General features: G+C 45.7%; 1 protein-coding gene across 2 annotated transcripts; it reads right to left on the bottom strand.

Moving 5' to 3' along the window:
• Positions 1-212,055: 212,055 nt before the first annotated feature.
• Positions 212,056-1,140,113, bottom strand: SPMAP2L (sperm microtubule associated protein 2 like). Of its 2 annotated transcripts, XR_013607593.1 has the most exons (14): positions 1,140,019-1,140,113; positions 969,099-969,268; positions 744,643-744,831; positions 699,746-699,937; positions 697,461-697,517; positions 570,592-570,622; positions 553,396-553,452; positions 540,952-541,077; positions 503,102-503,224; positions 418,769-418,865; positions 329,262-329,393; positions 325,492-325,667; positions 280,847-280,992; positions 212,056-212,157 (listed from the first exon to the last, which is right to left on the bottom strand). XR_013607593.1 is itself a non-coding variant. In XM_078677574.1 (13 exons), the coding sequence occupies exons 2-13, from the start codon at positions 969,244-969,246 to the stop codon at positions 226,021-226,023; spliced, it is 1,443 nt and encodes a 480-aa protein (XP_078533700.1). In that variant the 5' UTR covers positions 969,247-969,268; positions 1,140,019-1,140,113; the 3' UTR covers positions 226,010-226,020. The 2 variants fall into 2 exon arrangements, 1 of the variants encoding a protein (XP_078533700.1); XM_078677574.1 differs by lacking the exons at positions 212,056-212,157; positions 280,847-280,992 and adding an exon at positions 226,010-226,135.
• Positions 1,140,114-1,153,433: the final 13,320 nt, after the last annotated feature.

Genomic DNA, 1,153,433 nt, shown 5'->3' with positions numbered 1-1,153,433 from the left:
GAACAACAGGGCCAGTGTCCATGGCAGGTGGCACAGCAAGTACATGAGAGGCTGCACAGGGGATACTGCAAACACAGCAGAGCAACAGGGCCAGTGTCCATGGCACAGGGAAGAGTATAAAACACAGCAGAGCAACAGGGCCAGTGTCCATGGCAGGTGGCATAGCAAGTACATGAGAGGCTGCACAGGGGAGACTGTAACGCAGCAGAGCAACAGGGCCAGCAGAGCAACAGGGCCAGTGTCCATGGTACAGGGGAGAGTCTAACACAGGAGAGCAACGGGGCCAGTGTCCATGGCAGGTGGCACAGCAAGTACATGAGAGGCTGCACAGGGGAGACTGCAAACACAGCAGAGCAACAGGGCCAGTGTCCATGGCAGGTGGCATAGCAAGTACATGAGAGGCTGCACAAGGGAGACTGCAACACAGCAGAGCAACAGGGCCAGTGTCCATGGCAGGTGGCACAGCAAGTACATGAGAGGCTGCACAGGGGAGACTGCAACACAGCAGAGCAACAGGGCCAGTGTCCATGGCAGAGGGGAGAATACAACACAGCAGAGCAACAGGGCCAGTGTCCATGGCAGGTGGCACAGCAAGTACATGGGAGGCTGCACTGGGAATAGGCCAACACAGCAGAGCAACAGGGACAGTGGGCATGGTAGGGTGCAGAGTCAGGACATGAGAAGCTGCACAGGCAAGGCCAGAACAGCAGTGAATGACAAGGCCAGTGGGCATGGCAGGGTACAGAGTCAGGACATGAGAAGCTGCACAGTGAGTGTGTTTGACTGAACCCTTCCATGGCCAGCAACACACCCAGGTTGTAAACAATGAGCAGGACTAGCACACCTGTATGAGAGACAGGTGTATGAGGGGGACTACTACTCACTTGTGGCTGCCAGGCGGACTTGGAGCTGGCTGTGTGTCCGGGACAGCAGGACCACTTGACTGGGGAGACAGAGGCCCAGGTGATGTAGGGCTATCAGTGGCTTGGCAAGCTGGAGGGCTGTTTGGACCAGGTGGTGTAGTGGCATGTGGAGGTGGAGTCATGCAGACCTGTGACACAGTATGGGGTGGAGAGGTTTGAGGGGTACCCTTACACTTCTTGGGAATTCGAAATGAGGATCCTATACTGGGGGTCAATGGGAACTGGTGATGACATTACAGACACACACACCAACAGTCCTACATCAGGTACAGACACTGGCACTCCCTCTGGTGACGTGCTGGATCCTGCGTAACACTTTGTCTGACTACGCCTCTGGACCACCTTCCCCTGTTTGCCAGGTGTACCCCCTACAGTGCCATCCTTTGCCTGTTTACCAGGGGTAGCCCCTACAGTGCCCTCCCTCACCTGCTTCACTGGGCTTGGAATTGGAGTTGATGTGGCGGGGGAATGTGTCCCTGAGCCCTTCCTAGGTGTACCCTTGCCATACATCACCTCCTCAGTGTGCATAGACACTGCACGCCTAGCTCTGCGTGAAGTTTTAGGGCCTGGAGAGTCCTTCGCTGGTGATACCTCTGAGGCATGGAAGCCTGATGCCTGCTTCCTTGCTTTTTCGGCCTTGCTCTTCCCTGACGGGCTCTTGTCTTTGCATTCAGGGCTGGCTCTGCTCTTCTGTGGGGATGGTGTCTGTGGGCGGGACAGCTTGGGTTGTTTCTGCTGGGTGCTTCTGGTGCTGCATCGTGACTGTGATCCATGGGAACCGTGGTCACTATCATCTGATGTGGCCACTGACTGGGAGATGGACAAAGGCACTGGAGCAGGAATGGGACTATGTGCCTGTTGAAGGTTAGACGTCATTGTGGACGACTAAGCCTGGACTGTACAGTGTAGCCCACCCACGTCAGAGTGAATGCCCTCCACGTAGGCAACCACCTGGCCGAACTTTTTGTCATGGTCACTGAAGGCATTGAGCAAGGCTGTCTGGCCCACACAAAGCTGGCGCAGGAGCTCTAGAGACTCAGCACTGAGGGCAGCAGGGGGGACAGGTGCAGGCTTAGCAGTGCCAGGTGTGAATCTAACTCGTCACCTCTTACTGACACGGACAAGGGCAGCACCAGAGAAGTGGATGGGAGGCTGGCCACTGGCCGCTGTGTGGTAGAGGATGATGCAAAGTTCCCATTCCCTGTGCTTGCCAACATGGATGCATCACCGCTGGTATCAGATGATGTAGTACTTTGTGTCTCAGGCACGGATTCCTCCTGCATACTCTGGTCCCCCTCAGATGCGCTGGTGGGCTCTGTGTCACTGACCTCTGGTGCGGCTGTGGTGCTACTCTCGCCACCACTGGTTACCGGCTCCTGTTCCTCTGTGTCCACTGGCGATTCTGCATGAGAGAGAGGTTGTGTTAGTGCCATCATCAGGACAAAGCAATCCAATCAATGCAGTACAGGAGATGCCCAAATCAACATGGTGACCACCACACCCTGCAATCACACTGCAGCTACACGCTACATAGACCACAACAGTGCCTGTAACTCTGAATATCTGCCATGACTGAGCCATGCTGAGGCCACACAGCAAAACACCTTGCCCGTGGATGAAGTGTACCAGACACACAACTTGCTCTTCCCACACCTAGGAATATGATGTGGGGACAACACTTAATACCACTGACAGACCTTGAGGGAACAGGAGGGGAAAACACACACACCTATTAGGACATGGCAGTCCACAATGGCAAGTAGGCCATACCAAACACCATGTGGTACTCTGGGGCACATTGTTGTCAGATGTGTGTGCCTCACCGATCATGGTGCATGCAAAGTAGGCATACATGAAGTCACGCTCAGATAGTGTACACTGCTGTTCACCCCCTGATTGATTCCCCATACTATCCCAATGCTGAATGACCATGTAGATCCTAACACATCTAGCTAAGGGAAGGCACAGCAGGGAAGATCACCTTTGTAAGGCCAGTTTGGGCCAATGCATGACACGGGCACCCATCCCAGCAGTCACTCATATGACACAGCAAGGCCCCACCCCACGAACATCACATGGGCCACCGCTGCCACAGGCCCTGTACACATGCATCCGATCCCAGCCAAAGTCACCCTCCCTAAATACTCACCCCTGCCTTGCTGCTGATGCTCCTTCAGACGTGCATCCAGCTCAGGATGAGTCACTGCCAATATGCGGCCCATCAGTGGTGTCATGTTGCGCCATGCCAAACGCCCAGTGCGTGGTAGCAGCCCCAATGTCATCATCAATACTTTATTCGGTATCAAGAGAAACAACACCATAAACGCACAGCTTAAAAACAGTTCATATAAATACATTCTTACATATTCCCTTCTGTTATATTACAATATAATACAAACTTAAAAACTATTTATAACTGTGTAATTCACACATTCCCTCTGGTATTCCTGAGACGCATTGCCACTCTTAAAAGGTTAACAGTACAGTATAAGGTTAAAATCTCAGAGGAGAGTTTCAAATACAATAAAGCCACTTTAGCCTGTCTAAACCCTGCTTTTAAAAAAAGTCTTTTTAAAAAGTGCTTCTTGGGGTGCATGTAATACGGGCAGAGCAGTACAAAATGAAGGGTGTCCCGCGGAGATCGTTGATCGCAGCCGCAGGGACCTTTCTGCTCCACCATTTTAGTAAAACCTGCTGGCACCGCGAGACTATGATGTAAGGAATTCAACCTATAACGCGTCATGATCACTATGAATAAGATGCAAATAAGGTTCAATGCCCAGGCAGGATTTGATCAGGATATGCCTTCTAACTACAAGTTTTTTTTATCTCCTGATCTTCCCTGCTAATACCCAATGATTTCAAAAGCTCCCCCTTGACCATAACCTTGTCCTTGGCCAACTATTTCAAAGGGTGAGTAAAGAATTCCGGGCAACCGAGGCTCTCAAAGGATTCCCTAACATGTTTAAGCCATGGAATATTCATCCCTTCATCACGTGCCATGCAATCCTTTATAGTTTCTCTTGTCAGGGTGACCTCTGGCTTTGTCCAGATTTTGACCCAGCAGCTAACAGGTTTTAGTTGTATCCTGTCTTCAATATAGGCAGCGCCCAATTCCTCATGTACAATGAAGCCCGGGGTACTTTGTGGCACTTCCAATAATCTTCTGGAAAATGTATTCTCCTCAATATGAAGAGGCTTAGCGTCCACAAAGCCCCAAACTTCACTGCCATAGAGTACTTTAGCAGAACATATTGAATTGTAAAGATTCAGGATCTGATCAGGAGACCAGCGACCCAATCTATTCGCATAGTTCATGATCGCACCCATGCTTCTAATTAGGGTGCGACATTTTTCCTCAATCAAAGGTTTAAAATTAAGTCTAGAGTCGACTAGTATCCCCAAATAGGAAAAAGACTGGACTTTTTCTATGGAATGTGCCATGATCGTGTATTTATATTTCTTTGTGGGCACCTTCCCTACCTCCATTATATATGATTTAGCAAGATTTGCTGACAGGTCCAGCCTCTCCATAAAATAGACAAAGCCATCGAACAATACTTGAAGGGCCCGGGGGGTTCGAGCCAGCAATACTGCATCATCTGCATACAGCAGAACCTGAACCCCCCCTAATACCTATCCTTGGCGAGTCCACTCCCAGCACGGCCAACGCTTTCTCCAAACCATTAATGTACAGGCTAAATAGGAAGGGTGCCAATATACAACCCTGTCTAACGCCCCTTGTATAAGGGAACTGGTGAATCATGCTGCCCTCCTCGTTATACCTGACCTGGGCTACGGTGTTCATGTGCAGGGATCTCAAGATGTTTACTAGGCCCAGGTCCACTCCCAGGTCCTCCATGAGTTCCCACAGTTTTTTCCGATTCACCCGGTCAAATGCCGCAGTCAGGTCCATGAAGGCCAAGTACACCGTCTCTTGACTAGCGACAGTGTACTTGGCCGTCAGGAGATATAGGTTAAGAATTTGGTCCGTTGTGGAGCGTCTAATCCTGAACCCGTAATGCGTATCGGTGATGATCTTATGTTCTTCTGCACAGTCTAATAGACGGTTAAGTATGGCCCGACCGATAACTTTCATGGACACATCGATAAGCGAGATAGGTCGATAACAAGACGGTCTCTCCCTATCTCCCTTTTTAAAGATTGGTACAATTATTGCTGATGACCAGGATTCAAGCATGCCCGTACTTACTGCAGCAATTATCACCGTGGTCAATATAGGAACCCACAAATCAACTTGAGCTAAAAAGTAAAACAGGCCCGGGTGGACCCCGTCTGGACTCGGCGCTTTATTTCTAGTCAGTCCCTCCACACCCGCCTTGATTTCATTCAGCGTAAAAGTTATATGCTCTTCTCTTCCTAGCCCCTCTTTAGTTCCCAAACAATCCTCCTGGATACTAAAATTATATAGGCCATTAAAATACTCGAACCATGATTCCGCCAGGATATGATTTACAATCTTGGGCTTATCCCTATCTTGGAAGCATGGCTCGGTAATGACCTTCCAGAATGCCGTCATATTTTTGGTTTACGCTGCTTCCCTCAGGTTCTTCCAGGCCTGCTATTGCAGGGAAGTTTTGCGGTGCTTAACAGCCTCTTTATATAAACCTTGACACTCTGTAACCCTACTTTTATCCCTGGGACAGATTTTCAGTGCCAGTTTCAACTCTCTCAGGGCCTTGGAACAGGCCTGATCAACCACCCATGTTCCACCGGACCTTTTTTTCCAGGTTTGTCCCTGAGGAGTTTGTCAATATGCTTTGTAACCCCTTCATAGGCCTTAACTAAATCAGCCCCTTTTACTTCCGGGTTCAGACACCTCCATACCTGTTGATCTTTATCCGCAATTAATGCTTCATAAAAGATGTCGACGTACATTTTGGACCATCTCAGCCTTCTCCCTTGATCAACCGCTATAAACTCCCCAATTGCACCCCTCTTATCCTGGGTTCTAGGCATATTGGCAAAATATCTATGACTGAGTCGCAGCCTCTGCCTTTAAAAGTTAGGTGCTCCCACCCAGAATCCCCTCCTTTCAATAGATCCATGGTGTGTTGGAGAGCAAAAATTCCCGGCACCTTATTGAGTTCTTTTCCCTCCGTAGTGTGCCCTAGGTGGGGGCCCTTTTCTCGTGAGCAAGAAGACCAGTCACATTTCACATTTGGACAAAGGTGACAATTAAAGTCTCCTGTGAGAACCCACTGGTACATACGTCCCTCTTGATCAGCCTCCCCCGCCAGCCTTTTTTCACGTTCTTTAAATCTAATCAGTGGGGACCCTGCTGATATCGCATTATAGAAGTTCACGAAAAATATGTTCTGGCCCCTCATACATAATTTTAACCCCTGTAGAACATTAGAATCCCAGCTCAGGTCTTCCCATGTCCCTTTAAGTTTTAGGTCCACATACGTCACCAACCCTCTCTTGGCTCTTCCCGCCACCCCTTTCTGTGCCGGAACAAAAAACATTTTAAATCCTTCCAGGGTAAGCTGGTCTCTATTCCATTCCCAGGTTTCTTGTAAAGAAATAACCTGGGAGTTTTTTTATGTAAGCCAACCAGTCATTATTTGTTAGTTTGGTTGAGATCCCCGCAATATTTCAAGATATAACTTTTATAATACCATAGCCTATACTGACTGTGCTGAGCACAGTCTGACCACCTGTGGTGGCGACTGGACTTGTAACATCTGCACTTTCTCATTTTTATGACGGCTATCCTGGACTTTCTCGGGGGGGAGCAGAAGTTAGTACACTATCTGGCATTACTAAAGGGCCTCCAGCTGGGTACCTACGTGGAGCAATTGCCTCGGTAGCGCCACCCCCAAGGCAAGGGCTCCGTTTGCGTCAATCAACCTCTTCCAGGCCCTGGCTATTTGCAAGTGGGGCATAACGATTTTTCATAAGTGGCAAGGGCCCTGTTCCAGTACTGCCACCATGCTCCTGCCAGTCAGCCTCTCTAGAAGATCTTGTCCTAGGGTCCAGATAAAAAAAAACAACTGTAACAGTTGAATGGATGAGCCACTCTCCCTCCGGAAGCCGCCCCTAGATTGGGCCAGAAGATCCTGTACCAGCCCCTGGAATCTAAGATTTAAGATCACTGTATCTCCTTGAAAACACTTCCTACTACGGCCTATCCAAGACACCCTTCTTGCCATTAAGATGTGCCTATAGTGCTCAAGATTGAATTGTGCGTTTTTACTTAGCCAATGGGCTGCCTTATTAATTAGCATTTGGGGTGTTTCTTTATGAATTTCAGTTAGGGCAGGGACCCCTGTCAACACTATTGTGTATGGACTGGCTGCCGGCAGTAGGTCCAAAACGGGCAAGTCCCCCATGCTCCTGGCATACTCTCCCCCATGGGCACGACGGGTTTCGGTGCGCCGGCACCGTCCCCCATCCCCCCCTGTGCCCTTGTACTTCTCAGCTGACTTAGAGGTTGCACTGTCTGCCCTTCCTTCCTTTGGGTCAGGGCTCTCTCCTCCCCTCTATTTTTCCCATCTTTGTCGGACCCCATAGGCCCAGCTCGTGGGTTATCCCTGTGATCGGCAATCCTTTCTCTCTTCTGTAAGTCCAGCTGTTATGCACCCCCCCAACCCTCACAACATCGGGACACCCTATCTTGCACTTCTATAGGTTTGGGCGTGGCTATGCTAAGTGAACCCCTCTGCAGTTCCAACAATAGGGTCACTTTCTCTTCGATCGCAGTAATCTTCATATGGAGCGGGGCTAGTTGACTATTGCGGAATGCTTCAAGCCTAAACCATAATGCTGAGTATGCCCCATCACCTATTTCCATTCCTCTACATTTGATGCAGTGAGAAGGACCCGCCACCTCCTACGTGCCTTTCATCCTACCCTCCTTTGATGACTCCTTCTTGTTCCCTTTACTATTGACCGTATTGCGCCCCCCTTGCTCCCCCCTCGTGGGCATTTGGCTGTAGCTGTTGGAACACTTACAGGTACACCTTCCCTGCTGATCGTGTGTTTATCTAAAAGCGCCTTTCTAGACCGGGTTACCACCTCCACAATTTCCCTTTGTGCTGGTTCACAAATCTCTAGTGCTTCAAGCTGCGCCAACCCCTCTTCATCCGCTCCCTCCCCCCGTGATGGAGAAATGTCTACATACATGGGTCGACCCTCCTCCCCTATATGTATTGGCTCTAGGTCTAAACTCCCCTTGGGCGCCGAGACAATAGCTAACGTGTCAGCAACAGCGGTCACCGTCACACTCTGAGGCAAGTTCTCACTGTCTGGGGGTTTCAGGCTTGCTCCCTTCGGTGCCCCAACCTTAACTATAGCCCCCATAGAGGATCTTTTCTGTGCCATAATCAAGTCCAAGGAGAGTCTTTTTTCAGCTGAGCGGATTTCTTGGTCCAGAGCCGATTCTGCTCTAACGAAAAAGGCATCAAGTGTCCCTTTTAGACTCCCTCCCCCATTATCTGGCTTATTCCTCTCTTTATTCATCGCGGGGGCACTGTTCAACAGCCAGTCAAGAACAGCCGAAAACCACCCTCCTTACTGAGTTCACAGTACTATATGTCTGATCAACAATCTCTGCGGGTACTGTAAATCTCGCTTGTGTGTGCTGTATGCGAGTTGCCGTGCTCTAGAGCCCGCAAATCAACCACAGGGCAATGGGATAACAGCCGTGCCCAATAATCCTCACCTCCAATCCAGTGAACACAGTAACAATGAAGTTGTGGGGTGAAACAAGCGATGTTGGGGCCCTGGCCCAGCCCTGCCTCCTCTTGGCTACGGCGGGCTTAGACAGGCCCTCCCTTGGCACGGGCTTGGCCCGGCACGCGACGGCGCGCGTCCCGCGAAGCGGATGGTGCGAGCAGCTTTGAAGGTGAGTTGGTGGAGGGGCTTAGCACACCCTCGCGGTTCTGATGGCTCCTGCGACCGGTAGTCCGGCAGCAGAGACCCCCCGTAGGCGATGCGTCTCCCGTGAAGTGGGAGGCGCGAGCAGCTTTAAAGGCGAGTTGGAGGAGGGGCTTAGCACACCCTCGCGGTCCTGATGGCTCCTGGGACCGGTAGTGCGGCAGCAGAGTCCCCCCGTAGGCGATGCCTCTCCCTCTCCCGTGAAGCGGGAGGCGCGAGCAGCTTTGAAGGCGAGTTGGAGGAGGGGCTTAGCACACCCTTGTGGTCCTGATGGCTCCTGGGACCGGTAGTGCAGCAGCAGAGGCCCCCAGTAGGCGATGCATCTCCTGGGAAGCGGGAGGCGCGAGCAGCTTTGAAGGCGAGTTGGAGGAGGGGCTTAGCACACCCTCACGGTCCTGATGGCTCCTGGGACCGGTAGTGCGGCAGCAGAGACCCCCGTAGGCGATGCGTCTCCCGCGAAGCGGGAGGCGCGGGCAGCTTTGAAGGTGAGTTGGAGGAGGGGCTTAGCACACCCTCGCGGTCCTGATGGCTCCTGGGACCGGTAGTGCGGTAGCAGAGTCCCCCCGTAGGCGATGTTTTACTCATCCACGCGCTGCTACAGCGAGTTTATAGTGCATTGTTGTGCACAGCCATAGTTACTTAAACAGCAACACGACATCCACTATAATGATGAAGGTTACGACTTGTGACCCTGAGTTTAAAACTATCTTGGAAAGCCCCAATGTCATCTCTGACACGTTCTTTGCCAGCCGCCTGATGTCGCCCCACCTCTTGTGGCAGAGGGTGCTTCGTCGGTTGGATACCTCCAGGGCTCGCACCTTTGCTGCAATGGCCCTCCACACGGCCTCACGCTGGTGTACCTTGAGCTGCAGGCTTGGGAGAAAAGAAGGGGAAATGATCAGTGACACAGTGTCATGTACCGACATCTATCAGTACAGTAGCAAGACACAGACTCATTATGAATTGTAATCTTCCTCATCCCAAACTGGGGTACACCTCACAAGGGCACTCTGCATGGGCCAAACAGATGTGATTGCATGCATTTATGAGGGCGTACAGGGTCCCTGATAATCTCACACACATGCAAGATGACTGCACTGAACCCCCTCAGTGGCTTGCACACATCTCCAGTCCTATCCATGTCTGGAAACTACATACATCACATATCTACCTGTGTCTGTGTGTAGAATCACTGTGAGGCAGCAATTCAATGAGCATGTCCTGTGAACATATGTGTATTTAATGTGTGTGGCATCTGGGCACATGGACTCACCAACAAAATAGCCATCTACACAAGTGTGGTTGTGTGCAATTATACAGGGCTGAGTAGGTGCATTTCCTTATTTCAGAGTGAATGAACAAGAGTAAAGACCCAGTAAGTGCAGTGATGTCATCTCGTCTTGGAGGGTGAGCACTGGGCATAGTTTCTGGGTTCACACTGAGTCGGACAACAGGGGCACACAAAGACACTCACCCAAGCAATTACTGTCCTGGCACCTGCATGTCCATCATTCTGTGACTCTGTATGACTAACAATGTAACACACTCCACTCAGACATACAACTGCAGGTAGGGTAAACTGTGACATTGGGACACACACACTCCCTCGCCCTGGAGACAGCATGTTTGTCAGTGTATGACACAACCCCACACCCTCAGACATATAGTGCAGCAGTACAACTACATGTCTGACCCCCCATGCCCTACACCTCCCTTTACGATGACTTACCACAACATTGGGGGCACCATACAGCCTTGGGTACTGTGCCAGCACCACGTCCACAAAGACCTCCAGCTCCTCGCTTGTGAATGGACTGGCACGGATCTTCTCTGTCCTTGCCATCCCTGTGTACATGGAACACCTGTGGTGGAAGTGGGTGGTGAGGGGTCCCAGGCAGCCGGCTCTGTAGGCAGCAGCAGGAGAGGGTCCCAGGCAGCAGGCTATGGAGGCAGCAGCAGGAGAGGGTCCCAGGCAGCAACAGGAGAGGGTCCCAGGCAGCAGGCTCTGTAGGCAGCAGCAGGAGAGGGTCCCAGGCAGCAACAGGAGAGGGTCCCAGGCAGCAGGCTCTGTAGGCAGCAGCAGGAGAGGGTCCCAGGCAGCAGGCTCTGTGAGCAGTGGAAATGTGAGGCTCACTCCCACAGATTTATAGCCCCCTGGGGTCGTTTCTTAGGTGCCAAGCTGCAACAATTAGTTGCCCAGGTCGGCATCTTTCAAAAGCATCCAATGACCGCCTCTGCGGTGGCGGAGCACGCCTTCCGCGATTTTCAAAACTGCTTCATGGCACCGCAATCATCGCTCCCATTGGCTGTAGGCAATGCTCCATGGTGGTGATGCACCGCAGGGGCCCGGGGTGCGCTACCGTGATGGTGGATCTTTCAAACCCATCCAATGACCGCATCCGCGGTGGCAGAGCACCCCTTCCAAGATTTTCAAAACTGCTTCATGCCACCGCAATCATCGCTCCCATTGGCTGTAGGTAAATCCCCATGGCGGTGACACACCGCCGGGGCCAGGCGGTAGCTACCGCGATTTGGGTGGCGGAGTATGCACACCGCCATCTGGGCATGTATCAATTGTGTGACGTACATTGGTCTGTGGTCCCTGCCATGTCAATTATGCATTTGATGGTTGATGATGCGTGACAGTGTTGAAGTGGACTCAACAATCTGTAACCAATCAATGTGTTGTGGGTCATTGCTGACCTTGGCAAGGCTTGTCTCACTGTATGGTGTTTTTACTTACTTGTGCTTTTATATCTGCTGATGCATGCAACTGACAGTTCGCCGCCTACTGTGATCATTGTGTTGTGGATGTGTGCTAAGTTTACATGATGCATTGAGGTGTGACAAGTACAGCAGATTAGTATGATACAGTCATGCTCATTTTACATACATTGGCTGGATGGTACGCAACAAGGTGAGCACATGTGAAATGTGGGGTTCAGTATGTATGCATTCACATTGACCTATGTGTTGTTTGCTGCACTTGTGTATGGTAAATAGAGAGGTGTGCCCTCTGTGTGTCTCAAATGTCCACCCATGTAACCTAGTGTGTCACGCATTTCTCATGGCAGTCTTTGTTTTTCTGCAACATCCTTAACGGGATGTGCTGTGGCCATTTCACGATGGTTGTCATTGACATGTGTCCATTTTCATCTCAACTAGGAGGAGGCCTAATCTCGTACGTCATTTGACACTGCTGGAGGACATGGAGGATGTTGCGATCATTCGCAAATTCCGCCTCGACAGACCGACCCTAAAGACCCTTTGTGATCTGTTGGAGCCCCACCTGCAGCCTCCTCACCACTACCCAACAGCTTTCACACCAACATACAAAGTAATGGCAGCCCTCCATATTTTTGCAACTGGTTACTTCCAGGAGACCGTGGCCAGCGCTGCAGGGATGTCGCAACCCATGTTCAGCCTGGTGCTGAGGGATGTTCTTGCAGCTATGATGATCTATAAGGATAGATACATACATTTCCCCAGTGGAGCAGAATTGGCCGTGGTGAAGGGAGATTTCTATCCCTTTGGGCACATCCCCCATGTTGTTGGTGGCATCGATTGCACCCATGTCGGTCTGGTGCCACCACAGTCGAGTGAGCGAATTTTTCGGAATCGAAAACATTATCACTCAATCAATGTGCAAGTGGTGTGTCTTGCGGACATGACCATATCGCATGTGTGTGCCAGATTCCCCGGCTCGGTCCAAGACTCGTACATCCCGAGGAACAGCATTGTGCCCCGAATTATGGCAAATCTGCTTCCCGAGCGTGCTTGGATTGTGGGTGAGTATGCCTAGTGATATGGCGTGCTGTGTGTGTGACCTGCTGCCCTCTGCCTGTGCAACATTGCAATGTGTGTTTGTAGTTCCTAGGTGACTGCATATCCCAGCCGCCAATGGCTGCTGAGCCCACTAAGTAATCCCAGGACCCCGGCTGACATCAGGTACAATGAGGCACATGGCAGGACCCGTCATGTCATTGAGCGGACTTTTGGTCTGCTCATGTCAAGATTCCGCTGCCTTGACAGGACTGGAGGTGCACTGTCATACTCGCCTGGGAAGGTCTGCAAGATCGTTGTGGCATGCTGTATGCTCCACAACATGGCCATTCACAAGGGAATTACCCTGCTCCTGGGTGATGGTGAGGAACCAAGGCCCCCGCTTGCTCAGGGACCTGAGTCCAGTGATGAGGTCAGTGGAGAGGAGAAAGGAGTTGACATGCATCAACAGCTCATCACCCGCTACTTCACTTGAAGGTGGGTGACGAGGTACAACTTGTGCATTTAGTGGTGTGGTTGCTGGTGTCGTGAAGGGATATGTGCGCATGGTACAGACAGGCACATGTAGAGTCACCTGTCTGTGGAAATGTGGCAGTGACATTTCACCTATGAACGTATATGGAACTCTGTTGCTGTTTGTTGTCGCTAGTTGGCAAAGCGCAGGGATGCTCTAGGGCAGAGGTCTTCAAACTTTTGGATGCCGAGACCCCCTTGTAAAACCTTTTTAGGCGTAAGGACCCCCTTCCGACAAAAGTTTCTAGAAACTGGTACTCCTCATCATCAACAACTATTGACAACTATAAATGCGCCTGTTAGACCTTATCACATCCATCCATCCATTATTCATCCACCCACACTTTCACACATCCATCCATCCTTCATCCATCCACCCTTTTATCCTTCCATCCATACATCCATCCTCCCTTTCATCCTTCCATACATCCTTCCATCCTTTACCCATCCACCCTTCCATCCATCCATCCATCCATCCACCCATCATTCATCCATCCACCCTTTCATCCATACATCCGTCCTTCATCCACCCACCCTTTCATCCATCCATCCACCCATCATTCATCCCCACCTTTTCACACATCAATTCATGCATCATTCATCCATTCAACCTTTTATCCATCCATACATCCTTCCTTCATCCATCCACCCTTTCATCCATCCATCCATCCATCCATCCATCCTTCATCCATCCACCCTTTCATCCTTACATCCATCTGCCCTTTCATCCATCCATCCATCCACCCTTTCATCCTTCCATCCATACATCCATCCTCCCTTTCATCCTTCCATACATCCATCCATCCTTTACCCATCCACCCTTCCATCCATCCACCCATCATTCATCCATCCACCCTTTCATCCATACATCCATCCTTCATCCACCCACCCTTTCATCCATCCACCCATCATTCATCCCCACCTTTTCACACATCCATTCATGCATCATTCATCCATTCAACCTTTTATCCATCCATACATCCTTCCTTCATCCATCCACCCTTCATCCATCCATCCTTCATCCATCCACCCTTTCATCCTTACATCCATCTGCCCTCCACCCACCCTTTCATCCATCCATCCACCCATCATTCATCCCCATCTTTTCACACATCCATTCATGCATCATTCATCCATTCAACCTTTTATCATCCATACATCCATCCTTCGTCCATCCACCCTTTCATCCTTCCATCCATCCATACATCCATCCACCCTTTCATCCATACATCCACCCTTTCATCCATCCATCCACCCATCATTCATCCCCACCTTTTCACACATCCATTCACACATCATTCATCCATTCAACCTTTTATCCATCCATACATCCTTCCTTCATCCATCCACCCTTTCATCCATCCATCCTTCATCCATCCACCCTTTCATCCTTACATCCATCTGCCCTTTCATCCATCCATCCATCCACCCTTTCATCCTTCCATCCATACATACATCCTTCATCCATCCACCCTTTCATCCATCCACTACTTGGTCCATGCAAGGAGAACATGAATAAAACAAATAGCAAATTTCATGTTAATGACTAATAGCAACAGACATAGGCAAGTATTGTGCTCAAACCATAAAGTAGGAAGCAAATGCACACCGTTTGCATTTTAATCCAGAGTTAGTCTTTCCAAAATCACTCTAACCCAGAGGTTTTATACAGCTCTTAGCAGGAGGCACATTAACGTACTCAAATATCTTCCCATAATGTGTGTACTAACTTGCAGAACGCGGCTATTAGCCATGAGTTTTTACCTGTCCACTTGTGCCAGCAGCGCTGAACTGGAGGTGGCTCCCAGGCGCTATACATCATTATCAAGGGCAGTTGTGTGTAAAATCAGGCTGTTTACTTTTATGTTAATCGCTGCAGGATGTTTGTTTTCCTTATTCAGTATCACTTTCGAGTCTCATTCCAGGCACACTGACCTACAGCCCGGCAGTCCCGTCTACCTGCTTGCTTATCTTGTATTTCCCCCGTAGGCCCCCTCCTCTTCCCCAGAGATGCTCTGCCTGAACTGCTAATAAATGTGCTGCACCGCTTGCACTTTTCCAGCCTCTGGAACTCCAGCTTTTAAACTGCAAGAAAAAAGCTGCCTCTGATTAGAAAGCCCTGTCTGCAGCATGATGCCCTCCACCCCCTGGTATTACCATTATTATTGTGTATCAGTCCATATTAGTTTCCAAACTGTGTGCTTGGTGCACATCTTTTCGCGGCGCCCCTGGCTACTTTCAATGGCGCACTGGGGTGACCTACAGCCTCCTCCCCGAGCCACCCCACCCCACTCCCCCCTCGTGTATGTGAGCCCGGCTGAAACAGCTTGGACACACACAAAGCCACACCAGAGTACTTCACAGGTCTTTAGAAGACCTTTTACTTGTTAATGAGGCTTTGTTGTTTTTCACGCCTCGGTCCAAATTAGGCCTCCGCCGTGCGCACCCTCAATCAGCCCGACGCCCTTAAGGCAAACTGTCAATCTGCGACCCCCTTCCCAGGACTCCACGACCCCCCTGGGGGTCGCGCCCCACAGATTGAAGACCTCTGCTCTAGGGTAACCGGGCGCTATACAAAAACGATTTAATAATAATAATAATAACTTGTTGCACATTGTGTTGTCTGCCTGTTGACTTATGTAGATGGTTGGTGTAGTGTTATGTCTGTGATGCCACACTCACGCCAGTGACTGTTGTTCTGTTGTGTCTCCCTAGGTGCCTCAAAATTATCCAGGCCTACGTACTGAACATCTTTTGGTTACATTATGGACATTTAAACACTATAATTATTGCACTAAAGACAAAGCTGCACCAATTGAAGTGTGTACAGTATTTTATTTACAAAGTTGACATGTGAGGGGTGCGGGCAGATTTACATGAAGGTGGTGATGGAGCAGTGAGTTGACAGTCATGGTAAATTAGACGTAAGAGTAGACACCACATGGATGTGGTGACCCAATCCAACAGACAGGTGCCATTGACAAAGCAGTGTGGGGAAGGACAGTCCAAACAGTCAGTGCAGTGGGGAAGAGGGTTGCCATCAGGGCTGGCGCTTTGCCTCCAGAGACTTCCAGGCTCTTCTTTGGATGTCCCCTTGGTCGCTTGGCTGGGTGGGACCCTGCTGCATGGCCAGCGGCGTCTGAGGAATCACTCCTCTCTGTGGCCGCAGGGGAGGATGGTGCCCTGTAATCCTGCAGCACAACAGAGGGGGCGGAGGTGTTGTTTGGGATGCAGGCCTGTCCCTCATTAACGCACTTGCTGGCCCATGATGTCCACCATTTGTCCAAGGCAGGTGTCGATGGACCTCTTCAGCAGGATGAGCTCACGTAATGATTCGTCAGACCGGCCACTTTGTCCCTGGACCTGTACGTAGGCCCGATGACTCTGGTGAAGTGGCCCAGGGATGGTGCGCCAACCTCCCGAGGTCTGGGGGTGACCCTGGCCCTCCCCCCTGCCCTGCTGCCATGGACCTGTTGCCTCACCACTTTGGGTCCCCGCACACTCTCCCTGCCGTCCACAGTTGTTGGTGTAGGCTGGTCATCCCTTAGGACAGGGAGGGTGCTGCAGGTGGCACTGGAGGTGGTGGCGGCGGTGGCGGCACAGGCCGTATCTGCAGGGGTCTGCTGTGCAGTTGTTGTTGCAGCAGACCTGGTGGTGGGAAGGATGGGGTCCTGGGACCTGTTGCTCCCTGGCACACCAGATGGGCCGGCCTAGAGCTCATCATCCAGAGTATCCTGGAAGTCTACATCCGAGAGTCCATGTACCGGGGGTGGAGACTGGCTCTGCTGGTCGTTGTTGTTGTCCTCAGGAGTGAGTTTTTCGTCAACTGTGGATAAGATGGGGAATGGTCAGTGTTGGGCACTGTGAAAGTATTCTGTTAGCTGCATTTCATCTACTGTCTGTACACTACACAATTGAGTGAATTTCACTATTTTCATTAACTGCAATACTGTGCCTCATTACTTGATGCAGAGGTACATCAATTACTCGTACATGTCAGGTATCAATGTATTGCATGCAATTGGTGCTGTGTGTAGTGAGGCAGGTCTCCCACCCACAAACAGCCAGCCCAGTGAAGTTGGCTACCTACTTGTAAGTTTGTTTGGTGAACAATGCAATGGCTTCCAAGTGCTCCTGGGTGGGGGAGGGCTCTATTCTGTTCATGTATGGGACAGGGGCATAGTGGGAGTAGGAGTGCAGGCCTCCCTCCCCCAACAGGCCTCCCCAGCAAGATGGCTACCTACCTGTTAGTTTGTTTGGTGGACAATGCAATGGCTTCCAGGGGCTCCTGGGAGGGAGGGGGTGCTCCATGCTGCAGGTGTGTAGGACAGGGGGCATAGTGGGTGTAGGAGTGCAGGCCTCCCTCCCACCAACAGGCCTCACAAGCAAGATGGCTACCTACCTGTGAGTTTGTTTGGTGTACTGCAATGGCCTCCAGGTGCTCCTGGGAGGGAGGGAGTGCTCTATCCTGCTCAGCTGTGGGCTGGGAGCCTCGCAGGGCTCAACAAATATGCCCCCACGAGCCTCTCTGGGCTCGCACGTGAAATGCCGCCTTTTAGAGCCTTTCAGGCTCGTAAACAAAAATGCCCGGTCTGAGCCTCGCAGGCTCTGAAGAACAAAGGCCCCCTGAGCTTCTTTGGAGTCCCTCGTGGACTTGAGACAAAAATGCAGCAATCAAGAGCCTCCGGGTGGGGGGGAGCGGCCCGCTGCCAGCTGGGGCTGCTCGACCCTCCCCTGTGCCTGCAGATCATTGGGGTCCCTCGTGGAGGGACCCGGAAGACAGAGGAGACCCTAGAGCCCTCATGGCTCTAAGAACAAATGCGCCCGTTTTGCTGGAGTCCCCCTCCTGGGGACTCAAGAAGACAATGGCCCCCGGAGCCCTCGGAGCTTTGCAACAACTGCGGAAGGAGGGGGCGGGCACCGGCAATGTGCCCCGACGTCCCTCCTCTCTTTAGCACAGCCCCGGGGCCCCCCTCACCAGGACCTGGCGCGGGGGCTTCCTCACCTCTCGCTGGACTCTGCAGGTGACCCTAGTACGCCTCGAGCGTACTCTTCTTAGTGAGGCGCTGCTGCCCCCTGTATGCCTCCAGCGCCCCTTAACAGAGCTTGAATGCGGGCCTTAGTACACCTCCAGCGTACTCTTCTTTGTGCCTCAGTACGCCTCGTAGCGTACTCTGCATGGGGGCCCGGTACGCTTTGGTACGCTTCTAGCGTACGGAGCATACTCCGGTGTACGCTTGTGGGCTGGTGCGATTTTGTACGCTTCTAGCATATGAAGTGTACGGCGGCCCAATGCGATTTGGTACGCTTCTAGCGTACGCGGCGTACGGCGGCCCAGTGAGGTGTGGGCACCCTCGAGGCCGCAATCCAGAGGGCAATGCCGGGTGGGCACCGGCCTCCAGCAAACAAAGCGCACCCAAGCGCTATTAAAGGCAAATCCAGCGCTCCCAGCGCTAGAGGGGAAAGTAAAGCGCTCCCAGCGCTAGGGCCCAGATAAAGCGTTTCCAGGCGCTTGAGGGCAGTAAGTCCAGCCAAAAGTCCTTCCAGCTAATGCAACAAGATGGGGGGGGCAAGGCTGGGCCCAGGGGCCAGCTCACTGGTCCCTCCAGGCAGGAAGGTGCTCCCAAGTGGCGGTCCTCCTGGCGCCCAGCAACAGCAGCATCCCCCCTCAGATAGGATCCTGGAAGAGAACAAATTGCAAGGGGACACAGCCCCTTTTTATACATCAAATCCCTTTGTCTCAGGGTGCAGGGTGGGGGAGAAACCAGTCCCAGCTGGTTTTGGAGTACTTTGTTTTCCCCAGCCACCCTTTCCATTCACCAGGCAAGCTAGGGTCATCAGTCGCACCAGAGAGGGCGGAGCCAGCATTGTGTGGGGAAAGCCCAGCCCTATTCAGGTCCCAGGTGCACCACTCCCTCACATCACACATGCTAATCTCAACACTCACCACCGGGCAGACCCATCATGACTCATTGAGACTGGCACCCCAGCCAGCTCCAGCCAATCACACGCCAGCACATTCACTGCACAGATAGGCACACTTCTAGAAGTGGCACTTCCATACTAGACACATACACGCCGCATACATCATCACGCAGCATTCAATCACACGAGTCCGCACATACCAGACTCAAGCCTGCACACCCCACGCATCAGGAACTACCAGGGACACATACATTCCCCATGCATTCCTATGGGAGGGCAGGCCTATCTCACCACACGCACTCAGAGTGCGCACGCACTTTCCACTGGGACACAGTGAAAGTGCGCAGAAAACAAAAATCACCATCACCAGGTCACCATTAAAAGCAAAAAGTTCAGGGGTGAACCTGCCAGAAGGGCTAAGTCCAACACAACCCCCTTCCAGCCAAAACGCAGGGTAGACCAATCACCACCGTGATGGACTTCCCTGCTTGTGGCGATAGAACACGGATGCGGGCCCGCAACTGCAGGGACAGCCTCCTGTTCTACGCCACGGTGAACCCATGGGGTTACTTCTAACACCACTGTCTGGACCAACTGGGCTACCCCACTTGTACTCCCAAGCTGTCCGCGGCCAGGACCAGGCCCTAGGCCACCCAGGTGCCACTGGTCCCTGCCTATTCACAGAGCGGGGATAGTAACCCCTGGCACATAGTAGCCATTCTCCACTCTTCCTGTCTGCAAGACAGGGCTAGACTGCCACTGGTTCTCCAGCCTAGGGTCTACACCCTCAGGCGGACCAGGAGTCTCAGGGGAGGCTCTCCTCCCCCTACCTCTTCTCCTAGGGTTCCTCCTCCTCCGGGGGGAGGTACACCTAGAACGCCATTCCAACCCAGGGTTTAACCCCTCAGGTTGCACCGGGGTCAGAGGTGGACTCTCCCACCCTCTGCACCCCCTTCCAGAGTCCTGCTCCCTACTAACTGGGGCAGTACTTCTGGAAGAAGAACCGGTCAGGACACTGATTACAGTCGTCCTTCCCTCCAGGTCAGGCGGATCCTGAACCTGGCCTTCCAACCTCTGGTCTAGAACCTTTGGTGGAATAATTGCCTGGCCCTCCAGGGCTTCTGGGGATTTACACACCATCCCCCTGAGGCTAACAAATGACACATATGTTGTGTGACTGTCTGTCTGGCGCAGATCTCCCGTCCCCTGTCCACCTGACAGTGTGCGAAGATCCCCCAGAACAGAAGTGGCGTCACCATGGTCACTACATGGGAACCTCGCCCAACTGGGTAGTCCCTGACCCACTGGTTCTTCCACTGGGGAACTCATCCCCCAATCACTCCTCACACTGGACTCCTGTACCCTCCCTACCGAAGCGGTACTGCCAGACTCTAGAACCACAGGAGCTCTGTTTACAGACGCTCCAGGTCCTCTACTCACTAGGAGATCTTCCTCAAATGGAGTAACAGGATAGCCTAGGTCCCCAACCTGGTGTTCCCTACAGAAACCATCCAAGTCCTAAGGCAGGGCTTTGTGCGTCTGGGGACCCTCGGTCACCTACTTACTCCTGCTCCACTGAGCCAGGCAGTAAGCCCCTACACCCTCCTCGCTATCCTGTGACCTATCTGGGCTACACTGAGCCTGTTCCACCACGCTGGGCTGGAAGATACCTGAACCACTACTTTTGGAATCACTCCCTAATGACTCTAGAGAACCTCTAGCACTTTCCCAGCGGTCTGCTTCACTTGCAAGCTCCCAAGGATCCATGGTTTCACACCTCAACAAGTGCTGGCGCAACTCCGGCCAACAACGACTGAGCATTTGCTCCTTGAGAATAAGATCAAACAGTTTGTCAATATCAGGTCCCGTGGGAACCTCTAACTACTCAATCAATGCACACTGACAGCCCCCTGTAAACTCCTCCCAAGACTGGTGAGACAGTTTCCTACTGTCCCTGAACTTCAACCTATACTCCTCTTCTGGGGAAACAGGTACCATACTCTGGGAACTGGGAGTGGGACTTCTTGCACTAAAGCCTATATAGCTGCCACCACTGGACTCAACCCTCCCTGGGGAGTCCAGAAAATTAAAATTGCGCTATGGGGACAATCTACCCTCCTGAGCTAATCCCTCTCTGGTAAAGGCCCTCTCAGCCTCCGCCATCCTCTCTTGCACACCCAGCTGCGCTATCTCCTTGGCATGCTCTAACCTGAGCTTCTCCAAAGCCAGCTGGTGCTCCCTCTCTTCCCTCCTATCTTCCAACTCCTCTGGGGACAGGGACCGGGTAAGGGATGGGGCGCTGCCCCCTACACTGGACCCAGCAAGGGACTCCCTATCTATGGGGTCCTCGCTCTCTACTGGCGCCCATGTACTGTCATCGTCTCCCTCCTCTTCTGAATCCTCAGGGCTCCCCACAGACCCACCACCCTCATGTTGTGAGGCCCAGGCCCTTTCCTCACTGCGCTCAAGATCCCATTGATCCTTTTGACATTGGACCAGGAGATCCTTAAGTACGTAACCGTATGACTCACCCCTCCCTAGGTCTCTCTCTTCACAGAACCTTACCAGCTCCCATGTACTGTATGTACCTAGATCATTGAAATCAAAAGCAGGCTCCATTTTGGCGGACGTTCTTGAGAAAAGATTACACAGGGAACCTAGGGGTCTGAGCTTAACACAGGAGTACACACAATTCACAAAGGTATTCAGCAAGTTCCCTATTCCAGAAAACTCACACTCACTTGTCCAGTGCAACACGATTCATCCACACACAACCCCCCCTCAGACTGGTAAGGCAGTTTCTACCACCCCTAATTCCTCAACCTGACCACATGTGACACAGGTACCAACTCTGGGCGCAGGGCGGGGAACAAATGTACTGGACACAATTACACAATGATACCTTTAGGAGAAGAAATATGGAACTTCAAAAAAACAATAATCCCCAAAATGTGATTCATCTAAAATGCAGAGTTTTGTGGTGCAGCCAGCTGCTACTGTGGTACAGCGCAAACACAAATCCGGATCCCTTCTGCTGCCAGCCAATGTTAGAAATGGGATTTCCGGCTGGCCAAGGCTTGCGCCAAAGTCAGTCAGAGACCACCATTCCCACATCAGGGCAAGGGAGTTACACGCCAAGATAACCCCTGCTCACCCCCTTGGTAACGTAGCACGAGCAGTAAGGCTAAACTCGGAGGCAATGTGAGTTAAGTGTTTGCGCGCGCACCCAGCAACAACACCAAAGGCCCACCACAAAGGAAACTCCACACAAGGTTATATAAAAATAGCCTTTGTATTGTACCAAAACACATTAGATAAAACACACACTTTACAATGTGCCAACAGGCACGGGCAGAATTTACAGGGGATATGTACAAGACAGGGCCACATGGACCACTGTCAGGAATATGCACTTTCAGACTTAGCACTTGGTAGAATTAGCACTTGTAGGAATAATAATTACTTTAGCACAAAATAGAACACAAAGCACACAACCAGTAATCACTGGTAACCGGTAAGTACCACCTACGCAACCCTAACCACCTTAGGAAAATGTCACGCAGGGAACTAGGACCTCACTAGCAACTCTTGAACTAGGAGAAAAACAACCACCTAAGTATCACCATACATTTAGGGGGATAGACACATTACACACGATGCATCAAAACACATTCAGAGGTGTAGGGAAGGAAAACACATGATGCATAAACAACACATTCAGAGGTGTAGGAACAAGGCACATGACGCATAAAAACCCATTCAGAGGTGCAGCACAGGAGAACACATGTTGTATAACCAACACATTCAGAGGTGTAAGAACAAGGCACATGACGCATAAAAACACATTCAGAGGTGCAGCACAGGAGAACACAATTGCGCAAAACTTACATAAGCCACCACCTGTGGCAGTCCCTAGGCCAACTGGCCTTGTTGGGGCTAGGACGCCCTGTGTCCTAATGTCAGGGGCCTAAACGTAGCAGCTGCCCACTAAGTGCTGGGCAGCTGTGAAGACAATGATGGGTCAACGCTGGAGCCTCGCAGGCTCTGGCCAAAGCACTAGTGTCCCCCAAGAGCCTCGTGGCTCTAAACAAACAGAATGGCACTCCAGAGCCTCTCTGGGGCTCTAAAACAACTGTGGGCTGGGAGCCTCGCAGGGCTCAACAAATATGCCCCCACGAGCCTCTCTGGGCTCGCACACAAAATGCCGCCTTTTGGAGCCTCTCAGGCTCGTAAACAAATATGCCCGGTCTGAGCCTCGCAGGCTCTGAAGAACAAAGGCCCCCCTGAGCTTCTTTGGAGTCCCTCGTGGACTCGAGACAAAAATACGGCAATCAAGAGCCTACGGGTGGGGGGGGAGCGGCCCGCTGCCAGCTGGGGCTGCTCGACCCTCCCCTGTGCCTGCAGATCATTGGGGTCCCTCGTGGAGGGACCCGGAAGACAGAGGAGACCCTAGAGCCCTCATGGCTCTAAGAACAAATGCGCCCGTTTTGCTGGAGTCCCCCTCCTGGGGACTCAAGAAGACAATGGCCCCCGGAGCCCTCGGAGCTTTGCAACAACTGCGGAAGGAGGGGGCGGGCACCGGCAATGTGCCCCGACGTCCCTCCTCTCTTTAGCACAGCCCCGGGGCCCCCCTCACCAGGACCTGGCGCGGGGGCTTCCTCACCTCTCGCTGGACTCTGCAGGTGACCCTAGTACGCCTCGAGCGTACTCTTCTTAGTGAGGCGCTGCTGCCCCCTGTATGCCTCCAGCGCCCCTTAACAGAGCTTGAATGCGGGCCTTAGTACACCTCCAGCGTACTCTTCTTTGTGCCTCAGTACGCCTCGTAGCGTACTCTGCATGGGGGCCCGGTACGCTTTGGTACGCTTCTAGCGTACGGAGCATACTCCGGTGTACGCTTGTGGGCTGGTGCGATTTTGTACGCTTCTAGCATATGAAGTGTACGGCGGCCCAATGCGATTTGGTACGCTTCTAGCGTACGCGGCGTACGGCGGCCCAGTGAGGTGTGGGCACCCTCGAGGCCGCAATCCAGAGGGCAATGCCGGGTGGGCACCGGCCTCCAGCAAACAAAGCGCACCCAAGCGCTATTAAAGGCAAATCCAGCGCTCCCAGCGCTAGAGGGGAAAGTAAAGCGCTCCCAGCGCTAGGGCCCAGATAAAGCGTTTCCAGGCGCTTGAGGGCAGTAAGTCCAGCCAAAAGTCCTTCCAGCTAATGCAACAAGATGGGGGGGGCAAGGCTGGGCCCAGGGGCCAGCTCACTGGTCCCTCCAGGCAGGAAGGTGCTCCCAAGTGGCGGTCCTCCTGGCGCCCAGCAACAGCAGCATCCCCCCTCAGATAGGATCCTGGAAGAGAACAAATTGCAAGGGGACACAGCCCCTTTTTATACATCAAATCCCTTTGTCTCAGGGTGCAGGGTGGGGGAGAAACCAGTCCCAGCTGGTTTTGGAGTACTTTGTTTTCCCCAGCCACCCTTTCCATTCACCAGGCAAGCTAGGGTCATCAGTCGCACCAGAGAGGGCGGAGCCAGCATTGTGTGGGGAAAGCCCAGCCCTATTCAGGTCCCAGGTGCACCACTCCCTCACATCACACATGCTAATCTCAACACTCACCACCGGGCAGACCCATCATGACTCATTGAGACTGGCACCCCAGCCAGCTCCAGCCAATCACACGCCAGCACATTCACTGCACAGATAGGCACACTTCTAGAAGTGGCACTTCCATACTAGACACATACACGCCGCATACATCATCACGCAGCATTCAATCACACGAGTCCGCACATACCAGACTCAAGCCTGCACACCCCACGCATCAGGAACTACCAGGGACACATACATTCCCCATGCATTCCTATGGGAGGGCAGGCCTATCTCACCACACGCACTCAGAGTGCGCACGCACTTTCCACTGGGACACAGTGAAAGTGCGCAGAAAACAAAAATCACCATCACCAGGTCACCATTAAAAGCAAAAAGTTCAGGGGTGAACCTGCCAGAAGGGCTAAGTCCAACACAACCCCCTTCCAGCCAAAACGCAGGGTAGACCAATCACCACCGTGATGGACTTCCCTGCTTGTGGCGATAGAACACGGATGCGGGCCCGCAACTGCAGGGACAGCCTCCTGTTCTACGCCACGGTGAACCCATGGGGTTACTTCTAACACCACTGTCTGGACCAACTGGGCTACCCCACTTGTACTCCCAAGCTGTCCGCGGCCAGGACCAGGCCCTAGGCCACCCAGGTGCCACTGGTCCCTGCCTATTCACAGAGCGGGGATAGTAACCCCTGGCACATAGTAGCCATTCTCCACTCTTCCTGTCTGCAAGACAGGGCTAGACTGCCACTGGTTCTCCAGCCTAGGGTCTACACCCTCAGGCGGACCAGGAGTCTCAGGGGAGGCTCTCCTCCCCCTACCTCTTCTCCTAGGGTTCCTCCTCCTCCGGGGGGAGGTACACCTAGAACGCCATTCCAACCCAGGGTTTAACCCCTCAGGTTGCACCGGGGTCAGAGGTGGACTCTCCCACCCTCTGCACCCCCTTCCAGAGTCCTGCTCCCTACTAACTGGGGCAGTACTTCTGGAAGAAGAACCGGTCAGGACACTGATTACAGTCGTCCTTCCCTCCAGGTCAGGCGGATCCTGAACCTGGCCTTCCAACCTCTGGTCTAGAACCTTTGGTGGAATAATTGCCTGGCCCTCCAGGGCTTCTGGGGATTTACACACCATCCCCCTGAGGCTAACAAATGACACATATGTTGTGTGACTGTCTGTCTGGCGCAGATCTCCCGTCCCCTGTCCACCTGACAGTGTGCGAAGATCCCCCAGAACAGAAGTGGCGTCACCATGGTCACTACATGGGAACCTCGCCCAACTGGGTAGTCCCTGACCCACTGGTTCTTCCACTGGGGAACTCATCCCCCAATCACTCCTCACACTGGACTCCTGTACCCTCCCTACCGAAGCGGTACTGCCAGACTCTAGAACCACAGGAGCTCTGTTTACAGACGCTCCAGGTCCTCTACTCACTAGGAGATCTTCCTCAAATGGAGTAACAGGATAGCCTAGGTCCCCAACCTGGTGTTCCCTACAGAAACCATCCAAGTCCTAAGGCAGGGCTTTGTGCGTCTGGGGACCCTCGGTCACCTACTTACTCCTGCTCCACTGAGCCAGGCAGTAAGCCCCTACACCCTCCTCGCTATCCTGTGACCTATCTGGGCTACACTGAGCCTGTTCCACCACGCTGGGCTGGAAGATACCTGAACCACTACTTTTGGAATCACTCCCTAATGACTCTAGAGAACCTCTAGCACTTTCCCAGCGGTCTGCTTCACTTGCAAGCTCCCAAGGATCCATGGTTTCACACCTCAACAAGTGCTGGCGCAACTCCGGCCAACAACGACTGAGCATTTGCTCCTTGAGAATAAGATCAAACAGTTTGTCAATATCAGGTCCCGTGGGAACCTCTAACTACTCAATCAATGCACACTGACAGCCCCCTGTAAACTCCTCCCAAGACTGGTGAGACAGTTTCCTACTGTCCCTGAACTTCAACCTATACTCCTCTTCTGGGGAAACAGGTACCATACTCTGGGAACTGGGAGTGGGACTTCTTGCACTAATGCCTATATAGCTGCCACCACTGGACTCAACCCTCCCTGGGGAGTCCAGAAAATTAAAATTGCGCTCAGGGGACAATCTACCCTCCTGAGCTAATCCCTCTCTGGTAAAGGCCCTCTCAGCCTCCGCCATCCTCTCTTGCACACCCAGCTGCGCTATCTCCTTGGCATGCTCTAACCTGAGCTTCTCCAAAGCCAGCTGGTGCTCCCTCTCTTCCCTCCTATCTTCCAACTCCTCTGGGGACAGGGACCGGGTAAGGGATGGGGCGCTGCCCCCTACACTGGACCCAGCAAGGGACTCCCTATCTATGGGGTCCTCGCTCTCTACTGGCGCCCATGTACTGTCATCGTCTCCCTCCTCTTCTGAATCCTCAGGGCTCCCCACAGACCCACCACCCTCATGTTGTGAGGCCCAGGCCCTTTCCTCACTGCGCTCAAGATCCCATTGATCCTTTTGACATTGGACCAGGAGATCCTTAAGTACGTAACCGTATGACTCACCCCTCCCTAGGTCTCTCTCTTCACAGAACCTTACCAGCTCCCATGTACTGTATGTACCTAGATCATTGAAATCAAAAGCAGGCTCCATTTTGGCGGACGTTCTTGAGAAAAGATTACACAGGGAACCTAGGGGTCTGAGCTTAACACAGGAGTACACACAATTCACAAAGGTATTCAGCAAGTTCCCTATTCCAGAAAACTCACACTCACTTGTCCAGTGCAACACGATTCATCCACACACAACCCCCCCTCAGACTGGTAAGGCAGTTTCTACCACCCCTAATTCCTCAACCTGACCACATGTGACACAGGTACCAACTCTGGGCGCAGGGCGGGGAACAAATGTACTGGACACAATTACACAATGATACCTTTAGGAGAAGAAATATGGAACTTCAAAAAAACAATAATCCCCAAAATGTGATTCATCTAAAATGCAGAGTTTTGTGGTGCAGCCAGCTGCTACTGTGGTACAGCGCAAACACAAATCCGGATCCCTTCTGCTGCCAGCCAATGTTAGAAATGGGATTTCCGGCTGGCCAAGGCTTGCGCCAAAGTCAGTCAGAGACCACCATTCCCACATCAGGGCAAGGGAGTTACACGCCAAGATAACCCCTGCTCACCCCCTTGGTAACGTAGCACGAGCAGTAAGGCTAAACTCGGAGGCAATGTGAGTTAAGTGTTTGCGCGCGCACCCAGCAACAACACCAAAGGCCCACCACAAAGGAAACTCCACACAAGGTTATATAAAAATAGCCTTTGTATTGTACCAAAACACATTAGATAAAACACACACTTTACAATGTGCCAACAGGCACGGGCAGAATTTACAGGGGATATGTACAAGACAGGGCCACATGGACCACTGTCAGGAATATGCACTTTCAGACTTAGCACTTGGTAGAATTAGCACTTGTAGGAATAATAATTACTTTAGCACAAAATAGAACACAAAGCACACAACCAGTAATCACTGGTAACCGGTAAGTACCACCTACGCAACCCTAACCACCTTAGGAAAATGTCACGCAGGGAACTAGGACCTCACTAGCAACTCTTGAACTAGGAGAAAAACAACCACCTAAGTATCACCATACATTTAGGGGGATAGACACATTACACACGATGCATCAAAACACATTCAGAGGTGTAGGGAAGGAAAACACATGATGCATAAACAACACATTCAGAGGTGTAGGAACAAGGCACATGACGCATAAAAACCCATTCAGAGGTGCAGCACAGGAGAACACATGTTGTATAACCAACACATTCAGAGGTGTAAGAACAAGGCACATGACGCATAAAAACACATTCAGAGGTGCAGCACAGGAGAACACAATTGCGCAAAACTTACATAAGCCACCACCTGTGGCAGTCCCTAGGCCAACTGGCCTTGTTGGGGCTAGGACGCCCTGTGTCCTAATGTCAGGGGCCTAAACGTAGCAGCTGCCCACTAAGTGCTGGGCAGCTGTGAAGACAATGATGGGTCAACGCTGGAGCCTCGCAGGCTCTGGCCAAAGCACTAGTGTCCCCCAAGAGCCTCGTGGCTCTAAACAAACAGAATGGCACTCCAGAGCCTCTCTGGGGCTCTAAAACAACTGTGGGCTGGGAGCCTCGCAGGGCTCAACAAATATGCCCCCACGAGCCTCTCTGGGCTCGCACACAAAATGCCGCCTTTTGGAGCCTCTCAGGCTCGTAAACAAATATGCCCGGTCTGAGCCTCGCAGGCTCTGAAGAACAAAGGCCCCCCTGAGCTTCTTTGGAGTCCCTCGTGGACTCGAGACAAAAATACGGCAATCAAGAGCCTACGGGTGGGGGGGGAGCGGCCCGCTGCCAGCTGGGGCTGCTTGACCCTCCCCTGTGCCTGCAGATCATTGAGGTCCCTCGTGGAGGGACTCGGAAGACAGAGGAGACCCTAGAGCCCTCGTGGCTCTAAGAACAAATGCGCCCGTTTTGCTGGAGTCCCCCTCCTGGGGACTCAAGAAGACAATGGCCCCCAGGGCCCTCGGGGACTTTGCAACAACTGCGGAAGGAGGGGGGCAGGCACTGGCAATGTGCCCCGATGCCCCCCTCTCTTTAGCACAGCCCCGGGGCCCCAGTCACCAGGACCTGGCACGGGGGCTTCCTCTCCTCTCGCTGGACTCTGCAGGCGGCCCTAGTACGCCTCGAGCGTACTCTTCTTAGTGAGGCGCTGCTGCCCCCTGTACGCCTCCAGTGCACCCTTAACAGAGCTTGAATGCAGGCCTAAGTACGCCTCCAGCGTACTCCTCTTTGTGCCTCAGTACGCCTCGTAGCGTACTCTGCGTGGGGGCCCGGTGCGCTTTGGTACGCTTCTAGCGTACGGAGCGTACTCCGTTGTACGCTTGTGGGCTGGTGTGATTTTGTATGCTTCTAGCGTATGAAGTGTACGGCGGCCCAATGCGATTTGGTGGGCACCCTCGAGGCCGCAATCCAGCGGGCAATGCCGGGTGGGCACCGGCCTCCAGCAAACAAAGCGCTCCCAAGCGCTATAAAGGCAAATCCAGCGCTCCCAGCGCTAGAGGGGAAAGTAAAGCGCTCCCAGCGCTAGGGCCCAGATAAAGCGCTTCCAGGTGCTTGAGGGCAGTAAGTCCAGGCAAAAGTCCTTCCAGGTAATGCAGCAAGATGGGGGGGGCAAGGCTGGGCCCAGGGGCCAGCTCACTGGTCCCTCCAGGCAGGAAGGTGGTCCCAAGTGGCGGTCCTCCTGGCGCCCAGCAACAGCTGCAGCCCCCCTCAGATAGGATCCTGGAAGAGAACAAATTGCAAGGGGACACATCCCCTTTTTATACATCAAATCCCTTTGTCTCAGGGTGCAGAGTGGGGGAAAAACCAGTCGCAGCTGGTTTTGGAGTACTTTGTTTTCCCCAGCCACCCTTTCCATTCACCAGGCAGGCTAGGGTCATCAGTCGCACCACAGGGTGCGGAGCCAGCATTGTGTGGGGAAAGCCCAGCCCTATTCAGGTCCCAGGTGCACCACTCCCTCACATCACACATGCAAATCACAACACTCACCACCGGGCAGACCCATCATGACTCATGGAGCCTGGCACCCCAGCCAGCTCCAGCCAATCACACGCCAGCACATTCACTGCACAGATAGGCACACTTCTAGAAGTGGCACTTCCATACTAGACACATACACGCCGCATACATCATTGAGCAGCATTCAATCAGACGAGTCTGCACATACCAGACTCGAGCCTGCACACCCCACGCATCAGGAACTACCAGGGACACATACATTCCCCATGCATTCCTATGGGAGGGCAGGCCTATCTCACCACAAGCACTCAGAGTGCGCATGCACTTTCCACTGGGACACAGTGAAAGTGCGCAGAAACCAAAAATCACCATCACCAGGTCACCATTAAAAGCAAAAAGTTCAGGGGTGAACCTGCCAGAAGGGCCAAGTCCAACAAATGGCTTCCAGCGCCTCCTGGGAGGGAGAGAATGCTCTATCCTGCTCAGGTGTGGGACAGGGGGCATGGTGGGAGTAGGAGTGCAGGCTTCCCTCCCCCAAACAGGCCTCACAAGCAAGATGGCTACCTACCTGTGAGGTTAGGGTGGACAATGCAATGGCTTCCAGGGGATCCTGGGAGGGAATGGGTGCTCCATGCTGCACAGGTGTGGACAGGGGGCATGGTGGTAGTAGAAGTGCAGGCCTCCCTCCCCAAACAGGCCTCAAAAGCAAGATGGCTACCTACCTGTGAGGTGAGGGTGGACAATGCAATTGTTTACAGGGGCTACTGGGAGGGAGGGGGTGCTCCATGCTGCAGGGGTATGGGACAGGGGACATGGTAGGAGTAGGAGTACAGGCCTCCCTCCCCCAAACACGACTCACAATCACAATGGCTACCTACCTGTGAGATGAGGGTTGACAATGCAATGGCTTCCAGGGGCTCCTGGAAGGGAGGGGGTGCTCCATGCTGCAGGGGTGTGGGACAGGGGGCATGGTAGGAGTAGGAGTACAGGTCTCCCTTCCCCAAACAGGCATCACAAGCAAGATGGCGACCTACCTCTAAGTTTGTTTGGTGTACTGCAATGGCTTCCAGGTGCTCCTGTGAGGGAGGGAGTGTTCTATCCTGCTCAGGTGTGGGACAGGAGGCATGGTGGGAGTAGGAGTACGGCCTCCCTCCCCCAAACAGGCCTCCCCAGCAAGATGGCTACCTACCTGTTAGTTTGTTTGGTGGATATTGCAATGGCTTCCAAGTGCTCCTGGGAGGGAGGGAGTGCTCCATGCTGCAGGGGTGTGGGACAGGGGACATGAAATGAACATGACTGTCTCATACTCATCTGCTGTACCTGTCACACCTCAATGCATCATGTAAACTTGGCACACATCCACAACACAATGATCACAGTATTGGCGAACTGTCAGTTGTGTGCATGAGCAGATATAAAAGCACAAGTAAGATACAACACCATACAGTGAGACAAGCCTTGCCAAGGTCAACAATGACACACAACACATTGATTGGTTACACATTGTTGAGTCCACTTCAACACTGTCACGCATCATCAACCATCAAATGCATAATTGACATGGCAGGGATCACAGACCAATGTACGTCACACATAGCCAATCATGGCACATGCGTCTACCTGTGGATTATATGGAATAATGGCATTGTGTGCTCGGCGATGTGCCCTTAACCATGTTGCCGCTGTGTACTGTTGAAGTGTTCAAGATGGACATTGCCATTGCATGTGCCCCAAATCGCGGTAGCTACCGCCTGGCCCCGGTGGTGTGACACCAGCACCACCCACTTCACAAGTGCGATAGTCATTGGCATGGAGATATGCCCAAATGGCCGTGGGCATGCTCCACCACCCAAATTGCGCAGCTACCGCCTGGCCCTGGCGGTGTGACACCAGCACCACCCCTTTCACAAGTGCAGTAGACATTGGCATCGAGATATGGGTTGATGGCGGTGGGCATGCTCCGCCACCCAAATCGCGGTAGCTACCGCCTGGTCCCGGTGGTGTGACACCAGCACCACACCCTTCATAACTGCGGTAGTAATTGGCATGGAGACATGGGTAGATGGCGGTGGGCATGCTCCACCACCCAAATAGCGGTAGCTACTGCCTGGCCCTGGTGGTGTGACACCAGCATCACCCCCTTCACAAGTGCGGTAGTCATTGGCATGCATACATGCCCAAATGGTGGTGGGCATGCTCCGCCACCCAAATCGCAGTAGCTACGACCTGACTCCGGTGGTGTGACACCAGCACCACCCCCTTCACAAGTGTGGTAGACTTTAGCATGGAGACATGGGTAGATGGCGTTGGGCATGCTCCGCCACCCAAATCGCGGTAGCTACCGCCTGGCCCCGGTGGTGTGACACCAGCACCACCCCCTTCACAAGTGCAGTAGTCATTGGCAGGGATACATGCCCAAATGGCGGTGGGCCTGCTCCGCCACCCAAATCGCGGTAGCTACGGCCTGGCCTTGGCAGTCTGATACCAGCACCACCCCCTTCACAAGAGCGGTAGACATTGGCATGGAGACATGGGTAGATGGCGATGGGCATGCTCTGCCACCCAAATCACGGTAGCTACCGCCTGGCCCCGGTGGTGTGACACCAGCACCACCCCCTTCTTAAGTGCGGTAGTCATTGGCATGGAGACTTGGGTAAATGGCGGTGAGCTAACATGTGGAGATTTAAAATGTGGTACAGTGGAAACTGAAGAATAATGATAAAAAACAAGGATAACAAAATTTGAAGAACGCAAATGAATGAATAAAATTCATGAAACAAGAGAACAAGAATTTTTGTTTGAAATTTATTGAAAACTTTATTGGTCATACAAAGGAGTGCCCCAAAGGGGGTTGCAACCAAGACATTTGGAAGCACTCATAAATATTTGCTTACAAGACGTTACTATTGGACGGAAACATCACCCCTGGGAGCAACCTAAAAACACATAAAATTCCCATCTGAAACTGGAAACTTTAATAAAAGGAAATAGGATATACACTAATTTCTAAAAAAAAACAGGTTGTGCGCAAGCAATTCTTAAATGATCAAAATCGAATATCCGCCCAAGCAAGCAACACGCTATGTCATCATATGATGAAATTACAAAAACCACTGACCGAAGGGCAGAAACATATGCTTTTACGGAAGATGCAGCAACTAGGATATATGCGTTAATTCAAGAAGAAACATCTCAGGCATCTATGAACAGATCAAACGAGCAAAATATAAAACAATTAATATACTTATCCAAAAGAGAAATAAACCAACGTCTACACGCTAGCACGTTAATTAAATATCACCGGGCACAAAGGATACCTCGTAGATACGTATCGCACTAAACCCATCATTGTGCAAGAATGCAAAAAGATTTCAAGAACGATGATATGCCATCCTAAAAAGGGCTCATTGGACCTTATTTTATTAATTGTGGAAGAGTTATCTAACATTTTAGAGGAGTTGTCTAAGGAAATTGTGGAGGTTACGAATGAACTCACAGACATGATGTCAGCAGAGGAGTGGTCGAAGGTCTTGGAAGATATTAATACCCAAATTTCTAAACATTCTCAAGAAGTAAATGAACGTAAAATACGTAAATATAAGAGGGACACCCTGGACTACAGGTTGGGGGAGATTTATACTTGGGCAGAAGTTTATGCCCAAAAACGAAGAAATCTTCCTTATACCCAAAACACCAATACGTCATCATCGAGCAGTGAGAAGACAGAACGACCACAACGGAAAACTCCTTAAGAAAGCAGACTTGGTCATAGTTACATAGCCCCACAGGCTACTACTGAAATACAACAACAATCAACCTCTGGACAGCCTTTTTTAGAGGGAGGTCAAAGCGGAATAGAAGAACCAGGAGGGGCAAAAGACAAGGAAAAGAAACATCCAAATACCAGGAGTACCAAGAAAAAAACAGTGAAAGAAATGTAATCATTAATATATCGGATTATGAGTTAACACCCCAAGAGTCAAACATACTACAGAAGGGAATATCTTTCGTATCAACTACTGACAGCAACTTACTGGAACTTGACATAGACTTTTTCAAACGAATGCAAAAACTACGGTTAAGAAATTTCTTTGACAATGTTGTACAACCACAGAAGCTAAGTGAAGAGGAAGACGAACTCCAAGGCCTAAGGGGCTGAAGCTCATATATGGCTCCCATGAGCCACAAGACTGTAGACCTTTTTGAAAATTTAGTTAAACAAGAATTGAGTTCAATAAAGTTCAAGACGACATACAAGAAAAACATCACACGCAAAGACTGGAATACATTGACGAAACTGGCCAATAATCCAGATATAGTATTTCAAAAAGCAGATAAAGGGAGAGCACTGGTAATACTCAATAAGACACATTATGAGAAGAAAGTAAGTGAACACACCATGGAGAACAATGTATACATGAAACTGGACGGTAATCCCACCAAAGAATTTATTAAAATATTGAGAGAAATTGTGGATAAGGCCATGACATGGGGATAATGAAAGAAAAAACAAGATCTTTTTTATTGACACAGAACCCTAGGAGTCCGGTACTATACATGGTGCCCAAAATTCACAAAAGCATCACGGATTCACTGTTTAGACCTATTGTTTCCACGTGTGGAAGCATTCATGAGCACATAGGCCAATTCATAGATAAATACCTTCAGCCATGAGCCACAAGACTGTAGACCTTTTTGAAAATTTAGTTAAACAAGAATTGAGTTCAATAAAGTTCAAGACGACATACAAGAAAAACATCACACGCAAAGACTGGAATACATTGACGAAACTGGCCAATAATCCAGATATAGTATTTCAAAAAGCAGATAAAGGGAGAGCACTGGTAATACTCAATAAGACACATTATGAGAAGAAAGTAAGTGAACACACCATGGAGAACAATGTATACATGAAACTGGACGGTAATCCCACCAAAGAATTTATTAAAATATTGAGAGAAATTGTGGATAAGGCCATGACATGGGGATAATGAAAGAAAAAACAAGATCTTTTTTATTGACACAGAACCCTAGGAGTCCGGTACTATACATGGTGCCCAAAATTCACAAAAGCATCACGGATTCACTGTTTAGACCTATTGTTTCCACGTGTGGAAGCATTCATGAGCACATAGGCCAATTCATAGATAAATACCTTCAGCCAAGTGTCAAGAGAATGTCATCATACACAAAGATACCACCGATTTCATTTTGAAGCTTCAGAAAATAAAATGGACAACTGATGACAACATCATACTGTGTACAGCGGATGTCAAATCCCTATACACATCAATCCCCCATCAAATGGGATTAGAAGCAGTAGAGCACACATTACTGAACACTGATTTAGAGACCACAATGCAAGTGTTCACCATGGAACTAGTACACTTTTCGCTTTATCACAGCTATTTTAAATGGAAGGAGGAATGGTTCCTCCAACTCAGTGGTACATCAATGGGGAATTGTATGCCGCCCTCGTATGCCAACCTTGTGATGGAGAGATTTGAGTAGGAGTACATTCTATCTAATCAGGATTGGAAACCGCACATCGTAATGTACCAACATTACATTGACGATATTTTCATGTTGTGGAAAGGCAACAAAGAAGAGGCAAAGACCGCTATCCAGACTTGGAACACGTTCAATGAACATCTTCAGTTCACTAGCGAAATTTCAGAAACACAAATAACATTTTTGGACTTATTAATACTCAAAACAGAGAAAGGATTGGAAACAGACATTTTTCGAAAAACAACAGACAGAAATAATATTTTACATTACCTCAGTCATCATCAACAATTACTCAAAACACATCTACCAACATCACAAATGCTCAGAATCAGAAGAATAGTTTCGGATAATGACAAGGTAAATCTCAGGACAAGCGAAATGGCACAAAGATTCAGCGAAAGAGGGTATCCTCCATCAATAATCACAAGAGCAACAGCTAGATGTCAATCTATCACACGCAATACAGCTTTAACCACCAGTGCAAAAAAAAGAAACCACCAGAATGGTGGTAGTAACAACATTTTCAACATCCAGTAAAATCTTCAAGAAAATAATAAATAAACATTGGCCCATGTTAACCATGGAGCCAGATTTCAACAATGTATTTTCTCAACCCCCACTATTTGCCTATAAGAGATATAGAAACATTGGATACATTCTCAAAAAAAGGATTCACACAAACGGTCATACACAGGGACCATGCCTTGTTTGAATTACCAAAACTGTCATAACATTATCCGTGGAACTATTAATCATCACCCAATGAAGGGCCACAAAATTAAGTAACATGTAACTGCCACTTGTGTAACTGCAAATGTTATTTACCTGTTAAAATGCCCATGTGGCAAGGTTTATGTGGGTAAGACTGAAAGAAAAGTTTGTTTGAGAATTAATAAACACAAATCTAATATAAGAACTAAGAATATCAAGTCAACAGTGGCAACACATTTTGAAGAACTGAAGCACAACATTTCATAACTGAGATTTTTGATCCTGGAAGTAATCGAAAAAGTGGAAGGCAGAGACAACAACAAACACCTCTTGAGAAGAGAAAACTTTTGGATATACAACTTGCAAGCAATGAGACCTTATGGTCTAAATGAACGTATTGAATTTGCTTGTTACTTGTGAATACCTTGTGGGTAATTTTGCTCTAGAGATCTAATACACCGTGCCTTTTTAAGAAAATAGTCGTTATTGTAAATAACTTTATTGAACATGCTTTTTTTGTAAACTCATTGACTTATATTTGTGCAGGAAACATATATATAACGTGTACATTGATTCATATAAATTTTTCTAAACATTAGGGAGATTTAATATCTATTACATCATGTCCCCTACTCCTCAAAACATTTCGCACACTTGTTCACATAAGCCCGTTCTTTGTAGTTCTTTAAGCCGGTCACATGCATAATTGTAGTTCTGCACGCATGCAGAGGTCCGTCATTTATGTCACCTCTAGTCTATCTATACGTAAAACGCTAAGCACGCTAAACCCAACCCACCATTGAACGCGGAAGCGAGCAACTGGCAAAGAGAAGTTACTTGGATGAACGGTTACCAAGTAAGTGAAAAATTGTATGCGAAGCGCTTTTCTTTATCGAGAGCGAGTAATAGTAAACAAACGCTATGGCCAGTTAAACATAACGAACTGACTACGTGGCAGGACCACGGGTTGGTGGTACTTGACTAAAAGCATAACAATGGACATGCTCTAAATCAAATTGTCACTATTTTGTTTTGGAAATCCACTAAACAACGGGTATGTGAACCGCTAGTAGAATACACTAATTCTTTTTTGCACAGATTTTTCGCCGCATCACATCAAAATAACGTGAGTAGAGTTGGTTTTCATTTCATATGCGTACCGCATGTTTCACAACATCACCATTAATATTCACCATTAAAACACACCAAGCTGCATGAACTCACATAGAATCAATGTGATTAAAAAGGCTAAGTTAAATGTTCAGTATGTCCTGGTATTTTAATGCATTTTCGATATCATTTTTGTAGACTGTACTCCCTGATGTAGAGCTCGAAATGCATTGGAGAACAAAATAAAACTAACATGTGGAGATTTAACATGTGGTACAGTGGAAACTGAAGAATAATGATAAAAAAAAGGATAAAAAAAATTTGAAGAAAGCAAATGAATGAATAAAATTCATGAAACAAGAGAACAAGAATTTTTGTTTGAAATGTATTGAAAACTTTATTGGTCATACAAAGGAGTGCCCCAAAGGGGGTTGCAACCAAGACATTTGGAAGCACTCATAAATATTTGGTGAGCATGCTCCGCCACCCAAATTGCGGTAGCTACCGCCTGCCGCGGTGGTGTGACACCAGCACCACCCCCTTCACAAGTGCGGTAGTCATTCGTATGGATACATGCCCAAATGGCGGTGGGCATGCTCCACCACCCAAATCGTGGTAGCTACTGCCTGGCCCCGGCGGTGTGTCACCGCCATGGGGCATTGCCTACAGCCAATGGGAGCGATGATTGCGGTGGCATGAAGCAGTTTTGAAAATTGCGGAAGGCGTGCTCCGCCACCGCGGATGGGGTCATTGGATGGGTTAGAAAGATGCACAATCGCGGTAGCCCCTGTGGCAGGAATACATGCCCAAATGGCGGTGGGCATGCTCCGCCACCCAAATTGCGGTCGCTACCGCCTGGCCCCGGCAGTGTGATACCAGCACCACCCCCTTCACAAGTGCGGTAGACATTGGCATGGAGACATGGGTAGATGGCGATGGGCATGCTGTGCCACCCAAATAGCGGTAGCTACCACCTGGCCTCGGTGGTGTGACACCAGCACCACCCCCTTCACAAGTACGGTAGTCATTGGCATGGATACATATGATGGTGAGCATGCTCCGCCACCCAAATCGTGGTAGATACTGCCTGGCCCCGGCGGTGTGTTACCGACATGGGGCATTGCCTACAGCCAATGGGAGCGATGATTGCGGTGGCATGAAGCAGTTTTGAAAATTGTGGAAGGCGTGCTCCGCCACCGCGGATGCGGTCATTGGATGGGTTTGAAAGATGCACCATCGCAGTAGTGCACCCCGGGCCCCTGCGGTGCATCACCGCCATGGAGCATTGCCTACAGCCAATGGGAGCGATGATTACGGTGGCATGAAGTAGTTTCGAAAACCGCTGAAGGCGTGCTCCGCCACCGCGGAGGGGGTCATTGGATGCTTTTGAAAGAGGCAGACCTGGACAACCAATTGGTGCAGCTTGGCACCTAAGAAACGACAAATACAAAAGAGTAACTGTGGGTCTAGGCAGAACAAAGCCCTAAAGTATGTCTCGTGTGTTATAAACCCTCACCTAAGTTAACCAACCTGAACTGCCCATTCCATCATCGTCGTGGAGTTTTCCTCTTTTGTTACATTCATTTCTCTGTTAACAGAGCGGTGCCCCTAGTACCCGAGCTGTAGCCAGGTGAGGAGAAGCACGTTCCTCTCGCACCCAAGGTGAGCGGGAGGAGGAATAACTAAAATGTCTAAATGATTTATATATGAGCCGTGACGTGTGAATGGCTGCATGTGAGATTACGGTACTAATTTCTGCTATTATCTCTACCCTTGTATGTCTCTGTTTTCGGTTGTTTCCGGATGTCTCTTGCACTTGGATGACAACCTTCTACACAGGAGGAGTGAGAGGAAGAATTAGGTGATATCTTTCTCTTATTTTCGCTTTTCACTCTCACATATATATTTTTTGAAACAGTAGCAAAGTTCTGATTGGTCCTGATGAAGCAGTAGATACCTTTTGGGATCACTAATCTGCAGAAACATGTCGACCTATACTGAGAACCACACTACACAAAAAAAGCGCAGACCGCAACAGCCTGCTCGACTACCGGAGCCACCATCCCAAAGCCCTACGGGAAAACCTACCATATGGGCAGTTCCTACGGATCAGAAGGAACTGCTCTACCATTCAGGACTACAAGACCGAGGTGGAGCGCCTTGAAAAAAAAAACAAAAAAAACTTGAGGGGCAGACACTATCCCGTCAAGACAGTAGCAAAAGCGCGGAAAAGGGTGAAAAACAACAATAGACAAGCCCTACTGGAGGAAAAAGTAAGGGAAGAAAATCAGTCTCTCACCTGTGTAACCACTTTCACACCTCTATCGAATAAAGTGAAGAACGTAATCAGGCGGAACTGGAAAATTCTGAACAGCGACACACTCGAGTTGGCGCCACCACGCTTTGCCTTTAAAAGGACCACCAACCTCCGTGATACCCTAGTCCATACCCGCCCCCGCGAAAGGATCAGAACCAATGTAGACACCACACTCTGGAACTTACCACGAGTTACGGGGCACTACCCCTGTGGGAACTGTCACGCATGCTCCACAACAAAACCCACCAAAACACTACACCTGGGCAATTTCACATGGGAACAACGCACCCACACTAATTGTAACTCAAGAAACTGCGTTTACCTCATTACTTGCCCCTGCGACCTGAAATATGTCGGAATGACATCACAGCAGATTAAGACTCGCATCAGCGAGCATAAGAGCACGATCAGACGAGGAAGGACAGCGACCAAACGGACTAATCACTTCCTGGAACGTAAACATGACTGCGATGACATGATGTGGACAGTCCTAGAATCTAAAGCAAGTTGGGACCCACGGGCATTACTGCGCCAGGAACAGCGATGGGTGTTCCGCCTCAAGACACATGAACAAGGCCTGAATGATGATATACCCTGGGCGGAACTATGAGTGGTGCCCGCCCAGGCCTCTCTGCAACATGGCCCAAACTGAGTGAATATCCATACACCCACCTATCACATGGGTTGGTCCTCTAACGTTAACAGGAGGAACTGTGCACTCTCCATCACTCACTGCCAACATATATAATGCACAATTACAATCGATACAACCATACCACAACCTGTGATGCTACTTAACATGCTGGCCCAACTAACGTGTATTTCACTGTTGCCCATACATTGACTGACTCCCCCGGTTCAGTAGCTGCTATTTCCCATACTCCGAGCACGGCAACTAATGCGCATGCTCTATCATGCACTCACTTGCCCGGTGCATGCTGTCACCGTACACTGCTTCCTCGCGCATGCGCAGACCTTACAGCGCATACCAGGAAGTGAAGTGCACCACGCCCTACGCTTTGTGATCGGCAGCGTTCTTGTAGAGGGACGACCACTCGGCATTTCAAGGCAGCCGCTGGAAGGGGTAGGTGCGGAAGCAAGAGCATTCCGAAATAACCGTGAGTACCTTCTTCCCTTTAGGGGAACACGAGCACACGATAAATTTATCTCTAGCCACACATGGGGCTCTGACTTATGCTGATTATACTCCGCCTCCCTCTCTCCCTAGTATTTCCGGATACTCACACGACCAGCGCAGCATAGCCTCAGGCACCTGGCCTGGAATAGAGGGTGAGCATGCGAGAATGTAAGAATCAGCGAGTGGGCAATGACTATTTTACTCACGGCACACTAGTGTCCGAGTTTATACGTTAGTTGCACACATCGTGCTGGGCAGTACACGTGTACCGGCACCGCCCGGGTACCGGAGATCCTCAAATGCGACTGACTGCTGTTCCGGGTTTATCATGCCGGACACGCGATTTTAAGGCACGATTGTGTTACGTGGCACCTTAAGAACCATGGCCGTGGATATGCTGGACGACACGGGCGCCGTCGTAGGTGGATAAAGTAGGACATGCTTCTCTCTGAGACGCGATCCCTTCTGCCCTACTTTGATCGACGCTTGTGTCTATCCTCAACACACGACTTTGGCTCGCATTGACGATCCTTGAAGTCATTGAATGTTACGACTGTCAATATTGTCTAACATTGTTTATATGTCTGTGTGCAATAACGGTGACTCTTGACCCGGTCCCATTATCCAGGGACCTCACATCACGAGTCTTTCACCGTCTTCTTGCCTTCTTCTTTTTTGTCTTATTCCCCCCCTTTAGGCACATACATCAGCATCTACCTACGGAGATCCTGTTGCACACCCTAAGATTTACTCTAGGACACCGCACCATTAGTGACAAAACGACTAATGGACATCCTTCTGTATGTGTACCCTCCCCATTTTAATTAGAGGTGCTTTTCACTTTTTAGGTCCTGAAGAAACGTCACCGATCTGTCTGACACATAGGCGTGAAACATGTCGACCTTTTGACTTGTCACATAGGCACATTGTAACCTCACGTGACACACTAACCTGTTGGTTTTTATTATACCAAGGACACCACATTAATAATAGTATCCCAGTTTGGATGCCCTTAGGTATTTTTAACTCACTAGCACGCACCTTTCTATTCAAAAGAAACACTCCCATCTACAAACTCAGCCCTTACACCTGCATGCACCATACGGCGTTTTCTCTTTAAAAGATCTCCGCCAAAGAGACCCGGGGACCCGTCGGACATTGCAGCGCCGGTCTGACGAGGAGCAAAAATAGCCCGATGATGAAGCATGACATCCTTCGGGGTGTGTGAGGGCGAAAGAGAGGCAAGATTTGATCTTCCCCTTCGGGAGTGTATCCTTGAGACCGGGGAACAGTATCTACCTCTTTTCACTCCTCTCCTTCCGACTTTTCTCTACCCTTTACTCTCTTTCTTCCTGTATCTATACAGTGGGTGACATTCATGCACCCTCTGGTCATGGAACTGTGTCCTTTTTTGATATAACGAGTCATTCAGGAGCACGGACACTGGACCTCATCAAGCTCCCGTTCCCCTCCTTTCCCATTGTTGACCCCGACCTATACACCCAGCCAGTAGTTAGTTGTTGAATCCACTGGCTCTTTGCACTAATCATGTTTTTACTTTTGGAAGTGTACGAGAATAGAATAAAGTGAATTTTGCGTCCACTCTCCAATTTTAACTGAGCACTCTTTCTCACTTATCTTTCTTTATGCACTGTTTCTAGTAACCACATCCTGCCTACCCAACATCTTAGCGGGTCCTACTCACTTCACGATCAGATTCAGGGGAAGTGGTCACAACGAGGACTCTCCACTCTGTGTAGTGGTCCAAATGATGGAATGGGCGGTACAGGTTGGTTAACTTATGGCAACCTGACACGCTGTGCAGATGTCCTGTTGCATACCACACTGAAATATTGGATGCACTAAGGTGAGGGTTTATAACACACGAGACATACTTAAGGGCTTTGTTCTACCTAGACCCACAGTTACTCTTTTGTATTTGCATGTTCTGTTTCAGGGGGCTGTAACTGTTGTGGGGTCTTTAAATATTCCCTCAGACCCTCTCCATTGTTTGTTCTTTTACCTAAGAAACGACCCCATGGGTTTCTAAATCTGTGGGAGTGAGCCTCACATGTCCACTGCTCACAGAGCCTGCTGCCTGGGACCCTCGCCTGCTGCTCCCTATAGAGCCTGCTGCCTGGGACCCTCTCTTGCTACTGCCTACAGAGCCTGCTGCGTGGGACCCTCTCCTGCTGCTGCCTACAGAGCCTGCTGCCCGGGACCCTCTCCTGCCTTGCCTACAGAGACTGCTGCCTGGGACCCTCTCCTGCTGCTGCCTACAGAGTCTGCTGCCTGGGACCCCTCACCTCCCACTTCCACCACAAGTGTTCCATGTTCACAGGGATGGAAAGGACAGAGAAGATCCGTGCCAGTCCATTTACAAGCCATAAGTCATCGTAAAGGGAGGTGTAGGGCAGGGGGGGGTCAGACATGTAGTTGTGCTGCTGCAGTATATGCCTGAGGGTGTGGGGTTGTGTCATACACTGACTAAGATGCTGTCTCCAGGGCGAGGAGTGTGTGTCCCCCAATGTCACAGTTTACCCCACCTGCAGTTGTATGTCTGAGTGGAGTGTGTGTGTCTATTAGTAAACTTGTTATTTTTTCAATTTTCACATCACTCGTAGTTATGGTTGCAGTAGCTGCTTTACAACTTAGGTCCTGAAGAAAGCCGGGGCAATGTCCCATGGGCTGAAACATGTCGACCGTCTGCACAGCGCCACATGGTAGCCTTTCTACCAGGCGTGTTTTTAACCTTTGACACACAGATTTCTTTATGTACGCTCTTCCAGAATCAGTGTAGTCAATTTTATCTATCACCATCACCTGAGCACTGCATATTATCTAGTCCACTCTATGGTAAACATCATGGCTAGATTTCTGACATCCATTTTCCACACCGGCACTATTGTGGTTCTGAAAAATATGGATCCGTAATAGTACCGGACTCGAGAATAAAAACTTCGTCGAAATAGGACGAATTTGGTATCAAAAAACCGAGAATGACGAGTACATCAAGTACATGTATTTTTCGGCATATTCGAGTGACGATTTCACCTCGAAATCGTCATTTACCTTCTAAACCCTTAGCTGCATGTTGCCCTCTACATAGGCCTTAATCCAGTCGAATTTGATTCCACAAGGACACATACTCCTTAATCGACTTCTTCCTGACCCCAGTACAAGTTAGAACCATCGCCCCAGGCCGAGCTCGTTAGGTCAGTTCCCTCCCAGTGGCCGAGCAAGATAGCATCTAGGCCCAACCGGCCATAAAGCCATTTCAGCGCGCACACCTGCCATATCTCGCTCACATCTTTCTCCACTCCTTTTCCTCACTTATTTTATGATGGGGAGGTGACCGTTTTTATTAGGGGTCCAGCGATATCTGATGAAATGTTGGGCCTTGCGGGATGATTTGTTATGAGCAGCACGACGTGAAATATGTACATGTCATCATGACTCTGCTTTTCTTTTGTAAACAGTAACCATAAATGAAATACCACGAATGCAAGGAATGTTTTGCCCAAGGGTGAAAATTGTGTATAAGAAGAGAAACCTAACCTTGTGAAAGTGTACAGTCTCCTGAATATACTTGTATCGTACTTCTAGGACCCTGTCACCTTGGTTGCAGCCAATAAACGAATCTTTGACTTCACCTGGAAGACTCTGAAGTTTCTGTAGGTCTGACTCAGGAGAACCCGAGGTCTCTGGTGTGTTGATCCCCTGGCACCGCTGGGTTACCGGTTCGGTACCGGTTCTTAAAAACCCAGTACCTCATTTGGCGCCCAGCGTTTGGGGCGATCCCAGTGGTACCAATCAAGCCTGAAGATCGTGAGGAGCTTCGTGTGAAAATTCCGGAGGAGGGCCCACCACCTCATCGACCCCTGCATGTCGACGTGGTCCGAAGGTCTTTACTGCGAGGTTCCCCGCTTCCCGACGGCTACAAGGACTGCTGCCCTGGCTATCGCCCTGATGTTGGACCCTTGAAATTTTCGGTAGAGCGAAACGCTGAGACGAGTCTTCTGGTGAAGCCATCGATATTTTCAGTTAAGTATAAGTGGAGCGTCTCCCAGTCCTTAGTTGGACTTACTTTGTGGTATCTTGGAGATACATAAAGGTTTTTTATTGGTTCTTGCAAGCACCATAACCGAAGGACTCGTGTATTCACGAGAAATATCGTAATCGATAAATCCTTTGAAGTTTTGGAACTAGACTAGAGAGTGAGGATGCCTAGTCTTAGACTCGGGAATTGGTTTTGACCTGGTAGTAATAATAGGGACTCCCGATTGGAGGACTCGTGTCCGGTTCCTCCAGTTGGAACTCCGACTTACGAGCTGTACGTTAAACATGGGGTAGGCCCCATCGTTTACAACGAGGTATGGATTAAATACACTAGGAAAGATGGTGTTTTAAAATGGCCCCAATATGGTAGCTTTGATTCTGAAATTTTAGACAACCTTGAAGTTAAGCTCTTCAAAAAGAAAGCCCGGCCGGCGATGTTTGATTCTTTCCGCATATGGCGCAAAGAAGCCAAACAAAAAGAAATTAAATTAGCTAAGAAAAATAAGAGAGAAGGGGGACTTTCAGTAATGCAAGCTGCCGTGCAGTTTAAAGATAATGAGGAAGAGCAGATAAATGAGCAATTGCACAGGCAACGTAAAATGGCAATAGATAAATGTTATCCAGTTTTTCCGTCTCTTCAGCAAGGGACAGAAAAAGAGCGTGAAAAAGACCAATTAATGTCGCAATTGTTAACTTCGCCACCCCCCTATGCGCAGAATGCTACAGCACCCCCGCAACCTTTTGTTGCACAAGCTGCGCCTCTGGCTCTTTCACAGCACTCACCAGCTGTTCTTCAGCTGGCTCCTACTTCTTCGGTGCAGCCTCCTCCAGGCCCACCGACCACTTCTGCTTCATCTATGTCTTCTACGATTTTGCCTACTGTACTTTCTACAACTCCTAATGCCCCTTCTATGATTTTGCCTAGTACCACATCCATTATTCCTCATACCTCTTCTGCCATCTCTGCACCCGCCTCATCTCACCCCGTTCTTTCATCTGTTTGTTCTTCCGTTTCACCTTCCCTTCGGCAGAAAATGGCCAGCACTGTTACTAATCTTCTTTTACCGCTTTTCGGGTCGCCTGCTACGACCCCTAACATAGGAAGAAGACAGTTGCGAAGTCAACTGCCCGATTATCAAGAGAGAGATTTCCTGAATAGTTTAGCTCGGAAATGGGTCATGGACACTGCAAAATATGATTTACAGTCTGTCATGGAAGTTTTTCCTCAATGGGAAACAGCGACACAGAGATATGTGTTCGAACAGATGTGTGTTTTTCTTTGCGAGGATTTAGAAGACAATGATCAGGATTGCCTCCCACAAGAAATGTGTCGTATAAGGTTTAAGTTTAGTCTGGGTATGATTGTAGGTCCCGATGTAGAAAAAGCAGTTGAAATGCTATTATCATATCGAAGTAAGGGAAGTAGTTCTGGGTCACCATCGGAATCCAGTGCATCTAGTAGGAAAAAGGCACGACAATACCCTATGAGAGAAGTTCCCCCACAATGGAGAGAGGGTGACGCGACAGCTGTCCCACCTGTCCTGCCCCACTTTCACCGCGTATGGGTACATGTTCCATGGAAGCGAGCTGAAGTTTTAGCACTCAAACAAACACTACCAGATCCGCGTAAAAATCCTGCAGGGTACTATAAAGAATTGTCGCAAACTGCTGGATCATGTATAATGAATTTGGCCGATATCGATATGTTATTCGGGAACGTTGTTCCACAGCCTTTATGGGGAAAAATTCGTCATGTAGATCATGACCAGGAATTAGGTGACACGTGGGCTAATATTACTGCTGCAGATGCACGACAAGTTGGTGGTGCCAAGCCTGAGCCTCTGATAGCGGAACTACCTGGTAGAATAGTAGATTACATGAAAACAATAATGCCTGCAATACGCGTAAATTGGGATAAGTTATCTGCATGCAAGCAAAAGAAAGAAGAAACTGTTTCAGATTTCTTCACCAGATTTGAAGAAACATTCATTGACCACAGCGGTCAAGATATGACCACAGAAGGTGGTCAGAGATTGTTTGTCGATAAATTTGTCCACAATCTGCTTCCAGATTTGTGTAGGAAATTGAAAGATTCGGAAAGTTCTTGGGCAGTCTCATCTTCAGCCCAGATATTAGCTACCGCACAGTACTACGAGAATAGAGACAAGGATGAGAAAGATAAAGTAGAAAAGAAAACTAGAGAACTCAAAACGAAGGTTTTACTACAGCAAGCCTATCCGCCACGTGGTGGTGGTAATAAAAATAATAATGGTCAGAATAACTACCAGAACACTTTTCAGCAGCCTCAGAGAAACTTGCAGAGATTCGATTACAATCAAAACCGCGTAGGTCCCAACCAGTGTTTATACTGCAAACAAGAGGGTCATTACAAATATGACTGTCCTGCCCTACCACAACGTGCGAATGGAATTTCTGGCGTAAGAGGTCGTGGTAGTCAGCAAGCGCCTAGAGGTAGAGGGCGTGGAAACGCCCCTCAGGACGCACGTCCCCTTCCACCACAAAACTCTATGAACAGGTTTGACCAGCAAAATAACGTATCTGACAGGACAGCTCAATACTACGTTGACGAGTATTACACAGAAAATGAGCAGTGGGAGAGTAATGATTGCTAGGACAGCCTAAGACAAGGAGAGGGAGTTGTTTCAGTTCCAGTAGATCAGAGTGGACCTTACGTTGAGGTGATTACATCGGGTGTGTCAGAACCTTTTCTGTTGGATACTGGTGCTACAAAGAGTTCTATTATGCACTCCAAACTCCCTGGTGCACCTTTGTCTGGCGAAATGAACGTTTCCATAGGTTTTTCTGGCGCCCCGGTTAGAAATCCGATTTCTGACCCTTTATCTCTTTCTGTTGGTCCTTGTGAATTCGAAGCACCCCTTATTTTGACAACAGGTTGTGGTGAAAATTTGCTAGGATTAGATTTGCTAAAAAGATTGTATGCGACTTTGTACTGTTCTCCCTCAGGAGTACAACTGACTTTAGGCAAGAAAGTGGTTTCTCCCATGTATTTGTCGAGAAATACGCTTCCAGCAGAATTGGCACTCCTTCCGGATATTCTTTGGGCTACTGGTCCGAATGATGTAGGTCTTTTAGAAATTCCACCATATGTTGTAACATTAAAGTCGAATGTCAAAATGCCACGAATTCCCCAATACAGAATATCCAATGAGGGCGAAAAAGCTTTGCTAGCGATTGTTTACGAGTTAATTGAGAAAGACGTAATTGAAGAAACACGAGGCAATGTTTGCAATAGTCCTGTTCTGCCTGTTTTAAAACGAACTGACCCTTCCCAGCCACCTGTGTATAGATTCGTGATTGATCTTAGGGAAGTAAATAAGATAGTGGTGCCACAATTCCCAGTTGTCCCCGACATTACAACATTATTGACTATGATTCCAGCCTCTGCATCCTGGTGTTCGGTGATTGACCTGAAGAATGCTTTCTTCAGTATCCCGATTGCTGAGGAAAGCAGGGATATTTTTTCCTTTAGCTTAGGTGGTCGCAGTTTCCGCTTTAAACGCGCTCCTCAAGGCTACTGTGAAAGCCCCTCAATATACAGTCAAGCTCTGAAAAGTCAGCTTGACGCAATGGTTTTGCCCAAAGGTTCCACTCTCGTACAGTACGTGGACGATTTGCTCATAGCCGCGGATACTGAGAAAATATGTAAAATGGCCACGTTGGCACTACTGCGTCATCTATGTGATCTACATCACAAGGTGTCACTTTCCAAGCTCCAATATTGCCGACAAGAAGTGACCTACTTAGGTCATCTCTTATCGAAGGAGGGAAGGAAACTGACCCCAGAAAGAATTCAGGCAATAGCAAAATTAAATGTGCCAAGAACGCAGAGAGAAGTACGCGCTTTCTTGGGCATTACATCGTACTGTAGACAGTGGATTCCAAATTTTTCGTTATTAGCCAAACCCTTATTGGCACTAACGTGTACAAATACACCCAATCCCATTCCTTGGTCTGATGAGTGTCAGAAAAGTTTTCTTGAATTACGCACAGCATTATGTTCGGCCCCTGTGTTAGGTAACCCCAACTACAGTAAACCTTTCACATTATATGTCCACGAGAAGGAGGGTTGTGCATTGTCCGTGCTGACTCAGTTATACGGAGATAGACAACGGCCATGCGCCTATTTTTCGTCAACTTTGGATCCGGTAGCACGAGCATTGCCAAGTTGTTTAAGGGCCACAGCAGCAGCAGCTGTTTCTATTCGACAGTCTGCAGGTCTAGTAATGAATAATACACTAATCGTGATGGTCCCGCATGCAGTAGACACATTGTTAAATAGGACCAAGACACAGCACTTAACTAGTGCTCGACTGTCCAGTTATGAATTGACGCTACTAGCAAGCCATGTGCACATCAAAAGGTGCAGTACCCTGAACATAGGCACCTTGTTACCAATTGCTGAGGAATCGGATGCTTCAGAACAGCACGATTGTTTCCTCAGAACGGAGGAAGAGACGAAAGGGAGAGTTGACCTATTCGATACTCCTCTCGCCGAATGTGATGGTACATTATGGGTGGATGGTTCATGCTTTAAACTCCCAAATGGTAACGTGACTACAGCATATGCTGTCACAACTTTGCACACAATCGTTGAAACTGCGCGAATACCACACGGTTCAGCTCAAGCCGCTGAACTCGTGGCATTAACAAGAGCATGTGTGTTATCCAAAGGAATGAGAGTGACTGTCTATACCGACAGTCAGTATGCTTTTGGAGTGGCTCACAGTTTTGGACGATTGTGGAGAGAACGTGGGTTCCTGACTTCGCATGGAGCTAAGATTCAGCATGGTCAGTTGGTGAATGAGCTTCTTGAATCACTGACGTTGCCCCTGAAAGTAGCGATCGTAAAATGTAGTGCACACAAGAAAGTGATTGATGATGTTGGTCGTGGAAATGCAATTGCTGACGAAACTGCTAAGGAAACGGCAAAGAATATGATGAGCCGAATGTATGTTGCGAACCCAGAAAGATGGACTGGTGATGTTGGAATATGTGAAGACACGATAGAAAGTGTGAAGTCCATCCAAGCTGAGGCCACGGAGAAAGAGTTAAGCATGTGGAGAGAAAGTACAGGGAGAATGGATGCAAATGGTTGTTGGATTGAATCGACAGAGCAACAGAGATGGTTGTTACCCGATGCATATGTGCCTGCAGTGGTTACAATGGCTCATGGGATGGCCCATATCAGCGCGAAAGGGATTTGCGAGTTGTTGGCCTCAGTGTGGAAGAATTCAGGGATTCCCAAGTGTGCAGAGAATATCGTCAAGAATTGCATGGTATGCCTGAAGCACAATCCTGGTAGGGGAACCCCAACTCCAGCTGGTCATTTTGCACCTCCTACGTATCCGTTCGAGGTTTTGCAGCTAGATTTCATACACATGGAGAGGTGCAACAACTTAAAATATGTGCTCGTGGTTGTTTGCGCCTTCTCAAGGTGGGTAGAAGCCTATCCCCTAAGGGACAATACTGCCTTGTCCACAGCGAAAGCCCTTGTGAAAGAGTTCTTCCCCAGATTCGGAATGCCTAGAATGGTCTGGTCGGACAACGGAAGTGAATTTGTGGGTTGTGTGATGAAACGAGTGTGTGAAGGGCTAGGCATTAGTCAGAAGTTCCACGCTGCAAATCACCCCCAATCAGCTGGATTAGTGGAATGTTACAATGGCACGCTTAAACTTAAATTGGCCAAAATCCAAGCGAGCACAGGTCTTAAATGGCCTGACGCTCTACCCTTAGCACTCCTATCCACCAGAATGACTGTGCATTCGCGAATGAAACTCAGCCCCTATGAAATAATCTTTGGTCGGCCAGCCAACATATGGGGAGTGCCTAGGCCCACGAAGTTTAGCGAGCTGCAACACCCCATTTTGCTCGACTATCTGTATGAATTGACGGCTAAATTGCGTGTTTTATATCAACAGGTCCACAACACCTTGCCTCCGATCTCTGAGACACCAGGTCACTCCATTGACCCTGGCTCCTGGGTGTTGGTCAAGAATTTCCAGAGGACAAGAAACGACCAGCCCAGATGGACCGGACCTCACCTCGTCCTCCTGTCTACAAGGTCGACCGTTAAAGTGGAGGGGAAGGCCAATTGGGTCCACGGGATCCATTGTAAGAAGATACCCTTCCCTCTGCCACATGACCAATGGGTCCGGACAGGAGGCACTGACTCAGAGCGCACAACTAATGAACGTGTAAAGGAAGCTAAACGTGATTGTGACAGTGAGAACATTTTTCAAGAAACTACGCCGCCATCAGGACAATTGAACTCTGTGGAACCTGAGCTACTATTTCCGGACCAGACAATAACCGGGAAAAGACGCTATAATTTACGACCGAGAAAAACAGACTAAAGTAAAAGTGATTTATTTTATGATCCGAGAGAAAAACCTGTGGACTAATAAAAAAAATAAGTTTTTTTCCCAAAATGCTATTTTTGAAAGTACAGATTCTCCCATCTAGGTAACTTGCTTATTTTTGTTTTTTCGAACCGCCATCCGGGTTCCGCTGCTAGGGTCGCGGTTGATTAAAGACTTTTGGGTGCAGCTGACAACAATAGGTTGCTGGTTCCAGTTGGTCGAAGGGAGCCACCCTAGACTGACGGAAGCATCCCTTAGCAGAAACAACCTACCGCCGCGGGCAGCACCTTAGAGAGGATGGAGTTTCCTGATGTGGAGAGAACTGCCAAACAAATGAACTTTAAGCAGAGACTTTTGAAAGCAATGAGAAAGAAAATTTTTATAATAATGTGTATTTTTATGCTATTTAGCGTAATGGTGTTTTTAATAAGCTATGTTCTATTCTCTTTTCATGTGACATTCACGCCCACTACATCACCCATACCTCCCCCTACTGTTTCCTCTCATTCTTTCCACTCTTTGCCTGACCACGAATCAAAAAGGAGATTAGAGTTCATTAATAACTCCTTCGTTCAGCTATTACACCAACACCAACTTGTAATGAACACAACCAACTGTTGGGTGTGTGGTCTCATGCCCCACACCACGGATAGAGGTATCCCCTAGTTGGTCCTGCCATTTAGTCGCAATGGGTCGGTATGGGCATATAGAACAATGTTCATATATGCACGAGAAATCCAACCCCTACGTTCGGTAAAAGACAACCTCAAGACTAGCGCCCTAGTCAAGGGTATAGTTGACATGATCAAGGTAGTAACTTCTTACGAAGATACCCCGGATGATGAGATACTTGCATATTTAGGTTGGAATGTGACCGGATATGGCACTACAGTAAGTGAGAAACAGCAAGCCAAGAGATCGTCCCCAATCTGGATCGTACCCCATCAAGGTCACCTGTGTCTGCAAGGTATTGGTAGGAATCCCAGAGCTCAGCTAGGGAAGAGTGTCTGTACAGAAACGTACGTTTTTGGATCTCAGACTTCCCCTGCCTTTTTAGCCGCAAAGGGTACTTATTTTATCTGCCATGATAGAGCCTATACATGGTTGCCCCCTGACTTCTCGGGCTCATGTTTTGTTTCATTCCCGTTACCTCCCACCTACACAGCAGCGGCGGATTACCATCGGACAAGGGTAGTTAGAGGTGTTTTGAGTAAAGAAGACACTGCGGGTCAAGAATTTGGTGACTTTGCAATGGGTGTTCTGCCGTTCTGGGGAGCCATGGTTAACAGCAGAAACATAAGGCAATTGACAAGGGTAGTTGAATCCACCGTGATTGAAACTGCTGGTGCCCTTAGTAACCTGACTGCTGAGCTCCAGTCGGATCGACTGATGACCCTTCAGAACCGGGTCGCTTTGGATGTAATACTTGCGGACCGGGGTGGGGTATGCAAATTGATCCAGTCCAGTTGTTGCATTTTCATTCCAGATAATGCTCCAACAGTGTACGGGGCCATCTCCAAACTACATAAGATTTCCGAATATATTCATGTGGATAAAGGAGATTGGTCGTTAATGGGATGGTTCTGGGAACTAATATCTGCCTGGGGATGGAGAATTCTGATGGTCATTGGGATGGTCTTAGCCATTCTTTTCCTGTTCTGTCTATGTATACAGTGTGCTCCTGCAATATGTGGCCTCTGTGCTACATCATGTGTAAGGAAGCCTGTGTCAAGACATGAACTCAGCACTAGAATGATGTTGCAGCAACATCTCAATGACTTTAGGAATATAGATCTGGACTCAGATTAACATGAGGATAGATTAATTGCCTATGTAAGGGCAAAAGGAGGGTCTGTGGTTCTGAAAAATATGGATCCGTAGTAGTACCGGACTCCAGAATAAAAACTTCGTCGAAATAGGACGAATTTGGTATCAAAAAACCGAGAATGACGAGTACATCAAGTACATGTATTTTTCGGCATATTCGAGTGACGATTTCACCTCGAAATCGTCATTTACCTTCTAAACCCTTAGCTGCATGTTGCCCTCTACATAGGCCTTAATCCAGTCGAATTTGATTCCACAAGGACACATACTCCTTAATCGACTTCTTCCTGACCCCAGTACAAGTTAGAACCATCGCCCCAGGCCGAGCTCGTTAGGTCAGTTCCCTCCCAGTGGCCGAGCAAGATAGCATCTAGGCCCAACCGGCCATAAAGCCATTTCAGCGCGCACACCTGCCATATCTCGCTCACATCTTTCTCCACTCCTTTTCCTCACTTATTTTATGATGGGGAGGTGACCGTTTTTATTAGGGGTCCAGCGATATCTGATGAAATGTTGGGCCTTGCCGGATGGTTTGTTATGAGCAGCACGACGTGAAATATGTACATGTCATCATGACTCTGCTTTTCTTTTGTAAACAGTAACCATAAATGAAATACCACGAATGCAAGGAATGTTTTGCCCAAGGGTGAAAATTGTGTATAAGAAGAGAAACCTAACCTTGTGAAAGTGTACAGTCTCCTGAATATACTTGTATCGTACTTCTAGGACCCTGTCACCTTGGTTGCAGCCAATAAACGAATCTTTGACTTCACCTGGAAGACTCTGAAGTTTCTGTAGGTCTGACTCAGGAGAACCCGAGGTCTCTGGTGTGTTGATCCCCTGGCACCGCTGGGTTACCGGTTCGGTACCGGTTCTTAAAAAACCCAGTACCTCACTATATGGTCGGACGTGGTATGGATTGATCAGTAATTCCCACGTGACACTAATTCCACCACGAGGGTGGTCTGATGGGAACTATTCTAGTTTTGTGTTACCAATATCTTTCAACAGCATTGGCTCACTTACACATCCCACTGTTTCTTAGTCACAGGTATAGGTGCACACCATCTCCAGACCTGTTCTGCTCTTTTGTGTGTTTTCTACATTGATAACAGGGGAGTGAGTAGTCAGGTCGTTAAATATTCCCCTTGACCCTCCACACACCGTTTGTATTTATTAGTTAGAGCAACTTTTTAGTTGCGGGTCTATTCAAATGGATGCGAACACTGTTTGTTTGCACCTTAAAAAGCTCACCCAACTTAATTGTGTGTGTTACCCTTCTGTCCACCTAGTCATTGCCACACTTCCCCCCCCATAATGACATTAGATGATAGTAATATCAATTTCATTCTTCATTAACATGCGAAGATACTCTATCACATCAACTGTGTAAATATGATAATCCTTCATGGAGTAGAAATGCTTTTCTAACTATCACTGTTCTCATTTCGTGCTCTCCTCTCTATGAGGTCTGGATGTTGATATAATGCCATTGGTAGATTTTACACCTAGAGCGCAGCAAATATATTTTATCCACCATGTACCTAGCACTATCCTCACTGTGACCGTATTCATGGTGAAAATGCACATCACTCCGATGTTGCATGCATTAAACTAGATGGTAGGATCACAGTGTTTTTAATTGTCACAGGGTACAATTGATGGTTCTCCAAGCGGGATACATACGCTATAAACATTGGTCTACCAGTTTTTTCACTTATTCTTAGCCTTGTCTAACGCCATAGGTCGGGCGCATGCCTAAGGGAACAGTGTCTCCCGGCGAACTTCTGCGTGCTAATTCAGGGGCAGCCACAAATTTGAATATAGAATAACATCCTGTCAGGAGGCGAATAATGTTACAGGTGCATCAGAGACCAGCATAGAAACCCCTTTAACAGACGATGCAATATGTTTAAAATATAAGTTAAATCATTGCTTTTGTTCTTAACCATTGGCGCATGCGCGAAGGAGTAGTGTTCTCTCCTCGCGCCGGTCCCGACAGTTGTGTTATGCCCCGTTCGCCCTACCATCCACCGTTTGTCGGTTACTTAAGGGTGATGGGCGTCCTTTCAAACACCTCCACTTCCGCTTGACTCGTGGACAGGGGCACCGACGAACAGGTGATTATCATATTGAACTCTCCTTATCTCAGCCAGCTTCTACCGATGAGAGTTTTCGCTGACTTAACAAGATTAACAGCAGCCTGGATGGTCCTCACTCTCGACATGACTGTGCTGTTAAAATGGGACTTTTTTGTTTTTTGTTCTATATTTCTTGAGATTGCAGGGGCCCTTTACTGTGGGCCGCCCTGTTGATCACCTTTGGGCTTATTAGCTCCTCCCACTTATGTCATTTAGACTTAGTTTTACAATAAGCGTCTAGTTTATGCAATTGAATGAGGAGCTAAGGAATTGTCAATAAACCCTTATAGGTCCGGATTATGTCTTGTGACATGAGGTATGTCGCATTGGATGTGTCATATGGGATGTTGTGTGGGGGCTTTGGCTTGGTTTGACAGTTGGGCACCTATCACACGTTCGTTGGGTTATGTTTGTAGAGCAATTGGCTTGGGCATAGTAGAGTAGTGTGCTGACTATGTCCTTTTTCTACACAACAGAGCGGGGCCTCATACTCCCGAGCGGTTGCCGGGTGAGGTGAGGTCTTCACCCACACAAGGCTGGGTGAGTATCACTGGGAGGAAATGCCTCTAGGTGATTAAGCTATTATGCTTTTTTCCATATATGCAGAATGTCAAGTATTCATGCAGGTGTGCTCGTTCTGTACTGTCTCTCTGTATTCAGGTGGATGTGTTTGTGTAATTTAGTGTTGTTTTACAATAATTTTTGTTTGTTGATAGGAAGAAGACAAGCTTCTCCCCCGCCAGTGGACGTCTAAGCATTAAAGTTCCTGGTAGATATGTATCTGTCTATTAGTAAACTTGTTATTTTTTCAATTTTCACATCACTCGTAGTTATGGTTGCAGTAGCTGCTTTACAACTTAGGTCCTGAAGAAAGCCGGGGCAATGTCCCATGGGCTGAAACATGTCGACCGTCTGCACAGCGCCACATGGTAGCCTTTCTACCAGGCGTGTTTTTAACCTTTGACACACAGATTTCTTTATGTACGCTCTTCCAGAATCAGTGTAGTCAATTTTATCTATCACCATCACCTGAGCACTGCATATTATCTAGTCCACTCTATGGTAAACATCATGGCTAGATTTCTGACATCCATTTTCCACACCGGCACTATATGGTCGGACGTGGTATGGATTGATCAGCAATTCCCACGTGACGCTAATTCCACCACGAGGGTGGTCTGATGGGAACTATTCTAGTTTTGTGTTACCAATATCTTTCAACAGCATTGGCTCACTTACACATCCCACTGTTTCTTAGTCACAGGTATAGGTGCACACCATCTCCAGACCTGTTCTGCTCTTTTGTGTGTTTTCTACGTTTTCTGAGTGGAGTGTGTTACATTGTCAGCCATACAGAGCCACAGGATGTTGGACATGCAGGTGCCAGGACAGTAATTGCTCGGGTGATTATCTCTGTGTGCCCCTGTTGTCCGACTCAGTGTGAAGCCAGAGACTATGCCCAGTGCCCACCCTCCAAGGCGAGATGACATCACTGCACTTACTGGGTCCTTACTCTTGTTCATTAACACTGAAATAAAGATATGCACCATCTCAGCCCTGTATAATTGCACGCGACCACACTTGTGTAGATGGCTATTTTGTTGGTGAGTCTATGTGTCCCGATGCCACACACATTACATACACCTATGTTCACAGGACATGCTCATTGAATGCTGCCCAGTCATGCACACAGTGATTCTACACCCAGACACAAGTAGATATGTGATGTATGTAGTGGCCAGACATGCATAGGACTGGAGACTGAGTGTTTGTGGCCCTCCTGAGGCGGAAGCCGGGAGGTTGTGTTGCTCTGTTTGAAATTTTACCTTTAAACTGTTTTTAAATTGTTTGCTTGCGCAATACGGCGTTTTCTTAAACTTACTCGCAACATCTCCAAAATTGCTTGATTGAATAAGCTTTACCGCTGACTCCTTCCCCCTCCTCCCCGCTGACCTGGGCCAATCCCAGCCGAGTATCGACGCTGTGGAGTTGGTCCCAGGCACAGACTTGCGGCGGCCATATTGTGTGTGGCTCCAATCTTCGCACTCTAGTTGCGCATAAAAGGGGACGTCCATGTCTCCGCGCAGCGGACGCGCTCAGGGGCCCCACCGGACCTGTGCCGGAGTCGTGCCAGAGTCATGCCCGTCCGCGGCCGGACGGGCCCAGGGGCTAGGGATACTGCCACTCTCCTCAATTATTCTCCCACTGCCCTCAGGAACCTACAATCCGCACACTGCGTCCTTTCTCAAGTAAGCCGAGAACGTGCCTCCTCATGCGGCATTGTGCGTAATACTTCCCCCCCACGTCCCAGCTGCAAGCCCCCAGCCTGCCCTAGCACTACTGAGACGCACATTAGTGTATTATATTTAAATACACGTTCATTTGTAAAGCACCAGGCCGACCTTTTCCTCCTTCTTCTTGGTGAAAGACCTGATATCCTCCTACTCACTGAGACTTAGCTGACTGACGACTCTCTCCCGGACATCTTGGCAGCACTGCCCCCGATTATTACATGCTTAACATGAACCGACCCTCTGGTCGGGCTGGTGGTGGGGTGGCAGCTGTCATCCGAAAGGAGTTCAAATTCATTTCCACCTCCTCTCTTACCCTCGCTGATGTGGACAACCTCATCATTAGCCTGGAGACCGGAGAGGGAGCTCTCACTCTCATTGTTCTCTGCCGCCCCCCCATCCCATGCCTCTGTTCCCCACTGCCTTTAGCGAACAGCTAGCCAACTTAATCACTTCCTCTGCTCGAGTCGCTGTCCTCGGCAACTAACTATTGGTACAACGACTGCGACGCTGGCCCTCATGAGCTGAGCTGTTTGAAGTTCTCACCAGCCTCAACTTGACCCAACTTGTCACATCTCCCACTCACATCAAGGGCCACATACGAGATCATATCTGGACCCACAACCTTATGCTCTCCTGCCCCGTGATCACACCCTGCATCTGGCCGGATCATTATATGATCGACACTGTGATCACTGTCAGGGGTCGGGTAAAGACCCCCCTCTTATAGGCGGGGCTGCCCGTAAATGGAGCGCACTTGACTCTCAAGGTTTTCTTTCGTTTTTGGCCGATACCCGTCCCCAGCCGCACTCCGCCGCGACTGTTCATATACTGGAGGAAGATGTCTCTGGTTGGATCACCAAGGCCAGAGACCAATTTGCCCCCCTCTCAAGATTCCCTTGCTCCAGGCACAGTAAATCACACAGGTGGTTTAACTCCACTCTGAAAATTCAGCAACTTGAATTACGTCAGATGGAACGTAGGTGGAGACGTAATTACTCGCCCACCGATAGAGAGTTATACGTCACTGCACGAAAAATATATAAAAGGGCAATTCTGACAGCAAAATCCCTACATGTCTCTGAAAGGATCCTCACCGCTCCTAATAAATACAAGGAGATCTTTACAGTCATGCGCGCGCTCACGTCCGACGCCAGAACCCTCCCCTCTCAGACCCCCACCCAGGAGTCCTGCGACGCCTTAAACAGTTTCTTCATCGATAAGATCACTAAGATTAAGAATACTATTCCCTCTGTCCTTCCTGCCGCCATACCAGTTCCCTTCCCTGAAAACCCACTTTCATTTCTAAGCTTTCATACCCTTGGCTCTAACACTCTAGCCAAACTCGCTGCCCGAGTCAAGTGGGGCTCGCCCAATGACTGCTGTCCTCCCTCCGTGTTTCAGGATATCTGCCTGGCTTTGTCGGACTGTATCCTACCCCTGTTAAACACCTCCCTCGAGACAGGCACGGTTCCCAACTCTTTCAAGGAGGCAGTCTTGGTGCCTTTGCTAAAAAAACCTGGTGCCGATCCTGAGGACCTTGCCAACTATCGGCCTATTTCTCTCTTGCCTTACCTATCCAAAATTTTGGAGGCACATGTCACCAGCTGCCTCTCTCAATTTATCGAGTGCTCCAACTACCTCGAACCTAACCAAGCCGGTTTTAGACCAGCCCACTCTACCGAGGCTGTGATCCTGGCAGTCATGGATTCATTAAGGGGCAATGCCGACAAAGGGGTACCTCAAGCGCTCGTCTTATTAGATCTGTCAGCAGCGTTCAACACGGTGGACCATAACATCCTTCTCCACCGTGTCGAGCAGGCCGGCATCCAAGGCCTGGCCTCTGCCTGGCTCAAATATTTCTTATCGGGCAGATCTCAAGCGGTCCGCTTAGGCCCTTTCACGGCCGCCAAGGTGCCATCTACTTGTGGAGTGCCTCAGGGATCCTCCCAGTCCCCTCTGCTTTTTAACCTCTACCTTCAACCACTCATTTACTCCCTGAAGAGGTGGGATATCCTCGTCTTCAATTATGCAGACGATCTGCAAATCATCTTCCCTCTCAACACCCCAAATGCAGCCATTGACTGTCAAGCGGAGATGCTACACATCCAACAATGGATGAACCTCAACCAGCTCAAGCTGAACCCGGGGAAAACAGAACTAATTCTCCCAAACAACAGCTCCACTTACTGGGGCCCACAGTTCTGGCCAGTGGAATTCGGCTCCCCACCTGCTCCATCTAAGTCAGCAAAAAGCCTTGGGGTCATTATCGACACTGAGCTCTCCCTCAAGCCTCAGGTGGGTGCGGTAGTGTCATCATTCATGTTTCAGCTCAGAAAAATCAGGAAAGTCTCCCACCTTCTTACACTTGAGGCTCTGATACAAGTCCTGATTGCCCTGGTACTGTCCCGCCTGGATTTTTCAAACTCTCTGTACCATGGCCTACCAAAATTCCTTCTACATAGGCTCCAAATGGTACAGAACCAGGCGGCCAGGTTGGCCTACAAGACCCCGAAGTGGCAGTCTGCGAAGCCATTACTTCGCAAACTCCATTGGCTACCGGTTGAACGGAGGGCGGCATTTAAGATCGGCTGCCTGGCATTCAAAGCTGTCTCTGGGACCTCTCCCGCTTTTCTTAAATCCCTGGTCACCCGTTACCTTCCGGCACGTAACCTGCGGTCCTCTATCACCAGCTCTTAGCTATCCCCCAGTTAAACTTAAAAAATTCGGTGGCAGCAGATTTGCTCACCTAGCCCCCACCCTTTGGAATCCTTTGCCTCTCCCGCTCAAATTTTCTAAATCCCTTCTGGAGTTTAGAAGACTTCTGAAAACTTTTCTTTTCACACAGTCCGACTAGATCCCCGTGCCTACACCCCTCAGCATTCAATCAGCGCCAGGAAACTTATGGTGACAGAGCGCTATATAAAATCCCCTTAAGATAAGATAAGATAAGAGATGTGTGCAAGCCACTGAGGGAGTTAAGTGCAGTCATCCTGCATGTGTTGGAGATTATCAGGGACCTTGTACGCCCTCATAAATGCATGCAATCACATCTGTTTGGCCCATGCAGGGTGCCCTTGTGAGGTGTACCCCAGTTTGGGATGGAGGGAGATTACAATTGGTAATGAGTCTGTGTCTTGCTACTGTACTGATAGATGTTGGTACATGACACTGTGTCACTGATCATTTCCCCTTCTTTTCTCCCATGCCTGCAGCTCAAGGTACACCAGCGTAAGGCCGTGGGAGAGCCATTGTAGCAAAGGTGCGAGCCCTGAGGGTATCCAACCGTTGACGCACCCACTGCCACAAGATGTGGGACGACATCAGCCGGCTGGCAAAGAACATGGCAGAGATGATATTGGGGCTCCTACCACGCACTGGGAGTTTGTAACGGCGCAACATTACACCACTGATGGGCCGCATATTGGCAGTGACTCATCCTGAGCTGGATGCACATCTGAAGGAGCATCGGCAGCAAGGCAGGGGTGAGTATTTAGGGAGGGTGACTTTGGCTGGGAGCAGATGCATGTGTACAGGGCCTGTGGCAGCGGTGGCCCATGTGATGTTCGTGGGGTGGTGCAGTGCTCTGTCATGTGAGTGGCTGCTGGGATGGCTGCCTGTGTCATGCTTTGGCTCAAACTGGCCTTACCAAGGTGATCCTTCCTGCTGTGCTTTCCCATAGCCAGATGTGTTAGGATCTACATGGTCATTCAGCATTGGGATAGTGTGGGGTATCTATTAGGAGGTGAACAGCAGTGTACACTATTTTAGTGTTACTTCATGTATGCCTACTTTGCATGCACCATGATCGGTGAGGCACACACATCTGACAACAATGTGCCTCAGAGTACCACATGGTGTTTGGTATGGCCTACTTGCCATTGCGGACTATCATGTCCTAATACGTGTGTGTGTGTTGTCCCCTCATGTTCCCTCAATGTCTGTCAGTGGTATTAAGTGTTGTCCCCACATCATGTCCCTAGGTGTGGGCAGAGCAAGTTGTGTGTCCGGTACACTTCGTCCATGGGCAGGGTGTTGTGCTGTGTGGCCTCAACATGGCTCAGTCATGGCAGATATTCAGGGTTACAGGCACTGTTGTGGTCTATATAGTGTGTTGCTGCAATGTGATTGCAGGGTGGGGTGGTCACCATGCTGATTTGGGCATCTCCTGTACTGCATTGATTGGATTGCTTTGTCCTGATGATGACACTAACACAACACTGCATTTCTCTCTCATGTAGAATCGCCAGTGGACACGGAGGAACAGGAGCCGGTAACCAGTCGTGGCGAGAGTAGCACTACAGCTGCACCAGAGGCCAGTGACACAGAGCCCACCGGCGCATCTGAGAGGGACTGGAGTATGCTGGAGAAATGCGTGCCTGAGACACAAAGTACTACATCATCTGATGCCAGCAGTGATGCATCCATGTTGGCAGGCACAGGGAATGGGGACTCTGCATCATCCTCTACCACACAGCGGCCAGTGGCCAGCCTCCCATCCTCTTCCTCTGGTGCCGCCCGTGTCCGTGTCAATAAGAGGGGACGAGTTAGATTCACACCTGGCACTGCTAAGCCTGCACCTGTCCCCCCTGCCTCCCTCCGTGCTGAGTCGGTAGAGCTCCTGCGCCAGCTTTGTGTGGGCCAGACAGCCCTGCTCAATGCCTTCAATGACCATGACAAAAACCTAGGCCAGGTGGTTGCCTAAATGGAGGGCATACATTCTGATTTGGGTGGGCTACAGCGTACAGTCCAGGCTTTGTCGTCCACAGTGAAGTCTGCCCTTCAACAGGCACATAGTCCCATTCCTGCGCCAGTGCCTTTGTCCACCCCCCAGTCAGTGGCCACATCGAATGATAGTGACCACGGTTCCCATGGGTCACAGTCACGATACAGCACAAGAAGCACCCAGCAAAAACAACCCAAGCGGTCCCGCCCACAGACACCATCCCCACAGAAGAGCAGAGCCAGCCCAGAATGCAAAGAAAAGAGCACGTCAGGGAAGAGCAAGGCCGAAAAAGCAAGGAAGCAGGCATCAGGATCCCATGCCTCAGATACATCACCAGCGAAGGTTTCTCCAAGCCCTAAAACTTCACGCAGAGCTAGGTGTGCAGTCTCTATGCCCACTGAGGAGGTGTTGTATGGCAAGGGTACACCTAGGAAGGGCTCAGGGCCACATAACCCAGCCACATCACTCCAATTCCAATCCCAGTGAAACAGGTGAAGGAGGGCACTCTAGGGGCTACCCCTGGCAAGCAGGCAAAGGAGGGCACTGTAGGGGGTACATCTGGCAAACAGGGGAAGGTGGTCCAGATGCGTAGCCAGACAAAGCGTTCCGCAGGATCCAGCAGTCACCAGAGGGAGTGCCAGTGTCTGCACCTGGTGCAGGACTGTTGATGTGTGTGCCTGTTGTGTCATCACCAGTTCCCATTGACCCAAGTACAGGGAAGGCATTTCTAATTCCCAAGAAGTGGAAGGGCACCCCTCAAACCTCTCCCACCCACACTGTGTCACAGGTCTGCATGACTCCACCTCCACATGCCACTACACCACCTGGTTCAAACAGTCCTCCAGCTTGCCAAGTCACTGTTAGCCCTATATCACCTGGGCCTCTGTCTCCCCAGTCAAGTGGTCCTGCTGTCCCGGACACACAGCCAGCTCCAAGTCTGCCTGACAGCCACGAGTGAGTGGTAGTCCCCTCATACACCTGTCTCTCATACAGGTGTGCTAGTCCTGCCCATTGTTTACAACCTGGGTGTGTCGCTGGCCAAGGAAGGTAACAGTAAAACACACTCACTGTGCAGCTTCTCATGTCCTGACTCTGCACTTCACCCTGGCCACTGGCCTTGTCATTCACTGCTGTTCTGGCCTTGCCTGTGCAGCTTCTCATTTCCTGCCTCTGCACCCTGCCATGCCCACTGGCCTTGTGATTCACTGCTGTTCTGGCCTTGCCTGTGCAGCTTCTCATGTCTTGACTCTGCACCCTGCCATGCCCACTGGCCTTATCATTCACTGCTGTTCTGGCCTTGCCTGTGCAGCTTTTCATGTCCTGACTCTGCACTTCTCCCTGGCCTCTGGCCTTGTGATTCACTGTTGTTCTGACCTTGCCTGTGCAGCTTCTCATGTCCTGACTCTGTACTTCTCCCTGGCCACTGGCCTTGTCATTCACTGCTGTTCTGGCCTTGCCTGTGCAGCTTCTCATGTCCTGACTCTGCACCCTGCCATGCCCACTGACCCTGTTGGTCTCTCCCCTGTGCCATGGACACTGGCCCTGTTGCTCTACTGTGTTGCAGTCTCCCCTGTGCAGCCTCTCATGTACTTGCTGTGCCACCTGCCATGGACACTGGCCCTGTTGCTCTGCTGTGTTGTACTCTCCTCTGTGCCATGGACACTGGCCCTGTTGCTCTGCTGTGTTGCAGTCTCCCCTGTGCAGCCTCTCATGTACTTGCTGTGCCACCTGCCATGGGCACTGGCCCTGTTACTCTGCTGTGTTGGACTCTCCCCTGTGCCATGGACACTGGCCCTGTTGCTCTGCTGTGTTGCAGTCTCCCTGTGCAGCCTCTCATGTACTTGCTGTGCCACCTGCCATTGGTACTGGCCCTGTTGCTCTGCTGTGTTTCAGTCTCCCCTGTGCAGCCTCTCATGTACTTTCTGTGCCACCTGCCATGGACACTGGCCCTGTTGCTCTGCTGTGTTGCAGTCTCCCCTGTGCAGCCTCTCATGTACTTGCTGTGCCACCTGCTATGGACACTGGACCTGTTGCTCTGCTGTGTTGTACTCTCCCCTGTGCCATGGACACTGGCCCTGTTGCTCTGCTGTGTTGCAGTCTCCCCTGTGCAGCCTCTCATGTACTTGCTGTGCCACCTGCCATTGGTACTGGCCCTGTTGCTCTGCTGTGTTTCAGTCTCCCATGTGCAGCCTCTCATGTACTTTCTGTGCCACCTGCCATGGACACTGGCCCTGTTGCTCTGCTGTGTTGCAGTCTCCCCTGTGCAGCCTCTCATGTACTTGCTATGCCATCTGCCATGGACACTGGCCTTCCTGTTTGGAGTGTGCCCGTGCAGATTATCTTTCATATGATCAGCATGTTGTGCCTTGCTCTTGTCTACTGTTCTACTGTCACATCTGTGCAATATACGAATAAAGACAGTTACTCTTGTTGTCTGTTTTGTCAGTGTCCTTGCTGATTAAAGTTATTTTGGTGTGTGCATTTGGTTGTCTGTGCCCCATGTTCTATATGATACTTCAATATTGTCAAGCTCTTTGCCCGCATCACATTTTTAAACTGGGGTGACAGGGTCTTCAGGCCATTCAGACACTGATACTATGGTTATCTGTGATGGCTCTTTTACCTGTCATGCAGTTCTCTTTTTAGTGGTTTGCTATTGTTGGCTACATTGTTCACATGTCAAGTTGGGGTACACTGCCAGCTCAGGGTGTGATGCTGTGCACAGGTATGCATGCAGGCTGGGCAATGTCATGATGTATATGTGTTATTCCTTTATGTGTGCCCAGCTGTGTATGTTTATGTTCATCTTGTGTTGACCCTTAGTCCTGGTCCCATGGCCTACATGAGATGTGTGCTCTTGGGTAGTCAAGTGGCGTGCTGTGTGAAGATTGTGACTTTGTAGTGGCTGTGGATGTGTGTGTGCCCCTGGATTGTGAAGGACACACATGTGTCACCCAGGAGTCGTGTGCCTGTTGTTTGGATTGTTGTGCCCTGTGGATATGTGTGGGTGCCCCTGGATTGTGAAAGACACACATGTGTCACCCAGGAGTTGTGTGCCTGTTGTTTGGATTGTTGTGCCCTGTAGATATGTGTGAGTTGTCTGTTGTGCACTGTGCAGTGTGTTGGTGTGTCCATGCTGTTCTGTCTGACTCATCCTTGTTGTTTTGGTCACTTATGAGTGTGCAAAGTGTGTGACTTGCACATCAGTGTTCTGTTTGTTTGTTCATCAATGTGTCTTGAGTGTGTTTGTGTAGACTGTGTAGCCCTGCTGCTCCACACTGCCATTGTGGTTGTGTTTCGGATACATTTGATGCACATGGTGCCTTTTATCCTCCTGTACGGCATGGTGTGTATGGTGTAATTGACAAATTATGTGTGTAAGTAACCTGCACTCACTTTTGAATCTTAGTGATGCCAATGAATCGATCAATGTATTCAAAAAAGTATGCTGCGTTGCAGTCCCCACGCTAGCCTGGTTAGCCTCTCCCAGGATACAGTTGAATGAAAATATTTCAAACAGACACTGCTTGAATATGAGGACGCACTGTTCACCAATCCTGTAAGGTATGCAATCAATAATATTTACTCAACTTTACAAATATAAATGTTTGATCCCTGACTTGTAACTTAATACACTTTTCTCAAGTACAAACTGTTCTTAAAACAGAAAGAAATGTACATTGCAGAAAAACACAAAAAGCAAAGAATTGCAATTTCATTCGCAACAAATGTCTCCCAGAAAGAAAAACACTGTAATGCACTCGTCTTTGCAAATTGATGCGATGCAGGTTTATTTTCTCAGATGCATTCAATTCTTAAATCTTCAGAGCGAATATTTTCAAACAGTCACCACTCCCAATGCATTTCGGTGCTTAACACCTTCGTCGGGGGAATGCTGTAAAAATGTACAAATCTTACATGTTTCTAATTCTTATCAATTTTGACAATAGTAACATCAATCTATGTGCTATTATCCGTGTTAACTAAAAGAACCAAACTTAAGAGCGTTTTTAAGGTTAAGAAACCACCGTCCTAATACCAGCAGTATACGAATCAATGAAATATGTACATCCTATCAACACTCATCAAAAGTTACTTAATAAGCATATGTGCAAATCACGCAAAAAGTGCAAAAAGTGCAAGGTTCCTAACCCACATTTTCGTATCTGATTGTATTAAAAACCACACCCAGTGCTGAAACAAACACCACCTCACGCCGTGTAAAAGCCCTATGTAGTATAAAACACTCACCGGCAACGCTGTTCATAATCCCTGTCTTCCACATAATTATGTCGACACGACAAGCTCTAAACCATAACAATAGTAAACACCCATCAGTTTCCAAATCTTTCAAAATCAAGCCATTCCCGAACCATGAAACATTCACTCGAAATACCTGCCAATAAACTCTTCTGTTGTCTTCGTATCCTCAAAATAAGTGTGGCCCAGTTCATTCTGTGGACCAAAACACCGTGATTATTACGCTATACTTCCTAATCTCAAGGTATCACACCCCGGGTGTGGTGTAATGCCATCCCCTATGTGTGCCACTTCTGCCTACCCATTGTGGTTCTGCACTCCCTCTATTTTTGTATGGTACACCCCTTACATGTCTACTACTGACATGCAAGTCAGTTCACTTTGAGGTCAGCTGTCCCCTTGGTTTACATGTGTGTGTGCCTCTCCATCACTTCATTTGTGAAAATGTGCTTTGAGGTGCAGTTCTTGGGCCAAGAGTGATGTTCCACTCTGGACATTGCCCCAATGGTTTATGTGTGCTGTTCTTGTGCTATTAATGAGTCAGGATTGCTCATGTGCACTTCAGCTGTGTGTGCTGCCCAGTGCTCTGGTCAAGATGATTGTGCTCTTGTATCCCAGAGTGGTGCATCTGTTGTTGTTGTGTTGGCTGTAATATTGCTTCATTTTTTATGGGTGTGCTGTTGTGTTTGTGCTGTGCTGATTAGGGTTGTGTGTGCTGAATTGTGTCAGTCATGTCTGTGTGTGACTGTTCTGCTTGTTGTGCATACACTGCTTGTTGTGCCTACAGTGCTGTGTGGATGTGGCCTTGGCATTGCCTGGTGTGCATCCCCTGATGTTCTATGGAGTTTGTTAATTTTTGCTTTCATGTGCATCTGTGGTTGGTTTCATGTGGCAGTGTAGTTCTGTGCTGGTGCACTTCTTGTGTGATTTGAGGTATGTTGTGTGTGTTTTGTTCCTGAGTGATGAGGTTGTGCACTCCTGTTGTGTCTGTGCTCCCATTGCCTTTCCACAGATTGGCTGACAGGGTATGTCTGTTTCTGATGTGGTTCTGGGTGTGTTCCTGTATTGTTAGTGTGTTGCTTTTGAGCAGGCATCTGTTCAGGCATACCTGTGTGTGTGTTCTGTTTGTGGCTACACCCAGGGTGTGTGTTTGTTTGTGTGTGTATGTGCTGGCAAGTATTGGCAGCCTTCAGTGTGTGTGGCACTGGTGTTGTGTGTTACTTGTCAGCCACTCCTGCAGTGGCTGTCTCCCTGGTTGTTTATTATGTGGTGCAGGGTGTGTATTGGGCTTGCTTGCTGCTGTGCTTGTTGGTGGGCATGGGGGTGCACAGGATATGCACCTGGCCTGTGACTTGATGGGGTGTGTTGATGTGTGGTTGGAGGGGGTGTGTCCTTGTGGTCTCTGTGCCCTGCCCATGCCATGGACTGACCCAGCCTTCTGCATGTGCGCATGTGTTGACCGCTGCGCTGACATGAACGGGACCGGGACGTTGCTGCATGTTCACGGTCGATGTGTGTCCAGGATGCAGCGGGGTGACATGGTGGCAGGTGGGTCATGTGTGGGTGCCCTTGTGGATGTGTTTTTGCCCCCAGCAGGGTGTCTGTTGTGGTTTTGGACCCTGTGTCAGCCCGTGTGTTGTGTGTTGTATTTGTGTATTTGCGTACCTGCGGCGGCCCATGAGATGATAGTGCTGTAGCAGGTACAGCACCAGAAACACATGTAGAGCTGGGTCCATGGCGGTCGTGACCGGGTGGTGTGGACCGGGTCTCTGCTATCGCGCTCCCCTGTCGAGTTTCCGCCGTCTCTGGTTGGGCAGTGTCTCCGCTGCGGTGCGGCTGCTTGTTTGGGCCATCCTGGGCCGCTCGCAGGCGGGAAAAGGCGTTTTCCACCCCACCAGCACTGCAGTGGTACCACCGCCTGACATCCTAATGGACCCTCTAGTGTTTTTGGGATATTCAGTTAGGTAGCAGACAATGTATTCTCCAAAAGAAGGGAATCTTCACATTTGTGAATTGAACTGGAAGGTGCATAATATCTATTAATGTTTGTGCCTTGCTCACCAAATTCAAATCTTTTACTGCTGACCTGAAAATGTGAAATCTCTAGCCTGTTATGTGACTTGCTCACCAGCCATTAATATTTTTATTGTTATGTTTGACTATCACAGAGAGTCGTTAGCATGAACACCAGATTCCAAATCCTGACATGGGAAACCTGAGAGACAAAAGTTGTTTCACACTGTTGCTAACTGATAAATGCATTCCAAGCCATCCTGAAAAGGCTCCCAGAGAGCCTGTCAGCCTGGGATGGAGATCAGAGACCACAGCTTTGAGTGTGGAGACAAAGGAAAGCTGTATAGAGAGGTGTGGTAGGGTGATCGGAGGCCAAGTATTATTTTTTTATATTAGGGCAGTAGAAAGATCTGAAGAGACGGTTGTGGTGGGTGGCAAAGTACCAGGCTTATCAATGAGTTGGGCAATTGTTTTTATATCAGTGTTAATATATGCATCATAGACAACTCAAGCTTCCATCTAATTTTTTTTTATCCTCCCTGAGATCCCTGGGTGCAAAATTTGGCAGTTGTTTGAAATGCTTGCTTATCATAAATGTTACATTGATCAATGAGCGATTTCAAGAGATCTTATTGAATAATCCACTTTTGCATTTATTTGTGGATTCAGCAAATCATTAGACCATAAATATCATTCAGCTAATAGGAATTAAACAACATGTAAAGGAAGATGGCCCTTTGTGGTTCAACATTAAACTTGAGGAAAAGTGATCTTTATAGCTAAATCATTTTGGGGAAAATATTCAATTGATGATGGCACAGTCTGGCAATAACTTTCTGTTGTAAGGTGCACTTGAAATTCCTATGGTCTTGCAAAAGAGTATTATGTTAAAATGTCTGGTTAAAGTATTATTAGCCGGAATACGTTAGAAAAGGTCCAAATAGAGATAATTGAAAACCCTGCGTCACTGGACCCCATAACACAAAGTATAGATTCACTAAGAGGTCATCCATGTTACATGTCATCCGGGCGCACAGGGACCACAAACCTTTGAATCTTCACTTGGGACTCAGGACTTGTGTTTTTCAGGTAAGAAGAGAACACTCTGATGCCAGCCAAAGGTCAAGGACCTGGATGGGCACCTCTTGGGGATCAGCGCTCACTCGAACAGAGGACAGTACCAGGGCTCAGGCAGGTACAAGCAGTTCCATTGGGTGCTGGTCTACTTGACAGTTGCCTGGAGGCCCCTGGAAGCTTGTTTTTCCCCTGTAGCTCAAACAGGAGGTCAGTTCACTGACTCTTGAAATCACTACTGTTGAGACCGAGATCAAGTCACGCAGGTCCCATGTTCCTTCTTCCGATAGCAGGGCAGTCTTTTCCTGAATATTCCACAATCCCAGCAGTGTTCTGATGAGAGGTTTTGAAGGTGCCACTTTTATCCTGTGTGCCAGACTGCGGGTGAGGCATGTCCCCTTTCTCTAAACTTCCCTCTTTCCTGTGTTTGGCTCTAAACTGTCTAGGGTAACAAAGGGTAGACATGCCTAATTAAGAGCTGCATTTGTCAGTGGCACAGCTGGCAACCCTTAGAAGTCAAGAAGGGGTGGGCAACCCCCAAGGCTATGTTTTGAAGCTCAGGAAGGCTGAGCACAACTTTTCATGACATCAGACCCAAGGCCCTTTTTACCCCATATCTGGAAGGGATCAGTATCTAAATATCGAGGGACCGAATATCGACTTACCAAAATATCGACTCCGAAATATATTGAGGGTCAGAATATCGAATGCCTATCTACAAACAGGTAAGTACTAAAATATCGACCCCAAAATATAGAAAGTTAAAATATAGTTAACTAAAATTTTGAATTTTTTTAATGTATTAAAAATACTATAAATGTAATTAAATAATAAAAACAATTAAATAAAACATAGTTAAAATAATGTAAAAAAGCTTAAAATGTAAAAATAATAAATACAATCTAAAAAAAATGTAAAAATATATATTTACCTAATAGTATTATAAAATAATTATTAATCTTAATTATAAAATATTTAGAACATTCTTAAACATATATTCACATATATATATTTATATATATAAATAAACAAATTATTTAAATATAAAAAAAATATAATATTTAAAATAATTATAGTAAAAAAATGTATGTTAATTAATAATGAGTGCATCAGTAGTGAAAGCGTTGGATAGCGTAGAGATAAAAATGAATATTCCCACCCCAGTGAGTGCAACAGTGGGGAAAGCGTTGGGTAGCGTAGGGGTAAAAATTACTATTCCCACTCCAATGAGTGCAACAGTAGGGAAAGCGTTGGATAGCGTAGGGGTAAAAATTACTATTCCCACTCCAGTAAGTGCAACAGTAGGGAAAGCGTTGGATAGCGTAGGGGTAAAAATTACTATTCCCACTCCAGTGAGTGCAACAGTAGGGAAAGCGTTGGATAGCCAGGGGTAAACATTACTATTCCCACTCCATAGAATGCAACAGTAGGGAAAGCGTTGGATAGCGGGGGGTAAAAATTACTATTCCCACTCCAAACAATGCAACAGTAGGGAAAGCGTTGGATAGTGGGGCGAGGGGAAAAATTACTATTCTCACGCGAGAGAGTGCAACAGTAGGGAAAGCGTTGGATAGCCTAGGGGTAAAAATTACTATTCCCACTCGAGAGAGTGCAACAGTAGGGAAAGCGTTGGATAGCGTAGTGGTAAAAATTACTATTCCCACTCCAAAGAGTGCAACAGTAGGGAAAGCGTTGGATAGTGTAGGGGTAAAAATTACTATTCCCACTTCAGAGAGTGCAACAGTAGGGAAAGAAATTATTTAATATTAAAATAAGATAAAATTAATTATCAATACCAATGAAAAAATTATTAAAAATAATTACCAATTCATAAAAAATAATTACCAATTAAAAATATGATTACCAATTAATTAAAATTAATTACCAATTAATAATTAATTATCAATTAATTATCAATACATGTAAATAAAAATAAATATTTACTTTATTACAATTAAATTACTTCCCACCCTATTCCCCTATAAACCCACAACCTGCTCCAAATAATAAATAATACAATTAACATAATTATCAATTAATCAATTAATGACAATTATTTACCAATGAATAAAAAGTAATTACCGATTAATTTAAATTAATTACCAATTAATAATTAATTATCTATTTATTAATGGTCAATACATATAAATAAAAATGTATATTTAATTTACTATAATTAAATTACTTCCCACCCTATTCCTCTATAAACCGACAACCCGCTCCTATTAATAAAAAATACAATTAACATAATTATCAATTAATCAACTAATAAAAATGAATTACCAATTAATAAAAAATAATTACCAATTAATAATTATTTATAAATAAATTAATTATCAATACATATAAATAAAAATTAATATTTAATTTACTAGAATGAAATTACTTCCCACCCTATTCCCCTAAAAACCCACAACCCGCTACGGAATTAAATTACACAAAAATTACTTTAAAAAAAAAATACATTAAAAAAATAATACATAATTTTAAATTATATACTACCATACATAACACAAAAAAAATCGATATTATGGAAATCTATATTATAAAATTAGATATTATGGCAATCTATATGATAAAATTAGATATTGTGGAAATTGATATTTCCTACCACAATTTCGATATTCTATCCTATCTATATTTCGATAATTCGATATTCTGTCCTTTCAATATTTTTTCTCGATATTTTGGGCAGTCGATATTTTCGAATCGATATTTAGGGTGTTCACCATCTGGGAGTAATACACAAAACGCCACAGGAGAGACATTCACAGTCATGTGATCCTTGACCTTTGCAGTAAGGCACATTTGTTTAATGCAGGAAAATGCACACTTTCTAAAATTGGCTTTTTCAGAATAACAACTTAAAATTTGGTTTTACCATTAAAGAGTATTTCAAATTATAATTTATTTGAGTGGAAACAGTGTTTCTTTCGCTGGTCCTAAATTGAAGTTGTGACGTAACTAGGTAACCCAGTGTTAGTCTATGGGAGAGCTAGCTTTACAACATTGAAAACTGCCTTTAGGATTTTTTCAATGTCTGTTCATATGAAACTGAAATAAACATGGCCTACTTTTTAAATACAATGCATCCTGCCCTATGAGCCTTTAGGGCCTGCCTTAGGGGGTGACGTATAAGTCTTAAACAGGAAGGTTTAGGCTTAGCAAAAGGTTTGTTTTGGCTGGTGGAAACAGCAGTTTAAAACTGCACTACAGATATCAGTGGCAGGCCTGAGGCATGTTTTGCAGTGCTTCTTCAGTGAGGGGGAGGATGGCACAATGAGTTCAACAGCCCACTAGTAGCATTTCATTTCAAGGACCTGGGTATATTTAGTCCCATTAACTAGGGTCTTACAAGTAAAGTAAATGTAACCAATCAATCGAAGGCTAATTTTACACTGTTTTCAAGGGAGAGCACAATCACTTTACCACTGATTAGCAGGAGAAAACGTGCACAGAGTAAAAGCCAACAAAAGCAGGTTCGGAAAATGAATTAAAAAATCTGGGGTGACCTTGCATAAAGGGCCATGTTGAACACCACCTCATTCTGTTCCTGGTCATAACATCTAGAACTTTTATTACCGGATCACTGAATATTAAAATTACAGCAGGTTGTAAGGCTGACCAACATATATGAAACACTCACCATTGACATTGATTAGATGCAAATATACTTCATAAGCATCTATTCATTTTTCTCTTTGATAGGTATACAAGCCCAGCCCTAATGTAAACATTCATTAGACATCTCTAGATGGTGAATAGTTTTAAACAAAGCACAAGTAATCCATCTTCCATTACACCACAACCTGTATGTTTTCCTCTTGTACAGTACCCCTACACAGGTTCATAACTTGTATGTAAACCTGAGAGCCCTCAAAGGGAAGACTCACATGAACAGACAGGAGGAAGAGCAGAGTTTAATAACTAACCTCCAGCCCAACAGAGCAGCAAAAAACTAAATGTATCAGAAAACCTAAATGTGCACATAATCAAAGCAAAAATGATGTATTGTGGACAATAAATCACAATAAATATTTTTTCATTAAACAACATTAACTCTGAACCACTAAGGGGATGTTTGACAATAAAAGAATTTCACATTAGGTAAGGCATACCATTGCAGTCTTCAGCCTCTAACACTTAAGACACTTTACACTCAATTAACACATTTCTAGGTATTTTGAAAATACAAAAGAAAACGTAATCAATCACAAAAGAAAATTAAACAAGAATCATAACCTTTTTATAAAGTGAGAAATCATCTAAACTGCGACATTGTGCACAAATATCTGTGGGTTCTTAATTGAAAGCTGAGAAAGAAGAGGATCAGAGAAACGCACATGTTTGGCGTAGAAACCATTACAGATAACAATAAAGCTATGTACTCTAGAGGTGTGTTTGTGAATGTTTGTATCTTGATAATTCACGTTGTTTACCGAGAAATAGGTCCAGTTATTTTGCAACACTTCTAATTGAATTACCAGGAAAGACATGTATGGTACATTGAAATGAATTGAGTGTATGTTCATTCGTGAAAAGTGAACCTGCATAATTTTCTTACAGATGGGCTATAAACTCAGGAAACTCTCATTAGCATACCTCATATCTAAAACATTTCCATCTGTACCATTAAAGAAATGTAATAGAGTTTCTTTAATCCTGTAACCCACAGCCTGAATTCTCTCCCCCAGAACCATAAAAAGATCCCCTGGGGGCGTGTCTAGGAGCGTCAAGAGTGCTCTGGACCCTTCCGTCATCCGCTCCAAAATCCACAACCATCGGTATGTATATTTATGCCTCAAAGGCTATAAATGAACTGCGAATGCGGCGCCACTAACCTGAAATACCTGAAATTTCCATACCACCCATCCTTCGCAGTCTGGAGCCTCCCGCTGCCATGGCACACCATCTTCCCATCTCTAAATCTCACTGAGGGCCTTCTGTGGAGCACGGCACATAACCTGGGCTGGAGTTGGCGGGTGCCTGAGGCCCGGCACATTAGCCCTGGTGGTCATCGGAAGCCACCCATACCACCTCAAATTGGCCCTGCTGCCGAACCCCGGGGCAAATTGGGAGCCGCTGAGGAGGCCTGAAACCCGCAACAGCCTCATTGCAGGAACTCTGGACCTTCTGTTTCCCGGGTCTGAGTCCGCTTGGCCTGTGGACAGAGTCTCCGAGCCCAGCTTCCAGACACCTTAGTCCCTTGCCCCCCTGAGTGACCGGGCGAGCTCAGATCTAGCGCGAGACTGACTCGTTCACCTGGACACTGTGCTGCGTTCTTCCTGACCCAACCGGAGCTGCCATGGAGAGTGAGGCAGTCCGTGCCCTGGGCCGCAGGGTGGATGCCTGTACAGACCCGACTGATGAAGCCAGAGCAGCTGGGGGAGTGTCGGCAGTGAGTCTTACATGTCCCTGAGGCCCTGCACCATGTAATCTGAGGGTAATCCCTGATCCGGCACCGAGCACAGAATGCCTCTCCACCCGCCTGGCCCCGCGCTCCCCAGGCGCCCCTTCTCTCCCAACCAAATTGGAAGCTGGAGCGGACTGCTCAACTCTGCCTGTTCCCCCTTCATCACTGACGCACCAGTGACGGTGAAGTCTGCCGGACGGTGAGGGCGAAGAGGCGCCCTTTGTGAACCCTGGACACGAGCGGCGGGGCCGACCCTTCCACTTAGAGACGCAACCACGGCTCCGACCTGCTCTTGGGCCTGGTGACTCCCAAGGAGGCAGCCACTGAGAAGTAACGTCAGAGACACAGCAAACGCCCTGAGAACCTGTAATGTGACTGTTCCCCCACAAGCAACTAGCCCGTCACATTGAAAGGACCAGGCAGACCGGGACCCGGTGGGTGCCGCTGGTGCCAGACGTACGCTGAACAGGCTTGAAGTAGAGATCACCCGGGCGGACAAAGAGGTGATCTGGGGACAATCAAAATGGGGTGGAGAGACTGCGAAGCATCCCTGCTGCTTTGCTGTGACTGGCCTGCCCTTGACTCCTGAGAGACACCTTCTGACCTTGACTCCATGCGGCAGACCCCGCTATTCCTTGGAACTCATCCTGGCAGCCTGGCTGCTACCAACCTGCAACCGGAGGAAACCTGGCCCACGATTCGGGCCCCTGTGGTCCAATTTTTCTATATAACCACTAATACCTCCTTTGCTGCAGCCAGTTGACCCTCAGAGAGCTTGGTCACAGATGGCGTGACCCCCCTCATATAACTTTGGGTGGGGCACCGTCGGTGGTGGACAGCGGCCAGGTGGCCGGGCCCTACCCCCGTTCCACATCACCCACTGGAGCGGGATGGTGGCTCTCCTCTGACCCCCGCTTGCACCCTACACTGGGACACACTACCAAGCAGTGGGACCAAGACACCAACTGACATCCACAATGAGGAAAGATCAGGCCCACAAACCAGACCAAAATGGACCAATACACCACAAGTGAAACAGGCCCAATTGAAGGGGCACCAGGGGCTCATTCCTCCCTGGGGTCGACCTCGCTGTAATCCTGCAAGGTATCAGCACATTCCAGGCCTCAGTGGAAAACAAAATCGGAGAGGTCTGGGTGGAAATGGCCCTTATTTGCCAAGACCTGCGTAACGCCACAGCTCGTATCTCAGAAGCGGAATCCCGCATCTCCACAGCCAAAGACGATATCCGTCAACTGCAGGAACAAGTGACCCATTTACGTACTCAAACTAAGGATCTGCACAGAAGGGCTGAAGACACGTAGAATTGGTCATGGTGCAATAACATGCGCTTGGTGGAATTCCCACAAGGGGCCGAACAAGACCCGGAGGCAACCTTCCTTGATAACTGGCTGACATCATGGATGCCCTGAGACGCTCTGTCAACATGGTACGCTATTGGGCAGGCCCATCAATCTCTGGCGCCTAAACCACCTCCCAGTGCCCCACACTACCCCATCATTGCCCGAGTCCTGAATTTTAGGGACAGAGATGCTATTCTAAGTGTGGCCTGGGCCCAAGGCCCGCTGAAATTCCTCAACCATGTTATAATGATCTTCCCAGACTACACTAAGGAAATCCAGGCTCAATGGCGCTCCTTCACAGAGCTCAAACAGAAACTCCGCAACCTTGACCTTTAATACAGACTTCTCGTTCTAGCTTGATTCCGAGTTGTGCTCCAAAATAAAAAGCACTTTTTTGAGTCTCCACAATCAGCCTGGACCTAGCTAACCGAAGAACCACCCACCAGGGTCTGCTCCACATCCTCGCCTGGATCGTCGAGATCGCAGGCAACGGATCCTCCATCTCCTAAGCCAAGTAGGAGGCGCACACAGTCCCATAGAGGCTGTAAAGTGTGCAAGGAGACTTCCGAATTGCCAATGCAATTGCCCAGAGGCCTGATGCCACCACCAGCCTGGCTGGCTCACTTCTGACTCAGGGCAGGTCTGCGGATGAATTATCCACCGCAGTCCTTCCAAGACCCTGGATCCGGCGCTCACAGACTCGGACCTCTCCAGAAGCCCTGTGATTTGAGATACCGCCGCCTGTGTGAGATGCAACTGAGGGGTTTCAACGAGAAGAGACAAGAGAAACTTTTCTCATGGAGTCACAGCTCCTAGAATCACCTGCCAATGCTAACACTATATCATATATTGTGGAGGGGTCCACCACGTAGTTCCCAGCTACATGTTTTAGTTTATCCTAACCAGTTATGTTTTCCATTGCAGGGCGATAGATGCTTCCGTTCCAGAAGTACAGGGTGAGGGGGGTAGGGAGGAGAGGCTTAGTACTGTTGTCCTCTGTCAAGTTTCATGTTGGGACTAGCCAAGGTTTCTTCCTCTCTTTTTCATTGTTTGCAGCATTTTGACACCTGCTCCTCATGTAAGCAACTGTGCCCTCCAGTAAAAATACATCAGTCACTTGAGGACTTCACGCCCCATGTCCCATCCACTCCACACACCAGTTATGATGCGACCTTCTCTTAAGGGTAAACCACTCCAAACTTTGTCCTGGAATGTGAATGGACTGCTGGACCGTATTAAATGGACAGCTGTCCTTAAGTATTCCCAAAGACATGCCCCGACATACTTCTCCTTCAGGAGACCCACCTCCCGGAAACTCAATGCCCTTTCCTTGTGAGATATGGCTTCGATAGGGTGTGGATTTGAGCAAGGGTCATAGGAGGTTGCAATCCTACCACGACAAGGCCTTCCTTTCACGCTCAGCCGCATTACCACAAATCCACAAGGTCGAATTGGCACCCTATCAGAGTCGCTGGAAGAGAACACCCTCAATTTGGTTTCCACATACAGTTCACCAGCTACACTCACCTCCTTCTTGCACCACCTTACTGACATTGTTACTGCCCTACTCGCAGGCCAGACGGGGATAGGGGGAGACTATAATACAATGATGAAACCACGACTGGTACACCCACTCCTGCTAGGATAGCAAATGCGGAAAAAATGGTTGACTGGGCAGTTGCCCTGGGCTTGTGCGATGTCTGAAGAATCTGGAACCCCCGGAGCTCCCAGTATACTCATACTTCAGTGGTGCACCGCACACACTCACAAATTGACATGATCCTTATGCCTGCCTCTGAGTGTCAGAGAGTAGCAATCACTGCCGTTCTCCCCGGGGAATCTCGGACCACTCAGCCCGGCTTCTGCGCTTAGGTGAAACCCCTGATACACCTTGGCCAATATGGCGACTAAATGCCTGGTTCCTGCAAGACAAGGAGGTCAAGGAAGAAATAGGGGAAGAGTTGCTCAAGTACTTTCTCACCAATTTGGGATTAGTCTACTCCCGAGCACCCTCTGGGAGGCCAGTAAAGACACCATCTGGGGCATAGCTAGCGGCCAAGTCCAGGCGCTATGGCTGGCTCAAACCAACCAACAAGCCTTATTGAGGTCCAAGCAGTATGGCTCAAAACAGCCCCAAATGAGCGCCCAAGCGATGTGCATGACAGGCAGCTCGCAGCCATACATGAAGAGATCAAAAATATTTCCATAGAATCGGCCAAAATGTTGTGGCGTTCCTCTGTAGCCCGAGCAAAGGACTGGGTGACAAAAATAGAAGGCTACTACATAGCCTGGTCTCATATCCCCTGGCTAATCGGATAATCCCTGAAATCCGTGACCCCTTTGAGGCCATCAAACGCACATCACCTGCTATCGCACAAACATTTGCAGAGTATTATGTCAGTTTATACTCCGCTAGCAAGCCCGATGCATCCCTCCCCAACATAATTAACCAAGCAAAAACTCAGTTTCCCTGCTTCGCGGACTTCGAGGTGGCAGACTTACATCTTCCTTTCACCCCGGAATAAGAACACAACGCCATCTCTTCACTGAAAGCTGGGAAAACGCCAGGGCCGGACGGTTTCCCACAGGAGTGTTATGCGGCATACCAAGATTTACTGGTTCCCCACCTTGTGGAATTATACCGACAGGTGGCCGAAGCCGGGCCTTCCCCCTGAGACAGACGTGGCGACCATTGCAGTGATCCCTAAAACCCAACCGCCATCACCGTCTTGCCCGGACTACCGTCCCATCTCTTTAATCAACACTGAAGTGAAGATATATGCCACAATACTGGCCCCGCGTCTCCGCCCACTCCTGAGCAGATTAGTCCATCCAGACCAATGTGGCTTCATGCCAGCATGCAGTATGAGGCACTCTCTGAAGCGCCTCCACCTGGCCCTGGCTCACCGTCGATGTCTTACTCCTTATCTTACACTCCTCCTTGTCGATTTTGAAAAAGCGTTCAACACGGTCGATTGGCTCTAGCTGGGGCAGGTTTTGAAGATGATGTGCCTGGGTCTGCGATTCCGGCGCCTCGTTCATGTCCTCTACTCTAACCCAAGAGCCAGAGTGCTCACCAATGGAGCCTTATCAGAGGTGTTTCCCATTCAAAGAGGCACGAGACAGGGCTGCTCCATCTCTCCTCTCCTATTTGCTTTGACAATGGAACCCCTGGCATGTCTCATTCGGTCAGATGATCTGATTAACGGCTGGACCTGGGACATTCACCACATCGACAAAATTGCCTTATATGCGGGTGATGTCCTGCTTTTCCTGGCAGACCCAGCCAACTCCCTCCCTAGATGTCTCCAGACCCTCTGCACCTTTGAGAAGGTCTCAGGACTCCAGCTTAACCCGGCAAAATCGACCCTAGGTCCCCTCCACCTGTCCAGGGAGTGCTTCAACTGGCAAGCATCTATCCTCATTAGGCGACAATCCTTCAAATATCTGGGGATCTGGATTGCTCTGCTCCCTGAACTGGAATGGGAACTAAATGTTACCCCGCTAGTTAACAAAATCAAAGAGGATCTCAAATGCTGGCTAACCGTACCACTCAACCCACTGGGGAGAATGGCTCTGTTTAAAATGATGGTCCTTCCATGCTTCCTCTACATTATCCAGAAGACCTCCCTTCACTTCCCGAGTAGCTGGTTTAAGGAAATAGATGGTGTGGCCACGAGATTCCTGGGTGGGGGGTGTTGGATACCGCCCTTTGATGGCGATATGGGCATGACTGATCTTCACCTCTCCTACATAGCCACCCAGCTTTTGGTTCTCCACGACTGGTTTAATGGGGGTTGGTACGATCCGGCCTACAAAACAGAGCTCATGAACCTAGAATTCCCTCAGATCCAGGCGATCCTATACGGAAGCCCAATACCCATAGCAATGCCGTTGATCACTAGGGCAGTACTGATAGCATGGGAGATGGCATTAAGACACACACATTAGGACAAAAAACTAAGCCAACAGACACCTCTCTGGCAAGGAAGATGGCTGGGAGAAGTGACCACATTTGCAGGTTTCAAACTCTGGGAATATATCGGCTATTCGCTACTGGGCTATGTCTGATCGGCGATCACATTAGGACGTTTCAGGACCTGCAGGTATGATACACCCTTCATACCTCGCAATTTTACAAGTACCTGCAGCTATGTCATGCCCTCAGCACACACATTTCAAATGGCACAAAACTCCCCGAGTTCAGCCCACTAGAAGTTCAGGACATGATGGGAAACCTGGGGAATGGTGGGGTGTCCTGAATATACCAAACCCTAATTAATAATAGTCCGGCAACCCTTGACCCACTCAGGACGCGCTGGGAGGGATAGGTATGCCCCCTGGATGAAGAAGACTGGTTTGATGCCCTTATGGCTCCCAAGACCTTCACAACTTTAGCCAGACTCCACCTCATTCAATTAAACTATCTACACACCGCTTATCTCACCCCAGAATGTCTTTATATTTATTTATTTATTTATTATAGAGTTTTGTATAGCGCAAACAAGACCCGTGGGTATCAGAGCGCTTAACATAGAGTAGGTGAAAGCATAACATATATATTAACAGTTATAAGAATCACAGATATGATGTAGATGAAATGTAATCATTCTTGACACATGCGCATTATATGGCGGTACTGCACTCCTCTCCAGGATGCACGCACTGTGGTCATGAACCGGCAGAGTTTTATCACCTGCTCTGGACTTGCCCACATCTAGCCCCATAATGGACTGCAATAGAATCCGAGCTCACACATATCCTGGGCGGGCAGGTTCCTCATGACCTCATACAACTCATTTTAGGAGTGCTGAATGGCCTAGATGGGTCCCGATCCAACAAACTGTTCCTGGGACAGCCACTGCAGTGGCCAAACATGACATTGCCGCTGCATGGGCTCAGACTAAGCCCAGAGTGTATCCAAATGGTGCCGGCGGGTGGATTGGTGTGCCATACAGGAAAAACTCTTATTTGAGGCGCTGGGATGTCCCAATAAATACTATAGGATATGGGGCAAGTGTACCAGCCTACTAAATTGACTTAAAGGGTAACCTTCTGATGTGCACAATTGTCAATGTACACGTCATAGACGTTAAACGAGGTACTCCTTGAATTCCAATATACCTTGTGATGTTGTGTAATATCAATCAAATGTGTCATGCTGCTATTTGTTTATGCAAAAATCAATAAAATTGTTTATAAAAAAATTCACAATATACTTAAGTCATACCCCTGTCCCTATACCTTATTCTCCAATTTGTTAAACTCGCTTCCCTAAACCCATTAACCCTACACCCAAAACTGGCAATACCTGTACTGCATATGAAACAATATTAAACCGTATCCTCTGTAACTGTCATAACCATAACTCCTAACCCTTTAAATCCTTAACACTATACCCACAACCCTTAATACTTAAACCTGTACCTCACCACCTTAACTGTTATACTCTTAACCTAAAACGACACAGTTTAACCCCATACCATCACATATATTCCCCTAATGCATAATCCCTTAACTTTAACGTAAAGTCTCATCTTTTGACCCGAGTATGTGTGTAAGTGTGCATGGATTCTGAAAATACATAGGCCTTCGGAGGTAGAACAATGTCTAAATTCTAATTTAGTTAAATATTAACATAATGATTGAGAGTCAAAATGTAACAGAAGGCCCATCCCATCATATTCAACGTGTATTATAGTCTATAGCACTTGTAATATGGCAGAAGAAGAACCTGTCCGGTTTCCCATCCACCATACTCTAAATAACACCCTCAGTCAAGCTATCTAATGCATAAATGTACTTACCAGTGGTAGTAGTATTAAAGCTCACTAATAAATGTCAGAATTTAAAGAAAATGCAGTTCTCACAAGCTAACACAGCTCCAACCTCCAGGTCTCCAAGGAAAGTGACCACAGTGTCTAGGCCTAGAACTCTCATCCTCAGTGTCCTAGGCAACATCAATAGAGCCATTATGACACTGCCAGCAACCATCTGCGTGTTATGGTTCTATTTCTGCTACCTGTCAATGTCAGATGATGTCACAGAATCTGTACAGGGTGGAAGACTGAGTTAAGAATCCTGGTGTGTGGGAAATTCCAATAAACAGAAGCAGGATTATCTTTAAATAAAATGCAGAAGAGTTCATAGTTCCTCCATAAGGGACTGCCCAAAAGCTTTCCAATCCAGTTAAAGCTTTGTTCCAGTCACACAGTGTCACAGAAATCACATCTGCATATTCTCTCTGTCATGGGAGCCAAGCTATACCTGTCTGAGGAGCCTTAAGTAGGGCAAAACCAGTCCTGGGTTGTTTGTGTTTTGGTACAGGGAGAACCTTGCCTGTTCCAGTTGGAGCAGAGTCAAGACTGATTTTCATATGGCTGGGTCCCAATTGAGGTGGCATGCTATGGAAAATAATTATGGATTGGCATGCATCCCGAGTCATTACCACTGGATGAGATTAATTCAAACATTCCATCCATCACTTTTCTATACACTTTACTGAAAAAGCAGACACTGTTTTTTTTACCATGTTCATCATGAGAAGGGTTTCCTAATTTCCAGACATATTTCTGGGCAATTCTTGCGGGGAACTTGTATTAGTTTCCAATGTTTCAAACATCTAAATACCAGTAGCTATCAATTTGTACACTTTGTGTGTTATCATTTTGGTCCACTCTTTTCTGGTGCTTACAGGGACTGTTTCTTTTCTCATGAATTACTTTCGATAGCAACATTGCATGAGATGTATTACAGAGTGGTGGTAGACACTCTGTAGTTATAGTTAGGATACCCAGAGTTAGGTACTTCTCAGATATTTGAGCATTAATAAAGGTATGCCTTTTTGATGATTCCCCACGAACCCTTGCAGACCTATTGCTTTTTCTACATTGGCAGATGATGCAAAGTTTCATGTTCATTGGTCAAGGGTGTGCAAAGAAATCAGAGGGTCCAAAAGCACGTTTCTTCCTGAAACATTCCTTTTTAATACACTTTTGACTTGTGTGTAGGTAATAAGGGAATGCATTTTAAAAGTTATAAGGCATTTAAACCTAGTGATATTTGAGGCCGTGAAACACAGCTGAATTTCACAGTAATTTTGCGGTACTTACCAATGACAAGGCAGTATATGATTGCATGATGGCTGCCTTTGTCAATGTAAGAGGCAGCCATGTTGTCTTACCCACACTTTGGCTGAGTTATGGGTAATCTACTACCAGTTTAACAAAATGGTACTAGGTAGTGCAAATTATCTATAAGTTTCTGGATATGGGGGCGTGGCCACGACGCTGCCGAGCATGGACGCCTGAGCCCTGAGCTCCGGGTCGGTCTCGGAGATTATCATGTTGAGAGACCCCCCCGGCGGCGCCACCACCCGGGCTTGATCTCTGGGGGTCGCGGGACGCCCTAGCGCCGATCGGGAGTGCGCTGGGTCCCGTGGTTGCAGGGGACTGAGCTCCGCGGTGGGAACTGCGGAGGCGGCTGCCGGCCATTTTGCCTGGGCCTACGACTCGCGGCCGATCCCCAGCCTAGATTTCTGTGGGGCCGCCGGAGATTGACATGCTGCAGGAGGCCGGAGGCCGGCGCTGGCGGGCGCCCTGACCCCGAGTGCGGGTGGTCACCCCCTGGGAGCCCGACAGCCAGGATCCGACGGACCAGGCACCGGAGCGGGGAGTGCCGTGACGCTGGTGCTGTGGAGAGGTTTGGAGCGAGCGCCGGGAGCAGAGGCGCACCTGCGGCGTCATCGGCGGGGCGCCGCTGGCCTGGTGCCCGGGGGGCCGATTCAGCTGTGGAGCTGTTGGTCAATGGCGGCATTGTGACTGGCCTGGTGGCCGCTAGGATTATGGGGGCCTGGGTTTGCCTGGAGGGGCCCCTCGTGACCCGCGACGGACCCTAGCGGCAGCGACCCTGACACTGCAGATTCCTTGGGGCGGCCATTTGGCCATGGGGGGAGCCTGGGCCCACTCTGCTCCCATACTGGACCTTTGCATTGGGAATTGCCGGCAGGGAGAGCCCGGGAGCGGCGTGGGATTGTTGGTGGCTTTGGCTGTTGGCTGCGGGGACCCGGAGCGGAGGGAGTCCCATTGGGGGTAGCGGGAGCCGAGATCTGGCTGTGCCTGCTGGCTGCCCTCCCCCCTTTCTCTTCCCTTCACCGTGCTGAACCCTGCCTTCCCGTCAGGCTTGCCGGCGGGCTAACGACTTTGGCCCTCTTTGAAGAACACGTTGGGGTGGCCCTGCAGTGTTTGGCATCAACGCGGTTGCCGGCTGGCCTCCATGGGGAAGCCACGAAAGGGGGCGGGCGCGGCGCCGCCGGACCAGGTTGAGGACTCCCTTGACGCCCTTGACCAGCAGCAGTCGGGCGATCGGGCGGCTGGGCTGCAGCAGCAACAGATGGACCAAATTCTTAAAGCCATAGGGGACACGAGGGAGGCGCTGCACCAGGACATCGCCCAGGTCTCCACGAGCCTTGGCCTTTTGAAGGCGGACCATGGCAAGCTTGCGGACCGTGTCAAGGCCGCTGAACTGGCGATAGAGACTCTGGAACCGGCCCAGAAGGCATCGGACGTCGCACTGGAGGACTTAACTCGTAGGGTGCAGCAGTTGGAACGGAGAGCGGCTGACGCAGAAGGGCGCAACAGACGCAACAATATCCGCGTGGTGGGCCTACCCGAAAATATTGAGGGGGACGACATGGTTGCATACCTGGAGAACTGGCTGCGGGAAGTAGTGGTCCCTGAGGGCTTGACGCACTTCTACACCTTGGAAAGGGCTCACAGGGTCCCGGCACGTCCCCTAGCCCCGGGTCGACCTCCCCGGCCGGTGATAGCTCGGCTGCTCCACTTTAGGGACCGGGACCTTATACTGCGGCAGGCCAGACTGGCTGGTCCTTACAAGGTGGATAACGCATCTGTGTCGATCTTTCCAGACTACTCCCAGGAGGTCCAGCGCAGCCGTTTTTCCTTCGTCGCCGTCAAGAGAGCTCTCCGAGATGAGGGGGTGCAATACTCTCTGCTGTTTCCGGCCCGCCTGAAGGTGCTGGTGGATGGAGTGGCGACGTTCTGTGATTCCCCGGACGACGCTTGGCAATGGTTGGAGCGGTATCGAGCGGGCAAGGATGGCTCGGGTGCCTGGACGGGGAACGCTGAGGCCTGGCCGAGACCACGCAGGAGCAGGCGTAATCGGAGGAGAGAACAGGGCAGGAGGTCCCCCTCGGCCTCACAGACTGCGCAGGAGAGGAGAGATGCCCTACGGGCGGTGTCGGACATCTCCGGAGCAGCGCCTGAGACTCAGGTGGTGCACTCGTGCTCCAGATTGGGATCGGATGAGGCGGAACCGGGAGGCTCGGATGAGGCTTCGGACAAGGAAACAGGGGGGCTGCCTCAGATCACGCCGCAGACAGCTGATGGCCTACTGGATGAGTGACTACGGGACGCTGAGTAATGGACAGTAAGGGGGTCTGCTGGCCCAGTGGGGTGGACGCATTATAGGCGGATGGGGCCTTGCTCTCCGGGCGGATTGAAACTGTGGCTGTGCTCTGCCCCCTGTGGGGGGTGCTGGGTCCTGGGCCCTGTTGGTGGGGGGTGGTGCTGCCGGGGGAGGGTGGGGGAGGTCTACTCTTAGCCGGGATCGACCTCTCCTGGTGGGACGGGTTTTGGCAGTCCGGCAGGCTGGTGGGTGGTCACCTCCTCGATCTCACGTAATCTGTGATTCTCTGGTATTTACCAGAGTTTCCCTCGTACTCGGGGGTTGGGTTTGGATGGGTGACAACTGTTTGATGCCTGTTCTGGGGGTGGGTGGGATGGGAGTTGGTTGGGGATGTTTTGGGATTGTTGTGTTTCTGGGTATTGTCAGTGTGCCGATGAGACTGTGGGGGATTGGACTCTGCTATGTGCCCATTGAAGGCGGCTAGATTGGAACTGAAGTGCATTACCTGGAATGTGCGGGGGCTCAACTCCATGAGGAAGAGGTATAAAGTGCATGCCTATTTAGTCCGGAGGGGGGTCCAGGTGGCTTTCTTACAGGAGACGCACTTAACTTTAGCAGAAGGGCAGGCGCTGCAGCGGCGTTGGAGAGGGCAACTCTTCTATACTACTTACTCTGCGCATGCAAGGGGGGTGCTAATTTGGGTGCGAGCGAGTGTCCCCTTTCAGCCATTGACCACTAGAGTGGATCCGGATGGGAGGTTTGTGGCAGTGTTGGGGAGGCTAGATGGCCGGGATGTTGCGTTTTGCTGTGTGTACGCCCCTAACTTTGATCAGGCTGCGTTTCTATCTGGGTTGTCAAGCCGTCTGCCGGATGTGCTCGCGAGCATGGTGTACATGGGAGGGGATTTTAACTCGGTGGCAGATGTTGAGATGGACCGTTCTCACCCGCCGCTTGCTCAGTCGGTGGTGTGTAGAGTGGCCAAGGCTCGGAGGGACTGGCAGGACCGCTGGAGACTCCAGGACGCGTGGCGGACGTGTCACCCCACGGATAGGGATTATTCGTTCTACTCGGTACCGCATGATTTGCATGTGCGTCTCGACACTTTCCTCTGCTCAAGTGGGGCTCAGGAGCTTACGCATGATTGCGAGTACCTGGCGCGGACCATATCGGACCATAACCCTTGCCTGCTCACGGTCTTCTGGACCAGGCAGCGACAGCCGGTTCCCACATGGCGGCTGAACCCGCTGACGCTGGAGGACCCGGTTTTCCACGCTGAACTGCAGGACTGCATTGAGCGTTACTTCCTTGAGAACTCGGGAACTGCGTCCACTCGAGCAATTGAGTGGGACACCTTCAAGGTGGTGGTGCGGGGCGCGTGCCTCTCGTCCTCGTCGGGGGTTCGCCGGACGTTGCTGGCTGATGTCACGCGGGAGGAGACCGCTCTGCGGCAGGCGGAGCGGGACAGCCGTGAGGCGGGCGGCAATAGAGAAGAAGTGCTAGAGGCTCGAGAGCGGGTGGCCACCCAGGTGGAGAGGCTCCGCTGCCATGACTACCGGTAATACATGGTCCGAGCGCATGCGGAACGGGATCGGGTCGGCTCGCTGCTGGCATGGTTGGCTAATCCTGACACTAGGAGCACGCCGATTTTGTCACTGGCTTCTTCGGCTGGGGGCATGGTCCATTCGCAGCTGGAGATTAACACTCAGTTCCGGGATTATTATGCAGAACTTTATCGGAGCCGGATGGCGGCGTGCCCTGCGGCACTGGATGCCTTTCTTGAAGAGGCTCAGCTGCCGCGGCTTGATCCAGAGCAGGGAGCCTCACTTGGGGCGGCTATTACACAGGGGGAGATTAGGGCGGCGATTAAGCATATGGCCAGGAAGAAAACGCCAGGGGGGGACGGCCTCCCGGTGGAGTTTTATGCGGCATATGTGGATCTCCTGGCACCTCGCCTACACCAGCTCTATGGGGAAGCCTGGGAGCAAGGTAAACTGCCGGCGTCGGCGCGTGAGGCGATTGTAATCCCGCTGTTGAAAAAGGGCGGCCTCCCCACGGCTAGAGCGGCGTATCGTCCGCTATCGATGCTCACGGTGCACTACAAGGTGTTGAGCAGGATCTTAGCGACAAGGCTGACTGCCCATATGTGCTCGCTGGTACACCCGGACCAGTCGGGCTTTATCCCCACTAGGAACACCTCGACGTGCATACGGCCTCTGATAAGGGTCATGGATGTTGAGGGGGAGGGCCCCGCAGGGGCGGCCGTGCTGTCGGTGGACATTGAAAAGGCATTCAACAGTGTGGAATGGCCTTATTTGTTCTGCGTGCTCCTTCGGTTCGGGTTGAGGGATGGCTTTGTCCGTTGGACGAGGTTGCTATATGAGTCGGCTACTGCTAGGGTCCGAACGGGCCGCACCATCTCCGCGGCATGCTTGGTCGGTCGGGGCACCAGACAGGGTTGCTCCTTATCTCCGCTCCTTTTCGCTTTGGCGATTGAGCCGCTGGTGGCGCGGGCCCGGCAGGGTCGGTCCTTTGACGGGGTACTGTCCCGCGGCGACTTGCATTATATCTCCTTGTATGCCGACGACCTCTTGTTATTCCTGCCAGATGTAGATGCGTCCGTGACGGGGGCACGGGCCTTGCTTCAGGAATTCGGGACCCTGTCGGGCCTTCGGGTTAATTGGTCTAAGACCTGCCTCTTCCCCTTGACTTCCCGCTGCGCTCAGCCCGAGGTGCTGGATGGCCTGCGCTGGGAACCGGATTGTCTGCAGTACCTCGGAGTCCATATATATCACACCCATTCGCTCCTTTACGAGGGGAATGTGGGTAGGGCCATGAGGGGCATTAGAGGTAGCATGAGGTTTTGGTGCGTCCTTCCGTTATCTGTGGCAGGGCGGATAGCTTTGTTGAAAATGGTGGTCTTACCGCGACTACTTTATTTTTTCCGCACGCTACCGGTGTGGATCCCACCCTCTTTCTTCCGAACTTTGCGGTCCGTGGTGATAGGCTTTATTTGGGGTACTGGCAGGCGACGCGTTGCCCTGAATACTTTACTTAGGTCCCGAGAGGAGGGCGGCATAGCCGTGCGGGACTTCGAATGGTATTATTTGACTGCTCAACTTCAGTGGCTCACGCAGGCGGTGGTGCGGGAATTTAGAGGACCGGACGGACCGCAGGGTCGGATTGTGCAGCGCCATGTTCTGTCCTTTATTGTGCTCCAACAGGAGCTTCGCTTAGAGCAGCTGACTCTTGAAGAGCGTACCCTTCGCAGGTGTTGGCTGCGTAGCCACAGGCGGGTGGGGTGTCGTGCACCATATGCACTGGAGATACCCTTGGGTATGTGTACTGTCATCCCGCATGGCGGGGATTGGTCGGCGCTTGCCTGCTGGGAGGACCTCGGGGTTCACATGCTTGGGGATTTATACCGGGATGGTGCCTTGATGCCGTTCGGTGTCCTGCAGGAGACCTTCGATCTGCCGAGGGGTGACTTCCTGTTACATGCGGCTTTGGTTACTGGGATTCAGAGGCGCTGGAAGATGAGGTTGGCGGAACCTCCCACGTCACTGGGCTGCCAGTATGTTGTGATGGCGGCTGGCACCTATAAGGCCATCACATGCCTGTACAGGAGGCTGGCGCTGGCTGATCCTCCCCCCCTTGACGGACTGCGGGAGCGCTGGGAAGCTGACTTTGGTCGACAGATACCGGAGACGACCTGGCCTCAACTGGTACGCAGGGCCTGGAAGGGCACCCGTAATGTTCGGTTTCAATTGGTTCAGTATTATACACTCCATAGGGCGTACTGGACTCCTGCCCGAATCCGACGGATCTTCGGAGGTACACAATAGTTATGTCCGCGCTACGCTGCGGAGGATGCTGACTTTCAGCATATGTTCTGGTCGTGCACAGGGCTTGGCACATATTGGATTGATGTATGCGCTTGCCTGAACGCGGTTACGGGCCGTCAGGTTGATGCAGACGCGGGAGCGTGCCTGCTACTCTGGTTTCCCCATACCCCTGCCACCAAAATTACTAGCAAATTCTATGATTTGGGGTTCATACTGGCTAAGAGGGAACTTACTCTACATTGGAAGTCTAGAGGGGGGCCTAACTTTCTGAGGTGGCGGAGGTGCTTCCTGCAATGGGCTACGTGCGAAGGCTCTCTCAGACTGCAATTAGCTAGGCGTACGGCCGCCGACAAGGCACTAGATACTGCCAGGGCATGGAGCGCGCTTGTGACGGATTTGCAGTCACTTTTGGAGGCTGATGAGGGCGGAGAGGCTGGTGAACCGGCGACTCCGGAAGGGGGCGCGGGGCGAGGGGAGGTGGAGGTGGGTGAGGTGGAGGCGGGGAGTTAGACAGTGCACCGGGTGTGCGGATGGGATAGATTACGTGGGTCTCATGAGCCCGGAGATGGAGTGGAGGTCTTAAGCAACATTGGCTCCTGCCTGGCCTTACCTGCGGATCAGTGCCCTGAGGGGAGCGCCTTCCGTCGATTATTGGATGGGTTTAACAAACCGTAATGAGGGGAGGGAGACACACTGACATGGGGGGGTGGGGGTAGAGGGGGAGGCGGGATGTTTTGGATAGGGACTGTTGCTGGGGATGGTAAGGAAGTGATATGATTGTGTGTGCTCTGTGCGGACTGTTATGTGACCCGGGATTGTTTGATGTGTGCACAAAATCAATAAAAAGTTTATAAAAAAAAAAAAAGTTTCTGGATATTTAAAAAATAAATCACAGAGTACTGAGGTACCATCTTGGAAGTACAGTGGAACTTGAAAGAAATTACAAACAAATAAATGTGCACAAAATTTAAAAATACACTGTACACCACTATATTTTACAGAGTGTTCTGAACCGGTTCTGCAATTTAAAAAAATGTTTTACTTTAAAAAATAATTATCATTAGGCATTGCAATACTACTTATAAAGTGCTGCACTACAGATTTTTTTTTTAACTGAAAGAAAAATCCTGTGCATTCTTTAATCTGACATGTTTATTTTTTTATTTTTCTGGTGAGTACCATGGTACTTTGTAGGTATTACTGTGACATTCCATAAACTTTTTTTTTTTAAAGTATAGAAAAAATTAATACATTTTCCTACTGTAGGAAGGTGGGTTTCTCTACACTTCCTTGCATGAAAGAAAGACTAGGGAGACTCTCCCAGGTTTGGCTTATTCTCCTGGCCTTTGGGCTGGTGGAGGCTTGAGTAAGAAGCTGAGTTTATGTTGCAGTAACTCTCCCACTTGTTTCCAGATTTCTGATGCACTTTGACTTGATATGACCTGGGTCATTTCCAATCAGGTCTCCAGGGCCTGTGTTCTTTCCCAAAACGGTACCTTTGTACCCCCAATTGGCACCTCTCTGGCCAAATGTAAGTCCCTTGTTAAAGGTACCGTGGGAACTAAGGTCACTATGACCAGGAAAGACTTTGAGGGGCTGCAGCACATATTGTTCCACCCTGTGTACCTTAACACATACACACTGCCATTGCAGGCTGCGTGTTTTGGTGCAGAGGAAAGTGAAGAGACGACATGGCACACATTCCTGTGTTCTATGCCTGCAACCCACTTCCTATGGAATAGGTCAGACACCCCTCTAGCTGGGTGCACTATAACACTGATGAGGGTAAAGTTGCATGAGCACTGTACCCCTACAGTGTCTAAGTCCATTCTTAGACATTGTAAGTGCAGTATACTCATAAAGAGTATATGGTCTGGGAGTTTTTCATTACAAACGCCACAGCACCATAATGGCTTTACTGAATTCTGGGAAGTTTGGTAACAAACTTTATAGCATAAAAACCTACAATGATGACATGGTGGGATTTATTATACCATGTACTCAGAGGGTGTTAGAAAGGCGATCCCTGGGGCGGCAGAAGATGTCTGACTGACCACCCCTAGACCCACCTCTCCTTCGGGAGATGGCCGAGCGCTTGTCGAGAGGCCTCCTGGGAGAGGTCCCTCTCCTAGAATCGTAACAGCAGAGCAATCACACCACTACAAAGGTACACCACACCAAAGGATTATTTCTTATCAACAATAAAGATTGGTTCTCTCAGCAATATGTACAAGCGGATTGAGGGATCCTTAAAGTCTCGGTACTGGGGGGAAAGGGGTAGCGGGACAGTCTTAGTACCAGCCTGGTACGGGGATACCCTACGCACAGCTCTCAATCCTCGAGCCGGGGGTTTCCGCAAAGACGAGCCGCGGCAGCGCCAGCAGGGCTCCGAAGATGGTTTCAGCAAGGTCGGGCCGCGGCAGCGCCAGCAGGACTCCGAAGATGGTTTCAGCGAGGTTGGGCGGCGGCAGCGCCAGCAGGACTCCAAAGATGGTTTCAGCAAGGTTGGGCCGCGGCAGCGCCAGCAGGACTCCACAGGTGGTTTTAGCGAGGTTGGGCCGCGGCAGCGCCAGCAGGACTCCAAAGGTGGTTTCAGCGAGGTTGGGCCGCGGCAGCGCCAGCAGGACTCCAAAGATGGTTTCAGCGAGGTTGGGCCGCGGCAGCGCCAGCAGGACTCCAAAGATGGTTTCAGCGAGGTTGGGCCGCGGCAGCACCAGCAGGACTCCAAAGATAGTTTCAGGGTTCAGAGCAGTGAGTTCTTCTCAGGGTCAGCCGCGACAGCGTCAGCAGGGCTCTCGACTCCAGGATACAACTGCCGACTCATTCCAGAGCTGCCCCAGATATAGGTCTGGAATCCTTTGATGTCCGGACCCTCGCGCTTGGGGGTTCGAGGGGCCGGGATGAAGGTGTCCAGACACCCAGCAGGGGGGTAGAGCCAGTGCCCAGGAAGTCCGGAGGGTGATCGAAACCAGGTGTCCGGGGACGGCTGGAGGGCCATCGAAACTCTCCTCCTCCTTGATGCATCGAGTGGCCGTTTTACCCCCTGGGCGGATCTTGGTGCCTCGATGTCGGGGCTTCGCTGGGGCCGCGGCCGAGGTCGGGCCGAGGCCACGTGGTCAGGACGTGGGAGGCCCAAGATGGAGTCGGGCCTGAGATGGCGGACCAGGTTAGGGGCCAGGCCAGCAGAGTAGGGCGAGTAGGGGTCGCCGTGTTATTATTATTATTATTATGTTTCTTATATAGCGCCTGAATCGACCCCCGAAGGGGTATCTCCGCGCTTGCCTTGGGAACCCGTCCTGGCTTTTCCCTGTGAGATAGCCCCTACAGGGCATCCCCAAGGTGAAAGCCAGGCATCCCGCCGCAGGGGGGCCGTTGTGGAGATTAAGCAAGCTTAATGCCCAGAGTTGCAGAGTGTGAACCCATGATTAGGTCAGGCACCGAAGCGAGAATTATCGAGTCCATGGACATTTGAGCTCAAGACCCTGCCGCGTCGGGAATTGAACCCTGGTCCCGGGTCTGACCTCTGCTTCAGGGTCTGCCTGCTCTAACCAGTGAGCCACACTTCTCCACAGGGGGGGAGAGCCGGGGGTCGCCAGGAGTGGCGGATCTCATTGAGGGTTGGAGAGGGAGGTTCGTCGAGGAGGCCAGGGGTCGTAGCTGTCCAGGGCCCGCCATGCGGGGAAGAGCGGGACCACGCCACGAGGCCGGGTCCAACAGAGGGCATCTTAGTAAACACCAACCTCCCACCACAAGACATGTTTCTGGACCCCTGGGGTGGGAGCCTTCGATCACTGAGCCCAGAAACAAAGCCTTTCCTGGGCAGAGTTGGTCACACCTCCCCCAGGTCAAGAAGAGCCATTTGTGGCAGGAGAGCTTTACAGGCCTAGTCACGTTTGTACCATGACCCAAGCCTATTCTGCTATCAGGAGCAGGCCCCCTTCCAGTCTCCCCTCCTTTTCAGTAGGAAGACAGGCGGGAAAAACTAGAACAGTCCAAAGGTGTGCCCACCTATGTCAACTCCACCCCTCAGGTGGGGGAGTTGAAGTGAAGCCCACTCTTCAGTTCCCGCCATCTTGTAGATGGCAGGTATTCTCCAATCAGGATCAGGGATTGTGCCCACTCCCACACATGCAGTGAGCACACCAAGGGTGTAGTCACCCTAAGGTCAGTAGCTCATTGGATACTGACTTCGAGATCCCTAAAATGCCCCCGAAATACAGTATTTAGGGGCAGCAATGAACCAAGAAGACAGATTCACCCAACCTACAAAGAAGAAGGACGAAAGAAGACACCCAGCAGAGGAGCCTGCAGAGAAGAACTGACTTGGCTCCAGCTCTACCGGCCCGTCTGCAGTTTCCAGAAAACATGTGCAAAAAATCGCCTTGTCCTGCAGCCAGAGACCCCCAGAACCTCTGGGTGGACGGACTGCCTTCAACAAAGATCGTATCGCCTGTGAACAGCAGCTCTGTTCAACAGAATCACCAAGGAAAGACTCTGAGCCTGACTCCTGGAACGATCACTGCACCCGACGCCTATGGCGCAAGTCTGAGTGGCCGACTGGCCCCAGCAAGGTCCCCCAGCACTCCAAAGTCCGAGTCCTCCATGGTTTGACCCCTCCAGGGCTCCCTGACATCACCTGCAGACTCTGTACAGAGTCCCCCAACCACGAGAGCCCCAGTAAGGTGAAATTAGACCTCAAAAGGCACCCCTACATCCACCTGGCCCTGCACCCTGGAGAAGAGAACCTGAGGTACACCTACATCCCATAGTCTTCCAACTTACCTGCTCAACTGTTAGTTCATCCCGGAATGCTTCCTGCACCAATATTACAGCCAAAATTCAGAATTGGCAACTCCCATTGAAAACGACAGAGCTCCAGACCCCAAAACAGCACCCTTCACCCTGCCACCTCTATGCCGCTGTGGTTGCACTTTGTGTGCTAACTCGTGTCCCCCTTTGACCTGAGCTTAAGTCCAGGAGCTTTGATCCCACAACCTTTTTGCCTTCTCGTGAGCAGCCATCAAATGGAGGCCCCCCTATCACCCATTGGATATCATTCAGCCTCATCACTCTGTACCCAGCCGCCTTAGAGCTGCTCAGGGGACTTTGAGAGTTCATCCTTGACCCTGTAGGAACCCTGGCTCTAACCCCAAAAAAACAACTCTCAACCGTAAGTACTTACCTCGAAACAGATAACATTGTTTACTCCCATAAGAATGCATTGGCTGCTTTCTTGTGAAAATTGTTGTGTGTTGAGTTGTTTTGTATGAAACCCTAGGAGACTTTATATGTACAAAAACTGATATACTTACCTTTTCTCTAGGAAATATCCCAGTGTGACATCTAGGCATATCATACTGATCAAAAAAAGTAACTTGGAAAGTAATCTGAAAAGTAATATGCAAAGTAATCTAAAAAGTAACTGAATAGTAAGCCCAATTGTTTTATGAATAAGTGACTTACCTGTAACCAATCCAATTGCATTCAACTGTATTCAAACTGTATTTGCCTGTATTATTCTTGCAACATATTATCACACATACCTGTACCAGGCCTGGCTTGGTTCTAGAAAATAAAATACAATAAAATAATATTTGTATACAAACAAAGTGGTCTGAGCTCAGTCTTTGAGTGTGTGGCATAATTTCTTGCCTGAGTGGGTACAATAAACGTATACAACTACCCTCTGATAAAGCCTTACTGCTCGCCCACACTACCACAAATAGAGTAAGGTATTATCTACTTTAGCCTCTGCCTTCCTTTGGGGATCCACTGGACTCTGTACACACTATACCTTACTTTGGTATAGTATATACAGACCAAGCGTCCTTCATTGGTGGATCAGTGGTGGGGTCTACATCTTTGCATTTGTTTGACTGACTTGGTCAACAGCTGATCACACAACAGATTTGGACTCACTTCTGAGGAGTATAGGTTTAGATTCAGGAGGGCTCAGAAAATCCAGAGTCAGCCCTGGGTGGAATTTGTAGACTACTCAATGAAAACACAAGGTGGCTGGTTGACTGTAAGTAAAGTGCAAGAATATGATGGTCTTTAAAATTTGTTTATGAACGAACACATATTAAGTAATTGCATTGATGAAAAGTTGCATCACTATGTGGTAGACCTAGGTTCAATGTGTCCCCAAGAATTGGAAAAGAAGGCAAACCACCAGGTCAAGACATGGGTGACTAAGACGTCTACTGGGAGTGACCAAAAGAAAGGGGTAAAAAAATCTTCCCCCATCTATTGGTGAAAGGAATCCCAGCCACTGCCCTGAGACACCCGCATCAGTCACATTGTGTTGCATGACAGGTTGGTACTCTCAAACCAGTATGTCCCAGGGAAAACAAAAAGAGTAAGGGCTATGCTGTTATGTGGCGTTTTAGGCTCCAAGTGAATTCTCCCTATTTATGCCCTTATATAGGTATAATTCACACTGCCCTAATATAGGCATAGAAATCATTCCCTTATTTAGACGTAGCCCATGCAGACCAAATACAGGCATGGCTACTTCCACCCGTACCAAACGTCACAAACAATTTCTTGGAAAATCGGCTTAAGCTGTTAGGAAACTTCCCCTTGCTAGAATATTGATCTGTCCAAGAACTCATGTACTTTGCAAAGAACTACTATTCCCTAGGGGTACTTTCCTGACGTTATCATGCCTGACTTTACGTGAAACTAAAAACCTTCAAGGTATAAATATGCCTTCACTTGCTCTAGCAAGACACGGTGGTTCGGAGCAGTTCGACTATCTACTTGCCTGACGCAGCTCGCTACAGCAAGTGCCGAAGGAGGCCGACCCTCCAGCTGAAGCACTGATCGAGAAGCTGTCCTTTCTCTCACTGAGAATCCAGCTCCAGTGTTTCCAAGCTCCCCTTGCGGGGTGTTGGGAAATTGAGTCCCGGGACAGAGATACCAGACCTCTTTCATTCTAAACTAAGGTATGGAGCTGATTAGAACCTAAGAGAAATTTTGGACAGATTCTTGGCAAAGAAAACTAAACCTAAGCTACACAATACTTACTTCTTACCTCGTACTAGACTTAGGTTAGGCGACACCGGGGTAGGCGTATCTTAGAAACACCAGTTGAGTATTTTTAGTCATTGTTAATTATGTATTTATTTTTATATGGCTTAGAAACCATACAATACTCTAACAGTATTATTTTATAATATTGTTCTCGCTGTACGCATTATACTTTGCAGCCTGCACTACGATTGTAGCAGTTCATTTCTTGTGCTTGAGAAAGATGACTGTTCAATTAATCCTTTTATTAAAAAACGCCTGTCTCTCTATTTCTCTGCACCTCTGTAAAACGAAGCATGCTCGATTGACTGAGTGAAATACTTATCTATTGTTTCCGCGACTCTAGAGATATATTTCTTATTCTTGGGAAACAAAGTTGTCATGTTTATGCGGTTGTCAGAAACTAATCCCTTCTTGTGAATTCGAGAAAGTTTCTAGTGACCTCTGAGCTAGCTGGCACTCACTATTAAGTTTAATATATTCAATAGAGACCTCTAGTCAACCTCAGTTCTATGTCTAATATATAGGATATATTATTCCAATGTGCATTGCCTATTGGGAATATACCCCCAGATTCATCAAAGTCCCGTTTTGCGAGTCCTTAATAGCGATTATTAAGGAATAGCTATTAAAGACTCGCAAAACGGTATTCATGTAGAAATCGCAATAATGATAGCGATTTCTACTCCCTCCTTATTTGCGATTCCTAAATTGCTAATCGCAAATAAGGAATGGCTTTCCCATTCATTCCTATGAGCCTAAAGGCCCATAGGAATGAATAGGGAGTCATTCCTTATTTGCGATTAGCAATTAGCGAATCGCAAATAAGGAAGCGATTTCAAGGGTGCCAGGGTGTCCAAAGGACACCCTGTAGCACCCCTGAAATGCTCATGTACCCTGGTGTTGCGCACACACATGTCCAAAGGACATGTGTGTGTGTGTAACATACAACTTAGAAAAATGCACAAAAGTGCATTTTTCTACGTTTTCGCTATTTACCACGAAGTCAGGCTTCGCGGTAAATAGCACCCCCAGATTGCGAAATCGCAATTTTTTAATGGTTCATGAATTGCATTTAAGGAATCTCTAATTGCAATTATTCGCAAATATGCGATTTCTAGAAATGCGATTTTTGCATTTGGGATGATGAATCCCAAATGCAAAAATAGCGCTCGCAAAGGGCCAGATTCTCAGAATCTGGCCCTTTGCGAGCCGTTTTCGGCTTGATAAATCTGGTCGATAGGAACTACCCTAGAATGCCTGGGGAGGTCACTGTTAGGCCTGTAGCTGTAGTGCCCCTAGAAATAGCTGGCCCCTTAGTTGGAGAAAGGTGGTAGTCAATAAAGACCTCCCCATGATTGTCTCCTTGGGAATGACCACTCAGAGGTTGGAGAGAGCCAAAGTGAGTTACTGGTCCAGAGCCAGAGCTCATCCAAGAAACCTGGGGAGGGGGGCTGAACTTGTAGTTAGAGCAGATAAGCCCCAAAAGAAAAAACAGTGTATGGAAGTTGGGCAACTGATAGCCACAGTTCCAGTAGGTCAAGGAGATTCTATATTAGTAAGTGAGAACTCCAAAATTGGCACTGGTGAAGTTTTCCCTAGCCCACAAAAAGACCTGACTAGTCAGGCAACTGTCCAGCCTGAGTTGGTGGCTCCTCAGCTGGCAGAACAGAGGTTGGAAGAAGGGTGTTCACTACAACTTTTAGTGGCCCCTACCCTAAAACGTAAAACCCAAGGGGATGATGGATGGAGTGTTGAACATTGCAAGCACTCACCCCCAGTTAACTGATCTAGGTTTAATCCATCATCATTCTTAAGCTCACTCCGCCACCCCAGTTCAGACATGGCCATATACAAATCAGTCTGACATTGTGCCTCATGAGAACAGTCCAGCCCGAACTGCCAAGCCATGCCTTCCCTGGACTGGAAACAAGCATCCTGGGATGGGCGGGTGCAGTAAAGCCATGAAAATTATATGGTCTGGGAGTTTGTCATTACGAACACCACAGCACCATAATGGCTTTACTGAATTCTGAGAAGTTTGGTAGCAAACCTCTCAGCATCATAGACCCACACTGATGCCAGTGTGGGATTTTTTATAGCATGCATTCAGAGGGCATTTTAGAGATGTCCCCTGAAAAATGACCAGCCTTTGGGAGGTTCCCTGTCTGATAAACACCAGCCTTCCACCACAAGCCATGTTTCTGGACCCCTGGGGTGTGAGCCTTCGATCCGTGAGCCCAGAAACAAAGCCTTTCCTCAGTGAAGGTGGTCACACCTATCCCAGGTCAGGAAGGCCTATCTGTGGCTGGGAAGCTTCAAAGGCCTTGCCGCCTTTGTAACACAACTCCCAGCCTCTCCTGCTATAAGGAGCAGGCCCCCCTCCTGTCTCCCCACCTTTTCAGTGGGAAGACAGGCGGGAAAATGAGAACAGCCCCAGAAGGTGTGCCCATCGATTCCTACTCCACCCCTCAGGTGAGGGAGGTGCTGTGAAGCCCACTCTTCAGTGCCTGTCATCTTGCAGATGGCAGGCACTCTCCGATCAGGATTATGGATTGTGCCTGGCATCACGCCCCACACGGGGTGAACACACCAAGGGTGTAGTTACTCCAAGGTCAGTAGCCCATCGGCTACTGACCTCAGGACCCCTAAAATGCCTCTGAAATACAGTATGTAGGGGGCAGCCATAAAACAAGAAGACAGATTCCAAGAGCCTACGAAGAAGAAGGGTGAAAGAAGACACCTGCATAGGAGACTGCAGAGAAGTCCTGAGTTGGCCCAACCCTACCAGCCTTTCTGCAGTTTAAAGAGATTCTGTGCAAACATCACCTTGTCCTATAGCCTGCGACCTCCAGAACCCCTGGGAGGACAGACTGCCTTCAACAAAGACTGGATCTCTTGTGAACAGCAGCTCTGTTTAACAGTTTCACCAAAGAAAGACTCAGAGCCTGCTGAGGACAAAGGAACCCAACTCCTGAAACCCCCACTGCCCCAAAGCCTACAGCCTGACTCCAAGCGGCCCATTGGTCCCAGTGAGGTCCCCCAGCACTCCAGAGTCTGAGTCTACCATGGGTTGACCTTTCCAGGACTCCCCGATGTCACCTGCAGACTCTGCATGGAGACCCTCAACCGCGAGTACCCCGGTAAGGTGAAAACCGACCTCACAAGTCACCCCTGCATCGTGCCTCCCTGGGCCCTGGAGAAGAGAACCCAAGGTGCACCTACGTCCCCTGTCCCTCCACCGTACCTGCCCAGCTGTTTGTTCATCCCAAAAGACTTCCTGGACCAAGCTTGCAGACAAAATGCAAAACCAGCAACTCCCTCTGAAAACAACAAGGCACCCTCAGCCAAAACAGCACCCTGCTCCCAGCCGTCCTTGTGCAGCTGTGGTTGCACTTTGTGTGCTAACTCGGATCCCCCTTTGCCCCGAGCCTGAGCCCAGGATCTTTGCTCCCACAACATTGTGGCCTGCTCGTGAGCAGCCACCAACCGTAAGCCCCCTGTCCCCTATTGGATAACATTGGGCCCCAGCTCTCTGCACCCAGCCGCCCTAGTGCTGCTGAGGGCGGTTTGAGAGTGCATCCTAGACCCTAGGAGGAACCCGGGCACTAACCCCAGAAAACCAACTCCCAAGCCTAAGTACTTACCTCGAAACCGATAACATTGTTTTCTCCAATAGGACTGCATTGACTGCTTACTTGTGAAAATTGTTCCAAGTGTGGAGTAGGATTCTATGAACCCTAAGCAACTGCATATGTACAAAAACTGAATTACTTACATTTTCTCTAGGAAATGTCCTAGTGTGATATGTAGGCATATAGCACTCAGCAGAAAAAGTAACTTGAAAAGTAATCTGAAATGTAACATACAAAGCAATCTAAAAAGTAACTGAAAAGTAATTCCAATTGTTTTATGAACAAGTGACTTACCTGTAACCAACCCAATTGCATTCAAAAGCATTCAAACTGTATTTACCTGCATTATTCTAGCAAAGTATTATCACACTTACCTGTACCAGACCTGGCTTAGTTCTAGAAAATAAAATACAACAAAATAATATTTCTATGCAAACAAATTGCTCTGAGTTCAGTCTTTGAGTGTGTGACATCATTTTGTTGCCTGAGAGTGTACAATAAAGGCTTATCAATATCCTCATATAAAGCCTTACTGCTCGTCCACACTACCACAAATAGAGAGTAAGGTATTATCTACTTTATGGTCTGCCTCCCTTTGTGGATCCACTGGACTCTGTGCACACTTTACTTTACTTTCGTATAGTATATTCAGATCCAGCTTCCTACACCTACTCATTGCCACTTTAATAAAGTAGAAATAGGTAGGGATCATCAATAAAACCTTCAACTTGCCCATATCTAAAGCCATAACTTAGAACACAGCCAAAGTGTGGTGAAAACTACATGGTAACACCAGAAAACTATATTCATGTCATAACCTATTTTCCTGCATTATTTCTTCTACATCCGTTCGACTCTCACATTACGTCTCTTTGGAATACATTCCACTACACCACACATCACTCCACTCTACGCCAGTATGCTCTATTCCACTCTTGTTTACCCCAATCAACTCAATGCTATTCAACTCTATGCCACTCTAGTATATGACACCCAACTCTGTGCCTTTTCAATCTATGCCACTTCACTCTCCCTTATCCATTCTATGCCACTTGACTCTAAACCACTCTACACCACTTCACTCTATGTTATTCCACTCTGTGCCTCTCCACTCTGTGCTGCTGCACTTCATGCCAGTCCACAGTAACTGTAACTCTCATCTTTACAGTGCATTGCTTATACCCTTTCTTATTACATCACTTATACTATATGAAATCATAGCTTTCATAAAAACAGTAAAAACATCTCAAATAGGATAATTTGTGAGAACACCGTGCATCTTAAAGCTGCATGAGATAGTATTGTATTTTGACTAGTGAGTTGACAGCACTGTATTTAGAGGTTCCTGAGTTATGGAATTTGAAGCTGGTGAGTAAGTTATATATTTAGGACATAACTATAACTTCAGAATTTCTGATATTTGTGTAGTTTAGGTTTGATTTGTATAGAAACAATAACTAGAGTTTTTTCAACTCTAATTTAGGACCTGATTTAGAACTCGGTGGACTGAGTACTCCGTCTCAATGGATGACGGATATTCTGTCCGCCATAATCTGAATCCCAAGGGATATGGGCCATCAGTTTTTACCTTTTAAGGCATTTGAGATGCAGTAGTTGCATTAGAAATGTGCATCAAGAGGGAACGTTGTATTGTCGCTCACAAAATTCATATTGAGCTGCATCATCATGACAAAGTCAATCAAGTGTACATCACACTGAGGTGCCTGAGGAAGATTAACAGAAATACAACAGCAACTGACAATTGGCTCTGCAAAATCAATTTCATGCATTGGAAATCCTAAATGAGTGAGAGGCAAAACACGTTTTTTTTTTGGTAAGTAAAAAAAATATTTGGTTTTGAGAAGATGATCGATGCAGAGGGTGCTGAGTGTGGACAGCAAGACAACCTGTACATTTGTTGTAAATATTTGCAAAGGGAAGAATAAAGTAATGCTAGGGATTGTCTAGAGTGTGGCCGGATAACAGCTATTACTTTTTGGAGGGAGGTGATATATGTATGGTCAGAGGTTAAGGAAATATGTTTCAAGACACCAAATGTAACACAAGGAAAGGCGCTGAGGGAGGTGAGATTACAGTGCGTATGGCTCTCCCATGACTCCTCTAACCCTGCACAAATGGTAAAACCAGGGACATATGATTTAGGTGTTCCATACATAACATACACAACAAACATAAAAGTGTAGATTGGTGTCAGTGAATAACATCAATACTTTCCACCTGAGGGTTCTGTGAAGCATCACAAATAACTCAAGCTTCAATCTCATTGTCTTTTTGATGTCACTCAGGATCTCAGGAAGCAAACCGTCTAGACACTTGTGTGAAACGCTTGCTAGTCATAAATGTTTCATTGCTCAGTGAGAAACTGTAAAGAATCTAATTGAGTAATTGTCATTAACATTTAGTTGTGCACTAAATGAAACATTTGACCATAAATATAATTCAGCGAATAGGAGCAAAAACACATGCAAAAGATGATGTCCCTTAGTGGTTCAAGTTAAACTGGGAGAGCAGTGACATTCACAGATAACCGATCTTGAACCTTGGGAAAATATAAAATTGGCGGTAGCTCAATGTGGCAATACATTTGTGTTGGAAGGTGCACATCAAATTGCCTTGTGTCATCTCTTGTCAAACCGTGTTATGTAAAAAAATATGCTTGGTGTAATGAGGAGTGGCAGGTAGCAAATACTTTGAGTGGTTGTAACTGCAATGGGCTGTGACAAGAATATGTAAGCTGTAGGCTCAAATCTGGTGATTTTGGGATATACCTAAGCACTGTTTTTTAGAAAGACTGGATTTGTTAAGGTGCTAAGGCAGCATGTATTCACATAGTCAGAGTAGATGATCTCAAGTACTGATCTCTCAAAGGGTCACGTCACAAAGGTTCTTGCAGCACAGTCAGCAGGGGTGATAGCACAGTGGGAGTAAGCACTGATTTCTCAGAGGATCACAGCTTGTAGGAAGGTAGGATCCTTCTGCATGGGTACCCCCTCTCTTTGCTTGGTGCTAAGTGGGTTTTTGACTAGTCTGACTGGGATCCTGCTAATCAGGTCTGCAGTCCATCGTCTTTCTCCTTAAACTGTTGTGTTATGTACTTAGGAACACCCCAAATTGGATACTGGGGTACCCTTGTCAGTCCTTAGTATATGGTACCCATGGACCCAGGGCATAGGTGCCACAGAGGACTCCCAAGGACTGCAGCATGTATTATGCCACCCATGAGAGACCATTCAAAATAGAACTGCAGGCCTGCCATTGCAGCCTATGTAAAGAGGTGCATGCACCACTTACGAAAGATAACGGTTTACCATATTTAAGGGTCACTGCACTTAAAACCTATAAGTCGCCCTGATAGCAGGCTTTTGCAATCCTGAGAGCAGGGTGCGTGGTTCCAAGTGAGAGGGTACCCCTGCATGAGCAGGGCACCCCTGCAGCCTACAGAGTCCATTCTCCCGGGTTGTCAGTGAAGCAGCCATATACTAATACAGAGGGGCATTGCGTGACCGCCCAATGACCATCTCAAAAACGGCTGCAATCAACCCTATCATGTTTGGTGTCAAACATGTTGGAATCATATCCCCACAGCATTACGGGTGGGGGAGGTTTGATTCTACCCACGGGAGAGCCCTCCGTTAGGCTCTCAGTATTCCCGATGTCAGCCTTCTAGTCCCGGACAGCACAAAATGGTTGCTGCCGACCAGAGACACATTTCTCCCCTCCTTCTGCTGAGTCAAGCTTGAGCAGGGGAAGGCAGGACAATAGGCATCCTGTCACAGTGAGGTGTGACCACCTCCTAGACAGGAATTAGTGTAATTGGGCTGGGTGGGGCCCTTGCCAGCTCCTGAAAGTCTGCATGAGGGGCACATTTGGAGTCCCTGTGCATAGTCCAGTTCAAACCAGTCATAGGAGCTGTTGGCTCCTGCTCTGGTGGGAAACTGGACAAAGGACATGGGAGTAACCTCCCCCCTGTTCTGACCCTCCCCTGGTCCCCTGATTCTTCTCAATCCTTTCCTTAGGGTACTTAAGAGCTTACCTGGGTGTAGGTCCCTAGATTCGTCGTGGACCAGATTCAGAACTGAAACTACTACACTTCTACTGTCTGGGCTCTCTGAACTTCGCTGGACTTTGTTTGGGCCTGGCTTCATATCCCTTTGAGTCTGCTGCCTTGTCTGTGCCTGTGCACCTTACAGAATCCATGCAGGGCCTGTGGAGCATTTAAGACACCTGAAGATAAACTCCCTTGTGGTGAAGGAGTCACTCCCCGGCATTCACAGGCACCGCAACACTGCTGACCGGTCTGCTGATCCCAAGCTCCTATGGACTCTGAAGGGTTCAACAACACAGTACATGCCCCTCGCAGCCTGAGCTGCCCTCTCACTCAGTTTGGGGCCAGAATCCCTGGTGGGGGCTGCGATACCCAAACCCCTGTGCACTGCGTACTTTTGAAAGTGCAAATGCTTATTGGCAATTCTGCAGAAAGTGCATTGGGCTCCAAGTAGCCCCAGCTTCTGGCAACCTCTGCTGCAAAGATCTTCATCCACATCACACCATGTGCTCAGTAGCCTGTTGTTTTGTAAAGCTGCAAGAGGTCCTCCTGCGACTCCAGTGTCTTCGACCTGTGGGTCCTATGGAGGGTCAACTATGTCTTCTTTTGGCTTCCCTGATTGCTCAAGGCTTACCCGGACTCCCCTGCTTGTGGTGAGCCTCCTGGAGCTTGCTGGTCCTCTTCCTGCAACTACTTGTCTCCCTGTGTGGGTTGCTTTTGCCAAGGCTTGTTGGTGCTACTGCCGGACACCGACACCTCAGCACTCGACATCCTTCATGGGATAGCTCGTATCTGACTACTGGTCAGCATCGCTTGGTCGCCAACGCTGGAGAGTCAAGGTCATCGACATCTATCATGAAGCACCGGACATCAGTGGGCATTCGTCTACCGAGCCTCTGGTCCATCTCAAGTAACCCAGACTCTGTCCCCTCTTCTTTCAGGTACTCTTCATCAAGAATCCATGTTTGGATTTCCACGGACACTTTCTCCTCTTCCAGCAGTGGCACTTTCCTGAGGCCCTCCATTGGGTTCGACTGTGGTTTTTGACGCCACATCACACCTATGCACCCGGCTTCCCTCGGATAGGTAACTTTGGTACTACAGTATCCACGGGTGGGGTGGCTCTCCAACCTCCTGTCTTCCTTGGGATTTCCTCAGGGTCCACTCGGAAGGGTTCATAATCTTTAAAAATCCAACCGCAACTTACATGTAGAGTTGTACGGCACCTGCGATCGTGTTCTCACATTGCACGCGCCCTCCGTGGGGTCCCTGTCTACTTACCTTGGGTGGTTCCTTGGGTCCCCAGCAATTCTACGTCCTCTTGGCATTGTCCTGACTCGAGTTGTGGGGCGCGATTCACAGAACTAAGATAAGACAAAATCCTAAACTTACTACCATTTTGGTATTCACAGAAGGCACTTACCTCCAGATTCATCAAAGTCCCGTTTTGCGACTCCTTAATAGCGATTATTAAGGAATCGCTATTAAAGACTCGCAAAACGGGATTCATGTAGAAATCGCAATAATTATAGCGATTTCTAATGCCTCCTTATTTGCAATACGCTAATTGCGAATCGCAAATAAGGAATGGCTTTCCCATTCATACCATGAATGGGGAGTCATTCCTTATTTGCGATTAGCAATTAGCGAATCGCAAATAAGGAAGCGATTTCAAGCGTGCCAGGGTGTCCAAAGGACACCCTGTAGCACCCCTGAAATGCTCATGTACACTGGTGTTGCGCACACACATGTCCAAAGGACATGTGTGTGTGTAACATACAACTTAGAAAAATGCACTAAAGTGCATTTTTCTAAGTTTTCGCTATTTATCACGAAGTCAGACTTCGCTGTAAATAGTGGCCCCAGATTGCGAATTCGCAATTTTTAAATGGTTCATGAATTGCATTTAAGAAATCTCTAATTGAGATTCCTTAAATGCAATTATTTGCAAATTTGCGATTTCTATAAATGCGATTTTTGCATTTGGGATGATGAATCCCAAATGCAAAAATAGCGCTCGCAAAGGGCCAGATTTTTAGAATATGGCCCTTTGCGAGCCGTTTTCGGCTTGATGAATCTGGCTGTTACTCATTTTCGTATTCACAGAAGGCACTTACTCATCAATGAGTAAGTGCCTTCTGTGAATACCAAAATGAGTAAGTGCCTTCTGTGAATTCCAAAATGAGTAAATGGTAGTAAGTTTAGGATTTTGTCTAAAGTTAGTTCCGTGAATCGGGCCCGTGGTTCTTATACCACTTTTTAGGTCTCGCCTACGCAGCCCACATGCGCTCCATAGGAGACCTTTAGTGATCGATTAAGTTTTGGCCCCAAAAACGTGCTCGCGCCCTCCGTGGGGTCCCTGTCTACTTACCTTGGGTGGTTCTTGGGTCCCCAGCAATTCTACGTCCTCTTGGCATTGTCCTGACTCGAGTTGTTGGGCGCGATTCACAGAACTAAGTTAAGACAAAATCCTAAACTTACTACCATTTTGGTATTCACATAAGGCACTTACCCCCAGATTCATCAAAGTCCCGTTTTGCGAGTCCTTAATAGCGATTATTAAGGAATCGCTATTAAAGACTCGCAAAATGGGATTCATGTAGAAATGGCAATAATTATAGCGATTTCTACTGCCTCCTTATTTGCGATTCGCTAATTGCTAATCGCAAATAAGGAATGGCTTTCCCATTCATTCCTTATTTGCGAATAGCAATTAGCGAATCGCAAATAAGGAAGCGATTTCAAGCGTGCCAGGGTGTCCAAAGGACACCCTGTAGCACCCCTGAAATGCTCATGTACACTGGTGTTGCGCACACACATGTCCAAAGGACATGTGTGTGTGTGTAACATACAACTCAAGTTTTCGCTATTTACCACAAAGTCAGACTTCGCGGTAAATAGCGGCCCCAGATTGCGAATTCGCAATTTTTAAATGGTTCATGAATTACATTTAAGGAATCTCTAATTGAGATTCCTTAAATGCAATTATTCGCAAATTTGCGATTTCTACAAATGCGATTTTTGCATTTGGGATGATGAATCCCAAATGCAAAAATAGCGCTCGCAAAGGGCCAGATTCTCAGAATATGGCCCTTTGCGAGCCGTTTTCGGCTTGATGAATCTGGCTGTTACTCATTTTCGTATTCACAGAAGGCACTTACAGCTAGATTCATGAAAGGAAATTGCGCTCGCAATAGCTGTGAATTCGCAATTCCGCTCGCAATTTGAAGGGAAGGAATTCAAGAAACCCAAACAACCAAAATAGCGGATTTGCTATTCAAAAATAGCGAATTCGCTATTAAATTCGCAGAATCCTGGAGGATGGGCATTAGCGAATCGGAAATTGCGAGGACCCATGGATTCTGCGAATTTAATAGCGAATTAGCAAAAATGCCATTCATGAAAATTCGCTAAAAGCGAAAAACGTGATAATCGCTATTTGCGAGGCGCAATTTAAGAACTCAAATCAGGTGGTAACCAGTACTGACATTTTTTTTTTTCAAACAACTGTTAGGTCACTCCCAACAGGTGCAGGGCTGATGAAACACATTTAAGGACATGCAGCTGGAGCCTGGTGATTCCCACAATGCCTGGACTTTACATGCTGGTGAGGCGGCGTAGGCTGCAGCGAGCTGCACGCAACAGACGGAGGATACAGGAGCGGATATTCCGCCAGCAGGTCACCCTTCTGGGCCAAACCAGGGAGCAAATCTATGCCAAGTACCGCCTAAGTGGCCCAATGATCATCAAGCTGATCCAGGACCTAGACCCCCTGCTGCAGCATTCAACAAGGAGAACCAATGCCGTTCCCACCCATGTACAGGTATTGTGCAGCCTGCACCTACTGGCCTCCGGAAGCTTCCAGGGGATAGTTGCTGTTGCTGGGGGTATATCCCAGCCCACCATGTCCCGCTGCCTAAGGAGTTTCCTGGATGCAATGCTGACCCGGCTACACCACTACATTTCATTCCCCACCACCCAACAGGACCTAAATGAGACCAAGCTCAAATTCTATAACATTGCACAATTTCCGCATGTTATTGGATGCATTGACTGTACCCATATCCACATCTGCCCACCAGCACAAACGGAATACATGTACCGCAATCGCAAGTCCTACCACTCCCTCAATATCCAGATGGTGTGCAACGCAAAGAATTACATCACGGACATAGTGGCACAATATCCGGGCAGCACACATGACTCCTTCATCTTCCGGCACAGCGGCATTCACACACGACTGGCAAGGGGAGACTTTGGCGAAGGACACCTACTGGGTAAGTACACATGTCCCCAAATACTACACTTTGAGCATGTATCTGTGCAGATTAGGCACTCACCCTCTGCTCATTACCCGCAGGTGACAGCGCCTACGGTCTACGTGAGTACCTCCTCACCCCATACCTCAACCCTGCCACACCACAGCAACGGCGTTACAATGCTGCACACATACGGACAAGAAATTGCATAGAGAGGACATTTGGCCTATTGAAGAGACGTTTCCGCATACTGCACAAGACTGGTGGGGGCCATCAAATACACACCTGAGGTCTGCTGCCGCATCGTGGCCGTGTGTGCAATACTCCACAACATTGCTACCAAGCGCAGGATACCAGTGGAGATATCTGGCAGTGAGTCTGAAGGTGACAACCGGCCGCCTCCACATGTACGTCATGCACGCGGAGAAAATCCTGCTGAGGGACACAGGCGCTGCAACGACATCACTATTAACTGTTTCTAGTGCACCCATTCCCCTATCACAACACTGCACCCATGCATGACTAATGTAATAATGACATGAGTGTGAATCATCTTTGACCATTATTCTTTATTGTTTATGCACAATAAATTGGCCTTTAATCATTGAACTGTCTGATGGAGAGAGTATTGCTCCATACCTCCCCATGCTGGGGTAGGGGGTTAGCAGGGGTTGACTGCATGGCCTCCCTCAGAGTGTGTGAGTCCTTACGGTCGGTGACGACGAGACGCCCCAAGTCGTCTCTCTGCATCCTGAGGGACGGTGTTGGCCCCAGTTGCTGATGTTGCCCTGCTGCTGCGGCGACGTGCAGGCATCGTTGGCAAGGATGCACTGCTGTTGGTTGACGCAGCCTCACTTGCGTCGTCCGCCCCCTCTGGTTCTTCATGGCCAGTGGCCTGGCGGCCGAGCACTGCTGCGGTGAGTAGGTCTAGTGACCTTGCCACATCCTGGCAACACTGCACCATCTGGGCCTGCATGGCGAGTGACCTTCGTGTCAGCTGTGATGTAGCATTACCTACTACATGATTGGACCTAGTGTAGGCCAATAGGCGGGACAGTAGTTGGCGGTGGCGTCGGCGGGTCATGTCCTGCTGGGCTACAAGCAGCTGGTTGTTTTCACGGACTGCAGCGGTCATCTGGGCTATGTGTTGGCCGTTCGCCTGCATCTGTGTGAGCATTGCTGCCATGTGACGCGCCTGTGTGCGATGCACCGCCAGCATGCGGCGTTCGATGACCAGGCCTGGATCTGGTGTTTCAAGTGCCCTGCCGGTGCCTGCTGGACCCTGGCGCTGCTGGCGCCTCAGTGCGCTGGTGTGTGACCTGGCACCAACTGTGCGCCTCGTCTGCCTCCGGGGTGGTGGTGGTGGAGCCTGTACCACTGCTGTGGCTGTTTGCTGGGGTCTTGGCTGCACGGCTGTGGCTGCAGGGCTGGCCCTGTCCGCACGGGGTGGTGGTGATGGTGGTGGGAGCACTGCTGGTGGCTGTGATGGGCCGGGTAGTTGGGAGGACTGGCCCTCACCCTGAGTGTCCTCCTGGCTCTCGGCGATGAGCAGCGCCTCGCTGTCTGTGCTGGCTTGCTCACCTGCACCTGTAATGTGAAAGGGTGCATGATTAAAGTCATGTATCTTGCTCATGCAATGTTGATACATGCATGCAGCCTTGCTTTCCCTGACTGGCTTTTGGATTTACTTTGCATTGACTGCTCTGGCAGTGTTGGGCTAACTGCGGGTACATGATTACACTACAACTTCCACAATGCAATGGGGCTTTTTTGGTGAGCATGGGCTGCATTGTTGGGGATGTCATGTTGCTAGCTCAGGACTTAAGGGCATTGTTGGGGGACTGGGTCGCAGTCGCATGGCACTTACCTTCAGGTTGTTGGCTGGGTCGAGATGAGTCCAGCTGAAGGACCCCCACGCAGGCTTCAGGCACAATGGTGTCCTCAATCAGGTCCTCCAATGGGGTGTTCGGTGTGGCTACAGGTTCCCCTCCACTGGTGGCCAGTCGCTCCCCAAGCCTCTCAGCAATCCGCTCCTTAGAACGACCTCTCAGGTCGTACCAGCGCTTTTTTAGTTTGTCAATTGTGCGCTGGGTCACACCAACAGAATTGACCTTCGCGCGGATGCGCTGCCAGATCCTGCGCTTCTCTGTCTCTGGCACCCCCTGGGAGTCTTTTCCAAAGAGCCGGGCATAATCCTTGCAGACCCCCTCAATTAGGTGCTCCAGCTCTAATTCTGAAAACTTAATTTTCCTCTTTCTCTCCTGCCCACTGCTCCCTGCTGCATCCTAGGACATGTTGGCAAACTTTTTCAGGCTGGGGTGCTGCACAGTGTTGGTTTTGGTGCTCCTCAGTTTCCTGCTGCCACTCCCTGGCTCTGTGTTCTGCTTGTGGGTGTGGTGAGCCTACTTCCTGGTTGTGATGTCATCAGTGGGCTCGAAATGCGACTTCCCGTTTTTGCGATCTCGCAGTTAGCGAGATCGCAAATAGCGAATTCGCAATTTTAACATCAAAAATTACCGAATCTGCGATTCTTTAGCGATTGCGGCAAGATTGCGATCATTTGCGAATCACAGTTTTTTTTTTTCACAACAAAATTTTATTTTATTTGATTGAGCTGAGCAGAGTGAAAGAAGTGGTTCCCCACAATCTGGAGAGCTCCACCAGTCATTGTAATACAGTTTACATTGTCATAGCTGACCCAATTTAGAGTAGAATAAACCAATAAAAGCAGCCCCCTCCCCTACCCCTGCCCCACCAACTCCCAACGCCCAACTGCCCCACTACCCGCCCCTTATCCCTCCCTAACCCCATGCACGTGCAGTAGAAACTCAGTTGTATCCGTTCGTAGTGTGACAGGCATGGCACAGTTCACAGGCCCGCAAGGCACCCCAACTTATACCTCTTCCTCATATTCCACAGGGGGATCCAAAGGCAACTCCCTATAGTCCGCCCATCTCTTCCAGATCTTGAAGTGTTTACGGGGGCAGCCTCTCGCCTCAAACACAGGTCGCTCCAGCCCCATATAATAGTCCAGGCCGGCCTTCCATACACACAGGGGAGGGGCTCGGTCTCCCTTCCACGCTCGGGCTAGGTCCCGTTTGGCAACTACCAGCCCCAAGAGCAATAGGTGGCGTTTGTATAAGTTCCCACCAACTCCCTCGAGTATGTGGAGTAGCCCTAAGCGGTGAGTGCGTGGGAGGTCCCATCCCAAAACTTCAGATAGGCAACTCCATACACCCCTCCAGAATCCAATCAGTCTAGGACATGACCACACCGTATGCATTAGCGTACCCACAGCAGCGCCACACCGCAGACATTCCGGCGAACCAATCAGTCCAGCCTTCCAAAGCCGCTCCCGGGTATAATAAGACCTATGAAGGTACTTGAACTGGATCAATCTAAGCCGCATTGCTATTGCGGTCGCGAATCGCAGTTTTTGATCGCATTTGTACATGAATTGCATTCTGCGCTTATCAAACTGCGATTCGCAAATTTTCGCATTTTGCTAATCGCAGATTGGTACCTTCATGAATCTATGTGCTACTCATCAATGAGTAAGTGCCTTCTGTGAATACCAAAATGAGTAAGTGCCTTCTGTGAATTCCAAAATGAGTAAATGGTAGTAAGTTTAGGATTTTGTCTTAAGTTAGTTCCGTGAATCGGGCCCGTGGTTCTTATACCACTTTTTAGGTCTCGCCTACGCAGCCCACATGCGCTCCATAGGAGACCTTTAGTGATCGATTAAGTTTTGGCCCCAAAAACGTGCACGTGTTGCATTGCTTTCAATGGCAACGCTTGCACGTTTGGCGATTCCCTTGCGGGAGCAAGCTTTGAAACCATCTGTTTGTAATTAACAGATGTTTTCAAAGCTCGCTCCCACAAAGGAAACAGGCACAGGCCCCCTCCTCTCTCTCCTTCCCCAGCTGCCTCCTCCTCTCCTCGTCAGCGCGAGGTGCGCGTGCTTATTTTTTCTTCTTTTTTTCTACAACGTGCCCGTTTCCCTTCCCATCGCACATTTCTCCACAGCTCGCTTCCACTTATAGTGTCCTATAAATTAAATTGTACCGCCAAGAAGCGGGGCTTTGAGGCGATGCACTGAATGAAAACCCTCTTCGGTGGCTCCGCGGATGGAGCGCAGGGGTTAACGCACTGCCAGCCCCGTGAAGTGGTTGCGGTCGCCGCCATCTGCCCCTCCGCCCTCCCGCCCTTCCTCCCTCCCGCAGTCCGGGCCGCGCGAATCCCCTCTGACGACTGTGCATGAAGGTCTCCCGGACTGTGGGAGGGAGGACCGGCGGGCGGGCGGAGGGCCGGGTGCTCTGTTCACTGGCGCCCCTGCACCAGGAGCAGTTGGCAAGCAGGGCACTTGTAGCAGTAAAATGACACCATGCTTCTCCTCCATTTTCTAATGAAATCCGCCGAGTGGGAGAGCAACAGGAGTTGGAAGCGCCTTTCCTTGGAGAACTTCGCTGTAAGTTCAGGCTCCAGTAACTTTTTTTTTTTTGTGCAGCTTTTAATGTTTTCTGTCGTGTAGAAATGTCGGCGAGAGATTCGCCAAGAATGCTTAAGACAGCTCAGTTGCAGAAGAAACTGTTCTGGATGGGCGGAGGTGTGCCAGGCATGATGCAGCAGAGAAAGTTTGTGAGTAAACACTTCTATGGTGTTTGGGAGAAAAATTAGCCCCGATTGCGGGCGACGATGGGTGAAAGTATTCAAGTCTATTTTCCACCTTGTTCATCTGCTTCAGCAGCTAAAGGGGTCCAATTCTATTTATTTCTTCTTTTTAATGTTTTATTTATTATTCCTGTCGCCATCCCGAAGTTGCCAGATCAGGCATCCAAGTCTGCTCTGTAAATAGACCTTTTCTTTTTTTGTTTGTTAGTGGTTGCACAATAATAGGCTTGATTGGCGAGGTCAGAGCAGTGACAGGGTTGAGGGAGGGCTGATCGGTAACAGTTAAAGCTAGGAACACGTCTCCAGCGGGCTGTGCAGTAAGGGAGCGCTTCTGCTCGGGAGGAAGGGGAGGAGGGATGCTGAGGTTTGCATGGTGGGGCGGAGGAGAACGATGGTTGCCCTCTCCTTAGTGTCCAGTAAGGCGCTGGAGGTGAGGGCCTATAAGGGAAGGGGACCATCTGAGCCAGTCAAGCCTGAAGCATAAGGGCTGTACTGATAGTGGCCCATTATACCAAGGTGGGGGAACACAGGCTGGCATTTTGGAGCAGAAGACAATACTATCCCTTATTGGGCCTCTGCCACTTCACTGTCTGCAACGGAGCCCCACCATTCTCATTTTGCCCTACAGCATTACAGCCTGCTGCCGGGGGCTATACCAGCTGGTAAGGCCCTCTCTCCCAGTTATAGACCCAAACCACAAGCGAGGGCCTTCAACGAGGGCAAGAGCCTTTACCGATTAGTGTGCCCTGACGGATAAGGGCTACAATACTACTGGAACATTTCACGGTCTGAGGGTAGAAAGTTTTAAATTACACAGGCGGAAACAGAACAAAAAACATTGGAATGTTTGCGCATTGGGGGCCCATATCCTCCATTATTGGCCCTTCCCCTCGCCGCATGCCATCGTCCTTATATAAAAGATCTGAAAATGTGTATGTGCCTGTAAAAGTTATTATAACGCTATAAAATGGTAATCAGATGAGTTACCTGACATTAACCGTCATTTCATTAGAAGCGCTTTGTTCACAAGATTTGAAAATAAAGTTGCTCTTATACTTCCGTGTTGTGGGTCTGACTCCCTCCCCTGCTTGGCACCGACCACCCACCAAGGGTTAATTGCGCAGATCGAATTGACGTCAAGGTTTCCCAACCCGTCCGTGTCACACTTGCATGCTGCTGTCTGTCTGTCTCTTTGCAGCCTTTTTCCACTCTCCGTGTCATCCTTAAATGACCTAGCCACGCGCCTGGCCTGGAAATAACAGAGGCACTCCCAGTTTAGTGCGCTGACTCTCACCAGGGCCCACTAGCCTCTCGGAGGGAAGGGCCCGCATGTTGGGAAACCCCAATATCCGAGTAGGCACATCTGCGAGACACTGCACCTAGAAGGCTCGTGGGCAGGCGCCCTCTCCCTAAATGTCTCTCTTAGGCTTTGGTGAAGAGTCAGAAAGTGAAATGCAGACACCAGCTCTGAAATGGGGTGCATGTGAAGGTGAGGCCTAGCACTGGAAGTCTGCAGGCCGGCTATCTTTGTGGGATTTGGGTGAGAGATGCTATGTGGAGAGGCTTGGGTTCCTTAGATACTCTATGGCTGTGGCCTTTTAAGTGCAGAAAACAAGCAAAATATAAGGCGGTCAGAGAAAAGCTATTATTGAATGCATTATGTTTAAAATGTGCCTTTTGGTCTTGGAATATCATCCGTGATCTTAAATAGGCAACATTATTGTATTTTTGTCCTTGCCGAAATTTGCTTTCCTTTTGCTCACAACACTAAAATAACAAGCTTGGACATAGCCAATAGGTCTCGCCTTTGGGACCTTGTAAGTGTTTAACCATGCAACAGTCAATGTAGTTGCTCCAACGACTTTGTGCTGCATAACTAAATACTTATAAGGTTCCAAAAGCGAGACCTATTGGCTATGCCAATGCTTGTTTAGTATATGGTTTGGTCCCCCCTGTGGCCCACTGTCTATTTGTGCTATTTCCTGTGATTTCTTTGCTATAGTATTGTGTGCTTTGTGTATATCTCCGTGTGTGGTTCTTTTTCATTTAATCTATACTATAAGATTACATTCTGGTGAAACAAGCTGCTTTACACTTCTTCAAGACTAAGCTTGAAGGCTGCTCTCCACCGCTACCACTTGGATAGCTTTCTAAGGTTGTCTGAGACCTCCTCAATCACCATAAGGGTTGTCTGGACTGGTGCAGTGGACAGCATATACCAGGCCAGCCTCCCACACAGCTCACAGAAAGAAGTGATGGAGTACTCATCATTCATAATTGTAGTTCACAAGTTTGCTGCGCGATGATCATTCAGACGACTAGGGACCCGTTATTCAGAGTATTAACATCAATTGCTCGTATAAATTCTGACATTTTATTTGAACATTTTGTTTGAATATTTGTATATTTATCTGTATTAATCCTACATTATAAGACATGTTATTTGTTTTCAGGAATGATGTGCACTGTTAACCAATGTTGGTGTCTGTGTTGTGGATTTTATATGTTTTAGTCATGCTGCTTATAGTAAAAACCCTCATCAGAATCTATATGCCAAAACTGACATACATTTGGAGGGGAAATGTTTCCTTGACTATTCTAGTTAACTTTCACGGCATGTGAAGTAATAAGTCAAAGAACACACCTCACTCACATGTAGTTCAGACTCACAATATCCATGATGAAGTAAATCTCAGTTTCTCTCTAGCTAAAACAGCCTTAACCGTCTCTCTCCATCTATCCAAGGAAAGTGACCACTGCATGGAAAGTGACCTAGAACACTTGAGGCTTCCGGATCTCAATCTGGAAGCCTCAGCCTCCGTGTTCTAGACTCCAGTAATGGAGGCATTGTGACATCATTAGCAATTCCAGGCTTGTTTTATTTCTATCTCTGCAGCCTGGTAATGCTTGATGATGTCACTGACACATCATCAGGAATGGTTGGAAGATTTGCCGTAAGATACCTAGTGTTTTTGGGATGTTCAGATAGGTAGCAGAAAGTGTATACTCCAAAAGAAGGGAATCTTCACTTCTGTGAATTGAAATGGAAGGTGCATAATATCCATGAATGTTTGTGCCTTGCTCTCCAGATTCAAACATTTTACTACTGACCTGAAAATGTGAAATCTCTAGGCTGTTATGTGATTTGCTCACCATTAATATTTTTATGTTATGTTTGACTATCACAGACAGTCATTAGTATGAATATCAGAATCCAAATCCTGTTATTGCTATGACATGGGAAACCTGAGAGACAAAAGTTGTTTAACACTGTTGCAAACTGATAAATGCATTCCAAGCCATCCTGACAAGGCTCCCAGAGAGCCTGCCAGCCTGGGATGGAGATCAGAGAGCACAGCTTTGAGTGTGGAGACAAAGAAAAGCTGTATAGAGAGGCGTGGTAGGGTGGTCGGAGGCCAGGTATTATTTTTTTATATTAGGCAGTAGAAAGATTTGAAGAGAGGTGGGGTGGGAGGCAAAGTACCAGGCTTATCAGTGAGTTGGGCAATGGTTTTTATATCAGTATTATGAGATGCATCATAGACAACTCAAGCTTCCATCTAATTTTTTATTTTATCCTTCCTGGGATCCCTGGGTGCAAAATGTGGCAGTTGTGTGAAATGCTTGCTTATCATAAATGTTACATTGATTAATGAGAGATTTCAAGAGATCTTATTGAATAATCCACTTTAGCATTTATTTGTGGATTCCGCAAATCATTAGACCATAAATATTATTCAGCTAATACGAATTAAACAACATGTAAAGAAAGATAGCCCTTTGTAGTTCAACTTCAACTTAAAGAAAAGTGTCCTTTATAGCTAAATTTTGGGGAAAATATACAATTGATGATGGCACAGTGTGGCAATAACTTTCTGTTGCAAGGTGCACATGAAATTCCTATGGTCTTGCAAAAGAGTATTTTGTTAAAATGTCTGGTCAAAGCATTATTAGCGGGAATAAGTTAGAAAAGGTCCAAATAGAGATCATTGAAAACCCTGCGTCACTGGACCCATGCCACAAAGTATAGATTCACTATAAGGTCATCCATGTGACATGTCATCCAGGTGCACAGGGACCAAACACTTTAGAATCTTCACTTTGGACTCAGGACTTGTGGTTTCCAGGCAAGAAGAGAACAGCGCTCACTCCAGCAAAGGTCAGCACCAGGGCTCAGGCAGGTAGAAGCAGTTCCATTTGGTGCTGGTCAGCTTGACAGTAGCTGGTAGTAGACTGGAAGCTTGTTTTTCCCTGTAGCTCAAACAGGAGGTCAGTCAACTGACCCTTGAAATCACTTCTGCTGAGCCTGAGATCAAGTCTTCCGATAGCAGGGCAGTCCTTTCCTGAATCTTCCACAGGCCCAGCAGTGTTCTGATGAGAGGTTTTGAAGGTATCACTTTTATCCTGTGTGCCAGCCTGCGGGTGAGGTATGTCCCCTTTGTCTAAACTTTCCTCTGTCCTGTGTTTGTCTCTAAACTGTCTTGGGTAACAAAGGGTAGACATGCCTAGTTAAGAGCTGCATTTGTCAGTGGCACAGCAGGCAACCCATAGAAGTCAGGAAGGGGTGGGCAAGCCCCAAGGCTATGTTTTGAAGCTCAGAAAGGCTGAGCACAACTTTCCATGACATCGGACCCAAGGCCCTTTTGACCCCATATCTGGAGTTAATACACAAAACACCACAGGAGAGACATACACAGTCATGTGAACCTGGACCTTTGCAGTAAGGCACATTTGTTTAATGCAGGAAAATGCACACTTTTCAAAATTGGCTTTTTCAGAATAACAACGTAAAATTTGGTTTTATTAATAAAGAGTATTTCCAATGGGGGGGGCTTGGCTTGCTAGCCATGAGCATGGACGTGTGCTGCTAGAGCTCCGGTGCTGATCGGGGCACAATCCTGCCGAATTTGCCTTGGGGGCCCCTGGGGGGACTAATTGGAAGATCGGAGGCGAGCCTCCTTCCCCTGCCTCCCTTGCAGCCGCCGAGAGAGCGGAGAAACGGCCTGTAACGCCAAGCTAGAAGCGTTGTGGCCCTCGGCGAAAGTGGGACGTGGGACGCCGGGACCCACAGTGCGAGGTGCAGCCACCCAGCATACGACTGACGTCACCAGAAATGCAGAGGGGCTCCCGGCCGAGACCGCACGAAGGACAGTGAAGGGCCCGGGGCGCAACTGGGGATCGTCGGAGGACCCCCAGAGGTAACCGGGTGTAGAGGGGGGGACGGAATAGGCACCACTTCTGGGGCAGCCGGACTGCGAGGCACCCGGGAGGCTCCGGCCGCGCATGGGCAGCTGCTGTGTGGAGCTGCGGCATCGGCGTACTGCCACCCCCCTGGATCTGGGTTCTTTATTAGCCTCCAGCGCCACATGGACACCGGAAGCGCTACCTGGTGAGGGGCTGATCACTGAGCCTGCACGCGGGCCTGGGAGGACCCGGTTCGCCCCATGGAGAGAGGCGACGCATGGGGGGAGATCGGATATTGCTGAACACAGACGAGGGACGCCGCTGGAAGGTGGTCTCACCCTCATCCCCCCCTTCATATATCCATAGGCGGCGTGCAGGAAGTGGTTCACTGCGGCCGCGCACTCCTGAGGTGGACTGCGGGGGAGGCTGTGCTCGAGGCCGACATATCAGCTGAGACGCCCCCCCTGCCCTGTGGGTGACTGGACTGGGGACCCCCACCCGGACTCTATCCTGCGAGGTGCCGCTGAGGTGGAACTTATCCGGGGGGCTGGACACGGCAAGTTGTGCAGGGCCCACCACTGAAGAATACACATAGCGCTAAGCATTGGAGACCGAGATTACCGCGCCAATGGTCCGTAAGGGGGTGAAGCAGTCAGAGAACCCCGGAGGACCGCCGACGGCCACCACAATGCCACCGGCTGCCGAAGATGGGGCGCCGCAACAGCCTGGGACGGAGCGCCAAGTGGAGGGACCTCACATGGATAAGCTGGACATTATCCTGAAAGAAATTAGGGATTCCAGAGCGGTTTTGGAACAACAGATTGGCACCCTGACGACGAACTTGTCCCTCCTAAGGGTGGACCATGGCAAACTGGCGGACAGGGTCAAGGAACAGGGCATATCTCTTGGCGATATCACACCAACGGTGGCGGAACATACGACCTCCATACGACAACTCCAGACTCAGATGGCCACTCTTTTGGACCGGGTGGAGGACGCAGAAGGCCGTAACCGCCGGAACAACATCCGCGTTATAGGCCTTCCGGAGAGAAGTGAGGGCCCTCAGGTGGCGGATTTCATGGAGCAATGGTTTCAAGATCATATAGCGGAGGATGGCTTCTCCCCACACTTCTGCGTGGAAAGGGCGCACAGGATCCCGACGGGCAGACCAGATCCCGGACGACCCCCACGCCCGTTGATAGTGTGGATTTTGAACTACCGAGATAGGGATGTTCTGCTGCAAAAGGCCCGTGAAAAGTCCCTTATCCAGTACGAGAACCACAAAATCTCCCTTTATCCGGACTACACCAACATGGTACAAAAACATCGTTCTTCCTTCCTGGACGTGAAGAAGAAACTACAAACCGCCAACCTCAAGTACGCATTGCTTTTCTCGGCCCGCTTGAAAATCATACACGACAGGAAAACGTACTTTTTCAAGAGTCCTGCAGATGCTGAGGAATGGTTGGAGGTGATGGGTATAGACAGAAGCCAGGGACCCTCGCAGGAATCGGATGTCGGGCGACTGAGAAGGCCTCGAGACGGGAGTGGACCGGAGGCCCCCAAACCACGACGGCATGGAAGGAGCCGAGGCCCGTCAAAGACGCAACAAAAGGAGAAACAACGGGACGCTCTGGAGGTGGCAGGGTCGTTTAGGGAGGACTCCCAGAAGATACTGACAGACTCAGACAGCACGGTCCACTCGGACTCGGACCACAGTGTACTGCTGTTCCCCAATGTCACGCCCGGTACTGCTGATGACGTGATGGACAATTGTGGAGGGGAAGACCAGGCTGGCGGCAGCTGAATGGCCCAAGAAACGTATAGTATTCCCTGCTAATCTTGGTTAACTATTGTATTATTGTTGCTGATGGCTTTGAGGAGGGAGGCAGGGGTAACAAATGTGGGGACCACTGTTAATTGTAGACTTTATTCTGTTGTTCTACTGATATGGTCGAACCACGTGTAAGGTGTAGCTGAAACACGGGCGACTTGAGCTTTCGATTCCCCTTTGACTATTGGTAACATGGCCCCACGACGGCAGCCGTAGAGCTGGTGGAGCTCGCTGGGCTGCAGGTGCAGATAACAATGGCGCTCGACCATCCCCCCCAATGGCGAACGCACAGGATTCTTATTCCTATTACACTTTGTTACATTGTTGGGCTCAGCTTGGTTTTTAGGCTGCGCCGTTAGAGTTCTTTTTTGTTTTTTGGGGTGGGGAGGGTAGTTTCCTGGTGGCGATCATGCGGGATTCGACCCGGTAGGCGGTTGCAGGTGCATGTCAGGTACACATATGAATATGGCTGATGCGGTGGGGAAATATAACATCACGACCTGGAATGTGAGAGGGCTGGGGGCGAACCAGAAGCGACACAGAATATACGCATTCCTACTGCGTCACCACACGCAGATCGCGTTTATACAAGAATCCCACCTCACGGCCTCTTAAGCTATCAAAATGCGGAAGAAATGGAGGGGTACAATTCTGACCACAACCTATTCCGCCTTCTCTAGGGGGGCGACAATTTGGATTAGACACGGCACACCCTTTCTTGAAGCAGACAGGAGAGTAGATGACCAGGGACGGTATATCTTAGTGAAGGGTACACTAGATAATACACCTGTGGTACTTGGATGTGTGTATGCTCCGAATTATGATCAAGACAAATTCTTACAGAAAGTGGGTCTGGCGCTAGCGGACTGGACGGACACTCCCTGGATATTAGGGGGGGACTGGAATACGATCATGGATATCGACAGGGATAGGTCACACCCTCCTCTGCAAATGGCAGGGGTCTCCAAATTGACGGACTTGTTTTGCATTTGCAAAAAACACAGTTGATGGACAGAATGTAGAACAATGTCATACATTCACCCCAGTACAAGGATCTGGGCCTAAATCCATCGTTTTTTTGCACTCCACACCACCCTGGGTTAGACACTGGCTATATGCAAATCAGCTCTGACCCTGTGCCTCATGGGAACAGTCCAGTCCGAACTACCAAGCCATGTCTTTCCCAGACCGGAATCAAGCATCCAAGGACCAGTTTTTGGGTATCAGCCTTCATTCAGCCTGGATAGCTTGACTCCAGTGGTGTGGAGAGCCTGGGACTCACGTCTGAGCATACCCAGCCCACTCTGGGTGAAAATTGCAAAAAACACAGTTGATGGACAGAATGTAGAACAATGTCATACATTCACCCCAGTACAAGGATCTGGGCCTTAATCCATCGTTTTTTTGCACTCCACACCACCCTGGGTTAGACACTGGCTATATGCAAATCAGCTCTGACCCTGTGCCTCATGGGAACAGTCCAGTCCGAACTACCAAGCCATGTCTTTCCCAGACCGGAATCAAGCATCCAAGGACCGGTTTCTGGCTATCAGCCTTCATTCAGCCTGGATAGCTTGACTCCAGTGGTGTGGAGAGCCTGGGACTCACGTCTGAGCATACCCAGCCCACTCTGGGTGAAAATTGCAAAAAACACAGTTGATGGACAGAATGTAGAACAAAGTCATACATTCACCCCAGTACAAGGATCTGGGCCTTAATCCATCGTTTTTTTGCACTCCACACCACCCTGGGTTAGACACTGGCTATATGCAAATCAGCTCTGACCCTGTGCCTCATGGGAACAGTCCAGTCCGAACTACCAAGCCATGTCTTTCCCAGACCGGAATCAAGCATCCAAGGACCGGTTTCTGGCTATCAGCCTTCATTCAGCCTGGATAGCTTGACTCCAGTGGTGTGGAGAGCCTGGGACTCACGTCTGAGCATACCCAGCCGACTCGGAGTGAAAATTGCAAAAAACACAGTTGATGGACAGAATGTAGAACAATGTCATACATTCACCCCAGTACAAGGATCTGGGCCTAAATCCATCGGTTTTTTGCACTCCACACCACCCTGGGTTAGACACTGGCTATATGCAAATCAGCTCTGACCCTGTGCCTCTTGGGAACAGTCCAGTCCGAACTACCAAGCCATGTCTTTCCCAGACCGGAATCAAGCATCCAAGGACCGGTTTCTGGCTATCAGCCTTCATTCAGCCTGGATAGCTTGACTCCAGTGGTGTGGAGAGCCTGGGACTCACGTCTGAGCATACCTAGCCCACTCGGGGTGAAAATTGCAAAAAATACAGTTGATGGACAGAATGTAGAACAATGTCATACATTCACCCCAGTACGAGGATCTGGGCCTAAATCCATCGTTTTTTTGCACTCCACACCACCCTGGGTTAGACACTGACTATATGCAAATCAGCTCTGACCCTGTGCCTCATGGGAACAGTCCAGTCCGAACTACCAAGCCATGTCTTTCCCAGACCGGAATCAAGCATCCAAGGACCGGTTTCTGGCTATCAGCCTTCATTCAGCCTGGATAGCTTGACTCCAGTGGTGTGGAGAGCCTGGGACTCACGTCTGAGCATACCCAGCCCACTCGGGGTGAAAATTGCAAAAAACACAGTTGATGGACAGAATGTAGAACAATGTCATACTTTCACCCCAGTACAAGGATCTGGGCCTAAATCCATCGTTTTTTTGCACTCCACACCACCCTGGGTTAGACACTGGCTATATGCAAATCAGCTCTGACCCTGTGCCTCATGGGAACAGTCCAGTCCGAACTACCAAGCCATGTCTTTCCCAGACCGGAATCAAGCATCCAAGGACCGGTTTCTGGCTATCAGCCTTCATTCAGCCTGGATAGCTTGACTCCAGTGGTGTGGAGAGCCTGGGACTCACGTCTGAGCATACCCAGCCCACTCGGGGTGAAAATTGCAAAAAATCCAGTTGATGGACAGAATGTAGAACAATGTCATACATTCACCCCAGTACAAGGATCTGGGCCTAAATCCATCGTTTTTTTGCACTCCACACCACCCTGGGTTAGACACTGGCTATATGCAAATCAGCTCTGACCCTGTGCCTCATGGGAACAGTCCAGTCCGAACTACCAAGCCATGTCTTTCCCACACCGGAATCAAGCATCCAAGGACCGGTTTCTGGCTATCAGCCTTCATTCAGCCTGGATAGCTTGACTCCAGTGGTGTGGAGAGCCTGGGACTCACGTCTGAGCATACCCACTTGGGCGACTGGCTGGGGCCTGAGGGACGCCTGGAGGGCCTCCCACCCAGAGAGCAGAGAATACTCCCATTACTCGTACACACATGCTCTTCACACTAGGATTGACAGGTTTCTATGCTCTGAGGGCCTGATTGCTAAGATTGATAGCCCTGAATACCTAGCAAAAACCTTCTCTGACTATAGACCCCTGACGATCACCATTCTTTGGGGCAGAGTTCCGACCCCGGTTCCCACCTGGCGACTAGATCCACTTCTATTGGAGGACGGGCCTTTTAGAACGTCCCTGTCTGAGACGTTGGATAAATACTTTTTAGAGAACTGGGATACCGCCTCCTCGAATTTGGTGGTCTTGGACGCCATGAAGGCAGTAGTTCGGGGGTCGTCGATCGGACAGTTAGTGGGTGCCCGACAAGAAACCCTTAGGAAGTTGCAGGATATAGAAGATAGATTGAAGGCCTTGGAAAGTGAGGTGGGGCTAGACCCTAATAAACGTGATGATCTACGGCTGGTGAACATAGAACATGCTGACACGCTTGAGAAACTGCGAGTCATAGATCATAGGGAGTATCTGCGCCGACAACACGCCGAGGCAGACAGATCAGGAGCATTGCTGGCTCGCTTGGTACGGGAGCACCCAGACATCCCGGTGATAACTAGGATCCGTACGCGAGATGGGCGTATAGTGGGTACGCAAACGGACATTAACCGTGCATTTTATGACCACTTGACTGCTTTATACGCTTAGCCGGAAGTAGTTGACACTGACCAGATCGCAGCCTTTTTGACTGACCTCCCTTTCCCTGTCCTGACTGCGCTGCCCAAAAAAATCTCGAAGGTCCCATAACACAACAGGAAATCCGGACGGCTATGAAATCGTTGAACCGCAAAAAGACGCCGGGCATGGATGGGCTCCCAGTGGAGTTCTACGTGACATACTTGGACATATTGGTGCCGATATTGGAGAGAGTGTACCGAGTGGCATTGACAGAAGGCCGTCTGCCTGATTCCACGATGCAGGCATTGGTTGTCTCCCTGCCAAAACCCGGGAGGGACAGTCTGGACTTAGCGAATTATAGACCACTGTCCATGCTAGCAACGGAATATAAAATCCTCAGTAAAGCGATAGCTCAGCGACTGCAGCAGTACCTCCCAACTCTGGTTCACAGAGACCAGTGTGGGTTCCTGCCGGGCAGAAGCACCTCTATGAACATACGTCGGCTGCATGCACTTATGGCGTCTGCTCCACATGACCTGCCTAAGGCGGGTTGCATAGCCTTAGATCTCCACCAGGCCTTTGATTCCCTAACCTGGTCGTTCATGTTCTCGACCTTGGAGAAGTTCGGATTCCCGGCCTCTCTCCTGGCATGGATCAGATTGCTCTATACCGCTCCCACTGCTAGGGCGCGAACGGGGTGGCATATTTCGGATAAATACACAATTCATCGTGGCACTCGACAAGGATGCCCATTGTCTCCGCTGTTATTCGTGCTGGCTCTGGAACCCTTGGCCATTGCCCTAAGGGCCGCGATGGAGCAAAGGGGCATACCAAGTGGTGGCACTCTGCACCTACCTGTCCATTTACTAGGACGATATCCTGTTGTTCCTCAGGGATCTGGAGGCAGATCACGCCCCCATATATGACATCTTTGAGAGATTCTCTGCAATCTCGGGCCTAACTATAAACCCTGAGAAGTCCACTGGCTTCTATTTCAGAGTCACTCCAGATCCTGGTGTACTATGGTTCGGCACCAATGCTCTCCCGATAGCTCCTGACACGTTCAAATACCTGGGGATTCAGGTCTACAGACAGCAGGAAGATCAGATAGAAGGTAACATCAAGAAAGCCATAGCAAAACTACGAGCTTTTGTAGGGTTTTGGACGACGCTACCCTTATCCGTTATGGGCAGAATTGCGATCTCCAAAATGGTAATGCTCCCCAGACTATTATATTTCTTTGTTAACATTCCAGTGTTCTTACCACAATCTATCTTTGACGTTCTTAATTCTCTGTTAACCACCATGATTTGGGGGGCGGGAAGGCGACCGATAGGGCTGCGTAAGCTACAGCTGGGGACCAGAGCAGGTGGGATGGGAGCTGCAGATTTCCGGGGATACTATTATGCTGGCCAGCTCCAATGGCTTTCCTACTGGATAGCAGGACGGAACCTCCACGGAATAGGGTACACGACCGACAGATTGAGGCGCGGGGAGCTACATGCCCTGCTCCTTCCCGGGAGCCGCATTCCAGCGGAATGTCACCCACTTCTCCACACGGCGCTGAAGATCTGGCGGAAGACTCTAGCATATACGACCTCGGCGGTGACATATGCGCCCAACATTCCGTTACTGGGCATCTCGACGCCGCAGGGTAGGCTTACGGACAGAGTGATAAGACCGTGGTCGGAGTCGGGCGTAGAGGTGGTGGGCGACTTTTTTGGCGATGACCATCTCCTCACCCATGATGCCTTCTTACAGGCCACGGGAGCCCCCCCTAGAATGGAGTTACTGCACGCCACAGTCATACACTACATACAACACAGATGGGTGCCTCAACGCCTACAGCCCCCACAACATCAACTGGTACACTTAATGTATCTTATGGGACTGGGAGGGCATCTGGTACAATGGTTGTATACAGGAGTTAGGGCCCACGCTGCGGTGTCACTCACTGCCCTCCAGCATGTTTGGGCACAAGATACAGACCGGGCCATCTCAGATACAGAATGGACCACAATATTGGAGCATCCCAGGCGAGTCTCCCGAAATGTTCGGTTCAGATTTATACAAGGGATGGTCCTGCACAGAGCATACCTGACCCCCACTCGACTACATAAAATTTTCCCGAATTCTTCCCATACCTGCCCACGCTGTGATGAGGATGAGGCCGGGCTCATTTACATGCTATGGTCTTGCCCGCGACTCCGAGGATACTGGTTGGAGGTGTGCCGGACGCTGAGGACAGTCAAGACCCTCACGGTGGAGAGGAGGCACAGTACTGCCTCTTGGGGTTGCGCAGAAGGCCCAAAGCACTGAAGGCCCAACTGAAATTACTAGATATGGCACTGCTGCTAGCAATTCGAACGATTACCATGAGGTGGAAATCACGTAGACCGCCTGGGGCACACCTCTGGCACTCAGAAGTACTTAAGTGGGGGCGAGCGGAGGGGGTGATACTTAGGAGGGAAGAATCAAGTGGCCTTAGGAGTTCCCTATCTCCTTGGAATGGGAGACTATGCTCATTACGATGGAAGGAGAAGACCGAACACAAACAGGGGACAATGGACAGGATGATTAGATAGGAGCAGTCCCACCCCGTCTGTCACACAACAGTATGCCCTGGCCCCACTCACATTCACCCGCGTTAACTATTACCATATGTCATTAAGCCCCATGAGACGGTACATATTAGCACCTATGCTTACCGGGAAGGGACCCACTTTCAACTTTCCTTTCAGACGATTGCCACTAATGGACGGCCAGGAGACGACTCGTTTCAGGATGAGAGAGGGTGGGGGAGGCGGGTGGACGGGGGGTTGTTTGTTTGATGATATCACATTACCTCGTGAAGTGAATATCGTGACATTATGAGACAAATGTTTATGTAACATTGTGAGGTGTTATATGGATATCACTGTTATAAGAGATAGACGTTTGAGTTGGGGTGAAAATATAAAACCCGGCTGTAGCACTAGGAATATTTGATGTACTGTTATATTCGATGACAAAACAGCTATGAATAAAGTTTAAAAAAAAAAAAGAGTATTTCCAATTATAATGTATTTGAGTGGAAACAGTGTTTCTTTCTCTGGTCCCAAATTGAAGGTGTGGCGTAACAAGGTAACCCAGTGTTAGGCTGTGGGAGAGCTAGCTTTGCAACAATGAAAACTGCTTTTAGGATTGTTTCATTGTCTGGGCATGTGAAACTGAAATAAACATGGCTTCTTTTTAAATACAATGCATACAATGCACCCTCCCAAATGAGCCTTTAGGGCCTGCCTTAGGGGGTGACGAATAAGTCTTAAACAGGAAGGTTTGGGCTTAGCAAAATGTTTGTTTTGGCTAGCGGAAACAGCAGTTGAAAACGGCACTACAGATTGCAGTGGCAGGTCTGAGCCATGTTTTGCAGCGCTTCTTCAATTAGGGGGAGGAGGGCACAATGAGTTCTGCAGCCCACTAGTAGCATTTAATTTCCAAGACCTGGGTATATTAAGTCCCATTAACTAGGGTCTTACAAGTAAAATAAAAGTAACCAGCAATTGAAGGCCAATTTTACACTATTTTCAAGGGAGAGCACAATCACTTTACCAGTGATTAGCAGGAGAAAAATTGCACAGAGTACTAAAAGCCAAAAAAGACAGGTTCAGCAAATAAATGATAAAATCTGGGGTGACCTTTCATAAAGGGCCAGGTTGAACACCACCTCATTCTGTTGCTGGTCACAACATCTAGAACTTTTATTACTGGATCATTGAATATTAAAATTTCACCAGGTCGAAAGGCTGACAAACATATATGAAACAATCACCATTGACATTGATTAGATGCAAATATGCCTCATAAGCATCTATTCATTTTTCTCTTTGATAGGTATACACACCCAGCCCGAATGTAAACATTCATTATATATCTCTAGATGGTGAATAGTTTGAAACAGAGCACAAGTAAACCTTCTTCCATTACACCACAGCCTGTATGTTTTCCTCTTGTACGGTACCACTACCCAGGTTCATAACTTGCATGTAAACCTGAGAGCCCTCAAGCGCAAGACTCACATGAACAGACAGGAGGAAGAGCAGAGTTAAACAGCTACACCTCCAGCCCAACAGAGCAGCAAAAAACTAAATGTATCAGAAAACCTAAATGTGCACACAAGCAGAGCAAAAATAGAGATGCTTATAGAATTTTGTGGACAATAAATCATAAAAAAAATGTTTTTATTAAAAAGCATTAACTCTGAACCACTAAGGGAATGTTTGACGATAAAATAATTTCGCAAATTAGGTAAGGCATACCATTTACAGTCTTCAGCCTCTAACATTTAAGACACTTCACACTCAATTAACACATTCCTAGATGTTTTTAAAATACAAAACATAATCAATCACAAAAGAAAATACGAAGTGAGAAATCACCTAAACTGCGACATTCAGCACAAATATCTTTGAGTACTCAATTGTAAGCTGAGAAAGAAGAGGATCAGTGAGACGCACATGTTGGGCGTAGAAACTATTATAGATAACAATAAAGCTATGTACTCTAGAGGTGTGTTTGTGAGTGTTTGTATCTTGATAATTGACGTTGTTTACCGAGAAAAAGGTCCAGTTATTTTGTAACACTTCTAATTGAATTACTGAGAAAGTCATGTATGGTACATTGAAATGGATTGAGTGCAATGTTACTCGTGGAAAGTGAACCTGCATATTTTTCTTACAGATGGGCTATAAACTCACGAATCACTCATTAGCATTCCTCATATCTAAAACATTTCCATCTGTATCATTAAAGAAATTTAATAGAGGAGTTTCTTTAATCGTGTAACTAATCCTGGGCGTAGTGTGCGTAGTGGGGCTACGCGAAGCTACGCAAAGTGGGCGAGAAACTACGACCACCTGCGCACTTCACGTAGCCCCACTACGCGCCGCATGCCCCCCTCCCCTACATGCCTAATTTAATTAAATGGGCAAAGAAAAATAAATAAAATACACTTACCTTGTCCGCAGCGTCCCGGGGCTCCCTCTGCTCGTTCACGGCACCGTCTACTAATCAATGCGCATGTGCGGCCGAGGGAGCCCCGGGACGCCGTGGACAAGGTAAGTGTATTTTATTTATTTTTTGTGCCCATTTAATTAAATTAGGTATGTTCGGGAGGGCGGGCGGGAGGTGGGTGGCGGGCAACTTCGCTACGCCCAAGGAGTGGGCGTAGTGTTGCCTGCTTCGCCTACTTTGCAAAGGGCGAAGTAGGCAACACTACGCCCACTTAGTGGGCGTAGTGAAGTTGCCCGACAAGAGTTACTTGTAACCCACAACCAAAATCCTCTCCCCTATAACCTTGAAAAGATCCCCTGGGGGGCATGGCTAGGAACGACAAGATGGCAGTCACACTCTAAGAGTGTTCTGGACCCCTCAGTCATCCGCTCCATAATCCATCAGCAGGTATATTTATGCCTCAAAGGCTACAAATGAACTGTGAATGCAGCGCCACTAACCTGAAGTGCCTGAAATTTCCATACCACCTATGCTTTGCAGTCCGGAGCCTCTCGGTGCTGAGGTCTTGGTGGAGGCCCGCAGCCGTGGCACACCATCTTCCCATCTCTAAATCTCGCTGAGGGCCTTCAGTGGAGAACGGCACACAACAAGGGCCAGAGGTGGTGGTTGCCTGAGACCTGGCATATTAGCCCTGGTGGTCATCGGAAGCCACCCACACCACCTCAAATTGGCCCTGCTACCGAACCCCAGGCATATTGGGAGCCGCTGAGGAAGCCTGAAACCTGCAACAGCCTAATCGCGGGAACTCTGGACCTTCTGTTCCCTGGGTCTGAGTCTGCGTGACTGTGGACGGAGTCTCCGAGGCCAGCTTCCAGACACCTTCGCCGCTTGCCCCCCTGAGTGACAGGGCGAGCTTGGACCTGGCGGGAGCCCGACCCCGTCACCTGGACACTGTGTTGCGGTCTTCCTGACCCAACCAGAGCTGCCATGGAGAGTGAGGCGGTCTGAGCCCTGGGCCGCAGGGCGGATGCCTGTACAGACCCGACTGATGAAGCCAGAGCAGCTTGGGGAGTGTCGGTGGCCCATGTAATCCCTAATCCAGCACTGAGCGCAGAAGAGCCGCTCCACCCACCTGGCTACGCGCTCCCCAAGGGCGTCCCTTCCCCCCCACGAATTGGAAGCTGGAGCAGGCTGCACAACTCTGCCTGTTCTGCCTTTATCACTGACGGTGAAGCCTGCCGGGCGGTGAGGCCTAAGAGCCGCCCTTCGTGAACCTTGGACATGAGTGGCGGAGTCCCACCTTCTGCTCAGAGATGCAACCACGGCTCTGACCTGCCCTGGGCCTGGTGACTCCCAAGGAGGCAGCCACCAAGAAGTAACGGACAGAGACACAGGAAACCTGTACTGTGACTTTTCCTACACAAGCAACTAGCCCGTCGCATTGAAAGGACCGCGCAGATCAGGACCCGGTGGGTGCCGCTGGTGCTGGACGTACGCCGAACAGCCTTGAAGTGGAGATCACCCGGGCAGACAGAAGAGGTGAGCTGGGTCCTGGGGACAATCATAATGGGGTGGAGAGACTGCGAAGCACCCCTGCTGCCTTGCTGCGCCTGGCTGGCCCTTGACTCCTGAAAGGCCCCTTCTGACCTTCACTTCATGCGGCAGACCCCGCTATTCCTTGGATCTCATCCTGGGGGCCCGACTGCTACCAACCTGAAACCTGTCCCACGATTCGGGCCCAGGTGGTCCAATTTACCTATCCAACCTCTAATACCTGCTTTGCTGCAGCCAGTTGACCCTCAGAGAGCCAAGTCACAGACGTTATGACCCCCGTCCTATACCTTCAGGTGGGGCACTGTTGGTGGTGGACAGCGGCCAGGTGGCCAGGCCTTATCTCCGTTCCACATCATGCACTGGAGCGGGATGGTGGCTCTCCTCTCACCCCGCTTGCTCCCTACCCTGGGGCACACTACCAAGCGGTCAGACCCAGACACCAACTGACATCCACAATAGGGAAAGATCAGGCCCAAGACCAAAATGGACCAATACACCACAAGTGAAACAGGCCCAATTGAAGGGGCACCCGAGGCTCATCCCTCCCTGGGGTCGACCTCGCTGCAATCCTGCAAGCTATCAGCACATTCCAGGCCTCAGTGGAAAACAAAATCGGAGAGGTCCGGGTGGATATGGCCCTTATTTGCCAAGACCTGCGTAACGCCACCGTTCGTATCTCAGAAGCGGAATCCCGCATTTCCACAGCCGAAGTCGATACCCATCAACTGCAGGAACAAGTGACCCATTTACTTACTCAAACTAAGGAACTGCACAGAAGGGCCGTAGATGCGTAGAATTGGTCATGGCGCAATAACATGCGCTTGGTGGGATTCCTGCAAGAGACCGAACAAGACCAGACGGCAACCTTCCTTGAGAACTGGCTGACATCATGGATGCCCTGAGATGCTCTGTCAACATGGTTCGCTATCGGACAGGCCCATCAATCTCTGGCACCTAAACCACCGCCGGCGCCCCACACCACCCCGTCATTGCCCGATTCCTGAATCTTAGGGACAGAGGCGCTATTCTAAGTGTGGCCCGGGCCCTGTGTGCCCTGAAATTCCACAACCATGTTATAATGATCTTCCCAGACTACATAGCCTGGTCTCATATCCCCTGGCTAATCGGATAATCCCTGAAATCGGTGACTCCTCTGGAGCCATCAAACGCACATAACCCGCTATTGCACATACATTTGCAGATTGTTATGCCAGTTTATACCCCGCTCGCAAGCCCGATGCATCCCTCCCCGACATAATTAACCAAGCAAAAACTCAGTTCCCCTACCTCGCGGACTTCGAGGCGGCAGACTTAGATCTTCCCTTCACCCCGGAAGAAGTACAGAACGCCATCTCTTCGCTGAAAGCGGGAAAAACACTGGGGCTGGATGGTTTTCCGGGGCCGGACGGTTATGCGGCATACCGAGATGTACAGGTTCCCCACCTTGTGGAATTATACCGAAGGTGGCCGAAGCCGGGTCCTTCCCCCCTGAGGCAGACGTGGCGACCATTGTAGTGATTCCTAAAACCCAACCGCCATCACGCCGGACTACTGCCCCATCTCTTTAATCAACACTGAAGTGAAGATATATGCCACAATACTGGCCCGCGTCTCCGCCCACTCCCGAGCAGATTAGTCCATCCAGACCAATGTGGCTTCATGCCAGCATGCAGTAAGAGGCACTGTCTGAGGCTCCTCCACCTGGCCCTGGCTCACCGTCGATGTCTTACTCCTTATCTTACACTCCTCCTTGTTGATTTTGAAAAAGCCTTCAACACGGGTGATTGGCTCTATCTGGAGGAGGTTTTAAAGATGATGTGCCTGGGTCCACGATTCCGGTGCCTCGTTCATGTCCTCTACTCTAACCCTAGAGCCAGAGTGCTCACCAATGTAGCCTTATCAGAGGTGTTCCCCATTAAAAGAGGCACGAGACAGGGTTGCTCCCTCTCTCCTCTCCTATTTGCTTTGACAATGGAACCCCTGGCATGTCTCATTCGGTCAGATGGTATAAAGAAAATCAAAGAACCCTGCCCCACTAATTTAGATACGGTCCTTCTAGAGGATACTTAAATTCAAAATTCGGGTGATCCTTGACAGTATCAAAGCCAAACGGACATATTTTTTATTCAATTTATTTTATTATATTTCATTTTAGAACAGATACATTTTTAACATGATTTGTGTATAAAAAGGTGTGTCCTTTTTGTATTCAACATGATTCATTTTAGACACTGGACACATCTAGAAAAGGTTAAAACAACACAGTAGGTGTTTGTGGTAGTCCCACACACTCAACGTACATCAATCTCACTAAACATTTATACTGACTCCACTAATCGATATAAAACTCATTCATTCAAGCATATATACAGTATTACATCAAGGGTACGTCAATGCCTTGGGGCGCAATACAGTTGGAAAATAATTGCGTCACTAAACGAAGGAAGCTGGGCAGGCTAGAGATGGGTGTAATCATCAAATTCAAGATGTTATACTGCCACACGCTTGAAATACGCCAACGCGCGTTTCAGTGTCGGGCCAATTTATGGCCACACCTTCATCAGGGCGAAGAGGTACCGTAGAGATGGGGACAACAACACTGTGAATACAAAAACATTTTTTACTACATTATAACTCATGCATAAGACAAATCTCACAACATGGTGAATTCAACAATGTGCCATGATCTCCTTTTGACTACTTTTTGTATCTTTATAACCATTGTGCGTATTTATTGGCTTTGATAGCTCAAGTCACTCCATAACTAATAAGGATTTCATAGAAGTTACACACAACAACCAACAGCCGAGGAGAAGGGGGAACAAAAGAGATTTTTTCAGAGACTGTCACATATACCATTTAGTCGCATACGCATAGTTAGTTCATCTGAGACCTTGCTGTTACAACACTAGCACAAGCTGTTCAAATTAAGTGGGCTATCATTGGGAAACATAAACGTTCTCGACCCATCTGGTCGGTTTGGGAATCATGGGGGGCAGAGGGATAATCAATTGGGAAAAGTCTCAAAATTAAGAGACATGCAAAAGGAACAGGGTAATTCGCCTTCTAAATAGTAGGGCTAACTAATCACTTTCTCAATTTTTGTGGCGTTTCAAGCTAAATCAGCAGACATCCGTGAATGTCTCGCCACTTACCCAACTCCTGTGAGGGTTCTCGCCGTAGTGGGGAAAAGATAAAAATGACCGCGGCTATGATCCCATAGCACCCTTGTTTTATCACTCCCACTTAGGTATTATACGAATGAAGGCGACTTTCAATCATCCTGGGACACAAAAAACAAAACGATAAGAAAACAAATAAGACAAATAAAAGAAAGGAAAGAGGGGAGATGAAAGGGGAGCAAACACACATTATATTTTTTTAATAGATCTATGTATATCAAAAAATGTCAACTAACTGTTTCTTAGGGATCTTGGATAATGTCCACCCTCACCCCATTGATGGTCAGAGGAGATAACATCAGATGTTTTTAAGTTCCTCTTTTATGCATAAAGGCTCCTTAGGAGATTAGGAGATATAGGCGGAGGTCATCATCCAAATGGTTAAAGCGATGGGACCTCTAATATTGGAAAAAGCAGAGGTTTGAGATTTTTCTCAGCTTGGTTTTGGTATATCTAATGGGAAACTCTGCACTCCCTCCCAGTCCGGATCCAAGTTAGATGCATAAAAGTGACTAAAGACCATTTATTTCTCTCCTTTAGGCTTTCAAAATTACAGGCACCTAGATGCGGATCATTTCTCCCTTTAGGGTTAGAATATACTGCGAATACAATCGTAGGTCATTCCTCCCCTTAATGATTAACACTTAGGACAACCCGCAAGAAAGAGGTCAAGCAGGCTCATTTTCACGCGTGACCTGCTCTATTTAAAAGGAGCTGACTGGCTCTTCAAATATATATATGGGTTCTACCTTAATCCGTTCGAAGTCCCGCTGGGTTTCAAATTAGTCGAGTACTGTTTATGAAGAAGTAGGAAGTAGATTTCCAGGGTACAGCTTTAGGTCAACTTCTGGTAAAAACAGGGAAAAAGTGACCTTTCCTTAGTCGATGGGGTTTAAATAGGTGTGCAGTCAAAAGTTACAACTTACTGGGTAGTTTGAAAATTTGAGGCTCACAGTCTATCTGGGGCAGCAGCGCCGCGCTTACCTTCTGCCGAAGCCCCTTTCGGGGAGTATGATACAAGAAAGAATTCCGTCCCAACTTCAAGGATTCGAAGGTACAGCCTCAGGGGGTGATAGCTAATGGATGGACGCCGACAGGGCTGCGAAAAGGGGAAAACCACTGGGATGGACAATTACAGGGGAAGGAAAAAACCGCGGCAAGAGGAGAGAAGATTAACAATTATCCTCAATGCGATCTCCCCCCAACCACCGGCGGCTGAGTCGCGTACAGCAGGGAAGCTTACCAGGATCAAAGACGTAATAGAGTCTTGTCGTGCACTCCACAGTTCGTTCTGCCACAACGTAGGGGCCTGATAATTGGTGTCTCTTATATATCTGCGAGGGAATCAGAGGTCACTGATTAAACGCCGGTGAGGCGCGAAGAATCTAGAGAGGAGACTAGACGTCCTTGAAAGAAAGTTTCAATTGCGGGCGCCATCTTGCGCAGGGCTCATATTTCCTCAGAGGTGTTTCTACGGCAATGGCCATCTTCGTAAGTTGGTTATCGAGACCTCTAGAGTCATGTTTTGCTTTAGTGATAGGAAATAAATAGGGGCATCTTCAGCTTAGTGCCTAGAATGGAAAACATTGTTTTAGAAAAAACGTGAGGAAAAACATTTTTTTTATATATATATATATATATATATATATATATATATATATATATATATGAAAGAAAACCATCCAGAATCCATACAAAAAGTATCGCAATAGTAGGCGTTAGTTAAGGAGAGGGGATGTAGGGGTCCGAATCTTCTGGTAGGGGATCAGACGGATACTATGACGTCACCCTAAAGGATAGGATACAGGAGGAGATGTCGCGGAAGACAGGCTAAACACATGGGGACATTTTTTACAGTAGGCGCACCAGGGGTCCAAGGATGATGAAGGTCACAGTATCGCATTGGACCAGGGGCATTCCTCATTGATGACCTGATCAAAGGCTGGATCTGGGACATTCACCACATCGACAAAATTGTCTTATATGCGGACGATGTCCTGCTTTTCCTTGCAGACCCAGCCAACTCCAGCCCTAGATGTCTCCAGACCCTCTGCACCTTCGAGAAGGTCTCAGGACTCCCGCTTAACCTGGCAAAATCGACCCTAGTGCCCCTCCACTCCTCCAGGGAGTGCTTCGACTGGCAAGCGTCTATCCCCATTAGGCGACAATCCTTCAAATGTCTGGGGATCTGGATTGCTCTGCTCCCCAAACTGGAATGGGCACTAAACATTACCCCGCTGGTTAAAAAAATCAAAGAGGATCTCAAATGCTGTAAACACTGCCACTCAACCCACTGGGGAGAGTGGGTCTGTGTAAAATGATGGTCCTTCCATGCTTCCTCTATATTATCCAGAACACCTCCCTTCACTTCCTGCGTAGCTGGTTTAAGGAAATAGATGGTGTGGCCACGAGATTCCTGTGGATGGGGTGTTGGATCCCACCCTTTGCTGGCGGTATGGGCATGACTGATCGTCACCTCTACTACATAGCCACCCAGCTTTTGGTTCTCCACGACTGGTTTACTGGGGTTTGGTACGATACAGCCTACAAATCAGAGCTCATGAACCTAGAATTCCCTCAGATCCATGCGTTCCTATAGGGAAGCCCAATACCCATAGCAATGCCATTGATCACTAGGGCAGTCCTGATAGCTTGGCGCACAGCATTAAGTCACACACATTAGGACAAAAAAATCTAAGCCAACAGACACCTCTCTGGCAAGGAAGATGGCTGGGAGAAGTGACTGCACTTGCGGGTTTCAAACTGGGACTATATCGGCATTTCACTACTGGGTGATGTCTGGGTGGGCGATCACATTAGGACGTTCCGGGACCTGCAGGGACGATACACCCTTCATACCTAGCAATTTTACAGGTACCTGCAGCTATGTCACACCCTAAGCACACACATTTCAAAAGGCACAAAACTCCCCGAGTTCAGCCCACTAGAAGTTCAGGTCATGATGGGAAACCTAGGGAAGGGTGGGGTGTCCCGAATATACCGAACCCTAATTATTAATAGTCCAGCAACGCTTGACCACTCAGGACCTGCTGGGAGGGATGGGTGGGCCCCCTGGAGGAAGAAGACTGGTGCGATGCCCTTATGGCTCCCAAGACCATCACAACTTCAGCCAGACTCCGCCTCATTTAATTATACTATCTACACACCGATTATCTCACCCCAGAACGTCTTTATAAGGCGGGCCTGCACTCCTCTCCAGGATGCACGCACTGTGGTCATGAACCGGCAGACTTTTATCACATGATCTGCACTTGCCCACGTCTAGCCCCATAATGGACTGCAATAGAATCCGAGCTCACACATATCCTGTCCTGGCAGGTTCCTCATGACAAAACCACACAAGGAAACTACTGGTCTACAACAGAAGGCATTATAAGGCAAATAGGGGAGTCCCTGTCAGCATAACTATCTGTACTAGGTTTGGAAGAAATCCCATCAGCCCACCAGGTGGCAGAACATCATCATCTGGGATTAGTTGAAACTGGCATTCATGGCACAGCCCACCTAGCAAAATGGGGAGCTGTACCGGACCATAATACCAGTGATGTATCAGGCCACACCTAATTTCAAATTTAGTGGTGCTGAGAAATATTTTGCAGTGCTATAAACCTAAACAGAAAAAATAAAGGTGCAGTTTAAAATTGGCTACCATGTCAGCTGGAACTACTTTAATGTGCACTATCACAGTGTCAAATATAAAAACAGCGTGTGGATAGCTTGACAAAATAACTATCACTAGATGGTTAGACAGGTCTACATGTTTCAGCCATTAAGGTTATTCTAAACCATAGGCTTTCTTCAGGACCACAAATTTACACTACTCCAAATGTGACGAAAAAACGGTGTTGTGTGACAAACAATAAGTCAAGAATGGTTGGTGTGGTACATCCTACCATGTGCCGTAAAATGATCCGTATTACGTGTTTTTCACAAGATTCTTAAATCCTTTCCTAAAAAGAGAAACAAAACAGAGTAGTGAAAATTCAAGACAACAGACTCTCCCACTCTTGCTAAACAAAACATATCTATATTATGTTTTACACATAGATTTCATGAAAAAATTTACCAGCAAATTGCTTCTCAGTCGTAGATATAACATTTCAAAACTCACGCAACATTTCATGGGAGCACTCCTCACCTCTCCTGGCAACTGCTCAGGGAATGAGGCCCCGCCTTGTTTGTGGGTAAAAGAGGTCAAGAGACAGTATAAATATCCCTGTCTCACTTTCCCCACATGCTCAATGCTTAAAAACGTTGTTATTAAATTGGTGCAAAAGGCAACTCGTGAACAAGAAACCCCCCTCAGATGTAGGTGCCAATGGTATAATCAGAGAATTGCAACCTGAAGGAAAAGGCACACACCAGATCATGTTTAAACACAAAGTAGGGGCTTAGTATTTAACAAAAGTCTGGGGTCCCCTTGTTTTGAATTATAAATCTGTAGTTCATAGTAGATTTATATTGTACCAGCTGGCTTGAGACTTAAGTGATGACTATATAGTCCCCCTCCATCACGGACCTAATGTTCCTGCAATCACCATAAGCCAGCCCCGCATATAAAAGAGCAGAGTGTACGGTCAGCGATATAGAAATTCGAGCTCAGCATCATAACCTACCGTTCACCTGTCCGTCGGTACCTCTGGCTGCTCCTAAGCCAAAGGGGAGGTAACCGACAGGACAGGAAGGGCGCTTATATCTAGTACCTGTGTATCCGGCCGGCAGCAAGCAGCGCGGGATGTTGTCTCCGGTTACTTCAAAAGCGTCCTACCGCGAACCACAGACGCATGCGCAAACGTGGTGCGCGAGCACGCTGGTACGTCTGGTGACCGGGGAACCTGGGAATTGTAGTTCAACTCAGTCGCCGTATCAGAATACTGACAGCGTGAACGAATTAATTTAATTTACGGTACTTTAATGGATGTCATGCTTTTGAAAGTGGATGGATATATAAAGACAGATGTTGGTAATAATACTATTAATGAACGCAAGGCAGAAGAGCCTCCTATAGATGCCATTAGAATCGCAAATTATGCAGAAATCGTTTGATATAACATATTCATCTTTTAATTTTATTTTCTGCAGAATAAAGATTCTATTAAACTGACTGCTCATAGGACCAAATTCTGGTAATGGTGTTTAACACAAAGCAGTTCAATTTACAATGTATAACTCATACCTGATTACTTAAAAATCATTAGTGGACATATAATGTTAGAAAAACTGACAATATTAGATATGAATCCATCTATATCGATATTTGGATCTATCAAAAAGAGGAACACAGTTTGGCTGACACATCTCTACCACTATAGACCAAATGGGGTATGCCTAATAAATCGTGTAAAATGGCAACCCAGATCTTACAGTAGAAAAGATCAATCTATCGTGTATGACATCTATCAATAGTGATGTTAAAATCTTGTCATAGGTATCTTACCACAGATCCTTGGTGGTATTACCAATCATATTGAAAAAGAGAGAGGTGGCTCAGTCTATCCCAGGGGGCTGAGCCTAGTCTAAGGAAAGCAAAGAAAGGTTCCCCTGGACTTTCATATCCAATTGTAATGTTCACTCACAACTGATTCTGCATTACACATCCACTCTCCCTTGAAGTCACAATATATTCCCCCTTCTGGCATAGATCTATATCAAACTAGAAAGTAGTGCTAATATATATTTATTCTCATTTTAAAAAGAACAAAAAGCAATAAAAACAAATATTTGATTGTATCAATACAAAATATTAAAAAGATCAGTTCCTACACAATTGTATATGGAGGACACTAGTCCATTAAAAACATCGAAAAGACTTATTTTATAAAAAAAACTGTGACACAACATATTATAGACAATTCATAAAACCAAAGTACAAGACTCTAAGGCCAACAACAACCCGATAATAACGTTAAGTTGTAGCCAGACTATTGATCCAAAGCTGATATATTTCAAGGTAATTTCGGCAAACACTTTTTCTTTTTTGTCCTGGAAAACCCTTCAGCTGTGGATTCTTTACAAGTGCGTCGATGCGTTTCGGTGGTATTTATACTTATTGCCCAACCACCTTCTTCAGGACTAGCATAAATGCGTACAGGGTCTAATGGTCCAATTTTGCAAATCATTAGTCTAAATAAGAAAAGACACATATCAGACTTATCTCCATAAATTATACATACATAAACAGTACATATTCCTATGTTGCGTAGAGATACATTAACCTTTCTCTGATCACGTTACACTGTATTAGTTACCTTCCTCATTTTTTCCCTCACCCAGATGTCATACTCTCAAGTTTATAATTTTATTTTAGCACTACCTTCCATTCTGGAGGTCATGAGTTTTTACAATCACCTCCCCCTTGGAGTCCTCCCTTCTTAAAAAATAGTCCTCCCCATATAGGTTGCCCCACTTCATCCTTACATGCTCATTCATCCACAGGCACTCTAGTGTTATAGGATTTCATCTACTAACCGTGGAGTAGGCTAATTTCTGGTGGTGTATCCATATCTTACGTTCAGTTCTGATACAAGAAGTTCCCCCAGTAGTCGGAGCTAGAATAATATGAGAAGGTAAAGGCCTTGTTAGTTTCTATAGCAATATTTTAGAGACCTTATCAGCCGTTACCTGCACTACAGCTATCTTACCTTCCGTATAAGAGTTGCTTATTCCTCTTGTTCTCTCATATGGGACGTTTCGTTAGAGGCTAAAATACATGATTCCCTGCATGGTGATATATAGATGGATTTTAATATTCAGTTGGATACCTCTCTGTAATTTTGTATATTGGAGAGATTTTACACTTGGGCTTACCTTGGTATTGGTGTGTATTTATTGAAGAATTGTACGTAAATTCCTTTTTTCTTTTTGATTGGGGTCCACTAGCACTCCACTGCTTCTGATGCGCTTTCTTATGGGTCATGCGCCAAGGTTCCCCAGTGTTGATTCTTAATGGAATCTATTCGGGTCATAAAACAAGGGTCTATTTAAACCAAAGTTAATACACTCCTATGCTTTTTCTACTTCGTTTAGTGCAAGGGTGATCTACATCTTTCACTCGTCGATCAATGCTTTATTTACTTAAAGCAGAGGTTCACGTAAGGTTTGCTCCTATTCACAAGCCTGTTATCCCAGGTATTCCACACCCGTATTGTCATTTTTACACGTCCGCTCCTGTGCGGGAGGTTTTCATGTCAGACAGATTCGCTTTAAGTTCAATTCTTTCACTGCCCTCTCCACATTGTCATTAAAATAATCCCTGGGGTTTCCTGAGTGTATCAATGTGGGCCCTACTCTCTCATCGCCCCTACGTTTTTATTAAAAAGAAGAGATCTCTGCGAATAATAACGGACCGCACCCGGTCTCCCTTTCAAATCCCCGCTCACCTTCCACGCGACTTGATGTTTGGCGTTATCTGTGTAAACAGGTGCCATTGCGGTAATCCTTCTTTTAATGGATAGTCCGCGTCTAAACAGCATGTGACGTAATAACGTCCCTAGGTGCGCTGCGCATGTCTCGCGGCCATCTTAGGTGTGTTTTACTATTCGGCCTGTGTGGAATATTGTATCCATCACAAAAGTTTTTTTATTAACAATGAAATAAACAGTTACCTTAAATCAATATCGGTTACCCGCAATATTTCAAATGGGACTATTATTGTTTATTACGGTTTACCCTAATTCGATGTCAATACCCCACAATTATTGAACTCCAATATTGTATCCATCGTCAAGTATTTTTTAACAATGAAATAAACGGATACCTTTATTCAATATCAGCGATGATTGAGATGGAACTATTGTTATTTATTACACTTCACCCTGATTCAGTGTCACTTCCCCGCAATAATTAAAATGTACTTATTATTATTTATTATTTATTGCAGTTAAAGACTCACATCCCATTTGACTCATTTCCTAGAACGTGGGATAATTGCATAAAGTATTGCTATGTCACATTCATTATTATAACCTACTAAAACTACACTTTCGCCATACCCTTTATATTAGTGCTTAGACCTATGGCTGGATGCTAATTGTACCTGCTAAGAGGGGAAACATCACTTACAACAAAACCTTTACAACGCACTACCATTACAACGCAATCTATTACAACGCATTGCGCTGGGGGGCGCTCTAGGATAGGGAATAGGTTAATTTACTATCCAATAACCTTCCCTAGTGTCCACGGGGACTGGAGTTGGAATAGTAAATTAAACTATTCACTATCCAACACCCAAAAGCGCTATGCGTTGTAATGGTATGCGATGTAAAAACCGCGTTGTAAAGGCATGCGATGTAAATGCATGCGTTGTAACGTCATACATCCGCTAAGAGTACTTGATGCCACAATGTTGTCATTGATGTCCCGTTAGCATTCATGGAAAAATTCCCTATTCTATATTACATTAAACCTGTAGTATACTCTTAGTCTTGTATATTCTATTTCAACATCACCTTTTCTGGTTCAATTTCCCAGATAGGTAGTGTGGGACATCATAATCCCAAAAGTGTACTGCCAGGATCCCTATGTATCCCTTCAAGTGTTTAGGTTGTAATAATATTCTCCCAATCTTCTCTGCTATTAAGTCCATTTTTAATCGTGTCAAACCTAACCATATACCACTGTTCCTGCTGTTTCCTTCGTTGTACACTATTGCCTAACCTTCTTTGTTCTTTCATTTTCTCTAAAATCACCCATCTCATTTCGTTGGCTTTATGGCCCTTTTCTCTCCAATGGTTGACTAAAGGTGGATTTTCTTTGCTGGTGTTTATGGCAGATCTTTGTTCACATATCCTTTGCCTCAATTCTCTTCCTGTTCCTCCTACATAGCCGTGGCCACATGGACAAAGGATAAGATATATAATGTTTTTACTTCTGCAGTTGTTGTGGGTCTTTATGTCATGTTTGACTGAATTGAGGGTTATACTTTTAGTGGTAATGCAGAGATCACAAATTCTGCAATTGCAGCATCTGTGATTTCCTATTGTCTTGTCCCCATAGAGAGTTTGTTGGTGTTCTCCTGCATATTCTCTATACGTATACATTAGTGATCTACGCAAATTTGTATTTTTATTGTATGCAAACATGGGTTTGGGTAATTTATTGATCTCTCCTTCATTTAATACTTTCAAATTATGGTTAATAATATTTTTAACCTTATTGCTAATGTTAGAGAATTGGCTGACCTTTACTATCTTCTCTTCCTTTCCCTGTGATTGTTTGCCTTCTAGTAGGGATTCTCTATTGTAAAATCTAGCTCTCTTGAATGAGTGGTTGATAAGTCTCTTGGCATAACCTCTCTTTCTGAATTTTTCTTTAGTTTTCTCCGAATGTTTGTAGAAATCTTCTAGGGAAGTACAATTTCTTCGCAAACGAAGAAACTCCCCAAAGGGGATATTATCCTTTTGGCTCCTGGGGTGATAACTACTATAATGTAGTAAGGTGTTCCTATCTGTTTCCTTAGTGAATAGTTCTACTGCCAAACGTCCGTTGTCCTGTTTGATGCTGATGTCCAAAAAGTTTACTTTGCTATTACTGTATTCACCTGTAAACTTTAGATTCTTATCTCCCAGATTAATCCATTCTAAAATTTCAGTAAGTGCTTCTTCAGGGCCCGTCCATATGAAAAATATATCATCTATGAAACGTGCCCAACTTCTTATATTTTCAAAGAATGGACTTATTTCATTATATATGAGATGCTCCTCAAAAGAGCTGACATATATACAGGCTAGACTCGGTGCGCAAGTTGCATTCATGCTGGTCCCTTTGCGCTGTACATATAGGTCCTGTTTGAATAGAAAAATATTGTTCAACAGGACCTTCGATACACAGTCTAGGATGAAGCTCTTCTCTGCTCCCACTTTCTCTGTCTCTTCTAGGGTATTTCTAATGACGTCGATTGTATCTATTTGGGGAATATTCGTATACAGCGCCTCGATATCGAGGGTCACCATATATTCGTTGTTTTCATTAAACTGTATACCTTCAATCTTGGTGATCATGTCAGTGGTATCTTTAATGTAGGATTTCTGTTTCTGCACTATTGGTTTGAGTAATCTATCTACATACTGACTCAGGGGTTCTAAAAATGATTCAATGGATGTCACTATAGGCCTAAGGGGTGGGTTGTCTAGGTTTTTACGGACTTTAGGTAGTCCATAGAATGCTGGAATTTTAAAATTTTGGGTATTTAAAAACTTAAATTCTTCTACCGTAATCACCTCATTATTTCTCGCTGTCTGTAGCATGATTAATACTTTACTTTTCAACAGGTCAAGTCTGGATTGTTTGACTTTATGGTAATGTTCCTCATTGGAGAGGAGGCTCATCACTCTTTCATCGTAATCGCTAGTGTCAAAGACTACTACCCCCCTCCCTTGTCTGCTAGTTTTATAGTAATAGTGCAGTCTTTGGAGAGGGAGTCAATGGCTTCTTTGTGAGGTTTGGACATATTTTGTGATTGGAAGTGATTCTCTGTTAAAAGGTGTCCTACCTCCATTTTTACCATGGCTTCAAAAATTTCAATATTCTTTCCCACCATACCTAAGCGTGGGGTGAATGTGGATCAAGCTCGTAGCCCAGAGTCAGCCTGTGTTTCCCTTTCTGGTTTATTTTCAAAAAAGTGTCTCAATCTTACTTTCCTAAAAAAGGCTCTTAAATCTTTTTCCATCTGGAATTTATTAATTTTAGTGGTTGGAACAAAGTTATAACCCATTCCCAGTACTTCCTCCTCTATTTGACTCAATTGCCTATGTGATAGATTGATTACGGGGTTATCTTTCATGGCCTTTCTTACTTTGAGTACCTTTTGTTTCTCGTGCTCGCATATTCCTGAGGAAGAGGGTTTCTCTGGTATTCCTGTTCCTGTGGTTCTCTTGTAGTTTGATTATTTTAATGACAATGTGGAGAGGGCCGTGAAAGAATTGAACTTAAAGCGAATCTGTCTGACATGAAAACCGCCCGCACAGGAGCGGACGTGTAAAAATGACAATACAGGTGTGGAATACCTGGGATAACAGGCTTGCGAATAGGAGCAAACCTTATGTGAACCTCTGCTTTAAGTAAATAAAGCATTGATCGACGAGTGAAAGATGTAGAGCACCCTTGCACTAAACAAAGTAGAAAAAGCGTAGGAGTGTATTAACTTTGGTTTAAATAGACCCTTGTTTTATGACCAAAATAGATTCCATTGAGAATCAACACTGGGGAACCTTGGCGCATGACCCATGAGAAAGCGCATCAGAAGCTGTGGGGTGCTAGTGGACGCCAATCAAAAAGAAAAAAGGAATTTAAGTACAATTGTTCAATAAATCCACACCATTACCAAGTGGAAAATCTCTCCAATATACAAAATTACAGAGAGGTATCCAACTGAACATTAAAATCCATCTATATATCACAATGCAGGGAATCATGTATTTTATCCTCTAATGAAAAGCCCCATATGAGAGAGCAAGAGGAATAAGCAACTCTTATACTGAAGGTAAGATATCTGTAGTGCAAGTAACGACTGATAAGGTCTCTAAAATATTGATATAGAAACTAACAAGGCCTTTACCGTCTCATATTATTCTAGCTCCGACTAGTGGGGGAACATCTTGTATCAGAACTGAACCTAAGATATGGATACACCACCAGAAATTAGCCTACTCCACGGTTAGTGGATGAAATCCTATAACACTAGAGTGCCTGTGGATGAATGAGCATGTAAGGATGAAGTGGGACAACCTATATGGGGAGGACTATTTTTCAAGAAGGGAGGACTCCAAGGGAGAGGTGATTGTAAAAACTCATGACCTCCAGAATGGAAGGTAGTGCTAAATTAAAATTATAAACTTGAGAGTATGACATCTGGGTGAGATAAAAAATGAGGAAGGTAACTAATACAGTGTAACGTGAACAGAGAAAGGTTAATGTATCTATAGGCAACATAGGAATATGTTCTGTTTATGCATGTATAATTTATGGAGATAAGTCTGATATGGTTATATGTCTAAACAACTACTGCCTAAACCACGACTTCCTGAACCACGAAAGCTTTTCAATGAGCTATCCTAAACCACTACTTTTTTTTCGAACGACTTTTTAAACCACAAAAAGAATCACCTCGTCACTGGCCAATAGATGACAGTATTGTAATAACAATACTTCAACAACATTTTTTTTTAATTGATCATTACCCATTTCTTTGATAATTTATTCTTCGTTTTTTTTATATATAGTCATACTTTTTTATACCTCACAAACTTCAAATTATTTTCAGCTGCAGCCCTTCACATTGGTTTTGTGACACCTCTCCTTATTTCATCCTTTTTAACAACGTGTTAAAGCTGAGCTGGCTGCTGATTAAACCACGGAGTCAGGGGTCATAGCTTCAGCCCTTAATTCTGTAAACTTCAATGCTGACAGCCCAAAATCTTTCAAGACGGATTTCCTATTGCAGATCCTTTTAATCACGTCTGCCTGATGTTTTTATAGCAAGTTTTTATGATGTTTAAAAGTGAAGTCTGGCACCCGTTTGAACTAAATTTTTCTGTTCCTTTACGGCGGATATCTCGCACTCCAGGGAGCAATCAAGGTAACTTTCCTTTGTTGTCTTTTCTGTCAGGATCTTTAATACACAGAGATGACTTCCTTTTGACTTAAAGTCGTGCGTGGTTAGCTTCGGGCAGAGATGAGTGACATAACACTCCAACACTGCCCAATCAAAGTGTAGTTGAGGGGTAGGGGGCGGAGAGAAGTGATGGACTTCACATACCTCCCGGAAGTATGATTCTTCGTTGTAAAGGACGTTATTGAAAAGTCGTGGTTCAGGACTTTGTGGTTCAGGACTTCGTGGAATGTGAATCTTCGTTGTTAAGAGTTTGTTGTTTAGGTAAGCCGTTGTTTAAACTTCGTTGTTTAGGATGTTTCCCATCTGATATGTGTCTTTTCTTATTTAGACTAACGATTTGCAAAATTGGACCATTAGACCCTGTACCTATTAATGCTAGTCCTGAAGAAGGTGGTTGGGCAATAAGTATAAATACCACCGAAACGCGTCAAGGCACTTGTAAAGAATCCACCGCTGAAGGGTTTTTCAGGACAAAAAAGAAAAAGTGTTTGCCGAAATTACCTTGAAATATATCAGCTTTGGATCAATAGTCTGGCTACAACTTAACGTTATTATCGGGTTGTTGTTGGCCTTAGGGTCTTGTACTTTGGTTTTATGAATTGTCTATAATATGTTGTGTCACTGTTTTTTTATAAAATAAGTATTTTTGATGTTTTTAATGGACTACTGTCCTCCATATACAATTGTGTAGGAACTGATCTTTTTAATATTTTGTATTGATACAATCAAATATTTGTTTTTATTGCTTTTTGTTCTTTTTAAAATGAGAATAAATATATTTTAGCACTACTTTCTAGTTTGGTTATAGATCTATGCCAGAAAGAGGAATAATTTGTGACTTCAAGGGAGAGTGGATGTGTGATGCAGAATCAATTGTCAGTGAACATTACAATTGGATGTGAATTTCTATCTACCATTTGAAAGTCGAGGGGTATTACCAATCAGCCTCTGGCTTCAGAGGGTAGCGTAGAAGGCCCATACATAACCTGAACAATAAAGGATCTCTGCTACCAAACGTGCGGAAAAACAGATGTTGCTAAGACCATCTAAGCAACGTGTAGCAAAGGTGATCATATAGTGACCCAAGGATCAATCTATCGTGTATGACATCTTTCATTAGTGATGTTAATATCTTGTCATAGATGTCTTACCACAGAGATCTTGGTGGTATTACCAATCAACCTCTGGCCTCAGAGGGTAGCATAGAGGGCCCATACATAACCTGAACATCAAAGGATCTCTGCTACCGATCATGCGGATAAACAGATGTTGCTAAGACCATCTAAGCAACGTGTAGCATAGGTGATCATATAGTGACCCAAGGAATATCGTCATTCAATCCCTGACTATCACATTTCAGCTTGAAAATCCATTTTTGTTCTTTTACAAAGAGATACTTCGCCATATCACTGACATGTGGAGGAATGAAAGGCTGTTCCAAGACAACCCATTGCATGTCTTCTGCCTTATGTTTTGAACTCAGGAAATGGGTAGTCAGGCGTGTTGCTTGTTTGTTGCACCTAATGGTGCTTTTGTGCTCATTGATTCTTAATTTAACTTTCCGAGTCCTCATGCCAATATATTTTAATAGACTCGGACATGTGATCATGTAAATGACTCTTTCACTATTGCAATTAGTGTGTTTCCTGAGGAGCCAGGGTCTGCCTGTCCCTATATCTACAGAAAAAGTTTTTTGTGTCTGGGAGCATCCTGTGCATGAACCGCACGGATAGTGTCCTTGGACTCCAGGAAGATCCCACAGGGTGTTAACTGGCTCTGGTGCTCGTTGTCTCGGTCTAGTGTGAACTAGACTGTCCCGTGAACTTGTCCCCCTCTTAAAGGAAAACAGTGGTGTGGGAATTGTCTCACTGGACACATTCAGAATTCTCCAATGTTTCCGCACGGACTTCTGAACTTGGCTGGATAGGGTACTAAATGTATTTACAAAAGTTAATCTACCCAAAGGTGGTTTCTCAAATGGTGCCTCCAAGAAGGCATCTTGATCATTATTTGCTGCCCTCTTACATGCCTTCCGCACTAGATGTTTAGGATAGTCACGCTGTCTAAGTTTGATAGATAGATCTTTAGCACAAGTCACAAAGTCCTGCCTCTCAGAACAGTTTCTGCATACTCGCAAAAATTGGCCAACCAGCAAATTTTCTCGAAGAGATTTTGGATGATGGCTATCAAAGGTAAGTAGAGAATTTCTTGCCATCGGTTTTCTGTACAGTTTGCTCCCTAATTTACCACCCGTTGGAAAAATCAGGATGTCCAAAAAGGGCAGTTCAGATTGGCTATTTTCCACTGTAAAATTCAAATAGCTGTTCTTACTGTTAAGCCAAATTTGGAAGTCAAGGATAGCTTGGGCAGTACCTTGCCAGATGACCAGAATGTCATCTATATATCTCTTCCACAGCAACACCTGATGGAAAAATGGGTTGCTGTGGTTGAGAACACAATCTTTTTCAAATAGATGGACATACAGATTGGCTAAACTCGGCACAAAAACGCTGCCCATTGAAGTACCTGAGATTTGCAGGAAGATGATCTCTTCAAATTTGAAGAAGTTCTCAGTCATTGCCAGCCTTGCACACTCCATGATGAAATTCACTGGTGTGATACTGTCTAGGTTGCTAGCCTCCAAAAGGCCTCTGACAGTCTCCAAAGTCTCTTCCTGCGGGATACAAGTGTATAGTGATTCAACATCGAAAATGACAAGATAGTAAGTCTCGATGTTGAAATCAATATCAGGAAGTAGTCTCAGGACATCTTTGGTGTCCTGAAGATAGGTAGGCATAGTTTTGACCAAAGGCCTGAGAAAATGGTCCACAAAAGTGGATAGTGGTTCTAATAAAGAACCAATGCCAGAGATGATGGGACGGCCAGGGGGAGGTCTCTGTATCTTGTGAATCTTAGGCAAGACATAGAAATATGGCATTACTGAGTGTTTTGTAACAAGAAATTGAGCTTCCTTCGCAGTAAACCATCCTTCTATACTTGCCTCCTCCACTAAGTGAGATATCTCTACAGCCAACCTAGGTGTGGGATCTATTGTCAATGAACGATAAGATTTAATATCGCCTAACTGTCTAAGACACTCTGCCCGGTAGGTGTCCGTGTCTAAGATCACCGTAGCTCCCCCTTTGTCGGCGGGTTTTATTGTTATGGTGGTATCTTTCGACAGAGTGTCCACAGCTGTCATCTCTCTGTTGGACAAGTTTTGGAATCTACAATGTTTGGACGCACTCACAACCGTCACATCGTGAGCAACAGCCTTTTCGAAAACACCTACTTCTGGTGGTATTTGGTGGGCAAGAGGGGTGAAGGTCGAGGGTGTCTTCAACCCAGTGTTTTGATCCACCTCTATTGCTCCTCCCTCTTTTTCTTTAGTTTTAAAGAAAAAGTGAAGGAGAATTTCCGAAAAAATCTTTCAAGCTCACAGCGTAACTGAAAGGGATCTCCATTGTTAGTGGGGACGAACCCCAGACCTTTATTAAGAACCTGTTTTTCAACCTCTGTTAAGGTGTGTGAACTGAGGTTAACTATTAAGTCCTCCCGTCCGAGCTCGGCCCTGCTTGTTGTTGCTGACCCCGCCTGCTCCGTGTTTTCGGGAACGTTGACTCTGTCTCCCAGTGTACCTGAGGTTGTGCTCTCCTCCTGCCTCTGTTACGTCCACAAGCGGTACAAAAGGGGGTGGTGATGGACGGAGCATCTGAATCAATCAAACACTCACACCCAGTCAAAAGATCTGGGTTTAATCCATCACCGTTCTTACAACATTGAAAACTGCCTCTAGGATGTTTTCTTTGTCCAGGCATGTAAAACTGAAATAAACATGGCCTCCTTTTTAAATACAATGCACACTGCCCTATGACCCTTTCGGGTCGGACTTAGGGGTGACTTATAAGTATTAAGCAGGAAGGTGTAGGCTTGGCAAAAGTTTTGCTGGGGGTAGACAGCAGTTTAAAACTGCACTACAGATTTCAGTGGGAGGCCTGGGATATGTTTTGCAGCTCTTCTTCAGTGGGGGGGGGGGGGTCACAAAAAGTGCTACAGCTCACTAGTGGTACAAAAGGGGGTACCGCTTTTGGCCGCCATAAGTGTGGCAGGGTATGCTCAGATGTGAGCCCCTTGCTCACTTTGCCACTGGATTCAAGGTCAGACTGATTTGCATATAGCCATGTCTGAACTGGGGTGGCAGAGGGGGCTAAAGAACGGTGATGGATTAAACCCAGATCTTTTGACTGGGTGTGAGTGTTTGATTGGTTCAGATGCTCCGTCCATTACCACCCCCTTTTGTACCGCTTTTGGCCGCCATAAGTGTGGCAGGCTATGCTCAGACGTGAGTCCCTTGCTCACTTTGCCACTGGATTCAAGCAAGCCGGGCTGAAGACAGCTGCAATGCCGGAAACCGGTCCTCGGAAGCTTGTTTCCGGTCCAGGGAAGGCATGGCTTGGCAGTTCAGGCTGGACTGTTCCCATGAGGCACAGGGTCAGACTGATTTGCATATAGCTATGTCTGAACTGGGGTGGCAGAGTGGGCTAAAGAACGGTGATGGATTAAACCCAGATCTTTTGACTGGGTGTGAGTGTTTGATTGGTTCAGATGCTCCGTCCATTACCACCCCCTTTTGTACCGCTTTTGGCCGCCATAAGTGTGGCAGGGTATGCTCAGACGTGAGTCCCTTGCTCACTTTGCCGCTGGATTCAAGCAAGCCGGGCTGAAGACGGCTGCAATGCCAGAAACCGGTCCTTGGAAGCTTGTTTCCGGTCCAGCGAAGGCATGGCTTGGCAGTTCAGGCTGGACTGTTCCCATGAGGCACAGGGTCAGACTGATTTGCATATAGCCATGTCTGAACTGGGGTGGCAGAGTGGGCTAAAGAACGGTGATGGATTAAACCCAGATCTTTTGACTGGGTGTGAGTGTTTGATTGGTTCAGATGCTCCGTCCATTACCACCCCCTTTTGTACCGCTTTTGGCCGCCATAAGTGTGGCAGGGTATGCTCAGACGTGAGTCCCTTGCTCACTTTGCCACTGGATTCAAGCAAGCCGGGCTGAAGATGGCTGCAATGCCAGAAACCGGTCCTCGGAAGCTTGTTTCCGGTCCAGGGAAGGTATGGCTTGGCAGTTCAGGCTGGACTGTTCCCATGATTCACAGGGTCAGACTGATTTGCATATAGCCATGTCTGAACTGGGGTGGCAGAGTGGGCTAAAGAACGGTGATGGATTAAACCCAGATCTTTTGACTGGGTGTGAGTGTTTGATTGGTTCAGATGCTCCGTCCATTACCACTCCCTTTTGTACCGCTTTTGGTCGTCATAAGTGTGGCAGGGTATGCTCAGACATGAGTCCTTTGCTCACTTTGCCACTGGATTCAAGCAAGCCGGGCTGAAGACGGCTGCAATGCCAGAAACCGGTCCTCGGAAGCTTGTTTCCGGTCCAGAGAAGGCATGGCTTGGCAGTTCAGGCTGGACTGTTCCCATGAGGCACAGGGTCAGAATGATTTGCATATAGCCATGTCTGAACTGGGGTGGCAGAGTGGGCTAAAGAACGGTGATGGATTAAACCCAGATCTTTTGACTGGGTGTGAGTGTTTGATTGGTTCAGATGCTCCGTCCATTACCACCCTCTTTTGTACCGCTTTTGGCCGCCATAAGTGTGGCAGGGTATGCTCAGACGTGAGTTCCTTGCTCACTTTGCCACTGGATTCAAGCAAGCCGGGCTGAAGACGGCTGCAATGCCAGAAACCGGTCCTCGGAAGCTTGTTTCCCGTCCAGGGAAGGCATGGCTTGGCAGTTCAGGCTGGACTGTTCCCATGAGGCACAGGGTCAGACTGATTTGCATATAGCCATGTCTGAACTGGGGTGGTAGAGTGGGCTAAAGAACGGTGATGGATTAAACCCAGATCTTTTGACTGAGTGTAAGTGTTTGATTGGTTCAGATGCTCCGTCCATTACCACCCCCTTTTGTACCGCTTTTGGCCACCATAAATGTGGCAGGGTATGCTCAGACGTGAGTCCCTTGCTCACTTTGCCACTGGATTCAAGCAAGCCGGGCTGAAGACGGCTGCAATGCCAGAAACCGGTCCTCGGAAGCTTGTTTCCGGTCCAGGGAAGGTATGGCTTGGCAGTTCAGGCTGGACTGTTCCCATGATTCACAGGGTCAGACTGATTTGCATATAGCCATGTCTGAACTGGGGTGGCAGAGTGGGCTAAAGAACGGTGATGGATTAAACCCAGATCTTTTGACTGGGTGTGAGTGTTTGATTGGTTCAGATGCTCCGTCCATTACCACCCCCTTTTGTACCGCTTTTGGCCGCCATAAATGTGGCAGGGTATGCTCAGACGTGAGTCCCTTGCTCACTTTGCCACTGGATTCAAGCAAGCGGGGCTGAAGACGGCTGCAATGCCAGAAACCGGTCCTCGGAAGCTTGTTTCCGGTCCAGGGAAGGCATGGCTTGGCAGTTCAGGCTAGACTGTTCCCATGAGGCACAGGGTCAGACTGATTTGCATATAGCCATGTCTGAACTGGGGTGGCAGAGTGGGCTAAAGAACGGTGATGGATTAAACCCAGATCTTTTGACTGGGTGTGAGTGTTTGATTGGTTCAGATGCTCCGTCCATTACCACTCCCTTTTGTACCGCTTTTGGTCGTCATAAGTGTGGCAGGGTATGCTCAGACATGAGTCCTTTGCTCACTTTGCCACTGGATTCAAGCAAGCCGGGCTGAAGACGGCTGCAATGCCAGAAACCGGTCCTCGGAAGCTTGTTTCCGGTCCAGAGAAGGTATGGCTTGGCAGTTCAGGCTGGACTGTTCCCATGATTCACAGGGTCAGACTGATTTGCATATAGCCATGTCTGAACTGGGGTGGCAGAGTGGGCTAAAGAACGGTGATGGATTAAACCCAGATCTTTTGACTGGGTGTGAGTGTTTGATTGGTTCAGATGCTCCGTCCATTACCACTCCCTTTTGTACCGCTTTTGGTCGTCATAAGTGTGGCAGGGTATGCTCAGACATGAGTCCTTTGCTCACTTTGCCACTGGATTCAAGCAAGCCGGGCTGAAGACGGCTGCAATGCCAGAAACCGGTCCTCGGAAGCTTGTTTCCGGTCCAGAGAAGGCATGGCTTGGCAGTTCAGGCTGGACTGTTCCCATGAGGCACAGGGTCAGAATGATTTGCATATAGCCATGTCTGAACTGGGGTGGCAGAGTGGGCTAAAGAACGGTGATGGATTAAACCCAGATCTTTTGACTGGGTGTGAGTGTTTGATTGGTTCAGATGCTCCGTCCATTACCACCCTCTTTTGTACCGCTTTTGGCCGCCATAAGTGTGGCAGGGTATGCTCAGACGTGAGTTCCTTGCTCACTTTGCCACTGGATTCAAGCAAGCCGGGCTGAAGACGGCTGCAATGCCAGAAACCGGTCCTCGGAAGCTTGTTTCCGGTCCAGGGAAGGCATGGCTTGGCAGTTCAGGCTGGACTGTTCCCATGAGGCACAGGGTCAGACTGATTTGCATATAGCCATGTCTGAACTGGGGTGGTAGAGTGGGCTAAAGAACGGTGATGGATTAAACCCAGATCTTTTGACTGAGTGTAAGTGTTTGATTGGTTCAGATGCTCCGTCCATTACCACCCCCTTTTGTACCGCTTTTGGCCACCATAAATGTGGCAGGGTATGCTCAGACGTGAGTCCCTTGCTCACTTTGCCACTGGATTCAAGCAAGCCGGGCTGAAGACGGCTGCAATGCCAGAAACCGGTCCTCGGAAGCTTGTTTCCGGTCCAGGGAAGGTATGGCTTGGCAGTTCAGGCTGGACTGTTCCCATGATTCACAGGGTCAGACTGATTTGCATATAGCCATGTCTGAACTGGGGTGGCAGAGTGGGCTAAAGAACGGTGATGGATTAAACCCAGATCTTTTGACTGGGTGTGAGTGTTTGATTGGTTCAGATGCTCCGTCCATTACCACCCCCTTTTGTACCGCTTTTGGCCGCCATAAATGTGGCAGGGTATGCTCAGACGTGAGTCCCTTGCTCACTTTGCCACTGGATTCAAGCAAGCCGGGCTGAAGACGGCTGCAATGCCAGAAACCGGTCCTCGGAAGCTTGTTTCCGGTCCAGGGAAGGCATGGCTTGGCAGTTCAGGCTAGACTGTTCCCATGAGGCACAGGGTCAGACTGATTTGCATATAGCCATGTCTGAACTGGGGTGGCAGAGTGGGCTAAAGAACGGTGATGGATTAAACCCAGATCTTTTGACTGGGTGTGAGTGTTTGATTGGTTCAGATGCTCCGTCCATTACCACTCCCTTTTGTACCGCTTTTGGTCGTCATAAGTGTGGCAGGGTATGCTCAGACATGAGTCCTTTGCTCACTTTGCCACTGGATTCAAGCAAGCCGGGCTGAAGACGGCTGCAATGCCAGAAACCGGTCCTCGGAATCTTGTTTCCGGTCCAGAGAAGGCATGGCTTGGCAGTTCAGGCTGGACTGTTCCCATGAGGCACAGGGTCAGAATGATTTGCATATAGCCATGTCTGAACTGGGGTGGCAGAGTGGGCTAAAGAACGGTGATGGATTAAACCCAGATCTTTTGACTGGGTGTGAGTGTTTGATTGGTTCAGATGCTCCGTCCATTACCACCCTCTTTTGTACCGCTTTTGGCCGCCATAAGTGTGGCAGGGTATGCTCAGACGTGAGTTCCTTGCTCACTTTGCCACTGGATTCAAGCAAGCCGGGCTGAAGACGGCTGCAATGCCAGAAACCGGTCCTCGGAAGCTTGTTTCCGGTCCAGGGAAGGCATGGCTTGGCAGTTCAGGCTGGACTGTTCCCATGAGGCACAGGGTCAGACTGATTTGCATATAGCCATGTCTGAACTGGGGTGGTAGAGTGGGCTAAAGAACGGTGATGGATTAAACCCAGATCTTTTGACTGAGTGTGAGTGTTTGATTGGTTCAGATGCTCCGTCCATTACCACCCCCTTTTGTACCGCTTTTGGCCACCATAAATGTGGCAGGGTATGCTCAGACGTGAGTCCCTTGCTCACTTTGCCACTGGATTCAAGCAAGCCGGGCTGAAGACGGCTGCAATGCCAGAAACCGGTCCTCGGAAGCTTGTTTCCGGTCCAGGGAAGGCATGGCTTGGCAGTTCAGGCTGGACTGTTCCCATGAGGCACAGGGTCAGACTGATTTGCATATAGCCATGTCTGAACTGAGGTGGCAGAGTGGAATAAAGAACGGTGATGGATTAAACCCAGATCTTTTGACTGAGTGTGAGTGTTTGATTGGTTCAGATGCTCCGTCCATTACCACCCCCTTTTGTACCGCTTTTGGCCGCCATAAATGTGGCAGGGTATGCTCAGACGTGAGTCCCTTGCTCACTTTGCCACTGGATTCAAGCAAGCCGGGCTGAAGACGGCTGCAATGCCAGAAACCGGTCCTCGGAAGCTTGTTTCCGGTCCAGGGAAGGCATGGCTTGGCAGTTCAGGTTAGACTGTTCCCATTAGGCACAGGGTCAGACTGATTTGCATATAGCCATATCTGAACTGGGGTGGCAGAGTGGGCTAAAGAACGGTGATGTATTAAACCCAGATCTTTTGACTGGGTGTGAGTGTTTGATTGGTTCAGATGCTCCGTCCATTACCACCCTCTTTTGTACCGCTTTTGGCCGCCATAAGTGTGGCAGGGTATGCTCAGACGTGAGTCCCTTGCTCACTTTGCCACTGGATTCAAGCAAGCCGGGCTGAAGACAGCTGCAATGCCGGAAACCGGTCCTCGGAAGCTTGTTTCCGGTCCAGGGAAGGCATGGCTTGGCAGTTCAGGCTGGACTGTTCCCATGAGGCACAGGGTCAGACTGATTTGCATATAGCCATGTCTGAACTGGGGTGGCAGAGTGGGCTAAAGAACGGTGATGGATTAAACCCAGATCTTTTGACTGGGTGTGAGTGTTTGATTGGTTCAGATGCTCCGTCCATTACCACCCCCTTTTGTACCGCTTTTGGCCGCCATAAGTGTGGCAGGGTATGCTCAGACATGAGTCCCTTGCTCACTTTGCCACTGGATTCAAGCAAGCCGGGCTGAAGACGGCTGCAATGCCAGAAACCGGTCCTTGGAAGCTTGTTTCCGGTCCAGCGAAGGCATGGCTTGGCAGTTCAGGCTGGACTGTTCCCATGAGGCACAGGGTCAGACTGATTTGCATATAGCCATGTCTGAACTGGGGTGGCAGAGTGGGCTAAAGAACGGTGATGGATTAAACCCAGATCTTTTGACTGGGTGTGAGTGTTTGATTGGTTCAGATGCTCCGTCCATTACCACCCCCTTTTGTACCGCTTTTGGCCGCCTTAAGTGTGGCAGGGTATGCTCAGACGTGAGTCCCTTGCTCACTTTGCCACTGGATTCAAGCAAGCCGGGCTGAAGACGGCTGCAATGCCAGAACCGGTCCTCGGAAGCTTGTTTCCGGTCCAGGGAAGGTATGGCTTGGCAGTTCAGGCTGGACTGTTCCCATGATGCACAGGGTCAGACTGATTTGCATATAGCCATGTCTGAACTGGGGTGGCAGAGTGGGCTAAAGAACGGTGATGGATTAAACCCAGATCCTTTGACTGGGTGTGAGTGTTTGATTGGTTCAGATGCTCCGTCCATTACCACCCCCTTTTGTACCGCTTTTGGCCGCCATAAATGTGGCAGGGTATGCTCAGACGTGAGTCCCTTGCTCACTTTGCCACTGGATTCAAGCAAGCCGGGCTGAAGACGGCTGCAATGCCAGAAACCGGTCCTCGGAAGCTTGTTTCCGGTCCAGGGAAGGCATGGCTTGGCAGTTCAGGCTAGACTGTTCCCATGAGGCACAGGGTCAGACTGATTTGCATATAGCCATGTCTGAACTGGGGTGGCAGAGTGGGCTAAAGAACGGTGATGGATTAAACCCAGATCTTTTGACTGGGTGTGAGTGTTTGATTGGTTCAGATGCTCCGTCCATTACCACTCCCTTTTGTACCGCTTTTGGTCGTCATAAGTGTGGCAGGGTATGCTCAGACGTGAGTCCTTTGCTCACTTTGCCACTGGATTCAAGCAAGCCGGGCTGAAGACGGCTGCAATGCCAGAAACCGGTCCTCGGAAGCTTGTTTCCGGTCCAGCGAAGGCATGGCTTGGCAGTTCAGGCTGGACTGTTCCCATGAGGCACAGGGTCAGAATGATTTGCATATAGCCATGTCTGAACTGGGGTGGCAGAGTGGGCTAAAGAACGGTGATGGATTAAACCCAGATCTTTTGACTGGGTGTGAGTGTTTGATTGGTTCAGATGCTCCGTCCATTACCACCCTCTTTTGTACCGCTTTTGGCCGCCATAAGTGTGGCAGGGTATGCTCAGACGTGAGTCCCTTGCTCACTTTGCCACTGGATTCAAGCAAGCCGGGCTGAAGACGGCTGCAATGCCAGAAACCGGTCCTCGGAAGCTTGTTTCCGGTCCAGGGAAGGCATGGCTTGGCAGTTCAGGCTGGACTGTTCCCATGAGGCACAGGGTCAGACTGATTTGCATATAGCCATGTCTGAACTGGGGTGGCAGAATGGGCTAAAGAACGGTGATTGATTAAACCCAGATCTTTTGACTAGGTGTGAGTGTTTGATTGGTTCAGATGCTCCGTCCATTACCCCCCCCTTTTGTACCGCTTTTGGCCGCCATAAGTGTGGCAGGGTATGCTCAGACGTGAGTCCCTTGCTCACTTTGCCACTGGATTCAAGCAAGCCGGGCTGAAGACGGCTGCAATGCCAGAAACCGGTCCTCGGAAGCTTGTTTCCGGTCCAGGGAAGGCATGGCTTGGCAGTTCAGGCTGGACTGTTCCCATGAGGCACAGGGTCAGACTGATTTGCATATAGCCATGTCTGAACTGGGGTGGTAGAGTGGGCTAAAGAACGGTGATGGATTAAACCCAGATCTTTTGACTGAGTGTGAGTGTTTGATTGGTTCAGATGCTCCGTCCATTACCACCCCCTTTTGTACCGCTTTTGGTCGTCATAAGTGTGGCAGGGTATGCTCAGACGTGAGTCCTTTGCTCACTTTGCCACTGGATTCAAGCAAGCCGGGCTGAATACGGCTGCAATGCCAGAAACCAGTCCTCGGAAGCTTGTTTCCGGTCCAGCGCAGGCATGGCTTGGCAGTTCAGGCTGGACTGTTCCCATGAGGCACAGGGTCAGACTGATTTGCATATAGCATGTCTGAACTGGGGTGGCAGAGTGGGCTAAAGAACGGTGATGGATTAAACCCATGTCTTTTGACTGGGTGTGAGTGTTAGATTGGTTCAGATGCTCCCGTCCATTACCACCCCCTTTTGCATCGCTTTTGGCCGCCATAAGTGTGGCAGGGTACGCTCTGACGTGAGTCCCTTGCTTACTTTGCCACTGGATTCAAGCAAGCCGGGCTGAAGACGGCTGCAATGCCAGAAACCAGTCCTCGGAAGCTTGTTTCCGATCCTGGGAAGGCATGGCTTGGCAGTTCAGGCTGGACTGTTCCCATGAGGCACAGGGTCAGACTGATTTGCATATAGCCATGTCTGAACTGGGGTGGCAGAGTGGGCTAAAGAACGGTGATGGATTAAACCCAGATCTTTTGACTGGGTGTGAGTGTTTGATTGGTTCAGATGCTCCGTCCATTACCACCCCCTTTTGTACCGCTTTTGGCCGCCATAAATGTGGCAGGGTATGCTCAGACGTGAGTCCCTTGCTCACTTTGCCACTGGATTCAAGCAAGCCGGGCTGAAGACGGCTGCAATGCCAGAAACCGGTCCTCGGAAGCTTGTTTCCGGTCCAGGGAAGGCATGGCTTGGCAGTTCAGGCTAGACTGTTCCCATTAGGCACAGGGTCAGACTGATTTGCATATAGCCATGTCTGAACTAGGGTGGCAGAGTGGGCTAAAGAACGGTGATGGATTAAACCCAGATCTTTTGACTGGGTGTGAGTGTTTGATTGGTTCAGATGCTCCGTCCATTACCACCCCCTTTTGTACCGGTTTTGGTCGTCATAAGTGTGGCAGGGTATGCTCAGATGTGAGTCCTTTGCTCACTTTGCCACTGGATTCAAGCAAGCCGGGCTGAATAGGGCTGCAATGCCAGAAACCAGTCCTCGGAAGCTTGTTTCCGGTCCAGCGAAGGCATGGCTTGGCAGTTCAGGCTGGACTGTTCCCATGAGGCACAGGGTCAGACTGATTTGCATATAGCCATGTCTGAACTGGGGTGGCAGAGTGGGCTAAAGAACGGTGATGGATTAAACCCATGTGTTTTGACTGGGTGTGAGTGTTTGATTGGTTCAGATGCTCCGTCCATTACCACCCCCTTTTGTACCGCTTTTGGCCGCCATAAGTGTGGCAGGGTACGCTCAGACGTGAGTCCCTTGCTCACTTTGCCACTGGATTCAAGCAAGCCGGGCTGAAGGTGGCTGCAATGCCAGAAACCGGTCCTAGGAAGCTTGTTTCCGGTCCAGGGAAGGCATGGCTTGGCAGTTCGGGCTGGGCTGTTCCTATGAGGCACAGGGTCAGACTGATTTGCATACGGTCATGTCTGAACTGGGGTGGCAGAGTGGGCTAAAGAACGGTGATGGATTAAACCCAGATCTGTTGGCTGGGTGTGAGTGTTTGATTGGTTCAGATGCTCCGTCCATCACCACCCCCTTTTGTACCACTTTGTTCGCCATAAGTTGGCAGGGTATGCTCAGACGTGAGTCCCTTGCTCACTTTGCCACTGGATTCAAGCAAGCCTGGCTGAAGACGGCTGGAATGCCAGAAACCGGTCCTAGGAAGCTTGTTTCCGATCCAGGGAAGGCATGGTGAGGTTACGTGGTTTTCAGCTTCGCTTCGTATTCAGCCGCCATTTTGTGCTTAGCCGCCATTTTGTGTTGCCTCACTCAGGCAGCACGGCTAACGCGGTAAATATGGTGTTTTTGCCTTTTCAGCTGCTACGTGTCCTTCCCGTTAAAGAATAACCCTTGTCCATGATTGTATAACCGATGTCAGGGTCTGGCCGAGTTCGTAAAGCCATGTCTAGACTGATTAATCCATGTCTTACTCCACTGTTTGGGTCCCGCCATTCTTCTCTGCTTTATCTTGTTTAAATGGCCTTCTCCATTCTCTTCGTGTGTTCTCTTGTTACATAGCCCTTCCTTTGAAGCATTCTACACATGTTTTGCCACCTGCAAATTAAATTACGGGCACTAGTGTTGATTAACTTGAGGGGAGGAGAGCACACGGGGTCTGAAAGGAAGGTGTGTTTTAGACATCCGATAGCTTGTTTTCAAACTATTCCGATTTTTCAGTTTTGTGTGTATTGGGAGTTGTCATTGTAAACTTGTTCTGTATAATAGACTGTACGCTACGGAATGAAGTAGCAGTCTCTTGAGAACCTACCCGATTGGTACTTCTTAGACCACTGTGCTTAGCTGCAGCTAATAAACTTGTCATTCTACGCCTAACAGAGTGTCTCGTGTCTCTGTCTGTCAAGGCAGGTGAACCCGGAGATCTTAGGCGTGCCCTGCGCCGCTTGGCCCATAAGGTCAGGTTCTCCAATTGGCGGCCCAACGTGTGGGCGACTTCGGTAGTAGTTTTGCCCGAAGGTTGTGAGGAGCTTCGCAAGAAAATTCCGGAGGATTTCGCGAACCACGTGAGCGACCCCTGCATGTCGAAGTGGACCGAAGGTCTTTTGAAGCGCGGCTACTCCTTCCCGACGGCTGCTGACGACTGCTGCCCTGACTGTCGCCCTGCCTTGGCCCTCTGGTGATGATTGGTATCGCGAGACGTTAGACAGACATTTGTTGGCGTGAGAAGAACACTTAGTTAAGTATTCGTGGGTAGCGCCCACTCTTTGTTTTTGTTTTTGTTATTCGATTTGCGCGCTCACCGAAGCCAAGGGGTAAGTACGTTTGTGCTGTGACTATATTGTCTAAACCCCCCCTTGACGTTTGTAAGGAAGTCCAGTTCGTTACGAAATGCCTGGATTTAGTAACTTTAGGAAATTTTGTTGTTTTGGTTGTTCTAGGGATTCCCGGCTAGAGGATTCTTGTCCGATTCCTCCAGTTGGAACTCCCACTTACGAGCTCTACTCAAAGCATGGTCTGGGTCCTATTGTTTTTAATGAAACATGGATCCGATACACAAAGAAAGATGGTGTCCTACAGTGGCCACAAAATGGTTCTTTTGAGTCTGATATACTAGATAATTTGGAAGCAATTCTTTTTAAGAGAAAAGCCCGGCCGGCAATGTTTGACTCTTTCTGCCTTTGGCGTAAGGAAGCCAATCAGAAAGAAATTAAGCATCGCATGGCAATAGATAGATGTTTTCCTGTGTTACCTACCGCACCAAAGAGTAAAAAACCCGACAAAGATTCTTTTATGTCCCATCTGTTGTCGTTACCTCCACCTTATGTGTTAGGTGCTAATGCACCACCATTACAACCTGCTGCTAATCCAGCTGTTTTGGTTCCTGCACAATTGCCTATTCCTGTGATTCCGCCTACGCCCCCTTTGCCAGCGACTTCTGTACCTCAATCTTCTGTGCCTCAGTCTCCTTTACCTGTCATTTCTTTCGCTGCGGATTCTTCTTCTGTTTTACAGAATACGTTGTCTCCTGTTTTAGTGTCAGATTCCCCTACAGCTCGCCAACGTTTAGTCGACACTGTTTCAGGTCTTTTGTCACCTTTTCTTGGGCCTCTTTACTTTTCTCCTGTGTCGTCTCGAAGACAATCCCGTAGTCAGATTCCAGATTTGGAAGAACGGACTAAGTTAGATTTTCTTGCTCCTAATTGGATTGTGAGTAGTGTACAGTATAGTGTGCGTGATATTTTAGATACTGTCCTTCAATGGAACGCGCCTACACAGAGATACGTTTTCAATGTTATGTGTAATATCCGTATTAAAGGATGGGGAGATGTGGATTTGGATTCACCTCCTCCGGATTTATTCGAAGTACAGGATCAATTTGATAAGGGACTTATTGTGGGTCCTGCTGTAGAGCACGCTATTAAAAAGCTTGTTACTTTCCGAACCGCCTTTTACTCTCAAAATTCTCTTGAGCCTGATCCTACAGTTCGCCGTAAAATGGCACAATATCCTATGCGAGAGGTTCCTCCAATATGGAGAGATGAGGTTCCTCAAGCAGGTGCTAATCCGCCTATTCCAGCTCATTTTCAGCGTATATGGGTACATGATCCTTGGAAAAGATCAGAAGTATTGGCACTTAAACAGTCTTTAGCGGACCCTCGTAAGAATCCTGCTGGGTATTATAAAGAGTTGTCCCAGACTGTTGATGCCTGCATTATGAATTTGGCAGATATTGATTTACTTATGGGAAATATAGTCCCACAAGCGATACGGACCAGGATTCGTAAACAAGATCATGATCAAGCTTTAGGCGGTAATTGGGCTGCTATTTTAGCCACAGATGCAGGACAGATAGGTGGTGCCAAACCCGATGATTTAATTACGGAATTACCTGGTAAAATAATAGATCTCATGAAAATGATGATGCCCGCGGTACGTGTTAACTGGGATAAGTTAGCAGCGTGCAAACAGAAGACTGATGAAAGTGTCTCTGATTTCTTTACTCGCTTCGAGGAGACTTTCATTGACCATAGTGGTCAAGATATGAGTACTGAAGGTGGACAGCGATTGTTCGTAGATAAATTTGTCTTTAATTTACTTCCAGAATTATCACATAAATTGAAACAATCAGAGAGTTCATGGGCCGTTTCTTCAACTGCCCAGATATTATCTACTGCTCAATATTATGAGAATAGGGATAAGGAAGATAAGGAGAAAGTGGAGAAAAAGACTAAGGAATTAAAAACGAAGGTCTTTCTGCAACAGGCTTATCCTCCTCGTTCTGCTCAGCCCCAATTTCAACAGCCTCCACAGTTCCAGAAGTTGTTGCAGAAACCGGTATCCTCAGCTCCGCGAGTTCCGTTGGGTCCTAATCAATGCGCCTATTGCAAAGAAGAAGGGCATTTTAAGAATGCTTGTCCGATTTTATTGCAGCGTTATGGTGAATAGTTAGCACCACGGGGTCGTGGTGATTCTCGATCTATGTCTAGGGGTCGGGGACGTGGTGTGTCGACTCAGGAACAACGTCCCTCTCCCCCTAAGGAGTCTACGAATTATTTTGATCAACGGAATTATCAGTCCGCACAATATTACAATGATGACTATTGTTTCGATAGTGAGAATGCTGATTTTCATACTAGCTAGGACAGTCATAGACAAAGTAAGGGAGTCGTATCAGTTCCAGTGGATCAGGAAGGACCTTATGTTAATGTTGTAGCATTAGGTGTTACAGAACCACTTCTTTTGGATCCTGGTGCAATGAGAAGTTCCATAATGCATTCCAAACTCCCTGGGGCACCTTTGTCTGGCTTAACAAATGTTTCCGTAGGATTCTCTAGCGCCCCAGTTACTAATCCGGTTTCTTGTCCTTTGCCTATTTCTATTGGTCCGTATGATTTGGAAGCTCCGCTTCTTTTAACAACGGGTTGTGGAGAGAATTTATTGGGTTTGGACTTATTAAAATGCTTGCATGCCACGCTGTATTGTTCACCCTCTGGTGTACATCTCACTTTGGGTGATAAATTGACTTCTCCGATGTATGTATCTAAAGAACAGCTGCCACTTGAACTGCGTTCACTTCCTGCTACACTTTGGGCTACGGGTCCGAATGATGTTGGTCTGTTGCAAATTCCACCTTATGTGATTACTGTTAAGCCTGACGTTAAGTTGTCACGTGTTCCTCAATACAAAATATCCAACGATGGTGAGAGAGCTTTGTATGCTATTGTTCATGACTTGGTTCAGAAGGATGTGGTCGAAGAGACTAGAGGAAATGTTTGCAATAGCCCTGTTTTGCCTATTCTTAAGCGTACTGATCCCTCTCAGCCACCTGGTTATCGTTTTGTAATTGATCTTCGAGAGGTCAACAAAATTGTTGTCCCTCAGTTTCCTGTTGTACCGGACATCACTGCTTTGCTCACTATGATTCCTGCTTCAGCAGCTTGGTTTTCGGTTATTGATCTAAAAAATGCTTTCTTTAGCATTCCTATTAATGAGGAGAGTAGAGATCTCTTTGGCTTCTCTCTCGGAGGCCGAAGCTTCCGGGTATTGTGAAAGTCCTTCAATATACAGTCAAACTTTGAAATCGCAGCTTGACACCTTTTCTTTGCCCTCGGGTGCTACTCTTATCCAATACGTAGATGATTTGTTAGTGGCTGCTGATTCGGAAGATGTCTGTAGAACTGCGACTGTGTCGCTTTTACAACATTTGTCTGATTTACACCATAAAGTATCACCTTCTAAGTTGCAATATTGTCGCCAAGAGGTTACCTATTTAGGTCATCTCTTGTCAAAGGAGGGAAGGCGATTGACCCCACAACGTATTCATGCAATTGCACGGATGGCAGCAGGCAGCACGGCTAACGCGGTAAATATGGTGTTTTTGCCTTTTCAGCTGCTACGTGTCCTTCCCTTTAAAGAATAACCCTCGTCCATGATTGTGAAACCGATGTCAGGGTCTGGCCGAGTTTGTAAAGCCATGTCTAGACTGATTAATCCATGTCTTACTCCACTGTTTGGGTCCCACCATACTTCTCTGCTTTATCTTGTTTAAATGGCCTTCACCATTCTCTTTGTGTGTTCTCTTGTTACATAGCCCTTCCTTTGAAGCATTCTACACATGTTTTGCCACCTGCAAATTAAATTAAGGGCACTAGTGTTGATTAACTTGAGGGGAGGAGAGCACACGGCGTCTGAAAGGAAGGTGTGTTTTAGACATCCGATAGCTTGTTTTCAAACTATTCCTATTTGTCAGTTTTGTGTGTATTGGGAGTTGTCATTGTAAACTTGTTCTATATAATAGACTGTACGCTACGGAATGAAGTAGCAGTCTCTTGAGAACCTACCCGATTGGTACTTCTTAGACCTAATAAACTTGTCATTCTACGCCTAACAGAGTGTCTCGTGTCTCTGTCTGTCAAGGCAGGTGAACCCGGAGATCTTAGGTGTGCCCTGCGCCGCTTGGCCCATAAGGTCAGGTTCTCCAATGGCTTGGCAGTTCGGACTGGACTGTTCCCATGAGGCACAGGGTCAGACTGATTTGCATATGGCCATGTCTGAACTGGGGTGGCAGAGTGGGCTAAAGAACGGTGATGGATTAAACCCAGATCTGTTGACTGGGTGTGAGTGTTTGATTGGTTCAGATGCTCCGTCCATCACCACGCCCTTTTGTACCGCTTTGTTCGCCATAAGTTGGCAGGGTATGCTCAGACGTGAGTCCCTTGCTCACTTTGCCACTGGATTCAAGCAAGCCTGGCCGAAGACGGCTGGAATGCCAGAAACCGGTCCTAGGAAGCTTGTTTCCAGTCCAGGGAAGGCATGGCTTGGCAGTTCGGGCTGGACTGTTCCCATGAGGCACAGGGTCAGACTGATTTGCATATGGCCATGTCTGAACTGGGGTGGCAGAGTGGGCTAAAGAACGGTGATGGATTAAACCCAGATCTGTTGACTGGGTGTGAGTGTTTGATTGGTTCAGATGCTCCGTCCATCACCACCCCCTTTTGTACCGCTTTATCAATGTAAGAGGCAGCCATGTTTTTTTTGTATTAAAATTATTATTTTTTTTAAATCCTATTCTGCCTCAGACCACATTTGACAGAAAGTAGGATGTCACTACCATAACTCGGTTTCAGGAGACGTAGTCACTTGGATTGGAGGGGCCCGAGGGTCAATGCCTGCCGGTATATGACAATCCCACAAAAAGTCGCATACCCATTTCCTAGAAAAGGGGTGGTCTAACTCTCTTCTGATGGAGGATGCCCAATGACTGTTGGTCCAGGCCTGTATACGATAGAACCCAAACCCGACCCAGTCTGAGAGTATCCAATGAGGCATAATCATAGGACCAAAGATGATGTTTTTAAAATCAAAACATAACCAACATAAGCTCCCGAAAATGTTTCCCAAACCCGAAAAAACTAGCCACAAGATGAGACCATTTAAGCAAACCCTCCCATATTACTTTACTCTTGCTGTTCTGTAATCTACCCAGATCTATCTTAGAGATATTATATAATTAGGATAACCATTCTGAGTGTGTTGGGGGTGTGACCTCTGCCCATCTCCTACAGATCTCTCTCCTAGCTAACAAGATTGAATAAAAAAGAAACTCCCTTGCGGGGCCTAAAACTTCACTAGTTATGCCAAAGATGATTAAGGGGAGAGAGATTTGGACTGGGGTGCCTATAATGTTGGCTAGAGTTGCCACTACACTCTCCCAGAATGCTGTTATCACTGGACATTCTTTAAACATATGTATATCCGTGGAATTTACCAAATCACATTTCTTGCAACTGACTGGGGTGCCTTTTGCCATTTTTGAAAGTCTAGCTGGAGATAAGTAGGCCCTATGTGTAGTAAAGTAGTGGTTCCTCCTCAATCAGGCTGGTTTTGCAATAGAAAAAAGTGTCTGAAAAGAAGTCTTCCACACATCCTCCCAAAACTTGTCTGGCATAGAGGCTCCCCACAATTCTTCTGCCAGTTTAAAATCTCCATCAATAGTTTCCACTATGGACCAATAGAAAAAAGAAATGTCTTTCCCCCAACAGGCCTTGAAACCAATTGATCTTCAAGAGTGTTTCCTATGCCTATCGGATTTTTAAGATTCTGTGACCAACTCAGCAGCTGTACGTACTTAAACCTGGACATACCCTCCTCCAGCATGTTATGAAAATACTCCCAGAGTAGAAGGGTCCCTTCAGAAGCTAGACCCTTCCATGTTAATAACCCGGCTATTCCAAGTGGTATTGCTAATTTATCCTTCAGGCATTCCGGGACCCCCGTAGAGTCCCAGAAAGGAGCTAGGCTGGAGTAAATGTTGAGGCCGGTACGCTGCTTAATTCTGAGCCATATCCGGGCAGCGGCCAGAAGAATTTTCAACCTGATCTTTTAGAAGTACGTTTGGTCACCAAATTTAAAGAGGAAACACTAAAGCGGCAGTCCCACCCCCTTCAGCATGGCCGAAAACATAGTACCTCTTTCTGAATCATCTGGGGATTTTAACGACATCCTGCAGTGCGATAATTAAAAGGCCCAGGCATAGTACTTAAGGTCAGGGAGCGTAAGGCCGCCCTTCTCCCTTCTGCGGCTTAGCTTCGTCCACGCTACCTTTGTAGAGTTTATATGCCCAGGCAAATGAGTTAATAGCTTGTTGTAATTTGTCTATTGCCTGTTTTTTAAAGTGCAAGGGAATAGTGTTAAAAAGGAAGGTAATTTTCAGTAGTATAATTATTTCAATCAGATTCATTCTACCAAAAATAGTCAGGGGGAGATGTGCCCAAGACTTTATGAGCTTCTGGCAATCCCTATTAATATTTGCAATATTAGTCCCCGCTATCTTATCTACGTTCTGTACAATCCTTACAACTAAATATCTCATGTCACCCTTGGTCTGGTACCCGCTCCCCGGCAAATTCCATGTCATGATCTCTGTTTTCTCTGCATTCACCTCGTAGCCAGAAACCCACCCGAAGTCTTGTGCCAACCTAACCTGGGAAGGACACCTCCAGCTCTGATGACAAGATCCAAACTTAAATGACGAAATGCTCAATTCATCCCTCAGACGCTGAGCAAAAGGCTCAATATACAAATCAAAAAGGGGCAGGGAGTGTGGGGAGCCATGTCTGGTTCCCCTTGTAATCATGGGCATCCTCAGAAATGTTTCCAGGGGGGGGCACATTTTTAACTTCATCACCACCCCCTTGCACCCTTCTCCCCTCTGCCTTGCACCCTTCTCGCCCTCACCCTTGCACCCTTCTCCCCCTCCCCCTTGCACCCTTCTCCACCTGCGCCTTGTACCCTTTTCTACCTTGCACCATTCTCCCCTCTGCCTTGCTCCATTATCCCCTCTGCCTTGTACACTTCTCCTCTCTGCCTTGCACCCTTATCCCCTCAGCCTTGCACCCTTCTTCTCTTTGCCTTGCAACCTTCTCCTCTCTGCCTGGTACCCTTCTTCCCTTCCGCCTTGCAACCTTCTCCCCTCTGCCTTGCACCCTTCTCCCCTCTGCCTTGCACCCTTCTCCCACCTCTGCCTTGCACCCTTCTCCCCTCTGCCTTGCACCCTTCTCGCCCTCCTACCTTGCACCTTCTCCGCCTTGCACCCTTCTCCCCCTCTGCCTTGAACCCTTCTCCCCCTCTGCCTCGCCCCCTTCTTCCCATCCGCCTTACACCCATCTCCCCCTCTGCCTTGTACCCTTCTCCACCTTGAACCCATATCCCCCTTTGCCTTGCACCCTTCTCTGCCTTGCACCCTTCTCCCCCTTGCCCTCTTCTCCCCTCTGCCTTGCACCCTTCTTGCCCTCCCCCTTGTACCCTTCTCCACCTCCGTCTTCCACCCTTTTCTACCTTGCACCATTCTCCCCTCTGCCTTGCTCCATTCTCCCCTCTGTCTTGTACCCTTCTCCTCTCTGCCTTGCAGCCTTCATCCCTCTGCCTTGCACCCTTTTCCCCTCTGCCTTTCACCAATCTCCCCTCTGCTTGGCACTGTTCTCCCCTCTGCCTTGCACCCTTATCCCCTCAGCCTTGCACCCTTCTCCTCTTTGCCTTGCAACCTTCTCCTCTCTGCCTGGTACCCTTCTTCCCCTCCGACTTGCACCCTTCTCCCCTCTGCCTTGCACCCTTCTCCCCCTCTGCCTTGCACCCTTCTCCCCTCTGCCTTGCACCCTTCTCCCCTCTGCCTTGCACCATTCTCCCCTCTGTCTTGCACCCTTCTCCACTCTGCCTTGCACCCTTCTCCTCTCTGCCTTGCACCCTTCTTCTCTCTGCCTTCACCCTTCTCCCCTCTGCCTTGAACCCTTCTCCTCTCTGCCTTGCACCCTTCTCCTCTCTGCCTTGCACCCTTCTCACCCTCAGCCTTGCACCCTTCTCCCATCTGCCCTGCACCCTTCTCGCCCTTCCCCTTATACCCTTCTCTACCTCTGTCTTGCACCCTTTTCTACCTTGCACCATTCTCCCCTCTGCCTTGCACCAGTCTCCCCTCTGCCTTGCACCCTTCTCCGCTCTGCCTTGCACCCTTCTCCCCTCTGCCTTGCACCATTCTCCACTCTGCCTTACACCATTCTCCCCTCTGCCTTGCACCCTTCTCCCCTCTGCCTTGCACCCTTCTACTCTCTGCCTTGCACCCTTCTCCCCTCTGCCTTGCACCCTTGTCCCCTTGACCTTGCACCCTTCTCCCCTCTGCCTTGCACCCTTCTCCCCCTCTGCCTTGCACCCTTCTCCCCCTCTGCCTTGCACCCTTCTCTCTGCCTTGCACCCTTCTCTCTGCCTTGAACCCTTCTCCCCCTCCGCCTTGCACGCTTCTCTACCTTGCACCCTTCTCCTCTCTGCCTTGCACCCTTCTCGACCTCGGCCTTGCACCCTCCTGCCCTCTGCCTTGCACCCTTCTCGCCCTCACCCTTCTACCCTTCTCCACATCTGCCTTGCACCCTTCTCCCCTCTGCCTTGCACCATTCTCCCCTCTGTCTTGCACCCTTCTCCACTCTGCCTTGCACCCTTCTCCTCTCTGCCTTGCACCCTTCTTCTCTCTGCCTTCACCCTTCTCCCCTCTGCCTTGAACCCTTCTCCTCTCTGCCTTGCACCCTTCTCCTCTCTGCCTTGCACCCTTCTCACCCTCAGCCTTGCACCCTTCTCCCATCTGCCCTGCACCCTTCTCGCCCTTCCCCTTATACCCTTCTCTACCTCTGTCTTGCACCCTTTTCTACCTTGCACCATTCTCCCCTCTGCCTTGCACCAGTCTCCCCTCTGCCTTGCACCCTTCTCCGCTCTGCCTTGCACCCTTCTCCCCTCTGCCTTGCACCATTCTCCACTCTGCCTTACACCATTCTCCCCTCTGCCTTGCACCCTTCTCCCCTCTGCCTTGCACCCTTCTACTCTCTGCCTTGCACCCTTCTCCCCTCTGCCTTGCACCCTTGTCCCCTTGACCTTGCACCCTTCTCCCCTCTGCCTTGCACCCTTCTCCCCCTCTGCCTTGCACCCTTCTCCCCCTCTGCCTTGCACCCTTCTCTCTGCCTTGCACCCTTCTCTCTGCCTTGAACCCTTCTCCCCCTCCGCCTTGCACGCTTCTCTACCTTGCACCCTTCTCCTCTCTGCCTTGCACCCTTCTCGACCTCGGCCTTGCACCCTCCTGCCCTCTGCCTTGCACCCTTCTCGCCCTCACCCTTCTACCCTTCTCCACATCTGCCTTGCACCCTTTTCTACCTTGCACCATTCTCCCCTCTGCCTTGCACCATTCTCCCCTCTGCCTTGCACCCTTCTCCCCTCTGCCTTGCACCCTTCTCCTCTCTGCCTTGCACCCTTCTCGCCCTCAGCCTTGCACCCTCCTCCCCTCTACCTTGCACCATTCTCCCCTCTGCCTTGCACCATTCTCCCCTCTGCCTTGCACCCTTCTCCCCTCTGCCTTGCACCCTTCTTCTCTCTGCCTTGCACCCTTCTCCCCTCTGCCTTGAACCCTTCTCCTCTCTGCCTTGCACCCTTCTCCTCTCTGCCTTGCACCCTTCTCGCCCTCAGCCTTGCACCCTTCTCCCATCTGCCTTGCACCCTTCTCGCCCTTCCCCTTATACTCTTCTCTACCTCTGTCTTGCACCCTTTTCTACCTTGCACCATTCTCCCCTCTGCCTTGCACCAGTCTCCCCTCTGCCTTGCACCCTTCTCCGCTCTGCCTTGCACCCTTCTCCACTTTGCCTTGCACCATTCTCCCCTCTGCCTTGCACCCTTCTCCCCTCTGCCTTGCACCCTTCTCCCCTCTGCCTTGCACCCTTCTACTCTCTGCCTTGCACCCTTCTCTCCTCTGCCTAGCACCCTTCTCCCCTCTGCCTTGCACCCTTCTCCCCCTCAGCCTTGCACCCTTCTCCTCTCTGCCTTGCACCTTCCTCCTCTCTGCCTTGTACCCTTCTCCCCTCTGCCTTGCACCCTTCTCCCCTCTGCCTTGCACCCTTCACTCCCTTCCCCTTGCACCATTCTCCCCCTCCTCTTGCCCTCTTCTCCCCTCTGCCTTGCACCCTTCTCACCCTCCCCCTTGCAACCTTCTCCCACTCCCCCTTGTACCCTTCTCCACCTCCGCCTTGCACCCTTTTCTACCTTGCATCATTATCCCCTCTGCCTTGCACCATTTCCCCCTCTGCCTTGCACCCTTCTCCCCTCTGCCTTGCACCCTTCTCCCCTCTGCCTTGCACCATTCTCCCCTCTGCCTCGCACCTTTCTCCCCTCTACCTTGAACCCTTCTCCCCTCTGCCTTGCACCCTTCTCTCTGCCTTGCACCCTTCTCCTCTCTGCCTTGAACCCTTCTCCCCTCCCCTTGCACCCTTCTCCCCCTCTGCCTTGCACGCTTCTCTACCTTGCACCCTTCTCCTCTCTGCCTTGCACCCTTCTCGCCCTCAGCCTTGCACCCTCCTGCCCTCTGCCTTGTACCCTTCTCGCCCTCCTTCTTCTACCCTTCTCCACATCTGCCTTGCACCCTTTTCTACCTTGCACCATTCTCCCCTCTGCCTTGCACCATTCTCCCCTCTGTCTTGCATCCTTCTCCCCTCTGCTTTGCACCCTTATCCCATCTGCCTTGCACCATTTTCCCCTCTGCCTTGCACCATTCTCCCCTCTGCCTTGCACCCATCTCCCCTCTGCCTCGCACCCTTCTCCCCTCTGCCTTGCACCCTTCTCCTCTATGCCTTGCATCCTTCTCCCCTCTGTCCTGCACCCTTCTCCTCTCTGCCTTGCACCCTTCTCCTCTCTGCCTTGCACCCTTCTCCCCTCTGCCTTGCACCCTTCTCCTATCTGCCTTGCACCCCTCTCCTATCTGCCTTGCACCCTTTTCCTCTCTGCCTTGCACCCTTCTCCCCGCTGCCTTGCACCCTATTCCTCTCTGCCTTGCACCTTTCTCCCCTTTGCTTGCACCCTTCTCCTATCTGCCTTTCACCCTTTTCCCCTCTGCCTTGCACCCTTCTCGTCCTCCCCCTGGCACCCTTCTTGCCCTACGCCTTGCACCTTTCTCTACCTTGCACCTTTCTCCTCTCTGCCTTGCACCCTTCTCCTCTCTGCCTTGCACCCTTGTCTCTGCCTTGAACCCTTCTCTCCTCCCCCTTGCAACCTTCTCCCCTTCCGCCTTGCACCCTTCTCTACCTTGCAACCTTCTCCTCTCTGCCTTGCACCCTTCTCCTCTCTGCCTTGTACCCTTCTCCTCTCTGCCTTGAAACCTTCTTCACGCCCCCTTGTGCCCTTCTCCCCCTCCGCCTTGCACCCTTCTCTACCTTGCACCCTTCTCCACCCTCTGCCTTGCACCCTTCTCCTTTCTGCCTTGCACCCTTCTCCCCTCCGCCTTGTACCCTTCTCCTCCTCTGCCTTGCACCCTTCTCCCCCTCCGCCTTACACCCTTCTCCACCGTGAACCCATATCCCCCTTTGCCTTGCACCCTTCTCTGCCTTGCCCCTTTCTCCCCTCTGCCTTGCACCCTTCTCGCCCTCCCCCTTGCACCCTTCTCCCCCTTGTACCCTTCTCCACCTGCGCCTTGCACCCTTTTCTACCTTGCACCATTCTCCCCTCTGCCTTGCACCATTCTCACCTCTGCCTTGCAACATTCTCCCCTCTGCCTTGCACCATTCTCCCCTCTGCCTTGCACCCTTTTCCCCTCTGCCTTGCACCCTTCTCCCCCTCTGCCTTGCACCCTTCTCCTTTCTGCCTTGCACCCTTCTCCCCTCCGCCTTGTACCCTTCTCCTCCTCTGCCTTGCACCCTTCTCCCCCTCTGCCTTGCACCCTTCTCCACCTTGAACCCATATCTCCCTTTGCCTTGCACCCTTCTCTGCCTTGCCCCTTTCTCCCCTCTGCCTTGCACCCTTCTCGCCCTCCCCCTTGCACCCTTCTCCCCCTTGTACCCTTCTCCACCTGCGCCTTGCACCCTTTTCTACCTTGCACCATTCTCCCCTCTGCCTTGCACCATTCTCACCTCTGCCTTGCAACATTCTCCCCTCTGCCTTGCACCATTCTCCCCTCTGCCTTGCACCCTTTTCCCCTCTGCCTTGCACCCTTTTCCCCTCTGCCTTGCACCCTTCCCCCCTCTGCCTTGCACCCTTCTCCTCTCTGCCTTGAACCCTTATCCCCTCCCCCTTGCACTCTTCTCCCCCTCTGCCTTGCACGCTTCTCTATCTTACCCTCTTCTCCTCTCTGCCTTGCACTCTTCTCCCCTCTGCCTTGCACCCTTCTCCCCTCTGCTTTGCACCCTTTTCCCCCTCCGCCTTGCACACTTCTCTACCTTACACACTTCTCCTCTCTGCCTTTCACCCTTCTCCTCTCTGCCTTGCAACCTTCTCCTCTCTGCCTTGCACCCTTCTCCTCTCTGCCTTGAACCCGTCTCCCCTCCCCCTTGCACCCTTCTGCCCCTCTGCCTTGCACCCTTCTCTACCTTGCACCCTTCTTCTTTCTGCCTTGCACCCTTCTCCTCTCTTCCTTGCACGCTTCTCCCCTTGGCCCCTTTCTCCCCTTTGCCTTGCACCCTTCTCACCCTTCCCTTTGCACCCTTCTCCCCCTCCACCTTGTACCCTTCTCCACCTCCGCCTTGCACCCTTTTCTACCTTTCTCCATTCTCCCCTCTACCTTGCACCATTCTCCCCTCTGCCTTGCACCATTCTCCCCTCTGCCTTGCACCATTCTCCCCTCCCCTTTGCATCCTTCTCCCCCCTCCTCCCTGCACCCTTCTCTACCGTGCACCCTTCTCCTCTCTGCGTTGCACCCTTCTCCTCTCTGCCTTGCACCCTTGTCCCCTCTGCCTTGTACCCTTCTCCCCTCTGCCTTGCACCTTTCTCCACTCTGCCTTGCACCCTTCTCCCCTCTGCCTTGTACCCTTCTCCCCTCTTCGTTGCACCCTTCTCCCCTCTGCCTTGCACCCTTGTCCCCTATGCTTTGCACTCTTCTCCCCTCCCCGTTGCACCATTCTCCCCTCTGCCTTGCACCCTTCTCCCCTCCGCCTTGTACCCTTCTCCCCTCCGCCTTGCACCCTTCTCTACCTTGCACCTTTCTCCTCTCTGCCTTGCACCCTTCTCCCCTCTGGCTTGCACCCTTCTCTACCTTGCACCCTACTCCTCTCTGCCTTGCACCCTTCTCCCCTCTGCCTTGTACAATTTTCCCCTCTGCCTTGCACCCTTCTCCCCTCTGCCTTGCACCCTTCTTCCCTCCGCCTTGCACCCTTCTCCCCTTCTCTTTGCACACGTCTCCTCTCTGCCTTGCACCCTTTTCCTCTCTACCTTGCACCCTTCCCCTCTCTACCTTGCATCATTCTCCTCTCTGCCTTGCGCCCTTTTCCCCTCTGCCTTGCACCCTTCTCGGCCCGGGCCACCCCCTTGCATCCTTCCCACTCAATGGAGGGGGCTGCCACCTGGAAAAAATGGCATCATTTCTAAGCATGATGGACTAGGGCTGCCCCTAACTGGGCCCACACCGGACGCACTGGCAATCCAGGGGGGCAAGTGCCCCCCTTGCTCCCCCCTGCGGACATCCATGCTTGTAATCTTAAAAGGATTAGTCATTTTCCCGCTAACTAGGAATCTTGCAGTAGGGTCTTGATATATAAGCCGTATAGCACAACAGAATTTCTCTCCTAAGTTAAACCTTTCCATCACTGCTGTTAAATATATCCAGTTGACCCTGTCGAACGCCTTAGTGGCATCCAACGTCATTGCTGCCAGGGGTAAAGAGAAGGTTGAAGCCAGGTCAATTGCACCTATAAAATCATGAGTTAGGTCAGAGAAGTGTCTGCCCCTTACAAAACCATTTTGGTCTTGGTGTAACATACTATCTGCTACTGCTCCCAACCTATCTGCCAAAATCCTTGTGAATATTTTATAGTCTGCATTCTGGAGGGAAATAGGTCTATAGGACCCACAACTTGCCAGATTCTTTCCTGCTTTCAGAATTATTGAAATGGTAGCTTGACCCCATGAAACAGTGGGTCTAGTACCCTCAGATAGTTTATTATTAAAGAGAACCGTCATAATGGATATTATTGCCTCTCCCAGAGCTCTATACAATTCCGCTGGGAGCCCCTCGGGCCCAGCAGCCTTACTCCCCTTGCAGGCGGCAATGGCCTTCCTAACATCCTGCTGGGATATGTCCTGTTCCAAATTTTCTCGCTGGGAGGATTTTAAGGAGGCTAACGTGCATTTCCCTAACCCTTCATTCGCATAAGCTTTATCCACCTCATTATCTTCCTTGTATAATGCAAAAAAGCCTCTCCAATTTCAATTGATACTGAAGAGGAGTTGTCCTCACTATCAATCAGTTTTATTAATTTGCGTGTCCTATCTGACTTAACCTTCCATGCCAGTATTCTGCTGGCTCCTTCTCCGTATTCAAAATGGGCCACCTTACTGGCTTCCCATCTTTTTGTGATCCTGAGCTGAATGGTGGTATCAAGCTGGTCTTTCAGGGTTTGTAATTCTGACGTGTTCCTGTCGCTTCTCAGTATCGATCTCCCTATTCAACCTAACCTCAACTCCCTTCATAGCAGACTTTGTGTCACCTCTACTCTATATTGCCTATTCTTATGACATGCCCTACTTGTGACTATACCCCTCAAGAAGGCCTTCCGGGCGTCCCATACCATTGAAATCTTGGCAGAGCCGATATTCAACTTAAAGAAACATTCTGTTTCTTGAGACAGGTGTTTAACCTTAGAATCCTCTAAAAGTGATACACGGTCAAATGTCCATCTCCGTAAATATTCCCCCCTGCTAAACATAAGACCATCCAAACCGCTGCGTGATCAGACAGGTGAGGTGTCAGGTAACCTATATTATTGATCTTCCCCCTAAGATCATGACTCGCCAGGATATAATTAATCCTTAAATTATGGCCATACTTGTTATTATAAAAGGACACACCTAACTGGACGCCCGACCTTACCCTCCTTACTTCACACAAACCCGTCTGTGTCATCCTGGTTTGAAGATATGTCTGTGATTTGGACAATACATTCGCACTACCATTAGATGATTTATCTAACAAGGGATCTAAAACTATATTGAAGTCACCCGCCATAATCATGGGTTCTGGGAATTCCAACCGATTTGAGAAAAGGGATTTCAGGGAAGAGGGATCATCCTGGTTGGGACCGTCGTAGCCTATTACTGTAAGAAAGGAACCTTGAACTGATAGTTTTACAATAAACCACCTACCTCCCGGGTCAGTCATTGATTCTAAAACATGAGCATTGGCTTGCTTTTTGACCAGAATGGCTACCCCTCTGATGTTGGCACTCTGATTAGTGCAAATTAGATGTTGCACCCATTTTAGTTTACTAAAGATCTCAACCAATTCTCCTCTTAAAGGTGCGTTTCTTGCAGTATAATAATCTGTGCGGGAGAATCCCTGAGCTACTGCAAAATCTTTGCTCTCCTTGTCTTCACTCGTAGGCCATCAATGTTCCAAGATAAAAACTGAATAACGGTCATGGCGGTCTGAACAACAGGGACTGAGGTCCAAACAACAGAGACTTAAATGCACAAAGGTGACAGGCCCAGACCAAGGGTGACCATTGCAAATAAATGCGGCTAAAAGGCGAATAAGAAAAATGTTTCTTCTTTTTTCCCTGAATGCTCCCCACCATGTGCCCCCCTCAACCACCCCTTACCCACCCCACCCATGGAGCACCCTACCTCTATTTATCTGGACAGATAGTCCAGCTTCTGCCTACCGAGGTAGCCATATTGTTTTACCCACACTTTGGCTGAGTTCTGGGTAATCTACTACCAGTTTAATAAAATGGTACTAGGTAGGGCAAATTATAAGTTTCTGGATATTTAAAAAAAAATAATCACAGAGTACTAATGTACCATCTTGGATGTATAGTGGAACTTGAAAGAAATTACAAACAAATATGTAAAAAATTGAAAAATACACTGTACTACACTATCTTTTACAACCAGAGTGTTCTGAACTGGTTATGCAATTTAAAAAAATGTTTTACTTTAAAAAAGAATAATAATTCAGCATTGCAATACTACTTATAAAGTGCTGCACTACTGATTTTTTTAAAACTGTGTATGAAAAATCCTGTGTATTCTTTAATTTGACATATTTATTTTTTTATTTTTCCGGTAAGTACCATGGTACTTTGTAGGTATAATTACTGTGGCACTCTGTAAACTTTTTTTTTTTAAGTATTGAAAAAATGAATACCTTTTCCTACTGTAGGAAGGTGAGTTTCTCTACTCTTCCTTGCCTGAAAGAAAGACTAGGAAGACTCTCCCAGTTTTGGCTGAGTCTTCTGGCCTTTGAGCTGGTGGAGGCTTGTGTAAGAAGCTGGGTTTCTGTTGCAGTAACCCTCCCACTTGTTGCCAGATTTCTGATGTACTTTGACTTGATGTGCCCTGGGTCACTGTCGATCAGGTTCCCAAAACTGTACCTTTGTACCCCCAATTGGCACCTCACCGGCCAAATGTAACTCCCTTGTTAAAGGTACCATGGGTACTAAGGCCACTATGACCAGGAAATACCTCGATGGGCTGCAGCACATATTGTGCCACCCTTAGAGGTCCTGTAACTTAACACACACACACACTGCCATTGCAGGCTGCATGTTTTGGTGCAGAGGAAAGTGAAGAGTTGACATGGCACACATTCCTGTGTTCCATGCCAGCAACCCACTGCCTATGGTATAGGTCAGACACCCCTCTAGCTGGGTGCACTATAACACTGGTGAGGATACAGTTGCATGAGCAATGTACTCCTACAGTGTCTAAGTCCATTCTTAGACATTGTAAGTGCAGCAAAGTCATAAAGAGTATATGGTCTGTGTTAGAAATGGGATTTCCAGTTGGCTGAGGCTTGCGCCAAAGCCAGACAGAAACCACCACTCTAGTCAGGGCAAGGGAGTTACATGCCAAAGATTATCCCTGCTCACCCTCTAGGCAACGTGGCGCGAGCAGTAAGGGGCAATGTAGGTTAAGTGTTTGCGCACGCACCCCCAGCAACAACATCCAAGGCCCACCACAAAGGAAACTCCACACAAGGTTATATATAAAAATAGCCTTTGTATTATACCCAACACATTAGATGAAAAACACACTTTACAATGTGCCAGAGGCACGGGCAGAATTTACAGGGTATGTATGTACAGGACAGGGCTACATGAACCACTGTCAGGAATAAGCACTTTTAGAACTAGAATACTTGTTAGAAATAGCACTTAGATCATAGAACAATAATAACTGTAGGACAAAATAGAAAATAGAGCACACAACGAGTAACCACTGGTTAGAGGTAAGTACCACCTACGCAATCCTAACCACCGTAGGAAAATATCACGCAGGGAACCATTAGCATCACCTATGGTAGGAAAAACAACCTCCTAAGCATTACAATACATTCAGCGGTATAGGCACAAAGACATTATACATGGTGCAGCAATGACATTAGGCAGGTAAATCACCATTGCGCAAACATCAAATAAGGCCAGAAACATGTACCCCACGCAAGGGCTACAACACCAGAACTGCCCTAGGCCAACTTGGCCTCTCAGGGGCTAGGACGCCCTGTGTCCACAATGTCAGGGCTGGGCTGCGCAGGCAGCCAAAATAGATTGCGCAAGGGTTCCTGGGGGCCTAAACGAAGCAGCTGCCCACTAAGTGCTGGGCAGCTGGGGATCTCTTCTGGGCTCTTAGAAACAACCAATGGGGCCAGAACAACATGGGAGCCTCGTGGGCTCGAGGAAGAAACAACTGGGCCCTTAGGAGCTTCGGGGGCTCCAGAAACCAAATGCCCCCTTTCACGTTGGAGCCTCCCGGGCTCGAAATACAAAACTGCCCCCAGGAGCCTTCTAGGCTCTAAAATAACAATGCTGGCCCGGGAGCCTTCTAGGCCCTCAATACAAAAATGTCCCCTTCTTTGGAGTCCCGCTCGGGGGACTCGGGGGGGGGAGTAACAGTGCAGGGCAGAGGGGGAGCGGCCCACTGCCAACCGGGACCGCTCTACCCTCACAGATACTGCCTCCAAGACAAGAGAGCACCACTGGGGGGGGGGGGGGCGGGCACTGGCAATGTGCCTGACGCCCCCATCTCTTCAATGTAGCACCAGAGCTCTACTCACCGGGTCTGCCGTTACGAACTCCACATCACCATAATGGCTTTACTGAATTCTGGGAAGTTTGGTAGCAAGCTTCATAGCATAAAAACCTACACAGATGCCAGTGTGGGATTTATTTTTATTCCATGTACTCAGAGGGCATCTTAGTAAACACCAGTCTCTGAACACGAGACATGTTTCAGGACCCCTGGGGTGGGAGCCTTGGATCCCTGAGCCCAGAAACAAAGCCCTTCCTGTGCAGAGGTGGTCACACCTTCCCCAGGTCAAGAAGAGCCATTCGGGGCAGGGGAGTTTTAAAGGCCTAGTCGCCTTTGTAACATGACCCCCAGCCTATTCTACTATCAGAAACAGGCCCCCTTCCAGTCTCCCCTCCTTTTCGGCAGGAAGACAGGTGGGAAAAATTAGAACAGTCCAGAAGGTGTGCCCACCTATGTCAACTCCACCCCTCAGGTGGGGGAGTTGAAGTGAAGCCCACTCTTCAGTTCCTGTCATCTTGCAGATGGTAGGCATTCTCCAATCCGGATCAGGGATTGTGCCCACTCCCCCACATGCAGTGTGCACACCCAGGGTGTAGTCACCCTAAGGTCAGTAGATCATTGGATACTGACTTCGAGATCCCTAAAATGCCCCTGACATACAGTATTTAGGGGCAGCCATGAACCAAGAAGACAGATTCCCCCAACCTACAAAGAAGAAGGACGAAAGAAGACGCCCAGCAGAGGAGACTGCAGAGAAGAACTGCCTTGGCTCCAGCCCTACCGGCCCGTCTGCAGTTTCCAGAAAACATGTGCAAAAAATCGCCTTGTCCTGCAGCCAACGACCCCCAGAACCCCTAGGTGGACTGACTGCCTTCAACAAAGACTGAAATCCATGTGAACAGCAGCTCTGTTTAACAGAATCACCAAAGAAAGACTCTGAGCCTGACTCCTGGAACCACCACTTCACTCGACGCCTATGGCCCAAGTCTGAGTGGCCCACTGGCCCCAAAAAGGTCCCCCAGCACTCCAAAGTTCGAGACCACCACGGGTCGACCCCTCCAGGGCTCCCCGACGTCACCTGCACACTCTGTACGGAGACCCCCCCCAACCGCGAGAGCCGCTGTAAGGTGAAATCGGATCTCAAAAGACACCTCTACATCCACCTGGCCCTGCACCCTGGAGAAGAGAACCTAAGTTGCACCTACGTCCCATAGTCCTCCAACTTACCTGCTCAACTATTGGTTCATCCCGGAAGACTTCCTGCTTGATATTGCAGCCAAAATCCAAAATCGGCAACTCCCATTGAAAACGACAGAGCACCAGACGCCAAAGCAGCACCCAGCACCCTGCCGCCCCTGTGCCGCTGTGGTTGCACTTTGTGTGCTAACTCATATCCCCCGTTGCCATGAGCTTAAGTCCAGGAGCTTTAATTCCACAACCTTTTGGCCTTCTTGTGAGCAGCCACCAAACGGAGGCCCCCTATCACCCATTGGATAACATTCGGCCTCATCACTCTGTACCCAGCCGCCCTAGTGCTGCTCAGGGTACTTTGAGAGTGCATCCTTGACCCAGTGGGAACCCCTGGATCTAACCCCAAAAAAACAACTCTCAACCCTTAGAACTTACCTCAAAACTGATAACATTGTTTACTCCCATAAGAATGCATTTACTGCTTTCTTGTGAAAATGGTTATGTGTATTGAGTTGGTATGTATGAAACCCTAAGAAACTTTATATGTACAAAAACGGATTTACTTACCTTTTCTCTAGGAAATATCCCAGTGTGATATCCAGGCACATGACACTGAGCATAAAAAGTAACTTGAAAAGTTATCTGAAAAGTAATATACAAAGTAATCTAAAAAGTAACTGAAAAGTAAATCCAATTGTTTTATGAGTAAGTGACTTACCTGTAACAAATCCAATTGCATTCAACTGTATTCAAACTGTATTTGCCTGCATTATTCTTGCAACGTATTATCCCACATACCTGTACCAGGCCTGACTTGGATCTAGAAAATAAAATACAAATAAATAATATTTTTATACAAACAAAGTGGTCGGAGTTCAGTCTTTGAGTGTGTGGAATCATTTCTTGTCTGAGTGGGTACAATAAATGCATACAACTACCCTCTGATAAAGCCTTACTGCTCGCTCACGCTACCACAAATAGAGAGTAAAGTATTATCTACTTTAACCTCTGCCTACCTTTGGGGATCCACTGGACTCTGTGCACAATATACCTTACTTTGGTATAGTACATACAGACCTGGCTTCCTTCATTGGTGGATCAAAGGTGGGGCAGCCATGTTTAAAAAAAAAAATGTTAATCCTGTTCTGCCTCAGACCGCATTTGACAGAAAGTAGGATGTCAATACCATAACTCTGTTTCAGGAGATGTAGGCACTTGGATTGGGGGGGCCCGGGGGGACAATGCCCGCCTGCCGTTATATGACAATGCCACAAAAAGTCGCCTACCCCTTTCCTAGAAAAGGGGTGGTCTCATTCTCTACTGATGGAGGATGCCCAATGACTGTTGGTCCAGGCCCATATACGATAGACACTTGATGGCCCAACAGGACCCGACCCAGTCTGAGAGTATCCAATGAGGCATAATCATAGGATCAAAGATGGTGTTTTTAAACTCAAAACATAACCAACACGAGCACCCAAATGTTTTTTTCCTGCCCCGAAAAAACTAGCTACAAAATGACTAACGCTGAGACCATTTAAGCAAACCCTCCAATATTACTTTCCTCTTGCTGTTCTGTAATCTACCCAGATCTATCTAAGAGATCTTATATAACGAGGATAACCATTCTGAGTGTGTCGGCGGTGTGACCTCTGCCCATCTCCTACAGATCTCTCTCCTAGCTAACAAGATTGAATAAAAAAGAAACTCCCTTGCGGGGCCTAAAACTTCACTAGTTATGCCAAAGATGATTAAGGCGAGAGATTTGACCTGGGGTGCCTATAATGTCGGCTAGAGTTGCCACTACACTCTCCCAGAATTCTGTTATCACTGGACATTCTTTAAACATATGTATATCCATGGCATTTAACAAATCACATTTCTTGCACCTGACTGGGGGCCTTTTGCTATTTTTGAAAGTCTAGCTGGAGATAAATAGGCCCTATGTGAAGTAAAGTAGTGGTTCCTCCTCAACCAGGCAGGTTTTACAATAAAAAAAAGTGTCTGAAAAGAAGTCTGCCACACATCCTCCAAACACTCATCTGGCATAGAGGCTCCCCACAATTCTTCTGCCAGTTTAAAATCTCCATCAATAGCTTCCACTATGGACCAATAGAAAAAATAAACGCCTTTCCCCCCAACAGGCCTTGAAACCAATTGATCCTCAAGAGTGTTTCCTATGCCTATCAGATTTTTAAGATTCTGTGACCAACTCAGCAGCTGTACGTACTTAAACCAGGACATACCCTCCTCCAGCATGTTATGAAAATACTCCCAGGGTAGAAGGGACCCTACAGAAGCCAGATCCTTCCATCTTAATAACCCTGCTGTTCTAAGCGGTATTGCTAATTTATCCTTCAGGCATTCCGGGACCCCCGGAGAGTCCCAGAAAGGAGCTAGGCTGGAGTAATAGTTAAGGCCAGTACGCTGCTTAATTCTGGGCAATATACGGGCAGCGGCCAAAAGAACTTTCAACCCGATCTTCTTGAAGTAGTTTTGGTCACCAAATTTAAAGAGGAAACCCTCAAGCGGCAGTCCCACCCCCTTCAGCATGGCAGGAAAACAGAATACCTCTTTCTGAATCATCTGGGGATTTTAACAACATCCTGGAATGCGTTAATTGAAAGGCCCAGACATAGTACTGAAGGTCGGGGAGAGTATGGCTGCCCTTCTCCTTTTGCACTTTAGCTTCATCCACGCTACCCTGTATGACATATTTATTGACCTACAGCATTCTATAACTTGATTTTCCAGACCGCTCTTGTTAGCTAAGGTGGATACTGTCTGATCCTCGATGCACCTCTGTGCTGCAATGAGGATAATTATATCTGAGTCAGGAAATGTTCACGCTCACTGTTACCATAGGTGTCTATGTGAAAAGATAGCATTAAAAAACATTTTCTGATTTGACCTCTGCAAGGTGACCTTTAGAGGTAACCATTTGAGAAAAGAGTGTTTTACTAAAAGTGTGCTCCGTCCCTTTACATTGCTGAATATGCTCAGCTGAGCACTGAGCAGTGATTTAATATACCCATGATTAATTTACGAGCTCGGAGATCAAATGCCAAAATGCCTTGAACACAGGGCACTGTATGCCCCACACTCACTCACCGCCAATATGTATACTATAACCACATTGTTAATTGATTGAGCTGTCAGTCACTGAGTTGACCTCACGTCATGTGACTCACCCTGCCCAGGCTATGTTTTTGCCGGCTGAGAACCTCACAGTCCTGAAGGCTGTGATGTCATCAGCTCGGCAAAGACCTAGCTGCAAGCAGTAGGGTCCACCCCCTGATGGCGTGGAGGTAAAGTTAGCCCCGGGCGTTTTGAATACAAGTCCGGGATCACTAACCCTCCACGTTAATCAGAGAGAGTGTGGAGCTTGTCACCACACCCTTTCCCAACTCGTTACAGGGAGTGGGTGGGACCCCTCCCTGTGATGAGTTGGGAAAGGGTGTGGCAAGTGGGAAGCAGGAATTGAGTCTGTGCACACTCGACCACGTCAGGCATCCCGCGCATGAGTCTGAGTGACTGTGGCAGTTGGTGTTCGGACTCAAGTGCATTTTTGACTGTGTGATAAGGTAAGACTTGCCGTTCCCAGGTCGGCCCCATCTTGCTTTGGGTCCCATTCCAATTTCCAAACACCTCTTCGTTTCGACGTCCACTCCTGCCCTTTGCCCGTCGTCTCTTCTGCCTTTCTCCCTTTGTATTTGCAGTGCTTCCCACTTTCCATGCCGTTTGTCCAGTCCCTGGCCTTGCCCCTGTTTGTCATGCCTCCGTCCTGTGTCTGCCCCTCCATCTGTTCCATCTGGTTTTCATGAGAGGGTGGCAGGCAGGTCTTTTCACAACACCCAGGTTGGCGACGTGTCACGTTTATTTTCATGTGTTTGTAATGTATTCTCTTGCAGTTTTATATAGTGCACTCCCATTAAGCAACATTCACAATTAGTGTTCGTCAATTTATGAGCGATGTTAGGTGAGGCAATGAATGTTTGTGTAGAATAAACCCAACATGGCATCCCCAAAAATTTAATTAAAAGTGGTGATGGCACTGTCTTGCATACAACCTGGCCTGGAGGAGGAATGGCTTCAAGTCTGTGTGACCCCACCTACCTCAAGGTCCAAACAGCAAAAACAACAGTTGATGGACAGAATGCAGAACAATGTCATACATTCACCCCAGTACAGAGATCTGGACCTAAATCCATTGTTTTTTCCCACTCCACACCACCCCAGTTCAGACGTGGCCCTATAAAAATCAGCCTTGGCCCTGTGCCTCATGGGAACAGTCCAGCCCGAACAGCCAAGCCATGTCTTTCCTGGACCGGAATCAAGCATCTTAGGACCGGTTTCTGGCTTTCAGCCGTCATCAGCCAGGATAGCTTGACTCTAGTGGCGTGGAGAGCACGGGACTCACGTCTGAGCATACCCGTCCCACTCGGGGTGACAAATGCAAAAACAACAGTTGATGGACAGAATGCAGAACAATGTCATACATTCACCCCAGTACAGAGATATGGGCCTACATCCATTTTTTTTGCACTCCACACCACCCCAGTTCAGACATGGCCCTATGCAAATCAGCCTTGACCCTGTGCCTCATGGAAACAGTCCAGCCAGAACTGCCAAGCCATGTCTTCCCTGGACCGGAATCAAGCATCCTAGGACTGGTTTCTGGCTATCAACCGTCTTCAGCCAGGATAGCTTGACTCCAGTGGTGTGGAGAGCACTGGACTCACGTCTGAGCATACCCGTCCCACTCGGGGTGACGAATTCAAAAACAACAGTTGATGGACAGAATGCAGAACAATGTCATACATTCACCCCAGTACAGAGATCTGGGCCTAAATACATCTTGTTTTGCACTCCACACCACCCCAGTTCAGACATGGCTTGGGCTGTGACTCATGTGAACAGTCCAGCCCGAAGTGCCAAGCCATGTCTTCCCTGGACCGGAATCAAGCATCCTAGGACCGGTTTCTGGCTATCAGCCAGGATAGCTTGACTCCAGTGGTGTGGAGAGCACGGGACTCACGTCTGAGCATACCCGTCCCACTCAGGGTAACAAATGCAAAAACAACAGTTTATGAACAGAATGCAGGTGAATGTTTTGCCATTGTGCAACATTCCGTTCATCATTTTGTGTATTTTGCTGTTGTTGGACTTGGCCCTTATGACAGGTTCACCCCTAAACTTTTTTGCTTTTAATGGTGACCTGGTGACGGTGATTTTTGGTTCCTGCGCACTTTCACTGTGTCCCAGTGGAAAGTGTGTGCGCACTCTGAGTGCATGTGGTGAGTTAGGCCTTCCCTCCCATAGGAATGCATGGGGAATGTATGTGTCCCTGGTAGTTCCTGATGCGTGGGGTGTACATGCTCGAGTCTGGTATGTGCGGACTCGTGTGATTGAATGCTGCGAAATGATGTATGCGGTGTGTATGTGTCTAGTGTGGAAGTGCCACTTCTAGACATGGCTGTGCGTGTGCTGTAAAGATGCTGGCGTATGATTGGCTGGGGCTGGCTGGTGAGCCTGGCTCCAGGAGTCTGGATGGGTCTGCCCGGTGGTGAGTGTGGAGATTAGCATGCTGATGGCTGGGGAGGAGTGCACCTGGGTCCTGAACAGGGCTGGGCTTTCCCCACACAATGTTGGCTCCGCCCCCTGTGGTGCGTCTAACGACCCTAACCCTGCCAGTGAATAGAGCACATCAAGGGTGCTCCCAGACCAGCTGCAACTGGTTCTTCCCCCACCCTACCCACAGACAAAGGAATTTACAGTATAAGAAGGGGCTGTGTCCCCTTACAATTTGTTCTCTTCCAGGATCGTTTTGCTGAGGGGGGCTGCTGTTGCTGGGCGCCAGGAGGACCGCCACTGGTGACTGCCTGGAGGCCCAGTGAGCTGGCTCCCGGCCCAGCCTTGCCCCCTCTGCCTGCTGTAATTCTTGGAGGACTTTTGCTGTACTTGTGGGCCTCTAAGCGACTGGGAGCGCTTTATTTGCTATTCTAGCGCCTGGGAGAGCTTTTCTTTGCACCTATAGCACCTGGAAGCGCTGCATCGTCTCTAAGTCCCTGGGAGCGCTTTCCCCTCGCAGCCAGTGCCCACCCGGCATTTTTCCCCGCAAGTTGGTCTGTGCCAAGCGGCGCGGGTGCCACCCTGCTCATTGCCGCACTTTTCACAGCCGGTGCCCACCCTGCATTGCCCCAGAGATTGCCGCACCCTGGACGGGAGCTCACCCCGTTTATTAGTCAACTCGAGGGAGCCTACCCCTCGGTTGAGTCAGCCCCCGTCTGCCGTGCCTGAGAAGGGCCGCCGCGCTGCCCGCGACGACCCGGAAGTGGTCGGCCGGCCGGCCAATTGCTGCGTGGCCAAGAAAGGACCGCACCGGCAGAAGCCGCCTGCCGTCCGGAGAGAGCCCCGAGGAGCGGGCGCCCTCAGAGGAGTGGTCAGCTGGCGAGCGGGACTCCTGCAGTGAGGGAGCCCCCCTGCCCCCATCCGGAGGAGTCCTGCCGCCGCATGAGGAAACGTCCCCGAGGAAGCAGCCCGGTGAGTATCATCGGACTGGGGGGAGCTGCGGGCAGGTTCAGAGTGCCGGGAGGAGGCACAGTTGTCGGTAGAGCCCCGTGGGCTTTGGAGGGGGCCATTGTCGCTTGAGTCCAAGAGGGACTCTAACGAAGAGGCTCCAGGTGGCGCATTGTTTCTCTAGAGCCCATGGGAGGCTCCTGGCAGTTGGTTCTTTGAGTCCCCAGGCGGGGGACTCCAAAGTTACCGAGCCCAGAGAGGCTCCAGGCATCCATTCGTTTTCGAGCCTAGGAGAGGCTCAGGGGGCCATCTCAGTGATCTCGAGCCCCAGAGGGAGGCTCCAACGACTCCGCATATGGTTGTAGAGCCACAGAGGCTCTAGGGGGCATCACTTTGGCTCAGAGCCGGGGAGGCTCCAAGGGGACAGTAGATTTGGCCAGGGCTTGCGAGGCTCCAGCGGTGGCCCATCATTGTCTACACAGCTGCCCAGCACTTCGTGGGCAGCTGCCACGTTTAGGCCCCCCTGACTTTGGGACACAGGGCGTCCTAGCCCCCACAAGGCCAGTTGGCCTATGGACAGTCACAGGTGGTGGCTTATGTGAATTCTGCGCTATTGTGTTTTTCCTGCACCTCTGAATGTGTTTTGATGCATCATGTGCCTTGTCCTTACACCGCTGAATGTATGTTTATGCATCATGTGTTAAATGTTCCTATGCTTATACTCCTAAATGTATGGTGATACTTAGGTGGTTGTTTTTCTCCTAGTACAGGTGTTGCTGGTGAGGTCCTAGTTCCCTGCACAATATTCTCCCAAGGTGGTTAGGGGTGCGTAGGTGGTACTTACCTGGTACCAGTAGTTACTGGTTGTCTGCTAAAGTGATGTATACTCTATGTTCTAAGTGATATTCTAATTGCTAGTTCTAAAAGTGTCTATTCCTGACAGTGGTCCAGGTGGCCCTGTCTTGTACATATCCCCTGTAAATTCTGCCCGTGCCTGTTGGCACATTGTAAAGTGTGTGTTTTTATCTAATGTGTTTTGGTGTAATGCAAAGGCTATTTTTATATATAACCTTGTGTGGAGTTTCCTTTGTGGTGGGCCTTGGGTGTTGTTGCTGGGGGTGCGTGCGCAAACACTTAACTCACATTGCCTCCAGGTTTAGCCTTACTGCTCGTGCTACGTTACCAAGGGGGTGAGCAGGGGTTATCTTGGCGTGTAACTCCCTTGCCCCGACGTGGAAGTGGTGGTCTCTGACTGACTTTGGCGCAAGCCCTGGCCAGCCGGGGATCCCATTTCTAACATTGGCTGGCAGCGGAAAGGATAAGGATTTGTGTTTGCGCTGTACCACAGTAGCAGCTGGCCGCACTACAAAACTGTGTTTCTTGTGCACTGAGAGTTAGGTGTCACTAGCTCTGGGTGGTTTTCTATCTATTTACCAGAGGGTGGGATCCAGTGGTAGCAGCGTAATAGTGTCCAGTATATTTGTTCCCTGCCCTGCGCCCAGAGTCTGGTACCTGTGCCACGTGTGGTCAGGTTGAGAAATCAGGGGTGGTAGAAACTGCCTTACTAGTCCGAGGAGGGGTTGTGTGTGGATGAATGGTGTGTGGCACTAGACAAGTGAGTGTGAGTTCTCTGGGATACGGAGCTCACTGAATTTTTTTGTAAATGTTGTACTCTTGCTTCAGCTCTGATAGTTAAGTCCCCTGTGTTGCACGTGTCTGTGAGCGTCCGCCCAGATGGAGTCTGCTTTTAATGTCTGGGGTCTGTTTATGCATGAGTTGAGAGAGTTTTGCGAAGAGAGAGACATTGCAGTGAATGAGTCAGACACCCAGTCCCAACTTAGGGGTAACCTAATCCAATGGCAGAAGGATGACTGGGAGCTGAGCACAGTGAGGAGAGGGCCCGGGTCTCACACCATGAGGGTGGTGGGTCTGAGGGGAGCCTTGAAGAGTCTGAAGAGGAGGAAGAAAATGAGAGTACAGGGCAGCCAGCAGATAGTGAGGACCCCATAGATAGGGAGTCCCTTGCTGGGTCCAGTGTAGGAGGCAGGGCCTCATCCCTTTTCCTGTCCCCAGAGGAGTGGGAAGATAGGAGGAGAGAAAGGGAGCACCAGCTGGCTTTAGAAAAGCTCAGGTTAGAGCATGCCCAGGCTATGGCACAGCTGGGTGTTAGAAAGCAACAGCTAGAGACTCAGAGGATCTTAGCGCAGGAGAGGATAGAGGAGACTGAGAGGGCCTTCACCAGAGAGAACTTACCTCTGGAGGGTAGACTATCCCCTGCGCGCAGTTTTAATTTCCTGGACTCCCCAGGGCGGGTTGAGTCTAGTGGTGGCAACTATATAGAGCCCAGTGCGAGCAGTCCCACTCCCAGTTCCCAGAGTATGGTACCTGTTTCCCCAGAGGAGGAGTTAAGGTTGAAATTCAGGGGCAGTAGGAAACTGTCTCACCAGTCTTGGGAAGATTTTGAGGATGAATGTTGTGGGACACTGTTTGATTGGGTACAGGTTCACACTGACTCTGATTTTGACAAACTGTTTGATCTGATTGTCAAAGAGCACCTGCTCAGTTGTTGTTCACCAGGGTTGTGCCAACACCTGTTGGAATGTGGGTTTACTGATCCAGAGCTCCTTGCAGAGGAAGCAGAGCGCTTGAAAGGGCTAGGGGTTCTCTAGAGTCATTAGGGAGTGACTCCAAAAGTAGTGGTTCAGGTATCTTCCAGCCCAGCGTGGTGGAAGAGGCTCAGTGTAGCCCAGCTAGGTCCCAGGATAGCGAAGAGGGTGTAGGGGCTTACTGCCTGGCTCAGTGGAGCAAGAGTAAGAGGGTGACCGAGGGTCCCCAGACGCACGAAGCCCTGCCTCACGACTTGGATAGTTTCTTTAGGGAACACCAAGTTGGGGACCTAGGCTGTCCTGTTAGTCCATTTGAGGAAGATCTCCTAGTGAGTAGAGGACCTGGAGCGTCTGTAAACATAGCTCCTGTGGTTCTAGAGTCTGGCAGAACAGCTCCGGTAGGAAGGGTACAGCAGTGCAGCGTGAGGAGTGAGTGGGGGATGAGTTCCCCAGTGGAAGAACCAGTGGGTCAGGGACTACCCAGTTGGGCTAGGATCCCGTGTAGTGACCATGGTGACACCACTTCTGTTCTGGGGGATATTCACGCACTGTCAGGTGGACAGGGGACGGGAGATCTGCGCCAGACAGACAGTAACACGACACATGGGTCATGTGTCAGCCTCAGGGGGATGGCGTGTGAATCCCCAGAAGTCCTGGAGTGCCAGGCACTTATTCCACCAAAGGCTTTAGATCAGAGGTTGGGAGGCCAGGTTCAGGATCCGCCTGACCTGGAGGTAAGGACGACTGTAATCAGTGTCCTGACCGGTTCTTCTTCCAGAGGTACCGCCCCAGTTGGTAGGGAGCAGGACTCTGGAAGGGGGTGCAGAGGGTGGGAGAGCCCACCTCTGACCCCGGTGCAACCTGAGGGGTTAAACCCTGGGTTGGAATGGCGTTCTAGGTGTACCCCTCGCCGGAGGAGGAGGAACCCTAGAAGTGGTAGGGGGAGGAGAGCCTTCCCTGAGACTCCTGGTCCGCCTGAGGGTGTAGACCCTAGGCTGGAGAACCAGTGGCAGTCTAGCCCTGTCTTATAGACAGGAAGAGTGGACAATGGCTACTATGTGCCTGGGGTTACTACCCCCCACTCTGTGAATAGGCAAGGACCAGTGGCACCTGGGTGGCCCAGGGCCTGGTCCTCGCCGCGGACGGCTTGGGAGTACCAGTGGGGTAGCCCAGTTGGTCCAGACAGTGTTTTGAGAAAGAATCCCATGGGTTCACCGTGGCGTAGAACCGGAGGGTGTCCCTGCAGTTGCGGGCCCGCGTCCGTGTTCTATCGCCCAAAGCAAGGAAGTCCATCACGGTGGTGATTGGTCTACCCTGCGTTTTGGCTGGAAGGGGGTTGTGTTGGACTTGGCCCTTCTGGCAGGTTCACCCCTAAACTTTTTTGCTTTCAGAACGAAAATGACGATTTCGAGGTGAAATTGTCACTCGAGTATGTTGACAATGCTTGTACATGGTGTACTCGTCATTCTCGGTCTTTTGATACTAAATTCGTCATGTTACGATAAAGTTTTATTCTCGAGTCTGAATTATTACACGAGTTCAGAATTTTCAGAACCACAAACCCTCCTTTTGCCCTTACATAGGCTATTAATGGTGACCTGGTGACGGTGATTTTTGGTTCCTGCGCACTTTCACTGTGTCCCAGTGGAAAGTGCGTGCGCACTCTGAGTGCATGTGATGAGTTAGGCCTGCCCTCCCATAGGAATGCATGGGGAATGTATGTGTCCCTGGTAGTTCCTGATGCGTGGGGTGTACAGGCTCGAGTCTGGTATGTGCGGACTCGTGTGATTGAATGCTGCGAAATGATGTATGCGGCGTGTCATTGAGATGTTGCTGTAACATCATTCTAGTACTTAGTTCATCACTTGATACAGGCTTCCTTACACATGATGTAACACAGAGGCCACATATTGCAGGAGCACACTGTATGCACAGACAGAACAGGAAAAGAATTGCTAAGACCATCCCAATGACCATCAGAATTTTCCAGCCCCAGGCGGATATCAGTTCCCAGAACCATCCCATTAATGACCAATCTCCTTTGTCCACATGAATAGATTCGGAAATCTTATGTAGTTTGGAGATGGCCTGGTACACCGTTGGAGCGTTATCTGGGATGAAAACACAGCAACTCGATTGGATCAATCTGCATACCCCACCTCGGTCGGCAGATGAAATAAGTACCCTTAGCTGCTGAAAACGCGGGGGAAGTCTGAGACCCAAAAACATACGTTTCAGTACAGACACTCTTCTCTAACTGAGCTCTGGGATTCTTGCCAGTACCTTGCAGACACAGGTGACCCTGATGGGGTACAATCCAAATCGGGGAGGATCTCTTAGCTTGCTGTTTCTCACTTAGAGTAGCTTCATATCCGGTCACGTTCCAATTTATATATGCAAATATCTCATTGTCCGGGGTATTTTCATAAGAGATTTCTCCCTTAATCATGTCAACTATACCTTTGACTAGGGTGCTAGTCTTGGGGTTGTCTTTTACAGAACGAAGGGGTTGGACTTCACGTGCATATATGAACATTGTTCTGTATGCCCACACAGAACCATTGTGGCTGAATGGCAGGACCAGATAAGGGATACCTTTATCCGTTGTGTGAGGCATAAGACCACACACCCAGCAGTTAGTCGTGTTCATTACAAGTTGGTGTTGGTGCAACAGCTGAACAAAGGAGTTATTAATGAACTCCAATCTCCTATTGGATTCATGGTCAGGAAGAGGGTGGAAAGAATGAGAGGAAACAGTAGGAGGAGGTATGGGTGATGCAGTGGGTGCAAATGTTACACGAAAAGAGAATAAAACGTAACTTATTAAAAATATCATCACACTGAATAACATACAAATGCACAATATTAAAAAGCTTTTCTATGTCATTACTTTACATAATTTGCGTTTAAAGTTCGTTGGTTTGGCAGGTCTCTCCATCTCGGAAAACTCCATCCTCTCTAAAGTGCTGCCCGCGACGGGAGGTTGATTCTGCTAAGAAATGCTTCCGTCAGTCTAGGGCAACTCCCTTGGACCAACCAGAACTGCCGACCTAACGTCGTCAGCTGCACCACGAAGACTTTAAGCAATCGCGGCCCTAGCAGCGGAACCCGGATGGCGGTTCGAAAAACAAAAATAAGCAAGTTTTCTTCAGATGGGAGAGCTGCACTTAAAAAATAGTACTTGGAAGGGAAGAAGAAATATCTTTTATTTGTCCATAGGTCTCGGTCTCAAATTGTAACGTTCTCTTCCGGGTACTGTTTGATCCTGGAACAAGAGTTCAGGCTCTGTAGTGTTCAATCGCTTGGATGGTGGCACAGCCTCGTGCAAGATGTTCTCGCTTTCACGTTCAGGGTTAGTTCCTTTTACACGTGCATCATTGAAAGGGATGACACGTGGCACGGTTTTAGGTTCTGGGTCAGCGACAACCTTCTGGACCCACTGGTCATATGGCAGAGGTGAAGAGATTCTTTTGCAGTGGACCCCGTGGATCCAGTTGGCCTTCCCCTCCTCTCGAACAGCCGATCTCGTGGAAAGAAGGACGAGGTGCGGTCCGGTCCACCTGGGCTGGTCGTTCTTAGTTCTCTGGAAGTTTTTAACAAGGACCCAGGAGCCAGGGTCGATGGAGTGACCTGGAGTCTCAGAGACCGGAGGCAGGGTGTCGTGGACCTGTTGCTGCAAAACACGCAATTTAGCCGTCAATTCATACAGATAATCAAGCAAAACAGGGTGTTTGAGTTCGCTGAACTTAGTGGGTCTAGGCACTCCCCATATGTTGGCCGGGCAGCCGAAAACGATTTCATAGGGGCTAAGTTTCACTCGTGAATGCACAGTCATTCTGGTGGACAGGAGTGCTAGGGGTAGAGCATCAGGCCATTTAAGACCTGTGCTCGCTTGGATTTTGGCCAGTTTAAGTTTTAAAGTGCCGTTGTAGCATTCTACTAATCCAGCTGATTGGGGGTGATTTGCAGCGTGGAACTTCTGCCGAATACCTAGCCCTTCACACACTCTCTTCATCACACGACCCACAAATTCACTTCCATTATCAGACCAGACCATTCTAGGCATTCCAAACCTGGGGAAGTACTCTTTCACAAGGGCTTTTGCTGTGGACAAGGCAGTGTTGTCTTTTAGGGGATAGGCTTCTACCCATCTTGAGAAGGCACAAACAACAACGAGTATGTATTTTAAATTGTTGCACCTCTCCATGTGAATGAAATCTAGCTGCAAAACCTCGAACAGATACGTAGGAGGTGCAAAATGACCAGCTGGAGTTGGGGTTCCCCTACCAGGATTGTGCTTCAGACATACCATGCAATTCTTGACGACATTCTCTGCACACTTGGGAATTCCTGAATTTTGCCATACTGGAGCCAACAACTCGCAAATCCCTTTTACTCTGACATGAGCCATTCCATGAGCCATTGTAACCACTGCAAGGACATATGCATCGGGTAACAACCATCTCTGATGCTCTGATAATTCAATCCAGCAACCATTTGCATCCATTCTACCCGTACTTTCTCTCCACGTGCTCAACTCTTTCTCTGTGGCCTCAGCTTGGATGGACTTCACACTCTCTATCGTGTCTTCACACATCCCAACATCACCAGTCCATCTTGCAGGGCCTGCAACATACATTCGGCTCATCACATTCCTTGCAGTCTCTTTCGCGATTTCGTCAGCAAATGCATTTCCACGACCAACATCATCAGTCACCTTCTTGTGAGCACTACATTTCACAGTCGCCACTTGCAGAGGCATGGTCAGTGATTCAAGAAGCTCATTCACCAACTGACCATGCTGAATCTTAGCTCCATGCGAAGTCAGGAACCCACGTTCTCTCCACAGTCGTCCAAAACTATGAGCCACACCAAATGCATACTGACTGTCGGTATAGACAGTTACTTTCATTCCTTTCGACAACACGCATGCTCTTGTAAGTGCAATTAATTCTGCTGCCTGAGCTGAATTATGTGGGACACGTGCAGCTTCAACAATTGTATGCAAAGTCGTAACAGCATATGCTGCAGTCGTGTCACCATTCGGGAGCTTGAAGCATGAACCATCCACCCATAATGTACCATCACATTCAGCAAGAGGAGTGTCATAAAGATCAACTCTTCATTTCGTCTCTTCTTCTGTTCTAAGAAAACAATCATGCTGTTCTGAAGCGTCTGATTCCTCTACAATTGGCAACAATGTAGCTAGGTTTAAAGTGTTGCACCTTTTTATGTGTACATGACTCGCTAACAATGTTAATTCGTAACCCGACAATCGAGCACTAGTTAAGTGCTGTGTCTTGGTTCTATTTAACAACGTGTCTACTGCATGTGGGACCATCACGACTAGGATATTATTCATTACTAGACCAGCAGACTGTCGAATAGAAACAGCTGCTGCCGCTGTGGCTCTTAAACAACTTGGCAATGCTCTAGCCACTGGATCCAAAGTCGACGAAAAATATGCACATGGACGCTGTTTGTCCCCAAATAACTGAGTCAGAACTGACAATGCACAACCTCCTTTTTCATGGACATATAATGTAAAGGGCTTACTGTAGTTGGGGGTACCTAACACAGGAGCCGAACATAATGCTGTGCGCAATTCAGAAAAACTTTTCTGACACTCTTCAGACCAAGGAATAGGATTGGGTGTATCTTTACACGTTAATGCCACCAAAGGTTTGGCTAATAACGAAAATTTTGGAATCCACTGTCTACAGTACGATGTAATGCCCAAGAAAGCACGCACTTCTCTCTGCCTTTTTTGGCACACTCAATTTCGCTATTGACTGAATTCTCTCTGGGGTCAGTTTCCTTCCCTCCTTTGATAAGAGGTGACCTAGGTAGGTCACTTCTTGTCGGCAGTATTGCAGTTTGGAAAGTGACACCTTGTGATGTAAATCACACAGATGGCGCAACAATGACATCGTTGCTTTCTTACAAATTTCCTCAGTATCTGCAGCAATAAGCAAATCATCGACGTACTGTATAAGAGTAGCACCTTCAGGTAAAACACTTGTATCAAGCTGTGTTTTTAGAGCTTGACTATATATTGATGGACTTTCACAGTAGCCCTGAGGAGCGCGTTTAAAGCGGAAGCTGCGACCTCCTAAACTGAAGGAAAAAATATCCCTGCTCTCCTCAGCAATCGGGATGCTGAATAAAGCATTCTTCAGGTCAATCACCGAAAACCAAGTGGCAGAAGCTGGAATCATAGTCAATAATGTAGTAATGTCGGGGACAACTGGAAATTGTGGCACAACTATTTTATTCACCTCTCTGAGATCAATCACAAATCTGTACACAGGTGGCTGAGAGGGATCAGTTCGTTTTAAAACAGGCAGAACAGGACTATTGCAAACGTTGCCTCGTGTTTCTTCAATCACATCTTTTCCAATCAATTCGTAAACGATCGCTAGCAAAGCTTTTTCTCCTTCACTAGAGATTCTATATTGGGGAATTCGTGGCATTTGAACATTGGCTTTCAATGTTACAACATATGGTGGTATTTCTAAAAGACCCACATCATTAGGACCAGCAGCCCATAAAATATCTGGAAGAAACGACAATTCTGCTGGAAGTTTATCCCTTGACAGATACATGGGAGAAACCACTTTCTTACCTAAAGTAAGTTGTACTTCTGAAGGAGAACAGTACAAAGTCGCATACAATCTTTTTAATAAATCCAATCCTAGCAAGTTTTCACCACAACCTGTTGTTAGAATAAGGGGTGCTTCGAATTCGCAAGGACCAACAGAAAGAGACAAAGGGTCAGAAATCGGATTTCTAACTGGGGCGCCAGAAAAACCTACAGAAACGTTCATTTCGCCAGACAAAGGTGCGCCAGGGAGTTTGGAGTGCATAATAGAACTCTTTGTAGCACCAGTATCCAACAGAAAAGGCTCTGACACACCTGATGTAATCACCTCAACGTAAGGTCCACTCTGATCTACTGGAACTGAAACAACTCCCTCTCTTTGTCTATGGCTGTCCTAGCAATCATTACCTTCCAAATACTCATCTTCTGTATAATAATCATCAACATAGTATTGAGCTGTCCTGTCAGATGCGTTGTTCTGCTGATCGAACCTATTCATAGAATTTTGGGGTGGAAGGGGACGTGCGTTCTGGGGGACGTTTCCACGTCCTCTACCTCTAGGCGCTTGCTGAACACCACGACCTCTTACACTAGAACCACCATTTGCACGCTGTAACAAAATAGGACAACTATACTTGAAATGACCCTCTTCTTTACAATACGAACACTGGTTGGGGCCTACAGGGACACGTGGCTGAGTGTACTCGACTCTTTGCGAGTTCCTCTGATACTGTTGAGGCTGCTGAAAATTATTCTGATAGTTATTCTGACCACTATTGTTTTGACCACTACCACCACGTGGCGGATATGCTTGCTGTAACAAAACCTTAGTTTTCAACTCCTTGGTTTTCTTTTCTGCTCTATCTTTCTCGTCCTTGTCTCTATTTTCGTAATATTGTGCAGTAGCCAATATCTGGGCTGAAGATGAAACAGCCCAAGAACTTTCTGAATCCTTTAACTTTTTACACAATTCCGGAAGTAGATTGTGCACAAATTTATCGACGAACAATCTCTGACCACCTTCTGTGGTCATATCTTGACCGCTGTGGTCGACAAATGTTTCTTCAAACCTGGTGAAGAAATCTGAGACCGTCTCATCTTTCTTCTGCTTACATGCAGACAACTTATCCCAATTTACACGTATTGCAGGCTTTATCGTTTTCATGTAATCAACTATTTTACCAGGAAGTTCTGCTATTAAAGGCTCAGGTTTAGCACCACCAACTTGTCGGGCATCTGCAGCAGCAATATTAGCCCATGAGTCACCTAATTCCTGATCATGATCTGTATGACGAATCTTACCCCATAAAGGCTGTGGAACAACATTCCCAAATAACATATCGATATCCGCTAAATTCATTATACATGATCCTGCAGTCTGTGACAACTCTTTGTAATACCCCGCAGGATTTTTCCGCGGATCAGGTAATGTCTGTTTAAGGGCTAAAACTTCAGCTCGCTTCCATGGGACATGTACCCATACACGCTGAAAGTGTGGCAAAATGGGGGGGTCAACAGTTGTGTCGCCCTCTCTCCATTGTGGGGGAACTTCTCTCATGGGGTATTGTCGCGCCTTTTTCCTACTACATGCACCAGGCTCGGATTGTGACCCAGAACTGCTCCCCTTACTCCGATATGATAACAATATTTCAACTGCTCTCTCGACATCGGGACCTACAATCATACCCTCTCCAAACTTGAACCGTACACGACACAACTCTTGCGGGTTGCATTCCAGATCATTGTCTTCCAAATCCTCACAAAGGAAAACACACATTTGTTCAAAAACATATCTCTGAGTCGGTGCTTCCCATTGACGGAAGACTTTCATGACGGACTCTACATCATACTTTACAGTATCCATAACCCATTTACGCGCTAAACGATTCAATAAATCTCTCTCTTGGTAGTCAGGCAGTCGACTTCGCAACTGTCTTCGTTCCATGTTAGGGGTCATAGTAGGCGACCGGAAAAGAGGTGAGAAAAGGTTAGTAACAGTGTTGGCCATTTTCTGCCGAACGGAAGGTGAAACTGAAGGAAGAACGGGTGGAAAAACGGGGTGAGATAGGGCAGGGGCAGAGACAATAGCAGAGGAAGCATCAGGAGAAATAGAAGGTGTACTAGGCAAAGTCGTAGAAAGCACAGGTGAAACAGATGTGATCGGTGGGCCTTGAGGAGGCTGCACCATAGGGACAGGAGCCAGCTGAAGAACAGCTGGTGGGAGCTGTGGAGGAACAGGAGGCACAGGTTGCACAACTAAAGGTTGCGGAGGTGCAGTGGCATTTTGCGCATAGGGGGGTGGCGAACTTAATAAATGCGACATTAACGGATCTTTTTCACGCTCTTTTGCTGCCTCTTGCTGAAGAGACGGCAACACTGGATAGCATTTATCTATTGCCATTTTACGTTGCCTGTGCAACTGCTCACTCATCTGCTCTTCTTCATTGTCTTTAAACTGCATAGCAGCTTGCATTACTGAAATACCCCTTTCTCTCTTATTTTTCTTCTCTAATTTAATTTCCTTTTGTTTGGCCTCTTTACGCCATAGGCGAAAAGAGTCGAACATCGCCGGCCGGGCTTTCTTTTTGAAAAGTTTAACTTTGAGGTTATCTAGGATTTCAGTATCAAAGCTACCATATTGGGGCCATTTTAAAACACCATCTTTTCTGGTGTATTTGATCCATACTTCATTGTATGTGATGGGGCCTACTCCGTGTTTGACATATAACTCGTAGGTTGGAGTTCCAACCGGAGGAACCGGACATGAGTCCTCCAATCGGGAGTCCCTATTATTAAAACCAAGACAAAACAAATTTCCAAGTCTAAGACCAGGCATCTTCGCTCTCTAGTCTAGCTCCAAACTTCAAAGGATTATCGATTACGATATTTCTCGTGAATACACGAGTCCTTTGGCTTTGGCGCTTGCAAGCTCCAAATCAAAGCCAACTAAGGACTGGGAGACGCTCCACTTATACTTAACTGAGATATCGATGACGTCACCAGAAGACTCGTCTTAGTGTTTCGCTCTACCAAACTTCAAGGGTCCAAATCAGGGCGATAGCCAGGGCCGCAGTCCTTCGTAGCCGTCGGGAAGCGGGGAACCTCGCAGCAAAGACCTTCGGACCACGTCGACATGCAGGGGTCGATGAAGTGGTTGGCCGTCCTCCGGAATTTTCACACGAAGCTCCTCACGAACCTCTGGCTGGGCTGGTACCGCTGGAATCTCCCCAAACGTTGGGCGCCAGCTGAGGTACTGGGTTTTTAAGAACCGGCACAGAACCGGCAACCCAGCGGTGTCAGGGTACACCCAGAGACCTCGAGTCCTTCCTGATTCAGACCACAGAAACTCAGAGTCTTCTAGGTGAAGTCAAGGATCGATTTTATTGGCTGCAACCAAGGTAACAAGTGTCCTAGAAGTACAACACACGGGAAGTATATTCTCAGGAGACTGCTCAAATTTACAAAGTCAGGCTTCTCCTTTTATACAAATGTTTAAGCTTCAGGCAAACATTCTTGGTTTTACAGTAGATCATTGACATATTTTTAATACAAAGAAAAGAGCAGAGTCATGATGACGTGTCCATATTTCACTTTGTGCTGCCTACAACAAATCACCCGGCAAGGCCCAACCTTTCATCAGATATCGGTGGACCCCCAATAAAAACGGGCACCTCCCCATCATAAAGCAAGTGAGAAAAATGAGCAGGGAAAGATGTGAGCAAGATTCGGCAGGGTGTGTGTGCGTTAAGAAGGTTTTATGGCTTGTTGAGCCTTGATACTATCTTGTTCGGCCACTGGAGAGGAACTGACCTAACAGGTTTGGCCTGGGGCAATGGTTCCAACTTGCGCAGGTCATAGGAAAGTCGATTAAGGTGTACGTGTCCTTTTGGAATTGAATCTGGCTGGATTAAGGCCTATGTAAAGGGCAACTCACAAAATGGCTGCCATACATAAAATGGAAGCCAAGGGTTCAGAACGAAAATGACGATTTCGAGGTGAAATTGTCACTCAAGTATGTTGACAATGCTTGTACATGGTGTACTCGTCATTCTCGGTCTTTTGATACTAAATTCGTCATGTTACGATAAAGTTTTATTCTCGAGTCTGAATTATTACACAAGTTCAGAATTTTCAGAACCACACCTTTTGCTGAGGGGGGCTGCTGTTGCTGGGCGCCAGGAGGATCACCACTGGTGACTGCCTCCCTGCCTGGAGGCCCAGTGAGCTGGCTCTCGGCCCAGCCTTGCCCCCCCCCTGCTTGCTGTAATTCTTGGAGGACTTTTGCTGTACTTGTGGGCCTCTAAGCGACTGGGAGCGCTTTATTTGCTATTCTTGCGCCTGGGAGCGCTTTTCTTTGCACCTATAGCGCCTGGAAGCGCTGCATCGTCTCTAAGCCCCTGGGAGCGCTTTCCCCTCGCAGCCGGTGCCCACCCGGCATTTTTCCCCGCAAGTTGGTCTGTGCCAAGCGGCGCGGGTGCCACCCCGCTCATTGCCGCACTTTTCACAGCCGGTGCCCACCCGGCATTGCCCCAGAGATTGCCGCACCCTGGACAGGAGCTCACCCCGTTTATTAGTCAACTCGAGGGAGCCTACCCCTCGGTTGAGTCAGCCTCTGCTTGCCGTGCCTGAGAAGGGCCGCCGCACTGTCCACGACAACCCGGAAGTGGTCGGCCGGCCGGCCAATTGCTGCGCGGCCTGGCCGGAAGTCCCGCCCACGCCCCGGCAACCAAGAAAGGACCTCACCGGGAGAAGCCGCCTGCCTTCCGGAGAGAGCCCCGAGGAGCGGGCGCCCTCAGAGGAGTGATCAGCTGGCAAGCGGGACTCCTGCAGTGAGGGAGCCCCCCTGCCCCCATCCGGAGGAGTCCTGCCGCCGCACGAGGAAACATCCCAGAGGAAGCAGCCCGGTGAGTGTCATCGGGCTGGGGGGAGCTGCGGGCAGGTTCAGAGTGCCGGGAGGAGGCACAGTTGTCAGTAGAGCCCCGTGGGCTTTGGAGGGGGCCATTGTCGCTTGAGTCCAAGAGGGACTCCAACGAAGAGGCTCCAGGTGGCGCATTGTTTCTCTAGAGCCCACGGGAGGCTCCTGGCAGTTGGTTCTTCGAGTCCCCAGGCGGGGGACTCCAAAGTTACCGAGCCCAGAGGGGCTCCAGGCATCCATTCGTTTTCAAGCCTAGGAGAGGCTCAGGGGGCCATCTCAGTGATCTCAAGCCCCAGAGGGAGGCTCCAACGACTCTGAATATGGTTGTAGAGCCACAGAGGCTCTAGGGGGCATCACTTTGGCTCAGAGGGGAGGCTCCAAGGGGACAGTAGATTTGGCCAGGGCTTGCGAGGCTCCAGCGGTGGCCCATCATTGTCTACACAGCTGCCCAGCACTACGTGGGCAGCTGCCACGTTTAGGCCCCCCCTGACTTTGGGACACAGGGCGTCCTAGCCACCACAAGGCCAGTTGGCCTATGGACAGTCACAGGTGGTGGCTTATGTGAATTCTGCGCTATTGTGTTTTTCCTGCACCTCTGAATGTGTTGTGATGCATCATGTGCCTTGTCCTTACACCGCTGAATGTATGTTTATGCATCATGTGTTAAATGTTCCTATGCTTATACCCCTAAATGTATGGTGATACTTATGTGGTTGTTTTTCTCCTAGTCGGGTGTTGCTAGTGAGGTCCTAGTTCCCTGCGCAATATTTTCCTAAGGTGGTTAGGGTTGCGTAGGTGGTACTTACCTGGTACCAGTAGTTACTGGTTGTGTGCTAAAGTGATGTATACTCTATGTTCTAAGTGATATTCTAATTGCTAGTTCTAAAAGTGTCTATTCCTGACAGTGGTCCAGGTGGCCCTGTTTTGTACATATCTCCTGTAAATTCTACCCGTGCTTGTTGGCACATTGTAAAGTGTGTGTTTTTATCTAATGTGTTTTGGTGTAATACAAAGGCTATTTTTATATATAACCTTGTGTGGGGTTTCTTTTGTGGTGGGCCTTGGGTGTTGTTGCTGGGGGTGCGTGCGCAAACACTTAACTCACATTGCCTCCAAGTTTAGCCTTACTGCTCGTGCTACGTTAACAAGGGGGTGAGCAGGGGTTATCTTGGTGTGTAACTCCCTTGCCCTGACGTGGAAGTGGTGGTCTCTGACTGACTTTGGCGCAAGCCCTGGCCAGCCGGGAATCCCATTTCTAACAGCTGTTCACCCTATGTGGGAAGGGTATGCCACTGGAGTCAAGCTATCCTGGCTGAAGACGGCTGATAGCCAGAAACCAGTCCTAGTATGCTTGATTCCGGTCCAGGGAAGACATGGCTTGGCAGTTCGGTCTGGACTGTTCGCATGAGGCACAGGGTCAAGACTGATTTGCATATGGCCATGTCTGAACTGGGGTGGCTTGGTGAGCAAAATAACGATGGATTAAACCCAGATCTGTGACTGGGGGTGAATGTTTTGCCATTGTGCAACATCCCGTTCATCATCTTGTGTATTTTGCTGTTCACCCTATGTGGGAAGGGTATGCCCACACGTGGGTCCCGTGCTCACTAAGCCACTGGAGTCAAGCTATCCTGGCTGAAGTCGGCTGATAGCCAGAAACCGGTCCGAGGATGCTTGATTCCGGTCCAGGGAAGACATGGCTTGGCAGTTCGGTCTGGATTGTTCCCATGAGGCACAGGGTCAAGACTGATTTGCATATGGCCATGTCTGAACTGGGGTGGCTTGGTGAGCAAAATAACGATGGATTAAACCGAGATCTGTGACTGGGGGTAAATGTTTTGCCATTGTGCAACATTCTGTCCATCATCTTGTGTATTTCAAGGTCCAAACCATCATGTGAATGTGGGTGAATATTTGTCCGAGAATACATTTCCTAATCCATTTGCCCAGGTCCGGGCATGAGGCAGCATTTCAATACCTTCAGTCGAGATCGCGCTATATAAAGCTGCAAAAAACAACAGGGAAATGGCTACTGGCCTACCCATTTAAATTAAGTCAAGAAACGCACTGTCTGTTTTTGTCCATTTTCTTTCATTTGTTCTATGAACTAATTTTTGCTGCCATTTCACTGTCATTTCCATTTGTTCGGTGCCTTTCTCCTTTCCCTCTGTCTCTGTCCTTGCCTTATTTCTGACCTGCGTTCCACCTTTAGTTCTTGGCATTTTACATTGTTTATTTCTGCAATCTCCTTGTTGTTTTTGCCTTTTCACTGTCATTTCCATATGTTTTCTTTTTTTCTTTTTTTTTTAGTGTTTTGTATAGCGCAAACAAGACCCCTTCTCTGTTTTCTCTCTTTCTTACCCTTATTGCCTCATTTCTGACCTTTTTTCAACAATCCCCGACAGTAGCTTCACCTCTAGTCCAGCTGTGCCTTATGCCTTCTCTGCCACTTTTATGCAATCCATTTCTGACATTTTCTTTCTCATCTAGCTACTTGCATATTTTCCGACTTTTTTCTCCTGTCCTCTCTCTCAACTTCACCCTGCTTTGCTCCTTACTAACGTCGTGTAACAAACAGAACCCCATCATGTTTTTATTGGATGTAAATGTTTGTGGATGTGCGGTGCATCATTTTTTCAGCAATTAGCACAAATATTAAAATGTGAATGGAAAGAGAATTGTTCACCATCCCCTCTGGTGCTCTGGCCAATAGTGATATCTTATGATTGTCAACATCGTCTTAGCATTAAATAGAGAGTCCAAGCTGGACAAAGGCTCCTGCCTACCGAAAGAAAACAATGTCAGCCCGTATAGATCATACATAGCAAGTAACCACAAGAACAAATTACGTGGGGAAGCAGACAAAACAAATTTAAGTAAATGAGAGAAAATGAAAGAGCAGAGGACATGGGAAGCACGGAAAAAGGAAATAACACCAAATATGTTGTGTTAGATGCACAGCGTAAAGTTTAGAAAGAGAAATGAGAGAGGGGACGGTGGGACAGAGGAATCGCAACAGGATGTGAGTTTCAAAGGCATCACCCACGAAGTTTTACGCCCACTACACCCAAGTAAACGACAAGAGAATGTGAGCTTTTCTGTCTTGTTGTTGGGTATATCTATGTGTAAAAGTTTGTGGGTGATGCACAATTATTTGAAGTGGGCTCTGGGACCAATAGGCAGCTATTGAGGTATTATTAACACAGGAGTGATGTGATCACATTTTTATTTGTCTTCCAGGCATGAAGTAAGCTCTGGCGTATGACATTTCTCCATATGGTGCATTCACAACATGATGTGCTGGCAAACAAATGTGTGATGTGTACATGCCTTATGTGCAGAAGACAGACATACACATGCTCAGACCAAGCAGATGTGCAAGAAGTGCAGACACACGCACTCACGAACACGCACATTGTACGTCCAAAACAGACAAACACAGAGGAAGGGCACACACACAGAGCAGACACACCCACAGGAGAGACATGCACACTTCAGATATACATACCTAACGGCAGTCAGACAGACACCCACACATACATAACCGATACACCTACACAATACACACGTTTCTCATTCATGCAGTGCAGTCTCAGGCTGCAGAACAGTATTTAGCTTCTGCTGTAATAGGAGACCCTAATCCTGTCCTGCCGCTCCTGTCATATAGGCATTTTACTCTGTTGAGCCATCTTGAATGCCACTTTATCTCACGTAGGCACTGGCTCTGTAGATAGATCCAACCTATTTATGCAACATTATTAAGATTAATTGTGGTTTATTGCAATTTAGAACGGGAATGAGTCCTTGGAACTGACGATAGTTTGAGGGGTGGCAGTGGCCTGTTTCTGTTTAGCACAGTGGCTTCCGAAAGTCTTGAAAATGCACTATTTGCCCACTCATTTTTCAAAATTTTCTCTGGGGGATAACCCCCCCGAACCCTCCTTGGTCGTTCGGGCTCGCTCGCCGCGGTGTACTCCACCACTAATTGTACGCTCATCACTTTCAAATGTCATCAGCCGCCACTGCCTTAATGTAATATAAAAGAATTATGAAAAAAATACAACACGGAAGCATGTCAAATATGGAGAATAGGTCATATTTGCAAGGTGCAACCAATTTGTGATGGCCCTAACTATTCACCCATTGGGAAACACCCCTGGCACCTGTAACATTGATTTATAGAGAATGATTGGTACAAATTGTTGCTCCTGCTCAGCTGCATTGTCATTTACATTTTAAAATACATTCTCTACAGTCTTGTTGCCTTTCTATTTTTTCTACACCAGTTTTTTTTTTTAAAGTTTTTTTTCTCCAAGGTCTTTATAACTAAAGGTCATATTTTTGTAATCTTTTATCTTGCTACCCTCAAGGAGTCTGTTTAGGCCACACCTCCAGGTTTAGACACAAATTACGGAGTGTTAGAAAACACACTGCTAGAAGCTGGAGTTCCCAAAATCAAACAAGGAACATGTACGATACTGTTATTTGAGGTTATCGATGCATTTGCCTCCAGAGCGGGCGGGTTTGAAGATGTTGCTTAATAAATTGGCGCGCTTCTCTGAAACGGAGGGATGTTTATTGGTAGGTTAAAACCAATATTCTTGAAGTATAGCCCTCCTTGGGACATGTGTTGGAGTTGTCAGGATGCAGAGAGTTACCCGGGTGCCCTAAAAAAGAAAGACAGTGTGAAAAGAAAAAAGAAAAAGACACCTAGGTTAAGGCAGACCCACTCGTAAGGGGGAAGAACAAGTCTTGTCTCCTGTTGCCCTCACACACCCCGAAGTGTGTCATGCTTCATCATTATGCATTTGCTCCTCGTAGGCCGGCACTGCAATCCCCTACAGGTCCCCCGAAGTGTCCCTTTATCGGAGATCTTTTAAAAGACCAGCAGTTCGGGCTGGACTGTTCCCACAAGGAACAGGGTCAAGACTGATTTGCCAATGGCTAGGTCCAAACTGGGTTGGTGTGGTGAGCAAAAGAATATTGGATTAAACCCAGATCTTTGTGACTGGGGGTGAATGTTTGCATTGTCCAGCATTCCGTCCATCAACTGTTTCTTTTGCATATGTCGCCCTAAGTGGGAAGGGTATGCCCAGACGTGGGTCCCGTGCTCACTACACCACTGGTTTCAAGCTAGCCTGGCTGAAGAAGGGTGATGCCCTGAAACCGGTCCCAGGATGCTTGTTTCTGGTCTAGGGAGGACCTGGCTTGGCAGTTCAGGCTGGACTTTCCCACAAGGAACAGGGTCAAGACTGATTTGCATATGGCTGGGTCCAAACTGGGGTGGGGTGGTGAGCAAAAGAATGATGGATTAAACCCAGATCTTTGTGACTGGGGGTGAATGTTTGCATTGTCCAGCATTCCGTCCATCAACTGTTTCTTTTGCATATGTTGTCCTAAGTGGAAAGGGTATGCCCAGATGTGGGTCCTGTGCTCACTACACCACTGGATTCAAGCTAGCCTGGCTGAAGAAGGGTGATGCCCTGAAACCGGTCCCAGGATGCTTGTTTCCGGTCCAGGGGGGGCCTGGCTTGGCAGTTCGGGCTGGACTGTTCCCACAAGTAACAGGGTCAAGACTGATTTGCATATGGCTGGGTCCAACCTGGGGTGGTGTGTTGAGCAAAAGAATGATGGATTAAACCCAGATCTTTGTGACTGGCGGTGAATGTTTGCATTGTCCAGCATTCCGTCCATCAACTGTTTCTTTTGCATATGTCTCCCTAAGTGGGAAGGGTATGCCCAGGCGTGGTTACCATGCTCACGACACCACTGGACTCAAGCTAGCCTGGCTGAAGAAGGGTGATGCCTTGAAACCGGTCCCAGGATGCTTGTTTCCGGTCCAGGCAGGACCTGGCTTGGCAGTTCGGGCTGGACTGTTCCCTCAAGGAACAGGGTCAAGACAGATTTGCATATGGCTGGGTCCAAACTGGGGTGGCGTGGTGAGCAAAAGAATGATGGATTAAACCCAGATCTTTGTGACTGGGGGTGAATGTTTGCATTGTCCAGCATTCGGTCCATCAACTGTTTCTTTTGCATATGTCGCCCTATGTGGGAAGGGTATGCCCAGACATGGATCCCGTGCCCCCTACACCACTGGATTCAAGCTAGCCTGGCTGAAGAAGGGTGATGCCCTGAAACTGGTCTAAGGATGCTTGTTTCCGGTCCAGGGAGGACCTGGCTTGGCAGTTCGGGCTGGACTGTTCCCACAAGGAACAGGGTCAAGGCTGATTTGCATATGGTTGGGTCCAAACTGGGGTGGTGTGGTGAGCAAAAGAATGATGGATTAATCCCAGAACTTTGTGACTGGGGGTGAATGTTTGCATTATCCAGCATTCCGTCCATCAACTGTTCCTTTTGCCGATGATGAAGCATGACACTCTTCGGGGTGTGTGAGGGCAACCGGAGGCAAGACTTGTTCTTCCCCCTTACGAGTGGGTCTGCCTTAACCTAGGTGTCTTTTTCTTTTTTCTTTTCACACTTTCTTTCTTTTTTAGGGCATATTGGTAACTTTTGTACCCTGCCTTAGGAACGGTGTCCTTTTTGGTATTATGTTATATTTGAGGAGCATGAACACTGGACCATAACTGGCTCCTTGGTCCCCTCTCTCTTGTTTGGTACAGGATGCAGAGGGTGACATATGTTGATTAAACTGATGAGTGCTCTTCTGACTCCAATAACCAGTTTTGGTGCATAAGCCTGTTTCCATACTGTATTTTACCATAGGCTATTTTAAACATAAACCTATTCTGTAGCTTTTTTATGGTTGTAAGTTATGGGATGATGCCCGCTGTAAATCATTCAAAGTCAGGTGACACTGTTCCTTAAGTAACTATGCATGACTACAATAGCTCAGAGAAGTGAAGATCACCTGCAAATAAACAGGATATTGCCAAGCATCCCATTCTCAGGTTCTCGAAAATCATGTTGAAGAACAGCAAGAATCCACTACAAGTATATGGATGGATGCTGGATGACTGAAAGCAAATGTAAATATTTTTCTATAGAATACATGGAATGGACTACACGAGAGTTGCCAGTAAAATTAAAATTGCCCGCTCCATCCCCCATCAAACCTTAAAACTAATAGCACCAAGAGCCCAAAGTAAGCAGGCTACATCAACCCACCCCCCCCAGAAAAGTTCCCTTCACCTTTCTAATCCTTTCTTCAATCATCTATCACCATCTAACATTTCCCATACTTCTTTCATAATTCTAGCCATCATTCCTTTCAATATTAAGTCCATCCATCCTTTATTCCCCTTTTCATTCATCCATTTACTCATTCATTCATCCATGCATTCATCAATCTTTTCATTTTCCTTTCATCCAGCTACCTTTATGTCAATAATTGTCTCACTCATCCATCCTTTCACCTTACAATCCACTCACCGACCTACCCACCCATCAAGCCACCCACCTACCAATCTGCTTTCTTCCTTTCATCCACCGGTTCATCCATTCAACCATTTATCCCTCCATTCACCCACCCACCCATTCATACCCCCTCTCTCTCTCTTCCGTCCGTCCATTCTACCATCTATTCTTAAATTTTTCCATCATTCTTTTACTCCATCTATCCTTTAATCATTTGGTCATCCATACATCCCTGCGCCCATTTTTTGGCCGTACTATCGTCTCTTTCCCTTTCCCTGTTTGCCTCCTTTCACTCTTACTTCCATTCATCTTCTTCTACCTTTCTTCCTTTCCCACTCGGTTCTTCCTCTTTCTTTAACATTGCCGTCATTCCTTTTTTCTCTTCATTTCACCCAGCCTTCCAAACTGTATCCTGTCTCCCCTCCTTCTTTTCCCCTATTTACTAATCTTCCTTTGTTAGTATGGCTCATATGGCAACACTTGTCCGTCCCAGGCCCTTGGTCTATAACGTGGGATTTGCCAACAGTGTTATTTATGAGATTGTTCCACAGACAGAAGAGGCTCAAAAGAATTAATTAACATTTAAGTGAGACCAGATTACCAGCTGATGAGGCCCAGAGGCAAGTTCCCCCGCTCAAGCTGCTAGAGTGGTGGTGGGTTCGCTGTGCCTCTAATGGACTATACCAGTGGTTCCCAAACATTTGACTCCTGAGGACCCCCATTGAGTCACCACTGGAAGCCGGGGACCCCCAAGCAATTTGTATGAGTTAAATTTCAAACATTAAAACAGTAATTAAAAAAAATACACGTGTGCACTCAAAACAAATACTCAAAGTACTAAGGATTTTGGGGCCAGATGTACGACCATTTCATTTAGCGCCTCGCAATTGGCGACACATTGCGAGTGGTAAATTGCGAGTCGCTAAATGAAATGTACAACAGTGTGTTTAACACTGTTTGGGATTCCCAATGGGGTCGCAAATTGTGAGGTTCATCAATATTAATGAGCCTCTCGCAATTTGCGAGGCCATTGGGAATGCCAGCCCTCCCAGCGATGGTGGCCTGCTGGGCTCTGCAGGCCACCATGTCTCGGACTACTTTTAAATAAAGCAGTTTAAAAAAAAAATGCAGCCTGTTTACCATGCAGTTACAAAAAAAAGAAAATGAAACGTTTTCGTTTCATTTTCTGAGGGCAGGTAGAGGTCCCTGGGACCACTGCCTGACCTTAAAAAATAATTGTGCATGCATGTGCAAAGGGGAAGGGGTCCCCTGGGGACCCCTTCCCATTTGCGAATGCATTACCATCTACTTGAAGTAGGTATTAATTGTGACTGTTTTGCGACCGCAAAACATTTGTACATGGTTTTGAGACTCGCTATCTGGAAGGGAATGCCCCTTCCAAATAGCAAGTTGCAAAACCTATTTAGAGAGTCGCAAACAAATTGCGACTCGCGACATAGGCTATGTACATGGCCCAATAGGTTTTTGCATGCGCAAACGGGTTCGCGAACCCGTTCGCGCATATAAAAACAGATCGTACATCTGGCCCTTAGTATTTTATATTGAAGTAATAGCCCATCTGTCACATGTATTTAATTTGTTTTGTAGCATCTCTCATACCATTGTAGGATGTCAGAGTACTTTACATCACACACATATAGAGACATTGAATCATACATGTAAATCAGTGTGTATATAAAATGTTTAAAGAGTGCTTGGTCTGGAAAAGCACAAACTCAGGATTCAGAGCATAACACAGTGGCTAGCATTGACTTTAACATTAAAAATGTATTTCCACCCAAAAATATCTTTTTAGCAGCATCAGGATAATGACTAACTGGGACAAAATATAAGTTACTAACTGGTACCATGCAGTTTGCAAGCAGCTCTTTGATGAAGTTTATAGGTCCCTCTGCTAAGTTACGATTGTCACTTATGAAGTGCACAGTAACAAAAGAATATCTGTGACAAAAGCAGTAACCACGAACCTAGGCACATAAAATGCTGCTTTGTAAGATGCATGTTACACATTCTTTGCAGTAGGCACATTAACCCTCTGTGCTACATTAGTTGAATCAAAACTGCCACTGAACAAAACTCTCCTTGCTCTCCAGCAGGTACATTAATCACTGGCATTCTCTTGACACTTTTATTGTTGCTGGAAAGCTGCTAATTATACAAGAAATGTTTCTGTGCTTTTAAAACTGTTGCCTACGGACCCCCTGGGAATGTATCACGGACCCCTGGGGGTCTGCGGACCACAGTTTGGGAAACACTGGACTATACTATGGAAGCATGGATGAGCTTGGAAAAGTATTATAAATGTTATTAATATGACGTAGAATAGTGAGGCCCTCTTTATGCCTGGTCTCTTGATTCCGATGGACTTGGTAATGGCAGTTTGGCGGGCCCACTGGAATTATGGGGCAGATTTACAAGCCCCATGCGCCACTTTTGCGTCACTTTTCCCGTGTTTAAAATGACAACGCAAAAGTGGCGCAAGGGCCTTGTAAATCTACCCCTATGAGTTCAGCAAAAGCGCTGCAGTCAAGTGGTATTCCACCAAGGGACTGGACTAAGCTTCAACAAAACCAAGTCTCCGGGTGGCATGCTGTGGAAAAACGTGGAAATGTACACTGTAAATCCTATTACCGCACGTTAATTCCCCCGAAACTGAGAATTCTTTTAATTTTCTCTGCCCTAAAATTACCAGGACACGTGACAAAACTAAATGTGGGGCACTAAAATTACCAGAACACGTGACAAAACTAAATGTGGGGCAGATAAATATTAAGGACCAATCCTAGTATGGGTCTAAATGTCCTGAGCGCTATTCCACCAATGGCTGACAAAGTATTAAAGGAGTTCATGCAAAAAACAACAGAGAGCACCACAAACTTTATTAAAAAGCAGAACTGTGCACTTCCAAAGCAAGACATTATTGACGAGTGATGGGTTTCGACAACGTCTCAAGCCGTGAGGAGCACAACGCCTTCTTGGCTGCTTTCTTTACGATGAAGGCATCTGGATTGTACTGGGCAGTATTCATTGGCACCCTAGGAGCAAAGAGTCAAGTTTCAAGTTCAAGTTTAACTTTATTCGGTTAGTTTAAAACCATCAAAGTGCATGACACAAAACATAGCAATTCAAAGCACAGTGCATAAATACATAAATATAGTTCAATCCGATTATAATGCTTTTTTTAAAATTGCGCTAAGACATCATATGGCAAGATCATCCCTCCGCACAGTCCCTAGTAAGAGAAACCAAATTAAGCACTCCAGCCCAGAATAGCCTGTCCTGGGAGTTAAATAAATATCTAAGATAAAAGTTAGCCAAATCAGAACTTAACCATTGTCGCACGATGATGAAATAAAATACTAACTAGATAACTTGGTTTAAAACAGAGTCCACACTATGGTTCAGTGATAGCCTATTCCTACGCCTGATTGCGCCTATTATGTAACTTGCAACCCCAAAACACACAGCTTGTGACGCCAGCATTTGCAAGTATGCCAGAGCTGGCCTGACTTGTTCAAAATTATGACCTCTTAGAAGGGGGATGATAAATTTCCTGCGTAGTGAGTCATAATAAGCACAGAAAAATATCAAGTGGAGGGTGTTCTGTTCAGAGAAGATGTCACATGAACAGGGACTTAACAACCCTTCTTTAAGGAAGCCTTCCGGAAATGCTAGGAGCCAGGGAACCATATTATGCTTAAATCTTATTAAAACAAATAGATGGTAAGGTTTGTTTATATAAGATAAATATGGTTGCAACTGTCTACCTAGGCTCAGCATGACAAAACTTCCCACAGTAGGTTTTACTAGTTCCCTATCCTCCCTTATCAACATAGATCTGTCCAAAAACTGCCGCTTCAAATCTCTGATGGCTGACTTACTCAGAGCTCTAGGAATAAGTCAGGACATCCAAGAATTTCCATCTAGGTCTTAATATAACGGACCCATGGTATGTCTAACCCCTTATCTAGGGAAATACAGTCTTGGATGATCAGCTGATTAAGATTAGGTGTAGGTTGAGCCCAAATTCTCAGCCAACACAATAGAGTGGCGACCGCAATCTGATCGGAAATAAAACCTGTCCCTAGGTCCTCATGGATCTTAAAGACTGTGGTAGAGGCCGGGACCGACAGCAATCTGCGGAAAAAAGTATTTTCGACTGCCTGGATTTCTTGACTCTCTGTATATCGCCAGATCTCGCTCCCATAGGTCACCATTGGGAGGCACTCGGCATTATAAATCTTCATGAGGGCCGGGAGTGGTTTAGAGCCAATTCTAAAATAGCCCCTGATGCTCTAACTAATGTGTTCTTTTTGTGTGTGCGCTGCGTTGGCCACAAACGCCTGTCATCAAAAAGAACCTCTAAATATGGGAAAGCGGGGACTTTTATTAATTCCATATCCTTGCAATAGAATTTGACCTTCCTTGCCTTTCCTGAACCAATGGACATGGAATGTGACTTTTTAAAATTGGTAATCGGGTCCAGGGACTCCATAAAATCTAAAAATAATTTTAAAGCGTTTGCAGCCCCCTAGAAGTCCTTGCCAGCAGAACCGCATCATCAGCGTAAAGGATTTCGGGGATCATTTTTGTGCCAGCTGTTGGGATGTCTTTACAACAGGAAGTCAGGGCGACCCCATGTTTGTTAATATAGAGTGTAAACAGCAGGGTGGCTAAAATGAACCCCTGTCAGACCCCTCTTTTGACAGCCCAGGAATTAGTTAGGCTGCCATCTTCATTTTAGCGCACTGCCGCTGTGGTATTTTTCATGGATGGTCGCCAAAAAGGAGATCAGGTCCACATTTAATCCTATATTTTGGAAGGTCGCCCAAAGCTTTGATCTGGTAACAAGGTCAAAAGCCGAGATTAAGTCCATAAAGGCCAAATGGAGATTCCCGTGCTTTACGACTGTGTACTTCCCTATCACCAAATGAAGATTAAGACATTGGCCCTGTGTTCCTTTTCCTTGCCTAAAGCCGTATTGAAGATCGGACACAACGTTGTTTTGGTCAAACCACTCTGTTAGGCGAGCAAGAACGACTTTCCCCATAATTTTACCCGCGGAGTCCAGAAGTGAAATAGGCCTGTAACAGGCCGGATCATCTCTGTCTCCCTTCTTAAAGATCGGTATAATAACCACTTTGGCCCAACATGAGGGAAAGCCAGACTGGGTGGCTGCGTTAAAAACATGAGTTAAAATGTTTTCCCATAACTTAGGATCTGCTCTATAGAGATCGTCCGGCACTCCATCAGGGCTCGGGGCTTTCCCCCTTTACGTTGACATAATCGCCTCAGTGACTTCATCCAAAGTAAATAACAAAGGGTGCGAAACACAACCGCTGCCAACTGGCCAAAGAGGGGATCCATTACTCACATCACTATAGGCACCCCCAAAGTGTTGGACCCACCTCTCAGCCGAGATGTGACAGTCTTTAACGGAATTAGATGATTCATCAAATATAGGACTGTTCACCACACTCCAGAACACTATCTTGACTAAGCTCTTCCCATGCCATCTCTCTTAGCTGCTTTTTCCGTCTTTTCACTGCGCTTTAAATACCCGCCTAGCATTCTTGACCCTATCGGCTACCCTAGGTTTTCCATTAAGCTCCTTTATGAGTCCTTTATCGGTGCTCATACAAGTTTCATCAAACCATTTTTTATGTTTTAGGGGCCTTGGTCTGCAGGATACCGTCAAGTTTGCCGCTGCTTGCCTTGTAATTTGGTCAAACGCACCAATAACTAAATATTAGGTGAGCATGAGTCTATTAGCTTTGCTTTATATGACAATTTAAGGTTAATTAGGAGCAAGATGGTATGGCATATTTGCCAAACGATAACAACCCATCCAAAAAATAAGCTTCTTTAGCCTCCCATGTTTCCTGGAGGGCTATAATATGATGATTGGCGAGGAAGAATTCCTAATTAGTATACCCCCTTTTGGCCCTTAGGCCAGCTATGTTCCATGATAATACTTTTATGCAGCCTCCCTCAGTTGGCCTCCAGGTAGGATTAAGGTTGGTAATGCCAAGTAAAGTGGGCCGGGGCTCCAAAAGGGGAGGAATACTTAAAGTCAAAGGACTAGTCGTAGGGACAAGTATTTCTTCCTCCATCGTTTCCTCTAGATTCAATGAATCCACTGAGACTATGTTGGTAACAGGTAGTCATTCTTGGGTGTCTAGATCAGACAAAGCCACAAACCTATTTGAGACCAGAATATGGGGAGCTATCTCCTTCGGGGTTCTCAGTGGGGGCTTATAAAAATAACCAAGTGGCAAGGCCCAGATAGAAGTGGCAGATAATGGGCACAAGTCCTGCGCCCTTAGGATTGTTTGAACAACCGCGGGGCTTCGGAAGTTAACAATAACACAATCGGCCTCCTATATTCTTTAGCGATTGCCCCACCCACCCAACTCTGCGCACCATTATGATATTATTACTCATGGCTACCCTAAAGCCTTTATGCCTGGATAGCCAGTCTACAGTTTTGATTCACAATTGGGTCCAGGATTCAGGTTGGTCAGATCTAAGCAAGGGAACAACAGCCAAGACCATAACATAAGGACAAGCCGCCGGTGACAAATCTAGGATGTCCCGTGAGGGCTTAGTAATCACAGGGTTTGATATGATAGAACCGTCTCCATGTTGATTACTAGGATTCAGGATTGGGTTATCATGTTCAACCATTAATAGTCTCTGAGGGCCCTCTGACATAGGCAGATTCTGTGTGCCTATACGGGGAACATTCGCCTGCCCACCCAACGCTTGCCCTCCTGTGGTCAGATGCTGGATGTCCCCCCTGATCCCGGTGGCAGACAAGGTGGTCGCGACCTTGCCGTGCGCGCATTGCCAGTAAGATTTTTTCCTACCCCATGGGCCACATCCCTAATGCAGTCACCAACAAGGCCACTGCTTCTTGGCAATGAGGTCGCCACAGATCCCATGCCTCCCCCCGGTAGTGCCATGAGCCCCGGTTACCTCCGAGCTACCCAACACTTGAGCGCCTTTTAAGAGGTGAGACAATTTTTTTTCGATCGCCCCTAGTTTGTTCCAAAGTGGTGCTAGGAGAACAGTAATTAGAGTCTCCAAGCATTTTCAGTGATCTGGATCGCCTCCATTTTCTACCAACGTGGGGGAAACAGGATTAACAGTAGGAGGCGAACCATTGTTGGGTTTTGGGGAATGGTTCTCACGTGACCCTGGGACTTGGAGTATAAGTTTGACTTTGGCCTTAGCCCTCAATGCTAGGCCACACCTTGTGCGTTTTGCGGATGGTTCCTTGTTCCCTCCCTCGTTGTTAGTACCCAACCCAGATTTAGATGAACATGCCACACTTTCCCTTTCTTTAACAGTTCTTTCAGATCTAGTGGCTCGGTCACCTTGAGCTGCCCGGGGCGTATTCAAGATAAGGCAGGGGCAACGGGGAAGTCTAAGTTCTGCACAGAGGGAGATCACACCAAATCCCCATGAGCACTCAACCTTGGGTTTTGATTGGGTTCCACAATACTTAGGTTGTCCATCTCTACAGCCCCTAAATCACAAGTAAGATCTTTTCCAGATATGCCAGCCGTACGGCTCCTAATGACTCCGTACTTAAGCGAGTCATAGCTTGCGGGACAACCACAGTGGATTTAACCATAATTATAGCCCCCAGGGATGATCTTTTTTGTTCCACATATGACCCCAAAGAAATTCTTTTCTCTGTATGCTGGATTTCATGCTGTAGGACAGATTCAGCCCTTGATAAAAACGCGTCCAGCGTACCCCCCACTCCCCCCCACCCTCTGTCCAGTAATTTTACGTTTAGTGGTCATTAAAAAACACAAAAGATAACTTCACAGTCAATCAGAAATGAAATCAGAAAACAGTCTTAACATACTTAAAAGGGGGGTGGCCCAGCCTCAGACGGGCCCACCCTTGGTGGAGAGGCAGCGCTTTAAGCGCGATCACCACACCTCCCCCTCACTTGCGGCAGCTGCGCTTGGACAAGTGCACCCTGGGACCTATAGGCTTTGATCCTTGCAACGGGAAAGTTCTGATTAAAAGCCGATGTTAAGTTTCCCCGCAGAGCAGCCCTCCAGCAGGTCGTTGGCCCAGCAGTAAAAAAGCAGCAAAAGGCTTCCCCACAGTGGCAACAGCAACAGGCAAGTTCAAGTAAGCTGAGTCTCCCACGCCGTGGGGGGAGAGGCAGCGCTTTAAGCATGCTCACCATGCCACCCCTCACTCGCAAAGAGAAATTTACTCACACCTCCATTCATTTGGGATCGGAAATCCGATCAAGGAAAAAGATAGACTAAATTAATTGTGTCTGTCTTGGCAATAGTTATTTGCCTCTTTTATTTTGATTTATTTCATGGGGAAGAAATTGTTTTTTGATAGGCCAAATTAGGAACACATTATCAACTAAACAAAATGTCACATTGATGTAAAACAAAATCTGCACAAAAATCAATTGTTACATATTATGCATAAATTACCACAAAAATTAACAATACATTTAAACACATAGAGAATTCTCAAAAAATTCAATGCATAAATACATTCAAAATCATCAAGCATGTCAAAAAGAGCTGTTTCTATACACACTATTTACATGTATGTATATTCAATTGCATTGCTTTACGCATTAAATCAGAAAGTACAAGAGAAAAAAATTCCTGATTTCTCAAAAGCAACAAATCCTGATATATTAAGTGGGTAAAGCATTAATCTTCACATAGCCGACGCGTTTCGAGTTCTGGCCTGCCAATTACCAACTCTCATCAGGGCAGCTTTAATCCTGTCTGTGACAACTATTTTTGACAAAAAGAAAAAGAAATACAGTCGTTTTAAAATAGCTTCTGAGAGGCCCCTGTTAACTGACTTAACCACCACTTCGATATGTAGCCACATACCTGTGTACTAACAGTATGAAGTTCTGGCGTTTGATTATTCGCCCACGGAGTGCTTTCCCAGTCTGCAACAAAGTATCAAATCCCTATTAGAGTCACACTGTCAAGCTTTTAAATCATGCCGACATCTAACGTGAAAAGAAGGAGATTGTCTTACGTGAATGACACTGGAATCATTCCCGGTGTGGCACAGTTCTTTATTTCTGCAAGAATTAAAAGCTATTTTTACTACTCTGTTCGGTTGTTCTGTGAACCAAAGATGGAAAATAAACGGGACCATTACTCACTCGATGGTCGCTGTTTGTTTGCAAGATGATATCGGTCTCTATTTGTTCCAAATATTTTGAACGGAAAACTATGAAAGAAAGAGAGACGGGCTAAAATTATTTCTGTTTCCCAAGGCTTGTATCCCAAAGCCAACTTTCTCTGAAGGCCTTAGTGGGCCACTTACCAAATTCCGCTAAAGGCGCATGGCATTAATTGGAGTCTGTTGCTCACTGAATTGTTCGCAAACAAACAGACCCAAGCAGTTCGAAAATGTAGTTCCAGGTCAATGAGTCACGTGACACCTCTATTCGTCAAATGGGGAGAGGCCACATGCCAATTGAATTCTGGACCTTGTATTTCCAAGGCGAACATTTCAAACCACTGTGACTGAAGTTAATCTTTTAATGATAGTTTTGAAAACAGGATTACATTTTATTCACTTCGCTCATGCAATTGAGCCCCTTATTGATACTGTCAAACTTCATAATTAGGTACGCTTCCTTGCGTAATAGCGCACTTTCAATATTGGGGGACCGATGTTTAGGATCTATTGCAGCCAGTACTGTCCACTCAAAATCATTTTCGGAATGGTTGGCAGATACAAAATGCTCCACCATCGGGGCAGTTAGAAACCTGCGCCTTAGGCGTGATCTGTGTTGTGTGATTCTCATATTGATTTGTTAGCATGTTTTGCCAATGTATACCTTGTTGCATCTGCAAAGCACTGCGTAAACAACATTTTTGGTTTTGCAGTTGGTAAAACTGTCATGCCTCCATTTGATGTTGTTGTATTCAAATACATTTCCCTCCAATGTTGAAGAGCAAGCAACGCAGCACCCACATTTGTGGTGCCCACATATTGGTTTCAAATTCCACTGTGTGATTAAATCACTTTTTGGTTTTGGAACATAGCTGTCAGCTCTTATCAGCTGTTGTCCTATACTGAGGTTTTTCTTCATAGCGAAGATGGGTTTGGGCATAGGGTATTCCAGATTTTCCAGCAGATGCCAATTTTTTAAGATGATTTGCCTAAACTTGTTTGTATGTGAACCATAGATTGTCACACAAACAAGTTTCTCCAACTCCAGCTTTTATTTTTTCTGTAACAAGCTTTCTCTGGGGGTGAATCTCGCTCTCTTCTTAGAGTGCCTAAGCAATTTTTTCGGATAACCCCTCTTTGTCATTTACTCACAGAATGAATTAGCGTGAGTATCGAATTCTGCCAGCTCGGTGCAGTGTCTTCTTATCCTTAACAGTTGCCCGTACAGAAGATTTTCCTTCAGGCACTGGGGATGTGAACTCCTATAATGGAGGATAGTGTTTCTGTCCATCTCTTTTTTGTACAATGTTGTGCTCAATATTCCTGCTACCGGGATTATTGATACGTCCAGAAATGTCATCTTTAATTTACTAGACTGCATTGAGAACTTAATATCAATGTGTCTTGTGTTGATCCAATCGACAAAGCAGTCCAACTCTGTCTGGCTCCCCTGCAACAGGAGCCAGACATCGTCGATATACCTCAACCATTGGAACAAGTTGTTAATAAAAGGATTATTGTTATGGATGAACCTTTCCTCGTATTGGGCCATAAACAATACGGCCATCTCCGGCGCATAAGGGCACCCCATAGCGGTGCCCTTTACTTGTACAAAAAATTCATCCTCGAACTTGAAATAATGCTTCTCAGTGAGATGCTTAGGCACTCTAAGAAGAGAGCGAGATTCACCCCCAGAGAAAGCTTGTTACAGAAAAAATAAAAGCTGGAGTTGGAGAAACTTGTTTGTGTGACAACCTATGGTTCACATACAAACAAGTTTAGGCAAATCATCTTAAAAAATTGGCATCTGCTGGAAAATCTGGAATACCCTATGCCCAAACCCATCTTCGCTATGAAGAAAAACCTCAGTATAGGACAACAGCTGATAAAAGCTGACAGCTATGTTCCAAAACCAAAAAGTGATTTAATCACACAGTGGAATTTGAAACCAATATGTGGGCACCACAAATGTGGGTGCTGCGTTGCTTGCTCTTCAACATTGGGGGGAAATGTATTTGAATACAACAACATCAAATGGAGGCATGACAGTTTTACCAACTGCAAAACCAAAAATGTTGTTTACGCAGTGCTTTGCAGATGCAACAAGGTATACATTGGCAAAACATGCCAACAAATCAATATGAGAATCACACAACACAGATCATGCCTAAGGCGCAGGGTTCTAACTGCTCCGATGGTGGAGCATTTTGTATCTGCCAACCATTCCGAAAATGATTTTGAGTGGACAGTACTGGCTGCAATAGATCCTAAACATCGGTCCCCCAATATTGAAAGTGCGCTATTACGCAAGGAAGCGTACCTAATTATGAAGTTTGACAGTATCAACAAGGGGATCAATTGCATGAGGGAAGTGAATAGAATTCAATCCTGTTTTCAAAACTATCATTAAAAGATTAACTTCAGTCACAGTGGTTTGAAATGTTCGCCTGGGAAATACAAGGTCCAGAATTCAATTGGCATGTGGCCCCTCCCCATTTGACGAATAGAGGTGTCACGTGACTCACTGACCTGGAACTACATTTTCGAACTGCTTGGGTCCGTTTGTTTGCGAAAAATTCAGTGAGCAACAGACTCCAATTAACACCATGCGCCTTTAGCGGAATTTGGTAAGTGACCCACTAAGGCCTTCAGAGAAAGTTGGCTTTGGGATACAAGCCTTGGGAAACAGAACTAATTTTAGCCCGTCTCTCTTTCTTTCATAGTTTTCCGTTCAAAATATTTGGAACAAATAGAGACCGATATCATCTTGCAAACAAACAGCGACCATCGAGTGAGTAATGGTCCCGTTTATTTTCCATCTTTGGTTCACAGAACAACCGAACAGAGTAGTAAAAATAGCTTTTAATTCTTGCAGAAATAAAGAACTGTGCCACACCGGAAATGATTACAGTGTCATTCCCGTAAGACAATCTCCTTCTTTTCACGTTAGATGTCGGCATAATTTAAAAGCTTGACAGTGTGACTCTAATAGGGATTTGATACTTTGTTGCAGACTGGGAAAGCACTCCGTGGGCGAATAATCAAACGCCAGAACTTCATACTGTTAGTACACAGGTATGTGGCTACATATCGAAGTGGTGGTTAAGTCAGTTTACAGGGGCCTCTCAGAAGCTATTTTAAAACGACTGTATTTCTTTTTCTTTTTGTCAAAAATAGTTGTCACAGACAGGATTAAAGCTGCCCTGATGAGAGTTTGGTAATTGGCAGGCCAGAACTCGAAACGCGTCGGCTATGTGAAGATTAATGCTTTACCCACTTAATATATCAGGATTTGTTGCTTTTTTGAAATCAGGAATTTTTTTCTCTTGTACTTTCTGATTTAATGCTTAAAGCAATGCAATTGAATATACATACATGTAAATAGTGTGTATAGAAACAGCTCTTTTTGACATGCTTGATGATTTTGAATGTATTTATGCATTGAATTTTTTGAGAATTCTTTGTGTTTAAATGTATTGTTAATTTTTGTGGTAATTTATGCATAATATGTAACAATTGATTTTTGTGCAGATTTTGTTTACATCAATGTGACATTTTGTTCAGTTGATAATGTGTTCCTAATTTGGCCTATCAAAAAACAATTTCTTCCCCATGAAATAAATCAAAATAAAAGAGGCAAATAACTATTGCCAAGACAGACACAATTAATTTAGTCTATCTTTTTCCTTGATCGGATTTCCGATCCCAAGTGAATGGAGGTGTGAGTAAATTTCTCTTTGAATTGATTCAGTGGTCCTACCCCCCTCCTTCCCAATCGGACCAAACCCCTTCCTTTTTGCTAAATCCCCCTCACTCGCGGCAGCTGCGCTTGGATAAGTGCACCCTGGGACCTGTAGGCTTTGATCCTTGCGGCGGGACAGTTCTGGTTAAAAGCCGATGTTTTAAAAAATATATATATTTATCAACTTTTCATTGAGCATACAACGTATACATAGCATGGTCATATCTTTCCCACATATATCAATAGAAAAGCATTCAATGAACTTCAACATAACAAAGCCAAAAGTCACATTGATCCATGTGTGAGTTGGAGCACCATACATAATATGAAGTAAAAGAGACGGCAACAATTTGTAATACCTCAAAGCGCCATCAATCCATGATATAATAACAGCATCCGAGCATCATATGTAGTCCCACCCTCATAGTCCGTATCTACAGTTCACTCCCAGAGTTTAATTCACTGTTAGTCAGCAGGTATTCCCGCAGAGGGGCCCAGATGTCTTTAGGCCGGGATGAAGGCAGAAGTTCTTCAGCATATGTCTCCAACCGGTCCATACAATACACCATGTCTTTCAACCAACCGTCCGCTTTAGAGCACATTCGACTATCCCATGTGAAGAGTATGCGCCTCTTCGCTAAGAGTAAGGCTAGCTGCACAAACTTCTCTACCATGCCTTTAAGCTGAGGAGTGTGTCCCAGGACGCATAGCGAAGGGACATTCTGGAAGGTTAAACCTGTCATGTCGGTGAGAAGGGATAGCACCTTTTCCCAGTAGCTGGGAACCTGCCTGCATTGCCACGCTAGATGAATAAACCGGCAGGTTCAGCCCCGCATCGTCTACAGCCACCTGTCTCCCTGAGACCTATCTTCCACAGTTTGTGGGGAGTGTGGTATATTTGATGTAGAAATTTAAGGTGAATAATGCGGAGGTTACTATTGGAAGTTAAGCGACCTGTTACAGAGCATATTTTCATCCAGTCCACCTCTGTGATGGGGGGTCTATCTCAGTGTTCCAGCGTATCAGACTGGTATCAGTGCTGTTCGTGGTGTCTTTTTGCACGGCTCTATACAATTTGGTGACGATCTTTCTCGTTGAGGCTGTTATTATCAACTGTAAGGCCGACAGTGTCTCTGGTTCTGCCGGGAAACTAGTGTAGTGTTCCTTAATCGCCCGTCTCAACCGATAGCAAGTGAATTGGAATAGAAGTGTAGGGTTGCGTATGTAAGATAAATCATCCCCTGTTATTTATGTGCCCTCAGGAAACAAGTCCCTCATGTGTTCGATGCCTGCCTCGCGAAGCGCCAGCACAGAACCCCTATCTTGTGCCACCGACAGTGCGGCATGTCCCTCAATGGGCAACGCAAGTGCATATAAGGCGTGTTTTTGAGCGCGGTGACCAAGTGCCCGCCATGCAGATGTCGTGACATCTAGTGTATTGATCTCTGCTCGTGGAGTGTGCCTGTGCGTATGCGTGATGATACCTCGCAGAGGCGTAGGTTGGGCGTCTCCTTCCTCCACTGCGACGTGCGTTATAAATTCATGTGGTTTGTACCAGTAGTAGGCATACTGTGCCTGACAGCATAGATAGTACACGTACAGGTCCGGTGCTTTGAACCCACCTCTCTCGTAGGGTAGCGACAATGTACGCCAACTTATTCTTGGTTGTTTGGTGCCCCATACGAGTCGTAACAACTGAGTTTGTACAGTTTGAAAAAAATGTTTCGTTAGTGGAACTGGGACATTGCAGAACAAGTATAAAAATTTGGGTAAAACTACCATCTTTATAATGGAAATCCGGTCCACCAGAGACAATGGTAGACACAAATATCTGTCTACTTGTGTGACTAGTGCCGCATACGCCGCACCGTAATTTTCCGTGATGACCTCTCCAGGATCTCTATGTATCCACACCCCTAAGTATTTTACAAGGTCAGCGGACCAAACTAGCGGGTATTCAACTACAGGAGGCATGGTCATTGCAGTCAGCGGGATGATTACGGACTTGGCCCAGTTTATGTGGCGACCAGAGAATAGGCTGAACTTGACATACTCACGGAGGACAGGGGACAAATACTGTTGTGGTTCGCGGATATAGAGGACCATGTCATCCGCGTACAGCGAGATTCCCACCGCTCTGTTGTTGAAGTTGAGAGGCGCCGCTCTGTGTACCTGCCGGATCTTACATGCCAGGGGTTCTAGCACGATGGCGAACAAGAGCGGAGAGAGGGGTCAGCCCTGTCGCGTACCCCGCTCAATGTCAAATGGCTCTGAAGTGTCACCTCCTACTCGAACCCTCGCTGAAGGCTCAGTATACAACAGCTGAATCCAGCGTATAAAAATTGGAGGGAAACCCATCCTACGCAGTATCCGTATCATGTACCGCCATTCTATGGAATCGAATGCCTTCGCGGCGTCTAGTAGTACTGCAACAGCTGGCAACTCTGGATTCAGGACATGTAACATGGCACCAATAGTGTGCAGGTTGAGGGATGTAGACATGTCAGGGATGAACCCAGCCTGATCTGGGAGCACCAATAGTGGCATTAGAGGCAGCAGCTTTGTGGCAAGTATCTTCGCCAGTATCTTGGCATCTAAGTTAATGAGAGATAGAGGCCTATATGATTCGCAGTACTCGGGGGTTTATCCTTTTTCAAAAGAGTGATAATCATTGCCTGCCGCAAGGAAGGTGGTAGACGGCCAGTCTCGTACGCTTCCGCGTACATTTCTAACAAGTGAGGAGCAAGGAGATCAGCGTGTGCCTTATAAAATTCCACGGCTTTTCCGCACTATAGCAGTTTTAATGACGTCAGCGTATGTCGGGTCTAATAGTGCCTCTGCTCGGAAACGCCACGTGAAAGGCTTCTGAGGATTGAGGGGAATGGTTAGAGTGAGGAAAACAGGATTGTGGTCCGATAGCGTTCTCTGGAGATTACGGACAGTTGTAACCCACTCGTTCGCCCCTTCACTTAGTATAGCCACTAGTCCAATCTGGACCAGCTATTGCTCGCCGGCGTGATATGTGTGCCTGCTAGTACCCCTATGTGCCTTTTTCGCCAAGCGTCCACCAATCCGAATTCCAACATGCCATTCTGAACACAATGAGCGACCTTGACCATCCTGGCGCCCTGTGGATTAAATTTATCTAGCTTTATCTAGCTTGGGATCTAGGTGTGTGTTGAGGTCCCCCCCATATGATTGCTGTATCGGGCCAAGTACGCAGTACGCTAAACATGTTCAAATAGTCAGCCGTGTCATCCACAACCGGACCGTAAAAGCTAATGATCGTCACTAGTACATTTCCTAGCTTCCCAAGAAAAAGCTGATGTTAAGTGTCCCGCACAGCAGCCCTCCAGCAGGTCGTTGGCCCCAGCAGTAAAAAAGCGGCAAAAGGCTCCCCTGCAGTGGCGACAGCAACAGGCAAGTTCAGGTAAGCAGACTCTCCAACGCCGCGGGGGAGAGGCAGCGCTTTAAGCGCGATCACCACGCCTCCCCCTCACACGCGGCAGCTGCGCTTGGACAAGTGCACCCTGGGACCTGTAGGCTTTGAGCCTTGCGGCGGGACAGTTCCGGTTAACAGCCAATGATAAGTGTCCAGGCACAGCAGCCCTCCTGCAGGTCGTTGGCCCCAGCAGTAAAAAAGCAGCAAAAGGCTCCCCCACAGTGGCAACAGCAACAGGCAAGTTCAGGTAAGCAGAGTCTCCTCTTTCCGCACGTTAATTCCCCCGAAACTGGAAAGTCTTTTAATTTCCTCTGCCCTAAAATTACCAGTACACGTGACAAAACTAAATGTGTGGGTGATAAATATTAAGGACCACTCCTAATAAGGGTCTAAATGTCCTTGGCGCTATTCCACCAATGGCTGCCAAAGTATTAAAGGAGTTCATGCAAAAAACAACAGAGAGCGCCACAAACTTTATTAAAAAGCAGAACTGGGCACTTCCAAAGCAAGACATTATTAACGACTGATGGGTTTCGACAACGTCTCATTCCATGAGGAGCACAACGCCTTCTTGGCTGCTTCCTTTACAATGAAGGCATCTGGATTGTACTGGGCAGTATTCATGGGAACCCTAGGAGCAAAGAGTCAAAATAAATACTTTATAATCATCAGAAAATATTGCCCTAAAGAAAATGATGTCATGCCTTAATGCAAATGAAACTTTCATTCTCAACTAAGCATTCTAGATAAAATGAAGAGTAGGGCTGTATGTCACCGGGACACTCCATTTTTAGTCTTTTGCTTTAACGGAACAAATCAGTGCATTTTGGGGGATTTAGTCTTGATTCACTTGAATGAATTGAACAAGCACTACTGAAAAGGATTTGCAGAAGGAAATATCAAAACTGTTTATCTATGTCCTTGTGACATGGCATCATCGGGCGACCCTAAGTTAACAGGAAAGGTTCATGTCTGGGACATTCCTGGATAATATTACTTGTACTGAATTATTTGATTCTAAGTGTGTTCTGTTTATTCACATCATCCATCTGAAACATACCAGAATAACTGACCAAACGATAACAGAGGACCAGGAGCCACAAATGAAAGCAAGACATGTGAAGCAACAAAGACCCCGACAAGCAGGGTTGTCTGCTCCGGCTTAATCAAGGGAGCATTTTCATGTTTGAAGAAGCATCTTAAGTTACCTGCCTGAACAAGTGAACATCCTGTCAAGTTTGAACTGCAAGTCCTGCCATACCACTGTTTCCAATGTACTCCTCACAATAATATTAGATGTGGCAGAATACACAACTGGTGCATGCGCCCCTCCTACGTCACATCTACACAGCATAGCGACGCACAGCTTATGCCAATGTTGATCTGCAGCAGTCGAGGATAAAGAGGTGTTAGGTGAAGCTTGCAAGGAACATGGTAACAAATGAGAGTCTGGTGATTACCAACGCAAAAAACAGCACAGTGAGAGCTCACATCGCTCTTCAGCGTAACTCCATCTTCGCACTGAGATTCATACAGGATCCTACTATTTGACGGTCATCCATTGGTTTAGCAGGAGTGCTCGAGGCTCCATTAAGCTCTCTCCATCTTGCCAATGTATTCACTGCAGTCATGTCTTAACTTTAAAGAAAAGAACTACATGTCCCATAAAGCCTGCAGCGTTCCACACAGGATGGAAAGTTCACAAGAGTCACTCGCAGTCTGTAAGAGGCAGTCTGCTAATCTCCTTAGCCTCTAGCTGCTGGAGTCATGTGTCCAGTGCAGGCCCATTGTCGTTTCCCTATGTTGGTGTCAGCACGTTGCAAACTGCTTTACCCATGTTACTATACATACGTCTTTTGCTTTGTGCCACACTGTACTTTCACGCAGAACTTGCCATTGTTTTCGCGTTCTGTTCTTTCCTGGGATTTTGTTTGCAGACCATAGACATGGTCAAACAAGAATGCCCCTTGTTATTTTGTTCTGGTCAGGCCTTAGCACCTAGACAAAAAACACAAATGCAGCAGTTGTTTGGGAACACATACGTTTTCATAAAGCTATTGCAGAGAATAGGTAACAAGACACTTGGAGAGGGTTCTTTCCAGGGAAGAGATCGTGACAGCACTTGAGATGTAGAACTTTCATCTGAGCATGATAAGGTAGGGGATCTGCAACAAACACCAGAGACCTTCTGATGTATAATCATTTTGCTTCTGTAGAAGAGGAGGGGATTAGGCAACCCTGTCTTGTATAATGACACCTCCTTTTATGATTTATAGACTACTTACTATGTTGACCATTTTTGTGTTGGGCATCTTACTGATTGTGGCACGCATACTGGAGAATAGAGCACACTAGTAAAAAGAAACAGTTTAAACTTTTTATGTGTCTCTGTCAGATCTTATTGTGGACTAGTACAAGTGTGAGAGCGAAAGGCTGTGTCCTGCAACCGCGATTCCTGAGAGAAACGCGGGTGTTAAGTTCTTTTTTTTTTTCGTCCTCATACATGCCACTAGTAAGTGTTAACTCTAGATGAGCTTACTCCAGGCCACTGACACTCACCAACCTATCCTGCCCTTATGTTTGTGGATAGCCATTGGAGCTCGCCCAGAGGTAGGTCAATTCCAATCCGACTCCCATTCCCGATGTTACTTGCCACTTTGGGAGGATAGGACCATTTAACCTCTGGCATAATCATTGGACTTATGGATATCATTCATTTCTCACACCAAACATTTAATGCAGACCACAATTTAATAGAGTTTACCCCACCACACAACAAGTCTAAGCGGCTTACTGCCATAATATTTCTTAAACAGTCTGCAAACTTTGGAGGGTTTTCCGATTTCCACTCCTTGCAAATCTCCCTCCTGGCAATGACAACTACGTAAAAAATAAACTGTGAAATGCAAGTTTTTATATCATAATCTTGTGGAAGACCAAATAAAGCTAATCTAGGACTATAAATTATTGGTATTAACAACACTTCTTCAAGAAACCCACACACCTGCCTCCAGTAATTAGCTATTTCTGGGCATTCGACAAACATATGGCCATCGTCTGCTGCTGGAAATTTGCATCTTGGGCATAGGTATTCTTCCGTTGCAATTTTAGAAAGTTTCGCAGGTGTCCAATATCCCCTATGTGACGTAAACAAGTGGTTTCTTCTCAAATTTGAGGGTTTTATGATTTTTTGAGACAGAGTAAAAGAATCCATCCAGACTTTTAGCAGGTCACCTTCAATCTGTACTGTGGAATTATCCCATATCTTAATAATTTCAGCCTCTAGGTTGTCTCTGGTTCCTACTAGAGTCCTATACCACAAAGCAACCTCGCCTTTCCATCCCTTCTCTCTGCTAATTGATTCGAAAATTGGACTCTCCTTCTCCTTGGACCAGTTCTGATTTCCCCACCAGGCAGATAACTGATAAAATTTAAATCTAGTCATAGTGCCTCCTGTTAAATTTGATAGGGATTCCCAACTTAGTAAGGTAGCGTTATTACTCAATTCCCCCCATTTCGTGAGACCTGCTGTTTTCAACGGAAGAGCGAGTTGGTCCTGTAAGCATTCCGGAGTACCAGGGGAATCCCAAATTGGGGCCTGGGAGTGGTAATATGGGATGTCTAAAATCCTGCGTATTGATTGCCAGTTATCTAAGGCTGTCCGTAGAAGCTTCAAACGAATTTTCTTAAAAAACTTCTGATCTCCAAATTTATAGAGAAAAAAATCTGTGCCATGTGTTAGGTCTGATGTCATTGCCCGAAAAAGTTTACCATGCGACGAAGAGTCCAATTTGTTAGCTAAGAGTCTGAAGTTCTTAAACTGAAAGGCATAACAGTAAAAAAGTAAATTCGGAAGTGCCAGGCCCCCCAGTTTCAGCCCCCTCCTCAACTTCCTCCAGGCTATTCTTGGAGATTTAGTGGCCCATATAAACAAACCAATCCTCCCTTGCAAGTTAGAGATATCTTTTTTGTCAAATTTTAAGGGGATAGAATTAAATAGGAAGGAGACCTTTGGCAATATTATCATTTTAATTAGATTAACTCTACCATAGATGTTAAGAGGCAAAGAGTTCCATCTAGTCAAGAGCTTCCTAACTTCCTTGATAACCATTGACCAGCTAGTTTTGGGTACTTCTTCCAAATTGTGTGTAAGATAAATCCCTAAGTATCAGATTTTTAGTTTTGCTTCTGGGATCAGAATCGGGTTATTCCAACTCATTATGTCCGTTTTATCTTTGTTAATACTGTATCCCGACACTGTGCCAAAGTTTTCAGCCAATTCAAATAGCCTGGGGATAGCCTCTGTGGGATTAGATGTATAGAGAAGGAGGTCATCTGCATAAAGGGCTGTCTTAATCATCAGGTCTCCCATTATAAACGGTTTAATCCTTGGATCCTGTCTCAGGGAACAGACAAAGGGCTCAATATAGATATCGAAAAAAAGAGGGGACAGGGGGCAACCCTGCCTCGTTCCCCTAGAAATGTTCAGCCATTCAGACAAACTATCGTTAACTAGAACTTTGGCCCGAGGGCTCCTATATAATCTTTCAATCCCTTTAATGAATGTATCTGGGAATCCGAATTTTATCATAGTCTTCCATAGGAATTGCCAGTTAACTTGGTCAAATGCCTTTGCGGCATCGATAGCCACTATAGTAAGTGGCATCTCCTTTTCGATTGCTATGTCTATCGCTCCAATTACTTGAAATGTCAGTTCATTCAGTTGACGGCCAGGAATAAACCCCCTTTGGTCAGGGTGAATGATAGACTTGATGATTTTGGCTAACCTAGACGCAAGTATACCGGAGTAGATTTTTAGGTCTGAATTTAAAAGAGAGATGGGTCGATAAGACTCTATTTTTTTGGGATCTTTATTTGGTTTAACTATAAGGGAGATTGTGGCCTCTGACCACGAGGCTGGGGTACTTTCCCCCTGTAAGAATATTTTATTGAAGAGTCTCAGTAGTGTAGCTATCACTTCTTCTAAATTATCTTTATAGACCTCGGTCGGCAATCCATCAGGACCGGGGGCCTTATTTCTAACCATTTTTTTCAGCTGAGACCTTACTTCTCCCTCGGTGATCTCAGTGGCTAAGAAAGTTCTATCTAAATCACTCAATTGGGGAAGATCTCTCAAAGCCCACCAAGTTTCTAACTCATTCAACCCTTGTGTATTCTTTTCCTGATAAAGTTACTCCATAAAGTCTCTAGCCTCTTCCTTTATCTCTATACGGGTGTTATGTTCTGGGGTGTCTAATGACTTGTTCCTCTGTGAGTGAGTAGGACGGCAAGTGAGATAATATAGCTAGTCGTTCCCGGGCTCATGGGAACTCAGGTGGTAGGATGACTCTGTCACTGCCTACTAAGGTTCTATGATCCCAAGAATAGTTCTGTTATTCCACAGAATCCCTGTGCCATGGCGTCACCAATGTTTGGTCTGGTACTTATTCACAGGACCCCTGAGTTGCGCTTGTGCTTGTCGACATTACCCTTGCACCGTTTTCCGGAGACGTCCATGGTGGGAGGGCTTTGCCTCCTCAGTTTGTAGTGATCACCTATTGCTGTGGGGTTTTCAAGCTTGAATTCTAAAAGGTTTATGACCCATTTTTAGTGCTACCATTGTAATCCCTTTCATTGGCTTAATTGCTCAACCGGTTGTGATTCCAGCTCATTGCCGTACTGCGGATACCCAACATTTGTTGCAGCATGGAGTCCCCAATGGGGGGTCTTCGGTTGTTTTTTGTAGTCAAGGTGGATCCTGCATACCGTTTAGAAGTGTTTTACTCCTGGGTTACGTTTCCTGCTGTGGATGCGAATGACAATTATTTCCGTACTTATACAGTTGCCACTGTTCTGGCAGCTTATCGCCCATTTGCAGTTGTTGAAGTTCCTCTTCTGGCCTTGGAGCACCAGATTTGGTTTAATGGCAGCCTACCCCTTCCTATTGCTACTGTTCGAATGGGCACTTTAAGTATTGACGGGACCACTCAGGTGGTTTTACTCCATACCCTAAATATATTAACACCAATTTGGCGGAGGTACATTTGTTGGATGCTCAGGTAGTCCCTCTTTATAGACGCCTGATCCACTTTGTTGCCCGGCCCTTTCTCGCAACTCCACCTAGTGCTGCACCGCCTGTGCAGGCTGGGCAAGGTGCGAGCTGGTTATAAGTCCTGTTATCATTAATTCCATGATGGGCGAACGTCCTCAGAATCGTGAGAACTTTCCATTTTGGACTGCTCAGAAAATTGATCAGCTTGATGCTGTTTTTCCTCTCACGGGTCTCATTGAGAAACAAAGGATCCTTACTATGTGCTTGCCTAGTGGTCTGATTCCCCCCTAGGCCAACTTCAACACCTGGGGGACGGTGTTTGCCTCAGTGTACACTTTGCTATGGCACCCCCTTGACGAGGGTTCTCCCGAGCATTCTCAAACAGAGAACGAACATGGGGCAGGTCCTGCCCTGGATTTGGGGATGAAATTAATGGGTATTTTTCAGGTAGTCTCCGAAATTACTCTATTTAATATTAAAAGTGAAGCAGCGTTCTTAATGGTTCAATGCCTTTCCGCGATCGCTGACAATGACCGGGAACATGAGTTGCCGATTATTATTGCTGAAGTTCTTCAGTCACAATAATTTTGGGGTTTGACCTTCTAATCAGTCTCAAGGTATGCCTCATCCTGAGAAGGAGTGTCACCCTGTCTTTCCTAAAAAGATATGGGACAAATCTAAGCAGCAACCCAAGGTCTCGTGGTGGGTCACCGCCACCTGATGCTTCTAAACGTAGATATGATTTACGTGATCGCTCTATAATTAAAACTCCAGAGAGCTCCCAGGTTCCTGATCCTCATTCTCCTCATTCCTTTCAGGAATCATCTGATCAACCTTTCTGGCTGTCCTTTTTCTTGGTTATAAATTGACAAATGAGGGTAGGGCTCGAGCGTCCCATTTCTTGGAGGAGGAATGTGCACAGTTGCAACCTCCAACCACCCTTAAGAAACTCCAATCTCTGCTTGGTTTTCTGAACTTTGTATTTACTTCCTGGCTATGCTCAGTGTATTAAACCTTTTTATACTTTGATACACCCGTCAGCTTCCTCCTGGCTTCCGGAACATACCGTGGTGCACCACGCTTTACAATTGGATTTGCTTGCTATGAAATACTTACAGACTAGATTAAATACAAAAATGTGGTCATCCGAATTCTGCCAAGTGAGATCAGCTTAATTTATGTGACATTTAATGAGGCAGACAGTCCCAATTGCTTATAAATCGCATTTGTATACTCCTGCAGAACTGCGTTTCTCTTTTACTGAAAACATTCTGACTTCTGTGCAGATGGCCATACTTAAAGAACGCCCCCTTGCTCAAGGTAAACTTATTTTTGTTGTTTCGCCTGTGCAGGCCTCAGAGGTGGTCACAAAAGCTAGTGTTCCAAATTCTAGAGCTCTGCATCCTCATTGGATTCAATGGGTAACGTCCTTAACATCGATTGAAGTTAGCTTTGTTTTTTACCCTTCCTTGCAAACGCAAGAGTTTCTTCAGTATGAACATGTCCAACCTCTGCCTTCTTCTGTTCCTCCTCTTATTCAATACAAATGTATCATCTATACTGATAATTTGGCACAACCGGCCATTGGTTCCAGACAAGCTTACCCTGCACCTTGCTCTATTGTGGTAAGTTCAATGAAAGATGGAGTTTTTCACTTTACCTTGGCTCATACCCAGTCCCTTGGGAACTACCAGGCCCAGCTGGTAGAATTGAGGGCTCTCCTTCTAGCTCTTGAATATGCTGATCCTAAATTATCCACCCTTGTAGTGTGTGATTCTTGTTTTTGTGTTCAGTTTTTTTATGACACTTAGTTTTCTTTAGAAACAAAATGATTTTTGGGATTCTAAATGTAGTACAATAAAGCATAAAATGCTTTGGGTTTAAGTGGCCGCTCTTAAAGAACGACTGCCATTTACACATGTTGTACATACTTTGGTCCATCAGAGTGCGGGAGCGCACGCTGTTGGGAATTTGATGGCTGATGAAGCAGCCAAATCTGCAGTAGCCACAGTTAAAGTAGCCGCAGTTAAATGCTCTATGACTAAAATTGATGATTACATTTTAGCAGCCATCAACGCAACTCGGGATTGTACTCCCTTTCCTCAGGGATTTGCTTTTTAATATACTTACCAGTTGAGTACTGACAAAGTTCCATTTGTGTCCATTCCTAAGGTTGGTGAGAGTCTGATTCCCAAACGTTATCGCAGACAATCTTTGATAGTGCCCGCGCATGAAGGTATCGCTTCTGCACATGCTGGATTGGCTGCCACTGTTTCTCTTTCACATCAACATTATTGGTGGTGTGGTTTATACCAACAGACGTGCCCCGATATGTTCTTTGTTGTGACTATTGCCAACAAATTAAAAGTTCTACTGTGTCGTGACCTACTCAGACATATCTTTTTATTTTCAATCAGCCATTTTGGTGCATTTATCTTCATCATTGCAGTTCTCTTATATCCGATAATGCTTTCAAATATATTATGGTGGTAGTGAATTCTTGCACAAGGTTCCTCTTGGTCTGTCCACAGCTCTCGACTGACGCGTGCATTATTATAAAAGAGTTGCATGTCTTTGTCAGGACATATGCCTGTGTCACTTTCAATTCAGACCAGGGTCTGGCTTTCACCTCTAAGGCGTACAGTGATTCGATGACATCAATGGGGGTGCAGGAACATTTCTCGTCTCCATATAGGCCGGATGGCAATGCTGGTGTGGAGTGGATGAACCGTGACTTAAAGCAATCTTTAACAGTAAAGGTATTAGGTACGGGCCGTGATTGGTTTACTCATCTTTATGGGGTTCAACGTGCTCTTTATAACCTCCCTCGAAGATGTCTGGGTGGGCGTCTCCTGTACGAAATACTCTTTGGCATCAAGATGTTTGTTAAAGACCTTGATGGTCTAGACAATGTAGTGGCTGCCACAACCATTGACGTAGATACCACTGTGCTGTCTTACAGGATCCACAAAAGTGTTGTGAAACTCTGGCTAAAACCCATTTGCCTTTGGCTCAGCCTTCTAAGGCAGCTTTTTTGATTCCTGTTTCCAGCTGGCTTCCTAAAGTTGGAGATCTGGTTTGTGAAAAGGTGGTGATTAATAAAGAATTTCAGTCCCTCCTTCCATGCTCCTGTTCCAGTGCTTGGTCTTCAGGGTATCCGAAATGTGGTTTTACCTCCAGTGCCTGGATAAAAAGAAAATTGCTTTGTTTCGATGGAACATGTCAAGGTACACCATGTGGCCAATACTCAATGCCTCTGGGTGCCCAAGAGAGGATATTCCTTTTTTTTTTTTTTTACTTTTTATTTGCAGGATAGAATTGCATAGAATTATACAGTACATTCTGGTCGCATAAGTTGCGGTGTAATGAAATTTTTTCACGGTACTGTATATGCTTATGTAATATTTTGTTTTCTTAATTTTCTTTTGTTGCATTCCCAACTCAACCCACCCAACTCCCCCCACCCAAGTCCCTCCCCAGGCCCTCATATGTAGTCAGATCAGTTGTTATATCTACATGGCGGTACTTCTCGCGACTGTCTTTCATTTAGTCTGGATAGTTGTCGTAGCATCTTTCAGAACATACAAAGCACATTCCAAATACATTTAGTCTACCTCTATGTAGAGTGCACCCGTGCCAACCCCTAAGCTATTCCATCCGGGACGGCTGCGTGCTCGGGGAGTCTGACCATGTATCATCCCACAACAATCATCACTTCTCAGTTGGCCACAGACAATGACTCAGACTCCTCCTCCCCACCAATCATTTCAAAGGACAACATCATGGCATTCCATTCTAACGATATAGGAGTCTTTCTTAGGCCTTTACGCTTCTCTAGCTGTAGTGCCAACCCCTCTGCCTTACCCCATCGCACCACTTCCGTCCTCCATACATCAGTGTCAGGTGGCCTACTCGACTTCCACCTCATGGTAATAGTACGCTTAGCTAGCAGTAGTGCAAGGTCAGCAAACCGTGTGGCTACACTTTTCTTCCTCTCCGGAGGCCCTAGGCCCAGTAAGCTAAATACTATGATGTCATATGGCCTATTAGGGGCTACCCTGCGCAGTTCATTGTGTATTGTCTTCCAGTAATATCCTATTTTCGGGCAATCCCACAACATGTGTACTAGCCTCGCATCTTCTAAGCCACACCGGGGGCATGAGTCAGGTGTGTCCGGGAACATCACATGTAGACGGTGTGGTGTGAGGTATGCACGGTGCAGAATCATGAGTTGGATGAACTTAAATTTCGGATTCCGCGATACTTTCTTGGGGAATTTAAGGATACGTTCCCATTCCTTCTCTCGAAACTCCCGTCCCACGTCCCTTTCCCATGTTTCTCTCAGTGGCAGTAGCGATATCGCTCTCCCGGCACGTATACCATTCGTGATCCACTTTGTTAAATGACTACCCGATCCCATCAGGTACTGCATAGTGAGTAATGTGTTTATACCTGGTTCATCACCGTCTGGCGACCAAGTCTGTGTGAGGTATCGGCGCACCCCTGCATGTAGCAGGAACGATCCCCCAGGAGTGCGGTGTGCCCCGCGGAAATCTTCAAAGGTCATCAGAACACCCCCGCCGAACAAGTCACCTACCTGCGACACACCCGCGTCAGCCCATACTGCGAGCTCCCGAGTGGATAACAGTCTCGTACCCAGTGGGATCCCCAGCAGTGGTATAGTTGGAGCATAGCAGGAGGCAGAGGAGGTGTACCGTACAGCCCTTCTCCAGCAGGTAATGGCGATCTTGAGTAGGGGAGGAGACTGCCCGGGGATCACAGCTTTTGGGAGCAACAGAGTGTGTATGACACCCTTCTCCCTGTCAGTTTCAGTCATATCTATTTCATGCAGGTTGCGACCGGCAATCCAATAAGCCAGCCACTGCAGCTGGCATGCATAATAATATGCCAATAAATCCGGGACTCCCATCCCGCCTTCCGCTGTAGGTAGCTGCAGCTTGGCCAGGCCAATACGGCGTCTACCCCGCCCCCATACCAGCTCCGTCAACATTGTGTTCAAGGCCCGAAACATAACAGCTGGCACCAAGAAGGGTAAATTCGTGAAGTAGTAAAGGAGCCTGGGGAGTACCACCATCTTAGCGATGGCCACCCTGCCCGCCACTGACAAAGGTAGCGTGGTCCAAAATTGCACCTGCGCTTTCAGCGCTGTTACGGCTCTGCCCAGGTTGCCGTCAAGCATGTCTTTTGCTTCTCTATAAATCTGTATCCCTAGGTAACGGAAGGTCGTCTCGGCCATCTCAAAGTTATAGGGGGGAAAAGACAAGGGGTCACGCGCCTCAAGAGCAGCGAAACTGTACCCGTACGACTTAGACTCGCTGATCGTAAGGCCCGAGAGTGCGCTAAAGGCCCTGAACATACCCGGGATGGGATCTAGATCCCCCTGTAGGTCTCTCAAGTAAAGGACAATATCATCTGCGTAAGCCGACACCACATGGGTCGTTCCGCCTCTCCTGATTCCCTTGTGTTGCGCTTTTTGTCGAGGTTTGCACAGCAACGGTTCTAGCGCTAGTATGAACAATAAGGGGGATAGCGGGCAGCCTTGCCTGGTTCCCTTCACTATGTCCAGTTGTGGCGATATACATCTATTTGTGCGGACCCGAGCCGTAGGGCGGGTGTATAATAATCGGACCCAAGCAATGAAATCAGCTGGGATTCCAAACCTCTCAAGTGCCGCGAACATATAATCCCACCGGAGTGAGTCGAATGCCTGACGTAAATCCAGGGAGATGCAGCCCTCAGCTGCAGTGGGTGAATGCTCATGGAGCATAAGTTGGCTGAGCCTCCTCAGGTTCATCGCCGTGCTCCTGCCAGGCACAAAACCACATTGGTCTGGGTGGACTAGTCTCGGGATATGCTGAGCTAGTCTCGTCGCTAATACCTTGCTCAGGATCTTGTGATCGGTATTCAACAAGGACAAAGGCCTATAGTTAGCTAGGTATAGACTATCCCTACCCGGTTTAGGCAGTGAAACAATTAGGGCCTGTAGTGTGGTCTGCGGCAGTCCTTGTGCTTTCTTCGCTTCGTTGAGCACCACGTGCAGGCGTGGAGCCAACAGGTCTATATACGCCCCATAAAACTCCGCTGGCAGACCGTCGGTGCCAGGGGTCTTATTCCTCGGGAGAGCTCGCATAGCCTGTCGTATCTCTGCGATCGTGATGGGTTGTGCTAGTCCCTCACTCTGTGCCCCCTCCAGGCGCGGTATCTCAAGCCCAGTCATAAACTCCTCGAACGCGTCTTCCGACATACGTCGGTGCGGTCCATTCAATGTTCCATAGTATTCCCGAAAGGCAGTGTTTATATCAAATTGTGTCGTGGCCAGCGTCCCAGTCTGGTCCCTAACCTCTAATATGGGAGTGGGAGCAGGGGCGTCTCTTATCAATCGAGCCAATAGGGGCCCTGATTTCTCTGCGTGCATATGTTGTTTGCAAGTGTATTCTTTGTAATCCAGGACACGAAGTTCCTCCAATATCTCAGCGTGTTGAATGTGGGCCTCCTGTAGCGGTGTAAAGGGCAGATTCGTACCCGCCGCCTCTCTCTCCAACATGGCCAGTCGGCCCTCTACCTCACTAAGTCTCTCCATCACCATGCGCCTCATGCCCGTTCTTATGTTCATTGCCTCCCCCCTGATGGATACCTTAAAGGCATCCCACTCAATTTGTCGTGTACTAGCCGTGCCAGTATTTATACGGAAATATTGTGTGATTGCGTCTGCAAGGGTTGCCTTAAAGACAGTATCCTCAAGTAAGACCGGGGACATGCACCATGTTGGTATAGGCGTGGGAATTCTGCCCCACTGTACCGTGACCTCCACTGGATTGTGGTCTGAGAAGGTCTTACCCATGTGCTCCGACGCAGTCACCGCATCCAGCAATGTCGTGGTGCAAAACATATGGTCTATTCTTGTGTGTAATTTATGGGGAGGGGACAAAAGGTATACTCTTTATCCAGTGGGTGCATGCGCCTCCAAATGTCAGCCAGGTCCCATCCCACTGCCCACTGTGAGAGTGCATCCGCCTGTCTCCTACAGTCAGTAGCCTGTAATGGTGGGTGTGACCTATCTAGAGTTATATCTAGTACTGCATTAAAGTCCCCTCCAATTATCCATGTGCATTCCGACCAGTCTGCTATCACCCTATTAAGCGCAGCTAGAAATTCCAACTGGCCTGTATTCGGCGCATACACGCATCCAAACACCACAGGGGAACCATCCAGCAATCCTCTGACTAGCACATACCTGCCCTCTGGGTCTAGCCTCTCCTCCACCAATTTAAAAGGAACCGAGTTCCTAAACCATATAGCCGCCCCTCTGGAGAACACAGAGTAAGTAGTAGCAAACAGTTGCCCCCTCCACTTCTTTAGCAATTTCGTACTTTCGTCCTTGTTCAAGTGTGTTTCCTGTAAGCATGCCACAGCGACACGCCGCCTGTTGAGTTGTGCTAACACCCGGTGTCTCTTATGGATCGAGCCCATGCCCCGCACATTCCAGGTGCACACTTTGTATTCGCTAAGAGTGCCCATGGTAATCTGCTACAGACATAAACAGCAGTTCCCGCCCTGTTCCAAGTATATATACGAAGCAAGTCATGAGTGCCAGAAAAACAAGTAATCCCCAAACATAAAGGTCCCCACTCAAAAAAACATGAGGTCCAAACACAGGCACCCAACCGGGGTGACAAACAGACTGAACCATTGCTGCGCCCTGGGGGTGTGGTCCCGCTCTTCCTTGCCTGGAACCCGCCGAAGTCATTACAGCGCGCCCTGGCAAGTATTCATACCCCCAGCCCCATCCGTCCCACCCAAGGGCCTACATATAACCTGTACATTACCAGTCGGAGTCTTCTAGAGTCACGTTCAGAGTTCATTTGCCTCTTGTGCAGTTATTTTCGGGAAAAGTTACAAGCTATCCGCAGAGCCCGACACCTCAGTTCGGGCGTCAGAGGCACTATCCAGGGCCGGCTCGCCTCTGGCGTTGTGGGCAGCCAACGCAGCCTCCATCAGCCGTGCCCCCTCCTGGGTCCTCCTCATCTCAATCCTCAAATCGCAATGGCGCCTTTTCCCGTGCCACTCTCAGTACTATGTCTCTATCTTTATAATTCAGCAAACGTGCTATTAGAGGTCGCGGTGGCGCCCCCGGCCGCGGTGGTCGAGCCGGTATCCTGTGCGCCCTCTCCACACTATACAGGGGTGTGAGTTCCTGTGGTCCCACAATTTTCCTCAGCCAGTCTTCGACAAACTGCCTTGGGTTCCTCCCCTCACTGCGCTCCGGAATACCCAAGATTCGCACATTATTGCGGCATGCCCTCCCTTCCGCATCGTCCATCCTCTCCCAAATTAGCTTCAGCTGCTTCTCCATGTTTTCCATTTTCGTGGAGTGCTCTGTCTGTTGTGGTATGAGGTCATCTAGCGCTATCTTGTGTTCCGTGACTCTCTCCGCAAGCTTGTTATGATCAGCACGCAATAACGACATACCAGTTGCCATGTTGTCCATTCGTGTTTCGAGCGCCTCTCTGGAAGCCCTGATCTCAGTCAGGATGAGGTCCAGTTTAGCCTCTTGGGAGTCCTTGCCCGTTGGAGGCACCATTTCTACATTCGAGGAGGCCAGCGGGTCCTCAGAGCCAGTAGACTGTAGCACCAGACCGGCACCTCTCTCGGGCATCTTGGTCCTGGTTCTGCCCATAATTCTCGCTGCCAGTTTGGCGGTGTTTATTCATCCCGGGTGATCCCGTTCCAGCCCACCGGAATTGTCGTAGATGCCACACGCTCCCTAGGTCCAGCTGTTAGTGGCTCGTGGTCCCGCGTGTGGATGGGCGCAGCGTCGCGCTGGTTGTCCGTTCCGGGCCCACCTCGGGTATCTCTCAGATCCGGCCAGGGGTCCGCCACTCAGGGAGCAGGGCCCAGCCACCCGCCACATAGGAAGGCTCCGTGTGTAGTATCCTCCCCACCTCCGATATATGCTATGTAATCCTCTCCGCCACTTCGCCGTCGCCTCAGGGTCATAGACAGGAGGAGTCGCCCTCACCTGCAGTGGAACCACCAGCCGTAGTGGGCAGCGGTGGCAGTACTCAGCCCAGCGCCCGTGTGAACCAGCGTTAGCGGCCGGTCTCCCTCTCTAGTTCCAGTGTCCGTCGGGGCAACCGCCCCCTAGCGCCAACAGCGCCCTCAGCACTCTCAGGGTATATGCCGCCTCAGTTCGCACCTCCAAGAAACCTCTCAGTGACCACAACGTAATGGCGTCGTCCTGCTTGCAGTCAGTAGGGTCGCCCCAGCGCCACAATGTCAAGGTCACGGCTTGGTATTCTGGCAGTCACCAGACTATGCCGCGTGCAGTCCAGTGGTGCGCCCGGTGGAGTTACACGCACACACACTATGCCTGTCCTACGCGGCCTGCCAACGCAGATCGGCTCATTCGCTGTAGTGCCTCATGGACAATGGCGTCAGCAGCGCCCAGTGAAGCCCCGGAAGGGTCCTGAGACGTCGTGCCAGGTGCGTAACGAGATGCCAGGGATCCAGGCTATTGGGTGCTCCGGCGTATGTGGTTTCTTCTCTTCTCCGCCACCCACTGCATTAGCCTCCCCAGTAGGGCTCACCTCGCGTTGCCTTTCACGCTACCGGACACCGCGGCTCTTTCTGCGTCACCAGGCCCCTCCAAACTCGGGCACTTCAAACGCTGTTCGCTGAGCCCTGGTGTTAAATTGCAGCAGTAAATGTCATATGGCGGTACAAGGCTCCAAATGTGCGTCTTTGTACGGCAGGAGTGCCCCGGCATAGGCGACTTTCCCTTCACTCCGCTGCCCTCCATGTCGCCGTCCCGGTAGGGCTCACTCCGCTCGGCCGTTCTCGGTACGGGAGACCGCGGCTGCGTGTCTGGCGGTAGGCCTCATACACCTCGGGAGCTCCGACTGCCCGTGTGAAATCTTGCAGGACTTAAGGCTCCGACTGTGCGCTCTAGGGTCCCTCACTTGTCATCGGACCTGGGTGGGACGCAGGGGCCGTCTGGGGTACAGGATATACAGCTTGTGTTACCGGGCAGAGGACGGAGCTAACTCAAGAAGCGTCCGCCATGCTCGGCTCTCGGCCACGCCCCCCCAAGACAGGATATTCCTTTACAGACTGCGAGCTCCATTCCTACTGATTCTCCCCGGCAGCCGGAGGGGCATGTCGAGTTTCAGTTGACCTGGTACCTGTTTTGCCTTCTTTACACTCCACTATGGAACCCTCGAGGACCCTTCAGGAGTGCAATCCTCAGGTCTACATCTAGAATCCCAGCCTTCATCATTCCAGCTGAGTTCTTCTGGATACTATATTGATCAACATAATTTTTCTTCAGACAGTTTTTCATTGTCATCGCAGATCTGTGTTATCATCTCCTGCTGAAAATGCACTTATCTGGTTCCATCTTAGATTTATATTTGGATTGTGTTTTCCATAGTATTTCTTTTCATGTGGATTGGATTTGTGGCTGTTTATTTCTTTTTGATGAATGGCCAATATCTCCCAGAACATTCTGTTGCAGAACTTGATGATGGGGTTTTAGCCCACATTCTTCCTTGTATACAATGAAAAGAGACCAGTCCCTTGTTAACATTTCAGGGGTCCCAATCACTGATGGAATTGTATGGGATAAAGTACCATTCGATGTATTTGGTCCAACAGAGACCCTACAAATACCATATGTATTCAGTTTTTCCATGGCTGATGTGATAGTGCCCGGGTTGCAATCGGATGATTGGGATGTTGATGCTGTAAATTCTATATTTTCTGAATTACAATATTACACTGTCTTTGACACTGAGGATTTATATTTGAATTCAGATATGTCAATTTATTCTGTTATCCACATTATGGACAACATTTTTTGCATAGAGCTAATGGACATCTTTCCCAATTTAATTATACTCAATGGGGACATTGCCCAATTCCATCCCAGGGTAGTTCCTATACACAAAAGATGAAATACACGTATTTTACCAGTTATAACCTTCCAGACCCAGCATCATACCATTTTAAGTTGGTTCCCACTCTTTAGAACAAATATTTGCTTACTCATACCAAGATAATATATGCATCTCTGTTTATGGACAATTTAGCCCTGAAAGGATATGATTACTGGAAGGACAATATTGACTTGAAATCAGTATGAGGCACTAAATCCTGGCAAGTCCAAGGTACAGAATCTTTATTCCATGCTTGTCAGATACTTATGTAAATTATCTTTCTTAATAACACAGTCCAACAGACTACTTGTCTTGGGTTGGCTAAGATTAAAGAACTGAATACTCCCACTATCCCATCTTTGGCCCTTTTTAATAACTAGCAATCTTATACAAATTATACGGAAGACCAACTTAATTGTATGATACAAAATGGTTCATTTAATTCTTCTATGACAGCTCTGACTAGGTGGAAATTATTGCCTTTGAACATGAATGTTTCTCATTCTCGTTTCATGAACATTACTTCTGGGTTCAGATTAAATCGACCTGATCCACATTATTCACAAACACTGGTACTACTTATTTCATAGGTAAACTATATAAACAATGGCTAAAATATTCCACATTGTCTGCTGTGAAACAACCTCTTTCTCTCCTATATGAAGATATAAACGTATCTGATTTTCATTTGGGTCCAAAGTCCCCACGTTCAAAACAATTGTTTCATGCTGCATATAATGAACTTTGGAAACTGTTGCAACTGGAAGCTGCAGTAGGTTTATGACAAATTGATCAAGATAATTTAAATAAAGTACTTTCTGTTGTCAACAACAGTGTCATCTCGTATTTATAGTTCAGATAAAATTGTATCATCTGTAATTGCTATTTTACAGAATGAAATGTCTACCTTGTATCATGATCAGAATAAACTTAGATCAGTTATGCAATTTGGTTGGACACTTCAAGCACTTAAGAATGGGCACATTCCTTGGCATTATCTTAATTGTAGCACATTGTTTTTACCATTTAATTACTACATAAACAGCAATCAATGGCTGAAAGATACTAGTTACACCATGCTATACATAGAGAAGCATGAACAACTTCCCTTCACTGTAGCTGAAACTCATTCTGCGGTATGGTTAATAAACAAGGTTATCTCACTGCCCATCTTGATGTTCCAGTTCACTGCCTGCATGAAACACTTCCTGGTAGGCAGATATGAATCTCGTGGGAGCGGCTACATGCATGAATTACATGAATTATGGTCCCTACCCTTTACATATCATTGTAAACAAGCAGGGAGAGAATTGTTTCTAACAGGCAATGGATGTGACTTTACTGCTGGTCATTCAGCTGTGTGTCAACAAGCAAAAATTCAAGGCACCTGCAATGTTTCTGCCCCCAATCTAGCTTGCGATTTGAAAAGATCTCCTGTTCCCATAGTAATTCCCACTCTCACACTGCTTTTGAATGGCAGTTATCTCGTTCTTAATAATCAGGACGGTTGCGGTCTGTGGGCGGGAATCAAATAAGTGGTGTCTGTTTCCCAGTTAGTTACTTGTTGCAGCAACGTCCTGTTTTCCCCTCCACATGGGAGTGTAAATTGTTCATTATGGCCTTCTATTCCAACCTTGGAAACAGATTTCAACATTCTAAGTAGACTCAAAGCATTATTGTTTCAACAAGAAGTGGCTGTCCCTTCGGCATGTGAGACCTTCGAATTGCAGGTGGTGAGAACGTCTAGTGAAATACAGTCATTGTTAAAAACAAATCTCCCTCTTCATTTTGGGGAATCAATACATCAAATATTTAATGCGTCTGATACCACTGGCCTGGCACACTTTTGTTTAACTTGTGGGCTCTGACCTTGTGACATTTCAAAATATTTTTGGAGTATTCCTAGCTTTTATACATTCTAATTTTTTCAGCGTATTCGGTGGGTTCCCCCTGATGCTCATCTTAATTTGCGGCATCATCGTGCTACTCCTTCTATTCCACAATGGGCGCTACATTTGTGGTCCTTCCCGGTCAGGCATTGTTGCAACTGTCCCGTGAGCGAATACTACAACTTTTTGGCATGGTACCCTCAGACGCTCTGGATACCTAATTTCCTCTAACCTACCGCTCTGCTTACTTCACTTGTGTGCAACTTGTGTTCCATTGCATCCAGTGCACCTTTCAAGGGGCCCTGGATGTCTGCCTGGCTACTCCATCTCATGCTGCTCTGGATTTCCAACTGTTAATGGGTCCCTTAGTGGCCCAAAACAAGGACTGTTCCTTGGGTATGTGGCTTGTATACAGCCTCGCGTAGTGGCTAGTGGCCTGGAGGTGATCCCTGCGCAAATGCGCTGTGTCTTCTCGATCTCAGTTTCATCTAAATCACCACAGGTTGTCCTTTCATAATCTTGTCAACAACTGGATATGGTATGTTTGTTTCTTTGACTTGCTCAACTGGATGGTGGACACCTCTAATTTGGAAGGTTCAGGTTTCTTACTGGAATCCTTGTCTTTTCACTTGGCATCCTACATTCTGGGTCCCAGTGATATGCTGTAATTGGATACATTTTTCACTGAAAAATCCCTTTTTTTCAATTTGACCATAGTCTCTATAGGAGACACTGACTACATAGTTTATGTTCGCTTTGGTTCTGCTTGTCACCTGATTTCTGTCATCATTTTGGTGCTACCATCCTGACCAAGGGGAGGGTGTCGTATCCAGTGCAGGCCCGTTGTCATTTTCCCTATGTTGGCATGAGCACTTTGCAGACTTCCTTCTGCTTTGCGCATGTAACTATACAAACATATTTTGCTTTGTGCCACACTGTACTTTCACAGGGAAGAGATTGTGACAGCACTTGAGATGTTGAACTTTCATCAGTGCATACTAAGGTATGGGGTTTGCAGCAACCGAGAGACCTTCTGATGTATAATCATTTTGCTTCTGTAGAAGGGGAGGGGGTTAGGCAACCCTGTCTTGTATAATGACACCTCCTTTTATGATGTATAGATTACTTACTATTCTGACTGTATTTGTGTTGGGCATCTTCTTACTTATTGTGGCATGTATACTGCACATTAGAGAACAATAATTAAAATAAACATTCAAAACTTTTCTTGTGTCTCTGTCAGATCTTATTGTGGTTTAGTATGAGTGTAAGAGTGAAAGGATGTGTCCTGCAACCACGATTTCTGAGAGAGTCTGGAGTGTTATGTTCTGGGGTGTCTAATCACTTGTTCCACTGTGAGTGAGTAGGAGGGCAAGTGAAACACCAGCTAGTCGGTCCCAGGCTCATAGGTACTCAGGTAGTAGGATGACTCAGTCCCTGCCTACTAAGGTTCTATGATCCCAAGCATAGTTGTGTGACTCCACAGAATCCCTTCAACACAGGCAGCCTCAAATAAGTGCCCAATATCAAACTCATGCTTAGGCTGCTGCTTGTTAAAGGCCCAGTTTACTGAATATGCGCTTATTTGACAAGCGCCACCATGTGTGCCTGTTTCCCAGGTGATGCTTTTTTACTTTTAAATCCATGTAAGGTGCCTTTTTAGCTCCCACTGGACACTTTCTGGATTTCCCGTCTCATCTTTTACTCACAATTGGGGAGAAGTGTCTTTCTCTATTATCTGTATATGCTTCTGTGTCAGTTGTTTCATTGTTGCTTTAGCTTATTATACAGGGCATGGACCCCCTCACAATTTAGCTTAACTGTGGAGAACCTTGTGCATTTTTTCTGTCTGTATTTAAGGCTTTACTGACCATTGACAACATTATTACCATTTTGTAATCATAATTGTTACATTTCTGATTACTAAAATTAGTAATTTGATGTTTTTTTAAATAATAGAAGAACACAAGCATTTTGATAAGAATTAAGAACTAGGTTATATAGTCGATGAAGCGGAATTAATTCAGAGAAATTCATTTCTGAACAATTCAATGTCTCAGCCAATTCAGATGGCCATGATCATTGCTCAAAAAGTTGCTTTTGACTTTAGTAACTCTGTGGCTAAGGTCATTTCTGATAAATTGACCCTTTCTACTGGTAGTAGCAGGGCTTTGTCAAATCATTGCATTCCTAATGACACTGGGAAAGTGTAACCCTGGGAAGGAACTCACTGAGGACTTCTAAGGGTGGTAAATGCAGTACAAAACTTAATAATATGGTTCTCTCTCAATATTTCCAGATGCAATGGATTTACAACTCAGCCAGCATTGAAATTTATGGTTCTCAACCACAAAAGATTGTTGATCGTAGGTCAACCTTAGTAACTTCTCACCTGGAAGAAGAAGCTAAGTTTACTGGGAGATCCCATTTGGTGTTGCAAAGGTCATGCTCAAATGAGGGTCATGATAATGATGATTTTTACGATCTGACAATAATATTCAAAATGCTGCTGATGAGGTGACGTATCAGGATGTGACCCACGATGTTAATTATTCTGTTTTGCCTGATGTGCCTAAGAGATAAAATGTGTCCGATGTTTCACTTTCTGAAGATGTTGATAAGGTAGCAGTGCCTGTTATTTTGGATTCCAATGGTCAACTTATGTTTGATCTCTGTCTGTTACAACATCCTGATTCTTTTGAATGGGCCTAATCATATGGTGCAGTATGGCAGACACTGATTTAGGTATATTTGTATAAAATCTTTGATGCTCATACTGCTATTAGTGCAACAGCCCTCAAAGCGGTGTGGACTGGAGGACATACTCAGATGAGTTGATTGGTCCAGCGTCCCTACTTTGAGGACTTTTTATTGCAAGTTGGTATCTCAAGCCTTTAAGACAGTGGTCAATTAATTTTAAACACGTATAACAAAGCGTCCAGCTTTGCCATATAAATACAGATTTTCCTAGCTTTCACTTTCGACAGCTTTATTCCACAATTTACAGTCCTAAAAGCATTTACAAAAATACAGAAAATATTGTACGCATAAAACAGCTGTTCAAGGAGAAGCATCATTTAAATAGATAATAAAAAGAAGGGCAGCTCCGATGTCCTTATTTATACAATTCATTAGTAAAAACTAAAAAGTAAATACGCACCCCAAGACAGACCCCCTAGGGGGGCTCTTAGTTTTGTGTCTAAGGTATACTGGATTACTTACATAAAAAAGGTAAAAAAAACTCCTTAAAGAGTTTCATCATACAATTAAAATATATACAAGACACACCACATTCAAAAATACAAAAAGCAATTCACACGACCTTCTTACACTTAATATTTTATGGGGTATAGGCATTAATACTTTCTATCAGGACCCACCCTGCTCAGCAATGAGCCGGTTAATTCCGAGCGTTTTGATAATTAAACACGCTCTAAGATATCAGGCTAGCCCTCAATACCCACGCCCACCCTAAGAATTTAGCCATGGCTATTGCCAAGGGCTGCGATGTATCAGTCTGCAAGTTGCGCTCAGCTTCAGCTGCCCATCTGGTGCCTAGTAGCTTACAAATTGGAACCAACCAGACCCGACACGGGGCAGTGTAGGCCGCACAGACGAAGAGGAAATGGGACAAGGATTCGTTACAAGACCCGCAGCCCGGGCAGGTGGTTACTCCATTAGTGGACCATTTTACAGTAAGTGATCTCACTGGTAGTGAGCCCACCCTAAACTGAAAATACAATTTATGGTCCAATGGTTTTGTGATTAGATCCAAATAAGGTTCCAGCATCGGACAGTCTTTATGTTCCAGGAATCGGCTTGTGAGGGTGAGACTCACTTTGCCTAATATTATTCTCCCAGACCCATTCCCAATACTTGGCCTTCAGCACCTCCTTAGTAGGAAAGATTGAGTTTGCGGGATCCACCCACATCCAAGCCGAGCCTATAGCGGATAAAAGGTCTCTGACCGCCCAAAGCCATTTAATACGATGTGTAACATCAGCCCTTATTAGTTCGAGGAAGCCTTTCGCATAGCCTGGGAGCTCTGGTGTAGACCAGAGTCTCCTCCAATAGAGGATGAGACGAAGTTTGGCTACTGCTGCGATCGGTTTCATCCCTAGTTCGATTTGTAGGGGGCTGGTAGGAGTGCTCTGTGGCAGTCTAGTAATTTTCCTCAGAAACCTGTTTTCCGAAGTAGTTAGAGTTGCAAGATTTTCACATCCCAAAAGTTTGGAGCCATATAAGGCTGAGCTAACGGCATTCAATTTATACATTTCCAAAACAGGGCTTAAGGGCTTAGTGTATGATAAATTATGCTCTTGGTACAAGATCCCTGTTATTTGTCTGTGTTTGAGGGAAGCTAGTTCCACCTGGTGATCCCACCTCATATTATTTTGGAAGTTCATCCCTAAGTAGGTGAACTCGTTCACCAGATCCAATGGCCTATCATTCATACAAATGCCCCCTTGAAGGTCTTATGGGAATTAAATGCCATTAGCATTGTCTTTGACACGTTGATCTCCAAACTCCGCTGCGAGCAAAAGCCCTCAAAGGTTTTGAGAGCCCTCTGGAGTCCTCTAGGGGTCTTGGACAAGATCAACGTGTCATCAGTAAACATCAGTATAGGCACTTTATCACCTGCTAGTGTAGGGGCGTCAGACGGCATTGCACTCATATAATCAACTATTCCATTAATATATAGTGAGAATAGCGTAGGAGCCATGACGCAGCCTTGCCTCCCACCTCTTTCTACTGGGAACAATTCAGTAACCTCTCCTTGCCCGCCCAACCTAATTTGCGCGCTATTGCCCTTGTGTAATCTAATAATCAGAGTCAAGAGCTCAGGAGGGAGTCCTAGCTCTCGTAAGGTTAGCCATAGCTTTCTGCGCGGGACAAGATCAAATGCTGCCCTGATATCTACAAAGGCGGCATACAGGCTACCCTTGCCCAGAGTCACAATCTTCCAGTGTATCAAAACAAATCAAAACACCTGGTCGATTGTGCTAAGTGACGCGCGAAATCCTGCTTGCAGGGGTGACAAGACATCAAACTCCTCAATCCATTCCTGCACCCTGTTAGGCACAAGCCTCCCAATTATTTTCTGGAGACAATCAATTAGGCTAATAGGCCTATAGTTCCCTGGGCTTGATTTGTCCCCCTTCTTGTAAACAGGGATAATCTCGGCTTTCTTCCAAGAGTCAGGTATGGGGGCTCCCTGCACAATGGCATTAGACAGTAACAGGATGTACCTGCACCATCTTTCTTTATCATATAAAAAAATATCCCTTGGTATGCCATTCGGTCCTGGTGCCTTTCGGGCTAATACAGATTTGAGGTGCAGTGTATACCTCTGTCTTGGTAAATGTATTATGCTGATAGAGGGCACACAAGATTTCCCTCTCTCCAATTAGTGGGATTGAGGCATATTGGGGTTTGAAATAGTTCACCCAGTCGGTTTGGGAGACATGATTTTGGGGACGGACTGCCTGGCCCCCGTTGGACCATTTATAAACGTTCCAAAAATGTTTGGGATTTTTCATGGCACAGGCGTCCTTTAGCTCCTGCCATCTGTTGTCACTGTTACCCGAACACCAAAAACTTCTTGAGACATGATCCCTCTTAATTAATCTTGCTCACTATTTTTCAACTGGAATCCCCAACGCAAAACCCTAGCTAAACCTTGAATGTAAGAGCGTATTAAGCCAAATTCCAGCCTAATAGCAGCCGTTGGAACCAAAGATCAGAGGCCTATTCATCTCCTGAGGCGCAGCCGGGAGAACGTTTTTGTCACAATTGAACTTTCGTTTTTTAAAAATTGTGTGCTTATTCTTTAAGTTTTTAACTGTGCCGCCCACCCTCGGCTTTTGTGTTGTTGCTTGATCCCCTCAGGCTATTGCCAACGCCCACATTTTGCTTGCCACGCCCCCCGCCGAAGGCACTTAACAGCGCTGACAACGAGCGCTTGCCAGAGGCTTCTACACCTCCTGAGGCGCAGCCGGGAGAACGCTTTTGCTAAAACTGACCTTTTGCTTTTAAAAATTGTGTGCTTATTTGTTTTTAACTGTGGTGTCCTCGCTGGGCATTTGTTTGCTGGCCGATCCCCGAAGGCCATAGGCCACGCCCCCTCCCGCTAGCCACGCCCCCAACCGAAGGCATTTAACCACGCTGAGTGCAAGCGTCTGCCAGAGGTTATACTATCTCCTGAGGCACAGCCGGGAGAACGCCATTACTCGTTTTTAACCTTTTTGCTTGTAAAATTGTTTCAGTACTCACTGATTTACTTGGCTCTGGGCACTTGTTTCCTTTGATCCCTATACTCTGGGCACTCCCGCGCAGCTGAATCGAGCGCTGCTGCGGGCCACCACCCTTTCGCCGACATCCCCCAGAGGCCACAGGCCACGCCCACCACCTACAGGCCACGCCCCTTCCGTTCATCCCCTCCATAAACAATGTGTTTCCCCCGGTCGCGCAGCGGACGGGCGCAGCGGCCAAAGGCAAGCCCGTCTGCGCCCGTCCGCGACCGGCAGGGACCAGGGGCCATGGACCCTGCCCTTTCCTTACCCTATACCCCAGCTCAACTCCTGTCCTTTAACAACGGTCAGCACATTGACCCTCTTCTGCTTCAGCGCATTATCGCTCTGGACATCTTATCCCCATTAGTTCCACCACCTTTACTCACGTCATCTTCCCCCTTGTCCCAGTCTTGTCCCATTCTGGTTCCTCCTCCCCTCTCCTCTTCTAGCATGGCCACTGCCTACCTGCTCAATACGAGATCTGCGAGTAGAGACATCAGCAGGAGATCTTCAATTTATTGGACACTGACACCCCTGATTTTCTCTTCCTTACGGAAACTTGGTTCTCTGCTGATTCCCTTCCTGATCTTCTCTCCGCCCTCCCCGACTCTTACTATGCCCTTCGGGTGGATTTTCCTCACACATTCACTCCCCCACCCATATTCACGGTCATGTCTTGGACCAAATTTGGTCAGCGAATTGTCCCATTCCTCCCCCCATCGTCCTTCCCTGCACCTGGTCTGATCATTCACTGATTTCTTTTTCCATTGAGCTCGGAACGCAAGAGAGGCCCCCCCTACCTAAAAACATCTTGGCCCGAAATTGGAACCGGGTGGACCTTGACTCTCTGTGTGTCTCTCTTGCTTCCTCTGGCCCTGACCTAAGCAACCTCCCTATTGACCATCAAATAGACGTCGTAAATCACTGGCTGTCTTCTTCCTGTGATTTAGTCGCCCCCCTCAGGAAAGTCAAGACGTGTCGCCCCCATGACGCTCAAAAATGGTTTTCAGACGAGCTCAAAATCCTCAAACTGGACCTTAGACGCTCCGAACGTCATTGGAGGCGTAAATACTGCCCTGTTTTGCGAGCTAAATACAAAACGCTTTTGGCGAGCTACAAAAAAGCCATATTGCGAGCCAAAACCATCTACTTCTCGGAAAGAATATCCCTTTCAGCCAATGAACCTAAGGAGATCTTCTCTATAGTTCGCAATCTTGTTGCATCCGACAGAGCCAATCTGAACATTATCCCTTCCCAAGACCTTTGCCTTTCTCTTAACGACTTCTTCCTGGAGAAGATTGCCAAGATCAAATCAAATATTCCCTTTGTCTCTCCGTCCCCTCCTTTTTCTCCCCCCTCTCTGTCCTCTATTTCTCTTAACCAGTTTCCCCCTATCTCCTTGGATGTGTTCTTGGCTCTACTCCAGAAGGTGAAGTCTGGTTCCCCTGCCGACTGTGCGCCAGCCCGCTTTTTGAAAGTACTTTTCACCCATTGCCCTGACCCTCCTCTTTCTCTTCTTAATTTTTCCATTTCCTCTGGTTCTGTCCCCAAGTACTTTAAATCCGCTATAGTTCGTCCTATTTTAAAAAAAACCTGGTCTAGACCCTTCCCTCCCCTCTAACTTTAGGCCTATCTCCCTTCTCACCTACCTCCGAAAGATCCTGGAGAGCTACATCACTTCTTGTCTCTCTTCCTACATCGAGGACAACCACCTCCTGGCCTCCCACCAAGCGGGCTTCCGACCGGCTCACTCCACCGAGTCAGTTGTTCTGTCCGTCTTGGACGAGCTAAAGAGTAAGGCAGATTCTAACTTGCCCCAAGCCCTGGTGCTCCTCGATCTGTCCGCTGCGTTTGACACGGTCGACCATGCCATCCTTCTTGACCGTGTCGGCGCAGCGGGCGTTCGGGGCACTGCCCTCTCTTGGCTCGCCTCCTTTCTTAAAGATCGAACTCAGGCGGTTCATCTTTCCTGCTACTCCGCCCCCTCCCGCTTGGTCCCCTGTGGTCCCCTCTTCTTTTCAACCTTTATATCCGTCCTCTTATTCTTTCCCATCTTGATATGGGTGTCTCCGTGTACAACTACGCGGATGACCTCCAGCTTGTTTTTGATCTTTCCTCTCCCATGCACTCCCCACCCAAATTCCACTCCACCCTGGTCTTTATTTCAGACTGGATGAATCGGAACCAACTGAAGCTTAATCTGGACAAGACGGAGCTGGTCCTGACTGGCTCTTCCCCCTCCCCTTGGTCGACTGCCTTTTTGCCTTCCATCTCTGGCCCCCCACCTTTACCAGCGGCCTCGGCAAAGACCTTGGGCATTAGAGTCAGTCGGGACCTCTCTATGCATGCCCAGATCAGCTGGGTTGTCTCCTCCTGTTTTCTTTCTCTCCGAATCATCCGAAAGGTGTCCCGCTTCTTTTCTTCTGACGCCCTTAAGCTCATTATCTTGGCCATGATTCTTTCCCGTCTCGATTACGGGAACAGCCTGTACGTGTGCATTCCAGAGTATGCACTTCGCCGCCTACAGGCTGTTCAGAATCAGGCCGCCCGCCTTATCCTTCACCTCCCAAAATCTTCCCACATTACCCCCGTTCTGAAAACACTTCATTGGCTCCCCATCTCTCAGAGATCCCTCTTTAAGATGGGCTGTCTGGTTTTCATGGCTCGAGCCCGCATCGGCCCAGCCTTTATTAACTCTCTCATCACTCCCTATACTCCCAACAGTTCCCTCCGCTCCTCTAATCAGTTCCTCTCCAATGTACCTCGGTTCGGTAGATCCCAAACCGGAGGCACCAGATTCTCTGTTTTGGGTCCCTCTTTTTGGAACAGTCTCCCTCTACCAATCAGATCCATCACTGTTTATTCCCAATTCCGTAAGGCCCTAAAAACCCATTTGTTCTCTATTGCTTACTCCTGCTAAACAGTTCTGGCTTCCCCTATCTCCCTCAGTTTTTTTCACCTCTAGCGCCAGGAAGCCGCTTGGTCACAGTGCGCTTTATTAAGAACCTTTTCATTTCATTTCAAAGTATTAAAATTACACAATTTGCGTAATATCGACCTTCGATTCTGTCCGAGAAATTACAATCTTTAACAGGGATGGATTCAATGGCATAAAGCAGCGTTAATGGAATTTTTACTTTAAAAACCACTGATACATGTAGAAAATGCCTTCTACCCATAGCATTATAAAAAATACGCAAACCGTTGGCGTGTGATACTGCTTTAGATGCGCTGTGTTCAATATGGAATTTGTTCTTTGTGCTACCTGCCATTAGTTTCCCTAAATAAGGATATAAGTTTACAACCTCCAGTTTTTTAGAACCTATGTGGCAATTGAAATTACCTAATTATCTATATTTCTTACATTTCATTACTAAAATGTTACTTTTCGAAACATTTATTTTCAAGAAGTGATCACCTGTATGTTCCTGCAAGGAAATCAGCTTTCTGTTCAACCCAATAGGGGTTAAGTCCATTAGTACAATATCATCTGCGTAAAGGAGGCAAGCAAATGACCGGTTACTTATCCTTGGGGCGTCACCCTCGGCACAATTAAAACAATCAGGTAAATCAGCTATAAATAGAGAAAACAGCAGCGGCGATAACAAGCAACCTTGTTTCAGGCCATTTTCAGTAGGAATAGCTTCAGATAGACCTTGATTTCCAACCATTAGTATCTTGCACCAAGTTTGTGAATGTAGTGCAATGATTAGAGATAACAGAGGATGGGGCACGCCCATTTTTTGCAATTTTCTCCATAATAAAGGGTGATCTATCTTATCAAATGCCGCTTGAGAAATCTATAAACGCCATACATACATTTGAGTTGCGGATAATTGTATATTTCTCCTCTATTAATTTTAGCATAAAGATGTTATCTAAGGTGGAATGATTTTTCCTCAAACATGCTTGCACTAAAGGAAGAACCTTTTTCTCCTCCACCCATTCCGTAAGATGATCAAGAATGCTACGGGCGAAGATGTTTCCCGCAGCATCTAATAGGGCTATTTGCCAGTAGTTACCAGGGTGTGTTCTAGAACCCTTTTTATATAAAGGGACTAGAATTCTTCCGGACCAAGATGGAGGAGTCTTTCCCTGGGAGTAACACTGATTAAACAGGGGAGTTAGATAGGTAGCCCACATAAGTGGTTCTTTCTTAATTACTGTCATGGGGATTTCATCTGGACCCATTGCTCCAGAGGATCTCATTTTTGTGATTGCTCTGACTACATCATTAATTGCGTATACATAGTTAGATTCAGAAGTTATAAGTTAACTAGATGCCACAAGGGCTGAGTTAGTAGAATTAAGATTAGCAGAGTACAGTTCTAATAAATGAACTTTCTAATCCTCTTCTGTAATGGGGATAGGAAGCGAATTCACTCTTGTGCCACAGCAATCGGCAATTATTTCCCAATATCTTTTGGCATGATTTTTTGATGCAGCCTCTTTTAATTGCACCCATACTCCATCTTCTTTTAATCGTCTTAAAGAGCGTTTTTTCCTTTGTCCCTTCCTCTTGAGTAAATTTAATAAATTACTTTGTTCAAGAGAAAAACTCAAAAACTGGGCTCTGACTAGTTTATTTATTTCCCTATTTAATTTTAATAATGGATTGAAATGTGATCTTTGTTTAGTTGAAGCTTGCGGTAATTTACAAGATTTGGCCAAGGCACCTATATTGTGGGAATAAACTTCAAATAAATCCAATTGAAAAGGATCACACTCACCCATCAATAGTTGCTGTCGGTCACTTAATTAGAAACGTTAAGCCTGCTTTTAATTTAGTGGTAGCTTGAGAATTCCAGTAAATTCTACCATTAGAAACGTTAATCCCAACTATACTGCCTTTGAAGTTCCAGGGATCTACCCTAGCGCAACTAAATTCAAATTTAAAGCAAATCAACACATTATCACTAAGAGCATTTCCCATGACCTCCATATTTCTAAGTTTACAGAAAAAATCTGCCGAAGTAATTAAATAGTCTATGACAGATCTCCCGGATGGCGCCTTATGAGTATAATTTGCTGGAATATCCTTTTCTAGCCTCCCATTAACAATTATGAGATCTAGGCTTCTCAAACCTTCAAGTAATTGGGTTCCTCTCTTGTCAGTCCTGCATTGAGTCAGGAATTGAGCCTTAGGGATATTTAGGGCCTCATTTTTTTCAGAATTAGCAAATATCTTTATACTGGAAGATGAGACTTTGGCATTCAAATCTCCCACTAATATAAGGGACCTACAGTTTTCCCTCTTCAAAGTAGAGGAAATAAAAGCAAATAAATCATTCAATAGGAAGGAATAAGATCTATCATGGGGGAGATATGCATTTACGATCAGCAAAGAATCCAGATTGCCTTGGTCATACTTGTGGTTTAGCTTAATTGCTTGAGTTAGGTTGGAGGCATGGTGAATTTCTTTATATGACCAATTGAGGCTTGTGCTTAACAAAACGGTAATACCTCCTTTAGCGTGACCTCTATTCACTGGAAACGCAGGCCGGCTTAGTACTATATAATCTTCAGTGAACCAATTCTTTGTGATCCACGTCTCTTGGAGACAAATAATATCGGCATGCTGCTCTTTTAAAAATAAATGTTTGTTATTACTGGTACTTAAGCCAGGAGCGTTCCAGGATAACACACTAATATCCTTGCTAAGAAGGATTCCTACCTTTTAGGCTTAGGGATCTATTTGCGTTAAGTGTACCTGCTAGCCAGCTCCATTTCTTATTGTCCTCCTCTACGGGGAGCACGTGCTCAGTATTTTTCTCTATGTGTAGGGAAACCCTCCTACCTTCTTTACCGATAACGACCTGTAATGTACTTTCTCTCTCTAACAAAGGTTTAACCCTATTGGAGGATTCTAAATCAATGTTAGGCAGCTTACGTTCTGTAACTTGGTTTAAAGCATGCTCCTCGTCTGGGAGTAAAACATCAATGCCGCTAGATCGTAATTTATCGCTATGTGCCAAAATCAAATATGAAATAGCTTTGGATTTGAATGTTACTCTTGCACCCCTGAAGTTATTATTATATTTTTGGATCTCAACCAAGGCGATGTCATTGCTCTCATTCAATTGAAGACCTGGAATTACAGCAAAGCACCCCAGCAAAAAGGACCTATTCATATGTAGTTCAAGGTCAAAAACGAATGAAAAAAACAAAATATTAGGGGCGAGATGTTGCGTGGTATCAGCAAAACTAGTCACCTCAGTAAAATTTTCGTGTGGGTTATAAATTACATCATTACCTAAGGAAGAGACAAATAGAGAAGCTTTGGGATTCAGAATATTCTGGACAGTAGGGGAAACATTTAAGTCTGTCAACAGTGCTTCTTGTAGCGGTTCATTAGGTACCCTTAAATGTTGAAGAGAGGAACAATGAGCCAATTGGCTACTTCCAGAATGGCCATCCTCCGCCTTCAAAACATTTTAATCCAGTTTTATGGACATTTTTTGAGTAGGATTGGGATCAAAGCGAATCCGTTTTGTCCTTTTTTTGCTAATCCTTCTGCGTTTTTCTCTTCATGTGTTGTTCTTCTTTTTTTCACAATCAATATTACATACATTCATAGTGGCCATTTCTTGGACAGAGGAACATCCAACTTTCAAATCTAACTCTGTCGGTTGCTTACAAGACTTTTTGATTGTTTTGAGAAAAATGGGGAACATCTTTCGGGATATACTTGTATTTATTTTTTCTGAGGTAACTTGTGGACAAGACAACGGTGCAGCCATTGTAACTAAAGGCTCAGAAACAAAATATTGCTGCTAGAAGGATAGGTGTAAATTATCTACGGGATCCAAGTTTTCTTTCCCTTTGATTTTATTTTTCCTCCTAAGGAATGGCTTCCCAACCTTAGGCCAAAGTCCCGGCTTTTACCATTTGAGGAAGTGGCAAATACAATAGAGTTTGACTTGACTAAGTTATCCTCTATAAGTGGAGGAATAGATGATCTCTTCCCTATATTGGGGATGATAGAGGGAGATTTGCCAGCTTTGTTTGGCAAACATTTTTGTTCATAGGCTATAAACTTTGTCAAGGACAAAACAGAGTACAAAATAAGGTTGGCGTTACTTACTGATCTTTCCAAAAAAGCTAGAATAGAAGACAGCACTCTTTCCAGACAAAATAGTCATTCCGACATGGGTATTTTTGACTCTGGATTGCTGATTGAGGGAAAACAGCTCGGGGACAAAACAGGAGTTAGGGAGCCCCGTGAGTCTATTGAGCCCGATTCACTAGGTGTACTGCTGAACAGACGTATTTTGGCTGGGCAATGCTTAACAGAAAGAGAAGTAGCAGGAATAATTATCCTAGACGATTCCAGGTTAGAAACTTGGGACAGCTTAGGGGACTTATCTAACCTGATATCAGGAAGAGTAAAGTCTTCTAAAATATGTTCACCCGCATCTGAAACCGGGCGAAAAGCCCCTTCGGCTTCAACAATTCCTTTCGATAGAGAGTGAATAGTTAAATTAGCCAGCAAGGAATCACCCTCCCCAAATTCTAAGGGCTTAAGATCTATAGGCCGTGGCCCCCTGTTTTCAGACAGTAAATTAGTGGTTACTTCTGGGAGAGGTTTTCTAATGGAATCTTTGGCTCCTACGTGATCTACGAGATCTTGTTGAAGAGATCCCTGCATCTCTGCTGATATAAGGCTTATTCCTTTTTTTTGAAAAAAGGATGGAATGGTATTAAAACTCTTCAAAATGTTTATTTGCAGTGAATTATTCCTTGAAGGATTAGCTTTGGTTTTTTTACATGCCCTAGAGTATACCAGTCCACCAGAGCACAATTTATTTGCAGTCATTACTTAGAGCTGGAAAATAAAAGAGCTGTAGGCAAGCCGACCACTTAGAGAGGTAAAAATCCAATGTGCCAGACCATAGGTGCACCGCTCATGCAACACCAAAGACCGGACGCAGGATTTCCACTCTCCAACTCGCAGGCTCGCCAAAAAACACGGAATCAGCACAGAGCCAATACTGACAATATACACAATCACTGTGGCAGGTGGAATTGATGAGATCGTTAGTTTGCTAGGGATATTGATTTAGGACAAGTTCCAACAGCGCTGAAGATGTGGGCTATGCAGACCAGCAAGTTCAACAAGTTCAACAAGTTCAACTCAGTTTATACGATTTTATGGGGGGACAGGAGTTGGTTCTGCAATTGGTTGGGTTATACGATTAGTAGGAAGGTGGGGGTAGGTAGGGGGTAGATGGAAAGTGGCCGCTGTGGTCAGGCGGGTGGGCCGCTGTTTCGATTGATTTTTTTGGCTCCCGGCTCCGTTGCTCCGCTGCAAAGGGCCCACACAACTACAGCAGCCTCGGGCGGCCCTACATCCCTCACGGCAGCAAGGAAACGTCAGCCAGCAACAGGGAACCGGGAACCGGCAGAAAGCCTCACAGTCCCAATCCAGCCGATCGGCAACGACGACAACAGGGAGTTCAACTGTAATCCATCTGTTTGTCACTAAGTACGCAAAAAAAATCAACGAGTGCTCCTCAAGAGCCACCTGGACTCTCAACCTTTTCCCTCTAGTTCCCCTGACATATATGTTGTATATGTCTATTGTTAGATGGTCTCGCGTGGACAGTCTAATAGCCTGTATGTCTTCGCTCTGTGATGATAGAACCTGGATGTCAACCTCAAGCTCCTGACGTACCCATATAGTTAAGCCCCCGAGGGCCTCCCTTTAGCTCCCTTAGTTGCCACTACAAAATAGTTCAAGTATCCAACCTTGAACTGGGGTAATACAGCCCAGGTCTCTTGTAAGAGGCATATATCATATGCCTCAATGAATACATTCCACTCTTGGGAACCCATCTTCGTACTAAGGCCTGCAATGTTCCAGCTCATAATTCTTTTTTCGGATGAAGGTTGATCTAGGGACTGGGGCATTGCATCTATTTGTACTGGAAAGGCAACCATTTCTGGAACACCTGCCGCTTGAGAAGATGAAACCTGCACCTTCTTAGCAATCGGTGCCCGCTTAACAAATGTATCCTTAGTTGATGTGATACTAGGCGCAATAGATACACTAAGTGCCTCTCTTGGCCCTAGTCAATTGTTGTTCTCAAGTGTGGAATCTCCCTGCGGTCTGGGTGGTCTCTGTGTGGCCCTAGTATCATAGCCGGGTGGAGAACGTCTGAATTTATTTTTTGAATTCTCTGGGGGGCTAGTGCGAAACTCTAGCTTAAAGAGATTCTCAACAAGATCTATACTTTTCAATGTAAGTTCGATACAATCATAAGGGTGGCCAGAGGAGGAAATCCTATGTGCAGCTAATATGTCGTCTCTCATTATTGAACGACAACCTCTAACATGCCTGATCCAACGGATAGCTTTGTTAGTTAAAGAGTCCCTATTCTCAATGCTTCCATTGGGATCACATTTTTGGACATTTACCATATGAATTTTAAAAGGATTAGGTAGATTAGGTGCATACTCTCTGTTAGGCCCCAAACCAGGTCCTTTGTTCGATGAGCCCCCAAAAGGTAGAGCTTTGCGACCAGGGGGCGGGTTATTCACAATGCCCATTAATAGTCTGCGTAAGGAGGTACTATTATTAACAGCAGTGGAGGATTGGCGCCTTGCTACTGTGGGGGTTGGCTTGCCTAAACTTTTCTTATCTATGGCTAGATTGTGAGTTAGATTTGCCCCTCTTGCTACTTCATTGCCAACGAAGCCCATAGTAGCCGGGAGGGCCGCCAAATCTTTGTAAATTAAACTTGTAGATGGTACTGAGTCGCTGGCACACTGGGGACCACCCATTCCCTGTGGCTCTACCTCAGATGCCACAAATTTAACCATAGATAGTTTCTCCTCTAAGGTACCCTTCATAGCCCGCACCTCGGTTCTCAGCGCAGTGACTTCTTGACACATAGTGTGCCATTCTAGATGTGAAACTGGGGTGTTAGATTGACTGTGTGGGGTTGGGGACAATTGTATTTGTTCACGCCTTGGTGGATCCTCTTCATCTCTATTCTGTCCTTGCAAGTCACCGAGTGGTTGGAATCTATTTGTACAAATAACTATTGGATCTACATGGGCTACATATTCATCACCTAGAGGAGGCTCCCCATTTTCATTTGCAGTCAGTAAACAAGCATTAAGATCCTGCATCCTCTTAGTTGTATTAGGTATTTGTTTCTTCCCTGATTTACAAAACATATCAGGAATGGTATGTTTTCCATTCCCTTTTAGGCTAGAATTAGTGCTGCTATTAGCGTGTTTTAGGGGAGATGACTCTAAGATGACCTCACATTCATTAATAAGGGTATCTATTCGGTCCATGACACAATTATTAACGGCAATTTTCCGTTGTTTTTTTGCCTTCTTCCTAGTGTCACGTCTGACCCCTCCCTCACTTCCCTCCCCACTCTCCTCCAAAGTCTTCCTTTTCCCCATTTGGGTGAAAATACAGATATTCCAATAATATCTAAACGGGGAATAGGTAAGACGCCCTATCAATTCTACTTATTCTTGGCCCTAGATGCTTAAAAGAAAACACAGAGCAAATGCTTAGAGTGGGTTATTTAGGTAGTGAAGGGTATAACAATGTTCAATGTCTGATAGAAGAGCAGATAGACGAAAGTTTGTGAGACCCAAGGCGAGCTCAAAACAGACAAAAGGCAATCCTCCAGCAAGACAATACCTTAAGCTTCACCAGTCAACATAGGTCCGCTCCGAGCCGCGGGGGGAAAGGGAAATGGCCCAGCCCTGCCAGATCCTGTCAGTGACAGGCAGGGACGGGCCCGCCCAAACGTGTCACGCGCTGTGGGAAGCCTGTTGCAGTTTTAAGCGCCTCCTGCCGCTGTGTAACGACGCGGCTGGCTGACGCACCCGGGGACTCGGGGTAATGGAGTCCGGTCGCAGTGTTTCAGCGTAGCAGTCCCCCACGACCTGGATGGTGGCCACAAGGCAAGATGGCAGGCACACAGGAAACAGCAGGTGAGATCGGGAACCCGAGCTGCGGGAAGCCTGTTGCAGTTTTAGGCGCCTCCTGGCGCTGTGTAACGACGCGGCTGGCGCCCCCCCGGGACTCTGGGTAATGGAGTCCGGGCGCGGTGTTTCAGCGTAGCAGTCCCCCACGGACTGGATGGTGGCAACAAGGCAAGACGGCAGGTACACAGGAAACATCACATGAGATCGGGAACCCGCACTGTGGGAAGCCTGTTGCAGTTTTAAGCACCTAATGGCGCTGTGTTTCGGCGTGGCAGTCCCCCACGGACTGGATGGTGGCAGCAAGGAAAGACCGCAGGCACACAGGAAACAGCAGGTGAGATCGGAATTTTCCTAGCGTATGCAGCCAGGGGAAAGTCCTGATTTTATTAAAGACACTTAGATAAATATTATCCCTCCACTATGTGCTAGTATTCCTTGATGTGTTTCCCTACCATGTTTAAGTGCACTATTCTGTAAATTTTCTTTTCATTTTCCAGTTCCTGTGTACAATGCTACATGGTCTTTACAAATTGAGAACGATTTAAAATTAACCATACTTAACCCTAGGCAAGAAGATGGAAATCCATCCTGGAATGATGAATTTTAAGTTATATTTTTATGCTGGGTTTCCTATTATTAGTTTTCTTTTTCATGGACAATAAATGGTCTGTCTATAATAAAAATAGACCAAGATCTGCAAACAATATCTTCAGTTCCACGCACATCCCACTCGTCTGTGTTACCCAAATACATAAGCTACCTTTAGTCTTTAACAATTCTCCGAAAGGTGGTGCCAGCGAAAGCTGTAGTAATGGGGAAAACAAGTTAGTTAATGTTTTATTTTGTTATCCTCTTGAATAACATTATCTTCTACTATACTCAGTCCCCAAATAGGACAAACCAGTTTTGTAGTTTTATTAATCCAAGATAATTCATTCAACGGGGTGAACCGTTCAGGTATTTAAAGAAGTTAAATCTGATCTTTTTATATTAAACACTTTACTCTAACTGAGTTCAAAGTGAATTAAAAAGTTGATTTATGGAACTCAGTGTTGGGGAGAGGAGTTGGCCTAACGGCTAGGGCGCTCGACCTCGGAGCTGGGGATCTGGGTTCGAGTCTCGGTAACGACGCCAAAAACCTCCTGTGATTCTGGGCAAATCACTTAATCTCCCCGTGCCTAAAATGAAAGTGTGCTCTCATGTAACGTAACTGGAAAATATGTAAAGCGCTCTGATACCTGATTCGGTTCGGGTCTAGTTCGCGCTATATAAAACTCTGCAAAAAAAAAAGTGTTTCACTGAATCTAAGCTCTCAAAGTCCAGAAAAACAACGCAGTTGAAGGTTTCATACCTCGGTCGATTTGTCCATATAGCGTCCATCCTGAGATTCTGTATCAGAGACAAAGGTTTTAAAGTGCTCAAAATCCACAAATGGTGTCACAACTCTACGAAAGAAATCCTTTGCGACTCATTTTTTATCATTGTACAAACTGATGTTTTTATACCATTTTGATGTACTTGTTCACTCTTGTTTAAAATGCATTCCTTTTTATCAGTGATTACAGTATTGTAAAGATTTTAATTATTCACACAATAAACCACATTGTCGACTTGCCGGTGAGTGACAATGATAACGAAAGGGTGTCACAACTCTACATCAAAAGTTCAGAGTCTAGAAAAAACACAATTCAAGGTTTCATACATATCCAGGTTGTTACAGTTAACATTGATCCCTTAATTCTGGCCCTGAGACAGAGATTTTTTAATTGCTCATAATCCATAAGTGGTGTACATCAACACGCCATGGTCAAATGTGTCATAGTCATTTTAAAAAGTGTCACATTCAATTTAATATATGCCATATCGATTCCAATAGATGTTGAATTCAGTTCAAAGCTTCTCATACTATTTAAGTATGGGCCATATTCATTTTAATGCAAGGCAAATTAATTTCAACTGCAATCATATTCAGTTCAGTTTTGGTGATATTCATTTTAACACTAGTCATATTTATTTTAACTTATCTTATATTCATTTGAACACGAGTCAGTCATTTGAACATGGCTTGTAATAATTGCTGTATGTCTGACATTCATTTCATGCATGTCACAGTAACTCTAAAGTGGCAAATTCAATTTAGTATGCACCATATTCATCCCAAAGTGGGCCATATTAATTTCAACACCAGTCAATTTCATTTCAATAAGGGTTATATTCAGTTGAGTTCTTGTTTTATTCTTTTCAGCAACAGCCAATTTCCTTTCAACATAATTGCTATACAGCTTGGTGTACTTTTATCCAATTTAGAGTGTATGTTATTCCTATTGTTCACTAGGTGGTAGTATATTCATTCTGACATTTTACATTAATTCTGGTGTGTCGCAAATGTATTGTGCAGAACTCTATGCATTTAGGAGGTGTACTATACGGGAATCTGTAATTTTGCTGTCAATTGCTTACCATATTCTTACCCCATCCTCAGGGTTTTGCTAGCCTCTGTGTACTATGTCACGATCCAAAAGCGTTAACAACTAACCATTTTCATTTGATATTTTTATACCCAATTAATCCATAGACAACAATTAACCTATCAGTGTTCACAAAACAGGTAATTGGAGTGTTTCAAACAATGGTAATATCACATTGTATTTTAAAAGATAAATTGTTTAGTTGGCATTACTAAAACTTTCTCACACTCATGGATTTGAAAACAGCGAGGTCTGTATTGTAAAGAAAAGGTTAGAACAGAAAGGATGAGGTCCCAGCACCTCCTACTGAACTTTACTAATAGATCTCTCAAAGAATACCAATTTTCAACCAAGTTATACGAAATTGAAGTGAAAGAACAAATGTATTTTAATAAAGCTCAAATAATTTACAGAAACCCTTTGTTCTAGATTAAGACAAACACATTTTAGAGAAAAACTAACAGGCCTAGTTCATTATTTAAACCTGCCTGTTCCATGGTCTGCAGAAGTAAAATATATTTACATTCTTCCGATCTTAAAACATTTTCTCTGTCCACGCGACGTGCCTCAAGCAGGATGTGTTCCAGACCTAAAAAGTCCACTGGCAATATCATTATGCTTTCCAAAAATATCTGCTAACACTGCATATTTAAAATCATTATTTTCAATGGCACGAAAATGATCAGCGATCCTAATTTTTAAATGATGGACTGTACTCCCTACATATAGTTTGGAGCATGTACATTTAATCACATAGACAACAAATTTTGTTAGGCAATTAATTAGTGCATTTTTAAGATTTTGTTTTTCAACTTGCCTCATTGTCAAAATGTTTTAATGTTTTTGAGCAAAATTTATAGCATTTGCAGTGGCCACAAGTAAAAAATCCTTTTGCTAAGGGCAGTCACCAAGAAATACCAGTATTTCTAGGATTTGCAATAAAAAAGTGTGATTTTGTGAGTAGATCACTAGGATTTGGCACTTTACTGTAAGTAATCTGCGGTGTTTTAGGAATGACCAAAGATGTATTTTGAGATAATAAAGTCCAATGTTTGGCTATTATTTTTCTAACCAGCCAGTGGCTCATCGAATATTTGATAATCAGTCTAAGATTATTAGACTCAATAATTTTTGCACTTTATTCAGATACTCGGAAAGCATTGAATCTGGATCAAGGGCTAAAGTTCTAGATTTAGCCTGTAATAGTACACCATGTTTATACCTTCGTCCTACTCATTTTTGTGTGATTTTATCACATTGCGAAATAAATAAATGCAGAGTACTGAAATTACTCCTACTTCATGCAGATTCACCAAAAGGGGATACTTTTGATAAATGAGCGGGATCCCACAAACTTGCGTGTAGTAGGGCATTTGCACCTGTTGTCTTATGATGCTTGGTGGTCACCAGATGCTCCTCAAGTACTTTTACGGTAATATCAAGTAAGACAATTTAATTCTGGCTTAATTTCAGAATAAGTCTAATGTTGGTAGGATTATTGTTAAGGAACTTAACATAATCAAACAAGGTCTCCTGATCACCTTTCCAAACAATGAAAATACCATCAATGAATCTCAGCCAGAGACAGACATATTGCCTGTAGTTAAAGTAATTTGATTGCCAAGCATGTTCTTCCTCCTTCCAATCAATCATAACACAAGGTTACGATGGTGCATCCCACTACTGTCACTCACTTCTGCAAGAAATATTTACCAGTGAAAATGAAATAAGTGTGCTCAAAAACAAATTTAATAATTTTTATCACAAATTAGGAATCTTTCAATAGTGACCTGTTCTTTTTGAAATCTAAAGTTGGGTCCTGGGGCGTGGCTTCGGCGGCGATGTAAACGGACGCAACTTGGGCGGGCTCCGTCGCCCCGCTGCCTTAATAAGCATCTAAAAGCATTCCTCGGGGGCCCCATCGATGTCCCTGACCCCCGCGAGGCTCCTGAGTGGGTAGAGACACGTTTGGTGGCCGCTCCCGGGCGGGGGTTGCTGTGAGGAGTGACTACAGGCTTGTAGACCCGGCTGTCGGAGCATCGCATCGCGGCCATCTTCCCGCTGCGTCCCGGCCTCGCTTTCTTGGCGGGCGGCGCTCTGAGCGAGGGGACCCTTGGCGACAGGCCGGACACACCGAGACAGAATCCGGCTGGGGTTGGCGATCGCGGGCCCTGCAAGCGGCAGAAGTGGAGCCGCCATAGACGGAGTGTCCACGGTCCAGAGAAGTGCTCCCATCCTGGCCGCAGACCCTCCGAGAGGACCCCGGCTCTAGAGCGGCGGCGGGGCCGCATCGGAGGTGCAGCGGACCCCGATCGCGCGCCTGTGGAGTCCCTGACGCTGGTGGGGCTGCCCTGGAGATCCACGCCAGGCGGATCCTTGCAACCGGCGGACCCTTGCTGCCAGGCGCCGGGGTGGTGCCTCGAACTACGGCGCTGCAGATTGGCGCGCTGGAGGAGCCGCCCGCCATCTTGTCTACCAGGCCGGGTGCCTGCCTGCTGACCTGTCTCTCCTTGCCGGCGTCTGTGTCCGGGGCGCCCGATCCAGCGGACGGTGGGAAGCACCGGTGTGTGTTCGGCGGAGGCGGCCCTGCGGGATCAACTGAGCGGGCCCTGGACCCTGACCCCCCCAGCACTTGAGCTGTCCCTCATATACTGGACATAAAGGCGCTCGCTAGCCAAGAGCAGAGAGAGCGTGTGGCCTGCACTGCTGGCGGAGACCTCCTTGAGGCCTGAGGCGGGGGCGTGCGCCCCCTACGAACAGTGAGTACCTCTCCATCTATTAGAGGGTCCTGGAGCCCGACTGCCTCTCGGGGGGAACGTCTGTGGGGCCGCTGTCCGCTGGGGGGCTACCCTGGTGGACTGCGTCCGGAGGACCCTTGCTGCCCCGCCGCTTGAAGTCGTGGAAGCGCCCTGAACTCCTGCACGGGGGGTTGGTGCACTGGAAGAGCGGCCCGCCATCTTGTCCTCCAGGGCGGGGGCCTGCCTGCCTTTTTGCCTCTCCACACTGGCGTCAGGGTCTGGGGCGCTCATCCCGGCGGGCTGTGGGGAATATCGGAGGGCACCCGTCGGCGGCGGCCCTGCAGGAGCATCGGAGCGGACCTTGGCCCCCGACCCCTGGCACCTGATCTACCCCTCGAGCACTTACTGCTGCCTGGCTGGCCATAGGGACGGTCTGGGCACCCCTCTGCTCACTCGCTGACCGGTGCCGAGTGAGCGTGTGGCCTGCGTCCCTCCCCTTGCTGGTGGGGGATCCACGAGTGGCTGACTGACCGGCCTGCGCTATCTACTGGAGAACACACCCCCTGCGGCCTGGAAGCCCGACCTGGGGCAGGATCGAGAGACCCCCTGAAACTGTGAGTAACCCCCCTTCTCTCGGAGGGACCGGAGATTCAGCTAAGGAGGGCGGCGGAGGTGGGAAGTGACCCGCACATCGGCCACCTCTGGGAGGCGCAGCCGCTGACCACTGAGATCACCCTGCGACTCCCTGGAGAAAGGCGGCTTGCGTGTCCCATCGTCTGGGAGACAGAGGATGGCGTGGGAGAAGGCACTTGCCACGAGAGAGGTTGTTCGGTGGGGCCCTGCCCTTCTGCCACGCTTCTACAGCACCAGGGGGGTGCTGCACTACAGACAGTGAGCGACGTGTTGGGTGGCTGGGTGCCACGCTCACGACGAACCATGACTCGCGGGAGAGGAGGCAAGACAGCTCAGACGACGGCTTCACAGGGCACCTCGGTGGTGGCCATGTGGGGCAAGGCAGGAGCAACGGCATCGGCTGAAGAAGTGCCACCAACGGCCGCCAAATCCCCGCCGGTGACGCAGGCCTTCATGTCCTCTTTCATGGCGGACCTGAAGTCTGAAATAGGGTCCCTAAGATCGGAGGTGCAGTCATGCGTCAAAGAACTGCGCACGGACGTGACAGAGCTGGGGGACAGAGTCGACGGTCTCGAGAAACTGGTGGACACACGCACTGAAGACTTAGAACAACTGTGGCAGAGAGTAGCAACCCTGGAGGACCAGAATATCGAACTCCAGATTAAGCAGGAGGACCTCGAAAATAGGGGACGCCGCAACAATCTCCGCATCCGGGGTGTGCCACTCGGAGAAGAAGGGACGGACACCATGGCCTACGCGGCACGGCTCCTGCACGAGGTGAGGGGCGACAAGGAGGCCCCCCTACTGCTTCTGGACCGGGCTCATCGAATCTTCGGAGTGGGAGGCAAGTCGGGCCTCCATCCGGACATCATCACTCGAGTGCACTATTTCACAGAAAAGGAAGCCATCTTGAAAGCGGCAAGGGACAAGCAGGACCTGCGGTATGGCGCCCACAAGATCCAAATATTCCAGGACTTGGCCCCTAACACGTTGCACAGATGGAAGGTCTTTCGCCCGGTGACCGAGAAACTGAGGGCTCTTGAGATCCCCTACCAGTGGGGACATCCCTTTGCTCTCATCTTTCGCTGTGAAGGTAAACGCAAAGTCATCCGCTCTTATAACGAGGCGGCGCAGCTGCTCAAGCTCTCGGAACCCCCGGAACGCAGTCCCGCTCGCAGCAACCGCCCGGAGAGGCCCCCGGCCCGGCCAGAGTGGACCACAGTGAATCGACGCCGCCGATCCCCCCCGATGGATGCAGGCTCCATGTCTCAGGCAAAGCAGGACATCATAGAACATATCCGCTCCCTTGAGCACGACTGCGAGGATCAAACCCTGGAGCCCCGCACTCCGTGATTGCCCACGCTCTCATCATTGCTCTGCACCTCTGGGGTGCACCGACAAGGCGCGGTGGATGGCCACTCAGAGACATCGATGGGACAGTGATTATCCTAGTCAAGAATGGTGCACAGCTATTCTCCCGTAGACGCCACTGACGGCTGCTATTGGCGGCCGAGTGGCCCGGGTAAGGTGTCTCACGGGTTGAGGCCTAACATTGCTGAACCGCCTACAATGGTAAGACTCTCCCTACACTACCTCCACGCTACCTGCCCCCGAATCAACCCCGAGCAGCGGGGTCGACGGACCTCGGGGTACCTGAGACTCATCTCTCTGACAAGGAAACCCCCCACTTTGTCCCCTAGGAAGTGACATTCCTGAGTACATCCGAACCCTCGGGTAGAGGATGCCCGGAACCTGGGACATTGTACTACGGCCACGTTGGCCTGTTGTGGTTCTATACTTCTTCTATGTTTTCCCCCTACTTGCCTGCTCTATTCTTCCTACTTCTTGCACGACCTTTCCCTTCACCTGGCTTTCATTCCAGTTGCGTGCTGTGGTGACCTGGGGGCTGCAGGGGGTGCTTTCGCGTTTGCGGTGGGTGGGGGAGGAGCACCCCCCTTGCCTGATGGGGTGGGAGATGCTGAGTGTAGAGGCGGCCCTCTTCCCCTTAGTAATATGGCGATGACTATCCCCGCGCCTCTCAAACTCTTGACCCTTAATGTCAAAGGACTTAACTCCCCCAACAAGTGGAACCAGGTGTGGCGCTACCTCCTACAGCACTCCCCTGACATTGTCTTTCTTCAGGAGACGCATCTCCTGAGGGGAGACACTGGACGCATGGCACACCCCAGGTACCCCACACAGTTCTGGGCATCAGCTGACACTAAAACGGCGGGGGTGGCTATCCTCTGTAGAGCTGGCATTAGACGGGGATCCACCAAGCCCTACAAGAGTGGTGACGGACGCTTCCTCCGGGCCACGGTACAGATGGGAGGAACACAGTACACCCTTGGCAATGTATATGCACCTAACCAGTCGCAAGATAAGTTTCTTCAGACACTTTTACGGGAACAGTTTCAGTCTGGTGCGGCGCGCACAATCCTAGGCGGGGACTTCAATTTAGTGTGGGATCCTGGAGTTGACCGTGGGGACGCAGCCTTTAGCGGTGTGGGTGCAATGTCGGCCACGCTGAAGGACCAGATTACGGACTTAGGGCTAGTGGATGCGTGGAGATATCACAACCCTGGAATCCGTGACTATACCTTCTACTCGCATTCCCACCGAACGTACTCGCGCATTGACTACCTATTCACATCTCTTGACCTGGCGCGGGACACACTGAAGGTCACCATCTCCGATATCTCGATCTCGGATCACGCACACGTGGAACTGCTGATGCAGGACCCGATGACATGCGCCCCTCGAGAACGACGCTGGACTCTTCCGCCGAGCATCCTTCGAGACCCGGAAGACGTTGACAGCATTCGGGAAGCCATAGACTCGTATTTCGCCCTCAACGACATTCCGGAGACGCCATTTCAGGTGGTGTGGGATGCCTTTAAGGCCACCATACGGGGGCACATTACCTCCCTGGCGATTGCGAGGAGAAGAGCGGCATATAAGCTGGAGGCTGAATTGGCAAGCGAGATCAAACAGGCGGAGGCACAGGACAGAGAGAGGCCCTCGCTGGCATCCAGAAGGACGCTGGCCAATCTCAGGGGACAGCTTCGCCTCATACGCACTAACAAGGCCGAACATTCCCTTCTTGCGTTGAAACAAAAATACTACGAAGGGGGGATAAAGTGGGGAGACAGCTGGCGGGACGGCTGAGGGCACGGGCAGCCAGAGCTCATATCGCTACAATACGGCATCATGATGGCACATGTGCTGTCACTGAGCGAGCCAAACAGGACGCCTTTGTGGCCTACTATACTTCCCTATACGCGGAGGAACCTACATCGGCGGAGGCGCGGGCGTCCGTCCTCGCTGACTTTGAGGGGACCCCCCTGTCGCCACCCCAAACAGCGGAATTGGAAGAGCCCATTCTAGAAGATGAGATTTCTTTGGCTCTCAAAGACCTCCCCGTGGGGAAAACCCCGGGACCTGATGGCTTGCCGCTATCCTTCTATCGGGTCTTCCAAACCCAGCTTCGCCCTCAGCTGCTGAGACTATACAGCTCCTTCTCGGACTTGGTGGGGCCGTCCTCCGACATGGGAATGGCGGAGATCGCGCTAATACCAAAGCCAGGGAAAGACCCTGCGCTATGTGCCTCCTATCGGCCCATCGCCCTCTTAAACACCGACCTGAAAATTTACACCAAGATCCTGGCCAAAAGACTAGACCCATACATGCCGGGGTTGGTGAACCCGGATCAAGTGGGGTTCATCCGAGATCGACAGGGGGACGACAACGTGCGCAGACTGGCCCACCTGGTGGGCAAGGCGCGACACTGGGATATCCCCGCGTGCCTTCTCTCGCTCGATGCAGAGAAGGCTTTCGACCGGGTGGACTGGTCCTTCTTAAAGGAGGTCCTCCGGAAGATGGGCCTTGGCCCCAAAATGATAGCGAGCGTCAGGATCAAGGTAAATGGCCAGCTAACACCACCACTGGCGATCCACCGAGGCACGCGGCAGGGATGCCCGCTCTCGCCGCTCCTGTTTGCCCTGGCAGTAGAACCCCTAGCGGCACTGATCAGACGGGACCCCAGAATACATGGCATAGCCCTCGGGGGGAGGGTCAATAAGGTGGCGCTCTTCGCGGACGACCTGATCCTCCCTCTCTCACACCCTCGAACGTCTCTGCCGGCAGTCCACGACGTCCTCTGCCTCTACGAACGGGCGTCGGGCCTCAAAATTAACCATACTAAGTCTTGGGCGCTCAACCTCACTGTGTCTACTGAGGACGTCCTTTACCTAAAAGAGGCTGTGCCCTACCAATGGGCGGAGAGCCACATTCGTTATTTGGGCCTCACCCTTACTCCGCATTTGGACTCCTGGTCCTCGGTGAACTGGACGGAATGCCGCAAAGCAGTGCTGGAGGATCTTAGGAAGTGGAAACCTCTGATGATATCCTGGTTGGGGCGTCTCAACGCAGTCAAGATGTCGATCCTCCCTCGCATCCTATATGTGTTCCAAAGCCTGCCCACCCCTATTCCCCTGCACTGTATTCGGAGCCTCCAGCGCGAGATCACATCCTTTATCTGGGGAGGGAAGCGCCCCCGGTTCTCACAAAAGGTCCTCATGGAGCCAAGGGACAGAGGGGGTCTGGCGTGCCCCAACTTGGTGCACTACTACTGGGCGGCACATCTCCGCTTCGTGGTGGAATGGGGTGCACGCGAAAGTGATAAACACTGGTTTCATATGGACCGAGCGGTCACGGGCCGTACCATATGGGACCTGCCCTGGCTCCCGCGGACGGCACGATCCAGAAGTGCATACCTTGCAGTCCCCACGAAAACGGTGCTGGATATCTGGGATAGCATAGCAGTGACAAGAGGTTTGACCTCGTTCCCGTCCCCGCACACCCCGATAGCTGGGAACCCGCAGTTCCCCCCGGCCCACCGGACTCGGGCGTTTGACAAATGGACTCAAGGGGACTGTAGAGTAGCTGGGGATCTCTTCCTTGAGGGCATGCCTAAAACTTGGAAGGACTGCAGGGAGGAATTCCGGGTGCCGCCACAAGCTAGCCTTCAACATATACAGCTACGCCACTGGACCACCAGCGACGAAATGTATCAGGCAGCTACTCGGGCGTACACGCCCTTTGAGAAGCTGGCGCGTTCTCTCGGGGGCCTGAAGAAGCTGATCTCCCAAATCTATAGCATACTGCAGCACCCTACATTGGCGCCAGCGCATCCCTATCAGAGGAATTGGCATTCAACATCGGGCACAGACATTGGCCCCTCTCAGTGGAGCAGATTATGGCGGGATATACCCAAGGTATATCGCAGCATCCCACAGAGGGAAAATGCCTACAAGCTACTTACACAGTGGTACTACACCTCTCTTCGCCTTAGCCAGATGTTCCCCAACGCTTCCCCGATGTGCTGGAGGTGTAAATCTGCGACTGGTGACGTTGTGCATATTTGGTGGACGTGTCCGACCCTTGCTGTTTTCTGGAAGGAGGTGCTTAGCCATATCAAGGGGGTACTGGGGTTCCCTCTGCCCGAAGATGTGAACACGATCCTGCTTGGCATACACCCTGCTGCGCTCAAGGCGCTTACCCGCGGCGATTGGATCCTCACGCTCCATATGCTGGGTGCCGCCAAGCAGCTCATTGCATTGTACTGGAAGCCAGTGTTGACGCCACCCATAGCTTCTTGGTTTGTGCGCCTTTGGCAGGTCCTTGCGATGGAGCTCCTAACAGCGCGGCTGCAGGCGCAGGATACGCGCTTCAAGGTGGTATGGGAACCTTTAGTGCGACATCTCTGCTCTATAGAATATGCGCGATACATGCCCACAAGGCTCCGCACTCTGCACCTCTTCGAAGACGCGCTTGTCCCTAGAGGCCCGGCTGCGTCCCTGACTTCCATGCGCAACGCAATTGCGTCTACAGACACACACGCCCCCGCACCAGCTGTCCTCCGCCATACCGCCCGTGCCTGACATTCTGCCTCCCCCCCCTCCATGTCCCCACCTAGGACTCTCTGTCTTTCCTACTCTCTTTCTTCCTACTTGCCACTATGGCACTTGTTTCTCTCAGAGACGGTTACGCCCCGTTGGGCAGTCAGAGACAGACGGGCCATCTGCCCTTTACATATCCTACTCACCACTGCAGATAACCTCCTGCCTGCCGCAAACGCTTTGACACTGTATCTGCAAGCCGTGCGGCCGGCCCTTCTGAGAGGGTTGTAGGCAAGGCGCTGTGTTAAAGTTTGTACTCCCGGCCGCTCTGCCGCCGCACTCAAACATTGCATCTTACGCGGCCGGCCTCGATACGAGGTTGTAGGCTCATCGCTGTGTTTAAAAAATAAAACAGACTTGAATATAAAGTTGGGTCCTTTTTGCAATTGTACATATGTATTTTTTCCTAATAATTGTCCATTGACTTCCGTAATATAGTCAATAGTATTTAGGATGACTATGGGGCTGATTATGGTGGCGGTTGGACGAGTGTCTGTCCGCCTTCGTTTCGGGATCAAGACCGCCCGAGAAGTAGGCGGAAGTCCCTTTTTGCATTGAGACTTGTGCTGCGTCCTGCAAAAGGGTTGCAGCACAAGACTCAATGGGTCTGGTCTGATCTGGGACAATGATATATGTTTGATGAGTCTAAATGTTACCTCACTTTAGTCTTCAATTAGGCATTCGGATGGTCTAAGAGATCAGAAATATCTCTGCACCGTGTGTGATTCACCATGTGGTACCTGGCACAGGGTGCATGGATGTTTTGGGGGCACCAAGGGCCCGCTTGCCCTTTCAGTAGGGCACAGAGCGACCAGATGTCCGTCCTTCTAGCTCAGCCATCTGGTTGCGCCATTCCCTGTGGCCATCTGGTCGCGCACAATGCGTTCCAATGGGGCAACCAGATGGCCGGGCTACCCTGGAAATCCTGACGAGGGCTCATTTGCCTCCCATATCCCGGCCAGGGCTCCAGGAATTCAGGCGTGTTCGCGCCTTGGGTCCCCTCCGTCACCCGGTGTGCACGGATTACAAGAGAGGAGCTCCAGGCCCCATAGCAGAGTCCCAGGGGGGACAGGGGCCCTGCTAGGGGCCCTCAAACTTGCTTTCTATCTGCCTTTTCATGGCTGGCAGTCCACCCTGAAAAAGCAGAGGGAAAGGGACATCTAATCCCGACGGCGGGTATTGCGCAGGCACCACCACCAATCAGTGATTATCTTTCTGACTGCCGCCCTGACATAATCTCCGATCCTGTCAGAGGCAGCAGTCCTACTCTCTCCCCCCCGCTTGCAGCGCTCTGACCGCTGGCCTGGGGATCCGACGTTTGGACGGCGACTCTGGATGTCAAGCGGACTGCCACTGATGGCCTGTCAGTGGCAGTCGGTACGGCAATGCAATTGGGCCCTATATTACCACCTTTATCAGCTTTTTTAATTGTCACCTCCTTCGTTTGTTGTATTCGTTTAAGAATTGCCCATTCCTGGCAAGTGCAATTTGAACTTTTATTCTTTTTAAATTCATTTTTACCAAATTTCTATTCACAATCCATTAAAACAGGATGTTCAAAAGATTCAATCGACCAAAATTCCCTTGATTCAGGACACAAATTGACTTTTTGGGTTAGTAGCTGTGTCATTATTTAAATCAGATGCAAACTGAGCAAAAATAAAATTTGCATTATTGGACAGTGATGTCATGCAATGTCATCAATATCATTTTTAGACAAAGAGCTAGGCATACTAGAGAACTCCAGTTTATCACAGAGATCCACCTTGCTCGTCAAATTATAGTATTTGTTCAATTTTGACTTTCTCATGAATTTGAAGAGCTGAATCCTAAAGTCAATGTAGGCAAATTCACTTAAAGGTGCAACACTGGGACCTTTATTCAAAAGATGAAGTTCACAATTTAGAAAAGTCATGATCAGATACATTTACTACTAATGATTTTGCTATACAGCTTCCGACGGAACCTTGCGGTTTGAATGAGTCAATGTTTTGTTCTTCCACTCATCCTCCTTTTCTCTTTCTTTTATTTCTCCTAGTTTTTTCTTTCACTTGGTTTACAAGATGACTCTGATTTGATGAAGCCACATCCTTCTACCTCTGGTTCCTCTGTGGGAGGGCTGTTTCCTAAAAAAAATCTGTATACATACCGCTTCCTGACCTAGAGGGTTTTGTTTCAAGATAACCTGAATTGTTCCCTGTTGATAAATCCTCCCAATATTTTCTCTGTCTTCCATTTGTTTTACTTTGACTTCTTGACTGTAAGACCTTTCAGTCTTAGGATGGTGTTCCCAAAACCTTTTGCCGGCTTACCTCCACTTTTTGCTGGATTTGTGGCTATAGGACTCTGTGCACTTTACCACTGCTAGCCAGTGCTAAAGTGCTTGTGCTCACACTGCTCACTCCCCTAAACATATACCCATTTGTCATATATTAATTACTTACAAGTCCCTTATAGAGTGTTATAACTTATACCAGAGCCTGTAAATTAAATGCTGCCAGTGGGCCTCCAGCACTTATTGTGCCACCTGCTTAAGTAGGCCTCCTACACATGTCCCAGGCATGCCACTGCAGCTTGGATGCAGTGTCCTATTGCCATGTCGACTTAGCATTTAAACCTCCTTGCCAAACCTTAAACTCTCCTTTTATTACATATAAGTAATTTTCATGTAATGTAATTGTAATTTTTAAAGAGCGCAAATACCTGTGGGTGTCTTGGAGCTAGGAGTCAAAACAGCCATCTAGAACAAGCAACCAGAGGCATAACTTATTTAGAAGATTAGGATAAAGGAAACAACCAAGATTTAAGCTGTTTCCGAAAACTTAAAAGATTCAATTGAGTTTTAAGATACAATTGCATTTTGTTCCACAACTGACAGGTATAATACACAAAGCTATGGCCATCCCAGGAAGCTTTGTATATCCTGGGGACCAGTACTAAACAAGATGCAGCAGATCTGAGATTTCTTTTAGGTTGAGACCACCTAATTTTTCCTCCCAGACGATTCGGTCTGGACCCATACATAAGAGCTATACAGAGTGCTTTAAAAGCCACCTTTTGTTCACAGGGAGCCAATGAAGATATTTTAAAGTAATTGACACTGACACAAATGTATGAAGCTTCATCAGAATGTAAGCAGCTGCATTATGCAGTGTCGGCAGCTTTCTAAATGCCGATTGTCACATGCCCATATACAGGGCATTGCAGTAGTCAATCCTGGCCAGGACGAGGGCGATGACTACAGTTTTTCTGACGATAAAAAGGGATAAAAGGCAACACCTTCTTCAATAATCTAAGTATAAGGAAGCAAGAGGGCACCACTTTGTTGATTTGCTCCTTAAAATAAAGATCAGCATCAAAAATCACCCCAAGATTTGTTACTCTAGTCACTGGCTCTGGGGTAGAACCAAGAGTTTGTGGCCACCATGAGTGACACCAAAAAGCGGACTCTTTTCCAAAAGTAAATACCTCCATTTTATCGCAGTTAAATTTTAGACAATTTGTAGCCAGTTCACTGACACAACAATGTAAAAAATATCGATTAAAAAATATAGACAACAAAAATATTGGCTCCTATACTTAAACAGGTAAGTACAAAAATATCGACAAAAAATATTGATGTAAAAAATATCAACTTTTATATAAATATGAAATCAAATAATATATATTAAATATTAAGTTACATTTTAACAAAATGAAATAAATGTAATATACATTTTAATACAATATAACAAATAAACGTAATAAAAAAGATAAACACACACAAATAATTATTTATACATATTTATTTATTTTAAAACAATTAGTAAACTATTATTTTTAATTTATGTTAAAATATTAAATTATATAAAAAATAAAAACATATATCCATGATTGTAAATATAAAAAAAATCTGTAATAAATTAAAACATAAAATTTTAAAAGATTTAGATTTAAATTTCAAATAACTTTTTCCACTCCAGTGAGTGCAACAGTAGGGAACGTGTTTGATAGCGGAGAGGTAAAATTTACTATTCCAACTCTAATAAGTGCAACAGTTGGGAAAGTGTTGGATAAGGGAGGGGTCAAAATTACTATTCCCACTCCAGTAAGTGCAACAGTAGGGAATATTTTGGATAGCGAAGGGGTAAAAATGATTATTCCCCACTCCACTGAGTGCAACAGTAGGGAAAGTGTTGGATAGCGAAGAGGCAAAAATTACTATTCCCACTCCAAAGGGTGCAACCGTAGGGAAAGTGTTGGAGAGCGGAGGGGTAAAGCTTACTATTCTCACTCATCTGAGTGCAACAATAGGATAAGTGTTGGATAGCGGAGGGGTAAAATGTACTATTCCCACTCCGGTGAATGTAACAGTAGGAAAAGTGTTGGATAGCGGAGGGGTTAAAATTACTAGTCCCACTCTAGTAAGTGGAACAGTAGGGAAACTGTTGGATAGCGAAGGGGTAAAAATTACTATTCCAACTCCAGTGAGTGCAACAGTAAGTAAAGTGTTGGATAGCAGAGGGGTAACATTCACTATTCCAACTCCAGTGAGTGCAACAGTAGGGAAAGTGTTGGATAGCAATTGGGCCAAAATGTACTATTCCCACTCCAGTGAGTGCAACAGTAGGGAAAGTGTTGGATACCGGAGAGGCAACAATTACTATTCCCACTCCAGTGAGTGTAACAGTAGGGAAAGTGTTGGATAGCGGAGAGGCACAAATTACTATTCACACTCCAACAGTTAAAAATATATATATATATATACTAGCGGCCCATACCAACGTTGTCCGGGTATGAAATAGAATGTGTGTAATGTGTGTATTCCGATACAGTAATTCGCGTGTTCCCCCGCTTGAGGCCCAGCTGTAGCCCTGGTTGATGTTAGCAGGCGCATGTCCCCCCGCTTGAGGCCCAGCTGCAGCCCTGGTTCATGTTAGCAGGCGCATGTAATTAGTGTAGTGATCCGCCGCCTGAGCCCGGCTACAGCCCTGGCTGATGTTAGCAGGTGCGTGTAATTTGGTTTAATGTGATAGTTCAGTAACAGCGCGCATGAGAGGCTGCAGTAATTGTCCCCGCAGACACGCTCAGTCGCGTGTGCCCCCGCTTGAGGGCCAGCGGCGACCGTCTAACAATTAGAATTGTGTGAGTCTTGAATGATTGTTTCCCGCTGTTCTTATTTTTTTATGACCCACACCGACGCTCTTCGGCCCGAGTGCTTTTCAGACGCACCTAGGCCAAGGCACACACTGCATTCCGCACCCCCAGTATGTGTGAGACAATGGGCAGTCCCCCAAGGGAGTCTTGCGAATGGTTACTTACCACGCTTCGAGGTGAACGCCTTTGTGACGCCCCAGCACACGGCCACAGCAGACGATCTGATTAATGTGCGACCCAGATGGCATGAAGTGTGGAACGTAGCACACGCCCCCAGCGTGCCCCTTGATGTGGCGCAATTGCGTAATTGGCGCTTCACATAGCATGAAGGGCGGACACACACCCACAGCGTTTGTCACGGCCCCAGAGTTTCACGGCCCTAGCGTGCCCCTTGATGTGGCGCAATTACGACTCACATGGCATGAAGGGCGGAACGTACCACACGCCCCCAATGTTTGTCATGCCCCCAGCACACGCCCCCAGCAGAACGCAGACACGCCCACAAGGGACTTCTTTGCTGGCACGGTTCTTTTAAATGTATATGGTGGCCGTCTGCATAGCCTATGTCCTTCTGCTGCAACTGCCCTTTCCAACGCTGTAATGGGTGTTGTGATTGGTGCTGTGGTTACAGAGATTACTCGCCTCAAGGGTTTGGGCTCTCTCTTTATAAGATTAGTGTATGGATATTATAAATAAAAAGAAATTAGAAAAATATATAAATACTATTGAAAACATAAAAAATATACTAAATATATAAAAAGAAAACATATTATGATATTAATTACATATAACATATACCTACACATATTATATAAAATAAATAAATAAAATGTAAATACAATTATTTTAATCTAGAAAATACTTACAAACAAAAACATTAATTAATGCATACATGTATTTATTTTATTTCCTACCCTATAACACAACACCAATAACACACTTCAACATTTAAAAAAAAATACTTCCATAACTAACATAATTAATAATCGATTAAAAACATCATTAATAAAAAGAAACCTTTGTTAACTACACATACTTTAACACTATAATGTCCAAAACACACATCTAAATTAAGAACTGGCAACATCAAATTCTCTGTATACAGTCTCAACATTATGTTTAAAAAAGTCTGCCAGCCTGTCACAGAATTCCTAGCTAGAGGGGTGACTATAAGTCACTCCTAAGGTAGGCCCTAGGTAGGCCAGAGGTCAGGGTGATGTATAATGAAAAGGGTAGACATGCATCATTTAAGTTTTACATGTCCTGGTAGTGAAAAACCCCTATATTTGTTTTTCACTACTGAGAAGGTTACCCCTTCCATGAAATAACATTTGATAAGCTGTAATTTCTAATTGAGAATAGGTAGATAGATCATGTTTGGTAACTATGAAATTGTAATGAAAAGCATTTTTGATGGTAAAGTCAGATTCATTAACATTTTGAATTAGCCGCTTTTAGAAAGTTTGCATTTTCATGCCCTTAGCCTTTTTGTGCCTGTATCTTGGGTCACGTGACTGGGTGTAACTGGCTGTTAGCCTTTGTGAATTCCTCCCAGACAGTTGCACAATAGAGGGCTTAAGGGTGACTGAATAGGCCATCTACTGGCAGGATGGGGAGGTGTAGCTGAGCACAACCTCACCTACGCATGTAATGCTTCTGCTCTGCCTCCACACAAAGGACTTAAACCTGTATTGTCACTGCAGCCAGCTTGGAGCCAGGGCAGGGGAGTCAGGAGATTTCATGCGCTTCAAATAACCTTTTTAGAAGCTTCTCCCACCTACCATAATTGCACTGAGTATCAAAATGGGACCTTTAGACCCACTCTTCAGTTCACTATGAACCTGCGGAAGGACTCTCAGAGGACTGACTGCTGCTGTGACCCTATGTGACTCTGCCAGACTGCTGCCGTACCTGGAAAGACTGCTTTACTGCAGGGAGCCTGCCTTGAAACCTCAGAGGCAAGTCCTGCTGTTGAGCCCTGCATCTACACCTGCACCTAGGACTATGAGAAGTGACTCCAAGGGCTGGTTTGCTGGTTTCCTGTTCAGAGCCACAGAGACATAACAGACTCACACGATCTTGAACACACACCTGGACCCAGCCTGAGTGCGTGAGTCCTGAACCCCCAAGAGTTGTCCTACCAGTCCTGGCCACGTTGGTTGTGGTGCTAAATGTGTGCAGATGGCCATTTTCCAAAACTGAAGACTTCCACAAAATTTGGCCAAAAAGTGCTCTGGGAACCAGGAGGGTAGCGGGACTAACCTGCTTGCCTATCCGCCAGAAGTTCATTGCGGGTTGGATTGACTTTGCATCTTCTCTCCCAAAGGAGTATCCGACCTCATGGAACTGTCTTTGGCTACAGCATTCTGCTCCGTCCCGCTGAAGATTTTCGACTTCCATTTCAGCAACTAAGTTCAAACACAGAAATCTTCACTGCAGTTTTAACCCATGGTCATTTAACAGCAAAGCTCCCACCCCGTACACCTCCTGCAGCCTTGCCCCGTTGACCTTTACCTTCTCAGACATTTTACTTTAAGAAATGTTCTAAGTCCGAAGGTAAACGCTGACCGGGGCCAATCCATTTCTTGTATCCAAAATGTGTTCCATTGCAGTCTGCCTTAACTTTTGACTTTGACCCAGACTCTCACTACTAGATATCCCCAGTTGATGCTTGGATCTTTTAGCCACTATTTTGAACCTTAAACTTAAAAAAATTCATAGCTTTGGTTCTACTGATTGGATTTTTGCGGTTTTGGTGTAAAATCATTTATTAGAATTCACTCAATTTTTCCAAATTGGTTTGAGATTTTTCTTGTTTTGTGTTTTCACTTTATTACTGTTTGTGTGCTACATAAATACTTTACACATTGGGGCCTCTACATTTGGTTTGTGTTGTGTTTGCACCACGCAACATGGTACATGCACAAAGCAAACCTCAAGTTAGATTTATGAAGCTATTCAAGGACACTTTGCATGGTCCTGAATGGCTCCATAATTGTGGAATAAAGCAAAGCAGCGCACATTTCTGCATTGCCTTTCTCTGTACAAGGGAGACATACCATGGCTGTTACCTCGCAACTCCCAAGGTTTTTGAAGCACTCCTAGATTTACCAGAACTGGTAGACGTGGGAATGCGCCAAAAAGATACAGCTTCTCACGAGAGGTGTAACCAAAAGAAACATCTTTATTTCTCCTTGTTGCTTCCTATTTCAATGTGTGCTGCATTCTGCGCAAATAGGTCCCATTGCCTCTAAGTTAAGTCTGACTACTTTTTGTGCCAAGCTACCCAGGGTTAAACACAGGTTAATTTAGTGAGTTTTTGTGGTTCACTCTGCAAGGGATTGTGGTGCTTGCTCGACCAGGGCTCACACACCAGTCAACTATCAACCCGATTTCTCACATTGATGTAAAGGTAAAGACATGTTACTATGACTGACTCTGATAGATGAATTTTTCATTATATTTTGAACACTAAACATTTTATGGGACATGTAATTCTTTTCTTTATGTGCGAAAACCTAACTGCTATGATTAAAAACATAAAATGGAGAGACCACAATTTTTCACTCTGTGGGGGTCTTTACGATGGCGGAAGGACCGCCATCGCCAGCCATGCTGTGGCGGTCTTTTCGCCATTGGACCGTGAATTTCCCCCACCACATTACGATGGCGGGGGGGATCCAGACTGCGACTGTGGCGGGTGAAAAGACCGTCCGCCACAGGCAATCGAACAGATTGCCTAGCGGAGCGGTCTGCATGCATTAAATGGTGGCGGGGCCTAATAGGCACCGTCCACCATATTATGATGCAGGCTGTGAGACAGCATTTACATGACAGTGACACCAACATGAAAAGGCTGGTGGAGATCCTGTTCGGGGGCCCCTTTATGGCCCCCAATGGGGGGGGGGTGCCTGCTACATAGTGTACTGTAATGCACAACATCCATTTTCAACATTGCAGCTGGTGCTGCTGTTAGCAGCACCCGCCGCAATGTTAAAAATGCAAGAAGCGACTGCCATGGTGGTAGTCGCATCCTAATGTGCTGTGCAGAACCGCCACATGTATTGCGGATGGTCCCGGACACCACCACAAAGCGGGCGAACTCCAGTACGTCCGCCATCGTAATCAGCCCCTGTGTCTCTAATAAATTAAGAAGTTTTCTTGCTTTAAAATCTAAGAAAATCTGGAATACGAAAATAATCTATTTAATGCCTGGTACCTCCTGTTGTTGTATGACCCACATAGCAATGTTTGCAGAGGGTTTGAACAGCACTTTGCAGCGTGGATGATTTACAGCAACAGGAAGGTGGGCGCAGCATTGATTTCGTAGCTCAAGCAGAAAGGGATTGCAAATAAAAAAAATTACTTTTGTTTCAAGCCTGTTTCCACAGACAAAACATACAATTATGTTTGGAGGTGCTGAAGTAGGTCAAAATTAACAGGGAAAATAATGAAAATGGAACTAACTGTATTTGGTCCCGATGAAGAAAAGCTATCAGTGGGTTGAAAAGCTGTGTGTGTACTTGCTGTCTGCCTGTGTTCATTTAACCTTCAATTTCATGTTATTTTTTCTTCATGTAACTTTTCCAGCCAGCATTCTACTTCATTCAAAATTCACTTCATGTAATATTCAATTAAGAACAACAGTGGATGCTGCACTTTGCTTAATAAGCACACATCCCTCTAGAGCATGGTCACTCACAAACTTTCTCTCGGGGGCCAAATTTAAATTGTGGTTTGTGTCCGAGGGCCGCACCAATGGGGACGGGGTCAGTGGGGGTGGGGCTAGAGCAACAACAAAACTGTGACCATGAGGTTGAACACAGGTTCCTGCAGCGGACACCTTCGTCCACTGAGCCACCAGACCCGGCATACACACATCTCTCTCTCTCTCTCTTTCCCTCTCTCCCTCTCTATCTCCCTCTCTCTCTCCCTCTCTATCCCTCTCTCAACCTCTTTCTCCCTCTCTCCCTCCCTCTCTCCCTCCTTCTTTCCCTATGTCTCCCTCTGTCTCACTCAGACTGTCTCACTCCCTCTCACTCCCTCTCTCTCCCTGACTCTCTCTGTCTCACTCACTCTGACTGTATCACTCCCTCTCTCTCTCTCTGTCTCCCTCTCTCCCTCTCTCCCTCTCTCTGTTTCGCTCTCTGCCTGTCTCCCTCTCTCTCTTCATGTCTCCCTCTCTCTCCTTCCCTCTCCCTCTCTGTTTCCCTCTCTCTCCTTCCCTCTCCCTCACTCTGTCTCCCTCACTCTGTCTCCCTCATTCTGTCTCCCTCCTCACTCTGTCTCCCTCCTCACTCTGTTGCCCTCCTCCCTCTGTCGCCCTCCCTCCTCCCTCACTCTGTCTGTCAACCTCCTCTCTCCCTCCTCCCTCTTTCTGTCACCCTCCTCCCTTCCTCTGCCTGTCCCCCTCCTCCCTCCCTCCTCCCTCTATCTGTTGCCTTCCTCCCTCCTCCCTCCCTCTGTCGGTCACCCTCTGTCTCCCTCCCTCTCCCTCCCTCTCCCTTTCTCTGTCTATCTCCCTCTCACTTTCTCTGTCTCCCTCCCTCTCCCGTTCTGTCTCCCTCCCTCTCCCTTTCTCTGTCTCCCGCCCTCTACCTCTCTTTGTCTCCCTCTGTCTGTCTCCCTCTCTTTGTCTCCCTCTGTCTGTCTCCCTCTCTTTGTCTCCCTCCCTTTGTATCCCATCCTCTGTCTCCCTCCTCCCTCTGCCTCCCTCCTCCCTCTGTCTGTCGCCCTCTCTCTGTCTCCATCTGTCTGTCTCCCTCCCTCTATTTGTCTCCATCTGTCTGTCTCCTTCCCTGTCTCCCTCTGTCACCCTCTCTCTCCCTCTGTCTCCCTCCCTCCCTCTGTCTGTCACCCTCCCTATGTCTGTCTCCATCTGTCTCCCACCCTCTGTCTGTCTCCCTTTGTCTGTCTTCCTCTCTCTGTCTCCCTTTCCCTCCATTCCTTGCTCTCCCTCTGTCTGCCTCCCTTTCCCTCCTTCCTTTCTTTTCCTCCCTCGCTCTCCCTCTGTCTGCCTCCCTTTCCATCCCTCCCTCGCTCTCCCTCTGTCTGCCTCCCTTTCCCTCCCTCCCTCGTTCTCCCTCTGTCTGCCTCCCTTTCCCTCCCTCCTTTCCTTCCCTCCCTCGCTCTTCCTCTGTCTGCCTCCCTTTCCCTCCCTCCCTCGCTCTCACTCCCTCGCTCTCTGTCCCACTCCCTTTCCCTCCCTTCCTTTCTCTCCCTCTGTCTGCCTCCCTTTCCCTCCCTTCCTCACTCTCCCTCTGTCTGCCTCCCTTTCCCTCCCTGCCTCGTTCTCCCTCTGTCTGCCTCCCTTTCCCTCCCTCCTTTTCCTCTCTCCCTCGCTTTCCCTCCCTCCTTTCCCTCCCTTTCCCTCCTCGCCCTTTCCTTCCTCCCTGGCTCTCCCTCTGTCTGCCTCCCTTTCCCTCTCTCCCTCGCTCTCCCTCCCTCTCCCTCCCTTTCCTTCCCTCGCTCTCTGTCCCACTCCCTTTCCCTCCCTTCCTTGCTCTCCCTCTGTCTGCCTCCCTTTCCCTCCTTCCCTCGCTCTCCCTCTGTCTGCCTCCCTTTCCCTCCCTCCCTCGTTCTCCCTCTGTCTGCCTCCCTATCCCTCCCCGCCCTTTCCCTCCCACCCTCGCTCTCCCTCTGTCTGCCTCCCTTTCCCTCTCTCCCTCACTCTGTCTCCCTCATTCTGTCTCCCTCCTCACTCTGTCTCCCTCCTCACTCTGTCACCCTCCTCACTCTGTTGCCCCCTCCCTCTGTCACCCTCCCTCCTCCCTCTCTCTGTCTGTCAACCTCCTCTCTCCTTCCTCCCTCCCTCTGTCCGTCACCCTCCTCCCTCCCTCTGTCTGTCACCCTCCTCCCTCCCTCCTCCCTCCCTCTGCCTGTCACCCTCCTCCCTTCCTCCCTCCCTCCTCCCTCTATCTGTCACCTTCCTCCCCCCTCCTCCCTCCCTCTGTCTGTCACCCTCTGTCTCCCTCCCTCTCCCTTTCTCTGTCTTCCTCCCTCTCCCTTCCTCTCCCTTTCTCTCTCTACCTCCCTCTCCCTTTCTCTGTCTCCCTCCCTCTCCCTTTCTCAGTCTCCCTCCCTCTCCCTCTCTTTGTCTCCCTCCCTCTCCCATTCTCTGTCTCCCTCCCTCTCCCTCTGTTTGTCTCCCTCTGTCTGTCTCCCTCTGTCTTCCTCTCTTTGTCTCCCTCTGTCTGTCTCCCTCTCTTTGTCTCCCTCTCTTTGTCTCCCATCCTCTGTCCCCCTCCTCCCTCTGCCTCCTCCTCCCTCTGTCTGTCGCCCTCTCTCTGTCTCCATCTGTCTGTCTCCCTCTCTCTGTTTGTCTCCCTCTGTCTGTCTCCTTCCCTGTCTCCTCTGTCACCCTCTCTCTCCCTCTGTCTGTCTGTCTCCCTCCCTCTGTCTCCACCTGTCTCCCTCCCTCCCTCTGTCTCCCTCTCTCTGTCTCCCTTTCCCTCCCTCCCTTGCTCTCCCTTTGTCTGTCTCCCTTTCTCTGTCTCCCTCTCTCTGTCTCCCTTTCCCTCCCTCCCTTGCTCTCCCTCTGTCTGCCTCCCTTTTCCTCCTTCCTTTCTTTTCCTCCCTCGCTCTCCCTCTGTCTGCCTCCCTTTCCCTCCCTCCCTCGCTCTCCCTCTGTCTGCTCCCTCTGTCTCCCTCTGTCTGTCTCCCTCTCTTTGTCTCCATCTGTCTGTCTCCCTCCCTCTGTTTGTCTCCCTCTGTCTGTCTCCCTCCCAGTCTCCCTCTGTCACCATCTCTCTCCCTCTGTCTATCTCCCTCCCTCTGTCTGTCTCCGTCTGTCTCCCTCCCTCCCTCCCTCTGTTTCCTTCCCTCCCTCTGTCTGTCTCTGTCTGTCTCCCTCCCTCTGTCTGTCTCCCTCCCCCTTTGTCTGTCTCCCTTTCTTTGTCTCCCTCTCTCTGTCTCCCTTTCCCTCCCTTCCTTGCTCTCCCTCTGTCTGCCTCCCTTGCCCTCCTTCCTTTGCTTCCCTCCCTCGCTTTCCCTCTGTCTACCTGTCTTTTTCTCCCTCCCTCGCTCTCCCTCTGTCTGCCTCCCTTTCCCTCCCTCCCTCGTTCTCCCTCTGTCTGCCTCCCTATCCCTCCCCGCCCTTTCCCTCCCACCCTCGCTCTCCCTCTGTCTGCCTCCCTTTCCCTCTCTCCCTCACTCTGTCTCCCTCATTCTGTCTCCCTCCTCACTCTGTCTCCCTCCTCACTCTGTCACCCTCCTCACTCTGTTGCCCCCTCCCTCTGTCACCCTCCCTCCTCCCTCTCTCTGTCTGTCAACCTCCTCTCTCCTTCCTCCCTCCCTCTGTCCGTCACCCTCCTCCCTCCCTCTGTCTGTCACCCTCCTCCCTCCCTCCTCCCTCCCTCTGCCTGTCACCCTCCTCCCTTCCTCCCTCCCTCCTCCCTCTATCTGTCACCTTCCTCCCCCCTCCTCCCTCCCTCTGTCTTTCACCCTCTGTCTCCCTCCCTCTCCCTTTCTCTGTCTTCCTCCCTCTCCCTTCCTCTCCCTTTCTCTCTCTACCTCCCTCTCCCTTTCTCTGTCTCCCTCCCTCTCCCTTTCTCAGTCTCCCTCCCTCTCCCTCTCTTTGTCTCCCTCCCTCTCCCATTCTCTGTCTCCCTCCCTCTCCCTCTGTTTGTCTCCCTCTGTCTGTCTCCCTCTGTCTTCCTCTCTTTGTCTCCCTCTGTCTGTCTCCCTCTCTTTGTCTCCCTCTCTTTGTCTCCCATCCTCTGTCCCCCTCCTCCCTCTGCCTCCTCCTCCCTCTGTCTGTCGCCCTCTCTCTGTCTCCATCTGTCTGTCTCCCTCCCTCTGTTTGTCTCCCTCTGTCTGTCTCCTTCCCTGTCTCCTCTGTCACCCTCTCTCTCCCTCTGTCTGTCTGTCTCCCTCCCTCTGTCTGTCTCCACCTGTCTCCCTCCCTCCCTCCCTCTGTCTCCCTCTCTCTGTCTCCCTTTCCCTCCCTCCCTTGCTCTCCCTTTGTCTGTCTCCCTTTCTCTGTCTCCCTCTCTCTGTCTCCCTTTCCCTCCCTCCCTTGCTCTCCCTCTGTCTGCCTCCCTTTCCCTCCTTCCTTTCTTTTCCTCCCTCGCTCTCCCTCTGTCTGCCTCCCTTTCCCTCCCTCCCTCGCTCTCCCTCTGTCTGCTCCCTCTGTCTCCCTCTGTCTGTCTCCCTCTCTTTGTCTCCATCTGTCTGTCTCCCTCCCTCTGTTTGTCTCCCTCTGTCTGTCTCCCTCCCAGTCTCCCTCTGTCACCATCTCTCTCCCTCTGTCTATCTCCCTCCCTCTGTCTGTCTCCGTCTGTCTCCCTCCCTCCCTCCCTCTGTTTCCTTCCCTCCCTCTGTCTGTCTCTGTCTGTCTCCCTCCCTCTGTCTGTCTCCCTCCCCCTTTGTCTGTCTCCCTTTCTTTGTCTCCCTCTCTCTGTCTCCCTTTCCCTCCCTTCCTTGCTCTCCCTCTGTCTGCCTCCCTTGCCCTCCTTCCTTTGCTTCCCTCCCTCGCTTTCCCTCTGTCTACCTGTCTTTTTCTCCCTCCCTCGCTCTCCCTCTGTCTGCCTCCCTTTCCCTCCCTCCCTCGCTCTCCCTCTGTCTGCCTCCCTTTCCCTCCCTCCTTTCCTTCCCTCCCTCGCTCTTCCTCTGTCTGCCTCCTTTTCCCTCCCTCCTTTCCCTCCCTCCCTTGCTCACCCTCTGTCTGCCTCCCTTTCCCTCCCTCGCTCTCCCTCCCTCTCCCTCCCTCCCTCTCCCTCCCTTTCACTCCCTCGCTCTCTGTCCTACTTCCTTTCCCTCCCTTCCTTGCTCTCCCTCTGTCTGCCTCCCTTTCCCTCCCTTTCACTCCCTCGCTCTCCCTCTGTCTGCCTCCCTTTCCCTCCCTCCCTTGCTCTCCCTCTGTCTGCCTCCCTTTCCCTCCCTTCTTTCCCTCCCTCCCTCGCTCTCCCTACCTCCTTTCTCTCCCTCTCCCTCCTCGCCCCTCCCTCCCTCCTTCGCTCTCCCTCTGTCTGCCTCCTTTTCCCTCTCTCCCTCGCTCTGCCTCCCTCTTCCTCCCTTTCCCTCCCTCGCACTCCCTTCCCCTCCCTGTCTCCCTCCCTCCACCTCCCTCCCTCTCCCTGCCTCCCTTTCCCTCCCTCCCTTGCTCTCCCTCTGTCTGCCTCCCTTTCCCTCCCTCCCTCCCTCTCCCTTTCTCTGTCTCCCTCCCTCTCCCTTACTCTGTCTCCCTCCCTCTCCCTTTCTTCATCTCCCTCCCTCTCCCTTTCTCTGTCTCCCTCCCTCCCTCTCCCTCTCCCCCTCTTTGTCTCCCTCTGTCTGCTCCCTCTGTCTCCCTCTCTTTGTCTCCCTCTGTCTGCCTCCCTCGCTTTGTCTCCATCTGTCTGTCTCCCTCCCTCTGTTTGTCTCCCTCTGTCTGTCTCCCTTCCAGTCTCCCTCTGTCACCATCTCTCTCCCTCTGTCTGTCTCCCTCCCTCTGTCTGTCTCCGTCTGTCTCCATCCCCCGTCCCTCTGTTTCCTTCCCTCCCTCTGTCTGTCTCTGTCTGTCTCCCTCCCTCTGTCTGTCTCCCTCCCCCTTTGTCTGTCTCCCTTTCTTTGTCTCCCTCTCTCTGTCTCCCTTTCCCTCCCTTCCTTGCTCTCCCTCTGTCTGCTTCCCTTGCCCTCCTTCCTTTGCTTCCCTCCCTCGCTTTCCCTCTGTCTACCTGTCTTTTTCTCCCTCCCTCGCTCTCCCTCTGTCTGCCTCCCTTTCCCTCCCTCCCTCGTTCTCCCTCTGTCTGCCTCACTTTCCCTCCCTCCCTCCTACGCTCTCCCTCCCTTTCCCTCCCTCTCTCTCCCCTGCCCTTTCCCTCCCTCCCTCACTCTCCCTCTGTCTGCTTCCCTTTCCCTCCCTCCCTCGCTCTGCCTCCCTCTTCCTCCCTTTCTCTCCCTCGCTCTCTCTCCCCTCCCTCCCTGTCTCCCTCCCTCCACCTTCCTCCCCCTCCCTCTGTCTGCCTCCCTTTCCCTCCCTCCTTTCCCTCCCTCCCTCCCTCGCTCTCCCTCTGTCTGCCTCCCTTTCCCTCCCTCCCTCGCTCTCCCTCTGTCTGCCTCCCTTTCCCTCCCTCACTCGCTCTCCCTCTCTCTGCCTCCCTTTCCCTCCCTCCCTCACTCTCCCTCTGTCTGCCTCCCTTGCTCTCCCTCGCTCTCCCTCCCTTTCCTTCCCACCCACGCTTTCCCTCCCTCTCCCTCCCTTTCCCTCCCTCCCTCGCTCTCCCTCTGTCTGCCTCCCTTCCTCACTCTCCCTCTCTCTCCCTCCCCCTCCTCCCTCACTCTCCCTCTGTCTGCCACCCTTTCCTTCCCTCCTTTGCTCTCCCTCTCTCTGCCTCTCTTTCCCTCCCTCGCTCTCCTTTCCCTCCCTCCCTTTCTCTCCCTCTGTCTGTGTCTGCATCCCTTTCCCTCCCTCCCTCGCTCTCCCTCTGTCTGTCTCCCTTTCCGTCCCTCCCTCGCTTTCACTCACTCACCCTCGCTCTCCCTCCCTTTCCCTCACTGTCCCTCCCTTTCACTCCCTCCCTTTTACTCCCTCCCTCGCTCTCCCTCTGTCTCCCTCCCTTTCCATTCCTCCCTATGTCTCCCTCCCTCTACCTACCACTGTCACCCTCTTCATCTCACCCTGCCTGTGTGTGCCTGGGCTGAGACAGCTTCCGGGCACACACACACACACACACACATCCGCCCCGAGCACTTCACAGGTCTTTAAAAGACCATTTGTATGTTAACCCCAGCCATGCTCATGACGAGCTGGGCTGAAGTGCGCTGCTGGGAAGTATCAGAAGCACCGATCTGGCGGGCTTCACGCATTTTAAGCGTGTTCCCCCGGAAGTGCTTGGTGAAGACGTTGTGGTGGAGGACTAGACCGGGACACCACTTCCGGCCGGAAGTGAGTATCCCGATGCCTGCATGCGTCCTGTGGCGCCCGGGACAGAGGAAAGCCGCCACACGACACATTGTAACCTAGATATAGGGCTCTATGTACTAGGACTAGGGTGACCAACTGGGATTGGTGCAAATTCAGGATTGTGAGTGTAAACATTCAGGACAAAGGGTCAACAATAAGGACAAAATTTCAGGACAGAAGGTCGAAATTCAGCACAGAAATTTGGGACAAAACATACGTTTTACAGACATATCAGGGGAGGTTGCACAATAGTATACAAGTAAGTAAATAGACAACCAAAATAAGTACAAGTCAAAATAAATTTATATTAGGTTGAGACAATCATGCACTTCACATTTTTTCAGTATGCACACAGCTTTGAGCAACTGTGCAGGTATATTTGTGGTATTTCATATGATTGGATTGACCAGTCTGATATTTTGTTTTCAGTTCATGGTCCTGAGGAGGCATGTTTGGTGAGAGAAGAGGTCGGGAGGGTGGAATTTTTTTACTGGCATCTCATATCTGAATGCCATTGCGAGATGTAAGGCAGCATGCATAGAATGCAGCTAATTGGACCCTGCAGTGCTGGACTAGAGTGCAGTCCTCCGAGTGACCAACTTTGTGTCAGATCGCTTCAGGTATTCCATGTCTGTTCAGCAGGTGATGCCTGGTTTAGGGCTTGGAACACTACTGAGTGATGGATAAGACCCATAGCAGACAGGTCTTGTATATGAGTAAGAGCATTAAGCAGGAAAAATGAGTTATTAACCAGCCTGTGTTAGCTATAATTTGATGCAGCCTACTACGTGTTATCATACTATTGTGGGCCAGAAAGGTTAGATAATTGACATTGTTATATTATACCCTGGCTAGCCACATATCAACCCTAATTATTTTGCATGTATATGGGAAATATATACTGATTAGGCTGTTTCATTTCAGTGAGCTGTAAACTGCAGAGTCTCACTAATGCACAGAATTGTGCTACAGACTAGAAACTGTATTTATTGTTTAGGCATTATTGTAGGTCAGAAGGAGGCACTGTCTTCCACAATCAGAACATTTTCCATTGAAATGAGAGTAAAATGCCAACATGCAGTTTTACTGATAAAACTATACAGCGCACCAACAATAATGTGTGGAATGTAGTTTCAGCAAATATGTATCATTTGAACATAACCAAGTAAAGTGTCTTGACTGTTTTGACCCTATTAAATCTCTGTTTCCAGCACATTTCTGAATTACAAACAAGTGGTTAATTTGTGGTTTTCTAACTGCTGATATGTTTTGAAACTTTTGTGCAGTTCATGTACAGGTATTTAAAAATTGATGTGTGTCACAAAAAAATACCACCACATCAAGACTGTCAACTAGTCCACTTTACTATTCTGTCTTTGACTGCAAAGTTAGAGAACAGTCAGGTAGGCTTTTCATGAGTGGTGCATGAGCGTTCCTATGCATCTCGATGTAAATCCATTTTTACAGAGACTAGTAAACAATGGTTTGTGCCAAAATAGTGTGCCTATCTGAGGTAGGTGTAACGAGGAAAAATATCTTTACAAAGAGGAAATAACTGCAAAGGATAGGTTTTCCATTCTGCACAAAAAACTTACTTGACTACAATGCTTTGCCACTAAGCAGCCACAAGTGCCCCCTTTGGGAATACGGTTCTGTTGTGTTCTTTCCATTTCAGGCATCATAGCGCAGAATGTCACTTGCTGTACTGTGTTGTATGAAATGTTAGTAAAATATACCCATTATAAATGTGGCACAGGTTTTCAAACATACATTTTGTCTTGGGCATTGTGCGATGCTCCGCTGCCTTTTTGGCTAGGTTCAAACTACATAAATCACACAATGGAAGAAAAATTCCTAGGCAGTTACTACAGTTCAATTACATTAATCTATTATTAGCATGACATGGGGGATAACCCAGACTCAGTGCAAAAGATCAACAACTATTTAAAACATGTAGAATTCTTTCTTTATTTAGATTTATCTAAAAATTGAGGCATAATAAAAAACGAAGAAAAACCAAGGAAATTACAAAACAGTGCATTATACACCAGGTACAATGTATTCACCTTAAGTAACGATTGGTGGGCACTTGATCCAGAATAATGTTAATTGAACATAAACATATAAATATAATACATCAACATACATATAATGGATACAGACAATTATAAAGTAAGACTGATATAACGTGGCTGGGTGATGAAAGTTCTCAACGCGCGTTTCGGCACTGGACGTGCCTTCATCAGGAGGGCCACAATAGTATATCGATAAAGTGATCTCTCTATGCTCCATTTCACCTCTCTTTAACTTTGGACTTTTTGCCCTGCCATAGCGGACTCCCATTGGCTGTCCAATGGACATACAGATCCGTAACCGACGCCCCATGTTTTTGTGATCTTGAACACCGAGATTGGGTGAGTTGTGTACCGCTCCCAGCATCCACTTGAATTCGGAACAAAACCAGTCAGGAACCATCTTGGCTTATGTATCTTTAAATTCTTACAGGTTCACTTTAGAGAGTGTGTCTTCCTCCACTAACCTCCTACACAACCCCCGAAAATACATAAACATCTTTCGGACCCCCCATTTTGCCCGATTGTGTCCACGCTAGGCTCTATCACGGAACCACTTTATAGATATACTGACAATGGCTGAACCCATACATTTCTAAGATTCCTTCATACATCAAGGACACCAGAAATATGATCACTATGGTAGAAGATCTTCAATTTAATCCGAACCTTGACACCCTAGTGACTCTAGACATAGAGTCATTGTATAGCAACATCCCATAGCAGGAATCCCTATCTGCAGTGTGCTGGTTTATCGACAACTACCAAATTCCATGTCCTAAAATATTCCTTTTGCAATGCTTAAAGATTGTTTTTACAGAAAATAAGTTCGAGTTTGGCAGCCACCTATATAAACAAACCAGAGGAGTAAGCATGGGTGCTACAGTAGCACCCTGGGTGGCCAATATATACATGGCCCTATTTAAAACAGAAATTCATCCACAATGAAATTGCTCCCTTCTATGAATCAGTGAAACACTGGTCCCGCTATACTGACAACATTTTCTTCATATAGTCAGACACCGCTGACAACCTTGAAGAATTTTTACTATGGCTAAATGCAATTGATGTGAATCTTAAATTCACTAGTTTTACACAAACACAAGGGAACCCGAAAGGTATGCCAAAAGGGACCTTGGGCAGTAATATATTCTATAAGACAGTGGTCCCTATTAATGGAAACAATGGTCTGTAAAGACAATGATCATACACTTGATAGGTGAAATGATTTTTGTCCAGCCGGACAAGAAATGTATTTTCAATTAATTTAGAAGAATACTTTGAAAAAATGGGAGAACCATTTAGCGTCAAGCGGGGCACAGCCGTGACCCTTACAGTACAGGACAAGACAACAAAGAACTGGTGGCTAACAAGGCAAAGCAAAAGTTGCATCTGTATACTTTTAGTCAGTTGTTACAGATTTTAAATTCCATTACATCACACCACTGCAATTATTAATATTTCAGTCATATATTGCATTTGGGGGTTCAGAGGTCGACGACGTTTCGATGCCGTATTCTAATCTAGGGCATCATCATCAGGACAAGGAATGACACACCAAATCCTCCGGGAGAACGATTTACACGCCGCCAACACTATCGGTGGTAATGCCCTCTGATCAAACTATTGGTGACAATACTAATACACTAGAGAGCGGTCTTCTCCCAATTTTCAATCTCACTGAACATAATCTATCCAGTGATGAAATCTCACTTTTAAGTAGAGGACTCTCCTTTGTCCCTACAATACGCCCTAATTTTCAGGACGTTCAAACAGAACTCTTACGCTTTTTCAGGAAGATCAGGCTAAAAAGTTTTTTCATTCTCAATCCCGCTTTACCTAAATCTTCCAACACCCCTTTCAAGCCCCCATCAAAATTTAGTCCCTCAGCCGGTATGATTCCACCGGAGATACTTACCTTTGAAAGACTTGTTCTCAAAGACCTAATGACACTTGAAAACAAGAGATCCTTCATACCCTATAACATCTCTCTTGATGAAAAAAAGCTATCACCTCCCTCAAAAATAACCAGTCCTTGGTTATAAAACCCGCGGACAAAGGGGGAGGCATTGTAATCCAAGACGTTGAAATCTACAAAGACGAAATACTACGTCAACTTAACAACAGGGAACACTACTGTAAACTGCCTCGTAACCCCACCAGGGAAATTCAAGAATTGATTAACAAAGTTACCACAGAAGCCTGTGAATTAGGCTTCCTGTCCAAAAAAGAGTACGAGTTTCTCAATGTAAAAACACCCAGGACTCCCGTAATTTACTGCCTACCCAAAGTCCACAAAAATCCACTTTCTCCTCCAGGTAGCCCCATCGTTTCGGGCTGTGGCTCTGTCCTAGAGCCACTTGGCCACAATATACATTTTTTTATTAAACCATTTGTTCCGGATACAATTTGTTACATCAGAGACAGTATGGCAATGATAAATCTAATACAAGACTACCCGTTTGATCCCACATCCACCACTATGTGCACGCTGGATGTGGAGTCATTATACACTAATATTCTACAATTTGAATCCCTGCGTGTCATTGAAAGGGTTCTTGAAACACGCACGCGCCCCCACAATGTTCCATCCATGTTTATCCTCCAGCTACTAGAAATTTGTCTGACCAAAAACTTTTTTCTCTTTGACGGACAATTCTATGGCCAGGTTAGGGGTACCTCCATGGGAGCTATTTTTGCCCCAAACCTGGCCATTCTGTACATGGACCACCTAGAAACCAACATTATTCTAGATGCGTCGAATCCTTTTCTCAATGGCATCTCCCTTTGGAAAAGATATATCGACGACATCTTTCTAGTCTGGAACGAATCCTCAGACAACTTCACGAATTTCCAACATTGGCTGAACAACAACAGCTGTGGGCTTAAATATACTATGTCCTCCAACAAAGATTCCATTCCTTTTTTGGATTTAGAAATTAAACATACAGAAAGACGCCTTACCACCTCATTACATCGCAAACCTACGGAGCGTAATACTCTGTTAGAATACACCAGCAATCACCCACGAGCACTACGGAATTCCCTCCCATTTTCCCAGTTTTTACGTATTAGACGTAATTGCTATTTTAAGGAGGATTATTTTGCTGAGGCCAAGGTCCTCAGCAAAAAACTCAGAGACAGGGGCTACCCGCGTAAATTAGTGCGTCGATCCTTGAAAAGGGCATGGTACTGTCCAAGAGAAACCCTTCTAGAGCCCAGACAAAAAACAGACCATCAGAAAAAGTGTGCTTAAACACTGGCCGGTGGTGAATGCCGGCCTACTGACAATGGAGCGGCCAATGTTCACCTTTAAAAGGGCAAAAAACATCAAAGATCATTTGGTAAGGGCATCTCTTCCCAAACAACCATTGAAAAGTACTATATATGATACATGGAACCTTCCACCTCTAACGGGCCATAAAAAATTTGGTAATTGTGTCTGCTGTGACTCGACAATTGAAGGCCAATATTTTGAATATAGTACCATGAAGTATGCTCGCAAATATTTCTCCAATTGTAATTCTTCCAACTTGGTCTATGCTATCTTATGCCCTTGCATGCTTATCTATATAGGACAAACAAGCCAAAAGGTGAAACTGATAATAGGACAACATCGCAGCAGGATCAGATGCCAAACACCAAACGCACCCCTCGTGGAGCATTTTGCAAGAATGGGCCACAATGAAAAAGACCTCACCTGGACAGTGGTGACAACCATTAAACCACCCCCAAGAGGGGTAGACATTGGACATTTGCTTAACAAAGAGGAACTCCGTTGGATTTTGAAATGTGACAGTATTAGAAATGGCCTTAATCTGTGATCTGTATATTGTATTCCATTTTAATCACTGGTGCCGTTTTATGCACTAAAATCACGGGCACTTGCACCACGATCCTTAACTACACCACTGTAAAATGGCCGCCATGTTCACCAGTAATCTGGAACATGTTTTACTCTGTGGAGTCCCTTCTCCATTTCCACGAACCACGAGGCTTATCAGCCCCCATGGAAGCCCAGTGACTCATTCATCCGTCGCCACTGCTGCTACGCTCTGAAAGGTGCACAAGTAAGTCCTACTCCCTGCCCTGAATAGCTACCGGCTACGAGATTGTTTATCTCACCACGCCCATTCAAATAACTTAACCAAATTCCCTTCCCGGTTTTTTTCCCTCCTAGATACAGCCATTGAGCCGTTTTCTATCCGAGCTACTGCGCTCCTTCCTTATCTGAACGGACATATGTCCATCCTGCCGCCTTAACTACGTACTGGTAAATAGAAGGACTTATTTCCTCACTTCCCGTTTGAAATGCCCACTGTGGTTGAATGTCGGCAACACCCTTTTTTTACTTCTTTCCTTTTAGATAATACAACCGTCCATCGAGACGTCTCATATAACGTAGTACCCATGAAGAAATAATTCACATAGGTTCTTCATTGTCTCCGAGCATGCCCTTCACCCGCCGCCGATTTCTTTATGATTTGCATGCCTCAATCAGTCCACAATACGGAGATCCCATCGCCACGAATCACCTCTAGTGTCAATCTGCACAAAATGCCTGCAATTTTGTGTTCTACTTGTCTCCGAGCATACCTTTCACCCGCCGCCGATTTTCTATAATCTGCATGCCGCAATTAATCAACAATACGGGGACTATACCCTCACGAATTATGTCTAGGGTCAATCTGCACAATATGTCTGCAAAATAATTGATTCCCATCACGAGAAATTGGCCTTTGGGCTGCTGATTGATACCATATGTGCAGCAAGCTCACCCTTATCTTCACTCTTCACGGCCCTCTCGAATCCATGTGGCCTGATATTATCAATTTTAAAGTTCACTCGCCGGCTTTCACCTTTTTTCCGCACTTCACATTATACTTGTTATCTCACAGAGTTTATGAAATTTCGTAATTCTATGCCTAAAGATGATATATATCCATTTTTATTCTCCCCCTTTTTTCCCCAATTATGTATGTATTTGTCTTATGTTTAGTACTGTGACTAGAGGCATAGTGTAACTAATGGTTTAGACAACAATTGTCATTCCTTGTCCTGATGATGATGCCCTAGATTAGAATACGGCATCGAAACGTCGTCGACCTCTGAACCCCCAAATGCAATATATGACTGAAATATTAATAATTGCAGTGGTGTGATGTAATGGAATTTAAAATCTGTAACAACTGACTAAAAGTATACAGATCCAACTTTTGCTTTGCCTTGTTGGCCACCAGTTCTTTGTTGTCTTGTCCTGTACTGTAAGGGTCACGGCTGTGCCCCGCTTGACACTAAATGGTTCTCCCATTTTCTCAAAGTATTCTTCTAAATTAATTGAAAATACATTTCTTGTCCGGCTGGACAAAAATCATTTCACCTATCAAGTGTATGATCATTGTCTTTACAGACCATTGTTTCCATTAATAGGGACCACTGTCTTATAGAATAACTTAAATTCACTAGCCATACTAGTAAACATCAAGTCGAATTCTTAGACATCCTGATAAGGCGGAATGACAATCAAGTAAAGGTGAACTTATTCATTAAACCTACGAGTAGAAACACTCTACTTCACTTTGAAAGTTACCACCCAAGAACCCAGAAACAGAGTATCCCATTCGGACAGTTTCTTAGATTAAGACGTAACTGTACAAATCTTGCTGACTATGATATACAAGCAGCCCCCATGAAACAGACATTTCTGGAGAGAGGGTACCCCCACAGACTGGTGCGAGAGGCATTCAAACGAGCGAGATGTTATGACAGGGATTCACTACTTCGATCCAAGACCCCTAATAATAAAAAAGATGAACTAGTATATGTCACTAAACACTCAACCATGAACAACCAGGTAAGACAGATAATTAATGCAAACTGGCACATACTGAACAGTGACCAACATGGTCATAATAAACCAGAAAAACCTCTCTTCCCACACAGGCGAAACAAAAATATCAAAGACCTCATAGTGCACTCTCGTTTTGATATCAAAGCACCTTTTGTCCAAACAACCATTGATGGAAATGCCCCTTCTTGGGCACCTACAAATGTCTACATTCCCAATGTAAGGCATGTGTGGGTGCCATTGAAGGACAGTCCTACATTCACAATGAGTATCTGATTCAATCTAAAATCATGTGCAACTGCAAAACCAGTAATGTAATCTATCTCATAATTTGCCCCTGTAACCTTGGTTATGTAGGTGAAACCTCTAGAGCTGTGGCCACCAGACTTACCGAACATCGGTCAGCCACTCGAAAATGTCAAATGGAATGCACCCATGGTCAAACATTAGATTGAGTTCAAACATTCCCCCAACGACATAAAATGGTACATCTTAGAGAAAATCCAGAATGCCAATGAGTCTAGCAGTGAAAATATAAGGAAAAAACGTGAGGTATTCTGGATTTTCAGTTTTAATACTTATAAACAAGGATTAAATATTGACTTACCCTGGGGAACTGCCATCTTATTTAATGCATGAAGATAGCATGATGGGAATATTCTTGTTCCCACATCAATTTGTCTAGGTATGCATTCCATCAGATAGTTTTGCTATGACCTCTGCCTTGCTAAAGGAATAATGCTAGCTACTGATTGCTAGCCATATTCCCTATACAAATAGAGGTAACTTCCAGCCTAAGCCCGCCAGCATCTCTTGAGAATACACTTTATGCCCCTCCTATATTCTGAGTCCTTGGTTACTGACCACCAGCATCTGAGTGTTATATAACAACTCAGATCTCTCTCTTAACATCATGCATTTTTCATTGGGATTGAAACTGTTCGGCTACTATTAGCCTCTACGATCGGCTTCACTAAGCATTACGACAATTGGATCACTAGGTTGACATCTTTGTCTTTATAGTTAATAGGCAGGACTTCTATTTACAGTGTATTCACAGTGACCCCTTGCGTGCGGTCTTACTTTTAGTATACACGCATGGTTAGAGAAACATAGTCTGCCTTCCCTGTCTATAGACACATAGCTGCAGACCCTCATGTGATCTGGGGAGAGGGTACTTAAACGCCGCATCGACATGAACACAGATTCCCGGTTACGGCGTCTATCTTCAGCGAGCCCAACAAGCAACCACAGGTAAGCTAGCTTCGCAACGCAAGGCCATTCCATCTACTGGGTCAGTTTAAGCTAACCAGTTTGCAGCAACACAGTGCTATCATACCCAGCAGCCTCCTAATACGCGACTTTCTAATTCACATTTATTACTCCTCTATCTTTTCAGAACGACTGTGTTCCAAACCTGCCTTTATCTTTGATGTATAGCGTGTTCATATATATACATTATCTGGAGAACGATCTGCGTTCAGAAGCGATTACTCACAGCCCACTATTAGGTAAGCATGCATTTCCGAGCGCTTTCACTCTGTTCTCCCCATTTCATTATATGTTTCCATAAACCTATTTAACTTAGCCCATGTGCTACAGAGACATCAACTAAAGGTTGATATTATTTTTTTTTAATCCGTATGGTGCATCTCCCATATAGCGCCCGCGCCGGTAATCCAGGCCGGTAACTTCAGCCCTTCAGCGTGCACAGTGCCAACCCACAAGATTGAAGTCCTTAACATTGCAGACATTAAGGTAATAAAACATCCTTGGGATCTCTCTATGCTCCATTTCACCTCTCTTTAACATTGGGCTATTTGCCCCGCCATAGCGGACTCCCATTGGCTGTCCAACGGACATACCGATCCGTAACCGACGCCTCATGTTTTTGTAATCTTGAACACCGAGATTGAGTGAGTTGTGTACCGCTCCCAGCATCCACTCGTATTCGGGACAAACCAGTCATGTACCATCTTGGCTTGTGTATCTTTAAATTCTTACAGGTTCACTTTAGAGAGTGTGACTTCCTGCACTAACCTCCTAACCTCCTACACAACCCCCGTGATATCGCCCATAATTAATTCACACTTGATGGCCATCCAGCACCGTGCATGTGAGCACGCATCTGTCGTAGCAGGATAGGCTACTCATGTTAAAGTCTCTCACATATACAATAGGTATTCTTCCTTTTCGGGTTTAATTTCATCTTGATATAGCAGCAAACCAAAAAGAGACCTTCTGACCCATATAGTTCATTTCTAACTATATATTCTCTGGATTATTTTATCGGTCCACTTGAAGTTATTCAGATTTGTTAGATTACTTCAGATAGCACCCTCAGTTCATCTATTTATCAACAAGCTGTATATATCATCCATAGATCTTCCATTTTTTAAATAACATTGCTTAACCTTTGATATTTAGGTCCGGTGCTGTGGATATCGCCACAACATACCGCCCCTGTTTACCTTCTCGTTTTAGAAGCAATTTTGCTCCTAAAAACCATCTACCTTCTGTAAGTTTTAGCATTTTCCCTTTTTGTAACGTTTTGTCCTAGTGGTGGTCACCATTCTAAGTCTACTTATCTTACTTCATGCTTCACATGCAATTATTTGTAAATACACTAAAGGTGATGTGGACTTCTACTTACTTAATCTAACTTGATCTATTCTGGTGATGGCCTATACTGTCCGTAACACATCTCAGTTCTTCTTTTATAGTCTCCTTTGGCAACTTTGAGTAAACCAATCTCACCCACAAATTGTTGTGCTCAGTGCAATAATGTATGCATATAATTGTTTGTATGAATTCATAGTTTGACAGACCTATATCTATACATATTAGTTTGATCAATTTATAGGATATACTATACTAGGCCCTATATCTATACATATTATTTTGATCAATTTATAGGATATACTATTGTGGGCCTCCTGATGAAGGCACGTCCAGTGTCGAAACGCGCGTTGAGAACTTTCACCACCCAGCCACGTTATATCAGTCTTACTTTATAATTGTCTGTATCCATTATATGTATGTCGATGTATTATATTAAATGTTTATGTTCAATTAACATTATTCTGGATCAAGTGCTCACCAAACGTTACTTATTGTGAATACGTTGTACCTGATGTATAATGCACTTATTTGTATTTTCCTTGGTTTGTCTTCGTTTTTTATTATCCCTCAATTTTTAGATCAATCTAAATAAAGAAAGAATTCTACATGTTTTAAATAGTTGTTGATTGTTTGCACTGTGTCTGGGTTATCCCCCATGTCATGCTAATAATAGATTAATGTAATTTGAACTGTAGTAACTGCCTAGGAATTTTTCTTCCATTGTAGTATTACCCTGTCCTAGGAGTTCTAGAATATAAACAGGGGGTCCTTGATATTTACATGGTCAAACTACATAAATAACATATACATACATACAGTTATAAAATAACAGTTTCTAAGGAAAAAAGGCCACTTTTCAAAGAATGAGGGAGAAATGTATCCAAGGCTCCCTGTCGCTGAAAAGCCTTAGGTGGGGAATTTTGGGACACTGCCTTGCTGTGTCCCAAAATGATCCTTCTCCAAAAAGTTGTCACCAACATGAAAAGTTTGGAAAGCTGTGCTTTAAACTAATGGAGCTTCTCGCAGGGGAACAGCATAGCTTCCTGAAATCCCGATAATTACGGACAAAAGGGCTCCCGTAAAAGGACTATAGATTTGAAATAAATTTGATCTTTGATCGGTAATCAGTGTAGGATGCATAGGACTGCAGAGGTATGAGCTGATCTTTGGCTTTTGAGACAAGAAATACAGCCGCATTTTGCGAAATTCGTACTTGTTGCAATAGGACTTGCAGCACGGCCAAATAAATGCCATGTCATAGTCCAGACGGGACTGCATTAGTCAGTTATAACTAGGGGATGAATATTTTCTTTTAATACAAACAAGTTCTTTAAATGTTTAGGTTGCCATAACACAAGTTTCAGCTATGCTCGCTAGATTTGAATCAATAGTAATCCTCAAGTTTCTCACTGAGTATGCAATTCAGGCCGTGTTCCAATTTCAGGAGCCAGTACGGCATATTAAACTTTTGTGGACTGTTGAGAACTAACAGGAGTTCAGTGTTTGTTAGATTTAACTTTAGAAAATTAACTGACATCTGATTTCTCGTGTACTATAAGACGTGCAATTTCCTGATTCGGCAAGGAGTCCTGGCGTAAAACGTTTTCCAATCCAAACACTAACTGTGAGTCAACAGTGTGCATGTAAACAATCTGCCCCCAACTCAGGGAAAGCTAGTATCGGTGGGCATAAATAAATATCAAATAATAGCGGAGATGACATTGCAGCCTGAGGTGTGCACTATTTAAGAATTGTGGGTTTAGAAGACAACGGGTCATTTGTTACAGTTTATGTTCTTTCATTAAGAGACTAATGGACCCATTTCAGGGCTGTGCCACTAATTCCTGTTTCCATTAATAGGTAGGTTAGTATTATCTGATTGATGGTGTCAAAGGGATCGGGCAAATCTAGCATGACAAAGGCACAGACCTCACCCTTCACATCTCTCCTAAGATCATTGACACCACCACCATCTCCGCACTACGCTCAGGTCTAAACCCAGCTTGATATAGATCCAATAGATTTCAGCAATAGTCAATAGAACCTTTTCTGAATGACTTTTCTCAAAAACGATCGGAAAGAGACAGGTCTATTAAGATCTAAATTAGGAATTTTCAATAGGGGTTTTACTGCAGCTTGTTTACAAGCAAAAGCAACTTTTCTATTCATCAAACATCAGTTGAATATAGGAAATCTAATCTCAGGAGCCAGAGAAATCATGGCCTTGAATATTTTTAATGGTATTGAGCCATTAGGTGATTTCGACTATCATACGGTGGAAAGAATCTCTGTGAGAGAAGTTGAAGAAATAACTTCAAATCATTTTAATTGCTGAATAATTCTGACCTTTTTGCCTCCCGGCATTTTTTCCCCGATTTCCTAACAGGTGTCCATAGGGATGTTAAGCATGGCTGGACTGGCCGTAGCGGGCACTGAGCGTTTTCCAGGTGGGCCGGAAGTGTAGAGGCCGGGTTTCAAGTGGCGGGCCGGTTTTGTTACTGGGAGCGGGTTTTCGGCACCCTGTAACAAAACCGGCAGCAGTGCTAAAACGGAAGGAGTGCTGCTTCTTGCTAGTATCTCCCCCTCCCAGAATTGCCAGGGCTGGTTTGTGTTCCCAGTCTGACCCTGATGTTCAGGGAGAACATGACATTGTGCTATGAATATTAGCTATTAACATATCAAAGTATGAGATAATCTGGTTACACCAAGCCTCAGACACTGGAAAGGGGTTAACTGTGATAGTGCTTGTTGGAGTTTATCTATAACTCTACAGAGTTCTTTAGCCAGATTGGACACCTTCCTGATTATATCTGAGAACTCTCTTTTTTAAATTGCCATCTTTTCTTTGTAAAGTTTAGCATATTCTTTGTAATTTACTTTTGGCTGCCTCCTCATATATGCTTTGCAGTTTCCTATCATGTTAGCATAACATCAATTACAACCTGGCTGGTTCTGGAGTGAACCACTGATTTTTTTGGGAGGACTTTTTGAAAGTATTTTATTGGTTCACGTCAGAATAGAGACAGCTAAGATTTTTAAGAACTGTCTACAAAAAAAATCCAACAATTTATCTGGTTTGTTTCAGTTTTTTACCAGAGGATCCAAGTTGTTTCAACTCTTCAGCACAGAAACAAAAAATTCTAAATTACGGTTCCTCCAGTCTCCGAGTTTAATATCATGGCTTTTATTTGTATGTTTTGTTGACAGATTAATTAGAAGTCTAAAAGGAATGGCATTATGATTTCTCCAGATAACTGCACGTGGGTCTTGTACCGTTAATGAGCTGTCAGAAGAAAAAACTGGGTCTTGTAAAATGACCAGCTTTGTGTGTTGGCTTGCCATTCAAGAGTTCTAGACCAAAAGTATTGATATTTCTATTAAAACATTTGGCGATGCACACAGTCTGATCAGGCCATAGACAAAAATCACCTAGGTTTGGTAAATTGTTTTGCTGTAAGGTTATTATGCCAATCTCCTCTATAGTTTTTCAGTTTCAGTTCAAAATACACTTTATTCGATTTGATTAAAATCATAAAAGCCACTATAAACACAGTAATATTTACAATTTAAAAAAGTAGTACATACAGATCTTCAGATTGTGCAACACATTTAACAGTCATGATTAACCGGAAAGTAATGTCGGCATTCAGGTAACAACGTTCCCCTTTTTAAGCCTTGACTTGGTTCTAAATGCAGCAACTAAAAAGCTAGCCACAGTGTATGTAATGAAAGTACTGCCTAAAGACTGTAAATACAGCAGGGCAGGCCTGACTTGTGTAAAACCAGCTTCCTTTAAAACAGGTACTAAATACTTATTTCTTGGCTCCCTGAAAATGCTGCAAAACATTATAAAGTGCAACGTGTCCTGCGTTGAGAAATCATCACATTTACATGGGGCTCCTGATTCTGGCATGCTCCAATGCTGGAAGCAGCCCAGCACGTAAGGAATTTGGTTAAATCTGAATTTAATAAGGAGATGTCTATGTAATGGATTGGTAACAAAGGTAAGGTAAGGCTCTGTGGATGGGGAGGATAGCAGCATGTAGTGTGATCTTACTGATGTTTTTGTCAGCTCTAATTCCTCCCGAGCCAGCCTTGCATTCTCCATAAAGTGTTTTTTGACCCATTTAATATCCTCAACCCTGATAAAAGATGGCAAGTTAAATAAACCTGGGCGTCCAAGTTTTTCGAACGCCAGGCGTACATATTCTAACCAGGGCATTTTTTTCCTTTGGTCAAGAGACATGACATCCTTCACAATAACGTGATTAAGAGATAATTCCTCATTAAGCCATAACTTTACCAGCACGTTAAAGGAGCCAATCTCAGTTTGTCTAGAATATAATCTAGACCCAGCTCTGCATGCATTGAGAAAGTGGGGGTGGATTGGGGAACGGAAAGTAGTTGACGAAGGAATTTATTTTCTGCCCTTTGTAAAAGATCATTGGACAAATACCCCATAGAGGGGCGCCATATGTAGCTATAGCAATACATTTTGCATTGTATATTTTTAAAATGGCCTCCATGGGTCTTCCTCCCAGCCTGTTCGCAAACTCCACTAGGGCTGAGGCGGCTCTAGTCATGGCCAGCTTTTTTAGCTTAATCTGTGGGCCCCAGGTGCCCTTCTCATCAAACGTTATGCCCAGGTAAGGGAACGATGTTACCTGGGACACAACCTCTCCTTTACAGTACAGGGGCATAGCTTTATGCTTCTTACGGGCCACCACCATGGTATGAGACTTCTTGGTGTTGATCTTGAGATTTAACTAATCCATAAAATTACCAAATTAGTCTAACAAGCGTTGGAGACCCACCCCGGTGCGGGCTATCAGGACAGCATCGTCCGCATATAGGAGAGCAGGTATTTTCCTCTCTCCTACACGCGGAACATCCCCCTCCACGGCCAACAGGTGTTTCTCAAGCCCGTTTATATAGATCGTAAAGAGGAGAGGGGCCAGGATGCAACCCTGCCATACCCCTCTCTCCGATCTAAAACAAGTGGTGCACCTACCCTCTTTTGTCACTCTCATTTTGGCAAACAAGTCCTGATGTAGGAAGGCTATAAAATTCAACAAAGAGCCATCCACCCCCATCTCCAGCATAACTGGCCACAGTTTTGCCCTATTGACCATATCAAAAGCCGAGGAGAGGTCCATGAATGCGAGAAACAAAGACCCCTCCTTGGCAACCGTATACTTGGAGATCAGTATATCAAGAGTAAGGGATAGGTTCTGAAGGAGGGACATAAGCTAAAATAAATGTCAAGTTGGAATGATTGTATTTCATTTCAAAACATAGTGATTCTACTTTGGCTTCTAGAACTTGTATTTCAGTAGAAAGTTTAAAGGTTTTACGGAGGAGTAGAGCCACCCTTCCTTTGCATGCACTCCGTCTGTCTGATATCACAATGTGATAGTCCTAAGGAACTAATTCATCTATAGGGCACTGGAGGATTCTGGGAGCAAAGTCTCAGTTAGACATTAAAGATCTAGGTCATGGTCCATGCTCAAGTGTCTGATAAAATGTCAATGAGGGATTGCTGATCACACACTACAAAGCATTGCCTTGAGACATGTGGCATTCTTTTGGGATACATCGTTACTACTCTCTTCTATCGTATAATAACTGCGCTGTCCTTCCTTCTTTAATCTGACCACTGTATCTTGCTAAGAGGGTGATTATTTAGGTCCAGCTATGGTAATTCAATGCTGGAATATGTTTTAGGCTCATTGCTTGCTATAAATCCTGTATCCGAAGTGAGTGAAACAGAGTTTGTGGCTGCTTGTTGTGTTTGGGTGAGGCTGGTCGCATGCCATGTTTGGGTGCGGGTAGACAGATGGGTTTGCCTCTGGTGAACTGTCGGTATGCCCACCCGGCTTACTCCCTACATAGATGCAGTGCAACATCCAATTTTTTTGTCTTAGATGCTAGAATGCATGAACTGGCCTTTTCAAAACTACTGCCACACTAAAAATAGTAAAACAAATTCCTTATAACAAACAGGTTTTCCGGGTCCAAGATGGCGGAGTGAGGATCGACGCCAGCAGCTCGCCCGGAGCCTCCTCTCTAAACCTTCCACAGGGTGATGTGATGTGATAGCCACGAAAAACCACGAAAGAAGGAAAGAGCGGAAGAAATAAATAATAACAAATAAGAAGAATTGGAGCTGACACCTACGTAAGGGAGCCGAGCGCCGGGAGGAAAACCAGCGAAGCCAAACCTGTGCCGATGCTCTCTCTCACCGCCGCAGCTGAGCTTCTTCGGCGGACGATTCACGGTCTGCTCAGCGGCTCTGGGCTCAGCTCATCGGGGCTTGGACACCTGAGCCATCTGAGACGGCAGGCTTCGAGTCTCTGGAGACGGAGAAGAATGTCTCCGAAGAACCCCCCCAGAGTCACGAGGAATAGCAAAAACACTACGGGCAAGCCGGCGCCTCCTCCTTCCTTACCCGCGCAGGCACCGCTTTAACCAAGCTCGTCGAGCTCGACAACAGTCGCGCTTGCTGCTCCTATGACCTCACTGAATCCGGGCATGTCAGGGAATACCCCTCGAGAGGTGCCTGCTATCGCTATTCCAGCTGTCATCTCAACCGCGTTAAATGCCTCAATTACCAGCAAGGAAGGGGAGAAAAAGAAGAAAATGAAACTTGCTGTCCTTGCAGAGCCTGCAGAGGCGATTGAAGTCTCAAGCATGACGGGAGGACAACAACAAAAAGACGGCAGCAACGTAAAGCAGGTACTGAAAAAATCTAACTTCTCTTTAGTAATGAGTGGGAAGACCGGGCAAATGGGGAAGGCATCTGATAAAACCACCATTGAAGATAATGCCAAAGATAATATCTCTAGCCCATCTAGCCCATGTACAGACACTCCAAACATAACCGGTGAGATAGACATTGAGTTAACTGATTTAACTGACTCTGTAATTAACACCGATTTAGGAACTATGGCTTTGGATTCTACAGTAGCATCAGCCGAAGGCGGGCTAGTGGGAGACTTTGCAAAAGAGCTGACAGATTTAACTGAACAAAGCTCTTTTGAGGATTGTGATGTTGAAACTAAAGATGAGCAAGGGGAGAAGGGGAATAATGTTGCTATAGCTACTAAAATAAAAGTAAAGAAAGGAAGCAAACAAAGAAACAAATTAAAGGCAAAAAAGAAAAAAGGAATCAAACCTAGCTTATTGACAGACAACCCTGCAATAAAAAACAGCCAGATCCCGACCAAAACTTTACAGGACAAAAGCCCGCTGATAAGATGGATGGTGGCAAAAGGGCTAGTAAAAAATATGACACAAAGACTATCAGGAGCAAGCCCAACAGAACTATCCTCTAATAAAGTAGCACAAAGGATGACTAGCGACGCTAACAATGGGGAAAATGGTCCCCCAACTACCTCACCACAACTATCTGATATATCAGCCAACAATGCAACTGATAACCTGTCTGGACAAATGCCAACATCAATGCTGCAGGTGCTGCAAGATCCTATCACAGATACTCCAGCAACAGAGGGTGAGGGGCCTGAATTACAAAAGCTTCTTTTAGCCACATCAGATACAAATACAGCAATGAATGCTGCTCCCCCCACTTCCTCTGTGAACTCTTCTTATGAACTCTTATCTCCTCGCAATACCTTGGTAAATAATAGCCATACTATTGCTCCTGAAGAGGAATCAAATTCACAAGATTCAACCGATGCCTCCCCACTGGATATAATACTTCAGCTATTAAGCAACCAACGGGCTGAAGCTCAGGAGCACTACCTACAGCTGAGAGAAGACAATAACAAGGTACAGGCAACCTTAGAAGAACTGACTGGAAAGTTTGGAGGCGTCTCACAGGATATCGTGGAACTACAACAAAGAGTTGCCGATGTGGAATAAATAAGCGCTAAAGCTGCATCCTCATCCAACAAACATGGAACTCAGATTGTGACCCTACAACAAAAAGTGGAAGATTTGGAAAACAGACAGAGACGCTCAAATTTAAGAATTTTTGGCATACCGGAGGGAAGGGAAGGATCTGATCCGAGGGCTTACTTAGTGGGGCTACTTCAGAAAGCTTTCCCCGATTTAGCGGATTGGGATTGGGACTCACAAATCCAGAGAGCACACCGCCTTCCTCTAGTACAGAGAAACAGGGGGGGCCCGTTTCCACGTCCCTTCTTAGCTTTTTTCGGCAATTTTCTGCTTCGCCAGGCTATCTGGCAGAGAGCCCGTCCTAATACTCCGGTAACCATAGGTGAGATCTCGATTTTTGTCCGCTCTGACCTTAGTAAGGACACTATGGATAGACGGTGGCTGCTACGCAAGATGATAGATCCAATTAAATCAAGCGGCGCCCAAGTCTTTCTCCAAGAACCAGCACGCTTAAAGGTAATAAAAGGGGGCCGCACCTATTTTTTTACAGATACAAAAGAAGCAGAAGCATATCTGGTCAACACCACAGCTGGCTCAAGCAAGACTAACTCTTCAAATTAAGAACTAAGAACTAAGAACTAAGAACTAACATAAACTGAGACATTGTAAAAAGAATCTGAATTCTCTATCAAGAACCTATCCACAAACAAACTTAGCTTTAATGGTTTAATGGTTTAACGGTTTAACTAGTTAATCTTACTTTTGGCTACGTATATTATAATTTGCTATACTAATACTAATATCAGAATCATTTCTTCTTAATTGGACTTATGGATCTATGGATCACTTAAGGGAAGAGAGGGAGGGGGCTCCGGTGTCGACCTGCCAACCAGCTGCCCATCCAGCGGCAGCAGATGCGGAGGGGTGGCTCTACTCCGGCTGGGGTGAGAGCTAGGGGGGAGGGGGGTGGTGGGAGAGTGCTCTCCGCACTTTGGGGTGTTGAGGGTGGGGGAGGTAAAAATAAAGAAAACAGTTTGCAGGCTGAGACGGGGGACTTAAATAATGAAACCGGAATTTTTTTGTACATTAAACACAATCATAGAACGCAATACATGAGTTTAAGCTACCACTATGGACAACATAAGATAAACTTTGAACGTAAAACTTTAATTCTGTCTTTTTTTTTGCTTTTTAAAAACAGCTTTATAGATGTATGAAATAAAATGCCTTGCCTGGAACGTTGCCGGGCTAAACAGCAAAAATAAACGAACTCTGATAAAAGAAGAACTAAAAGTACACAACTCTCATATTGTTCTTCTGTCTGAAACACATATCGCAGGGAAAGATAGAAAACTTCTTAACCATCTAGGATACGATGTTATTATCAGCTCAACCTATGGCCAATCTGTTAGGGGAGTTGCTATACTTAAAGATAAACGGTTCAAAGCTGAGACAATACAAACATTTTGTGATAAAAATGGCAGATGGGCTATTGCTCAGATACGTTTTGAGAATGCTATCTATGTCTTATGCGTGGTATATGGATGCAACATAGATGACCCTACTATATTTGATGAATTGAATATTAAGCTACTAGGTTGGACTGGAGAACTCATTATTATGGGTGATTTTAACTGCATCATGGATTACAGAATAGATACTACTAGATCTGGGGGATATCAAAGAATGCATAAGACAAGGGCTTCTATTAATGACATCTGTCGTATCCATAATCTGAAAGATGCTTGGCGAAATTTATATGCTAGTAAGCCAGGATATACTTATTACTCTGCACCCCACAAATTAGGCTCAAGGCTCGACATGGCATTTATAGGCGACAATTTATTGAATACAAGCTCTTTGTTCTTATGCCCACGTATTTCCTCAGACCATAACGCTATAATTCTATCATTTAAAACAGCACATATTAGAACTACCCCTAGGCCTTACTCTTTCCCAAGACATTTAATATCGGATACAGAATATATAATAGAGTTAAAATTACACCTTACAGAATTCATAAGTATAAACTTGAACTCAGCATCACCAGCAATAGTATGGGATGCTTGTAAATCTAGCATCAGAGGCTACACCCAAGCTTACGTGATTAGACAAAACATAGAACTAAAAAAAAAGAACGACACTTTGATATCAAACATAAGTACCCAAGAGGAACTACTGTCATCATCTCTTCAATCTAACTCGCCATTGAGCACAGAAATAGGACTTAAACTCACGTCACTGAAAAACGAAGTAAAATCTAAATTTATCAAAAAAAGTATAAATAGCCTACATAAATTTAAAATGAATCAATATGAAGGTGGGGATAAAATTGGGAAAATCCTGGCCTATAAAACCGCTGAAGATAGAGCAAATGCCACAATTACAAATATACGGGGGAGAGGGAATAAACTTTATAATAAACCCCAAGACATCTTAGATCAATTTGCTGACTACTATAAGAATTTATACACTCCGGAAACGATCCCCAGCATAGATGACATACAGAAATACATTGAAAAACACATCACAGACACTCAAAATATTATAGAGATAGACTCGCTATCTGACGAGATAACAATGCTGGAATTACATCAAGCCATTGCTTCATTGCCCTCAGGAAAAGCAGCAGGGGAAGACACTATACAACTAGAAATATATAAAGTATGTCTAAAAGAACTTGAGCAACTCTTGCTAAAAGTAATTCAATCTGTAGGCCCTGAAGGGAAAGCACCACAATCTTGGAATAGGGCTAAAATAATATTTTTTCCAAAGAAGGACAAACCGAAGGAAGAAAGAAGGTCTTATCGCCCCATCTCGCTGATAAACACAGATGCGAAAATCTTTGCCAAAATTCTAGCTCTAAGACTGGCTCCCATCATGCCCATGATTATCCATCCACAGCAACATGGCTTCATCACTGGGAGAGACACCACCATACATGTTAACACGGCCATTACAGCATTTGATGTTGCAGAGACGGATGCCACCCCACTCGGCATGATCCTGTTAGATGCTGAAAAAGCTTTTGACCGAGTGGGGTGGGATTTTTTATGGTGCATACTGTCTAAATTAGGATTTGGTGGGGAATTTCTGAAATGTATTAAGGCACTGTATGACAAACCAACTGCTTTTACTAGCTATGGGGGGCTGGTATCTTCAGATTTCAGGATCTTACGAGGAACTCGACAGGGCTGTCCTCTCTCACCTCTATTATTTGCACTCTCTTTGGAACCCTTTTTGTTAGCCCTCCAATCTCAAACCCAGATAATACCCTTTAAATCAGGACATCAAGAATTAAAAATAACAGCATACGCTGACGACATAGCGGTTTACACGGAAGATGTTGTAGAGGCTCAAAAAGGAATCATTTTAGAAGCTGAAAAATACGGCAAGGTAGCGGGCTATAAACTAAATTTACAAAAAACGCAAATAATAGTCAACTATGCCCCACCTGTGATAGTGCCCGAGATATGCAAAGTAGCCACCTATCTGGGAATAAGAATAACAGCTAAAGTACAAGACATCAATAAAATAAACTATGATGAATTACTTAAATCCACTAGCGTTTTATTAAAAAAGTGGCATAGGCTACCTTTGAATATAATTGGCAGAATAAATTTGATAAAAATTAAGGTATTACCTAAATATGTATATCTATTTCGCTCTATACCATTAGCATTAAATAATCATTTTTTTAAGAAACTGGATGGTATACCTAGCAGTTTTATATGGGGGTATAAAAAGGCAAGAAGATCACTAAATCTCATGAAGAACGACATACATGATGGCGGGCTTAATTTCCCGGACTTTAAATTATACTTTTGGTCTGCCTTCATCAATCGTATACGCTCTTTACTCAATGAAGGAAGGGCTTTATTCTTTCATTATTTTATGCTAAAATCTGATTCAAACTTATTTTTATATAGAACTAACGATCCTAATTACTTCAAAAGAGTTAAATTTAAGACAGCTAGAGATATAACAAAGATATGGGGCAATATTCTTTCTTTTTGTGATACTAATTTTTTTCACTCTGAGCTACCACTTTGGGGAAACCCTGGTCTCCCAAATATCTTCAATGATAACACAGTCCATGGATGGTCCAGATTAGGTATTATTACTCTAGGAGATTTATACAACACTCAGGGTTTCATGGATTTTAACACTCTTAAGCAACTATACAATTTATCTGAAAATATGAGATACAAATATTTACAGATACATGACTATCTGATCAACAAAAAACAAATTCTGAAAGCTCCTGAGCGGGATATCTGGACCTGCCTACACTCATCCAAAAATAAATCTGTCATAAGTGAGACATATAGAACCCTCACTGCTATCAAACCCAATGACTGCAGTAAGCTTGCTGATAAATGGAGTAGAGTATTGGGAATAAATATAACTCCTAAACAGATAACAAGCTCCTTTATGAATATCAACAAACGAGTACGATCATCCAGCTTAAGACTTCAACAATTTAGAACAACATGCATGCTATATTATACCCCTGAAAGAATCTCTAAATGGTCTTCCAACAATACTTTTAGCGACCGCACTAAATGTCCTAAATGTTTTACTGAAGCAGCAGATCTGGTACATATGCTGTTTTCATGCCCGAATTTGAAAACTTTTTGGGGTGAAATTGAAAAAGTTTTGAACATGAAGCAGATCCAGATACCTGCGCTAACAGCTGCGTCTGTCTTATTAGATACTTACTCAGCCCCACTCCCACAAGCTGCCTTGATCACGATATTAATATCCTGTGCTAAACTAACTCTGGCTAGAGCTTGGGTCAGTCCAGAAACACCTAAGATCTGGGACTGGTGGGCATTAGTAACCGAAATACACTCAATGGAGCTCGCTTTGGCAAACATTAGGGGCATAAAGGCAATGAAAAAATATGAAAAAAACTGGGGAACTTTCATGGAACGCTGATGGTATACTCATGAAAAGACTATGTTATTTGATAAGCATTACGGTGCTCTGAGATTGTTAACATGATATTGCTCCTCTCTACATCTGTATCTGCCCTTATCTCTTCTTCTCTCGCTTGTCTTTTCTTTCTTTTTTTTTCCCTTTTCCGATCACAGCACTGATTTGATTTTGTATTCGTTCTATATGATACCCACCATATATATGTATTGTGTTTTATGTACAATTATTACTTTTTCTTGGATTTGCTGTTTACTGTTTGTTGTTCTCTCCGTCAGCCTGCTAACAATAAAAAAAAAAAATTAAAAAAAAAGAGCCACCCTTCCTTTGCATGCACTCCGTCTGTCTGATATCACAATGTGATAGTCCTAAGGAACTAATTCATCTATAGGGCACTGGAGGATTCTGGGAGCAAAGTCTCAGTTAGACATTAAAGATCTAGGTCATGGTCCATGCTCAAGTGTCTGATAAAATGTCAATGAGGGATTGCTGATCACACACTACAAAGCATTGCCTTGAGACATGTGGCATTCTTTTGGGATACATCGTTACTACTCTCTTCTATCGTATAATAACTGCGCTGTCCTTCCTTTTTTAATCTGACCACTGTATCTTGCTAAGAGGGTGATTATTTAGGTCCAGCTATGGTAATTCAATGCTGGAATATGTTTTAGGCTCATTGCTTGCTATAAATCCTGTATCCGAAGTGAGTGAAACAGAGTTTGTGGCTGCTTGTTGTGTTTGGGTGAGGCTGGTCGCATGCCATGTTTGGGTGCGGGTAGACAGATGGGTTTGCCTCTGGTGAACTGTCGGTATGCCCACCCGGCTTACTCCCTACATAGATGCAGTGCAACATCCAATTTTTTTGTCTTAGATGCTAGAATGCATGAACTGGCCTTTTCAAAACTACTGCCACACTAAAAATAGTAAAACAAATTCCTTATAACAAACAGATTAAAGGCTCACTGAATCCTAAGGTTACCAAAAAAGACTTCCAACTAGTCTCATAATCACAACATCACTGGCTCAATCATCAGCAATTAAAGTCTAGATAAAATAAAAATTCTAAATTTCATTTAAATACAGTTGGCAACAGCGAAATTCAAGTAAAATATGTGCAAAATGTGTGAAAATGGCAGAAAAGCACATCATATGGTCGCATAATCAAATCTTACCGGGAGGGTGATGCAGCAGCATCCATTTTATGTTGTTTTTCCTGTTAGAGGTAAGAGAGTGTGCTTCGGCCTTTACAAAATGGCTGCCACTCTAAAAATTGTAAAACAACTTCTCATGTCTGTAGAATCCTTCCCAGCCTGGGCACTCAAAAATTGATACGTTACACACAGAGCTTGGTACTACGTCTTATTCCTTTGCATGTAACTGCGAACTCCACATTCTAAACATTCATTGAAATGAGTGTTCTTGGGACATCGATGCTTGTCAGCATATACCTTCATCCTTTGCTTATTGCACAAGTCTGTTTGATGAAGTTCACCATCTGTTGTAGATCTTCTGTTGGTCCTTTGTGATAATTTGGTCATCTTCACTTTCCCTACAATCAGGGCAGCAGGACTTTCACCTATCGTTGAATGAGGAGTCAACCGGTAAGCCCGAAGAGCAGCACGGAGAGCTGATTTCAAGATCAAGCTTCTCCAATGTAGCACACTGGATGGTCTTTTAAGGGTGTTCGTAAAGCGTTCAAAGACGCCATTTGCTTGAATTTAAAGAGGTGTGCTTTTCTGATGCTTCACATTGAGATGGTTAAGAAAGTCTCTGAAATCTCAGCTGTTGAAAGGTGGGCCACTGAATTACAAAAGAAATCTCAGGCAATTATATTTAAAATAAGGTAGAGGGCACATAAGAAGACAAACAGCGAAAGTCTTATTTCCTACAAAAATGGAAAAATCCTTTTAATCTTTTAAATAACAATGTCATTGTGTCTCTCTGAATAATTATTTGCTGAACAAGTTTACAATATATTAATAAAATATACAGTCATCAGACATACTAATAATCATACATACCCATGCATACATCCACTTCACAAACCCCTCATTATCAATATGCTACAGAAATACATTATGATTGTACATTATATATTTGTATCACGCAATCAACAATATGTTTTAATTAACTAATGCAACAAAAGTCTGTACATATTTGTGGCCGAAAAACGGAATTCTTTATATCTATAGTTTTTTAAAACTATAGATATAAAGAATTCCATTTTTTGGCCACAAATATGACTGTAATGTATGTTATTAATATATTGTAAACTTTTACTACAAATAATTATTCATAAAGACACAGTGACATTGCCATTTAAAAGTTAAAAAGGGCTTTGCTATTATTGTATCAAATAAACTGTTTAGCTGTTTTTCTTTATACGTGCCCTCCACCTTATTTTATATATAATTGCCAAAGATTTCTCTTGTAATTCATTGATATTATCCCTGCCTTGAGCGAATCAACTACTTGCAGGAGAACCCTTTTTTCCTCTAATGAAAGGTGGGCCACTTTAGATTTGCAGGAACACGCCATGTTGCAAATACCAGCATCTGAAAGGGGAGGAGATCGAATCAAAATCCTCCAACAAAAAGAATCGAAACACATTCTTACGTTCAGAACTTTGGACCCAAGAGGATTGAACCAGAACGAAGAACTCTATGTGCATTTGTAAATAAAACTATTAAAGACTGAAAGTTTGGAATCAGGCTCACCACAGAACGACAAAATAAAATTAATAATGAAGTACATAAGCTCACTGGAGAGCCAAAAAACACATAGACATTGAACTTTGGACATTGAAAGAATAATAAAACACCGCCAATGCAGTGAACAATAATTGATGCTCACTAGAGAGCCATAATTGTAAAAAATCATTGCTACAAATCATCACTGTAAAGAAATGCTTACGTTGAAATAGTTTTTTAAAATGCACTTATTTCACATTGAGCACGAGCACTGAAACAAAGCTAAAAAAGCTGTAGAAATATCACAAACTACACAGACCACAATGCACTTGCTAATATTACAGGAAGTCACCTCGTGCTAAAAATAAAAGAAGACCGTGATCAAGCCTTGTGTGAAGGTGAAACGAGTTGGGACTTGGCTAATTTGTCTAAAATAAAGTCGCTGTAATCTACAAACAGAATACGAGTGAGTGCGTTCTTAATTTTCCAAGAAACTTGGAATCCTTTGTTAATATTTAGCGGCTGGATCCTGCCGAAAAGAAACGCACTGCGCGGAAGGTGGAGCACCGGCATCAAGATAGATCAAACACTGGGTGAATTTTGATACAAAGACGCGAGGCAGCCGTCGCGAGAATAGATACATACTAACCGATTAACAGACTGCGGGAAAGTGAAAGCAGTTGAAGCAGGCAAAACATGCTCCAGGAATCCTGAAATAACTACCGAAGTGGAAACGGCGGAAGAATCCTACCGGAGGGCAGGGAGCCACTCCGTCACACGGAAACGGGGTAAGAGCGATTACAATTGCCGAACGCTAAGCATATACATTAAGCGTCTGTAGAAACTCGGGAAACAAAGGTATTAAAAGCGATAAAAAGCACTCTCAGGCGAAGATCATAGCAACAATTTACATCACCTTTCAAAAACGCTCTACGATCAAAAATAAATTACATAAACCAGGTCACAGAGAGTGTACCGGCTAATAAAAATAGTGAATAGGAAATAAGGAGGGAGTATAAGACATTGCACGTTGAAACGCATTCTGAGACTCGTGTTCCAACGGCGCATCATCAAGTAAAATTAAAGAGACATAATATTTGCCATGGAGGAGAGAGAAGCTAAACGCAAAGCAGAAATGGCGGATTAATTCACAACAACAATCAAACCTCGAATTGAAAGGGGCCAAATAACAACATCTAGCAGTAACAAAGATAAACTAAGACATTGGGAAATACTATCAAAAAAAGAAATAAATAAATGGTGGGAGCTATTGACCCTGCAAAAATATGTAGAGGCTAAAAGAATACCAAGGGGCCTCCGCCTCACACTAATACCAAGCCACCAGGACACCAGTGGGGAACTTCTGAAGGAATGGGGGGAACATCTATTAGACTCCTCAACATGTCTTATGATCATTCTCATCAAGCATATTGACAAAGTACTAAAAGAAATAAGAAAAGAACTAAACAGTGTGGAAGAAGAAATAGAGAAATTAATTCTAACTGAGGTACAAAAAAAACTGAAGTCTGACATCCTAAAAAAATTGGATAAACACAAAGAGAGAGTAAAACAAAGGAAACAATTCAAATTTCAAAGGGATAAAGCGGACATCAAGGAAGGAAGAATTTTTATATTTGGAAAACAATATGAAGTGAGGAAAAATAAGAAACAGAGTGAGACAACCACTCAGGAAACATCCAGCTTTGATTCTTTATCAAGTACTGACATAAGTGGAACACAAGACAATATACAGCAAACCAAAACCACTGAGATGAGAATAAAGACCAATTTTTTTAACAGAAATGAGAATGGCTTTGGAGCAACAAAATATAAACAAATGGTCAAAATGAGGCAGAGGCAGGGGATGAAACAGAAGAAAACCAGACGAGGCTAGATAGGCCAGGGAAGAAGCAAAGACAGACACATGGTCAAGAGAGAGGTTGAGACAGCCTCGGAAATAGACATACAAGTTCAAAACTCACAAGAACTGAATATAATCAACCTGTCCTCCAGAATCATGACACCCACAGAAAATGAAACACTCAAGAAAGGTCTGAAATTCTGCCCCACCTCACATCTGAATATAGCAGAAACAAGAATGACTTGTATAATTACACAAAAAAGCTAAAATTAGCCACAATATATGCAGAAAAACCAGAAACCAACATCCCGAATACCACCATGAATGAAATGAATCAGTTACTGGCAGAAGATGCAGAGAGTCTAAAAACACTGATGATAATGGGCACAACATCCTATTCCTAAGAAGAGCAAGCAATTCTAGAATTGGAAGATACAGTTCCCAGAGATGGAGCAAATGAGAGTGGTCTGAAATTAAAATCTAAATTTTGCCCTAACTTACCACCAGGGAATAAGATAGACCTCTTCCATGAAGCGGTAGTGGATGAACTATACAAAATGAAATTAAATACAGGAAGAAACAACTTGACTATTAAACAAAGAGAGACATTGAAGAACCTGCAAAGTGACAAAACAATTAAAATCGAACCAGCGGACAAAGGGGGCAATATTGTCATCCTCAATAAAAAGGAGTATATAGAAGAAGCCAAACGCCAACTTCTGGATGTAGAATGTTATCAACTACTGAACAAAGATCCAAGAAAAGAATTACAAAATGAGATAATGAAATATCTTAAGGATTGGCAACAAAAGGGCTTAATAGATGATGAGGAATATCGGTACTTGGATAAGAAACATCCGACCATACCTACTTTTTATTGGCTCCCTAAAATACACAAAAATCGGGACAAACCACCGGGCAGGCCTATAGTCTCGGCAAATAAGTCCACATTGGAACAAACATCAAATTATATTGACCACTTTCTAGATCCACTCGTAAAAGACCTCAATTCCTATCTACAGGATACAACAGACCTTTTAAGAAAATTAGAGAAAGTAACATGGGCTGCAACATACAAACTAATAACCATGGATGTGCTATCACTATATACCAACATAGAACACTCCATAGGTATGAATGCCTGCAAACACTACTTGGGAAAACGTAACATCAAATACAAGGAACATAACACCATGCTGAATGAGATGATCTCATTATGTTTAAACAACAAGATCTTCTTATTCAATAAACAGATGTATAAACAGATAAGAGGCTGTACGATGGGATTTTCATTCTCTCCCAACTATGCCAACCTTACGATGGGGTGGTTCGAGCAAAAACTGGCATGGCACACTGAAAACTATGAATGGGGAGAAAAGACCATACTATGACTTAGATTCAAAGATGACCTGCTGTTCATCTGGGACGGGACTGAGGAGGACTTCGAGAAATACTTTGAGAAATTGAACAACACTCCAACGAAATTGAAGTTCACATTTGCAATCAGTTCAGAAAGAGTAACATTTTTGGACACCGAAATATATATCGAAAACAACTCCATACAGACAACATTACACAGAGAGAGCACTGCTACAAATGCAACTCTACTGGAGAGAGCTTTCACGATGAGAATCTAAAGTGGAGCATCCCATATGGGGAATTTTTGAGACTCAAAAGGAACTGCTTAAATGAAGAAGAATTTCTCAAAAACAGTAAACAAGCCAGTAATCGATTCCTCACTCGAAAGTACCCCCAAAAAGTTGTGACAAAGTGTCTAAACAGAGTCATGAACCAAGATCAGAAAACAATCCTGCAAAAGAAGAAAAAGGATGAAAAAAACGATAATAAGATCAGACTCATAACGACATAAAAAACTAACTAACATCATTAGAAAATATTGGGGAATACTAAAAATGGATCAGACCATGGCAGAACTAATAGGGGATCATCCAAACATCACGTTCCGGCAAGCCAAAAACATAGGTGATGAAATCGTTCATAGTCACTTCAAAGAAACTCCAAACAAAACATGGCTCCAGAGTAAAGGCTTCTGGCCCTGCAAACAGTGCAAGGTCTGCAAGATTGCGACTCCAACAAAGGAAATTAAAATCAACAAAGGCATGAAATGGAAAATAAGGCAACATCTTACGTGCAAGAGCTCACATGTAATCTACATTATAGAATGTCCACGCCAAAAAAGATATATAGGAAGCACGATCTTTGAAGTGAAGAAACGTATCTTGGAGCATGTCCGAGCCACAAGCCATGAAGATCGTACAAACGCAGTGGCCAAACACATGGAGAAATACCATGATGGAAATGGGAAACCTTGAAATATTGTGCACTTGAACAAATACCAGCATCTGAAAGGGGAGGAGATTGAATCAAAATCCTCCGACAAAAAGAATCGAAACACATTCTCACATTCAGAACTTTGGAACCAAGAGGATTGAACCAGAACGAAGAACTCTATGTGCATTTGTAAATAAAACTAATAAAGATTGAAAGTTTGAAATCAGGCTCACCACAGAACGACAAAATAAAATTAATAATGAAGTACATAAGCTCACTGGAGAGCCAAAAAACACATAGACATTGAACTTTGGACATTGAAAGAATAATACAACACCGCCAATGCAGTGAACAATAATTGATGCTCACTAGAGAGCCATAGTGGTAAAAAATCATTGCTACAAATCATCACTGTAAAGAAATGCTTACGTTGAAACAGTTTTTTAAAATGCACTTATTTCACATTGAGCACGAGCATTGAAACGAAGCTAGAATAGCTGTAGAAATGTCATTAACTACACAGATCACAATGCACTTGATAATATTACCGGAAGTCACCTTGTGCTAAAAAAAAAAAAAGAAGTCCAGCTGTCAGGGTTCCTTATCCCGTGATCAAGCCTTGTGTGAAGATGAAACACATTGGGACTTGGCTAATTTGTCTAAAATAAAGCCGCTGTAATCTACAAACAGAACACGAGTGAGTGCGTTCTTAATTTTCCAAGCAACTTGGAATCGTTTGTTAATATTTATCGGCTGGATCCTGCCAAAAAGAAACACACCGCGGGGAAGGTGGAGCGCCGGCGTCAAGATGGATCAAACACTGGGTGAGAATTGCAAAAATGCCATCTAACTTTGTGATGATTCTTTCTTGAGTGATCAATGAGAGAACTTCTACCAATGGAAAATGGAGCATTCATCAATAACCACCATCAGGTGATGTCCATTATCAAAGGACCAAAGAAATTAATAGTGATTCTCTTCCAAACATATTTTGGTAAATCTGACATGTTCAAGGTATGTTGAGTGGGTTTGGGAGATGAGCAATTGCACAGGCTTTCAACTCGCTCATCAAGATGAGGAAACCAAGCTCGGTCTTGGAGAGCTTGTTTTGTGGCAACAATTCCATGTTGACCTTCATGGACCACTTCAATTACTGATTGTCACAGACTATCAGGTATGACAATTCTCGAACCTGGTAAGACAATATCTTCTTGAGTAATGGAAGGTTCATCTTTCATATTTTTGAACTTCTGATATTTGCTGTCGTGTGATAGGTTGGATGTGCTGCTTTCAGGATTGATGTGCAATAACGTCTTTCAGTATCAAAATGTCACTATCATTGCTCGTTGCAGTACTGATTCAATTCTAGAAGGTATCTTGGCTTTTGGATTGCCAAAGATGGTAAGCAATGCTTGATGATCTGTTACAAGAGTGAAAGGTTTTCCATGTAAGAATATGTGGAAATGTTCACAAGCCCACACCACTGCTAAACTTTCTTTCTAAGGGTGTGAATAGGCACATTACAATTGTGACAAACTTCTGCTTGCTTATGACACAATATGCCTTTGAGCATTTGGGTGTCCACTATGTTGGGCAAGGACCATGCCTAACCCAACTTAGATCAAAATAGGCCATTTCAGTGGTGTTCTCAATTGCATGCTTGATTTTCCTAAAACTTTGTTCATATTCGTGTGACCAGTAAAATGAAACATTTTTTTTGTTAAGTCTCTTAAGAGAGCACTTACAGTGGCAAAGCCGCTTATTTACCTGTAACTGTAACTGGTCAGTCAAGAAATGAACATAACATGGTTACATCTTATGGGGGATTGATGGCTGACAAAGCTTGTACTTTAGCTGGATCCGGCATCATGCCTCCATCAGTAAAGATAAGGCCAAAGAACCCGGGTTTTGTGGAACCCACATTTCTCAGCCTTCAAAGTTAAACCTGCATTACCAAGTAAACGACATACATGTAAGATCTTTATAATGTTCCTTTTGTCTAGCCCGAAAATCAATATATCATCACTGTAACTGAAAGCATTCCTGATGGGTTGTATGACACATCGAATTACATCTTGAAAAGGTTCTGCAGCTGATGACACACCAAAACCTAATCGTTTATATCTGAACATACCAATATGGGTAGAAAAGGTGGTAATGTCCTTGTAATTTTCTTTGAGTTCCACTTGATGAGATCCTATGTTCAGATCAAGGTGAGAGAAGACTTTTGCACCATTTAGCTGTGTGATCTTGTCTGCAATGCGTGGACCAGGATGTTGTTCTCTTTGAATTTCTTTGTTAGCTTGACTCCTATCAACACAGATGCGTGATGTCCTTTTTGGTAACTACCACAATGGGCGAAACCCACGGAGTTGGTCCAAGAGATCGCTCAATGATATCATTCTTTAGTAATGTGTCAAGATCTTTCTCAACAGCTCCTTGTAGATGAAATGTAGTTTGTCTATGTCTTTGAGCAGCAGTAGAACCGTCCTCGTTGATACGCAGTTGCACTTTCATGATCTTAAGGCTTCTTAATCCATGAAACAAATACGGGAACTGACTTATTATCATTAATGTTGTAGTTCACCTATAACAGTCTCATATCAACAGCAGTATTGAAACGGAGTAAACAGACACTTGACACAGTACCTTTAGGTATATGTATGGGGGCTTGTACTTTTGTCTTGTTGTGTCTAATGATTACTATGACTGAACCTTGACTCTTTATTGGCGTCCATGCAGCTCATGTATACACTTTAGTTTTTGACAGTGTGATACAGGGCATTGTATTTCTCTGCAGGCATAATGTTTATTGATGCATCCCTGTCAAAAATAAAATGTATGGGGCAACCATTTTCTTTTCGTGTAATTTCCAGACAATTTTTGAATGACTTTTGTGATTTTACTCATTGACTTTTCTTTGACTGGTATCCTTCTCTGCATGCAACCAGTCTAACATGCGCATGTTTTTCGAAGGTAAACATCAACATCACACATTCGTCTTCCTGATTGTTGCTTGACAATGAAACTGAAGAACTCATGGACGAAGATTTAGACAGCGATCTACTTTGTTTTGCCTCTGCTGATGTTGTCGCTTGGCCTTGTAGGTGTACATAGAATGTTGTATCTGGAAACGTTCAGGCGTCCATTTTATTTTATCATGATTCGCTTAGCTTTTCCTTTCTCTTGCAAAGTGTTACAAAATGGTTCTCCTTCCCACAGGGCGCAGGGCAGCGTCAGGGGCGATCGAGTACGGTCGATCGAGTACGGGGACCGTGTAGAATGCCACACGGCCCCCGTACTCGATCGACAGACGAGTTACTGCTGATTGAATCAGAATCCCTATACCCACCCCCGATGCCGCCCTACCTGGCTGCCTAGACGTGCTATCATGATGTGACACTGACATCTGAGACGCCTACTTCTGACAGCACCTACAAAATCACACAACCCCGTCCTGAAGACGATCCCGAGTCACGAGGATTGAAACGTCGTCGACAACACAGCGCAATACATGGCGCAGCTCCTACAGTTGCTTATTTGAAGTGCAAACCATAACAATCGTACTCTTTGAATCACCCTTGAGTCACATTGTTTATCTGTTCCCACTGTATATATTGTACGCACTTTCACTTCTTGCGCCGTCCACGCTGTCCACAATTGTCACTTGCGTCGCCAACTATGTCACTCGCACATACCGAGCACCAAGTGAAATATGGGTTGTTGTTTTTTGATTCATTTCATACAGTGCTGCTACAACTGTATTCCCCAATTTGTTTTTGTATTATATGATGCAAATGCACATACACTGTAAAATGACTTCAGTCTCCTTATTTCTGCACTAGTAATGCTTTTGGCATACATGCTTAACTGTCTCTACAATAATACCTGTTGGGATATTGTTTGTTTATTCTACCATGTGACAGGCAGCAGCAATGAGGGCTTCATTTAAAAGAACAATGAGGTATGTCTACTGGTACCTGCAACATATATTTCTCATTTGTGAGGGAAACTTGCACTGCTACTGCTTGCAGTGTCCACCTCGTGACGTATGCCTTGCATATTTTCTCACATTTTGCATTATGCTTGGTATGTGAAATTCCCAAAAATACTCAACGCAGCAATTTTGCATAATTTCAAGTCTGTGTGGGTTAAAATCCTATTACATCAGCATCATAACCACCAAAATGATCAGAGCGCAAGTAGCTGTTGTTCACGGCACTTGTGTTTATGCTCTGTTCTTTTGGTGCAAAATACATTGGATGTGAGGACACGTTTAGCACAAAAATATCGAACTAAAAGCCAGATTTGCATTTTGCAAATGTTAGTGTCGTTTTACCAACATTTCACATGATTATGCAAAAGGAAACTACACAAATTTCGCAAGCCCCTCTATTATCATGTACATTTTAATGCCCTCTGCTAATATGAGGTGGACTTTGCACTGACAATTTACAGGGTCAATTGATCAGTCTGACTTTCTGCATTCGAAAAAAAGGAAAATGGAAAACAATTTCTCCCTTGGAAAAGGCAAGAAGAACAAGGACATTACACTAAAATAGATAATACGTTTTCCTGGAACCAAGATTGAAAACATGATTGAATGCATTGCTTACCTGGATCAGTGAGAATTATCATTCTGGCACCCTTTCTTATTTTAATAAGTAGAGACCATCGTTATTGGGATGCTAGTAAAAGAGGGAATCTGAGCACGGTGCCCAGTTGCCATTTGTGTGCTCCTCGTTCAGCTTAACTAGTGAAGTCAACACCTTAAGCTATCCCAAAACACACAACTATAAAGGCAGAGTTGTTTCTGCCTCTTTCTTGTGAAACATACCTTTTGACTGGTTGCGCTAGCTCCACAGTCCTCGGTGTTGCTATCGCTCGTGCAGTTCTCCTTGACACGTGCCAAATACTGCTTCGACCTGGCTGGCATTCTGTTGAAAAATGTTTGGGTTTCGCCAACTCTTCCATTCTTGGGGTTGCCACCGCACACCTGGCCATCTTCGAAATCTGTGTAAGTGAGAAAGAGGAGAGTAGTTGGTGGGAGTCCTTAAAACACCATAATATGTATGGAAAGTGAATTAGTCAATGGAAATCGAGAGGGTGGGTTGCCAATGTAAAATAGACGAGGAGTGACAAATGGCAGGGTCCATTCGTAACCCCCTCAGATAGCATAATACAAAGCACACCTGGCACAAAATGTTGTACAAACAAGTGAAAACTATTTTTAAAAATACTCTTCTTGCACAAAGACAAATCCATAATTACCTCCCGCCTAAAGAGCATGCCCAATATGAGTCTCCATTCTAGAGCAGTAAGGATTACATTTTTGATTCATCCGTGCATAGATCATACAAATCAAAGAGAAGGTGAGAAAACAGGAGAATTTATTGTGGTTTATAATCATTAATTTATTTTCAAGACATTTGACATAAATCTATAAAAACAATGGTCTATTTCAAATCATTTTTTCAATTTATAGCTAGATTGAGTTAAATAAGCCGCTAATGCAAACAAAGCAACTTATACTTTTCATAAAGAAAACTAAAATATATATTCAAAAATAGCTTGATTCACTGAGTTCATTTGGTAAAACAAAATTTCAAATATATAGCAGTATATAACACTTATGATACAACATAGGCTTAATGCAAGAAACATTTTTTGCTTTGAAATAAGAAACTGACTAAAACTCTTGAAACAGAACAAATTACTTGAGTGTTAGCATCTGCCTTTCATATCCGCAGCGCTATCTAATTGTGCTTGATTCCTAAAAAACAACATAGGGGATCATAAATACTAAAAGAAAAATAGATGCTCCTCATTTTCTTTGGCGAGATTGCACACCGGGCAAAAGTTTGACTTGAGTTTCTTCTAAACATAACACTAATGGGTATAAACAGCATGCAGGAGAATGGCAAACCTACATTTTATATACAAAACGTATGGTAAATGGTAGTTAATATAGTCCCAAAAATTCTCACATATTACATGTTATGTTTAATCTGCAAAGCACACTATCACCAGTTAGGGTATCCTGATGCTTAGCAGGTGTGTGTGCCTAGACCTGCCCATAGTAGATTGGTTAATTGAAAACCCAGATCTTCAACTTCTTGTGGAATTCAAGAACAGAGGAGGAGCTTTGATGTGGAGTGGAAGGTTGGTCCACATTTTAGGAGAGGTGTTAGCTTCAGTGGGGGCTGGTGACATTTGAAAGTGGTGAGGCGTAACATAATTGTAGTACTGCACTGTGGCGAGCGAGCGTAGCGAGTGAGCCGAACAACCTAGAGAGGGTTCAGGGGGGTTCTCCCCCGAGAAAATTTTGAAAAAAGAGTGGACAAATGGTGCATTTTCAAGCAAATGGTGCATTTTTCAAGCAAATGGTGCATCTTTCTTTTTTAGTGCAATTTTTCATTTTTCAATCAAATGGTGCATTTTCAAGACTTGTCCAGAATAACAGGAGACTGCGGCCAGACTCAACCTGGACCCATGGATCCGCATGTCAGAGAGATGCAAAGATGCCAAGACAGAACTAACCCATATTCCACAAAATCGCCAATGTACTATTTGTAGGGAGATGCTTGGTGGTCCAAATGGAGTGGTACAGAACCGTATTCCTAGGGACTCCAGTGGCAAACCCCACACCTTCTCACAGGAGCTAGAACTCCATGCCTATGGCCCAATGGCATCGCAAGAACTGACATCACAGGGCATATGTCCTCAAAGAGGTCTTACAAACCGACAAGTTTGAAGCTAGAAAAATCGTAGATGAGATATCCCCTAAGCAAACAGCACAGTTCTGTAGGTCCAACTATCCTCTGGGTCATACAGATCCACAAATTCCACAGCCAGTTTGCCCACTTCCCTGTTTCCCTTACAATCAGTCTCCGCCCTGTGAAACATCAGAAACATTCCAGACTTCTGCCCAGGGAAGGTGGGGATGTGCAGGTCAGGTTGGGGTAGCGAGAGGAAGGTGAATGGGGAATAACAGCACAAGGCAAACAATGCTCACTCAGTGAAAAGAGTGAATGACTCTCGCGCCAGCTCTATTTCAACTGGGAGACAGCCGGAATGGTGAATAACAACAGTAAAGCAATGCTCATGAAATAGGGAAGAAATACAAATGGGCAATAACTGTACCAATGGGAGCTCAGATCTTGATCTCCTCTGCAAGGGAGAAGCTTAAGCTGGTGAGTGAGTAGATATGGAGATGCCAGTAGCAGGCGACATGCGTCAACAGCAGGTGAGTTGAGAGGTGAGTCTTCACTCACCAAAGGAATAGGTGAAAACTCTTCCCAAATGGTCAACATATTTGCAGTATTATTCCAAAACACAGCAATGAATAAATACCTAGTTTGTACAGCGGAAGCACCCACTCGGACTGATCATCCTGGCGCTGAAGACCAGTCATTTGCAGCAGAAAGGTACAACAAGAGGGGAGAAGAGCATGACAAGAATAAGGGATACATGTATACACTTAAATTTTAAATAAGTTATTTATTGTAGTGTCTGTGCTTCCGTGTTACAGACAGGCCACAGCTTGTTTGCCGCTGCGTGATTAAATGTAAATGTAGTGCTTATATAGCGCACGTACCATCCCCGAAGGGGTCTCAAGGCGCTGTACACATACCGCTGTGGAACCCTTCTTGGTCTTTCCCTGTGAAGTTCCCACTCCTGGGCATCCCCAAGGTGAGGCCAGGCATCCTAGCGCTGTTGGGGCCATTGTGGGCTATTGCCCAGAGTTGCAGAGTGGGACCCATGATTAGAATAGGCACTGAGGCGAGAATGATCAGGTCCGGGGAAATTGAGCCCAAGACCCGCCGAGGCGGGAAATGAACCCTGGTCCGGGCCGACCTCTGCATCAGGGTCTGCCGCTCTAACCATTGAGCCACACTTCACATGCTTACCTCCCCTATAGAATGTTCATAGAGCAGAACCCAATCTGAAACCTGCCTACACGACGTGCAGTCACTGCCACCTCCACACCAGTCCCCACTTTAAGAGGTTAAATGTAAGTTTGTATGTATTTAAAAAAAGGAGAAAAAAAACAGAAAGGCAGGCATCTGTCAGTGCAGCAGCTGTAGCTGCCAGTTCAATGGTCAAAGACGGTTACCTACACAAGAGCAGGGCTCAGGGAAACACCTGTGTGCACACACACACTCACTGCCTCTTCTGGGCACACACAGCACCAGCAGGCAACAACTACACAGCGTGGAGGCAGCAACCGTGAGGCAGGCCCTGTCATCAGCACAGCCATTCCAACCAGGCTCCTGCAACGGGCACTTCCCACACCTCGTATTTCAAATTGCTAAAAGAAAAAGCGGGCAACATCTGTTTCTAACTCACTGAATTACTCATGTTTTAGCCTTTTTCTATGGCTTTCCCAACAATAAATGTAGGTAAGGTTCACCTGCCAGGATTTTTCAGGGGAAATAGGGAAGGTGCGAGTATTATCACACAACTCGAAATTTCGATCCCTGAAGTAAACACAAACTGAATGAAAGCAGAAGTATTTGTTGTCTTTTGAAGGAAAAATAAGGTGTCCCGCATGCAAATTATGTTAAAATATCTTTTAAAGCATAAGTGAATATAGTGGTACTTTACTGGTCGAATCGGCAATTCTGTTTTCTCTAACGGGAAGCACAGTGCTGCCTTCCTAGATTTGGGATTTGACAGGCAATGCGCTCCTTCAGGCGTCCTTGCTTGGATGGCGGATGCTTTACTACGGACTGGCTCCTTGAGAAAAGGAAAAAAAACATTTCAGACAACTATTAGACAATACTGGAAAGCTAAAAATACAATAATAAAAAACATTTCTTACACTCCTGCCCTATAACAAATTAAAACGGAGCATGAACATTCAAATTTAAGAAAGAAATAATCGTTTTTTCTTCTGCCTGTCATGTTTAAATATGACTTCAGGGACCCTCGTGGAAGCTGGAAGCTGTGTGCACGCCCTACCTGGTCTAGGATCGTTCTCCTGTGACCCTGCGAGTTCTGCATCTGGGGAACAACAGAGCGCCTCGCCGGACCCGCTTTGCGGGTCCCGCAGCGTCTTGCCTGTGGAATTGCTGACTGACTTGGAACCAGTGGAGAGGAGCGCGGGGCAGGTGACAGCGTCAGCGGGGCTGCGAGCTTAAAGGCCGGGACTCCAGTGTCCAGGAGTCCCTGCGCGCCCGATTGCAGACACCTGGGCTGCTCTCCCCGCTGGCCACGCCCCCCCGCCAACGGAGTAAAAACCCGTCCTTGTCTCCTGTTCTTTGGGACCCTCGTGGAAGCTGGAAGCTGTGTGCACGCCCTACCTGGTCTAGGATCGTTCTCCTGTGACCCTGCGAGTTCTGCATCTGGGGAACAACACAGCGCCTCGCCGGACCCGCTTTGCGGGTCCCGCAGCGTCTTGCCTGTGGAATTGCTGACTGACTTGGAACCAGTGGAGAGGAGCGCGGGGCAGGTGACAGCGTCAGCGGGGCTGCAAGCTTAAAGGCCGGGACTCCAGTGTCCAGGAGTCCCTGCGCGCCCGATTGCAGACACCTGGGCTGCTCTCCCCGCTGGCCTGGCCCCCCCGCCAACGGAGTAAAAACCCGTCCTTGTCTCCTGTTCTTTGGGACCCTCGTGGAAGCTGGAAGCTGTGTGCACGCCCTACCTGGTCTAGGATCGTTCTCCTGTGACCCTGCGAGTTCTGCATCTGGGGAACAACACAGCGACTCGCCGGACCCGCTTTGCGGGTCCCGCAGCGTCTTGCCTGTGGAATTGCTGACTGACTTGGAACCAGTGGAGAGGAGCGCGGGGCAGGTGACAGCGTCAGCGGGGCTGCGAGCTTAAAGGCCGGGACTCCAGTGTCCAGGAGTCCCTGCGCGCCCGATTGCAGACACCTGGGCTGCTCTCCCCGCTGGCCACGCCCACCCGCCTATTAGCCTATGAGCTCGTTGTCTTTGTGTTCAAAGGTGACCAGTGCTACCGCTTCGCGGGAGCGCGCCGGGAGAAGCCCGGGACAAGGGCGGGACCGTCATAGGCCGGAGTAGGCTGGGTTGGGTCTACCCTCTTTAGCTTGTGTCTTGAACTTTGGTTTCTATTCCGGCTAAATTTCTTTTATTGTTGTACCTATTTTGGTTAGTTATGCCTTCTCCGGCTAGGGAGGGCACCCCCATGAAGCCGGGAGGGGTAAAAAACAGGACTCTAGATAACTATTTCCCCCGGACTGTGGGAGAAGGGGATAAAGAAAGCACCTTGAATAAGCTCAGGGCAGAGCGCAGGCGCTCTATAGAAAATTTGAAGATGAGGCCCCTCGGAGATAACTCTATGCCACTTAGTGAGGAGCCAACCTCGCTGGATGATGTTCCACTACTGCTGAGGGACTGTACCAATAACCCGACTGACCCAACCATCAATTTAACCCCCTCTAATAGACAAAGTAGTGAGACTATTGACTTAATCTCCCAGCCCCCACTGGCCACTAAAGCCAGGAAAGCTAAACCCAAGCAAACATCTGTGCAAGGGGTACATGGGCCCCCACCGAATAAACGCAGGAGGAAATCGAGGGGCGTTCAAGGAAAATTGAAACCAAAAATCCCCCACTCTGATTTCGGGAGGACAAGAAAACCTCCCCAACCCTCGGAGAGGTTATTGGAAGAGGAACACTTAATACCCCCCGAAAAGGTTACTACTGTTACCGACTTGATAGATACCACGGCAAATAAGGCTACCAATGGCGCCCTTACTGTTGTTCCGCTAGGAAATCTTGAATTTTTGCTCAGGTCTCTACTATTGCCAATTTGCGAGAGCATCAAAAAGGTGGAGATTAGACTCACCATTTTGGAGGCTACATTAAATAGTATGAAATCCTCGACTGGCCCCCTGGGCAGATCTTCTGAGAGTATTTCCTCTTCCATGGCCCCTCAGAAACCCCTTATTAGGGCAGTTAGTCTAGCCCCCTCTGAGGTCACTACTGTTGCCCCCCCTCCACAACCTCCCATGATTAATTCAGTCCCAGCCCACCCGCCTAATCCTAATAGGCCATCTTCACCTGCGGGTCCAGCTCCCCCAATACAAACTATTGGTAGTACCGCTCCTCTACTCCCAATGAAGCCCCCCCCCAGGCCACGTAGGCCCAATCTCCCCCCAGAGGCAAACGATTTCATGGTGGTCATGGCTGGTGTTCCCCCACTTGAAGTGGGTGAAGTTGAGAACTTTTGCTCATTAAAAAGTAGGGTAATCAAATGGTTGAATGTGAACAGACCACTCCCGGTACACTTCAATAATGAAATCATCATGGTGAGAAGGGTGCCTTGGGTGGGCAAAACAAACAAATCTATAATCGGGGATTGCATACTGGTGAGTTTTAGAGACGCTGGGGCCGTTATGCACATATGCCAAGGGAAGAACAGATCATTGGAATCAACAATTCAGACCCTCCATGTGTCCTTCTTTTTCCCTCCTATTCCAATGTACCCCAATCAAACCCCAATGCACCCCAATCTAACCGTTGACAACTGGACGAGGGTCGCCCGGAGGGGCAGACATTATGATTTTAATGCCCGGCCAGTTTCTCTTCGCCCGGAGTTACCCTTCCATAGTCTCAATAGATTTAGTTGCCTGAATGGACTTGAGGGGGTTGATTGACATTTGGGCAGACACACCCACAGAATGGGAACTGTATCCCCAGGAGCAGTAAAAACAAGGGACTCTATAAAAACAGTAGACTCTCCATTGGAATTGGAGCAGCAAAGCCCCCTGGTACAACAAACCTCACCTAGTAGGGTTGGGAGGACTGAGGCAGATGTGCCCATGATTATAGCCGCTGAACCCACAGGGGGAAGAAACGGGCTGGAAACGGGTCGGGTGGAGACTGTGGAACAAATTGAGCCCAATGGGGGAATAGAGCAGGTCAATGAGGCACTGAGAATCATTTCCTGGAATATAGCAGGTTTGGCAGCTAAATTCAACAACAAAGAGTGGCGTACTTACATTAGCAAATTTCACGTAATTAGCCTACAGGAGACATGGGCCCTTGATAACAGTAACCTTCATATGCAGGGGTATAAATGTTTCTTTGTCCCGGCGCAAAAAACGAGTTCGGGGAGAGCCATGGGAGGACTATCCATTTATGTAGATTTAAACCTCCCAGGCAGTTGGTCTACCCCAGACTGGAACTCCCATGCCATACAAGCAGTAAGGTTCACCGGGAAGGGTTTAAGATTCACTGCCTTTAATATTTACAACAATGGGGCAGGGGGAGACCATACCTTATTTGTAGGGGAGTTGGAAGACAGACTAGGTCAGGAACTTATAGTTCAGAAAAAGGGGCAGGCACCTGCTCTGCTGGTCATGGGAGACTTTAATTGTCACCTATGCTCGGCTCAGGTCCCAATAGACGCTGAATGGTCCCATTGCCCCGTGGAGAATGGACCGCATTTCTCCCACACGCCGGTTGGGTCAGCTTTTAGTAAGCTTAGGCTTAACTACGATTTAGAGCACACTATCAATATGATGGGTGTGCAGAGGGATGGCACCCTCCCACCTACATTTAAGGGCAGAGGATGTTCATCTATTATTGATTATATCTTGGTCTCCAGACTTTTAATAAACAGAGTCATTAGTGCAGGGATTGAATGGAGCAGTTTTAGTGATCACAACCCCCTTGTCCTGGGGTTGTTGTATCATACGGGCTCAAAAGGTAGACACCAAGGTATAATTATGGAGAAGGTAACAGACCAGGGTAGGAGATTAAGGTGGTCCAAAATAGACGGGGAAAGCTTTTATAAATCCCTGTTGGACTCTGGTAAATCCGCCATTGATGATTGTTTAGACATGGATGTTCAGGGCTTGAGGTTACTTGAAGCATTTGACCAGATCGCTGACCTTATAGACGGTCTACTAAAAACCAGCATGCCCATAAGGAACTCCTGTAACCCACGATGGTTCGACAGAGACTGCTCAAAGGCCTTGAGGGAGCTCAAAAGCAGCCTTAAAAATAAACCAAGGGACTCCCTACAAATCATGGTGTGTAGGAACAAATACAAGAGGGAGATTAAGAGGAGGAAATTAGCCCTACAGGGAGAAGCGTGGGCAGACCTCAGAGAAGCGGGGGAAAAAAGGGACATGTCAGGGTTCTGGAGAATTATTAATCAACCTACTTTCCAGGAAAACAACACCCCTGAGATAGGATCCAACATTCTCCCAGAACAGTGGGTTTCTCACTACAAGGGACTGTATAACTACGAGCTAGAAAGCAGTGAAGAGCAGCCCGAGATTTTACACCAGGGCCCTGCAGTAGAGTTTACCATCAAGGAGATCACGGCAGGAATAGAGGGATTGACAAAGAATAAAGCCCCTGGTCCTGACGGAATCCCCCCTGATTTGTTTTTGAGTTGTGTAGAACTCTGGGCTCCCATAATGACCAGGGTTATAAATACTGCCATCACTAATGGCTTGCAACCGTCCTGGTCTAAGGCCATAATCGTCCCTATTTTTAAGAAGGGCAACAGGGATGACCCTAAATGTTATCGCCCGATTTCCCTGATTGATGTCTCTGCCAAACTTCTGGGAAGGGCGATCCTTAATAGACTGTCTGAGTGGACCGAAGGAAATAACATCTTCTCGGACACTCAATATGGATTTAGGACGGGGAGGTCCACCAGTGATCAATGCCTGAACCTCTATATGCTGACAGCCAAATACACCATGGCCAGCAATGAAGCCATCTATATGGGGTTCATGGATTTGGCAGCGGCATTCGATCATGTTAATAGGGAGAAACTTTGGGTCATGATGTCCCTCATGGGGATAGAGGGTGGCCTAATTAATATCCTAAGGGAACTTCACAGTGATACCTCTGCTAGGGTCCGTTTTAACAGGGAGGGGGGGTTGACCGACTCATTTCCTTGTAAGAGTGGGGTTCGGCAAGGTTGTATCCTTGCCCCTTTTCTATTCTCCCTCTATATAAACAACTTGGAGCAGTTCTTGTTAAATTTAAAAACAGATTTCCCAAGGGTGGGGACGCGTCACATCCCGGTTCTGCTCTATGCAGATGATGCGGTCCTACTTGCACGTACGCCTAGGAGCTTACAGATTTTGATTGACGGATTTGTCAAATTTATGGGCTCCTTAGACCTTTTTGTTAATTTGGGCAAATCATATGTGCTGCTGGCTGGTAACAAACCCTGCACCAAATTTATGTACACGATAGGTAACCACAAAATAGAAGAGGTCAAAACATTTCCCTATCTAGGTGTAATTTTTGACGGGGCTTTACAATTTAATTCACTAGTTGAGGAGCGTTGTAGCAAAATTATTGCTACTAATGGGGCAATAGCAAGCTATGGTAGGAGGGTAGGTAGATGGAGCCCTGAACAGGTGATGAACCTGTATAGCTCCATATGCTGCTCCAAAGTGACCTATGGGGCAGAGGTATGGGGCTTTGTTAACATTGTAAAAATTCAGCGGGAGGAAAATAAATACCTAAAAACCATCCTGAGGGTACCCCCAAGTACGGCGGGCTTTATAGCACATAGGGAACTAGGGAGGCCTTACCTAGAAGATTTGGTAAAACTTAGGCCAATAGTGGCCTGGTTAAAAATTTGGGTCAATCCTGATGCGTCTCTAAGCAGAGAAATTTTAAACGATTGCTTAGAAAGGGATAAATGCATGAGAATACCATGGCTCAATTATGTAAAGAGTACCTTAGAGGCCCTTGGCTACAGGAACCTTTTCACTAACCCGGCAGCAATTGTAGCCCAGCATAAGACGTTAGTAAAAAAAGCTTTTCTTGAGCAAAAAGCACAACAGAGAGCTGAGGCTGAAGGGCTCAAAAAAACAGTGAGGGCTCACGACCTGGCCAAGAGCGTCGAGGGTATGGAGCCATATCTGTACCTCATGCACAACGCTCAGGATAGATTTTTGATGTGCCGCTTTAGATTAAATTTACTTCCCTATCTATTGGCATCACCAGCAGGGTTCTCAACAACATTTGAGCAGAAGGCGGCTGCGACAATAGGTCTCCGCAGGATTCCCTTCATTTTGTTCTACTCTGCCCTTTCTTCACCATGCCTAGGCGCAGATTTCTAGTGAAAATTTTAAAACAAGCCAATTTGGAACATGCTAACGAGGCCCTAATTTACCTACAGAAAGCATCTGACCCGTTAACACTATGTTGTATAATGAACTTTATCAAAGTGGCGGTCCGTTTAAGGGTAACCAGAGGAGATGAATGATGTTTTAAAAACTGTTATTAATTGTTTTAAAAAGTGTCATAACCCTTTTTTCCCTTTTTTATAATATGTAAACAATAATTATTGTAATTGGGATCTTGAAAATGATTTAATGAAATTTTACTTATGTATAATGTTTGTGCTTTTATGGTGATTTTTTAATCATCGAATAAAGAACCCTTGAACTGAACTGACTTCACGGTGACATGTGAAAAGAATGCCTTCATGCTACTGCCTTTCTGGTGCAACCTGAGCAGTAATTTTACTGTAGCTCATTATGACAGCACAAAAGGTGAAAATGAGGGAAATGTATGACTCATAATTAAAAGAAAGATGTTTTAAAAGTCAGATAAATCGAACTAGCCATTCATGGTCATGTGATCTTATGGCAATAGTTCTCTTCCACAGTGGAGTGCAATGTGCCAGTTCTGTTCCCCCAACAGCTGCCATGCTTCGATTCTGCTTTCACAGCCAAGAATATGTCGGTTCCAGTGGAGCAAGCACCTGGGTCCATTACCAATGTACAAGGCAAAGGACAGGGCCGGACTGGCCATAGCGGGCACTGGGCAATCCCCCGGTGCGCCACACAAGTATGGGCCGGTTTTGGGCCACTGGGGGCCCTTTTTATTACAGGGCCGCTTTTGCAGCATAGCTGCAAAATCGGCCCTGTACCAAAAACGGGCCCGGCAAAGATTTCGGTGGCACCCCCAACCCCCCGAGTGGGGAGGGGGGGCCGGCCCACCACTTTGCCAGGGCCAGTCGTGGTTCCAGTCCGGTCCTGGCACAGGAGCAAGGTAGAAGGCTTTGATGTATCTGAGTCTTAGAACAGGAGACAAGTCAGCTAGCCCTTCGAGTCACTCTGGGTTTAGTGATGGATGTCCAATCTTTACCCAATTATAGAGAGCAGTAGGCAGCAGGGCAGCAAGGTAGCAGCCTTCTAGAGCAACATTCCAGCAGAATGGCACTACTTAAGCACAACAGTTCTTCTTCTTGGCAGAGTTGGTTCAGGTCCAGAAGTGTACAGAGCTGGTAGGGTCAGAGATCCAGTATTTATAGCCAGTTGTGCCTTTGAAGTTGGTGTGACTTCAAAGAAGGGTCTTTGAAGTGTGTAGAGGTCCTTTCTCCCTGGATCCAGACTCACTACAGCGTATTCAGGCCTTTGTGTGTGGATAGGATACAACCTATTCAGGGGTAAGTGTGTACCCAGCTCCTTCCACCCGTCCTTCCAGGAAGATGCATGAAGTTACACCTAGGTCCCCTTCCTTTGTGTGTGGCTGTCTAAAGGGAATACACAAAGTCCAGCTGTCACCCAGCGGAGCCAGTGATTAGAGACAGGAGGACAATACCAAATCGCTAAGAGCAGGAAAATGCCTAACTTTCTAAAAGTATTAACAACCACAGGAGACACCCGTAGTCCCAGTCGAGGCCTGGGTAATACTTGCAACATATGACAATGTCTCAACGAGAATCAATAAGGGGAAGAAAGTTAAGAAATACCCTAATTATACACCAGAAATTAAATAACAGCAAACAGTCCAAGAACACAGGTAAATGCATTTACAATATCAGCAAAGAAGTACAGAAAAGATTTAACAAATCAAAATGCAGAATGAAACATGTTATTTACGTTGTGTACTAAATGTGAGAGTGAACACTTTGTGCTCATGAAAACGTAATAAACGGCGCAAGTGAAGCTAGTGAGAAAAATACAAAAATGGACACAGCGTTTTCAACAAAAATCCAAATTAAATTATACATGAATTAGTACAATTCGGAGATAATTTTGTAAAATAATGTATCATTCAAAATCCAAATTTAGTTTGTGCGACTCGACGCATTTCAAACTTCATGACTGGAGGTCATAATCAGGACATAAACAACAGAACTTTGGATGATCACTGCCTAATGAGTGAAAGGAAAGTAGAGAATGAAATACAGAATTAAGCAGGTACTACCAAAATTTGAGGGCTAATGAGTACAAGTACCAAGAAGATCACATAGGTATCTGTAGATATAGAAAAGACAAAAGGAAAGCATTGGCCACTATTCTTAATTTAGACAGCCCTTAATGGAAGGGTTGAACTGAGGAGGCACTTACATGAAACAGCAACGCAGTCGGCATGCACAAGCTACATTTGGATTTTGAATTATAACATGATTTTACAAAAATATCTCATAATTGTACTAATTCATACATAATTTCATTTGAATTTTCTGTGTAATACGCTGTAGCATTTTTGTATTTTTCTCCCTTGTGCCATTATTCTGTTTTCATGAGCAAAAGGTGTTCATCCCCACATTTAGGGGCAGATTAGGATGGCGGACGGACCTGCGTCCGTCCGCCACCCCAGAGGTGGAGGGACCGTCCGCAGAGGCAGTGGCGGTCCCTCCGTGCAAATTAAGATGTGACCGCCACCCTGGTGGTCACATCCTGTATTTTTAACATTGCGGCGTGTGCTGCTTTAAGCAGCACCCGCCGCAATGTTAAAAATGCATGTATTACATTTACATGCACAAAGTGGCAGGCACCGCGCGTTGCCTGCCGCTTTGTGCATGTAAATGTTGGGGGGGTACCATAGGTACCCCCATGTGCACCCCCCACCCCCCCGACACCCTGGGGGCCCACAACGGGCCCCAAAAGCCAAAGTCCACATGCTTTTCCACGGCGGAAAAGCCGCCGCGGAAAAGCATGTCTCCGTGAACATCCTAATTTGGCTGACGGTGTCTTGCAAACACCGTCACCAAATAGCCCTCCCCACCCCGCGGATCAGCGGCGGACAGACCTGCCATCCGTCGCTGGTCCAACCGCAATCCCACCGCCATCCTAATCTGGCGGTGGGTGTTGTATGTGGCTGCGGCGGTTAATCCGCATCCTCCAGACCGGCGGTCGCTTCTGCCGGCCCAGGGGATGCGGATTAACTGCCATCCTAATCGGCCCCTTAGTACTCAACCTAAATAGAATGGCTGATTCTGCATTTTTGATTTGTTAAATCCTAGCTGTACTTCTTTGCTGATATTATAAATGCACCTAACCATGTTCTTGCGACTCTTTGCTGTTATTTAATTTATGTTGTATAATTATGTTATTTCTTAAATTACTTCCCCTCATTGATTATCATTGAGACATTGTTGTATGTTGCTAACTTTCTAAAAATGGCATTTCTCAGAGTAGTAACAACAAATCCAACCATACCATTAAAGGGAATTTGTCTTTACCATTCCACAGGTGCTAAACATGATGGTATATATATATATATATATATATATATATATATATATATATATATACCTTCTCCCAATTAGGAATTACAGCTTTTTAAATGTAGGAAGGAATCCTCAATGTTAACCTGTGAGAGGGGAATGCTTCTCAGTAGTGAATAACAAATTTGGGAGTTTTTCACTACCACGAAGCACGTCCCACCTTTTAGTTACATTGCACCCTGCCTTATGGGCAGCCTGTGGCCTAACTTAGGGGTGACTTATAAGTAATAAAATCATAATTTAGAACTTGGCAAGGGATTTTAAATGCCAAGTCAACATGGCAGTGTAAACTGTACACACTGGCCCTGAAATGGCAGGCCTGAGACATATTTACAGGCTACTTGAGTGGGTGGCAAAAGCAGTGCTACAGTCTCACTGGTAGTTTTGGAGAACAAGGGTACCCCATATAATAGAACCTGGGGTTGCAGACTATGTAAAAGAAAACAGAGGTTCTGGGGTGGCCTAAAAAGGTCCAAGAAAGAATAGCAGACAATAAATTGTTAACAAATTAATTGTGGGAGCAAAAATGTAGGGTAGCATGTGGAAAAATATTTAATCCATATTTCCAACAAGTAAACATGCTTTTCAGGTGCTCATATAAGTGAAAAATAGTGCCTACAGTGACATGGGTGAATACAGTGAACAGTCACATTGAAACAAGGGGTTATCCACAGAGATTTATACAGTGAAGAGGGGGATTTTCCTTGATAGGGTCGACGACGTTTCGATCTTTATTTACAAATTTTTGCTCTCACAATTAATTTTTGAACAATTTATTGTCTGCTATTCTTTCTTGGACCTTTTTAGGCCACCCCAGAACCTCTGTTTTCTTTTACACAGTCTCACTGGTAGCATCTAATTTACAGAACCTTCACACATGCAGTTCACTTTACTAGGGACTTATAAGTAAATTAAATGTGCTGATTGTGGATAGATCAATCAAACCAAGTTTAGGGAAGAGAGCACATGCACTTTATCACTAATTAGCAAGGGTAAAAGCGTTTTAAGGCCAACAAAAACAAATCAGCAAAAATATGAAGCTAAGAGGCAAACCGTTTGGGAAAGACCACCCTACGATCAGGTCTAACACTGTTACATAACACAAAGGGGGCTACAAGGTGTAGGATTCACTTGTCATCCATACTGGTAGGCATTTTTTAAAAGTGCTTGGTCCAGGAAAGCACAAACTGGGGATTCAGAACGTAACACATTGGGTAGGGTCGACTTTACTAATAAGAATTTATTTCTACCCAAACAAACCCTTTTTAGCAAATTTAGGATAATGAAGAACTGGAGAAAAAATATAACTTTCTAACCTAGATTACAATTGTAACTTATGAACAGCATAGTAACAAAAGGATTTCTGTGACAAAAGCAGTAACACTGAGCTTTACACATAAAGTACTGTTCTGTGTACACACTCTTTGCGGCCGGCGTATTAAACCTTTGCCCTACTATATATGAGTTAAAACTGCAACTAGACAAAACTCAAATCAGCAGGTACATTAATCACCAGAGTTATCTTGCCACTTTTCTTGTTGTTAGAAAACTCTTGGCTATACATGGCACTCTGCAGTGCTTTTAAAACTGCTGCACTGCTAAAAAAAAAAGGCCACCAGTAACAAAAGCACCCCCCCACACCCTTCCAGCCTCCTGGGGAAACGGCTGATGCCCGGTACGGCCAGTCCGGCCTTGATTGTGGTATGCTAATACTTGAGAAGTGTATCCATATAAGTAGAGGTGTAAGTTTCTGCATCCACAGTGGATTGTCGCACAGCTTCTACTACCTCAGTAGGAACTGGGCATTTGTTGGACAACATAAACGTTACAATGGTGGCAGACTGATTCCATACACACTGTTGGGATATGTTGGCCTACAGTTCTGCTAGCTCACAATGCCACCATAAGTACCCCTAAACCTAAGAGGGTGATAAATTGATTGGGCAACCTCAGAACATGACAACCATGGACGGACGCACTGCTCAGCTGCTCGCCCTGCTCCTGCTGCTGGGGGCCCAGCCCGCCCCGGCTTGCTGAGAGTCGTAAGCAGGTATTTTCAGCGCACTAAATGTAAATGTAAATGTGCTGGATTTGTAGAGCGCACGGCTGCCCGTGAGCGTCCCGGCGCTTGCTTAGGGAACCCGTCCTGGTATTCCCCTGTGCGAAACCCCGGCAGGGTGTCCACAAGGTGAAAGCCAGGCATCCCGCCACGAGGGGCCGTAGTGGAGATTAAGCAAGCTATTGCCCAGAGTCGCAGAGTGTGACCCCGTGAGTTGAGTAGGCACCAGAGGGAGAATTGTCGAGTCCGTGGAATTTTTGAGCCCGAGACCCGCCGAGGCGGGGAATCGAACCCTGGTCCACGGTTGATCTCAGCTTCCGGGTCTGCCGCCTCTAACCACTGAGCCACACTTCTCCACTCTACACTACCAAGGAAACTTACATGAATCTCGGCTTTGTTCACAGCATTCTCCGTTCAAACAAACACACTCTTCTGCTTGACTTGACATGTCGGCCCACCAGAAATGCGGTCAAGTTCTCTTCTCTTGTGCCTTAATTCCGGATCTTATCACTTACATCTTAAGCAGAGTGCACCATTAAATATATAACAGTGACGCTAAAGTTGTTCCAATGCCATCAGTCACAGCATTCCGGTGTTCAAGAAACTCCAGCTGCACTCCTCATTAACCCCAAACTGTGATCACCTGCACTTACCTCTTTCCACTCTGAGCACCACAGGATTCATCTCAAGTGGAAACTTGCTTAACCGATAACGAGAGGATTGCTACAGGTGAAAACCTTGCAGCAGGTTACCATTATTTTAAGTACGCTTTGCTATCGTTTGACCAGCTACTGCTAGCACCTACATCTGTTTCCAAAAGGGTTGCCTTAAATCGGATGGCCTGGTTCACAGAGACATTCCTGGGGGTGCAAAGAGCCATTTAACCAAGCTTGTCCATTACTACAAACCCACTAGACATCTTCAGGCATTCGTGACAGATCTTTTTGTGATACCTAAGCCTCGCTGGAGAGGACTGGATACTGTCAGTAGAGGAACCTAAGTACTCCAGTGCGACTCCACAGCCTCTTGGGCCTATTATTCATGCGTCTTTCTTCCAAAGACGTATCGTTGTTTTTGACCCATCTCACTCCAAGCTAGTCAAATTACCATGGTGGCAGGTGCCTTCAGGGGTTGAACATTGCAAAACATGGCAACCCCTGTATTCTCCCTTACTGGAGCTCACTTCCCTCAACTTCAAGCACTACAAGACTTCAGTGACAGCACTAGATGTATATAAATGTAAGGGTAAATTCAGGGCTTTAAGTGGGGCGGGTCTTACTAGTGCTGAGCACGGGCAGTTATTTAAAGGGGGCCTCGAAACGGGTCTCTATCAGGCTCTGTTTTGTGCCTTAGTACTTTTTTTTTTAGGACTGCAGTGACAGCAGACTGCTGTCACTGCAGTCCTAAAAAAAGGGCCGCCTGTACCAGGGCACAAAACAGAGCCCGATAGAGACACGTTATAAGACAGCAGGCACATCGATGTGCGCATTTTCACACTGCTCACTTCTCACTAGTGGAGAAGTTATGGCATGATGTCATGCCAGGAGAGCATTCTAAGGGAAGGAAAATCCTTTAAAGAGGCATTTCTTCTCTGGATTTCCCTTCTCTTTTTGAAACTCAGATGCAGCAACATTGTTGTGGTGTCACCAGGGCTTTAAGTGGAAGCTTTTTCAATATTATATACAAGCCATAGTTGCTGCTTATTTATCCTATACAACTAACAACCATTGACAAAGCCAATAGTGCTGACTTGTTGTAGGTATGATGTTACTTGTTGTCTCATATATCTGGATACAATGACAGAAACAGCAAAATACTAGTCGGTGGCACACTATGCTAACCACAGATTTTTTGCGTACATTTTTGTAAGTTACGCCCTTAATTCCATTAGCCATGCCCCTTTGAGAGACCCCCCAGGCAGACTATATATTGCTAGAAAAGTGCTCCTAGTAGTGCATTAGTTGCAGCCCCACATGCACACTCGTACTCCTCTATCAGAAATGAGGATTCCACACTGTTTTTGTAGATGATAATACTTCCTGTTTTAGTATTCATGATTTCAAAGAATTTTCTTTTTCATTCAGTGATTTATTTATTTAAGTGCTTATATAGCGCCGGACTCGACCCCCGAAGGGGTATCTCCGCGCTTGCGTTGCCATATATGCCTAAATTCAATCTTGGGGTGAACAAAGGAAGTTACGCTGTCAGGAATAAGTGTGTTTTTTTTTTTTTTTTTTTTTTTTTTTTTTTTTTGAAAACCTTTATTGAGTCTTCACAAATCAGTACACAGCACGTCGCCTACAACCCAACCGGGCCGGCCGCTAGCATTGCGTGTGGGCAATAAGTATGCAGTAACACAGTACATGCTGTCATAAGGACTGAAGGATAAAGCACCAAAAGGAAATTGTGAAGAAGGAGTAGCGAATGGTCCTTGCCAAATTATGAGGTTTTCGTTTTATGGTTAACACCTAAAAAAGGAAGACAAACATTCAAACTTCGGGAAATCACGTTGCCATCGACACAGGAAACTGAATGCCATTCAGGTGGAAATGCGCCCCTGAGTCCAGTCAGATTGCGCCTTTCACAGTTTGGTAACTACCGTGGCCATTGCCCCATCCCGTTATAACGCCCCCACCCAGTGCAGCCCCTCCTCCCCCCATCATGCCCTCCCCTCTCAGTCACTCATCATCATCCGACTCCAGTGCGTCCCCTTCAGGGAGTGGCTCACAAATCTTACCTCGGTAAACATTCCATGGGGACCAAATTTTGTTCCACTTGGCCGGGCACCCCCTGGATAAATACACCGCCCGCTCCGTGACCATGGTCCTATCCATATTCACACACCATTGGGAGGCCTTCGGCAGATCCGCCACCCCCCAGCGCTGCGCGATGTCCCTCTTCGCCATCATCATACCAATCGTCACCCAGAGGCGACCATGTCGGGACAGGTCAGTTGGTTCCCACACATTAAGAAGACAGCGACGTGGTTCAGGAAGCACGGAGACCTCTAGGACCTGTGAGACGGTGCGCATGACCCGACACCAGTACGTTTGTATAAGGGAGCAGTCCCAGAGCGTATGGAGTAGTGTGCCCTCCTCCCCGCAGCCGCGCAAGCAGAAGGGGTCAGGGGCGCGCTGTATGCGATGAAGCAATGTCCTGGTGTAGTATGCCCTGTGCAGAACCTTGAGTTGGATGAGTCTCATTCTAGAGGACACGCCCGCCTCTTTAGGGGATGCCAGTGCCCCGTTCCATTCGTGTTCATCCAGCTCCCCCACGTCTTGCTCCCATTTTCCCCTAAGAGGCACCAGCGGGTCTGGGGAATTATTCAGGAGTTTCCGGTAGGTAAGGGAGGTGGCCTTCTCCACCATATAGTCAGTTAGGAGGCGATCCTCCAGCGGGGACGACTCCGGGAGGGTTGACCCCACCGGAATAACCGCCAGCAGAGCATGACGCACTTGAACATACCGATAGGTTTCATGTGGTCCCATTTCGTAGAGTTCCTTCAGGCGGTCAAACGTGATGACAGCCCCATGGTCCCACATGTCTCCCACTGTTGAGATGCCTATGTCATCCCAGCGGGAGAACCCCTTGCTGGTCCGAAGGTTGCCCAGAACACGGGAATCCCAAAGCGGGGTGAGCTTAGTGATAGTATCTTTCCAGCCCAGCGCAGCGGTGGCTGCGTGCCAGACGGAAACTGTAATCTTAGTGGGCCCCCTCAACAACCTGAGCTTACGCTTGTCATAGAGCGGGGCCAGCAGGGTACCCGCCCCTAGCTGGGCCCGGTCCGCCTGAAATGCAGGGTCCGATTGTGGTGCATGCAGCCATTGATTAATCGGCCTAAGCTGAGCCGCCCAATAATAAAGTTGAAGGTTAGGGAGTGCGATGCCACCCTCGTACCAACCTTTACAGAGCTTGGCGTGAGCTATCCGTGCCGGGCGATTGTGCCATAGTAGACTAGTGACCACTGCCGCCACCCTCTTGAAGTACCTGGGGGGCACTGCAAAGGGGGTGTTGTCCAGAATATACAGAAAGCGGGGCAGGGATTTCATCTTAAAGAGGGCCGCTTTTCCCAACATCGTTAGCGGTAATCCTGCCCAGAAGCTCGCATCTCGCCTAAGGCGGTCCAGCGGCGGCTCCAAGTTCAACTTTTCAAATTCCGTCGGGTCCTTCGTAACATGAACACCAAGATACTTAAAGGACGTGCCGGCCAACCGCAAGGGGCAGTCAAAGCCAACCGAGAGTGGGCCGCCCGCCAGGGTGTATAGTTCAGATTTAGTCCAATTAATTGTGTAGCCCGACACCTCCCCATGGGCATTGCAGACATCTAAAAGAGCCGGGATGCCATGGTCAGGATCCGTCAGGTATACAAGCATATCATCCGCGTAGAGCGAAATGCGGTCCTCCCAGCCCTCCCTCCATCGAATCCCCTTGAGCAAGGGGGTGGTCCTAATGCGGATCGCCAAGGGTTCTAGCGACAGTGCAAAAAGTAGGGGGGACAGAGGACAGCCCTGCCGAGTGCCGCGTTTGAGCGGAAAGGAGCGCGAAATGTGGCCATTCGCCACAACATGCGCTACCGGCATAGTGTACAGCAGTTTAATCCAGGAAATGAAAACAGGGCCGAAACCCATGTATTGGAGAACCTCGAAGAGATAGGCCCATTCAACCATGTCGAAGGCCATCTTGGCATCGAGGGCCAAGATGGCCGCTGGTTCGTCGAGGGCCTCCGCCTTGGCCAACACCCCATGCACCCGTCGTAGATTGAGCGAGGTGTTCCTGTGGGGCATGAATCCGGACTGATCCGGGTGAATTAGATCTGAGAGGTGGGGCAGGAGACGATTTGCCAGCAGTTTCGCCAAGATTTTACTTTCAGCGTTGAGTAAGGAGATAGGACGGTATGAGGAGCAGTCCTCCGGAGGTTTGCCAGGCTTAGGGATAGCCACTATCGTGGCCGTTCGTTGGTCCAACGGGAGTATCCCCGCCGTACGACACTCCTCATACATTCGAAGCAGGAATGGGCTAAGAACAGCAGAGCGGTCCTGGAACCACTCAATTGGAATGCCGTTTGGTCCGAGCGCCTTGCCCGTATGTAGGGCCCCAACGGCGATCCGCAGTTCGTCAGCAGTGAAAGGCGTCTCAAGCTCAGCCGCCGTCTCGGGCAACAGCGCCGGGATGGGCAGATCATACAGTGCGCTTTGGGCCGCTATGGCCGTGACGTCCCGCTCCGAGGTGTAGACTTTCTCGAAGTGGGCAGCTAGCTCTTCTACTATCCGAGCTGGGTCCGTGTGAATATTCCCCAGGTCATCCCTGACCTGTTGGATCCCTTTGGCACTCCCGCCTCTCTTGTCTAGCCAGGCCAGCATTTTCCCTGCTTTGTCCCCCAGATCATACACTCTGTTTCGTGTGTCAGTGATGTGATCTTGGGCAATGTGTCGAGCATGGTCAGTATAGAGACGCTGGGCCAGCGTGAGTGCATGTAGTGTGTCGTCAGTGGGGCCCGTTTCATGGGCTGCGGTTGCGTCGCGCAGTCGTATCTCGAGCGTCGAGTGGTCCGCCGCCCGTTCTCGCCTATACGAGGTTACGGAGCTAATGGCTTGCCCCCTCAGGACAGTCTTATAGGCCTCCCATAGCACCTCAGCCGAGGCTGCGGTAGGCTCGTTCTCCATAAAGTAATGTGTTGTGGCGGTCTGTAGTGCTTTCCGGACCTTCGGCACCTTAAGATATGAGGCATGCATCGGGAAGACACGGTGGCGTGAGCGTGGTCGTGAAGTAATGGTGAGAGTCAGTGGGGAGTGATCCGAAATGCCCCTAGGGTGAATGAGCACCTCTTCCACGCGCTGCAACCCATCCCCGAGCGCCAGAAAGTGGTCAATGCGGGACAGACTATTGTGGATGGTGGAATGGAAGGTGTACTGTCGTAATGTAGGGTGGACGTGCCGCCATATGTCCACCAGCCCCAACGCCTCAATGAACCTTTGAAATCTGGAGGGACCCCCGGGGAGAGCGGGTGCGGGGAACCTGTCGAGTAGTGGATCGGCAGGGGAATTAAAGTCCCCGCCCAACAAGGTGTCACCCTCGGGGAGGGACAGTAGGAAATCGCCCAGGGCAGGCAGCATCACAGAGTGTAAGGACGGCGGGATGTACACTGATACTATTGTCAGGGGGCGCCCCTCCCATTGACCACTCACTGCCGCAAAACAGCCCTGCGAGTCGGTCTTTGTGCAAATGGTGATAAAAGTTGAGGATTTTCTGAGCAGGATACCCGTGCCCCGGGACCCAGTGGAGAATTCGGAGTGGACCAACATCGAGTACCCCCGCCTGTCCAGGGCCTTGGTGGCAGTACCCATTAGATGGGTCTCTTGAAGGAGTATGAGGTCAGGTTTATGTCGTTTGACCTCGGACAGAACAAGGCCTCGCTTCACTTTATCACCCAATCCACGCACGTTCCATGCCAGAAGCTTGAGGGAGGAGCCGCCCAATTGTGTCTCACCCGCCTGCATCATGTTACGCCGCTCACCCATCACCATCGAAACTCAGGGGCCTGAACCCGAAGCACACAGCCCACCCACCCAGCACCGTTCCAGTAAACAGCACAGTACATTCTACATTGTTCATACGATAGCATGAATTCCCGTAAAACCAAACAAGTCCCCCTCCCAACACCCCCCACCCTGCCTCCCTGCCAAACGGACTCAAAACTGCCCGCCACCCCAACTTAGCAGAGCGCTTAACCCTTAGCTGAAACAGAGTACTTGCACGTCGGGGGAGAGTGTCCCCCAAAGCAGGCGGTCCCATTGTGGCCCTCAGGCGTCCGAGCCAGCGTCCATTAGCGGCTCAGTAGAGAAACTGCGGGAGTAGAGTTCAGGAGTAACTCGATAGTCCCTTGTGGTATCCTCATTTGCCGCCAGCCGCTCCCAATTGGTCTCGCGGTGGTGATCCAGTCTCGCCGGTCCTTGAAGGGGAGCGGGAGCCCCGCCGGCCTGTCCCCCCCGATCTGTTGCGTCGACGGTTAGAGGTGCGGTCCACTGTGCGCCAGCCATCCAGCCATTCCCTGGCAGTCTCTGCAGAATCGAAAAACCAGACCTTCTTATCCGCTACCACTCGTAGCCGGGCCGGAAACAGCATGGAGTACGGCAGTTCTTGGTCGCGAAGCGACTTTTTAACTTCGAGGAAAGTCCTCCTCTTGCGGGTGACCTCCGCCGTGTAGTCGGGGAAAAATGAAATCCTTGAATTCTGGATTTGGATGGGCGGCGCCACCCTAGCGGCCTGGAGGACTGCATCGCGGTCTCGAAAGTTGAAGAGTCTCGCCAGGATGGGGCGCGGAGCTGCACCCGGGGTGGGCGTCCCGCCCGGGACCCGATGGGCCCGTTCTACTGTGAAGAAGTTTGACAGTCCCTTCGGGGCCAGTTTGGTCTTAATAAGGTCTTCAACATACAGGTCCATGGCCCCCCTCGTTTCAGACTCCGGGACCCCCAAAATACGGACGTTGTTGCGTCTGGAACGCCCCTCCTGGTTGTCCAGCTTACTTTTCAAAAGTTTATTGTCCGCCCGCAGCCTCTCCATTTCCACCTGCAGGTCCGAAACGTCTTCTATCAAAGATTTGGTCACTACCTCCACCTGTTTCACCCTCTCGCTCATTTTCTGGAGGTCGGCTCTGATCAGGGTAACCTCCGTCGCGGTCGAACCCACCGTGGCCTGCACCTGCTCCAGTGTCCGTAGCACGTCGTCCAGCGTGGCCTTTTTTGCACCGTCATTGTCAGAACCCTTCCCCAATGATTTGCGTTGCTCAGATTGCGTGGCCGACTGGCCCTCATAGGCATATTTCCCGAGCTTCGCCTGGGCAGCAAGCTGTCGCTTTCCCGTCCCCGCCATTGCTGGCCAGTGAGACAAAGTCCAAGCTGGAACGGGCCAGAGGTCCGTCGCCGTTCACGGGGGGGAAATTAGGGAATGCAGGGGGGGGGTTCAATACTCGTGGGATGACAACGTCCGTTGGTACCATGCAGGTGTCGCCGGCCGCCGCGGAGCCTTGGCGGCCCCGGCCGGTTCAGCAAAACGGCGTCTGGTGCCGCGCAGGACCTCCGGTCCGCGCCGAGCGCAGCCAAGGGGCACAGATGCCCAGCGTCACAGTGTATTCCACGGGAGGGGCAAAGCAGCCGGCGGGGAAGGATCGCCAGCCAAAGGTGTCGGGCGATGGCGTCGTCGGCCACTTCCGGATGGATGCGCCGGGGAGGATGAACTTCCGCCCGGCCTCAGGATTCACTTGACACCGATGCTCGCCTCGTGTCACCAGGCCCGCCTCGCCCAGGGGACGGAGTTGAAGTTTCGCCCCGAAATCGGGGTCCAGGCACTCCCAAATTGTATGCGCCGGTGCCGCTCGGTCACCGCACCCAGAACACCTTCTTCGGACTGAGTAGTACGCGGATTGGCATGCGGATTGATGTGGGAAGCCGCCTTGCTACGGGAGCCTCTCTAGGTTGCTGCCGCCATCATCGGCTGCTAGCCACGCCCCCCAATAAGTGTGTTTTAAGAGATTTCCGAAAAGCCAGATGGTTGATGTTTTGCCTCAGCGCAAGAGGGAGTGTATTCCATAGGGTGGGGCCCTTGTAGGACAGTGCTCGGCGCCCTGTCTTGCCTTCCTAATATGGGGAATCTGTAGCAGTAATTGATTGCTGGAGCGAAGGAGTCCAGGCTTGTAAACACTGAACTTTTCAGTCAGGTATTTAGGGCCCGAGACAAAAAGGCTTTTATGAATTACACAACAAATTTTTAACTTCACCCGTTGACGAATGGGCAGCCAGTGTAATCTCTCCAAAAGGGGGCGTTAGGGAGTTCTAGCCGGGGCATTGAGGATCAGTCTTGCCGCAGTATTTTGTACTACTTGTAGTCTGCTCAGCTGATCTTCATTGGCAGAAATAAAAAGACCATTGCAATAATCCAGCCGACTGATCACAAGAGTCTGGACAAGAGTCTTCCTATAGCTATCTGGCAGAAACGGAAATACGCGTTTCAGGAGTCCAATGACCCGTAGACAGGACCCAGACACTTGATTAGCATGCTCTCTTAGCAACAGTGCCTGGTCCAGATTTGATTGCTCAAACATCATTACTGAAGCATACTCCAATGCATTTCGGGCATGTGGACCGCCCTTCTTCAGGCAGCAGTACTGGAAAATGAATAATGGAACATGATGTGATCTAATGCAATAACTGACAAAATATAACGCATGTGTCCATGTCATAATGTGGTTATGTGGTGCTCAATAATCGTGTCCAGTGAAACCAAACCTCTGTGTTCAGTGAGTAAATGCTGTGTGATGCTCAGTGCTACCTTATAACCAATAGTGTCCACCAAATAAAACGAACAAAGAATATTAGGGGATGCACTTACATGACGTCGGCTGACGAATTATAAGCAATCTGTATTAAAACAACACAAACATCAAACGTTAAACCTCACGTTTACACCTTACTACGGGCGCAATGCCGATAGTGTCTAACTCCGTTGATAAACTAACCTGTAGATGTCATAATCCTATTCTTCGGGGACGCAAATCTCCCGATTCGTTTCCTACAACCGGCACGCCGAACGCGTTTCCGTGTTTAATACTGTTCGCGTTGTGATTGGTTAGTATTGCGATCATGTGACAAGCTACATCATTGTTAAAATGAAAAAAAGACTATCCGACGTCAGACATTGACAGGAACAAAAGATGTTAAATCTACTAATTCACCCATCGTAACACGAAGAAAACTATATGCTCCAAAAATGATGACGAGTTAGAAAACTATTGAATGAAAAAATAAGAAAAATTGGATATGTACCCTACCCACTGAAGTCTAGTGGGGTGTGCGTGTGATTGTGTGTGCTGTGACAGAAACATGTCAGTCATGGTCGAATTACAATATATGTTGTAAGATGGTGTTAACTACAGAAGTCCAGCGTGATACCAAGGAAATATGAGTCATTACATGCAAATTCATTATAAATAACATGACAGTTCAATACGGTCATTAAGACCATTCAGTTTGTGTGAACCCAATCTCTGAATCCATACATTTTCTCTCTGTAATAAGTGCTTTGTGTTGTCTCTTCCTTCTCTGTTTTCGACACACTCCAAAACCAAGAACTTAAGTTGAGATATGTTATGATGTTCTTCACTGAAGTGCACTGCAATTGTAGATTTCATATTCTTAGTGCGAATATTTGACTTGTGTTCTGTCAATCTCACTTTAATTCTTCTTTCAGTTTTGCGAACATACACTTTCCCACAGGGACACTTTAGGAGATATATTACGTTTGCCGTATCACAGGTTGCATTTACTCTAAGTTTAATTTCATGTCCCTTCATCGGGTGGTTAATCTTGTTGCCCTTGATGATATTATTGCAGCTTCCACAGTTTAAACAAGCTCTCGTTCCCTTGTAGACCTCCCTTGGAGGTGGTTTTTGTTTTAACATTTCTCCCATGTTCCGACCTCGTGTGTACGCAAACGACGGTGGTTTGGAAAAGATTGAATTAAAGTCTGGTTCCAGATCAAGTATCGACCAATGTCTCGTGATGATCTTTCTAAATTTATCACTGAGTGTTGAGTACTTAGATACTGCCACAATTCTTGTTTCCTCTTTTCTTTTCTTAGTTTTCAACAATTCTTTTCTCTCAATTTTCTCCACACGTTTTCTACATTCCTCAATAACTTCTTCAGGATAACCTCTATTCAAAAATCTTATCCCCATTTCTTTTATCCCGAATTCAGCTTTCGTTTCATTTGATGTGATTCTTTTGACTCTAGTCATTTTGGAGAAAGGTAAATGTCGTTTGAGACTGGTTTGGTTAAAGCTTGAAAAGTGCAGCATATTATTCCTGTCCGTGGGCTTTCTGTATATGTCAGTTTCAATCGATGTTTCTGTTAAAGTGACCTCCACATCCAAGAATGTTACCTGTTCATCTGATATCTCCCAAGTTAGTTGTATGCGTTCATCAGCTTTGTTAAGTTCAGTTAAAGCTATCTCCAACTTCTCTTTCGTGCTCTTCCAAATGATGAAGATATCATCAATATATCTGACGATTAGTTTTAGATTGTCTCGCCATTCTGTCTTCGTTAAAATGTTGGATTCCTCATACTCTTTCATAAAAATGTTCATTTTCCAGTACTGCTCCCTGAAGAACGGCGGTCCACATGCCCGAAATGCATTGGAGTATGCTTCAGTAATGATGTTTGAGCAATCAAATCACTGAATGAAAAAGAAAATTCTTTGAAATCACGAATAATAAAACAATAAGTATTATCATCTACAAAAACAGTGTGGAATCCTCATTTCTGATAGAGGAGTACGAGTGTGCCTGTGGGGATGCAACTAATGCACTATTAGGAGCACCTTTCTAGTCATTTACCGACGTCCATGGACGGAGGACGCCACCCATAGAGCACCTGGAACATTTTATAAACTAAAATCACAGTATTGAAAGAACAAGGCTGTGCACCCGTCTCACTACAATTACAGACTATATATTGCGACTTCACCCGGTCTCGACGCGGACAATATGCTCACTGGCAGAAGAATATCTTCATTTTGTCATTGATCAAGCACGACCACCTGCTGTCCCATTGGACACCATCATAGAAGCCACTGCCAAAAGGACACCACACTCCAGAACATCATGCAGCGCATCTGCACGAGCTTGTGGAGACACCTGGAGAACACACCGAGTGATGACACCGTCAATATGCAAGAACTTGTGTTGTTCCAACATGTCAAAGATGATCTCACGATCATTGCAAATGGACTGCTGCTAAGAGATAGCAGAATCGTCATTCCTCAACAACTGAGACAAGGAACTGTCAATTTAGCGCATGAAGGGCACAGAGGCGTGGTGGTTACGAAGAAAACATTAAGGGACCGAGTCTGGTTCCCATCTCTTGACCACATGGTAGAAGCCACACTCCAAGACTGTCCTCTATGCCACCTGGTAAGTCATGAAGAATCACACTCCCCACTTCAAATGTCTGACCTCCCGGACAGTGTGTGGCAATAAGTGGCTATTGACTTTTTCGTACCACTGAAGTCCGGGAAATACATCATCGTCATGAGGGATGAATACTCTAGATTTCCTATTGCGCAACAAGTCTCATCTACAAGAACAGCCACTGTCATACCTGTGATCGACAAAGCATTTGTTGCATCGGGAATCCACACAGTAGTGAAAACGGACAATGGGCCACCATTTAATGGGCATGAGTTTGCAGAGTTCGCGAATCACCTGAACTTCAGACACAGAAAGATCACTCCCATGTGGCCACAAGCCAAAGGGATGGTCGAAAGATTCCTGGCCACCATAAAGAAAGCGATACAACAAGCCGAACTGACCCATCGTGACATCCAATCAGCACTCAATGAAATATTACGAGCGTACAGGACCACGCCACACAGCACCACCAATAGGTGCCCGGCTACTCTGATGCTTGGAAGAACACCACGCACCAGAATACCAACTGCAGAGGTTGTCATGCGGTCCAGATCCCCGACCTAAGATCATGAGACACTAGTGAGTCTCAATAGGACAAAGAAGGCGAAAATGAAAGTGCATGCGGATAATCATTGACACGCCAAGGCATCTGACATTCAAGAAAGAGATTGGGTGTTGGTCAGACAAGAACAAAAGACCAAGGCTGACAGTCGTTACTGAGCCCAACCACTACAAGTGACAAGGTTGAAGGAAACTATGATTACAGATGCCTCTGATACCAAGAGAACAACAAGAAATGTGTCATACTTCAAGAAATGCAATCCTGCAGTGTACACCCAAAAGGAAGAACCAGAAGGGGACACGGATGAATCAAGCCGAGAAGTTGAAAATCAAGACGAATTCCAACCCGTGGCATACCCAAGCGAGCTGAGAGAGGGGTGCCTTTCTCGCTGACCACAGAGGATTATCAGGTGACCTACCCAGCTCATCGAAGAACTCTGAGCATATAAACATGGAACACTCAAAATAAAAAGGGGGGATGTAGTGTCACTGTGCCTGACCTGGCATGTGACGTCAGGGCCAGACATGGCAGAAAGCGGAAGGGAGGGGCCTGAGGAAAGGAAGGGCAGATAAGGTCTAAGATGTAAAAGAAATGAAGAGGAGTGTACCCCTGGCTGCTGTTGTCTCCTTTTTACATGCATGACACGAAAGGGTCTAGTGGGACTTCCATACCAACCACCTCCAACACTTCCCTAGCTTTCTTTGTTAAAAATTCCTGAATGCTAGGGCACTCCCATAGAAGGTGATAAAAGGATCTCTCTGACCCACATGCCCTGTGACAACTCGCACTTTCACACCTCCCCATTCTGTACGGCACTGGCCTAGGGTAGTACACTCTATGCAGCACCTTGAGTTGTATGAGCCGGAATTTGGCCAGAATCACCACCTCCCTTGGGTCCAGGGGCACTTCCACCCATTGATCCTCATCTATAGTGCCAACATCTTGTTCCCATGTCTACCTAAGTGAGTTCATGGGGTTTGGGGTATTATTGATTATCTTTCTATAGAAGAGGAATATTGTCTTCACGTATCTGCTCTGTCAATACCCTGTCCTCTAATGGGGTGGCCTCTACTATTGTTTCTCCTTTCCTGATGTGTTTTCCTCAGTGCATATCCTAATCGCATGAATGGCTCAAATCGTTTTCTTAGATGAGCATCACAATAATAATCTAATGATAAATAATATCAAATAATTCTTATTTTGTGATATGATTTATCTGATAAGGGTCTCAAGTTATCATCTGAATCCCTGAAGATAGTGCAGACACATTATTAGGGAAGCAAAAAAGAGTTTGATAATAGTATGGTTATTTCTCCAGAGTACTCATGAGTTACAACACCAATGAATATTTAAGACCAATTTGGAAATTGTATAATGGTCACATTACCGAAGGTTTTCCTGAAAGATCTGACTTTCCATAAGGAACACAGTGGATTGTTGGTTTGTCAATAGGTGCATTGGATTCTTTGTTTCACAGTAACAGTTACTGTTATAGAGGTGCCACAGTCAGCCACTTACAGGCTGCACAGTAGATGTAAATCATTGGAATGTACAAAAAGATACGAAAGGTAGAAGTCAACTAAGCCTGACTTGGAGATTTATGTCTAAGGATGTGAAACTTGCAACAACTTCCTGCACCACTAAGTCAATGGGACACTGTTGCCATGGATTTACTAACCTATTTACCCGTGGATCAAAGATTAACAATTACAATTAACAATTAACAATTACAGGGAAGAAACCGATTCATTAACTCCCTCCTTTCCACAACATGCGTACAGTAATTCAGTTGTCGAAGGTCTTTGTGAATAGTATTTTTTTTGTCCTGGTTTACCTACTATTAGTTAGATCACGAATGGATCTCAGTTTAAGTCTAAAAGCCTTCATGCTTTGTTTCGTGTGGATATGCATATTGCGACTATCACCGCAAAGCGACATAAGAAAGTATGAATAAATGTGTTGAGCCATAATTATGATGTCTTTGTTCCTTGCCTTAAATTGATTGTGTGTCTTTGCTAACATGGGCAGAGTTGACACATACCAGATTTAGCATTCAGCTCAAGACATTACCTCACCAGAACTAACTACATTTCTACATTTCTGAAGGCCTCATCACAAATTAGTACTTATGCAGGTTGTGTGATGTCCCTCATTCTAGTTTGCTCAGATTCAGGAAATGTTCCTTGCTAATACCTCCTCTTCAGTAATTTAAATATTGATAAAAATAAGCACTCTATTTCTGAAATATGCACAATTAAAAGGTCTTCTCCTTATCTTTTTCAAATTGATGAGAAGTAAAAAACATGGAGGCTGTGGACACCAGGGGCTGTATATGAAGTCCCCTCGAGTTGCAACCAGCATGTGTACCTGCTAGTGCTGTTTCTTTTGTTATACAGATTACACGATCTCAAGGGAGTGGGCTAATATTTGCATGAGGCATAGCAACTTGTAAATGATGAGATGCCTTGTCTTTATGCTCATAATGATGAAGGTGCAGAGGCAACGAGTCATGAGGCGCACTCATTTTGTGCCAAAAAGAGGTGGCACACAGTTAGTACGCCACTGAGGGTAACCTTAAAAGGATGAAAGGGAACTCCCGGAAATTATCAGGTGTCCCCCTGCTGATGGGTGGAGTCATTCACTGCCCCCGTTATAGAAAGATCTCTTCCCACTTTGGAAGTCAGGCTGATTGCCACCGGCACAGTGAAAGGTGGACAAATGGTCAGTCCTCATTTCACTAATGCTCTGTTGATTCAAAGAGAATATTTGCTATGATATGGTGCACTGTCCCAGTCTGCGCCTGGCGCACAGACTAAAGTGTGCAGCATGGTGCAGAGTGGGACAGTGCGCAATGTTCATTAAGCAAGAATTGGTTATAAGATTGCATTTCTTACACATGAATCAATCAAGTAATAAACTCAAACTCGCAGGAGATCAATGATAAACAAGAAGCAGAAATCCTCTCGTTCAAGAAAACCCTAAAACCAAGAAAAACAAAACATCAGAGAAAGCATTCTCATGCCTATCCCAGATTGTAGAACTTTATCCAGGACTACATATCATGGAATCCTCACCTTCTTGCTTCAAGGAAAGACTTAAAAAACTCCTTTTTTTCATTTTCCTGATTCACTGGAATTTTAAATCCTCTCAGTTTCTCTTTTTATTATACTCCATGATTCACTTGTTACATAACCCTTTTCCTACACTTTATTGCCAGTAAAACTCTCTGTTGCCTGAAGGCTAGGCCTTGGCTATTATTTTATACTTTAAATAAAGAAATAAACAAAGAAACAGACAAGAAAATACTGTCAAGGACAGCCTCCAATAGCAAGGGACTACCATCATATATTTGGCATGGTTTCAAATTCTTATCACCTCAGATGGCAATTAGGTTGCCTGGGCACATTATCTCTTTGCTCCTCAGAAGTGATCAATATTTGGGACCCCTTATGCTGTGTTTTCCCTTTTTTTTGTGATACCTGTCAAAATCTGATCTCTGGAATAATAATCTCTGACCTCTACGATAATTGTCGGCAAGCCTTTTCTTCCTCTTGTTGTCACTTGCTTCAGTCCCATTGTCTGACAGTGTCAAACTGAAATCTTTCTGTGACAAAGCAAATTGTTGCTCCATCCATCCTTTATGAAGCCTTCTAAGTTTTTCTTTAGGGATGGGTGGTAAACTCTGCTCCTCTGGCGGAGTTTGTAGAGTTTTCCCCACTCTTCGCTCTGCTTGGAGCACGGAGGTCCGTACAAACTCCGCCAGCTGTTGACTGGTAGAGTTTTTCTCAAGTGTGGCTCAGCAACGTTAACTTTGCAAGGAAGAATGAGAAAAAACGATCTCTAGACTGCCTCCCTGTGTGATTTGTTAACGCAGGTGGAGAGGGAGGTCGCTACCACTTGCATTGAGAATGCTGCCACCCCTGTTGCAAAAGATGTCACTAGAGTAGAAAATCTACCAGAGCGGCAGAAAGAAGAAGCACCCTTTGGCACACCACGTGGTGCTGTTCACGCTGATTTTACACAGTGGGATGAGCCCCCGGCTCTAAAAATCAACATGAGCAGCATAACAGACCGGAATTCCGCCGCTCGCGGATCTTCATGGATGTTTTTAGGTAACACCATGGATTTCCACGGAGTAAAACTCTACAAGTTCCACCCACCCCTCGTTCTCTTGATATCCCTCACTTCAGATTGAGGTGGAAATCCTAAAATATGCAAATCGGCTGCTCTTATTTGGGTTTCTAAGTACTCCATCCTCCCTCCATGCTTGTAATAATCTTAGGTTGTGTATTGCGGCTTTTAGGTTTTTTGGAAAACTACTGGTCAAAGATCTGTGTGGATGAGAGCTATCTATGCTGGAATGCCATGTCGGATTGAAGTCTTCCATTAAAATGATGTCTCCCTCTGCGAACCCACCTAGGACTTCTAGTAGAGAGAGAAGGAAGGGACCTTGATTGGTGTTTGGAGCATAGACTGAGATGAAAGTGCATAATTTCCCCTTGAGACATCCCTTAACCATTACCCACCACCTTTCTTGTCTGTCTTGTAGCTTTTTGACTGAAAGTTTACATCGGCATGTGTTAGAACTGGGGGTCTCTAGTTGGCAATGGTATACACCTTAGAAGCAAGGGTCCCTATTTGGTCTAAGTCAGGGAAAGGGGATTTGCTCCCCTGTAGGATCCAGGGCATCCCCCTCATGGTCGGCCTCCTCCTGGACCGTGGGAACAATGGGGGCCGGTTTCCGACACCCCCTACCTCTTCTCTTTAAGGCAGGTTTCTGGGCCATACTTTCAGGCTCCAGGATCTCTTGAATACCCTTAGCTGCCATAGACCTAGTGGTCACACATGCCCACTCGGGTAGATCCAACATCTCCAAATGAGCCTTCTTCTCTACCTTCGCCCAAGGGGAGATGTCTAAATCATTGCCCAACAGACAATCCACCGGCATGGCTGGCCTCACAGCTAATTGAAGAGTACCAGAGACCCCCCCACTCAAAGGGTACTTGCTCTGTGAGTTGTTCGCTGCAACTACAGGGATGAATGCATGAGGGATAACCTGCTCCTTGGACACCAACCGGCAACTGACAGCTGTCAAACTAGCCCCAGTGTCCCTCAGAGCCTCCACTCTATGGCCATTGATGGTCACCCACTGCCTGTACTTTTTAGGGTTATCAGGCAGCTGAGTCTTAGTCTCAAAGTCCCCTAATGAGACAAGGGACATTTCTGCGGGACCCCACCCAACTTGGGCACCCATCTCCTCCCCTACCAGGGCTGCACTGGCCATCTGACGCGGTGGTGCACAGGGTGGCACATACTGACTCTTTTGGGGACTCTGGGGATCATATCAACGGTGTCCCACTTGCGTACACTGGAAGCATGTAGCAGGCCCCCTGTGAACAGGTTTACCTGTCGGGGCTCTGACTTTTTCTTAGGGTGAGGCTGGGAACCTTTCCCTTGGTTCCCTTGGGAATTACTTTGGGACCATTTCTGGAACTCCTTCTGTTTACCCTTGTCCCCCCACACTTCTGCTGGGGACCCTGCCCACCTTTGGCGGAGTCTCCCACATGACCCTTGTGGACCCTGGTACTGACCCAGCGGTCAGCCTCCTCAGCAAGCTTCCTAGGGTTATTCAACTTGCTATCAATAAGGTGATGGCTTAGCTCTGGAAAACAATTAGCAGACAAATGCTCCTTTGCAATCAAATCATAGAGCGCTTCAAAAGTATCCACTTTGCTATCCTTCACCCAACCATCCATAGCTCTGCAAAAGAATGATACATATTCTACCCAAGTAGTTCCCTCCAGCTTCTTACAATTTCTGAACCTCTGTCTATAGAGTTCTGGGGTCAAACCATACCTTGTCATCAGGGCTTCCTTCATGTGGGCATAAGACATCTTATTCTCACTGGGTAGGTCCAGCAAAGTATCCCTCCTCTCACTCACAAAGCAGTCCCACAACCCAGCTCCACAATCCTTCTCAGGGACCCGTTGGGCCAACATTGCTATCTCCTAGGCTACAAACCACTGCCCAATATCTTCATGCTTATGGAAATCTCTGATGACATCCTTGGTAATATATACCCTCCCTCCTGAAGGCTTAGATGGTGCGCTGCCACCAGAGGGATTGATCTCTAAGCCCTTTGCCTTGACCTCTAACTCCCTCAACATCCTCTCATGCTCCATTCTCATTCTCTCTCTCTCCAAGGACAATCTGTTATTCTCTAATTCCCTCTGACCCTCCATCTTAAGCTTAGACATCTCCAGCTTCTGTGCCCTGTTTGTCTCCCTGTCTTCTAACTCTCTGGGGGACAGGTCTTTGGAAGAGGTACTACTGCCAGGTGGGGACGGTACCTCTCCCCTGGCTGGAAACACTGGACCATCCAGTTGCCCATCTGCATCCCCAGCTGGCTCCACCACCAACTCAGGGGCATTTCTTGCTTCTAGCCAGGCCCTCAGCGCCATTTGATAGTAATCCTTTTTGGAAATGCCTGGTGTAGCAACTTTCAATTTCTTGCAGAGATGCTTGAGCTGTTTCAAAGTGTAGGTTTCCAACCTCTCTTCCTCAAAATCTAGAACTATAGATGCAACAGATGCTGGTCTACTCATGGCAGTAAGAATTGGTAGTTCTCAGGAAAAATAACAGTCCAAGGAAAAAAAATTCTACCATAAACAATTATGTGGTCGCGTTGGTCTGCATCACTAGTAGTGTACACCAATTACTGTATATGAGTCACAAATGCAGGTCAAAATCCTCACCGCTGACAACCAATGTCAGAACTGTGGGTCTCTAGTTGGCAATGGTATACACCTTTGACCAAATAGGGACCCTTGCTTCTAAGTCAGGGAAAGGGGATTATACTACTGGATAACCCCTGCTCACCCCCTTGGTAGCTTGGCACGAGCAGACAGGCTTATCTCAGAGGCAGTGTGTTAAGCATTTGTGAATACATACAGTAATACAGTGAAAACACTACAGATGGACACCACACAGGTTTTATAAAAATAAGTATTCTTTATATAGACTCATCACAAGACCACAAACAACAAAAATCCACAATACTGTAATCAATAAGAACTCTTCAAGATGGTAGAAATGGTTAAAAAATAGGTTAGTCACTTAACAATAGTCTTAAGCAACAAATAACCCCAACTGGAGTTATTACGACGTCAAGGTCGCGATGATGTCGGTCGATGCGGCACAGTAGCAGGCGTCGGGCCTACGTCGCAAGTCGGAGCAGCGCTCACGGCTATGGCAGGCTTCCTATGTTGTTCGCTGGCATCGATGTGGCACGGTGGCCGGCTGCGGGTCTACGTTGCCGGTGAGAGCAGCGTTCATGGTTTCGGTGCCGATGACGGCGTCACTCGCTGGCATAGGTGTTGCAAAATTCCTTCTGTAGCAGCTAGAACAGCAAGTTCCAGATGCAGGCAAACAGAAGGGGGTGAAGTCTGGTATCCCTGAGACTTCGGTCAGGAGGCAAGCTCAAATCAAGCCTTCGGAGTAATATTCTGCAAGATGATGAAAGTTCTTTAAAAGTTCCTTCTCCTTTCCTTGGCAATGAAGAGACCACTGCAGGCCAACCCAGCAAACAGCACACTGGTAGAGGGGCAGTCCAAACTCCTGCAGCTTCCTTGGTTCTTCTCCTTGGCAAAAGGTTTGTCTTGTTCCCAGAAGTGATCTAAAGTATTGGCGTCTGAGTCCCCATATTTATACTCAAATTCTCTTTGTTCTCTGAAGCCAGAGAGGCCTCTGCCTAGTCCAAAACAGTACTGGTCAGTCCTGGAGCAATTTGTTGACAAGACTCCTTCTTTCCTTTCATAGTGTAGGCCAGTGACCTCAGACACATCACAAGAGGTGGAGCCAGCATTTTGGAGGGAAGGCACAGCCCTATTCAGGTTCCAGGTGCAAATCCTCCCACCCATCGACATGCAGATCTCTCTATTCAGCCCTGTGCTGACTCACCCTGTCTCCTGGAATCCCCCAGCCCCTGTCACTCAAACTCCAGACAATGAATACACGGATCACTGACATAACCTCGACAGACCGAATATCGACTGGACAAAATATCGATGATAAATTATCGACTACAAAATTATCGATTGCCTATACTTAAACAACAAACCACAAAAATATCGAAACCACAATATCGACTAAAAAAAATAACGACTACAACAATATCGACTAACAACATTATCGATTTCTAAAACATCGATTATCACATATATAAATGAAAAACAGTCAAAATATCGAATACAAAAATATAGATACCAAATTGATCGATTTTTTACAATTCGAAATTACTACATCCTTGAATAAATCACTTTATTATCTTAAAATTTAGTCATACGATTCATAATTATTCAGAAATTGTTTATATAAATCGATAAAATATACTATATATTTTCCTAACATTTATAACACAAAATAAATACAAACATACATTTTATAATACATAAACAATGTTCCGAACAACTAAACATGTCTTACTGCAAATTATATATATTCCTCCACTTTACAAATATAAAGATAACATTACCTATACTAAATAAGGCCTTACACATTCAATAAACGTTAATTGGCGTCACCCATATAAGGAAAGTAATTAGCATAACAGGTAAAAAAATTCAAATCCACAAATAAAAACAGACTATCAATTTAAACAACCAATCCTATTTCTGAAACAATTAGACTAATACTATATAAACAAGATTACAGCAAACTAAAAATGCAGCCTAAATCTCCTAACTAAAGGAAGACGAAACTCTGCAGGATTTCTGAAAGAAAACTTATTGACTTCAACATAAAGACAGCTACACCTATCTAAAGTAAGTACTACTACATTATTAGCCATCGAAAATGTAACTCTCAAACTTCACACCTATATTTAAAAGCCAAATACCTAAAATATATGTGTTTTTATTTACTATTTATCCTACAGACAAAAAGAAAATACAGAAGACCTACACAACACCTGGACATCAAAAGTTAAATATAAATAAGTAAGTATATAATTGAAATGTAAATTCGACATTTAATAGATAGGTAACTAAATAGAAACTAGCTAAAAACCTCTAGCTAAATATCATAAATAGTAATAAAATATTTGTACACATTTTCTCAACTTCCACAGGCACAAAAATATATACACAGAAAATAACAGTTTGAAGAACATCAACACCTGAAAAGAACTACTTGAAATCATCAAAAGAATTACAGGTAAATCAAAAATGTATTAAACTGTATTATTAGAATACAACATTATTTTATCAAAAAATGTAATGACATTCTCTTTTAATTACCTCCTAGCACTACAATACAATCATGACTGAAGGAGCTAAATTCATTTATTCACAAAAAGGGAAAATGCTTCTTTGTTACATGGGATATGTCTACACTCAAGAGAAACAAAAAGATTTGAAAGTGTTTTGGAAGTGTACGAAATATTATGCCAACAAATGTTATGGTAGAGCTATAACTCAGGAAACTACTGTTACTTATACTAAGGAACATAATCACCCACCCAATGTAACAGAAATAGAGATTAGATAAATGCTAGATATCCTTAAAGAAGCTAGTACTAGAACTGATCAACCAACAACTGCTATTCTGAAACACCATTTAAGTGTACTTCCCCAACATGCTTTCTAGCCAATTACCATCTATTGAATCTCTTAAAAGAACTGTAGCTAGACAAAAAAGAGCAACGTGCACTACTCCTCCCACACCAAAAACTTTTGAAGAAGTGCAAATTCCCCCTGAACTCTCTGTAACTCACAATAAAGATAATTTTCTACTCTATGACAACAAATCTAAAGATAAAAGAATTTTACTGTTTGCCACAGCAAACAACATAACTAAACGTACCCAATGCCAAACTTGGATGATGGACGGTACTTTTTCTGTATGCCCCAAACCTTTTTATCAATTATACACTATCCATGGTCATTTCCAAAATGCAAATATTCCATTCCTTTATGCCCTTCTACCAAACAAACAGCAAGCTACCTATCAAGAAATACTAACTGTAGTCAATCAACATACTAACAACTATTTTCCACAAAAAATTATCATTGACTTTGAAAAAGCAATGATAAACAGCATCCTTAAAACATACCCACACACAGCAATACAAGATTGCTATTATCATTTTAATCAATGTATCTGGCGACATCTACAAAAATCTACCTTGAGTATCCAATACGCCACTGATAGCACATTTGCTTATCAAATAAAAAAACTCATCGCCCTAGCCTATGTTCCACTGACAGATGTAACTGAGCACTATAACTTATTAATAGACAACCCTACTATAAAAGAAACGAAGAAAGACTAAGCCCTATGCTTGACTACTTCGAAGACACATGGGTAGGAAGGCTACACAGATCAGGCCATAGAAGACAACCCAAATACCAAATAGCTTGGTGGAATGTCTACCTTAGCACACTAAATAAGGAAGCAAAAACAAACAATGCAGTTGAAGGATGGCACAATACCTTCCAAGCAACTACAGGCCGAGGAACGCCTATCCTTCACAAATTAATACAATCCTTACAAAAAGAATAGAGTTACCAGGAGCTCCGAATGGAGGAATCAGTAACTTTGATTGGACCCAAACTCACCAAAGAAACTAAAAAAATGTATAACACACTCCAAAGTCAAGTTACCCTCTATCGAACAAGCAAAGGACTAGAATATCTATCAATGATTGCAAAAACTATTCTTTAAAACATAACATAACTATACACATTACATTAAGCATTTTGTTTCTAAATTCCTTGATTTTTACATGTAACAATTTGCAATTAAATTATCAAATACATAATATTAACATATATAAAATGTATTTAGATAATGTATGTACAAAATGTTACATACAACGTAAGTAAAGCAAAAATTAAAACAGTTTCCCCACCCATAAATTTTTTTGTAAATACTTAAATTTCTGTTGCAGCTTCAAACGTAATCCAATTCCAAGCAATCCATACGACACCATTGCAAAAACCCATACAATCCATGTAAGCCCAAAAAAAAAAGCACAAATACAAGAAAATCCATAGCGACTCCTCTCCAATGTAATAGACACGATATACGATAGAAAACCCGAAAATAGTAATGTTGAAAAAAAAACGCTCCTGGAAAACTTGAAAACCAAAATATTTGTGTGCAAAAATAAGAGTATATAATACTCGTCACACAACTCTGATCGACAAAGAAGGAACTCCTCAAAAACAGTAAAACGCGACGATAACCTGGAAAAAATAAAATACATACCCACCCACACAAAAACACCCATACATATATAAAAACACATATTTATACACCAAACATATTATCTTAGTAACATTTAAACATATTACCTCACGTCACACACCTACAACTAAAACGCGGTAAAAATCAAATATCGTACACTCTACCTAACACCGAACACACAGGTGTCGATTCCGATCCGGTAAAATGCACTCCGAATGGTTGTACGGAGAGTTTTTTCCCCGTACGAATCGTATCCGTAGACGTTCCGTACGTACGATGAAGTACGATCCGTACTAGCTGCCGAACTCCGTACGAGTCGTACAGGACTCCGTACGACTCAAATCTCCGTACGAATCTCACTCGGAACCCGCTGTACGCGACATCGCGGCACGTTTTTACGACCCAGCAAGTACGATTCGTGTCGGGTACGCGCCGTACGACCCTTTTCCTACGGGAGCCGAAAACAGTCGTAAACGCAGAGTTCGCGCCGAAACAGGTACGGAACGCCCCCCCCCGGGTACGGCACGTACCCCCCATGATCGCAGGGGTACGCGCCGTACCCCTGTGGTCATGCGGGGTACGTGCCGTACACCCAGCGTACATGGGGTACGCACCGTACCCCATGTACAGTGGGTGTACGACACGTACCCCATGTACGCTGGGTGTACGGCACGTACCCCGCATGACCACAGGAGTACGGCACGTACACCTGTGATCATGGGGGTACGCGCCGTACGGTGTGTAGTTGATCGTGCGCTTTTCCGTACGAATCGACGTGTACCGTACGAATCGCGTCCGGGTCGGCCGATCGGGATCGGAATCGTCCGGTCGTACGGCGTCTGTACGAGTCGTACGGAAACGGCTCCGGATACGATTCGTACTGACGGGGATTTTACCGGATCGGAATCGACCCCACAATCTTCTCTTAATAACCCTATCTACATAAACCTAAACACACCACACATACACTAACAATAACTTCATTAACTTCTAAAATACAATTAAAACAAACTTACCCTCTCTAACGCGAAGCAGCATCCAACCGCGATCTGTTGAAGCACCAAATAAGCCTAAGTAACATTACGCGGTTAAAAAGTAGTCCCTGTATACAGCAAAATCCTCTTTAATTTCTATATTCCAACACTTTAAAAAAATACACTGAGTATTATATTAAGTGTAAATAATTATTTAAATTGTAGAAAATTATTTCTTAAATATTCATTACTTTCAAATAATTATTCAACTGTTATGTGATACTTTAAATAATATTTTATGATTTATATATACATTTTGAAAATAATCTATATGTTAAACAAATTTGCATCTATAACTTTGTTACAAATAATTTTTTTATAAAAATAGCAAATATTAGTTTAAACATTATGTATGTATATAAAAATGTATTTGTGTGTTTATCTATGTAAAAATTTATATTAGAAATATGTTCAATATTCATAATATTAATTAAAAAAAATATATGATTACATTGTAAGAAACAAAAATGTTACTGTTACAAAAGAAATGTACATATTTATGAATGACAATATATTCAATGTCTATGTGAATAAAATAATTGTTATTAAATGAAAAGTACATATTACCAATTTGTTTCTTTAACTATATAAATTACAATATATGTGAATAAACATAAAATTATGTTAATATCATTTATGTGTTAAAAACATATATATGCACTTCATATATTTTTTTGGATAATAAAAACTGTTTAGTTACAATTTTCAATTGAAATAAAAAATACATCTCTACTTACAATTTATTTTTTATATGTTAATAAACTGTTTTTCATTTATTGCATTTAACCCTGTGTATGTTTCCTTCTTTATTATTCTATATAAATATTAATTACATATGAAATATTCTATATAAAAATGCATTTTAAAATTTAATAATTAAAAAAATGTATTAATCTTTTAAGTACTACAATAACAATAATTATAATTAATACAAAATATTTCTATGTAATGTGAAAACTTTATTATAGTATCCTACCAATAATAATGATTTCTATAAAAAATGTCTTCTTATTTCCACTGCACCAATTATAAACTCACAAAACCATACTACACATTAAAACCATACAAATTACAATTCCCATTTCACCAATTGTAAACTCATGGAAGGTGCTGGACACTGAACCCATACTAATTACTATTCCCACTCCAGTGGGTGCAACAGTAGGGAAAGTAAATACTTCATATATTAATAAATAAATCCAAAAAGAATATAAATATAATTTTTTTTTACAAATAATTAACTATTTAATTTAACATAATAATTAATATATTAAAATTACTAATTAACTATCATTATTTCTATTACTTACCTATTAATACTAATTTACAACTAATTACCAAATTTTTTTTGATAATTATAAATTAATTTACAAATATTTTCTATTAAATAAAAGATGTATGACGTTTGAACGCATACTTTTACAACGCATACCTTTACAACGAAACGTTAACAACGCAAATACCATTACACCGCATTTATTTAAACGAATGTTTTTACAAAGCAAATACCTTTACAACGCATAGCATTACAACGTAAGTATTCATAATTATATAATATTTTATTTAATGTAAATTAATAGAAAATAATTTAAATAAATGTATTTAAATTTAATTAATTTAATGTAAATCAAAATTTACCTTATTTTTACCCTGTACACCTCTATCCAAAAACCCCAAACTGACCCTGAACCCTAAAAATACCCCTTTACCCACAAACTGAAAACTGACCCTGAACCCTAAAAATACCCCTTTACCCACAAACTGAAAACTGACCCTCAACCCTAAAAATACCCCTTTACCCACAAACTGAAAACTGACCCTGAACCCTAAAAATACCCCTTTACCCACAAACTGAAAACTGACCCTGAACCCTAAAAATACCCCTTTACCCACAAACTGAAAACTGACCCTGAACCCTAAAAATACCCCTTTACCCACAAACTGAAAACTGACCCTGAACTCTAAAAATACCCCTTTACCCACAAACTGAAAACTGACCCTGAACCCTAAAAATACCCCTTTACCCACAAACTGAAAACTGACCCTGAACACTAAAAATACCCCTTTACCCAAAAACTGAAAACTGACCCTGAACCCTAAAAATGCCCCTTTACCCAAACAATGAAAACTAACCCTGAACACTAAATATACCCCTTAATCCACAAACTGAAAACTGACCCTGAACCCTAAAACAACCCCTTTACCCAAATACTGAAAACTTACCCAGAACACTAAAAATACTCCTTTACCCAAAATACTGAAAACTGACCCTGAACCCTAAAAATACCCCTTTACCCACAAACTGAAAACTGACCCAGAATCCTAAAAATACCCCTTAACCCAAAAACGGAAAACTGACCCTGAACACTAAGAATACCCCTTTACCCACAAACTGAAAACTGACCCTGAACCCTAAAAATAACCCTTTACCCAAACACTGAAAACTGACCCAGAACCATAAAAATACCCCTTTAACCAACAATCCAAACCTATAACATTTTAAATATAATTATATACTTACCAACACTTAAGTTGTAATGGTATGCGTTGTAAAAATACCTGCGTAGTAAAAACATTTGATCTAAATACATGCATTGCTATGGTATTTGCGTTGTAAAAGTTTCATTGTAAAGGTAGTGCATTGTAAACGTTGTGTTCTAAACGTTGTATACCTTAAATAAATATTATTATTTCATGATTTATTATTAAATTACTTCCCAGTCTATTCCCCTATAAACAGACAACCCACTACAGAAAAGAAAAAATTTAAAGTAACATAATTAGCAATTAATAAATTACATTAAATTATTTACCAATTATATTTTAAATAATCAACATTAATTTTTTAATTAACAATTAATGAAATATTAAAATATTTTATATAATTAACAATTAATTAAATATTAATACCAATTAATAAATTTACATATTTAATTATTTATAATTAAATTACTTCCCACCCTATTCCCCTATAAACCCACAACCCGCTACATGACATAAATTATTTAAATGAGCATAATTAACAATTAATGTATTAAATTAAATTAATTACCAATTAAATATCTTATATTAAATAATAAATTTTTCATTAACAATTAATACAAAATTAATACCAATTAATACATTTACATATTTAATTAATTATATTTAAATTACTTCCCACCCTATTCCTCTAAAAACCCACTACCCGCTCCTAGAAATTATTATAGTATTTGAATAATTTTTTTACATTATTATTTCTTTTTAAAATTATTTCAATATAAATAAATACAAAATGAACATATATTTTAACAATAAATGTAGTAATAAAACATTAAAACAGTGTACATTTAACTATTAGATATTATTTATATCGATATTAATAGTCGATATCATGACAGTCGATATCATGACTGTCGATAACACAAATTTCGATATTTTTAAACTACTAGAAAAATCGATATTTTTTTCTAACGATATTACTTACTCGATATTTTTTCAATCGATATTTTTGAACATACATAAAAATCGATAAAAAATACATCGATATTACTTACCTCGATATTAATGCCATCTCGATATTCTGGAGTCGATATTATGTCCATTCGAAATAAATGACTCGATATTTAGACTGCACACCGAATACACAACCTAGCAAAGGCAGGCTTAGATAGTTAGGCAAGAAAATACCTACTTTCTAAAAGTGGTATTTTCAAAAACAGAATGTTAAAACCAACTCCACTAAAAGTTATATTTTGTCATTCTGAGTTCAGGCATACTAAACTCAAATTTCTACCTAGTTCCCTGAGTTAGTTAGGATTATAAGATGTGATAATCAAACTGCCCATTCTGGCTTATGGAGAACAGGTAGCCTTGCAATAGTGAAAAACGAAAATGGCTGCAATTCACCATTAGGACATGCCACACACGCCAGGGCATGTCCTTCCTTATACTTACAATGCACCCTGCCCTTGGGCCTACCATAGGGGTGTCTGATATGAAGAAAAAGGAAGGTTTAGGGCCTGGAAAGTGGGTGCACTCGCCAAGTCGACATGTCAGTCACAGACTGCACACAGGCTCTGCAATGGCAGGCCTGACACACACTTTACAAGCTGCTTCTGTGGGTGCCACGACCAGTGCTGCAAGCCCACCAGCAGCATTTGATTTACAAGCCCTGGGCATACATGGTGCACTGTACTAGGGTCTGACAAGTACATCAAACAACCCAATCATGGAGTCACTAATTAGTGCATCAATTTAACATAGGGAGCTCTTGCACTGTGGCACTGAAAAGCAGTGGCACAGTGCCCAAAGCATCTAACCAACAAAATAGATCAAAAACAGAGGAGGCAATCAGAAAAAATGGAAAGGAGACTCACGCCAATTATACCAGGTCTAACAGCTAGAAATCAGAGAACCACTCCATTGTATTTGTTTGATGCGGAGGATCAAAAGATCTAGGGAGATCACTTATGTATAAATCTGTGACCTTCAGATCGTTTGAGATGTGTCTCTTATATGGCTATGACATTGAAATGAGAGTCTATTAGATACTTCCAGATTTGATGGCGCTTAAGTTGAGAATGGAGTCCCCTGACATTCCAGGACAACGTGTCAAGCATTTCTTTAGTCTAGTGTGAGTAGCTCTCAGACCTCCCGCTGCCCTGGTATCTTCTTCTCCTCTCCCCCCCTCCCTCCTCCAGCCACTCGCTTGTACCCTTATTATAGTCCACCTAACTTGCCTCAACATTTGGACCTCGTGATGATCCTTGATCACATTCTCTGTGTTTACTGAGCAGAACACTAAAAATTCCCCTAACATCCCCTGAAAAAACTGTGGAACTTTCCGTTCCTTACTCTCAGAACTAGATATCAACATTAACATACTATGACGCAATTCGCTCAGGTACCGCTCCAACTAGCAGTAGCAAAACTATATTTTGGACCAGTGTCTACCACATTCCAGCTGTACAGGTGTATTACTCATAGAATGTCTCTTTCTAAAAAATACAGTTAAGTCACCAGGGTTTCCGACGTCCTTCAGCTACTGGTTAGCGTCTCTTGTGTGACCGTGCGGGTCTCTGGGAGAGCCATGCACCCTGGGAGAACATCATGGCATCCCGTGCCAGAGAGTCCTGCGATATTCCTGCTGCTCTTGGGGCGGGATCCCCACCACCTTCATTGCCTCTGTTAGATTGGACAGATGGTGGGTTTTATTATGATACTCGAATGCCAAGCCAAAAGGAAATGTCCCTCGATATCTGATGCACTCTTTGTTTAATTTTTCTTTCACTGGGCAGAACATTTGGCATCGGGCGAGTGCGGCCTGAGCCAAATCTTGATATAGAGTGCAGATGGCCCCTTGAAAGGACACAGTGGAAAGTATCATTCCCAAGCAACTTTAAATATACAAAGAATATAATTGGAACTATTACAGAAGAAATGAGTTCAACAAAATAAAATAATTAACAATCTTTAATCAAAAATATAAAATTCATTCATAAAAACAATACATTTCAATAACATAAGTATTTCATCTAATAAAAACAAATTGGTGGCAAGGGGTGACGCTTTGTGAGGCCAGCGGGAGCAGCTTGTGGGGACTTCCCCAGCGTGAGTCCCAGCCCCTCCCTCACCACCGGCAAGCGCTACAAAACAACTTGTGCCACCCGCTTCGCGGGTGACGCTTCGTGAGGCCAGCGGGAGCAGCTTGTGTGGACTTCCCGCCCCAGGAGTCAGCGGGGCAGCCAGCGTGAGTCCCAGCCCCTCCCTCACCACCGGCAAGCGCTACAAAACAACTCACGCCACCCGCTTCGCGGGTGATGCTTCGTGAGGCCAGCGGGAGCAGCTTGTGGGGACTTCCCCAGCGTGAGTCCCAGCCCCTCCCTCACCACCGGCAAGTGCTACAAAACAACTCGCGCCACCCGCTTCGCAGGTGGCGCTTCGTGAGGCCAGCGAGACCAGTTTGTGTGGACTTCCCGCCCCAGGAGTCAGCAGGGCAGCCAGCGTGAGTCCCAGCCCCTCCCTCACCACCGGCAAGCGCTACAAAACAACTCCCGCCACCCGCTTCGCGGGTGACGCTTCGTGAGGCCAGCGGGAGCAGCTTGTGTGGACTTCCCACCCAGGAGTCAGCGGGGCAGCCAGCATGAGTCCCAGCCCCTCCCTCATCACGGCAAGCATTACAAAACAACTTGCGCCACCCGCTTCGCGGGACGCGCGCTAGCGGGCACCAGGCGAAGCCCGGGCCAAGGGCGGGCCCGTCCTAGCCCGTCAACGTCAGGAAGAGGCAGGGCCCCCCTCTTTCATCTGGGCTTCGTGACATAAGGTACCTTTTCATCTACATGCTGGGCCCTGTTGGTTATGCATAGGGGCAACCAAGCCTAGAGACTTCATTTGTTGCGGAAAGTCGAAGACTAGAGACTAAAACTGGTTGTCTCCATACTGGTGTAAACTGTCCTACCTATGGGGAAAAGGAAGTCAATGGAGGGTGCGGGGACAGTAGTGAGCAAGAAAGGGAAAAGGGCTAAGAAAGTGCCCCATGCGGCCAGTAATTATGTCCTCAATAGAATTGAGATGATAGTCAGTGAATGTGAAGAAATCCTGGGAGTCAATATTAGTATAGTTCTGGATGATCCCGTTAATCTCCTGGATGAGATATCAATTGGTAAACCTAGAAGAGTATTTCCTTTGATTTTTAATAAACCACCCCAAAAGCCCCCCAATTGTATAGTGCATACTCCATTGACTGAGGGCTCGAAAGAATCCTCTCGAGATGAAACCTTAAATGTTCTAATGGATTTAACTACCCAAGGAGTTCCTTATGCTTGTGAAGCTGATGAGCAATTTTCTTCCTCTACTAGGTTTGCACTTCTAGAGCATTTTGCAGAGGACACACCAATTGTTTCACTGAGCGATCACACTGTCACTGTCAACTAGTTGCAATTGCGGTCTTTTAAATGAGGCACTGACATAGAAAGTTGAAACCCTCCAAAGGGAGCTGGTATCCCTAAGGAAAATAGTAGAAGACTTAAAGCGCAGGGTCGACCATCCCCCTATTGCAAACAGACCACCACTTCCACTTTCCCCAAATATTCCCGCAATGTCATCAAACAGGGCACCGCTAGGAGTTCCTATTGGGGCGGGGGCAGGCCACGTTCTGTACCAGGTAATCAAGGTCATGGCCCCTCCTCTTCGGCCCCCCCTGCCTAGCAATATTAGATCGTACGCCGACACCGTGAAAACCGCAGGAGTGCCAGGCACAACTCCAGGCTGAGCCAGACCCCAGCGCAACTTCCATCTTAACGCCGACCAGAATACTCAGGCTAGGCCTACTAACCAAGCAAACAACGCCCACTTAGGGGGCATGCTACCAATAGTTTACAAGACTAAAGTCCCTAAAAGCACTCCCAGGCAAGGCTATGAAAACAGCGAATCTCTACGCAACAAAGCTATCCACTGGTTGCGCCACGTGAGGGGTTGCAGGTCAATAATACGGGAAGATATGGTCAGAGTAAGGAGGATTACATCGAGCAACTCCCAAACAGACTGTATCGAGTTGCAGATAACTAATGCTGCTCTCACTGAGAATCTATTGGCTTTAGAGTTACGTACCTCCCCCCCAGAGCACTCAGCCATCCAGATTAGACGCTTCCCACTCTGGTCACCACTTAGGTTGCCGGAGTACGAAGTGCAAGGGAGGGTGGGAGACGGGTCTGGTCTGAACACAGTTGACTGACTAGTTAGGGGCCCAATGCAGATCATCTCCGTTGACCCATTAAGAGCTAAAGGTGGGGAGATTGTTCCTCATCCAAGTCCCTTTATTATAGAAAGACCAAAGGGGGAAAGACCTAAGGAGGACTGGGCTGGGGCCCCTACCTGTGCCGTAGTTAGTGAAGGTGGCATTGCTGGGCCTATTCCTGTGGCAATTGACTTCCTCTCCTGGAACATAGCGGGTCTCCAGAAAAAACGGGCTCTCCCCGAGTGGAAAGAGTTCATTGAAAAGTTCGACGTCTGCCTGTTCCAGGAGACTTGGAGCAAGGTTCCCTTGCATAAATCTGGTTACACCACATATTTTATCCCAGCAACAAGCTCAGGAAAAGGCCGCCTCTCCGGGGGATTACATATTTGGATTAATATCTCTCTAAATTGGTCTATCGTTATGCCCACTCCCCTATCACAAGACATCCTCCATCTGACGATCAAAGGGCCAATCGATGGCACAAATGTGGAGGTCTTTAACATATACGCTAGAGGGTCTCCCGGCGCTCAAACATCAGCAACCATAACAGCACTGGAGCGCGACTTATCTTGCATCTCGCCCTACTCCAACATTATAGTAGCCGGGGACCTTAACTATACATTCAAACCTCTGAGTAGGGAGGGCTTTTTGGGAACTAATGAGGAAGACAACAAATGGGCCATGACAATTCTTAATATAGCCCCTATCAAGAAGTGGTCACAGAGGGCCATTCAAATCAACGCCCTAACATTAGAATACAATTTAAGAGCTACAAACGGGAGAACACGCTCAGATCTGAGCAGGGCAAATACCTTTAATAGGATTAGCTCCCCGTCCCGTATAGACTACATCTTGCTAGATATCCGACTCTGGGGCTATCTTCTAGATATGGAAGTCAGGCACACTTTGGATAGTGACCACAATCCTTTATGTATGCAAATCAACAACAGTTGGCCACCCAGCACCACTAAGACACCAATAGCACCCATATTGTTGACAAAAGAGGTTATCCCTGCAAATTGCAATTGACGCCTTAAATGGCATAAGGTCCTACACCAAGAAGTTAAATTACACAATATTAGAGAACTCATCGACCAAAAGACCAAGGAGCTCGAAATAACCCACAGCAATCCCGAGAATCTATACACTTTCCCCTTTTCCACATTCTATCAAGAAACAATAGGAAGTCTGGGATCGTTTTTTATTGTTGAAGAGAGCAGGGCAACAAAAGGACGTCCAACAAAATCCACCAACCCCTGGTATTCAGCTACATGTAGGAAAAAGAGGCAGGCCCTATCCCTAGCTCTAAGGAAAAAAGACTCCTTGTTAATAAGAGCTGGAAGAAAGGATTACTCTAGGGCGCAAGAGGCACCAAAGTGCAATTGGGAAGAGTCACATTGGCAGAAACTCAAGTTTGCCTCACAACAGAAAGACTCCGTTCTGTTCTGGGAGCTAATTATTAAAGGGACTCGAAAGGGATCTGACCCAATTCCTAATTACATCACAGGGCACCAATGACACGATCACTTTTCCAACCTATATAGTGGTGATGTAGGCTCCTTGCCCTTTCAGACCGAGACCCTACCATTTACCCTTGGGGCTCCCATAACATCTGATTTCTTTGATATTCATGAGGTAGACTTGGCTATAGAGAGCATAGCTCCCGGAAAGGCTGCGGGACCCGATGGCCTTCCTGGAGATTTGCTTTTGCATGATCCAAAGCCAGGGGCTCATTTTATTTTGCTCTTGATGAGTTATATTGCTAGGTGACATGATGTTCCTAATTCATGGAAGGGTGCGGAGGTAGTAACAATCTACAAAAAGGGGAATAGGGAGGACCCTGCCAACTACAGGCCGATTAGTTTAATCGACGTGATTCAGAAGGTGGTTAGCAGGGTGCTCCTTATGAGGCTAAGGTCCTGGATGGAGGATGGGAACATCCTCTCACACTATCAAGCAGGCTTCAGACAGAAGTTGGGTACGATGGACCAGGTCCTCAGATTCTATATGATTCACTGGAAGTCAGTGGTCATTGGGAAAGGCAGCTTATATCTGGCCTTCATAGATCTGAAGACCGCTTTCAACCTCGTCCCACGAGCCAAGCTTTGGCAGGTCCTATTCGAACTGGGCATTCCTCCTCTGATCCTCGATTTTATCAAACGCCTCCATGAGGATAATCATGCCAAAGTCAGGTGGGGCTCTCAGGGGCAGCTAACGGAGAGAGTCACGGTGAATAGGGGGGTACGCCAGGGCTGTATGCTGGCCCCGACCTTGTTCTCTCTCTTTGTGAATGGGGGTGGTAGACCATCTAAGAGAGGATCCAGCCGACGCCTCTACCCTGGCCGGTGAGAAAACTCCTACCCTCCTTTTCGCCGCCGACACTCTCCTGATTTCCAAAAGTCTGGGTGGTCTGCAAAAACTCCTAGACAGGTTTAGCCTGTTTTGCGTATCACGGGGGCTGTCAATCAACACCAGTAAAACAAAGCTAATGACACTACCCCTGTCAAAACGCTTTAGAAATGGTATCCCCCTTAATGACACCCCACTCGACATAGTTGAGTCCTTTGATTATTTGGGAATCCGGGTCGCCAATTCCATGAAGATGCTCCTCAGCCATAAACGGGTGTCAGGGGCTTTTTTAAGAGAACAACAACTCTCTGTAAGTAAGCAAGTAGCCCCGGCCCTCGTGGTCTATGATGGCAAAGCGCTTCCCTCGGCCCTATACGGGTCTGAATTATGGGGCTTTGAGAATACCATAGATCTTGTAAGATCCGAAAATAAGTTTCTTTGAGGGTTGGTTCCTCTCCCTACCTCTACGCCGCTAAAGCCCCTATTTCAGGACATGGGAAGACGCTCTATTAAGGATATTGCAAGCCTCCGCCCTTTATTATTCTGGGCACATATAAGAATAACCCCTGAGCTGGCCAACTATGCTGCTGCCCTTAGTGAACTAATAGCAGCATATACAGGCAACAAGATGAAATGGATTTTTAACCTCAGGCAGCTTGTATCAGACTTAGGGTTTGGGGAGGCTTGGGAAAACCAGATTCCGCCATCAAAACAAGACCTAAAAAGTGCATACTGGAAGTGGGTACAGGAAGATGAGATACGCAATGCCAACTTGGGGAATCTCACTGAGCGGTGCTTGGAACATAAACCCGTCCGAAAACTTGAACCCTATCTTGATTTTATCCAAATTCCAAGGGTCAGGGCGCTCTACATGAAGTTGAGAATTGGGACCCTTTCGCTAAATGAAATGACAGCAGCTTGGATGCGGCATAATCCACCATCTTCCTCTTGTCCTGGATGCGTATCTCCCAACGAGTCTACTGCCCACTTCCTCTTCGCGTGTCCAGCGAACAAGACCGCTAGAACTAAATGGCTTAAACCTGTTTGTAAAAAGCTTGGCTCTAAGAATTACTGGGTGGCCCTACGCATCTTTAAAACTTATACCTCTAACCTCATCCTGGTTTGTGGTGTAGCAAAATAGCTGGGCTGTACATGGCTAATAAGATCAAAGCTGCTAGTAAAAAGTAATAGCCTGGTAGTCCCTAGGTCCGTCTTTTGATACATTGTTTTTATGGTCATTCAATTTCATGATTTTACAGTATATATTTTTTAATGCTTTATAAAAAGTCAGTTGGATTTATTTATTATGTTGTATAGTACAATGATTTTTTCTAAAAAATTATTATGAATTTAGGATGTACATGCTTTTATGATAATTTTTATGAATAAAGTAAATACAACAACAACAATAGGTGGCAAGGGTAAAATGTTTCTATTTTATATACATACAGAGGCTTTGTCTGTCAAATGATATAAAATTCCATAAAGAATTAAACAACTAGATGTATTAAATGATAATCAGTTGTAAATACATTCAATCCGTTGATACATAAGAATCACAATAAATCAAAATGATATATAAATATTACGTATAAAGATAATACATCAAGCATAAGTAAAGAAAAGAAGAATAGTAGATGTGGTAGGAAAGGTCAAAAAGTCCCTTTCTATGAATCCTGCTCTATGCGATCTCTAGGTCATCACTCGTGTGTAGAATTTACAAAGAAGAGCACATTTCTAGTAATGAGGCTTACTTGTGATTTATCTCGTGACAATAGTGATGTAGGATATATTTCTAATCCAGGACCTCGGAACTTGATAAGGAGGTTGTATAATAAACGATCTAAATATAACATGGCCAATAGAAAAAGCAAGCTGCCTTATTTCATATATTAATGATAATTATGAAGTATTTTTCAACAAAATATATTTAAAGAAAGGGTGGTATTGGTAACCTACTTTTATTGAAGGATCACTAATGAGACCAGTGTTTTTTGATTAAAGATTGTTAATTATTTTGTTTTGTTGAACTCATTTCTTCTGTAATAGTTACAATTATATTCTTTGTATATTTAAAGTTGTTTGGGAATGATACTTTCCACTGTGTTTTTTGCCCTGTCCCAAGAACTATATTAGTGTTCAGGGGGTCCTTGTTGCCCCTTGAAAGGACACCTTGTTCCTCTTTCTTGATGCTTGGAGTAGGGTTTCTTTGACTTTAAAGGAGCGTAGTCACCAAGACATCCCTTGTTCGCTTTTTCTCCCCCATTTGGAGCTTCCCCGCTCTGTGTGCTCTTTCCACCTTGACTTTCATCAGTGATTCTCCAATTAGTTCTCCAAATAGACCCACAATGAAGGCCTCCAGGTCAGGGCCCTCTACTCCTTGTTCCAGAGCCTTAATTCTGACGATTTCGCATTGCGACCTGTTTTACAAATTTTAATATTTCAAGATGGTGGCTTGCAGTTGGGCCTTGAGACTTCGTACTTGTTCCTATGTTTGTTGGGAAACATCACTTACAACGAAACTTTTACAACGCACTACCATTACAACGCGGTCATTACAACGCAAACCATTACAACGCATTGCGCTGGGGGGCGCTCTAGGATAGGGAATGGGTTAATTTACTATCCAATAACCTTCCCTAGTGTCCACGGGGACTGGAGTTGGAATAGTAAATTAAACTATTCACTATCCAACACCCAAAAGCGCTATGCGTTGTAATGGTATGCAATGTAAAAACCGCGTTGTAAAGGCATGCGATGTAAAAGCATGCGTTGTAACGTCATACATCCATGTTTGTTGCGTGAGTTGTGCCAAATCTTTTGTTTTTGTTTCAATGTCTATTGTTCTCACTCACACTGAGTCAACATCTTGCTGGAGTGTCATCAAATGACCATTTAATTCAGTTTTGAGCTCCTCCAGAGACGATGTGGGATTGGGCTTGAGCTTCTCTCGTAATTCGCATTTGAATTCTCGCAGTAGTAAGGAGTTCTTCTTTGGTTAGTGCCATCCCTGTCTTCTCTGGTTCCCCTATGCGCTCCTGTCCATCTGTCTTGGCAAAGTATCTCGAGACCCTGTTAGGCTGTGGATGAGATTTCTTTGGTGGCATCAAGATAAGTCCACTGTCGCAAAGGTCAGTTGAATGCTGCCACACACCACCTTGACTCTGAGTATCCCTGGTACTGGGGGTTCACCTAGAGTGACCACCTCCAGTGTGGCCCGCATGCCACAACCAAACCACTATAACCCTCTGCCGATCCAGTCTCTGGTGCTCCCCATTCTCTCTTTCCTGATACATTAAGTGCTTCTGGGATAATCTCCTGGGGCTCTCTCTCCTTCTTTCTTGGTTTATGTAGTGTCCCCTGGAAGCCACTACTTAATTCCTGTTAATTTCCTGCTCTCCAGATGGTCCCTTCTCTTCTCGCACTTTGTTTTGTGTTTCTCACCAGGATACTATCATGGCGCCATTTTGGATTCAGGCACTCATCTTTATATACTGTGACTGCCCATCTATTTCTTAATCCTTGGCTGGTACTGTTGCTTGTAGGTCAATTGGTTACAAGAAACAAAGGTCCTGTGCTAACAGAGAATTTTTGAGAACACTGATGATATATAGACCTCAATGAGTTCTATATATGTTTTTCCAATGCCTAGCCAGACAAAGGATTTTAATTCAATTGATCTTCCAGAATAAATTCAAAGGAATATAAGCACACACAATTATACAGGGGCACAGTCCTATACCCAACATGAGGAAGTAGGTGAGAGGAAAAGACAATAAACTAGTGCAAACACAAAATAGAATTAGTCAGGCAAACACTTTGGAGCCAAATAGGCTTGCCAATAAAATGTAGTAATGCAAGCTCCATAAAACAATAACCACATCAATATCATTCAATGGTTAATATGTGGCATTGTTTCAAAACAGTCGATGTTTTGATCCCTAGCTCCTATGTGAGTGGGATCATCATCAGGACTAATTTATAATTACAATTGCCTAGTTAATCACGTTGACGCCTGTTGAGATAAAGGGATAGGAAACAGGAGAGAAGGGGGGCAAAACACGACCTATTAGAAGTATTACATAAGGTGGTCAACATTATTTCTTTTTATCCGCATGCGTGACATGCACCACAGTTTTAAAAAAACGACCTCAAGTTGACATGTTCAATAATCAGCAAGGCCACCAGTGGCATTTTATCTTATACTGGCTGTTATCTCCAACATTTACACATTGTGTCATGGTTTCCGTGCCTAAGTGCGTGGTGAATTACGTGCTGGAGTCAAACCTATTGTGCGATTAGCCCCAGCGTACCTCAGAGCCCAGGATCAAAGTTAGCGTGTTCGCGTGAGTCAAGACTGACATTAGTGCCTAATTCATGCTACGGGGGTGGGAAACGGGGACGCAAGTTCCTAATTAGAAAGAACTGACAACCTTACCCAAAGTCGGCCGTATGGTAACGCGTGGGCGGGTGATCCGGGGGAGAACCCGCAGCGTTGGGGTATCTGTTAAAAATGAGGGAAAGGGTTGGTGTCTGGAATAGAGTGGGAGAAGGAAGGAAGTGGTCTATGAGAGCCTAATAATTACCTGTTCTTCACTGGAAGTAGTCCTTAGAAGGTATCCAAGCGGTGAAATCAAGTAGATGATGGAATGGTTTCCAAGAAGTCAGTACAGTTTCAAGTGGCCACGCTAAATAGTGGAAGTAGGGCCGTAGTGGAGCTGGGGAGATGAGAGGGCAATAAGTGGTTCTATCGGAGAAAAGGGCCTGTAAAAGGACCTGGACGAGTGACTCGGCTTACCTCTGGGGAGTCTCCTCGTTGTGTAACCGATATGATGTCCATAGCGCGATGGCAGGAACATGTACGCTCACGAAACGGCGTGTTTTTATGCTGTCTCGTTACTCGAGTTATAGAGAGCGATGACGGGCAGACGTCTAGAGAGGGGTCCCAGATGTCGGCCATCTTGGAACGGTGGTTCGATTCATGCATGGATGTGCAGTAGTTGACTAATGTGGTGGCCCTCTTAGAACGATGGAGAGTTTCACAAGGGGATAGTGAGGTGTTGGGCTCAGACTGATGTTATAGTTTATATACGTAGTGGTTCCAACCATCCTCCATAGTTGGGCGAATTCTATTGTTTGATACTGGTCGCCTGCCCCAGGTCTGGCAGGGGAGGAAGGGAAGGTTGTTTACGCCGGCAAGAGAGGATAAGCGGACTGGACGGACGTAATGTGTAGTACGACCCGGTGGGGGTGAAGTGAAATAAAGTGCTTGTATATCTACACGGTTATTTTCATATACAGCTTGACATGTTGACATACCATATTGTATATAAGGGACAGAAACACTTTCATATTTTCGCAGTGCACTTACATGGATGTCCTGCATCCCGAGTTTGGCGAGTATTTACAATAGAATATTTACATATACCAATAGTATGGCTTGCAGAATACCAAGTGCAAGGAAAGCAAGGGGCTACCTGTTGGTAACATATGGGGAAGGTAAGTTCTGGTTCCATACGTAGCCAGTGTTTATAGCAAAGTAGTCCAGTCCTCCATTCTGTTCAGTCCATTTCTTATAGTGTCAAATTGAATTATTTATTTTAGTTCTTCTCTGTTGAGAAGTTGTGCCATGTTGCCGCCCCTTGGCGGAAGCTTCAAGACTTTCAAAATGGTCCAACGAATGTCGTCCTCGCCATGGTTTGCTTCAACGAAATGGTCCACCAGCGGGGCATTCTGTGTCCTACATCTGATCCGGCTTCTGTGCTGTCCAATCCTTGTTTTGACCTTTTGAGATGTTTGGCCAATGTACAGTTTGTTGCATGGGCATTGTATTAGGTAAATTACGTTGCTGGTATTACAGTTTGACAAAGTGCGACAATGAATCGTGATATTGTTAAATGTCAGACATTTTCCTTCATTCATAAATGTACATACATTACAGCAACCACATTTTACATGTCCCACAGGTGGGGTTAGACCCCATGCTGAATCAAGAGTAGCAGATTGGACGTTAGTGGGTAGCGAAGCTCTTACCAAATGATCTTTTAAATTTCTACTTTTGCGGAATGCAAAGAGGGGACGTTCTATTTTCAGCACTCCTGCATTTATGATTGGCCAGTATTTGATTATTGTTTTTCGTATGTGGTTGGAAACTGGGGAAAAGTGGTGACACATGGTATCCTTTCTAGTTCTTTCTTTGGTTTTGGTGTTAAGAGGACCTCCCTGGGGCAATACCATGCTCTTTTTGAAGCATTTTTGACAATTCTTCTAGGGTATCCTCGATTTTTTAATTTGGAGGCTAATGTATTCGCTTCCTTGAAATAGTCCTCTTTGCAGGAACAATTCCTTCTAATCCTCAAAAACTGAGAGTATGGGAGGGAGTCCTTCAAGGCTCTGGGATGGTTACTCGTGTAACTGAGAAGTGTGTTGCGTTCTGTTGGTTTTCTGAATAAACATGTCAGGAGTTCACCTTCCAAGTGGAAGATTGTGAGATCAAGGAAATCAATTGATCTTTTGTCAGTGGTTATAGTGAAAGACAGGACTGAGCAATTTTGATTGAGCCAATTGAGAAACTGGTCTAAAATGTTTGTTTCATATTTCCAAATAATAAAAATATCATCAATGTATATTTGCCAGATGCAGATGCCTGGGAAGAATGGGTTTGTGTCTGTGAGAATGGTTTCTGTTTCCAAACAATCCATGAACAGAATGGCCAGGTTGGGGTCAAAAATAGCCCCCCTTGATGTACCCTTAATCTGTTGGTAAAAATGATCATTGAAGGTGAAGAAGTTCTTGGATAGACATAGTTCAAGGAGCTGTAAAATAAATAATGTTGGCACTGTGTGGGGGCTCGGCCTTGAGTCCATTGTTTTCTGTATCACCAATAGAGCTGCAGTCTGGGGTATATTGGTGTACAAGGACTCTACGTCCATAGTACACAGTGCGTCAGTTGTGGGGTTGAAAGGGTGGTGCTCAATTAAGTTAATCATTGCCATGGAGTTTCTTACGTAACAACTGGTACCTGGGACAAAATTCTTAATAAAGAAGTCCACATAGGCTCCCAGTAGTTCTAAAATAGAACCACAGGCTGACACGATCGGCCGACCTGGAGGATGGGTTGTGTTTTTGTGGATCTTAGGGAGGGTATATATGACCGGAGTCCGGGGGCATTTTACATTAAGGAAATTAAATTCCTTCTTACTGAGATACCCGTTATTGAGACCTTGAGTTGTTGTTTTAAGAATTAACCCCTGTATTTCCTTAGTAGGATTGGAAGCTAGTCTTAGGTAATGGTCTGTGTTATCAAGTTGTCTTTGGATTTCTGCAATGTAGGCATCTTTTTCTTGCAGTACTATCCCACCACCCTTGTCTGCACTCTTGATCACAAGTGTCTCATTGGTTTTCAATAGATTGATGGCTTGTTTTTCTTTTAGAGTGATGTTGTAAGGGATAAATCTTCTGCTACTTTGTAGGTGTGATAAGTCTTTGAGAACCATTTTCTCAAATGTTATGATTTCTGTGGGGATCATCCCAGCAGATGGTAAAAATGTGGAAGGAGGGCGGAAGGGAGTGCGGAAGGTTGCTTCTGGTGTGGGGTGAATTTAAAAAAAGGCTTTAAGACGTATTCGTCGAAAAAATCTGAGAAGTTCCATTTGGAGCTCCATAAAGTCTGGTGGCACTGTGGGAACAAAAGAGAGACCCTTTTTGAGTAAGGTAAGCTCGTGTTCTGCTAATCTATGTTTCGACAAGTTGAAGATGGGTATTATATCTATGTGTGGTACCTGTAGGTTGTTGGATTCTACCATTGGTAGTAGTTGTTGCGGGTCTTCCGCTCCCCTGGGGGATTGTACCATCTATGGGTTTTCTTTACTCGTCCTCTCTGTGGTGTTTCTTGTTGGCCCCTGGCTAAAAAAGTGTTTTGATGAGCCCCTCCTCTTCTTGAAGTGCTGGAACCCTCATCTGAGTCTGAGCCGTCTGAAGAGTCGGCCGAGGTGTCCGAAAAACCTACCAAGGTTTGGCGTTTGTTGAATCTACCCCAGGGCTTGTTGTTTTGTGGTTTTGAGTAGGACTTGTTTGTATAGAAGTCCTTGTAGATAGGGGTAGGGGGTTTGTGTGTTATATATTTTGATGTCCTTTTTAATCTTATTGGCCTTTTTGTTTTGTTCAATTCTGTGAAAGTCCGCTATAGTCTTCTCTAATTGTTCCAGCAATAGGTCAATTGGAGCAGCCCAAAGCATGCCGGTGGGGGTCACTCCAACCCCTCTTCGGTACTGAGATGATTCAACTGCGGACCTCTGTCTGCACTACTGCCATGTTAAACTCAGGCATCGGCCCCCACGGTCCCAGTGTCTGCAATCAACTTCTTAGCATCGCCGCTCCCACTGCCTGAGTGCTGCTCCTCACCTATCCCTCTCTACAGCCTTCCGCCCTTCGTTTATTTTTATTTATTTTTAAAGTTTTGTATAGCGCTAGCTAGACCCGTAGGTATCAGAGCGCTTCACATACATATTGTGCAAAGCCGAAGGGCCTTACATTACCTAGAAGGCTGACAGTAAGTAAGCAAACCACGGATAAAGAATACAGTATGAACAATAAGTAACTGTGCAGCGGAGGGGGAGGGGAAGAAAAAAAGAAAAACAGGGAGATTAGCATAGTCCGTTCACCAACAATCCTTGAATGGGAGTCAACTCGGAATATTCCCCTGCAACAAGCGGACCGCCAGGAGAGCACACCCGCTGATGATACTAGTGGATCACCAGGTGAACACTCCCTCTGCTCCGCTGGGTGCTCGCGCCCGCTCCTCCTCTTCATGACCATCTGTGCTCCGGCTAGGCTTTGCTCACTCTCCTGGGCCTCTGTTCTTTCCCTTTAGTGCCAGGCACACTCTGCCTTAATGCTGCTACTCCACCAGGATTCCAGTGTGTTGTCAGGGCTGGGCCTCGTTCAGCCCACCATGTTGCTCCTGGCCCTCTCCCGGCTATCCGATTTCATCTAGCGAGTTTATTGCGTTCGGACCTTTTCCTCTGTGGCCCTAATCTATGTTGTCTGTTGGCCCCTGGACCCGGGCACTGGGAAAGCCGATGATCAATGCCTTAGGCCCGACATTCGGTATCGGTGGTGGTGGAGCCTCAGTGGATTACATCCACTTGGCCATCTTAGCTGGCCACACCCGAGATGTTATTCTTATCTAAGGGATGCACAGTATTTAACTAGTATTCTTGAGTCTCAGTGGCAATCACCTTGAGTAGAACTGTTCACCGGAAGTACAGGATTACAGACATGTATTACTGCTTAAAAAGGATTTACAATCTATATGAGGTAGTCACTTTAGACTAGAGAGCTGACACCTCAAAGAGAGTTATACAGCATAACTTCACAATAAATTCAAAGTTTGCAGACTCTTGAGTTATTGATATTACAGAGTAAATGCTAAATTCATGAGACACATATCATCATATATGATTGCAGACATCCTCCTCCTTTGCATGTGATTTTGATTGAACCACCCATTACACTTCTGAGTCTTGTGGGCTCCCTTAAGGTGCAAGACCCTCAATTTCTTATTGCAACAGTAACTGAACCTTCTTCTGAACATCACTCACTTGACAGTTGCGACAGATAAAGTCTGAGATCACAGGACATCCAATGAACCGGGTAAAACAAGTGCCTAATAATGCAAATCTTCACCAGATACGGTGTATGAAGACCAAAATATGAACCGGTAAATGAAATACTGAATGCTAGCTTATTGGCAAAGGTGGATTGTTTCACAATTAAAAATGTCTGTATTTAGTACAAATATTTAGATGCAAATTATCTTATCAGCCATCAAATATGAAAATCCCAGGGTTATATAAAGGATGTACGTTCCTGTCAGCTGAATACCGTCATGCATTTACACCATATTAAATATCAGTTAGTGTGGTTGCACCTCAACTAGAAAGTGTAACCTCAGTAATAACTGATGAGGTGGAAAATCTAAACAGTGGGGATACTTCTACCTACTCCTTTGTTAGGGTTGTCTTGCTAGCATAGCTGTTTCTAAAACATGCCGTTATCAACAATATACTTAGAGTGGGCTTTTGTTATTCTCTCACCTATGCTATTGGTTGTGTGGCGTTTCACCCTGCCTCCTTTGCAGTGCCTGCATTCCAATGCACGAAGGACTTTTTTACATTTGAAAAATACACTCACATGAGGGACTATTTTACATTTGAAAAATATATTCACTCACCACACATTCAATGATTTATCTCATACATGCATTGTATACATACAGAAAGCAATCCTTTTTAAAAAACGATTTTATCAGGACTCAAGTGTAAGCTATTACCACCACCGCAGCATTTGTGCATACCTGCGTTTGCATGCTTTAACACAAGACAGCCACACCTACTTAATGTATAATTAATGTAAATTGCTTGTTTCTTTAGTCTCTGATTTTGTAACTTCCTGGTTGATGTTTATAAAATGGTGGGGAGACTGAGGGTTTGATTAAGAGTAGGGTGGTCATGGGAAATCCTCCCGTTGGTGGAGGAAGTAGTAAATGCTTCCTGGATGATTCCTGGCTGATTTAGAATTCTCTTGTTAAAATACCAACGCCATTGGGACGGTACAGCAGAGGGAAATCCCACAGGAGTATTCACCACCGGGTGAGAATCTTTCAATGGATGATTTTCCTCATCTTCCACAAATCGAAGTACTTCTCTTTGCCACTCAAATCTTGATAAGGCCTTTAAAGCGAATACGGGAACGGCCTTGCATCCACTGTCCTACTGCTGTGGGCCAGTGAAGGATACGTTCAACATTTTTTACAACCATCACACAATTCTATTATTTATAGCAGCAGCGAAAGGTTCCTGATGTTAATTAGAAAAGTAATTTTTTGAAAAACATCACTTTTAATCGTGACACTTCGTTATGAAATAATACAGAAGAATGGTCCCTGGGATCACTTATCAGTATCTGCATACGAGCTACTAGGTATAACAAGCATTTGCAATGCAATAGGTCTCGCATTTTACGAGACTTGGAGCTACTTGTATTGTAAATGACAAACTTTTTATTTATGTGTTGGTTTTGAAAACAAATACATAAAAGGCGTTGTCATTTACAAGGCCAATAGCTTAAACACGTGTGTTTTCTAAATTTCCTAGACATTTTTTAAAATAAAATGTAGTCAGACACAGCAAAACAATCCCTTTGTATAATTATTGGATTGCCGTATTGAATTTGCGCTCATTTCTCAGCTCTCTGTTGCTTATTGCACAAAATAAGGCGCATACCATAACAGGATTTTACAAATGCCATTAAATAATGAAACAATATTATATATGATATATCTAGCACCTCTGGAGCGAATCTAAAATGCAGTAATGAGCAACCATTGTGTCTTACGCTGTTTACAAGAATCAAGTGATTCGGTCTGTGGAAACCACTCATATTGTTGCATAGCGCTTTCTGTCTGTCACAGGTGTGCAGCGTTGTAGCAATAGAAATAGAAATACCAGATGTTACCAATGCATGGCATTGTAGCGATTTCTAGTTATCTTGTTCACCGTTGTGGGGTGGAAAATTGTAACAGGGCAGGTGCAGGAGCGTTAGGAGTCTGGTAATAGGTAGCTATCGGATGTTGACAACACTTCCTTAGACAGATGAGGTGTGTGAGGGAGACGGGGAGTAGCAGGTGCAAAGGTGCGAGGGGCAGGAGACGTATCAGGAGCACTGTGTGAGAAAATGTTTTGTCTGCAAACAATTTTTATTGAAACATTGCTCAGCATACAGTAGGTACAGGAATGACCTTAAAGCGAGCATGTGGGATACATTTAGATTAAAGCAGCACGTTCCAAAAGTAAAACATGATCATACATTTGAAGTGGAGCCTTTATAGCCAATGAGATCACTGAAAATTTGAGTCCACATGAGCAAGGGACAGAGGTGACAGCAAGAACAGGACAAAGGGGGGGAGGGGGCAGGAGGAGTAGAGCGGGTGGGACCTGCCACACAGGAGCAGCAGACTGAGAAAGCATTTGGCAAACAGCAGGAACTGCCTGGGTAGCAGATAGCAGCAGTCTAAAATGAGAGACGGTAGGATTAGAGTGAAATGGAGCTGTGTGAGACAAGGTAAGAGTGGGCCAGAGGAGCAGCTGGTAGAGCAGCGAAAGAGGGGCAGAGTAAGAACATGAGCAGTGTGAAGGGACAGCGACAGTAGTGTGACTTGTAAATACTAGTGCTGGGTTACATACACCTGGCACACAGGAGATAAAAAAGTGAGAGGAACGTGGAGACAGGAGTGAGAGTGGCAGTGGAGTGAGGGAGGTAGAGAAGCCAGACAGGATCTGGCTGGCCCGGGGTTCTGAGATGTGATGGCGTACCCTTACAATGCTGCCAGCGTCCCGAGCCACTGGTCACGCGATACGGGCACGACTTTTGAAACCGCCCGGGCAGTCTGGTAATAGGTAGCTGTCGGATGATGACAACCGTTCCTTGGCAGTGTTAAATTGGTGGCTGTGGAGGTACTGGCAGCGAGTCCGCGGAACCTGGCCCGAGCCCCGGCATTCCTGCGCAGGGGGTCTTAGGATGTTGGCAAACGCATACACGTTAATAGACCCAGTGCAGACTAGATGCTCCGGATTTTTTTATGCCAAAATATATTATTTTGCCTGTCTCACGCCTGAAATCGCTTCAATGGAGATGTAGCAGCATAGAGCAGCAGCATTAAGGAGGGTGGCAGGGGCTGGAATGCGCACATTCTGGGTGCCCTGCAGTAGACATACAAGGTCAATCCCTTCGAACTGCTCCAGCTCATGGGCCGACTTTCAGAATGCACCGGCTGTGGTCGCTACTGGTCATGCGAACATATTACTGCCAATTACCTGACGCCCGGCGCCCCACGCAGCCTTCAGCGAACCTCGCACTGCTCCTGTCCGCACCACAACAAAGGACGTTGCTGTTGTGCCGTGGAAATGGCACTAGGACCCTGGGGCACAGGGTGGGGACAGGGGACACCGGGCACCACATCTGGTCAGCAGAGGGGACAAGGGGTCAGTAACGAGCAGGACCTCGGAGTGAGAGGTCGGGGGACAAGAAGCGCTGCAGTAATGTAATCGAGAAATAAATAAAGAAGCTGTTGAAAGACCTGTGGTTCCCAAAATCCGGACCCTGTGGTTTTCCCGATATCGAGGTCCAATACCCGTGTCACGAAACCTCCACGTACCGAGACGATTTTGGTGTCTACGAACCGATAATGATTAGGACATCATTCCTATGTATTTGCGTTACAATCGAGGGTTGCCAACACCCTTAAATCACAGTTTCCGTCCCATCCCTTAAACTCCATTTTGTGAACGGCATCCATCTTGCATCTTGCCCTCATGATAAGTCAATTAAAGGTCGAGCTTGATCCAAATAGACACGTCCACCTTTCGTGACTTTCCCCTGACCTGTCCCAACTGACTCCACTGTCTTCGGCCAAACCTGTTTAGGCAGCTCCTCGCCCAGTGGCCGAATACGATAGCATCTACGCATAACATTCCACGAACCATTCACTACATACAGCCCATGTTTCCTTCAAACACGCACCTGTCCCCGTATCTTGTTTATGGCCTTTTTTATGGCTGGGTTGTACCTTCCTTTATTGGTGGTTCATCTATATCTGATGGGAGTTCCCGATCCAACTGGGTAATCTATCAGCAAACTGGACATCTAAAATATGGGCTTGCTTACATGACTTCGCTCTTTGTATTGTTGTAGAAATATGTGTGTTGCCATACCATAAACTCAAGAATTCTTGCTTGAAGCCATATATTTGATATATAAGGAGACGGCTGGTTCTGTAAAAATGAACAGTCTCCCAAGAACCTACTCTCTGTGTGGTGTACTTCTGGGACACGTGTTACTTGGTAGCTACCAATAAAACTTGATCTTTGACTGCGACTAGAAGACTACGTGTTTCTGTGGTCTGGAACAAGGGAACTCAGAGGTCTTCGGGTGTTATCCCCTGACACCAGCGGGTTCCTAAAAACCCGCTACCTCAGTTGGCGCCCAACTCGGGGCGATATCAAGCGGTGACGGTCCAAGCCAGATGTTCGTGTGAAAATTCCGGAGGACGGCCAGCCACTTCAGCGACCCCTGTATGTCAACGTGGTTCCGAAGGTCTTTGCTGCGAGGTTCCCCGCGTCCCGACGGCTACGAAGGACTGCTGCCCTGACTATCGCCTTGTTTTGGACCCAGTGATCCTTGGTAGAGCGAAACGATAGACGAGTCTTCTAGCGACGTCATCGATCTTCAAATACTTCAGTTAAGTATAAGTGGAGCGTCTCCTAGTCCTTAGTTTGTTCTTAGTTTTTGGTATCCTTGAGATACGACTTGATTTGGAACTTGCAAGCCCCAAAGCCGAAGGACTCGTGTATTCACGAGAAATATCGTAACAGATAATCCTTTGAAGTTTGAAGCTAGACCAGTGAGCGAAGATGCCTGGTTTTAGCAAACTTGGAAACTTGTTTTGTCTTGGTTGTAGTAAGGACTCCCAATTGGAAGATTCTTGTCCGGTTCCTCCAATTGGAACTCCAATGTATGAACTCTATGTGAAGCACGGCGTAGGTCCTATCACATATAACGAGGTATGGATAAAATACACCCGCAAGGATGGTGTTTTAAAATGGCCCCAATATGGTAGTTTCGACCAAGAAATATTAGATAACTTAGAGGTCAAATTGTTCAAGAAGAAAGCCCGGCCGGCAGTGTTTGACTCTTTCCGCTTATGGCGCAAGGAAGCCAAACAGAAAGAAATAAGACTAGCAAAAAAGAATAAAAGAGGTATGTCAATGGTGCAAGCTGCCGTTGCATACAGAGATAACGAGGAAGAGCAGGAGAGCGAACAGATGCTTAGGAGCAAGAAACTAGCGATAGATAAATGTTACCCAATGCTGCCAAATAGAGGAAAAAGTCAACAGGAAGGATCCGAGAAAGATCCATTGATGTCCCACCTATTAAATTCTCCGCCACCCTATGCACAAAATGCCACAGCACCTCCGCAACCTTTCGTTGCACCTTTGGTAGCTGTAATACAGGCTCCTTTACCGCACTCACCAGCTACTCTTCAGCTGGCTCCTGTTTCTTTGGCACAGCCTCCTCAAGGCTCACCGATCACATCTATTTCTCCTACCGTTCCTTCTAAAATTTCGCCTAGCGCACCTTCTAGTCTCTCTGATACTCGTTCTACGAACATTTCTGTTTCTGCTTTGCGTGACTCTGTTCTACTACCAGCTATTCCTCCACTTTCACCTCTCGTCTGGCATAAAATGGCCAGCATTGTTACTAACTTTCCTTCACCACTTTTTCGGTCGCCTAAAACGACCCCTAACACGGAACGAAGACAATTACGAAGCCAAATGCCTGATTATCAGGAAAGGGAAACATTGAATAAGTTAGCACGAAATTGGGCTATGGATACAGCGAGATATGATGTAGAGTCTGTCATGAACGTTTTCCGTCAATGGGATGAACCAACGCAAAGATACGTCTTTGAGCAGATGTGTGTTTTCCTGTGTGAGGATTTGGAAGATAATGGTCAGAAGAGCAACCTGCAGGAGTTGTGTAGGTTACGATTTAAATTTGGGGAGGGTATGATAGTTGGTCCCGACGTTGAAAGAGCAGTAGAGATATTATTATCACATCGAAGTACAGGTGGTACTTCTGGGTCATCCTCTGACAGTGGTACGTATAGTAGGAAAAGAGCGAGACAGTACCCTATGAGAGAGGTTCCTCCGGTTTGGAGGGAAGGTGATGCAAACGCAGTTCCACCGGTTCTGCCTCATTTCCAGCGTGTATGGGTACATGTCCCCTGGAAAAGATCCGAAGTTCTAGCACTCAAGCAGACACTACCCGATCCCCGTAAAAACCCGACTGGGTATTATAAGGAGATGTCCCAAACTGCAAGCTCATGTATAATGAATTTAGCGGATATAGACATGTTGTTTGGGAACATTGTTCCACATCCTTTATGGAGTAAGATACGTCATACGGATCATGACCAAGAATTAGGTGACTCATGGGCAAACATTGCGACTACAGATGCTAGACAAATCGGTGGTTTCAAGCCCGAGCCGTTAATAGCTGAACTTCCTGGTAGAATTATCGCATACATGAAGGCAATTATGCCTGAAGTACGTGTAAACTGGGACAAGCTATCCGCGTGCAAGCAGAAGAAAGACGAGAATGTGTCTGACTTCTTCACGAGATTTGAGGAAACCTTCACTGACCATAGTGGTCAGGATATGGCTACCGAGGGTGGCCAAAGACTGTTTGTAGACAAGTTTGTACACAATTTGCTTCCTGAATTGTGTGCTAAACTAAAAGACTCAGAAAGTGCTTGGGCTGTCTCTACGTCAGCACAGATTCTAGCAACAGCCCAGTACTATGAAAATAGGCGTAAAGACGAGTTAGACAAGGCAGACAAAAAGACGAAAGATTTGAAAACTAAAGTTCTTCTCCAACAGGCCTATCAGCCTCGTATGGCTAGCCAGCCTGTGGTGTCGGGTTCAAATCAGGCCTACATACTCTGCTAAACTCTCGAACGCCTTAGTATAGAAGTTGGCACGGACACTGGAAAAGGTAAAAGACAAGTTTATTAAGACCCCATGGGGTGGTGGTACATTCCTACAGCACCCTTCGGCAATGTAAGAAGTAGCACACCGAACATCGGTGCGCGACCTCTTTTATATAGTTTAATAGCAATAAAAAGATAGGCGGTTACAAGTTACACATTTTAGGTACATATAAGGTCATTTTTGGAACACAGCCAGCACGTGGGAGGAGTTTAACGGCACTGGTCAGTTAGTGTGAACATTCCTAAAGAGTGACCAGTTGATGCATAGTGCGCATGTGCGCTTGACCAGTACTAAAAATAGCCTGTTGCCGAGCAGAATAGTGACCATGGGTATCGAGAAAGGACGAAAGGGCACACTGACCACGAGGCAGCGTGTTCATAGGAAACGGAAGTCAGAGGGATTCAAAATGGCCCCCGTTCGTTTTGGTCAAGTTAACAGAAAAGACCGTGTAGCTGTGCTAAACGCTAACTCAGGAGCTGCCAAAACACGACAGACGGCCCTTTTAGCGTTTAGCAAAAGCTACCTCATAGTGGACGTAGTCAGAATGTTCATCCTCAATGTTAATAGCCATTATTTTCAATACTTCATCATTGATCAGTTTCTCTTGCTTATCAATAGCTCGTTTGGACGGAATACAGGCTGTGATACATACAGAACATAATGTAGGGCCACATTGAATACATAGACAAAGGAAAAATAGTACTCCAATAAAAACACAGAGAATCGTTAATAATTTCCAACCCCAAGTACTAAGCAGGGTCCAGAACCAACCAGAAAAGGTCCATGTTCCATTTTCTGGGTGGATCTCAGCAGCTATCTTATGTAATTTTGTAATCGAATCATATACAGACGGTGAGTTATCTGGTACGTTCTCGCAACAACTACTTCCGATGACGCGGCATGCTCCACCTCTATCAGCTAGTATCACATCTAGAACCATTCGATTCTGGAGCGCCACAATTCTGGTAATTTGTAATTCCTCAGTAATATTCCCTAAAGCGGAGGCAGTTTCGTTAGCGACTGCTTCCACCACACGCGTAAGCCGCCTTATCTTCCTGCTATTCAGTGCAGCTCCTACGAATGAGAATAACCCCAAATTGAAATCTACATATTGTTGTAAAGTGGTATCAGTCTGGTCTATTTCATCAAGATCTACTGTTCGTTTGACCCTGTTTAGTATGAAATCATGGTACAGAACGTAATCATTGTGGTACATGGGAGGAGCAATAAATACAGGTGGTAATACAAAAGCTATATAACACGTTCCCAACCATCCCAATGGTAGACGATGGTATCCCTTATTTCCACAAATGAAATACGTGTTATGTGAAGCTACAAATGCAATTCCAATTGGTGTATCAAAGGTAAGTGTAATATTACATTCACTGCGGCCTACAGGGATTGTACCTTTATTTCTAATACACAAATCTGCTTTTGTATCAATGACTGTTATCATATGCGAGCTCGTCACATTTATAAGTCTTTGATTCGTATATACACGAGGTGTAGAAACATTGTCCGGACGGTACTCTTCCCATTCAAACTTAGTTCCTTCAGCGTGTGGATAGCCGTCTTTGTCGTTATAACATATTTTATTCAACCGAAAAAGTAGTCCACCTTTCGTTGGCCATCGCAGAGTAAAAAGAAGAGTGTACCAAGCATGACAAGAACCATTATGAGAAAACGGGAGAGGAATGAGTGGTGTTCCTCCCTTCTTCTGATGTCCGGGCAACATTCCACATACCCAACAATTGGACGTGTTGGTCATGTTATGAGTATGATGCAAAATCTTAATAAAGCTGTTATTCAAATAAGTCTGCCTATGTCTTTCTTCGTGAAAAGGCAGAGTGAAATGAAAATGTTCAGATGGACTTGGAGTGGTGGGCAGCAAATGTTCTCGTGCAGGAAACAACAGTTCTATAGTCCAAGCTAATACTGCGATCACCACTACGGTCAAGACAAACAAAACAACACCAAGAATTCTCCCTCTTCGTGTCGAAGGAGATGCCATAGTTCACAAAACAATACTCTTCAAGAAAACAACACTAAGCGGGAAAAATAAAACGATGGTTCTGAACCGAGGCTGCCGTTGATTTGTTCTCCGGGATTCAAGACGGGTGTCGCTACACTGGGCAGAACTGATCCCCCCCCCCTTGATATTCCCGGCTTCCGTTTCACAAACCTCAGAGCGGTTACCAACCAGTTTCAAAAACACAAAAGGAATCTTATTTCCTGGGGCGTAGATTGTACTTCACTTTATCAGAAACAACGTGGTCCGGGAAGGCTCCCTCCAATTCATCAGGCGTGACAGCTGGGCTCTTTTCTGTATCCAAAATCTTTCTGTAGTCGGATAGCACCACAGGGCTCACCAGATCCGGAGAGACACGTCGGCAGTGCGTTGAATGTATCCACCGCTTCTTGTTAGTGACTCTCACAGCAGTTCGCGTAGCCAGCAGCACTTGCTCAGGGCCATGCCATCTCGGTTCCAAACTGCTGGATCGTTCAAATACTTTGACCATCACGTGGTCCCCAGGGCGGAGATCGTGAGCCTCACCAGTGGAGTTATCAGGGAGCGCCTCTCGAACCTGTTGATGGATAGAAAGCAAATCATTTGTTAATCGTGCCAGATAATCGTTCATCATTATACAAGGCATATCATGTATCAAACGAGGTTTTGGAACTCCCCAAATATTCATAGGCCTTCCAAACACCACTTCGTAGGGTGTGAGGCCAGATCGAGAATGTGGTACTGACCGAATGGACAGTAATGCCAGAGGCAAAGCGTCCGGCCATTTCAGAGATGTAGATGCCACTATCTTTGCTAGCTTCAGCTTCAGAGTTGCATTGTATCGTTCTACTAACCCTGCTGATTGCGGATGAAAGACAGCATGGAATCGTTGCTTGATTCCCAATCCTTTCAGGACGTATTCCACTACTTTTCCAATAAAATGAGGGCCATTATCACTCCACATAAGTTTACAAACACCGTAGCGCGGGAAGTACTCCTTGAGTAACACCTTAGCTGTTGTCAATGCTGTATTGTCTTTCGTAGGGTAAGCCTCAATCCATTTGCTGAAGGCACACACCACTACTAGGACATACTTGAGATTATTACAGCGTTCCAGCTGGATGTAATCCATTTGTAGTACTTCGAATGGTGCAGTAGGTGGAACAAACCCTCCTTTAGGAGTATGAGTCCCTTGTCCAGGATTGTGCTGCAAACATATCAGACAGGTCTGCACTACTCTCTTAGCCGTGCTAGCAATGTCAGCATTTTCCCAAACTCGTGTAAGCAATTTAGTAATTGCGAGAGCTCCAATGTGTGCCAGCCCGTGTGTCATTTGCACCATTGTTTGTAAATAGGCCATGGGTAGTTTCCATCTCTCCATATCTTTACTACGCCAGCAACCCTCATCATCCAATACTCCTTCAGTGGCCCATTTCATACGTTCTGCCTCAGATGCTGACTTCTGTATATCTAGTATTTCTTCTCTAGCATCATGCCACCGCTCAGCTTGTGACTTCACCACATACATGGGGAAATTATTTTGCAGCATAGCGGTCTCTCTCGCAATGCGGTCTGCGAAAGCATTGCCTTGCCCTATTTTGTCCGTCACCTTTTTGTGTGCACTACACTTGACTATTGCAACTTTCTTTGGGCATAACAGTGCATTCAGGAGATCGCGTACCAACTCTCCATGCATGATGTGTACTCCGTGTGAAGTCAGGAATCCTCGTTCCTTCCAAAGTAGGCCAAAATCATGCACTACTCCAAAAGCGTAACGACTATCCGTGTAGATGTTCACACATAGCTCAGCACTTAACTCACATGCTTTCGTTAAGGCTATCAATTCAGCTGCTTGAGCCGATTTCTGGGGTATTCGTGCTGCTTCTACCACGGTCTTAAGTGTCGTGATCGCATAAGCTGCGGAAGTCGTACCATCTGGTAACCTCACACACGATCCATCAACCCACAGTTCCCCATCTACATCTGGAAATGGCGTATCCTGTAAATCGATACGACCCTTTGTCTGTTCCTCAGTCAGAAAAACACAATCATGTTGTTCTTCCTTCTGGGTCTCAGCAACAGGATCCGGCAGTAAAGTAGCAGGATTTAGTGTCGCACATCGCTTTAGTGTGATGTGCGGCGCCAACAATGTTAGCTCATATCCTGTCAAACGGGCACTGGTTAGATGCTGCGTTTTTGTTTGATTCAGTAACGCATCTACCGCATGGGGAACTAGCACCAACAATTTTGTGTGACAAAACTATTCCCTCACTTTGTCGTATCGCAACTGCTGTTGCTGCAACTGCTCGAAAACATCCAGGCAATCCTCGAGCCACAGGGTCGAGTACCGCCGAGAAGTATGCACAAGGCCTCTGTTTGTCTCCGTGTGTCTGCACTAACATTGACAATGCGCACCCATCCTTCTCGTGTACATATAATGTAAAGATCTTCGTGTAATCAGGTGTACCCAACACTGGTGCAGAACAAAGAGCTTGTCTCAATTGCTCAAAAGCATTCTGACATTCATCCGTCCATTCAATGGGAATCGGTGTATCTTTAGACAACAATGCCAACAATGGTTTAACGATATGTGAAAAACCCAATATCCATTGCCTACAAAAAGACGTCAAACCTATAAAGGCGCGAACATCCTTCTGAGTGCGAGGGACTGGAGTATCTAGGATTGCTTGAATTCGATCTGGTGTCAATGCACGGCCCTCCTTAGACAAAAGATGACCGAGGTAGGTCACCTTTGGTCTACAATATTGTAGCTTTTTCTTCGAAACTTTATGATTATGTTTGGCCAGGAAGGAAAGCAAAGAAAAGGTACTCTTCTCACATTGTTCTGGCGTGTCTGCAGCAAGTAAGATATCGTCTACATATTGAATGAGAACCACTCCCTCTTGTAAGTCAAAGGAATCAAGCTGTCTTTTTAATGCCTGACTATAAATGCTAGGACTTTCAGTATAGCCTTGAGGAATTCGACAGAATCTGTACGATTTATTATTTAATGTAAAGCCGAATAGATATCGACTGTCAGGATGTACAGGGATCGAAAAGAAGGCATTCTTCAAATCGATAACTGTAAAAGTAGTTGCCGTCGATGGAACCAACGTAAGCAACGTGGTGATGTCAGACACCACCGGGTACTGAGGCACTACTATCTTGTTTATTTCCCTCAAATCAATAATGAAACGGTAAACCTTAGCATCTGTATCTCTTTTAAGAATCGGTAAAATTGGGCTATTGCAAACATTGTAGGGGACTTCCTCAACTACTCCTGCCAAAATCAAATCGTTCACAATGTGCATCAAAGCAAGTTCTCCTTCTCTGGAAATCTTATATTGTGGGACACGTGGTAGAGATACTCCCTCCTTTACAGTAATACGTACTGGAGGGATTAACATCTGCCCCACATCCGTGTCAGAAGTGGCCCACAACGTGTTTGGTAAGGAGGCCAATACTTCAGATTCATGGAGAAAACACACTCGCTCAAAGTCTGGGTAATTCTCATTCAACACAACTCGCACTCCTTCTGGGGCACAGCGAATAGTAGCTCGAAAGTGTTTTAACATATCGAGTCCAATAATATTATCTGGTGTATTTGGAGACAACAAAAAGGGACATGGGGCAGCAAATTTATCAACATGAAATGCAACTGGTTGAGACAATGGGCTAGAAGTAGGTGTTCCATCGAACCCTATTGCTGTAATTACCTCGCCAGACAGGGGAGCCCTTGGAACCAAGTATTTGGACAAAGCGCTACGAGTAGCTCCTGTATCGACCAGAAATTGATCAGTGGAACCCAGAACATGTGCTTCTATGTATGGACCCCTTTGATCAACTGGTACCTCAACCGATTCCACACCCCATCCTACGCAATCCTATGCATAATGCTCATCCCGTGGTTCAGCAGGACCACCCTCATTTATCTGATATTGATTGCGGTTATCAAACGTATTATAATCAGACTGACCACGACCCCTTGCTCCATATCCTCCACGATCATTCGTACCATAGCCTCCTCGATCATTCGTGCCATAACCTCCTCTTGACCCTCCATAATAATTCCTAGACCTTCCACTTCCTCGTCCCCTCAAATTACGCTGCTCTTGAAACACCGGACAGTCTGCAATCCAATGCCCAAACTGTTTGCAGTATGCACATTGATTCACAGAAATGTCAGAACGAGGGGGAGGAGCATTACTGTATGATCCTCGCCCTCCTCTGTTATTTCCTCTTGTAGCCTGAACCTGGGCTAACATTACCTTCGTCTTCAAATCCTTTGCTTTCTTTTCACTACTTTCTTTTGCCTCTAATTCCTGTCTTTCATAATATTGAGCCATAGTCAATAAAGAAGCAGGGGTTGCTGTGGTCCATGAACTTTCACTCGCTTTCAATCGTTTCGCAATCTCCGGTAGGAGATTAGCCACATACTTATCAACGAATAAATGCCTGCCAGTATCTTCTGTCAATAATTGACCACTGTAATCATGGAACGCTTCCTCGAAGCGGGAGAAAAAATCGGAAACTGATTCATCCGCTTTCTGCTTACAAGAGGCTAATATAGTCCAATCAATCTTTTTAGCGGGAGCAAGAGTCTTTAGTTTTGTTAGTATGGCCCCTGGAAGGTCTAATATTAATTGACACGGCTTACATGCTGGTTCTCTATCTAAATCAGCCTGAACAAGATCTTTCCAAGTGGCCCCGAGAGTCGTGAGGTCATCAAACCTACGAATCGCTCTCCACATATCAGGGGGCAATATCAACCCGAAAAATAGATCAATATCAACTAACGTCAAGATACATGAAGAAATTGCACTTTCAACATTTTCATAAAAAGCCGCAGGGTTTTTACGGGATCAGGTAAAGCATTCTTAAGCGCCATGACATCTGCTCTATTCCAAGGCGTATAAACCCAATTATATACAAAATACCCTTTCGCGTCTTTGGATCTTTTATCATCATCTGTGCCATCCCCTTTATGAGGGACATATAAAGGCGCAGCTTCTCGCATAGGTCTAACATTAATCGCAGCGATCTTATCTGTTTCAAAGATAGGGCATTCTTTGGATATCCCCGTCGCTCCGGACGTAGACGAATTCTTCGACTTTTCCAACTCCCGTAGTCGTGTCGCCTCATTACGCAGTTCAATCAAACGCTTGAAGAAGTCGTCCGCATCTGAAAGAACAAAAAGACCTTTACGAAAATTCTCACGATCCTTGGATATCTCCTTTGGTTCTAACTCGAGAGAATATTTTCTATACCGCTCAACAACTTCATCTCCAAAATGAGCTAAAAAATACAGTTGTTCCTTATCAGGCCACTGTTCCATTTGTTCAGTAACGTCAGAAACAGTAACAGTATTAATATTTAGTTTTCGTGCAAATGAACGTAATTCCGCAGCTCGTTCCGCATGTAACCTGGTACGCTGTGTTCGATCACTATCCTCGTCCGAGTCCTCGTTCGGAGCCGTAGGTACGACGTACGGAGGCGGACAACGATCTAGTAATGAAAAATCATCTGTTTCATTAGTAAGGACTGGATAAAAAGGACGCCTGATAGGGAATTGACCATTAACCTGTAAATTGCGTTCTCGTCTCTCCCTCACTTTCTTTTCCTGTAATTCCTTCTCCTGTAGCTGTAAAGCTTTGTCATGTGCAGCCTTCCGCTGCACTTTCTCCGCCAAGGCTTCCTCACGCTTCGCTCGTTCACGCACCTCTTTCTCCCACATACGCACACAATCAAACATATCTTGTCTAGACCTTCGCTGAAACAAACACTGCTCTACATACTGTACCTTTCGAAGGTCAAACGACCCATATAGCGGCCACTGTAATTCACGATCAGTCTTAGTATACTTATGCCATAATGTACTATACATTATAGGTGGAATACCGAATTTGACATACATTTCACGATTTGGAGTCCCCTCTGGGGGAGCCGGCTGCTTTTCACTTAATCGATAATTGGTACCATTTTCAGAACAGCACATCCTACGGAGTGTGCTAAAAACAGGCATGTTCCAAAAAGTACCACGAAAATGTGATACTACAAAAATGTCACCTAACGCGGTGTACCGTTCAAATCAAATAAATCAGAGAAATATCCCTACATGCCTGCCTATGTGAGGTGCACTTCACATATTCAAATTCAAATTCAAAGATTCAAAACGTTAGCTAACAAATTCAAATTCAAATTCAAAGTTTCAAAAAGCCACAGTAAGTGTCAGTAGACTACCTCACCGCTCAAAAGCTTACCAAATATTTTCAACCGTCCAAAGTCCAACTGCCAAGTTCTGTGGTCAAATCAGCCAAAACGGCACATCACGACAATCCAAGATCAGAATCTCAGTCGAGGACCGGCGCCACCTGGGAGGTCAGATCGGAAGGAAGGGAAAACACACCGTGGGTGCCAAGACTCGGGTCACTCAGTGGCAGCGTACGCGTCCATGGCGAGTTTCCTGACCTTCGTCACGACCTCTCCTTCGGGCATCCGAGTCACCGATGAGTCCCTTCGTGGTCGCCAATTGTGGTGTCGGGTTCAAATCAGGCCTACATACTCTGCTAAACTCTCGAACGCCTTAGTATAGAAGTTGGCACGGACACTGGAAAAGGTAAAAGACAAGTTTATTAAGACCCCATGGGGTGGTGGTACATTCCTACAGCACCCTTCGGCAATGTAAGAAGTAGCACACCGAACATCGGTGCGCGACCTCTTTTATATAGTTTAATAGCAATAAAAAGATAGGCGGTTACAAGTTACACATTTTAGGTACATATAAGGTCATTTTTGGAACACAGCCAGCACGTGGGAGGAGTTTAACGGCACTGGTCAGTTAGTGTGAACATTCCTAAAGAGTGACCAGTTGATGCATAGTGCGCATGTGCGCTTGACCAGTACTAAAAATAGCCTGTTGCCGAGCAGAATAGTGACCATGGGTATCGAGAAAGGACGAAAGGGCACACTGACCACGAGGCAGCGTGTTCATAGGAAACGGAAGTCAGAGGGATTCAAAATGGCCCCCGTTCGTTTTGGTCAAGTTAACAGAAAAGACCGTGTAGCTGTGCTAAACGCTAACTCAGGAGCTGCCAAAACACGACAAGCCTAATTATCAACAGAATCAGCAGTACTCTAGAGACGCGCAAGGAAACGAGCTTTCCCATCAGCGTCCTACGTATGGCCCGAATCAATGTGCGTATTGCAAAGAAGAGGGCCATTTTAGGAATAATTGTCCGGCTCTTGCACGACGTTTAAACGGTGCACAAGGTGTAAGGGAAAGAGGTGTTCAGCATGCCTCTAGAGGTAGAGGCCGTGGAAATTTCACTCAGAATATAACTTCTTTTCCACCTCAGAAATCAATGAATAGCTTTGATCAACAGGGTAATTCATCGTCCAAGTCAGCTCAGTACTATGCTGACGACTATTACACCGAACACGACAATGAGGGTAACGATCGCTAGGACAGCCATGGACAAAGAGAGGGAGTTGTTTCAGTTCCAGTAGATCAGGATGGACCTTATGTCGAGGTAATTACCTCAGGAGTGTCAGAGCCATTTCTGCTGGATACTGGTGCTACAAAAAGTTCTATTATGCACTCAAAACTTCCTGGCGCACCTTTGTCTGGCGAAATGAATGTCTCAGTAGGCTTCTCTGGCGCCCCTGTTAGAAACCCGATCTCTAGTCCTGTTTCCGTTTCTGTTGGCCCCTGTGAATTAGAAGCACCCCTCATTCTTACAACAGGTTGCGGTGAAAATTTGTTAGGATTGGATTTGCTAAAGAGGTTGTACGCAACTTTGTACTGTTCTCCCTCGGGAGTACAGCTTACTTTAGGGAGAAAAGTCATTTCCCCAATGTACTTGTCAAAAGAAGGCATCCCAACCGAATTGTCATCACTTGCAGATATACTATGGGCTAATGGTTCCAACGATGTAGGTCGTTTAGAGATAGCGCCGTATGTCATAACTTTGAAAGCAAACGTCAGATTGCCACGTATTCCCCAATACAAAATTTCTAACGACTGCAAACAGGCATTGTTAACGATCGTTTATGATTTGGTCGATAAAGATGTTATCGAGGAAACAACCGGAAACATTTGTAACAGTCCAGTTTTACCGGTCTTGAAACGTACTGATCCTTCACAGCCCCCTGTGTATAGGTTTGTGATTGACCTCGGAGAAGTAAACAAGGTAGTTATACCGCAGTTTCCAGTCGTCCCCGACATTACTGCTTTATTGACAATGGTTCCAGCTTCAGCAGCTTGGTTCTCGGTGATTGACCTGAAGAACGCTTTCTTCAGCATCCCGATCGCCGAAGAGAGTAGAGACCTTTTCGGCTTCAATTTAGGAGGACGAAGCTTCCGCTTCAAATGCGCTCCTCAAGGCTACTGCGAAAGTCCATCAATATTCAGTCAGGCTCTGAAAACACAACTAGACACAATTGTACTGCCAGATGGGTCAACATTGATTCAGTACGTAGACGATCTACTGATCGCCGCAGACACTGAAGAGATTTGCAAGGAAGCTACGTTGTCGCTATTACGTCACCTATGTGACATGAAGCACAAAGTCTCCCTTTCAAAACTGCAATTTTGTCGACAAGAAGTAACCTACCTAGGTCACATCTTATCGAAGGAGGGAAGGAGACTGACACCAGAAAGAATACAGGCAATCACAGAACTAAGTGCCCCAAGGACACTGAGAGGTGTCCGAGCTTTTTTGGGCATTACATCGTACTGTAGACAATGGATACCGAATTTCTCACTACTAGCCAAACCCTTACTGTCACTACTCCGCAAAGACACGCCTAAACCTATGCCTTGGTCTGAAGATTGTCAGACGAGTTTCCTGCGAGTTGCGCGATGCATTGTGTTCGGCTCCTGTGTTGGGAAACCCCAACTACAGTAAGCCTTTTACATTGTATGTCCACGAAAAAGAAGGTTGTGCATTATCAGTCTTAATGCAACTCTTTGGGGACAAACAGCGCCCATGCGCGTATTTTTCGGCAACTCTGGATCCAGTGGCTAAGGCACTGCCAAGTTGTCTAAGAGCAACAGCCGCAGCAGCTGTCTGCATTCGACAGTCTGCTGGATTAGTCATGAATAACACTCTGATCGTTATGGTTCCGCATGCAGTAGACATTTTACTAAATAGGACAATGACACAACACCTTACTAGCGCTCGACTATCCAGTTACGAACTTACCCTGCTAGCAAGTCACATCCATATAAAGAGGTGTGATACACTCAATCCCGCTACGTTATTACCCATCCCGACAGAGACAGACAAGATTGACAAGCATGACTGCTGTTTCAGGACAGAGGAAGAGACAAAAGGGAGAGTAGACTTACAAGACACTCCCCTTCCCGAATGCAATGATACTCTATGGGTTGATGGTTCATGTTTCAAGTTGCCGAATGGTGATACGACTACAGCATATGCCGTAACGACGTTACACACCATTGTAGAGACTGCACGCATTCCGCACAGTTCTGCACAAGCTGCAGAGTTGATAGCGCTTACTAGAGCATGTGTGCTGGCGAAAGGAAAGCGAGTGAATGTGTACACTGACAGCCAATATGCCTTTGGTGTGGCTCACAGTTTTGGGAGATTATGGCGTGAACGTGGGTTCCTTACGTCCCATGGTGCAAAGATACAACATCCACACTATGTGTGGGAGGGTATACTCAGACGTGAGTCCCTTGCTCATTGCACCATCAGGATTCAAGCAAGCCGGGCCGAAGAAGGCTGTGATGCCAGAAACCGGTCCCCGGAAGCTTGTTTCCTTCCCAGTATAAGAATTGGCTTGGTAGTTTGGTTTGTCCTGTTCCCATCATGCACTGGGACAGGAACAGACTAATTTGCATATAGCCAGGTTCTGAGCTGGGATGGTGCAGTGAGCTAAAAAACGGTGATGGATTAAAACCATGATCTATTGACTTGGTAAGAGTATTCTGCATCATTCAGAAACTCTGTCCATCACCTTTTCCAAAATCGATTTTATCCACACTATGTGTGGGAGGGTATACTCAGACGTGAGTCCCTTGCTCATTGCACCATCAGGATTCAAGCAAGCCGGGCCGAAGAAGGCTGTGATGCCAGAAACCGGTCCCCGGAAGCTTGTTTCCTTCCCAGTATAAGAATTGGCTTGGTAGTTTGGTTTGTCCTGTTCCCATCATGCACTGGGACAGGAACAGACTAATTTGCATATAGCCAGGTTCTGAGCTGGGATGGTGCAGTGAGCTAAAAAACGGTGATGGATTAAAACCATGATCTATTGACTTGGTAAGAGTATTCTGCATCATTCAGAAACTCTGTCCATCACCTTTTCCAAAATCGATTTTATCCACACTATGTGTGGGAGGGTATACTCAGACGTGAGTCCCTTGCTCATTGCACCATCAGGATTCAAGCAAGCCGGGCCGAAGAAGGCTGTGATGCCAGAAACCGGTCCCCGGAAGCTTGTTTCCTTCCCAGTATAAGAATTGGCTTGGTAGTTTGGTTTCTCCTGTTCCCATCATGCACTGGGACAGGAACAGACTAATTTGCATATAGCCAGGTTCTGAGCTGGGATGGTGCAGTGAGCTAAAAAACGGTGATGGATTAAAACCATGATCTATTGACTTGGTAAGAGTATTCTGCATCATTCAGAAACTCTGTCCATCACCTTTTCCAAAATCGATTTTATCCACACTATGTGTGGGAGGGTATACTCAGACGTGAGTCCCTTGCTCATTGCACCATCAGGATTCAAGCAAGCCGGGCCGAAGAAGGCTGTGATGCCAGAAACCGGTCCCCGGAAGCTTGTTTCCTTCCCAGTATAAGAATTGGCTTGGTAGTTTGGTTTGTCCTGTTCCCATCATGCACTGGGACAGGAACAGACTAATTTGCATATAGCCAGGTTCTGAGCTGGGATGGTGCAGTGAGCTAAAAAACGGTGATGGATTAAAACCATGATCTATTGACTTGGTAAGAGTATTCTGCATCATTCAGAAACTCTGTCCATCACCTTTTCCAAAATCGATTTTATCCACACTATGTGTGGGAGGGTATACTCAGACGTGAGTCCCTTGCTCATTGCACCATCAGGATTCAAGCAAGCCGGGCCGAAGAAGGCTGTGATGCCAGAAACCGGTCCCCGGAAGCTTGTTTCCTTCCCAGTATAAGAATTGGCTTGGTAGTTTGGCTTGTCCTGTTCCCATCATGCACTGGGACAGGAACAGACTAATTTGCATATAGCCAGGTTCTGAGCTGGGATGGTGCAGTGAGCTAAAAAACGGTGATGGATTAAAACCATGATCTATTGACTTGGTAAGAGTATTCTGCATCATTCAGAAACTCTGTCCATCACCTTTTCCAAAATCGGCAAAGATACAACATGGCCAGCTAGTTAATGAGCTCCTTGAGTCACTCACCTTGCCCCTACAAGTCGCCATTATAAAATGTAGTGCACACAGAAAGATTCAGGATGATGCTGGCCGCAGAAATGCATTTGCAGATGAGGTTGCGAAAGGAACTGCAAGGAACACAATGAATCGGATGTATGTCATGGGTCCCGCTAGATGGATTGCTGATGTAGGAATGTGTGAGGACACCATTGAAAGCGTAAAATCAATACAAGCCGAGGCCACTGAGAACAAGATGAATGAATGGAGAGAAAGCACAGGTAGATTGGATGCGAATGGTTGTTGGGTCGAACTATCGGAACACCAGCGATGGTTACTACCTAATGCATACGTACTTGCAGTGGTAACGATGGCTCACGGAATGGCACACATCAATTCGAGAGGAATATGTAAACTATTGGCCCCAGTATGGCAGAATATCAATATCCCAAAGTACGCAGAAAACGTGGTCAGAAAGTGTATGGTATGTTTGAAGTACAATCCCGGTAGGGGAACGCCAACTCCAGCTGGTCATTTTGCGCCTCCAACGTACCCGTTCGAGGTTTTGCAGCTAGATTTCATCCACATGGAGAGGTGCAACAACCTGAAATACGTTCTCGTTGTTGTTTGCGCCTTTTCAAGGTGGGTGGAAGCGTACCCCCTTAAGGACAACACCGCCTTATCGACTGCCAAAGCCCTTGTCAAAGAGTTCTTCCCTAGATTCGGTATGCCTAGAATTGTCTGGAGTGATAACGGAAGTGAATTCGTAGGATGCGTGATGAAGAGAGTGTGTGAGTGTCTAGGCATACACCAAAAATTCCACTCTGCGAATCACCCCCAATCGGCTGGATTAGTAGAATGCTACAATGGCACTCTGAAACTCAAACTAGCCAAAATCCAAGCCAGTACAGGTCTTAAATGGCCTGATGCCTTGCCTCTAGCACTTTTGTCAACCAGGACGACTGTCCACTCCAGGTTAGGACTTAGCCCCCATGAAATCGTGTTTGGCCGCCCAGCCAACGTCTGGGGCGTGCCAAGACCCAAGAAACTGAGCGAGATAGAGCACCCCGTACTGCTTGACTATTTGTGCGAATTGACAACTAAATTGCGTGTTTTACACCAACAGGTTCACAGTTCTTCTCCACCAGCCTCTGACGATCCAGGTCACCTCATCGAACCCGGTTCGTGGGTTTTGTTGCGGAATTTTCAGCGCACCAACAACGGACAACCGAGGTGGACCGGACCGCACCTGGTACTCCTTTCAACAAGATCTGCTGTTCGGGTTGAAGGCAAGAAGAACTGGGTACATGGGACCCACTGCAAACGGGTCCCTCTACCCCTTCCATACGACCGGTGGGCCAACAAAGGACTTGCTGACTCTGAGACAGAATCCGTACCTCGCTTCATCCCTTTCAGCGATGCCCGTTTGAAAGAAACTAGCACCGAAAAGAAGAGTGATCATATTTTGCAAGGACTTGTGTCACCATCTATGCAATTGGACACTACTGACCCTGAAACACTGTTTGAAGATCACACCGTACCTGGGAAACGACGATACAACCTGCGGTTCAGACAAAAGAACTAATAAAAGCTTGATCTAATGTAATTTCCTCTTCTCCCCTAAGAACTATTTTTGAATTTTCAGCTCTCTCGTCCCAAGGGAACTAGCTCATTTTTGATTTTTCGAACCGTCATCCGGTTCTGCTGCTAGGGTCGCGGTTGAAGTCTGGGGAGTGCAACTGGGAAGTTCTAGGTCCACGGTTCTGATTGGTCCACGGGAGTTACCCCGGACTGAGCAGAGCGCGCTCCCTGGGAGAATCAATCAACCACCGCGGGCAGCAACTAGAGGATGGAGTTTCCAAGGGTAGAGAGACCTGTCAGACTCACGAACTTCGAAAAACAGTTATGCACGATACTGTCCAGAAGAAGATTCCTGATATTATGTGTTTTAATGTTATGTAGCATACTTGTGTTTTTTATTGGTTATACCTTGTTCGTATTTAAAGTTACCTTTTCGAATGACACCCAGACACCACCACCTCCCACTATTTCTCCACACTACTTTCACCCTTTACCTGAACACGAGTCTGCCCGAAGACTCGAATTTGTAAACAACTCTTTCATCCAGCTTCTACACCAACACCAGTCCATAATGAACACGTCAAACTGTTGGATATGCGGACTTATGCCACACACAACCGATAAGGGTATCCCATACTTCGTTTTGCCATTTAGCTACTATGGTTCTCTGTGGGCTTTCCAGACCATGTTCCTATTCGCCCTAGAGCCATACCCGACCCGTTCCGCTGCGAGCGACTCCAGTAACAAGGCACTAATTGCAGGGATAAGGAACATGAGTAGGGATATCGACACCTATCTGACAATCCCCAAAGATGAACTGAGTCCCTACACCCGTTGGAACGTGACCAAACATGGGGTTTACCTGGTCAAGAGCCAGGCAGCACAGAAATCTCGCCCAGTTTGGATAGTTCCCCACCGAGGTCACTTATGCTTACAGGGTATTGGTAGGAACCCCACAGCACAGTTAGGAAAGAGCATTTGCACGGAAACGTATGTATTTGCTTCCCGAACTTCCCCGATACTCTTGGCAGCTAAAGGCACGTATTTCGTTTGCCACGACCAAGCCTACACGTGGTTGCCCCCTGATTTCTCAGGTATATGTTTTATTTCATTTCTGCTGCCTCCTACCTACACGGCCCGAGCAGATTACCACCGGACAAGGACAGCTAGAGGTGTCGTGAGTAAAGACGACACCGCGGGTCAGGAATTCGCTGACTTCGCAAAGGGTTTTCTGCCATTTTGGGGGCCTATGGTGAACAGCAGGAATATTCGCCAGTTAGCGAGGATAGTTGAATCCGTCGTGACCACAACGGCCGGAGCACTTGGCAATTTGACAACAGAGCTTCAGTCGGATCGACTTATGACCCTTCAGAACCAAATTGCCTTAGACATTATACTCGCCGATCGTGGTGGTGTGTGTAGAGTCATCCAATCCAGTTGCTGCATTTTCATCCCTGATAACGCACCAACAGTATACCAGGCCATCTCCAAACTACACGAAATATCTGGTTCCCTTCACATTGAGAAAGGGGATTGGTCCCTGCTGGGGTGGTTCTGGGAACTGATCACTGCCTGGGGATGGAAAACTTTGATTTTCATCGGGATGATCTTGGCACTTCTGTTCATGTTTTGCTTGTGTATACAGTGTGCTCCTGCACTATGTGGCCTCTGTGCTACCTCGTGTGTACGGAAGCCTGTGTCACAGGACGAGCTGAGTAACAGAATGATGCTCCAGCAACATCTCCACGAATTTCTTCATACCGATTTGGACTCAGATTAGCATGAGTTATTGCCTTATATGAGGGCAAAAGTAGGGTCTGTGGTTCCCAAAATCCGGACCCTGTGGTTTTCCCGATATCGAGGTCCAATACCCGTGTCACGAAACCTCCACGTACCGAGACGATTTTGGTGTCTACGAACCGATAATGATTAGGACATCATTCCTATGTATTTGCGTTACAATCGAGGGTTGCCAACACCCTTAAATCACAGTTTCCGTCCCATCCCTTAAACTCCATTTTGTGAATGGCATCCATCTTGCATCTTGCCCTCATGATAAGTCAATTAAAGGTCGAGCTTGATCCAAATAGACACGTCCACCTTTCGTGACTTTCCCCTGACCTGTCCCAACTGACTCCACTGTCTTCGGCCAAACCTGTTTAGGCAGCTCCTCGCCCAGTGGCCGAATACGATAGCATCTACGCATAACATTCCACGAACCATTCACTACAGACAGCCCATGTTTCCTTCAAACACGCACCTGTCCCCGTATCTTGTTTATGGCCTTTTTTATGGCTGGGTTGTACCTTCCTTTATTGGTGGTTCATCTATATCTGATGGGAGTTCCCGATCCAACTGGGTAATCTATCAGCAAACTGGACATCTAAAATATGGGCTTGCTTACATGACTTCGCTCTTTGTATTGTTGTAGAAATATGTGTGTTGCCATACCATAAACTCAAGAATTCTTGCTTGAAGCCATATATTTGATATATATGGAGAAGGCTGGTTCTGTAAAAACGAACAGTCTCCCAAGAACCTACTCTCTGTGTGGTGTAGTTCTGGGACACGTGTTACTTGGTAGCTACCAATAAAACTTGATCTTTGACTGCGACTAGAAGACTACGTGTTTCTGTGGTCCGGAACAAGGGAACTCAGAGGTCTTCGGGTGTTATCCCCTGACACCAGCGGGTTCCTAAAAACCCGCTACCTCAGACCCTACCGTTTCCTGTGTGTTCCTGGGGTCAGGGAACACGACATCTGGCGACGAAGGCGACGGCATCCATCTGCGTGCCCATCGACAGAAAGTGCGATTTTACACCAGGAGCCCACCCTGGATCGCATCGTGCCCAGAAGAAGCATCGCATCGTGGCAACAACGAAGCGCAGCGACGCGGGAGCCCACCCCGACCGCTGCGAGAGAAGACTGATTGTGCCGGTAAGCGCCGTGTATCAAAGCGCAAAGTTTAAAGATTTGGCACGAGCTCTCGCGAGAGTCTCGGCGGCCATCTTGGAGTCAGGCGCGAGGGCCAATCAGCGAGCAGCAACACGCGGGTGGCCATTTTAAAGTCAGGCAATGCCAGAATTGGCTGCGAAGTCTCGCAAGACTCTCGGCGGCCATCTTGGAGTCAGGCGAGAGGGCCAATCAGCGAGCAGGAAGCCCGGGCGGCCATTTTAAGGTCAGGCAAAGATCGAAAATAGTGGAAAAGTGCCGATTTATAAAGGAAAAAACAAAAAAAGCACAGGCAAAGACAAGGGTCCCCATTGATGGTAACACCTTCCAGGCCTATTTCTTGGAGAAGGTGAAGATCATCACTCAGGAGATAAAGAACGGGGTGGTAATGAGGACTACTATGGTATCAGCATCTGAGAATGTGACTGCCTGCTCCCTTGAAGTGTTTCCAGAGATGGATGCACTGATTTTGGAACAGCTGATGGGTAAAATCAAATCTGGCTCTCCAGCCGACCCATGCCCACCTGAGATCTTCCGTGTTGCGCGCCCCTTATTGGAGGAATGAATCATCTCCCTCCTCAATAGATCTTTAGAGACGGGGTATCTACCGGCTGAACTCAAGGAGGCGCGTGTAAGACCCCTATTGAAAAAACCTGGGTCGGACCCTGCGGTGTTAAAGAATTACAGACCTATATCCCAGCTGCCTTTTCTCTCAAAAATCCTTGAGCAGCACGTGTTAAAATCCCTGTCCCTCTATTTGGAATCTTACCATCTACTCCATGAGCGACAGGCAGGTTTCCGAGCCCATCACAGCACCGAGTTGGTGATGCTCTCGGTGCTGGACGAACTAAGAGGCATGGCTGACTGCAAGAAACCGAGCGCCCTGATTTTGCTGGACCTATCAGCGGCGTTCGATACGGTCAGCCATGCCTTGCTCTTGGAAAGGCTGAAGGATTTTGGGATTAAGGGTGTGGCCTTTCAATGGTTGCAATCCTTCCTTACAGGAAGGACCCAAAAGATACAACTGGGGGATGAAACATCTGAGATGGAGAGTCTAGAGTGCGGGGTACCACAGGGGTCTGCCCTGTCCCCGCTCCTATTTAACCTCTATCTGCAGCCGCTGATTGCTTCTTTGGCCACTATGGGCTGTAAAGTCTTTAACTACGCAGATGACACGCAATTGCTGTTAAGTGTCGACGACACTGTGGCCGCACAACTCCAAGCCCAGAACATCTTGAGGTTCACAGTGCAATGGATGACAGACAACCTGTTAAAAATCAACTCAGACAAGACTGAGGTATTAGTGATTCCATCCACTACCTCACCTTGGGGTGACCTCTATTGGCCCATGGAGTTAGGCCCTGCTCCAAAACCAAGCCCGGCTGTAAAAAGCTTGGGGATTAAGCTGGATGGTGATCTGTCAATGGCCCCTCAGATCTTGATGGTTGTGGGCAGTTGCACAAACATCATTCGGCAACTGCGGAAGCTAGCTCCTGTCCTCTCACAGTCTATGATGCGATCAATAGTAGCAGCCACCATTATCTCCAGGATTGATTATGGTAATGCCCTGTACCTTGGCTTACCCAAAACACTGACCAGTAGGCTTCAGGTCATAATGAATGACGCTGCTCGGTTGATTTTCCGACTCCCGAGGAGATCCAAAGCTACCCCACTACTACAAAGTTTGCATTGGCTCCCCATTAAAGAAAGAGTGGAATTTAAGAGCCTATGCACGGCCCATAGGGCAATCTATGGCAAGGCCCCAGCCTACATTAAAGATCGCCTGCAACTGTATTGCCCTATGAGAACACTTCGGTCCTCAGACTCCCAGCTACTGACCTGTCCTCGTTACAGGTTAGTGACTAAAGGAGGGAGAGCCTTTTCAGTGCTAGTCCCCCAGCTATGGAACAGCTTGCCTGGGGTGCTGCGTGGGGAAGGAAATCTGTTACGATTTAGAAAGGGTCTAAAAACGCTACTGTTCAGTAGAAGCTTGAGTACAGTGTAATCCAGCTCCGGCCTTTGCTTCTACATTGTTAAGTTATTGTATGATACCATCTTTCCAAGCGCTTAGAGACCTGCAGGTGATTAGGCGCGATACAAAACCACACTAACAATAACAATAAGAATAACAAGGGGAAGGAAATAGGAGGAAACAAAGTGGAAACAAAGGAATAAAAAGGAAAATAAAAGACATTACTGGGCAAACACAGAAAAAAAAAGAAGGAACAAAGAAGACATAAGAGAAGGAGGAACGAAGAAATGGCAGACCCGAAACCGAGTGCGCAATACAGAAGGCCACTACCAGTCAGCCTTTCTGAACCACAAACAGGAATCAGATGGGAAAAGTGGGTCAGACGATTTGAAAACTATGCGGAAGCTACTGATGTAGCAGAAGCAAAGAGGAGAGGTCTATTTGTGAACCTAGTAGGGGATGAAGTGGAGGACCTACTGGTGACTCTGCCGAAAGAAGAGATTGCCACCTATGACCAGCTAAAGAAATGCCTAACAAATAAATTCGACCCCCAGAGAAATGTAGACTTCGAACGATATAGCTTCATGATCGCATTCCAACAAGCAGAAGAGTCTCTGGATGACTTCACAACAAGGTTGCGGAAACTGGTAACTCATTGCGAATTTGACAAATTCGACAACAAACTGGCAATAAGATTGCACATCATCGAAGGTTGTCGTGACATCAAATTCCGCACAAGGATCCTAAAAGAACCGCTCTCATTAGAAAACATTCTGGCGCTGGGAAGGGCTGAAGCCAGAGCGACAGCACACGCAAAAGAAATGGAACAAGGCAAAGGAAGAGGCACAGAACAGATTCAGCGAATGACGAACAACAACCGCTCAGGAGGCTGGAGAAAAGAAAAGAGTGAACAGACGGCAAGGAAACCGCCGGAAGGAACCTGCTATAGGTGCGGACTGGAGTTCCCACACAGAGGCCCGTGCCCGGCTTTTGGCCAGACCTGCAGAAAGTGTAATGGAAGAGACCACTATGCCAGTGTGTGCCAAGGGAGGCAATTCAGAAACGACAGAGAAAGGCCAGGAAGAGCACGAATACCAAGAAACAGACACATAAGACATGTCAAGGCAGGGGCAAGAAGCTCGTCGGAAGAGGAGGAAGTAGAAGAAAAAACGGAACGACTGTATCTCATGACCGCAAAGTCAGAAACAGAAGAAGAAGATGAAGATGAAGAAAGAATATGCCTGGTAGACAAAAAGAAAATAAAGAAAACAGAGTCGGTGAACATAAAGGTGGGGCCACACGAAGCAGAATTTGTCCTGGACAGCCGTGCAACATGCAACATCATGTGCGTCTCTGAATATAACAAAATGGAAATAAAGCCGATTCTAAGACCATCTCGAGTCAGAGTGTTCACGTGGGGAGTCAAAAGACCAGTGACAAACATGGGTAAATTCAAAGAAGAACTGACGTACAAAGATCAAAGGACAACTGAAGAGATACATGTACTGAAAGGAGACATCCCGGCACCATGCCTGCTGAGCAATGTCACGGCTCAAGTAATGGGTCTCATGGCAATGACATACAACATGTCAGAAAAGAAAAATATTCTGAGAGAATACTCCAAGTTACTACGAGGACTAGGAAAGCTGAAGGACCGACAAATCACACTGCACATTGACAAGACAGTAAGGCCAGTCGCACAGCACCACAGAAGAGTGCCAATACATCTGCAGCCACAGATAGAAGAAGAGCTGGAAGCACTACTAAAGCAAGACATAATAGAACCAGCGGAAGGACCGACACCCTGGGTGTCGCCCATTGTGGCCGTCCCAAAGAAAGACACATAAAAGAAAAGAATATGTGTAGACATGAGGATACCGAACCAGGCCATTGAACGTGAACGACATCCTGGACCACACTTGGACGACATGATCAGCTGTCTTACAGGCACAAGGCATTTTTCCAAACTGGACCTATGTAAAGGATACCACCAACTAGAACTGGATCCTCAGTCTCGATATATCACAACATTCTCCACTCACCTAGGTCTGTTCAGATACAAACGTCTGAGCTTTGGAATTTCATCGGCCGCAGAAATATTTCAAGAAACAATAAGACAGATAATAAGGCCAATAAAAAACAGCTTAAATTATAGCGATGACATTCTAGTAGTTTACAAGTCAGACGAAGAGCATGACAAAGCTCTAAGAGAAGTGTGCTCACACCTGGAGCAGTCTGGTTTAACACTGAATGAAGATAAATGCGAGCTAGGGCGAAATGAACTGGTTTTCTTCGGCCACATCTTCTCCAGGAAAGGAATGAGGCCGGATCATAGCAAGGTGGAAACATTGGAAAAAGCAAAAAAACGAACGGATCTAGCGGAAGTAAGGTCATTTCTTGGTCTAGCAAGCTACTGTGCAAGGTATATCAAAGACTTTGCCACTGTAAGCGCACCACTAAGAGAGCTAACAAAACAAGGGCAAAGCTTCCTGTGGACCGACGAATGCAGCAAAGCATTTGAAGACATAAGACAGGCCGTAACAGCGGTGGATCATCTGGCCTATTTCGACCCAAGACTATGCACCGAGTTAATGGTAGACGCCAGCCTGGTGGGACTAGGAGCAATATTGGCTCAGCATCAACAAGGGAGGGACTCCCCAAGACAAATAGTGGCATACGGAAGCAAGAGCTTGTCGGAAGTTGAAAAAGGATACTCGTAACCAGAAAAAGAGAGCTTGGCAGTGGTGTGGGCCTGCGAACACTACCATATGTTCATATACGGGAAGCCATTTACAATCATAACAGACCACCAGGCACTCACAACAATTTATGGAAACCCGAACGCAAAAATACCGCCCAGGATAGAGAGATGGGGGATCAGGCTAATGGACTACAACTTCAAGATTATTCACAAGCCAGGAAAAGAGCACAACCCGGCTGACTATGTGTCGCGGCACCCTCTGCCACAAGCATCACAAGCAGCAACGATGGCTGAAGAATACCTCAACTTTGCACTGAAACTCGGTACACCAACAACAATTACATTGGAAGAACTGGAGGACGAGACAAAAAGAGATCGCACCATGCAGGAATCAATGAAGATCGCCAAACAGCAAAGATGGAGACATGTGAACAGCAACAGCTATGTGGAAAAAGGGGTAGAAAAAGAAGAACTGTTAGCTTTCAAAAGGATAAGTGAAGAGCTATCAGAGTGCGAGAATGGATTAATAATGAGAGGCACACGGATAGTGATGCCCAAGACACTGAGAAAAAGGACTGTGGAGCTAGCACATGAGTCACACAGAGGAATGGTAGCAACAAAAAAAATGTTGCGGGAAAAAGTGTGGTTTCTGGGACTAGGCAAAATGGTGGAAGAAATGATGATGAGCTGCTACATTTGTCAAATAACAGGACCGTCATCAAAGCCAGAACCACTGCAAATGTCCCCACTACCGAAAGCGGTGTGGACAGAGCTGGCAGCAGACTTCTATGGTCCCTTGGAAACAGGAAGTTACCTGTTGGTGATCATAGATGAATATTCAAGATTCCCAATAGTGAGACCAATAGCATCAACGTCAGCAAATGCGACACTGCCTGTGCTAGATGATGTATTCGCAGCATGGGGCTCGCCCCAGACACTAAAAACAGACAATGGCCCGCCATTCTCCGGCGAGGAATTTAAGAGATTCATGGTGTACCTGGGAATAAATCACAGAAGAATAACGCCGTTGTGGCCACAGGCAAACGGCATGGCAGAACGGTTCATGGGAACAATCAAGAAGGCAATACAGAGAGCAAAACTGACACAAATATCGACGGGGCAGGCCCTATGTCAGGTACTAAGAGACTATCGCAACACCCCCCACAGCTCCACGGGGAAATGCCCTGCAGAACTGGTACTAGGGCGCTCAAGCAGAACGAGACTGCCACAAATAAAAGAGGCGGAGCAGACAGAACAAAGGGACATCGCGACAAGAGACAAGGAACAGAAAGCGAAAATGAAGGCGTATGCTGACCAGAGAAGACACGCGACAAGCACAACAATTAAAGAAGGAGACACCGTGCTAGTGAAACAAAAACGAGTAAAAAAGTCGGACAGCGCCTTCGCAAAGGAACCTTCGAAGGTGACTGAAGTCAAGGGGCCTATGATCACGGCGTCAGCCGGCAGATATCACATCACGCGGAACTGCTCCCACTTCAGAGAACTAAAAACAAAGGAAGAGGAGACACCAAAGCAAGAACAGAATGAAGACACAGCACAAACGGAATTACCAATTGAAAGTCAGAGAACAACGACCAAGAAGAGAGTGCAAGAAGACAAAAAGACTGATTGAAGAGATGTAAAGGGACACAAGAGGTGGACAAGTACATGTCCGAGGGATAGAGATCTCTTTCTCTCTCTCTCTCTCTCTCTCTCTCTCTCTCTCTCTCTCTCTCTTTTGTTCACAACAAAGGGGGAGATGTTGTGCCGTGGAAATGGCACTAGGACCCTGGGGCACAGGGTGGGGACAGGGGACACCGGACACCACATCCGGTCAGGGGAGGGGACCAGGGGTCCGTAACGAGCAGGACCTCGTAGTGAGAGGTCGGGGGACAAGAAGCGCTGCAGTAATGTAATCGAGAAATAAATAAAGAAGCTGTTGAAAGACCCTACAGTTTCCTGTGTGTTCCTGGGGTAAGGGAACACGACAGTTGCCATCTTCCAAGTGACGCTAGCACCTCAGGCCCGCCCACTGCTGTCAGCCATGCCATAGAGGCGAAAATGGCGAGAGCGCAGCATTTCCATGGCGTTTGTAGACGGCATGCAGTCACCATCTTCCAAGTGACGCTAGCACCTCAGGCCGGCCCACTGCTGTCAGCCATGCCATAGAGGTGAAAGTGGCTAGAGCGGCAGCATTTCCATGGCATTTATAGACGGCAAGCAGTCGCCATCTTCCAAGTGACGCTAGCACCTCAGGCCCGCCCACTGCTGTCAGCCATGCCATAGAGGCGAAAGTGGCTAGAGCGGCAGCATTTCCATGGCGTTTGTAGACGGCATGCAGTTGCTGAGATTAACGAGTGGGAAATGCAGCTACGAGAGTCTGGCACGGTGTTCTGCGAGAAGTCGGCAGTATCCTGCCAGTATCAAAAGTGAAAGCGCGCGTGGCCGGCCACATAAAAGAAAATAGTGCGCACCGAAAAGCAGACGATGTATCATTGCGCTTAGAGCGCGGACGAACACAGTAGTTAGGCACTGCTGCTTCCGGCCTTAACCGGAAGTGAGTATCGCATCAATAGCCAATTAAAAAACAGCTACCAAGAGCAATGGCTAAGTTCAACTAATGGCAAGCAGCAACAGAAATGACAGGCAATAGGCGGAGCTTCACCCCAACATACTAATTACTTGATGCCTCGTAGAGGCAGCGCATGCGCTGCCAATGCAAGACCAAAAAGGCAGTGTGAAATTTATTCAATTTCGATAATAAAGCAAATATCTTTAACATTGCTTCATTAGGTGGCACAGTTTTTTTGATTTGGTGTCATATGTACAAGGAAATGGCTAGTGCGGCGCAGCAGCAAATTTTGTGGAACCGCACTTTGCCATTTCCAATACGCCTGTATTTAAAACAATACAGCACAACTCTGTGTTTTCCCTCACGCTGGCGCTAAACATAGCTGCCTAGCGCCAACACAGACACCCTTGCGCCATAGTGCAAGGATGCCTGTGTTGTAGGGAATAATTGTTTATGTGCAGAAAGGTGTTTCATCCTGCACATAAACAATAAATAATGGCAATTTGCTACTTCTATGTGTGCTGCATGCAGATTTCAGTATACATAGCAAAAGCAAAAACAAGGAGAAATAAAAGTATTTCTCCCCGTTGCACCATTTTAACGCCTGCTATTGCACAGCTTATGTTTTTGACATTGCCTCAGATTTATAGAGCCTTGTAAATCTGGGGCAGCATCAAAAAGCAATGAGTGTTACAGTGGAACGCCCACAGCAACATCCCTTTAACGTAGATACCTGCATGAAAGGGTACCATATTTACAAAGCGGTGTTAAGCCACAACAAGTGGCTTAACACCACTTTATAAATATAGTGCAGGGCATTGTGCCATCAAAATGTCGGTAAAAGTGGCATTCCATTGACGCAATCCCCTTGTAAATATGCCCCTTGATCTATTATCTATTCCGTCCCTTTTTTCCCCATTTGAAGTCACTTGCTTACCTCTCTAGCAGCACGATAATCTGAGTGCACAGGTCTCGGACATGCAAGCTGTAAAAGGCGATCAGAAGCCTTATATGAGAGCGCAGCAGTATTTTGCCTGTGAATAGAGAAATGCATGTTTCAAAATAGTGCAGGCCAATGCGAGTATAAAATCCTAGGACATCCACAAAATAAGTGACCATACAAGCAGGACCAATAGAAAGAAAAAATTGTCGGGAGATAATGTGTGTATTTAAAAAAAAACACCGTATATGTTTAATTATGCATAAAAGATAAAAATCATATAGAGACTGATTCAATAAGTCAAACTATATGATACAATAAGACATTGACATGTTAAAAACAATTCTTTAACACAATAACTCGAAAGCATTCATTGAAAAACAATACACTTCTTAATAAAATTATAAATCCTAACTCATTGGACAATTATATACAAGCAGAAAATGTAAATAGAAACACCAGATACATCTATAACAATTTAATTCAATTGACTCGTCAAAATAGTGCAGGTACATGCTGTTTTTTTCATTCACGCTGCATACATTTTTTTGCTTTCCCAAAGATTTGAGGTGATAATTAATAGAGCACTCTATTAGAAGACCTGTATATTGTACTGCAGCATTTATATAGCACTTACAACCCCTATGTGGGGCACTGAAATGCTTGCCTACATGGACAAGCTCTGCCATGTAGGGTGCGTGATGGGAAGATGGCTGTCTTTGTTTTGTGATCCTATGTGGGAAGGGTTTCTGTGTCATGCATGATGACCACCGAGGAGTGGGTATCGTGTTATGGGAGCAATACTCAGCAGTGTGGTGGATGATAAGATGTGAGAGATAGGTGTGAAGTTTGTGTTTTTCAGTCTCCTGGAAACCTTTGACCAGTTCTGAAGGTCCCTTTATAGTATTTCTTTCTCATCATAGTTTACTGACCTGGTTACTGCACTTGGGATGTCCAATCATAATTTTAGGTCTTGCCTACGCAGCCCGCATGTGCTGCACAGGAAAAGACCTTTAGAAATCTGTTTTTCTGCCAAAAACGTGCAGGCATTGCTGCATTACTTTGAATGGCAACCCGTGCACTTTTGGCGATTCCCTTGCGGGAGCGAGCTTTCAGACCCTCTGTTTGTAATTAACAGATGGTTCCTGGGCGCTCCCGCAAGGGAAACAGGCACAGGCCCCCTCCTCTCTCCCCTCCCCCTGATGCCTCCTCCTCAAACTTGTTTTTTTAACTTCAGCGCGAGGCGTGCACGCTTGTTTAGTAGTGTTTAAAGCAAGGACTCGACCAGAATGTACTGGAAGGCTTTACAGGAGCACCACTTATTACACAAGTTAACAGGTATTGTTTTATTATATAGGGCTGCACTTAATTGATTATGCCTGTTTGCTGGTATTTGGGCGTGTGAGGTTAGTAAAGAGTGTGCTCTATGTTTGTTTTAGAAATGGTTTGTGTGGATAAGGTAAGTTAAGATCATGTTGGCCTCCAGAGCATATGACACTGTAGTACGCCATTTCAGCGTCTTTAACGCCCTGCTGCACTATGATGGACGATTCTGGATCTTTTGGTTTGGAAACATCAATCCAGACAGCTGTATCCTGCGCTCCCTCTGCCTCCTTTTTCTCATAAATAAACAAACTAATACTGCAAGGCTCCAGGAGGCTCGCAAAAAAGGGTAAAATGCCAGAGGACAGCAAAAAGTTCACCTTCAATGCTGGCAGGAATCCCGTAGGACAGGAGACCTTCAGTTTGCATTTATTTCCCTTTTTTCGAAGGGTATTTCTGAAATCATATTTAAAGGGGCACAAACGTTCCTCCCTTAAATGTATAAATGGCGCGCCTTTTGTGTGGATGGAAGCCAGCGGTAAGGGCCAGGCACTCTCCTGACTGATTCTGTGCACGGTCTGGAGCACAGAATGAACAGGAGAGCGAGGGCTGTTCAAAAATGTCACTGATTTGATCTGCCAAGGTTTGGTATTGGTTTTAATTATGCCTTCTTTTTTTCATGTCAGTTGTAACTGAAATACTGAAACTGATTTTACCAACATATGAGCACATTTCAGTTGAACTGCAGTTCAAGCCACAGGTTCAAATAGCAGTAGTTTAGCCAGGATTGCACGAGAAAAGGGACTTCCAGACAGGCCCGGAAGTGGACAGGTCAGAATGACACAAGGCTATTCTTTACGTGGGAGAGGGGAGGGTGGCATTTTGAGAAATTATTATTGTTCTTATATTTTCAAAATAGAGCTCACACTTCATAATTCCAATACAGTAAAATGTATCAAACATCTATCATTGTGATCCCGAAAGTCTACTTTGTGCCTTATCTCATTTATTTTCCCCCTTCAATCCCTCACAAAAAGTGCGGCAAGCACACACTCCTTTTACTCGCATATCTTATTGTATGTCCCTTCCAGCGCACTTAAGTGCACCTCACTGCATTCATACTCATTCATCCCTGTGCCTCACTGGTTCAACCGTTTTGTAGGCGCTGGTTGTACCTTACTGTACAAAGTGAGGACAAAAAATCCAGAGCTGCCACCACGTGAGGAGGCACGCAGATTCCCATGGGAAAAACTTTGAATCTCGCGAGGGAGGAAGGTCGGAACCGGGCTCCAGGGCTTGGGGATCACTAACCTAGTGCAAATCCCCCCGTCCCGACTTACCTACCTCAGCCTCTAAGCCAACTCACCTTAGACTCACCGGGACCGATCAGAAGGCAATCCGGTGAGCAGAAGCACTCCGTGTTCCTCCCTCGCCCAATACTCCTGGGAAGTCTTGAAGTCCTTCTTGGATGCTCAATGTAACTGAGCCCCAAGCCGACCCCCCGCTAGCCCGCAACACTTCACGGGAGTCGTGTCGGAGGTCCATAGCAGAGCTGCAGTGAAGGAGGAACACGCCACGAATCACACCGCATACAATCAGCTCAGTCGGGCGTCCCGTGTATACGCCGATGCGATGGACTGACCCTAAGATGGCCGCCCCCAAGTGACTACAGCCTCTCCTGTAACTTTCTTCAGCCCCTCCGTGCACCGGAGGACCTGACGGTGAGTGCAAATTTCCCCCTCTAGGCAATAGAGCAGAGGAGCCTCAACGATACAATGTAAGACGCGCCCAGTCGACCGGCTGGGTGAGCAGATACCAACCGAGACTGCCTGTCCCCATGATGGCTGCCCGCAAGTGACTGCACCCTTCGTTCCACTGCCTACAGCCCCCGATGCTCTCCGAATCACTTTTTGGGGAGTGTGAGCGGCCTTTGCTTGTTAATAGGGCAGAGGAGGCTTATTCTTGGAAAATAAGGTGCAACCTTTAAATCGAGTGGAAGAGCAGTTCACTATCGATACTGCCTGGCCCAAAGATGGCCACCCTTGAGTGACTGCAACCCCTCCTCGCACAGCCTGCAGCCCCCCAATGCCCACTGAATCACTTCCCCTGCCTCAGGATAAATGTGCTAAGGAGGCTCTCAGATATTTCTGGAAAATAAGGCGCAACTTTGTATCGGGTGGAAGAGCAGTTCTCTATCGATACTGCCTGACCCAAAGATGTCCGCCCTAGAGTGACTGGAACCCATCCTCGTACTGCCTGCAGCCCCCGATGCTCACTGAATCACTTCTGCTGCCTCAGAGTAAATGTGCAAAAGAAGCTCATATCTACAAAAAAGAAGCTCAATCATAAACAAGGCGTGACCTCTGAACCAAGTGGAAGAGCAGCTTTCAATCGAGACGCCTACACCAAAGATGGCCGCCCTTGAGTGAATCCAACCTCTCCTCTCACTGCCTGCAGCCCTAGATGCTCACTGGAACACTTGCTCTTGCTCTTCCCATCTCCCCCCATAACACCTGCCACATTGCGTCCATGGGGTGAGTAGCCCCGCAGCTCAGTCTAACATGATAACGTCCCCTCTCCGCAGAACAAGACATCAAAAACCCACTGTCACCTACCCACTCCTTCACGCGCCGCGGCCTCTCACTTTATACAGCCCCTCGGACCCTGTCCCAGCAAGACCCTCCGTGCGCTGCTTCACCTCCCAGAGTACCCAGCCTCCTCCAGAGCGTACAGCCACCCCCAGGTGACTCTCCCTGTCTAGGCAAATCACGCACCATAGCAGAAGTACGGCCCCGTACTCTAGGACATGCAATAATGTCTCCAAGCACTCAAATTTACACCAACCCCTCTATTTCGACCCACATGAAACCGCAAGGCACGCACTCCTTCGCAATTATCTTCCCCCGAACCTCTCCCCAAAAGCGAAAAGAAACTTTAAACATAGGCTAATCAAACAACACCCAGATACTTTCTTCACAGACACCTGCCCCTCCAAAGGGCTGATAAAGTTGGATCTCATCTTTCACTCAGATAACTCGGATAACTGGATCAACACCCTAAGAAAGTACCTCCACATCACCAAAATGAGGACCACCTCACACAGCTGCAAACTGTCGACCTCTCTCACGAATCACTTAACTGGGAAGGGGAGCACTTCAGTGACCATTTACTCAAATGGCACAATCTTGATACAGGCTAACAATGAGAACTTAGAGGCCTTTGACTTCCTTTTCCCTACACTCCGAACCGCCCATCTCCACAAACCCCGACCTTTCTCGGTCCAACTCTCTTCCCCAGATAACCTGTCACTCCAGATAGAGCAAACATTAATTCCCAATTCCCTTGCACCCCCCTCCCGAACCTCTACGTACGCCAGCGCCCCAGTGAAGCACATCCCCTTACCCTGCGATGACCATCAAACCCAACCGCCCCCCCCAGTCGCACCTGCAGGAACACGCGAACCATACACCGTGGGCTCTGGCCTAAGACCGGTACAGCACCCCTTTAAAACTCACGTCCCCCGCCCACTATGCCACCCCTGCAGTAACCACAAGGCTGAATTCCCATCAGGACCTTTGGCACCCCTAAACAAGGGCCGCAAAGAGAGGCACCATAACAATACAAACAGCAAATGACACAAGCAGCAAAAAACAACTTTACTTAGGCCAGCCCCCTATACCTCAGGAAGGTCCTAACCCAGCCATCATCTCCCCAGCTATTGAAAACATGGCGCACCGTCTGACCTTCTTAGAAAGTCAGCTAGAAATAATATTTCTGGGCCTAAACGAAATCCTAGACAACCTCGATAAATCCCGAAAACCCCAGCAACACCAACCTTGGTCTCCTTCTCTGACCAACCTTAACCTTCCAAAACACCAGATAGGAGCTTCAACCACCCGCGAGACAGTTACAGCATCCCACTAGATCTGACGTAGAGACCTTGCTACAGAGTCACACAAAATCCATAGCCCCGGCTTCACTGAAACAAAGTCTCCCAAGTAAGGAGGTCGAGACCCAGACATGCAGACTTACTAGAATCATAGCTGCAACGTCTGAAGAGACCCAGACACGTAGACTTGCCAGACCCATAGCGGGAATGTTTGAAGAAGATGCAGCAGCTCTAGCCTCCACCTATAACCCACCTCCCACAACCTCCCCAAACTCTAAAATTCAAGTAATCACGGGCGTTAGAAGAAACTTTCCTCCCATAAAACCCCCAGACCCCCCTCCCCTCCATTTCTAGGGCCCCTCCAGGAAACAGTTTGAGCAAATCGGGGTCCGACTTGACCAGTCCCAGACACTTAAAGACCAGGTTAATCAGGTGACTTGATCATGCTTTGGGATCATTGGACTTCTGAGAAGGGTTTTCCCCTATCTAGCAGACTGTCATAGGAAAACTTTAGTCCAGGCACTGGTAATCAGTAGACTGGACTACTGTAATGGGCTACTCATCTCCACCAATGAAGAACAACTAAGCAGACTACAGGTAGCCCAAAATACAGCAGCCAGACTAATCTTGAATTTCCCACCCAGAACCCCTTCACGTCCTTTATTGAACAAACTTCACTGGCTTCCAATTTGCCAGAGGGTGAAGTTCAAGATATGTTGTATAATCTATAAATGCCTGTCGGGCACTGGCCCCAAGTATTTATCTGAAATCTTCAGACCCTATGAGCCTGGTCGCTCTCTGCGCTCTCAGACCCAATCCTTGTTACAAGTACCACGGATTAAGAAGGAAAGACAGGGAGGCCGAGCCCTCTCGTATCGCGGCCCCACTCTTTGGAACTCCCTGCCCCTTACCCTTAGGCAAAATCCCAATTTAGCTACCTTTAGGAAATTGTTGGACTTGGGCCTTAGGGCAGGTTCACCCCTAATCTTTTTGCTTTTATTTGTGACCCTGTGGTAGTGATTTTTGGGTCTCTGCGCACTTTTTCCCTGTGTCCCAGAGTGAAAGTGCGTGCGTGTAGTATGGCTGGCCTGCCCTCCCATAGGAATGCATGGGGAATGTGTGTGTCCATGTTAGTTCCTGATGCGTGGGGAGTGCAGGCTCGAATTTAGTATGTATGAACTCGTGAGAATGAATGCTGTGCAATGGTATGTGTGGCTTGTATGTGTCTAGAAGGGAAGTGCTACTTCTGGACATTGATGTATGTGTGCAGTGAGGGTGCTGGAGCGTGATGGGTTGGAGCTGGCTGGCATGCCAGGCTCCAGGAAGTCTGGATGGGTCTGCCCGGTGGTGAGTGTGAGATCAGCATGAGTGATGTGTGGGAGGAGTGCACCTGGGTCCTGAATGGGCTGGGTTTTTCCCCACACAATGCTGGCTCCGCCCCCCTGTGGTTTGTCTAATGACCCAAGCCTCCCCAGTGAATGAAAGGGGTGGTTGGGCCATCAAGGGTACTCCCAAGCCAGCTGCAACTGGTTTCCCCCCACCCTGCACCCTGAAACAAAGGATTTCACAGTATAAGAAGGGGCTGTGTCCCCTTACAATTTGTTCTACTTTTGGATCCTTGCCAGAGGGGGCTGTTGCTGCTGCTGGGGCCAAGAGGACCGCCACTTGGCTGTCTCCCTGCCTGGAGACCCAGTGTGCTGGCTCTGGGCCCAGCCTTACCCCCCTACCTGCCTCCAAACCTTGCTGGAGCTTGACTTTGTGCTTGGGGAGCGCTCTCCCTTGTCCCCAGTGCTGGGAGCGCTTTGTTTCTGCCCTTTAGCGCTGTGAGCGCTTTTCCCTGCCTGAATAGCGCTGAGAGCGCTTTATCTTTGCTGCTAGCGCTTCGAGCGCTTTATTTGGATTTCCAGCGCTGGGAGCGCTTTTCCCTCTGTTCATAGCGCTTGGGAGCGCTTTGTGCGCAGCCGGTGCCCACCAGGCATTTGCGGCGCATCGCGAGTGCCTACCTCGCTTTATATTTAATTTGGAGGCCGGTGCCCACCCGGCATTGCCCCGTCCGTGGATATTTAAATTATCACGAGGGAGCCCACTCCTCGGATACTGAGAGCCCGCCTGCCTGCCTGATACGAGCCACCGCGCTGCCCGCGGTGACCCGGAAGTACTGGCCTGACCGGCCAATCACAGCGCGGCCCGGGAGAGGACGACCGGAAGTCCCGCCCCCGCACCGGAACCGAGAAGCGTCCTTGCGAGGCTCCCGAGTGAAGGGGAGCCCTGCCCGCGGCCCCTGCAGCGCCGTCCCGCCAGAGAGAAGCAGCGCGAGGAGACGCCTCCGCCCCAGGAATACCGGTGAGTGCTGCTCCAGTATCAGGGCCACTGCTGCATATCGAGCCAGAGAGGCTCCAACGAGTGGGGCATGCTGGTGTAAGAGCCCCAAGGCTCCGTGGTGCCATATCTTCGTTTACGAGCCCCCGAGCGGGGCTCCTACGTTACTTTGGGCATTTCTCTGTCTTCCTGAGCCTGCGAGGCTCAAGGCGCCCGTCCTGTGTTCGAGCCCACCAGGTTCCAACGACGCCCGCATTTTGTTCTATGAGCCCCGAGAGGCTCTAGGCACCCCCTTTTGTTTGTTTGCGAGTCCTGAGAGGCTCGAGGGGCGTTCGTTATTTAGAGCCCAGAGAGGCTCAGAGGGCAGTTAGGTGGTTAGAGCCCTGAGGCTCCCACGCAGTACTTGCCAATCATTGTTCTTGAGCCCACGAGGCTCCAACGTTGCCCAGCTGTATTTACAACTGTCCAGCACTTAGTGGACAGTTGCTACGTTTAGGCTTTTGTTCTGTGCTGCCTGCGCAGCATACCCCTGACATTGAGACTCAGGGCATTTCCAGCCCTTTCGAGGCCAGTTGGCCTGGGGGACAGTTCTAGTGTGGTGCTATATGCACCCTGCGCATTGTAATTTACTGATTTATGTGATTCCTGCGCAAATGTTCTACCTGCACCTCTGAATGTGTTTTAATGTTTCATGTGCAATTGTTTGTTATTACCTTTGCTAAAAGTGACCTGCTTAGGTGATTCTTTATGTTTTTAATCCCCTTTGCTAAAAGTGACCTGCTTAGAGGATTGTTTATGTTATTACCTTTGCTAAAAGTGACCTGCTTAGGTGATTCCTTATGCTTTTATTTCCCTTTGCTAAAAGTGACCTGCTTAGGTGATCATTTTAGGTTTCCTTCCCTTTGTTAAATGTGACTTGCTTAGGTGATGGTTTTCCTTCTTTAGGTCCTGATGATAAGGTCCTAGTTCCCTGCGTGATTTCCCTACAGTGTTTAGGGTGGCGTAGGAGGTATTTACCCTTTACCAGTAGTTACTGGTTGTATGCTACATTTACTATTTCTGTGTTACAGTCATTATATGTTTATGTGCTAAGTGTTATACCTACAAGTGCTATTTCTAACAAGTGCATACCCCTGACAGTGGTCCAGGTGGCCCTGTCCTGTACATAATCCCTTGTAAATCTTGCCCGTGCCTGTTGGCACATTGTAAAGTGTGTGTGTTATCTAATGTGTTTTTATTATTATAATACAAAGGCTATTTTTGATATAACCTTGTGTGGAGTTTCCTTTGTGGTGGGCCTAGGGTGTTGTCGCTGGGGTGCGCGCGCAAACGCTTTACACATCGCCTCCGAGATTAGCCTTGCTGCTCGCGTCACGTTACCTAGAGGGTGAGCAGGGGTTATCTTGGTGTGTAACTCCCTTGCCCTGACTTAGAAATGGTGATCCCTGACTGACTTTGGCGTGAGCCTTGGCCACCCGGGGGTCCCGTTTCTAACAGAAATGTTTAAAGACTCATCTGTTCTTGACCATGTAGACATCCTGTACTGCCTGATGATCTTTTTTCTGGATATAGCTTTGGTATGAACAAAAGCGCGGAAATACCCCTTCGGGAGTCGAATTCCTGCGCTATACAAGCATAAAAATAAATAAATAAATAAATCAGGGTTCTCCACCAACTGTATGCTCATCAATTGCAGATCAGCCACTAAACACGCAACAGAATTAGCAGAAGCCATTGTTATGTGGGAATCTAGGACCCTAGTGTAATTTTCCCGATTCATGCCCATATAGAGGTATAATTCACCCAATCCTTATATAGGAATAGGAATCATTGCCTTATTTAGTCATAGCCTGTGCAGCCCAAATACGGCATGGCTACTTCCACTAAACTTCGAGAATCCACAATGATTTCTTGGGAAAATCACCCTTCAGCAGTCAGGGACTTCCCCCTGCTTGAATACTAATTTATCCAAGAACTCCTGGAGTGTTCAAGGAATTGAGGCACTAGTGACGATATTATGTCCAATCTTACGTGAAACTTGGCACCTTCAAAATATAAACATGCCAACATTTGCCCAGTCAAACACACAGTGGTTTAGGAGCAGATCGACTAACTACTTGCCCGACGCCCTGCTGCCGCAAGTGCCGAAGGAAGCCGACCCTCCAACTGATGCACTGAGAAGACGCTGTCTTTTCTCTTACCGAGAAATCCAGCTCCGGTGTTTCCAGGCTACCCTTGCGGGTTGCTGGGAGATCGAGTCCTGAGAGAGAGAGATACAAGACCTCTATCATTCTAAAACCAAGGTACGAAGCTGATTAGACCCTTAGAGAATTCTTGGAACAGATTCTTGGCAGAAACTTACTAGACTTAAGCTACACCACACTTACTCCTCCCTCGTACTAGACTTGGGGTAGGCGTATTTTAGAAGCACCAGTTGAGTACTTTTAGCCACTATTTTATCACTGTATGTATTTTATGCATTTTATGTATTCTATGTTTATGGCTTAGAAACCATATAATGCTCTTACAGTACTATTTTATAATACTATTCGTATTATATGCATTGTACTTCTTAACTAGCATTTCAATTGTAGCAGTGCATTTCTTATGCTTAAGAAATAAGACTGTTCAATAAATACTTTTATTGAAAACGCCCGTCTCTCTATTTCTAAGCAACTCTGGTGAAACGAAGCATGCACATCTGACTGAGTGAAATAGCCGTCTATTGTTTCCGCGACTCTAGAGATACGTTTCGTTCTGGGGAAACAAAGTTGTCATGTTATATGGTTGTCAGAGACTAATCCCTTCTTGTACTTTCGAGAAATTTTCTAGTGACCTCTGAGCTAGCTGGCACTCACAATTAAGGCTAATATATTCGGCACAGATCTAGTCGACATAAGTCCTACGTCTAAGCTGCAGGATATATTATTCCAATGCGCAGAGCCTATTGGGAATATAGGAACTACACTACACCATCCTCGCTCAAGACATTGCGTTTATCACAGAGACCTGGCTAAATGAGATCTCCCCACCATGCTTATATAAGCTTGTGCCTCCTGGTTTCACTCTCATAAACAAAGATAGGAAAGATCAACATGGTGGAGGTATAGCTATCATTCACAAGAATCACATTGACATCATCGAAATGGACGTATGTAACTACAACTCCTTTGAATGCCTTACCGTTAACATCAAAACTAAGGCCAACAATCCAATAATCTGTCACTTTCTCTACCACCCTCCAGGTAACAATCCCACATTCGGGGAACATTTCTCCGACCTGATTTCACGTTGCGCACCCGGAGACGCCAACAACCTAATCCTGGGTGATCTGAACCTACGTTTGAACAAATCGTGCAACACGCTAATTCAATCCCTAAGCAATCTTCTATGTGACAATAATCTATTCCAACAATGTACAGAGGAAACTCACAACAAAGGAGCTACCTTGGATGCCATCATCGCTCACCGAGATGCTATCACAATCGACTACATTGTTCCTGTGGACTGGTCGGGCCACCACATGATCTTATTCCACATCAACCAAAAAGTGCTATTCCGGCATCCCACACAAGACCCACCCAAATGGTCTAGAAATCTTACCAAGATTCCTCTGGACGTCATGGAAGAAATGCTAAGTATGCTACTCCCCAGCAGCAACAAGCTTCTCTCTACAACAGATCTCACCTTGCTCTACAACTCGAACATGGGGGACCTGCTGGATCAACTAGCTCCCTTGAAGAAGAAGAAAGCAGAGCCATCCCTTCCAGATCATGGTTTGATTCAGACATAAATGAAGAAAGGAGACTATTAAGAGCCTCTGAAAGACGCTGGAGGAATAATCCTCCCAATTTCCACCGTGATCAACTCAGATCAGTCCGGAAGAAGTACATCCACATCAAGGAGAACAAATCCTCGTTCTTCCGCTCCGCACTGGACAATGCAACGAATAGACCCAAGGAGCTCTTTAATATCATCAGAAAACCAACATCCAAACCAGCCATGTCCACTATTCAGGCATCCAAAGATCTTTGTGAAAATTTCGCCAACTTCTTCAATCATACGATCTCCAAGATAGAGCTCTCTCTGATCCATAACAGCTCCCTTCTCAATAGCTGCACAACTGGATCCCTTGGCACCGCTGTCTCACCCCACACCAAACCCTGGCTACTCTTCCACCCCATTCATGAAGCAGAGATAATCAACTTGATCTTCAACTCCAAGCCCTCAGCGCACGTCTTAGACCCTTTACCTACGCAAATGACCAAAAAACTAACATGCTCCCTAGCTCCACTTTGGTGCAAGATCATAAACAGTTCCCTTAATAGCGGAAGCATCCCCGACTGCCTCAAAGTGGGTCAAGTCACCCCTCTGCTGAAAAAACCTGGCCTAGATAAGTCAGATCTGAACAACTTCAGACCCATCTCCAACCTCCTTCCAAAATCCTAGAAAGATGTGTATTACAACAACTAACGCAAAACATGGAGAGTATCAACTTTCTTGACTCCCATCAATCTGGCTTCAGGAAAGGCTGCAGCACAGAAACCGCGATCCTCAACATCATGGATGACATCCAAAAATCTCTGGACTCAGATCAATGCTGCCTCCACATTCTCCTCGACCTGTTGGCTGCATTCGATACGGTTGACCACAAACTTCTCATCAAAGCTCTGCAAGAAAGGGCGGGCTTGACGAGCTAGTCCTCAAATGGTTCTCCTCTTTCCTACACAACTGCTCCCAGAAAATCAAAATCAACAACTTTGAATCGGACCTCCACCCAATCAACAGGGGAGTTGCTGAAGGGTCAGTGCTCTCCCCTCAACTATTCAACGAAGTTCAATTCTGGTTGACAAGCAATCACCTAAAACTGAACCCTGACAAAACTGAACTGCTCCTCATCTCTAACAAAGCAGAGAACCCCCAAATGGTAGATTGGCTAAAAACCATCGATGCACTCAATGGAAACCTCACCCTGGCAGACTCTGTTGAATCACTAGGCATCACGCTAGACCCAAAACTGGACATGACCAAACATATAAATAACTCAGCCAAGAGTGCCTTCCACAGCCGAAGGTTATTGAACAAAATTAAACCTTTCATTCCACCCAATGATCTCAAACAAGCCACTCAATCATTGGTGCTGTCACGACTAGACTACGGTAATGCAGTCATCACAGGAATTCCAAAAGCACATCTTGCCCACCTTAAAATGACCCTCAACGCGGCTGCCAGAATGGTCATTGGACTCAAGAAAATTGAGCACATCTCACCAACACTAAGAGAACTCAAATGGCTCAGTGTCAAAATGCGGGCTAATTTCAGAACAGCTTGTCTTACTCACAAAGCCCTACACACCGGCAAACCCGAATACCTCGCGGCCAAACTCAAAAAAGCAGGACAAAACAGGAACCTCAGAAGCTCAAACACTCTTCTACTCATTCCACTGAAAGCTCATAAACAAAAAACAGCGGCCAGATCATTTGCAGGAAACGCGCCCAAAATATGGAACTCTATTCCTCCCCACATCAGAACTAATCCCTCGTTTACAAACTTCAAAAGCCAGCTCAAAATCATGTTCCTCGATCGATCCCTAGTGAACCGATAGGACTTGTTGGAGCGCTGACAATTGACTCCGCGCTCTGCCTTGCTTATACGTCAGCTAGTCCTCTATCCTTTTCACTGGCATTCTATCTTCTCAGTTTGTGTATTTCGGGATTGTCCTCATCATTGTATTTGTGTTTAACATGTCCGGTAATTGTTGTAAAGCGCTCCAATACCCACCGGTCAGGTCAGCGCTATATAAAACTCCGCAAATAATAAAAAATAAAAAATGACGGTACAGAGGTAGGAGAAATGGAGCCGAGTGTGGTGCTGGGTGCTGGAGTTTGCAGCAGAAGGGAGTGTTGTTGAGTGGGTGGAATGTGCAGGGTACAGTAGTGTGGTGATGAGTTAAAGAATACAGAGGAGTAGCTTATTGAATGTTAGAGCGCAATCGTGTGTAGGGTGATGGGGATTGGGATGCTGAACTGCATTTGATCAAAGTGGAGTTTGGTGAGTTTTAAATGAGGTGGAGTGTGATACAGGGTGCACAATGGTGAGTGTGATGAGGGAAGGGATGCTGAGTAGTATCCTAGGTGATAAAATGTGGAGGTGTATGGCCAGCAGTGTGAAATGTAGTAGAGTGAGATGTCTAAAGTGTGGCAGAATGAGGAGTATGGTGGAAGGTTAGGAGTCATTCATTTTACGTTTTTTTTTGGCATGTGGTAGAAATAATAGTTGGTGCTCAGCACTTAGCCCAAAATGTACAGTTTTGGCCTCAACAAGTAATCTGAGGTGTTTCTGCCTCTACATACCTCATGTGGCCACACTAGGCCAAGAATGATTTAGCCAAGTGGACACAACAACTTTCACTACCAACTAGTGTAGGCTTGTGACAGTCACTTGCTTTTAAGATGGGGGGAGTTGAATAATCCTCAGTAAATTCAGTCCTAAAAGGTGACCAGACCGAAGAGCTCCCCCTTCCTTACTGGTTCATATCTCTTTTGGTGCCTTGTCAAGAAAGTACGGGCTGAGCGCAGGTGCCCCAACCGGCTGAGCAACTTTTCCGGCATTGCTCTTTAATTACATCAGACGCAGCCTCGCGTAATAAATCGCCTCTTTCATCGTCCTGCGCACAAGGTAATTGATCCGCTGCCAGGTTTAGGAACGCGATCCGTTCCGCCGCACCCTGCGCTCCTCTGAAACCTCGAGAGGAATGTGCGGAGGGCCTGGCTCACCTTTCTGCTTTCGCGCCCTTGGGATGGCGCCCAGTACAACTATACTTAGAGTGCCTGGAAGGGTGCGGTAATCTGATCACCAGAGGTGTAGACTTGCTCTCGAGACACCATGACTTTCTCAACGAGACTCTTTGCAGTGGCTGCTGAGTGACCCGCATGTCATGCTTGACACTCTCAGCTGGAACTTCTTTTTTAGAGGACTGCGCTTATATCTGAGATGTGGGCCCGCAAATATGTTGACAACAAAGCTACAAGTCCCAGAATGCAACATTCTGTCAACTAAAACCCGGGAGTGACTGATTGCAGCTCATATGACATAGCAAAACCAAAGGGGATTATGGACGGAGCGCTGAAGCAAATCAAACACTCACCCCCAGTCAACTGATTTGGGTTTAATCTGTCATCATTCTTTAGCTCACTCCACCACCCCAGTTCAAACATTGCCATATACAAATTAGTCTGACCCTGTGCCTCATGGGAACAGTCCAGCCCGAACTGCCAAGCCATGTCTTCCCTGGACCGGAAACAAGCATCCAGGGACCGGTTCTGGCTAATCAGCCGTCATCAGCCAAGCTAGCTTTAATCCATTGGCAAAGTGAGCAAGGGACCCACGTCTGGGCATACCCTGACAACTTAGGGCGAACAAAGCGATACCAAAGGGGATGATGGACGGAGCGCTGGAGCAAATCAAACACTCACCCCCAGTCAACTGATCTGGGTTTAATCCATCATCATTCTTTAGCTCACTCCACCACCCCAATTCAGACATTGCCATATGCAAATTAGTCTGATCCTGTGCCTCATGGGAACAGTCCAGCCTGAACTGCCAAGCCATGTCTTCCCTGGACTAGAAACAGCATCCTGGGACTGGTTTCTGGATAATCAGCTGTCATCAGCCAGGCTCTGGGATATGATAACATATTGAACGACAGGCAAGGCCGCCGGGGCCTGCGCTACGGTGGTGAGTGACAATCAGTAAAACTTTCTTGATTGGACTGCTTGCTTCTTGGGTCCCATGTGGTGTAGATGGTGAATACTGCAGGGCCTGACCTGCTTCAGGGACGGTGTGACTTACTCCCTTCAGCAGCTAGAGCAGAGGTGCTAAGTTGCCCTTGGTCGCTAGCCACATCACCACTTACCACTCTCTAACTCACCACATTGGCCCTCACACATTGCTTTGGTAGCAGCTGACTGATCCAGCGATCTGCCTGGCATTTACCTGCAAAGGGTGGTGGCGTGTGGTCTCATTCTGCCTCCACTGGGCCTCACACCGGCCTACTTTGGCTGAATAACCCAGATAGAGGATATCCTCCCCCTTTGCCTGCTTGGGCTCTCCGCAGCTGTACTTCAGCCGACCTGCAAAGACGCCCAGTGCTATACTCTGCCGCTTCTCCTCCCCTGAGCAGTGGCTGGGCTGGGAAGCTTGGGACCCCCTTCTCTCCTTACACTGCTCCTGTCCTGCCTGGGTGAGACCTTATGAGACCTAGCCGCCAAGACCTTGGAGGTGCCCAATGACAGCCTACATCGCTGTTTCAACCTCCCTCTCCTAGTCTCGGAGGACACTCTCTACCACCATGAGATCAGATGCTCATGCTACGCCGGTGCTCTGGCAAGCGGGCTAAATCTCCACCACAAGCAGTGTTGGATAAAGTCCCTGAACCGAAGCCATGGGTAAAGATACATCTGTCCGCCCAGTGACCTCACAAACTCACATGGAGCAATACACCACCTAAAGGAACACCCTGGAGTGACTGGGGATGGGGTAGGGCCCCCACAACTGATGGAGATCTTGCCACGATCCTTCGGGCCATTCAAACATCACAAACCGCTGTGGAAAATAAAATTAGGGAAGTGTGCATGGATGTGGCTTTGCTCTGCCACGATCTCCGAAACACCATGGCCTGGTTCATCAAGGTTGAGACTTGGAATCCCACAGTGGAGGATGAGGTCTCAACTCCTAAATTCCAGGTCACCAGCCTACTCATGTGCACATCAGAACTACATCTCAGTGCCGCAGATGCCAAAAAACGGTCTAGGTGCAACAATGTGCGCATGATTGGCATCCCTGAAGGTACTGAACCTCAACAAGTTGCGACATTTTAGAAACATGGATTAAGTCCTGGATGCCTGCGGACCAACTGTCCTCCTGGTTCGCAATAGAAAGGGCCCACTGGGCTCTGACTCCTAAACCTTCCCTGGGGTCTGCCTCACCCAGACCGGTAATTGCACGCATCCTTAACTTAAGAGACAGGGAAGCTATCTCGAAGGAGGCCCGCCCAAAACCAGAGCTCCGCTGTGGAGATGCCAGGGTCCTCATTTTCTCTGATTACACCCAGGAAGTGCAACAACAACGCTGCTCCTACATTGAGGTCAAGCAGAAGCTCAGGGCCATGGACCTCAAATACTGCCTTCTGTTTTCTGCTAGCCTCCGAGTGATCCATACCATTAAGTCTTATTCCTTTGAAAAATCCAGTGTCGGCCTGGCTGCGACTCAGGGAGGAACTCCCCTCCCGACCCATGCAGACGCCTCGCCGTGAGGATCTGGGCCCACCGGGCCGGCCCGGAACACCCCGGCACCCAGGCAACACAAATACCGCACTCACTCCAGGAAGAGGCACCACACCACTCTCTCCAAATATCCCTCGCAGCCTCGCCAAACATGAAGACACTCTCCTTGCTTATTGTAGCACCCATAGGCCACTGATGAAGGGGTGCGGAGCTCGGATCCTCTTTACCTGTGGAGAACCAATCGGTTACATATCTCTCTCAAAGTCCCGCTCTGTAACCTTTACAGTGCTTAATGGCTATAGGACGGGGAACAACCTTTACTACGCAACTTTTAGCACGCAGTGCTATTACAACGCAGACTTTAAAACGAAAACCATTACAACGCATTACACTGGGGGGTGCTCTAGGATAGGGAATAGTTTTAATTTACTATCCAACACCTTCCCTAGTGTCCACGGGGACTGGTGTTGGAATAGTAAATTAAACTATTCACTATCCAGCATCCCCCATTGGAATGCGTTGTAATGGAATGCGCTTTAAAACTTACGTTGTTACAGCATGCGTGGTAAAAGCATGCGTTGTAACAACGTACATCCTATGGGACAAAACCACATTCTCAGCTAAACATTGTTCATCTTACTCCAATGTAGTCACCTATCCCTAAATGAGGAGGGTTTCATCATTCCCTTTACACATGTTGTTTTACTGCCTTATTTACCTTTTTAGGGTGACAGATACTTCTAGGGTGGAAGTATGGTGTGCAGTGAGAGTTGGGTGTGGGGACTCAATATACTGTTAATGCTATTTCAGAAATTGGTTCTGTTATGTTTCAATGCTTGTTGTTTGTTTCCATTTATGTTTTGACACACACTCACATTATATTCTGTGCTGCATGTTCTAAGGATTGCCCCCCATTCTGCAGTTCAGGTGCATATTCCTGACCCCACATACATTGGGGTGTCTCTCTTTCCCGTCTCCTGAGTCACTCTTTGCCCCTGTGATGATGTCCTTTTGTTTTTTGTCCTGGAATGTTAATGGCCTCCTTGACCAGGTGAAACATACTGCAGTCCTCTCCTTTGCCCACCAACACCTCCTTGAAGTCCTCCTGCTCCAAGAGATTCACCTGATGGGTAACCTTTGCCCCGTCCTGGTACACATAGGATATGACATGGTCTTTCAGGCGGGTTACACTTGTGGGTCCCGGTTTAGTGCCCATCCTGTTGCTGCACTCCTTACCCCTCTTGGTCTCCTGTGAAGTCCGAGACCAACAAGGCTGCTACCTTGCTCTAACAGGACAGATCGAAGGCCAGAATATCAACCTTGTGAGTGTTTATGCTCCCTCCGTAGCCCTTGGTGTCTATCTCCGTGATGTGTACGAGATCCTGCTTGATCTTCCACAAGGATTGACACTGATTGGAGGGGAGTTTAATGTAGTCCCCATCCCTGAAGACAATGCCACAGGACCTTCCTTTGTACCTAGGTGCTCAGCAGCCCATTGTCTCTCTGACTGGGCCTCCACCCTAGGCCTTTGTGATGCCTGAAGGGTTTGGAACCCGAGAAGTCATCAGTTCACACACCATCTCCCATGCCCAAATTTTCTCTGTAGGCATATCGGGCCACGCTCTGCTTGTCTTTATCTTGGCTACACCAAGAATGGTGTGCGACCTATGTGGTGTCTTAATTCCGAAGTATTGCCTACGTCCAGGCCCTGGGTGTCAAATTACAAGCCTATTTGCTGCTGTCGGCACCCTCTGGGCCACCAGCAAAGCAACTATACAGGAGTTTGCCATGGGGTGCATCCGGGTATAAGAGTGTGCCCACTATCTTCACATTACACAGCTAGAGACACATGCCCTCTGACTGGAGGGAAAACCTGAGGCGGATGCTGGCTGTGATACCCCGACAACAGATACTTCTTTTTCCAGAAATTCACCTCCAACCTCTTCAGGCTGCCAAACATCTCCGGTGTGCCACAATGGCCAGAATTTACATGTGCAGGGCCAAGAACAAGAAGCTGCTATATTGGCTAGCCTCCCGCCAACAGGCAATCCAAATCGCACCTGAAATCATCGATGAGCTTGGTAGCTATCAGGGAGGCCATACCCTCCATAAGATTAAACGGGCATTTGCCAGCTATTATCACCACTTATACACGGCTCCCCCCAAGAGAGACACCGATTTCTCCACCCAGTTTTTTAGTGACGTTCCTCTCCCCCATCTCTCGCTGCCTGAGGCTCGAATGTTGGACAAGCTCTTCTAAGCCACAGAGATGGGAGCTGCCTTGTCAGCAGCCACTCCCGAGAGGACTCCTGTCCTTGACAGCTTTCCTGCAGAGTGCTAATGTGCATTTTGTGATATTCTGACCCCCTATAGTGGGAAGTTGGTCGTCAGGCACCTTTACCGAGCAGGTAGACACTTCCACTTTCCTAATGATTCCCAAAATGCAACCTCCATCTACAGCATGCACCCATTACCGTCTAATATCCCTTATTAATGAGGAAGTTCTTCGCTGGCACCTCTCTCAAACAGGTTCTACGCTTACTGATAAACCCCAACCAATGTGGTTTCTTGCCGGCCTATAGCACGCGACATTGCTTTCGATACCTGCATGTGGCCCTGGCCAACTGTCATCTCCTGCCTCCTGACTTAACCTTACTTTTTATTATTTTTGAGAAGCTATTTGACACAGTGGACTGAGGCCACCTCCAGCTAGCACGGATCCATGTCAGGATTGGGCCTTCCTTCTGTGCAATGATCTGGGACCATTACTCCAACTACACAGCGAGGGTTCAGATAAACGGTGTCCTCTTGCATGCCTTCCCCATCAGACAAGGGACAAGACTGGGCGGTACCCTGTCACTACTCCTCTTCACGCTTGTGATCAAGACACTGGCATAACATACCTGCATAGAAGCGCAGATCCGCAGGTGGGGCTGGAATGAGAACCACTAAGATCGCATTGCCTTCTATGCGGATGACCTGCTTTATCTGGTGAACCCTGCAATGAGTGGCACCTGTTGTCTCTGTCTCCTGGTCTGCTTCTGGGAGGCTTCAGGTTCAGGGTGAACCCCTCCAAATCAGTGTGTGTGTGCCCTTGGCCCCATCCGAGACTGCTTTGACTGCCAGGATACTATTCCTATCCGCCGTCTCAGTTTCAAATAAGTGGGTATCTGGGTTGCATTACACACTGAACTTACTTGGTCCTTTAATCTAGAGCCCCTGGCATGGAAAGCTACAGCAGACGTAATGGGTCGCATAGCTTTATATGAAATGATGATCCTGTCAAAGATTCTATATGTCTTTCAAAAACTGCCACTCCCTAAGTCACTGAACAGTTGCCAATACTGATACCTTACTCCTGCTCATTCAGTTTCGAGAGTGTTGAAAGTCCAACAACATACAACATAGACCACCTTTTTCGTCTGAAATAAATCCTTTTTCTTTAATTTGTTTTTACATCTCAAAAATACATTCTATGAATCATCAAATCATTATATAGTGCACCTATAAACATTATAATACATTCTTTTACTCATCCGACATTCCTCCCACTTCATTCCATTTCATACATTCATACTCTATTCCCATTCATATTCTATTCTCATTCCCTCAACACATCAATCATCCTATACAAATTAGTTCCTCTTTTTTTATATAGAACCATTCAAATACATGCCATAGAAATCAAATTGTGGTGTCACATACTGACTATGATTGAGGGGCCTACCCTACACTCCTGTGAAGCCAGTGATGTACATTGTTATGTGAACGTGGAAAGATATTCCCTTTTTTTCTCTCCCCCCCCCCCATGGGCTACCTGTACCTGTAGATTGTAGTATGGCTTCCCAACGGCGCTGTTAAGCCGGCAGCGCAGACGAGTATGACTTTCTGGACATGGCACATGCTTAGTGAACCCCCCAAAAGCGTATGCACTGTTAACTGTTTAGTGATGTTTTGCACTTTTTGGTTCGGCACAGCAAAGTTCCACGGCTGCGCCTATAAAGTTCGTGTTCGGGTAAGGGTGGGTGACGTCTCCTGGCTAGCGCTGACTACACACTCATTGCAACATGAGAAACTATTCATTGTGACACTTGTACCTGACCATGGCTGATACCAAAGGAAAGTATAGGCTGGTTACCTGGAATGTACGGGTGTTGGGGGCGATACAAAAACGACATAGGATACACGCATTTTTACTTCGCCAACAGGCGCACATAGTATTCCTGCAGGAATCCCATCTAACACTGTCTGAAGCACACACATTACGGAAAAAGTGGAGAGGAACTATATTCTCCACAACGTACTCTGCCTTCTCCAGGGGGGCCACCATATGGGTGCGACATGGCACCCCCTTCGTGGAACTAGAGAGGAAGATGGACGCCCACGGACGGTATATCCTAGTGAGATGCACATTAGACGGTGTGATGCTGGTCCTGGTGTGGTAAATAAATAAATAATACCTCTATTTTTGACTGTCCATAACAATAACAGATAGCTCAATAAATAAGAGTCAAGATTCGAGGTAGTAGGAGTTTGCAGGTTTTAATACAGCATAAAGGACAGGAACAGGACAACCTGCACGGGCAAGATCTGGGATGGCTAGCCAACAGGGGGGCCCCGACAGCTGTCGGGCAGGAGCTGGAATGAGCGCGCTGGCTTTTAGTAACAGTACACAAGTATATATAGTTAAAACAATTGCATTACAGTACATACAGTAGGCGTAACAGTGGGTGGGGCCTGTAACAGTCGCGAGAGATAAGGGTGAAAGTAGGTGTAACAAGAGGCGTGTACATAGACATGTGATGTAAACGTAACAGAATATGTCATAAATGGGGCGGAAACATGGAGGGGGCTACCTAAGGAGCCGGGACCTCTAACCTAGTGGTGCGCGAAAGCTGGCAATGACGTGTAACTAGGGAGAAGCTGGGGGCTATGACTTCTGAGCTAGAAGGAGAGACTGAAGTCTGGAGAGTCAGAGCGACATGTACCTAAACACTATCTAGTATCTGATGTTTAGAGAACATGTTGATAGAATCCAAAAGTTATCAGGGCAAAGGCTAACAGACACTAAGACTGGTGCATGCATTGTTCTACATATAGTGTGTGTTGAGGAATATTAAATGACCATAAATACAGTATTTCTCTTACATGGAGACGTAAAGGCTAGACGATGACTGAAACTATTGATGCGATTCAGTAGCTTAGGAATGCAGAGAAGGAGAGCTGGACTGATAACTAGAATCATAACATACTCTTGGCAGACTGGCAGGCAGAGCCAGGCCGAGCCGGGCACTGTGAGGCAGGAAGTAAGTGAAGGGTCAGGGATACAGGTGGGGGCTGTATCGCTCCTCAGCGAGGGTTCAGGAGACAGGAGCTGAATCTGAGTCCGGGCCCTTTTGAGGCCTAGAAACAGGGACTTTACAATGAAATAACGTGCACACTGAGAAACGTGGCAACGTAGCTTCACATAGGCCTGATGCTCGTAGCTTTCACGAGAACTGGAAACTGGCATACTAGAGATGGACACAACTGTAATTGCGTCTTTAATCGATCATGGGGAATACATATGCATATTAATCATGCACATACAACATAACATGGGGAACACGTAGGGACACAGAACATGGCAAAATTTACTTTTCCACACTGGGCTGCATCTACGCCCCGAACTTTGATCAGGATGGGTTCCTTGCAACTGTAGGACAGGCTTTAGCTGACTGGGGGGATACTCCCTGGGTGCTGGGAGGGGACTGGAACATGGTTTTAGATGTTAACCTGGACAGGTCGCACCCCCCCCTCCAGTTGTCCGGGGTACTCAAGTTAGCCGACTCCTTTAAAACATGGCTTCAGGGATGGGAGATGACAGATGTGTGGCGTACATTACATCCAACACACAAAGAATGCTCATACTACTCCCCGATGCACAGCCTACACACCCGCCTAGACAGGTTCTTGTGTACTAACTCCTTACTGCCCAAGTGTACGTCCTCAGCCTACATTGCCAAAACTTTTTCAGATCATAGACCACTTACTCTCGACCTACACTGGGGGAGGGTGCCTTCCCCTGTGCCCACCTGGAGGCTCAATCCCCTGCTGCTAGAAGATGCCCCATTTTGCATGCATTTATCTGACACTCTGACTAATTACTTCCGAGAGAATTGGGACTCCGCGTCTTCGAACCTGGTGGTGTGGGACGCAATGAAGGCTGTGATAAGAGGCGATGCGGTTAGTCAACTGGTGGGTGCCCGACAGGAAATCCACAGGAAACTGTGTGACGTTGAGGACCGCCTGAAAGAACTGGAGACGGCAGCGGGAATAGACCCTGGGCGTAGAGGGGACCTACAACTCTGCAACATAGAGCATGCAGAACTTCTAGAGACCCTGAGAATTATGGACTATAGGGACCATTTGCGATGCCAACAGGCAGAAGCGGATAGGTCTGGAGCCTTACTGGCTCGTCTGATTCGTGAAACTCCTGAAACCCCTGTGATCACGTGCATTAGGGATGAAGCAGGTAGAGAGGTGAACACGCAGTCGGAAATTAATGCTACATTTAAAGTTCACTTGGAGAAGCGATATGCCCCTCCCCCTGAGACCGCTGATGAGAGCATGATGGAATTCTTACGAGAGCTGCCGTTCCCAACTCTGCCCCGGGAGGCACGGACTGGCTTAGCCGGACCCATAACGCGACATGAAATAAAATTAGCAATCCACTCACTTACCCGGGGCAAAACCCCCGGAATGGACGGATTACCGGCGGAATTTTATCAGACTTACTCTGACACGCTGGTACCCGTTTTAGAGAAAATGTACAAGACTGCCTATGAGACCAGTCATCTACCTGCCACGACCATGCAGGCTCTGGTAATATCCATTCCAAAGCCCGGCAGGGATGCCCTTGATGTAAGCAATTACAGGCCTCTCTCCATGCTCTCTTTGGAATATAAAATACTTAGCAAAGCTATAGCGTTGCGCATACAGGCCCATCTCCAGGCCTTGATCCACCCAGACCAATGCGGCTTCCTACCGGGGAGGAGCACCTCCCAGAATACGAGACGCTTCCACGCCCTCATGTTAGCCACACCGCTGGACCTGCCCCAGGCTGGCTGTATCGCCCTAGACCTCCGACAGGCATTCGATTCCCTAACATGGACCTTTATGTTCGAGGTCCTGAGGCGCTTCAGCTTCCCTGACACTCTGATACGGTGGATTTGTTTACTGTATTAGAACCCAGTGGCTAGAGCACGCACAGGCATGTATACCTCGGACAGCTATGACATCTACAGGGGTACCCGCCAGGGTTGCCCGCTGTCACCGCTGCTGTTCGTACTAACACTTGAACCTCTGGCTATCGCACTACGGACTCGGGCGGCTGCTGTGGGAATTCCGGTTGGAGGCGTGCATAATCTGCTCTCTATATACGCAGACGATATCTTACTATACCTCCGAGACCTGAATGGAGACCACTCACACTTGGCGATCATTTTTGATCGTTTTAAAACCATTTCTGGCCTGGCCATAAACCCAACGAAATCCCTGAGCTTTTATTTCCGGGATGGACAGCGACCCTCTCATATACAAGTTGGTGACTATGAAATACATGTGGCACCGACCACATTTAAATACCTAGGCATTAATGTGTATAGAAGTCAGGAGGACCAGATCGAGGGTAACATACGGAGAGCGATCACTGGTCTTCAAGGTAATGTGAAGTTTTGGACGTCCCTACCTCTATCTGTCATGGGTAGAGTGGCAATCTCAAAAATGGTCCTACTCCCCCGGATACTATACTACTTTGTGAACCTTCCCGTTCTTCACCCACAAAACATATTTGCCTCGCTGAACACGCTATTGGTCGCCCTCATATGGGGCCTGGGGAGGCGACGAATAAGCCTAAAGAAGCTACAGTTGTCCACCAGGCGGGGGGGCCTAGGCGTGCCAGACCTACGAAGTTATTATTATGCAAGCCAACTGCAATGGCTGACACTTTGGATGGCGGGTAGAGACTTACATGAGATCGCCTTCACACAAGACCGACTAGAGAGCGGGGAACTACATCCCTATTGCTGCCCACGGCTAAGATCCCCCGAGCCTGCCACCCCCTACTACACACTGCTTTGCGGCGCTGGCAAAAGGCGCTGATGTATACAGCGAGGACCATCCCTTATGCGGATAACATTCCCCTGTTAGGACTCCCAACGCCGCAGGGAACTCTGACGAGACGCAGGTTGCAGCCCTGGACGGAGGCAGTAGTCGATCGGGTGGGTGACTTGTTTGGGGATGACACATTGATGGATCATGCTTCCTTTACGCAGGCCACAGGAGCCCCACCGCGACTGTACCTCCTCCACGCCTCAGTGACCCACTACATACGACGTACATGGGCTCCACAGCGCATCAAACCAGACCAACATGAATTGGTACATCTCACCCACTACATGGGTACGGGAGGGCACCTAGTGCGATGGCTCTGTGTGGGCATTAGAGAACACGCTGCTCCGCCCCTTACAACACTCAGGGATGCTTGACTGGGAGCGAACGCTGATTGAGTTGGAGGGTGTAGACCTGGAACTGTCACATGGGAATGACGCATGACAGTACACACAGGAACCAGGGTGGTGGACTACGGGGTTGAAGACGAGAATGCTGAGCTGACGGGTTCGACTAGCCGGATGAGACTGCTTTGCCCTGGGTGGGATAAGGTCATGGTACCAAGAACTACAGAGTGTACATGTTGACAGAGCTAGGAGACGGGAGGGGTGGGAGGGAGTTGGGGCGGGAGGGTGTTAACCTACCAGGCAATAATGTAAGGTTCTCGCAAAAGACTACTGACATGTTAGACTGTTCCACCTGAGATACTAAGGCGGGAGGAAAGCACATACTTGTTAATCTGCCGACAGTTATTATTAAGGAAACGTGAAAAGGCTGATGGACGTTAATATGCTCATATGTAAAATGTGATTTTGATACAGCCATGAATAAAGAGTTTAAAAAAAAAAAAGAAATCAAATTGTAACAAAAATGTACTATGTTGGAAATATTTGAGTTTGCACACAATTTTTATGGCAGAAAAACAGGTCTACGCGTTTCAAACTCCTTCAATTCTTGGAGTTCTCATCAGGACCTAAATGCTGCAAGACAAACATAAAAAACGTATTCAGTCACTATCGATGCCTATCACCTCCAATTGCCCTCTGTGCCCTTTGGTTGATGTTGTTTACCTTCACTTTAACCAGAACCTTCAATCTACCTGGCCCAAGAGATGTTACCTGTGTCACAACAAAAGACATAAAACGAAATATATCTTTCTTTTAGCCGTTCCTAAATTCCTTCAATCCAATCTCGATATGTCCAAGAAAAAACATTCTCTTACAATAGTGTCTCTAAAGGCCTTCCTCACGTTCGAAATAGCCAGTTCTCAGCTGAGAAATTCTGTAATAAAACGGCATCTGTCTCAACAACATATCTCTTATATCTTTTAACAGTGTGTGCACAACAATAGCCTGTATTATCCTACTCACTCGGGGGGCGGGTTCGTGTCAACTCCACTTGTCCTTGAATATGTACTTGATACTGGCCTTTATTTGGGGGGGGGAGGGGCGGTGAGCCTGTAATTTTAAAGGCATCTATGTCAAAAAACGGTCTCTGCTATTTTATACTGCCGACAATCTGTATATGGGGTGTTTTAATTTCAAACTTTTACCTCCTTCGCTTTGGGATCAGGACTCAGGAGCCGCTAAGTATTCTGCGGTTGCGTAATCGGTGCTGTTTTTTGCGAGGTGAGGCGAGTCTGTAATGTAAAGACATCCGTGTCAACCAACCCGCAATACCAAATGTTTTCGAAGTCTACGTTGAGGGTTGTTCAAACGCTTATTTCAGAAGCTCACCTCCTCCGTTGCAGGACAAGTCTGCAGTGTAACTGGAAATCGCTGTGTACTCTGTGGTTGCGCAGTAGGTGCTGTGAGATAAGAGTTGCGGTAGTCTGTTCATTTAAACGCGTTTTACTTCCGGTATTTACTATCCGGAGAACGTGATGTTAACTCGAAAATACGTGCACGGAACACTCCATGATCCATATCTTGATCCAAATTCGAACATAAATGTGTAGATGCCAATTCTTTGAATTTGGTGCTTACTTTTGCAAATGTAACCATTACTGATGTTGTTTGGAGAATTTTTGGGTATTGTAGTTATTTAAACCTCCATTCTTAATCCAAAAATATGAATATTGGTGTGGCTTCTCTTTCTTCAAATTCAATTACAGCCATATGTCAAAAATTGCAGTTGGTACCATTCTGTTCCCTGTAGCAGACGCATCTATGTTCACTTAGTGGCATTCACTAATAATTTTTCTTTTTTTGATTGACTGCGCAGTCTTTGATATTTTATTGCCTCTTCAAGTAAAGCGTTCTATTATTTCCCTTTATTTCTTGAGTTTTTAGTGATATTATATGTTTCATTATGCCGAGTGGTATTTGCTTAAGTTCAATTTGACAATGCCGCCTTATTGCCTCCCACAATGTGTTAAGCTCCTCTTGGTGTATAGAAGGTGGATGATGTCCTCTCTTAGCTGACTTATTCTTGACCTGGTTTAAGTATTCAGCTTAATTTGTAGATTTCTGACAGTTCATTTAGCCTGTCTACTGCTGTGTTAAATTAGACTAATAGCGTGGCTTCTTTCCTTGAGAGTTTTGTCTCTATATCTCCAAATCTGGGGTCTGGTTCAACTTTTTATATGACAGTCCATATCAACTCACTCTCTGTGTGGTTGTTCAGTCTCCAATGATTAACTAGCGGCGCTGTTTGGACGTTCTTTCTAATCCTAGATTTATGCTGTGAGATTCTGAATCTCACCTCCTGATTGGTTTTGCCTATGTACAGCATATTACATGGGCCTTTCATTCCATACATGACGTTTCTTGATTTACAGTTAGTAAATGACTAGTGTTTCCAAAAGATTGAATGTGTAAACATTATGTGTAAATAAAAATACCCTCCTGTGTAGTGGCACAGCAAATGCAATGACCACACTTGTGGTGGCCTTGCACTGGTGGAAGGCCTACATAGTTTCTCACTGAGACCTGTTTTGTTTGGGACAGTGCTGCTCTGACTATCTGGTTGGCAATGCTCCGATCTTTTTTGAAAGCAAACAGAGGGTTGTTATGTAATGTCAGGTTCAAATTGTTTACTAAGTTCACGTTCTGATTAATCACTTTCTTAAAAAGATTTGAATTTGGACAGAATGTTGACACACATACAAGTCTGTCTGTTGTTGGTCTTGTTCTTTTTTCTAAAAGGACTTCTCTAGGGGTCCACCATGCTCTCTTCATCGCCCTTTTTAATAGTTTTTTGGGGTAGCCACGATCTTTTAGGTTGTCTAACAGTTTTGTGGCATGAAGTATGTATTCGTCTTTGTAGAAGCAGTTCCGCCTTACTCTGAGGAATTGCCCATAGGGCCAATTTTCTTTGAGGTTCCTGGGGTGGTTGCTTGAAAAGTGTAAGGCTTTGTTGCGGTCTGTTTGTTTTTTTTAAGAGGTTTGTCACTAAGCCTCCTTCTGCTGAGTATACCTCCGCACCCAAAAATGCCATTTTTGTCCTGGAGTGATTCATACTGAACTTGATGTCTTCTGTTAGATTGTTCAACCATTCATGAAATTCACCAAGAGTTTCCTCATTACTAGTCCATACCATGAACACGTCGTCTATATAACGCCTCTAATTCCCGATGAACTTTGAAAAAGGATTATTGTTATAGACGAACTTCTCTTCGTATTTTGCCATGAACAACACGGCTAGCTCAGGGGAAAAAGGACATCCCATTGCTACCTCTTACTTGGTAATAGAACTCACCATTAAAATTGAAGTAGTTCTTTTTGAGGGCGAAAGTAGCCAGTTCTATGATAAATTCTGTTGGCACCTGTATTGGCCTTTCTCTACTTTCAAGGTAGGAAGCAATGACTGCTAGACCTTCATCTTGGGGTATCTGGGTGTATAATGACACCATGTCCATTGTTACTAGATGATGTGATTTTTCTTCAAACTCAATTGGTGTTAATTTGTTAATGAAGTCTTTAGTATCTCGCAGGAATGATTGAACCTGGGACATGAAAGGTTTTAGAAAATAATCAACAAACTTTGAGATTGGGTCCATCAATGATTCACACCCGGACACGATGGGCCGTCCGGGTGGAGATGTTTCATTTTTATGTACTTTTGGAAGCACATAGAACAGCGGGATCCTCGGATTCCTATTCTGTAAATATTCATATTCCCTTTTACCTAAAAATCCTTGGTTGAAGCATTTCTCCACGATCAGTAAAAGTTGACTTTTAAGGTGTGGTGTTGGATCCTTATTGATTTTTTTGTAACATTTGTTATCTCCTAGTTGCCTCATCACTTCTGAGGTGTATTCTAGAGTATCCCAAAGAACAATAGATCCGCCTTTATTGGCCTGCTTTATGATAATGGAATTATCATTCTTGAGATTATTTAGGGCTTCCATTTCAAGTTTTGATGTATTGTATTTGGTCCATCTATTTTTCTTTTCCATTTCCGTGATTGCTGATAAGATTGTTTTTTCAAATATGATGACTTCTTTCGGACTCTTATTAGCTGGCGGACAAAAAGAAGATTTCTTTCTTAAGCCTGTTATCTCCATTGTTTCTATATATGGATTTTCTACAAAAAAGGTATTGAGGCGCATCTTCTGGCAGAATTCAATGGCCTCTGTTTTTAGCCTTACAAAGTCCGTGTTTTTTTAGGGGACGAATGACAAAACCTTTTCTAATATACTTTTTTCTTCTTTTGTTAAGGTTTTATTTGACAGATTATATATTGGTGATGGGCTTAATTTTTATAATTCTGTCTGCGGGTGGACATCTCCCACGGTTGGTAGTTGAATCGTGATCATCCCCGTGTCTTCTGCTAGCCTCTCCCTAGAAAAGGAACTTGTTGCTGTTGAAAGTTCCCTCTTCTATTGGTATTTCTCAGTGTCTCGATGGTTTCTCCCTCACTGCCACTTGAGGAAGATGAGATTTCTGAGAATGTTGTATAGTTATTTGATGATCTACCTTGAAATTCTGGGAGGTATCTGCGCGAATCTGGTCTTGAGTAAAAATCCAACTGTAAATATGGGTAGACTTTTTCAAGTGAGAAATTCCTTTTATCTTTGTCAAATTTATTCCCTTTTTGGTTAATTGTGTAATCTCTGAATTCTGATATTTCCTTATCCACTTTCTTTAGTAGGGTCTTAGAGTCAGTTATCAATTGATTTGATTTGATTTGCGATTCCAGAATCTCTATCTCCTTCAGTTGTTGTTTGGAAATTCTTTGTGCGGTCTTCACTGTTAGGACCATTGAGTCTCTGCTGCATTTGGTCTCTATAAAGCTATAGCCTTTTTTATACAGTGGGTCTTCTGTAAAGATTACTGGGACGTTTTTAATTTGCAAACCACCTGGTATGGTGCCTACCCTCAGATGTTGTATTAGAAAATTCCCATGTAAGTCCGTTCTAATTTGTTTTTTCTTCAATCTCAAGAGTTTGTCCGTCTCGTTTTGATTTTTTGGCCGAGGCACGCAGAGAGGCCGAAACAAAAAGAGGTGAGGCATCTAAAGGTATTTTTATATGTTCTTCACTATACACGAATGTGTCATTCTCTGTCATTCTACACACCACAACAAGACAACTACACTGACTTCCTGTTTTTTAACACTCACCCTTCCGAAGTAGAACCCTCACTTTGTTGCAGTCGAACTCCTACTACTCTGCACCAATGTGCTTCTCTCATCTACTAGTTGCTGCCATGTAAACAACCTCGCAGATAGCTATCAGCTATTTGAACCAATACCAAAACTGGGTTTGGGCTCAAAACAGTAAGGCCAAGCCTCAATCAAATAAAGAACTGAACAATTGGCAACACGGATACCTTACTCCTGCTCATTCAATTTCGAGAGGTAATGTTGAAAGTCCAACAACATACGCCATAGACCACCTTTTTCGCCTGAAATAAATCCTTTTTCTTTAATTTGTTTTTACATCTCAAAAATATACATTCTATGAATCATCACATCATTATATATTGCACCTATAAACATTAAAATACAATCTTTTACTCATCCGACATTCCTCCCACTTCATTCCATTTCATACATTCATACTCTATTCCCATTCATATTCTATTCACATTCACTCAACACATCAACATCAATCATCCTATACACATTAGTTCCTCTTTTTTTATATAGAACCATTCAAATACATGCCATAGAAAACAATTTATAACAAAAATGTACTATGTTTGAAATATTTGAGTTTGTACACAATTTTTATGGCAGAAAAACAGGTCTACGCGTTTCAAACTCCTTCAATTCTTGGAGTTCTCATCAGGACCTAAATGCTGCAAGACAAACATAAAAAACGTATTCAGTCACTATCGATGCCTATCACCTCCAATTGCCCTCTGTGCCCTTTGGTTGATGTTGTTTACCTTCACTTTAACCAGAACCTTCAATCTACCTGGCCCAAGAGATGTTACCTGTGTCACAACAAAAGACATAAAACGAAATATATCTTTCTTTTAGCCGTCCCTAAACTCCTTCAATCCAATCTCAACCTCAATATGTACAAGAAAAAACATTCTCTTACAATAGTGTCTCTAAAGGCCTTCCTCACGTTCGAAATCGCCAGTTCTCAGCCGAGAAATCCTGTAATAAAATGGCAACTGTCTCAACGACATATCTCTAATATCTTTTAATACTGTTTGCACAACAATAGCCTGTATTATCATACTCACTCTTTATTTGGGGGGGGGGGCGACAAGCCTGTAATTTTAAAGACATTTATGTCAAAAAACGTTCTCCGGTATTTTATACTGCCGACAATCTGTATTAGGGGTGTTTTAATTTCAAACTCTTACCTCCTTCGTTTTAGGATCAGGAGCCGCTAAGTATTCTGCGGTCGCGAGTAGTATGTGTACAAACTCAAATATTTCCAACATAGTACATTTTTGGCATGTATTTGTATTGTTCTATATAAAAAAAAGAGGAACTAATTTGTACAGGATGATTGATGTTGATGTCGTGAGTGAATAAGAATAGAATATGAATGGGAATATAGTATGAAAGTCTGAAATGGAATGAAGTGGGAGGAATGTCGGATGAGTAAAAGAATGAGTTTTAATGTTTATAGGTGCAATATATAATGGTTTGATGATTCATAGAATGTATATTTTTGAGATGTAAAAACAAATTAAAGAAAAAGGATTTATTTTTGACGAAAAAGGTGGTCTATGGTCTATGTTGTTGGACTTTCAACATTACCTCTCGAAATTGAATGAGCAGGAGCAAGGTATCACTATTGGCAATTGCTTAGTTATTTATTTGATTGAGGTTTGGCCTTCCTGTTTTGAGCCCAAACCCAGTTTTGGTATTGACTCCCTAAGTCACGGCCATGATGTAAGTTCCTGGACAGAGTGGCGGCTTCCTTCCTGTTGCACGGCTCCAGGCTCCGTCTGGCCTACGCACACTGTCAACGAGCCCCATATGATGGTGGCCGTGGCATGGCTAACCTCTACCTCTATTATTTAGCCTCCCATCTCCTAGCAATCCATGACTGGTTTAATGGGGGTTGGTTGGATCCTGCCTACCAATTAAAACTATACCTTCTAGGGTTTCCTCGACTTCAGGCTATGCTTTATGGTTCCGCCAAATCCACATCCCTAGTGACTAAAACAGCTCTTCTTGCTTGGAGGGCAGCCTTATGCCACATCTGAGGGAACACCACACTCACACAGCAAACTCCTCTTTGGCATGGCACCTGGTTGGGAAAGGTGGGGCTGCAGGTTTTTGGGAGATGGGACCTCAATCGGGTTATCTGGTTGGGAACGCACATGCAGTCTTTTCAGGAACTCCAGACTATATATGCACTGGCCAGTGTGCTGTTCTATAAATACCTCCAATTGAGACATGCTCTTCAATCTCGCAACCCGCAGACCAACTACCTCACTGAGTTCAGTCCCCTGGAGGCAAAAACTTCTAATGGGTGATCTGGACAAAAGTGGGATTTCTCAAATCTACCATACTTTCATTGTCAACACCCCAGGCCCCCTGGACCATCTCAAAACACAACGAGAGAACTGGTTGGGCCCCCTTGAAGACAATGATTGTCAGGAAGTGCAGCTGGCACCCAGGGTTATCACATTCTCTTCTAGATTGCAGTTGATACAAACATACTACCTCTTTAGTGCTTACCTCTACCCAGCTAGACTACACCGAGCGGGACTCATCCCTGAGCCTACTTGCCTCTGCTGTACTGATGCTCCTGCCGATTTATATTACATGTGCTGGATATACCCCAAGATTCAGGAGTACTGGTCTGCGGCATGAGACAGCTGACTGAGGTGTTGAGGCGGAGGTTACCCTTGCCCCTCTAATGTTCCAACTGGATATTGTCAACGGGTCTGGGGGCACAAGGGCTGATCGGTCGATCCTGGAAACGGCCCTTCTGGTCGTCAATGTGACATGCCACCCGCTGGAAGTCCCCTGCCCCTGAAATAATATTCACACTAGGGATCTAGGGATCGGCCTTACCAGCTGCGTACTAATCCCACCATACCATGAATTCACACTCAAGTACGCCTGGTATTGTGATTCAAAGAGGGCTAGAGGCTATTACACTGCCTGAAAGTATACCCTATCAAAATAATCAGTAAGTGTTTGATGCAATGAAAATGTTTACATGGAAGGAATCCTTTTTAAGGACAAGAAAGCTGACTCACCCAGCGGTGACATGCTTCATCATTGGGTCCCCTCCTCACACCCGGACTGCAAGGTCCATGGTGTGGGCTACAACTTCCGAAAGGGGGAGGAGCAGAGGTGTTTTGATGAGCGATGCAAATAGATTCTGTGAAGGACAGAGTGCTTGTGAAAATATATATGGGATGTTTGTTAAAATTACCTCCAGAGGGCCAAAATATCTTTATTCTGTAGGTCCAAAGGGGTAGAGTTAAAAAGAGGACTGGGGTTTTTAACCAAATACACCTCTCTCAGTGGTCATCATATTTCTGCCCATTAGCGGGCCCCCAAAGGGGTCCAGGGCGTTCATCAGGACCTTAATTGATTAGTCACTCTGTTCAAAGTGCTTATATAATGCAACAAAAATATTCAATTTCAACCATTCCATCAAACTTTATTTCAGTCGAAGTAGACCATTAAAAATTAGATAACATAAACAGTAGCAGTAAAAACACGAAACAACCAATACATACAGTTCGGAACAGTAGAGTTCTTCACAGGGTGGAAGGTTCTTAAAATTCAAGGCTTCTTTTCGGCCTCCAACATCTGCCACATCAAATACCCTAAGTAGGGCCATTTCCATCATAAAATATAGCCACATATCATTTTGGGATGATCAAGTTTCAGTTTATCATTAATTGTAGGTTATTGGAATATGTAAAAGGTTACAAATAAGTAAGAAAAGGTTAAAATGCTTAAAAAGTGACAGAGTGGGAGATTTTGTATCAATCAGTCTTTATTTCGATCATATTGATCATACAAGACACACAAAATATTTACAATAAAACAGTAAATAATCTTTTAATAAAAACAAAATCTCTAAAATAAGCAGATAAAATACATCATAGTGATTGATAGTAACAAATGATAAAACCATGTTAAAATAATCAATTCAAAAAGGCATAATTCATTACAAAAGATATGTCTATTTGGAATGGTAGGCTACCACCAATATCAATTTTCAAGTTTTATTTCATTCGTACATCTACTTGAAGAAAGCCCATGAAAACTGCTACATGCAGGTGAATGACTGAACATCAGGCAATGGGTTGAAACTGTTCGATATCGGCTGTTGCTTTTGATAATTGTGACCGAATTCTCCATATACAGCTTAAAAATGTTGCTATGGCTATCACAATGGACTCTTTACTGCTGGTCTTCCATATTCAAGAGTACTTTTAAGGTGGCATTTGTGCGGGATTTGTTGCCTGGGTGAAAAAACATAAATGTGGTCTTGAATGTATTGATCTCCAGCCCCCTGTTTATGCAAAATGTAGCAAAACTGTCAAGAACCCTCTGGATACTCATAGGCGACTTAGAAAACAGCAATGTATCATCTCCAAACATCATTGCAGGCACTTTACTATGCACCAGCTTTGGGGCATTGTTGTCCTCCACTCATTTAGTTGGGCAGCCAGAGTGTTGATGAAAAGACAAAACAGGGTAGAGGCAAGCACACACCCCTGCCTTACTCCTCTATTAAACGGGAAACAAGGGGTTAGTTCCCCACATTTCCCATCCTGATCAATGTCAAAAGGGGGGAAGGGATTCCCAGTTGTTTAAGTACCTCCCACAGTTTGTCTCTAGGGACCAAATCAAAGGCAGTTTTCAGGTCAACAAATATCAAATAGAGGCTGCCACCCTCTATTGACACCATCTTCTAATATAATAGTTGGAGCCTAAATATTTGATCAATGGTATAGATGTTTTTTCTGAAACCGGCTTGATAAGGACTTAGGATTTCACTCTCTTCCATCCACGCATGAAGGCGATTGAGGAGGAGCCTTGCAAACAGTTTCTGGGTGACATCGATCAAACTGATCAGCCTATAGTTGGTCGGCAGGAGAGGTGATTCCTTTTTGAAGACTGGGAAGATTTTAGCCCTTAGCCGGGTTTCTGGGATCACTGTACCTCTCAAGACAGCATTAAATATTGCCCATAGATAGGTTCCCCAAATTTTTGGTTCTGCCAGAAATCGGTCCTCAGGTATATTGTCTAGTCCCGGGGCTTTACCAAGGGGAAGCTTCTTGATTGCGTTTAAGATTTCTGTTAAAGTAATTCCTTTGGCCTCTCCAGGAGCAATCCCTGAGTTTGTTTTAGATGTTTCGTAATTTGAGTCTGTAACTTCCTCAGGGGTATATAGAGCTTGGAAATGAGACTTCCATGCAGCCGCAGCAATGTTAGGCTCTAGGGCGGGCTTCCCTTTGCTACTATCTGTGGACACTAGTGACCAGAACTCCCTCATATCCCTGTTAGATAAAGCTGTTTCAATGGCACCCCATCTGTCTTACTCCCAGTTCTTCTTCGCTTGTTGGATACTGTCTCGACAGAAGGCCCTTATTTGTTTAATTGAGTATTCATCCTTACATTTGATGGCATCTAGGAGGGATCCCTTAGCCTTACGGCAGGTGTCATTGAACGAGGTTTGTTTGGCACCCTTTTTCACCTTAATGTGTGTCAGAGGGTAGAATATATTAGTCAAGCTAGTTGTACATGCAATGCCGGGATGATGAAGATCTGGGAACTCCAACTCCACGGTCAAGGCATTGTGGTCACTGTCCTGTCTCGGCAGTACAGCAAAGTCAACAACCCTATGCTATAATCTTGTTTCTACTGGAATATAATCCAGCAGGGAGGATTGTCCAATTCTGTTAAAAGTTAGCTTCCCTGGTCTATCTGATTTGGTGCGGCTGGTGCACGCTCTCGGGGTATGGGTTAGTGTTACTGCATTGATCTGGAGGTCCAGGCCTTTATCGGGTGGATTTCAGGGTCAGGTATTAACCAATGTTGGTCCTCGTCACTAGAGAGTGCATCAGTAGGGGCAGCCAGGGGCTCAAATTGGCAATTTTGGTCTCCACCTATAACCAGCCTTAAATTTGTGGGGACAGTATCAATGAAGGTGTTCAGTTGGTTGATGGTCCAAGATTCTTGGCAAAGCTTACAGGACGGGAATAGATGTTAACAAAGGCAATTTTAAAGCTAGATGAGAAGGTGGGTACAGTACACTGAATGTCCTTGGACAAGGGGTTCACATGTTCCACTGTATAGTTAAGGCGCGTGGCAACCAAAGTACATAAGCCCCCTGAGGGTCTACCTCTCCCCCCGAAATGGCAGACACATTGAAAGTTGCATATCCGGTCCTCACAATGTCGTCCCATTCCCATGTTTCCTGGAACATGCACACATTATATTCCTCTACAAATTGCTCCCATTCAGGACAATGCAGTTTACTTTTTAGCCCGGCGATGTTCCAGGACAGGACCCTCAGCTTGTGGTCAGGGTTAAAGTTGTCACAAGGGGCATTATGGCTGTTGTAGTAGGGACTTTTGGTGCCCTACAGCTGGTCCAAGGAGGCTACTTCTGCTACATCCAAGGGGGGACCTAGAGATTATGGGTCGGGATGTGAGAACTGGGTTGCTAAATGATTCTACACAAGTCCCGTGAAAGTCAAAGGCCCCCCGTGGGATTTTAATTTGCAGAACCCCTAAGTCAACCCCATTACCACAGAGAGTATTCTGGCTCAACTGATCATTGTTGATTTCCCCTAAATCCCTACTGTACTCCCGGCACCCATGCCCGGGAGTAAAGCCATCTTTCAGCGCGAGCCAATCCACATCCTGGGTAGGGCAGGTGCAGTGTTTCACCGCCTTGCGGACTGTCGTGCATCATTAGGTTACAACAAGGAGCTTGAGTGTTCATTGATAGACACAAGGTGAAGCACTAACTGGTGGTGATAATCCTTTGCCACACATAAACTTCAAAGAATATATGCCTGGTCCTACTGTTTTTAATGCTTTCCTTTTAAGTGGAGTCCCCCAGGATGTACCAAAGGCAAAAAGGCTACCTGCCCCACATCTTCAAACTAGGCCCCACTATGGGGTCCTCGCATAGACACACTGTCACCGGAGTATATCAAGTGCAAAAATAGTCATTCACATCAGGTTTTACAAAACATATAATGATTTTATTGATTTTTTATAGAACAGACATTTCATCAATAATTAGATAATCAAGGTTGAATTAAATAAAATGTCAGAATTCAAAACTCCAATACAACAGGTCCCACACTCCTGTTTCATACATAACATTCATCCCCTCAATTATTCCCAAAATTCATCAAGCAGACCCATACCTCAATCACACAGTTCACAACACACTCAGTATTAAAAAATTAACACAAACGCCACAAGATGGTCCGATGGCAAAATGGAACAAATCATCATGGAAATGGGGGTAGGGGTAGATACAATCCAGCTGCCGCCTTGCGAAAAATGCCAATGCGCGTTTCGGTGTATTGCCGGGGCTACACCTTCATCAGGGCGAGAAATGAGCAATAAGGGGTGGAACAGGACACCTGTAGGTATACAAAGAGAAAGAAAAGAAAAATGCACAATTCAGGATAATTGCTAGATTTTTAACATAGGACTAATTTAATACCTAATGATAAAATCATTATATGTTTTGTAAAACATGATGTGAATGACTATTTTTGCACTTGATATACTCCGGTGACAGTGTGTCTATGCGAGGATCCCGTTATGGGGCCTAGGGCCAGATGTAGGTAATTCTATTTTACCAATTCATAAATACCGAATTTTACCGATTCGGTATTTATGAATCGGTAAAATAGAAGGAGGGAGATTTAGGTAAAATCGGTAATTGAATTACCGAATCTGTAAAAATCGGTATTTACCGAATCGGTAAATACCGATTCGGTATTGCCCATTGATTCCTATGGGCCTTGAAGCCCATAGGAATCAATGGGCAATACCGAATCGGTATTTACCGATTCGGTAAATACCGAATCCAGCAAGGGTGCAAGGGGTGTCACTTTGACACCCTCTAGCACCCCGAATACAGGCATGTGTGCCATGTGGCACACAGACATGCCCTAAGGGCATGTCTGTCTGTCACATGGCATAGGTGTGCATGCACACATGTGCATGCACACCTGGATTCGGTATTTTACCATCCAATTGGATTGGGTGGTAAAATACCGAATCTGAAAGGCCTTTGGGACTCAGAAGAGTCCCACCTACATCTGGAAGTTACCGAATCGGTAAAAATACCGATTCGGTATTTTACCGATTCGGTAAATTTACTGATTCGGTAAATTAACCGAATCGGTAAAATTGTCCCCCTCCATGCCAATTCCTAAATACCGGTCGGTAACGGCCGAAATCGGCCGTTACCGACCGGTATTTGGGCTACTACATCTGGCCCCTAGTTTGAAGATGTGGGGCAGGTAGCCTTTTTGCCTTTGGTGCTTCTTTTGTTCCCTTGTATACCTGCCTCTATTATACCAGAGTTCCCCCTTCTTAGTAGTTTTTGCTTCACAGCCTGGTTGCTGTGGGGGATGTTCTTTTCATGTGTTTGGAATAGTTACACTAACTGGTTCTGTATTTGAGTGTATGTCTATTGATTTGTGAAATTAAATGAAATGAAAAATTACTTTATTTTTGACTAGCAGCCCGTCCCGACGTTGTCCAGGTATGAAATAGAATGTGTGTAATAGGCAAGGGAAATTCATTTTAAAATCTCGCGGTAGAGAACATTTTTAGCATGAAGTGTCACAATAGTTAGGCATGTGTGTGCAGATACTGTGTGTACCTCGGAGTAAGAAGTATTAGCAGATGTCTCTACTGTGTATGTACTCCACTTCCGTAGGTAAGCGTGTGTGAAAGTGCATTCAGTTGTAAATTTCATGTCCCCGCAGGCACGCTGAATCGCGTCATCCCCCGCTTGAGGCCCGGCTCCAGTTTTGTTTGATGTTGTGGTGTAAAGTCGTTGATGCAGAGAGTTGAGTGGGTGACAGCGCGCACTGGAGACGCTGCGCGTGTGGGAAAGTGCAGTCAGTTCAAAGGTTAGTGTCCCAGCAGGCGCGCTTAGTCGCGTCTTCCGCCGCCTGAGCCCGGCTCCAGCCCTGGTTGATGTTGTGCGCCTGATGTCAATTTGTTTATGCAGAGAGTTGAGTGTGTGACAGCGCGCAGGAGATGCTGCAGTTAGTGTCCCCGCAGGCACAGTCGTTTATGCAGAGAGTTGAGTGGCTGACAGCGCGCAGGATACTGTGTAGTTATTGTCCTCGCAGACACGATCAGTCGCAACTGTCCCCGCCTAAGCCCCGGCAATTGCCACGCCCATTGGCCATGCCCCTTGCTCCAGTTCAATTGCCGCACCCATTGGCCTTGGCCACGCCCCCGGCCCAACACACACGTTTGTTTTCCACACGCCCTCAAGGCACGCTTTTTTTGGGGGGGATGTGCCGTGCGATTGTTGCCGGTTGTCGTGCCCATTGGCCACACCCCTTGCTGCCGCGCAATTGCAATTGCCGTGCCCATTGGCCTTGTTCACGCCCCCAGCACACGCCCTCAGCACAACTCACACGTTTAAGGAACGCTTTTTTTCGTCGTCATGCCGCGCCCCGCCCCGCCCACGCCCACAAGGGACTACTTTGCTGGTAAGGTTCTTTTACCTTTCAAATGTATATGGTGGGCATCTGTATAGCCTATGTCCTTCTGCTGCAACTGCCCTTTCCAATGCTGTATTGGGTGTTGTGATTGGTGCTATGGTTCCCGAGATTACCCGCCTCAAAGGTTTCGGCTCTCTCTTTATAATATTAGTATAGCTTTGGTTTAAATCATAAAAAAGAGCGGCATTACCACTAAAACACATAAAATTCATAAGCAAGATACAGATTAATTGATGAATTCTCGTTAAAATTTGTGATAAGAACTTTTTTTTTCTCTTAAAAAAGTGGTTCCTTCAGTATTGTAATAGTGAGACAAGCTATAAGATACGTAGTTCCACGTCCACGTCCTTCCTCTCAGGCAGAACCCAGAGAGTCCGCCTCCCACCCTTCCGATCCGAAGCCACTGACATCATCTGCGGCGTCCCCCAGGGCTCATCCCTCAGCGCGACGCTGTTCAACATCTACATGGCCCCCTGTTGGACAGGCCGCATGTTCGAGCTGTCCCCCCTCCCCGCAATGGGACCAGGACCCTGGCTCTCCCTGCATCCCCAGCCAGAGTCCACAAACGACCACCCGAAGTACCCTGCAATCCCTCCACTACAAGACACCAGCTCCGGACCCAGCTGGCCCGGGTCACCATCTACCCCACGACATCGACCCGGCCGCCATCTTGGGGCACTGCAGCACGAGGCCGCGTGGCCTCAACTCGACCCTAACCCAGGGCCCGGCCGGCCCCGACATCGAGGCCCCACCATCCTCCCAGGAGGCAGAGTGATCACTTGGCGAGTCAATGGGAGAAGGAATCGTCAACGGCTCTCCTCCGCCAGGTGTCGATCACCCCAGGCCGCCTGGGCGCTGGCTCCACCCCCCTGCTGGGTGTCTGGACTCCCTCATCCCGGACCTCCCGGCCCCCAGGCGCGAGGGTCCGGACATCAAAGGGGACCAGACCTATAACTGGGGCAGGGCCAGACCAGGAAGGCAGTTGTATCCTGGAGTCGAGAGACCCGAGAAGAACTGATCGTCTTGGCCTGCTGGCGCTGCCGCGGCCCTCTGCCTCGTGAAACCATCGTCTTGGCCTGCTGGCGCTGCCGCGGCCCTCTGCCTCGTGAAACCATCGTCTTGGCCTGCTGGCGCTGCCGCGGCCCTCTGCCTCGTGAAACCATCGTCTTGGCCTGCTGGCGCTGCCGCGGCCCTCTGCCTCGTGAAACCATCGACTTGGCCTGCTGGCGCTGCCGCGGCCCTCTGCTTTATGAGACTATCACCTTGGCCTGCTGGCGCTGCCGCGGCCCGATCCACAGACCCTCCAGCTCGAGGATTGTGAGCTCGCCTTTTTCCACTACCTGTACCGATCCGGTACCAAGACTGTCCCGCTACCCCCTTTCCCTACAGAGACTAGAAGTGAGAGGACCCCCGGGTCCAAGTTATCCTGTATCGCTGATATCCTTGCCTTAAGAACCTTATATAAAGCCTTGAACTCGACTTGGTGTGGTGCCTGTTTGTGGGAAGGGAGGGTACTTGTCTGTACGATCGCCGGAGACGGTCCCCCTCGGGGATCTCTCCCTCGGTATCCGGCCGACCCTCAGGGTCCCCGTCTAACATTGGTGGCCAGCGACGGGATCCGAACCTACGCATAATCGTACAGAAAGTCACTCGCCCCACCACACACAACAACCATGTCAATAGAGAGCGGAACAACGGAAAAATTTCAGATGGAAAAATTGGAAGACTACAACCACCGGGAACTGAAGCAATATTGCATAGAACTTGGACTTCCAACCACAGGTCTTAGCACAAAGGAAGACTTCAAACGAGCCCTAGAAGCTTGGGCAGAAACAGGTACGGCCGTACCCCGAACACAAACAACCGAAACGAGCCCCGCACCAACTAAAGAAAGAGCGGATCTCTCCCTGGAAGAGATCCGAGAAAGAGAAAAAACCAGACTCCACGAATTAGAACTTGCCCGACTTCGCTTGGATGGGGAACTCAAGCTGGCAGAACAAAAAATAACCCTGGAACACTTACGGCTCAGGGAAGAGCGGGAAGACAAGCAAAGACAGAGGGAGCTAGAGGAAAAGAGACTAGAGTACGAACATGAGCGCAATCTCAAAGCACTGGAGATTCAGAAACAGAATAAAGACCTCGGGCTCCCCGAACGACCGACCCCGTCTGCCTCGACCGAGCCCAAGGTTCACATCCCCAAAGATGTCATCCGGGAATACCACAAGAACGATGATATCCAGCAGTGGTTTAAAGCCTATGAGGTGGCAATGACCTCCCACCGGATTCCCCGAAGCGATTGGGGAGCCGGATTATGGGGGAGGTTTGTCAACGAAGGGCGGGACGCCCTGCTGCAACTCCCGGACCAGCTGATGACCTCCTACGACCACATGAAGGCCGCCCTCCTCACTCGATACGGGCTCACACCTGAGATGTACCGCCAACGGTTCCGCGACTGCAAACGGATTCCGGGTACAACTTGGGTGGAGTACGTGAACTTTTTTAGCCGAGCCTTCGAGGGGTGGATCAAGGGCAACAAAGTAACCACCTACGAACAACTCTTTGACCTTATCGTATGGGAACACCTGTCGAACAACTGCTTCGTGGAGCTCCGGCAACACCTCCTGGACAGCAAGCTAACCGACCCTCGACAACTCGCCGCCGAAGCCGACCGGTGGGAAAGCACCCGAGTTGGCCGGAGCGCACCCAGCGAAGTATCCAGATCGTATCGCCCCCGAGGGGGAGGAGGAAGTCAGGGTCGGGGGAGAGACCCCGGCCCCTCGTCACCCCCCAGAAACCCCTCGACCCCGGTTGGCCGGGGAAGCCCTGCCGTCCGGGCCGGTTTCCGGGCCAACATTACGTGCCACAGGTGCCAGCGACCCGGCCACTACGCCAGTGATCCCAACTGCCCAAAGAATCCGAACACGACTCCCCGCCAAGTTGCAGCGGCGGCCCTAGGGGAAGACATAATCCCGGAAGACCAAGAGGAGTACGAGACCGATCCCTCTGAATGGGCACCCGCCGCCATGGCACTGGTCTGCTTAGGGGAGAGAGACATGATTCCGCGGGCCCCCCTTCCCGCCAACACACAGAAGTACGGTCAATGGGTTAACATCAATGGCCGCCGGGCGGAAGCCCTCCGCGACACCGGGGCCAGTGTAACGGCGGTCCGACGCCACCTCGTCACTCCAGACCAAATCTTGCCGAACATTCTTTGCCCTGTTCGATCAGCCGACAACTCCGAAAGCCTATGCCACATGGCCTGCGTCCCCTTCGAGTGGGGAGGAGTAACAGGGATGTTAAAAGTAACTGTCCGCGATGATGCCCCCGTGGACTGCCTCCTAGGAAACGACCTTGAAAGCTCTCCCTGGGCAGCTGTCGAACGGAGGGAGCACCTGGGGATGCTTGGCCTCCCCGAATGGGTCTGCGTCACGACCCGGTCCATGACCGCCCGCGCGGTCCCCAGCCCAGGAGAGCCCGAGTGGCCAGAACCTCCTCCCGCGCTCATCCCAGAGGAGGCCGCCCCAGAAGCCATTCCCTTGACCCAAACCGAAGAAGGACCCGACCAGCTTCGGGACGTCCCTGACCTGGCACAATGGCGGCAGGAGGGAGGCCCCACGCAGGAACAATTCCGGGCCGAGCAAAAAACCTGTCCTTCTCTCGAAGGACTCCGGCAGCAAGCCCTGGCCCAGAGCACCGGGGATACCTCGGGGGCCCACTGGATCTACTGGGACCAAGACCTGCTCTACAGCGAGCAGAAAATTGCAGAACTAGGGGCCAGTCGGGTGCTGGTGGTGCCCCTTCGCTTCCGAGACTTCCTCCTGAACTTAGCCCACGATGTCCCCCTTGCCGGACACCTGGGGCAGGATAAAACCTACGACCGCCTGGTGACCCATTTTTTCTGGCCCCACATGCGGAAGGATGTCACCAACCACTGCAAGGCCTGCCCCACCTGCCAGGCCAGCGGAAAAAGTGGCCGAAAAATCAAAGCACCATTACAACCCTTTCCTGTCGTCACCACCCCGTTTGAACGAGTGGGAATAGACATTGTGGGGCCCCTCGACCCTCGAACAGCCCAAGGACACCGGTTCATCCTGGTCCTTGTAGACCACGCCACCCGCTATCCCGAGGCCATCCCTCTTCGGACTGTGACGGCCCCCGTGGTGGGCCGGGCCCTGATGGGGATCTTCTCCCGGGTGGGGTTCCCCCGGGAGGTCGTCAGTGACAGGGGCACGAACTTTATCTCCAGATATATGAAGTCCCTCTGGCAGCAATGCGGGGTCACCTACAAATTCACGACCCCCTATCACCCGCAAGGAAACGGACTGGTCGAGAGATTCAACCGCACCCTCAAGGGGATGATTATGGGTCTAGAAGAACCCCTTCGAGGCCAGTGGGACGTACTGCTTCCATGCCTCCTGTTTGCCTATCGGGAGGTCCCGCAGAAGTCCCTCGGCTTCAGCCCCTTTGAACTACTGTACGGGCACCCCGTCCGGGGCCCCCTCAGCCTAGTCAAGGAAGGTTGGGAGCAGCCTCCCCAGAAAACTCCCCCGGACATCTACCGGTATCTCCTGGCCCTCCGCAACCAGACCCGGCGGTTCCGAGACACCGCCAAAGCCAACCTCGAGGCCAGTCAGGAGGACATGAAGAGGTGGTACGATCAGCACACGTCCTCCATTGAGTTCGAACCTGGACAACAGGTCTGGGTGATGTCCCCGGTTGAGCCCTGTGCCCTCCAAGACAGATGGTCCGGGCCCTTCAAGGTAATCGAACGCAAGGGGCCCGTCACCTATTTAATCGACATGGAGACTGCCCGGAACCCCCTACGGGTCCTCCATGCCAACAGGCTCAAACCCCATTTTGTGCGATCCGAACTCAGCCTCCTGATGGCTACCGATACTGGGACAGAAGAAGACTCCGAACCCCTTCCGGACTTACTGAGGGCCCTCGAGCAGGATGGCTCAGTGGAAGGGGTCCAGCTCTCCGAGGCCCTGTCCCCGGAGCAACGCCAGGACTGCCAAACGCTCCTGAGGCAGTTCGCCTCCCTGTTCTCCCTCACCCCCGGAGTCACCCCCTGGTGCCTCCACGATGTGGACACCGGGGACAGCCCTCCTATTCGACACCGAGCATACCGCGTACCAGACCGGGTACGAGCCTGCATCCAGACCGAGGTGTCCAAGATGCTGACCCTAGGAGTGATCGAACCCTCAGACAGTCCCTGGGCGAGCCCAGTCGTCCTGGTTCCCAAGGCAGCTGCCCCGGGCGTTGCCCCTGAGCTCCGGTTCTGCGTGGACTATCGAGGGCTGAATGCAGTTACCCGGACCGACGCTCATCCCATCCCCCGGGCAGACGAGCTAATTGACCGGATGGGGGCCGCCCGCTACCTGAGCATCTTCGACCTAACAGCGGGCTACTGGCAGATCGGCCTCACCCCTAGGGCCCAAGAACGATCCGCCTTCTCTACCCCAGACGGGCACTACCACTTTAAAGTCATGCCCTTCGGCATGAAAAACGCCCCGGCAACGTTCCAACGGCTGGTAAACCAGGTACTGGCGGGCCTGGAAGACTTCAGCGCCGCCTACCTGGACGACATTGCTGTGTACAGCCACCAGTGGACCGACCACCTCCGCCACCTGCGGGAGGTTCTACACGCCCTCCAGCAAGCCGGGCTCACCATCAAGGCCAGCAAGTGCCAAGTTGGCCAAGGGTCCGTGACCTACCTGGGACACCAAGTGGGAAGCGGGCTGGTGGCCCCTCTCCAACTCAAGATTGCTGCCATCCAGGCCTGGCAACCCCCTACGAGCCAAACGGAGGTCCGGGCCTTCCTGGGGCTCACCGGATACTACCGGCGGTTCGTGAAGGACTATGGCAGCATCGTGGGGCCCCTCACAGAGCTCACCTCCAAAAAGAGCCCCAAAACCGTCAACTGGACCCCGGACTGCCAATCAGCCTTCGAGAAGCTAAAGACCGCCATGTGCACGGCCCCCGTGCTCCAGGCTCCCGACTACAGCCGGGAATTCATTGTGCAGACGGACGCCTCCGATCATGGTGTGGGGGCCGTCCTCTCCCAACTCAACACCGAAGGGGTCGACCATCCGGTGGTCTTCATCAGCAGACGCCTCTTGCCCCGAGAACAGCGCTGGAGCACCATTGAGAGGGAGGCCTTCGCCGTAGTCTGGGCACTCAAGAAGCTCCGGCCATACCTCTTCGGCACCCACTTCCGGGTGCAAACAGACCACCGACCCCTGCAATGGCTGATGCAAATGCGGGGGGAGAACCCGAAGCTGTTGCGCTGGTCCATCTCCCTGCAGGGGATGGACTTCACGGTGGAACATCGTCCAGGCCAGGACCACGCCAACGCCGACGGCCTGTCACGCTTTTTCCGCCTCAGCGAGGAGAGTCCCCAGGAAGATGGCTGACTCTCCCCGCCTTCAGCTGGGGGGGACGCATGTTGGACAGGCCGCATGTTCGAGCTGTCCCCCCTCCCCGCAATGGGACCAGGACCCTGGCTCTCCCTGCATCCCCAGCCAGAGTCCACAAACGACCACCCGAAGTACCCTGCAATCCCTCCACTACAAGACACCAGCTCCGGACCCAGCTGGCCCGGGTCACCATCTACCCCACGACATCGACCCGGCCGCCATCTTGGGGCACTGCAGCACGAGGCCGCGTGGCCTCAACTCGACCCTAACCCAGGGCCCGGCCGGCCCCGACATCGAGGCCCCACCATCCTCCCAGGAGGCAGAGTGATCACTTGGCGAGTCAATGGGAGAAGGAATCGTCAACGGCTCTCCTCCGCCAGGTGTCGATCACCCCAGGCCGCCTGGGCGCTGGCTCCACCCCCCTGCTGGGTGTCTGGACTCCCTCATCCCGGACCTCCCGGCCCCCAGGCGCGAGGGTCCGGACATCAAAGGGGACCAGACCTATAACTGGGGCAGGGCCAGACCAGGAAGGCAGTTGTATCCTGGAGTCGAGAGACCCGAGAAGAACTGATCGTCTTGGCCTGCTGGCGCTGCCGCGGCCCTCTGCCTCGTGAAACCATCGTCTTGGCCTGCTGGCGCTGCCGCGGCCCTCTGCCTCGTGAAACCATCGTCTTGGCCTGCTGGCGCTGCCGCGGCCCTCTGCCTCGTGAAACCATCGTCTTGGCCTGCTGGCGCTGCCGCGGCCCTCTGCCTCGTGAAACCATCGACTTGGCCTGCTGGCGCTGCCGCGGCCCTCTGCTTTATGAGACTATCACCTTGGCCTGCTGGCGCTGCCGCGGCCCGATCCACAGACCCTCCAGCTCGAGGATTGTGAGCTCGCCTTTTTCCACTACCTGTACCGATCCGGTACCAAGACTGTCCCGCTACCCCCTTTCCCTACAGAGACTAGAAGTGAGAGGACCCCCGGGTCCAAGTTATCCTGTATCGCTGATATCCTTGCCTTAAGAACCTTATATAAAGCCTTGAACTCGACTTGGTGTGGTGCCTGTTTGTGGGAAGGGAGGGTACTTGTCTGTACGATCGCCGGAGACGGTCCCCCTCGGGGATCTCTCCCTCGGTATCCGGCCGACCCTCAGGGTCCCCGTCTAACACCCCCCTCGCACAAGTGGCCCGCCACCACAACCTTAACATCATCTCCTACGCCGAGGACACCCAGCTCAACCTCTCCCTCACCAAGGACTCACACACTGCCAAAACCAATCTCCACGAGGGAATGAAGGCCGTCGCCGACTGGATGGGGAGCAGCCGTCTGAAGCTGAACTCGTACAAGACGGAGGTCCTCATCCTCGGACCCACCCCCTCAGCCTGGGACGACTCCTAGTGGCCGACCACACTGGGAACAGCACCAACACCCACTGACGATGCACGCAACCTAGGATTTGTCCTCGACTCCTCCCTCTCCATGTCCAAGCAGGTCAACGCCGTCTCCTCCTCCTGCTACAACACCCTCCGCATGCTTCACAATGTCGGACCAGCCTACCTGAACAGCAGACTCAGCTTCCACACCCCCACCCACCAGCTCCGCTCTGCCAGCCTCGCTCTCGCCGCTGTCCCCCGCATCTAACGTATGACCTACGGCGGCAGATCCTTCTCCTACCTCGCCGCCAAGACCTGGAACACCCCACATACGGCAGACCCAAGACCTACTTGCCTTCAGAACACTCCTCAAGACCTGGCTCTTCGAACAGTAACCCCTCCCCTCAGCGCCTTGTGGCCCTCACGGGTATGTAGCTCGCTTTAAAAGTACTCTGATTGATTGATTGATTGATTAATTGTGAGCTGCAAGCTGATTGACTACAGTTTATCACTTTGCATGCTTAACCGATTCATATTCTCTGTCTCTCTTTTCTAGTTCGTTTGCAGCTAGACTCAAAAACTTTATTGCTTTACATGCCAATTGTACTTTCGAGCCTCCCAAACATTTTATTACGGCAGATCTACAGGTCCTTATTTGTTGTCTTTTCATTATTGGCCGCAAAAGTTCTTTCCATATGGCTAATAATGCTGGACAAATACAAAGGAGGTGGAGCAAAGATTTGTCTCCTTGTTCATAAATGCGGCAGTCTATTGAGGGCCAAGTCCGTTTCCATTTTGGGGTTAAGTCTTTGGTTTAATAAACTCCCAGACTCAATAATGTCAGTTGCTGCTTTATGCGCATTGCAAAATGTTTTGACAGGTATGGTTGAGGCTTTAACATTTTGTATGTTGGCAACACAATCCATGCATTTATTTTTGTGGTCAATGAGGCTTTATCCTTTTCTTGAGGTATTTGATTGATCATTATATTGACTATTCGTTTGAACTCTGAGTAGGATAGTGTTGTGTACCAAGCTTCCTCGAACTTTAAAGCTTCCATCAATTGCTTTAAAAATGTATGAACTGAGTTACTCAATCTAGATTGCCTTTCGACCTCCATGTGCCATGTACTCTTCCACTGCTGCCTGCATTCTCCAGTAGTATTCTAACAATGCTCCTTGTCTTGACGGAATCTGTTTTTTTAACCCAAATTCTAATATGATCCGGGCTTGAGAGATGTAGCGTGTAATTTTAAATAGGTTTTTGAAGAGACTAGTTTGGGCGATGTTCAGACTTCTGGCATCCTTTGTGTTTAAGAGTTCTGAACCATACGTGATTGAAGGTAGGTATTTTGCTGCCACAACCTTTAGTAGATGGGTCGTCGAACTGTCACTGAGTTTTCTTTGTGAGATTTTGAATGCAAAAAATTGCTGTTTTGCTTTTGTTTTCCGCCATTCTTTGTATTGCTTGTAATTAAGATGGTTATCCAAAGTTACTCCCAGGTATTTATATGTTCCCACCTGGTCTAAGCGGTTGCTGTTGATTGTCCAAGTGAAATTTGGTATCTTTTTTAATGGACTCGAAAAACAAATAACCTTTGTTTTTTTGAAGTTCATGTCTAATTGATTTGAAACTGTATATTCCACTAGTTGGTTTATCAATCGTTGGAGGCCACGAGGGGTTTGAGATAGCAGCACATTTAAATTGGGCATTTAAATTGTGGTAGGATAGGAGACTGTGAGAAAATGGCGGATAAATGGTCCAATAGATTAGGAATCAACATCAATTCGAATCAGATTGCAGGATCACTTCGGCAAATAAACCAAGTAGTTCAATCTTCTAACTTAAGGCTGCAATTCTACAGAACCGTTAGTCAAATCTATTATACACCACAAAGAATTGCTCGATGGGCATTTGGAAATGCCGCTAGCGAGCGAACTAAATGTCCTAAATGCAATTTGGAAGCGGCTGGCATTGAACACATGCTCTACCAATGCCCGGAACTTGGTATGTTTTGGAAAGGTATAATAACGGTCCTAAATAATAAACAAATAATATTCGCAACACTCTCGGCGCATTTAATACTGCTTGATATCCAGGATATTACTAGCAGCCAGAAGGATTTGATAACAATAGTTTTTGCATGTGCCAGGCTAGCTATAGCAAGGACTTGGATATCTAAGGAACCTCCCCGTGTAATGGAGTGGTGGAGTCTCATCAATGAAATCTATACAATGGAAATAGCATTGGCAAAACTAAGGGGTCCCAAGGTATTGAAAGGGAGGGAAAAAATGTGGGGTTCATTTATTTGACATGTTTATATTTCTGTATCTTTTTAAAGAGATCAACCGACTTTGTACTTGCTTTTGGGTTATGATTTAAACATTTTGAATTTATATATTGTATTCCTCTTTTCGAACTTTAATGCAAATACTTATGTCTGGATGTTCTTTTTCTTTTTTCATTCGCATATGTATGTAAAGAATTGTTTATTTTCTTGCAATAAAAAAAAAAAAGAGATAGCAGCACAATGTCGTCGGCGTATTGCAAATTTACTATTCTCACGTTCCCCAGTTTTGGGGGGTCACCTAATGTCGAACGTAAGTTATCATCCAAGTCAGCTGTATATATATTGAATAGGCAGGGAGCTAAAACGCACCCCTGTTTTAAGTCGTTGGTAGTGGTAATTTTGTTTGTTAAGGTTCGACCGTCTACCATTTTTATTTGAACCCATGTTTTTGAATAGAGGTTAATTATTGCGTTCAATAGGTCGGTAGGGGGTCCCCAAGATTAAATTTTTGCCAACAGGGCTCAACTGGGGACCTTGACGAAGGCTGCCTTGAAGTCCGCAAGAGAAAAACACATGTGGTACCCCAACTGGTATAATGTACAAAGACAATTAATTATGATATGTACGAAACATTATCATCAGGAGAGAAGGAGACTCAATTCAATTATAGCATATGTGCTCGTGGCATCATATTTATTCAAAAGTATTCAAAAGGAGAGAACAAGTCATGGGTAGGACAATTATGCAGTTATTACAGCACTGCATGGCACAAAATCATAAACAAAATTAGAAAATTAGAAATACCCAGAATGTACTTGGTGCTCAGTGCAAGTGAGTGAACGCACGGTAGCAACAAGTGACAATAGAATCAGCGACGGCGGCGCAGGTGAAAGATAGACAATATATACAGTGAGTTTGTTGACATGAGATGATCCTGTGTTGTTTGAACGGTAGATATTGAATTGTGCAGGTATGATTTAAGGGACCATTTGGTCTGAAGCGCCTGTGTTCGCGCAGAACGGTCGACGGCGTTTCGATCCTCTTTTAATTCAGGATCATCATCAGGACTAGGGTATGTGGCAGTGCTAAAGAATAGCGGTTGTTGTATGGTCCGGGGATCCGTGGATCCGTCAATCCGGAACCGGAGCTGGAGGTGCTGTATGATCACGGTATGCCGATGCGAGGATCCAGCCAGGGGGCGGGTGAGTCGTAGGTGGAATCCGTGGACAGCGCGTCTCCAGAGTAAATCATGTGGGGCTATGCGGCTCCGGAATGAATCTCGGAGCAGCGAGGTCTCCAGGCGAATTGAATCCGTGTGGGTGTTGCCTGAGGTCCGCAAAGCATACATACAGAACGTTAGAGTTTGCAATGGCCTGGTTAGCCAAAAGCGTAACAGCAGAAATATTTGTTAAAGTGCCCATTCCAGCTCGGAATCCTGTTTGTGTGTTTTGGTGATCAGTTTAGTACTGTCGACCCAATCCTCTAAGTCTTTCAGCAAGTTTGCGGCATAGATTTTTGCCTCAACATCAATGAGGGCTATTAGCCTGTAATTTGAGGGGTTTAAACGAGCTTCTGATTTAAATATTGGATGTAATATGCTTCCTCGCCAGGAATCTGGGATTGTGTGATGATAGATGTTTAGACCAAAATGCTGGATCTTTTTTAAATAGGGCGTTGGGCAGGCCGTTTGGTCCCGGCACCCCGTCAGACCTCTGTTTTTTTTTATGTCATTCAATACTTGTTTTTGTATGGTCTGTAGATCAAGGATTGATTGATCTGACCCTGGAGTTTCAGATGGACCTTGCTGAGGTGTGCCTTCAGGTTGTTCGACTTGGAGGTTACTGTGATCTTTCGAATTCATTTTGCTGCTTTGTGAGGGATGTTTTCAAGATTGTTTGTTCCTTACTTTCCACAGCTTCCTTTGATAAGTTGGTTTGGTTGGGAATAAGTGAAAAGCCCTCCAAATGGGGCTTTTCATGTAGTTGTTTAGACCCTTTCTCAGCGTCTGGTGAATTTCTGCCTTTGCCTTCTTGAGCGTTAATTTCCTCTTTTAATGATTTGGATTTAATATTGGGGGTGTCCCCACTAATACTATCTGCTTCCTTGTGGTCTCTTTCCATGGATGTAGTGGAATTGAGTTGAGTTTCCTTGACTGCCCCCAACAGCTCTGACATTATGGTTGGGACAGTAGAAAGCTTATAGCAGTGGCACGTGTGATATGTGATATATTGCTCATGTTGTACTTTTATTATCATGGTGTTTAGATCATGCAATTTTTGCTCTATCGCCGGCACATATAGTGCTAAGATGTTTAATAGCTCGACTTGAGTATCCAGCTTGTCGACATGATAGGTCATGGCTGATCCAAACGTTTTCATGGTGCATAATAACTAATTCCAAAATGGACCTGTTGGTGGACCTTCCTGTTGTCCCATTGAATATTGTCACCCTTTTTCCTTAGTATTTTGTCATTGTGCAGATAGGTGGTGTGTTTCTAATTGACTGGTTAGATTGAATTGTTCGGCCTCGTAAGAGTCATAGTGCACTGGCCCCTCTTTGTTTTGTGGAGCTAGATCCTGCTCCAGCTGATGTACAATTTGAGTTTGAGTTTGGTTTATTGGTGTTTTTGAAATAATAGAGAATTGTTCTTGCCTGTAGACTGTTTAACCCCCAAACTGGTCAGAGAGTTGAGGGTTTACCGGGGTGTATAGTAGTGCGCAGGAACTATCGATACTGTTCTGCTAAAGCACTGGGTTATTCTCCGTACTCTGCACTTCAGGACACTGCTGGGCGGTTTGCTATTGCTGGTGGGGTTGGTTGGTTTGATTGGACCTGGCTGGCCCATTGTTTGGACATGGACTCCCAGTTTAGTCCCACGTCATTGTGAACTTCAGCCTGAACGGACTGTCGATGGGATCCTTGATGGTCAGTGAGTGAGCTTAAGCCACCCTGAGTGGGACTGGCACCACTTACGTCTTCTAATGTGATGGGCTTAGAGTCCACTAGTTCTGTGTCTTCCTTATTTGCTGTTTTGCTAACGCTATCTTTGTGTGACTTGTTGCCTGGACTGCCCCTCTTGATCTTCTTGGCCTCCTTTGTGAGCCTTTAGCTTCCCCGGGGATAAGCTGCGACATACTTTTACGAAGTCTGTAATAAGAGCCCACTTGTTAGTTTTGGTGGTGGTTTTGATGGGGGAACATGTGGAAATATTAGGGGTGTGGTTATCTTGTTGAATGTTGGTTGTTTTACTCTCCCTATCTTTTTCTTGGTCTTGGTCTTGGTCTGATTCCAAATCAAACTCCTGTTCCATTTCCTGTAGCTTGCTGAGGTTTTCAGTTGCTGTTTGGTCCTCTCCTTCCTTTTGGGATTTTTGTTAACGGTTGCCTATTGTCCCCCTGACTTTTCGTGATCTCATGGTGGGGGTTTTTGTTAAAAAAACAAAAAACAATTATATATATTTTTTATTTCTTTTTTGTTCAGTTTTTGGCGCACCTGGAAACCTGGAGCAGTGGTTTACTTGCTGCTGCCTTGCACCTCTGTGTTCTGCGGCAAGGGGGTCTTAGGGTTTATACTTATTTACTTTGTTTATTAAGAATTTATTAGGTACTCCTAGTTATAGTCTTTGAGTCTTCAGTCGTCTTAAGTGGGACAGTGGAAAAGCAAGAGCGAAGGCGAGGGCAAGCGGGGCACACAGGACGAGGTTGCCGGCAGCAAGGTCTGATCGTGCTGCCTCCGCCGGGCTCATTCTCACGGCGGCCCCCTGCTAAGCGGCGGCAGCGCTTGCCACTTACCGCGAACGCCCTCATGACATTCGCAAGGCTCCTCTGTCTCTCCCGTCTGGTCCACTCCCGCATTGGCCGCTGCTCCAACTCGCTCACTGCTGGACCACTGGGCCGCCGAACCGCATAGCACGGAGGCACAAGGTGGTGGAAACGCTGCCCTTGCCGCTCGCCTCGCCTGCCAACAACAGGAACGGTAAGGCAGGTCGATGAAACTGTTTGCCCCTCGCCGCTGTGTCGAGGGCTGAGCGCGCTGAGGTGCGCCGGGAAGCCAGGAGCCGAAGGGGTCTTCCTTTCGGGCTAATCCGAGTGATTCACGCTTAATTCACTTTAACGCGGAATTGAAAACCTGGAAAATCTTAATTTTGCATAACTCCAGGCAGGAAATGACACGTTTTATTTTTGGAATCCTTCCGTCTAACGTGCATCAGAATGTATTGACAGAAACGGGCCTCTTGATTTGTGTAAATATTGGTGAGTAGCCTCTGTAAATTCTGTGGTTCTTTACCTTTTTGTGGCATCTGTCACTTCTATCCCGCATAGGGATTTGGTTGAGTGTCTTCTCTATCTGTATCTTTACTATAATCACCTGATCAGGTTGTCCTACCCTGACTAGGATGGAGAGCATTAAAACCTTTGGGTTCTCTGACAAAGTTTTCGCCAAAATGATCAACTTAGCACTGAATTGCATGCGCAAATAATGCTAGATTACTTGAAGGAAGGAACTATCCCTAAAGGACTGAGGGTCCGCAACATCCCTGGGCTGTTCGTTGAGATACGCCAATTCCTGGAGAAGTGGGCATTAATATCTAACAGATGCTCCAGGGATTGGATGATGCTCTTCATTGAGACTGCCAGGGAAGTGTTAGCCATCCTAAATAAAGAAATCGAGGACCTGGAGAAAAAAATCAAATAGGAGAACACGGTCGAAGTAGGTAAAAAGAAATTGGATGAACTATCTGCTAAACTTGATTCTTTTTTTTTTTTTTTTTTAAGAATCTTTATTCGGTGATTAAAAAACACCATAAAAGCACAAACATATATTCATTGATAAAAAGTAATTAAACATTGATCAAGATCCTTATACAAAGTCAGCATGGGTAAAAAGATATCGATATACAAATCCATAAGCATACAATAAAAAGTCCAAGTCTTTCATACCTAACCCCTGGTCATCCTTAATCGGACCGCAACCTTAATAAAATTCATGATACAACACAGGGTAAGGGGATCGGAAGCTTTTTGCAAAAAGACTAGTGCATCCCTGGCATGTTCCTGATGGGCATTTTTTAAAATATTTACAAGAAAACTGCGCCTGGGCATAGAAAAATAGGGACAGAGCAAAACAAAATGAAGGGAGTCCTGCGGAGACCTGTTGTCACAGCCGCAGGGTCCCTTCTGCTCAATTGATGTGGAAAAACCTGCTGGGGAAGCCAACATAAAAGGAAGTAAATTCAGTCTGAAACGGCACATAAGAAATCTATCCTGTGCATTGTGCATGAGATACAGATAAGGCTCCATACCCTCCACACTCTTCACCAAATTATGCGCCCTCACAGTCTTTTTGAGTATTTCTGCCTCAGCTCTGTAATGGATTTTCCGCTCTAGGAAAATTTCCCCTACTTGTTTCTTATGCTGGGCTAAAATTGTTGTGGGGTTCGTGAAGAGGTTTCCAAAACCTAAGTCTTCGAGGGTATTTTTCACATATTTGAGCCAAGGGATACGCATGCAATTGGTCCTATCTAAGCAGTCCAATAACATTTCTCTGCTTAGATGCGCCTCTGGGTTAGCCCATATTTTTAACCAGGCCACGATTGGCCTAACTTTTAACAGGTCGTCCAGGTATGGCCTCCCTAGCTCCCTGTGGGCTATAAATCCAGCGGTGCTAGTTGGTACCCTCAGGATAGATTTCAAATATTTGTTTTCTTCCTGTTGGATTCTAGTAGTGTTCACAAAGCCCCATACTTCTGCCCCGTAGATTACTTTGGAGCATGATACGGAGCAATACAAATTCACCACCTGTTCCAGGCTCCATCTACCTAACCTCCTGCCGTATCCTGCTATAGCCCCATTTGAGGCAATCATTTTGCTACAACGTTCCGTCACCAAGGAGTTAAACTGTAAAGCGCCATCGAAAGTCACTCCGAGATAAGTGAACGTTTTGACCTCCTCTAAAATATGGGTACCTATTGTATAAATAAATTTTGAGGAAGGTTTTTTGCCGGCCAGGAGCACATAAGATTTACCCAGGTTAACAGATAGATCCAGGGTGCTCATGAAGTTAACGAACCCATCAATCAGGATTTGTAGGCTACGCGGGGTGCGCGCGAGCAGAACCGCTTCATCCGCGTAAAGCAAGACAGGGATATGCCTCTGCCCGACCCTGGGGGAATCTGCCTTTAAACCCAAAAGAAACTGCTCCAGGTTGTTAATATAAAGGGAAAACAGAAAAGGGGCAAGGATGCAACCTTGTCTTACTCCGCTCTTGCATGGAAAGGAGTCAGACAAACCTCCCTCCCTGTTAAATCGGACCATGGCCGTAGTGTCGCTATGTAATTCCCTTAGTATGGTGATTAAACCACTCTCAATCCCCATACTTGACATCATGTCCCATAGCTTTCCTCTATTGACGTGGTCAAATGCTGCTGCCAAATCCATGAAACCCATATAAATAGGTTCATCACTAGCCAAAGTGTATTTGGCAGTCAGCATGTAAAGGTTCAGGCATTGGTCGCTGGTAGACCTCCCTGTCCTGAACCCGTATTGAGTGTCCGAGAAGATGTTATTCTCATCGGTCCACTCGGACAGTCTGTTAAGGATTGCCCTACCCAAAAGTTTGGCCGATACGTCAATCAGGGAAATCGGCCGATAGCACTTAGGGTCGTCCCTGTTGCCCTTCTTGAAAATTGGGACAATAATTGCTTTTGACCAGGATGGTGGCAGGTCACAAGAGATGGCAGTATTTATGACCCTGGTCATCAAAGGGGCCCATAAATCTATATTACTGAGAAATAGGTCAGGGGGGATCCCATCCGGGCCCGGAGCTTTATTTTTAGTCAGACCCTCCATCCCTACAGTGATCTCTTTAAGAGTAAATACCACCGGAGAAACCTGACTTAGGGTTACCGGTGGCTCTGCAGAGGTACCGGACTCATGATTATATAAACCTCTGAAATGTGAGATCCACTGTTCCGGTAGGATGTTAGCCCCTATGTCCGGGGAATCCTTTTCTTGAAAAGTCGGACTATTAATAATTCTCCAGAAGCCCGCAAGATCCTTTCTTTCCCCTGCCTCTCTTAAGTCTGCCCAAGCTTCTGCCTGCAGGGCAAGTTTCCTCCTTTTAGTCTCTTTATTATATTTCTCTCTGCACGCCCTAATTTTTTGGGGGTCCCTCGGTTTTAGCTTTAGGCAGCATTTCAGCTCCCTTAGTGCCTTAGAGCAGTCTTTGTCGAACCACCGAGGATTGACCAGGTTACGAGGGGGCGCACTGGACTTAAGTAGGCCATCGATCAGGTTAGCAATCTGCTCAAATGCTTCCAGTAACCTTGATCCCTGAACTTCTAAGTCTAGACAATCGTTAATGGCCGGTAGGCCCTTATCACCCAGGGTTTTGAAAAACTTTGCCCCATCTATTTTGGACCATTTCAGTCGCCTACCTTGGTCTGTGACCCTCTCCTCAATTATACCATGGGGTCTCACCTACCTATCCTCATTTTCGGATTATCTACTGAAAAGGAAGACTGAAAAATTCAGAAAGGATATCCGTATTTTTACCCAGGAGCGGGCATATCCTTATTTGGCCGCAAATTTTCATACTAGTGCGGATGAGCCCAACCCCCGGGGTGGAGCCCCGAGATGGGGCAACTGACGAGTCACTACTTTCTCTAACACAACAGACTTGAACGGTGAAGGATCCAGTAACTATGATTCTAATTATGACCTTAAGGCTCGACAGGAATCCTTTGACAGAATTGCAGCGCCTAATCGTTTTTTAGGCAACCACAGAGGGAATTTCCTTCCAAGGACTCGGACCCCCCAACAGAGGAACTACCATCAGGGTCAAGGGCAACCTCAAATGTATATCCAGACAAGACACCACAAGTACGGGAAAACATAAAAGGTATCCCTGTCTTTAATCTCTCTAAAACAAATGCGGACCCGAGAACGGTCGGCCTGTTGCCTAGGGGTTTATCTTTTGTGCCCTCTACCAATTTCAACAAATTTGAATTTTTTAAAGATTTACATTCATTTTTCCGCAAGTTCAGAGTTAAAAAATGTTTGTGTACTAGGCCCCCCTTTGAGACTTTAGATAACACCTCAGGCCTGAAGCCCCCGTCTGATTTCACCCCCACCTTTGATGTCATTGGGCAAGAGGTGGGCATTTTTGAAAAAGCGGTCACCTTGAAAATTGAAAAGATTATCAAATATGTGCCAAAACCCTTGGGGAATTTGCAGAAGGATGAAGAAAGTACCTTGGCATCTTGCAAAGAGGACAAACTCCTCACTATCAAGCCCTGCGACAAAGGTGGGGGGATTGTTATTTTTTACACCCCCAAATATGTGGATAAAATGAACCTTCTTCTCTCTTCCACAGAGCACTACAAGAGGGTTGAATGAGCTGTGGATCTGGGGTACATTTGCCCGAAGGAAGCAGAATTCTTGACCCCCAGCTTCACCAGGATGACCATTATTTATGGGGTCCCGAAGACTCATAAGAATGCCCTTGACCCTCCCCTAAGGCCTATAGAGTCCACCATTGGATCTGCGACGGAGCCCTTATCCACATATATTGATCATTTCTTAAAACCTTTGGTCAGTCATCTGGACTCGTTTGTCAAGGATACAAGCCGGTTTATCGTTAAAGTGGAGGGAACCCCGTATCATGAAGACAGAGAGCTCTTGGTCACTTTGGACCTCGAGTCTCTGTATACGATCATTCCACAGAAAGGGGCCTTGGGGGTCATGGAGGAAATTCTGTCGTCTGAACCTAACATCAGCAATGCTTCCTTTATCATGCAATGCCTCGAAGTTGTTCTCAGCGAGAACTACTTTGAATTTAACAATTGTTTTTTCCAGCAAATTCAGGGAGTGAGCATGGGGGCGTCATGTGCCCCTAGTATAGCGTGTCTATACATGGGATATTTTCAACGAGATGGTCCCCTTCCATGAAAATGTTCGAACCTGGTCTTGATTCACTGATGACATCTTTTTTATATGGAAGGGGAACCAGGACTCGCTTAATGAGTTCATCCTGTGGATTAATACGTCAGACCGCAATTTGAAATTCACTGCCCACTCTAGCAATCGCAGAGTGGATTTCCTTGACATCTGGATTGAACATCAACAGAAGGAGATCTATGTGTCCCTTTACATCAAACCGACTGCCAGGAATACCCTGTTGCAGTAGGACAGCTTTCATCCCCGTTGTCAGCAAGATAGTATCCCGTTGAGCCAGTTCCTTCGGATTCAAAGGAACTGTTCTGATCTGAAAGATTTCCTCTCCCAAGCGCATATACTGAAAGAGAAACTTGAACACAGCGGTTATCCACATAAATTGATAAAGGAATCTTTCAAACAGGCTAGGTACTTCAACCGTGAGACCATGTTCTCACCCAAGGAGAAGGAATCCTTGGAAAAACTTGTTTGCGTGACCAGGCACTCCAGCATCAACCACAAACTCAGACAGGCTATTAACTCCTGTTGGCATCTGTTGAATCTTGGTAATCGGGAAGAACTTCTCCCCAAACCCATTTTTGCCTTTAAGAGGAATAAGAATCCTAAGAACTACCTGGTTAGAGGCAAGTTACAGGACCCCCCTGCTCTCTCGCAAGACCGCCATTTGTGGTCCTGGTCCTATTAAAGGCAACCACCGATGTGGCAATTGCCAGGCCTACCCAAATGCATTAGTCGGAGACACGATTAAGACCCCTGAACCAACTGTGTCTCTTACCAAAATGACTAACTGTCGCACATCGAAAGTTGTCTACATCATTTTTTGCTCGTGCGACCTCCTATATGTTGGAGAAACGGGACGGGAGGTTCAAACGAGAATAGGGGAGCATAAATCCAATATTCAGATTAGAAAAACGGGTGCCCCCCCTAGTCGCTCATTGGCAGGAGAGGAATCATTCTGATGGTGATCTTAAGTGGTCTATCCTGGAAAGGATACAGGTACATCCTGGACAAGACCCCTTGATTTTATGTAGAAAGAGAGAGGTCTTTTGGATATACCTTCTTTTTTTTTTAAAATTTTTTTTTTGTTGCAAAACACAGTTAGTATAAGTATACACCATCAGTCACTTGAACACATACAAACATGAGGCGCCCATGAGGCACATTAGACGCTGAGTCAGAATATATACCGGCCCTCGAGTGCCGTGTGGAACTGTGGCAAATCAAGTGACATGGTGAAAGGCAGTATACACACATTATAAAAGATATCGGTTGCATTTTCAGGTTTTTCGATGTGGTTTGCATATAAACAACTTAAACAAGAAAAACTGCACACATAGCTCTGCATGTTGGTGAGGTAGTATCTCCTGTATCCAGCATCCCAGTCCACTGCGAGGAACTTATCAAGCGATTCCATGTCCCCTGTCCCACCCCCTCTCCGCACCCCACCCCCCCTCATGCAAGTCCAACTCTCACCCATGTAAAGCACCCAACAGTCATCCTCACATTCAATCAGAGGTCCCCCTCGCTCTCAGATCCTTCAAGATCATCCTCTTCTAGTGGTTCGCATATGTCCCCTCTGTAGGAGTTCCACGTTTGTCACACCCCATTCCATTTGCACGGGTTACTCCTCAGCTTATACACTGCCCTCTCAGTCAGCATGAGTATATCCATGTTTCTGGTCCACTGGGCCAGCGTGGGCAGGTCAGCCGATCCCCATTTCTGCGCTATGTCTCGTTTTGCCGTCACCAACCCCACCGTCACCCATGTTCTTGCATAAAAGGTGAGGTCAGTCGGCCCCCAGACATTCAACAGGCACAACCGCGGGTCCATAGCAAGGGTGGTGTGTAGTGCCTGGGCCATGGTGCGCAACACTCTTTGCCAGTAACTAATCAGCCGCGGACAGCTCCAAATCGTATGTAGAAACGAACCTTCTGCCCCGCAGCCCCTAAGGCAATAAGGATGCTCAGCCCTGTGCAGCTTGTGCAGTGTCGTGCGAGTATAGTAAATCCGGTGTAGGATTTTCAACTGTACAAGGCGGAATTTAGAAAAAAATGCCTGCTTCGCGCGGGGACGCCAATGCTGCGTTCCATTCAGTGTCATCCAGATCCCCCACCTCCAACACCCACTTGTCCTTCAGTCTCCCCAGTGGGTCAGGTATGTTGTTGAGTAATTTACGGTATGTTATCGAAGTCGCCCCCTCCTGTAAGTAGTCCGTGAGCAAACGGTCTTCTAGGGGGGAGGATTCAGGTGGGGATGTGTCAGGCAGGATCGCCGCTCGCAGTGCATGTCTGATCTGAATGTACCTGTACAGTTCTGTTTCTCTCAACTCATATTGTGCCTGTAGGGTTGCAAATGATATCACACCATCTCCCTCCCACATATCCCCCACTGTCGAAATACCGATATTATCCCACTGTTCAAAGCCCTTATAGCGCCGCAAATGGCCCAACGCCTTCGCGTCCCATAAAGGGGTAAGTTTAGTGATGATTCCGTCCCATTTCAACTTCGCCTGTGCCTTGTACCAGAGACGCACTGTGTGTTTCGTAGGCCCCGTCAGCTTCGCCGCGACACCACGGTGGTACAGTGGGGTCAGCAAACTGTTCGTTCCCAATTGTTCCCTGTCTGCCCTAAACGCCGGGTCTTCCTGCGGGGCGTGTATCCACTGGTTAATAATTTTCAGCTGGGCCACCCAATAGTATAGTTGTATGTTGGGTAGCGCAATACCACCGTCGTACCATCCCCTGTTCAATTTTGTGTGAGCGATCCTAGCTGGTTGGCTGCCCCAGAGCAAGCCTGAGATCTGCGCCGTTATTTTCTGGAGGAAGCTATCTGGCACCAAATATGGAGCATTTTCTAGGACATAGAGGAAGCGCGGCAGGGCCATAATTTTGAAGAGTGCTGCTCTTCCTAGTAACGTCAGGGGGAGTTCTTTCCAATACTGTACATCACCACGGAGGCGGATTAAAGGAGGCTGCAAGTTTAATCGTGTGAACTCCGCCTCATCCCGGGTGACATGAATCCCCAGATACTTAAAGGACGTGTGCGCCAGGGCTAGCGGACAGGAGTCCGGGAGCGGTCCCCTCAGCTCAAAAATTATGGACTTCGCCCAGTTGATGGTGTAACCCGAGATCCGTCCATGTGCAGTACAGAGGGCCAGGAGGTTAGGAAGACTTTCTCCCAGGTCCGTGAGGTAAATGAGCATATCGTCCGCGTAGAGGGACACTCTATCTTCCCAGTGCGGAGCCCACTGAATACCTTTCAGGAGTTGTGTGGTGCGAATCGTAACTGCCAACGGTTCCAAAACCAAAGCGAAAAGGAGGGGCGAAAGCGGACACCCCTGCCTAGTGCCACGGCCCAGAGAGATAATCCTAGAAGTGTGGCCATTCGCCACCACTCTTGCCATGGGGTCCCTGTATAGCATGCGTATCCAGTAGATAAAAACCGGGCCAAAACCCATGCGCGCGAGCACCGCAAAAAGATAGTTCCACTCCACCATGTCGAACGCCATCTTGGCGTCCAGTGAAAGGATCGCGGCCGGACGTTGTAGCAGAGGGATGCGTGCCACCACCCCATGTACCCTGCGGAGATTCAAAGCAGTACTACGATGTGGCATGAAGCCGGATTGGTCTGGGTGAATCAGTTGGGGTAGGCACGGCAGGAGCCTGCTCGCCAATATCTTAGCAATAACCTTGGCCTCTGGGTTCAGCAAGGAAATCGGTCTGTATGACGAGCAATCGCCGGGGGGTTTACCTGGTTTCGGTATGGCAACGATGGACGCCATCCGTTGATCCGGTGGCAGCCCACCTTTCACTCTAGATTCTTCATACATGTGAAGTAGGGGCGTGCTCAGGAACTCGGACTCAGTCTTAAACCATTCAATGGGGATCCCGTTGGGGCCCATTGCCTTACCCGGGTGGAGGGCGCCAATAGCCAGCTGGACCTCTTCTATCGTCAGTGGCGCATCTATGTCTTTCGACGTCTCCGCCGTCAACTCCCGCAGGGGGACGTGCTCGAGGGCAATCCTGACCTCGTCCTCCCCCACCACAGTCTCAGGAGTGTACACCCCTTCAAAATAGTCCGCAAGGACTTCCACGATCTCGTCTGGGCGCGTATGAACGTTACCACGCGGGTCAGTAAGTTGAAGGATGTTACTCCCTCCCCCATGCCTCTTATCTAACCACGCCAGAAGCTTGCTGGCTTTGTCTCCGATATCGTAGACCCTGTGTTGCGTAGCCGCAATGTCCGACACTGTAATCTTCCTTAAGTGGTCAGTGAGGCGGCGCTGATGGACCTGGAGCTCATGGAGCGTGTCCTCCGAAGGGTTCGCCGCATGAGCGGTATTGGCCCTCTCAAGGTCCAACTCTAAAGCGAGGGCCTCGCGTCTGTGCGCCTGTTTATGGTTCGCAATCACGGCAATGGCCTGACCCCTAAAGACGGTCTTGTACGCTTCCCATAACGTAGAGGGGGAGTCCACCGAGGAACGGTTTTCCTCAAAGTAGAGCCGCGTAGCCTTCTTCAGGTCTTTAGTGATTCGGGGAACTTTAAGATAGCCAGGGAAGATCGGGAATACCCTATGTTGTTTCGTGTGCGTGGTGGTGATTGTCAAGGTGAGTGGTGAGTGATCTGATATGCCCCGTGAGTGAATAGTCGCCTCGCCTACTGTGAGATGCCCGTTGGACAATGTAAAGAAATAATCTATCCTTGAAAGGCTGTTGTGTGTGGCCGAATAGTAGGAATATTGTCGCTGGTTAGGGTGTAGCGTGCGCCAAATGTCCACCAACCCCTGAGCATCCAAATAGGTCTGTAGCCTACTAGGCCCTCCTGCGTGCGCGCGCGCGGGGAATCGGTCCAAGGTGTCCGTGAGTGCCATGTTAAAGTCCCCTCCCACGAGAAGGTCCCCGTCAGGGAGTGTCAGTAAAAAGTTCCCAAGATCTGGCAGTGCCTCAGAGTGCAGCGCTGGTGGTATGTATACAGAAACTACGTTTATCAGTTTACCCTCCCACTGACCATGAACTGCAGCAAAGCGGCCATGAGTATCGGTGGCTGTGGACTTTACAATAAATTGGGACGATTTTTTCTGCAGGATACCCGTGCCGCGGGATCCCGAAGTAAATTCAGCATGTACTATCATGCGGTAACCTCTCCTATCCAGGGCCTTCGTGGCCGCCCCAGTCAAGTGTGTTTCCTGCAGGAGAATGAGAGCAGGTCCCTGTCTTCTAATCCCCTGCAGCACCAATCCCCTCTTAATCCTATCTCCTAGACCTCTGACGTTCCATGACATGACAAGCAACGGGTTCGGTGTGGTGCGTCTATCCATTACAGCCATAAGAAAAACAGTGAACATCCCCCGGACCCCCCCGCCGCTGGCGAGGCGTCCCGTGGAGGCCAGTGCAAGGCCGGCGGGACCATGTCCAATAAATCACACTCCCAGTGTCCCTACTAGACCAGAATGCCTCAGGTGCGGGAAACATGTCCATAGACCTATGTGTGCTTATAACAAAAACCTGCAGGACCAACAGGACCCATGCCTCAAACTTACCCAACTCCCGGTCCACCCCCCACCCTGCCCCCCTGCTGCACGGACTCGGAACTGCCCGCCCCCCCAACTGAGCAGAGTGCATATCCCCATCCCAAACCAGTGTACTTGCGCGTTGGGGTGAGGGACTCTCCGTCGCCGGCAGTCTCTCAGTCACACCCTCGGAGGCCCTTCACCCAGTGTCCAGTGGCGGGAAGCGCTTGCGTAGCAATAAGTTCACCGGTGCAAATTGAATAACAGGTGGTCAGGGTTCCTCGATTTCTTCCCTGCCACCCTCAGCACCTCCTGAATCACCGGTGACCGGTCCATCTCCCGAGGCCCGGGAGTCCTAGCGGTGTTCTTCAGCTCGGTCTTTCTTTGGACGATTCGGCCGTCGTTGGTTCTGTCCCGGTCTCCATCCCTCCAGCCACTCCAGCACGGATTCAGGGTTGTCGAAGAACCACGTTTTGTTCTCCGCCACCACCCGTAGTCTCGCAGGAAAGAGCATCGAATATGGCAGTTCCCTAGATCTCAGTTCTTTCTTCACTTCAAAGAATGTTCGCCGCCGACGGGCGACCTCCGCAGTGTAGTCGGGGAAGATGGCGACGGTAGCGTTTTGAAGCTTCAGAGGAGGGGAGGTTCTGGCCGCCTGCAAGACCGCGTCCCGGTCTCGGAAATTGAACAAACGTGCCACTATAGGTCGTGGGGAAGCCCCTGGTTTTGGCTGACCTCCCGGGACCCGATGTGCCCGCTCCACTGAAAAGAATTTCGACAGTCCCTTCGGCTTAAGTTCCTCCGTTATCAGGTTCTCCACAAAAAGATCCATGGCCTGTATACCTTCCGTCTCCGGCACACCTATAAGGCGGATGTTGTTGCGCCTTGAGCGTCCCTCTTGCTCATCCAGCTTCTCCCGGAGCATTCTATTGTCCTGCGCCATCCTTCCCATTTCCCGCTGAAGTTCCGAAACGTCCTCCACAAGAGACTTGGTAACCACCTCTATGTCCTTCACTTTGTCTGACATCTTGTGGAGGTCTGCCCTCAGGAGGGAGACGTCCGTGGAAATGGCGCCTACGGTAGTTTGTAGCTGGGCCAGGGCGAGCATGACATCATCCAAAGTCGCTTTTTTGCCCGTGTCGGGTGACTTTCCACCCTGCTCCTTTCCCATGGGGGAGACGGCGTGCTTGTCTGAGGCATAGCGCTCAATGCGGGTCTGCGTGGAACCACCCTTAGCGCCTCTCCCCGCCATGCCGTGAAGTGTCGCGCTTCTCGTGCCCCTGCGCCCCAGGATGCGTGGAGTGGTGGGGACCCCTTTCCAGTTCAACCCCCGCAGTGATCAGGCCTTAGCGTAGCAGTCCGGAGGGCCAGAGGCGGTCACGTAGCGTGGGGCGCTCTCCCACTCCCGCAAGGCAGATGATGGCGGACGTCCTCTCTGTCCCCGGCTCCCCAGGTCCCGGTGCCTCTAATAACTCCCTCGAAGACGGTCAGAGCGCCAGATAGCGCTTCTCCAATTACCGCTCCTCTGGTCCGCACGGATCCTCACCTCCGAACGGTCATTTGTCTGCCAGTCGCCGGCTCCAGCACCTCGCGGGCACTTCCGGTCCTGGTCCCCGGGCCAGCTCACACTTCCTGCTGGGTCCACAACCAGGAGAGGTCCCGGCTCAGGAGACGGTGAAAGGCCGGTCCGCGGCCCCGGCGAATCTCGGGCAGCCGACGTCGGATCTCGCCGCCGCTTGTCTCAGCGCTCCCCGCCCGGTCCTGGGTTCCGGTACCTGCCTGAAGGGCTTATAGAAAGGACGGATTGTGTGTCGGATCGATGGAGAGACTGCTTCAGCCGCGGAGCTTGTCCCTTATGCTGCCGCCATGATCGGCTGCTAGCCACGCCCCCCTGGATATACCTTCTTAACGTGGAGAAGAAGGGCTTGAATGAGAACTGTCCCTGGGAGAACGCCATCACCTGATGAATTCTCCCTTTAGCCTTTTGGAATGTTTGCTATGTCCTTTCATTCCTTTACTCCTTGTGGAAAAGTAGTGAACCTCTGACCTCGTTTTTTGGGTTTAGTTATGAACGAAAACGGGGTCTGTCTTTCCAGATCTCTGGACTCTTTTTATCCAATCTTGATCTGAAGTTTGTGTTTAAGACCATTGAGGTGTTTTCTGTATTCATTTAATGATTCCCTATTTTTGTATTTTACTGCAATCTTCGATTTTTTTCCTTACTTTTTTTCTAAATTTGTTATCAAGTTATCTCTTGGCGCACTGACCTTGTGCGCTGATTCTGAGATAGGTTTCTGGCACGCCTATCCCTGTTGAGGCTGTTTTCAGCCCTATAGTAGTACGTTAATACGGCCACTATGTTTAATGTGTATTCTGGCCTTCCTTAAGGTGAGCGATTGTCCTCTTTCGATGTTTATATCATCTCACGCCCCTGTACGCAAGAGGCGACTCAACTTGTGGTTTCTCCCTCTCAGAACATTTATTTGTTACTTTTGCCCCCCTTATGCCCTTCTCTCTAGAGCGGAGCAAAGACATCATACTTATTGGGGCTCTGCATCTACTGCCTGTCTTTATTGTCGTCGTTATTGCACCCAGTTGTGGTGTTTTATGCCCTCTCTGTGGTTGGTGATCTGAGAGCATACATTAAACTCTCTTTGAGTACATAAGGGATTGGTGATGGTATTGGAGCTATTGCTTGTCTCTGGTCCCTATTTTCTAAGCCTGGTTGTCTGACACTGAAAATTTGGTTGTTTTTTCTCCAAAAACTTCTTCTTTCCCTCACTGTTTCCTCCACTTTCTTTCCATTATGTTGAATAGGAATTGTTTGAGATGACTCATTTCAGGAGCTATCCGGCCTAAATGTGGAATGTGGTGTGTTGTGTTATTGCCTACGGGGTCTAATGTTAGTGTGCTATTCCAGTTTTGAATTTATTTTTATTATCATTGATTCACTATGGTGTTTCTGGAGCCTATCAAGCATGCACCCTATCATTAGGTATTAAATAAGTCCTTTGTTAAAAATCTAGCAATTATCCTGAAATGTGCATTTTTCTTTTCTTTCTCATTGTATACCTACAGGTGTCCTGCCCCACCCCTTATTGTTCATTTCTCGTCCTGATGAAGGTGTAGCCCCGGATGGGGCAACACACTGAAACGTGTGTTGGCATATTTCGCAATGGGGCAGCTGGATTGTATCTACCCCTACCCCCATTTCCATGATGATTTGTTCCATTTTGTCATCTGACCATCTTGTGGCGTTTGTGTACATTTTTTAATACTGAGTGTGTTGTGTTCTGTGTGATTGAGGTATGGGTCTGCTTGATTAATTTTGGGAATAATTGAGGGGATGAATGTTATGTACGAAACAGGAGTGTGGGACCTGATGTATTGTAGTTTTGAATTCTGACATGTTATTTAATTCAACTTTGATTATCAAATTATTGCTGAAATGTCTGTGCTTTAAAAAATCAATAAAATCATTATATGTTCTGTAAAACCTGATGTGAATGACTATTTCTTCAAAGAAATTTTTATTAGAATTTTTAGTTCTTAGGCACTCCATGCTACAACACATGGTCCCACGCAGGGGATCAACAAAACACAATAAGAGCTTGTCATACAGAATGAAGTATCAGAACAAAAAACAGGGTGGGGGAGCTCCTCCTCGGAGTTCGCTAGCCAATCAAGAGTACAGCTGCTGAATAAGCGGAGCGTTTCCCACTGTCACGATGAAGCTGAGACACATGAAGAGTAGATATTGTGGTAGGCAGATGAGCAAGCCTCATGTAATTTAACAGGTATTGGAAATATTGCATTATCTAGAATACACTTCTGGTGCGCTACAAGCTGTCAAAAGAGACAAATTTAGCTCAACAAAGCCTGGCCCAACGTGGGTCAAGCAGTAAGATGACAACCAAAGAACAAAGAACTTCCCCCCCCACCCTAACCCACCCGTTGTGACGGCAGTATTCCTGACGGAAAAGAAAAATACAAGAGCGCCAGACACTACCCCAGTGATCAGAATTGGAAGAGATGCAGGGACCTAATAGTAGAGGGACAAACAGCGGAAGGAATGCCTCGAGAGAGGAAAGCGACCAGAGGCCCCCATTTGAATTCAAAGGTTTTGTAATCGTCTCTGAAGATGTCGGCCATACGCTCAAGGTTCAATAGCCTGCAAAGGCGAGCATGCCACAGAGAGATAGCCAGGGCCTCCTTCCTCTTCCAGGCAGCCGCTAGAGTGGCCTTGGCTGCGCCGATACACAGCCACATAATCGTCTGTCAGCCCGGGTCTGATGTTCTAGAGAGGGGTCACGTAGCCCCAAGAGGACCCCCACCATAGTAGTAGGGTTGGTATAGCCAAACATTTCTTTTATGCGGGCCAGGATCTTATCCCAGTAAGGCCAAATAGACGGCAATCCCACCATATGTGGTAAAAGGAACCTAGGAGCCCGCACCCCCTCCAGCATTTATCCGAGGGGGCGGGGAATATGTGCCGGAGCTTGGAATGGTGGAGGTACCAATCCATCATGGTCTTAAGGTGTGTCTCTCTGAGATCTATGGAGTGGTTGAAATCGGTAATGTCTGCCCAAAGGTGAGTCCATTCCTCGTCAGAAATGGGACGCTGAATTAGGTCCTCCCACATACTCATGTACCTTGGCCGCGAGGAGCGGGTGGTCGTAAGCAAAAAATTATAAATAAAGGAGATAACACCGTTCATAGTGGATGTCTTGGAAAGAAAGGCTTCAAATGTTGTAAGAGATCGAGTAGCGGCCTTCCGAACTTGGGGATTAAGGGCCCAGTGCATCAGTTGTGCGTGATGATAACGTTCCCCATGCTCTAAGTCAAACTCCCTTTTGCAGTCATCAAAGGAGAGGGGCTCACCATCTCAGAATAGATGAACCAAGGTAAGACAACCCCCCCTCTTCCATGCCTCAAAGGGACCCTCAGGAAGAGCAGGAGGAAAAAGTGAAGTGTGGTGAATCGGGGTGAAGGGAGATGGAAAGGAAGTCCACCTGTCATCCCCTGAGACTGTATCCCAAACTTTGATCGTGGTGCGGGTAGTAGTGCTGAGGTAAGTATTTGGGGGTCTGTCTTTACGGGGGCGCCATACTAAGTCCCATATGGTCCGACCTGTCACGCTGCGGTCCATATGCAGCCAGTGTTTCTCCAAGTCTTTCTGGGACCATTCGACTAGGACCCTCAACTGCGCAGCCTTGTAATAGAGGTGGATGTACGGCAGGCCCACACCCCCTTCGCACGGGAGCGGCAGAGCAGAGAGTAGGAAAAGCGTGCCCGTCCCCCCTGCCATATAAAGCACAGGATCATGGCTTTGATTTTCCGAAAGAAATCGGGGTCTAAATCAATAGGCAGAGCCTGAAATAAATAAAGGAGTTTGGGCTGAAGGGTCATTTTTACTGCATGTATGCAACCCAGCCAATAGAGGAAGAGCGGCTTCCATTTCGTAAGCTCTGCCTGGAGGCGCGCGCGAGGAGTGGAAGGAAGTTGGCTCCGTATAACCCTCGTATAGACGATGTCAAGGAGACCCCCAAGTACTGAATGGTCGAGGAGGCCCAAGCCAGTGGAGTGATAGTTCGGAGATGAGCAACTGTCTCCGGCGCAAGAATGAGATTAAGTATAAAGGACTTCCCAGAGGTTTTTTTAAAGCCCGAAACCCGCTCATAGTGTTTGAGTTCGGATTGTAAGCTTGGTAAGGAGCTTTAGGGCTCCGTGAGGGATAAAAGCACATCATCCGCAAAGAGTGAGATTTTATGGGGCTCGCCAGTAAATGGGATTCCCTTAATGTCAGGGTTATTTCGGATCGCCAGCGCTAGGGGCTCAATGCTGAGGGCGAAAAGTAAGGGGGAGAGGGGGCATCCCTGCTGGGTTCCCCTTGAGTGCGGAAAAGTGTCAGAGCGAACCCCATTAACCACCACCCTAGAGTTGGGGAAACGATAGTTCGCTCGTATCATGTCAAGGAATTCGGGGGTAAAACCAAAAGCCGTAAGTGTGCGGAAAAGGAAAGACCAGTCGACCCTATCAAAGGCTTTCTCGGCGTCAAGGTCTACTAAAATTGCCGGAATCTGGCATCTATTGGCCTTCTCTATGAGGTGAGTGATTCTGCGGGTGTTGTCATGTGTTTGACGCCCTTTGATGAAGCCCGACTGGTCCGGGTGAATTAAAAGGGGCATAAGGTAATTTAATCTTTTAGCAAAAATGGAGGAATAGAGTTTAGCGTCCAGGTTAAGCAAGGCAATTGGTCTATAAGAGGTGCAGCATTGAGGGTCCTTACCCTGCTTAGGGATGACTGAGATTACAGCTTCAGACATGGTGTCTGAGGTCCTCCCTTCTTCAGCCACTTTATTAAACAGGGACACTAGATGGGGAGAAAGCTCGGGGCGAATGTTTTATAAAGGAGAGCTGTGTAGCCGTCAGGACACGGCTTTTTTGGATTTCAGAGATTGAATGGCTAAGTTGACGTCTGCAATAGTAATGGGGGCAGTGAGTAGATCGTTCCATGCCTCAGAGACCTGAGGTAGATGCAGTGATTGGAGGTATTCCTGCTGCGCTTCTACATCCATGGAGTACCCGTCTAGAGGTCCCTATAAAAGGACCCGAAAATGGCCGGATTCTCTTCATCCCTATGTGTCACCTCACATGCTGAGTCCAGAATACCCCCTAAATATTCTTTTTCCCGCTTGTCCCGTAATTGGCGGGCTAGGTGTCTACCAATTTTGTTACCTTGCGTGTAGGAGAGATGTCGTAGTTTGAGAAGGATGTGTTCTGTCCTGTTAGAATAAATGGCCCGGAGTTTGCCCCCCGAGAGCGGTGAGCTGATGTTGTGTTTGTCTCATGGGATTAGTTTTATGGGAGCGCTCCATATCAGACAGCTCAGCCTTGAGTGCATCACGTTCTCGGGCGCGTTGTCGGTTCAGGGCAATACATTCACCTCGGAGAACAGCCTTTAGGGTGTCCCAGGTGGTGAATTCCGAGGTGTCTTCTGGGGGATAGTCTTGTAAAAATCAGTGATGGAGGTTCGTAACTTGACGCAGGACTCTTTATCTCACGCAAGGGAAGGTGGAAAATACCATTTGGGTGCAGCTGGAGCAGAGCGTTGCCATTGGAGACAAACTGAGTATAGGCTGTGGTCGGAGACCGATATGGGAAAAATGTTGGTGTCCTGAAGGATGCCCTGCAGTGTCTTGCTGATAGAAATGTAGTCCAACCGGGAATACGTGCGGTGGACATGAGAGAAAAACATATAGTCATGAGGGGGTAAAGTGCACGCCAGGTATCTAAGAGGCCTAGGTCCCGTATGCGTTGTTGAGTCTCCCCGGCAAAGGAACCCGCGTCAGATCTCTGCAGATGTGTACTGTCAAGGTCTTTCTGCCAAATTAGATTAAAGTCTCACAAAAGAATTAGTGGGCCCTCTACAAAATCTTCAATTTTCCCTAACAGTGTGTGTAGAAATGTCCTCTGTCCTGTATTGGGTGCGTATATAGCCACGAATGTGCAGCTCTGTCCCCTTAGACGCCCCTTGACCATGATCCAGCGGCCATCTCTATCACCCTGGATCCCCAATGGTTGGAATTGAATTGCAGCACGGAAGAGCAGAGCCACCCCCCGGTGCTTCGTAGTTGCCACAGATCTATAGATAAGTGGGAACTGTTTATGCTTAAGTCGCGTCTCGTCTGCCCTGGCCAAATGAGTCTCCTGCACTGCCACTACATCTAAATGGTGATCCAGGATATTTTTCCACACCTTGAGACGCTTCTGGGGTTAGTCCAGGCCCTTAACATTCCAAGTGGCAATGGTAATTGGTGTCATTTTACAAGTGGGGGAACGCCAACTCCTCTAAATCAAAAGTGACCCAACACTCAACCAACCCGGCCCGACTATCCATATATATAAAGGGCTGCAATTCGTGACCAGCATCTTCACTAGTAGCACCATAGGCGTTGAAGCAAAATTTAAAAAGCCGCCACCCCCCCCACCCCCCCTACAAACCCACAAAAAAACCCACAAACCCATACAAAACTAGAATAGCAAAAAACAAAGAAAAAAGACTAACTAAATTTATGGTCCTCCCATTAGGCCAAAAGGGCCTCAGTAAGACCATGAGGGACTTCGGGTCCGAAGACCCGGTCCACGCCCGCCCCCGCGGGTTAGTAAATCAGCCTCTTAACAGCGTTAGGTTTAACATCACTTTAGGCATCAGGAGAGTCAGTAGCCCGATGCAGTCACATCCGCAGTAGGGCGGAGGAGAGACGAGCATTATTCTACTTCATGCAGTAATCAAGAAACTGGCTCACTTAGAGTGTCTGAGATCCACAAAGTCCCCAGGAAGAACAGTATAAAGTCAAAAAGAAAAACAAATTAAGAGGCGGTTACCTCAGTCTTACTTCGGAGGCTCACAGGCAGAAGTGGCTCCCTCCTTTGGGAGGAAGTACCTGGATTCACCAAGGCTGGGGCCGAAGCGGGGATGGAGGAATCAACATTCCGGCTCACCCGGTAGATGCAGGCCCCCACTGTAGACCAGCGAGTAGAAAAACAGGTAGCAGTAGGCAAGTCAGACCGTGGAAGAAGTGGAAAGAGGGCAAAGGAGCTGTACCTAGAGTCATTAGTCAAAGTCTTGATCCCCGCGACCACGAGGAGGGCGGTGAAGATCTTGCTGTAGTAAATCTCCCAGCTGTTCCTGGTGCTGAAGCCTCCGCGCTTGAGGAAATGCCCAGCAGCTCTAGCCCTTCTTGAAGATCCGTGACATGGCGTCTCTTATTCTGGAAATCAAAGCTGGTCCCAAAGGGATAAGTCCACCTGTATCGGATTTTATCGTAGCGCAGTTTGGTGGTTATAGGTCGACATGCCTATCTCCGGGCCAGCGTGGCAGGAGCGATGTCTTGGTACACGTTGCAGGTGTAGTTTTGAAACGTGACGGAGTCCCTAGCTCTTGCTGCTTGCAAAACCGCCTCCTTGGTTTTATAGGAGTGGAATTTGGCCAGGATGTTGCGTGGTCGTTTCTTCTCTGCTTGCCGCAGGGATCCCACTGGGTGGACTCTGTCGAGTTTGACCTTGATAGACTGGGGGTACACGATTTCCAGGTCCCTGATACGCAGATTCTCCCTCCGAGAGCCATTCTCAAGGTCCTCTGCCTTAAGTTGCGACTGGAGTAGTTGTTCTTTAAGCAACCAGAGATCATCCCCAAGCTCGGTGGCAAGTTGTTGTTGCTCTTGGTGATGTGCTTCCAGGTCCAGGACCCTGGTACCTACTGAGTCCACATCCTGTTGTAAAGAGGAGAGGTGGCCTGACAAGTCAGAGCTAAGCTGATCAATAGAGGACTTGATGTCTTGACCGATGTCCTTGCAAAGCTCCGTTTTGAAGTCCTTGAACATAGTCAGAAGCTCCGCTTTAGTAAATGCCATTGTCGCCATACTTGTGTCACCACTCAGCGAGACCTGCTTTTCAGTAGCTGAGAAAAAGTCTGAAACCTTAACGGGGTCTTGGCTGCCGTTTTCTTCAGGGGCATAAGGTGAAGCCCCTGGGAGCAGCGTTGGAGGTAAGTGGGCCGAGGAACCCCAGTTCACAGTGGGGTCCAGCGGGTCAGCCCCTGTGCCCGGATGGTCTTCCCAAGCAGTCCGTAGAGTGATAGGGCTCAGCGCCTAAGGGAGGAGAAGAGAAGCTCCAAGGATGTCAAAGTGCCCAGTAGACAAACGCTCAGCAGTTCGCAGGGAGCCTAGGGCACTCCACTGGGGCATACAGCGCCGTGAAGAGGCAAGGTGAGCGGACACCGCCATGTGCAACCCCGGAACCCACTCCCAGCTGGTATGGAATCTGCCGCAGCCAAGCACTGTGTCAGCAGGTAACAAATCTTCGAGGCGTGGCGCTACTTTCTGAAGAACATGGCCAAGGCTGGGGGAGTCCGGCGCTACCGAGTAGGACAGCGAAGAGCCCAGAGGACATGGGCAAGGCTGCAAAGTGAGTCCGCAGGTCAGGAGCCCAGGAGGCCGGCGAGCTCCGTGGGAGGGGGAGGTGCCTCCATCAGCAGGTGGTGAGGCAGGAGTACCGGAGACTTCAGCGATAGTGGACGAAAGCTGGCAGTGAAGTCACCCCCCAAGGGTCCCATCGGAGCTGAGGGCTTCGCAGTGGCAGCAGTGGGGAGTCATATCAAAGGGGCTGCCTCCAACGCTCTATCAGATTCAGCCAAGCGCGCTGCCATTGCACGCTGGAGCTACCGCCATGTTGAAGTCAGGCATGAGCGGGCACGGGCGGGGAGAGTAATGGCCCAGGTATTCCCCAAACCAGCAGCACCCCACTGCACCTCTTAGCAGGAAATCGTGTCTGGACACAGCACCGCTGTCTCTCCGTTGGGGCTCCCAACGCGAGAGTTGATGCATGTTCGGCACCAACGGGGGGTTATGCCGCCATCTTAGCTCCTGCTGTCGGAGCGTGCCGGAGGTCGCTGGCACAGATCTGCCGATTTCAGCTGGGCATCGACAAGATCTTTACTCCCTCAGGTGCAGGCCATCTTCCGCAAACTCACACTCTCGTTTAGCCCACCAGGGCACCGCTTTATCCGCCGAAAAAGCCTAGGGAGCAGCGAGTGGGCCAGGAGCCGTAACAGACTATGTCTGTTCGGCCACCTTGCCCAGCCACGCCCCCGAATGACTATTTTTGCACTTGAAATACTCCGGTGACAGTGTGTCTATGCGAGCATTCCGTTATGGGGCCTAGTTTGAAGATGTGGGGCAGGTAGCCTTTTTGCCTTTGGTGCTTCTTTTGTTCCCCTGTATACCTGCCTCTATTATACCAGAAATCCCCCTTCTTAGTAGTCCTCCTGGGTGTACCCAGTAGCTTGAGGTTGGATAGCACTCACTCTTTGATCCTTGACTGGCCAGTAAAAATATTTGTGTTGTATTATGTAAGCACTTTGAACAGAGTGACTAATCAATTAAGGTCCTGATGAATGCCCCGGAACCACTTTGGGGCCCGCTAAAGGGCAGAAACATGTTGACCACTGAGAGGAGTATATTTGGTTAAAAGCCCTAGGCCTCTTTTTAACTCAACCCCTTTGGACCTATAGAATAAAGATATGTTGGCCCCCTGGAGGTAGTTTTAACAAACACCACATATTATATTTTGACAAGCACTCTCTCCCTCACTGACTCTATTTCCACCGCTTATTAAAACACCTCAGTACCTACCCCTCCCACCCTTTCACAATGGCACGGGGGGGGGGGCACTGGTATGCACAACAAGAAAAAACAGTCTATGAGGCCAAGGGTGTCCCCTGAAGCATGGTCGAATTTGCGGGAAATGATTGTGCCAATTAGCCTAACGCCCCACCTACCGACAGGAGTGCTGCTGTTGTTTTCCACCATTATATTGTGTCATCTGAATACAAATGCCTTTCTCTGACAAGTCACTTGTGTCGTGTTGTTTTTCTCTATGCAAAAAATCAATGAGATCTGTTTAACAAACAAAACAAACCCTCCAAACCCCTCCTAACTTCTCCCTAAACCCATCCCATTTTGTAGTAAGTATTCCCTATTTTTTCAGCCACTACCACTAACCAAGATTCTCTTACATTTATTATTAAAATGTAAGTTGGAGAGGGTAATTTCTGCACAGAAAAAATAGAAGAGGCAAAGACCTCTGCACGCAGGTTAGTGAATAGCATTTGTAGTACGTATGTAGTACTACTGTATCACTACTGAACGTACTACAAAATGCAGTCTGTGAATAGGCCCTTGTTATAATTATGATATACTTTCTCTTTTAGGTATCCCCTTTTGAATTATATATGTTAATTTATGCAGGTGCATGTTTCAAATATAAATGCTCGTTTATTAATACAGTTATTCATGCCAACATGATAATTCAACCTGCTTGAATATATTTATGTTTTGTTCTGGACAGATCTTTTCAGTGTTTGTTTTTAAATAATGAACAAGCCTTCCTTCGAATTAATATATTGACTTCTCACTTATTGTTTATAAACAACAAGCAAGTGTTCACAGAATATAAATAAGTGAAAGGTTGCAAGGGCTGCACTACTAATTGATTATTCTGAAAATTTTCAAAATCTTCAGATTCAAGATATAAAGTAGAACAGAGAGTAATTAGATACAGAGGAAATTTGTATCGATAATTCGAGAATGAGGGTCATCCAGAGCCATAATCATCTTTCCTTGCAGCAGGCCAAGGAGAAGGCACATCCAGCCTTCACTCAGCTTACCTGCTGACCATCAGATGCTGACAGGGACAGCAGCTGCTTAGCTTTCTTCGCTAAACATTGGTACAATTGGTCAAGAAAAGGTATGTAGGTGTGATTCAGATATGAAACTCAAAGTGGTCCTCTTTTGGTGCTAACCTTAGCTTAGTAAGCCAAGAGAAAGATGGGTTGATGCTATTGATATAAAGAAGCAGTATGATACCAGCATAATATTACAATATTGTTATTATTCTGCCTACTGATAAGTATCATTGCAACCATCTTGAGGCTATTGATGTAAAGAAGCAGTATGATACCAGCATAATATTACAATATTGTTATTATTCTGCCTACTGATAAGTATCATTGCAACCATCTTGAGGCTATTGATGTAAAGAAGCAGTTTGATACCAGCATAATATTACAATATTGTTATTATTCTGCCTACTGATAAGTATCATTGCAACCATCTTGAGGCTATTGATGTAAAGAAGCAGTATGATACCAGCATAATATTACAATATTGTTATTATTCTGCCTACTGATAAGTATCATTGCAACCATCTTGAGGCTATTGATGTAAAGAAGCAGTTTGATACCAGCATAATATTACAATATTGTTATTATTCTGCCTACTGATAAGTATCATTGCAACCATCTTGAGGCTATTGATGTAAAGAAGCAGTTTGATACCAGCATAATATTACAATATTGGTATTATTCTGCCTACTGATAAGTATCATTGCAACCATCTTGTTTATTTTTATAGCAGTTAATGTTTGTATTGTGTGAACTAGGTTCGAATATTGATTTTAATAAATCTTGATAATATTTCAAAACAAAACTAATACATTTTGATAGTGTTTGCAAACAATTGTCAATATTATTAAATGTGCTCTACAATATTTCTTTGTCAGTTTCTCTTATTCTTTCTGCAGCTTGCCTTTCAGAATATGCCACAATAAAAGTAAAACAGGGATTTTCTGAAAGGGAAGCTGCAGGAAGTTTTTTTATAAGGCTTCTCTTTTCCAAAGTTCTCCAGAGACAAGAACCTCAACTGCGATGTTGGTGCTGTGGGGTTTTCACCCTCTCCTGGACCGAGTTCTCCCTCGGTTTTTGCTGAGCCTCAGTCCTTGTCTTTAAGAGGAGTACTATTAATGATTGGAACCTGTCTTGAAGATTCCACATTTTCTCTGGCGTATTTAATGTATGTGGTATTTTTGAAGAGACGGTGAACCTTATCGCAGCACCACAAACCTCCTACACCCAACCCCAACAGTGCGCTTTGTATTCCAAAGGGAGGTTACTTCAAATAATTCTCAAATACATATAATTCAGAATCTAAATCCTAAAATGTTGCAATCCAATGTTATTCTTCAATTCAATGTATTAAACTTTGGCTCACTATAACCACCAGACAGCCTACAAGTGTTTAGAGGTAAAAATCTTTTTTCAAGGTAAATTTATAATCATATTTTTCAGCAAATTTAGTTCATCAGATTCATTCCTTGATACAAGTACTAAAACACGCCTTAGTTCAATATTAGGAGTACTCGGTATGTAGCAACACCCAGTATGGGAGTACTGAGTCAGAAGGAGCAATGATCATTCTAGAAGGAAACCTTGAGCACATTATTAGCAGGCCCACCTTAACTCACAGGTGAATCCCCTTTGTGCCTTCCAGTCTTCTATAATGAATTTATGAGTGATCACTTATATAGTATACAAATAGGTACGAAGCAGCAGAGAGTTATAAAAAGATGAGGGTGGAGGGGAGGTGCACATAGGAAGGAGTTAAGGGAGGGGAATGCAGACAGGATAATGGAAGTTACCAGGTGGTGTCCATCATCCAGAGGGTTACACCTGGATGAGGTGTCACTTTAAGTGGAGGGTCTTCAGTTCTTTCTAGTAGAGTAGGAGTGAGGGGCATGCCACAACTGGTTGGCTATGTAATTTCAGATACTTGGGCATGCTATAAGACATTTTCAGACAAATGTTACTCTCTACAGTTTAACTTAAAGGAACACCCACAAAATAGAAGCAAATCAATCATTCCATAACACTTGGGACTGACTGGTCTTGCCTCTTACCGACTTTGGCAGTATCTCTTTGTCTACAACTTTCTCCAGTCCCTGTAGAAGATCTTCAACTACAATGTCACTGTATACTTGATAAAACTCATTTGAGATACTCTACCCACCAGGTATTTGACAGGTGGCAGCCCCTCATAGGGCCATTAAAATGTAAGTTCTGTCTAACGGTTTTCTTAGTTATCCCATTTGGTTGTTGTAAGCTCTGGCATGCCTCTCATTTCTGTTACTTTGTACACCTTATCTAATCTATTTGATGGAAATGCAAATAGGGATCTTTAAGACACTTCTAAAAGATCTCTTGTATCCCTTTTTAGAAGTATGCTATTGTGTCACTTTCTCTCTGCTTTGTGGAAATGATGGCATACAGTGTCTCTTCCTACCAGCCGTGCCAATTTTGTGTTCCTCAGGCAAAGCTTTTTAAGGTTGTTTATTTTAAGGTTATGGAAAGTCTTTTTTTTTAATCAGGTTTGGTCTGATGCCATAAGATTTTTCTACAAACGTTCCCTTAACAATGCTTTTATTGTGTTTTATTTATTACTATTTTTAACATTGTGGTTCCGCAAAATATGAGTTTACCACCAGGGCCGGCCTAAGGCATGTGCAAGCTGTGCACCTGCACAGGGCCGCCAAACCCCAGGGGCCGCCACGCCAATATATATCCTTAGATACATATTTGCGTGGCGGCCCCTGGCAGGGATTTGGCGGCCTCGGGCCCCCTACCTACACTCCCTGCTCAGGGCCTCCATGAGCCTAGAGCCGGCCCTGTTACCACTTCCACAATATCAAATCTGAATGTGCCATCTTGTTGTGCTTCTAACCCCAGATACCCTGGGCAATGTTCCTCCCCCCATTCATATATTGGCAAGTGGTGCCATGCGTTATTTAGATACCAACCCAACTGAAGCTCCCTATTAAAGAGTCAAGATCAATTTGACGGTACCTAGATGAGCATACAAAGCAATCCGCTTAAAAAATGTGTTTTCTAGCAAATTTGCTCATAATATCAATCCCCGCCTGTGAAAGAGGACTCAGGAACGAAAATTCACTTTATCTGGAAGCACAGAGATTAAACACTTCTCAAGCACAAACTTTCATAAATACTGTGCAACATCACCATAGAATTTTCTTTCAAATGGCTTAAGAACTCGTCATACTCAATTCCATTTCATGAACCAATTACAAACTCACAGAATTTGGCATTTCCTCAACTAAGGCGAGAAGTTGTAGTTTTCATCTTAGCTTTACAGTAGCTACTGACATTACTGTAGTGTTTTAGCCTACATGTCCTTGTAATATTATTTATGTTCACCTTAAGGTGCAGGGACACTATTGAAACATTACACAGTGGAAATATATAAATAATTGCCTTATTCCTTGGTCCCAAACATAATGTTAATCCTAGTACACATTACAGACTGCCAGGTTAGAGGTATAAGCACTCTTTGCCTCATATGTCTCTAAATACTTTAACCGACTTTAGATACACAAACAGCCAAATAATCTTTAAAACTATAGACACACACCTAAATAGATATTTGCTACTTTGTGAGTGTGTGTGTGCGTGTGTGCGTGCGTGTGTGTGTGTGTGTTTGCGTGCGTGTGTGTGTGTGTGTGTGTGTAAGTGCACGGAAGCATGGGTGGTGTTCTTTGAATGGTTTTATTATACTTTAGTTAAAAATAATCACAGATGGCCACCCTTTCATGTGGATGAATGTACACACACGGGTGGCCATCTTTAAAATTTGTTTTTTAATCATTAACAAACACCTTTAGATAAGGCAACCTTTACATGCGTATGTGAGCAGACAGATCATCTTTCAATGTATTTTTCATATACTTTAAAAAATGGCAATTAAAAGGATACAACCATTGGCAAGACCAGTTGCTCAGCAGCTAAACCGATTGGCTTTGCCAATGCTTGTTTGCTGTTGTGTTTTAAAGGTTATCTCTCGCCCACAATATTATATCTGAATTTGGGCCACATACTGTTACTACTTCATAAAAAAAATCTTTGGTTTGGGAGGTTTATACTTTAAAAAGCACATATCTCATGCATTCAAGTCTATTGCTATCTGTATGAACAGTATCCATACATCAGTATTCACATCCCATTTGCATCAGCCATCCTATATAATACTGAGAAAGGAACCCAAGGTTCTATTGTTATTCCCATCCTTATCGCGTATGTATAGTTCCAGGGATTATACTATCCTCCTCATCAAATCTTTGCTGGATTTGCATTCTCAGTAACCACAAGATGTATTTCTTGAATGACCGCTGTCTGTGTGTCTCAGCATAGTAAATATGGTGCCACAACAAGCGTCTTAAGATACTTGTCCAGTCCTCTGGCATTCTACATCACACTATCAATTTTACTCCAGATTCCAGTTTATTTCAAGATTTTCCTTGGCTATCTGGCCACAACTTCTGCAAACAGCCAGTGTTTTACGGCACTGATATGGAGCTTCCCTTCATCTATCATGTTAACTCTGTATCCCTGCACTAGACACTAAAAAACTTAACAATCCTCTTTCGACCCCAGGTGAGCAACACTACACCCATTTCACTCTTTTATAGTCAACTCCGAATCAAGCAGCCAATCAAACACCTAGCACTGAATTCACAAAAGAATAACTCTGCACCCTTTAATGTACTCCTACATATGGGTGCAGATTGACTACTTTTTGAAATTGACAAACATTGGTAAGAGTATGCCTGGAATGTTGTGCTAGTTTTCTGGAGTACTGTTTTCAACGCCTTGTGATGTTTCTGTGTGGCCCCTGTTCCCAACTGTAGAGCTCCACACACTGTACAATTACGCGTTGGGGGAAGGCAGCCTACTGTGGCACATTTGGTGTCATTTTCTTACCCAGAAGAAAAACATTTTTCGTTGTGTACAAATTGTTTCGCCTAAACCAACCGGACGTTTGAGGGATTTCCATTCCCATTCCCAAAGTGGGAGGAAATTTTCTCCAGCCTTTTTGTGGTACAAATCTCCAACAATTTCAAGAGTGGTAAAGGGTCAGAGAGGTGTTTGTGAATGCCCACAAACTCACAAGCAAGTGGGTGTTTGAACTACCCCTTTGCACACCCAGTCCACACTTAATGCATGTGGTTGTGGTGCAGCTTAGTTAAGTTTATTAAGGGCTAGATGTACAAAGCATTTTTGAAGTTGCAAATGACCCAATTCACAGAATCAGTCCACTGGCAACCACAAAAATGTTTTTTGAGATGTACAAAACCCAAATTGCGATTCGGTAACATGTTACCGAATACCGATTTGGGTTTTGCGATTCGGTATTTGGAAGGGGCGAATTGAAGGCGTCCCTGCCAAATACGGAATTGGAATGGTATGTACAAATGTTTTGCGACTAAAATCTAGTCGCAAAACCTTCTCAATTTACCGCCATTTGAAAGTTTGTGGTAACTCATTTGCAAGGGACCCCTTCCCCTTTGAAAATGGTTGCCAAAATATTTTTTAAGAGAAGGCACAGGTCCCACGGAGCACTGCATACGCTTAAAAAATTAAACTTCCAAGTTTCATTTTTTTCTTTTTGAATACATCTTGTTTTCCTTAAAAAGAAAACGGGCTGAATTTAAAAACATATATATTTGCTTTATTAAAAAGAAATCACAGACGTGGTGGTCTGCTGACCCCAGCAGGCCACCATCCCTGTGATGGCTGCGATTCCTAAAGGGTCACAAATTACGCCCTGCCTCATTAATATTCATGAGGTAGGTCTAAATGGGACCTCCTAGGAATTGCAAATGAAACTCAAAAGAGTTTCATATATTAGAAATACCGATTTCCTAATTGCGTTTCACAGGAAATTACAATTAGAAAATCACTAATCATGAATTTCGTGCATCTAGCCCTTAGTTCTTGAAATAGCACTGTCTAAACCCAAAGGATGACAAAACCTCTTTACACGTTTTCAGGCAACATTTCACAATCAGAAACACAAAGGATTGATCAGGATATATAAAAAATTGGAGGGAAAACAAAATAAAATAAAAGCAAAGTTGTATAGTTAGGGAAGGTAGGAACAAGTTAGGTTTATTTAGTAAATATTAGTTTAGTTTAGCTTTAAATATTTGTGAAGAGGGTGCGCATTTATTGTTTGATGGGAGGGACTTCCAAATATTCGGGGCATGCCCTAAGAAAGACAATTTGGTGTTTATTTTTCTAAAAGTTAAGGTTCTGAAAAGCAATACATTTTGCTCCTGAGTGTTGAGTTATATTCAGCACGCTCAGATGCGGCAATGTGCAAAACTACCTAAAAAAAAAACAAGGTGACACTTGGGAAGTCCGATGAGCTGGGCATTGTCAAGTCCAATGCACATATAATTACAAAGTAGGTATATGCATTTAGAGCTTATCAGTACATTTTGTGGATACCTGCCAGCATAAATGGAGGTCGTAGTGAGGGATATCGCAGAGGAATATCTAGTGGCAACAGTATCGGAACCAAAATAACAAAAGCTAAACTATCAAGGTGGTACAGATTTACCATTCATAACTCCACCTTGAAGCTATATGTACATACCATCAAGGTAACATATATGTGAAGTTAGGTATAGAGAATCTATACATACTTTTCTGTCAATACTTGGTTCTCAATATTCTGGTTGAGATATTGTGACCACTTGATATTCTTGCCATGATATTCATGACCCACACCGTGAAGGGAGCCATTTTGGACTGTATAGGTCGGTTTATATATACTTTGTGAATCAGGCGCCTGATTCATTCAGTCTTTTTTCATTTGGCATTTTTACTTTCAAGGCAAATCGTTCGAGTGTGAGTGGTGAGGGGGGAGTAGGAAAGACATTGTTATTTACTAGATCTAGCTCTAGCCAACTGCATCAGTCTCGTTTTGTCAAGTCAGTCACCAACAGGGGCATAACGCAGACCCCTGAAGCCCCTGCAGCGCAGGGGGCTGCACACTCCAGGTGAACCCCATTCACCCCAAGATCCAAGAATATTTGTTCATTATTGGAGACTGGGAGGCCCCCGTCCTTGTTCCGCAGAGCAGCCCCACCATTTTGGATCACGATACTGGTCAACAATGGGTTTTGCTTGGTCAAAACAAACTCCTCAATCTACACAACAAATTTCAATTAATCTCTCACTGCTAAACTTAACCATTCAAATTAACAATTAATTATCCATATTTAAAATACGTTTTAAAGTATACACAATAGATATTTAGGTCTTATGTTCAAAAATTCTAGGATGCCATTTTAAAGAATGCCCACTGCAAAGGCAGGCGCAATAATATTTTATGACGTTTACCCTAACAAGGATAAGACCTCCTTCGTTTTTGCTTTTTTGTGCATGTGGGCTTAAATCTGGCTTTAAACGTACCAGATTTTACTCCTCCTAGTACAATCTTGAACATTGCTGGGTAAATTCGCCACCTTGTTACCTTTGTTCCGTGGGTGTTACAAATCGTTTTTTGGGTTCTGCCAGCCTTAATATTCGATCGGAGGGTACATCCATACATGGAACTCTCTCAGTGGCACTTCGCCAGCCATTCTGAAAAGGAAGCCTTTGGTCGGAGATGAGAAACACCATTAATTTAAAGTGTGGCTAAATATGTTATTTACAATATTTCCATGAGTTCTTAAAACAAGCAAAGAAAAACAGGCTGTTAATGCGTTTATGCATTATTCGTGTACTCTGGTGAGATGTTACATTTGACGTTCTCATAATATGTTCTCATGTTGTAACCACCAATGAAAGTAGCAGCAGACCATAAATTTGTGAAATAGATAAAAGGTAGTTATATATAAAATACAGTTCTTCCTGCTGTACATTACAAGGATATTGCAAATCACTAAGAGATTCTGTGACCACATAGTGGAACGAGGCTAAAGGCCAAGCTCCTTTGTAAGGCCAAGGATGTTGGACATGGCCCTTTTTCCAGCTTTATCCCCTGATGTTTTGCCTTTTGCCTCCTATTTTTCTGACCTGTTTTTGTTGGCTTTAGGACTCTGGTCACTTTACCACTGTTAATCAATGCTAAAGTGCATATACTTTCTGTGTAAATTGTCTGTGTCCCCAGTATAGCGCACTATGTCTGCCCAGGGCCTATAAATGAAATGCTACTACTGGGCCTGCAGCACTGGTTGTGCCACCCACATGAGTAGCCCTGTAAACGGGTCTCAAGCCTGCCAGTGCAGTGTCTGTGAGTGTAGTTTTAAACTGCAATGTCGACCTGGCAAGTGCACCTATTTCCCAAGCCCTCGCCTTCCCTTTTACTGCATGTAAGGCACCCCTAGGGTTGGCCCAAGGTTCCCCAAGTGGGCAGGGTGCAGTGTATGTGAAAGGTAGGATATGTCCTGGTGTGTTTTACATTTCCTGATCGAGAAAGACTGCTAGTTTTGTTTTGCACTATTGCAAGGACTAGCTCTCCCACAGGCTGCATTGTAACATTTTACAAAGGTAACTTTCAATTGTGAATAGACGGAGATTTGGAGTTTGGGCTCTCTGAGCTCAGCATTTAAAAACACATATTTTAATAAGCGTGGTTTTTAAATTGTGTATTTGAAAATGCCCCTTTTAGACAGTGGGCATTTTCTTGTTTAACCATCTCGGGCCTCTGCCTGTCTGTTGAATCAACATCTGGTTTAGACTGACACAGGCCTGTTTTTGAACTCACTCTAGACAGTCACACAAAGAGAGCTGAGGTGTACCCTGCATATCCTGATAGCCCATTACCAGGCTGAGGGGCCTTCCTGAGCTAGGATCATGGGAGGAGCTGTCACATGCACCTAAGCTGTGCTTGGCCTTTTACAATGCTGTCTCCGCCCACATGGAGTATGTTTGGAGCCAAGACCAAGCAGAACAAGAACCTCTGCACTATAAAGACAATCCTTTGAAGAATGCCTACATCCAAGGCCAAAAGGGGTATACGTTATTGGACCTAAAACCCCAGACTGCACAACACTTCTGGAACACAAGGAATCTCTGCCAAGGAGAGGAGCTGAAGAGCTGTGAGGAGTACTGCCCCTCTGCTGTAAGTTGCTTTGCAGAGTTGTTCTGCAGTTGCTGCTTCTGCTTTAGAGGGGAAAAGGACTGGACCTTTGCTGTGTATTCTGTTTGTGAAGTTTCTCCAAGGACTTGTGTGTGCTTGCCTCCTGTTAAGAAGTTTCAGGGACAGCAAAGACTTCACCTGCAGCATCCTTGAACTCCACTACTAGAATTTCTGACCTGCCAAGAGGTGCCATTTATAATTCTGGGCCTGTTCAGGTTGTACCTGCTGCAAAGATCTACTGGAAACCATAAAAATCGATACATCGCCCTTCCAGTGCATGTTTTTCTGATACAACACTGCTGTGTGTGCGAAATTGTTATGCACCCCCTTGTGGTCGAAGAAATCAATGCAGCGCCTGTCCATAGCCAAAGAAACCGCTGTGGCCCAAGTTCAGCACACCAGTCTCCGAAGTCTAAGACCTCTTCACTAATTCCTACGCAGGCCCTATTGTGTGGCTGACAAGATCGATGCATCGTGAGACTGTGGCTGAAGTAACCAACGCAGCGACAGTTGACCGCCACCGCATCGATCTCCACCGCGTTCAGATTTCCATGCATCACAACTGTGTGCCACGCATCTTTGATGCATCACCCGCAGACCAGAACCGTTTTGGAATCAACGCATCGCTTCCCTCTACATTCCTGATTCGACACAACACTTCTCCTGCGTGTAGAAAAACTGACGCATCGCCTCCCCAAGGACTCAGGAACCGATGCATAGCTGTGCTTCCCTCCTCTGTGGCTGTTTTGCCTTGTGGATTTTGACACATTTGAGGTACTTTGTGTAACTTTGTGTAAAATCACAGCATCCATGGAGTTCTATAGATATAATTGCTTGAAACCTTTTAAAGGTCATATTTTGAGTTCTGTATGTTTGAGTTTTCTCATTTTGGTCTTGCTTGGTTTAGATAAAGATGCTTTATTTTTCTAAATTGGTGTGGTGTCCTTTGTAGTGTTTTCCCTGTGTTACTGTGTGTTATGCACAAATACTTTATACATTGCCTCTGAGATAAGCCTGACTGCACGTGCTAAGCTACCAAGGGGGTGAGCAGGGGTTATCTGAGTATGCAACTCGCTTATTTTGACTAGAAAAAAGGGTCCCTACTTGGATAGGGTGTATACCACTGCCAACTAGAGACCCCCATTTCTAACAATGGAACTCTGCGGTAACGTGCAATATTCATATAATGTACAGTAGAGGGGTATTTTATTTCTTATAATATGTGGTCACCATAATCCTTCACACAAAGCACTTACATCCCTGGTGTGGTGCTCTTCCATATGAAAGAGATAAGATATTTGTAAACATGAAAAATACAATTAGAATCTATAGTGCAAAAGTAAACACTCTAAAAAACAGTGAGAAAGTTGTTGTAAAAAATATATTAGAGTCAGTGCAATACAAGTAAGATTTAAGATTTTTTTTTAAAGGCTGTAGCTTAGAATGTGTAGAAACATGCAGAGAGGATCTGTTTTTCACATCAATGGATAATATAAACATGTCTCCTTAAAAATCTAATTTCAGCATTTCATTGTTTGCCTAGAAAAATAGACCAGAAGGAAAGACCAAGTTTTGTTTCCAATGTTTAACGTGCATCTTTATTTATTCTCTGTGACCTGCCTTTCCACTCAGCTGCTGACTCTGGATGTAGGCAAGGTGACATCAGAACTCAATTGTAATAAATGATTACAGTTAAGCAGCTACTGTCATTCCATAGAACAGGGGACTGAGTGTGTCACAGGTCACCTATAAATAGGAAAATTAGAGAGAGGCTTTTATACAGGGATTGTTGGCTTCCGTGTATTTTAAATGTCATATGGCAGGTAGATGTAGGAAAGACAACAATTGTTGGTATTAACGTGAGGATGAGCCTTCCAAAATACCAAGGGAGCCACATAGAGCCTATAAGGGCAGGGAAGTGATAATGAATCTGCAAAGTGATAATAATCTGTACTTCTACCCTGAAAGGCAGGAAAGCAGACGCTATGGAGTACTGTGATTGGCTCAGCCAATTGAAAGGACACGATTTAAGCCATCCACTGCTCTTGGTTTATTGTATCCTAAAATCTTTCCTTTCTGCAATAAAAATGCGGATTGATGAAAAATACCAGACGAGACACTGTAATAATAAAATGACTTCACTGTTCACTGTTCAACTGTAATAAGTTATTACAAACGAGTTGTGATGTCATAATGCCAGGCGGCAGCCAAGGCAAAAGGTAGGTCACTGAACATCCCTGCAGCTGAGGTTTATGAAAACAAGAACTTGTTTTTTGATCTTATGCTCTGTTTTGTTTCCAAAATGAACAGTGAAAGGAGAGATTTATGGCATTATGTTCATCTTTTTAACATAGTTTAACAGGAAAGAAAGGATTTCTGGGCATGTTACTAGTCATTCTTATCAATAGCGCTTTTTAATTTTTTTACTTACATTAAAAATATTACAAGGTGTTTTTAAACAAGTCATTAACTGATCTTTGGTGTGTTTAGTTTCCCACAACATATTCTGTATTTATTCCTCATGTCTGCAACCGCGCTATTTCTTTATATGAAGGAGCAAAACCCAAAGGATTTAGGAGGTATGTGGGAAGAGTGATTTTATGATGATGTATTATAAGAAATAAAATACTCTCTATCGTTCGATAAGGACTGTTACTTGCTAATCCTTCTGGGGATGACAGACCATTGTGTCTATTGAGCCTGTCGAGCGTTTCTCTCCCTTTAAGGGTATGCTCTTCCTCTTCACAGCAGAATCAACAGTGCAGGGTGTTACAGGCTGCAGTGGTTAGGCGGATCAACAAAATCTTACATTTGGTTATGAATCTGGATTTTGATTACCATGGCAGGTTTTATTTATTGAAAAATTGTAAGGGCTCGAATTTTGAGTTCGGAGATAGGCGCGGTAGGGATGGAAAAGACTTTCTAAGACAAAGTGCGTTTAGATGCTTACAGAAAAATTAACAGTGAGAAAATCTCTACTTTATGGTGTTACGAATAATAAAATAATTATAACTACCAAATAAGGCTGCATCAGGAGAACTTAGGCTTTCAAGGCATCATAAAATATCAATGTAATAATCATCTGTTATGCTGCAGACTACTTTATTTTGCATGCACATGCAGGATATACACTAATGGGCTATGTAGCACCCGCATCTATGGTTTTGATGAATATGAATACATCACTCTCTCTGCAGATTTATGTTATGTTACACTACAAGCTTTTGTACAGCACTCAAAATACCGAAATGGCCCAAGCACTAGGAAAACTGAACACAACAGTCTAACTCCTATACGAAGACAGGAAGCTGGTATTGCAATACATTTCTTTTTATTGCCACTCTAGTACAACAGCAGTGTAACTAATGAAATAAAGACAGCAGAACATACACAGTGCTCCCCAAACGTTTCACATCCCAGAACTAATTTTTAGAAGGGCAAGCGTTTGTGACTCACCTATCTTAAATGAACATGAGGCAGGTGATTTTTTTTAACGCAACGAAAACCTTGTGTGGTGCGCCCTGTCATCTACCAATGGCACATTTTTCATTAAAATGGGCACTAAATGTGCATACACATACAGCTTTAGTGATAAAACTATATTGCACACAAATGATAATGTGCGGAAATTGGTTCAATTAATATTTATGATTTGTGCATCATTAAGTAAAGTGTCTTGATAAGTTTTGATCATATTAAAATCTTTGTTTCCATCACACTTCAGAATTACAAAAAATGTGCTTCATTTTTGCCTTCCTAACCGCTGAATGTGTACAGTTAATTTACAGGTATTTACATGGTGTTTTGTGTTACAAAAAATGACATCCTACAACCTTTCCTTTAGCACTCCCTGTATTTCAGAAAGATAGTCACATAATACACTTTACGTTGTTCTCCTTGAGTACAAAGTGAGAGGGGTTTGTAAAGAAAATAAGCACCTATTTCTCAGAAAGACACTGGCTGACAATTGACCTCTGTCTTTGAAGCGCAGCAAATGTGAAAAGATAAATACAGCATTTAAAAACATCTTTATTCGTTGCTTGGACTTTCGTGAACCACCAGTGGGTCGAGACCCTGGCATAACACCCTAGCACATAAGTGCAGCTTACCACAAAAGTGCCCTCTCCTTTAGTTCACATAGTTTTCTAGCCCAGTGGGGTGTAAATATTTGAGGGGGAGGCGAGTTGGCTATACAGAATTTGCAGAGGAAGCAATACGTCAACATTTACAAAGTAACAAAGCTATTTCCTATATTAGATACTACACCTTTGAATAGTCCTCATCTTTGAATTATGTCCTTGTATTACGAAACTAATTTGGGTGGAGTCTCCTCGTGTTTATGTAGATGAAGGGAATTTACCTGAAAATCTGCCTAGCCACAGGTCTTCCAAACAAGCCTGTGACCTGGCATCTGAGTCCAAGTGATAGTGTTTTGGGAAAGTATTGTGAGAAGACCAAATGTCCTGCAAGAGCACTTGTCTCAACAATGAAGCAGTGTCTCTAGTATCCCTGGAAGAATGAGTCATTATTCCATCAGGCAGAGAGTCCTGTAGATTACCTCATGGCACTTCCTAAAGCATGGCATTCTCTATCTTAATATTGTCTATTTGTAACAGCCATGCGCTCCAAAGCATTTCTACACATGATAATCATGTGTCTGTGTATCCTGAAATCATTGGATGTGAAATAATAGCTTAGTTTAATTTCGGCTAGACTAGTTCTGTTGTGAATATATCTAGGACCCTATTTAAATATTCCCGATTCATGCCCTTATGTGGTTATAACAAAACATATCCTTATAAAGGCATAAGAATCATATCCATATTTAGTCATAGCCAATGCAGTCCAACTACGGCAAGGCTACTCCCATAGACTCCTAGAAAGTACAAAGCGTTCTTTAAACAAACCAAGCCTCCAGCAGCCCGGGAATTCCCCCTGATTTTGTTTTGATTTGAACAAGAACTCCTGGAGTCCAGAAATAACTGTAAGTTCTTAGTGACGTCTTATGTCCAACCTTACGTCAAACTCGGCACCTTTCAGGTATAAATATACCAACGTTTGCCTTAAGCAAACACACGGTGGTTTGGAGCAGAGCGACTATCTACTTGCCCGACGCCCAGCTGAATAACATTGTGCGCAAAAAATATAAAACGACATTAGATATCTCAAATGGTTTCTTCGGTCAAAACACAGCTCCAGAAAGCAGATATTTGACCGCTTTCTCCTGTATGGGGGCGCAAAAACAATTTTGCCGTCTCCCACAGGGATTCAAGAATAGCCCAGGATTATTTTCAGCGAGAGTAACAGAGTTACTACAAATGTATGATGATGAGGCATTATCATATGTCGATGACATCTATCTTACAGACGACGACCTGGAGACACACTTGAAAAGAGTGAACACCATAATACTTGGGTTCGCAGCTGAAGGGTACAAATTCAACTTTAAAAAGTCATGAATTTCTCACCTAACTGTCCTGTTTTTAGGATATGAATTATCAAGTGAAGGCCAAAGCCTAGCAGACAACTTCTTAGAGAAGTGTGCAGTACTCCAAGCATCAAACACGCTGAAGAACTTATAATCAATACTAGGTTTCCTGAATTTCGGAAGAACATACATTCTGAATTATGCAGAGAGGGTTAAACCTCTCTACGAATTAATAAAACCTGATTTCAAACCAATCAATTGGACTCAGAAACACACAGAAATGTTAAGATCATTACAAACAGACATGTTAACTAAAACAAAACTGCAAACACCCGCAAATGAACGCAACCTTGTAATCCGAGTCATCCCAGGAAGATGGGGATACACGTACTTGACCTCTAATGAGGGAGAAACGGTACCAATAGTTTATAAATCACACTTGTACACACAAGCTGAAATGAAATTTAGTTCTACTGCAAAAACTCTAACGGCGGTTCAAACTGCTGTAGCAAAAGAAAGAGCCCTAGCCCAAGTCAAGAGCATATCTGTATTAACAGCAGTATCAGCCCTTGAGGCAGTAACAAGACCACGCATTCCGAATGCTGTGGCATTAGATCCAAAATGGATACAATGGGAAAATTCTCTTGCTGCAGAAAACGTGAAACAGGCATTTGATCCAAAAATGAAAAAACTAGAAAATATGGAATACGAATATGAGTATCCTCTGCCAATCGAAATTCTGCCTCTAGAACAGTACACCTGTGTAATCTACACGGACAGATTTGCACAACACTACGTTGTGGATAAAAAATCTTACAATGCAGCGTGCGCGATTGTTAAAGGTCGCTGGCGCCTAGGTAAATTCAGACCGATAATCACCAAAACTGAATCACTCAGAAACTGTACAGCTCAGCGAGCTGAAATAAGATCTTTAAAGATGGCGCTTGAAAATGCCGATCGCGAGTTCCCCACACTAATAGTGTGCGATTCGCATTATTGCGTCAAATCTTACAATAATGACATGCAGACATGGATCAAAAACGGTTACAAAGATTAGACTGGTGCCACAATAAAGCATAAAAAGCTTTGGGAACAAGTAGTTCTTTTACAGAAAGAACTACAAAAGACTCACGTGATACATTCACTGAGTCATCAACGTGATGGCGTTCACGTTGCGGGGAATTCATTGGCTAACAGAGCCACGGCGGCAGCTGATCAACCGGCTTCCGTAGCTACAAAAAAGCGTACTAAGAAACAAATAGACGGTGAAACGCTACTAGCAGTAAAAGCCTCAATGAAAGGCAACTATGCGGCGTTACCTCTACCTCTACCTCTAAATTATCCACTCGGAAATAAATACATCATTGATGCGAACTCCGTTCCTTTTGCTCAAATCCCTGGAGTGGGGGATAGAGTAATTCCAAACACGAACCGGAGAGCTTACTTGATTCAGGAAGCACACATGGGAATGGGTCTGAGGCACCAAGAGATCTTGAAATCTCTAATAGAATTACAATCACAGTACTGGTGGCCGGGGATGAGCTTGCAAATTTATAACTTTGCAATGAATTGTCAGAACTGCAATAGAAATCGCAGTTGTGAACCGGACCAGACAATTGCCAGGACACCTTTATTAGAAAGCATTAGGCTATCTATACGCAGAAATCCAGCCAGAGAAATGCGATCCCATAATTATTAAGACGAGATTCACGTAGATGTAGACCCCAGCGCTCGTCTGACGCCAGAACTGTTATAAAACATTTGCGAGTCTTTATCGGCACATACGCAATTGCCATGCTACACTCTGACCAGGGTCCTGTGTTTAGCTCTCGGGCTTACAAGGAGGCCATGGCCAGCATGGGCATTGCATTGCGGTACTCTAGTCCATTACATCCAGAGGGAAATGCGGTAGTGGAGAGAAAAAACCGTGACATAAAGCAATCTATAACGGCGAGGGTATTAGGTTCGGGTGATGGGTGGGTCAAACATCTAACAAGTGTGCAACGTAGTCTTAACAATCTGCCAAGAAATTCTCTAAGAGGTATCACTTCATACAAACTATTGTTCGGTACTAGAATGATAATCCAGGACTTAGATTGTCAGACTTCAGTGGTGAAAGAAAAATCCTTTGATATCAAAGATCGTTTGGCTGTTTTACAGGACTTAAATGAAACAAGAAGAAGTCTAAGTAACACAAAGTTAAAGCCAACAGCCTCTGAAGAAAAACCACCTGTCCCAGCAAGACCTGTCTGGATTCCAAAGATTGGGGATCTAGTCATACTAGTCTAGTATGTTTAGTATTGCTTAGTATTTAGTAATGATGGACATTATACGTGGAGTGGGTGTTGTGAATGTATCTAGGACCCTATTTAAATATTCCCGATTCATGCCCTTAAGTTGGTATAACAAAACATATCCTTATAAAGGCATAAGAATCATATCCATATTTAGTCATAGCCAATGCAGTCCAAATACGGCAAGGCTACTCCCATAGACTGCTAGAAAGTACAACGCGTTCTTTAAACAAACCAAGCCTCCAGCAGCCCGGGAATTCCCCCTGCTTTTGTTTTGATTTGAACAAGAACTCCTGGAGTCCAGAAAGAACTGTAAGTTCTTAGTGACGTCTTATGTCCAACCTTACGTCAAACTCGGCACCTTTCAGGTATAAATATATCAACGTTTGGCTTAAGCAAACACACGGTGGTTTGGAGCAGAGCGGCTATGTACTTGCCCGACGCCCAGCTGATGGGAGTGCCGAAGGAAGCCGACCCTCCCCTTGACGCACTGAGAGAGACGCTGTCTTTTCTCCTGCCGAGAAATTCCAGCTCCAGTGTTTCCAGTCACCCTTGCGGGTTGCTGGGAGATCGAGTCCTGAGAAAGAGATACAAGACCTCCTTCATTCTATAAACTAAGGTACGGAGCTGATTAGATCCTTAGAGAATTCTTGATTCAGATTCTTGGCAAAAACTAAATTAACTTAAACTGCAGGTCACTTACTCCTTCCCACGTACTAGGCTTAGGTTAGGTACACTGGGGTAGGCGTATCTAAGAAGCACCAGTTGAGTACGTTTAGTCAATGATTTTATGTATGTATATATTTTATCCGTTTTAAGTATCATATGGCTCAGAAACCGTATACATGCTTTTACAGTATTATTTCATAATACTTCTTTTACTGTACGCACTTTACTTCATGATACGTAATGCAATTGTGGCAATTCACTTCTCTTGCATGAGAAAGAGGACTGCTCAATAAATAACACCTTTTATTGAAAAACGCCTGTCTCTCTATTTCTCTGCACTCCTGGTGAAACTAAGTATGCATGATTGACTGAGTGAAATAGCTGTCTATTGTTTTCACACGACTCTGGAGATATACTCCTTATTCTGGGGGGAGCAAAGTTGTCATGTTTATGCGGTTGTCAGAAACTAATCCCTTCTTGTCTAATCAGGAAAGTTAACTCCTTCCTGTTCATTCGAGAAAGTTTCTAGTGACCTCTGAGCTAGCTGGCATACATAATTAAGTCTAACATATTCAGTAGAGACCTAGTCGACCTCAGTACTAGGTCTAAACTATCGTTTATGTTATTCCAATGCGCAGAGCCTATTGAGAATATGGGAACTACACTACAGTTCATTATTTGTAATGCACAAGGATGCCATACATACTAAGCTTGAAGATTCAGGTAAAATATAGCGACGAAGAGTCCTCTTCATGTCCAGTCTGTGCCATCCCTCCTTCATTTTTAATAGGTTCAACAGTAGGAAAAATGAAGGCAGTAGACTAGATTGATTTACATGAATTCAAACAAACTCTTCATGAATTAAAAATGCCAATTAAATAGAAGGAGTAAGAATTCCTCTATTTAGGGCGACAAATCTTTCTCAATTCCTTAGTGCCACCAAAAGCAGTGCCAGAATTACCATCCTGATTTTTTTCTTACACTTTTTTAATCTCCTTATTTCAAAGACAGACCTTAACATCCCTGTACCTGGATGAAATTGTGATTCTCATAATAACATGACTAAAGAATCTGGATTTCATTAAAGACTCGGAGGCTGACATTATGCATTTTCCATTAATGCAGACCCAAGCAGGCGCATACATCACAATAGAAAAGGTTCCAATTAGAACAAAGGCAACAGATAAAGGCCATCATGCAACATGAATCTGCCTCCTTTAAATGAACAAAAGATAAGTACATAAAAGATTTGAGATGTCAAACTTCGGGACAGTCTTCACAAGTAGAACAGAAGAAGGAGGAAGATGAAACATTCCATGTAGTAAAATCCAGATTCTCTAGTCATGTTAATATGAGAATCGCAATTTCATTACAAGACCGGAGGCTACATTATGGATGTTGGTAGCTCTCTAATACAACGTCAGACATGTGTTGAATAGGTTTACAATAGTGACATGCGTAGGTACTGGCATTAGACCAGCTTTCAGGATGTCGTCCAATTTACCTCCAGACTAAAGGGATTTACTGGCCATAGCACCTCTAAGGGAATGAGCTTGAAATGTGTTTAATTCAAAACCAGGTCCCTTTCCAAGCACCAACATACCCAAGGTTTCCAGATCCTATTGTATCTGTAATGTGTGCCTGGTGCCCAAGATTCTCAGAGGAGAGTTGCAGCCGTCTCCGAAAGGCCTGAAATTTCGTTAGATCTCCTGACACTTTCCAGGCAAGAAGGGATAAACTCCCGTTCTGAATTAGGGGATGAATTTGACCGTCTACGTCTGTAAGAAGATCCCCTTGGGAAGGAATCAAAAAAGGAAGACTGCAAGTCAGTTGTAGAACGGTCGGGAACTACACCTGAGAAGGCCAGAAGGGGGTTAACAATAGAAGGAAACCCTGTTCCTGTCTCACTTTCTGAAGGACCCTCTGAATCATGGCGAAAGGGAGGAAAGCATACCCTCTGATTCCCTTCCAAGATTGAAGGAAGGCGTTGACAGCCAGAGCACCGGGGTCAGGCATCCAGCTGAAGTAACTCTCTAGTTGGAAGGTCAGTCTGCTCGCGAATAAGTCTATCTCCAAGGGACCCCAGATTTTGTTCAGGGTATTGAAAACAGAAAGATTCAGTTTCCAATCGCTGTAATCTAGGAGGAATCTCGAGTTCCAATCTGCTGAGATGTTTGTCACTCCTGGAAGGTATTTCACTTTGAGAGAGATCTTGTGCTCCAAACAAAACATCCAAAGTTTCTTGGCTAGATCTGAGAGGTCCGCAGATGTTGTGCCTCCCAAGCTGTTGATATAAGGCACTGCTGAGATGTTGTCCATTTTAAAATGACAGATCTCCCTTGAAGGGAATGTCTGAAACTCATAAGGGCATAGAGACCCATTGTCAATTTGAGGTATTTTATGTGGCAGAGAGATTCTTCCCGAGACCATACACCCCCAGTGTTTTGATTCAGTAGACAGGCACCCCAGCCATGAAGGCTTGCATCTGATTCCAAAATAAATTCTGGAATTGAGCCAAAGATAGCCTTCCCATTCCACACATCTAGGTTGTTCAGCCACCAAATTAATTCTGAACGAGCCTCTTGGTCTAGGCAGATCCGATCTCCGTACCAAAGTCCGGATCTCAGGGCTCATGCTTTGGTTCTCTGAAGGGCCCGATAGTTGAGGGATCCGGGAAAGATGGCTTGGATGGAAGACAAGAGAAGGCCCAGGAGTCTGGCCAAGTCTATGAGGGACAGGTCCTGATGTTTGAGAACATACCTTATTTCTTTTTAGATTTTTGAGATTTTCTTTGAAGGAAGAAGAATAAGGAAACAAACTGTGTCTACGGTGAAACCCAGAAATTCCAATGACCTTGAGGGGATCAGGCATGACTTCTCTTTGTTTATGATAAAACCTAGACTCTCTAGGAGATTCATCGCAAAGTTCAGATCTTTCATTAGTTGAGAGGAATCTTGGGCCATAATGAGGATATCGTCCAGGTAAATGATTAGACAAATGCCCCTTGACCTTAGGTAAGAGACGACGGCCCTCATCACCTTGGTGAAACACCAAGGGGCTGAAGAAAGACAAAGGGGAGCGTCTGAAATTGGTACAAACGATCCTTCCAAAGAAACTGAAGAAAGGGTTGATGGATCTCTGCCATAGGGGTGGTAAAATAAGCATCCTTCAGATCTAGCTTGACTAGCCAGTCCCCTTCTAGAAGTAAGTCACTGAGAAGATGGATGCCCTCCATCTTGAAATTACTGTACGTTAAAAATCTGTTCAGTTCTCTCAGGTTTATGACGGGCCTCCAACCTTTGTCTTTTTATCTACCAGAAAAAGGTTGCTTATAAAGACAAGTTGTTTGATGGGGACCTCCAAAATTGCACCCTTCTGAATCATTGAGGAAATCTCCTCTTCTATAAAACCTTGTTGGTCCGGTGAAAGGGGAATTTCTTTCGAGAAGGATGTCTGGGTAGCCATATGTGAGAAATCTATCATAAAGCCTTTTACAGTATTTAGGACCCAAGAATCTTGAGTAATCAAGTTCCAATTGTCCCAAAAATTTCTGAGGCTCCTGCCTACCTTTAAGGTGGAAGGAGAAGGAGGAGGGGGAACACTCACCTGGGGATCTGTGGGTCTGTGATGTGAGGTCCTGCTTCGTCATCTAAGATGCTGTAGACGAGTGGCTTGGGATACGAAATGCTGTGTCAAAATGCATCATGCACCAGCGGGTTCTGAAGAAGCTGCAGGGCTTGCATTGCGGAGACCTGCATCATTCTTGAGAATACAGTTGACAGGGGGCTTACAATGCGAAAGCCTGTCTCGAAAATGCATAACGCAGCACTGGATCCTGGAAGGCTGCGGACGGCAATAAGAAGCCGTGCCCTGGAGATGAATCACGCAGCAGTTCCGATGCAGAGTTTGGTGAAGTGGTGCATCGTGCTGCAGCTTCAAAGCTTCGGTTCTGCTGGGACAACAATTGGGATGGCAGAGCACATTTCAGACCCACTTCTAAGGGTCCAGGACTAGGGTGGCACCACTTGGGAGATCAGGACTCACAGCTGACGGAGTTCAGGTGCTCAGTTCAAGATGGAGGAATTCAATTGTGACCTTGAGCTTCTGATGGCCCTTGGAGTCACTCTAGTGGTCCTGGGTTCAAGAAGCAGGTCCATTCCTTCATCCAGGCAGTAGGGCAGCAGGACTGTAGAGGTGAAGTCCTTTTTGCAGAGCACCACAGCAGCCCTTCTTCTGATTCTTCCAAAGGTCCAGATATGCACTGAAGAGTTGGTGTTTGAGGTCCAATATGTATACATGTGGCCCACTTTGAAGTAGAAGAATCTTCTAGAGATTTACACCCTCTAGGGGTGCTTGGAATTTCCTGCCTCCCTGCCATGGTCCAAGGTTGTCTGGGGTCACAACAGACTAGTGTCAAACCCTTTGTGGGAGTTCAAGGAAGTGCCTTTATGATGTACAAATGTAGTAGATGACAGCTCCTCCCCTTGTTAATTCAGAGTGGCCCGCCCTGCCAACAGCTAGCTTCTCTTCTTTGTCCCACTATCTGGGAGCAATGCACAAAGACCAACTGCCACCTACACCTACTTATGTGCCCCAGAACAGGGAGAAGACACCAAATGGTTGGGACAAGAAAATGGCACGTTTCTAATAGTGTGAAAACAAGGCCGTGGAAAACCACAACCTACCTGAAGCACAGCCGTGGACAAATAATGTCTCTCCTGAATTGTAAACTTATTTTATTAAAATGATACCCAAAGGTGTATGAATGTTATCTAAACAAGAAACATAGAAACAAATAATTCTTAGTACAAAACAGTACTAAATCAATGTTGCCATCATAAGTTCAAAATACTCATTTTATAAATCATAAAAATCATACAATAAACAATCTGTTGCTGTGTGTAAATTGTTTACAAAAACAAAAATCCAAAGATCAATCCCAATGCATTTCGGGTTAATTCTAAACCCATTGGGCCCGATTCACAGAACTAACTTAAGACAAAATCCTAAACTTACTACCATTTTGGTATTCACAGAAGGCACTTACTCATTTTGGTATTCACAGAAGGCACTTACTCATTTTGGTATTCACAGAAGTTAGGTCTACTAACTTTAGGACTCCTAAATGCCTTCTGTGAATACCGAAAGTCTTAAAATTAGGGTTTTTCTCAGTTTAGTAGTAGTAAAGTTAGGACTCCTAACTTTAGGACTCCTAAACGGAGAAAAATTCAAATTTTAAGACTTTCCGTATTCACAGAAGGCATTTAGGAGTCCTAAAGTTAGGAGACCTAACTTTACTACTCCTAAACTGAGAAAAATCCTAATTTTAAGACTTTCTGTATTCACAGAAGGCATTTAGGAGTCCTAAAGTTAGGACTCCTAACTTCTGTGAATACCGAAATGAGTAAGTTCCTTCTGTGAATACCAAAATGGTAGTAAATTTAGGATTTTGTCTTAAGTTAGTTCTCTGAATCAGGCCCTTCGTCAGGGGTTGTTAGTAAATCGTAATTTACAACAAATGATGATGATCAATGAGATAATCTTGAGGTCCTCTGTCTGGGGCTACAACAAAAGTCGGGACCTTCGTCAGGGGTTGTTAGTAAATCGTAATTTACAACAAATGATGATGATCAATGAGATAATCTTGAGGTCCTCCGTCTGGGGCTCCAACAAAAGTCATACATGAATATATGTTAACTGACTGGGTTATCCGCATGACATAAATGTTAGTAGGATTTGCACTCGAGATCGTTAAAAGAGAGAATAAGAAAAAAATGAAAGATCTTAAATATGAAAAATGTGGTGCTAGAATAAGTAATAGTGTGTGACTAAAGAAGAGCAGTCTATGTCCTGAAAGATAAATATGTCCCATGTGAAACACACTACATGAACACAAACTGTGTATAAGTACCACATAACAACCCCAAAAGAACATGTGCCTACATCAATTCTAAGCACAAGAGGCTTACCACAACTCGATACTTCAAGGGCAAGCAGCCCGTAATAGGCTTGTGAAGCTAAAAACAAAGAAAGGCAGCCACATTACAACAATATTTTCATAGTATCCGTGTGATTCACTGCACATTAGAAGTTATCACCCGACTTACCCGTCTGCACTGTAACCGGTGCACAAAACGCCGCCGATGCGTGTTACTCAAAGACTCGAGAATTCAGTAAACTACAAAATAAAGACAAAACCACCCGTTATACTCCGTTTAACCAGTGCCAACTGCCTGTTGTCTGTGGCTTACCGGGACTAACGAACCTTGGCCAACCTCCGTAAATCTCCAAAAGACACGCTGAATGTACTGAGTGTTCACTGCTGTTTACCGATAAACTTCTGTTCCGCGTTTAAACGCTGTAACCAACGACATCAAAGACGGATGTCTAAACTACTACTACGTGCCGGCACCATGTTAGAAAGAGAAAAATTCAATTGGTCTCTAAAACCGATCGAAGGATAACAAAACCTCCGTAACTTTGTTAAGCCTACGCTCACACATAAGCGCCGTAGAGGCAAGTAGTAAAACATTACAAATGTCAAAATATCAGAACCGCCTCTATCACGACATTTAATATACATTACTTCCATGTATTTGAATAAACTTTATTGAGTCTGCAATCATATCTGAAGTCCCAATGGACAAGTTGATGCAGCATTTCAAATTCAAAAATATCTGAACAGCGTCTACCGACGCTATCAATGTGTGCATTGAATATATGCGATCAGTTGACTACACTAACAGTGGCGTGTTGTAATTTGTAATTTAAAAAGGAGCACTCCTCCTCGCAATGGAGAAATGTGTGTAAAAGACAAGAGCACAAAAGAAAATATGAATACGGAAGCGCCTGTCCTGTGATGCGTTGTATACAACAGTGATACCATGTGAATGCCCCTGTATTTCTGATACGATCATCCTCAACCACCGCAACCTCATCCGCACCGGTTGCAGTGCAGACGGTTAAGCCGGGTGATAACTTCTAATGTGCGGTGAACGCACACGGATACTATGAAAATGTAGTTGTAATGTGGCTGCCTTTCTTTGTTTTTTAGCTTCACAAACCTATTACGGACTGCTTGCCCTTGAAGTATTGAGCTGTGGTAAGCCTCTTGTGCTTAGAATTGGTGCAGGCACATGTTCTTTTGGGGTTGTTATGTGGTACTTATATACAGTTTGTGTTCATGTAGTGTGTTTCACATGGAACATATTTATCTTTCAGGACATAGACGGCTTTTCTTTAGTCACACACTATTACTCATTCTAGCACCACATTTTTCATATTTAAGATCTTTCATTTTTTTCTTATTCTCTCTTTTGACGATCTTGAGTGCAAATCCTACTAACATTTATGTCATGCGGATAACCCAGTCAGTTAACATATATTGATGTATGACTTTTGTTGTAGCCCCAGACGGAGGACCTCAAGATTATCTCACTGATCATCATCATTTGTTTTAAATTATGATTTACTAACATCCCCTGACAAAGGGTTTAGAATTAACCCGAAATGCATTGGGATTGATCTTTGGATTTTTGTTTTTGTAATCAATTTACACACAGCAACAGATTGTTTATTGTATGAACATTGCTTGATGTTTATGATTTATAAAATGAGTATTTTGAACTTATAACAGCAACATTGACTGAGTACTGTTTTGTACTAAGAATTATTTATTTCTATGTTTCTTGGTTAGATAACATTCATACACCTTTGGGTATAATTTTATTAAAATAAGTTTACAATTCAGGAGAGACATTATTTGTCCACAGCTGTGCTTCACTTAGGTCGGGGTATTTCATCGCCTTGTTTTCACATTGTCATATCCATTAGGGACACAGGGCAGCATCCCTACAAGTGAAGGCACACTTAAATTGAGAATACATTGAATAAACTTCCTTTACAACATGATTAATTCAGCACAATTCATAGGTGTGCTGGTTCACCCTTCACAACTTCAAGTTTCTAAAAGTGGCATTTTCAGAATTGTGACAAGCAATCCACTTTAACACTAAAGAGGTCATTTAATTACATTTATTTAGACACCAAACCTACCCTATCTACCTGCTCCCAATTAAAAATTATCCCTTATTAAATGTAACAAGGTAACCCCATAATATTGTATGGGAGAGGTAGGATTTGCAGTGGTGAAAAACAAATTTAGGAGTTTTTCACTACCAGCACATGTAAAACGTAAACGTACATGTACCATTTTTAAATAGACTGCTCCCTGCACTTTCGGATGTGTAGGTGTACCTTAAGGGTGACTTATATGTATAAAAAGGGAAGGTTTGGGCCTTGTAAGAGGTTTATCTTGCCAGGTCGAAAAGTCAGTTTAGAACTGCACACACAGGCTGCAATGGCAGGGCTGATACATGCTTAAAAGGGCTACTTAAGTGGGTGGCACACTCATTATGCAGGCCCACCAGTACCATTTATTTTGCCGCCCTAGGTACATGTGGTACCACTTTACTAGGGACTTTAAAGTTAATTACTGTACGGTGGCAGAGAAGGAGACAGAAAGTATCAATTAAATATGCAAGTCTTTATTTTATTTGGTTTGTTGTCTTCTCACAAACAAATAAATGGGGAGAGGAGGAGTTCTTCCTATAACTAAAGAGTAATAAACATAACAAGCAGTCCTTTGTGACTCTTCTTGTACTTTCTTCCGTCAGTCCTTGATAAGATTTGGAGGATTTGGTCTCGTTGCCTGGGGAAAAATGTCGGGAATACCAGGACACAATAAATAGAAGAAGAAAGAAAAAAAAACACGGTAAGGGTGCCGTTGAACTATTAGGCGTTTTTAGCAGGGAAGAGGGAGTGAGGGAGAGTACACCCGACGGCCACCAGTGAATCGCTCTATACACCCTCAATACCCAGTGTATCTCTCACTCTCATCATTAGATAAGAGGACTGCTGTTTCCGCTGGGTTGTCTGACCCTTCCCTCGCCTCCCCGATTCCCTTCCCCCACACGGCACCTAAGCGGCCCCGTACCTTGTGGAGCCATGACCCTCCTGGGCCGTGGCCACCTCCTGCGCGTTGCCGGAAGAGGTCCGGCTCCCTTCTTTCGTTGTCTGGGGTTGGCTCTTCGCTTAGTCAGGCTTTCTGGTACCTCCTCGTTCTTCTTAACAGCGGTCCTTACTGCCCTGAGTCCCGGCTCCACGAAGAAGACTCGACGTCCCGTTCCCTACTCGGGGATCCCGTCGCCAGGCTTCAAAACCCCGATGAGGACGCCCGGGAAGCGTCTCCTCTTCCGCTTTGAAGGGGAATGGATCATCTGACCCGCCCACGTGACCAGCAACCACAGAAGAGCGAGGAGCCTTAAAGGAACAGTATTGATCCAGGGTATTAGGCGGAGCCTGAAAGTAGAGGAGAGGATAGGGAGTCAGGTAAGAGGGTAACTGCTCGAGTTCTAAGGTGGGTTGCTGACTTGGCTCCTCTTCACATACCCCTACCCCAGCCTGTTCCCGATTGGGGCACAGGGAGATACGTGAGAGAAAATCCGCATTCCCATTCTCAGCACCCTTCTGATGACAGACCTCAAAAGAGAAGGGTTGAAGGGCGAGGAACCACCGTAACACACGTTGGATGTTCCCCTTCTTCCTGCTCATCCAAAGGAGCGGGGCATGGTCTGTATACAAAATGAAATGGGAACCCTCAAGATAATTTCTTAGCTTTTCCACCGGCCACCTGATCGCAAGACATTCTTTTTCTAAACGGGGTATTTATTTTCTCGGGGGAAGAGTTTGCGGCTTAGAAAAAGGATGGGATGTTTGACCCCCTCAGAGGATGTTTGTGACAGAAGCATCTGTCTGTAGTAGGAAAGGTTTGGAAAAGTCAGGGGACCATAATATTGGACTGGATGTGATGGTTTTTTTCAGTTTGAGGAAGGCTTGTTTGGCTTTGAGGGGGTGTTAAGAAGATCTCTAGGTTTTGTTTCTTTTTTTAGAAGGTCGGTAAGGGGAGTAGCTAACTCAGAATACTGTGGGATAAATCGGCAATAGTAGTCCAGGAGCCCTAAACAGGCCCGCACCTCCCTCTTCATGGTAGGGAAAGGGGCCTGGGATATTGCTCTGACCTTTTCTTGTGGTTCTCTGTATCCGTTGCCCAAAAGGGAGCCTAGCTACTTGACCTTCCTAAACCCTTCCTTGGATTTCTTGGCGTTTATATGTAACCCCGCGGACTGGAGAGCTTGTAGGACTAAGTGACATTGCTAGAGATGCATGTCCTAGGTGGGGCTGAAAATAACAATGTCATCTAGATAAGCTGAGGAGTATGCTTGATGTTCCAATAGTACTTTATTCATAAGACGATGAAATGTGGCAGGTGCCCCGTGTAACCCGAATGGTCTTGGGGTTTTAGAGACACCTGCCAGTACCCTTTGGTGAGATCAAGGGTGGTGATGTACTGTGCCTCCCCGAGTCTTTCTATTAATTCATCCACCCTGGGAAAAGGGTATGAATCACACTTTGAAATGGCATTAACAGCCCTGAAATCTATGCAGAACCGTCTGGTTTCGGCACTAGCACAATTGGAGAAGACCATTCGCTTTGGGACGGCTGTATCACCCCAAAGGAAAGCGTAGTTTGAACTTCCTTTTCTATGGCTTCCCTTCGGGCAGCCGGGATGCGATATGGCTTTTGCTTGATAACTTTGCCTAGTTGGGTGGGGATAGAGTGTTCTGCTATGGTAGTATGTCCGGGAAGGTCAGAGAACAAGGGTACAAGGGTGCAAAGGGGCGTAATGTTTCTTGTAAGGAGACCTTTTGATCTGCTGTCAGTTCCTGACTCATTACTAGTTGGGTTAGGGTGGTCTCTTGTTCTTTTATCGGGTTAACTATGTGTTTGTTTTTAGGAGTGGGTCCCAGCCACTTTTTCAGAAGGTTGATATGATACCGTTGGGCTCGTTTTGGGGTGATCTGGACCTTATAGGATGTCAAGCCTACCTTCTCTATGATTTTTAAGGACCCTGCCACCCTGCCTTTGTTTTCGTGATGGCGGTTGGCATAAGAATTAACACCCAATCCCCCACCTGTAGCTGTCTCCACCGTTTTCCTTTGTTACACTGGATTTGTTGTTTGGTTTGGGATTTTTCCAAATTAGCATCAGCAAAGTCCCGCAATTTTTGTAAGCGGTTACGTAGGATTTGTGTATAATTAAGGAAGGACTTAGGGGCATATTACCAAGCAATAGCGATAATTATCGCTATTGCTTGGTTAGAGACAAAAATTTACTGCTGAGCTGCGGCGATTTTTATCGCAAATAAACCTTGGTATTACCAAGGTTTATCGCAAATGCGATAAAAATCGTCCGCAATGCATGAATATCGCTGAAAAGTCAGTGATATTCATGCATTACCGAGCTAATGCTCTTAGCCATGTTATCCACCTCTCATTGGATAACATGGCTAAGAACTGCTCAGGGCAGGTGTTAGCTTTTGGAGAGCTTAGCGCGAATATCTCCATAAGTTGGTAATAGGAGATAGCGATGTTAGCGACTGTTTCCAGTCGCTAACATCTTGGCACGCCCACTTTGCATGTCATTAGTGATAAATATCACTGACATGCAAAGTGGGGCCCAAGATGGTCGCTATCTCCTACTAGCTGTCGCTAACTGGTGTTAGCGACAGCTAGGTAATAGGGAGATAATTTTATCTCCGCTTTCTTGGCTTTTAAAGCCAAAAAAGCGGAGATAAACCCCCTTGATAATATGCCTCTAAGTTTCTTCTTCTTTTTCCTGCTCCCACACTTCCTTAGTGATCTCTAACAGGCTATGAGGTCCTCGGCCATACAGTAATGGGAAGGGGTAACATCCTAAGCTCGCTTGGGTTGACTCCTAATCACATATAAGGCCAAAGGGAGTAACATATCCCATTCTTTTCCCTATACACTCAGAGCTTCTTTAGTGTGAGTTTTAAGGTGGCATTGTAGTGTTCACACAGGCCGTCAGTCTGAGTGTGGTATACTGATGTTTTAATATGAGAGATATCGAGGGATTTGCAAACTTGGGCCATTATTTTGGACACAAAAGGGGTCCCCTGATCCGTGAGGAGCTCTCGTGGAAAACCAACCCGGGAAAATAACTCCAGGAGCTTATCACTGATTTTCTGACTGGTTGGTTTGCCTACAGGAAAAGCTTCCGGGTATCGTGTGGAATAATCCACGACAACCAAGGCATACAGATGTCCCTTCTTGGTTCGTGGTAGTGGTCCAATTAGGTTCATGCCAATTCTTTCGAAGGGATTACCTTTGATGGGAAGGGGCTATAGTGGTACCGCGGGTGGTTTGTATGGGTTCTTTCTCTGGCAGATTTCGCATTCACGGCAGAACTTATCGACATGGGAGAAGATACCAGGCCAATAAAAGTGTCTCAAAAGCATTTCTATAGTTTTGTGTGCGGCCCCGCGAGTAAATGCGAATGAGCAAAAAATAAGACCTGTTCCCTAAAGGCCTGGGGCACTACAAGCTGGGGTGGATCTCCTTCTTTTGCTATCCTATATAGGAGTTCATTTTGTACCTGAAAAAAAGGATATACTGGGTTCCGGAGTTGAGGGTTTTGTCTTGCCGATTCCAGGCCAGTTAAAGAGTGGGATCCTTTAACTGATTATATCTGAAGCTCCTATCAGAGAGCCATGGAGCTTGTGAGAGAAGGGTGGAATAGGTCTTTGGAGAGGATGTTTCAGACTGAAGGTTGTCCTTCGGGAGAGCTAGGAAGGAAGGGTTGTCTCTACCTAGAATTAACTGTTCGGGTAGAAAGGGCAATACCCCAAGTTTAGTTTTTAAGGCCTTTTCGGTCGGGAGGGAGATGGATAGGAATACTAAGGGATAACTTCGCACGTCTCCATGCACACACCTGATAGGCACTATCTCTCCACTTGTAATGAGAGAGGGATCTACCAAGGACTGGTGAATGACTGACTGGCGACAGCCAGAATCTAACAAAGCTTGTACCTCCCCCCCCCCACAAGAACACTCACATAATAACTTGGACTCAACTCGTCGGTGTACAACACAGAAGGAGTACTATAGTTTATGTCCATTGGTTTCTCTGAAGAATTCTTTTGGGGACAGGTTCTAGCTATATGCGCCCACTCTCCACAGTCGAAGCATTGAGGGCCCCGGACAGCCACTGGGTCAGGTCGGTGTTGATGGGATTTCATGGGTTCTGGGTGGGTTTTATCTGGTTTTCGGTCCGTTTTTCCTATAGAAGACGAGGGACGTACAGGCTTCTCAGGGTCTCCACACAAGGGACGGGGTTGCGCCCTATAAAATGAAGTAGCCATTTCGACCGCTTGCTCAGCAGTCAGTAGGTTGTGCTGCTTCAACCAACGCTGGATGGGGTATGGGAGGGCTTCTAGGTACTGCTCTAAATAGATCTGGGACATGATTTCTTCCTTGGTGTTGACCTGTGGTTTCAGCCATTTGTCTGCGGCTGCTTTCAATTATGAAATACAATATCTTAGGATTGTCCGTAGGGGTTCCTCTTTCTTTTCTAAAACGGATCCTGTATGCTTCAGCATCCATTCCTAGGTGATCTAGTATTATTCCTTTTATTTCTTGATAAGGAGTGTGCCCGGATGCATTTGTCACTTGATAAGCGGCTTGCGCTTCCCCTGTAGGAAGGGGCGCTAGAAAAAAGGGCCATTTAGCCTCTGGCCAACCTGCTGCTCGGGCTGCTCTCTCAAAATTTAATCAAACCGCGTCAGGATCCTTGCCAGTTATGTATTTCTGAAGGGAGATGTTAGGACCGGTCCCAGTACGATTCTGCAGTTGGGCGGTCAACTGGACGACAGGCTGATATCAGCTGTGTGCTGTACCCAGGGACTACAACATGCAGTGAACAGAAGCAACAGGGATTAAACCATGTAACAGAGGCTGCCTGCCACAGAAGGGAAGGGAGACAAGCAGAAGCTCTAGCTATACCAAGTTTTTACCAGAGGGGGCCAATAAAGGCTACATGCTCCCCCAGCAATTTCTGAAGGTTGCATACAACTGTTCCTACATGAGATTTTTAAAAAAGAAGTGGTGACAATCAGAAGTGACCTTAATTCCTCACATGGAACTGCAGAAGGAAATGCGAGAGCTGGGTCCTCTGTTTCATGACTTAGGGAAAACTGTGGACAAGTGACCCGGAAAGGACAACCTAGAACAGACTGGTTGTAAAACTAGAAAGCAATACGACAAACTGATGCAGAAGCCATTTCAGTTTTCATTGATGATGACAGGTGAAACTGCAATCGAATAGGGCGGCCCTATTCTGAAGAACCCCACCCTCTGCTTGTGAGCTTGCGATAGCCCATGCTGAGACACTAAAGGAGGTATAAAACTATGCACCCCATGAAAGGATGTTAAAGGAGTTGATTTAGAGAGAAAAAAAACAGAGCCAGACTGAGTGAAGGTAGCACAGATGTGCAACTCTGGCTGATCCCATGGGAGGTGGTGAGAGGACTAAATAATGGAGGTAGGACAATGCAAAGGACAAACTTGAGGAACATGTTGACCACAATGGATCACTGACGGAATATCGGAAACAAAGATATTATGTGGACAGAATATTTTGTCAAAAATATAGTGGACCAAAAAATTGAGAAGGTAAGTGCAAATAGGTAAGTATAGATTTGCCATTCTTAACTCCACATCTACATACCTTGAAGATATATATATTGTCAAGGTAAATATATGTGGAGTCGAATATAGTAAAACTTTCCTTATCTATGGAAACCTACCTTCACAATATTTTTTCCCTCAATATTCTTGACACAATACTTTGTCCCAAGATATTTTTGTTTCTGATAATCTGTCTAAACACCAAGGGGGCTAATTTATGAGGTTTTGAAGGAGGGCAGCGCCGTAAGGAATCTTGCTGTGCTACCCTACATCAAAACAAAAGGTTAGGAATATTCCATATCTAGGAGATACTGTGCATTCCTGTCCTTTCCCCTGCGCGGGCGCACAATGGGCTGCTATGCGCCAACGCAGGCATCCTTGCACCATGGTGCAAGATTTACAGCACTGCAGGGCTGATTCATTTTGTGCAGGAAGGATACACCTTCCTGCGCAAAATCAATCAATTCAGGCGCTTTCCTCTTTCTATGTGTGCTGCAGAATGTAGCACACATTTAAAAAGGAAAAAAACGAAGCAAAATGAAAACATTTCTTCTCCTTGCGCTTCCCTAACGCCACCCCTGGGGTGGCGTTAGATACTGACCCATTCCTAGGTTTACGATTTCTCGTAAATCTGGGAATGCTTCAAATTCCATGGGTGCTGCTTGGGAACACCCACAGCATCACTCATGGAGGGCCCGTTTCATGCAGTGTTCTGCGTGAAACGGGCACATATTTACAAGGCCATGAAAAGCCATGTAAAGTGGCTTTACGTGGCCTTGTAAATATGCCGGGGCACATTGCTCCACCGGAACGTCAAACAAGTGATGTTCCGGGGGCGCAAAAGTTCTCATAAATGAGGCTCGAAATGTTTATGTTGGCAAGAGTTAGAGGAGGGTTGGGATAAGGATAGGGTTGCTTCCAAGGAATATGCACAGCTGGCACAGCTACACAGTTCACTGGTCTTCTCACAATGCGCAGCAACTGCAATACATGGAATATGGGCCATGTAAAACTCCCACCTCTGCCACTCACATAACAGGGTAAAAGTAGCTAGCCTGAATGTTAAGGGACTTAATGCAATAGCCAAATGCTTTGTGACTATCAACCTTCTGAAATAAATCAATAGGAGGGGGGATAGGCTTCCTTAAGGAGGCTCATCTCCTCAAGTGCAAGTGGGGCAGAATATAGTCCAGGGGGCAGATTTACAAGCCCCTTGCGCCACTTTTGCGTCACTTTTCCCATGTTAAAAATGACACAAAAGTGGAGCAAGGGGCTTGTAAATCTGCCGCCAGGTGTTTTTGCTACACAAATTTTCTTATTAGCCCCCCCATAGAAAGGTGCGAGTAGCAAGCCACTGCACTAAACACTTTCAGGTAAAGGTTAAACAAGTCATATCCAATGAGAAAAGGAGTTCTTCGACAGTTATCTTCACACTAGGTTCCCAGATACATCCCTATATAGCCCAAATGCAAACCAGAAACCGTTTATGAAAAGTGCTATCTCAGATGTCTTTCGGGAGGTGGAAGGGGGCTTGATCACAGGTGGGGACCAGAACCGTGTAAAGAACACAACAGCACAAAACACTCGGGGATGGGGAATCTGGAAGAGCCTCATCTCAGCCTCAGGGATGGGGAGTGGGGCTGAAAGATACATGGAGGGCCCCACACCCTAACTACACAGGCTATTTCTTCTATTCTACAGCCCACCATACATATGCCACACTCGACCATTTCCTCATCAGCACTAGTTTAGGGCAACATACTGTAGACACAATAGGCTAAACAGCATTATATGATCATTCACCCTAACCAATCACGTCTGTTATTGCAACACCTCGATTAACAGGCATTGATAACTTCCTTATTCGTAGCACCGCGCTTAACCCCTTCACTGCAGCGGCTATTCCGCCCCAGTGCGCAGGGGGCGGGGTGGCCGCGCTGCGGGCGCATGCTGGTGACGGAACCGCTCCGTCACCAGCCGCGGTTGCGTTGTGCTCATGACGGAGCGGTTCCGTCACGGCCCCGCCCGCTCAATGGAAGGCTCAGCGCAGGCGCGGAATCCACGCCGCGTAGGCGTGCCGAGCGGGCCGTGACGGAACCGCTCCGTCATCAGCACAGCGGGACCGCAGCTGATGACAGAGTGGTTCCGTCACCAGCAGGGGAGGTGTTAAAGCAGACATTGAGGATGTCTACTTGACCGTTATGGCAAACAATGACGAGATGCAATTCCAACTCCTATTCTATGGGAAACACTTGAAGAAGTCCTGTGGGAAATCGCCCATCAGTGTCTTTGCACCTAAACAAGGTGAAAGCAAACGTGAGATTGGAACTTGAGCGTGACAGATGAAATCTTATCTCTTTTTTGCTTAGTTGTTAATTCAATTGGTGTTACAGGCAAGGCCCCGGACTCCTGGAAAACCGCTAAAATTATGTTCTTTTTGAAAGAAAAAAAAACACCTACAGAATGCGGGTCTTACAGACCTATATCTTTAATAAATTCCGACGCTAAGGCCTACTCGAAGCTGTTATCAATGCGATTGGCACCCCTTATGCCATATTTAGTAAACAAACAACAACATGGCTTTGTAGTAGGAAGGGATACTACTACCCATGTTAATATGGCCATTACGGCATTTGATGTGGCAGCAACTAACCTCACCCCACTCGGTATGATACTTCTAGACGCAGAAAAGGCGTTCGACCGAGTGGGGTGGGATTACTTGTGGAGGGTTCTGAAGCAGTACGCTATTAAAGAGCGGTTCCTCAGAAGCATACAGGCTTTATACAGAGATCCTAATGCTAAAATTAGTTATGCTGGGTCACTTTCACCAACATTTGCGATATTAAGGGGGACTCGGCAGGGGTGTCCGCTTTCTCCCCTGCTTTTTGCTCTCTCTATGGAGCCCTTTATTAACGCCTTGCAAACCCAAGATAAGATCGTACCGATGCAACATGAACATAAAATCCTTAAAATAACTGCATACGAGGACGATCTAGGTATCTATACTACCAATGTGGCGGATGCATTAATTGGAAGCTAAAAACTTTGGAGCTATTTCAGGTTATAAATTAAACCTTAATAAAACACAAATTATTATGAATTATCAAGCTAACTATGCAGTCCCCGGACTTTGCAAATCTGCAGCTTATTTGGGGGTAAAAATCTCTTCTAAGATTAATGAAATAAATATGTTAAACTATGATCCCTTACTAAAGGAGGTGACTACATTGCTTAAAAAATGGCACAAAATCCCACTTAATCTACTTGGTCGAATCAATATGATTAAAATGAATATCTTGCCGAAATGTTTATATTTTTTCCGTTCTATTCCGCTGCGAGTTAACAACTTATTCTTTAAAAAATTAGAAGGAATTTTTAGCAGTTTCATTTGGAGTTATAAAAGGCCAGAAGATCCATGTCCAAACTAAAATTACCACCTGAAAGAGGGGGGTCTGGATTTTCCGGACTTTAAAGTTTATTTTTTTGCATCATTTTTAGGCCGGCTTCGGAGTCTGTTAGCTAAAAAACAATATCTCTTTTTCTATCAGTTCATGCTTGGCACTTACTCAAAACAGTTTTTAGCAAGAGTGCAAGATCCTAACTATTTTAAGCGAGTAAAATTTAAGACCGCCAGAGATGCTGTACGTATTTGGAACTTGATTTTGACTTATTGTGATACTTCCTTTTTTCATACTGAGTTACCACTTTGGGACAATCCAGGGCTCCCCGATATTTTCAATGATAAAACTGGGAGGGACTGGGCTAATTATGGAATTAAGACGCTAGGAGTTCTATATGGTTCAGAGGGCTTCTTACAGTTTGCAACTTTACAACTTTTGTATAACCTGCCAGAAGTAATGATGTACAAATATCTTCAAATCAAGGACTATTTGATACGGAAAATGAAGTTGAAAAAAATAATCAGCTCAGACATCTGGTCCTGTTTATACTCCACGAAAAAGAAGTCTCTAATTAGTATGGGTTATAAATGTCTTAGTCAAAACAAATCGGATGACTGCTCAAGATTGGCGTCAAAATGGACTGTTGACTTAGGAATTAAAGTGACACCACAGAATGTCTCAATTGCTTTTGTTAATATTAATAAACTAGTCCATTCCTCTAGCTTGAAATTACAACTATATAGGACGGTTAGCCAAATATATCATACTCCATTAAAAATATCTAAATGGTCACAAAATATTTTAAGCAGTGATCGTACAAAATGCCCTAAATGTGATCTGGTGGCAGCAGATCTTACACACATGATCTACTCGTGCCCTATGCTTACTAAATACTGGCAAGAAATTGAAAATGTCTTACTTCAAAAGCAATTGATTAATACTTCAATCACTGCACCTCTGGTATTACTATCTTTACACCCTATATGCATTAATAGTAGAAGTTGGCTAAGTATAGCTTTGTCCTGTGCGAGACTAGTTGTAGCTAGGGCTTGGATCTCGCAGACCCCTCCTCATACGATTGAGTGGTGGAATCTGTTACATGAAATACATACTATGGAAAAAGCTCTTGCTAAGGGTAGAAGCTTAAAAGCTGTTGCTAAATTTTTGTAATTCATAAAGGAGCTAAGGTGTTTTTCTTGCTTTATATGTTATTACAGAATCTAGGACAAGAAATGTGGTTTATGATTTGTCAGTGATCTGTTTTTTTTCTTTGTATACGTGGAACATTGATCTGTCCCTGTATCGAATGAAAAAAAAAAAAAATCTTTTGTATATTTAAGAATTATACTGTATTTTTTGGACTTGCTTGTCAAAATAAAAAATTAAAATTAAAAAAAATATATATGTTATTGTTTTTAAAATAAAATATTACATATTTAAAAACAAAAAAAGGAACTTGAGCGTGACCTTGCAATGCTCACTTCCTAGGCCCCTAAGCTATGGTGCAATGTCTTTTGTGTTTACATGTGTGGGGTTGGACCCATCAAAAGCCTGGGATTCAATATAAACAAAACCCCCTTCACTTTTGATTCAAATAAGTGTTATCAAAATGCCGTTAATAACACGGTATAGGAGAGAGGATGTAGCCTAACGGCTAGGGCGGTCGTTCTCAAAACTGGGGAACCGGGTTCGAGTCTCTGCAATGACGCTGAACATCCTGGGATTCCTGGGCAAATCACTTAATCTCCCCGTGCGTAACAAAAAAAATTAATAAATACGGCCTTGTGTGAGCAACAGGTGCTCGTGTAAAGCGCTCTGATACCCACATAACTTTGGCTCAAGTTCGCGCTATATAAAAATGAGAAAAAAAGAATAAAACACCAAATATCAGTCTGTTTTTTTAAATATGTGTATTATTCAACAACATATACACAAAATGTTCAAAAGGATTTGCAAACTGATTGAACTCGGTTATACCAAATAACACTTTCCCGTTGCTGTAAAGAAGTTCAAAGTCATTAGGAAACTTCTCAAGAAACATATTATATAAGTGATCAATGTAAATCAAGGAAATTATTAAAACCACAATTCGATCCCAGACAACGAAATTATCCATAACTATATACACAATATATTACACCAGTCAAATAATTCAAGGTTTGTGGGGGAGGAGATTTCAAATGTTCATATGTTTTTCAACCCCACTGCTAATATCTAGAGGTCACAATCAGGATCTAAGAAGGTCCTCATGAGTCAGCCAGAGTAGTTTCATGGGGTGACCTATTGTGGCAATTGTTCCACAGGTCCTAATTTTCTTGGCTGTAGCGAGTTGACGGGTTTCAACCCCTCGTGTCTTGAGTGGTCTCTTCAGGATGAGGGTTGGTGGGCTTGTTACGTTTTTAAAGGGTCCTGAATATCTTGCCTTACATATCTGTGAGCTTCAATGTTCACTTGCACATGAGGGAAGCCCCTTCAATGCCTGCATTGATATTGGTGTGTTTTTACCAGAGGGAGGGTGCGTGCCGGGCAGGTACATCCTCTGCTCCTTTGCAGTATATGCCGGGGCCCTCATTTATGAAAAGTGACGCATCTCTGCGTGAAAACAGCGATGCGTCACTTTTCACTGCGCTCTCCCTGCGACACTAACGATGCGTCATATTTACATTATGACGCATCATGTCGTAAGGAGTTACAGATACGTCAGTATTTCTGACATATCTGTAGACGCAAAAGTGACGCATTGCTGGAGTGTGTCACACAAGTGACGCAACTCCAGCAATGTGTACTTTCACATGGGCAAGTCCCATGTTGTTAGTGCCTGTGTCAGTCTTACGCCTGCCATGAGGCAGGCATAAGATTTTGATGCATTAGCGGCCAAGAAATGGCACAGTGAAATCTTATAGATTTCACTGCGTCACTTCTATGACTCTTTCTTGCGTCAAAACGTCCCCCTTGCATACATTATACCTGGAGCAGGTATAATGTGGCGCAGGGGTTTACAAAGTGAGGCATCTACCTAAATGTGTCACTTTGTAAATATGGCGCAACAAGGCACATTTTTTACGCCACTGGTGTGTCACAAAAAGTGACGCACCAGTGGCGTAAAAGTGACGCACAGCCTCATCAATGAGGCCCCGGGTGCCTTAGTCCATGATGTATTATGGGGCGTTCAAATTTGGTGTCATCATTTCTCTTAACTGCTCATGCCAAAAATCTTTTTGTTTTGTTTCCACCTGCATGCAGTTCATAAGGATAAAGTAAAGAATGCCATTCTGAGGACCTAACAAAGGTAATGAAACTCCAAGAATAAAGTAGGCAGTCTAATAGCGGTGCAGCTAAGCGCAGTAAAGGTGATGAAAGAGTTGAGAGCAGGAAAGAGGTCTTGCAGAACGAAGGTATAGCTCAAAGCCTCCAGGCCTTTGATTGCAAACTATACAAGAGGGATACGTTGACAAGCCCCTGGTTGAATAAATAAGTACATGTCTACACGGGCAAAAGTTGAAATCACTACAAGCAGAAACCTTTGACACCCCTATCAGTATAGAAAAGATCAGATCTTCAGCAACAGACAGAGGTTGAACCTTTTGCAGACAGACAGCCCCAATTGTGACCATACTTTAAAGAATCAGCCAGAATGACCAATTCTATGTCAAGAGCCTCCAAATAAAGCATCTCAAAGGCAGACTAGAACAAATCACATTTTGGCTCCTACAGCCCCGTCTCCATCTGAATCTTGAAGTGAACCTGTTCAAGGGTGTCCTAGTAACCGACAGTCTGGCTATATCCGGGCTGTAATAATGGTGATAACACAAAGAAAATCTTGCATATCGTGAGAATGTCTAGTGGACACAGAAAGACACCTTCATCCTATCCCTCAACTTGAAAAAGGAGATTGATAGGGTTTACTGAACATTTAGGAAACACCTGGAGCAAGCTCGTAGCTTAACCCTGAGATTCCAGACCTGGCTATTGGCCTGCACTGTGCACTAAAGCTCAGATAAGAGTGACAGGCCTTAACTCCTAGGTCCTCATGATCAGAAGGGATACCAGACAGGGCTACTCACTGCCCCCCCCCCACACTGTTTGCTTTGACTCTTGAACCCTTTGAAGACATGATATAGATACATGGGAATATTGGGGTCGTTGGGGGGCAGGAGGGATCACAATTGACACCTGAACGCTGAACATATTCGCTGATCTCTAGAAATCAGGGGATCACCATGAAGCCACTTCTTGGAACAGGAAACATGTATGGTATGTTATGCTATGTTATGTTATGTATGGTTATTTTATGTTATGTTATGTTATTTCTAGCGCCCACTATCACCCGGGAGGGTATTCTTGAGCTGAGCAGGTGTGAGTCTAAGCACATGTAGGGCCTCATGGGACTGCTCGAAAAGCCAGGTCTTCAGTTCATGTAGTATTGAAGAAGGGAGGAGGAGGCTCTTAAGTGTTGGTCTTCCATGCTCAAGGAGTAATTTTGAAGGCTCGACCGGATCTGGTTTTCCATATACGTGGGATTGTGCAAGTAGGAGTTAGGACAAACAGAGATACTTGGAAGATTTGTGACAGTAGATGCAATTGTTGAGGCGTGTTGTGCCAGTATTATGTAGGGCCTTCCAAATGTGGGTGAGGAGTTTGAATTGTGCTTGTCTGTGAATAAAGAATTAATGGTGCTTCTTTAGCTGTGTTGGGATGTTAGTGCGGCATGGGAGATTGACAGTGATTCTGGATGCCGGATTCTGAATGGTCTGCAGACTTCTGGTGAGTTTTCTGTTGATCCCAATATAGAGGGTATTTCCATTTGTCCATCTTGCTTGTGACCAGGGCATGTGATGGTTTTCTTTGTGCTGTTTGGGAGCCATTCGAAGATTTTCCTCAGCATCTTCGGGCAATGGAAGCATGAGATGATGATGGCATTGACTTGGACAGTAATGTAGAGTATGCTGTCAATGATGATTCTGAGGTTCTAGGCATGGTTGGTAAGGGTGGGTGTTGTTAATAGCTTTCTTGGTCACCAGGTGGAGTCCAACGGTGATATGCTCTTCTGGAAGATCATAGTTTTGGTCTTGGAGGTGTTCAGCTTTAGATATCTGGTCCTCAACCACTGGGTGAAATTTTAGGCATGCAGGCATTGAACCTGATCAGGGTACAGGGTGTCTTATCCATGAGGGAGAGAATGATTTGTGAATCACCAGAGTAAGAGAGGACACTTAATATTGTGTGAGCAGATGTGCTGGCTAGAAGGATCATGTATGCAATGAAGAGGGTTGGGCTCAGGAAGGATCTTTGCAGAACTCCGCAAATGAGGTTGTGAATATTTGAGGAGTTTGGTGCCACGCTGACTGACTGGGTCCTTCAATTCAGGAAGGAGCAGATCAAACAGAGTGACTGTCCTTGGATTCCAATGTTGTGTAGGCTTCGGGTGAGGGTGGGGTGGAAGACTGTGTAAAATGCTGCAGACAAGTCCAGGAGGATGAGGGCTACGGTGACTCCTCTTTCCAGAGGCATGGGGATGTCATCTCTGGCAGCAATGAGGGCAGTTTCTGTTCTGTGTTGTATCTGAAACCAGACTGAATGGTGCTGAGGAGTTGGTGGCCGTTGAGGTATAAGGTGAGGTTGATGATTGTTTTCTAAGACCTTGATTAGGAATGGTAGAAGGGAGATAAGTCTGTAGTTGGTGAAAGTTGAAGCGTTAGCAGAAGGTTTCTTCAGTAAAAGGAAGGAGGACAGTTGTGTATTTCCAAGCATCTGGGAAGATCATGGAAGAGGTGGAGGGATTCAGAATTCGGAATGGGTATGGGCATGGCGCTGATGGTGTTGCAGTCTTCTGGAGTGGGCATGGTGGGGGCAGAGGTCTTATGGGGCCCCTGAGTGGATGGACTTCATGGTAGAGGGCCTTTCTTCTGGGGTGATGATAGGCCATCTTGTTATCATTGGTTCTTTGAATAAGATCGGGAGGCGTTTGCCAAGATATGTCGGATCCATTTGGGTGCTGAAACTGCTGTAAATGGCAGTGAGTTTTTTGCTGAATAATTGACAGAGAATGGAGCAAAGTTCCTGTGAGACAGTGATCAAGTTGGAGGTGACCGATGGTGAGGTGAAGTATTTCACAATGGCAAAGATTTATTTGATACTGTTGCTGCTGGCATCGATGTGGTTCACCAGAGCACTGCATTTAGTGGATCGGATCATTTGGTGGTAGAGTGCCAGAGTGGATTTGAATATGCTCCGGTCTGCATTGTTCTGGCTCATTCTTCTCCCACGAAACAGCCACATCTCCGGACATCTGAGGGATCTACACTGGCTCCCCGTCAAGAAAAGAATCACCTTCCGGCTCCTCACCCACGCACACAAAGCCCTACATGACCAAGGCCCGAGCTACCTCAACAACCGAATCAACTTCTACGCTCCCAAGCGCCACCTCAGATCAACCAGCCACGCCCTCGCCGATGTCCCACGCATCCGAAGAGCGACAACAGGAGGAAGGTCCTTCTCCTACCTGGCCGCCAAGACCTGGAACTCCCTCCCGACCGACCTGCGCCTGACCCAAGACCACCTCGCCTTCAGAAAGAAGCTCAAGACCTGGCTGTTCGAGCAGTAACGGCACCCCCCCCCCCCCTAGCGCCTTGAGACCCTACGGGTGAGTAGTGCGCTATATAAATGTCTTGATTGATTGATTGATTTGCACCCCAGTTATTTGCAGCGGTAATTCATCAATCTGAGTTCCTCCATGTACCAACTGTCCTGAGGTCTGGATCGTGTTGTATTTTTGCGATTGAGGTGGGCCAGGTAGTCGGCACAGGAGGTGATCCAATTGTTAAAAGTATTAATGGCTTTGGGGAGGCTGTTGCTGTGTTCCGTTCAGTGGGTGTTGAAAGAGGTGTTCTAGTCCTTGACAGTGATGCTGTTCCAGTTTTAGTGAGGTGCTCACAGGGTGCTTAAGACTGGCTCCTTGGATGAGGCACACAAGGTCCCACTGGAAAGTCCTCTGCAAATCAAAAGGAAGTGACTAGGAAGTGGTTTAAGGGAGGTGTCCCTTGAGGGGGGGAGGAAACATAATGATGCTGCAACAACATTTTCTGAGGTGATCTGACTGCAGATGGTGGCCCAGAGCACATAGTAGGGCAAACATCAGGAGTAAATGTAGTGCTAGAGGTGTCCAAAGGAATCCTTTTTGGACACTAAATAAATGCCAAAAGTGCTAAGAGAAGATGTAGTTGTGAATGCCTCGCAGACAAGAATACAAAAGGGGGTGGTGATGGACGGAGCATCTGAACCAATCAAACACTCACACCCAGTCAACAGATCTGGGTTTAATCCATCACCGCTCTTTAGCCCACTCTGCCACCCCAGTTCAGACATGGCCATATGCAAATCAGTCCATCACCACCCCCTTTTGTACCACTTTGTTCGCCATAGGTTGGCAGGGTATGCTCAGACGTGAGTCCCTTGCTCTCCACGCCACTGGAGTCAAGCTATCCTGGCTGAAGACGGCTGGTAGCCAGAAACCGGTCCTAGGATGCTTGATTCCGGTCCAGGGAAGACATGGCTTGGCAGTTCGGGCTGGACTGTTCCCATGAGGCACAGGGTCAAGGCTGATTTGCATATGGCCATGTCTAAACTGGTGTGGTGTGGTGAGCATAAAAACGATGGATTTAGGCCCAGATCTCTGTACTGGGGTGAATGTATGACATTGTTCTGCATTCTGTCCATCAACTGTTGTTTTCGCAGACAAGATTAAGCATCAATATTACAGAAAGAGACCAGTATAAACTCTATGCAGGGGTAATGAGGGAGCCAAACATAAGGCTTCTTAAGGTTCTCCAAAGCCTACCAACCCTTTGCCAATGCGATGAGAGATACCAGTTGGTGCCTTAAGGATCCCAAAAGAAACCTGAAAAGCCTGGGTGAACAAAATACCAGCACATTGTCACATCACATGGTACCACAGGAAAAGAAAAGAAGGATACATGTGAAAATCATTTCAGGAGATCCCTACACAACTTACAGAAACTGTGAAAAGTTCTTGTATAAACCAAAACTTTAAAAAGTCCCTATGGGTGTCAAGGGTAATTCAGAAAAGCCTCAGACACAGCCCAGTTCTTGGATTCCCAGTAGTTGTAATAATGCCCAGGGGCACCACAGGGCTTATAGCCAGGGCTCTGCACATGATTCTAGAAGACACCCCAGGGCAGACACAGGCAATGTGTACATCAAGCAAGAGGCCCGGCAAGATATCCATTGCATTGCGGGTGCATAATGTGTAAAGGACTTGTGGAAAACACAGGACAAGGGTGATGGGGTATTCCGGGGAAGGCCCTAAAACTAATCCTGGGTAGGAGGCCCCATAGCAAAAGAAAAGCCCAAGAGAGCTAAACAATGTTCTATAGGATACACCGGGAAGGTCCACGATGTATACATCTCACTGGGTCTCATTGAATGAGGCAAGAAAAGCCTTGCAGGGTAAGAACGGCCTCTGAGTATCCGTGAGAGGGATATCCCCCAGCGGAAAAAACTTTGAAAGGTGCCTCTAAGGCATGACCCTGAGAAAAAGGTCCATAATGGTGTAATTGGCATGGTTCAGGAAAATGCCCTGAACAGCACCTCAGTCGAAGCCCATTGTTAGGCAATGTGCCTTATGGTGATCCCAGTAATACATCCTAATGTGCACGTCAGCTGAAACGTCTCATTGAGTGAGGTTTGAAGTTCCTAAATAAAATCACTGTACTTGTCCCAAGGGTCTACTCATAACAGAAGGCCCAGTATAGACTCTTGGGCCAGTAAGTAGTCATAATGGGAGAAGCAGGAGTGGCAGTTCACCAACATATACACAACACCCAATATGTCTGAAAAATAATATCTCCTCAAGATATTTACACTGTTAAAAACTGCTGAGCAAACTTTTTGGTACTAATGGATGTATGTAAACCTCCGTTACCTAAATACACAGAAATCCGAAGTGACCCAAAAAACTCGGGTTCAAAACGGACGGGCAATCTGAGATCCACACGGCCAATTTCAGTTTTTTCCTGGTAGAGGAAGTTAAATCACTTCGTTTGCGGATCAATATCCATTTATCAATAAACTAAATTTTTTTTTTATCTGCACTAGTCTCCCTGCACTCGATATAAAGTTCACACTGCTGCTGCGTCCTAAGGATTTGCTCACTGCTGGGTAGGTCATTCCCCTTGTTAAAATTGGCTATGACAACTTCATTCTCTGCGTTAATTTCAGCTCCTGGTTAATGCCAATGAAATCAGTTCTACATTTAGCGACAAGGCTGATCTTGAACATAGAAAGTACGACAACACATCACCAGTAAAAAATAAAACATTTCTATTGGCATACTCTGGAAGCCAGAATAACATTTAAGCTAATGTGCATCACCCTGAACACCACACAAAATCAACACCCAGAATACCTAGGGGCTCCTCTCAAAATCTCAGGTGGCTACACAAGTTTGTGAAGCATCTATAACCCAAGACCGGAATCCGAAATTAATTAAATGAAATAAAAAAATAAAGAAATTCTGCTGGCCTTCAGAAGTAACATTTTAAGTATATTCAACAGGGAAGCACAAAATACAGGATCTGATCAGGGTACAAACAAGTAATACATTTCAAAAAGCGAAGATCCAGCGATAATAACCCCCCCCCCTGCCGAATGTATTATAAACCCTTTTTTCTGTGGATAAGACAATCACCATAAATAATTGACCACCAGTAGCCTCAGGAACATTGTTTTTGTTTTCCTTTGCTGTTCTGTGCTACAATATGCAACACGGATCTAATATACAATATTTTAACTAATAGAAAGCATGAAAAAACGCAATCTTCACCTTTGAGGTTGGGGCTGAAAAACTTTCTTTGGTTTCGCCAGACTGATTATTCTCTTTGATTGTGTCGTAGAGAGAGCAGAAAAAGAGTGAGGCCAAATTGGGTCTTGGTTCCCCCAAACTAGTTTTCTAAAGGAGAAAAGAAATTTGAATTGTAAAAAACACACTTACGTTCAGACATTTATTTTATCTTAAAGGTTTTATATAGCGCCGGCTAGGCTCGGAGGTATCAGAGCGCTTTACATGAGCATCAGATCGTAGTTACAGGTTACATCGTTACAAAGGTTACACAGTTATTAGAGCATGGCAACATAGTTACTTGTAAGGTCAAGATAAACAATAAGCACAAATACGAAAGGGGAAAAGCAAGCAAGGGGAAAGATTCAGGGGAGGGGGAAGGAGCTGGGGAAGTAGCTAGGTAATGAAGATGGGAAAGAGGAGGGGAGGGTGAAGGACATCACAAGGAAAGAGGATTTGATGGGTGATTGCCATGCATTGACCGCAGAAGCAGGCTCCTTCATTTAAGTTTTTTTTAATTTTATTTATTTATTTATTTATTTATTTGTTTGCTTTTATTTCAAAAGATTTTATTAGAAAATTTCAGAATGCCTCGACTAGAACTCTCTAGGTAGAGGTGGATTGAGACTCAGCAGAACTCCCCCGTGATCACCTTACATCGATACCAGCCGGACATACAGGAGTCGCCTTCATAAACTTCAAGACAGTTGACTCCGACTCTACTTACCTGAGGAACAGATCTCTGCTGGTCTGCATGAACTTTTCCAGAGCTGAGGCTCTTTCAAAACCTATGACCTACAACGAGGAAACACCCTGTTGCCGGTGATCGCTAATCTGCATGTGGAAGGTCAAGGAGTACCTTCAGTTACAAGAACAAGAGTATCAAGATGTATGAGTCAGCTGATGGTACTTACCACTACTTGAAAGACTCACCTGGAATAATACCAGCCTTCTGAAGAAGCCACTTGTGCCATCTGAGAGGCAGCTTGTCCACTCGGGGAGGGCACAGCTCATCAGAATGACTAGCTGCCAGACATATGGACTCCCTCTATTGGAAACTACATTCTGTGCAGCACAAGGCGAAGCACGTCACTGATTTGGGGCCCATGAGTGAGAGGCAGCAGTCAAAGTAAACAGCATGTGTGTGCAGGCTAAGCAGTAACATCTAAAATCACTGTTTGGGCTTTAAGTGGTTGCTGGAGCATTCAGAGCTGTATCTGAGAGCAGAGAAAGGGGCTGTACCAGAGCCCTCTGCTCTCTGGCAGAGTACTGTGTACTTATGCAGCATCCCCAGCCAAAGATGCAGCATGGTGTCACACATGCAGGTGTGAACTGGCATAACATGACTTTCAACCATTGACTAATCACCACACAACTTTCCATAAACTGCATGGTGATTGGCTGTCTGCTTTCAATCAGATGTTGGTGGATGAACTCAGGTATTCCCTGAAGGAGATAAGCATGATGCAGTCATTCTTAACGAGCCCCCTCTGCCAGGCATGCCCTAGTCGGAGCTGCCACAGCTGATGTCACGAGAAGCGGGTTCAAGCGTCACAGCCAGATAGTCATTTTACTAGTGAGGGTTTCTGAGTGTGCATGTAGGGGATTTCATTGCTGAGTGCACAAACACATATGCATGTGTCTATCAACTCATACAAAGACTCCAGACTACCCAGAACGTCGCCGCTAGACTCATTCTCAGCATTTCACACAGCCCACACACCACCTCCACCTCAGAGAGCTACCCTTGCCACCCATCTAAAGGTGTTGCCAATTCAAACTGTTCATCCACGCCCGATTGGGAGCACTGGCAGATGACAAGCGGTGTTAGACAAACTGAGATTGCAGACAGAAGGGGAGTTATGGGTACCCTGGACTTTGGAGATTATCACTTTGTAGCTTAACTCCAATGGTGATATTAAGGTTAGTGGATCAGCAATTAAATGAAACAGGGTTCACGTCTGCTCAGCTGCAGAAAGGGGCAGTGCAAGCCTCGCTGCTGCCCCCTGCGAAAGCAAACAAGAATAGCCGAGTACTGGTCCAAATGGCTAGAATACACCTGTAATGCAGAATAAACTACACAAAGTATACAAGACCCTATTCACCAGCAATCCCATTGATGGATCTCCCAATAGCCCAGAGACACACTGCACACCTTGACCTCAGACACTGGCACGTGAGGGAACCAGGCATCGTTGGCCACCTTTTCCATAACAATAGTGTCAATCCATTCCACACACCAGAGCAAGACTGGGAACTACCCGGTGGTCAATTCTCGCTTCACAACAGAATACTACATACTCTTCGATGATAGTGGGGAATTTGGCGCAGCACATCCCCCGAAGCACGTACTCATTCAAGCGTTCTATACAGAAGGGGAAAGCCGCAAGATGGTGTCATGGTTATATAAGGCCATCTTAGAATGCAGGGGTGTGTCCTCAACCACTGAGAAACAAATGGGAAGAATTAGCTGGTCGAGCATTCAGCTACAAAGAATGGCAAAGGGTCCTTGAATAGCTAAAGAAGGTATCCTGCAATAAAGGATTCAGATATATAGAGTGTAATATTTTGCCAAGGCCAGTGCTTTAAATGGGCCGGTACTCACCGGTACTGAGTACCGGCACTTCTTCATTTTCTCCCCTTGAGTTCCGGCACTTTTTTCTCGAAGAAAGAGAGTACCGGTACTCATGGGGATCTGACTTTAACCGAGGCAGCGCGCTCCCTTTATCCCTCAACTTATACTACGGCAGCACCTTTCAAGCACTGCACGGAATCAATCAATGGAGCTCGTCACCACGACCCAGCGTGAGCTGCTTTGTAAATCAGAGCAGGGGTGTGTCTGCTGAGTCATTTGCTCATCCAAAGATCTTTCACAGTGGGCGCTAAGAGGGGGCTGTAAAATCTAATGGGTGGCGGTGGGAGGCACTATTCAGGACATAACAAAAGACCGTATGGGAAGTTTTTACAGTCGCCACGCATCTGAATTGCTTTCTTGCACACTTCCACTTCCACACTCGCTGATTCCTATTTCATCGACCTTGGACAGACCTTAAGACCAATCAAAAATGTGGAGATTGGCACCTGGTTCCCCAGTACAGACGTTGTCAGCTCTGGCCCTAACTCCGGTTTACAAATGTTCCAGGAGAGACTTGTTTATTTATTGTATGCGTTTTTATATAGCGTGGACTTTACCCGAAGGTGCCATAGCACTTCACAATAGGAACAGTAATGATACATGAGGAGAAAATTACAAGTTAACAAATTACAAAAGCAAACGTTAAGTTACGTGAGGCAAAAGTGACAATTGTGAGCAAACAAAATACAAGAGGTAGCAAACGATACATTACAGGAGGAAAAAGTGATATGTGTGCAGGTTACAAAAACATACAAAGTACAAGTAGAGGTATAGTACTGCAATAAATGGCAGACACTCCAGCACAAGAACAAACGTTACATGAGGCAATGGTGGCACTTGCGCAAGTATCTAAACCAAACAAAATGTAAGAGGTAGCAAACAGTATGTTACAAGAGAAAAGTGACATGTGCATGTTACAAAAGAGTAAAACCAAAGGTGATGATGGACGGAGCGTTGACAATACAAACACTCACCCCCAGTCAACTGATCTCGGTTTAATCCATCACCGTTCTTTAGCTCACTCCGCCACCCCAGTTCAGACATGGCCATATGCAAATCAGTCTGACCCTGTGCCTCATGGGAACAGTCCAGCCCAAACTGCCAAGCCATGTCTTCCCTGGACCGGAATCAAGCTTCCCAGGACTGGTTTCTGGCATTACAGCCGTCTTCAGCGGGCTTGCTTGACTCCAGTGGCAAAGTGAGCAAGGGACTCACGTCTGAGCATACCCTGCCAACTTAGGGCGAACAAAGAAAAACCAAAGGTGATGATGGACGGAGCGTTGACAATACAAACACTCACCCCCAGTCAACTGATCTAGGTTTAATCCATCACCGTTCTTTAGCTCACTCCGCCACCCCAGTTCAGACATGGCCATATGCAAATCAGTCTGACCCTGTGCCTCAGCCGGGCTTGCTTGACTGGGGGTGAGTGTTTGTATTGTCAACGCTCCGTCCATCATCACCTTTGGTTTTTCTTTGTTACAAAAGAGTACCAGTACTGGACAGATAGCTCAGTGGGCTGTAGGCCACCAGTTCGATTTAAGGCAGGCTGAAGCAGCATGTAATCCTTAGGCGGTTGATAAAATGCATGCAGATTTCGTGCATACAACCTTGGCACGGTCAAAAAACTAACCCCGCCCCTTGTCCCCCCTTAGCTCCGCCCTAAACTCCGCCCACTGCTCCTTTTGGTGAGTACCTGCACTTATTTTTTTCCATTTAAAGCACTGGCAAAGACCTTACCTTTAGCCCACCGCCCTTGCAAAGTGGGCACTACATTTATGGACTTAGCGTTGCAATAAAAGAAACATGGCCATTACTAGGAATTCGAAAGCCTCTGGCCCCACACACCCACAGTACATGCCTAGAGAAAATAAGTGATACATTGGGCTGATGAGGAAAGCACGTCGCTCTGCAGGGAGGAACGAAAAAATCAATTTCCGATAGCTGAGAGGAAGTGGCCAACGGGTTTCAAGCAGACAGGAGCAATGATGAGACCCACTTGAACGATAGAAGAGGGAGCTCTTCAAGAGATACCCCATGATACACACTAGAAAACCAATTCACAACAACCTCATCATTCAGACTCATCCAGATATGACCCAACACCCGAAGCAGAAGTGTGCTGTAGTAGAATGACAATACCCCAATAGACTAGTATAAATAATGGGACCCCCTCTAATAACACTTTCAGGACCAGGGAAAAGAGAGGAAAAAACAACGCAACTTATGAGAGATTCCCCCGTGGTCACTATTTACTTTATCATGCGATCAATCTCATCAAATTATTTCATTAGCCTTCTATTCCATATAGGTACAACACCATCCATAATTTTCATTATATCATTTTATTTGTTTTTTATTTTTTCTGTGATGTATAAAAAATATATCTTATTTCTTTTTCCTATTTTAGTAGATTTCTTCTATATACATTAGTAACATGATTTGTAATACAGATTGAATCAGTTTATAAAACATGCATTGTATCATATCAAAAACATTTGTAATATCTGCCTAAATCCTAAAGTTACAAAATACAAATTACAAGACATCACCCTAATATATACACATCAATCACCAGTCACACTAACACAGTCATACAAATTCACACATATACTACTCTCAATCTTCTTCCAATCAAAATCAAATCCTATAGTTGAGGGAACACAGTTGTTGTTTGTGTGTAGTTAAACGCCAGGTCTACGCGCGTTTCGGTGGAGTGGAACCACCTTCCTCAGGACCAGGGTAAAGAGTTTTAATCCTTCCTCTTTGTGTATATACAGGGTACCTAATCTTTTTTATGCAATGAGGATATCTGCATATCTTTATCTCAGTAAGGAGCCTTTTCACTGACGTGAGCAAATTTATAGTTACGTCCTTAGGTTTGTTATAAAGCCTCAATACGGAGTTTTCCTTTTTTTTAATCAATCTATCTTGTGTAGCAAGACGTCTCCTGATAGAGTCCTCGTCGTGATGGACCTTTCATCCACGGAACGATTTTCAAATAATTTAATCTTCTTTTCGTAGTATACAGCCCACTTTGTATTTCATGTAGGTGAATCCCTCTTTCAGTAGTTGCACCTTTTTTTCCTTCTTCGAGGGTTTAGGGGCATACGATCGTACCCAATAGACCCCTGCAAGCCTGACATACAGATATCTCTCAATGGTTATGTGTTTGATTGGCATCAACAAGCCTGGGCCGCTAAGAGACCGATTAATAGCTTATGTAATGCCGCTCTCCAGGGGATACGAAGGGAGGGGTGAAGAAGGGAGAAAGGTTAGGGGGAAGTGTGTTGATGGTTGAGCAATTGACGAGCACTCATGTATAAATAAAGGCGGTAACTGTACATCATCATATGGTGGGTCTTTACTGAAGTACGAAATGTATACTTACTATAAAATCACAAAAAAAGGGTGAGAAAAAAACGATTTAGAGTTTGGCAGATGGGGGTCAGGCACAAGCGTCACTGCACTGTGCAGTACCTGTTTCTGCTCATAGTACAGATCTGGTGCCTCCGCCCCCTCAAACCTTATCTGCAAAAACTGGGAACTGCACACATACCACAAATACACAGTCGAGTGAAAGCTGCGCTCGATGCAATGCACGCAGGCAAGATGCAGCAATGGCCCGTCGAAGCGCTTGAAACAAAAAAGAGGATTTAGGCACTGTGGTGACTGGCTCCTCAGAGAAAAGGGAAGTAAAAGCTGGAAGCTATCTACAGAAGGAAATGAGTTCACGCCTGTACAGCAACACGTGGCAAAAGAAACAACAAATACACCCAAAAAGCAGGTGCAAATTCTATTTTACATACGTTTTCATATATTGTGTATTTTGATGACAGCAAAGTTCACATTTATGTATAATGCCTCATTACATCAAAGAACATTGCTACAACGCCATGCCCCTGACATTGAACAACTTTGTATTTTTTAATATAAAAATAAGACTCACGGGTTTTCACTTTAAATGGTTTGACAGATAAATACGGAAAAAATCATCTATTTTACTGTCGGTATTGATTTTTAAATAGGCAGTCGCGGCTCGCAATACTCGCAGCGGGGTTGCGCGGGGGTGGGGGGGGTATAAAATTAAAAGAAAAAGAAAACTTACCTGACCAAGTCCGGCCCGCCTCTGCTCCTGGGCTGAGGTCCGCATTCTAAACAGGAACAAGCATACTGCAGCTCCCTCCCCTTCTGTAAGCCAATCACAATTCTGCAATGGCAGCGTTGTTATTGGTGCAAAGTCCCGGACTGCGCCCAGCTGGGCACCAGTAGGGAGGCCATTTTCTCTATGTAGGCTGCATGCAACCTACATATAGAATATATAGAGTGCGCATTACAGCTTTGGTCAGGCCCAGGGCCGACCAAGCAGTGAGGGCACTCAGAGTGGTGCAAGCCACTCCTCCAAGACCCGCCCCCAACCAGGGATATGCTGCCGCCCTCGCCAAACAGGCATACCCCTGCCATCTGATTTCTAGCAGCGCGAGAAGTCGAAAATGAAATGGTATTTAAAATACCATTTTATTTTCTGCTTCTCGCACTGTGAGAAAGCCGTGGTGTGGCGCTCCAACGCCCTAATGGAGCGGCCGCCACTAAAACCCACCAGTGCATATCGGACAAATGAGGTTGGGCAAGTGACTCCTAATGGGTACAATTAAATGTAAACATGGGAAGCATTGTGGCACTCATTCCTAATTACTTTATTATGGAAATAGAATGTCTCAGGCAGCCAATTACCGTGCACTTGCTAGTACGATTCAGCATCTCCTTTGTAAATGCACCACACCATAGATTCTTCTCTGTATTCAATCCCTTCCAGCCCTCATGGAATGAGTGACCCCGAAACATCGCCAATTCCCAAATGTTAACTGTTTGTGAATTGCGATACTCATAATACAAATGTCATGAATAACATCAGACTATCCCTGTCAGTCACATATACATAGTATTGTATTTAGCACTGGTGCACTATTTTATTCACTGTATCACTTTTCACTGTGCCATCACCAAATAGAAGAACCTTATCTTGGTAGTTGATATGATTCTTTTGAAAATAAAAAGTTGTTGAAATAAAAATAAAAACATTAAATGCATAAACAAACCTCACTTGTAAGAAGGGTTCCATAAGAAACTATTACCATGGAAGTCAATGGCTACATTTCCCCCATAGAGATAATTTCTGCATTGAATTACTGATCAATGAAACCAGCCTGTAATTGGCACATTGGGTGTGGTCTTGGCTCAGCTTATGGAGCTCCATTAACAATCGCCATGTTAAACTCAGTGTTCAACTCAGCAGCCTCTATATTTTGGTCAATATCGGTGTCACTGATCTTCTTCTTATTTCATAGAATTCGGCTGAGTACCCATCCTCCTCAATACCTCTATGTTTTTTTTATTTTACGGAGTTTTATATACCGCGAACTTGACCCGAAGGTATCGGGTGTCAGAGTCCATTACATAGCACCAGTTGCATTACATGAAGACACATTCATTTTTTTGTTAGGCACGGGGAGATTAAGTGATTTGCTCAGAATCACAGAATGTTGAGCGTCGTTGCCGAGTCTCAAGCCAAGTTCCCCAGATTCGAGGACAACCACCCTAGTCATTAGGCCAACTCCTCTCCTATCTTGACGATAACTATATAATATATACATTCATAAAAAAAACAAGAGTTAAAGGGACTTTGCAGTTAAGTCTGTTAATAATCTCTTTACGTAAAAAAAACCACAGAAATTCACTGGAAAAAAACAGAGGTTAAAATGACAAAAATTCTAAAAACCAATGAAATTCACCAATTATAGTTAACTGAAGAAATTATTACTCACACCCTCACCATACACATTGTTGTCATAAATTATGTCATTTCAGATGTCATTAATCATTTTATCAATGATGCCATAGTACATTTCAGGAGTGATATAATATTTGAGGTTATAAGCAATGCTTGGCAAGGGCATGAGTTATAGTTACTTTAATTAACTATAACGACTGAATTTCAGTTGATGAAATGCGTCACAGCTTTGCTGCTATCTGCTAATTAAATAGCACATATTATAGTTAGTTAAGTAGTTTATAATTTGTGAATTGGAGTGTTTTTTTTTAGGTTTTTATCTTATTTCAACACCTAACTATAATGTCACTTTAATCTTGGGTTTTTCAGTAAATGTCAGAATTTATTTTTACATAAACTAAGATCTTATTACCATACTAATCCTATATCGTCACCTTTAACCAATAAAAGTTGAGTATTTTCCAATAGCATTCAAGGACATCATTTGGGGGTAGTCACGGGTCTCAGCTGCGACCTCTATCTTGCTCCCTGCTACTCCTGGCACTTCCTTTGCGACCCCTGGCCTCAGAGGGGCAAAAACAATTGCGATATTCACAATATACTTGGTCAGACTGGGGGATGATTCAGTCGGGAACAAGGACTCCGGATCGGTTTATGCAATTCCGAATCTGATTCGGAGCCCTTCCGTCCGAGATTGGAATCGACCCTTTAGTATGAATCGCAAAAAAACAGTTATCTACTTTCTTTAGGTGAGTACACAAGTATATCACAATGCATTCTGACCCATCAACCCTCGCTTCTTCTAGCCTAACCTCATAATTGTTGTTTCCCTACTCCTAGACACCTGTAAGGCAGATTGTTTTACTATAATAAGAGTGCTTCAAAACAAGCACATTGCAGCCAGAACACACCCTAAACCCCTTCCTCAGACCCCATTACCAGTTCCCATCACCCTTGCCCCCTCCCATAATGAAACTGCTCCACAACAAACTCTGACGTAAGATCTAAAGACCTTCTCTCCCATTCTTCCTCTCTCCTACCAATGTCCATTTATTGTTCTGCATTCAGGCCTTTCTCCTAGTTAATTTTCCTTCCATGGCATCCTCAGAGCCACTGGTCGTAAGATTTCAATTTGAACTGACCTCATTAATTGGCTTCAACATGGGACTCCTTTCCTCATGACGCCACCCGTGTCGCCCCCAGTGCCTTACCACTATGACAAAGAAGTACATAAGTGATGATCAGAAATCATGAAGACTAAAGGTGATAGAATTATGCAATGTGCTCCAATATGAGATATCTTAGGAGTTGAATAGTGTTTGAGGAATGAGTACCTATAACTACTGAAAGCTGAGAGCCAACAGACGTTATGCTGCATGTTTTATGTAGATTAATGCATTACTTAAAAATCTGGCAATGCCATTCCTTGCCCGCCCGCTCAGACAGGACCTCACATAATCCATATCTTACGTACGTTTGGGGAGGCCTCTAGGTTGAGGGTTAACTGGGATAAGTCCCTCTTGGTGCCCATACAGGGCGACTGCCACGAAAAACAGTGGAACCCTGGGATCCATATACCATGATTGTTTTTAATACCTTTGGATTTATATTTCTTGGGAACCAGGGCTTAACTTGAGTCTTCATATTAGCCTCTTGATAAAGAGAGCATGTGAAGATATGTCTCAGTGGACAAACTCGTGCTAAATATTATGGGCAGAAAAGCCCTTTTTAAAATGGTGACCTCCATTAATGTCCCCTATTGATCCTGCACACTTTGTTTGTGTCCCTGGTAGCCATGGCACGCAGACTCATTTGGGCACATAAATCTCAGAGGGTAGCTTTTGGCAAGTGCATTCGATCTGTGTATGAGGGTGGGTTGACCATGGCTGACATCCACCTCTATTACTGGTCGACCCAATATTGGGCTTTCAGGGTTGGGACCATATAGGAATCTCTCGACTGGGAGATGTTTGGTAATGTGATGACCATAGGTCCTTTCAGGTCCTTCATGCGTCATTTCACATGCCTGCTTTGTAGTTTTTCGCTACCTCCAATTTCGGCATGCACTCCTGGAATACAAAGGAGTGTTACAGTCCTCTCAAGGGCTGCCTGCTTATGGGCCTAGTGAAGAAGGGGGCATCTCCCTAATTTACAAAACCTGGTGGTGCATTTCCCGGCTCTGATGGGGAATAGGACACGTTACAAAGCATGCCATTACGTTGCATTTTTTACAAAGCAAAATCCATTACAATGCATGTCATTACAACACAAACTATTACAATGCATACTCCATTACAACGCAAGTTACTATTCTAACTCCACTGGGGCGTTACTTTGGGGAATGCGTTGTAATGGCATAAGTTGTAATGACATGCGTTGTAATGGAGTTTGCGTTGTAAAAATTGTGTTGCAATGGCACGAGTTGTAACGCGTGTGTTTTAAACTATGTCTCCCCCTGATGGGACTACTGCAGGAGAAGTATGCGGGGTGAGTGGGGGCCTTGGACGAAGCCGATTGGAGGAATGCATACATGGCCCCCCAAAACATGGCGATCTTGACGCGGCTCCAGCTCGTTCAGTGCAAAGGTCTTCACCAGACTTACTTGACGCCTTGCCGGCTGTGGAGGGTGGAAGCTTGCACCTTCCCAGACTGCAGTGGTTGCTGTGATCCCAGTGGTGACTTTTTCCACATGGTGTGATCTTGTCCACTCCTCCTGGCCTATTTGAACAGTGTTATATCCACTTTAGCCCAGGTAGTGGTGATGCATATTGTAGAGCTCCCCAGATCGGCGTAGTTGGGCATAATGGAGGATCCGGGAGGTCCCTGAGAGGACAGGATACTAGAGGCTGCACATGCTGGTGGGTAAACATACCAGCTAAGCAGTGGTCATCTCCTATAGCCCCATCAATAAGGGGTTGGACATGCAGCATGGACTAGTAGGCCAAAATGGTGGAAACTATATATACGACTCAGGGGTGTCCCCGTAAATATGAGAACGGTTAGAGGAAATGGTGGCCGTACCATGGACTGGACCGTTAACACAAATGTGATACAGCAATTGACTCGATAACTCTGGTGTAGTGATTGGGGCTTGGGGAGGGTGGGGTCTTGTGCAATTTCATGCGTAGACTGTGTGTTCAGACAAAGCGACCGGGTGTGTTGTTTATTATGCAAATGGAAATAAAAATGTTTCTATAAAAAAAAGAAAAAGCTGGCAATGTAGTAAGTACTGTAACCAACACTTTATTGGTGGCTGGTAACAAACTTAGGCCCTGATTGTAAATTGGGTAGAGTAAAATGAATGCATGATTTTGTGAATTAATATTGCTCCATATGAGTTGTTAGGTTTTTCTACATTGGAGAAACTGATCTAACTTTTCCGGCCAATTATTCTGTGTGGAAAAATTGCAGGAGGCTTCAACTACGTTAGCAGCCAAGGCTCATTTTGCATTTTAGTTTTCTTACAGGGGAAGCATGCTATGTGTCCCTGCTACAAAAAAAGCGGCATATTCCCCTATACCCTACCCTCATCCACCACTTCACCCACAGCCCTGCACATACATTTACCACCGACTCTGAGTAGGTGGTGAATGTATGTGTTAAAACTCTATGGAATGGCAAATTTCATGCAGTATTATGACTGGAAAATTGGTGCCACACTGTAATCCCCCATTCCATGGGTTAAAACTTGAAACTGCACTCTATACTGGGGAGGTAAAATGGCATATGGTTTCATATTGGCCCTAGTACCCTGCAACTCGTAATCAGGATTTTGAAGAGAAGAAAATCAACACTGTTATATTTAATTTTGTTCTGTGATTTTTTAACTTTTAAATCTTTGTCCAGATGTATTCCTTATCAGCAGCGAGGAAAAGCCATACACCTGGTAAATAAACAACAATTCAGAGAGATTTTTTTTAAATATACTATTTAAACTGCACAGTACAGCTGTCAAACACAATGGTTCAATATTTGCAGCATAACAAGGGATGAACTGTCTTACTTAAAACTTGTAGCCCACTCTCTTTTGTCCTCTTTAGGCCTTGCTAGTTGTAAGATTCTGAAAAGAAAAAAATAGATTTTAGTATTGTAGCAACATGATTTAGGCTCCACCATTTACGTTTCATGGACATGCATGTATATGCTCACATGTGACAATTATATTCAATGCGTGGTTTCATTTTTTTAATGTGTGTGTTACATTTAAACCGATCAATTGAGTAAATTCATTTCAACACTTAAACTACAAAACGGAATTACACCAAATTTGGCAAAATGGTAGCTCTTGGGACCCCCACCATCCTGGGGCTATTTTCCAAATGGGAGGGGGGCTGCACCGCCCCTCTCCTGGAGCCAAAAATGTCCCTGACAATCGCCACCCCCCAGGGCCGGCTCCAGCAAAGTCCCAGTGGTGCCCACACCCGGGACTTTGCAGTTTGCTATGTGATGCTCCTGCCATGCCATAGCAAACAAGTGCTCAACTTTGAACAAGCAAGAGCATTTTGCTCTCGCTTGTTCAAGGTGGAGCACTTTGCTTTTAACCCCCAGGGAGCACTATGTCAGCAGCTCCATGGTGTTAAAAAGCAATGCTGATTCACGCAGGAGGCGCGAGCCGGACGGAACCGCGATGGCCCTTCAGGCTCCCCCCACGGTCACAAAGGAGGTGGCCATGCATGTGGGAAGGGGCCCCAGGGCCGAAAATGGCCCGGGAGGGGGGCTGCTAAGGCCCCCTCCCTTTTTTTATTTAAAAACAAATGACGGTGACGTCATTTGAAATGTCATCAGTGATGTCACTGACCATATCATGAGTGATGTAATATGTGAGGTCATAAGCAGTATATTGCTGGGGTGCAAGTTAAAGTTAACTCAGGTAACTATAACAGCCAAATTACTCTGGTTTTCTCTGGTTTTGTAGGAGTGAAATGTCAGCCTAACTATAACGTCCCTGTAACCTATATATATGTATATATATCATAGGTTGACCAATTGACTGTTGTAATGTCGTGTTTATTCACATTTAGCATTAATTATTGTTCTCATTTCTATATATTTCATATTGTACCCCATGTCCATGTTTATTCTGGAAAGCTTAACTTGACATAAGGTCTTGATTGAAAATGCTTTCTTTAATTTGCCAGTGTGTTAACTTTTCCTTCTGCAGATGCGTTATTTTGCTTCTAGTTAGCTAGAGACAGACTTATTGTCTGTATTAGACTGCTGATAGTTAAACCTGTTGCTAGGACATTGGCAACAAACTTGCAGAAAATAATGGTCAAAGAAGGCCTTCTGTTTACTGCATACTAAGATGCTGGGGTGTTCAAGGTTTGCAGCTGCGGGCGCAGTTTCAATGAGCTGGGGACTTAGGGAGTATGTTAACTCCCCTCACATTTTAGAAGCTACTGTTTTATTTAATTGGTGTGTCCATAGCTAGTTGGGGAGACTTTCCCTTGACTCTGAGAGGGAACAGATCTCTCTCTCTGCTGGGCTTTCCCTGAGTCTGAAGCTTCATGCTGAACACTTCTCTTATTTTCCCGAAATTCTACAGAAGTTCTACTCTATGTTGATGCTTTCTATGCTCCCCAGATAGAAATGCCCGTTAGCTAATCCTGTTCTTGACCTAAGTTTAGACTAAAAAAGGGACATCTTTTATGGAACACCTGGTTACGACAATCTGCTTTATTTGTGTTGTGGCCATTACTATTCTGTATCTTATTTTATTACGATTTAACTTACTGGTATATTTTAGCCTTCAAACTGTATTGCTGTATCTTGTGAACTTATTTTTACTCTGCATATATGCTGGATGGATTAAAATCCTGAAATAAACTCATTTATTCCAAATTATTCCTTCATGGTCTTTACCATGGAGTCACATTGGCTTCACAAATTGGAAATGTATTTCTTTTTAATTTCAAAGAATTTTATTGGGATTTCTTTTTACAAACTGAACAAAAAAGAGACTATATGGCTAATACATGGTGAAATATACAATATCGATATACAATTCACATGTGCAAATCAAATCCAATTGAGATTAATTAAATCAGTTAAAATCGAATCACATCAAGATAAATCATATTAAATGGAAGAGCAAAGAAATAGCATCTGAACCAGGTGTAGGCTCATGAAAATTCCAGTGGTGGTCATGACAGTCTTATAGTTCGGTACATATTGTCAATGTAGTACCTTTAAAATACATACTTTCAGTGTTTTCAAAGACGTCTCATAAGACGTGTTTTGCACATTTTAAGACCAGTAGTTTATTTATATATACCTCTTAAAAGGATAACAGGCTAGGGGAGGGTAGGAGAAGAAGACCGTCATGTGGACAGGGAGTACATTTATGGGGGTTTGGTAATGGCAAAATAGTTGTCAGGAGTTTTCTATACAGAGCTGTTATGTGTTCTCCATGGAGAGTTTTGGAGAGTAATTTTGTCCACCCCCTTAGGTATCTAACCCAGTTTAGCCATGATCGAAACGAGGTAGCAGACGTGTATTTCCAGTTAGCCAGCACGGACTTACAGGCCGCAGTTAATAGGACGTCTTCTAGAAGGCTGATATTCTGTGTTTGGATTAGTGGGCCTAGGAATCCCTGTATTAGGGAAAGAAAGGACCTGTTCAGATGAACTCTGATAAGAGTATGGATGAAATCAAATATGCAATCCCAGAATAGGGAGACCGCGTTGCAGTAGAAAAAGTAAGTGGGGGAGATCCCCCATAGCTTTGTTGCAGTTCCAGCATGTTGGGTTCTCCCTAAGAGACAGTTTATGAAGACTTGAAAGGGTCCAAAAAGTCCTATGTAGGAGCCAGAACTTAGTTTGCAAAAGGAAGGGTCCATTTTCTGGGAAACAACAGATTCCCAGATTAGACCAAGAGTCTGGAGAGATGGTCACACTAGCCTCTCATTTCTTTTGGACCTTCGAGGTCAAATATGAAGATTTTGGTTTAAGAGGTGATAGAACTTAAAGGATTAAAGTGCAGCTTTATTGAAGGACAGTATGGTCCCCAGGAGAGAGGGGTCTCTTTCAGGACATTTTATTTTAGATAAACTGACTTCAAGTTTAATAAAGTCATAAAGTTCTATGTCTAACAGATTGCATTGTTGTCGTAGTTCTCTAAACAAAACAGGTGCTTGCTGGAAAACAAACTGTTTTTAGGAATTGGAGACCTTTAGATGCCCATGATCTCCAAAAAACTGGTTCCCCATGGATTTTAATTTTAGTGTTGTTCCAAAGAGAAGTTATGCTAGAGTGGGCGATCGGGGTCTGAAGGTGCCTTTCAATCTTCACCGGGGTTATTTTGGTGTTGTTAAGGATATATTTGGCCAATGTGGGGGGTTTTGTTTTGCTAGTTAACAGGGTTTTGGGGTGGAGGTCTCCTAGAATTTCCTTTTCAATTAGTAGCCACCGGGGTGTATACTCCGGTGGTTGGAAGAACCAAAGAGAACCTTGTCTTGCTAAGGAGGCAGTTTGGTCATTTTTAAAGTCTGCTAGGTTAACACCACCTAGCTATGCAAGCAAGTGTAGTTTCTTGATGGAGATTCCAGGGCGTTTTTTTTGCCAAATGAATTTGTTTAGTAGCCTATGAGGTTTCTGGTGAAATTTGTCGAAAAGTGCGAGAGGTAAAATATTTACATGGTAGTTGACTATCAGGGTGGCCATCATCTTGATGGTCTTGATGCATCCCAAGTAAGGAATCTGGGGTTCCAACCCTCTAGTAAGTTCTCAGATTTTCAGAGTTAGGCCTTCATTGTGATGGAGTGATTCTAATAAATCTATGTTAAATTCAAGTCCCAAATATTTTATGAAATGTGGTTGCGAGGACAGACCTGTAACTTTTAAGAGATCACTAGTGCAGAGGTTATTCAGGCCCAGGATTTCAGACTACTGTCTATTAGATTTATAGTTTGCAACTAGGGCGTATTCATCTATTGTCAGTAGTAAGGAGGGAATGGACTGGGATGTATTTTCGGTCATGATTAAAATGCCGTTGGCATAAGCCACTATCTTCACAGTGGTATTATTAGAGGAAACACCGGCGATGGAAGGATTAGTTCTAATCTTGTGGAGTAAACGCTCCAGGCTCAGGAGCCTGGAGTGCCTCTTTGTAGATTAAAAGCAGGAGACAGTAGACCGCCGGAATTTACTGTGGCAGAGGGACCACTATAAATAGACATGACCATTTTTGTAAAGTTTTTGCCATAATTATATCGCAAGAGGGATTCAAGAAGAAACATCTAGGAGACGCTATTGAATGCTTTCCAGCATCTAGGGTAACCGCAACTGTTTTGGTGGTCGCCAATTTGGCTCTCCTGATGATGTGGCATAGGAGGCGAGTATTATCATTGGATAGTCTATTCGTCATGAATTCAACTTGTGTTCAGTCGACAAGGTGTGGTAGTAATGGTTTGAGTTTCTTGCAGAGTATCTTGGAGTAAATATTTGCATCCAAATTAATTAGAGAGATTGGTCTGTAAATTTTCACCGTCAGGTCCTTGCCATCTTTTGAAATTACCACCATGGTGGCCTCACTGGCTGAACCAGATATTACACCTGACTCTGCAACGTGGTGATAAAGGTCTAATAGAGTTAGTTTGCGGATTGGGGACAATGTTTTATAAAAGGTGGCAGTGTAGCCATCTAGACCCGAAGCGTTATGTGGTTATAGTGATTTTATAGTCGACTCTAGCTCATCATCCGTAATCGGGGAGCTAAGTTTCAGCTTTTCTTGGTCAGTGATGGTAGGTAGGGCAATACTTTTGAAGTAAGCTGCGCAAGTCTCTGCCAAAAGATTGTAGTCATCTTTGTATAGGAATTAGTAGAAGTCTCTGAGGATGTCTAAACGTTTTTGGGGTTTGGTGTGGGTGACATTGACTTTATCTTTGACAGAATTAATACCTTTGTGGTTTTGCTTGTGTTTTAAATAGGATGCTAATATTTTTTCCAGCTTTGTTTGCCTCACACAGCCATAGGCTTTTATATTTATTTATACAGACCTCAGCCCTCTCATTCAGGATTCTCTTGTATTTGTATTTTTTCTTGGTGAGAGTAGAGAGGAATTGGGCATTTGGATCAGATATATGGGCAGGCTCTAGTGAGTTAACATCTTTTTTATTTCCTCAAGGTCCTTATTATGGGCTTTATTTATTTTGAACAGAACGTCGATTAGAGCACCACTGACCGTGGCCTTTAGTGCATCCCAATGTACCAGGTAGGAGGTATGGGAGGGCTCATTTTCTTTTAGGTTATTTTGTATGGTCATCTCCAAAGTTTGTTAGGGGTTCTTGTACTTGAGCAGGTGAGAGATAGGGTAATAGCAGAATTGTCAGAGACTAATCTTGAGAGTATGTCTGTCTGGTCTATTGGGTGAATGTGAGCTTTTGAGATCAGTAGGTAATAAATCCCAGAGTTGGATTTATGTGGGTTGTAGAAATAGGTATGATCGCTTGTGTCAAGGTGTTGTAATCTCCAGGTTTCATGGAGGCTGAATCTGGTGCATAGTTTGTGGAGTGATTTGTGGGATCTAGAGGGTTGCAGAGGAGACTTAAACTTAGAGGGTTGCAGAGGAGATTTAAAGTGTCTGTCAATGGTCACATCCAGGGGTTGATTAAGTTTGCCGCCAGAATGATAAGTTCTTCGCTCAAAATCTGACTTAGAGTCGGGGACAGGGAGTACCAGAATGCAGGGTCGTCCGAATATGGGCCATATACGTTATGAACGTTGAAGGAGTTAGAGTTTTTGGAGAGTTTTGACAAGATCCATCTCCCCCTATCATCTGTTATATGTGATTCAAAGGTCACGCTTACGTTTTTAGTGAGCAACGTGATTACACCACCCTTTTTATTGTCTGCAGGGGAACAGAGAATGTCACTGACCAAGCTCCTCCCAAACGTAGTCAAATCTTTACGGGTGATTTCCATTTCCGTTAACAGAATGAAATCACTATTGAGTTCAAACAGGTATTGTTCTATTTTTTTGCGCTTAACTGGGTGGTTAAGCCCAATGAGTGGTGGAGTGGTGTGGCTCACTGTTTAGAGGCGGCAGACCCAGAAGCAGAGGACGGCCCGGGGCCAGGGTTCGATTCCCGACGCGGCAGGGTCTTGGACCAGGGTCAACGGACTCAATAATTCTCGCCTCGGTGCCTACTCTAACTAGGGATCACACTCGGCAACTCTGGGCATTAGCTTGCCTCATCTCCACAACAGCCCCCCACATACGCCGGGGATGCCTGGTTTCACCTTGGAGATACCCAGTAGGGACCATCTCACAGGGAAAGCCAGGACGGGTTCCCCAGCGGTCTACAGCGCAGAGATACTCCTTCGGGAGTCGATTCTAGCGCTTTAGAAACCCGCAATTAAATTAATTAAATTAATGACGTTTAGAGAGATACATTTTAGATTTGTATCCAGGGGGCCGCTAGTCATGTTGTAGAGGTATATGGGTGGCTAGGTGCTGAATGTACATAGGTTGTGTCCTGTAGAGGGAGGCCAGATATGTGCAAGATCCTGGCATGATGTCATATGGTGTGTGTGCAATATGAGTAATATCAGTAGTTTCCAGCAGATGACACAGAGGTAACACCCTCAGGGCCCTCTGCAAATGCACAGGAGCCAAGCATGTCTCTGAGATGGAGCCAGTGGCAAGGAATAGCGGTCATTAGTCAAGCCACATAGGATATCAGGTGCAGAACACAAAGAATATAATAAGGCAAAACTGAATACAATCAAAAGAAGAAGAGAACCCGTAATCCACCCCCAACCCTCTCAACCCCACCCCTGAACAATGCATGTGAGGGAGACGCCAATGTAGTGGAACCTGCTATTGCACCCTCACAAAAAACGTGTGTTCAACTGTAGTTCTCGAATAAAAGGTGGTTTATATGGCAGAGGTTGCAGAGGCTCTGTGTCTCTACCACTAATGGCTGCACCAGCATTGACACCGTCATACAGTGTCAAAAGAAGAGCATGCAGGAGCAAGGAAAAATGGCAGCTGAGGAAGAAATAATGGAAAGAAGGCAGGGACGGTGGGTGACATTTCAAAGTGGTGGGGCGAAAAGTGATTTGCATACAGCACCGTAGCGAGCTAGCCCGAACCCCAAAAAGGGGGTGTTAGGGGGGTTACCCCCCCCAAGAAAATTTTGAAAAGAAAGAAGAAAAATCGTGCATTTTTAAGCAAATTTGAGAAAGCAGGAAGATTAATAAAGCAATTGTGAAAGTGCAGTTATTACATTAATAGATGGCATAACATAGGTAGCTGCTTATTCAGTATAACCACAGAATGACCATGCAAGGTTCTACAGCATATTCTAAAGCAGAACAAAACAAGTGGAACTACCCCTCCCTTAAACCATACAAAAGAGGATGAATAAACTAGTCAAATAACAAAAAACAGGGGAGGAATAGGAAACATACATGGGCAAAAAAGCAAAATGACAGAGCAAAATTTACAGCGTGATACTGGTTTACATTTTGCATTTTCTTAGTTAACTTGAAAATGCTTCCAGCAAGACTTAATGTTTCAGGTTGGTTTTGCTGCCAACTCTATTTTTGTGGAGTTTCTTTTTAAGTTTTGGCTTTTAGTCCTTTCAGCCAGTGAGAGATCAGTGGTCGTTCAATACTCAAGAGGCAAACTAAGACAGTACCAAGTCAACATTTAGGCCACCAACAAATCACTATGCAATACAACAATTCAGACAGAGGTAAAGGGCTGCTTGAAAACCCTTCAGTGGAAAAGTGCCATGCACTTACAACCAGCGACAGCTTAATGCTGTGAAAAATAACTAAACAACTGTTTCAATAGGCTCCTAATTGCAAAACCATGTACTAAGTGGAGCGGACAATGGTGCTTTGATTAGCCAAGGCGATTTATGTCTGCCCTCCGCTCACACACACAGAAACACACAGTTGCCTTCATACACAGCAAGCAATTATATTTGATTTCAAGCACCTTGAGACAGGGTAAAACAAAATCAAAAGGAAAATGTACTGAAGAACGTCAATAGAAGCAGTCTGGTACTCAAATATTGTCTGATCATGATGGTTCCTAGGCTCATATGGGCAGGCCTGCTGCCCTGCGTGCAGTAACCTACGCCTTTCTCCCATTCTGTCTGTGGCAGTCAGCACCTCACACGGCCAGCGCCCCCTCGCCCACTCTGCGACGCTTCCCACTTTTACTGAGCTATGATGTACTCTCTGCCCTCCTGCACTCTATGGCACCCATGTCCTGGATTTGGCAATTATAGATTTTGCTAGCAGTCTAACTGAAAACGTTAGCCTGGGCACAACCTCCAAGTACATGACACACAGAAGAGAAAGTATGAGTGCACGCTAAGCTGGCTGTTTGAGGAAGGAATACGAGAAAATACTCCATCCTCAGTACCGGGGTCATCACCTTTTCTCTTTCACCAAGTGACAGGACAGCTGATTGGATTCCTACAACATTCCATTTGAAGCAGAGAGCAGTGCTGCCGTGCAATGTTGCCTTTCAGAGGTGAGTGATGAGGCCTTGCTTTTTCACAGGAAACTCATGCCATTTTGCCTCTAAATTAAGCTCAAACAGCCAAACAGCACCTCATACATATGAGGCCAGAAAGAAAACCGATTTGAGAAAAATACCTCATTTAAAAATAGCAAATGGTAACAAATGCCTTGGATTTCATTCATCTTTCCTGGTTTAGCAGTAGAGGTTAATTTTATGATCCTTAATGGATTACACAGGTGGGGCGCTTAATTGCTATCATCTCATCCCTAAATAACCCCTTGACAAAATGTGGTCAAGTAAAATTGCGACTTAACCACGGCACAATAACTGCTTAGCAGACTTTAATCCTGCACATTTCTCTCTACTTTTGAAGGGTGGAATGAAGAAAATGCTCTACGAGAAATTAAACGAGTTCACTAAATTGGAAACGCAAATCCACCGCCCAGTCATTACCGTGTTTCAAACGGGCCTCGGTCCAACAACCTTAAGCCATACTGGACCACAACGCAGTGTGATTTTTCCAAGTGTCGGAGACCATAACCTTTCACGTGAACTGCTGGTGTGCCGCGTCACTGTTCCTATTCTTTATTTACAATCTGGTTATTAATACCTCTTTTTGCCTAATGGCGTGGCACTCACCAGACAAAGCTGTGGTTCTGGCGGTCAGACGATTTGGATTCGGTGCCAGTCTGTAGGCTACACTAACAAATCCGACAATCACCTGCCTTCCAAGCAAGATATACATTTAGAAAACACACCAAGGGGGACACGTTTTAAGTGCGTGAGGCGAACAAATCCTATTACCCTTGTGCACTGGCCAATTACATTTAGGTGCCCCATTCCCTAAATGTATTGCAGCGCTTTACATGAACACCAATCACAATACCACCACTTTGAAATGTCACCCACCGCCCCTGGTCCTGACTTGTGTTTCTCTTAGAGTCGAAACTGCAAGGGGAGAAAACTCTAATCACTCCTGCAGGCACTTTACTCATCAGCCTTCTCTTGACATCTTTACTATCCAATAAGAATTGCTGGGAGCATAAGGGATTCTGCAACAGATGACTTTAGCACATTGACGTTCCCAAACTGCAGCAGCCCCCACCCTTCCCAGCTTGGGCCCGGTGCTGTGCTCTAAAACTAGCACTGGGTGAGAAGTGCAGGAGATGCGTGAGGGAGTGAGTGAGTGCAGCAGGGCCCCTTTATGGGAGTCCAGTGACTCAAGTATTATTTTACAATGTCCATCTAATATCCGATTAAAAGCCTGGCCCTAGAACGTGCACCGATTCGTGCCAAGGGTCGTAACCCCCACCCACCCCTCTTGCTCTTATTTCCCAACCTGACTTGCCTTTTAGTTCTTTTTGTAAAGCGTTGTATGATGTCTCCGAGGCCTAGCGCTTAGATACATGTGCAGCTCGGACTGCCTTCTGTGCAATCCAATAAAGTGTTGCCTATCCTAAGGAAACTTCATTGGTCCTACTGAAAATGAAGGCGCATGTAGCCCATAATTGATTGTATTGGTTGGATATTTAAATGATTTTTCTTTGCCCCCTGGTGTGAGCAATGGTGGCAGAATGGGATCCCTCTGGATGCCAGGGGGGCCGGAAGTGTTGGGAGGGGGCGTGCGCAGCAGGGGCTGGAAGGGCCTTTGGTATGCCCCAGACACACTTCGAGGAAAGGCCCAGAGAGGTACTGAAATTTGATGACCTTTTCAACTTTCAGATAATTGTAAGGGACCTCGCCAATCACCTTTTCTAATATTAGGAAGTGGTTGAACATAAATGCTTTTTATTTCGTAACTACAATTATCCTTTTAAAATGCTTTGAATTACGGCAGACAGGGCATTGGCATGATATAATGCATACTTGTAAAGCGCACATCCCCCCATGGACATCTTAGCACTGAAAAACAGATGTATATTTTTACCCATCTCAACAGTACCCATCGTATTGACCTCGTGAGGATGAAAGTCTGCATGGACCCGCTAGGATTGAGACCTGTGACCTAGGATCAAACACCCTGCAGTGGTGCCCTTAGTCCACCAAGTCATACAAAGTGCTTTGCCCAAGATCAGACAGTGACAGGTAGCCATAATTTCACTTCAGCTGCATGCTGGTGTCAAGCCTGCCACAGGATCCCTCTAATCCCAACAGCATGGATGCAGCCTCCCGCATCCCCCCATGAAAATTGTTCATCATCTGACAGGACAGTCAAGTGTGGGATCCAGTTTTAGAAAAGATATCTCCTGTCCTAGAGCTGAGAGAGAGTGCACCAGGTTAGTCCTCGCTGGCCCGAAGCCTCCAGCTTTTGGTCCCAGCCACAGTCTCTCCCCACCTGGGCTGTCAGTAACCGTCAGGGTAAGGATAAGAGCATTCTTCCTTCTTGCGGGTGGGGAGCGCGGGAGGCAGTGAGAGGGAGATTCCTGCAGGTGCTGGAGGCGCTCAAACCACCGTCTGAAATGAAGAAAAGGTGCTGGGGCAGAAGGATCTGCCTGTGACCTTTGTGTGCAAGGATGAGTGTTGCACTGGTCTTCGTATTTGTGAATCAGGTCACCCTATGTGTCAGCAGCGAGCATAACAAAGCGCTAAACTATCTTACTTAATACTACACAGAAGCAAATATTTCAGAGGGGGGCAGCTAAGGGAGGGAGGGGTTGTACTCTTAAGGAAGGAAGAGGGCGAAGATAAAGAGAGCGTGGGGGTCTAGATTGCTCGTCAGTTTGGCAGAGGGCTAAATAACCTTTCATCCCTAAGCTGTCACATCGCGGTCAACAGTGAAATGCCAAGGGTACCAGAAATGAAGTGTGGCATCAGCCCACTGCGTCACGACATTACTATCACAAAGGAGAACAACTGGCACGTTTTCAGTACAGTCAATAGAGAGGCCAATAACTGAATGTTCAGGGAATCTGAACAATGCGAGTACCTGTACAAGGTCAGATGTCAGTGACGGACTATCTTATTTTGTGCTTTGCTGCGGGCGTTTTCAATAATGGCGTATGGAGAACTTAAAAGTCACTTCTATAAATTATATGAATGTCAACCAATGGCAAGTGTAAATATAAAAGCAGCCACATAAGAACTTCTCGCGGACCCGGTGACACTGTCTTGTCTTAGAGCATTATCATGCCGGGTATGACAACATTAAGTTATTTGCTCAGAATCACACATCACGAGGAAGTAGGGAAGCCGAGATTAAGACTCAGATCACCTATGGGCCTTCAGCAGCAAACGAACCACCAGACCTGCTCTCCTCTCAGCGTATGGTGTTCAGCGCCACAGCTGCCGGTCTCTTACCGCTTCCAGTGCCAGTTGCGTGCCTAGAGTTCCTGTTGATGCGGAGCCCAGGGAGTGATTGCATCCTACAGGCAGGTGCATCCCTCTGGGGTATTGCACTCCTGGGTCCCTCCCTTCCGGGTGTCAGGAGGCGCCCCCTGCAGATCTCGCGGAGTTGCGCCTGCCGAGCCAGCCTCGTCCACGAACCTCCTTCCCTCTCTGCAGGCTCTGCCGGCCATCGAGGTATGTATTTATAAACGGTCTCCAGAGAAGCCCAGACAACAGGTGGCATTACCTGGGCCCGCCCCGCCCCCACCCTGCTTCCTTCACCGACTCTGCTTAAAAGCGCAAGACCTGTTCCCCAGGCCGACCGACTGCATTCCATGTGGGGTGCCCTCTTAAAACCGGGCAACCTGCCCCAGACCTGTGTGCCACACGCGTGCCTCTGTCCAGGACTTCCGGCCGCGACAGAGCTCTTCCTTGACAGGATGTCCCTGTCCCACCCCCACCACGCATGGCATCCAATGATGGATGCTGCAAGGTGGACCAGCCAATCCTGGCGCTGCATGCAGTGCCAGGATTGGCTAGGGGGCACATGTGCTGCTCGCCCTGTCGCCCTTTGAAAACCCGGGCTGTGGCAGGCAAACAAGGTCCCGCTGGAGAACTTACAGTGGGTGAGTGCGCATGCTTGGGCAAGTTGCAAGCCAATTTGCACTTGCGCAGTACGGTCTGCTGCAGCCTGAGTGTGTGGACTGTCTGTCACTCAAGCTGCAGCAGGCCACCCCCCCCTGGCCCCTGCGCAATTCCCGGCGGCTGATTGAATGTTGCAATGTTTGTATTATGTTTTACAGTCACACTCACAGTAATTTTATTTACATAGGATTGCGGCCAGCGGCCGCGATGCGGGTCCATGTGCCTGGTGGGGCTACGCCCCTACGCCCCAATGGACGCACCGCGGCTGAAAGAAGGGTGAAAAACGAGAAATATGGATGAATGAGTAAGTAGAGGAATGAGTATGTGGATGAATGAGTAGGTAAAAGGATGGGATGAGTGAATTATAGATGGATGAACAGGTGAAAGGATGGCAGAGTAAAGATGGATGGATGGCAAATTGGGTGGATAGAATGGGGATAGACTTAACTTGGATGAATGAATAGATGACAGAGTGTAAAGGTGAAATAGTGGATATCAGTAGATGGATGGACGGGTGAAAGAATGAATAGTTAGCTGCATGGATGGAAAAGACGAGGAGGTTGTTCTAGGGAGGGTTCGGCTCACTTGGTTTTCTTACTTGGTGGCATCAGTGCTTTTGTTCAAAGTGGGGTCAATTGTGATTTTTTGCCTACTGCTTTGAACCACAGCCATGACAAGCTGTAATGAACTCAACAAACTTGAACTGGGACTAGTTGTCGGCAGCCTCAAGGACTAGACTGCGGACCAGCAGGGCCATTTTAGGTGTGATGAGTCCCTAAAATGTAGGCTGTGGATTTCCCCAAAAATCGGGGGTATGATAATATTTAAAACACGTATTTTTCACCGCATAAAAATGGCCCTCTACGTGTGCCCTGGCATCAGTTACAAACGTAATACGGACTTGTTTTAAAGTGCACTATGTCTGTGGCCTCTCTTGTGGGGCAGCTGATCCAGCACACCTAGCAATGAACGCTGGACTTCCTGTCATGACTGCCAACGTCAATAGACGTTTTTACATTTTAAAGACCATTCTGAGACTCTGATTGGCTGTCAGTTCATGTAGCCTTCCTCCACTTGAAAAATACCCACTTCCTTAGCACAAGGAGGCATATCCTACATATTGTGGGAACCAGCAGACCTGAGGGGGTGGTCATGGAACTCACTGTTTCACAGCTAACGAGTATGGGTAATTCTGGGAACATAAATCTTCCTGGACTATCCTCTACAACTGCACAAGAGGAAGAGAAGGAGGGAGAAGTGCAGAATCTCAAAGAGACTGCCAGGCACGGACTTTGCCTTTTAACCTAATTTGCACGAAACCAAGTTTGCTGAAGCAAACAAAAAAGTTAAATGGGGGGGGTAAAAGGTTAAAAATAATACTGCCAGAGACTGTGCCAAATATTTTGCTCTTTTTGCAGCATTATATAATCTTGCTGCATAGTTGGTTCTCAATTCTGCAGAATCTTAGTAGACCTGACAATGTCTAAGTGGAGAGGTAAAGTTTGGGGGTTGTCATTAAAATGCTAAAGACCATAATGAAAGGACCTGTGAAAATGTCCATATTTGCAGCCACCCAATATATAGCACTCCTAAACCTGTCATTCACTGTGTATGACCTTACAGAGGATATCACAAATTACATGATAGGCAGGGGCGCCGTCAACCCCTCCCCCCTCTCCACCGCTTTAACAGCTACAACAGGGATGGGGGACTGATGGGCCTCTTCTATCTGTAGTTCGGCAGAAAAAGGCTCATAATTATCATGAAAGAGTGGGAGTGAGCGAAAGGTTGGATGATAGATGTATGGATGAATGAGTGAAAGGATGGGTGTAAGGATGGATCAGTGAAAGGGAGGATGGATAGATAGATGAGTGAAAGGGAGGATGGATAGATAGATGAGTGAAAGGTGAGTGGATGAGTAAAAGGATGGATGGATGGATGTATGATGAGAAAAAGGATGGATGTATGAATGAGTGAAAGGGTGGATGGTTGAGTGAATGGGTAAATGGATGAATGGATGGACTAACAGGCTGGATGGATGGACGGAGTGTAAGGGTGGAGGGGTGAACAAAAGGATGGATGTATGAGTGGAAGGATGGATGGATGAGTGAAAGGGAGGGTGGATGGCTGGATGAAAGGGTGGACAGAAGGATGAGTGAAAGGGTGAATGGATGGACACATGAGTAAAAGGGCGTATGGATGAGTGAGTGAATGGATGGATGAGTGAAAGGTTAAATGAATGGAAAGATGAGTGGATGGATGGATGGATGGGTTGAAGGGTGGATGTATGAGTGAAAGGATGGATGACTGGGCAAATGGGTGGGTGAATGGATGAGTGAGACAGAAGATGGATGGATGAATGGAGTGAAAGAGTGGATGGATGGAGTGAAAGGGAGGCTGGATGAACGAATGGATGGATGGTTGGAAGACTGAAAGGATGGATAATTAGATGAATGAAAGGGGGATGGATAAGTGGAAGGATGGGTGGATGGATGGATGTGTTGGAAGAATGGACATATAGGTTTGGCTATGGATGAGCGGATGAATGGATGGAGAGATGGAACTGTGACAGACTGAATGATGGATGAAAGAATGTAATGGTGAAATAGTGGATATCAGCAGGAAGATGGAAATCTGAGTGGATGAATGGACCAATGCTCGGATGGAAGAGACAAGCAAGCTCTTCTAGGGAGGGTCACTGTGGCTTGCTACATTTGTTTGGTGCAAAAAGAGCTTTAGTTCAAAGTGGGAGTATTTACATTTTCTGTTTACTCCCTTCATCCTAGAAGACAAGACTGATGACATCACAATCAATTAAAATAGTGTTTTCTTCTGGTCAGTGGGTGGCCACCCAGCTGAAGAATAACTACTGGATAAATAGTCATTTAAAATACAAACATTTTATTGGGTTTTCCATGTTTTAATATCATTACATACTTTGCCACACACAATTGTGTGTATTACATAGGAGATACAATAGTACATCTGAGGCATATCATTGCACACAATAGTTACACAGCAAGAAGCAGGGAGCAATCGATGAAGCCCATTGGAAGTGGGAGCCCCTGAGGGGTTGTTGCCTCCTGTTATCGTACCCAAGAGAGGAACTTAAACTGGTAACTTGGATAGTAAATACTGGGATGGACGGTGACGGGGGAGGGTAGGGTAGGTGTGCATTAATACTGCATTTCAGTTGATGGGGTACAGGCAGGGCCTAGGGAAGGATGTATGTCAGTACAACGCGATCTAAAAGATCACGGTACTTGACAACGCGGGCATTACAACGCAAGTCGTTACAACGACTTGCCTTGGAGGGCGCGGATTTTGGAATATTATAATTTTATATCCCAACACCAGTCCACGTAACAGTAGGGAAGGTGTTGGATTATAAAATTACAACATTCCTTATCCCACAGCACCATCCAGCACAACTTGTAGTAACGACTTGCGTTGTAATGGCATTGTTGTAAAGGCACTGCGGTGTAAACACCGCATTGTAAACGATGTTTACCCTAGGGAAGCGTACTATGGTGTCTCGGTGATCTTAACAGCAGCTGAAGCACTCGCGAGGAGGGGAAAAGGGAGGCCTCATAGGGGAGGTAGGTCTCACCCCCTGGGAGGGACACCCAGCTGGGCACCCCATGAGGGTCTTGTGACTGTGGGGGTGTAGCATTGTTGTCAATTGTTTGCCAGAAGCACATGAGCAGCATGGCCCATTCGGGGGAGATGGAGCATCGGGGCACCTGACTCACCTCTTCATTTCAGAGCGCATCTTCCTCTTCAGCTCCCCATTTGTGCACTGTCCTGTCCAGGCCTCCAGAGGAGGGGCGCACACCAATGAAGGGTGATAGGTTGCTTGGCTAAAAGGAGGGCCAGGGCCACGAAGGGTGTCTGCACCTTGTGTTACGCCTAAATACGCCTAGCGAACAGGCTTCCCAGGAATAGATGTCTGGGAGTCATGTAGCCTCTTGCAATGTAGCATGAATAATGTGCCAGTAATGCTGTAAAGTTGGGCAAGCCCAGAACATATGTAAAAGCATTGCATTAGGGGTGTGGCAACAAGGGCAGGCACATTATGACTTCGGGAAGTGCCGGTGGAGCTGTGCCGGCGTCAGATAGGCCCTGTGTAGTATGAAACACTGCGTATTTCTGAAGGGGGAGATGCGGGAAACCTTCTTTGGAAATTCTAGAGCTCGCTCCCATTCCTTATCAAGGAGCGGCCTTCCGTATTCCTCCTCTTATTTTTGGCGTAGTGAGGCGAGTGGGACGTACAACAATTTTCGTATGGGCTTATACACCCAAGTTATAAGGTGACGGCTGGTGTCCATAGTTAACACAGCATGAAGCACTGGGTGTGATACAGGCTCACCTCCAGATAGGTCCCAGAGGTGCCAGCAAGCGTGTATGAGCTGTCGATGTAAGAGGAATTGCCCTAGGGAAGACTATTCTACCCGGCAAGTTGGTCAAAGAGGAGAAGTTGGCCCTCAGAAAGAAGAGCCTCCACCTCAGGGAGCGAGTGGTTGGTCCCCGTTCATAAATTGCGAGCAGTGTAATAGCCCCGGCCACGAGGCAACTGAATAAACTGTCATGTACAATTTCAACTTTTTAGTTTTATTTAGATTAGACCACCCAGCAGAACAGTACAGTGCATCAACTTGTCTACATACAAGATACAGTATTGCATTTAGATTTTCTTCAGTACTTCTATCAAATAACAATGTATTGTTTGTAATTTGTTGCTCCTATGTTACCTGTTGCTTGGTTCGTCTGGACTGTAACTCTCTGTAAAGAAACATACTTACGTTAGTTTTCGCAATAAAAGAGGGCGCATTCATAGGAGAGAGAGCAAATATGTTTCAGCTCAGACATACTTTAACTTTATGGAACCATCCAAGAAACAGAAGACATCGCAGCAGGTTTCTTTTTTTTTTTTTACAATAAATGTCGAACAATTTTTGGCTTGTCGGAGTTTACTCTGCGGCAAATGCAAAGTGGTTCACGATAAGTCTAGAGTTTAAAGTAATTTCACTGTTCTGAACCAGTAAATCACATAATTTGTTGTATCACTTAACAAATATGCCATACAGTCAACGTTACACTTTGAATTAGGTGACGGTGCAGGAAAAGAGAGGGGAAGGAAGGCAGGTATGAAAAGGGCTAAAGGGTGGATAAAAGGGTATCTCTAAAAAGAGAGAGGGGTACAACACACCAAAGGGACAGGACACCACTAAGACACAAGGTCTAAAATAAACTCCCTTTGGGTTATTTATTCAGCATTCCAATCAGACTCTCACACCACAAAGAACATTTAATTGTCACCGAATAACTTTAACAGTTGCCAGATAATCAAGTATTTTTGAACCAACCTAATAAATATTTTTTTAATACTTGATTTTCTGGCAACTGTTAAAGTTATTCGGTAACAATTAAAGGTTGTTTGTGGTGTGAGAGTCTGATTGGAATGCTGAATAAATAACCCAGAGGGAGTTTACTCAAGACCTGGATAAACACCATGAAAACGTTGTCCTCGATCTGTGTGTCCACTGTCACTTTAGTTCTTTGTTTAGTACAGTTGGCACTTAAAATAGTTTAAGGAATGTTCGAGGCACAGTGAACAGGGAGTAACGGCTGACTCGCATGTTGCTGCTTCCTTTTACAAAAAAATTAAATGCATTCGAGTTATTTCTCTCTGAGGAATGTCACTTTGGAATTTACGTTGCCAGCAATCACTGAAAAAGATTTCACAAAGCTTGCTGGGGCAGGCATCGCCCTTTTGCTGCGAAGCTGCCATACCAACTTAAATGCTGTAACTTGCAGTATGGTATTGATGGAACTCGCTGTTTGTAGAAACGGGTCATTTGAATCCTACAAAAGTAACTGTAACAAAGATAAAACGAAATGACTTAAAAAATTATGCATCCGATGAAACAATTGGAAAAATTTCAAAAGAAGAGCTGAATACGTGGTGGGAAGCCACAGCACTAGAAAAGATTTTTGAAGTAGGTCCCGTTCCTAGAGGACTCAGATTGTCCTATTACTTACCGGTAATCTTCATTACTCCGGGTCCCGTTGTCCTCGTCCCCTTAATACTAACAAGTGAGATTAACTATCTCATTGACAGAAAAAAGAAAAGCAGGAATGCTGGTACGCCCCTCTCTCTCCCTATAGGGAGTACATAAGGGTACAGTATCCAGCATGCCTCCTGAACCACCAAGCCCAAGATGAGGGCCGGAATGCCCGGGAGGGAGGGAGGGATGGTATGAAGGGGACGAGGACAACGGGACCCGGAGTAATGAAGATTACTGGTAAGTAATAGGACATTACCCCCAGGTCCCTCCTGTCCTCGTCCCCTTCATACTAACAAGTGAGAATACCCAAGCAGCAACCGGCCATCACCAAACAACAAACCACCAGGACACAGCAGCACAGCAAAACCCAGCAATTTATTGAAAACAATAGCACAGGAGAAAGAAAACAAGGGGAATCAGGATCACACAGCCCTAAGAACCCCCAAACCAAAGTCAGTGTCATCCCCCAGAACATTCTGGATACGGTAATGCCTAACAAAGGTATTAGCAGACGCCCAAGTGGCGGCCCTACAAATCTCAGAAAGGGACACCCCACGAACCTCCGCTCAGGAAGCAGCCATCCCCTGTCGAACGCCCCCGAACCCCAGCCGGGGGAGGAGAACCCGAAAGAGAATAGGCCAGCACAATAACCTGCTTCAACCAACGCCCAATGGAAGAAGAAGAAGCACGGCGACCCCTGGAGACAGCACCAAAAGAGACAAACAGGGAGTCAGAAAGCCGAAAGGCACATGTCCGGTCAACATAGACCCTCAAAGCCCGGCAAACATCCAGCAAGGACCAAGGAAGATCATCCCAGTCCACCTGAGCCGAATCTAAAGCCGGCAGGACCAGCTCCTGAGAGCGATGAAATTGGGAGGAGACCTTAGGTACGAAAGAGGAATCCAAACGAAGAACCACCCCATCAGCAGAGAAGGACAGAAAAGGCTCCCGAGCCATCAAGGCACCCAGCTCCCCCAGGCGACGAGCCGAGGTGATAGCCACCCAAAAAACAACCTTCAGGGTGACAAATTTCATATCAACCTCTTCCAAAGGCTCAAAGGGAGCAGCCACCAAAACCCTCAAAACCAAGGGAAGATCCCAGAGAGGAAAAGAAGGACGCACCACAGGGCGAGAAATCGCAAAACTGCGCAACAAGCGAGAAACCAAACCATCAACATCAGGCAGGTTCCCCCAAGGCACCCGAAAAGCCCGTATAGCAGCCCATTGAGCCCGGAGGCTAGAGACAGACAATTGCTTCTCGAACCCATTCCAAAGGAACTGAAGAACATCCGGCAAAGGACAAACCAAGGGTGACAATGCCAGGCCAAGACACCAACGCTCAAAGTTACCCCAATGCCTACCATAGGACTGAAGGGTAGAAGGCTTCTATGCCGCCACCCGTGCCTCTCAACCGCCAAACCGACAGCCGAAGCCGACGCAGGGGCAACATCGGAGAGGACCGCAACGGGGATGGAGGGAAGGGGAAGAACCACGGATCCCGAACAGCCAACAGCTTCAGAGTGGGAAACCACGACCTGCGGGGCCAGAAAGGCACCACCACCACCACCTCCCGATCCTCCACCAGTAGGCGAGAAAGGAAGCGAGAATTCAGAACCAGAGGGGGAAATGCGTAAAGCAGGCGAGCAGGCCACGGAAGGGACAGGGCATCCACCCCCCAAGACCCCTCCTGAGGAATCCTGGAGAAGAACCGGGGAAGCTGCGCATTGAGCCGGGAAGCAAAGAGGTCCAGAAAAGGAAGACCAAACCTCTTGCACACCAGACGAAAGGCCGCCGGAGTCAAGGCCAACTCCAGGGAGGCAGGAAAAAAACGACTGAGGGCTTCCGCCACCCCATTGTCCACCCCCTGGACATGAACAGCCGCCAGGGACAAAAGATGGCACTCCGCCCAGCAAAACAAGGGGGACACCACCGCGTTCAGGGACCGTGAATGGATACCTCCCTGGTGATTTAATTAGGCCACCGTCACCGAGTTGTACGACCGAACCAACACATGCTGGCCCAACAGAAGGAGCCGAAACCCCCGGACAGCCCGGCACACAGCAGACAACTCCCGCCAGTTCGAAGACTGACGACCCTCCCGGAGGGACCACCGACCCTGAAGGCACTCCGACCCCAAAGTCGCCCCCCAGCCCAAAGCGCTGGTATCCGTCGTAACAACCACCGGTGGAGGAACACAATGCAGAGGCAAGCCTCTGTCCAGATTGGACGACAGAGTCCACCACCGCAGGGCCGGAAGGATCGACAGAGACACAGGGATCAAAAGGGACAAGTCCCCTGACAAGGGATTCCACCGAGCCAACAGGTAGGACCACAGAGGACGAAGATGGAAACGCGCCCAAGGCACCGTGAACACCGTGGCCGCCATCAACCCCAGAAGGCGCAACCAAAGACGGACCGGAAAGGACCGACCCCTCAGAAACCGCCAAGCCAGGGCACACAGGGTCACAGCACGAGCCACCGGCAGGAATACCCGATTCAAATCCGTGCGGAAACGGGCCCCTATGAACTGCAAGTCCTGAGAGGGGAGAAGCTGACACTTGGGGAGGTTTAACAGGAACCCATGGTCCCGCAAGGCTGCACACACCAACCTCTGATCCACCAACAACTTCTCCGCGGAGGGAGCATGCAGGAGCCAGTCGTCCAGATATGGATAAACCATCATACCCTGGAGGTGCAAGAAAGCCACCAAGGGAGCCACCACCTTGGTAAACACCCTGGGAGCCGACCTCAGGCCGAAAGGAAGAACAACAAACTGGTAATGGACCCCCAGAAGACAAAAGCGAGGAAGGGACTGGAGAGAGGATGGACAGGCACGTGATAATAGGCATCCTGACGGTCCAGAGTGCACATGTAATGACCCTGGAGAACCAGGGGAATCACCCTCTGAAGAGTCTCCATCTTGAATGGAATCCGCATGAAAAACTTGTTCAGGGCCTTGAGATCCAGAACAAGACGAAACCCTCCAGTCACCTTGGGCACCAGAAAAATGATGGAGTAAAACCCCCGACCCAGCTCCCCTGGAGGAACCACCCGAACCGCCCCCTTGTCCAACAGAGACTGAACCCCTAGAGACAGTTCCACACGTTTGGATGGGCAGGACGGCGAAGGAGTCGGACAGACCCCCGAGTCCGGAGGCAGGCTGGAGAACTCCACACGGTACCCCAAACGGATCACGTCCAGGACCCATAAGTCTGAACAGGAGGATATCCAGGCCGGAAGAAACAACCGGAGCCGACCACCTACCAAGGATCTGACCTCGGACCCCAGATAGTCAGGAACGAGGCTTCGCAGGAGGGGACTTCGCCTTCTTTTCCCGACCCCGACCAGGCTGAAAACGACCATGACCCCATGAAAACTGCCTGTGAGAAGAGGGTCGAAAGAAAGGCTTCGGCTTAGAAAACGCCGGAGCAGCCGAGGGCATCTTGAAAGAGGAGGAATGTTTCTTCTCCTTGAAAAGCCGATGAAGCCTGCCCTCCAACTCAGCTCCAAACAACATGGAACCTTGAAAGAGCAACCTCAGCGCAGAAGACTTCTGGGCCGAATCAGTATTCCAAACCTTGAGGACCAAGTTCCTACGAGCAGCCACGCAAGCACCCCCCGAGAGGGCAGAAGCACGCACCACATCGAAGGATACGTCAGAGAGGAACTCCACCTGATGCTCAATGTGGGCCAGGACATCAGAACAGTCAGTAGCATTATCCATGGACCCATACAAGGTCTTCATGTCCGAAAGAAGGGACTGAGCAACATAAGTCCTGTAGATGCCCGCCCTTAGAGCCAGATGGGAACCAGAATAAGCTTTATGCAGCGAAGCGTCCACTCTCTTGTCCACCGGGTCACACACAACAGTATCCTCGGCCAAAGAAGTACGCCCCACCAGACTGGCCATGAAAGAATCCACAGGAACAGAGTCCGGCAAATCCTTCGCCATATCCTGAAGAGGATAGAGTTTCGCCATAAAGCGAGGAAGCAGAATACGATCAGGATCCTTCCACTCCCGATCCAAAACCTCCCTGACACAAGGATGGACAGGCAAAACTGCAGGCGCAGCGCACTGGAATTGACGAAGCAAGGACCCTCCAGAAGTACCCGGGACATCGTCAGCAGGAAATCCCATATTCGCCGTCACATGGGACAACAAATCCGGCAGCATATCCTTATCAACATATTTGCCTATGACAACATCACTCTCCAGATCACCATCCTCCGACCCAGAGGAAGAAGAAGAAGAAGGGCGCGGAACACCACCGGACCTGGACTTGGAACGTGACCCCTTAGACCTGGGACCCCCCATCTCCAATAAGGTGTCCCTTATCAGCGCCTTCAATCTGGCATCCCCACCATGGGTACGACACCTGGACCTCGCAGGAGAAGGAGAGGATGAAGAAGAAGAAGAGGAGGACTCCACAATATGCCTGCTCTTCTTCGAGTGCTACCCCATGATGAACTCAGCAGAACCAGACAGCCACCAAAGACCGCCAAAGGCCAGCAGGCAAAACGCTGAAGGAAAGCACCAGCCCACAGCAAGAATTGCCTCAAGAAACACCAGGAAGAGCAAAAACGATCAGGAACTTTCCCACACAGTGGCAACTAAGCAGCAGCTCCACTCGCCCCCAAGAGACAAAAGAATGCAGGCACCGCAGGCGAAATCACACTTTTAAAGGGGGGAAAAAAACGAAAAACAACGCTACGCGGTACTTACAAGGGAAGAGCCGACAAGCCTCCAAACAAACACCGCCGCCGGCCGTCCATTGAAACGCCTGACTTCCTGCCCCACACAAAGGAAGTCAGGCACACCCCGGCAGGAAGCGCCCCAGCCGCACGGGGGCCGCGGCACCACCGGAGCCTCAGGAACCAGCACCGCGTCTCCGAGCAAGCCAAGCAGGACAGAGACGCGGCCGAACACTCCCAGAGCCACCGCAGGTCCAAAACAGCAGCAAGAAAAACGGCAGCCAGGAAGAGAATCCAGGAAAACCCTCGAGCCCGGCAGGAGGGGAAACCCGGAAGACACCAGCCCCACCTGAAGCCCAGCAACAGGTAGGCTCCAGGAGCCAACCGGCTCCTGGAAATGCAGAAAAACAGACGAAGACAGAAAAAAGAACAGGAGGCATGCTGGGTACTGTACCCTTATGTACTCCCTATAGGGAGAGGGAGGGGCGTACCAGCATTCCTGCTTTTCTTTTTTCTGTCGATGAGATAGTTAATCTCACTTGTTAGTACGAAAGGGACGAGGACACGAGGGACCTGGGGGTAATGTATATGATTCTCGCCAGTGGGACAAAAAAAAACCTGATTGTTGGCGGACTGAGCAGCCAATTCAGCTCCTTCTTCAAAAAAGTTGAAAAAAAAGTATGATGGAGATCTTGACCAGGTATGCATGATTGGATCACACTAAGATATTGAAAGCTGTTGAATCAATAAAATTAGAATTGACGGAATTTGACAGCAAAGTATGATTGAAACGTTCAAGGAAGATATGACAAAGCAATTAGACAAATATGAAGAAATAAAAATGAAAAAATAACAATTTGAAGGAGACAGACTTGATTATCAATCTGGAAGAATCCTTACTTTTGACAAAAAAATGATACCATTAAAAAAGAATAACAAAAGTAAATAACTTTCTCTCTTTTGATGGTCTGAGATTAGGAACAACAGAGCTGGGTCCAGATGTGAATTCCGAATTAACCTCTGACTCAGATCTATTAAACATAAGTGAAGCAAGCCATTTAAAGACGCTCAAAATCGCTCAACATGTATATACGAGTCCTGATAACTGACCAGGAGATACACGCACATGGAGGAAGAATTAAACATGGAGAAGCAAACAAAAGAACAAGAGAAGGAGGCATGGGGAAAACAACATAAAGGAAAGAAATCTAACGCCACAAAGGAAGTAAAGTAGGAATCCAGATGGGAATAAAAATGGCTGAACCAATACCTTTATGGGTAATCAATTTATTGAACCATATATTGCCGCGCGTAGCAGTTGACTGTGGACTTTGGCGTTTCTGGGCGATTCGGGACTATGAGGACCAGCAGCCCTTCACAACCCTCAGCTGTGTGCCTCTTCCCGCCCCTCCTCCTGTGTGCTGATATACTGCTCGCGGCCCCCGCTCCGCAGGAGCCGCTCGTAGCAGTTGATAGTGGACTTTGGTGTTTCTGGGCGATTCGGGACTGCGAGGACCAGCAGCCCTTCACAACCCTCAGCTGTGTGCCTCTTCCCGCCCCTCCTCACGTGTGCTGATATACTGCTCGCGGCCCCCGCTCCGCGGGTGCGGCTCGTAGAAGTTGACTGTGGACTTTGGCGTTTCTGGGCGACTCGGGACTGCGAGGACCAGCAGCCCTTCACAACCCTCGGCTGTGTGCCTCTCCCTTCACAACCCTCAGCTGTGTGCCTCTTCCTGCCCCTCCTCCTGTGTGCTGATATACTGCTCGTGGCCCCCGCTCCGCGGGAGCCATTCGTAGCAGTGGACTGTGGACTTTGGCGTTTCTGGGCGATTTGGGACTGCGAGGACCGGCAGCCCTTCACAACCCTCAGCTGTGTGCCTCTACCCGCCCCTCCTCCTGTGTGCTGATATACTGCTCGCGGCCCCTGCTCCGCGGGAGCCGCTCATAGCAGTTGACTGTGGACTTTGGCGTTTCTGGGCGATTCGGGACTGCGAGGACCAGCAGCCCTTCACAACCCTCAGCTGTGTGCCTCTTCCCACCCCTCCTCCCGTGTGCTGATATACTGGTCGCGGCCCCAGCTCCGCGGGTGCGGCTCGTAGAAGTTGACTGTGGACTTTGGCGTTTCTGGGCGATTCGGGACTGAGAGGACCAGCAGCCCTTCACAACCCTCAGCTGTGTGCCTCTTCCCGCCCCTCCTACTGTGTGCTGATATACTGCTCGCCGCCTCCGCTCCGCGGGAGCCACTAGTAGCAGTTGACTGTGGACTTTGGCGTTTCTGGGTGATTCAGGACTGCGAGGACCAGCAGCCCTTCACAACCCTCAGCTGTGTGCCTCTTCCCGCCCCTTCTCCAGCGTGTATATAACTATCCACGCCCACCGTTGCACGGGACGTGCGTGGGCGAAGCCCGGGCCAAGGGCAGGCCCGTTTGAGCCCGTTGCAGCCCAGAGGAGACCGGACCGGGCCACCCCTCTTTCATGTGGCGCATTTCACATCTCTAACACCGTGATCAACCGTAAGTACCTGCTTGGTTGACCATTTGCATAGTAACATGTCAGCGCGTGAAAGTAGCAGTAAGGCAGCGACCTCAAGTGGATATTTAACAGGGACACTGGACAACTTTATCATCGGAGCCAATTCAGTCATTGACCAGGGGATAATTTTAATGGAGCGCCGGGTTTCTCAAGATCTTGCCCTAGCAAAAAGATCCTCCTTGGGACACTTCGCAAATGCTCGTACACCAGAACCTATACTGCGAGCAAATATTACTGACGCTCCTGTGATTGCTCATAGTCCACCTACTTCTCAGGATCAGGGCCATACCTCACTAGCTGATCAGCTCCAACTATCATCAGCAATAGAGACTACCATAGTGTCTACCACTAGTTCCCCTGAAAGACCAAATACCCAGCAGATGTGGGGGAGACGTGAGGGGGTGATATCTAAGAGGAAGCGGGGGCCGCTGCTGCCGTCGGAGGCAGGAAGCCCAAACTCGATAAATGCACTAGTAATAGCGAAACAACACTCAAGCGCCAGGGCCCAGATGTCGTGAACCCTATGGAGAAAAATGGTTCACCACTATTGATTGTAACTACTCCAGGAGCGCCAAATTCTGCCGGCGCAATATTGGGACCCTAGGATCCAGTCCTTGCTAAACTGGGAGCTTTGCTAAAGTCATCTTTTAAATCACTTGAAGATAGACTTACGCAGATTGAGCAGCGGCTGTTCAAGATCGAGAAAGCAACATTGGAAACTGCGGACAATATAAAGTCAAATGTGTTGTCTTTGGGTAATGCACAATTGAACATTGTACAGGGGGGGGGTTGCAACACATAATTCTATTCCTCCTCTAGTACCATCTACTCTAAATGCACCTATTGCAAAACCATCTGCACCTGTGGCCTTACTTGCCAATACTCCAACAGGGGCCAACGTTGCAAAGTCAAAAGAAGCCCGTCGGGACTTACTCGATGCGGGCTCTTCTGGGGATCTCAGAATTGATTTGCCTCCAGAATCGAGCCCGTATCTGGTAGTCTTGACTGGGGTCCCCGAAATAAGTAATCCCAGCAAGGAATCGTTTATGTCCCTAAAAAATAAAGCCTCTGACTGGCTCAATAAAAATAGACCACTCCCCCGTCACATCACCAGCGAAATTCTGATGGTGCGCAGGTTGTCTTGGGTGGGGCACAGGCCAAAAACCATAAAAGGTGACTGCGTGCTGGTAAACTTTAAGGACCCATGGACTGTGGAGCATATTTGCAATTGGAGGCACCATAGTCATGGGTCCACCATCCAACCCCTCCCATTGTCATATTTCTACCCCCACCCCATCCATTAGACACGGAATGTGATTGGACCCTAGTAGAGCACCGGGGTGTGGGCAGGGCGGATAGGGGCTGGCACGTGCAACCACACGTATCCAGCCAAATATCTACACAAAATAGGTACAGCGGTTTGGAAATGGTCGACTGACTTCAGCATATCCAGGACGAAACTCACGGGGCCTCCCAAAGTGGGAGTAATGCACACTTTAAGGGAGCTACGGAGCCAACCAGTAGCCAATTGCCTAGCGATTCTCTAGATCCCCATTTGTTTACTCGGGATACTATTATAGCCAAAAATGAGGACCCATTCGGGAGAACGACTGCAGCCCGAATCCCGCATATGGCTGTATGCAAAGAATTGGCCTATAATGTTATCTCTTGGAACATTGCTGGGCTGGCGGGAAAGGTTAAAGACCCAAAGTGGGTAGAGTCATAAGGTAATTTCCGGCGATCTGCCTGCAAGAGACCTGGATGGTGGAATGTGATATATTTTTAGAAGGCTACAAAAGTTTCTTTGTGCCGGCTGAACCCTCACAAAATGGCAGAGCCAAAGGGGGTTTGGCTTTGTATATTGACTTAGCCTTGAACTGTGTTGTTAAAACAATAACTACCAACAACACTGATATTCAGGCAGTCACTATAAAAAGAGGGAATTTAATGGTATCCTTGATTAACTTTTACAATGCTGTAAATGTCAGAGGGGAATGTAGGATTGCTGAATTGGGCGATTTTATTAGACAGCACAGTGACAGCTTCTCCCATCGAATTCTTATTATGGGGGACTTTAACGTGCACCCTTGTGGGAATCCTATGAATACTGTCATGGGAGTATTGGGTTGCCATAGGATGGGGGGCCTTCATTTCGAACACTCAGACCGGGGAGATATGCTGAATCAATTATTAAATGAATTTGACCTGATCTCAGCTATGTCCTTGGTGGATGTTTGTAGTTACCAGTCCGTTCCTACATTCAAATGCTTCTCCGGGGTTTTTTTTATTGATCACATTCTGCTCTCTAGGGGCCTACAATCAATTATATCGGGCTTTAAAATCCTGGAAAGCATATATAGTGACCATAACCCAGTCTGTACTTTACTGGATGGTAACTTATTAAACTTACGGGCAAAGACGACAAACCAGGGTGTTTTGAAATGCACGGATGGAAGGCGTTGCCTAAAATGGTCGAAGGTGAATTCGGACCTACTTTATGACAAGATCCATAAAACATGTGCCCCCGAGCTATCATTGTGTGTGTCCTCTGCATCCCTTTCACCAGACATCCTCTTAGCCTTTGATGGGATTGTCTCAAAAGTAGGCTATATGCTAACTGTTCCGTCATCGGGCCCCTCATGCAGGGACCCTAAATGGTTTGATCACTCTTATTCAAAAGCAGCATGAGAGTTAAAGGCAGCACTGAAGATTAGCCCTAGAGACCCCCTATTGATCCGGTCGCTACGCCTGTCCTATAAAAAGGCCCTGGTAAAGCGCAAAGCAGAACTAAAGGATAAAACTCGGCAAGAACTGTTAGACCCCAACACTCTTTGTAACAGTGAAAGATTTTGGGGAATCATTAATAAACCACTGTTTGATAGGGCAGGGGATAACTCAGTCGGCACTAACATTACTGAAGATGAGTGGGTGTCTCATTTTAGTCTAATTTTTAATAGCAATACCTCACAGACAGAAGTGGATAGCGGTGAACAAAGTGTAACTCTACCACTCTTCACAATGAGTGAGGTTGAGAAAGGCATTTTGGGGCTATCGAGTAACAAAGCACCGGGACCAGATGGTATGCCCCCGGATTTATTTAAATCCAAAGTGTCTCTCTGGGCGCCGGTTCTCACTGCTGTGCTTAATGCAGCCGCAGAACATGGCTGCCCAAGGTCATGGGGGACTTCTACGATAGTGCCAGTATTTAAGAAAGGAGACCGTAATAGTACCACCTGTTACAGGCCGATTTCACTCATCTACTCTGTGGTCAAGGTAGTGGGAAGAGTAATCCTGAACAGATTGACAGCCTGGGCCGATGAACATAGGGTCATTTCCAAAATCCAATATGGGTTTAGGCCAGGCCACTCTACAGTGGCGCAATGCCTCAATTTGTATATGGTCCTCGGGAAGTATACCATGGCCCGGCAGGGCACCATCCACATGGCGTTCATGGACCTTTCCTCCGCATTTGACTGTGTCAACCGGGGGAAACTATGGGAGTCCATAGGCACCATGGGGGTGGAGCTTACTTTGGTTAACCTTCTGAGGGACCTGCATCGGGATACAAAGGCTAACGTGAGGTATTAGCAGGACCTTAGGGTATCCAGGGATTTTTGTGTCCATGGGGGCGTTAGGCAGGGCTGTATTTTGGCCCCCTTTCTTTTTAATTTATATATTAATGACCTAGAGGAGTGCCTACTAAATACTGGAGCTGATTATCCTTATGTAGGCCGCAAGGGTCTGCCTGTTTTATTATATGCAGACGACGCAGTCCTCTTGGCTAGAACTGCAAGAGGTCTCCAATCCTTATTAAGTGCCTTTTACATTTTTATGGCTGCCCGTGATTTGTCTATCAACAACACCAAATCCTACACAATGCAGGTGGGGCAGCGTAACAAGAAACTGTACTCATTTAGGGTAAATATGGAGAAGGTCCCCATGACTAGAACATTCTCTTATTTGGGAGTTTTGTTCGACGATCAGTTAAAATGGGGACCACTACTCCAAAGGAAAAGGGGTGAAATAATTCGGGCAAACGCTGCTATATTTAATTTTGCTAGGAAAATGGGCAAACGACCTATTGCTGCATTACTAAAGATCTACCTGGCAAAACGTGTGGCACTAGGTAGCTACGGTAGTGAACTTTGGGGGTACGTGGCAGCTGACGATATTGTGGTGGCTGAGAACACTTTCTTGAAACAGCTGTTGGGAGTTCCATAGGGAACTTTCAACCGAATAGTGCATGAAGAAACTGGCACACCTTTTATTAGTGATACCCTAGCTCTACGGCCACTAACCTTTTGGCTAAAATGCTGGCTTAACAAAGATTTGGTCCTAAATCACTTGCTTTTAAAGGAAGTATTGTCCATGGATTGTATGCTATAAATCCCTTGGTTAAAATACTTAAAAGACTGTTTTCTTGCATTGGGGCACCCAGAACTCTTTTTAAATCCTGATTCGAATACACTTGCTGACGTAGAGTTTGTGAAAAAAACTTTCTCTTTATTACAACAAATGAATCGTGATGAGGTGGAACTATTAAACCCAGTGTCTGCAAATACGCCATGTTGAAAACTACACCTTTAATGGAGCCTTATTTATCATGGCCCATATCAGGCTATGAGCGGTTCTTGTTAACCAGGTTCCGATTGGATTATTATCACCTTTTATTAACTTTTCCAAGGGGCTCTCATAGAGGTCAAGTGAAACCGTCCTGCGGCTGGGACAACGAGTCTCCGCAGGATTTGGTGCACTTTTCATTTATTTGTCCCCTCTATGATGCACCCCGGAGGTTTTTCTTAAAGCCCCTTTTAAAAAAACAGAACTTTACTCAGGTCCGACCAGCCCTTTGTTACCTGCAATTGTTAAAGCCTGAAAGCACTTTATTTCTGATTGGTTTCCTAAAATCAGCCCTAAAACTTAGAAATAGTAGGGAGAATTAATTGTTCATAAATGCTGCTACTATTATACCTGCTCACCAGTGACTGTTGTTATTAATACACATTTTAACATATGGGTTTTTTATGATTGTATATCAAGTTTTTATTGTGTAACATTTATTAACTGTGTTATTGTCCTTTTATGGCTCTTTCTGCTTGAAAAACCGAATAAAGATTTTCTGATCTGAACCATATATTAAGTATTGAGGAAATATTTGAGTTGGGTCATGACAAATGTTTGTTCTATCAATAGATTGTAATGTCCAAACAACAATCGACTTGCTCAAGTTTACCAGGAAGCTCAAACTGCTGACGTTTTGCAAGATGAAAACTACAAAGGCAGGTATACAGGAAGGAACAGTGAAAAATATACGGCAAGAAAATATAAAACTACATCAAGAAAACATAGAGACTAAGGCCAATGCTTGAATTAGCTGATGACCCCTCTATAGATACAACGGATACAACTGTGTTTTTACAGTAGGTAAGCATTGATACACATGAGTAGTGTGAAAGTGGTCAGCACATGCATGCCTTAAAGTGTCCTGATAGGTTATGTGACCTAATTTCAATGTTGGTTTTCTATTAATCCGTTTGATATAGTAGATGTGTCTCACTAATGAAGATGGGTCCTTTTCTGAACATGGTACCTTCAATGTAGAAGGATTAAGGGATTTACAAAAGAAACTGAAGAATCCTAAAAACAAGACCGATTCAGAGCAGTGGCTGCACTTCCTACAATGGTACGAGGCCGCCCATTAATAAAAGTACAATTCCAGGAGAAGCTGGGGTATCAAATAAGTCACCTTAGTTGATTAGTAGTGCCAAGTGAAGTGATATATCGATTGGTGGAAAACTTGGCTCAGTTGAGGATTGTTTCTGACAATGATGAAATGTTGAATGCTGCAAAGGATACTACAGCAAATGTAGTTGCGGATGTGTGTCTGGTGAAAACCGATTGGCTAAATCTCATACTGTAAGCAGGAAAATGGTGAAGTGCCTGCAGATTACTTAGACGTAAGGAAGTGTTTGAAAGATACTTGGGCAGAGTGCATTTGATTGAGATGACTCAACAAACTGTAGCTGCAGCTTTTTTACAGCAATTATTACTGAATATAAGAGGCCAATTAATGATTCTATGCATTGGGTAGTAGACATAGAAGTTAGTTGCATTAATAACTGTTGCTACTCACTGCTCCAGAGGTCCCTTGGGGCCGACAAGCCCTCCTGTTACCTCCAGTAAGTCCCACACAGCGGGATTGCGGAGAGGTCTTTGGAGGCTACGCCCCCTTTTTCCATCAGTCTGCAAATGTGCCTCCTGACACACTGCTGGTTGGGGGATGAAGTCCCCTTGGCTGCTGAGGGCCCTTGAGGGTCAACAAGCCCTCCTGTTACCGCCAGTAAGTACCACAGAGTGCGATTTCTGAGAGGACTTTGGAGGCCACACCCCCTTTCTTCACCACTTTGCAAATGCACCTCCTGGTGCACTGCTGGTTGGGGTATGAAGTCCTCTTGGATGCTGAGCGTTCTTCGGGGCCCGGAAGCCCTCCTGTTACTTCTAGTAAGTCTGACAAAGCAGGATTCCTGAAAGCTGGTCGGGGGCCTCGTACCCTTTCTCCACCACTCTGCAAACATAACTACTAGTTAAAATAACATAGAAATTCCCTTTAAAAAACCAAAGGTTCCAGGGATGTTATAGTTAGGAAATAGAATTGGAAAAACCTTAGAAATTCACTTAAAAATGAAAAATTACAGAGTTGTTATAGTTAAGGAATGGAATTTAAAAAAAACCTTAGAAATTCACTGGAAAAACCAAAAGTTACAGGGACATTATAGTTAGGGTCAGATTTTACTCGTACAAAACCAGTGAAATTCAACAGTTATAGTTACCTGAGGTAACTATAACTTAAGACCTCGCAATGCACTGCTTATTACCTCACATATTACATCACTCATGATATGGTCATGCTCATGGTCACTATAACGTCCACGTAACCTTTGTTTTTTCAGTTATATATATATATATATATATATATATATATATATATTCACTGAAAAAAACAAGGGTTACAGAGATGTTATAGTTAGGCTGACAGTTCACTCGTACAAAAATCAGAGAAATTCAGCAGTTAATGTTAGCTGAGCTAACTATAACTTGCACCCTCACAATGCACTGCTTATGACCTCACATATGACATCACTCATGACATGGTCAGTGACATCACTGATGACATCACTAATGTCATCTCAATGACCTCACATATTACATCACTCATGACATGGTCAATTACATCACTGATGACATCATCCAGTGACTATGAATGTTTTTAAATAGTTTATGAATGTTGAATATATATATATATATATATATATATATACCAAGGTGTATTGGTGGATCAATGAGTGTATGAGTGCCTGTATGAATGATATAGTGGTTGTGTGACTGACTGTATAATTGAGTGATTAGGTGTTCAGTGAATATATGGGCAAGTGACTAGTGTGAATGTCTGTATCAGTATGTTAGTTGGTGTGTGTAAGTTGCTGAATTGGTGTGTGAGTGGGTATGTGAGTTGCTGTATGTGTGAGTGATTGGTTGTCTGAGAATCCTGTATAAGTGTCTGAGTGTCTGTGTAGGTGGATGAGGGTGTGTGTGACTGCCTGTATGGATGAGTGAGTGGGTGAGGGAGTCAGTGGCTGTAAGGGGTTAGTGAGTGCATCTGTCAGGGGCTGTATGGGTGTGTGAGTGTGTGTATGGTTGGGTCGGTGACTGAGTGCATGTTTCAGTGTTATATGGGTGAGTATCTGCTTATGTGAAAGGCAGTATAGGTGAGTGCTGGAGTATATGAGTGATTGTATGTGTGAGTGAGGGTAAATATCGTTCACAACAAATTTTTTATAATGAGGGCTATGACCCCGCATACCATTACTCCGCATAGTGCACCTACCCCGCATACCATTACTCCGCATTTTTTTACAACAAATGTGCATTTACCACATATGCCTTTACAATGAAATTCATTGCAAAGGTATGTTTGGTAAATGCACATGCCTTGTAAAACACATTGGGGCGATTCACGTCGTTGTGAGGAAACAGAGGCTCTTCCGTTTCCTCACAATGACTTGCATCGCCCCTCAGAGACAGACAACGTGAAGCAGGAACCAGGAGGAGAGAGGAACCACGAGGAGAGAGAGGTAAGGGGGATTGGGCCTGGGGTGGGGGTTCATTTTTTAGAGTTTCGGGTAGTGTTGATGTAGTGTAGGGTAATGTTTGTGTAGTGTAGGGTGGTGTTTTAGGGTTTAGGGTAGTGTTGTTGTGTTTGTGTAGTTTAGGGTAGTGTTTTAGGGTTTAGGGTAGTGTTGGTTAGTCGTGCAATGTAGTGTTTGAGTGTAGGGACTGGACTAGGGGTAGGGGGGTTGTGCTGGGGTAATGTTTTAAGGTAGTGTTGTGGTGTTTGTGTAGTGTAGTGTAGGGTAGTGTTTATGGGTTTAGGGTAGTGTCAGGGGGTTGTGCAGGGTAGTTATTGAGTGTAGGCACCGGACTAGGGGTCACGGGTCATGCAGGGAGTAATGTTTTAGGGTTTTGGGTAGTGTTGTAGTGTTTGTGTATTGAAGGGTAGTGTTTCAGGGTTTAGGGTAGTGCTTGGTGGTTGTGCAGGGTAGTGTTTGAATGGCGGGACCATAATGGGGGTTAGGGGAGTGTTGTGCTGGGGGTAGTGTTTTAGGGTAGTGTTGTTGTGTGTGTGTAGTACAGAGTAACGGTTCAGGGTAGTGTCGGGGGTCGTGCAGGGTAGTGTGAATGTAGGGAGAGGACTGGGTGCCGGGGGATGGTTGTGCAGGGGTACTACATTAGGGTGTAGGGTAGGTGAGGGTACTTTCACTTACCTTTAAAACATTGACTATGAGTATACCTTTACCACGCATGCCTTTGCGTTGTCATGGCATGTGTGGTAAATGTACAGTTGTGGTAAAACTTTGCGTTATCATAACTTGTGGGGTCATTGAATTTTCATTGTAAAACTTTCGTGGTGATGTATGCTGAGTGTTTGTTAGCAGGGTAACATCATATATTCGTGAGTGAGTGATTAGGAGAGTGGCAGTATGAGTGAGTGTGTGTTTGTGTCAGTGACTGTATAGGTGAGTGATTACATGAATAAGTAAATGGGTGTGTGTATAACTGTATAGATGAGTAAGTGGCTGTGTGATTGACTATATGGGTAAGTGAAACTTTATACACATTTTGAAGTGGGGGAAACATCTGATCCATCCAAAATTAACTACTTGAGTTTGGTAAAAAAGTTACACTCCCTTCCTGACAGAGTGGTACGACAAGCGGACAAGGGGGAAAATGTTGGATTATGGCTGCTGGCTATGTATCAGGAAGAGGCACAAAGCCAACTCAGTGACCACATGTGCTATGCAAAAGTGGACAAAAATGCATTGCAGGTGATAACCTCCAATTTTTACTCTGATTTGAATCATTGGAGAGCATTGGGTCTTATATCACCGACAGAATTGAAATTCCTAAAAGTAGAGAATCCAGTTACACCTGTTCTCTACTTGATACCGAAAGTGCACAAGAACATCAACATACCACCTGGCCAACCCATCATTTTGGCCATAGGAAGTCTCAAACACCTCCAAATACTTATTATTTTCTACAGGTCCCAGTTAAAAAGCTATAGCTGTAAACCTGGGACACTGGAGACTTTCGAAAGAAGATCTATAATGTAGGATGGGAAAGAGATTACATCATGATCACACTTGATGTGACATCCCTATGTACTATTATTTCACACCAAGACGGATTGAGAGCAGCACAACACTTCCTAAGCTCATGGCCAATAACACTATATAGCAAAAACACACAGTGCCTGCACCACAATTACTAAATGAATACTTTAAAAGGGTAAGGAACCAATTTATTGTAACTTCCCTTTGACAACCTTATTTTGTGTCCATTATTTTATACTGTTTATATTTTTTCAAAAATCGTAGCAGAACAAAGGCAATACATTCACAATATTTACAAGACTAAATGCACTTTGTACGTACTTCAAACACAGACATTATTTACAAAATCTAAAAGTTTTTACATCAAACATTAATACACAGACAAAAAATATATATTACATTCAAAACATGAGAAAAACCAAATTTTGAGGGGGAATATAATGGTTTGGTAGGTTAAAGCGCTGATAAATTGAAAAGCGCGTTGGTACTACATTCCATGTTAATTAGAGGTTAAGCATAATCCTACTCCTGAAACATGTAGTCAATTTGTCATACTAGAGACATCTAAAGGCCATGGACTGTGCTCATGTTTAAATACTGAAATAGATCAACGAAGCCACAGAGAAAGCCAGGGATGTCGAACCGATGCAAGTCAGCGCACTCACGGTGCCACCTGGGATGATTATATATGCGCTATCTCAGACAGGTTATTTCAGTATTTAAACATGAGCACGGTCCACGGCCTTTAGATGTCTCTAGTATGACAAATTGACTACATGTTTCAGGAGTAGGATTATGCTCAACCTCTAATTAACATGGAATGTAGTACCAACGCGCTTTTCAATTTATCAGCGCTTTAACCTACCAAACCATTAAATTACTAGACATATTCGAGCGCTTTATCATGATATATAATTATAATCAAATGGCGCTCAAATTATGCGCTTTGTCGGCTTCCCGACTACAAGTCCCATAATGCACCTAGGCAAGTTTGAATATAAAACAAACACAAAAAAGGCGGTGGCCATCTTCATTGAGAGAAATTAGATCCGAGTAGCGGTGCGTGGTGGCAAAGGAGCAGGTAAGTGCATACAACGCTCCAATGCCTCTCTAGCTCGCACACATGCATTCGTAGATAGCGGCCTTAAGTACAACGTTTTGTTTTGTTACAGGACGGAGACTTTGGCCCTTTACTTCATACCTCTAAGACTACGATATTCCCACAAGGTAGGCACAATCGCATATTTAAGAGATCGCATTCAGTTGTATAATTCTTTTTAAGACCGCCACGCAAGCCAAACAACTTGCCTTATTGTTTTAGAAACTCAACTTGATGGTCACACCGTACAAGCAAAAACGCCGTGCTTCGGCACTTCAGTAATATTAAGGTACGCACCCATTCCCTACAGTTTGGTTCACAAACATGTTAAATTAAGACCCGAACTGGTCATATTCATAAACAATTTCTAATTCTTTTAGACATCTCAATTGGGCCACCTCAATAAATAGTGAATTGGACTATTAGAAGAGTCATCGCCTCTATCTCCTTTAAATGAAATTTGTATGTAGCCTTAATTTTTCTCCAGCCAAGAATGAAAAAGGAACCCCTTGTAAATATGCCCGATAAAGCAAAACAATGTTTTTGCATTTTTCAGATATTAAGAATCCACAGCCCTGATGAAAGACCAGTGATGCAACGCCTGGTCTAGAAACGCGTCGGCAGTGGCCGTTTTTGTTTGGGTGGAATAAATTGTCATCTTAAAACACACTAGGACCGGCTGGTACAGTATTTAAACGCTGATAAATCATTAAGTTGTTTATATTCCCCCTCAAAATTTGGTTTTTCTCATGTTTTGAATGTAATATATATTTTTTGTCTGTGTATTAATGTTTGATGTAAAAACGTTTTAGATTTTGTAAATAATGTCTGTGTTTGAAGTATGTACAAAGTGCATTTAGTCTTGTAAATATTGTGAATGTATTGTCCTTTGTTCTGCTACGATTTTTGAAAAAATATAAACAGTATAAAATAATGGACACAAAATAAGGTTGTCAAAGGGAAGTTACAATAAATTGGTTCCTTACCCTTTTAAAGTATTCATTTAGTAATTGTGGTGCGGGCACTGTGTGTTTTTGCGATAAGAAGGTCTAGCCCTCACTGCACATTCACGGACCTATCCCTCGTTGTTCTTTCTTATTAGAGCGGGTGCTTACCCGCGAGGGATTCCAGGACCTAAGACAGTCCTTCAACTAGCACATATACATTAGGGTGGAGGGACTATCTGTCTCTCCCTAATATGGCAGAAAAGGACACATTGTCCTTTACTGAGACGCATATCCAAAACTTAATATCTTCATCTCCTTTTTCTTCAGTGGCACTGAGCAGTTGTCAGGATCATGCCAGGTTCTATCACTAGGCTCCCTTCTGTTCCCACTTTCAAGGTCCAAAGAAACTCTTTGCCGCCGTTTCCAATTTGGGGTTCCATTCAGAAGCAGGTTCATGTTCGCAGTCTGGGGAAGGGTTGGTTAACGCTTCCTGATTGCGCCACCAGAGTGTTAGGTTAGCGTTCTAGTCTTTGCCGCTCAGTCCGCCATTTCCTTTCCCTGCACGTTCTATGTGGCGCACTTCAACTGTCGTTTACCGGCAGTAAGACGTTCCGTTGTGGGCTCCTGTCACAATCTTCAGTATTCGTTGAAGTGAAGCCCGTATATTCCAGTCATATACTCCCCAGTTCCATTCCCGCCGCAGCTCCTCATTTTTCGTGTGTCCAGTGGAGTCGGAGGGGGAATTTCTGAGGCAGAATTCGTGTGCAGACAATTCCTTTGGGCAAGTAATTCTTCCGCTTCGATTCAAGGCTTAAGCGGTAAGAAGTTTCCAATACTACATAAAGACAGTATTACAGCGTTGTTCTTCCTGAGCAATTCTAGAACATTATTCACCGTGTGGCAGTTATTCGTTTCCTTAAGAAGTTCAGCTTAGTCCTGAATAGCCTCAGCCAACTTGTCCTTTCATACCTGCAAAAGATATCAGGCAGTTTTATAGGAATTGAAGGCGAGAGACTTTCTTGAGACAATTGCTGTTCCTTTGGTACAGTAAACAGTGTGAGTCCTTCCAGGCATTCTTCAAGTCGAGAAATCTACCAGAAACTACAAGTAAATGGGAGTATAAATTATATGCATATGGTTATACTGTTATTTACCACCTCTACTTGATGCAACCTTCTAAAGACACTAACGACAACTAGAGTCCTACAATCCTACTAGCAAGACTGAATTGTAGAACACTCTCAAGAGAGAAGCAATTTCCACTTAGTATCAGGTATTGAGAGAGTAGGAGAGAGAGAGAGTTGAATTCTAAGTGTTGTTGGAACTATATTAATGATCTGTTAATTATTCCAGGTGTTCCTTCGCATCTCCAATTTCAAGAGGTAGTTAAGAAGACACCGGAGTGGAAGTCTCTCTTTGTTGTTCGTTATCCACTTCCCCTTTCCCCTCCATTCCTAGGCTTGGAGAAATCCGGGTGTTGGGGTGATTGGGAATTTGGAAAATATCAGCAGTGAAGCATAGGTCATTCGCTCCCACGGAATCAAGATAATTCAGGTACTGCTTCTGACAGATTGAAGTGCCAAAATTACCTTCCGTCCGGGCGAGATGGCTGAAGGGCTAGATGTCAAGGCCTTGGCTTCGGTGTTAGAGGGGTTACAGAAGCAGCTGAGTGAAACCAGGGAGGAGGTGAGGACATCTAATCAGGAGGCTAGTTATTTACGTCAGAGAATTGATGAGCTATCTGAAAGTCCACGTCCTAATTTTGGGAGTATTAAGTCATCTGCTTTTGCGCCCTCCTCCTCTTCTTCTTCAGAGTTAACTACGCAGGTTGTGCATGCTATGTCCCCTACCATTCCATTGCCCCCCCCCGAGAGATTTCAGGGAGATCCCCATAAGGCACATATTTTTCTTACACAGTGCTCTTTGCATTTCCTGTGCTAGCCCATTTTATTTAAGGAGGACCAGTCTAAAGTGGCGTTTGTGCTGTCCTACCTGAGTGGCGATGCAGCGGCGTGGTCATTGCCTTTGGTGGCCTGTAATGACCCGGTGTTGTACAAATTTGAAGATTTCAAGGCTGAATTTTTGTGTATCTTTGATCGAAGAACCATTTCACAAACTACCGACAATGAATTGCTGGAGTTAAAGCAAGGAAATCGAGATCTGGTGGGGTATTTGGCACAATTTAACAAATTGATCGTAGAAACTAGTTGGCCAGAATCCAAAAGGGCGGCAATTTTTTTACAGAGGTTTGAAGGATGAATTGAAGGATGGACTGGCTCAGATCCCCAAAAGACCAACCGATGTATCTGAACTTATAGATCTGGTTTTGCAGATTGACCAGCGGCAGGCGGAAAGACGAAATGAGCGGCGGAGAGATGTTCGTACTCTTCCGCCACGATATGATCGAGCCAGGTCGGAGTTGGTCAAGAGCCAAGAGAGTCAAAGTCACTCCTCTGAAGAACCCATGCAGGTGGGTGCGATCCGAGGTCCTCTTACCAAGGAGGAGAGAGAAAAGAGGCGTCAAGGCAAGCTGTGCATGTATTGTGGCCAGTCGGGTCATTTTGTCAAGGAATGTTCAAAGAGACCCAAGACCAGTTTGTGGGTAAAAGACCGGCTCCACCAGTAGACGGAGTTGCACTGGTGGGAGCGAGTGATGAGACAACTCCAAAGTCACAGTTTTTGGCGAATACTTTGCAGTGTGCAGCCCCGCATTTGATTTTGTCTAGTAAGATATTTTTGGGAAAATCTCATGTGGAAGAAGTTTCGGTGATGGTGGATTCGGGAGCAACTGGGAACTTTTGTGACATCCAATTTGCCAAATCTTTAGGAATTCAATTTGAAAAGAAGTTAAGACCAGAACCAGTTCGAGCTGTGGACGGCACAAATTTGTCTTCTGGGCCTATAGCCTATGATACAGAATTGATAACGGTATTGGGTCCGGGAGAACATCGAAGTTACATCCGATTTATTCTCATTGATGCCCCCCAGTTCCAGCTCATACTTGGTTTGCCCTGGCTCACTGAGCACAATCCACAGATTGATTGGTCTAGACGCACTGTGGAGATGAACTCCGATTTTTGCTGTGAACACTGTTTCCAATCAATTCCTGAGACCACAAGTTCTACCATGTCATTAAATTTGGCCAACCAAATTCAGATGATTTGTGCATTGGAAGTTCCTGTAATTCCAGAGGAATATCAACATTTGAAGGAAGTTTTCAATGAGAAAGAAGCTCGAAAATTGCCACCTCATCGAGAATACGATTGCAGGATCGAATTGGAGCCGGGAGCCTCTTTACCGTGCAGTCGAATGTATGCTTTATCGGAACCAGAGAACATCCATCTTAAGGACTACATTGAACAAAATTTAGCCAACGGCTTCATTCGACCTTCTCAATCCCCGTATCATCACCTCTGTTTTTTATTCCTAAGAAGGATGGAACTTTAAGAACTTGCATCGATTATCGGGCTTTGAATTTAGTCACAAAAAAGAATCGTTACCCACTACCCCTCATTTCTGAACTCCTCGATCAGGTCAAGGATGCTTGTGTGTACACCAAATTGGATTTACGTGGGGCTTACCATTTAGTACGCATGGCTGAGGGTGAGGAGTGGAAGACAGCATTTCGAACAAGACTAGGATTGTTCGAATATCAAGTGATGCCCTTTGGGCTTTGCAACTCTCTGGCAGCATTTCAGCATTTCGTTAACGACGTGCTTCGTGAGTACCTGGACCGATTTGCTGTGGTTTACATCGACGATATCCTCATTTACTCAAACAGTTTGGAGGAACATGTTGGCCATGTACGTGCCATTTTGGAACGGTTGTTGGAGAATCATCTGTTTGTCAAGCTGGAAAAGTGTGTTTTTCATTCTTCTAGTGTGGAGTTTTTGGGTTTCATTCTATCTCCAGAAGGTGTATCCATGGATAATTCTAAGCTTCAGGCAATCAAGTCTTGGCCTGCACCAAGGTCTGTGAAGGAGATACAGAGCTTTTTGGGATTCGCCATTTTTTATCGGCGTTTCATTCAGAATTTTTCTGAAAAGGTGAGCCCAATTACTCGTCTACTTAAGAAGAATGCTCGATTCATTTGGGAACGAGAGGCAGAGGAGGCTTTTCAATTGTTAAAGGAAGCATTTGTCACCGCTCCTGTTCTGCAACACCCTAATTTGAAAGAACCATTTTTCATCGAAGCGGATGCGTCCAATTTGGCCATTGGAGGAATTCTGTCTCAACGTCAGAAAGACACAGGTCAACTCCATCCAGTGGCTTACCATTCCCGTAAACTATCTCCAGCAGAGATCAATTATTCAATTGCGGATAAGGAACTTTTGGCAGTGAAAGAGGCTTTCAAGGTTTGGAGACATTACTTGTTTGGTGCGAGACATGTTATTACTGTCTTCACGGATCATCGGAACTTACAATTCTTAAAATCTGCTCGAACTCTCACCCCTAGGCAACTGCGGTGGTCACTCTTTTTTGCAGACTATGATTTTGTTTTGACCTATAAGCCAGGTTCAGCTAATGGAAAAGCTGATGCCCTTTCACGGTTGAGTATGGGAGAAGAAAAAGATGCAAAGGTGGAAGGATTCACCATTCCAGAAGAAAAGATTGTGGCCATAGCAGTCGAGGATGACTTGGAGAATCAGATTAGAGAAGAATTCACGAAGACTGAATTTTCCAATTGGGAATTGGAAGGTCCAGATCGAAATGTTAAGGATGGGAAACCATTCTTGCAAGGGAAGATGTTCGTCCCCAGCGAAAATCTACAAAACAAAATCATTCAGCAGTTCCATGATCATCAGCTGGCTGGCCATAAAGGGGCCAAGAAGACTTTGGAATTGATCAGGAGAATCTTCCTTTGGCCGGGCATGGACACTCAGGTGAGGCAGTACATCGCCACTTGTGAACCATGTGTTAAGGGCAAGAGTTTGAGACAATCCCCGCAGGGTCTCCTAATGCCTTTACCTGTTGCCCCATCCCCCTGGCACACCATCTCCATGGATTTCATTGTCGATCTGCCCACCAGTCAGGGGTATTCAGTGATTTGGGTGGTAGTGGACCAGTTCTCTAAAATGAGTCATTTCATTCCCATGAAGACCCTACCCACAGCTTCTCAATTGGCCACACTATTCATTGAAAACATTGTCAAATTACATGGAATTCCCAAGGTGGTGATTTCAGATCGTGGTTCACAATTTGTTTCCCGATTTTGGAAGTCCTTCCTAAATGGTCTGGGGGTTGACTCCCGTCTGTCCACCAGTTATCATCCGGAGACAGATGGGCAGACAGAAAGAGTGAATCAAGATTTAGAACAATATCTTCGAATGTATTTGATGGATCAGGAAGGGGAATGGCCTTCTTTGTATATCACTGCTGAGTTTGCTTATAACAATTCAGTTCATTCAGCTACTGGGTTCTCCCCATTCTTTTTGAATTCAGGTCGACATCCCAATATGTTAGTTGGTCGGGTAGAAGTAGAGGTCCCTGCAGCAGAGGAAGTGATTAGAAATTTACAAAGATCCTATCAGACAGCTTCTTCTAATCTCAGTAAGGCTAAGGGGGCTTACAAGGTGCAGGCTGATAAGAAGCGAAGAGTCAGTCCCATTTTTGAGCCTGGAGAAAAGGTATGGATTTCCACTCGACACATGCGATTGAGGGGGAATTGGAAGTTCCAACCGAGATTTGTGGGTCCTTATGCAGTGGTTCGGATGGTGAATCCAGTGAGTGTAAGAGTAGAGCTCCCTAAGTCATTAAAGATCCACCCAACCTTTCATGTCTTGTTGATTAAAAGAAACCCCCCAAATTTCAGACGTGTCCAACCACCAGCTCCAATTCAAGTGCAGAACTCTGAAGAATTTGAGGTCAAGAGGATTTTGGACTCTAAATTGAGAAGAGGGAAAATCTTCTATTTAGTGGACTGGAAAGGTTATGGTCCGGAGGAGAGGTCTTGGGAACCCAGTAACAATGTTCATGCTCCAAGATTAGTCGCAGAATTTCATAAGATCCATCCACTGAAACCTAAGGAGGGGGCTTTGGTGGGGGGTACTGTCAGGATCATGCCAGGTTCTATCACTAGGCTCCCTTCTGTTCCCACTTTCAAGGTCCAAAGAAACTCTTTGCCGCTGTTTCCAATTTGGGGTTCCATTCAGAAGCAGGTTCATGTTCGCAGTCTGGGGAAGGGTTGGTTAACGCTTCCTGATTGCGCCACCAGAGTGTTAGGTTAGCGTTCTAGTCTTTGCCGCTCAGTCCGCCATTTCCTTTCCCTGCACGTTCTATGTGGCGCACTTCAACTGTCGTTTACCGGCAGTAAGACGTTCCGTTGTGGGCTCCTGTCACAATCTTCAGTATTCGTTGAAGTGAAGCCCGTATATTCCAGTCATATACTCCCCAGTTCCATTCCCGCCGCAGCTCCTCATTTTTCGTGTGTCCAGTGGAGTCGGAGGGGGAATTTCTGAGGCAGAATTCGTGTGCAGACAATTCCTTTGGGCAAGTAATTCTTCCGCTTCGATTCAAGGCTTAAGCGGTAAGAAGTTTCCAATACTACATAAAGACAGTATTACAGCGTTGTTCTTCCTGAGCAATTCTAGAACATTATTCACCGTGTGGCAGTTATTTGTTTCCTTAAGAAGTTCAGCTTAGTCCTGAATAGCCTCAGCCAACTTGTCCTTTCATACCTGCAAAAGATATCAGGCAGTTTTATAGGAATTGAAGGCGAGAGACTTTCTTGAGACAATTGCTGTTCCTTTGGTACAGTAAACAGTGCGAGTCCTTCCAGGCATTCTTCAAGTCGAGAAATCTACCAGAAACTACAAGTAAATGGGAGTATAAATTATATGCATATGGTTATACTGTTATTTACCACCTCTACTTGATGCAACCTTCTAAAGACACTAACGACAACTAGAGTCCTACAATCCTACTAGCAAGACTGAATTGTAGAACTCTCTCAAGAGAGAAGCAATTTCCACTTAGTATCAGGTATTGAGAGAGAGAGAGTTGAATTCTAAGTGTTGTTGGAACTATATTAATGATCTGTTAATTATTCCAGGTGTTCCTTCGCATCTCCAATTTCAAGAGGTAGTTAAGAAGACACCGGAGTGGAAGTCTCTCTTTGTTGTTCGTTATCCACTTCCCCTTTCCCCTCCATTCCTAGGCTTGGAGAAATCCGGGTGTAGGGGTGATTGGGAATTTGGAAAATATCAGCAGTGAAGCATAGGTCATTCGCTCCCACGGAATCAAGATAATTCAGGTACTGCTTCTGACAGCAGAAGTGCTAAAGAGCAGAACGAATCAGATAAGTTGATTTGATTACGCAAAAAGCACGTAAGAACCGAGCTGCATGGGCACTTTCTCCTGAGACATCTCAAGGGTGGTACCATTCCTTGGGGTCTCCAGGTCAAGAACGTCCCTGTTATATTTACAGAAGATTTGGAGTTTAAAAAAGGTTTTAGCTCCATTAATACCAAGTGTAGTCGTGACCGTATGGTCCACACCATCGAAACGGCACAAAGATTATGTAACAAGGAAGCAGAAGAAATAGAAGAATTGACTAAGACCATAGCGTCCAGCCAGGTGGTCACCGATGCCAAGTCGCTTTTAGAAAAAATAGAACAAGACATCCAATCCTTTAGGGATAATACTATCATAGATAAGACCAACAGATACGAACGTGACGTCAAGGCATTTAAAATAGAGCTGGTATATCCATTCCTACGAGAAGACTATTATTCACAGTTAGACTCTAGACAGGCCTTGTCAACCTATCAAGGGAGATCTAGGAATAGATTCACCACCTTTTCAAGCACGTCTTCTTCGGACTCTACGGGATCTGATAACAGAAATCAAAAGAAGGGTGTGTCTTTTTTAGAGAAGGGCAAACAAACAAAACCCAGGTACAAGGTACCATGGGAAATGCGAACCAGGAGCAACAACTACAAGTCATAGAAAGATCTATGACTGTAGTGAACTTGTCAACTAGAGTGTTATCTATGGAAGAAGAAGCGGTACTGAACCTTGGGTTAAAATTTGTACCCAGTAAAAACACCGATTACACCAAACTAAAAATGGAGGCAATAGAGTTCTGCCGCAAGGTTAGACTAAAGGCGTTTTTAGCCAATACTCCATTTATTGAAAGCGCAGAAACAACTGGTCTCAGGAACAAATCCAAGTTTGTTCCCTACACCAATATTCCAAAACAAGTTCAAGCTTTCGAACAAGTACTACTTTCTTCCATTACTAAGATGGAGAAATCCAAGACTTTCACTCAACAGAATATGAGTAAACATCAGAGAGAGATAATTGGTTCGCTTAAGAATGACCCTTCTATTGTTATTAAGCAAGCCGACAAGGGCGGGCGATAGTCATCTGGCCCCGCCCTATGTATTTGGCAGAGGGTGAAAAGCAAGTGAAAAATACCATTTGGTATCGTGAGTTAACGGAGGATCCCACTAAGAACATTCAGGGCCAAATCGCGCAGATTTTGGATTTCGGAAAAGAGAGTGGTTTCTTGGGCAACAAGGAATATGATTACCTTTATAAGAAATGCCCCAGGATCCCAGTCCTCTATCTTCTTCCGAAGAATCATAAGAGCCTACAAGAGCCCCCCGGACGCCCTATAGTCTCCGGATGTGATTCTTGTTTAGAGCCAATAGCACAATATGTTGGTTTCTTCCTGAAACCATTTTTGTGTCAGGTAAAATCATATCTACGTGACACGACTGATTTTTTGCTTAAAGTGGAGGGCACAAGCTTTGAGCCCCAGACACACATTATGGTGTCAATGGACGTTACGTCCTTATACACCCAGATCCCCCAAGAAGAAGCCTTAGAAGTTATGCAGCTGTATCTCGATCTAAGAGAAAGACCGCATCGGGTGCCGACTAGTTTTATTTTAGAACTGGCATCGATAGCCTTGAAGAAGAATTACTTTACCTTCAATGGCCAGTATTACATGCAAGTGAAGGGCACTGCCATGGGGTGTCCTTACGCCCCAGAAATGGCAGTGCTCTTTATGGCACAGTATGAGCAAAAGTTTGTCGATACTAATAACCCTTTCAAACAACAAATCAAACAGTGGTACCGGTACATTGATGACATCTGGCTCCTGTGGCAGGGGAGCCAGACAGATCTAATGGCCTTCCACGCATGGCTCAACACAAGGCACCGAGATATTAAATTCTCGATAGAGAGTAGCTCTACCCGCATGACATTTCTGGACATTGAGTTGAGATGTGTTGATGGACTGTTAACAACATCATTGTATCAGAAAGATACCGATAGGAACACTATTTTACACCACAAGAGTTCTCATCCACGCAGCTTAAAAGCCAATTTGCCTTATGGGCAGCTACTTAGAATTAGGCGCAATTGTTCGGATGTACAAGAATATGAGCGACATGCACGAACGTTTTGCTCTGATATGCAGGAAAGGGGCTACCCTAGGAAGCTCCTTAAGCATTCACTTAAGCGTGTGAAGTATACACCAAGGGAATGCCTTTTGCTAAACAAACAACGCACACCTTTGAATAAACTAGTGTGCGTCACAACCTTTTGTCCCGACACACATAAGCTTCGACAAGCTGTGTTGAAGAACTGGCACTTATTGGAGGGGTTGAACTGCCCGTTCCCCAAACCTATCTTTGCCTACAAAAAAAACCGCAGTATTGGTGATGAACTTATTCGAGCTGACATTGCCATTCAAAAGCCCAAAAGTGATCTACTGGCGCAATGGAACCTCAAGCCGATTGAAGGACACCACAAGTGTGGCAACTGTGTCGCTTGTTCCAGTACAATTGAAGGTGATGAGTTCATTCACCTCGGCTCAAAGCGGTAGACATAAAGATTTCTCTCATTTTAGAACCAAAAATGTTGTCTACGTGGTACGATGTCCGTGCCAGCTAATTTATGTAGGAAAAACTTGCCAACAAGTAAATCAAAGAATCAGCCAGCACAGATCCCGTATCTCTCTCAAATAACTTTATTTCGATTCCACAACGGAGTCATAAAAGTATACACCAATATAAAATACATAAATTGTCATAAAAATCCACGATACATATTTACATATTTAGGATTTACAATACATTAAAATTAACCTTGATCATGGACATGACATAAAGTGCTAAGTTAGTTTCATCAACAGGCCAACAGGAGAAACATTTTAGGTTTAAAGCATTTTATTGCAGAAGTATAAAACAATACATACAACCGAAACTCGTCGTCATAAAGATGCTATTCAGAGACCCCACAGCATGAGCGCCATCAGATATGCAAACCGTACAGTCAAAACAAGTGGTAGGATCACATGCTAGGCGCAGAAGCGATGACGATTGACCCCAAAAACAACCCCCCCCTCAACAGAACTGCCCCCCCCGCCCCCCTTGAAATCCCCCCCCCCCCTCGGGTGGTGATGTGTCAAGCCAATGTCACTTGCTCTTGTTAACATTGCAATAGATCCGCCTCCTGTTTCACAGATAACCTCTAGGGCGACTAAAATTGCTGACTGGGCAGAGATGTTAAACGCAGGAGCCTGAGGTATCCGGGACAAGTAATCTCCTTGAATTCCGACTGCAACAGAGTGAGAAAGGGGTGCCACAGCTCCTCAAACTTATCCACCTCCCCCGCCACCGTAAGGGACAGCTTCTCCATACCAAGAACATGCCATAGCCTATGTAGCCAACCTGTAATGTCGGGAATGGTGGTGGTGCGCCAGAATATGAGTATGTTCTGTATCGCCGAGCCCAGTGCAATTGCGATCTGCCTACCCTTCTTAGATCTCAGGGGGTACATCAACCCGTTGGGCAGCCCCAATAGGACATAGGCCGGTAGGCGAGGCAGTTCAATGTCAAAACATTGGTCGATCTCATCCAGGATGTCTTTCCAGTAGGGGCCCAGCAGCGGACAGTCCCATAAGATGTGTGTGAGGGTACCAGTCTGTCCGCACTCGCGCCAGCAGGTGTCGGGAAGAGCATGATTCATGTCATGTAGTCGCTGAGGCGTGTAGTACAAATATGTAGTTATTTTAGTGAAAGTCTCAGTGAGCCCGGCGTGGTAAGCTGAGTGTCGTGCGCGATAAGATATGTCGTCCCATTCCTTGTGGCTCAGCACCCTCCCCAGTTCGCGTTCCCAGCGTTCCCTCCCTGGGTTATGGATGTGGAAGGCGGGGGGGTTGCAAAAGCTTATAAAGGTCGGAGACGAGCTTGGCATCCGAGGAGCGAGTCGCCAACCACATCTCATAAGGCGTAAGTTTCCGGTCTGCCAGCTCCCTCACTTGCGGCTGCAGCGCCCAGTGGCGAACCTGGAAATATCGCATACGTTCAGTCTCAGGCAGGTGGTAATCCCGTCTGAGGTCCTGGAACGACACGATCCCATCTGGGCCATACATGTGAAACAAAGCGCAGCACCTGGCAGCCTTCCAGTGTGCGAACGCGCCAGGCTCCATCCCGGGTTGGAAGTCAGGATTCCCGATCAGCGGCGTAAGCGGCGACGGGAAGGTAGTAAGTTCCCGCGTGATGTTCACTGCGTCCCACACTCTGAGCGGGACCCGGGTAACCAGGGACGCGTAGAGGTTAGGGGGCCTGTGCGCCCTGCGCATGAAGGGTATCTCCTGCAAAGTCCTGCCGGCCACCGCCTGGTCTTGAAAAAGCCAGTGCCTGTCAGATTCCCATTTGCTCCATTCCACTAAGAACCGCAATTGCGCCGCATGAAAGTACTTTTGGAGATCGGGAATGCCAAGGCCGCCAGATTCCGGAGCCAGAGTAGACAAGGCTCTCTTAAGCCTGGGTTTGCGACCCTGCCAGACAAAGCGGGCTATATCCGCTTGCGCTTGACGGAGCCATCCCTTCGGTGGTTGAAGCGGCAGTGCCCGAAATAAGTACAGGACTTGTGGTAGAAGAGTCATCTTGACAGCGGCAACCCGACCCAGCAGCGACAACGTGCCCTTGCTCCAGCGGGACAACTCCTCTTTCATCTTACTGCTCAATGCCGTGTAGTTCGCCGCCACCATAGCGGGCAGGGAAGGCGCCAATAAGACACCCAAGTACGGGATTAGGTCTTTAGACCAGCTCATGGGGAAGCGTCCCTGTAAGTCAAGTCGCGTCGCGGTAGACAGCGAGAGGTCCAGGGCCAATGATTTCCCCATGTTCATTTTAAAGCCCGCTACCCTGGCGAAGGCGTCCAACTCGGCGACGCAGGCTGGGAGTGCCTCTCGCGGGTCTTCAAGTAGAAGGATCACGTCATCCGCGTACAGGCTGATGGTGTGAACATAGCCTCCCATCCGGATGCCAGTCACTCTCGGGTTCTGTCTGACCCTCTGGGCAAACGGCTCCATATAAAGAGCAAAAAGAAGCGGGGACAGTGGGCATCCCTGCCTGGTCCCCCGTTCAATCGCAAAGCGGTCGGAGCTGCACCCGTTGACCCGCACCACCGCGGTCGGGTGTTTATAACAGTTAAAGACAAGCGTACGGAATTTCTCCCCAATCCCCACTTTGCGTAACACCCCTTCAAGGTAAGACCAGCGCACTCGGTCGAACGCCTTTTCGGCGTCCACAGATAATAGCATGCGTTCCCCTGGGACGCGGGAGGCCTTCTCCAGGACATGCACCACCCTCTTAGTGTTGTCCACTGTTTGTCGACCGGGGATAAACCCCGCCTGGTCCGGGTCCACCAGTCCCGGTAGGTATTGCGCCAGACGAGTCGCCAGGATCCCCGTATATAGCTTGAGATCCACGTTCAGCAATGAGATCGGCCTGTAAGAGCCGCACTCGGTCCGATCCTTCCCAGGTTTGGGAATAACCGACACCGTCGCCCTGAGCAAATCCGGAGGGATGGCTCCCGGTTCCGCAAAGGTGTTAAAGAGCTTCGTCAACAGAGGGACCAGCTCCGGACAGAACGTCTTGTAAAAAAGCGGGGAGTAACCGTCGGGGCCCGGGGCTTTCCCATGTTTAAGCCGGGAGATAGCCGCAATCACCTCCTCCGGGCGAATATCTCGTTCTAGATACTCCGCTGGCTCTGGGGTGAGAGCAGGGAGGTCAATCGAAGCCAGATATTCAGCCTCTGCGAGCACCGAAGGAGGCTCACCTGCGTACAGGTCGGCGTAGAATCGGCGGAATCCCTCCGCAATCTGAGGGTCCTCCGTAGCTCCCACTCCATTCGGAGCGGAGAGCTCCGCAACCCGCATGCGTTGATGCTTCACACGAAGCTTGTTTGCTAGGAGACGGCCACAACGATCGCCCCCTGTGTAATATGCATGCTTCAAGCGGAGCGCTGCATATTCCGCCCTGTCCATATCGAGCGCGGAGAGCAATTTCCGCGTCGCCTTGAGCTGCCTCCAAATCCGGGGGGCCCCCGTTCTCTGATGCATCTGTTCCAGCTCCCGCACCCGGGTCGTAAGTTCCTCCCGTTTCAGTCGTCGGTCCCTATTCTCCGCAGATGAGATGGAGACGAACTCCCCGCGGAGCACCGCCTTCAAGGCAGCCCACTGTGTCGCACAGGACGTATCCCCATTATCATTATGGGACCGGTAGTCCGATATCGCGGCGCGGATCTGCTGCACCACTGCCGGCCGATGCAGCAGTGTGTCCCTGAGGCGCCAAACCCCTCGAGAGGGCGCTACCGGCGGCAGTTGAAAGGAACCCGAAACCGGGGCATGATCCGACAAAGAGAGCACCCCAATGTCGGAAGCCGTCGCCAGCGCAGCCATCGGCCCCGAAACTAGAATGTGATCCAGCCTCGCATACGTCCTATGCGCATGGGAGTAGTAAGAATAGGCCCGGGTAGTGGGGTGCAGACGTCTCCACAGGTCATGCATGTCGAGATCACCTAGGCGGGAATGACTCAGTCGCGAGAATTCCCCGGTGTGCGGGCGGCGTTGCGCAGATCTGTCCAGGAGCGAATCAAAAACCATATTCAAGTCCCCCCCGATGAGTATGTGTCTATCAGGTGTAGTCGTTATGTGTTCTAGGGCTGAGTGTAAAAATATGTCCTGGCGGTCATTCGGGCTTTAAACTGAACCTACTGTGAACAACAATCCCCCCAGTTTGACTCTATAAGCCAGGAGCCTCCCCTTCTGCTCCGCTACTTTGTGCAGGACCTCCCCTCTAAAGTGACTGGAGACTAGGATAGCAACCCCCGCTGTTTTAGTGGACCCCGAGGAGAAAAACTGTACTGGGAACTTCGGTGATCTCATTCTAATGCAATCTCGCGCCAAAAGGTGAGTCTCCTGTAAAAGGCAGATGTCCGCCTGAGCATTCTCAAGGAGGGACAAAATCGCTCTGCGCTTAACCGGGTTGTTAAGTCCCTTCACATTTAGTGTGACTACCTTAAGGGCCATTAACAGGCGGCACAAGAGCAGCATTCAATAAGGCCATGTCAGTGACGCTTGTTGTGAGAAGCAGCGGCAGAAGGCCAAGTAAAGGCAGGAGCCAGGCAGCACCGGAACCACAACCCAGTGCACTTGGCGTGAAGCAACAGGAGGAATAGCAAGCAAATATGACAGCCCAGCACAAAACCCAAAGCCCCCTCCAACCAACCCCAAACCAAACCAACACTCGGCCACTCCACCCCAAACTTCTGGACTTGTGGCGTTCTCGAACCCCCCCCTCCAATCCCAACTCAATCCCATCCTCACCCCACCCGGTACCCCAACATCCCCGCCATCCCAACCACCCTTGAACGAAGAACATTGTCCCAGTCCAGTCCCTATTGGACAAGTCTGTGGTAGTGTGTTCGTGTGGACGTCCAGCCACCTTCCGCACCCCCCCCGCCCCTTCCCTCCCGGAACCCCCGCACCTGCTATGAAGATGAGGTCATCAGGATCTCCCCCCGGAGTGTTCTCAGGCCGTCAGGGCCGTGTCACCAGGCGACGTGGCTCCGGCAACCGCCAGGATTGCGTTGTCTCTCTCAGCACTGGCCGTTGGCGAGGTCGGTCGTGCAGGTAAAGCAGTGGACCGGCGTCGGCGGACCGTTTGCCACCCATCTCTGGTGATGCGTCGTTGGGATGGTGCAGGAGTGTCGGAGTCAGCAGCCGTGATCCCCAATACCTCGCAGGTGTCCTGAAGGGATCGGAGCTGATGCAGGGTGCCGTTCCAGCGAAAGATGAGCCGAAAGGGGTGACCCCAGGAGTATTGCGTGCCGTGTTCTCTCAAAAAGTCCGTGGCTATCCTGAAGGATTTGCGCTTTTGAAGGGTGATAGTCGACAAGTCCTGAAACAGCGCCACTGGATGATTCCGGAAAGTGAGCGGCTGCCGACGCCGAGCCTCGCGCAGGATTCGCTCCTTCAAGGGGAAGTCCGGCAGGAAAGCCAAGATATCAGGGGCTGGTGCGGAGGCACGGCGGCGCGGCCCCACTCTGTGCGCTCTGTCTATTCTCACTTGGAAGTCACCAGGCTCCTCCAAAATCTCGCGGAACATGTCGCCCAGGTACGCAGCCACGTCCTCCCCTTCCTCTCCAGATGGAACGCCGCGAATCCTGATGTTGTTGCGCCTGGACCTATTCTCAAGGTCCTCTGCGTGGGCCTGAAGGTCAATCTGTTGGTCCCTGAGTCGTAGGACCTCCTGCTGCAGGTGCGTTATCTCTTCATCTCGGGCCTGGCTAGATTCCTCCACGACAGTCACTCGCTCTCCCAGGGAATCGACTTCCCGCCGCACCTCACGGACCTCACCCGCCACCTCCTGCTTCAGTGCCTGGAAGTCCTCCCTAAGGGTGCTGAACAACGACTCCAGAAACGATCGGGTCACCGGAGGCTCCCCTCCCTCGGCCCCCCGGGAGCTGGACGCGGGACTCAGGGCCGACTGGGTCCTATCTTGCCGGGGAGCGGCTCTGCTCAGCATGTCAGACAGGGTGCGGTCACCTTTCTTACCCCCGCGGTTGCCCGACATCGCAGCGACAGGCGTAGATCGCGACACAGAGGGTACCGTGAAGGGAGGACCAGGATGTGCCCGTCAGCACCCCTCGCAGCCGCAGTCCACGGATCGGGTACAGCTGTGGGTCCACTTCCGTGTCGTCGCCTCAAGGTGGGCGGCAGCGCTCGCCTCGAGCGTGGAGTATCCTCCCGTAGCTAACACGAGGAAGAGTGCAGTGGGGGAGGAGGGTAGGCAGGCTCCACCGTTATGTCGGTCCTGCAGCGCCCAAAGGGATGAAGCCCGCCCGGAAGGGCCCGAATGGTCCCTCACCGCTCCGCTACAAAGGCGGCATCAGTCTGTGACCCACGAGGCAGGCACCCCCACCGCAGCCGCGTCACTTGTCACCCAGGCCAACAGTCCCGCACCTCGAGTGTCTGTGCCCGGGGGCCCCAGCCCGGCCCCGGTGCGTGGCTTGGTGAAGGAGGGGGGGCTCCGCTACTTGCAAGGCTCCTAGGTCGGGCGTCGTCGTACCTCCGCAGGCCCCCCAATGGTCTCCGGGGGGGGGGGGAACGGCGCTGAGGCCCCCACAGCCCGCTCAAGCAGTTCAGGGCAGCGTAGCGTGTCGTCAGCCCGTCGCGTCAATCCCCTCTGCAGGGTGAGGCGCCGCGGCGGGCTCCTGAGGTCCAGGCTCCGGGGTAGGCCCCGCCACTCCCCGAATCCCCGGGGTCGCGTAGTCTTGCACCCCGGGTCCGGCACGCTGTAGTTCGGCTGGCGGGCCGCTAGCCCGGTGCGGCGTATCCCTCCGCCGCTCCTCTGAGAGCACCAATCGGGGAGCGCCGTCCCCTCGGGCGTCCCGGTGGCTCCGCTAGTGCCCCTGTGTATTCCGCCGGCCGGCACCGCCGGGCGGACCGTCTAGGCTCTCAGCGCAGCAGCAGGCCTCGCTGCCGGGGAACGCTCGGCACACTCCTGTCGGTCACCGGAGGGCGGTGGGGTCCCACAAATGGTGTCGCTGCTTCTCCGTGTGCGCCGGGTGCCAGGTCCCGCTTGATCCGGGGGAGATCAGCGGTTACAGGCGGCGCGCGGGCTCCGAGGCTTCAGGAGCTCACGAGGGTCGCGTCCTCCTAGCTCGCCATCTTGGCCACGCCCCCCTGGAGAAACATTTTATAGAAATTTTCCACCCACAGCTTATTTCAATATCGATTTCTAATAGCAAAGGCTGATCTAATAAAACTAAGTACAGCATTACAAATGTTTGGGGTTGACAAGGACAATAAATGTTCATAGCCCTCTTTGTAATAGCATGATCCAAAGGATAGTAAAACTGGTCTAATAAAAGTATTTCTTGGGACCTTATACAAAGCACAGAAAAGGATAAGGTGCAAAGTACTTTGCGAGACCCTATCATTACAGGGGCAAGGAGGTAGTCTCTCACACTACCCCCCTTGCTTTGGAAAGGCAAAAAGAAAGTGTAGAGTACTGAGGCGAAACCTTGTCAAATAAAAACGCCATTGCGTATTGATGATATACGATAGATAAAAAGGCCGCAACAATTTGCCCCTAACATACAGTGCATGCTCACTATTCCTTAAGGTACCCAAATTAGAACCATAGGCATTTTTGATAATTAACTTTGAATCCTTGCTAATCATATCAGGGTTTTCAAACATATTACCTAACCCAATCTTGTAAAAGGTATCCCTAACATATAGGAGCCATGGAATCTCCCTTTAGTGGTCAAGTTTAAGGCAATCTTGTAAAATATCCTTTGTCAATTTCAATTCTTCAGATTGCCAAACTTTAGACCATAGTAGTACTGGAGCTACATGTATAATGTCACTTACAAACTCCATACCCACCTCCCCATGACAAAAACGGTTCGACGTACCCGATGGGACAGATAAATGTCGTTTTATGAATTTATTCTCCATAATCTGCAACTTTTCACAGTTTTGTGACCCCCAGACTCCAGCACCGAAAGTTACAGCGGAGACACACTTGGCTTTATACAAGGATATTATTTCTGCTATTCGCCGTTGACCTAATTTACTGGCAAAACGAAAAAGGGCTTCAGTTGATTGTGTAACCTTTTGGACCCGAGCTGATATCAAAGGGTCCCAATTCAATTTCTTGTTAAATAGGTTACCCAGATAATTAAAATTATCAACTTTCATTATAATTGAGTCCTTCACCATATACCTGCGGATTTTTACACTTCTCGGGCCGCAAGTCATGGCAAAGGATTTAGTGAAGTTGACCCTAAGATCTAAACTTTCCATAAATGTATCAAAAGCATTCAGGCAGATCTGCATACTATTGGAAGTGAGGGTCATTAAAACAGTGTTGTCTGCGTATGACAACATTGGAATCCTTTTGCCATTAGCCTGTGGAAAGTCAGCGCCAGATTCTAACAGAAAACTTTCTAATCCATTGGTATAGACCAAAAATAAAAAAGGAGCTAAAATACATCCCTGGCGGACACCTTCAGTGGATAATATGGGTCTAGTCTTCTCCCCACCAGGGCCATATCTAATTCTCACTGTTGTGGCGGCATGGAGCCTGCGAAGCAAGGTAACCAAAGGTTCCTCAAACCCCATAGACTCCATCATCTGCCATAGCATACCCCTACATACAGTGTCAAAAGCACTGGACAAGTCCATGAATGCCAAGTGGATGGAACTGTTCTTGGCACCCATGTACTTGCCCATAATTAGTGCCAAATTAAGACACTGCTCGGTGGTTCCTTTACCTCTTCTGAACCCGTATTGGGAGTCCACAATAATCCCTGCTGACTCCGCCCATGTTTCAAGACGAGCCAATATCACTCTGCCCATTAATTTGCAGGACGCGTCTATTAGTGATATTGGCCTGTAGCAACACGGGTCAGACTTATCACCCTTTTTGAAAATGGGTACCACAACCGCCTCTTTCCAGGAAATCGGAATAGACCCCACCACTATTGCCTTAAAAACATTTAAGAGTAGTGGTGACCAGACCTCTAAATTATGTTTAAAAAGATCCAAGGGTACTGCATCAGGCCCTGGGGCCTTTAATGCAGCACCCTTACTCAAGGCGATCTTTACCTCAGGAAGCGTTAATGAGTCACTAAGTAATTTTGCTGACTCCATATTGAAGTCGCCAGCTCCCACAGTAGTAGTCAGCAATACCTCATTTGGGTTGAAAATTTTACTATAGTGAGCTACCCAAGAGTCTTCTGGTATATGCACTTGGATGGTACCCTCTTCTCCAGTTTTTAGAAAAGGTCGGTTTATTACCTCCCAAAAAAGCCTGGTGTCCCTCAGTTCAACCGCTCTTTCCAGATCTTCCCATGCCTTAATCCTTAAGTCATTTTTTCTTTTGCTGACTGCATCTCTATACCTTTTCCTAACTAATCTGACCACATCTCTGTCACGTGGTACTTGGCGTAACGCCTTTGTTAGACTTGTTTGAGCAGCAGAACATTCTTCGTCAAACCATTTGGGTCCCTTATCTTGGTTCCTCCCCCCTGTCTTTACAAGGTGTGAAGCCACGTTTCCCAGTAATAATTCAAAGTTCTTGATTATAAAATCTGGGTCGGATATAGGCGTCAAACAAATTTCTATCCCATCCTTGTTTTTCTTCAAGATGTCCGCCTCCAATTGCCTCACATCTACTTTATCCCACCTTAAGGTGACCCCCTGATTTTGACTATGTTTTATCGGTTGTTCCGCAGTCTGAGTTTTCTCAAAGACAGAATTAAAACTCAAAATTAGGGGGTTGTGGTCGCTGGCGGGATTCGCCTCAATTTTAAAATCCTTTACAAGGTGGGCAAAATCCTTAGATACCATAGCAATATCGATTGTACTCACTCGGCCCCCTGTACCCTGAAAAGTGGGTATACTCGGTGAACCGGAAAAGCTAGACATATCCAGGATACATAAATCATTATTCAAAACAATACTGTTCAAAGCCTCCCCCTGTTTCGAATGAATAAAATGAGCCATAGGCTGGTCAGTTGAGTCCACCAGTCCACATACTCTAGACCCACTAAATTTGCATAACACAATTAAAATCGCCTAACCATAAAATAAAAAGAGGGAAAACCCTGTTTGTAACCTTAGCAATTTCCTCCTGTAATTTTTCAATAACTGTGGTTGCATGGGGATCAAATATATTATAGTACCAATTTATAAGAAGAAGGGTTACTGGAAATAGGTCCTTGATCATAAGTAATTGGTACCAAGGAGATTCCAAGAAGGTTATGTCTGCACCTATGGTAGAACACTTCTGTGAGAAAGGCCTTAACGAACAGGAATTTAAATGGTCTGTTCTGTATGCCCTAAATTCCAAGTCTAAATGCCATGACGTCGAGCGTGTTCTGTTACAGAAAGAGGATTACCTCATTCTTAAGTTTAACAGCGCACAGACCGGTCTCAATAACCTGTCTGAGATAGCGCATATATAATCATCCCGGGTGGCACCGTGAGTGCGCTGACTTGCATCGGTTCGACATCCCTGGCTTTCTCTATGGCTTCGTTGATCTATTTCAGTATTTAAACATGAGCACGGTCCATGGCCTTTAGATGTCTCTAGTATGACAAATTGACTACATGTTTCAGGAGTAGGATTATGCTCAACCTCTAATTAACATGGAATGTAGTACCAACGCGCTTTTCAATTTATCAGCGCTTTAACCTACCAAACCATTAAATTACTAGACATATTCGAGCGCTTTATCATGATATATAATTATAATCAAATGGCGCTCAAATTATGCGCTTTGTCGGCTTCCCGACTACAAGTCCCATAATGCACCTAGGCAAGTTTGAATATAAAACAAACACAAAAAAGGCGGCGGCCATCTTCATTGAGAGAAATTAGATCTGAGTAGCGGTGCGCGATGGCAAAGGAGCAGGTAAGTGCATACAACGCTCCAATGCCTCTCTAGCTCGCACCCATGCATTCGTAGATAGCGGCCTTAAGTACAACGTTTTGTTTTGTTACAGGACGGAGACTTTGGCCCTTTACTTCATACCTCTAAGACTACGATATTCCCACAAGGTAGGCACAATCGCATATTTAAGAGATCGCATTCAGTTGTATAATTCTTTTTAAGACCGCCACGCAAGCCAAACAACTTGCCTTATTGTTTTAGAAACTCAACTTGATGGTCACGCCGTACGAGCGAAAACGCCGTGCTTCGGCACTTCAGTAATATTAAGGTACGCACCCATTCCCTACAGTTTGGTTCACAAACATGTTAAATTAAGACCCGAACGGGTCATATTCATAAACAATTATTAATTCTTTTAGACATCTCAATTGGGCCACCTCAATAAATAGTGAATTGGACTATTAGAAGAGTCATCGCCTCTATCTCCTTTAAACGAAATTGGTATGTAGCCTTAATTTTTCTCCAGCCAAGAATGAAAAAGGAACCCCTTGTAAATATGCCTGATAAAGCAAAACAATGTTTTTGCATTTTTCAGATATTAAGAATCCACAGCCCTGATGAAAGACCAGTGATGCAACGCCTGGTCTAGAAACGCGTCGGCAGTGGCAGTTTTTGTTTGGCTGGAATAAATTGTCATCTTAAAACACACTAGGACCGGCTGGTCCAGTATTTAAACGCTGATAAATCATTGTTGTTTATATTCCCCCTCAAAATTTGTTTTTTCTCATGTTTTGAATGTTATATATATTTTTTGTCTGTGTATTAATGTTTGATGTAAAAACGTTTTAGATTTTGTAAATAATGTCTGTGTTTGAAGTGTGTACAAAGTGCATTTAGTCTTGTAAATATTGTGAATGTATTGTCCTTTGTTCTGCTACGATTTTTGAAAAAATATAAACAGTATAAAATAATGGACACAAAATAAGGTTGTCAAAGGGAAGTTACAATAAATTGGTTCCTTACCCATTTAAAGTATTCATTTAGTAATTGTGGTGCAGGCACTGTGTGTTTTTGCGATAAAAGAAGGTCTAGCCCTCACTGCACATTCACGGACCTATCCCCCGTTGTCCTTTCAATAAGACTATATAAGCACATAGAAATGTTGCTAGGTATGCTTAAGTGGTGTTTATGCAATAACATCTTTATGTTTGGATGTGATCTGTATCAGCAGTTGAGGGGCACAGCCATTGGCCACGGAACTGTCTAACAATGTGATCTTGAGGTCACGTTATATAGACGATCTTTTCGTCATATGGCGTGGAGACAATACTTCAGCCACAAAATTTGTGGAAAGACCGAATGATAATGAGCTTAATCTCCAATTTACCTCATACATAAGTGAGAAAGAGGTTGAGTTCCTCGATCTTACTATCTATGTGGTGGATGAGACTCTGCAAACCAAGACATTTAGGAAGAGCACGACTGGAAACATGATGCAACATGCTCAAAGTTTCCACCCGACAAAGCTAAAAAACAGCATACCCTATGCAGAGAATCTCTGCATGTGAAGAAACTGCAATGAGGAAGAACAACACAAAGAAGCACAAACAGAACTAACAGGGAGGTTCCTAAGGAGAGGATTCAGTAAGGCCACGGTGGAGTCAGCAAGGGTTAGAGCCAACCAGAGTTCCAGAGAAAAGCTCATATTCACAGAAGATAAGCAAAGACACAAACAGACACATTTAGGGCAGCCCATAAGGTTCATCACAGGCTTTAGTAATCAACATCAAGTGATCCGTGCTATTTTCCAAAAGCATTGGCATTTGATTTGTAGTGACCAAATATTCGGTCTTAGAATCCAAAAAAGACCCCTACTAACTTCTGGAAGGCTAGATCCATGAGGACTGATTTAGTCAACAACACCCCCGGATTGAAACAACAGCAGGGTTGGCATAGTGGAAGCAAAGGATTTGGAGCTGTCACAAATGTAAGGCATGCACCTTTGGGGTGAACACAACTGAGGTGGCTCTGCCATTTACAGATAACAAGTGGCAGATCCCAATTAAAATGTAGGAGTGACTATGCCATGATATGTAGTTGTCACAAACTTTATATGGGGAGTACTATTTTAAGAGTACACCAACGCATCCTGCAACACATTTGTGCCATCAAACACAAGAATCAATTGTATCCTGTTGCTAGACATTTTGAGCAGGTCCACAACAGTGATGTTAGTAATCTAGAATACTTTGTGTTAGATCAAGTGTAAGTAAGACCTAGAAGTGGCAATTGAGAGAGGTTTTTGAGGCAGCTTGAATCAATATACATCTTAAGATTCAACATGAAAATGCCACAGGGCCTCAACACTGAAAAGGATCTGTATGTCCACTTGTAATGTCATGATGATATTTTTCTCAGAGGATTTCTTTAGGCAGAAGAACAAATGAATTTTCCTCCGATTCATCTGCCTATGGCCCACAGGGACACATTTTATGAACAAATTCTATGAATATGGTTACTGCTGTAATTTTGTTTCCCAGAATAATTCAGACCATAATTAATGTATTGTTGGTATATGCTTTCACAGGTTTATATATTCTTTTGAAAATACAATGTATGTTTTTTTATTTTTTTTATTAGCATTCGAAAAGATAAACAATGTTCAACATTGAGAGAAAGTACAGACCATCGTACATCAACATTCATCATCCAATGATTGCAACATTACAGTTTTGCTGATCAGTATTATAATATAGTGTGGCCACTCGTGGAGCCTAATTGCTGCCAAGACTGCTGTTTGCCCGTTTCCCCTGCTACAGGAGTAGCATTGCTCTTTGTTAAAGTGCCGCTGAGAGACCTGTACCAACGCGAGGCCGCAGAGGAGGACGAGGCGCTGGCCCCGGGACTGCGAGGACCAGCAAACACCATCTCCAGCTGGTCCTCTTCCCGTGAGCGCCGCGCCCCCTTCCAGTGCCCCGCCCCCAGCCTAGCACTACAACTGCTCGTGGCACCCGCTTCGCGGGTGTCACTCGTGGAGCCTAATTGCTGCCAAGACTGCTGTTTGCCCGTTTCCCCTGCTACAGGAGTAGCATTGCTCTTTGTTAAAGTGCCGCTGAGAGACCTGTACCAACGCGAGGCCGCAGAGGAGGACGAGGCGCTGGCCCCGGGACTGCGAGGACCAGCAAACACCATCTCCAGCTGGTCCTCTTCCCGTGAGCGCCGCGCCCCCTTCCAGTGCCACGCCCCCATAACCTCGCACTCCACATAAGCGCCATCTTGACCGCGCATCGCGGGACGCGCGCGGGGCGAACACCGGGGCGAAGCCCGGGCAAAGGGCGGGCCCGTTGTTGCCCGTTAGTGCCCGATAGAGACCGGACCGGGCCATCTCCTTTCCATCACTGAACTCGAAATCAGGTAACATCATGCCACCAAAAACAAGGAGCACCACTAAGCCAAAATCCAAACACGCACAGGAGGTTGCACAAGTAACAGGTCCTATCGACCTATTCATTTCGCGGGTCCATGAGACAATAAACCAGAGTATAGTCCTCATGGAAAAGAGAGTGTCATTAGATCTCATGACCGCAAATGCGAAGCGTTCCTCCCTGGGTGCTATAGCAAACGCTACCTCTCCCATTCATCTTAGCACACAGAACTGTTCTCTTCCAATGACTTTATTAGCTCCAGAATCAAACACAGTACCGTCGGTAGTTAATCTCTCCGTCACACAGTCTGAGTCAGATCTTTCCGTAACATTTGACGACCTGGAAACCACTCCTGACTTAGCCGTTTCCCATACTCAGGGGGCCGCCCAGCTAAACGATAACTCGTTCCAACAAGATGAAAGGGAAGGAGCAATCTCAAATAAACATCCACAAATCACTGAAGAATTAGGAACTAATATCTCGAGCTCAGAACACCCGATAACTCATCCAAATCCCACTACGTCACATAGCACACTACTTCTCCCAGTAACCGACCAACCACACAAGGCAATTTCAACTGACCATCTCGAAAACCAATGTAAAACTTGCAGAATCACCTCGCAAGTCCTTACCACAACGAAAGATCTACTATACCAATACCTAAAGCCTATCCAACTCAGCATTAGGAATCTTGAAGCTCAGCTATCTGTAATCTCGGCGATCCTTCTAGACACAAACACCCGTATAGATACAAAGGGTCAGCGGAATGTCTCACAGCCACCTAAAAAACAACACCAAGAGCAATTACAGAAAACAGTGAAATATGCTAATCCAACGCCTTTAGCACAGAAAAATCACAAACAAAGTACTTCACTCCCAAAGGCGGTAGCCAAAGCGCCCCAACCCCAGAGAGAGAAACCTCCTCCTATATCCACCCAGCAAACAGTAAATGTAGATCCAGACATGACAGATACCCCAGGTCCGTTGACAAATACAGACTCCAGTAGAGCCTGCCCAGAAAAAAGGGCTGAAATTTTTCCATCGAAACCATTGCCCTCTCAACTGACTCCTAAAAACACATCCAAAAAACCGGTAGCAACTAGACGCCCTGCCCACTTGCCTCCGGAAGCCACCCCATACACAATAGTCCTCACAGGTGTACCCGAGTTAACAGATGACACACCCGAAACGGCATGGGCACTTAAGAACAAGGCCATGCAGTGGTTAAGCATCAACAGACCTCTCGAATCCCACCTATCCGGAGGGGTCACTACAGCCCGCAGGGTAGCCTGGATAGGCAAAACTACAAAAACAATCCGCGGAGATTGCATTATTGTAACATGTAGAGATCCCTCAACAGTGGACTACATCTGTGCCTGGCCTCAGCTCGAAAAAAAAGGGGGGATTGACGCTTGTCATCTCTCCATTTTCTATCCCCCAGCTAAACAACAACGCAACCCCCCACCTTGGTCATGGCACCAGTTCCCTAAAGAAACTTGGAACCAAGAGCCATGGTATCAAGTGCCATGGAAACAGACGGAATATTCATATGACTATGAAGGTAGGGGTGGACCGAGAAATAGGCCCAGAGAACACCAGAGGCCCTACTGGCAAGAAAGACCTCATCAAACCTACGAAGGCTGGCAGGGCCTCCCAACTCGAAACCGTTTTGATTGTCTCGAAATGGTCGATTGACCATTCAGGGACAAAACGTGCCATCAGCAAGTCACAGCCATTGAAGTTTCATCTGAATATTCCTGTGTCAAAACACGACAAACACCAGGCATCACGTCTGCTAACAACTTGATAAGACCAGCACCCATCATGACGGAACCCTCAACCCTGAGACTTGCCATCGCTTACTGGAATGTTGCAGGTCTAAACACAAAAATAACTTCCTCATCATGGCTGGATACAGCAAAGAGTCACCAAATTCTGTGTCTACAAGAGACCTGGTGTACAACACCACTCCATTTAGCTGGCTACAAAACTTTCTTCACTCTAGCACTATCAGGTACTATGGGCAGACCCAAAGGTGGTCTCATGACCTACATTTCCAATACCCTCCCCCTCACCGTGAAACTGTTAAAGGAAACACCCGTCTTCCAAATCGTACAAATCACACAGACAACAGCATCGAAAGGAAATCTATATCTTCTCATAAACTACTACAATAATTCACGTCCTCTGGAATGTTGCTCACATCTAGACGTGATAGGCACATACTTATCTTCATTCCAAAAAATCAACAATAATCGCACAATCTACTTCATCTGGGGTGGAGATTTCAATCTCACACTGTGCCCAAAGCACAAAAACGGGAACTGCGGGCTTTATAACGAACTTGGAAACCTCATTGCACACTTTGTGCACACCATAGGTGGTAACAAATTAAACGAAATTCTGTTTACTCTAGATCTTGACTTTGTAAACGAACTAGTGATCCCGGAACAGGCTTTTCTACCCACCTTTCATGGGCGAGGATGTTCGTCTACCATTGACTATATTCTAGCCTCAAACTCGTATAAAGGGCAATTAAGCAACTACAAGATTGGGTCTAATCCAATCAGCGACCACTACCCACTTAGTGTGGAAATACACATAAAACAAGTCGAGATACTCCCCATAAAATCTAGTTCCCTCGATCAACAGTCGCTGGCGTTGAAGAAGTTGAACGGATATGCAATTAAATGGACTAAGACCGACCCGAAAGAGATGACTCAAAGGATCCTCGAAAAAACACACATCTGGTTAACCAACTGTTTGTCCCCTGTGACACCCCCAGAACTAATTGTCACCTCTTTTCAAAACATCCAGGTTGCAATAAGGGACGAGCTATTCATTAATCCAAAAAATAAGCCCAGACTTCGCACCACGAGATGGTTTGATTCCGCCTGTCGAAAGGCCCTCACATCTCTCAAAGAAGCCTTACACCAGCAACCGAGAGATCCTCAAAAAATTTCCCAATTGAGGAAAAAGTACAATACTGCTCGAAAAAACTGTAAAAAACAGATTAAGCAAGACCTATGGCTCCGATTACATGAGACTGCACTAAGGAAAGACAGTACTGCCTTCTGGCAGACCATAAGATCGCCATTCTTGACCAACACCAGTGATCTCGACCATCTCGACGTGGCAATAACTGAGAACGACTGGGTCTCTCATTTTTCAAAAATCTTTGAAATACCATCAGATGTCGTACCAACAATCCAAATGCATGAACCCGATCTGGTTAAGAGCAACATCTACCCAATCAACCTACGTTTTAGTCTAAATGAGGTTAGAAAGGCAATTAAGGCTTCAAAAACAGGCAAGGCTCCGGGTCCAGATGGGGTCCCCATGGATTTGTTTCTATATGACATCGATTATTGGTCGAAAATAATTACACGGGTCATGGCTGCAGTAGTTTCAATCGGTCTCTTCCCCTCATGGTCAACATCAACACTACTGCCTATTTTCAAGAAAGGGGACCGAAACGACCCCGCGTGCTATAGGCCGATCTCCCTTCTGGATTCCACTGGCAAGATTGCAGGCCGAATACTCCTGGACCGACTACAATCCTGGGCCCGGGAGAATAACATCATCACGGATCTGCAATATGGTTTCCAGAAGGGGCTCGGAACGGTTGAGCAGGCCCTAAATCTCGTCCTCCTGGCCGGAAAGTACGCGCGCGCTAAATGAGGCAACATCTTCCTGGTCTATGTAGACTTAAGCGCGGCGTTCGACTGCGTACAACACGCTAAGCTTTGGCAGATCCTAGCGCACCTCGGAGTGGATCCACCTTTATTAGCCTTCCTAAGAGAACTATACACCAATGCAGAAGGCCGAGTTCGATTTGGCACCGGCGGTGAACTTTAACGACCCTTTAAAATCTCGAGAGGAGTAAGGCAAGGATGTGTACTGGCTCCCTTCCTGTTCAACCTATATACAAACGGGCTTGAGCAGGCTATGCTGGAAGGGAGCCAGGACCTCCCGCAGATAGACCACCGCCCGATACCCATCCTCCTGTACGCCGACGACTCTGTAATTCTTGCACGGACTTCTAACCAACTCCAGCTGCAGCTTAATAAGTATGTGAGTTTCATGGATTCACTTGGCCTTAAAGTTAATATCAAAAAGACTTTTACAATGAACATTGGCCCAAGGCCAAGAGTCTCCAAGCCCATACTTATAAACAACACCAGATTAGAAAAAACACCTGTGTACCCATACTTGGGCATCCTAGTGGACGACACAATGACCTGGCGCAAGGCAGTGGAAGCTAGAAATCTTAACTTTCGCCGCGCTACCTCAGGACAAACTGTTTTTTCAAGAAAACTAGGCAAACCAGCCCCAGCGGAATTGCTAACTATATACTATGCAAAATGCCACAGTGTGGCTACCTACGGAGCAGGTATCTGGGGCTATGGATGTATTGATCAATTCCAGGTCACCGAAAACGACTTTATAAAATACATTCTATCTCTCCCCCAAAGTTCCCCGATCTTAGCCTCGCATCGGGAACTTGGGATGGAATATATTGTTGACTCCATACGAAGCCAGCCCATTTTATTGTGGCAGCGAATATGGTGTAATCCCGAAAGTCACATTACCCGCTCCCTTATTTCCGACTGTCTTGGCCTAGCGCATTGGCGGAAAATTCCGTGGCTGAATTATATCTATAAATTCTTTGTAGATCTTGACTGTGAGCACTACTTCCTCGAACCACCCTCAATTGAAGACATCTCGAAGAAACAGTTGAAACGAATATGTATGGGCCATCTAAGGGAACTCCGCAATCAAGCAGAGATCACTAAAATTCAAAATGAAAGAATTTGTAAACTGCAGACAGGGAAACTTATTCAGCCCTATTTAACATACTTCTTATCGAACTATGAAAAGCTCCTAATTACAAGGCTCCGGTTTGATCTTTTCTATCGACTGGTCTCATTTCCGGAAACGAAGAACTGGCCCGTAATCTAATGAGCTGTCCCTGCGATGGAGTTTCTGCACAATCTACGATCCATGTAGTCCTTTTCTGCAAATATTACAGATCAGCAAAAAAAACATGGATCATTCCTATTCTCCGATCTAATGGACTTAGACAATCGCATTCAGCACTTTCCCATTTACAATCCCCGAAATCTCCACAAGAAGCGAAACTGATAGCTACCTTTCTTAAAGTAGTTATATCAACACGTCGCAAAGTTTCTAACTAAACATGTATTTGTTTTTCAATTTAGAGAGACTATATTACCATCCCGAAACTCCATCTCTGTGATTTTATCTGTATACTGTTTTTTTAATTTATTGATTTAAGAAAAAATCTTTTCTCCCTTTTTTCTTAAAAAATGTACTTTTTATGATTATATGATTCTATAATCGAATAAAAGTTTATGAAATACGAAAATAGTGTGGCTATGTATCTCAGTTTTGGACAGCTTGGTGCTGTTGCAGATACGTAACTAGATATATCCAATAGTCTCTAGGCTTTGAGCCCGCAGGCAATTCTTCTTCATACGTCTGTAATGTATCTTTACAGTACGTCAGATCTTTAAGCCATTGCTTCACTTTTGGAACTCTTTTGCTCCCCCAACAGAGTGAAACTCTCCTTTTCGCCATTAGTAATGCTACCACACAAAATGTACGCACTGTGGCCCTTAAGCACAAGCCCCAATAGACATGTTTGTACCGAGCATGTTACTGTTACACCCAGCATGTCACCTAACACTTTTACCAACTCCTCCCAATATTTCACCGCCTCTCCACATGACCAAGCAAGGTGCAAGAAATCTGCAACATCAATATCACACCTGTGGCATCTAGAGTCTGCACGAAGTCCATATCTGCACAGTATTTTCAGGGTATAATAGGTTTGGTGCAAATATTTATAGTGCAGCATACGCAAATTACCGTTTGGTGTTAATACTTCTGTTAATGAGCAAGTGGTGGTCCATTCCTCTTCCGATTGGGGGTTGGGTAGGCAAGCATTCCATTTATCCCACGCAACCTGTGCTACGTCCCCTATGTCTTCTTGCAGTTTGGCATATAGCCTAGAGACTAGGTGTGTGGCTGTGGGTGTCGTAATTAACATTTGTAGTGTGTACTGCTGGGTATGACATATATAGCTTCTGTATAGCCCCTTGTAATCATGATACGTAAATCGAAACAGTAACGTCTGGTTGCTTTGTAGGTAAGCTCAGTAAGCGATCTAAAAGTACCATTGCATTATAAGTCTCCCATGGCATCTATTCCCACCTGACGCAATAGATCCATCCCTACTTCCTCCTGTGTGACAGATAGTTCAGGGTGAAAATGTAGCGGAAGCTCAGGTGCATACAGTGGCAGTTTGTTAGCTTTACGGCCCATTATACGCCATTCTCTGTTCGATGTATCTATTGTGTTTAGGTCCCTGTTGTGTAGCGGGGCTCGTTTATGGGTTAGAATGGCATCCAGCGGTGTCAGTAAAGCATCACCCTCCTCCACCGCTACATGTGCCAAATATGGGACTCGTGGTACCAATAGTGTGCGTATTGTGCTTGCGCACATCAATAATATAGAATAAAATCTGGAACTTTAAAGCCCCCCCTTCGAATAGGGCAAAGTGAGGACCTTCATTTGTATACGGGCTTGTTTACCCGCCCAGATTAGGTGAAGTACCATAGAGTTTATCCTACAAAACACCTCTGCTGGGGGTTGGATGGGAATAATATTAAATAAATAGAGCAATTTCGGTAAGAGGACCATCTTCACAATGGCCGGTCTGTCCGCTAATGATAGTGGTAAATGAATCCACCTCCCTACTTTGTCTTCCAGATCACCGATAGCTCTACCATAATTAGTACGAATCACCACCTCAGGGTCACGGTGAAACCAAACTCCTAAGTATCTCAAAGGCTCTTCCTGCCATTCAAGCGGATAGTCAACATGGTAAGGGCATGTAGTGTCCGTTAATGGTATAACTATTGATTTGGACCAATTTATTGTCAGCCCGAATGTTGGCCAAATTTTATATACTCCCGAAGCAGTGGATTTAAATGTTGTATAGGGTCAATGACATATAATAGCATATCATCTGCATATAACGAAATATGCAGTGGCCGTTGCGGAAACTGCAATACCGATGGGTGGTTTCCCTGTCTTATTTTACACACGAGTGGCTCCAGTGCTAGCGCAAACAATAGTGGGGACAGTGGGCAACCATGTCTTGTTCCCCTAGCAATTTGTATGGCCCCCGAGACATATTTATTAACTCGTATGCGCGCCGTTGGGGCTGTGTAGAACAAGTGAATCCACTGCGTAAAAATAGGAGGGAACCCCATCCTCTGTAACACAGTGTGCAAATACGTCCATTCGAGGGAATCAAATGCTTTAGTAGTGTCAAGAAAGACTGCTGCCGCTTTCGTGTTAGGGATCAGGTAATGGAAACTGCAAAGAGTGTCCTAGTATTATGCGCTGTGGATCTCAAAGGTATGAACCCCGATTGATCCGGGAGTATCAAATTAGGCATCAGTGGTGTCAGTCGTATCGCAAGTAATTTTGCTAATATTTTAGTGTCTACATTAAGCAATGAAAGCGGCCTATAGGAGTCGCAGTACTCCGGGTCTTTGTTGGGTTTTAAGAGAGCAATAAGCATTGCCTCTCGCATCGTGGGAGGAAGTATATTCTTATCATACGCATCGCCACATAGTTCCACCAGGTGTGGTGCCAATTGGTCCACAACGGTCTTGTAAAACTCGCATATAAACCCATCAGGGCCTGGTGCTTTGCCGTTCAGCAATGATTTAATAACCTCCGTCACCTCCTCCACTGTGATCGGTAGTGACAGGTATTGCATCTGCGTGTCCGAAAGCCAGGTGATTGTCATATCCCACAGATACTGCATTATCATGTCAGCAGAGGTTGTGCATTTGGAGGCATATAGTTCTTCGTATGTGGCCATGAATTCTTTTAATATTCCTTGTGTGTCATGATGCAGTGTCCCAGCCGCGTCCCTCACTGCTGTTACAGTCTGCGGGGTAAGCCCTGAGCATATCTTGGCAGCTAGCGACCTCCCCGGTCGTCCACCCTCTCCATATGATCTAGCTTTCTGCTGCTTCGTTATGTACCTAAGTTCGTCATCAGCGAGGTTCTGGTATTCCGATAGCACAGATCTAATCTCACCCAATATCTGTGTATTTTGTGTACGATCATATTCTTGCTCCAATGTGCGTAGTTTTGTCTCACGTATAGATATCTGGGACCTAATATCTTTAAGTATACTTGCCGTAGTGCTGATACATATCCGTCTTATAGTGGCCTTAAATGCCTCCCATAGAATACCGAGGTCCTCAGCAATAGGTTTGTTTAGTTCAAAGAAGTCTGTTATAGCACGATGAATAGTATCAACATATACTGCGTCTAGCAGTGCAGCTGCATTGAACCTCCATCTATAAGGTGGTGGCACATATGTGGGTAGGAGCATAGAAAGGAGTACAGGGTTATGATCAGATAACGTCCTGGGTAAATGAGTCACTTTATGTGTCCAAGTTAATACCTTATCGGAGCCTAGCCAGTTGTCTATACGCGACCAGCTTTTATTGGCCGCCGACACGTGCGTTGCTTCTAGGTGAGCAGGGTGCCGCGATCTCCAGATGTCAGTGAGGTGTAAATCGATCATAGTGTCTCATAATTTACCCCTTGCCTTTCTGTGTGGCTCAGCAGACATGGCAGATCGGTCCAGACCATCATGGAGGGCAACATTAAGGTCACCCCCCCAGAAAATGGGATGATCCGGCATGTCCTGAAGTTTACGCCATATCGAGTGATAGAAGTCAGGGTCATCTATATTAGGCCCATATATATCAAGTAAAGTCAGATGCTGTCCACACAATGTACCTGTTAGGAGTACATAACGACCCAACTCATCCTATACAGTGTTGTGTACCATAAAGTTCAAGCCTCTCCTAATCAATATAACTACGCCTCTTGAACATGAGGAATAGGAAGAGGCATGCACTGATTCCGTCCACCGCCGTCCGAGGTGTGTATTTGAATGTGGGTTCATATGAGTCTCTTGCAGGAGACCAATGTCAACTTGTAATCCGTCTAAGCACGCAAGTACCTGCCTGATTTTCTTGGGATTACTCAATCACCGCACATTCCAAGCTAACATATTTATTTTTGGAGATTGCAGTTTCTCACCCACCATTCACATTCCAATACTTCCCAATCGATATTCTGTATAGCACATAGCATGGCATTAAAACTGTTTGCGTTCTTATCTTGTATACGGGATCTACCGTATCATGTCCTTGGATTTCAGCAATGTTTCTTAAGTACACTGGTCTGTATAACTGAGCAGAATGCCCCACCCTCCACCCGCCACCCACTTCAGCATGCCGAAGACAATCCTCATTTTTAACACACAACATATCCAAACTTTGGATCGGGGAACACCCGCTTGGGGGTCCACCAGTCGCACACAACTCCATCCAACTTAATGGATGTGGTCAGGTTTACGTTTTAGTTTCGCAGACATAATAGTATACAGTACATGCAGTGCGGATATTGTTCTGAGCGTATAAACTGCCGCCTTTGTGTGAAGCGCCCAAAAGTCAGTCAGTCAGTCAGTAAATCTTTATTTCGAAGAATAAAAATTCCTCATAAAAGCACATTACATTATACAATTTCATTAAATATCATTACATATCATTCCTGAACTTTTGATAATAAAAAACAACTTTAAAAAAGAGAGGGTATAATTCATGAAGCAGGTCTGATTATACAGAACAAATTAATTTCTTGTATTCCTCAATCTTACGGCTACTTTTAAAAAGCTTAAAATGGCACATAGGGTATGGGTATCACTAGCTTTCTGTAAAAACAACAGTGCAGTTTTTGCATGGTGGAATTTCTGTTTCCTAAGAATGTCTACCAAAAACAAACGTCTAGGATTACTATAAAATGGACATAAAAGTACAAAATGAAGGGTGTCCTGCGGAGACCTATTGTCGCAGCCGCAGGCACCCTTCTGCTCAATTGTTACGGTAAAACCAGCAGGATAAGCTAAAATGTTTGTTAACCAATTGAGCCTAAAACGGCACATTAAAAATCAATCATTTTGGCTGTACATCAGAAACAGATATGATTCCATTCCCACCCCATTTCTTACAAGATCATAGGCTGCTATTGATTTCTTTACCATGCCACGGCTTCTTCTGTCGGATACAAATTTTTCTAAGAGCAATTTTTTCACCTTCAATTTACAACTATTTAGAATTGAGGAAGGATCATTAAAAAATTGGCACTGGTCAATATTCGCTAGAGAGTCTTTCACATATTTTAACCAAGGGATTTGTAGGGCCTTGTCTCTCTGTAAGCAGTCTGTGACTATTTCCCTGCTCAGGGATGCCTCTGGGTTGGTCCAGATTCTAATCCATGCCATGATCGGCCTTAATTTAGCATTGTCTGAAATATATGGCATCCCTAGTTCATCATGGACAATTTCGGCAGGGATGGTTTGTGGGATTTTTAGGATTCTGCGGAAAAATGTATCTTCATGTTGTTGAAGTTGCTTGCAGTCCTGAAGCCCCATACCTCAGCACCATACAAGGCCTTTGCTGTACTGATTGAGCCATATAATGCCATTATCTGTTCTGGGCACCAACGTCCCAATCCACGGGCAAAGCTCGAGATGGCCCCATTTGAGGAGACAAGCTTAGTACAATGATCCTCGAGCAGCTGACTAAACTGCATGTCACCATCCATTAGCAGCCCTAGGTAGGGGAAGGTCTTTACTTTGCCCAAGGTATGTGACCCTATTTTAAACGTGCTCTTATTGGCGGGTTTTTTGCCAGCCACCATGACAAAGGATTTAGTTAAGTTGACAGACAGGTCCAGGTCAGCCATAAATTTAACAAATCCGTCCACCAGAAGTTGTAAAGCCCTTGGGGTCCTAGCCAGCAGGACAGCGTCATCCGCGTACAATAGTACTGGGATTTGACGCGGTCCTACTTTAGGACAATCAACTTCTAGGGCGGTAAGGGTACTCCTCCTGAACATAAAAATTGGTCGGTTCGGCCCCCCTCTGGACTGAAATGGACCCTGGCCGTGGTGTTCCAGTGCAGCTCTTTCAAGATATTTATAAGCCCCTCTTCAATCCCTAGGTTATGCATCATAGACCACAGTTTAGACCTATTGACATTGTCAAAGGCCGCGGCTAGGTCCATAAATGCCAGATATACCGTGCCCTTGCCTGCTTTTGTGTATTTAGCTGGCAAAAGATACAAATTTAGGCACTGGTCACTGGTCGATCTGCCCTCTCTAAACCCATATTGTATTTCAGCCTAGATATGATGTTCCTCAGTCCACTCCATCAGCCGGTTTAGAATCACTCACCCCAAAATTTTGGCAGAAACATCTATGAGCGATATCGGCCTGTAACATTTCGGATCATCCCTGGTCCCTTTCTTGAAAATGGGTACAATCAGTGCCGTGGACCAGGAACGGGGTAGGCCAGATTTGATGGCCGCGTTTAGGATCCTTGTTAAAATCGGGGCCCATAAGTCTATGTTACTTCTATATAGATCCGGTGGGGTACCATCCGGACCAGGGGCCTTGTTAGGAGTCAACCCGCTGATTGCTTTTGTTATCTCCACTAACGAGAGGGTTATTTTATCTCTCCGTGTGCCCAGCCATTCGCCCTCCTGTATTTCTAAGTTTAACTTATTATATAACCCTTGGAAGTGATTGACCCATTGCTCTGGGAGGATGTTGCTACTAATCGCCGGGGCAGAGTTCTCGCTAAAACAGGGCCGATTTACATTTCTCCAAAATTCTGCAAAGTCCCTGTTTTCTCCCGCCTCTCTCAGGTCTGCCCACACTCCTGCTTGTAGCACCTTCTTCCTCTCTTTCACTTTAGTTCTGTAGTTTAGTCTGCAAGTGGCCACTTCTGTCTTATTCCTTGGATTAACTTTGAGACAAGCATTTAGATCCCTTAAAGCTTTGGAGCAGCTCTTATCGAACCACCGTGGGTTCTTCAGCTCTTTCCTCGGGCCTTTGACTTCCAACATTTTATCCACTATGCTTGTGAGGGCTGTGAATGATTCCATTAATTCTAAACCTTCTTTTAGGGGGTCCAAACAGTCTTCTATCTCTTTTCTTCCATTTTGGACTAGAGTTTTATAAAAACTCATGAGAGTTTACCCTTGCCCACTTGAGTCGCCTACCCTGATCTGTTGGTTGGAGGCTAATGCCCCCCCCCCCCCTTTGGGTTTGCCCACCCCGCATGTGTGTCCAATTTCCAAAACAAGAGGGTTATGGTCACTAAAGTGACTCCATTTAGTTTTGACCTTGGCAATTCTATTTTTAGCAAAGGAGGATATTAATATATAATCTATTATGGTAGAACTCCCTCTGCCTTTGAAGGTTGGAACGTATGTACCCTCTACCTCCGGGACTATTAAGTCGATAGTATGCGCTAGTGAGTGGGCTTCTATCATTGCATTTTATTGTGTGCCCTCCTGGTTGTGTTCCCAATGTGGCCCCTCATTAAAGGGACAAGTGTCCCAATATAGGCGGTCCAGGAGCAAATCTGGACAAAGATGACAATTAAAATCGTCCATTACTAATGTCATTCGCCCAAAAGTCTTGTTAAACCCTTATTCTGTAACATGCTAGACACAACCAGGCACCCAGAATGTTCGATGAAGTATAAGTTAGCCATTAGGGTTCACTTCTATGAAAGTACAGTCTGCTCAACAGTAGGGCACATATTACAGCAGTCGATGCCTGTTTTTGATATGTGGAGTTAGTGAGAACTCCTCGTTGAGCGATAAATCTGTCATCTCCCAGGCCACCTGTCTAGTTGAAAAGGAGATCAAACTGTATATCTGGCAACCACAGTCCTTTACATACAGGAGATCGGTTTCCTATAGGCATGCACATATATGAGATATCCTCATAGCAGTTATCTCCGTGGGCACACTACACATAATGAGGGATCAGGCTGTACGATCAGTCGTGCCCACCCATTTACCGTGTGCAGCATCCGTAAACCAAAGCTAGTGTCCGCCCTTTTCTACCGCACATTTGCACACCTTCCACGTCACCAATAAATGACCATATACGTTACCAAATCACACCGCAGACAGTCAAATAACCGCCGGTAGTCTGCCAGCTGATCACTCCGAGTCCTGGCTCCTCTCCTGACGCTGTTGCTCCTTTCGCCGCCGTGTAAGTGTTTTGATAAACTCTTGTGCTGCTGCCGGCATTTGGAGAACTGTGGCACGGCCCTCATGCGTGACTCGTAGTCTGGCTGGATAGAGCATGGCGTAGTCCAGCTCAAGTTCTCGCAGTCTCTTTTTCACTGGGTTAAATTCCTCGCGTGCAATTTGTACCGACAGTGTAAAGTCTGGATAGAATTCCAAGTCTATCTTTTGTCGCTCCCGAGCCATCCTTAGTATAACATCACGATATCTATAATTGAGGACCCTGGCTATGATGATACGGGGAGTTGCACCAGGTTTGGGCCGCAGAGCCAGAGATCAATGAGCCCTTTCTATCAGGAAGACTGCGGCTAGTTGTTCTATGCCAAAGATGCTGCAGATCATGTCTTCAACATATGTCTCCATCTTTCCTGTATTCGTGGATTCCAGAACTCCCGCGATTCGTATATTGTTCCTACGAGATCTCGCTTCTAAATCCTCTGCTTTGTTCCTTATGGTATCCATCAGCTTCTCCATCTCTGTGCATTTTTTCGTCGTGCTATACGATTCGTTCTCCACCGCTGATATTCGTGTCTCCGCCTCCACCAAACGCTCCCCATGCTTGTCAAGCTTCGCCGCCATGTTATCCACACGTAAAGTAATGGTATCCAGTTTCCCGTTTATGTCCTGTAGACTCTTCTGGATCGCCTGTAATGCTCCCTCCTTACCAGTATCGCGGGCCTGATCCGACTCTTGGTCAATATCCGAGTTTGCTGTTGCAGTCTTATAGCTTTTTTTGGCTTGAAATGGCAAGTTAGCTTGTTGTTTGTCCGGTTTCCCCATTTTCTCTCCGTTATCCTGCTAGGATGGGAACGTGGTGAGTATCGACGATATACTACACGCACATACAATAGCGTTGCTGGTGCACTGTCGCGAGCTGCTCGTACTACTGGCCAATCAGCGTACGTATGACTTACCACCAGACCTCAAACACAGGCAGCACTATTCGCAACACCCCCAGAGTCAATCCACTTCTGGTATCCCCACGCCTGGTACCCAAACACATGTGAGTGCTTGTGGAGACGATCAAGTCCCAGCGCCCGGCTCGGTGATTGTGCCGCTACTCGCTGCCTGGGATCGTGAGGCCCCTCTTTGAGTACTGTCGCAACAATCTGCTCACTGCATAGTGCGGCCCGCCGCAAGTCGATATTTCCACCGCTCCCGGCAGCGCGCATGAAGTCACTCCCCCAAAACACCACCTGCAGTCCTTAATGGCACCCAATACTCAACGAAGGCGGCCAGCGTGCCGTTAAATGGGCTCAGATATGAAGCCTTGCCCACCTTAACCATTATGATGCGCACAGTACCGTCGTCCTCAGCGCAGAGTGCCAGACAGAGTATCCATCGAAGCGCTGCAGAGTTTCACCGCGCAACGCACTCCCAGGCCATACCACGGCCGCAACCCGGCACAATCCACATGTGTATTGCAACCGCCTGTCTTGGTATACAGTAGCCAGTGTGCTTCAGCATTGGAGCCCCCAACATCCCGTCATAATTGTCGGTATTCCGCTCTTCCCGCATTCAGCAATCTTCCAAATGTGCCTGCTGCTCCCACACCTTACTTGCAACGCATTTAAGTCCTCTCGCTCAGGTCTAGGTACAGGCTGTATCAGGCGCCGCCATCTTAGGAAGACCGATGTAGCTCCCAAAGGCAGCCCGCATTACATCAATCTAAGCTCTGATATCTACCACAGGCAGCGCTAGTGCAGTACTTCATAAACGGGCATTACCCGGCTTACAGCGCCAGCAGGAGCCGCAGTTCTGTTCTCTTTACAGGATAGCGCTGCCTTTAGTGACGTCTGCCATTTTATCCAGGAGCCTGGCAATGCCTATCTTCTGATCTCCCCAAGCTTCCGCAATGACAGCCGGGCAGCCAGTATACTGTTCTTAATGTTCACTATGCCCTCTATGCGGCTGCTGCAGCATCGCCTCACCGCCACGCGTCATCTCTCAAGCTCCGTGTCCCGGTGGCAGTTCGGCGCTCAGATGCCATAGGACGTTGACATCTTCGCCGGAGCCAGGCCTCTCCCGGGGTCAGTTTTCAATTGCCGATCCTGGCCGCTCTCCTCGGTTGTTTTCCACCGCCTTTGCTCCCAGTGAGTGCTCGACGCCTTCCGATTCACATTTATGGCATTTGCGTTCGGGTATCTGTCCGCTTGGCGATAGAACGTGTCACATCTTTGTCCTGACCGGCGGAGCTGCCTCAGAATGCAGCCATTCTGCTGTGCCCCCTCTAACGCCCCCCCTTCTTTTGAAAATACAATGTATGTGACACCGAGAGTCAGTTTAAACTCTCCTGGGTTGATATCCCAGTCAATTGTTACACATTATATATTATTTCAAACGAAATGTAGGTCAAAGCTTTCTACACCACAATGAGTTGGATAAGATAATGGATAAAGTGGCGATATGTACATGTCACTTTAAATGAAAATGCGCTATATCACTTTGTGTGGATTAGCACTGTCACTTTAAGGTTTGTGGAAGGCCCAGGAACATGTATTTAAAGAAAAATAGATGGCACTCACAATTGGTTTGACAAAGGCAGCTGCAGCTGTTGAAACGCATTACCGTTGTTTTTTCTGCCAATAAATCATGTTTGTGAGTGAACTTGAGCATGCTGGAGTCCCTCCATATTTGAAGGAAGCATGTATATACTTTTAAAAATATTATAATACCTTACTTTATATTTAAAAAAACTTAGAAATTCACTTAGATAAAAACATGTTAAAGTGATGTTATTGTTAGATGAAAATGTCAGTTACAACATACCATTTTAAACAAAGAAAACACTGAAATTCACCAGTTATAGTTAACTGGAGTAACTATAACTTGTGCAGTGAAGTAAGAATAAAAAGTGCCCCCGTCATGCACAGTGTTGTCATAAATTATGTTATTTCTGATATCAGTGATTTTATCAATGCTGTTATTGAACATGTAATGAGTAATGTAATATGTGAGGGTATAAACGGTGTATGGCGAGGGCGTGAGTTACAGTTACTTTTGTTAACAAGAGGTGATGAAACTGTTTTTTAAGGTTAAAATGTTTTGTTGTACCTGACATTTGCACTTAACTATTATGTCACTTTAACCTTTGCTTTTTTCAGTGAATTTCTAAGGATTTTTTTTTATAGTAAACGAAGTTATTATTACCATACCTAACTATAATGCCACTTTTCACCTTTGACTTTTTGGGTGAATTTCCATTTTTTTTTTACCTGAAGAATTTTATTTTTTACTATACCTTATTAAAACCAACCTCATACCATGCACTCTAGACAGCCTCTGGCTGTGCATGGCATGGGGTTGGGTGCAGGGCCTGGCCATGAACCATAGGCAGCCAACGAGCAATGGACATGGACTTTGCCCATGTGCAGATTGGGTTGTGTGCAAGGACTGACCTGCTGCCAGCCCCTGCACCCAAAGCACTATGGTTATTCAACCCCATGCCGGCTCAGGCTTCGGGACCGCACACTTTGTTCACTGGCTCTCTTCACTGTGAGTGATAGCATTTTGCTTTGCATATGTGCACATCTCACTAAAAAGAAGTGCGCTTCAGTGTCAGAGGGCTGGTGGACCAATCTCTGTCAAAGACTCCTGGCGGAATACCCCTCCAGTGGAGAGTAGCAGACAGCATACACCAGGAAAACACAAATACAAATGGACTGAAGCGCAGGAAAAGAATAGAGAGGGCACGCAACACCAATGTGAACAAACTAGGAGCAGAACTAACAATGGACAAGCACAAAGGTTTACCACTAAATTTGTACACAGGAAAGGTTCAGAATGTCCCACAGCACTGTCTCTGTGCAGATTACTCTTCCAGATAGTCTCCCTGCAAACCCCATCGAAAGAAGACAGTAGTAGTGATTCTGTAACTGGACCCTAGGGAACAAACAAGGATTTTACTAGCCCTTATGGGTCCAGCAGGAGACAAAGAGGCCATTCCTGAGAAAATAGAAATGTCACACTGTCTTAGTTAAGTCACTTAAGACAACTCGTAACATAAGACAAAATGATGGGGCAGGAATTGCCTCCTGGAAACCAATAGCCAACCACTGCACTAAAGGAATACACTTGTACACATATAGAAGGAGCTAACACAAAAATTGGGATAGGAGGGAAAGGTGATGCTGGATACCCCTTTATGGGACTCCGATATTCAGGCAGACTTGCAAAAGTTAGAAGGGCGGAGACGGTGGGATATGATGGGGATATTGAAACTGGGGGACATGTGGGACGCAAAGACGTGCAAGCACAGTCTGATCTAGAAGAATACCAACATTGTGCATGTAACGCATATCCTAATAGGTTACAAGGACAGACTGCAAAGGCATAATTGGAGTAGAGATTACAGGCAACCCCCTTAAGTAGGCATGCAATCAATAAATCAATCAAAATTACTTTATCCGGTAACTGATAAAGTTGACCATAAAAGTTAATTTACATAAGTCAATACAGTTTAAAATACCAGATCCTACAATCTTGTTTTAAGAATGCAGTTACAGAGGCAATTAATCAATTTATTTTCTAGCAACTGCAAGAAACGAAACGCTAGTTGACATTGTCTCAGACCTGATCTTTTAAACACTGGAATGATCCACATTTTTCTAGGGTTAGAATAAAAGTTACAAAAAAACATTACATGCAATGTTGATTGGGTCGAGACGTCGTCACATGGACATTTGCATAAAATTCTTGACCTGTCGTTAGGAGTTGGAAAACCCAAGCTTCTATGTAGAATATTAAATCTCAACCGGGTCAACAGAAATCTCTCATAATCATGTGTTATCAGGGTGATGTACATTTCTATAGCAGTATGAGTATAGGTCATAGAATATATTTGGACCGAGGACTTCTTTGTTTCTAATTTCACACAAGTATTGTATACAAATTGCTTTAAAGTCTCTACCAGATAAAGTACACAATGTATGTGGTTCTTTGTAGTAATCGGGACGGCCTAAGTTGGTCAAAAATGTTCTTTCGTATTCCAACCATCTTATCCGCCTCACTCCTTCCAACGCCTGAGCATCTGTTAATATGTGTTGATTAAAGGCCGTCTCCTCTGAAGTCCAAACTTTATTCCATAGCAGGATAGGTTGGATCTTAATTAAATCCTCCAGAAAGTGCATACCCAATTCTTGGTGACATATGTAATTTGCTGTACTGTCTGGGACACCAAGAAGTGACCTGAGAAACTTATTTTCGGCAGTTTGCAATATATTTTCATTTGCATACCCCCATATTCCTGCTCCATAAGTGGCAATGGCCACACATTTAGCTCTATAAATCTGTAACATTTCAGATGGGCAGCGTCTGCCTATTTTCTAAAATTTTGCAGAGCCGTCAGGGATTTAATAAATAGAAGTCTTCTGGACTTGATCGCCTGGGACCAAAGCCCTGAGTGATCAAATAAAATCCTGAGATAGGAAAAGGTTGTAACGCTCTCTATAGGCTTGGGTTCTATATGGAGAGTTGTTGTCTTCCTTTTTAGACCAGTCCCACAATACATTGTGTAAGTTTTTGAGCAGTTGATTGTAAGTCCCAAACCTGACATATAATTTACAAACGAGTTGACAACGTTCTGTAATGCATTCGGAGTGCGAGCCATGAGGACCACATCGTCCGCATACATGAATGCAGGTATGGGCCGGGACGAGGCTGCTGGTAGATCCTTACACTCCTTGACCAAGGCCATTTCTAGATTATTTATATAAAGTGAGAAGAGAAACGGGAATGCACCCTTGTCTTACTTCCCTCATCACATCAAAGTGTTTGGAGCATTCACCCCCACTTCTGTATCGAACCCTGCCCCGTGCCCCAGTAGGCATGCAATTTACCAGGTATACAGAACTCTAGGGAGCAATGGCCACTCCACTTTAGGTACATTAAAAGAAAAACAAGTCTGAGAATTCTAGAAGACAAAGATTTGGGTAAGGCATGCCAGTACCCGAAAGAGGTTGCCATCAGAGCAAAATTTCATCTGGTGAAGCTTAAAACACTCAATAGAGCATAATGCTCTAGGATCAGACTTTGTATTATGTGGAAGAAAGAAACTGAAGTGCCTAAAAGGCTACAACATTAATGGAATACTCCTACATACTCTAAGGCAATGCCCTAGTATACAGCATTACTGGTCAGAAGTGAGATGCTAGATCTCATTGGCTATGGGGAAGAACCTGACACTAGGCCCCCTGTTGGCGACAATGTGCATCTGGAAAAAGCTGACTAGGCCCAAGTACATATTATTACGGTGCAACTTGGCCCTCATAGTAGCCAGAAGAGACACTGATAGACTGTGGAGTAGCTTGGAGGTTCTGAGCACAGAGCAATGGTTTGTAAACAAGGACTGGTTGTCCCGGTTGTGCCGGACCTGGACAAAGTCACAAGTTCAGGCCAACTACGATGTAACATGGCCCAGCCACCGGGACCAAGCTAGGCCCACTGAACAAAGTACTTTAAATCCTGGTGCATGAGCTGTACGGTGTTGCTTTGCATGGCTTTGCGCTGTCTGGCGTCAATGCCGATGAGCTGCGAGGTTAGTGATGTGATGCCCTGCATCAGGTTGCATCAGTTCTGATGATGCTGTGTGAGGAGACTTTGCAAGGCTTCATGTCAAGTCGCACCTGTAACGATGAAGATTGTAGCTGTGCAGTGAGGCTTTGTATGGATTTGCGTAACTTTATGCTGAACTTGATGCTAACCACAGCTGGGCTGGCAAGGCACCTCTATTCCATGCCCAAGGGTCCAGAACAGGAGGGGCACCACTTGGGTAGCTAGGACTCACAGTAGGGTCCAGTAGTCCAGGTGTCGGGTTAAATTGAGTTGGAGCCTTTTCTGTCCTTGAGGCTCTGATAAGGAGGCCAGCCAGCTTTATAGTCACTCTAGTGGTCCTGGGTTCAAGATGCAGGACCAGTCCTTCTCACTCAGGCAGCAGGGCAGCAAAGTAGCAGGGCAGCAGAGTAGCAGTACGTCTTGCAGCAGAGCAGCACAGCAGTCCCACTGAGTCTTCCACAGGCCCAGATGTGTACTGAAAAGTTGATCAGAGGGTCCAATATTTATCCTCGGTGCCAACTTTGAAGTAGGAGAGGTTTCTAGAGGTTTCCATCCACATACATATTTGGAATTTGCTGCCCCCCTGCCCTGGCCCAACCTACTCAGGGGGTACAGTAGACTTATATGAAACCCTTTGTGAGTGTGCTGGGGCAGAGCCTTTGTGTTGTACAAGTGTGGTGGGTGACAGCTCCTCCCCCTAGCAAGTCAGAGATGGCCCATCCTGCCAACACCAATTCCTCCTTTGTCTCATTGTCTGGGAGCAATATACAAAAGCCAGCTACACCTAATCATGTGACCCAGGATACAGGCTGCAGGCACCAATGATTAGAATAAGAAAATGCCAACTTCATCTGTGTGTCTTTATCAATCTAAAAGTGGCATTTTCAGAAATATGACGTAAAATCCAACTTTACTACTACAGAGGGTTTTAAATTACAATTCTTGGAGACCAAACTCAACTTACTTATCTACTCCCAATTGAAAGTTATCACTGATGAAATGCAAGAAGGTAGCCCAATGTTATACTATGGGAGAGGTAGGCCTTGCAGTAGTAGAAAACTAATGTAAGAGTTTTTCACTACCAGAACATGTGAAACGTAAAAGTACATGTCCAACCTTTTAAATACACTGCACCCTGCCCCTGGGGTGTGTAGGGCTTACCTTAGGGGTGACTTACATGTATTAAAACAGAAGATTTAGACCTGGTAAAAGTTTCTTTTGCCAGGTCGAATTGGTAACTTAAAGCTGCGCACACAGGCTGCAATGGCAGCTCAGAATTTAAAAGGCTTCTTAAGTGGGTGGCACAATTAGTTCTGCAGGCCCACTAGTAATATTTCCTTTAAAGGCCCTGGGTACATGTAGTACCCCTTTACTATGGGTTTACAAGTAAATTGTGCCAGTTCAGTGGAAGCCAAAGATACCACATTTTAGGGAGAGAGCTCAAGCACTTTAGCACTAGGTGACAGTGGTGAAGTGGACGGAGTCCTGAGGCGAGCAAAAACGAGGCCAGCAAAAACAGGAGGGTTGAAGGCAAAAAGATGGAGGAAAACCACACCAAGGATGTCAGGTCCACGAGGCACCCTCGTAATAGTTGGAGTTGAACTGAGTAACCAGTAGATGATCTAGTTTGCTGTTCGTGCTGTCTGTAGTTATGTATCAAAAGTATTCCCTTGCCACAGGTTTCTGCAATCTCCACACATCTTCCAAACCCACTGTATCTATTAATTACTTTAGTGTCTTCGCCATTCCCATATTTAACATGTTTCTAAGGTACCATCTAAGTTCTCATTAAGCACACAACTCATGTCCCAAGTCCATATGATATGAGGGCCTGATTCACAAAGGTAAACTTAGACCTGAAGGATAAGTTTGGACCTAAAGTCTAACTTTAGACATGAAGTCTAACTTTAGGCCTAAACTTAGACTTCAGGTTTAAACTTAGACTTTAGGTCTAAAAATAGATTTTAGGTCTAATCTTAGACTTCAGGTCTAAGTTTACTTTTGTGAATCGAGCCCTCTGTGTGCACATACTGAGAAGACAGGAGATTCTCTGTATAGACTAGGCAACTCTGAAAGATGGCTACTAAATGTACAAAAGGTGATGGCACAACAAGGTCAATAGTTATGGGTAGCAAGAAACAACTGCCTGTAAGAGGTATACACTTCCTATGAGCAGTCAAGGCTAGAACAGTCAATACTGATTGAATGGAGTGCGAGACGGCCTGTCTACAACAGTTCGCCAAGAAAAGTGTGTGTATGCTGCAAATAAGTTAAATACAACATGATGTAATTGGCCTACAGTGCCTTGTGACCAGATTTAGAGTAGTTTGACAGATGAGTACACCTTCACAACAGTGAAGTATACAATGCACTTGTAATAAGGCCGACAGGAGTCCGTCACGTTTTTTGATGGAGTACTCATCTGCCAGATTCTAAATCAGACCCTATGTTAGGATGGGTAGCTCTTTCTTTTCTTTTTCGTTGCACAGAATGGTGACATACCTATTTGTATAAACGATAAACTGAAAATAAAGTATTTATAAAACGAGTGATTGACAGTTGAACCAATTCCCTCCCTAAAGCATGTGGTAATACTCCTGTGGAGGGTCCTATAATCTGCTCCTCAACAGGTTGGGAAATTCGTAGTGGCAAAGCTACGGTGGGGTAAGCCATATAGGGAAAGTGCTGGGGCTGCTGCTAAATAACAACTGCGACCAATGCAACCCTTGGAATTTTCAATCTTGACAATTTAGGAAACCGTCCCAAAGTGTTATACGTACTCCTCCGATCCCAATATAACATTACTATGATCTGTGAATTTCCTCCTATCAAAGCACAGATTTTGTTTCCCTTTAGATTCCTGCCATAATGCATTGCTGTCGTTTTGTCATCCAAAGTCTATACACCTTTCCTAAAGAAAGGAAATAAAATGCACACATCAGCGCTCTCAATTCCAAACATTGTTGACCTTGCACAGGTCACAGAACGTTCCAGAATGTGTCCCTCCCAAATCTGGCATCGGTGGGCGTTAGTGGATGCAAATAGCGTTATTTTCACTGTAACATGAATTCTAACTAACATATTATTCTCCTATACATCAACTACTGGAATGTTATTGAAATATTTCCTAGCACATTTTTACCATCGAGCCAGCTGCACTTCATTCCTACACTACTATCTCGCGAGATATTCTTTTAATAAAATCATTCTCAATCTCAAGTATATTAGGAAAATGCATTTATCCCTGAGCCCTAAGAGTGACAGTTGAAAGGGTTACGTATGTCTAACCACAGCTCTCCGAGGCCCTGACTTCCACATTCCTCAGAGGCATCCTAGCTCAGATTTTAAAGGGACCATCCAGCGTAGGGGAAAAAAACAGTCCTGCATCTGTAACAATCACCAATAAGGGGCATGCTAGAATGATGCTTTATTTAATGATGACAGCCAGAGTTTTGAGGTGTAGTGAAACCAGCGCTTAATTTGTAATAGAATAGGTGCCAGGACCCAACGTTTTGCTCAGAAGGCCATGGTCTGGGCTACTGAATGTGAGATGTGCTCCTCGTGCCTCTTTATTCCATGCCATACACTCCCTGTCCCTTTATCTTCCTCTTGTACATTTTTATCACCCCTGCTTTCTTTCATTGCCACTGTTTTTCTGTCTTTCTCTTCCTCCTTCTTTGCCCCTTGTATGTTTTTCTCTAGCTTACCCTGGGTCAAAGTCTGATGGCGACAAATATGTGCCAGCCCCAAAAATGAATGCCATTGTGCCCCTCCTGCTACTACTGGCTCAAATTAAGCACGGAAAGTGAAACATCATTTACAGGGCAGCTCCTTTATAAGTGCTTCAAAGTGAAAGCAATCACAAAAGCCACAAAGAGAAGAAGTGCAGAGGGTCACCTGGGAGTCTATGAGAGATACCAAAACTAGAGGATTGTAATTACAGGTATGTAAACTTTTCAGGCATTGAATGCCTCATAGATTCACATGCTTGATTTACACAGCATTACAGACATAGTAGAGCAAGGTAGGAATGAGGCTCAACTTAAACGAAAAGATTTCATAACATCACTGCCAGGCATCAATCCCAGCCATCTCTGATCTAACTTGGATATCCTGAAGTAGAGTTGAGTGAATATATGACAGTATTTCCACTTCGAGGACTTACAAAGATTTGTAAGCGTGTTTTGCATTGCACTTGTACAGTGCACTACAAAAGCATAATAAAAAGGTCTTACAGAAGCGACACTGCGACAGATGGTGAAGGTAGCAATCAGAACTTACAACACCCCTCCAAATGTAAATTTTTTTCCACTTTGACTGTCAAGTGCTGGAAAAAGTAGCCATCCCAACTCATAGGTTCAAGTTAAAGTCTATGGATGCTTTTGGTAAAAAGTTTGGGGTTGCCTTTAGAACAAGCCTATCATTGTTAAACTTGAGACGTTGCTCTATGGCTGCAAAGTGCAGACCTTTTTTGCTACTATTACTACTAACAGGCCAAATAGCAGTCTGAACAAGCCTCATATAAATTCCTTCATATTTCTGTCTTCAGTAGCATGAAATTACTGCGAGGTAGATCTAAACAGATGTTGGTGTAGTTTGTGAGGTTGAATCACTAAAGGATTGAAACTCCTCTCCCCATTTCCACCATCCCTCTGCCCCACAAAAATGGGGTATTGAATGCTCTCACCTGATCTTGGCGTGGCAGGGAAAATTTCATCTGGTCGTGGCTTCCCGCCTCTACCATTGCCTTCCAATTGGTCATCAAGGGGCAGTATCTTGGTGGAGGGAAGCTACTGCCTCTCTTTACCATGGTCTAAATATATCTTTCGAAAAATCTCTTTATTTAATTTTATGCTGGCACAGACGTGGCCATAAGGAGTCAATGAACCTCACAAGAATTACAGGTATTTCAGAATTCAATAGATAACAAGGTTTGGGAGCATCACATAATCATTAGGACAAACATCAAAGGAGTAGTTCTAGAAGACAAAATGGGATTGTTAAAAACAGGTTCAATATAGTAAAATGCCACTTAGATTATCTTGTACTACTTCTTCAAACAACATTCCCAGAGCTAGAATTTAATTTCTCCTCATTCACCTCTTTTGAAAACAACGTATCAAGATCAGTTATTGAGAAATTAATTACAATATGAGTAATTACAATATCTCAACTATAGTCAGGACCACTGGAACTTTGCAACAGGGAAGGGCCAAATTATGCGTCAGGTTTCAGTTTCATGACTGATTAAATCGGAGATCTAAGGGTCACCGATCAACCATGTCTGGTCTGAGACTGGCAAGTCCGTTTATGATCCGGAAGCGATTTATGCCTCATTCCGGGTATACTATGAAGCTCTACTGCACCCTCCCCGGCTACACAGGTCGAGCTCGGGGACTTTTGGAGTCCACTACAGCTCCGGGTGCTGGATAGACAGGCACAGGAGATGTTGGGAGGTCCAGTGACGTTACAAGGGGTGCCAGAGATGCCATTACCAACATGGCCACGGCTAAGACACAGGGACCGGACGGTCTTCCTGCAGAATCTACTCGGTGTATGCTGGCACCCCGACTAGTGACTCCCTGTGCAGAATCTTTGTGACTTGGACGGCTCCCTGAGTCCAAGCGGGATGCACTTGTGATTCTGCTTCCCAAGCGATGGTCCTATTAGCCCGGGTCGTGGATTACAGACCGCTTTCCATGCTCGACATGGATTTTAAGATACTTAGTAAGATCTTGGCAGTCTGTTTGCCTCCCTATATGCCGATCCTAATCCACACTAACCAAAATGGGTTTATCCTGTCCCGGAACACCTCCTTCAACCTACGCAGATTGTACTCTTTGTTGTATCACTCTGAGGCACGACTCCTACCGCAGGCGGCCCTCTTGTCGATAGATCTAGAAAAGGCCTTCGACGCAATATGTTGGGATTATTTTTTTGAGACCATGGAACGTATGGATCTTGGAGATGGATGGGTGAAGTGGGTGAAAGTGTTATATGAATGCCTCATGGCGCAGGTTAGGAAGGGTAAAACGGTATCCACACAGTATGCGATTTCTCGCGGCACTCAGCAGTGTTACCCTCTGTCGCCCCTTTTATTTGCCTGGCGGTCGAGCCATTGGCCGCACTGTTCCGTTAGGGGGGGTGAGGAGATGGGCCTGACAGTGGACAGACGTGACATGTCATTTCCCTATATGCAGATGACCTTCTGATTTATCTGAAGGACGCCGTGGCAGGCTCTGACATGGTGCTGGGCCACCAGGGACGGTTTGAGCTTTTGTCGGTTTAAGGGTTAACAAAAACAAGACTTGCCTTTTCCCTGTGGTGGAGCCCTACCCCGTCCCACAGGATTTCCCTGTGGATCTTAATTGGGCACATTCCACCTTAAAGTATATGGGTATCCATATCTTTCACTCTCCTGATGATTTGAGAGAGTGTAATCTGGACAGAGCTCTTCAGTCTCTTAGGTCCTGCATTCCATTTTGTGCTCACTACGGCTACCTATTATGGCCCGAGTTTCCCTAGCTAAAATGTTTATGCTGCTGCGCGTGTTGCTTTTTTTTCCCATCAATCTTCCGATCTCAGTATCCACTGGATGTTTCAGACAGTTGGACTCCCTATTGTGGGATCCAATTTGGGGAGATGGGTGGCTGGGTGTCTTTTTAGGGACACTACTGCACCCCAAGGCAGAGGGTGGCCTAGGGTTGCTGAATTTCGAGCTCTCTTTCCTGGCCCCTCAAATGCAATGGCTAGTGCAGTGGTTGGAGGGAGTGAGCCCAGAGGGAACGTATCTAATGGAGCCTGGAACCCATCCCACAGTACTACTAGCTAAGTTGCTTGATCCAATAGTGGTAGTCCCTTATCGGTCAGTATTGCAGACCAAGGCCCTGCAGTGCTGGAAACGCTGCATGACCAAAACGGCTGGGAACCTTTGGTATGCACCAGTGCTGCCCTTGGACAGTTTGCCTCATGGCGACCCACGGTTGATATTTACAGCAGAGCAAATGACAGTTTGGACAGAGGCAGTGCCTTGATGCATCCATTTTGGGAAGAAGTGTTTACAATGATAAGGTTGTCATTGGGACACACACTTGACTCCAAGATCGAAGTATGCTGCCTGGGGCTTTTTCCCTGACTGCCTAAATGGAAGATGGGAAATGGATGTATTGATCTGTCACTGGCCATAGCCAAAGGAAGGATAGCAATGACCTGGAAATCTGCCAATGGGTCTGTGATAGGGACCAGGAAACGGGATGTAATTTACTGGGCTGGGGCAGAGTCCTAATTTGGAAAGAGTCAAAAGGGTTGAGACGCTGTCCCATAGCAGAACATTGGGAGGAGGTCCAAGATGCCTGGGAACAACCAGCGCAAGCACATAGCGGTGAAGAGAGGAGCGAGGATGGAAATAGGTCTGAGTAGGAGAGCACTGATGTGGCTTCAGACCCTATTGTGCATGCCACCCTTGTGTAGACACCCGCACATAGGGAGGACACTGGAGTTGGGTATTGCAGGGTCTGTGTAGGTGAAGAAGGACGGGGTACTCTTCACTTTTACCAATATCGCCTCCCAGGCCCCTCTCATGCAACCCCACGATGTGTAGTGCATAGCATGCTGGCCATAGACTTGGCAGGGAACAACCAGAACTCCCCCTCACCCTCCGTTCCTACGAACCACGTACGCCAGACCATATTCCTGAACAACAGTGTTAGTCTGAACGGTTGGTTTTAGTTCTTGTTTGTTACCAAACAGAAGGGCTTTCCACAACCCCTTTCCGAGCTGGGTTGACTATTCTTGAAAACTGTACAATTTCATAGGGCTCAAGTAGTGCGTTGCACTAACACAACTTTTAATGAAAGTATTGGGGATACCGCATATCACTATTACACTGTATAACATGTTAATAATAGGTCTATAGATATATGAACTGATTGGGGAGCATCCCCCAATGCTTTTCTAAACAGTATTTTGAATATGTCATTTGTAATGCTGGTAACCTGTCTATTTCCTTGTCAATACAATAAATGCCAATAAAAATAAAAAATAAAAAAGCAACAGAAAGCTGAGCAGTCAACCTTTGCAAAGGGCCTTCCACTATTCAGCAACATGTGTTGTTGAGTTATAAGTAACTTTTGAACTGATTGTGCTAGAAACAAAATGACAACTCTATTATTATGCGAAATCGCATAATGGCATAGTGGCCCAGAGTATAGTTTGATGAGCATGAGCTGGCAGAAGGGTGACTGAGGTACTGAAAGAGTTTATTGGTCTTAAGGATACAAGTAAGAAGTTACATAAATTGGGGGCATGGCTAGAGAAGACCTGAGAAGTAGAGTATCTCCGGTTGTGAAACCACCTCTTAACAGATTAGCCTGTGTGACCACCTTCAGCACTGCTTCGTCTATGATACAAAAGATTATCAGACAGAAGTGGCGCATCTTGAATAGTGCAGGGGACAACATCCCTTTACCTCTTTTCTCCTTCAAGAGGAGTAGCAATCTGAGAGATGAACTGGTCCATACTAGACCAAAAAATACTTTCCGAGAAACCACATCCAGACTATGGAACCTCCCGCCGGTACAAGGTCACTATCCTTGTGGCAGTTGTTCGGTGTGCCCCCAGACAAAGAAAACACTGACGGTGGACATCGGCACAACAAGCCCCTGGCAGTTAAGACATCACACCAACTGCAACAGTGAGAGGGTCATTTATCAGATTACTTGTCCGTGTGCCCTTCGCTATATAGGGATGACGACAAGAAAAATAAAATTGAGAATACAAGAACATAAAAGCACCATTCGATGCAACAGACAAGCCACTCGGTTGACATCTCATTTCCTCAGCATGAAACACTCTGCAGATGAATTAGAATGGCTAGTACTAGAACAGCCGTTTATACCTCCGCACGTAAGTGACATTTCTCATTTTTTGCTCAGAAAAGAGCAAAAATGGGTTTTCAAACTCAAATGTGATACAGAGGGGTTAAATGATGACATTCCTTGGTTACAGCTTTAACCAATCCCTCTGTGTATATTATCATTAGATACCAGCTGTGCTTTACACATATACCTACCCATGAGTAACTACCCTCCTCACTAGAGATACACACACCTCTCTATAAGTGAGCTGTATACCCCCCTATTTTTTAATGCACAGGCTTCACTTGTGACTCCTGAGTTTGACACTTACTATGCATTTTTATATTTCTAGAAAGTGCATATATACATATTTCTCTGGACGCCATTGGGTACCATATTTTCAGACATATTTGTCCAGGGTCCACTGAAAAAGTTGACACACATCCACTGTCGTATGTGCATCATCTCTCTAATAATCGGCATACCGGTTGTATCTATAGACGTCCAGTCCTGTGGTACTCTAAGGCCTGTACCACATCCACTGACCATGTGCACATGACAAAGTGCGTCTCTATCAGACACCTATCGACCGAGTGCGCAAGACATAGAAAGCATCTCTATTAGACACCCTGTTTGCACTACAGCCTAACTTAGGCAGCAGACAGATTAGACATGGGACATCCTGCTTTTCAATCACCCCTTCTTTAACAAACCCATCCAGAGTGCCCTAGCATTCATGGGTAATCCCAATGCATTAATAGACGTGCAAACTATTATATATATTTTTATTTTTATTTTTCTGTGTTATGGTTGGTGACGCTACATATATATATATATCTATATATATTTTTCCACATGACGGTTGCTCAAATTGAAGTCACCCCGCGTGTGCGTCTTCGGGACGGCGCAATCAATCAGCGGCCCGCCGAAAGTTCTGCGCATGGTGGCAGTGTCAGACAGTTTCCGGTTCCGTTATTGCTGCCAAATCAGATCAGCTCTTACATCAACGACAGCTACCATCCATTCATTCTTTCTACCTTGCAGTTATAGGTTTCCTTCCGTATCTATTAGCCTATCAGGAAACAGCCAACCCTCAAGCAAGCTTCCATTGAGGTCCGCTCAAGACATTTTTTAACGCTGACTGCACGCAGCCTCACTACCTTCCCCTCGGCTCAGTTACCAGACCGAGGTAACAACGGATAGGTAAGTGAGCGCTGCGTGCAGAGGTCTCATGGCTATTTTAGGGTCAAAAGCAGGGCTACTCTATTGGGAGGCATAATACAATACATTTTTGTGACACTTCGTGGCTTACAACCTCGCTTCTAAATGGTTTGAGCATTGAAAATAGTGGTCTAAAAAGAGCTTTTTGAAAAAGCTTTTTTGATAGCTTTTTTGATAACTCGTGCTCATTGCAATATAAAATATAGAACTAAGCATGTGGGGACATGTCGAAGAGTCTAGACTCAATGTCCTACTGGCCTGCTACTCTGCCTGACTGTCTTTAATTTTTAATTTTTAAATTTTAATTTTCAAGGTACAAAATGAATATCTGTCAATATAAAATTCTTTCTTCTTTACTTAGTGCGTGGCCTCTTTATCCTGAGCGAGTGCCAGGAGAGGTGAGGCCGTTCCTCCCTACAATGATGTGTGAGTGGATTATAATGAATTTGAGTAGGAGAAGCACACCTATTTTCACAATATTCGAGGATTTTTTTAAGGATTTTTTATAATGCTGATCTATGCGTGCAACAATGGTGGCACGTTTGCCCTCACGTGCCCACTTGAACCAACCTATCTCGAGTGAAATTACACCCGACCACTGTGCACTGTTGCAAAACTCTGCTGAGTTTATTTTTCAAAATGTAAACCATATCACAATGAAATTTCAATGATGTCAACATGACTTTTCAATTCAGTACATTGAACAAAACTGACATAATTTTTAAACATTACAATTCTTTTAAAGTTCAGAAGAATACAGCGTGTATAACAAAGTATATCATCATGACATTATGCATTTAAGAAGCCCGATGCATTTCGAGCCCTATGAGGCTCTTCCTCCGGGGCCTGAAATCTAAACAAATGTAAAAAACACAGCGTTACATTTTGGGACCACTGCTGAATGGAAGTAAAAAAATAAAGTACACGTGCTCAGTGTAGTAGATTAAGAGACTATACTACTGGTAGGTCTACACATTTCTTTCTTATCACGTCCTGTGGTAAGTGTTGCAGTAGTGTTCATCATAGGTCCTGATGAAAGCCCAGAGGGGCTGAAACATGTCGACCAACATACATCTTTGATGAATAGTAATATTTCTTAAACACTATATTCACTCTGCTTTTAGACATGCCGTCTTGATGGTCATACCTATTAAAATTGTTTGTTAGTCATCAAAACAGGCATTTTTAAACTTTCACTTTACACTTTTCTGAGCACTGCAACTCACCCTATCAGTCTCTAAAATACCCATCTTCTGGTTGATGGTTTTTCTCTTTCGTCTGATGATCCGTTTTCAGCAATCCTCATTGAATGTATTGAGGAGGTGTCTAGCGGATATCATTCGTTTCCACAAAACCCAGATGATGAGGTTCCGCCAACTGGTGCGCTGATGGGTTTCTTCTCTTTCTAGTTAAGATCACTTTGGTTTCTCTCCTATGTCACTTAGATAACCACTTGGTATCTTTAAGTCCGTACATCAGAAATAAGTACCGACCATATCAATATCCTTCAAGACCCTTGGTATCTTCCGTGTGTTTCTATATAGTTCAGTTGGGGGACAATATACAAGCAGGTCTATAAACTCTACTCCCCTAGGACCCTCTTTTCCACACTTTTTTCTGTTGTTTTATGTGCAGCTACGGCTGCGGGTTCGATCATAACTAGGCTATCTGCCATAGCAGGGCCTGTTTTTACAACTGTACCTCTGAATGCGACAGGATGGCAGACTTTGCAGGCTTGGGTTTTGATGATGAGATTCTTTCTTCCATTTTGAATGACAACCCCAGTATGCTAGATTTAGTTCCCACCACTGTACAAACACCCCCAGGAGACTGGGACACTGTGTTGAATCTCAAGAAAAGCCATTCGCGTATCATCGTACATGGACAAATCATGGCCGAATATCTCCATGGGATGTGTGCTCCCACGGGCCTGATTGTCACGAACGCGCCAAGACTATTTCTGACGGACAAAACATTCATCAAAGATTGGTCACTGATAGCTTGGCGCTGCACACGTGACTGGCTGATCTTGATTATTTCGACTGCCAAAAGGGTGGCAGATGCCATTCTGGTAGAAATACAGATTCTGGAGGGACAAATTAAAACAACTTTGACAACCAAACGCTTTGAAAAACAACAAGAAGAATCGAACAAAGCTAATAAGGAATATAAAGATCCCATATTTTTCGCCAAAATCGATACATTTAAAAAAGATTTAGCGAAATGTTCTCACGAAAAAGTCTATCCTTACACCAGCGAAGACTACACTCCCACTGATTCTAATAAACAAGGTAAATTCTATGGATCTAATTATGCCACCTCTTCTGATTCGGAATCCTCTGACTCAGATAGCAATAATACATCCCAATGGAGAGGGAGAGGCCGCAATAATCGATCAAATCGCAGACGCAATGGGCGAGGTAACATGTACCAACAAGGACCTTGGTGGCCACCCACCCCATGGGGTTATCCACAATTTCCACCGCCCATGCCTCACTATGCTATGCAACCGCAGTACTATGACAGCCAAGCTTTTTTAGGGCAGGGCCGTGGCTGGAACAGAGGGAGATGGAGAGGCCCGAACCAAGTACAATGGGCAGACGAACAAGATCCACCGATCACTCGCAGCAAGCGAGGCCAGTAACCATCACAATCGTTAACAATGAAGATCTAGTGGTGAATCTAAGCACTCGTATTCTGTCTCCCTTAGAACATCAGGTACTTAACAAAGGGCTTGGATTTGTTCCTACCAACAGTGGAGATGCTTTTCAACTCCGCGGTGAAATCGAAAGATTTTTTCGAAGTGTGAGACTACACTTCTTCTTCAAAGATAGTAGCAAAGACCAAACGCTACCGACCACAGATATGAACACAGGCCTTAAAACCAAATCTACCTTCATGCCCCTGTTACAACAGGTGCCATCGAGAGTAGACACGTTTGAAACTGCTGTGCTGCATGAGATGAAGACACTAGATCTTTCCAGACATGGCAATTTTCAAAACTTATCCAGGAATGAGAGACAAGCGCTGGTAACTCTATCTAATGACAAAGACATCACGATCAAACCGGCCGACAAGGGGGGTGCGATAGTCATCCAGGACACCACCTCTTATCGGGCCGAGTGCCTAAGACAGCTAGGGAACAATCAGTTCTACACACTTCTCAATGTAGATCCAACTACCAGACTCCTGACTGAGATCAAACATCTAGTTGAAGAGGCAAGTGCGGAGGGTTGGATAACAACACATGAAGCGAAATTCCTTGTCACGATATATCCAGTCACTCCGTACTTTTACACGCTGCCCAAAATACACAAGACAGCCAGGCCTCCACCAGGACGCCCGATAATCTCGGGCATTGGATCGTTGCTGGAACCATTATCATCTTTTGTAGACGTGTTCCTGGCACCTCTTGTCAAGACTATGCCAACGTATCTTCAAGATACTAAAGATGTCCTTCGTTTGCTACCCGAGACGGATTTCGACACCGATTTGGATTTTCTTGTCAGCTTCGATGTAGAGTCGTTCTACACCTGTATACCGCAGGCAGAAACTCTACAAACTGTACAGGAACTGTTGGAAACCACCAATCACGATAGCATGACACCCATCCATTTTATTATGGATCTAGCCAGAATTGCTATGACTGAGAACTTTTTTGGTTTCGAAGACTCTCTGTATCTCCAAACATCAGGGACGTCAATGGGCAGTAAATTTGCGCCGAGTCTGGCCAATTTATATGTCCACCATTTCGAGACCCATCATGTCCTCAACCACAACAACCCGTACTTCCATCAGACGGTGTTGTGGAAGAGGTACATAAATGACATCCTGGTGGTATGGCGTGAAGACAGTCAGTCTATACTGGCCTTTCAGACCTGGCTTAACAGTCAGAATCCATTTCTCAGATTCACTGTAGACTACTGCAAAAAGGAGCTTCCTTTTCTGGACCTGCTAATCATTCCCAAAGAAGGACATCTCTCGAGCAGCATATATCACAAACCCATGTTGCGCAACTCTCTACTGAGATTCGATAGCCATCATCCTCGATCTCTTCGAGAAAATCTCCCGTTCGGGCAATTTCTTAGGGTCCGAAGAAATTGCTCAGATAAACCAGATTTCCAAACTAAATCTAAAGACTTATCTAAGAAACTGAAGCAACGCTTGTACCCAAGCAGGCTTATTAAAAACTCGTGCAAAAGAGCCTCCAATAACCATCGAGAGGCACTTCTTGCACCTCCGGTTGAGAAACCACCTCTTAACAGATTAGCCTGTGTGACCACCTTCAGCACTGCTTCGTCTATGATACAAAAGATTATCAGACAGAAGTGGCGCATCTTGAATAGTGCAGGGGACAACATCCCTTTACCTCTTTTCTCCTTCAAGAGGAGTAGCAATCTGAGAGATGAACTGGTCCATACTAGACAAAAAATACTTTCCGAGAAACCACATCCAGACTATGGATCTCCCGCCGGTACAAGGTCACTATCCTTGTGGCAGTTGTTCGGTGTGCCCCCAGACAAAGAAAACACTGACGGTGGACATCGGCACAACACGCCCCTGGCAGTTAAGACATTACACCAACTGCAACAGTGAGAGGGTCATTTATCAGATCACTTGTCCGTGTGCCCTTCGCTTTATAGGGATGACGACAAGAAAAATAAAATTGAGAATACAAGAACATAAAAGCACCATTCGATGCAACAGACAAGCCACTCGGTTGACATCTCATTTCCTCAGCATGAAACACTCTGCAGATGAATTAGAATGGCTAGTACTAGAACAGCCGTTTATACCTCCGCACGTAAGTGACATTTCTCATTTTTTGCTCAGAAAAGAGCAAAAATGGGTTTTCAAACTCAAATGTGATACAGAGGTGTTAAATGATGACATTCCTTGGTTACAGCTTTAACCAATCCCTCTGTGTATATTATCATTAGATACCAGCTGTGCTTTACACATATACCTACCCATGAGTAACTACCCTCCTCACTAGAGATACACACACCTCTCTATAAGTGAGCTGTATACCCCCCTATTTTTGAATGCACAGGCTTCACTTGTGACTCCTGAGTTTGACACTTACTATGCATTTTTATATTTCTAGAAAGTGCATATATACATATTTCTCTGGACGCCATTGGGTACCATATTTTCAGACATATTTGTCCAGGGTCCACTGAAAAAGTTGACACAAATCCACTGTCGTATGTGCATCATCTCTCTAATAATCGGCATACCGGTTGTATCTATAGACGTCCAGTCCTGTGGTACTCTAAGGCCTGTACCACATCCACTGACCATGTGCACATGACAAAGAAGGCGTCTCTATCAGACACCTATCGACCGAGTGCGCAAGACATAGAAAGCATCTCTATTAGACACCCTGTTTGCACTACAGCCTAACTTAGGCAGCAGACAGATTAGACATGGGACATCCTGCTTTTCAAACACCCCTTCTTTAACAAACCCATCCAGAGTGCCCTAGCATTCATGGGTAATCCCAATGCATTAATAGACGTGCAAACTATTATATATATTTTTATTTTTATTTTTCTGTGTTATGGTTGGTGACGCTACATATATATATATATATATATATATTTTTATTTTTTTCCACATGACGGTTGCTCAAATTGAAGTCACCCGGCGTGTGCGTCTTCGGGACAGCGCAATCAATCAGCGGCCCGCCGAAAGTTCTGCGCATCGTGGCAGTGTCAGACAGCCCGCTTTGAACTTTCTATTTCCGGTAGTAGTCACCAACCAATAAAAACTCTTTGAAAACTCCTTAGGAGACGAGGTTGTTTTGATGGCAAAGACCGGCACGCATTCAGTTTCCGGTTCCGATATTGCTGCCAAATCAGATCAGCTCTTACATCAACGACAGCTACCATCCATTCATTCTTTCTACCTTGCAGTTATAGGTTTCCTTCCGTATATATTAGCCTATCAGGAAACAGCCAACCCTCAAGCAAGCTTCCATTGAGGTCCGCTCGAGACATTTTGTAACGCTGACTGCACGCAGCCTCACTACCTTCCCCTCGGCTCAGTTACCAGACCGAGGTAACGACGGATAGGTAAGTGAGCGCTGCGTGCAGAGGTCTCATGGATATTTTAGGGTCAAAAGCAGGGCTACTCTATTGGGAGGCATAATACAATACATTTTTGTGACACTTCGTGGCTTACAACCTCGCTTCTAAATGGTTTGAGCATTGAAAATAGTGGTATAAAAAGAGCTTTTTCAAAAAGCTTTTTTGATAGCTTTTTTGATAACTCGTGCTCATTGCAATATAAAATATAGAACTAAGCATGTGGGAATATGTCGAAGAGTCTAGACTCAATGTCCTACTGGCCTGCTACTCTGCCTGACTGTCTTTAATTTTTAATTTTTAAATTTTAATTTTCAAGGTACAAAGTCAATATCTGTCAATATAAAATTCTTTCTTCTTTACTTAGTGCGTGGCCTCTTTATCCTGAGCGAGTGCCAGGAGAGGTGAGGCCGTTCCTCCCTACAATGATGGGTGAGTGGATTATAACCCATGTGGACACATGCAGTATAACACATCAAACGAGCCTAAGAACTTTCTCTGTGATTGGTTTTGTATTGTGTATATCTCTTCTGTTTTTTTGTCCCGTTTCATAGGAGAGTTCCTGGATTAAGAGACCATACTACTGGTAGGTCTACACATTTCTTTCTTATCACGTCCTGTGGTAAGTGTTGCAGTAGTGTACATCATAGGTCCTGATGAAAGCCCGGAGGGGCTGAAACATGTCAACCAACATTCATCTTTGATGAATAGTAATATTTCTTAAACACTATATTCACTCTGCTTTTAGACATGCCGTCTTGATGGTCATACCTATTAAAATTGCTTGTTAGTCATCAAAACAGGCATTTTTAAACTTTCACTTTACACTTTTCTGAGCACTGCAACTCACCCTATCAGTCTCTAAAATACCCATCTTCTGGTTGATGGTTTTTCTCTTTCGTCTGATGATCCGTTTTCAGCAATCCTCATTGAATGTATTGAGGAGGTGTCTAGCGTATATCATTCGTTTCCACAAAACCCAGATGATGAGGTTCCGCCAACTGGTGGGCTGATGGGTTTCTTCTCTTTCTAGTTAAGATCACTTTGGTTTCTCTCCTATGTCACTTAGATAACCACTTGGTATCTTTAAGTCCGTACATCAGAAATAAGTACCGACCATATCAATATCCTTCAAGACCCTTGGTATCTTCCGTGTGTTTCTATATAGTTCAGTTGGGGGACAAGATACAAGCAGGTCTATAAACTCTACTCCCCTATGACCCTCTTTTCCACACTTTTTTCTGTTGAGTATCTTGTCTTGACACGATGGATCTGAAGGTAAATAATTTCCTTTGCTCGTAACCTATCACATTTTAAACATGCTGTGTCATAGTGAAATGTTCAATTTACTATTCTGACTGGTCCTTTTAAAGTCCAGTAGCCAATCTTCTTTCCAAATTACGTAATAATGTATAGACATTTAAGACTCCTAAGATGGGCTCCATATTTACAGTGGCCGATGAAGACATCGCAATCAAAAACAGAGGGCCCTGAAAATAGATATGGAGCGAATAACCGGGGTAAGCAATATATAAAAACAAAACAACACCTATAGATACTCCTTTATTGTTTCTTTTTTATAAATATTTTTATTAAACAGAAAAAAACAACATAACAAAATAAAAGCATCAGGCGAGCGAATCATGACATTAAACCAAAAAGGAGCTTAGAGGGATTTAATGGTGCTCAAGGGATGGCCCTCCACTCAACTACATACAATCACAACAAATCCCGGCACCAAGGACTGGATATAACTTGCTCTACTGGGCTAGATTTTGCATGCATATCCTATGTCAATATATTTATTATTTGACATAAGTACTACTGAGCCACTCTCAATGTAGCTGTGGATCAGGTTATGCCCGACAGTCCAACACTACATCACTGGTAGTGTAGTCTCAAATTTAATCTAAGAGGCTCAAACACATACAGATTATAATTTGACAGTACCCGCACTGTCCGTTCTAAAAGGAACAGACCACTCACACATTTATGGCAAACATTCTGTCAAAAAAAAAAATATATATATATGTGGTGACAAAGAGAGGTACCTCACGGGCGCACACCCTCGGGGTTACTGGCTGATGGTACCGACTCTCACCCCTTTCTCATCATCGGTCACCTCTCTTTATCGGAAGAGAAAGAAATACGTGTCCAACACAAAATTTATAAATAGAGAGTTTGAAAGGAAGAACATAAAGGGGCACGAGAAAAACCAAGTGTAAAAATCTTGGTGTGACTTAAAGAGTGATGATTAAAATCCACAGCTACACCAATATAACTTTATTGGGGACCAGATGTAGGCTGCGGAAATAAAAGGGCTGGTAGCTTAGACTAGCGTACCATTACCTGTGGCTGACATGTTTCACTGCCTACTGAGTCTATTGGCAGTTTCATCAGGGCTCACCACATAGTCACTGCACCCGAGTTGGACATCATCCGTACAGGCACTGTCAAATTAAAACATACAGACAATCCAATGTCACACACCATGGACCTCATCACATCCTGAACATAGTGTATATAGAGTGTATCTAATGTCTATGTAGTCTTCAAAAGCACATTACCCTCGTATTGCCACGTCTTCTCATACCAGCAAGACAAGGTGCATTTCATAAAAACTGTCAGTTGTTTCATCAACCTATGGAATAATGTAAGAGATAACTGGGTACAAGAATTACCTCGATGCACTCATCAACAAGGTGTGGTTCTTCACCTAGATGACATCACTTAGTGCAAAAAAGCCATATAGATAGTGCAACACCTTTGCATTAAGGACACAGCACACTCTGCACCCTCGCCGAGAGCCCAGCCGGGTAGGAGCAATTCTTTGTGGTAACACTCCACACTATCATCCAACTCATTGTTATGCCTTAGCCCTCTTACTTGGCCTACGTTGTATAAAGGGTGTAATCACGACGTAATAGGTACAGTTCATGTCTGGTGATAAGGCTCTCGTGTGCTAAACCACTTACAGCCTATTTATTGATCCCCATTCAAACAACGTTCCAATTTACTCGTGGAACCCAGGGCCCGCTATCATAGCACATCCCAGCAAGTGAGCTCATCCAGCAACTGAAAACGCTCCCGCCCGATACCTCCTTACCGTACAGGTCTCAGAGAAGGGACCTGGACTCATCCCAGGAACGCCGGAATACTCCACCGGCGGTGTTTAAAAACGCCGAGGTTACTCCCGGGCGGCGTCACGTGATGACACATACGTGATGTGCGCCCGTGGAAAGACAGGCGCCATCTTGGAGTGGTTACATAGGGAGATGTAATTCCCTATGTTCGTATGTCACTTCAGATGAAATACATTTAACTCCTGCTCAATTCATGTAGTTACAGGGCAATGCTTTTTGGTTTAAGATGTCTCAGAAGGTTTTTTTTTAAAAAACTTTTACACACCCCCATGTTGACATCCATCTACTCATGTTTGTCCAATATATGTTCCTCATACGTTCATGGCGAGATAGAAACCTTTTGTAGGATACCAAGGAACAACCCAAAGGAATTGTTAGGGCTATGAGTAACGCCAGCGCCAAAATCCACGTGAGACAATCAGGAGGGCCAACAGAGTCAGGTACTTCCTCCTGTTGTTGTACACTGTTCCTTCTCATACACTTGGGATTATTTCACCTGATTCCACAATATAATTTCATTCAATCCTTCTGTGTCACTTTTTTCATTGAAAATCCATCTTGCCTCCTTCGCAAGTAGAACTGCTTCAGGGTTCGTGGGATTGCCTTTCATGGTTTCCAACACAGTCCAGGTGAAGTCATGTTTATATTGTACATAGTGTTGTACCAGTTTGGTGGTTAACTTGGCTGCTTTCATCGTACTAAGGTGCTCCTGTATCCGCACTTTGATTTTCTTAGACGTAAGTCCTATATATTGGAGACCACAACTGCATAGCAATCTGTATATAACGTTGGTAGTGTGGCAGTTGCTAAATTGGTTTAGGTACCACTCTCTCCCATCAGCCAGAATCACACTCTTGCATTTCTTGGTGAGTGGACACACTGAGCACGTCCCACATGGGTAGTGACCATTGGGTACTGTTGAATCCACTCTGCGTGTTGGCACCCGATCCCGGGTGTGGACCAACCGGTCCTTCAAATTACCCGCTCTTTTGAATGCAAACCTCGGTGGTGGCATAGAGAAGTCTTTGACAGAAAGCAATTTCCAGTGCTTTCTGATCGACTGTCGAATCCTAGTTGCCATGGGGTCGAAAGTAATTACAACTGGAAGGCAATCTTGTTTGTCCTTTTTATTGTGTTCAAGGAGGGCACTCCGGGGTGTATTAAGTGCCCTCTTTTTAGCATTTTTAACCACTCTCCTGGGGTAATTGCGTTGTTCAAGTTTCTTGGTCAAATCAGCCGATTGTTCCAAGAAAACCCCTGTGGAAGAACAATTCCTCCATATACATTCCATCACAAATAGTCGCTCGCCGGGTCAAAGACTGACTCACGTAAGAAGTAGTGACAATACGCTGACTACTTCTTATGTGAGTCAGTGGTTAACCAGCAATCCTTCGTTAAGGATACGACTGATGTCTTAAACATCTTGGCAGATGTCGTCTTTGACCCGGCGAGCGACTATCTTGTGACTATCGATATTGAGTCGCTATACACCAGTATCCCCCAGGACACGACGCAGGTGGCAGCAGCGCGCGCACTGGGGGAACTGGAATGGTTCTATGACCCTCCCCAGTCCTTTGTGATGGAATGTATAGAGTTGGCCCTTACTAGGAATTATTTTAAGTACAAGGACCAACTCTATTTACAGACGTCTGGCACGTCAATGGGGGCTACGATGGCGCCTAGCCTGGCATGCATCTATGTGGGCCAATTTGAGGAGCACGTCATTTATTCCATCTCCAATCCCTTCCAGAGGCACATTTGCCTTTTGGAAGAGGTATATTGATGACGTGCTCTGCATATGATCTGGCACGGAGGCCCTGCTATTGGAGTTCCTCACATGGCTGAATGAGCAAGATCGGAGTTTGAAATTCACCTGGAACTATAGCCATACCAATGCTACAAACCTGGACCTGGAAATTGAAGCAACAGAGGAAGGAGGTTTGAGTACCCGGGTACATCAAAAACTTACCGATAGGAACTCCCTCCTACTCTATAGCTCATACCACCCCAGGGCCTTAAGGGATAACCTCCCGGTAGGCCAATTCTTGAGATACAGGAGGAATTGTTCTTCCACAAGGGTTTTCTTGGAACAATCGGCTGATTTGACCAAGAAACTTGAACAACGCAATTACCCCAGGAGAGTGGTTAAAAATGCTAAAAAGAGGGCACTTAATACACCCTGGAGTGCCCTCCTTGAACACAATAAAAAGGACAAACAAGATTGCCTTCCAGTTGTAATTACTTTCGACCCCATGGCAACTAGGATTCGACAGTCGATCAGAAAGCACTGGAAATTGCTTTCTGTCAAAGACTTCTCTATGCCACCACCGAGGTTTGCATTCAAAAGAGCGTGTAATTTGAAGGACCGGCCGGTCCACACCCGGGATCGGGTGCCAACACGCAGAGTGGATTCAACAGTACCCAATGGTCACTACCCATGTGGGACGTGCTCAGTGTGTCCACTCACCAAGAAATGTAAGAGTGTGATTCTGGCTGATGGGAGAGAGTGGTACCTAAACCAATTTAGCAACTGCAACACTACCAACGTTATATACAGATTGCTATGCAGTTGTGGTCTCCAATATATAGGACTTACGTCTAGGAAAATCAAAGTGCGGATACAGGAGCACCTTAGTACGATGAAAGCAGCCAAGTTAACCACCAAACTGGTACAACACTATGTACAATATAAACATGACTCCACCTGGACTGTGTTGGAAACCATGAAAGGCAATCCCACGAACCCTGAAGCAGTTCTACTTGCGAAGGAGGCAAGATGGATTTTCAATGAAAAAAGTGACACAGAAGGATTGAATGAAATTATATTGTGGAATCAGGTGAAATAATCCCAAGTGTATGAGAAGGAACAGTGTACATCAACAGGAGGAAGTACCTGACTCTGTTGGCCCTCCTGATTGTCTCAGGTGGATTTTGGCGCTGGCGTTACTCATAGCCCTAACAATTCCTTTGGGTTGTTACTTGGTATCCTACATAAGGTTTCTATCTCGCCATGAACGTATGAGAAACATATATTGGACAAACATGAGTAGACGGATGTCAACATGGGGGTGTGTAAAAGTTTTTTTTTTAAAAACCTTCTGAGACATCTTAAACCAAAAAGCATTGCCCTGTAACTACATGAATTGAGCAAGAGTTAAATGTATTTGATCTGAAGTGACATACGTACATAGGGAATTACATCTCCCTATGTAACCACTCCAAGATGGCGCCTGTCTTTCCACGGGCGCACATCACGTATGCGTCATCACGTGACGCCGCCCGGGAGTAACCTCGGCGTTTTAAACACCGCCGGTGGAGTATTCCGGCGTTCCTGGGATGAGTCCAGGTCCCTTCTCTGAGACCTGTACGGTAAGGAGGTATCGGGCGGGAGCGTTTTCAGTTGCTGAATGAGCTCACTTGCTGGGATGTGCTATGATAGCGGGCCCTGGGTTCCACGAGTAAATTGGAACGTTGTTTGAATGGGGATCAATAAATAGGCTGTAGGTGGTTTAGCACACGAGAGCCTTATCACCAGACATGAACTGTACCTATTACGTCGCGATTACACCCTTTATACAACGTAGGCCAAGTAAGAGGGCTAAGGCATAACAATGAGTTGGATGATAGTGTGGAGTGTTACCACAAAGAACTGCTCCTACCCGGCTGGGCTCTCGGCGAGGGTGCAGAGTGTGCCGTGTCCTTAATGCAAAGGTGTTGCACTATCTATATGGCTTTTTTGCACTAAGTGATGTCATCTAGGTGAAGAACCACACCTTGTTGATGAGTGCATCGAGGTAATTTTTGTACCCCGTTATCTCTTACATTATTCCATAGGTTGATGCAACAACTGACAGTTTTTATGAAATGCACCTTGTCTTGCTGGTATGAGAAGACGTGGCAATACGAGGGTAATGTGCTTTTGAAGACTACATAGACATTAGATACACTCTATATACACTATGTTCAGGATGTGATGAGGTCCATGGTGTGTGACATTGGATTGTGTGTATGTTTTAATTTGACAGTGCCTGTACGGATGATGTCCAACTCGGGTGCAGTGACTATGTGGTGAGCCCTGATGAAACTGCCAATAGACTCAGTAGGCATGTCGGCCACAGGTAATGGTACGCTAGTCTAAGCTACCAGCCCTTTTATTTCCGCAGCCTACATCTGGTCCCCAATAAAGTTATATTGGTGTAGTTGTGGATTTTAATCATCACTCTTTAAGTCACACCAAGATTTTTACACTTGGTTTTTCTCGTGCACCTTTATGTTCTTCCTTTGAAACTCTCTATTTATAAATTTTGTGTTGGACACGTATTTCTTTCTCTTCCGATAAAGAGAGGTGACCGATGATGAGAAAGGGGTGAGAGTTGGTACCATCAGCCAGTAACCCCGAGGGTGTGCGCCCGTGAGGTACCTCTCTTTGTCACCACATATTTTTTGGGACAGAATGTTTGCCATAAATGTGTGAGTGGTCTGTTCCTTTTAGAACGGACAGTGCGGGTACTGTCAAATTATAATCTGTATGTGTTTGAGCCTCTTAGATTAAATTTGAGACTACACTACCAGTGATGTAGTGTTGGACTGTCGGGCATAACCTGATCCACAGCTACATTGAGAGTGGCTCAGTGGTACTTATGTCAAATAATAAATATATTGACATAGGATATGCATGCAAAATCTAGCCCAGTAGAGCAAGTTATATCCAGTCCTTGGTGCCGGGATTTGTTGTGATTGTATAGAGCGAATCATGACAACATGGCAGGGTTAATACTGTCAATCGTGCAAAAAAGAAATATAGAATTACAGTGTTTTGAACATTTGGGATCATGGTGATTCCATGGTTGCATCATCTCTCAGCGTCTTTGGGGGTGTACATATATTGCCGCGGTGACTGTTCTAAGGTCCCCAGACCTTCCCCCATTTCTGAGGACAACCCCTCGCCACGTAAACCGCCCTCTCCCGAAACATGCACCAGTCTAGATCCTGAGCCCACTTGGCAAGCTGGAGTGATTGGATGGCTCCCCACAACTGAGCAATATTACCTTTTGCCACCATACATGCCAACGTAACCCACTGTTTCTGATAGCCATTTAAATCCGTGGGTTCCCACACATTCAGAAGAGATCTACGGGCCTCTGGTCGCACCACCTCCCCCAACACCTCTCCCATGACTTCGTGTATTTTCATCCAATAGGTTTGTATCACGTCGCAGTGCCATATGTATGAATGTGCCCACTTCACCACATCCCCTCCTACAATCTCCGCTAGTCACTCTTCCCATTTTAACCAAAGTTGGCCCTGTAACATACGATCTGTGCAGAATTTTAAGTTGCACCAATCTAAGCCTCATCTGAATCGCTACCACTCTTGGGGAAGAGACCGCTTCAACCCAATCTTCATCGTCCAATTCCAACTCATCTGCACTCCACGCAGCTCTAATACCACTAAGAGGGTTCTCTATGTTATTAACTAGTTTCTTATATATCAGTGAAACGGCCTTTTCAGGTAGGTATCCGACAAGCACTCGGTCCTCAAGAGGGGAAGCCTCTAGAGGTTCTGCGCCCGATGGCATGTGAGTGGTAAGGGCATGTCTAACCTGTCGATATCGAAAGTGCTCATTGCCATGTAGGTTGTATTGTTTTTGAAGAGACTCGAAGGTCTGAACACTGCCCTTCCCCCATACATCTTTGATATGACTAATTCCAATTAAGTCCCATTTGTCAAAGCCCTTGGTACGCCACAGGCTCCTGAGCCTCTCTGAATTAAACAGGGGGGTTGCCATCGTCAGCTTCCCTTCCCATCCCAAACTCCTGGTAGCCGCATGCCAGACGAGTACCGCATGTGCAGTCGGACCCGACAGAGTAAATCTCCCAGTTCTGGCATATAATGCTCTGACTATGTCCCCACCCGGGGCAAGCCCACGATCCATGGCAAAGCCAGGGTCTCCGGGGGGCCATAGATCACGTGGTTCACTCCAGCAAGATGGGCAGCCCAATAATATTTCTTCAAGTCCGGCAGACCAATTCCACCATCATATCAGGGAAGAGTGAGTTTGACAAAAGATATACGAGCCCTTCCATCCCATAGAAGCTGCAGCTGGAGTGCCTCAATCTCCCTAAAATAAGTAATAGGCACTGGATCCATAGAATTTTGGAGTATGTACAAAAATCGGGGCAAGGCCATAATTTTGAACAGAACCGCCCTTCCAAGTAACGACAAGGGGAGAGCTCTCCATCGGTCCACTTCCCCTCTAAGCCGGCACAAGGGGGTTCTAGATTATTAGCATATCTCATTTTTGGGTCTAATGTTATATACATGCCTAGGTATTTAAATCCCACAAGTTCGACCTTTATAGGGCACGCCTGGGGGACCACAGGTGAATCACCGGATATAACAAACAACACTGACTTCATCCAATTTATCGCGAACCCGGAATATCTGCCAAATATCGTCAGTACATCTAGGAAATTACTCAGGGACACTCTGGGGTTCATGAGATATAACAAAATATCATCTGCGTAAAGCGAGATTTTATCCTCCCAGTCTGGTGTCCACCGCAGTCCACTTATTGACCGGTCCCATCGGACCCATGCCGCCAGCGGCTCCAACGCCAGTGCGGAAAGAAGTGGGGACAATGGACACCCCTGCATCGTGCCCCTTTCCAGGACGAAATTGGCTGACTTACAATTGTTTACGATCACTCTGGCCAAAGGAACGGCATATAACAATCTAACCCACCCAATGAATTCGGGGCCAAAGCCCAATTTAGTTAGAACCGCAAATAAGTAGGCCCATTCAACACGATCAAATGCCATGGTGGCATCTAGGGACACTAGGGCTGATGGTGCCAGTATCTTCGAAGCGCCACCCAAGATACCATGGAGTCTCCGCAAGTTCAGGGCTGTATTCTGGCGCGGCATGAAGCCAGACTGGTCGGGATGTATCAGAGTCGTGATGACCTTGACCAACCTAGTGGCGAGCAACTTTGCCAGTACCTTGGGTTCAGCATTGAGGAGTGAAATAGGGCGGTATGAGGAAGAGGACGTCTTAGCCTTGCCTGCTTTATGAATGACCACAATATTTGCCACCCGCTGATCATATGGCAGATGTCCCAATTCCCTGCTTTCCTGGAACATGGCACGCATATGGGGAGCGATTTTATTGGCATTCAATCTATATAATTCTATAGGCAATCCATTAGGACCCGTCGCCTTCCCGGATTTAATGCCTCCAATCACCTGCGCAATGTCGTCATCTGTAATGGGCGAGTCTAGGTACCCCCTATTTTCTTCTGACAGACTAGGCATGGCTATATCTCTGATCATCTCTGCATTCTCAGTCTCAGTAAAACCAGTCGCTGAGGTGTCCGGCGGGAGCGTTTTCAGTTGCTGAATGAGCTCACTTGCTGGGATGTGCTATGATAGCGGGCCCTGGGTTCCACGAGTAAATTGGAACGTTGTTTGAATGGGGATCAATAAATAGGCTGTAGGTGGCTTAGCACACGAGAGCCTTATCACCAGACATGAACTGTACCTATTACGTCGCGATTACACCCTTTATACAACGTAGGCCAAGTAAGAGGGCTAAGGCATAACAATGAGTTGGATGATAGTGTGGAGTGTTACCACAAAGAACTGCTCCTACCCGGCTGGGCTCTCGGCGAGGGTGCAGAGTGTGCCGTGTCCTTAATGCAAAGGTGTTGCACTATCTATATGGCTTTTTTGCACTAAGTGATGTCATCTAGGTGAAGAACCACACCTTGTTGATGAGTGCATCGAGGTAATTTTTGTACCCCGTTATCTCTTACATTATTCCATAGGTTGATGCAACAACTGACAGTTTTTATGAAATGCACCTTGTCTTACTGGTATGAGAAGACATGGCAATACGAGGGTAATGTGCTTTTGAAGACTACATAGACATTAGATACACTCTATATACACTATGTTCAGGATGTGATGAGGTCCATGGTGTGTGACATTGGATTGTGTGTATGTTTTAATTTGACAGTGCCTGTACGGATGATGTCCAACTCGGGTGCAGTGACTATGTGGTGAGCCCTGATGAAACTGCCAATAGACTCAGTAGGCATGTCGGCCACAGGTAATGGTACGCTAGTCTAAGCTACCAGCCCTTTTATTTCCGCAGCCTACATCTGGTCCCCAATAAAGTTATATTGGTGTAGTTGTGGATTTTAATCATCACTCTTTAAGTCACACCAAGATTTTTACACTTGGTTTTTCTCGTGCACCTTTATGTTCTTCCTTTGAAACTCTCTATTTATAAATTTTGTGTTGGACACGTATTTCTTTCTCTTCCGATAAAGAGAGGTGACCGATGATGAGAAAGGGGTGAGAGTTGGTACCATCAGCCAGTAACCCCGAGGGTGTGCGCCCGTGAGGTACCTCTCTTTGTCACCACATATTTTTTGGGACAGAATGTTTGCCATAAATGTGTGAGTGGTCTGTTCCTTTTAGAACGGACAGTGCGGGTACTGTCAAATTATAATCTGTATGTGTTTGAGTCTCTTAGATTAAATTTGAGACTACACTACCAGTGATGTAGTGTTGGACTGTCGGGCATAACCTGATCCACAGCTACATTGAGAGTGGCTCAGTAGTACTTATGTCAAATAATAAATATATTGACATAGGATATGCATGCAAAATCTAGCCCAGTAGAGCAAGTTATATCCAGTCCTTGGTGCCGGGATTTGTTGTGATTGTATAGAGCGAATCATGACAACATGGCAGGGTTAATACTGTCAATCGTGCAAAAAAGAAATATAGAATTACAGTGTTTTGAAAATTTGGGATCACGGTGATTCCATGGTTGCATCATCTCTCAGCGTCTTTGGGGGTGTACATATATTGCCGCGGTGACTGTTCTAAGGTCCCCAGACCTTCCCCCATTTCTGAGGACAACCCCTCGCCACGTAAACCGCCCTCTCCCGAAACATGCACCAGTCTAGATCCTGAGCCCACTTGGCAAGCTGGAGTGATTGGATGGCTCCCCACAACTGAGCAATATTACCTTTTGCCACCATACATGCCAACGTAACCCACTGTTTCTGATAGCCATTTAAATCCGTGGGTTCCCACACATTCAGAAGAGATCTACGGGCCTCTGGTCACACCACCTCCCCCAACACCTCTCCCATGACTTCGTGTATTTTCATCCAATAGGTTTGTATCACGTCGCAGTGCCATATGTATGAATGTGCCCACTTCACCACATCCCCTCCTACAATCTCCGCTAGTCACTCTTCCCATTTTAACCAAAGTTGGCCCTGTAACATACGATCTGTGCAGAATTTTAAGTTGCACCAATCTAAGCCTCATCTGAATCGCTACCACTCTTGGGGAAGAGACCGCTTCAACCCAATCTTCATCGTCCAATTCCAACTCATCTGCACTCCACGCAGCTCTAATACCACTAAGAGGGTTCTCTATGTTATTAACTAGTTTCTTATATATCAGTGAAACGGCCTTTTCAGGTAGGTATCCGACAAGCACTCCGTCCTCAAGAGGGGAAGCCTCTAGAGGTTCTGCACCCGATGGCATGTGAGTGGTAAGGGCATGTCTAACCTGTCGATATCGAAAGTGCTCATTGCCATGTAGGTTGTTTGTTTTTGAAGAGACTCGAAGGTCTGAACACTGCCCTTCCCCCATACATCTTTGATATGACTAATTCCAATTAAGTCCCATTTGTCAAAGCCCTTGGTACGCCACAGGCTCCTGAGCCTCTCTGAATTAAACAGGGGGGTTGCCATCGTCAGATTCCCTTCCCATCCCAAACTCCTGGTAGCCGCATGCCAGACGAGTACCGCATGTGCAGTCGGACCCGACAGAGTAAATCTCCCAGTTCTGGCATATAATGCTCTGACTATGTCCCCACCCGGGGCAAGCCCACGATCCATGGCAAAGCCAGGGTCTCCGGGGGGCCATAGATCACGTGGTTCACTCCAGCAAGATGGGCAGCCCAATAATATTTCTTCAAGTCCGGCAGACCAATTCCACCATCATATCAGGGAAGAGTGAGTTTGACAAAAGATATACAAGCCCTTCCATCCTATAGAAGCTGCAGCTGGAGTGCCTCAATCTCCCTAAAATAAGTAATAGGCACTGGATCCATAGAATTTTGGAGTATGTACAAAAATCGGGGCAAGGCCATAATTTTGAACAGAACCGCCCTTCCAAGTAATGACAAGGGGAGAGCTCTCCATCGGTCCACTTCCCCTCTAAGCCGGCACAAGGGGGTTCTAGATTATTAGCATATCTCATTTTTGGGTCTAATGTTATATACATGCCTAGGTATTTAAATCCCACAAGTTCGACCTTTATAGGGCACGCCTGGGGGACCACAGGTGAATCACCGGATATAACAAACAACACTGACTTCATCCAATTTATCGCGAACCCGGAATATCTGCCAAATATCGTCAGTACATCTAGGAAATTACTCAGGGACACTCTGGGGTTCATGAGATATAACAAAATATCATCTGCGTAAAGCGAGATTTTATCCTCCCAGTCTGGTGTCCACCGCAGTCCACTTATTGACCGGTCCCATCGGACCCATGCCGCCAGCGGCTCCAACGCCAGTGCGGAAAGAAGTGGGGACAATGGACACCCCTGCATCGTGCCCCTTTCCAGGACGAAATTGGCTGACTTACAATTGTTTACGATCACTCTGGCCAAAGGAACGGCATATAACAATCTAACCCACCCAATGAATTCGGGGCCAAAGCCCAATTTAGTTAGAACCGCAAATAAGTAGGCCCATTCAACACGATCAAATGCCATGGTGGCATCTAGGGACACTAGGGCTGATGGTGCCAGTATCTTCGAAGCGCCACCCAAGATACCATGGAGTCTCCGCAAGTTCAGGGCTGTATTCTGGCGCGGCATGAAGCCAGACTGGTCGGGATGTATCAGAGTCGTGATGACCTTGACCAACCTAGTGGCGAGCAACTTTGCCAGTACCTTGGGTTCAGCATTGAGGAGTGAAAAAGGGCGGTATGGGGAAGAGGACGTCTTAGCCTTGCCTGCTTTATGAATGACCACAATATTTGCCACCCGCTGATCATATGGCAGATGTCCCAATTCCCTGCTTTCCTGGAACATGGCACGCATATGGGGAGCGATTTTATTGGCATTCAATCTATATAATTCTATAGGCAATCCATTAGGACCCGTCGCCTTCCCGGATTTAATGCCTCCAATCACCTGCGCAATGTCGTCATCTGTAATGGGCGAGTCTAGGTACCCCCTATTTTCTTCTGACAGACTAGGCATGGCTATATCTCTGATCATCTCTGCATTCTCAGTCTCAGTAAAACCAGTCGCTGAGGTGTCCGGCGGGAGCGTTTTCAGTTGCTGAATGAGCTCACTTGCTGGGATGTGCTATGATAGCGGGCCCTGGGTTCCACGAGTAAATTGGAACGTTGTTTGAATGGGGATCAATAAATAGGCTGTAGGTGGCTTAGCACACGAGAGCCTTATCACCAGACATGAACTGTACCTATTACGTCGCGATTACACCCTTTATACAACGTAGGCCAAGTAAGAGGGCTAAGGCATAACAATGAGTTGGATGATAGTGTGGAGTGTTACCACAAAGAACTGCTCCTACCCGGCTGGGCTCTCGGCGAGGGTGCAGAGTGTGCCGTGTCCTTAATGCAAAGGTGTTGCACTATCTATATGGCTTTTTTGCACTAAGTGATGTCATCTAGGTGAAGAACCACACCTTGTTGATGAGTGCATCGAGGTAATTTTTGTACCCCGTTATCTCTTACATTATTCCATAGGTTGATGCAACAACTGACAGTTTTTATGAAATGCACCTTGTCTTGCTGGTATGAGAAGACATGGCAATACGAGGGTAATGTGCTTTTGAAGACTACATAGACATTAGATACACTCTATATACACTATGTTCAGGATGTGATGAGGTCCATGGTGTGTGACATTGGATTGTGTGTATGTTTTAATTTGACAGTGCCTGTACGGATGATGTCCAACTCGGGTGCAGTGACTATGTGGTGAGCCCTGATGAAACTGCCAATAGACTCAGTAGGCATGTCGGCCACAGGTAATGGTACGCTAGTCTAAGCTACCAGCCCTTTTATTTCCGCAGCCTACATCTGGTCCCCAATAAAGTTATATTGGTGTAGTTGTGGATTTTAATCATCACTCTTTAAGTCACACCAAGATTTTTACACTTGGTTTTTCTCGTGCACCTTTATGTTCTTCCTTTGAAACTCTCTATTTATAAATTTTGTGTTGGACACGTATTTCTTTCTCTTCCGATAAAGAGAGGTGACCGATGATGAGAAAGGGGTGAGAGTTGGTACCATCAGCCAGTAACCCCGAGGGTGTGCGCCCGTGAGGTACCTCTCTTTGTCACCACATATTTTTTGGGACAGAATGTTTGCCATAAATGTGTGAGTGGTCTGTTCCTTTTAGAACGGACAGTGCGGGTACTGTCAAATTATAATCTGTATGTGTTTGAGCCTCTTAGATTAAATTTGAGACTACACTACCAGTGATGTAGTGTTGGACTGTCGGGCATAACCTGATCCACAGCTACATTGAGAGTGGCTCAGTAGTACTTATGTCAAATAATAAATATATTGACATAGGATATGCATGCAAAATCTAGCCCAGTAGAGCAAGTTATATCCAGTCCTTGGTGCCGGGATTTGTTGTGATTGTATAGAGCGAATCATGACAACATGGCAGGGTTAATACTGTCAATCGTGCAAAAAAGAAATATAGAATTACAGTGTTTTGAACATTTGGGATCACGGTGATTCCATGGTTGCATCATCTCTCAGCGTCTTTGGGGGTGTACATATATTGCCGCGGTGACTGTTCTAAGGTCCCCAGACCTTCCCCCATTTCTGAGGACAACCCCTCGCCACGTAAACCGCCCTCTCCCGAAACATGCACCAGTCTAGATCCTGAGCCCACTTGGCAAGCTGGAGTGATTGGATGGCTCCCCACAACTGAGCAATATTACCTTTTGCCACCATACATGCCAACGTGACCCACTGTTTCTGATAGCCATTTAAATCCGTGGGTTCCCACACATTCAGAAGAGATCTACAGGCCTCTGGTCGCACCACCTCCCCCAGCACCTCTCCCATGAATTCGTGTATTTTCATCCAATAGGTTTGTATCACGTCGCAGTGCCATATGTATGAATGTGCCCACTTCACCACATCCCCTCCTACAATCTCCGCTAGTCACTCTTCCCATTTTAACCAAAGTTGGCCCTGTAACATACGATCTGTGCAGAATTTTAAGTTGCACCAATCTAAGCCTCATCTGAATCGCTACCACTCTTGGGGAAGAGACCGCTTCAACCCAATCTTCATCGTCCAATTCCAACTCATCTGCACTCCACGCAGCTCTAATACCACTAAGAGGGTTCTCTATGTTATTAACTAGTTTCTTATATATCAGTGAAACGGCCTTTTCAGGTAGGTATCCGACAAGCACTCGGTCCTCAAGAGGGGAAGCCTCTAGAGGTTCTGCGCCCGATGGCATGTGAGTGGTAAGGGCATGTCTAACCTGTCGATATCGAAAGTGCTCATTGCCATGTAGGTTGTATTGTTTTTGAAGAGACTCGAAGGTCTGAACACTGCCCTTCCCCCATACATCTTTGATATGACTAATTCCAATTAAGTCCCATTTGTCAAAGCCCTTGGTACGCCACAGGCTCCTGAGCCTCTCTGAATTAAACAGGGGGGTTGCCATCGTCAGCTTCCCTTCCCATCCCAAACTCCTGGTAGCCGCATGCCAGACGAGTACCGCATGTGCAGTCGGACCCGACAGAGTAAATCTCCCAGTTCTGGCATATAATGCTCTGACTATGTCCCCACCCGGGGCAAGCCCACGATCCATGGCAAAGCCAGGGTCTCCGGGGGGCCATAGATCACGTGGTTCACTCCAGCAAGATGGGCAGCCCAATAATATTTCTTCAAGTCCGGCAGACCAATTCCACCATCATATCAGGGAAGAGTGAGTTTGACAAAAGATATACGAGCCCTTCCATCCCATAGAAGCTGCAGCTGGAGTGCCTCAATCTCCCTAAAATAAGTAATAGGCACTGGATCCATAGAATTTTGGAGTATGTACAAAAATCGGGGCAAGGCCATAATTTTGAACAGAACCGCCCTTCCAAGTAATGACAAGGGGAGAGCTCTCCATCGGTCCACTTCCCCTCTAAGCCGGCACAAGGGGGTTCTAGATTATTAGCATATCTCATTTTTGGGTCTAATGTTATATACATGCCTAGGTATTTAAATCCCACAAGTTCGACCTTTATAGGGCACGCCTGGGGGACCACAGGTGAATCACCGGATATAACAAACAACACTGACTTCATCCAATTTATCGCGAACCCGGAATATCTGCCAAATATCGTCAGTACATCTAGGAAATTACTCAGGGACACTCTGGGGTTCATGAGATATAACAAAATATCATCTGCGTAAAGCGAGATTTTATCCTCCCAGTCTGGTGTCCACCGCAGTCCACTTATTGACCGGTCCCATCGGACCCATGCCGCCAGCGGCTCCAACGCCAGTGCGGAAAGAAGTGGGGACAATGGACACCCCTGCATCGTGCCCCTTTCCAGGACGAAATTGGCTGACTTACAATTGTTTACGATCACTCTGGCCAAAGGAACGGCATATAACAATCTAACCCACCCAATGAATTCGGGGCCAAAGCCCAATTTAGTTAGAACCGCAAATAAGTAGGCCCATTCAACACGATCAAATGCCATGGTGGCATCTAGGGACACTAGGGCTGATGGTGCCAGTATCTTCGAAGCGCCACCCAAGATACCATGGAGTCTCCGCAAGTTCAGGGCTGTATTCTGGCGCGGCATGAAGCCAGACTGGTCGGGATGTATCAGAGTCGTGATGACCTTGACCAACCTAGTGGCGAGCAACTTTGCCAGTACCTTGGGTTCAGCATTGAGGAGTGAAATAGGGCGGTATGAGGAAGAGGACGTCTTAGCCTTGCCTGCTTTATGAATGACCACAATATTTGCCACCCGCTGATCATATGGCAGATGTCCCAATTCCCTGCTTTCCTGGAACATGGCACGCATATGGGGAGCGATTTTATTGGCATTCAATCTATATAATTCTATAGGCAATCCATTAGGACCCGTCGCCTTCCCGGATTTAATGCCTCCAATCACCTGCGCAATGTCGTCATCTGTAATGGGCGAGTCTAGGTACCCCCTATTTTCTTCTGACAGACTAGGCATGGCTATATCTCTGATCATCTCTGCATTCTCAGTCTCAGTAAAACCAGTCGCTGAGGTGTACACGTCTTTATAATACTCAGAGAAAGTGTCTGCAACTGCCTGCGGGTCCGTAACTTTCTCAAGTCCCGACCCCTCCAGCTCCGGCACCAGACGAGAAGCTCGCTCCCCACGCTCCAGCCAAGCTATTAACTTCCCGGCCTTATCCCCGTGTTCATAAACTCAGCTTTGCACATCGTTATGGTCTGCAATTGCCCGTTCCCTCGAGAGACTCTTATACTCATCTTGTTTCAGTTTCATCAAGTGTATATCCGTCTGAGTCGCCATGTCCGCCACCCGCTTCTCCAGATCCACTACCTCCGCCTCCACTTTGACCACTTCTGCTTGGTGCTCTTTCCTTCTCCCGGCAATCAAAGAGTGGACCGCACCCTGCAAGACTACCTTATACGCTTCCCACAGGGACAGAGCGGAGTCAACCGTGCCCAGGTTTTCCAGAAAATAATGATCCGATACTTGACACACCTCCTTTTTAACGGCAGGGTCCCACAAATGCCATACATTAATCAGAGCAATTCTACCCACTGCCGACTGCCCGACCTCAAGTTTCAACCAGATCGGAGAATAATCAGAGATGCCCCTCCCCAGGTATCTTGCCTCTCTAATCGTATGTGCCAGGGCCGCTGGAACCAACATGTAGTCCAATCTAGACATGCTATTGTGTGCGGCCGAGATGTGAGTGAAGCATTTCTGAGTCGGGTTACGCACTCTCCAGCTGTCTACCAGTCCCAGGTACTCGAGAAAATCCGGGAGGCACCTCTGAGATGTTACGTGTGGACGTGGCGGGAATCTATCTAGTCCGCCATCTAATAGAGCATTGAAATCACCCCCCAGAACCAAAAGACTCAAAGGCAAAGTCAGAAAAATGGAGCTCAGATCTCTAAAGGTGTCAGACTGAAGGCCCGGCGGTACATACATAGACAAAAAGGTGACCATCCTGCCCCCCAGCCGCCCCCGAAACACCCACATATCTGCCCCTCTGGTCCGACCATGTTGCCTGCAAATCAAACGGGAAGGAGTTTTTGAGGAGGATACCAACTCCCCTAGAACCAGATGTAAACCCAGCGTGTGCCACTAGTTTGTAACCACCTCTATGCAGGGCCATACAACGATTTCCAACAAGGTGTGTCTCCTGCAACAACGCCACTTCCGGGGAGTGTCTTCTAATTAGCTGATTCACAATCCCACGTTTGATCTTGTCACCCAGCCCATTGACGTTCCAACTCAACACTTTCACCTCCGATCCATGATTAGCACACGACATTTACCCCAGACAACTGGCATAGCAATAGGATACTGTCGCCTGATGCAAAGAAAAAAGAAATAAACAAACAAAAAACCAAAACCAACTCACAAAATTGAGCCCTCCACCCCCACCCTGCACCCCTGCATGTAGCTACCGCTAATCCCCAACTAGCAGTGTGCCTGTCGCCCCCAATCTAATCTAACGTTAACTAAAGGTAGAAAACAGAGGAGGCCAACGGGCAGACCCGCCACCCCCCTCCCCCCCAACCCCTCTCATCGCCCCCCCTGCAATATTTAATTCACCAACATATTACAAAACACGACCAAGCAGGGGATCTATTTACACGCCCCATGCAATCCCGCTGCAACTTACGACAGTTTAAACCCCAGTAAGGTCCACATTAGCGAGTTCACTGATCCTCCGCCTCTTCTCGGTCCTGACTCTCAGCGCCAGGCAAAGGAGTACTGTCCAACCAGTCAGCCACCACATCAGGACTATCAAAGAACCAGGCCTTCCCGTTGAGTTCTACCCTGAGGCGGGCCGGAAACATCATAGCATATTTTATGCCCCTGTCTCTCAGTTTCCTCTTCACTGCCAGGGAGCCTTGTCTTTGCTTTTGCACCGTTTGAGAGAAGTCTGGGAAAAAGGAGCTACTCGCATTTTCAAATTTCAATGGAGCTCCAGTTCGCGCCGCCTGAAGAATCACATCTCTGTCCCGAAAGATCAGAACCCTAGCGATCATAGGATGGGGAGGAGCTCCTGGTCTAGGTCTACCTACCGGGACTCTGTGGGCGCGTTCGACTGTGAAGAAATTACTCAAACCTTTAGGTTTAAGGTGGTTGAGAATGAGAGTTTCCACAAATAGATCCGGAGTTTGTCCCTCCAACTTCTCTGGCACCCCCAGTATACAAACGTTGTTGCGCCGTGCCCTCCCTTCATAATCATCAAGCTTACGATCAGTGAGAACCCTCGAGTTCTTAAGATCATGCACCTCTTGCTGCAACACGTTCACATCGTCAATGAGGCTAGGTGTTTTGACCTCCAGCGATTTGACTTTCTCTCTTGTTTTCGTGAGATCCGCTCTTATCAGCCCCATCTCAATTGTGACAGTATCAAGCATGTCGTTATAGGCCTCCATCTTCTGGCCCAGGGATGTCTGGACTCCATTGATTGCCATCATGAGATCTGTCAGCATTGGTTCGCCGCCACCAGGAGCCTCCTCTGCCCCTCCAACGGGGCCCTTTTTCGAATCAATCGGGGACCCTTTAGGTAGAGTGTAGCAGTCCAGTTTATTGGACTGAATATTTCTGGCACCCCTCGTGGATTTGGGCTGAGATTTATCTGCGTCGACCCTTGCCGCCATCTCGCCTGCTGGTAGTGCGTGTTTCTTATCCTCCCGGTAGTTAGGGTCTTGTTTACACCATCTGCTCCTGTCATCAATCTAATAGCTTACTCCAGATCCAGCGCAGTCACCTACACCAGGCCGAGTCCTTTCGCCAATCCAGGTCGCGCCCTTTATTCTGCGCGACACTCGGGGACGCGCAGTGTCACCCAGGGGCGCCGCATCACCTCCGACCCACACCCACAAGCAAGTGTTGCGCCAAAGGGGGGAGGCGCGAGGATCCGCACCCCCGCCAAATCAAACCTCCGAGACCAGCCGGCTGCTTACACCTTCCCTCCGGGAGGCTTTGCACCCTAGGTATGGTATCGTTCCTCGTCACTCTCCCCGGTTGAATCCGCTGGCACACAGACGACTCCCACTCTGGGTGTTCCCAGGATCTCCCTCAGCAATATTTCCACCACCTCCGAGCAGACGCAGGATACTTGCGAGGGGAAGCAGCGCTACAGCCTCGCCAGCGCAGTGCTCATCTCCGCTTCCAGCGGCAATCGTCACTCCCGCGGGCCACACAATCCTTGCCCTCAATTGCACTGCAGCCGATCATTGCCCAAGGACAGGGCAGCCACGCTGCACAGCGCTCAGCGCCCCCAAGCGCACCACGAGGCAGCCCACGTGGCGCGATCACAGCGCTCAGCAATATGTCCTCCTCCTCCGAGCACACGCAGGATACCTGCAATGGGAAGCAGCGCTACAGCCCTGTCAGCGCAGTGCTCCCCATCGCCTCCAGCTGAGATCATCACTCCTGTGGGCCACACAATCCACGTCCAGAATTGCACTGCAGTCATTAATCTCCCTAGCACAGGGCGGCCATGCTGTACAGCGCCCAGTGCCCCCAAGCGCACCGTGAGGAAAAGGGGGAGGGGGGGAGGCAGCCCCCACCCGTGCACAGCCCACACGTCGCGATCTCAGCATCCACTGGGCAGCTCACAGGTCTCAAGCCACCAGGGCCTCCATTGGCAATCCAACCCAGTAGATCTTGGGGGGGAAGGCAGGGGGGGGGTCCGCTCTGTGTCCGTGACCCCTTCACCACTGTCCCTCCGACGTTTCCTGCAGTGGGGCCTGTAGCTCACCTCTGAACCAGGGTGGCTTCCCGCGCTACCGGGCCGACCCCGCCCGGCCCGCAGCGGCCGATGTTATTGCAGTGGCCGGAGGCCTCTTTGCAACGTGAGGCCCCGGCTTCACCACAAGGTAGGCCGCTGCATCAACGGCGACATAGCTCCCCCGCCGGAGCTCGGAGGCGGCTCGCTCTACCACCCGCGGGCGTCGCTCATGCTCCCGTACAGGGGGGTATACAGGGGGCTCAGGATAATGGCCAGGATAAAGGGTCAGGAAAGAGGGAGCGGCAGAGCCGAGCCCTTAAGCAGCCATCTTGGTCGCCGACGTAGCTCCTCCCCGCTCCGTTATTGTTAATACTGGGTATAACTCCAACTATTCTTAATTGAACATGTTATGTGTGTAAATTCTCATACATTTTTATTTCTTCATTAACGACCACAGTGAATCTCTTTTTTGTTTTTTTTTTCTATTTTGGGAAATATCATATTCTTATTGCGTAAATAACAAACAATTCATTAAAACAATTGATTGGGGGGCGTGGCTACGCGAGCAGAGATGGCGGTCGCAGCTTGCTAGAGCTCCCGCCGGCCCGCCGATTATCCGACGAATTATCCTGTCCCCAAACCCACAAACCCACTACCGGACCGCGACGGACGTTCCTACAGGCGCCGGGTGTCATCCGGTGGGCTCAGGGGTGATCTCGTGCCCCCGGACAGAACCGAGCAGAGAGGGGCGAGGTGCGGCCTGGTGGTCGCGGAGCAGCCGGGGCCTCGATTTTGGCGAAGCGGCAGGGTGCGCTGCCTGGCCCGGGAGCGGCCGCGGTGTTGGCTGTCCCTGAGGCCGCGACACTACAGGCGATCCTTCACCTGGGGCCAGGCTGGGCCGGAGAGAGGCACAGGCGCCACGAGTGGACTGTGGCAGCGGAGGCGGCCTGGTGACCTGGCGCAGCCGGGACCTCGATTTTCGCGGCCTCGTGTCGGGCCGGGGCCGGCGGCCTAGAGGAGTGACTGGCATCCCCTGGAGACCCTGGTAGGAGGCGGACAGACGTAGGGCGACCGGCCCGGCGAGCAGCAACTGTAAGTAGTGGCCCTCCCCGGCCCCCCCCCCCACCCCCCGGGCCCACTATTCAGTGACATTATTGGCATAGCAGTGCAGGACGCTGGGAGTCCTCGCACCTCCTGAAAGGCAACGTGGGCCACGGGGGGGCCCTGGTCAGCGGCGGCTGGGGGGGCTGTTCCTGGGGGAAGTGGCTGAAGCCTGCCCCCCCCCTAATTCTCAACTGCCACTAGACCTTACCGAAGAGGCTTCTTTCGGGTCTCCCTGACTGTGGACCGGCGACCCTAGTGGCCCTCATCCACCCGGGCGATCATGACCAGGGGAGGTGGTGGATCCACCAAGCAGGTGACCATCGACAAATTTACTGGCCCCGGTGGGGGCCCTGGATCATCGGGGGGTGGTCCATCAGGAGGAGGGCCGGACAATACAGCCCTTATGGCGGCTATAACCCAGTCGCGAGACATGCTGGACGCAAAGATAGGGGCAGTTGGCGCAGACGTAACCCTGTTGCGCCAGGATCTTAGGAACGCAGTGGCACGAATCACGGAAGCCGAGTCCAGGGTGTCAGTGGTGGAAGAGGATGTAGGTGCCCTGAAGAAGAGAATGGCGGCGATGGAGGACGCGCAGCGGACCACAGCGCTCCGGGTGGAGGATGCTGAAGGGCGGGCACGGCGTAACAACCTCCGTTTTCTCGGCTTTCCAGAGAGCTGTGCCAAAGGCAATATGGAGCAGTTTCTCACACAGTGGCTGGAGTCATGGATGCCCCCGGGGTCGCTGTCTGCCTGTTTTGTTATCGAAAGAGCACACCGCGCCCTGACACAAAGGCCGCCTGAGGGCGAGCGGCCTAGGGCAGTGATCGCTAGGCTGTTAAATTACCACGACAGGGACGCTATACTGAGGGAAGCCAGATCCAAGGAAACCCTCCTGTTTGAAAGTCAAAAGATCATGATTTTCCCTGATTACACTAGACTTGTGCACCAACGGCGCCAGTCTTTTGTGGCGGCTAAGGCTAAGCTGAGAGGTCTTAAGCTACAATACTCCCTGCTGTACCCGGCGCGCCTGAGGGTGATATTCCAGTCACGGACATTGTTTTTTGATACCCCAGAGGACCTTTTCAAGTGGACGGATGAAACAGTGCGGGTCAGACCGAATCCTCAGCCAGGACTTCATCCAGGCACCCCTGAGGGTTCACCGCGGGCGCAGAGGGACCGAACGACACAGAATGGGCGGTCCAAACGCTCTAAATCACGCAGGCGTGCGGCCTCGGTGGATGGCTCACTGGACGCTGGCAGACCAGAAGACTCGGAGCAGTCGGGAACAGATCACTGAAGTCTCCGGAGCCTCGGCTCCAATTTATTGCTAGAAATGCTGAGACTCCGGGCTGGGTGCGCTGAGTCGCTTGTGACCTGTGCACTACTGATCGCTGTGCAGCTCTGAGATAGTACTGTTTTGCTCTCCTGATTGGGGGGAGAGTTCTTGGTGGGGTTTGGGACTTGGGGACTGCGATATAAGGGCTACCACTCCCCTAGTTGTGAGTGGGATGTCAAGGGGAGGGGGGTGTGTTTATGGTTTTTCTGCTTGGGATGTTGGGATCCATTGGTATGGGTGGGCCCGGGCCCTCGGTTTTGGGCTCGAGACTACCCATGCCGCGACAGGTACTTCATGGTTCATTGAGGTATAGGGTGGGGGGAGGCGGGATACGGGCGGTCGGGGTTGCGACTGCTGAGTTGGGGGAGGGAACTGTTGCAGATCATGGGACGAAGGGGTTGATAGTTTTTCTTGGGGTAGTTAGCGTAATGCATGTGTGTACCAAAATGATGCTTTGTGTGGTGTGTGGCGGGTGGTGCGGGCCTGGGGGGCTTTTATGGTGGACTCCGATTGACTATGGCTGAATCGATCGACCGACTCCCTGTAGACTTTATGCGGGTGGTTACGTGGAATGTCAGAGGATTGTTAGACAAGATTAAACGGGGGGCGGTGTTGCGATGGGGGAAAAGGGAAGCGGCAGATGTATTACTACTTCAAGAAACTCACATGATGGGCACTAAGGCACTGGGCCTACAGAGATTTGGATACCAGCAGGTCTTCCACGCGGGGTTCTCCAGAGGATCCAGGGGGGTGGCTATACTGATACACCGCAGGGTGGCGTATGTGCACGAGAAGCAGTGGGTGGATCCTCAGGGTCGCTACCTGTTTGTTAAGGGCATGGTGGGCACGGAGCCGGTGGTGTTTGGAAGTGTATACGCCCCCCCTCCCCTGCAGTGGGCCCTGGCAGAGCGGCTGTTTGCGGTGTGGGAGGATGTCTCTGGATCACTGGCAGTGGTTGGGGGTGATTGGAATGACGTGATGGACGTGAGTGTGGATCGCCGGAGACGTCAGGAGGTGACTGGCACCACCCCCCCCTCCCTTCCGCCCACCAGATTGCATGCCATGAGTGAGGGGCTAGGCTGGGTGGATGCTTGGCGACATATGCACCCTGTAACCCGAGACTATACGTATGTCTCGGCAGTGCATGGCTCGTTCTCGCGGTTGGACTATATGTTTCTACCTGGAGAATATTTGTGTAGGGTGAAGGGCGCTGACATCTTGCCAAGGGGCCTGTCCGACCACTCCCCGGTTTCGGTTAAAATAGATCTCCATCGGAAACGGCAGCCGTTTAGATGGAGGATGTCCTCGTGGCATCTCCTTAAACCGGCGTACGCTAAGCACTTACGAGAGACTATTGACCATTATTGGCGGGAGAACCTAGTGGAGGGTGCCGATGTAGGTGTGGTGTGGGAGGCTATGAAACCTACTATACGGGGAGTCGATATTGCATGGTGCTCGGCGGCCCGTCGACAGCGACGAGAACAAACTGCGGAGGCAGCTGCCCGAGTAGCGACCCTCGAACAAGAACACAGTACCGGTAGTGATGGGGTGGATCTGCGGCTGCTCCTGCAGGCACAGCAATCATATGCGTCCCTATTGCTAGACGAAGCCAAACAGGCGTGGCTCGCCACCAGAAGTAGGGTGTATCAATGGGGGGACAAGTCGTGTTCCATGCTCCATAGATTGTGCCAACACAATTTCCAGCCCCTCGTACTACCGGGTCTCACGAACGACAACGGAGACGTTCTAACCGACCCAAACGAATTGGCGGCAAGCTTCGCCACGTACTTTACAGACCAGTATGCCCCACGTGACCAATTGCCTGAGGGCGACTTAGCCCGTTTCTTCGAGGAGTTCCCACCGGTGCCGGTGTCGGACGAGACCAGGGAGGCCCTGGATGCACCCCTCACGGCGGAAGAACTGGGAGACGCGTTGGGGCAACTCAACGCCGGTAAGGCCCCTGGACCAAACGGCTACCCATGTGAGTTTTTTAAAAGATTCCATGTGCAGCTGGGATCGCACTACCGCCGAGCGCTGGAAGCGGCCCGTACCCGGGGTCTACTGCCACCGGACTGGCGCCATGCAGAAATAGTGGTCTTTCAGAAGCCTGGCAGGCCCCCAGATAGCCATGATTCCTACAGGCCCATCTCCTTAATTAATACTGAGGCTAAGATACTGGCCAAGGCCCTAGCGAACCGTTTGGCTCCATACATTACTGCCTTAGTCCATTCTGACCAGGCAGGCTTTATGCCCCGAAGGGCGACGCGACACAATATCAGGCGTGCGCAGGCGGCGATCGACGCTGTTGGAGCCCTGGGGGACCAGGCGGCGTTGTTACTGGCCGATATCAACAAGGCCTTCGACTCGGTTGGCTGGTCATACCTATTTACCTTGCTATCTTGGCTCAACTTAGGCCCGGTCTTCCTCTCCTATATAAAGCTCCTCTACACTGATGTTACAGCCTCGGTGCGGGTCGCCGGGGCGGTGTCAGAGACATTCCGCATAGGCCGAGGGACCAGGCAGGGCTGCCCGCTCTCCCCCTATCTTTTTGCACTGGCCATGGAGCCCTTGGCGGCGAGGGTGCGCCAGGATGCGCAGATACGGGGCTTTGTATGGAATACTACCCTGTCGGACAAGATCGCGCTATACGCGGATGACGTCCTCTTTTTCCTCACTGATTTGCAACGCTCGGGCCCACGTGTCTTGGAGATCATGCACCAGTTTGGAGAGGCCTCGGGCTTGTATCTCAACCTCCACAAGTCCACCCTGTGGGTGCTATCAGGAGACCCGGTGACAGACCCTTGGGCCTCGGGATTGCGAATGGCCACGACTGGGCTGAAATACCTCGGAGTGTTTCTCTCGGACTCGGCTGACACTGCCTGGGACCGTAACCTGCAGCCCGTCTGGGAACGAGTTCAGTCGGACGTCAAAACTTGGTCTCGAATGCCCCTGACAATCTTTGGCCGATCTGCCATTTTCAAGATGGTTGCGCTCCCGCGCCTACTCTACCAGTTGCAAAACCATCCGTATCCTATTCCACCTCGGTGGTTTAAACAGGTTAACTCAGTGCTGGGCCGCTTTCTCTGGGCGGGAGGCCCTGCCCGGGTGGCATTGCGCACATGCTTTCTGTCCACCTACTGTGGAGGCCTGGCCACCTCGGATCTGCAGTCGTACTACCAGGCCGCTCACCTCCTTATTCTGAACGAATGGTGGTACTGTGACGGTGGGGACCCGGCCTATGCCCTAGAGCGTGCTTTGATGGGCGATAACTCGCTCCATACCATCCTATACTCACCCCGACTGCGTACCTCGCTGCCAGGGGTTACCAGACTCGTGTTTGCTATATGGCGACAGGCCTTGCGTCGCGTGGGCTGGTGGGGCCGACTAACCGCTGAAACACCTTTATGGCGGAACGGCATGCTACCTGAACTCTCTAAATTGCCAGGCTTCGATGGCTGGGATGCGATAGGTATCTCGCAGTTAGGTCAAGTGATGTCTGGTACGTCGCTCAAATCCTTTCAGACCCTCAGTGCCGAATTTGATATGCCCCAATCTCAATTTTTCCGGTACCTACAGTTCCGACATGCACTGACGCCCAGCATTGCCAACCTTGACTCACTCCCTGACTTTAGCCCGATCGAGGCGAAGGTCTTCATGGGAGATCTTGGGGACAAAAAAGTATCGCGCATTTATCAAACCATGGTCACCCACTGCTCCCCTACTCTTCTCTCACTGAAGGCGACTTGGGAAGTTGACCTCGGCCCCTTGGACGAGGACGACTGGCGAGAGGCCTTGGAATCCCCGAGGGGGGCGGCTATCGCAATGCGATTCCGACTCATCCAATTCAAGATTCTCCATAGGGCATACTATACCCGAGAGCGTCTGTGGAAGGCGGGCCTGATTGGGTCCCCGGAATGTCTGCGGTGTGGGGCTGAGGTGGGTACGCTACTTCATACAATGTGGTCGTGCTCTAGGCTGGTTGGCTTCTGGAGGGGTGTTTGGGGCTGTCTGTCTGAGGTGTTGGGCTGGACCCTCCCCCGTACTCACCGTCTGGGTCTGTTGCACGTCCTGGAAGGGGTTGGTGGCAATATTTATAAGCGGCACCTGCTCCTACTGGGGCTGGTGGTGGCTAAAAGGGACCTGGCCCGAGCGTGGAAGAATGTGAGCCCCCCCCCCCTGACTGCATGGAAGGCTGGTATGGACTTCTGTATGGGCCTGGAGAGACCTATATTTGAGGCGCGAGGATGCCCCCGCAAACACTTTAAGATTTGGAAGAGGTGGGCAGACTATAGAGATCTGACACTGGACCCTCCAGTGGAGCCAGAAGAGGACCTTTAGCCCCGTACTGGCTGGCAGGGCCCATGTCCACGCACATTACCCACGTCATAATCTTACATCGTTACGGTTAGTACACACATGCATGGGGTTCGGGTGGGTTCCAGGGTGGGATCGGGGAGTTGGGTAGGTAGGTAGCAGTATAAGGTGAAGGTGGGGTACCTGTTTTCTGATATCCTTAATTGCATCATCTTCTTGCTTGGACACTTGGTTAAGTGCTGTGATTGTATCATAATGTTTGGTGGTGTAGTCCTGATTGTGGGCTGCCACTATATTTCATATGCTCATCTTCATCAATAAACTGGTTGTGAAAAAAAAAACAATTGATTGAAAGTTTCTCACCTACCCAATTTAACTCACTGTTCTTACCACATACATATCACACCCTCCCTACCCTCTCGTGATTTTAACTGTTCCTTTTATTGTGTGTTGCCCTGAAGAAGGTGTTACCACTATCAAGTTTTTCAATGAAACGTGCGTAGGCAAAATGGTTGCTGACTAAAAAAATTAAGTTGGTGTATCCCTTGTGGATTCAATGGAATTCTAAGTCTCTTTGGACTAAATATAAAAAGGCAAAAGGATTGCTGATTAAAAATGAGATTCATTTAGTTGTGTTGCTGTTGATCAAAATGGACTCGTAATCCTTTCTGGATTAAATATAAATTTTCCCAAATTAGTGATATGAATTATTATTAAAAAAATTGAGTTTTATGTATCTATTGAAATGCGGAGAATTTTCGCTTATGCGTTGATGTTTTTAATGAAGCAGTTTGTATGAGAAAGAGTCTGGTATGTATGTGGTATGAGCAGTGAGTGATATTGGGTAGGTGAGAAACTCAATCAATTGTTCTAATGAATTGTTTGTTATTTATGCAATAAAAATTTGATATTTCACAAAAAAGAAAAGAAGTGATTCACTGTGATCCTTAATGAAGAAATAAAAACAAGCATTTGCAATGCAATAGATCTCGCATTTACGGGAGTCTGAGCTATTAACATTGCAAATGACAATGCCTTCTATTTTTGTTTTCGTTTTTTAAAGCATAAATAAAAGGCATTGGCATTTACAATGCCAATAGCTTAAACTCACGTAAATGCAAGACCTATTGCATTGTGTGATGATTTTACTTTTACTTGTGAGATGTAAAGAAATCTCTGCATTTCAAGCACTCCATAAGAGTGGGATTAATACACCAAACAGTCAATAGAAAAAGCCAGACCAAAAAAACAAACGAGACCCCAAATGAAAGGCTGTTCAAAGAATAACAGACAATCTTTTTACGAATCTGTATAATGTTGCTCTGTTTGCCATGTGTTTCTATCAGTGTCTGTGTGTGTCAGCTTGTGTCTCTGTCCATCTGTGTTTATGCCAGTATTGTATAAAACGTCACAGACACTGGTAACTCAAACAAACACTTTATTCAAGGAACTGAACGATACAGCTGCTAAGTTCTCTAGTTCCACGTGTCATAAGCCGCTCCAGTTCAGGTTTTTTCTTTGTACCATATATAAATGTATACCCGCCAATGAGACTGGCACATAGCAAGGCCCTTTAAAGGGACCGATCTCGGAAACCAAGGGCAATCCACTATATGAACCCCTTCATCGTTCTGCACTTACCGAATATCTCCCGCTTGAAAAAGTCACCAGACACATCGTTGCACAGCTGCTTCTGCCCCACGTGAGTTTTGAGCTGCAGAGGACTGCCTTACCCGAACGGGTAGGATCATTTAGGCATGTTATACAGACTGTAGTGTCCTGCTAGGCACATTCTAGTCTTTTGGAAAGTGTAACCCACACTATACACCCACCCACCACAGGCGTCACGAGTCAGGTGACCCTGAGAATAAAGGAGGCCGAGCGCACGTGCTCGAGGCCAGTTTGCTAACCCACTACCCTGTGTCTGCGTCTCCCTGATCTACAGAATTGGGGCCTAGGGCCCAACATTACATTGGCAACGAGGCGGAAGCTGTGCCCAGCGTGCCACAGCCGAACATCTTGGGAAAGGGGGAAAGAGCTGCCCGCCTGGGCGATAATGAGAGGGTGACCGGGAGCCTACCCCACACCTCTCGACCCCGCTGCGGCTACCCTAGCAAATAAGTGCCCGGAGGAGATCAGCGGACCGACCAGAGCCCACCCGCGTCGGTCGCGAAAAAGTGACCCCAAGCGAAGTAAGGCCAACGGGAGCCCACCCCGCTCATATGGCCGACACTGAGTACTGCCCTGGAAAGAGGAAATCAAAGCGGAGCCCACCTGCAGAGGTGAAAAGCAGTGGTAATGGCGGCCGCCAGCTAGCGCCGCCGAAAAGGTGTGATGCTGAGCCCACCCGCAGCGACCCTTTCCCCGCCCGCAGCGTGCTAGTGTGAGACTGCTGCGGCAGCAGGGCGAAGGTACGGACTTACCTCTCCCCCGCCCCGCACAGCATGTGAATTGAGGCTGCTGCAGGAGGGGAGAGCAAGAAGGAAAACAGCTTACGGCCCGTGGCCGATTGGAGCGCCGCTGAAGCATGGGGGAAAACAGTGCCCATCCCCCACGGTGAAGAGAGTGCCTGACCCGCCCGCAATGGGGGCAGCAGGAGAGCAGTAGGAGCGGCCGCTGGAGTAAAGCGGCAGCAAGGTGAGGTCCGCAGAGAGCGTAGAGCTCCTAGGGCCTGGGTGAACGCTGCAGGGGTATCCTGTGCCCAGGCGGCCCTCAGCAGCCGGAGCAGCTGAGCACAGCGGGGGTGGCCATGAGCACAAGAGGCATCAAGGAAAGGCCCGCAGCGTGTGGAGAGCTGCCGGGCATAAATGTACAAAGCGGAGCCCACCCGCAGAAACGGGAACCCCGGTGTCTGTGCCCCCCCCCCACCTGCCACACTAGAGCACGAGCTTGACGCGCAGACCACTAAATACTGAGACACCTACTGTGGTCCCGATGCAGGGCAGCTGGAGAGCACCTGGGGCAGCCAGGCCAGCCGATGGAGGTGCTCTTTCCCCCGATAGAAGCACACACCGTAGAGCACAGACCTGCATCGGTGAAACACTGGTGATGAATCAAGGCAAAAAAAAGGACAACACTGCCACCTTTTGATCAGAAGACGACATCGCACCCGGCAGCCTGAATAAGCAGTGCAATAGCTGCAATAAAGTGAAAGACACTAAAACACAAAAGTAGTGCACACAAATGGAATGCACAAACATCTAAAACACTGGACTGCAACAACTATACAATCGCAAAAGCAAGAGAATAATGTGCAGCGCCTCTAGGATACCGGCCACACAGTGAAACTAGTGAGAAACGATGTGCAACCCACAACCTGGGGTAAAGCAATGCACACGCTCTGAATGCCAAGTACAGCAAAGAATGCGCAAGTAACCTGCCATACCAGTGTGGCACCAAACCACTGCAAAGGGACGGCACAGGAACGCGTTAGGAGTGCAGGAACTCCACATAGAGACAGTTGTGCGCATGCTACCCAAAGCGGATGAGGACAGCAAACTGGAACCCCCAGAGGAAGGAAGAGCATATCCATCAGCGTGAAAAAAAAGAGAAGGACCAGGAGAAGGTCAACGGAGCGGTGGCGTAACCCTCCAGAAGCACTTAAGCCTCGCCAGGAGAGAGTGCAGCGATACCTCGTGGCCACAGGCTATCGCTGCAGCAGCATGGCGAAGACAGGAGCACCACCACTCGAACAGACAGTGGTTCAGGAACTCAGCAACAGGCAAGTGCGAAGGAGCATGAAGCAAATGCGCAGCAGTACGGAGACAGCAAAGCACACGAATAGCGCAGACAAAAGCACGCCAAGGCAAAAGAACTGCAACGTAAAAGAATAGTGATCACACAAATCACCGAAAGCATGAAGACTCACCAGGAGGACGTCGACCACCCTGTCTTGTCGCAAGAAAAAGAAGAAACCGACCAAGCAGATGGTCGCAAGAAAGAAACCGACCGCCCGATGGTCGCAAAGAAGAAGAGGAGGAAGCTGACCACCCAGTCTGGTCGCAAGGAGAAGAAGCCGACCACCAAGTCTGGTCGCAAGGGAAAAGAAGCCAACCACCTAGTCTGGCTGCAAGGGAAATAAAGCCGACCACCCAGTCTGGTTGCAAGGGAAAAGAAGCCAACCACCTAGTCTGGCTGCAAGGGAAATAAAGCCGACCACCCAGTCTGGTCGTAAAGAAGAGAAAGCCGACCACCCAGTCTGGCCGCAAGGAAGATAAAGCCAGATGATCGCCCATGAAGAAAAGAAGGATCCGACCAGCAAGTTGGCCGCCTGTGATGAGAGACCTGGCAGGAGGTCTGATCAGAGGAAAGTAGAAGTTCGTGGAGCGGATGTCCGGAAGAGGACCCACAAGGGATCTATGAGGAGGACCAGAAGAGCCAGGACAAGACCAGAGGGAAACGGGCGGAGTGCACGCCGCTTGGAGAAGCCTAGTCAGGAGGACAAGAGCAGCAAGATGACTGGACCGCGTCTAGAGGAAGAAAAGACAGGAGTCGAGTGGCATGGTGCCACCAGAAACAACAACGTCCAGGAAGATGTGAAGAGGTGTGCCAAGCCAACACACCAAAAGAGAAAGTGACATGTGCTGCAACATTGAGTACAAGGACATACATGCCCAGGGGAACATCGGTTGCAATAGGAGAAGAACAGGCATCTACTTACAAGTTCTCTGTCAACCTGTCGACTGCAGGAATGAATGGGCTGGACCATTGGCAACACCTACCTTTGGGATTGAGCGGAAGCCTGGTTGGGGAGAGCGCTCAGACGTCAGACAAAAGGAGAACTGGCCACTCCACACCAGCCCGTGGATATCCAAGGGGCAAAGGCCTCAGGGACACCGGTGGCAGAGGGTACCGACAAGAGAGATGGATCCACCGCCGCCTATCCTGCACGTCCCAGGAGGAGGAGGAACTAGTGCACAAAGGCCACCCTCCAGGTGGAGCTACGACTGTGAGGTAGTACTCTCAATGTCTCCTCCATTCACACGCAGACTGTGGAGTTGGAGCAACCTTGCGGAGAACACCCGGCCCAGTGGAAACCTGATGAAGAGGGCCTCCGGGATATCTCGTGGCAGGGGAACACCCGCAAGAGGGGCGTCCTAGTGAGAAGGATGTTTTTCAACTACTCCCTCCTTTGTAAAGAGAAGCCACGCTGCCTACACTAAAGAAACCAGGACTGAGTCGTAGAAAACAACATCCATCAAATCCACCATCTTGTCATCTGTTTGTCGCCATCACAAGAGCGAGGCTGTAAGTCCAGAAGAGCACATCCATGGAGCACCATGACGTTGTGCCCATATAAACTAGTGGTTCCAGCTGCGAATTTCCACCGTCGTCATCCAGCAAGCAGCCAAAGGGACTTTCTTGAAATTTGTGATACTTACATATCTTGTGTTTATTTCCTCCTGCAGGTTCAGAATTTGTTCCTTTCAATTTTTATTAAAGTTTGGGAGGAATGTAGTGTCCTGCTAGACATGTTCTAGTCTTTTGGAAAGTGTAACCCACACTATACACCTACCCACCACAGGCGTCACGAGTCAGGTGACCCTGAGAATAAAGGAGGTTGAGCGCACGTGCTCGAGGCCAGTTTGCTAACCCACTACCCTGTGTCTGCGTCTCCCCGATGTACAGAATGGGGGCCTAGGGCCCAACATTACACTGACTACGAAACCAAACGGGCTATTCGACCACGATGAGCTCGCATTCCAGGAAGTACCAGAAGCACCGAAACGGCAGGAAACTTGCAGGAACACGCTGGTGGAGACCCACAACCTCTGCTTTCACCGTAGTACGGGATGACATCACAGCGCTTCCGAGCCAATGAGCGTGGTTTGATAGATTTCCGATGTAAACTACAAAGCACGTCATTGTTCTTTCTGGTCCTGCGCTGCTCTGAATTACAGATCTCCACATTTTCTAGAGTCAAATCTTTGTCAACCTAGGTGTCAACCTTCTAGTAAACCTACTTACTCTAACACCCTCCTTTTACCCACACTCTCAACACCTTCCTCCTACTAAATTCATCCACCTCACATACCCTCACCTACCGCATCCTCCTTTCCTTTCACTCATATGCTTGCAATAATACATTTTACCATCGCCCCAGATTTCCAAAGTCAGACCTAATTCGCTTCGGAAGTGCTGTTGCAAACTTGTACTTGTGAAAACCAAGCAGTATTTCCTCAGTATGGGCTCTGGGCACACTTCCGCCCTGGCGATGGCGGTGCACCTGTTTGAACTTCTGAGAGACACTCCGGCGTGGAGTAAGCAACAAGTCAGTGTGTCTGTCTGTGCTTGCGCGCCTGAGAGAGAACAAGGTATATGTAAAGCGAATTACACGTTTTCAAGCTTCTCTTCTTTATCGGTAAGGTAACAGTAAGCTATGAGACTTAAAAAGAGACTGAAGACCAATGTTCCCTCTAATTTTTTTCCTCTGTGCGCGGCAGTGTAAGGTCTATGTGGGCTGCAACCTAGGCTGTGTGCGCCAGTAACCAGGCGCGCGCGTGGGCGCAGCGCTAAATATCACTCCAAACGTTTGCTTAATAAAGTGAAAGGACTGTGCATTTCCTCACATACAGATACTCGTGAACGGTTTTAAGGCAGGTTTGAAACCGTCCCTCATATCAATTTGAAACCTTAGCAGCTATGTTGCTGCATTTCTTTTCTTAATAGAGCTGGGCTGCAGGGTGATTGTGTGCATTTGTTCAAGTTTTTATGTTGATTTCAGCTCATGATGGGCACTGTGATTAACATGAAAACTTTAAACAATGCTCTCTTTGAGCAGGAAAAATAAAATTATAATAACGTTATTATAATTTTACTTTTCGCAGTTTCAGGGCTGGGTTAGGGTAGGGCCGCATCAGGCTTTTGACGAACACATTTTAATGCTAGTGTCCGCATCACCGCATTAAAATGCATTAGTCCCCTATTCTAGCAGCCCTCTGACAATACTGCAATTGAGGTACACTGCCAATGAGGCAGCACCAGCACGCTAAAATTGTCTAACATATGAGAGCATGCAACTGTGCCTTCAAATTTAAAATGCTATGCGTCAGAGATATAATATTCATGAACAGCACTGAGCAGGCAGGCCAGAATTTAACAGATCAATTAGCAGTGCCCCAACCAGCCTTCCTGTGAGTCTACTTCTTTAATGTGATAGATTCTATTCCCCAGATTTTTTATTTTAAACATGTGTCTCAGGATGGCAGAAATAGCCAAGGCCCACAGATCTGGCTCGGCATTCATGACAGTTCGGGGCGGGGCGGGTAGAGAAGGAAAAGGACTCTGTCTCTTCCTTCTTGCCCAGAGAAGACAAGGACAGTGTCCACTTCTGCTCTGCCGCTGGCAAAAGCACTCACTGATATCTGAACAATTAATGTAAAAGCGTCAAGGTAACCATGTTGTTCCTGCTAACATTTCACATGCTTTACTGAAACTTGCATTCCTTATGAGTATTTACTTTCTCCATGATTTTGTAACTTTTCTTTAGGCAGCATATTACTCTCGTCTAATGCGTAATTTGAATTTTGTTGCATCCAGAAGTTTATAGCGGGCCACAATTGGGTTGTAGCTGAAGGCAGTGCGAGTGTCTCTCAGTGGAGCAGTATGGTGTTCAGTGGAGGAGAGGATGTGGCACTATGGTCAAAGCTGCCGAGTTTGGAACTGGGGAACCAGGTTCAGCCTTCATGACCAGTCCACCAGACCACTCTCCTGAGGGAGCATATTCCCTTGCTATACCTTAGAAGCCCTGGTGTCTTTGCACCATCATGCGTACCCTAATGGTGGCAACTATGGGTTAAACGTAAAGGCCTGTCAACCACAATCCATACCGAAGTTCACCTCCAGTCTTGCAGGCAGGCCTATGAAGCAGCGCACCATAGAGTGACAGTGATTCTGTCACAGAGGTCACAGGACCCTTGAGCAAGGTGGCTCTAGGGCGGTGCATTCGCACCGGGCGCTGACTTTGGGTGGGGTGACATCCTAGCAGAAAAGTCGCAGATTATGGTGCAAAGTAGGAATCTATTCACTTGCTGGCTACTCCCTTGTAGGATCCTCCTTGAGGAAAAGTCTTGGAACAACGTGACAGTGCGTCCAGAAAAAAACTCCTAGGAAAAAAGCTGAAGGCAGATACAATGAAGTCCTTAGATCCAGTTGTAGAGAAGATGGAAAATAACTCACTAGATCAGGAGAACCAACAGCAGGGATCCACCAAAGTGTTAGGGCAAAGTTGTGATGTCAGTACATGCAGGAAGAGATATTCAGAAAGGTGCCTTACAATTTGCAGGCACTTTAGGCTATAGTGCAAGTTGTAGCGTTTTAAAATGGAAACGTAACGTGATGTTACAGTATTGTGCAGAGGACAGGTGTGGTAAATAAATAAAAAAACTTATTTGAACGATTTTATGCAAGTTATTCCTGAAAAACATTTTTGTGTAAAGCTTGCCATATGATAAAAGCTGTGGTGCCTGTTTTCTTACAAATTAATCAGTTGCAAAGCGGCTGTAGGTAACCCACAAACAATAAGGAACTGCAGCTGTCTGGGTACATGTGCATTACGGGGGAAATTGCCTTTGAAAGTAAAATAAACACGAGTGCTGACAAGGTAGATATGGCCATTGGGGGTACATATGGATGTGCATTAAAGGCACGTCTGGAAGCGGATGTATGTATGAGTTGCAAGTCACATACTATGCTGTTTATTAGGAAGGCAAACAACGAACATTTTATAAAAATCTGCCGCCTAATAAGAGCCCTGGCACCTCTTTAGTGACAATTTAAGCACTGGCAAAGGGCCACCTTGTGACAGACTGCCGCTTCGAAGCACTTGTTGAAGTATGCCCACGGAGAAGAGTGTGGTGTATTGCAAGGCATTTGTATGTGTGGGAGTCTGTTGGGAGGTGAATGTACCCCAAAAATGAAAAACATTTGCTTTAAGGAGAGAGGGGACCCCGTAAACACTTTCTTCAGTATTGCTTTACACAAGCATCTGCGCCTCACACTGAAGGGAGGCCACGCCTTTCACTGTGCACCGACAACTAGATATTATTGGGTAAAGAATGACATATTCCTAAGGAGAGATTCCGTGTCCACAGGGTAGCCCGAAAACACATCCCTGGCACACATGTACAAAGTTCCTTACTTTAGCCCTGCTTTACACAACAACTGAGGGCCCTAGCCCGTACCCACTCTGAAGAAAGGCCTGACCACTGGGCTCTATTTGCTAAGGGGTCTGCCCTTAAGGAGATAACCCCTTCTTCAAATGGTACCCTTTAAACATGTTCCACGCATGCATCTTATTTACACGGTTCGTTTCTTCTGCGCTGCCTTACACAACCGAGTGCAGCCATCCTGGCTTCACTCTGAAGGAAGGCCGCTCCTTTCACTGCACACCAACCACTGGCCCCCATTTGTAAGGAAGAATGTCTGTTCTCTTAAGGAGAGAAGCTGTGTACACAGGGTACCCTGTAAAGATGACCCTGCATGCATTTACAAGGGCTCTTTTTTCAGCACCTTTTCCAGAACCAAATGAGCTCAGCTAATACTGCGCCACACACACTTTAATTGCACACCCCCACCATCACTTCCAAATAGCGCATTTGACACTCGTATGTGGGATCTTCGTCCTGCCATAACCTGTCCCTTTGTTGCGTCCACAATGACTCAAGGGGATACAGACAAGGGGTGGTGTGTACTTCATTTTCCATTGGCTTACCGTTCAACCATTATCCAACATAAACTTTTTGTTTCATCGTCATTTTTTTTATCAAAAAGCATAATCTGCTTCAATTTACTGGGTCTTGTATTTAACTTGAATAACTGCCAACATCGAGTGCGCGCGTATATGTGAATGTGCGTGGGAGAGTGTCTTTGTGTATAGTGTGTGCCCGTGTATGTGTGGCTGTGTTATTATGTGTGTTTCTTTGCATATGGTGTGTGCCCATGTACATGTGGCTGCGCAAGTGTGTGTGCGTCTTGGTATGGGTTTGTGTCCATGTGTGCATTTGTATTTCTATGAGTGTATGTTACTTTTTGAGTCAATGTATTTCTTTGTGCGTGTGGTGTGCGTCCATGTTTGGTTATTTGTTTGTGTCTGTGTCAGTACAGGTGGGTGCTAGCTTGTATGTGTGCGTGTGATATACTCCTGTTTATGTAGCTTAGGGGCAGATGTATCAAGATTCAATTTTGCGATTCCTAAATAGCGATTTTTAAGGAATCGGTATTTAGAAATTGCAAAATGGAAAGTATTAAAAAAATCGCTATTTTTTTGCGATTCCTTACACCTCCTTATTTGCGAATTCGCATTTTGCGAATTCGCAAATAAGGAATAATTCCCCATGCATTCCTATGGGCCAGGAGGCCCATAGGAATGATTTTGAACTAATTCTCAAATTGCGAGTTTGCAATTTGCTAATCACAATTTAAGAATTATTTCAAGGGTGCAGAGGTGTCTGAAAGACACCCTGCTGCATCCCTGAAATGAACATGTGTGTGCATATGGCGCACATACATGCCCCATGGGCATGTGTGTGCGTCACATGCCACCTTAAAAAATGCAAATTTGTGCATTTGTTGAGGACTTCCATTAAGGTAGCGAAAGGGAACTATTACGCAGGGCGTATTGCGAAAGCAGATAACAATAGCAGAGAGATCTTCGCTATTGTCAAAAGCTTTGTCACGCCGGTTGCTGATGCAGCTACTCTCCCATCCTCTGCGCAATGGTGCGAGGATCTATCCACCTTTTTCATCAGCAAAATAGCGAAGATCCAGCAGGACCTACTAGCGGCTTTGCCCGCTGACGGCTCAGTGGCCGACATGTGTTCCACACTATGTCCTGGTTCTGGACAACAGCTTTCGAACTTTGTGCAAGTTGGTGAGTGCGTTATTCTGCCTCTCCTTCAATCCCTGAAATCTGGCTCTCCCGCCGATCCGTGCCCAGCCCGTGTGCTTTCGGAAGTGGCAGAAACGGTCTGCACCGAGATCACGCAGATAGTGAATCTCTCCCTGGCCTCAGGTGAGGTGCCTCTAGGCTGGAAACGAGCCAAACTCTTGCCGCTCCTGAAAAAACCAGGACTGGACGCTACGGTCCCCGGGAACTATCGTCCCATATCCCTTTTGCCAGCACTCACGAAAATCTGTGAGAAAGTGGTTTTTCAACAATTGGAGAACTTCGTAGAAACCTCCAATGCCCTCCACCCTGCCCAATCGGGCTTCAGGGCCGCATATAGCACTGAGACAGCACTGGTGGAGATGACTGAGGCGATTCGGGACTGTCTAGACGGAGGCGGCAGAGCGGTCCTAATTTTATTGGACCTCTCTGCCGCGTTCGATACCGTTCCCTATGAGCTTCTTCTCGCCAGGCTGTCTGCTATTGGTATTGGGGGAGTTGTGCTGGCCTGGCTGTCTTCTTTCCTTTCCGACAGGTCTCAGCAGGTTTGGATGCCCCCATATGCATCTGAGCCCAAACCACTTCTCACGGGGGTCCCCCAGGGATCCACTCTTAGTCCCCTACTGTTTAATGTTTACATCACCCCCCTGGTTTATCTAGCGGAACAGTATGGGGCTAAGATTATAGGGTATGCAGATGACACCCAACTGCTGTTTACCTGGCAAGACAACAATCTGGATGTATCGGCAGTGCATCGGTGTTTGTCCTCTGTATTTCGCTGGCTTACCCAGGCCCAGCTGAAATGCAATGAGGACAAATCCGAGGTGCTTTTTTATGGTTCCTTTCCCTCCTCGTTTAAGAACACATTGTGGCCCCCCAACATTCCTAGCCCGAAAGAGATGGGGAGACCGGCAAAAAACCTTGGCATCTGGTTTGCAGAGGATCTTAGATTTGAGGACCATATTAAAAAATTGACAGGCACCTGCTTTGCCACGCTGAGAATGCTCCGCAAATTTTTCCCACTGCTCCCTAGGGAGGCTAAGGAGACAGTTGCTCGGGCTCTCATACTGGCAAGGCTGGACTACGCGAATGCACTGTTCAGTGGCATTCCGGCCTACCTGGTGAAACGCTTGCAAATCATTCAGAATGCGGCTGTCCGTCTGCTACTCAACATCCCTAGATGGAAGAGTGTACGCACTGAGATGCGCACCCTCCATTGGCTTCCTGTTGCGCAGCGCAGCGCATTCTGTTCAAGTCTCTGGTGCTTGCGTTCAGAGCTATTCATGATCAAGGCCCCCACTATCTAAGAAAGAGATTCACTTGGTATACCCCCGCTCGTACCCTTAGATAATCCACTCTGTTCAAATTGTCTCTTCCCCGTTTTAAACGAGCCAGGCTCGGTGGTCAATCGATCTCTGTGACCGTGGCTCGGGCCTGGAACGCTCTCCCTCTCCACTTGCGTTCTACGCAAACCGTGGCCCTATTTAAGAAAAATCTAAAAACACACTTATTCATGAGTACAATTTAAAATGCCCTCCTGCTGTTCTGTTTTTCCCTTATCGCGCCAGGATACTCTCAAGTAACGGAGCGCGCTATAAAATGGTTTATACATACATACATACATACATACTTCGTAAATTACCATCAACTACAAGTTGGGGGTAATTTGCGATTCCTTAACACAAATTCGCAAAAGAAAAATGCATCATACATAGCATTTAAGGAATCGCAAAATTTGCGATTCCTTAAATGCTATGGCAAATTAAGGAATCTCAAATTTTTGCGATTTCTTAATTTGCGATTGTTTGTTACATTAAAAAAAATGCTAAACAACCATTTGCGAATTTCGGCCTTTGCGAGTGGCAAAACGGTTGATACATCTGCCCCCAAGTGTTTACATATGTGCATGCATATTTGTATCTTTGTTTATGTGTGATGTTTCTCCGTGTGAATGCCTCAGAGTGTGTTATGTGTCTGTCTGTGCTAGCATAATTATTTGAGGCAGTGTGTCTTGCATGTCTCTTATATTCGACGTATTGTTGTGTTGCAAGAAGACAACTCCTTGGCTCCTGTCACAACGCACACTGTTGAGAACGCTGTATAAACACTGCAATAAGTTAAGGTGGGAGGGGTTAGCCTTCCCAATTAATCCCAACGCTTCTTCACACATTCCCAACGAGAGGAAACATGACGCAGTCTGGGCTCTGGAAACATCTGCCTCTTGTCTTGGTGTCTCTCCCAACTCCGTTTTATTTGACTGTCCTGCCCCCACACTTTACTTCTAACACATGCTCTTCTGATGGGTGCAGGGGGCACAGGCCCATGTATGAATCGCAAGGTGGGGGAGACTTGTTGTGGACAGTCCTGGGTGGGTATTGTGCAAAGGCCCATCTTGCGGAGGGAGTGGGTACACCAGACGAGCCTTCATCCAAACACCCTATGTAGCCTCGTCGGCATGAGATAAGCTTTGTGTAGAATGTTATTTTGGATGTATTGGTATTTAGCATTTTGTGACAATGTGCGTGCAAACTGGAGACCCCTCTCCCATTCCTTATGAGTCAGCCTACTGACCTATGTCTCTTTCCCAGCTCCAGAGGGTCGGCAGTAAGGGGTCCTGCGGTGATGAGTTGGCAGCCGCCGCCCATGGTTTGAAGTGTATGTACTTAACATATGTTGTGCCGGCTCTGTGTTGGTGATGCGCAATTGCCGTCCCAGTTCCACCAACATCCTACTGTGGAACAAGTAATGTCCCACTGACAAATCACAGTCTGCCTGCAATTGGTCTAATAATGGCATGAATGCACCATCATGGAATAGGGCACATGATGATTTCTTGCCTTCAGCATCTTTCTCTCTCCATTCGCTCTGGGGCAGAATGCCTCTGCTGGACGTGAGTAGGTAGTTGCCATATATCTGGCTGCTCTTGCTACTTTTGCCCGGGTTCTTTCTCTCAGCACATATGGATGGATCTTTTTTATACTATTGTGTTTCCTTTTTCCGTAACATTTGCCATCCTGTATGAGGTTCTTTTGTGCCTAACTTGATAAATGGCTGTTTTTATCGCTGTCTTGGTCTCTTTCAGTTGCATGGTCTTTGTGGTGTAAAGTGATCTATTTTTTGGTATGTCACCATTCTGTTGAGGACTGCAGCAGCTGATGTGATCTGGTGCCTGTTGCTGGGCAGGTAGGGGCAACGCTCACCGATTGGGGTCGGCCACCCAGCTCGGGGTAATGATTTTTATTGGAATTGAGGCTCCTAAACGAGTCTTTACATAATGAAATACAGCCTAACTGTTATCTGTGCGTGCCTCAGCCTCACTCTCCGTTGTAATTTCTAATATTTTAATGTTTCCCTTGTCTTCATTGCTTGATTTTCCTCACGAGAAATTGTCACTCATAGTCCTTGAAATAGCACTCATAATTGCACTGAAATTATGAAACTGGCAGCTATGCCCCTCCCGCTCCGGCCTCTCTTCCCCTGCTCGGATCCGCCGCCCTCTTCCTCTCTGAGCCTCTGTCCGACAGGCGCCTCTCCTCCCTTTCTCTTCAGCGTCTGTATTCATATTAATTTGCAGCGCACACGGGCTGCAATTAATATGAATACTAACTCAATGGCCCACAATCAGCCCCGCATATGTGCAATGTTAAGAAAAGAAAATCACAGTGTCAAAACACCGCGTGTGCTAAAGCACACGTCGTGTTTGAAACTCAGTTTTTTAGGTCTCGCCTGTCGATGCGCATGCGCATCGAGCTTGCGAGCCTATTGCGGCCTAACCACGCTTTAACTAACAAGCAAGGAATCGTGGCGATTCCTTGCAGTGCCCGTGACTTTTAAGCTCAATGCGCATGTGCATTGAGCTTAAAAGCGCGTGCACAGCCGCCCGCATTCCTCCGACACCTTTGAAGTGAAGCTTAGCTTCACTTCAAAGGCCCGGCTTCTTCACACCCACATGCCGCTCTCGCTCTCCCCGCTCCGCCCCCTCCCCTGCCCGCCGTTAAAGCCATCTGTTGCTCGGCCTCAGTTCTCCACTTCTCCTCCCCCCTCCTCCCCTCTAATTACATCCCTGTTCACGACCGCTCCCTGCTCGCCGTGCTCCTTGCTTCCAGCCCAGGCCAAACTCATGCCTTCAAAACGTGACAGCATTGTACAGCCTGGCCGCCTTTTGGTCTCCATCATTGTGTTAAAGTCTGTCGACACCTGGTGTTCTGCTTTCTTTCCTGTGGAGCGCCATCGGCTCCGTTAAATGTATCTTCCCTCCCTCTCTCTATCTGTCTCGCTCCTGGGCAGACTGTCTCCCTCCCACGTCTCCCTGTCTGTTCTCCTTTTCTCCATCACTCGTCCCTTGCTGCACTCTTTGCCTCTCCATTTACCCCCTCCACCTTCTCTGCTTCGTCCTGTATTTCTTCTCTCTACCGCCCTCTCTTCCCATCTTCCTTCACTTTCCTGCTGCCTGCCCAGCCTCTTCCCCCACCATAGCCTCCCAGGCGCACACCACTGCTCGCAAACCACTCCATTTCACATTCTCTCTGTGACAATTCACACTTCGTTCAAATGCTGTGAAAATGCTGCCTGTCTGGCCCTGTTGCGATTCTTGGCCTGGCAGACCCACAGATGTCCCTGTGCCTGTTTCCCGGGCCTTTTCCGCACGGATTTCAGATACTATCTGCCGTCGCCATGTGTGCTCTTGGAGTTTGCATCAAGTAGGCGCTCCAGGGACGTCTCCAAATCAGTCTCGTCTACGGATTACATCCCGCATGTGGTCATCTCTGTAGAAAAGCAGTTTGTCTGCCAACCAGCACTGTGCCTCCGGCTAACATATGTTTTAGTTGAATGCAAGAATGCAATTGAAGAAAGTATTTTTCAACGCATTATTATTGTAGATTCATGCAAGACATTGAAGGCGCTACTCAATACCACCCGTATGCTAATTTATTCTCAGAGGTGGGCATAACGGTATTGAGTCACTTCACATTCTCCAGTTACGTCCCAGATAAGGAGTAACGGCTCATTGTTTGAACGTAACACTTAGGAGAGTGTCTCAAGGATTCCACGCATTTCATCTTCATAAGGGCACGAACATTTAGTTGGAATTTATTTTCTGCAGTCTAATATTTAACGCCCCCACCTGAAAGTCTTTATCCTGCAGGCATCTGAACGAGCCGCCTGCCTCGCATCATTGCATCGGACCCGCCAGCACAAATGCAGAGAGGCTTCACTTTAAAGGGATCCGCTCCCCCCTGCTTCACACTTTGCCGAGAACATTTCCCGGCAGCTTTTAATTTCATTTCGTGGCTGCTTTGCGCGCGCTTGGCCCTTTTCCTCCCACTCGCTCGCAACGCGCCCCCCCCTCCCCCACCAGGCTCACGCTTCTCCAGCGCGCGCTTGTTTCTCCTTATTCTTTCTTTATAGCATTCTATCATTCCAATGCCTGGCTTACGTTATATCTTTTCCCTACTGTCCAATCTCTGGGGCTTTTTACTTTGTGCATGTTTAAATATGCTCCAACAGCCCCTTTTCTGTATTCATTGCAATGCCTTCTCAAAGTCCTTATCACAATTTGCATAACCCCAATGTTACACGTTATGCCACTTTACATGTTGCTTCTCTTCATACGCTTATTTATACATTACATCATGTCCGCCGTTATAGGCACAGTTTCTGATGGAATTTACCCTTACGTCCTCACGTCAACTGGATGTGCTTTTTTTTTTTTTGCTTTTTACCCGGCATTGGTCCAGCGTCTTCTCCATGTGAGACCGCGTCCGGCTGCCCCGCTCACATGATCCTCTCACCTGCTTGATCCTCTCACCTCATTCATCAAAAGTTTAAGCTATTGCCATTAAGAATTACAATCACTTTTATTTAAGTATTAATTATTTATAAAAAATAAAAGGCAATGTTAATTGTAATATCAATACATCCAAGTCAAGTCAATACAAAACATGTGACATTACAAATACTAAAAGTGTCACATATGCTAAAGTATTGGCATTGTAAATCACAAAACAAAAATATAAAATGTAATTTAGAAAACCAATAGCTATAACTTTCCTACTGCGAGACCTATTGGCAACGCCAGTGCTTGTCTTTTCTTAACAGTGCACCGCTGCGGGGCTGATTGAGGGCCATTGAGGTAGTATTCATATTAATTGCAGCCCGTGTGCGCTGCACTTAATATGAATACTAACTCAATGGCCCACAATCAGCCCCGCAGCGGTGCACTGGCAGGAAAGGAATAGAGCAAGTGCAAGGGCCATTTGCACGTGAACGCGAACAGAAAATTACGGGTTTTCGCGCCGCTCGCATGTTAAAAGCGGCGGCGCGAACAGTCTTAGGAAGTGCGCGCTAAATAATGAGCGCTTGGGGTGCCTTCAATGCGCGCGAGCGCGCAGGTTATTGGGAACAGTGCTGAAGACACCATATTTGATGCAGCGCCCCAGAGATACGCATGGAGTTAGGGATCAGTAAGACAATGGAGACCATAAGCTGGAATGCTCAGGTAAATTCTGCACTAATGAAGCAGTAGGAGTATGAATTAGAAACAGCGGGAAATTCGAGTGCAGGTTCAAAAAGTTAAAAAAAATAATGCAATCTGTCCAGTGGAAAATTACCGCACTGTGTGGGATATAAGAATCATTTCATGAGTTAACAACTAAGGACACTAATAAAAGGAGCCCTGTGAAAAGCATTAACCAAGCAGGACAACAACTCACCCTGCAGAAAGGCCACCCCTGGCACCGAAGCATCCACGACCACGTCCTCTTTCACCCCTGAAAAAAGAAAACACCGTCTCTCAGGTATGCGCAGAGTATAATTTTGGAAACTTTTGTGCGTTTACTTTCCTGAACAAAGGTGAAGAAAGATTTAAAAACTACGCAAATGGGACCCACTCCCCCCAACTGGCCTACAGTCAGCAACAAATTCCCACTTCTAAACATCAGCTTCCTAACCACTCTCTTTGTTTTGCAGTTTAATTCAGAGTGTACTTCCCTAAAGACATTACGGTGCTTTATAAGAGGACCAGATCACATTGCACATGTTTTCAAACGTAGGAATTAACAGAATCGCTGGATATTAAAAAGAGGACTCGATTATGGCTCCCAATACCTACGTCTGTTGCTCTGACCTTTTATTCTTAACTACCAAGCTCCTTCCTGCAAGCCTTGGCCTTTTCCCGCCAGACTTTCCTCATCGTTAGGCCGTAGACAGACGCTGCAAGCCTGGCGAGTGATGAATGGAGGAGACCGCTGGGCTCGACACATAACGAGGAGACAGACACCGGCGTGCCAGATTTTAGAGCACTGCTCTAGCCCAAAACAAGCCAAAAGGTAGCCCAATCGTAGCAGCGAAAATCCAAAGAAAAGCGGAGCTGCGGCACAGTGTGACACTTCTGACAGGGAAGATGGAGTCTGCGCATGTGCGCTGAGGGTCCCTTTTCCTGACTGGTTCTTTTGACTCCAGGGCGCCTGAGCCCTCACGAGACCGACCAGCAATAAGTCAATGGAGCTGTGCTCTGTCTTTACGTATGTGTGGCGTTGTCACGGATAATGAGTAGTTGGCTTTCACCCCGTCAATAAATTGATTTTCAACTTTAAAGGTTGACAGTCAAGGTGTGAGCATCTGGTGTAATTAGAAGCACGTGCCGGACTTGCGTCGTGAGAATTGCATGCCTTTCAACTTTTGCAGTAGTTTGGCGAGTAACACAACCGTTTTAAGCGGGAACCTCCATATTGTTTTTTAACCTTATCACATTTTATCTTTCAGCCGTGGGAGTTTAAAACATACTGGCTAAGCGTGTACAGTACTATATGGGGTACGGGTGGCTTCCCAGGTCCACTGTCTGCTGCCTGTTCTTGTGCAGTATGCTGTCCTGCCATTGCTGGAAGCGTTATGCTGATGACTCACACCATTTGCCACATGACTGAAAATGTAAATAAAAACCTGTATACTTTTCTCTCTTTCCTCTGGCATAAAAGGTTTTTATTATCTGTATGGGGCCATCTGTTTGACCCCCATAAAGATAAGGAACCTTTTACGCCAGAAGGAAGTCAGGGCAGTCCGTCCAAGTGGGACGGCTCAAAGAGAGAAAACGGTACCTCACCAAGTGCTCTTTCCCAAGGGCTGGCCACCGTTTAGCATAAACTGTGACGCCGGCCAATGGGAAAGAGAGGCGGGGCTTAAAGCCCGCTAGTGTAAGCTCCTCAAAAACATTAAATCTCGCGAGCAAGACTGCGCATGTGCGCAGCCACGCAGGCTCGACTTAATGAATGAGAAATCACACACATGTGGTATGTGTTATATAATATAGCTCTATAATATGTCAACTAAGAATAGTTGGAGTTATACTCAGTATTAACAACAAGGGAGTATCTTGAGGTGTTGTTTTGTTTCTATATGATGAAGACATTGCTGCAGCCTAATTTACATTTCTGACATGTTCTATACAAGATTCTCAGCAAGGCCAAAATCAGTGAAGAGTATCTGAATATTACAATCCTCAAAAATGCTTTCCATCACAATAAACCCAGTAAGATGTAAAAAAGGCTACTCTCTTAGTGAGGTGGTAACATCACACTATTTGAAAATATCTGAGCCAATGACACAAATCTGAACCTGTCATTAAGCTACAACCAACTCTTAGACGTATATATGTATAATGCAAATTGACCTCAAAATACAAAAATCTGTTGTTTAAAACTAAGAAAAATCTCTAACCATGATGTGATATCTCAAGTAAGATTGATTGACTGAAAGACTGGAAAATGTTACATTCCTTCTAGAAAATGTTTAACCCCTTCGATGCTGGTGACGGAACCATTCCGTCATCAGTCACGGTTGAGCTGTGCTGATGACGGAATGGTTCCGTCACGACCACACCCGCGATTGGAATGTTCAGCACAGCGCTGAAATTCCTGCCGCACGGAAGCGGTTAACTTTATTAATACTCAAGATAAGGCCATCAATTACTGCAGTGCAGTAAAGATTTCCAGCATCATACCTCTTCTTTGAATATAGTCACCAGATTCTTCATCTTCTTGGTGGCTGATCAACTTCTCTTTAAACAACTTTGTGGATGGCCTCTTAATATCATCATCATCCGTATAATCAGACAATTCAGGAGATGCAAGAGAGAGTTGACTGTGCTGCATCTGCTGATGAACATGACTCCCCTTTGATCCAGATCGATACTCTAAATTGAAACACAACGTTGTAGAAACTTTAAATGTTCATTGAGAACCACACACATTTAAATATTTAAACAAATTATTCTGTGTCTAAATCCATTGCCTCATTTGTGAATAAGATTTTTGTGCTTTGTGGATACCGAAGTAGTCAGGGACACAAGGCTCTCCTGGCTATCATAGCTTGGTCACTAAGAATGGGGAGATGAGCTTCAGATTTTCCGAAAACTATGCTGGCATATCATGTCAATCATTATATGAGGAGCAGCGCATGAGGGGGGGGGGCTTAGTGGCCAATGGAAAAGGAATGGAGTGAGAATCATGAGGGGATACGTAAAACACAGTATTTTGTAAAATAATCATGTTTTAAGACGTTCAAAACAGAGATGAGAGTGTGTGTGTGTTTTTGTCTGAGTGAGCATTTACAAATCCCAGGTGAAATCTAAGAGGCACCTTATCTTACCCGACTGAAAGTTCCTGTACCCATCTACTTAATAAAAAATACATTTATCAGGGGGGGGGGGGTGTAACACTCCAAACACCCCCCCCCCCCGAATCTATGCCCATCCTGGCTATAGTTGGCCCCTTCTTTCTTCACCACCCCATTTCCTGTGCAATCAATCAATCAAGTGTTCTTAAGCACCTTATTCCTTAAGCTAAACAACGCTGTGCTGGTCTGCCTGGGCTGGTCTAGTGCCCTAGATTAGTATTCTTCAGTACCACCATGCATCTACCAAATGTACTTACTGAAAAGTAAATTCCTTGCTAACTTAAATACAATTTTCAATCCAGGCTTAACCAGTAGCTTCAGATGAAAGGAGTTATCAGATTTTACTTATCCACCACAGGGAGTAGTTGTGAGTTTCGTAGGGAACACTGATGGATGCTATGTCTTCAAATATGTGAGAGAACTTAAAGTTATGGCACACTTTTCTATTGCATCATCTTCACTGGAATACAGTGGCATACTGGGTATTTATAAATTACTATTCATCATTGGTTTTTTTTTCTTAGCATCGATTAGAGTAGCTATAATATGTCTGAACATCTATATATAATATCGTTCCATCATAATGATTGCCATTGAAATAAATGTAACCAATATTTGAGCCAATGTGGGAACATGCTTTGTGTGTAGCTATTTAGGACCAATAATCCTCCATGATTTCCTAACCTCTCCTGAGTGTTATTCCTACCATAGGTTGTATTTGCACTCCAGAATGGAGCAACTGTAGAAACTTTATGACCAAATTGGAACTTCAGCAGATATTTTATTCAAAAATTGAAAGGAGGCGTATGGGTTTCAAAACCTTTCCAATACAAAACGACTAAGTGCCTATGATCTTTCATGTCTGAGCCCTTCTGAGCTGCTGTCCTACCCTTCCACCAGTTGCCCCATATCCTCCTATCCACACCCTTTCCTTCAGCTGTTGCTACCTAATGGGTACCGCCATTTTGAAAAATCCAGTTTCTGTGGAGTACATCATGCACTCAGTTAGTGGGTATCTGTTACACAAGTACTCATGAATAGTACAAGTTATGAAGATTATGTTGAGCTTTTTAAAATTTCTTATTGATGTAATTATAGAATCTAACTGTGTATGCTTCTACATAAACTCTTGTTTCTTTACGAGGGCACCAAAAAATAACAGTGTGGTAGAGTGATCTGTCAGTATAGATTAGTTTATCTTTGTAACATAAAAATGTGGAAGGTCTCTTTTCCTTTATGATGTTTTTAAAAAAATATATTAGCATTAATATGCTTAGATTTAAAAAAATAGGAAATAGTATATCTATTTTAATGATGATATTGTATTCTGTGATGTTACTTTGGTGTATCTAAAAAATTTACTGTAACTCACAGAAAATTAATTTGCATCTACCTACATCTTTGAGTGCCTAGCAGACTTAGTAGTTTCAAAATACTTTATTCGGTTTTACATATGTTAAAAACCATAAAAGCAATATTGCAGCCTGAGCATAAAACTTTATAAAAGGTATATATCATAAACATAACCCCACATTTTTATATAATTCGTTTAGCTTAAAGAGGGTGTAAAATATAACAATAAAATACAATAAAAAAACTATCAATCCTCTCTCCTGTTTCTGGATTTTAGTGCTGATTTGAGGAATCCAACCACATATAAAGTGCTTTCAGGTTTTACCATTTGCAGGTAGCACAGGGCCGGGCGGACCTGTTTAAAATTTAATTTTTTTAATATGGGCTTCAAAAAGAACCTTTGGGGAGCATCATAGAGAGGACAAATTAATAAAAAGTGCACCAGATCCTGCGGAGACATATTGCCGCAGCCACAGGAAGGTAACACCTGACCTCTACGTGATCCCCTAGGTACAGCTAATAATAAATGATAATAATCCAGCCGAAACCTTGTTAATAAAAACTGCTCATGTCTTGTTATGGGCCATGATAGATATGGCTCCATTAAAGGTGTGGTTTTAAGCATCGCAAATTTGCGTATGCCGGATTTTACCAATACTACGTCTTCTCTTGCTAGTATTTTCCTTGAAATAAAAGTTTTTTAACAAACTCTACATCAGCGGTAACAATCGAGTCTGGATTTAAAAAAAGGTCCGGACGCCCCAGCTCGGTGAAACAACTTTTTAGATATTTAAGCCATGGTACATTGAGCACATGATCCTGAGAGAACACTTCTCTTAACAGCTGATGGTTGAAGACCAGGTCTTTATTCAGCCAGCACTTGAGCCAAAACAATAGAGGCCGTAGTGCTATAGGGTCGCCAATAAAGGGTATTCCGGTTTCCTCAGGAACTATTAGGTTAGCTGTTCCTTTAGGTACCCCCAATAGCTGTTTCAGAAAGATGTTCTCAGCCACCTCAATACTTTCGGCTGGTACATACCCCCATAATTCACTCCCATAACTACCCAGTGCAACACTTTTTGCCTGGTGCATCTTCAATAGTGCGGCTACTGGACATTTGCCCATTTTAGTCGGAAAATTGAATATAGCTGAGTTTGCCCGTATTATCTCCCCTCTTTTCCTTTGCACCAGCGGGCCCCATTTTAAGTGGTCGTCAAACAAGACTCCCGGGTAAGAAAATGATGTGGTATGGGGTACCTTCTCAGCATTTACCTCAAATGAGTACTGTTTCTTGGGGTGCACCCCTATCTGCATGATGTATGATTTGGTGTTATTTATGGCAAGATCGCGGTCAGCCATAAAGCCGTGAAAGGCATTCAATAGGGACTGCAGGCCTCTGGCAGTTCTTGCCAAGAGGACAGCGTCGTCTGCGTATAGCAAGATGGGCAGGCCCCTGCGCCCAACATAGGGGAAATCAGCACCAGTTTTTACCAGAAACGTGTCCAGCTCGTTAATATATAAGTTAAAAAGGAAGGGGGCCAAAATGCAGCCCTGCCTCACTCCTCTCTCAATGGGAAAGTCACTTGATACCCTAAGATCTTGCGAATATCTAACATGTGCCCTAGTGTCCTTATGAAGGTCCCTTAAGAAGATAACCAGAGAAGGCTCCACCTCCATGGCGCCCATGAGATCCCATAATTTCCACCGGTTTACACAATCAAACACGGAGGAGAGATTCATGAACATCATGTAGATGGTCCCCTGTCGCGCCATGGTATAGTTCCCAAGGACCATGTATAGATTTAGGCATTGTGCTAGTGTAGAGTGGCCAGGACGAAACTCGTATTGAATGTCCGATGTAATCCTATTTTCCTCAGCCCATAATTACAGTCTATTTAGGACCACACCTCCCACAACCTTTACTACCGAATCGATCAGGGAGATCGGTCTGTAGCAAGTAGTACTGTTACGATCTCCCTTTTTAAAGACTGGAACAATCGTGGAGGTACCCCATGACCTAGGGCAACCCAGGGAAGCTGCTGCATTGAGTACCGCTGTAAGAACCGGCGCCCATAATGCTATGTTTGATTTAAAAAGGTCCGGGGGCATGGCATCAGGACCCAGTGCTTTATTACTTGTCAGCCCCGCAATTCCTCTTTCAATTTCGCCTAGAGTAAAGTGTGGTAATGTTACACCCTGCCCATCCTGGTGCAAGTCTAACTGTGGGGTATTAGCCCTAAATATGGAGCTGAAATGCCGTACCCAATCATTTTCAGGGATATTAGTTCCTAATTCAGGTTCCCCTCCTGTATCAAACAGTGGTCTGTTGACTATACCCAAGAATTTCTCACTGTTATTTAGGGTACTGGGATCTAAGAGATCCTTCCAGATCATTTCTTTTAGGTCACCCTTACGCTTTACTAGCGCTTTTTTATATATTGAGCGTAATGAACGGATCAGTGATGGGTCTCTTGGTGTGCTTTTCAGGGCTGCCTTTAGCTCCCTGGCGGCCCTTGAACAGGTGTGATCGAACCATCTTGGGTCCCTAGACTTAAGGGCTGTTGTTGGAGGGGTCAGCAACGTCCCCACTTTGATGGTAATCGCCTCAATGCCCTAAGGATATCCATAGGGGCAGAGACAGGACAAACACAAGATTCAAGTTCTGGGGCACATGTTTTGTGAATACTGACATAGAGTGAATCCGAGTTCACTTTTGACCACTAAAGGCGGCGCCTTCCGTCTCTGGGTTTCAACACCCCGGTGATAAATGACTTGTCCCGCAAGACCAGTAAATTCCCAGATAGCTGGATACAAACAGGGTTATGATCACTATAAATGCTGTCTATAACCGTGACCGTAAACCCTTCGTAATTAAAATGTGATCTATGAAAGACCCCCCCTGTATGCCCCTTAAATGTGGGGACGACCTGTTTGCTGCCGACATCCACCACAAACATGGAGCTAACCAGATCGTATTCGTTTAGGAAGTGATTAAGGGCATCACCCCGCCAGGATTGTTCAAAATGTATGCCGCCCATTCTGCCACAGCCCAATTCGCCCATAGTGTATATTGTTGGATTGCCACACGGTGGATGTTAAAGTCTCCTGTTAGCATCACACAATGTGAAGCGTCTCTGCGATATTGTTTGACAAAGCCAGCCAGTTGGTCAATCTGGCAGGTCCCTAAGATGTTCTCTGCATTATAAAAAATAATCAGAAACAGCTTCACATTCCCACGTTTCAAAATAACTGCTTGAATATTACTGTTAGTGCTGGGTATAAGAGTAATTATACATTTCAAGGCTAGTGAGATGTATATGACCAAACCTCCTTTAGCTCTGCCACTAGATGAATGTATGGCTGGAACAAAGAAAGCCTTATAGCCCTCTAAAAAAAGGACTCAATCCACCAGCCAGGTCTCTTGTAAACAAATCACAGGGAATAACCTGATGAATTCTACCCACTCGACCTGAGCGGCAGTACAATCTCCCCCCCGCGGTTCTCCTGAGCGTCCTTCTCTTATGCACTGAGAATTAGAAGGCGGCGCTAGCTCATTAAGCGCTACAGAACTGTTTAGTCAATCGCAGTCCTCTAAAGAAGAAAGGGCAGCAAATCTATTGCAAAGAATGGGTAAGGTGTTAAAATTCCCCTGAGGATCATGGGTAGCTGTCTGATGGGTATGATGAATAGTTCTTATAGTTGCTGGAGGACCATATAACTGCCTATTAGTGTCTGAGGATCGGTTATTTCTAATTAGGAACTCAGATTGGTAGAAAAAATCCAGGGGGAGGATCTGGATTCCAGTGCCAGTGTTAGGCATGCCAGATCTAATTCCTCTGAATAGCCTTTCGACAAGCGTACGGTCATTAAAATTTACAACAATACAGTCCCCCACACCAGATTTTCTTGAGTTTCCTACCCATCCCACACGGCGGGCCATTATGATGTTACGATCTATTGCAGGGCTTACTGTTAAGTTATTACAGAGCCAGTGAACCACCTTGTTCTTAAGTTGGGAATAATCTTCGGTGGAACCGAGGGGAAGAGGCGGCGCATTCCCCAAAATTACCACCAGAGGTGTGGATTGAGGGGGTAGATCTAATACTATGGAACTTGGGACATTGGTAAGCATTTCACCTTTGCTCCTGCTACCAGGTTTCCTAGGTCCAGCGGGCATATTGTCGGGATTTGACATTGACGGGAGCCTGTTGGATATAGAACACTCAATGGTGCCTCCCGACTGCTCTACCAATATCACTTCAGCCATCTCTCCCCCCTTGGAAAACCTAGAGATTGGTGGATCTTTAAATAAATGCTTCTCTATTGTACCTAGCCTCGCTTCAATTGCATCCAGCTTCGCCATCACGGGACTAATTATTCTTAGTAACCTCTCTTCTAACTGCTTTAAGATATCTGATGTCACCTGGGGGCAGTTAGAACACAGCACTCCCGCTGATGAACTAATACTGTCCCCCCCTCCCCTTATGGCTATCTAGAGTTAAAGACATAGCTGCAGACCCTCCCTGCTCATACATGTAATTCCTGTTCTTGGCCTGCTTAACAATCTGTTGACTTGTTTTGGGAGCGCTACGTGCTTTTCACTTTTTTGACTGATCTTTGCCTTTAAGCGCTGGCATAACCTTGGATTGCCTAGTACGGGTGGAGGGAGGAGAGGGAGATGATGTTGAGCATAAGGAATTAACCGATGTTAATGGTTCAAAAATACCCTGTTGCTGGTTGGATGCAGTACTCTGTAATGCTATATGACTGTTAGCTACAACAATTTTAGGCTCTAACGGGGGGGATTGTGGTGGGAGTGGGTTAAGTGGTTCCAGTGATAACCTCCTGTAACAACTCGGAAGGACCAGGACTCACACTGGTTCTAGGTAAATAAGGTTTATTTTCTTTACAGTTCTTTTTTGGTTAGTCTAGTAGCTGCAAAGCTAGAGGGCTCCGTGGTGGCGGGAGGTTTCCGGTACAACTATACGGCTAGCTGGCTTGTCCTCGAACTTCCTTCAGTCCGTACTGCTCTGCAGCTAGCTGGCCGGGTCTCGAACTTCCTTCAGTCCAGAGATCGTAGGAAGCCCCAAAACAAAAAAAGAAACAAAGGATAGTTTACTATACTGCTATCCGATACTCTAGATCCCAAAACAAGGGCCAGGAGTGAGGGAACACCTAGGGCACTCGTGGTATGTGCACTTTATGTACAGCAAAGAGCGGTGTTTTAGGTTTGGCGGTTTTGAGGCTCTCACAAGGGTACGGGGAGTGAGGGATATATACAGGGGTTAGACGGGTGCTTGAGCCAGGACCCTGCAAAAATGGCTTAAGGGCGGCCCCGCTCCCCTACCAAACCCACGATACGTTTCCTTCCCCGAACAGCTCCACACGGCTATCAAAAGGTCCTTCCTTCCTCCCCGTTCCGGTCGCGTCTCTCCAGCTCTCTTCTTCCGCGTCGGTGACGTTCCATGACTGGAGGTGGGCTTCTGGTCTTATATCCAATATCCGTCCGGCGGGATTCCCTTGGGGCGGAGTCTCGTCACAGAATAGTGACCAGTTAAAGGAACCGTGCCCTTTTTCCTCCTCCTTGTCCGGCTCTGTATTCCATGCCCATGTCTCCTGTTGGGAGAGAGAGAGGGACGGAGGTAAGGCAGTCCACCAGTCTGTTGATGCGCCTGATAACCCCTGGGCCGTGTCCTCCCGGTCCGCCCGGTCACACACCTCCCCCCTATGGCTCTCCTGATCGGGAAGAGGAGGGACCCTAGAAAGGTAATCGGCATTGCCATTGTCCGCTCCTTTTCTATGCCGTATTTCGAAAGAAAAGGGTTGTATTGGCCTTATTTCTGCACATCCACTGTAGTGGAGCATAGTCGGTATATAGGAGAAAAGGACGACCCTCTAGGTAATACTTGAGTTTATCTACTGCCCATTTTATTGCTAGGCACTCCCTTTCAATGGTAGGGTATTTACAATCCCTGGGAAAGAGCTTGCTATTTATGTATAGGACGGGATGTTCTACTCCATCTACCCCTTCCTGTGAAAGGACTGCTCCTAGGCCTAAACTGGAGGTGTCTGTGGACAGAATGAAGGCTTTGTCAAAGTTGGGGGATATGAGTACCGGGTCTGTCGTGATGATTTCCTTAAGTTTCTCGAAAGCTAAGAGCACTTCCGTCGTAGGGTGTTCTAACACATTTTGTTTGACTTTTTTGTAGCAGGTTGGTTAATGGGGTGGCGATATCGGAAAATTGGGGAATGAATCCTCTGTAATATCCGATAAGCCATAGAAAGGCTCTGAGTTCTCGTTTAGTGGATGGAAAGGGTGTATTTGAGATGGCTTTGACTTTTTCTGCCTGAGGGGCTATCACCCCTTTGCCGAGGATGTACCCCAGATATTTCACTCGGGTATAGGCAGTTCTGGATTTTTTTGCATTGATATGTAGTCCTGCCTTTTTCAGTGCATCCAGGATGACCTGTAGGTGTTTGAGGTGTTCTATCCAGGACGGGCTGAACACCACGATATCATCTAGATATTCTGAGCAAAACGAAGAGTATGGCTGCAGGATGGTGTTCATTAGTCGCTGAAAAGTTGCTGGTGCCCCATGTAGGCCGAATGGTAAGACATTGAACTCATATAATCCTTCTTCCGTGGCAAAGGCTGTTTTCTTCTTGTCTGCTTCTCTCAGAGGGACCTGCCAATATCCCTTTGTTAAATCGAACGTGGTGATAAAACGGGTCGCCAAGTTTCTCAATTAACTCGTCCACCCTCAGAATGGGATAAGCATCGAACGATGAGATGGCGTTCAAAGCTCTGAAGTCCATGCAAAAATGCATGGATCCGCTGGCTTTGGGACCATAACTATCGGACAGGCCCAATTGCTCTTAGATGGGCGGATGACTCCCAGTTTCAACATGTCCTCAATTTCTTTTCTCATTGCTTCCCGGCGGGCTGCAGGGACACGATAAGGTCTTTGCTTCACGTGTTTCCCCGCTGGAGTTTCTATGTGGTGTTTGACTAGATTTGTTCTCCCTGGTAAGTCTGAAAATATGTCTGCAAAGGGGTTCAGATTTCGTTCAAGCCATCTTTCTGTTCCAGAGTTAGGTCTTCATTTATAGGTAGTAGGCCCAGGGTGGATATATCTGGGTTTGTTGTCACCATTATTGGTGTACCTGTGGGTGTGGGTCCCAACCATTTTTTAAGCAGGTTAATGTGATAACACTGCTTACGCGAGGGGGAGACCTGTATTCTATAGGTAGTATTTCCAATTGTCTCCACTCCTGGGTATGGGCCCATCCATTCACTCTGGAATTGTTTTGTGGAAGAGGGTAATAACACCAATACCTAATCGCCTACCGACAGTTGTCTCCACTTTTTCCCTTTATCATACTGTTTCTTTTGTCTTTCTTGGCTTCTTTCTAGGTTGGTCGCGGCCAGTTCTCGGAGCTTCCCTATCCTGGACTTTAATTCTTGGGTATATTCTAACAACGATTTCTGTTCGTCTTCTTCCTCGTTTTCCTATGCTTCTCTATTTATCTCTAGAAGGGACCTTGGCCGTCTCCCATATAGCAGTTTGAACGCCGAGTAACCCGTGCTGCTCTGTACCTGGGCCCGTAGTACATACAAAGCCAGGGGTAACATCCGTCCCAAACTTTTACTTCTGCTGAGAGGATTTTCTTTAGAGTGGTTTTTAAGGATTTATTGTACCTCTCGACTAATCCGTCCGTCTGTGGGTGGTGCACAGAGGTACGGATGTGCCGGAGGTCTAAAGTCCTACATACTTCTTTCATCAACCTCGAGACAAATGGGGTTCCCTGGTCTGTTAGTATCTCTTTAGAAAAACCCACCCTGGAAAATAGCTCAATCCATTTTTCTGAGATGTTTTTGGTGGTGGGGGCCCTGAGTGGGAATGCCTCTGGGAATCGTGTGGTGTAGTCAACAATGACCAATGCATATGCATTCCCCTTAGCACTTTTGGGGAGGGGCCCGATTGGGTCCATTCCTACCCTCTCAAAAGGTTTGCCTATGAGTGGCAAGGGTTGTAGCGGAACAGCAGGTGGTCGTTTTAAATTCTTTTTTTGACACACCTCGCATGACTGACAGTATTGCTGGGTCTCTTTATATATCCCGGGCCAAAAGAAGTGACGGACTATATTTTGAGTGGTCTTTTCCGCTCCCGAGTGTCCTGCTGTAAGATGTGCATGGGAGTAGAATAGGACCTGGTTACGGAAAGGAACCGGCACCACTAACTGTAGGGTTTCTCCTTGAGATGCCTGTCTATATAGTAAGTCTTTTTGTATGACAAACCTTGGGAAACGAGGGGAGGGGACATCCTTGTTCACATGTGCCATTTCCCAAGCATTCAAAAGGGTGGGATCATTCGCCTGTGGGAATTTAAAACAACGATCCAACACCCAAGGCTCTTGTGTGATCATTGCAGGATATGAAGTAACTGACCTGTCTGTATGTAGATGAAGGTTCTTTTGGAACATGGCCAGAAATCAGGGATTGTCTATCCCTATGATAAGGGCTTCAGGAAGAGTCTCTACTACCCCCAGTCTTACAGTACAAGGGGGCTGACAGGTATGCATCAGGGTGACTACTGCTACAGGATAGGGCTTTACATGGATGTATGACGGTACAACGCATGCTTTCACAACGCTAACCGTTACCACGCAGGTTTTACAATGCAAGTCGTTACAACGACTTGCGTTGGGGGGCGCTGGATAGTGAATAGTTTAATTTACTATTCCAACTCCAGTCCCCATGGATAGTAGGGAAGGTGTTGGATCGTAAATTAAACTATTCCCTATCCTAGAGCGCCCTCCAGCGCAAGTCATTGTAATGACTTGCGTTGTAAAACCTGCGTGGTAATGGTACCGCGTTGTGAAAGTTTTGTTCTAAAGGATGTTTCCCGCTTTACATCACAGTGTACGCAGCGTATATGCACAGTGTGGCCCTGAACAATTTGGGACGGTAGTACCCACCCTTTCTGAATAACGGATTGTTTGCACCGTGAGTCTAACAGAGCACTCAACTTCTTACCGTTAACCCTTACACTTACGTGAAAAGAGGGACCCATTTCTGAGGAGTACAGGACAGCCTTAGGGATGTACCCCACCTCCATGGGCTCCTCCGCTGGTTTTCTTCTGGAGCACAGGCGGGCAATGTGGCCCCATTTTCCACATTCGAAGCATTGTGGGCCTCTGATCGGTGTGGTTTCGATTTTAATCGGTTTGCTCCGAGGTATGTCCATGGGGGTTCGCTTACTACCCCTGACGAGGCGTTGAAGCGCTTTTTCGGCAAGTAGCACGCTACTCCGGGATCCATAGAGGATTAGTGTTGAATTAGTATAGTGAAACATGCAAGTACATTTTAAGTGGTGGATAGATTAGTCAGTTATTTGGATTTGGAATGATAGCAGAAGGATAGGGGAGGGCAAAGGTTTGTATTTATATAGTGCTTGTTGGAGCACGATATTCAGGAAGCCTACAAAGGATTAGTGGTGAATTAATATGGTGAAATATGAAGTAATTTCAGTGGTGGATATTAGTCAGTTACTTCGAGTGAGAAGGATAGCGGAGGGATAAAAGGGGAAGAAAGATTTGCATTCATATAGCACTTGTTACCCCTGATGGGTGTTGAATCACTTTTCTGGCAAGTAGCACGCCACTACGGAACCCATAAAGGATTACTGTTGAAAATTAGTATAGTAAAAAAAATATGAAGTAATTTGAGTAGTGGATATGTTATTTAGTTATTTGGGTAGTATATTAGTATAGTTTAATATGGAATTTGAGAAGTGAACATGTTAGTCTGTTAATTTCGATCGAAAAGGATAGTGGAGGGATAAAAGAGTGAAAGATTTATTTATTTTTTATTTATTTTTATTTTTAGGTCTTAGCAATAGGAGGAGGCTTTTGGGTGAGTAAAAAGGAGTTTTGGAGGGGAGGACTCAGAGGAAAGAGTTCAGAAAGGTTTGTTTTAGGGGATCGGTATAGTAAAAGAGGTGTCAGATGATGCAAGGAGGGGTAGGGTAGGAGAGAGTCTAAAAAGGGTTATTTTGGCAATCATAGTAGTGGTATGGGGTTTAGGATAAATGAGAGACTGGATGTAGAGGATATATTGATAGATGTATAGGATGAGAGATAGGGTAGTGCATTGGAAGGAGTAGTAGAAGAAGTTTGAGATGAGTCAGAAAGGTTGGGCTAGAAGATATATTGAGCGAAGTATAGGCTGAGAAATAGGGTAGTATATTGGAAATTATAAATTAGAAGAAAGTGATAAATATATAGATCCATAATTACATTGAAAGTGTATAGATACATAAAGGAGGTAAGTATATGTAGACTAAAGATATTACTAGAGGCACAGGATGAGAAATAGGGCAGTGCATTGGATATGCTTTTTCAGGAGAAAAGTAACAGACACACAGATCCAAGTACATGGAAGGTACATAGATGCACATGGAAGTATGTACATGTAGACCAAAGATGAATTTTATTTATTTATTGTTATTATCTTTTTCTCTCAGCAACATAATTATTTTACATGTTTATACAAAGTAATACACAAAGATAGGTACATATCTATAGTAAAAAAGAAATGCTTGTATACAGAGGGATATGCTGAAAATTTCTGTTTGCGTATGGCGCTTATGTGGGGAAGAGCCAAATCTTGAGTAGTTTTCTGAAGATAAGGTGGTTGTCGGTGGACCTTATGTTGGGGGGTAAAGAGTTCCATAGTTTGGCTGCTTGAACAGAGAAGGATGTGCCACCCATGTTTTTTTTCTTGTATGGTGGGATTTTGAGGCGAGATGCTCCTTTAGATCGGAGGTTCCTTTGTTGAATGTGTTTGGTGATTTTATTCCTGATGAAGAGCGGTCCCATTCCATGTATTGCTTTGTGGGTGATACAAAGCATCTTGAACGTGGATCTTCTGGCAACTGGTAACCAATGCAGGGCTTTCAAGGTAGGGGAGATGTGGTCTCACGGTTTGATATGCAAGAGTAGTCTGGCAGCCGAGTTCTGAATCCGTTGTAGTCTTTTCACGGTCGTTAAAGGTGATCCGTGGTAGAGGCTATTGGCGTAATCGAGTTTGGACAGAACAAGAGAGATGGTAGCTTGGACCTTGTGTGGAAATCCCAAATGAGGGAAAATTTGTTGCGTTTTTATAGTAGCAAAGCTTGATCTTGCTAGTTTATCCACTTGGGCATTCATCGACAGCTTGGAGTCCATGGTCATTCGAGGTTTCTTACTTCCTTCAATACTTTAGGCAGTGATCCTAGTTTATCAGGCCATGCGGCACGCGAGTTGTAATGTTTCTAATTGCCACATGTGAGCATTTCAGTTTTTGAAGCATTCAATTTGAGATGGCTCCAGGGCATAAACTGATCCACGGCGCTGAGACAGCTGAAAATTTGTGATTTTCTTTGGGGCATTCCAGTTGAAGGAGTATTTGCGTGTCATCTGCGGTGAGGTGAAATTTATTGATCAGTACTGGTAATGACTTCATGTAGATGTTGAAAAGCATGGGCGAGATGATAGAACCTCTAGTGACCCTTGCTTTTGTGAAGTATGGTTTGAACGAGAAAGGTGGGGTATGGATGACATTAGTTCTGTTTCGAAGGTAGGACGCTATCCAGTCTAAAGCATTTCCCTCTATGCCGGCTTCATAGAATCTTTGTTTCAGAGTGTCATAGTCAACCTTGTCAAAGGCAGCTGAGAGGTCCAAGAGGAGTAGCGCAGCAACCCCATTGCGGTCAACTGTATTCTTTAGGTCATCCCAGATGGCAAGGGTAGATTCAGTGCCTCTTCCCGGACTGAATCCTGTTTGGAAGTCTGAAAGTATGTCATTCTCTTCAATGAATTGTGACATCTGGGCGAACGCTGCTCTTTCTATCAGTTTGCCCAGGAAAAGTCCATTTGTAATGGGTCTGTAGTTGTCAGGGTTCAGCGAGTCAAAGTTTATTTTCTTCAGTAAAGGGCGTATGTATGACTTTTTGTGTTCTTCTGGAAATATTCCAGTAGTTAAGGAATTGTTGATGATTCTTCTTACTGAAGTGGCAGCAGAGGTTGTTAAAAGAATTGTCTTGAAAGATTGTGGCGGACAGGGGTCAGAAGGGCTGCCGGCAGGCATGCTTGCTTTGACGAGGTCCATAAATTCATCGTGTGAGATGTGTTGGAAGGAACGGAGAGGCTTGATTAGAGCATTCATGGTGTTGTTTTGTACAAGGGTTAGTGCTGGTGCTTTGTTTCTGTTTTAAGTACGATTCCAATGTGTCTGCTTTGTCCGTGTAATGATTTTCCAGTTTGTCTGTGAAATCTTGAGTAACAGGATGACTTCCTTCTAGGAAATTTGGTTTGCGAAATTCATTGAGTATTTTATAGAATTCTTTATTAGCACATTTAGAGTTTTGGATTCTGTCTGAATAGTACCTTCTTAGCTTTTTTGATAGTAGACTTGTATAATCTGTTAATTTTCTGTAGGTGAAGTTTGTCTTGTTTGGCGTTTGTTTTGAGCCAGGTACGTTGCAGCTTTCTAATTTGTTGTTTTATGTCTTTTATTTCTATGTTTCTCCAAGGCGCTTTTTTTCTTTTGTTCTGTTGTGTGATTTTGAGTGGTATCAGGATGTCAAAAGCTTCCTGTAGCCACTCATATAGATTTTGAACAGAATTTATGCTTTCCGGATTTGTACTGGATGTTAGTTGTGTTTCCAAGTGTTCCAAATTGAGTTTGTTCCACAGCCTACAGGTGGATGGATGTAAGGTAGTTTTAGGTGATTCGCTTAGCATTGTTTTATGTTGGAAGGCAAGCAAGTGGTGATCTGACCATGTGATTGGAGTTATAGTTTAAAAGGTAACTAGTTCACTATTAGCAAAAATGACATCTAGGATATGTCCAGCGGTGTGTGTCAGATTGTGGCAATTTGATGCAGGTTCAATGCGTCTAGGCCGGTGATTATAGTTTTTGGATGGGTCATATTGGGTTTATCAAACCAAATGTTAAGGTCACCCAGAACGCATATGTTGGAGTGTATTGTTATCAGGTTTGAAACTGTGTCTAGAGGTGCGTCTGGGAATGTATCCTTGCTAGGTGGAGGTCTGTAAAGGAGCAGGAAGTTACAGGAGGAAGACGGTGTAGGATTGCATCTTGTTAGAAGAGCCTCACAATTCTTTATGGAGATGTTGTCAATTTTAGTGATATGTATTGTTTGCCTGAATACAACAGCTAGACCACCTCTTTTTTTGACTATACGTTTTTGGGTGATTATTTGATAGCCTAGAGGAATGGCTTCATGTAGGACTAGAGCCATATCTTCTCCCAATCATGGTTCGGTTATGAATAGTATGTCTGGTTTTGCATCTGTGAGAAGGTCGTAGATGTGATGCTTGTTTTTAGAGAGGGATCGAGCATTTATTAGTAGACAGTTTAGTGAGTGGCCTTTGGTGATAGTGAGACTTTGTTTGGTAGAAGAGTGATCAGTATTGTGTGGGTTTGTAGCAGGTGTGTTTTTAGTGCTGGTATTAGCTGTATTAGGATAGCAATCGTGTAGCTGTTCTGTATCGTGTTCCTCATCCAGCATGCTAAGAAGGTATTTTGATGGGTCTGCATGTGTATGTGTTGGAGATGGTGTCTGAGAGTGAGTTGGAGTGCTCTGTTGCTTTTGTGGTGTAACATTCTTGTGAAGTAGATATGGGGAAGTAAAGTTGGGACGTGTGATATGTTGCTTATATTTTTTGTGTGTGTTTAAGGCGGAAGGTGTATGAGTCAGGGAAGGTGGTGCAGTATGCGGGTCATGTAGTAAAGTTCTAAATTGTACAATGGATGAGAGGTGGTTAGAAGAGAGGTGCTGTATTGCTTTTATTGTGTTAGGTGTGGTGGAAGAGTGAACGCTTGGCATTGCAGTTTGTTCCTTTGTGTGGTTTGAAAGGTGGGTATATGTTTGTATTGTGGGATGGTTGGTATTATGAAGTGTTGCACTTTGAAGATCTTGATGTGCTGGTGTGTGTGGTATGTTTTGCTTTTGAGGAGTAGTGAAAAAGGGTGCTGATGTATATGTTTCATGCAATGGATTTGGTTGTGTAGTATTGTTTGTGAGAGGAGGATGTGATGTAGAGGGGGTGGTGATGTGTTTATGAGTAGAGTGTATGTTGTGTGTAGGTGGGAATGAAGTAGAGGTGAGAGTGTTTATCTTAGACTGGTTTGTTGCAAGATTACAAAGTGTGGTGGTCTGCAGTGTGTGTGTTGTGCGTTAGTGTTATTATGGTAGAAGGGAGAGGAGGGTGTTTGTTGGACAACTGATGGAAGGATGATTATATGTTTGTTAGTGATAAAAGGGGGTCTGTTAGGTGTAATTACAGCAGGGAGAGTGTGTCTGAATGGGATGTAGTTATGTATGGTGTTGATTGGGGTTGTGTTAGTGATGAGTGTATTGGTTAGTGGTATAGGATAGAGTTGTGTACTGTTTGTATGTGATGGTGGATATGTGTGGTAGTTGGGATAGTAGGGTGTGTAGATGTGGTTTTGTTGGGGTTGTAGTGCAGGCTGGTACATTAATCTGTGCATAGTGTTGTGCGTGGTGTACATTTGGTGTGAGTGTGTTGCTCTGTTTGTGGCTGTGGATGGTGTGGGCTGGGTTTCGCTAAATGAGAAAAAGGGCAGCATTTCTGGCCCTAGTCCCGACCAGTTTCGAACAGGCTCAAACAGGAAACTGCCCTTGTCCTCTCTGCCCTTAACAGGCTCAAACAGGCAACTGCCCTTGTCCTCTCTGCCCTTAACAGGCTCAAACAGGAAACTGCCCTTGTCCTCTCTGCCCTTAACAGGCTCAAACAGGCAACTGCCCTTGTCCTCTCTACCCTTAACAGGCTCAAACAGGAAACTGACCTTGTCCTCTCTGCCCTTAGCCTCGACGCCCGGGCTGAGACGCCCTATACCTGGCCTTTTTTATAGCCCTAGTAATCAGGTGACCCCTTCAGGCAATGGGAACCCTAGCCCTAACACTATCCAATCACAACACTAGCCCTAAAATCTAGAACCAATAAGAGACCAGGACCTTACAGCCAATCTTAGCCCTAGTCCAAGCACCCAATCAGTTAAAAAACCCTGATCTCTACATCCAATAAAGGTCCTAGCCCTACCAGTAGTCCCAAAACAAGTCCATGTAACCAATGGCACATGTAGCCCTAGTCCCTACTTCCAATAGAAAGCCTAACCCTACTCTAAGTCCCACACCTAGTCCAGCAACCAATCACACCAGAAGCCCTAATCGCTACTTCCAATTAAAGGTCTAACCCTAGACCTAGTCCCACCCTACTCCCAACAACCAATAACATAGGAAGCCCTAGTCCCTACTTTCAATAGAAATCCTAACCCTAGCCCTAGTCCCAACCCTACAATGATTGAATCACAGTCCCAGAAACCAATCAGAACCCTCAAATACCCAACCAATGAGGACATTAACCCTAATCCAATAGAAACACCAGATACAACCACCAATCAGTGTAGACATGTACCAAACACTAGCAGACCATATAAGGTCCCAGCGACCTCAGACAAGGTTTGCTGGCCAGGGAGTTGGAAGCTGCTTCTCCTGTTCAGAATCCCCTAGGAGACAGACAGGCTCAATCCATACTTTTGACTTCAGCAGGTAAGGGCCTCACTAACTTGAAATCTAACAATACTGTTTGAATAAAACTTTACTCCCCTGCTGGCCAAAAAACGAAGTGCACATGCCCTAGTCAAACACAGTTGAAACAGCTCAAAGAAGCACCCTCTGATGTAGAAAAAGCCCTGTTGCTGGGGGGGGGGGGGGGGGGGCAGGGGGGCTGATTTCACTGGCTTGTGAACACAAAATGGTGGTTGGGAGTGCGCTGTTTTAACATACAGGTCTTAGCACAGAGCAAAGGAGAAATTTGGAGGGAAAACAGAATTGTCACCAAGGAATGAGAGGGACAAACTACAGAGGTTGGACTGCAAATTCCACAATTCAACACACTAAATGGAGGTAATCATGGGCAGGGAAATCCACAAATTTAAAACACAACACAGGTGATAAAATATGTAATTACAGGCATCCTAAAACTACAATTTTTAACTGTAACAACCACAGGCATAGACAGTAAACACAGAAAGTGAAAATCGTTTTTTAAACAACTTTTTTTCTTGGGAAGAGACAGCACTAGTCTGTCTCCTTAAATGATTTATGCTTTTATTTACTGGAATAATATCATTCCTGGTTTAGCAAGGTTTATTTTTTTTTACAAGCCTTTATTTAAAAATACAGGCCACAACAGTATGCATGCTTTATCAACACAAATTATGAAATATAGCACAACAAAATACAGGCCAGATGGCAAATTTAGGCAAGTGGGTAAAGAAACAGTGACAAAATGTAAGAGACTTGTGGAGAGAGTAAGCGAAAGGTAGGAGTAAGAGGGGCAGACCTAGGGAGAGAAGGTTAGAGGATGCGTAGGAATGAGAGGTGAACCGCGAACGGAGAGGATATGTGGACACTGAACCAGCAAGAGACTGGAATAGCCTGGCCATAGGGAAAAGGGCAGAAGCAGTGCTTTAAATCCGCCAATACTCACAGGTACTGAGAACCAGCACTTCTCATTTTCATCACTGTTAGTACCGGTACTTCCCTACTGCCTAGGAGAGTATCAGTACTCATGAAAGGTAGGCTTATTGGCTGATAGTGCTGGTGAGCATTAAGCTGTCCCAGAAGAAGGTGTCTTTGACAGCCAAGGCACTTCTGTAGTCCTGAGCTCAGCCACTGCTGACTATTCAGCATAGGCTCCTTTGCATGTGTGGAATTCTTTTGTGTACGTCTACTTGTTGGTTTCTTTGTGAGTCCAAGCTTGAGAATATGTTGCATTGTGCCAAACAACAAATAATAACGGTATGACATTAAGAAGTTGTAAATATTACAAAACAAGGAAATGTTAACATATTATCCTGTTTGGCTTTTATTTTGAGTAATGATTTAACCTATTTTGTTTACATAACTGCATATCTGTTATGTTTTGATATGTGCTGCAACTGATATAGAAGTCATTAAGTATCATCATGTTTTACCCTTTGCCCCACCCATAGCCCCGCCTACTAGCCACACCTCTTGCTTATTTTAATGAGTACCTGCACTTATTTTTTCCCATGTAAAGCACTAGTTATAGACCTTCTACTCCAACAATCCTCAGCTTGTTTTTTTGTTTCCTCATGTTTAATTAAAAGTTTCCTGCTCTCAGTATGTGGAATGTTATAATAGCATTATTATAGCCCATGGCCTTGCTCTTTGAAAGGTCTCTGCCCTGGTATAGGCCCGTATCATGCATTGAGGTCCTTTAACAACCAAAATAGATCTCAACTGCAGCTACAAAACTATATGAACAGTATAGTGCTTGGCAACAGGCTTTCACAATATATTCTAATTTTCAGTTTTTGCTTTAAACAAGATCACTTTCTTCTGTGTGGTAGTTCGCAGCACACAGGCAGGTACAGCTGGAAAGCGAAGGATTGACGCACGCCACGCAGTGCAGAGAGTGGTGGTGGGAGAGGCCCGTCGGCGAGTATTGGATGCCACTGGTGCCAAAGTAGCCCGCAGCAAAATACTGAAGTGCCCACAGCGGGGAACCGCTGTAAACATGCCTAGAGAGGACTGGGTGTTGGAGCAAGAGGCCTTATAGAAGCTGATTCAGGTCTTGTTTCGAACCAGTGAGGTGAGGCTGGGTACAAGGGAGAAACAACTGGGTCTCAGAGAGATTGTGATTGCCGGGTTAGAGAGGAGAGCTCTACCACTCCCCTCTAGATTCACAAAACAGACTGATGGTGAAGCTCTAGCTAAGTCAGAGCTACCGAGTTGTAGTCTGTCTATGCGTAACATTTCTGTTTGAGATGCTGTTAATCCTCTGTGGATTCATTTATCCAGAAAGCAGTATACCACCAGAAGGCAGGGGGACTTCCACAGCAGCGACGGGCGGCACATAAGGCTGGAAGTGGCTCCCGCTGCACAGGATGCCATTAATCCTTTGCAGACTCATTGTTGGAAATGGCCCTTTTTGCGGGGTTATCCCCAAACTTTTTGCTTCTTCCTCCCTTGTTTTTCCTGACCTGTGGTTGTTGGCAATAAGACTCTGAGCACTTTACCACTGCTGATCAGTGCTAAAGTGCATATGCTCTCCCTGTAAATTATTACTGTGATTGGTTATCCATGATTGGCATATTTGTTTTACCTGTAAAGTCCCTAGTAAAGGGCACTGAGTGTGCCAGGGCTGGTAATTCAAATGGTACTAGTGGTCCTGCAGCACTGATTGTGCCACCCACCCGAGTAGCCCTAAAATGGTGTCTCCGGCCGGCCACCGCAGTGCCTGTGCGCAGTCTGTGAACTGCCATGTTGTCCTGGCCAGTGCACACACTGAACAGGCCTGACCCTTCCCTTTTCTTACACATTGGACACCCCTATGGTAGGCCCAAAATACCCCCCTGGGCAGGGTGCAGTGTATGTGAAAGGTAGGACATGTAATAGTGTGGGTGACATGTCCTTATAGTGAAATACTGCCAATTTCGTTTTTCACTGGCCCATAGGATAGAATGGGGAATTCTGTGTCCCATGTGTACCTGCTTATCTCCCCATAGGAGCAAGATGGGAAGCTGAAGTCTGTTATCCCTGAACTCAGAATTTGATAACGCATCTTTTAGGAAAGATGGTTTTTAAATTCTGTGTTTGAAAAAAGCACTTTTAGAAAGTGGCTATTTTCCTGTTCAACCTTTCTGTGTGCCTCTGCCTGTTTGTGTATTGACTGTCTGGTTTGTGAGTGACAGGGGCTGGGGTGGCTGCAGGAGGCTGGGGGGTCAGCCTTAGGCTGAATAGACCTATGTACACTTAGAGTGGTAGGAGGAGTTGCAGCTGGGCCTGAATAGGACTGTGCCTGCCTTCCACAATGCTGGTTCCACCTCCTGTGGTGCGTCTAATAGCCCTGGCCCACACTCACAAAGGAAGAAGACCTGCCCTGGCAGAGTGCCCACAGAACTGGTTGGGACTGGATCCTGGACCCCTCACACATGAAGAACAAAGACTTTTGGGGTATAAGAGTAAGACCTGAAACCTCTGTAATTTAGACTACTTCTACAATCAACAGGAACCTCTGCCCAAAGAGATCAACTGAAGAGACTGAAAAGGAAGACTGCCCTTGCTGTGTGTTCTGGGGCTGACCTGCAGTTTGCTGAACCTACTGAGGGCGAGGACAAGGGACTTTGCTGTGTGCTGTGACCCTCCTACTTGAAAACCATGGACTTTGCTGTGTGCTGTGTCCTGAGAGTCTCACAGGGCCAGAAGAGAGCTGGTCTGTTAAAACTCAGGAACACAAAGGTTTACCACAAGAAACCATTTATCAATATCTGAGTGCCTCCTGAAGTCTGCACCCTCGTTAAACTGCCTGCGTGTTTTGCAGACTCGGTGTATTTATCGACACACATCTGGGGGCCTGTTATGAGGACTGCATTGCCTGGAGCGTGATTTGCCCCGGCTTTGCAGACAGTGCGCCACTGAGGGTCTGCGGGGCGTCTGCTTTTCACCGCCGCCAGCCCGAGGGCTTCATCGGAAGCACTGTGCCCCGAAGGAATCACTGCCACCGCCCGGGGGCTCCAGTGAGAGTGCTGTGCCGACTACCTTATCGCAAGCCGCGGTGTGATTGGCCCGAGCGCTGCGGGTTGCCTAGTGACTGGATGGCTCGGCCGGAGCCACGCTGGGATTTGGCAAGCCCGCATCGCCTGAAGCTAAGCGCATACTTCAACCTCGTCGGCCCCGGCCTGCCGCCTAGCAACTAGGGGCTCGGCCGAAGCCGCGCTGCCATTTGGTGAGGAAGCCACGTTACATCTGAAACCAGGGGCGCTCTACCAAAGTGAAGCCGCGCCACCCGGAATCAAGACGAATTGAAGTCGTCCTCTGCTCCGCACATCAAGAGCTAACTGTCCCCGCTCTGGGACCGAAACTGGGGGAGCCGTGTGCATTAACGCGTTGTCTGCTGCACATCTCAGTAGAGGGTATTCACTAGAATAAGCACGTTTCGCTCTACGGCAGGGACAATCGATAAGATCCTACCCTTTGTGGTGACTAATGCCTGCTCGCGCTCTGCGAGTCACCGCCAAACTCAATTTAGAAGTGCCTCTATTCTGACAAGTACTCTTTCTAGAAAGGTGAACATTGATAAAGATAACTGTTTCCACTAGAATTACAAAGAAAAAGCACGCAAAGGTGTTTTTTGGCCAAGAGAACGGTGAATAAGTCATGTAACATCACGCCAGTGATTTTGGAAGTAACTTTATTTATATGTATGTGTATTTATGGGCGTTTTGATCTGACCTAAGCTATATAAAGATAGTGATATTTTTATAAACAACCTGTGTGGTGTTCATTTGTGGTGTTTCACTTTGTTACTGTGTGTGTTAGTGCAAATACTTTACACATTGCCTTGGGAATAAGCCTGTCTGCTCGTGCCAAGCTACCAAGGGGGTGAGCAGGGGTTATCATCAGTGTGTGTTTCCCCCTTACCCTGACTAGAGTGGTGGTTTCTGCCTGGCTTTGGCGCAAGCCTCAGTCAACCAGAAATCCCATTTCTAACACTCATTCACCCAGGAAAGCAATATACCGCCAGGAGTCGAGGGAACTTCCACATCAGCACCGGGCAGCACATACGGGTGTGAGCAGCTCCTGCAGCCCGTGACACTGTTAATACTCAGTGTACTCATTCACACAGAAAGCAGTAAACCCCCTGGAGGCAGGGGGAATTCCACAGCAGTGTCGTACAGTGCATAAGGATGCAAGCAGCTCCCACTGCACGGTACACCGTTAATCCTCTGCGGAATCATTCACCCAGAAAGACACATGCTGCCCGGAGGCAAGAACACTTCCATGGCAGCGGCCGGCAGCGCATAAGGCTGCAAGCAGCTCCCGCTGTGTGGGACACACATGGGATGCAACTGAGCAAAGGCCGTGTGAAAAGTGGGTTCATTCTCTCTAGTGGTTGATCTCTTCCTCGACCCCCCTATCTCTATATCCTACCGGTGAAATAATGCGCCGTCATAGAGAAAAGAAAATGAACCACTCAATTGTCGAGTAAGGATAAATCTAAAGCTAACAGCATAGTAACTTTTTTACCCAATGCGAGGGGGGATAAATGAGGAAATAAGCAAAGTGGAGGAAAGGCTAGTGAGACCTCAATGGGCGGCGAGGGTCATTGTTATTTCTAAAGAAGATACACATGTGCTATGGGGTAGACTCAAATAAGAATAATCTCCTGCATTGTCTTTAAAGTGAGAAATCCCGGGGCATGGCCAAGATGGCAGCGATATAGGATGCATCGTTCTGAGCTCCTGCCCGGCGTCTGCCCCACCCAGCACTTACTGCTGAGACCAAAGACATACGCAGGGACATGGACGAGATTGGAGAGCGGGTGGTTGCCCTAGAAGACTAGAGCGACACTGCAGTGTCTGAGTCCACCGTCCTCCAACAAGAGGTGGTTAGACTGCAGGATCAGCATGTCGACATCCAAACCCATGTGAAGTACCTGGAGAACCGGTCGCGCATACACAACATACAGATTTGAGGAGTGAAAGTCACGGAAGACACCAGGGACCTGTTCACTTTCGCCAAGGGACTATTCCATCATATCTTGGGCGACTCCTCTGACGCTGAGATCAAAATTGACAGGGCCCACAGAGTTGGTACACCTCGAGCGCCTAACGCCCCACCAGCAGACATCCTCGTGTGTGTCCAGGACTTTAGTACCAAGGAGGCTATCCTAACAAGGGTGAGATCAATGCACCCCATCTCTTTCCAGGGGCAATCCCCGGTGTTATTCCAGGACTTGGCTCTGATTACTCTCCAGCGACATCGTCAGTTCCGCCCTGTCACGGAACACCTTCAACAGCAAGGAATTTCATATTCCTGGGGACACCCCTTCAGACTTATATTCCACCATAATGGCAAACTCCACCAACTTCGCTCCCTCACAGAATCCTGCAGCCTTCTGGGCCTTACCCCACCATGCGATGACAATGATCAACGTAGCACAACCTCTGGGCCTGAGATCTCCCCGTCAGGCTGGTGGCGACAGAGTCGGCGGAGGACCTCCAGAAACCGAACAAGGCGGAAATAACCAGGAGTCAACAGGCAACCCTTGCCTCCGCATCGACGCCCAGGTGGGAGCAGGGTCTGGCAACAAGTGAATGGACTGGGGTGCCCGATGTACTAGCACTTTCTTCTCTTTGCAATGGGCGGGCGGCGTGTGGGGCTGAGACCTCCATACTTGGTCACAACATGGACCCCGCTTCAATGTTCTGCCGGTCATCCCGAGATGACAGACTAATTTCCTTGATATTATTTGTCTTCAATGTTATAGTTTTTGCTCTCCTATGGAGCTTTATTTTTGGAGAGTTTTTGGGTTTTCTGGGTTTGGGTTCCCTCGTCCACCTTTCCCCATTGTGCCGTAATTGTTTTGCGATCCACGATCATGGTCCTCCTCTTGCTGTGATTCTCCAATCGATGAAATGCACAGCTCGTGCCATTGCATCCCCTCCCCTTCTTAGTCTAGATGCCACATAACTCTCTTAAAATTCTCACTCTAAATGTGCAAGGTTTGAATCATCCTATCAAACGGGCCGTTCTCCACTATCTAGAACACTCCAAAGCCGATTTATGTCTCCTAGAGGAGACCCACCCTCTCCCCAAAGACCATCATAGGATGAAATCCCGCATATTCCCGACCCAGATGTTCTCGTCTAGCCCCACTAAGTCTGCTGGAGTTGCCATATTGGTTTCCCGATCCTTTCAGGTTAGAGAGTTACAGGAAAAAGCCTAGATCAGAGGCCGCCTGCTCACATATCAGTTCCTAGTGGGTGGGATGACCTTCGTTGCAGGATCAGTTTATGCACCCAACGAGGGACAAGAAAGATTGCTCCATGACGCTTTAACTGACGCAACAGCCACAACAGAACAACGCCTACTACTGGGGGGTGACTTAAACCTTTTCTTCGACAACAGCATCGTCCCTTCCTGCCAGAGGATGGGCCAGACTGGCACGCTGTCATCTGCTGGAAGGTTCCACCTACATGAACTGGAGCTTATTGACCTTTGGGGACATTTCCACCATCACAGCCATGCATATACCTTTTATTCAAGCGCAGACAAAACCTATGCCAGGTTGGACTATCTCCTTAGCTCCGCCCCACTACATGCACTTGCGATCGACACTGAGATCATGACAGCTTCCCTATCAGACCACTCCCCAGTTATGGCCACTTTCCGGCTCCCACCAACTCAACAGCCCATACGACACTGGCGACTCCGTGATTCTCATCACAGAGATCCAGAAAGCCATTAAGAATGACCTTACTCTCAATGCCAATACCAACACTACCCTAGCGACGCAATGGGCGGCGCTCAAGGCGGTCATAAGGGGGGACTTCATAGCCATCTCCACAGCCAATAACCTCAAGCGCGGCCGCAAGCAGGCCAAACTCACTCAACGAGTTACAGAATTAGAGCAGATGCACCAGCGGACTGGTGCTCACTGGGTCTGGCGATAGCTGTGCATAGAACGGAAACAGCTAGCAGCACTTGACCAAGACAGGGCCGATTTGAAGCGCTCCGTCTCCGTCACTCATACTACACAGGCGGCGACAGGTGTGGCCGCCTTCTAGCCCACAAACTGAGGGAAGCCAGGCAGAAGCAGGGAGACCAGGCCATTCGCTCTGCCAAGGACGAACTCGTCACGGAGGACTCTGCAATAGCTGAAGTCTTTCGAGACTTCTACGCTGGGTTGTGTTCGAGTGAACCGTTGGCCAATCACCTTAGCGCCGATTACATAGCAGCAGCACACATACCCTCTCTCACCCAGGCGCAAGCCGATGATTTAGATAGGGACATTAGGACAGAAGAAGTAATCGCAGCTATCTCACGTCTTAAGCTGGGCAAGGCCCTCGGGCCAGACGGCTATTCACCAGCCTTCTACAAGACATTTTGCACCCTGGTGGCTCCCCTACTGACGGGCTTGTTCAACTCCTTTGCACAGACCGAGGCTATCCCCGACAAGATGCTTGAAGCGTCCATTGTAGTCATTCCGAAGCCCGGTAAAGATAAAATATCCTGTGGCGCATACAGACCAATATCCCTACTGAACATAGATATTAAACTTTATATCAGTATATGTTATGTTATGTTATGTTATTTCCACTTGTAACGCGCACGGATACTCATGAGTGTCCCGGCGCGGAGCTCGAAGGGAACAAGGAGAAATTAACAAACAAAGAGATGTGTCTTAAGTTTCTTTTTAAAAATAGCAGGGTTCTGAGTCGACCGTAGGAAGAGGGGAGGGCATTCCAGGCTAGGCTGGCCTTCACGGCAAGGGAGCTGCCTCCCATCCTCTGAAGTCTGAAGCGAGGTAGCCGGGCAAAGCATTGAGTGGCGGAGCGAAGGGCACGAGCCGGAAGGTAAAAGGAGAAACGCTTCTGTAGATAGAGGGAGCCAAGGCCATGAAGGGCACGATGGGCCAGAACTAAAGATTTAAATCTGACTCTATCTGCAACAGGAAGCCAATGAAGAGAACGGAGTTGAAAGGTCACACTAGTCCCGGCAGAGAGGCCCAATAATGATCTGGCGGCCGTATTCTAGACTACCTGAATTTTTTTAAGCAGGTAGCCAGGAGACCCGACAAAGAGAGCATTGGCATAATCCAAACGGGAAAGGATCAGGGTGCAGGTGACAGTTTCTCTAGTTGCTTGGGGAAGAAGCGGGAAGAAGGTGCGCAGAGTCTTGAGGAGGCCAAAGCAACAGCCTACCAGTTTCTTAATGTGGGAGGAAAAGGAGAGACTCTCGTCAAACCAGACTCCCAGGTTTTTAGCAGGGTGTCCTGTCGCAGAGGGGAGCGGGGAATCAGGGGGCCACAGCTGTTCACGGAAGTCAGTGGGAAAGCTGCCAAACAGTAAGATTTCAGATTTTTGCTCATATTAGCAACTCGCTTAGCACCATACATGTCCCAATTGGTTGAACCAGACCAGGTAGGATTTATCCCACTGAGACAAACGAGTGATAATACCCAACGGGTCCTCCACTTAATTGAAAAGGCCTCTCGTACCCAAGGAGAGTACATGCTGCTGACCATCGACGCAGAGAAGGCCTTTGACAGGGTGCCCTGGTTGTATCTGGAGCAGGTCCTCGTGCAAGTAGGCATTGGTGAGAAATTGTGCACACAGATCATTAATTGTTATCGGTTTCCCCAGGCAACAGTCCGAGTCAACGCCCACATGTCCTCTTGCTTGCCCATTGTGAGGGGCACTAGATAGGGGTGCCCCCTTTCGCCCCTATTATTTGCACTCTACATGGAACCCTTAGCACTACGTGTTCAGCACCACCCCCTCATTTCCGGGATTAAGTTTGGTGGAGACATACATACTACAAGCTTGTACGCGGATGACATCTTACTATCCCTCTGGAACCCAATCCCCGCGTTAAGATCCCTCTTCATTGAATTGCATAGCTTTGCGCAAGCCTCGGGATTTAAGATCAATATGGACAAATCAGTAGCTCTTAATATCTCTCTCCGCACACCTTAACTCACCTCCAAGAAGAGCACCCCATGCAATGGTCAACCTCCTCGGTCCCATGCTTGGGAATCCAATTGTCTCCCTCCTTACAGGCCACAGTTGAAATTAATTATTTAATACTTCGCTTGCATATACGCAAGGAGTTGGGCCAGTGGAAACATCACACTCTGTCTTGACTTGTTAGAATTGCGGCCACTAAGATGACCATCCTCCCCCTGATCTTGAATTTATTTCAGACCTTGCCTCTCCGCCCTCTTTTTTGCTGGATTCAACAGACCCAATCAGATATCGCACAATTTATTTGTGTCAGGATTACGCTCCACAGGATCCGATTGTTGCTCATAGGGGTCCACCTCCAAATGTTACCAACCCCCTGACTTTACGTAACAGGGAGTTCGAACCATTAGGCGAGGTATATAAGGGAAGGGAAAGGAGCTGCTGGGATAAAGGCTCTGAAATGACATAAACATATAACATCTGTTAAACACACTTAACATATCATACGCTACTCTCATATAGTCTCACTAAAATAAAGGCATACCTGAAGGAGACCAAAACAACACCTCCTTCACAACCATTAAACGTTAGTAGCAGTCCTTGAAATGTCTCAGATAATAATTCAAACTAAAGCACAACTGAGGAATAATGAAAACAAACTTTCTTTGCTGGGTTGCAAAATACCAGGTACTTTCAATGAAGTGTAAGAGAATAACCCAACACACTATGATCTCTATGCGTCCCAGAACTGTATGGCTCCAGGAGTATTATATATTCATATTCCTTTTGAGTCTAGATATGTTCATTCTTTCAAATAGAGTCTTTACATAGATACACACGGTAGAACGTAGTGCCACTACTGAACTCCGCTGTACTACTCTCTTTGGATCTTTGAGAGACAAAAATGGCTGGGAAAACACGGTAGCAAGTGGCCACTAGACACACATTACTCCGCTTTAGGAAATAACCTCGAAAGCACGGTACACGTTAGCGCGTGGCAGAACACTCACTGCGCTCCGCTACAAACTCCGAATCCAAATCCAACTGCGGTGACACGTGCCGCAACAACTAAGCCCCAGCAAAACAATCCGGAAATGCAGGCTAAGAAGAAAATCAGTAACGCGTGGTCGGCCGACACACAGCGTTCCGATTTAACAGAATGCGCAGCCGCGCAAACACCAACTCACCACCTTGTTGAGTCTGAACAGGATATCAGGAACTTCTTAGCAGGCCCCGCTTGACAGGATCGGGACGGCTGAACAAGGAGGCAACACACTCCAGGACGCGGTGAACACCAGAACAGGAAACAGAATTAAGCGCATCCACCTCAGCGCGTCTCAGTGCTAAGTACCTCCCCCACCTCAAGGAACATGGAGGATGTAGTTTCAAATACCTGGTAGGTGCCCAAGATCGCGATCGCGGATCCTGACAATTTGGCAGGGCCGTAAGCCTCGGTTCAAATACGTGATAGCAATCCTCCCGCTGGAGGAGAGGGGGCTCGGGGTGCCCGATCTCCAACTATATTTCTGCGCCTCGCAATTAAGATACTTAGTAGAATGGCATTGTCTAGAATCGGAAAAATATTGGCTGTTTCAAGATCAGGCCTTAGCGGCCATGCCTCTCCAAGGCATTCCTTTCCTTCATACATCACACAGACTGCCTAATCTTTATGCATCATTTATTACGAGCACAACTATGGAGGCCTGGGACCGCACTAACACTGCCCATAACCTGATTACCTTTCCCTCACCCCTTACCCCGCTTTTTGATAACCCAGATTTCCAATCAGGCATGGGTGTGTCGGCCTTTCCTGCTTGGCGCCTCACCGCATGCAGATCCCTGGGCCAACTCTTCGATCTAGAAGGGATTTCTCCCATTCCCACAACTTAAAGCTGACCTCGCTGAATCAGAATGCCTGCCTTACTTACAGCTTTGTCACTGGGCACTCCACCCGCATATCAAACCTGAGGCCCAACGCTTCCTGACCCCCTATGAAAAATTGCACATCACCTGCACATCCGATAAAAAAATCATCTCTGACCGTTATAAAATGTTACTGGCAACAAATACGCACACATACAATGCCAGCCGAGCACGGTGGGAACGAGACTTAGGCAGGACGCTTAGTCACAAAGAATGGGAGGGTATATACCACAGGGCCCGGCACTCAGCATACCACATGGGACTCACTGAGACGCTGACTAGAATAGCCCCATATTGGTATTACACACCGGAACGCCTGCACCAATTCGACCCATGACAAAGTGCCGACTGTTGGAGGGTCTGTGGGAAGGTGGGCACCTTGGTACATCTTCTATTGGACTGCGACTATATCCAACCATACTGGCCACAGGTGCTGAATGAAGCACACACCCACTTCGAGACACAACTTCCGAGATTTCCTGCGTACATTCTATTGGGACTACCCAATCCCTTAACATATCCGCTTAAATCCCTGAGAGGCCGACTAATTGCCATTGCATTGGGTGCAGCCACACAGAACATCCTAACTCACTGGCGCACTCCCCAAGCCCCCACATTTTCTGGATGGCTACAGCGGCTTTGGCAGGTATTGGGTATGGAGAAATAAACCCTCACACTAGCGAGAAAATGGTCTGACTTTCAAGAGCTTTGGCAGCCCTTTTTGTCCCTCCTCCCATCGGAGTTTCGCTAACTGACATGTCCCAGATACCTGAGGCTTCTCAGTCTTTCAGACACACAACCCCCACATCATGGTGCCTCACAACAACATAGGCAGCCACGCTGACTTCCATATTATTCCTTCTTCCCTTTTTTTTTTCTTTTTGTTGGTGGACGAGTGGGTGTGGGGGGAGGAAATGTTGGATTAATGCCATTTGTATTTCCCATTTCCCCTTTCCCTTTTCTTCTCTTGTTTACAGTCGTCCTGCTCCGAGCATCTTACCTTGGAATGCTATAATTTAAGACACTTGTTGTCTGTATCGCATTGATCTCATGGAGCTGGGGGTCTTGTTTGTTATTGCTCGAAAATGTAATTAAAGATTTAAATCATAAGGTGAGAAATCCCTTGATTAACTCATGCACCATTGTCCATTGAATTAGCAACCCCATCGGATTCAGACTGTTTGCCCCCAGCCACAAATGAACAAGGGCTGTACTTGTTAGTAGAAGAAAAGGTAAATCAACATCCCGGCCGCATCGGGGAGAGATCCTGATTGCTGAAAATGTAACAACTAGACTTAACCTTAACGGGGAGTGTTAGACCTGGCCCCTTGGCGTGGGTCTCCCTTCCACTTTTTGTTACTGTGCCTCATGTGTTTTGCTGGTGTTAGCTGCTCAGAGCACTGTGCCAATGCCAATCAGTGCCACAGTGCAAGTGCTCCCTGTATAAAATGTATGTATTGATTGGATTCCAATATTGCCTTATTTGGTTTACTGTCAGACCCCAGTACAGTGCACCAGGAGTGCCCAGGGCTTGTAAATCCAAATGCTGATAGTGGGCTTGCAGCACTGGTTTTGCCACCCACAGAAGCAGCCTTGTAAAATATGTCTAAGGTCTGCCATTGCAGAACCTGTGTGCAGTCTGGTACTGTCATGCTGGCTGGGCAAGTGCACCCACTTGCCAGTCCCTAATCCTTCCCTTGACTTCATATTAGTCACCCCTATGGTAGGCCCAAGGGCAGGGAATATTGTAAGTATAAGGTAGGACAAGCCCTGATGTGTGTGGCATGTCCTAATAGTGAATTACAGCCATTTTCGTTTTTCACTATTGCAAGGCTACCTATTCTCCATAGGCCAGAATGGGCTGTTAGAATTATTACACTTTATAATCCTAGCAGACTCAGAGAACATGGTAGAAATTCGAGTTTAGTATGCCTGACCTCAGAATAATAAAATACATCTTTTAGTAAAGTTTTTTTTAGTATTCTGTGTTTGCAAATACCTCTTTTAGAAAGTAGGTATTTGCTTGCCTAACCATTTCAGCCGCCTCTACTAGAATGTGTATCTGCTGTCTGGTTTCTGTGAGTGACAGGGCTGAGGAATTCCAGGAGACAGGCTGGGGCAGCCCGGTGGTGAATAGAGAGATTTACATCCAGATGGGTGGTTAGGAGTGCGCCTGGACTCTGAATAGGACTGTGCCTTTCCACCACAATGCTGACTCCACCTCCTGTAGAGCGTCTGATGTCTCTGCCCTGCACACTGAAAGAAAAGTCAGAGTCATGTCAACAAAGTGCTCCAGAACTGGGCTGGACTAGGCAAAGGCCCCCTGGCCTCAGAGAACAAAGGATTAGGGGTATACGTATTGGGACCCTGCTCCCAAGAAATTAGATCCTGCTTTGACAAGAAGAAACCTCTGCCCGAGGAGAAGGAACTGGGAAAGCTGTAAGGAGGAATACTGTCCATGACCTGGGGAATTGGCCTGCAGTGGTTGCCTTGCTGCTGAAGGAAAGGAGAAAGACTTCAAAAGACTTTACTTTTAACTCGTGCATAAAGATATCCAAGGGCCTGTGAGTGAGCTTGCCCCCTGAACGAAGTCCCAGGACCAGTGGACTTCAACCGCCTCGCAATCTGCCGCTGGAAACACTGTTTTCAGTATTTGCCAAGGCCGGGAGCTGTGTACGCCTCGTACAACCAAATCGTGTCCAGCAACGCACCGTACCCCGCCTGTCTGCCTCAATCAACACAACCAACGAACCGTAGGTCGCACCGTGACTGGCCGACCCCACCATGTACAAACGCTTTGCCTCATCGAGTCATCCTGGTTGGTACGACCAGCACACTGCCGCCGAGTTCAAGGCTGCCGATAGCACCTGAAAGGGGAGTACGCTCCGTACGTCCACGTCGCACTCCAGCCAAGACTGAATGCCGCGGCTCCCGCAGTATGGCTCGTACGCCGCATCATAAGCTGAACGTCTCGCATCCAGCACCGTTCGCCTCACTCCACGCGGCTCTCCGCTCTACGCCTCGCACCGACGACTGCAAAGAGCCGGGGCTCGCACCTTTGGTGGCCGACAACGCTTCTGCATCACCTTCTTTTTACAGCACCTCGTCCATGCCGGACTCATTGCACCAACGTACTGTGTACGCCTTGAACCCCCATCCTAATACGCATCGGACTGAAGCGTCCGCTGCACGCATTAGATTCCTTGTGTTAATTTGCCGTAAGAGCCGAACCAAGAGTCGCACAGAACTTAAAAACTACGCATTTAGCCAGAACTCTTTATTGCAACCAGTATTGTGGGCCATTTTTGTCGTTATTTTGGTCTTGTGCTAAGCCTTATATAAAAGATACCTATTTTTGATATATTTCCAGTGTGGTGTGCATTTCTGGTGTTGTCACTTAGTTACCGCCTGTGGTCATAAATGCTTAACCTGCAAACGTCTCTGAAATAAGCCTTGACTGCTCGCGCAAAGCTACCTAGAGGGTGAGCAGGGGTTATTTTGGGAGACTACCTACTTATTCTGACTCGAGGAGAGGGTCCCTGCTTGTCACAAGTACCTACCTGTGCCAACCAGAGACCCCCAAATCTAACAAGGAGGATGTTACTGCTTTTAAAAAACAGTTGCAGGAATTTAAGGAGAGGCATGTTCAGTGCAATGGGAATTATTATTATAATCTTATTCGAGGAAGATTCAAAAGAATTGACTCTTTGGAGGCCTCTATTAATATCAATTATGGACACATTTTAATTTTAAGAGGAGGGGGCATTCCCCAGTGAACTTGAGCACAGCATCTCACCCATTGCTGCATACGCGAGTGCCAAGCAGGGCAAGGAGGTATTGCCAATTTCAGTAGAGTAAGGAATACGCTCATCACAGGATGTTAGTCAAAGTTCAGTTATTTTAAATGAAAATTTGCCAACACAACAATGATCATTTAAGAAGGATTAGAAGATTAGCTAACCCAGGAAAGGGGAGATCGTTCCTTCATTTCTTCCCAAAGCAACTTCACTAGTGATTGTCTTAAAATGGGTACCATGTTTTAGGTCAGGTCAGAAGGAGGAATAACATGAATGACTTAACAAAGTGCAACATTGCTTGAGCCAGAGAGTTGGAAGGTTTCAATACCTGGAGGAGGACATTAGCATGGCGTGGAATGTTCCCTGGTTAGGGAGGCAACCCACATCCTGTCCAGAAGATTGCAGTCGTTAATTTCCAGTCAGCTTCTTATGTAGGACAAGCACTGCCTCTTCTTGCCTTCAATCATCACTAGTTAAATAAATTGTGACAGTTCCTATAGGCTTTTATTGCCCTGATTCCATGGGAGATAAGGTGTACCTGAAAGGTCAAGATGCTGAGGGATTTGTGAACGGTCAGGTGCAGCGTGAACCTCACTTGATGAATAGTGTGCCTATATTTTCGCTCCCCCAGCGAGTACCCATAATCGGTTTACCCTTTTGAGTGCCATGTAGGACCAAGATTGACAGACATTGAGAATCAGAGGGGTGTAGAAAGCAGATTACTTTTTTACAAATTAGCATGAGGATGCAAGGTGGTAAACAAGTATGGAGGATTGTACTTCGATCTGCACCACAGAGTCCACTGTGGTTATTCTGTTCTCCTGTCAGTCTTATCATGGTAGAGCTAGAGAGAGTTAGTGGTTTTAAATGCAGGTACTCTTTCTGGGAATTTTTTCAAGAACATTTTTGATGTTCCATATTATCAATTGCTTTGAAATGATTTTAAGAGGGGCAGTGCTTGTGTTAATTATTTATTATATTAACATTTTCTCCTCCGCTAGTACTAATGATGTTTCAAAACTTGAAAAAGATCTGAAGTGTTTCCTTGCGATAAGGGACAAAGGGGCACATGCATCATTGTTTTTTGCGGTTTAAAAGGGGTAGATTTACAGAATCTGCCCCTTCGCGACTGCAATTTTTGCATTTGGGATGCATCATCCCAAATCAAAAAAATCGCTATTTAAGTAATCGCTAAATTTGCGATTACTTAAATTGCGATTCCCTAAATGCAATGCAACAACCCAAAAAAATAGCAGTTTCGTTTTTTTTAAGAAACGCAAATTACCATGAACTTACAGTTGATGGTAATTTGCAAAAACTTCGAAAAATGCACAAAAGTGCATTTTTCAAAGTTCAAAGTTCTATGTTGCACAAACACATGCCCTTGGGGCATGTGTGTGTGTGCAACATGTTTTTAATTGCACTTTCAGGGGTGCATCAGGGTGTCCTTTTGGCACCCTTGCACCCTTGAAATTGCATGCGCAATTTGCGAGTACCTATTTGGTTATCGCAAATTGCGCATGCAATTGCCATTGATTACTCTAGGCCCATAGGCATGAATAGGAAGCCATTCCTTATTTGACATTCGCAATTTGTGAACCGCAAATGAGGAATGTGTAGGAATCGTGAATTATTTTGCAATTCCTACATGCATAAGGAATTGCAATTCCTAAATTGCGTTTTCTTAAAAATCGCAATTTAGGAATAGCAATTCCTAAGTTTGATGCATGTGGCCCAAAAAGATTTTAATAATTTGGATGGGAGAGTTCAATATTACAACATATACCTTAGATGCTAAAGAGGTTTGTGGTTTGACCAACAATGGAGGAGAGGGTTTGAACCACTTTCTTCATTGTGCTTATGGAGAAGCATTAAATGGGATCTTCTAGAAAGAAAACTGAATTTTTATTAATGATCTCCTCCGCTTGCTGGTCAAGACACCATCAACGTTTTTTGGGAATGGCCACTGTAGTACTGTCGATCATATTTCAATTTCAGTAAATTGTATTAGCTGTGTTGACAATCTGAACATTCTTATGTTGGGTTTAAGTGATCATAATCCTTTTACTGTGAGCTTGAAAAAGTTTGAAGTGGGGGTGAAACCAGATTTACTCACACAGGGGATAATTGTGGGAAGGCAAATAGGGATTGCCCTGAAATGGGAGAGTGTGGATACCGAAATGCTGTTCACTAATTTAATTAGGTCACATGCTAGTTTAGTAGCTGCTTGCCTGGGTGAAACAGTGGATGGGAAGGCTGTCTTAGCTGCATTTGGAGTATCGGCTAATTATATTCAAAATGTTCTGACAGCTGCGATGACTGCCCTAGAGAGCCAGATCGAACGGTGGAATCGACTCCCATTGTCCATGGCTGGGCGTGTCTCCATAATTATAATGATAGTACTACCACGTTTTTTATATTTTTTCAATAATATCCCCGTGCCCCTTACTAAAACGTTTTTCACACAGTTATGTTCCCTACGGTTAAAGCTTGTGTGGGGAAACAAAACTCCACGCGTGTCTTGGCGCGTGTTAACACTCCCATATGAGCGTGGCGGGCTTGGTGTGCCTGATTTTCACCTGTACTTTTTGGTAGCGCAATGCTCCTACGCATATCCATGGTTCCACCCTGACGCCCGGATTGTTTATCTATAACCGGAGGCCGATTTGGTATTACCGGGGCTGTTGTCCACCACTCTACCATCAGGATTTCCCAGAGACCCGCAGGATATTCAAACTGTTTCATCGACCTGCTGGGCGTGGGGGAGGCTGCGACGACTTATCGGCCTTGACCAGATGTACTCTCCGGCCCTCCCACTATCCTATCCCACCTGGCTACCAATCACTGGGGAACCGGTGATGAGGCACACATTAACCAAGTACCACATTTCCACAATTGGGGACTTGTTCCCTGACGGCCACGCCTTTTCCCTCACGGAAGATCCACCCTTCACGGAGAGATCATTTATGGACTCTTTTGTACTAACCAGGCTGCGCTCCTTGTTGTGTGCCTCGTTCCCCTCCCCCCGGAGGAGATGACCCCCCTCACCTTCCTCATTCAACACCCTTCGGGCAGTCATTTGGTGTCTAAGTTATATCATATGTGCTGCGAACTTCTCCCTTCCCCGGATCTAGGAGTGCGAACTGCATGGGAGGCAGATTTGGGTTACCCTATTTCGGACGAGCAATGGCAGTGGTGCTGCAGGGCGACTAGGGACATATCCCTCAACAGTAAACATAAGCTCCTGCACTTTAAATTCTTGCGTAGATTATACTACACACCAGCGCGATTGCATAGGATAGACCCGGCAAGACCTCACACTTGCCCCAAGTGCGGTGGCCCCTTTGCGGACTTTGCACACCTATCGTGGTCGTGCCCTGTGATCCGTGATTATTGGTCCCGGGTGCACCTCACACTTAGTGAAATGCTGCTCATGAATCTGGTGCCCATCCCTGAGATTGCCCTTTTGGGCTATGTGGCTGAATTCCCACGAGCGACACGTAAACTGGCAGCGCTTGGGTTCTTACTAGCCAAGCGCGAGGTGGCATTGCGATGGTGTGACTGCCGCCCCCCGACACATGATTCTTGGCTCCGGAGCTTGGCGCGTTGCAACACCAACAGTGAGGAGTATTCCACCATGGTTCCCTCAACGTCCAGACCCATTGATATATCGGACCCGTACCGCACCAAATTATCTGACAGGATTCCCAGGCAAATATCAGTCAAAAATTAAAGGATGGTTCGAACCAACTTGCAGTAAAACCCAAAAAGCACTGAAAAGGGCCCTGAGGTGTAGGCCTAAGGATAGAGCGCTGGTTAAGACGTGCAGGATTGATTACAAACATTCATTAGATAAGAAGAAAAGTAGTGTTAAAGAGAATGCTTGGGAAACTCTTCAGGTAGCAAGTACATATTCTGATAGCGCTGCCTTCTGGAAGGTGATCATTACCTATTATTTTAATGATGCTGCTCACCCAATTGTGGATACTGTAATCATGGCTGAGGAATTGCTTTGTTCACCATAAGTTGGCAGGGTATGCTCAGACGTGAGTCCCTTGCTCACTTTGCCACTGTATTCAAGCAAGCCTGGCTGAAGACGGCTGAAATGCCAGAAATTGGTCCTAGGAAGCTTGTTTCCGGTCCAGGGAAGGCATGGCTTGGCAGTTCGGGCTGATCTGTTCCCATGAGGCACAGGGTCAGACTGATTTGCATATGGTCATGTCTGAACTGGGGTGGCAGAGTGGGCTAAAGAACGGTGATGGATTAAACCCAGATCTTTTAACTGGGTGTGAGTGTTTGATTGGTTTAGATGCTCCGTCCATCATCACCCCCTTTTGTTAAATGTTAAATGTTAAATGTTGTATACTTGTAAAACGCACAGCTGCCCCAGCAAAGGGGCGTCCCGGCGCTGTATACCGCTGGGGAACCCGTCCTGGCTTTCCCTGTGGGATGGTCCCTACTGGGAATCCCCAAGGTGGAACCAGGCATCCCCAACGTTGATGGGGCCGTTGTGGAGATTAGGCAAGCTAATGCCCAGAGTTGCCGAGTGGGACCCCAGGTTAGAGTAGGCACCGAGGCGAGAATTGTCGAGTCCGCTGACCCTGGTCCACGACCCTGCCGCGTCGGGAATTGAACCCTGGTCCCGGGCTGACTTCTGCTCTCGGGTCTGCTGCCTCTAACCAGTGAGCCACACCACACCACTCCAGTGAGCCACACCACTCCATTTTGTACCGCTTTGTTCGCCATAAGTTGGCAGGGTATGCTCAGTCGTGAGTCCCTTGCTCACTTTGCCACTGGATTCAAGCAAGCCTGACTGAAGATGGCTGAAATGCCAGAAACCGGTCCTAGGAAGCTTGTTTCCGGTCCAGGGAAGGTATGGCTTGGCAGTTCGGGCTGGACTGTTCCCATGAGGCACAGGGTCAAACTGATTCGCATATGGCCATGTCTGAACTGGGGTGGCAGAGTGGGCTAAAGAACGGTGATGGATTAAACCCAGATCTTTTGACTGGGTGTGAGTGTTTGATTGGTTCAGATGCTCCGTCCATCACCACCCCCTTTTGTACCGCTTTGAGGAATCGGTTAGGCACTTCCAATCCATTTACTCAGTTTGAGCAGAGGAAAATGGGTAGGAAATGATTGATCTTAAGCATACTTGAGAGGTATGTACAGTGATTCCTATTGAGTTTAGTTTAACTGAGGTGACTGGTGCAATAAGAGCGAATAGGAAAAGAAAAGCCCCAAGTCCAGACGGCGTTTCATTGCATGCCTTCATCAATAACATTGACTTCTGGGTCCACTGGTGACAAATGTTCTTAGAGCAGTAACTGTGCATGTTCCTGGTTGCAGTCTATTATAGTGCCAATTTTTAAAAAGGGGTCTACATCTGATCCAGGTTGTTATAGACCAATTTCATTGATGGATTTGCCCCTTAAAGTGGCTGGAAGGATTGTTTTGGCCAAGCTGTAGGATGGTCAGAGGAAAAGGGTTTCATCAGTGACATACAGTACAGTTTTGGCAAAGAATTAGGGAAGGTGGAGCAATGTCTGAACTTATACCCCTTCTGAGTAACTATACCATAGTCGTGAAGTCAGACCATGTACAAAATCCTTTATGGACTTGCCGCCCCCCCCCCCCTATTTGATAGCATAAACCATTCAATTTTGTTGGGACTTATGTCAGATATGGGCGTTGATAGGCCGCTTTGTTTATGGACTTTTCACGTCAATTGTATAATGACAGCAAGGCCAGAGTATGAGAGTACGCTATAATAGACCGGAAGAGTGTACAGATTTGTTTGAACTTAGTAGAGGAACATGACAAGGGTGTATTTTAGCGCCATTTCTGTTCACATTGTATATTAATAATTTGGAAAGATTTTTATTTGAAAAAGCACGAGTGATGCACAATTAGGATCTCACCCACCACCGATAATGCTGTATGCAGATGATGCTGTTCTGAAGGCATGGACAGAAAGTGACCTTCAGTGCTTAATTGAGTCTTTTTATGAATAATTTGGATATCAAACTGAATGGTGGGAAATCATTTACAATGTGTGTTGAACTTTGAAGGAAGAAGGCAGGTGCTCATTTCTTGAAGGGCAATAATGTGTCATCTACAAATACGTTCTCTTATCTATGTTTTTTATTCAGTGCCCAAAACATCTGAAAACCTCTGTTGAAGAATAGAAGGTTGTACTTTGACAAAGCTATTTTTAAGCTGTTTAGATTTGCTTCAAGATTGGTCACCAGACCTCTAGAATAAATAATTACTCCACATAAAAGCGAATGTGTAGTGGGGGCAAACTATGGAGTAGGCATCTTGGGGTACTCTAATGTGGATATGATTCAGCAAACTGAAAATATGTGCCTGAAAAGGATGTTTTCAGTATCCTCTAGTTACTCCAATTAGATCTGTCATGCAGATCTCAATGTACCATTCGTAGAAGACAAAATACATCTTCTTGTGGAGAGCTGTGTGGATAAAAGAGGCTGCTTCATTGAATAGAAAGATCATAGCAGACAGTTTGGATCTGGAAGAGGATTGGCAAATTACTTGGCTGAATTATATTAAGACTTCATCTGATAGTATTGATTCATCTCCCTCCTATTAACACCCAGAATCGCTGAAGGGAATAAATAAAAGAGAGCTCTCCTCCAGGATTATTAAAATGAGAAATGAACAAAGGAAAGTAAAGAAATTTAGGAAGGCGACCGTGGTAGCTTTAGCCTATTATGATATAAAATATACAATATAGATTTTTATTGCCTAGATTTAGGTTAATTACTATCTACTATTTACATGCTCTTCAGGAGGGAAATAGCACCAGAAGGCAATTACCACCGTGGCCATGTGATAAGTTCTCAGTGCAAACTACTCTCTATCTAAACTTGTTTTGTGATTTTTATGTAGCACCGAGGAAAAGGTACATTCTACTGCTGATAACATATTTACGTTTGTACAATGTAAACCGCCTTTGCTGTATCTTTAGCACCCTAAATCCTGTTTAACTTGCTCTTCGATTGGAATTTTCTTTTGGTTAAGTCAAAAACAATAGGGGCATAGTATTTTAGGCTGGAATTCGGATTGCCTTTAATATGTATTTATGGTGGAATATGTGTGAATTTTGGGGGTTTATGTTGTCTCAAATTGTAATGAAATATGTATGATTGGATGCAGGATGGTGGCATATAGATTGTGAGGTCGGGTAAATAGAAATAATACCTTTTGTTTTATTTGTATGTGTTTTTTATGAAATAAGATGCTGATGTGTGACATATAGGTAAGATAGCCTAATAAAATGTACTTGACTGACTGACTGACAAGTGTGAGAATGAGTTGAGATTAAAAGCTGCAAGTGTTATAATAGCATACATGATGTAAGTAAATGAAATATCAAAGTTATAAGCAAACAGAGAAATTCTGTATGACAGTGCAGAGCTGATTGTATGGGGAAACTGCGGCAGCAGCAGTAATGCCATCACCAGATGTCCAGAAATAGTGTGATTACCAGCTTCAAGAAAAGATGTGGTAGAAGGAACAACACAGGTATTCCCCTACTACATTTTGCGGAACCACTTTATTTCCGATAATTTATTGAGTTATTTAATAAAAAAATAGGGGACAAGAAACTTTATTAAATGAACGTAAAAAGGGTCTCTAGCCACGAGCCTTATAATGCCACATGAAATAGTAAAGTAGTGGTCAGGCGATGTAGTAGTGGTCGATGATCTAAAACACGACCACCTGCGCTGCATCAGAAAATATGTTCCACGTGCAGTACTGCAGGTACATACAGGTACAATCTGGCTGTTCCAGCAACTCGTACACCAGCATCACTATAGTACACACAGAAGAACAAGGTCTCCTCAACGACGTGGATGCACTCTAGTTGAACACGTTAGAAAGAAACTATTTTAGCTTGTATCATGGTATGAATAAAGTTTTAAAAAACTCAAACAACTGTAGAGCAGGTGGTATTGCGCTTTTTCTGCAGAGTACCGTGCACAGTTCACAGGCACGTTGGTAGAAACTCTATGGCCTCGAGTCAGAGGTCAACGGATTACGGCACCTGATAAAATCCAATTTCCTGTGAATTAAATTGAACCCACTACAAGTTTCCCCCCTAACAGGGGTAAATGACCTGCAGATTTTGATACTCTCCACATCAAAATCTGCACGTAATGTTATTTACTTACCTGTTGAAGGTCGACAGTTTTCACCTACCAAAACTGAACGGGTGAAAACTCCCTGTGCAGTCTTTATCAAACCTGGAAAACTACTGGGTGTAGAAGAAGCCGCACCTCTTGAAAATTAATTGTGATCTCTGCACGAATAGAAGTTTGCAAAAGCATCACAATATAAGGCACTCAAAAATGAAGTCTCATAATTCATAAAACCAGCAATCTCGAGGCAGAACAAAGACATGATATTCACCAAACCTCTGCCACAATAAGTTAAAGCAATTAAGCAATGGCTTCGTTCAGTTGTGATTTAATGCACAGATGGTCCACTCATCTGTAACAGGTCCACTTGACCTGGAATTGACACAGTTTAGACAACCTTCCTTCACTGGTATCAATGGTGTAGATACAACGTGTGCCTTCCCTGGTCGTATTTATACGGACACTGAATAAAGTTGGGTTTTATGATCGATAAATTGACCAGATTTCTGCACTTTCCATACTCACCATATCATGTCCCTAAACAAAGCATAGTAAATTTAGGAACAGATACGAGATGGGGCCACGGCCATTCTCTATTTTGTGTTAGTACTTAAACCACCGGCCCTGTAAAAACCAGAGTAGACCCAGTATTCAGACTAATCATTTAAAGCCAAATTTACAACAGATTGAGTATATCCATCGATTATCTAAATTTGCCAAAGTCTCATCTGAGCAGCAAACTTCCATATGGTTTAAACCATTCAAAACATTTTAGCCCATTCCTGGGCACAAAATAAATTGGACTAAATTACACCTTCTGATTCTTTCCATAAACTACCCACACTTGTTCAAGACTTTCCCTGTGCAGGTATATATAACGGATCATGTGAAGTGTTTGGTTGATTGCATTTAGATAGGTAATCAAACAGATACAACTAACTTCAGTAGGATATAGTAAGCCATATAAAATAATTAACAACTTCTGGAGTAAGCTGGTAATATGATTCTCGTTACTGTTGTAGGACTGGGAGTGTGGTTTTAGAAACAAGTTTATTCTGAGGAGCCGGTGATTTCTTTTTACCTCCATCAAATCAGGAGAACCTACTTTGAAGTGTTAATGAGAATAACATTTAATAAAGGGAGCCTAAAAGCATAAAACAGTAGAGTGATGCAGGGTAGAATCTACAGACCACCAAGTGATATCTGCACAATGATTGTGATACTCTAGTGTTCAATTACTCTGAAAGCCTTGTGGAGAATGTGAGGATTTTTGCATACTCTTGTAGGACTATGAAGAAAAAAGACTACACCAGTAGAAGCAATGCCATGGTGTTCAACTGTGACCATTCACAAAGGTCTCCATATCTAATGACACAGTACCAACATGTCAACTAGCATGTCTGCAACATGATGATCAGAGAAAAAGATGCACAATAGCATGGACCGCTTCCAGAGCTCTTAATGCCTAGGGGAGTTGTTTTGGTATCAGTATTTTAATGCGGATGGTACAGGATTTTTGCATTTGGCTCATTATGTGCATAGGATCTTACTAGCCACCCCTGGCTGTAAACCAATGGTTACTTCACAGTGCTGGTCTTCAACCCCATAGGACCTCACAATCTCCTACTTTGAAGAAAAGGGATCAATGAATATATAAATAAGAGTTAAAGGCCATATATATTAGCAAACGCAGTTCAGTTGCTTCAATGCACATCAAGAACTCTGGGACTGGCCTCTCCATTCTACAGTGTCAATCTGTCAGCTGGCCCTGACAAGTGAAGCATTTATTCGTTCTCAAAACCATTCTCAAGTAATTATAGCTGCAATGAGCATTCTAGCTAATTTGGGAATGCACATCTCTATTGACTAGACGTAAAACACACGTATCACTGTCAGATTTCCTCTAATTAACTTCTTTGTATCTCGCTTTCCTTGGGGTCCTACATCATCGAGCTGTACTGAATGGATAGGTTTACCTTCAGGTACAACAGGGCAGATTCACAGAACTAACTTAAGACCAAATCTTAAACTTACTACTTTTGGTATTCACAGAAGGCATTTAGTAGTATTAAAGTTAGGATTTTGTGTTAAGTTTGACTTAAGACAAACTTAAGACAGACTTAAGACAACATCCTAACTTAAGTCTGTCTTAAGTCTGTCTTAAGTTTGTCTTAAGTCAAACTTAAGACAAAATCCTAACTTTACTACTACTAAATGCCTTCTGTGAATACCAAAAGTAGTAAGTTTTAGGATTTTGTCTTAAGTTAGTTCTGTGACTCGGGCCCCATAATCCCAACTGAGGATTGTCAGTCCGCACTCTCTTCATGAGCTAACTCACGTCTCGCTGACAACTGTGACTGTGTGCATACTGTCTCTCCTCAGGACCGATTCTGGAAAGGTAGCGACCCACGTGGGACCACTACAGACGGATGGTGCAGCCCCCACGCTGCCAATGCTGTTTTCCACCTAAAATCACGGGTGGCTTTGCTAGGTAAATTAGAGCTGTGTGGCAACTGTCCTGAACTAGGCTCACTCACTCTTCTCCCTCAGGGATTAAACTCACAACGGAGTCTCTCTGCGACCAGCTCTACAAAGCCCTATTGCTCCCTCATAAAATCATATTCTTCCCATAACATAGCTTTATGGGCTCTGAATATGTAGCACTGCAAGGCACCGTAAATTCACCCAGGCCTCTCAGACAGATGAGTGAATGGCTGAAGCATGTGTTTAGGATGCAACTACAGCAGTAGACCCTATCCAAATACTCAGAAACGTAAGGGCTGAGGATGAAACATTCATGATAATCAAATATGTCTGATGGCCCATATCATGCATTCGTCCTTCCATCAATCCTTGCTGTGTCAAACATCCTCTAGAAGAGGGCCTGTTCTACCAGGGTACTACATTCCATGAGTCCCACATTGCTCCAGATTGGAATTCCACTCCTATTTCAAATGATCACATTTCCCATTCATTTTTAAAAAGTCTCATCCACATTTAATAGAAGCTGTGAATCCTAAAATACCAGTCTTCTCATTAAGTACAAAGTTCTTGTCAGCACCATTGTAACTCTCAGCCAATATCCTTTATGGCTTTCTCCCTAATATGTATGTGCTTCCATGACCTTGACCAGGCCTTTGGGCCTGGCAAACGAGGGTGCCATATTAGAGTCAATTAGAAAGCAGATCTGGTGTGAGCTTTGTCTAATGCTTTTGTTGTTCCTGCTATGCTAGTTAGTTTTAGAATTGTTTTTGCCAGTATTGGTGATGCTTACTGTAGAAACTGTCTTATGAAGAGATAGTTACTGCAGAAAAGTCTGAAAAGCATGCCAGCATTTCCACAAATCACTAGTCTTCAATTCAACACAACAACAAAGCAAATGTTTACAGCACTATACCTTCTTTTTGGTTGGTAGAACCATATTCTTCATTTTCCTGACTGCTTGTAGACTTCTGTTTTGACAGCTTTGGTGAGGGTCTTTCCTCAGCTTCAGGAATGTCATCAGGATAGTCTGAAGCCAAAATGGAGTCTCCACTGTGCTTCACCGGAGGACCTTTATGAGTCTCTTCCGGTCCTGGTACTTGTTCTAGAATAACAAACAGCTATGTCAGTAAAAGAATGACAGGTGAGGGTAATCTTTAATACTTCCTTGGTGTACTACTTCATGAACAAGAACTAACAGTTGGCAAAAGCTTTAGGAAAATAAAAAACACAAATTCAAGTAGCTAGAACACTTTTTCAATACGCAATACCTATTTCTCATCTATTAGCAGTCTTTTCAGTGGTCTTTCAGTGGCCTCGCGTCTTATGAACCCTAGCCACCTCGACTAAGATGAGTCTTGCTGGAATCATTTCTAATGCAATCATGGCCATTGTAAAAAAAAAAAAAGGTAATTGCTTTGGAAAGCTGTAACTGGCCTTCCTGTCTCTGTGTCCACTGCAGGCAGGGGTTGTTTAGAAACATTGATGACACAGTATCATAATCAGCGATTAAGATGGAGCACCTTTTTTGCTGTGCATACTTTGTGTATGGTTACATCCAGACATTAATGCTATTCTTATCTCGCAATGCACAAGCATGACCGATATTTAATTCCAATATGTATTTAGGTGGTTTTCATTTTAAGCAGAACTATTTAACGTGTAGGTACACCAAAAGAAGAACAAACATATTTTGCAGTATTTTCTAATAATAAAGAGGATGTCAATAGGAGAAGGTACAGAGATAGAACAAGACAACACTATACAGTAGTCCTTAGCGAGATCATAACGTAGGACAGCAGAGGCACAGGAAACCTACAACTTTTAAGTACTCACATTTCCAGGCAGTCACTCATTATCCCTCACAAGGCCATCTGTAGGCTTGCTACTAAGTAATAATGTACTGGCTTCAGGTGGCAATAGTACTAACCCACTGCTTAAGTAGTTCCCACTGGAACAAATCAATTATTTTATAGTAAGCGCCATGCTTGAGAGCTCTGTCATTGGTGAACGCTCTGCAGATGATCAAATTCAATTGAAGGTAGTGGATATGAGAGGTGAGTTGAGGGAGCTTCTGTTAAAGATTAGGTTTCCTATGGTGCTGGGGAGGAAGAGGGTTGCTTCATGGGATCAGCACTTGACTTTGAAACATGTGAAATGACTACTGCAGTTTCAAAACAGGGATTATAGCTAACAAGGAGTAGGAACTGATATTCCTAGGAATATGCACTTTACCACCAACGTGCTTACGGGTGACATCCTCTCATGGTACTGCTCTACTGAAGGTCTGTCACAGGGCTATTGAGGTAGGGATAGCAGCGCACTTCCTTAAATTATAATGCCTGGGGCAGATGTATCAACATCCATGTTTGCGATTCTCAAATAGCAATTTTTTGAGAATCGCTATTTGAGAATTGCAAAATGGGATGTATTAAGAAAATCACAATTTTTTAGCGATTTCTTAATTCCTTAATTGCGATTAGCAAATTGCGAATCGCAATTAAGGAATATTTTCTCATTCATTTCTATGGGCCAGGAGGCCCATAGGAAGGAATGGGAAGTTATTCTCAATTTGCGATTAACAATTTGCTAATCGCAAATTGAGAATATTTCAAGGGTGCACCCCTGAAATTTACATGGGTGTGCATATGGCGCACATACATGCCCTAATGGCATGTACGAGCGCCACATGGCAGCTTTACAATTGGCAAAAAGTGCATTTGTATTTAAAATCGCAAAATTACCACCAACTACAGGTTGGTGGTAATTGGCGATTTCTTAGTGTAATTCGCAAAAGCTTAATGCTTCATACATAGCATTTAAGGAATCGCAATTTGCGATTCCTTAAATGCTGACGCAAACTTAAGGAATCGCAAAATTTACAATTCCTTAAGTTTGCGATGCGATTTAAATGATACATCGCAAACCTGCTATTTTGCGAATCGAAGCGTTTGCGACAAAATAAACGTTTGATACATCTGCCCCAGAATGCCCAATAATATCTCAAAGATACAAAACTGACTTGCAAACATGGGAGAAGAAAATACTGTAAAAGCTGCACCTTAAAATCCCTACTCCAACTGCCCAATCCACAAAACTCTCCAGGATTCAAATCAATGTATAGATTTATCGCCCCACATATTTAAGAAGTGAAAGAGGGTACTCCCAAATGTACATCTTAAAAAAACACAAAAGCCATCCTACTAGTTTGTGACTTCCAGAATGGTGCAGGCCATTGTTAAATCCCACACTAACTAGAGGAATTACTTTTATTCAGGATCTTCCTATGAGCGCTGGCCTTCAATATTTTTTAATGCAGAGCTAGGCAGCTACTCTAACTTGAAGGATATGTAAATTTAATCCTGGCTTAACTATAATAAAATAACTGTTCTCGAACCTTCAAAAATATGAACTGTATTGAAATAGGCGCAAACTTTTAAGAAACAATTCTCATGCAGCCCCTCAGTATTCCAGCACCAAAATCCCACCTTTTAGAGAGAACATGCAACCCAACTCAATTCTGTCCTCCCTCTGCTCTGAGATCACTCTTACTAGAACAACAAACCAAGAGACCATCAAGCTAAACCAACCCCAGTAATGAACTGAAAGAAGCATAAATTAAAACCTGATCACCATATTCTGAACAAAATCAGCTGATTTCTCTCGGCCCGTTGTGCTGACTGGTGCAGGGGAGGGTGGGGGGGGGGAGAGTTATAGAGTTGCACCGTTTATGCAAATTGAAAAACAAAACTGATGTGCATATACTGTACATCAAAGTTAGATTGCTGATAGATTGCTATACTATAGAAAGTGGCTTTCTATGTAATGACTTATGCTGTTTAATAAAGAAAGTTAAAAATATATATATATATATATCTCTGGGCCCGATTCACAAAGATAAACTTAGACATTTGGTCTAAACTTAGACCGAATGTCTAAATTTACGACTTTGGGAATTCACAAAGGGCATTTACGAGTACTGTTTTTATATCCGCAGTCAGACTAGATCTTTGCCCCGAGTGTGTACATAAAGATAGTACTCGTAAATTCTCTTTGTGAATTCCTAAGTTGTAAACATAGACGTTTGGTCCGAGTTTAGAACAAACATCTACGTTTACCTTTGTGAATCAGGCCCTCTGTTTACACATGCTGAAGTCTTTCTACATCTATACCTGCTGTGACACCCTTGCTGCATGAGCACTATACCGTCGTTTCAGGCTATAATCTGATTTCTCAAGCTAGTCTTGCAATAGGCCAAATATTTTATTATAATGCATAATAGTGCCATTTACGCATTTGTAACGAGTACAAATTTTGACAGATATGGGAACAGAGGAAGAACTTGACAAGATTTGTCTAGGATCACAAAATGAGTTTCAGTGGGGAAACCGGAAATAAACAGCAGGTATTTTGATTTTAAAAATGTCCATGGAACAATCAGACCCTCTTTTCCTCACAAAGGGAAAGTTGTACTTGTATCCATTTGGGTGCAGCCCATGCAAAATAAAACTTGGTCTAGAAAATATATTGACAATCCCACTGTTAATTCTAATGATGCTGGTGATATACCACATTTCCTTAGGTTTGAATCACAACGAACCTCAGCAAATGGTCTAGGAACTGAAGTAGTCACCAGGTCTGCAACATCCTTTTCTTATACTGTTGGGACGGAAATTTCCTCTCCATGGTAATGGAATGCGATTGTATGTCGGAATTACGCATGCGTTCAGAACACATGCCTTTTTAACGCCGTCTTTAGTACGAACACGTAGTAACAACGCGTTTCTTTTGCATGCAAGTCATTGCAATGACTTGCCCTGGGGGGCGCTGGACTTTGGATTAGTATAATTTACTAATCCAACTCCAGTCTACGCATCAGTAAGGAAGGTGTTGGATTTTAAAACCAACACCTCTGCACCAATGCCCCCGTTAAAGCAAGTCATTGTAATGACTTGCGTGCCATAGGAATGCGTGCTAATGACACATTCCTTCAATTGCCAGCGCTGTAAAGGCAGTGTGAATCTAGCGTCGAGCTAAAGGCTGTTTCCCTGGAATGCACCCCTACCCTGAGTGCTTCAATTGTACTGATGTCTGGATTTTGAATGCTGATTTTTGTCATAGGCAAACACAGATCATGTGTGTGTGCCATGACACAGACCTGTCTCCTGGATTATGGTCTTTTTGCACCAAGAAGGGTGCCCAAAGCTCTACCCTCATAGTGGTTGAAGGCTAATGCCTTTAGAAGGAGTTAAGCAGCACATGCGCTGTGATGGCAGCATACCATGTTGTGATCAGTAGGAGTAAACAGGTCCTTTTTAGGTCGAAGCACGACCTGCATTCAATGCGTAAGCATTGATTGCAGTGCTTCGACAACTATTGCTACCCGTTTTTGGGAATGTGGACAGGAGAGGGTGCACGAGCGCAGATTTGCTCAGTTTTGACCTCGTGAGCGCGCACAGCGCCGTGCCCCTCTCCTGCCTCATTCCCTTGGCAAACACACTCCACACTCATGCATGCGCACATACACAGTCATACACAGGCACACACACACTGCATACACACACGCAGACCCACGCGCACACACACAGACAGACACATTCGAACAGACACACGAGCGTACACCCCCCCCCCACTCACTGGCTCTTTCGGCGTGTTCCGTGGGCACTCACCGGGCTGTTGCTGGGGATCGGGCTCCTCGCTGCGGCAGTCTCATCTCGTCGCGGCACCAGGGGGCGGGACTTCCTGCCGGAATGCAGGCCCCGCCCCCGTCTCGGCCAAAAGTGCCTGCCTTCCGGTTTTCACGGAGCAGGGCTGCGGCGCTGATTTCTTTTTCTTGCTTTCTCGTTCTTCTTGCTTCTGCAGGATATCTGGTATAACTCTAATTTGCAGACCCACCTCCTTGCGGGGAAGGGTGTGCGCCTTTGTTACAATTTCAAATTGTGAGGAATCTGTGGTTTGAAATATCGTTTTCCATCACTGACAGTTGCTTCATTTAAATGCAAGGTACGGGTCTCTTTAAAAACAATGCCTGTGCTCTAGTTTTGTTCAACTTGGTGGTTCTCTGCTCAGTGTTTATAAACCTCTGTAGCCGGTGCATAAGAATTGAAATGTTTGCATGGAGTTAAACCCTGTCCTTGTGCTTCTGTTGACAGTCAGTGGTTAAGTACGTTCACTTGTGGTGTTACAACTGGAAAATCTCTGCCTGTTTAATTAACAGCACACTCAAACTTGTCAGAAAGAAAGCAAGGTGCAGGATGTGGCCGAAGGGTCATTGTTTCCAGTATATGACCCCAGTACACCGGCTACCTCTGTCAGTAATGCCTTTGTAGGGTGGAGCAGACTTCATTTTAGGATCTCGGCCCTGTGACCATCTGCTTTTCTAAGACACTGGGCAAACGCAGTGTGCGATGGCCATTGTTGCCTGGGGATTGCTGCTTCGCCTGCTACAGGCATTCTTACTGGAAAAGGACAGAGGGAGCCTTCCCCCCAGTCCTTCGTCACGCTGCACAGATGGCGCTGCTTATTCAAACGTATCATTGCTATCTTATCAAGCAATCTTTCCTCTTTGAAGCTTTTGCTGAGTCACAAGGGGGGTCAGCCTTCTGGCCTGACATCTGTATGCAAGTTACTGCCATACTGAAACAAGCGTTTAGATGACGTGTTTCCACTAATCACGCAGGCTCCTGCTGGTGCTAGAATGTGTATTTCCTAAAGTTTATCAGCCCCCACACCACCGAGCAACGAGGGCTTTCTCCTACAAGCCAGCGCTATCTCTTTATATGTGCCCAAACAACCCGCGTTCGCTCTTAAAGACGACGCCTTGCCACAGAAAACACACTGCTTCGCCATTACAAACAAATAAACCACAATTGTGGTGCAAACGACAGCGGGTGAATTGTCGAGGGAGAGCCACAGATACCTTCTCTGAATGACAGACGTCTGAGATTCAGAGTGCAGAGTGCAGATTCAGAGTGCAGAGTGCAGATTCAGAGTGCAGATTCAGAGTGCAGATTCAGAGTGCAGAGTGCAGATTCAGAGTGCAGAGTGCAGATTCAGAGTGCAGAGTGCAGATTCAGAGTGCAGATTCAGAGTGCAGAGTGCAGATTCAGAGTGCAGAGTGCAGATTCAGAGTGCAGAGTGCAGATTGTGGGTGCAGATTGCGGGTGCAGAGTGCAGATTCAGAGTGCAGATTCAGAGTGCAGAGTGCAGATTCAGAGTGCAGATTCAGAGTGCAGAGTGCAGATTCAGAGTGCAGATTCAGAGTGCAGAGTGCAGATTCAGAGTGCAGATTCAGAGTGCAGAGTGCAGAGTGCAGATTCAGAGTGCAGATTCAGAGTGCAGAGTGCAGATTCAGAGTGCAGAGTGCAGATTCAGAGTACAGAGTGCAGATTCAGAGTGCAGATTCAGAGTGCAGATTCAGAGTGCAGAGTGCAGATTCAGAGTGCAGAGTGCAGATTCAGAGTGCAGAGTGCAGATTCAGAGTGCAGAGTGCAGATTCAGAGTGCAGATGCAGAGTGCAGATTCAGAGTGCAGATGCAGAGTGCAGATGCAGAGTGCAGATGCAGAGTGCAGATTCAGAGTGCAGATTCAGAGTGCAGATTCAGAGTGCAGAGTGCAGATTCAGAGTGCAGATTCAGAGTGCAGAGTGCAGATTCAGAGTGCAGATTCAGAGTTCAGAGTGCAGATTCAGAGTGCAGATTCAGAGTGCAGATTCAGAGTTCAGAGTGCAGATTCAGAGTGCAGATTCAGAGTGCAGATTCAGAGTGCAGATTCAGAGTGCAGAGTGCAGAGTGCAGAGTGCAGATTCAGAGTGCAGAGTGCAGATTCAGAGTGCAGATTCAGAGTGCAGAGTGCAGAGTGCAGAGTGCAGATTCAGAGTGCAGAGTGCAGATTCAGAGTGCAGAGTGCAGATTCAGAGTGCAGATTCAGAGTGCAGATTCAGAGTGCAGAGTGCAGATTCAGAGTGCAGAGTGCAGATTCAGAGTGCAGATTCAGAGTGCAGATTCAGAGTGCAGATTCAGAGTGCAGAGTGCAGATTCAGAGTGCAGAGTGCAGATTCAGAGTGCAGAGTGCAGATTCAGAGTGCAGATTGCAGATTCAGAGTGCAGATTCAGAGTGCAGCTTCAGAGTGCAGATTCAGAGTGCAGATTCAGAGTGCAGATTCAGAGTGCAGAGTGCAGATTCAGAGTGCAGAGTGCAGATTCAGAGTGCAGATTCAGAGTGCAGAGTGCAGATTCAGAGTGCAGATTCAGAGTGCAGATTCAGAGTGCAGATTCAGAGTGCAGATTCAGAGTGCAGAGTGCAGATTCAGAGTGCAGATTCAGAGTGCAGAGTCAGAGTGTGAGTGCAAATGCTATAGTCGTCACATGTGCGAAAGTTATAACTATTGGCATTGAAAATGACAAAGCTATTAATTTAGCTATTTTCAAAATCAACACATAAATAAAAAAATTGTCATTTACAAGACCAATAGCTCAAACTTTCATAATGCGAGACCTATTGCATTGCAAATGCTTGTTACCTGTGTCACTGGAGTGAGGCCTACAGGCTCACTCATTTAAAGTTCCACTGCTCTCTGCTTAGCCCACCACTTGGCCTGCATCGTTTTGGTGTGTAGTGCTGCACAGTGCATGTGTGCAATGCATGTGCTGGATGTATGCATGCCTGTGAATGGTACAATACAGGAATAATGCAGCACAATGCAGTGCGTGCAGGTTAAATGTATGTGCTGGATGTATGTGTGCCTGTGAGTTGTACAATACATGAAGGATGTGGTGCTATGCAGTGTGTGCATGTAAAATGCATGTATTGTGTATATGTATGCCTGTGAGGGGTACAATACATGAAAGGTGAAGCGCTGTGCAGTATTTGTTTGTTGAATACATGCTCTGGGTGTATGGGTGCCTATGAGTTGTGCAGTACATGGAGGATAGAGTGCTGTGCAGTGTTTGTATGTTGAATGCACGTGTTGGGTGCATGTATGCCTGTCAAGGGCACAATACATGGAGGTCTCAAGTTTCCATTTTGGGAGACCCAAGGCTACATGGTAAAACATGAGCAGAGGAGGTATAGAATCCCCCAGACAGATTTGTGTGTTGCTGCATTCTTGTAAGCTGGGTGGGACATACTGTAGAAGGAAGAGGCACTCACCTCCGGTACATTTCAAAGTGTACTATTTGGTTGAAAGAGAGGTCACAAGGAAGGGGTTTGAGCAAATCTCAGGAGGGAGATAGGGCTGATCAGAGAATCCTAAAGTGTAGCGCTGAGGACTCTGGATTAACCTTTTGATGCACATATCACTGCCATTTCTATAAATGGCCTTACCTCCTCCTATTTCACTCTACATGGACGTGTCAGTTAAGGTTGCCCCCTTTCACCTTTACTCTGTAATCTTGCTTAGAACCCTTCAGATCTAAAGTATGCAAAAAAATAATATTTTTTTTTGTCATACAAATAACATGTAGAATTGGCTGCATCCGCTCATGATATCCTCCTATTCATCTCACGACCCCAAACATCAATACTAGCTTCTCTCAGTGAAGTTAACTCTCGTTCACATTTTTCCGGCTGCAAATTAAATCCAGATAAATGTGAAGTTCTTCCACAGAGTAAATACTTTCAAAGAGGATTTCAGTCACACTGGTTTCACATGGAATCTAAACAAAATTAAATACTTAGGTCTTTGGTTCACCCCTTCAACAGCATACGCTATCTCTCCAAATTTTGAACAATGTATTTATAAAATAAATACTCTTGTCAATCATTGGCATCCTGGTGGGGATGCCTAGACACTTGCAAAATTATGTTGGTTCTCATTGTATTGTACACGATTGTAGGTGATTTCTGAAATTTCATTAAATGTTCCACCCAAATATTAAAAGAAAATGATCTACATTCTCTCTGCTTTCCTCTGGAATAATAAGAAAGCTTGTATGTTGTTATCAAAGTTTAAACTCCTATTCATTGATGGCGGAGTCAACTGTCCAGATTTTTATACATACTGCACAGCATTTTGTTAAAACAATCGGTACATTGGCTCCTAGATTCCCCATTCCTTGCCCCTTCATGGTGAGAGTTGAAGCAAGTTTTCTTCATCTCCTTTTCAGTTCCAAGGGTATTTATAATTTTTTTTTAAAACAGACTACTCTCTTCCTCTATTTTTAAACATGTATGTAAATTACTACAACCCATAGCATTTCCTGACTCTATGAACTAGGATTCTTTCCTCTCCACAACTATCTGGAATAACAAAATTATACTTAATATTAATAAACCACTTTATTGGAAGATATGAAGATAACACAGCTTAATTTCGGTCCATCAACTATTTTCTAATAGTTCTTTAAGTGACTTTGACAAGCACAACATCTTTTTGGTTTCCCTTATCATTTTCAACATAAAGTTCTGTCCTTAATAAATATTATTTCTAATGCCTGAGTGGACTACGACTTCACCTCATCAATAATTAAAAGAGCCCCTGCTTGCTAATCCTAAACAATCCATTCCGTTCTTTCTTTATTCTGCAAATGCTGCAATAAAAGTCCACATAAATACAAATGGTATAAAAACTTTAAAACAGTAAAACCAATACAATAAAAAAGGGTAAAAGCTATCATACGTCCATATTGAACAATGCTAAATCAATAGACATTGCTACAGCCATATGCCTTATACTTTTGAATTCTGGCGGAGAATTAGCACCTTGTTAAGGAGGGTTAAAGACAAGGTGGTTCTGTTGGGTAACAAAAAATTACTTTTAAAGGAAGGCTGAATCAGCTCATTACACATTAAATAAAACCTCTCTGAAAACAAACAACTGAAAATGCAGTCTTTATATTAATAGAAAGTAATCACGATACACAAGAATTACTTCATTCTGTGGTGCCACAAGTTTCAATAAATGATAAATCGTTAAGGAAACATGTGATGAACGTGACTGTTGGTGAACAAAGTGATCAGTGCATTAAATTCAGTGACACATATGTACAAAATTATACATGGGGAAGTAAGCAGGCCAGAGTATTGATTTAGTCCTCCAAGGAGACAGGGGTAACTGTACAAGCTCCTGGAGTTATCTTGACCAGTGGTAAGCGTCGACGTTTCGACCCTAAAGCGCCCCAGTCGGTGGTCGCGGCGGGTCTTTATCAAGACAGGGGACGGTATGGGAAACAGGTGGAGATATCGCAGCCTGGTGGATAGCCAATAGGTCAACCCCGTGTGGAACAAAACTGCAGCAACCGGATTGTGCTGTTCGTCCAAACGCGATCACAGCCAGCGACCTTGTTAAGGAGGGCCATTGGGTTTAAAGGTGCAGCTAGAGCATTTGTCTAGGTCGGCTGCTAGCTGCAGCGGTGGGCAGTGCAATACAGTATTTAAGACCCTGCACTGCCCTGTCTGATTCTCCATACTTAATTAAACAAAAAGAATCCATATCTAGATTTTATTAGAGTGGTCCCTACAATGGTGGGGAGCACATAGTGTTCTTTAAATACCCCTCACACACCAAAAGGACCCTTGGTGTCATGCTTCATCATTGGGGTCTTCGCACCCCTCTACGGGATGCGGCGTGCTGCTAACTGGCGACTGCGCGGGAGCACTTTTATTATTTGGCTATGTGTGGTGCATGTGGGGTTCTTGTGTGTATAAGTGAGTGGTGGGTTCCGAAGAGTGATAAAGTGAAGTTAAAAAGGTACCTGGCACATGAGGTCTACAAAAACTTTAATGGGCCCCCGTGCTGGTACTGTTAAAAGTGTGATTTTGAGGTATTTTGAATGTTAATGTACAACACCTCATGTGTGCGTCAACATGTTTCAAAGCTAGGCTTCTTCTTCAGGACGGGGTGCATAGATCTCCACCTTACTCACGTCCCTCGAAAATTTCGGATTGTTTACAGAAAAGTGATATTAAACTGGAAAGGCTAGTATGTGCCTACTTGTTTATTCATAAGTATCTGCTTTGAGAACCTGAAAGAAAGAGGACAAAAAGAATACAGGAAAAAGCATTTTGGTATTATGGAAGAAATATCCAAAAGTGCAGGTTCAGTGACCTAGAAAATTGTGAGGGCAGCAACTGCTAGACATCATTTGTCATTCTATTGTAGTGGTGTGCCCTGTAAAAAAGGAACAGAGACAAGACATACACAACACTTAACATAAAACACACGCTCTACAAACAACAATTGTGTGCATACTTACTGCCAAAGTCATGGTTGGCACGATGAGCCTCCAAAACGGTGGGGTAGTAGTGCTATTTAGCACCCTGTAAAAACAAGGTAGAGTGCTCAGTCTACATGAATGCTTGGTATTCACTTACTTCTTGTGGTTTTGGAGACCAAAGTAACTCAGTGGCTAGTTATACTCACTGCTACACGGGAATTCCTGCACCTTACTTCCCCCAGCTGCTGCTCCAATGATAGTGGAAAGAGTCCGGTTCCTACGCTTTAAGTACACCCATCAATCACACAAGAAGTAAGTGAATACCAAGCATTTATGTAGACTGAGCACTCGACCTTGTTTTTACAGGGTGCTAAACAGAAGGGAAGGATGTTAATGTATAGTAAAAACAGGGTTGGGGCAAGAACAGAGCCCCGTCTTACCCCCTCATGACTGGTATTGATGGTGTTAACTCCTCATGTTTGCCTGCGCATAGTTAGACACCAACAAGAGAATGTGGGACACCCTGGTTCATTAGAACTTTCCAAAGGGCTCCCTTGGCACCAGGTGAGAGGCAGTACGGAGCTCAACAAAAACTGTATAGAGCCGACCACCTCCCAGAATGACATGCTGCCATTATATAAGTTGCAATCGGAATACTTGGTCAATGGTACTGGTCCCAGATCTGAACCCTAATTGGAGGTGAGTTATAAGATCCACGCTCTCAACCCACTCACACAGCCTATCCAACAGTATACGAGAAAATAGCTTTCGGGAGCTGTCAACAAGGCTGATTCGCCAATGGGGCTCGTGAATGGGTGGAGAACATACAACCCGAGCAAAATCCAACACACCTTTCATTCTGGGGCGCATAATAGCCTCTCCCACCTGGATTACATTATAGTTCCCGCCCCACAGGTTACAAACATTCACAAGGTCAGACACCTAGCCTGGGGCATTTCTGACCACTCCCCTCTATGGGTTCACATAGTTCTTGGCCAAACCCAAGTGGGAAGAGTTGCCCCTATAAACCTGTGGCACTTAAGAAACCCAAGAATTCGTAAAGACCTGATCAAATCTATAAACAACTACTTTCTAGAAAACGAGGAATCAGTGGTCTCTCCCCAAATTCTGTGGGAGGCCTTTGAAACTGTACTCCGAGGTCAGGCTGATAGCGGGACTTAAAAAAGACAAACTCAAAGACATTTCTGATCCAGAGCAGGAGATGTATTGCCTAGAACAGGACATGGGTTCAGATATCACACCTGAAGCACTCCACACACTCTGCATCCACCAGGGCGAATACAGGGCATTAGTGACTGATAGAGCCAAGGCACTGGGGCAGGACAAGATGGGTCTTATTTACGACTGAGGGACAAGGCAGGGAAACTGATCGCTTGGCTTGACAAAAAAGAGTGCACTAGCAGACTTGGCCCAGAGCTCAAGGACGCTGAGATGACTCCTTTAACAGACCCCCATAATATAGTTACCCATTTTGCAGATCATATCCGCACTGTTTATACCACTGTGGCGCCACACACTGAAGATGAATCCTTAGACCTCCTAAGGGACGTCTCTCTCCTCACTCTTTCAGACGAGGATCAAGCATACATGGACAGTGACCTCTCCACTGACGAAATAGCACTCGCGATACGAGCACTACATCCCGGCAAGGCCCTAGGACCAAACGGCATCCCTATTGAACTCTATAAACTCCGTCCAGATAAACTGGCCCCGTACCTAAAGGCCATGTATGAGAACAGCCTCGAAAGAGGATTTCTGCCTATAGACCAAAGAATTGCAACTATTGTCACAATCCATAAAGAGGTAAAATCAAAACAGACTGCACCTCCTACCGCCCTATTTTACTTTTGAACGCAGAACCCAAAATCCTTGCTAAACTACTTGCTAACAGATTAATCAAAGTCATAGGGGACCTGGTACACCCTGACCAATCAGGCTCTATGCCATGTAGGAACACTGCGTTAAACTTGCACAGGGTCCACAGTGTTTTGGGTAGGGTATCTACCATACGAGAACAGGCGATCATTGTTTCCATGGATGCCACCATGTCTTTTGATGCGGTTGAGTGGCCCTATCTCTTCGCCGTACTCACAAAGTTGGGATTTGGACCAGGCTTAATTCGGTGGGTGCGTCTGCTATATTGCAAACCTATGGCTCAAGTGTTAGTAAATAACAAAATATCAGAGGCCTTTACACTCAGCCGAGGGACCCGACAGGGATGCCCCCTATCCCCCCAACTCTTCGCACTGGCCCTGGAACCCCTTACAGCATGGGTCTGGAGAGACCCACTCATTCGCGGAATGCGCTGGACCCCAGATTGGGAGGAACGTATTTCTCTTTATGCTGATGATGTCCTGCTATATCTCACATCCCCTAAGAAATCTCTGATTGCTGTTTTCGACATCCTAGCCATTTTTGGCAGATACTCCGGGTTTGGTATCAACTGGCAGAAGTCCCTCCTCTATGTCCTCTGTGGAGACCCTCCTCCGTTGCCGCCAAATTGCCCAATACAAACTGTCACGGAAGGTTTCAAATACCTGGGGATATTTGTCTCTCTCGATCAGTCACTCCGGTATTCCCGCAACCTCATCCCCCCACTGCAAAGGCTCAAGCGAGACATCACAAATTGGAAGTCACTCCCACTTTCCATGTTGGGCAAGGCAGCCATTTTTAAAATGATGTCATCACCCTGTTTTTTGTATGCATTACAGACCTCAGCTGACCCTGTCCCTAACTCATACTTCAAAGAAATAGAAGGGCTCCAGCGTGAGCTGCTATGTGATGGGAAACCACGCATCGCCTTACACAAACTCACACTCAACTGGTATGATGGGGGAATCGGATTGCCGAATATCAAAAAATACTATTGGGCTGCACACCTTGCAGCAATAAATCACGGCATCTACGGCGGCTTTGATGACCTGTGATTCAATATGGATAGATGGCTCCTTCCCGGAGGTGTCTACGGCCGAGTACTCTATTCCAAACCAGGTAGACACCCACTAACGGGTCCCACCAAACACGCGGTTGAGGTCTGGCACTCAGCTAATAAATCGCTCGGATGGGACCAAAAACTTACACTAGCTACGCCCTTATAGGATTCTCAAAAACTGGGCGATTTGTGGAAATCAAAGGGCTTTGACAAATGGGAACTAATAGGCATCTCACGTAGAAAAGATCTCTGGGACGAGGGCGACATGAAACCCTTTGCCACATCCAGTGCCAACATGAGTTGGCAGATTTGGAGCGGTTTTGATATTTGCAAATCCGGCATGCTCTACGATCGGCCTTGCCCAGAAAGTCCTCCCCTCCCGACGCATCCCCACTAGAGGACAGGATACTTGACGGACACTTGCCTGAGAAAGCCATTTCTCTTGTATATAAAATACTCATAAACAATATGGAGGACCCTCTTTGTACACTCCGGGAAAAATGGGTTAGAGATGGTGTCGAAATAGATGACGAGGATTGGCAACTGGCAGTTTCCTCCCCCATAACTGTTGCAATCTCAGCATGACTCCGGCTAATACAACTGAAGGTCCTACACAGAATCTATGTCACAGGACCTCAACTGCTACACATGGGTGGGCCAACTGACGGGACTTGTAGGTGGGGATGTAATCAATTAGGTACTTTCATGCATATAATTTGGCATTGTGAGCCTATTTAATGTTGTTGGCAGAAGGTACATGAGGTGATCAGTGAAGTTTTGGCAATTGTTCTCCGCCCAGAGGAGCGTAGATGCCTCCAAAATATCTGGGAACCCACTGACCTCAATACTCACACTACTCAATGGGTCACACTTGGACTCATGGTTGGCAAAAGAAATATCGCACAGCTCTGGGGAACTACACATGCACCCAACATAGCAGACTGGAAGAAAGATCTCGACTGGTGTATGTATAGGGAAAAGACGGTCTTCATTGCCCGTGGCTGCCCCCGAAAATGGTATAAGATCTGGGACTCCTGGAATACGTATTGTGGTAATATTTGTGTTCCTCCCCGTAATATTGATTGTGAAGATGCCCCTTCTCCTTGACCCCCAATGAAATATCCTACTGTATTTGTATTGGTATTTGTCTCCACTGTAACCTCAAATGTCATATTTTGGAAAAGGGGGTGGTGATGGACAGAGTTTCTGAATGATGCAGAATACTCTTACCAAGTCAATAGATCATGGTTTTAATCCATCACCGTTTTTTAGCTCACTGCACCATCCCAGTTCAGAACCTGGCTATATGCAAATTAGTCTGTTCCTGTCCCAGTGCATGATGGGAACAGGGCAAACCAAACTACCAAGCCAATTCTTATACTGGGAAGGAAACAAGCTTCCGGGGACCGGTTTCTGGCATCACAGCCTTCTTCGGCCCGGCTTGCTTGAATCCTGATGGTGCAATGAGCAAGGGACTCACGTCTGAGTATACCCTCCCACACATAGTGTGGATAAAACCGATTTTGGAAAAGGGGGTGGTGATGGACAGAGTTTCTGAATGATGCAGAATACTCTTACCAAGTCAATAGATCATGGCTTTAATCCATCACCGTTTTTTAGCTCACTGCACCATCCCAGTTCAGAACCTGGCTATATGCAAATTAGTCTGTTCCTGTCCCAGTGCATGATGGGAACAAGGCAAACCAAACTACCAAGCCAATTCTTATACTGGGAAGGAAACAAGCTTCCGGGGACCGGTTTCTGGCATCGCAGCCTTCTTCGGCCCGGCTTGCTTGAATCCTGATGGTGCAATGAGCAAGGGATGGTGCAATGAGCAAGGGACAGGAACAGACTAATTTGCATATAGCCAGGTTCTGAGCTGGGATGGTGCATTGAGCTAAAAAACGGTGATGGATTAAAACCATGATCTCTTGACTTGGTAAGAGTATTCTGCATCATTCAGAAACTCTGTCCATCACCACCCCCCTTTTCCAAAATCGGTTTATCCACACTAAGTGTGGGAGGGTATGCTCAGACGTGAGTCCCTTGCTCATTGTACCATCAGGATTCAAGCAAGCCGGGCCGAAGAAGGCTGTGATGCCAGAAACCGGTCCCCGGAAGCTTGTTTCCTTACCAGTATAAGAATTGGCTTGGTAGTTTGGTTTGCCCTGTTCCCATCATGCACTGGGACAGGAACAGACTAATTTGCATATAGCCAGGTTCTGAGCTGGGATGGTGCATTGAGCTAAAAAACGGTGATGGATTAAAACCATGATCTCTTGACTTGGTAAGAGTATTCTGCATCATTCAGAAACTCTGTCCATCACCACCCCCCTTTTCCAAAATCGGTTTATCCACACTATGTGTGGGAGGGTATGCTCAGACGTGAGTCCCTTGCTCATTGTACCATCAGGATTCAAGCAAGCCGGGCCGAAGAAGGCTGTGATGCCAGAAACCGGTCCCCGGAAGCTTGTTTCCTTACCAGTATAAGAATTGGCTTGGTAGTTTGGTTTGCCCTGTTCCCATCATGCACTGGGACAGGAACAGACTAATTTGCATATAGCCAGGTTCTGAGCTGGGATGGTGCATTGAGCTAAAAAACGGTGATGGATTAAAACCATGATCTCTTGACTTGGTAAGAGTATTCTGCATCATTCAGAAACTCTGTCCGTCACCACCCCCCTTTTCCAAAATCGGTTTATCCACACTATGTGTGGGAGGGTATGCTCAGACGTGAGTCCCTTGCTCATTGTACCATCAGGATTCAAGCAAGCCGGGCCGAAGAAGGCTGTGATGCCAGAAACCGGTCCCCGGAAGCTTGTTTCCTTACCAGTATAAGAATTGGCTTGGTAGTTTGGTTTGCCCTGTTCCCATCATGCACTGGGACAGGAACAGACTAATTTGCATATAGCCAGGTTCTGAGCTGGGATGGTGCATTGAGCTAAAAAACGGTGATGGATTAAAACCATGATCTCTTGACTTGGTAAGAGTATTCTGCATCATTCAGAAACTCTGACCATCACCACCCCCCTTTTCCAAAATCGGTTTATCCACACTAAGTGTGGGAGGGTATGCTCAGACGTGAGTCCCTCGCTCATTGTACCATCAGGATTCAAGCAAGCCAGGCCGAAGAAGGCTGTGATGCCAGAAACCGGTCCCCGGAAGCTTGTTTCCTTACCAGTATAAGAATTGGCTTGGTAGTTTGGTTTGCCCTGTTCCCATCATGCACTGGGACAGGAACAGACTAATTTGCATATAGCCAGGTTCTGAGCTGGGATGGTGCATTGAGCTAAAAAACGGTGATGGATTAAAACCATGATCTCTTGACTTGGTAAGAGTATTCTGCATCATTCAGAAACTCTGTCCATCACCACCCCCCTTTTCCAAAATCGGTTTATCCACACTATGTGTGGGAGGGTATGCTCAGACGTGAGTCCCTTGCTCATTGTACCATCAGGATTCAAGCAAGCCGGGCCGAAGAAGGCTGTGATGCCAGAAACCGGTCCCCGGAAGCTTGTTTCCTTACCAGTATAAGAATTGGCTTGGTAGTTTGGTTTGCCCTGTTCCCATCATGCACTGGGACAGGAACAGACTAATTTGCATATAGCCAGGTTCTGAGCTGGGATGGTGCATTGAGCTAAAAAACGGTGATGGATTAAAACCATGATCTCTTGACTTGGTAAGAGTATTCTGCATCATTCAGAAACTCTGTCCATCACCACCCCCCTTTTCCAAAATCGGTTTATCCACACTATGTGTGGGAGGGTATGCTCAGACGTGAGTCCCTTGCTCATTATACCATCAGGATTCAAGCAAGCCAGGCCGAAGAAGGCTGTGATGCCAGAAACCGGTCCCCGGAAGCTTGTTTCCTTACCAGTATAAGAATTGGCTTGGTAGTTTGGTTTGCCCTGTTCCCATCATGCACTGGGACAGGAACAGACTAATTTGCATATAGCCAGGTTCTGAGCTGGGATGGTGCATTGAGCTAAAAAACGGTGATGGATTAAAACCATGATCTCTTGACTTGATAAGAGTATTCTGCATCATTCAGAAACTCTGTCCATCACCACCCCCCTTTTCCAAAATCGGTTTATCCACACTATGTGTGGGAGGGTATGCTCAGACGTGAGTCCCTTGCTCATTGTACCATCAGGATTCAAGCAAGCCGGGCCGAAGAAGGCTGTGATGCCAGAAACCGGTCCCCGGAAGCTTGTTTCCTTACCAGTATAAGAATTGGCTTGGTAGTTTGGTTTGCCCTGTTCCCATCATGCACTGGGACAGGAACAGACTAATTTGCATATAGCCAGGTTCTGAGCTGGGATGGTGCATTGAGCTAAAAAACGGTGATGGATTAAAACCATGATCTCTTGACTTGGTAAGAGTATTCTGCATCATTCAGAAACTCTGTCCATCACCACCCCCCTTTTCCAAAATCACCTCAAATGTCATATCCACTGTACTGTACGTTCATGTCGGTTCATGTTAATAAAAAGATTTTAAAAAAATAATAAAAAGCCATTACAGAAAAACTTAAAATGGAGGACAAACAGGAAACACCAATTCAACCAACACAAGTGAACCTGACAAAACGCATGAAGAAAAAACTAAGAAAACAAAAGAAGTGCGAAAAGGTGACACAAATCATGAAAAGTTGGGGGCAGTTAACCTACGCCTCAAATGAACCAGCAAAAACACAAGATCATAAACAGGACGAACAAATGGAAAAAAAACATATCCAATCTTAACCAAACTACAAAAATAAACAAACAGTCAAGACACGGTGCAGAGACAACGAAATACATAACCGAACTATATACCAGAGAAACACAGGAGAAACTTGAACAAGGGGAGGGAGCAAAGAGGAACACAATGGATACAAAAGCAATCTGCTTGGACAAAATTTCAAACAAGCACCCAAAAGATAAAATGGGGGAAGAAAAGAAGCAAGCCCAGGATGTCCCACCCAAGTTCTCAGGAGATATAACATCTGAGGGAACCAAACACCTGCACACTATGATGGGCAATCTCCATCTGGCCAACACAAGAAACACAACACTAAGCATTTTTCAACCATTTTACAAATCAAAGGGCAGGTATGACATCTTAAATAGGGCAACTTACTGAAGCTCCTCCAAAATATACCATCATTGTCCAATATAACAAGTGCAGACATGGTGAGTGTTTACTTCGAACCAAGGGAGAAAGATCCCACCCAGGAAAACACAGAAGTGTCCTGATAAACCATCATATCCCAGAAGCAGTGCTCTTGGAAAAAGAAATTTTCAAAACATTGGGGGATAACACCTGAGCAGGAAAAATATCCCTGAATTTTACTTGAACCATCAAACACTACCATCCACACAAAGAAAGCAAAGGAACATCCCCAAAGTATACTGAAAGGCACCTCGAATACATAATCAGACTGGAACTATAAAAACTACGTATATCAATTAAACCACAGGGGGAAACAACCACAAACAGAATAATAAAAGAAGATGCACCCCAGAAAGGTCGATGGAGGGAGAACAACAAGGGGACCAACAGTGATACACAGAGTAGCACGTAGTTTACCTGACGTAAAAAACACACACAATTAATTCTTCAGGGGACCCTCGGGTGATGCCCGAGATAAAATCGTCAACATTGGCAAACACCGGCACATCAGGGTTACTTGAAAAGTCACCACACACCATCAAACTTGTCACTTGGAACATGGAAGGACTACGAAAAGCTCTTAAACAAGTCACTGCAATAAATAAACTGTTAGAGGGCGACATCATATGCCGACAAGAAACCTGGGCTACAGAATCAGTACACCTGGAAGGATATACTGGATTCCATAAATTAGCCACTAAAAACAACCATTAAGGAAGACCATTCGGAGGGATTTCGACTTATGTTAAGCATGCAAAACAACTGACAGTAAGGACTATAAACACTCATTCCAATATTTTGCAGGCACTCTTAATTGAAGGAAAAAGGGACCAGGAAAACAGTGTCTCACTGCTTTTAATAAACGTATACTTAAACGCATTAGGTCAATCGAAATTAGAGGCCACAAAATCTATGATCATAACAACACAGGAAATTTTATGTACACACCGGTTACCGGCGAAAATGCTAGTGGGCGATTTCAATCTCCACCACTCTGGAACAAAGCAGTACGAAAGTAAGCACTTAACTAGCGCTGGAAGAATTTTTAATAATTTTTTATTAAATTACGACCTCAATGTAGTGGAAAATCTACTAAAAAGCACGGACTCAAAAAACCAAAGGAAAACCACATTCAAGAATTGCTCCACAATCGACTATATTTTTGTATGTAACCAACTTGTCCGCAAAATCGAACACTTTGAAATTGATAAAGATGACACCAGCGATCACGCATTACTCCAGGTTGAACTGAACATCACTATCAAAGAACGGGAAAGAATCATCATGGTAGGCGAATCGACAGGCATTGAGGAACAGGCTCTGATGAGAAGAATAAAATGGAACAAGCATCAGGCGATGGCAATGAAGGATTGGAAAGAAAAACAAGAATGCACAGGCAATTACTCCGGGGTTAAGCCCAACATGGAAAGCTGGTCAGAGTGGACTCCCGCCCTAAAAAAAAGCCTTGAAGAAAGTTGAGCCTAAACCAAAAGAGAAAACTACCAGACAAACCATGCATAATAACACAAAACTGAGTGTCATTACTTGCAACCTTAACAAGGCAATAACAGCACATAAGATCGCAGGATCGAAAAGAACACTGGGCAAGTGCAACGAATTGCATAAAGAGCAGAAACAATTGCTATGGACGCTCAAGCAAAACAAGCTTGATGAATAATGGATCAAGATCCACGAGCTAACAAAACCTTATAAACATCGACAACTCTGGCAATATATAGCCCAGTTGGATAATGACAAAGTAGATCGGCGTAACTCAGTACAAGCCGACGCTGGTTGAGACATGTGGCAGCAATTTATGTGGAAAAGGAAGGATGCACTGAATTCGGAAGCTCCACGGATGGCTATGTAGTGTGCGCAAACAACGTAGTGGAACCCATTAATGTATCCATGGGCAATGAGCAAGACGTAACAGCCGTTGAAACAAGCATTTACAATGCAACGGTCTCGCCTTTGAAAAAGTTAGAGCTATTGGCATTGTAAATGACAACATTTTTATTTATGTGTTGGTTTTGAAAACAGATAAATAAATGCCATTGTCATTTACAATGCCAATAGCTTAATCTCTCGCAAATGCCACACACAAACACACAAACCCACACAGAGTCCCATACACATACATACCTACAGAGCCACACACAGAGCCACACACACAGTCACATACACACACACAGCCACAGACACACTAACTATCCTACTACCGCCATCTCTCAACACACATGCATTCGAAACATGCACGTGTTCATGTGCTTACTCGTACTTGCAATATTTTTTATATTTTATATAGCTATATGATTTTGTGCAGGTAGTAGCTTGATATCACATACATATATCAGATATATAATGTGCACTTTCATGAAATATCGCAAACAGATACTTTTGTAAAGACATGCTGCATGTTATACCTAGAGTAACCCACAGCTGCCTATATTTGTGTGCGAGTTTGTGTGTAGTAACCACTCTTAGTGTGTGTTTTTACAAATGTGACTAAAGGTATATACACAAATAATGAAATTTAAATACGGGAATAATGTTGCAGCATTATATACAAGACGTAGTAGCCATGTGTGTGACAGTGCATAGTGGGACATGTACTTGACATACATATTTACGTACTCCGGATTACACGTAAGGCATGCTTTAAACATGCAATGTTATAAAAGTGTTAAAGTTCGTGTAATGAAGGCAACCCATGCATGAACCTAGAGAATTTCGCAGCTCTGTTCGTATCCCACATTATGTTTTTTCTGGGACTCACTCGTAGCACTATAAACCACTGTCTGGTGTGCCAGTATGCAGAGGAGCAAAAAGCCAATACTGTGAAATGTGTCAAACAGGACATGGGTCTACTTGCCAGATATGCTCGAGTCCCTTCAGTACGCGCCCGTATTAACCGCTCGCTCGCCCGCCCCTTAGGTGCAGGAGCCTCCGTTAACCACCCCTCCCTCTCGCTTTGGAAGGTAGCTTATTCCCTTTTACATGAAGGGACCCGATATTCTCGTCCTGCGCTGACTGACTCGTGTACGAACTGCTGAGAGATCATTCTCTAAAGGCACTTGCACCATAAAAGGTCCCCAATCCAACTTTTTTACGTCCTCACCGGCCACTTTTAGCACCCCAGGTGCCCATCGTTAACCATACTTCCGGTCTTGACCTGCTAACTTCCGGTTTCTGTGCCGCCACGGCGGGCAATTTGCCACGAACGCTTCCCTGCAGCAGATGCTAGCTGTAGTCGACTCGGGCGCGGCTCCGCCAACCGAAACCGTCCGTGTTCGTTTCACAATCCGATTCCACCAATTGGAAGAAACGTCACGTTGAACTCCAAGAATTGTGACGAATAATAGATCGCCATGCATCAGGAAAGCCGGCCATATACCAATCAGCAGATCTACTAGCTGAAGGGGGCGGGCCGATGCCTGAGCAGGGATTTGCGTCAGTTTGTCTGAGAAACGTCCCTCTTTAAATGGGTCCCTTTACCGGCGTTCGTAGAGAAGCAGAGCAGCGAGCGCCATCTTCGAACGGTTCTAGTGGTCCAATTTATCGCAGTATGCGTTTAAATACAGCGCTGACAACACCGACTTACTCTCAAGTTTAAACTCAAATAACACTTTTTTTGGCCTGGTTCTACGTCATTGTTATCGGCTCAAAAATAATTCTACACACAGTGGACTATTTGTCACGAGTGACTATTTTACGTATGAGAAGTACATTACAACCAAGTCCCTCAACCCACACATTAAGAAACATCGTTTTAGTCTATTTTGCTTAGTTGCCAAGTTTTCAGATTGGTTACGTGTGACATTTCCATGCTTGCAGTCTACTTATGATGAGTGACATTCAAAGACCAAAATGTATGATACTTTCTCGCGAGTAAAACGGAGCAAATAAAGTGCATGGGCACGGATCAATATCAGAAATAACAACATTTTGAGTAATAAGCACCCGTGGGAGCACAGGGAGGAGGCTGCGAACGAGCGGCGGAGCTGGCACAGACTGACGAAAAAACAGCCCTGGGAAAAAAAAAAAGGAAACACCCACAATGGCCCACCTCTGAATGACAAAACAAAGGGGGCGGGGCTTAAACAACACAGAAACGCCCACGAATCTGCTCCCAGAATGATTGTCACATCTCTCTTCCAATGGCTAGCCTCCATTTATGGAGCTAGCCAATGGAAGAGAGAGGCGGGTTAAAGCCCCATACTGGAGATCAAAATTTCTCGCCTGCGCTACACTGCTTGCACAGTGAACGCCTGGCTTCGACCTAAAAATAGTTAAAAAGATTAGGAAAGACAGGGCACCAAGACATAATGGCCTACCGGGTGCGATGTTTAGGGAAGACCCAACTTACTGGGGGAGCGTCCTATCTACCCTATTCCCCGAATGCCGACTACAGGTCAAGGTGCCAGACTTGTGGCGCGGGTCAATCTTACAACCCATATACAAGAAGGAAGACAACACAGAACCAAAAAACTATAGGTTTATCGCACTTCTGGACATCGAAGGGTAAGCCTATGCTAGCACCCTGTTGACAGAACTAAATAGATGGGTTGAAGATAATGAAATCCTGCCCCCCTATCAAACAGGTTTCCGCAAAGGCTGTTCGACAATCGATAACATCATGGCCATATCATATTTACGTCAGCAAGCAAACATCAAAAGTAAGAAACCAGTCTTTGCATGCTTCATTGACTATTCAGCAGCTTTCTACGGGATTCCACATTGTAAGCTTTGGTCCAAATTGCACAATTGGCATATTCCATCAGGCCTGCTCAACGCAATCATCTGGACATACAGCAATACTTGGATCAAAGTTAAACTAACAAACAACACTACAACAAAAAAGTGTCTTACAAATCGAGGCCTAAAACAGGGATGCGTACTTGCCCCATCACTTTGCAATCTATATACAGCAGACCTTGGGAAGACGCTCCACAATGCCAACCTCGCAATCCCAAAAATTGGACTCAACAAAATACTAATTTTACAATACGCGGATGACCTAGTGGTGATGGACCATACAAAAATAGTTCTACAAAAGGGACAAGACGCTTTAAACGCCTACAATCAGACCAATGAATTTACAATAAATCCAGAAAAGACCAAAGTATTGATCTTCGGGAGTTGCACACAAAAAACACTCCTCAAATGGCACATGGGCAAAGATACAATAACTGTTTCAAAGTCTTATAATTACCTTGGGTGCTGGCTGAGTGACTCGGGCAAAACAACTTTACACTTACACAAAATTAAATCTAAATTAGAATCCACAATCTATGCTTTGTGCAAATTACATGAGAAAATGCAGAGTCCAACCACTATTCCAATCAGAAAGGTGCTACAATCTAAAATAAGGGCAATCACAGGTTATGCGCAGCAGGCATTCCCAGGCAAAATGAACACAATGATGGAAAAAGCACAATGCCGGGCGTATAAACGTACTTTTAAACTACCTAAATACACCCGCAATAGCGGCATCGGTTTGGAATTTGGCCTGGTTCAAGAGAGCAAAGAATGCTGGGAGTGCACGCAAAATATTACTATCATGTATTCAAAGCTCGGGATGTGACCATGAAGAGCATGCTAAAACCCATCTTTAGTGGGCCTCCTAACCCATGGCAGGTCCACATGCAGGAGGCATTAGAAGTTTTAGACTTGGCAACACAGCATTGGGTTCAAGAGGACATAACCTACTTGGGGATTAGGAAGGCAATTAACAAACAAGAAAAAGTGATCTTGCACATTTTGAGAGTGGAAGCGGTCCATCTGGGCTGATGACAACATACAGGGAGCACAAATCTCAGCCTTACCTCCACCAAGCACTGGGTAGAACGGTTTTAAAAAAACTTTCAGTGGGCTAGACTAGTGCCACTCCCAATAAAAGAACTGAATTTGGGGTGGAAGGCCCTTGAACATATAATCAGCTATAGAATCTGCCATTTCAAAACAGAATCATTACTACATCTGATATGCTGTTGTCCGAGTCAGTTACAATCTTGTCTGAAGCTATTAAAGCCAATATGGCTACGCAAAGGTGTTCGGACAGTAAAAAATGCTGTATTGGCTATATTTTACTCCACTTTACCGACTGACTTGGCCAGACTTGGGAGATACATGGAAGAAGTATTAAGGAATAAGATCACGCCAACTGCAAGAAAATAGTCTCGCGGGGGGCAGAAAAAGACTCACTTGCCTTATAATGCTTTATATATCATTCAATTTATTAATTTGATTGTTTTCTTTTTTTAACTCTCCCATATTTTACTTGTACTTTTTATTAAATTAAATTGTTTATAATTGTAAAAATGTTTGTTCGGCTTTTAAATCATTCTGTCATACTGCAAATGGTTTTAAGTAACTGTGCAATTAAATTAAATCTACTACTGCTAAAATCAAGCCATCTGGGACAAAAAAATGCTGTTCCACGTCTAATCTCTTTGTGGAATTAACCTCAAGTCCAATAAGCATTTGCAATGCAACAAGTCTCGCATTTGCGTGACTTTGAACTATTGGCATTGTACATGACAATGCCTTTTATGTGTTTTGAAAACCTGCAAACGGAGCGTAAACAAGCACTTTGTACTTATAGTCATTGCTTACAAGAAGTATGGCTAGCAGTAAAAGAGGAGCAGACTACTCAAACTCTCGCAAATGCGAGACCTATTTCACTCCAATGCTTGTATTTACTTGTAGGCAGTCACGAGTTAAACAGCCCAGTGGGTGAGATGGCAGAGACAGCCTTTCAGATGCAAATGCAAGCATGTGCTGCTAATGGGCTAACATTAACACTTATTGGAAAACCAGCATGCTAAAAGTACCGTATTTACTCTGCAGTTATTCCTGCCTTGGGACAGGTAAAGGAAAACCTACTGCTCACCCCCTCTTCTCGAGCCCACCTAGGGGTTTGTGGGATTTAGGTGGTGCGCTTACGGCTGCAGGACATGACTGGTAAGCACTCAACGTTTTTCTTTACATTTCTCTTAATATTTTGCCTACTCCGTCCAGCATCCTTAAAGATCACTCGCTTACAAAAACATTGGCAAAGCCAATAGGTTGAAAAACATGACACTGGCTTTCCAAATGCTTGTTGTTTAAGGCAGCTGAAAGCGGGACAGGAGGCGCTGCAGAAGGAGCTTTAGACATGTCAGTCTGCTGCTACACTACCTCACGCTTTAGTGAACTCTGAGACAGAGTTTTCCCCTTCGAAGGTTAGAGAGTTGTGCGTCTTTGTGCTTCCCTTTAGCAAGAGGTGAGATATTATTATCACCGAATTGTCTTTCGATTTGCTTCTCGCCGGTAGTCGCCATCAACGGCTCCTCTTTCATAGCTTTCACAGGCAGTCGCACATCTGTCTGTACCTGGCGTTACACACTTCCCTGTTATGTTGATGACTTGAAAATGGTGGAAGCACAGGCACACCTTCCTGTATGGAGCGCTTCCAGCGAATTTCTATACAACAGATAGCAGTTTTTCCAAATTCCACTAGGTGGCGGCAAAAGATTAGACAGTGCAGACCACCACCCGAAACCAACAAAAAGCTATTGAAAAAAAAAACATTAACCATAATGCTACATTCTGGGAAACAAGACACTGGAATATATTTGGCTAGGGCACAACGAAAAAAGTGGGGAAAATGAAAGTATATTACCAAGAATGTCTTATGGAGGCTGAGCCTTCAATTTATTCCAATTGCGGTAGGCGAACCTTTAGTGTCCTGGAATTTTAATCGCAATTCCAGATTGCAGGGAGAGAGTGAAGTGAGTAAACCTGAAATTCTATGGGCGAATATTGGGAGGTCTAAGCATGGACTCGCCAAGACCCAAGGCACTAGTCATAAAAAATGAAGTGGGGGTTTGACCAAGTTAGATAGTATGCAAGTGACATCATGATGCGTGCCATCAAAGGACATGACACGTGGAATCACAGGAAGTGACCTCACTGGAAGTGATGCTCTAATATGTGTATGTCATAACGTGCCAACTGAAAATGCAATATCATTGAGGCCAAACTGGAGCTCATAATTAAACCTTTGGCAGCAAAACTAGATGAGGTCATGTTGGAGGTTACAAGACTTGGAGAAATTTTAAACTCTCACATAATACAAACCAAACCACAAAGGACCCCAAAGGAACCTAACAATTTGGTGAGTGCTGAAAGCTGCAGCACTAATAAGGGGAGCGAGGGAGGAAAGGTAACATCAATCATTAAACCTGCACCCATACCCCAAATAAACTCGCGTGCTAGTCCAATACCACCTCACCAACCCCAACCGCCAGTATTAGCGAACCAGCCTTTAACATCGAAATCTGGCAATCAAAATACTAACACGGGGGGGGGGGTTAGAGGTGGAAGGGTCGCTCCAAAGAAAAGAGCTGTGGTTAATTTACCTCCTGAGTGTGTTCCATACACAGTAGTTCTAACCAACGTCCCGGAGGTGGATTCACAGCTTACAGATTCTAGGCTAGAAACCCATGAAGCACTAAAAAACAAGTCCATGGCGTGGCTAGGAAAGAACTGTGGTTATCCACATCCCTTTGCCAACGACATTATATCAAATCAAATCAAATCAAATAAGACTTTATTTCGGTTAATATTTCAAACCATAAAAAGTACATGCATTGATTACATTTACAAAATTGCACAGCAAAACATTATACACAAATATCGTTAAAAATCATCATGATTGTTAGTTAGCAAAGGTGTCCTACTGGTCCTGATCATAAATCTAAGCAAGTTCTTATTCTCAGTGCAAGTTTTAAAAACGACAAAACATGGAGTACACAATCCTGGTGCAGGAGCTGCAAATAAATGAGGGCAGGTCTAATTTGTTTAAAATCCAATATTCTCAGCAAATCAACAAGAAAGTAACGTCTGGGATAATCATAAAACCTACATAAAAATATAAAATGTAGCATATCCTGAGGAGACTTCCCGTCGCAGCCACAGGGAGCTACATGTTTACTAAAAATGTCTGATTTGGGTCTTATTAAAAGCTGCTGAAAAGTGTTAAATCTGAACCTGGTCAGCACGAACTTTTCATGGGAGCTAAAGGCGCAGGCCAGGTAGGGCTCCATTCCACCACACGACTTTAGCATGATAAACTTTCTGACACTTGGTTTCAGCACTTCCACACTTTCTCTGTCCACCAATTTAAACTTGAGAAAGGCTCTTTTGACCGCTGTTATGTCCCCCTTCACAATGCCACTCGGATGGGAGAACAGTTTAGGGCACCCCAGCATTTCAAAGCAAGATTTCAAGTATTTTAGCCAGGGGATGCGCATACAGCTATCCTGAGATGTTACATCCCGTACAATCTGGTGCGTGAGTGGTATCTCTTCATTAAGCCACAGAGAGACCCAGCAGATCAGGGGCTTCAGTGCAAGATTATCGCATAAGAACGGTGTCCCTAACTCCTCATGCACAACAAGGTTCGGGGTACTTGCGGGAACACATAGTAATCGTTTAAAAAAGGTGTTTTCGATAACCTGTAATTGAGTATTTGACACATAGCCCCACAGTTCACTACCGTATACTGCCGTCGCTACAGACTTGGCATTATATAACTTAATCATTGCAGTTATTGGTTTCTTTCCTATCTTTTTCGCAAGATTAAGGATAGTTCCATTAACCCTCAACATATCATTTTTCTTCTTCACCAGATGAGGGGCCCAACTTAACTTCGAGTCAAATAGCACACCCAGATAGGAAAAAGTCTCTGTTACCGGAATGGGGCTGTCATCAAGCTTAAATACAAAGTTCTTTCTTGGGCGTTGGCCAACCTGCATTATATAGGACTTAGAATTATTGACCATTAAATCCCTATCAGACATAAAAACGTTAAAAGCAGTTAAAAGTGCCTGAAGCCCCTTCTCCGTGCGCGAGATTAAAACCGCGTCATCCGCGTATAACAGCACAGGGATGCCCCTTCTTCCTACTCTAGGGCAGTCAGCCTGTATAGATTGTAGAGCTGCATCCAAATCGTTAATATAAGAATTAAAAAGAAAAGGGGCAAGAATACATCCCTGACGTACTCCTTTATTTATCATAAACTTGTCAGTGGTGTCCCCATTAGATGAATATCTTACATTGGCACTAGTTTGATGGTGCATATCCACCAGGAAGTCGACAATCCCAGTGTCGACTCCCCTCGCCCTCATGAATTGCCACAGCCTCCCCCTGTTAACACAGTCGAAGGCTGACGACAGGTCCATGAAGGCGAGGTGGATTGTGCCCTTCTGGGCCACCGTGTATTTACTGAGTATGAGGAATAAATTAAGACATTGAGTAATCGTGGATCTTCCCTCACAGAATCCATATTGAGATATGGACATAATATTATTTGCAGTTGCCCAACTAGTGATTCTCCTCAACAGAACTCTCCCGATAACTTTAACCTTTGAATCAATTAGGGAGATTGGACGGTAGCACGATGGGCTACCCCTGTCTCCCTTTTTGAAAACCGGGACAATGGTTGACAGCCCCCAGGTCACTGGGCATCCTACCACTGTGGCAGCATTAAAAACCGCCAACAAGATAGGGGCCCAGAAGTGTGGTCTGGACTTAAATAATTCAGGGGGGATGCCATCTGGGCCGGGAGCTTTGTTTGATGTCAGACCTTCTATGGCTTCAAACACTTCGCCACACTCAAACCTGAGTACTCCTTTAGGTTCACTGGGATAGCTCTCACCCATACCAGGGTCGGCTGAAAAGTACAGAGATTCAAAGTGACGAAACCAGTCCTCTTTCATTATACAGCACTCCAACCCATCCCCCGGTTGTTCTGACAGGAATGGTTTTTTTACTAACTGCCAGAACTTCGTGCTACTATTTAAAGTTTCTGGGTCCAAAAACTCATTCCAGGCCTCCACACGCAAAGTCTCCTTATGTGTTTTAAGGGAAAACTTATAAACTTTGCGGCAGAGTCGGATATTCTCCTGGTTCCGTGGTACATCTGCCAATGCTGCCTTCAAGTTACGGGCAGCTTTTGAGCACTCTTGGTTAAACCACCTTGGCCCGCATTTCTCTAAGTGTCCCTTAGATGGTTTCGTGAGTAACCCTGACACTTTCCCCGCCAGAGCTTGATAGGCATTAAGAACCCCCACCGGATCTGTCCCTGTACAGTTAACAATTTCATCTGCACAGGATTCCTCTATAGTTTTATACAGAAGGTCTGGGGTGATAGTTGACCACTTTAATCGCCGCCTCCCCTCAGTCGTAGTCAAATTGCTTTCATGGCGTAGGGGCATGACATCTGAGAGGCCAAAACCCCTGAGACATACCACAAGGGGGTTATGATCACTAAACTCACTTTCGCTAATATCAAAGGATTCTAAGAAAGGCAACAAAACTTCAGAGAATAGCATGTGGTCAATAAGGGTGCCTCTACCATGCCCCTTAAAAGTCGGAGTGTCAAAGCTTTTACCATGATCTCTAATTTCCATGCCCATTGTTAATACTAAATCATTCATCATGGAATTACAAAATTCACCCTCTGCTGTATGTGCAAAATGTAGCCCATCTGCTCTATTACAGTTTAGATCCCGTATACATTTCCTAAGGGGATCACCACAGAGGTGCACATTGAAGTCTCCCATGACCATTAGATTAAGGCTGTGTTTCTTCATGGAGACATTAATATATTCATCTAGAACAGTCAGTTCGTTAAGGGCTAGGGTTGTATTAGTAGCATTGTAAAAATTAACCAGTCCAACCTTGTTACTTTTAGCACACAAAACAATACCCTGGACACATAAACGTTGAACATTAATGGTGAGGATACTTGAGGTTATCAGAACAGAAACAAAGATCACCAATCCTCCCTTTGGTCTTCCTCTATTAGATGAAGTTGCTGGCACAGAGAATGCTTTATAACCTTCTAAGAACATTTCACACTCCACATCCCAAGTCTCTTGGAGACAGATAACCTTAAATTGTTTAATGAAGGAAACCCATTTTTCATCTGTCATTTTAGTTGCTAAACCCGCAACGTTCCAGGACACAATATTCATACATTTATTAGGCTCCTGTGGGTTGGTAGAGTCAATATTGCATGTAAGTTCAGCTACATTTAATCCATCCTTGCCCACAGGTACTTTATGTCAGTCACACATATCAAGACCGGACAAGAGTTCGTATCTGTTATGTGTGTTAACGTTATAGGCCATCTGGCGTTGCCCACCAATATCAAGTCTGTTCCCTGGGTTAGATGAAAAACCTAGCCCGCCAGATTTAACTACATTGTATGTAAATTGCATCCCATTATTCCCAGTGATCGGGGTCAGAGTATCAAACCGAGGTGTTGGCCTACTCAGTTGTGGGGATGCCGTACAAAGGTGAGCATAAAAATAGCCCAGTGGACGAACACAAATACTACCCTCGTTGTAAACCAAGGATGCAGCTCTCAGCAGCACAGTTGCCACATGTTGGGGGTGTCTAAAATTAACCACAATGCAATCCCCATTTCCCACTTTGTTAGAAGGCCCTACCCAGTTTACCCTTCTAACTAGCGTTATCTGATCTAAGTACCCAACAGGGAAACCACAGTTCTTATTCAGCCATGAGACTGTCTTGTTTTTTAGTGAGTCATATGACTCGTCATATGGAGATGCCGGATGGGTGCCAACTGCAGGGACATTTGTTAGGACCACCACAAAAGGCGCACAATCCGGAGGAAGATTTAAATAGCGGTTTCTTCTGTCAGGTCTAGGGTCTAACTTGTTACTTATAATTGGCGGTGAGCCTACCCGTGGCTGCGGGTTTCCTGTTTTAGGTTGGGGGAGACTAACAGGGGCTAGCCGCTGGGGTCTAATCCCTAGTGTATTCTGTGCACCTGCCGAATTGACTACTGGTAACACATTGTTCCCCTGTACAGCATGGGTGGACCTTATTTCTTTAAGTATAGTGCTAGTATCTCCAGCGGCCTTTTGCTGCGCGGAGAGAAGCCCCCCAAGCCTGTCTACTTCTTTTACAAGGGAATCGATTTTTTCCACTAGTGGTTTGAGGGCCTCCTCTATCTTCATCCCCAAGCTGGTCTCCATAGTTGAGATTAAGGCAGTAAACTGCTCATTAGTAATGTTAATACTGGCATTCTGCTTGGGGGGACCTAAATCAGCTCCCGTGAACACAAAGGGATTGTTAGCTGCTGCCCAGATGTTATCAGTAGTGTGGGTAGGGTTTGCTACCGCTAAATTGCTAGTTGGTTGTCCCCCTTTGCGAGATGCCGTCTTTCTACACTGCCTGACTGGCCTCTTCTTGGGTGATACCCCCTCACTCGCCTCCCTATTTATATCGGGTTGCTCCCTCTCTCCTGAATGTACCATTGCCACAACATTTATAGTGTTGGGTGTTTGTGTCAGCATACATGTTGGTGGGATGGCCGGTGGCTGGTCATGTGCCCTCAAAGGGGGCATTTCTATACTGGACAGACTAGCCCTGTTAATAGCCTCTGTGTCTTGTACATCAATCAGGGGATCATCCTGTGAACATGCTGTAGTGTCTCCTCTCCCCAATGAGGCACGTCGATCGATATTTATCTGGGCGACCTTTTTAACCATATAGTTATCAATGGCAATCTGTCCCAGTGGCATGTTGCCTACTTTAGCCTTTGACATTGAGCTAGTAAAATACACACAATAAGAACATGAACAGTGCTAATTCAGAACCATACCAGTTATAGGCACAATGTTTAAAATGTCTCAGTTGCTACTGGGAATCAACAAACAAAAAGAAAGGGGCCTACCCAGTCCAGGCAGCGTATCAGGCCCAGACCAGACTCCTCAGGCCTCGGAGGGCCACAGAGGGCCCGCCCTTTGCCCGGGCTTAGCCTGGGCGCTCCCACGCGCGTCTCGCGGGGCGAGAGGGGGTGTCAGCCTTTATCCGGTGCCTCCGGCGCTCACTGCGCGTCACGGGCGCGCTTTCCAGCAGAGGGAATGCTGGGGAGAGTAGTCCGGTCTCACGGGACGCCTCCCTCGCCTCCCGGCGTGTACCTCCGCTCCTTCGTTGCTCCGGCCGTTCCCCTCACGGCAGTGCCCGTTGGCACGTTAGTCAGGTAAGCCTGGTGTTCCCCCACTGAGCTCCCGGGGGGTCAGCCTTTATCCGGTGCCTCCGGCGCTCACTGCGCGTCACGGGCGCGCTTTCCAGCAGAGGGAATGCTGGGGAGAGTAGTCCGGTCTCACGGGACGCCTCCCTCGCCTCCCGGCGTGTACCTCCGCTCCTTCGTTGCTCCGGCCGTTCCCCTCACGGCAGTGCCCGTTGGCACGTTAGTCAGGTAAGCCTGGTGTTCCCCCACTGAGCTCCCGGGGGGTCAGCCTTTATCCGGTGCCTCCGGCGCTCACTGCGCGTCACGGGCGCGCTTTCCAGCAGAGGGAATGCTGGGGAGAGTAGTCCGGTCTCACGGGACGCCTCCCTCGCCTCCCGGCGTGTACCTCCGCTCCTTCGTTGCTCCGGCCGTTCCCCTCACGGCAGTGCCCGTTGGCACGTTAGTCAGGTAAGCCTGGTGTTCCCCCACTGAGCTCCCGGGGGGTCAGCCTTTATCCGGTGCCTCCGGCGCTCACTGCGCGTCACGGGCGCGCTTTCCAGCAGAGGGAATGCTGGGGAGAGTAGTCCGGTCTCACGGGACGCCTCCCTCGCCTCCCGGCGTGTACCTCCGCTCCTTCGTTGCTCCGGCCGTTCCCCTCACGGCAGTGCCCGTTGGCACGTTAGTCAGGTAAGCCTGGTGTTCCCCCACTGAGCTCCCGGGGGGTCAGCCTTTATCCGGTGCCTCCGGCGCTCACTGCGCGTCACGGGCGCGCTTTCCAGCAGAGGGAATGCTGGGGAGAGTAGTCCGGTCTCACGGGACGCCTCCCTCGCCTCCCGGCGTGTACCTCCGCTCCTTCGTTGCTCCGGCCGTTCCCCTCACGGCAGTGCCCGTTGGCACGTTAGTCAGGTAAGCCTGGTGTTCCCCCGACATTATATCAACCGAGCGAGTTAATTGGATAGGAAATTCTAGGAAGACCACTAGTGGGGACTGCATTATTGTGACCTTTAAGCACCCCCAACACGTGGCGACAGTCCTCCTTAGGGCAGCTTCGCTACCTATAGGGGTTAATAATGTATGTGCACGGCCACTTGGGTTCTTCTATAACCATCTCACTAATAGCAGGACACCCCAACCGGCCCAGACTAATAATCCTGTTTTTTGTTATGGAAGTGGTCGTCCTTGTTATATGGAAAGTAGTCATCAATCTGCAAGTAGGCAGGATCGATACAGCCATAGTATGGATAGACAGTATAACCCATTTGTGCAACCTTTACAACTGTCTAATCGATACACCCCCCTACGTTCAATGGAGGAAAATGATTGACTCTTACCAGATCATAGTACCAATTTTGAATCTTTGGTTCCTGCACTTAGAATAGCCACATGGAATGTAGCAGGAATTAAGACAAAATTGGGAAATGAAGTATGGATTGATACGATAAGAATGTTTGACATTATTGCACTCCAAAAGACTTGGGACTCATGTGATAGATTTTCATTGGATGGTTATAGCCATTTTTGTATTCCGGCAGTAACCGGTGTCGCAGGCAGAGCCAAGGGTGGTTTGTTAAGTCTTTTTAAAGTTGATATAAAGGGATCTTTAAGGCAATGTGATTCGGGATCTGAGAACTGTCTTATTGTTGAATTATCTCTCCCGGAACATCCCAAGTTTTTATTCATAAACTTTTATAATTCCAATGCAGTTGATTGTACTTTGCAATCTCTGGATACATTGGAAACCTTTTTGTCAGTTTACAGTGAAAATTCAAATGACTTTGAAATTATATTCCTGGGGGACCTCAATATCCACCCTTGTAATATGATGTATATCAGTAATGAAGAAGAAGGCCCACCATACTGCTCGCCTATCCACCTCGAACATTCCAAACAGGGGGAGTATTTAGAACATTTCTTAGCTAGGTGGAATTTATATGAGTCAGGATGTGGGGAGGGCGGCGAAAGGGTCCCCACCTTTAAGGGAACAGAAAATGGCACCATTATTGACTATATTTTTATAACCTCATTCTTATTGTGTAAGGTTTTAATGTACAAAACTGTGGTATCTGTTTTCAGTGATCATAATCCGGTAATTATGGAATTAGCAATTACGGATTTATTTTCCATTAGAAATTGCCCTCAAAAGGGCAGTTCTAATCTTAAAGTTAAAGACCAAGGGCGCAGGTTGAAATGGGACAGAGTAGTCCCTGAAACCTTTTTAAGAGAGGTGCTGTCTGAAGCTGAGGATGAAGTGGGCGTGTGTTTATCTAACGGGGCCCAAAATAGTGAAGTGGTCCTTGCCTTTGGCAGCATCTGTGGTAAGATCGATCTAAAGCTGACCGTCGGCACTAAGCCAAAGACCACCTCCATCAAAAGATGGTTTAATAAAAGATGCTCGAAAGCGCATGGTGATCTTCTTAGCGCTTTGAAGGCAAACCCAAAAGTTCTTGCACTTATCACGAGCCTTAGAGCTCAGTATAAAAAAGCAATAGTTGACAGGAAAAAAGAATTGAGAGAGGAAGCCTGGTCCCAGCTACTTGATCCAGTCACCATAAAAAACAGCGGGGAATTCTGGAAGATTGTTAATCAGCCTTTATTCTCAGGCGAGGAGCACTCCCAGCTTGAGAATAATATAGCAGATGAGGGTTGGATAAAGCATTTTAGTCAAATCTACTCTCATCATAGTGGTGGGGCTGAGGGGGGACCCGCTGTCCGTATTGCTGAGTGCCAGGCAGTGACCTTTGAGCCAGCAGAGGTGGAAAAAGCTATAGATCTGACCCAAAAAAAAGGCGCCAGGACCCGATGGGGTCCCTGCGGATGTTTTCAAATCCGCTCCCAAATTTTGGGCAAAGTTGCTTTGTAAGGTCTTCAACACCTTAAGCCATGATAATATCCCGGAATCCTGGAAAACATCAATTATCATCCCTGTGTTTAAAAAGGGAAACAGGCAGGATCCCGCCTGCTATAGACCCATCTCATTAATTGACTCCTCAGTCAAAATATTAGGACGGGTCATTTTAGCTAAATTAAATGAGTGGGCAAATGATAGAGGCGTCTTGACAAATGTCCAATATGGGTTCAGACCTAAGAGAAGCACGTTAGACCAATGCCTTAATCTGCACTTGTTAGTGGAGAAATACACCAAGGCAAGGGAGGGATCCATGTACTTAGGTTTCATGGATCTCTCGTCAGCATTTGATCTGGTAAACAGATCGAAGCTATGGACCATCCTGTTAGACATAGGCCTGGATAGGGCATTGGTTAACCTCCTGGCGGACTTGCACTCGGGCCTTAAAGCCACAGTCAGAGTCACCTCTGCGGGGCGGTGCACGGAACCCTTTAACTCAGAAAGGGGGGTCAGGCAAGGTTGTATCCTGGCCCCCCTTCTGTTTACAATATACATAAATGCCCTGGAACCTGCTCTGAGAGAGGCGACCCTTGACATCCCACGTGTAGGGGAGCTGGGTATACCGGTACTCCTATACGCGGATGACGCGGTCTTGCTCTCACGCACTGGGGTGGGGTTACAACGTCTCTTGGACGTTTTTGAGAATTTCATGGGGTCATTGGACCTCAAAATAAACGCCAAGAAGTCCCAGATTATGTTAATGGGTAGTGCCGCTAGGAAAAAATGCTCTAAAACTTTTTCCTGTGGACAAGAGAAGCTTTGTCAAGTAGCTACCTTCCCCTATTTAGGGATCACTTTTGATAAACGGGGTAACTGGGGACCTCAGCTGAAGAACAGAGTAATATCTTTGGCAAGAACATCTTCGGCCCTTCATGGTTTTTCGAAGAAGCTGGGCGCTAGGCCCATTGTAGCTCTGATGAAAATTTATAGGGCTAAATGCATTTCAATCGCATCCTATGGTAGCTCAATCTGGGGATATAGGTGCTCGGACTCCCTTCAGATGACAGAAAATAAATTTTTAAGATCTGTCCTTGGTGTTCCACAATCTACTCCATCTTATATAGTATACGCGGAACTTGGGGAGGGCTATATCACAGACCTGATAAAAACATCACCTTTAGTAGCGTGGATGAGGATATGGCTAAATAAAGAAATACCCTTGAATCACACTATAATGAAAGATTGTTTATGTCTGGATAAAGTAAACAATATACAATGGTTGAGATACATTAAGGACAGCCTTACTAAAGTGGGGAGACCTGAGCTATATTCTGCGCCAGAGATGATAACATTTAAAGACATCACAATAATTAAAGGTGCAATGCGAGATATGTTAAGCCTGGAAAGAGAAGAAATGGAAATGAAAAAACCAACTGTGAGGGCTAGCTTAATCCTGAGTTCATATGGTGGCCCAGAAACTTACCTAAATATTGTGAATCACCCTTACCACAGGTTCCTTTTAACCCGATTTCGTCTTAATTTGATACATTATAATCTTGGTTTCTTTCCTGTATGGAGCACTCCAGAAAAAGCATTGCCATGCTCCTGTGACATGTTTTCCGAACAAAACACAATGCATTTTGTGATGTTCTGTGGTCATTATACAGATGTGAGGGGAAAGTTTCTTATACCTATTCTAAAAGAGGCTGGTTTTATACAAGCCAAACCTGCCCTCCTGTATTTACAGTTATTGCAGACTCCTAGGACCATGTTTTATGTAGCCAGTTTCCTTGTGAGTGCTATTAGGATTCGGAACAGGAATATGAATGATAACACCCCAATAATGAAATGATTTGAGTAAAAACTGTATCTTTTGACCACACTAGAAACTGAAATTATGGTACTGACGTGGACCTGTTTTGCATTTTTAGATTTTTATGTTTGTATTTTTAATATTGACTATGTGATTCTTTTTTTTTTTTTTTTTTTTTTTTTGGTTAAAAACTTGTATTGAGCAACAAAATCAGGTGTACAGAGATGGGCCTACAACCACACGGGCTGGCCGCTAAGATCGGAGCATAACACGGTATAAAACAGTGGTCGCCACTCTGGCGGTCAGGCACAATCCGGATACAAAATGTCGCCCACAATATGGAACAGGATAAGACATTTTTCTTATTTTAAAGCACACCAAAAACAACAAACAACAAAAACAAGGCGAAGGAGTAATACACAGAGAGTCAGCCCTGGAGGGGGGGGGGAAACGTCACTAAGCAGGAATACAAAGTCAGAATCAGTAGGCTAAGTCAAGGCGGGGGGACAGCGGGGAGGGCAATCAAACCAAAGGACAGTATACAAAAGTTCAGGAACGCCAATCTAGGGTGACAAGGGAATATCAGGGGCCTCCACCAGGGGAGGAGCACAAATACATCAAGCCAAAGGACAGTATACAAAAGTTCAGGAACGCCAACCTAGGGTGACAAGGGAACATCAGGGGCCTCCACCAGGGGAGGAGCACAAATATCCCCGCGATAGGCATTCCACTGACACCAGATCTTCGTCCATGCCCTAGGTCTGCCCCTGGCTGTGTAGACAGTCTTTTCGCGGAACATAGACCAGTCCATGTTTTCTTCCCACACGGAGACAGTGGGGGGCCTGTGCGAGCCCCAAAGTTGTGCTATGTCCCGTTTCGCCACCATATACCCCAGGGTCGCCCACCTGGTTTGGGCCACCGAACAATCGGTAGGTTCCCAAACATTCAACAAACATCTCCTTGCCTCCGGCACCAGGGCAATTCCAGTCACAGCAGCCATCACCGCAAGTACCCCCGTCCAATAGGCAGCCACCCTCGGACACTCCCAAAGAATGTGAAGAAACGTGGCACTCATCCCACACCCACGCTTGCAGAGGCCATCCGGGGAAAAACCCATCACAACCAAACGAGGACCAGTAACATACACCCGGTGGAGGATCTTGAGCTGAACAAGACGGAGACGGGCCGGAATGGCAACCTCTTTCGGAGAAGATAGCGCCAATTGCCAATCCTCGTCATCCAATTCCAGCCCGTCGCCGACCCATGCCTCCTGAAGTCGAACGAGCAAGTCCGTGCGATTGTGAATAAGCTTCTTATAAATCAAGGAGATAGTGCTATCAGGGATATGACTGTCCAGGATACGATCTTCGAGGGGGGAGGACTCGGGGACAGCGGTACCGGAAGGCAGAACAGAAGTGAGGGCATGACGGACCTGTAAATATCTAAAAAATTCCCTATCACTCAGGTCATAATCATTCCGAAGGGCCTCGAAGGACTTCACCGTTCCATTCGCACACACGTCACTCACTCTACAGATCCCAATCATGTCCCAGCGGTCAAACCCCTTCGTTGTCCACAGACATCCCAAAAGCTCAGACGCGAAAAGCGGAGTCGCCAGTGTCAATCGTTCATCCCACCCTAAGCTCACATTCGCAGCGCGCCACACACGAACCGCGCTCCTAGTCGGTCCGGTAAGATGGAGCCCAGACGACCTAGAGTAAAGCGCTCTATTAAAGTCACCACCCGGTAGCTGGAGTCTGTCCATTTCAAAGGCCGGATCCGGACCCGGGGAATACATCGAATGGTTAATGGCAGACAGTTGCGTAGCCCAATAATATCTCCTGATATCAGGAAGTGCTATGTCCCCGTCATACCAAGGGATGGTGAGCTTCGCAAGTGCAAGACGTGGGCGCCCGTCCCAAATCAGTTGCCTTTGTAGACTCTCGACCTCTCGGAAATAAGTAGCGGGGATATCGTCATAGCAATTCTGGAGCGCGTAAAGGAATCGCGGCAAGGACATCATCTTGAAAAGGGCGGCCCTGCCCAGCGGCGACAAGGGTAATTTACGCCAGCGAGCCACGTCCAGCCTCAATCTATGAAGCGGGGGAAGGAGATTACGTTCAAATCTGAGCGACAAATCCAATGTAATAAAAACCCCCAAGTATTTGAAACCGGACTGAACAACCTGGATGGGAAATCTATTCGGCAACGCGGGCAGATCACCCGAAATAGCATAGACGCAGGATTTAGCCCAGTTTATAATCAAACCAGAATTCTTACCAAACGAGGCGAGAACGTCAAACAGGACATTCAAAGATTTACGCGGGGAAGTAAGATAAAGAAGAATGTCGTCCGCATAAAGCGAAACACGGTCCTCAAAATCTGGGGACCAACGTATACCCTTGAGAGAAGGTTCCCAGCGAATCCACGCAGCTAGCGGCTCTAACGCGAGAGCAAAAAGTAGTGGAGACAAGGGGCACCCCTGTCTGGTCCCCCTACCAAGGGGAAAGGGAGCCGACACTCGACCGTTAACCACGACCTGTGCCAGGGGGTCGGTATACAGCAGCTTCACCCACCCGATGAACCCCGGGCCAAAACCAAACTTCTCAAGAGCCGCCCAAAGGTAGGGCCACTCTATCGTGTCGAAGGCCATCGAGGCATCCAACGAAGCCAAAATGGCCGGCTCCGTCAGAAGCCCCGCCCTCGCGATGGCTACATGAAGGCGACGCAGATTAAGAGCTGTGTTACGGTGCGGGATAAATCCGGATTGGTCCGGATGAATCAAGTCACTAATGACCGTTAGGAGGCGAGTAGCCAGGACCTTGGCAAGAACCTTAGGCTCGACATTCAACAGGGAGATGGGTCTATACGACGAACAAAGATCCCGGGGCTTACCATCTTTAGGAATTACCACAATCGTGGCCAGACGCTGGTCATAAGGGAGAGCACCCCGCTCACGGGACTCCGAAAACATTGTTCGAAGATAGGGCGCAATCTGATCAGGGCGCAGTTTGTATAACTCGATTGGCAAACCGTTCGGGCCCAAAGCCTTGCCCGAACGGAGAGAGCGAATAGCAGTCGCGATTTCGTCCGTAGAGAACGGGGCCTCCATGGAGGACCGCTCCAAGTCGGAGAGGCAGGGCAAAGCTATGTCGCGCAGCAAGAGGCGAGAGTCGTCTTCATCCCTTACCGACACTGGGGAGTAAACCGCACGAAAGTAGTCCGCAAAACATTCCACTATTCCAACCGGGTCCGTCACCCGCACACCATTCAAAGTCTGAATCACAGGCACCACTCGATTCGCCCTCTCTTTCTTGTCCAACCAGGCAAGTAACTTACCCGCTTTGTCCCCAACATCATACAGACAACCCTGTTGCTCCCTAAACATCATTTTGGCCGCATCTGTGACCAGAGACTTATAGGCAAATTGCTTCAGACCCAGGGCATGGAGTTTGGCACGAGTGACACCCGATTCCAGGTCAGCTTCCATCTCAAGTATTTCCATCTCAAGATCCACCACCTCCCGATTCCTTGCCTTTTTGGTTTCAGCAATAAGGGACAGGGCCTGCCCACGAATTACTGTCTTAAAAGCCTCCCATAGGGACACAGCAGAAGAGACAGACCCCTCGTTATCCAGAAAGTAATTGTCCAGGGACGTAATCAATTGACCACGGGTCTCAGGGGAGGCCAGGTACCAAGGGTTGATAGGAGCCACCCGGCCCGCTGCCTCCACCCCCACATCAAAACAGAGCCAGAGCGGAGAATGGTCCGAGATGCCCCGGGGGAGGTGCCTAATCTCCCGGACAGCCGACGACTGTTCAGCTGGCATGAGGAAGTAATCTAATCTAGACAAACTCCCATGGGCCCCAGAGTGGAAAGTATACTGAAGTTGAGTGGGGTGCATAAGTCTCCAGCAGTCCACCAAACCAAAGGTATCCAAAAAGCCACCCAGCCATAAATGGGTCGAAGGAATATCCCTAGGGGGGTAACGATCACTCAGACCAGAGAGAACAGAATTAAAGTCACCAGCCATGAAAAGAGCACCATCAGGGAGTCCCAACAAAACTCGGCCCAAATCAGAGAAGGTAGAGGTCTGCAGGCCAGGGGGCACATAGACGGTGAACAGGGAAAGGGTCTTGCCCTCATATCGTCCCACGAGGATGGCATAGCGCCCCCGATCATCGAGGATCACATCATCTATCGCAAGGGGAAGAGAAGCCCGGACAAGGATGCCCACCCCCCTAGAACCCGTTGTAAACCCTGAGTGCGCAACAAGACGATAGCCCCACCTATTCATCGCACGACAAGTATTGCCCACTAGGTGTGTCTCCTGCAGAAAGACAATATCGGGAGACAAACGTCGCAGGCATCGCAACACCACCCCTCGCTTTATACGATCCCCTAGACCATTGACATTCCATGAAATAAACCTCAACCCGCTACCCCCATCCCACGAAGTAATGCAGAAACCACCCCCCAATGAGCATGACACTGAAAGTACAAATAGCAAAATAGAATCGCCTTGAAAAAACAAAACACAAACTACAAACGCCCCAACAACCCCCCCCCAACACCCCAGGAAACACCCCCCACCCTGCACCCCTGCAGTAGACAAAAAAGCCACCCCAACATGCAGTGTGCCTGTCGCCCTAAAACCCCCATTCTACAAAAAGACCCCGGAGGAGGAAAAGGCCCTGTCCCACCCGTCACCCCGACAGAAATAAGGGGAGAAGAGAGTACACAGAAAACAGATCACTCAAGTACAGAACCCAGGGAGAAATTACATGATACGGAAACCGGGGCCCAGATAACAAGTTCAACTCTCCACGCCACCCTCGGCACCACCCGGGTGCTCGGTGGGATCAGCGAAATTAGGCCGGTCCGGCAGAGAGTCCAGCCAGTCATTTACCGAATCAGGTCGATCAAAGAAAAGGGTCCGTTCATTGTACTCAACTCGCAGCCTGGTAGGAAAAAGCATGGCGTATCGCAGACCCAGGTCCCGAAGACGCTTCTTGACTCCACGGAAGCCCATTCGCTGCCTCTGCACCAGCTGTGAGAAGTCCGGATAGAAGTTCACCGTGGCATTTTCGAAGGCCACCGGGCCCTTAGCTCTCGAGGCCTGCAGGATAGCGTCTCGGTCCCTATAGTAAAAAAGTTTTGCGACAATGGGCCTCGGCGGGGCGCCCGGCTTGCCCTGGCCACCGGGAACACGATGGGCACGTTCCACCGCAAAGAATTTGCTCAATCCGGATGGAGAAAGGTAGTTTTGTATCAAGTCCTCAACCAGGAGATCAACAGAATGCGGATCAGGATTTTCCGACTATGTGATTCTTAATAATTATGAATGGTATTTTAACCTGATTTTATTTGTGTGTATTTATCTAATGTATTTTATAACTTTTGTATGGTGCCATTGTCTTTATATGATATTAAGTTATCGCAATAAAGTATTTGACTGACTGACTGGCAATAAAATGTTGTTGTTTTTTAAAAGTTGTCTCCTGCAAAGCATATCATGTAACATGCAGATTACATATTTTTATTTTATGTAGCTAGGTAAATGGTTTACTCCTTTGTACACAGATATCCTTTTTTTACTTGCAGTTAATACATTGTAATATTTTTAGTAGACCACAGTGAGCTATGAAGGGTATTTGACTCCTACACCTTGTAACCCTGACTGTCACATCTTGTACATTGATTTACATACTTACATGCTTTATTTGGAATGGATAATGTGTATGTTATGTAAAGTGCTCTAACACTCTGCATTGGGATGAGTAGCCCCCTCGCCGCCTGCATGTTGCTGCTGGGAATGGAAAGTAGACAACGTGCAGGTGCTGCTAAACATGTCCCATTGTCTCTAAACTACACTGGGAAGTGTTCAACATATTTCTATGGGGCCGACTTCTTAGCAGGGTTGACGGTGTCCACCCTGTGAAAATAGTGGGTGGACGCTGTGTACCCATGTGTACCCCAAACTCGTGCCCTGCCTAGACCCGAATTATCCCGGGGGTACAGAGGGGAGGGAAGAGAACCAAAAATGTTAAGCAAAGGAGTCAGGGCTAACTCTTAAAAAAAATGGAGCAGAGATAAATATCCTTAGAGCCAATACAAACAAGTACAGCGTCTCGCGAGTGGTGTATGCGGTGGCGGCCGCCATTGTGAAACTGAAAGTGCGCATGGCCTGTGGAAAATATTAAGCGCTATGGACAGCGCTGCAGGGAGGGTGCATCAAAGAGTACCTCAATCACATTGGTAGCAGCAGATGGACACAGATTATACTTGAATTAATCTGTGCTTAGTCCCTGCTGCATAGCCAAAAGCTTTGGAAGTGATGTTTCAGCTGCACTGGCCAATTACAGAGCCAATAAAGAAGAGTGACATGAAGACAACAGATAATAAATCACAGGGAGGTTCCAAGCCCTTTACTGAGTTTAGCAGAGTCTTGCATAGATACACAAGCGCTAGCAGTGGCGGCTGGTGCTTTTTGAAAGTGGTGAGGCAGAAAGGTTTGAGCTGAGTATAAAGTGCATGTGAGCAACCTTTCATCAAACAGTGGGGAGTGGTTGAAAAAAAGGTACAAATAAACTCGCAAAATCTAACTCATGCAGAGTGACACATCACTCAGCCTGCACCCACACAGACACATTGCCTTACTCACCTTCAATCACAGGCACACACTGCTTCACTCATCCTACACTCACATAAGAATCCCGCTCACCCTGCACTCACAAGGGCATACCATTCATCCAGTGCATTCACACAGTCACACAACTCACTCTGTGCTCACATAAGCACACCATTCACTCATACAATCTTACTACTCAACCAGTGGGCTCTCATTACTCACCCTGCGCACTGCTTGCCCTGCACTCAAATGCACGCAACACACTCTGCAATTGCACACAGTCACAATATTCAACATCATCACCACACACCATATACACACACAGACCCCAGGCTGCAGCAGAACTAGACGCTCCCTGCACCCACACTCTACATGATACCAAGGCCAAACACAACACAATAAATGGAAGAGGCGAGCCAGACATTAAATGCGGGTTGGTGGCAGTGGCTTCTCTCGTCCTGTGCGAGCATAATGCACCTGGTAGTGGCAGCACTGGGCATGAAAAGGCTCCAGAGCAACTCCTAGGTGCGCGTCCCAAAGCCACTTTACATCAACCATGATGATAACGAAGAGTGATAAAAGTGCGCCAAAATCAGAAGAGATCGTGGATCTAAGCAAAATAATTCTACCAATACATTATTATTATTATTTTATTAATACATGCTTTCAAATCAGAACTATTTAAAATGGGTTTCTCTCCAATTTGCAATATCGCTTTAAAAAACACAGACCTCTCTGATGGTTATATTAAGGTGTAAAATGACTCCGCTTAATGGGTACTGATTATGATATTCATATGTAAGTATATCCCGGAACAACTCTTCCCTTGAGCCTTGAACCGGCTGTGGGTGTACTGGAGGAGATTGGGGGCGCAGGCAGTGCCCTCCCTCTCGATGTAAGTCTCCGTACCTTTTAAGTGCATGATCCGGAGCGGTTGTCAGGTCTGATAAAAAACGAATGACCTCGATATACGAGAGACAGAAATCTAGGTTGCGGGATATTCAGTGGCTTAGCATTACTGCTGCATCCTTTAAACTGTGATGAGCCAAATGTACCTTTGTGGTCCAGGCAAGAAATTTCTGTATTAAGTATTCATGAAAAGCCATGCCCATGAGAGTTCATTTTCTGTGAACCCAGCAGCAGTTGCGGCCGACATTACGGGCGGGTGGGGTGGGTGGAAATGGTGTTGTCGCGCTGCGGAGGGGATGGGGGGAGGCGGGATACATAATAAAACTTTTATTAAAATTATTTATTACTTTAAAAGTCAAACTTACCTCCTTCCCGCCTTTAAGTTCCGAGAGTCGAGACTCCAGACTCCGGACTCCCGCCGTCCTGCGTTTGGAATTCCCAGGGTGCTGCTCGTCAACAGGAAGGCGGAAGGCAGCCTCCCTCCCCTCCACCACAGTGCAGCGCTGTGATTGGTGCGGCCGCTGCCCCACCCGCGTCATTTTCTCTCTGTATGCTGCAGCATACAGAGAGAACAGGGAGAGTGGGCGGAGTTGCTCGAGGGTAGGGGGGAGTGGCTGGCCCATTGTTGTTAATACTGTCTGTTTGATCGGCCTCAGGCTGCCCAAACAGACAGTATTAACAACAGTGGGCAAGCCACTCCCCCCTGCCCTCGAGTAACACCGCCCACTCTCTCAAACAGGAACTTCTGCTTTCTCGCCGTGCGAGAAGGCAGAAACAAATGGTAGTTATTACAGTAATAATCTACCATTTGTTTCTGCCTTCTCGCACGGCGAGAAAGAAGTGGGGCGGTGCCCAAACGCCCCCATAGAGGAGCCGCCACTGAGCGCTAGCGCATGAACTCGCAGGCTTGACCCCATAAAAAATATCTAATGAAAATAAAAGACAAACAGGACCTGAACCCAATTATTGGATGGATTACAATATCAGAGAATCATCAACACATGCTCATCAACCATGAACACCTCAAATTGCCTGGCATTGATGAGTTTTAGAGATTAGTTTTGGACTATCGCAATTTGAACCAACACTGTAAAAAGCGATTACTCTATAAAATACAGATAGTACTGGATTACTTATGCAGCACATAGGAAGAAGACAAAATCACATAGTGAGCAGGTTCTTTTCCAGGACCATAGATCCTGATTCCATGCATGCTGACATTTTAGGACAGGGAAGTGGGAGATTTTGAAACAGAAATCGGGAGAATGTAATTTCCCCATGGACTTCTATTGAAGAAAATGCTGTTTCAGGCGCGATACTTGAAAAATCAGGAGCCTCCCACCTGAATTAGGCCTAATGGGATGTATGTGAATCAGATGGGGTCTCCACCCAGTAGCTTGTGAGCTACTGTAGCTCTCCGGCTCTCTGAGTAGCTCACCTGTGTGCAGCCCAGCTTATTAAATTATAAAGATTTTTCTAGGTTGAAGTATGATACAGAATAAAAATTGAAATTATACAGCACTAATAATATTAGCAGCTGTCAATAAGTTTAATTGAACATGAGTAGCTCTCAATACAGAAAAGGTTGGAGGCCCCTCCGTTTACAGCCTCTATAATCAAGTTATTACAATATGATTTTAGTGTGCTTTCCTTCAGAGGCAATGCTTAACCTGTTTCATATGGAACAACCTTCTGGGTTCCCATGTGTTACCTGTATCCACTAAATAATTCACATATGAAATCTACCTTGTATCAAACACACCACTTATCATCCAAAGATCTGGGACAAATGGTGGTCAGTACCAACACTTCTTGACCCTTATGGTACTCATTTATCTTCACTTTCTGGTCCTACCTCTCCATAACTCCCTGGCTAGCCTGAAAGATGTTATTCACTCGACTCTATGCTGTGTCATCAACTTCCTGAGACCAGTTACATAGTCATGCACTGGATGCCCAAACAGAAGTTTGAAGGGGCAGAAACCCACTCCCACCTGTGGAATCTCCCTCCTATCAAATAAAAGACATGGCAGAAGCAAATCCCACTTCCTCCTGAGGGTCTCACATAGAATTCCCATCAGTCTCTCAAAAGCCTCTCTCCTTTAACCCATTGGTTTGTAGATGGTACGCAGGAGAGGAGTGTAATGCCACCCATCTCACTGACACATCTCTCTCATTTATGAGAAGATAAAAGTTCTTTCTTGCTGTGGATGGCCTGACATTAGCTGTGGCACACACGTCTTAAGTACAGAACACAATGATTCACAGCCATTGCAGATGTGTCACAACCAACTTGTTGAAGACTCAGAGGCTGATGTTAGTCTAAACAGGAGGCCACAAACTGAAAGTGTTTGGAGCAAAGCGCAAACCACAAGTATTGCCTCTGCAAAATTGTTATGTGGAAATGCACCTCCTACAAGTCGAGGGGCACCATCCAGTTTTCCACTTTTAGCACCAAATGTGCCTGAACCAGAGACAGCATCTTGAACTTTTCCTTGCACAAGTAAATATTCAAGAGCCCGACTGTTATCCTTCTTGGGGTACAGGAAGGTCCTGGAATAGCACCCCAGCCCCAAATCCAACTCCCTGACCAGCTCCATCGCTCTTTTCGGTACTAAGATCACCAACTCTTGCTGCAGTATCTGCAAGTATTTCTCCAATTGAAGGAAGTGATGGAGGATGTGGAAGGGTAAGGCATATCCATTTTTTATTATTTGTAAGACCCACTGGTCTGATGTCATGGCCCTCCAGGCCTGCAGAAAGGAGGAAACGTTTCCTCCAACAGGACACACATTCTCTGTTAACAGGTAGCTTAAGCAGCTTTTGAGGTGCGGTGGGGGAGGATGAGGAGGAAGAGGAGCGCTGCTGATCTAACCATTTCTTTTGCCTCTGCCCTTATACTGTTGCAGAAGTTTGTTTGGCTGCTGGGTTTGGTGTAAGGGCTGTGGCTATCAAAAAGCAAACCCCTTGGAGAAACAACAAATGTTTTAGTACAGTCTACAGGCCCAGGCTGGGGATTGGAGACCCAAAGTTTTTGGATGGTTGTTCTCCCCACCATCAACCTCTCCAAGGCAGAATCAACATTGTCTCCAAACAGTTGTGTCCTGGAGACGGTCATGTCCATTAAGGTCACCTGTATGTCACTACATAGCCCAGCTGATCTAAGCCACATGTGCCTCCTCAGGCCTATTGAAAAGGCCATGGCTCTGGCTACAGAGCCCATGCTATCCATGACTGCCCTTATGATCTCTCTGGAAGTGTCATTTCTGTCCTTCACCACCTCTGCACAGTGGTCCTTTAGGTGGCCTAGAAGATTTGGTACCACCATGGCCGCCATGCACCACAAAGTGTGAACATACCTTAGAAGCATGCCAGAGGCATTCATGGACCTAAGGGCTAAACCTCCAGCACAGAACAACTTATTGCATATTGATTCCAACTTCTTGGACTCCCTATCCAGTGGGTCTGTTGGAAAAGTACCCAGGTTTTGCTTCATGCATGAGAACACCTACACCACCAAATTTTCTTGAGAAGGTTGGATCTCCTGGGGCTGGCCTATACAGCCTGGGCAGAGGTGGACTTGTCCCAAGCTACCGTAAAAAGGTCAAGCGGTACTTTTTTTAAAGCCAGGAAAGTGGGATGAATTCTGTCAAAATGTTTGATCTAGTTTCTAATGATGGTGAGGGTGGTTACACTTTTTTTTAATACCACATAGAAAGTAGCCAAATCTAAGGGGGCTATTGAGGGTGTGGTTGAGGAGTGGTGATAGTAGGTGGCCCTGAAGGGTACTCCATCTCATCTTTGGGGATGTGATTGGTCTACTGGTGTTCTGTAATGCAAAATAAACAACAATGCATGAAGATGGAAGGGACAGCAACATAATAAGGGACCTCTTGTGCATCTGAATGTGTGCTGAATCGAAGTTGAAAATGTCATTACGTGTCTCCCGGTAACGCTGGTGAGAGGACAACTCAGGCTGCTATTCCATTTCTATACCAGGTCTCCTCAGCTATCCTTTGGGTTTCCCACCTAGATCTCATCAGGTATGGATGGATCCTGGAAGACTGTATCTGTGGAGGCTCAGGTGCAGGCAGTGGTACCAGTGACTGTGTCAGCGTCTGCACCACTGGGGGACCCACAGGCAAGGGCCTCAGTGCTGGGATGCATCCATCTGGTACTGGATGAGCTACTGTGGGGGAACTCTGGGGCTGAATGGCACTTAGGGCGAACCCATTTGCAGAAACCAATGGGCCTCCAACTTGCCTTTATAACTCCATCATGGCATGCAGGAACTCAGCCAGGTCATCTCTAGATGTCGGGAATTCCAGATCGGATAGCATAGATTTTTTTCTTAAAGGTACATTTCTGGGGAGACGGGGACATTGAGTTACATTTCCCAATATTTCCACATATTTGCAAAAGGGCGTTCAAATACAATAAAATAACAGAGGATGTTATAAAAACTTAAAGAGGATATCTTTCCACAGTTCCTTCACCATCCCATCTTCCTCTGCCTTTTAATAATTGTGTATAGTACCAGAATATTGTGGCCTGAACATCATTTGCAAACGTATGCCCCTTTCCCTCCAAAGTTAAAAATAGAAAACGTACACCCAATAGAGCGATATGTTTTGTAGTAAAAAAAAGGAAGCAACCACTCACTTCCAAATGGGACAAGTTTCCTTTAAATACAAAACAAACCTAAAATGTGTCTTCCACTACACATTATCACTTATGTACCTGTAGATGTAATCATAAATAATTTAGTTCCATATTAACCATTCCTGTATACCACATATGGAATCCACTTAAAAGATGTATGTATATAAATATTGTTTCTTATGTATTTCAACATGTATTAGTTAAAAAAATAAACTGTATGTTACACTAATAAAATAATTAATAAATGCCTGTTAGAAATGGGATTTCTGGTTTGCTGAGGCTTGCGCCAAAGTCAGGCAGAAACCACCACTCTAGTTAGGGCAAGGAAGTTACACTCCAAAGATAACCCCTGCTCACCCCCTCAGCAACATGACATGAGCAGCAAGGCTGATCCCGGAGGCAATGTAAGTTAAGTATTTGCGCACGCACCCACCAACAACAACATTCCAGGCCCCCCACAAAAGGAACTTAACACAAGGTTACATATAAAAATAGCCTTTGTATTACCATAAACACATTAGATAATCATCACACAGGTACACTGTGCCAACTGGCACTGGGCAGTATTTACAGGGGATTATATACATGGGACAGGGCCACGTGGACCACTGTCAGGAATAGCACTTGGTAGAAATTAGCACTTAGAACATAGGATAATTGTAACATAAAATAGCACTTGTAGAACACAACCAGTAACTACTGGTAAAAGGTATGTACACACAACGCAATCCTAACCACCTTAGGCATATATCACGCAGAGACACAACCTCACTAGTATAACTATACTAGGTAAAACAACCTCCTAGGCAGAACAAACACATGTGGAGGTATAGGCAAAAAGGTAATGCAATCACATTTGCGCCAAAAATCACATAACTGACCCCAGGCCAACTTGGCCTCTCAGGGGCTCACAGGCCCAATGTTCAGAATGTCTGGGCTGGCTGCGCAGGCAGCCAAAGAAGAATGCGCAAGGGGTCTTAACGATGCAGCTGCCCACTAAGTGCTGGGCAGATGGGGAACTGAGCCTGGCACCAGCGTGCCTCCTGGCTCTCCTGTGGGGCTCAATGAAACAACAGTGCCCCAAAATCCAGTGGAAGCCTCGTGGGCTCTGGACAACAATGGGCCCGGGAGCCTCGTGGGCTCTAAACAACAATGGGCCCGAGAGGCTCGTGGGCTCTAAACAACAATGGGCCCGGGAGCCTCATGGGCTCTGAACAACAATGGGCCCAGGAGCCTCGTGGGCTCTGAATGAACAACTGGGCCCTCACACGTCGGAGCCTCTCTGGGTGAGCGGCCCGCTGCCAGCCGGGGCCGCTCTACCTCCAAAAATTCCCCAAATCACGTTGGAGTCCCGCTCGGGGGACTCAGAACTCCACTCACCGGTCTGTCCGCCGGCTGCTGGAGGCCTTGTCTCCTTATCGGGCAGCTTCGCGGGGGACTCGGCGGTCTCGCTGGTGCCGCGGGCGGCGTTCCCCCTCGAAAACAAATTGATACTTAGTTCCCCAGGGTAGACAGAAGGAAGGTGGTGTAAAGGGATGGAGGAGGGACAGAGGCAGGGAACAAGGTGTTCCCTTGTTGGAACTAGGGGACCTCACACACCCAGGAACCTAGGTGTCATGCTTCATCATTGGTCTCCTGCTCCTCGTCAGACTGGCGCTGCAATGTCTGATGGGCGCCGTAGGCGCTCTTTGACGGAGATCTTCTGTTCCAGCCAATTTTTGCGTGCATGTGAGGGGTCTGGTGTAAGTGTAGTCGGGAGGGATAGGTGAGGTTTAAAAAGAGGTGAGTCAGTCCACAATTAACTTTATTTGGGGTGGCTGGCTCCCTCATTAAAAGGGGTGAGAGGGGAGGAAGGAACTGTTTAAACTACAGTAAACTTGCTCAACCCTCTAGGAAGGTCGACATTTTTCATGCCTGTGTGGCAATTCTTCAGGACCTCAAGGTTTGGGTACTACACAGTGAAAAAATGAGCAATAAAGAAAAAGCAAATTATAAATACAACCTCATAGGGTCAGTCATGGAGCAAGCCAGCAGGTCTTGCTCTAGAGGGGAACCCTAAGAACAACCTTAGTGGACCCCGCAGACTGTTCCCGTGGGGCAGTTCGTATGGTGAAACACCTGATGCGACGAAAAGCCTGGGCGGAAACCTACCCACACCACGAAGCGCTCCTGCCGGTAGGCGTTCCCCCTCACCAGGGCCTCGCTGGCAGCTGCACCTCCTGGCTGCGCTCCGGGACTCTCCCTGCTTCCTGGGTGCGCTCGAGGCTGGACCAATCCCTGCACGGCCCAGGGATGATGCGGCAGGAGTGCCTGAGGCCTGGGACCAATACTAGCATGGTTAGGAGGCGGGCACAGCACTCTGCCCGGGATCCCCCCGGGTAGGCACCCTCTTAAAGATGCAAGACGGGGTGGGCACCCGTAACCAAAGTAAAGCGCCGAAGCGGGGTGGTACCCAAAAAATAAATAATAAAACGGGGTGGGCACCCAAAATTAAGGAAAAATGGGCAAATAAGCGGCAAGCAGTGCGGGGTGGGCACCCGTGCCGCAAATCAGCAAAAGGGGGATCCCCACGCCGGGGAATCCCTCAAGAACGGGGATTGCAGCTCCGGGCTGCAGTCGAAAACCACAGCGCTCCCCTGAAGGACAAATCAGGCGCTGCCCAGGTGACTCAGGAAACAAAGTCAAAAGTTCAGCAAGGTCCTTAGGAGGGCAGGGGGGGCAAAGGCTGGGCCCAGGGGCCAGCTCACAGGGCCCTCCAGGCAGGGAGGCAGTCCCCAGTGGCGGTCCCTTTTGGCGCCCAGCAGGAGTAGGCCCCCCTCAAGTTAGGATCAGGGAAAGAACATTTTGCATGGGGCCACAGCCCCTTCTTATACACAGAAATCCTTTGTCTCAGGCTGCAGGGTTAAGGGAAAAACCAGATGCAACTGGTTTTGGAGCACTCTGTTGTGCTCAGCCCCCCTCCCCAATCACAGGACAGGCTAGGGTCATCAGTCGCACCACAGGGGGCGGAGCCAGCATTGTGGAGGGAAAGCCCAGCCCTATTCAGGTCCCAGGTGCACTCCTCCCTCCGATCAATATGCAGATCTCTCCACTCACCACCGGGGCAGACCCATCCTGACGCCTAGAGCCAGGTACACTAGCCAGCTCCAGCCAATCACAAGCCAGACAGCCAATTCACATTTATTACACAGACATGCCAACTTCTAGAAGTGGCACTTCCACACCAGACACAATAAATCCGCACACATCATCGCGCAGCATTTAATCACACGAGTCCGCACATACCAAACTCGACCCTGCACTCCCCACACATCAGGAACTAACATGGACACACACATTCCACATGCATTCCTATGGGAGGGTAGGCCAATCTCACCACACACACTCAGAGTGTGCACGCACTTTACACTGGGACACAGTGTTAAAGTGTGCAGAAGCCAAAAATAATTAGCACCAAGTCACATATCAAAGCAAAAAGTTTAGGGGTGAACCTGCCAGAAGGGCCAAGTCCAATAATGCCTAAATATTCAGGACATATAAATGATCACAATGTTGCACATCCAATACTTCATATCAGCATTTATCAATAATTCATATAAAATTTATCATAAAAAGAACTCCAAGATTATCCCAAATGTATTCATAAAAAAATTGAAGACTGTCCATGCAAAATTGAGCATAAAAATTTCCATGAGTGTCTTACAAAACTGATCTTAGAGTGTGAGGGCCTAGGGGGCCTCTGGTTGGCGGGCGGTCCTACTGCTGGTGTTTACTCTGGGGGCTTTGCTGGGCCTTGGCCTGATTTCATCCTTCCCCGCTGCTGCGGGGTGGAAACCCTTATCTCCCGGACATACCAGATTTTGCAGCATCCCCCGCTAGTATCTACCCATCCGTACCAGAGCCAGTGGCAATCGCTGTCCCCCACTAAGATCACGTCTGCACAGTGGAGTTGTTTATGGCACGATATCCCAAAAGTTTATTGCAGTGTATCGCAACAAGAAACCGTGTACAAACTCATGATGCAGTGGTATTACACACCCTCTCGTTTGCATAAGATGTTCCCTGCAACCTCTCCGTTGTGCTGGAGGTGCTCTATTGCGCCTGGAGACTTCATTCACATTTGGTGGGCATGTCCTCTTCTGACCCTGTTCTGGAAGGAGGTGCTTAGTCACATAAACGGGGTGCTGGGCTTCCCTCTGCCTGACTCTACAGCCACGATTCTCCTAGGCCTTAAACCTGACAATTTGAAAGCACTTACCCATAGCGATTGGCACATAGCCCTTCACATGCTTGGAGCTGCCAAGCAACTCATAGCGTTGTATTGGAACAAAGCGGAGGCTCCCCGCATCGCTGCCTGGTTTGTGCGTATATGGCATGTAGTGACTATGGAGCTTCTCACGGCATGACTGCAGTATTGTGACGCTCGCTTTACCACTTTCTGAAAGCCCCTAGTCGCCTATCTTTGTAGAACATGCACAACACCTCCCCTCGAAGCTCAGGGCCCTGCGCTTCTTTGAGGATGCAGTAATTCCGGCTGACCCGAACAGATTGCTTCCACAATCACGCTAGCTTTCCCCCCAACTCCATGTCGCACACACTCGGATTCTGGACCTAGCCAGTAAATAGCATAGATTCCTCTGGCCCTCCCGCCCCGTTCGCTCGCTCACCCTCTTACACTGTTGCTACTGTCTGTTTCCTCTGTCGGGTGATCTCTCCTCCCTTCTATTCTCTCTTCTCTTCTTTGACACCTCTACATCTACTGTTAACTGCAACTCTCTGGTAGGTCTCTAGCCTGTGCCTTTCTTTTTCTAAGGTATTAAGTTTGCCTTTTAGGGGTCTTGAATCTGCTCACGGCTGCAATTTTTTTACTGCTGTGCCTCATGTAGCACGTGGCCGGCCCAATACGGGTTGTAGGCGACATGCTGTGTCTCAAATGTTTACTTAAGCCTCCCCGACTCCCGCTGAGACCACTTTAGAATTGGGCAGCCGGCCCTATGTAGGGTTGTAGACTTAATGCTGTGTACACCTAGACCCTTTTTGTTGCTCTTCTTATTGAAAATAAAAATAGATTTACTCCAAAAAAAACTGAGCATAAAATACATTCTGTTCACTTCAGTTGTTCCGTGGTTCACCCCAGCTTCATCAGGATGTAAATACGGATATATTTTATTTCAATATAATAAAACTGTAATGAAGCAGACATATATTTTACATTGTGGTATACGGTAAGAAAGTGAGAACATAATATTTAATACATATAGAATATGAAATCTAACTTCCATCCCAATCCTACAGGAGTATATCCCCTCACATGCATTTCATGCTCCAAAATAAAATAAAAAATATTCAGTTGTTCATATATTATATTAATTGGAGTAAAAAAGAGATTTCACTCAATTGTAAAATAATATGGCGATAATATAATTATTTGAAAGGACCACCATTTCTCTATGAAACATGACCTCTAAGTGAAGTCCCTCTTACCAGAAGAGCACTCAAATTAATTCATATGTAGACATCTTTTCTTTTTAATTTGTGGGGGGACTCTTCATACTATTGAGGGCCTGTGTATCCTTGGCTGATTGAAAAATCTGTATCAAATGAATCACTTCAGATTTTATTCACCAGAGACTCCCCCTCTTCTGTCAACATAACATAGGTCTCATGTGGACCCTATTGAGGCTCCACATTCAATTGATTTCTATGGCTGGTCTCACACTTTTTAGCATTTAATCGCCCAGAGATTCACATCACCTCCAGGTTATGCCTCTTATGTTTTTTCATTTGACCAGTTAATCCCTCAGGTGACAAGTCAATCCTTCATTATATGATATTCTGTCAACGTTTAGATAATATATATATATTTATAATCTGCTGGGGTAGCAGTATCCACCTTCCTTTTAGCAGTACGCTCTGCTGTATGTAGGTGCGTAAAATAAAATCTTGATTGTTAGAAATGGGGTCCCTAGTTTGCAATGGATTGCACCTTTGTCCAAGTAGGGACCCTTCTTTCTAGGCAAGATAAGGGAGATACACTACCGAAATAACCCCTGTTCAACCCCTTGGTTGCTTGGCACAAGCAGGCAGGCTTACCTCAGAGACAGTGTGTAAAGCATTTGCACATAACCTACAGTAATACAGTGAAAACAATACAAACTGACACCACACCAGTTTAGAAAAATATCCAATATTTTATATAGTTAAAGCAAGACCATAACAATATGCACTTTGCGAGAATAACCTTTAAAATGCAGTTCCTTGAAGTTGGTAGCTCTGTCTAGTGCTACTGCAGCGCTGAGAACAAAAGAATCCAACAGTTCCGTCTGACCGCGTCGGTCGGAGCATCGGCAGACTTAGAAATAATACCTTTTTGTTGCGGCCGGTCACGTTGGTGCAGACCGATCGGGTCAAAAATTGCGGTCGCGATGCAAAATGTAGCGGTGCCCTCAAGTTGTGGTGCAGGCAGCGGCTTGGTGATAGTCATCCAGTGGTGTTGGTGAGTCCAAGGCTGTAGTGTGTAGTGAAGGCGGTGCTTGCGGCGGTGCTGACAGATCACGGTGCAGGTGACAGAGCTGGTTGCAGGGAGATGGCGTAGGTTGGTCTGGCCTGGGGTGTGGGATGAGGTGGTGCGTCGTGAAATGTACGAGCGGTGCCCCCAGCCACGGTGCAGTCACGGGTGTTGAGATCAGCAGGCAGAAATGGTGTTGGTCAGACCACAGCAGCGGAGTGAAGTGAGGCGGTGCAGAGTACGGTGCCGACAGTTCACAGTGCAAGCAGCGGCACGATGGCGGCGGCAGCCGGCGTCATTGGTGAGACCAGGGTAGCGGTGTGAGATGCGGCAGTGCCATCTGCGGTGCCTACTGGACACAGAGCCAGCTCTCTGTGGCAACTGAAACCGCAGTTCCAGAGGCGGGACCCAGAGGTAAGTGAAGTCTTTGCGGTCCCTGAGACTTAGGAACAGGAGGCAAGCTCTACTTCAAACCCTTTGGAGATACTCAGCATAAGTTAAGAAAGTTCTGTCCAGTCCTTTCACTGCCCAAGGCAGAAGCAGCAATTGCAGGCCAACCCAACAAAGAAAACACAGCAAAGGGGCAGTACTCCTCCTGGCAGTTCTTCCAGCTTCTTCTTGGCAGGTTCCTTTCATTCGAGCGAGTTCTAAAGTTCTGAGGTTTGGGCCCCAATATTTATACTGCCTTTCTCTTTGTTCTTTGGGGCAGAGAGTGTCTGAGCCCAGCCCAAACCAGTTCTGTCCTCTCTGGCCCAGCTTCCTGGCAGAAGGTGGAGACAGCATTTGTCCCAGGCAGACTAGGCCCATTCAGGTGCAAGGAAATCTCCTCACACTACTCTAAATGTAGCCCTGGTCTATTCAGCCCAGCCCTGACTCATCCAGGACACACCTTGACCCCCCCCCCCAGTGGCTGTTGGAAGAAAATGCACATCCCCAGCCTCTGTAACTCCAAAACCAGAGAGTCAATCCACAAACCCGGCAGAGGCACACAGGATGGCTAAGCAAGAAAATACCTACTTTCTGGAAGTGGTATTTTTAAGCTATCAGAAAGCAAAAGGTCAGGGGAAACATGCCAAAAGATGCCAGGTCTAACATCGATCTAGTAATTGCCTTTCTCTCTCTCAGTGCTCCACGAACCCCCTTCTGTAAACACACACCACCAACAGACACTCGGTCCTGATGTCCTGTAATCCATGGATTTATATTTAAAATACTGTGCCCTTTCTGTCCAGTTTTTACATTTACATGGGCATACAGAATTGTGTGGTTTCTACAGCTAACTATCTTCAGCATCTTTGAAGCAGTAATCAGGAATAGACAAAAAGAACAGGCCCTACCTAGAAACTTCCTCACCCTGCACAACAGAAACTGCATACCCACAGCTTCATCCCTAACATCAACCAAATGGCAGTGCACAGGAAGAACTTAATCAACAGCCATCTCCTAACAAAACTCATCATGGAATTTCTAAATTCAACCCTGTCTCCATACTCCTCACTTCAGTGTCGGCAGCTTCACCCTCCAGGCACAGGAATTCAGAAATACATTTCCACTATCTGGGGAAGCTGTCTACATACCCCATTTTGTGCCTTTGCAAATCATGGGCATCCAGAGTGGAAGCCTTTGACTTCAGCACTCACACATAGAGTTCTACTGCTCCACATCTGATATACACACACCACGAATTAGATGCAGGAAGTCATTGGAAGGTTGTGGGCATTCACATAACAGCAGAACTTTAAACAAGAGGGATCTGTAGGCCACATTCTAAGTGCCACAGATAAAAAGGTCTGATCACACTATCAATCTCAAAACACGGTATTCTGGCACCACTGTTATATGTGCAATACCAAGACAGGAACAGTAGTCCTTTGTTCAATATGAGGGGACACTTAGTGCATCCCTCCAGGTCACGTGACAGGTCCTGGACATCACATATACTTGGACAGGCACAAGTGTCTGCACTCATGCTTAGGTTATCATGGTGCTAGGGCCAAAATGAAAGTCAAGATATCAGACACACACAGTTGTACACTCAAGGCAGGGAAACATGCCTATACACCATGGAGAGCACATTCCCGTCGCAACAACAATTTTATATCAGACATTTTTGTTCTCAATATTCTGACATACAGCCAAAAAGTGTGAACAAGCCTGCCCACATGCATTGGTCTGGGTATGGACACAGAAAGTGGGCCAGCATCTTGGCTGGAGGAGAACCATTTTAGCTTACAGGGTTAAAAAAAACCTCTGTCACCGGGTGTGAGAAAACGACCTGCGGGAGACAGCCAGGCAAGGGACTACCGCGACCACAGTTCCCCGCACAGACAGGACGGGACTATGTGGGCAGGAAAACCCACCCACAGAACAACAGTCACACACTCACCTTTCCTCTCTCTCGGCAGCGCGACCCCGGGGAAGAGGGAGGAGCTAACCCCGGAAGCACTCCCGGGGAACCAACGAAAACGGGACCTAACCAGGAAGAGTGTTCTTGGACCAGCGAGAGGAAGAAGGGGCTGAAGACGCGAAGCGTGGAGCCGGGTGACCCGAGTAAGGACCAGGACGAGGAACAGCGAGACGAGAGGAGAAACTTCGGTCGGCGGGACGAAGAGGAAGAAGCCGACGACCACTGGACGGAAGAGTGGCGGTGTCCACCGGAGGTTGCTGTGAAGCGGCCGTAACTCAGGAGACTTACGGCGGGGCCATGTGAGTACACATTGTTCTGGGGAAAGCGGGCTGGTAATGCACTGGGAGGAGGGAGGACGGGTGCATGGGTAAATGGGAGCACAAAGCACAGAATGTGAACCGGAGCACAAAGCACAGAACCGTACTCTGTAAAAGTGTCACAAGATTGAAACTAGCCACAGACCTGTAAATCCCCTGATATCCAAGTTTTCTTTTGTGTATCCTCAAAACCCATCCCTAATACATCTTGCTTTTGCCGAATTCCCCATTCCCTCACAGTCAGACCTTTACGAGCACTACCGGGTATAGGTGAAGGGTAAAAACCTGTATCTCAGTGCACTGACAGGCTCCTTTTTCTCTTCTTTTGCGAGCCTCAGGGTGAAGTTGACACTACGGACGACCTAGACCTCCAGTTCCTCTATCTCCAAACCGAAGAGGAAGCGACCATCCACCCTAAGAGTGAAAAGACCCAGCAAGAGGAAGAGACTTTTTATACTGGTGCCAAACCCAAAACTGTGTTAACTGAGAATAAAGTACCACCTACTCGACAATATATTCAGCCTCCGCGTCTGTATATCCGCCCTGCACTACCACAAGTGGTGTCAGAAGTGGGATCCAGCGGAGACATGGAGGCAGCTATTGCAAAAATGGCGGAGAGCCAAGAACACCTGGGCAAGGTGATGGAAAGATTTCTACTCACAGTAGAAGAAGACCGAGAGAAAGTACAGAAGGCGATAACTGGACAAAGTCAGACACATGGGGCGGCCATGGATAAAATTGCTGAGGTCCTGGGAAATCAAAGAGGACCCACAACCCTACCGTCCATGGTACTACAAAAATACGTCAGCGGAGAAGATCCGGATTTTTTCTTTACCAATTTTGAGCGAATAGCTACAGCAGCAGCTTGGCCAGCGAATAGGTGGGGACAATATCTTGGACCACTCCTATTGGGGGACCTACAAGCAGCCTACCAAGCAGCAACGGTTCAAGGAACAGTTCCATATGCTGACATTAAACAATGCATCATGGAGGATTAAATTGCGCCAGATTAAGGAAGGCCCTCAAGAAACGCCTCGGGCCTTATACTTTAGGGTGAAGGACATGACCGACCGTTGGTTGAAACCAGTAAGGTACAGAAAAGTACAGGGTATTCTCCTTTCGAGCTACTATATGGCCGTCAGCCTAGAACATTGCTGGATATGGCACAAGAAAAATGGGAGAATGAACCTGATAACTCCAGACCCTTGGTAGACTATGCGTCAAATCTGAAGACCCATTTAAGCCAGATTAGGATGATTGTCCGTAATAACTTAGAAGAAGCACAGTCAGCCCAAAAAGCCCAATACGACAAAAAGGCGAAAGAGAGGGCCTTTGATATTGGTGATCCTGTGTTACTCATGATGGCCTTGTCAGACCATAAGTTACTTGGTCAGTGGCAGGGACCCTACATAGTCACTGAAAAAGTAACTCCTGTGACTTATCGTATAGAATTGGATCCCGTTCGAGGCACGTCCCAGGTTTATCATATTAATTTACTAAAGAAATGGGAGGGACCCTTACCCACCATCGTGGCTAATATAAAAACAGAAGAGCCCCTGTTTGAACAGTGCCTAGACCCAGCTCTATCGACCCCGCTTAAAAAGGTATTAACAAACGTCCTTCTACCACTTAGTGCGGTGTTTTCTTTGACCCCAGGGAGAACCACCCTGGTGGAACACGCCATCAAAACCCCTGTAGGTAAACGAGTGCGCCTTAGGCCTTATCGCATACCAGGAGCGCGCCACCTTACCATACGTGATGAGGTACAAAAGATGCTACAAATGGACATCATAGAACCGTCCATCAGTGAGTGGAACTCACCCATAGTCTTAGTACCGAAGCCGGATGGCTCGGTGCGATTCTGCATTGATTTTCGTGAAGTAAACAAAATCTCTGAGTTTGATACCTATCCCCTACCCCGGGTGGACGAAGTGGTGGAGAAAATTGGGAAAGCCAAATATATCAGCACCCTGGACTTGTGTAAAGGGTATTGGCAAATCCCTTTACGTCCACAAGATAAAGAAAAAACAGCATTTTCCACACCAGATGGATTGTATCAATTCAAAGTGTTACCCTTTGGATTACATGGAGCTCCGGCTACATTCCAAAGGGCCATGAATTGTATTTTGCGTCCTCACGAACAGTATGCTGGGGCATACATAGATGATATAATCATATATAATGACGACTGGGACCAACACCTGGAACATCTGTCACAGGTAGTCAAAACCTTAGGACAACATGGACTTAGGATTAACCCGGCTAAAAGCCATCTGGCTGCCCAAACAGTCAAGTACTTGGGGTATTTACTGGGAGAAGGGGTAATCCGTCCACAGGAATCCAAGCTAACAGCTATTTCACAAATCCCATTACCCCAAACTAAAAAAGATCTCAGAGCCTTCCTAGGGTTACTCGGTAATTACCGTAGATATCCGCCCTGCACTCCCACACCGGGGTTTGTGGTGGATCATAAGAATCTTACAGGGAAGAGCAGATCTCACTGTAATAAATTTTATAGGTAAGCAATTGATCCATTTCAGTCTTATCGCACTTCCTCGTCACAGTCCTAACTGTGTGAGACAGATGAAAGCAATTAACATCATACACACTGAATATCTTCTCACCCAAGTATATTCACAGAACTAAAAGTAACATTACATCAGTGCCATATTTAAATCAGCTGAAGCAAAAAATGAATGCCGACCGCCCACATGTAAATTATAATGCTGCACAAATTTGTAGATCGCCGCCCAAGTAGCACCATTTTAGATATACCCAATGGAAACCCCTTTCTGTTCAACCCAGGAAGTGGCAACTCCTTAATTTGGTTGTCCAGGTAAGCAGTAGAAAGAGCCAGCCGAATTTATCCAAGGAAGGCCATCACAAATAGCCTGCAACCCATAGCAATATTCTGCCAGTAGCAACTCCTGGAGGGAGTGCTGCCGGGCGGAGACGCAGGGTGGGGGAGAGGCAGGGTGAGGGGGTAGTAAACTCTGGATTATGGCCTAATGGAGGCAAGTATACAAATAAATAAATAAAAATAATTTTATTGCGCGCTCTGCATCGCATTTGGCAAAAAAGCAGCACGCACAACAACAAAATGTGTTTTATTTTAGGTCATAATCTTGAGTTTACTACCCCCACCCTGCCCCTCCCCTGCCATGCGTCACCGCCCGGCAGCATTCCCTCCAGGAGCCGCTACTGTATTCTGCCCACCACTGACCTCACAAATGACAAATTCTACGGAACCCATGATGCCAACAAGTAGCTCACTGAGCTGTCAAAATAGAAATTGACAAAGCCAGTCTTACAAAAAAAAAATACAAGGAGGATGGGGGAGTCTTGCCATTACAGAAATCCATCACTTTCCGTAGGGAGGCCAATGGCGATGGTGCCTCAGCTACTAGCTAAACACCAGGATCTCCTCTGAACAGTTGCATCTCTACAGCTCAAATTACTGAATCACTTAATCACCAAGCTGGTAGGTGCAGTTTTTGGAGACTCAATCAGAAGTGGGAATGAGTAGAGGAGTATAAAGAGAAAGAGATAGGAGGACAGGTGGAAGAAAAGTATTTGTCATGCCGCAAGTCAACGTACATGCCCATATCCCCTCACAGAAAAGAGTGAGGGCTTCCTTATTGAGTTATGTAAGACTTCACCACTTGGTTATCTGTCTGAATCATTTCTGCTCAACATTGGATCTCAGCATGAAAACCTTGATGGGCCTAAAGAGACTGCTAGATACTCCCTCCAATTTGAGAAGTGGTAGGTTAACATTAAAATAACAGCATATGCTGTCTTGTAGTTCCTATAAATCTACCTTGCTGTGTCATGTAGACCAAGGATGACAAAAGGGATGACCCTTATACATAGTTATTACGCAGAAGATGGTACTCCTCCTGTGATTCTGAGAATTCTCATGCATAATTAATTAGGCTAATTTTCTGGGAAAACCATACGACATTTATGAAGCACCTTAACTAGGTAAAAGGTCAATACCAAAAACCGGTATGTAGTAAAATGGCAGGGAACATGTAGGTGAAAGGTAAGGTGACTACCCAGGCCTATATTGGAGTATATTACAAAACAAAACACCCACTCCTCATCCGACCAGACGATATACTAAAAAGTGAATGTCCTTCTAATCAATCGTAAAAACATTATTTAAAAATTGTTCAGAATAAAAAATGTCTAAAGGTATAAAAAGGTGCCTAAAAACTCTATAGATCCTTTATATATGTAAAGAGTCCTATAAGTCCTTTAAAATATGTTCATATAAATGGTTGGAGAAACTGAGAGCGTCTGAAAGCCATGGTGCGCAGTAATAGGTATAGAGGGAAAAATAAAATTGTTTAAAATGTCAATTTCAGTTGTTTTGGAAAAAGGCCAAATTCTGCCCAGCACACAGAGAGCCAAATGTTTATGTGTCCTGTGTGGGAGACACAACATCACTGCTGCTTGCCTTCGCAGACGACAGTCCCTGTAACACCTCACAGATCAGGTCAATCGAGCAACGATGATCTTCTTCAGTTCCTACAGCCGATGCTGGGGAAGCATTTGAAACATCCACAGCCTGTGTGCCTGTAGTAGAGCAGGTATCAAATCCAAAAGGAGCTGTGGTGGCTTTAAGGATGCCAACATCAACATGGGAATACGCTGGGAACACTGCAGTTCGTGGGCCATGAACGGGTCCGGCAATGCCCTATCTGCTGGCAGTATTGCGTAAGTTCGACCTGGGGGATGACTACATTGAGATGGTCGGATTGCTATACAGAAACCCCGAAGTCCGCACAGGCAAGCTGCTCTCTGATGCCATTAAAGTCAGACGAGGCACCAGACAGGGGTGCCCGTTGTCCCCTCTGCGCTTCTCGCTGGCGATAGAACCCCTCGCCGAGATACTGCGCAGTAGAGGCGCACACTGGGGCATCCCGCTGGCGGATGGCGCACACATAGTCTCACTGTACGCAGACGACCTGCTCCTGTACATTAGAGACCTGACCCACTTACCACCGGAGTTGTCAGACATCTTCCGAACCTTCGAGGCCATGTCGGGCCTAAAGGTAAACTGGGCCAAATCGGGGGCGTATTCATTCGGCCCTGACATCCCAGAGCCCGACATCAGGATCAGTGGCGAAAGATTACCATGGTACCCCTCCACGTTCAAATATTTAGGAATACACATATATAGAACCCCTCAGGACATTTTGGATGGCAACCTGACACGCGCCATCACGTCCATAAGGTCACAAATTGCCTTTTGGAAGACTCTTCCACTTAACGTGCCAAGTAGAGTGACGCTGACGAAAATGATTGTGCTACCTAGGCTCCTATATTACTACGCCAACATCCCGGTATACGTTCCGGCCCGTACATTCAAGGAGCTGGAAACCATGGTCAGAGATCTAATTTGGAACACTGGAAGGCCCAGAGTGGCACTGAGAAAATTATATACGCCTGTCGACGATGGAGGTCTCGCAGTACCAAACCTAGAGCTTTATTATCTGGCGGCACAACTACAATGGGTAGCGGCCTGGCTCAGTGGCAGAAATCTAGATGATACGGCCACAGACGTAGATACGATGTCCCCCCTGCAGATCCACACATTGTTCCATCCGCTGACAAAAGTGAAGAGACAGAGGCAGCTACACATAGCGGTAGCCACTAAATGCTATACCAGGAGCCTTCGGCTCACAAAAACAATTAAGCCATATGCCCCAGCACTCCCACTCCTAGGCACCCCCAAGGCCACAGACGTGGTGACCGAAACAGCGCTGGAGCACTGGACCCGCTCGGGGGTGGACACCATGGCGGACCTGTACGACGATGGCGCCCTGATACCTTTCGCAACGCTTGCTGACGATACGGGACTGCCGACGGGACAGTTCTTGCAGCATGCTTCCATAATCAGGGCGTACACACAGTGGTGCGGAAATATTGCAGAGGAACCACCCACACACCAACTAATACAATGTCTACACGTAATGGGTAACGGCTCGCACGTGGTACACTGGTTAACACAAGCACTGTTGTCGCACACGCAACATACTCTACAGCCGTTGCGTGACAAATGGGCGGTAGATAGGGGGAAAGAATGGACGGACAGGGAATGGGCGATGGTAATAGCAAGCCCCAAAAACATCCCACGCAACGCACGCTTTAAACTGATACTATTTTATATACTGCACAGAGCGTACCTGTCACCAGATAAAATTAATCAGTACTTCCCAGGCGCATCAGCGAGTTGCCCGTGATGTATGCTGACAGGGGCGGATCTCCTACACATGTTGTGGCACTGTCTGCGGATCCGAACGTACTGGCAGACGGTGCTGCCGTTACTCGAGCGGAGCACGGCCATGCCAATACCACACACATGGGAGGCATGTCTGCTGGGCCTCTATAAGAGGACCAAACTCAACAAAGTCCCCTCCCGCTTTTGGGACCTAGGCCTGCTCACAGCCAAAAGACTCATCACTAAACATTGAAAACGCGTGGAGTCACCTCTAACTGAACACTGGCGCGCCTCCCTAGACAACTGGGCGAGAGCTGAGAGCATCACCCTCCACAATGAAGAAACAGCAGGGCTGCGGAAATTTCCCATTGCGACTCTATGGAACGAGACGCTGAGCTCCTACCATCGGGAATGCCAGACGCAGGGAGTTCCCTCAAACGGCACCCCCCCTGACCCGAACACGACGCAACTAACGGGATAGAAGCCGCTAGCCATAGCCCCAAAAGCCCCACTGACGACGAACACGAACCACCAGACTGGGGCACCCTCCGACCTGTTGGTAGCACCTCTACCTAGACTGGGCGACGGCGCCCCCCCCCTCACCCACACCATGACCTATCCTCTGACTGGCATGCTAACCTCCCAGAAGGGGGAGAGCTGCCATGGGTAACATACAGCGACACCTCCTAGCTCCCACCACATTGACGCGTTCCCACCATGACACACGATTCACACTTCCGAGTTGACTAACCCCTCCCCCTCCTGTTTTCCCCCCATCCTTTTCTCCCTTTCCCAATTGCATCCCCACTCACCCTTCTCCTTGAGCCTCCCGCCTCCTCCGATTCTCCTGCCACGGTCACGAATTACCCTTTCATTTCCCAGCCGGCCTTTTGACCACAATGGTGGACTATCTAAGACCACAGGAGTATATGCAGCGGCCGTTACTCCTGACAGACGCCGCACGGCGTTGGTTATACACCGGACCACCGGAGTGGGAGGGATACACACTAACACACCAGCCATGGCGTTGACCGCAATTGGCAATCAGGTTTTTGAACCACGATGCGATGCAGGCGGACCTTCCTGCCCGCCCCGAAACATATGAGTGGCGCGTTAGTCTCATCTCCCGGCCCCGCGGCTGCCGCTGCCAAGACACACAACACTGTGACACTCGAATAGCGGCACGCGATACAAGATGGGTCCCCCCAGTGACCGCGACCCGGCGGCAACCGAAAGGGGCGGGGACCACAGCACATTGCACGTTGCCAGTCTATAGGGACTACGCAGATGCCATTACAGTAAGACTGCATGTGACATGAACCTGAAGAAGTACTAACTGTGAAGCAACACTGTATTTCGTGAACCACCCCGTGGAGATACCACACATTGTTATAACGTGAGTCAATGAATGAAGCATAGTTCATGTTTTTGTGAAAACAATAAAAGATATATTTTTTTAAAAATGAACGGGTCCGGCAATGCTTCCACGTCCGGTGGCCCAACCGATGGAAGTGTTAGAAAGAGATCCAACACGCATTCTTGTCTGCAGAACAAGCAGCAGAGGACAAGCAAAACACAGTCAATCCAGACTGGTTGGAATGATAGGAACTAAGACTTGTTAGCTCCCGAAGTCGAGGTGTGCCCAGATGGAGTACCATGTGATCACATTAATGTCACTCCAAGAGCAGTTTTTCAATCTCCTTGGTGACTGGGACACCCATTTCGTAGCAGACAAATTAAAATCATGATTCTCAGTAGCAGGATTAGCGGATGCCCTCCAAAAATGCTTCCAAATACGGAGCGTATATGAGCTGGAAATCACTCCGAAGATTGTCTAAAAGGTGCTCAACAGTCCAGAACCTATGGTCTTAAATAGGTATACTAAACCCTTTGTATCAGACATGTTAATGACATGCTGTACCATTTCTCTGAAATGGAAAGGGCAGTTAGTCCTTACCAGTGCCTGTATCTCAGCTGAGGGCCTTGCAACCTGAAGAGCAAAAGTCTCTCGGGCTGAGGTTAAGGGCACATCTTTCTGTAAAAGCATGGCTTTCATTCGGCTCAGAGTATCAAACTGTATAAAGGAAAAATTCAACAAAGGCCATAACGGCACCTCCCTCACTGTGTGTGTCGGGGAAAACAATACTTGCATACAACAAATATTCCTGGAACTTACTGTGACATGATATGCGATGCCTGTAAGCATGCCACAGCAACCTTGATCATTTAGCATTAAGTAATTCCTGTTTGAGATCAGCTTGAACACTGGATTAATTATGGCAGCTGGTGACCCTTTCAAATGATAGGACAAGTTTCCAACTGAACGGTTACAGGCCCCTTGAAGCATAATATCCTGCAAATGAGAGATCCACTCAAAGAATTCTCGCAGTCTGTACCGCAGAGAAACACTTCCATGTCCCCGTTTCTGCATCTAAATCAATACAATAATTCCCAAGATTCATGGATGAAGTCGCTACCCATTGATTCATACCTGCCTACCTGGTGGTGATCTAGGCAATACTGAAACTAGAAAGTTGTTACTGGCAATGTTACATGGCCATGAATTAACCATTCTATGGACGGTGACTTTGCCACGGTGAAAGGTAATTGGTCTAATTTTTCAAAGCGCAGCATTGTATATTTCGCATCTCTTTGTGGCATTATTGCCTGTTTTTCAGTCAAATTATATGCAGAGAACAGAGACGTACTGTTGCTATATTGCCAGGGCACATAACCAGAGAGAAATGATTGTAGCATCCAGCTTAATGACACAATAGAAGGTAACTGTGATTGTCCGTGTTGGAAGATGGACAGATCCTGTTCCATTTGATATAGTTAGCAGAAGATACAATACCCGGTGAATAAATCCTGGATGTTAGGGTGGTCAAGCCATTTTCAACCACAGCCAAAGCCTTTTCTAAGTTAATTCTGTCAATATCACGCAATGTCTCTGCAGATTCCAGTTGAGAGATTTTCGAAATTTCATTATAAACATCGTATAGGAAGCGTGTCTGACATGGCTTTCGCGGACCTAGCAAAAAATCCCAGGATCCATGTCATCTGAGAGTAAGGACAAGTATTGTTTCACCTGTGACAGTGTCGAGGTTCTTAGCCAATCTAGGCATAACTTCCCAACACTGTATGATGTCACCATCCCAATGTTCTCGTTGTACTTAGCGTAAGTCAGGCCTATGGATACTAGACCCTTCGTGGAACCTCTGAATCTTGACTGACACCTATTTGTATCTATAGGCTAATCCAGAAAAAACCCTCTAGTCGTCATGCACAGCACATGTCCGCCCTTCTAACCCAGAGGGCTCTGGACGCTCTAGTTGTTTGAAAAACAAGCCACGTCCCTGACGCAACCGTGTAGTCTGACGCGGCACGTCGCATCTTCACATTCCCCAGCCTCTTCCGGACTATTCATGTATGGAGATTCCGCCATGCCTCAATACCGTCGGGATCCCATGAAGGACTAGAATAGGTATCAATGGTGGATGGACTTCCTTAATTAAGTAAGCTTTGGGGGCAGGACGGGTGGAGAATGATCTTGTGTTCCTTAACTGTTTAACTGGCTAACTAACTTCAGGATTAACTTTCTCTCCCGTGTATTTCTCTGCAGTGTGTGACTACAGGAGTCCTCCCCCTCTGGGATCAAAATTAGCTGCCTAATATACATTGCTTTTGTATGACGACCTTCTCTCTCTCCCACATATCATTTTTTTGCTGCCTATAGGAGTCTGATCCTGGCCCTAGCCATGAGTTCTTGATGTAATGGGGCCCCGGTAGCCTCGACCGAAAAAATTCAGGTTTGGCTACTTTGATTTGACCAATTTCCCCAGCACGCCACCTAAAAATGGTAACAGGCATATACATTTTTAAGGCTTCACCCTTAGAGGTGGATAAGAGGCCATCACGTCTGTTTCCCGTCAACATCAGGCATGTTTGTGTGCACTACCCACTATGCGAGACTTGAGCATACACTATGTGTATTTTGCATGCTCATGTGTGAAGTGGCTTACCTGAGAATACGGGTGTCGAATAGACAGACTCAATGACTGCACTTGTATATAGTTGATAACACTTCTTCACAAATTAGACGAGGTGGCTGCGCACTAGTCGTCATTTCTAATTTTATTGTACTTGTTTTGTTTGTCTTTTATGTTGTGCTTTATATTTTCAGATTTTAAGGACAGCTACACCTCCACACTCACCGCACACCTTAGCGTGTGTGATGATAATTTCATGTGGTCACCCAATTCTTGGCGCACTTCACTTGTCTTAGTTCTGAATAAAGCCTCATTACCTCTGTTGATGCTGAAACATGTCGACCATTCTATGGAGATAATGAAGACCATCTTTATCTTTGCAATATAACCTCTCTGCTTTTAACCGTGCCCTAGAACCTCAGGAATAAAGTAGGGATTGAGGATCCTAGAGGTGCTTTTAAACTGTACTAAAATCAGCCCTTCCACATAATAAAAACAACTTGCTCCGCTGTAACTCAGGTGTCGTAGCACAGCTGGGTTGCATTCGGCAGCCCAGCTGGGAACCCAATGATGAAGCATGACACCAACTAGATTGGTGGGTGAAGGTTCTTCTTCAAAACCTACTGTTTTTTTCTCCATTTCTGTGCATGGCATTGAGTCATCCTTGTATCCGATTCCTATATCTGGTCTGTCCACTTTCTTGTTGATATAGGCTAAACTAACCATGCCTTCCAATTGGGGTCTGTTGAATTGTATGAAAAGCCATGCTTTATGTCATCTAGTACCCTCACCATTTTCTGTATAATGTTGCCATCCCTCCAAGTGTGCAAGTGCTTAATCTTGGCTAACCCAAGACAGGAAGTCTGTTGCACAGTTTCGTTCAGGAAAATAATCTGTTGTGGTATCAGGCATGCTCTACATAGTGCCCCAGTTCAATGAACCTGCCATTCCTTAGTACCCCAGTCTGCTTTTATGTTGATAGTGTCTCTCCGTAAGTCAAAACCCTGTTCGTACAGTTGGGCAATAAAGGATGCAGAGTATATCTGTTTCGTGTTAGTGAGCATACTTTTCTTTGCAGATGTAGATGCAAGCTTATAATAATATGAACGTGGATCTGATCTATTAAACCCAGAAAAATAAGCAAACTTTTGTGCAAACGTTTTTGAAGTACCTTTCGGTAGTGTTGGGCAATGTTCCTATTGGTGGTATGTGTAGACATTACGCGGTGCACTTGTTTTATGCAGAAAGTGATGACCATAATGTTGGTAACTGTAGATGGTATCAAAATCAGATGAGTCATCAAACATCTCATTTTTTGTAAATGCAGCAGACAGTTCTAAATCAGACAACATACTATTGACAGTTTTGAAATCCCAATTGTCAGAGTATGTACTGTAGGTGATGATATAATTTAAAGAAATGTTTAATACATGTGGTATTTTTAAAAGTTCAATGACACCAAATACATTATATCAAACTCTGTCCCAAACTATTCCGCAAGGAACTGGAATTGCTGTAATGTTCACATAGGACAGGTCTCTCTGTTCATGATGAGATGACATATGAGGTTTCAGCACCAAGTTCACATCTGATACTGCAGAGTGTTCTGGGAGATAGTGTCTATTCACAAGCAAGAAAAAGATGGTCACTAAACCTATCCAGTTATTATCCAGAGCAGTAGCCATGGTGAGACTAGATATGTCTTTTTAAAGAAAATGTAGAAATCATGAAGTTGTTTTTTGCGGGAAACTGTAGCTGGCGGTGACTCAGGTTCACTTGGATCGCGGGAAAATGTGTCAAAATCGATGAAGTAGCCAGATGCAGTTAGATCTATCTTTGGTAGCTCTGTAGATTTTGTTGAACCGGCAGATGTTTCCTGTAGAGGCATATTGATGTAGATGTTGGTGGTAGGCCAAATTGATATCTGTGTTTCATTTGTGTTTTGATTTTCAATTTCAATAGGAACAAGTTCCATCTCATTGTTGGTAACTCCATTACTGTGTATAGAAGATTCTTCAAATGTTATCAGTCTTTCTGTCTGACCCTCCTGTATGGTAGCGAGAGGAGAGCGGCAGCTACCTAGGAGCCCACGCGGCCTGCTATTCAGAATCAGCCACATAGTGTGATTTGACTATTTCAATGGAGATGAATCTCTTTTCTTTCTTGCCGGCAAGAGGCTGAAGAAGAACTGTTCTTGTTCCTTTGACAGCCAGGACAGGTACAGCCTTTCGGTAGGATTGTCCAAATTCTTTCCTGTCCACAATCTTTTCTCTGACCAGATCCCCGAACTTTGGTATACAGGCAGGTCTTACCAATACTGTTTTTACTTCCACAGTGGCAGTGTGTTTTACTTGGTCATTGCTTTGTAGTGCCCGGAATTCATTGAGTTCCTGTAAAACAACCAAAGTGTTTTTCATCCGCCAATGTGCTGCTACAATTGAGGTCAGGTACCCACATTCTTGTCCCAAATAGGATTTGTAAGGGGTGATGCCTCATAGGGAACTTCTTGGCATGTTATTAAGTGCCCTCTGGACCCCATATAGGTGATTGACCCAACTACCGCCGAGCCTAATACCCTTGCTGTTAAGGATTGCTTTAAGTCCCAGTTTTTCCGCTCCTCAATTGAATTGCCCTTGGGATGATACAGAGATGAGTACTTGAGGACAAATGTTTTTGTCTGTTTTGTTAAACCAATAGCATTGTTTCAATAGAGAAACTGTTGCGGTAATCCCTGCGTGTGCAGAATCCAGACCCTCGTGCGCAGCTAGAATGAAACCTAATCTGCGATCCATGTTTAGTATTTTACTCTATCCTCCACTCCTGGAATTTGAGCATACAGAATATTTTTTGCATCTAACTTGCAGGAGTACTTGAGTGGAAAGCCTATTGGCAAGCCTGAGCTGTTTTTGCATGAAGCAATGACATCTTCCATTATCTGTCCATCTCTTCTCGTGCTAGAACTAGTGATTGCAGCTACGGCAGCAGTTTGCACTGTCGCCTTGGCGGCTTCATCAGCCAATTAATCCCTTCAATGTGAATCACATTGATGATTCAGCGTGCATATCAAATGAGCTCTTGGCAAGTCTTTTTTCAGCTCTGCCATTTGTTCCCAAAGCAATTTGTGCTTTATTGTGCAACCTTTTGAGTCTTTAAACCCATTCTGACCCCAGTAGTGAAGATATATATTGTAAGACTGGACACAGTAAAATGAATCGCACACTACAAGTGTGGGGAATTCCCGATCCATATTTGTAAGTGTCGGTGAGCGCTTTTAATTCTGCCGGCTGTGCCGTGCAGTCTTCCAGAGACTGTATCCTTGTACTGCTAGGATGGGACGTGCCTGCCTGCATATGTCCTTTAACAATCACACAAGATGCACTGTATTGCTGTTTACTTCCTATGGCAAGCTGAGCAGAACCTTCAGTGTAAATAATTTATTCATACTGACCCAGAGGCATTATTTCATTCGAGAGAGGATATTTTTGTGCATATTGCAGGAATGCTTGTGTTTTTAGTGTAAAATCAAATTTGTAGTCCACATCTGTTGCAGTGAGGAAATTAACCCATTGTATCCATCATGGATGTAGCGTTTTTGCATTTGGAACCCTAGCTTTTGTAACAGCCGGTACTAGAGTTACGACAATTATTTGTTTCCTTGTCCCAGTGCTCTTTCTCTCACTACAGCAGTTTGTACTGCTTTCAGAATTTTCTCTATAGAAGCAAAGCTCATTTCAGCGTTTGTGTACAAGTTTGATTTGTATTGTATGGTTACCATTTTGCCTTCATTGAAGATTAGGTAAGTGTACCCTGATTGACCCACAATGACACGGATCACCTAATTTGTAGTGTTTAGACGTGTGTGTAAGTGTTTGGAAGCTATCATGTCAGCTTGTAAGGAACAACGGATATCTGTGTGTTCCTGTGTCCAATGTCTAATTGAAAAATCGTGTCTGATTAAATTGTAGAAAGGATTTCCTTTTTCTGTGTAATCCAAAATGTATGTTCTGCCGAAATTCAGGAATCCCAATATGGATTGTAAATTTTTCAAAGTTTTTGGAGGTTGGACCTGTGCACACTTATCTAAAAGTTAGCTGCTAGGCTTTTTCTTTCACTTGATAACTTGTATTTCAAAAATAGGACATTGAGGTGGCTCTTTTCGATTTTTTAAAGTTGAATTTGTAGCCCTCAGAGGTGAATCCCAAAATTATGTTGCTCACCCTGGTCAAATGATTGAATAAATCATCATCCGTCAGATTAATATCATCTACATAGGACAATGCCTCCTCATCAAAATTTTGAAATAACTCTGTTACCCTACTGAGAACCACTCGGGTTATTCTTATACCCTTGGGGCAGTTGACAGAATTGACGCTGAGAGCCTTGAGCTAAGAATGCTGTCAAATATCTGCCTTCAGGAGCTATATTTTGGCAGAAAAATCAGTTTTCGATATCTAGTGTTGTTTTGTATTTTTTTATAGCACAATGTTATTCATTAATGTGCCACTTGTGCATTCTAAACTGCAAATGTCTTTGTGCATGTGTTCAGATGTCTATAGTCTAAAACTAGACAGTATGACTTGTCAGGCTTCATTATGGGAAACAAAGGATTAATCATTGAAGAGGTGCAATTCTCTATTACACCTTGGTATTCAAGTTGATCTAAGACCTCCCTGACTTGTTTTTTCACTTCTTGTTTTATTGGGTACTGTCTCTGTGGAGTTGGAGTAGTTTTTACTGGGGTTACATGATGAGGTGACTCATTATCCCACCCTACAAGGCTGCAGTATCATGCTGGAGCAAGTGCTACCATTCACTCCTGTGTGTATGAATGTTTTAGTGATACTGGAATGAGGTCAGAAAAAGCTGGTCAAATTACTGTTTCTACCTTTGGGCACGCCATAACAATCTCAGACGACAATCTTTTTCAGTCAAAAGGATGTGATAGCCATAAATAAGGTTCTCCCAAAAGAGACCTTTAAATTTTCTGGGTTTGTCCCCCTTCATTTGGAGTGTTATTTCGTATTAAGGATGGGGGACACTTACCCTAGTATCAGGTGTCTCCACCGTGATATGTTTATTCAACGCCGCTGTCACCAGAAGTTCCATCAGGTTCTATCGAGCTATTGTTACTTCTGCTGCACTGTCTAGCATTGTCAGAGCCCATTCCCCATTCAGAAGTTGAGTCCTCAGTATCCTTGGCATTTCTTCTTTTTAAATTGTGGTTTTGAATTTGGTTTATCTTCTTTTTTGATATTATAGTCCGAAGTACGATGTGTATCTCTGGACTTTGTTCGTTCTTCTTGTCTTTGTTTGGACCGTCCTTCTCTCTCAGAGTGTTTTGATGAACCCTGAAAGGAACGAGAGGAACGAGTATCTTTATCCTGATACCTGTCAGGTTTTTTAATATTATCACGATTCCTAAGGTTCTACGTCCTTGTGGGGGCTCCAGTTGAGGAAACCCAACCCTTGATTGTGATCTATTCTATCTATTATTTTGTTTTTTTATTTTACCATTTCTTATTGGAAAAATCAGGTGCTTGCTTGGTGTTATCCTTTTCAGGTCCACCCATGAGTTGAGGTTTTGTTGCTCTAGCTCCCAAATTATCTCTACCCAATTCGGCATATGTATCTTCAATAATTTTAGGTGATTCATGCACCTGTTGTAAAGGAGTGAAATCCCTCAGGCGTTGGCGTACCACCACCACTACCGCTACCTGGACAAAATTTCCTAACAATTGCATCCCTAAGTTCAGAGCAGGTTCTGCTTCATAATCATTCTGTATCTGTCTCAATACATATGGTATTACTACTATTGAAGGGATACCATGAGTTCTGGTATATATGGCAGAGAAAATTGTACCCAAGCAGTACAATCCTCTATCTGGGAGCTATCCCCATTGGCAAGCATATCGTTAGCATTCTGTGTTTCTCTTGAGGGCTTGTGTGTGGGAACACGGCCTCTAACCGTGTGATTTTCTGAGCTATATAGAATGGCATTTGGTCATGTTGAGTGGGCATTTTACCTATAACTGCGTTCAGTGTTTGTAGAGTTATTTTAGTTGCAGTTCCTTTTTTTGGTCCTGCTGGTGTAACCCTTGTAGGTTGAAGTGTGAGTGTTCTCATAACAAATTGTGTCAGATTTCTGTAGAGTTTTAATATTTCTTTGTGAAGTGGACGTAAGTCTGCTGTTGGCATTGTGTCAATGTCCGGATGCGGTGTGTAAGCCGCTAGGACCGGCCAAGTGGCTCCATCTCTGTCGAGCGGACCGAGTCTTACTTTATCTGTTGTGTGTGGGATGGTGCCTTTAAACCAGTGTATGTGCTCCTGGTAGGTGAACGGAACTTCATTGTCCTCATATGGACAATATTCCCCTTGGATTTCATCTTCAGTGTATGAATTAAATGTATTTGTGCATGCATCTGCTGGTGGGAATTTGACCCATGAATAGAATACCTCTGTCCTGTATGACTTGTATGCCTCAGTCACGAAGGTAACAGTGCCACCTAATGCCGTGACTTCAAATACTGCTAGTTTTAAAGTGAGTGCATTTCTGACATTTTCTGAAATGTTCATAGCACCTTCTTGCTCTCCAGCCCCCGCTGCATTTGCACGGAGTGGTGGCACACCATGTCCTTTCTGTCACTGTTAAAAGAGTTCTATGGAAACTGAGATAAGGTTTTATGCACAATAAGGAAGTATTTATCCTTCAAGCTTAAATAAACCTGCAACCAATCCATAGGATATGCCTACTCAGCTGTGGTGGATTTTCCCTTTCCACTCCAGACGTCTCTGGGTAAATGTGAGCAGAGGTCTCTGAAAAAAGCACGACTGAACTTCTCAGATTTGACCATTAAAAAAGAACTAAACCAACGTTAGCGGCACCATGTTGTGTAGTTCCTATAAATCTATAAAGGATTTGTGTGTTTAGATAACATAGACTTTGGGATTGGTGTCCAGACTGATTCCAGACAGCCTCACTGGGTTTGTTAGCCTGTATACCAGCTAGATCACAGTGCCACTGTAAAATCCTCTTACCAAGGAGAGAATAGTTCCTGGCAACTATCGAACACAACAACCCTGTCCCATCAGGAATCGTGGAAACAGTACAGTGTTTTTCGCTCAGTCACTCATGCTCACTTTGTTTCAGAGCGATACATAGAATAAACAGTGGGGACGTTTTCAATAAACATTTATTGAACCAGCGTCATTCTAGTGTAAAATAGGTGTGCTGAAACAAACCATAAGACAGAAACAGATAGAAATGATTATGAGCATCAACAGAGTAAATGGATGGTAGTTTTCCACCATAGTGCTAAAACAATGAATAAAGGCAGGTATATAAATACACTACAATAATAATACATACCCCTACGATGCAACCCTAACTAGATGTACCTAAGTATACCTACCATGTATGTAGGTGTAGAGCCAAGAATCCCCCTAAGAAAGAGCCAACCCCATTTCCTGGTGTGAGAGAGTAAAGAACCCCGTCTTGGTCTCGAGAGGGACACCCCGCGAGGGATATCAGACCACTGCGTGCTGGAGTGTCTGCGTGCAGGAACCACAGTGTTTCGCGTCAGTGTGTCAGCATGGAAGTCGTTCTCCCCTGCCTGCCCCAGTAAAGATAAGGTGTTTATATACCCTAAAGGTACCCTCATGGGTTTTACCTTTCTGTGTCATGTCAACCAATGATGACGAGAGGGAGGACCCTTACACCTAGTTATTATGCAGAAGATGTTAATGCTGCTGTGATTCTGAGAATCCTCATACATTATTAATGAGGTTAGTTTTCTGGGAAAACCACACATTTATGCAGCACCTTAACTAGGTAAAAGGTCAAAAACAAAAACTGTTATGTAGTACAATGGCAGGGAACATGTAGGTGAAAGGTTAGGTGACTACCCAGGCCTATATTAGGGTATATTTAGGCTTTTCTGTTTTCAGTTTCTATTCTTTGTAAATTCTGGTGGTGTTTTTTCAGTGTTTTCCAGTGATTTCCATACCTCAAAAAAACAGTGCTTTGCAGTGTTTACTCATTTTCGCGCCATAAAAAACAACTGAAACGGTGTTTTGCCGGTCTTTATGGAACGCTTTGCTTTTATGATTGCTTTTTCAATTTTTATTCAGAAATTGTATACTGCTCTACATTTCAGAAGCTTAATAAAGTCATGAAATACTTTCCATTGTTCTTCGATTCTGCAGCTCAGATTTAACAAACATTTGCAATGCAATAGTTCTCGCATTTATGCGAGTTTAAGCTATTGGCATTGTAAATGACAAAAACTTTTATTTATGTTTTAAAAACAAAAACAAAAATAAAAGGCATTGTAATTTGCAATGTGAATAGCTCAAACTGCTTAAATGCAAGACCTATTGCATTGTAAATGCTTGTTTTAAACAGAAGCGTGCATTGGTCACTCAGCAAGTGTTTGTCAATCAATCAATCAATTCAACTTTATTCGGTTAAAACAAATAACCATAAAAGGACATATAAAATTTCATCAATCAAATATAAAAATACATTGCGAAGAGAAGACAGAATTTAAAATTTCTCAAATACAAATTGAATTGCGTAGTCTAAAAACATTTTTTTTAAATTCAGAGATAGATGCCACAATCAAAATAACATCCAGTTTCTGTAATATTAAAAAAGTTGCACGGCAGCGATAAGCTTCCATCTCTTTCAGGATGGGGATTATCAGTCTTTTCCGGCGTGAAATATAAAATTTGCAGAAAAATATGACATGAATGTCCGATTGGTCAGATAAATCGTCACACGAGCATTTAATTAGATCACGTGACCAGGAGTTCTTAACCACATCAATGCTACAGTATTTCCCCCTCTGTGCTGACCATCTTGGACTCCCATTGTTCATGACGAGCTCAGCTCGTCATGAGCACACAAGCAGTGTACTGCATGACGAGCTGAGCTCGTCATGAGCATGGAAGGGGTTAATGGGGAAACTTATAACTCTAAAAAAGATATTTAACCTAAAACAAGTTTAAAAAAAACGCTCTTGTTCACTCATGGTGAGGTGTAAGTATGGCCGTAATTTATCCTGGGTCAGTATCAGTTGATGAGCTACAACAGGCTTTTTTCTTTATCTCATGACTTACTCTGATGTCTTCCAAGGAACGCATACATAATATTTTCAGAGATTTCCTTGAGATAATAGTCATTGAAAGTGGGTCATCGTAATAATTTGAGCAGCCCAATTTCTCAAGGAAGTCTTTTACATAGACAAACCAACGTATCCTGCCCACATGATCTAAACTTAAAGCGTCTTTTAGAATAGCGCGCTTCAATACACACTCCTCATTGGTCCAGGTCCTATGCCACAATAAAATCGGCTGGACCCTGATTGTGTCTTCGATGAAGGGTTGACCTAGTTCTGTATGGCAAATGAAACTTGCGACACTCTCAGGTACAGCTAAGATGTACCTCAAGAACATATTCTCTGCCAACTGGATTGGTTTTATATTGTCATAGCCCCATATACCAGCACCATAGACAGCAATTGAGGTGCAGGTTGAATTAAAAATCCTTAAAAGTTCCACTGTTGGTTTTTCCCCATTTTTTTTGAATTTTTTTTTAGGGCCATGATCGATTTACCAAACAGAAGTTTCCTTGCTCCAATAGCACTTGCCCATGGGCCCGATTCATGAAACCGAATGCCTAAATATGAAAATGTGGGGGTACAATCTAGGGGCCTATCATTAATATACATGGCCCTCTTCTTTTTGTTAGCGCCAGAGCCACAGATCATCGAGAATGTTTTAGTGAAATTAATATTTAGATCTAAATTTGTCATGAAGGTGTTAAAAGATGTTAATAGGCCTTGTAATGCCATAGGAGTCTGGGCCATGATGACCGCATCATCTGCGTAAAGAAGCGCAGGAATGGGTCTTTTGGCTACAATGGGCATATCATTAGTTGCATTCAGCAAGGCTTTTTCGAGGCCATTTATATACACGAAAAACAAAAAGGGTGTGAGAACGCATCCCTGGCGAACCCCGCGCCCTATGTCAAATAATCTAGTGCACTCTCCGTTTTTCCCATATCGCACTGTTGCGGGACCCAGAGGTAAGTGAAGTCTTTGCGGTCCCTGAGACTTAGGAACAGGAGGCAAGCTCTACTTCAAACCCTTTGGAGATACTCAGCATAAGTTAAGAAAGTTCTGTCCAGTCCTTTCACTGCCCAAGGCAGAAGCAGCAACTGCAGGCCAACCCAACAAAGAAAACACAGCAAAGGGGCAGTACTCCTCCTGGCAGTTCTTCCAGCTTCTTCTTGGCAGGTTCCTTTCATTCGAGCGAGTTCTAAAGTTCTGAGGTTTGGGCCCCAATATTTATACTGCCTTTCTCTTTGTTCTTTGGGGCAGAGAGTGTCTGAGCCCAGCCCAAACCAGTTCTGTCCTCTCTGGCCCAGCTTCCTGGCAGAAGGTGGAGACAGCATTTGTCCCAGGCAGACTAGGCCCATTCAGGTGCAAGGAAATCTCCTCACACTACTCTAAATGTAGCCCTGGTCTATTCAGCCCAGCCCTGACTCATCCAGGACACACCTTGACCCCCCCCCCCAGTGGCTGTTGGAAGAAAATGCACATCCCCAGCCTCTGTAACTCCAAAACCAGAGAGTCAATCCACAAACCCGGCAGAGGCACACAGGATGGCTAAGCAAGAAAATACCTACTTCCTGGAAGTGGTATTTTTAAGCTATCAGAAAGCAAAAGGTCAGGGGAAACATGCCAAAAGATGCCAGGTCTAACATCGATCTAGTAATTGCCTTTCTCTCTCTCAGTGCTCCACGAACCCCCTTCTGTAAACACACACCACCAACAGACACTCGGTCCTGACGTCCTGTAATCCATGGATTTATATTTAAAATACTGTGCCCTTTCTGTCCAGTTTTTACATTTACATGGGCATACAGAATTGTGTGGTTTCTACAGCTAACTATCTTCAGCATCTTTGAAGCAGTAATCAGGAATAGACAAAAAGAACAGGCCCTACCTAGAAACTTCCTCACCCTGCACAACAGAAACTGCATACCCACAGCTTCATCCCTAACATCAACCAAATGGCAGTGCACAGGAAGAACTTAATCAACAGCCATCTCCTAACAAAACTCATCATGGAATTTCTAAATTCAACCCTGTCTCCATACTCCTCACTTCAGTGTCGGCAGCTTCACCCTCCAGGCACAGGAATGCAGAAATACATTTCCACTATCTGGGGAAGCTGTCTACATACCCCATTTTGTGCCTTTGCAAATCATGGGCATCCAGAGTGGAAGCCTTTGACTTCAGCACTCACACATAGAGTTCTACTGCTCCACATCTGATATACACACACTACGAATTAGATGCAGGAAGTCATTGGAAGGTTGTGGGCATTCACATAACAGCAGAACTTTAAACAAGAGGGATCTGTAGGCCACATTCTAAGTGCCACAGATAAAAAGGTCTGATCACACTATCAATCTCAAAACACGGTATTCTGACACCACTGTTATATGTGCAATACCAAGACAGGAACAGTAGTCCTTTGTTCAATATGAGGGGACACTTAGTGCATCCCTCCAGGTCACGTGACAGGTCCTGGACATCACATATACTTGGACAGGCACAAGTGTCTGCACTCATGCTTAGGTTATCATGGTGCTAGGGCCAAAATGAAAGTCAAGATATCAGACACACACAGTTGTACACTCAAGGCAGGGAAACATGCCTATACACCATGGAGAGCACATTCCCGTCGCAACAACAATTTTATATCAGACATTTTTGTTCTCAATATTCTGACATACAGCCAAAAAGTGTGAACAAGCCTGCCCACATGCATTGGTCTGGGTATGGACACAGAAAGTGGGCCAGCATCTTGGCTGGAGGAGAACCATTTTAGCTTACAGGGTTAAAAAAAACCTCTGTCACCGGGTGTGAGAAAACGACCTGCGGGAGACAGCCAGGCAAGGGACTACCGCGACCACAGTTCCCCGCACAGACAGGACGGGACTATGTGGGCAGGAAAACCCACCCACAGAACAACAGTCACACACTCACCTTTCCTCTCTCTCGGCAGCGCGACCCCGAGGAAGAGGGAGGAGCTAACCCCGGAAGCACTCCCGGGGAACCAACGAAAACGGGACCTAACCAGGAAGAGTGTTCTTGGACCAGCGAGAGGAAGGAGGGGCTGAAGACGCGAAGCGTGGAGCCGGGTGACCCGAGTGAGGACCAGGACGAGGAACAGCGAGACGAGAGGAGAAACTTCGGTCGGCGGGACGAAGAGGAAGAAGCCGACGACCACTGGACGGAAGAGTGGCGGTGTCCACCGGAGGTTGCTGTGAAGCGGCCGTAACTCAGGAGACTTACGGCGGGGCCATGTGAGTACACATTGTTCTGGGGAAAGCGGGCTGGTAATGCACTGGGAGGAGGGAGGACGGGTGCATGGGTAAATGGGAGCACAAAGCACAGAATGTGAACCGGAGCACAAAGCACAGAACCGTACTCTGTAAAAGTGTCACCAGATTGAAACTAGCCACAGACCTGTAAATCCCCTGATATCCAAGTTTTCTTTTGTGTATCCTCAAAACCCATCCCTAATACATCTTGCTTTTGCCGAATTCCCCATTCCCTCACAGTCAGACCTTTACGAGCACTACCGGGTATAGGTGAAGGGTAAAAACCTGTATCTCAGTGCACTGACAGGCTCCTTTTTCTCTTCTTTTGCGAGCCTCAGGGTGAAGTTGACACTACGGACGACCTAGACCTCCAGTTCCTCTATCTCCAAACCGAAGAGGAAGCGACCATCCACCCTAAGAGTGAAAAGACCCAGCAAGAGGAAGAGACTTTTTATACTGGTGCCAAACCCAAAACTGTGTTAACTGAGAATAAAGTACCACCTACTCGACAATATATTCAGCCTCCGCGTCTGTATATCCGCCCTGCACTACCACAAGTGGTGTCAGAAGTGGGATCCAGCGGAGACATGGAGGCAGCTATTGCAAAAATGGCGGAGAGCCAAGAACACCTGGGCAAGGTGATGGAAAGATTTCTACTCACAGTAGAAGAAGACCGAGAGAAAGTACAGAAGGCGATAACTGGACAAAGTCAGACACATGGGGCGGCCATGGATAAAATTGCTGAGGTCCTGGGAAATCAAAGAGGACCCACAACCCTACCGTCCATGGTACTACAAAAATACGTCAGCGGAGAAGATCCGGATTTTTTCTTTACCAATTTTGAGCGAATAGCTACAGCAGCAGCTTGGCCAGCAAATAGGTGGGGACAATATCTTGGACCACTCCTATTGGGGGACCTACAAGCAGCCTACCAAGCAGCAACGGTTCAAGGAACAGTTCCATATGCTGACATTAAACAATGCATCATGGAGGATTAAATTGCGCTAGATTAAGGAAGGCCCTCAAGAAACGCCTCGGGCCTTATACTTTAGGGTGAAGGACATGACCGACCGTTGGTTGAAACCAGTAAGGTACAGAAAAGTACAGGGTATTCTCCTTTCGAGCTACTATATGGCCGTCAGCCTAGAACATTGCTGGATATGGCACAAGAAAAATGGGAGAATGAACCTGATAACTCCAGACCCTTGGTAGACTATGCGTCAAATCTGAAAACCCATTTAAGCCAGATTAGGATGATTGTCCGTAATAACTTAGAAGAAGCACAGTCAGCCCAAAAAGCCCAATACGACAAAAAGGCGAAAGAGAGGACCTTTGATATTGGTGATCCTGTGTTACTCATGATGGCCTTGTCAGACCATAAGTTACTTGGTCAGTGGCAGGGACCCTACATAGTCACTGAAAAAGTAACTCCTGTGACTTATCGTATAGAATTGGATCCCGTTCGAGGCACGTCCCAGGTTTATCATATTAATTTACTAAAGAAATGGGAGGGACCCTTACCCACCATCGTGGCTAATATAAAAACAGAAGAGCCCCTGTTTGAACAGTGCCTAGACCCAGCTCTATCGACCCCGCTTAAAAAGGTATTAACAAACGTCCTTCTACCACTTAGTGCGGTGTTTTCTTTGACCCCAGGGAGAACCACCCTGGTGGAACACGCCATCAAAACCCCTGTAGGTAAACGAGTACGCCTTAGGCCTTATCGCATACCAGAAGCGCGCCACCTTACCATACGTGATGAGGTACAAAAGATGCTACAAATGGACATCATAGAACCGTCCATCAGTGAGTGGAACTCACCCATAGTCTTAGTACCGAAGCCGGATGGCTCGGTGCGATTCTGCATTGATTTTCGTGAAGTAAACAAAATCTCTGAGTTTGATACCTATCCCCTACCCCGGGTGGACGAAGTGGTGGAGAAAATTGGGAAAGCCAAATATATCAGCACCCTGGACTTGTGTAAAGGGTATTGGCAAATCCCTTTACGTCCACAAGATAAAGAAAAAACAGCATTTTCCACACCAGATGGATTGTATCAATTCAAAGTGTTACCCTTTGGATTACATGGAGCTCCGGCTACATTCCAAAGGGCCATGAATTGTATTTTGCGTCCTCACGAACAGTATGCTGGGGCATACATAGATGATATAATCATATATAATGACGACTGGGACCAACACCTGGAACATCTGTCACAGGTAGTCAAAACCTTAGGACAACATGGACTTAGGATTAACCCGGCTAAAAGCCATCTGGCTGCCCAAACAGTCAAGTACTTGGGGTATTTACTGGGAGAAGGGGTAATCCGTCCACAGGAATCCAAGCTAACAGCTATTTCACAAATCCCATTACCCCAAACTAAAAAAGATCTCAGAGCCTTCCTAGGGTTACTCTGTAATTACCGTAGATATCCGCCCTGCACTCCCACACCGGGGTTTGTGGTGGATCATAAGAATCTTACAGGGAAGAGCAGATCTCACTGTAATAAATTTTATAGGTAAGCAATTGATCCATTTCAGTCTTATCGCACTTCCTCGTCACAGTCCTAACTGTGTGAGACAGATGAAAGCAATTAACATCATACACACTGAATATCTTCTCACCCAAGTATATTCACAGAACTAAAAGTAACATTACATCAGTGCCATATTTAAATCAGCTGAAGCAAAAAATGAATGCCGACCGCCCACATGTAAATTATAATGCTGCACAAATTTGTAGATCGCCGCCCAAGTAGCACCATTTTAGATATACCCAATGGAAACCCCTTTCTGTTCAACCCAGGAAGTGGCAACTCCTTAATTTGGTTGTCCAGGTAAGCAGTAGAAAGAGCCAGCCGAATTTATCCAAGGAAGGCCATCACAAATAGCCTGCAACCCATAGCAATATTCTGCCAGTAGCAACTCCTGGAGGGAGTGCTGCCGGGCGGAGACGCAGGGTGGGGGAGAGGCAGGGTGAGGGAGTAGTAAACTCTGGATTATGGCCTAATGGAGGCAAGTATACAAATAAATAAATAAAAATAATTTTATTGCGCGCGCTGCATCGCATTTGGCAAAAAAGCAGCACGCACAACAACAAAATGTGTTTTATTTTAGGTCATAATCTGGAGTTTACTACCCCCACCCTGCCCCTCCCCTGCCATGCTTCACCGCCCGGCAGCATTCCCTCCAGGAGCCGCTACTGTATTCTGCCCACCACTGACCTCACAAATGACAAATTCTACGGAACCCATGATGCCAACAAGTAGCTCACTGAGCTGTCAAAATAGAAATTGACAAAGTCAGTCTTACAAAAAAAAAATACAAGGAGGATGGGGGAGTCTTGCCATTACAGAAATCCATCACTTTCCGTAGGGAGGCCAATGGCGATGGTGCCTCAGCTACTAGCTAAACACCAGGATCTCCTCTGAACAGTTGCATCTCTACAGCTCAAATTACTGAATCACTTAATCACCAAGCTGGTAGGTGCAGTTTTTGGAGACTCAATCAGAAGTGGGAATGAGTAGAGGAGTGTAAAGAGAAAGAGATAGGAGGACAGGTGGAAGAAAAGTATTTGTCATGCCGCAAGTCAACGTACATGCCCATATCCCCTCACAGAAAAGAGTGAGGGCTTCCTTATTGAGTTATGTAAGCCTTCACCACTTGGTTATCTGTCTGAATCATTTCTGCTCAACATTGGATCTCAGCATGAAAACCTTGATGGGCCTAAAGAGACTGCTAGATACTCCCTCCAATTTGAGAAGTGGTAGGTTAACATTAAAATAACAGCATATGCTGTCTTGTAGTTCCTATAAATCTACCTTGCTGTGTCATGTAGACCAAGGATGACAAAAGGGATGACCCTTATACATAGTTATTACGCAGAAGATGGTACTCCTCCTGTGATTCTGAGAATTCTCATGCATAATTAATTAGGCTAATTTTCTGGGAAAACCATACGACATTTATGAAGCACCTTAACTAGGTAAAAGGTCAATACCAAAAACCGGTATGTAGTAAAATGGCAGGGAACATGTAGGTGAAAGGTAAGGTGACTACCCAGGCCTATATTGGAGTATATTACAAAACAAAACACCCACTCCTCATCCGACCAGACGATATACTAAAAAGTGAATGTCCTTCTAATCAATCGTAAAAACATTATTTAAAAATTGTTCAGAATAAAAAATGTCTAAATGTATAAAAAGGTGCCTAAAAACTCTATAGATCCTTTATATATGTAAAGAGTCCTATAAGTCCTTTAAAATATGTTCATATAAATGGTTGGAGAAACTGAGAGCGTCTGAAAGCCATGGTGCGCAGTAATAGGTATAGAGGGAAAAATAAAATTGTTTAAAATGTCAATTTCAGTTGTTTTGGAAAAAGGCCAAATTCTGCCCAGCACACAGAGAGCCAAATGTTTATGTGTCCTATGTGGGAGACACTACATCACTGCTGCTTGCCTTCGCAGACGACAGTCCCTGTAACACCTCACAGATCAGGTCAATCGAGCAACGATGATCTTCTTCAGTTCCTACAGCCGATGCTGGGGAAGCATTTGAAACATCCACAGCCTGTGTGCCTGTAGTAGAGCAGGTATCAAATCCAAAAGGAGCTGTGGTGGCTTTAAGGATGCCAACATCAACATGGGAATACGCTGGGAACACTGCAGTTCGTGGGCCATGAACGGGTCCGGCAATGCCCTATCTGCTGGCAGTATTGCGTAAGTTCGACCTGGGGGATGACTACATTGAGATGGTCGGATTGCTATACAGAAACCCCGAAGTCCGCACAGGCAAGCTGCTCTCTGATGCCATTAAAGTCAGACGAGGCACCAGACAGGGGTGCCCGTTGTCCCCTCTGCGCTTCTCGCTGGCGATAGAACCCCTCGCCGAGATACTGCGCAGTAGAGGCGCACACTGGGGCATCCCGCTGGCGGATGGCGCACACATAGTCTCACTGTACGCAGACGACCTGCTCCTGTACATTAGAGACCTGACCCACTTACCACCGGAGTTGTCAGACATCTTCCGAACCTTCGAGGCCATGTCGGGCCTAAAGGTAAACTGGGCCAAATCGGGGGCGTATTCATTCGGCCCTGACATCCCAGAGCCCGACATCAGGATCAGTGGCGAAAGATTACCATGGTACCCCACCACGTTCAAATATTTAGGAATACACATATATAGAACCCCTCAGGACATTTTGGATGGCAACCTGACACGCGCCATCACGTCCATAAGGTCACAAATTGCCTTTTGGAAGACTCTTCCACTCAACGTGCCAAGTAGAGTGACGCTGACGAAAATGATTGTGCTACCTAGGCTCCTATATTACTACGCCAACATCCCGGTATACGTTCCGGCCCGTACATTCAAGGAGCTGGAAACCATGGTCAGAGATCTAATTTGGAACACTGGAAGGCCCAGAGTGGCACTGAGAAAATTATATACGCCTGTCGACGATGGAGGTCTCGCAGTACCAAACCTAGAGCTTTATTATCTGGCGGCACAACTACAATGGGTAGCGGCCTGGCTCAGTGGCAGAAATCTAGATGATACGGCAACAGACGTAGATACGATGTCCCCCCTGCAGATCCACACATTGTTCCATCCGCTGACAAAAGTGAAGAGACAGAGGCAGCTACACATAGCGGTAGCCACTAAATGCTATACCAGGAGCCTTCGGCTCACAAAAACAATTAAGCCATATGCCCCAGCACTCCCACTCCTAGGCACCCCCAAGGCCACAGACGTGGTGACCGAAACAGCGCTGGAGCACTGGACCCGCTCGGGGGTGGACACCATGGCGGACCTGTACGACGATGGCGCCCTGATACCTTTCGCAACGCTTGCTGACGATACGGGACTGCCGACGGGACAGTTCTTGCAGCATGCTTCCATAATCAGGGCGTACACACAGCGGTGGGGAAATATTGCAGAGGAACCACCCACACACCAACTAATACAATGTCTACACGTAATGGGTAACGGCTCGCACGTGGTACAGTGGTTAACACAAGCACTGTTGTCGCACACGCAACATACTCTACAGCCGTTGCGTGACAAATGGGCGGTAGATAGGGGGAAAGAATGGACGGACAGGGAATGGGCGATGGTAATAGCAAGCCCCAAAAACATCCCACTGCAACGCACGCTTTAAACTGATACAATTTTATATACTGCACAGAGCGTACCTGTCACCAGATAAAATTAATCAGTACTTCCCAGGCGCATCAGCGAGTTGCCTAGATGTATGCTGACAGGGGCGGATCTCCTACACATGTTGTGGCACTGTCCGCGGATCCGAACGTACTGGCAGACGGTGCTGCCGTTACTCGAGCGGAGCACGGCCATGCCAATACCACACACATGGGAGGCATGTCTGCTGGGCCTCTATAAGAGGACCAAACTCAACAAAGTCCCCTCCCGCTTTTGGGACCTAGGCCTGCTCACAGCCAAAAGACTCATCACTAAACATTGAAAACGCGCGGAGTCACCTCTAACTGAACACTGGCGCGCCTCCCTAGACAACTGGGCGAGAGCTGAGAGCATCACCCTCCACAATGAAGAAACAGCAGGGCTGCGGAAATTTCCCATTGCGACTCTATGGAACGAGACGCTGAGCTCCTACCATCGGGAATGCCAGACGCAGGGAGTTCCCTCAAACGGCACCCCCCCTGACCCGAACACGACGCAACTAACGGGATAGACGCCGCTAGCCATAGCCCCAAAAGCCCCACTGACGACGAACACGAACCACCAGACTGGGGCACCCTCCGACCTGTTGGTAGCACCTCTACCTAGACTGCACGACGGCGCCCCCCCCCTCACCCACACCATGACCTATCCTCTGACTGGCATGCTAACCTCCCAGAAGGGGGAGAGCTGCCATGGGTAACATACAGCGACACCTCCTAGCTCCCACCACATTGACGCGTTCCCACCATGACACACGATTCACACTTCCGAGTTGACTAACCCCCCCCCCTCCTGTTTTCCCCCCATCCTTTTCTCCCTTTCCCAATTGCATCCCCACTCACCCTTCTCCTTGAGCCTCCCGCCTCCTCCGTTTCTCCTGCCACGGTCACGAATTACCCTTTCATTTCCCAGCCGGCCTTTTGACCACAATGGCGGACTATCTAAGACCACAGGAGTATATGCAGCGGCCGTTACTCCTGACAGACGCCGCACGGCGTTGGTTATACACCGGACCACCGGAGTGGGAGGGATACACACTAACACACCAGCCATGGCGTTGACCGCAATTGGCAATCAGGTTTTTGAACCACGATGCGATGCAGGCGGACCTTCCTGCCCGCCCCGAAACATATGAGTGGCGCGTTAGTCTCATCTCCCGGCCCCGCGGCTGCCGCTGCCAAGACACACAACACTGTGACACTCGAATAGCGGCACGCGATACAAGATGGGTCCCCCCAGTGACCGCGACCCGGCGGCAACCGAAAGGGGCGGGGACCACAGCACATTGCACGTTGCCAGTCTATAGGGACTACGCAGATGCCATTACAGTAAGACTGCATGTGACATGAACCTGAAGAAGTGCTAACTGTGAAGCAACACTGTATTTCGTGAACCACCCCGTGGAGATACCACACATTGTTATAACGTGAGTCAATGAATGAAGCATAGTTCATGTTTTTGTGAAAACAATAAAAGATATATTTTTTAAAAAATTAACGGGTCCGGCAATGCTTCCACGTCCGGTGGCCCAACCGATGGAAGTGTTAGAAAGAGATCCAATACGCATTCTTGTCTGCAGAACAAGCAGCAGAGGACAAGCAAAACACAGTCAATCCAGACTGGTTGGAATGATAGGAACTAAGACTTGTTAGCTCCCGAAGTCGAGGTGTGCCCAGATGGAGTACCATGTGATCACATTAATGTCACTCCAAGAGCAGTTTTTCAATCTCCTTGGTGACTGGGACACCCATTTCATAGCAGACAAATTAAAATCATGATTCTCAGTAGCAGGATTAGCGGATGCCCTCCAAAAATGCTTCCAAATACGGAGCGTATATGAGCTGGAAATCACTCCGAAGATTGTCTAAAAGGTGCTTAACAGTCCAGAACCTATGGTCTTAAATAGGTATACTAAACCCTTTGTATCAGACATGTTAATGACATGCTGTACCATTTCTCTGAAATGGAAAGGGCAGTTAGTCCTTACCAGTGCCTGTATCTCAGCTGAGGGCCTTGCAACCTGAAGAGCAAAAGTCTCTCGGGCTGAGGTTAAGGGCACATCTTTCTGTAAAAGCATGGCTTTCATTCGGCTCAGAGTATCAAACTGTATAAAGGAAAAATTCAACAAAGGCCATAACGGCACCTCCCTCACTGTGTGTGTCGGGGAAAACAATACTTGCATACAACAAATATTCCTGGAACTTACTGTGACATGATATGCGATGCCTGTAAGCATGCCACAGCAACCTTGATCATTTAGCATTAAGTAATTCCTGTTTGAGATCAGCTTGAACACTGGATTAATTATGGCAGCTGGTGACCCTTTCAAATGATAGGACAAGTTTCCAACTGAACGGTTACAGGCCCCTTGAAGCATAATATCCTGCAAATGAGAGATCCACTCAAAGAATTCTCGCAGTCTGTACCGCAGTGAAACACTTCCATGTCCCCGTTTCTGCATCTAAATCAATACAATAATTCCCAAGATTCATGGATGAAGTCGCTACCCATTGATTCATACCTGCCTACCTGGTGGTGATCTAGGCAATACTGAAACTAGAAAGTTGTTACTGGCAATGTTACATGGCCATGAATTAACCATTCTATGGACGGTGAATTTGCCACGGTGAAAGGTAATTGGTCTAATTTTTCAAAGCGCAGCATTGTATATTTCGCATCTCTTTGTGGCATTATTGCCTGTTTTTCAGTCAAATTATATGCAGAGAACAGAGACGTACTGTTGCTATATTGCCAGGGCACATAACCAGAGAGAAATGATTGTAGCATCCAGCTTAATGACACAATAGAAGGTAACTGTGATTGTCCGTGTTGTAAGATGGACGATCCTGTTCCATTTGATATAGTTAGCAGAAGATACAATACCCGGTGAATAAATCCTGGATATTAGGGTGGTCAAGCCATTTTCAACCACAGCCAAAGCCTTTTCTAAGTTAATTCTGTCAATATCACGCAATGTCTCTGCAGATTCCAGTTGAGAGATTTTCGAAATTTCATTATAAACATCGTATAGGAAGCGTGTCTGACATGGCTTTCGCGGACCTAGCAAAAAATCCCAGGATCCATGTCATCTGAGAGTAAGGACAAGTATTGTTTCACCTGTGACAGTGTCGAGGTTCTTAGCCAATCTAGGCATAACTTCCCAACACTGTATGATGTCACCATCCCAATGTTCTCGTTGTACATAGCGTAAGTCAGGCCTATGGATACTAGACCCTTCGTGGAACCTCTGAATCTTGACTGACACCTATTTGTATCTATAGGCTAATCCAGAAAAAACCCTCTAGTCGTCATGCACAGCACATGTCCGCCCTTCTAACCCAGAGGGCTCTGGATGCTCTAGTTGTTTGAAAAACAAGCCACGTCCCTGACGCAACCGTGTAGTCTGACGCGGCACGTCGCATCTTCACATTCCCCAGCCTCTTCCGGACTATTCATGTATGGAGATTCCGCCATGCCTCAATACCGTCGGGATCCCATGAAGGACTAGAATAGGTATCAATGGTGGATGGACTTCCTTAATTAAGTAAGCTTTGGGGGCAGGACGGGTGGAGAATGATCTTGTGTTCCTTAACTGTTTAACTGGCTAACTACCTTCAGGATTAACTTTCTCTCCCGTGTATTTCTCTGCAGTGTGTGACTACAGGAGTCCTCCCCCTCTGGGATCAAAATTAGCTGCCTAATATACATTGCTTTTGTATGACGACCTTCTCTCTCTCCCACATATCATTTTTTTTGCTGCCTATAGGAGTCTGATCCTGGCCCTAGCCATGAGTTCTTGATGTAATGGGGCCCCGGTAGCCTCGACCGAAAAAATTCAGGTTTGACTACTTTGATTTGACCAATTTCCCCAGCACGCCACCTAAAAATGGTAACAGGCATATACATTTTTAAGGCTTCACCCTTAGAGGTGGATAAGAGGCCATCACGTCTGTTTCCCGTCAACATCAGGCATGTTTGTGTGCACTACCCACTATGCGAGACTTGAGCATACACTATGTGTATTTTGCATGCTCATGTGTGAAGTGGCTTACCTGAGAATACGGGTGTCGAATAGACAGACTCAATGACTGCACTTGTATATAGTTGATAACACTTCTTCACAAATTAGACGAGGTGGCTGCGCACTAGTCGTCATTTCTAATTTTATTGTACTTGTTTTGTTTGTCTTTTATGTTGTGCTTTATATTTTCAGATTTTAAGGACAGCTACACCTCCACACTCACCGCACACCTTAGCGTGTGTGATGATAATTTCATGTGGTCACCCAATTCTTGGCGCACTTCACTTGTCTTAGTTCTGAATAAAGCCTCATTACCTCTGTTGATGCTGAAACATGTCGACCATTCTATGGAGATAATGAAGACCATCTTTATCTTTGCAATATAACCTCTCTGCTTTTAACCGTGCCCTAGAACCTCAGGAATAAAGTAGGGATTGAGGATCCTAGAGGTGCTTTTAAACTGTACTAAAATCAGCCCTTCCACATAATAAAAACAACTTGCTCCGCTGTAACTCAGGTGTCGTAGCACAGCTGGGTTGCATTCGGCAGCCCAGCTGGGAACCCAATGATGAAGCATGACACCAACTAGATTGGTGGGTGAAGGTTCTTCTTCAAAACCTACTGTTTTTTTCTCCATTTCTGTGCATGGCATTGAGTCATCCTTGTATCCGATTCCTATATCTGGTCTGTCCACTTTCTTGTTGATATAGGCTAAACTAACCATGCCTTCCAATTGGGGTCTGTTGAATTGTATGAAAAGCCATGCTTTATGTCATCTAGTACCCTCACCATTTTCTGTATAATGTTGCCATCCCTCCAAGTGTGCAAGTGCTTAATCTTGGCTAACCCAAGACAGGAAGTCTGTTGCACAGTTTCGTTCAGGAAAATAATCTGTTGTGGTATCAGGCATGCTCTACATAGTGCCCCAGTTCCCTGAACCTGCCATTCCTTAGTACCCCAGTCTGCTTTTATGTTGATAGTGTCTCTCCGTAAGTCAAAACCCTGTTCGTACAGTTGGGCAATAAAGGATGCAGAGTATATCTGTTTCGTGTTAGTGAGCATACTTTTCTTTGCAGATGTAGATGCAAGCTTATAATAATATGAATGTGGATCTGATCTATTAAACCCAGAAAAATAAGCAAACTTTTGTGCAAACGTTTTTGAAGTACCTTTCGGTAGTGTTGGGCAATGTTCCTATTGGTGGTATGTGTAGACATTACGCGGTGCACTTGTTTTATGCAGAAAGTGATGACCATAATGTTGGTAACTGTAGATGGTATCAAAATCAGATGAGTCATCAAACATCTCATTTTTTGTAAATGCAGCAGACAGTTCTAAATCAGACAACATACTATTGACAGTTTTGAAATCCCAATTGTCAGAGTATGTACTGTAGGTGATGATATAATTTAAAGAAATGTTTAATACATGTGGTATTTTTAAAAGTTCAATGACACCAAATACATTATATCAAACTCTGTCCCAAACTATTCCGCAAGGAACTGGAATTGCTGTAATGTTCACATAGGACAGGTCTCTCTGTTCATGATGAGATGACATATGAGGTTTCAGCACCAAGTTCACATCTGATACTGCAGAGTGTTCTGGGAGATAGTGTCTATTCACAAGCAAGAAAAAGATGGTCACTAAACCTATCCAGTTATTATCCAGAGCAGTAGCCATGGTGAGACTAGATATGTCTTTTTAAAGAAAATGTAGAAATCATGAAGTTGTTTTTTGCGGGAAACTGTAGCTGGCGGTGACTCAGGTTCACTTGGATCGCGGGAAAATGTGTCAAAATCGATGAAGTAGCCAGATGCAGTTAGATCTATCTTTGGTAGCTCTGTAGATTTTGTTGAACCGGCAGATGTTTCCTGTAGAGGCATATTGATGTAGATGTTGGTGGTAGGCCAAATTGATATCTGTGTTTCATTTGTGTTTTGATTTTCAATTTCAATAGGAACAAGTTCCATCTCATTGTTGGTAACTCCATTACTGTGTATAGAAGATTCTTCAAATGTTATCAGTCTTTCTGTCTGACCCTCCTGTATGGTAGCGAGAGGAGAGCGGCAGCTACCTAGGAGCCCACGCGGCCTGCTATTCAGAATCAGCCACATAGTGTGATTTGACTATTTCAATGGAGATGAATCTCTTTTCTTTCTTGCCGGCAAGAGGCTGAAGAAGAACTGTTCTTGTTCCTTTGACAGCCAGGACAGGTACAGCCTTTCGGTAGGATTGTCCAAATTCTTTCCTGTCCACAATCTTTTCTCTGACCAGATCCCCGAACTTTGGTATACAGGCAGGTCTTACCAATACTGTTTTTACTTCCACAGTGGCAGTGTGTTTTACTTGGTCATTGCTTTGTAGTGCCCGGAATTCATTGAGTTCCTGTAAAACAACCAAAGTGTTTTTCATCCGCCAATGTGCTGCTACAATTGAGGTCAGGTACCCACATTCTTGTCCCAAATAGGATTTGTAAGGGGCGATGCCTCATAGGGAACTTCTTGGCATGTTATTAAGTGCCCTCTGGACCCCATATAGGTGATTGACCCAACTACCGCCGAGCCTAATACCCTTGCTGTTAAGGATTGCTTTAAGTCCCAGTTTTTCCGCTCCTCAATTGAATTGCCCTTGGGATGATACAGAGATGAGTACTTGAGGACAAATGTTTTTGTCTGTTTTGTTAAACCAATAGCATTGTTTCAATAGAGAAACTGTTGCGGTAATCCCTGCGTGTGCAGAATCCAGACCCTCGTGCGCAGCTAGAATGAAACCTAATCTGCGATCCATGTTTAGTATTTTACTCTATCCTCCACTCCTGGAATTTGAGCATACAGAATATTTTTTGCATCTAACTTGCAGGAGTACTTGAGTGGAAAGCCTATTGGCAAGCCTGAGCTGTTTTTGCATGAAGCAATGACATCTTCCATTATCTGTCCATCTCTTCTCGTGCTAGAACTAGTGATTGCAGCTACGGCAGCAGTTTGCACTGTCGCCTTGGCGGCTTCATCAGCCAATTAATCCCTTCAATGTGAATCACATTGATGATTCAGCGTGCATATCAAATGAGCTCTTGGCAAGTCTTTTTTCAGCTCTGCCATTTGTTCCCAAAGCAATTTGTGCTTTATTGTGCAACCTTTTGAGTCTTTAAACCCATTCTGACCCCAGTAGTGAAGATATATATTGTAAGACTGGACACAGTAAAATGAATCGCACACTACAAGTGTGGGGAATTCCCGATCCATATTTGTAAGTGTCGGTGAGCGCTTTTAATTCTGCCGGCTGTGCCGTGCAGTCTTCCAGAGACTGTATCCTTGTACTGCTAGGATGGGACGTGCCTGCCTGCATATGTCCTTTAACAATCACACAAGATGCACTGTATTGCTGTTTACTTCCTATGGCAAGCTGAGCAGAACCTTCAGTGTAAATAATTTATTCATACTGACCCAGAGGCATTATTTCATTCGAGAGAGGATATTTTTGTGCATATTGCAGGAATGCTTGTGTTTTTAGTGTAAAATCAAATTTGTAGTCCACATCTGTTGCAGTGAGGAAATTAACCCATTGTATCCATCATGGATGTAGCGTTTTTGCATTTGGAACCCTAGCTTTTGTAACAGCCGGTACTAGAGTTACGACAATTATTTGTTTCCTTGTCCCAGTGCTCTTTCTCTCACTACAGCAGTTTGTACTGCTTTCAGAATTTTCTCTATAGAAGCAAAGCTCATTTCAGCGTTTGTGTACAAGTTTGATTTGTATTGTATGGTTACCATTTTGCCTTCATTGAAGATTAGGTAAGTGTACCCTGATTGACCCACAATGACACGGATCACCTAATTTGTAGTGTTTAGACGTGTGTGTAAGTGTTTGGAAGCTATCATGTCAGCTTGTAAGGAACAACGGATATCTGTGTGTTCCTGTGTCCAATGTCTAATTGAAAAATCGTGTCTGATTAAATTGTAGAAAGGATTTCCTTTTTCTGTGTAATCCAAAATGTATGTTCTGCCGAAATTCAGGAATCCCAATATGGATTGTAAATTTTTCAAAGTTTTTGGAGGTTGGACCTGTGCACACTTATCTAAAAGTTAGCTGCTAGGCTTTTTCTTTCACTTGATAACTTGTATTTCAAAAATAGGACATTGAGGTGGCTCTTTTCGATTTTTTAAAGTTGAATTTGTAGCCCTCAGAGGTGAATCCCAAAATTATGTTGCTCACCCTGGTCAAATGATTGAATAAATCATCATCCGTCAGATTAATATCATCTACATAGGACAATGCCTCCTCATCAAAATTTTGAAATAACTCTGTTACCCTACTGAGAACCACTCGGGTTATTCTTATACCCTTGGGGCAGTTGACAGAATTGACGCTGAGAGCCTTGAGCTAAGAATGCTGTCAAATATCTGCCTTCAGGAGCTATATTTTGGCAGAAAAATCAGTTTTCGATATCTAGTGTTGTTTTGTATTTTTTTATAGCACAATGTTATTCATTAATGTGCCACTTGTGCATTCTAAACTGCAAATGTCTTTGTGCATGTGTTCAGATGTCTATAGTCTAAAACTAGACAGTATGACTTGTCAGGCTTCATTATGGGAAACAAAGGATTAATCATTGAAGAGGTGCAATTCTCTATTACACCTTGGTATTCAAGTTGATCTAAGACCTCCCTGACTTGTTTTTTCACTTCTTGTTTTATTGGGTACTGTCTCTGTGGAGTTGGAGTAGTTTTTACTGGGGTTACATGATGAGGTGACTCATTATCCCACCCTACAAGGCTGCAGTATCATGCTGGAGCAAGTGCTACCATTCACTCCTGTGTGTATGAATGTTTTAGTGATACTGGAATGAGGTCAGAAAAAGCTGGTCAAATTACTGTTTCTACCTTTGGGCACGCCATAACAATCTCAGACGACAATCTTTTTCAGTCAAAAGGATGTGATAGCCATAAATAAGGTTCTCCCAAAAGAGACCTTTAAATTTTCTGGGTTTGTCCCCCTTCATTTGGAGTGTTATTTCGTATTAAGGATGGGGGACACTTACCCTAGTATCAGGTGTCTCCACCGTGATATGTTTATTCAACGCCGCTGTCACCAGAAGTTCCATCAGGTTCTATCGAGCTATTGTTACTTCTGCTGCACTGTCTAGCATTGTCAGAGCCCATTCCCCATTCAGAAGTTGAGTCCTCAGTATCCTTGGCATTTCTTCTTTTTAAATTGTGGTTTTGAATTTGGTTTATCTTCTTTTTTGATATTATAGTCCGAAGTACGATGTGTATCTCTGGACTTTGTTCGTTCTTCTTGTCTTTGTTTGGACCGTCCTTCTCTCTCAGAGTGTTTTGATGAACCCTGAAAGGAACGAGAGGAACGAGTATCTTTATCCTGATACCTGTCAGGTTTTTTAATATTATCACGATTCCTAAGGTTCTACGTCCTTGTGGGGGCTCCAGTTGAGGAAACCCAACCCTTGATTGTGATCTATTCTATCTATTATTTTGTTTTTTTATTTTACCATTTCTTATTGGAAAAATCAGGTGCTTGCTTGGTGTTATCCTTTTCAGGTCCACCCATGAGTTGAGGTTTTGTTGCTCTAGCTCCCAAATTATCTCTACCCAATTCGGCATATGTATCTTCAATAATTTTAGGTGATTCATGCACCTGTTGTAAAGGAGTGAAATCCCTCAGGCGTTGGCGTACCACCACCACTACCGCTACCTGGACAAAATTTCCTAACAATTGCATCCCTAAGTTCAGAGCAGGTTCTGCTTCATAATCATTCTGTATCTGTCTCAATACATATGGTATTACTACTATTGAAGGGATACCATGAGTTCTGGTATATATGGCAGAGAAAATTGTACCCAAGCAGTACAATCCTCTATCTGGGAGCTATCCCCATTGGCAAGCATATCGTTAGCATTCTGTGTTTCTCTTGAGGGCTTGTGTGTGGGAACACGGCCTCTAACCGTGTGATTTTCTGAGCTATATAGAATGGCATTTGGTCATGTTGAGTGGGCATTTTACCTATAACTGCGTTCAGTGTTTGTAGAGTTATTTTAGTTGCAGTTCCTTTTTTTGGTCCTGCTGGTGTAACCCTTGTAGGTTGAAGTGTGAGTGTTCTCATAACAAATTGTGTCAGATTTCTGTAGAGTTTTAATATTTCTTTGTGAAGTGGACGTAAGTCTGCTGTTGGCATTGTGTCAATGTCCGGATGCGGTGTGTAAGCCGCTAGGACCGGCCAAGTGGCTCCATCTCTGTCGAGCGGACCGAGTCTTACTTTATCTGTTGTGTGTGGGATGGTGCCTTTAAACCAGTGTATGTGCTCCTGGTAGGTGAACGGAACTTCATTGTCCTCATATGGACAATATTCCCCTTGGATTTCATCTTCAGTGTATGAATTAAATGTATTTGTGCATGCATCTGCTGGTGGGAATTTGACCCATGAATAGAATACCTCTGTCCTGTATGACTTGTATGCCTCAGTCACGAAGGTAACAGTGCCACCTAATGCCGTGACTTCAAATACTGCTAGTTTTAAAGTGAGTGCATTTCTGACATTTTCTGAAATGTTCATAGCACCTTCTTGCTCTCCAGCCCCCGCTGCATTTGCACGGAGTGGTGGCACACCATGTCCTTTCTGTCACTGTTAAAAGAGTTCTATGGAAACTGAGATAAGGTTTTATGCACAATAAGGAAGTATTTATCCTTCAAGCTTAAATAAACCTGCAACCAATCCATAGGATATGCCTACTCAGCTGTGGTGGATTTTCCCTTTCCACTCCAGACGTCTCTGGGTAAATGTGAGCAGAGGTCTCTGAAAAAAGCACGACTGAACTTCTCAGATTTGACCATTAAAAAAGAACTAAACCAACGTTAGCGGCACCATGTTGTGTAGTTCCTATAAATCTATAAAGGATTTGTGTGTTTAGATAACATAGACTTTGGGATTGGTGTCCAGACTGATTCCAGACAGCCTCACTGGGTTTGTTAGCCTGTATACCAGCTAGATCACAGTGCCACTGTAAAATCCTCTTACCAAGGAGAGAATAGTTCCTGGCAACTATCGAACACAACAACCCTGTCCCATCAGGAATCGTGGAAACAGTACAGTGTTTTTCGCTCAGTCACTCATGCTCACTTTGTTTCAGAGCGATACATAGAATAAACAGTGGGGACGTTTTCAATAAACATTTATTGAACCAGCGTCATTCTAGTGTAAAATAGGTGTGCTGAAACAAACCATAAGACAGAAACAGATAGAAATGATTATGAGCATCAACAGAGTAAATGGATGGTAGTTTTCCACCATAGTGCTAAAACAATGAATAAAGGCAGGTATATAAATACACTACAATAATAATACATACCCCTACGATGCAACCCTAACTAGATGTACCTAAGTATACCTACCATGTATGTAGGTGTAGAGCCAAGAATCCCCCTAAGAAAGAGCCAACCCCATTTCCTGGTGTGAGAGAGTAAAGAACCCCGTCTTGGTCTCGAGAGGGACACCCCGCGAGGGATATCAGACCACTGCGTGCTGGAGTGTCTGCGTGCAGGAACCACAGTGTTTCGCGTCAGTGTGTCAGCATGGAAGTCGTTCTCCCCTGCCTGCCCCAGTAAAGATAAGGTGTTTATATACCCTAAAGGTACCCTCATGGGTTTTACCTTTCTGTGTCATGTCAACCAATGATGACGAGAGGGAGGACCCTTACACCTAGTTATTATGCAGAAGATGTTAATGCTGCTGTGATTCTGAGAATCCTCATACATTATTAATGAGGTTAGTTTTCTGGGAAAACCACACATTTATGCAGCACCTTACCTAGGTAAAAGGTCAAAAACAAAAACTGTTATGTAGTACAATGGCAGGGAACATGTAGGTGAAAGGTTAGGTGACTACCCAGGCCTATATTAGGGTATATTTAGGCTTTTCTGTTTTCAGTTTCTATTCTTTGTAAATTCTGGTGGTGTTTTTTCAGTGTTTTCCAGTGATTTCCATACCTCAAAAAAACAGTGCTTTGCAGTGTTTACTCATTTTCGCGCCATAAAAAACAACTGAAACGGTGTTTTGCCGGTCTTTATGGAACGCTTTGCTTTTATGATTGCTTTTTCAATTTTTATTCAGAAATTGTATACTGCTCTACATTTCAGAAGCTTAATAAAGTCATGAAATACTTTCCATTGTTCTTCGATTCTGCAGCTCAGATTTAACAAACATTTGCAATGCAATAGTTCTCGCATTTATGCGAGTTTAAGCTATTGGCATTGTAAATGACAAAAACTTTTATTTATGTTTTAAAAACAAAAACAAAAATAAAAGGCATTGTAATTTGCAATGTGAATAGCTCAAACTGCTTAAATGCAAGACCTATTGCATTGTAAATGCTTGTTTTAAACAGAAGCGTGCATTGGTCACTCAGCAAGTGTTTGTCAATCAATCAATCAATTCAACTTTATTCGGTTAAAACAAATAACCATAAAAGGACATATAAAATTTCATCAATCAAATATAAAAATACATTGCGAAGAGAAGACAGAATTTAAAATTTCTCAAATACAAATTGAATTGCGTAGTCTAAAAACATTTTTTTTAAATTCAGAGATAGATGCCACAATCAAAATAACATCCAGTTTCTGTAATATTAAAAAAGTTGCACGGCAGCGATAAGCTTCCATCTCTTTCAGGATGGGGATTATCAGTCTTTTCCGGCGTGAAATATAAAATTTGCAGAAAAATATGACATGAATGTCCGATTGGTCAGATAAATCGTCACACGAGCATTTAATTAGATCACGTGACCAGGAGTTCTTAACCACATCAATGCTACAGTATTTCCCCCTCTGTGCTGACCATCTTGGACTCCCATTGTTCATGACGAGCTCAGCTCGTCATGAGCACACAAGCAGTGTACTGCATGACGAGCTGAGCTCGTCATGAGCATGGAAGGGGTTAATGGGGAAACTTATAACTCTAAAAAAGATATTTAACCTAAAACAAGTTTAAAAAAAACGCTCTTGTTCACTCATGGTGAGGTGTAAGTATGGCCGTAATTTATCCTGGGTCAGTATCAGTTGATGAGCTACAACAGGCTTTTTTCTTTATCTCATGACTTACTCTGATGTCTTCCAAGGAACGCATACATAATATTTTCAGAGATTTCCTTGAGATAATAGTCATTGAAAGTGGGTCATCGTAATAATTTGAGCAGCCCAATTTCTCAAGGAAGTCTTTTACATAGACAAACCAACGTATCCTGCCCACATGATCTAAACTTAAAGCGTCTTTTAGAATAGCGCGCTTCAATACACACTCCTCATTGGTCCAGGTCCTATGCCACAATAAAATCGGCTGGACCCTGATTGTGTCTTCGATGAAGGGTTGACCTAGTTCTGTATGGCAAATGAAACTTGCGACACTCTCAGGTACAGCTAAGATGTACCTCAAGAACATATTCTCTGCCAACTGGATTGGTTTTATATTGTCATAGCCCCATATACCAGCACCATAGACAGCAATTGAGGTGCAGGTTGAATTAAAAATCCTTAAAAGTTCCACTGTTGGTTTTTCCCCATTTTTTTTGAATTTTTTTTTAGGGCCATGATCGATTTACCAAACAGAAGTTTCCTTGCTCCAATAGCACTTGCCCATGGGCCCGATTCATGAAACCGAATGCCTAAATATGAAAATGTGGGGGTACAATCTAGGGGCCTATCATTAATATACATGGCCCTCTTCTTTTTGTTAGCGCCAGAGCCACAGATCATCGAGAATGTTTTAGTGAAATTAATATTTAGATCTAAATTTGTCATGAAGGTGTTAAAAGATGTTAATAGGCCTTGTAATGCCATAGGAGTCTGGGCCATGATGACCGCATCATCTGCGTAAAGAAGCGCAGGAATGGGTCTTTTGGCTACAATGGGCATATCATTAGTTGCATTCAGCAAGGCTTTTTCGAGGCCATTTATATACACGAAAAACAAAAAGGGTGTGAGAACGCATCCCTGGCGAACCCCGCGCCCTATGTCAAATAATCTAGTGCACTCTCCGTTTTTCCCATATCGCACTGTTGCGGGACCCAGAGGTAAGTGAAGTCTTTGCGGTCCCTGAGACTTAGGAACAGGAGGCAAGCTCTACTTCAAACCCTTTGGAGATACTCAGCATAAGTTAAGAAAGTTCTGTCCAGTCCTTTCACTGCCCAAGGCAGAAGCAGCAACTGCAGGCCAACCCAACAAAGAAAACACAGCAAAGGGGCAGTACTCCTCCTGGCAGTTCTTCCAGCTTCTTCTTGGCAGGTTCCTTTCATTCGAGCGAGTTCTAAAGTTCTGAGGTTTGGGCCCCAATATTTATACTGCCTTTCTCTTTGTTCTTTGGGGCAGAGAGTGTCTGAGCCCAGCCCAAACCAGTTCTGTCCTCTCTGGCCCAGCTTCCTGGCAGAAGGTGGAGACAGCATTTGTCCCAGGCAGACTAGGCCCATTCAGGTGCAAGGAAATCTCCTCACACTACTCTAAATGTAGCCCTGGTCTATTCAGCCCAGCCCTGACTCATCCAGGACACACCTTGACCCCCCCCCCCAGTGGCTGTTGGAAGAAAATGCACATCCCCAGCCTCTGTAACTCCAAAACCAGAGAGTCAATCCACAAACCCGGCAGAGGCACACAGGATGGCTAAGCAAGAAAATACCTACTTCCTGGAAGTGGTATTTTTAAGCTATCAGAAAGCAAAAGGTCAGGGGAAACATGCCAAAAGATGCCAGGTCTAACATCGATCTAGTAATTGCCTTTCTCTCTCTCAGTGCTCCACGAACCCCCTTCTGTAAACACACACCACCAACAGACACTCGGTCCTGACGTCCTGTAATCCATGGATTTATATTTAAAATACTGTGCCCTTTCTGTCCAGTTTTTACATTTACATGGGCATACAGAATTTTGTGGTTTCTACAGCTAACTATCTTCAGCATCTTTGAAGCAGTAATCAGGAATAGACAAAAAGAACAGGCCCTACCTAGAAACTTCCTCACCCTGCACAACAGAAACTGCATACCCACAGCTTCATCCCTAACATCAACCAAATGGCAGTGCACAGGAAGAACTTAATCAACAGCCATCTCCTAACAAAACTCATCATGGAATTTCTAAATTCAACCCTGTCTCCATACTCCTCACTTCAGTGTCGGCAGCTTCACCCTCCAGGCACAGGAATGCAGAAATACATTTCCACTATCTGGGGAAGCTGTCTACATACCCCATTTTGTGCCTTTGCAAATCATGGGCATCCAGAGTGGAAGCCTTTGACTTCAGCACTCACACATAGAGTTCTACTGCTCCACATCTGATATACACACACTACGAATTAGATGCAGGAAGTCATTGGAAGGTTGTGGGCATTCACATAACAGCAGAACTTTAAACAAGAGGGATCTGTAGGCCACATTCTAAGTGCCACAGATAAAAAGGTCTGATCACACTATCAATCTCAAAACACGGTATTCTGACACCACTGTTATATGTGCAATACCAAGACAGGAACAGTAGTCCTTTGTTCAATATGAGGGGACACTTAGTGCATCCCTCCAGGTCACGTGACAGGTCCTGGACATCACATATACTTGGACAGGCACAAGTGTCTGCACTCATGCTTAGGTTATCATGGTGCTAGGGCCAAAATGAAAGTCAAGATATCAGACACACACAGTTGTACACTCAAGGCAGGGAAACATGCCTATACACCATGGAGAGCACATTCCCGTCGCAACAACAATTTTATATCAGACATTTTTGTTCTCAATATTCTGACATACAGCCAAAAAGTGTGAACAAGCCTGCCCACATGCATTGGTCTGGGTATGGACACAGAAAGTGGGCCAGCATCTTGGCTGGAGGAGAACCATTTTAGCTTACAGGGTTAAAAAAAACCTCTGTCACCGGGTGTGAGAAAACGACCTGCGGGAGACAGCCAGGCAAGGGACTACCGCGACCACAGTTCCCCGCACAGACAGGACGGGACTATGTGGGCAGGAAAACCCACCCACAGAACAACAGTCACACACTCACCTTTCCTCTCTCTCGGCAGCGCGACCCCGAGGAAGAGGGAGGAGCTAACCCCGGAAGCACTCCCGGGGAACCAACGAAAACGGGACCTAACCAGGAAGAGTGTTCTTGGACCAGCGAGAGGAAGGAGGGGCTGAAGACGCGAAGCGTGGAGCCGGGTGACCCGAGTGAGGACCAGGACGAGGAACAGCGAGACGAGAGGAGAAACTTCGGTCGGCGGGACGAAGAGGAAGAAGCCGACGACCACTGGACGGAAGAGTGGCGGTGTCCACCGGAGGTTGCTGTGAAGCGGCCGTAACTCAGGAGACTTACGGCGGGGCCATGTGAGTACACATTGTTCTGGGGAAAGCGGGCTGGTAATGCACTGGGAGGAGGGAGGACGGGTGCATGGGTAAATGGGAGCACAAAGCACAGAATGTGAACCGGAGCACAAAGCACAGAACCGTACTCTGTAAAAGTGTCACCAGATTGAAACTAGCCACAGACCTGTAAATCCCCTGATATCCAAGTTTTCTTTTGTGTATCCTCAAAACCCATCCCTAATACATCTTGCTTTTGCCGAATTCCCCATTCCCTCACAGTCAGACCTTTACGAGCACTACCGGGTATAGGTGAAGGGTAAAAACCTGTATCTCAGTGCACTGACAGGCTCCTTTTTCTCTTCTTTTGCGAGCCTCAGGGTGAAGTTGACACTACGGACGACCTAGACCTCCAGTTCCTCTATCTCCAAACCGAAGAGGAAGCGACCATCCACCCTAAGAGTGAAAAGACCCAGCAAGAGGAAGAGACTTTTTATACTGGTGCCAAACCCAAAACTGTGTTAACTGAGAATAAAGTACCACCTACTCGACAATATATTCAGCCTCCGCGTCTGTATATCCGCCCTGCACTACCACAAGTGGTGTCAGAAGTGGGATCCAGCGGAGACATGGAGGCAGCTATTGCAAAAATGGCGGAGAGCCAAGAACACCTGGGCAAGGTGATGGAAAGATTTCTACTCACAGTAGAAGAAGACCGAGAGAAAGTACAGAAGGCGATAACTGGACAAAGTCAGACACATGGGGCGGCCATGGATAAAATTGCTGAGGTCCTGGGAAATCAAAGAGGACCCACAACCCTACCGTCCATGGTACTACAAAAATACGTCAGCGGAGAAGATCCGGATTTTTTCTTTACCAATTTTGAGCGAATAGCTACAGCAGCAGCTTGGCCAGCAAATAGGTGGGGACAATATCTTGGACCACTCCTATTGGGGGACCTACAAGCAGCCTACCAAGCAGCAACGGTTCAAGGAACAGTTCCATATGCTGACATTAAACAATGCATCATGGAGGATTAAATTGCGCTAGATTAAGGAAGGCCCTCAAGAAACGCCTCGGGCCTTATACTTTAGGGTGAAGGACATGACCGACCGTTGGTTGAAACCAGTAAGGTACAGAAAAGTACAGGGTATTCTCCTTTCGAGCTACTATATGGCCGTCAGCCTAGAACATTGCTGGATATGGCACAAGAAAAATGGGAGAATGAACCTGATAACTCCAGACCCTTGGTAGACTATGCGTCAAATCTGAAAACCCATTTAAGCCAGATTAGGATGATTGTCCGTAATAACTTAGAAGAAGCACAGTCAGCCCAAAAAGCCCAATACGACAAAAAGGCGAAAGAGAGGACCTTTGATATTGGTGATCCTGTGTTACTCATGATGGCCTTGTCAGACCATAAGTTACTTGGTCAGTGGCAGGGACCCTACATAGTCACTGAAAAAGTAACTCCTGTGACTTATCGTATAGAATTGGATCCCGTTCGAGGCACGTCCCAGGTTTATCATATTAATTTACTAAAGAAATGGGAGGGACCCTTACCCACCATCGTGGCTAATATAAAAACAGAAGAGCCCCTGTTTGAACAGTGCCTAGACCCAGCTCTATCGACCCCGCTTAAAAAGGTATTAACAAACGTCCTTCTACCACTTAGTGCGGTGTTTTCTTTGACCCCAGGGAGAACCACCCTGGTGGAACACGCCATCAAAACCCCTGTAGGTAAACGAGTACGCCTTAGGCCTTATCGCATACCAGAAGCGCGCCACCTTACCATACGTGATGAGGTACAAAAGATGCTACAAATGGACATCATAGAACCGTCCATCAGTGAGTGGAACTCACCCATAGTCTTAGTACCGAAGCCGGATGGCTCGGTGCGATTCTGCATTGATTTTCGTGAAGTAAACAAAATCTCTGAGTTTGATACCTATCCCCTACCCCGGGTGGACGAAGTGGTGGAGAAAATTGGGAAAGCCAAATATATCAGCACCCTGGACTTGTGTAAAGGGTATTGGCAAATCCCTTTACGTCCACAAGATAAAGAAAAAACAGCATTTTCCACACCAGATGGATTGTATCAATTCAAAGTGTTACCCTTTGGATTACATGGAGCTCCGGCTACATTCCAAAGGGCCATGAATTGTATTTTGCGTCCTCACGAACAGTATGCTGGGGCATACATAGATGATATAATCATATATAATGACGACTGGGACCAACACCTGGAACATCTGTCACAGGTAGTCAAAACCTTAGGACAACATGGACTTAGGATTAACCCGGCTAAAAGCCATCTGGCTGCCCAAACAGTCAAGTACTTGGGGTATTTACTGGGAGAAGGGGTAATCCGTCCACAGGAATCCAAGCTAACAGCTATTTCACAAATCCCATTACCCCAAACTAAAAAAGATCTCAGAGCCTTCCTAGGGTTACTCTGTAATTACCGTAGATATCCGCCCTGCACTCCCACACCGGGGTTTGTGGTGGATCATAAGAATCTTACAGGGAAGAGCAGATCTCACTGTAATAAATTTTATAGGTAAGCAATTGATCCATTTCAGTCTTATCGCACTTCCTCGTCACAGTCCTAACTGTGTGAGACAGATGAAAGCAATTAACATCATACACACTGAATATCTTCTCACCCAAGTATATTCACAGAACTAAAAGTAACATTACATCAGTGCCATATTTAAATCAGCTGAAGCAAAAAATGAATGCCGACCGCCCACATGTAAATTATAATGCTGCACAAATTTGTAGATCGCCGCCCAAGTAGCACCATTTTAGATATACCCAATGGAAACCCCTTTCTGTTCAACCCAGGAAGTGGCAACTCCTTAATTTGGTTGTCCAGGTAAGCAGTAGAAAGAGCCAGCCGAATTTATCCAAGGAAGGCCATCACAAATAGCCTGCAACCCATAGCAATATTCTGCCAGTAGCAACTCCTGGAGGGAGTGCTGCCGGGCGGAGACGCAGGGTGGGGGAGAGGCAGGGTGAGGGAGTAGTAAACTCTGGATTATGGCCTAATGGAGGCAAGTATACAAATAAATAAATAAAAATAATTTTATTGCGCGCGCTGCATCGCATTTGGCAAAAAAGCAGCACGCACAACAACAAAATGTGTTTTATTTTAGGTCATAATCTGGAGTTTACTACCCCCACCCTGCCCCTCCCCTGCCATGCTTCACCGCCCGGCAGCATTCCCTCCAGGAGCCGCTACTGTATTCTGCCCACCACTGACCTCACAAATGACAAATTCTACGGAACCCATGATGCCAACAAGTAGCTCACTGAGCTGTCAAAATAGAAATTGACAAAGTCAGTCTTACAAAAAAAAAATACAAGGAGGATGGGGGAGTCTTGCCATTACAGAAATCCATCACTTTCCGTAGGGAGGCCAATGGCGATGGTGCCTCAGCTACTAGCTAAACACCAGGATCTCCTCTGAACAGTTGCATCTCTACAGCTCAAATTACTGAATCACTTAATCACCAAGCTGGTAGGTGCAGTTTTTGGAGACTCAATCAGAAGTGGGAATGAGTAGAGGAGTGTAAAGAGAAAGAGATAGGAGGACAGGTGGAAGAAAAGTATTTGTCATGCCGCAAGTCAACGTACATGCCCATATCCCCTCACAGAAAAGAGTGAGGGCTTCCTTATTGAGTTATGTAAGCCTTCACCACTTGGTTATCTGTCTGAATCATTTCTGCTCAACATTGGATCTCAGCATGAAAACCTTGATGGGCCTAAAGAGACTGCTAGATACTCCCTCCAATTTGAGAAGTGGTAGGTTAACATTAAAATAACAGCATATGCTGTCTTGTAGTTCCTATAAATCTACCTTGCTGTGTCATGTAGACCAAGGATGACAAAAGGGATGACCCTTATACATAGTTATTACGCAGAAGATGGTACTCCTCCTGTGATTCTGAGAATTCTCATGCATAATTAATTAGGCTAATTTTCTGGGAAAACCATACGACATTTATGAAGCACCTTAACTAGGTAAAAGGTCAATACCAAAAACCGGTATGTAGTAAAATGGCAGGGAACATGTAGGTGAAAGGTAAGGTGACTACCCAGGCCTATATTGGAGTATATTACAAAACAAAACACCCACTCCTCATCCGACCAGACGATATACTAAAAAGTGAATGTCCTTCTAATCAATCGTAAAAACATTATTTAAAAATTGTTCAGAATAAAAAATGTCTAAATGTATAAAAAGGTGCCTAAAAACTCTATAGATCCTTTATATATGTAAAGAGTCCTATAAGTCCTTTAAAATATGTTCATATAAATGGTTGGAGAAACTGAGAGCGTCTGAAAGCCATGGTGCGCAGTAATAGGTATAGAGGGAAAAATAAAATTGTTTAAAATGTCAATTTCAGTTGTTTTGGAAAAAGGCCAAATTCTGCCCAGCACACAGAGAGCCAAATGTTTATGTGTCCTATGTGGGAGACACTACATCACTGCTGCTTGCCTTCGCAGACGACAGTCCCTGTAACACCTCACAGATCAGGTCAATCGAGCAACGATGATCTTCTTCAGTTCCTACAGCCGATGCTGGGGAAGCATTTGAAACATCCACAGCCTGTGTGCCTGTAGTAGAGCAGGTATCAAATCCAAAAGGAGCTGTGGTGGCTTTAAGGATGCCAACATCAACATGGGAATACGCTGGGAACACTGCAGTTCGTGGGCCATGAACGGGTCCGGCAATGCCCTATCTGCTGGCAGTATTGCGTAAGTTCGACCTGGGGGATGACTACATTGAGATGGTCGGATTGCTATACAGAAACCCCGAAGTCCGCACAGGCAAGCTGCTCTCTGATGCCATTAAAGTCAGACGAGGCACCAGACAGGGGTGCCCGTTGTCCCCTCTGCGCTTCTCGCTGGCGATAGAACCCCTCGCCGAGATACTGCGCAGTAGAGGCGCACACTGGGGCATCCCGCTGGCGGATGGCGCACACATAGTCTCACTGTACGCAGACGACCTGCTCCTGTACATTAGAGACCTGACCCACTTACCACCGGAGTTGTCAGACATCTTCCGAACCTTCGAGGCCATGTCGGGCCTAAAGGTAAACTGGGCCAAATCGGGGGCGTATTCATTCGGCCCTGACATCCCAGAGCCCGACATCAGGATCAGTGGCGAAAGATTACCATGGTACCCCACCACGTTCAAATATTTAGGAATACACATATATAGAACCCCTCAGGACATTTTGGATGGCAACCTGACACGCGCCATCACGTCCATAAGGTCACAAATTGCCTTTTGGAAGACTCTTCCACTCAACGTGCCAAGTAGAGTGACGCTGACGAAAATGATTGTGCTACCTAGGCTCCTATATTACTACGCCAACATCCCGGTATACGTTCCGGCCCGTACATTCAAGGAGCTGGAAACCATGGTCAGAGATCTAATTTGGAACACTGGAAGGCCCAGAGTGGCACTGAGAAAATTATATACGCCTGTCGACGATGGAGGTCTCGCAGTACCAAACCTAGAGCTTTATTATCTGGCGGCACAACTACAATGGGTAGCGGCCTGGCTCAGTGGCAGAAATCTAGATGATACGGCAACAGACGTAGATACGATGTCCCCCCTGCAGATCCACACATTGTTCCATCCGCTGACAAAAGTGAAGAGACAGAGGCAGCTACACATAGCGGTAGCCACTAAATGCTATACCAGGAGCCTTCGGCTCACAAAAACAATTAAGCCATATGCCCCAGCACTCCCACTCCTAGGCACCCCCAAGGCCACAGACGTGGTGACCGAAACAGCGCTGGAGCACTGGACCCGCTCGGGGGTGGACACCATGGCGGACCTGTACGACGATGGCGCCCTGATACCTTTCGCAACGCTTGCTGACGATACGGGACTGCCGACGGGACAGTTCTTGCAGCATGCTTCCATAATCAGGGCGTACACACAGCGGTGGGGAAATATTGCAGAGGAACCACCCACACACCAACTAATACAATGTCTACACGTAATGGGTAACGGCTCGCACGTGGTACAGTGGTTAACACAAGCACTGTTGTCGCACACGCAACATACTCTACAGCCGTTGCGTGACAAATGGGCGGTAGATAGGGGGAAAGAATGGACGGACAGGGAATGGGCGATGGTAATAGCAAGCCCCAAAAACATCCCACTGCAACGCACGCTTTAAACTGATACAATTTTATATACTGCACAGAGCGTACCTGTCACCAGATAAAATTAATCAGTACTTCCCAGGCGCATCAGCGAGTTGCCTAGATGTATGCTGACAGGGGCGGATCTCCTACACATGTTGTGGCACTGTCCGCGGATCCGAACGTACTGGCAGACGGTGCTGCCGTTACTCGAGCGGAGCACGGCCATGCCAATACCACACACATGGGAGGCATGTCTGCTGGGCCTCTATAAGAGGACCAAACTCAACAAAGTCCCCTCCCGCTTTTGGGACCTAGGCCTGCTCACAGCCAAAAGACTCATCACTAAACATTGAAAACGCGCGGAGTCACCTCTAACTGAACACTGGCGCGCCTCCCTAGACAACTGGGCGAGAGCTGAGAGCATCACCCTCCACAATGAAGAAACAGCAGGGCTGCGGAAATTTCCCATTGCGACTCTATGGAACGAGACGCTGAGCTCCTACCATCGGGAATGCCAGACGCAGGGAGTTCCCTCAAACGGCACCCCCCCTGACCCGAACACGACGCAACTAACGGGATAGACGCCGCTAGCCATAGCCCCAAAAGCCCCACTGACGACGAACACGAACCACCAGACTGGGGCACCCTCCGACCTGTTGGTAGCACCTCTACCTAGACTGCACGACGGCGCCCCCCCCCTCACCCACACCATGACCTATCCTCTGACTGGCATGCTAACCTCCCAGAAGGGGGAGAGCTGCCATGGGTAACATACAGCGACACCTCCTAGCTCCCACCACATTGACGCGTTCCCACCATGACACACGATTCACACTTCCGAGTTGACTAACCCCTCCCCCTCCTGTTTTCCCCCCATCCTTTTCTCCCTTTCCCAATTGCATCCCCACTCACCCTTCTCCTTGAGCCTCCCGCCTCCTCCGTTTCTCCTGCCACGGTCACGAATTACCCTTTCATTTCCCAGCCGGCCTTTTGACCACAATGGCGGACTATCTAAGACCACAGGAGTATATGCAGCGGCCGTTACTCCTGACAGACGCCGCACGGCGTTGGTTATACACCGGACCACCGGAGTGGGAGGGATACACACTAACACACCAGCCATGGCGTTGACCGCAATTGGCAATCAGGTTTTTGAACCACGATGCGATGCAGGCGGACCTTCCTGCCCGCCCCGAAACATATGAGTGGCGCGTTAGTCTCATCTCCCGGCCCCGCGGCTGCCGCTGCCAAGACACACAACACTGTGACACTCGAATAGCGGCACGCGATACAAGATGGGTCCCCCCAGTGACCGCGACCCGGCGGCAACCGAAAGGGGCGGGGACCACAGCACATTGCACGTTGCCAGTCTATAGGGACTACGCAGATGCCATTACAGTAAGACTGCATGTGACATGAACCTGAAGAAGTGCTAACTGTGAAGCAACACTGTATTTCGTGAACCACCCCGTGGAGATACCACACATTGTTATAACGTGAGTCAATGAATGAAGCATAGTTCATGTTTTTGTGAAAACAATAAAAGATATATTTTTAAAAAAATTAACGGGTCCGGCAATGCTTCCACGTCCGGTGGCCCAACCGATGGAAGTGTTAGAAAGAGATCCAATACGCATTCTTGTCTGCAGAACAAGCAGCAGAGGACAAGCAAAACACAGTCAATCCAGACTGGTTGGAATGATAGGAACTAAGACTTGTTAGCTCCCGAAGTCGAGGTGTGCCCAGATGGAGTACCATGTGATCACATTAATGTCACTCCAAGAGCAGTTTTTCAATCTCCTTGGTGACTGGGACACCCATTTCATAGCAGACAAATTAAAATCATGATTCTCAGTAGCAGGATTAGCGGATGCCCTCCAAAAATGCTTCCAAATACGGAGCGTATATGAGCTGGAAATCACTCCGAAGATTGTCTAAAAGGTGCTTAACAGTCCAGAACCTATGGTCTTAAATAGGTATACTAAACCCTTTGTATCAGACATGTTAATGACATGCTGTACCATTTCTCTGAAATGGAAAGGGCAGTTAGTCCTTACCAGTGCCTGTATCTCAGCTGAGGGCCTTGCAACCTGAAGAGCAAAAGTCTCTCGGGCTGAGGTTAAGGGCACATCTTTCTGTAAAAGCATGGCTTTCATTCGGCTCAGAGTATCAAACTGTATAAAGGAAAAATTCAACAAAGGCCATAACGGCACCTCCCTCACTGTGTGTGTCGGGGAAAACAATACTTGCATACAACAAATATTCCTGGAACTTACTGTGACATGATATGCGATGCCTGTAAGCATGCCACAGCAACCTTGATCATTTAGCATTAAGTAATTCCTGTTTGAGATCAGCTTGAACACTGGATTAATTATGGCAGCTGGTGACCCTTTCAAATGATAGGACAAGTTTCCAACTGAACGGTTACAGGCCCCTTGAAGCATAATATCCTGCAAATGAGAGATCCACTCAAAGAATTCTCGCAGTCTGTACCGCAGTGAAACACTTCCATGTCCCCGTTTCTGCATCTAAATCAATACAATAATTCCCAAGATTCATGGATGAAGTCGCTACCCATTGATTCATACCTGCCTACCTGGTGGTGATCTAGGCAATACTGAAACTAGAAAGTTGTTACTGGCAATGTTACATGGCCATGAATTAACCATTCTATGGACGGTGAATTTGCCACGGTGAAAGGTAATTGGTCTAATTTTTCAAAGCGCAGCATTGTATATTTCGCATCTCTTTGTGGCATTATTGCCTGTTTTTCAGTCAAATTATATGCAGAGAACAGAGACGTACTGTTGCTATATTGCCAGGGCACATAACCAGAGAGAAATGATTGTAGCATCCAGCTTAATGACACAATAGAAGGTAACTGTGATTGTCCGTGTTGTAAGATGGACGATCCTGTTCCATTTGATATAGTTAGCAGAAGATACAATACCCGGTGAATAAATCCTGGATATTAGGGTGGTCAAGCCATTTTCAACCACAGCCAAAGCCTTTTCTAAGTTAATTCTGTCAATATCACGCAATGTCTCTGCAGATTCCAGTTGAGAGATTTTCGAAATTTCATTATAAACATCGTATAGGAAGCGTGTCTGACATGGCTTTCGCGGACCTAGCAAAAAATCCCAGGATCCATGTCATCTGAGAGTAAGGACAAGTATTGTTTCACCTGTGACAGTGTCGAGGTTCTTAGCCAATCTAGGCATAACTTCCCAACACTGTATGATGTCACCATCCCAATGTTCTCGTTGTACATAGCGTAAGTCAGGCCTATGGATACTAGACCCTTCGTGGAACCTCTGAATCTTGACTGACACCTATTTGTATCTATAGGCTAATCCAGAAAAAACCCTCTAGTCGTCATGCACAGCACATGTCCGCCCTTCTAACCCAGAGGGCTCTGGATGCTCTAGTTGTTTGAAAAACAAGCCACGTCCCTGACGCAACCGTGTAGTCTGACGCGGCACGTCGCATCTTCACATTCCCCAGCCTCTTCCGGACTATTCATGTATGGAGATTCCGCCATGCCTCAATACCGTCGGGATCCCATGAAGGACTAGAATAGGTATCAATGGTGGATGGACTTCCTTAATTAAGTAAGCTTTGGGGGCAGGACGGGTGGAGAATGATCTTGTGTTCCTTAACTGTTTAACTGGCTAACTACCTTCAGGATTAACTTTCTCTCCCGTGTATTTCTCTGCAGTGTGTGACTACAGGAGTCCTCCCCCTCTGGGATCAAAATTAGCTGCCTAATATACATTGCTTTTGTATGACGACCTTCTCTCTCTCCCACATATCATTTTTTTTGCTGCCTATAGGAGTCTGATCCTGGCCCTAGCCATGAGTTCTTGATGTAATGGGGCCCCGGTAGCCTCGACCGAAAAAATTCAGGTTTGACTACTTTGATTTGACCAATTTCCCCAGCACGCCACCTAAAAATGGTAACAGGCATATACATTTTTAAGGCTTCACCCTTAGAGGTGGATAAGAGGCCATCACGTCTGTTTCCCGTCAACATCAGGCATGTTTGTGTGCACTACCCACTATACGAGACTTGAGCATACACTATGTGTATTTTGCATGCTCATGTGTGAAGTGGCTTACCTGAGAATACGGGTGTCGAATAGACAGACTCAATGACTGCACTTGTATATAGTTGATAACACTTCTTCACAAATTAGACGAGGTGGCTGCGCACTAGTCGTCATTTCTAATTTTATTGTACTTGTTTTGTTTGTCTTTTATGTTGTGCTTTATATTTTCAGATTTTAAGGACAGCTACACCTCCACACTCACCGCACACCTTAGCGTGTGTGATGATAATTTCATGTGGTCACCCAATTCTTGGCGCACTTCACTTGTCTTAGTTCTGAATAAAGCCTCATTACCTCTGTTGATGCTGAAACATGTCGACCATTCTATGGAGATAATGAAGACCATCTTTATCTTTGCAATATAACCTCTCTGCTTTTAACCGTGCCCTAGAACCTCAGGAATAAAGTAGGGATTGAGGATCCTAGAGGTGCTTTTAAACTGTACTAAAATCAGCCCTTCCACATAATAAAAACAACTTGCTCCGCTGTAACTCAGGTGTCGTAGCACAGCTGGGTTGCATTCGGCAGCCCAGCTGGGAACCCAATGATGAAGCATGACACCAACTAGATTGGTGGGTGAAGGTTCTTCTTCAAAACCTACTGTTTTTTTCTCCATTTCTGTGCATGGCATTGAGTCATCCTTGTATCCGATTCCTATATCTGGTCTGTCCACTTTCTTGTTGATATAGGCTAAACTAACCATGCCTTCCAATTGGGGTCTGTTGAATTGTATGAAAAGCCATGCTTTATGTCATCTAGTACCCTCACCATTTTCTGTATAATGTTGCCATCCCTCCAAGTGTGCAAGTGCTTAATCTTGGCTAACCCAAGACAGGAAGTCTGTTGCACAGTTTCGTTCAGGAAAATAATCTGTTGTGGTATCAGGCATGCTCTACATAGTGCCCCAGTTCCCTGAACCTGCCATTCCTTAGTACCCCAGTCTGCTTTTATGTTGATAGTGTCTCTCCGTAAGTCAAAACCCTGTTCGTACAGTTGGGCAATAAAGGATGCAGAGTATATCTGTTTCGTGTTAGTGAGCATACTTTTCTTTGCAGATGTAGATGCAAGCTTATAATAATATGAATGTGGATCTGATCTATTAAACCCAGAAAAATAAGCAAACTTTTGTGCAAACGTTTTTGAAGTACCTTTCGGTAGTGTTGGGCAATGTTCCTATTGGTGGTATGTGTAGACATTACGCGGTGCACTTGTTTTATGCAGAAAGTGATGACCATAATGTTGGTAACTGTAGATGGTATCAAAATCAGATGAGTCATCAAACATCTCATTTTTTGTAAATGCAGCAGACAGTTCTAAATCAGACAACATACTATTGACAGTTTTGAAATCCCAATTGTCAGAGTATGTACTGTAGGTGATGATATAATTTAAAGAAATGTTTAATACATGTGGTATTTTTAAAAGTTCAATGACACCAAATACATTATATCAAACTCTGTCCCAAACTATTCCGCAAGGAACTGGAATTGCTGTAATGTTCACATAGGACAGGTCTCTCTGTTCATGATGAGATGACATATGAGGTTTCAGCACCAAGTTCACATCTGATACTGCAGAGTGTTCTGGGAGATAGTGTCTATTCACAAGCAAGAAAAAGATGGTCACTAAACCTATCCAGTTATTATCCAGAGCAGTAGCCATGGTGAGACTAGATATGTCTTTTTAAAGAAAATGTAGAAATCATGAAGTTGTTTTTTGCGGGAAACTGTAGCTGGCGGTGACTCAGGTTCACTTGGATCGCGGGAAAATGTGTCAAAATCGATGAAGTAGCCAGATGCAGTTAGATCTATCTTTGGTAGCTCTGTAGATTTTGTTGAACCGGCAGATGTTTCCTGTAGAGGCATATTGATGTAGATGTTGGTGGTAGGCCAAATTGATATCTGTGTTTCATTTGTGTTTTGATTTTCAATTTCAATAGGAACAAGTTCCATCTCATTGTTGGTAACTCCATTACTGTGTATAGAAGATTCTTCAAATGTTATCAGTCTTTCTGTCTGACCCTCCTGTATGGTAGCGAGAGGAGAGCGGCAGCTACCTAGGAGCCCACGCGGCCTGCTATTCAGAATCAGCCACATAGTGTGATTTGACTATTTCAATGGAGATGAATCTCTTTTCTTTCTTGCCGGCAAGAGGCTGAAGAAGAACTGTTCTTGTTCCTTTGACAGCCAGGACAGGTACAGCCTTTCGGTAGGATTGTCCAAATTCTTTCCTGTCCACAATCTTTTCTCTGACCAGATCCCCGAACTTTGGTATACAGGCAGGTCTTACCAATACTGTTTTTACTTCCACAGTGGCAGTGTGTTTTACTTGGTCATTGCTTTGTAGTGCCCGGAATTCATTGAGTTCCTGTAAAACAACCAAAGTGTTTTTCATCCGCCAATGTGCTGCTACAATTGAGGTCAGGTACCCACATTCTTGTCCCAAATAGGATTTGTAAGGGGCGATGCCTCATAGGGAACTTCTTGGCATGTTATTAAGTGCCCTCTGGACCCCATATAGGTGATTGACCCAACTACCGCCGAGCCTAATACCCTTGCTGTTAAGGATTGCTTTAAGTCCCAGTTTTTCCGCTCCTCAATTGAATTGCCCTTGGGATGATACAGAGATGAGTACTTGAGGACAAATGTTTTTGTCTGTTTTGTTAAACCAATAGCATTGTTTCAATAGAGAAACTGTTGCGGTAATCCCTGCGTGTGCAGAATCCAGACCCTCGTGCGCAGCTAGAATGAAACCTAATCTGCGATCCATGTTTAGTATTTTACTCTATCCTCCACTCCTGGAATTTGAGCATACGGAATATTTTTTGCATCTAACTTGCAGGAGTACTTGAGTGGAAAGCCTATTGGCAAGCCTGAGCTGTTTTTGCATGAAGCAATGACATCTTCCATTATCTGTCCATCTCTTCTCGTGCTAGAACTAGTGATTGCAGCTACGGCAGCAGTTTGCACTGTCGCCTTGGCGGCTTCATCAGCCAATTAATCCCTTCAATGTGAATCACATTGATGATTCAGCGTGCATATCAAATGAGCTCTTGGCAAGTCTTTTTTCAGCTCTGCCATTTGTTCCCAAAGCAATTTGTGCTTTATTGTGCAACCTTTTGAGTCTTTAAACCCATTCTGACCCCAGTAGTGAAGATATATATTGTAAGACTGGACACAGTAAAATGAATCGCACACTACAAGTGTGGGGAATTCCCGATCCATATTTGTAAGTGTCGGTGAGCGCTTTTAATTCTGCCGGCTGTGCCGTGCAGTCTTCCAGAGACTGTATCCTTGTACTGCTAGGATGGGACGTGCCTGCCTGCATATGTCCTTTAACAATCACACAAGATGCACTGTATTGCTGTTTACTTCCTATGGCAAGCTGAGCAGAACCTTCAGTGTAAATAATTTATTCATACTGACCCAGAGGCATTATTTCATTCGAGAGAGGATATTTTTGTGCATATTGCAGGAATGCTTGTGTTTTTAGTGTAAAATCAAATTTGTAGTCCACATCTGTTGCAGTGAGGAAATTAACCCATTGTATCCATCATGGATTTAGCGTTTTTGCATTTGGAACACTAGCTTTTGTAACAGCCGGTACTAGAGTTACGACAATTATTTGTTTCCTTGTCCCAGTGCTCTTTCTCTCACTACAGCAGTTTGTACTGCTTTCAGAATTTTCTCTATAGAAGCAAAGCTCATTTCAGCGTTTGTGTACAAGTTTGATTTGTATTGTATGGTTACCATTTTGCCTTCATTGAAGATTAGGTAAGTGTACCCTGATTGACCCACAATGACACGGATCACCTAATTTGTAGTGTTTAGACGTGTGTGTAAGTGTTTGGAAGCTATCATGTCAGCTTGTAAGGAACAACGGATATCTGTGTGTTCCTGTGTCCAATGTCTAATTGAAAAATCGTGTCTGATTAAATTGTAGAAAGGATTTCCTTTTTCTGTGTAATCCAAAATGTATGTTCTGCCGAAATTCAGGAATCCCAATATGGATTGTAAATTTTTCAAAGTTTTTGGAGGTTGGACCTGTGCACACTTATCTAAAAGTTAGCTGCTAGGCTTTTTCTTTCACTTGATAACTTGTATCTCAAAAATAGGACATTGAGGTGGCTCTTTTCGATTTTTTAAAGGTGAATTTGTAGCCCTCAGAGGTGAATCCCAAAATTATGTTGCTCACCCTGGTCAAATGATTGAATAAATCATCATCCGTCAGATTAATATCATCTACATAGGACAATGCCTCCTCATCAAAATTTTGAAATAACTCTGTTACCCTACTGAGAACCACTCGGGTTATTCTTATACCCTTGGGGCAGTTGACAGAATTGACGCTGAGAGCCTAGAGCTAAGAATGCTGTCAAATATCTGCCTTCAGGAGCTATATTTTGGCAGAAAAATCAGTTTTCGATATCTAGTGTTGTTTTGTATTTTTTAATAGCACAATGTTATTCATTAATGTGCCACTTGTGCATTCTAAACTGCAAATGTCTTTGTGCGTGTGTTCAGATGTCTATAGTCTAAAACTAGACAGTATGACTTGTCAGGCTTCATTATGGGAAACAAAGGATTAATCATTGAAGAGGTGCAATTCTCTATTACACCTTGGTATTCAAGTTGATCTAAGACCTCCCTGACTTGTTTTTTCACTTCTTGTTTTATTGGGTACTGTCTCTGTGGAGTTGGAGTAGTTTTTACTGGGGTTACATGATGAGGTGACTCATTATCCCACCCTACAAGGCTGCAGTATCATGCTGGAGCAAGTGCTACCATTCACTCCTGTGTGTATGAATGTTTTAGTGATACTGGAATGAGGTCAGAAAAAGCTGGTCAAATTACTGTTTCTACCTTTGGGCACGCCATAACAATCTCAGACGACAATCTTTTTCAGTCAAAAGGATGTGATAGCCATAAATAAGGTTCTCCCAAAAGAGACCTTTAAATTTTCTGGGTTTGTCCCCCTTCATTTGGAGTGTTATTTCGTATTAAGGATGGGGGACACTTACCCTAGTATCAGGTGTCTCCACCGTGATATGTTTATTCAACGCCGCTGTCACCAGAAGTTCCATCAGGTTCTATCGAGCTATTGTTACTTCTGCTGCACTGTCTAGCATTGTCAGAGCCCATTCCCCATTCAGAAGTTGAGTCCTCAGTATCCTTGGCATTTCTTCTTTTTAAATTGTGGTTTTGAATTTGGTTTATCTTCTTTTTTGATATTATAGTCCGAAGTACGATGTGTATCTCTGGACTTTGTTCGTTCTTCTTGTCTTTGTTTGGACCGTCCTTCTCTCTCAGAGTGTTTTGATGAACCCTGAAAGGAACGAGAGGAACGAGTATCTTTATCCTGATACCTGTCAGGTTTTTTAATATTATCACGATTCCTAAGGTTCTACGTCCTTGTGGGGGCTCCAGTTGAGGAAACCCAACCCTTGATTGTGATCTATTCTATCTATTATTTTGTTTTTTTATTTTACCATTTCTTATTGGAAAAATCAGGTGCTTGCTTGGTGTTATCCTTTTCAGGTCCACCCATGAGTTGAGGTTTTGTTGCTCTAGCTCCCAAATTATCTCTACCCAATTCGGCATATGTATCTTCAATAATTTTAGGTGATTCATGCACCTGTTGTAAAGGAGTGAAATCCCTCAGGCGTTGGCGTATCACCACCACTACCGCTACCTGGACAAAATTTCCTAACAATTGCATCCCTAAGTTCAGAGCAGGTTCTGCTTCATAATCATTCTGTATCTGTCTCAATACATATGGTATTACTACTATTGAAGGGATACCATGAGTTCTGGTATATATGGCAGAGAAAATTGTACCCAAGCAGTACAATCCTCTATCTGGAAGCTATCCCCATTGGCAAGCATATCGTTAGCATTCTGTGTTTCTCTTGAGGGCTTGTGTGTGGGAACACGGCCTCTAACCGTGTGATTTTCTGAGCTATATAGAATGGCATTTGGTCATGTTGAGTGGGCATTTTACCTATAACTGCGTTCAGTGTTTGTAGAGTTATTTTAGTTGCAGTTCCTTTTATTTGTCCTGCTGGTGTAACCCTTGTAGGTTGAAGTGTGAGTGTTCTCATAACAAATTGTGTCAGATTTCTGTAGAGTTTTAATATTTCTTTGTGAAGTGGACGTAAGTCTGCTGTTGGCATTGTGTCAATGTCCGGATGCGGTGTGTAAGCCGCTAGGACCGGCCAAGTGGCTCCATCTCTGTCGAGCGGACCGAGTCTTACTTTATCTGTTGTGTGTGGGATGGCGCCTTTAAACCAGTGTATGTGCTCCTGGTAGGTGAACGGAACTTCATTGTCCTCATATGGACAATATTCCCCTTGGATTTCATCTTCAGTATATGAATTAAATGTATTTGTGCATGCATCTGCTGGTGGGAATTTGACCCATGAATAGAATACCTCTGTCCTGTATGACTTGTATGCCTCAGTCACGAAGGTAACAGTGCCACCTAATGCTGTGACTTCAAATACTGCTAGTTTTAAAGTGAGTGCATTTCTGACATTTTCTGAAATGTTCATAGCACCTTCTTGCTCTCCAGCCCCCGCTGCATTTGCACGGAGTGGTGGCACACCATGTCCTTTCTGTCACTGTTAAAAGAGTTCTATGGAAACTGAGATAAGGTTTTATGCACAATAAGGAAGTATTTATCCTTCAAGCTTAAATAAACCTGCAACCAATCCATAGGATATGCCTACTCAGCTGTGGTGGATTTTCCCTTTCCACTCCAGACGTCTCTGGGTAAATGTGAGCAGAGGTCTCTGAAAAAAGCACGACTGAACTTCTCAGATTTGACCATTAAAAAAGAACTAAACCAACGTTAGCGGCACCATGTTGTGTAGTTCCTATAAATCTATATAGGATTTGTGTGTTTAGATAACATAGACTTTGGGATTGGTGTCCAGACTGATTCCAGACAGCCTCACTGGGTTTGTTAGCCTGTATACCAGCTAGATCACAGTGCCACTGTAAAATCCTCTTACCAAGGAGAGAATAGTTCCTGGCAACTATCGAACACAACAACCCTGTCCCATCAGGAATCGTGGAAACAGTACAGTGCTTTTCGCTCAGTCACTCATGCTCACTTTGTTTCAGAGCGATACATAGAATAAACAGTGGGGACGTTTTCAATAAACATTTATTGAACCAGCGTCATTCTAGTGTAAAATAGGTGTGCTGAAACAAACCATAAGACAGAAACAGATAGAAATGATTATGAGCATCAACAGAGTAAATGGATGGTAGTTTTCCACCATAGTGCTAAAACAATGAATAAAGGCAGGTATATAAATACACTACAATAATAATACATACCCCTACGATGCAACCCTAACTAGATGTACCTAAGTATACCTACCATGTATGTAGGTGTAGAGCCAAGAATCCCCCTAAGAAAGAGCCAACCCCATTTCCTGGTGTGAGAGAGTAAAGAACCCCGTCTTGGTCTCGAGAGGGACACCCCGCGAGGGATATCAGACCACTGCGTGCTGGAGTGTCTGCGTGCAGGAACCACACTGTTTCCCGTCAGTGTGTCAGCATGGAAGTCGTTCTCCCCTGCCTGCCCCAGCAAAGATAAGGTGTTTATATACCCTAAAGGTACCCTCATGGGTTTTACCTTTCTGTGTCATGTCAACCAATGATGACGAGAGGGAGGACCCTTACACATAGTTATTATGCAGAAGATGTTAATGCTGCTGTGATTCTGAGAATCCTCATACATTATTAATGAGGTTAGTTTTCTGGGAAAACCACACATTTATGCAGCACCTTAACTAGGTAAAAGGTCAAAAACAAAAACTGTTATGTAGTACAATGGCAGGGAACATGTAGGTGAAAGGTTAGGTGACTACCCAGGCCTATATTAGGGTATATTTAGGCTTTTCTGTTTTCAGTTTCTATTCTTTGTAAATTCTGGTGGTGTTTTTTCAGTGTTTTCCAGTGATTTCCATACCTCAAAAAAACAGTGCTTTGCAGTGTTTACTCATTTTCGCGCCATAAAAAACAACTGAAACGGTGTTTTGCCGGTCTTTATGGAACGCTTTGCTTTTATGATTGCTTTTTCAATTTTTATTCAGAAATTTTATACTGCTCTACATTTCAGAAGCTTAATAAAGTCATGAAATACTTTCCATTGTTCTTCGATTCTGCAGCTCAGATTTAACAAACATTTGCAATGCAATAGTTCTCGCATTTATGCGAGTTTAAGCTATTGGCATTGTAAATGACAAAAACTTTTATTTATGTTTTAAAAACAAAAACAAAAATAAAAGGCATTGTAATTTGCAATGTGAATAGCTCAAACTGCTTAAATGCAAGACCTATTGCATTGTAAATGCTTGTTTTAAACAGAAGCGTGCATTGGTCACTCAGCAAGTGTTTGTCAATCAATCAATCAATTCAACTTTATTCGGTTAAAACAAATAACCATAAAAGGACATATAAAATTTCATCAATCAAATATAAAAATACATTGCGAAGAGAAGACAGAATTTAAAATTTCTCAAATACAAATTGAATTGCGTAGTCTAAAAACATTTTTTTTAAATTCAGAGATAGATGCCACAATCAAAATAACATCCAGTTTCTGTAATATTAAAAAAGTTGCACGGCAGCGATAAGCTTCCATCTCTTTCAGGATGGGGATTATCAGTCTTTTCCGGCGTGAAATATAAAATTTGCAGAAAAATATGACATGACTGTCCGATTGGTCAGATAAATCGTCACACGAGCATTTAATTAGATCACGTGACCAGGAGTTCTTAACCACATCAATGCTACAGTATTTCCCCCTCTGTGCTGACCATCTTGGACTCCCATTGTTCATGACGAGCTCAGCTCGTCATGAGCACACAAGCAGTGTACTGCATGACGAGCTCAGCTCGTCATGAGCATGGAAGGGGTTAATGGGGAAACTTATAACTCTAAAAAAGATATTTAACCTAAAACAAGTTTTAAAAAAACGCTCTTGTTCACTCATGGTGAGGTGTAAGTATGGCCGTAATTTATCCTGGGTCAGTATCAGTTGATGAGCTACAACAGGCTTTTTTCTTTATCTCATGACTTACTCTGATGTCTTCCAAGGAACGCATACATAATATTTTCAGAGATTTCCTTGAGATAATAGTCATTGAAAGTGGGTCATCGTAATAATTTGAGCAGCCCAATTTCTCAAGGAAGTCTTTTACATAGACAAACCAACGTATCCTGCCCACATGATCTAAACTTAAAGCGTCTTTTAGAATAGCGCGCTTCAATACACACTCCTCATTGGTCCAGGTCCTATGCCACAATAAAATCGGCTGGACCCTGATTGTGTCTTCGATGAAGGGTTGACCTAGTTCTGTATGGCAAATGAAACTTGAGACACTCTCAGGTACAGCTAAGATGTACCTCAAGAACATATTCTCTGCCAACTGGATTGGTTTTATATTGTCATAGCCCCATATACCAGCACCATAGACAGCAATTGAGGTGCAGGTTGAATTAAAAATCCTTAAAAGTTCCACTGTTGGTTTTTCCCCATTTTTTTAGAATTTTTTTTAGGGCCATGATCGATTTACCAAACAGAAGTTTCCTTGCTCCAATAGCACTTGCCCATGGGCCCGATTCATGAAACCGAATGCCAAAATATGAAAATGTGGGGGTACAATCTAGGGGCCTATCATTAATATACATGGCCCTCTTCTTTTTGTTAGCGCCAGAGCCACAGATCATCGAGAATGTTTTAGTGAAATTAATATTTAGATCTAAATTTGTCATGAAGGTGTTAAAAGATGTTAATAGGCCTTGTAATGCCATAGGAGTCTGGGCCATGATGACCGCATCATCTGCGTAAAGAAGCGCAGGAATGGGTCTTTTGGCTACAATGGGCATATCATTAGTTGCATTCAGCAAGGCTTTTTCGAGGCCATTTATATACACGAAAAACAAAAAGGGTGTGAGAACGCATCCCTGGCGAACCCCGTGCCCTATGTCAAATAATCTAGTGCACTCTCCGTTTTTCCCATATCGCACTGTTGCGGTGGCACCAAAGTAAAGTTCTCTCAAAAAATAGATTATTCTGACTTCTACCCCCAGATTTCCCAGGATGGACCATAGGTTGCTATGTGAGACGTAGTCAAATGCTGACGTTAAGTCAACAAAAACAAAATAATGCGCTCCCGCTTAGCCCTGATATATTTTTGTTGCAGGATAAATAAATGTATCCCTTGGTCCACTGTCCCTACCCCTTTTTGGAACCCGTACTGGAGATCACTTATAACAGAGTTATCCTCCGCCCAACTTTGGAGTCGACCTAGGATAATTCTCCCAAGAATTTTTACAGACGAATCCAATAGGGAAATTGGTCGATAGCATGTAAGATTCTGCCTATCTCCCTTTTTAAATATGGGCACAATGGCCGAAGTAAACCATGAAGGGATTATACCAGTCTCAGAGGCAGCATTGAATAATTGCACTAGGAAAGGCCCCCAGAGCTCATCATTATTTTTAAACAGATCAGGAGGTATTCCGTCAGGGCCCGGGGCCTTGCCTCCCTTGGTGGCTTTAAGGATAACCATGACCTCCTCTTGAGTGACATCCAGTTTTAGATCCTTGACTCCCACATCCTTTAAAGGTTGTAGCGGGGGTTGTAGCCCACCTTCTAGGGTACTATACAATTTGGAGTAATGATTTACCCACACATCCTCGGAAATGGCAATTTCGATACATGCTTTGGTGTTATCTGCAAAAAACGGGGCATTCACTGCTTTCCAGAAAGCAGAAACATCCCTAGATTGAGAGGCCTCACATAATACTTCCCATGCCTCCCTTTTAATTGCCATTTTCCTTTTTTTCAATGCCTGATAATATATTCTCCGCGACTCCTTAACCAGTATGGGGTCACGGGGAACGGCATGTAAAGCATGTTTAAGTATGGAGTGGGCCTTTGTACAATCAGAATCAAACCATCTTCTGTTATTATTTGTTTTACGGTTTTTAGATTCCACCCATAGACTCTCCTTGATTTGAGAAGCAATGATGTCAAACTGTTTGACTATGTCCTGACTATCAGAATTCTTATCTAGGATAGTCATGAAGCTAGGTAGACAATTAGATATTAAATTGGTCATGAAGTCCTCGGGAACCACCTTATTCCATTTAAGTGAATAACCATTTTTTCTCCTCATACTTACATCTGAAACATTCTGTCTACAAAGTTGTGCATTGCCCAATTCCCGAAATGGGTTAAAAATCTCCAAAGTTAATGGATAGTGGTCACTTAGCGCACTAATCAGAGTCTGGCTAGTTTTAATCATATGCCCATGTCTACCAGATACTAAAATAAAATCTATTGTGGAGGACGCTTCCCTGCCAACAAATGTTGGCAGAAAAGGGGACTCAGTCTGAGCAATTTCGTTAGCGTACCCCAAGTCTCTGGAAAAAACAATATCATTTAACAAATCCCCACATCTAGAGTGCTCTAAATGTGTTAAATCGTTATCATGGTCAAACATAATTCCACAGACTCCTTGTGACCTCTTTTACAAATTGTACAATTAAAATCCCCGCCCTAAATGACCGTTACTTCTCTCGAATTTATAACCATTTCTCTGTTCAGGTCGTTACCCAGTTTTTTTGGGATAATTTCCATGTCCGTTAATGGGATATTATTGTAAAGATTGACAATTACAACACACACCGCCTTATTTATGTATATCCTTACTAGCTGGTAATAGGCATTAATAGAGAGTAATTGAGCTTTCTGGTAGCAAAGCTGGTTTGATAAAAATACAGATAAACCCCCTTTGGCCCTACCATGTTGAACATTCACAGCCGATGTAAATACAGTCTTATAACCAGAAATATGGAGTGGAGCTGTTATCCATGTCTCCTGGAGACATATGATATCAAAATCATTTTTGGTGTTTATCCAAATTGGGTTCGTTATTTTGGCTCTAAGCCCTGCCACATTCCAAAATATTACATGACATAGGTCCCCGCTATTTACAGGGGTAGTAGGATTACCAGGATTATTCCTCACCAAACTCTTCCCTAGTGAGTCTACCTCGGTATGCAGATTACTACTTACATCACTTTTATCAGTATTTGGAGCCCCTCTAGGAATGGAGGAATTAAGGGGATTGTCGTCCTGTATATTAATAATATAATCACATCTGGTCATTGAGGCACAATCAGAAGGAACTCGCTCGACATATCGAATTTCCTCCATATCCTCCCTAGGCGCACTCACTACCTTCTCGTCATTTTTGGTTGAGCTCTTATATGCCAGCCGATTCACACTTAAATTAGTTAGATCCTCAAAGGGTCACTCAACAGATTCTAAAGTTGATAGCAAAGCAAATTGGTTTGATGTTGGGATATTAAAGCATTGTAATGATGGTCATCTGGTCTAACTACATGCTGGTCCATTGGGTAGTTTGTTTGAAATGCCATAACTGGTCTTGCGGGATATGAGTCTCTGGGATAGTGTCTTTCCCAAGGCACAGGATGCAATCTGGGATAGAAATAACTCAAATCCCGCGTAACTATACCTCCCTCCCCTTTCTGGCCACACCAATCCTGGAGAAAAGAAATTACGCGCCTATTCTTAAAGTTTACAATGATCAAATCTCCAGGTATATTTTTTGACCTATGTCCCAGCCATCCCACTCTCCTTACGGGAAGGATTTCTCCGCTTATATTTACGGGAAGCGGTCTATTTTTGCTTAACCAATATACCACCTTGTTTTTTAGCTCGAAATATCCCTCTTTTCTACCCTTTGGTAATTCGGGGACCCCTGAAAGGACAGATACATAGGGAGCTGCCTCGGGTGGTAAGTCAATGCGAACTACCGCTCCAATAGTTCCATCATTGTTACTTTCACCAACGCAATTACGAGGTATGTTGACCTTACCCACGATACCTTGTTCTTTCTGAATCGGGCCACCATATGTTAGGAGCGAGCACTAACTTCTGCCCCACCTCATTCTGGATCTATCCATTCCCTAGCACAGAAGTAGCACTTGGCTGGTCTTGAATTTGGGTGGGAACATGAACATGTTCTTAGGGAGATGTGGACAAATTATTAATAAGTACGGTGTTAAACTTTATCTCTTTCTCTATAGTCCCCAGCTTCTCCCCTATTCTTTTTAACCTTTCAACTAGTGGTACAATTAAAGATTTGAGCATTAGCTCAATTTTGTCAAGTACAGCTTCGGACTGAGGGGGCAGTAGGGCCGACGTATTTAGCATTATGTTCTTGGGGGCATGTTTGTTTTCCTTAAGTGGAGATACGTGCAATTTTGGAGTCTTTGCCTCTCTTCCCCTATGCTTAACCCCCCTACGTTTCCTTTTAGATGTGGCCCCCTGAGCTTGCGGGACATATAGAAGGCTATCTTTGTCTTTAGTTATTAACTTTGGTGAGGGGCAGAAATCACTCTACTCTGAGATCATTTCCAACGCTGGTTCTACACTTAAGTCCTCTCTAGTGGAATCCCTTTGAGAGGCTCTGGTGAGATCTAAAAGAGAAATAGAGGGCAAAGTACTAGCTGAATTTATTTGGTTCTTATCATTACCAAATGTTATCTGCGGTCTTGGTGGGGTAGTAGCTAGATAAATTGGCCCAAGAGAGGACCGCTTGTTGCAGAATGGTTCTGAGGATAGGGGTCGCTCCGTAAATGCAATTTCTCTTTCTAAGACAGAGGCTGCCCTAGTGATAAACTTATCTAAAGTCCCTGTAACAGAGCCTCCCACCAGCGACTTCCTATACTCGCCCCATTTAGTGGCCATATTCGCTAGTTTCAAGCACAAGGGAAATAATTAAAAATAATAAACAAAACATATGTTAATGCAATTATAATCCAACTGGTTTACATAGCCTGTGACCACTATACGTTTGCCAATAAGGTTTTACTTCCACATTCACAGAGTAGACCTAAAGGGGTTGGCCCTGCCCTGCCTCTCCCGGCCCCGGAAGGCCACAGACGGTCCCGCCCTTGTCCCGGGCTTCTCCCGCGACGCGGGGAGTGATGCCGCAATTTAAGCGTCTCCTGGCGCGCTTGCCCGGGAATCAGCTTCCGGCCGCACTGACTGGTGGGAGATGGAGTTCCTCCAGGTGCCGCGGACTCCCCCTCCACACAGCGGCCACACCAAGATGAAACAATTGTGCGGCAGCGGGAGGCGCGCGGGCACAACAGGACCAGCAGCGGGACAAACGTGGACACGGAGCAGCAGGTAAGGGTCACAAAGGTTCCACAAAGTTTCTAAAAGGCTCACCGCTCCACCGGGAGTGATGCCGCAATTTAAGCGCCTCCTGGCGCGCTTGCCCGGGTATCAGCTTCCGGCCTCACTGACTGGTGGGAGATGGAGTTCCTCCAGGTGCCGCGGACCCCCCCTCCACACAGCGGCCACACCAAGATGAAACAATTGTGCGGCAGCGGGAGGCGGGCGGGCACAACAGGACCAGCAGCGGGACAAACGTGGACCGAGCAGCAGGTAAGGGTCACAAAGGTTCCACAAAGTTTCTAAAAGGCGAGTGTTTGTCAAATATACATAGAAAACTTTTTAAAATGCTATTATGAAATTGCAATGTGGCTGAAGGGGCATATGCAAGTCAAACGAACATTGGCATAGCCAATAGGTCTCGCCTTTGGGACCTTACAAGTGTTTTGTTATCCAGCACAATATCCTTCGTGCAACAACATCAACTGTTGCATGGCTAAACACTTATAAGGTCCCAAAGGAATGTGGTCCGTCGGCAGAAACTCCCGATGCTGGTGCTGGAAACCAGGGTTCGAGCCTCAAGATCGCGTCCACATCCTGTGATTCTGGGCAAATCACTTAATCTCCCCATGTCTGAATGTGTAATGTAAATACGGTGCTCATGTGAAGCACTCCAATACCTTCGGGTCGAGTTTGCGCTATATAAAATATGCACAAAAAAAGGCGAGACCTATTGGCTATGCCAATGCTTGTTTGGCTTTGTGAGCTTGCACATTCTGTGTGCTCAGCGCAGACTTCAAATGATTTTAGCGAGGAGGCCAGGCAGAGGATGTATACAAAGAAAGTTGTTTTTTGTTTTGTTGAAACAATGCGCTTTGGTTCTATTCACCTGAAAGTATGGGCTCGCATGACGGCATCAAAGCACCCAGGCCTTAACAAGCCATTAAATAGAGAGTAGATAAAGGAGCCCTTTCATTGCGCTTCCAGGTTACACTGGTGCCCTACCCTTTTGTTGATCTGGCTATCGGAATTTGGCGCCATTCCACTAATCTGTATCGCCCCGCCTCCACAGCAAGTGTAGTCCTACAACAAACTTAGTCTGAGCTTTCCGAGTACGAGCAGCAAGGGTGTAGGAGACAACCCGTTTATGGGGAGAATGCACAGCCTGGGAGAGCTGAGTCAGGGGATCTGGCTCGGCCAGAAGAGTCAAAGCACGAGCCATCAAATGATGTAAATCTGACAACACGTCATGAAAAAATATGATCACAGTTTTAAAATTAAAAAATAAATAAATGTACCAGTGTCTCGGGTACATACAATTTACATCAAGGCATTTTTACTTTTTTAAACATGAAATATTTAAGAACACATACATACTCCCATGCCCTGACTACCTTCCCACGAGTTACCCAAAATGCCGGTTTACTTTCTCTGTTTGTTTATATAGCCTATATTCCTATTAAGTGTAAAGCAAGATTGTTTCATGTTACACACAGAGAAGTTCGGTTTTTATAACACAGATCCTTTACTGAATTATTTCAATGTGCTCACAAACTGAAAAGCTAAGGAAAATGATACGTAGTTGTGGTGCACTGGAATTATGCGGCAGAAGAGGGCCAATTATGCTGCAGAAGAGTGCCAAATAACGTGGCTGGGTTGACCGAATTATGCAGCAAGAAAATGCAAACTATGCGGCATAATGCGGCACATTCGCTGATGGTATTGCTTCACTATTTTAACACTTGTTAACACTGTCTGGGAATAGGTTGTACCTCATTAGTACCGCGTTTAACAGTCAAACATAGCCATAAGCAACAGAAAGGTGACCAGTTGATCTTTACAATGGGCCTTCCGTTACACTGCAACACATGTCACAAGGTTTTGCCAATGCTTGTAGCTAATTGCGATCAGGAGCTAAGCTTTCCAAAAAACACTTTATTTTCAAAACAGGCGTTCCAGCTGTAGCTTTAACCTAAAATAGCACCTTCATTCCCCAACGGCTAGGTCCCTTGGCTTACATAACTGAACGATATTGGTAGAAGTTCAATACCTTAAGTACCACAATTAAAAGAAAAAAAATAAACAAAGATGTTGTGCAGTCCCCAAAGAACTGAAGAAGATTTGTTTATTCTTCATTTGCCACTTACAAAATCTGGTGGTGGGAATTGCCCCTAAACTCCCCACTCCAAAATCTGGTTGAAGGGTGATACATCCCTCGCGGTTTGTACGCCCACCACGAGCAGTGGGTGTTTACATGTGCACTCCTCGCAGAAGCACGTCGGAGAGCACTAGGTCACGAGCGAGATGTATCGATAGAACTCCGTTCTTGGGTATCGGCCATGGCGTAGCACTGGGAACTGCAGGCAGTGGCGAGAGAACTCAGGAAGGGAGGGGGGGGGGGGCTCCACTGCTGGAATAGCAAGGGGCGCTGGACATCCAGTCTGTTGCTCCTAGTGGACAATCAGTTGGAGGTGTCACGGTTTGAACAGGGGTGCTCTCGAAGAGTTCTATGGCTCCTGATACAATGAAGACAAAAGGCGCCGCAAGTCCACTTTAGGCTGCTCCCTGTCAGGAATGAGGTGCTTTTGCTGACCTAGTATGGTCAGTCTCTTGTGCCGGGATACCGGTAGAGCAGATGCTCGTAATTAAAATGGAGTTGGGGAGCCGTTTTTGGGGTCACAATCCTGGGATAGCAGAGGCTGCGGCTAGTCAGGCCTCAGGTGAACTGGCAAAAAGATGTGTATACTAGTGGTGCAGTAGTTTAAATGTGAATATAATTGGTAGAGCTGTTCTTGGCCAAAGTACGAGTTCATACTTCCTACAGAGCGGATTGGAACCTCTCTGGTAAAGGTGTGCCGGGCGGGCATGCCACAAGTCACCATGGAGGTGCACGCGCTGAGCTGAGTGGTGTGCTAATGCACCAATGAGTGCCCCAAGCAAGCCGCTTCTGTCCTGCCCTCACGGGTCTCACGGCCTGCAGGGCATCTTGCAAAGGCTGTAACCCCTCCCTTTCCCAAGTCGTCACTGTGTGACACTTGGGAAAGGGAGGGGTTGTACGGGGCAGCTCTAAATGACTGACAGGCAGCCTCTGGAGTACAGGCATGACACTGTACACACCCGGGGCTGCTTCAAAAATGTGACACTTTAACACGTCATTACTGGGCGGTCCTGGGGACTCCGAAGTGCTGCTGGTCTGGGCTGGCAGAATTTCAGCCTGTACTAGGCTGCTTAAAGTTAGATTCATTTTCACCCAAAAACATAACGTAACTGGTGCATGCGCTTTGGCGCATGTGCCCTTGTGAAATCTGCCCGGGTGCCTGATGTCTGTTTTTTTGCGAGGCGATCTGCACAGTAGGCTTTGTTTTTTAAGGAAAATGGATGGCAATTGCTTTTTGCAATTACCATTCATAAATCTGTGACATTCCTAAGAGCGCAGCCCCTACACAGAACCATCGCCGAATGCAAAGCGCAGCGCCAGTTTCAAGAGCACCGCGCTGAAAGTAAAAGTGTGTTTGAAGGCCATGAACAGCGGGAGAAGGGTGAAATGTTTCATGGAATTACCGATGCCTGGCGCGGATGCTGGGTTTGTACTGCTTTGGCTCCCTCAAGTGGCCAAAAGGTGTAAATGGCCAAGTGGTGAATCAAATGTGAAAAATTCAGTGATACTCAGTTTAAACCGAGTCAGCTGATTTGCAGTTGGTAGGGTAATATCGGGCAGAGTCGGTTTTAACCGAATTCTAGACAGCCTAGGTATTTTACAAAACATAACAATGCAGCCTTTCACAAAGCCCTTAATACTGGTGTATGTTGTTATAGACTCAGGAAGAGGCAGAACCAGGTCGACACCAGTTTCTAAATGCCTCAGAGACATCTACTATTGGAATGACACCCAGGAATCCAAAAACAGCAGATTGACTGAGAGATACCGTTGGCCAATTGAGACCAAAGAATATCCCTCACCAGTGCTTTCAGATGTAATGTTTTTCAATGCACAATTGCTGTTGAGACAGCCATGGAATCCTGAACTACCAATCATTTGTGAGCCACAGTGTGGGGAAACAAATAATATTCAAAAGGTGAGGCTGCAGCTTGGTTCTGGTATGTCCAAAATGCAGCAGACAAGAAAGCCACTACCTGTGATACAAATGGAGCCTTGGACTTCTATTCAGAAGTATTTGCCTCACTGGAGGGGGTTCTGCCAGGGTAGACACTGGAATAGCTGGAACCTAGTTCAGCATTTGCAGATCAGTACAAAGCACATTACAGATGAGGAGATGAGTATAGGAGAAGCACTATGCCAAACAAGTTTCTATCAAAATTCAAGATGGAACCTCCATTTCCCAACCAGCCCAAGATTAAACCTCCCAGTACCTCACAATCCAAGATGAAGCCATAATTTTCCAACAACCATAGAGATTGTAATCTCTTGCCCATCAATTTAGAATGCTTCACTAGATTCCCTATAGGCCTCAATCATGGTCAGTATGTTCACCTAGCAGTGCCATTAAAGATAAACATTTTCCATGGGTAATTGTCTTTCAATCATAATCATTCTTGCAGGACCTTGTGGAGACCTATCTGTAATGACAGCAATTTTAGACCTATGTCTTGTTTTGAAGGGTTGGTCTCAGTCAGGAATGTTTTGGGATGTTTGTTTCTTTTCCTTCTGCATATGACCATTTATCTGTTCCTGACTACTTCTGAGATCTTGGTCCCGGCATTCAATACAGATACATGTTAAAATATTTCAGCATCATTATACGAGTGAGACCTTTTTTTAAAAGAGAAGAGAAAATGGAGAGACCAGGAGAAGTGGTGATATGTTTCGTATGACTGAAATGTACCTTCAGTCATCTCAGCAGCTTGTCTATTGCAGCGGATCATCAGAATTCACACCTTGTCTACATATTTAGTCCTGAGGTAACTGTAGGCCTTTGGAAGATGGGTGCACACTTGACTCTAGAGCTGCTTCAGTGTGCAGTGGTCTTCATCTTTCAGAAACTTGACAGGTTTGTCCATACTGAGGAAGGATTCTTTGTCCTATCGAAAGTCAAAGCAGCAACAGCAAACATTGGATTGGACAATGGTGAGACTTCTCAAGAATCATGAGACACCGATGGGTTTGAAGAAGGTCACACACTGATGCAGCATGGAAAATTCTTTCCACTCCACCTACTCCACCCCTACACCATCATCCAGATAGAGAAAGAATCGCTAGTGTTGACCCAGGATTAGCAATCACTTACTAGCAGTCTATTGATGCCAGGAAGCCCATAATGCACCAAAGGGTGCTAAACAATGAAACAATTCAAATCACTAAGGTCCATCCAATGCTGGAAATCTCCAGACACCATATGGTATGAGGACAAAGAACAGAATCTAATAGAATGCAGTCCCCACTTTTACCATTGGAATTAGACAAATTGTTTTATTCAACAGCAGGGATGGAACCCCGGGAAGGATAGCTGAGCTACTCTCTTCCTTCTTTAGGCCTATTGTGGGAACTGGGCCTGAATCTTGGGACAAATAATCCCAGGGAGCAATATTCATGATCCACTGATCTTTTGTGAAGGCTTTCCCAGGCCTCTTGAAATAGAACTAAATGACTTTGGAATTGCATATCTGTTAACGCACTCAATAGTCAGTGCTAGCTGGAGGCTGGGACCTATCCCAAATGGCAATCCATGGCCTGGTCCCTTCGGGTACCAGAACAGCCTTTAAAGGAATGTTGGCAAGCCTAAAACCCTGAGTTCCCATTTGATCACTACCAGATAAACACATCACCTTTACTTTTGAAGGTGGAAAACATTTGCTATTCCAGAGACCATTTCACACAATCCTGCATGGCCTGTCCCAGTACGTGAGCTCCCATTAAAGATACAGCAAATTCCTATTGTTCCAGAAAGGACTGGAATTATTCATACAAAGCCTCAAAACCAGTTACAACAATTTTAGTAATGTGAGTAGCATAAAAACCAGCACATAATAGCAGAATACAATGTCTTCAAGGCAGAGTCTACACAGAATCCGTTGTAGGGTCGTCTTCTACTGCCAGGCCCATTTGTCATGTGAGGCTGGGAACCAACTCATTCACTTTCACACCAAAGGCAATCTCTGACTTTAACCCTTCCATGGCATATTGCTTCACGAGGTACCTAGACATGACTGCCTTCTCCAAATCTTTATATTTATACATACAAATTGCTCTCATCTCATCATGCAACAGCAGGAAATCAAGCCGTGGAATCTGGAAGTCGGGAAATCGGCTAGTTGACCCCTCGAAAGTGATGAAGTCAGGGCACAGTTATGGCATGTGTATGACAACATCTCAGCTAGCTGTGGCCCACACATGCAATTAGAGTTGGATTGACAATAGCCTGTCCCCCCCTCTGTATCATCGGCAGTGAGATCTGCCCCCTCCCGGGGAATGAAAGCACTGCCCCTTCCATCCCTTCATTTGTTAGACAGGAGGCAACTGGGGTAGGAGAGGAGGAGCAGCATCTGATATCTGTACCGGTCCAATCAGCTCACAGCTTGATAACTAGACCACATCTACATTCAAGGCGGAAGACAAATACACGGGCTTATAGCATGCTTACTGCCATGTGTGCGGGGCTTCCCACTCAGAGGAGTCCTTGTTCCTGGAACGTCATCCTCGGGTGCTTAGCACCTAAGTAGCATATTGCAGCCAGGGTGAGCTTCCTGGGACCAATAGAAAAACACAAGACCAGGAGGCACCTCTATCACACACAGGTAGGCACTGAGCACAATAGTAGCCTACCACAAATAATGCAGAATGGTGTTCGTCTTTCTCCACACCGATATTGGGTCAATAAAGAGAAAGAAATTAAATTATTATTTATTATTGGTAAAGAAATTGAACTTTCAGTTTCATCCAAACTTATAGTCTGCTTCATCTGCAAGTATTCAAATAATATTAATGATGACGTTTATCAAGGTTATGTTTTTTTAAATATCTAACATGCATATCTCCATCATTTTCTGAACTGTGAATAATACTATTTGAATGTAATGGGAATCTTCTACTGGACAAGTGGTGGAAATACCAACAGGCCTGACGTACAATAGAAAGTTCCTCTTCAGTTATTCTTTAGTTTAGATACTGAATAATTTAGCACATGTACACACTGTTACTCATCCTTGAAAGCATGCCTTCATACATCAACCCACTTACTCTTTCTAACATTCACCCACAACAAAGTACACACACAAGCTCAACACACATACGAACGTTAAACTGAAGAAATTAAAAGAGTAAAAAATAAAAAATGCAACAGCCTAATTCTTGCAATAAAAAATACGTAGAAAGCATTATGCAGCTTTCTTGCCATGACACTCTGCTAAGTGTAACATTGTTTAAAGTTCAAACACAGCTATGGCATTTATAAACAAAGGGCCGCCCGCCACTTTAACGGAAAACGGGACCGACCGCCAGAGGTGCGGTGGTCCCTCGGGCCAATTAGAATGCAACCGCCACCCTGGCGGTCACATCCAGCATCTTTATCATTGCGCCGGGCGGTGCTGTAAGCAGCACCCGCCGCAATGTTAAAGTGGCAGCTTGTGGATTGCCATACACAACGTGACAGGCACCGTGCGGTGCGTGGCAATGAAGGGGGGTACCATAGTTACCACCCAAGGGCAGCCACCCACCTCCCCATCCCCACCGGGGGCCCACAATGAGCCCCCAAAGTGATTTACCGTATGCCTTTCCATGGCGTAGTCTCTCCCGTGGAAAGGCATACCCACCGCAGGCATCATAATATGGACCATTTTGTGGGCCTTTTCCGCCCAGCCAGCAATCGTGCGGATTGCCGACTGGTGGAAAAGCGGCGGACAGACTTTCCGTCCGCCGCGGCACCCCCCCCCCCCCCGCCATGGTAATATGGCGGGATAAATGGGTGGGGAGTTATGGCGGGCAGATCGCCAATGCCGGTCGGGCGGTGGTGATCCGCCCGCCATCATAATAGGCCCCAAAGTGTTGGCCAACATGGAAGAGTAAATCAGTGACACCCTAAGTACAATATGATTCCAAAATAGCGTTAGAGCACTTGAGTGTTTAAATTAAAATGTGCATTAATATTAGTCATTCAGCACCTCAATTTACATGTGTATACTGACATGGAGCTAAGCCAAATGAAACTAAATCATGATGAAGTGTTACAGTGGGTTTTTATGACTTACGGTAACTAGACCACAGTTAGACCACAATGCGATTTTGTTCAAATGGATGCCATACCATAAAGTTCATTCTGTGTTTATATTTTCTTCTGACACTAAGTAAAGCAAAATGGGAATTGTTTATTTCTGAATGACACTGTTCTAGAAGCAACTGCTGGAAGAAAAAATTGTGCAGCCTTTTCGAAGGACCTTCAGAGTGCAAACAGTATTTCATTCATTCACAATCGTTCAATGTTGTCTATGTAACTAGTTTGTTCTGATGCCTCTGGATGACAATAGGTCAGAACGGGCGAATTAATATTCATGGAGTGGGTTTGTTCTGAAAAGATAGGGTTATATGAAGTTTAGAATTGTGAAAATGTGAGTTGTTGCTGACTTTGCAATTGAGAGCTATTTCTATGCAAGAAAACTGTACTTAAACCCTTGAATTTGAGGGGTGAGCCAGAGACCTTTCCTAACCTATGGGGATGCTGTCCGACTTTCTGATTTTGCTGGACACTTGAGACGTAGAATTTCCCAGTTTTACATTTACTATTACGTTATTCAGCATTTGATAGCCATCGTGGCAATTGCTTTCTATGTATAAGATTATTCCTGCTACTATTTCTATATTGTATCTTTGAATTAATTATTTTTCTTAATTTCTGATCTCAAACTCCCTTTTTGAGTTTTCCTTAAAACTGGTATTTTAAAATGCTATCATCTAGGTACATATTGCAGTATGATTTGAGGGTAACACCATACCCTATCCACCCAAGATTTGGGCATGTTTCTGTAATATAGATTTCCTAGGGCCAATGCGTGTCCACAATGGCCACCCAGTTGTTGTTTTTTAACTGTTTATCTCAACTATTGTTCATATATGAAACATATAACCTACAATACCAACAACCCTGGTCAAAGGAGGGAAGTCGAAAACGCGCTGCTCATGCTCAGCCATGAAAATATCCATCATAATATGATTAGGACCCTTACCCCCAGCGCAGTGGAAGAGGTGTGGCGCAGCGGCCAGGGCGACTGATGCTGGACGCTGGGGATCATGGTTCGATCCCTGGCTCTGGCAGCAGGGGTCTGCCCAGCACCATGTGACTCTGGGCACTAGCTTGCTTAATCTTCCCGAGGGCCCCCATCGCCTTGACACCTTCGGGTAATTGTTTGCGCTTTACAAATACTGGACATTTACATTTTACATTTTTCACAGATACGGTCCACCATAGAGCAGCAAGAAAGCTGAACAGGCAAAACATATAGCATATATGTTAGGCATACGAGAAAAAACTGGAGAAAAAGCAGCAACAACAACAAACATATCCACGTTTCATCTTGAACAATGCAAATGTATCAACAAATCTGACATGTGTGCATGCATCCAAGCCTCAAACGTGCAATCTGTGCTATCATCCCATTTTTTCATCAAGATTAATTGGCTATCCAGTTCCTGTTGGTGCAGAGGGTTAATCGTGGGGGTTCCTACCCTTGCTAGATATGTGGAGACTTTATCCACCTCTACCTCTGAGGCCTCTTTGTATAACCCCCTGTAATATTCCTCAAATGCCACATTGATCTCTAGCTGTGAATTCATCACCCACCTCAACTGTAGGCAGAGAGCTGCTATGGATCAACTTGGGGATTCCAACAGCAAGCAGCTAGCCTTATCCCCCGATTTGTGTTGTCACTGGAGGTAGGTTTTGTCGTCACTGTTAGACAACTTGTAAAAAAGTGCCCTATATTCCTTTTGTAGCTCTACCAATGCTGCCCGATGGCCTGAGCATGCAACACACTCTTACCCCAGTGCCCCAATGAGGTCTACATTGGTAAGCACTTCCACTGACAGGACTTTACGCACACCATACAAAGTTTTCACAGCCACCTTAAACGCCTCCCATTCAATCAGGACATCCAAGGTGGATCCCTCGTTTTCCTGAAAGTATTGCTGTATGGCTTCCCCATCCATGCACAGAACCCTGCATCATTTAGGCCAATTGTGGCTAGGCGCCAAGTAGGGATTTCTGGCCTAGGCCTCCCCCACACAAGCGTTACAAGCAATGGTTTGTGATCTGAGATGGTGCGCTCCGGTATTCTACTCATATGAACTGTAGGACCAAGTCAGGGGAGCTAAACGCCATGTCTAGTCTGAAGTGTAGTACATGTACTGCTGAATACTGAGAGTACTTCCTATACTCAGGCTATAACAGCCTCCATGTCTCCCCAAACTGCATGTTGTGCACCCATGTGCGTGGCTGTTGAGAAACTGCACAGGACTGTGCTTCCCGGCAGCAGGGGCGTGGACCTGTTCACCCGAGCTCCAGAATCCTAGTAAAGTCCTGACACCAGAACATGAATGCCGCAGGATCAGCTAAAAGGGTAGGTGTCAGGGATTTAAAGAAGGACACCTGCCCTGCGTTTGTGGCATAAACCACCAACAGTGATAGCGATATCCCATCCAACACTCCCCCCATCACCACAAAGTGGCCTTCAGGGTCTATTCCAGTATGGGAGACTGTGTATGGTACACCAGGGTAAGGGATAAAAAATAGATTTCCCATACATAAGGAGCATCGGACCTATATTATGTTAGCATGATGCATCTATACGTACCTTTTTTTGCTAACACTATATGTATATATTCTATATGTGCTTGCAAAGGGGAAAATGTTTATTCGCTCCTTGCGTATCTATTGCTAACAGAGTAGGCCGAGAACCATACAGACGCCATTTTCGAATCTATGCTCGAACATGGGCTGTGATCACGTGTTAGTCTCCGGCAGTTGTCAAGCCCCAGTTTATCTGAGTTACTGGGAGCAGCTGAACGTAGGCTGTCTACTCGACTGTCCTGAGACTCAAGGTCGCATCTGGCTTTGGGTGCGATAAGCGCATTCCTGGAGGCTCCGTGCCTACACTCCCGGGAATCAAGACGAAAGGAAGTCACCCCTCCTGACATTCCCAGTAATAAATAGTTACGCTTTGAACTAATCATGCGTGCCATATATGGTCCTTTCCTGGAGCTCAAGGGCCAACTGGTGTTTTTCCTTTTACAGTGATTATATGTGTTGAACTGAAAAGTATATAACCTCATGTTTGAATACGAGCCAACAGTCTTCTCCGCGCACCTGTTCGTGAGGGTTGGAGAGGCCCCACTATAGAGTATTTTTGCTTAATAAATGAGTGAACTTTCTTCACTGCTAACTGACTGATTATTTGGTAAATGGGATTGGGGCTATTGGTTGGTATAGCCCTTTATGTTATTTTTATGGTACTTCGGTTGGCGACTCTGGTGGGACTCCGTGATAGGGTCGTCCTCCCGTAACCAGGTAGAAAGGACAAAGAAGCTGGACCGATCGGGTGGACCGAACGATTTTTTTTTACTTACTCCGCTCTCGCGATCAGAGGGCCCCAGCTGCTAGTGACCCTTTGTCGGAGTCCTACGGGCGTAACCCAGGAACTGACCGTGTTAGTCTTCAGGAGTTGGCAGTTAAGAATACGCAATTGTACCTGCGTGCACCAGGTGAGTGGATTGTTTTTTATATCTTTTGGAACGCGCTGTTGAGCAGTGCTTTTGAATCAGTTAACTGTGTTGGATTTGGTGGTCGGTGTACCACGGAGAATCTTGGGGGTCTGACGGGGCAGCATTGTTGCTGCACGGGTAGACGCTCCACGGACTTGTTTTGTGAACAATAGAGATGCCGATCGGATGCCCTGGTGTGGCTCGTGTGGTGCGCACCCGGCCGGACTGGTCTCGGAAAGGCCTGTGGTTGTACCTGGGTAGCCCTGGGGACATATCTGAAGCAATGCTAAGGAAGTGGGCTTAGTCACAATAGTCCCAGGGGTGAACCAGGAAGACTGCAGGATGGTCTGTAGGACAGTCTGTGGTTATACCTTTCCGACGGTCTCTTGTGAAAAAGTGCCCTATATTCCTTTTGTAGCTCTACCAATGCTGCCCGATGGCCTGAGCATGCAACACACTCTTACCCCAGTGCCCCAATGAGGTCTTCATTGGTAAGCACTTCCACTGACAGGACTTTACGCACACCATACAAAGTTTTCACAGCCACCTTAAACGCCTCCCATTCAATCAGGACATCCAAGGTGGATCCCTCGTTTTCCTGAAAGTATTGCTGTATGGCTTCCCCATCCATGCACAGAACCCTGCATCATTTAGGCCAATTGTGGCTAGGCGCCAAGTAGGGATTTCTGGCCTAGGCCTCCCCCACACAAGCGTTACAAGCAATGGTTTGTGATCTGAGATGGTGCGCTCCAAGTATTCTACTCATATCAACTGTAGGAACAAGTCAGGGGAGCTAAACGCCATGTCTAGTCTAAAGTGTAGTACATGTACTGCTGAATACTGAGAGTACTCCCTATACTCAGGCTATAACAGCCTCCATGTCTCCCCAAACTGCATGTTGTGCACCCATGTGCGTAGCTGTTGAGAAACTGCACAGGACTGTGCTTCCCGGCAGCAGGGGCGTGGACCTGTTCACCCGAGCTCCAGAATCCTAGTAAAGTCCTGACACCAGAACATGAATGCCGCAGGATCAGCTAAAAGGGTAGGTGTCAGGGATTTAAAGAAGGACACCTGCCCTGCGTTTTCGGCATAAACCACCAACAGTGATAGCGATATCCCATCCAACACTCCCCCCATCACCACAAAGTGGCCTTCAGGGTCTATTCCAGTATGGGAGACTGTGTATGGTACACCAGGGTGAGGGATAAAAAATAGATTTCCCATACATAAGGAGCATCGGACCTATATTATGTTAGCATGATGCATCTATACGTACCTTTTTTTGCTAACACTATATGTATATATTCTATATGTGCTTGCAAAGGGGAAAATGTTTATTCGCTCCTTGCGTATCTATTGCTAACAGAGTAGGCCGAGAACCATACAGACGCCATTTTCGAATCTATGCTCGAACATGGGCTGTGATCACGTGTTAGTCTCCGGCAGTTGTCAAGCCCCAGTTTATCTGAGTTACTGGGAGCAGCTGAACGTAGGCTGTCTACTCGACTGTCCTGAGACTCAAGGTCGCATCTGGCTTTGGGTGCGATAAGAGCATTCCTGGAGGCTCCGTGCCTACACTCCCGGGCATCAAGACGAAAGGAAGTCACCCCTCCTGACATTCCCAGTAATAAATAGTTAAGCTTTGAACTAATCATGCGTGCCATATATGGTCCTTTCCTGGAGCTCAAGGGCCAACTGGTGTTTTTCCTTTTACAGTGATTATATGTGTTGAACTGAAAAGTATATAACCTCATGTTTGAATACGAGCCAACACTCTTCTCCGCGCACCTGATGGGTGAGGGTTGGAGAGGCCCCACTATAGAGTATTTTTGCTTAATAAATGAGTGAACTTTCTTCACTGCTAACTGACTGATTATTTGGTAAATGGGATTGGGGCTATTGGTTGGTATAGCCCTTTATGTTATTTTTATGGTACTTCGGTTGGCGACTCTGGTGGGACTCCGTGATAGGGTCGTCCTCCCGTAACCAGGTAGAAAGGACAAAGAAGCTGGACCGATCGGGTGGACCGAACGATTTTTTTTTACTTACTCCGCTCTCGCGATCAGAGGGCCCCAGCTGCTAGTGACCCTTTGTCGGAGTCCTACGGGCGTAACCCAGGAACTGACCGTGTTAGTCTTCAGGAGTTGGCAGTTAAGAATACTCAATTGTACCTGCGTGTACCAGGTGAGTGGATTGTTTTTGATATCTTTTGGAACGCGCTGTTGAGCAGTGCTTTTGAATCAGTTAACTGTGTTGGATTTGGTGGTCGGTGTACCACGGAGAATCTTGGGGGTCTGACGGGGCAGCATTGTTGCTGCACGGGTAGACGCTCCACGGACTTGTTTTGTGAACAATAGAGATGCCGATCGGATGCCCTGGTGTGGCTCGTGTGGTGCGCACCCGGCCGGACTGGTCTCGGAAAGGTCTGTGGTTGTACCTGGGTAGCCCTGGGGACATATCTGAAGCAATGCTAAGGAAGTGGGCTTAGTCACAATAGTCCCAGGGGTGAACCAGGAAGACTGCAGGATGGTCTGTAGGACAGTCTGTGGTTATACCTTTCCGACGGTCTCTTGTAAAAAAGTGCCCTATATTCCTTTTGTAGCTCTACCAATGCTGCCCGATGGCCTGAGCATGCAACACACTCTTACCCCAGTGCCCCAATGAGGTCTTCATTGGTAAGCACTTCCACTGACAGGACTTTACGCACACCATACAAAGTTTTCACAGCCACCTTAAACGCCTCCCATTCAATCAGGACATCCAAGGTGGATCCCTCGTTTTCCTGAAAGTATTGCTGTATGGCTTCCCCATCCATGCACAGAACCCTGCATCATTTAGGCCAATTGTGGCTAGGCGCCAAGTAGGGATTTCTGGCCGAGGCCTCCCCCACACAAGCGTTACAAGCAATGGTTTGTCATCTGAGATGGTCGGCTCCAAGTATTCTACTCATATCAACTGTAGGAACTAGTCAGGGGAGCTAAACGCCATGTCTAGTCTAATGTGTAGTACATGTACTGCTGAATACTGAGAGTACTCCCTATACTCAGGCTATAACAGCCTCCATGTCTCCCCAAACTGCATGTTGTGCACCCATGTGCGTAGCTGTTGAGAAACTGCACAGGACTGTGCTTCCCGGCAGCAGGGGCGTGGACCTGTTCACCCGAGCTCCAGAATCCTAGTAAAGTCCTGACACCAGAACATGAATGCCGCAGGATCAGCTAAAAGGGTAGGTGTCAGGGATTTAAAGAAGGACACCTGCCCTGCGTTTGTGGCATAAACCACCAACAGTGATAGCGATATCCCATCCAACACTCCCCCATCACCACAAAGTGGCCTTCAGGGTCTATTCCAGTATGGGAGACTGTGTATGGTACACCAGGGTGAGGGATAAAAAATAGATTTCCCATACATAAGGAGCATCGGACCTATATTATGTTAGCATGATGCATCTTTACGTACCTTTTTTTGCTAACACTATATGTATATATTCTATATGTGCTTGCAAAGGGGAAAATGTTTATTCGCTCCTTGCGTATCTATTGCTAACAGAGTAGGCCGAGAACCATACAGACGCCATTTTCGAATCTATGCTCGAACATGGGCTGTGATCACGTGTTAGTCTCCGGCAGTTGTCAAGCCCCAGTTTATCTGAGTTACTGGGAGCAGCTGAACGTAGGCTGTCTACTCGACTGTCCTGAGACTCAAGGTCGCATCTGGCTTTGGGTGCGATAAGAGCATTCCTGGAGGCTCCGTGCCTACACTCCCGGGCATCAAGACGAAAGGAAGTCACCCCTCCTGACATTCCCAGTAATAAATAGTTAAGCTTTGAACTAATCATGCGTGCCATATATGGTCCTTTCTTGGAGCTCAAGGGCCAACTGGTGTTTTTCCTTTTACAGTGATTATATGTGTTGAACTGAAAAGTATATAACCTCATGTTTGAATACGAGCCAACACTCTTCTCCGCGCACCTGATGGGTGAGAGTTGGAGAGGCCCCACTATAGAGTATTTTTGCTTAATAAATGAGTGAACTTTCTTCACTGCTAACTGACTGATTATTTGGTAAATGGGATTGGGGCTATTGGTTGGTATAGCCCTTTATGTTATTTTTATGGTACTTCGGTTGGCGACTCTGGTGGGACTCCGTGATAGGGTCGTCCTCCCGTAACCAGGTAGAAAGGACAAAGAAGCTGGACCGATCGGGTGGACCGAACAATTTTTTTTTACTTACTCCGCTCTCGCGATCAGAGGGCCCCAGCTGCTAGTGACCCTTTGTCGGAGTCCTACGGGCGTAACCCAGGAACTGACCGTGTTAGTCTTCAGGAGTTGGCAGTTAAGAATACGCAATTGTACCTGCGTGCACCAGGTGAGTGGATTGTTTTTGATATCTTTTGGAACGCGCTGTTGAGCAGTGCTTTTGAATCAGTTAACTGTGTTGGATTTGGTGGTCGGTGTACCACGGAGAATCTTGGGGGTCTGACGGGGCAGCATTGTTGCTGCACGGGTAGACGCTCCACGGACTTGTTTTGTGAACAATAGAGATGCCGATCGGATGCCCTGGTGTGGCTCGTGTGGTGCGCACCCGGCCGGACTGGTCTCGGAAAGGCCTGTGGTTGTACCTGGGTAGCCCTGGGGACATATCTGAAGCAATGCTAAGGAAGTGGGCTTAGTCACAATAGTCCCAGGGGTGAACCAGGAAGACTGCAGGATGGTCTGTAGGACAGTCTGTGGTTATACCTTTCCGACGGTCTCTTGTAAAAAAGTGCCCTATATTCCTTTTGTAGCTCTACCAATGCTGCCCGATGGCCTGAGCATGCAACACACTCTTACCCCAGTGCCCCAATGAGGTCTTCATTGGTAAGCACTTCCACTGACAGGACTTTACGCACACCATACAAATTTTCACAGCCACCTTAAACGCCTCCCATTCAATCAGGACATCCAAGGTGGATCCCTCGTTTTCCTGAAAGTATTGCTGTATGGCTTCCCCATCCATGCACAGAACCCTGCATCATTTAGGCCAATTGTGGCTAGGCGCCAAGTAGGGATTTCTGGCCTAGGCCTCCCCCACACAAGCGTTACAAGCAATGGTTTGTGATCTGAGATGGTGCGCTCCAAGTATTCTACTCATATCAACTGTAGGAACAAGTCAGGGGAGCTAAACGCCATGTCTAGTCTAAAGTGTAGTACATGTACTGCTGAATACTGAGAGTACTCCCTATACTCAGGCTATAACAGCCTCCATGTCTCCCCAAACTGCATGTTGTGCACCCATGTGCGTAGCTGTTGAGAAACTGCACAGGACTGTGCTTCCCGGCAGCAGGGGCGTGGACCTGTTCACCCGAGCTCCAGAATCCTAGTAAAGTCCTGACACCAGAACATGAATGCCGCAGGATCAGCTAAAAGGGTAGGTGTCAGGGATTTAAAGAAGGACACCTGCCCTGCGTTTGTGGCATAAACCACCAACAGTGATAGCGATATCCCATCCAACACTCCCCCCATCACCACAAAGTGGCCTTCAGGGTCTATTCCAGTATGGGAGACTGTGTATGGTACACCAGGGTGAGGGATAAAAAATAGATTTCCCATACATAAGGAGCATCGGACCTATATTATGTTAGCATGATGCATCTATACGTACCTTTTTTTGCTAACACTATATGTATATATTCTATATGTGCTTGCAAAGGGGAAAATGTTTATTCGCTCCTTGCGTATCTATTGCTAACAGAGTAGGCCGAGAACCATACAGACGCCATTTTCGAATCTATGCTCGAACATGGGCTGTGATCACGTGTTAGTCTCCGGCAGTTGTCAAGCCCCAGTTTATCTGAGTTACTGGGAGCAGCTGAACGTAGGCTGTCTACTCGACTGTCCTGAGACTCAAGGTCGCATCTGGCTTTGGGTGCGATAAGAGCATTCCTGGAGGCTCCGTGCCTACACTCCCGGGCATCAAGACGAAAGGAAGTCACCCCTCCTGACATTCCCAGTAATAAATAGTTAAGCTTTGAACTAATCATGCGTGCCATATATGGTCCTTTCCTGGAGCTCAAGGGCCAACTGGTGTTTTTCCTTTTACAGTGATTATATGTGTTGAACTGAAAAGTATATAACCTCATGTTTGAATACGAGCCAACACTCTTCTCCGCGCACCTGATGGGTGAGGGTTGGAGAGGCCCCACTATAGAGTATTTTTGCTTAATAAATGAGTGAACTTTCTTCACTGCTAACTGACTGATTATTTGGTAAATGGGATTGGGGCTATTGGTTGGTATAGCCCTTTATGTTATTTTTATGGTACTTCGGTTGGCGACTCTGGTGGCACTCCGTGATAGGGTCGTCCTCCCGTAACCAGGTAGAAAGGACAAAGAAGCTGGACCGATCGGGTGGACCGAACGATTTTTTTTTACTTACTCCGCTCTCGCGATCAGAGGGCCCCAGCTGCTAGTGACCCTTTGTCGGAGTCCTACGGGCGTAACCCAGGAACTGACCGTGTTAGTCTTCAGGAGTTGGCAGTTAAGAATACTCAATTGTACCTGCGTGTACCAGGTGAGTGGATTGTTTTTGATATCTTTTGGAACGCGCTGTTGAGCAGTGCTTTTGAATCAGTTAACTGTGTTGGATTTGGTGGTCGGTGTACCACGGAGAATCTTGGGGGTCTGACGGGGCAGCATTGTTGCTGCACGGGTAGACGCTCCACGGACTTGTTTTGTGAACAATAGAGATGCCGATCGGATGCCCTGGTGTGGCTCGTGTGGTGCGCACCCGGACGGACTGGTCTCAGAAAGGCCTGTGGTTGTACCTGGGTAGCCCTGGGGACATATCTGAAGCAATGCTAAGGAAGTGGGCTTAGTCACAATAGTCCCAGGGGTGAACCAGGAAGACTGCAGGATGGTCTGTAGGACAGTCTGTGGTTATACCTTTCCGACGGTCTCTTGTAAAAAAGTGCCCTATATTCCTTTTGTAGCTCTACCAATGCTGCCCAATGGCCTGAGCATGCAACACACTCTTACCCCAGTGCCCCAATGAGGTCTTCATTGGTAAGCACTTCCACTGACAGGACTTTATGCACACCATACAAAGTTTTCACAGCCACCTTAAACGCCTCCCATTCAATCAGGACATCCAAGGTGGATCCCTCGTTTTCCTGAAAGTATTGCTGTATGGCTTCCCCATCCATGCACAGAACCCTGCATCATTTAGGCCAATTGTGGCTAGGCGCCAAGTAGGGATTTCTGGCCTAGGCCTCCCCCACACAAGCGTTACAAGCAATGGTTTGTGATCTGAGATGGTGCGCTCCGGTATTCTACTCATATGAACTGTAGGACCAAGTCAGGGGAGCTAAACGCCATGTCTAGTCTGAAGTGTAGTACATGTACTGCTGAATACTGAGAGTACTTCCTATACTCAGGCTATAACAGCCTCCATGTCTCCCCAAACTGCATGTTGTGCACCCATGTGCGTAGCTGTTGAGAAACTGCACAGGAATGTGCTTCCCGGCAGCAGGGGCGTGGACCTGTTCACCCGAGCTCCAGAATCCTAGTAAAATCCTGACACCAGAACATGAATGCCGCAGGATCAGCTAAAAGGGTAGGTGTCAGGGATTTAAAGAAGGACACCTGCCCTGCGTTTGTGGCATAAACCACCAACAGTGATAGCGATATCCCATCCAACACTCCCCCCATCACCACAAAGTGGCCTTCAGGGTCTATTCCAGTATGGGAGACTGTGTATGGTACACCAGGGTGAGGGATAAAAAATATATTTCCCATACATAAGGAGCATCGGACCTATATTATGTTAGCATGATGCATCTATACGTACCTTTTTTTGCTAAAACTATATGTATATATTCTATATGTGCTTGCAAAGGGGAAAATGTTTATTCGCTCCTTGCGTATCTATTGCTAACAGAGTAGGCCGAGAACCATACAGACGGCATTTTCGAATCTATGCTCGAACATGGGCTGTGATCACGTGTTAGTCTCCGGCAGTTGTCAAGCCCCAGTTTATCTGCGTTACTGGGAGCAGCTGAACGTAGGCTGTCTACTCGACTGTCCTGAGACTCAAGGTCGCATCTGGCTTTGGGTGCGATAAGCGCATTCCTGGATGCTCCGTGCCTACACTCCCGGGCATCAAGACGAAAGGAAGTCACCCCTCCTGACATTCCCAGTAATAAATAGTTAAGCTTTGAACTAATCATGCATGCCATATATGGTCCTTTCCTGGAGCTCAAGGGCCAACTGGTGTTTTTCCTTTTACAGTGATTATATGTGTTGAACTGAAAAGTATATAACCTCATGTTTGAATACGAGCCAACAGTCTTCTCCGCGCACCTGATGGGTGAGGGTTGGAGAGGCCCCACTATAGAGTATTTTTGCTTAATAAATGAGTGAACTTTCTTCACTGCTAACTGACTGATTATTTGGTAAATGGGATTGGGGCTATTGGTTGGTATAGCCCTTTATGTTATTTTTATGGTACTTCGGTTGGCGACTCTGGTGGGACTCCGTGATAGGGTCGTCCTCCCGTAACCAGGTAGAAAGGACAAAGAAGCTGGACCGATCGGGTGGACCGAACGATTTTTTTTTACTTACTCCGCTCTCGCGATCAGAGGGCCCCAGCTGCTAGTGACCCTTTGTCGGAGTCCTACGGGCATAACCCAGGAACTGACCGTGTTAGTCTTCAGGAGTTGGCAGTTAAGAATACGCAATTGTACCTGCGTGCACCAGGTGAGTGGATTGTTTTTGATATCTTTTGGAACGCGCTGTTGAGCAGTGCTTTTGAATCAGTTAACTGTGTTGGATTTGGTGGTCGGTGTACCACGGAGAATCTTGGGGGTCTGACGGGGCAGCCTTGTTGCTGCACGGGTAGACGCTCCACGGACTTGTTTTGTGAACAATAGAGATGCCGATCGGATGCCCTGGTGTGGCTTGTGTGGTGCGCACCCGGCCGGACTGGTCTCGGAAAGGCCTGTGGTTGTACCTGGGTAGCCCTGGGGACATATCTGAAGCAATGCTAAGGAAGTGGGCTTAGTCACAATAGTCCCAGGGGTGAACCAGGAAGACTGCAGGATGGTCTGTAGGACAGTCTGTGGTTATACCTTTCCGACGGTCTCTTGGTAGTCTTTGGACTGCTTGATTTTGGTATCTGTTGGTCTGGAATCTGAATTGATTGATTCTCCATGAACAGGAGTCGACGGGCTCTGTTCTTTATTTGGAAAGACAGAAAAGAGACATGTCAAATGAATATCTTTGTTTGTACATATATTATTGTTCTGTGTATGTTTGAATAAGAGTGAGGTTGTATATGTTGTGAATGTTTGAACATGGCCATGTTTGGAAAGTATGTTTCTTATGATTGAATGAGGAATACATGACGACAATCATTATGCCACGTGTTAGCAAATTGATTTGTTTTGGATGTTTTTGCCGCCCTAATGATACGCGCTTGGCTGAGAGTCAACTTGCCCCGCCTGAGGGCAGCCTGAATTACGATATATATGTAAAGAATGGTATTACACCTCTCTTGTTTATTACACTATGGCATAAATATAATAAGGATAATGTAGAGTTGCAATGGCCTTTAACCGGGTCTTTTGATGAGAAAAAGATATATTTTCTGCAGGATCGATTGTTCTCTAAACGTAGTCGATAGTCATATTTTGATTCCCTAAACCTATGGCAGAAGGAAGCAAAGCGTAGACGTATACGGGAGGAGAAGGTCTGCAGAATGAAGGGAGGTCAGACGATTACGCAGAAAGACATTGCTTATGATAAAGCGCAAACCGAACAGGGGATTGATTGTGCAGATAGGCAATTTAGATTGCAAGTGGATAAGACCTATGTGGCTAGGATTGAAGTGCAGGGTCAGATGGAGGATTTATTGGATACACGTCCACCTCCACCTTATGTCCCACAACGTATATATCCTGTTGTTCCCCCGACTCCAGTACAGGTTCCTTCAGCCTCTGCCCCTGTTGTTTCCTCTTCCTCTGTCTCTCCGGGAACGTCCTCTGTTTTATCTCCCTCTGTGTCTGAGATGGCTACCTTATGGTCTGTTACATTGCCATCTTCGGTTATGTCCACAGCTGTTTTGTCTCCCCCTACCCTTGCGTGGGCTTCCCATTCCGAGAGCACGACCCCATCCTTAGCTATTTCAACTCCAGCTCGTGCTCCGGGGTATTTGGACACACAAAAGTTGTTTACTCGTTCGACTGCAGGACTAAATGAGAAACAGATGATTGAAAATTAGCCCTCTCAATGAATGCGACAGCCTATTTATACTATAACTGATATATGGAGCACGCTTCGAGACTTTGAGCCTGTTATGCAGAAACATGCCCTGAAATACATGGCCACATGTCTTCTTACTTTATGGGAACAGTATTTTGCAGGAGGGATGGCCCCCCCAAGTGATGTATGATATTCGGGACAGGGCTCATAAGTCTGAACTTAGACCAGAGGAAGTGTACAAAAATGTTGAGGTTTTATTAGGTTATCGAGGACGGATGCACCAAAAATGCCCCTCATGGGATAAGTCCATCCTATCTTTCACCCTGAAATACCGGAATTTAAAAATTATCAGGATGTGGTGACTAGACCTTGTGTAGAGGCACGAGTGCAGGAACAATGGTTTTACACCCCCTGGAAGAGGAGTGAAATCCTCTCGCTAAAATCACAACTACCTGACCCCCGTAAGAATCCCACGGCTTATTATAAAGAACTCACAGAAGCGGCTTCCTCAGCCGTTACGACCCTAGCTGACATAGAGCTATTTTTTGCGTTGCTAGTCCCTGTTGATGTATGGCGTCAGGTGCATGACCAGGACCATTTTCAGGAGTTGGGTGGAACATGGGAACAGATAAAAGATTGGGTTAAGGAACGTAAACCTGGTGATAAACCAAAACCCGAACTATTGGCGTTACCTGGGCGTATTATTAATTACATGCATTCCTTAATCCAGCCTCGTAAGGTGGATTGGGATAAATTGACAGCATGTAAGCAGAAGAAAGACGAAAGAGTTTCCGATTTCTTCACTAGATTTGAAGGCGTGGTCATTTTTTTTAGTGGACAGGATTTATCACTGGAAGGCGGTATACGATTATTTGTTAATCGTTTTGTGACCAATTTGTTACCAGAAGTCTCTGCATGCTACAGGCCGCTGAAAGTACTTGGACCACGTCTACGCCTTCGGTAATATTGAGTATGGCCCAATATTACAAACATAGAGAAAATTGGAGTAAGGATAAGACAGAAAAGAAAATGAAAGATCTTAAAACACGGGTGTTGTTACAACAAGTTGTTCGAGGACGAGGCAGAGAGAGAGAGAGGGTAGAGGGTTTGTCCCAAGAGGGGCAGGAACCGGACGAGGCGGAGGGCCTGTTGTTGTTTTGTGAATAAACCAGTGCACCTATTGTAAGGAAGAAGGGCATTGGCGATTTCAGTGTCCATTGTTGCTGGCTCAGAATGGGGCTACGAGAGGAGGAGGACGAGGTCGAGGTGGTGTGGATCGCAGTGGTATGCGACGAGAGGAGGCGACGCACGTCTGATCAGAAAAGAATTATTTCGATAATCCAAGAGGTAGGCAGTACTATAATGAGGACTGTACGATGGATGCAACCGAAGGGTATGCCTATACGTAGGACAGCCAAGGACAGAATGGGGGCCAGGTGTCAGTACCCGTTGTTCAGCAAGGTCCTTATGTAAAGGCACATTTGATTGGAACATCTGAAAAGTTTTTAGTTGATAAGGGTGCGATGAATAGTTCTATTTCTCGTTCTGGTCCAGTAACGGTAGATTCCCCGTTTCTTTTGACTTCCCATTGTGGGGACATCTATTGGGCTTGGATTTGTTGAATAAATTACATGCAAAAATTCATTGTTCACCTGATGGTGTTTATTTGACTATCAATCCCCTTGGCAAGCATACTTTACAGTGTTTCACCAAAAATTAACCCCTCCCTCCCGAGTTTTCTGCTATCCCAGCGACGCTGTGGGCCACTGGAGACACAGATGTAGGATTATTAAGGATTCCACCCGTTTCTATTACTTTGAAACAAAACGCTCGGCTTCCACGTATACCTCAGTACAAAATTTCTCCGGCAGGCAAGAAAGCTTCGCTCTCCATCATACAAGATTTGATCAAAAAGGGTGTGGTGGAGGAGACGGCTGCTAATATATGCAACAGCCCCATTTTACCGATCTTAATAAAGGCCCCTGTTGGAAGTGATCCTGACTATGTTGATACTTATCGTTTTGTGATTGATTTGCGTGAAATTAATAAAATAGTGGTGCCCCAATACCCTGTGGTTTCTGACATCACTACTATTCTTACTATGATTCCTCCCACTGCAAAATATTTCTCTGTGATCGATTTAAAGAATGCTTTCTTTAGCATTCCGATACATCCTAATAGCCGTCATATTTTCGGCTTCTCATTATCTGGTCGCAGCTTCCAGTTTTGTCGCGCTCCCCAGTGGTACATAGAGAGTCCTAGTATTTATAGTCAAGCTTTGAAGACATTGTTGGATGATTTGGTCCTGCCCCCTGGTAAAGTCCTTTTGCAATATGTTGATGATCTGTTAGTGGCCTCTAATACTGAGGAGGGTTGTAAGGAATCCACTGTACAATTATTGTCTCATTTGGCGGCCAATGGCAATAAAGTATCTCTTTCTAAATTTCAATATTGTCGACAGGAGATGACCTACCTAGGTCATCTGCTGTCAAAAGAGGGGAGGAGACTAACCCCTGAGCGTGTGACTACCATTTTTTTTTAATATGTCTATACCTCGTACTCAGCGTGATGTTCGTGCATTTCTTGGCATAACTTCTTACTGTCGCCAATGGATCCCTAATTTTTCCCTTCTCACTAAACCTCTCCTGTATTTAACCACTAAAGATGTGCATGAACCTTTACCCTGGACTGATGATTGCCAAAATGCTTTTGACTCTTTGAATTCTGCGCTTTGCTCTGCACCTGTTCTTGGTACCCCTGACTACCAAAAACCTTTTGTGCTTTATGTACATGAGGTGGACGGTTGCTCGCTTTCTGTGTTAACACAAGGATTTGGTGCTAAGCAGAGACCTTGTGCCTATTTCTCTGCGGTGTTGGATAACATTGCCAGAGCATTCCCTAGCTGTTTAAGGGCTACTGCTGCGGTCGCAGTGGCTATTCGACAGTCGGAAGGGCTCGTTCTGAACACTGATCTCACAGTGAGGTACCGCACGCTGTGGATACATTATTGAACAAAACGAATTGACTTAGTTGGCTCCCCACATTACGATTAAACGATGTGCCACTCTGAACCCTGCCACATTACTACCCCTCCCTTCGAACGAAAGGAACAATGATGTTCATCATTGTATATTTCGGACGGAGGAAGAGACGAAGGGACGGGTAGACCTGACAGACAATCCTCTATCTGACCCTCAAGGGGAGTTGTATGTCGATGGCTCTTGTTGCAAATTACCAGATGGCACGACAACTGCTGCATATGCGATAACTACTCTTCATACTGTAGTTGAGGCTTCTCGAGTACCCTATCAATCAGCACAGGCAGCTGAGTTAGTGGCATTGCTTCGGGCCTGTGAGCTAAGTGAAGGATTAAAAGTAAATATTTACACTGATAGCCAGTACGCCTTCGGCGTGGCTCATAGTTTTGGCCGACTTTGGGCCGAAAGAGGATTTCTCACTTCCCATGGTCAGCGAATACAGCATGGCCCCTTGATTTTGCGATTGCTGACAGCATTGACGTTACCAGAGATGGTGGCTATAGTTAAATGCAGTGCACACAAGGCAGTGGTTGATGCAGTGGGTGAAGGTAATGCCTTTGCTGATCAAGTAGCTAAGTAAACTGCGAAATCCAAAATGACCTCAATGTTTGTGACTAGCTCTGCTAGATGGGTGGCTGAAACAGAGATGTTTAATAACACCATGGAGAGTGTCAGAGAAATACAGAAAGAAGATACCCCTATTGAGCTGGCTCACTGGAAAGAGAAAGTGGGGAAATTAGATGCAGAGGATTGTTGGATTGATTTGACAGAAAAACAGCGATGGTTGTTGCCTAAAGCATTAGTGAATGCGGTGGTGATGATGGCACATGGTTCAGCTCATATTGGGGCCAAGGGTATTTGTGCATTATTTGATCCTGTATGGTACAATCCAAATATTCCAAGGACCGCTGCTCATTTGGTGCAATATTGCATGGTTTGCTTACGATATAATCCTGGAGGCAGGGAGCCTTTGCACCACCATCTTTGCCTTTTGAGGTGCTCCAAATGGAGTATATCTAGCTGGAGCGCGTAAATAATTTGAAGTATGTCCTGGAAGTGGTGTGCGCTTTCAGTAAATGGGTGGAAGCCTGCACGACCAAAGAAAATACTGCTTTGGCCACGGCAAAGGGGTTGGTAAAGGAATACTTCCCACGCTATGGATTACCTCAGGTGATCTGGAGTGATAACGAGGGACACTTTAATGCAGAACTTATCAGTCACATTTGTAATGGTCTACAGATTAAACAGAAATTCCATGCGGCTCGGCACCCTCAGTCCGCTGGGTTGGTCGAGAAGTATAATGGGATACTAAAGCTCAGATTGGCAAAAATTCAAGAAAGTACCGGATTGAAGTGGCCAGATGCTCTACCACTGGCATTAATGTCAATATGGCTTACCCCACACTCTCGTTCTGGCTTATCTCCATAAGAGTTCATTTTTGGGCGCCCTGTTAATGTTTGGGGCGTCCTGAGACCCAGAACATTTTGTGATATAGAGTATCCTATGTTGACAGACTATCTGTATGCTTTGACTAAAGATCTCCGTTCCATTCATCAACAGGTCTCAGCAGTTTTGCAGCCCCTGCCGGAGGGTCCCTGACATCGCTTGGAGCCAGGACAGTGGGTTCTGGTCCGTAATTATCAGCGAAAATCCAGCTTGGATCCCCGTTGGTCTGAACCATTTCAAGTTTTGTTGGCCACAGGGACAGCGGTAAAGGTGAACGGCAAGTGACACTGGATTCATGTGTCACATCTGAAAAAACTACCCCTCCCGCTTCCCTATGATCAGCGAATCCAGGAAGGGGTTCTGACCCAGGAAAATGAGCGAGTTCCTCATTTTGTCCCTTTTTCTGATGCCCAGGTAATTGGAGAAGGGCGAGGAGAAGGGGTTCCAGGCTCGGAAGGGGCTCTATCATCAGCACAAGTGATTTCCCCAGATTCTGTTGCCCCTACAGTTAGACGAGAGGCTCGCAGTACCCCTGTTTCACCGGATGCATCATCCTCTGTTTTGTTCTGTGATCAAGAAGTGCCTGGCCATGCTCGATACAACCTGCGGCCCAGAAATCAACGCGGTGCCCCAGGTGAACATGGTAGGAGGTAGGGAGAGACTTGAGTGATAGGCTACAGACCTGTTCTACGAATGTCGGTTAGATGCGCTTCTGGGGTACTGAGGAAGACACTGGACTGAACACGCTGATAGCCTTGAACATTTGCTTGCTCTGTTCAGAATGATAAGACTGAATTTCTTGTTTAAAGAGGCCCAGGTTGTGTTATCTTCAAGGGTTGTGTGAGAACATAACTCCAACGTGAGCAGCTTGCTTTGATATTATTTGTGATGAAAGATAGGAGCCTGCCTATGAGGCTCTAAACTGACACAGGAATAAAGCACCCTCTGGCAGGTTGGACTGCATCGCCCGAGTTTATTTTTGGACATTTAGTTAGTATGTATCCCTTTACTAGTTTCGTTCCTGAAGAGGAACGTCCTTTTGTACCGCGTTATTTCCCTGCATATATGCCTGTCTTTTCTAGTTGGACCCAACAAGTTAAAATTGCATTTATAGTTATTATAGCAATATTACTAATCACATTAATGGGAATATTCATCTATTTAGAATTTCGCCACCCTATGCATACTATTTTAGGAACAAATGCCCCACTTCCGGAAACTGTGTTTCATACTTTAGCCCCACATAAGGAAAGGCATCGTCAGACTTATGTGAAAAATTTATTAGTTGAAATGCTTCATCAAACACACAGTGCCACCAATACTACAAAGTGTTGGGTTTGTGGTCTTTTACCATCTGTTATGCACAAGCACGACTTATGTTAGGTTTCACCTCAATGCCCGTAACACTGCAGGAACGAAGTATGGCCCAAACCTCTACCCATGCCCCAATGCTGCTCACAGGAATTACACAATGAGCGGACAGGGGAGCACCGGGAGGGCGTGGGAGAAACAAAACAAGGATAAGTGGAGTGGAGACCACTGTGTCAGCAGGAAAACCACCCAGGAGTCTAGACTGCACTCTCTAGACCAGCACCTACAAGAACACAAGAACACACGATTACCAAAGGGACACAATCTTTAACTGTGAAAACCCCTTCTTTCATACAGAAACCATGCTGCACCCATTCACAAGAAAAAACTCAAAGGGAAAAGCACCTTACCAAAGGTTATGGCGCGTATCTCCCAGAAGAGGGCTGACTGCTTCAAACATGGGATGAGAGCGATGGAGTCTCACACTCAGGAACAAAATTACTCATAACACTCTCCCACCCGTCTCCGTTGTCAAATAAAGAGGGAAAAAGTCAGTGACATAAAAAAAAACCTTTCTGTCCAAATCTTCTTCACGAATGCCAAAAAAAGGAGGGTCTCACTCGAGCACTCGAGATGGGGTGCAGCAGCCGCTAGCGCCGTCCAAGCACAAGCTTGTGAAAACAAACCAAAACCCACCCACAACGATGTGGAGCGGTTACACCCAATGCAGAAGACAATCCTGCCGTTCTGTACGCAACCGCGTGAAAGAAAAGGACGGAGCCGCGGGGAGTGGAAATGCCCCTAAATCATACAGAAACAGCGGCGGTTATCCAACAAAAGAGGGTACAGGGCCCAGTAACCCCTGTATGCCCCAAAAACCCGTGCACAGGAAAATATACAAAAAACCCAGGAAGCAGGACTCAGGACAAGGAAATGGGAACGTATAGCAACCAAGCAAACAATGCTCACGAGCCCGTGAGCACTGAATTCAGCAAAAAGAGACCTCCCAACCCGGGGCAGGAGCCAAAACCTGGAGCAAACCCCAACGAGGAAAAGAAACCAAGCAGAGAGGCAGGGGAGCACACAGCCTTTAACCTTATCAGGTGAGTCATGTGATGCATGCAGCATGGTAAGAGAAAGAGGACCGACCTGATTCCTAACACTACCTCCCCCCCAAGACCCTCCCAACAGGACGGGGCTTTGCAGGATGATGTAAATGGAACAACCGAACCAGCCTCGGTGCATGCACCCCACCAGCCGGTTCCCATGTACGATCTTCTGGGATGTATCCCTTCCAGTCCACAAGGTAGTACAACCGGCCCCTCCTTCTTCTGGAATCCAATATAGAATGGACCTCAAACTCCTCCTGACCATCAATTATCAAGGGAGCAGGGGGTGGCACTGCCTGTTGAGACTGTACATAGGGTTTCAGAAGGGACGTATGAAACACTGGATGGACCAGATAATCCCCAGGCAACTCAAGCTTCATAGCCACAGGATTGATCACCTGCATGATGGAAAAGGGGCCCACGTACCTAGGCTGCAGTTTACGAGAACCCTGGATTCTAAGGTTTCGGGTAGCTAACCAGACTTGCTGTCCCACCTTATACACTGGAGCAGGGGCTCGATGTTTATCAGCCTGTACCTTCATAGCTTCCTTAGCCTCCTGCAACTTATTTCGTGCAACACTCCAGATGTTACTCAAGGTCTTACACATCTCGTCTATGGCTGGCACATGTCCCGTAGGTTGAATGGCTAATGCTCTAGGATGATAGCCCATGGAGCAAAAGAAAGGGGTCATCCCCAAGGCAGAATGCAAACTAATATTATAGGTAAACTCTGCCATGGGCAACGCCGTTACCCAATCACAAGAAAGAGAAGACACCTGGCACCTAAGGTATTGCTCCATCGTCTGATTGGTCCGCTCTGTCTGCCCGTCGGATTGTGGGTGGTAAGCTGAAGACAACCTTATCTCCATCTTCAGCACCGAACAGAGCTCCGTCCAGAAATGAGACACAAACTGAGCACCGCTGTCTGTAACCACAGCCGTAGGTAAACCATGCAATCTCACTACTGAGCTCATAAACACCGTTGCCATCTCCTTTGCAGTGGGGCGCTTAGAAAGGGGGATGAAATGCACCATCTTGGTGAATAAATACACCACCACGAGAATAGGAGTATACCCTGACATGAGTGGAAGATCTGTCACAAAGTCCATACTAACAGTATGCCAGGGAGAAAGAGGTACTACCAAAGAATGCAGCAAACCAACTGGTTTGCTATGTGAAGGTTTACTCATGGCACAAACAGGACAGGCAATTACATATCCCTGGATGTCTCGGGCCACCGAGTCCCACCAAAACCACCGTAAACACATGTCCTTTGTCTTCAGAACACCAGGATGCGCCGCCAAGGCAGACGAATGACACCACTTTATAACCTCTTCCCTCAAGGCATGAGGAACAAACAAGCGACCATCACGATACAACATCCCATCCTGGACTGAGAACTGGGGTAGAGACAACCAAGGGGCCAAATCAATCTGACTTATCCTGTTCCTCACTGAAGACATAAACTCGTCTGCTGATGTTACCCCAATAATCCGATCTCCGGATATCATGGATCTCATTTCCTTCACAGGCCCTACCCCCATTTGCCCCACATGTATGCGGGACAGAGCATCTGATTTAACCTGCTGAGCTGCGGGCCGATAAGTAATAACGAAATCGTATTCGTTAAAGAATAGAACCCACCTCATCTGACGCTTGGTTAATGCACGTGCAGACCTAAAGAACTCCAAATGTTTGTGGTCGGTGTAAATGGTGATAGTATGTCGTGCACCCCACAAATAATGCCTCCATTCTTCAAACGACAATTTAACAGCCAGTAGCTCCCTTTCAGCTACAGTGTAGTTACATTCAGCAGGCAACAATGTTTTCGAGAAGAAGGCAATGGGATGTAAGTAACCCGTCTCCGCGTCCCTCTGCGACAGCACCCCTCCAACCACACATAATGAGGCATCTGTCTCAACAAAGAACGGCATTGCAGGATCAGGATGCACCAGCACGGGTGCTGTTGTAAATCTCTCTATCATCTGCTGGAAAGCTGCCTGTGCCTCAGATGACCACACAAAAGGGACCCCCTTTCTAAGCAACCGTGTCATGGGCGCTACAACATCGGAGAAATGAAAGATAAAGCGCCTGTAAAAGTTGGCGAACCCCAGAAGGGCCTGTATGTCTTTGGCCATAGTTGGTATTGGCCAGGTAACAATAGACTCTATCTTTCTGGGGTCTATCCGAATGCCCCCAGCCGATACAATGAAACCCAGGTATTCCACTGAAGAGTCACTAAACTGACACTTCTCCAATTTAACAAGCAGATGGTATTCTTGTAACTTCTGCAACACTTGAGTCACATGTCTCTGATGCTCAATATCATTCTCCGAAAAAATCAATATATCATCGATATAAACTATAACGTTTACATCGAGATATTCCCTGAGGACTTCATTAATGAAAAACTGAAAGGCTGTAGGAGCATTGCACAAGCCAAATGGCATCACGCAATACTCGAACAGCCCGAACTTAGTTTTAAATGCAGTTTTCCACTCGTCCCCGGATTCGGATAAGATGGTACGCACCCCGTAAATCCAGTTTAGTAAACACAGTAGCCTTTTTCAGTTGATCCAATAATACTGGAATAAGAGGCAGGGGGTATTTGTTTTTTACAGTGACCTTGTTAAGGGCCCGGTAGTCCATATAAGTCCTCAACGTACCCTCCTTCTTCGGAATGAAGAAGATAGCTGAGGACACCGGCGAACAGGATGGACGGATAAAACCCTTTCTCAACATCTCGTCAAGATAGTCCCTCAAATGCAACTCTTCTGGTTCCGACAGTGCATAAACGCGACTACTAGGCATAGTAGCGCCCGGCACCAGATCTATCTTGCAGTCAAACGAGCGATGCGGGGGAAGGCCCTGAGCATGACCTTCATCAAAAACCTCCTTAAAACCCCTATACGGGGGAGCAATGACACCACCTCACTTGACGCACAGGTCAAAGGTACTACCCAATCCGTAGCTACTTGATAACAAGCCTTCAAACAATACGCAGAATCAAGGGTCACAGAACAGCGCACCCAATCTATCTTGGGGTTGTGCTTCTGCAGCCAAGGTACCCCTAACACCAGACCAAAAGAAGGGGCGTCAATTAAATCAAAATGACAGATTCGGAGTGTCCATTCTCACACAACAGACACAACGGCTCCGTCTGTCGCGTAATTGATCCAGAAGTTAATTCTGTCCCATTGATGGCACGGACTGGCTCTGGCTGATCTTTACGCACACAGGGTATCTGTAACTTATCCGCCAAGGAAATATCGATAAAATTACCTGTGGCACCTGAATCCAGCAAGACAGATACTGTCACCCTGTTACAGTTCGACAACAGCAGGCAAGCAGAGATTATGAAATGCCTAGAGACCCCCTCCACGGCCCCCATTACCTCATAAGACACTCTGAACTCCTCTGTAAACAAGGGACCACCTTCCTGAACACATGCCACTTTCTTACTGTGCGGAACGCTAGATGGTTTCACCGGGCATTCCCTTGCAAAATGGCCACCCTGTCCACAATACAGACACAAGTTCTTTTCTCTTCTCCTTCTTTTCTCTTCAGGGGTCAAGGAGCCTCGTACCCCCCCCTATCTCCATTGGCTCGTGGAGCACCTTATGCTCAACCACTGGTTTTACCTCAGACTTTACATACCCTCCACGTGCATTCTGGAACCGGTTTCGTTCTCCCCTTCTTTCGGACAGCCTATGATTCAAGTTGACCACTAGATCAATGAAAGCCCACAATCATCGGGGGGATCAACTACCTGGGACACCACGTCCTTAAGGTCTTCATTCAGGCCCTGATAAAACAAAGACGTCCGTTTGGCCATAGGCCACTGGGTCTCAGACACCAGCCTATTGAAAGTAGAGATATAGGTTAATAAATCATGCCTGCCCTGCCGTAACTTCAGCAGCTCAGCATCACTTGGCAAACAGCCCTCTCATTAACTCCTTAAAAGCCGGATAACTGTACAAAACCCGATCATCATTGTCTACGAGGGATATGGCCCATAAAGCAGCTGTACCAGCCAAATACGAGATGATAAAAGCTACCTTTGCTGAGTCATCTGGGAAGGCACTAGGCCTGCACATAAAATGTAAATGGCACTGGTTCATAAAAGTGCTATATTTATCACTATCCCCTGAAAACATCTCAGGGGCGGCCAGCGGCACAGGAACAGGCGTATTAACAGTCACAGCAATAGGGGACCCCCCACTACCACTAGAACCGGCCCCTCTCTCATACTGAAACGTTGCAGGCTGCAAAACGTAACTTTGACCCCGGGCCTGTTCGCTTGCCTTTACGGAACCCAATTCCTGTCTTAATCCAATATTCTCCTGCCTTAGATCCTGTACCTGGGATTGCAAGGAGGCTATAGCTCCCATTAAATCCTGCATAGTAGGCGGACTCACTGCCCCCCCTGACGGACTCAGGTATTCGTCCATACTCGTCCAGGCAGTGTATAATAATTTGTGGGCTTGGTTTTCTGTTAGGTTTCACCTCAATGCCCGTAACACTGCAGGAACGAAGTATGGCCCAAACCTCTACCCATGCCCCAATGCCGCTCACAGGAATTACATAATGAGCGGACAGGGGAGCACTGGGAGGGGGTGGGAGAAACAAAACAAGGATAAGTGGAGTGGCGACCACTGTGTCAGCGGGAGAACCACCCAGGAGTCTAGACTGCACTCTCTAGACCAGCACCTACAAGAACACAAGAACACACGATTACCAAAGGGACACAATCTTTAACTGTGAAAAACCCTTCTTTCATACAGAAACCATGCTGCACCCATTCACAAGAAAAAACTCAAAGGGAAAAGCCCCTTACCAAAGGTTATGGCGCGTATCTCCCAGAACATGGGATGAGAGCGATGGAGTCTCACACTCAGGAACAAAACTACTCATAACACTCTCCCACCCGTCTCCGTTTTCAAATAAAGAGGGAAAAAGTCAGTGACATAAAAAACCCCCTTACTGTCCAAATCTTCTTCAGGAATGCCAAAAAAAACAGTGGATGGTCTCACTCGAACACTCGAGATGGGGCGCAGCAGCCGCTAACGCCGTCCAAGCACAAGCTCGTGAAAACGAACCAAAACCCACCCACAACGATGTGGAGCGGTTACACCCAATGCGGAAGACAATCCTGCTGTTCTGCACGCAACCGCGTGAAAGAAAAGGACGGAGCCGCGGGGAGTGGAAATGCCCCTAAATCATACTGAAACAGCGGCGGTTATCCAACAAAAGAGGGTACTGCCCCAAAAACCTGTGCACAGGAAAATATACAAAAAACCCAGGAAGCAGGACTCAGGACAAGGAAATGGAAACGTATAGCAACCAAGCAAACAATGCTCATGAGCCCGTGAGCGCTGAATTCAGCAAAAAAGTGACCACCCAACCCGGGGCAGGAGCCAAGACCTGGAGCAAAACCCAACGAGGAAAAGAAACCAAGCAGAGAGGCAGGGGAGCACACAGCCTTTAACCTTATCAGGTGAGTCATGTGATGCATGCAGCATGGTAACAGAAAGAGGACCGATCTGATTCCTAACAACTTATTCATAACCCTACCCTTGTCTCATCTGGGAGTTGTGAGGCTTGGTTTAAATTACTCTCAATGATGTATATGCATTATACTGTGGACATACAAAGGTTTTCGGAAAAGGATTATGAAATGATTTTAGCATATATTGAGATTCATCAGGGATTTGACCCAGAGGGGAATAATGGAGAGGGAACCTTAGAACCGAATGCATGTATGAATATGTATACAACGCATAAAAATACCACTTGGTTGAAAAATGAGATTTTGGGTTTTGTAGAGTTTAATTTCACTCAGTATTTTCGATATTTTCAAGAACGTAATGTTACAGAAGATAGAGCTATCCCAGTGCCTATACTAAATAGTACCTCTGCGTTCTGTGTTCAGGGAGTAGGGTACATATCAGTAGGAGAAAGCCAATGTAATTACACTTATCAGTTGTTTTAGCAGCACTCCATTGTTAACCCCTCCCAATGTATATTTTGTTTGTGGAGAAAATGTCTATACTTGGCTTCCACGAGGGTGGGCTGGACATTGCTACCTGTCCTCCCTGTACCCTCCAGTTTATATTGCCCCTTCTAATTATCACAAGGATCACCGCTTAGATAAACGAAGTGTGCTTATAAGGAGGAATAAAAGAGAGATAGATACTTCTTTTTTTTTTTTTATTTCAAATCATTTTTATTGAAGTAGTAAACAAAGAAAAGACATTACAATAAGTCTTCCGTTACAGACATTATCAAGTCAGTTATTGATGGACAATACAGAAGGAAAATAAAAAGACAGTAATAAAAATAAATCAACTCAGCTTGCATCTTCGTGTTACAGATACATACATAACACTCAGTAGGTAGAGGTAGCGGCGTGTGCTCTAGTAGATTACAGCAGATGCGTACCTCAGTACCACAGGCCAATTAACGGAACTACATATGACTCATCAAGGTGGCTCATAGTGAAATGAGGATACATCTAGCGATTTCCATAGCTTACTATTAGACGGTTTCCATGTAGCTGCCTGTAGCGCCGGGTTATTGGCACCTCTCAGAAATGACAGCCATTCCTGCCAAATTTTGAAGTTTACCTCCTTCGCACTTTTCCACTTGCATAGTACCACCTTACATGCCAGTGTTAACATTAAGTCCAAAAGCAGGCGGTCTTGGTCATTTGGCAGCTGTGGATCCAATGCCCCCAGAATAACATAAGCAAAGTCCTGTACAGGTTTTATTTTGAATACGTGGTGAATGCATTCAAATATTTTCCCCCAGTATATACTTAAAGAAGGACAGTTGAATAGCATGTGTGCGAGATCTCCCGTCCCTGAGTGGCAGTTCCAGCATGTAGAAAAGGGGGTGGTGATGAACAGAGTGCCTGAATTAAGCAGACCACTCTTACCCAGTCCAAAGATCAGGGCTTGATCCATCACCGTTTTTTAGCTCACTGCACCATCCCAGCTCAGAACTTGGCTATATGCAAATTAGTCTGTTCCTGTCCCAGTGCATGATGGGAACAGGGCAAACCAAACTACCAAGCCAATTCTTATTCTGGGAAGGAAACAAGCTTCCGGGGACCGGTTTCTGCCATTTCAGGCGTCGTCGGCCCGGCTTGCTTGAATCCTGATGGTGCAATGAGCAAGGGACTCACATCTGAGTATACCCTTCCACGCTTATGGTGGACAAAATGATTCAGAAAAGGGGGTGGTGATGAACAGAGTGCCTGAATTAAGCAGACCACTCTTACCCAGTCCAAAGATCAGGGCTTGATCCATCACCGTTTTTTAGCTCACTGCACCATCCCAGCTCAGAACTTGGCTATATGCAAATTAGTCTGTTCCTGTCCCAGTGCATGATGGGAACAGGGCAAACCAAACTACCAAGCCAATTCTTATACTGGGAAGGAAACAAGCTTCCGGGGACCGGTTTCTGCCATTTCAGGCGTCGTCGGCCCGGCTTGCTTGAATCCTGATGGTGCAATGAGCAAGGGACTCACATCTGAGTATACCCTTCCACGCTTATGGTGGACAAAATGATTCAGAAAAGGGGGTGGTGATGAACAGAGTGCCTGAATTAAGCAGACCACTCTTACCCAGTCCAAAGATCAGGGCTTGATCCATCACCGTTTTTTAGCTCACTGCACCATCCCAGCTCAGAACTTGGCTATATGCAAATTAGTCTGTTCCTGTCCCAGTGCATGATGGGAACAGGGCAAACCAAACTACCAAGCCAATTCTTATACTGGGAAGGAAACAAGCTTCCGGGGACCGGTTTCTGCCATTTCAGGCGTCGTCGGCCCGGCTTGCTTGAATCCTGATGGTGCAATGAGCAAGGGACTCACATCTGAGTATACCCTTCCACGCTTATGGTGGACAAAATGATTCAGAAAAGGGGGTGGTGATGAACAGAGTGCCTGAATTAAGCAGACCACTCTTACCCAGTCCAAAGATCAGGGCTTGATCCATCACCGTTTTTTAGCTCACTGCACCATCCCAGCTCAGAACTTGGCTATATGCAAATTAGTCTGTTCCTGTCCCAGTGCATGATGGGAACAGGGCAAACCAAACTACCAAGCCAATTCTTATACTGGGAAGGAAACAAGCTTCCGGGGACCGGTTTCTGCCATTTCAGGCGTCGTCGGCCCGGCTTGCTTGAATCCTGATGGTGCAATGAGCAAGGGACTCACATCTGAGTATACCCTTCCACGCTTATGGTGGACAAAATGATTCAGAAAAGGGGGTGGTGATGAACAGAGTGCCTGAATTAAGCAGACCACTCTTACCCAGTCCAAAGATCAGGGCTTGATCCATCACCGTTTTTTAGCTCACTGCACCATCCCAGCTCAGAACTTGGCTATATGCAAATTAGTCTGTTCCTGTCCCAGTGCATGATGGGAACAGGGCAAACCAAACTACCAAGCCAATTCTTATACTGGGAAGGAAACAAGCTTCCGGGGACCGGTTTCTGCCATTTCAGGCGTCGTCGGCCCGGCTTGCTTGAATCCTGATGGTGCAATGAGCAAAGGACTCACATCTGAGTATACCCTTCCACGCTTATGGTGGACAAAATGATTCAGAAAAGGGGGTGGTGATGAACAGAGTGCCTGAATTAAGCAGACCACTCTTACCCAGTCCAAAGATCAGGGCTTGATCCATCACCGTTTTTTAGCTCACTGCACCATCCCAGCTCGGAACTTGGCTATATGCAAATTAGTCTGTTCCTGTCCCAGTGCATGATGGGAACAGGGCAAACCAAACTACCAAGCCAATTCTTATACTGGGAAGGAAACAAGCTTCCGGGGACCGGTTTCTGCCATTTCAGGCGTCGTCGGCCCGGCTTGCTTGAATCCTGATGGTGCAATGAGCAAGGGACTCACATCTGAGTATACCCTTCCACGCTTATGGTGGACAAAATGATTCAGAAAAGGGGGTGGTGATGAACAGAGTGCCTGAATTAAGCAGACCACTCTTACCCAGTCCAAAGATCAGGGCTTGATCCATCACCGTTTTTTAGCTCACTGCACCATCCCAGCTCAGAACTTGGCTATATGCAAATTAGTCTGTTCCTGTCCCAGTGCATGATGGGAACAGGGCAAACCAAACTACCAAGCCAATTCTTATACTGGGAAGGAAACAAGCTTCCGGGGACCGGTTTCTGCCATTTCAGGCGTCGTCGGCCCGGCTTGCTTGTATCCTGATGGTGCAATGAGCAAGGGACTCACATCTGAGTATACCCTTCCACGCTTATGGTGGACAAAATTATTCAGAAAAGGGGGTGGTGATGAACAGAGTGCCTGAATTAAGCAGACCACTCTTACCCAGTCCAAAGATCAGGGCTTGATCCATCACCGTTTTTTAGCTCACTGCACCATCCCAGCTCAGAACTTGGCTATATGCAAATTAGTCTGTTCCTGTCCCAGTGCATGATGGGAACAGGGCAAACCAAACTACCAAGTCAATTCTTATACTGGGAAGGAAACAAGCTTCCGGGGACCGGTTTCTGCCATTTCAGGCGTCGTCGGCCCGGCTTGCTTGAATCCTGATGGTGCAATGAGCAAGGGACTCACATCTGAGTATACCCTTCCACGCTTATGGTGGACAAAATGATTCAGAAAAGGGGGTGGTGATGAACAGAGTGCCTGAATTAAGCAGACCACTCTTACCCAGTCCAAAGATCAGGGCTTGATCCATCACCGTTTTTTAGCTCACTGCACCATCCCAGCTCAGAACTTGGCTATATGCAAATTAGTCTGTTCCTGTCCCAGTGCGTGATGGGAACAGGGCAAACCAAACTACCAAGCCAATTCTTATACTGGGAAGGAAACAAGCTTCCGGGGACCGGTTTCTGCCATTTCAGGCGTCGTCGGCCCGGCTTGCTTGAATCCTGATGGTGCAATGAGCAAGGGACTCACATCTGAGTATACCCTTCCACGCTTATGGTGGACAAAATGATTCAGAAAAGGGGGTGGTGATGAACAGAGTGCCTGAATTAAGCAGACCACTCTTACCCAGTCCAAAGATCAGGGCTTGATCCATCACCGTTTTTTAGCTCACTGCACCATCCCAGCTCAGAACTTGGCTATATGCAAATTAGTCTGTTCCTGTCCCAGTGCATGATGGGAACAGGGCAAACCAAACTACCAAGCCAATTCTTATACTGGGAAGGAAACAAGCTTCCGGGGACCGGTTTCTGCCATTTCAGGCGTCGTCGGCCCGGCTTGCTTGAATCCTCATGGTGCAATGAGCAAGGGACTCACATCTGAGTATACCCTTCCACGCTTATGGTGGACAAAATGATTCAGAAAAGGGGGTGGTGATGAACAGAGTGCCTGAATTAAGCAGACCACTCTTACCCAGTCCAAAGATCAGGGCTTGATCCATCACAGTTTTTTAGCTCACTGCACCATCCCAGCTCAGAACTTGGCTATATGCAAATTAGTCTGTTCCTGTCCCAGTGCATGATGGGAACAGGGCAAACCAAACTACCAAGCCAATTCTTATACTGGGAAGGAAACAAGCTTCCGGGGACCGGTTTCTGCCATTTCAGGCGTCGTCGGCCCGGCTTGCTTGAATCCTGATGGTGCAATGAGCAAGGGACTCACATCTGAGTATACCCTTCCACGCTTATGGTGGACAAAATGATTCAGAAAAGGGGGTGGTGATGAACAGAGTGCCTGAATTAAGCAGACCACTCTTACCCAGTCCAAAGATCAGGGCTTGATCCATCACCGTTTTTTAGCTCACTGCACCATCCCAGCTCAGAACTTGGCTATATGCAAATTAGTCTGTTCCTGTCCCAGTGCATGATGGGAACAGGGCAAACCAAACTACCAAGCCAATTCTTATACTGGGAAGGAAACAAGCTTCCGGGGACCGGTTTCTGCCATTTCAGGCGTCGTCGGCCCGGCTTGCTTGAATCCTGATGGTGCAATGAGCAAGGGACTCACATCTGAGTATACCCTTCCACACTTATGGTGGACAAAATGATTCAGAAAAGGGGGTGGTGATGAACAGAGTGCCTGAATTAAGCAGACCACTCTTACCCAGTCCAAAGATCAGGGCTTGATCCATCACCGTTTTTTAGCTCACTGCACCATCCCAGCTCAGAACTTGGCTATATGCAAATTAGTCTGTTCCTGTCCCAGTGCATGATGGGAACAGGGCAAACCAAACTACCAAGCCAATTCTTATACTGGGAAGGAAACAAGCTTCCGGGGACCGGTTTCTGCCATTTCAGGCGTCGTCGGCCCGGCTTGCTTGAATCCTCATGGTGCAATGAGCAAGGGACTCACATCTGAGTATACCCTTCCACGCTTATGGTGGACAAAATGATTCAGAAAAGGGGGTGGTGATGAACAGAGTGCCTGAATTAAGCAGACCACTCTTACCCAGTCCAAAGATCAGGGCTTGATCCATCACCGTTTTTTAGCTCACTGCACCATCCCAGCTCAGAACTTGGCTATATGCAAATTAGTCTGTTCCTGTCCCAGTGCATGATGGGAACAGGGCAAACCAAACTACCAAGCCAATTCTTATACTGGGAAGGAAACAAGCTTCCGGGGACCGGTTTCTGCCATTTCAGGCGTCGTCGGCCCGGCTTGCTTGAATCCTGATGGTGCAATGAGCAAGGGACTCACATCTGAGTATACCCTTCCACGCTTATGGTGGACAAAATGATTCAGAAAAGGGGGTGGTGATGAACAGAGTGCCTGAATTAAGCAGATCACTCTTACCCAGTCCAAAGATCAGGGCTTGATCCATCACCGTTTTTTAGCTCACTGCACCATCCCAGCTCAGAACTTGGCTATATGCAAATTAGTCTGTTCCTGTCCCAGTGCATGATGGGAACAGGGCAAACCAAACTACCAAGCCAATTCTTATACTGGGAAGGAAACAAGCTTCCGGGGACCGGTTTCTGCCATTTCAGGCGTCGTCGGCCCGGCTTGCTTGAATCCTGATGGTGCAATGAGCAAGGGACTCACATCTGAGTATACCCTTCCACGCTTATGGTGGACAAAATGATTCAGAAAAGGGGGTGGTGATGAACAGAGTGCCTGAATTAAGCAGACCACTCTTACCCAGTCCAAAGATCAGGGCTTGATCCATCACCGTTTTTTAGCTCACTGCACCATCCCAGCTCAGAACTTGGCTATATGCAAATTAGTCTGTTCCTGTCCCAGTGCATGATGGGAACAGGGCAAACCAAACTACCAAGCCAATTCTTATACTGGGAAAGAAACAAGCTTCCGGGGACCGGTTTCTGCCATTTCAGGCGTCGTCGGCCCGGCTTGCTTGAATCCTCATGGTGCAATGAGCAAGGGACTCACATCTGAGTATACCCTTCCACGCTTATGGTGGACAAAATGATTCAGAAAAGGGGGTGGTGATGAACAGAGTGCCTGAATTAAGCAGACCACTCTTACCCAGTCCAAAGATCAGGGCTTGATCCATCACAGTTTTTTAGCTCACTGCACCATCCCAGCTCAGAACTTGGCTATATGCAAATTAGTCTGTTCCTGTCCCAGTGCATGATGGGAACAGGGCAAACCAAACTACCAAGCCAATTCTTATACTGGGAAGGAAACAAGCTTCCGGGGACCGGTGTCTGCCATTTCAGGCGTCGTCGGCCCGGCTTGCTTGAATCCTGATGGTGCAATGAGCAAGGGACTCACATCTGAGTATACCCTTCCACGCTTATGGTGGACAAAATGATTCAGAAAAGGGGGTGGTGATGAACAGAGTGCCTGAATTAAGCAGACCACTCTTACCCAGTCCAAAGATCAGGGCTTGATCCATCACCGTTTTTTAGCTCACTGCACCATCCCAGCTCAGAACTTGGCTATATGCAAATTAGTCTGTTCGTGTCCCAGTGCATGATGGGAACAGGGCAAACCAAACTACCAAGCCAATTCTTATACTGGGAAGGAAACAAGCTTCCGGGGACCGGTTTCTGCCATTTCAGGCGTCGTCGGCCCGGCTTGCTTGAATCCTCATGGTGCAATGAGCAAGGGACTCACATCTGAGTATACCCTTCCACGCTTATGGTGGACAAAATGATTCAGAAAAGGGGGTGGTGATGAACAGAGTGCCTGAATTAAGCAGACCACTCTTACCCAGTCCAAAGATCAGGGCTTGATCCATCACCGTTTTTTAGCTCACTGCACCATCCCAGCTCAGAACTTGGCTATATGCAAATTAGTCTGTTCCTGTCCCAGTGCATGATGGGAACAGGGCAAACCAAACTACCAAGCCAATTCTTATACTGGGAAGGAAACAAGCTTCCGGGGACCGGTTTCTGCCATTTCAGGCGTCGTCGGCCCGGCTTGCTTGAATCCTGATGGTGCAATGAGCAAGGGACTCACATCTGAGTATACCCTTCCACGCTTATGGTGGACAAAATGATTCAGAAAAGGGGGTGGTGATGAACAGAGTGCCTGAATTAAGCAGACCACTCTTACCCAGTCCAAAGATCAGGGCTTGATCCATCACCGTTTTTTAGCTCACTGCACCATCCCAGCTCAGAACTTGGCTATATGCAAATTAGTCTGTTCCTGTCCCAGTGCATGATGGGAACAGGGCAAACCAAACTACCAAGCCAATTCTTATACTGGGAAGGAAACAAGCTTCTGGGGACCGGTTTCTGCCATTTCAGGCGTCGTCGGCCCGGCTTGCTTGAATCCTGATGGTGCAATGAGCAAGGGACTCACATCTGAGTATACCCTTCCACGCTTATGGTGGACAAAATGATTCAGAAAAGGGGGTGGTGATGAACAGAGTGCCTGAATTAAGCAGACCACTCTTACCCAGTCCAAAGATCAGGGCTTGATCCATCACCGTTTTTTAGCTCACTGCACCATCCCAGCTCAGAACTTGGCTATATGCAAATTAGTCTGTTCCTGTCCCAGTGCATGATGGGAACAGGGCAAACCAAACTACCAAGCCAATTCTTATACTGGGAAGGAAACAAGCTTCCGGGGACCGGTTTCTGCCATTTCAGGCGTCGTCGGCCCGGCTTGCTTGAATCCTGATGGTGCAATGAGCAAGGGACTCACATCTGAGTATACCCTTCCACGCTTATGGTGGACAAAATGATTCAGAAAAGGGGGTGGTGATGAACAGAGTGCCTGAATTAAGCAGACCACTCTTACCCAGTCCAAAGATCAGGGCTTGATCCATCACCGTTTTTTAGCTCACTGCACCATCCCAGCTCAGAACTTGGCTATATGCAAATTAGTCTGTTCCTGTCCCAGTGCATGATGGGAACAGGGCAAACCAAACTACCAAGCCAATTCTTATACTGGGAAGGAAACAAGCTTCCGGGGACCGGTTTCTGCCATTTCAGGCGTCGTCGGCCCGGCTTGCTTGAATCCTGATGGTGCAATGAGCAAGGGACTCACATCTGAGTATACCCTTCCACGCTTATGGTGGACAAAATGATTCAGAAAAGGGGGTGGTGATGAACAGAGTGCCTGAATTAAGCAGACCACTCTTACCCAGTCCAAAGATCAGGGCTTGATCCATCACCGTTTTTTAGCTCACTGCACCATCCCAGCTCAGAACTTGGCTATATGCAAATTAGTCTGTTCCTGTCCCAGTGCATGATGGGAACAGGGCAAACCAAACTACCAAGCCAATTCTTATACTGGGAAGGAAACAAGCTTCCGGGGACCGGTTTCTGCCATTTCAGGCGTCGTCGGCCCGGCTTGCTTGAATCCTCATGGTGCAATGAGCAAGGGACTCACATCTGAGTATACCCTTCCACGCTTATGGTGGACAAAATGATTCAGAAAAGGGGGTGGTGATGAACAGAGTGCCTGAATTAAGCAGACCACTCTTACCCAGTCCAAAGATCAGGGCTTGATCCATCACAGTTTTTTAGCTCACTGCACCATCCCAGCTCAGAACTTGGCTATATGCAAATTAGTCTGTTCCTGTCCCAGTGCATGATGGGAACAGGGCAAACCAAACTACCAAGCCAATTCTTATACTGGGAAGGAAACAAGCTTCCGGGGACCGGTGTCTGCCATTTCAGGCGTCGTCGGCCCGGCTTGCTTGAATCCTGATGGTGCAATGAGCAAGGGACTCACATCTGAGTATACCCTTCCACGCTTATGGTGGACAAAATGATTCAGAAAAGGGGGTGGTGATGAACAGAGTGCCTGAATTAAGCAGACCACTCTTACCCAGTCCAAAGATCAGGGCTTGATCCATCACCGTTTTTTAGCTCACTGCACCATCCCAGCTCAGAACTTGGCTATATGCAAATTAGTCTGTTCCTGTCCCAGTGCATGATGGGAACAGGGCAAACCAAACTACCAAGCCAATTCTTATACTGGGAAGGAAACAAGCTTCGGGGGACCGGTTTCTGCCATTTCAGGCGTCGTCGGCCCGGCTTGCTTGAATCCTCATGGTGCAATGAGCAAGGGACTCACATCTGAGTATACCCTTCCACGCTTATGGTGGACAAAATGATTCAGAAAAGGGGGTGGTGATGAACAGAGTGCCTGAATTAAGCAGACCACTCTTACCCAGTCCAAAGATCAGGGCTTGATCCATCACCGTTTTTTAGCTCACTGCACCATCCCAGCTCAGAACTTGGCTATATGCAAATTAGTCTGTTCCTGTCCCAGTGCATGATGGGAACAGGGCAAACCAAACTACCAAGCCAATTCTTATACTGGGAAGGAAACAAGCTTCCGGGGACCGGTTTCTGCCATTTCAGGCGTCGTCGGCCCGGCTTGCTTGAATCCTGATGGTGCAATGAGCAAGGGACTCACATCTGAGTATACCCTTCCACGCTTATGGTGGACAAAATGATTCAGAAAAGGGGGTGGTGATGAACAGAGTGCCTGAATTAAGCAGACCACTCTTACCCAGTCCAAAGATCAGGGCTTGATCCATCACCGTTTTTTAGCTCACTGCACCATCCCAGCTCAGAACTTGGCTATATGCAAATTAGTCTGTTCCTGTCCCAGTGCATGATGGGAACAGGGCAAACCAAACTACCAAGCCAATTCTTATACTGGGAAGGAAACAAGCTTCTGGGGACCGGTTTCTGCCATTTCAGGCGTCGTCGGCCCGGCTTGCTTGAATCCTGATGGTGCAATGAGCAAGGGACTCACATCTGAGTATACCCTTCCACGCTTATGGTGGACAAAATGATTCAGAAAAGGGGGTGGTGATGAACAGAGTGCCTGAATTAAGCAGACCACTCTTACCCAGTCCAAAGATCAGGGCTTGATCCATCACCGTTTTTTAGCTCACTGCACCATCCCAGCTCAGAACTTGGCTATATGCAAATTAGTCTGTTCCTGTCCCAGTGCATGATGGGAACAGGGCAAACCAAACTACCAAGCCAATTCTTATACTGGGAAGGAAACAGGCTTCCGGGGACCGGTTTCTGCCATTTCAGGCGTCGTCGGCCCAGCTTGCTTGAATCCTGATGGTGCAATGAGCAAGGGACTCACATCTGAGTATACCCTTCCACGCTTATGGTGGACAAAATGATTCAGAAAAGGGGGTGGTGATGAACAGAGTGCCTGAATTAAGCAGACCACTCTTACCCAGTCCAAAGATCAGGGCTTGATCCATCACCGTTTTTTAGCTCACTGCACCATCCCAGCTCAGAACTTGGCTATATGCAAATTAGTCTGTTCCTGTCCCAGTGCATGATGGGAACAGGGCAAACCAAACTACCAAGCCAATTCTTATACTGGGAAGGAAACAAGCTTCCGGGGACCGGTTTCTGCCATTTCAGGCGTCGTCGGCGCGGCTTGCTTGAATCCTGATGGTGCAATGAGCAAGGGACTCACATCTGAGTATACCCTTCCACGCTTATGGTGGACAAAATGATTCAGAAAAGGGGGTGGTGATGAACAGAGTGCCTGAATTAAGCAGACCACTCTTACCCAGTCCAAAGATCAGGGCTTGATCCATCACCGTTTTTTAGCTCACTGCACCATCCCAGCTCAGAACTTGGCTATATGCAAATTAGTCTGTTCCTGTCCCAGTGCATGATGGGAACAGGGCAAACCAAACTACCAAGCCAATTCTTATACTGGGAAGGAAACAAGCTTCCGGGGACCGGTTTCTGCCATTTCAGGCGTCGTCGGCCCGGCTTGCTTGAATCCTGATGGTGCAATGAGCAAGGGACTCACATCTGAGTATACCCTTCCACGCTTATGGTGGACAAAATGATTCCGAAAAGGGGGTGGTGATGAACAGAGTGCCTGAATTAAGCAGACCACTCTTACCCAGTCCAAAGATCAGGGCTTGATCCATCACCGTTTTTTAGCTCACTGCACCATCCCAGCTCAGAACTTGGCTATATGCAAATTAGTCGGTTCCTGTCCCAGTGCATGATGGGAACAGGGCAAACCAAACTACCAAGCCAATTCTTATACTGGGAAGGAAACAAGCTTCCGGGGACCGGTTTCTGCCATTTCAGGCGTCGTCGGCCCGGCTTGCTTGAATCCTGATGGTGCAATGAGCAAGGGACTCACATCTGAGTATACCCTTCCACGCTTATGGTGGACAAAATGATTCAGAAAAGGGGGTGGTGATGAACAGAGTGCCTGAATTAAGCAGACCACTCTTATCCAGTCCAAAGATCAGGGCTTGATCCATCACCGTTTTTTAGCTCACTGCACCATCCCAGCTCAGAACTTGGCTATATACAAATTAGTCTGTTCCTGTCCCAGTGCATGATGGGAAGAGGGCAAACCAAACTACCAAGCCAATTCTTATACTGGGAAGGAAACAAGCTTCCGGGGACCGGTTTCTGCCATTTCAGGCATCGTCGGCCCGGCTTGCTTGAATCCTGATGGTGCAATGAGCAAGGGACTCACATCTGAGTATACCCTTCCACGCTTATGGTGGACAAAATGATTCAGAAAAGGGGGTGGTGATGAACAGAGTGCCTGAATTAAGCAGACCACTCTTACCCAGTCCAAAGATCAGGGCTTGATCCATCACCGTTTTTTAGCTCACTGCACCATCCCAGCTCAGAACTTGGCTATATGCAAATTAGTCTGTTCCTGTCCCAGTGCATGATGGGAACAGGGCAAACCAAACTACCAAGCCAATTCTTATACTGGGAAGGAAACAAGCTTCTGGGGACCGGTTTCTGCCATTTCAGGCGTCGTCGGCCCGGCTTGCTTGAATCCTCATGGTGCAATGAGCAAGGGACTCACATCTGAGTATACCCTTCCACGCTTATGGTGGACAAAATGATTCAGAAAAGGGGGTGGTGATGAACAGAGTGCCTGAATTAAGCAGACCACTCTTACCCAGTCCAAAGATCAGGGCTTGATCCATCACCGTTTTTTAGCTCACTGCACCATCCCAGCTCAGAACTTGGCTATATACAAATTAGTCTGTTCCTGTCCCAGTGCATGATGGGAACAGGGCAAACCAAACTACCAAGCCAATTCTTATACTGGGAAGGAAAAAGGCTTCCGGGGACCGGTTTCTGCCATTTCAGGCGTCGTCGGCCCGGCTTGCTTGAATCCTGATGGTGCAATGAGCAAGGGACTCACATCTGAGTATACCCTTCCACGCTTATGGTGGACAAAATGATTCAGAAAAGGGGGTGGTGATGAACAGAGTGCCTGAATTAAGCAGACCACTCTTACCCAGTCCAAAGATCAGGGCTTGATCCATCACCGTTTTTTAGCTCACTGCACCATCCCAGCTCAGAACTTGGCTATATGCAAATTAGTCTGTTCCTGTCCCAGTGCATGATGGGAACAGGGCAAACCAAACTACCAAGCCAATTCTTATACTGGGAAGGAAACAAGCTTCCGGGGACCGGTTTCTGCCATTTCAGGCGTCGTCGGCCCGGCTTGCTTGAATCCTGATGGTGCAATGAGCAAGGGACTCACATCTGAGTATACCCTTCCACGCTTATGGTGGACAAAATGATTCAGAAAAGGGGGTGGTGATGAACAGAGTGCCTGAATTAAGCAGACCACTCTTACCCAGTCCAAAGATCAGGGCTTGATCCATCACCGTTTTTTAGCTCACTGCACCATCCCAGCTCAGAACTTGGCTATATGCAAATTAGTCTGTTCCTGTCCCAGTGCATGATGGGAACAGGGCAAACCAAACTACCAAGCCAATTCTTATACTGGGAAGGAAACAAGCTTCCGGGGACCGGTTTCTGCCATTTCAGGCGTCGTCGGCCCGGCTTGCTTGAATCCTGATGGTGCAATGAGCAAGGGACTCACATCTGAGTATACCCTTCCACGCTTATGGTGGACAAAATGATTCAGAAAAGGGGGTGGTGATGAACAGAGTGCCTGAATTAAGCAGACCACTCTTACCCAGTCCAAAGATCAGGGCTTGATCCATCACCGTTTTTTAGCTCACTGCACCATCCCAGCTCAGAACTTGGCTATATGCAAATTAGTCGGTTCCTGTCCCAGTGCATGATGGGAACAGGGCAAACCAAACTACCAAGCCAATTCTTATACTGGGAAGGAAACAAGCTTCCGGGGACCGGTTTCTGCCATTTCAGGCGTCGTCGGCCCGGCTTGCTTGAATCCTGATGGTGCAATGAGCAAGGGACTCACATCTGAGTATACCCTTCCACGCTTATGGTGGACAAAATGATTCAGAAAAGGGGGTGGTGATGAACAGAGTGCCTGAATTAAGCAGACCACTCTTATCCAGTCCAAAGATCAGGGCTTGATCCATCACCGTTTTTTAGCTCACTGCACCATCCCAGCTCAGAACTTGGCTATATACAAATTAGTCTGTTCCTGTCCCAGTGCATGATGGGAACAGGGCAAACCAAACGACCAAGCCAATTCTTATACTGGGAAGGAAACAAGCTTCCGGGGATCGGTTTCTGCCATTTCAGGCGTCGTCGGCCCGGCTTGCTTGAATCCTGATGGTGCAATGAGCAAGGGACTCACATCTGAGTATACCCTTCCACGCTTATGGTGGACAAAATGATTCAGAAAAGGGGGTGGTGATGAACAGAGTGCCTGAATTAAGCAGACCACTCTTACCCAGTCCAAAGATCAGGGCTTGATCCATCACCGTTTTTTAGCTCACTGCACCATCCCAGCTCAGAACTTGGCTATATGCAAAATATTCTGTTCCTGTCCCAGTGCATGATGGGAACAGGGCAAACCAAACTACCAAGCCAGTTCTTATACTGGGAAGGAAACAAGCTTCCGGGGACCGGTTTCTGCCATTTCAGGCGTCGTCGGCCCGGCTTGCTTGAATCCTGATGGTGCAATGAGCAAGGAACTCACATCTGAGTATACCCTTCCACGCTTATGGTGGACAAAATGATTCAGAAAAGGGGGTGGTGATGAACAGAGTGCCTGAATTAAGCAGACCACTCTTACCCAGTCCAAAGATCAGGGCTTGATCCATCACCGTTTTTTAGCTCACTGCACCATCCCAGCTCAGATCTTGGCTATATGCAAATTAGTCTGTTCCTGTCCCAGTGCATGATGGGAACAGGGCAAACCAAACTACCAAGCCAATTCTTATACTGGGAAGGAAACAAGCTTCCGGGGACCGGTTTCTGCCATTTCAGGCATTGTCGGCCCGGCTTGCTTGAATCCTGATGGTGCAATGAGCAAGGGACTCACATCTGAGTATACCCTTCCACGCTTATGGTGAACAAAATGATTCAGAAAAGGGGGTGGTGATGAACAGAGTGCCTGAATTAAGCAGACCACTCTTACCCAGTCCAAAGATCAGGGCTTGATCCATCACCGTTTTTTAGCTCACTGCACCATCCCAGCTCAGAACTTGGCTATATGCAAATTAGTCTGTTCCTGTCTCAGTGCATGATGGGAACAGGGCAAACCAAACTACCAAGCCAATTCTTATACTGGGAAGGAAACAAGCTTCCGGGGACCGGTTTCTGCCATTTCAGGCGTCGTGGGCCCGGCTTGCTTGAATCCTGATGGTGCAATGAGCAAGGGACTCACATCTGAGTATACCCTTCCACGCTTATGGTGGACAAAATGATTCAGAAAAGGGGGTGGTGATGAACAGAGTGCCTGAATTAAGCAGACCACTCTTACCCAGTCCAAAGATCAGGGCTTGATCCATCACCGTTTTTTAGCTCACTGCACCATCCCAGCTCAGAACTTGGCTATATGCAAATTAGTCTGTTCCTGTCCCAGTGCATGATGGGAACAGGGCAAACTAAACTACCAAGCCAATTCTTATACTGGGAAGGAAACAAGCTTCCGGGGACCGGTTTCTGCCATTTCAGGCGTCGTCGGCCCGGCTTGCTTGAATCCTGATGGTGCAATGAGCAAGGGACTCACATCTGAGTATACCCTTCCACGCTTATGGTGGACAAAATGATTCAGAAAAGGGGGTGGTGATGAACAGAGTGCCTGAATTAAGCAGACCACTCTTATCCAGTCCAAAGATCAGGGCTTGATCCATCACCGTTTTTTAGCTCACTGCACCATCCCAGCTCAGAACTTGGCTATATACAAATTAGTCTGTTCCTGTCCCAGTGCATGATGGGAACAGGGCAAACCAAACGACCAAGCCAATTCTTATACTGGGAAGGAAACAAGCTTCCGGGGACCGGTTTCTGCCATTTCAGGCGTCGTCGGCCCGGCTTGCTTGAATCCTGATGGTGCAATGAGCAAGGGACTCACATCTGAGTATACCCTTCCACGCTTATGGTGGACAAAATGATTCAGAAAAGGGGGTGGTGATGAACAGAGTGCCTGAATTAAGCAGACCACTCTTACCTAGTCCAAAGATCAGGGCTTGATCCATCACCGTTTTTTAGCTCACTGCACCATCCCAGCTCAGAACTTGGCTATATGCAAATTATTCTGTTCCTGTCCCAGTGCATGATGAGAACAGGGCAAACCAAACTACCAAGCCAATTCTCATACTGGGAAGGAAACAAGCTTCCGGGGACCGGTTTCTGCCATTTCAGGCATCGTCGGCCCGGCTTGCTTGAATCCTGATGGTGCAATGAGCAAGGGACTCACATCTGAGTATACCCTTCCACGCTTATGGTGGACAAAATGATTCAGAAAAGGGGGTGGTGATGAACAGAGTGCCTGAATTAAGCAGACCACTCTTACCCAGTCCAAAGATCAGGGCTTGATCCATCACTGTTTTTTAGCTCACTGCACCATCCCAGCTCAGAACTTGGCTATATGCAAATTAGTCTGTTCCTGTCCCAGTGCATGATGGGAACAGGGCAAACCAAACTACCAAGCCAATTCTTATACTGGGAAGGAAACAAGCTTCCGGGGACCGGTTTCTGCCATTTCAGGCGTCGTCGGCCCGGCTTGCTTGAATCCTGATGGTGCAATGAGCAAGGGACTCACATCTGAGTATACCCTTCCACGCTTATGGTGGACAAAATGATTCAGAAAAGGGGGTGGTAATGAACAGAGTGCCTGAATTAAGCAGACCACTCTTACCCAGTCCAAAGATCAGGGCTTGATCCATCACCGTTTTTTAGCTCACTGCACCATCCCAGCTCAGAACTTGGCTATATGCAAATTAGTCTGTTCCTGTCCCAGTGCATGATGGGAACAGGGCAAACCAAACTACCAAGCCAATTCTTATACTGGGAAGGAAACAAGCTTCCGGGGACCGGTTTCTGCCATTTCAGGCGTCGTCGGCCCTGCTTGCTTGAATCCTGATGGTGCAATGAGCAAGGGACTCACATCTGAGTATACCCTTCCACGCTTATGGTGGACAAAATGATTCAGAAAAGGGGGTGGTGATGAACAGAGTGCCTGAATTAAGCAGACCACTCTTACCCAGTCCAAAGATCAGGGCTTGATCCATCACCGTTTTTTAGCTCAATGCACCATCCCAGCTCAGAACTTGGCTATATGCAAATTAGTCTGTTCCTGTCCCAGTGCATGATGGGGACAGGGCAAACCAAACTACCAAGCCAATTCTTATACTGGGAAGGAAACAAGCTTCCGGGGACCGGTTTCTGCCATTTCAGGCGTCGTCGGCCCGGCTTGCTTGAATCCTGATGGTGCAATGAGCAAGGGACTCACATCTGAGTATACCCTTCCACGCTTATGGTGGACAAAATGATTCAGAAAAGGGGGTGGTGATGAACAGAGTGCCTGAATTAAGCAGACCACTCTTACCCAGTCCAAAGATCAGGGCTTGATCCATCACCGTTTTTTTAGCTCACTGCACCATCCCAGCTCAGAACTTGGCTATATGCAAATTACTCTGTTCCTGTCCCAGTGCATGATGGGAACAGGGCAAACCAAACTACCAAGCCAATTCTTATAATGGGAAGGAAACAAGCTTCCGGGGACCGGTTTCTGCCATTTCAGGCGTCGTCGGCCCGGCTTGCTTGAATCCTGATGGTGCAATGAGCAAGGGACTCACATCTGAGTATACCCTTCCACGCTTATGGTTGACAAAATGATTCAGAAAAGGGGGTGGTGATGAACAGAGTGCCTGAATTAAGCAGACCACTCTTACCCAGTCCAAAGATCAGGGCTTGATCCATCACCGTTTTTTAGCTCACTGCACCATCCCAGCTCAGAACTTGGCTATATGCAAATTAGTCTGTTCCTGTCCCAGTGCATGATGGGAACAGGGCAAACCAAACTACCAAGCCAATTCTTATACTGGGAAGGAAACAAGCTTCCGGGGACCGGTTTCTGCCATTTCAGGCGTCGTCGGCCCGGCTTGCTTGAATCCTGATGGTGCAATGAGCAAGGGACTCACATCTGAGTATACCCTTCCACGCTTATGGTGGACAAAATGATTCAGAAAAGGGGGTGGTGATGAGCAGAGTGCCTGAACTAAGCAGACCACTCTTACCCAGTCCAAAGATCAGGGCTTGATCCATCACCGTTTTTTAGCTCACTGCACCATCCCAGCTCAGAACTTGGCTATATGCAAATTAGTCTGTTCCTGTCCCAGTGCATGATGGGAACAGGGCAAACCAAACTACCAAGCCATTTCTTATACTGGGAAGGAAACAAGCTTCCGGGGACCGGTTTCTGCCATTTCAGGCGTTGTCGGCCCGGCTTGCTTCAATCCTGATGGTGCAATGAGCAAGGGACTCACATCTGAGTATACCCTTCCACGCTTATGGTGGACAAAATGATTCAGAAAAGGGGGTGGTGATGAACAGAGTGCCTGAATTAAGCAGACCACTCTTACCCAGTCCAAAGATCAGGGCTTGATCCATCACCGTTTTTTAGCTCACTGCACCATCCCAGCTCAGAACTTGGCTATATGCAAATTAGTCTGTTCCTGTCCCAGTGCATGATGGGAACAGGGCAAACATAACTACCAAGCCAATTCTTATACTGGGAAGGAAACAAGCTTCCGGGGACCGGTTTCTGCCATTTCAGGCGTCGTCGGCCCGGCTTGCTTGAATCCTGATGGTGCAATGAGCAAAGGACTCACATCTGAGTATACCCTTCCACGCTTATGGTGGACAAAATGATTCAGAAAAGGGGGTGGTAATGAACAGAGTGCCTGAATTAAGCAGACCACTCTTACCCAGTCCAAAGATCAGGGCTTGATCCATCACCGTTTTTTAGCTTACTGCACCATCCCAGCTCAGAACTTGGCTATATGCAAATTAGTCTGTTCCTGTCCCAGTGCATGATGGGAACAGGGCAAACCAAACTACCAAGCCAATTCTTATACTGGGAAGGAAACAAGCTTCCGGGGACCGGTTTCTGCCATTTCAGGCGTCGTCGGCCCGGCTTGCTTGAATCCTGATGGTGCAATGAGCAAGGGACTCACATCTGAGTATACCCTTCCACGCTTATGGTGGACAAAATGATTCAGAAAAGGGGGTGGTGATGAACAGAGTGCCTGAATTAAGCAGACCACTCTTACCCAGTCCAAAGATCAGGGCTTGATCCATCACCGTTTTTTAGCTCACTGCACCATCCCAGCTCAGAACTTGGCTATATGCAAATTAGTCTGTTCCTGTCCCAGTGCATGATGGGAACAGGGCAAACTAAACTACCAAGCCAATTCTTATACTGGGAAGGAAACAAGCTTCCGGGGACCAGTTTCTGCCATTTCAGGCGTCGTCGGCCCGGCTTGCTTGAATCCTGATGGTGCAATGAGCAAGGGACTCACATCTGAGTATACCCTTCCACGCTTATGGTGGACAAAATGATTCAGAAAAGGGGGTGGTGATGAACAGAGTGCCTGAATTAAGCAGACCACTCTTATCCAGTCCAAAGATCAGGGCTTGATCCATCACCGTTTTTTAGCTCACTGCACCATCCCAGCTCAGAACTTGGCTATATACAAATTAGTCTGTTCCTGTCCCAGTGCATGATGGGAACAGGGCAAACCAAACGACCAAGCCAATTCTTATACTGGGAAGGAAACAAGCTTCCGGGGACCGGTTTCTGCCATTTCAGGCGTCGTCGGCCCGGCTTGCTTGAATCCTGATGGTGCAATGAGCAAGGGACTCACATCTGAGTATACCCTTCCACGCTTATGGTGGACAAAATGATTCAGAAAAGGGGGTGGTGATGAACAGAGTGCCTGAATTAAGCAGACCACTCTTACCTAGTCCAAAGATCAGGGCTTGATCCATCACCGTTTTTTAGCTCACTGCACCATCCCAGCTCAGAACTTGGCTATATGCAAATTATTCTGTTCCTGTCCCAGTGCATGATGAGAACAGGGCAAACCAAACTACCAAGCCAATTCTCATACTGGGAAGGAAACAAGCTTCCGGGGACCGGTTTCTGCCATTTCAGGCATCGTCGGCCCGGCTTGCTTGAATCCTGATGGTGCAATGAGCAAGGGACTCACATCTGAGTATACCCTTCCACGCTTATGGTGGACAAAATGATTCAGAAAAGGGGGTGGTGATGAACAGAGTGCCTGAATTAAGCAGACCACTCTTACCCAGTCCAAAGATCAGGGCTTGATCCATCACTGTTTTTTAGCTCACTGCACCATCCCAGCTCAGAACTTGGCTATATGCAAATTAGTCTGTTCCTGTCCCAGTGCATGATGGGAACAGGGCAAACCAAACTACCAAGCCAATTCTTATACTGGGAAGGAAACAAGCTTCCGGGGACCGGTTTCTGCCATTTCAGGCGTCGTCGGCCCGGCTTGCTTGAATCCTGATGGTGCAATGAGCAAGGGACTCACATCTGAGTATACCCTTCCACGCTTATGGTGAACAAAATGATTCAGAAAAGGGGGTGGTGATGAACAGAGTGCCTGAATTAAGCAGACCACTCTTACCCAGTCCAAAGATCAGGGCTTGATCCATCACCGTTTTTTAGCTCACTGCACCATCCCAGCTCAGAACTTGGCTATATGCAAATTAGTCTGTTCCTGTCCCAGTGCATGATGGGAACAGGGCAAACCAAACTACCAAGCCAATTCTTATACTGGGAAGGAAACAAGCTTCCGGGGACCGGTTTCTGCCATTTCAGGCGTCGTCGGCCCTGCTTGCTTGAATCCTGATGGTGCAATGAGCAAGGGACTCACATCTGAGTATACCCTTCCACGCTTATGGTGGACAAAATGATTCAGAAAAGGGGGTGGTGATGAACAGAGTGCCTGAATTAAGCAGACCACTCTTACCCAGTCCAAAGATCAGGGCTTGATCCATCACCGTTTTTTAGCTCAATGCACCATCCCAGCTCAGAACTTGGCTATATGCAAATTAGTCTGTTCCTGTCCCAGTGCATGATGGGGACAGGGCAAACCAAACTACCAAGCCAATTCTTATACTGGGAAGGAAACAAGCTTCCGGGGACCGGTTTCTGCCATTTCAGGCGTCGTCGGCCCGGCTTGCTTGAATCCTGATGGTGCAATGAGCAAGGGACTCACATCTGAGTATACCCTTCCACGCTTATGGTGGACAAAATGATTCAGAAAAGGGGGTGGTGATGAACAGAGTGCCTGAATTAAGCAGACCACTCTTACCCAGTCCAAAGATCAGGGCTTGATCCATCACCGTTTTTTTAGCTCACTGCACCATCCCAGCTCAGAACTTGGCTATATGCAAATTACTCTGTTCCTGTCCCAGTGCATGATGGGAACAGGGCAAACCAAACTACCAAGCCAATTCTTATAATGGGAAGGAAACAAGCTTCCGGGGACCGGTTTCTGCCATTTCAGGCGTCGTCGGCCCGGCTTGCTTGAATCCTGATGGTGCAATGAGCAAGGGACTCACATCTGAGTATACCCTTCCACGCTTATGGTTGACAAAATGATTCAGAAAAGGGGGTGGTGATGAACAGAGTGCCTGAATTAAGCAGACCACTCTTACCCAGTCCAAAGATCAGGGCTTGATCCATCACCGTTTTTTAGCTCACTGCACCATCCCAGCTCAGAACTTGGCTATATGCAAATTAGTCTGTTCCTGTCCCAGTGCATGATGGGAACAGGGCAAACCAAACTACCAAGCCAATTCTTATACTGGGAAGGAAACAAGCTTCCGGGGACCGGTTTCTGCCATTTCAGGCGTCGTCGGCCCGGCTTGCTTGAATCCTGATGGTGCAATGAGCAAGGGACTCACATCTGAGTATACCCTTCCACGCTTATGGTGGACAAAATGATTCAGAAAAGGGGGTGGTGATGAGCAGAGTGCCTGAACTAAGCAGACCACTCTTACCCAGTCCAAAGATCAGGGCTTGATCCATCACCGTTTTTTAGCTCACTGCACCATCCCAGCTCAGAACTTGGCTATATGCAAATTAGTCTGTTCCTGTCCCAGTGCATGATGGGAACAGGGCAAACCAAACTACCAAGCCAATTCTTATACTGGGAAGGAAACAAGCTTCCGGGGACCGGTTTCTGCCATTTCAGGCGTTGTCGGCCCGGCTTGCTTCAATCCTGATGGTGCAATGAGCAAGGGACTCACATCTGAGTATACCCTTCCACGCTTATGGTGGACAAAATGATTCAGAAAAGGGGGTGGTGATGAACAGAGTGCCTGAATTAAGCAGACCACTCTTACCCAGTCCAAAGATCAGGGCTTGATCCATCACCGTTTTTTAGCTCACTGCACCATCCCAGCTCAGAACTTGGCTATATGCAAATTAGTCTGTTCCTGTCCCAGTGCATGATGGGAACAGGGCAAACATAACTACCAAGCCAATTCTTATACTGGGAAGGAAACAAGCTTCCGGGGACCGGTTTCTGCCATTTCAGGCGTCGTCGGCCCGGCTTGCTTGAATCCTGATGGTGCAATGAGCAAGGGACTCACATCTGAGTATACCCTTCCACGCTTATGGTGGACAAAATGATTCAGAAAAGGGGGTGGTAATGAACAGAGTGCCTGAATTAAGCAGACCACTCTTACCCAGTCCAAAGATCAGGGCTTGATCCATCACCGTTTTTTAGCTTACTGCACCATCCCAGCTCAGAACTTGGCTATATGCAAATTAGTCTGTTCCTGTCCCAGTGCATGATGGGAACAGGGCAAACCAAACTACCAAGCCAATTCTTATACTGGGAAGGAAACAAGCTTCCGGGGACCGGTTTCTGCCATTTCAGGCGTCGTCGGCCCGGCTTGCTTGAATCCTGATGGTGCAATGAGCAAGGGACTCACATCTGAGTATACCCTTCCACGCTTATGGTGGACAAAATGATTCAGAAAAGGGGGTGGTGATGAACAGAGTGCCTGAATTAAGCAGACCACTCTTACCCAGTCCAAAGATCAGGGCTTGATCCATCACAGTTTTTTAGCTCACTGCACCATCCCAGCTCAGAACTTGGCTATATGCAAATTAGTCTGTTCCTGTCCCAGTGCATGATGGGAACAGGGCAAACCAAACTACCAAGCCAATTCTTATACTGGGAAGGAAACAAGCTTCCGGGGACCGGTTTCTGCCATTTCAGGCATCGTCGCCCGGCTTGCTTGAATCCTGATGGTGCAATGAGCAAGGGACTCACATCTGAGTATACCCTTCCACGCTTATGGTGGACAAAATGATTCAGAAAAGGGGGTGGTGATGAACAGAGTGCCTGAATTAAGCAGACCACTCTTACCCAGTCCAAAGATCAGGGCTTGATCCATCACCGTTTTTTAGCTCACTGCACCATCCCAGCTCAGAACTTGGCTATATGCAAATTATTCTGTTCCTGTCCCAGTGCATGATGGGAACAGGGCAAACCAAACTACCAAGCCAGTTCTTATACTGGGAAGGAAACAAGCTTCCGGGGACCGGTTTCTGCCATTTCAGGCGTCGTCGGCCCGGCTTGCTTGAATCCTGATGGTGCAATGAGCAAGGAACTCACATCTGAGTATACCCTTCCACGCTTATGGTGGACAAAATGATTCAGAAAAGGGGGTGGTGATGAACAGAGTGCCTGAATTAAGCAGACCATTCTTACCCAGTCCAAAGATCAGGGCTTGATCCATCACCGTTTTTTAGCTCACTGCACCATCCCAGCTCAGATCTTGGCTATATGCTAATTAGTCTGTTCCTGTCCCTGTGCATGATGGGAACAGGGCAAACCAAACTACCAAGCCAATTCTTATACTGGGAAGGAAACAAGCTTCCGGGGACCGGTTTCTGCCATTTCAGGCATCGTCGGCCCGGCTTGCTTGAATCCTGATGGTGCAATGAGCAAGGGACTCACATCTGAGTATACCCTTCCACGCTTATGGTGGACAAAATGATTCAGAAAAGGGGGTGGTGATGAACAGAGTGCCTGAATTAAGCAGACCACTCTTACCCAGTCCAAAGATCAGGGCTTGATCCATCACCGTTTTTTAGCTCACTGCACCATCCCAGCTCAGAACTTGGCTATATGCAAACTAGTCTGTTCCTGTCTCAGTGCATGATGGGAACAGGGCAAACCAAACTACCAAGCCAATTCTTATACTGGGAAGGAAACAAGCTTCCGGGGACCGGTTTCTGCCATTTCAGGCGTCGTCGGCCCGGCTTGCTTGAATCCTGATGGTGCAATGAGCAAGGGACTCACATCTGAGTATACCCTTCCACGCTTATGGTGGACAAAATGATTCAGAAAAGGGGGTGGTGATGAACAGAGGGCCTGAATTAAGCAGACCACTCTTACCCAGTCCAAAGATCAGGGCTTGATCCATCACCGTTTTTTAGCTCACTGCACCATCCCAGCTCAGATCTTGGCTATATGCAAATTAGTCTGTTCCTGTCCCAGTGCATGATGGGAACAGGGCAAACCAAACTACCAAGCCAGTTCTTATACTGGGAAGGAAACAAGCTTCCGGGGACCGGTTTCTGCCATTTCAGGCGTCGTCGGCCCGGCTTGCTTGAATCCTGATGGTGCAATGAGCAAGGAACTCACATCTGAGTATACCCTTCCACGCTTATGGTGGACAAAATGATTCAGAAAAGGGGGTGGTGATGAACAGAGTGCCTGAATTAAGCAGACCAATCTTACCCAGTCCAAAGATCAGGGCTTGATCCATCACCGTTTTTTAGCTCACTGCACCATCCCAGCTCAGATCTTGGCTATATGCAAATTAGTCTGTTCCTGTCCCAGTGCATGATGGGAACAGGGCAAACCAAACTACCTAGCCAATTCTTATACTGGGAAGGAAACAAGCTTCCGGGGACCGGTTTCTGCCATTTCAGGCATCGTCGGCCCGGCTTGCTTGAATCCTGATGGTGCAATGAACAAGGGACTCACATCTGAGTATACCCTTCCACGCTTATGGTGGACAAAATGATTCAGAAAAGGGGGTGGTGATGAACAGAGTGCCTGAATTAAGCAGACCACTCTTACCCAGTCCAAAGATCAGGGCTTGATCCATCACCGTTTTTTAGCTCACTGCACCATCCCAGCTCAGAACTTGGCTATATGCAAACTAGTCTGTTCCTGTCTCAGTGCATGATGGGAACAGGGCAAACCAAACTACCAAGCCAATTCTTATACTGGGAAGGAAACAAGCTTCCGGGGACCGGTTTCTGCCATTTCAGGCGTCGTCGGCCCGGCTTGCTTGAATCCTGATGGTGCAATGAGCAAGGGACTCACATCTGAGTATACCCTTCCACGCTTATGGTGGACAAAATGATTCAGAAAAGGGGGTGGTGATGAACAGAGTGCCTGAATTAAGCAGACCACTCTTACCCAGTCCAAAGATCAGGGCTTGATCCATCACCGTTTTTTAGCTCACTGCACCATCCCAGCTCAGAACTTGGCTATATGCAAATTAGTCTGTTCCTGTCCCAGTGCATGATGGGAACAGGGCAAACCAAACTACCAAGCCAATTCTTATACTGGGAAGGAAACAAGCTTCCGGGGACCGGTTTCTGCCATTTCAGGCGTCGTCGGCCCGGCTTGCTTGAATCCTGATGGTGCAATGAGCAAGGGACTCACATCTGAGTATACCCTTCCACGCTTATGGTGGACAAAATGATTCAGAAAAGGGGGTGGTGATGAACAGAGTGCCTGAATTAAGCAGACCACTCTTATCCAGTCCAAAGATCAGGGCTTGATCCATCACCGTTTTTTAGCTCACTGCACCATCCCAGCTCAGAACTTGGCTATATACAAATTAGTCTGTTCCTGTCCCAGTGCATGATGGGAACAGGGCACAGCAAACGACCAAGCCAATTCTTATACTGGGAAGGAAACAAGCTTCCGGGGACCGGTTTCTGCCATTTCAGGCGTCGTCGGCCCGGCTTGCTTGAATCCTGATGGTGCAATGAGCAAGGGACTCACATCTGAGTATACCCTTCCACGCTTATGGTGGACAAAATGATTCAGAAAAGGGGGTGGTGATGAACAGAGTGCCTGAATTAAGCAGACCACTCTTACCTAGTCCAAAGATCAGGGCTTGATCCATCACCGTTTTTTAGCTCACTGCACCATCCCAGCTCAGAACTTGGCTATATGCAAATTATTCTGTTCCTGTCCCAGTGCATGATGAGAACAGGGCAAACCAAACTACCAAGCCAATTCTCATACTGGGAAGGAAACAAGCTTCCGGGGACCGGTTTCTGCCATTTCAGGCATCGTCGGCCCGGCTTGCTTGAATCCTGATGGTGCAATGAGCAAGGGACTCACATCTGAGTATACCCTTCCACGCTTATGGTGGACAAAATGATTCAGAAAAGGGGGTGGTGATGAACAGAGTGCCTGAATTAAGCAGACCACTCTTACCCAGTCCAAAGATCAGGGCTTGATCCATCACCGTTTTTTAGCTCACTGCACCATCCCAGCTCAGAACTTGGCTATATGCAAATTAGTCTGTTCCTGTCCCAGTGCATGATGGGAACAGGGCAAACCAAACTACCAAGCCAATTCTTATACTGGGAAGGAAACAAGCTTCCGGGGACCGGTTTCTGCCATTTCAGGCGTCGTCGGCCCGGCTTGCTTGAATCCTGATGGTGCAATGAGCAAGGGACTCACATCTGAGTATACCCTTCCACGCTTATGGTGGACAAAATGATTCAGAAAAGGGGGTGGTGATGAACAGAGTGCCTGAATTAAGCAGACCACTCTTACCCAGTCCAAAGATCAGGGCTTGATCCATCACCGTTTTTTAGCTCACTGCACCATCCCAGCTCAGAACTTGGCTATATGCAAATTAGTCTGTTCCTGTCCCAGTGCATGATGGGAACAGGGCAAACCAAACTACCAAGCCAATTCTTATACTGGGAAGGAAACAAGCTTCCGGGGACCGGTTTCTGCCATTTCAGGCATCGTCGGCCCGGCTTGCTTGAATCCTGATGGTGCAATGAGCAAGGGACTCACATCTGAGTATACCCTTCCACGCTTATGGTGGACAAAATGATTCAGAAAAGGGGGTGGTGATGAACAGAGTGCCTGAATTAAGCAGACCACTCTTACCCAGTCCAAAGATCAGGGCTTGATCCATCACCGTTTTTTAGCTCACTGCACCATCCCAGCTCAGAACTTGGCTATATGCAAATTAGTCTGTTCCTGTCCCAGTGCATGATGGGAACAGGGCAAACCAAACTACCAAGCAAATTCTTATACTGGGAAGGAAACAAGCTTCCGGGGACCGGTTTCTGCCATTTCAGGCGTCGTCGGCCCGGCTTGCTTGAATCCTGATGGTGCAATGAGCAAGGGACTCACATCTGAGTATACCCTTCCACGCTTATGGTGGACAAAATGATTCAGAAAAGGGGGTGGTGATGAACAGAGTGCCTGAATTAAGCAGACCACTCTTACCTAGTCCAAAGATCAGGGCTTGATCCATCACCGTTTTTTAGCTCACTGCACCATCCCAGCTCAGAACTTGGCTATATGCAAATTATTCTGTTCCTGTCCCAGTGCATGATGAGAACAGGGCAAACCAAACTACCAAGCCAATTCTCATACTGGGAAGGAAACAGGCTTCCGGGGACCGGTTTCTGCCATTTCAGGCATCGTCGGCCCGGCTTGCTTGAATCCTGATGGTGCAATGAGCAAGGGACTCACATCTGAGTATACCCTTCCACGCTTATGGTGGACAAAATGATTCAGAAAAGGGGGTGGTGATGAACAGAGTGCCTGAATTAAGCAGACCACTCTTACCCAGTCCAAAGATCAGGGCTTGATCTATCACCGTTTTTTAGCTCACTGCACCATCCCAGCTCAGAACTTGGCTATATGCAAATTAGTCTGTTCCTGTCCCAGTGCATGATGGGAACAGAGCAAACCAAACTACCAAGCCAATTCTTATACTGGGAAGGAAACAAGCTTCCGGGGACCGGTTTCTGCCATTTCAGGCGTCATCGGCCCGGCTTGCTTGAATCCTGATGGTGCAATGAGCAAGGGACTCACATCTGAGTACACCCTTCCACGCTTATGGTGGACAAAATGATTCAGAAAAGGGGGTGGTGATGAACAGAGTGCCTGAATTAAGCAGACCACTCTTACCCAGTCCAAAGATCAGGGCTTGATCCATCACCGTTTTTTAGCTCACTGCACCATCCCAGCTCAGAACTTGGCTATATGCAAATTACTCTGTTCCTGTCCCAGTGCATGATGGGAACAGGGCAAACCAAACTACCAAGCCAATTCTTATACTGGGAAGGAAACAAGCTTCCGGGGACCGGTTTCTGCCATTTCAGGCGTCATCGGCCCGGCTTGCTTGAATCCTGATGGTGCAATGAGCAAGGGACTCACATCTGAGTATACCCTTCCACGCTTATGGTGGACAAAATGATTCAGAAAAGGGGGTGGTGATGAACAGAGTGCCTGAATTAAGCAGACCACTCTTACCCAGTCCAAAGATCAGGGCTTGATCCATCACCGTTTTTTAGCTCACTGCACCATCCCAGCTCAGAACTTGGCTATATGCAAATTAGTCTGATCCTGTCCCAGTGCATGATGGGAACAGGGCAAACCAAACTACCAAGCCAATTCTTATTCTGGGAAGGAAACAAGCTTCCGGGGACCGGTTTCTGCCATTTCAGGCATCGTCGGCCCGGCTTGCTTGAATCCTGATGGTGCAATGAGCAAGGGACTCACATCTGAGTATACCCTTCCACGCTTATGGTGGACAAAATGATTCAGAAAAGGGGGTGGTGATGAACAGAGTGCCTGAATTAAGCAGACCACTCTTACCCAGTCCAAAGATCAGGGCTTGATCCATCACCGTTTTTTAGCTCACTGCACCATCCCAGCTCAGAACTTGGCTATATGCATATTACTCTGTTCCTGTCCCAGTGCATGATGGGAACAGGGCAAACCAAACTACCAAGCCAATTCTTATACTGGGAAGGAAACAAGCTTCCGGGGACCGGTTTCTGCCATTTCAGGCGTCGTCGGCCCGGCTTGCTTGAATCCTGATGGTGCAATGAGCAAGGGACTCACATCTGAGTATACCCTTCCACGCTTATGGTGGACAAAATGATTCAGAAAAGGGGGTGGTGATGAACAGAGTGCCTGAATTAAGCAGACCACTCTTACCCAGTCCAAAGATCAGGGCTTGATCCATCACCGTTTTTTAGCTCACTGCACCATCCCAGCTCAGAACTTGGCTATATGCAAATTATTCTGTTCCTGTCCCAGTGCATGATGGGAACAGGGCAAACCAAACTACCAAGCCAGTTCTTATACTGGGAAGGAAACAAGCTTCCGGGGACCGGTTTCTGCCATTTCAGGCGTCGTCGGCCCGGCTTGCTTGAATCCTGATGGTGCAATGAGCAAGGAACTCACATCTGAGTATACCCTTCCACGCTTATGGTGGACAAAATGATTCAGAAAAGGGGGTGGTGATGAACAGAGTGCCTGAATTAAGCAGACCACTCTTACCCAGTCCAAAGATCAGGGCTTGATCCATCACCGTTTTTTAGCTCACTGCACCATCCCAGCTCAGATCTTGGCTATATGCAAATTAGTCTGTTCCTGTCCCAGTGCATGATGGGAACAGGGCAAACCAAACTACCAAGCCAATTCTTATACTGGGAAGGAAACAAGCTTCCGGGGACCGGTTTCTGCCATTTCAGGCATCGTCGGCCCGGCTTGCTTGAATCCTGATGGTGCAATGAGCAAGGGACTCACATCTGAGTATACCCTTCCACGCTTATGGTGGACAAAATGATTCAGAAAAGGGGGTGGTGATGAACAGAGTGCCTGAATTAAGCAGACCACTCTTACCCAGTCCAAAGATCAGGGCTTGATCCATCACCGTTTTTTAGCTCACTGCACCATCCCAGCTCAGAACTTGGCTATATGCAAACTAGTCTGTTCCTGTCTCAGTGCATGATGGGAACAGGGCAAACCAAACTACCAAGCCAATTCTTATACTGGGAAGGAAACAAGCTTCCGGGGACCGGTTTCTGCCATTTCAGGCGTCGTCGGCCCGGCTTGCTTGAATCCTGATGGTGCAATGAGCAAGGGACTCACATCTGAGTATACCCTTCCACGCTTATGGTGGACAAAATGATTCAGAAAAGGGGGTGGTGATGAACAGAGTGCCTGAATTAAGCAGACCACTCTTACCCAGTCCAAAGATCAGGGCTTGATCCATCACCGTTTTTTAGCTCACTGCACCATCCCAGCTCAGAACTTGGCTATATGCAAATTAGTCTGTTCCTGTCCCAGTGCATGATGGGAACAGGGCAAACCAAACTACCAAGCCAATTCTTATACTGGGAAGGAAACAAGCTTCCGGGGACCGGTTTCTGCCATTTCAGGCGTCGTCGGCCCGGCTTGCTTGAATCCTGATGGTGCAATGAGCAAGGGACTCACATCTGAGTATACCCTTCCACGCTTATGGTGGACAAAATGATTCAGAAAAGGGGGTGGTGATGAACAGAGTGCCTGAATTAAGCAGACCACTCTTATCCAGTCCAAAGATCAGGGCTTGATCCATCACCGTTTTTTAGCTCACTGCACCATCCCAGCTCAGAACTTGGCTATATACAAATTAGTCTGTTCCTGTCCCAGTGCATGATGGGAACAGGGCAAACCAAACGACCAAGCCAATTCTTATACTGGGAAGGAAACAAGCTTCCGGGGACCGGTTTCTGCCATTTCAGGCGTCGTCGGCCCGGCTTGCTTGAATCCTGATGGTGCAATGAGCAAGGGACTCACATCTGAGTATACCCTTCCACGCTTATGGTGGACAAAATGATTCAGAAAAGGGGGTGGTGATGAACAGAGTGCCTGAATTAAGCAGACCACTCTTACCCAGTCCAAAGATCAGGGCTTGATCCATCACCGTTTTTTAGCTCACTGCACCATCCCAGCTCAGAACTTGGCTATATGCAAATTATTCTGTTCCTGTCCCAGTGCATGATGGGAACAGGGCAAACCAAACTACCAAGCCAGTTCTTATACTGGGAAGGAAACAAGCTTCCGGGGACCGGTTTCTGCCATTTCAGGCATCGTCGGCCCGGCTTGCTTGAATCCTGATGGTGCAATGAGCAAGGAACTCACATCTGAGTATACCCTTCCACGCTTATGGTGGACAAAATGATTCAGAAAAGGGGGTGGTGATGAACAGAGTGCCTGAATTAAGCAGACCACTCTTACCCAGTCCAAAGATCAGGGCTTGATCCATCACCGTTTTTTAGCTCACTGCACCATCCCAGCTCAGATCTTGGCTATATGCAAATTAGTCTGTTCCTGTCCCAGTGCATGATGGGAACAGGGCAAACCAAACTACCAAGCCAATTCTTATACTGGGAAGGAAACAAGCTTCCGGGGACCGGTTTCTGCCATTTCAGGCATCGTCGGCCCGGCTTGCTTGAATCCTGATGGTGCAATGAGCAAGGGACTCACATCTGAGTATACCCTTCCACGCTTATGGTGGACAAAATGATTCAGAAAAGGGGGTGGTGATGAACAGAGTGCCTGAATTAAGCAGACCACTCTTACCCAGTCCAAAGATCAGGGCTTGATCCATCACCGTTTTTTAGCTCACTGCACCCTCCCAGCTCAGAACTTGGCTATATGCAAACTAGTCTGTTCCTGTCTCAGTGCATGATGGGAACAGGGCAAACCAAACTACCAAGCCAATTCTTATACTGGGAAGGAAACAAGCTTCCGGGGACCGGTTTCTGCCATTTCAGGCGTCGTCGGCCCGGCTTGCTTGAATCCTGATGGTGCAATGAGCAAGGGACTCACATCTGAGTATACCCTTCCACGCTTATGGTGGACAAAATGATTCAGAAAAGGGGGTGGTGATGAACAGAGTGCCTGATTTAAGCAGACCACTCTTACCCAGTCCAAAGATCAGGGCTTGATCCATCACCGTTTTTTAGCTCACTGCACCATCCCAGCTCAGAACTTGGCTATATGCAAATTAGTCTGTTCCTGTCCCAGTGCATGATGGGAACAGGGCAAACCAAACTACCAAGCCAATTCTTATACTGGGAAGGAAACAAGCTTCCGGGGACCGGTTTCTGCCATTTCAGGCGTCGTCGGCCCGGCTTGCTTGAATCCTGATGGTGCAATGAGCAAGGGACTCACATCTGAGTATACCCTTCCACGCTTATGGTGGACAAAATGATTCAGAAAAGGGGGTGGTGATGAACAGAGTGCCTGAATTAAGCAGACCACTCTTATCCAGTCCAAAGATCAGGGCTTGATCCATCACCGTTTTTTAGCTCACTGCACCATCCCAGCTCAGAACTTGGCTATATACAAATTAGTCTGTTCCTGTCCCAGTGCATGATGGGAACAGGGCAAACCAAACGACCAAGCCAATTCTTATACTGGGAAGGAAACAAGCTTCCGGGGACCGGTTTCTGCCATTTCAGGCGTCGTCGGCCCGGCTTGCTTGAATCCTGATGGTGCAATGAGCAAGGGACTCACATCTGAGTATACCCTTCCACGCTTATGGTGGACAAAATGATTCAGAAAAGGGGGTGGTGATGAACAGAGTGCCTGAATTAAGCAGACCACTCTTACCCAGTCCAAAGATCAGGGCTTGATCCATCACCGTTTTTTAGCTCACTGCACCATCCCAGCTCAGAACTTGGCTATATGCAAATTAGTCTGTTCCTGTCCCAGTGCATGATGGGAACAGGGCAAACCAAACTACCAAGCCAATTCTTATACTGGGAAGGAAACAAGCTTCCGGGGACCGGTTTCTGCCATTTCAGGCGTCGTTGGCCCGGCTTGCTTGAATCCTGATGGTGCAATGAGCAAGGGACTCACATCTGAGTATACCCTTCCACGCTTATGGTGGACAAAATGATTCAGAAAAGGGGGTGGTGATGAACAGAGTGCCTGAATTAAGCAGACCACTCTTACCCAGTCCAAAGATCAGGGCTTGATCCATCACCGTTTTTTAGCTCACTGCACCATCCCAGCTCAGAACTTGGCTATATGCAAATTAGTCTGTTCCTGTCCCAGTGCATGATGGGAACAGGGCAAACCAAACTACCAAGCCAATTCTTATACTGGGAAGGAAACAAGCTTCCGGGGACCGGTTTCTGCCATTTCAGGCGTCGTCGGCCCGGCTTGCTTGAATCCTGATGGTGCAATGAGCAAGGGACTCACATCTGAGTATACCCTTCCACGCTTATGGTGGACAAAATGATTCAGAAAAGGGGGTGGTGATGAACAGAGTGCCTGAATTAAGCAGACCACTCTTACCCAGTCCAAAGATCAGGGCTTGATCCATCACCGTTTTTTAGCTCACTGCACCATCCCAGCTCAGAACTTGGCTATATGCAAATTACTCTGTTCCTGTCCCAGTGCATGATGGGAACAGGGCAAACCAAACTACCAAGCCAATTCTTATACTGGGAAGGAAACAAGCTTCCGGGGACCGGTTTCTGCCATTTCAGGCGTCGTCGGCCCGGCTTGCTTGAATCCTGATGGTGCAATGAGCAAGGGACTCACATCTGAGTATACCCTTCCACGCTTATGGTGGACAAAATGATTCAGAAAAGGGGGTGGTGATGAACAGAGTGCCTGAATTAAGCAGACCACTCTTACCCAGTCCAAAGATCAGGGCTTGATCCATCACCGTTTTTTAGCTCACTGCACCATCCCAGCTCAGAACTTGGCTATATGCAAATTAGTCTGTTCCTGTCCCAGTGCATGATGGGAACAGGGCAAACCAAACTACCAAGCCAATTCTTATACTGGGAAGGAAACAAGCTTCCGGGGACCGGTTTCTGCCATTTCAGGCGTCGTCGGCCCGGCTTGCTTGAATCCTGATGGTGCAATGAGCAAGGGACTCACATCTGAGTATACCCTTCCACGCTTATGGTGGACAAAATGATTCAGAAAAGGGGGTGGTGATGAGCAGAGTGCCTGAATTAAGCAGACCACTCTTACCCAGTCCAAAGATCAGGGCTTGATACATCACCGTTTTTTAGCTCACTGCACCATCCCAGCTCAGAACTTGGCTATATGCAAATTAGTCTGTTCCTGTCCCAGTGCATGATGGGAACAGGGCAAACCAAACTACCAAGCCAATTCTTATACTGGGAAGGAAACAAGCTTCCGGGGACCGGTTTCTGCCATTTCAGGCGTCGTCGGCCCGGCTTGCTTGAATCCTGATGGTGCAATGAGCAAGGGACTCACATCTGAGTATACCCTTCCACGCTTATGGTGGACAAAATGATTCAGAAAAGGGGGTGGTGATGAACAGAGTGCCTGAATTAAGCAGACCACTCTTACCCAGTCCAAAGATCAGGGCTTGATCCATCACCGTTTTTTAGCTCACTGCACCATCCCAGCTCAGAACTTGGCTATATGCAAATTAGTCTGTTCCTGTCCCAGTGCATGATGGGAACAGGGCAAACCAAACTACCAAGCCAATTCTTATACTGGGAAGGAAACAAGCTTCCGGGGACCGGTTTCTGCCATTTCAGGCGTCGTCGGCCCGGCTTGCTTGAATCCTGATGGTGCAATGAGCAAGGGACTCACATCTGAGTATACCCTTCCACGCTTATGGTGGACAAAATGATTCAGAAAAGGGGGTGGTGATGAACAGAGTGCCTGAATTAAGCAGACCACTCTTACCCAGTCCAAAGATCAGGGCTTGATCCATCACCGTTTTTTAGCTCACTGCACCATCCCAGCTCAGAACTTGGCTATATGCAAATTAGTCTGTTCCTGTCCCAGTGCATGATGGGAACAGGGGAAACCAAACTACCAAGCCAATTCTTATACTGGGAAGGAAACAAGCTTCCGGGGACCGGTTTCTGCCATTTCAGGCGTCGTCGGCCCGGCTTGCTTGAATCCTGATGGTGCAATGAGCAAGGGACTCACATCTGAGTATACCCTTCCACGCTTATGGTGGACAAAATGATTCAGAAAAGGGGGTGGTGATGAACAGAGTGCCTGAATTAAGCAGACCACTCTTACCCAGTCCAAAGATCAGGGCTTGATCCATCACCGTTTTTTAGCTCACTGCACCATCCCAGCTCAGAACTTGGCTATATGCAAATTAGTCTGTTCCTGTCCCAGTGCATGATGGGAACAGGGCAAACCAAACTACCAAGCCAATTCTTATACTGGGAAGGAAACAAGCTTCCGGGTACCGGTTTCTGCCATTTCAGGCGTCGTCGGCCCGGCTTGCTTGAATCCTGATGGTGCAATGAGCAAGGGACTCACATCTGAGTATACCCTTCCACGCTTATGGTGGACAAAATGATTCAGAAAAGGGGGTGGTGATGAGCAGAGTGCCTGAATTAAGCAGACCACTCTTACCCAGTCCAAAGATCAGGGCTTGATCCATCACTGTTTTTTAGCTCACTGCACCATCCCAGCTCAGAACTTGGCTATATGCAAATTAGTCTGTTCCTGTCCCAGTGCATGATGGGAACAGGGCAAACCAAACTACCAAGCCAATTCTTATACTGGGAAGGAAACAAGCTTCCGGGGACCGGTTTCTGCCATTTCAGGCGTCGTCGGCCCGGCTTGCTTGAATCCTGATGGTGCAATGAGCAAGGGACTCACAACTGAGTATACCCTTCCACGCTTATGGTGGACAAAATGATTCAGAAAAGGGGGTGGTGATGAACAGAGTGCCTGAATTAAGCAGACCACTCTTACCCAGTCCAAAGATCAGGGCTTGATCCATCACCGTTTTTTAGCTCACTGCACCATCCCAGCTCAGAACTTGGCTATATGCAAATTACTCTGTTCCTGTCCCAGTGCATGATGGGAACAGGGCAAACCAAACTACCAAGCCAATTCTTATACTGGGAAGGAAACAAGCTTCCGGGGACCGGTTTCTGCCATTTCAGGCGTCGTCGGCCCGGCTTGCTTGAATCCTGATGGTGCAATGAGCAAGGGACTCACATCTGAGTATACCCTTCCACGCTTATGGTGGACAAAATGATTCAGAAAAGGGGGTGGTGATGAACAGAGTGCCTGAATTAAGCAGACCACTCTTACCCAGTCCAAAGATCAGGGCTTGATCCATCACCGTTTTTTAGCTCACTGCACCATCCCAGCTCAGAACTTGGCTATATGCAAATTAGTCTGTTCCTGTCCCAGTGCATGATGGGAACAGGGCAAACCAAACTACCAAGCCAATTCTTATACTGGGAAGGAAACAAGCTTCCGGGGACCGGTTTCTGCCATTTCAGGCGTCGTCGGCCCGGCTTGCTTGAATCCTGACGGTGCAATGAGCAAGGGACTCACATCTGAGTATACCCTTCCACGCTTATGGTGGACAAAATGATTCAGAAAAGGGGGTGGTGATGAACAGAGTGCCTGAATTAAGCAGACCTCTCTTACCCAGTCCAAAGATCAGGGCTTGATCCATCACCGTTTTTTAGCTCACTGCACCATCCCAGCTCAGAACTTGGCTATATGCAAATTATTCTGTTCCTGTCCCAGTGCATGATGAGAACAGGGCAAACCAAACTACCAAGCCAATTCTCATACTGGGAAGGAAACAAGCTTCCGGGGACCGGTTTCTGCCATTTCAGGCATCGTCGGCCCGGCTTGCTTGAATCCTGATGGTGCAATGAGCAAGGGACTCACATCTGAGTATACCCTTCCACGCTTATGGTGGACAAAATGATTCAGAAAAGGGGGTGGTGATGAACAGAGTGCCTGAATTAAGCAGACCACTCTTACCCAGTCCAAAGATCAGGGCTTGATCCATCACCGTTTTTTAGCTCACTGCACCATCCCAGCTCAGAACTTGGCTATATGCAAATTATTCTGTTCCTGTCCCAGTGCATGATGGGAACAGGGCAAACCAAACTACCAAGCCAGTTCTTATACTGGGAAGGAAACAAGCTTCCGGGGACCGGTTTCTGCCATTTCAGGCATCGTCGGCCCGGCTTGCTTGAATCCTGATGGTGCAATGAGCAAGGGACTCACATCTGAGTATACCCTTCCACGCTTATGGTGGACAAAATGATTCAGAAAAGGGGGTGGTGATGAACAGAGTGCCTGAATTAAGCAGACCACTCTTACCCAGTCCAAAGATCAGGGCTTGATCCATCACCGTTTTTTAGCTCACTGCACCATCCCAGCTCAGAACTTGGCTATATGCAAATTACTCTGTTCCTGTCCCAGTGCATGATGGGAACAGGGCAAACCAAACTACCAAGCCAATTCTTATACTGGGAAGGAAACAAGCTTCCGGGGACCGGTTTCTGCCATTTCAGGCGTCGTCGGCCCGGCTTGCTTGAATCCTGATGGTGCAATGAGCAAGGGACTCACATCTGAGTATACCCTTCCACGCTTATGGTGGACAAAATGATTCAGAAAAGGGGGTGGTGATGAACAGAGTGCCTGAATTAAGCAGACCACTCTTACCCAGTCCAAAGATCAGGGCTTGATCCATCACCGTTTTTTAGCTCACTGCACCATCCCAGCTCAGAACTTGGCTATATGCAAATTAGTCTGTTCCTGTCCCAGTGCATGATGGGAACAGGGCAAACCAAACTACCAAGCCAATTCTTATACTGGGAAGGAAACAAGCTTCCGGGGACCGGTTTCTGCCATTTCAGGCGTCGTCGGCCCGGCTTGCTTGAATCCTGATGGTGCAATGAGCAAGGGACTCCCATCTGAGTATACCCTTCCACGCTTATGGTGGACAAAATGATTCAGAAAAGGGGGTGGTGATGAGCAGAGTGCCTGAATTAAGCAGACCACTCTTACCCAGTCCAAAGATCAGGGCTTGATCCATCACTGTTTTTTAGCTCACTGCACCATCCCAGCTCAGAACTTGGCTATATGCAAATTAGTCTGTTCCTGTCCCAGTGCATGATGGGAACAGGGCAAACCAAACTACCAAGCCAATTCTTATACTGGGAAGGAAACAAGCTTCCGGGGACCGGTTTCTGCCATTTCAGGCGTCGTCGGCCTGGCTTGCTTGAATCCTGATGGTGCAATGAGCAAGGGACTCACATCTGAGTATACCCTTCCACGCTTATGGTGGACAAAATGATTCAGAAAAGGGGGTGGTGATGAACAGAGTGCCTGAATTAAGCAGACCACTCTTACCCAGTCCAAAGATCAGGGCTTGATCCATCACCGTTTTTTAGCTCACTGCACCATCCCAGCTCAGAACTTGGCTATATGCAAATTAGTCTGTTCCTGTCCCAGTGCATGATGGGAACAGGGCAAACCAAACTACCAAGCCAATTCTTATACTGGGAAGGAAACAAGCTTCCGGGGACCGGTTTCTGCCATTTCAGGCGTCGTCGGCCCGGCTTGCTTGAATCCTGATGGTGCAATGAGCAAGGGACTCACATCTGAGTATACCCTTCCACGCTTATGGTGGACAAAATGATTCAGAAAAGGGGGTGGTGATGAACAGAGTGCCTGAATTAAGCAGACCACTCTTACCCAGTCCAAAGATCAGGGCTTGATCCATCACCGTTTTTTAGCTCACTGCACCATCCCAGCTCAGAACTTGGCTATATGCAAATTATTCTGTTCCTGTCCCAGTGCATGATGAGAACAGGGCAAACCAAACTACCAAGCCAATTCTCATACTGGGAAGGAAACAAGCTTCCGGGGACCGGTTTCTGCCATTTCAGGCATCGTCGGCCCGGCTTGCTTGAATCCTGATGGTGCAATGAGCAAGGGACTCACATCTGAGTATACCCTTCCACGCTTATGGTGGACAAAATGATTCAGAAAAGGGGGTGGTGATGAACAGAGTGCCTGAATTAAGCAGACCACTCTTACCCAGTCCAAAGATCAGGGCTTGATCCATCACCGTTTTTTAGCTCACTGCACCATCCCAGCTCAGAACTTGGCTATATGCAAATTAGTCTGTTCCTGTCCCAGTGCATGATGGGAACAGGGCAAACCAAACTACCAAGCCAATTCTTATACTGGGAAGGAAACAAGCTTCCGGGGACCGGTTTCTGCCATTTCAGGCGTCGTCGGCCCGGTTTGCTTGAATCCTGATGGTGCAATGAGCAAGGGACTCACATCTGAGTATACCCTTCCACGCTTATGGTGGACAAAATGATTCAGAAAAGGGGGTGGTGATGAACAGAGTGCCTGAATTAAGCAGACCACTCTTACCCAGTCCAAAGATCAGGGCTTGATCCATCACCGTTTTTTAGCTCACTGCACCATCCCAGCTCAGAACTTGGCTATATGCAAATTAGTCTGTTCCTGTCCCAGTGCATGATGGGAACAGGGCAAACCAAACTACCAAGCCAATTCTTATACTGGGAAGGAAACAAGCTTCCGGGGACCGGTTTCTGCCATTTCAGGCATCGTCGGCCCGGCTTGCTTGAATCCTGATGGTGCAATGAGCAAGGGACTCACATCTGAGTATACCCTTCCACGCTTATGGTGGACAAAATGATTCAGAAAAGGGGGTGGTGATGAACAGAGTGCCTGAATTAAGCAGACCACTCTTACCCAGTCCAAAGATCAGGGCTTGATCCATCACCGTTTTTTAGCTCACTGCACCATCCCAGCTCAGAACTTGGCTATATGCATATTACTCTGTTCCTGTCCCAGTGCATGATGGGAACAGGGCAAACCAAACTACCAAGCCAATTCTTATACTGGGAAGGAAACAAGCTTCCGGGGACCGGTTTCTGCCATTTCAGGCGTCGTCGGCCCGGCTTGCTTGAATCCTGATGGTGCAATGAGCAAGGGACTCACATCTGAGTATACCCTTCCACGCTTATGGTGGACAAAATGATTCAGAAAAGGGGGTGGTGATGAACAGAGTGCCTGAATTAAGCAGACCACTCTTACCCAGTCCAAAGATCAGGGCTTGATCCATCACCGTTTTTTAGCTCACTGCACCATCCCAGCTCAGAACTTGGCTATATGCAAATTAGTCTGTTCCTGTCCCAGTGCATGATGGGAACAGGGCAAACCAAACTACCAAGCCAATTCTTATACTGGGAAGGAAACAAGCTTCCGGGGACCGGTTTCTGCCATTTCAGGCGTCGTCGGCCCGGCTTGCTTGAATCCTGATGGTGCAATGAGCAAGGGACTCACATCTGAGTATACCCTTCCACGCTTATGGTGGACAAAATGATTCAGAAAAGGGGGTGGTGATGAGCATAGTGCCTGAATTAAGCAGACCACTCTTACCCAGTCCAAAGATCAGGGCTTGATACATCACCGTTTTTTAGCTCACTGCACCATCCCAGCTCAGAACTTGGCTATATGCAAATTAGTCTGTTCCTGTCCCAGTGCATGATGGGAACAGGGCAAACCAAACTACCAAGCCAATTCTTATACTGGGAAGGAAACAAGATTCCGGGGACCGGTTTCTGCCATTTCAGGCGTCGTCGGCCCGGCTTGCTTGAATCCTGATGGTGCAATGAGCAAGGGACTCACATCTGAGTATACCCTTCCACGCTTATGGTGGACAAAATGATTCAGAAAAGGGGGTGGTGATGAACAGAGTGCCTGAATTAAGCAGACCACTCTTACCCAGTCCAAAGATCAGGGCTTGATCCATCACCGTTTTTTAGCTCACTGCACCATCCCAGCTCAGAACTTGGCTATATGCAAATTAGTCTGTTCCTGTCCCAGTGCATGATGGGAACAGGGCAAACCAAACTACCAAGCCAATTCTTATACTGGGAAGGAAACAAGCTTCCGGGGACCGGTTTCTGCCATTTCAGGCGTCGTCGGCCCGGCTTGCTTGAATCCTGATGGTGCAATGAGCAAGGGACTCACATCTGAGTATACCCTTCCACGCTTATGGTGGACAAAATGATTCAGAAAAGGGGGTGGTGATGAACAGAGTGCCTGAATTAAGCAGACCACTCTTACCCAGTCCAAAGATCAGGGCTTGATCCATCACCGTTTTTTAGCTCACTGCACCATCCCAGCTCAGAACTTGGCTATATGCAAATTAGTCTGTTCCTGTCCCAGTGCATGATGGGAACAGGGCAAACCAAACTACCAAGCCAATTCTTATACTGGGAAGGAAACAAGCTTCCGGGGACCGGTTTCTGCCATTTCAGGCGTCGTCGGCCCGGCTTGCTTGAATCCTGATGGTGCAATGAGCAAGGGACTCACATCTGAGTATACCCTTCCACGCTTATGGTGGACAAAATGATTCAGAAAAGGGGGTGGTGATGAACAGAGTGCCTGAATTAAGCAGACCACTCTTACCCAGTCCAAAGATCAGGGCTTGATCCATCACCGTTTTTTACCTCACTGCACCATCCCAGTTCAGAACTTGGCTATATGCAAATTAGTCTGTACCTGTCCCAGTGCATGATGGGAACAGGGCAAACCAAACTACCAAGCCAATTCTTATACTGGGAAGGAAACAAGCAGTGAGCTAAATAACGGTGATGGATCAAGCCCTGATCTTTGGACTGGGTAAGAGTGGTCTGCTTAATTCAGACACTCTGTTCATCACCACCCCCTTTTCTGAATCGTTTTTGGCCACTATAGGTGTGGCAGGGTATACTCAGACATGAGTCCCTTGCTCACTGCTCCATCAGGATTCAAGCAAGCCGGGCCGACGAGGCTGAAATGCCAGAAACCGGTCCCCGGTAGCTTGTCTCCTTTCTGGTGAAGAATTGGCTTGGTAGTTTGGTCTGCCCTGTTCCCATGATGCACTGGGCCAGGGACAGACTAATTTGCATATAGCCAGGTTCTGAGCTGGGATGGGGCAGTGAGCTAAATAACGGTGATGGATCAAGCCCGGATCTTTGGACTGGGTAAGAGTGGTCTGCTTAATTCAGACACTCTGTTCATCACCACCCCCTTTTCTGAATCGTTTTTGGCCACTAAAGGTGTGGCAGGGTATACTCAGACATGAGTCCCTTGCTCACTGCTCCATCAGGATTCAAGCAAGCCGGGCCGACGAGGCTGAAATGCCAGAAACCGGTCCCCGGTAGCTTGTCTCCTTTCTGGTGAAGAATTGGCTTGGTAGTTTGGTCTGCCCTGTTCCCATGATGCACTGGGCCAGGGACAGACTAATTTGCATATAGCCAGGTTCTGAGCTGGGATGGGGCAGTGAGCTAAATAACGGTGATGGATCAAGCCCTGATCTTTGGACTGGGTAAGAGTGGTCTGCTTAATTCAGACACTCTGTTCATCACCACTCCCTTTTCTGAATCGTTTTTGGCCACTATAGGTGTGGCAGGGTATACTCAGACATGAGTCCCTTGCTCACTGCTCCATCAGGATTCAAGCAAGCCGGGCCGACGAGGCTGAAATGCCAGAAACCGGTCCATGGTAGCTTGTCTCCTTTCTGGTGAAGAATTGGCTTGGTAGTTTGGTCTGCCCTGTTCCCATGATGCACTGGGCCAGGGACAGACTAATTTGCATATAGCCAGGTTCTGAGCTGGGATGGGGCAGTGAGCTAAATAACGGTGATGGATCAAGCCCTGATCTTTGGACTGGGTAAGAGTGGTCTGCTTAATTCAGACACTCTGTTCATCACCACCCCCTTTTCTGAATCGTTTTTGGCCACTATAGGTGTGCCAGGGTATACTCAGACATGAGTCCCTTGCTCACTGCTCCATCAGGATTCAAGCAAGCCGGGCCGACGAGGCTGAAATGCCAGAAACCGGTCCCCGGTAGCTTGTCTCCTTTCTGGTGAAGAATTGGCTTGGTAGTTTGGTCTGCCCTGTTCCCATGATGCACTGGGCCAGGGACAGACTAATTTGCATATAGCCAGGTTCTGAGCTGGGATGGGGCAGTGAGCTAAATAACGGTGATGGATCAAGCCCTGATCTTTGGACTGGGTAAGAGTGGTCTGCTTAATTCAGACACTCTGTTCATCACCACCCCCTTTTATGAATCGTTTTTGGCCACTATAGGTGTGGCAGGGTATACTCAGACATGAGTCCCTTGCTCACTGCTCCATCAGGATTCAAGCAAGCCGGGCCGACGAGGCTGAAATGCCAGAAACCGGTCCCCGGTAGCTTGTCTCCTTTCTGGTGAAGAATTGGCTTGGTAGTTTGGTCTGCCCTGTTCCCATGATGCACTGGGCCAGGGACAGACTAATTTGCATATAGCCAGGTTCTGAGCTGGGATGGGGCAGTGAGCTAAATAACGGTGATGGATCAAGCCCTGATCTTTGGACTGGGTAAGAGTGGTCTGCTTAATTCAGATACTCTGTTCATCACCACCCCCTTTTCTGAATTGTTTTTGGCCACTATAGGTGTGGCAGGGTATACTCAGACATGAGTCCCTTGCTCACTGCTCCATCAGGATTCAAGCAAGCCGGGCCGACGAGGCTGAAATGCCAGAAACCGGTCCCCGGTAGCTTGTCTCCTTTCTGGTGAAGAATTGGCTTGGTAGTTTGGTCTGCCCTGTTCCCATGATGCACTGGGCCAGGGACAGACTAATTTGCATATAGCCAGGTTCTGAGCTGGGATGGGGCAGTGAGCTAAATAACGGTGATGGATCAAGCCCTGATCTTTGGACTGGGTAAGAGTGGTCTGCTTAATTCAGACACTCTGTTCATCACCACCCCCTTTTCTGAATCGTTTTTGGCCACTATAGGTGTGCCAGGGTATACTCAGACATGAGTCCCTTGCTCACTGCTCCATCAGGATTCAAGCAAGCCGGGCCGACGAGGCTGAAATGCCAGAAACCGGTCCCCGGTAGCTTGTCTCCTTTCTGGTGAAGAATTGGCTTGGTAGTTGGGTCTGCCCTGTTCCCATGATGCACTGGGCCAGGGACAGACTAATTTGCATATAGCCAGGTTCTGAGCTGGGATGGGGCAGTGAGCTAAATAACGGTGATGGATCAGGCCCTGATCTTTGGACTGGGTAAGAGTGGTCTGCTTAATTCAGACACTCTGTTCATCACCACCCCCTTTTCTGAATCGTTTTTGGCCACTATAGGTGTGGCAGGGTATACTCAGACATGAGTCCCTTGCTCACTGCTCCATCAGGATTCAAGCAAGCCGGGCCGACGAGGCTGAAATGCCAGAAACCGGTCCCCGGTAGCTTGTCTCCTTTCTGGTGAAGAATTGGCTTGGTAGTTTGGTCTGCCCTGTTCCCATAATGCACTGGGCAAGGGACAGACTAATTTGCATATAGCCAGGTTCTGAGCTGGGATGGGGCAGTGAGCTAAATAACGGTGATGGATCAAGCCCTGATCTTTGGACTGGGTAAGAGTGGTCCGCTTAATTCAGACACTCTGTTCATCACCACCCCCTTTTCTGAATCGTTTTTGGCCACTATAGGTGTGGCAGGGTATACTCAGACATGAGTCCCTTGCTCACTGCTCCATCAGGATTCAAGCAAGCCGGGCCGACGAGGCTGAAATGCCAGAAACCGGTCCCCGGTAGCTTGTCTCCTTTCTGGTGAAGAATTGGCTTGGTAGTTTGGTCTGCCCTGTTCCCATGATGCACTGGGCCAGGGACAGACTAATTTGCATATAGCCAGGTTCTGAGCTGGGATGGGGCAGTGAGCTAAATAACGGTGATGGATCAAGCCCTGATCTTTGGACTGGGTAAGAGTGGTCTGCTTAATTCAGACACTCTGTTCATCACCACCCCCTTTTCTGAATCGTTTTTGGCCACTATAGGTGTGGCAGGGTATACTCAGACATGAGTCCCTTGCTCACTGCTCCATCAGGATTCAAGCAAGCCGGGCCGACGAGGCTGAAATGCCAGAAACCGGTCCCCGGTAGCTTGTCTCCTTTCTGGTGAAGAATTGGCTTGGTAGTTTGGTCTGCCCTGTTCCCATGATGCACTGGGCCAGGGACAGACTAATTTGCATATAGCCAGGTTCTGAGCTGGGATGGGGCAGTGAGCTAAATAACGGTGATGGATCAAGCCCTGATCTTTGGACTGGGTAAGAGTGGTCTGCTTAATTCAGACACTCTGTTCATCACCACCCCCTTTTCTGAATCGTTTTTGGCCACTATAGGTGTGGCAGGGTATACTCAGACATGAGTCCCTTGCTCACTGCTCCATCAGGATTCAAACAAGCCGGGCCGACGAGGCTGAAAGGCCAGAAACCGGTCCCCGGTAGCTTGTCTCCTTTCTGGTGAAGAATTGGCTTGGTAGTTTGGTCTGCCCTGTTCCCATGATGCACTGGGCCAGGGACAGACTAATTTGCATATAGCCAGGTTCTGAGCTGGGATGGGGCAGTGAGCTAAATAACGGTGATGGATCAAGCCCTGATCTTTGGACTGGGTAAGAGTGGTCTGCTTAATTCAGACACTCTGTTCATCACCACCCCCTTTTCTGAATCGTTTTTGGCCACTAAAGGTGTGGCAGGGTATACTCAGACATGAGTCCCTTGCTCACTGCTCCATCAGGATTCAAGCAAGCCGGGCCGACGAGGCTGAAATGCCAGAAACCGGTCCCCGGTAGCTTGTCTCCTTTCTGGTGAAGAATTGGCTTGGTAGTTTGGTCTGCCCTGTTCCCATGATGCACTGGGCCAGGGACAGACTAATTTGCATATAGCCAGGTTCTGAGCTGGGATGGGGCAGTGAGCTAAATAACGGTGATGGATCAAGCCCTGATCTTTGGACTGGGTAAGAGTGGTCTGCTTAATTCAGACACTCTGTTCATCACCACCCCCTTTTCTGAATCGTTTTTGGCCACTATAGGTGTGGCAGGGTATACTCAGACATGAGTCCCTTGCTCACTGCTCCATCAGGATTCAAGCAAGCCGGGCCGACGAGGCTGAAATGCCAGAAACCGGTCCCCGGTAGCTTGTCTCCTTTCTGGTGAAGAATTGGCTTGGTAGTTTGGTCTGCCCTGTTCCCATGATGCACTGGGCCAGGGACAGACTAATTTGCATATAGCCAGGTTCTGAGCTGGGATGGGGCAGTGAGCTAAATAACGGTGATGGATCAAGCCCTGATCTTTGGACTGGGTAAGAGTGGTCTGCTTAATTCAGACACTCTGTTCATCACCACCCCCTTTTCTGAATCGTTTTTGGCCACTATAGGTGTGGCAGGGTATACTCAGACATGAGTTCCTTGCTCACTGCTCCATCAGGATTCAAGCAAGCCGGGCCGACGAGGCTGAAATGCCAGAAACCGGTCCCCGGTAGCTTGTCTCCTTTCTGGTGAAGAATTGGCTTGGTAGTTTGGTCTGCCCTGTTCCCATGATGCACTGGGCCAGGGACAGACTAATTTGCATATAGCCAGGTTCTGAGCTGGGATGGGGCAGTGAGCTAAATAACGGTGATGGATCAAGCCCTGATCTTTGGACTGGGTAAGAGTGGTCTGCTTAATTCAGACATTCTGTTCATCACCACCCCCTTTTCTGAATCGTTTTTGGCCACTATAGGTGTGGCAGGGTATACTCAGACATGAGTCCCTTGCTCACTGCTCCATCAGGATTCAAGCAAGCCGGGCCGACGAGGCTGAAATGCCAGAAACCGGTCCCCGGTAGCTTGTCTCCTTTCTGGTGAAGAATTGGCTTGGTAGTTTGGTCTGCCCTGTTCCCATGATGCACTGGGCCAGGGACAGACTAATTTGCATATAGCCAGGTTCTGAGCTGGGATGGGGCAGTGAGCTAAATAACGGTGATGGATCAAGCCCTGATCTTTGGACTGGGTAAGAGTGGTCTGCTTAATTCAGACACTCTGTTCATCACCACCCCCTTTTCTGAATCGTTTTTGGCCACTATAGGTGTGGCAGGGTATACTCAGACATGAGTCCCTTGCTCACTGCTCCATCAGGATTCAAGCAAGCCGGGCCGACGAGGCTGAAATGCCAGAAACCGGTCCCCGGTAGCTTGTCTCCTTTCTGGTGAAGAAGTGGCTTGGTAGTTTGGTCTGCCCTGTTCCCATGATGCACTGGGCCAGGGACAGACTAATTTGCATATAGCCAGGTTCTGAGCTGGGATGGGGCAGTGAGCTAAATAACGGTGATGGATCAAGCCCTGATCTTTGGACTGGGTAAGAGTGGTCTGCTGAATTCAGACACTCTGTTCATCACCACCCCCTTTTCTGAATCGTTTTTGGCCACTATAGGTGTGGCAGGGTATACTCAGACATGAGTCCCTTGCTCACTGCTCCATCAGGATTCAAGCAAGCCGGGCCGACGAGGCTGAAATGCCAGAAACCGGTCCCCGGTAGCTTGTCTCCTTTCTGGTGAAGAATTGGCTTGGTAGTTTGGTCTGCCCTGTTCCCATGATGCACTGGGCCAGGGACAGACTAATTTGCATATAGCCAGGTTCTGAGCTGGGATGGGGCAGTGAGCTAAATAACGGTGATGGATCAAGCCCTGATCTTTGGACTGGGTAAGAGTGGTCTGCTTAATTCAGACACTCTGTTCATCACCACCCCCTTTTCTTAATCGTTTTTGGCCACTATAGGTGTGGCAGGGTATACTCAGACATGAGTCCCTTGCTCACTGCTCCATCAGGATTCAAGCAAGCCGGGCCGACGAGGCTGAAATGCCAGAAACCGGTCCCCGGTAGCTTGTCTCCTTTCTGGTGAAGAATTGGCTTGGTAGTTTGGTCTGCCCTGTTCCCATGATGCACTGGGCCAGGGACAGACTAATTTGCATATAGCCAGGTTCTGAGCTGGGATGGGGCAGTGAGCTAAATAACGGTGATGGATCAAGCCCTGATCTTTGGACTGGGTAAGAGTGGTCTGCTTAATTCAGACACTCTGTTCATCACCACCCCCTTTTCTGAATCGTTTTTGGCCACTATAGGTGTGGCAGGGTATACTCAGACATGAGTCCCTTGCTCACTGCTCCATCAGGATTCAAGCAAGCCGGGCCGACGAGGCTGAAATGCCAGAAACCGGTCCCCGGTAGCTTGTCTCCTTTCTGGTGAAGAATTGGCTTGGTAGTTTGGTCTGCCCTGTTCCCATGATGCACTGGGCCAGGGACAGACTAATTTGCATATAGCCAGGTTCTGAGCTGGGATGGGGCAGTGAGCTAAATAACGGTGATGGATCAAGCCCTGATCTTTGGACTGGGTAAGAGTGGTCTGCTTAATTCAGACACTCTGTTCATCACCACCCCCTTTTCTGAATAGTTCCAGCATGTAGGCGAATCCCTTAACTTACATTTGAAGAGCCTATCGGGAGTCCAAAATGCCCTATTTATTAGCATGTACTTTGTTTGGAATAGAATGGGTGAGACTTTTTGGGCAAGAGCCGTCTTATGAATCAAAGCCCAATCAAAATCTATGCCTGTTAAATTCGGTTCAGCTTCCCACTTCAGTTCCACCTTTCTATGAGTTTTCCTGGGTAAGGGCAATAATAGTTTATACACCCTAGAAACAAAGTGGCCCGCATACATGAGACGCGGGATATGAGTCATTAGCCATGGTGTATAGGGAGAGAAATTGCGTGCAGTTAGTATTGTTTTAATTTTCAGGAAATCATAGAAGTCCATCGGAGTAAGATCGTGTTTCTGCTGCAAGGTTGAGAACGGGAGTGGTGTCTTCCCATCGTATAGATCCCCCACCAAATGAATACCCTTCTTGGACCATGAGTCCCAGGAGAGTGTACTGACCTTATGTTTGAGGTATGGATTTCTCCATAGGGACATGAAAGATGACTTAGCGAAGATCAACTTGGTTTTGTGTGTCTGGTCAAGTCTAAGCAGAGCTCGCCTAGTATTTAACATTATGTATTTGGAATGTGGTAAGTGCGATAGGTCCATAGTGAGCAGGGTTTCAAGAGGGGCATGGTTCACTAAAGATTTCTCTATATTAATCCAAACTGGTGTGTAGAGTGGTGATTTCGTCAACCATTGAGCTCCTTGTTTGCAAAGAAAGGCTGTCTGATAGTTCCTGAATGAAGGTAGACCCAAGCCTCCTCTGTCTTTGGCTAATTGCAGTTTTTTAATGAAATTCTGGCTTTTTTACCTCGCCACAAGAAAGTACCAAACAGTTGATCTATCTTAGTAACAAAGTTGTTCGAGAACGTCATTGGGAGCATGCTGGCCAGATAGTTAACCAACGGAGTAGACATCATTTTGAGTGTCTCCGCTCTGCCCCACCAGGAGAGGAATTTTGGTGACCACCCTTTGAATAGTGTAGATATCTTTTTAAGAGTCAGGTCCTCATTCATTTTCAGGGTGGTGATCAAATCTTTAGCAAAGTCTAAACCCAGGTATTTAAAACACTTGGGTTGCCATGTAAGGCCGGAGTCCCCAATGATTCCTTTATCACCAATATTGTTCAGGAGTTTGACCTCTGTTTTGTCCTTATTAAGTTTGTACCCAGATACTTTGGAAAACTCCTCAATGTCGGTCATGAGCGCAGGTATGGCCTCTTCAGCTCTCTCAGACAGAACCAGTACATCGTCTGCATACGCAGTTAATTTAACCGTGCAATCCCCAAATGGAATGCCCACGATTTTGGGATCTTCCCTTATATGATATAAAAATGGTTCGATTGCCAGTAAGAAAAGTGAGGGGGACAGGGGACATCCCTGCCTTGTTCCCTGCTTTAGACAGAAGGCAAAAGAGAAAGAACCGCCAGCTCTAACTCTCGCTGAGGGGCAACAGTATAGGGACATTACTAGTCTTATGAAAGTTTCCCCTAAGTTAAATTTGTGAAGGACTGCTTTAAGGAATGACCAATCAACCTTGTCGAAGGCTTTCTCAGCATCCAATGTTATTGCCGCTGTGGATGAGCCTAGCAATTTTGCCTTTTCTAGAACATGCGCCAGAATCCTCGTGTTGTCACTGGACAACCTGTTTTTAAGAAAGCCTGCTTGAGAGGGATGAACTAGCTGAGGAAGGACCTTCTGGAGGCGGGCGGACAGTATCATAGCCAGAATCTTGCAGTCTATATTGATCAATGAAATTGGTCTATAATTTTTTGGGAGCGACGGGTCCTTCCCATCTTTGGGGAGTACTGCAATTATTGCTTCTGCCAATGTGCCCCTGACCTCACCTGAGTTATTTCTTTCATGAAATAGATGTAGAAGGGGCTCTACTAGTAGGGAGGGGAAGGTTTTGTAAAATTTAGCCGCAAAGCCATCCGGGCCTGGTGCCTTTCCTGATTTCAGATTTTTAATTGCATTCCCTATTTCTAGAGCACTAATCGGGTCATTAAGACTCACTTGGTCTTCAGCAGAGAGTCGTGGAAGATCACATTCGTCTAAGTAACTCTTAATCTTGTCCTCCTCCACCGCTTTGTTCTTTGCATGAAGATCTTCATAGAAATCTTTGAACACCTCCGTTATTTTGCCCGATCCGAGTGCGAGGATCCTAAGGCGTCTTTAATGACATTGATCAAATTTTTTTGGGCTTTAAACTTCAAGTACGAGGCTAGACTCTTGCCAGCTTTATTAGATTCACAGATCTTAAATCTCCTTGTTTTGTCAAGCCAAACTCCCACCCTCTCACTGACTAGCTTATTGTATTCGTATTTTTTATTTGCCAAGGCATGTAAAGACATATCATCTCTATCTTTCAGATGTTTACTCTCTAGGCTTGCAATTTCACTCTCTAAAGACTCCAGATTCGCATTATAATTTTTATTCATTGCTGACCTGAGTTTAATGCACACCCCCCTTATAGTACTTTTCAATGTCCCCCATCTTGTTGTCCTGCAGGTAGGATGAGATTGCAGCTTGTATTGTGGCCCTATGTTGGTCATTGTTCAAAACCTCATCATTTAGGCGCCAAGACGTTTGACGAGAGGAGGGTTTGGTGTTAGCTATGGATAAGGAGATGCAAGAGTGGTCAGACATTACTCGGGGTTCTATGGTAGTAGATTCTACTCTGGGGACTCCGTTCTGCGTTATGAGAATGTAATCTATTCTAGAGTATGAATCATGTGGTGTGGAGTAAAAAGTGTAATCTCTCCCCGTGGGATTTTGAAGCCTCCATGCATCTACTAAGTGGAAGCGTCGACATAAATTAAGAAAGGCTTTATGTGACTTGTTTGTTTTGAAGGGACATTGGGAATCTCTGTCCAATATCACATCCATTGGGAGATTGAAGTCCCCGGCCAGTACGTGAACAGCATTATCCGGGATATTTTCAATATGTTTATTCAGATTTTCCCAAAATTTAAGGTGGCTAGTATTAGGAGCATATACATTCGTGACATAAAACTCTGTATTGTCCCTACTCAGTTTGGCCGTGACCCATCTCCCATCATCACTCGCTTCGAAGGACAACAGTTCTAATTTGGATTTCTTTGCCACAAGTATCAAGACACCATTCTTTTTGTTCACAGCCTCTGCCCCCACAACCTCATTATAGAACTTATTTCTCAGGTGGTAGAATTGCTTAGTTTCCAATTTCGTCTCCTGAAGTAAAACAATGTCACCTCTCAATCTCCGTACATAATCTAAAACCTTTTGTCTCTTAATAGGTTGATTCAGCCCTTTAACATTAAAGGATAATATCTTCAATTTGTCCACATTGCATACTCCCAACGGAGTACTAATTGTACTATGTGACATCAATAGGCCCTACCTTCATAGCGCTAATATATATCTCACATGGTATCGACAATTCTCCAAGATCTAAAAGGCCCGTGTGTACGGTGATATGACAATAGAGCCTCCGACCTTTCCCACCACCAAGCATTAAAACAATAAGGAATATGCAAGCACAAAGAAGCAAAAGCAAAAAACACAGAACACACATCCCAACCCCTAAACCCCCTCAACCCCCCACCCGTCCCACCCCACCTGTATGTAGTAGGCATGGTGACTGAAGAGAGACTACTATGTAATCTCCCCGTGCGTAAACTTTTCAGATAAGTTTTGGAACAAGTGAATTTTCACAATAGATCAGCTGATTACTGCTAACTACGGTGACTAAGTGAAAGCACATTATCGGGACCAACAATTATAAGCCCCCTGGATACGAAGTGAACAAGAAGTGAGAATATCGAAATATCTGCTGGGCATAGGGCAAATTTACGAAGACAACAACAACAACACCAACTGTCTTAGCCCTTCTAATTACCAACTGCTAAGCATTTCAACTTGTAATCAGGTGTACATTACCTAACAGACATAATCATTGTCTAATAACACAAAAGCGATTACAGACATTGAAGAAAAACCACTCAGATGTAGGAGAACTTTAAGCAGAGTTCAGTATTATCGATACCCCTTCAGACTAAGGGAAGGGAACACAAGTGAAAGCTGTTGGGAAAGCGTCAGCAAAGATAGGTCACTTATAGCCTGAGGCCGAAGCCTGGTCTCCTGAACCTTCAGGTTTGCTCGTTTCCATTTCCAGATCCTCAGGGCCATCCAACATGCGTTTCGAACCTTGGATAATCACACGATACTTTGCAGGGCCCATAAAACCATATTGAAAGCCCCTTTTCCTCAACAATGGACGGAGTGCCAAGAACGCTTTTCTTACATCTACCGTCTCTTTACTAAAATCCTGCGAGATGTAGATTTTAGCAGATTTCCACAGGATATGGTTATTTTTCTGCATGAAGTCTAGAATTTGTTCAACATGCTGGTAGCGTAGCGGCTTGCACACAATAGCTCTAGGGCCTTTTTGATTCTTGTTGATCCTGCCCGGCACTCTGTGCGCCCTGTCAAATTCTAACGGATGATGGAAGGTCAAGTTAGTAGCTTGGGTGAACCAGGACTCTAAGAAGGCCACGCAGTTCCCATGTTGATCTTCCGAACCTTCCGGAACCCCAAAAATACGTAGATTCCCCCTTCGGTTCCTGTCCTCCAATTCCGCGAGTTTACGAGTCGTTTGATCCGCAGATAAACATAGGCGCTTGATGGCCTCACACGACTTGACCTCCATGTCCTCGAGTTTGCTGATCCTCTACTCTGCTTCCAGCAGTTTTGCATTGGTGTCTCGGTTATCCTGTCTGATCGCCGCCACTTCTTCTTTGGTCGCCTTCGCCAGATCCCTTACTTCATCCAATCTGCTAAGTATCAGACCGATCGGATCAGGATTGCTTTTCCCCCCCTTTGTTGGGCGAATTCGGATACGACTGGTCATATTTGAGCCTCTTCAGGCTTTTCATTAGTTCTTTATTTTCTGCCATGGTTGATTATGGCGCAGATTTCTTAAACATTATAGACGACCTTATGGGGTTCACTTATTTGCCGGTCTTCCTAATCTTTTATCTAGTTCGACACCAGTGACCACAAAAAGACTCTCTCAGGCCACCTCGGAATCAATACAGTAGTCGTATTGTTCGTTTGCTTCATGACCTTATTCACGCACCGTGAGGAAGTGTGCACATTTCAAATGGGGCTGGAAGTCTTCATCGCCATTATATGGATCACCACGTGTATGTAATGCTTTGCGCAGGTTGGAATAAACGTAAGTCTAGATGCTGCCTACGCCCCCAATAGGGATCTGAGAGGGTTACCTGCGTACTCAATTTTGCATCCGTGTGGTAGACGCTAGCCCCAGAACTTAGATTCAAGCATTCCTTGGTATAGGCATTCACTGGTATTCACTGAGATTGCCTTTGCAGCCACATGAGATAGTACAGTGCTCATTCGCAGGCCTTAAAAATTCGAAACAGTTCCCCATAGTCAGTCATCCAGCACATATACCCTGAAGTATACAAGACACAGTGGTCACAGATTTTCCATCAGATTCACTCCTGTTTTGGATCCATGTTTCTGTTTTCCCTCCAAACTTGTATGTATTACAAGTATTCAAAGCTCTTCAAAACTCGTCGAAAACCCACATGCCACGGTCATTGCCGAACCGAAGAGCGGATTGACTTCCTTTCTTTCCCCTCTTAATGCGCGCCAGTAATACTAGCGCCTGAGCCGTTGTCTAGCTATCGGGCATGGAGAGTTGCCGTATAAAACAGTGAAGCCGCCATCTTGTGTAGGCGCGAGCAGCGTTTACTTTACTGATCGGATCTTATTTCCGAAAGCGGGTACATTACTCACGCGACTCACGCGACCCTTGTGAAGCCGTCACTGACTCGGTCTTTCACTGGAGTCCTCAGCGGATTGTCTAGATTCCGTGCAGGGTCCTCACATGACGTCCGCCGACGCCCTGGGTTACCACGCGGTCTTCCGTCTGCCCTGGTCCGCTTCAGTCACTGGCGCGTATTCCTCAGAGCAGCCAAAACACCACTTTCCTCTTACAGAACTCGTCGGGCGTACCCTCTATCTGCTCCTCTCGTGCTCCGGTTGCCGATTCCTCGGGTTTCAGCCGTGTTAGGATGGTTATACTTGCTCCCAGCTCGTTTAACGGCCTCCGCACGGGTAGAGAGATTTACAGAGCCGCCATCGCTCTCGGCGTCCAAACCACGCCCCCTCGAGAGATAGATACTTCTGATATAGATCAGACAGATACCCCACTGCAGCATTTTACCGACATTGTAAAAGGAGTGTTTCCCATTTGGGGGCCTATAATAACCAGCAAAGAAGTACGGCGTTTGTCCAGAGTAGTTGAAGGGGTAATTAACACTACTGCAGGAATATTGACTAATATAACTGTAGAGCTGCAAGCGACCAGGCTCGTTTCGCTTCATAATCGTATGTTGTTAGACGTTATCCTGGCCGATCGAGGAGGAGCATGCCGTGTGATCGGCAGTTCCTGCTGTGTTTATATTCCTGACTCCGCCCACTCCGTTCATTTGGCTATCCAGAAGCTACATCGTTTGGCCATTGGCCCTGGACCTCACGGGTGTAGTCAGGAAAGATCAGGATTGCCTGGCCCTGGTATTTAAGGTGCTGCTGCTTCCGTGCCTCAGCCAAGTTGGAGTCCCGGTCTCTGAAGTTAAGTATCCGCATTATTATCGGCCTTTGGAGTGCACCCGGCTGCAGCCTGGTTGCAAGAGATTGGTGCACCCGCTCAATAGCAACCCACAGGGAGAGGGAGCCTTTGGGCATCCACGAGCACAGCCAGTGCTCAAAGTCAAATGGTCGGCCTTGTCCTTCCCCCTCCCGAAACCAGGCGGAGGTTGTTTTGTCTTGACCTGTTTTCAGCATCTTCTGCCCTTCTGTGCAGCTCCCGGGTGTGGGTTTGGAGGCGCGTAACCTGATCCTTAAGAAGATGAACATCATCCTCGACCGTGGATATCCGGGACTCTGTCTCCTTGATCCGGGCCGTTGCGTTATGGAGGTCTTGACGAGTTAGAGTCATGTCCACTCGAACATCCTCAATCTTGCCCTCCACCGAAGATTGGGAGGTGCGGATGGCTTGGAGGATGGTGAACAAATCTGCAGAGGTGGGACGTCCTTCCCCGCGGTCCCTCCCGTTGCCCCGGAATCCGTGACTGTATACTGGTCCATCTTGGTCTGCGTGGCGGGAGTTTTTGCTGCGCGGCCTCTTCCCATGGTCTCCGCTCTACAAAGCCAGGGCCCAGGTCGCCACCCGGTGCTCAGATGGAGTACGAATAGGAGCTTCCGGGCAGAGTAATCCCAGGGCAATTAGCGGCCGGAAGGAAGGGTATGAGAGAGGGGTGGAGGGAGGGGGCAGAACCCCTTCCACACAACTCCCTGCTGCCCGACCGACAGCCGAAGCCCCTTCACTGCAGTTCCCCTCCACACCCGGAGTCAAATAGGTAAGTCCCACCAGCAGGTCAGAGCCAGCGCCAGGTCCGGACGGAGGGTCCAGCCCGGACAGAGTGTTGTTCAAAAAGGGAAGGGGGGAGCAGATCGCCAGGGAGGGTGGAGGCCACTTACTCCCCCGCCCGAAGAGGCGGCTAAATCCTTCTAGTAGGTATTAGCCCACTCGGGGTCCTAGGCCGATCGCGGCGGGCCCCCGATGATGCACAGGAAGGAGATTGACGGCCGAGGTGCTCTGCATTTACCACCGCTATGCCCAGGGAGGGACCAGGACAATTTTCCAAGCGGTGAGGATCCGCTTGGAGAGCAAGGACCAACGCTCCGGGCAAACACAAGGAAGCCCCCTTCGATTGTGCCTCTCGGTCACCAGGAGGGACAGGACACCGGCCTTGCTCCATTTCAATGCCACAATACAGAATACAAGGGACCCCGAGTACATAAATACCGGCAGGGACTCTCGGGACAACACTAGCAAAAATCACTGGTGGGCCGTGACGTGACTACGTCTCTTACTAATAAACGCACAATTTTTAATATCCAGACAACAGTGAATACATTAAAGAAAAATGAAGATTACTGTTTGTTTGAAAGTATAAACATAATTAAAAAATTTAGAATTCAAAAGAATATTTATTAAAATTGTTAATCTTTTTTTCTTCTCATTACTGAGCACGGAGCAAAAGGAATAACACACAAGAAACACAGTAATCATATAAATCAGTTTAACAAAAAATAATCAAATACATAGACATGAATAAAGAATCTCCCACCTCATGAACATAAAGCTCATATAAAACCATAACTCAAAAACATGAGCATAAACTTCCAACAGGCAATCCATCTCTACATTCTCACATATCCAGTAAAACAGATTACACACAGCAATAAGACAGAAACCAAATCAGGGTTATGCAATGGTAGTGATATGTTGACAAGAGTGCATCCCGTTGGTACTTTCTGGTATATACCATATACGTTTCTGTCCTGCATGGTGCTGACGCACGTTTCGGTGCTAGGCTAACTCGTAGCTGTCACCTTCCTCAGGGCACTGGAAGGTGGGTAATCAAAAGGAGAAGCACTATGGCAGGGAAGGGTATTTGTACAAAGGCGAAGTGGACTGAATGACTAACTAGCACAGCCACTTCTCGAATCAGGAGCTCCGTTTGTAGTTTAGATCCAATCGCAAAAGGTCCTAAGTGTCACAATCAAGGAGTTTGTCACGGAATTGGATAGAATACGAGAGTCCTTCTAAAGTTGCTGGGAGTCGTGGTACCCAGGTATTTCGGTTCATGCAAAATAGAAATCTTAGTAATTATGGGGGTCCGGGTGAATAGATCAACAAGTATGTCTCAAGAAGCAACGATGTCTCAACAGAGGTGGAACAAATATCCAGGAAATATCAAGGACTAACTGCTAGAAGGCAGTCAATGAAGTTGAGTCGACCAAGAGGAAAGCCGTAACTGTTTAAAAGCTTACAGGTAACTGAATTTTGATCGGCCCATATGGTCCTAAGGCAGACTTAACCGGGGCAAAAAGAGGTCAGCGTCCTCTAGCGGTCAAAAGGGCAGGCGATTGGCGCCCTGGGGCTCAGAATCGACGTACGGACCCACCTTCTACAGGGATGGTCAGGTCATCCCCGTTATATCAGAAAGCATTGCATGACTCTGGGAGGGGACAGAGGAGAAAGAGAGCATGAGATAAGAGGACAGTGAAAGAAAGAGAACGTGAAAAATAGAGATTTGGTGTGGCCAAGTCAGAGGGGGACAATGTAAGGGCGGTAAAGATAAAATGGGAGAAAAAGAGGTAAAGAGCAAAAAAGAGAAAGTGTGTTGTAGAGAGGAAATAAAAATAAACAGATGCTGGTGTTAGCAAAAGACAGAACGTAGGCAGTCTTACAGCATTTTAGTGATAGATGGCAAACATTGTGAAAAACATTTTTAGGTCGAGCCTGAGCCAGCGCTGATGCTGCTCTGGGGAAGATCTGCTGTAGTTCAGTACGGGACAGAAGCCCAGCCCACTCCCGCCCATATTTCTCATTAGCTTGTGTCTTTGTCCTTCGTAAATGCTGTCTTCTGATTCCTAAATAAGCTTGTTAGTCCATCCTTAGTACAGTTATTTCATCATGTGTATCCTCCCATGGCTACTGACCCCTTTACTTCGTTGCTACACGGTAGATGTGCTATTTTATTCATTGAGTTTTTCCTACCTCAAGCACGACGACGTGCTTTGTTTACATTCGGCTTTCACTTCAGAAGCAGCAGGGACAATGACGATTGCTTGTTTGGTATGCCCTAGCGAGACCTATAGCATTGCAAATATTTTTATATGAACTAATTGAGTAAAAAATTAACATACTTGTCCGGAGTCTTTGCACACTGATTCTGATGTGGATGTAGCCTATACAATTTCGGGGGTCAGGTGGGAGTTACCCACTGCATTAATTATCCCAGCCCCTCCTGCCTCGGAGTAGTACTACGGGCTACCTTTTGGCTCGTTTTGGTAGGATCCAGGCTACCATGCCATAGCCGTTCCTGGTTGGAATGGAGGCGTAAGCCGAGTTGTACTGTGTCGCTGCAGGATGCGTGGGATCACTGGACCAGGACGCAGCAGCACTTCGGAAGTGCACAGGATGGTAAGCTCTCTTTATTTATCCCAATTAATGACATTTGCTTTAGGCATGTAATAATGTGCGTGTGCTAGGTATGTTATGATGTGTGTGTGTTAGGAAAATAATGTGCGTGTGCACATGTGTGGGGTGTGGTGTCCTTCCTGTGTGTGCGTATCTAATGGATGTGATATGGTATGTGTTAGTGAGGTCTTCTATTGAAAGCATATGTTCTCGTCTTTATGAATGATTCCCCCTTCTCTTCAGACTCCTTTCCATTCGATGGGGTCAAAGGTCAGGGCGTTCAGGAAGCGCCTTACTCCTCCGGCAATGCAGGTACATTTGGGTCAAATACAAATCATCTTCAGCACAGAGTCTAGAAACTGCTTTGAAATACGGAATTTGTAGCCATTAGACTTAAGTCCATGCAGGTTTTATAGCGCTTGTTTTTCTACAGGCTCCAGAGGGGTAACAAGCTCCCCCTTCAATAATGATCATGGGACGACATGTGGTGCCGCTGGGGTGGATGGAATTCAAGGTAAGATGCACCCTCGCAGGTCACGTTTCGCATTCCTTGTACACTTCTCCTGCCCCACTACGTGTCCCTCCCTCCCGTTTGCTGCTTGCTCCCACCAGTGCCCCCTACTTCCATGTTTGTCCATGCTGTTGCTTGCTGTGCCCTCTCACTCCCACCCGCCATTGTCCATTCAGTCCCCCATTCACCCTCCCTCCTCGCTGCCTCACGCCCTGTCATAAGCAAGAAAACCAAGCATCTGCAATGCAAAAGGTCTCGCATTTACGAGAGTTTATGCTATTGTCATTGTAAATGACAATCCATTTTATTTATGTTTCAAAAACCAAAACATAAATAAAAGGCATTGTCATTTACAATGCCAATAGCTGAAACTCGAGTTAATGCGAGACCTGTTGCATTGCAAATGCTTTGTTTTGACTGGTTCGTGTTTAGGCTCTTAGAACCAAGCCAGACTCCTGGCACGGCTGTAGCTCGGCTCCCCCAACAAATTGTCTGGCTAAAACCCTGGTCAAACCCATGACATCAGACGTAACTGAACCAGTCGGGCCTTTAACCTTGATATATGGCTTGACACTATTACCACCTCAGGGCTACTAATATCTGCAACATTTAATGGTATTATGTTGTATCTTACTATTTTTTGGTTCCCTTGATACTCCGCTCGGGTAAGGAGATGTGTTGTAATCTTATTTCCTTATCCCCTTGGTACCTTCCTCCCACCCCTCCTCTTCTCCCCTCTAGTAGTTCAGGTTAGAATGTTGGCATTTCTGCATTCTGAGAGCGGAGGACCAAAGAATAAACAGCTCTTACCTTGGACTCGTGCCTTCCTTGTCATATTCTCTTCATCATCATTGAAGTTATTATTCCTATGTGACTCTTAGAGTATATCCATTTGTATCTCTTCCTTGAGTGACTTTACTACTTGTACATTTGCAATTTTTGTTTCTGTTTGTATCTCTTCCTTGTGTGACTTAACATCTTGTACATTTGCAATTTTTTCTGTTTGTATCTTTTATGTAACGCATGTAATCCTAAATCCTTATGTTTTGCAATTGGTTCTTACGTAAAGCGCTCTGACACCTTCGGGTAAAGTTTGCGCTATAGAAAATCGCATTAAATAAAATAAAATACATTTCGAGCGTAATGTGTGCAATACAAGACCTCTTTTTGAGTGGAAGCACACATCCTCTGCCAAAGCAGATACTGTACAAAAGTTAATCAGTATGAGGGCAGAGCCCAAGTCCCTAGTTTAGAGGAGACTCCTAAAGCTCTTTTTTTCTGTTGCTCACATTAGGTCATTCAATAGCCGCCCTGTCAAGCCCCAATGAAAAAGGCACTCCAAAAGCTTGTGATGAGGAAGCATTATTTCACCATCTTCAGCTTCGGTTTTATAAGATCAATACCAGAGAAGAACCTAGAGTGGTAACTATTTCCCAAAACATTCCATACTTCGTACCTTGCTGATGTACCAAAATACCATGTCATTCTCCATGACCATCTAGCCACATAGAGTGCAGACTTTAAAATAACAAGTAAACTAGTTTGGACAAAGGTGATATCAACAGAAGAATGAGCGATTATTTGGGAAATAGTGCTTACATCACATTTTAAATGTCGACAAAGAATGGCCCTTTGAAAAGTTGGACATGGTTTATCCTATAGGTGCCTGGACTGCTCCACTCTGGATGGTCCATTACAACATATGCTAAGTCACTGCTCAAGGCTGCATCCCATCAGAAATCAAATATCCTGTTCTTGGAAAAAACTATTTTCATTATTGTAATTCTACCTTCTCCGAATTTGCATGGGCACAAAATGAAAAGTATGCCAACCTATTGAATTAAACAGGGCATGGATTGCTTAAAAGAATGTACGATGTTTCTGTAAAAAAAAATGGACAAGTGTATACTAGTCTGGATATACATCCAAATGATTGCACATTCTAAATATCTTTAGGTATGTATAGGAACCGTGTATTCACAAGGGGGTTTAAAGCAATACACACTAGCCACATTAGGCTTCATTTCGACAGATAATATCAGCTTCAGATGAACAGTTTAATTTAAGGGAAGAGTGGTACCTGGGCTTTGGCTGTAGTCTCCAGTTTCCATGTTTTCTTGTCTGGTGGACTTCTGTTGAGTCACTGTTGGAGATATCCTCCTCTCCGCTAGAGCGATATCTTCCAAAATTTCATCCACAAGAGAGTCCCCACTGTGCTTCATCTGCATAGTGATGCTTTTCCTACTGGTTCTGGAGTGCAATACATATTTTGTCAATGATGTTAGGAAATTTGAGAGAAACTCAATTTTTTCCATGTAGCTATTTCAAAATAATTAATTATAAGGAAAATGCGCATTTGTTTTAGCTGAACACAATTTAAAATTCCCCAAAACAGTTAAGTAGAAAAGTTTCATCACAATCTTCTTTTTAAAACCTATATTCTTATTCCTATATTCTTTATTTAAAAAAATATCGCAGCAATCCTACGAGTGCAGGCGTTGGAGGCATATTGCCAGCTACACCGGGAAACTCCGCCCGCACACTTACAGTGCCAATTCAATTCAATTCAATTCAATTAGTATTTATTATGATTTAGAATTCCGAAGAATTCCACATAAAGTACATAAATAAAACATCCTTCATTACATACAAGAATGCAAAGTAAAAATACAAGTACAATTTTATACTAAGATACCAACAATTAAAAAAGAAAAATGTTTCCTTCAGTAGACTAAGCTATACACTGGGCAACATCATATCAATGCAAAAAGACTTCTTTCAGTTAAAACACACTATGGGCTGTCAGGAAATCTAATTTAAACAGAGGTACACAGAAGAGGTAATAACAGTTATAATCAGGATTTAGGGAAAAAGGAAAAGCACTACCTTATCATACAAAAGTGCAAGTGCTCTGTGCAATTTCTGGAGGAGTGTTTGCCAAGAGCTGCCCTACAAAAAGTGCAAGTGCTCTGTGCAATTTTTTAGGGCAAATGTTTCCCACCCTCCCCTAGCAGCAATATAGATGATTTAACATCAAGATATTATAAGTTCTCGAGTCACTTAAACGAACGTCTTTCAATTAAAACACACTACGGGCTGTCAGGAAAACCTGATTTAAAAAGAGGTACACAGAAGAATTAATACCAGTTGTAATCGAGATTTAGGGAAAAGGGAAAGGCACTACCTCATCATACAAAGTGCAAGTGCTCTGTGCAATCTTTGGAGGAGTATTTACCAAAACTCCCCTAGCAGCTATATAAATAATCTAACCCAAAAGTATTAAAAAAGACTATTTACATATCATACAAAAAGTGCAAGTGGTCTATGCAATTTCCTAGGACAATGATTTAACATCGAGATATTATAAGCTCTTGAGACACTTAAAAATGTTCCAATCCTAATAGACATTTAAAAACTCTTTGAAAAACCGAAAATGTTTAAAACACATCAGTTGGGATGGAGGGGACAGAAGACAATTACAGGCCTGTTCAGCTGTTGAGATATTATACTTTAAAAAAGCAATCCTTAAATATCTTCGTCGTATTGAGTGGAGTGCAGGACACACAATCAAAACATGATTCAGATCTTGTATACCGCAATTACACAGATGACAGTATCTTTCATTTTTGGGAATACCCTCCCAGGCACCTGTTACAATTCTTAGGGGTAATAAATTCATTCTTAACAACAAAATCACCCTACGAACTCCGTGTTCCAGGTTCCATAGAACATACGGCTGGGGGTTTTTAACAATAGAGCTCCCAACAATGCAGTCCATCCTTCCATTCAATGAACATTGTATCAGATCTCTTTTGCGAGAAACCACATATACTGATTTCTTAATTATATGCTTTAACAAGGTTTTACATAAAGCTGCTGCCCCTTCCTTATCTAAACCGAACATACTTAATACCTTTATATAATTTCTAAAAATAGTGCTTTTCCCCACCATATTTACAAATATTTCCCTGTGCAGCGCTGCCCTCAATAAATTATTGGGGCCATTGATCAAAGCATTACACCACCTTAAACAGGCCGCTATTGATAACACGTATGTCGAGAGAAGACCAAATTCGAGCCTAAGTGCCGCGATTGGCGCAGCATAATTCAAATTACATATTTGGCGCCAAATCTTTCCTTCCACTTTCTCAAATTTGGCCCATTCACACTCATCTACTGTTTCACTAGCATAATTCAAAGTCGGTGGGATTTTTATTTTGTAAACTGAGATGATGTGGGAAAAGTGTCTTTTCCCACATTGCATATACAGGCGATTAATAGCCGAAGCTTGTGAAATTGCTTTCCCTTTACAATGGTCCATATGTCTGCTAGCAGAGCACCTGTTTGAAAATATTTTTCCTAAATATGGATAAAATTTCACAACTTCCAGTTTTTCCCTTTCCAGAAACCAACTCAGATTTTTTCTAACCTTACACCCTTGATAACTAAAAATCACAACTTTGCTCTTTAAAATGTTTATTTTTAAAAAGTGCTCTTCTGTTCTGTGTACCTAACCAGCTCTCTAAATCTTCTCTGCAGCCCAATTGGTGTTAAATCCATTATAAATGCATCATCTGCATACAACAGACAACTTAGTTTAAGAATACCAAATTGGGAAGGGTCCCCTTTACTCCATCCTATCCGACTCGGCAGATCATTGATATAGATAGAAAAGAGTAAAGGGGCCAAAAGGCACCCCTGCTTCAGCCCGTTGTGTGTACATATTTTCCTTGATAGGCCTTGAGTTCCCCCCAACAAAACTTTTGTCCACGTCAAGGAATGGAGTGCAATTATTAATCTTAAAAGGTTCCCTGGGATCCCCATTGTAACCAATTTCCTCCACAGCGTCCCCTTATCTACCCTATCGAACGCTGTGGAGAAGTCTATAAAGGCAGTATACAACGGGACCCCTCGGCCCACAGGGTATTTTTCAATTAACATTTGTAGGACGGAAATGTTATCCAGAGTGCCACTATTCTTTCGGAATCCTGTTTGTTCCAGAGGTATGTGATTATTTCCGAATGCCCACTCTTGCAAGTGGCCAAGGATACTCTTCGCAAACAGTTTCCCTGTTGCGTCTAAAAGGGAGATTTGTCTGAAACTGGCCGGGGAATTTGTTGGGCCCTTCTTATATAACGGGACCAATATACTCCCCTTCCAGGAATATGGGATGTTCCCAGTGTCATAACAATGAGCAAACAACGGATATAAAAATTTTGCCCAATCTTCACAATCCTGTTTTATTATGGCTACTGGAACATCATCTGGTCCCATTGCCCCAGAGTATCTTGACCCCTTAATATAACCTACTATTTCCGATTCTGTTGGTTCTTCTACATCAACCCCCAATTCTGAGTTCTTAGGAACACCCTCAAACTGATCTGCTAATTGATTAGGAGCATACAGTTGGGAAATATAAGTGGACCATTCAGATTCGGAGATTAAATTAAAGTGGGTTGTGATTTTTCTCTACCATCACAAAACTTCGCTATCAATGCCCAATACTTTCTAATATCCCCGGATAAGGCCACATCACGAAGGGTTACCCATTTTTCATCTTCAACTTTCCTCCGATCTGATACCATTTTTCTTTTCCGTACCTGTTTTAGTCTGTATATCTCTCTCTGATTTTTTAAGCTAGAAACTCTAAATTGGAGTCTAATCAACCCGTTAATCTCCTTATTCATTTTTTTGATTTCCCATGGAATTAATGCTATAGGGGAGGTTCTCATATCTTGTTTATTTCTTCACAATTTTCTAATTGCTGCCAAAACTCTATCGTACCTCACAACCGGAGTCTCCGAAGTTTGCCTAAATGCGATATTCTTAAATACCCTCTGGAAGTTCGGAAGTGCCTTACATGACCAACAAGTACGGCCATTATTTCGAGAATAGGTGACATTTTCCTTCCTCTGATTCCAGAGTTCAGGCTTCTCGATATTTATAACCATCTTTACCACTAAAATATCATGGTCACTCATCTTAGAGTGGAGCACCTTAAACTGTGTACACGCACTGAACAATTGAATGGAAACTGCCATGTAATCAATAAGGGTCTGACCGTAAGTTCCATTAAAAGTATAAGATACATGTGAATCCTCAGGAAATCTACCATTTAAAAGTACTAAATAAAGATTCCTAAGATTTTGCAAGAGGGAAAGGCCGCGTTTGTCAGATTTTAACTGGGCCGGAAGTACAGACTCTGAAATAGCCCACACCTCCTCCAAATCCGTATTAGAGAAGGACAAAACAAAACTATTATTTAACTTAGCGTTAAAATCCCCTACCATCAATATGCGTGCATTTTCTTCCGTATTACCTGAACTTTGCACGAAACTGCAGATGGAGTCAACCAGTGGGTTAGATCGATGCCCTCCCTGGGGGAATGTACACATTTACTAAAAACATGCATGCCCTAAGTTATCATTTCCTAGTTTCAGTTTTGCACAAATACAGCAATTTGAGGGGTGTTTGTATATCACGGGGTCCCATGCTATATTGCAACTAAGTAAAATAGCTAGGCCTCCACTTGCGTGCCCTTTTGAGGATTTTTTTGCTATACTGCAGAACACATAATAATTCTTTAGCTGGAACTCTTCCGTCGCCCACGTCTCTTGGAGACAGATGATCATGGGGTTTAAATCAACCAATGATTTGAGCTTATAACAAGATTTTCCTAGCCCCGCCACGTTCCATGATATGATTTTCCCCAGTTGGCTACCCCCGCTCCACGGGATTTATACTTGAGGTTTTTACCCCATTCAAGGTACCAGCAACCCAACTCCATTTTGTCATCTCATCATCCCCATCCACTCTAGGGGCCTCCTGAACCTCGGGTGTAGGAAACTTAATTTCTCTTACTCCCATTTTACTTCCTACCGTTATTTCCATGTCTTTAAACTTTATGTGTGTATTTTCATCCTTGTACTCAGTGAAACCCCTCCCTTGCACCTGATAACATGCTCCCGAATTTTTGATCAGGGTACTATGCGGAACAACACTTGGTAAGATGTCTATTCCTCCTTTCCTGAAGCTATCAATATTTGCTAGAACAAGTGCTGATACTATCCCTGAGGAAAAAGTGGCTATAGTACTAGGGGGGGAGCTCCTCCAATCTAAGTATACCAATTCAATATCTTTAGTGGTGATTAACCCCAGATCCTCTATTTCAGAAATAAGTCTAAGGAGGGCACTTCTATTCAGTATCATTGGTTCAGCGTCGAAAAGAGAACTAAAGATTAGAACCATGTTCATTTGCCTGGCACCTATGTCAGTGTTCCTAGTTGTATTCATGCCTAATTGACCCGTAGGTGAATTACCTTTTGGCTTACCCCCACTATTGTTATCAACCAACGTTATTCTCAAACCCCCACCCAAACCCTGACCAGGTACTGCGCTCGATGAGGGCAGAACAGGCCCACTGGGGTGGTGGGGTACACCTCCTGAGGCTACATTAGGGTCTATTACGGGGCTGTTTAATTTGACCAATTTTCTTCCTGAACCAAGGACACTGTTTAAGCCGATAATTTGCTCACTAGCTTCCTTACCCTCTTGAGTCAAAGGGGCATTCAATTCTATGGTTGAGCTATTATACTGAAGATCATTTTCCTGCCCATAACTTTGTCTCTCTTCCAATATAGGTTGCACCACGGACCTTGTATACTTTCCGATGGAGGGGGATGTGTAACTAATTCCTATTTCATTTTCAGGATGGAACCGCAGTTTTTTCTGTTTACGTTTCGGTAACCGACGGTTCTTCATCTTCTTCTTCTTCCCCCTACGGCCACTTTTAGTATTTCCTTTCCTCGCTAGAGAGGCCTTCCCCACAGGTGGACTAACTGAGGAGTTGCCTAATTCGTCAGATGGCTGAAGACTTAGTTCTTTAGAATTCATTTTATAAAAAATTGGTAAAAGACGTACTGGGTTTACAACTGAGGGAACCTCATGTGACAAGGTTCCTATTTTCCCCAGAAATAGGAACCTTGTCACATTCCTTAGGATTAGGATAAGGTGAACCTGAAATTGGGTTACTTTCAGGGGAAGCTCTTTCGGAGCCATCAATAGGCTATTTTAGTCCCCCCACCACTGTATTTGTACCAATATTTTGCGTCACACTATGCAATTGACCAGCTTGACTGGGTACTGATGGGGCCATATCCGGCAATAATGGGGCTTGGTTGAGCTGTTTAAGATCTTGAACCCCTATCAATATAGGTGAAAGGACTTCCAGTATGTGATCAGAGTTTAAAGTACTTTTCTCCAACAAAGGCAAATTGCGGACATGATTTTCTCCAATCTGAAAAAGAACTCCATGATCCCCCCTGACCAAACCTTCTCACTTATATTCAGAGAGTTCAAAGAGTTCACTACCCTTTTGTCCTCAGCCACCGAAACTCCCAATATCTTTTCAACTGAGAGATCTAACAAGTCACCAGCCAAAGACAGATTAGTAGGTGTGCTACTGTACATGGCCGGCATATGTATTTGAGCTCCTATTGGTGGCGGGTACACTTGAATATCCGGAGACAATTCTAAGTCCATCTACGAAGTACCAGACTTTCCAGCTGCTTCATTCGTTCTACATTCTTTTCTAATTGAATAGCAATGTCCGGTAATGTAAGATCCTCCGGTTTCGCCTGCCCGGAATTAAGGCTGGATTCTAACCGCCAGTCTCTCCTGGACAAAGGATCAGTTTCTTTTATGGGCAGACAGGCTGGCACAGATCTCTGAGTCATTTTTGTATTGTCCAAAAGGGTTACCAAATCTGCTAGTGGGGAAAATGAGGTGACTTCCTTTTTTTTGGCGATCTTCTCCCGAGGGTTTCCATTTCCGAGGTATTACCCTCCCTTTCTGCTTGGCATGGATCCATTTCTCTTGGAGGAAGTGCCACATCAGATTCACCCCCATTGTTCTGACATATGATTACAGCGGGGTAAAGCGCCTCTGGTTTTATAGATTGGCACTCTACCCTATTCCCTGGTACTACATGGATGTCCATTGATTCTTCACCTGACTTCTCCCTTTTCTCCTCGTCTTTTAAGCCTTTTCCGCGCTTAGAACTTCTTAACCCTTTTGAGAACATTGTCAGCACCGATGGATAAGATTTAATAAGTGTAAGATGCTCACCGTTTCTCCGGCGGCGAATGGTTTTCTGTGGCTTCAGGGAGCTCTTATCTCTCAAATTACTACCTCCCTGATTTACTGCTAATTTCCCTTTTAACTGTGAGCGTAGAACCCTAACTGGCATTACCATTGCATAAGAAACGTAGGGACAGCTTACTCTTGATGCTTTTTGGTTATTAAGGCGTGGGGAATGAAGGATAGGAGATAGGAGATATAGCAAACAGGCCCGCCGCTCCTAACCTTCAGCGGCTCCTACCGCATTCAGGATCCAACCGCTCCCACCGCGTTTTAGTTCTTGTTGGTTCCTGCTATGCCTGTACTTTTCCGCGGCTTTCACCTGCTCCCGTGCCTGTGTGTTCAGCGGCTCCTGTGTCTCGAGTAGCTCCACAGGCTCCTCAGACACCTGCCACACTTAGGTCACACTTAGATCTCTCAAAGGCCCCCTGCTCTGGGCCTCGGCCGCCACAACAACCACGGCAACTCCGACAACCACGGCAACACCGGCGACTCCTGTTGAACTCGTGCCTCGCTCCTCCCCCAACCTCGCTCACTCAGCTCCGGGAGGCTCCGGAACCGACAGGTAACAGGTAACAGGGTGATAGCGGAGACCAGGAAGTGGCAGCGGAGGCTACTCCTGCATTTTCAGGTTTTTCCAGCTCCCGGCAATTCCTGGCAATTTCCTGGCGGCTCCTAGCGTTTCCTGCCACACCCGCCTAGACCGCCTCCGATGCCTGCCTTAGTTGCCTGAACCTTGAGACTCCTGCCCGCTTCGAGGGCGCTCCCAAAAGGTCCAATATGACCGTGCAGACTCCCACTGCACTGACGTACTCGGGGGACAAAAATCCCCAGCAGCTCCAGGCACGAGGCCTCCCCGGGTCCGAAGGTAAACTTTCCTCGTATCTCGATCTGGCTGTACACACTCGCGGCTCACTCAGGGTTTGCTCGCGGCGTCCGCTTCTCTCGTTACAGCCGTACTCACTCACTCACGACTTGCAGCTTGCGGCTTGACTGCGACTCCCAAGCGACCTCGAGGACTGAAGGTGGACTCGTTTACAGCAGCGGCTCGCGGCTTGCAGCTTGGCTGTGCGTCTCTCGCGTCACTCCCACTGCGTCTCTCAAAATCTACACGGCAATCCACCAAGGCCGTGGAGGGGGGTTCTGTATGCCGTGCTTGCCGTTTTGCCAGGTTTTTCGCTTTTACCTCTAAGCCTCCGAGGCGCAGCTCCGATTTCCCCACCTCCGCCTTCTTTCGCTGTTGCGGCTACGGCATAGCTTCACTCAGCCTCCTTTAGCTGCAGCACCTCTGAGCCTGCTCCACGGCCGCCCGCTGCCTTCACTTTGCCCACAACCGTCCAGGCTCTGGCCCAGGCTCGGGCTCGGGCTCGTGCACAGGCTCGTGCTCAGGCTCAGGCGCCGGTTCGGTCCGGTCCGCCTCGACTTGATTGCAAGCTCCCTGCCTTGACCTCTACTCAGCAGCGACTTCGGCTTTTAATCGTAGCTTACAGTGCCAATAGCGATAAGACAGTGATGAATAATAAATTCGGAAGCAGGGGTATACATTTGCCTCCCACCCATCACACTTCACTTCTCTCTCTCTCCTCTCCCCTTCAGGTGCCACCAAAGTCTTAAACCAGTTCACCAAATGTGTGTCATTTTACTGAACTGATAGAGAATCTAAATGAAATGATGTTTGGATTTTATTTGTGTTTTTAATGTTTATACTTCTGTATCTGTTTATATGAATGTGGTCGAAATAAACTCATAATGCTGGAAATGGTGATATAAATAAGTGTGATTGTGAGTTAAACAATCATTACAGTGAACTACATATACCACAATGAACTTGGAAGGTCGGGTGCTAACATGCCAGCAGTGTGTTACTGCTCTTTGAAATTACAACAGATATGGGCTATTACCAATTGTTCTCCCTCGCAAAACCTATAATGCACAAAATATATAAAAAAGAATGATAGATACAATGCTTAAATTAATCTCAGCCACTGGTAATTGCACACCATGCCACCTCAGTTTGGACCCAGCCATATGCAAATCAGTCTTGATCCTGCTCCAATGGGAACAGGCAAGCCCAAACTTCCAGGGCAGGCCTACCTTAATTGTAACAGAAGTAACCCAAGACCGGTTTGAACCTTATTAGGGCTCATCCGTCGAGTATAGTTTGGTTCTACTGACTCTGTGAGCAAGTTACATATATCTGGGCATACACTTCCCACTTAGGGCATCGCACTGAAGTATACAAAAAAAGTGATGTATGGCATGCTTGAATTACTCTCAGTAATTTCATTACAAGACAAGGAGGCTACATTATGCATTAATCCTTTAATGCAACTCACAAACAGCCGCTTACATCACAAAGGAAAGAATAAGAATGTGATGACAACATAGCAACAATATAAGGCATGTGCAAGAGTAAAGTTGTCTCTTTTAAATGCGGCTCGCAAACAAATAAGTTGCTCTTACTTGCTCTCTCTGTCTTTCTAATTGTATTGATACTATATTGATTGCCTATGTTTTTATCTAGTACCTAGATTCATTACCATTGTAATGGTGAAAGTTATACTAACTGCCTGCTTGCTCTGATTGCCCTGACTGCCTGCTTGCTTTGTTTGCCCTTTCCTCCTTCGATTCCCCCTAGCGTTTGATCAGCTTCCGATCCCACCCCTACCTTCCTTCCATCGACTTCTAATTTACGGTCATCGACTTAAGCCCTCCGCCCCATTTCTACCTGTGCTTCGTAGCATTGCCGGCGTGACTAGCGGTGCTAGCGTCCCTTAACCAGTGTGACTAGAGGTGCTCGCCACGTCCCTCTCACCGCCTCAATGTTTTCTCTTCACGCGCCCTGGTACTTGAGGCGGGCGCGTCCCCTATCCCAAAGCGGCGTAGCGTACCCAGCCTGCTGACGGCCATTCCTCTAATCCCTAGGCAGCGGCTGGCTCGAGCGCGTCAGTTATATCTCGCTTGCCAGCCGCTGCCGGAGGCACCGTTCAGCTGTTGTTTTTTCATTTGTTTTCAGCATTTCTGCTTCCCCAGCCTATTCCGCTTATCCTGCTTCGTTATTCACCTTTGATTAGGCCGGTTTAGGGCAAATTTCAGACCCTTTACCTTATACTTATATAAAACAAAAATTTAAATTGATTCTCAATCCTTTCCATTTCCTGAATAACCGCTAAGTTTTCCTTATTTGGTATAAAATATATAAGTACTTTTATATATAACTGAATACAATAAATTAAATTATTATTAAATAAAAAAAATAAAAAAAGATTAACAAAGGGGAAGCATTTTATAATTTCTCTAGTTTAATTATTCTTAGATACCATAACTATACTTACCTGCCATGTCTGACATGGAATCTGACGACGCTGTCGCCAGTTCCCCTAATCATATTAATGACTCCTTTAAAATATTCTTACAGAAGGAGATGAAGTCCTGCATGATGGACACGCTCAAGGAGGTCATGTCGCACAAGAGATCTTTCCTATATGATGATGATACTCATCGTGATCCAGAACCTGTAAACTCAAAATCTTCTAAAAAAAAGTCAAACACTGTGATGTCACTGTTGGAGATCGTGGTACCTCACTTGACCTGGTAGGTTCTAGCACCTCGCGATCTATTGGAGGCCCTTGCGCCTCAAAAGGTACTGGTGCCCCTCGCGGCACAACTAGGATGGGTGTCCCTAGCGGCACGAATTTGGCGGGTGTCCTCAGCGGCATAATTGTTGATGGTGCGCGTGTTGATGCAGGATCTGATTCAGATGAAGACGAGGTCTTCAATGACCCTTCAGATGAATTCGTTCTTGACCTGGATAACTAGGATCTGGACGACTTAGATTTTATTGTACACTCTTAAGCCGACTCTTCCCCCTCCTCTAAGGACGCAATATTTGACCCTCTGGGTGGCAAAATGTTTTCTCCTAATAATATCTCCCACCCCAATAGCTCTAAATGGTTCCCTCATGATCACGTTGCCAAGTTTATTACTAAATGGCTAAGAAATTCTCTGGAGAGAGAAATTCACAATACCCTGAGGCCCGAATGTCTGAGACCCTGCATCGAGGACAAGGTCTGCCAGACCCCTAACCTCGATCCCGACCTCATTACATTTTTATTCAAACTGGGTAAAGACCCCAGAAAAGGGCTCGAGAGGGCCCTTAGGAGTTGCCAAGATCATCTTCTTGACGTTCTCGGTCCCCTTACTAAAATCCTCGATCTCGCTGAGGAAGCCTATATCTCTGATTCGCCCCTCGACACTAACCTGATTAGGGGCTGGAGCCAAAGGGCGATCGTACTTCTTGGTAACGCTAACTCGGGCCTTAATATTGAGAGGAGGAAGACCATCCTCAATAAAATTAACCCTGAGCTAGGTGACCTTGCCGAAAAAGAAACTTCCAACAAGCCCAAAGGCCTCCTCTTCGGTGAGGATATGATAAAAACCATTGGGAAGTATGTTGCCACCTTCACCGCCCTAGACAAGGCCCAAAACAATATGAGACATGTCTTCTCCACCAACCTTTTTGGACAGGCCGGAAGAAGGGGCCGTTCTTCTGGCCGCGGACACCACCGGCCCTTTTCTTCCAATAGAGGTAGAGGTACCGCTGGCAGAGGCTTCTACCCCTCCAACCGGCAATTCTACCCCCAGAGAGGAAGAGGTTCGCATGGCAGAGGTTTCTCCTCCCGTGAAACTTCCAACAGCAACCCTCCAAGTGAGTACTTCTCTTTCCTCTCCTCCTCCCAGGGTCGGGGGAAGGCTCAAACACTTCTATCACGTTTGGAGGTCCTTGACTCAAGACCCGTGGGTTCTCGAGACAGTTCAGGGGTTCAGAATAGATTTTGTGGATTTTCCATGTCAAACTATTGCTCCCAACCCTTTGGTTCTTCCCTTAGAACATCTAGAAATCGTCAAAGAGGAAATGTCCTCTATGCTCCAAAAAGGTGCAATTATCGAGGTTCCTTGGTCTCAAAGAAGATTTGTGAGAACGCTTTTCTTAGTCCAGAAGAAGGACAAAGGTTGGAGACCGGTTATAAACCTTCAGGAGGTAAACAAATACCGTGTGTACAGGCATTTCAAGACAGAGATTGGCTGGTTAAATTGGATCTAAAAGACGCCTATTTTACCATCCCTATGGCAGAGGAACATCAGCCTTTTCTTCAATTTATTTGGGACGGTCACCTCTTTCAATTTCAAGCCCTCCCATTCGGGCTTTCTTCCGCTCTCTGGTGTTTCACCAAAATTATGAGGACAATTGTGTCTCTCCTGAGAGCGAAAGGTATCCGCCTCATTATTTATCTAGACAATATTCTCATTATGTCTCAAACTCACTCTCAGCTCTTGGAGGATCTCAAGATCGCCATGAATCTCATAGAGGATCTTGGCTTTATTATAAATCGGGAAAAGTCCATTCTTACCCCTTCAAAATCCCTAGAATTCCCAGGCTTTACTGTGGACACCTCGAAATGTCTCCTCCTACTTCCCAACAAGAAGATCGCCAAGATTCGGAAGGAGATCAGGTTTGCTCTAAGGCAGCAATCCCTCACTCTTCGGGAACTGGCCAGACTCCTGGGTTTACTTTCTTCTTCAATCCAGGCCATCTTTCCCGGCCTGTTGTTGAAAGACCCATTGTGATCTTACAGTGTGCTTCGAGTCATTCCATTGATTGTCATTGGTTGACTTTCTAACCGACTCTATTAAACTGGCTCCACTCCTTCTATGGCTCAGAATCTGGAAAAGGGATTAGGTCATAGTAAATCAAGCAGTGATAAAAGACATAATTAATCTTGACCGAGCTAACAGTATTCCGTGGATAGCTTATGTTAAGCAGTCATTTTCAGATCTGGTCCTAGCGGTTTTGCATGCATCATCCTCTAATTGCCTGTCTTTCCTTACATCCAAGCTAAGAAAAGCTTTCTTCACTAAGTGTGACCATGAGAGATGGCAACACAACCAATGTAAAATTATGGTTTTAACCTATCAGACCTTGCCCAGTGTGGCCACCGGTCATGCTTCTTATCTCTCCTTTTGTCTCCAACGATATGCACAGCTACTTACTGACTAAAATGAGTACATTCAATCAACCATTTGTCTCTATGCCCCTGTGACGATCGATCATCGCAAACTATGTTGCACATTTTATTTTCATGTTCACTATATAAAGAGGAGACGAAAAAATGGATAATACCAATGCTAAGAAAACTGAGTCTAATGTCATACTCCTCAGCTTTTGCAGTAATGACTACGCTGGAAACCCCCCTTTGTTTGTTTTATGACTGCAAACTTCCTAGATTCAGCCTAACAGACTAGGAAAATCTCGTCTGAGAGAGGTGTTGTTTTACTTGGCCAGTCGTAGCAATTTGCTCTTAACGTTTGTACTGCTGCTAATGAATTGTTATATTGTTCTTATTGTTTATCTTATGCATAGTGTTGTCTTACTTGGCCTGTCTTAGTAATTTGCTCGGGACGCGCCGACCTTTGGACCGACCGCCATGAGGGAAACGGCTTTATCCTGCACTCTGCACTTTTCTGCCCAGACCGTACCTGCTCCTCGGGGGTTAACTGCTTCGCCGCCTTACACCGCACTGCTGTGAGGGAAACGGCCAGGCGGGTGCGGGTAGCAACTCTCGCATCGAGGACGTCACTAGAGGGCGCCGGAGGCCCTTTTAGGAAGTGCGGCCCTCCCGCAGCGCAGGACGCGCCGACCTTTGGACCGACCTCCGTGAGGGAAACAGCTTTATCCTGCACTCTGCACTTTTCTGCCAGGACCTTACCAGCTCCTCCGGGGTTAACTGCTTCGCCGCCTTACACCGCACCGCCGTGAGGGAAACGGCCAGGCGGGTGCGGGCAGCGACTCCAACATCCAGCAGGCACTGCGGGGATTCACATCGAGGACGTCACTAGAGAGCACCGGAGGTCCTCTTAGGCAGAGCGACCCTCCCGCAGCGCGGGATGCGCTGACCTTTGGACCGACCGCCGTGAGGGAAACGGCTTTATCCTGCACTCTGCACCTTTTTGCACAGACCGTACCTGCTCCTCGGGGGTTAACTGCTTCGCCGCCTTACACCGCACCGCCGTGAGGGAAAAGACCAGGCGGGTACGGGCAGCGACTCAATCATCCAGCAGGCACTGCGGGGGTTCGCATAGAGGACGTCACTAGAGGGCGCCTGCGACCCTCTTAGGCAGCGGGGCCCTCCCGCAGCGCAGGATGTGCCGACCTTTGGACCGACCGCCGTGAGGGAAACGGCTTCATCCTGCACTCTGCACTTTTCTGCCCAGACTTTACCTGCTCCTCGGGGGCTACCTGCTTCGCCGCCTTACACCGCACCGCTGTGAGGGAAACGGCCAGGCGGGTGTGGGCAGCGACTCCAACATCCAGCAGGCACTGTGGGGTCTCGCATCGAGGACGTCACTAGAGGGCGCCGGTGGCCCTCTCAGGCAGCGCAGCACCCCCGCAGCGCGGGACGCTCGCGAGCGTGCCCGGGCCAAGGGCGGGCCCGTCCGCGCCTGTCAGAGGCCGGAAGAGGCCGGGCTGGGCAATCCCTCTGACATTTGCGATTTGGGAACTAACTGAAAGGTACTGTGGCAGTGGACATTTTATTTATTGACATTTATGGAAGCACCTTAATGTAATTGCAGTTTGCACACTACGATTCTCTTCTTCGCTGCTATCCTGTCTGGACTCTGAACTAAGCACTTTGCACTTTGTAGCGTGGCATCCTGTGGTGCTCTCCAACCGTGTACGCTTGGCCTACCTTGAATTTAACTGTATTTTATCTTGTTTTTAGGAACTGCACATATGGTTATACTTAAACGGGGTTTTTAAGGGTTTAATGGACTTTCGATAAGAGTGAAGGTATAATTGTTCAGCCAGGCTTAAAGGGGAACACTTTTTTAACGCAAAGGTCCTGCTAGCTATTGGGGGAGAAATATGGGGAAAAGGAAGCAGGCAGCAGGCTGCGAGTCAGATATCTAAAGCGCCTAGCAAACATAGAAAGATAAACATGACATTATTAAACTATTATTACTCCCCAGACAGCACAGAAGCCGGTCTGGAGACACCGACGGACAGAGCGGTGCTCCTCTATACCTGAGCTGCAGCCAGGTGGGGTGAAGCGCCATCACCACAACTAATGGTCTGTGGTGGATCTATTTTGACCTGGATTTTGCAGGTGACATTTTAAATTTCACTTTATATAAGCAGTAGCTAACATCGGGTCCTGAAGAAAGCATTGGTACTATACCACCATAATGCTGAAACATGTCGACCATCATTGCTCACAGATATTTTGTTAAATCTGGTTCTGCACTTTACCTTTTAGATTTGGAAAACTGAGAAGAAAAATTAAAGTTTCATATCCACTCAGTATTATCCAATTCTAATTGATTTTTCACTTTTTTTTTTATTTCGCACTGCTTTTTTTCAGTCGCCACTTATATTTAAAATAACATTTACAAAACTTAGTACTGACATCACATCACGTCAAAGGTTTTTGGAGCAGCCTTAAATAACATTAATAGGCTGTTTTCTCTTTTCCTCCTGGGCAAGGAGAACCCAAATGATGTCAACAAGGGCGGTACAGAGTGGCTACTGATGGGAAAATTCACCCATGCCCTCGAGCTTTAGCTCACATATTGGTGTCACACTTGGGTGCATACTTGGGTCTCCAGCTTTAGTTCACAAACTTATTGTTATTCCATGTTGAGGCCTTGTTTTCACAGTGAGTTCTTCTGTCTTTGACTCCTAGATATAATTGTTGTTTTTGGTATAATTTTTCAGCCAGGCTTAAAGGGGAACACTTTTTTAACGCAAAAAAGGTCTTGCTATCGATTGGGGGAGAAATATGGGGAAAAGGAAGCAGGGAGCAGGCTGCAAGTCAGATATCTAAAGCGCCTAGCAAACATAGAAAGATAAACATGCAATTATTAAACTATTTAACTGGGGCTGTTGGAGATATTGAGCAACAGATCACCAGGGTAGAGGAAACAATAAATAATGAATCTGTAATTCCCCATTCTCCCCAACAACAAGACCAGGTGAGCTAACTGAGCACCGATAACTGTGGTATTACAGTGGTAGAAAGAGACATTAATTGATGTTTCTTGTACACAATCCAAAAATGGATGTGTACAGGAAATCCCTGACAATATCCTAAATGCTTCCGCAGAAAGTAATCAAATATCTTCTCACAAGAAAATCTTTAATTCGCCAAAGTCCCTGGTAGTTAACAACCCCAGTAGAGACATTGCAACAGTACATCAGGCCCCGGCCCATACCCCAATATCTTCTAAGACCCAGACAAAAAGGTCAAACAGGATTGGACGGGGGGACAGGAGCAAAATACAAAAGGACCAGGCCCCCTTGAGGGGTAAGAAATTGTCAACCGATAGACATAGCGAATTAGCAGAAGTCTGTAATGCGATAAAAGACATAAAAGAATTTGTGACGCAATCCATCAATACCCTTGGCCTAAGATTGGATAAAATCGAACTTAGCATAGGGACCATTCTTGGGGGCTAATCATAACAATTCACCACGCACTGATGTGGCAAACTTGTACCCTCCGGCCGGATATTTGCAGCCTGCTAGGCCCAACACGGAATCTAATACAGTTGTAAATAAAATGACCCAGGAGGATAGTGGTCAGGGTGAGCGCCAGGTTCAGCGACCCATTGTTTTTAACCTACCTGATAAAAGTCATACCCAGACTGAAGCGCGCGTAGGGTCATACGTACCAGACGGAGGGAACAAGAAACTTAGGGCAGAACAAAGTGGTGGTGTAAATAGCAACAAGGGGGGCAACAATGTCTGTGGAGAGAAACACAATAGTCAAATTTTAAATCTCCCCCCAGCGGCGATACCATATACTATTGTTTTAGGTAATGCCCCGCAACTTCCTACTGTAACTGTGGAAAATTGGCAGGCATTAAGAAACAAGACTATCAATTGGCTGGGAAACAGGACAGGTCTTACAAATGCCCTTTTTAAAGAATTTAAAATGGTGAGGAGGGTGGTATGGGTGGGTAAGTGCACTAAATCATACGAAGGAGACTGTATAGTCCTATCATTAGGCTCGCCACAACTAGTCAGGGAAGTCCTTTTAAGAATGCACAATTTAAATTTACCAAATTCTGGCATTCAAGTGCGTCTGCTGGTGTTCTTTTATAAACCACATTTTGCCAATAACCCAGTGTATCATGATGTACCGGGACGGAATCAAGACGGCCAATACTATAGAGTGGCCGTGTCAAACAGTTTTGCCCATCTTACTTCCCTAGACGAGAATGATTGACGTCCAATTGATAGGGGTCAATATGTACACGGTAACATCCCTAACATGGATACCATGGCCATTACCCCTCTACAGAACCTAGCCCTAGAGGCACAGATGGAAGAAATTACAGGTACATCAAGTAACTTCAGCACCCAAGGAGGTGATAACACAATCCTAACTTGAAGTCAATCAGGTTTATGTAGAATTCTTTTTTGGAACGTGGCAGGTCTAAGGAATAAGGTTAACGACCAGGCGTGGCTGACTTTTATAAATAATTTCGACATCCTGTGCCTCCAAGAGACCTGGGTGATAGAAAGTACCCATATAAATGGGTATAAGACATTCCATACCCCTGCCATTCAATTATCTAGTGGTAGGCCCAAGGGAGGGCTATGTATGTACATCTCTAATTTACTGACCACACATAGGAGCAAGATGGTTAGCTCAGAAACCTTTTTTCAGACTGTCCTTTTACAGTTGGATTGTTTTTGCGCCCTGTTACTTGTTAATTTTTATAATAATATTGAAACTGGGCATGTGGGCGTCATATTAGAGAAGTTTAGTAAAGACATGGTCTACTCGGAATCAAAGCCCAACCTGGAAATTATACCTATTTGGGGTGGGGATTTTAGTACGAACTTGTGTCTAGCGGCAGGATCTGGGAAGTGTGGTATAACTCCGGATGATGATGACCCCTCATTCCATTTCCAACATACCATCAAGGGAGAGTTGCTAAATGAAGTTATGTTTAAGAACGATCTGGGATTTTCAAACAGTCTGTGCATGCCCACTGGGGATTTTGGTCATACATTTATAGGGAGAGGGGCCAAAACTACTATAGATTTTATTATCATTCCAAATCGATTTGCAGGCCTCATGAAAGCCTACGCCACCCACCCAAACGATATGAGTGACCACGCGGCCCTGAGTGTGAAAATAACAGTCCCAAGCTGGGTGTCAAAGAGAAATGGTAATAAATTAGCATGGTTACAGGATATTACACTGGTAAGGAAGAATGGGTATGCTGTACGTTGGGGTAGCAGGGACACGAAGAAATTGAGCACTGAAGTAGTGGCTAAAGCATTATATCCCATTATGTTATGCTTAAGTGATAGCCCTGCGCACGATGAGGTTTTAACTTCTTTTAATAGTATCACGACTATTGTTAGAAACATTCTGTTCAAAGAATCCAAAGGCTCACCCAAAAAAATGAAAGGCTGGTTTCACAAAAATTGCACGCTAAGCTATAAAAACTTAAAAACTGCCCTACAGTGTGAGGTGAGAGACACGGTCAAGATAAGAGCTTGTAGGAAAACATATAATGAAGCTAGGAAATACAGCATTTTAGAACTGAAAGATAAGGCATGGAAGGATCTTAGTGTAGCCGCAGAGTCCAATAATAGCGCGATATTTTGGGCTTCAGTAAATGCACCCTTTCTTACAAATACAACGGACGCCCCAGCCATCGAGTTAGCGATATGTGAACATACTTGGATCAATTTCTTCTCTAGTGTATACACAAAGCAGAAGCCCAGCGAGGCTAATCTTGAGAGGCCAGAGCTAGTGAATGCTGACCAAACATTTATTCCAATTAAATTGGATATCTCGCTGCAGGACGTAAATGCGGCAGTTATTGCTAGCAAGAGTGGAAAGGCGGCCGGTCCTGACAGGATACCGATTGACCTCTACAAGTCAAACTTGGAGGTCTGGGGCCCCATTTTAACAAGGGTACTGCAAGGATGCTGCGAGAGAGGATTCATCAAATCTTGGTCCGAATCTATTATAGTCCCCATTTTCAAAAAGGGCGATCGAGATGATCCTGCCTGCTACCGCCCGATATCCTTGTTGGACTCTCTGATGAAGGTGGCAGACAGGATTATCTTAGATTGATTGCAGGAATGGACCGAAGAAAACAAGGTTTTAAGTGACGTCCAATATGGTTTTAGTGCCGGTTTAGGTACACACGAGCAGATTTTAAATTTAAGCATTTTAATTAGAAAATATTCTAAGGCAAAAGTTGGGCAGTTTTATTTGGCCTTTGAAGACTCTCCACGGCTTTTGACTGCGTAGTCCACGAAAAGCTATGGGGGTGCTAAAGGAATTAAAAGTTGACCCTGTTTTAATTCAATTTTTAAAGCATCTATATACTGGAGCCATGGCAAAGGTCCGCTATGGAAGCATGGGCGAGTGCACCGTCCCATTTAAAATAGAACAAGGCGTAAGGCAGGGATGCGTGCTGGCACCACTCCTGTTCTCTCTATATACAAACGCCTTGGAGCAGGAGTTGGAGTCACACACTAGAGACCCGCCATATGTAAATTCCCGCCCTATCGCTTCCCTCCTTTACGCCTATGACGCTGTTCTTATGGCCCACAGCCAAGTGGGCCTACAGAGGGCACTTTCTTTTTACTCTGCTTTTATGGATAGGCTTGGCCTGAGATTGAATGCTAAGAAAAGCTTTGTGATGTCCTGTGGGATAACCAAAAATAAGATAAAAGAATTTCAGGCGGGGGGAGCGAAGTTGAAATCACCCATTCTTTTAGTTATTTGGGCGTGCTTTTTGACAGGACAGGTTCCTGGGCACCAGTGGTTAAGGCCAGGAATTTATTATATATGAAGTCCATAGCGGACCTTTTTAATTTTGCGAAAAAATTAGGGAAAAGGCCTCTGGAAATCATGCTAAAGATCTATTGTGCAAAAAGCGTGAGCATAGCTTTTTATGGAGCGGGAATTTGGGGATTCCAAGACTGTACCTTAATCCAGCGAACGGAAAACAATTTCTTGAGGTCCCTTTTAAGTGTCCCAAACAGTGCTTCAGTGTTTAACTGTCATTCCGAGCTGGGAGTTACACATATTTCTGACTTGATTAGGGCCCAGCCAGCTCTTCTATGGCACAGAATTTGGACTACTGAAAGTGCCGCCCTTAACAGGGACATAATGAGGGATGCCATGAAATTAAATAAAACCCGTAAAATTCTATGGCTGAAATATGTTGAGAACTTTATGCAGGACATTGGCCACCCTGAATATTTTTCCCTGCCTGACAGTCTGAACACCATTAAACGCAAAGAGTTCAAAGGAATCATTACAGCTCATCTAGAAGATAACAGTTTAGCTCTTGCCTTGAATAAACCTACCGTGATCTATCATCAACTGATCCTAACCACGTGTAATATGCAACCATACTTGCAATATGTCCCGAGCAGATATGAAAGATATCTCTTGACCAGATTTAGATTCTGGACTTTCCACCATCTAATTTCATACCCAAACATCAATGACTGGTCAAGAGAATTAAGCCAATGCCCGTGTGACAATGTATCACAACAAAGTACGATTCATGTGGTTTTATTCTGTAAATTGTATTGCCCCGAAAGACAGATATGGTTTAAACCACTACTAAAAAAGGGAGGGTGGAGGCAAAGCCGCCCTGCTTTTATTTATTTGCAGATGTTGGACAGCTTTTACTGTATTGGCTCCATGGCGGGATCCTTAAAGAACGTAATTAGGACCAGGAAAGCAAATAACCAGTGAATTCCGGGAAGAGCCTAACAGATAATCTCTCCAAATGAAGAACTATATGATTAAAAGTATAGCATGAATTTACCAGTATAATTATAGCGGATTGCTGTATATAGATGTATTTTTATTGTATTACTAGATGATGAACTACTTTTTATCTGTTGTATGCTTTTATGATTTTATTACTTGAAATCGAATTAAGCTTGTTTGATTGATTGAACTGCTGCTAATGAATTATTATATGATTCTTATTGTTTATCTTATGCATAGTGTTGTCTTACTTGGCCTGTTTTAGTAATTTGCTCTTATCGTCTAAATAGCTGTTAATGAATACTTAATAAGGATTTTATTATTTATCTAATGCATGTTTTGGGATCTGTAAGAAGTTGTGTATGAGGGGTGTTGCTTCACTCAGTCAGCCCTAACAATCTGCTTATATATTTTTACAATTGCTAAAGAATTGCTGCAATAATTTCAATACATCGTTGAATGCTTTGCTTTTGTCTTTTAATGGAAAGTTAGGATACGATACATCAGTATTTTAACAAGAAATCAGTGTGTTCTTAATATCTATTTGCACACTTTGCACTATGAAATTACTCTGTACTTTTATGCATCCATCAAATGTGAAAAAGTAAATATGATGATGATGACTTTCTTGTAAATCCCATCTAGTAACTTCTTATTTGAAGGATTTCCTTCCTCCTCTTCTTCTTGTCTCTCTCTTGCCCTGAAGCATAGCTCATTTGCCATGCTTTTGATGATGACTTATATCCTTTATGGGGAATTATGGGGAGCATGGGCCTAGCTTTCCCATGTAGTGATCCAGGGCTGCTGGGTTAGAGTTCCATTCTAGGAACTGCTTTTTAATTAGGCATCCTAAACTCTATTGGAGTGCATGTGTTTTCTTGCTCTCTCCCCTCGGAGCTGCTTTCCCCTGTATCCTGCTGATTAGAATTGGCCAAGCCAAATATCAAGATCTGTTGGTACTGCCAGTGTTTGTTTCCATTTAAAGTGCGCAATGCTGTCATAAGAAATTTGGCAGACACTCAAATATACAAAACATTCAGGGGGATTCCAGTACTCTAAGCCAATGTACTTCTTCTTTCATATCTGATTGGGAAAATACTGCAGTGGCAAGTACCAAATAAGGAAGAAATCTATCCCCTTTAAAGTATTAGGAAATTACATGCAATTCAGATTCTCCTTCAATGTGAAACTTTCCCTGCCAGTGCATGTGCATTATCAATCAGTAGATCAGTTCAGCTGTGTGTTGTCGTGCATGCAAGATTGTAACACTGTACATCCTGTTTGCGGGGTGGCTAGGCACTAGGCCGGCTCTAGGGCAGTGCGATCGGTGTGAGAGCACTGGGCGTTGACTTGGGGGTGCCATTTTTAGGTCTCGCCTGATCCAGCGCATGCGTTGCTCTGGCGAGACTTTTAGTAAGTGCGCTTTTGAAAATGCTGCCATGGTCTGAAGTCTGCGGTTAAGCGCGCGGGCGCGCGATCAGGCGTAATCTGGCTTTCCTCAGGCACCATCTGGCTTTCCACCAGTACACTCGCAGCGGCTTTCATCGCTCGCGATTACTTTCACTTTCACGGCCGCGCAGCCAATGCTTGTTTACATAATGATGGATTGGTCGCATTTTCCCCATAATCTGCAGATTTTTGACAAAAAACGTTACGTTTTTATCTCAAACAGATGAAAAGTTTTAAATTAATGGTTTAATTAATTTACTATTATACAAAACGTGGTGCCTAATTTAGTAAACTGTGTTGCATAATTTCCCCCTCCTGTCGCATTGTATCAGTGGCTTAACTTCGCTAAATGCTCGTTTCTGACTTGACTATTTTCCGCTGGTCACCAGTTCATGCCCCAAGCTTGGTCGGCTTAGTTTTCAATCCTTCCGGAGTAGGTTATTGAGTGCTATGAAATTGGATAATAGTAACGCACCTCTAATTAGAAACGGCAGGAGTGCGGTATCAAGCTCTACATAAAACCATCTTACAATGCAAGGGGTTTTCATAAACGCCATTCAAAATTGAATGGTATGGCATTTATGTGGCCTGTTACCTATGGTTCTAGGGTCCCCAGTGGGTTGCCTATGTGGGTCTGCGCTCAGTCAAGCCCATGCAAAGTTGTCTTACATTGTGGGACCTAGGATGTCTAACCATCGTGGTTTTGTTGCCTACCCTTTATGTATGTTACCTTTTAAATACATTAAAGGGCTTCTTTTTTTTTCATCCCAGTGTTTCGTCACCGAACCCATATTGAGAACAGACTGTCCTTTTGAATTCCATTGTTAACATTTTTAAAATGAACTCCTCTGGAATCATGTATACTCGTGTCATACTTGTGTATTAAATAATAGATTTTCTTGAGGTTATTATTGAATTTGGGCAATGTTACAAGCGTTCCCAAACGGTCCCAAAAGCGAGACCTATTGGCTATGCCACTGCTTGTTGAAAAAGGGTATTAAGATTTTAAAAGCACCTGCTGCCGCGTTCATGCCCTCCAGCAACTTTCATCAATTGAAATGTAAAGAGAAGTCGGGTGATTAATCGTCTCCCTGGATTTGTGCTTTTCCAGAGTGAGAACTTAAATTATATCGCCAACCAGTATCGATGACATTTAACTCCTACACTACACCTTGTAGTACCTTCAAACATCACATTTTCTATAAACTGATTTACACACATATGATTGTCTCTGTGCAATGTGTGTGTGGTGTAAAGTGTCTCTGACATTTTACACTGGTATGAGTGGCTCTAAAAAAGTAAAAGAATCTGAAAGACAGTGGTTACGGAGACTTGAGAGGCACTGTTAAAGGGTGCTAGTGATGGAATCCGTGGCACAGGTGGTCATTGGGGGAGCACCAGTAAACATTGTCGCACAGGGCACCACCAGCGCTAAGGCCTGGCTAAGCAGATCTTGTGAAGGAGAAAGAATAAGTACTCATAGTACTGAAATCACCATGAAGATAGTTTTCCCTACTGTGTCGTCCTGCTCTACCTCCAATACAAATGGTTTGGGAAACTGATTCAATAGCTGAATAATGTACAGCTTTGTTACAAGTATAGGGAATCTCTGCAGCTGAATAGTGCGGCTGAAATTAACAATTCTAGCTGCTATCTCCCCATCAAAGTCTACTTACTGTGAATATTTGTCACCAAACAGGGAATTACAGTGCGTCCCCAGAAATAACAAGTCCTTCTACAAAAGTTATCCCAATTCCAGGGGACAAATGTGGTGACATTTACCACCTACTTGCAACTATTTCCTTGCCTTCAATGCATGTTCACTCTTGCAGCTACAGCGAAGTAGTAACAGAAGAGCAGCAATTCTTACCTATCGATAGTGATTTATGCCATAAAGTGTTACGAAGCATATTTTGATGCTGCTTACATATTATATTTATTGTCACCACAGGACACCACACTTTACGACATTGGTACTGTAGTGTAGTTCCTATTATCCCAATAGGCTCTGCGCATTGGAATAATACCTTCAATAGTATAGGCCTAGGCAGACGTTAACTAGGTCTACTACTGTCGATATTAGACTTAAAGTTTTGGGTTTGCCAGCTAGCTCAGAGTTCACTAGAAACTTTCTCGAATGTTCAGGAAGGAATTAACTTCCCTGATTAGACAAGAAGGGATTTAGTTTCTGACAACCATAGAACATGACAACTTTGCTCTCCCCTAATCAAGAGTGTATCTCGAGAGTCGTGTGAACAAAAGGCAATTTATTTTACTCAGTCAGTACGTGCATTCTTAGTCTCATCAGAATGTAGAGAAAAGGAAGAGACGGGCGTGTTCAATAAAAAGGTGTTATTTATTGATCAGTCTCTTTTCTCGTACAAGAGAAATGGATCGATATTATTGCAATACTTATGGTTAAGTAAAGTGCATACATTAGAAGCAGAAGTATAAAATAATACTGTAAAAACATTGATATGGTTTCTAAGCCATATGAAGGTTTAAAATGAATAAAATATATTACATACACATATACATTTGACTAAACGTACTCAACTGGTGTTTCTAGATACGCCTACCCCGTGTACCTGACCTGAGTCTAATACGTGGGCGGGAATAGAAAGTTACAGTTTAAGTTAAGTTTGTTTTTGCCAAGTGACTGACTAAAGAATTCTCTGTGAGGGGTTATTCAGTTCTGTACCTGGAAGTTAGGATGAATGAGGGATGGTATCTCTCTTCTCTGCTCTCGATATTCCAGGCTGCCTGCGAGGGCTACCCGGAAACGCCGGTGCTGGATTTCTCGGCAGGAGAAAGCAGCGCGTCTCGTTCTCAGCGCGTCAGGAAGGCGGGGCTGCGCCAGCGGGGTCTGCTCTGCTCTGGGCTTCGGCAAGTATGGCTGCTCCGTCTCGTCACCACCGCGTGTGATTGCATAGGGCAATATCGGTGATATTTATACCTTTAAGGTGCCGAGATTGACGTAAGGATGGACATAGATACGTCAATAAGGATGTCATACGACCAGGTCGTTAGCACATTCTTTTGCTGAAGTTCTCGGTGAAATCAAAACAATGGCCGCAGGGTTTTTCCCAGGTTGTCATAGGTTTGATTTGTTATGAGAACTCCGTATGCCTTATCAGGGGCTGGAGGAATATCGCTTGTCTAATTAGATCGCAAGCGTTATGACCTAATCAGATAACACGTTCCTGTGCCGTAGTGTGGCTTCGTCAGATAACGGTATCTGCATCATGGGGGTTTGCTGCCTCATGGGCCGACTGCTAGTTAACTTGTTGGTTTGTTAACCAGAATAGGGTCAGGAATAGGGGGATCGATTCAGAACCTATAGGAATACATCACACCCACTCCACGCTAACTATGGACATATTTACTAATCTATGCATAGTAAAACATAGTACAATATATTTATAAAGTATTGTGTATACCTTACCACCCCAAAATACATAAATGCATTTTGAAATTTCCAAATATACGGAAGAAATGCAGTCATATGTATAGTATGCACTCAAGCTGTAGAATAATGCTAAAGTAATAACGCATTTGTATACATTAATGCTATTCGGTATATGAGATCTACACATGAAATGGCTCTTAATACAGAAAAAAGGTTCGAGACCACTTCATCACAGAATATAATACAATGAACATACCAGCGGGCAGCTAATGTCTATAAGCTATAAGTCTATAAGCTATCTAAGTTTAGAAATCTTAGTTCTCCAAGAATAGTTCTTACTTTAAGCAGAAGATAGTGTCCCGAAAAATATGCAAAAATATTTTGGGGCTGCTGAAAAAATGCTGTCCGTGAACTGGAGGGAAAAGTGTTCATGTGCTTTTAGTATTAAAGTTGAAGGCCAAATTCAGGGAACGCCGTGTACGAGTTTGTTCAAAAGTCTCTATTTCTGTTCTGGTGAGAACATCATATCATTTAGGCTTTCGAAAAAGTTGTCAACAGCTTCCTGGGAGAGTTCCACTAACTCGGAAATAGGTGTAACCATGCATTCATGCGCATGATTATCTCCATTGACATTCTGATTTGAATTGCTGACAGAAGGTCGTACCTGATCGATGCTGCTTTCATCTTGAACTTCACTACCCCTTAATCGTAGTGGTGAAGCTTCCACGAATGCCGTCATCAGGATTGGTAGCCGTTGAGGGCAGCACAAAGCATGAACCTTGATTGGGCTCAACAATGTTTCTGCATCCATTGGCGCATCCGATTGTAGCGTCAGACAGGTGTCTAACACGCATTCTTCTCCGCATAGCAGGCACCTTAATACAGGTAAAACACATCGTTGCCACATAGGTCGAAATGATAGAAACCAAGTCATGTTCAGGTCTCTAAGCCGGGATAGTCCCAGGATTCTTGATATCCGGTCCCGGTATCCAATGGCTAGGATTGTTTCTTCCCTTGTCGCAGGTGTTTTGTCTGTGACATGGTTTGCCATAACGAAAAATAAGGACTAGGAATAGGATTCCTGCAATCAGTCCTAGAATCAGGGGAAGTCCGCCAAAAATCGAATGGACGAAGTCTGGAAAAATACCCAGTATGGCTTTGAATGGTGTTAATGCCATCGAAAATACTGTCTTAAATACTTGTGAGACCCCACTGGTATCAGAAATATTTAAGATTTCATTCAGGATTTCTGCGAAATGTATGGGGGAATTAGTTGATAACAATGAATGTATCTCTGCAGTCGTCCTTGCGACTTGGAGATCATACGTTTCTTTTGATGACGTGAGCCTAGTAGGCGTCTGAAGAAGCACTGTTTTCATTCTGCTTAAAGTATCTATTCGAATAGAAGTAATTTTCAAGTTGGGCCATGCCCTTGCCTCCCTGTCTGGAAAGGAGCTGGGGAACAATGAGTGTCCACAGCACTTGACCTTCGCAGTCGTAGTTACGAGATAAGGAGTCCCGGGCATGAGACTACAACATCTGCGATCTACAATTAGAATGTAACTCCCATTATAGAGTCTTTGAAAGAATGGTTCTATCTCTGTTGCAGGTGCGCCTTGCTGGTGACATGAAAGGTTATTTGAGTTCCCTTCACAGGCTCCGTGCAAACTAATTCCGTTACACAGAAGTGTACCGCTTAGTGACATTGCACAATTATTGCCACTAAGAAACACTTTCTGTCCTTTATTACTGACACATGCATGTGAATAGGGCAGGTTCCATGTTGTTTTAATGTACCCTTTTCCCAATTTCTCGTACATGCCAGCCTGTATATATTTTTGGCAGTATTGAAACCTGAAGGTTGAAATTGGAATATTTATTATTCCATGTATTATCCATTCACTGACAGATCGTTCTGACATTGTCACTGGTAATCTCTCAAGTTTCTCAATGCTCAGGATTGTATAATCAGCTCCCTTTTGGGCCATACTGATTTGTCTATCAGTAAGGTTAAAGATATAGAATAGTGACGTTGTGTTGATTAAACGCCAAGGCACATAGCCTGAACGCAGATTTTGTAACGTCCAGCCAAGCTGTACAATAGAACGCAATTGGGACTGACCGTGTTGTAATAACAGTAAGTCTTGCGATAATATGTCGATTGCTGAAGACACAATGCTGTCCAAAGAAAAAATTCTGGAGGACAGAGTCATTAACCCATTGTCCACTACAGAAAGTGATTTTTCCAAATTAATACGGTCAATTTCCCGTATTCTCTCTGCTGTTTCAATTTGAGTAACCTTCCAGGCCTCATTGTATGCTGCATATACAGAGGCTGCTATGAATCGCTTGTGACGCTGTTTGCGTGGTCCCATAGTGAAATCACGCAAGTCAGCACCATCAGTAAGTAAAGTTAGGTGTTGCTTAATTTCTGCCAGTGTGGAAGTTTGTAGCCATTGAAGGCATAATTTGCCCACACTGTAGGTGGTTATTATCCCTGGGTGATGTCTTTGAGGATATCTAGGGTCTGGCCTGGTCATTTTGAACCCCTGTGTTTTGTTCAGGAATCTGTCTTGACAGTTATTAGTATCTGTGGGCCAGATCAACCACTGTTTCCAATCAGGATGTGTTCTGTTTTGGTTTAATACATAATTTACGTCTATCTCCTCATCTGTAGAGGTATTGCTGTACATTGTTGGTTTTGGAATAGACGGTTTATTTAAGTCTTTAATTTTGGCTAGGCCAAGACAGGTAGTTTGTTGAACAGTGTCATTTAAAAATATAATTTGTTCTGGGATCATGCAGGCTCTAAACAAAGATTCTATACCCTGTACTTGCCATTCTTTTGTGCCCCAAACACTTTTCAATTCAACATTTTTGTCCCAATAATCAAAACCAAAAGTATTCATTTGTTCAAAGAATGAGTCCGAATATATCAATTTTGTGTTTGTTATCATGGTCTTTGTCCCTGTCTTATTTGACAATTTGAAATAAAATGTTTCAGCATTACTTATGTTAAAACCTGAAAAGTATGAATATTTGTCGTAAACGGTTCTTGAACTCCCTTTTGGACGTGTTGCACAATGTTCCCATTGATTATAATTTAAAACATTTCTAGGTTGTGCAGATCTATGTAGAAAATGGTTACCATAATGGTTATAACAGTACATACTATCATAATTTGTAGAACCCTGCAAATAATCATGTTTGGTAAATTTAGCAGACATTACTAAGTCAGACATCATATTATTAATGCTTTCAAAGTCCCAATCATCAGCAAATGAGCTTGGTTTTACAAAGTCACTCAATGAGATCTTAATTTGGTGTGGATATTTCAGGATTTCGACCGGACCATAAATTTCATAGTCTGTGTTGTCCCATGCTACCCCACCCGGTATAGGATTGGCTGTGCAGTTGGCTGAAGAAAGTTCTCTTTTCTCGACGTGTGAAGATGTGTGTGGTTTGAGGATCAAGTTGATTTTCTGACTTGCTGTGTCCATTTTAGCATATTTTCCCTTAATGAAGCGTCCCAAAGTTAGTATCATGATGAGCCAAAGTATGAGGATAAATGCACCAAAACCCACCCAAAATTCGAGCCATGGAGAAACCAGATATGTTTCTTTCAGTTGTTTCAAAAGTTCTTTAGCTTTATCTTTAAAGGTTTTTGATGATGGCTGTGTCTTTGATTCACTGAAGCCTTCGGAGGAATCATCGAAGTTTATGAAGTAGCCGGATGCAGTTCTGTCAATTGTTCCAATTGGTTCAGGATCACTGTTTCTTGCATTTGCACTTGGTACTTCATTATAGATTGGTGTGTCTCTGCTAAATGTTTTTATTTGGGTTTTCAGAGGTCTAAGTTCCATTGCATTGTTGCATAGTCCTTGTTGTTCTTTTGTAGGTGTTTCGAAAGTGATTAAGCTCTTTGTTAGAACCTCTGTACTGGTAGCAAACCTTGGTGTTCTGCTACTTATTGGGAGTCCACTTGGCCTACTATTTATTATCGGCCACATGATTGTGGTTTTACCAGGTCGATGGATACAACTCGGTTCTCCTTTTTACCAGCAAGTGGCGGTAGTACAACTGATCTTGTCCCGTTGACAGACAAGACAGGAACTGCTTTTCTGTAAGAAGGCCCAAATTCCTTCTTTACCGCGATCTTTTCTCTGACTAGATCCCCGACTTTTGGAATCCAGACAGGTCTTGCTGGGACAGGTGGTGGTTCTTCAGTGGTTGTTGGCTGTTGTTTCAACTTTATGTTGCTCAGGTCTTTTCTTGTTTTGTTTAAGTCCTGCAAAATAGCCAAACGGTCTTTGATATCAAAGCTTTTTTCTTTCACCACTGAAGTCTGACTATCAAGGTCAGAGATCAACATCCTAGTTCCAAATAATAATTCGTACGAACTGAATCCCTTCAGAGAATTTCTTGGCAAGTTATTTAGACTACGTTGGACACTTATTAAATGTTTGACCCACCCAGCTCCCGAACCTAATATCCTTTCCGTTATAGATTGCTTTATGCCTTGGTTTTTTCTTTACACCATCCCGTATCCCTCAGGAAGGAAGTGAGAAGATTCCCGCTGTGCTATGCTCATTTGGCCATGTTTCCCCTCAGGTTGGAGGGCTAGAGTGAAAACAATGGTCAGACGTAGCATGCTCTTAGCGTATATGCCATTTAGACTCGCAAATCTTGGTATAACAGTCCAGACGTCAGCCGAGTGCTGGTGATCTACACTATAAGTGGAAACTAGCCTGTATATGTTAATCGCAAGCCTTGCTTTTTACTCTTGATATTTTCTGGAGTAAAACTACGAGGTATTAAACTGTTTCTCTCCCCACTGCGATCTCTGTTGCAGTTTGGGCAGTTTTTTACAAACATGGTGTGACGCAGGCTCATGCCTGGCCACCAGTACCGTGATTGTAATTCTTCCAGAGAAGCTTTTAGTTTGAGGTGTCTGAGACCCTCGCCCATATGTGCGTCTGCGATTAACAAGTTTCTCCTGTCCATGTTTGGAATCACTCTATCCCCCACTCCAGGGATTCGAGCAAAAGGGACGGAGTTTGCATCGATTATGTATGTATAATTGAGTGGATAGTTGATCGGTAGCGCTGAGCAGTCGCCTTTTGATGACGTTTTCACCGCCAGCACTGTTTCACCGTCAATGTATTTTAATGTACGCTTTTTTCGAACTACGGGAGCCGATTTAGTGGCTGCCGCTGTGGCTGTTTCAGCCAATGAATTCCCTGCAACGTGAACGCCATCACGCTGATGACTCAGTGAGTGTGTCACGTGAGTCTTTGGTAGTTCTTTTTGTAAAAGAGCTATTTGTTCCCAAAGCAGTTTCTGCTTTATTGTTGCATCTGTGTCATCTTTGTAACCGTTTTGAATCCATGTCTGCAAATCCTTGTTATATGATTTGACGCAGTAATATGAATCTGACACTATAAGTGTCGGGAATTCGCGATCCGCATTATCTAGCGCCATTTTCAATGCTAATATTTCAGTCTGTTGTTCTGAATTAGTTTCTACTGAGTGTGTTTTTGTTAATAGAGGTTTTAGTTTACCTCCGCCCCACACTTCTTTTGTAATCCCACATGTGGGGTTGTATGCCTGTTCTCCCCAAACGGGGGGTTGAGCATGTCCGTCTGCATAGATTACACAGGCGTAATGTCGTAAAGGCAGAATGTCGATTGGCAGAGGGAATGTTCTTTCATATTCTAAATTTTCCATTTCTTCTAGTTCTGGATCAAAGTAATAGTATACTTTGTCCGTTGTGATTGAATTCACCCATTGTATCCATTCCGGATTCAATGTTGTTGTTGGTAAATTACACAGTGTTGTTAGTGCCTCAAAGGCTGATTCAGCTGTTCTGACTGTGATATGTCTACCGTCAGCTTGATCTTTTTCTCTAGCTATTGCGGTTTGAACTGCATGAACAATTTTTTCTTTGTTGCCGAATTTCTGTTCAGCTTCTGTGTACAAGTGTGATTTGAATGCAATCGGTACCTTTTCTCCCTCATTAGAGGTCAGGTATGTGAATCCGCATCTCCCTGGGATGACTCGAATCACAAGATTGCGTGTGTTATCACGTGTTTCTAATTTTGTTTTAACTAGCATGTCTGTTTGTAAGGATCTCAGAATTTCTGTGTGTATTTGAGTCCAATTGGATCTTTTAAAATCTGGTTTTATCAGATCATAAAGGGGTTTGACCCTTTCTGCGTAATTTGCAATATATGTTCTTCCGAAATTTAGGAAGCCTAGAATTGGCTGTAGGTTTTTTAGTGTTCTAGGTGCTTGGGGGACGGCACATTTTTCTAGAAAATTGTCAGCCAGGCTTTTACCTTCACTTGATAATTCATATCCTAAGAACAGGACTGTCAGATGGGCAATTCTGGATTTTTTAAAGTTGAATTTGTAACCCTCTGCTGCGAACCCAAGTATTATGGTGTTCACTCTCTTCAAGTGAGTCTCCAAGTCATCATCTGTTAAGTATATGTCGTCGACATACGATAATGCTTCGTCGTCATATATTTGTAGTAATTCTGTTACTCTCGCTGAGAATACCCCCGGGCTGTTTTTGTACCCCTGGGCTAACCGACAGAATTGTTTTTGAGTGCCATTTATTGAGAACGCAGACAAATATCTGCTCTCTGGTGCTATGTTTTGACAAAAGAATCCATTAGAAATGTCTAATGTTGTTTTGTATTTTTTGCGCACTATGTTATTCATTAGTGCAGCACTATGCGAATTTTGCACTGCAAAAGTTTTGCAACATGAGTTAAGGTGTCGGTAATCCAAAACTAGACAATATGAATTGTCTGGTTTGGAGACCGGAAACAAAGGGTTGTTCATTTGTGAAGTGCAAGTTTCAATCACCCCCTGGTATTCTAGCTGATCTAGGATTTCTTTTACCTGTTTTTTAGCTTCTTGCTTAATTGGGTACTGCCTTTGTGCAGTAGGTTGTGATTTTAACTGGATTTTGTGAGGAGGAGAGTCCTCATCCCATCCTACGTGATTTTTATATAAAGCAGGAGCTTGAGCTACTGCCCACTTTCTGGCAAGTGTGTATTTTTTATGAATTGGGATGTGATTTGAGAAGGCAGGCATAATTATTTCTTCGCCATGAGGGCACTCCCTGACAAACTCTGGTGGCCAGTCTTTTTCAGCTAGAAGGATGTCATAGCCCTTGGAGAGATTATCCCAAAATAGTCCCCTTATTTTTCTAGTCTTATCTCCCTCTATACGTAATGTTATTTCGTATATTTTGTGAGGTTTTCTAACTCTGGTGTCTGCAGTTTCCACTTGAAGATATTCATTCGTGTCCACTGTCTCCAGATGATTCATAAGGAATTTGCGAGCTATGCTCACTTCTGCTGCGCTGTCTAGCATTGTCTGAGCCCATTCTCCGTTTTTCAGTTGTGTCCTCAGTATTCTCGGCATTGTTAACTACCTTGATACTGGCTACCTTCTTTTTTGGAAATTGTAATTTCTTTTTTAGCTGAGCAGGTTCCTTGTCTTTGGACTTGGCGTGCTCTTCTCTTTGTTCTGATCGTCCTCTTCTTTCCGATTTCTGCGAGGAAGTCTGAAAAGATTGAGAGGGACGTGTATCAATGTCTTGATATCTATCAGGCTTTTTTATATTATCCCTATTTCTAAGGTTATATCTTTTCCCAGAGGGGTCACTCTGCGGTGACCTGTGTCTTTGGTTTGGAGATTTTTCTCTTCGCCTAGGAGACCTTCCTCTGGACTGGAATTTCTTTTCTTTAGGATTGGATTGTTTGTTTCCATCCCAGCTCTTTTTCTGTGATGTTGAGTTATTATTAAAAAATATTTTTTCAGGACTTTCAATCAGTTGTGGTTTTACTGGTATTCCACCTAAACTATCTCTACCTAGTTCCTCATAGGATTTTTCTATGATTCTGGCAATTTCAGCTGGTTGGTCTGCTATATCTGTCTCCTTTAACCTCTGGCGGATCGCCACGTTTGCTGCTTCACCTTTTATGTTGGCTAATAATATAGCCGAGACCTGCTTGAAGTCTTTTAGTAATTTCATACCAAGAGTTAAAGCGGGTTCTGGACCGTATTCGTCTTGAATTTGTTTTAGCACATCTGGTATTACCGAAATGGATGGAACACCGTGCGTTTTTGTGTAGATGGAAGCGAAGACTGTACCCCAAGTGTCACAGTCCTCAATGTGTGGTGCAATTCCCATTGGAAGACAGATAGTCAGAATCCTGTGTTTTTCTAATGGGGTGGTGTCAGGAAACACCGCCTCTATTTGGGTGATTTTCTGTGCCAACCAGAATGGTATTTGTTCCCGTTTAGCCGGTACTTTACCTAGGCAGGATTGTATGTTCTGTGGTGTAATTTTATTTGTGTTCCCCTGGTGAGGGATCAGCTGTGGAATTTTAATCGCTGGCTGAATTGTTGAAGTCTGCATCACATACTGGACTAATTGTCTGTGTATTTTTATTAGTTGTTTTAGCTGTGTTAAAAGGTTTGCTGCAGACATCCCATCGATGTCTGGATGTGGTGTGTATCCGACTAGGACCGGCCACGTTGCTCCTGGTCTACCTAAAGGACCGAGCCTGGTGATGTGATTATTATGTTTTAGGGCGCCATCAAATAAGAGCAGGTGCTCTTGAAATTTGAGTGGTACTTCCACCTCCTCGAAAGGAGTGTACGTTTCAGGAGGTTCCTCTTATTTTGTAATAGTGGAAGTACTTTGTTACAGCATTTGCTGCTGGAAAATTTATCCATGAATAGTATACCTCTGTCTGCCGATATTCGTGTGCCTCAATTACGAATATGACTGTGCCACCTCTAGGTGTCAGTCCGTTTTCTATAAGTTTTAAGGTTATAGATTTCCTTTTGATGACCGGGATGAGTATTATCTCCGGGTCTGCATTTTGTAGTGCAGTATCAGCTTCTGCGAGTTCAGTTGCTAATCTAACTGCCTCTCTTTCCTCATCACTGTCTACCATTTTACCGACAGGATGGTTATTTCTTTTGTTTGCAGATCAGGTTTCTTATGGAAACAAAGATTAGATGCACAATATTTTGGAACAGTGTATCCTTCAACGTTGACTATACCAAGAACCATACATAGGAGTTCCCTCCTGCGAGGTCTGGCGGATATGACCTTTCACCCACTCCAGACGTCTTTGGAGTATAATGGGAAAAAGGGGTCTGAGTGAGAAAGCACAACTGAGTTACTCTAAATGTCTTACGTTAGTTTTATCGCCCTTTCCAAACGCGTTGGGCGCCATGTAGTGTAGTTCCTATTATCCCAATAGGCTCTGCGCATTGGAATAATACCTTCAATAGTATAGGCCTAGACAGACGTTAACTAGGTCTACTACTGTCGATATTAGACTTAAAGTTTTGGGTTTGCCAGCTAGCTCAGAGTTCACTAGAAACTTTCTCGAATGTTCAGGAAGGAATTAACTTCCCTGATTAGACAAGAAGGGATTTAGTTTCTGACAACCATAGAACATGACAACTTTGCTCTCCCCTAATCAAGAGTGTATCTCGAGAGTCGTGTGAACAAAAGGCAATTTATTTTACTCAGTCAGTACGTGCATTCCTAGTCTCATCAGAATGTAGAGAAAAGGAAGAGACGGGCGTGTTCAATAAAATGGTGTTATTTATTGATCAGTCTCTTTTCTCGTACAAGAGAAATGGATCGATATTATTGCAATACTTATGGTTAAGTAAAGTGCATACATTAGAAGCAGAAGTATAAAATAATACTGTAAAAACATTGATATGGTTTCTAAGCCATATGAAGGTTTAAAATGAATAAAATATATTACATACACATATACATTTGACTAAACGTACTCAACTGGTGTTTCTAGATACGCCTACCCCGTGTACCTGACCTGAGTCTAATACGTGGGCGGGAATAGAAAGTTACAGTTTAAGTTAAGTTTGTTTTTGCCAAGTGACTGACTAAAGAATTCTCTGTGAGGGGTTATTCAGTTCTGTACCTGGAAGTTAGGATGAATGAGGGATGGTATCTCTCTTCTCTGCTCTCGATATTCCAGGCTGCCTGCGAGGGCTACCCGGAAACGCCGGTGCTGGATTTCTCGGCAGGAGAAAGCAGCGCGTCTTGTTCTCAGCGCGTCAGGAAGGCGGGGCTGCGCCAGCGGGGTCTGCTCTGCTCTGGGCTTCGGCAAGTATGGCTGCTCCGTCTCGTCACCACCGCGTGTGTTTGCATAGGGCAATATCGGTAATATTTACACCTTTAAGGTGCCGAGATTGACGTAAGGATGGACATAGATACGTCAATAAGGATGTCATACGACCAGGTCGTTAGCACATTCTTTTGCTGAAGTTCTCGGTGAAATCAAAACAATGGCCGCAGGGTTTTTCCCAGGTTGTCATAGGTTTGATTTGTTATGAGAACTCCGTATGCCTTATCAGGGGCTGGAGGAATATCGCTTGTCTAATTAGATCGCAAGCGTTATGACCTAATCAGATAACACGTTCCTGTGCCGTAGTGTGGCTTCGTCAGATAACGGTATCTGCATCATGGGGGTTTGCTGCCTCATGGGCCGACTGCTAGTTAACTTGTTGGTTTGTTAACCAGAATAGGGTCAGGAATAGGGGGATCGATTCAGAACCTATAGGAATACATCACAGTACATGGAGACATAAAGCGTTATTCCTCTAAGATGCTTGACAACATTGTTGATTTAGGTGGGAGACTCAAGATTTTTTCGAGGCAAAATGGATTGTATCGTTACTTCTTCCACTTCAAATCCATTTAAGGTGGAAATAAGATCTCCCTATCTTTTTTCAAAATCCTAATCTCCCTATTATACCTTTCAAAACACTAGTAGGTAAGATCTAAAGCAGTAACTTGTGTGTGCATGTGTGTGCGTGTGTGTGTGTGTTCATTAAAAAAATTATTGTTACAGTAATGGTATCGTTATGTGAAAGTTTCAGTGACAAGTAACATTTGAAACTAAAAGAAACACTGAAATTCACCAGTTATAGCTATCTCAAGTAATTAGAACTTATGATCTAAAGTAACTAACTCACGCCTCCGCCATGCACAGCGTTGTCATCAATGATGTAATTTCAGATGTTGCATTGATGTTATCAATCATGTCATATAACATACTGTGAGTGTTGTAATATGTGAGATCATAAGCAGTGCATTGTGAGAGCGTGAGTTATTTTTACTGAACTCAACCCCCTACAAGTGCCCTACCTCCAGCAGCACACGCATTCTGGAATATGCAGCGTGTGGTTGATCTTGCAGGCCCTGGCTGCCCTCAGGCAGACTTACTAACTTTGTAAATATAAAAATTGGGCCTATTGGCTTTATCAAGGGGTGTGCATATCAATATATATATTTTTTTTTTATAAATTGTTTTTATTGTGGCGAAGATAAGAAGAAGGCACAAAATATACAATCATCGACTCAGGTCACATGTAAACAGCAGGAACAAGAAGTCCCAGAATCAATACACAGCCGTGTATGGCCCACATCCCGGAGGCAGGGCGGCGCAGGGGTAAACATACATATGAAGAGGGAGAAAGTACAATTGTGCCTCAAAGAGCAATAAACAGTGTCAATGTCTACGCCATTTTTCTTGTGTTGCATTCCTACACTACATAACCACGTGAACTATAACGAACTACCCCATAGATGGCATTTTAGTGCAGGTCCGAACATAGAAGGAGAAATATACAAGGGCCAGCTAGGGCGCAGTCACTACAATGTTATGTGGCCTACAGGGAATCTCATCTAATCCAAACATAGCTGTCAAGGAACAGTGGCGTGACTACCAGGGGTCGCTGCACCTGCTCAGACACCTCACTCTAGGCCCCCCTCCTCCCCCTCACCCTCACCAGACTCCGAGGACGCAGAGGAAAACAGCTCAGCGCTAGTGGCGTCTGAGTCATCCTCCCTCATCCCTTCCATACACATAGTTCTCCAGGCGAGTAAGTCATCCTGGAGTTTCTCGTCTCTGCGAGAGCGCTGCATGTGCGTCTCCTCCGCCAAGGTCCATTCCTTGACATCTCGCAGCCAATGAGGAAATTCAGGCGCCCTCTGACCCATCCAGGTAATGGCCACCCGCCTCCTTGCCAACACCAACAGAAGTTGCAGCAGTTTATAAGACAGACCTTTCTTTTTTGGCTTAGGCACTAATGCTAGCAGGCAGGGAAGTGGGTCCAGCTGCAAATTAATATGGGTGGTACGGGTAATGAATACCACCACCCTACGCCAAAAATCCTGGACCAATGGACATTCCCACGCTAAGTGTAAGAACCCCGCCCTCGCCATCCCACACCTAGGGCAATTGTGACGTCTATCTGACGATATTCGGTGGAGGGAGACAGGTGTCATGTAAGCACGGTGAACAAAATTAAAGTGTATAAGTTTAAAGCGGGCATTGCAAGACACTTTACGAGTCAACAATCCAATCCGCTTCCTCTGAGCCGGGTCCAATTCTATTCCCAGATCCGCCTCCCATGCCGCCCAGGCCGGCGCTAACGGGGGAGTCGAGTCTCGACGCATGGCGGAGTAAAGGAGGGAAATCAGGCGCCTACCTCTCCCACACGACAAGATGACGTCCAGCGTATGAGTGAGCTGGGGCGCCTCTGGGAATGGGGGCCACGTCGTCCAGGCCACCTCCCTAAGACCTCCATAGTGTAGGTATTGGCCCTCCACAAGATTAAAGGAGTCCCTGGCTCTCTCAAACGACACAAAGGAGTCATCTGGGTAGAGATCCGCCAGGGTCTCGCAGCCGCCCGAGCGCCATTCCCTAAAAGACATATTCTTCTCCAGTGCGAGTACCGGGGCCAGGATCCAAAGTGGGAGCTCCCTATGGAACGGCGCGCGTCGCAGAATCTTCTCAACGAAGCGCTGCCAAATGTCGGCCGTATGCCTCACCACATAGGGCAGGGAATCGTGGGCGCCCCGACCCTGCATCAAGGCCTCCTGTAGGTCCTTTGCAGGAGCCACGCCTGCAAGTAGTGCCAGCTCCCAGTTCTCGTGGTCAGCAAACCACCGGGCGGCCGGGAGAAGCTGTGCCGCGTAGTAGTACAAGTCAAATCTTGGGGCCTCGAGACCACCTTCGTCCCAGCTCCTCGTCACCGTGTGCAGTGCGACCCTACTTCGTCCACCCGCCCAGAGTAGGGAAGTGAGAAGCGAGTTCAGGGTACGGAACACTCGGGCGGCAGCGGACACAGAGTATTCTGCAACACATAAAGGACTCTGGGGAGCATCACCATCTTGGCGACTGCCAGCCGCCCCATGAGGGAGAGGGGAAGTGTATTCCAGAAGGCAATGGATTTACCGAGGGCTGCGAGGATTTTGTCTATATTGTGCGCCAGGAGGGCGTCGTCAGAAGCAGCCACTTGAATACCCAAGTACCGAAACGCCACCCGTTCACATCTGAGGCAGGAATATTGGTGATCCACGTCTGGGACCGGGACAGCGTCCGTCAAAGGAAACACCAGAGACTTGTTGACATTCATACGCAGCCCAGAGGCCGCACCAAAGTGGTCCAATAGCCTCATTAAGACGGGGAGGGCCTCCACCGGGGAAGTCAAGTAAAAGAGCGCATCATCCGCGTAAAGCGAGATAACATTCGTAGTATCCCCCACCACTATGCCCCAGTCCTGCAGATCCCTACGGGCAGCAACTGCGAGGGGCTCAATGGCAAGAGCGAATAAGAGGGGGGAGAGGGGGCAACCCTGTCGGGTACCTCTCCCCAATGACCATTCATCGGATCGGGCCGACCCCAGTCGCACCGAGGCACGGGGCGCCTTGTAGAGTATCCGGATCCAGTTGCAAAATCCAGGGCCGAACCCCATTTTCAGGAGCACGTGGAAAAGATAATCCCAATGCACCGTATCAAAGGCTTTGGCCAGGTCAACAGAGACCAGCACGCAGGGACCCTCACGTCCTCGCACCTCATGCAGAATGTGGTTTAGGCGGCGCAGATTCATCGCCGTATTGCGGCCCGGTATGAAGCCGCACTGGTCGGGATGGACGAGGTGGGACATGTGCGGGGCCAGGCGATTGGCCAGCATTTTAGAAAGGATTTTTGCATCCGAGTTGATCAATGTGATAGGCCGATAAGCTGCGGGGTCCGTTTTTTCACCACCCGGCTTCAAGATCATACACACCTCACCCTGATTCATGGAAGGCGGGAGGTCGCCAGTATGCAGAGCCTCGTTATAGACTTGTAAGAGTGGGGGGGCCAGGATATCTCCAAAGGCCTGGTAAAACTCAGCCGGGTATCCATCTCCCCCAGGTGTCCTGGCTCGGGGGAGGGCGGCTATCGCCGCAGCAACCTCACCCAGCGTCAGCTTAATATCGAGTTCCTTCGCGACAGATTCCGGCAGGGTCCGTAGGTGGAGGCCCTCAAGATACGACTGGTAGGCGTCCGCCGATATGGACGGATCAGCGGCATACACAATTTGCAGATGACTGCGAAGGACTGTAAGAACATCCGCCTCCGAGTGGACCATAGTGCCACTGGGGTTCCGTAGGGCCACGATTCGTTCAGGCGTGAATTCCCGACGAAGAATCCAGGCCAACAATCGGCCCGACTTGTCCCCTTCACGGTGTAGACGTTGCCTATATTGGCCTAGCGTAAATTTATCAAGTCGCGTCAATACGTCGTGGATGGATAACAGGGCAAGGCCCTCCGCCTGTTGATCTAACGCGTTCGGAGCAGGCTGGGATTGGGCGCGCCGGAGTACATCCTCCGCGGTTCGCAAGTCAGAGAGCAACTGCTTCCTGACCCCGTATGATAAGCCCATACACGCCCCACGTACGACTGCCTTAAGGGCCTCCCATCGGGTGGAGTAGGACAGGTCATTCCCCGTCCAATTGAGTTCCAAGTAGTCAGAGAGCGATGTAGCCACATGGTCTCTGGCCACCTGATCCTGGAGCAGATCAGGCGGCAGTCGCCACGTGCGCGGCCGCGATGCTCGATCAGGCCATTGCGCCACGCATGTAACCGGGGCATGATCCGACAGATATCGGGCTTGGTGTGTGACCGTCAATACGAGTGAGGAAGGAAGGTTAGCGGCGAGGACCCGGTCTAGCCGACTGTGTGTACCGTGTGTCGGAGTATAGCATGTGTAAAGCTTCTGTGTGGGGTGGCAAGTACGCCACACGTCCGTTGCCCCAAGATTGTGCATCACTTCTCGTAAGCGCGCCGTCATGCGGGGCTTAGTGCCCACTCTGGGCGGGTGACGGTCCAGCTCATGGTGCAACACGCAATTAAAATCCCCGAACCAGAGGAGGGGCGCGTCTAAACCTGGAGTCACAACATCTTGCATCTGGGAAAAGAACGCCGGGTCATCAATATTCGGGGCATATGTATTCAGAAGTAGGAGGTCTTTGTCATCTAATTTGATTCTCGCCAATATATACCTGCCTTCAATATCAGCGTCGATATATTGAACAGCACAGGGTATCCCTGGGGCCACCCAAATAAGAACCCCCCTAGCATATGTAGAGTATGAGGAATGGAAAACCTGGCCCCTCCACTTCCTAGCTAGGCGTTGTGCGCCTTCATCATCCAGGTGTGTCTCCTGTAAACAGGCAATCGAAACCCCATGGCGTTTAAGGAAGGTGAGGACCCTGTGTCTCTTGGTGCATGTGCCCAAGCCACGCACGTTCCATGTTAAAAACTTAAATCCCATGGCCAATGTTTACGCCCAGACGGGCTACAGTGTAGGCGCAATTCAGACCACCTCCAAGCGACCCATGCCACTTTTAACTCCAGGGATGCAGCTTTGAGGTCAAGCTTCCCACAAATCGGAACCAATACGCACATAGTGTCAGTGTCATCCATTTCACAATCCCAACCCCACCCCCCAACAACCCCAAAACATGAAACTTTTGCAAGAACACCCTCCTCCCCACCACCCACGAGCAATAGGATAGCAACAACCAAAAACGCCACCCCGCCCTTCCCCTGCCAGTGCCAGGACGTGCACAGCCACCCCACACCACACATCCCACACTCACTCACACAAAGCAATACAACCCCACCCACCCAACCACCCAGCTCCCCAAAAGACCAAGGTATCTGAGAAGAACACCCTGGCATCACCCCAGTCGCAAAAGTAAGGTAAACACGACAATAGTGAAGTCCACTTCAGAGCACCCATAGCACACATGACCCAAATTAAATCTCAAGGTACCGACCAGAGGGCGGAAGGTCCCGGCGACAATGTTGGACCGCTACGGGCCATAGGTTCACAGGTGAGAGGAGCCCCGCTCACCCGAGAGTAAACACATAAAAGCGCCACAGTAGGTTAAACAAGGATCATTCCGACTCCTGCGCTGATGCGGCAGTCTCGGGGACCACCGGGGCCGTAGGGGCCGTGTCCAGCAGTATGTCCTGCAAAGTGTCCGGTACCAGGATGTCGCCAGGAGCAGCCGCCCCCGACGGGCTCGAGCCAGCCCTCGTCGGCGAGGTATTCATGAGGATGGCTCCATCCGGACCCACCGTGGGCCGAGCCTCAGGGGAGCTCCGGGACCTGGAGCGACGATTTCTCCTACCACGACGCCGTCTCTGCGGCCTGGTACCCCAAGTGTCACGGGAGCCCCCTCGTTCTCCCGGGGGCAGGTCATCCCCTCTGATCTCCAGCCATTCCCAGACCTCCGCAGGCGTCTCAAAGAAATGTGCCCGGCCCTGGGCAAGCACCTTCAGCTTGGCAGGATACAGGAGCATGTACTGAAGCTGCATATCGCGGAGTTTTTGTTTAACCCCCAAGTAGGATTTCCTCTGCTCCTGCACTTGTTGGGTATAATCTGGGTATATGGAGATGCGACAGTTCTCTATCATGTGGGGCCCCGTCTCCCTCGCCGCCTTGAGGATACAGTCGCGGTCTTTGTAATTCAAAATTTTTGCAATGATGGCTCTAGGAGCCTCTCCCGGTCTCGGAGGGGGCACCAAGGCTCTGTGCGCCCGTTCCACAATGAAGACGTTGGACAATCCAGTCGGACACAAGTGCTCACGGATCCAGGTCTCTAGGAACCGCTCAGGGTTCCCCGCCTCCAGTCGTTCCGGTACTCCCAGAACTCGTATGTTGCTCCGACACGCCCGTCCCTCCGCATCCTCAGCGCGCCTTTCTAGTGCCCGGGTAGTAGAGGAGAGCTGGGCAAGTGACTTTTGTAGGGAAGCGACCTCCCCCTGCAGCTGAGTGATATTGCCTTCCGCATCCGAGACCTTGTCCGCGACGTTGCGAAGGTCCGTTCTCAGGAGGTTGACATCTATGGAGACTGTCTCAATCTGGTGTTCCAGGGCCGCATGGGAACCCTGAATAGCCTTTAGGAGGTCAGCTCTGGACGGTTCCGGCGGCTCCTCACCCCTGTCGTCAGGGCCCGTCTGCCGCGTGATCCTCTGCGGTGGATGGCGGGGGGTGGTGTATTGGACGATCGTATTGGGTTGGGAGGTCTTCGAACTCCGACCCGCGCGGCCCGTCATGGTGAGCAGCTCAAGTTCGTGTGACCCAAAGTGCGCACCCCCAGTCCAGCCAAACAAGGAGGGCCCCCCCCGATCCGGTCTAAGTCAGGGATGGCAGGCGCCCCCCGCGGCACACAGGCAACACGATACCAGTGGGTCAAGGGGGCCGGGAGGCCAAACAACGCAGGGCAGCACTCGTCCACCACCCGTCAACGGGGGTCAGGATATGGGATTCCACCTAGGGAGCAATGGGCAAGGCCAGTGGGAACACGGGCTGCAGCGTCGCCTCACCCCCAGTACTCACTGTTAGCAGTCCACCAGGGGATCCCCCAGGCCCCGCAGATCTGGGCCGTGAGGAACAGGGGTGTTCTTCGCCTCCAACCGCCGCAAACTCCCCAAAGGCAGCTCGGCACAGGCCCCAAGATGGCGGGCGTGTGGGGGGGGAGGGGCCCCGTCCCACAATGGGCCCAGCGACGCTGTCCTAGTGTCCCCCCCGGAGGTAGCAGGGCAGCGAGGAGCCAAAGGAGCAGACAGGTCGGGGCTCGGCAGGGGGAAGGAAGCAGGCCCCCAGTCCGTGCAAGGATCCGCAATGGCGTTGGGTCCAGCCAGGCACACAGCCGCTCAGGGGCTCCCGCGGTCACAGGCGCCGCAGTTCAAGGCAAGTGCAGGCGGCACTCGCAGCCTCCCCCACCAGGTGTGCCGCCACTTCAGGTCCGGGATGCGGCACCCGGCAACGGTAGGAGAAAAATGGGGGGGAGGGGGTCCAGAGCTCCGACCCAGGGCCGATATTCAAGATGGACGGCGCCTCCGTCCAGGCTTCCTCCGCACCACGCAGCAGCAGGGTCCAGAGCTGCCGCTCCCCGATCGTCCACTCACCACGCGGGAGTCACAGGCAGATTCTCGGCGGGCACCAGGGGGCTCGTCCCGGGCAGGAGCCCCGGGTAGCGCACTCGTAGTCCGGCCTCACCATGCAGGCCCAGACCCCGGTGTAGCGTGATGCAACACGCCGACTCCGCCCTCAGGAGCACCCATGTCGGCGTTTGCAGCGGAGCGCTGGTCGTGGGTCCGTTTTTTCAGGCTCATGTGACCCAGCGGGGTCACAGCCCCACTCGACAAGCCTGTCCAGCGACCAGGGGAGCCCGGGCAGGATCAGTGACAGGATGATGCTGGTCTTCGGGACGGAGCTGGAGGAGCTCACGTCCTGTCGGCCATGCTGCTTGGCCACGCCCCCAGTTCATATCAATATATTTATAAAGCAGATCTACCATTTGCACACAAAACGCCAATCTATTTAATCAAAGTATATTTCAGTAATTTGCACAAAGCAATTTTTAATAACAGTGATTATTATTAATAAAAACAAAAAATAGACATGTTTTTGTGTCTTTCTTTTAACATAGTTTTTATGTTGCATTTTGTGGGATGAAACATGTTAAAAGGAAGGCTCAGACACTTGCCTTTTTTTTCAAAAATGAAACCAACATGCCTCTGAGTCTTTCTTTTAACATTTCGTAGCCCACAAAACGCAATCATAAAAGACAACCAGAAGAGGGCCTTGCAATCCAGCTGAAGAGCACACAGCCAGGATACTTATTATTTGTTTTTAAAGTTGCTGCAGGGCTGCTGCCATCCCTGCAGTCCCCCACACGATTAAAAAAATGCTTGGCTGTGAACCTGCCCCATCTTGGAACATCATCAAGCGAAACAAAATGTAAATAGCCTTTGTAGGGCATTATGAGGTGCTCCTTCAAGGAGTAGTGAATAATAAATGACTGGCTGCTCATTTATTATTCACTTTTTATTTTTTTTATTTTATTGAGGGTGTCCTGATGCCCACCCTAGACACCGAGGCCGAGGGGGGAACCCAAGCACCCCATGTGGCTCCTCAGCCGGCACCTATAGTAGGTGCAGGCTGAAGCCAGCAACATTTCTTATTACGTTAGTGCCCCAGTACCCACCCAGGGCACCCACAGCTCCATTTCTGTTGGGAGCTGCTGGGGAGGAGCCCAAGGCCACTGCGGCCCCTCTCCTGGCAAGAGCCAGCCTTTATTTTTAAATTGTTGGTGGGAGCCCTGGTGCCCACCCAAGACACTCACAATGCTTACCAGTCGAGTAACCCAGATGGTTCCCAGACCAGTACCATACTGGGTGCTGGCCAGAGCAAGCACCTTTCCTTTAGTTTCATCTGGATTGGAGCCACATTTTTTAAGCTCTCCCGACAGGCAAGAGCAAAGTACGTACCCTGCCCGGGAGAGTGCAGGCAGAGTATGTCCCTGGTGTGAGCTGCCTGGGACACTGTACAGTATCAGGCCATGGATATGGGGTCCCTGGGCCAATACTGGCTTGGGGAGGGTGGCAGACACCCATCTCCCCTTTCCTTAATAAATCAGCCCTGGGGGATAAGGTCCTCATGGTCTTTCTAGGTTTGGAGGGGGGGGCATATGCCCCATCCCCTTTCACTGTAGTGCTAGGCTCTGCGGGATGGGGTCCCTAGGGCTGTAATCTGCTTGGAGGGGCCACGGACCCTCCTCCCCTTTCACAATTGTACTGTAATCGGCTCGACGGGGATGGCCATGTGCCCCCTCTCATTTCACAACTATTCCATGCCCCAGGGGTTGTGTCCCCGGGCCGAAATCAGCTCTGGGATGGGGGCCAAGCACCACCCTCCCCTTTCACTATTTGCTGGGTCCCAGGAATTATGTCCCAGGAGGCCTAATCGGCTCAGGAAGGGGGGCAGCTCGCCCCCTTCATTATTGTGTCAGGCACCGTGGGATGGGATCCCCACGGCCAAAATCAGCATCGGGGCCCTCACACAAACCCCGCTCCCCAATAATAATATATATTGGCCCCAGGCCCTGGCCCACCCCTGCAAAGTCATATTAGTTAAAAACAAAATTGATGTTGTTTCGTTTTTATTTTGGCGCTGGAGGGGTCCGTCCAGGGCCACCCTACATGGGCTAAGAGGACATGGTATTCCTACCTTACCCCATTATTAGGGGAGCAAATCCCTGAGTCCTGTAATGGCCACTGCAACATGTTTGTTCATGCTGCAGACAGCCAACCAGAGCGCTGGCTCCTGCAGGACACTCACTCCAGCGGAAGTAAGATGGCCCAAAGGAAAAAAAGACCCCTCGAACCAATCAGAACACTCTATTTTTTTTTCATTGTGCCTAGAGTCTCTAGGACTCCATCGTCCAGCTATGCAAATATTTTTGTACCTTAATTTCTCACAAACTACTTAATAGGATTACATCAAATTACAAAAAGCAAGATTTTTTAACCAAGATCCAGCTTCTTGCCAAATCTGCTGCAATTCCGTTCAGCAGTTTTAGCTGTCGCGCTGTTTCAAAATCCCTGTGGAAATTGCACTGCAGTTTTGTGTTTTGAAACCCACCTTTTTCTTGGCCCCTGCTTTACAGATCACCCTGAAACTTTCCATGAAGGAGCAGAGCCTAAAAGAGCAGCTTTTTGAAACGTTTTGTGAAGATTCATCAAACAGCGCCAACATCTAACTATAACTACCCAATGGTGAACACCACTGGATATATATATATATATATATATTCACTGAAAAAAACATAGGTTATAGACCATATATAGTTAGGAATTAGCATTTAAAAAACCTTATTTTACTCACACAAAACCATTGAAATTCCATATATAGTTAGTTGTACTAACTATATATCGCGCACCCGCAATCCACTGCTGATCATGTCACATATTACATCATTCATGACATGGTCAGTGACATCACTGATGACATCACTGATGACATCTCAAATGACATCACTGATGACATCACTGATGACATCTCAAATGACATCACTGATGACATCACTGATGACAACATCCAGTGACTGTATTTTTCTGTAAAGTTAAAATATGTCTTGAGTGGATGTATAAGTGTCTGGATGAAGGATTTAGTAGGGGCATGACTGACTGTATGAGTGACTGATTAAATGTGTCTCACTGAGTGCATGGGTTAGTGACTAAACTGTCTTAATTTGTGCATCATTATGTCTGTTGTTCTGTAAACTGCTGCATGTGTTGATCAGTAGCTATATGATTAACTATATGGGTTATTGATTGGTTGCCCAAGCATTTGTATGGGAGACTGAGTGTGTGTGTGGGTGGCTGGGAGGTGTATGACTCTCTGCATAGATGTGTGAGCAGTTGATTGACTAGATGTATGGGTTCAAAAGTGCATGTGGAAACAGCTGTATGGGCAGTTGACTGTGTGCATGAGTGTATTGGTGAGTGAATGGATATCTCAGTGCTACATGTTAAAGTAAGTACATATGTAAAATACAGTACATGTGAGAGTTGACATATATAAATAACTGTGCATAAGAGCCAGTGAATGTGTGAGTGGCTGTATGGATCATTGTGAACTTGTATCCAGGATTGTATAAGTGAGTAAATATGTTTTAGTATATGTTTGAATAAGTAAGGTGTGTATAACTGTATAGTTGAGGAAATGGAGGTGTGATTGATTCTTTGCATGACTGACTAAGTGTCTGAGTAACTCCATGGATGAGTGACAGTCTATGAGTGTCTGTTTACACTGATTGTATCTAAGGTTATATTAGAGTCTGAAGAGGTTCATCGTATTATCACATGAATGATGTCATCAGTGATGTGATCAGTAATGTCAAATGAGATGTCATCAGTGATGTCATCAGTGATGTCATTTGAGATGTCATCAGTGATGTCATTTGAGATGTCATCAGTGATGTCATCAGTGATGTCATTTGAGATGTCATCAGTGATGTCATCAGTGATCTCACTGACCATGTCATGAATGATGTAATATGTGACATGATCAGCAGTGGATTGCGGGTGCGCGATATATAGTTAGTACAACTAACTATATATGGAATTTCAATGGTTTTGTGTGAGTAAAATAAGGTTTTTTAAATGCTAATTCCTAACTATATATGGTCTATAACCTATGGTTTTTTCAGTGAATTTTCAAGGTTTTGTAAATGCTAATTCCTAACTATATATGGTCTATAACCTATGGTTTTTTCAGTGAATTTCATTGGTTTTTTAAAAGCTAATATCTATAGCTGTAAAATGTATTCTTCTTTAAATCCAAAAATATATTTTATATGTTTATTAATAATTTTTTTAAAATATTTTTTTTTGTTTCGCTCCCGGTCCGCGAACCGGGAAGCTTCCCGTTAGCTCAATTTAATTCCGCGACCCGGTCCGCGAACCGGTAAGAAATCAACATAGTGACGGTATCGCGTTGCCGCGTAATGCGTCTTATGACGTACTGCGTTAGCGCACCCGGAAGTGCCCCGGGGCGCGGACCGAGGCGCGAAACGCAGCTCCCCGGAAGCGATCCGCGGCGCGAAAGCGCGACGTATCGCGTTGCCGCGAAATGCGTCTTGTGACGTATCGCGTTAGCGCACCCGGAAGTGTCCCGGGGCGCGGACCGGGGCGCGAAGCTTAGCGACCCGGAAGCTAACCGGGGAGCGTTCCGCAGCGCGTAACATGAGCGTGAGAGGTCATGTGACTTGTTAATAAAACTTTTCATTGGTTCATTTCACTTTTGGTTTCATAATGATGGAAGGCTAGGTCAGGTGACTTAAAAATAACACTTTTCATTGGTTGAGAAGTATTGTTTTTTCCCAAATGATGAAAACCCCTCCTTCTTTCCTCACTCTGACTTTCATCATTGTGAGAGGAAGACCTATTTTGCTTGTTGGAAAATGGCTTCATTGGTAGCTTCAGCTGGTGGACCCCCACCACCACCACCACCTCCTCATGGGAAGAGAGGACCACCTCCCCAGGTCCTGACCAACACTGAGGAGGAAGAGGAAGAAATGGATGAGGAGGGAGAAGAACCACAATTTTTAGAAGAGTTGCCCCGGGTTTCCAGAAAGAAAGCCAGTTTCATCTGGCAGTTTTTTTCAATACCTCGTGGCCAAAAAAAAGTCAACGCGAGGTATGTCACCTGCCTGATATGCAAGGAACAATTGTCCAGAGGGACGGACAAAAAATATAGCTTTGGAAATCATACAATGCACAGGCACATGACGAGGAAACATCCCCTAAATTACAGCCGGGCGGAATTAAGGGATATGCACGACAATCCAAGACCAACTCCTGTGGCCAGACCAACAATACCGGTTTCTTTAACACCAGAAGAGGCACGGGAAACTGTGCCAAATATTCAAGAAAATTTTGGGCACATGATTCACTTATGTATGCACTGTCGTGCATTATTAGCTTGTGGCAACATGAGCATCAATGATATAAACCTGGCGTATGAACACCATGATTGCCCTAACCGCCCCCAGTAATTTTTTTTGCTCCTGTTGAGCCCTTTTCAACGCCTGTTTTTTGTTGTTTCCCCCCCCCCCAAAAAACCAAAAAAAATATAAAATCGTTCAAAAAATACAAAAAAAACAAAAAATAAAAAAAAAATATAAAACAACAAAAATATTTAAAAAAAAGTTCTTTTCAGAACTACCTTCCCTTTCCAAAAAAATTTCTAGAATGTTTAGCACTCTGGCAAGCTCTATTTCTTTTGGTTCGCTTCCGGGTTAGCTTCCCGGTACGCGGACCGGGAGCTAACCAAAAAAATGTTTTTTTTAAAAAAAGTGTAAGTATAAGGAAAGGAAACAGAGAGTGATGTTAAAAGAAAGACAGCTATAGGGAGTAAAGAAGAGATACTGTTTAATAGATCTATTTACCGAAGAAAAGACAGAAGAGGGTATAATTGTGAAAAACAAAATAGATAACGAAGTGAAAGAAAAAAAAAGAGAGTATAACATTAACAAAGAAGAGTTTCTTGGAGAATGTGAGTGAATGTTCAAAATAAGATTAAAACATGAGGAATAACAGAGAGAAAAAATAGAAAACAGAAAACAAAAAATAACAGAAAAAGATTAATTGAAACAGCAAAGAAATGTAAGTAACATAGAGCCATATCATCAACATAGGCAATAAAAGTTTTGCAGCTTTTATTGGCAGAAATGTGTCGCTAAAGCTGCTTTTGTGGCAGAAAACTGCCACTAAAACCACTTTTGCACCAGTTTTCTGCCAATAAAAAGAGCAATAATTGTATTGGCTGTGTTCATAATATTCCCCTTAGTGTGCTTCAACTACACAGAGAAAGCATTATGAACAAGTAGTGATAGAGTGATGAGTCAAAGACACTAAGAGTAATAGAGACGCAGTGAGTGAACAAGAGTGAGGAACTATGAGAAGAGAGGGACTGAGAAAAAGAGTGGAAGGAGTTGAGTAAGTAGGTAATAGAGAAAGGAATGAGGGAAGTAGCAAAGGCAGGAAACTGAGGGTTAAAGAAATGAAGCTGTCAAACTACTAGTAGGTGAATGTGATAGAAATGTAACGAAAAGAGTACAAAACATTTACCTTATAATTGTCATTAACTTACTCACTTTTTGTTTTTATACTTTCAATCTGTGAAAGAGAGAACAAACATTTGAAAAATATTAAAACATGTATTTAAAAATTAGAAAAGACAAGGGAAAAGATTGAAGGACAAACAGTTTTTCAACAACTTTGACACTTACAGAAGCTTCTGCTTCTCCAGGCCCCCTACACAGTCCTAAAGATATACATTTTAAACTAACAGTATCTTGATGCAGATGAAGTGAGGCCTATCTTAAAACATGGTGCATCTTTTGCATTGCTGTTGTTTCAGAAAAGTGTCGCAAGACACTAAAATTTTAAATAATTGCTTCAGGATGCCAATAAGATGTCTACTATCCAGAGGTTTGTTTCAGGTGAGGCCTACTCAGGGTTGCAGATGAGATTTACACTTGTTGAAGAGTACAGAGGAGATAATACATGTGAAGGTCTACCAATGAAGTGAGTCATGTCCACTGCACTCTTCAACAAAGTTCAAACCTCCTATGTTTCCCTGGACAGACCTAAACTTGATCTGCACAATGTGATTCGTAATGATAGGAAACACAGGTGATGTAAATGAAATACGTGCAATTTATTTTGCTCATTTCACAATCACATCACTTGTGTTTCCTTTGCTTAGGTATCTCATTGTGCAGATGTAGTCTATCATATGAAAGAGTACGCAGAAGTGCAGCACTGCATGCAACAACTTTGACACTTACAGAAGCCTCAGCTTCTCCATGCCTCCTACACAGTTCTACATATACATCATAAATGCAAACAGTACAGAATTAATTATACATGTTAAATGGTTTATTTTTGCTGTTCTCAGAATGTATCAAAATTCACTAAAAACAGTGACTTGAAGGTATTCATCATATAACAGCGGGGAAAAAAAAACACAATCAAAATGATTGTGTTTAAAAAACCCATCCAACATAAGAAATGAAAATTCAGAACTCCTTAAAGTTAACTTACTTTCCATGACGTCCAAGGATGTCCTATGAACAGCTTACACTCTTTTGTGCTGTTATTACTTTCAGCCCGCCACTTTCTGAAAGAAAATCTCCATCGTTTTTAAAAACACGTTACATGCAATAAATGACTTCTTGCTCTCTACCACAAGTTTCCACAAGGCCAAATCTGGTCAGAGCCATTTATAACTCTTGGATTTCTTGTAAGCCAATCCCGTCATTTGGCATTTCCGCAACTTTCAGAATTCAAATGTTGAAGATCATTTTCACAATCCTGGAATAGTAATATCTTCCCCTTCTTGCTCAGTCATGTTCTACATTTCCTATGACACTGATACTGCTTACTATGAAGCAGACTTACACTACCTCTATGACTACTACAATTATTTAATTCTCTACATCACTTTTAATCACAAAGCAATGTAAAACAGTAGACAGCATTGCAGACTTACATTCCCTCTACTCCATGTTTTGATTGGCTGCTTCAATTAGCTTATAAAAAGAAACAGTTTTTCTGAACTCATTCAAAGTGCACATATTTCTCCATGACGTCCAGTCCTATGGTTAGAAGTTATGTCTCTGAAATACACTTATCCTCAAGGCCAAATTGTGTAGGAGCCATTAGAACTTCTTGAAATTCCACAGAGCACATCCCGAGATTATTTCCCTAAAATTTTGGTTTTAAAAACACCAGGTAAGAGTTTTTAAGGTCATACGGCAATTTTTTTTTGAAAATTAAAACAGAATCATTGCAGAATGACCAGCCATTTCTAGACTTTAAATAAGCTGTGTAATGTCCCGATGTTATTGAAGGGCCATCATGATATATAATTGCTGCAGTTACAAAAGTCCTTCCTGATATTGACAACTGCGAAGCTACAAAATTTTTAATTAAAGTTGTCAATTTTGTTCCATCAGGCCTACATCATTGGAACATTAAAATGACATACTGGCCATATGTTCGTATAAATAATGTGGACATCATTTCAGATTTACATTGGCTACACTCCATGTTGTGATCAGCTGCTTTTACTAGCTTATTAAAGGAAACTGATTTACTGTCTGGCAAAGTTAAATATATAAATCTTTCTGAGTCTACACTAGTAGTACTTGATACCATACAGTTCTCGCAGTCATGCTGCCATTGATAAGAAAGCCCAAACAGCTGATCTACATCTACACCTTCAGCATGTAATACATCAAGCATATACATTAAAAACTCCTGACAATCTTGCTGAATATTTTGAGAGAATTGTGTTTGGCCTGAACATCTGTCTAACAGATTTCGAATTTCAGACACACTTTCTATGTTTCTTCTATCAGTGGTACATTTCTCTAACACAGAATTTAACAAACTGCAAAATCTTTGATCAGAATTGACCACAATCTCTTCTTTTACATTTTTTAGAGAAAACAAAACATTAACCACTACATTAGCATAGCAGTTGACACCAGAACTGTTTTCAAACTGAAAACCAACAACATCTTCAACAGAATCCTTTTTGTTTCTGCTTGTAATTTTAGGTTCATTGACTTTTTGTCTTTTTGCTACAACCTCCCCAGTATTGTTCTCATTTCTTCGTTTCCGGCCTACCACACATTTCTCAAACAAAGGATACTGAGGCAAATGTGGCGCATACTCTCTTCTTAACCTATTGTATTCCTTAACACAATCTAGATCCGCACAAATGTTTGTGACATCACACTCAATCAAGTACAATCCCGATAAAGTTCTAACTCGTGACAATGCCACATATGCCATACCCTCCTTGAACACAGAACTGCCAATATTCACCAATGCACTGTCTACACTTAAACCTTGCGATTTATGAATTGTCACCGCATATGCCAAGCAAACAGGAAACTGCTTACGGCGAACATATAAGTCTTTTACAAGCAAAAATCTAGCAGAACAACGAGCAATTAGCTGTACTTCCTCAATGCCATCAAATTTAATTTTTAAAAATTCAATTCCATCTCTATTTCTGTATTTCACAAAATCAACAACATTACCCATTGATCCATTTACCAGACCTCTTTCAACATGTAAATTCCTTCTTAAAATTATACGGCAGTTCAAGCACACATTCAGAGTCTTTTCAAAACCTGCAGTTTTAGATATACTCTTCTCTAATGAATCCAATTTTGTTTTCAGATTCTCAGACAAAATAATTGTTGATCCCATATGCTCTACTCTATCAATAGCTTCCAGTTTCACAATCTCTTGCTTTTCTAAATGCAACATTTTGTTGTTAAATTTGGCACATTCTGCAAGAGTTGGCATCAAACATATTCCAGATTTCTTCTCAGTAATTTTCTGAAAAATATTCTCAGGCACAACATCTTGTTCTGGATATAAATTTGACAGTAATCGTGCATGTAAAGCTTCTTTCCCATGCTCGGTCACTTTTCCAATTCTAACATCTTGTAGAATAGTCTTGTAAACTTCATCCTTCGCCTGACGCATATTTTCATGCAGTTCAGCATAATTGAAGTTTAACCATATATTGACGTTGCCAATGCTGCCTAGGCACTTCCTGGTATCTTCATGCGTGAGCATTTTGAACACAGGTTGCCCTTTCACTGGTGTCAGCTGCAGAAGATCTCCGAAAACAATGATGTGTTTGCCACCAAATAACACATCATACTCTGTTTTGAGAACTTCTTGCATCCTCAAATGCACAAAGGCAAGCATGACATTGGAAACCATGCTTACTTCGTCAATGATAAGAAGTTTCATTTTCCTCAAGATTCTTGAAACTTCAAAACAAGCATCTCCAGATAGCTTGTGATATTGTAATTTGTTGTCATGCTCCACTGGCAGCATCAGTAAACGATGTAAAGTAATCCCTTTAATATTATGTGCTGCCAGTCCAGTTGGAGCAGTGACAACACAAGACAGCGATGACTCTGTCCTTTCCTGCAAATAGCATGAAATTGCTTTAATGAGGAAACTTTTTCCAGTTCCCGCTTCTCCACTCACGTACAGTCGGACAGGATTCAACGACGTACATGAGCACTCTTTCTTATCATGACTTAATCCATGATCAATTTGCATGGTAACTTCGTCATATATTTTCCTCTGCTCAACGTTGAGTTGTCTTTCCAACTCTTCTAAGTTAACCGCATCCTCTTGAGCATGTGCCATGGCTCTTTCCACTTCATTCATAGCAGTGGCAGCTTCATTTTCAATAACAGGTCCTCCTAGTGGATCCTGACTCAATGAAGCAGAACTCTGACTGTCCTGAGAACTGTCTCTGGCAATCTCGGCTGCAATCGTTGCTTCCTGCTCAATTTCCGCATTCAACATTTCTACATATTTGGGAAAAGCAGGACATTCTATGGTCTCCTTGGCGGCATTGAAAGAGTCTTCGTAACAGAGGAAATCTCCAAGCAGTTCCTCTTCTGCACGCCAAGGCTTGAAAAGTTGCAAAAGTGCTAAATAGAAAAACTCCTTTTTTTCAGGAGATTCGCCACTCAATTTTCGATGGTTTACCAAGTGGCATTTTCTTTGCTTGACCAGACATCCCTCACTTCCTATTACAGCATACACTCTTTTCTCAGTATCTTCTTTGATGTTCCTCTTGAATATGTAATTTTGCAGAACCTCATACAGACAAGCATTCTCGAGGTGACTGCTTCGATTTGGATAATATGTATCCAACATGTTTGTCTTCAAAATGTCGGTACTGTTTGGCTCCGTTTCCGCCAAATACTCAATTTCCCGCACAGGTTTGAGAACTCGATTACGCGTTGCTGCAAGACCAAGACTCGCCCAAACAATACTCCTGGACTTGGCATAGAGACTTGCTGAAGACAACCGGTCAGGACATTCGTACGCTCCGATTTCTCGATGCGACAACATCTTCAGACTGAAACTGTACAACTTCTTGCTGAGGCTCTTTTCATGGGAAATGTCCTCCCACATATCCTTCAATTCTGTCTTCTCTTTTTTGGTGATGTAAGACGTCACATACCGAGCCACAGCCATACAGTTATCAGCCACAAACTGTATATCCATGTTAGCATTCCACATGGACAAAATCACCGGGTTGTAGTCGTTGATGTACTTGGACTCTTCGTTCCTCTTCAAATTGTAAGTGTTTTTAGGTGATTTCTTCATGACATTGTGTCGCAGCGAAGACATCAAACTGTTTACTCTTCCTTTAGAAATCACCGGTCGTGGAAAGCCGAAACGACATTTAGTGTAGAACTTGTCCTTGTTTCGGAATTTACGACGGCAGTACTTTCCACATCGATGGCTTTGGAAACGCAGAACTTTTTCTCTTAGGCTTTTCTTCTCCTTTGCGTTTGGAACAGCACACGTAGAATACTGTTGGATGAAACTCATCACTGAGTCTTCTGGATCCGTTCCAAATTTAGGTGCATCCTTGATCCACAGCAACATATGTATATGAGGAGCACCTCTTGCTTGGTACTCCTTTCTTCAGAAGAAATCCAACACCTCTCCAAGAGGTGGATTCTTCTTATTCATGATGAAAGACATCATAGCTTCAAATCTATGATTGAAGTACCTACATACATTGACTGGATCCAAAGAGCACAGTTCTCCGGGTGTCTTGAATTCGATGTTATCTATGTTAGCATTTGCCTCTCGTAGAAATTCAAGTAAGTCTTCCCAGCCATACTCGGCACAGCTCAGAGTGAGGAACCATGTGGGAGTACCTAAGTTCCTCAACATACATTTTAAATCACCATGACGACGGTACCAGTACTCATTAGTACCACGCTGACACGCCATGAGATTAATCAGGTGAGAATCCAAAATACTGTCTTGGACATTGACTTTATCCATAAAGTCACTTGCCGAGATGTTTTGCATGTGTATACCACTTTTCAAGATGTGGTTCACTGCATATGACAGTCCAGACAGATCGCTTTCAAACAGGAGATGAAACAAATAGGGAATGCATTGTCGAAACCTAGCATCTCCTGCATACAATCGCAAAGTCCGGTATTCAGAAGCAGGAATTTGATGAGGTCGCTCATCATATCTTCCTCCCTGACCTGTTGGAAAAAGCTGTGGGAAACACCGAGCTTCCAAACTTTCCTCCCAAACACTAATGGGACTCCCTTTGGCTTGTTTCATTTGAAACAACTCAATAGCATTCCCCATGACTTCCTTGGAATGCAAAGGATGAACACTATAATGTTCATATATTTCTTCACTAGTAGAGGGTTCTACTTTCTCAATTTGACCAGCACACAAATCGCTATCCTCTTCCTCACTTACTTCCTCTTCTGCAACATATACATTCTTATAGTATTTATTATTTTTTTTCAAATACAATGTTGCCTTTTTAACTTTCCTAACATCTACTAAATCTTGCCATATTTTCTTATTCTTTGTCGGAACCCCATTAACTAAGATAACCTAAGGTTCCTCTTCCACTTTTTCTACTCCAATTGTGTTAATGTTTTTCTTCAAATCTAGAGGCAAATAAACAACTCTTCCCTTTAATCCTCTCTGTAAATCTGATGGAGGCAATTTCCCTGTCTTTGGCTCCATTCTTACAATAGCCTGAAAGGGATGGATACTTTGAATCAAAATAGATTCATAAGTATTTAAATCCTTCAATTCAGAAGGAATCTCAATCAATTCCAGATTATTATGAACTGCTCTAGCAGGCATCTGGTTTTGATTTAATTTGTTACAACAATAAGTACACACACGTTGATCCAATCCCAAATCAAAACAATTTTCTACCATCAAGTATGTTGCGAAATCCTTCCATTCACTATTATTTTCCCTTTCACTTTTTGCATATAAATCCACTAACTTAGTCTGATTCTTATAATAAGTGCGTCGACAACACACACAAGTGAAATTTGGCCTCTCACTTGATTTGACCTGAAACGTCGCAATTTCCCTCTGGAAATTATCTGTACTGGAAACCTGTACACTATCTTCCACATTACCCGCTTCTTCTTGGTCAATTTCAACATTCTCCTCTTTACTTCCAAAGTAACAAAACTCAATTTCTTCACATATATTCTTCACATCTATTTCAGAACCATGCAAAAGAGCAGCGCATAATTGTTTAAGCATAATTGCTGGACTCTTAGCATAATACAACATTCTAACTAATTTCCTCACTTTATTATGATGCACTGCTATCATCCTGAAATGATGAAAAACACTGGCATACTCTCCTGGAAAGACAAGCCAGTGAATGACCATGCAAACCTGTCACTTCTCTCACTCTGCAAGGATCTAATTCTTGCAACAACATCATTTTCTGCTTCAAACTTTTCTTATTAAATGACCGTACAAAATCACAAAGCAAATTGATGGAATCCTGTCGCACACTGCAAATACTACTACACTTCCAGGTGTACACAGGACCCTTAGCACGTCTTCCTAAAACCTCATTACCTAACACCTCTTCTGCCTCTGTTGTCACAAGTTTTTCTTTTTCAACTGGACAACCATCTTTCACTTCATAAGCACGACCACTGGTGTCAACTGCATGCACCAAATCATTATCCTGGAAATAACTCTCCTCATTAAAAAATGCCTCACAGCTTGAACTATGCATCCATTCTCCAGAAAAAACTTCACAAAAATTACTACGATTAACTATTCTCTTCCATCTACTATTTCTTTTGAAATCATAAATTGCCTTGTTTAGCTTCCTAATTCTATTGATTATCAAAATAAATAACTTACGTTTAATTTCAAATGCCTGATCAATAACTTTCTCAACTTTTTTTTTTCTCTTATAAAAAACCAGTTTCTGTTGACCTTTCTTAATATTTTTTAACAAATTGCCAATTATCCTGTTGCGGAACATTCGTTTACGAATCTCCCTAAACTGTTGTTTCCTTCTACTATCATGCACAGAGTTATCTCTTGCTCTAGCAGTAACATTTTTCATTGGCCTTTCCTTTCCATTTGAATTCCTTCTCGTTTTATGGACTGAAACATTTTCTGTAGTAATATTTTTTTTACTACACATATTTCTTATGAAATATTTTGTGCTCTTACCCGGTGCATTCTTCGTGACTTGACAAATCTTTTTGTTAGAGGACTGCTGCTTATTTTGTTTCACCTGCTGTCTTTGACGTTTTGCAGCCTTTCTCTGTCTTTCTATTGTTGGCATGGTGAAATCTTGAAATGATCTGCAGTTGAATCTGTGGTAAAATATAATAAAAAATGTTATTAACCATTATTACCAAACAGTAAAACAATAACAGTGATCAAAAACTTAACACACTACTTGACATTTTAAATAGAAGATTTTTTAGTCCTTGCAAATTTACAATACAGAAATAGCAGAAAAGAAATGACATTTATATTTATGTTACCTGTGCTATTTTATATGTGAATCTGATCTAATTTTATGAGCATATTTTAATATTTTATTGAAGACACTACACATAACCTGCTTTTGAAGGTGTCTTTATTTTTAAATTAAACGGTTTACCTTTTTACTTTTTATTAATTATAAATTTTAAAAATAAATGTTTATATTTCCATAGGCTCAAGCAGGTCAGCTTCCCATCCTATGTCATATAATTCGGACAAATCTGCATCCTCATCACGCTCTTCTTCATCCTCAGGATTTAAATCATCCAAGGGATCAACATCCACTGATGTTTCAATTACAAGTTCAATGATGAGGTCAAAATCAACTGATTGCAGATTGTCGCTCATGTTGAGGTTGTCTTTATCTTTAAAGAAAGATAACAACAATGAGATGTTGCAGAGTAAGAGACAAATCTCAGAGATTATAATAGTAAAATTGTTTAACAAGAGTAATATTTTGCAGCTATTATTTAGCCATGTCCAGCAATGCTGAGCAGGTGAAGACTATGTCTACATTTTCAGTGAACAGGACTCATCTCTTCTTAACCTTGGATAAGCCTCACCGACTCTGTGTGTCCTGCACATACTTAAATGTAAAGGGGCAGATTTATGTTAAATGGCACATCCCCAGGCATGCACCAGTTAACGTGCACCACTACTCTGCCACCCATGGTGTGCCGTATTTACAATCAGATAGGAGAAAGCTTCGTCAAAACCCTTCGCCTGCTTTAAGCAGGCATAGGTCTTGACGCAACATTGTGGAGATGGGGCACCCCTGAGCCTTGCTTGAGCTGCATCGCACTTGCGATACAACTCCAGCAATCACTACCTTTACAGCACAGATACGTCACGCATCTGTGCCATTTTTGCCCCATGATGCCCCGCATTCTAAATGCAGCACACCATGGGTGGCGGAACAGCGGCGCAGGATGACTGACACATCCCTGGTGATGCACCAGTCATCATAAATCTATCCCTAAGCTTCTTATCTTGTTACAGATGAACCGCCATATGTAGCATGAAACTATTTTGCATTTCCTAAATAGCGAATTTTAAGGAATAAATAGCAATTCTTTACCATTCCTAATTTGCAATGAGCAAATTGCTAATTGCAAATTAGCACCGCCGCTGCATCATAAAAGTGACGCACAGTGGCACAAAAGAGGCATACACCTATCATAAATCTGTCCCTAGCATTTTAAATGATTAATCCAGGATGACAATAAGGTGTGGCCTATCCAAAGGTTTGTTTAAGGTGAGGCCTACTCAGGATTGCAGATTAAAGTTACGCTTGATGAAGAATACAGAGGAGATAATACATGTAAAGGCCTACCAATGAAGTAAGTAATGTGCACTTTATTGCGCCAGTCATCATAAATGTATCCCTAAGCTTCTTATCTTGTTACAGATGAACCACCATATGTACCATCAAACTATTTTGCATTTCCTAAATAGCAAATTTTAAGGAATAAATAGCAATTCTTTACCATTTCTAATTTGCAATGAGCAAATTGCTAATTGCAAATTAGCACCGCCGCTGCATCATAAAAGTGACGCACAGTGGCACAAAAGAGGCATACACCTATCATAAATCTGTCCCTAGCATTTTAAATGATTAATCCAGGATGACAATAAGGTGTGGCCTATCCAAAGGTTTGTTTAAGGTGAGGCCTACTCAGGATTGCAGATTAAAGTTACGCTTGATGAAGAATACAGAGGAGATAATACATGTAAAGGCCTACCAATGAAGTAAGTAATGTCCACTTTATTGCGCCAGTCATCATAAATGTATCCCTAAGCTTCCTATCTTGTTACAGATGAACCACCATATGTACCATCAAACTATTTTGCATTTCCTAAATAGCGAATTTTAAGGAATAAATAGCAATTCTTTACCATTCCTAATTTGCAATGAGCAAATTGCTAATTGCAAGTTACCCATTCACTTCCATGGGCTAGGAGGCTCATAGGAATGAAGGTTGCAATTTGCGATTAGCAATTAGCTCATCACAAAATAGGAATTTTTTCAAGCGTGCAGGGGTATCTCAAGAACACCCTGCTACACCCCTGAAAAAGAAATTTGGGGGCATTTGGCACACATACATGCCCTAAGGACATGTATAGGCGTCATATGGCAGCTTTTGTTTTTTGGAAAAAAAATGCTTTTTGAAAAGAATTCGCAAATTACCACAAACTAGAAGTTGGTGGTAGTTTCCAAATCCTTAATATCATTTTTTACATATTTTTTGTTTGATACATTGCATTTAAGGAATCGCAAAATTTGCAAATCCTTCAGTGCAATCGCAAAATAAGGAATAGCAAATTTAAGAATTAAGGACATTTTAAGTAATTTCCACATGTGCAGTGTTTTCAAATTATGATTTGAAAATCGTTTTTGGGGAAAAGTAATGGTTTGCAAATTTATGACAAGGACATAATGGTGTATGCTTCTCTATAAGGCATTTCAGTGTCTCTGATGTCATTTTTCCCATATTACATTATAAGACCTTTCCCCATAGAGCACATTCCTTGTAAATATGCTCCCACCTGTGCATGGTGAATTTAGATTTTGACTGTTTGAGTCACATAGCCATGTTAAAAGTCACCCCAAAAAATTGCAAACGCTTTAAAAAAACACATTCATGTGTCTTAAGGACATTTTAAGTCATTTCCCCGTGGACAGTGTTTTGTAAGTGGCGCAAAAGAGGCATACACCTATCATAAATCTGTCCCTAGCATTTTAAATGATTAATTCAGGATGACGATAAGGTGTGGCCTATCCAGAGGTTTGTTTAAGGTGAGGCCTACTCAGGATTGCAGATTAAAGTTACGCTTGATGAAGAATACAGAGGACATAATACATGTAAAGCTCTACCAATGAAGTAAGTGATGTCCACTTCATTGCGCCAGTCATCATAAATGTATCCCTAAGCTTCTTATCTTGTTAGACATCAACCGCCATATGTATCATATAACTATTTTGCATTTCCAAAATAGCGAATTTTAAGGAATAAATAGCGATTCTTTACCATTCCTAATTTGCGATGAGCAAATTGCTAATTGCAAATTACCCATTCATTTCCATGGAGCAGGAGGCCCATAGGAATGAAGGTGCAATTTGCGATTAGCAATTAGCTCATCGCAAATTAGGAATTTTTCCAAAGGTGCAGGGGTGTCTCAAGAACACCCTGCTGCACCCCTGAAAACGAAATTTGTGGGCATATGGCGCACATAAATTTTAACAACATTCCTTTACCTCAAAAACGATTTTCAATTCATAATTTGAAAACACTGCCCACAGGGAAATTACTTAAAATGTCCTTAAGACACATGAAAGTGTTTTTTTATTGCCTTTCCAGCATGGTTGGGTCACTTTTAACATGGCTATGTAACACAAACATTTAAAATCTAAATTTCCCATGCACAGGTCGGAGCATATTTACAAGCAACTTGCGCCACAGAGAAAGGTCTTACATTAAAATGGGAAAAATAACATCAGGGACAGTCAATTGCCGTATAAAGAAGCATACACCATTATGTCCTTGTCATAAATTTAAAAACAATTCCTTTTCCCCAAAAACGATTTTCAAATCATAATTTCAAAACACTGCACATGGGAAAATTACTTAAAATGTCCTTAAGACACATAAAAGCGTTTTTTGATTGCCTTTGCAGCATGTTTGTATCACTTTTAACATGGCTATGTAACACAAACATTCAAAATCTAAATTTTCCATGCACATGTGGGATCATATTTACAAGCAATTTGCGCCACATAATTCATAATTTTCTCCTTAAAGCACACTATTCTCTATCTAAATTAAAGAAATATTTTCTCACCTTAGCAAATACTTTGAGTTTGAAAACAGTCTCAGAAACACACCAATTTGTCTTCAGCAGAGCAAAAGGTATGCACTCCAGAGTCTGCAGCTATCAAAAGCACAGAAATGCTGTAATTCTTCACACATATCTCTCATGTCACCCAATCAAAACTCTTCCCTCACTTTTTTTCAAATGAAAACCCTTCCCCCCCTCTGCCATTTCATGCCTTTTCTGCATGGCAACCACCTCTTGGAAGACTTCTGGTGTTTGCAAGTTCACACAACTTTGTTGCAATTGAACTCTGAACTCTCAGTGCACCTGCATATCCAGTGCATTCTTTCATTGAATGATTTTTTATTGACCATTCAAAATACATCTTTCAAAGAACACATCCGTGCACCCTAACTTTCTGTTTTCAGCAATCAAAATCCACCAATCACTGTTACTGCTTCATGAACACAGAAACTCCACAGTTTTTTTCATTTTAAACTCTCATTTTTTCAACTGCCATTTCATTGCCACACTTCATCTGACTGCAGGAGAACCTTCTCTCACCATGTTTTCTGTCTGGATTGTTGGACATAGTTATATTCACTGGTCTCAAAGGTACGTTGAAAACAGGAAATTACCTAACCTCAATTTACAAGATGTGGAAATTAAGTGGTTTGGCCACAGAGGATTAAAATGTCACCAATTGATACCATTGGTGAAAACCTTTATGCATTTGCCCAAACCTGACCTGTTAATTGTGCACTGTGGAGGTAATGACTTGGGCACTTTGACTGGTGTAGGTCTGGAAATGCTTTTAAAGGACACCTTTGAGCAATTAATGGCACTTTTTCCTCAGACTGCCTTGGTATATTCAAATATATGCCAAAGACAGAAATGGAGGTGGTCGAACCAATTTTGTCCACAAATTGAGAAGTCGAGGAAGCATGTAAACAAATCTGTTTCAGCTTACATGAGAGACCATTGAATGGGCTCCCTGTACAACAATAACTTGCGTTACTACATGCAAGATATCTACAGAGGAGATGGAGTTCACTTCTCAGATGAGGGCAACAGAATTTTCACTCTGAATTTAAGAATGTGCATTGGTACCTACTTATAAGTACCTAAATGTACCATAAACCCAAAAGCTCTTCTCAGAGCTACCCTACATCTGATCACTCACAATTATTATTTTACTCTAACATTTTTCACTAATTTTCAACAAAGTACGCTCCCTGGGGCGCTACCCGGTACGCGAACCGGGAGCTAACCTCGCGAAATTTTTTAAAAAAATGTTTTTTTTCCGCACATATGGGCCTCCTCAGCCACCCTCACAAAACCTAGGGGGTCAAGATAAGTCTACCGTGCCCCCTTCTACCTATTCTGAACATTATTTGCCCTCCATCTTGTATCTTAATTCGACCGAAACACAAAATGGTGGACTCCCGTTACGCTTAAGGTTCGCGTACCGGGGCGCTCACCGGTTCGCGTACCGGGTCGCTCCCTGGGAAGCGCACCAACAAAAAAGGTGGGAAAGTAGTTCACAGAAAAGCCACTGGAGACAATTTCACCAAATATAGATTAGCTCATACTACATACCAATCCCTACCATTTTCACAAATTTGATTGGAATTCCATTTAGTCATTTAGCCTGTAGACCTCTCTAAATACCCTGAGGTAAATTACTTCACAAAACACATCTGAAGTGTTGGAATTGACAACCAATGAAAATGTTACTTTCATTTTCTACTTTTTTTACCTGACATTTCATTGGTTATATACCTGAATATATATAAAGGAAGAGAAGAAAACACAGCCATTTTGACTACTACTTCTTGCTGTACATTTCAATAGTATTTTCACTAATTCCTTCAACTTCTTTCTAAAGGTAAGTTTTTATTTTTAAAACTGAAGTATATTGTGCACTATAAGTTAATATGGTAAACTTTTTCTGATAGATATATACTATCCCTCTGTAGTAGTTATAGATTTAGAGAGACTTCTCTGTTATAGTTATGGATGGAGTTAGGCTTCTCTTGTATAATTATGAATTTACTTACGTTAAATCACATACACTTTTTTAAATTCCTACTTCCACTCTGATACTATACACTGCCCAAAGATAAATTCACTGATAAAAAATGCCTATCTAAAATTATTCCCAACATTGCCCTATCTCTACTAATATATATTTTTTTAATCCAAATTTCAGGCAAAATGGAAGGCGAAAACCAAGTTTCTTTTGAAATGGACCTGCAAGAGAGCAGCCAAGAATTGATTGATACAATTGATCAAATTGACATTGAATTTTTCGATGAAACTTGGGACAATGAACTACTGCAATGTGTACAAGCAGTAGATAACCTCCTTGCAAATGAGGACATTTTACACCCTCAGAGACTACAATGTATATTCCATGATAATTATGAAATTTCTGACAATGAAATGTTAGAAAGTTTAATAAATTATGAAACACAATCACAATAAAAAAAATGCTTAAAAAATAAAGAAAATAAAAAATAATCAACAAAACCAACAATCAATTAACATACTGCATTTGAAAAGTCTCTCATTCTTTTTTCATTGTAGTACGCTGCCCAGAACGCTTCCCGGTTCGCGTACCGGGCGCTACCCACGCAAAAAAAACAAAAAAAAATTATTATTTTTTTGCCCCGCGGGGCCCTTTTAAAGCCTCCACATTAAACCTAGGGGGTCAGGGAGGATCTACTATGCCCCCTTATGGGCATTTCCCCCTTTGTTTTGGCCTCCTCTTGTCTCTCAATCCTACCGAGAGACAAGATGGCGGCCGCTACGGACTGTTTAGAATGTTGACAGACACCGGAGAGCCAATCAGCTTCGCTACGCGAAGTTCCGGTACGCGCCCCGGTCCGCGAACCGGGGAGCGGACCGGTCCGCTGTTACAGATATATATCTTTTTTTAAACGTTAATTTCTCAAAATCCACTGGAGCACATATATTGAGACCTACAAAAGGCACATCGGGCTACCAGTCCCTACAATTTTGCCAAGTTTCGTGCAAATCCATTCAGCCGGTCGGGCTAAAAGTGAGGCCAACCGCCCTATGGAAAACTCAATGTTAAAAACACATTTTGGGACCCCCCTTTTTTCTCGGCCCCCCCTTGACGAACCCCCCCCAAATTTTCAAGGGCTCCTCAGAAACAAAATGTTCCATTTTCCAGAAAATTTCAGCCAATTCCGTCCACAAACACCAAAGTTATTAGACATAGAATTTTCAAAAATCCCATAGGGAAAAAATCCTAACTATATATACCTACTGGCGACCGCCAGTAGGTAATATATATATATATATATATATATATATATATATATATATATATATATATATATATATATTCATCACGGTCAGGAAGCACAATTGAGAAAGGCCACAGGTAGCTTAAGTAACAGTCCTTTTATTGTCCATTCGAAATCTTGCAAGCAGTCCCACACAGTACACCCGGCTTCTAAAATAAAGTGCTCTGCCAGACGCGTTTCTGGAAATACCTTCCTTTCATCAGTGGCACGAACTGTGAAGTGAGCCTCACGTTGCTGTTTCAATTAAGAACACCTGCTCATGTAGGAGTGGCATTCGCAATGCCTCATGGTGTTCGTAGTTTTTTCCCAGTGGATGTGTGGCTCACTCACCCAAATACAAAAAAAAATTGTTCAGCCCCAGTGGGTAGAAGCGCAGTGTTCAATGCCAGGACTGCCCTGCTTTACAGTTTTCAAATGCGGACTATTGCAGGCTCCAGTCCTGAATTGCAGCCTGCAAACTGCTTCCTTCTGGCGTTCTCAGACTCGAACATCAAGCCTGAGCAGACCCGCTTAGGCACGGTGAGCCTTCCTCGTTAGGCGTGCAAGCCCCAAAAATTCATCACGGTCAGGAAGCACAATTGAGAAAGGCCACAGGTAGCTTAAGTAACAGTCCTTTTATTGTCCATTCGAAATCTTGCAAGCAGTCCCACACAGTACACCCGGCTTCTAAAATAAAGTGCTCTGCCAGACGCGTTTCTGGAAATACCTTCCTTTCATCAGTGGCACGAACTGTGAAGTGAGCCTCACGTTGCTGTTTCAATTAAGAACACCTGCTCATGTAGGAGTGGCATTCGCAATGCCTCATGGTGTTCGTAGTTTTTTCCCAGTGGATGTGTGGCTCACTCACCCAAATACAAAAAAAAAATTGTTCAGCCCCAGTGGGTAGAAGCGCAGTGTTCAATGCCAGGACTGCCCTGCTTTACAGTTTTCAAATGCGGACTATTGCAGGCTCCAGTCCTGAATTGCAGCCTGCAAACTGCTTCCTTCTGGCGTTCTCAGACTCGAACATCAAGCCTGAGCAGACCCGCTTAGGCACGGTGAGCCTTCCTCGTTAGGCGTGCAAGCCCCAAAAATTCATCACGGTCAGGAAGCACAATTGAGAAAGGCCACAGGTAGCTTAAGTAACAGTCCTTTTATTGTCCATTCGAAATCTTGCAAGCAGTCCCACACAGTACACCCGGCTTCTAAAATAAAGTGCTTTGCCAGAAGCGTTTCTGGAAATACCTTCCTTTCATCAGTGGCACGAACTGTGAAGTGAGCCTCACGTTGCTGTTTCAATTAAGAACACCTGCTCATGTAGGAGTGGCATTCGCAATGCCTCATGGTGTTCGTAGTTTTTTCCCAGTGGATGTGTGGCTCACTCACCCAAATACAAAAAAAAATTGTTCAGCCCCAGTGGGTAGAAGCGCAGTGTTCAATGCCAGGACTGCCCTGCTTTACAGTTTTCAAATGCGGACTATTGCAGGCTCCAGTCCTGAATTGCAGCCTGCAAACTGCTTCCTTCTGGCGTTCTCAGACTCGAACATCAAGCCTGAGCAGACCCGCTTAGGCACGGTGAGCCTTCCTCGTTAGGCGTGCAAGCCCCAAAAATTCATCACGGTCAGGAAGCACAATTGAGAAAGGCCACAGGTAGCTTAAGTAACAGTCCTTTTATTGTCCATTCGAAATCTTGCAAGCAGTCCCACACAGTACACCCGGCTTCTAAAATAAAGTGCTCTGCCAGACGCGTTTCTGGAAATACCTTCCTTTCATCAGTGGCACGAACTGTGAAGTGAGCCTCACGTTGCTGTTTCAATTAAGAACACCTGCTCATGTAGGAGTGGCATTCGCAATGCCTCATGGTGTTCGTAGTTTTTTCCCAGTGGATGTGTGGGACTGCTTGCAAGATTTCGAATGGACAATAAAAGGACTGTTACTTAAGCTACCTGTGGCCTTTCTCAATTGTGCTTCCTGACCGTGATGAATATATATATATATATATATATATATATATATATATATATATATAGAGAGAGAGAGAGAGAGAGCGAGAGAGAGAGAGAGAGCGAGAGAGAGAGAGAGATAGAGATAGAGATAGAGATAGAGATAGACAGACAGACAGACAGACAGACAGACAGATAGATAGATAGATAGATAGATAGATAGATAGATAGATAGATAGATAGATAGATAGATAGATAGATAGATAGATAGATAGATAGATAAAAAAAATTTTTAGTAAAGTTGGGGTGAACAACATGGTGAGGGTCACCGAATATAAACATAGTAATGGACAAATCTAAGCGAATGACCGCAAGATATGCAATGTAAATGCAAAAATTATAACGTTGTAGTTGGTGTACTCTGCGCCATGAAACTAACACAAATGTTCTCTTTTCCCCAACATTTGTTTTTATCACATTTGCACAAAGCACTTTTTTTATCGACATTTCAATGATCTGTATTTTATGTAATATGTTTTAAGATGGCCTCGCTAACTGTGAAAGGAGTTTGAGTCCATCATTGCTGTTTACATAGATCTCGTGAGGCTTCACGATATGAAATTGTCGCATATTTTGCACAGAAACCTAACATTGACAAAGCCGCAAGGAAAAACGAGTCTGTTAGGGGGGTTGAGGGGTCTGCAATAAAGCACTTTGTATATGGACACCAGTGTGCTTTCCTCATTCGACGTTGGAGAAAATACGCCGATAGTTCTTGAAATGTAATGCGGCTCACCACCGCGGGATTGAAGCACCCAGGACTCAGGAGGCACGACAGCGGTGAAGTCCTGTGTTTGAAATTATTTTGGCAGTTTGCCCCGAGGCATACTGGATATGGGGACACTGGAACTTGGATTTCGATTCCAGAAAGAAATGAGCGTAGAGACGAGCTACCTGTTGACTGTGAGTGGACGTGAAGCCGACGTCGGAGGACGCGACTGCGGTGCCAGACTCCGTCCGGTGAGAGTTAGCTTCTTCATTCCTGCATTAAAATCTGTAGTTGAGCCTCAGTCCCGTATGGTACCAAACCTAATGAAGACCTGTTAGACCTGTCAGCCCTAGGGTGGTCTTTCCCTATTTTTTTCGCCCTTGCCTCATTTTTCCCACCTTCTTTTATGTCGGCCCTTAGGTCTTCGGGCACCTTTTCATGGCTAATCCATGTTAGGGTGCAGGTGCTCTCTACTACAAACATGGCTGCCACTGGCCCCTGCTACTGCAGCGTGGTTGCCAGGAGCTGGCTGGATCCCCATACATTGTTGCAATGCCAGCCTGCCATCCCCTGTCCATAGGTAGAGTGGGGAAGCTCCTGGAACCTTCCAGAAGAAAGGCGGAGCCTATTTTTGCCGCCTTAGAGAGTGGTCACCTGACCTGGGCATACTTAAGCAAGGGAGGGAACTTTTTTAGTCAGTTGGGGCATCACTGACCTGGGGGACCCACGCTGGAGATTTAGGCGGGAGGGCCTAGTCAGGGACTTATGCCACTGGGAGTGACAGGATTTAGGTGCTGCCTCTTAAGTTGAGTGAGGTGTCCTAGACTAGCCCCCTGATCTGGTCCAGCGGTAGGGGAACCCAGGGACCATCTTCAGTGACCTGAGGAAACTTGTAAGCCTCCAACTCAAGCCCCCCCCTCTTCAAGAAATCACCTCATAAGGGCGCAGAATCAACCAAGCGCCGAGAAGACTACTTGCCCTTCATACAGAGACTACTGGGGGATCGACCAGGTACTGGACTGTGCTGCCCCTGCGCACTCCCTGCCTCCATCTGGGCCTGTCCTGACCTGCCTGCCTCCCCCTGACTGAATTGCTCTGATTTCCATCCTGCCTGCATTAATTGCTGAATAGCTTGAAAAGCGCTGTATTCTGCTCCCCTGTCAAGCGCTGTGTCAGAGACTGCCTGCCCTGTCAAGAACTGCTGAGGGTGCCCCCCATGATCCTGCCTGCAACGAGCGCTGTAACGTGCCCCTCAAGCGCTAGATCGCCCTCACGTTTATGCCCGTGTGAGAGCTGACTGAGACTGTCCCTGCAGCGCTTTGCAAGCCCCCGGCGCCAGACCCCGTGGATGAGTGCTGTAACACCCACCTCAAGCGCTCACCTGACTGGGCTCGTTGGGCGCTGTGCTTTGCCCCCGGGCGGCCCCCAGTGCCAGGAGAGGGCCGCCCTTGCATCCGGAGGAGTGAGGAAGATAAGGCGCCGATTTCCGGCGTATCCCGGGGCCGCTGTCACCGCCGCAGCCCGGCTGGAGAGTGAGGGATTTCCGCGGCGGCCTCCGGAGCCTGAGGTAGGCCGCCGCGGCTGCGAGAAGGCCGCGCTAGGCCTGAAGGTGAGCTCTCCCTCCTCACGTGACGGGGAACGCGGCCGCGTCATCGGCCGCGCCCCCACCAGAGCCGCGCAGCCATTGGCTGCCAAGATCGCGCCCCATTCAACGAAGCCCGGACTTGTAGCGGAGGGGGTCGGGGAGCACAGGAGCCCCCTCCGATCTCCCCCCATACGCTGGGCCTGCCCCTCCACGAGTGCCAGTGCCCCGCATCTGTCGCCTGCACCGCGCTGGGCCGAGTGAGGCCCACGGGAGGGCCAGAGCCCCTCCCCCAGCCGCCGAGCGTTCGCAAGGGACCTGGAGGGCCGAAGACAACAGTTAACCCCAGGGGAGGAGGGCGGAAGGCCGGTCAAGGCCCCGAGTTTGCCCCTCCCCCGGGGAAAACGGTGACTGGGCCCTTGTTGGCCCCCAATGAGCCCCCAGAGACTGTGAGGCCTCGATTAAACTTCCAGGTTACTCCGGCCAATTAACTGTGCATGCCTGGGGACAGGCTCATTCCTTATTAACTATTTACGCCTGATTAGCTGGTTAGGCCTGAATTGATAACAAGGTTATTCATCCTCTTTGAATGTTTAATGCCTGGCAACAATCTCATGCTTAATTAACGGTTTATGCCTAATGACCTGTCGATTTGACCGGAAGTGGTTTAGCCCTAATGTAATGAATTACCTGTATTTTACAAGATGAAGTGCTCATAGCTTCTTCCTGAAATGCTAGTTCAAGGTCCATTAAAGTATCCCCGTTGCCTACTGAAAAGCTTACTGCGACAGGCTGTGTTACTTAATGATTTGCTACTGTTGCTCACCTGATGAAAATGCTTTATTGAAGTGTTCTTGAAAATGTTGATGAATTGATTATCCTGATCTGAATCCGATATAAAAGTTATTGATTTTCAATCAAAAATACTAGTGTGGTCTCCATTATTTCACTATTTGCTGGGTCCCAGGAATTATGTCCCAGGAGGCAAAATCAGCTCAGGAAGGGGGGGTAGCTCGCCCCCTTCATTATTGTGTCAGGCACCGTGGGATGGGATCACCACGGCCAAAATCAGCATCGGGGGCCCTCACACAAACCCAGCTCCCCAATAATAATATATATTGGCCCCAGGCCCTGGCCCACCCCTGCAAAATCATATTAGTTAAAAACAAAATTGATGTTGTTTCGTTTTTATTTTGGCCCTGGAGGGGTCCGTCCAGGGCCACCCTACATGGGCTAAGAGGACATGGTATTCCTACCTTACCCCATTATTAGGGGAGCGAATCCCTGAGTCTTGTAATGGCCACTGCAACATGTTTGTTCATGCTGCAGACAGCCAACCAGAGAGCTGGCTCCTGCAGGACACTCACTCCAGCGGGAGTAAGATGGCCCAAAGGAAAAAAAGACCCCTCGAACCAATCAGAACACTCTATTTTTTTTTCATTGTGCCTAGAGTCTCTAGGACTCCATCGTCCAGCTATGCAAACATTTTTGTACCTTAATTTCTCAAAAACTACTAAATAGGATTACATCAAATTACAAAAAGCAAGATTTTTTAACCAAGATCCAGCTTCTTGCCAAATCTGCTGCAATTCCGTTCAGCAGTTTTAGCTGTAGCGCTGTTTCAAAATCCCTGTGGAAATTGCACTGCAGTTTTGTGTTTTGAAACCCACCTTTTTCTTGGCTCCTGCTTTACAGATCACCCTGAAACTTTCCATGAAGGAGCAGAGCCTAAAAGAGCAGATTTTTGAAAAGTTTTGTGAAGATTCATCAAACTGCGCCAACATCTAACTATAACTACCCAATGGTGAACACCACTGGATATATATTTATTATATATATATATATATATATATATATATATATATATATATATATATAGAGAGAGAGAGAGAGAGAGAGAGAAAGAGAGAGAGAGAGAGAGATATAGATAGATAGACAAATAGATAGATAGATAGATAGATAGATAGATAGATAGATAGATAGATAGATAGATAGATAGATAGATAGATAGATAGATAGATAGATAGATAGATAGATAGATAGATAGATAAAACATTTTTTTAGTAAAGTTGGGGTGAACAACATGGTGGGGGTCACCGAATATAAACATACCAATGGACAAATCTAAGCGAATGAACGCAAGATATGCAATGTAAATGCAAAAATTATAACGTTATAGTTGGTGTACTCTGCGCCATGAAACTAACACAAATGTTCTCTTTTCCCCAACATTTGTTTTTATCACATTTGCACAAAGCACTTTTTTATTGACATTTCAATGATCTGTATTTTATGTAATATGTTTTAAGATGGCCTCGCTAACTGTGAAAGGAGTTTGAGTTCATCATTGCTGTTTACATAGATCTCGTGAGGCTTCACGATATGAAATTGTCGTATGTTTTGCACAGAAACCTAACATTGACAAAACCGCAAGGTAAAACGAGTCTGTCAGGGGGGTTGAGGGGTCTGCAATAAAGCACTCTGTATATGGATACCAGTGTGCTTTCCTCATTCGACGTTGGAGAAAATACGCCGATAGTTCTTGAAATGTAATGCGGCTCACCACCGCTGGATTGAAGCACCCAGGACTCAGGAGGCAGCGGTTTGAAATTATTTTGGCAGTTTGCCCCGAGGCATCCTGGATATAGGGACACTGGAACTTGGATATCGATTCCAGAAAGAAATGAGCGGAGAGACGAGCTACCTGTTGACTGTGAGTGGACGTGAAGCCGACGTCGGAGGACGCGACTGCGGTGCCAGACTCCGGCCGGTGAGAGTTAGCTTCTTCATTCCTGCATTAAAATCTGTAGTTGAGCCTCAGTCCCGTATGGAACCAAACCTAATGAAGCCCCCTGTTAGAACCCTTTGAACTGTGCACGTTAGATACATTTAAGTATAAACAATGTCAAGTATCAACGAGAGAGAGATGGCCGCAGCGGACATTTTTAATTTAGCAAGTGTTGCACCTACTAGAGTTGAGAGTGCCACTGCGTCAAATCTTCCCACCAGTGACTTAAAGATCCTGTATCAACAACTCGAGAAAACACAGGAAAGAGAAATAAGAAAGTGGTGGGAAGCCACATCATTACAGCGCTATGTAGACTGCAATCGAATCCTCAGGGGTCTACTCATTTTTACTGTGCCATCATATGAAAATCCGGACCCGGCCCTTTTGAAAGAATGGGCGAATTATACCTCAGAGTCTGCAAAAGGGATGGTGCAAATACTTATAAAATGTGCCTGGAGCGACCGCGAAAAGTACCTGGCAGAAATCTGCAAGTTGGAAGAAATGATCAGTAAAGATCAAGACATCAATCGGCTGTTGCAGTGCTTCTGGATGCTGCAAAAGCGTTCAACTCTACAGAGTGGAGATATATGATGCATATACTACATAGAATGGGATTATCCCCTGTTTTCAGTCGCTGGATACAGGTTGTATACACCGAAGCCTCAGCGAGAGTTAGGGTGGGCGGGCTAACATCAGAGTCATTTAAGATAGAACGTGGCACCAGTCAGGGTTGCCCCTTGTCCCCCCTTCTTTTCGCCATCGTTTTGGAGCCTCTAGCATGCAAACTCTGACAATGTCACAGGGCTGCTGCAGTAAATTTTAATAACCAGCCGGTTCGGATTTCCCTATTTGCGGATGATATGGTCCTCTATGTTCGCGAACCGCAGCGCTATTTATCCCAGGTTATACGTGAATATATCAAATTTGGTCTATTTTCAGGACTCCAAATCAATTGGGAGAAATCTGTCATCATTCTCTTAACGCTGGTTGCAGCCTTGCCCCAGATAGAATACCCGATGGTGGGGTCCGAGGAACCAGTTAAATATTTAGGGGTATGGATACACCGCAACCCTGAGGTCTTGATCAGGGAGAATTATGGTCGGGCATACACCGCGCTAGTGCAGAAGATTGACCGCTGGGCCTGTTTGCCGTTGTCCCTGGCGGATCGCATAGCAGTAATAAAGATGGTCATCCTTCCTTAGTTTTTATACCTGTTTTGCCACATTCCAATCCAGCCGACCAAATTTTTTTTTAAAACAGTACAAACTCAGCTGCTGAAGTTAGTGTGGGGAAATAAACAACCAAGAATTAGTTGGTACACTTTGACACTGACATACGAGAGGGGGGGTTAATGCTCCGGACTTCTATGCATACTACCTATGTGGGCAGGCTCAATAAGCGTATTACTAGTTTAAGCCCCATGAATTCATCCCGCATGTGGCTGTAGAGGAAGGAGATGTCCATCCTGTGCATTTGAGTAGTATCATCATCCAAACCAATAGGCAGACGCCCAAGAATGAGATCAACATGTTAGATGTCACTGTTGCAGAGTGGCAGGAGATTGGGAGGAGTGCACACAAACTTCCCCTATATGCACCAGCTTTGCCCATAGTGGGACACACCGTCTTATCCGTGGCCCAAGAACATGGCCTTGTCACATCACTTAGAGAGGCGGGAATTGCATTTATGAGAGATCTGTACCCTGAAGGAAAGTACATTACAGGTGATGATTTAGATTATATACAAAACCCCACGCATCTATTCCAGTACACCTGCTATAGACTATGACAGGCAGTGAAGGACCATTACACTAATTTTCCGGATGAGTCGGAAATGCTGCAGGCATTACAACTGGTGATAGTAGCTCCAAATAGGAAGAAGCTGATAACTAAGCTCTATAAGGCAATACAGGGAGAAACAGCCCCTGGGTTGGATAGGAGTTAGGAACGCTGAAATACTGTGGTGGCCCCCCGATCATTGACAAAGAGTGGGAGCAGATTTGCATGTTGACAGGACGACTGACATCAAATAGCAATTTGTGGATCATTTATCTGAAGTGTCTGCATCAAGTATGTAACACTCCCAAAAAGCTACATAGGATGGGGCTTAGAGATTCGGGCTGTTGTAAGAGATGTGGGCAGGGTGGTGCTGATTTCTTTCATCTTGCATGGCAGTGTGGGCTGGTGTTCCAATACTGGGAAAAGGTCATTACTCTTATGCACACCATGACGGACCAGGTGCTGTAATGCACTCCACTGGTGTGTCTATTATGGTATGACCCCCAAATAAAGGCTGTGATGGGAAGGTTTGTAAGAGTGGCGCTGTTGCTGGCAAAAAGGCGGGTTTTATTTACGTGGGATAGTTGAATGAGACCAAAAGCTGGTATGTGGATCAAGGACATGGTATACTGCAGTGAACAGCTGGAACTGTATGCTGAGGAATGACCGGTATCCTCAAGACCCAAGGATTTCTGGACTCCCTTAAGGGAATATTTTTTGGCTCAGCGCGAATTGTAAAGGCATCAAATCCAGCAAAGATCTGCGAAATGCTATGATGAAAAGATTAAAGGATTATGAAGCTGGAATAAGAAAGAGAAAACAAACTCAGTTTCAGCAAGACGAACAAGACTATCGGACAGGATGAATTCTAACCTTTGCCCAGAAATTCGACGCAACAAGGAGAAGAATGGCGCAAGGTACCCCAAATACTGCCAATAGAGATACTTCAGAATCAGAAGCCGAAATTTCAGGAGAACAAACAACGGGCATTGAAGAAGGGGAGAGACATATGGAGTCCCCTTTTTTCAAGAGTACCAAGTCATCAGAGAAACACGTCAAAGACCACCGCAAAGAACACACCCCTCACAACAAGCCAAAGAGCAACAAAGAAATGTAAGACAAGGAGGGGCAAGAGGGGAAGGAGCAGTAGCACCCTCACCAAGAGTAACACGGAGCAGAGGCAGGAGAGGCAAATGGTAACAACTAATGAGGATAATAAAGTCATCAACCTCTCAGACAGACCTCTTAACCAAGAAGAGATAAAGGTTTTACAGAGGAGCCTCACGTTTTGTCCAACTGCCGAATTCGATCTGATACAAACAAGAATAGACTTATTCAAATATATAAGGAAATTGAAACTTCAAAATATCTTCCTTTTGCATCCTAGGAATGAAAATACACTGGGAGAACAATCTGACAGAGGAAGTGACTCAGACGAACTGATTGGAAACAATCTTGAAACTTTAATGGCTTTACAGTCCTTGGAACAAACAGAAGAACCTAACAATACAGCGGCATGTTTGGAAATAGCGGGAGAAACGCAAAAAAGAGAACTAAGCAATTTCAAACGGAAATCTAAGACACTTCCAAATAGCCCGCACAGTGCCATAGATGTGTTTAATGAGGCTATACTCATAGATTTATAGAACTTGACTAAACCCTCAAAAAACTAAGAGAAAAGGTGTTTGAACATTACTAGAAAAGAATGGGAGGCCATAAAATCACTCAATAATGACCCTAAAATTGAAATAAAACCCTCAGATAAAGGAGGGAATATTGTGGTATTCAAGAGGGAACTATATGAACAGGTGGTAATGAGACAACTTATGGACACAAGTTGCTATGAAGTCATAAAAAGATCTGAATATGCGAACTGCACAATGGAATATCAAATCTTCCTGGAAGGTTGGAAAAATGAAGGGACGTTAAATGAGGAAGAATTCTTATTTCTTCAATGTGAGACACCAGTCCTGCCAACCTTGTATCATCTCCCCAAAGTCCACAAGGACGCAAAGAATCTCCCGGGGAGACCGATCGTGTCTTCAATTGGTAGTCTCCTGGAAAATACTTCTAGGTTTATTGATTCTTTTCTAGCACCACTGGTAAAAGACCTGGCATCCTATTTGAGGGATACACAGGATTTTTTACGGCTCATGGACAACATCGTTTGGGAACCGGAAATGCTTTTGATCACATTATACGATACAAACTTATATACATGTATACGCCATGAAGATGGCATATCAGCCACGCAATGGTTTCTCAACAAGAAACCTTTGAAATTCCATAAACATAACAAAATGTTGATATGCATGATAAGATTCTGTTTGTATAACAATATCTTTCTTTTTTCAGGCAAACTATATAAAGAAATATGTGGGACTGCCATGGGCACGTGCTTCGATCCCAGCTACGCGAACTTGTTCGTGGGCTGGTGGGAGAAGCACGTTGCCTGGGGCGAGATCCACACTGCTGGATGGATAAGATCATGTTGTGGGCAAGATATATAGATGACCTCTTTGTTGTTTGGCGTGGTGATCAGTCCTCTGCTGAGGAGTATGTCACCCCGCTGAACCACAATGAGAGGAATCTGAGATTCACCAGCACTATCAGTGAGACTTCGGTCAATTATCTTGACTTAGAAGTCTTTGTGGAAAATAACAGCTTACAAACACGGCTGTACAGAAAGCCCACTGCGGGCAATGCCATGTTACATGCAGCGAGTCATCATCCAAAAAGCCTTGTGCGAAATATTCCATTTGGGGCGTTTCTTTGTCTGAAGCGAAATTGCTCAGATGAGGGAGACTACCAAAAAGCAAAAGATGAGGCTGAGATAAGATTAAAAAATAGAGGTTATTCAGGTACCATCTAGAGGGAGGCTGCTGAAGGTGGCAAAGGTAGATAGAAAAAATCTACTGGCGGTAAAAACTAAAACCAAGAAAGACGAACCAGCTAGAATGATTACTGATTTTAACATCAAATCAGGGAAAGTAGTGCATATTTTTAATAAAAATTGGCACATATTAAAGACCGATAATGTTTTAAGAAATCATCTCCCAGAACACCTTTCCATTACCTATAGACGCTGTCAATCACTTGGGGATCATCTTGTACACAGTCACTTTACTGTTTTGCCAAAATCCTGCAATACGATGAAAGTTAGGGGTTTTTACCCATGCCTTCATTGTAAGGCCTGTAAAAATAGTAAAAAGGTGCTGACATTTAGAGGAAGGCAAGATGACACAAGACCCACAAGACAAATCATGAGATTTTTAAATTGTAATTCTGATTTCACAGTGTACTGTTTGGAGTGTCCATGTGCAAAACGCTACATTGGTAGCACAATTCATCCTACAAAAAACGGATCCTTGAACATATGCGCACCATAGTAAACAAGGATAAAACTTACCCAGTTGCGTGACACTTCGAACAACATCATCAAAGCAACAGGGACCTTTTGACCTTTTACTGTCTAGATCAGGTGGACAGAAAAGAGAGAGGAGGAGATAGAGTGAAGGCACTCAGGATTTTAGAATCTAAATATATTATCGATCTCCAGATGAAGGCCTCTGTTGGGTTAAACAATGATGAAGAATTATGGGTACATCTGTAATGTTGAATGGCACAAATGTTCTCTTTTCCCCAACATTTGTTTTTATCATATTTGTACAAAGCACTTTTTTTGATTGACATTTCAATGAACTGTATTTTATGTAACACGTTTTCAGATGGCCGCGCTAACTGTGAAATGAAATTGAGTCCATCATTGCTGTTTACATAGATCTTGTGAGGCTTCACGATATGAAATTGTTGCATGTTTTGCACAGAAACCTAACATTGACAAAGCCGCGTCTGTTAGGGAGGTTGAGGGGTTTGCAATAAAGCACTTTGTATATGTATACCACTGTGCTTTCCTCATTCGACGTTGGAGAAAATACGCTGATAGGTCTTAATATATATATATATATATCTATATCTATATATATATATATATTACCTACTGGCGGTCGCCAGTAGGTATATATAGTTAGGATTTTTTCTCTATGGCATTTTTGAAAATTCTATGTCTAATAACTTTGGCGTTTGTGGACGGAATTGGCTGAAATTTTCAGGAAAATGGCACATTTTGTTTCTGAGCAGCCCTTGAAAATTTGGGGGGGGTTCGTCAAGGGGGGGCCGAGAAAAAAGGGGGGTCCCAAAACATGTTTTTAACATTGAGTTTTCCATAGGGCGGTTGGCCTCACTTTTAGCTCGAAGGGCTGAATGGATTTGCACGAAACTTGGCAAAATTGTAGGGACTGGTAGCCCGATGTGCCTTTTGTAGGTCTCAATATATGTGCTTCAGTGGATTTTGAGAAATTAACGTTCAAAAAAAGATATATATCTGTAACAGCGGACCGGGCAGCGCTCCAGTTCGCGTACTTTTCGCGCAACGGAGCTTTGTGAAGCGAAGCTGATTGGTTCTCCGGCGTCTGTAAACATTCCAAACAGTCCGTAGCGGCCGCCATCTTGTCTCTCGGTAGGATCGAGAGACAAGAGGAGGCCAAAGCGAAGGGGCAAATGACCATAAGGGGGCATAGTAGATCCTCGCTGACCTCCTAGGTTTGATGTGGAGGTTTTAAAAGGGCCCCGCGGGGCAAAAAAAATAAATAATAATAATAATCGAACGGCTGAATGGATTTGCACGAAACTTGGCAAAATATTAGGGACTGGTAGCCCGATGTGCCTTTGCTAGGTCTCAATATATGTGCTCCAGTGGATTTTGAGAAATTAACGTTCAAAAAAAGATATATATCTGTAACAGCGCTCCGCTTCGCGTACTTTTCGCGTTACGGAGCTTTGCGAAGCTGATTGGTTCTCCGGCGTCTGTCAACATTCCAAACAGTCCGTAGCGGCCGCCATCTTGTCTCTCGGTAGGATTGAGAGACAAGAGGAGGCCAAAGCGAAGGGGGAAATGACCATAAGGGGGCATAGTAGATCCTTCCTGACCTCTTAGGTTTGATGTACCATTTTGCCAAGTTTGGTGTAATTCCGTTCAGCCATTCAGGCTGTAGACGTATGTAAATGTCCTATGGAAAATTGCATGGGGAAAACACATTTGAAAGTGTTGAAATTTAGAACCAATTAAAATGTTACTTTGGTTTTGTATTTGTGTGTGATGAAAGTTAATTGGTTATGTATATATGTCAAATGAGAGGAAACCACAGCCATTTTGTGATACTACTGTCTGAGGTACATTTGTGAGGAATTTTTGGTGGTGAATTTCTGGTGTTTGATTTACACAGTACTAACACTTCTCCTACTTTTAAAAAGGTGAGTTGTTAATTTGTAAGGGGAACTATGTTGTACACTTGAAGATAATTTGAAAAATGTTTTCTGTTATTTATTTGCAGTCCTTCTGTTATACTAAATACTTGATAAAGTTAGTTTTATATTATGTATTACTAAAAACGATAAATGAAAGTGATTATTTTTTTCTGCAATTTACAGCAAGCAATTTCAAAATAAAATGGCTCACAATGAAGAGACCGTGGCAATTTCTTTTGAATTGTCCACTACATTGATTGAAATTGAGAGCACCAATAATGAAATATTGTCACAAGGAGGAGATGACTTGTATGATTCCATTAGATTGATTGAAATGGACAGCACCAATAATGAAATATTGTCACAAGGAGATGACTTGAATGATTCCACTACATTGATTGAAATTGAGAGCACCAATAATGAAATATTGTCACAAGGAGGAGATGGCTTGTATGATTCCATTAGATTGATTGAAATGGACAGCACCAATAATGAAATATTCTCACAAGGAGGAGATGACTTGAATGATTCCACTACATTGATTGAAATTGAGAGCACCAATAATGAAATATTGTCACGAGGAGATGACTTGAATGATTCCACTACATTGATTGAAATTGACAGCACCAATAATGAAATATTGTCACAAGGAGGAGATGACTTGAATGATTTTTTTGATCAATCTGTTGATGGCGAATTTATCGAATGTTTGGAGACCATAGAGTTACAAGAATCATCATTGCAGACTTTTCATGAGGAAATTGCTGATGAGGACATGTTTCTAGTTCTTTCAAATTTAGAAAATTCTGAAGAATAAATTTATATTTAGAAATCAAAAATTGTTTGAGACATTATTCATTTTTATTTTTAATTTATGAGGTTGTAGCGAAGTGATTGTAGTATAAAATGAGACTTATAGTATAGAGTGCAACATTTTTATGTTACATGGTAAGTTTACTCATATTTACTTCCCTTCTGCCACTATATTATCTCCAATGTGTATTTGACATCTCTTCTTCATCTCCGGCCTCCTTTCTCTCACTGTGTGTCTCCGATGCATCTTATCGCTGCTATTTTGTGTAATTACAGAAGAGAGTAAAATAAAATAGTTCGGAACGTGAAAAGGGGGCAAAGTAGAGTACCCCTCACCCCCTAGGCCTTTTTAGGCGGTCCCAAAAGGATCAGTTTCTGCTTTCCTGAGAGATTATGGTATGAGTTCCATATACCACAATAATTTGCATTACAACATACAAGATATCTATCTCCTATTACCAACTTTTGGAGATATTCGCGCTAAGCGCGAATATCTCCAAAAAGTAACACCTGCCCTGAGCAGTTCTTAGCCATGTTATCCAATGGGAGGTGGATAACATGGCTAAGAGCATTAGCTCGGTAATGCATGAATATCGCTGACTTTTTAGCGATATTCATGCATTGCGGCCGTTTATTATCGCATTTGCGATAAACCTTGATAATAGCAAGGTTTATCTTCGATAATTTCTGACGATGCTTAGCGGTAAAAAATTCGTTGGTAAGCATCGTTAGCGATAAATATCGCTTAACTTTGGTAATATGCACCAACGTCTGTTAACGTTCAATTCGAAGGAAATGAGGAAGTGTTGAAAAACATTGTCTGCGCCATCTTGCCTTTTTTGAAATGCCACACTTTTGTCGTGCACGGCAGCCATTTTAGATGCCTTGACCAGACCCACTCTCTGCACGCTGTCGATTCGTAGCATGGCTCCCCACCCTCGCAAGCATCTTCCCCAGGCACTGGTCACCCCCGCTCTCTGTCTTATGCATCGGCAATAAACCTCCCCCCATCTGCGCTGCTCTTCCCTGAAAATCACACTCTGTGCCCGCCCGACACCTCCCTTTCGCCCTATTCACTACCGCACCCTCTGACACTCCTCTTCCTCTGTGTCCGATTGTCCAGGCTATCACCTAGCCCTGCAGATGTAGTTTATGGCCCCAGCTGTAAAGAATCACCCCTCTTCAAAGGAGTTATAGTAGATCAAGGCCCACACCCGATGAGATCCGTCACACCACACGTGTTCCTACTATCTGAAAACCATCCTGTATTGTGATTGGGGAGGGGACCGAGCCTGAAGCGGAAGATTCCAGGAATGACTCTTTGTACATCAAAGTTTTTACAATTATGTGTCACATTAAAAATATATAGCACTCCAACAAAGTAGTAGGAATATAAAACTTTAATAACATATAAATATATACAACAAAACAAAAACAGTAAAAACATTTAAACAACGAAGAGACCGTGGCAATTTCTTTTGAATTCCTGATGAGGACATGTTACTAGTTCTTTCAAATTATGAAAATTCAGAAGATGTTGCCTGGGGGTGGGTCGTCAGTAGCAGTCTGTTGTGCGAATAGTTCCAAGGCAGCAGAACGCGCTGAAATCTAGATGGCACGAAAGTGATGTCTAGTAAGTTGCCGCCCAGCAAATAACGGCGTGGGGCGCCGCGGGGGTGAGTGAGTCCAGTAGGCACCACAGCTATTCTTACCGGCATTGCAGAATTACTGCTGGGGACAATGCCTGTGCTGTAGCAGGGTCACAGCAGAAACAAAAAGGATTCTGTTGAAGATGTTGTTGGTTTTCAATTTGAAAACAGTTCTGGTGTCAACTGCTATGCTAATGTAGTGGTTAATGTTTTGTTTTCTCTAGAAAATGTAAAAGAGGGGGAGGCAGTCCAAAGTTCCGTTAAAAGGGCAAAGGAAAGGATCGGTGGTTTGAACTATCAGTCAAAAAGGGGAGGGGGTGCAACAATTTTTCCTACCGGGTCACACTGTGCTTTCACCGGAACTGAGGTCTGCAGGATTCTAGTAATTCAAAGTGAGGCTGGCGCCAGCATGGGAGCGCCGACGTCCCGCGGATACAGTTTCGTCACTCCACGGGCGATCATGGCAGTCATTCCCCATCGGGGGTCGGAGACTCCCGCGGCTCCTCTAGAATCTTCAAGGTCGTGGAGGACTACGGTGGTGGAGTCAACCAGTGACCGGGCCATTTCTTTATGCTGGGCCCGCTCTTGCCAGGTCGACCGCCATTTTGAGAGTTCGGTAGCTACTGGCGATCGCGGGGTCAAATGAGCGGACGGGCTCCACCCTGCCGGGCGAGACGTTGCAGCATGGCCACAGTGGAAGAACCCTTTTCCGGGCGCCTGGAGCGCTGAGGGTGCAGCTGGGAAGCCTCCACCTGGGGAGGCGGGAGAGGCCTGTTCGCACTGTCTCTCCCTCCCAGTGCACCCCACGGCGTCTCGCTTGAGATTTGTTATGGCCGGACCAGGCGATGAGGACGAGGGGGGGTGGGGTCGGAGGCATGTGCAAGACATCCCCCCCAGTGTTGTCGCAGCCATTATTCAAGAAAGAAGAAGTGTCCCGTCCGTCTTCGGGCCGGGCTTCCGGTAGATGTCGGCCGGACGCCCCTGGCTCTGGCCCCATGAACGGGTTTCTTGGTTTATCGGCTGCAGCCGGATCCCGTCGGCCTCGGCCCCCCGACCGTTGGTGGCCGGACCGGGAGAGCATGTGGCGGGACTACCTGAAACTGTCAAGGGCCACCGCGGCCGGACTGGGAGAGAGAGGGGAGGGTCGAGGAGATATTCCCCCCCCCTGCAACTCTTCAGCGTTGTAAAGGCAATCCCCTGGCCGGGTCCCGCTGGCCTCGGCCTCTCCTCCGGCTACACCCTACGTTAGGATCTCCTGGCCGAGGCGTGGCAGCAGGACCCGCCTTATATGGGCTGCTCCCGGCTGGGCGTAGCCGCAACCCTGCCCCACCTTGGAAGTTTCCAGAGTGGGGGCGGATGTTCTACTGACTTGCATTTTCCCTAGTCTATCGATTTTTTTGGCGTGGCAGGCGGTGGGACAGCGAGGGGTGATTTGGTTTCTCTTACTGTTTTTCTGGTCTCTCACCACTGGCATATTTTAACGTTTTCTTGTTTCTAGGACATTAATAGGTTTTATCATTACGTTATGTTATCGTTTCTTTGTTCGTTGTTTAATAAAAGTTCATGTTCATCAGTGGCCTACTGATTTTCGTTTTCCTATTCTTTTCTTTCCAGGTTGTTTCATGCTAAAGTTTCTGTTAACAGGATACAGTGATCACTTCGTTATTATTGCATAAGTCCTTTTCACTAGGGGTGCTCTCTGGTCGGGCCAGATGACGTATCTCTAGTAAATGGTCCGGGTGAAACAGGTGCATCAATCAGTGGGGAGTAGATAGGCATGACAGATTACAACGGGGGAGAAAGGTCCGCATTACGTACCCTTTCACTATTTGCAAAGATTTTCCTACGTATATTTGCAAACAGGGAATACCTCCAAAAAGAACCAATTCCCAAACAGTCAATGTTTGGGGAAACAATCAATCAATGAGGAACGAAATAGGCACGACGTGTTAAAGGTTTGCGTTACCTACCCTTCACTATCTGCAAAGGGAGAGAGAATATTCCTATTCTTCCTCGTTTGCAGGCAGAGAAGATTCTTAAGAGAATCAACTTCGAACAATTCAATGCTCGATTCAAATAATCAACAAGGGGTATTGTGAACACAAATGAACGCCGCTTATGTACATACACATTGGTATTATCAACAGGTTGTTCCTAATGTTTCTATTTTAGGGTGGTCAAAAAGAGATCCCATTAGTGGCCTACTGATTTTGCTCGATTCCTTTTGTTTTTTTACACGATTTTTCGCTATCTGCAAAGACTAAACAGAGTATTGCGACTCTGTGCTTGTTTGTAAATAGAGAATGAACCAAAGAGAACAATCAATCAAATGGAGAGAGAAGCAGGCATGACGGATTACAACGGGGGCAACGGGGGCAAAGGCCTGCGTTAACTACCCTTCACTATCTGCAAAGAGAGAGTACTCCTAATAGAAATGAGGGGTGGGGGGCAGCATTCAAAGCAGATCAGTGTCCATAAACACGAAAATGTTTTTACTTACAACGTACTTGACATTCGACAGCTTATGATATTTGCTATTAAAAACCCATTGAAATTCATTGAAAAAACCATAGGTTATAGACCATATATAGTTAGGAATTAGCATTTAAAAAACCTTATTTTACTCACACAAAACCATTGAAATTCCATATATAGTTAGTTGCACTAACTATATATCGCGCACCCGCAATCCACTGCTGATGATGTCACATATTACATCATTCATGACATGGTCAGTGACATCACTGATGACATCACTGATGACATCTCAAATGACATCACGGATGACATCACTGATGACATCTCATTTGACATCAATGACCACATCACTGATGATATCATTCATGTGACAATACAATGCATCTCCTCACATTTTAATATAACCTCTGTAACACTCAGTGTTAAATACAGAGTATAATTTTTGAAACCATTGACACACCAATACTAGTTACTACATACGCACTCACTGATTCCTACGTCTACACACACATTCACTCATTCACCCATACAATCATTCATACATACAATCAATCATCTTTACAACACTATCATATGCACTCATACACCTATACAGACACTCACACTCTGCCACTCATCCATGGAGTTACTCACACACCTAGTCAGTCCTGTAAAGAATCAATCACACTTCCATTTTCTAATCTATACAGTTAAACATAGAGCACCTTACGTTTTCAACCATATACTAACACATACTTAGTCTCTTATACAATCATTGATACAAGTACACTTTGATCTGCACAGAGTCACACACCTCCCAGCCAGCCACACACACACTCAGTCTCCCATGCAAATACTTGGGCAATCAATAAATAACCCATATAGTTACTCATATAGCTACTGATCAACACATGCTGCAGTTTACAGAACAACAGACATAATGATGCACAAATTAAGACAGTTTAGTCACTAACCCATGCACTCAGTGAGACACATTTAATCACTCACTCATACATTCAGTCATGCACCTACTAAATCCTTCGTCCAGACACTTATACTTCCACTCATTCTTCAATATGTAAGACATATTTTAACTTTACAGAAACACACAGTCACTGGATGTTGTCATCAGTGATGTCATCCGTGATGTCATTTGAGATGTCATCAGTGATGTCATCAGTGATGTCACTGACCATGTCATGAATGATGTAATATGTGACATCATCAGCAGTGGATTGCGGGTGCGCGATATATAGTTAGTGCAACTAACTATATATGGAATTTCAATGGTTTTGTGTGAGTAAAATAAGGTTTTTTAAATGCTAATTCCTAACTATATATGGTCTATAACCTATGGTTTTTTCAGTGAATATATATATATATAAATATATATATATATATTCACTGAAAAAACCATAGGTTATAGACCATATATAGTTAGGAATTAGCATTTAAAAAACCTTTTTTTACTCACACAAAACCATTGAAATTCCATATATAGTTAGTTGTACTAACTATATATCGCGCACCCGCAATCCACTGCTGATCATGTCACATATTACATCATTCATGACATGGTCAGTGACATCACTGATGACATCTCAAATGACATCACTGATGACATCACTGATGACATCTCAAATGACATCACTGATGACATCTCAAATGACATCACTGATGACATCACTGATGACATCTCAAATGACATCACTGATGACATCACTGATGACATCTCATTTGACATTACTGATCACATCACTGATGACATCATTCATGTGATAATACGATGAACCTCTTCAGACTCTAATATAACCTTAGATACACTCAGTGTAAACAGACACTCACAGACTGTCACTCATCCATGGAGTTACTCAGACACTTAGTCAGTCATGCAAAGAATCAATCACACCTCCATTTCCTCAACTATACAGTTATACACACCTTACTTATTCAAACATATACTAACACATATTTACTCTCTTTTACAATGCCTGATACAAGTACACAATGATCCATACAGCCACTCACACATTCACTGGCTCTTATGCACAGTTATTTATATATGTCAACTGTCACATGTACTGTGTTTTACATATGTACTTACTTTGACATGTAGCACTGAGATATCCATTCACTCACCAATGCACTCAGTCAACCGCCCATACAGGTGTTTCCACATGCACTTTTGAACCCATACATCTATTGAATTAACTGCTAACACATCTATGCACAGAGTCATACACCTCCCAGCCACACACACACACACACTCAGTCTCCCATACAAATACTTGGGCAACCAATCAATAACCCATATACTTACTCATATAGCTACTGATCAACACATGCAGCAGTTTACAGAACAACAGACATAATGATGCACAAATTAAGACAGTTTAGTCACTAACTCATGCACTCAGTGACACACGTTTATTCACTCACTCATACAGTCAATCATGCACCTAATAAATCCTTCATCCAGACACTTATACATCCACTCATTCTTCAATATGTAAGACATATTTTAACTTTACAGAAACATACAGTCACTGGATGTTGTCATCAGTGATGTCATCAGTGATGTCATTTGAGATGTCATCAGTGATGTCATCAGTGATGTCACTGACCATGTCATGAATGATGTAATATGTGACATGATCAGCAGTGGATTGCGGGTGCGCGATATATAGTTAGTACAACTAACTATATATGGAATTTCAATGGTTTTGTGTGAGTAAAAAAAGGTTTTTTAAATGCTAATTCCTAACTATATATGGTCTATAACCTATGGTTTTTTCAGTGAATTTTTAAGGTTTTGTAAATGCTAATTCCTAACTATATATGGTCTATAACCTATGGTTTTTTCAGTGATATATATATATATATATATATATATATTGACGCTCACGGGGAATGACCAAACAGCGGGAGGAACTCGCACACCACAACGGCTTTTCCCCAACAGCCTTTATTAGGTTCAGAACGCTGCTTTCACCGGTAAGTGGGCTGCTTCAACCGGACGCGTTTCGGGCATCTCCCTTCCTCAGCGGCATACAGTCCCGAGACACCATGAAGCTCCGCCTCCATATAGAGCCATATCGCAAGCCAGGGATTGGCTGATCTGTATGATCGGATTGCGTTGCTTTGTGGGAGGCGTAGTCCGTAGTTACATGATGCTCAAATACACTGATTTCAAAGCTCTGGATGAGCCCCAGCGTGGGCAGCGTGATAATGTCCTTGTTGCAGTGTCCCACAAATGAAGCCACTGGATGTAGCTTCGTGGCCTCCTTCTCTTGAGTGGTGCCTTCCCAGCGGCAGGACGGCCGCTAATTATTGACGCTCACGGGGAATGACCAAACAGCGGGAGGAACTCGCACACCACAACGGCTTTTCCCCAACAGCCTTTATTAGGTTCAGAACGCTGCTTTCACCGGTAAGTGGGCTGCTTCAACCGGACGCGTTTCGGGCATCTCCCTTCCTCAGCGGCATACAGTCCCGAGACACCATGAAGCTCCGCCTCCATATAGAGCCATATCGCAAGCCAGGGATTGGCTGATCTGTATGATCGGATTGCGTTGCTTTGTGGGAGGCGTAGTCCGTAGTTACATGATGCTCAAATACACTGATTTCAAAGCTCTGGATGAGCCCCAGCGTGGGCAGCGTGATAATGTCCTTGTTGCAGTGTCCCACAAATGAAGCCACTGGATGTAGCTTCGTGGCCTCCTTCTCTTGAGTGGTGCCTTCCCAGCGGCAGGACGGCCGCTAATTATTGACGCTCACGGGGAATGACCAAACAGCGGGAGGAACTCGCACACCACAACGGCTTTTCCCCAACAGCCTTTATTAGGTTCAGAACGCTGCTTTCACCGGTAAGTGGGCTGCTTCAACCGGACGCGTTTCGGGCATCTCCCTTCCTCAGCGGCATACAGTCCCGAGACACCATGAAGCTCCGCCTCCATATAGAGCCATATCGCAAGCCAGGGATTGGCTGATCTGTATGATCGGATTGCGTTGCTTTGTGGGAGGCGTAGTCCGTAGTTACATGATGCTCAAATACACTGATTTCAAAGCTCTGGATGAGCCCCAGCGTGGGCAGCGTGATAATGTCCTTGTTGCAGTGTCCCACAAATGAAGCCACTGGATGTAGCTTCGTGGCCTCCTTCTCTTGAGTGGTGCCTTCCCAGCGGCAGGACGGCCGCTAATTATTGACGCTCACGGGGAATGACCAAACAGCGGGAGGAACTCGCACACCACAACGGCTTTTCCCCAACAGCCTTTATTAGGTTCAGAACGCTGCTTTCACCGGTAAGTGGGCTGCTTCAACCGGACGCGTTTCGGGCATCTCCCTTCCTCAGCGGCATACAGTCCCGAGACACCATGAAGCTCCGCCTCCATATAGAGCCATATCGCAAGCCAGGGATTGGCTGATCTGTATGATCGGATTGCGTTGCTTTGTGGGAGGCGTAGTCCGTAGTTACATGATGCTCAAATACACTGATTTCAAAGCTCTGGATGAGCCCCAGCGTGGGCAGCGTGATAATGTCCTTGTTGCAGTGTCCCACAAATGAAGCCACTGGATGTAGCTTCGTGGCCTCCTTCTCTTGAGTGGTGCCTTCCCAGCGGCAGGACGGCCGCTAATTATTGACGCTCACGGGGAATGACCAAACAGCGGGAGGAACTCGCACACCACAACGGCTTTTCCCCAACAGCCTTTATTAGGTTCAGAACGCTGCTTTCACCGGTAAGTGGGCTGCTTCAACCGGACGCGTTTCGGGCATCTCCCTTCCTCAGCGGCATACAGTCCCGAGACACCATGAAGCTCCGCCTCCATATAGAGCCATATCGCAAGCCAGGGATTGGCTGATCTGTATGATCGGATTGCGTTGCTTTGTGGGAGGCGTAGTCCGTAGTTACATGATGCTCAAATACACTGATTTCAAAGCTCTGGATGAGCCCCAGCGTGGGCAGCGTGATAATGTCCTTGTTGCAGTGTCCCACAAATGAAGCCACTGGATGTAGCTTCGTGGCCTCCTTCTCTTGAGTGGTGCCTTCCCAGCGGCAGGACGGCCGCTAATTATTGACGCTCACGGGGAATGACCAAACAGCGGGAGGAACTCGCACACCACAACGGCTTTTCCCCAACAGCCTTTATTAGGTTCAGAACGCTGCTTTCACCGGTAAGTGGGCTGCTTCAACCGGACGCGTTTCGGGCATCTCCCTTCCTCAGCGGCATACAGTCCCGAGACACCATGAAGCTCCGCCTCCATATAGAGCCATATCGCAAGCCAGGGATTGGCTGATCTGTATGATCGGATTGCGTTGCTTTGTGGGAGGCGTAGTCCGTAGTTACATGATGCTCAAATACACTGATTTCAAAGCTCTGGATGAGCCCCAGCGTGGGCAGCGTGATAATGTCCTTGTTGCAGTGTCCCACAAATGAAGCCACTGGATGTAGCTTCGTGGCCTCCTTCTCTTGAGTGGTGCCTTCCCAGCGGCAGGACGGCCGCTAATTATTGACGCTCACGGGGAATGACCAAACAGCGGGAGGAACTCGCACACCACAACGGCTTTTCCCCAACAGCCTTTATTAGGTTCAGAACGCTGCTTTCACCGGTAAGTGGGCTGCTTCAACCGGACGCGTTTCGGGCATCTCCCTTCCTCAGCGGCATACAGTCCCGAGACACCATGAAGCTCCGCCTCCATATAGAGCCATATCGCAAGCCAGGGATTGGCTGATCTGTATGATCGGATTGCGTTGCTTTGTGGGAGGCGTAGTCCGTAGTTACATGATGCTCAAATACACTGATTTCAAAGCTCTGGATGAGCCCCAGCGTGGGCAGCGTGATAATGGTCTTTCCCCGTGAGCATCAATAATTAGCGGCCGTCCTGCCGCTGGGAAGGCACCACTCAAGAGAAGGAGGCCACGAAGCTACATCCAGTGGCTTCACTTGTGGGACACTGCAACAAGGACACTATCACGCTGCCCACGCTGGGGCTCATCCAGAGCTTTGAAATCAGTGTATTTGAGCATCATGTAACTACGGACTACGCCTCCCACAAAGCAACGCAATCCGATCATACAGATCAGCCAATCCCTGGCTTGCGATATGGCTCTATATGGAGGCGGAGCTTCATGGTGTCTCAGGGACTGTATGCCGCTGAGGAAGGGAGATGCCCGAAACGCGTCCGGTTGAAGCAGCCCACTTACCGGTGAAAGCAGCGTTCTGAACCTAATAAAGGCTGTTGGGGAAAAGCCGTTGTGGTGTGCGAGTTCCTCCCGCTGTTTGGTCTTTCCCCGTGAGCATCAATAATTAGCGGCCGTCCTGCCGCTGGGAAGGCACCACTCAAGAGAAGGAGGCCACGAAGCTACATCCAGTGGCTTCACTTGTGGGACACTGCAACAAGGACACTATCACGCTGCCCACGCTGGGGCTCATCCAGAGCTTTGAAATCAGTGTATTTGAGCATCATGTAACTACGGACTACGCCTCCCACAAAGCAACGCAATCCGATCATACAGATCAGCCAATCCCTGGCTTGCGATATGGCTCTATATGGAGGCGGAGCTTCATGGTGTCTCAGGGACTGTATGCCGCTGAGGAAGGGAGATGCCCGAAACGCGTCCGGTTGAAGCAGCCCACTTACCGGTGAAAGCAGCGTTCTGAACCTAATAAAGGCTGTTGGGGAAAAGCCGTTGTGGTGTGCGAGTTCCTCCCGCTGTTTGGTCTTTCCCCGTGAGCATCAATAATTAGCGGCCGTCCTGCCGCTGGGAAGGCACCACTCAAGAGAAGGAGGCCACGAAGCTACATCCAGTGGCTTCACTTGTGGGACACTGCAACAAGGACACTATCACGCTGCCCACGCTGGGGCTCATCCAGAGCTTTGAAATCAGTGTATTTGAGCATCATGTAACTACGGACTACGCCTCCCACAAAGCAACGCAATCCGATCATACAGATCAGCCAATCCCTGGCTTGCGATATGGCTCTATATGGAGGCGGAGCTTCATGGTGTCTCAGGGACTGTATGCCGCTGAGGAAGGGAGATGCCCGAAACGCGTCCGGTTGAAGCAGCCCACTTACCGGTGAAAGCAGCGTTCTGAACCTAATAAAGGCTGTTGGGGAAAAGCCGTTGTGGTGTGCGAGTTCCTCCCGCTGTTTGGTCTTTCCCCGTGAGCATCAATAATTAGCGGCCGTCCTGCCGCTGGGAAGGCACCACTCAAGAGAAGGAGGCCACGAAGCTACATCCAGTGGCTTCACTTGTGGGACACTGCAACAAGGACACTATCACGCTGCCCACGCTGGGGCTCATCCAGAGCTTTGAAATCAGTGTATTTGAGCATCATGTAACTACGGACTACGCCTCCCACAAAGCAACGCAATCCGATCATACAGATCAGCCAATCCCTGGCTTGCGATATGGCTCTATATGGAGGCGGAGCTTCATGGTGTCTCAGGGACTGTATGCCGCTGAGGAAGGGAGATGCCCGAAACGCGTCCGGTTGAAGCAGCCCACTTACCGGTGAAAGCAGCGTTCTGAACCTAATAAAGGCTGTTGGGGAAAAGCCGTTGTGGTGTGCGAGTTCCTCCCGCTGTTTGGTCTTTCCCCGTGAGCATCAATAATTAGCGGCCGTCCTGCCGCTGGGAAGGCACCACTCAAGAGAAGGAGGCCACGAAGCTACATCCAGTGGCTTCACTTGTGGGACACTGCAACAAGGACACTATCACGCTGCCCACGCTGGGGCTCATCCAGAGCTTTGAAATCAGTGTATTTGAGCATCATGTAACTACGGACTACGCCTCCCACAAAGCAACGCAATCCGATCATACAGATCAGCCAATCCCTGGCTTGCGATATGGCTCTATATGGAGGCGGAGCTTCATGGTGTCTCAGGGACTGTATGCCGCTGAGGAAGGGAGATGCCCGAAACGCGTCCGGTTGAAGCAGCCCACTTACCGGTGAAAGCAGCGTTCTGAACCTAATAAAGGCTGTTGGGGAAAAGCCGTTGTGGTGTGCGAGTTCCTCCCGCTGTTTGGTCTTTCCCCGTGAGCATCAATAATTAGCGGCCGTCCTGCCGCTGGGAAGGCACCACTCAAGAGAAGGAGGCCACGAAGCTACATCCAGTGGCTTCACTTGTGGGACACTGCAACAAGGACACTATCACGCTGCCCACGCTGGGGCTCATCCAGAGCTTTGAAATCAGTGTATTTGAGCATCATGTAACTACGGACTACGCCTCCCACAAAGCAACGCAATCCGATCATACAGATCAGCCAATCCCTGGCTTGCGATATGGCTCTATATGGAGGCGGAGCTTCATGGTGTCTCAGGGACTGTATGCCGCTGAGGAAGGGAGATGCCCGAAACGCGTCCGGTTGAAGCAGCCCACTTACCGGTGAAAGCAGCGTTCTGAACCTAATAAAGGCTGTTGGGGAAAAGCCGTTGTGGTGTGCGAGTTCCTCCCGCTGTTTGGTCTTTCCCCGTGAGCATCAATAATTAGCGGCCGTCCTGCCGCTGGGAAGGCACCACTCAAGAGAAGGAGGCCACGAAGCTACATCCAGTGGCTTCACTTGTGGGACACTGCAACAAGGACACTATCACGCTGCCCACGCTGGGGCTCATCCAGAGCTTTGAAATCAGTGTATTTGAGCATCATGTAACTACGGACTACGCCTCCCACAAAGCAACGCAATCCGATCATACAGATCAGCCAATCCCTGGCTTGCGATATGGCTCTATATGGAGGCGGAGCTTCATGGTGTCTCAGGGACTGTATGCCGCTGAGGAAGGGAGATGCCCGAAACGCGTCCGGTTGAAGCAGCCCACTTACCGGTGAAAGCAGCGTTCTGAACCTAATAAAGGCTGTTGGGGAAAAGCCGTTGTGGTGTGCGAGTTCCTCCCGCTGTTTGGTCTTTCCCCGTGAGCATCAATAATTAGCGGCCGTCCTGCCGCTGGGAAGGCACCACTCAAGAGAAGGAGGCCACGAAGCTACATCCAGTGGCTTCACTTGTGGGACACTGCAACAAGGACACTATCACGCTGCCCACGCTGGGGCTCATCCAGAGCTTTGAAATCAGTGTATTTGAGCATCATGTAACTACGGACTACGCCTCCCACAAAGCAACGCAATCCGATCATACAGATCAGCCAATCCCTGGCTTGCGATATGGCTCTATATGGAGGCGGAGCTTCATGGTGTCTCAGGGACTGTATGCCGCTGAGGAAGGGAGATGCCCGAAACGCGTCCGGTTGAAGCAGCCCACTTACCGGTGAAAGCAGCGTTCTGAACCTAATAAAGGCTGTTGGGGAAAAGCCGTTGTGGTGTGCGAGTTCCTCCCGCTGTTTGGTCTTTCCCCGTGAGCATCAATAATTAGCGGCCGTCCTGCCGCTGGGAAGGCACCACTCAAGAGAAGGAGGCCACGAAGCTACATCCAGTGGCTTCACTTGTGGGACACTGCAACAAGGACACTATCACGCTGCCCACGCTGGGGCTCATCCAGAGCTTTGAAATCAGTGTATTTGAGCATCATGTAACTACGGACTACGCCTCCCACAAAGCAACGCAATCCGATCATACAGATCAGCCAATCCCTGGCTTGCGATATGGCTCTATATGGAGGCGGAGCTTCATGGTGTCTCAGGGACTGTATGCCGCTGAGGAAGGGAGATGCCCGAAACGCGTCCGGTTGAAGCAGCCCACTTACCGGTGAAAGCAGCGTTCTGAACCTAATAAAGGCTGTTGGGGAAAAGCCGTTGTGGTGTGCGAGTTCCTCCCGCTGTTTGGTCTTTCCCCGTGAGCATCAATAATTAGCGGCCGTCCTGCCGCTGGGAAGGCACCACTCAAGAGAAGGAGGCCACGAAGCTACATCCAGTGGCTTCACTTGTGGGACACTGCAACAAGGACACTATCACGCTGCCCACGCTGGGGCTCATCCAGAGCTTTGAAATCAGTGTATTTGAGCATCATGTAACTACGGACTACGCCTCCCACAAAGCAACGCAATCCGATCATACAGATCAGCCAATCCCTGGCTTGCGATATGGCTCTATATGGAGGCGGAGCTTCATGGTGTCTCAGGGACTGTATGCCGCTGAGGAAGGGAGATGCCCGAAACGCGTCCGGTTGAAGCAGCCCACTTACCGGTGAAAGCAGCGTTCTGAACCTAATAAAGGCTGTTGGGGAAAAGCCGTTGTGGTGTGCGAGTTCCTCCCGCTGTTTGGTCTTTCCCCGTGAGCATCAATATATATATATATATATATATATATATATATTCTCCCAAATAATCTTCTTACAAACGCGTTTCGCTATACAGGATATCGTGCTATCGTGTATAGGGAAACGCGTCGGTTGTCTTCAGTAACCTTTGTGAATGAAAAAATGAAGATTGGGGAACTCAACAACTTGTGAGTGCGTGTCATTGAATCTTTGTAAGAAGATTATTTGGAAGAATATTTTGTGGTGAGGCTCCACCACGGATTACGCACCGAATATAGAAGCGCCCGGGGTCTGTACGCGAGTGAGCCATTCTCGGGAATATATAGATATATATATATATATATATATATATATATATATATATATATATATATATATATTCACTGAAAAAACCATAGGTTATAGACCATATATAGTTAGGAATTAGCATTTACAAAACCTTGAAAATTCACTGAAAAAACCATAGGTTATACACCATATATAGTTAGGAATTAGCATTTAAAAAACCTTATTTTACTCACACAAAACCAATGAAATTCCATATATAGTTAGTTGTACTAACTATATATCGCGCACCCGCAATCCACTGCTGATCATGTCACATATTACATCATTCATGACATGGTCAGTGACATCACTGATGACATCACTGATGACATCTCAAATGACATCACTGATGACATCACTGATGACATCTCAAATGACATCACTGATGACATCACTGATGACATCTCATTTGACATTACTGATCACATCACTGATGACATCATTCATGTGATAATACGATGAACCTCTTCAGACTCTAATATAACCTTAGATACACTCAGTGTAAACAGACACTCACAGACTGTCACTCATCCATGGAGTTACTTACACACCTAGTCAGTCATGCAAAGAATCAATCACACCTCCATTTTCACAACTATACAGTTATACACACCTTACTTATTCAAACATATACTAAAACATATTTACTCACTTATACAATCCTGGATACAAGTGCACAATGATCCATACAGCCACTCACACATTCACTGGCTCTTATGCACAGTTATTTATATATGTCAACTCTCACATGTACTGTATTTTACATATGTACTTACTTTGACATGTAGCACTGAGATATCTATTCACTCACCAATACAGTCATGCACACAGTCAACCGCCCATACAGCTGTTTCCACATGCACTTTTGAACCCATACATCTATGCACAGAGTCATACACCTCCCAGCCACCCACACACACACTCAGTCTCCCATACAAATGCTTGGGCAACCAATCAATAACCCATATAGTTACTCATATAGCTACTGATCAACACATGCAGCAGTTTACAGAACAACAGACATAATGATGCACAAATTAAGACAGTTTAGTCACTAAACCATGCACTCAGTGAGACACATTTAACCACTCACTCATACAGTCAGTCATGCACCTACTAAATCCTTCATCCAGACACTTATACATCTACTCATTCTTAAATATGTAAGACATATTTTAACTTTACAGAAAAATACAGTCACTGGATGTTGTCATCAGTGATGTCATCAGTGATGTCATTTGAGATGTCATCAGTGATGTCATCAGTGATGTCATTTGAGATGTCATCAGTGATGTCATCAGTGATGTCACTGACCATGTCATGAATGATGTAATATGTGACATGATCAGCAGTGGATTGCGGGTGCGCGATATATAGTTAGTACAACTAACTATATATGGAATTTCATTGGTTTTGTGTGAGTAAAATAAGTTTTTTTAAATGCTAATTCCTAACTATATATGGTGTATAACCTATGGTTTTTTCAGTGAATTTTCAAGGTTTTGTAAATGCTAATTCCTAACTATATATGGTCTATAACCTATGGTTTTTTCAGTGAATTTCATTGGTTTTTTAAAAGCTAATATCTATAGCTGTAAAATGTATTCTTTAAATCCAAAAATATATTTTATATGTTTATTAATAATTTTTTTTAAATATTTTTTTTGTTTCGCTCCCGGTCCGCGAACCGGAAAGCTTTCCGTTAGCTCAAATTGATGCCGCGACCCGGTCCGCGAACCGGTAAGAAATCAACATAGTGACGGTATCGCGTTGCCGCGTAATGCGTCTTATGACGTTCTGCGTTAGCGCACCCGGAAGTGCCCCGGGGCGCGGACCGAGGCGCGAAACGCAGCTCCCCGGAAGCGATCTGCGGCGCGTCGCGAAAGCGCGACGTATCGCGTTGCCGCGTAATGCGTCTTGTGACGTATCGCGTTAGCGCACCCAGAAGTGCCCCGGGGCGCGGACCGAGGCGCGAAGCGCAGCGACCCGGAAGCTAACCGGGGCGCGTTCCGCAGCGCGTAACATGAGCGTGAGAGGTCATGTGACTTGTTAATAAAACTTTTCATTGGTTCATTTCATTTTTGGTTTCATAATGATGTAAGGCTAGGTCAGGTGACCTAAAAATAACACTTTTCATTGGTTGAGAAGTATTGTTTTTCCCAAATGATGAAAACCCCTCCTTCTTTCCTCACTCTGACTTTCATCATTGTGAGAGGAAGACCTTTATTACTATATCAGAAATGGCTTCAGTAGTTGCTTCAGCTGGTGCACCACCACCACCACCTCCACCTCCTCATGGGAAGAGAGGACCACCTCCCCAGGTCATGACCAACACTGAGGAGGAAGAGGAAGAAATGGATGAAGAGGAGGGAGAAGAACCACAGTTCTTAGAAGAGGTGCCCCGGGTTTCCCATAAGAAAGCCAGTTTCATCTGGCAGTTTTATTCGATCCCTCCTGGCCAAAAAAAAGTCAATGCGAGGTATGTCACCTGCCTCATCTGCAAAGAACAATTATCCAGAGGGACGGATAAGAAATATAGTTATGGGAACCATACTATGCACAGGCACATGACCAGGAAGCATCCACTCAATTATAGCCGGGCGGAAATACGGGATTTGCAGGAAAATCCAAGATCAACTCCTGTGGCCAGATCAAGAATACCAATTTCATTGACACCAGCAGAGGCACGGGAAACTGTGCCAAACATACAAGAAAATTTTGGCCACATGATACACACTTGTATGCACTGTCGTGCGTTGTTAGCATGTGGCAATATGAGCATAAATGCTATCAACCTGGCTTATGAACATCATAATTGCCCTAACCGCCCCCAGTAATTTTTTTTTTGCTCCTGTTGAGCCCTTTTCAATGCCTGTTTTTTGTTGTTTCCCCCCAAAAAAACCAAAAAAAATATAAAATCGTTCAAAAAATACAAAAAAAACAAAAAATGTTCAAAAAAAAAAAAAATATATAAAACAACAAAAATATTTTAAAAAAAAGTTCTTTTCAGAACTACCTTCCCTTTCAAAAAAAATTGCTAGAATGTTTAGCACTCTGGCAAGCTCTATTTCTTTTGGTTCGCTTCCCGGTTAACTTCCCGGTACGCGGACCGGGAGCTAACCAAAAAAAAAAAAAAAAAAAAAAAAGTAAGTATAAGGAAAGTAAACAGAGAGTGATGTTAAAAGAAAGACAGCTATAGGGAGTAAAGAAGAGATACTGTTTAATAGATCTATTTACCGAAGAAAAGACGGAAGAGGGTATAATTGTGAAAAACAAAATAGATAACGAAGTGAAAGAAAAAAAAGAGAGTATAACATTAACAAAGAAGAGTTTCTTGGAGAATGTGAGTGAATGTTCAAAATAAGATTAAAACATGAGGAATAACAGAGAGAAAAAATAGAAAACAGAAAACAAAAAATAACAGAAAAAGATTAATTGAAACAGCAAAGAAATGTAAGTAACATAGAGCCATATCATCAACATAGGCAATAAAAGTTTTGCAGCTTTTATTGGCAGAAATGTGTCGCTAAAGCTGCTTTTGCGGCAGAAAACTGCCGCTAAAACCACTTTTGCACCAGTTTTCTGCCAATAAAAAGAGCAATAATTTTATTGGCTGTGTTCATAATATGCCCCTTAGTGTGCTTCAACTACACAGAGAAAGCATTATGAACAAATAGTGATACAGTGATCAGTCAAAGACACTAAGAGTAATAGAGACGGAGTGAGTGAACAAGAGTGAGGAACTATGAGAAGAGAGGGACTGACAAAAAGAGTGGAAGGAGTTGAGTAAGTAGGTAATAGAGAAAGGAATGAGGGAAGTAGCAAAGGTAGGAAACTGAGGGTTAAAGAAATGAAGCAGTGGAACTAATAGTAGGTGAATGTGATAGAAATGTAACGAAAAGAGTACAAAACATTTACCTTATAAATGTCGTTAAATTACTCACTTTTTGTTTTTATACTTTCAATCTGTGAAAGAGAGAACAAACATTTGAAAAATATTAAAACATGTATTTAAAAATTAGAAAAGACAAGGGAAAAGATTGAAGGACAAACAGTTTTTCAACAACTTTGACACTTACAGAAGCTTCTGCTTCTCCAGGCCCCCTACACAGTCCTAAAGATATACATTTTAAACTAACAGTATCTTGATGCAGATGAAGTGAGGCCTATCTTAAAACATGGTGCATCTTTTGCATTGCTGTTGTCTCAGAAAAGTGTCGCAAGACACTAAAATTTTAAATAATTGCTTCAGGATGCCAATAAGATGTCTCCTATCCAGAGGTTTGTTTGAGGTGAGGCCTACTCAGGGTTGCAGATGAAATTTCGAGTTGTTGAAGAGAATAGAGGACATAATATATGTGAAGGTCTACCAATGAAGTGAGTCATGTCCACTGCACTCTTGAACAAAGTCCAAACCTCCTATGTTTCCCTGGACAGACCTAAACTTGATCTGCACAATGTGATTCGTAATGATAGGAAACACAGGTGATGTAAATGAAATACGTGCAATTTATTTTGCTCATTTCACAATCACATCACTTGTGTTTCCTTTGCTTAGGTATCTCATTGTGCAGATGTAGTCTAGCATATGAAAGAATACGCAGAAGCGCAGCACTGCATGCAACAACTTTGACACTTACAGAAGCCTCACCTTCTCCATGCCTCCTACACAGTTCTACATATACATCATAAATGCAAACAGTACAGAATTAATTATACATGTTAAATGGTTTATTTTTGCTGTTCTCAGAATGTATCAAAATTCACTAAAAACAGTGACTTGAAGGTATTCATCATATAACAGCGGGGGAAAAAAACACAATCAAAATGATTGTGTTTAAAAAACCCATACAACATAACAAATCAGAATTCAGAACTCCTTAAAGTTAACTTACTTTCCATTACGTCAAAGGATGTCCTATGAACAGCTTACACTCTGTTGTGCTGTTATTACTTTCAGCCCGCCACTTTCTGAAAGAAAATCTCCATCGTTTTTAAAAACATGTTACATGCAATAAATGACTTCTTGCTCTCTACCACAAGTTTCCACAAGGCCAAATCTTGTCAGAGCCATTCATAACTCTTGGATTTCTTGTAAGCCAATCCCGTCATTTGGCATTTCTGCAACTTTCAGAATTAAAATGTTGAAGATCATTTTCACAATCCAGGAATAGTAATATCTTCCCCTTCTTGCTCAGTCATGTTCTACATTTCTTATGACACTGATACTGCTTACTATGAAGCAGACTTACACTAACTCTATGACTACTACAATTATTTAATTCTCTACATCACTTTCAATCACAAAGCAATGTAAAACAGTAGACAGCATTGCAGACTTACATTCCCTCTACTCTATGTTTTGATTGGCTGCTTCAATTAGCTTATAAAAAGAAATAGTTTTTCTGAACTCATTCAAAGTGCACTTATTTCTCCATGACGTCCAGTCTTATGGTTAGAAGTTATGTCTCTGAACTACACTTATCCTCAAGGCCAAATTGTGTAGGAGCCATTAGAACTTCTTGAAATTCCACAGAGCACATCCCGAGATTCTTTCCCTAAAATGTTGGTTTTAAAAACACCAGGTAAGAGTTTTTAAGGTCATACGGCAATTTTTTTGTGAAAATTAAAACAGAATCGTTGCAGAATGACCAGCCATTTCTAGACTTTAAATAAGCTGTGTAATGTCCTGATGTTATTGAAGGGCCGTCATGATATATAATTGCTGCAGTTACAAAAGTCCTTCCTGATATTGACAACTGCGAAGCTACAAAATTTTTAATTAAAGTTGTCAATTTTGTTCCATCAGGCCTACATCGTTGGAACATTAAAATGACATACTGGCCATATGTTCGTATAAATAATGTGGACATCATTTCAGATTTACATTGGCTACACTCCATGTTGTGATCAGCTGCTTTTACTAGCTTATTAAAGGAGACTGATTTACTGTCTGGCAAAGTTAAATATATAAATCTTTCTGAGTCTACACTAGTAGTACTTGATACCATACAGTTCTCGCAGTCATGCTGCCATTGATAAGAAAGCCCAAACAGCTGACCTACATCTACACCTTCAGCATGCAATACATCAAGCATATACATTAAAAACTCCTGACAATCTTGCTGAATATTTTGAGAGAATTGTGTTTGGCCTGAACATCTGTCTAACAGATTTCGAATTTCAGACACACTTTCTATGTTTGTTCTATCAGTGCTACATTTCTCTAACACAGAATTTAACAAACTGCAAAATCTTTGATCAGAATTGACCACAATCTCTTCTTTTACATTTTCTAGAGAAAACAAAACATTAACCACTACATTAGCATAGCAGTTGACACCAGAACTGTTTTCAAATTGAAAACCAACAACATCTTCAACAGAATCCTTTTTGTTTCTGCTTGTAATTTTAGGTTCATCGACTTTTCGTCTTTTTGCTACAACCTCCCCAGTATTGGTCACATTTCTTCGTTTCCGGCCTACCACACGTTTCTCAAACAAAGGATACTGAGGCAAATGTGGCGCATACTCTCTTCTTAACCTATTGTATTACTTAACACAATCTAGATCCGCACAAATGTTTGTGACATCACACTCAATCAAGTACAATCCCGATAAAGTTCTAACTCGTGACAATGCCACATATGCCATACCCTCCTTGAACACAGAACTGCCAATATTCACCAATGCACAGTCTACACTTAAACCTTGCGATTTATGGATTGTCACCGCATATGCCAAGCAAACAGGAAACTGCTTACGGCGAACATATAAGTCTTTTACAAGCAAAAATCTAGCAGAGCAACGACCAATTAGCTGTACTTCCTCAATGCCATCAAATTTAATTTTTAAAAATTCAATTCCATCTCTATTTCTGTATTTTACAAAATCAACAACATTACCCATTGATCCATTTACCAGACCTCTTTCAACATGTAAATTCCTTCTTAAAATTATACGGCAGTTCAAGCACACATTCAGAGTCTTTTCAAAACCTGCAGTTTTAGATATACTCTTCTCTAATGAATCCAATTTTGTTTTCAGATTCTCAGACAAAATAATTGTTGATCCCATATGCTCTACTCTGTCAATAGCTTCCAGTTTCACAATCTCTTGCTTTTCTAAATGCAACATTTTGTTGTTGAATTTGGCACATTCTGCAAGAGTTGGCATCAAACATATTCCAGATTTCTTATCAGTAATTTTCTGAAAAATATTCTCAGGCACAACATCTTGTTCTGGATATAAATTTGACAGTAATCGTGCATGTAAAGCTTCTTTCCCATGCTCGGTCACTTTTCCAATTCTAACATCTTGTAGAATAGTCTTGTAAACTTCATCCTTCGCCTGACGCATATTTTCATGCAGTTCAGCATAATTGAAGTTTAACCATATATTGACGTTGCCAATGCTGCCTAGGCACTTCCTGGTATCTTCATGCGTGAGCATTTTGAACACAGGTTGCCCTTTCACTGGTGTCAGCTGCAAAAGATCTCCGAAAACAATGATGTGTTTGCCACCAAATAACACATCATACTCTGTTTTGAGAACTTCTTGCATTCTCAAATGCACAAAGGCAAGCATGACATTGGAAACCATGCTTACTTCGTCAATGATAAGAAGTTTCATTTTCCTCAAGATTCTTGAAACTTCAAAACAAGCATCTCCAGATAGCTTGTGATATTGTAATTTGTTGTCATGCTCCACTGGCAGCATCAGTAAACGATGTAAAGTAATCCCTTTAATGTTATGTGCTGCCAGTCCAGTTGGAGCGGTGACAACACAAGACAGCGATGACTCTGTCCTTTCCTGCAAATAGCATGAAATTGCTTTAATGAGGAAACTTTTTCCAGTTCCCGCTTCTCCACTCACGTACAGTCGGACAGGCTTCAACGACGTACATGAGCACTCTTTCTTGTCATGACTTAATCCATGATCAATTTGCATGGTAACTTCGTCATATATTTTCCTCAGCTCAACGTTGAGTTGTCTTTCCAACTCTTCTAAGTTAACCGCATCCTCCTGAGCATGTGCCATGGCTCTTTCCACTTCATTCATGGCAGTGGCAGCTTCATTTTCGATAACAGGTCCTCCTAGTGGATCCTGACTCAATGAAGCAGAACTCTGACTGTCCTGAGAACTGTCTCTGGCAATCTCGGCTGCAATCGTTGCTTCCTGCTCAATTTCCGCATTCAACATTTCTACATATTTGGGAAAAGCAGGACATTCTATGGTCTCCTTGGCGGCATTGAAAGAGTCTTCGTAACAGAGGAAATCTCCAAGCAGTTCCTCTTCTGCACGCCAAGGCTTGAAAAGTTGCAAAAGTGCTAAATAGAAAAACTCCTTTTTTTCAGGAGATTCGCCACTCAATTTTCGATGGTTTACCAAGTGGCATTTTCTTTGCTTGACCAGACATCCCTCACTTCCTATTACAGCATACACTCCTTTCTCAGTATCTTCTTTGATGTTCCTCTTGAATATGTAATTTTGAAGAACCTCATACAGACAAACATTGTCGAGGTGACTGCTTCTATTTGGATAATATGTATCCAACATGTTGGTCTTCAAAATGTCGGTACTGTTTGGCTCCTTTTCCGCCAAATACTCAATTTCCCGCACAGGTTTCAGAACTCGATTACGCGTTGCAGCAAGACCAAGACTCGCCCAAACGATACTCCTGGACTTGGCATAGAGACTTGCTGAAGACAACCGGTCAGAGCATTCGTAAGCTCCAATTTCTCGATGCGACAACATCTTCAGACTGAAACTGTACAACTTCTTGCTGAGGCTCTTTTCATGGGAAATGTCCTCCCACATATCCTTCAATTCTGTCTTCTCTTTTTTGGTGATGTAAGACGTCACATACCGAGCCACAGCCATACAGTTATCAGCCACAAACTGTATATCCATGTTAGCATTCCACATGGACAAAATCACCGGGTTGTAGTCGTTGATGTACTTGGACTCTTCGTTCCTCTTCAAATTGTATGTGTTTTTAGGTGATTTCTTCATGACATTATGTCGCAGCGAAGACATCAAACTGTTTACTCTTCCTTTAGAAATCACTGGTCGTGGAAAGCCGAAACGACATTTGGTGTAGAACGTGTCCTTGTTTCGGAATTTACGACGGCAGTACTTTCCACATCGATGGCTTTGGAAACGCAGAACTTTTTCTCTTAGGCTTTTCTTCTCCTTTGCGTTTGGAACAGCACACGTAGAATACTGTTGGATAAAACTCATCACTGAGTCTTCTGGATCCGTTCCAAATTTAGGTGCATCCTTGATCCACAGCAACATATGTATATGAGGAGCACCTCTTGCTTGGTACTCCTTTCTCCAGAAGAAATCAAACACCTCTCCAAGAGGTGGATTCTTCTTATTCATGATGAAAGACATCATAGCTTCAAATCTATGATTGAAGTACCTACATACATTGACTGGATCCAAAGAGCACAGTTCTCCTGGTGTCTTGAATTCGATGTTATCTACGTTAGCATTTGCCTCTCGTAGAAATTCAAGTAAGTCTTCCCAGCCATACTCGGCACAGCTCAGAGTGAGGAACCATGTGGGAGTACCTAAGTTCCTCAGCATACATTTTAAATCACCATGACGACGGTACCAGTACTCATTAGTACCACGCTGACACGCCATGAGATTAATCAGGTGAGAATCCAAAATACTGTCTTGGACATTGACTTTATCCATAAAGTCACTTGCCGAGATGTTTTGCATGTGTATACCACTTTTCAAGATGTGGTTCACTGCATATGACAGTCCAGACAGATCGCTTTCAAACAGGAGATGAAACAAATAAGGAATGCATTGTCGAAACCTAGCATCTCCTGCATACAATCGCAAAGTCCGGTATTCAGAAGCAGGAATTTGATGAGGTCGCTCATCATATCTTCCTCCCTGACCTGTTGGAAAAAGCTGTGGGAAACACCGAGCTTCCAAACTTTCCTCCCAAACACTAATGGGACTCCCTTTGGCTTGTTTCATTTTAAACAACTCAATAGCATTCCCCATGACTTCCTTGGAATGCAAAGGATGAACACTATAATGTTCATATATTTCTTCACTAGTAGAGGGTTCTACTTTCTCAATTTGACCAGCACACAAATCGCTATTCTCTTCCTCACTTACTTCCTCTTCTGCAACATATACATTCTTATAGTATTTATTATTTTTTTTCAAATACAATGTTGCCTTTTTAACTTTCCTAACATCTACTAAATCTTGCCATATTTTCTTATTCTTTGTCGGAACCCCATTAACTAAGATAACCAGAGGTTCCTCTTCCACTTTTTCTACTCCAATTGTGTTAATGTTTTTCTTCAAATCTAGAGGCAAATAAACAACTCTTCCCTTTAATCCTCTCTGTAAATCTGATGGAGGCAATTTCCCTGTCTTTGGCTCCATTCTTACAATAGCCTGAAAGGGATGGATACTTTGAATCAAAATAGATTCATAAGTATTTAAATCCTTCAATTCAGAAGGAATCTCAACCAATTCCAGATTATTATGAACTGCTCTAGCAGGCATCTGAATTTGATTTAATTTGCAACAACAATAAGTACACACACGTTGATCCAATCCCAAATCAAAACAATTTTCTACCATCAAGTATGTTGCAAAATCCTTCCATTCACTATTATTTTCCCTTTCACTTTTTGCATATAAATCCACTAACTTAGTCTGATTCTTATAATAAGTGCGTCGACAACACACACAAGTGAAATTTGGCCTCTCACTTGATTTGACCTGAAATGTGACAATTTCCCTCTGGAAATTATCTGTACTGGAAACCTGTACACTATCTTCCACATTACCCGCTTCTTCTTGGTCAATTTCAACATTCTCCTCTTTACTTCCAAAGTAACAAAACTCAATTTCTTCACATATATTCTTCACATCTATTTCAGAACCATGCAAAAGAGCAGCGCATAATTGTTTAAGCATAATTGCTGGACTCTTAGCATAATACAACATTCTAACTAATTTCCTCACTTTATTATGATGCACTGCTAGCATTCTGAAATGATGAAAACACTCTGGCATACTCTCCTGGAAAGACAAGCCAGTGAATGACCATGCAAACCTGTCACTTCTCTCACTCTGCAAGGATCTAATTCTTGCAACAACCTTATTTTCTGCTTCAAACTTTTCTTATTAAATGACCGTACAAAATCACAAAGCAAATTGATGGAATCCTGTCGCACACTACAAATACTACTACACTTCCAGGTGTACACAGGACCCTTAGCACGTCTTCCTAAAACCTCATTACCTAACACCTCTTCTGCCTCTGTTGTTACAAGTTTTTCTTTTTCAACTGGACAACCATCTTTCACTTCATAAGCACGACCACTGGTGTCAACTGCATGCACCAAATCATTATCCTGGAAATAACTCTCCTCATTAAAAAATGCCTCACAGCTTGAACTATGAATCCATTCTCCAGAAAAAACTTCACAAAAATTACTACGATTAACTATTCTCTTCCATCTACTATTTCTTTTGAAATCATAAATTGCCTTGTTTAGCTTCCTAATTCTATTGATTATCAAAATAAATAACTTACGTTTAATTTCAAATGCCTGATCAATAACTTTCTCAACTTTTTTTTTCTCTTATAAAAAACCACTTTCTGTTGACCTTTCTTAATATTTTTTAACAAATTGCCAATTATCCTGTTGCGGAACATTCGTTTACGAATGTCCCTAAACTGTTGTTTCCTTCTACTATCATGCACAGAGTTATCTCTTGCTCTAGCAGTAACATTTTTGATTGGCCTTTCCTTTCCATTTGAATTGGTTCTCTTTTTATGGACTGAAACATTTTCTGTAGTAATATTTTTTTTACTACACATATTTCTTATGAATGTTTTTGTACTCTTACCCGGTGCTTTCTTCGTGACTTGACAAATCTTTTTGTTAGAGGACTGCTGCTTCTTTTGATTCACCTGCTGACTTTGACGTTTTGCAGCCTTTCTCTCTCTTTCTTTCGTTGGCATGGTGAAATGTTGAAATGATCTGCAGTTGAATCTGTGGTAAAATATATTAAAAAATGTTATTAACCACTATTACCAAACAGTAAATCAATAACAGTGATCAAAAACTTAACACACTACTTGACATTTTAAATAGAAGATTTTTTAGTCCTTGGCAAATTTACAATACAGAAATAGCAGAAAAGAAATGGAATTTATATTCATGTTACCTGTGCTATTTTATATGTGAATCTGATCTAATTTTATGAGCATATTTTAATATTTTATTGAAGACACTACACATAACCTGTTTTTGAAGGTGTCTTTATTTTTAAATTAAACGGTTTACACTTTTACTTTTTATTTATTATAATTTTTAAAAATAAATGTTTATAGTTCCATAGGCTCAAGCAGGTCAGCTTCCCACCCTATGTCATATAATTCGGACAAATCTGCATCCTCATCACGCTCTTCTTCATCCTCAGGATTTAAATCATCCAAGGGATCAACATCCACTGATGTTTCAATTACAAGTTCAATGATGAGGTCAAAATCAACTGATTGCAGATTGTCGCTCATGTTGATGTTGTCTTTATCTTTAAAGAAAGATAACAACAATGAGATGTTGCAGAGTAAGAGACAAATCTCAGAGATTATAATAGTAAAATTGTTTAACAAGAGTAACATTTTGCAGCTATTATTTAGCCATGTCCAGCGATGCTGAGCAGGTGAAGCCTATGTCTAATTTTTCAGTGAACAGGACTCATCTCTTCTTAACCTTGGATAAGCCTCACCAACTCTGTGTCCCCTGCACATACTTAAATGTAAAGGGGCAGATTTATGTTAAATGGCACATCCCCAGGCATGCACCAGTTAACGTGTACCGCTGCTCTGCCACCCATGGTGTGCCGTATTTACAATCAGATAGGAGAAAGCTGCGTCAAAACCCTGCGCCTGCTTTAAGCAGGCATAGGTCTTGACGCAACATTGTGGAGATGGGGCACCCCTGAGCCTTGCTTGAGCTGCATCGCACTTGCGATACAACTCCAGCAATCACTACCTTTACAGCACAGATACGTCACGCATCTGTGCCATTTTTGCCCCATGATGCCCCGCATTGTAAATGCAGCACACCATGGGTGGCGGAACAGCGGCGCAGGATGACTGGCACATCCCTGGTGATGCGCCAGTCATCATAAATCTATCCCTAAGCTTCTTATCTTGTTACAGATGAACCGCCATATGTACCATCAAACTATTTTGCATTTCCTAAATAGCGAATTTTAAGGAATAAATAGCAATTCTTTACCATTCCTAATTTGCAATGAGCAAATTGCTAATTGCAAATTACCCATTCATTTCCATGGGCTAGGAGGCTCATAGGAATGAAGGTACAATTTGCGATTAGCAATTAGCTCATCGCAAATTAGGAATTTTTCCAAGGGTGCAGGGGTGTCTCAAGAACACCCTGCTGCACCCCTGAAAAAGAAATTTGGGGGCATATGGCGCACATACATGCCCTAAGGGCATGTATTGGCGTCATATGGCACCTTTTGTTTTTTTTAAAAAAATGCTTTTTGAAAAGAATTCGCAAATTACCACCAACTAGAAGTTGGTGGTAGTTTCCAAATCCTTAATGTCATTTTTTACATATTTTTAGTTTGATACATTGCATTTAAGGAATCGCAAAATTTGCAAATCATTCAGTGCAATCGCAAAATAAGGAATAGCAAATTTTGCTATTCCTTATTTTGCATCAAACTTGTTTGATACATACCATTTGTCTAATTAGCATTCGCAAAGGCTGAAATTTGCAGAATTTTGATCTTTGCGAATGGTAATTAGCTTGATACATATGACCCCAAGTTGGCCTGTCTTGCAACATGGTGCATCTTTTGCATCACTGCTGCATCGGTTTCATGTGGCACGTTTTTTTTTACAACATGACACATCTGCCTAAATGCATCAATTTGTAATTTTCTCGCCTCATAGCAAATCTTTTGCACTGCCACTGCATCATAAAAGTGACGCACAGTGGCGCAAAAGAGACATACACCTATCATAAATCTGTCTCTACCATTTTAAATGATTAATCCAGGATGACGATAAGGTGTGGCCTATCCAGAGGTTTGTTTATGGTGAGGCCTACTCACAATTGCAGATTAAAGTTACGCTTGATAAAGAATACAGAGGAGATAATACATGTAAAGGCCTACCAATGAAGTAAGTAATGTCCACTTTATTGCGCCAGTCATCATAAATGTATCCCTAAGCTTCTTATCTTGTTACAGATGAACCGCCATATGTACCATCAAACTATTTTACATTTCCTAAATAGCGAATTTTAAGGAATAAATAGCAATTCTTTACCATTCCTAATTTGCAATGAGCAAATTGCTAATTGCAAGTTACCCATTCATTTCCATGGGCTAGGAGGCTCATAGGAATGAAGGTTTAATTTGCGATTAGCAATTAGCTCATCACAAATTAGGAATTTTTCCAAGGGTGCAGGGGTGTCTCAAGAACACCCTGCTGCACCCCTGAAAAAGAAATTTGGGGGCATATGGCACACATACATGCCCTAAGGGCATGTATTGGCGTCATATGGCACCTTTTGTTTTTTGGGAAAAAAAGCTTTTTGAAAAGAATTCACAAATTACCACCAACTAGAAGTTGGTGGTAGTTTCCAAATCCTTAATGTCATTTTTTACATATTTTTTGTTTGATACATTGCATTTAAGTAATCGCAAAATTTGCAAATCGTTCAGTGCAATCGCAAAATAAGGAATAGCAAATTTTGCTATTCCTTATTTTGCATCAAACTTGTTTGATACATACCATTTGTCTAATTAGCATTCGCAAAGGCCGAAATTCGCAGAATTTTGATCTTTGCGAATGCTAATTAGCTTGATACATATGGCCCCAAGTGAGGCCTGTCTTGCAACATGGTGCATCTTTTGCATCACTGCTGCATCGGTTTCATGTGGCACGTTTTTTTTACACCATGACACATCTGCCTAAATGCATCAATTTGTAATTTTGTCGCCTCATAGCAAATCTTTTGCACCGCCGCTGCATCATAAAAGTGATGCACAGTGGCGCAAAAGAGGCATACACCTATCATAAATCTGTCCCTAGCATTTTAAATGATTAATCCAGGATGACGATAAAGTGTGGCCTATCCAGAGGTTTGTTTAAGGTGAGGCCTACTCAGGATTGCAGATTAAAGTTACGCTTGATGAAGAATACAGAGGAGATAATACATGTAAAGGCCTACCAATGAAGTAAGTTATGTCCACTTTATTTTGCCAGTCATCATAAATGTATCCCTAAGCTTCTTATCTTGTTACAGATGAACCACCATATGTACCATCAAACTATTTTGCATTTCCTAAATAGCGAATTTTAAGGAATAAATAGCAATTCTTTACCATTCCTAATTTGCAATGAGCAAATTGCTAATTGCAAATTACCCATTCATTTCCATGGGCTAGGAGGCTCATAGGAATGAAGGTGCAATTTGCGATTAGCAATTAGCTCATCGCAAATTAGGAATTTTTTCAAGGGTGCAGGGGTATCTCAAGAACACCCTGCTGCACCCCTGAAAAAGAAATTTGGGGGCATATGGCGCACATACATGCCCTAAGGACATGTATTGGCGTCATATGGCACCTTTTGTTTTTTGGAAAAAAATGCTTTTTGAAAAGAATTCGCAAATTACCACCAACTAGAAGTTGGTGGTAGTTTCCAAATCCTTAATGTTATTTTTTACATATTTTTTGTTTGATACATTGCATTTAAGGAATCGCAAAATTTGCAAATCCTTCAGTGCAATCGCAAAATAAAGAATAGCAAATTTTGAATTAAGGACATTTTAAGTCATTTCCACATGTGCAGTGTTTTCAAATTATGATTTGAAAATCGTTTTTCGGGAACAGGAATGGTTTGCAAATTTATGACAAGGACATAATGGTGTATGCTTCTCTATAAGGCATTTCACTGTCTCTGATGTCATTTTTCCCATATTACATTATAAGACCTTTCCCCATGGAGCACATTCCTTGTAAATATGCTCCCACCTGTGCATGGTGAATTTAGATTTTGACTGTTTGAGTCACATAGCCATGTTAAAAGTGACCCAAAAAAATTGCAAACGCTTTAAAAAAACACATTCATGTGTCTTAAGGACATTTTAAGTCATTTCCCCGTGGACAGTGTTTTGTAAGTGGCGCAAAAGAGGCATACACCTATCATAAATCTGTCCCTAGCATTTTAAATGATTAATTCATGATGACGATAAGGTGTGGCCTATCCAGAGGTTTGTTTAAGGTGAGGCCTACTCAGGATTGCAGATTAAAGTTACGCTTGATGAAGAATACAGAGGAGATAATACATGTAAAGGCCTACCAATGAAGTAAGTGATGTGCACTTTATTGCGCCAGTCATCATAAATGTATCCCTAAGCTTCTTATCTTGTTACAGATGAACCGCCATATGTACCATCAAACTATTTTACATTTCCTAAATAGCGAATTTTAAGGAATAAATAGCAATTCTTTACCATTCCTAATTTGCAATGAGCAAATTGCTAATTGCAAATTACCCATTCATTTCCATGGGCTAGGAGGCTCATAGGAATGAAGGTGCAATTTGCGATTAGCAATTAGCTCATCGCAAATTAGGAATTTTTTCAAGGGTGCAGGGGTATCTCAAGAACACCCTGCTGCACCCCTGAAAAAGAAATTTGGGGGCATATGGCGCACATACATGCCCTAAGGACATGTATTGGCGTCATATGGCACCTTTGTTTTTTGGAAAAAAATGCTTTTTGAAAAGAATTCGGAAATTACCACAAACTAGAAGTTGGTGGTAGTTTCCAAATCCTTAATGTTATTTTTTACATATTTTTTGTTTGATACATTGCATTTAAGGAATCGCAAAATTTGCAAATCCTTCAGTGCAATCGCAAAATAAAGAATAGCAAATTTTGAATTAAGGACATTTTAAGTCATTTCCACATGTGCAGTGTTTTCAAATTATGATTTGAAAATCGTTTTTGGGGAAAAGGAATGGTTTGCAAAATTATGACAAGGACATAATGGTGTATGCTTCTCTATAAGGCATTTCACTGTCTCTGATGTCATTTTTCCCATATTACATTATAAGAACTTTCCCCATGGAGCACATTCCTTGTAAATATGCTCCCACCTGTGCATGGTGAATTTAGATTTTGACTGTTTGAGTCACATAGCCATGTTAAAAGTGACCCAAAAAAATTGCAAACGCTTTAAAAAAACACATTCATGTGTCTTAAGGACATTTTAAGTCATTTCCCCGTGGACAGTGTTTTGTAAGTGGCGCAAAAGAGGCATACACCTATCATAAATCTGTCCCTAGCATTTTAAATGATTAATTTATGATGACGATAAGGTGTGGCCTATCCAGAGGTTTGTTTAAGGTGAGGCCTACTCAGGATTGCAGATTAAAGTTACGCTTGATGAAGAATACAGAGGACATAATACATGTAAAGCTCTACCAATGAAGTAAGTAATGTCCACTTCATTGCGCCAGTCATCATAAATGTATCCCTAAGCTTCTTATCTTGTTAGACATCAACCGCCATATGTACCATCAAACTATTTTGCATTTCCTAAATAGCGAATTTTAAGGAATAAATAGCGATTCTTTACCATTCCAAATTTGCAATGAGCAAATTGCTAATTGCAAATTACCCATTCATTTCCATGGGCCAGGATGCCCATATGAATGAAGGTGCAATTTGCGATTAGCAATTAGCTCATCGCAAATTAGGAATTTTTCCAAAGGTGCAGGGGTGTCTCAAGAACACCCTGCTGCACCCCTGAAAACGAAATTTGGGGGCATATGGCGCACATAAATTTTAACAACATTCCTTTACCTCAAAAACGATTTTCAATTCATAATTTGAAAACACTACCCACAGGGAAATTACTTAAAATGTCCTTAAGACACATGAAAGTGTTTTTTGATTGCCTTTGCAGCATGTTTGTATCACTTTTAACATGGCTATGTAACACAAACATTCAAAATCTAAATTTTCCATGCACAGGTGGGAGCATATTTACAAGCAATTTGCGCCACATAATTCATAATTTTCTCCTTAAAGCACACTATTCTCTATCTAAATTAAAGAAATATTTTCTCACCTTAGCAAATACTTTGAGTTTGAAAACAGTCTCAGAAACACACCAATTTGTCTTCAGCAGAGCAAAAGGTATGCACTCCAGAGTCTGCATCTATCAAAAGCACAGAAATGCTGTAATTCTTCACACATATCTCTCATGTCACCCAATCAAAACTCTTCCCTCACTTTTTTTCAAATGAAAACCCTTCCCCCCTCTGCCATTTCATGCCTTTTCTGCATGGCAACCACCTCTTGGAAGACGTCTGGTGTTTGCAAGTTCACACAACAATGTTGCAATTGAACTCTGAACTCTCAGTGCACCTGCATATCCAGTGCATTCTTTCATTTAATGATTTTTTATTGACCATTCAAAATACATCTTTCAAATAACTCATGCATGCACCCTAACTTTCTGTTTTCAGCAATCAAAATCCACCAATCACTGTTACTGCTTCATGAACACAGAAACTCCACAGTTTTTTTCATTTTAAACTCTCATTTTTTCAACTGCCATTTCATTGCCACACTTCATCTGACTGCAGGAGAACCTTCTCTCACCATGTTTTCTGTCTGGATTGTTGGACATAGTTATATCCACTGGGTTCACAGGTATGCTGAGAACAGAAAATTACCTAACCTCAATTTACAAGATGTGGAAATTAAGTGGTTTGGCCACAGAGGATTAAAATGTCACCAATTGATACCATTGGTGAAAACCTTTATGCATTTTCCCAAACCTGACCTGTTAATTGTGCACTGTGGAGGTAATGATTTGGGCACTTTGACTGGGGTAGGTCTGGAAATGCTTTTAAAGGACACCTTTGAGCAATTAATGGCACTTTTTCCTCAGACTGCCTTGGTATATTCAAATATATGCCAAAGACAGAAATGGAGGTGGTCAAACCAATTTTGTCCACAAATTGAGAAGTCGAGGAAGCATGTAAACAAATCTGTTTCAGCTTACATGAGAGACCATGGAATGGGCTCCCTGTACAACAATAACTTGCGTTACTACATGCAAGATATCTACAGAGGAGATGGAGTTCACTTCTCAGATGAGGGCAACAGAATTTTCACTCTGAATTTAAGACTGTGCATTGGTACCTACTTATAAGTACCTAAATGTACCATAAACCCAAAAGCTCTTCTCAGAGCTACCCTACATCTGATCACTCACAATTATTATTTTACTCTAACTTTTTTCATTAATTTTCAACAAAGTACACTCCCCGGGGCGCTACCCGGTACGCGAACCGGGAGCTAACCTCGCGAAATTTTTAAAAAAAATGTTTTTTTTTCGCACATATAAGCCTCCTCAGCCACCCTCACAAAACCTAGGGGGTCAAGATAAGTCTACCGTGCCCCCTTCTACCCATTCTGAACATTATTTGCCCTCCATTTTGTATCTTAATTCGACCGAAACACAAAATGGTGAACTCCCGTAACGCTTAAGGTTCGCGAACCGGGGCGCTCAACGGTTCGCGTACCGGGTCGCTCCCTGGGAAGCGCACCATCAAAAAAGGTGGGAAAGTAGTTTACAGAAAAGCGACTGGAGACAATTTCACCAAATATAGATTAGCTCATACTACATACCAATCCCTACCATTTTCACAAATTTGATTGAAATTCCATTTAACCATTTAGCCTGTAGACCTCTCTAAATACCCTGAGGTAAATTACTTCACAAAACACATCTGAAGTGTTGGAATTGACAACCAATTAAAATGTTACTTTCATTTTCTATTTTTTTTACCTGACATTTGATTGGTTATGTACCTGAATATATATAAAGGAAGAGAGAGAAACACAACCATTTTGACTACTACTTCCTGAACTACATTGCAAGATCATTTTCACTCACAACTTAAACTTGTTTTTAGAAGGTGAGATATTATTTTATAAATTTGAAAACATTTTTAGATAGTTATATACTATCCCTCTGTAAGAGTTAGACATTGAGAAAGGCTTCTTTATTGTAATTATGGATTGATTTAGGTTTCTGTGGTATAATTATGAATTTACTTAGACTTCTTCACAGGCACTTTTTTATATTCCTACTTCCACTCTGATACTATACACTGCCCAAAGATAAATTCTCTGTTAAAAAATGCCTATCTAAAATTAATCCCAACAGTGCCCTATCTCTACTAATATATATTTTTTTATCCAAATTTCAGGCAACATGGAAGGCGAACAGAAAGTTTCATTTCAAATTGTCCTGCAACAGAGCAGCCAAGAATTAATTGATCCAAATTATATAGAATTTATGGATGAAACTTGGGACCAAGAACTACTGCAATGTGTGCAAGCAGTGGATGACCTCCTTCAAAATGAGGACATTTTACACCCTCATAGATTACAAGCTATGTTCAATGAAAATGACGACATTTCAGACAGTGAAATGTTAGAAATGTTATTAAATTTTGAAACACAATCACAATAATAAATAATTGCTTGAAAAATAAAAAAAAATAAAAAATAATCAACAAAACCAACAATCAATTAACATACAGTATTTGAAAAGTCTATCATTCATTTTTCATTGCAGTACGCTGCCCAGAACGCTTCCCGGTTCGCGGACCGGGCGCTACCCACGCAAAAAAACAAAAAAAAAATTATTTTTTTTTTGCCCCGCGGGGCCCTTTTAAAACCTCCACATTAAACCTAGGGGGTCAGGGAGGATCTAGTATGCCCCCTTATGGTTATTTCCCCCTTTGTTTTGGCCTCCTCTTGTCTCTCAATCCTACCGAGAGACAAGATGGCGGCCGCTCCGGACTGTTTAGAATGTTGACAGACACCGGAGAACCAATCAGCTTCGCTACGCGAAGTTCCGGTACGCGTAAGGTCCGCGAACCGGGGCGCTGCCCGGAGCGCGCTTACAGATATATATCTTATTTTAAACGTTAATTTCTCAAAATCCACTGGAGCACATATATTGAGACCTACAAAAGGCACATTGGGCTACCAGTCCCTACAATTTTGCCAAGTTTCGTGCAAATCCATTCAGCCGTTCAGGCTAAAAGTGAGGCCAACCGCCCTATGGAAAACTCAATGTTAAAAACACGTTTTGGGACCCCCCTTTTTTCTCGACCCCCCCGGACGAACCCCCCCCAAATTTCCAGGGGCTGCTCAGAAACAAAATGTTCCATTTTCCAGAAAATTTCAGCCAATTCCGTCCACAAACGCCAAAGTTATTAGACATAGAATTTTCAAAAATCCCATAGAGAAAAAATCCTAACTATATATACCTACTGGCGACCGCCAGTAGGTAATATATATGTATATATATATATATATATACATATTCTCTGAAAAAACAAAGGTTAAAGGAACATTATAGTTCGTCGAATTTGTCAGTGACAACATTAAGGGTTAGAACTAAAAAAACTAAAAACAGAAATTTGGCAGTTATAGTGGGGAACAGCCATTACAACGCGTTTTTTACCACGCATAGCTATTACATCATATGCATTACAACGCATGCGATGTTACAAAGCATTGTAAAAACCACGCATACCATTACATCGCATGCGCTTTTACAACGCATGCAATGTAAAGGCTATCCACGTTGTTGTGAGGAAACTGAGGCTGTTTCCTCACAACGACGTGGACCTCTGACGACGCAGGAAGCAGGAACAGAGAGCAGAGACGGTAACGCTGGAACCACAAGGAAAGAGGTAAGGTTGATTGTGTTTGGGGTGGGGCTAGTAGTTTAGGGTAGGGTAGAGTAGTAGTGTTTTAGGGTTTTGGGTAGAGTAGGGGTGGGAGTAGAGTGGGTAGTGTTGTAGTGTTTTAGGGTTTAGGGTAGTGTAGGATTGGGGTGGGAGTAGTGTGGGTAGTGTAGTAGTGTTTAGGGTGTAGGGTAGTGTAGGGGTGGGAGTAGTGTGGGTAGTGTTGTATTGTAGTAGTGTTTTAGGGTTTAGGGTAGTGTAGGGGTGGGAATAGTGTGGGTAGTGTTGTAGTGTAGTAGTGTTTTAGGGTTTAGGGTAGTGTAGGGGTGGGAGTTATGTGGGTAGTGCTGTAGTGTAGTAGTGTTTTAGGGTTTCGGGTAGTGTAGGGGTGGGAGCAGTGTGTTGTGTAGGTGTAGCAGTAGGGTTGTCACTTACCTTTGCAAACTTTAACCACGAGTATAGCTTTACCACGCATGCCTTTGCGTTGTAATGGCATGCGTGGTAAAGGCATACTCATGGTAAAAGTATGCGATGTAATGGCATGTCGGTGTCATTGACATCGCGTAGTAATACCCGCATTGTAATGGCACGTGTGGTATTAGTATGCGATGTAATGACATACATCCGTTATAGTTAGCATAGCTAACACTTGCTCCCCCGCCATGCCCTGCTTATGATCTCACTCAAGACATGTTCGATTACATCATTTTGGATATCACTGATGGCATGTCAAATGGCATCATTGATGACATCGTTGATGGCATCATCCAATGCGTATGCTAGTTTGCTTTACAGTTTACATAATGATGGGTAGCTACCATATTACTTTTCTACCTAATGTTGTACAGTCTGTGTCCAGCTGATTGGTGTAAGTGTTTGCGAAATGCATGTGCTCCAATGCATCATAGGTGTGTAGCGGTACTGAGCACCTTATAGATGTTTGCATTAAAGAGTAATCCTGTGTGCAGGTGACAGTTGATAACTTGTGTCCAGCATGTTCCACACAAGTTTTCAGGCTCTGCAAGGTCTGCAACAAGGCAAATATTCTACATACAACATACTTTGGGCCTGATTACTAGGCCTGGCAGTAAATTCCGTTCCGCGTGTGGAATTTGCGGAATATGGGTAATTTTGCTTTCCGCGGAGAACGCGGAATTGCCAAAAATTCTGCGATCTGCAGCTCCACGGAAGTTTTTGCTTGTTCGCGCTTTCAAAATGCGTGTTCGTGAGATATTTCTCCCTTCCACCCCTAATGATTACGAGTTTGCCGGTCTGACTGCAGTCCGCCATGACGGCGGTCTGAAGAAGACCGCCACTGCAGAGGTCTCCTGCCCGCCATATTACTATGTTTCCAATGGGCTGGCAGTGATGTGTCTGACGGCTGTGAATGTTTTTTTCATATTTGTCGATGCATGTGTGTATATTTTGATTGTACAAGTATCGAATGTACACATATGCATGGCACATGCGAAAAAATATCTACTACCCATTGCGGAGTCTGGACCATATGTGCCCAGTCCAGTCAATGGGTAAACGGTACATTACAGACTTACCTGGATTTCGGCGCCAAAAGGGCCATTTTCTTCAGGGTCAAGATGCTGCTGTGAAGGAGGGACTTGCAGGAAGGGATCCACATCAGAGACTAAAGTGAAGAAAAGGAAATGGATGAGCATGCACCCAATCCTTCAATTCCAATGACTTAAAGCAGGCGGTCTCAACGCCACAGACAGCTCATCCAAAAGCCAACTCGGCATTCAGACGGCATTGAAACTTCTCTGAACCGCTCTATGAAAGCTGATTTCCTCCGACCGACACTGCGGCGGTCTGTGAAGAGCTGCCGGTGTCAGAGGTGCTCTCCTGGTCTTTTGACAGCATCTGACAACATCATAATACAGCGGGAGGACCACCTAGTCAGGGACCGTGAATCCAACGCTGATGTGATGGTGGCTGTGGGACTGACAAACTCATCATCAGGCCCTTAGTTTTGTAACCAGCCTTGCGTTATTAGACAGGATTGTCTCGGCATGACAATTTCTACATAACATAGAAGACTGTGTGCATCAGGTATTAAACTATGCACATGTACTTTGCCACTGGATTCCAGCTAGCCTGGCTGATATGGGGTGATACCCCAAAGCTGGATAAAGGATGCTTGTTTCTAGTTCAGGGAAGAACTGACTTGGCAGTTCAGGCTGGACTGTTCCCAAGAGGTACAGGGTCAAGACTGATTTGCATATGACCCGGGTCTGTACTGGGGAGGCGAAGTGAGCTAAAGAATGATGATGGGTTCAACCCAGATTTGTGACTGGGGGTGAGTGTCTGAAAAGTTTCAGCGCTCCGTCCCTCATCTCCTTGCGTTTGCCTTGTTCGCCCTAAGTTGGTGGGTCCCTTGATCACTTTGCCACTGGATTCAACTAGCCTGTCTGATGAGGAGTGTTACCCTGAAACCGGTCCCAGGATGCTTTTTTCCGGTCCAGGAGAGACCTGTCTTGGCAGTTCGGGCTGGACTGTTTCCGTGAGGCACAGGGTCAAGACTGATTTTCATTTGGCTGGCTCTGAACTGAGGTGGCGAAGTGAGCCAAAGAAAGATGATGGAATCAACCCAGATCTGTGACTGGGGTGAATGTTTGAAAAGTTTCAGCGCTCCGTCCATCATCTCCTTGTGTTTATCAGTGACATATTCGCCTAACTATAAAGTTACTTTAACCTTTTTTTCAGTGAGAATATATATATATACTAGCAGCCCGTCCCGACGTTGTCCGGGTATGCATTGCTGCCGGCCAAAAGTATATTGTTTTGTAGGATTTCGTTTAGATAGCATTTCTTATCCGTGACAGGCCTGTGAAACTCTCCGATTCACAGTGCACTGCTGATGCACTTAAGAGTGCGCATTCAGTAGTGTGTGAACTTGAGTTTCCCTACTTTATTTTTCCTTACAATATTATATAGTGTGAACTCGACAACATGGCATGAGCACAATTTACATTACAGAAGAACACATTCATTTGTGGTAGGCACGGGGAGACAAAGCGATTTGCCTGGAATCACAGGATGTTGAGCTGATGCCGAGATTCGAACGTAGCTCCCCAGCTCTAAAGTTCGCAATTCTAGAACTTGTGCCGGGAGGTGGGTCTAAAAGTGTATGTCGTGCTGGCCATCGATGAGAGAGACCTGTGCATTTTTCAAATGGGTGGTGAAAAAATATGAGTATGTTGCTGGAGATGTGGGCCGCCGTGCCACCAATGTACTTACCGGGGGAGGGTAAACACCCATTATTCCGCAACATTCTTACCGAATGCCATCACTCCGCATACTTTTATTACGAAAGTACCATGACTCCGCAATGCCATTATAACGCATGGCATTACAATTTATATGCTTTTACCAAGCATACATTTACAACGAAATTCATTGTAAATGCATGAATGGTAAAAGCATGTTTTTTTATGTTTGGATAAGGTAAGTATGGGTATAGGGGTATATGTGTTGGGGTACTGAGGTATATGTTTTGGGGTGTTTGGGTATTTTAAGGGTTCAGATACAGTTTTGGGTTATGGGGTACAGGGGTAGTTTTAGGTTTTAGGGATAGGTATGGGTTTTTGGGTACAGGGGTATTTTTAGGGTTCAGGGCTAGGTTCGGGTTTTGGGGTATAGGGGTATTTTTAGGGTTCAGGGGTAGGTTTGGGTTTTGGGGTACAGGGGTATTTTAAGGGTTCAGGGTTAGGTTTTGGGGTACAGGGGTATTTTTAGGGTTCAGGGATAGGTTTGGGTTTTGGGGTACAGGGGTATTTTAGGGTTCAAGGGTAGGTTTGGGTTTTGGGGTACAAGGTTATTTTTAGGGTTCAGGGCTAGGTTTGGGTTTTGGGGTACAGGGGTATGTTTAGGGTTCAGGGGTAGGTTTGGGTTTTGGGGTACTTTAAGGGTTCATGGCTAGGTTTGGGTTTTGGGGTACAGGGGTATTCTAGCGTTCAGGGGTAGGTTTGGATTTTGGGGTACAGTGGTATTTTTAGGGTTCAGGGGTAGGTTTGGGTTTTGGGGTATAGGGGTATTTTTAGGGTTCAGGGGTAGGTTTGGGTTTTGGGGTACATGGGTATTTTTAGGGTTCAGGGCTAGGTTTGGGTTTTGGGGTACAGGTGTATTGTAGGGTTCGGTGGTAGGTTTGGGTTTTGGGGTACAGGGCTATTTTTAGGGTTCAGGGCTAGGTTTGGGTTTTGGGGTACAGGGGTATTTTTAGGGTTGAGGGGTAGGTTTGGGTTTTGGGGTTCTTTAAGGGTACAGGGCTAGGTTTGGGTTTTGGGGTACAGGGGTATTCTAGGGTTCAGGGGTAGGTTTGGGTTTTGGGGTACAGTGGTATTTTTAGGGTTCAGGGCTAGGTTTGGGTTTTGGGGTACAGGGGTATTTTTAGGGTTCAGGGGTAGGTTAGGGTTTTGAGGTACAGGGGTATTTATAGGGTTCAGGGCTAGATTTGGGTTTTGGGGTACAGGTTATATTTATAGGGTTAAGATGGGTTAGTGTTTAAGGGTGTTGGGGTATTTTAAGGAGTAAGGGTGGGTTATGATTATGGGGTGCAGGGGTATTTAAAGGGAGCGGGGTGGGATTAGCACACGATATGAGACATGGCATGAAGGGCGGAACGTACCACACGCCCCCAGCGTTTGTCACGCCCCCAGCACACGCCAACAGCACAACGCAGACACGCCCACAAGGGACTACTTTGCTGGCACGGTTCTTTTACCTTTTAAATGTATATGGTGGGCGTCTGCATAGCCTATGTCCTTCTGCTGCAACTGCCCTTTCCAATGCTGTATTGGGTGTTGTGATTGGTGCTGTAGTTCCTGAGATTACCTGCCTCAAAGGTTTGGGCTCTCTCTTTATTATATTAGTATGGATATACTAGCAGCCCATCACGACGTTGTCCGGGTATGAATTGCTGCCGGCCAGTAGTATATTGTTTTGTAGGATTTCGTCCGCCGTGCCACCAATGTACTTACCGGGGGAGGGTAAACACCCAATATTCCGCAACTTTCTTACCGCATACCATCACTCCGCATACTTTTATTACGAAAGTACCATGACTCCGCAATGCCATTATAACGCATGGCATTACATTTTATATGCTTTTACTACGCATTCATTTACAACGAAATTCATTGTAAATGCATGAATGGTAAAAGCATGTTTTTTTATGTTTGGATAAGGTAAGTATGGGTATAGGGGTATATGTGTTGGGGTACTGAGGTATATGTTTTGGGGTGTTTGGGTATTTTAAGGGTTCAGATATAGTTTTGGGTTATGGGGTACAGGGGTAGTTTTAGGTTTTAGGGATAGGTATGGGTTTTGGAGTACAGGGGTATTTTTAGGGTTCAGGGCTAGGTTTGGGTTTTGGGGTATTTTTAGGGTTCAGGGGTAGGTTTGGGTTTTGGGGTACAGGGGTATTTTAGGGGTTCAGGGTTAGGTTTTGGTTTTGGGGTACAGGGGTATTTTTAGGGTTCAGGGCTAGGTTTGAGTTTTGGGGTACAGGGGTATTTTAGGGTTCAGGGGTAGGTTTGGGTTTTGGGGTACAGGGTTATTTTTAGGGTTCAGGGCTAGGTTTGGGTTTTGGGGTACAGGGGTATGTTTAGGGTTCAGGGGTAGGTTTGGGTTTTGGGGTACATTAAGGGTTCAGGGCTAGGTTTGGGTTTTGGGGTACAGGGGTATTCTAGCATTCAGGGGTAGGTTTGGATTTTGGGGTACAGTGGTATTTTTAGGGTTCAGGGCTAGGTTTGGGTTTTGGGGTATAGGGGTATTTTTAGGGTTCAGGGGTAGGTTTGGGTTTTGGGGTACAGGGGTATTTTTAGGGTTCAGGGCTAGGTTTCGGTTTTGGGGTACAGGTGTATTTTAGGGTTCGGTGGTAGGTTTGGGTTTTGGGGTACAGGGCAGGGCTAGGTTTGGGTTTTGGGGTACATGGGTATTTTTAGGGTTGAGGGGTAGTTTTGGGTTTTGGGGTACTTTAAGGGTACAGGGCTAGGTTTGGGTTTTGGGGTACAGGGGTATTCTAGGGTTCAGGGATAGGTTTGGGTTTTGGGGTACAGGGGTATTTTAGGGTTCAGGGTAGGTTTGGGTTTTGAGGTACAGGGGTATTTATAGGGTTCAGGGCTAGATTTGGGTTTTGGGGTACAGGGGTATTTTTAGGGTTTAGAGATAGGTTTGGGTTTTGGGGTACAGGTTATATTTATAGGGTTAAGATGGGTTAGTGTTTAAGGGTGTTGGGGTATTTTAAGGAGTAAGGGTGGGTTATGATTATGGGGTGCAGGGGTATTTAAAGGGAGCGGGTGGGATTAGCACACAATATGAGACATGGCATGAAGGGCGGAACGTACCACACGGCCCCAGCATTTGTCACGCCCCCAGCACACGCCCACAGCACAACGCAGACACGCCCACAAGCAACTACTTTGCTGGCACGGTTCTTTTACCTTTTAAATGTATATGGTGGGCGTCTGCATAGCCTATGTCCTTCTGCTGCAACTGCCCTTTCCAATGCTGTATTGGGTGTTGTGATGTGTGCTGTGGTTCCTGAGATTACCTGCCTCAAAGGTTTGGGCTCTCTCTTTATTATATTAGTATGGATATACTAGCAGCCCATCCCGACGTTGTCCGGGTATGAATTGCTGCCGGCCAGTAGTATATTGTTTTGTAGGATTTCGTTTATATAGCATTTCTTATCTGTGACAGGCCTGTGAAACGCTCCGATTCACAGTGCACTGCTGATGCACTTAAGAGTGCGCGTTCAGTAGTGTGTGAACTCGAGTTTCCCTACTTTATTTTTCCTTGCAATATTATATAGCGCGAACCCGACAACATGGCATGAGCACAATTTACATTACAGAAGAACACATTCATTTGTGGTAGGCACGGGGAGACAAAGAGATTTGCCTGGAATCACAGGATGTTGAACTGATGCCGAGATTCGAACGTAGCTCCGCAGCTCTAAAGTTCGCAATTCTAGAACTTGTGGCGGGAGGTGTGTCTAAAAGTGTATGTCGGTGCTGGCCGTCAATGAGAGAGACCTGTGCATTTTTCAAATGGGTGGTGATAAAATATGAGTATGTTGCTGGAGATGTGAGCCACCGTGCCACCAATGTACTTACCGGGGGAGGGTAAACACCCATTATTCCGCAACTTTCTTTCCGCATACCATCACTCCGCATACTTTCATAACGAAAGTACCATGACTCCACAATGCCATTATAATGCATGGCATTACATTTTATATGCTTTTACCACGCATACATTTACAACGAAATGCATGAATGGTAAAAGCATGTTTTTTTTAATGTTTGGATAAGGTAAGTATGGGTATAGGGGTATATGTTTTGGGGTACTGAGGTATATGCTTTGGGGTGTTTGGGTATTTTAAGGGTTCAGATATAGTTTTGGGTTATGGGGTACAGGGGTAGTTTTAGGGTTTATGAATAGGTATGGGTTTTAGGGTACAGGGGTATTTTTAGGGTTCAGGACTAGGTTTGGGTTTTGGGGTATAGGGGTATTTTTAGGGTTCAGGGGTAGGTTTGGGTTTTGGGGTACAGGGGTATTTTAAGGGTTCGGGGCTAGGTTGGGTTTTGGGGTACAGGGGTATTTTTAGGGTTCAGGGCTAGGTTTGGGTTTTGGGGTACAGGGGTATTTTAGAGTTCAGGGGTAGGTTTGGGTTTTGGGGTACAGGGTTATTTTAGTGTTCAGGGCTAGGTTTGGGTTTTGTGGTACAGGGGTATTTTTAGGGTTCAGGGTAGGTTTGGGTTTTGGGGTACAGGGGTATTTTAAGGGTTCAGGGCTAGGTTTGGGTTTTGGGGTACAGGGGTATTTTTAGGGTTTAGGGATAGGTTTGGGTTTTGGGGTACAGGGGTGCAGGGGTATTTTTAGGGTTTAGAGATAGGTTTGGGCTCTCTCTTTATTATTATTTATATCATTTAAAAAGGAACAAAATGAGGGGATTCATTTTGCCATAGAAAGTATGATTAGCAGCAGACTTCCCTGGTGAGCAGTAGCTTTACTACAGTGATCTAATGAGCAACTAGAGTGCTAACATTCAGAATTTATGGCAAATGTGTGACACATCTGAATGCCTTCTTGGTGGAACCAAAGTAAACAAGCATTGAAAATGCAATATATCTCGCCCTCGTTTAAGTTAAAGCCATTCTGTTTGTAATGAGGTGGCTTTTTAGCTTTGCTTTTATTAGTGTTTTTAAAACTTTCGTGTAAATACCATGCATATGTATGCATATATGTATATGTATGCATGCATTTATATTTGTATTTATATAGATATGCAGATTATATATGTTTATATATGTATGTATTACCTACTGGCGGTCGCCAGTAGGTATATATAGTTAGGATTTTTTCTCTATGGGATTTTTGAAAATTCTATGTCTAATAACTTTGCCGTTTGTGGACGGAATTGGCTGAAATTTTCAGGAAAATGGCACATTTTGTTTCTGAGCAGCCTTTGAAAATTTGGGGGGGGTTCGTCAAGGGGGGGCCGAGAAAAAAGGGGGGTCCCAAAACGCGTTTTTCCCATGTTAATTTCCATAGGGCGGTTGGCCTCACTTTTAGCCCGAACGGCTGAATGGATTTGCACGAAACTTGGCAAAATTGTAGGGACTGGTAGCCCGATGTGCCTTTTGTAGGTCTCAATATATGTGCTCCAGTGGATTTTGAGAAATTAACGTTTAAAAAAAGATATATATCTGTAAGCGCGGACCGGGCAGCGGCCTAGGACGCGTACTTTTCGCGCAACGGAGCTTTGTGAAGCGAAGCTGATTGGTTCTCCGGCGTCTGTCAACATTCCAAACAGTCCGTAGTGGCCGCAAACAGTCCGTAGTGGCCGCCATCTTGTCTCTCGGTAGGATCGAGAGACAAGAGGAGGCCAAAGCGAAGGGGCAAATGACCATAAGGGGGAATAGTAGATCCTCGCTGACCCCCTAGGTTTGATGTGGAGGTTTTAAAAGGGCCCCGCGGGGCCAAAAAAAAACAAATTATAATAATAATCTTACGGCTGAATGGATTTGCACGAAACTTGGCAAAATTGTAGGGACTGGTAGCCCGATGTGCCTTTGCTAGGTCTCAATATATGTGCTTCAGTGGATTTTGAGAAATTAACGTTCAAAAAAAGATATATATCTGTAACAGCGCACCGCTTCGCGTACTTTTCGCGTTACGGAGCTTTGCGAAGCGAAGCTGATTGGCTCTCCGGTGTCTGTAAACATTCCAAACAGTCCGTAGCGGCCGCCATCTTGTCTCTCGGTAGGATCGAGAGACAAGAGGAGGCCAAAGCGAAGGGGCAAATGACCATAAGGGGGCATAGTAGATCCTCGCTGATCCCCTAGGTTTGATGTGGAGGTTTTAAAAGGGCCCCGCGGGGCAAAAAAAATAAATAATAATAATAATCGAACGGCTGAATGGATTTGCACGAAACTTGGTAAAATATTAGGGACTGGTAGCCCGATGTGCCTTTGCTAGGTCTCAATATATGTGCTTCAGTGCATTTTGAGAAATTAACGTTCAAAAACAAGATATATATCTGTAACAGCGCTCCGCTTCGCGGAGATAAAATTATATCTGTATTACCTAGCTGTTGCTAACACCAGTTAGCGACGGCTAGTAGGAGATAGCGACCATCTTGGGCCCCACTTTGCATGTGAGTGATATTTATCACTAATGACATGCAAAGTGGGCATGCCAAGATGTTAGCGACTGGAAACAGTCGCTAACATCGCTATCTCCTATTATCAACTTTTGGAAATATTCGAGATAAGCGCGAATATCTCCAAAAAGTAACAGCTGCCCTGAGCAGTTCTTAGCCATGTTATCCTATGGGAGGTGGATAACATGGCTAAGAGGATTAGCTCGGTAATGCATGAATATCGCTGAGTTTTCAGCGATATTAATGCATTGCGGTCGGTTTTTATCGTATTTGCGATAAACTTTGATAATAGCAAGGTTTATCTGCGATAATTTCTGACGGTAAAAAAATCTTTGCAATGCATCGTTAGGGATAAATATCGCTTAACTTTGGTAATATGCCCCAACGTCTGTTAACGTTCGATTCGAAGGAAATCAGGAAGTGTTGAAAAACATTGTCTGCGCCATCTTGTCTTTTTTCAAATGCCACACTTTTGTCGTGCACGGCAGCCATTTTAGATGCCTTGACCAGACCCACTCTGTGCACGCTGTCGATCCTTAGCATGGCTCCCCACCCTCGCAAGCATCTCCCCCAGGCAGTGGTCACCCCCGCTCTCTGTCTTATGCATGGGTAATAAACCTCCCCCCATCTGCGCTGCTCTTTCCTGAGAATCACACCCTGTGCCCGCCCGACACCTCCCTTTCGCCCTATTCACTACTGCACCCTCTGACACTCCTTTTCCTCTGTGTCCGATTGTCCAGGCTGGTCCTAGGGTATCAGCTAGCCCTGCAGATGTAGTTTATGGCCACAGCTGTAAAGATTCACCCCTCTTCAAAGGAGTTATAGTAGATCAAGGCCCACACTCGATGAGATCCGTCACAGCAGAAGCGTTGCTATTATCTGAAAACCATCCTGTATTGTGATTGGGGAGGGGACCGAGCGTGAAGCGGAAGATTCCAGGGATGACTCTTTGTACATCAAAGTTTTTACAATTATGTGTCACATTAAAAATATATAGCACTCCGACAAAGTAGTAAGATTATAAAACTTTAATAATTTATAAATATATACAAGAAAACAAAAATAGTAATAACATATAAACATTTTTAGGGAAAAACAACGAAGTAGCGGTCGGCTGTGCGAATAGTCCCAACGCAGCACAACGTCCAGATTTCCGGCGTGGGGCGGGTCATCAGTAGCAAACTGTTGTGCGAATAGTTCCAAGGCAGCAGAACGCGCTGAAATCTAGATGACACGAAAGTGATGTCTAGTAAGTTGCCACCCAGCAAATAACGGCGTGGGGCGTCGCGGGGGGTGGGTCTTCAGTAGCAAACTGTTGTGCGAATAGTTCCAAGGCAGCAGAACGATGGCACCAAGGTGATGTCCAGTAAGTTGCCGCACTGGTTTTGGTATCCTACAATGCTGCTCCGAATAACGGCGTGGGGCGCCCCGGGGGAGGCGGCGTGAACGGGCCTCTCCAGGTGGAGTGTCATCTGTTGTAGTGGGGCGCCCCTTTACCGTTTCAGTTGCCATTCCGTCCGTTTTTGGTCCACTGTGTCAAAAGCCGCAATTCAGCTGAGTTGCGCCCACTCTTGCGGTGCAGCGATAGGCGGCTGTCACAGGACTCTCAAAATGGCGGCAGGCTCTTTCCTTTTTGGGCCTGGTCCACTGAAATGGCCCTGGGACACCTTGGAAATCGGACGCTTGTCTGCTAGGTCTTGGACCCCATTCTCGAAAGCGTCCCCTCCGCCTTGAGAATTCATCAAAAGTTTTGGGGGCCCCGACTCCTGCAGGCTTCTGGTGGGGAGCGGCTGCCATGATTGCTCGCGGAATGACTACGACGGAGCTACGAGATGGTGGTGCTCTCATGCTGACGCCAGCTTCAGTCTGAAACATCCAGAAACAAGGTGGGGCTTTCATCGTTTGGAAAAAAAAAAAGTTTTCATCCAATGAAAAGTGTTGTTTTTAGGTCATATGATCAAGCCTTCCATCATTAGGAAACCAAAAGTAAAATGAACCAATGAAAAGTTTTATAAACAAGTCACATGACCTGTTATGCGGCATAGAGTATAAAATGCGGAGAAAATACGTTGGCACGTGAGGCGGCGTCAGTAGTGGACCGATGTGCGAATAGGCCGAAGGCAACACAGCGCGCCAAGATCCGGATGGCACCGAGGTGGTGTCCAGCAAGTTGCAGCACTGGTGTGGCCATCCTACAATGTTGAAAGTCGGCGTGGGGCGCCCCGTTGGCCTGTGAGTTTGCGTCAGTAGCGGACCGATGTGCGAATAGGCCGAAGGCAGCACAACGCGCCAAGATCCGGATGGCACCGAGGTGGTGTCTAGTAAGTTGCCGCACTGGTGTGGCCATCCTACAATGCTGAAAGTCGGCGTGGGGCGCCCTGTTGGCCTGTGAGATGGTGTCAGTAGCGGACTGATGTGCGAATGGGGCCAAAGGCAGCGCAACAATATTTTCTGACTGACACCACAAGGCGCTGAGATGCCAAGATCCGGATGGCACCGAGGTGATGTCTAAGTTGCGGACTGATGTGCGAATGGGGCCAAAGGTAGCGTAACAATATTTTCTGTATGGAAGATACCACTAGGCGTTGAGATGCCAAGATTCGGATGGCACCGAGGTGATGTCTAGCAAGTTGCTGCACTGGTGTGGTCATCCTACAATGCTGAAACTCGGCGTGGGTCGCCCCATTAGCCTGTGAGATGGCGTCAGTAGCGGACCGATGTGCGAATAGGCCGAAGGCAGCACAACGCGCCAAGATCCGGATGTCACAGTGGTGGTTTCATAGTTGAGAGGCACTTCATCTGCAGTGGGGCGCCGAGATCCGGATGGCACCGAGGTGATGTCTAGCAAGTTGCTGTACTGGTGTGGTCATCCTACAATGCTGAAAGTCGGCGTGGGGCGCCCCATTAGCCTGTGAGATGGCGTCAGTAGCGGACTGATGTGCGAATGGGGCCAAAGGCAGCACAACGCGCCAAGATCCGGATGGCACCGAGGTGGTGTCCAGCAACTTGCCGCACTGGTGTGGCCATCCTACAATGCTGCGCCGAAAGTCGGCGTGGGGCGCCCCGTTGGCCTGTGAGTTCGCGTCAGTCAGTGGGGGCTGTTTGAGGATCTGACTGCATTGGAAAGCAATGTGATGCTGTGCGTCGCCCCCAAGATGGAGGTTCCTCGGCTGCAGTGGGGCGCCCCTTGGTGTTTCACTCGCTATGCAGCTGAGTTGCGTGCGCACTTGTGGCGAATAGGCCGAAGGCAGCACAACGCGCCGAGATCTGGATGGCACCGAGGTGGTGTCCAGCAATTTGCCGCACTGGTGTGGCCATCCTACAATGCTGCGCCGAAAGTCGGCGTGGGGTGCCCCGTTGGCCTGTGAGGTGGCGTCAGTAGCGGACCGATGTGTGAATAGGCCGGAACCAGCACAAGGCGCCAAGATCCGGATGGCACCGAGGTGGTGTCATAGTTGAGAGTTCTGAGCAGCGCTTGTAACACTGTCTGAAGCTTATTTGCACCTGCTGCAGCTTCACTATTGCCCTGGTGTGGCCTAAGATCGCCCATGACATAGGCGGCCACCTCCCGGGGTCCGGCGGAACTTTTTTCCTTTTCCTTTGTGCATCTTGTCCCACAATCCGTTTGACCTGAAGACACGACCAGGTCCCTGAATGTGTGCAGGGGGACGCTATTGATTGAATCAAAATGGCGGCTTCACACAAAGCTGACTCAAGCGTTGCTGCTGATGCTATACAGAGAAAAACTGGTTTTCAGTTTGTACATTCTTCAGGATTTTTCCATCCAAGGCTGGTTGAGAGTTTGTATAACAATGGCTTCAGATTTTCAACATACTACTCTTCAACATTCTTCCTAAATGTAACAATGTGAGACTCACTAGGAGAACGGTGTAGTGAGGGCCACAAACGGCTGTTTGTCTTTCCTTTCAAAATGCTGCCAACAATATTTTCGGAATGGAAGACAACACAAGGCGCTGAGATTCGGTTGGCACCGAGGTGGTGTCCAGCAAGTTGCCGCACTGGTGTGGCCATCCTACAATGCTGCGCCGAAAGTCGGCGTGGGGTGCCCGAAGGGGGGGGGGAGGCGGCGCAAACGAGCCTCTCCCGCTTCTCCATGTGGAGGCAGTTCATCTGCAGTGGGGCGCCGAGATCCGGATGGCACCGAGGTGGTGTCTAGCAAGTTGCCGCACTGGTGTGGCCATCCTACAATGCTGCGCCGAAAGACGGCGTGGGGTGCCCGAAGGAAGTGTCCTTATCCAGGGCATTATCGCTGTATCATGTCCTCCACTAAAATGGCCCTGGGACACCTTAGAACTCGGACGCTCGATTTTTTTTTCCTTTCCTGTACATGCAAAAAAAGGTAAATGCCCGGTACGTTACACGCTTCATCTGCCACGATGAACTCTCCAGAGGAACCGAAAAAAAATATAGTTGTGGTAACTATACCATGCATCGTCATATGGAGAGGTGGCACCAATTAATTATAGTGCTGCATAAAAGAGAGATTTGGAGGAGAACCCCTGACCTGCTAGTACATTCATCAAAGAAGTGGCACTGAGAGCTTCAGAGGCAAGGGAAACGGTCCCAAATATTTAGAAGAACTTTGGAAAGATTAAAATGACATGTTTAGATTGTGGCAAATTAATTTCATGTGGACAGATGAGTGTTACTCTAATAAATACAGCATATGAACATCATCATAGTCGATGGTTGGTAGAGACATTTTGACTATATCCTGGACCTGCCCGTCCTCGCCCAAAATGGCGCCGGAATAAATGGGACTCGTAACTCCTTGTTGTGTACTGGTTGCAGAACCTTGAAATCACGAGATACGTATGCAGTTTTGAAGCACATGGCGGGCGGGGACGAGAATTGATTGAATATTTCGACATCCCTATTGATATTAAGTTCTGATGTGTTATTGATTACTGTACTGTTGAAAGTTCGAATTAACGTCACCCATGGTACTTGCCCGCAAATGTATATCTAGATAATTTTATTGTAACTGGCCCTGTCGTATTTTAATTATAAAATGTACGTCCACCGATTCCGTAACTGTTAGACACCTTAGTTCTTGCAACCTAATGGCCCGCCCGTTACGTTCCTCTACAGTGTAAATGTCTACTCATCACATACGATTACAGTTTGCTCCGTGGCCGGCCCACGTGGTTATAGGCTCGTATTTGTATAATGAAATTTTCACAATAAAGGTTTTTAAAAGAAAACATGGTAGTAGTATATACATTGGTAAAGTTTGTAATAATAGTCACTGTTTTAGAATCATTAAAAGGCAAGTGAAATAAAGCAGACCAATTACATGAAGGGTAAAAGGTATAATACGAAGGAACGCAGTAAAGATAAATGGTCAAGGGCTGTTGTGTTTTCTATTCCTGCAACATAAAGTGATCGATAAGAATCTCATATTCAGGCGTATCGGCGACTAAGACAGCAGGTCGACCCTCTTTTGCTCAACGGCTCCATCATGGGACGAAGAAACGCTCTTTTTCTCGAAAAAAGAATATATTTTACTTGCAGGACAGTTGTAAAATTTCCGGGAAAGTACATTAGTCTGGAACATTATAACATATATTTAAGAAAAAATAATGTTCGGAAGTAATGAAAAGCGTAATTTTTAGGTCATATGACCAAGCCTTTCATCATTACAATAAGAAAAGTAAAATGAACCAATGAAAAGTTTTATTAACAAGTCACATGACTTGTTATGCTTACGTTACGCGCTGCGCGCCCCGGATGACTTCCGGATGCGCTAACGCGGCGCGTCATATGACGCATTACGCGACAACGCAGGTCCAGAATATAGTCAAAATGTCTCCACCAACCAGCGGTCGGAACACAACCCCTTTCAGCAGGCTAAATAGTTCTGTTAAATGAGAACAGAATGGACAGGCAACAAGAACCATCAGTCAAAGAGGGGAGGGCTAGTTCTTCTCTACCGGGTTACATTGGGGCGCTACCGGAACTGATCGAATTGGTAGTCTACAGTGTTTCTGGATGTTTCAGACTGAAGCTGGGGTTAGCATGAGAGCAGCATCATTTCGTAGCTCCGTCGTGGCCATTCCGCAACCAATCATGGCAGCCGCTCTTTATCGTTATTTTGGGCGGGGTGGGTGGCGGAGCCGAGCTGTTTTGCAGCCATCATTGTGTGGAGTTCAGTTCATCTCACTAGTTTTGTATTTGTCATGAGGGGTTGTTCCTAATGTTTCTATTTTAGCGAGGTCAAAAAGAGATCCCATTAGTGGCCTACTGATTTTGCTCGATTCCTTTTCTTTTTTTTACACGATTTTTCGTTATCTGCAAAGACTAAACAGAGTATTGCGACTCTGTGTTTGTTTGTAAATAGAGAATGAACCAAAGAGAACTAATTCTAAAACAGTAAATACTTGGATAACAATCAATCAAATGGAGAGAGAAGCAGGCACGACGGATTACAACGGGGGCAAAGGCCTGCGTTAACTACCTTTCACTATCTGCAAAGAGAGAGTACTCCTAATAGAAATGAGGGGGGGGGGCACCATTCAAAGCAGATCAGTGTGCATAAACACGAAAATGTTTTCACTTACCACGTACTTGACATTCGACAGCTTATGATATTTGCTATTAAAAAACCATTGAAATTCACTGAAAAAACCATAGGTTATAGACCATATATAGTTAGGAATTAGCATTTACAAAACCTTGAAAATTCACTGAAAAAACCATAGGTTATAGACCATATATAGTTAGGAATTAGCATTTAAAAAACCTTATTTTACTCACACAAAACCATTGAAATTCCATATATAGTTAGTTGCACTAACTATATATTGCGCACCCGCAATCCACTGCTGATCATGTCACATATTACATCATTCATGACATGGTCAGTGACATCACTGATGACATCACTGATGACATCTCAAATGACATCACTGATGACATCTCACTTGACATCAATGATCACATCACTGATGATATCATTCATGTGATAATACAATGCATCTCCTCACACTCTAATATAACCTCCGTTACACCCAGTGTTAAATACAGAGTATAATTTTTGAAACCATTGACACACCAATACTAGTTACTACATACGCACTCACTGATTCCTATGTCTACACACACATTCACTCATACAATCATTCATACATACAATCACTCATCTTGACAACACTATCATATGCACTCATACACCTATACAGACACTCACACTCTGCCACTCATCCATGGAGTTACTCACACACTTAGTCAGTCCTGAAAAGAATCAATCACACTTCCATTTTCTCATCTATACAGTTAAACACAGAACACCTTACATTTTTTAAAAATATACTAACACATACTTACTCTCTTATAGAATCACTGATACAAGTACACATTGATCTGCACAGAGTCACACACCTCCCAGCCAGCCATACACACACTCAGTCTCCCATACAAATACTTGTGCAACCAATCAATAACCCATATAGCTACTTATATAGCTACTGATCAACACATGAAGCAGCTTGCACAACAACAGACATACTGATGCACACTTTCAGACAGTTTAGTCACTAACCCGTGCATTCAGTAAGACGCATTTAATCACTCACTCATACAGTCAATCACGCACCTACTAAAACCTTCATTCAGACACTTATACATCCACTCATTCTTCAATATGTAAAACATATTTAAACTTTACAGAAACACATAATCACTGGATGTTGTCATCAGTGATGTCATCAGTGATGTCACTGACCATGTCATGAATGATGTAATATGTGACATGATCAGCAGTGGATTGCGGGTGCGCAATATATAGTTAGTGCAACTAACTATATATGGAATTTCAATGGTTTTGTGTGAGTAAAATAAGGTTTTTTAAATGCTAATTCCTAACTATATATGGTCTATAACCTATGTTTTTTTCAGTGAATTTTCAAGGTTTTGTAAATGCTAATTCCTAACTATATATGGTCTATAACCTATGGTTTTTTCAGTGAATATATATATACACATACATAAATGCATATGCATATATATGCATATATATATGTGTATATGTGTGCGTGTAGAGAGAGGTAGAGAGGTAGAGGTAGAGAGGTAGAGAGGTAGAGGTAGAGAGTGAGTAATAGAGTAGAGAGTGAGTAGTAGAGAGTAGTAGAGAGCAGTAGAGAGAGTAGCAGAGAGTGAGTAGTAGAGAGTAGTAGAGTGAATAGTAGAGTGAGTAGTAGAGAGTGAGTAGTAGAGAGTAGTAGAGAGTAAGTAGTAGAGTGAGTAGTAGAGAGCAGGAGAAAGTGAGTAGTAGAGAGTAGTAAAGAGTGAGTAGTAGAGAGTAGTAGAGAGTGAGTAGCAAAGAGAGAGAATAGTAGAGAGTAGTAGAGAGTGAGTAGTAGAGTGAGTAGTAGAGAGTAGTAGAGAGAGAGTAATAGAGAGTGAGTAGTAGAGAGTAGTAGATAGTGAGTAGTAAAGAGTGAGTAGTAGAGAGAGAGTAGTAGAGAGTGAGTAGTGGAGAGTAGAGAGTAGTAGAGAGTGAGTAGTAGAGAGTAGTAGATAGTGAGTAGTAGGGAGTGAGTAGTAGAGATATAGTAGTAGAGAGTAGTAGAGTAGTAGAGAATGAGTAGTAGAGAGTGAGTATTAGAGAGTAGTGGAGTAGTAGAGAGTAAGTAGTAGAGAGTAGTGGAGAATATTCCAAAGTTTGGCACAGCACCACTTGCACAATAAGTCCAATCAAATCATATCACTTAGAGTCCTTATTGAAGCGCTGAATCTTGGTGTATATTCAAATGCTTTTATTTTCCTTAAGTTTATGTACCACAGCCAGCTGACGCGTTTCGTTCTGTACAACAGAACTTCTTCAGGGCGTTCTTATTTCCTTCAAGTTATGTTGGTATCCTGTTGTCATATAACTAGATATTTCTTCCAAATGTTAGACGAGACGTAAGTAAATTCTTATTCAAAGTGACTAGGTATCAATTTTACCCACACAATTTGGGCAGACTTGAGTAATTTATAGCATTCTCAAAGTCAGTCTTTCAAAAATTCCAAAGTATAGGACATGATAATCCAAATCCAAATGTTTCTCAAGAAAAGTCATTTTCAATCGTTCGGAATTTCGGCGTTTGGGCAGATATGACCCAGGGACCCCCAGTATGCAAGGGGAATTAGTCCCCCCTCTGCAAATGCGCCAGTGGCCTGTGTTGCAGAGAGGTGTAAAAAGAGGCATAGCCTCATTACACCTCTGTGCAATGCAGCCCCCTGGCACATACTGGAGGTTCCAGGTGGGCTAGTTGGCCCCCAGGGACCCCCAGTATGCAAGGGGAATTAGTTCCCCCTCTGCAAACGCGCCAGGGGGCTGCGTTGCAGAGAGGTGTAACAAGGGGCATAGCCTCATTACACCTCTGCAATGCAGCCCCCTGGCGCATACTGGATACGCATTGTTACAGCAATACAAGTATCTAAAAACCCACTCAGTGATTTTAGATGTATACACACATCTAATCACTTACCTGTACATTCACTCATACATGCTGTCAATGAACAATAGAACACTATCAAAAATACTTATACACCTAAATCGACATTACACACCAGCACACATCCTATTCACATATGAAGTCATCCTACTCACTTATGCAAACAATGGATCATACTTACATATTTACTTAGCTACACACTTATACAAACACAACTTCATCTATTCATGTATATAGTAAGTCATACTTAGTGAATTATAAAATCATTATTACAAGTATAAAGTTATCCATACAGTCACTCACACAATCATTGAGTCTTATGTATACTTATTAATATACAACAACTGACACATACACTGCCTTTCATTTTTCTAGTTTGTTGGACATGTACCATTGAGAAATATATTTGCTCATCACCACACCCATAAAGATATTCACTCACCCAAACAACTGTTAGAACATGTAGTTTTAACTTCATATATCTAGTGAATCAACTATTCACACATCTTTGGGCAGTCACACACCCCCCACCAAACCACACACACATTCACTCTCCCATACAAATATTCAGTTAACTAATCAATAACTAATACAGACTTTCATGTAGCTAGTAACCAACTGGAGAACCAGTTTACACAACAACTAACAAAGTGATACAGATATTCAAACAGTTTAGTCACTATCCACTATATTTAGTTAGACACTATAAATTGGTCAAGTAAACAGTCAATTACACTGCTACGAAATCCTCCATCCAAATATTTATTTTTATATATCCACTCATTCTTCAATGCAAATTGCTATATATATAATGCATATTTAAATAACAAAGCCAACCACATTCACTGGATGATGTCATCAGTGATGTCATTTGAGATGTCATCAGTGATGTCACTGACCATGTCATGAATGATGTAATATGTGACATTATCAGCAGTGGATTGCGGGTGCGCGAAATATAGTTAGTACAACTAACTATATAGGAGCAATTTCAATGGTTTTGTATGAGTGAAATGTCCAGCTAACTATAACACCCCTAAAACTTATCGTTTTTTGAGTGAATTTTAAAGGTTTTTTAAATGCTAATTGCTAACTATATAAGGCCTGAAACCTATGGTTTTTTCAGTGAATATATATGTATATATATATTACCTACTGGCGATAGCCAGTAGGTATATATAGTTAGGATTGTTTTCCATAGGGAAATCGCAACATTCTATTGGGAATAACTTTGGCGCCGGTTGAGGAATCTTCCTGAAATTTTCCTTAACTTGGCCTCGCGGCGCTCCGCTCCTTCCCTGAAAGTTTGGGGGGGATTCGGCAAGCGGGGGCAGAGATAAAAGGGGGGTCCCAAAACATGTTTTCCCCATGTTAATTTCCATAGGGCGGTTGGACTCACTTTTAGCCCGAACGGCTGAATGGTTTTCCACCAAACTTGGCAAAATTGTAGGGACTGGTAGCCCGATGTGCCTTTGCTATGTCTCAAGATATGTGCTCCAGTGGGTTTTACGAAAATTAACTTTGAAAATATATATATGTGTCTACATTGGGCTATATATATGTTAGAGCCCAAATGTAGCCCAATGTAGGCCAATGTAGCCCAATGTAGCCCAAAGATGGCCACCAGAGACAAAAAAAACAAATGTAGCCCAAATATCAGCCAGATGTAGCCCAACTATAGCCCAATGACAGAATGTCCCAGAGTGTTCTAAAGAACAACTAGAGCGCTAACAGTCTTACTTATGACAAAAGTATGGCACACCTGAAGTCATCTTCATTGGAATAAAGTGTTAACACTTAAAACATTTAATTTGCAAAGGAACAAAATGAGGGGGTTCATTTTGCCATAGAAATTATGATTAGTGCTGAAGAAAGAAAAATTAGGGCACATTTTGAGTGACTTCTCAAATCCTCTTATATTTCATTAAAAAAATTCAGATATGCAGTCTCCCAAGATGGCCACCAGAGACAAAAGAGCCCAAATGTAGCCCAAATATCAGGCAGATGTAGCCCAACAATAGCCCAATGACAGAATGTCCCAGAGTGTTCTAAAGAACAACTAGAACGCTAACAGTCTTACTTATGGCAAAAGTATGGCACACCTGAAGTCATCTTGATTGGAATAAAGTGGTAACACTTAATACATTTAATTTGAAAAGGAACAAAATGAGGGGTTTCATTTTGCCATAGAAATGTTATTACCTACTGGCGATAGCCAGTAGGTATATATAGTTAGGATTGTTTTCCATAGGGAAATCGCAACATTCTATTGGGAATAACTTTGGCGCCGGTTGAGGAATCTTCCTGAAATTTTCCTTAACTTTGCCTCGCGGCGCTCCGCTCCTTCCCTGAAAGTTTGGGGGGGATTCGGCAAGCGGGGGCAGAGATAAAAGGGGGGTCCCAAAACATGTTTTCCCCATGTTAATTTCCATAGGGCGGTTGGACTCACTTTTAGCCCGAACGGCTGAATGGTTTTCCACCAAACTTGGCAAAATTGTAGGGACTGGTAGCCCGATGTGCCTTTGCTATGTCTCAAGATATGTGCTCCAGTGGTTTTTACGAAAATTAACTTTGAAAAATATATATTGGTCTACATTGGGCTATATATATGTTAGAGCCCAAATGTAGCCCAATGTAGGGCAATGTAGCCCAATGTAGCCCAAAGATGGCCACCAGAGACAAAAAAAACAAATGTAGCCCAAATATCAGCCAGATGTAGCCCAACTATAGCCCAATGACAGAATGTCCCAGAGTGTTCTAAAGAACAACTAGAGCGCTAACAGTCTTACTTATGACAAAAGTATGGCACACCTGAAGTCATCTTCATTGGAATAAAGTGTTAACACTTAAAACATTTAATTTGCAAAGGAACAAAATGAGGGGGTTCATTTTGCCATAGAAATTATGATTAGTGCTGAAGAAAGAAAAATTAGGGCACATTTTGAGTGACTTCTCAAATCCTCTTATATTTCATTAAAAAAATTCGGATATGCAGTCTCCCAAGATGGCCACCAGAGACAAAAGAGCCCAAATGTAGCCCAAATATCGCCCAATGACAGAATGTCCCAGAGTGTTCTAAAGAACAACTAGAACGCTAACAGTCTTACTTATGACAAAAGTATGGCACACCTGAAGTCATCTTGATTGGAATAAAGTGGTAACACTTAATACATTTAATTTGAAAAGGAACAAAATGAGGGGTTTCATTTTGCCATAGAAATGTTATTACCTACTGGCGATAGCCAGTAGGTTTATATAGTTAGGATTGTTTTCCATAGGGAAATCGCAACATTCTATTGGGAATAAATTTGGCGCCGGTTGAGGAATCTTCCTGAAATTTTCCTTAACTTTGCCTCGCGGCGCTCCGCTCCTTCCCTGAAAGTTTGGGGGGGATTCGACAAGCGGGGGCCGAGATAAAAGGGGGGTCCCAAAACATGTTTTCCCCATGTTAATTTCCATAGGGCGGTTGGACTCACTTTTAGCCCGAACGGCTGAATGGTTTTCCACCAAACTTGGCAAAATTGTAGGGACTGGTAGCCCGATGTGCCTTTGCTATGTCTCAAGATATGTGCTCCAGTGGTTTTTACGAAAATTTACTTTGAAAAAATATATATTGGGCTACATTGGGCTATATATATGTTAGAGCCCAAATGTAGCCCAATGTAGCCCACTGTAGCCTAAAGATGGCCACCAGAGACAAAAAATAACAAATGTAGCCCAAATATCAGCCCAATGACAGAATGTCCCAGAGTGTTCTAAAGAACAACTAGAGCGCTAACAGTCTTACTTATGACAAAAGTATGGCACACCTAAAGTCATCTTCATTGGAATAAAGTGTTAACACTTAAAACATTTAATTTGCAAAGGAACAAAATGAGGGGGTTCATTTTGCCATAGAAATTATGATTAGTGCTAAAGAAAGAAAAATTAGGGCACATTTTGAGTGACTTCTCAAATCCTCTTATATTTCATTAAAAAAAATCTGATATGCAGTCTCCCAAGATGGCCACCAGAGACCAAAGAGCCCAAATGTAGCCCAAATATCAGCCAGATGTAGCCCAACTATAGCCCAATGACAGAATGTCCCAGAGTGTTCTAAAGAACAACTAGAACGCTAACAGTCTTACTTATGACAAAAGTATGGCACACCTGAAGTCATCTTGATTGGAATAAAGTGGTAACACTTAATACATTTAATTTGAAAAGGAACAAAATGAGGGGTTTCATTTTGCCATAGAAATTATATATATATATATATATATTCACTGAAAAAACCATAGGTTACACACCAGTTATAGTTAGGAATTAGCATTTAAAAAACCTTTGAAATTCACTGAAAAAACCATAGGTTTCACACCAGTTACAGTTAGCTGGAAATTTTACTCGCATAAAACCATTGAAATTCCCACGTTATAGTTAGTTGGACTCACTATAACCTGCACGTCTGCAATGCACTGCTGATGACGTCACATATTACATCACTCATGCATATGTTTAAATATTTAAACATTACTCGCTAATATATGTATTCACTAAGATACACTTAATAAGCCAGTTAACCAATCTATTTTTTTTTTAAAACACTGAAAAAACCATAGGTTTCAGGCCATATATAGTTAGGAATTAGCATTTAAAAAACCTTTGAAATTCACTGAAGAAACCATAGGTTTCAGGCCTTATATAGTTAGGAATTAGCATTTAAAAAAACCTTTGAAATTCACTGAAAAAACCATAGGTTTCAGGAGTTATATAGTTAGGAATTAGTTTTTAAAAAACCTTTGAAATTCACTCAAAAAACTATAAGTTTTAGTGGTGTTATAGTTAGCTGGACATTTTACTCATACAAAACCAATGATATTGCTCCTATATAGTTAGTTGTACTAACTATATTTCGCGCACCCGCAATCCACTGCTAATGATGTCACATATTAGATCATTCATGACATGGTCAGTGACATCACTGATGACATCTCAAATGACATCACTGATGACATCACTGATGACATAATCCACGTGACAATCACATACACCTTTTCATACACTATTACAATTTTTCATCACTGTTTGTAAAATACAGAGTATCATATTTAAATCCATTGTCACAGCAATACAAGTATCTAAAAATCCACTCAGTGATTCATAGATGTATACACACATCTAATCACTTACCTATGGATTCACTCATACATGCTGTCAATGAACAATAGAACACTATCAAAAATACTTATACATCTATATCGACATTAAACAACAGCACGCATCCTATTCACATATGAAGTCATCCTACTCACTTATGCAAACAATGGATCATACTAACATATTTACTTAGCAAAACACTTATACAAACACCACTTCTTCTATTCATTTAGATAGTAAGTCATACTTAGTGAATTATAAAATCATTATTACAAGTATACAGTTATCCATACAGTCACTCACACAATCATTGTGTCTTATGTATACTTATTAATATACAACAACTGACACATACACTGCCTTTTATTTTTCTAGTTTGTTGGACCTGTACCTTTGAGAAATATATTTGCTCATCACCACACCCATAAAGAGATTCCCTCACCCAAACTGTTAGAACATGTAGTTTTAACTTCATATATCTACTGAATCAACTATTCACACATCTTTGGACAGTCACACACCCCCCACCGAACCACACACACTTTCACACTCCCATACAAATACTCAGTTAACTAATCAATAACTAATATAGACTTTCACATAGCTAGTAACCAACTGTAGAATCAGTTTACACAACAACTGACAAAGTGATACAGATATTCACACAGTTTAGTCACTATCCACTATATTTAGTGAGACATTATAAATTGGTCAAGTAAACAGTCAATTACACTGCTACTAAATCCTCCATCCAAATATTTATTTATATATATCCACTCATTCTTCAATGTAAATTGCTATATATATAATGCATATTTAAATAACGAAGCAAACCACATTCACTGGATGATGTAATCAGTGATGTCATCAGTGATGTCATTTGAGATGTCATCAGTGATGTCACTGACCATGTCATGAATGATCTAATATGTGACATCATTAGCAGTGGATTGCGGGTGCGCGAAATATAGTTAGTACAACTAACTATATAGGAGCAATTTCATTGGTTTTGTATGAGTAAAATGTCCAGCTAACTATAACACCACTAAAACTTATAGTTTTTTGAGTGAATTTCAAAGGTTTTTTAAAAACGAATTCCTAACTATATAACTCCTGAAACCTATGGTTTTTTCAGTGAATATATATATATATGTATATATATATATATATATATATATATATATTACCTACTGGCGGTCGCCAGTAGGTATATATAGTTAGGATTTTTTCTCTATGGGATTTTTGAAAATTCTATGTCTAATAACTTTGGCGTTTGTGGACGGAATTGGCTGAAATTTTCAGGAAAATGGCACATTTTGTTTCTGAGCAGCCCTTGAAAATTTGGGGGGGGTTTGTCAAGGGGGGGCCGAGAAAAAAGGGGGGTCCCAAAACGTGTTTTTAACATTGAGTTTTCCATAGGGCGGTTGGCCTCACTTTTAGCCCGAACGGGTGAATGGATTTGCACGAAACTTGGCAAAATTGTAGGGACTGGTAGCCCGATGTGCCTTTTGTAGGTCTCAATATATGTGCTACAGTGGATTTTGAGAAATTAACGTTTAAAAAAAGATATATATCTGTAACAGCGGACCGGGCAGCGCTCCAGGACGCGTACTTTTCGCGCAACGGAGCTTTGTGAAGCGAAGCTGATTGGTTCTCCGGCGTCTGTCAACATTCCAAACAGTCCGTAGCGGCCGCCATCTTGTCTCTCGGTAGGATCGAGAGACAAGAGGAGGCCAAAGCGAAGGGGCAAATGACCATAAGGGGGAATAGTAGATCCTCGCTGACCCCCTACGTTTGATGTGGAGGTTTTAAAAGGGCTCCGCGGGGCAAAAAAAAAAAATAATAATAATAATCGAACGGCTGAATGGATTTGCACGAAACTTGGCAAAATATTAGGGACTGGTAGCCCGATGTGCCTTTGCTAGGTCTCAATATATGTGCTCCAGTGGATTTTGAGAAATTAACGTTCAAAAAAAGATATATATCTGTAACAGCGCTCCGCTTCGCGTACTTTTCGCGTTACGGAGCTTTGCGAAGCTGATTGGTTCTCCGGCGTCTGTCAACATTCCAAACAGTCCGTAGCGGCCGCCATCTTGTCTCTCGGTAGGATTGAGAGACAAGAGGAGGCCAAAGCGAAGGGGGAAATGACCATAAGGGGGCATAGTAGATCCTTCCTGACCTCTTAGGTTTGATGTACCATTTTGTCAAGTTTGGTGTAATTCCGTTCAGCCATTCAGGCTGTAGACGTATGTAAATGTCCTATGGAAAATTGCATGGGGAAAACACATTTGAAAGTGTTGAAATTTAGAACCAATTAAAATGTTACTTTGGTTTTGTATTTGTGTGTGATGAAAGTTAATTGGTTATGTATATATGTCAAATGAGAGGAAACCACAGCCATTTTGTGATACTACTGTCTGAGGTACATTTGTGAGGAATTTTTGGTGGTGAATTTCTGGTGTTTGATTTACACAGTACTAACACTTCTGCTACTTTTAAAAAGGTGAGTTGTTAATTTGTAAGGGGAACTATGTTGTACACTTGAAGATAATTTGAAAAATGTTTTCTGTTATTTATTTGCAGTCCTTCTGTTATACTAAATACTTGATAAAGTTAGTTTTATATTATGTATTACTAAAAACGATAAATGAAAGTGATTATTTTTTTCTGCAATTTACAGCAAGCAATTTCAAAATAAAATGGCTCACAATGAAGAGACCGTGGCAATTTCTTTTGAATTGTCCACTACATTGATTGAAATTGAGAGCACCAATAATGAAATATTGTCACAAGGAGGACATGACTTGTATGATTCCATTAGATTGATTGAAATGGACAGCACCAAGAATGAAATATTGTCACAAGGAGATGACTTGAATGATTCCACTACATTGATTGAAATTGAGAGCACCAATAATGAAATATTGTCACAAGGAGGAGATGACTTGTATGATTCCATTAGATTGATTGAAATGGACAGCACCAATAATGAAATATTGTCACAAGGAGGAGATGACTTGAATGATTCCACTACATTGATTGAAATTGACAGCACCAATAATGAAATATTGTCACAAGGAGGAGATGACTTGAATGATTTTTTTGATCAATCTCTTGATGGCGAATTTATCGAGTGTTTGGAGACCATAGAGTTACAAGAATCATCATTGGAGACTTTTAATGAGGACATTGCTGATGAGGACATGTTACTAGTTCTTTCAAATTTAGAAAATTCTGAAGAATAAATTTATATTTAGAAATCAAAAATTGTTTGAGACATTATTCATTTTTATTTTTAATTTATGAGGTTGTAGCGAAGTGATTGTAGTATAAAATGAGACTTATAGTATAGAGTGCAACATTTTTATGTTACATGGTAAGTTTACTCATATTTACTTCCCTTCTGCCACTATATTATCTCCAATGTGTATTTGACATCTCTTCTTCATCTCCGGCCTCCTTTCTCTCACTGTGTGTCTCCGATGCATCTTATCGCTGCTATTTTGTGTAATTACAGAAGAGAGTAAAATAAAATAGTTCGGAACGTGAAAAGGGGGCAAAGTAGAGTACTCCTCACCCCCTAGGCCTTTTTAGGCGGTCCCAAAAGGATCAGTTTCTGCTTTCCTGAGAGATTATGGTATGAGTTCCATATACCACAATAACTTGCATTACAACATGCAAGATATCTATCTCCTATTACCAACTTTTGGAGATATTCGCGCTAAGCGCGAATATCTCCAAAAAGTAACACCTGCCCTGAGCAGTTCTTAGCCATGTTATCCAATGGGAGGTGGATAACATGGCTAAGAGCATTAGCTCGGTAATGCATGAATATCGCTGAGTTTTTAGCGATATTCATGCATTGCGGCCGTTTATTATCGCATTTGCGATAAACCTTGATAATAGCAAGGTTTATCTTCGATAATTTCTGACGATGCTTAGTGGTAAAAAATTGGTTGGTAAGCATCGTTAGCGATAAATATCGCTTAACTTTGGTAATATGCCCCAACGTCTGTTAACGTTCGATTCGAAGGAAATGAGGAAGTGTTGAAAAACATTGTCTGCGCCATCTTGCCTTTTTTGAAATGCCACACTTTTGTCGTGCACGGCAGCCATTTTAGATGTCTTGACCAGACCCACTCTCTGCACGCTGTCGATTCGTAGCATGGCTCCTCACCCACGCAAGCATCTTCCCTAGGCACTGGTCACCACCGCTCTCTGTCTTATGCATGGGCAATAAACCTCCCCCCATCTGCGCTGCTCTTCCCTGAGAATAACACTCTGTGCCCGCCCGACACCTCCCTTTCGCCCTATTCACTACCGCACCCTCTGACACTCCTCTTTCTCTGTGTCCGATTGTCCAGGCTATCAGCTAGCCCTGCAGATGTAGTTTATGGCCCCAGCTGTAAAGAATCACCCCTCTTCAAAGGAGTTATAGTAGATCAAGGCCCACACCCGATGAGATCCGTCACACCACACGTGTTCCTACTATCTGAAAACCATCCTGTATTGTGATTGGGGAGGGGACCGAGCCTGAAGCGGAAGATTCCAGGAATGACTCTTTGTACATCAAAGTTTTTACAATTATGTGTCACATTAAAAATATATAGCACTCCAACAAAGTAGTAGGAATATAAAACTTTAATAACATATAAATATATACAAGAAAACAAAAACAGTAAAAACATTTAAACAACGAAGAGACCGTGGCAATTTCTTTTGAATTATCCAATAGATTTATTGAAATTGACAGCACCAATAATGAAATATTCTTGTCAGTAGCGGTCTGTTGTGCGAATAGTTCCAAGGCAGCAGAACGCGCTGAAATCTAGATGGCACGAAAGTGATGTCTAGTAAGTTGCCGCCCAGCAAAAAACGGCGTGGGGCGCCGCGGGGGTGAGTGAGTCCAGTAGGCACCACAGCTATTCTTACCGGCATTGCAGAATTACTGCTGGGGACAATGCCTGTGCTGTAGCAGGGTCACAGCAGAAACAAAAAGGATTCTGTTGAAGATGTTGTTGGTTTTCAATTTGAAAACAGTTCTGGTGTCAACTGCTATGCTAATGTAGTGGTTAATGTTTTGTTTTCTCTAGAAAATGTAAAAGAGGGGGAGGCAGTCCAAAGTTCCGTTAAAAGGGCAAAGGAAAGGATCGGTGGTTTGAACTATCAGTCAAAAAGGGGAGGGGGTGCAATAATTTTTCCTACCGGGTCACACTGTGCTTTCACCGGAAGTGAGGTCTGCAGGATTCTAGTAATTCAAAGTGAGGCTGGCGCCAGCATGGGAGCGCCGACGTCCCGCGGATACAGTTTCGTCACTCCACGGGCGATCATGGCAGTCATTCCCCATCGGGGGTCGGAGACTCCCGCGGCTCCTCTAGAATCTTCAAGGTCGTGGAGGACTACGGTGGTGGAGTCAACCAGTGACCGGGCCATTTCTTTATGCTGGGCCCGCTCTTGCCAGGTCGACCGCCATTTTGAGAGTTCGGCAGCTACCGGCGATCGCGGGGTCACATGAGCGGACGGGCTCCACCCTGCCGGGCGAGACGTTGCAGCATGGCCACAGTGGAAGAACCCTTTTCCGGGCGCCTGGAGCGCTGAGGGTGCAGCTGGGAAGCCTCCACCTGGGGAGGCGGGAGAGGCCTGTTCGCACCGTCTCTCCCTCCCAGTGCACCCCACGGCGTCTCGCTTGAGATTTGTTATGGCCGGACCAGGCGATGAGGACGAGGGGGGGGGGGGGGGTCGGAGGCATGTGCAAGACATCCCCCCCCAGTGTTGTCGCAGCCATTATAAAAGAAAGAAGTGTCCCGTCCGTCTTCGGGCCGGGCTTCCGGTGGATGTCGGCCGGACGCCCCTGGCTCTGGCCCCATGAACGGGTTTCTTGGTTTATCGGCTGCAGCCGGATCCCGTCGGCCTCGGCCCCCCGACCGTTGGTGGCCGGACCGGAAGAGCATGTGGCGGGACTACCTGCAACTCTCAAGGGCCACCGCGGCCGGACTGGGAGAGAGAGGGGAGGGTCGAGGAGACATTCCCCCCCCCTGCAACTGTTCAGCGTTGTAAAGGCAATCCCCTGGCCGGGTCCCGCTGGCCTCGGCCTCTCCTCCGGCTACACCCTACGTTAGGATCTCCTGGCCGAGGCGTGGCAGCAGGACCTGCCTTATATGGGCTGCTCCCGGCTGGGCGTAGCCGGAACCCTGCCCCACCTTGGAAGTTTCCAGAGTGGGGGCGGATGTTCTACTGACTTGCATTTTCCCTAGTCTATCGATTTTTTTGGCGTGGCAGGCGGTGGGACAGCGAGGGGTGATTTGGTTTCTCTTACTGTTTTTCTGGTCTCTCACCACTGGCATATTTTAACGTTTTCTTGTTTCTAGGACATTAATAGGTTTTATCATTACGTTATGTTATCGTTTCTTTGTTCGTTGTTTAATAAAAGTTCATGTTCATCAGTGGCCTACTGATTTTCGTTTTCCTATTTTTTTCTTTCCAGGTTGTTTCATGGTAAAGTTTCTGTTAACAGGATACAGTGATCACTTCGTTATTATTGCATATGTCCTTTTCACTAGGGGTGCTCTCTGGTTTGGCCAGATGACGTATCTCTAGTAAATGGTCCGGGTGAAAAAGGTGCATCAATCAGTGGGGAGTAGATAGGCATGACAGATTACAACGGGGGAGAAAGGTCCGCATTACGTACCCTTTCACTACTTGCAAAGATTTTCCTACGTTTATTTGCAAACAGGGAATACCTCCAAAAAGAACTAATTCCCAAACAGTCAATGTTCGGACAATCAATCAATCAATGAGGAATGAAATAGGTACGACGTGTTAAAGGCTTGCGTTACCTACCCTTCACTATCTGCAAATGGAGAGAGAATATTCCTATTCTTCCTCGTTTGCAGGTAGAGAAGATCCTTAAGAGAATTAACTTCGAACAATTCAATGCTCGATTGAAACAATCAACAAGGGGTACTGTGAACACAAATGAACGCCGCTTATGTACATACGCATTGCTATTTTCAACAGGTTGTTCCTAATGTTTCTATTTTAGCGAGGTCAAAAAGAGATCCCATTAGTGGCCTACTGATTTTGCTCGATTCCTTTTGTTTTTTTACACGATTTTTCGCTATCTGCAAAGACTAAACAGAGTATTGCGACTCTGTGCTTGTTTGTAAATAGAGAATGAACCAAAGAGAACAATCAATCAAATGGAGAGAGAAGCAGGCACGACGGATTACAAAGGGGGCAAAGGGCTGCGTTAACTACCCTTCACTATCTGCAAAGAGAGAGTACTCCTAATAGAAATGAGGGGTGGGGGGCAGCATTCAAAGCAGATCAGTGTGCATAAACACGAAAATGTTTTTACTTACCACGTACTTGACATTCGACAGCTTATGATATTTGCTATTAAAAAACCATTGAAATTCACTGAAAAAACCATAGGTTATAGACCATATATAGTTAGGAATTAGCATTTACAAAACCTTGAAAATTCACTGAAAAAACCATAGGTTATACACCATATATAGTTAGGAATTAGCATTTAAAAAACCTTATTTTACTCACACAAAACCATTGAAATTCCATATATAGTTAGTTGCACTAACTATATATCGCGCACCCGCAATCCACTGCTGATCATGTCACATATTACATCATTCATGACATGGTCAGTGACATCACTGATGACATCACTGATGACATCTCAAATGACATCACTGATGAGATCACTGATGACATCATCCAGTGACTGTGTGTTTCTGTAAAGTTTAAATATGTTTTACATATTGAAGAATGAGTAGATGTATAAGTGTCTGGACGAAGGATTTAGTAGGTGCATGACTGAATGTATGAGTGAGTGATTAAATGTGTCTCACTGAGTGCATGGGTTAGTGACTAAACTGTCTTAATTTGTGCATCATTATGTCTGTTGTTCTGTAAACTGCTGCATGTGTTGATCAGTAGCTATATGATTAACTATATGGGTTATTGATTGATTGTCCAAGTATTTGTATAGGAGACTGAGTGTGTGTGTGGCTGGCTGGGAGGTGTGTGACTCTGTGCAGATCAATGTGTACTTGTATCAATGATTGTATAAGAAAGTAAGTATGTGTTAGTATATGTTTGAAAATGTAAGGTGCTCTATGTTTAACTGTATAGACAAGAAAATGGAAGTGTGATTGATTCTTTACAGGACTGACTAGGTGTGTGAGTAACTCCATGGATGAGTGGCAGAGTGTAAGTGTCTGTATAGGTGTATGAGTGCATATGATAGTGTTGTAAAGATGAGTGATTGTATGTATGAATGATTGTATGGGTGAATGAGTGAATGTGTGTGTAGACGTAGGAATCAGTGAGTACGTATGTAGTAACTAGTATTGGTGTGTCAATGGTTTCAAAAATTATACTCTGTATTTAACACTGGGTGAAACAGAGGTTATATTAAAACGTGAGGAGATGCATTGTATTGTCACATGAATGATATCATCAGTGATGTGGTCATTGATGTCAAATGAGATGTCATCAGTGATGTCATCAGTGATGTCACTGACCATGTCATGAATGATGTAATATGTGACATGATCAGCAGTGGATTGCGGGTGCGCGATATATAGTTAGTGCAACTAACTATATATGGAATTTCAATGGTTTTGTGTGAGTAAAATAAGGTTTTTTAAATGCTAATTCCTAACTATATATGGTGTATAACCTATGGTTTTTTCAGTGAATATATATATATATATATATATATATATATATTACCTACTGGTAGTCGCCAGTAAGTAGGTATAGTTAGGACCTTGTTTCTATTAAAAAATAATGTTTTCCTTTGCCAATATCTTTGACGGAGTTTGACGAATCTTTGCGAAATTTTCAAAACTAATGGCTGACTTACTTCAGCTGGTGCGTTGAAAATTTACGGGCGATTCGTCAAGCGGGGGCCAAGAAAAAGTGGTAGTCCCAACATGCGTTTTCTCCATGTTCATTTTCATAGGAAAGTTTAGACACGGCTACAGCCTGACCTACTGAACGGAATTACACCAAATCTGGCAAAAATTGAGCTTTTGGTCCAGAAAGCCCTCTTTTTTTTAAATGGTGTTAATCCGTTCAGTAGTTCCTGAGAAATGTAAACATTTCTCACATATACACATATAGCCGCAGAGTGTCCACAAAACCTCCCAATCTTGTGCCTAAAATATGAGTGGCTGCCAACACTTCAAACCAGGAAGTGTTGGCAGCCATCTTTTAACTCGTTTTTTTTTTTTGTGAAAATTTGTTTATTTGCATATCAAGTAGAGCATCAATGTGTTACAGTCTACATAAAAACAATCCCATAATGGCATGCTCCGTTCAGTACAATAATAACAATCGTGATGTAAATTTTCTATTTTGTTGCATTGCATTTAACTCAACAGAACCCCCATGAACCTGCCACCCACCACCCCTAGCATACCCACCCTTGGCACTCATACTTTGTAATTGCAGTTATCAAGTGGTATTTGGCTGCTCCCCTATATAGCTCCTCCTTAATACATTGTCCTATACAATCAGCCAGAGATATAAACACCAATATGCACTGGATTCCCGGCTGTGGCGTGTCAAGGTGCACCAGTCAGTATCTTGGCAAGTTGAGGTGCAGTGAGGGCGGTTCAGAGTTCAAGCTGCAGATAACGAGACATTGGATCCCTCCTCCCCTTCCGCCTCAAAGGCTCCTAGTATGGTGAACCAGTCCAGCGATATCAGTGTCTTCCTGTGACCCCTTCGTTCCTCGCGCGGCAGTGCCTCTCCCTCCGCTTTGCCCCACCGTATAACCTCCACTTTCCACATGTCAGGGTCCGGTGGTTTGGGCGATTTCCACCGCATGGTTATCGCGCGTTTCGCAAGTAGCATGGCCATATCAGTGAAGCGTGTCGACACACTTCTTTTACGCGCGCCTGGCCCCAGCCCTAGTATTGTGTGTTCTAAGGTGCGGGGTAATAAGGAAGTTCCCGCTCTGGTAAGTGAGTCATGTATGTGTGTCCAATAATAGCCTAATTTCGGCCAGTCCCATAGCATGTGTATTAATGAAGCATCATCTGCTCTGCATCTGGGGCATGCATCAGCAGCATCAGGGAACATAGCATGTATACGGCGTGGCGTAAGGTAAGCCCGATGCAGGACCATCAGTTGAATGAACTTAAACTTCGGGCTTCTAGCCACTCTTTTGGGAAATTGCACTTTTAACTCGGTTAAACCGAGTCGCAGGAAAAAAGTCAAAAAAGGTTAAAAATTAGGTTGACATAACAGAATCACTTTATTGACTCCATTGTGGGATTCTAGAAGGCTGGCCTTGATGGCGCAACACGCAGACTTTGACAGATAGGACATGATCGGGATCTCCAGGATTGGCGACCTATCGGAGAGAGGGGGCATTAAAACCTTCTCAGCCCTGAAAAAGGAGTACCAGACGTCACAGTCAGAAATGTTTAGGTATCTTCAGATTACCTATGCAATGAGAGCGGCAATACCTAAGGGGACAGTGCTGCCCGAAGGTTCTACACTGGAGGATAGACTATTGGATGACTATTTAGACAAAAAAGTGACTTCCCTGGTGCACGGTGATGGAGCGAGGTGCAGAACAAAATTTTGTTCAAACTCGTAAAGTTAAACTTCCATAACATTTCTAACCGTATTAATACGTTCGTAATGAAAAGTACTAATCAACTTAGTTTTAAAATGCATTTACACAACGAGGGACTAATTTATGTGCTCTTTGTTGCACTTGCAAGTACGTTGAAAAATAATAAACTAATCATGTCTATTGTCTTTGTCAGTATTAAATGCGGCTGTATAACTAATGGCATGTGCTTATTTATGTGCTTATGTTATGTCTTTTCTGTGGCGAAAGCTTGTGGAGAATATTGCGGCCTAAATGAAGATGGTAGATATTAATGCTGCTTTTTGTGCTAAAGCCAGGTAACATAATTAATGGGTCAATAATTAGTAAAGGGGGTGGGTAACAGAATGGGTTTCAATACTCTAATTAATTAATGTCTTGTGTTTGTTTGAATACTACTTTCCAAGGGAGAGGCTTGAGGCCTAGCGTTTTAAAGATGGTGTTTAGAATCCTGTCCAGAGTGGAGCCCTGCACGTATTCGAAGTGGAAACTTTTACCACATCGACAGTTGTCAAAGAAATACAGTCAAAATGAACTTTGCTGAACGTGCTTTTGGAGAGACAAATCCAAGGACAGGAAGCGGCAAGTTTTCCAAGCTAAGGAAGTAACGGACTGTTACTCAACAAATGTTGCATTTCTGAGGAAGCCAAAAGTCATGTATTAAATTGGACAATAGAGTCAAAGAAAAAGGCTCGATTTTGGTATGAAGACGTGATGACACGTAATGGACTGACATCAGTCAGCCAATGAGAACACTGGATGGCAAAGAAAAAATTACTTTTTAGTGGAGATTAGCTAGTTAGAAAGGTATAAAACCTAGCCCCATGGGCAGGAGGGCGCTTCTCGCTTCCTGATTCCTGAAGGGCGTGACGTGCTGTTGGACTTTTGGCGCACGTAAGGATAGCAGACTTTAATGATTCTTCTTTTTAGGTGGAGCGAGTTTTAGACAGGGAAATAGAAATTAGAGAATGGAAACTTATTTTCTTTAATTCATGCTGAATGATTTGCCTTTAAATGTCAGTCTAATAAGTCCTTTCCTCAATAAAATGCTGCTAATTTGCTAATAAATAAAGATTCTTATTTAAAAAATGCTCATTCTTTGAATAATAAAGTAAATAAATTTGATTTTGAAACGACAAGCTGGTCTTGTTTATTCATGGTCTAGTTACCATCAGTTGATCCCTTTACCTTAGTGACTTAATTAAATGATATATGTATAAAAAACCATGGTAAGAAATGATAAACTGCAGTTATAAATAGATATGTAAATAGTTTGTAAATGATACTGATTAATTAGGTCACATGATTCAGTTGCCCAAAATTTGTCTTGTTGGTTTATGGGCCTTGTGAGTAATTTGTGATTAATGGTGAGTATCATGGTGTTGGGTAGTGTTGTTGAGACAGATTTTCTATAGGGGCGCTGGATCAATTACTTGGTAGCAGAGTTACGGTTACTATGGTAACGGACATGCTACATGGTAGTTACATAGGATTCATGTCTAAAATATGTTCAGTTTGTCAAGTTGTTATATGTTGTCGAAAGGTTTTTTCCAGCAGTGTGAAAATTCCTGGTTTGCCGGCTAAAGTGTAGTGTGACAAGTGAAGTTGCACAGTGCATTTGTTCTGTTTCAAAATAGTGGTATTGTCATATATCACTAGTGTTGTGGTCGTACAGCACAGGTTTAGGGATTTAGGTGTGCTAGGTTAAAAGGTATAGTGAGGATTGTCTATGAAATTGTAGCTTTCGAGTATAGGGACTTGGAGCCTGTTTTAAAACTCACTGTGAAAATAGTAGTAGAATTTATCCAAGCTTGAATGAAGGGTAAGGAAGCGTCGTCTATCTTAATGGCGAGTGTGGGTTTCTATGGTTGGTTAAAGTCCTACCAAGATTCATGTATGAATGATTAGGGGTTTTTCCGTTTGAAAATGCGCAAATGCCATTGGCGGTCTCTACCGCTGACACTACTGGGGAGGGCCGCGCTCTTTAAGATGTTGGCACTCCCCAGATTCCTGTACATTCTACAGAATACGCCATTCCCGGTCCCACTGCAGTATTTCAAATCAATAGACGCAGAGGTCTCTACGCTCCTGTGGGACGGAAAACCTCCTCGCATATCGCACGCCAAACTGTCCCGTTCTTGGTACGATGGGGGTATCGCCCTGCCCCACACGAAACTATACTACTGGGCAGCGCAGTTGATGATAGTCAACCGGTGGATACATGCCCCACAACAGGACCCAGCCTTCCGTCTTGACAGAGCGGTACTGCCCCCGGATCAACTAATGAAGGCACTATATTCCAACAAAAGACGTCACACACTGACAGGCCCAACAGCCCACACGGTCAAAATATGGCATGCAGCGCAAAGGGCACTAGGATGGGACGGAGTGCTCACACTAGCCACACCCCTTTGGGACACACACCGTCTCGGCACCCTAGCGAACACTAAGGGCTTCCGCCAATGGGACCTTATTGGCATCTCTAAGATAGGCGATCTGTGGAAAAGGGGGACGGTTATCTCTTTCCCCGCCCTTCAAGAGCAATACGGAATGGCAGACACAGAGAAATATAGATATATGCAAATCACGCACGCACTACAGAGCGCCATACCGACAGGTTCGACACTTGCAGACTCATCTCCCCTAGAAGACAGACTCCTTACGGACCAAATAGATAAGAAAGCAATATCGCTTACATACCAGAAACTGATCAACAATCTCCCGGATCCTACAGTAGTGCTTCGTAGCAAATGGGAGGTAGAACTAGGAGACATCGAGGACGAAGACTGGTTACATGCCCTAGCATCAGCCAGGGAGGCCTCCATACCGTCACGGCTCAAACTGATACAACTGAAAATAGTACACAGAGTTTACTATTCCCGTACACTGCTACATAAACTGGGCCGCACCCTAGACCCAAATTGCATGCGCGGATGTGGCTCCCCTGGCACGTTCTATCATATATTGTGGGACTGTCCAAAGATAGAGAGATACTGGGACCACATACTATCAGAAATATCCGAGGCAGCCGGGGTGGAACTGCAGAGGGAACCCAGATGTTGTTTGTTAAATATGTGGTTGCCAACTGATATGAACCGGGGATTGCAAAAGGGGGCTACACTGGGTCTCGCATTGGCGAAACGCAATATCGCCAGAAAGTGGGGCTCTGGAGTGGTACCATCACGTACGCAATGGGAAAAGGACATGGACACAGCTATGGTTGCAGAAAGGGCTGTTTATGTACATAGGGGCTGCCCCAAGAAATGGTCCAAGATCTGGGGAAAGTGGAACGACCACCGAGGTCAGATATGTGATCCCCCACCGGAATTGTCGGATCCAGAAACTAGTCCGTAAGGGGGTGGAGGTAGAAACAGCATTTTACGAATGTGTAGGATTGTTGTTGTTCTAGAGGGGAGGGAGGGGATGTACTTCCGCACTGATAGGGTCTAAAACTGAGAAATGTATAACGTAAGAACCGCTAGGAGGGTAGGAACAGTCATGAAAGAATGACCACATCCCGTAGGGAAATCACGGAGTCCCAAACAATATATGTATATATAATATTAGTCATGTTTGTTGTAACTACAATGTATTGAGAAGTTCAGAAACGACCTACTGTAACTCTGATCAACTGATTCTAAATGTATTTGATGATGTGTAATTTGGTGAAAAGCTAAATAAAAAAAAAAATTAAAAAAAAGAAAATGCGCAAATGATTTTGTAATTACGATCGAGTCAAAACTTTGGATTGCTACCATATGTGCATTCAGAGGGAAACAAGTTCGTTATTACCTGTTAGAAGGGTAGAGTAGCCTTACTTTATCAACGGATCTGAATATTCTGTGAGAATAGCGTCGTCTATTTCATGCAAAAGAATACTTGAATGACTGTAAAAGCTATCACTTTATTTTAGCGAAACAGACAAATGGTTTGTTTTTCTGTAGTTACTAACTGAATTCCATTGAAAAGAATTGTAAAAAATGGCGCTGTGAAAATATTTTGTAAAGGAGGGGTGAGTTTGCGGAGTGAGAGACAGCGAAGCTGCAGCGGCAGGGTACGTCACAGGGTTCGCGCTGTGATTGGCTAGCATACGTCACAGTAAGCGCACTGATTGGTTCACGTGACCAAGACGAGCTGACAGCTGATTGGTTCATTCTGAAAGCGGTAGTTCTATTGGTTGAGCAAGGTAGTGACGTAGCTTAACCTGATTGGCCTGTTGGTGAGTTTCGCGCACGGATTGGTTGGTTTTACGGAACAAACAGGAAATACTTACGATCTTTCCCGAATCAAGCGGAATTGTTTTAAAACATGGATTATTATTACATGAAAGAGAAAAAGAAGCTTTCATGGCTTCAGAAATTGAAAAATATATTTAAACCTGATAAGAAAATTAAAACGCGAGGTGGAAGATTACTTCATAAGTACAAAACACCTGCAGCTTATATGCAAGGTGAATATGGTTATCATACTTGTCTTTGGATGGAGAATTGGATGGAATATACCAAAGATGATGGTGTATTAGCATGGCCGGAAGACGGATCATTTAATATTAAGGTTTTAAAAAACTTAAGAGAAAAAAATGATGAGTCTTGTACCAAAGCCTAGACCTACTCAATTTGAGGCTTTAGCTGAATGGGAGGATGAGATGTTTGAACTCGATTGAGAAAATAGAGGTATAACAAGAGGTCCAAAATTAGACATTAATAGGGAAACTCATGAGGATAGAATGCGTAGATGGAGACGTGCAGACATGTGTGATGGTTTGTACCCAGTAAGAGTGAGGGTTACTGAAGTACCAGGTCAAAAGAATACCCAAAAGAGAAATAATATTAATGAAGAAAATGACTCAGAAGATGTGGTTTTGGAAGAGATTTATATTACTAAACCGAAACCGCCACCTTATCAATATCAACCAGTTTGTTCATGGTCTTCCCCAAGAATTCCAGTCACACCAAGAGTCTCCCCAAGTGCTTCTCCTCCTCCAAGAGAAATGATTGATGAGATATCTCCCATGTCAAATCAAAGCTATGGAAAAACACCTGAAAGAATAGAAACAAGAACTAATTCTAGTATATCTGGAGAAAATAGAAATTATAACGAAATTCCCAGAAATGATTTTGAAACCCCAGTGCAGAGAAATGAAGCCCCAAGGAATGTAATGAGAACAGAAAGATGTGATGAATTACCAAATTCCTCAGAATATTTCAGATCAAAAGATGAATTAATACAACAGTTATCATGGAAGCAGTAACAGTACCAGTAACGATTGGACCCGTTAAACCAGTATTTGATCAAAGGGAAATTAGACATTCAGCTTTGACTATTCCATTAAATGCAGAAATTCAAAAAGTGGCTGAAAAATTTTACTCAGATTTATCAGAGATTCACTGAGAGAAAACAATGCCTGACTTAACTTTTAATCAAGGTTCACCATGTAAAACTCCATTTGGTGCAGAATCTGATACTGAAACTCCAGAAAAGAGCATGAATAAAATAGATTTAACGCATACCCCACAAGCTCCTGAATTTAAATTACTTGATGTTGCAAAGTTAAAAGCAGATTTGGAGGAATTGATTATTGGAACGATTAGACCTGACAGTTTGAAGCTATATCAGGATGATGAATTATTGTTTATTTGTAAAAGCATACAATGGAAAACGAAAACTAAGTATGATCAATTAGAGTAAATGGCTACTGAATTAGAAGTAGATTTGAGTAGGCAGAAACATTTGCAGAAACATTACAGAGTGGATTTCTCTGAAAAAGACATTGAAAATATGAATACCACAGGAAGAATAATTCATGTAAAAGTATTAATTGTGTTCCTAAAAAGATTAGGTGAATCAAGTAAATGGAGAGTAAAATGGACAAAGAAAAGAGAGGAAGAAAGAAGAGATAGAGAAGAAGTAGCAAATCAGTTTCCAATGAGAGAAATAGCAGGAGTTGGGTATGTGCATGTTCCTTGGACGAGACAGGACATTTTATTGTTCACAAATGATTTCCCTCGGCTAAGAGAGAAACCTGTAGAATGGTATCGACAGGTGGATAGATTTATTAAGGTTTCAAAAGTTCTGTGGATTGATCTAGATGGATTCTTTGACATTGTTGTCCCATCGGATCTTTGGACAGAATGTAAAATTTCTATAAGTTGGCCTAAAGAAGAACCTGCTCGAGATAAAATAACAGGTGCTCCATCACCAGATGTTATGGACTTGTATGATAAAGTAATTGTGTGGTTGAAAAACAAGATTCTCCCAAAAGAAGTAGATTGGGTTAAAATAGACAGAACAAATCAAGAACCAAAAGAATCAGTACATTCATTTTATGAAAGATTGCTGCTGGTATTTAAACAATACAGTGGCTATGAAAAATTGAGTGAAAAGGATATGAGCCATTTCATATATAGATTTGTTTATGGCTTAAGACCTGAAATTGGTGAAATGATTAGAAACGGAATTGTTGGCTGGCAATCACTTTCAGTTGATGATATTCTGAAAAAAGCAAAATATTGTAGTGATGAAATAGATGCTAAACAGAAAAAGCTTAAGGAGAAAGCTATGTGGGCACAGGTAAAGGTAGCTGAACAGCAAATAGCAACCCTAGAAAATAAAAATGTTCATCAGAATCAAGGTAAATTTAAAGGTAATTTTAATAAGCCAAGATTGATGGGAAATATTGAAGAGTTAAAGCAAAAACTCCCATGTTTTAATTGTGGCGAAATTGGACATTGGAAGCGAGAATGTAAGAATCCGCCCAGAAATTATAAAAATCCATCATTAAATCCACAGATGCAGAATGAGATAAATCTGCAGCAACAGCTACAGCGACAGGTAGTGAATCAGCAAAGTCAAATTCCACAACCGCCACTTCCAAACTGTGTGAATGTGTAGAGATACAGTTCAGAAACAGGATTCTAAGGAGGTGAACAGGTAAACAGACCGCAAAGAGTGAATGTGTCAAATGTTTCTCAATAATATTGGTTGAAAGAAAATGGAGGGAGTGATTCTGAAGATTATTTATGACGGTGCCCGAGAGAGGAGGAAGAGTGTGTGCTTGGAGCCACTCTTGAGGTAGACCAATCCGGTCCATTTGTAAATGGTAAAGTGAATGATGTAGAAATCACTTTTTTTAGTGGACATAGGTGCTACCCATTCTACTGTTAGATCAGTGAAATAGAAAACCTACCTCTCTCTGGTGATACTATCCAAGTAGCTGGCGTAGCTAATCAACAAATTAAAACAGATTAAACAGAACCAGTAGAAGTTGAAATTGGTCAATTTAAACATAAACATAGATTTGTAGTTTGTAACAGCAGTCCTGTAAACTTGTTAGGAAGGGACATCCTTTGTAAGATGAACTGAAAAATATATTGTTCACCAGATGGTATTGAGCTCCAAACTCAAGAGGAAGATGGGCTTTATAAGCTAACAATGTTAATGGTTGAGGCAGAGGAAAGTAAATTATTTCCTGCATTTGATAAAAGTAATCTACCTGAAGAATTAAAAGAGACAGTCAATGCTAACATTTGGTATCTCACAGGAAGTGAAATGGGTTTGATGAAAAATGTAGACCCAGTTAAAATTACAGTAAAACAAGGAGTAGACTTTCCAAACATTCCTCAGTATAAAATGAAAGCAGAAGTTATTGAAGGTGTCATACCTGTAATTGACAAATTCATAAAACAAGGTGTTCTAAAAGAAATTGAGAGTAGTCCCTGTAATTCACCGATTATGGGAATTAAAAAGCCAAACGGAACTTTCAGGATTGTTCAAGACCTGAGAAAGGTTAATCAAATAGTTGTTCCATGTTGCCCTGTTGTGCCAAACCCAGCGGTAATTTTATATCAGATTCCGCATGATGCAGAATGGTATACAGTTATTGACCTTCGTAATGCATTCTTTACTGTTCCATTGCATCCAGATAGCCAACAAATGTTTGCGTTCAGGTTCCAAGAGCGTATATTAGCATGGTGTCGTATCCCTCAAGGGTACACAGAGAGTCCATCTATTTTTAATCAGTTGCTAAAGAAATCCTTGGAAGATCTAGATTTACCTGGAAAATCAACGTTAGTGCAATACATAGATGACCTCCTTGTGGCTGCAAAAACTCGAGATAATTGTGTAACAGATACTATTACTCTTTTGAATCATTTGGCAGATGAGGGACATAAAGTGTCTCCTGCAAAATTACAGTTTTGCAAACAAGAGGTAAAATACCTTGGTCACAGAATTGCAAAAGGAATCAGACAGGTAACAATTGAGAGAATAAAAATGATTCAGGCAATGCAACCCCCAAAGACACAAAAACAGGTCAGAATGTTTTTAGGAATGGTTGGTTATTGTCGCCAATGGATTCGTGGATTTTCAGTAATTGCAAATCCACTGCAGAGCCTGACAAAAGCAGACATAAAAGACCCGATTATCCTAATGGAAACTGAGTTAGAAGCTTTTGAAAAACTAAAAAGAAGTTTATGTGAAGCACCTGCTTTAGGCATGCCAGATTATGAGAAAGAATTTGAGCTATATTGCAGTGAAAGGGAAGGTTGTGCATTATCAGTTCTAATTCAAAGACATGGAACACTGAGAAAGCCATTAGCTTATTTCTCAGCAGTTCTTGAGCCTGTTGCAAAAGCATTACCAGGCTGCTTAAAGGCAGTAGCTGCAACTAGTGTAAGTCTTGAGCAAAGTGAAGGAATGATAACGGGATTTCCTTCCACATTGTTGCCTGAGGGTATTGTAACTGAAATCAGAAATGAGAAATGAGAAATGAGAATGACATTGATCATGAATGCTTGGATGTTTTAGAATACTGCACCAAACCTAGGCAAGATATAAAAGATGTCCCATTAGCTGAATCAGATTTTGTTTATGTTGTTGATGGTTCATGCTTAAGAACAGATGAAGGTGTTCTGAGTGCAACATATTCTGTCTGTACAGTTGCAGATGTAGTTGAAGCCTCTTGTCTCAAAGGAATTAGTTCAGCTCAAGTAGCAGAATTAATTGCTTTGATTCGTGCATGTGAAAGAGCAAAAGAATTAAAAATTACCATAGTGACTGATAGTCAGTATGGATATGGCGTAGTCCATGACTATGGCCAGCTCTGGTCTCAAAGAGGTTATTTACCTTCAGCGGGAACTCCTATCAGAAATGCAAAACTGATCAAGAGATTGATCGATGGCATTCAGTTGCCAGAGAAAATTGCTGTCGTGAAATGTACAGCGCATAAAAAAGGAGAGGACTATATGACAAAAGGAAATGCCTATGCTGATGAAATTGCAAAGTTCTGTGCAAAGAACAATATGTCCATTAATCGGGAAAAAGACAATGAACATGTTTTGAACACACTTATGCTAACATCTGTAGTTGAGACATGGCAAGGAGTAAAAGATTTACAAGATGAGGCAGATGATGAAGAGAAAAACACATGGTTAAAGGCAGGTTGTAGACAGCGAGAAGAAGATGGAATTTGGGTTTACAAGGATGACAGACCAGTTATGCCAGACTGCATGATTGCTGACATGGCTCGAATGTATCATGGTCCAGGACATATTGGAAGAGATTCAATGATCAGGTTATTTAGGCAGACATGGTTCAATCCAAAATTCAGAATAATTGCAGAATCTTTTTGTCAGAGATGCTTGATCTGCCACCAGATCAATCCAAACAGAAAAACAGTTGTGAGCATGGGAACCATAGGACGGGAGGGTGGTCCTTTTACCAGATTACAAATGGATTTCATTGACATGCCACCCCATAACAAGTTAAGATACGTATTGGTGATAGTCTGTTTGTTTTCAAGATGGGTGGAAGCGTTCCCAACACGTCACAATGATTCAGTTACTGTGGCAAAATTACTTTTAAGAGAAATCATACCTAGGTATGGATTTCCGGTGACGGTCAAGACCGATCGTGGAACACATTTTGAAAACAGATTGTTACCAATGATTTGTGAAGCACTACATATAAAACAAAAGCTACATTGTGCATACAGACCAGAAGCATCAGGTGTTGTTGAACAAGTGAATGGCACAATCAAGAATAGGTTAGCTAAAATGTTTTTAGCTACAGGAATGAAGTGGACAGATGCCCTTCCACTTGTTTTGATGTCTCTGAGAAGTACCCCAGATGCATTTGTTCCAGTTGACAAACTATTGAGCATTAATGATAGTGTCATATTGGAATATTGCAAGAAACTATCTGACGTGGTGACTTCTGTGTTTCATCAGGTGGGAACTGATGTGATTACAAAGGAAAAGGAACAAGCTCATGATCTGTTACCAGGAGACTGGATAAGGACAAAGGTACACTGAAGAAGAAACTGCCTAGTACCCAGGTGGCAAAAGGCAAGACAGGTGATACTTCTCACAACAAATGCAGTTAAGTGCAGAGGTTTGAAAAGGTGGATTCATGCTAGTCACACCATTCGTGTAGCACCACCTGAAAACCCTGACGAAGGTGACACAACAACAGATTCAGACTCTGAAGAAGAACCTGAAAGAAATCCAGATTTTGAAGATCGACAAGAAGGTCGACATCTGGAAGATTCAAATGCGAATGAGGCATTAAATGATGAAATTGAAGAGATTGTCATACAAGACTCTGAAAATGATGAAGATCTGTTAGAAAAAGAAGCAGGAAAAGAGTCTGAACAAGAAGTGAATCAAGATCAGGACGGTATTGAAAAGCAGATTCGAAGCTCCGGAAGAAGGAACGAAGATTCTGAAACTGGGAAGTTGGAGGTAATTGAAGAAGAAGACGAAGATGAATTACCAAGTACCAGCTATAAGGATGATGTTCCTAACAGAGTGAAGCTGCCGGGTAAAGAAGTACCTGAATCTAGAATTGAAATCTCAGACAGTGAAACTGATGTAAGTGATGGTGAATACAGAGTGAAAAGTTCAAGGAAAAGAGCTTGGAGAGCAGAGTGTAATCAAACCGAACCAAAGAAGAAATTAACAAGAAAAGGAGATAATTGGCCTAATGAAAACGAATACCTAAAATTCAAATTAGTAAACAGATCAAAAAAGCAAGTTAATGAAGTCTCAAGTCAAAAAGGAGACTTAGACAAGAAAAACAAGCAGGAAAGAAGATAGAAGTGATTAGCAATAGAGCAAAGAGAGTAGTAAAGCCTAACCAAAAGTACAAGTCCCCTGAGTGGACCTACATTATCATCCCACCTGTGGTGGAGGTGAATAGCAGTAGTCAGGAAGATTTAGATGATACAAGTGACAATGATTGATTTTGTTCCAGTAAATAGTTGAAATCTGTATTTGGCATAAGGCTGAAGAAATTGTGTTAGGTGGCACAAGGTCGAAGAAATTGTGTTAGCTGGATTAAACACATTTGATGTAAGACATAAGGTCGAAGAAAAGCTGTTAGTGAGTAGGATTTTCTTTTTAAAAAAAGAATTAAAAACAGGGGGGTGAATATATATATTTAGTGATTTTTATTTAGTAATTTTTAATTTTTGATTTTTCTTTTTGTAAGGCTCTTGTTTCAGAGTAAAGATGCCTTATACTAATAGCAATTCGAGATGTTCGATACTTAAGAGATGCTGTAAAATGTCTTCAATTTGTGTGATTTTATTAATTTTGGTTTGGTTAATTTTAGCTGTCATTTTTCCTTTTGGATTTGACAAAGAGATGTACAAAGCTAATATAACAAGTAAAGTTGCGTTTAAACAAGATCATCATGATGTTGTTGGTAAAACTAACAGAGTTATTAATCACACACCAGAGATCCATCAAGATAGATCTGTTGGTGATTTTTCTAGTAATACTTTTTCAAGACTCTTATCTGAATATGTTAAAGTTATGGATGTGAAGGATTGTTACATTTGTGTGAAACTACCCGCTTCTGTTTCTGAAGGGGTCACCTATAATAACCTTCCCCTCACTTATGGAATAACTTGCAGTGTAATAGCTAGTTTGTTTTATCGGATGGTTCGTTTGGAGTATCACTACTCTAACTTCGACAAACTTTTTGCTAATCTAAAAGTTGACAACAGCCTGAATAAATTGAAACATGCTAAACAGATGAGGGAATTTTTCATTGTAACTAATGAACTTACTTATGAGTACGCTTTTAGAAATAATTTAACATGCAAGTTGAGATCGGAAGAGAAATCTTTCTTAAACATGGTTGAAGAGAGAAGAGCAATTTATAAAAGAAATTAAATGCTGAAACAAACCAAATCTACGTTTTGGCAGATTGAGGACGAAAAGCTCAATGGTAGAATTGAGAATGTTGCTATTCACATAGATAAACCTGTTAGTGGAAATCTTTGTATTAGAAGAGATAATATGCTTTTTGACAATTACTTTGTAGGTGCGAGTCAATGTGAGGATACATATCAAATCTTGGGTGGATGGGGATTCAAAGGTGGCAAGGATCCAATTTTTCCTGGAATTTATTTTGTCTGTGGAGACAAAGCATATTACAATATCCTAGACCACTGGTATGGGACTTGTTTTGTTGGTTTAGTCTTTCCGAAGATATTTCATGTAGATAGAAATGCAAAAGGTTCATTTGTAATTGGCAAACACCTGAATAGGTTCAAGAGGGAAAGTTTTTCAGAAAGTTTGGGTGACATATTTGGTGCAGTAATACCTTTGGTGGGTATAACCCTGAATGCAATCAAAATCAGAAAAATGTCCACAATTGTTGATAGGTTGTCTACTGATACTGCAAGTGGTTTCCAATTAGTTGACACAGAACTTATTGCCATGAGATCAATGGTAATGCAGAATCGCCTTGCCCTTGACATTCTGCTAGCTAAAGAGGGAGGAGTCTGTGGAATTTTGCATGTCCAGCATTGCTGCACATATATCCCGGGCAAGATTCAAAACATTGAGATGTATATCAAAAACATTACAGAATTACATTCAGAAATTGTACCTTTAGAAGATGAAGATTTTTGAGAACGTTTGAGCAAAAGATTTGCAGCAATCAAAACTTGGTTTCAAGAGATTGGTGGTTCAATATTAGGCAAAGTACTGACTCCTTTATTAGTTATAGTCTTTGTAATACTTTTGTTAAAAATCAGTTGTATGTTACACAAGAGAAAGAAATATCTAAGTGGAAAGAAAAGAATATATAAACTCAGAAAGGAACAGGAAAAAGAAATAGAATTAGAAGAGTTTCGTAGAACCCAATATGAGAGTAGCAGACAAACAGCTGAGTCAAGAGTTTAGAAACACTAATATTGTGAATGTCCAAAACATGTTCAAGAGTTGAAAATTTTCTACATTTTAGGGTGTAGTTTGGTGATTTTGAAATCACCAGATGAGGGAGTTGATGGAGCGAGGTGCAGAACAAAATTTTGTTCAAAATCGTAAAGTTAAACTTCCATAACATTGTAACTGTATTAATAAGTTTTTGATGAAAAGTACTAATCAACTTAGTTTTAAAATGCATTTACACAACACGAGGGACTAATTTATGTGCTCTTTGTTGCACTTGCAAGTACGTTGAAAAATAATAAACTAATCATGTCTATTGTCTTTGTCAGTATTAAATGCGGCTGTATAACTAATGGCATGTGCTTATTTATGTGCTTATATTATGTCTTTTCTGTGGCGAAAGCTCGTGGAGAATATTGCGGCCTAAATGAAGATGGTAGATATTAATGCTGCTTTTTGTGCTAAAGCCAGGTAACATAATTAATGGGTTAATAATTAGTAAAGGGGGTGGGTAACAGAATGGGTTTCAATACTCTAATTAATTAATGTCTTGTGTTTGTTTGAATACTAGTTTCCAAGGGAGAGGCTTGAGGCCTAGCGTTTTAAAGATGGTGTTTAGAATCCTGTCCAGAGTGGAGCCCTGCACGTATTCGAAGTGGAAACTTTTACCACATCGACAGTTGTCAAAGAAATACAGTCCAAATGAACTATGCTGAACGTGCTTTTGGAGAGACAAATCCAAGGACAGGAAGCGGCAAGTTTGCCAAGCTAAGGAAGTAACGGACTGGTACTCAACAAAAGTTGCATTTCTGAGGAAGCCAAAAGTCATGTATTTAATTGGACAATAGAGTCAAAGAAAAAGGCTCGATTTTGGTATGAAGACGTGATGACACGTAATGGACTGACATCAGTCAGCCAATGAGGACACTGGATGGCAAAGAAAAATGTACTTTTTAGTGGAGATTAGCTAGTTAGAAAGGTATAAAACCTAGCCCCATGGGCAGGAGGGCGCTTCTTGCTTCCTGATTCCTGAAGGGCGTGACGTGCTGTTGGACTTTTGGCGCACGTAAGGATAGCAGACTTTAATGATTCTTCTTTTTAGGTGGAGCGAGTTTTAGACAGGGAAATAGAAATTAGAGAATGGAAACTGTTATTTTCTTTAATTCATGCTGAATGATTTGCCTTTAAATGCCAGTCTAATAAGTCTTTTCCTCAATAAAATGCTGCTAATTTACTAATAAATAAAGATTCTTATTTGAAAAATGCTCGTTCTTTGAATAATAAAGTAAATAAATTATATTTTGAAACGACAAGCTGGTCTTGTTTTTTCACGGTCTAGTTACCATCAGTTGATCCATTTACCTTAGTGACTTAATTAAATGATATATGTATAAAAAACCATGGTAAGAAATGATAAACTGCAGTTATAAATAGATATGTAAATAGTTTGTAAATGATACTGATTAATTAGGTCGCATGATTCAGTTGCCCAAAATTTGTCTCGTTGGTTTATGGGCCTTGTGAGTAATTTGTGATTAATGGTGAGTATCATGGTGTTGGGTAGTGTTGTTGAGACAGATTTTCTATAGGGGCTCTGGATCAACGGCAAACTTATAAACAACTTCCCGGACCCGCTGTCAATGCTCAGGACTCGGTGGGAGGGAGATCTGGGCACCCTAGAGGACGAAGACTGGTTAGAAGCTACGGCCTCTCCCAAGGAGGTGGCCATTCGCCTATACTTTAGGTTAGTGCAGCTCAAGATTCTACATAGAGCCTATTATGCATGTACTACCCAGGTGAAAATGGGAGTGCTGACCTCACCATTCTGTCCCAGGGGTGTGGATAGGAGGGTACTTTCTGTCACCTGCTGTGGGATTGACCACCACTTCAGGAGTACTGGACAGCAATATTGATGAACATGAGGAAAGTTATATGGTGGAAGAGGTCAAATCACTGAGATGGTGTTTGCTAAATATATGGGGAGACTCAGCCCTCACCAACAGCGAGCGTCTATAGGTAACATTGGGATACATGGTTGCAAAGCATAATATCGCGCGAAGGTGGAGAGCAGAGGATGCCCCAACTCTGAACGAATGGAAGGCTGATTTGGACTGGTGTATGCTTGCGCAGAAGCGTTCTATGAGAGCGGAGGCTGCCTGCAAAAATGGACTAAGATTTGGGGGAAATGGAACGAATATTGAGGGATGCTGTGCAGACCAGTGGATAGACCTAGACATGATCAAGAAACAACATAGCCGAAGGAGTGGGAGGAGGGAAAGGGGGAGCTAATCTAGGGAAATCAACTGCTATATGAGGAATGTTTATGATTTATCATTATGCTGGGGACTCGCTAATTTATTGTGATGTTAATCTTTCACCAGGAGTGGCAAGTTGCTGTTTTAATAAAAAAGATTTATTAAAATTTAAAAAATGGTTACAAATCAAGGAAAGGGGGCAGGGTAGAAACGCCCTGACCTCCCGGGCCTGCTCGGGGGGGCCCGCAGCTCCCTTTGCCCAAAAGCAATGGTGGCTCCTGCAGGAGAGGGGAGCCGGCAGGGACCGTGGGGGCCTTTGGGCCCCCCCCTGTGGTCCCCAAGGATATGGCCATGCCCTGGGGGATGTGTTCCCATGCGCCGGAAAATGGTCCCGGTAGGGGAGCCACGCAGACCCACCCTACCTATTTTTTTTTAAATAAATGATGTGGCCAGGCCCCAGGGGATGGGGTCCCTGTGGCTATATCGGCCTCAGGAGGGGGCCACGGAGCCCCACTCCAAACATATATATTTTTAAAATAGAGGGGTGGGGTCCCTGGGGCCAAAACTGGGACATAGAAGTGGGGGGCCACACGGCCCCCCTTCCTTACAGGCAGAAGGGATCACCAGGACCGAAACCGGCCTGGGGAGGGGGGCCATGTGGCCCCCCTCCTGTTTTATTTCTAAACAATTGGGTCAGGCCCCAGAGGATGGGATTCCCAGGGCCTAAAAGCATCAAGGGAAGGGCGGCCACACAGCCCCACTTCCTAGAATTATAAAAAAATTAAAAAACGAAAGCCAAGGCCCCGTCCCCTTTCCTCACTAGGGGCCAACTAGCCTATCTGTTACCTCCATTAAGCCCCATTAAGTAGGATTTCCGAGAGGTGGTCACAGGCCACACTTCCTTTCTCCACCACTCTGCAAATGCACCTCCTGGTGCATTCTTGGTTGGAGGATGAAGTGTCCTTCATTGCTGAGGGTCCTTAAGGGCCAACTAGCCCACCTATTACCTCCAGTAAGCCCCACACAGCTGGATTGCTGAGAGGTGGTTAGAGCTCGTGCCCATTTTTCCACCACTCTACAAACGTGCCTCTTGGCAAGGGGATTTTATCCTCCAACCATGAGCGCGCCAGGCGGTGCATTTGCAGAATGGTGGAGAAAGGAAGTGTGGCCTGTGACCACCTCTCAGAAATCCTACTGTGTGGGGCTTACTGGAGGTAACAGATAGGCTAGTTGGCCCCTAAAGACCCGCAGGAGCAAAGGGGGCATCATCCCCCAACCAAGAGCGTGCCAGGAGGCACGATTCCAGAGTGGTGGACAAAGGAGGCGTGGCCTGCAATCAGAACTCTGCAATCTTGCTGTGTGGGATTTACTGGAGGTAACAGGAGGGGTAGCTGGCCCCCAAGGACGTCCTTTGGGGCCAACTACCCCTCCTGTTACCTCCAGTAAGACCCACACAGTGGGATTGCTAAGAGATCTTTGGCGGCCACGCCCCCCTTTCTCCACCACTCTGCAAACGCACCTCCTGGAACGCTAATGGTTGTGGGATGAAGTCCACTTTACAACTAAGGACCCTTGGGGGCCAAGAAGCCCTTCTGGTACCTCCTGTAATTCCAACACAGTGGAATTCGTGAGTGTTGGTTGGAGGCCCAGCCCCCTTTCTCTACCACAATGCAAACATGGCTGCTACTTAAAAAAAACATAGAAATTCACTGAAAAAAACACATGTTTCAGGGATGTTATAGTTAGAAATAAGCATTAAAAAACCTTAGAAATTCACTCCAAAAACACAGATTGCAGGGATGTTATATTTAGAAATAAGCATTTAAAAAACCTTAGAAATTCACTGAAAAAAACTTAGGTTTCAGGGATGTTATAGTTAGGAATTAGTATTTAAAAAACCTTAGAAACTCACGGAAAAAATCAAAGGTTAGAGGGACATTATAGTTAGCCTGAAATTTCACTTGTAGAAAAACATAGAAATTCAGCCGTTATACTATAGCTCGTGCCACCGCAATGCACTGCTTATGACCCCACATATTACATCACTCATGACATTGTCAGTGATACACACTCACACAGCCCTTGCACCATGCACACACCTATACAGGCTCTCAACACAGCCAATCACTTACCCATACAAGCACCCACGCACTCACCCACACAACCACTTACATACCCATTCACTCATCCATACAAGCACTCCCATATCTGTTCATGCACCCATACTTTCATTAACACAGACACCCACTCTCCAATACAGCCACTTAAACACCAACTCACTTAATCACTCACTCAAGCAACCAATTATTTACCCATACAATCACTTACATACCCAGTCACTCACTCATACAGCCATTCAGACACCCACCCACTCACCCAGACAGTCACTCACACAGCCACTCACCCATACAGCCACTGACACACCACACCTTCTCACTCACCAATATAGTTACTCACACACCCACTCACTCACCTGCACAGCTCCTCAGATAACTATTTATGTAATTTGTGAGGTCATAAGTAGTGCAGCATGTGGGCGTAAATTATAGTTAGCTCAAGTAACTGTAACTGCTGAATTTTTGTAGGAGTATCTGAGCATAACTAGTCCCTGTAACCTTTGGGTTTTTTCTGTGAAATTCTTTGGTTTTTATAATTACATTTACTAATTTCCCTGTAACCTTTGTTTTTTTTTCTGTGACAATATATATATATATATATATATATATATATATATTAGCCTAAAAATTCTCTCCGGAAAGTTATGAGAGGACATAAGGACATATTTAAATATTTAAAAATTGGGAGTTTATGGTATGTGTGTGGGGGGATGGGGGGTAAAAGGATTAGGAGCACATACAAAGTTAGAAGTTTGTTGCTTTGTAAAAACAAACTCTCTTGAAATGGTGCATGCTGGGTTGTGCGCCAGGTTGTAATCTCTTGATGTTGGTTTTAGTGTGCCTGATTGTTATCTCGGCTTCCGTCTTTGTTTTGGCTACCTGTATATTTTGCTTATCCACATTGAATTGTCCCTCCCTTCTCCTCCATTGTTGGTGGCCAATGCTCAGCCGAAAACAAACGGAACTATTTTTTCATTTTTTTTTACCTGCCGGGGAAAGTAGCCGTCCTCTCCCTTGCTTTCTCCACTCGCGGGATTGAACGTGATAACCAAAAGGACGATCAAGACGCCGCAAAATCCCGGGTCCCGCAGCCCGCCCCAGCACTGTCCCGGGCGCCCCTGGCAGCGGCTGTTTTACCGTTGCTATGGGAACACCAGCATGGCGGCCATTGCAGGGATGACAGCGAGACAGCGGAGTCCTGCACACCTGATACTCTCTGCAGGATTTATATTTCCATTTGCAACACTTAATGAACAAAGGAAGGTCACTTAGGTAGCATACGTTCAAGATCCCCAACAAAAATAATACAAAGGACTATGGTACGAACCAGCATTTGAGAAGAAGTCAGATAGAAATTTAAATAAAAGTTTAAATAAGTAAATCAGGAGGAATTCATTCCCGGTTTTGTTGAATAGGTTGGGGAAAGTTTTTTATGCGGAAGATGGAGCCAAGTCTAACACATTGAGTCCTTTACACGTTGATGCTATTAGAGTCCTTTGAACTGAACCCTTAGAAAAACTCCAAATCCATAATTTATGGAGGCACAGCAATCAAAGCTGTACATGAAAAGAGACACACGCAGTCCCAAACTGTTTGTATGAATAGATCGAGGTATGTAGAGGCTGTAGCAAGAACCGTTCAGAATGAAGTGTGTGCGTTCAGCTGTGCACGTGCCGCAATAAAGTGTTGAAATGCAGTGGAGTTTGAGGATTAAGTGCTCGAGCTTTCCAGATTCATTCATTTAGGAAGTATGAAGTATGGCTCTTCAAATGAAGTTTAAATCTTAGAAATATGCCGTCTATGAAATTACTGGGCTACAGAAATGTAAAAGAAAGAAAGTTATGCAGTCTATCACCCAGTGCTTTAAATGGGGGGGGGGGGGGGAAGAGGCGGTACTCATTTAAATGTGGAGAGTGGGCGGGGCTTGGGGCGGGGCTTAGGGAAAGACATGCTTCTTGACTTATATACTACTTGCAGCACATCTCAAAACACATTAAAAATGTCTTTCAATAAACAAAGAAGGTGTATTTACTCATTAAATAAGGAAAGCCAAATGTGGTGATATTTTCACATTTCCTTGTTTTGTAATATTTGCAACATCACTCCTGTTAAATTGCTGTTTCTTGGCACAATACCATATATTCTCGAGTCACACAGAAAGAAATAAGCAGACCTGCATACACAAGCATTCCACATTTCCTTTAATATACCTTCAAAGAGTGTGTCTATTCTCTCCCCTTGCCTCTCCTATTTCTCTCACACAAAAACAATCACAGGCAAGCACACAGGCAAGCAGACAACCAAAAGCAGACACTTAACATAGGAATCAGGTGGGATTAAAGCCATTTGACCTGGTTACCTCCCACGGCTTTCTGAATAGAGCTGTCGCCAGGCTGCCTCGATTTCTGTGTTTGTAACACAGCATGATGGGGAACACCCAGACGGTATGCAGATGAGCCCAAGCTGAATAGTTCAGCAGGGGCTCGGAGTAGGTATACGGCAGTGGCTTGTCTGTAAGAGACAGGCCGCGAGCACCCGGGCTTCGTGAGTACCGGTACTCTCCTCGGCAGTGGAGAAGTGCCAGTACTCAGAGTGATAAAACTAAGAAGTGCCAGTACTCAGTACCGGTGAGTACCGGCCCATTTAAAGCACTGCTATCACCATGAAACCTATAAGTACAGGACCTTGACTTTCTTTCTTTAAATAAATCCTTTAGAAAGCCATGATAACTTATATGTAACTCGTCAGCAAATATGGACGTCTGATGTAATGATAATACCCTATTCTTAATTTGTAGAATGAAGTTTATTAGAAGATATTTATGGTCTGATTGCCAAATATGTTACACTTTTGAGTAACGTACACTTTTGAGAACGTTCACTACTTTTTGGCTATTCACAAACTACGAGTCTAAATGTAATATAAAAGTGTAACTTATAAATCCCCACCAAATTAAAGGGCCCGGGGCCTATACGTGTTTGAGTGATTTACAAATTTGAGTAAGTGTACTACTGTTTAGGTAGTCACAAAATCAAGGGTACATTTACACTCAGATATTGTGAATAGCTAAAAAGTAGAAAACATACTCAAAAGTGTAAATGACTCAAACGTATATAGCCCTCTGACACTTCATAACATGTAAGTTATACTTTTGGAGTAGATTTACATATGGAGTTTATGAATAGCCTAAAAGTAGTAAACTTACTTAAAAGTATAAGTATCTCAAAAGTTACCTATGTGAATCAGGCCCAAAGAGTACAGCAGTATTAAAGTGGCCCAAGCCAGATAAATTGCCACTGAGTTCAAAAGACAACATAGCTGTTCTAAAAAAGAACCAATGGGAATACATGGAATACTAATGAATCATAAACCCCCCAGGTTTGATATAATAACATGTACACACGATACCACGCAGTGTTCTTTAGCGCTCATGTTATTTACCAAACCCAATGGAATCAGTACTGTGTGAGTTTGGTGGTTTTACCACAAAACTCACAATCAAGGTCATGGTAAGTAAGTAACATCTTCCTGAGAAAACTCTTCAAATCCTAATTGCAGGTAATTATAACCACTTACAATAGCCCTATCTAAAAACTAAAGTGTGTAGGTACTTAGAGTTTGAGGTTCTTTGATCTTTATAACAAAAAGGTCTCCATAAGGGCTCCTTCTTTGAGCCCGCTTGGATTGCACGCTCCACTCACAACCTGAAGAGGAAGCATGCCACGTAAGTGGGTGAGGGTCAGTGCATCATATAGACTATACTCCTTGGACTTGGGTGATGGTAACTTAATGAAAAAATGCTTTACATGCCATTTGTAGGATATCACACTTTGTCAATTGATCATATTTAGATGTAGTCCAGGCCCCTTTAGTACCACCAGCACTGTGGCATCCATACTTCAAAGTGAAAAGACAGCAGTAACAAGGTGTGGCTAATCCCCTAAAACTCTGTTTGCTATGGAATCCACCCAGGGATCCACAAGAGCACATAGAGTGGGTGTGTCCTCTGGTGAGGACACTCCTTTTTCTGCTTTATACAGGGAACCACTGTACTCGAAAGGAACATTCTCTTACCTTTCACTGTGCTTTATTATCACCAATATAGTCCATACTGTAGGTCAAAATATGCCATTACAGTCTCAAGGGGAGCAATAGTTGCATAAAGGGGTAGTGCCTGAGAACACAGCCCCCTCCTCCTCCTTAAGGTCAGGTCCAGTGTCTCTAAGGGCAAGTTAGCTTATGTGGGTGATTGGATGTCTTCCTTGAGTCCATGTTAGAAACCCATAGCACACTCCAATCTGAGAAGAGTACCATTTCCACCCTTACCTCTACCCATTCAAGTGATGTAAACTCAGCCTGTCTCTTCTGTTCTGGGCTTTTGCACTCAGGCAGAATTCTTGCCTCATTACCCAGGACTTCCATGTCTGGCACACAACATGAAACCACAAGGGAGGCACACTCACTCCTTGGCATGTAGGAGTCTGATTAGTCTGAGACTCCAGTGACCTGCCTCATTGGTAGTACCGTCAGGTCAGAATTGCAATTACGCTGCCAGTTTTAGGGTAGTCTCCTATAAGAGCAGGCAACACATGGCACAGTCGACGCTCGCTTCACTATAGGTCGATCTCGTCTGCTACTAATTATTTTCCTCTCTGTTCCCTGAGCCTACTATCACAATGAGCATCTGTGCACTTAGAAATACTCAGGGTAGCAGTCTTGGCTCTTTCACAGGTCCAGCTCCAAATTCAGTAAGACGCTGCCAAAGAAGCAAACTACTGGCAAACTTTAGACGATGCATGCCCTCCTGTGGGCAACTATCTCCCCGCCTCCAGTCAAGGTTTACGGAGGCTGAGGGAGGTGAAGTTCAATATTATGAATGTTAACTATCTTATAACTCGATACTGTTCTCGGGCACCAACCCTTCCTCCACCATAGTCTGATTGACACATTTGTTCCTCTCTGCAGTGGTATAACGAAACTTGATGGGGCCCCCCTCAAAGGTACATGGAGCCTCCCCCACCCGGACTCAATCAGGAGGTCTCAGGTCAGAGTACTGTGCTGTGGAGGCCCCCTGCAGCTCGGTCCCACCCACACCAAAGGGACTATGTTACGTCACTGCCTCGCTTTAGTCACTGTGACCACATTCAACGAGGCCTCTGGTGGTACTTCTCTGTGTTCATAGGCATCCCTTTCTGTGCCTCATGATCTATTTCTCCCCCTCTATTGGAGACTAGAGAGGTTTCTCTCCCATTAAATTCTTTTGAGTCACATTCCAGTGCCTCAAGAGCTATTTCCTTGGAAACTCCATCAGTAGATGCTGTCTTGGGGCCATCTGTATATACCCTCTTAAGATCTTGGCAGATGTGTTTCCAGCACAACTGTACTATCTGGTTGTCATACAAGCATTTCTTTCCTCCCTATTGCCCACCTTCAGGTGTCATGGGACCCCGACCTTGGTTACTCAAATTTTGTGGACCTTTAGAAAACTTTTTTTTTCTTCATTCTTACTTCTGCCTTGATTTGTCCATTGGCCTGATCAACAATTGCTGCAGTCACCTATAGGAAATTTGGAAAACCCATGAGCAACTATAGTGGTCAGCAGCTCTCCCTAGCTGTCTGTAGCATGGGTGAGCTTAGCATCTATAAGTTGCTAGTGCAGTTCTGAAAACAAATTGATCAGGATTTATATTTTGCAATCATACACCCAGATTTACCATATCATCATAAGAAACTTCATTACTGTCTTTAACCTAACCCTTCTCTGCTTCAAGAGACCGAGGGGCACGATGTGCCGTAGGACATTTGTGCCGGCATGGTGATCCCACGCAGAAATATGTGAAAAATGTTTTTTTCAGCTAAATTTGAGGTTTGCAGGGGATTCTGGGTCGGAAAACGTTGGGGGGGGGGGCATGCAAGCCATACCTCCCTGAATTTCCCCAGGTTTCTAGTTTTAAGAAATGTGTGGGTTTGGTAGGTTTCCCTAGATGGCCACCGAGCCCAGGGCCAAAAATCCAGGTGACCCCCTTGCAAAACCAGGTCATTTTGTGATAGGTCATTTAGGCAAACATAGCTGCTAGCGTATGGGAGGACCACTTCCGGAACCTATATGCACCAGGAGACAGCAATTTGGAGGGGGGTACAGGGGTGGGTCCCTTAGATCCCACTTGTCAAAAGGATGTAGTGGACTTTACGGTGAGGGAGGTCTCTGAGGCAATACTCAAATTGGCCGCGGGTAAATCCCTGGGGCTGGACAAGCTTCCGGGCAACCTCTTTAAGCATGAACCAATAAAATGGGCTCCATATTTGTTAGCCATTTACAATGCAGTCCTTAGAGGTATGTCAGTACCTAGTACTTGGCTGGGTGCAGAGATTGTGCCTATTCACAAGAAGGTCTCTCCTCTGCTCCCAGCCAATTACAGGCCGATCAGCTTAATAGATGTGCTGCAAAAGATTTTTGGCAGGTTAATTTTAGATTGCCTCCAGGACTGGATGGAGGAAAATTCCATATTGAGTCCCTATCAGGCAGGGTTCAGAAGAAACATATCCACTATGGATCAGATTTTTCGTCTGACGTTGCTATTTTGGAAGACTGTTAAGATTGAAGGGGGATATTTATACACAGTTTTTGTGGCTCTACGTGCTGCCTTCGATTTGGTTCCTAGAGGCAAGCTCTGGACAGTACTAGCTGAGATGGGCATTCCATCCCAACTTTTGAATATTTTAATACGGCTCCACCAAGAAAATTTTGCTCGGGTGAGGTGCGGGAGGAATGGTTCATTGTCCTCAAAATTCCCCGTTGACAGGGGGGTAAGACAGCGGTGCGTTTTAGCACCCACCCTGTTTTGCCTCTACGTCAACGGGGTGATTTCCCATCTAAATGGGATATCAAATACTGACGCCCCCAAGCTAGCCGGCAGCAGGGTGTCAGCAATTATGTTTGCAGATGACACGCTGCTGCTGTCAAAATCCCCAATGGGGATCCAAAGGACATTGGACGGTTTTGTGGCATTCTGTGTGGAACGGGGTCTGGAAATCAATGCTTCTAAAACCAAATTTATGATTTTTAATTCCCCAGTAACCACACGCCCAAACCCGACAATAGGAGCTATCAGGCTGGAAAGGGTTCGGATTTTTCATTACTTAGGGGTAACTCTAAACGAAAGCATGACGTGGGCCCCACAGCAAATCAAATCTCAACTCAAACAGGCACAGCTAATGGGGGGTATTTTTAAGCTCTCTAATACCTCCACAATTAAACCCATTGGCCCACCTATTGAGATTTATAAAATACAGGTAAGTGGTGCAGTCACCTACGGGGGTGAACTATGGGGGCATGTCTGCAGGCCTGATATTGTCATCACAGAAAACAAATTCCTCAGACAATTATTAACCTTGCCCCCTAGTACTCCCTTGTTACCTTTTAGACTTGATATGGGCCTTAGGTCAATAGATGAGGTCTTGGGTCTCAAGCCACTGACATTCTGGCGCAGACTTTGGAGCACGCCGGAGATCCTTAACTACAGGCAGGAACTTCTAGAAATTCTAATTTTAGCAAATGCAGTGAAAATACCATGGCTTGATTGTATAAAAAATGAATTTATCAAGCTAGGGGTCCCGCAAATGTGGTACGATCCTGAAATTGCCTGTACCAGGGTCTCAAGACAAAGTTTATCAAAACTTTACTATGAAAACAAATTATCCAACTCCATACGTAATGCTCAAGCCGGCACCCTAACTGATTGTTTTTTAAAGGTAAAATATTGTTATTATTTTGAATGTGTTCTGGATGACATTTATCCTGTTTTAACTAGAAAGTTGTATTTATAGTGGAGGTATGGTACTTTACCGATCAGAGCTTTTACCGCTAAATGGTCTCCAGCCTCCCCGGAAAATTGTCCTAGCTGCTACTGTGATTTGGAAAATGACCTACATATCAGGTTTTTTTGTCCTGCCTATCAGAGAATAAGGAGGTATTGGCTTGTGCCATTGTGTAGAAACATTGGAATCACACACTGTATGATAGCCTATCGTATTTTAAAAACACATTTATCTAGTAAGGTTGTTTTCGGTGTAGCAAAATTTCTCACAGCAATATGGTTTAAGCGCAGGGCTATACTAAACAACAGAAGGAAACAGAAAGAGGAGTACCACCAATGTGGAATCAAAGATTCCTAATGGGGTGTGTGGTTGTAGAAAAGTGAGAAATTCTCCTTTTGTTAAAAAAACCCTCACTCACCACCTAGTGGTGACATGCTTCATCATCGGGGTCCACCCTAATGACCTAACGCCATCAGGGTGTGCTACAACACCTGTTTACAGTGGAGCAGGTTGTGAGTGAAGGTGCATGAACAAAAAAGTGTGTTAAAAATTGTCCTGGTTTAACTTGGGAGAAATAAAACTTTATTTTCAAGCAACTGGACAATGTTAAAAACAATGGCGAGATAAGGTGAGGGTGATTATGAACCCGTGTATCTCTATGTGTATCTGGTCTACATGTTTCAACCGTGAAGGTATTATTTAACCAGGTTTTCTTCAGGACCAAAAAACCAGGGAAATGGATGGTCTGCGCCGCCTAAAAGACGCACCCGATCCTACTCTCTGGAACCACAAGGGGCAAAAATGTGCCTGTGGTGTCAGCTTATGCCACAGTGGGTAAGCGTAAAAATGATCAAAATACCTGTAAAGAAGGTAAAGACAAAACGTCAAAATGTAAACTTCTACATGCCTGTTACGTTGTGCAGTGTCTCAATATCGTGCCTGCATGCTGTCACTCCCATTAGGATAATGTAATTGCCCGGCGTCGCAAAAGTCAGGGCGCAAAGGGCTGTTGGGTGTGCCTTTCCTCAGTGAGAGGAGGTGTTTGTACATGGCCGTGGTTGGGCGGTTGATATTTACCACACCTTGCAAGCTTATCAATTGTGCGTGCTGAGTGGTAACTATATTTCTTATAAACTCACGCGCTTCTCATCAGTTTAAGTGGCGTGATCATATCTCGCATTCAGAATCGTGAGGGCGAGACTGTATCTTATAGATAGTGCATGAGCTGCCATACTTCACATACTTAACATGAACAGACTTACTGACATTTATACGTGTAGGACAAACATACATATAGTTGATAATATGAGGCTTACTCTCAATGGGGTATTAATAGACATCATAGGGCAGGGAAAGGTTATCCTCTGTATGAAACGTATTCTGAAACGAAATAGGTGTACCGTTTTATGAATAGCGTTTTGGGGAGACCGGCACGGGTCCAAGGCCGCTTCGCCGTATCTGGTAAAAGTGCTACAGAGCGTAGTTGATAAGAAGTGCCCGTAGTAGTTCTGTGGCTATGGGCTGGTCTGATAGGCTCTCTACTTACAGTTTCGATGTGAGGTTTGTAGCCGGTAACCTACTTCTGTCCGCTGCCCTGCTACAATGGATCGGGCGCTCAGGGACTGAGATGAGGAAGTTCGGCTTCCGTGTAGGGCGGGGCTACATTCCGATCACGTGGGGCGTTACCAGGGGAGCCAGGGAGCTTGCTTCGGCTACGGAGTCCGTGGAGGTTCACACTTGGCTCCTAAGGATGGAGTTCGATCCTGGGTTAAGGGACATAGGGAGAGACGCTAAATTAATAAGAAAGGTTCCAAATTGAAAATAAGAATGGAGTGTTCACGCCATGCATCATTAGGTGCACTGGCATGATATGAGATGGACCATTATTGAACAGATCCAACCCGGACCCAATACACAACAGCTCCTATATGAGAAAGAGCAACGCTGTGTCTATAGACTGTCGACCCACAAAACAGGCCTTAATGACAATATCCCGTGGGCATCAGTACTTAAATGAACCAGACCTTTTATGTATCACTCACACCACCCCAACTATATCCCTGTGAATAGCGCCATGCAATAGGTTCACCCCACAGGGTAACCCACCCAAGAAGTTCACCAGTCCTATAATGAACGGCCTTATTATCATTCACATTTATGACATTACTCCCTAATGCGGTGGCTGTATAAATGTACCCCGGCATTGGACACTACCTCCGGCAATCATAGACAGCTATGGAATGCCTATTTACCCATTCCTTTAGTGCACTGACCCTTTCCTGTCTTTTTTAAACCGGGAACCTAGCCGGGGCCATCACCGAAATATTGACGATCATTGTACCTAAAAGGGCAACTCAAAACCCTAATTTAGAGCATGCCAGTGCACCTAATGATGCATGGCGTGAACACTCCATTCTTATTTTCAATTTGGAACCTTTCTTATTAATTTAGCGTCTCTCCCTATATCCCTTAACCCAGGATCGAACCCCATCCTTAGGAGCCAAGTGTGAACCTCCACGGCCTCCGTAGCCGATGCAAGCTCCCTGGCTCCCCTGGTAACGCCCCACGTGATCGGAACGTAGCCCCGCCCTACACGGAAGCCGAACTTCCTCATCTCAGTCCCTGAGCGCCCGATCCATTGTAGCAGGGCAGTGGACAGAAGTAGGTTACCGGTTACAAACCTCACATCGAAACTGTAAGTAGAGAGCCTATCAGACCAGCCCATAGCCACAGAACTACTACGGGCACTTCTTATCAACAACGCTCTGTAGCATTTTTACCAGATACGGCTAAGCGGCCTTGGACCCGTGCCGGTCTCCCCAAAACGCTATTCATAAAACGGTACACCTATTTCGTTTCAGAATACGTTTCATACAGAGGATAACCTTTCCCTACCCTATGATGTCTATTAATACCCCATTGAGAGTAAGCCTCATATTATCAACTATATGTATGTTTGTCCTACACGTATAAATGTCAGTAAGTCTGTTCATGTTAAGTATGTGAAGTATGGCAGCTCATGCACTATCTATAAGATACAGTCTCGCCCTCACGATTCTGAATGCGAGATATGATCACGCCACTTAAACTGATGAGAAGCGCGTGAGTTTATAAGAAATATAGTTACCACTCAGCACGCACAATTGATAAGCTTGCAAGGTGTGGTAAATATCAACCGCCCAACCACGGCCATGTACAAACACCTCCTCTCACTGAGGAAAGGCACACCCAACAGCCCTTTGCGCCCTGACTTTTGCGACGCCGGGCAATTACATTATCCTAATGGGAGTGACAGCATGCAGGCACGATATTGAGACACTGCACAACGTAACAGGCATGTAGAAGTTTACATTTTGACGTTTTGTCTTTACCTTCTTTACAGGTATTTTGATCATTTTTACGCTTACCCACTGTGGCATAAGCTGACACCACAGGCACATTTTTGCCCCTTGTGGTTCCAGAGAGTAGGATCGGGTGCGTCTTTTAGGGGGCGCCGACCATCCACTTCCCTGGTTTTTTGGTCCTGAAGAAAACCTGGTTAAATAATACCTTCACGGTTGAAACATGTAGACCAGACACACACGGGTTCATAATCACCCTCACCTTATCTCGCCATTGTTTTTAACATTGTCCAGTTGCTTGAAAATAAAGTTTTATTTCTCCCAAGTTAAACCAGGACAATTTTTAACACACTTTTTTGTTCATGCACCTTCACTCACAACCTGCTCCACTGTAAACAGGTGTTGTAGCACACCCTGATGGCGTTAGGTCATTAGGGTGGACCCCGATGATGAAGCATGTCACCACTAGGTGGTGAGTGAGGGTTTTTTTAACAAAAGGAGAATTTCTCACTTTTGTACAACCACACACCCCATTAGGAATCTTTGATTCCACATTGGTGGTACTCCTCTTTCTGTTTCTATCGATAAACCTAGGGGTACAGGAGTACTCCCCGTTCACGCAATGTGAACAGAATCCCTTGCTCTCTATTTTGTTTTTTCCTATACTAAACAACACCTAATCTTAATCTTTGCACATGCACTTTTAAAATTAATTTTAGAGCCGATAATGTAGATGTTTACTGACTGATTTGGATAATGTATCATATTGATTATTTTGTGCTCATTTTGACTTTTTTATTATCCAGGTATTTTATAGACTGTTGATTTTACTACTGTATGTACATCTTTTTGGGCAAAATTGCCGAAATAAAGATAAATGAATGGAATGGATAGGTCATTTTGATGTCTCCAAAATAGGTTTTGGGCCCTTGCCTGTCACGGGTACTTGGCCCACCCACACAAATGATGTACCATTTTTATCAAGAGACCTGGGTTAATGACGGATGGTAGGAAAATGGTGTTTTTTCTGATACCAGAAGATTATGACACAGTAATGAAAAATGTGGCAAAAAATTTGATTGGCACACCCCTTCAAGAATGCTTCATTCTTCTTAGGCCTGACTAGTGAAGGTGCCAAGATTTAGGAAAGTCAGGTCAGGGGGTAGATCCTTTGGAGTGGCAGCAGCAAGACTGTGGAACCAACTTCCATGGGAGATTAGGCAAATCAGGGAACTTCTCCCCTTTAGGAGACGTGTAAAAACCTACGAACTAGCTGGTCGACTCCTGCCTCTGACTCACCTCCACTTTTGAACTGCTTAGCACCAGGATGCCTGCAAGGTGATAGTGCGCTCTACAAGTTACATAAATAAATAAATAATAAATATAGTAACATTTTGAGGTTTGCATGACATTGTGAGTAAACAAAACTTGTTGAGCTCCATGAGAGGCACACCAACCAGAACTCCCCATTTTTTTGGGTTTACAAAAATATCTAAAGTTGGTAAATGTTCCCTAAAGTCAAACTACACCGTAGCACAGAAAGACATATAAGACAAATATGACTGCCTATCCATCTGTTCCTCAAGTACACACACATACTGGTTGGATTTGGCATGCAGGTGAGTAAAAGATTCAAAATGTATATTTTATTAACAAGAGATTTCACAAAAAAGAAATGCACTGTTAATAATTAAAAGGTTAAAACCTGAACCAATGACTCCCAGTTTGTGAGCTGTAAAGCCTCGGCAAGGCACAAACCTCTTTACAAGCCATTCACACACCTTTCACACTTGACACACATGTTCATACCACCAGCTGCGGCCCTCGCACATTACAACACTAACAACAACAGACAATATAGAGACAATGTACACCCTGGCAGAGAAAGACAGAAGAGACAATATTACTTCAAAAGAACTATTCCTTAAGTACACACACAGACTGGTTGGATTTGGAGTGAGGGTGAGTGAAGGTTCAGAGCGTAAAATGTTATTAACAAAAAATTTCACGAAAAGGAAATGCATGGTTAATAATTAAAAGGTTAAAAACTTCAACCAATGACTCACTGCTCGTGAGCTGTAAAGCCACAGCAAGGCACCATCCGCTTCACAGGCCACTCACACACCTTCCATATGTGACACACAAGACCATTTACACCCCCAGCTGCGGGCCCAACACATTTCAAAATTCACATAAACATTGATGGGCTAGAATTCACTTAGTTACTGGAAGCACATAAAAAAGAGCTGGCGGAACCCATTTCCAAAACCAAAATTAGAGGATCAATTAAAGATCTCCCAAGTACTGAAGTTGATACACTTAGACCAATGCAGCTTTGTGCCCGGCCGTAGCACCTCCTTCAACATCTGATGACTGCATCAGGTGCTAACCTCCACATCGGCGGACAGCCTTGGAGCGGGCTGTATCTCCCTAGACCTGAGGCAAGCATTTGACACATTGAATTGGACGTATATGCTAAGAGCCCTCTTCCAATTTGGAGTACCACAAGAGTATGTGCGTTGGTTTAACTTATTGTACACAGAACCCACGGCACAAGCCCGCACCGGAGCCCAAATTTCACAGTCCTACCCGGTAGCCTGGGGCACATGTCAGGGATGCCCACAATCCCCTCTGTTGTTTGTATAAGCACTCAAACCTTTAGCCATTAAGTTACGTATGGTAGCAGCAGAAAAGGGAATTAAAATTGGGAATATCACCCATATCATCTCCACCTATGCGGATGACATTATTCTCTATTTAAACAACTTCCGGGATGACCACGAACCCATTCCAACTGTTTTTCATAAATTTCAAGATCTCTTAGGCTTATCCATTAACGAGTCTAAGTCGTATGCCTACTATTACTGCATTCCCTCTCGCGCCCGATACATTCAAATATCTTGGCATACAAATATATAGGGATGCACAGGATCTGCTGGATGGTATTCTGGCCCGTGCCATTAAAACACTTAAACACCAAGTCGCATTCTGGACCTCATTGCCGCTCTCAGTGGCGGGAAGAGTGGCTTTTTCCAAAATGGTTATGCTACCTAGACTGCTATACTTCTTTACTAATTACCAATAGTGATCCTGGCTCATACCTTTAAAACTTTTAATACACTTTTATTAGAATTGATATGGGGTAAGGGTCGCAGAAGAGTGGGCCTCTCAAAAATTCAGCTGAGCAATGACCGGGGAGGCATGGGTGGCCCGGATTTCAAGGCGTAATGTTACGCGAGCAA

Source organism: Lissotriton helveticus, chromosome 2_1 (genome assembly GCF_964261635.1).
Source record: "Lissotriton helveticus chromosome 2_1, aLisHel1.1, whole genome shotgun sequence".
Lineage (NCBI taxonomy): Eukaryota > Metazoa > Chordata > Amphibia > Caudata > Salamandridae > Lissotriton > Lissotriton helveticus.
This window is presented reverse-complemented; position numbering and strand designations above follow the sequence as displayed.

Excerpts from the sequence above, each read along its gene's own strand:
- SPMAP2L (XM_078677574.1), bottom strand. The coding sequence starts at position 969,246 with ATGCAGATGAAGCACAGTGGGGACTCTCTTGTGGATGAAATTTTGGAA. Across the intron at positions 699,938-744,642 it reads TTCTACCAACCAAAAAGAAG|AGTATCGATCTGGATCAAAG; the intron begins GTATAGTGCTGT and ends GTTTCAATTTAG. Across the intron at positions 226,136-325,491 it reads CTAGCGCAACCAGTCAAAAG|GGTTCCCATGAATACTGCCC; the intron begins GTATGTTTCACA and ends CTTTGCTCCTAG.